At 38.3% G+C, this 1153433-nt stretch overlaps 4 protein-coding genes across 7 annotated transcripts; 3 read left to right on the top strand and 1 right to left on the bottom strand.

The window, feature by feature from the left end:
• The first annotated feature begins 313610 nt into the window (after positions 1-313610).
• On the top strand, positions 313611-393053 carry LOC134542703 (segmentation protein Runt-like). The gene is made up of 4 exons (XM_063387170.1): positions 313611-314007; positions 339540-339653; positions 385452-385619; positions 392596-393053. The coding sequence occupies exons 1-4, from the start codon at positions 313611-313613 to the stop codon at positions 393051-393053; spliced, it is 1137 nt and encodes a 378-aa protein (XP_063243240.1).
• A 241389-nt stretch (positions 393054-634442) lies between these two features.
• LOC134542541 (protein lozenge-like) lies at positions 634443-980585 on the top strand. Of its 2 annotated transcripts, none has more exons than XM_063386897.1 (6): positions 634443-635239; positions 732420-732533; positions 780058-780237; positions 959225-959365; positions 973708-973935; positions 976285-980585. In XM_063386897.1, exons 1-6 carry the CDS (start codon positions 634789-634791, stop codon positions 976644-976646), a joined length of 1476 nt encoding a protein of 491 aa, XP_063242967.1. In that variant the 5' UTR covers positions 634443-634788; the 3' UTR covers positions 976647-980585. The 2 variants fall into 2 exon arrangements, with proteins under 2 accessions (XP_063242967.1, XP_063242966.1); XM_063386896.1 differs by having other exon boundaries at positions 634444-635239; positions 780055-780237.
• Positions 980586-983096: 2511 nt separating this feature from the next.
• On the bottom strand, positions 983097-1089700 carry LOC134542686 (brefeldin A-inhibited guanine nucleotide-exchange protein 3). Its single transcript, XM_063387142.1, has 31 exons — positions 1089610-1089700; positions 1086208-1086358; positions 1083807-1083940; positions 1082822-1082956; positions 1080213-1080378; positions 1078971-1079106; positions 1077820-1078098; positions 1074609-1074741; positions 1073475-1073572; positions 1068760-1068944; positions 1066022-1066245; positions 1062246-1062353; positions 1059943-1060090; positions 1054731-1054912; positions 1045266-1045428; positions 1038759-1038866; positions 1036619-1036840; positions 1033260-1033500; positions 1026845-1027012; positions 1025562-1025723; positions 1024090-1024390; positions 1022366-1022545; positions 1020924-1021176; positions 1019280-1019451; positions 1018213-1018508; positions 1016882-1017052; positions 1014834-1014951; positions 998759-998987; positions 995973-996202; positions 993761-994949; positions 983097-991543 (listed from the first exon to the last, which is right to left on the bottom strand). The coding sequence occupies exons 2-31, from the start codon at positions 1086290-1086292 to the stop codon at positions 991328-991330; spliced, it is 6432 nt and encodes a 2143-aa protein (XP_063243212.1). The 5' UTR covers positions 1086293-1086358; positions 1089610-1089700; the 3' UTR covers positions 983097-991327.
• Positions 1089701-1091048: 1348 nt separating this feature from the next.
• LOC134542746 (eukaryotic translation initiation factor 4E type 2-like) lies at positions 1091049-1146444 on the top strand. Of its 3 annotated transcripts, XM_063387245.1 has the most exons (7): positions 1091049-1091393; positions 1093689-1093764; positions 1102554-1102796; positions 1104589-1104741; positions 1106144-1106280; positions 1120389-1120447; positions 1122445-1122797. In XM_063387245.1, coding segments are annotated over exons 1-7 (690 nt in total). In that variant the 5' UTR covers positions 1091049-1091373; the 3' UTR covers positions 1122447-1122797. The 3 variants fall into 3 exon arrangements, with proteins under 3 accessions (XP_063243315.1, XP_063243317.1, XP_063243316.1); XM_063387247.1 differs by lacking the exon at positions 1120389-1120447; XM_063387246.1 differs by lacking the exons at positions 1120389-1120447; positions 1122445-1122797 and adding an exon at positions 1143440-1146444 and having other exon boundaries at positions 1091129-1091393.
• The last annotated feature ends 6989 nt before the right edge of the window (positions 1146445-1153433 follow it).

The following is a 1153433-nucleotide window of genomic DNA, read 5'->3' as shown; positions in this document are numbered from 1 at the left end:
AGTCCCAAGTAGACGATCATCCTTTACATCTTTAGGCTTCATTTTCGTGGTAGAATGCACTGTGGAATTATATTCACTTATAAGTTTCGACAAAAGATCCAACCAAAAAACACCTCAAAGTCTTTTACAAACATAATATTTATTACTCAATTTCTATCCTACTACAGAATCACTTGCGAAAGCCAGCAATCTTATAAACATTTAGCCCTGCATAGACGTGCAACGACTACTTCTTAGCTCCAAATGGCTCCAAATGCTCCAAACAGCCTTCAAATGCTCCAACAGCTCCAAAAAAAGGCTCCAAATGCTTGACAGCTCCAAATGGCTCCAAATGCTCCAAACGGCTCCAAATGCTCCAAATGCCTCCAAATGGCTCCAAATGCTCCAAACGCTCCAAATGTCTCCAAAAGGCTCCAAATGCTTCAAAAGACTCCAAATGCTCCAAATGGCTCCAACAGCTCCAAAAGGCTCCAAATGCTTCAAAAGGCTCCAATTGTTCCAAGATCTCCATCTTCAATTGGTTCCAACTGATTCCAATTACTTTTCTTATCGAACTTGGCATGATTACTAACATGTCTTTATTAGTATACATTTTGACTGGCAGTGGTAACGTATTTTGCACCTTTAAGTTATAAGTTTTATTTAGAAATCAGATTTCGATAAATGGTAGATACCATTTGGAAAGAAAATATATTAATTTATCTTCAAGTTTATACACATACATTTAATTTAAGCCATTATTGTATGTAGCCAGCTTCCCTCAGTTCTTTGAGTATGAAGGATATTTCTTTAATGTTCGAATAGTTTCCTGCACAAAGCGATCCATGTAGTAGTCGTAGCCTGTCAACCAATATGTTAGGATCTTCCCATGAGGTATAATCAAACTCTTCTGCTGCGTTCATCATCCTTGCATGTTTATAATAAATATTATCTCTGGTGTCTATCGTTTTAACACCAACCTCAAGGTCACTTTTGTCATCGTGCCAGTGATTATCACAAGCTTGATCAGGATAATTTATTTTATTACGATGTTTCCATCGTTTTGGTCTCAAACCACCATCACAGTCTTCACTCTTGCATGCTTTTGGTGCTTCAGCACAATACTCAATCATGTCAGCCTTAGATGTGTCAGCACAGTCTTCGTTCACGCCAGCTTCTGATGTGTCACCACAGTCTTCAATCATGTCAGCACCACAAACTTGATCAGGATAATTTATTTTATTACGTCGTTTCCATCGTTTTGGTCTCAGACCGCCATCACAGTCTTCGATCTTACCTGCTTTAGGTGCTTCAGTACAGTACTCAATCATGTCAGCCTCAGATGTGTCACCACATTCTTCAATCATGCACGCTTCAGATGATTCATCAAAGTCTTCGACCTTGTAAGCTTCAGATGGTTCTCCATCTTTCTCATTTTCATGGAGACGACTAGATATTGGAGTAAATATATTTTCATTTCTAATGTGGTTACAACTACCTTCGTTTGTTTTAAATTTTAAATTATTATCTTCATCTAGATCAGTAATTTTAGCATTAGCTTTTTCGCCTTCGTTCCTCTTCCGCGATGTTGTAGCCCAGTCTTCGTTATCTTTATTCATCTTAATTGTACAGGTCTTGTAATGTCTATCCAAGTAATATCTTCTACCAAAGGATTTCTGACACTGACTGCAATGAAACGGTTTTTGACAAGGACCCAAATTACACTCGCTTCTCTCATGTCGTTTAGCATTCTTTCTCAAGGTAAACACCTTGCTACAGTATCTACAGTGATGACGTTTCGATACAGCGTCAGATCCTAAATCGGAATTCATATTAGTTACCGAGACTAATGCCAGATGCAAACTAAGAGTTTTAAATTAGATATATTACTTAAATAGAATTTTTTAATTATTTCATCAGCGAGAATTAATTTATCTCATTCAAAGGTACTTGTTGCAAGTAGTTCTGCTTTTCAACAACATATGACACCACGTATTGCTTGCAGGTAAATAATATTTCTTTCTTTCATGCGGGATGCAGGATTCTCACTAACGATCGCAATAAAGGGATGACATCTCTAGACTCCAAGGAGAAGGTAGTTTGTTCTTCCAGTTAGTGTTTCTCAGATTTCTCAGGGTATATATTATTATTTGACTGAATAATGATTTTTTTCTTTTAAATTCCACCTAATAAAAATAAAATAGAAGCACTCAGAGAAAACCATCAGGGATGATGTCGTTTATAAACATCATAAATTACCATTTTTTTTAAATATTCCAAATTTAATCCTGCTTAAGCAAAGAGTTCTAGCACAAGCGGGCTTGTGAACTCTTTGCTTAAGCAACATGAGCGTTCTAGCACAAGCGGGCTTGTGAACTCTTTGCTTAAGCAACATGAGAGTTCTAGCACAAGCGGGCTTGTGAACTCTTTGCTTAAGCAACATGAGAGTTCTAGCACAAGCGGGCTTGTGAACTCTTTGCTTAAGCAACATGAGAGTTCTAGCACAAGCGGGCTTGTGAACTCTTTGCTTAAGCAACATGAGAGTTCTAGCACAAGCGGGCTTGTGAACTCTTTGCTTAAGCAACATGAGAGTTCTAGCACAAGCGGGCTTGTGAACTCTTTGCTTAAGCAACATGAGAGTTCTAGCACAAGCGGGCTTGTGAACTCTTTGCTTAAGCAACATGAGAGTTCTAGCACAAGCGGGCTTGTGAACTCTTTGCTTAAGCAACATGGGAGTTCACAAGCCCGCTTGTGCTAGAACTCTTTGCTTAAGCAGGATTAAATTTGGAATATTTAAAAAAAATGGTAATTTATGATGTTTATAAACGACATCATCCCTGATGGTTTTCTCTGAGTGCTTCTATTTTATTTTTATTAGGTGGAATTTAAAAGAAAAAAATCATTATTCAGTCAAATAATAATATATACCCTGAGAAATCTGAGAAACACTAACTGGAAGAACAAACTACCTTCTCCTTGGAGTCTAGAGATGTCATCCCTTTATTGCGATCGTTAGTGAGAATCCTGCATCCCGCATGAAAGGAAGAAATATTATTTACCTGCAAGCAATACGTGGTGTCATATGTTGTTGAAAAGCAGAACTACTTGCAACAAGTACCTTTGAATGAGATAAATTAATTCTCGCTGATGAAATAATTAAAAAATTCTATTTAAGTAATATATCTAATTTAAAACTCTTAGTTTGCATCTGGCATTAGTCTCGGTAACTAATATGAATTCCGATTTAGGATCTGACGCTGTATCGAAACGTCATCACTGTAGATACTGTAGCAAGGTGTTTACCTTGAGAAAGAATGCTAAACGACATGAGAGAAGCGAGTGTAATTTGGGTCCTTGTCAAAAACCGTTTCATTGCAGTCAGTGTCAGAAATCCTTTGGTAGAAGATATTACTTGGATAGACATTACAAGACCTGTACAATTAAGATGAATAAAGATAACGAAGACTGGGCTACAACATCGCGGAAGAGGAACGAAGGCGAAAAAGCTAATGCTAAAATTACTGATCTAGATGAAGATAATAATTTAAAATTTAAAACAAACGAAGGTAGTTGTAACCACATTAGAAATGAAAATATATTTACTCCAATATCTAGTCGTCTCCATGAAAATGAGAAAGATGGAGAACCATCTGAAGCTTACAAGGTCGAAGACTTTGATGAATCATCTGAAGCGTGCATGATTGAAGAATGTGGTGACACATCTGAGGCTGACATGATTGAGTACTGTACTGAAGCACCTAAAGCAGGTAAGATCGAAGACTGTGATGGCGGTCTGAGACCAAAACGATGGAAACGACGTAATAAAATAAATTATCCTGATCAAGTTTGTGGTGCTGACATGATTGAAGACTGTGGTGACACATCAGAAGCTGGCGTGAACGAAGACTGTGCTGACACATCTAAGGCTGACATGATTGAGTATTGTGCTGAAGCACCAAAAGCATGCAAGAGTGAAGACTGTGATGGTGGTTTGAGACCAAAACGATGGAAACATCGTAATAAAATAAATTATCCTGATCAAGCTTGTGATAATCACTGGCACGATGACAAAAGTGACCTTGAGGTTGGTGTTAAAACGATAGACACCAGAGATAATATTTATTATAAACATGCAAGGATGATGAACGCAGCAGAAGAGTTTGATTATACCTCATGGGAAGATCCTAACATATTGGTTGACAGGCTACGACTACTACATGGATCGCTTTGTGCAGGAAACTATTCGAACATTAAAGAAATATCCTTCATACTCAAAGAACTGAGGGAAGCTGGCTACATACAATAATGGCTTAAATTAAATGTATGTGTATAAACTTGAAGATAAATTAATATATTTTCTTTCCAAATGGTATCTACCATTTATCGAAATCTGATTTCTAAATAAAACTTATAACTTAAAGGTGCAAAATACGTTACCACTGCCAGTCAAAATGTATACTAATAAAGACATGTTAGTAATCATGCCAAGTTCGATAAGAAAAGTAATTGGAATCAGTTGGAACCAATTGAAGATGGAGATCTTGGAACAATTGGAGCCTTTTGAAGCATTTGGAGCCTTTTGGAGCTGTTGGAGCCATTTGGAGCATTTGGAGTCTTTTGAAGCATTTGGAGCCTTTTGGAGACATTTGGAGCGTTTGGAGCATTTGGAGCCATTTGGAGGCATTTGGAGCATTTGGAGCCGTTTGGAGCATTTGGAGCCATTTGGAGCTGTCAAGCATTTGGAGCCTTTTTTTGGAGCTGTTGGAGCATTTGAAGGCTGTTTGGAGCATTTGGAGCCATTTGGAGCTAAGAAGTAGTCGTTGCACGTCTATGCAGGGCTAAATGTTTATAAGATTGCTGGCTTTCGCAAGTGATTCTGTAGTAGGATAGAAATTGAGTAATAAATATTATGTTTGTAAAAGACTTTGAGGTGTTTTTTGGTTGGATCTTTTGTCGAAACTTATAAGTGAATATAATTCCACAGTGCATTCTACCACGAAAATGAAGCCTAAAGATGTAAAGGATGATCGTCTACTTGGGACTGTATTCACCAACACGAAGAAGAAAGATACACGCAATAATAAAGCTAATGTTGGTGACATTGTGAGAATCTCCAAGCAGAAAGGTGTCTTTGAGAAAGGTTTCACGGCGAATTGGAGTTCTGAACTTTTCCGTGTGACACACGTTCGTGAATCGGAACCGAGGACCTACTACCTCGAAGACTTGGACCACAAGCCTATTCGTGGTGGCTTCTATGCTGAAGAGATCCAGCCTACGATGTATCCGGGCACATATTTGGTGGAGAAAGTTCTCAAACGAAGAAATGGCCGGTCTTTTGTGAAATGGTGGGGTTTCCCGTCTCAATTTAATTCGTGGGTAGCAGATACAGAAATCGAGAAGCGCTAAAGGTGAATAACACCTCACTTACATTTTTTTTTTCAAGTACTTCGGAATGATTAATGTTTATACATACATTACAACATTTAAAGTACGATTATCGCACAGGAATTATCTCATGTCATTTATGTAGTTGGGTAGTCTAAATATATTTGGTTATTCAATTGTTCTAGCTCCTGTAGCATACGCCTGTTTTGTCTGCTGCGGGAGTGACGTCTGTGCTTGGGAAGAGGCTTTCACAGCAGCGCGTGTTCGGGCAGGAGGAAACACACAGAGCCACTCAGGGTGTTTGTGCCGTCAACCATAGGCTACATAATGTTTTTGGAATGTGTTGTGCAGGATATTTCGAGCGAGTTCTGGAGTCACCGTAACTGCCACCCAGTGGTGTGTGGGGCTCTGACGACATCTCCATGCTAACGTGGTAGTCTGCTTCTAACCACGCTCCTATCATCATGGCTTCCACCAGTGTTTACGCGGAGAGTGTTTGCGATTGTAATTTAAACAGTGTTACGATGGACGATGTTCGGGAATTTGTAATGGAGGTAGTACGTCGCTACATAGGTATGGACTTTAATGAAATACATTACCACCTTACATCCTCCACCCTCAACATTCTCGCTGAGTTCCCTGAGGAAGAGGAATTTATTACCTATTTATATCATGCTGTTATGACCTGCATCGAGGACGCAAAGGAAGCGCAAGAGGCGAACGAAGATGTGGATGAAGGAACGGATAGTGGCTTGGGGGATAGTGATGAAGACGAATTATAAATTTGTGTGTACTACGACACCAAAGGTTGTTACAACCAGTCTGACATTCAGCATCCTAGAGACAACATCAGCACTGCAGCCTTGCAGTCATACCTGTAGAACTAGCATCAGCCTTGCAGAGCTAGCACAGCTTCACACATCAGTTATCGTGAGTACTGGCAAAAATGACATTATTTCTCTGCAACATTCAGTGCCTCACATCACAAAAGGGGTATAACCGCGCCGGTGCTACGCCGCAACTCACACTTCATTGACGCTTGTCCTGGACGCACACGTAACGTTTCGGTTGCTGATGCAGCCTTAAGTATGTCTAAGCTTGTGGGAAATTTACTGTCAGGTCGTATATGATATATAACACAGTTGACCTTACTACATGCTTGATTGCGTACATCTAGGTTGTCCTCGTCACAGTTCGACACCCAGTGATGACCAAAGTTGCAGACCTCCAGCTGGAACTGACCATCAGCTGTCACGAAGAACACACGACGGAATCCAGACGTTACCTCTGCATACTCAGCAGATGGATCAAAAGACATTTTGACCACAGTACACGGGTACTGGATGAGATCTATGATTCAACTAGCTTCTTCAGGATCGTTGTCCTCAAATTTATATCACAGTACAAAATTTCAATATGGCCGCTGGACATGTTATTAATTTGTCAACATTTAATTTTCAAAATATTATTTAACTGTAAAAATTAAATGCAATCATTAAATTAAAGATTTGTCTGTTATCAAAGAAACATGTACAGTATACTTAATGCTCTAAGATGTAGATGTTATATAGAATAAAATAATGTTTAGTTGGATGAAGAATATTTATAAATTGTATTTTATGATTTAATAAAATTTAAACAGTTGATATTAAGAGGTGTATCTTAATTTTTGTAACTTAGTTCTGTATCGGGTGCAGATGGAGAATGAGTGTTTAATTGAGTGTTGATTTTGAATATGAATGTCGAATTAAGTATTGATTTTTGAAAAATGAGTGGAGAGTATTTATTTCCATACATTACAACATTTAAAGTATGATTATCGCACAGGGATTGTCTCATGTCATTTATGTAGTTGGGTAGTCTAAATATATTTGGTTATTCAATTGTTCTAGCTCCTGTAGCATACGCCTGTTTTGTCTGCTGCGGGAGTGACGTCTGTGCTCGGGAAGAGGCTTTCACAGCAGCGCGTGTTCGGGCAGGAGGAAACACGCAGAGCCACTCAGGGTGTTTGTGCCGTCAACCATAGGCTACGTCATGTTTTTGGAATGTGTTGTGCAGGATATTTCGAGCGAGTTCTGGGGTCTCACAGCATCGCTCCACTAAAGTGGTAGTCCAAACTTTTAAAGACTTATGGAAACCGCCTGGATAAATGTATAAAACTGTATGGCAAATTCCATTGCGCTCATTGTAATGTTCAGCTACTTAAATTCTGGCTATTCGACCACCCATACTACTATGTATAATTGGGTCTCGAGTTAATGTTGCCTTTGTCACTATGATGTGTAGTGTGTGAATATTATGTGATTTTATTACTCGTTATTTACTTCTTTTAAATCATCGATTGTTCTTAACCCTTGCTGTTTGTAATAAGATTTAAATAAATATGTGTTTAACATTTACGTTGTTTGCTTTAATTTCAAAACATTTAATTGCCGCTATTATTGAATTGTAACTATAAGTTATTAGTCTCCTCAGCTAGAGTGATTGCTTTAATACATAAATTCTAACACTACCTTCGAGATGTCTTCCGCCACTACGAGAAGAAGAGAGAGAGACTCTACACAACACCAATATTTTATAAATACTCTATCATATTTAATAAACATACATTAATAAATAATAATAATAATATGGCTACAGGTTCCAAACTTATCTCGACTGGTTACACATTGCATAACACTTGTAGGTTTTTAAATTCAAACTTGGCACCATCCGGCGACAATACCTTGAATTAAAGATGGCCGACAGTGGTGCCATCCGGTAGCGACTTTATGAATTAAAGATGGCGATGGTGGCGCGCTCCGGCGGTAACTTTAAGAATTAAAGATGGCGACGGTGGCACACTCTGGTAGCAACACTAGGAACTAAAGATGGCGATGGTGGCGTCATCTGGTATCGATTATATTAACTAAAATATGGCGACGGTGGCGCCATCTACCAGCCAACTTGAGAACCAAGATGGCGGCGCCTCTGGCAACTAATTTTTGAATTTGGCGCGCGATACTAGCGACATCTACCAGCCAACTTGAGAACCAAGATGGCGGCGTCTCTGGCAACTAATTTTTGAATTTGGCGCGCGATACTAGCGACATCTACCAGCCAACTTGAGAACCAAGATGGCGGCATGCGACACCTGCCTGCCGACTCCCTAACTAATATTTGAATTTAGCGCCATCTGGTAGTCTGTGCTGGAATTAAAGATGGCGGCTGTATAATAATTTTAATTTAAAATGTGGGGCCTTAGGTATGCATTAAGGAAGGCAAAAACACCCTCCTCCCCCATTTATCATAAACTTGCCGTCAGTACGTAGCATATATAGATTATTTATTCCACCATATCCTAATTGGTCTCGTGGTCTAGTGGTCAAGGTGTCCGCCTCGTAACCACGACATCCTGGACGTTTTCACGTCCAATGGATCGAATCCCAGCCTCGGCACTGAAAATATTTTAGTTAAAATAAAATAATCCCTGCTGCTATCTGGTGGCGACCAACAGAACTATATGACGTCACAAGATGGCTGCCTCCAGCAGACGAAAACAAGATGGCGGCCACCAGCAGACGAAAACAAGATGGCGGCCACCAGCAGACGAAACAAGATGGCGGCTGATGATTACATCGAATTTCAAAAGTTCGAAAAAAAAATTCTAATCCAAGATGGCGGCCGTGACGAAAAGTGCAACGGTGACGTCACGATTCGAAGTTGGTGGAAATTTCTAGAAATATAAAATGGCGGATGGATTAGCATGGATTAGCATATGGATTAGCATGGATTAACATATGGATTAGCATAGATTGGCATACGAATTGGCATAGATTGGCATACGAATTGGCATAGATTGGCATACGAATTGGCATAGATTGGCATACTGATTGGCATAGATTGGCATGGATTAGCATAGATTGGCATGGATTAGCATAGATTGGCATGGATTAGCATAGATTAGCATACGGATTAGCATGGATTAGCATACGGATTAGATGACGTCATCCAAGATGGCCGCCGGATCCTCGATCCTCCGCCTGTTCTTGAACCCCCTATTTCCAACTACTCACTGTATGGAATAATACGCTAGTCAAATCAAGAACCATCTACAATAATACTAGAGTCAAAACAACATTAAAAATAGAAGGACCATCAACGAAAAGGCAGCGCATTTGGAAGCACCGTCAACGAAAAGGCAGCACATTTGGAAGCACCGACAACGAAAAGGCAGCACATATGGAAGCACCGACAACGAAAGGGCAGCACATTCGGAAGCACCGACAAAGAAAAGGCAGCACATTCGGAAGCACCGACAACGAAAAGGCAGCACATTTTGAAGCACCGACAACAAAAAGGCAGCACATTTGGAAGCACCGACAACGAAAAGGCAGCACATTTGGAAGCACCGACAACGAAAAGGCAGCACATTCGGAAGCACCGACAAAGAAAAGGCAGCACATTTGGAAGCACCGACAACGAAAAGGCAACACATTTGGAAGCACCGACAACGAAAAGGCAGCACATTTGGAAGCTCCAAAAACAAAAAAAAAGGCAAAAAGGAAGCACAAGTTACGAGATCTAAGTCTTAGTTAGAATTCAGAATACAAGAAATAAAAACATTAAATTCTTATAATTTAAATTATTTCTTTTATTTCTTTACATTATACAAATTCAAGTAAAAAAAAACATTATTGTATGTAGCCAGTTTTCCTCAGTTCCATGGATCTACGAAGCTTCTAGAACATAAGTTTACGAGACTGCGAGAATACAGGACTACAAGTCTACACGAGTACTTGACTACTTCTTAGCTCCAACAGCTCCAAATGGCTCCAACAGCTCCAAATTGCTCCAAATGATCAAAACGACCTCCAAATGGCTCCAACAGCTGCAACCGCCTCCAAATGCTTAACACAGCTCCAAATGGCTCCAAATGCTCCAAAATGCCTCCAAATGCTCCAAACTGCCTTCAAATGCTTGACAGCTCCAAATGTCTCCAGCAGCTTCAACAGCCTCCAAATGCTTAACACAGCTCCAAATGGTTCCAAATGCTCCAATTATCGCATCTGTCTTCTTCGGCATTTCTCGTTTGCTCCCACTGCTCCAACAGCATTATGTTATATGATTCCATGGATACTTTGTTACGTAGCTACAGGTCTACGAGGTTCCATTGCATCATGTTTACGAAGCTTCCAGAACATAAGGTTACGAGACTGCGAGGCTACAGGACTACGAAGCTTCCAGGACACGAGGCTACATGGCTACGAGACTACATGACTCTAACTGATTACAATAGCACCACTCAGTGGTGAGAGTTAGGTTATCTAATGCAAAGCAAATTGATGCAAGTAGTTCTGGCTTTCATCAACAGATGTAGCCACGTGTTGCTTGCAGGTAAATATTAATTAGTTATTTTATGTGGGATGCGGGATGCTCCCTAACGATCGCAAAAGAAGGAGGGCTTCGCTAGACACCAAGGAGAAGGAAGTTCGTCTTACATGTTAATGCTTCGCTGATGTCTCATGGCATATTATTTGACTGAGTAATGGTTGTTTATTTCTTTAATTCCACCTGGTAAAATTATTGCAAGTGTCAATTTATTAGCAGAAATTCACTAATTAAATGTAACTCTGAATAAAATGACATGACTCATTAAGTAAATATCCTTCATGCAGAGATCGATTCCACACAAATAATCAGCAGCACTCGGAGAAAATCATTAGATGTCTAGCCAGGAATAACCAGAAGCACTTGGAGAAAACCATCAAATTATTAACAAGAATAATCAGGAGCACACGGAGAAAACGTAATGACAAGAATAATTGGGAGCACACAGAGAAAACAATACACATATTGAAAAGAATATTCATGAGCAAACATAATAACAAGAATAATCGGGAGCACACGGAGAAAACCACCACACGTTTTCTTTTATATCATAAAATTACACGGAAAAAAATATTTAATAAATAATAAAAAATTTAAAATGTAAAAAATACAAAAATACATATACAGATTCTGCTAGCTTGTGAACTTCTCATTGTTGAGCAAAGTTAGAGTTCTAGTACAAGCCAGAATTTTATGTATTTTTGTATTTTTTACATTTTAAATTTTTTATTATTTATTAAATATTTTTTTCCGTCTAATTTTATGATATAAAAGAAAACGTGTGGTGGTTTACTCCGTGTGCTCCCGATTATTCTTGTTATTATGTTTGCTCATGAATATTCTTTTCAATATGTGTATGGTTTTCTCCGTGTGCTCCCAATTATTCTTGTCATTACGTTTTCTCCGTGTGCTCCTGATTATTCTTGTTAATAATTTGATGGTTTTCTCCAAGTGCTTCTGGTTATTCCTGGCTAGACATCTAATGATTTTCTCCGAGTGCTGCTGATTATTTGTGTGGAATCGATCTCTGCATGAAGGATATTTACTTAATGAGTCATGTCATTTTATTCAGAATTACATTTAATTAGTGAATTTCTGCTAATAAATTGACACTTGGAATAATTTTACCAGGTGGACTTAAAGAAATAAACAACCATTACTCAGTCAAATAATATGCCATGAGACATCAGCGAAGCATTAACATGTAAGACGAACTTCCTTCTCCTTGGTGTCTAGAAAACCCTCCTTCTTTTGCGATCGTTAGGGAGCATCCCGCATCCCACATAAAGTAACTAATTAATATTTACCTGCAAGCAACACGTGGCTACATCTGTTGATGAAAGCCAGAACTACTTGCATCAATTTGCTTTGCATTAGATAACCTAACTCTCACCACTGAGTGGTGCTATTGTAATCAGAGTCATGTAGTCTCGTAGCCATGTAGCCTCGTGTCCTGGAAGATTCGTAGTCCTGTAGCCTCGCAGTCTTGTAACCTTGTGTTCTGGAAGCTTCGTAAACATGATGCATTGGAACCTCGTAGACCTGTAGCTACGTAACAAAGTATCCATGGAATCATATTACATAATGCTGTTGGAGCAGTGGGAGCAAAAGAGAAATTGCCGACGAAGACAGATGCGATAATTGGAGCCTTTTGAAGCATTTGGAGCTGTGTTAAGCATTTGGAGGCTGTTGGAGCATTTGGAGCCTTTTTTTGGAGCTGTTGGAGCTGTTGGAGCCATTTGGAGCTGTTGGAACATTTGGAACCATTTGGAGCTGTGTTAAGCATTTGGAGGCTGTTGGAGCTGCTGGAGACATTTGGAGCTGTCAAGCATTTGGAGGCAGTTTGGAGCATTTGGAGCCATTTGGAGCTGTGTTAAGCATTTGGAGGCTGTTGGAGCTGTTGGAGCCATTTGGAGCTGTTGGAGCTAAGAAGTAGTCAAGTACTCGTGTAGACTTGTAGTCATGTATTCTCGCAGTCTCGTAAACTTATGTTCTAGAAGCTTCGTAGATCCATGGAACTGAGGAAAGCTGGCTACATACAATAATGGTTTGTTTTACTTGCATTTGTATAATGTAAAGAAATAAAATAAATAATTTAAATTATAAGAATTTAATGTTTTTATTTCTTGTATTCTGAATTCTAACTAAGACTTAGATCTTGTAACTTGTGCTTCCTTTTTGCCTTTTTTTTTTTGTTGATGGAGCTTCAAAATGTGCTGCCTTTTCGTTGTCGGTGCTTCCGAATGTGCTGCCTTTTCGTTGTCGGTGCTTCCAAATGTGCTGGCTTTTCTTTGTCGGTGCTTCCGAATGTGCTGCCTTTTCGTTGTCGGTGCTTCCAAATGTGCTGCCTTTTCGTTGTCGGTGCTTCCAAATGTGCTGCCTTTTCGTTGACGGTGCTTCCAAATGTTCTGCCTTTTCGTTGATGGTCCTTCTATTTTTAATGTTGTTTTGACTCTAGTATTATTGTAGATGGTTCTTGATTTGACTAGCGTATTATTCCATACAGTGCATGTATATAAGCGAGTCCTAGACAGCAGGATGCTCAGTTTGTTACTGACGTCGGCGGTGTAAGGATCGCCTAGTTTGTTTCTTCTGGTGCATGAGTCGTGTCAATTAGCTGTTCTTGAGACCTCGATGGCATCTTTACCGTCTTTAACGTCGAACTCGATGGAGGTTGTACCGTCTACTACGGGAACCTTGACGACAGCTACGATGGAGAAGGTGCAGATCCCGTTGGCAACGACGACGTCAACATTGGAGGAGATTTCAACAGACGTGATACCACCAAAAGAAGAGACTTTAATGCCGGTAGTGCTGGCTGTACAGGAACCCTCGACGAACGCTGTTTCGCCCTCGATGGAGACTTCAATGGATGGCAAATCGTCAACAACTAACGAACATCGATGTCGTTACTGTGACAAGATTTTCTCAAACGTCAGTAATGCTCGTCGACTCGAGAAGAGAGAATGTGCCAAGAACCCTTATCGTAAAATGTTTGGTTGTATTAAGTGTCGCAAGCAATTTACAAGAAATGTTAATTTGAAGCATCACTTGGAGACATGTAAAGGTCCTGCAGTGCAGCAGATAGTAAAGGTTTCTATACAACAACGATGCATTGATGTGCATAAGAGTATGCCTGGAAATGGTACAGTTGCAGTAACAGCGACATCTGGTTCGGGTTTGTCTTCAACTAGGCATCCTTGTGGCTACTGCGACATGACGTTTGCATTTGCACATGATGTACGGAGACATGAGAGGAGTAAATGTACGAAGAATCCTTCTCGCATGAAGTTTCGCTGTGACGAGTGTAATAAATGGTTTACTCGAATTGATAATTTGCGCCGACGTGCGATAAACTGTAAAGGTGGAGTCCGTGCGCCTACTGCAGAACTACCTGCAGCAATTACGACTCTTGAGTTTAGATTGGTGACTCGTGAGCGTACAAGTAAAAAAACCGATGTGCAGCAACCGATTACTGTGGCATCTGAACATGAAAATAAACCTAAGACTGTGATCGGAGCATTACAAGTGAACGATAATGGCTTCTACTTGGCGCAGTCTGTATTTCGTGGAACATTGAAAGACTACTATTATCCAAGTACGTTAAGTGAGTCGAAGGACATTTGTAATTTTCCTGATGATATCAGACAGGACATAATCAATCAGCTTACTGATGACGTAGCAACAAACGGACCTTTGTAATATAACTTGTGGTTGGACTGTATATATGGAAAGCCTTATCCATTCGATGACAAAGTGAAGAAGTGTGCATTCAAGACATCGGCTGCAGTAATTTACAGTTCTAATGATGTCAAGAAAACTGTTAAACAAGGTATCCAGAAACTCCGTCAAGAAGAGGAGGACTATGTCTGTAAAGGATCTGGTTGGACTCTGTCTTGTATTAACCGATTGGAGCTCCGAATTAGTCATTTCACGCCTATGCGGACCTAAATGTGTTTAAGATTGCTAACCTTCGCAGGTGATCCTGTAGTTAAATAGAAATTATGTAATAAATATTATGTCTGTAAAATAACTTGCGGTGTTTTTTTTTTTCTCAACCTGTTATTTTTTAGGTATTTTTACATAAAAATTAAGATTATTTGTATCGTCCAGGTATCGAACTAAGTCTCGAATCAATATGTAAATTAATGAGTGATTTATTTAATGAATTTTGCAACTTTTCCCGAATTTCTAGCTAAATTATTACGGATTTTTCAAGATGACAGCCGAATTTTAAGATGGCGGGTGTCACAGCAATAATTGATTATTGCACTCTAGCGGATAAGAACTAAACTAACATGTCATTAGCGTACTCTAGCCGACGATACAATGATGATGGCTTCCAGCATCGAAGACAAGATGGCGGACATGAAGTCATACTAGGTGACGATATATATGCTTTTAAATTAATGGTGGGAGTCAGTATGCCAGCACCCACCACAGGGGAAGGATCGGTCGTCATTTTTTTTTTGCACTCGTCAGGTTCGAACGGAGGACACCGAGCTCCGTGTCGTAAATGTATGTTTTTTAAATATTTTTCATTAAATTTTTATTAAGTGAATTTTTTTATAAATTTTAATTTTTTTTACATTAAAATCGGATAGTAAATAAAAAAATTAAAGATGGCGACCGTAACGAAAATTGCAACGGTGACGTCATTATCCAAGATGACATATTCCATGATGACGTCAGAGGCTTATCGGAGGCTGTCGACATGGATGCTTAAGCCTGCATATGGACATTTCTAGCCGCCGGGATTTTTAAGGACAAAAAACGGGAAATTTTCCCTCGAAACGGGAATTTTTCCCTCGAAAAGATAAATTTTTAATTTGTGGAATTTTTTAAATTTTTTGGCGGAATTTTTTTCAAAAAAATTGAAATTTTGGCGGTTTTTGAGGAATTTTGGGCAAATTTTGCCCAATTTTGGCAAATTTTGAGGGTGTAATGTCAAGGTCAAACTTGTCCCGTTACGCTGTGTCCCGTTACGCTCGTCCAAGATGGCCGCCGTGACGTCAGAGATGGCCGCCGTGACGTCAGAGATGTGGCTCGGCTCCGGCTCCACCCCCTGGACCCTGATCTCGGAGCCCCCAAACTATACTACTAACGGTTAACAACAAAAAAGCATAAACGCCCAGGTAAGAATCAGACCATGGTATTACTGCACACACTATTTTGTAAAAATAGAGATGTTTTCATGCAAATGTACAAATATTTGTAATGATACGTGAATATTCTCCATTCGTACGTAGACTATCATTCTGTCAACAGTGGTTGTAAACCAAATTCATCTGGTTGTAAAGTCTCGTAAGCGAACATCACGTGACATTGATGAGTGAGTGCTAGGAGCAGGCATTTTTCGCGAAAAGATCTGAACTCCTGTTAGACTGCAACAAGGTATACCCGTAACTGCGGTTTCTTCCTTGTGATTGGCGTCCGTCTGCGAGAGAAGTCGTTGCATTATTTGACCCGAGCCACTCAGGACGTGTTTTACTCCCGCACTGAATTACTGTGTTGGGTGTTGTTAGAATCGGTATGTACCTGGGAGAAACTCGCCCGATCACTAGAGACCTGCAAAATTCGCGGATTCATTTCGTGATATGCCGCAATTAAAATAATTATACCTTAGTGCTGCTTCTACCACTTTTTCACTGTTAATCTGGATTAATTAGGGCCAATTAGAGACCCTCGCTCAAAGAAGTGTCGAATCACAGACACTCGGTCGAGACGACTCACAAGTCAGCAGCCAATGAACAGGTGGCATTTGCCCGAGTTTGTAAAGTGTAGTAGAATCTATCCTGGAGGTCATTGAACCCACGAACGTTTCCGGTCTCTACCGATCACGAAACACAGACGATGCTACAGTGTTGTAACTTTCAGCTGGTCTCGGAATCTTTTCGTGAGATCTGCACGCCCCTAGTGAGTGCCTCACCGGAAGCAGTGTCTTATTGGAGACGAGCCACGTCATGGCGCGCAGCACGCACTCACTTCGGCGCGCCGAACACAGGCAGGGGCAGTCTGGTCGCCGGGGCGAACGCCCGACAGGGTAAACGGGGAGGGTGCAGTTACTTTAATTACACCCTCCGCAGGGTGTAGGAGGTGTTCGATAAGGTGCGGGGTCGGGTCGGCAAGGGTGAAAGTCCTGCTGCACGGGGGTTGGGGTTGTTGGAGGGCGAAGGGTAGGTCTGGGGAGGGCGAAGAAGAATGAAGGGCCAGGGAGCTCGGCGCTGATGCAGAAGGGTGAGGGGGTTCAACACTGGATTGCGGGCGACCGACTCGCAGTGTGATTATTTTATAATACTCCATACCATCATGTCGGCTTCCAGAACACGAGGTCTCTGAAAATACCATGGCTGTTGTAGACATAAAACACAACAAAAAATCCTGGTTAGGCTGCATTTTGGAATACAACCGCCGGGGGTTTGTTTCATGAATTTCCTTCAAGACGATTGTAACTTAAATAAATAAAATATATGTTTTTAACATTGCTTTTCTTTATGCGAATTCGATAGAGTCTTACTTGAGGTCAGGCGGCCACGCCGGAAACATTTGCGACAAACTTGGCCCATTGTTCACATCGTCAGCATCAGAATCATCTGAGAGCATATCAACGTCCATTACCGAACCATTTTTCTGCATTCTCCGTCGCTTCTCACTAGGCAGACGGCTGAGGCTCGCTCAAGCGCAAATTTCGCGCCTCGTTCGGGGACTCGTTTTTCCCCACTAGTTCATTTCTCTCGGCTACTTTTTGCCTCATTCGATACCTGCATTCTTAATTCCTTCTGCTCGAGCGATTTCACTTGTTTTCTTTCTTTTCTCCAACATAACCTGTTTTCGCTTAGACACTTTGCGATAAATTGCTCCAAAACCGAAGTCATTCCCTTCAACTAGCATCATTCAGTATCACTAACTAGAAACTTAAAAGATTAAACCACGCAAATCGGTCTATTACTTCCGTCATAGCTGTCACTGATTGCAATTCGACGCTTCGCACCAACGCTCATTACGTCATCGCTGAATATTTTAACCGGGGGAGTCACACGTAACGACCACGAGCGAAGTATGTTCTACTATCTCAGTAGGTAAGCGCTCCCTGATGATGGCAACTGCAATGTCGACCGAAACGTCGGGGAATTTATCACCAATGACACGGCTACAACCCAGAAGCCAAGCTACTTCAGACAATCGCCGTGAAAGCCTGCGAAAATTATTAAGATATATTTACTTGAACTCTGTATTTTTCATACTTAGTTTAAGAGTTTTGAACGGTGTCGTATCCTCAGCCTAAGTGACATCCAACCCGAGTTTTAAAGACATTAATTAGTATCAGTAGTATAGTTTGGCCGGAACTAGATCAGGCGCCAGGCGGTGGTGCGTGGTGCCGAGCCACATCTCTGACGTCACGTCCATCTCTGTCGTCACGGCGGCCATCTTGGACTCAAAAATTTCTCAAAATTCCTCAAAATTGACTCAAAATGACTCAAAATTTCCCGTTTTAAGAAAAAATTTCCCTTTTTCGAGGGAAAAATTCCCGTTTCGAGGGAAAATTTCCCGTTTTATTCCTTAAAAATCCCAGCGGCTGAAAATTCCTAAAACTAGCTTAAGCATCCTTAACTCAAGCCAACGTTAAGCCATTTATAGGATAATGACGTCACCGTTGCAATTTTCGTTACGTCCGCCATCTTGTAAATCCGCAATTTTTATGTTAGAAAATCGGGAAAAATTTTAAAAATCATTAAATAATTATTTAATCGAATAAATAATAAAAATCTTAAAAACCACTGTTGCAGTTATCGTTACGGTCGCCATATTATATTATATAAATGTTGCATATTTCGTTACACCCGCCATCTTGGTTGAGTACTATACCATCGTAACACTTTATGTTACGACCACCATATTGGATCCTATTAATGTTCCAATTATCGTTGTGGTCGCCATCTTAAAATTTAGACGCCATCTTGAAAATCCATAATTTCAATGCTAGAGATTCGGGAAAAAATTTAAAAATCATTAAAAAAATTAACTAATCGAATTAAATAATAAAAAATCCTTAAAACCACCTTTGCACTTTTTCGTGACGGCCGCCATCTTGAAATCACCCGCTGGAGGTCACCATCTTGTTATCGTCCACTAGAGTGTGCTGATACCATGTTGGTATAATTATCTGGTCACCATACCTTTGTCCTCAACTGTTGACCTTGAAATTTGACCTTGACCCTGAAATTTGACCTTGACCTTGAACTTTGACCTTGACCTTGAAATTTGACCTTTACCTTGAAATTTGACCTTGACCTTGAAATTTGACCTTGACCTTGAAATTTGACCTTGACCTTGAAATTTGACCTTGACCTTGAAATTTTAACCTGACCTTGAAATTTGACCTTGGCCTTGAACCTTGACCTTGAACTTTGACCTTGATCTTGAAATTTGACCTTGACTTTGAAATTTGACCTTGACCTTGAAATTTGACCTTGACCTTGAAATTTGACTTTGTCCTTGTCGACCATCATGGATCCATCATTTTATGTTTAGTACATGCTACCAGGAGCGACCACCTGCTGGAGTACACCATCTTGTGTGTACTTGTATTATGGAGTACATTTACATCTGGATAATTTTATTCTAACCAACTACAGTGCAGTAACCATTTATTACCGAGGTGCCCCCGCCATCTTGAAATTCGACCGCCATCTTGAAATCATGTAATAATGTAGCTAGAAAAGCGAGAAAAAATCCAAAATTCATTAAATAAATCACTCATTAACTTACATATTGATTCGACCCGCTCCAGTCCTTGGTTCGATCCCTGAATGATGCAAAACATTTAATTTTATATAAAAAATAATAATTTCAATAAACCATGTTCAAAATTCTTAAAGAGACTTTAAATCCTCTACTACCATCATCCTATCAGACATCAAGACCACCATATTGGAAATTCGTAATTGTAATGCTAGAGATTCGGGAAAAAGTTCAAAATTCATTAAATAAATTTGTAATCTATATACTGATGGATTAGATCGACTAAGGTCCTTGGTTCGATCCCTGGCTGATACAAATCAACTTTAATTTTAATAAAGTACCAGAAAAGTGTAAGGTTCGAGAAATAAAACACCTCAAAGTCTTTTACAAACATAATATTTATTACACAATTTCTATCCTACTACAGAATCACTTGCGAAAGCCAGCAATCTTATAAACATTTAGCCCTGCATAGACGTGCAACGACTACTTCTTAGCTCCAAATGGCTCCAAATGCTCCAAACGGCCTTCAAATGGCTCCAACAGCCCCAACAACCTCCAAATGCTTGACAGCTCCAAATGGCTCCAAATGCTTCTAAAGGCTCCAAATGCTCCAACAGCTCCAAAAAAAGGCTCCAAATGCTTAACACAGCTCCAAATGGCTCCAAATGCTCCAAACGAGCTCCAAATGGCTCCAACTGCCTCCAAATTCTTAACACAGCTCCAAATGGCTCCAAATGCTCCAAATGGCCTCCAAATTCTTGACAGCCTCCAAATGCTTGACAGCTCCAAATGGCTCCAAATGGCTCCAAATGCTCCAAACGGCTCCAAATGTGTCCAAAAGGCTCCAAATGCTTCAAAAGGCTCCAAATGCTCCAACAGCTCCAAAAAAGGCTCCAAATGCTTGACAGCTCCAAATGGCTCCAAATGCTCCAAACGGCTCCAAATGCTTCAAACGGCCTCCAAATGGCTCCAACAGCCTCCAAATGCTTAACACAGCCTCCAAATGCTTGACAGCTCCAAATGGCTCCAAATGCTGAAAGGACTCCAAATGTCTCCAAAAGGCTCCAAATGCTTCAAAAGGCTCCAAATGCTCCAACAGCTCCAAAAAACACTCAAAATGCTTCAAAAGGCTCCAAATGGCTCCAAATGCTCCAAACGGCCTCCAAATGCTTGACAGCTCCAAATGTCTCCAGCAGCTCCAAATGCTTGACAGCTACAAATGCTTCAAAAGGCTCCAAATGCTTCAAAAGGCTCCAAATGCTCCAAATGGCTCCAAATGCTCCAAATGGCTCCAACAGCTCCAAAAGGCTCCAAATGCTTCAAAAGGCTCCAATTGTTCCAAGAGCTCCATCTTCAATTGGTTCCAACTGATTCCAATTACTTTTCTTATCGAACTTGGCATGATTACTGACATGTATTTTTTAGTATACATTTTGACTGGCAGTGGTAACGTATTTTGCACCTTTAAGTTATAAGTTTTATTTAGAAATCAGATTTCGATAAATGGTAGATACCATTTGGAAATACAATATATTAATTTATATTCAAGTTTATACACATACATTTAATTTAAGCCATTATTGTATGTAGCCAGCTTCCCTCAGTTCTTTGAGTATGAAGGATATTTCTTTAATGTTCGAATAGTTTCCTGCACAAAGCGATCCATGTAGTAGTCGTAGCCTGTCAACCAATATGTTAGGATCTTCCCATGAGGTATAATCAATCTCTTCTGCTGCGTTCATCATCCTTGCATGTTTATAATAAATATTATTATCTCTGGTGTCTATCGTTTTAACACCAACCTCAAGGTCACCTTCTTCATCGTGCCAGTGATTATCACAAGCTTGATCAGGATAATTTATTACGACGTTCCCATCGTTTTGGTCTCAAACCACCATCACAGTCTTCGCTCTTGCATGCTTTTGGTGCTTCAGCACAGTACTCAATCATGTCAGCCTTATATGTGTCAGCACAGTCTTCGTTCATGCCAGCTTCTGATGTGTCACCACAGTCTTCAATCATGTCAGCACCACAAACTTGATCAGGATAATTTATTTTATTACATCGTTTCCATCGTTTTGGTCTCAGACCGCCATCACAGTCTTCGATCTTGCCTGCTTTAGGTGCTTCAGTAGATTACTCAATCATGTCAGCCTCAGATGTGTCACCACAATCTTCAATCATGCCCGCTTCAGATGATTCATCAAAGTCTTCGACCTTGTAAGCTTCAGATGGTTCTCCATCTTTCTCATTTTCATGGAGACGACTAGATATTGGAGTAAATATATTTTCATTTCTAGTGTGGTTACAACTTCCTTCGTTTGTTTTAAATTTTAAATTATTATCTTGATCTAGATCAATTAATTTATCATTAGCTTTTTCACCTTCGTTCCTCTTCCGCGATGTTGTAGCCCAGTCTTCGTTATCTTTATTCATCTTAATTGTACAGGTCTTTTAATGTCTATCCAAGTAATATCTTCTACCAAAGGATTTCTGACACTGGCTGCAATGAAATGGTTTTTGACAAGGACCCAAATTACACTCGCTTCTCTCATGTCGTTTAGCATTCTTTCTCAAGGTAAACACCTTGCTACAGTATCTACAGTGATGACGTTTCGATACAGCAACAAATCCCGTTTCAGGATTCATATTAGTTACTGAGACTAATGCCAGATGCAAACTAAGAGTTTTAAATTAGATATATTACTTAAATAGAATTTTTTAATTATTTCATCAGCGAGAATTAATTTATCTCATTCAAAGGTACTTGTTGCAAGTAGTTCTGCTTTTCAACAACAGATGTCGCCACATGTTACTTGAAGGTAAATAATATTTAGTTCTTTTATGCGGGATGCGGGATGCTCACTAACGATCGCAATAGAACGATGGCTTCGCTAGACTCCAAGGAGAAGGAAGTTCGTCCATCCTGTTAGTGCTTCTTAGATTTCTCAGAGATAATTTGACTGAGTAACGATATTTGTTAATTCCACCTGATAAAAATATTACAAGTGATGATTAAGTAGCAGAAGTTCACTAATTATATGCAACCTTGAATAAAAAATGACATGCTTCATTAAGTAAAAAAATCCTTCATGCAGAGATAAATTCCTCATCAGTTACCTGAAGCACTCGGAGAAAACCATCAGATGTCTAGTCAGGAATAATCAGAAGCACCCAGAGAAAACCATCAAAATATTGTCAAGAATAATCAGGAGCACACGGAGAAATCCACCATAATACTGTCTAGAATAAATGGGAGCACACGGAAAAAACCGCCATAATATTGACAAGAATTATCGGAAGCACACGGAGAAAACCGCCGCAAGTTTTCTTTGATATCATAAAATTTCAGGAAAAAAAAATAATAAAAAATAAAAATAAATTAATAAAAAATTTAAAAAAAAAATAAAATAAAAATATACATAAACAGATTCTGCTAGCTTGTGAACTTCTCATTGTTGAACAAAGATATAGTTCTAGTACAAGCTAGCAGAATCTGTTTTATATTTTTATTTTATTTTTTTTAAATTTTTTATTAATTTATTTTTATTTTTTATTATTATTTTTTTCCTGAAATTTTATGATATCAAAGAAAACTTGCGGCGGTTTTCTCCGTGTGCTTCCGATAATTCTTGTCAATATTATGGCGGTTTTTTCCGTGTGCTCCCATTTATTCTAGACAGTATTATGGTGGATTTCTCCGTGTGCTCCTGATTATTCTTGACAATATTTTGATGGTTTTCTCTGGGTGCTTCTGATTATTCCTGACTAGACATCTGATGGTTTTCTCCGAGTGCTTCAGGTAACTGATGAGGAATTTATCTCTGCATGAAGGATTTTTTTACTTAATGAAGCATGTCATTTTTTATTCAAGGTTGCATATAATTAGTGAACTTCTGCTACTTAATCATCACTTGTAATATTTTTATCAGGTGGAATTAACAAATATCGTTACTCAGTCAAATTATCTCTGAGAAATCTAAGAAGCACTAACAGGATGGACGAACTTCCTTCTCCTTGGAGTCTAGCGAAGCCATCGTTCTATTGCGATCGTTAGTGAGCATCCCGCATCCCGCATAAAAGAACTAAATATTATTTACCTTCAAGTAACATGTGGCGACATCTGTTGTTGAAAAGCAGAACTACTTGCAACAAGTACCTTTGAATGAGATAAATTAATTCTCGCTGATGAAATAATTAAAAAATTCTATTTAAGTAATATATCTAATTTAAAACTCTTAGTTTGCATCTGGCATTAGTCTCAGTAACTAATATGAATCCTGAAACGGGATTTGTTGCTGTATCGAAACGTCATCACTGTAGATACTGTAGCAAGGTGTTTACCTTGAGAAAGAATGCTAAACGACATGAGAGAAGCGAGTGTAATTTGGGTCCTTGTCAAAAACCATTTCATTGCAGCCAGTGTCAGAAATCCTTTGGTAGAAGATATTACTTGGATAGACATTACAAGACCTGTACAATTAAGATGAATAAAGATAACGAAGACTGGGCTACAACATCGCGGAAGAGGAACGAAGGTGAAAAAGCTAATGATAAATTAATTGATCTAGATCAAGATAATAATTTAAAATTTAAAACAAACGAAGGAAGTTGTAACCACACTAGAAATGAAAATATATTTACTCCAATATCTAGTCGTCTCCATGAAAATGAGAAAGATGGAGAACCATCTGAAGCTTACAAGGTCGAAGACTTTGATGAATCATCTGAAGCGGGCATGATTGAAGATTGTGGTGACACATCTGAGGCTGACATGATTGAGTACTCTACTGAAGCACCTAAAGCAGGCAAGATCGAAGACTGTGATGGCGGTCTGAGACCAAAACGATGGAAACGATGTAATAAAATAAATTATCCTGATCAAGTTTGTGGTGCTGACATGATTGAAGACTGTGGTGACACATCAGAAGCTGGCATGAACGAAGACTGTGCTGACACATCTAAGGCTGACATGATTGAGTACTGTGCTGAAGCACCAAAAGCATGCAAGAGCGAAGACTGTGATGGTGGTTTGAGACCAAAACGATGGGAACGTCGTAATAAATTATCCTGATCAAGCTTGTGATAATCACTGGCACGATGAAGAAGGTGACCTTGAGGTTGGTGTTAAAACGATAGACACCAGAGATAATAATATTTATTATAAACATGCAAGGATGATGAACGCAGCAGAAGAGATTGATTATACCTCATGGGAAGATCCTAACATATTGGTTGACAGGCTACGACTACTACATGGATCGCTTTGTGCAGGAAACTATTCGAACATTAAAGAAATATCCTTCATACTCAAAGAACTGAGGGAAGCTGGCTACATACAATAATGGCTTAAATTAAATGTATGTGTATAAACTTGAATATAAATTAATATATTGTATTTCCAAATGGTATCTACCATTTATCGAAATCTGATTTCTAAATAAAACTTATAACTTAAAGGTGCAAAATACGTTACCACTGCCAGTCAAAATGTATACTAAAAAATACATGTCAGTAATCATGCCAAGTTCGATAAGAAAAGTAATTGGAATCAGTTGGAACCAATTGAAGATGGAGCTCTTGGAACAATTGGAGCCTTTTGAAGCATTTGGAGCCTTTTGGAGCTGTTGGAGCCATTTGGAGCATTTGGAGCCATTTGGAGCATTTGGAGCCTTTTGAAGCATTTGGAGCCTTTTGAAGCATTTGTAGCTGTCAAGCATTTGGAGCTGCTGGAGACATTTGGAGCTGTCAAGCATTTGGAGGCCGTTTGGAGCATTTGGAGCCATTTGGAGCCTTTTGAAGCATTTTGAGTGTTTTTTGGAGCTGTTGGAGCATTTGGAGCCTTTTGAAGCATTTGGAGCCTTTTGGAGACATTTGGAGTCCTTTCAGCATTTGGAGCCATTTGGAGCTGTCAAGCATTTGGAGGCTGTGTTAAGCATTTGGAGGCTGTTGGAGCCATTTGGAGGCCGTTTGAAGCATTTGGAGCCGTTTGGAGCATTTGGAGCCATTTGGAGCTGTCAAGCATTTGGAGCCTTTTTTGGAGCTGTTGGAGCATTTGGAGCCTTTTGAAGCATTTGGAGCCTTTTGGACACATTTGGAGCCGTTTGGAGCATTTGGAGCCATTTGGAGCCATTTGGAGCTGTCAAGCATTTGGAGGCTGTCAAGAATTTGGAGGCCATTTGGAGCATTTGGAGCCATTTGGAGCTGTGTTAAGAATTTGGAGGCAGTTGGAGCCATTTGGAGCTCGTTTGGAGCATTTGGAGCCATTTGGAGCTGTGTTAAGCATTTGGAGCCTTTTTTTGGAGCTGTTGGAGCATTTGGAGCCTTTAGAAGCATTTGGAGCCATTTGGAGCTGTCAAGCATTTGGAGGTTGTTGGGGCTGTTGGAGCCATTTGAAGGCCGTTTGGAGCATTTGGAGCCATTTGGAGCTAAGAAGTAGTCGTTGCACGTCTATGCAGGGCTAAATGTTTATAAGATTGCTGGCTTTCGCAAGTGATTCTGTAGTAGGATAGAAATTGTGTAATAAATATTATGTTTGTAAAAGACTTTGAGGTGTTTTATTTCTCGAACCTTACACTTTTCTGTTACTTTATTAAAATTAAAGTTGATTTGTATCGGCCAGGGATCGAACCAAGGACCTTAGTCGATCTAATCCATCAGTATATAGATTACAAATTTATTTAATGAATTTTGAACTTTTTCCCGAATCTCTAGCATTACAATTACGAATTTCCAATATGGTGGTCTTGATGTCTGATAGGATGATGGTAGTAGAGGATTTAAAGTCTCTTTAAGAATTTTGAACATGGTTTATTGAAATTATTATTTTTTATATAAAATTAAATGTTTTGCATCATTCAGGGATCGAACCAAGGACTGGAGCGGGTCGAATCAATATGTAAGTTAATGAGTGATTTATTTAATGAATTTTGGATTTTTTCTCGCTTTTCTAGCTACATTATTACATGATTTCAAGATGGCGGTCGAATTTCAAGATGGCGGGGGCACCTCGGTAATAAATGGTTACTGCACTGTAGTTGGTTAGAATAAAATTATCCAGATGTAAATGTACTCCATAATACAAGTACACACAAGATGGTGTACTCCAGCAGGTGGTCGCTCCTGGTAGCATGTACTAAACATAAAATGATGGATCCATGATGGTCGACAAGGACAAAGTCAAATTTCAAGGTCAAGGTCAAATTTCAAGGTCAAGGTCAAATTTCAAAGTCAAGGTCAAATTTCAAGATCAAGGTCAAAGTTCAAGGTCAAGGTTCAAGGCCAAGGTCAAATTTCAAGGTCAGGTTCAAATTTCAAGGTCAAGGTCAAATTTCAAGGTCAAGGTCAAATTTCAAGGTCAAGGTCAAATTTCAAGGTCAAGGTCAAATTTCAAGGTCAAGGTCAAATTTCAAGGTCAAGGTCAAATTTCAAGGTAAAGGTCAAAGTTCAAGGTCAAGGTCAAATTTCAAGGTCAAGGTCAAATTTCAAGGTCAACAGTTGAGGACAAAGGTATGGTGACCAGATAATTATACCAACATGGTATCAGCACACTCTAGTGGACGAAAACAAGATGGTGACCTCCAGCGGGTGATTTCAAGATGGCGGCCGTCACGAAAAAGTGCAACGGTGGTTTTAAGGATTTTTTATTATTTAATTCGATTAGTTAATTTTTTTAATGATTTTTAAATTTTTTCCCGAATCTCTAGCATTGAAATTATGGATTTTCAAGATGGCGTCTAAATTTTAAGATGGCGACCATAACGATAATTGGAACATTAATAGGATCCAATATGGTGGTCGTAACATAAAGTGTAACGATGGTATAGTACTCAACCAAGATGGCGGGTGTAACGAAATATGCAACATTTATATAATCCAAGATGGCGACCGTAATGATAACTGAAACAGTGGTTTTTAAGATTTTTATTATTTATTCGATTAAATAATTGTTTTAATGATTTTTAAAATTTTTCCCGATTTTCTAACATAAAAATTGCGGATTTAGAGATGGCGGACGTAACGAAAATTGCAACGGTGACGTCATCATCCTATAAATGGCTTAACGTTGGCTTGAGTTAAGGATGCTTAAGCCAGTTTTAGGAATTTTCAGCCGCTGGGATTTTTAAGGAATAAAACGGGAAATTTTCCCTCGAAACGGGAAATTTTCCCTCGAAAACGGGAAATTTTTTCTTAAAACGGGAAATTTTGAGTCATTTTGAGTCAATTTTGAGGAATTTTGAGGAATTTTTGAGTCCAAGATGGCCGCCGTGACGACAGAGATGGACGTGACGTCAGAGATGTGGCTCGGCACCACGCACCACCGCCTGGCGCCTGTTCTAGTTCCGGCCAAACTATACTACTAGTATCCCTAGCATAAATTCGTGTCAACATTTTTTTTTTTACCTTAGAAAGAGGTCAAATGTTATTTCCCACTATTACACTATTACCTTCGGAGCTTTAATAATAGCATAATAATAATGGTATCCTAAAACATCGTACAAATTACGAGTCCATGAATTTGAGCCGTGCCGCTATCTTATGTTCGTACAACAACCACATAAGCACTATGTGTTTGGAATAAAGCATTACGAAGTTATAAAATAGATATTTCAGGTAAATTACAAAGTTGTAAATTTTTTGCCGTATTCCGAAATATTTTCTTTACTCAGCAAAAGAGATTTCGGAAAGTAACATATCAGGAGCAGAAATAATGTGTGCTTTTGTTTGGATATCTTTGTAGCGCATGACCTTTTAACCTGTTGCGCTGAAAAAAAACTTCACTGAAAACAGTTTACGAGCAATTTTGTTGAGTTTCGTGTACGTAAATTTAATATTGAAAGATCCAGAAAATAAGTGGGGAAAAAAAACGTTGAAAAAAACCCTCACTGAAAGAAGTTTACGAGCAATTTTGTTGAGTTTCGTGTACGTAAATTAAATATTGAAAGATCCAGAAAATAAGTGGGGAAAAAAAACGTTTACAGCGTACCCAAACAGGATAGTTGTTTTATTAATTGTCAGTGCAAATGAAGCTTTTAAGGTTAACTGGAGCAGTTTGAAACAAATTGGCAAGTCCGTGGTGATCACTGGACTCCTCGGGGTGTGCGCAAACTGGCCGGCTTCTGGCCGTCAGGATGTTTGCCAATACTCATTTATAGGGGCATGCTGATTTCGCGAAAAGATTTCAGGACAAGATGGAATTTAAAACACTGTAGCATAGTCTGTGTTTCGTTGTTGGGCGAGGTTCTCCCAGTTATATATCGATTGTGACAGCACCAATCACAGTGATTCAGTTTGGAAGTAAACACGTCCTGAGTGGCTCGGTCAGACAAGGCAACGACTTCTCTTTCAGACGGCCGCCGATCACAAGGAAGAAACCACAGGTGCGGGTATACCTTGTTGCAGTATAATATGTTTTTAGATCTTTTCCCAAAAAATGCCTGCCCCTAATCATTTATTATTAGCCTTGTGCCATTGCACTTAATAGGTGGGCTTAAATTTCTTAGGAACGTGATAGGCGTACCGATTTTTTTTATATTAGTTCGTGAGGTGGCAGGCAAGACGGATTCAGTGAATTTTGAAAATTCTTGTTGATAGTGGACTTCATCCTAGACATTGCAAACTGTGAAAACCGACTTGTAGTTTTTTATTTTGCCAGTAAATTGTTGTAGAATTAGATTGTTGACTTCATCGATAGTGTAATTTCTAAATGACACCATTGCCCTTGAACGCAGCCAATTGAAAGTCTTATCGAGTGGTTTTTCCAGTTCAGGATATACTGCATCTTTAAGATGCTGCAGGCTGTGAACTATTCGATCTAGTAACTCATTTAGTACGATTTCAGCACCGTTAGAGTTCAAGTTTTAAAAATAAAATGCTCCTTATCCATCGTTGAGTAGCTGTTGTGGGAAATCATTATCCATGATTCCGCTAAGACGGGCTCTCATGTATTCCCGCAGATTCAATCTTTGAATGAAACTCCATAAGTATGATGATTTTAAGCCAGCTTTAATGACGTCTACAGGGTTGTTCGCTGCATGATGTCGGCGTTATCTTGCTGCTCTCGTCTGAGATTTCATTTGTGAGAGTTGTGATTTTCTTTTAGGCATGTTGTCGTTACTATACAGTTACAGTAACTATAACTTTACACAAAACTTGACACAACACTTTAAAGAAAACTTTACATATAACTTTACACAAAATTTCAATAAGATAAAAGTTTAAACCTAACCTAAATGAATTTTAAAATTAAAACACTGGCATAGATGTACTCGCCCAACCATTACATAATGATTGAAAACCTCATCTTGTAAAATTATTTTGACTTTTAACATAAAAACAGTCTCTTTGGGTTCGAATATTAAAATTTCGTATTGCGGACTTTTTGTAAGGATAATAAAGTTTAATAATATTTCAATGAATTTTATTACTTTAATTTGCCATACAATTTTTTTTTTTTCATTATTTCAAAACCTTTAGGAAGCGCCTGCCGATAAATCAACCAGACGGCTAAGTTTTATCTGACTTCAGTTACAGTTACTGAAAACACATCTTTATCAAAATAAAAAATAGCTCATAGCACTAAGGGATAATGTAGCTTCACATTAGTTAAAGAATTGGCATAATAGGATATGTAGTTTTAGAGATTACCCCTTACATCCAAACTTACAAACTTTACCCCTTTTAATATTAGTATTGAAGGGCCCTTTTAAAAATCTCTATGGCTGTCGATTTTGATTTTAAATGGCCTATCAGTAGGGGCAGGCATTTTTCGCGAATAAATCTGAACGCCTATTAGACTGCAACACGGTACACCCGCACCAGCGGTTTCTTCCTTGTGATTGGCGGTCGTCTGTGAGAGAGGTTGTTGTCTTATTTGACCTGACCACTCAGAACGCATTTGCTTCCGCACTAAACTTCTGTTATTGGGGTTGTAACAATCGACGTGGAACTGAAAGAAACTCATCCAACGACGAAACTCAGATGATGCTACAGTGTTTTATCTTTCAGCTAGTCTCGGAATCTTTTCGCGAAATATGCATGCCCCTACCTATCAGATAATTTTGTAGCTATATATGATGATCAATTGTGTAACATTTGACTTTAGGAACTTCCTATAAACAATATAGCTAGGTACCATTATAGTTAAATATGTTGAATCTTCTTTTCTCTGCAATCCAGACGAGTATTTCTGTTTTAATTACTTAGAAATATTATTTACAATGAATAAACCCAAATATTGGAGTTATTTAGTTGCAATGTTGAAAAATGAAGACGCTCAGAGACGCAAAAGAAACTCTCGTGAATGTTTTGGCCCGCACAGAATGACTACAAAAAACGTGAGCGAGTCTTTCAGAACTCTCCATAGACGTGTAACATTTAAACTCGGTAAAGAACCAATTCATATGTTCTCTTCTTGCAAGTACACGTAAAATACGAAACGTGGACACGAAATTCAAAGAGTAATTCTATAACATAACGCCGACTGTGATATATATATACGCAAATTGTGTTTTCAACTACATTTCTGGACGCGAATCACACGTAGTATCCGCTCTTGCCGCTAGAATTTGCTGCCGGAGCAGCTACGTCGACTATGCAATCGTTTGATTTGCAGACCGAAATTTTAAACTTTATTATGAAAAGGCTTTGATAAAACGAAAACAAAAATTTGAAAAAAAAAAAAAAATACTGAACCCATGTATTGGCCCTGATTTTCGACAGGAATATTATTAAAATAATGCCCAGCTATTTTAAAAATTCATTTAGAGTTATTACTGTAGAGTTTCTCTTGGTTTTGTGAACTTTGGTTTGCGCCATCCGCCCCAGAGGGCAGCACCGTGGTTACACATTTCCGTTCCATCTACGAAGTTACTCGTGCCAAATGCCGTGTACCGAGAGCTCAGATGTTGCACGTGGTAAAAGCGCGTAACGGCAACACCGCTTTTGCCAGGATGCCGACGCGGCCTTGACGCGGCTCGGCAGCGGACAGACATTTAAACTGCAGGGTGCGCTCCGGCAACACTGCACATTCCAACCCTTCCGGGCCCTCGTGCAATCTCTCCCACCCTGACCCTCGCGATGCAGCCGTCCCTCGCGCCGCGCAACTTTGACGGGTTCCCTTCAGACCCGGCCGCATCACGTATCATCTCACACCACTGACTAGCCACAGATGCACCATTGTCATGTTCTGGTATCAGGGGTGGATCCAGAATTTTGGTTTCGGAGGGGCTTGACCCACCCAGCTGAGGGCATTCTTATAGGAATTCATAATTTGAAAACAATACTATACCTACTACTTAAAATGGATTTAAGTATGCATAAATGATGAAATTTTTCTGTAGGTGGTGTAGTACTAAGAAACTAGGATAATATCAAATTTAATTTCAGATTTGTCAGAGATGGGTCCAAATGCTTTTTTGCCCCTTCCCCTCTTTTTATTGAAAACCTGATCCACTGCCCTCCCCCCGGATACTCTAATGAAAATTAAAATGTTACATGTTACGAGTAGGTATAACGTGGGAAAACTGGGTTCGTAAGGGATAGACCAATTAAGTTCTATTACAGTTTTATTAATTACTAATATTTACATTACTAATAAATAATTGAACTTAAAAATGTCTGATCACCAATAACTTGCACTTAAAAATGTTTAATTCTCAAATCGGTCAATGTCTGTCAAGTTCCACAGTTCGCTCTCCTCACTGGAGCTAGCTTTGACAGTGGTTCGCCCCTCACCTCGCGCCTGTGGACACGCACACAATCTCGCGCCACTCGGTCGCACTCTCACAGTCCCGTCGCTCCGCGTCGGGCCACTCTCGAAGGGTTCTCTCACCCTCTTCGCCGATGTCGCAATTCCCTTCGCTCGCGGAATACTCCGAATTTGCGGAACTCTCCGAACTCTCGGGACTCGGTCGGAGGTCGGCATTTCTGCTTATATACCTGTCGTGCCCTTCTCGAACCGACGAGAGTGGCTGTGACGAGTCGCGTTATCCTGGGCCGACCCGAAACCCGAGAAGTCCAGAAAGGCGGCTTTTATTCACGCCACACCACGCGGTGGCCTCGGGACGCCCTTAGAATTCCCAGGCCACTTAAAGAGTCAGTGACAGTAGTCCGATGCTAGTCTGTGAGCGGGGAGCGGAGGGGTATGGATAACGAGACCCTTGTAATATTATTATATTTTAGTGTGTATTATGCCACAGATTATTAGGTTTTGGATATTTGAAAAATAAGTGATAATTTATATCTCATATTGATGTGATGTTTTGCGATTGAAAAATCTTTAAAATATATAATATGTACTTATTAGGTAATAATAAAACTGGTAAGAAAAAGTCTATATATTAGATCAAATTATGAAAATAAAATTGAAAACGACTATTAATATTTATTAGAACTCAAAACAAAATTTATGTATTATGTCTGGCTGTTTGTTGTCGCCTAATTATGATTTTTCCAGCAACAATTAAAAACTTATTGATAACCTTTGATGACACTTTTTTTACTAAGGTATTTGGCTGACTTAAATACTATACAATATATTATTACAGAATTCCACCCCTTAGAAGATACAATAAGAGTAAGTATGGTTTTTAAATAATTAATCATACCTCCAAATTTAATCAAGTGTAAAAATATATTTTGGTTATCAATACATGCAGAATTATACTAACCATTTTTTTCCCATATAGTGAAATATCACTCGTACAGGAGAAAAAGAATCCTAATGTTAGCGTGCCTCGTTGCTTTGCCTTTAGTTACCTCGTAACAATATTGAAGCATGCCTTATTTTATACAAATTGAGGATTTTATATGTAAATGAACTCTATTAATAACTTAACAGGTTATTAAGTCACTGGATTAACAAAAGCCAGAGGCCCATAATTTAAGGAATTATGTAAGTTTTTAAAGAAAAATTTATAGTTGAAATAGTTTACAAAAAATTTACATTTTATAACATAAGATTTAAAGAAGTTTTACTAGAAAATTTGATGTTAAACCATGTTGTGTTGCCTACGATACTCATTGTAATTAATACCTGCACATATCTCAGAGAGTCCGAATTAATCGAATAATGACACGTCTCCCACCATGGTCCGATGCCCGGCAGGAGTATATCGTTCATTGACTGGCAGCGATCATAAATGCTTGAGACCTGCAAAACTCACCTTATTATTGAACTGCATTCTTTTTGGGTCGTATACAGCATTGGCATGCCCTGAATGACAAGAAACACATGTCATCAGAGGCATATACTTTTCGCGAAAAGATTCGAGACCGGCTGAGAGCTAGAACACTGTCGCATCGTCTAGGTTTCGTGATTGGTTGAGTTTCTTTCAGGTACATTTGAACTGTTGGTACACGAAATAACTGCCATTCAGTGTGGAAGCAAACGCGCACTGAGTGGCCAGTCCGAATAAGGCAATGGCTTCTATTGCAGACGGTCTCCAACTACAAGGAAGAAACCGCTTGCGCGGACATACATTAACGCAGTCTAGTGAGCGTACAGAATTTTTCCCGAAAAAAAAAATGTCTCATCATATCATAATTCATCATTAAAATATTCGAATGATCCGATCGGATGCAATACGGCCGGAAGATGAAATGTTATAGCAGCCATTAGACAATAGACACAGAATAATATGTGTACCTACACATATGTGGAGTTCATTCTGATAGCAGGAAATAATACTACTATTGCAGTTATTGTTTCTTTATTACATACGTAAGGACACCCAGTGCATTAAGAATATTATTCTGTTTCTAAGATAGTTATTTTAATGGGATAATGATTTTTTTTCTTTTCCTAAAATAGTTTTTAATCTCGATAATTAACTAGAAATGTAAGTAGTTGAAGTACCAAACACCTTATTAATTTCTGAACTAATATTAGTGGCCACTTCTAACTAAAAAAAAGCAAAGACTAAGTGGTTAAAATATTTCTCCGAAATGCCAAGTGTAATGACACGCCGTGCGTTCTCCAACACCAGGGTGCCCTCAAAGTTCCGCGCGTGTAGCGGTAGATCGCACACGGTGGAAGGTCCCTCCGAACCCCATTCGACTCTCACTTGATTGCGTTAGCCCCCTCTCCCCCTTCCACGGTTTCCTGGGCCGAGCGTCGGGCCCGCCACCCCCTCCCTCGCATAATGCCAACTAATGTAGATGCTCCCTTGCAGCCCCAACGGGTCTCGTTACCTGCAGCCCGTGGTTCGGAGACTCATCAGTAGAGACCTGAAAAATTCGCGGGTTCAATGCCCTGCAGGATGAACTCCATAGTTATACGTACACTCGGTCAAATGTCACCCACTCATTGGCTGCTGTCTTGTGAGACGTCCCAACGTAGCAGCCTGTGATTCGATGAAGGTTTTGGTTTGGTGTTTCTAATTGGCCCAAAGTCATCCAGGTGAGTTGCGAGCCAATAGCAGAGGCAGCACTGAGGTATAACTATTTGTATTTTAGCCTATCGCAAAATGAATTCGCGAATTTTTCCCGTCTCTACTCATCACGTAGGGGCATGCAGATTTCGCGGATTCATTCGGTTATAGGCTAGAATTCAAACACATATACCTCAGATAATTTTGCTATTGGCTAACTGTTCATCTGGACGAATCTCAATCAGTTATAAACCCTCAACCAAAGAAGGATCGAATCACAGACAAACCAGCTGTGACGACATACAAGTCGGCAGCCAATGAACTTACGTTATTTGCCCGAGTGTACAGGGGTGTGTGCAGTCTATCCTGAAGGCCATCGAAACCGCGAATTTTTCCAGTTTCTACTCATCAGTAGGGTCACGCATATTTCGCTAAAAGATTCCGAAACTAGCTGAAAGTTAAAACACTCTAGCATCGTCTCTGTTTCGTGATTGGGTGAGTTTCTCTCAGGTACATGTCGAGTGTTACAACACCAATCACAGCAATTCAGCGGGGAAGCAAACCTGTCCTGAGTGGCTCGGTCAAATAAAACGACGACTTCTCTCGCAGACGGCCGCCAATCACAAAGAAAAAACCGCTGCTGTTTAGGGTATACTTTGTTGCAGTCTAATAGGTGTTCGGATTTATTCGCAAAAAATGCCTGCCCCTACTCATGAGGTCTGCCTCGTGCAACTTATCTCGAAAGTAGCACATAATCAATAATCAATATAAAAAATAATTTGTTAAAATAATGATTGATCCGATCGATATCCGTCCTTGGTTCGACGCTTGCTTAATGCGATAAAAGGTTATTTAATTAAAGTTACCGATATTTACAGTTTCGAGAAAAAACACCAAGATTATAAATACAATTTATGACAAATTCTAGAAGTACAAAAAAAAATTAGAAAATATAAGTGATTCTCGATGTCTATAGTCTTCTTTGAAGGTGAAGTGAGTCCTTTGCATGTCTTTATTTGTGTTTTTAGGGCACCTCCTCATTACAATCGATCAACCAACCATGTCTATTTAGTGGCCGGAAACGCACGTCCATTAGGTGGCAAGGCACATCCAGTTGGTGGTCAGGCAAGTCTAGAGGCCGGAAAAATTCGCGGATTCATTTCGCGATACGCTAAAATTCAAATACATATACCTTTAAGCTGCTTTTGTTATTGGTTCACTGTTCATCTGTAGGGTAAAGGCACTCAAGAGCACGCACTTAAGTTGTTTTTAATTGTAAACTTAAGATATTAAGTATTACACAAAAAGTGATTATAATAAATGAAACACTATTACTTAAAGTTTACGAAACACATATTAGATAAGCAGCTATGAAATCCTTTGCAACTGAAAAACATAAGTTTTGCATAAATTGAAATTGCGAACCCTTAGAGGACTGGTGTCTTAAGAGTGCGCACAGTGTCCTCCAAGAGTACCCATCAGCACCCATCACATTTAAAGTGTCCAGACCCTTCATAGCTTGAGCAATCTTCGTGCCACCACTGTTTACATTTGCCGCACTGTACCCAATCCTCTAAAATCGGTTCTTGATAGCGTTCATCGCAACCTGGACAAAAAAACATTGTCTTCAATTTTTTCTTCTACTGCATGTAGGCCTACCGCTGAAGTTGATGGTACAGCGGGATTGTCAACTGTACTGCCTTCTTTACTTGTTTTCTTGTTTGAATTTTCTTAGCCGTCTTGCTTACCAGAAGAGAGTTTTTAAATGGCGATGAATACATTATTTCAGACTTCTTACCTGCCACTTTTCGTTTCCTTGAAATGACACACTTTGGTAGTGGTGTCATCATTGAGGGTGGAACTCGCTGTAGTTCCGCAACAGAATCGTGTTCTGCTAGATCATCAGTTTGAGTGTGGGGTTCATCAGTTTCAAGACTTGTTGAATTTTCTGGTGCGTTTGGGTCTTCTTCATTGACGTCCAGTTGCCCTTGAGGACGGTCTGTCACTTCAGCAGGTGCAAAGTCTTCATCAGAAAAGATTTCGGGATTTAAAGGATGTAAGTATACCTGTTGATCTAAAAGCATTTATTGCCTTTTCCATCGTTGCTACCCTCGTGTAAGCACATGTGAAGATTTTTGCAATGTCATGCTGGGTGATTGCCCTCCCTGGATGACTCACCGACCACTTTTCTGCTTCTTGAGCAAAGGCTTTCTTTAAAGGCCCAAAGAAACCGACGTCTAGTGGCTGCAGTCTGTGGCTAGCATGTGGTGGTAGTGACAGCAGTGTTATGAAGTGTTCTCTGCAGAAATTTACGGCTTCAATACTGTAGTGTGATACGTGGTTATCCAATATCAGCACCCATCACCATTTGCAAACTATTGTAGAAAACTCTGTACCATGGCCATACTGAGACTCTAGTTGACACACACATAGGCATATCTCAAATGAATAGCCGGTCTCCGTAGCCTAGTCGGTTAGTTGCCGTTCTATGGTGCGAGAAGTCCTAGGTAGGTTCGAATCCTAGCTCGAGCATGAATGTTGTGATATCCCTTCACCTCACTTCACCCTCACCCGCTCCTAAGATCTCCCTGTAATAGGACAGTAAAACCCTATCTCACCGTCAAATGAATAAATCTTAGCAGTGCTGCTGTTCACAAGATGTTTATGCTTTTTTTTAAATGAAACGTTTATATATATAAAAAATGAAGGTAGGTAGCCATAAATAGTTGATAGTTTTCTCACTCTGGCATTAAAAATATTAAGTCGTAAAATAATGTAAAACTCGGTGAATTAGTTATTATTCATCTGTTTGCAACATTTATTACCCTTTTACACCAATGATCCTCCGACAAAACTGATTTTAACAAATAGGAAAAAAATAAAATGATGCATGAAATTATCATGTGTCTAAAAAATAAGTGTACATAATGCTTACTGCTTTAAGTATTTTCCTAAGTGTTGACTCATTCACGCCCAGAGAGGCAGCGACTTTCCTCTTGCTCTCGCCGGCTTCTATTCGTCTCTTAGCATCATCAATTAATTTTTCAGTAAAAATAAATTTCCTGTCTGATTTTCTAGTATACTTTTTGGAGGTCATTTTCGTCAGCGAAATGAATTCTGCAAAAAGAAACAGTTGAATTGTAAAAGTCATATTTTGCCATGCAGAAACGTCCTCCAAGAGTATGCAGTATACAATTCGGCCTCTAAGAGAATGCATTTCTGCGCACTCTTAGGGGCACCCACACAAGTGCAACGTTTGTACAACAGATAGCAGCAGCCTTCACTTTGACCGCCCGTTACCACGTTATCGTAAACAATAGACTCTTAGCTTCGGATTACCATAATATGATTTGCGGTACCTCGTTGATGTATTACTTACAAAGACTATTATACTCTTATTCATATTAACATCAGGAGAAAGCAAATATTATTCTTATCTCTTACATACGAAATAAACCAATTCTACAAATTTTCTTAGCGCAGTAAAGCACACACACACACAAGCTTCAGGGAGCAACCTATCGACTTCTCTCGCCAGTGCTACCAACTTCAATATATTTATACTGCGCGCTCTTAGAGACTGCGCACTCTTACCTGCCTTTACCCTACGACTCTGGGCCGATGGGAAATACTCAACCAAAGAAGTATCGTATCACAAGCAAACTAGTTGAGACGACTCACAAGTCAGCAGCCAATGAACAGGCGTTATTTTCCCGAGTATACTGAGGACTGTGAAGTCTATCCTGAAGATCATCGAGACCGCGAATTTTTCCAGTACCTAGGCATGTCTATTCGGTGGCCAGGCATGCAATCCACGACCAGATACATATTTATGGAAGCTATGCATGCCAGTCGGTTGGTCAGGCTAACTCGCCAAGTCTATGACCAGACACGTCTATGTAGCAGCCAGAACGCGTGTCCAGCTAAAGACCCGACCACTTTCAGTCGGTGACCAGGCGCATATAGTAGGTGGTCAAATACATCCAGTCAGGAGCCAAGGGGTATTTTACGAAGATACTCTCGGCCAAAATTTTAAACAGTTAATGTAAAAACTCATGTCCATAGGCCAAGCATCTCCAAAACAAGAGATGATTTTCCGTCGATACTCGACCAAAATTTTAAAAAGGTCATGTTCAATGTTAGCGTTTAGACCAGGCGTCTCCGAACTACGAGGGCAGTCATGGCCCGGCTACAGACTTATCGATGGACATTAAAAAAAAAGAAGCACATTTAAATCTGAAGAATAAACAACGTAGAGGAAGCACAAATGTAGGCACAATTGACAAAAGTAAAAGACACACAATACACACACAGGACAATCATGTGCTAGAACTCTGTCCTTGCTGAACAAAGGAGAGGTTTATACGAGCTATCAGAAACTGTTTTTTTAATTTTTTATTTTATATATGTTTATTTATATGTTCTTGTTTTTTTTTTTTTTTTGTGATTCACTGATCTTGATTTTCTAATATATGCGTTAGTTTTCTCCGTGTGCTCCTGGTTATTCCTGGTGAGACTTCTACTCGTGTTCTGTGAGTGCTTCTGGTTATTTCGGAGGAATCGATATCTGCATGAAATTTTATTTAATTAATGAGACATTCAATTTTATTTAGAGTTACATTTAATTATTGAAATTCGGTTACTAAATCAGTACTTCAAATAATTTTTTTAAGTGGAATTCAAACGAAAATTCATTACTCAGTCAAATAGTATGCCTTAAGTCGGCTGAGAATCAGTATCAAGCAAGACAAACTTCCTTCTCCTTGGTGTCTAGCGAAGCCCTCCTTCTTTTGCGATCGTGAGTGAGCATCCCACAGCCCATATAAAACAGTGACTGCCTGTATAACACTGCCTGAGGCGCCAACTGGTGCAAGAATCGGGACTACTTGAAACAAGTTATTTGCATGGTATAAATTATATCTCGCTACTGAATGGAGCCATTGTAGCCAGTTGCAGCCTTGTAGACTCGTATCCTCGCATTCTCGTAATATTGTAGTCTTGTAGTCCTGTAGCCTCGTAGTCTCGCAGCCTTGGGGCTTGTGGCCTCATAGACTTGTAGCTTCGTAGTCTTGAAGTACTGTAGTCTCGTAGCCGTTGTTGCTATGTATCCTTGCAGCCTTGTAGTATCATAGACTTGTAGCTTCGTAGTCAAGTAGTATGTACCCCTTATTCTCGTAGCCTGTTTCCATGTAGACTCGTAGTCTCGTAACTAGTTGGAGTCTCGTATACTAGTAGTATCATAGTGCTTTTTCTTCGTAGTCTTGTAGTCCTGTTGACTTGTAGTCTTGTAGTCCTATAGCTTCATAGCTTCATAGCTTGTAACCCTGTACCCTCGTAGTCTTGTAGTTTTGTAGCTTCGTAGCCATTTGGAACCTTGTACACTCGTACCTTGTAGCCTCGTAGTCTTCTAGTCTTGTAGTCAAATGTATCTGGAGTTGTTAGAGCAGTATCCTATCGTATCCTTGTGGCGATATCCTATCCTTGCAATGAGAAAGTATACCTGTGATGAGATCGTATTACTGTGGCGAGATCGTATCACACCAAGTTGAATTGTCTTCTAAATGTGCTTCCTTTATTTGTCACATGATGCGTGTCCAGTGTGTGTGTGTGTGTGTTGCGTGTTCATTGCGTGTCCAGTGGTACTGCGTATCCATTGCGTATTTTTGTGTGTATTGTGTGTCCTTTTTTTGTCGATTGTTCTTACATTTGTGCTTCCTTTTCGTAGATTGTTCTTCCGATTTAAATGTGTTTCAGCTTTTAAATGGGCGTCAATAAGTCGTTAGTTGGGCCATGATTTGCCTCGTGGTTCGGAGATGCCTGGTCTAAACGCCTGACATTGAACATGGCCTGTTTGAAATGTTGGTCGAGCATCGACGAAATTATCTTTTTTTTTCGGAGATGCTTGGCCTTTGCTCATGTTATTGTACTGAACTTTTTAAAATTCTCGCTGAGTATCGTCGAAAACTACCTCCTGGATGTTTCTGACCTCCTACTGGATGTGACCGGTTACCAATTGGAGGTGTTCTGGCCACCTACTAGACATGTGTCCCTGTCTACTGCATACTGCATAGAAGTGTCGGTTAAATTCAGACCCATTCTTTTTTATTTCAACATTTTGAAATGTTGAAAAGTCACAGCTGAATTGATTTTAAGGTAATTTGCATTAAAAGGAAGTGTTCCCATTGAACATTTTAAGAAGCTTTCATTTATCTTAAACATACCTATTCGTTTCATATCAGTTAAATTAATACAGAAAAAAAAGTTTTTTTTTAAGTTTGGTTTACTTGGAAAAAAACTGATTATTTTTTTAAAAAATACATTTTAAGTATTTTTAATATTTATGAAAATGGTGCTTTTTTTAACATATTCTGTTATATATATATGTTTTCAATCCTTTTTTTTTACCAAAATAATCACAGTGTTCTAGTGAAAGAATCTGGGTTATTTAAAAAAATAATTTTTTGTATCAGTGTTTTCAGCAAATTTTCTCATTAATAAAAATTAATTGATACGCAATATTTGTGTTTTTAATAATGCACCAGAATATGTTTAAAACACTTGACACGTTGATATTTTTTCTACAAATTATGTAATGAAATACCAACATACACTGATTTTTAATGCTAAAAAGCATAATTTGAGTGACTGAATTTTTTCAACACTTTCTACAGGAATTTATATTTGTTTTACATCGTGTATTTACTTGCTTTTCACCATAATATGGTAGTTGGCCTAAATTCAGTCTTATTTAGGATCAAGCTTCTCTTATTTTCGTTGTAAACGCTACAACCTGGTTGTCCAAAGGTGGCAATGATCACGCAAAAATCGTTGTAGTAACTTAAGGAGAAGTTGAAGGTGATAATAACGGTTTTAATTAGTTCAAGTCCTCTTTAACAGGTGATTTCAACTTTTTTTCCGAATGGAAGTGAAACAAGCTGCAAATGATACATTTTGGAATCATTTCGCGGTTTTACGTTCGTGTTTGTGTCTGTTGTCGTATGAGAATTCCTGCAACTTTACATCTCACCGACCCATTCAAAACATTACAGTTTTTAATTATTAACTTCTGCGTTATCCAACTTTAAGATGTATATATATATATATATATTGTTGTTGTGGATCTCATTCATTATAGGCATATCTTCCAAAACCGCTTAAAATGCAGCTTGGGACAAATCCTTTCAGAGGTTTTGTACTGTGGAGGTGTTTTGTTTCCCAGAGCTGTTTTCCACTCGCCGCGCGTGGCCATTATTTGGTGGCTTCACTCTCGAGGGAGCTGAAGTATGTCACGGGAAGGGGAGGGGGGAGATCACAAACAGTTTTCGACAGCGGCCAGCGGGGCATAACGCGCCGTGTCGAATGAGCCGCAGGGGGTCGAAGACGCCTTCACTCCAGCCATAAATACTGGCCTCGAGTCCACCCTCAACCGCCTCAAGTGCATCGAACTAGTGGCCTCCAAAACTACAAAGCGGGCAGGTACACCGTCAGAAATGAATATCATATACAGTTTTTCTCGCATGTCCATGTATAAAATACGTAATGAAATGAATTTCAGCCTATACGCAGTAAAGAGTTCAAGGTTCAAATAAACGTTAAACATTAAAAGATTCTTATTTTATAATCATGTTCTACTACAATGAACTAAGAATACTCAAAATTATCATCAATATATTTTTTTTTTTAAGTTCCACATCATTTTGAAACCAGTCTTTTCAGATAATCTATTAACGAGACTTTACTACATCTGTCACACTTGCACCTATACTGGAGCCTGTTTCTAGAGGAATACGGTTCAGGGTGCTTGCGATTGCCACATTGTACGACAGTCTTATCGCAGTAGATGCAACAGATCCCAAGTGTATGCGATGATAGCATATTACCAATAATAGATGACTTGATTACAACCGACATACAGGATTCATTTTAAATTCCAGTTTTGCACAAAAAAAATTTGTTAAATGGTTCTAAAGAAGCTGTCGCCTTTTTCTGTGGAAACTCAGAAAATTAACTTCTCGGTAGTGAAAATAATACAATTATTCAGGCAAAGTTTCAGCCAGATTTGTTATGACAAATATCAAGTGAAATGTATTATATACTAGCTGCTAGTACCGGCATGCGTTGCAATGCCTTTTTGTAATATTTTTTTAAAGTTTTTACACACATACAAAGCATCTCTATCCATATCCATCTATATTTTTACATCTCTCCAAATCACTACATATCTCTCAATCTCCCCATCTCTATCTATATATCTCTATATCTCTGACCATTATTATTATCTGTATATATGTATATTTCTCTAAATATATGTATCTATATCTAGCACTTTCTATATATCTCTCTAGCTCTTTACCTCTGTATATCTATATATCTATATATCTCTCCATCACGCTATATTTCTCTATCACTCTCACTATCTCTATCCCTCTCTATCTCACTCCGTCACTATCTGCCTCTCTTTCTTTCTCTCGCATTCTCTATATCATTCTCTCTTTAATTCTTTATCTCTCTTTCGACTAGCATGTCACCATTATTATTCGGACCTTAGAAAAGAGGAAGTGTCATATAGTTCTTACTGGTAATTAAAAATCCGATACTGCTCGAGTGACACTTTAATTTTGGTTTTATCGAAATCTCACCTGAACAGTGACCTTCCTCGTGTTTTATGCATGGAGGTAAGAAGTAAGAGAGTTGGTTATATAATTTTTTTTCCATTTTAATACTTGAAGTCAAAATGAGAACAACCTCTAACCTTTTTTTTCTTCTTTATCGCAAAACAATTTTTGGTTATGATGAAGACAACTGTATCACTACAAAATATTGTTTGCAGTAGCCTAATACTGCGTTCAGATTCTGATTCGGTCATTTATGCTTTGTGTTGTCCCAGTACCTCAAATAGATAAAGGTATTTTCAAACCGTACCCTGAGTAACTTTCCATTATTTACTGAGCACATTATTAACCACTAAAAAAACTAAATAAAGAAAAAGTTTTAAATTTCGGATTATTTTTTCCATTTTTTGAAGAAAAAAAAATTATTCTTGAACGAAACATCAACTAAAGTATAAAATGATGTGCCAATATTCGCAAGAAATACGCAGTATTATCTCGATAAACCCATTTCATAGTTCCAATAATAACCATAGCCATGTGTTTTTTAAAGTTACATACAATATGAATCTTTTGTAAAAGTGCAATTTTTTTTCTGACCGTTGCGAGAATCTTTCAAAGAACGTCACAGACTATATAGTCTAGTGGATCCCAATTTTATTTTTCGGCCAGGAAAACCATTTATTATTTGCTCATCCCAACTCCTTCAATAAAGGTTATTTGACAATAATTTTGAACATTAAAAAAAATTATTTTATATACATCTTAATGTTAAAGACCCCTGATTTCTAATTAATTGTTTGCAAGTTGTAATGTTTTAATAGTCTGTGGCATATTTTGCTTAGGAGATCATCTACTTTTACTTGTTTTGTATGTGTGTGTGTATGTGTATACCTATGTGAAGGAACTGGAAAAATTCGCGGGTTCAATGCCCTTTAGGATAGACTCCACGATTCTCTATGTATTTGTGCCGATTACACCTGCTGAATTGGCTACTAAACTGTGACACCTGTCAAATGGAATGCTTGCGATTCGCTGTTTTTTTTTTTTTTTGTTGAAGATTTTTCATTGGCTTAGAGTCATAAAGGTAATCTGTGGTCCAATCACTAGGGACCGGAAAAATTCGCGGTTTGGATGGTCTTCAGGATAGACTGCACATTCTCCTGTACACTGGGCAAATAACGCAAGTTCATTGGTTGTTGACTTGTAAGTCGTCTCAGCTGGTTTGTCTGTGATTGTTTGCTTGAGGGTTTATAATTGGTTGAGATTCGTCCAGATGAACAGTAAGCCAATAGCAAAATTATCTAGGAGGTATATGTGTTTGAATTCTAGCCTATCACCGAATGAATCCACGAATTTTGCAGATCTCTACCAATCACTGAAGCAGCAAGAAGTTGAACTAGTTGGGATTCTAGCCTATCGCGAAATGAATCCGCGAATTTTTCCGGTCTCTACCTATGTCCATAAAAAACAAGATCCCTACACCCCCCCCCCCCCAAATTGCTATGTTAAAGCGTGTTGCGGCCTGGTGCCGACTACCTGCACTTGTGGTGTCGACAAAAGCGCTTGCGTCGGCCACCTGATTCGTAGAGACCCGGAAAATTCGCGGGTTCATTTCGTGTTATGCTAAAATTCAAATAATTATACCTTAGTGCTGCTTCTGTCATTAGTTCACTGTTAATCTGGAGGACTGAGGGTTAATTAGAGACCCTCACTCATAGAAGTGTCGAATCACAGGCCACACAGTCGAGACGACTCACAAGTCAGCAGCCAATGAACAGTTGGCATTTGCCCGAGTGTGTAGAGGATATTGGAGTCTATCCTGGAGGTCACTGAATCCGCGAATTTTCCGGGTATCTACTGATTCGTACGACAAGCGTCCCTACTTTCAGACCCCCCCTGTTTTCCGCGGAACACCTATCCGCAGGGCACGCATATTTTGCGAAAAGATTCCGAGACTAGCTGAAAGTTAAAAACACTCTAGCGTCGTCTCTTTTTCGTGATTGGGTGAGTTGCAGGTCGATTGTTACTGCACCAATCAGTGAGATTCAGCGGGGGGAGCAAACGCGTCCTGTGTGGCTCGGTCACATCTCTCGCAGACGCGGCCGCCAATCACAAGGAAGAAACCGCTGGATAGGGTATACTTTGTTACAGTCTAGTGGGTGTTCGAATTTATTCGCGAAAAAATGCCTGCCCCTACTCATCAGTAGAGACCGGAAAAATTCGCGTATTCATTTCGCGATAGGCTAGAATCAAAATTAGTTCAACTTCTTGCTGCTTCAGTGATTGGACTCTAAGCCAATGAAAAATCCTCAACAAATAAAAAGAGAATCACAAACATTCCAGTTGACAGGCCAATTCAGCAGGTGTAATCAGCACAAGTGCATAGAGGATCGTGGATTCTATCCTAGAGGTCATTGAACACGCGAATTTTTTCCAGTCCTTACCTATCAGGAGCCGCTGCGGTGCCAGTTGAAATTTTCAGCAGTGTACTGGAGGCGCGCGCCAGGGAGTGGTTAAGGGGGGGGGGGGGGGTGAGTGGATGGCAGCGAGCATCCACGAGCCACAATGGGTGCGCGCTGACAGTCCAAGGACTGTGGGTCAGTGGCCACACGGCCGGGGGAACGACCGCCAGTCCCGGGAGAGTCATTGTTCCGAGTTCCAACCCTCCGAAAATATTTTGACAGCGCGCGCCTTTTGCAGGACAATTCCTCGGAGCTCCGGGGAGGAAGAAGCGCGAAAACTAAGAGCGAACTTGTTTGTGTGTTGGGTTCGCAAATTTCTAAAAGCTTTTACAGCTTCGCAGATGGGTAGCCTACTTTCTTCACTGAAGATGAGAAACCTCCTAATTAAAAATCAATATGTTTCAAGCATGTTTAAGGAAAAAAAAAAGGTATATTAAGAGAGGGAGTTAGAAATCGATGTATATACCATCTCAGTTTCAACAGATTTTAGACAACAATTTTTTTTTTCAATTTGATATCTAAAATTTGGATCGCGAAAGCAAAGCACACAATTTTATAGCGAAGTTGCATATTACAGTTATTGGCTGATGCAAATAATTTCCTCTATGGTGTCATAGGCGTTTATCATTTAATAATTTTTCGAAAAACTAATAAAAGTTTTTATTTCAATTGGCACTTTTGTTATGTGCCCGAGAATCATTTTAATGTGTGCTCCCTACCTTAATGAAGGCCAAAATTTTAATTTTAAACAATAAAAAATATCAGCCTAAAACCTTTTGTAACCAAATTGGCGGCTCTCTGTTCTTATTTCGTCTCCTTAAACCCACTCTTTGTTAGAAAAAATTATATTTCACTTTATGTACTAGTTTTACAACAACTATTTGTTTACAACAAATAATGATTATTGTCATATTCATTTACTATATCTCGTGCAGTTTAGGTTCAGTAATTTCTTTAAATGAGGATATTGTAAAATTACCGAAAATTGACATACAGGTTTTGAATTTGCAACAACGTTATATAGTACCCACTGTACTTGCACAACAATTGGTTTTTGTATAGGTTTACCTAATATTTAAATTTTTCCTCGTAAAGTAATTTTTATAAAAGTAAATAATTTCAAATAAGATTTAAATAATACTAACTATTATACTTGTCAAATAATATTTGAACAATTATTTGAATAGTTTCCCACCAACATAAAGATAATTTTGTTGAATCTAGAAACAAAAGTGGTACATTATTAAATTTTAAGTTGATAATATTTTTTATTAATAAACAAATATTCCTTCACAATAATGAAACTCTTTTGCACTTATTTACCAGAGTTTACAGTCAGTCACGGGAATTATTATCTAACTGATCCTGGGAAAACATCGCGAATTCATATCATGATAGGCTAGAATTCAAACAACTTTTTCTCTTACTTACATTACTAAGCAATATTTCATGATAAGACACCAATAAATATATTATTATATATTAATTAAGATGTTAATATATTATTAATAAATGTATCACATATTTCTTTCGCGTATGCATTTGGTATTAAAGGAGAATTAAAATACATATACACTACTTGATGGAAGCTTTTGGACATACGCCATTGCTAAGCACATGTGTGTCTGTAGAAAAAAACTACAAAAAAATAACCAAAAGAAAAAACACAAATTAAGCAAAAAATTGCTGTTGTCAACAAGATATAAACACCACATAATATTCCATAAGAGGAATATGGTCAAAAACAAAGAAAAACAAAGAAAAATGGACTAACAGAACGAAAAACCCCCACAAATGATGACAGCACAAAATTATTGAACCCAAACAACAGCAATATTTTGCTTAATTTGTATTTTTGTCTTTTTGGATTTTTGTAGTTTTCTTCTACAGACATACATGTGCTTAGCAATGGCGTATGTCCAAAAGCTTACATCAAGTCATGCACTCCCATTGCACAAATCTTTTAAAGATAATATATAACTTACATTTGTTTCACGTTGATGATTGGACCAAAGTGCTCTATATACGTAGTCTGTTGTAAATTTTTAGGAACAAGCATTTTTCGCGAAAAAAAAAATCTGATCGCATATTGGACAGCAAACGACATATTCTCGCGCCAGCTATTTCTTCATTACATGATTGGTGGCCGTCTACAGCAGAAGCTATTGTATTATTAGATCGGAACATTCACGAAGCGTTAGTTTCTGCACTGAATGGCTGTTATTCGTGTGTGGACAGTGGACACGTACCTCGAAGAAACATAACCAGTCATGACGATCTTACAAAGATTTAACACACAACTAGTCTCAAAATATTTTCGCCTAAAATACGTGCTTCTATCCATTGCCTGCTGCCCCATTTATCCTTCCAGCGAAGTTGCACGTGACTGGTGAACCATTTGAATATTGTAAAGTTTTTTTGGTTTATTTTTTTTTTTTATGGGTGTCAAATCCCTACCTGTGGTCCAATGAGAACGTGGTCCCAGTTTTTGATGGAATTTGATGCGAATTTGCATGTCTGTACTTAAGGTATGCCAAAACTAATTTGGATAAATTTATTTCAGAGGTTACTTTATGTTTAAGGATGATTTTTACACGCCGTTGATGTTTTAATTTTTTTTTTTGACATTGCTATTAGTTCAGGCGAACTTCTGTAACTTTAAATATTTTTACTTCTTTTGCATGTGTTGTTCTTTCACAAATATTTATACGAATATTTATTGTGTGTAAATACACATGCAAGCGTTTGTATATATCGATGGTGTTATGCAGTAAGGGCCTTATCAACCAAATTTTCGATTTTGACATTTTGGTATCGTTTTTCAGGATTTTCCAAGCTGAATAGATTGACAGTAAGGGCGTTATCGTAGCCTCAATAACGTAAGAGATATAGAAAATTTAAAGGGCACTATCAACACAGTTTTATTTTGTCTATCGTGCAGTAAAGGCCTTATCACCTTTGTTGAGGGCACTGTCAAAGTTTGTTTAGGAGGTATATTCCGTTTTATAAATAAAGATTCATTATTTATATTAGTTCTGTAGAAGTTGTTTAACACAGCCCATTTCTTTATCTTATTCTATGACTTTGAATGGCTTGTATACATAATATTGTTTGCTGTCATTTGCTGTAAATGAGATTGTGTTGTTGCAGAAATGTCCGACTTTAGTAGAGGTCGCTTATTAGTTAATCTTGTGTTAAATCAAGAAGATGAAAATAATTCGATAAGTAACACAGGTAATATTGTACAGTCAGTGTGTGATGATACCTCCAAGCCTGGTTTAGAGGTTAAGAAACGTCTTGCAAATGTGCCAATTAGCAATAGTGTTTTTGAAGGTGAGGGTTCTGTTTTAAATAGAGACAACCGAAATGTTGACGTTAATGTGGTACAATCTTCAGTGGTACTTACCAGCAACGATATAGATAATGCCGAGATAATATTTGATGGGTTTGTGACAGTAACGGACAGAAAAGATGAATATCATGATACTAATGTTTATAGTGTGTCCGAAAATACAAATGCCACAGCCGAAAATTATTTTGCAAGTAACATGCCAAGTGACAATATCACTGGAAAAGTATGTAATAGTGAATTGGTATTGAACGAACGTGTCGATGAAATGTGTACGTTTGGTAGTGAGCGTGGTGACACTGTGGTTGCAAATGAGAATGGAACATTAGATAACGAAGGCAACATCAGTGATTCTATAGGCGCACAAAATGGAGACAACGCATCAGATTCTGATGGAAATGCTAGTAATCACAATGACATGGAAAGTGAAATAGCTATTGGCAGAAAAAGGCAAAGTAAAGAAGAAAGGGGACGTGAGAGACGAAAAAGGCAACGAAACAGTGGTGAGCCCTATGCGAATGACAAAGGATTGTTTGTGAGTGGAAAAAATATGCAACCCAATCCCTGTTCTAAAGGAAAATGTCCCAATAAATGTTCAGAAAGCTTTACCGAAGATGAGAGACAACAGTTATTTCAACAGTATTGGAGTCTTCGCGACAGGAGTAAGCAAAGGGATTGGATACTGTCTTGTGCAGCTCAGGTACAAAATAAAAGGAGATGGACTTCTGACAAATCAAAGCAAAGGGAAACAAGGTGTTATTCTTTCCCATCTAAGGGAAAACGAATAAATGTTTGTTTGAAATTTTTCGTGAAAACATTGAACATCTCTGCAAAAACTTTGCGCTATACATGGGAAAACAAGACTGGCATAAACAGAGCTAAACCAGATGAACGGGGCAAGAAAGAACCTGCAAACAAAACACCTACTACTATTACAAAAGACATACACACATTCATTCAGAAATTGCCAGCAGTGCCATCACACTACTGTCGTAGTTCTTCCACAAAAACCTACATACCAATTGAGTACAAGAGCCTAGAAAATGTGTATAGGCTTTATAAGAAAGACTGTCAGGATAAAATGATCCCATTTGCTAAAGCTGGGGTGTTTAAGAATGTTTGGAAGGAATTCTACAACATTGGAATACACATTCCGAAAAAGGACAAATGTGTTGTATGTTTGGCAGAAGAACAAGGACGTTTGGAACACGGTGGTATTTCTACTGAAAAGTTTGAAGACCACATTAAAGAAAAAGAGGCAACAAAAGTGCATTTTACGAACGATCAGAAATTAAGTGGCACTGAAGGATTTTTATGTGCTAGTTTTGACTTGCAAAAGGTGTTAAACACACCACATGGTGACAACATGTTGCTATATTACAGTAGAAAGTATTCTGTATACAACTTTACTGTGTATGAAAACCATACCAGAAAGGTTTATTGCTATGTGTGGGGGGGAAAGCGATGGCAACCGAGGTTGCAAATGAAATAGCATCTATGCTCCACATGTACATAAACAAAGTCGACTTGGAAAAAAGTGTGAACACACTGTCACTCTACTGTGACAGTTGTCCGGGGCAAAACAAGAATCATGTTATATTGAGTATGATAGCTTATACTTTGCAAAATGCACCTACACTCACAAGCATAACAATAAATTACCTTCTCCCAGGACACACATATATGCCTGTAGATTCAGTTCACGGTGTAATAGAACGCAGCCTAAAACACAAAGTGGTATGGGCTCCATCCGAATGGCCTACATGGATAGAAAATGCTAGAACATCACATGGACCATACACTGTGTATGTCATGAAGTACTCAGACTTCAAAGATTGGAAACCAATTGAAAAGAAGTTTTTCCCTTACACAAAGGAAAGAACATACATCAGGAGACAAGATAAAGTTTCAGGAGATACGTCAAGTGAAATTTATGAAGACGTTTGAAACAGTTGACATCAAATATTCATTCCAAGAAGGCAGCGAATCTCAAACTGTGTTCATAATAATTGTATGTTTCTTGAGTGATTCAATATTGTAAAACAGATGATAGTTTAATTATGCAAATGTGAATGTTTTTAATCTATTTAATTAAAAGAACATTGTTTCATTGATAAAGGAATGTTGATGTAAATTTAAGTGCCTGTTCTTAAAATTTCCAATATTCGAAATGTTATTGTTCTTAATTTTTTAGAAAATACAGTGGGGTAATTCATAAACTTTTAACAAAGTTAAAAAAACCTTTCGTGCAGAAAGGGCCATGTAAAAAAATATTTTGGTCACTATCAACTATTCAAGGTAATCTTGCAAGCAGTAAGGGCTTTATCGACATTATATAGTTTGTTTCTATTATTTTTTTGACATTAGAAATTGTGTGTGGAATATGTCATGTCTTATAAAAATACAATAAAATTAAATTTCATAATGAAATATTTTGAGATTTTTATCATGAAATTGTGATTTTTGAGGAAGTTTTTCTGTTCTCCTGAATAAATTACATTTTGTTGATAGGGCCCTTACTGCATAACACCATCGAATTGTATATTTTAACATTAAATTTTAACATTAAATTACATTAAGTGAATATCCTTTGAAAATATTTGGGTCAAAATAACATACACAAGACAGATTTCTCGTAAAATTTACACTAATTGAACTTAACTAATAGAAATTACAAAAAAAAAAAATGTGAGCTAGTCTTTCAGTACTTGCCAGGGATGTAGGATAGCATGTAACATCGAACGAGCAAATTAAAGTTGGTTGTGGTATCACCTTGAACTTGAAACGCCCGTCGTCTAGTTTGGTGTAATTATATTTTTTTTTATTTGCCTTTTGTGCCTAGCGTTAAAAGCGCCCATTAACACAACACTAATTGTAAATTTTCCCTTGATGTAAGTGCAACATAGGCCATTTTAGGTATGTATATTCTAACTAAACACGATAACCTACTCTGTAGTGCCTATATTACTGAAATACATTAGTTTTGTTGACTTGTTGGTGTATTGTAGGTATATAACCTGAGCGTATTTCACCCGGGAATGAGGCTCGAATTGACCATTGCCTGGGATAAAATATCGCTTTATGTCCGGAAGGAGAATGCTGGGGTGTGATGTTGGCGAGGGAGAGTCGAGCTCGGAAACCCCATCGCTGCATTCGATCGGCACGCAACATCATAGTCTGTGGTATATTACATCATTTCGTTCCAGAACCATGGCCCTCTGTTCGCTGAGCTATAAACATAAACTTACGAAATTCGTGTTATTATATGCAGATAGGTAAAACGCACACCATTGTACTTTAGTAATTTTTTCATTATCGTTTTTTTTTAATACTTTTTATGTTCCTTTTTTCCTGTGATTTTCTGATATTAAGGAAAACGTACGTTAGTTTTCTCCGTTTGCTCCTGATTATTCCTGTCGAGACTCCTGCTGATGTCCTCCAAGTGCTTCCGGATATTAAATCAACTTCTCTAAGAAAAAAATTTAAATTAATAAGGCATGCAGTTTTATTTAGAGTTTCATATAAATTGCTGAATTCCTTTTACTAAATCAGCACTTACGATATTTAAATCAGGTGGTATTTACACAAAAATAACAAATTACTCAGTCAAATAATATGCTTTCAGACAGCTGAAAAACACTATAATGCAAGACAAACTTCCTTCTCCTTGGTGTCTAGCAAAGCCTTGCTTCTCGCATTTCTCATATATACATATATTATAAAGCTGAAGAGTTTGTTTGTTTGTTTGAATGCGCTAATCTCAGGAACCACTGGTCCGATTTGAAAAATTATTTCACTGTTGGATAGTACATTTATCGAGGAAGGATATAGGCTATATTATATTATCGATAACATTAGGGATCCTTACTAAAAGTCCAATTTAGAATCAAATGCGTTGGAGGGGGTTAGATACAACATGCAGTACACGTACGAAGTGTGTGTTGACAATGCCGCAGGCGCTAGAAGTTTATTTCTTATTGCCTATTAACATTGTTGCCACGCACTAGGTGCGTTATCATTCTTAATTTTCCCATACAAGTAAAAAACACCCGTGTGATATTAACAACGAAGCAATCAGTATCCTCATAAGAGTTCAATTAGTATTTAAATACTTTTTATCACTTTAAATCGCAAACCTAAACTATTGTTTTTTTTCCTCTCTCTGCATTTAATTTGTTTTTATTGCCTTTTTTTTCAAGTATATATATATATTTTACAAACTTGAAACTTCACAGTAATGTTCCTTATGTTACGCAGGATGAAATTTTCAGAAAATTATATCCCATGGGTGGTTAAAACCAGGCAACAGTGGGTACTTTGTCTGCATGAGAACAGGATTTTGCATTGTTCATGACTTCTGCGTCTCCATGACAACGGGCATCGCGCGGCAGTGGCGTACCCACAAGGAGGGGCATGTATAATGAGCGGCGCAAGAGTGATCTGCCTGTAGACTGCCGTAGCGATGTACGGGTACATCAGTTGTATGTTGCGTGCACGAGTCGGGAAACCATCGGTGCTATTCATTTTCTCTCCGGTACATTATACAGCATTGTAATAAATTTTCACTGATTTTTTTTATTTACCATTACTGTAAATAGGAGATGTGGCTTAATTTTTTTTTTTTCCATTAGTAAAGCCGTGCGAGGCCGGGTCGGGCAGCTAGTCTTCTTACATATAAAAATGAATCGCCGTGCGTTAGTCTGGCTAAAACTCGAAAACGGCTGGACCGATTTTAATAATTTTTGTTTTGTTTTGTTCGCCTTAATGCAGGGGTGGTTCAGAGGAAAAAATTAGGAAAAACTCAAAAAAACTTTTTTACGCTTTTGCGCCTTAACTACACAACCGATCATCATGAAATTTTGTATACACGTTGTCAGGTGTACATAAAAGGACGTAGGGTACATTTTATCAAGAAATAAGTAATTGTTTAAAAGTATATTAATAAACACTTTAATAGAAAACTAAACTAGCCACTGGTTGATTTTTGGTGTGTTTGTGTCATTTCTCCTTGGCCACCATAGATTTGTAAACTTTTTATTTTCTCATAAATCAACTAACATACATTTTTTTTTCTTTTTTGCACTTTATGTTAACAATAATATTTATATAATATTTATTAGCAAATACTTAAAGCAATTCTGTGTACAGAAATTCTTTACTTAAATACGCATAGCCAGATTTGGTTCGGGGGGAAAGATACCCCTACCCAATTAAGGGCCTTCCATTATCAACCATATATGGACCCGCCGTGTCCCAGACTGGCTAAAACCGGTAGCTGTCATGATATTGAATAACTTTAAACAAGTTAAAAATGTTTTAAATATTAAATTGTAGTTTAGATGACAGCATCACGGACCGCCCACCCGCCTCTAATATAAAAGTAATGTATCCTTAATGTTTAACAAATTGTCCTTAATCAATACATGTTGGCCTTCATATGCATCAATCATTGGAATTTACAAACTTTACTATGACACTAGTCGTCTGAAGGAAGTTAAATTTCTTCGTCGAAATTTGGAGAGTTAAGGCATGATAATCCATTACAGTTTCCACACATAGCAGAACAGCTTAGACAGGATTTTCTGCATTTGCAATTGTTACCGCATGAAGTATTACAGCTGCAGGAAACAAGATAAAGAAGGTCATCAGGGGCAAAGACTTTGGTACTGGGAACAGGTTTTAAAACTTTATTTTTCCTCCAATTTTCCTTTACATATTCATGCCTCCAACCCCAATCTGTAGGTGGAAGTTTATTGCCCACCCAATATTGCACCTGGAGGTAAACTCGTAATAGATGTTGGTGAGCTGCTTCTGATGTGGAGGGCAATTTTGATAAACCAAAGTTAGATTTTAAAGCAGATTTACTTTTCATGGATGTAAATTTGTAGTAGTCCCGATTAGAATACATCCTAAGCCTGTACATTTCAAGTATGAATGTCTCTTCCTTTTCGAGTAATTCATCGCGTGATACATCTTTTTCCAAAAATAACTCTGCTTGAAGTTTGGCTTGTGGTACAAATTTTATCACATCAACAGATTTTGTCTTTCCCAAACCAAAAAATTACGTTGTGGTGTCACAGCCTGTAATTTCATATGCAAATAAAAGAAGTTTTCTGATGCTCTTGTGCACATTTACTAGTGTTTGTATGTCATAATAAACAACGAAAGGATTTTTGCCACAGATTTCTTTTCGAAAGAATACAGAGTTATTTTCAGGCGCAAGTGCTACAAGCAGTACCAGAAGATCTGTGTCTGATCCCACAACTGACTACATTGAATTTATTGAGATGTTCAATTCCTGTTTTTACGATGTCTAAGTCAGCATCTCCCTCGGCTATGAATGAACTAATTCCCCTTCTATTTAATGCTACAGACAGTTTAATAATTATTATTTTTTGTTATTCGTATTAGATAGAAAAGCTTCCTTTTTCGTGATACATTTTTTATTTGTCTCAAATTCTATGTTACATGATGAGTTTTTACCAGATCTTCTTGACTGTTCTTCTCCCTTAGTTTTTGGCTCTGAAGGGTACCCATCAAAAACAACAGTTGAGTTCATTCGATATTTTGTGACGATATATGTGCATTAATTTTCAATGATTTCCCTAAAAGTCTCTTCAATTGGCCATGTTACACTATGGAGGAGAAAGCCTCCATCAATAACTATACCAGTACTTGTATCTTGTTGGGGTTTAATTTCATCAGTAATGCCCTCAGAAAATACCTTCAGGAATGATGATTTCGCTCCTTTACGTAAATAAACATCATCGAATAAGGATGGTGGTCGAGAAGCCAGTTCGTACAAAAGGTAAACTTTTAATCTAGTCGTACCATCACACAAACAGAGTATTCGATTGAATAACTGTTGAGGATTCACAGTCACTCGCTTTGATCGAACAGCTACAGATTTGTGACTAGATTGAGTCAGTACCATATCCTTCCTATGTAATTTCAGTTCTCCGAAAGACTGTCACTTCATTTTTTTCGTAGCTGCCCAGCAGCCCGCCCGCCTCGACCCTAACCACTAAACCACTCTTCACGCTATTGCCAAGATTAGACAAGAAGTGTAGCCCACTCCTGCTCCGTCATCGCGAAGACTTAATAAACGAGACACAATAAGAATATGCATACGTGGTGTGCCTGCCACTTAACCCAGATCTTGCTGCCAAGGCTCAAACATATTAACCCTAAAAGCCACTTGAACCTCATACGTTTTATGGCAAATTTACCATTATCTAAATAATTTCGAAACGGGGTTGCAGTGATCCAGTTCTTGCCTTTGTCAAAGGCAATAAGTGTTCGAAACCAAGCAGGAACTCCCAGATATTCGTCAACAGGAATCGAGTCGAGACTATGACGCAGGCCAAAGTGTTTCATCGGAGAGCTCTCGTTCCTTCCGCCCGTAATATGTAAAAATAAACACCACCGATCAATTATTTTTGATTCCATTTTGTATTGCGAATGAATACATCAATATATTAAAAATTAGCCTACTATTAGATTTAGATTCATATTTAAATTTTAAAGTTTTAAATCCTGCATGAAACAGAGGAATATTAAAAATAACAATCTCATGATAAGAGTAGATTGTAGGGAAGCCGTGTATATAAATGTAGCAGGTCGGAGCGTTTTAGCCATACGCATGCGCTCACTTCCCCCTGCCCAGCAGTAACTAATGAATTCCCCGATATAAACTATACATAATTTTAAAGCTGAAAGTGTGTGCCACAAAATTTACTTGAAGATTTTTTGTGTATTACCAATATTTAAAAACATCGAGAACGAGAACTCGCATATTGACATTAAAAACCCGTTTTATTTATGTTTGTGATTTTATAACGCCTTAACTATCAACATTAAAAAAAAATATTGTCAGAAACAAAATTAAAAACCAGATTTTTGAGAACAAAATTCGCTATATATTTACTACTTTACAAAATTATTTACGTATTCACAAGCGATTCTGTAAAGGTCAACATTATAGAACTTCCATAGGGGGGGAGGGGGGGAAGCACAAGGGGGAGAGCCTGGAACTATTGAGGAAATACATGTCTTATAAGGGTCTAACATCTGACAAAAATTCTGCTTTCCCGGAATTAGTTGCGACAACAGGCGATTTTAGGCTTTCATTTACTGGGCATTTTGGTATCGGTGTCAGCCATCTCTGATTGTGACGTCACGGCGGCAATCTTGGATGAGCGTAACGGGACACAGCGAAACGGGACAAGTATATCATGGCGGCCATCTTGAATTACATTGACACTTAACCTTGACCCCGGCGGCCATTTTGAATCAGCCATTTTGGCTTGAACGTCACGACGGCCATTTTGGATGAGCGTAACGGGACACAGCGTAACGGGACAAGTAGATCACGGCAATCATATTGGATCCGCCATCTTTAAATCGAGCGCCCCACTCATTATGATGAAATTTTCGTCTCTGTCGCCATATTGATTTTTTCTGTTCCGCAGGGGGCCGCCATCTTGGATACCGTCGACTTTGTTTCTGTTGTTTGCTCCTAGATAGCACCAGCGTCATTCTTGATTTTTTTCTGTTCCACTGGAGGCTGCCATCTTGGATACCGCCGACTTTGTTTCTGTTTTATGTTCCTAAATAGCGCCAGCGGCGCTTTTGATTTTTTTCTGTTCCACTGGAGACCGCCATCTTGGATACCGTCGACTTTGTTTCTGTGGTTTGTTCCTAGATAGCGCAAGCGGCGCTTTGTCTCATCACATAAGGTCGATGTTCCATTACCTACCATAGCTATTATGATCCTTATCGACATATTAAATTTAATTTTTTCATGCAAAATACATTGGAATCGCTGTGATTCGAACCAGCGCAGCTCTGATCGCTAGGTTGGAAAACATACGCCTTTAACCGCTCGGCTATTGAGACATTTACCAGACTGAGAATTAAATAAGGTATATAAAAAAATAACATGCATATTAGAACTTGAATTTTTTTTTTAATTTTAAGTAATAATAGCACTACCTATGGGAGACAGAACCGCCATATGGATTATGATGTTACCGTTGCAATTTCCGTTTGCCCGCAATTTTTAAAATCCGCAATTTTATGTTAGAAAATCGGGAAAAAATTTAAAAATCATAAAAAAAATAAATAATCGAATTGAATAATAAAAAATTAATCAAATATTACTTAAAAACCACTGTTGCACTGATCGTTACAGTCGCCATCTTGGATTATTAAATGATGCATGTTTCGTTTCGTCCAGCCATCTCGGTTGAGTACGATGCCATCCTTACACTTTACGTTACGACCGCCATATTGGATCCTATTAATTTTGCAATTATCTTTATGGACGCCATCTTGAAATTTAGACGCCATTTGGCAAAACTCGTAATTTTTATGTTAGAAAATCGGGAAAAATTCCAAAATTCATCAAAAAATTAACTTATTAAAATACTGATTGATTAGATCGATTTCCGTCCTTGGTTCGAATCCGCTAAGAGCAAACAAAATCAACAGATCCTTCCTGCACAGAAGCCACCTACAGACTGACCTATCACCAATACCAAGGTATACATCATCAGCTGGTATGACGTCATGTCTGCCATCTTGTTTTCGTCCGCTGGAGACCGTCATCTTGTTTTCGTCTGCTAGAGTGTGCTAGCGACATGTTAGTATATTTTCTGTTCACCATACCTTTAACCTCGTCTGTTAGCATTTAACTTTGACATTAACCTTGAACTTTGACCTTGACCTTAAACATTGACCTTGACCTTTAAATTTGACCTTGATCTTGTAATTTGATCTTGTCCTTAAAATTTGACCTACACTTTGAAATTTGACCTTGACCTTGAAATTTGACCTTGACCTGGAAAATTGACCTTGACCTTGACATTTGACCATGACCTTGATCTTTGACTTTGACCTTGACGTAAGTTTCCGAGAAAATCAATTATTAATATACAAATTGAATCGATGGATTCCGTCCACGGTTTGATTCTTGACCAGAAACAGCTGTAAGTTATTATTAAATAAATTTTAGGTTCTGTTTTCCATTACCTTTCGCGGAGTTTATTAATCATTCACTCTACGAAAAAAAAAAAATTCAAGTCAATATACCTGACCAACGAATTGAAAAATGTACCGATTAGCCTAACATGAAAGTCTAATTTTTAAATAATCAGAATAACATATAAGCTGTTCATGTACAAAGCCACACATACAGGCCAATTGTCTTCAGACCATGAGAACGAGTCATGACACTATCAGACGTATAGTGTAGTCATTTCAGGTCCGCATGACCTTCTTCGTCGTTAGCTAATTATATTCAATTAGTCCATCGTGATATTTTTTAGACATAAAAGACCAAGTGACCTTGAAAAATATTTTAGTAACACCGAGGGGTTATGAACTAGTAAATATTCAGACACTACATTTTGTACTACGCACAATCAAAAAAAAAGGAAGCACTGGCAACGAAAAGACAGCACATTTGGAAGCACCGACAACGAAAAGGCAGCACCGTCATCGAAAAGGCAGCACATTTGGAAGCACCGCCAACGAAAAGGCAGCTCATTTGGAAGCACCGACAACGAAAAGGCAACACCATCAATGAAAAGGCAGCACATTTGGAAGCACCGACAACGAAAAGGCAGCACCATCAACGAAAAGGCAGCACATTTGGAAGCACCGCCAAAAAAAAGGAGCTCATTTGGAAACACCGACAACGAAAAGGCAGCACCGCCAACGAAAAGGCGGCACATTTGGAAGCACCGACAACGAAAAGGCAGCACCACCTACATGTCTTTGAAGATACAAGAATACAAGTCTACTCGGCTCCAACTACTCCAGCATTATGTTATTAGATTACATGCCTACTTGTTTACGTAGCTACAAGTATACGAGGCTAATCTACGAAGCTTCTAGAACACGAGTTTAGGTGACTGCGAGGATAAGGACTACAAGTTTGACGACGAAGCTACTCGTCTACAAGGCTCCAATTGCCGCAACTGTCTTCGTCGGTATTTTCTCTTTTGCTTCAACTGCTCCAGCAGCATTATGTTATAATATTACATGACTACTATTTTTGGTAGCTACAAGTTAGGAGGCTACTTGGATACGTAGCTACAATTCTACGAGGTCCCAAGACATCATGACTACGCAACTACGAGCCTAGAGGTTACGAGACTACGTGACTACGAATCTTCAAGTTTACGAGACTGCGAGGCTACAGAGCTACGAAGCTTTTAGAACCGAAGTTTACGTGACTGCGTGGATACAGGACTACAAATCTGCATGAAATGTTGACTACGAAGCTACTCGTCTTAAAGGCTCCAATTGCCGCATCTGTCTTCGTCAGAATTTTCTCTTTTGCTCCAACTGCACCATCAGCATTATGTTATAAGATTACAAGAATACTTGCTTACGAAGCTTCAAGTCTACGACGCTCCAATGCATCATGACAACGAGACTACGAGCCATGAGGTTACGAGACTATGCGATTGCGAGTCTTCAAGGTTACGTGATCGCGAGGCTATAGGACTACGAAGTTTCCAGAACGCATGGTTACGAGACTGCATGACTTATTGGCCGCGTGGATACGAAACTTCATTTCTCTAACTGACTAGAATAGCACTATTCAGTCGTGAGAGTTAATTTATCTCATGCAAAGGTACATGTTGCAAGTAGTTCCACTTTTTAACATCAGATGACGATACATGTTGCTTGCAAGTAAATAATATTTATTTCTTTTATGCGGGATGCGGGATGATCACTATAGATCGCATAAGAAGGATGGCTTCGATAGTCTCCAAGGAGAAGATAGATCGTTCTTCCTGTTAGTGCTTCCAGATTTCTCACGGTCCGCCATCTTGGATTGTGACGTCACGGCTTCCGTCTTCGATGAGTGTGACCTTGACCTTTGACCGAAACCGCAGGAATGATCGCAAGCACACGGAGAAAACCAGCATAATATTGGGAAGAATAATCAGGAGCACATGGAGAAAACTATCATAATATTGACATGGATAATCGGAAGTACACTGAGGAAACCACCACACATTTTATTTCATAACATAAAATTAAATAATAATTTAAAAAAAAAATTTACAAAAAATACATAAAATTCTGGCTTGAGAACTTCTCATTGATGAGCAGAGATAGAGTTTTAATTCAAGCCAGAATTGTTAGTATTTTTTGTAATTATTTTTATTTTTTATTTTTTTATTTTTATTTAATTTTATGTTATGAAAGAAAATGTGTGGTGGTTTTCTCAGTGTGCTCCCGATTATCCATGTCAATATTATGATGGTTTTATCCGTGTACTCCTCGTGATTCTTGCCAATATTATGCTGGGTTTCTCCGTGTGCTCGTGATTATTCTTATCAACATTTTGATGGTTTTTTCCCTGTGCTTGCGATCATTCCTGCGGTTTCGGTCAAAGGTCAAGGTCACACTCATCGAAGACGGAAGCCGTGACGTCACAATCCAAGATGGCGGACCGTGAGAAATTTGGAAGCACTAACAGGAAGAACGATCTATCTTCTCCTTGGAGACTATCGAAGCCATCCTTCTTATGCGATCTATAGTGATCATCCCGCATCCCGCATAAAAGAAATAAATATTATTTACTTGCAAGCAACATGTATCGTCATCTGATGTTAAAAAGTGGAACTACTTGCAACATGTACCTTTGCATGAGATAAATTAACTCTCACGACTGAATAGTGCTATTCTAGTCAGTTAGAGAAATGAAGTTTCGTATCCACGTGGCCAATTAATCATTCAGTCTCGTAACCATGCGTTCTGGAAACTTCGTAGTCCTATAGCCTCGCGATAACGTAACCTTAAGACTCGCAAACGCATAGTCTCGTAACCTCGTGACTCGTAGTCTCGTATTCATGATGCATTGCAGCCTCGTAGACTTGAAGCTACGTAAGCAAGTAGCCTTGTAATCCTATAACATAATGCTGATGGTGCAGTTGGAGCAAAAGAGAAAATTCTGACGAAGACAGATGCGGCAATTGGAGCCTTGTAGTCGAGTAGCTTCATAGTCAAGTACTCATGCAGACTTGTAGTTCTCTATCCTCGCATTCGCGTAAACTCGTGTTCTAGAAGCTTCGTAGATTAGCCTCGTATACTTGTAGCTACGTAAACAAGTAGGCATGTAATCTAATAACATAATGCTGGAGTAGTTGGAGCCGAGTAGACTTGTATTATTGTATCTTCAAAGACATGTAGGTGGTGCTGCCTTTTCGTTGTCGGTGCTTCCAAATGTGCTGCCTTTTCGTTGGCGGTGCTGCCTTTTCGTTGTCGGTGCTTCCAAATGAGCTCCTTTTTTTTGGCGGTGCTTCCAAATGTGCTGCCTTTTCGTTGTCGGTGCTTCCAAATGTGCTGCCTTTTCGTTGATGGTGTTGCCTTTTCGTTATCAGTGCTTCCAAATGAGCTGCCTTTTCGATGACGGTGCTGCCTTTTCGTTGTCGGTGCTTCCAAATGTGCTGCCTTTTCGATAACGGTGCTGCCTTTTCGTTGTCGGTGCTTCCAAATGTGCAGTTTTTTTTTTGTCAGTGCTTCCTTTTTGTTGATTGTGCGTAGAACAAAAAATTGTGACTGAATATTTACTAGTTCAAAACCTCTCGGTGTTACTAAAATATTTTTCAAGGTCACTTGGTCTTTTAGTATGTCTAAAAAATATCACGATGGACTAATTGAATATAATTAGCTAACGACGAAGAAGGTCATCCGGTCCGGAAATGACTAGCCTATACGTCTGATAGTGTCATGACTCGGTCTCATGGTCTGAAGACAATTGGCCTGTATGTGTGGCTTTGTACATGAACGGCTTATATGTTATTCTGATTATTGAAAATTAGTCTTTCATGTTAGGCTAATCGGTACATTTTTTAATTCGTTGGTCAGGTATATTGACTTGAATTTTTTTTTTAGTTGAGTGAATGATTAATAAACTCCGCGAAAGGTAATGGAAAACAGAACCTAAAATTTATTTAATAATTACTTACAACTGTTTGTGGTCAAGAATCGAACCGTGGACGGAATCCATAGTTTCAATTTGTATATTAATAATTGATTTTTTCGGAAACTTTTGGAATTTTTTCCGCATTTCTAGCTAAATAATTTACATGATTTCAAGATGGCGCCCAAATTTCAAGATGGCGGGCACCTTAGTAATAATAAATGATAACTGCACTGTAGCAGGCTAGAATAAAACTTGCATGATGATAAGACGAGTACACACAAGATGGTGTCCTCCAGCAGACGAAAACATGATGGTGGCAATGACCACTAGCATGTGGTAGCTCCTGGTAGCATGTACTGAACATAAAATGACGGATCTATGATGTACGTCAAGGTCAAAGTCAAAGATCAAGGTCATGGTCAAATTTCAAGGTCAAGGTCAAATTTCAAGGTGTAGGTCAAATTTCAAGGACAAGGTCAAATTACAAGATCAAGGTCAAGATCAAAGTTCAAGGTCAATGTAAAATTTCAAGGTTAATGTCAAAGTTAAATGCCAACAGACGAGGTTAAAGGTATGGTGAACAGAAAATTATACTAACATGTCGCTAGCACACTCTAGCAGACGAAAACAAGATGACGGTCTCCAGCGGACGAAAACAAGATGGCGGACATGACGTCATACTAGCTGACGATGTATACCTTGGTATTGGTGATAGGTCAGTCTGTAGGTGGCTTCTGTGTAGGAAGGATCTGATGATTTTGTTTGCTCTTAGTGGATTCAAACCAAGGACGGAAATCAATATAATTAATCAGTATGCTAATAAGTTAATTTTCTGATGAATTTTGGAATTTTTCCCGATTATCTAACATAAAAATTACGAGTTTTGCCAAATGGCGTCTAAATTTCAAGATGGCGACCATAACGATAATTGCAACATTAATAGGATCCAATATGGCGGTCGTAACGTAAAGTGTAAGGATGGCATCGTACTCAACCTAGATGGCTGGACGAAACGAAACATGCATTATTTATATAATCCAAGATGGCGACTGTAACAATCAGTGCAACAGTGGTTTTTAAGTAATATTTGATTAAATTTTTATTATTCAATTCGATTATTTAATTTTTTTTATGATTTTTAAATTTTTTCCCGACTTTCTAACATGAAAATTGCGGATTTTAAAAATTGCGGGCGTAACGGAAATTGCAACGGTAACCTCATAATCCAAGATGGCGGTTATGTCTCCCACAGGTAGTGCTATTATTACTTAAAATTAAAAAAAAATTCAAGTTCGAATACTATGCATGTTATTTTTTTATATACCATATTTAATTCTCAGTCTGGTAAATGTCTCGATAGCCGAGCGGTTAAAGGCAGATGTTTTCCAACCTAGCGATCAGAGCTGCGCTGGTTCGAATCACAGCGCTTCCAATGTATCTTGCATAAAAATATTAAATTTAATATGTCGATAAGGATCATAATAGCTATGGTAGGTAATGGAACATCGACCTTATGTGATGAGACAGAGCGCCGCTTGCGCTATCTAGGAACAAACAACAGAAACAAAGTCGACGGTATCCAAGATGGCGGTCCCCAGTGGAACAGAAAAAAATCAAGAGCGCCGCTGGCGCCATCTAGGAACAAATAACAGAAACAAAGTCGGCGGTATCCAAGATGCCAGCCTCTAGTGGAACAGAAAAAAATCAAGAGCGACGCTGGTGCTATCTAGGAACAAACAACAGAAACAAAGTCGACGGTATCCAAGATGGCGGCCTCCTGCGGAACAGAAAAAATCAATATGGTGACAGAGACGAAAATTTTATCATAATGAGTGGGGCACTCAATTTAATGATGGCGGATCCAAAATGACTTCCGTGATCTAATTGTCCCGTTACGCTGTGTCCTGTTACGCTCATCCATAATGGCCGTCGTGATGTCACAATCCAATATGGCGGATCCAAAATAGCTGCCGGGGTCAAGGTCAAGGTCAAAGGTCAAGGTCAAAGGTAAAGGTCATTCATGATTTCTGCCGTGATATACTTGTCCGGTTACGCTGTGTCCCGTTACGCTCATCCAAGATGGCCACCGTGACATCACAATCAGAGATGGCTGACACCGATACCAAAACCACGCGCCAACGCCAGGGCCCGGGGCCCCATTCACATACTACAAAACACATCATCAAAATCATTTCATCATCGGAAACATGGAACACCAGTTGAAGGACATCCAAACCTCAGATGCTCTAGGTCGTATATATACTGTGCATCCAAATAATGGCGAATGTTACTATCTTCGATTGTTGTTGGTGAATGTTCGTGGTCCGACGTCGTTTCAACAACTAAGAACTGTTAATGGGCATCTGTGTGCATCTTATCATGCGGCGTGTCAACTCTTACAGTTGCTTGAGAACGATTCGCATTGGGATAATACGCTCAAAGAATCTGTCATATATTCATCACCTCATCAAATTCGCATATTGTTTACGATTATCATATCCACATGTTTCCCTTCAAATCCGAACGATTTGTGGGTCAAATATAAGTACGACATGCCTGAAGATGTTTTGCATCGTGTGCTTCACCAAACTTTAAATCCGACATTGCAAATGACTGCAGAAATTCACAATGAGACATTGATCATGATAGAAGACATCGTGTGTTTATTGATGGCGAGTAAAATGTTGTCGTTTTTGGGGATGATATCACCCAATCGTCCAATGCAAGATGTATTTAACCACGAGTTACAAAGAGAACAACAATACGACACCGAAGCATAAGCCGAAGCAGTTCGTACAATTGTTTCGCAATTGAATTGACAACAAAAGACTTTATACGACTCTTTTATAGAAGCTGTGAACAATTAAACTGGTGGAATTTACTTCCTGGATGCTCCCGGAGGGACTGGGTAAACGTTCTTAATTTCATTCCTTTTGGAAAGGATTCAATCGCAGAATGAAGTTGTCCTAGCATCGGCTTCATCTGGAATAGCAGCGACTTTGTTAGAAGGTGGACGAACTGCACATTCTGCCTTGAAATTGTCGCTGAACATGCAAATCACCGAGACACCAGTTTGCAACCTCACCAAAAACAGCGCAATGGCGAAGATTCTACAGATATGCTAATTGATCGCTTGGGACGAATGCACGATGGCTCACAAGAGGTCACTGGAAGCGCTGGACAGAACGTTGAAAGATCTTCGTGACAATCAAAACATTTTTGGTGGAGCCATTATTCTGTTGTCCGGTGATTTTCGTCAGACTCTTCCAGTTATTCCACGATCAACTGTAGCTGACGAACTAAACGCGTGCTTAAAAACATCAAATTTGTGGCGGCACGTGAAGACACTCCGATTGACGAATAACATGCGAGTGTTTTTGCAACAAGATCGAAATACAGATGTGTTTTCGAAGTAATCGTTGGACATTGGTAACGGGAAAATTGCAGTTGACATCTCGACTGGATTAGTCACATTTCCCACTGATTTCTGTCAGTTGACCGTATCGAAGGAGGAGCCCATTCGGCGTGTGTTTCCGAACGTAGTACAGAACTTTACAAACCATAATTGGCTGCGCGAACCAACCATATTGGCAGCGAAAAACAAAAATTGTTGATGATCTTAATGCATCCATTCGAAATTTCACTCCGGGACAGTTGTTTTCCTTCAAATCGGTTGACACAGTTATCAACCAGGATGAGATAGTCAACTATCCGACAGAATTTTTGAATTCCCTAGAATTGCCTGGATTACCACCTCACAATTTGCTATTTAAAGTAGGCTCAGTCATCATCATGTTACGTAACATCAATCAACCTCGACTCTGCAGTGGAATGAGACTGACTGTTAAAAAGCTTATGAACAACGTCATCGAGGCGACTATTATCACGGGAAAGTACAAAGGAGAGGATATTTTGATTCCGCGCATCCCGATGATTCCAACGGACATGCCATTCGATTTTAAACGACTTCAATTCCCCGTTCGTCTGCTCTTCGCGATGACCATAAACAAATCTCAAGGCCAGTCGTTGGAAGTTTGCGGAATTAACTTGAAGTTTCCGTGTTTCGCGCATGGACTATGTTCCGTGTTCTCGTGTCGGAAAGCCATCATCTTTGTTTATTTACGCGCCGGAAGACAAAACGAAAAACGTAGTTTACCAGAAAGCTTTGCATTGAATTTTAACTGCAATTATCTTTCATGTAAAATAAAAACATTGCATTCATATTAATTACAAACGAGTTTCATTTAATAACCAATCAAAAATCAAGCCGTACACGATGCGACTTATATGATCGATCTCAATGAATTGGAGTTGGAAGGGTGGTAAAAATTAATAATATCTTTTGAAAAGTTACAATCAAATAAATTTTAGGTGGTACGAATTTCACCGGGTCATCTAGTAAAAAATAATATTTACCTCAACACAACACGTGATGTTATCTGGTGGCGGGAGCAGGAAATACTTGCAACATGTTTTTTGTGTAAGAAAAATTAACTCTCACTGATTAAATATTAAAATAATTCTATTTAACTAATGGTTCCAATATAAAACTCTCATTAAACATCTGCTATTAGTCTCAGTAACTAATAAGGATCCTTGTTCGGTTTCTTCTGCTGTATCGAAAGGACACAGTTTTAAATTGTGTAACAAGAAATTTATATTTAAAAATAATGATAGACACCACGAGAAGAATGACTGTGTTAGAAATTCCCTACGCAATATGTTAAGATGTGTTCGTTGTAGCAAGTCGTTTACGCGAAGAGAGAGCTTAAAAAGACATTATAGAACATGTAACTCTAAGCCTGCTTACAAGCTAGAGGACAACGAGGGATGTACTAATTTAAAAAAGAGTGTTCAATATTACGTCAATAATATTCCTTGTCTTGAACGAAACTATGTTCATGACTCTTCAGATCTCGACAATTAACTTAAATTGAAGGACGATGATGGTTTATGTTGTGGCCGGCAGGGCCACATTTTTACTTGTAATTTATTTTTGTTGCTGGTCTCTAGTTTTATATGGTTTTTTATTTCACGTATTTTTACGCCTTTTTTAATTAATGTTAATTTATCTGTAAATTTTTTTTAATTATATTTGTTTCTGTTAATTAGTTATACGCCGTTTGGTAGCTATCGATTATGAGTTTAAGAATATCGATTGTGTTTCACGTAAATACCACTTGGTGAGCGCCCGGCGGTTGGCTGATGACGTCAGACATTCGGCTTGCCGGGAAGAAAAAATCAGCTGGGCCGGCGAGGGAGTGTGCCGAGCGACCGTCGAGGACAGAGCCATGTGACGGCGCGGACTGGTGTGCCGGACGGCAACGGGCGACGAAGAGTATTGGGCTGGAGGCTCCACGCTGGGTGACAGGGCAATGGATTGCCCTGTGATACTGAACTTATCAAGGTAAAGAGAGGCCGCGATTTTGATTTTTACCCTCGTGGTGCTGCACTGGTTTTTGGCAAACCTAGTGAACTGTGTATTTTCCCATACTAAATTTTATTTGGACGGAACTTTTATTAGCCTGTTTGGTGAAGAGGCCCATTTGTTTCACACGTTGTTCCAGTGTGGGATTTTTTAATAAGGTCGCCCGTTTGCCTGTAGTTGCCATAAAAGTATAAGTTTGGAAGAAACGAACATTTTGCAATTTGTTTTTGAGACTTTGTCTTCGGAATTTGCATACTTAAAGTTGGCTTTAGCTAATATATCAGCTTGTGCAGTATTATTAAAAGTATGCGATCGGTATTGGACTACATGCGCAGCCTGATGTTGGTTGGTGCGGCCATTCTACGTTTTTATAAAATCATTGGCAAGTTAATAAAGAAGTAAGACTTTGTTTGAAGCTGATGATAAATACTTCTGTGGTAACATGGTTATGTTACGTGAAGAGTTTTTGCTACATTTCCCTTAAAAATAAGATATTTTTTTTTTGATCATCGTTCACGCCTTTGTGAATTCGTACCTATGGCCCGGCGTGGCATTAGACTCTGGAGTTGGTGAGGAAGGTCAGGAAGCCAGCGCACGCCTAGGATATTAACTTTGTTTTTTTGGCAAGTCTTTAGCAACGAACATCTGAAGAAAGACTAAACCGTTGATTGAGAGTTTAAGAACTTTATTTAAATAAATTTTTTGTACTTCAGTTTTATTATTGTAATATTTTTTTATATATTTATATATTATATTGATTGTCTTGTTTGATTTTTGGTATTAGGGCAGTCAGTATATTTTGATATTTTATAGTGGCCACGCCTCACGCCCTTATATATTTTTATACTTGTTGTTATCAGTATTTATATTTTTACGATTTTTTAAAGGTTATTGTTAGTATCGCAAATGGGGATAAGATGCTGCCATTATTAACGTCAGCTTTTGTAACTAAGCTTGTATGGTTATGTATAGTAAAAATTATTTTTGCAAATTTCTATTTTTTAATAACATACGTCCAAAGTCTTGCCTCTTGTTTGTTTAATGGTTACTCTACTATTATATCCTTTGAATTTTTTTGGCCTGACCCCTGGGCAGTGGTGTGGGGAATTTATATTGTTTAGCTTTTTATGCCTGGTTTTAATATTTATTTTTTCCCTTCGCGCCCAGAGTGAGTCGGGGACGCAACCCCTCTTCCAATTAAGGAGGAAGAAGGGTTACAACCTGCGCCACTCTGCTTGGCAGAGACTTTGGACTTTTGCGATTTTGCTGACTTTTTTGATTTTTTTAATAATGGCAGTTTCTTGGATTTATAAACTTCCCAAAGAACAGGTTTACGCTAATTTGCAAGCAGCGGGAGTAGAGAGTGGTCTGGAGGATGACATTGATACCTTACGCAGGAAATTAAGTACCCACATTAAAGAAGGGAGGAAAAAACCTGTTGAGGAAAATGTGGAGAATTCGGAGATCAGCCAAGTAAATTCATTGAATACTGCTATGCAAAGTAAATTGCTTTTTAAGGAACTGGATAGGTTGCCATCTTTATGCTCCGGTGGGCCAAGAGATTTAATAAAGTTTTGCTTGGGGGTAGATAGTTTGAAAACTAATTGTTGTTTACAAAATGAGCAAGAATTGTTAAGGTGTATTTCGACTAAATGTAGCGGGATCGCTAGAGACGTGATTACGTCAGGTATAAATAAGTCTGTTGGATGGTCGGTAGTGAAAGAGAATTTGTGGGAATATTTGTGCCCTAAGAGGGTGAAGGACGATCTAATTAAGGAATTGATTTTCCGTTTTCAACGGGAAAATGAAAGCACCTTAGAATTTATACAGGATATTAGAAATCACGTTAATGTATTTGGTCTGCAGTTAGATGATCACCGTTTTGTAGCTATTATTTTGGAAAATCTAAATCCTGCCATCAGACACGAATGCGCATTTATTGGCAGACCTAATAGTGTGGAGGAACTCAACACTTGGGCTATCCAGGTTGATAATATTTTTTACGCTAAATGTGAATTCGATAAGTGTAAAGGCAAAATCAATTTTAAACCGGTTTGTTTTAAAACGCCGGGTAATGAAAAAATTGATAAGACTTGTTTTAAGTGTAATAAGGTAGGGCATTTTGCTAAGGATTGCTCGGTTTCGGAGGTTAATAAATTTGTTTGTGGTTTTTGTGGCAAATATGGTCATTTAGAAAAATTTTGCTTTAAAAAGAAACCGGAGCAGGAAAGACACAAGACATGTTTTAGGTGTGGCAGCATGGACCATTTGATAAAAAAATGTAATCGCAAGAAAAAATTAGTTTGTGGTTTTTGTAATAAAGATGGTCATAATAGCGGGAAATGTAATTTCCGTAAGGAAGTTAAGAAATATCGATTTAACAATAAGCATAGTTTGGCGGTCATTCAGGCAAAAAGAGGTTTATGTGTCAAAGTTTGGTTGTATGATCGTGAGATAGAAGCTTTACTTGATACGGGGGCTAGTTGTAGTTTCATCCAGCAGAAATTTTTGAGTAATTTGGTGCGCGATCATAAATTTTTGAAAACTAAGATCGTAAGTAGTCAAGGCATTAATGTGGCCATGGCGGACGGGCAAAAGGTTCAGGTAAAGGTAAAAGTATTTTTACATTTTAAATTGGAACATTTATCTTGGACACGTGAATTCTGGGTAATGCCCGATTTGATCCATGAAGTAGTTTTGGGAATGGATTTTTTAAATGATAGTAAGGCTATAATAGTGTGCGGCGAGAAAGTAATGAGGTTCGATTTTAATGATAAAATTAAGATAAAATTGTGGGAGAATAAAAAAAAAAGAAAGGTGGTTTGTGGTGGTATCGAAGGGTTAGAGCAAAGGTTGGGTGAGAAGGAAAAATTGCAGATACAGCAATTAAACGAGGAATATAAGGATGTTATCACTACTAAAATTGGCAAATGTACGCTAATGCCATACAAGATCGTGCTGGTAGATGAAACCCCTATTAAATGTGTGCCGTATCAATGTGCCCCGCCTAAAATGAAAGCCTTTCGAGAAATTATTAATGATTTACTTGATAATAAGGTAATAGTCCCTTCTAAATCCAATTTTGCCTCACCTGCCTTTTTAGTAGATAAGAAAAATAAGGGCAAATATCGTTTGGTCCTTGACTATCGCCTCCTTAATGACAGGGTAAAACTAGATCCGTTTCCCATGCCTAAAGTTGAAATTGTTTTGCAATATTTGGGAAAAGCCAAGTTTTTTACGGTGCTTGATTTGAACTCGGCGTTTCATCAATGTGAATTAGAAGCAAGTAGTCAGAAATTTACCGGGTTTGTCACTCCTTGGGGGCACTTTGAATGGACTAGAGTGCCTTTTGGGGTGAATTTTGGGGCCCAATGTTTGTCACGAATTTTAGGGCACATATTACAAGAATATCAGTATAAATTTGTAATAAGTTTCTTGGATGATATTTGTGTTTTTTCAAATAGTTTTGAAGAACATATAGAACATATAAGAAAAGTACTTGAGAAACTAAAGGGAGCCGGCTTTACCGTAAATCCGGAAAAAATAGTTTGGGCCCGTAGCGAGATAAAATTTTTAGGATACATAATCCGAGAAGGTGAATTGGTCATGGACCAAGATAAGATAAACCCCATAGTTAATTTCCCGGCCCCCCGTAATGTTAAGGGAGTGATGCGCTTTATAGGAATGCTTGGTTATTTTTCCCGTTTTATACCGAATTACGCTAACCTATGCGCGCCTTTAAATAATTTGAAAAGGAAAGATGTTAAGTTTGTATGGGGGGAAGAGGAAGAACAGGCCTTTAGGAATTTAAAGAAAGCCATAGCTCAACCCCCCATTTTAATACTTCCGGATTTTGAGCAAAAATTTATTGTGCAAGTGGACGCTTCGGGAGTAGGTCTGGGGGCGGTTTTGTTGCAAGAACGTGAGGGAGGTTTAAAACCGGTTATGTATGCTAGTAAATCCCTAAATAAGCACGAGTTAAAATACAGTGTATATGAGAAGGAAGCATTAGCGTGCATATTTGCGTTGGAGAGATTTGAGAGTTTTCTTGAACATGAGAAATTTGAATTATGGACTGACAACCAGGCTTTGACATGGCTTTTTTCCCACCCGCGGCAACTAGGGAAAATAGGGCGGTGGATCATGCGGTTGACGCGTTTTCGTTTTGACCTCAAACATATGAAAGGACAGGATAATGTAGTGGCCGATGCCTTATCGCGCATGTTTGATGAACATGAGTTTCAGTGTAAAGACGAAATGAGAACTGAAGACAAGGAAGAATGTAACATCCTGAGGGAATTCCCTCAAGGATTTATTGATTTGCGCGAAATACAAAAAGAGGATCCTGAGACTAAAGATTTAATAACGCGTTTGGGACAGGATACTACTATAGACTTAGGAATGAAAGACGGGCTTTTGTGTTGGATGAAAGATGGAGAACATAAAGTTTTTGTTCCTAAGGGGGTAAGGAAAATGATAATGCGGTATTACCATGATTCTAATATAGGCGCGCATGGCGGAATCGAAAAAACTATAGATAAAATCTCTAAAGAATTTTTTTGGCCAGGTTTGAAAAAAGACGTAAAAGATCATGTTTTAAGCTGTGAAGATTGCCAGCGCGCTAAGCAATCTAGACATAGTAAGATAGGTAAATACTCTGTTGAAGCTCTGACTAGACCTTGGGAAAGGGTTTATTTGGACATTTTTGGGCCCCTACCTAGATCATTAGGGGGGAATAATTGCTTACTTATAGCGGTAGATGGTTTTTCTAAATTTTGTTTTTTTTTGCCTTTGCGTAATATGAAAAGCGAGAATATTATTAAGGCTTTAGAAACTAAAGTGTGGGGTTTGTTTGGTAGCCCGGAGCAAGTAGTATCAGATAATGCTACATATTTTAAGAGTAAGTGTTTTGAAGTGATGTGTTTAGATTGGGGTATAAAACATATTACTACCAGCCCCTATTATCCCAACCCTAATTTGGTTGAAAGGGTGAATAAAAATGTCAAAGTGGCCCTCACGATTTTTCATCAACGTAACCAACGGAAGTGGGACAGTGTTATCCACGTATTAAATTTAGCTTTTAACATGACCATACACAGTGGTACTAAATTCACACCATCGGAAATTTTTTTGGGAAGAAATGTACCCCATCCTTTACTAAATTGTTGGGGTTTGCGTCCAGCCCTTTTGGAAACCCGAAGCCCCCGTTTGTTGGAAAAAATGTGGGAAGAAGCAGCCGAAAATCTGCAAAAGGTTAGAAAGAAAATGAGTAAGTTTTATAATAAGGGGCGAGTGGATAATGTATTTAAAATTGGTGATGAAGTGCTATGCAGACAATTTGTTTTGAGTGACAAAGTAGGGTATCAGAGCTCTAAGTTAGAGAATAAGTATGATGGACCGTATAAGATTGTAAAGATTTTAGGGCCGGTTACTGTCTTGTTGGAAGAAGTTGAAAGAAATAATAAGGTAAAAAAGGCCCATGTTAGTCATTTGAAAATGTTTGTAAGGCGGAGTTCCTAAAATGAATGTGGATGACCCTTTTAGGGTGAATATGGCTAAATATTTTTATTTTTATTTTATTTGGAACTTACTCTGGTATGTTTTTTTTTTTTATATAATTTGTAGTTGTGGTTATTTTTAAAATTTTCTTTGCTGTTTAAATTTTTTTTTTGTTCAAGGCGGAGGTTGTGGCCGGCAGGGCCACATTTTTACTTGTAATTTATTTTTGTTGCTGGTCTCTAGTTTTATATGGTTTTTTATTTCACGTATTTTTACGCCTTTTTTAATTAATGTTAATTTATCTGTAAATTTTTTTTAATTATATTTGTTTCTGTTAATTAGTTATACGCCGTTTGGTAGCTATCGATTATGAGTTTAAGAATATCGATTGTGTTTCACGTAAATACCACTTGGTGAGCGCCCGGCGGTTGGCTGATGACGTCAGACATTCGGCTTGCCGGGAAGAAAAAATCAGCTGGGCCGGCGAGGGAGTGTGCCGAGCGACCGTCGAGGACAGAGCCATGTGACGGCGCGGACTGGTGTGCCGGACGGCAACGGGCGACGAAGAGTATTGGGCTGGAGGCTCCACGCTGGGTGACAGGGCAATGGATTGCCCTGTGATACTGAACTTATCAAGGTAAAGAGAGGCCGCGATTTTGATTTTTACCCTCGTGGTGCTGCACTGGTTTTTGGCAAACCTAGTGAACTGTGTATTTTCCCATACTAAATTTTATTTGGACGGAACTTTTATTAGCCTGTTTGGTGAAGAGGCCCATTTGTTTCACACGTTGTTCCAGTGTGGGATTTTTTAATAAGGTCGCCCGTTTGCCTGTAGTTGCCATAAAAGTATAAGTTTGGAAGAAACGAACATTTTGCAATTTGTTTTTGAGACTTTGTCTTCGGAATTTGCATACTTAAAGTTGGCTTTAGCTAATATATCAGCTTGTGCAGTATTATTAAAAGTATGCGATCGGTATTGGACTACATGCGCAGCCTGATGTTGGTTGGTGCGGCCATTCTACGTTTTTATAAAATCATTGGCAAGTTAATAAAGAAGTAAGACTTTGTTTGAAGCTGATGATAAATACTTCTGTGGTAACATGGTTATGTTACGTGAAGAGTTTTTGCTACATTTCCCTTAAAAATAAGATATTTTTTTTTCGATCATCGTTCACGCCTTTGTGAATTCGTACCTATGGCCCGGCGTGGCATTAGACTCTGGAGTTGGTGAGGAAGGTCAGGAAGGCAGCGCACGCCTAGGATATTAACTTTGTTTTTTTGGCAAGTCTTTAGCAACGAACATCTGAAGAAAGACTAAACCGTTGATTGAGAGTTTAAGAACTTTATTTAAATAAATTTTTTGTACTTCAGTTTTATTATTGTAATATTTTTTTATATATTTATATATTATATTGATTGTCTTGTTTGATTTTTGGTATTAGGGCAGTCAGTATATTTTGATATTTTATAGTGGCCACGCCTCACGCCCTTATATATTTTTATACTTGTTGTTATCAGTATTTATATTTTTTACGATTTTTTAAAGGTTATTGTTAGTATCGCAAATGGGGATAAGATGCTGCCATTATTAACGTCAGCTTTTGTAACTAAGCTTGTATGGTTATGTATAGTAAAAATTATTTTTGCAAATTTCTATTTTTTAATAACATACGTCCAAAGTCTTGCCTCTTGTTTGTTTAATGGTTACTCTACTATTATATCCTTTGAATTTTTTTGGCCTGACCCCTGGGCAGTGGTGTGGGGAATTTATATTGTTTAGCTTTTTATGCCTGGTTTTAATATTTATTTTTTCCCTTCGCGCCCAGAGTGAGTCGGGGACGCAACCCCTCTTCCAATTAAGGAGGAAGAAGGGTTACAACGGAAGAATAAAGACATTGGAAGAATCCGTAAAATTAAAAGTGAGAATACATTCATGCCGAATTCAAGTATATCCTCTGTACTTTGAAAAAATATAGTACTCTTAAAAATGAAGCTTGAAGACGATGAAGAAGCTTCGACATCAACGATTTAGAATTCTTACAGTAATCTGGGTGAAGACGATGACTTCTACGATGAAGGTGACAGTGACTCTAAGGCTGGAGACATAAGCAAAGACTGTGATGAAACACCTAAAGCTGGCAAGATCGAAAGCTGCAATGAGGCTCTGAGACCGAAACGATGGAAACAACATATTAAAATAAATAATTCTAATCAAGCTTATGATAAACGCTGGGACGATAGTGATCTGAAAAATATTAGTTACATACAATCCAGGAAGATATAGATAACAGAAAAAATTTATATGTCATGGGAAGATCCTAACATATTAGTTGGTCGCCTGAGACTGTTGGTGGCATAGGTTCGTATAGGAAACTACTCGCACATCGACGAAGTAGCCTCCATACTTAAAGAACTGAGGGAAGATGGCTAGAAACAATAATCACTTGTTTAACATGCATGAGTATAATATTTAGATATAAATCAATAATTAAAAATTAAAATATTTGATGTTTTATTTCTTGTAATCTGATATCTACCAAAAAAATATTTCTCGTAATACAGCTTACTTTTTTATTGTGCTTCCAAATCTGTTTCCTTTTCGTTGATTGTACTTCCTTTTCGTTGATTGTGCTGCCAATTGTGCTTCCTTTTCGTTGATTATGCTTCCAAATGTGCGTCCTTTTCGTTAAATGTGTGTTCCTGTGTCTTCGTTGTGTGTTCAGTGTGTCTACTGTTGCGTGTCCTATGTGTACTGTGTGCCCAATGTGTGTCCTGTGTATACTGTGTGTCAATAGTTTACCCGGTGTGTCAACTGTGTATATTATTATTATTTTTTTATTTGTGTGTGTGTCGTTCATTAAAATGTGCGTAGTAAAATCTGTAGTGACCCTGAATATTAACTGGTTCAGAACATATTGGTATTGATAAAAAAATTTTCAGGGATTCTTGGTCCTTCAGTAAGCTTAAAACATGTTCGTTTGTCTAATTGATTAAAATTGATTTTATGATACTTTAGATCTGACAGTTCGAAGACTTTGTTTTGACTGCAAAAAATATGTTATATTAGCTATCGACGAAGAAGGTCTTGAGGTTTGGAAACATCTGGTCTATACGTCTGGCATTGTTCATGACCCGGTTTCGCTTGGTATACATAGCTACAGCATTGTACATGAACTGTTTTGAAGGTATTCTAAGTATCGCAAAATTATACTTCCATGTTAGGCAGCGAGACAACGTATTTATTTCATCGGACAGGTGTCTTGTCTAGATTTGTTTTTTTCTTAGAGTCAATTATTAATAAACTACACGGGAAACAGAATTTAAAAATATATATATTTTTTAAGCTTTAGTTACCCTTATCACGGGCCGAGAATCAAACCGAGGACCAAAATCTATTGCGTAAATCATTATTTTAATATTTTTTTTGTGAATTTTGGAATTTTTCCCGAAATTCTAGGTAGATAATTAAGGAGTTCCAAGATGTCCGAATTTCAAAATAGTGGATACCGTGAGAGATAAATGTCTGTTAATAAATAATACTCCACTCCAGTGGGTAAAAATTAAACTAATATGACGGCAACACACTCTAGCAAGCAACATGTGTACTTTGTTACAATAGCGCTCCTGGTAGCGAGTACTGAGAACAATATGGTGGATCCAAGATGGTCACCAGGGTCAAAAATCTAGGTCAAATGTCAAGGACAAAAGCCAAGGTAAAGGTCAAGGTCAATGTCAAGGTAAAGGTCCAGGGTCAAACGTCAAGGTTAAGGTAAAATGTCCAGGTCAATTTCCAAGGACAAAAAACAAGTTCAATGTCAAAGGTCAAGGCCAAAGGTCAAGGTCAAAGGTCAAGGCTAACAGTCAAGGTCAAAGATATAGATTGTAAAAATGAAAGTAACATGGTGGTAACACATCTAGCAGACGAAAACAAGATGGTGTACGTGACGTCATATTAGCTGTTGATAAATACCTTGGCATAAGGGGTGGGAGGTCAGTCTGCCGGCAGCTTCCGTGCAGGAAGGATCTACTGTCATTTGTTTTATTTTTGCTCTCACCGGGTTCTTACCAAGGACTCCATGACGTATGTGCGTTTTTTTTAGATATATTTAAAAAAATTACTTATATTTTTAATAAGTTTTAAATTTTTTCCCATTAAAATCTGATCATAATAACGAATTATCAAAATGGCGGTCGTAACTAAAATTGCAACAGTTAGATCATAATTAAATATGGCGGACATGGCATCCTATTTGCCGCTTAGAGTGGCCTGTCGCTAAGGAATTGAAGCCGTTTTAATTAAATAAATAATTAAATATGGCGGACATGGCATCCTATTTGCCGCTTAGAGTGGCCTGTCGCTAAGGAATTGAAGCCGTTTTTAAGAATTTTGAAGTCCTTGGCATTTTGAAGGATTAAAACGGGAAATTTTCCCTCAAAACGGGAATTTTTCCCTCGAAATGGTGACATTTTTAGGAATTTCTAGTCATTTTGAGTAATTTTGAGTCCAATATGGCCGCCGTGACGTCAAAATCCAAGATGGCGGTCGGCATCTCCGACACCTCCTGCGGAAGCCTGGCACCGCAGGAACCAAACTATACTACTTATATATATATATATATATTTATTTCAAATATTGGTTTATATGATAGATAGGTCACTAGGAAGACATTGTGGTTACTGGGAGGGATGTTGACTGCTTCCTTTAATCATATTCGTTCTTCTCGCAATAATTTAATTCCAAAAATTCAGCTGCCAGCTTTAGTGCAAGCTGTTAAAGCTAATGAAAAGTAAATGTCAGTCAGTCGGATGACTTCGGCCTGATTAACAACTTTTTTTTTCCTTACTACGATTTCAGTTACACTTGATGAATCCCGAGAGGGGAAATATGACGTTTGCAATGTTCTGGGACAGGAGACAGGAAGCGGCAAACAGGGTGGGGCAACCTTTTTTTTTTTTTTTTTTTAAATTTATCATTCAATTCAGTACATCACAGAGGTTGTCGTATAATTTTTTTTAATTCGAGTTCGCGGGCTAACCGCAGGCAGAACAATTCGCCGCAGACAGTACAGTCACAAACAAAAAAAAGGTAAATAATAATAAACAGGCGCGGGCGTGCGCAATATTGAGCAGCGGGAACAAAACTAATTCCAATATTTTCCACCCTCTGCCGCCAGGAGCGCTGGCGTGTGTGTGTGTGTTGGTGCCGCCCCCGGGCAGCGTAATTGCAACAAACAAACGACTGCCGGCCCATTTAGCGCCCCGCCCTTCCCTCTGAGTTATACTGCGCTAATTAATTATGTATGCGCAGCCGTTATTTCATAAATAGCCCCTCGCTCCGCTAATGTATTGAAAACACGAAGCCCTGGGTTCGGTTGGGATCAGAGAAGGGGGGGGGGAGAGGTTGGGAATTAAAAATATATATATATATACATATTCGTCCTCTCCTCTGTCGATGGCAATGCATTAGTAGCCAGCATCAGCGAGGTCCAAATAAATGAGAATGAATATTTAAAACGAATGTAAAATGGGTTTTGTTCGGGACGTGGTGACTGGGGGGGGGGGGGGGCACGGGAAGGGAGGTTTTCAGTTGAATTATTGGGCACAGAAACATTGTATGAGGTTTTCGGCGGAGTAGGAGGGTTGTTCGTGGGAGAGCTGGAAGGGGTGGTGCGGGGGTTTGGACGGTTGGAAAATGGGCTGGCGGTGGGCTTGTTTAATGAGGGCTTACATTGCACCGGCGATACTGCAGGGTAAAAAAAAAAAGACAATAGGAAGGGATGGAGAGGGTGCGAGCGGGGCTCAAAAACAACCCTGGGAAGAGGTGTGCGGTAGTCGCCTCAATGCGTATACGCCTCCAGCAGTTGCGCTCACGGGGTGCATTTCTCCCCTGAGCAGGTTTATGCGGTCAGTTTCAAGTGGGACACGAACTTGGTATAACCGCGACCACAAGGCTGGGGGAAAAAACGAGGTGGGTGAAAGAGTAAAAAAAAAAAATACCAGCAAGAGAAAATGGATAAGTTATAATGCTCTAATGCCTGAGCTTAATGTGTCTTGTAAACAAAACAACTAATAGCTTCCCAGCAGAAAAGATAAAAAAAAACTACTTCCCTAACCCTCTCCAGATACTAATCCGAAGAAAAAAAATCAGATTCAATTGTATTATAAAATAATCACATTCCAGAAGAATCTCATTATCGATAGAAAAAAATCTCTGCTGCAATTGGACTGCCAGCTAACAGATTTCCTTCTGGTGGTTGAATTAAATACCGTAAATCTGCAGTAACATAATAGAAACAGCTTGTGGGGATTGAAATAGACTTTCAAGAAGACAGTCAAAGCACTTCACGATGGAAATTAGGAGCTTTTGTATTATTTTGTAATTATAATTTTTGCAAAATGAAAATTCGCGGAAGTTTAATTTTTGTCTGCTTGATAGTTACACGAGGCAAGGAGTGGAATCGTTTAGGAAATTGAAATATTTATTTTAAATTAAATATCAAACAGCCAAAATGATGCGAGGTTTGATTAATTTGGGAGTTTCTTGTGTCGTAACCGCGATTACAGTAGAAAGGGCATTCTGCAAATTTTTTTTTGTAAATGAAACAAAGTATTAATGGAAAATAACCGATATTTCTAAATTTGTGCATTTACATGAAAACAAGTGTATCACGACGAAATAGTGTTAGCAGTAATACTGGCTTCGGGCATTTATGCTTTGTGTTGTTCCAATACCTCCAAACGTTAAAGTTATTTGCAAATCGTTCCTGAATAGCTTTCCAGTATTAACTACGCACATAATGAGCTTAATACAACAACATAAAGTCAAATTGTTGAATATTCTATTATCTTGTACATTATTTTTAAAAATTTCTTGAAAGGAACATCAATTAAAATTTAAAATTAATCGCCAATTTTTGTATTAAATACTCAGTATTACCTCGAAACTGGTAAAAATAACCATAGCCATATTTTGTACAAATTTACAATACCGTTATTATTGTATTATCAGAAACTATTTATTGGCAACTGGTTTCTCAAGGAATCTTTTTGTGATAGTACTTTTTTTTTCTGTGTAGTGAGTAAAGAAGTGTTTTCGGTTATAGGTCTTGGTCCCATATTATGAGTCCATATGAGCAGCAAAATTTTGGTCCATCACGGCTTAAACACCAGTCCTCCTTGTCAACAGAAATCACTAATTGACTGCTATAAAAAATATGCTACGTACATATATATTAAAAATGATGTAAATGAAAATCGTGATTGTGCTAATGCAATGCACATTTACTTATTGTGCTCTGTTATGAACTAAGATAGTTTATAATATTAAGAGTTATTATAAAAGTTATTTTAGTGTTTAATGCTAAAATGAAAGCTCGATAAACTAATTTGTCCACAAGTTTTTGTGTTTTTTTTTGTTTTTTTGTAACCGCACTCTTATCACAAGGATAGACTTCCGGGGTCGAGATAAACTAACGGTCATGTCAAGATAATGGCAAAACTTTTGTGTTACATTTCAGCACCATGCAATTCAGAATAAGCGATGGCCGTAGAGACCTGCAAAATTCGCGGTTTCGATGGCCTTAAGGATATACTGCACATACCCCTGTACACTTGGGCAAATAACGCAAGTTTATTGGCTGCCGACTTGTAAGTCGTCTCAGCTGGTTTGTCTGTGATTCGATCCTTCTTTGGTTGAGGGTTTATAACTGGTTGAGATTCGTCCAGATGAACAGTAAGCCAATAGAAAAATTCACAAAGAGGTATATGTGTTTGAATTCTAGCCTATAACCGAATGAATCCCCGAATTTTGCAGGTCTCTAGATGAGATATCGAATACAGTGGTATCTCGGTGGATTTAACCTCTTGAATACCGAACTCAGCGCACGTAAACTACATATGGCAGGCATGAGCTGGGGTCAAACCCCACGACCCTTGACATAAAAACTGACCGCCTTAGCCATCACGAACACCCAGGAGCCCGTGTGTTAAATAAAAAAATGCAATCGAAACTCATATACCTAACACGAAATAACTAGGCGATGCGTTATTCGCAGAGGCCTGAAAAAATGACTTAAAATGTTTGTTACCAAAATAAACTGCACAAACACATTTGCACACAAATAAGGGTGTCAGCCTACGGGAAGCCTTCTTTTCACAGATGAGAGAGCCAAAACCCGAAGTTCCCCGAAGTTCATGCTTTTTTCCCGTATCTTTTATGTAGCTATCCTAACCAAATCAACCGTCCACAATGTTTTAAAGTAGGTATTTATAATTTAGCTAACCTAACCTAATTGACCATTGGTATCCTTTTATCAACGCCACCATATTTATTTACAATGAACAAAAAAAACCGAAGATGCACGATCGGAAGTTTGGCTCTCTCGTCTGTGAAAAGAAGGATTCCCGCCCGCCTACTGGCGCGAAGCGGGGCGAGGGGAAGAGGCGTGATGTATTCCGCACGGTTTTGTTCCATGCGGTCACGCGCGTGTGCGCCCACGGGTGGCGAGGAGTGAAGAGGAGAAGAGAAGAGACGCATGCCTCGAGAATATTCTGGACAGCCCCCCCCCCCCCCCCCCCCCCCGCCGGACACCCCAAAATAAATTTTCCTTGCCTCAAAATACATCACGTAAGCCTAAGATTTTGTCAACAATCAAATATAAGCAGGCTTGTGTTTTTTTTTTTTTTTTTACCTTTTTACTTATTACAAATCACAAACAGGTCACCGTGGACTTTAAATAATTACTTATATCAATATTAACATTCCAAGCTTTTACAAAAATCCATTTTCATCTAGTCTCAATAATCGTTAAACATAATATATCAGTAGAGCCACGGAATTTTCGCGCATTCATTTAGTCGCAAGCTAGAATGCAAACCTCCACACTGTCGCACTGTGTTCATGATTGGACCGCAGTTAACTGGACACGCCCCTCTACGACCGTGAGCCAACGATGTCCAGCTAGGAGAGAAGTAAGCGAATCAGGTAGTACCAAATAACAAGGATCTCGCTAAAAAAAATCAACCAATGGGAAAGTAAACATGGGTCGAGCACACCTATAACCTTGAATTATATCCTGAGGCCAGAGGAATCCGCGAAATTTCCGGGACTCTATATATGAGCTGTTATGTGTCGTGCTGCGCCGCCCCCAGCTACTTGGCGCCCTAGGCGGTTGCCTAGTTCGCCTATATGGACGCGACGGCCCTGATTCTAGAAAGAAAGCGACTCGGCCTCCTAGGCAGCCTTCGGGCAGTTTCAGAGGCTGTTCGACTCTTTGATGCGACACAATGCACCCCACATGTTCTATGATTAGAGACCGAAAAATTCACGATTTCAATGACCTGTAGGATATACCTAATCCATGATCCTCTATGCACGCGGGAATATTGCATTTGCTCGTTGGCTACTGACTCGATGACACCTGTTAACTGGGACGCTAGTGCTTCGATACTTCTTTTGTTAAAGTTTTTCATTGGCCGAGCATCATTCAGATAAACTGTGGCCCAATCACCGATTCGGTAAAAAAAATAAAGGCAAACGTTTTTGGATTCTAGACTATCACGAAATGAATCCGCGAATTTTTCCCGTCTCTCTCTATAATCATATGGAATACTCTAGTAGGTGCCATTAAAAATTTACACATTGTGCATATAATCATTGTGTTCCGGAAACTATCGCAAGGTGAAAAATGAAAATGGTAAAACAAAGTGAGGACAGTAGTACATTGAGACCGAAACCAAGAATTCCGTGAATTAAATTAAAAAAAAAAAAATTATATTCAGTAGTGGAAATATATAAATTTTATCAGGGAATTATTTTGGTGCTTACGGAAAATTTTACACTGTTCTAATCTACTGCAGATTTTTGTAGAAGACAGTGACAGTTCAGTAGTACCAATGCTTCCGAGTCTATCAAGAAAAATGCATGGTCATGCATAGAGACCGGAAAAATTCGCGCTTTCGATGACCTCTAGGATAGACTCCACAACCCCTTACATACTCTGGCAAATACAACCTGCTCATTGGCTATTGACTCGTGACACCTGTCGACTGGGACGCTTGCGATTTGATATTTATTTGGTTGGTTTTTCATTGGCTCAAAGTCCTTCAGATAAACTGTAAGCCAATCACAGAAGCAATATAAAGGTACAGTTGTTTGGATTTTAGCATATCGTGAAATGAATCCGCGAATTTTTCCGGTCTCTAGTCATGCAGCTTTTTTTTCATGCGCAATTTTATAAAAATTTCCATAAAAAATAATTGTATATTTTACCAGCACTAAAATATGAAATTCTTACTTCAAACGATTCTAAAAGAAGAAAATGTCACTTTTAGACTCTTAAAGCAAACAATAAACAAAGCGAGGAAAAGAGAAAATAAGACGGTAAGGGCTCAGTCTAAGTCAGAAGCAACGTTGAACAAAAAACTAAATATTAGGTGTCGGGACTTCGTGACTGTCCATTGGCTGCTGCCACATTGTACCTCCCAGCCAGACTGCGCGCGCATGGGTCATTTGTACTTGGTAATTTTTATTTTGGTTTCTTGTCCTTCTGTTTGCGCCAGAAACTACCTGTCGTTCAATGAGAACGCAGTTCTTGTGTATAGTGGTATACAACTCAGCCTCTCTCCGAATAATAACACGAATTGTTAATTATGGTGCCTAATTTGGTGATAAGTACAGTTGTTTCTTACAAACACATTCATATTTACGGAAATAGTTCCGTTACTCAAATCGTGGCTAATTAATTTTGATATTACAATTTAGAATGTGTGCCGTTGCACTCCGAAACGTTGCATGTACTCTACCTATTTTCATGATTTTTTTTTTTGGCAAACTGGACATCATGCAGGCTCAATTTTTTGAATATAGAAAATTATTACTTTGTAATGTAATTTTTTTTATCTTAATCATATCTAAATGTAAATTGTGAGAAATGTGAAACTTATTTGTAATCTAAAGAGAAGTACTTCAAGATATATATATATATATATATATATATATATATATATATATATATACTATATATATATATAAAGGAAAAACATAGATTAAAATACTTTATTAAGGACAAACGTTTTTTAAAAACTAATATTTTATTATCTTAAACTTTTTCATTTACTTTAGTTGAGGTGTATCTATTATTGATCATTTTGGAACTAAACCTGTATTGTTTAATGTTTCTTCACCAAGCTAGACACCTTGTGTTAATATCTATGGTGTAGCTTCTTAAAGAGATGATTTACTTTGCCCTTTCTTCATTCTTGTCGGTCAGCCATTATGTGAACATCGCACTACTTGTAACTGTTTTAATCCGCTGGATTATGCGGTGATTTGATTACCACTTACCTCCTTATGGGTGAGTTTCTTTCTTGATCCCCCCGGAATCATGTTATTTATTTATTTTTGGCCGAATTCTTAATATTGGTGATTTATGTTAATTTCTTTTAGCGGTTCTTGTGCGTGGCGTGTGACATCCGGGCCATGATTGAGGAAGTCCACTAAGTACGGGACGGGAGTGAGCCTTTTCTCCTCCGCTATTGACATCAGGATGCAGCCTACTAATTAAGGAAAGTGTTTTTTTTATCATTTGCCTTCCAGCATGTTTCGGCATGAAGGTTAATCTGCTTTCGGCATCATCGGCTCTATCATCGCGTTGAAAAATTATAAATAATCAAGTGAAAGGAACTTTCCTTCGTTTAACTATCAAATTAAATGAATCAAATACATTTTAGTTATTATCTTCAAAAAATTTTAAATGTTACTGTTATTTTAATTGCCACTGGTGTAACCAGCCATGTGTTTATTTTATTTTAATATTTTAACCGACTGAGGTGGATATGGCAGAAATGCTCGCTCTTCAAAATACTTAACTAGGTATGTGTCTTATCGTGGCCCATCATTAACTCAGGAATCATATCAAAATAAATTTTCTCTTTTGTTTCAACTCGCCCAATTCTAGTTTGAATTAGATCATTCATTAACTCGCTTAATCAATACCCCCCCTTGTTTCCGCCAAACATGCACATGAATCGCTTATGCTTCGAGCCAGGAGCGGTCAATGCACGAGACCAGCAGGACGTGTAATAAAGTAGCACGTGCAACCATGACCTTGCTCGAGTTACCGAACTGCCATCACTGCGCACGGCGTGCACCAATCAAACAAAATGGCTCAGCCCAAGTGTAAGCCGTTCCCGAAAATATTGTAAGGCCGAAATTCAAGTGGTCAGGGAGATAACCATTCCTTAGTCGCTAACGTGTGGAACTGAGGTGATCATCGGAGAAGAGAGTGTAAAGTGTAATACGTGGAGAATGTAGGTGCTATTCATCTTGGAGGAGCCAGAAAATGTTTTAAAAAAAATATTGCCTCCAAGTAGCTGTGACGTACATGTCTCAAGAACTATGTAAAGTTATAAAAATAATGTAGTTGCGTTTGAAACCACAACTTTCATCAGGGCGAACGCTTTCCAAAATTATCTGCGTGTTGCGTACATGAGGCTTGTCTAGGAGCCTAGAATATAACAAAACAGGGACCATAAAATAATATATTCATACTTTAACAGCGTGGCGGTTTTTAATCGACATACAGTAACCGAAGAACTGAAAACATCAAGTGTCACAAAGAAGTCCCAAAAGACTAGAATTACAAAACAAGTGAGGGTACAAGGATATATAGCTATTTTATGTATGAAAGTGTTTAGAGAAAGTATTCAGCAGTACAACATGGTATAGCACCATGAGCATTGAAAAGTGTAAATTACTGGATGATTAAATAATTTCACAAAACAATTACAAATACTTAATATGAAAACACACGTGCATCCACAAAGATTTTAAACGTTTCTTTGTATATTTTAACACTTCTACATCATAATGGGGAGATAGAAAATATTGTGTACATTGGTCTAATAATTTTTTTAATTAATTTAAGATAAAGAAATAAATCAATAATTGTGCCCATTATAAAGGGTAGAAACTACTCCTTTATCGTAGTATCTATTTTGACACGAAAAGCAACATTTTGTTTCATACACACAGATGTGTGGATATCCATTTCACAACGTTTTCCCTATGTGTTACTTATCATTATTCCTACTAAGAACATTTTATCTATGGAATAAACAGTTTAGTAACTTATGGTACTAATGAAGTTAGTTGTTTTTTTTTACGTAAATTTATATTAAATGGCAGTATGTGGCAAGAAAAAATTTGTAAATCGCGACGAAGGCTCCAACAAGAAATGTCATTGGTCCGACCACTCTTAGTTACCGAATATTTGACATAATCTCGCTGATTTAAAAACGGACAACTGACGTGAGACTGATGACGATAGTAAAAACGTTCTGGAACATTAAGATGTATTCTTTTGGTCACAATAGCCGACGTATATTCATAAGAAGAGCTCCGGAAATTAATATTTATCGTCGAGCAAAAAACTAAGGAACTTCGTGGAAAAATAATCAATATTTATAAGTACAGTAGCTTTCTTCCTGAAAACTATAAAGGCCGGGACAATTTATAGAAGATTTGTTGTATATATGCCAGATCGTGATTTCTACCACGGCCACTCTTCTAACACATTGACGAACTTCAAGAGAGTTGATAGCTGATGGACATAAGTAATCCATTGATTCTAGAACTGTATCGTCGAGTTCCGGAGGATAATTAGTTCTGTAAGCAACGTGAAGGACCAGAACGCTATCCTGTAGTGAACTCCACGTCGACGAGACGGGGCTTGCCAGCCATGGACAGTGACCAGCAGAAGCAGACAGCCAATGATGGACGACCCCCGAGTGGTCCCCAGCTCGACACCTCGGGAGCGCTGCCAGGGCCCGGGTGTAGCTGCAGTTGCCGAGCACAGCAGAGTCCACACACCTCTGACGACCTTCGAGACCCGACTTGGAGTCCTGTTAATCTTTGTTAGTTCAAGACTAGAGTGGAATAACCAAATAACACTTTAAACTGACTGTTATTTCATTATAGAGCAAGGACCAAATCAAATTGTCTAAAGTAGAACTTTCGCAATGTTATTTTAAGTTGAATACCATCTCTGCTGTAACGAAAATTGTTGTATCATTATGTCTGAATTATGGATGCACCTAAGTTCCGACCAATCTTAGATGTATCGTAAGGTTAACTTCATTTGAACTATGGGAAATATTTGCTAACAGTTGATCTATTTTGTCCAGAGTTCTATCTTTAGCTGAGATCATGCCGCGGTATAAATTTTGTACTGTAGAGAAGTGTTTTTTTATTTCCCTTGGATACACAGTATTTGCCAATTAGAATCTTTAATTTGACTTGTTGTGAAACACCTCTGTATCTTGCTGTATCCTCTGTATATTGGGACCTGAATTTAGACAGTGGTCATTTGTCCGTCTGAACTCTTGTTACATTTGGACAAACACTATCTGACCAACATATATGTACAATTAGCATAATTCATAGTGTTTATGTTATCATTGAGGGACTTAAGTGGACATGTGATGTTTCAAGTTGTATCATTTTCAGTCCAGATAAATATACATGAGCGCCGTAATTTTGTGGTTCTTGCATTTGTTCCATGGCAAGTTAATGAATGTGGTGCCCTTAGGTATTTCACGTTATTGAGTTTTTTTAAATGCTCGGCTCTGAAGTTTTGAAGTAACTTATTTACTGGGTAGGATAGCCACTATTTTTGAGACAGTTCCACGCCCTTTTTTTTAAATAATTTCATTTGAGAACAAAATAATTTTATTTTAAATATGTTTAATAATTGGATTTACAAGTTATTTGTCCGGATAGTAGAGACAATAAACTGCGTCTATTTTTTGGATTTTGTACATAAACTAGTTACAAAATCTACCTTAAAATGTGTTTACGGTCGTTAAATTTTCTAAAAACTATAATTAAAACTACGATTGCTATTTCGCCTAGTGACATATTTCAAAAGCCAGAAAAATTCTAGCCTACACACAGAAGGAGCTGTAAGGAAATGAGGCGTTAAAAATAACTATACTAAATCACGTGCTTTAATATTATTGGTTTTACGACTCCTCTGGAATACTTCATATCAGGTGTTGCTGTGGGGTTTCTGGGTACTCGGAAACGGAGACATTTGTTTGCTGACGAGTTGGCGAGCCTTGCTGGTCGCTCGATCTGACGACCGCGATGATGGGGAGACGTTGTCGGGATACTAGGAGTGCCCCGCGCGCTGTCCCCTCGCGGCTGTTTGCAGTGCACTAGCAGATTGAAGCTCATTAGGCGATGCTCTTATCGCACCAGGTGGAGGGGGGGGGGAGCGAGGAGTGGAGGAGGTGCCCCCTGAGTTTACCTGCGCGAGCTGAGTAATTGATTTCCTGCAGCTTAACACACGACCGCCATTTACCTGTGTCAATATTGAAATATGCAGCTACAATCCCTACTCTCTCTCTCTCCCTCCCTTCCTCCTGGGGTGACGTTGCCCCTTGACCAGCTACAATACTCCCCTACGTTGCTCGGTGTCCACAAACCCTGCAAGCCTCACCCCTCAGGAGCGCATTCTCTCTGGGTACATGATCCTCCACGGTCACTCAATACAGCAGCGGACAACAAAGGCCAGTTTAACCGGGCAGTAGCATGCGCTACCCTCGGATTACTGATACCGTGCGCAAATTGATGAACTTCTTCGTGGATATGAAAAAAAAGCAAGTCAACAATGTCCTTGTGATTTCGACATGGCTTTATCCGTTGGTTTTTTTTTAATGATATCTCCAGTAGTGTGTAAATGTAGATCATGCTACAAGGTTCAGGGTGCGGAGATGGGGCCGATTGCCACCATCTTAAATTTTAACGTAACGGTGGCTATCTTTGATGACCTTGACCTTTCACATTAAACTTGAGCTCAGTCTCCAGTTTTAATTCCGCTATCTTGATTTCCAGAATTCCCATATCGTGGAATCAAGTTCGTAACATCGACTGGCCCATTCTTGTGTGTTGCACTTTATGTTACTTTTGAATATACTGCTATTTTTAATTATGATATAACGTCCCGATCTTGGAATATGACGTCTCTTCCACCATTCTGAATTATGACTTCACAGTCGTCATATTGAATATCTGTAATTATTAACGTAAATAATTGGAAAAAATTTAAAATTCATAAAGAATATTAGTAGTATATAAAAATGCAATCTGGCCCTGGTTGCTGGTTGTAAGCTTATAGAACTGACCACCATATTGTATTTTGATATCACGGCGGCCATCTTGGATGACTTTGAACTTTGACCTCGACCTTTGACATTGATCTTGACCATTGACCTTGACCTTAAACTTTTACCTTGACTTCAGTCGCCTTCTTGGATTCCGCCATCTTGGATTGCATTGTACTTTTCGTTATGGCTACCATCAAGGAAAACTGTATTTTATGCTAGAAAATTGCAATTTTTTAATTAATAATAAAGTTTAACTAGAAAGATTTTAATATTAAATTTGTCATCTTGAATAGTGAAAACATAATAACAATTTTCGTGTCGGCTGCCATATTGAAAATCAGTTATTTTTACCCAATTATAATAAGAATTTTTTTTAATTTATAAAAAATTTAATAAGTAAAGTTTTAATTAAAAACGCACTACGTCATGGAGTTAGGAGTACTCGGTCCGCGCCCGGCGAGGTCATTCGATTAAAAATGGTAACGGATCCTCCCTCCACATAAGCCACCGATATACTGACCCCCACCGCTAATGCCAAGGCAGATATTACACCAGCCAGTATAATGCCATGGCAGCCAACTTGTTTTCTTGTGCCGGAGGCCACTGCCGACATAGGTACTGTTTTCATCTGCTAGAGTGCACTGTCGCCATATTTGTTTGATTTTTACCCGCTAGAGTGTCGTATTTATTTATTACTGTCCAATTCGCCATATTGTCAGCCATCTTGGCAGTCATATTGTTATTCTTTAATTTTTCAGCTAGAAATTCGCGAAAATGCCAAAATTCATCAAAAAATTATTTGTTAATTTACTAATTTATGCGAACGATAACAGTGCTTGGTTTGATACTTGATAAATGCAATGATAGATAATTTAATTAAAAAATGCCAGAAAAATTACTGGTTTGAGAAATAAAACACCACAATTTTTACAAACAAAAATTTTATTACATAATTTTTACTTTACTACAACTGCAAAAATCAAGGAGACAAATTTTTCAACATTTATTTAAACATTTCATTTTGTGTTGTTCAATATACTGTATAGCTGTAAGGCCCGATTTTCGTGGTTGGTCAACGAAATACTTCAAGCACATCTTACACACATAAATTTTACGCTAATGTTTTCTATCCTGAGGTCTCACAAGTCAAGAAAAATTTTTGATGTAACAGTAGTGTGCAGCATTCCTTTCATTTATCACAAGCAACAAATCGAAATGAACTTTTCTTTCTTGTTTAGTTACACGAATCAAGCACGCCTTATTATTCTCATTTATGCAGACAGATTCACTGACACTTCAGTATTATTTTTCTTAAATAGTTTTATTTGATTGAATAGATGTGGATAGTCTAGACCACTAAGCTCATACTTATTCTCCAAAGCATAACACCGTTTATCAACACGATTTTGGTGACTTCCCTCGACAAATCTTGCCAAAATACTCGATTTAAAACAAAACTGATCGTTCAAGTTTAGACAATTGACTACTTCTCTTTTTTTGGCAATCGACTCAGGCAAATCAATATATGATGATGCCTGATGGTATTGATGCACAGTACCATCTGTTTTTATTCCTGTGCAAAACTTCTGGTGACTACCCAAACTGTTACAATGTGAAAATATCTTATCGCATTTGCCACACTTATACGTCTTCCGAAACAATGTCAGAGACCTACTGCAGGTTATAAGATGTATTTTCAAGTTAATTTGGTGTCAAAATTGTTTATTATACTTGTTGCACTGAAACAGTGTTCCTTGAGCATTGTTTGGACATATGCACCTTTCATGTCTGCGAGCGCTTGAAGTTGTGGTGAAAGACATACCATAGTATTTGCACTGGTGCAATAAACATCCGGCATTCGTTGAAGTCTCCGAGGTTGATGGTGAAACTTCAACCGTGGAAGTCTTCGATGCCTCCTCTGCAGTTTGTGACGCACACGTCATTTGCAGCGCTGAAACAGCAGGTGCTGCTGTTTTCGACAGGATCTTCGCTTTTGCCGGCGTCGCTGTTATTGAGATCTCTGTCGCTGCCATCAGGAACCTCGATGTCGATGGCACAACACATCGGGACCGCGGCAGATGTTAGCTCTGCTGTCAATGAGGTCTGCACCGTTATGACAGGTCTTCCATCCAGGTCAACGTTATGTTTGGTTATGAAGCCATCGAGTTCACAGGACTAGATAACTACGTGACTTATACACCAGTCTAGAAAAACTAGCTGATCCTTACTGTCCCGCGGCCAGAGGTGGACTGAGGGTCCTGTCGTCTGGCCCTCGCTTATATACCTACAGTTGCTAATATACTACGTGAGTGTAAAAAAAATTATGATTGCGTTTTTTTCAAATCCAAATGAATGTAGAAAAACTGTGGCGAGATCGCCCATGTTACCTAATACATGGGAATTTGAATTCCGCTGGGTTATTTTCAGATCACGTCGCTACATGTAAACATTTTTTTTTTATAAATTAAACTGAAATAATCAAGTAAATTTACAGATATGTGTCCATCTGTCCATTTAAATCAAACGCAACTATAAAGCTACAAAAAAAAAATTTCTTTCCGCACAGCCTACAGGCGTAGGTAGATTTCGAAGAACATATTTTTTGACGTGACAACGTCTAATAAATTGATGAAAGCCGGCTGCACGCACGAAAAAGTGTCCCGTAACGCACATTGTCCCGTTACGCTGTGTCCCGTTACACTCATTGTAAGCTTGCGCCTCATCCATCTCTCTTCCACTCGATTGAAACAACCATCGATTTGACTTTTTCGAGACACATTAAACTTGAAACACTCCCTTCGTTTCCTACTTTTCCTATCATTATCTTATCCTTAACAGAATAACATATATTGGAAGAAGTTGAATAGCAAACATGTATAAAAGTTAAAGTTAAAATAATCTCTTTGTTAAAGTAATAAACATATTTGAATTAATGAGTGCAAATAAAAGTAAATTTTTTAATTAAATTGTATATTTCATTTCACTCATTCTTTGTATCAATACAAAATATTGATAATTCAATAAAAATGATTCAATTTTATTCATAAAAGTATGCAATCATTTCATCAATGTTTTGTTATGACGTTGTCACGTTAAACTATCGTCCGTAAACCGACTTTACAGACAACCATTTTTTTCTGGAAATGTTTTCAAAACTTCTATGAACTCCTGGAAAGTTTTAATATCTGAATGCATAGAACATCCCGTATGACGGGATGGTGAAATGTTCCGGGATATCCGTCTCCGTTTACGTGATCCGTCTTCGTTTCTGTGCCATTGCAGAGCGGGCCTTAAAGGGGGCGCGTGTCGATACTGTTCACGTTCCAATGAAGAACGCAGTTCAAGTCCAGGCTCTCTCCAGATAATAGTGCGAAATTCGCAGGTACCTAGTTACAGCCAGGGGGGAGGGGTTTAGGGGTTCAAATCCCCCCCCCCCCCCTTCTTAGCACCAAATCTTTAGTTAATATTTTATTCATCACTCAAACAAATTTCATATTAAAATTAATAAAATTTTTACCATTACAATATTTAAATTTAAGTACCGAAAACTGCTAAAATAGCACTATTTTACACCTTAAAATCCAAATTTTCGCGGGAGAGGACCCCCGGACTCCCCACTTTAATACGGGGGGGGGGGGGGGGGCATGCTTCTTAACACCCCCCATACACAAATTCTGGCTACGCCACTGGTTACAGCTGTAGAGGTATGGAATCGAAGCCGTTTTATCGCTTCCCCGCCCGAACCACAAACTCAGAGCGCGGCTCGGCGGCTGTTCAAGTAGCGCGCGTCAACGAGGCACTCGCAAAAAGTGGCCCGGCTCATGACCCCCTCCTTATTGAGGGCGAGGAAGGGTTGGAGGGCCCGAAGCGGGAGGGGGGTCCCGTACATCCACTCCAGACTTGGAGAGCAGCGATCAGAGCGCGCCGTGCGGTTGTTTTCATAAAACTCATCCGCTTTTCACTGGCGCGACCGCTCTGATGTCGGCGCTAGAGCGGCACAAGTAACACTTTCATACAGCTGGATTGAGATTATGAATTTCACAAGTTGCAAAACAAATGAATTCTGTCTTTCTTATTTTTGCCCGGCAGTCTAACCAGCGCGTCGTCTTAGCGAATAGCTTGAGAAACAACCAACTACAGATGCTCACTCTTTACAGTAATTTCAACAAAGGTGCCCATCCCCCTCCAACACTATGACTCACCCCCCATAACCTAATGATGCGCCCCCGCCCCCCCCCCCTCCCGAATTTTTTTATGCCATTTTCTCAATGATTTACTCAATTATTTTATAATATTATACTTTTTTAGTATTATATTTTATCACATTTTGCATTAATTAAAACTGATTTTCTAATAATAATTTTGGTCATATCAGGTAATATTTCCATCCTGAACCGACAGATGCTATACTGCTTTTGTTGAGGAAAGTGCGGGGTTGCCAATTTGATTTACAAGATACTTTTCAATTATCAAAGCACCAGAAACGAATTTTCACATTAGAAGCTATAATAATGTAAATAATATATACATTTTTCTCGTCTTTTGACCACCCCCCCCCCCCCCCTGAAATTTTAATGACGCAGTCTGCGTCGTTACCCCCCCTTGTGGGCACCCCTGATTTCAAATAACATAATCTTTTTTTAGAAATCACACCGTATTCAACTTTCGTGTTGTATGTTTTGTTCTTAGCAAAACAAAACAAACTAATAATTTTTTACCTAAAATTAAGTTTTTTTTTTCATCGTCCAGTTATCGAACCGAGTACGGATATCGATCGAATTAGTCATCATTATTTTAATAAGTGCTTTTTTGTTGCATTTAAGAATTTTCCCCTAATTTATAACTTAATAACTATTGATTTTCAAGATGGCGGCCACGATGGCCAATAAAATGGCGGACTCAACGGAAGTAAATATTACTGCACTCTAGCGGATAAAAATTAAACTACTATGGCGGTAATGCACTATAGGAGATGATGTGTGTGCTACATGACACTAGCGCACCTTTTATCGATTACTGAAAACAATATGGCGGCCAAATAGTATAATCAACTTACTGGTGGCTGGTTGATTAGTAATGTTAGGCCTCTTTTAAGATTTTTTCACCATATTTTATTATATAATTTGTTTAACCTGAAATTGTAATTTTTTATAGAGCAAGGATCGAACTAAGGACGGAAATCATATTAATAAATCATTGAATAAGTATCTGATTTTCAAAAATATTCTTAGAATTATTTCCGAATTTCTAGCTAAATAGGTAATTAAGATTTTTAAAATTTTAGATTCCAAAATGGCCGATATTGTGTCGTCATAATTGATCGCCGAGGTCCTGATCATTAACAACGATAGACGAACACACCCGAACATGGCCGAATCCTTTACGATTGGCAAGCTAACAAGTCACCAAGGGGGACGCACCACAACGCCGAAATACCACAACGCCGAAATACCACATCGCCGAAATACCACAACGCCGAAATACCACATCGCCGAAATACCACAACGCCGAAATACCAAATTGACCACAACGCCGACTGCTAGAAAACTGCTGTGTACCACAACGCCGAATTACCACAACGCCGAAATACACTAACGCCGAAAAATGTCATTGCAGGACTGCCACAAAGGTTAGGTTAGGTTAGACTAGGTTAGGTTAGGTCAGGTTAGGCTAGGCTAGGATAGGCTAGGTTAAGTTAGGTTAGGTTATATTACGCTAGGTTAGGTTAGGTTAGGTAAGGTTAGGTTTTATTGTGGTATTTCGGTGTTAAGGTACATTTAAGAAACACACAAATTCATAGAGTTGTTATTTCGGCGTTATGGTACACAGCAGTTTTCTAGCTGTTCTGTTTCTGGTCAATTTTGACATTCGGATATATGGTATTTCGGAGTTGTGGTAATTCGGCATTGTGGTACAGTCGGCGTTGTGGCCAATTTTGACATTCGGCATTATGGTATTTCGGCGTTGTGTAACGACCCGTCATTAAGCCTTCAAGCCGTAGTCCCATAGAATAACATTAGGCGTGAACATATAATCGTGGCACTATTTACAATATGTAAAAATACCGTTTAGGTGTTTGATAAATCTTAAAACCCAGTGTCAACCTACCAGACACCAAAACAGCTTAGTTAACTGAAAACTATCAATTTGCAATTCATTTTTAAAATCGTGATCAACCAAGGATGATCGAAATTAGTTTTAGAATCATCTTTTAAAAAAAATATGGTCTCTATATGTGCCACTACATGATAGAAAAATTGGGTTATAAAAGAAAAGGTGTGTTTACGGGATCATTAGTTTGTTTGGTCATTAGGATCGGGTCTGTTAACAATATGCAATTTTTATAATAGTGTTTCTCTATATCAACGGAAAAAAATTTTGAAGCTCTTTTTAATTGTATCGCTTAATCGAAACGTTTCTATTATTTAATTTATATGATCTTAGCATTTGTAACTCCTAATAAATAAACTCAAAATTTACGCTTTTATCAGCATATATTTGTAATTTATTAATTTATAAACTTTAATTTGAATTGGTTTTTCAGTACCTACTTCGTAAATGGGTTTTGACATCATTTCGGTTTTTTTTAAACATTTTTGGGTGTAATGTAATATAGCTACATTAATAGAATCTTTTGAGGTTTTTTACAATAATAATACAACTAACTCCTTATAAACCCAAGTAAGAAGAAAAAGAGGTTGAAAACAATATTTTCAAATTGGTGTTTGGATTTATTAAGAAATATTTAGGAATATACAAATAGAATGAATAGACGTTGTGAGAAACATAAAATGGGGGAAAATATATATATTATTCTTTATTAATCGCTCATTATTTATTTATTTAGGAGGCCCATTTCATTCTTTTATTTATTTGTAATTATAAATGAATTTAAGACATCAGTAAATTATACATAAATGAAGTAGCTTGGCTTCTGGATTGTAGCCGTTTCCTTGGCGAATAATTCACCGATGTTTCGGTTGACATTGGAGTCGCCATCATCAGGGAGCAGTTACCTACGTCGGTAAATTATTCGCCAAGGACACGACCACAACCCAGAAGCCAAACTACTTCAGACAATGGCCGTGAAAGCCTGCGAACATTATTATACATAAATGTTTTGATTAAATGATTCGTGTTAAATATTCCGTATTTAAAACTGTTTCTGCGCTGAACGGAAGCCTTCTAAAGAGACAGCGACGGGAAGTAACGTTCTGCTGGTCTGCACTCGAGAGCCAGAGCTAACAGCAACAGCCAGGGTAACTGGCCCGTCGCTTTCGTCCCTCCTGGCCAATGGGGAAGGTCAATTCATGTATATTTGAATATTAAATTCAAAACTATTTTCCGCAATATTAAACCAATTTTAAATTGGGATTCAAGAACTTCGTGTACGGGTGTATGGATGTTACAGATATGCATCTCCGAAGATATCACAATGAAACTGGGCCCACGAAATTGAAATTTGCCAGTTGGGGGCGGAGCTTAAGATCTCCGATGAGCGCCGATTGGTGTAACAGCGAAGCTCCGAGTCACAGGACAGGGAGGTCGAAGCGTCTCAATACTGCCGCGCAGCAGGGCCGGATTTACTGCCTGTGGGCCTCTAGGCTGAGTCGGGGGTGCGGGCCCTCTCTAAGGGGAAGGGAAATCCTCTTCCAGTGCCTCGTGCCTGGGTCTGGGTGGCCAGTTTATTTTAATTGACCTACAAAACTCATATTTTTGATCAATTTTCTATTTTGAAAAAAATAGTTTATTATTAAACTAGACAATTTAACCAAACATTAAACCATTAAGTGACACCAAAACCAATGAAAATAATCGAAAATTTCTTAATGCATATATCAGCTTTCCACAGAAGAGTTTAGTTCGGCGCAATAATTCCACACAAAACAACTGGACACTATGTCGAAGCGTATTTTAAGAATATAAGAAGATCCACTTAGCAATATATTTTTTTTTTCGTGTCGTGTGGTGCGGGCCCCCATTTGTGGTGCGGGCCCATAGGCTACAGCCTAGATAGCCTGCGCGTAAATACGGCCCTGCCAAGCAGACGTGCTCAGGGGCTGTATTTCACCAGGCAGGGCCTGCGATGTACTCATTGTACACTAACAAATCGTCTGTACTAACATCAGAATGTCATTCACATTCAGAGCTATATTAGAAATATTTTAAATCATGTGTCTTGTGAACGAACTGTGATATTAAATTCTAAACATGATTAATTTGAGTCGTAGAACCTTTTAGTTTTAAAAAAACTGTTTTACAATTATTTGTTTATAATAAAATTGAGAATTAACAAATTTTACACCGTTATGATGTAGTACGCTCGTCAAAAATCACTGTGTTTTTCATATGTCTTTTATAATGTTTATGAAATAATATATAAGATGCATAAGTATTACCCATAGCGCATCTAATGAAGAAGAACCAGTAGACCTCGGTAAAAGTTTGTGTTTAAATATCAACAATTTCGATCATTTTTGTGCACCCATGTGTGTTTGACTGTGACAGTTAATTTTTTGAAGGTACTAATTGTTAATTTCTATTTGAGTATTTTCGGTATTTATAGATAGGCTACCCCTTTAAAATGTTGACCTGTGTGCATTAAATTATAAGGGCATTAGTGTACATTTGTAAAGAAAATTTAGAAGCCAAAAATGGTTATAAATTTTACAACAACGAGGTTAACCTAACATTATTTAAAACTGTCAAAAAACGCCACTTTTATTCTCTAACAAAATCTTATGAAAACCCTTTTTTTATCATGAATATCAAAACGCCAAAATACAAATTAATAAAACGTTATTATATTAAAACGTAAAAAAAGTACTAGTGAGAACTAGATCCTGAACCCTAAGAATTCAGAAATAAAAAAAAACTAGTTCCTGATATTGTTCGGAATAAAACATATTATTTTGGTTTTATTCTGTACTATCTTTTACCCGTGGCTTCGCTCGCATTGAAGCCGTTAAATAAGTATCAGAGATAATTACAATAGAAATGAATCAATAAAATATATTTCTCTGTAACAAAAATAAATAATTTGGAATTTGGAATTTTGACCGTCGATAATACAGTGCAACGGTATAACAGTACTCAGGGTTGGAACTTCATAAATGGAATGCTAGATGGCGTTAAAGTATCTAGATTTTGAGATTTTTGACAAACGTTTTTTTATCTTTAGTAAAAAAAAATAATATTTTTTTTTCAATTTAAAGTATCCTATGTTACTTCCAATACATCCAAGAAAATGTGTACAAATTTTCATGATGATCGGTTAAATAGTTTTCGCGTGAAAGCGTAACAAACAAACTTACATTTACATTTATAATATTAGTAGGGATGGTTGGTAGTCTTAGAATCGTTAGTGGCCGATTTCAGATAAGGAAAAAACAAAAACAATTCATGTCGTAACTGGGAGTGAAATTTATATTTACTTCTTACTCCTTGGGCGTACTGGCGTGACAGACCTTCGGAGGGTTTGCTCTGTTTTGTATTTAATCCGGATCTGAAACCAGAAGCGTTAACGCCGACACCAGGTAACTGTATTGGCATTTGCAGAGAATTTTATTTTAATTTATTTTAATTTACTAAATCATAAGTTCGTCCGTTATTCTTGACAGAATCCTTATAGTACATTAGTAACTAATATGTCAAATTATTTCGGTGTTGAACCTCCAGCAGCCAAGTTTAACGAGTGGCCGTTTTTAAATACACTTGTTTTATTTATGTCTGATCGCGCAACCACAGTCTTGGGATTATAGACTGATTCTAGGCGGAAAAGGACGTAACTAGCGTCATTCATCTGGAAGGGCGGGTTACCCTTATTTATGAAACAAATATAAATCTATATGATACTATCGATATTTCTAAGGTTAATAATCCCCACAGAAAAATGGCATAGGTAAAACTTTCATTGCGTAGGCCTACTTTGCAATCTTCAATATATTTAAACTTTTACCTTGCTTTAGTTCCACCCCCACCCACCCCCCATCCAAAGATCCTTTTTTACATTGAAATAAAAATCAAATTTAGTCACTTATAAAGTTTCTAAGTAAGAAACAAGACCTAATATCAGTTCCTACATTTCCTTTATACCTCGAATTTATTTTTATATTGTTAGTGTTATTCTACACTGTTCTCAAATAAAGCAATTTACAACTTAACACGACCTCTGCTTTAGCCAAATGCCATGGTTTTATTCCCTTAACAAAGAAATCAGACAGTTAAACAATAAGTCAATTGTTTAAATACAAACAAATACGTTACTATCAATGAAAGATAAATAAAATTTTATATTTGATACCAGTATTTTTAGTTAAAAGGTGATACATTTGAAAGATAATACGTGTTTAAAAATATGTTTGTTAAGTGATACAATATTCTTTACTATCGCACATCAACACTGGATTTTAAAAAAAACACTATAAAAGACTTAATTTAAAGTTCACCGAATGGTAAACCGATCAATAGCTAATCTATTTACGAGACACTAAAGAAAACACAAACAAGCAGAGATAAATGTCAAACTCTAAGAGCTTAGCGTAAGTCGGTAAACTTTAAACAGCATTAACAAGTCCTCTTCAGAGCCCTATCAGAGATAACAGGCTTAATGCTTGGACTTGGAAATTCTATTTCGAAAAGCCATTAGTTTAGTTTAGTTCAGTTACAAAGTCGACATGATCATAATTGGGAAATCTCATTCAGAATAGTTAAGGAATATGCAAGTTCATCCAGTATGATTGTATTTAAGCGAATTGGTTTTTATTAACATCAACAATAAAATTTTTTGTTTCCTTTAAAAGAGAAGTAATTTTTTTCTCTATTTTTAGTTGACACTGGTTTTTGGGACGATACTTTATGTAGACATGATACTCTTTCAGGCTGCACGCGTCGTAAGATGAGAAATTCATGGTAAATTACGACGGAATCATGTGTTTAAGTATAAAAACTCTTGTTTGACTTCTTAATTTGAGACTATTCGTTTAAACCTAGAGCACGTCTTCAATGTGAGCACTCCAAGTACGACTGAAGTCATTGAGCTTATTTGCCGCGTGGTCTTTAGAGCGAGCTAGCATCATAATGACTTAATTTATTCAATTCCCCTTTACCTGAGTTTGAAATAATTGCACACTGTAGTTTCGTTTCTGAAGAGTTGGTTACAGGTATACAAATAAGGTACTACACACGTGGATAAATAATAGAGAAAAGTTCCTTTTTGCGCCAACAAGAATAAGTGTTCCCTTTCCTTGATCGATATAAATGTTTCCTGACAATTCAAATTTCATTTAAGCATTTTTTTGTATATAAAAGAAGGCGACAAAAACATTGGTTCTTATATTAATGGCAAAGGTTGGTTTACATATTTAGAGTCTAAAAGTTATTTTATAATTAAAAAGAAATAAATATTCAAATTTATCAGTTACAGAAGCCAACATCAGTTGTTTTCGACAAGTAAACTAAATGAAACTTCTAATAAATGGTAGGGTACATTAATTGAAAACTGGTGTATACTTCATTACCAAGGAAATAATGGATGTACATGCAAAAATCTAAACAAGATGTGGCAAAGGCCAAGTCAGCTAAATAAAAGCTAAGCAAAAACTTTTTAGGTTTATCAAATGGAGAAATACTTAAATTTACATTACTGTTCAAGCCGACATAAGGTTTTACGGTAATAACTGTAAAAAAAATGTTTTTGTTATAAATCGATGTCGACGCAGGTAATTAAAATAGTAGACTGTATAATTAATTTATTTACGACAAATAAAAAATTCTAACAATTGTTTTTAATTATATAGCCTAATGTTAAATATACAATTTATTAAATTATTCCTCGTATTATTTCTTATGGTAGGTATTTGTGGGTTTTTAGACATTGGTACTTCTTTGAGTTTTCAATAGTTTGGCTTGAAACTTAATTTTGTAGCAATATTAGTGAACTTCGTCATAAAGAAAGTTGTTCCACAATTTTAATTACAATGCTAGCATGGTTTTACTTAAATAAACATGTGGAATAAAATTTTGTTTGCAGTACCATAATTTTCCGTGAATATTATTTAAAAAAACTATCGTTTTAGGGGAAAATGGTTGTAGAGAGCATCATGCTTTTCATAAAATAAAACTATATTTTAAAATACTAAAAAAACACGCTTGAATTGTATCAAATTAAGAGTAAAAATAATATTTAAATTTAATTATTTTGTTCAACAGTGACAGATTAACTACAACTCTGTATAGAGAAATATTTTATACGTAAGATTAAAGAATTAAGTAATAAAAACAATTAGTTTTAATTAAAAAAATGGTGTGTTTGATATCAGTTGTCTAAATTTTCTACTGCTAGTTTCTATTCATTAGGACAGGGTCATTATGAAAATGGAGAAGAGAGCACCCATTCAGCTACAACTGTTTTTGGCTCCAACTGCCTTTGGCTCCAACTTCTCTAACGATCTTTGGTTACATGACTACAAGGCTACGTGGCTACCAGTCTACAAGTCTACGAGTCTACATGGCTACGAGGCTACAAGCCTACTTGGCTACGAAGCTATAAATCTACGAGGCTAAAAACTACAAGTTTACAAGAATACAAAGCTACAAGACTACAAGGCTATAAGATTATAGGTCTACATGGCTAAGAAGCTACAAGTCTACGATACTACGAGGTTTCAAGGCTATGGGTCTACAAGACTCCAACTGGTTACGAGGCTACGTGGTTACAAGGCTACTTGGCTACAGGACTACGAAGCTACAAAACTATAAGGCTACAAGGCTACGAGACTACGAAGCTACAAGACTTTGAGACTACAAGCCTACAAGGCTACGAGGCTACAAGACAACTTGGCTACAGGACTACGTAGCTACAATACTAGGAGGGTACGAGGCTACGATGTTGCGAGGCTACAATAGGACCATTCAGCTGCGAGAGTTAATTTATCTCTTGCAAAAAAACATGTTGCAAGTAGTTTCAATATTGTCAACATTGTCGACATACGCTGTGTTGTACAGACTGTCGCTGTTTTATGTGGGATGCGGTATACTTACTAACAATCAAAAGAGGAGGGCTTCGCAAGGCCTCAAGGGAAAGGGAAATCCTCTTTCTAAGTTGTTTTAAGACAAAGTAATAGTCTGAGTAATGAATCTTTAATATTTTTTTTTGAATTCCAATCGATAAATATGTTATTTTTAATCCGGTAATAGTAATTCACCGATTAAGAAAACTCTTCATTTTGCATGTCTCATATCGAAAAAAAACATTGCTTGCAGCGATTATTTTCTCAGCATTAACCAGGAGCACACGGAGAATACCAACTGAAGTATTGCGAAAAATAATCAGGTGCACACGGACATAACCAGCCAAATATAGCCAAGAAGTTCAGAAGTTAAGGTTAATTTTTATTTATTTCCTAAAGTGTTTCTCAAAGTCAGTGCATTTTATGCGCTTCGGGTGGTTACGTACAATTATGATGCAATTCTCGCGCTGGCGTAGATAGTGTAGTTTTAAAAAAAATTAAGTGCCATTTATGCGCTACAGGTAGTTTTGGAACAGCTACCATGCTTTTGTATTAACCGAACCCAACTCAGGTTAGAGTAATTTTTATTCATTTCCTATAACTTTTTTCAAAGTCGGTGCATGTTATGCTCTTCAAATGGTTTTGGAACAGCTATTATGCAGTTATGCTGTTTTTATTTCATAAAATTTACCGTAAACATTTATTATATCCATTTTAGTCACACAATCTCGTTTTCCGTGATTTACTTCTGATTACACAATGACACGGAAGCTGAGAATGATCACGTAAACAGAGACGGAACGGAGTATCTACAATGAATACGGACACGTACGGGTTACTTCGGCAGTGCCCATCTCTTCCGTTCACGTTACTACGTGGGACAATAGAAATCGAGTATTTTAGAAATGTTTGTTTACATGTTATGTATGTTAAAAATTGTTTCAAGGCGCAGCGTTCTATCATTTTGTGGTTTATTTATATTATATATGTAAATCATGACCTTGGTATATTTTCAAAACTCAAATTTTTGACGTGATAACGTCTTATAAATCCACGAACGCCGGCTGCACGCACGAAAAATTGTCACGTTCCGCCTGAACCGAGCGTGCAAGAACCGGCCAACCACAGTGCGAGAAAATCTTCTATAATATCAAAAACAGGTTAAGGCGGGCTTTCTTAACTAATTGTTAGTGATTTTAATTTAAAAAATTATATAAATTAAATTTGCAAAAACTCTTAATATTATTTGAAAATTTAAAAAGTATGCAATTTTTCATCAATGTTTTCTAATGACGTTATCACGTGAAATTATCGTCCGTAAACCGACTTTACAGACAACACCACCTTTTTTTAAACTTGATTTATTGTTCAAAGAAGTGAAATTCTGTTTGAGTGGTTGCACATGGTGGAAGCAGCAGACGCGATAGTGAGATGTTCCTGGAGACAGAACAGTGCGAGAAGGAGCGGCCACCAGCTGCGGGCAGAGCTTCCCCCGCTCCCGCCAGGGCGCGCAGAGGTCGCCGAGGGACGCCAGTAGTTCCCGCGCAAGCCGGGAGGTGGCGCCAGCGGGCGGTCCCCCGCCGAGCACGTGGCGTCGCCCCTGCCGCGCGGGAGCGGTGGTGGGGAGAGACCGCAGTGATTAGCGGCGCGGTGGTGGGGAGGCGGCGGCGCGTGGAGGGGAGGAGTAGGGGAGGGGAGTGCCGCGTGGAGGGGAGGAGGAGGAGCAGGATATCGGCTACGTCTTCAGGAGCCGGGCAGTTGCATGCGAGTGTGAGAGCGCCAACATGCGAAAGGTACTTCACCTAACAGTGCAATACCATTCATGTTTCGCTGAGGAAACCGAACTTAACGTTTTACCCTTTTATAACTTTCGTATTTTAGAGATTATTCGTTACCGAAACATAAACCTAACCTTAAATAAACGTTTGTTATAAATAAATATATATATTAACTATTATACCAATAAATATTTGCTAACGTGGTAAGGAAACCATTATTGTGATATCTCAGACACCGTTATATATACCACAAACTGCAGGTTCGAATCACGATATGTCAATTACACTCTGAAATTAGTATTTTAACTAACTGTAGATCACAAAATAAAAGATTTGTTGTATGTATGAAGTGGGAAATAACTGTGACGTATTCATAAAATTATTTTTCACACAAAAAAAAATCATCACTCGAATAATTACAACCAATGTAGGTACCTATGTATACTCCAACATGCGAACTGACTTTTTTAAAAGGAGTTTCTTTACTTTCTAAAACTTCTTAGAACTCTTCATTTTCAGCCTCCGTGTGAGGTTTGTGTTCACAAAACTCGAAAAGTTTTCTATCATTTGACTTGAAACTTTGACAAATTGTTGCATTTCAATACGCGAATGTTTTTATGATAAAATTTTCAAAAAAAAAAAAAAAAATAACGGAAATTTTTCTGGAAGTCCGTCACTTTTAAAGTAAGTAGTGTGAATTTGAATATTTAGGTGACGGTTAGAATAAACATATAACTACGGGTCTAAATTTTTTTAGAAGAAAATAATTGTTTTAATATAATTTGTATACGTTTCATTTACATTCTGCTAAATGTAGTTTAGAACCTAGTTATCTCTGGAAGGTCTAGCGAGAAAGGAGATAAGACTCTTCACTGATTGAATATATTTTCTTTGGAATGCGAACTCAAAAAATAAATAAATAACTCAACGCTCTCTTTTGTTTTCGCTTGCCATAATAGTAGACCTACGCGTTTTACGAGTTGGCTCACAAGAAGTTATTGGAAGCATTAGATGATACATTGAAAATCTTGAGAAATACTCAGGTTAAATTTGGTGGAGCATTGGTGTTACTATCCTGTGACTTCGAGCAAGCTCTTCCAGTTATACCTCGCTCAATACCAGTTGATGTATTGAATGCCTGTTTCAAATATTTAACTTTTTGGAGCACAGACATAAAAATGCATTTAACAACAAATAAGAGAGTTCAGCTTCAAACCAATCCAACAGCTGATATATTTTCCAGGCAATTACACGAGTTCGGTGACGGCACGGTAGCCTACCTACAAATCCAGAAACAGGAAAAATCACCTTCCCATCTAATATTGGCAATATCATGAATTAAAAAGAAGAATTAGTAGATAAGGATTTCCAAAACATCGAAACAAATTTTCTAAATCACCCATGGTCAAGTGTCTGAACAGAATTGCAGGTGAAACAACGGCATACAAATCCATTGACTCCGTGATAAACCACAGTGAAGTAGTGAATTTACCAACGGAATTTGTTAATTCGCTCGGCGTTACCGAATTACCGTCACACATTCTGGATTTAAAAATTGGAGTGCCAATGATACTACTCCGAAACATCAGTCAGCCAAAGTTATTCAATGGCACACGATAAGTAGTTAAAACATATGCGAACAATCTAACAACTGCTTCCACTAATACCACTCATTCCAACCGAAATCAAGTTCAAACGTCTTCAATTTCCAATACGCCTTGAGTTCGCTATGACTATCAATAAAGCGCAAGGGCAATCTTTGCAAAAGTGCGGTTTAAATTTAGTAAACGAATGCTTCTCTCAGGGAAATTATACGTTGCCTACTCAAGAGTCGGTAAACAATGTTATCTTTATTTTTATGCAGAAAACGGACAAACCATAAATGTAGTACATCCACCAGCTTTAAAATAAAATAAATAATTTTGTAAAAATATTTATTCCTTCTACTTTCATTTCACAGCAGCGCCACAGAAACTCAAAGCAGGGTATTAAATTGAATTAAATTTAATTGAATTCCTTCAAATGAATTTAATTTCATTTCATTTTTATATTTTATATTGAGCCACAGTGAAGCGTGTCCGGGTATAGCTTGTGTGTTTGTGTGTGTGTGTGTGTGTGTGTGTGTGTGTGTGTGTAGCACCCTTTTTTCGTGATACTTAACAAAGTTACGTTTTATACTTACGTTTTTGTGAATTAACGATTAGGAGAATTAAATGATTTACATAACTGAAACGTGTTTTGGGTTTGCATGAAATCCTACTAGCTAAGTTATAATATTGTTTGAGAAATTTTCAGAAATTTTTATTTTATCTTAACTGTCTGTTAACCCACGTTGAGGATTAGGAAATTCTAGATAAAATAAAATAAATATTTCTGGATTTTAATGTAACCATCAGTAGAATTTCTTTTAAACCTAAATATTTCAGTTCTGTATTACTTTTTATTATTAAATTTGGTAATGCTCAAAAAATTTACAAAATATAATTCTTGTTATGACTACGCGAAAATTATATGCAATTAGAACTAACTATAGGTACCTGTAATATTTTCATTTAGTAAATGTTAAGTCACTCAAAACGTCTACAAGTTGAACCATGTTTGTTGTAAGTATTAATAAACTTGTAGTTAAAAAACTAAATAACTGCCTTTTTATCGTTGAATGAACTAATAATTTAAAAACAATTTAATTTAAGTTTTGGTCCAACAGCGAAATAATGCACCACAACTCTGTATAACTAAAAGCGTGAAGTGCTCTCTACTTCTCTTTTCGTAACGTCTATATCCTAAAACTTTAGTGATTTAAAATTTAAGACTAATGATATCCAACACCCCATTACTCATTTTAAGTTCATTATTGTTATTAAGTTCATATAGTCATTTTCGTATTGACTTAATCTTAAAATTTTCGAATAGACTATAGCCTATATTAAAATTTTCGTATTGACTAAATCATAACATTAGTGATAGAAAATATATTACAAATCATATAGTTGTTACTGATAGACAATTTAAGACAAATTATATCAAGCACCCCACGCTTTTAGTTATACAGAGTTGTGGTGCATTATTTGGCTGTTGAAAAAAAAATTTAAAAGAGGGTTTATTTATTTATTTTTTTAACTATAGGTTTATTTTACTCTAATTAGTCTCAAAATAAAATAAAAAATATTGAATATGAGAAATTTAAACAGATTAAAAACAAAATATGAGTGTTTGAAGTCTTTATTTGTTACAATTAACTTAAAACTGGTCATTAATGTTTACTACCACAGAACTGCAGACATTAATTCATTAATAGAAATTAAGACAAATAGAGTTTTAGCTTGCTAGTTAAAAATTATTATGAATTTAGATAACAAATTTTGTGGTTTTGAAAAACTAATTTAATGGAAGACTGTTCTGAATCTGTGAGTTCTATGACCGTCTTTAAAGTGTATGTATACCGCCTTTAAAATTGGTAGGGATGTTATTTACGTTACACACACATTAGTAACTGTTTTCCTAAAATCAGCCTCCAAGGCGGGTTACGGGAGCGTTAAATATTTTAGGGCTTTACCACCTCCACCCCCACATTTTCCATCACAACCCGACCTTTTGGATCGGAAACACTCCAAATCAAAAAAAGCATTAAAATTTACCTTTTTTGAAATGTTGGTTGTTTAACCCCCACCCTCTCCCCCCACTTCAATGGTGGATCATGCCCCGAACTCATGGATAGACAAAAATACTGGGTATTACCCATAGCTTGAAATAAGTGGTTTTTTCGACCCTCTGACCCCCCACTCCCCCTTAAATTTATGGACATCAAAATATTGTATTGTCAGAAGTTCTTCATATGTATGCAAAATTTCAACACATTCTGAATGCGAATAGTGGTTAAAAATTGAATGGAAATGTTTTATTTTATAGTCCTTTCAAACATACAGGTGAAGCTAATTATAAAATAAATAAAATAAAAAAGCGTGGTATTAATATTTTAAAACCTACCAAACCGTATTAAAAGAAAATAGATTTAAAGTTTATTTCCTCGTTACAATTAATCGAAACGGCTGATTTCAGTCCGATAATTTCAGGATTGTACTCTCGTTTAAGACATGGGGTTGTGAAGTGTTTTAAATTATAATGTTACATTATTTAAGCTTGTGATCTACCCCTTAAATAAAGTGACATCGATTTAATTTTAAAAAATAATAAGAAAAGTATGTGTTCTTAGTAGAGCCGTACAGATTTATTTGGTACAAAAATTAACTACATTATTCAGAGAAGAGATTGCCCACTTTAACATGTTTGAAAAATTATATTTTTATGTTTAAAAAATGTATATTAATATTTGTGAACATGGGAAACCATATTTACAAGTAGGTACCTATTCATACCTCAAATTTGGGCAATCAGTTACAAAACTATTAAATAGTAGCCTATATCTAAGTATAAAATATCAGAAGCTATGATATGGAGTAAATTTTTCTACCCTTAATGTAGTTCTTAAAGGCAATTAATTACAAATATGCTGGCATAGAGGGCACATAAATAGAAAAGCCTAAAGGTTTAGGTAGATTTTGAAGTACCTATTTGTTCTGTAAAGGGTTTTGGAAACTTCTATAAACTCCTGAAACATTTTGAAAACTTATTTAATTGTATATGTTCTCCAATATTCCAAACTCATCGATTAAACATTTTGTCATATTCCATGCAGCGAAAATATTGAGAACGTTTTTAATGAAATGAATCCACCACCAAATATCTTAGAATGAAATTCATATAATGCATACTAATTTAAATGTACAATTTTTTCCAACAGTATTTTTTATCTCTTGCACTTATACGTGATTGTAAAAAAAATATTTAGGCCAAGATTTAAATAACTTTAATATTGATTTAAATACATTCGAATAAATTCGGTACGAAGGAAGTTTTGAATTTTTTCTAAGTTTCAACCCCGGTTTATATGGTAATAGTTCGTTTTATCAAAAATTATTTCAGCCAAAGGCGTTAAATGAAGTTTAGGATTTTGACTTTAATATATTTGAACACTAGTTATTTCCACCGCTTACAGAATTAGTTGGTACATAAAAATTTACTTTAGACAAAAGGTTTGAACAATATTTTAGAAATTAAACATAGATAAGAATGGATTCGAAAGTGTACATATTATGGAAGATTTATTTATTTTCTTCATTCAACCCCAGGTTTATTCAACAACCTCTTGCAGTTATAGCGTGTAATATCAAATATTGTTTGAGCCAAAAGTTTTAGATAAAAATTATAATTTTTGAAAACAATTTCAAATGATTAGATGGTGTGATTACTAAGGAAGTTATAAATTTCATTTCTGAATTTTAGGCCCTATTTATCCACCCGTTTCAGTTATGGTTGGTCGTATGAGAAACATATTTCAGACGAAATATTTTTGTTTTTATAGTAAATCTGAACGTATTTAGTAGTGTACATGGTACGGTAATCATGAATTTTTCAATATTCTACCGCTGCATTTTAAACCCCCTTTAACAATGACTCGTCTCGTCAAAAAATTATATCAAACAAAATTTTAGATAAAATTTATAAGATTGATAAAGAATTTGAAATGATATGATTATGTACTTACTAAGGGCGTTCCAATTTTCTTTTAATTCTACCCGTTATTTTTTCAACCTCTTGCACGAATTTCTGTCTAATCAAAAACATTTTGTGTCAAAAGTTTTTGATAAAAATAATAATATTAATAGAAAATTGAACGAATTCCATGTTGTTCTTATGAGGAGTTACGATATTTTTATCCACCACCCTTGTTTATTCAACCCCTTGCAGTTATGGTAGTTCGTATCAAAACTTTATTCAGACAAAAGATTTTGGTATTACTCCTATGAGTTATAATACATTAAAACGGATGTGATATTTTATATATTATGGGAGTTACAGCGATTTTCCTGTTTTTCAAAAACTTTCCCGATTTCTACTCCTTGGATAGGATATTGTACATTAACAAACTCAACCGAGATTTTTCACTACTAGATTTTATCTATCAGATTGGAAGTGATTCGTGAAAAATTGCGACAAATATCGTGATATATATAATTATACATATATCAACTTTTTAGTTGACGAAGGTTTTGGGGTACCTATATTGACCATTAAGCGAAAAGCTATATAAAAAATTTCCGAAGTTCGCACCATGGAAACGGTAAATAATGGAAAATAATGGTAAATAAAATTTTTTTTATGATAAAGTAGTTTTTCTCCAAGGAGTTATAATACTCTACGTTCCAACGTATGTAATATTTTATATATTAAGTGAGCTATAGCGTTTGTTCTGTTTTTCAAAAAAACCGTCCAGATATTTAACTCTTTGGTCGGATATTACCCATTAACAAACTCGACCGTGATTTTCCACTTCTATAGATATTTTATGTATCAATTTGGAAGGATTAGTGAAAAATGATGGCAGTTATCGTGTCCATAAAAATGTGATATAGCATATATACCTATAGTTATATAACTATATATAAACTTTTAAATTAACGATGTTTTTTGGGCCTAGGGCCCATGAAAATAAATAAAAAAACCTTTTCCAGAAGTCGCACCTTTGTAACGTCTACAATATGTAGTATTTCTTTTAAATCTACCTAGAACTGGCCAAACGCCAATTATTGCTCAGTACAATAAATTGATGTAATTTAAGCCCAAATAAGTTTTAATTTAGTTTTCTATTTTCCCTCATAACCTTTAGCTATGTAACAGAGTTTTACTTTAATACAGAAATTTACAAAAAAAGTATAAATTAAAACTATTTTACAAAAAGAAATATATGTATATATTTTCAAATTGATTTTGTATGAACATAGAAAGCTTTATGGAAAATATCTTCGTAAGAGTTTTATGAAATACCCAGTACCTGTGCCCTTAAGTTTAGTCCCTGCTTGAATTCCCATCAACATCATAATCAACAACAAAAAAAGAACATTAACATTACTCATAAAACTGTTTTCAGACCATTCTTCACAATGAAATAACTATTAGTCAATCGTAGAGTTCACGTACAGAGACAATCACCACTTCTCTAATATTACAGCTTTTATAGAAGTGATTCAATCAATAAATATTTGATATAGCTGTACACTTAAAGCCTAAGTGTTTAGGTAATCAAAACGTGTATTTTGTCCCCTTTTTATATACGTTTAAATCATAAAACAACAAAATCCAAAGCCCAAAAGCGGATATAATATGTTTAATCTAATAGGCTGTAAGTATGCTCACTTCCTACGTGAACACCGGTTGCATTCGCTATGCGATTCGATTACTTTAAACAGGAGAGGGGTTTTATTAAATTACCAGCTGCTTCGTTGGTAAACATCGATAAGATAAATTTATTAATTTAATTAATTGCTGAAATCCTGTGGCATTAAGAACGCAAAAATAAATTATTTTTTAATAATTTATTTATAAATTTTATTTAATAACTTGTTCGGATCAGGTCACACGTATTTTAAAATATATAATTTTTACAGTTCTAAATTTACAAGTTAAATTAACATATATGTACTTATTTTTAGAATAAATTAATTTTTTTTTAAATTTGGGAATCATTAACATTCACAAACAATGATAATTTGACGTTTTGAATCCATGTAAAAGTATGTTTGTAATTTACTCACTGTTCCATTTTTAGTAGACATAATTATAGAAATGTGTGTAAGTAAACAATATATTTAAGTCAAAATTTAAGTTAATTATTTTACTCTTGATATAACGAAAATGAACTACTGTTATAACGCGATAGCTGTATACTTACAAGGTAGAGAAGAGTACCCAAACCGTAAATTATCAATTAACTTCAATCACGCTGGTTAATATTTATTTAATGACATACTCTTTGTTTTCTATTCAGGTGCATTCCGTAAAAATGATAATTTCTGTGTTTCAAACAGAGAATCTAAAAAAAATATGTAAATCATTCAGATAATTTAATGAAAAAGAAAATGTCATGTGCGAAAATGAAGTTAACTATTACGGTATTTAATATGGAGTCGATAGTGACAGGCCTTGAAATACAGTTATTTAAGCAAATAATTTTTTTTTAAATGCAAATAGTTTTAAGAAACAATTTTTGTTTTGTGATTTTGGTGTTTTAATTTTATTAAGTTTTTGATCCAAACAAATACGTCTCATGGAGAAGGTCGTTTAGTATCGGCTGAACCTTCTATGCTTCGCAAACCCTTGCGTGGATTCAGTCTTCAAGGGTTTGTTGTAGAGTTCGCGTTGTTAATAATCCTGAATAATCACTTGCAATTTCTTACTTAAATGTGATTAATTCGGGCTGTTAACGTGACGAATCGCTGCTCTCTCTCTCTCTTGTAAGGGTTTCACATGTTTCAAGCAGGCATGGCATGTGCGAAGCGTGGGGGGTTAAGGGGGTAAGGAGAGCAGATCATTAACAAGGCATGATCCAGGATGTGTACCCCCCCCCCCCCCCTTTTCAAAGGGTACACGTCTTCCCTCCAAGTCTAACTCCGCCAAGCTGTCCCCCTGCGAAGAGGAAGTTTGTGCCCAAGTTTCCTAGCAAGCATCTGTCGGCGGAGGAAGTCCCCCCCCCCCCTTCACCCTTCCCACTGGTAGGCAACTTCCGTCACTGCCCCTCCATGTCCGGCCGAACAGACGTGGAAGGATGAGACCATCTTCCCGTCGAACACAGTGTAACTCAATGCCAAATATTTCATCTCCTCGCCATCGCTATTGCTTAAAGGCATTTGCTGTTTTGACTTACATACATACCACCGAAGATGATATACGTACACTGTAATTTGTTTTTAAAATGGAACAGATATTTTTTGACGTGACAACGTCTAATAAATCGATGAACGCCGGCTACACGCACGAAAAAGGATGGCTCATTGTCCCATTACGCACATTGTCCCGTTACGCTTTGTCCCGTTACGCTCATTATACGCTTGCGCCGCATCTGTCTCTGTTCCACTCGATTGGAACAACCATCGATTTGACTTTTTCGAGGCACATTAAACTTGAAACACTCCCATTCGTTTCCTACTTTTCCTATCATCGTACTATCCTTAACAGAATAACACAGATTGGAAGAAGTTAAATAGCAAACATGTATAAAAGTTATAGTTAAAATAATCTCTTCGTAAAGTAATAAACATACCTATTTGAATTAATGAGTACAAATAAAAGTAAATTTATCAAATCAATTGTAGATTTTCTTTCACTCCTAGTATGTATCCATACAAAATAGTGATAATTCAATAAAACTGATTCAATTATATTCATAAAAGTATGCAACCATTTCATCATTTTTTTGTTATGACGTCACGTTAAACTATCGTCCGTAAACTGACTTTACAGACAACCAATTTTTTTTATGTTAATATACAGATATTTGTATTTTTTTTTACATTTACATTCAAACAACTGTATCACCACAAAAAAAATCGTTGGCAGTAATAGGTTCTGATTCCTTCCATAGCTTTCCGGTATAACCTGCGCTTATTATTGAGGATTATGAAATAAATTTAAGGCCAACTATTGAATATTCGATTGTCTTTTCTATGGTTGAAAAAATTATGCTTGAATGAAACCATCACTAAAATAAAATTATGCACCAAATATCGTAAGAAATAATCAATATTATTTCGAAAAACGTATTACATACATGCAAAAATAACCATTGCCATGTTTTGTACAAATTTACAATATATTTCTTGTTGTATTACAAACCATTTCTTGGCAACAGGTTTCCAAAGTATCATTTTGTAAAATTACAGAAATATTTTTTTTCTGTGTAATAGATATAAGTTAAGTATTTACACGCATGGAAACGCATGGACAAGAGCGTGACGTTTTAGAGCTCTAAACTTAACATTAGACAAACATCTGGTGATTAAATTGGTTACCCAGCTAACTTCCAGTGCTTGAAAGCTATCGGACGAGAAAATGAAATCACCAATTATTCTTATGAGCCCGATCCTTCTGGTGACCATTTCAGGAACTCCCGCATCTCTCATTGGCCCTTGTTTAATCATTTTTTTCTGTAAATTTTATAGAAGAATTCTTTGTTGAATAGTTTCTATAATATTTCTTGTATACAGCGAATTTGTAGAATACATTATAGTTAAATGTACGGAACTTATGTGTAAGGTTTATACGAAAAGCAAGTTAGTCTTCTGAGTTATGATAAGCATGAGTTACAGCATATTCAGTAGAAGCTCGATAAACAGGGTAAATTTGGGGGAGCGGGGTTTTATCAACACGTATAAGTGGAAATCATGGATAACTGTAAATCACAGATGTTTTAAATCAAATGTATTTAGGTTATACAATACAACAAAATTTCGTAAGTTATTTATACAAAACAAATGTGCAAGTATTTCTGGCACTAATAATTGATTCTTAAAAATTGTTATGAATGAAAGTAGGGAGAGCGTGCCGACTCTGGAACATAGACGAGGGGGGAGCGGGGTAATCCGGGGATTATCCCATTTTTTATGGTTTTTTACGCTTTTTTTATGGTTTTTTATGTGCAAATCCAGTTTTTTATGTGCTAATCCAGTGACTAATCCGCATATCCGCAAATCCGCAAATCCGCAAATCCGCAAATCGCAAATTCGCAAATTCGCAAATTCGCCATTTTGTACTTATTTCTAGAAATTTCCACCAACTTAGAATCGTGATGTCATGATTCTGTGTCGTCTGCTGGGGGCCGCCACCTTGATTTCTTCTGGCCGCCATCTTGTTTCGTCTGCTGGAGGCCGCCATCTTGATTTCTTCTGGCCGCCATCTTGTTTCGTCTGCTGGAGGCCGACATCTTGATTTTTCCTGGTCGCCATCTTGTTTCGGCTGCTGGAGGCCGCCATCTTGTGTGACGTCATATAGTTCTGTTGGTCGCCACCAGGTAGCAGCAGGTATTATTTTATTTTAACTAAAATATTTTCAGTGCCGAGGCTGGGATTCGATCCATGGGACGTGAAAACGTCCAGGATGTCGTGGTTACGAGGCGGACGCCTTGACCACTAGACCACGAGACCAATTGGAATATGGTGGAATAAATAATCTATATATGCTACGTACTGACGGCAAGTTTATGATAAATGGGGGAGGGTGTTTTTGCCTTCCTTAATGCATAACTAAGACGCCACATTTGAAATTAAAAATTATTATACAGCCGCCATCTTTAATTCCAGCACAGACTACCAGATGGCGCTAAATTCAAAAATTAGTTGCCAGAGGTGCCGCCATCTTGATTCTCAAGTTGGCTACCAGAGTGTGCCACCGTCGCCATCTTTATTTCATATTTCAGCTGCCAGGGCGCAGCACCATTCGATAGGTCGAATGCTAATCGATATATTTACTTTTATTTCATATTTCAGCTACCAGGGCGCAGCACCATTCGATAGGTCGAATGCTAATCGATATATTTACTTTTATTTCATATTTCAGCTGCCAGGGCGCAGCACCATTCGATAGGTCGAATGCTAATCGATATATTTACTTTTATTTCATATTTCAGCTGCCAGTGTGCAGCACCATTCGATAGGTCGAATGCTAATCGATATATTTACTTTTATTTCATATTTCAGCTGCCAGGGCGCAGCACCATTCGATAGGTCGAATGCTAATCGATATATTTATTTTATTTCATATTTCAGCTGCCAGGGTGCAGCACCATTCGATAGGTCGAATGCTAATCGATATATTTACTTTTATTTCATATTTCAGCTGCCAGGGCGCAGCACCATTCGATAGGTCGAATGCTAATCGATATGTTTAGTTACAAGTGTTGCTACCAGAGGGCGCAATATTTAAATTTAAAAAATATTACAACCTTTAAACAATTCTCCGCCATCTTGGATTCAACAGCCCCACCATCTTGGAAGCACATGATACACCCAAGGACTCGTTCCAATACATGCACAGAGTGCACCGAAAAGATTGTTCCCTTACATGCACAGAGTGCACCATATTGAATGATCATTATATGTGTTCCTTTATATGCATCAGAAGCAGGCATAAGAAATATTTTCTTATAGGCATACTTTGGTGTTAGCTTTCCTGTAATGCATTTAATAATAGTGTAAGCTCATTATTATTATTTAGTGATAGTGAATTTATAACTATGATGTGTAGTCTCATTCTCTTCATCTCGACATGGCGGAAGATTCTCTGGAGTGTAAGCTGAAAAAAAAAACTTGTGTTTGAATTTATAGTGGTATGCTGCTTTCCACATCACCTTAGAGACTATGTCTCAGGAGGTACAGCATTAGATGCGTTAACTCCTTTTTTTTATACATGGCGAGTTTCCCCGAGAGGCCTATTTTCCATGTTTAACAAGGGCGCAAGCATTATGCTTCACCGTCACTCTCTCCCAAGCCGCTGTCCACTCCATCATCTGGCTCCACTTGCTCTTGAGCCTCCATTACAGCTTCAAAGCATGCTATAATACCGTTGTAAAGGTATGTTAGAAACTCGTATTCCTCTGGAAATGCAGCGAACAAATTGATCGCGGAGACCTCTAGATGGTGTACTATCGCATCTATATTCATGCCGATGCAAGCATGAAGCGCATATTCAATGCAATCGCGCATTTCCTCAAAAGCAGCCATGTTCATTATGGAATTGTCAGAGACAGAATGAAGACTATAGTTGACCTGGTCTTGACGGAAAGATGACATGCAACCCCGATGTCGCGCTACACATTCCAATGAGGCGCCCAGCGCGGGCTGACGTCACAGCTTGTTGATCCCAAGCTGCAGAGTGCTGGGTCGTGTTCAGGAAGTAGTCCACACATTATAAATACATTGCAGGAATAGAATCTCAACAACAGCCCACACAAACGATTCCATAGAATATGCTTCGATTGAGAACAAGCAATAAGGAAAAATAAAATGTGTATATGTAATCTTAAACTCCCATATCCTTTCTCTTTACCCATGTCCTCACGGTATCGGGAAACCCCTTCCAAGACACCTGGAATCTTTCACCACGCTTTCGATGAATTTTATTTACCAAGTATGTATCGGGGTATTTTGTAATTTGAATTTCTGAAGCATAAAAAACACCTTGTATTTCATTTCCATCCATATCACTCAAGTTATACACACGCGGAAAGCTGGACCTCATAGCTGTTACTTTAAACACTTCGTGAGACCAATTCGGTGTAAACCCCTTTTCAAAAACTTTCTTGTTTCGTGACACGCGTACATGATCCCCCACACGAGCCTTAGGTTTTCTAGGGTCAATTGTCTTTACATATTTGTAAACACTTTGTAGCAAAGAGTCATCCTTCACTTGATTCGGAGCCATGCCAATGGTGCGGTGGAATCTGTTATTGTAGACACGTAGAACTTGTGGTAAAATTTTAAGCCACTTATAATTTCCTTGAGCTGAAAACTCGCGAAAAAGCAGCGATTTTAGAGATCTATTAAACCGCTCTACCACACTTGCTTTAATCTCACTGTGAGTGGAATAATGATTAATATTTTTTCTTTTCATAAGAGCTCTGAAAGTTGAGTTATAAAATTCTGTTCCCGCATCACTTTGAATACTTTTAAAACTTCCTGCTTCTTTCAAAATACTTCTCATGGCAGCAGTAACCATCACACCTGTCTTTTGTTTAACTGGAACTGCATAAGCACGTTTGCTGTACACATCTATGGCAGTCAGGATGTACTTGTAACCACTGTTCACTTTACTGTATGGTATCATTTCTACCAAATCAATCTGTAGTAAATCATGGAGTCCATATGTTAAAACCTTTCTGCGAGGAAATATAATACGTTTGCCTCGGTGAAGCTCGTATGCAATCCCACGCTGTGCGTCGCTCATTTTGCAATGTATCCTGATTCTTGTAACTCTTCAAGTATCGAAAGGATTTCGTTATTGTGTCTGGTGTGGCCAGAAGCCTGCGAGGCCATTAACAACCTGAGTCGATCTACTATCTCGTTCGGATCATTCCAATAAATGAACTCTCGTTTACGACCTAAATCCAATGTTTTATGTAACAATCCACTTCCTCGTTGCTGCGAACCAATATGTGGAAACAGTTGCTTAATGATATCAAATTTCGCATGTGACGTGCTTTTATAGAGATTTGTTGCAGGATCATTCTTTTTAAAATAAGCATTTGTAAGCTCTAGTAGATTACCATATTGTTTAAGGGCCGATTCCGAGTACGTATGCGGCTCTCTGCGAAATAAAAGTTCAAATAAACCAGGAGCAGGTTGTATTAGTTCATCTTTAACGCGAATCATATTGTTATCGTGAAAAAATACTTCCGTGTCTCCTAAAAACCAGCGGTTATGTCGTTTAGATACACCATAGGTTCCATCACCAGAGCGAAGGTTGTAGCTCTGCAAATAAGACTGCACTCCACCTAAAGAATCATCATATGGAACACCGTGATGTTTTAAAGGAATAGCGTTCGAGTCATCACTGTCGCTTGATTCTAAATATTGTTTCACAGTAGCTTCTTCCGCAGAATCCTGCTTCACAGTATCGATAGACTGTGCGAGCGATGTAGTAGGTCCAAGTTTATCCAAACGCGAATTAACAGACTTGAATATTTCTTCATTAATTGCATCCCTCTCCAAACGAGCTCGTTTGGCAAGTAGATACTTTGCACGAACATTTTCTATGACGCGCTCCAACTTACTAGCCTCAAGAGACATGACTGCAGAGTTAGCGATAGCATATCACCCTTTTATATACAACTAGCATCAATACGTGAGTGATCTAGGCATGTCTAGAGCTTGATGGTTTTGGAGGTACTGGTTTTGGAGGTGCTGGTTTTGGAGGTGTTGGTTTTGGAGGTGAAGGTTTCTTAGACAACACACCGCGAGAATATTCATCAGGAGTAATCGTCAAAACACCAACAGTGCGATTCATTTGTGAAAGCTGTTGTACAATTCCAGCATTAATTTTCAATACCATCTCAACCATGTTAGCATTTAGTGCATCATTTAGTTCCTCTATAAATGTTTGTGCGAATAAATCCAACCTGCTCTCCAACGAGGTGCACATATCACCCAACTTTGTCGACACAGCTGAAAGACTTTCATTTAATTGAGCAATTAAATGCTGTTCTTTAGCCTCCATATTGCGCAAGAACTCCATAATCCCCACTTGCACATCTCTTGTTACAGTAAGTGATCTGTTGATATCTGTAACTTGTCGTGTCATACCATCAGTCATCGAATGCAAAGCATGTGTAAAAGCCCCGCTTACTGCGTCAACATACTTCTTATTAGCAGCATCACCATCTTGTTTAGGATCACCAACTCTCTTCAAATGTTTCCAGCTTAAGTCGCAGTCCCCTTCACGAGTAAACGTCATGCATGAGTCGTGCGATCGTTTAAGTCCACCACCACCGAACTTTGACATCATGATTCATGAACCTATCACAATAAACTGATCAAAACCACATCTGTAACGCCCTTTATGTAGAGGAAAATCTTTAGCTATCACAATGAAACCATGCTCATTAGGACTGTTCCAACAGTGACTGCAAAGAGTTTTAAATCTCTCAAAGCTCATATCTGTACCGACATGGTCGGAAAACACATGTTTTAGATTAAGATCGTCCATTTTAAACAAAATTATTAGATTACAATTATCTCGCACTAATTGCTTTCGGGTTTGGGTATAAGTTTGTACCAAGTAGAAACAGTCGATCTTGTGGTGTCGCCCCATAGAATAATACTTTTGAACAATGCTTTGTTTATCACAAGCAACATCATCGAAGATTAGCACAGAGTTGGGGAGAGCTTGACTGGGGTCTAAAACATCAGCATTTTCTCGAAATTTAAAAAATTTCACTCCCCCGACATTTTCCAGCACATGGGCTAAACGTTGATATTTTGGTTGTTCTAGGGACTTGCTATATAAATACACATTCTCAAAACGTATCCCATTGGGGTGTTCTAGAAGTGAAAGAATAAGACAAGTTTTGCCAGAATTCGAAGGACCTGACACTATACACCGTATGGTATTTGGTAACAGAGATCCATGACGTTCTTCAGTTTTACTAAACACATCATCATCAATTAGTGAAATTGGTAAAGCGAGCTGTTGTTGAACAACCTCCATTCTTAATACTAAACCTAAACACTATAAAACAGTCATCCTTATAGTGAAACCACTCAGTGTCTTGATATGTCTTGTATGAGACGGAAGAGAGGTTCAGGCTTAGTTAATTCTGTTATAAATAAGCTACCATTCGAGGCACATCTTCCGGGCTACAATTTCTGTGGACCTGGCACGAGACTAGCCGAGAGACTAGCAAGAGGTGATCGTGGTGTGAATGCACTAGACGAGGCGTGTCGTCTTCACGATATTGCGTATGCGAATAGTAATAACTTGGCTGAAAGACATAAAGCGGATAAAATATTAGCTGACACGGCCGAGAAGATTAGAAAGTCTCCCGAAACTAAATTTGGACAGAGAGTATCCGCGTGGACCGTTAACAAGATTATGGGAGTGAAACGTAAGCTTGGTGCAGGTTTAAGATTTTCATCATCATCAAAGAAGAGAAACCGTAAATCTGTCAGGAAAGCCCTGGGGAAGAAGGGTGGTCTATTACCATTTATATTTCCAGCACTCGCTGCATTAGGCAGCTTAATTGGTGGAGCTGCGGGTGTTGCTAAAACTGTTTCCGATGTCCGGAGTCAGGCACGTATGCAAGCGATAGCACGTGCAGCAAAAAACGGTTCAGGACTTTATCTACGCCCCTACCCACAGTCGGGTGGTGGGGGAAAGCGAAGAGGAAGAAGAAGAAAGAAAAATCGCGGGAGCAGGAAGCGATAATCAAAAACTTACCAAAGCGAGCTCTTACAAACCTCGAGTTAATGAAGGCGATAAAAGAATTGAAAATACCATACTTTAGACAAATATACATGCGCGATTCGCTACCTAAGAAACCATTGCGTAATGAAAGTGCTATTTTGAATCTAGACTCATCCAAAGGACCGGGAACGCATTGGACTGCTTATGTCAAGACCGGTCCTAACGTTGAATATTACGATAGCTTCGGAGACTTGCCTCCACCAGTGGAACTGATACGATATTTAAACAAGTGCAACATAACCTATAATTATGACAGACAACAAAAGTTGCATTCATGGAATTGCGGTCACTTATGCTTAAGATTTTTAGTATCAATATATAAGAAGCATTAGTGTTATCATAAGCCACATATGCGACAGAGTGTTTATAGAGAGACCACACACAACGCGAGACGCAGTGTAAACTAGACAAAATGTCAATAACATTAATTTTAACTGGGAAGAGCTCGATTATGAGAACCTACTACTTCCCTCCCTTGCAATTGGATGGAGAGTGGACAATGGCATTGATCGATCTGACAACATATAACTCGATACCGAACATTGATGAAAATAATCAAGTTTTTCGATACATCGCAAACAATGAACATCATGAAATGAAATTACCAACAGGTGCATATGAAATAAGTGACATGGAAGCTTACATAAAACAGAACCTACCTGCAGATTCAACATTTCTATTACGAGGCAACCCCAACACCTTACAGTGCATAATGTTCAGCAAGAATATACATGTGGATTTTAGTGGAAAAAATACATTAGGTGAAATGCTTGGATTTTCTTCTCAAGTATACAAAGCAGGTGAGCTGCATGAATCGACAAATCCTGTAAATATATTCCCCGTGAATGTTATACGAATTACAAGCAATGCTGTGGGACACACATACTTGAATGGTAAATTAAACAATACTATTCATGAATTTTCCCCCATAGTACCTCCGGGATATAAGATAAATGAACGACCTACCACGCTCATTTATGTCCCAGTTACCGTTCAATCGATATCGGAGCTCGACATTCAAATAGTCGATCAGGAAGGACGCTTAGTTAACCTAAGAAAGGAAGAAATAACTCTAAGACTGCATTTGAAAAAACAATGGGAGTGAAATATTTTTCTAAGCATAAATGGAGCGGTTCAGGTGTGTCCTTATCCAGTAGACGACGAGACATCAAGCGGCTAACATCTGTTAACGTGAGATTCCTTAAAAAACTTGGATTTAGAGTTTATCCTCATGGAGAACACCGTTCTTGAAGTCGAGCAAGCACCACAATTTGAGGATTCTATTTCAAAAACTGAACTGCATATTTACAAACCATACTTAAATGGACCCTATGCCCCCAACTCTGAAATCCGTATAGTGATTCAAAATCATGATGCATACACAAACATCTCAAAATCCTTTTTGCGTATACGTGGAAAACTCGTAAAGGCAGACGGACGGAAACCGGACCATGCAAAGATTATAAACAATGGTGTATTACATATGATCAATCGGATAGGATTTGAACTGAACGGCGTTCTTATAGACCAGACCAGATCACTAGGAGTGGTATCTACAGTGAAGAATTATCTTTCACGAACTCGTGATGAATACGCCATCAGCAAAATGGAGGGATGGTGTCTCGAGGAAAACTATAGCTTGCCTCTAACAGCCGATGGTGTTTTCGAAATCTGTTTTCCGCTAAGCCATCTCCTCGGCTTTGCTGAGGATTATCACCGTATACTTCTAAACTCCAAACAAGAGTTAATTATAGTTTTAGAAAATACGTACATTAACTCGATCGTAGATGCGAGTGCGCAGCCTCAAGCAGTTAATTTAACCATAAACTCTATCGATTGGGCCGTACCACACATCCAAGTGTCTCCAGCGGAACGCACGCGACTGCTTAAGCTTGTGGAGAAAGGCAGAAATATAGATATAGCATTTAGATCTTGGTCTGTTGAAACATATCCCAGCATGCCACAAGCACAAAATGTCAGCTGGTCAGTAAAGACAAGCTTCTCGATGGAAAAACCACGATACATAATAGTCGGCTTTCAATCGGCTAAACATAATGTAATGGCTGCCGATAAATCGAGGTTTGACCACTGCAACATAAAGAATATAAAACTATTCTTGAATTCAGAAAGTTATCCGTACACGGATTTGGACATAAACTTCGACAATGGATTTTACTTAATCGCATATGATATGTATTCAAATTTTCAAGAGTCTTACTATGGAAAGCAGAATGCACCTTTGCTTGACCCTCATCAGTTTAAGGAACTGGCTATGTTATTCATGTTTGATGTAAGCCGTCAAGCTGAGAAAATACCTTTGAATATCATAGATTGCAAGTTGGAGATCACAAGCTCAGCCAACCTACCGATCTTAACACAAGCATTTGCAATAATATTGCACGACCGACTTGTCTCCTATAATCCACGAGACAAAGCTGTTAAAATACTGAGTTAAGCATAGTAGAGGCTCAGTCGTGTCTCAGCCACCATGAAGTATGTTAATCTGCAAGGATTTTTCTCTCAGTATGGCTTTATTACCAAGGAACTTAGCATCGCTGACTCTGAGGGGAACATAATTACGCGAACATTCAAACCGCCGTTTGAGTGGAGAGACATTAGTCGTAAATACCGGAGAAGTAATGCGTGGCTCACTAAAAATTTTCATAGTTTAAAATGGGAACACGGATTGTTTCCCTACAACAGTCTTTCCACCATCTTGACAACTCACTTGAGTGGAACTGTAATAGTTGCTGGAAGCGAACAGAAAAGATGGTTGGGTAAACACTGTTTCAAACACATGCACATAGTGGATGCACAAGAGGAATATGGCTGCCCGGCTTTCAAAAAATTAGACATAATGTATGCTCAAAATCGTGACAGCATAAGACCTGTATCGTCTCGCCGTAATGTCGCATTGCTTAGGGCTTGGATGCTAGAACACAGCGATCCTGGAATGTTGGATGACGCGCTCGAAATGGAATCAACAACAAGCGAAGCAACGGTAAACATGTCTGGACTGGAGGTGCTATAAATTGAGGTCATCGTCCCGGGGTACGACAGTCAGCGTACAGTTCGCGGTCGTGCGGGCGTAGACTCACTATATATTCAAGAAAAATGACGTTCGATCCATCGGCACGCTACGCAGACGTGTCACCCGGCTTTCGTCGTGTGGCATACCTTACCGGAGATGGAGAGTTCCACCTCATAGTCTGCAACTTCAATCATCACTGGAGCACCGATTGCGATCTGGAGGCTCCGGACTTTATTGAGACGCCCTGCAATCAGGTAGATTGTGTTGTGCACTACTTGAGACCCGACAGTAAATTTCCTACTACCTTAGAAGAACTTAAGGCAGCAGCCGCTACTGAAACTATAACCTCAGAACCAGATTATTCTGCAGTAAGGTGTGATTTGAGACGCAGCACGAACCCAGAGACAGTTGTGCATTGGGAGGAGAAGTGTGACGGTTATGTTCACTACACAACTTATGAAAACAGTGTTTGCTACGAGACATGTAGTTTCCTTCAGTGTAAACTTTATCGATTCACCCCATTCGCTTAAGTTTGAGAGCTAAGACAATACCTATGTCAGTCATGTTATCACCGCGATTCCATGATATAACTCAAAGCCAAGAAGATGCCGTAATAGATGAATTGTGGGCACCGAGCATCTTAACATGGGATGAAGCGACAAGATATTTTAATTATCCTCCTGATCCACGATCTAAAGAAATGAAGCCTTCGACTTTGTTTGACAATACCGAAAATAGATATCTTTACAAACGTGCAAGTCTGAACTGTGTTGAATTTCATGTAGAGTTCTATGAATTTGATATTGGATTGAGTAGTCTTCGATACGTTTATTTCGAACTTTGTCGCGAAAATACTCATTTCCGACTGAGGTGGCACGCTGATAGACCATACAAGTCCGTGACTCTCTTGACTGTTTTCGACTGTCAGCATAAAGACTGTGTAATAAATCTTAGTCATCCAATGGCAAAGTTTCCCTGTACTATTGATGAGCTCAAGACATCCCGTGACAGAGACTATGAAAGTACTTTCTCCGAATGGTGTACCGGAATTAAACACTATCGCCATAATCCCGCTACATGCATGTGGAACCCACCTCACGACACGCCTTGCAGTATTCATTTGTGTTCCTTGTCGAGAGGTCGTTTATTACGAGAAAACAAATTCTCGGTGTCGACGCATCTAAGCAAGCAACTATGGGGATATAGATAATGGACTGTTCTACGAGATGCTCTACTCTATGGAATTTCGTAATCAATTTATTCATTCGGATGGGCAATATATTTTTAAATAGGATCGCCGCTTCCTGGGTCGACAGTCGAGCTGAAACTGTGTCGGTGTGAGGATCTGTGCCAAGCAAGATGTCTAACTTTCATTCAAGAAAGAAATACGTGAGTGTAAATCCTGGTCTAGGCAGTGTTGATTACAGCGAGTGGAGTCAAGACAATTTAAAACACATATCGGAAAGCTGTGACGGCATGTTTCACTCGAAACAAATACTCGACCCAGGACCTCAAGACATACCATTTGAATTAATTAACTGCTCGGGTTATGGACAATGTATTGTTAACATGCTTCGACACGATACAGTGCTGCCTGCCACGAGTGAAGACGTCTACGCACACGCATTCAACCAGACAGCTACCCAATCGGTTCAGGTTATCCCTGAATGCATTCAAATCAGCCCTGATTCGCCAACATCCATCATACCTGTAGCTGAGCCAATCACCGAGGCGACACCGAAGTCCACCAGACGACAGCGAAAGCCTGCTGCCTCTCGCAAGAGTCGAACCAGAGATCTCAGTCATTTAGGACCGGTGAGTCAAGATGTCGGAGTTCAAACAGAGTCTAGTGCTTCCATACAAAGAACTGACGAGATGGCCCAGGTAGCAGTGCGCTCATTACTTCTAGAATTATTAAGCAAAGTATAATTGAATTTTTGTCACTTTGTGTATGTAAATGTTTCAGCTGAATACGTAAATATAATATTCTTTGTGTGTAAGGAAATGTTCAAGTTAGCATTCAAATCTTTTTTTTTATCGTCACTTTAATACTCTTTGTATGTAAATGTTCAGGTTTGTATGCAAACATTATGTGTGATTTTCTTGTAATATTTCAGTTTTGCATAAAGTTTTAAAATAAATTGTTAAAAGCATAATGCATATTTTATTACCGAAACTGTTTGCAACTTAAGTAAAGAACGTGTAAGTTACTGTATTTTTTATTAATACTCTTTTCAATTATATAATTTTCTGGTTTAGTATAATTTTAAAAAAAATGTATTCAAATTATCCATCAGTCTCTGCGCCCGCACGTTCACGAAATGTATGTTGACTACAATAAAACTAATGTGTAACCTCTGATTTATTGTTATGATTTAATTATTCCTCTGATATAAAATAAAAGCTAGCATTGAAACGTCCTGCCTTCCTGGGTCGACCAGCGGGTTGACGTGCGAGAGCCCGTGGATGAAGCTCTCTATTTTCAGAGAAAGGAATTTGTTTTTCCAGACAACTGTCGTCGCACCTAAGAGGTGTCTATATGCTGTCACAGACTTGGTTGACAGTTTCTGCAATCGTTGTAATGCATTACAACGATTGCAGAAAAATGTTTTCAGTAAGCTATAATAAAAAAAACATTAATTAAATTTTAATTCTGAAAAAAGTGAATGGTAGAAAATCTACTTTCTAAAACAAAAAAACATATAGTTTAACTAGTTTTCCATGATCACCATATTATTAAATGATTTTACCAAATATAATCTACTCAACTTTCTTAAATTAATAATTTTCAGTTTATAACTGTCATCTAAAGCCGACACACAGAGTAGGCGATTCCGCGAGAATTCAGGTCATCGCCCGACGCAGATTTATATATATATATACACCTGCCACAGAGGTCGGAAACCTCATTTGATCGCAGCCAGCCCTCGTCAGCCCTCGATACCTCCTCCGCAGAGAGACGTTCTTCTCCAGATAAGGTATGTGTTCTGTCAGTTCTGACTGACAACACGAGATGGAGTACATTCGTTTCGTTAAAACACGTTCGCGCACTGTGTTTACAGTTCTTATTTAACAATATGTCCACTATTTTAAATAAATAAACACGTTAAAACGGTCGAATTAAGCAATAACTAAATCCATGTATTTATATTACTTAAATTGTGTATTATCACGGAAAAATTACTAAACTCTATTTTTTTTGTTGCGATTATATTACTTTGAATATTATTCCTGTTTTCGCTTATTTATTAATGATTGAGAATCAACTTGTTTTCATAATTATTTTTACAATGGGATGCGTGTATTTAATATTTCTTTAATACATCTTTCATTCTGTTACTGAACGCTATGCGCGATTTATAAAAACAACAACCATTCGGAGCTCGTTCTTTGCTTGCAAACAGTTAAATAAATTTTGTCAAACTTTAAACAATATTAAGCGTGATATGAAGTTGATATACATTTGTTTTCAATACAGTATGTTCCATGTAAATAATAATTCTCTACATTCTCAGAATATACCGACATATAATTAATTTCTTGCACATTGTTTACATGTCTTAAGGGGAGCGAGTACCTTTTTTTATTGAAAAAATCAAAATTTCAAATTTATTTTATAAAAAAACTTAATTTCCTGCTGTTTTAAATGATGTATAACACTTAACATTTTGATATATATTTTTAGACCATAAATGTATTTGAAACATTGTGATGTTTCCATTTTTTGAGATACTGAAGGCCTGGAACCTTACAATGTTTGTTTTATGGTTTTATTTATTCACTGACAATTTTTATCACTATATTTATGTCTGCATTATTTCTAATTCCTATTACAAAGTTGGCAGCACATTCCTCAATATTATCCTAAGTTGGCAACACTTCAAAATTGGTTTTCTTTTGTTTGGGTAAACACTAACCCATTCATTGTTGTGTTTATTTGTGTTGGTGTAACAGTCATGAGTTTTATTTCATTTTATGATTATCTTGTGCTAACTGGTTAGTAGGACTACATTGTGTATTATTGTATCTGGTTACAATCATGGCAAGGATAAGGAAATTCAATCCAAAACGGACTTTCAGAGGTAATCAACATACAAAGGAACATAATTCTAAAAGTAGGTGTTCAGCATCAACATATACAGATTCTGTGCAAATAAGTCCAAAGAAGTCTTCTAGTTCGCAAAAACTGAAACATTCCAAACTTCAAAAAGATTTTGATGAAGAGACTGGTGTGAATGTCATTGTTGATTTAGAACTTATTTCTAGGTTAGTACAGTCTTCAGCAAAGTGTAAATATTGTGGTAGTGAAAATAGCCTTGTGGTGACTCTCGATGAACAGTTCAAATGTGGTTTGGCTCATAGAATTGTAATAAAATGTAGTATTTGCGACGAAAATGGACAAGGAATGAGTTCAAAGTGCATTAGAAATATGTATGAAATAAATCTGAGATATGCATATATGCACTTCGTTCCATTGGCAGAGGTAAAGCATCTGGGAAGATTTTTTCAGCTGTAATGAATTTGTCAGCACCAAACACAAAATTTGAAAAATACAACACAAAGCTTCTTGCAGCTGTTACTGAAGTTTGTGACGCATCTATGAGAAATGCAGCAAAAGAGGTTGTTATGGAAAATGAAGGAAAATCAGATGTGGCTGCTGCTTTTGATGGTACATGGCAAAAGCGGGGGCACACATCTATGAATGGAGTGGTGACTGTAACCTCTTTTGACACAGGCAAAGTGTTAGATTTTGAATGCTTCTCTAAATTTTGTACTGGCTGTGTTCACAAAACAAATGTACAAAATCCAGAGAAAATGGAGGAGCACAAAAAGGCATGTGCGGCAAATTACGAGGGCTCAAGTGGAGGTATGGAGGTTGCTGGAGCCACTACTCTATGTGCTCGATCTGAAAATAAACTTGGCCTGCGTTATGTTCAGTACTTAGGAGTTGGAGATTCTAAAGGATTTGCTGCTGTTCTAGGAAACAAGCCTTATGGAAATCATATTGAGATTACCAAGCTTGAATGTGTTGGGCATGTACAGAAACGTGTTGGCACCCGACTAAGACGGCTGAAACGTGATATGAAAGGACAAAAACTTAGTGATGGTAAAGGGGTTGGGGGAAAAGGAAGACTCACTGATGCTGAAATAGACCAGTTGCAGCGTTATTATGGCCAGGCCATAAGGAAAAATCTAACTGATACAGAAGATATGAGGAAAGCTATTTGGGCAACTTATTTTCATAAGAAATCAACAGATGCAAACCCTCAGCATTTCCTTTGTCCATCTGGTGCAAATTCTTGGTGCAAATTCAATAGTGCTAAAGCAAAAAATAAAGAAAATGAATACAGACACCAGAACTCACTGCCAGAAGCAGTTATGGATGCTATAAAACCAGTTTTCAAAGACTTATCCAAAATAGACCTCTTGAAGCGGTGTCTCCACGGGAAAACTCAAAATCCCAACGAGAGTTTCAACAGCACAATATGGCAAAGGCTTCCAAAAACAGTCTACATTGGGTTCCAGACCATGAAACTTGGGGTCGCTGATGCAGTGATTTGTTTCAATGAGGGTTCTGTTGCCAAAGCCAATGTTCTGGAGAGATTGAACATCAAAGCTGGGAAATTTATGATGAATGGTCTCAAGGAAATAGATGCAGAAAGAAGAAAAAAGGCTGACAAAGAAGTTGTAGAAGAAAATAAAAAGAAAAGAGTGAAAAGAAGGCTGGGAAAAAGGAAGAGGGAAGACAGCGAATGTTATTGTCCAGGAGGGTTTTGAAATGAAAAGGTGCACCTTCATCTTAAAACTTGATTTTCCGAAAGTGTTGTTTTTTCATGTTAAGGTACATGTTTCTCAAAAACTATTTGAGCTACAGACTTCAAACTTGGCACAAATATTTCTTTTTGCTATATAAGGCTATGTTACCAATCTGATAAAAATTAGTGTTATTTTACTATTTAAAAAAATTGATTTCTCATTTTAAAAAATAATAATAATTACTCTAAAATTTAAGATTTTTTTTTCTTGTGAACTAAAGGTGCTAATTTTACTATTCTGGTAGGGAAGTTGTAATGATGTTTGCTAAATAATTAGTAAAAATCGCAAGTTGGTAGGACCAGTGTAATTCAAAATAACTGTACCTAATTAAGGGTGGTTTTCCCATTTAAAATACATGTGAACCAAAAAAGGTACTCGCTCCCCTTAAACATTTTATATTTCTACATTATTTACAACTTGAAATACTTCACAAATAAATATTACAAGAAGTTTTCTCATGACATACAATTATTTCATATTTACACTTATTTTTTCAATACAAATTTTTACACATATTATGGAAAATAATAAGTGATGATACAGCTGTTGGTTTCAGTATATTAGAGCAAGCATCTTTTATTTATTTTTCAGGTTCTAACTTGTTGAGCGTATCCTTCTTTATTTTTTTTAAATTCCTTTTATAATAATGTCTTCTCCATACTCTAATAAGCGTGCTAGATTTGAGGAAAGCGAGCCTTCGATGTCTGAGCTCGATGAATCATCTATTGATTCATTGATTTCATCTTCATCATCATTTGAGTCAGTGATTTTATCGTCGGCTGATGATTCATCCAACCTAGAGATCGAAGACACGCCACCTCCCTCTTTGCCTAGCCTGAAGCCCGTAACTTTAGATTCCGCATTCCAGGGTCGACTTGTTGATTCCAGAATCGCGAATGATATTCCCCAGCCCGACCCCAACATTAATAGATTTCTCTCCAGGTGCAGGGAACCCTTTCTGGACGTAGTGGGTGGCGTTCTCCGCCCATTCAAAATTTATCTTACATTGGCCGCGGTATTTATTAAGGAGGATCCTGTGCAGGGGCCCATCAGTGATAGCTTCCACTTCGCCTCCAAAAGTATCCCTGTTTTGTTAAGTGAGGACCTAGCAGAAATTTTCAGTTTCACATTAGTTTCTGTGCTTATGGAGCATGTAAGTGAGTTTGCTTTGCGCGGGTCTGGATGGATGTTGAGTCATGTAAAACATCTCGACATGCATGTCTCTGCATACCGACCATTCACGGTGGGGGCCGCGCATACAAAGTTGCCTGCATTTTTGTCTAACCGCAAAGCTTGTGTAAACATCGAGACTGACCGTGAGATGTGCTTTCTGTATGCCGTTATGGCAGGTGTGACGCCGGCGGCTGGGATGGTTACTCGTACTGGATCGTATCCTAATCCTCTCGAGGTTTTTGATACGACCGGTATGACGTTCCCCATGACACTGCATCAGGTTAAGATCTTTGAGAGTCTCAATAATATTTCCGTGAACATTTATTCTTGCGTGAGTGATCAGGGAACGATTATTGACGAGGATTTTAACAAACCTACTGATGCAAGTATCCAGCCGATTTGCATTACCTCTATGCGATGTGATCGCCATGTGAATATTTTGGCTATTCGTGCGTCTGGTGCTCCCGCTCATTTCCATTTCGTGACTATTAAGAATTTGTCCCGCTTGCTTTCTTCTCAACTCTCGCGTGATCAACATACAAAGTGGGTTTGCGAGCGCTGTCTTCAGTATTTCCATACTGTGGACAAGTTGAACTCCCACACTGATTTGTGCAGCCAACACACGGCCGTTCGGTCAGTATTCCCGACTGAGGAGACTAAATGGCTCGAGTTCACAAATGTATCCAAGAAGGAACGTATGGGCTTTGTCGCTTATTGCGATACAGAGACCTACTTGAAACCGATGTCCACCTGTTTACCGGAGACCGATGCCTCCAGCACCACGACGGTGAACGAGCACGTGCCTTATGCATGTAGCATTTTATTAGTTTGTTCGTACGATGCTTCGCTTACCAGATATGCGCACTTTGAAGGGGAGAATTGTGTTGCCGACATGGTCTCTACCTTGATTGATATGACTAAGTGGGTGTGCGCGATTTATGCTAAGACCGTTCCCATGAAAGCCCAGACTCCTGCTGTTGCTGCGCGGTTGGCGAGTCAGACACATTGCCATATATGTAATAAGACACTAGGTGACAAGTCAGTGTTGGACCATGGCCACCTGACCGGTGAGATTCGTGGCTATGCGCATTCTAAGTGTAATATTGCATTTAGACTGCAGAAGAACCAACTGGTGGCTATTTTCCACAATCTTCAGAATTATGATGCCCACTTTTTGATGAGACCATTAGTCTCACGTCATATTGCACAACCTGACGGTTCCTCCATTTTGGAGAACCCCGGGGAGGTCAGGGTTATAGGCACGTCTCTTGAAAGTTACAAGAGCATAACAAAGTACATACCGATTACCGGTAATGATGCGAGAGGAGGTACTCGAACAGTGCGTTTAAGATTCATTGACTCCCTTAACTTCCTAACTTCATCTCTGGATACTCTGGCAGGTAATCTCTCGCCTGCTCAGCTGAGCCTCACTCGTGTCCAGTTTCCAGAAGACGCACAGTTTGATCTAGCTCGTAGGAAAGGGGTGTTCCCATACGATTTCGTCACTAGTATGGCAGAACTGCAGACGACCTCACTACCCCCTAGGGAAGCATTTCATAATGCTCTTAGTGGGACTGACGTGAGTGACGGGGACTATGCTCACGCTAGATCTGCGTGGAATGTTTTCCGCTGTAAGACTTTGAACGATTACGCGTTGCAGTATTTGAAGGTGGATACGTGTTTGTTGGCTGACGTGTTCGAGAATTTCCGTTCAGTTTGTTGCCAGTCCTATGGCTTAGATCCGGCGCACTATATTACGGCCCCATCACTTGCGTGGGACGGTTTGTTGAGCAAGTCTGAGGTGTGTCTGGAATTAGTCACCGATCCAGATATCTATCTTTTCTTGGAGAATGCTGTTCGGGGTGGGATCACCAACGTTAGTCGGCGCTATGCGAAGGCTAACAATGTTTACATGAGCGATTATGACTCCAGCCTGCCGTCTTCCTACATCTGTTATTTCGATGTAAATTCTCTCTATGGTCATACGATGCTTGGTAAGCTTCCGGTGGGCAACTTCCAGTGGGTGCAGGAACTCGAATATGCAAACTGGAACTTTAGCACCATGGACACCGATGGTGACTGCTCATGTTTTATAGAGGTGGATCTATCCTTTCCGCGTGAATGTCATGACCGGCTATCAGACCTGCCGCTTGCACCCGTGAATGGCGTACCGGTGAACGGCAATATGTCAAAGCTCTTATTGACACTTGAACCGTGAAAGAACTATGTTTTACATGCAAAAACACTGCAGCACTACCTTACGTACGGGGCTGTTCTTGACAATGTTCATCGTGTTTTGCGCTTTGAGCAAAAATCCTGGATGGCGTCGTACGTACGGTATAATCTGAATTGCCGTGCTCAGGCAGCGAACCCCTTTGAGAAATCCTTCTATAAATTAATGAATAATTCCGTTTTTGGCAAATCTTTGCAGTCGCCGCGTAGGGAGCGTGACATACGTGTGGTTTCGCGGTACGATACCATATATGGTGCGGCAGAGTTGATAGGTCGTCCGTCATTTAAGGCAAGGCGGATCGTCGATGAGAATCTGGTCCTCATTGAGTTAGCCAAAGGTTCGGTAACCTTCAACAAACCCCTTTACACTGGTGTGGCCATCTTAGATTTATCCAAATTGCATCTCTATGATTTCCACTATAACTATATGCAGGTTAAGTTTCCCTTTCCATCTCTGCACCTGCTTTACTCAGATACCGATTCTCTTCTGTACCACATCGAGTGTCGCGATGTGTATTCTTCGATTCTCCCCGATTTGGCTTCTCGATTCGACACTTCGAATTATGCTCCAGATAATGCTCAAAGGTTTCCATCAGTCAACCACGGCATGACTGGTGTCATGAAGGATGAAGCCGCTGGACGCATCATTACTGAGTATGTTGGTCTTCGCCCCAAACTTTATGCATACAAGATGGACGATGGTGCTTTTACGCTTAAAGCCAAGGGTGTGAAGGCCAGTGTACTCAGCTCGCTACTTTTTGAGCAATATCTTGATTGCTTGCAAACAAATTCACGGGTTTGGGGGACTCAATATCATTTTCGTTCACGAAATCACATTGTTTGTACTGAACGCGTGACTAAGGTGGCGTTGTCATCAGGTGACGACAAGCGGAGCATTTCCGATGATGGAATTAGCACGCTTCCATGGGGACATTACCGTCTAGATCCCTGAACCTGAGTTCCCCACATAATAAGAGATTCTAACTTTTTTTTATTTTATAATTTTCTAGTTTATTTTTTTTTTTTTGTACTATCCTCATACCTTGGTACGCTCAATAAGCATTGCTGCTCCGAGTCGAGTTGTAGGAAAACAGCAGCACTCCAAACTCCTCCTCCGCTCGGAGTGGCCAACTGGGTAGATGGCAACCAACTTCGATTCATTGCCTCCCCCTTCAGCCATAAAACATTAAGAATGTTGGACAGAACTCATGCACTACTGTACTGCGCATGTGGAGATAAAACCATCGGTATGTTTAACATGTAGAGATTGCACTCATCTTATTTACACGGTTCAGATAGTGAATCTGATAGTTTTCTTTAAATGCTAGTCTGTTTAAAAATTTAAAGTAAATTTGAGTCTATCCTGATTTTAAATGCTAATGTGGTTAAACTTTGTTGCATGTCATATTTCCGTCAAGACCAGGTCAACTATAGTCTTCATTCTGTCTCTGACAATTCCATAATGAACATGGCTGCTTTTGAGGAAATGCGCGATTGCATTGAATATGCGCTTCATGCTTGCATCGGCATGAATATAGATGCGATAGTACACCATCTAGAGGTCTCCGCGATCAATTTGTTCGCTGCATTTCCAGAGGAATACGAGTTTCTAACATACCTTTACAACGGTATTATAGCATGCTTTGAAGCTGTAATGGAGGCTCAAGAGAAAGTGGAGCCAGATGATGGAGTGGACAGCGGCTTCGGAGAGAGTGACGGTGAAGCATAATGCTTGTGCCCTTGTTAAACATGGAAAATAGGCCTCTCGGGGAAACTCGCCATGTATAAAAAAAAGGAGTTAACGCATCTAATGCTGTACCTCCTGAGACATAGTCTCTAAGGTGATGTGGAAAGCAGCATACCACTATAAATTCAAACACAAGTTTTTTTTTTTCAGCTTACACTCCAGAGAATCTTCCGCCACGTCGAGATGAAGAGAATGAGACTACACATCATAGTTATAAATTCACTATCACTAAATAATAATAATGAGCTTACACTATTATTAAATGCATTACAGGAAAGCTAACACTAAAGTATGCCTATAAGAAAATATTTCTTATGCCTGCTTCTGATGCATATAAAGGAACACATATCATGATCATTCAATATGGTGCACTCTGTGCATGTAAGGGAACAATCTTTTCGGTGCACTCTGTGCATGTATTGGAACGAGTCCTTGGGTGTATCATGTGCTTCCAAGATGGTGGGGCTGTTGAATCCAAGATGGCGGAGAATTGTTTAAAGGTTGTAATATTTTTTAAATTTAAATATTGCGCCCTCTGGTAGCAACACTTGTAACTAAATATATCGATTAGCATTCGACCTATCGAATGGTGCTGCGCCCTGGCAGCTGAAATATGAAATAAAAGTAAATATATCGATTAGCATTCGACCTATCGAATGGTGCTGCGCCCTGGCAGCTGAAATATGAAATAAAGATGGCGACTGTGGCACACTCTGGTAGCCAACTTGAGAATCAAGATGGCGGCACCTCTGGCAACTAATTTTTGAATTAAGCGCCATCTGGTAGTCTGTGCTGGAATTAAAGATGGCGGCTGTATAATAATTTTTAATTTCAAATGTGGCGCCTTAGGTATGCATTAAGGAAGGCAAAAACACCCTCCCCCATTTATCATAAACTTGCCGTCAGTACGTAGCATATATAGATTATTTATTCCACCATATTCCAATTGGTCTCGTGGTCTAGTGGTCAAGGCGTCCGCCTCGTAACCACGACATCCTGGACGTTTTCACGTCCCATGGATCGAATCCCAGCCTCGGCACTGAAAATATTTTAGTTAAAATAAAATAATACCTGCTGCTACCTGGTGGCGACCAACAGAACTATATGACGTCACACAATATGGCGGCCTCCAGCAGCCGAAACAAGATGGCGACCAGGAAAAATCAAGATGGCGGCCTCCAGCAGATGAAACAAGATGGCGGCCAGAAGAAATCAAGATGGCGGCCTCCAGCAGACGAAACAAGATGGCGGCCAGAAGAAATCAAGGTGGCGGCCTCCAGCAGACGACACAGAATCATGACGTCACGATTCGAAGTTGGTGGAAATTTCTAGAAATACAAAATGGCGGATTTGCGAATTTGCGAATTTGCGATTTGCGGATTTGCGGATTTGCAGATTTGCGGATTTGCGGATTTGCGGATCTGCGGATTTGCGGATTTGCGGATTTGCGGATTAGCCACTGGATTAGCACATAAAAAACTGGATTTGCACATAAAAAACCATAAAAAAAGCGTAAAAAACCATAAAAATGGGATAATCCCCGGATTACCCCGCTCCCCCCTCTTCTATGTTCCAGAGTCGGCACGCTCTCCCTACTAATGAAATTATTTGTTATGGCGTAAAAGACAACGTTTTATGAAAAAAAAATATTAATTGAATCAGGAATTTGCAAAAGGTACCAAGTCCAAGTAAGTAGATTGTGTGGGAAACAACATAAAACATATTATTGTCGACCTTTTGCAAGTTCCACATATATTTACTAGTCCGTATGTCGTATTTATTATACAGGACTTGGTTCCTTTTCTTGCTGACAGCAAAGAGAACACTTTGGAGATTAGGAATCTCGTATAACATGAATTTGCTCAAAAAGTGGACTTGGTACCTTTTGCAAATTCCTAATTCAATTAAATTTACACTTGTTCCGTACTTGTAATCCCGCTTAACCCGGACTATTGTTTCTTCTCGCGGGCAATTCTAGTCCGTTTCTTGGTCGTTCGTTTCTACTTTTAATACATAGTGTTCAGTTTTAATCATTTCTTGTTCCTTCCCTAATGAATAGAGACCTGTAAAATTCGCGATTTCAAATCCCTAAATGATAGACTCCATGATCCTCTATGCACTCGTGCAAATTACATCTGCTGATTGGTTACCGACTCGTAACACCTGTTGACTGGAATTATCGTGATTCGCTAATTCTTCAGTTAAAGACTTTGATTGGCCCAGAGTCCTTCAGATAAACTGTGGCCCAATCACTGAAGCAAAATAATGTCAAAATTATTTGGACTATATCCTATCGCGAATTGAATCCGCGAGTTTTACAGGTCTCTACTAATGAAATACACTCCCCCCCCCCCCCCCCCCCCAAATGTTTAATTTTTAATTGAGAACCCGGTTAACCGAATGCCTGGTCATATCAGTTAACGGATAATCGAGGTTCTACTGTATGTACCTACATTGTATACATCACAACAGTGAATGCGAAAATTTCCAATTTTGTACTTGCAGTGTATTAATAAAATATTAAGGCAGCTACATTTATCAAAAAATTTACCTTCGATACGTACAAAAAAACTATAATGTATATCGGTAAAATGTTTAGACAGCAAAACATTTTAGCTTTTGAAACCAAAGCAAAATATTAAATACTAACATGTTTGTGACTTCTAAAGTAATTAAGACTAATATGGTGTCATTTAAATTTTTAAATACAATCTTTTGTCAAATATTTCGAACAGTTGTTTTTAAAATGTTTTAGTAAGTACTTAGGTATAATTAGATTTAACTTTTCTTTGAAAACGTTTTTTTATCGGAATGTAGGTATTACTGAGATAAAAAAATATTTTTATTTAAATTCTGCTTAACTTGGGAAATAAAAAATTCCTAAAAAAATTTTTTCATAAAATATCAAAATATTTTTCAGCACATCCTTGTGTGTATTTATGCATTTTAGGCCAAATAAATTGCTGTAAGAAACGAATATTTTTTTAATACCCTGCTGAATACGCATACAGTTAAATAAATAGACTAATGAACTACGCATTTTTAGTGATATTCGTTAAGTAAATTATACAATTTTTAAGTTATTGCTTTATTGTGTGACTAAATTTATACTTTATTTTTAAATGCTAGTTCGTAAAGAGAACGCAAAAATACTAAGGAGCTGTCTCGCAAGCAATGTAGAATTCTTTCATTTTGTCTTTACTTTTATTTAGGGTTATTTCAGTAATTGTAACAATAACTTATTTTGTATTTGTTATTATGTCGAAACATATGTATATTATTAAGTATTCTAAAATTGGTTAAAGAAGGCGCGCAAGTTTTTTACTGGAAATAATTGTGACAGTTCAACAAATGCAGCAGAAGTTTTGTATAAAATTTACATAAATTCTCCTAAACTATATGTAATGAAGACAGAAAGAAAAAAACCAAGCGCGTCAAAGCTCATAAAAATATAATGAGATGTGTTCCTGTTTAGCTGCACCATTGAAATGTTAATTATTTTTAACTATATACTTAAAAAATACATTATTTTTCTTGCACTATTATGATTAAATTTACGTAGTTACTTAAGTTTATATATCAAATCATATTTTATTTTCTTTTTCCGCATGGGCCACGTTTTAACCCTTTACTTCAAAATGGGCAATTATTTTAGAAAATTTAAGTATTTATCTATAAAAATGTTTCATAAAACTTGTCACGCTTTTATTTAGTTTTTTTGTGTTTAAGGAAATAGTATTGTTTAGTACTCATTCACAACATTTTGCCCAATGTGTTATTTTACTATAACGAACGTTTTCCAATGCGATGCTGTAATGACTACAAATGTGTGTTTCTCAAAACAAATATGAAAATAGAATGGAAATTTATGTATGTATATACATCAAGCTCACTATGTATTTGAAATAAAGAGAAAATTAATAAAAACATGCTACTCTCTATTACAGGCAAAATTTTGTTTGTATTTCGATGCACGAAACGAACGACAGTGAATTCTTGTGTGGAGGTTTACTCAGGTGTCGTAAATTGTGACCCTCCCCGTTAACCCGCGTTCCCTGGCTTTACATGGTTGCCAGACTTTGAGAAACACGAGAACACCGAGTCCTGTTCCTCGGTTGAGCCAGCATTTGGCTTTGAGGGTTATGAAACTGCACAGACCGTGTAGTGAAACCCCACATGCACATGCTGGAAGTTCGGAATGCTGCCGACATTACGTTCCTGTTACATTTTAGTTTGCGTTGCACTACGAAATGTGTATATAAAGAATGTAACCATCATAAACGCACTTGAAATTAATCATATGTATGAATGTAGGTGTATTTTTTTCATTGACCAAAACAAAGTTTATTTAAAATATATCTTTTTAAAAACTTATACCAAGAGAGCAACAAAATTTCAGTTTTATTTATGGAGAGAGACTGGAATGCTCATTATTATACACTTGACCTGCGTAATTATTGGGCCAAAGGTCGTTTTTACACGCCCCGAAGGGCACAAAAACCAAATTTACATTAAAAATTTCAACTGACCCACTCAAAATGCAATCCGGTCGGAAGGTAGTATGTAGCAGCAACCAATGGGCAATATACATAGGCTCATATGTGTGAAAGTTTGTGTGCAGTTCATCCTGGTAGCAGGAAATAACGCGATGTTGGCAGATTTCCAGAGACACCACATACGGGCAAACCATCATGAGACTGATACCAGGGATGCAAGATGGTAACGTGGCGGACGTTTCTACCTGCCAATGGGTTTCCTTGGATTCCACCTCCTTCGCATTCTGTGACTCATCCGTCGTAGGGCCTCGTTCAGTTATACGCTTATCACTTCGGTGGTTTTCTGGAGTATACCAAAAGTTATTTGATTAACTCCGTTACAAATAAAAGTAATTTTTTCTGTGGTGAAATTTCACTGTACCTACAGTTTATTGATAACTCGATATTTTTTTAAAACCGGGTAGATACTAAACGAGATCAGTAAATGTTTCCGCTCGAAAATATAATAAATGGATCTAATGTTTTACAATGATCATTTAGGTGCATAGTATTTGTAAACCTATAGGGAAATAATTTTTTACCAAACAATATTTCCAGATGATACAATTAATTATAAAAAAATTCCTATCGGCACAGCATACAGGCGTAGGTAGATTTCAAAGTACAAATTTATTCTGTAAATATTTTGGAAATTTTTATAAAATTCTGAAACATTTTAAGAATTTAATGTACATAACATATTTATGTTCTCCAATATTACAAAACTATCGATTACACATTTTCTCATTTTCCATATTATTAGAATGTTTTACCTCAATGCATCCAGCATTGAATAGTTTAGAACGAATTTCATGTTATGCCAACTGAGGTAATTATTCAATTTTTTTTACCTTCAAAAGCTATATTTTCACTAAATAACGTTGTCGTATAAAAATTTTCTTTGCAGCAAGGTTTAAGATAATATTAAGATGTTTTAAAATAAATTCGAACGAATTGGATACTCATAAATTATTGAATATTTCTAATTTCAACCCCTGTTTTTTACGATAGTAATTTGTTAGGTCATAAATTGTTTCAGCACAGTTCTAGATATAGTATAGAATTTATAAAATAAATTATAAAGAATTTGATAGTATATCTATTTAAAAACATTTATACATATTTATTTATTTATTTACTTTCAGACCTTGTTATTTCCACCCCTTGCAGTAATGGTTGGTTAGATAAAAATTTATTTTAACAAATGTTTTATACAGTCTTTAGAAAGTCTAACAAAAATAAGAATATATTCGATAGTATACATGGTTTGGAAGTTTTATTTATTTTATTATTCCCACCCTAGTTTTTTTTTAACTCCTTGCAATAATTGTTTGTACCTATTATCAAAAATTGTTTCGGACAAATGTTTTAGAAAAATAATTATAAGATTAAAAAAATTTGAACGGATTTGATGGTGTCTCTTCTAAGAGAGTTATAAAATTATTTTTCTATTTTAACCCCTTTTTATCCACCCTTTGCAATGGTTGGTTGTATCAAAAAGTGTTTCAGACAAAAGTTTAAGTAATATTTATAGGGTTTACATACAATCTGAACGGATTTTTAATTTTGCTTACGAAGAGAGTCATTAATTTTCTTTTTGTTCTTCAGCCACAGTTATTTTCCATCCCTTGCATTAATAGTGGCTGATATAAAAAAATATTTTAGAAGAAAGCTGTATCACGATGGTTATACCTATGACTGAGTTAGAAACTTAATTTTAATGTTCAGTTTTCTTACATTCGTTTTTGATGTTTTTTACTCTGGGTCAATGGGACAGCTACAATAATCCAATTTTGCACGTTTATGCGTAGTAAGTGTATAAGCCCAAGTGATTTCAAAATGTGATCATTCTTGCTGTCCATAAAGTGTGTAAAAATTAACATCTATGCATGTACATATGTACACTAATATTTTTTTATTACACGCCATTAGAAAAGAGGGAGGGGGATTTTGGAAGAAAATCCTCAAACCGGAATAAAGTATTATTTAGGGGAAGATTAGAGTGAATTTGGGGCATTAAGAAAACCCATATTCTTTGAAACCCATTCTTCCTTCAAATGGTTTTATTGCACGAATTTTTTTCCTATTTGAAGAAAATTTTGTATTTCGTATTTCAAAAATTTCATTAAAAAAATTTTTATAATGCCACTTTCTTTTAGGTAAAAAGATATGTTTTCCTTCTCCAGCTTTGATGTTTGGTATTAAAAGATTATTTCCACATAAATAAGCAATTTAACTAATTATTCATTAGAATATAATATTATAAAACTCAGCAAAGAGAAAGTGGCAACTAACATTCAGCAACAAATATTTAATTAATAAATTATTTTAAATTAAAATAATTTATATTATTAAATTCATTAAATTATTTGGTTTTCAAAAGTACGTACATAAATAAATGTAAATGTTTTGTTTTTAAAAATTGTTTTAAGGCTACACATATTTATGTGGCGATATTGTTAAAAAAAAAAAAACACTATTATGTAATATTCATTTATAACTTGAGTATATTGTACATTAAGTGACTAAATCAAATTAAAATTGGTTAGCTATAAAGACTTATAATTTAAATTAATGGCTTATAGTTCAATATCATTACAAGTTATATAAGTTTTAAAATGAGCTATAAACATAAACTTTGGATTGGTACAATGTATATTTTCGTCAGAATTTATTCTAGTGACGTAAGTTACTAAGTTTATTTTAAGCCACTGTCTTAAACTAAAATGTGTTTTATGTAAGAAAAAATTAAAAAAATTGTAAATACAAAACTGTAATAAAAATTGAATTAATGCCATGATAATATCCACAAGCATGGTCGAAGCCAAGATTTGCGGCAGAATATATATTTGATAGACCTGTTTCTGGAGGTCTGGGGGGAGGGGTTTTATACGGGATAACTTATAGATAATAGGTTCCCAAGGTCCTTTCCCATTTTTTTAATATGATGCTTTAAAAGACATTTTAGTCTCTCGTGAAATTTTTCGCAACCTTAAATTCCTTAATAAAAAGTTCCGCTTACGAAAAGTGATCCTAACACAATTTTTTTTTAATGTAACAGAAATATATTAATAATTTTTACATTTACATGAAAGCAACTGTATCGCTACAAAATAGTGTTCGCAATAATACTGGGTTTGTTTTCTTACCCTGGCAGTTATGATTTGTGTGGTCCTAGTACCTCCAATAATTAAAGTTATTTTTAAACTGTTCGCTGAATAGCTTTCCAGTATTAACTGCGCACATGATAAAAGTGATACAACTACATAAAGTCAATTTTTTAAGAATAGTTTATCTTTTCCATAATTTAAAAACCTAATGCTTGAATGAACTACTATTTAAAATATAAAATTATGCGACATTTTTCGTATGAAATATTGTTGTCTCAAAAAACGTATTCCATACAACCATATATTGTACAAAATTACGATATATTTCTTGTAAGTAGTATATAATAGGGACTCCGAGATCAGGGTTCAGGGTGTGGATTGAAGATTGTCGGTCCGCCATCTTGGATTGTGACGTCACTGCGGCCATCTTGGATTGTGACGTCACGGCGGCCATCTTGGATAAGCGTAACGTGACAATGTGCGTAACGTGACACTTTTTCGTGCGTGCAGCCGGCGTTACGGGACACAGCGTAATGGGACATAGCGTTACGGGACACAGCGTAATGGGACATAGCATAACGGGACAAGTAGATCACGGCGGCCATCTTGGATCCGCCATTTTGGATGACGTCATTGTGTTTTCTAGAAAATTCCGGTGATGTGTTTTCCGCCATATTGGATGATGACGTCACCGTTGCAATTTTCGTTACGGCCGCCATCTTTAACTTTTTTATTTATTATCCGATTTTAATGAATTTTTTTTTAAATTTATAAAAAAATTCACTTAATAAAATTTTAATAAAATATTAATAAAAAATATACTATTTCGACACGGAGCTCGGAGTCCTCGATTCGAACCCCGACAGAGGCAAAAAAAAATTAAAAATGACGACCGATCCTTCCCCCGCGGTAGCTGGAGGCAGAATGACCCCCACCACTTTTACCAACACATATACGAACTTAAACCCCCCCCCTTTTTTAATTTATTATTTTTCATCGTAATAACCTCCCCCCCACCACTACTCTTGTATTTTTCCACTCCCTCCCCCACCACTACTCTTGTATTTTTCCACTCCCTCCCCCACCACTACTCTTGTATTTTTCCATTCCCACCCCTACCCTCCTCCCCACCCCTACCCTCCTCCTCACCCCTATTCTACCTTTTAGAGTATAAATACCGGCCGCAGGACCCGGGAAGCCTTCAGTTTTTGCCGTAGCTCCCAGCCTGAAGGAAAGACGATGTTTGCTTGTTGTGGGAGCGGAGCAAAGATCTTGACGGCCATCTTAGCATATGGTAAAGTGCGCACGCTTGCGGCACTGGATAAGGAGACGGAGTTACCTTATCTACCAAAGGATTTTCTCCTGGTCTACGCCCCGTACGAGATAAAATACGTCTACAAGTTCCTGCCGGTGTACCTGCAGCTAGACCCAGACATCCAAGACTGTCTACCATGCACCGAGTGCGACAAGGATATGTCGTCCGTGTCCGACACGCCGCACATGAAATCGCGGTGCAAGAAGCGACGAGATGCGTGGCAGCGGCAGCAGCAGCCTAGCCCCTGAGTGCCAGGGGTCACAGCTGCAAGCATCCAGACGTCCCGGTCTCCGTCAAGGCCAGCCTCACAGCCTTGTAGTGTCAGCTCTCCGGCCTCGCAGCGCCATCCTCGCAGAGCCAGCATCTTAGTCACGTCACTCCAGCCTCGCCGTATGTGTAACTGTGAGTAAAGACAATATGACACTCTTTCTTGTCAACGTCCAGTGCCTTACGTCCCAAAAGGGACCTATAGTGAAACAACTGTCCGTGACGTCCGTCATTGGCGGTGACGAAGTCAAGACTAGCGAATACATCTTTAAACCACCGTGTGACTGGACTAAGCTAGACAGATTCTCTCAACGCGAGAACCGTCGTCTAACCTATGAAGTGAACGGACTCTCGTGGTATGAAGGTGATGTGGACTATGAACAACTTACATCTGTGCTACGTGATCTCGTCGAGCCGGAAGACGACGCTGTTTACGTCCGTGGTAATGAACAGAAACGTATTGTGAGTGATTTGTGTAGTGTCAATGTAATTGACCTACGTAAACAAGGCAACTGTCCTGACTTCAACAAACTGTTAAAGATGTACAGAAACCAAATTGAAAAGTGTGATAAATTTTATAATGGTTTCCACTGTGCACATTGTAATAGTCAGTTACTGAAGCTGTGGCTCTATGAACATCCTTATTACTACAGTGATGTTTAATTTTTTTATTCCTTATTGCAATTGTAAATAATGTTTCCAATGTCATCGACTGATGTGAGGGGTGACGGAATTATGTAAATAAAATATATATAAACCAATGTATTTATCTGTTTTCTTTTCACCTTAATTTCATTGTATTTTTTTTGTAAAATCTATTACTTATTCTCTTTCGGAAAAAATTAAAATATAATAATCACTATTACTGTTTCCAACAATTTTCATTCCAAACATACATTATAAAAAAAAATTTCTCAAGAAAAAATAAATCAGCAAATAAAAAAACAAGGGTATTAGTATTATAGAAATAAAACTCAAAAAAAATTTTTACATATATATTTTCGTTAACATATACATTTAATTATATCCATATTTTATTTGACATGTATGCATGTGTGTAGATTCGCAGGTCTCTTCCTCTCTCTCCCAGCAGCCCACGCTCGCCCCGTCGTCGTCTCTCTCTCCATCTCACCAGCTCCCCGCCCCACACCGAATCTCTCCATCTCAGCAACTGCTCACCTGCAAAATACTTAAACAGAATATTAGTAACCAAACAAAAAGCTTGCATCGCAGCTCTCTGTGTTCGGAACGGGCTTGAGACCGACACCGCTAAACAGGCTGGTCGCGCACAAGCCCCTTGCCTCCATATGCAATATACGTCACATATGTAGTCAAGTACTTATGAACAACGTCTCTATTTAGCCGTGGCCCATTACAACGATGCAAGCCTACCAGAAAGAACTACCACATGATACAATGACACAAAGCACGTGCTTAAACTAGCATAGGAACACATAGCAACGCTGAAATTGCCCAGTAACAACGATGTATCAACGCCGAAATCTTGCATGTCATCGACTGCGGAACCCAGCGGCGTAACAGTCCAGCGTTGACACACAACGCCGAAATCTTGCATGCCAACGACTGTGGAACCCAGCGGCGTAAGTCCAGCGGTGACACACAACGCCGAAATCTTGCATGCCAACGACTGTGGAACCCAGCGGCGTAACAGTCCAGCGGTGACACACAACGCCGAAATCTTGCATGCCAACGACTGTGGAACCCAGCGGCGTAACAGTCCAGCGGTGACACACAACGCCGAAATCTTGCATGCCAACGACTGTGGAACCCAGCGACGTAACAGTCCAGCGTTGACACACAACGCCGAAATCTTGCATGACAACGACTGCGGAACCCAGCGGCGTAACAGTCCAGCGGTGACACACAACGCCGAAATCTTGCATGCCAACGACTGTGGAACCCAGCGACGTAACAGTCCAGCGTTGACACACAACGCCGAAATCTTGCATGACAACGACTGCGGAACCCAGCGGCGTAACAGTCCAGCGGTGACACACAACGCCGTAATCTTGCATGCCAACGACTGTGGAACCCAGCGACGTAACAGTCCAGCGTTGACACACAACGCCGAAATCTTGCATGACAACGACTGCGGAACCCAGCGGCGTAACAGTCCAGCGATGACACCATCGACAAGACACCATCGATGTAAGGAGCCCAACGTCATGACCCCATCGATGATAGGAGCCCATCGTAGTGACCCCATCAACATGACACCATCGATGTTAGGAGCCCATCGGCTTGACACCAACGGCGTAAGGAGCCCATCGATGCATAAAAAAAACACATACGTGTAAAAAAAAGCATTGGTGTAAAACGCATGAGTGTAAAACGCATCGGTGTAAAGCGCATCAGTGTAAAACGCAAGAGTGTAAAACGCATCGGTGTAAAGCGCATCAGTGTAAAATGCAAGAGTGTAAAACGCATCGGTGTAAAACGCATCAGTGTAAAACGCATGAGTGTAAAAAAACGTATCGGTGTAAAAAAACGCATCAGTGTAAAAAAAAAATCTTGCAAAACAAACCAACGTAGGTGCATAAAACCACCACTTCCATCCCAACCAACCAACCAAGAAAATGCAGTATCGCAAACAACGAGGATGCTTAAAACCAACCAACTACCATCCCAACCAACCAACCAAAAGACATAGCACTACAAACAACGAGGATGCATAAAACCACCACGGCCAACCCAACCAACCAACCAAAAGACATAGCATCGCAAACAACGAGGATGCATAAAACCACCACTGCCATCCCAACCAACCAACCAAGAGGGCGCAGCACCACAAATTAACGTAGGTGCATAAAACCACCACTTCCATCCCAACCAACCAACCAAGAAAATGCAGCACCACAAAAACATCGTAGGTGCATAAAACCACCACTTCCATCCCAACCGACCAACCAAGAAAATGCAGCACCACAAATCAACATAGGTGCATAAAACCACCACTTCCATCCCAACCAACCAACCAAGAAAATGCAGCACCACAAATTAACGTAGGTGCATAAAACCACCACTTCCATCCCAACCAACCAACCAAGAAAATGTAGCACCACAAAAACATCGTAGGTGCATAAAACCACCACTTCCATCCCAACCAACCAACCAAAAAACGCAGCACCACAAAACATCATAGGTGCATAAAACCACCACTTCCAACCCAACCAACCAACCAAATAAGCACCATGAAACAGTGTGTAGGTGCATGAACAAAACGAATCGCACCACGAAACAGTGTGGAGTGCAAGAAATCAAGGAAAAATAGCACCAGAAGGCCAAAAATCTAGGTGTAAAAAAACAAACAAAAAAAGCACCACGAAAGAGTGTGGGTGCAACATAATTACAACGAGCGGACTCAGGAAACCAACGATGAAAAATCCATCGACGAAGGTTATGTACACCAAATCAACAGAGACATGGGTGGCTACCAAGTGGCAAACACTAGTCCCATACTCGTACATCACGGTACAGATTCCCGTCAGGGTCTTCTTCTCGGCTACCACAGCAAAAGCCTGGGACCCCGACAGAGAATCCTGCGCGAAACGTACGAGCACAGACACCAGTTTCAACATTTCATGTTATTTGTTCAGTTGCTTTTTTCGTGGAAGGAAAAAAATTCATTTTTCCATAAATACTGCGGTATGGTTAAAATAACATTAACCATTGTATCCATATGGTAATGTGTGTATACCATCATCGCATATTATGCGTTTATCATCGTGCCATGAGAGTGATATTTTATTCGAGCATTCTGTGTATAATGTCATTTGGTGCGACCGTATGGACCGGACTTGCGCGCGCTTTGTTGCGTGTTCCTCCAGGACCTCGAGGAAATCTTCAAATGTAATTTTATTTTTTACCACGCACTTTTGTATTCCTTTTGCTCTCTTTGTAATCGTTTCCCCATATCTGTATGTATATAGCTTTGCTCGGAGGCCGACAAACTCCTCCATCGTCACCCCATTGCACTCGTCCTTGAATTTGCCCACCACTTTTTTATTGGTGGGCGAGTAGCAGGGGTGACCAATGGGATACGCGCTCGTGTCAAACACGCTCATGAGCGCAGAGTCGTCGGCCAGGTCCTGGTAGAAATTGCGCGTCTTGATTTCGTAGATGAAACTGTCCGTATCCATGTACGCCAGCGAAATGTTGTCCTTATATCTTGTCTTCATCACATCATAGTGGAAATTATACATGAGCGTTTTGGACAAGTCCAGGACCGAGAACCCCGCATATATAGGGCGGTCAAGATATATTTTCTCATGTTGGAGTTTTATTAACGATAGGTCTTCGTCCAAAATGGTTCGGTCCTGGAACGCTGGCTTGGCAATCACTTTTCGGAGCCTTGCCTCGCTGCATACGAGCTCCATACGCTGCCGCTTGAATTTATTTTCCATGAGCTTGCCAAAGCAGGAGTTATTTGCCAGCTTGAAGAATTCCTTCTCGAAATCATTTGTAGCATGTTGTCTCATAATCGTATTTTTTTCAATATAGGACTTCATCCACGCACGCTGCTCAAATTGAAGTACTCTATGAATTTTCTTTATTTGCAGTCCGTGCTGGAGAGCTTGCTTCAGGTTTCTATAATGAATGATGTAATTTTCCTTATGCTCGAGAGTTGTCATTAATTTAGTTTGTCTCGAGCCAGGCGGGCACTGGCTGACGGGCAGGAACGGCAGGTCCTTATGTTCCTCGTGGAGGGCAGACGGATACTCTACATCAACTTCTAGGATGTACCCCATCCGCCCCTCGTCAGGTATCGTCATCACGTCGATATCGGCGCCCACCCACCTGAAGCTTCTGACTGGCAGCGGCAGCGACATGACCCATCCGTAGAGGTTGTTGGCGTCCAGATAGAGTATGTGCTTCGATGACTGGCTGGGATCGTAGGTGCGGGGAAGGCAGACGTTGTTGGCCTTACAGTGACGCTTCACCACTTGTGCCACCCCACCCCTGATCCCAGCTTCGATGAACATATACATATCATAATCGGTCATCAGTTCCAGCCGTACCTGCGTCTGTTTCAACATGGCGTCGAACGTGAACCCTGGGGAGCTGACGTAGTGACTGCAGTCAAGCCCGTACGTGTCGAGACAGAGCTGACGAAAGTTCTCGAAAACGTCTGCAAGAAGCAGCACGTCCGTCTTTAAATATACGTCGCTGTACTCGCCCAGGGTCACACAGCCGAACTTGTTCCACACTGCCTGCGCATGACTGTATTCTGCATCACTGATATGGCTGTCATTTAACATATTGTAAAAATCTTCCTTTGCAGGCAGTTGTGGCTCGTCCAGTTTCTCCCAGCTGGAAACATAATCATAGGGGAATATACCCTTTCTCGTGACGAGGGACATTTCTTCTGGTGTGAAATATTTCGAAGTCTCTTTGAATTTGTCGGCTGGCAGGTACGACGCGAGGGACGCCAAACTTCGTGCCATGAACCTGAATGTGTCGATAAACTGTACGGAGAATTTGTTGCCCAGACTTTTCGAAAATGTTATCATTTTTTCCTGCGTGTGGGGGATTATGAATATTTCCTTGTTGTCGTAGCCCAGTTTCTTGATGATAAACTTCTCGTCGTAGCTGAGGTTGTGGAAGTACACAACAAGCTTCTTGGGCCGCCTGCGCAGAAGATTGCAGCTGTTGCATGCGGCACCAAGGTACTTTCCACTGAAGTGGTCGTGGTCCTTGACTTTATAGTTATCAGTCGTAAATACTGTATTACAGTAGCAACACTGATGGGCTGCGGCGAATCTGGCATTCTCTTGAGCCGTCAGCGGCGTCATGGGCAGGCTGGTCTGGTATATTTCCTTCACCTGATTCCCAATATCGACTATATCCTCCACGAATTTTGCTTCAGCATCGGACCCCCTGTATAGCATCGGCTCTTGTGGCAGCGAGGCGGTGAGCGTGGCTGGGATCACGCTATTGTCGACCTTTACATATATGCAATAACTGTATGCTTCATGTTTTTGATATGCATAGGTGCCTGATTGCTGGGGGTCCGGCTGGCATGATGAGATGGGTACTAGCAGGGCTTCAAAATCTGCATAAACGACGATGGGCATCTTGGTCATGTGGTGGTAATTTTTGAATTCCATGACAGTTGGCTTGCCATTCTTGTCAGCTTTAGGCATCTCGACGTGTACGGGAGCATGGGTGTTGCAGAACTTTCTGTGCGCGTCGAGACACTGCTGCCCTGACAGTCCTGAAACTCGGTGCTGGTCATCGTAGTACGTGAAGCATCTCTTGCAGACATTGATTTTCTCTTTGTGGGCTGTGATCTGAGGCCTGACGAGTCTTGAGAAGTTCTTAATATAGCAGAAATGAGAGTTACTATCTTCGTTCGACAGAAGCAGGAGGTCGAAATGATGTTGCTTTTCCTCCTTCCCCACATGCACTGGCGCGATCTTGTCGTTCTCGTCAATGTTGTAGACGTTGACAGACACTCCTTTGTTGTTTCGCTCAAACACTTTTATTTGGTGGAGGGGGGTAGGGAACTCGAGTCCTGAAAAATCAAATTTTCCCCCAGGTCGTGGTAGCGCTTGTCGACACGTTGAGGACTCACCCCCTCCACGTATCGCGCCAGTATGGCCCACTTGAAGCACTCGTTGTCTTCCAGGTTCATGGGATTTATGCATGCTTCACGGTTCTTGATGACAGCAGGCAGATCAATGTAGGAGGAGACTCGAAGAGGTACTAACTTGTTGAAGCAGAGCTGAATTTTCTTTACTGCAGACAGAGTCCACCCGGATCCCTTGCTGACGTAGTCCTCCTCCTCCCTACATATTTTCGCAATGCATTCTGTTACTGCCTCTTCAATGTCGCTCTCTTCGTAGATGGGTACATTCTTCGTCTTGAACGCCCTCTTGTCTACACCTTCATCGAAGGGAGCGGGCTTGGCATAATCGCATTCAAGCCATACATTGAACTTCACTGGGCCATTTTCACGTACTTCCTGGGAAATGCGATTTATCATGTTATTTTTCATTTCGCCCAGGTACGTGCAAATGTCTTTGGTCGCACCATTGTTGACTGCCACTAAGGTCTTTAGGTTGCGACGGAATGCACTCTCCGCCTCAACGAACCCGGAACCACCTGCCTCCAAGTCAACCTGAGCCTGGTCAGGCGCTTGCGCCTCCAAGTCTCGCTGTGCCTGGTCGGGCACACTCGCCACGTATTGCGGACGAGTGCTGGGGCCGGGCTGTTGCAGGCCGGAGGTCACGTCTACGCACCGTCTCTTGGGAGCCAGACCCTTGCACGTCTTGATGTGCGTCAATAGATTGTCTTTGCGGGTAAACTCGCCCTGGCATGTAGTGCATGTAAATGCAATGCGCTCAGGGTTGAATAGGCACTGGCTCTTCTCGTGGCGTCTGGCATGGTGGCGATGTTCAAATTGCTGCCCGCAGTGAATGCACCTCGAGCCTGTGCTGTGCTCGACGGTGCCCTCACACGTTCTCATATGGCGGGCCAAACTGTCCTTGCGGCTTATTGTCATACCGCAGATATGACATTGGCTTGCTGTATTACAGCCAGGATTAGCTGCGCAGATGCGCTCATGCCGTCTGGCATTTTGGGTATTGGTAAAACCTTTGCCACAGTATGCACACCCATTCCCTGGTGACGGTGCACATAACTGAGATGACACAAGCTGGCAGGCTCCCGATGTCGAGGGCTGGACGGCTCCCGATGTCGAAGGCTGGAGGGCTCCCGATGTCGAAGGCTGGAGGGCTGCCACGGGAACACCAGCAATCAGGCACCTATGCATATCAAAAACATGAAGCATACAGTTATTGCATATATGTAAAGGTCGACAATAGCGTGATCCCAGCCACGCTCACCGCCTCGCTGCCACAAGAGCCGATGCTATACAGGGGGCCCGATGCTGAAGCAAAATTCGTGGAGGATATAGTCGATATTGGGAATCAGGTGAAGGAAATATACCAGACCAGCCTGCCCATGACGCCGCTGACGGCTCAAGAGAATGCCAGATTCGCCGCAGCCCATCAGTGTTGCTACTGTAATACAGTATTTACGACTGATAACTATAAAGTCAAGGACCACGGCCACTTCAGTGGAAAGTACCTTGGTGCCGCATGCAACAGCTGCAATCTTCTGCGCAGGCGGCCCAAGAAGCTTGTTGTGTACTTCCACAACCTCAGCTACGACGAGAAGTTTATCATCAAGAAACTGGGCTACGACAACAAGGAAATATTCATAATCCCCCACACGCAGGAAAAAATGATAACATTTTCGAAAAGTCTGGGCAACAAATTCTCCGTACAGTTTATCGACACATTCAGGTTCATGGCACGAAGTTTGGCGTCCCTCGCGTCGTACCTGCCAGCCGACAAATTCAAAGAGACTTCGAAATATTTCACACCAGAAGAAATGTCCCTCGTCACGAGAAAGGGTATATTCCCCTATGATTATGTTTCCAGCTGGGAGAAACTGGACGAGCCACAACTGCCTGCAAAGGAAGATTTTTACAATATGTTAAATGACAGCCATATCAGTGATGCAGAATACAGTCATGCGCAGGCAGTGTGGAACAAGTTCGGCTGTGTGACCCTGGGCGAGTACAGCGACGTATATTTAAAGACGGACGTGCTGCTTCTTGCAGACGTTTTCGAGAACTTTCGTCAGCTCTGTCTCGACACGTACGGGCTTGACTGCAGTCACTACGTCAGCTCCCCAGGGTTCACGTTCGACGCCATGTTGAAACAGACGCAGGTACGGCTGGAACTGATGACCGATTATGATATGTATATGTTCATCGAAGCTGGGATCAGGGGTGGGGTGGCACAAGTAGTGAAGCATCACTGTAAGGCCAACAACGTCTGCCTTCCCCGCACCTACGATCCCAGCCAGTCATCGAAGCACATACTCTATCTGAACGCCAACAACCTCTACGGATGGGCCATGTCGCTGCCGCTGCCAGTCAGAAGCTTCAGGTGGGTGGGCGCCGATATCGACGTGATGACGATACCTGACGAGGGGCGGATGGGGTACATCCTAGAAGTTGATGTAGAGTATCCGTCTGCCCTCCACGAGGAACATAAGGACCTGCCGTTCCTGCCCGTCAGCCAGTGCCCGCCTGGCTCGAGACAAACTAAATTAATGACAACTCTCGAGCATAAGGAAAATTACATCATTCATTATAGAAACCTGAAGCAAGCTCTCCAGCACGGACTGCAAATAAAGAAAATTCATAGAGTACTTCAATTTGAGCAGCGTGCGTGGATGAAGTCCTATATTGAAAAAAATACGATTATGAGACAACATGCTACAAATGATTTCGAGAAGGAATTCTTCAAGCTGGCAAATAACTCCTGCTTTGGCAAGCTCATGGAAAATAAATTCAAGCGGCAGCGTATGGAGCTCGTATGCAGCGAGGCAAGGCTCCGAAAAGTGATTGCCAAGCCAGCGTTCCAGGACCGAACCATTTTGGACGAAGACCTATCGTTAATAAAACTCCAACATGAGAAAATATATCTTGACCGCCCTATATATGCGGGGTTCTCGGTCCTGGACTTGTCCAAAACGCTCATGTATAATTTCCACTATGATGTGATGAAGACAAGTTATAAGGACAACATTTCGCTGGCGTACATGGATACGGACAGTTTCATCTACGAAATCAAGACGCGCAATTTCTACCAGGACCTGGCCGACGACTCTGCGCTCATGAGCGTGTTTGACACGAGCGCGTATCCCATTGGTCACCCCTGCTACTCGCCCACCAATAAAAAAGTGGTGGGCAAATTCAAGGACGAGTGCAATGGGGTGACGATGGAGGAGTTTGTCGGCCTCCGAGCAAAGCTATATACATACAGATATGGGGAAACGATTACAAAGAGAGCAAAAGGAATACAAAAGTGCGTGGTAAAAAATAAAATTACATTTGAAGATTTCCTCGAGGTCCTGGAGGAACACGCAACAAAGCGCGCGCAAGTCCGGTCCATACGGTCGCACCAAATGACATTATACACAGAATGCTCGAATAAAATATCACTCTCATGGCACGATGATAAACGCATAATATGCGATGATGGTATACACACATTACCATATGGATACAATGGTTAATGTTATTTTAACCATACCGCAGTATTTATGGAAAAATGAATTTTTTTCCTTCCACGAAAAAAGCAACTGAACAAATAACATGAAATGTTGAAACTGGTGTCTGTGCTCGTACGTTTCGCGCAGGATTCTCTGTCGGGGTCCCAGGCTTTTGCTGTGGTAGCCGAGAAGAAGACCCTGACGGGAATCTGTACCGTGATGTACGAGTATGGGACTAGTGTTTGCCACTTGGTAGCCACCCATGTCTCTGTTGATTTGGTGTACATAGCCTTCGTCGATGGATTTTTCATCGTTGGTTTCCTGAGTCCGCTCGTTGTAATTATGTTGCACCCACACTCTTTCGTGGTGCTTTTTTTGTTTGTTTTTTTACACCTAGATTTTTGGCCTTCTGGTGCTATTTTTCCTTGATTTCTTGCACTCCACACTGTTTCGTGGTGCGATTCGTTTTGTTCATGCACCTACACACTGTTTCATGGTGCTTATTTGGTTGGTTGGTTGGGTTGGAAGTGGTGGTTTTATGCACCTATGATGTTTTGTGGTGCTGCGTTTTTTGGTTGGTTGGTTGGGATGGAAGTGGTGGTTTTATGCACCTACGATGTTTTTGTGGTGCTACATTTTCTTGGTTGGTTGGTTGGGATGGAAGTGGTGGTTTTATGCACCTACGTTAATTTGTGGTGCTGCATTTTCTTGGTTGGTTGGTTGGGATGGAAGTTGTGGTTTTATGCACCTATGTTGATTTGTGGTGCTGCATTTTCTTGGTTGGTCGGTTGGGATGGAAGTGGTGGTTTTATGCACCTACGATGTTTTTGTGGTGCTGCATTTTCTTGGTTGGTTGGTTGGGATGGAAGTGGTGGTTTTATGCACCTACGTTAATTTGTGGTGCTGCGCCCTCTTGGTTGGTTGGTTGGGATGGCAGTGGTGGTTTTATGCATCCTCGTTGTTTGCGATGCTATGTCTTTTGGTTGGTTGGTTGGGTTGGCCGTGGTGGTTTTATGCATCCTCGTTGTTTGTGGTGCTATGTCTTTTGGTTGGTTGGTTGGGATGGTGGTTGGTTGGTTTTAAGCATCCTCGTTGTTTGCGATGCTGCATTTTCTTGGTTGGTTGGTTGGGATGGAAGTGGTGGTTTTATGCACCTACGTTGGTTTGTGATGCAAGATTTTTTTTTTACACTGATGCGTTTTTTTACACCGATACGTTTTTTTACACTCATGCGTTTTACACTGATGCGTTTTACACCGATGCGTTTTACACTCTTGCATTTTACACTGATGCGCTTTACACCGATGCGTTTTACACTGATGCGCTTTACACCGATGCGTTTTACACTCATGCGTTTTACACCAATGCTTTTTTTTACACCAATGTGTTTTTTTTATGCATCGATGGGCTCCTTACGCCGTTGGTGTCAAGCCGATGGGCTCCTAACATCGATGGTGTCATGTTGATGGGGTCACTACGATGGGCTCCTATCATCGATGGGGTCATGACGTTGGGCTCCTTACATCGATGGTGTCTTGTCGATGGTGTCATCGCTGGACTGTTACGCCGCTGGGTTCCGCAGTCGTTGTCATGCAAGATTTCGGCGTTGTGTGTCAACGCTGGACTGTTACGTCGCTGGGTTCCACAGTCGTTGGCATGCAAGATTACGGCGTTGTGTGTCACCGCTGGACTGTTACGCCGCTGGGTTCCGCAGTCGTTGTCATGCAAGATTTCGGCGTTGTGTGTCAACGCTGGACTGTTACGTCGCTGGGTTCCACAGTCGTTGGCATGCAAGATTTCGGCGTTGTGTGTCACCGCTGGACTGTTACGCCGCTGGGTTCCACAGTCGTTGGCATGCAAGATTTCGGCGTTGTGTGTCACCGCTGGACTGTTACGCCGCTGGGTTCCACAGTCGTTGGCATGCAAGATTTCGGCGTTGTGTGTCACCGCTGGACTTACGCCGCTGGGTTCCACAGTCGTTGGCATGCAAGATTTCGGCGTTGTGTGTCAACGCTGGACTGTTACGCCGCTGGGTTCCGCAGTCGATGACATGCAAGATTTCGGCGTTGATACATCGTTGTTACTGGGCAATTTCAGCGTTGCTATGTGTTCCTATGCTAGTTTAAGCACGTGCTTTGTGTCATTGTATCATGTGGTAGTTCTTTCTGGTAGGCTTGCATCGTTGTAATGGGCCACGGCTAAATAGAGACGTTGTTCATAAGTACTTGACTACATATGTGACGTATATTGCATATGGAGGCAAGGGGCTTGTGCGCGACCAGCCTGTTTAGCGGTGTCGGTCTCAAGCCCGTTCCGAACACAGAGAGCTGCGATGCAAGCTTTTTGTTTGGTTACTAATATTCTGTTTAAGTATTTAGCAGGTGAGCAGTTGCTGAGATGGAGAGATTCGGTGTGGGGCGGGGAGCTGGTGAGATGGAGAGAGAGACGACGACGGGGCGAGCGTGGGCTGCTGGGAGAGAGAGGAAGAGACCTGCGAATCTACACACATGCATACATGTCAAATAAAATATGGATATAATTAAATGTATATGTTAACGAAAATATATATGTAAAAAATTTTTTTGAGTTTTATTTCTATAATACTAATACCCTTGTTTTTTTATTTGCTGATTTATTTTTTCTTGAGAAATTTTTTTTTATAATGTATGTTTGGAATGAAAATTGTTGGAAACAGTAATAGTGATTATTATATTTTAATTTTTTCCGAAAGAGAATAAGTAATAGACTTTACAAAAAAAATACAATGAAATTAAGGTGAAAAGAAAACAGATAAATACATTGGTTTATATATATTTTATTTATATAATTCCGTCACCCCTCACATCAGTCGATGACATTGGAAACATTATTTACAATTGCAATAAGGAATAAAAAAATTAAACATCACTGTAGTAATAAGGATGTTCATAGAGCCACAGCTTCAGTAACTGACTATTACAATGTGCACAGTGGAAACCATTATAAAATTTATCACACTTTTCAATTTGGTTTCTGTACATCTTTAACAGTTTGTTGAAGTCAGGACAGTTGCCTTGTTTACGTAGGTCAATTACATTGGCACTACACAAATCACTCACAATACGTTTCTGTTCATTACCACGGACGTAAACAGCGTCGTCTTCCGGCTCGACGAGATCACGTAGCACAGATGTAAGTTGTTCATAGTCCACATCACCTTCATTCCACGAGAGTCCGTTCACTTCATAGGTTAGACGACGGTTCTCGCGTTGAGAGAATCTGTCTAGCTTAGTCCAGTCACACGGTGGTTTAAAGATGTATTCGCTAGTCTTGACTTCGTCACCGCCAATGACGGACGTCACGGACAGTTGTTTCACTATAGGTCCCTTTTGGGACGTAAGGCACTGGACGTTGACAAGAAAGAGTGTCATATTGTCTTTACTCACAGTTACACATACGGCGAGGCTAGAGTGACGTGACTAAGATGCTGGCTCTGCGAGGATGGCGCTGCGAGGCCGGAGAGCTGACACTACAAGGCTGTGAGGCTGGCCTTGACGGAGACCGGGACGTCTGGATGCTTGCAGCTGTGACCCCTGGCACTCAGGAGCTAGGCTGCTGCTGCCGCTGCCACGCATCTCGTCGCTTCTTGCACCGCGATTTCATGTGCGGCGTGTCGGACACGGACGACATATCCTTGTCGCACTCGGTGCATGGTAGACAGTCTTGGATGTCTGGGTCTAGCTGCAGGTACACCAGCAGGAACTTGTAGACGTATTTTATCTCGTACGGGGCGTAGACCAGGAGAAAATCCTTTGGTAGATAAGGTAACTCCGTCTCCTTATCCAGTGCCGCAAGCGTGCGCACTTTACCATATGCTAAGATGGCCGTCAAGATCTTTGCTCCGCTCCCACAACAAGCAAACATCGTCTTTCCTTCAGGCTGGGAGCTACGGCAAAAACTGAAGGCTTCCCGGGTCCTGCGGCCGGTATTTATACTCTAAAAGGTAGAATAGGGGTGAGGAGGAGGGTAGGGGTGGGGAGGAGGGTAGGGGTGGGAATGGAAAAATACAAGAGTAGTGGTGGGGGAGGGAGTGGAAAAATACAAGAGTAGTGGTGGGGGAGGGAGTGGAAAAATACAAGAGTAGTGGTGGGGGGGAGGTTATTACGATGAAAAATAATAAATTAAAAAAGGGGGGGTTTAAGTTCGTATATGTGTTGGTAAAAGTTGTGGGGGTCATTCTGCCTCCAGCCACCGCGGGGGAAGGATCGGTCGTCATTTTTAATTTTTTTTTGACTCTGTCGGGGTTCGAATCGAGGACTCCGAGCTCCGTGTCGAAAAAGTATATTTTTTATTAATATTTTATTAAAATTTTATTAAGTGAATTTTTTTATAAATTTAAAAAAAAAATTCATTAAAATCGGATAATAAATAAAAAAGTTAAAGATGGCGGCCGTAACGAAAATTGCAACGGTGACGTCATCATCCAATATGGCGGAAAACACATCACCGGAATTTTCTAGAAAACACAATGACGTCATCCAAAATGGCGGATCCAAGATGGCCGCCGTGATCTACTTGTCCCGTTATGCTATGTCCCGTTACGCTGTGTCCCGTATCGCTATGTCCCATTACGCTGTGTCCCGTAACGCCGGCTGCACGCACGAAAAAGTGTCACGTTACGCACATTGTCACGTTACGCTTATCCAAGATGGCCGCCGTGACGTCACAATCCAAGATGGCCGCAGTGACGTCACAATCCAAGATGGCGGACCGACAATCTTCAATCCACACCCTGAACCCTGATCTCGGAGCCCCTAATATATACTACTCTTGTAGTATTATAAATTATTTCTTGGCAACTGGTTTCCATAGAAATATTTTGTAAAATTACAGAACAATTTTTTTTCTGTCTAGTAAATTCAAGCTGGTTAATGTGTTTCTTTAGAGGAAGGCCAACCCTGCCCATCCCTTCTGACTCCACCCTTGTCTACAAATTATTCTAACTCCAAGTGCGAATCTAGATACTTTCCAGCATTTCATAAAATTGACAAAATCGCTGACCTGTCGGAGTAACATTTGCAAGCGCACGCGTGTTGTTCACACCAGCTGGTTTCAAAGCTAAATGCGCCGACGTTGAAAATCGGTGTTCGTCATTAGTCGATTGTAGTTTCTCATCTCTCACGACGCGGCGGCAATATCCGGTGGAGACGAATCACGCTTACTGGGCCTCTGATAATGCCTGCGAGCTGCCTCGTTTTTCCTCTTCTTTTGTGGGCCGCCGGTCTCCGGCGAGAATGGCCAGGAGAGAGAAAGTAAAAAAAGAAGAAGATGCTCGGCTGCTTCTCATTTGTTTAATGACGGGAGCCGCGCGAGCTGCATTGTGGGCGCCAAGCGGCGCGGAAGTAAGGCGCATTGTCGCACGAGCCATGCGCGGCTGCGGATGTGGCAACTGCGCGGGCGGGAAGGTGCAGGATCCGTCTTTTGTCTCCGCGCCTTGCATTTCATCTTCTTTCACGGCGTCCTTCCTTCCTTCCCCTGTCGCTCTTTCCTTCCGTTCCCCGGCGTCATCAGCGGGACCCATTTCAGGCTCGCTGCATTTTTTTTTTTACGGAACTGGCATCACCACGTAAAATTTCAGACATGTGAAAATTCGTACAGTTACGTGAAAGCAACTGCATTGCTATAAAAATATTACTATATTTGCATTACAACTCGGTTTATGCTTTGTGATGCCCCAGTTCCATAATTATTTAAAGTTATTTATAAACTGTTCACTGATTAGCTTTCCACAATTAACTGCGAAATTATTAGGCATGATGAAAAAAAAAATAAAGGTCAGTTGTTGAATAATCGATTATCTTTCCCATAGTTAAAAAAAATATGATTGTTTAAAGCACAAATAATATTTTACCACTTTCATAAGCACAACTGTATGTATTCAATATTGATTCCACAAGCTTGAAGGCCTATCATAAATGCAAAAATTACTATTATAGCAATGTGTTATAAAAATTTACATTAGTTTGCTTGTAGTATTAAAAAGTTATTTCTTTTCAACTGGTATCCAAGGGAATCTTTTGTAAAAGTACAAAAAATCGTTTTCTCTGCATTATCATAATGGCTGCCTCGATCTCTGGCGTTGAGAATGGACTCCCATATAATGCCCAAGCCATTTACATTGGCGGGTCCAGCCCGCAATATAGTTTCGTACGAACCTTTTAAAAAATCTTGTAATACACTGCCCTACTCTCTACCGTTGCACTTTTCGTTACTCCCACCAACTGAAAATAATGACAAACCGATGCAATTTTTTACGGTCGCCATCTTGAAAATCCGTACTTATTATCCAATTTAAATGGGAAAATTTTAAATTAGTATTGAAACTTTATTAATATAATTTTACTGAAAAGATCTTCCACCATTTTTAAATTTGACAGCCATATTAAAAATCTACAATATTTAACCTAGTATCCGGAAATTTTTTAAATTTATTTAAAAATTACTTAATAAATTTTGTGTAACGTCAAATATTAGAGTCACATAAAAAAATATAGTCGTAACTCATTGCGTTTGAGGGCGTAAAATGGGCACCAAAAGTTCATGATTCACCAGTCAGGCGGAAGAATATTCAGCTTCACCCCAACAAATGACCCTACCCGTTGCAAGATCTTTAGCTACATGAATAATTCTCTTGGAGCAGCGCGTTCAATCCTCGGAGATTTTTCCCCGAGGTCATTACGTTGGCGAAAAAACCATTTTTCTTCTTATTTTTTTCACTAGAATTCTGGGAGAGACTTCAACCGACATTTTCTTTTTTTCTCCCTTGTTCCTGTTCGACCGAGAAAACAGTCGGAACAACTTCAGCATCCCCGCAGCCTCCCACGCTGACTCCATCTCGCACCCCCTTACCCCCTCCACCACCCCACGCTAATTAACACGGCGATTAAAGAAAGTCAGCGGCGAAGAGTTGAAGGGCCGCTTTACGGCGCCCAGGAGAGACCTAAGGGCGTGATGCATGCGCCGAGATACTCGTGCTTCTGCCGGCTGCTTTGCATTCTGACGAGAAAGGGTGTGAAGCAGAGGGCTTGCCCTAAGAGGGGCTGCTGAGGATAAGGAGTGGAGGGGTGTCTCGGAGTCTCGAGAAGAGAAATTACCTTCTTCGCCACGCTGCTTAGCACGGCTCTGGTTATCACGTCCCGAGAGATAACAGCGATCAGACACGAGGCAGTTCTTTAACCTGGAATGTCTTCACGGCCAAGGAATCGAAGACCACAACTTATTAACCTGTAATTTATTAACCTGTAACACTTTTTAAACCCAAAAAATGCAATAGGCTTTTTTCTGTGTACAAACATGTATAGAAAAATTTTGCAATGAGACGTTTATTTATTTTTTTTTTTTTTGTATTTTCACACACAAAAAAAAATGCGTTTCGTTTCCACGTATATTTTATAAAGGTCGCAATATTGGATGTTTTGCAAGTCCGCTACATAAGTAATTTGTAAAATAAGCTGTCAGAATAAAGAAAAAATTACCAAGTACCAGGTTTTTAAAAATAATTTTTATCAATATGCGGAAGTTAAGACTGGCACAGAGCAAGATCTAATTTCTTTATAAATGAATTAAACACAAATTCACCAGTTGCACTTGGTTTTGTAAAATACACTGTATTGACAGAGAAACCTACAAAATATCACAAAACGAATTATTATGTTTGTTAGGGTTCTATACGTCCAACTAGCTAGTTCAGCCAGAGAACACAATCTCCGTTACTTAAGACCTCCGAGGTCACGAGTGTTCTGAATTTCTGTATACTATAATTTTTAATGAAATATTTTAATTTTGAATTAATATTGCTGCACAATACATTCTTAAGCAGTCTTGCTTCAAAACAATGCTTAAATGCCAATTCTGTTACGTTTATCCATGTTTCTAAAGTATTGGTGTCAGTTCTGTTCACAAATATTGGCACATAAAATGATCGCAGATACAGAATTACTGCTAAATCTTTTTTCTCCACAGCCACTTCCTACTTATAATTCCGTAAGGAAGTGCCTTAATCAATTGACATAGCCATTTTAGGTAAAAGTTTTTATCCGGCATTGTGCGAAGGATGCTACACAATTGCTAAACTAAAAAACAGATTAGTTTCCGGCACAAAACGTTTACGTACGTTTACGATGTCTTCACTTAATACTCCAAAGGTTCTTCATTTAATATAATTCAACTTAACATTGTTTAGAAATGCTGTACTACCATTGGCTGGCTGATAAGCTGATAAACATTACAAGGCGTAGCAGGACAGAACTCAAACATTAAAAGTAAACTGTAAATATCCCAAAAAGTATCAATTTTTTAATACAAACGTTTGACATTGTAATAATCTGAATTAAAAAGTGCATTGTTGCGATAATAACATATAGACTACCATTCCCTCCCAGAGGGGTCTAGACAATCGCAATGTTGCAGAACTATGTCTACGCTTATAGTATGTAGTTTCATAGACTTGCACATAATATAGAACATAGTAATGGTATAAGAAAAATTATATAAATAACAGTCAGCTTTCAATAATGATATAAATTAACAACTCGGTCGATTCGGCACAGTAGTGTTAGAATTACTCATTACTTGAATACATAAAACCTCCAAATCATTTAACTATAGGAATAACAAAGAATATTAAATATTCAGAATATATCAAAATGATTTGGTTTGGTATTTATTGCTAAAATACTTTATAAATGGCCAAAATAAAATCTTATTATTAACCTTTATTATTTCATTAATAAAACAGTAACATTAGTACTTTTATTTTGTATAAATGAAGCAGTGTCTGCAAACGGTTTAAAGTAATCTGAGGAAATACATTACGTCTGTTTATTTTATTAGTTTCGTTTTATGGCAATTAGTGTCATTTAAGTTAGAGTACAACATACAGCATTATTAAAAAAATTTAATAATTCTTTTTAGAAAAAACATAAGTTTTGAGTTTGCAAGATGTTTGTGAGAATACCAAAACATTAATATCGTGAAACTTAACAAAAACTATGGTTAACATCCACAATGCGATCAACTAATCTTGTAGGAACTAAAATCGTGAACTTTTCCTGACTTATACATATATAATTGCCAAGGAGAATTATTAATGATAGGCCTAACAGTTTTGAAATTTTGTATTTTAAGGCCCTAGAAAGTTGATACTGATTGTAACTGATTATTTTACTTAAATCAAGCATATTCAAAAAGTTATATTATCCCTGTAAATGTGCGTGACAAGCTATTTTTATTTTTATTTTTTTATTTCTTAAAAAATTAACATTTTACTATCGTTCATGGGAATAACAACAAACATTTGTTTCAAACAACTTTACTCAAGAGAGAACTCAATTATAAACCACCGAGGAAAAAATATTTTCTTATTAAATCACTGAGAATCAATTTCTTTTTCTTTTTTAAGGAATTGCTACTGATATGATAGTACAGAAATATATTATTTAATATTACAGACAGTCAATGTGTTTCTTTTATTTAAAAAAAAATTATCTTGATGTCTTAAATTTGTTATAATACTTGTATAATGAAATATAGGCCTATATAGTAAGTAAAGTATGATTACCAAGTTGGTTCGGGAAAAAGAAACTCTTTTCACGCACGTGCGAGAAATGGGCTGGGATAGCAACATCATTCTTGCATCGCTGTCAGCAGGCGTTCAGTATGTGTTGGGAAGGGAAATAAGAAGATGGTGTTCCAGTTCAGAAGGCCGCTGCATCATTTCAAAACTAACTCCTTCGCGGAAAAATCCCTCCAAATGAGAAGTGCTACGATACATCGCGAGCTGTGTAATGTTCACGAGCCAAACGCGAGCGACGAGTGAAGTTGTCGCACGTCACTGATGTCACATGTTTCAAGATGGACGAACTGACGTAACCGATGAGGCAAGACGTCGGCACCCATATGGAGTCAGCAATGAGCTCGTGCAGGAAATCGATAGAAATATCTGTTAAAACGTTTCGTACCGCGTATACAAGCCTACTTGATCCTAATCGAACGATCATGGATACAATAAAAGTTGTGATATAACAATGAATTATTATGGTATTATCATATCAAATAACAATTCTAAAATTATTATTTTTTTGCTTCCTTACATTGTATTGCAATATTTTTGTTATTTCCAGGACCTTATCTTTCGACGTACTAAATTAAAACAGCAAGCATTTTGTACCACAGGATCAATCATACAGGATCATGCCATTAGGATCAAGGTATAAACTTGGATACGTGATACGGAACAATTACCAAACCGCGTCGGTTCGCGATATCGTAATTTTTTTACACTTTCTCCAAATCTATGGGACTGAAATTTTTTTTAAGGAGGCATTTCAAAACTTCGTACACGTCATGACAAGCGCCTAAATGTGTATAGCGATTAAGTCTAAACGTAATGTAGACTACAGTTTTAGTTTTCATTTGTATGAGGTGAAGTCTATGTAACCACGAATGTCCATTGATCACGAAACTGAAGTTTTGTTTTCCTAATTACATTTGTGATTAATTTTGAAGCTTTTTGCACTATTATGATATGTGTACCTCTACATTAGTGAACAAGCTACAAAGAATATTTACAGGGAGGCATCAGAGGTTATTTCCAATCAGTGGCTTCAATTTATGAAATAGCTACCTTTACCTGGCCACCAATGTTCACTTTCAAAAGGGTCAAAGTAAAGGTATATTCCAAGAATTATGTAGCGAAACCATAATATACCGGAATCCAGCTGACTGAACCAGTATTACAAAAAGGAACTCCCGAGTTGAGTCCTTTCTATAGGTACTATTGCACTTCATCGTTCGGTTCTAAACAAAAATAAATCAATTCGTTGACTACCTCGGGAATTTCGTAAATATTTATGAAGCGAAAGGGTGTTCCTTAACGTAACAATAATGATAAAAAAAAAGCTATGTCGCTAATTTTAGTTCGTGACCACGCTCGTCAATTAAAAAAAAAATAATAATTTTTATACTTTCATATTAAGTTTTAATGAATTACATTTCAATTCGTTGACGCAAAAAAAAAATATTTTGGACAGTTCAATGGACTACAATTTATTCAAATCCCTAATCGTCAATGCCGCTTGTCGAATTTCGAGGGGCTGTTCTGTTTTACCGCTTCCTTTATAGAGTATTTCTGGCGCGCCGTGCGTCTCGGATAATGGGGGAATCCGACGGTGCAGGCATAAACCCCGCCCGGGGCGGTAAAACACACGCGCCGCTGCCTGGCGGGTTACTGTCGCGCGCGGAGTATAAAAGACAAATCTCTGCGGACCCCGCCGCTTCCTTTCCTCCCCAGGACACGCCCACCAAACCCCCCCCCCCCCCCCCACCCACCACCCAACCCTAAACCATCGGATTGGCGAGCGGTGTCTCGGGGAAGGCGGTGTCTCCCGCGACCGAACTTGAGGACTTCTTCTGCCGGCGCAACGCCAGCATCTCGGCCGCTGGCCTTGTCCCCGGCGTTATGGTATTCGGCTTTATTGGACGTTCGGCGGTGTGGTATTTCCCCGCTCGGGGTCGCACTACAACGCCGAAATACCACAACGACGAACGTACAATAACGCCGAAAACCATAACGCCGAATGCCAAATTGACTACAACGCCGACCGCAAGAAAACTGCTGTGTACTACAACGCCGAATTACCGCAACGCCGAAATACATTAACGCCGAAAAATGTCATTGCAGGACTGCCACAAAGGTTAAGTTAGATAATGTTAGCACACAAATTCATTCAGTTGTTTTTTTCATTTTGCTCCTGGTGCGCCACCCCCCCCCCCCCCCCCCCCCCCCCCCGCCCCCAGCAACATTATTCGGCGTTACTGTATTTCGGCGTTGTGGTACACAGCAGTTTTCTAGCTGTCGGCATTGCGGTCAATTTGGCATTCGGAGTTATGGTATTCGGCGTTATTGTACGTTCGGCGTTGTGGTAACGACCCGTCTCGCTCTACGCTGCTGAAAACTTCCATCTCAATCTACGTCTTCTCGACGCACTTTGTTCGAGGCCGAACCCCCGAGTATCACCTTGTGTACCGACAAACCTTCAAGTCCACAGCGGAAACTTGTATTTATAGTTTAATTTCTTTATTTTTATTTATTTAATTATTTGTAAATGAAAATCTTCAACACTAGGCCATTTTAAAATTATTATTTATTACTCAGCACAAAAAAAAATAATGTTTATTTTAAATTTAACATTTTAAACCATTCTATATAACACCATTAGAGAAACAAAATGAATAAACAAATAAAAGTAAGCCGTTCGAAAAGTTAAAAAAAAATTCATCTGTTCATTATATCGCACCTTATGAATTATCTTTGATAATTTTGACTGGCTAGGGTCTTACTTCCAGTGCGATGCCTCCGATAATGTGGCACGGTTACAGTTTCTTGTGAAGCTGTGGTGGGTAACGTGTTTTGAAAACTTCCCGTCAAAAAACATATGGTACTTATGTCATTCCAGAGAAAGCAAAATTATATTATATAGAAGGCGCTATGGTGCTTTGGTATCGACATTTTCAAATAGCTTAAAAATTACGAAGAAAAAAAATTGGGAATATTCTATACGTTTATCTGTGCGCGGCTTCTATTTTATCTGAGTATAAAAGGGGTTAGGGGATATTTTTATTTCAGAGTCTGTCCTTCAATAAATGCTGTTCCCACCAAAGCTTGCTGTAAAATTCCATTGGATACTTTCGTATTTAAAAATTTAAAAATTTACTTGTTTTTGCAGCAAGATGTGGAACTATTTTACTGTCTTCTTTCGTAATATTTCAAAGGTTATCTGTAATCTACACGGTTCTGCTGGGAGTCTGATGTTTACCATGTTTGAAAGGGAATAACAATTTCGAAGGTCAGAGATCTGGTGTGGTCTGCAACGACGAACTGTTATTTTATTTAATGTACGTTGTAAAACCTGTAAATTGACTCAACTCCTGACGGTGTAGATCAGCGGCAGGTAGGGTATATTGATGAGGAGAGTATTTCGGGGGGGGGGGGGAGGGGGGGGTCGGTTTTGCGAAAGTGTTCAAATATCGCAGGATTGCGGCCAGTTCAAAGAGAGACAACGGTCTCCGAAGAGACGCGTGTGGTCCAGTGATGAGGAGAGAGTCATATCTCCGTACGGGCTTCTTCATCTCTCAAATCTACACTTTAAAAAATATATATAAATTTACACTAAATATGTATGGCAGCAGTCTCCACCGATGTTAGTGTAATTTACATCAACATGTGTTGGTGTATTGTTTCTTAAACACAATATTGAAACTAAACCATTTAAGTATATTTTAAAGATTCATAATTTACTTCCAAATTTAATTGAATGTAATAAACGGTATAAGGTACCAACACTTAACACACGAAAATACAGACCTCCATTATTACATCATTCAAAATTGAACACTTAAGGTGTGAAAAGGTGCAAGTATGATTTTAAGATTATTATTTATATCTGATAACTTAATTAAGCGCAATTAATGATTTTAGGTACAATAATAAACATACGAAAACTACTAATCACAATTTTTATATTTTGCGAAATTCAACTCTTAAAGTGTGAAAAAGGAGTATGTTTTAAAGATTAATAATTATATCTCCAAATTTAATAAAGCGTATTAACTTATATATTTTGCGAAAATCAACCCATAATAAATGAAAAATTGGTAAGTATATTTTGTTTAATATTAAATTCTCTGAATAAATTATTAAGCATGGTAAAATATTTTGCCTACCAATAATAAACATACGATAACTACCAACTACGACTTAATTATTTTGCAAAATTCCAGCAATGAGGAGTGAAAAAGGGGGTGAATAAAGTTTAAAGATAAATTATTTATTCTTCGAATTTAAACTTCGAATTATTTAAAAAATTGGTTATAATAATAGGCTACACATACGAAATCTACCAACTTCTAACATTTTTGCTTTATTCAAAATATAAGGTTGGTGAAAGTGGTAGGGGTGTTTTTGACACACAAAAAAAAATGGAAGATTTCCAAATTCAAATAGAACTAGGAGTAAGATACTAAAAAAACCTGCATCTAAAGGAACAAATTGTTAATTTTTTGCGTTTATAAAAATTTTAATTTTTATGGGTTGAAAACGGGGTAAGTTTTCATTAATTTAAACGAATCGTATCTCCACAACTAATAAAGTTTTAAATAAATTAAATTGTAAAAATCATAATTAAAAATTATTATTTTTTAATTGAAAGATTTATCCACTAAGGGGTGTAAAGAGTTAACGTTAGAAGTAAAGAAAAAAATGCACATTTCTGAATTAAATTGATCGAAGGTTCGATAATAAAGAATGAACTACAGGCGCATAGAGTTACGAATTTTTTTTTTATAGTTTTACCGGATTTAGTCTTTTAAGGTTGGGGACAGGCAGTAAGTTATGTTTTATCATAAAAATGTCATAGCTCCATAACAAGTAAAACTGGATGTAAGAAACTTAGAATAAATAACGTAAATAATTAATTATGTCGAGTTATTTTTTTATCTCGATATTCGACCCTAAAGGAAGGGGAACAGGGGCACTTTTGTTTTTATAGTAGTTAATAATAAGCAAATTAAGATGAAGGTAAAATCTGAACAAAAATAAGGTAAAAATTATGATTTAATACTAGTTTTAACCTTTACCATTTTTCTATACTTATTAGACGTAAAAGAAGTGTAAATGTAGTTGATTTTTTAAGTGGAAAAGTCGTATTTCTGAAGCTAATCAAGTGGGGTGTAAGTTATGTGGTATTATTTACAGACATGCAACATCTAACAACTCTTTCTTACAACATGCTGAAGTTCTACATTTTTAAAAGGTGTAATTTTGAAAATGGTGTTTTAACATTAAACATAATATATTCTGATCAAATCAAACATAATTTAAGAACAGTAAATATTTAATAAACATACTTTACACTATCTTCTATTATTCAACATTTTCCGAAATGTTGCTTCTTAAGTTGTAACAGGGGTTAATGTTATTTAAAAAATTAACAATTTATGTAATCCATCATATAAGTATCGGCAAGATTAAATTTAACTCAATATAAATAAAAGTGTAGCCTACATATTTATTTTTTTTTTTTTTGGATTTCATATCTGCTATTAAAAGAAATAAATGGGTTGAGTCTGATTTTTGTTTGGTTAGTAGATATTTCCATATTTACTTAGTTCTTAATTGTTACATTGGCATCCCTGTGAGAAAAGAAGTGAGGGGTAAAATATTTTGAGATTTTGTTTATGAGCCAACTAGTAGGAGTAGTAAGGCGGTTCTGGACCAATGTAAACATAGAAATGTAAACACAGTGCCAGAACCACCCTGGGCGCCGCCATCTTGTTTCATGGGCGCCGCCATCTTGTCACGTGGGGACCACCATTGTTGTTGAAATCGGCTACCAGGGCGCGCCGGTAGGACGCCACAGCCTTTAGTTACCGGAGCGCGCCACCGTCGCTCCGAAGGCGGGAATTGTATACAAAAAACCTGGGCGCTAGGTGGATTCGATCCCGGGGACGCACCAACGTCGTGGTCACGAGGCGTGCGCCTTGACCACTAGACCACGGAACCATATGAAGTATGGGGAATAAAATAACGAACATATGCCTTAAAGAAGCTATGCTTAAAAGAAGCTATGTCTTTAAATTCCGAAAAAAACAATGTTTAAATCACGAAAAAAATATATATATGTCTATAAAACTGCCCCCCCACCCCCACCACTCCACAACCACCATATTGTTTAAAAAAATATGCTTAACCCGCCATGTTGTATTCGAAAATAAATAAAATACCGCTAAGTCTAAATTACGAAAAATAAATATGTATATAAACCCACACCCACCTCCACCCAAGTATGCCTAAAAGAAACCCCCGCCATATTAGCTATGCCTAAACCGCTATGCTTAAAATACCTGCCATAATGTATGCTTAAACCGCCATGTTTAAAAGCCCCGCCACTCCACAACCGCCGCCATGTTGTATGCTTAAACCGCTAGGATGTATGCTTAAAGCAAACCCCCCACCATTATGCTTAACCGCCATGTCTTAAAAAAATATGTCTATAAACCCCCACCACTCCACAACCGTCATATCTAAATATGCTTAACCCGCCATGATGCATTCGAAAATAAACGTCTACAACCCCCCACTCCGAGTATGCTTAATCACCATATTGAAATTTCGAAAATAAATAAAATATCGCTATTCTTAAATTAAAAAAAATACAGTCATACTAGCTATGCCTAAACGGGTAACTTTCGAAAATAACCACCATGTTTAAAAGCCCCGCAATACCAGCTATGACTAAAACAAACACAACCTCAAAATCCCGCGCAGAGAGAGCGAGATGTAGCCTGCTGGAGCGTCACTCGTAAACTGCGCAATTATAATACCCACATCACATTATAAGCATAATAATGTCTTTAAAAACAACAGTGTGTGTGCAACATGCCAAGTAATAAGCATAGTTACTAATACGTCGAGTAAAATAAGCATAGTTAAAATATATAATATTGTGTAAACAAATTTAAATTTAATAATATTTTTACAGGAATGTGTTTACCACAGAGAAACAAGGTCAGGCCATCGCTGCGTACTGGAAAGGAGCAAGCACAAGGAATATACAGAGGTGAAAAAAGAAATAATGTAGACAACACACGGGTAAAAAAGAATGCTGGTTTTATTTCACTTTTGGTCTAAAACATGTGTGGCGGACAACTCCAACCCCGAAGGCGCGCGGTCGAGCAATCGCTGCGGCCTTCACGTTCCCGCGGTGGCTGTGGCCCACCCTCCTCCGTAAAGAACAGCTCAGATAGCTCTCTCGGTATAATGGCTGACAATCATCACATGTCGATACAGCCATCTCGTGTTGGGGAGATCTGCAGAACAATACATACGCAGTAGCTACAGCATACCCCAAGCGTGTAAACAGAAAATACGTTAACGTTTGTATAAAATATGTTAACAGTTCTTTTTTTAAATAACTTACGTCAAGAATTGTATAAATTACTTGTGTAAATTAAATTATATAAACATGTAGATAATAAATTACTTGTGTAAAAGAGATTACGTTAAGATATCTTAAAGAGAAAAGAAAGATGTGTAAAAAAATTAGCCATCATAAAAGAGGAAAATTAAATTATATAAACATGTGTACAATACGTTAAAGATATTCTACTTAAAAAAATACGTTAACATTTCTTTTTTTTGTAAAATAAATTACGTTAAGACTCGTAAAGAAAAAAATTAGCCATCGTAAAAGAGGAAAATTAAAATACATGTGTAAATTATGTTAAAATCATTCTAACTTTAAAAAAACACGTAAATTACATTAAAATCACGTGTGTATAAAATACGTTAAAATCATTCTAGCTTTAAAAAATTATGTTAACATCTGTAAAATAAATTACTTGTGTAAAAGAGATAACTTTTTTGTAAAATAAATTACTTGTGTACTGTGACATACCAATAGGTTATTCTCCACGTGCAATGGTGGGAGGATCGGAGCGATAGGCCACCCCATCACTCGGAGACGACAGCATAGCTGAACGTAACACTAGGAAAGGGCTAATCATGGTCCGGGGAAAGGCGTAGGTCCTTATGTCCCCAAGGCAGAGTGCTGACACCGTCTTCAGAAAGCCAACGCTTATCATCTCCTGAAGACAATGCTACCTTGGTCACACGCTCCGTAAACACAGTGTGGCCTCGCGATCGGAAATGGTGTTGGGTCGCGAGAACCCGTGAATTTTGAAGCAAGCATTCCAGGTATTGAGGAAACAGGAGTGAACGCAGTGCGCTGGCCTTGACTCCCTTCGCCTTACGCGTAGAAGAACCGTCCTCCATCTTAAACGCGTAAAGCTTCGGGCGAAGACCAACAAACTCCGTGATGACATTGCCAGCGGCCTCATCCTTCATCACCCCCGTTACACCCTTATTGACCAAGGGGAAGCGTTGCTCATTACCTGGAGCATAATTAGATGTATCGAAACGGGAAGCAAAATCGGGGCGAATCGAATCGTAAATGTCGTCACACACAACGTGGTAAATTAAAGAATCTGTGTCCGTGTACAGGAGATGCAGAGACTGTGGAGGGAATTTCATTTGCATGTAATTATAATGAAAATCGTAGAGAACTAATTTTGATAAATCTAAAATGGCGACACCTGTGTACAAGGGTTTATCAAAGGTAATCGTCCCTTTAAGCATCTCTATGAGGACTAAACTCTCATCGATGATTCGCCGAGCCTTGAATGTCGGATGACCAATCAGCTCAGCCGCCCCATAAATGGAATCATATCGTGAAACAATCCGTATATCCTTATGCTTTCGCGTATTTTCCAAACTTTTTCCGTACACAGAGTTCGACAGTAATATAAAAAACGATTTCTCAAAGGGGTTTGCAGCCTGAGCACGACGCTCAGCATTAAAGGCTATATAGTCCCTCATCCAGGCCGCCTGCGCAAACCGCAGCACGCGGTGAACCTGGCCGATGACCGCCCCATACTGAACGTAGTGCCGCAGTGTTTTGGCATGAACAATATATTTAGTACGCGGCGCGAGAGTTAACAGTAATTTACTCATACGCCCGTTTGGCGGTACGCCATTCACAGGGGCCAGAGGCAGATCTGATAGGCGATCGTGACAATCATCGGGAAAGGTCAAATCTACTTCCGCGAAAAATGATGTATCACCATCGATGTCAATGGTGTTGAAATCCCAACTCGTATACTCATCCCTGGGAACCCATTGGAAATTACCCACAGGAAGCTTATCCAACATTGTGTGAGCATACAGTGCATTAACATCGAAATAACAAATGTATGAAGACGGAAGGCTTGGGTCGTGACTGGACATGTACACATTGTTAGCTTTCGCGTGACGTCGACTTACGTTTGTAATACCTCCACGAACGGCAGACTCTAGGAAGAGGTATATGTCCGGGTCGGTCACAAGTTCAAGACGCACACCGGTTTTAATTAAAAGTGCATCCCATGCGAGCGAGGGAGCGGTAATGTAATGAGCGGGATCAAGCGAATAATGCTGTAGGCAAACGAAACGAAAAGACTCGAATATGTCGGCCAGCAAACAAGTATCCACCTTAAGGTAACTAAGTGCGTACTCTTTCAGTGTGGCACAATGGAAGACGTCCCAAGCCTTTTGAGCGTGAGTATAGTCCAGATCACTCACGTCCGTGCCACTCATTACATTATGGAACGCATCCTTTGGTGGTAGCGAGGCAGTCTGCAAATGCCCACTAGACTTAACAAAGTCATAGGGAAACACACCTTTACGCGTAGCTAACTGAAACTGTGCGTCATCTGGAAACATTTAACGGCGTGAGATTGCCAGCGAGAGTTTCCAGAGATGAATTTAAAAAGTTAAGTGAATCAATAAATCGAAGACGCACAGCGCGCACGCCTCCTTGCGCATTTTCTGAGACATGTATGTATTTAGTAATACATTTGTAACTCTCTAGAGTTACGCCTAATACTTTGACCTCGCCGGGATTCTCCACAACAAAGGAGCCGTCCGGCTGTGCAATCCGCCGCGAAACTAAATGCTTCATTAAAAAGTGGGCATCATAATTTTGCAAATTATGGAATACCGCGACAAGCTGTTTCTTTTGCATCCTGAAAGCCAGGTTGCATTTCGAATGGGCATAACCACGTATTTCACCAGTCAAATGGCAGTGATCGAGCACCTTCTGCCCAGCCAATACCTTCTTACAGATATGGCAATGTGTTTGACTCGCAAGCATTGCAGAGACGGCTGGAGTCGGCGTCTTAATAGGAATGGTCTTTGAATAAATATCACATACCCACTTTGTCATTGAAACTAATTCGGCGACCATTTCAGCAATACAATTATCACCCTCGAATTGCACATACCTGGTCAAAGAGCTATCGTATCCACACACTAACAAAATGCTGCATGCGTATGGTACATGTTCGTTTACCCGTGTGGTATTAGATGTCTCATCACCGGGTAAACAGGTGGATATCGGCTTAAGGTGTGACTCGGTGTCACAGTACGCAATAAAGCCGAGGCGATCCTGTTTTGCAATATTTGTAAACTGTAAATATTTGTTCTCCTCTGTAGGGAAACAGGAACGCACTGCTTGATGCTGGCTGCAGAGAATAGTGTGTGAAGTTAACCTGTCTTCACTTGTAAAGTATTGAAGACAGCGCTCGCAAATCCATTTCTTATGAGTAGCCTTTGACAGTTGGGAATGCAATAATCTGGACAGACTCTTAATTGTTACAAAGTGTAGGTGCTCTGCCGCGCCACTAGAACGAATCGCTAAAATATTTACATGCCTCGCTCTTCGCTCAGAGGATACGCGAAGAGGCTGGATAGAGGATACAGATTTGCCACTAAAACATTCATCAACAATACCCCCCTTACTGTCTACGCAAGCATAAACGTTAACGGAAATATTATTGTTCCTCTCGAATGTCTTAATCTGATGGAGAGTAGACGGGAAACTCAAACCAGACGTATTGAAAGCCACAAGTGGATCCGGATACGAACTGGCTCGGTTAACATGGGCTTCCGCCGGCATCACACCTGCCATAACGGCATACAGAAAGCAATGCTGCTCGGGACATTCAATATTGACACAAGCTTTCCTATTGGATAAAAACGTCGGTAATTTCGTGTGCGGCGCGCCAACAGTGAAAGCCCTATAGCTTGAAACATGTACATCCATGTTAATCAATCGCTGTAGAGCCCACCCACTGCCACGAGCAGCGAATTCGCTAACGTTCCTATTGACTTCCGGAATGAATACTGAATCGTAGATTTCCCCTACCTCATCAGAGAGCATTACCGCGGCTGAGTGGGTTGTAAAATGAAATGTCTCACTCTCGCCTCCCTCCACAGATTCCTTAACAAATGAAGCCGAGAGTGAAATGTAGACTTTAAAAGGGCGTACCAAGACGGAAGTTAAGGCCAGAAAGGGAACCCTACATCTCTGTAGAAACCGGTCCAAATCGGGATCAATAGACTCAACATCATTTCCGATCCGAAAGTCCACTATCCGGTTAGCAAAAGCAGAGTCCAAGATAACACTTTCCAGGGGAGGCAAGTCGCCAGCTTCCCGCGGCTCCACCCCGGACGCCCGCGCGCTGTCGCGAGTGCCCGACGTGGAAGCCTCACTGGGACGGGGTCGCTTCGCCTCGGGGGGAGTAGACATGGCGAGGAGGGGATAGACGGGAAGTTACGTTCAGGGGTACAAATAATGTTCTGGAAACATAAAATAAACATTTGTTAATATTAAAGGAAAGGGACTTGAGCGAAGCCCAAGCTATGTGAGCGCAAACTATGTGTCGCCGTAAACATGACTGAGCGACTGTGAACATGTTACTCTGCGCGCGCCGTAAACGCGACTGAGCGCACACCCCTCCGCTCCGTGTTGTCATGACAACGAGCCTTTCCCCGCCCCGCGGTCGGGGAGGGGAGCTCGCCCCGCAGTCGGGTGGGAGCCCGCCCAGCCGGCAGTCGGGGAGGGGAGCCTGCCCAGCCCAGCCAGCGGGAGGGACTGTGTAGAGACGTAGAATTAACACTAGCGGAGGAGACTTACCTCACGTAGCATGCGTCGACATCAAATGCAAGCAATCGCCTCCCGACGGCGGTATTTATACATGCCCAGCTAGGTCAGTCCAGGTCGAACACACTTTCACAACACGTACGTCACACGAACGTTTTCCGTCTTAAGACAAAATTTAGTGTGAACACATTAGTTGTTTGCAAGGTCATTGCAAGGTCACGAGTAAACACATTAGTGTGGTTTGCAAGGTCATTGCAAGGTCACGAGTAAACACATTAGTGTGGTTTGCAAGGTCAAGTGTGAAGACATTTTTTAAATAATATTTATGTGGTTTGCATGGTTACGAGTGAACACATTAGTGAGGATGTCAGGGTCAAGTAGAAAGAAAAATACATCGAGACATTTTTTAATGTTTTTAATAGCCCACACCCGTTGGAATAGAGTTACAAACTTGTTACATTGAAAACAATTTACGTATAAAAGTTACATTTAAATTAAAAGTTACAATATATTGAAATCAATAATACGTTTAAACAATTATTATGTATAAAGTTATTACACTGAAGACAATGTTGACATATAAATAATACAAAAGAATGATACGTATAAAATAATACAAAACGTGAAAACAATTTACGTATAAACAATTTTACATATATAAAGATATTACACTGAAATAACGATTATATGATATTACGCATAAATGATATTACGTATAAAATAAAAGTTATGTATAAAATAAATTATATTTTCTTTAAAAGGTCTGTAAGTACTTTGCGCAGTGCGGTTCTGGCGATGTCTAACACTCTTTCGTCACTGCTCACTGCTGGACCCAGGTCGCCCTCATCGAGGCCCCGCGCTCTGCGGGCGGAAGGGCGGCGTCGGCGTCTCGGCTCTACCGGCGGGGTGAAGTCTGGCTGCAGGCGGGCAATGGCGGCTGCATCTCTAAGGCGTGTGCGTAGACCTCTGCACTTGTTGCGGGTAGAGTTGTATCGGTGCGTAGCATACTAACACAGCACTCGCCGAAGCCGGGACAGGGAATCACTTCTAGAGGCAGGTCTTCCGGTCTTGGGTTGTGTATATGTTTCGAGTGCACGGTAGAGTCACATTCTTCCGTAACATGTCTCAATGCGCCCTGACTCCACTCGCTATACTCTACACTGCCTACGCTTGGAGTTACATCTGGATATGTGTTCCGGGGATTAAAGCTAGCCATCTTTACACCATCACTGTTTCTGCACGACTGTTCACGCACGGACCTGCGTGTCTATTTAAAACAATATTTACCAGATGAATAATTAAATGTATTATGCAATCACGGCATTCGGAACAGTTCATTGCATGATCTGTTACTTGGGTATTTAGATACGAAAACATTGGGATGTTGTTTACTCTGGACCACCGAGCTATATTTATACCGACATCTCGCCGTTTGCGGTGACCTTGCAGTCTACCCCTCCTCCTCTGACATTTCCGCCTTATCATTGCTCTCGGCAATGTTTTCAATCATCCATGCTCTGAGCAGCGCTGCGTTGTGGCGCGACGATACCGGTCTTGTGCCTCTGTGGTTGTTGCTGTACGTTTTATCTAATAACTTTAATGATGGGCAGCCATATTCACTTTGAACGTCCACTATGCGCACATGTTTGCGACAATGTTTAGCTAGCCAATGTTTCTGTTCAGCTCCGGCGACCATTATAGTTCCACTCAGGTGTGCCGTCAATATGTTTGGCAGGCTTGTGTAGGGAAATATTCCATCTTCCCATTTCAGATTGTGGAAGGTGTTGGTGAGCCACGTGTTTGTTTGTTGATGTTTGCTAATTAAATGTTCCCACGCAAATGGTTGTTTAAACGAGCGCGTAATCACGTTCCCTTCAGAGTCTGCGATGCTAACTTCCTTAACGATAAACCCGTGCTGTGAGAAGAAGTCTTGGAGGTTAACACACTTCGCTATGGCGGTTGAGACACGACTGAACATACATCGCGTTTAGCTCATTATTTTAATACTTTGATCCCTCGGGTTGTACGATACTAATCTATCGTGTAGAATAATTGCGTATGCCTGTGTTAGCGGCGGTATATTGTTTGCTGCGGTAATGTCTATTTTACAATCTATGACGGTTGAGGTCAGTTTTTCGTTTTGACGTGACACGTCGAATACAAAGAGAGGGGCCTTATCTTTAAATCCCTCCGGGTCAAGTAGAGGCGTATTTAGTCTACCGTAGTAGCTCGCTTGAAAGTCCGAGTACATGTTATATGCAAGTAGGTAGTATCCATTCGTAAAGTTTATTGCTAGGTCCGAATATGGATACGCCTCGGAATTAAGATAGACCTTGATATTTTGTAAATTACAATGGTCGAATTTAGATTTGTTTGCGGCTAGAACATTATGCCTGCCGGTTTGAAATGCCACTATTATATAACGAGGGCGTTCGCGGGAGAAACTAGATTTTACAGCCCAACTGACGCTCTGTGATGGTGGTAAACTCGGGTAAACTTCTACTCCCCACGATCTGAAAGCCATATCTATGTCGCGGCCTTCTTCAATCATTTTCAACAGCCGTGTGCGCTGGGCGGGGCTTACCGTTACATGCGTAACAAGCCAGTCGATAGATTGCAAACTTAATGTCACTTGCTGTGGCTGATCGCTTGTGTCCATTATAGCGTTAATATAACTGTTTGCTGTGATTATAACGAGCGTTTGTTTACAATTTATTAATATTTGTTTATAGTCTTCTGCAAAGCCTAGCAACTGGTTCAACGGAACGCATATTTCAAACTCGCCTTGCGCTGTAAGAGGTAAATTGTAGTCACCGTCCGGACACCATCCCGCCATCTTACTTACAGCTTTTTCATCACGCGTGCGCGATAAATAGTTTTTCACAGTTGTCACAATTCCAACTTCACGTACCTCGTCGATTGTCATGCCGTTAAGTTCGAATGATATTCGATTTATCATATGCAGTATACCATTGTTTACGATTTTTGCATTGTCTGGTTTCTGCCCGTTTGGTTTCGTGAATGCACCGCGAATTCGCAGAAACGATTTAGCAATGTGCGTATACACGTCAGAGTTTTGTATTGCTATAACTATCTCGGATCTTGGCTCGTACGGTCCCGCAATGTATGGTTTGTACGTGTGCATTTCACATTTTGAGACTGCATCGTCAAACCGCGGTGATTGTTGCACATCGAGTATACTATATTCCATTTGGAAATACTTTGAAACCTAATTTTTCTAGGAACCTCACGTTGGCAGGTGTTAACCGCTTGATGTTTGCTTTCGTACTGGCTCTATGCTTGCTCACCCCCGCCCCTTTATGCAAACCAAAGTATCTTACGCCCATACTTTTTTCAAATGTAAGCGTAGTGTAATCACCTCGTTTCTAAAGTTGATTAATTTACCGTTCTGGTCTACCACTCTAATAACCAACTCTCGTATTTGTTGCACGGTAACCGGACTGTAAATGAGTGTTTGGGGCGTATCACTGAGCTTATATCCTGGAGGAACGTTCAGGAAAATTCGTGTATCGTACTGTTTGGTTTTCCATTAAGGAAGCTGTGGCCAATGATATTCGCCGTGATTCTAATCACGTTTACCGGCATCACGTTTACGGGCTGGGTCGACTCGTGAATTTTATTCGCCTCGTAGACTTCCGGTTCGAATCCAAGCATCGGGGCTAGGGAACAGTCGCCGGTGCAGTCGAGTTGTGCATTGCTGTGCAATACGCATTGTAGAGTGTTTGGATTACCTTTCAACGAAAACATTACGTCTGTGGGTAGGTGTTGTTTAATATACGTTTCAATGTCTAAGACTTCGTAGGAACCTATAGGTAATTTAATTTCTCGCGTCATCTCTTCGTTCTTCAGCTTGTACCTAAACATTCGGTTGTTTTCGTCCACGTTCGGGATGGAATTGTATACGGTAAAATCCACGAGAGCGAGCTGCCATAACCCGTCACTTACATCGATCGGTGGGAAGTGTGTTGAACACAATTCCGATGTGTTTCCACTTAGTATTAGCGTGATGGACATGTTCTTTCGAAGCCGGTTCTCTTATATACCGAGATGAGAAACTTTATGCACAAGTGTCCGCAGTTGAATGAGTTTAACTTTTGCTGTCTATCGTAATTATATGTTATTTTGCAGCCTCTCAGGTATCGCTGCATTTCTAAAGGGGGCGTCAGGTCTCCAAAACTATCGTAATACCGAGCCGTACGACCGGTCTTGGCATACGCTACCCAATGCGTTCCGGGCCCCTTACTCGTATCTAAATTTATAATACCGCTCTCGTTGTGATATGGTTTTGTGGGTAATTTATCCTTCATAAACACATTTCTAAAATGTGGAATTTTTAATTTTCTAATTGCTGTCTTTATGTCTGTGGTGGTAAGGGCTCGCTTTGGCAGGTTACTCAGTATCCTCATTTCCTTTTCCCGCCCCTCTTCCTTCTTCTCTGCTTGACCCCTCCCCCTGACTTTGGGTAGGGACGCAGGTATAGGCCCGAACCGTTTTTTGCAAGCGCCCGCATTTTACTATTGTGCTGTGCGTTGTTCAGGTTCTTGGCTATACCCGCCGCTCCGCCAATCAGGCTGCCTAGCGCTGCCAGCACTGGGAAAATGAAAGGTAGTAGCCCGCCTTTTTTCGCGCGGTTTTTCTTTGTTGAAACACCGCCGCCAATCTTACGTTTTACTCTCATTATCTTATTGACTCCCCACGCTGCGATCTTTTCACCGAATTTCGTTGCGGGATTCTTTGCTATTTGTGCGGCTTTGTTCGCTAATATACCGTCGGCTATATGTCTGTCACTTTGGTTATTACTTTTTGAATAGCTAATATCGTGGAGACGACACGCCTCGTCAAGGGAGTTGACTCCTGTATCGCCGCGTGCTAGCCTCTTGGCGAGTTTAGTTCCCGGACCGCAGAAATTATATCCTGGCAGATGTACTTCTACTGGCAGCTTGTTAATGACAGAGTTTATTATTCCTCCACCTCTTTGTACCTTCTTTCGTGTACAACGCATAACACTATACTGATTCCAGTTGGTATAAGTACGCTGTTTTTATAGTTTTTTGTTTAGTTGCGTAATGGAAGTAGTGCCACAGCGCGAGTCGCTGCCTGTGCGGCTTACACAGGCTGATGAAGCCAGTGCTCGCGAGTCGTGGCATGGTTCTTTATTACCGTCGACAATAAGATGTTTGATTGTCGTTCCGTCCGAATGCGGAAAAACGTGTGTCCTACTTAGTTTACTCGAGGAACCGAACGGTCTTCGGTTCGAGAATGTGTATCTATATTCAAAATCGCTGCACCAACCAAAGTATAAACGGCTGGCTACGGTTCTTAAAGCGGTGGAAGGTTTGGGATTTTTCCCGTATACTGAAAATGCTGATGTGGTACCTCCTAGCGAGGCCAGGGCCAATTCAGTGTTTGTGTTTGACGATATAATGTGTGAGAAACAAGGAATCATACAACAGTATTTTTCTATGGGTCGACACGCATATGTTGATTGTTTTTACCTAGGTCAAACTTATGGCAGAATACCTAAACATTTGCTTCGTGATAATGCGAATGTTATCGTGCTTTTCCGCATGGATATGCTTAATTTGCGACATGCCTACGATGATCATGTAAACAGTGATATGGAGTTTCGCGCGTTTAAGGATATGTGCTTCTTGTGTTGGAAAAATGAACATGGTTTTCTTGTTATCGTAAAGGATTATCCTTTACTTAATGGCAGGTATCGTTGTGGTTTTGATCATTTTATTGTTGCGAGTCATTGAAGGATGTCCTACAGCGTATCAAAGTTTGGAGGTGGTCCTCTGAAACGTCAGCTTGACTCGTGTATATCTCGCGATCTTGATGGGAATTGCGATTTGGGCGGAAAACGTTTAAAGCGTGTGGGTATGCCAAAGGATTCTGGGGATGGCGCGAGTAAACATTATATCGACTCGGTCGCGAGTGTAATCACTCGCACGGTGACGGAGGAGCTGTTGCGTCGGTTTACGGAGCTCAATTTGTCGTTAGTCAATGTACGGGATGTGCAGGTTGGTATTATAGAGTTTTTACGTAATATGGAGGTGAAGGAGCAGCGGTCTGTGGACCAAATCAATTCTCGTCTGTCGGTACTGCCAACAAAGTTGGGTGATATGTATGTTACTTTGTTGGAGAATAAACTCGATCTATTTGAGAATGCGATTATAGAAAAGGTAAACGGTATCTTGGCAGAACTGATATTGAAACTTACCGCTAGTGGCGCTGACATTTCGCAACGTGTTTCTCAATTGGCTCGTACTATTGGTGTTGTTAAGAATGGTGTTGATGGATTGGTTTCTGCATCGACTGCGAGGACTGTTGCTAAGCGGCCCACACCTCAGAGACCGCCTCCTAAAACTTAGACATTTTGTATATAAAAAGGCTTTATGCTGTATGGTTATCTTCAGTCATGTCTGCCGAGGCAAACACTTTAGATCATGTCATACGGAACATACGTGCCAAATATATTTTGGCTAAGCGAGCGCGAATGGAGAGGGATGCGATTAATCAGGAAATGTTCAAGTCTGTTAATTCGCATTTGGATAGTCTTGGACAGTCGTTTGTGATCGCGCAACGTGATATTGTTCCGAAACAAGAGTCTTCAGATGTGAAGCCGGAACCGGTAATGAGTGATGGTTATGATTCTGACACTAGTATACGTCGCAATGTTATGAATGATTCATTGGGTGAATTACAGTCTTACTTACGGAGCTACAACCTTCGCTCGGGTGATGGGACCTATGGTCTCTATAAACGCAACAACCATTGGTTCTTAGGGGATACGGAAGTATTTTTTCACGATAATAATTTACTTCGCGTCAACGAAGAATTGATACAGCCTGCTCCCGGCTTATTCGAATTATTGTTCCGCCGAGTGCCGCACACCTACTCCGATTCTGCCTTAAAACAATACGGACATTTACTAGATATTACAAATGCCTATTATAAAAGGAATAATCCTGCGACAAAACGATATAAAAGCGAAACACATGCAAAGTTTGATATCATTAAAGGTTTGTTTCCGAATATTGACTCATCTCAGCGAGGAAGTGGCTTGTTACAAAAAACATTGGATTTGCAACGCACAAAGCAATTTATCTATTGGGACAACCCGAACCAACTTATTGCTCGCCTCAGATTACTAATGGCCTCGCAAGCTGCTGGCCATACCGGACATAGCAACGAGGTGATATCTATTCTTGAAGAGTTGAAGGAAGCTGGATATATCATAAAATGAGTGTCGCACAACGTGGGATTTCTAATGAATTGCATCGCGGAGTTCGCAGAATTGTTCCTTGTAGACGTGTGTTGACATATGGGCTTCGCGATTTATTACAGATTGATTTGGTGGAGATGATTCCGTACAGCAGGATAAATAGCGGTTTCAAGTACATCCTTACTGCTATAGATGTCTATAGCAAACGTGCATATGCGGTTCCAGTTAAACGAAAGACGGGAATATTAGTCACCGCGGCCATGAAGTGTATTTTAAATGAGGCGGGAAGTTTTAAGAATATTCAAAGCGACGCTGGAGCGGAATTTTACAATAAACATTTTCATGCCTTAATGCAAAAGTACGCAATTAATCACTACTCTAGTTATAGCGAAGTCAAGGCGTCTGTTGTAGAACGTTTTAATAGGACTTTAAAGGATATGCTTTACCGTGAGTTCTCGGCACAAGGAAATTATAAGTGGCTTACACTTTTACCGAAATTGTTTTCTGTCTACAATAATAGGTTCCACCGCACTATAGGCATGGCTCCGAATGCTGTGAGGGATAACTCTTTGCTACAAACAGTTTACAGGTATGTTAAGAAAATAGATTCTAGACGGTTAAAGGCTCGCGTGGGTTCGTACGTACGTATATCAAAACACAAGACAGTGTTTGAGAAGGGATTCAAACCCAGGTGGTCGCACGAAGTTTTCAGAGTGGTCAGAGTTATGAATAATTTTCCACGTGTGTTTCATTTGAGTGATTTGGACGGTAATGAAATTAAAGGCGGATTTTATGGTCCTGAGATTCAGGTAACTGCGTACCCCGATACTTATTTAGTGAATAAAATTCATAAAAAGTGTGGCGAACGTTTCCTAGTGTCGTGGAAAGGTTTTCCCATTTCCGTAAAGACTTGGGTTAATTACCGTGATATTAGCCGGTAGGTTTGTGGGTCGCACGTCTTTTGTTTTCGGCCTCGCCGTCGGTGTCCGACATAACAACTTGCCCCCTGGAGCGTTCGCGGGCGAGATCGGTAGTGGAGATTTCGTTTTCCCCCCTCCGGCCACGCGCATCATCGGTCAACACTTTTTTTGTCAACAAGTCATCTGCAGTCACCTTCCCCCCTCCGGCCACGCGCCGCATCGGTAAACACGTTCCTGGTCGCACGAGCGAGGTTTCCAGCACAGCGTTTGTAAAGCTTAACACATTGGCCGAGAGCCATTTACTACAAAGTGTTTGTAAATATGTTATTACATTTAAATATGTTTACGCAATATTATATATTTTAACTATGCTTATTTTACTCGACGTATTAGTAACTATGCTTATTACTTGGCGTGTTGCACACACACTGTTGTTTTTAAAGACATTATTATGCTTATAATGTGATGTGGGGATTATAATTGCGCAGTTTACGAGTGACGCTCCAGCAGGCTACATCTCGCTCTCTCTGCGCGGGATTTTGAGGTTATGTTTGTTTTAGTCATAGCTGGTATTGCGGGGCTTTTAAACATGGTGGTTATTTTCGAAAGTTACCCGTTTAGGCATAGCTAGTATGACTGTATTTTTTTTAATTTAAGAATAGCGATATTTTATTTATTTTCGAAATTTCAATATGGTGATTAAGCATACTCGGAGTGGGGGGTTGTAGACGTTTATTTTCGAATGCATCATGGCGGGTTAAGCATATTTAGATATGACGGTTGTGGAGTGGTGGGGGTTTATAGACATATTTTTTTAAGACATGGCGGTTAAGCATAATGGTGGGGGGTTTGCTTTAAGCATACATCCTAGCGGTTTAAGCATACAACATGGCGGCGGTTGTGGAGTGGCGGGGCTTTTAAACATGGCGGTTTAAGCATACATTATGGCAGGTATTTTAAGCATAGCGGTTTAGGCATAGCTAGTATGGCGGGGGTTTCTTTTAGGCATACTTGGGTGGAGGTGGGTGTGGGTTTATATACATATTTATTTTTCGTAATTTAGACTTAGCGGTATTTTATTTATTTTCGAATACAACATGGCGGGTTAAGCATATTTTTTTAAACAATATGGTGGTTGTGGAGTGGTGGGGGTGGGGGGGCGGTTTTATAGACATATATATTTTTTTCGTGATTTAAGCATTGTTTTTTTCGGAATTTAAAGACATAGCTTCTTTTAAGCATAGCTTCTTTAAGGCATATGTTCGTTTTTTTATTCCCCATACTTCATATGGTTCCGTGGTCTAGTGGTCAAGGCGCACGCCTCGTGACCACGACGTTGGTGCGTCCCCGGGATCGAATCCACCTAGCGCCCAGGTTTATTTGTATACAATTCCCGCCTTCGGAGCGACGGTGGCGCGCTCCGGTAACTAAAGGCTGTGGCGGCCTACCGGCGCGCCCTGGTAGCCGATTTCAACAACAATGGTGGTCCCCACGTGACAAGATGGCGGCGCCCATGAAACAAGATGGCGGCGCCCAGGGTGGTTCTGGCACTGTGTTTACATTTCTATGTTTACATTGGTCCAGAACCGCCTTACTACTCCTACTCCAACTAATATGTTGTATAGTAAAATTGATATGTGTATTTTATTTTTTTCAAATAAATTTGTGATTGTATCAAATAACCTTAAATAATGGGAGGTATTTGTAATGAGGTGAACATAGTAAACTAAACATAGTAAATGAAGGTTTCAGTTTAACGATGGCATTAACTTTGTTAAAATAATTTAGGTGCGAGTTTAAGCTTTTTTTTTAATTGTCTAAGTGTAATTTTATAAAGGTAAAACATATCTTCAAACAGTCTCAAAAAGAAAATTTTAAATCACATAGTTAATCTACACAAAAAAAGACCCTACTCATAATACTTCAAAAATATCATTCTTAAACAGATTATGAAATAAATATTTTATGCATCAGACGATTTATTCTGTATATTTATTAAAGTAAAATTTTTTGGAATAGATTACATAACTATTTTTTAATGGTAAGATTGTTAGCATACTCAGAAACTGTGCGAACGAAGCATCGTGTTATTAGCTAGTTTATATATAATAACACACTAACCTTAATGTTTTATCGTTCCTGCCAAAAATACACCTTGTGACGTCAGTGCCAATGCCGTAAGTGCTTTAGGTTATGGGCACAGAAATAAATTGCCTGCACCACAATATCTTTTCAATACAAATCTCATCAAATATGTTTTGGTAAAGACAATTTTATTTTTCAATTTACACAAAGTAACAAGTTGGCAAAATATTATTTCCATTGCTAACAATAAGTTTCAATTTTGAATTATAATATCGCTCACAAGTTAATAAATAATCTTTAAAAAAAATAATGCAGAAAACTTGTTTATTTACTCAATATTCCCGATTTGTATTGACGAGACTTAAAGATCTGATATCAAAATTTAAACAATACCTACTAATAACCTAAAAAAAAAGTCTTAGTTTTTTAACTACAGAGCTATGGCAAAGAAATTAACAGGAAAGTCATGTCTTCCGACGTGGATTAATACACGAAAGTTTAATATTATTGAAATAATAGCACGTTGGTGGTTTATTGTGCTCAATGTAAATAAGAAAGTAAGAGGGATAAATGATTCAATCGTGATACTAGCTTGTACGTGTAGTGAACGTTAAGCTTGGGTATGTTGACTGTGACCTTCAACAAAGTACACTTAATCAGGGATCTTTGTAAATTTGGACGCTAAGTTGAATTAATTTGAACATGAACTCACAAGAAACCTCTTGGAGTATTTCTAAACGTTACAAATTACCTTGTTACGTCTGAAGTAAAAAAAAATATATATATTTCGTTCACATACGTGTTTACAATGTTTATAAAAAAACGCGAGCACATAACTTAGAAGTTTGAACTATACTTATCACTTCGTTTATTTGTGGTCCTTATTTTTTCCCTGTAAATGAAGGATTTGTTTTTTTATTTCTCTCCGTGTTTGGATAGAAATTGAAGAATTTTTTTTTTTAAACACGGTGTACCTTCTTTAATCCCCGGATAGCTGGTGCTAAGTACCGGCACCCAGGCACGTGAAAACTTTGGGACGGAAGTTCCTCGGAATGTCGATACCGCGGCATCGACGTCGTAGAGCGAGTAGTAGAGGGAGGGAGAGCCACGCTTTACACCCCCCCCCCCCATACTTCACTCCTGCAACCCCCCCCCCCCCCCCATCATCCGTACCCATCACATCGGCGTAGGTGAAGCAAGAGCGCCCATATAGGCGTCTTCTCTTCCCTTCCACGGACAATTGCGCCGCCTGATAGGATCGGCGGTCTCTCCCCACTCCAACCCCCGCGGGTAGTCGAGATGTATGACTCCGGTTTCTAGGGTGGCTTCCCGAGTTTCCGGGGGGGGGGGGAGGGGGGGGGGTTTATACGAGGGCCCGGCTTCTTGCGGGCCCACGGTGAACCCCGAAATGACTGCGCGGCAGAATCCATCCTGCTCTTCGTGAGCCCGGCGTAGATTTGATGGCCGCCCTCCCATTGTTACACCAGATAGCGCCGCTGCCTTATCACGCGCATTTATCTCCATCGCGCGCTCTCTCTCACTCCTCCCCTACATCCCCTTTTTATTCACCCCTCTTCCTCCGCAAACCCAAGTAGTTTCCTCGTCTGTTTGCCTCCGGCGAAGCTAAAAATCACACCAGTCCTTCTGCGTCGGTGTTAAAAAGCCGGATGACCATCGCTTCGAGCGGAAAGATAAAATAAGGACATAGCGGCTATCCTCCACTTCAACATCGATAAAAAAAAATGTCTGTTAAATAAGATGCTCTATATGCACTGCGATACCAATGGTTTCTAAGTGATGATGTAATAATGACTAAGGAAAAACCTTTAAACACCTCGCTTGTTTAGTTGGTAATGCATAAAATACCGTAGAAGAGAACACGTAAAATAAAGACTAAATATTTTGTAATATTTCAAAAATACAGTTTTTTACCTAATCACAACAAACAGTATGTTTAACTCATTAAAAAATGTAAATACGTTTCGAAACTTTTATATAAATCCGTACATTTACATTTTTTTTTATAAAATCACAAATTCAGTTAGATTTTTTTGTGTAATTCGAAACAACACAACATTTTTAAATTTATACACATTTATTGTTTAAGATTCCTACTACATTGTGGAATTATACACCAAATGTAGGTTTATGTTCTGAAAATTTAACATTGATGTAAAATTTACTGTTGCCGTGTAAATTACAGATTAGTTTTATACCCACAATGTCCTAGTAAAATTATTTTATTAAAGTAAATAAAAAAACTCCTTTGTTGTGATAAAAATACACCTATGGGGCGAGTGTAATTTGCATTTTGAAACACTATTGTCTCTGTTTACCTATCAGGCAATTTTCTTGTGCATAATGACCACAACATTGTATAATTTTACATGAAATGAAAATTTATATTATAAAAACTAAATATTTGTGTAAAAATCCACAGTTTCCGAGAAAATTAAAAATTCTTTTTAAAATTTTACACCCACATTGAATATATATTACATATAATTACATATACAAACTTTTATAATCATACGTTTGAGTAGTTTAAATTTTAAAAACAATAACACATTTGGATGAATATGGTAAAATACACTTTAAACTAGTTTAAAATTATTCAAAGTCGTATTTTATTTATCAGTACCCTGAAGTTGTATATACACATATCAATGTACAATTACATAAATTTTGTCACATAAAGTTACAATGACACTTTTTTTTCTACTAGTTAATGCCAGGCATGCATTACAATGTCTCATTCAATATTTTTGTAATTTTTTAATAGTAGGTACACATATACAAAGTATCTCTCTACCTCTAACTCTCTATCTAAATCTATATTTACCTCTATATCTCTCTTCATCTATATATTTTTTCCTCTATATCTCCCACTCTCTCTCCTCTGTTATATACCTATATCTCTTTATCTCTATCTCTCTATATGTATATATAAATATATATCTTTATATTTATCTCTATCTCAATATCTATAGCTACTTACTCTATCTCTCTCTATATTCCTCTATCTTTCTATACCTCTCCATTTCTCGCAAGCTACCTATAGTCATTATATCTCTCTATCTCTCTCTTTTATATTTGATTCAATTCAATTCTGTAATGCTTGCGCACTCACACATAGAGAACACAACTGCCGTTAAACATTTATTGAAACGAATCACGCACCCTTTACTGTAAAATGGTTGTACTTATTCAGAAACCTTTGCGGACATGCGCTTAGCAATTCACCCAAGATTCATGGCAATCGCGTGAATGGTTTAAGAACGCATGCAGAACAAAAACATTGAGCTTTATATATAAATGTGTTCATACTTACGAATTCACAATTAATTTACATTAGGTTAAGAACGTACTATTCGCATTTCTTAATGATTGTAACTATGAACGATGGTCGTGAGGTTAATATGCCTGACAAATAATTAGATGGTTCTGTGCTCGATCCTCAGCTAGGTCACTGCGAATAGAGGAAGTAAAAACTTGATCATTAAAAGGTGATAAAATTGAAATTAAACTAAATTGCACGTAGTTTAATAACAACTATAATCTACAAAAAAGTAAAATATTTGGGAAAGAAAAGTAAATTAAAATGTTCTGTGTCGTAATTTTAGCAAAAATATTAAATAAAATTAACTGACAGTCGTGGTAAATCAACAAATTCATGTATTTGTAAATTTATATAACACATTTTAAAAATACATCAATATCTATGGTATAGTTACCAAACCATAGCAATTGTAATTTTACACTAAATTTATGTGGCAGCTGAGTCTCCACGCATGTTATTGTTTTATTACACCAACACGTAGACTACCTCTTTTTCACGCCTTAGGAGTTAAATGTCAAAAATTAAAAAAACTGTGAGTGGAAGTTTTTGTTTGGTCATTATTAGTACTCAAAATCATACATTACACTTAATTAAAAACCTAGTTATAATTGTCAATCTTTAAAACATACTTTCCACTTATTCATCCCTTTCTTAAAGTTTTGATGGAGATAGAACATTTTTTCACTCAACATACGACTTTAGGGCAATCGAAGTTTCTACATCGTATAACTTACATATAAAAACACTTGCTCAATTAACATGTAAATACAAGCTAATAATAAAGTAATAATAAATTTTCTAGTCTTTTAATGAAAGTATTTGTCAAAAATAACCTAAAAACCGCACTTTTAAAATAGCAAATTTGCATTCATTATGAAAGTAGGCGATAATCATACAGATTCGTAAACCCTACACAGAAAAAAAGTTTCTGTATTTTTACAAAAGATGCCTTTGGAAGTCAGTTACGAAGAAAAAAATTGTAATAATACAAGAAAGATATCGTGAATTTGTACAGCACACGAAAAACATTTTCGATGTAATTCTGGGTATGTCTTACGAAAATAGTCATTTTATTTTATATATTTTAATCGATGTTTCATTCAAGCATAATTTTTATCAAGCCATGGAAAAGATAATCGATTATTCAATGATATTACTTTATTTTGTTTTATTTAATGGAAAGCTATTCAGGGAATGGTTTACAAATAACTTTAACTATTGAAGTTACGTGGACTACACAAAGCTGAACCCAGTATTATTGCGAACACTATTTTGTAGTAATGCAGTTGTTTCCATTTAATTTTACAAATTTTACATAAAAAATTGGTTGTCTGTAAAGTCTGTTTACGGACGATAGTTTAACGTGATAACGTCATAACAAAACATTGATGAAATGATTGCATACTTTATGAATAAAATTGAATCATTTTTATTTTATTAATAACTATACGAGTAATCAGATTTTTAAAATGCAAGAATAATTAACCTTTATTGCCGAAATTGTTGTTGTAATAAGCAATGAAAACCACATTAACTTTTCACTTCACTTTATAAACAGTCAACGAAACAGTTCACGTGTAGAAGCCTTGTAATTCATTTTAAAAACTGGCGTTTAGCTATAAAGTTTAAATATAATTATGAACAAGTTTTCATATAAGTAAACTGTAATCAAATATCTAACATAACCTATTATCGATGCACTCGCCAACAGATGATACTTTTTAAAATAATAAATACTTTAAATTCTATTAGTATTCAAATTCATTTTCTTACGTAAATTTGACGTAGAAATTATTTCATTTTACACATTTATAAACAAAGTTTTAAGTTTTCACTTCTGTCGGTGCGGTGCAAGCGTACAATGAGCGTAACGGGACACAGCGTTACGGAACAATGAGCGTAACGGGACACAGCGTAACGGAACAATGTGCGTAACGAGACACTTTTTCGTGTGTGCAGTCGTCGTTCATCGATTTATTAGACGTTGTCACGTCAAAAATTTTGTTCCATTCACAAAATAATTTAATTTTGCCCACATGCTTCGCTTCCAGTGCTGACAGTCCTGGCGATGTTTGTTCAATGGACTTGTGGGTGGACAGAAATGAGGTCACTCAGTGGGTGATAACGCTGTTTCCCCGTCACTCGCTTCCCCTGCCATCAGTCTCTCTTAAGCTCTCGTTCACGAGCCGACGAGTGCGGGCTGAGCAGCGAGCCTTCTGACTGACAGCTGGCGCTCAGGCCGCCGTGTTGCAGGGACGCTGTGTGGGCGGTGGCATCTCAGCGCTCCGGCCTCCGCGGGTGATGGATGCCTGCCTGTTCGTCCGGCGCCGACCGCGCGTCACGCAGTTTTTAACTCTTCCCTGGACGCCTCTTTATTTACGGCTGGAAAAATACCAACCCCCCCCCCCCCACCCCTTTCCTAACCCCCACACCACTGACCGGTCCCCGTGTTTGCTCAGCGTTTCTCTGCCCCGGGAATTATTTACAGCGACGACGGGTAATATATTTTCGTTCTGATCCGGATGCAATTTATGAGAAACACTTTTTATTCATCCGCCGAGGATTGATAGTGTTCCCTGTCAATCATAAACACCGACTAGTATAACAGGTGTCACCTGTTGTGACCGGGTCGTAAAGCAAACGGACCTTCCCAGCATATAGATATGTATTTTTTTTCTTTAAATTATAATAATTTAAACTTCGTGTTTACTAACCAAGTTATACCCATTCAATATAACCCTCGTAAATAGGTATACGTGGCCAAATTGTGAAAAATGCTTCTAGAAAGAAAACAATAAAGAAAGAAATGTTTGACTACTCAATACAGCAAAAATAGTAATAATAATATAATACACCTGCCTTATTAGTTTTAATTTATTTCATGTATTTTTTTATCTGTCAATGTATTTAAATTGGATGTTTTCATATTTCCCTGGAAAATATACTCCACATTTAATGTATAATAAGCACTAATGTAACTTTATTTTACGTCACGTTAAGATTATTTAGCCATTAAAAACGCTCATCTGCGGGCCTAGGTAAAAGTAGGACTGCACACAATATGAATTGCTTTAAGAGAAGACAAGACTAAGAGCGAATGGAAAATAATAATAATCATGTTTTTTGTGTACAATAAACTTCACAATAATTTACAAGTTTTAGATGATATCGTATGTGCCATTTTCTGTCAACTTTGTGACAAGTAGTGTTAAATGAATTGCATGTTTCTTCATTAACCATAAGACCACGAGGCCGTAACAGAATTACAAGCTGTGGCTCATCTGTACTGATTATGTAATCTACACAAAATTCACATACTTATCGCCAAACTATGCCCTTCAAATACACCCAGTGCTCTTTGTAGTTTTCGGATCGATAAATCCTCACATAAACTAGTCTGGATCCCAATCTCCGACTTTTGTGCTCCGGAGTGGTCCAAGTAAAACTACGTGAAAGGAATAATGAATGAATGATAAAATATTTAGTGGAAGATTTTAATAAGTCAATAAGTTAAGTGCGCATGTAAGAAAGTAAAAATTTTCCCCGTAAATTTACAAAAAGTTTACTGTAAAATAAATATTCCCTGGCAGATGACGAAATATTTCTGAACACTCGTCGGACGATTTTATCACACACTAGTTAGTTGTAAGGAGCCTGAAGGCACCCGTAAAAAATTGATGAATACAATAAAAACTTAAATTTAATACACACGATATATTTACTAAAAATTAAATTTCTTAAATTTTGTGGAAATGAAAATTATTTCTGATAGTGATAACAAAATATTTGACGTAAAATTTGTTATTAATGAAGAACCTCGTGAAAAACTACATTGTGTGTGAATTGTCTCTGGCCATTAAATAATATTTAATCAATTATACCGAAGTATTCACGTAAACAAAATAGATTTCCTGCGATAAATTTAATATTTACTTACATTGCAAAGTTAGTCATTCAAATTCAAGAATAAAAAGAATTATTAAAATCTCACATATTAAAAAAAAAATTTCTTGAACTTTTAGCACCATTTTTGGGTGAAAAGTTCTAATACGTATATACAATACACATATAAAAAATAATAAAGTGTCGCTGTGTGTAAAACAGCAAGTGCGGCTACCTGCAGAGTGCCGGCCTCAGACTTCTGTTGGGTGACTTACCGTCACACGCTGGCATTCTGCAGGCAGGCTCTATCTCACAGCGTTTCACTATCATTAAGTCAGTGATGAGTGTAACTATGTATAGGATGATAGATATTTTTCTGTGTATGTCAAGTAGAAAAGCCTTAGGATTGTTTAATGGATTTTATTTTGCAGTTTAAATCATTTACATGGTAATAGCTGTTTGGTATTCAGCTTGTTACCAGATGTACTCCTGTATAAAGAAAAAATATCCTTTACTTCTAGACCAGATTCCTTTAAAAACCAGTTGCCAAGAAATAGTTGTTTACACTATAAGAAAGATATTGTAAATTTTACAACACATGCCTATGGTTATTTTTGCTCGTATGAAAAATTCTTTTCGAGATAATACTAAGTATTTCTTACGAAAATTTACAAAAAAAAATTATATTTTTATTGATGTTTTTTTCAATGGTAGTTTTTGTTAAACCATCGAAAGATAATCGATTAATGAATAATTGGTCCTTTATTTTGTTTTATTGTGCTTATTAATGGGTGCAGTTAATACTGGAAAGCTACTTAAAAGTAAATTTAACTATTGTAGGTACTTGGACAACACAAAGCATAACATCTGTATATTTTAACTTGAACATTTCTGTTTCGTTCACAATCAGGCGCGGAGCCGCAGGGACGGCGAAGGCGCCGCCGGGAGCAGTGTGTGTGCGAGTGCTGTTAGTAGATGGATCAAGCAGCTCCGGGTCGGGTACGCACACGTCCGCCCGAGACCGCGCGCCCGCTGGGGTCCAGGGGCCTTAATGACTGTTTGCGCCCGCGATACCTGATCATTAACTGCTAGGGCCGGCGCGGGGGCCCGCCGGTCAATATTGACGCGCCTGTGATTGCTGTGTCCCCCTCTCTTCCCCTCCCCCTTCACACAGCGAGGACATCGCGCCACTACAACCCCAGCAACACCTGACGACCGGCCAATTAGCCGCGCCAAGACACGCCTTAACGTCTCCACCATGACGGTCCGTGGTCGGCTGCGATACCTGCTGGTGTTCGCTGTAGCCTGCACTGCGCTTGAGGGCCACTCCTTCCTGGACACACACACACACACGGTGTGCAGAGCTTCAGGAAAAACCACGCGAATTTATAACTACCCAGGATATCCGAGTGGGCTCTGATTACGATACGCATTTAAGAATTCGCCGATGAACGATAAGTAGCTTTGTTTCCGTATTAAGTTTTTAAAATGTATTTTTATAAGAGTTGAAATGGCTAAAAGTCGTTATTTCAAGCTAATTTTTAGGCATAAAACAACTGTTACAGATTCTTTAAAGCACTTAAGGGCCATGCATTACAACTTTATCTTAACTTCTCCGCCATATGATATTACGGTCACCGCTCAAATTTCATAGTTGTCCTGTCCATGACGAGAAGACTGCGCAACAGTTCAGAGCCTTGCGCTTAGAGGCGATACCGCGCTTGAAGCACCAGCGAGCGTCGTGGTTATCACAGATACGCCCCTGACCAGCCGGGCCACTTCTTTAATCGCATTATCATCGCCACGAGGTCGTAGAAAATGGTATATATTTGCGCGAAACGGTGTGCGATAAACTGAGACTAAACCGCGGAAATTCGAAAGAGAAATGTTTGTGAGTGATGAGCGCAAAGTATCTCGTTCGGAGCACGCACGCACTGCTAAGGGTCTCTCAGTCAGAAGCCTGGGGTCACGCAGGGAGCCACACATAACTTAGAAACACTCAACTTAGAACAGTCATAACTTAGACTCCTCGAAAAAATCCACGTAACTTAGAACTGTCATAAGTTAGAACGATCGTAACTTAGAAACACGTAACTTCTAAATACGCAACGCAGAACCACACAACTTAGAAACGTCGGAACGTAGAAACTCATAACATAGAACTATCACAACTTGGAAACACACAATTAAGAACTTTCATAACTTAGAAACACGTAACGTAGAAACACGCAACGCCGAACCACATAATTTAGAACTATCATAACTTAGAAAGACACAGCTTAGAACAGGCATGACTGAGAAGATTCTATCTTGTGTGTTTCTAAGTTATGAGTTTCTAAGTTGTGTGTTTCTAAGTTATGTGTTTCTAAGTTATGTGTTTCTATGTTGTGTGTTTCTAAGTTATGAGTTTCACAGTTGTGTGTTTCTAAGTTATGAGTTTCTAAGTTCTGTGTTTCTAAGTGGTGTCAGCACCCTGGTCGGGCACGAGCCTGTTCGTCAGGGGAACGGACTACACTCCACACAGTTGTGCCACGGCGGCGACGGAGGAGGTCGTGTTGAGACACGTTCACCTCACCGGGACCTGCCTGCTACCGCTAGGGCGTTCTGCCGAACCCAAGTGCATTCCCCCCTCCCACCCCCCCACGCAACACCCCACAACATCTCCGGCACAAACCCGGGCTAATAGCTATCAGCACGGCGCGCTCCCCAAGCACCCATTTGTCACAGTCGCTTTTTGCTGCTTCGTCTCGCCTTTTTTTCCTGCCATCCTCAGCTCCCTGTGTTATCCGCGTGGAAGTATCTACACATGGCTCGTACGCTATTCTCATTCGGGATAGAATTTTATCCCTCTTAGGGAACTTCAGAGATCTCAAAAAATTTGAAAATTTAATAACGGAAAACAAATGGATTTTTATAGTTTCCAGTAAAGCTTTACTACTTGTCATATGAATTTTTTTCCCGTTATTTATACTAAATATTGTTTTATTATTTTTAAAGAAAAAGATTGTCCGAGCTTTTTTACACTTGTGACAAATAATACTGTATTTATAATTCACAGTTATAATGCACAGGGATCTGAAATATAAATTTAAAAATATTTATATTTGTTTGAACAAAATATTTGTAGCTTATATTTTTGTATGTGGTCTATAGCACCAACTGAAATAATTTCTTAAAGTTATAAGAATACAAGTTTATATAGGTACTTAAATATTTAACATTTGTATAGCTAAGTAGCTAACATAAAATAAAGAAACCCCAAACGTGTAATGACTTGTGTTTATAACGATCTTTAAATGTTATGTTAAATAGTATATATTTATATATGTCAAATTTTAGATGTATCCACCAACGTAAGCTCTTTGTATGCGTGTTGGGGGGTTTCACCAATCGTACTGACAAGCATTTTCAAATAACACCCCTGGCTTGTAAGTATATATTAAAAAAAAAAAAAAAAACAATGCGTTTGAAAGTGTGAAGAGGCTTATGAATTTCAACTAAAGACAGTGAAAGCTTTTTTTTTCATTTTGCGGCTAAAGCGATTAGCAGTGACTTAAGCGTCTCTTTATTAATAATATGAAGTATTTACATTTTGCAGCTTTTCCGTGCATTAGTAAAATAAAATAAAAATTTTACATGTATAAACAACAAACTTTTAAGGGTATCTAATGAGAAATGCCATGATTTGATGATTTGAACGCCAGCACACAAAAATCACGTGCACATCAATAAGCTCAATTACGTCTTGAATTTTACTACAATATTTGTTACAAACTATGTCACATTATATGGTTGATCAAGAGTGAATTTTTTTTTGAGTTTCATCTGAAATCTTAAAAGTAAATAAATGTGTAAACGTGTTGATTAAATAAGCGGTTCTGTTCAAATGAGACTTTAATAAGTGGATTATTATGCTATACGGTATTTCGTCTGCGGGCTGTTTGCCAAGAAGTTCTAAAAAGAACTATCACCGACATAATATTAATAGATAGTTATACCCATGAATCGCTTAAAGCTACCTATTTGCCATTTGCGTCACACATTTGACTTAAAGCATCATTCACTGATTTTACATAAGAGCTCCGAGCTTTTAACTGTTTCTGCTGATAATACTGCATTTAATAAGGACGGAATGACGGCTTTCCGTGTAGTCGACATAGCCTAGAGGGAAGTAGAGACAGCCGATGTGTAAGTCAGCGAGAATCGGAGCAGCAACGGAAGTTACACTGTAAATTATGTTTTGTAATGTAACATAAATATTCATGTAAAATAACATATATTTGTCAATTTGTACAATAAAAAAGAAAATAACTGCATCACTCTAAATTAATTTCGAAATCATACTGGGTGTTTTTTTCCCCAGTACCTCCAATTGTTAAAGTTATTTGTAAACCGTTCCCTGAATATCTTTCCAGTATTAACTGAGAACATTAATAAGCATGATACAACAAAATCAAGTCCCATTATAAATATTACATTATCTTTTCCAAAAATAAAATATATATATGCTTAAATAAAACATATGTTTGAGTATAAAATTATACGCCAATTTTCGTAAGAAATACTCAGTATTATCTTGGAAAAGTATTTCATATATGCACAAGTAACCAAAGCCATGTGTACAAAGTTACAATATATTTCTTGTAGTATTACAAACTATTACTTTGGCAACTTGTTTCCAAAGGAATGTTTGTAAAAGTAGAGAACATTTTTCTTTCTGTGTAGAGAAAACAGAAACACTCCAGGAAAACACACTCGTTCGTGGCTCAGTAACCCCCCCCCCTCCCCCCCCTAACCCCACATCACCTTCGCAGTGGCAAAAAAAAATCACGTACAGGAATCAACGCTGGGGATAAAACCCGTATAACCTTGCTGTGATTTTTCGGCACTACATATAATTATATGACTTATTTTAAAAGATCATAATACATTTTTATTTGACAATTATTTTACTATATGATAGGGTTGTTACAAATTAAGACAATTACAAATTTACTACCCATGTCCTACCAGGGACTTCAACCCTGAAACCCTTGTACCGAAAGCTGGCGTGAACACAACTACTCTACTGATGTCGGCTAGGATAGGGTCAGGTCGCGTCTGCTATATAGTCCAGGAAACCAAGACTTAAAAAGCCACAAACCTGTGAAAAATTTGTCCAAAGCTGAATTTTTGCACAGTTGTAGATTTGACTATGCTTAATAACATACCGAAAGTTTACCGCTGTAGACCTTGTGCGTATCACCGAAAATTTGCATTTAAGTCCTAGATGACAGTGACTTACATCAGTCCATTAAAATGCTACCCATTTGTACATTTTTTAATTTAGACTGTCCATAAAACTACCAAAATAATCTTGAGACTCTAATACAGCTATTAATGTTGTAAAAAGCATAAATTGTTAATATTAAAGATGTGATATTAAGCGATTAATTCATGACATATTATTTTTTATCTTTGCCACTCAGATAAAAATACTATTTACACCAATTTGAAGAGTCCAATGCGAAAGTCCAAATAAATGTTTTTGGTTATATCTTTAGCTTTAAGACAGTATATTTATAAAGAGTCTAACGTAATTAGTTGGCTCATTAAAGCGGCCCGAGCGTTGCAGTGTACTGCGGCCGTACTGATCTCTCACGGCCACCGCCGCGCCGTTCCAGCGCGGCATTGCGACACACTGCGTACTGCGACACTCATTCAACTGGGTCTTATTTAGGGAATACTTAAAACATAGCTAATTCATATGAGAGGGTGTATGTTACATGTAATGAGATATGCATTTTTTTTTCTTATATGAATGTTTTTAGATACAATAAAATTAACAATAAACGATTTCTGCTTGGAACTTGTAAATGAAAAACTCTAGAGGACCTCTGGTTATATATCTGCATGGATTTATTCTGTTTCAAAAATTTTATTATTAAAAATTATTTTTTTAGCAACAAATTTTTTTTTATTTCTGATACATCGTTTTATTTTCGATCAGAACAATGCAAAATTTTAATGTAGCCTGTATTCGACAAAATGAAAAATTATATATTTACTTCTTTAAAATCTGTTTACTACATAAAAATTGAATAAAACGATACATCGTAAATGTACTCTAAGTTTTTTTTTTTTCACTTTTACAACATAATTCCTATAATAATAGGTTTTTTTTTCCAGAAAATATATAAAACACGAGTTGTGTTGTAAAACGTATAGGTAGCATTACATATTCAGTTTTTTTTAATAAGTTAATGTATTTGAGTGCTGCGCCTAGCTGACGTTGGATTGCTAGTGGCAAAGATCGGTGGTGGATGTTTTTGCAAGAGTTTGACCATATTTTATGACCCTACCTGTGAGAGAGTGTTCGTACCAGAAATTCTAACGGTTAAGGAAACTATCCATTCTCTGTAGTCACGTACGGGTGTGCTACTCGCGCAATATCGTCAAATATCACAACTTTCCGGGACGTTCGGTAATTTCTCGGTTAGCTCTGGTTTCGCCATAGTAAACGGAACAAAATCTTGTCTGTAGTGATTTCATATTCCTATTACCGTAGTAGTATGGCGTTTGAGGACAAACCAAGTTTTCTGTATACTGGGAGCCTACTTAAAAAAAGTATTTATAGAGTTATTAAATTATTTACGAAACACAATTTTGTGGATCGTTTGGGAAATTATCATTTAGGACTTAACTGCTCGTTATTGGTGTGATCACAAGGGATCATCGGTAAACTTTTTGTATATTACTAAGAAACGTTTATTCTACAACTGTACAAAGTTTCTGCTTTGGGATAATTTTCCATGTTTCTTAACAGCGAAATTCGTCCCGACCACAAGCCGACTTCGGCAACCTCACAGTAGTACACACTATACGGCTCGAATAGCTTCAGGGGTCAAACAAATTGTATGAATCCCTTAACAAATATACCCATTTAAAGAAGAATAAATATGCAGCAACGTTTATTAAAAGCGATTTTCACGTAGGGCTCTTTATATTTATGTAAGATGTATTAACTTTTCCGTAAAATTGAATGTAAGTGAATTCGTTAACTTTAATGATTTAAATTGTCTATTTTATAGAAAGATGTTTAAACTTTGTACTTTTTATCACTATCCTCAGATAGGGAAATGTTTCTAGATTATTTTGGGTTCCATACTGTCAGTCTACTCCATAAACTGCATTTGCAATATCCATTATTGTGGATCATTACAAAACATTGTCATTTTGGGCTTAAATGCTCGTTTTTTGCGTGACGCACAAGGTTTGCAACGGTAAACTTTTGATATGTTACTGAGAAACGTTCATTCTACAACTGTACAAAGTTTCTTCTTTAAGATAATTTTCCATGTATTGAAAACCTTTGTTTCTTTACAGCGAAATTCGTCCCGACCCGAGCCTACTTCGACAACATCGCAATAGTATACACTACGCGGAACGGATCGCTTCAGCGGTCAGACTAATTGTATGAGACACTTAAAAAATATACCAATTTAAAGATGAATAAATATGCAACAACGTTTACTCTAAGCGATTTCCATTTTGGGCTCTTTAAGTTTATGTAAAATGTATTTATATTTCCTAAAAATTGAATGAAAGTGAATTCGTTAACTTTAATGATTTAAATTGTCTATTTTATAGAAAGATGTTTAAACTTTGTACTTTTTATCACTATCCTCAGATATGGAAATGTTTCTAGATTATTTTGGGTTCCATACTGTCAGTCTACTCCATAAACTGCATTTGCAATATCCATTATTGTGGATCATTGCAAAAAATTGACATTTTGGGCTTAACTGCTCGTTTTTGGCGTGACGCACAAGGTTTGCATCGGTAAACTTTTGATATGTTACTAAGAAACGTTCATTCTACAACTGTACAAAGTTTGTTCTTTGGGATAATTTTCCATGTATTAAAAACCTTTGTTTCTTTACAGCGAAATTCGTCCCGACCCGAGCCTACTTCGACAACATCGCAGTAGTATACACTACGCGGCTCGGATCGCTTTAGCGGTCAGACTAATTATATGAGACACTTAAAAGATATACCAATTTAAATATGAATAAATATGCAACAACGTTTACTCTAAGCGATTTCCATTTTGGGCTCTTTAAGTTTATGTAAAATGTATTTATATTTCCTAAAAATTAAATGTAAGTGAATTCGTTAACTTTAATGATTTAAATTGTCTATTTTATAGAAAGATGTTTAAACTTTGTACTTTTTATCACTATCCTCAGATAGGGAAATGTTTCTAGATTATTTTGGGTTCCATACTGTCAGTCTACTCCATAAACTGCATTTGCAATATCCATTATTGTGGATCATTGCAAAAAATTGACATTTTGGGCTTAACTGCTCGTTTTTGGCGTGACGCACAAGGTTTGCATCGGTAAACTTTTGATATGTTACTAAGAAACGTTCATTCTACAACTGTACAAAGTTTGTTCTTTGGGATAATTTTCCATGTATTAAAAACCTTTGTTTCTTTACAGCGAAATTCGTCCCGACCCGAGCCTACTTCGACAACATCGCAGTAGTATACACTACGCGGAACGGATCGCTTCAGCGGTCAGACTAATTGTATGAGACACTTAAAAAATATACCAATTTAAAGATGAATAAATATGCAACAACGTTTACTCTAAGCGATTTCCATTTTGGGCTCTTTAAGTTTATGTAAAATGTATTTATATTTCCTAAAAATTGAATGAAAGTGAATTCGTTAACTTTAATGATTTAAATTGTCTATTTTATAGAAAGATGTTTAAACTTTGTACTTTTTATCACTATCCTCAGATAGGGAAATGTTTCTAGATTATTTTGGGTTCCATACTGTCAGTCTTCTCCATAAACTGCATTTGCAATATCCATTATTGTGGATCATTGCAAAAAATTGACATTTTGGGCTTAACTGCTCGTTTTTGGCGTGACGCACAAGGTTTGCATCGGTAAACTTTTGATATGTTACTAAGAAACGTTCATTCTACAACTGTACAAAGTTTGTTCTTTGGGATAATTTTCCATGTATTAAAAACCTTTGTTTCTTTACAGCGAAATTCGTCCCGACCCGAGCCTACTTCGACAACATCGCAGTAGTATACACTACGCGGCTCGGATCGCTTTAGCGGTCAGACTAATTATATGAGACACTTAAAAGATATACCAATTTAAATATGAATAAATATGCAACAACGTTTACTCTAAGCGATTTCCATTTTGGGCTCTTTAAGTTTATGTAAAATGTATTTATATTTCCTAAAAATTAAATGTAAGTGAATTCGTTAACTTTAATGATTTAAATTGTCTATTTTATAGAAAGATGTTTAAACTTTGTACTTTTTATCACTATCCTCAGATAGGGAAATGTTTCTAGATTATTTTGGGTTCCATACTGTCAGTCTACTCCATAAACTGCATTTGCAATATCCATTATTGTGGATCGTTGCAAAAAATTGTCATTTTGGGCTTAACTGCTCGTTTTTTGCGTGACGCACAAGGTTTGCAACGGTAAACTTTTGATATGTTACTGAGAAACGTTCATTCTACAACTGTACAAAGTTTCTTCTTTAAGATAATTTTCCATGTATTAAAAACCTTTGTTTCTTTACAGCGAAATTCGTCCCGACCCGAGCCTACTTCGACAACCTCGCAGTAGTATACACTACGTGGCTCGGATCGCTTTAACGGTCAGACACATTGTACCAAGCTCTCAACAAATAAACTAATTTAAAGTTTAAGAACTTTGCAACTACTTTTATTTAATGTTTTCACATCGGGCTCTACGTGTTTTTGTTATACGTATTTTCATTTGTGCCCTTTTTTTCAGAACACCTCTCTTCTAATATTAGTGAATAAATATCATATTTAGTCAAACGTAGTGAAAGATTTTTAAATTTAATCATTGAGAATAATGTTTTGAGTAAGTTTTGGTTTGCTATTCTGAAAGTATACTATCGTAATTACGTTATAGTGCCATATTGTTGAGTGGTCAATAAAGTATTTTTTAGGACTTAACTTCTCGTTTTCGGTGTTCCGCGCAAGGTTTGCGGAGGTAAACATTTCAAATGTTGCTAGAAAACTTGAATGTTACCACTGTTTTAAATTTCAGTTAGGAGCAAATTTTACAAAGATTAAAAATCTTCGATTTCGTGGGAGTGAGAGTGGCCACAGCGCTTGCGGCTGTGACTCTGTCGCAGTGCGTAGACGACATTGATAAGCTCGGGAGTCTCTAGTGATCCTATAAATTAAGCTAGACTTTTGATAGATATGTCTCTGTAAAGCTTAAGAACTATACCACAACTTTTGTTAAAGAAATATTTGCGTAAGACCCTTTATTTTTAAGTGAATTGTCTTTTTATTGCCTTGACTGATGTAAAAAAACTTATTTCATTAATTTAACATTTTTTTCTTACCTTTAATATTAACTTTTAGAACTTTATTCATTATAAATGTGAGTAGTATTGCTTTAAGATTATTTTCATATAGCTATCGAGAGTCTACGGTTAAAAGTGCAAAAATGGGAAGCATTTTAATGAACTGCTGCAAGTCGCTGTCATCTAGGACTTAACTGCAAATTTTCAGTGATACGCACAAGGTCTACAGCGGTAAACTTTCGGTATGTTATTAAGCATAGTCGACTCTACCACTGTGCAAAAATTCAGCTTTGGACAAATTTTTCACAGGTTGAAACCTTTGTTTCCTGGGCTAATAGTCCGTCGCGAGCTTGGATTGCTGTATAGAGTACACTTAATTTTACCCAGCGAGTTAACACCAAAATATTTATTTTGTTTATTATATTAGGTTATAGTAAGTTTGAATACATGTATATTTAATTTTGCTGTTTTTTTAATTTTGTAAGATTAATAATTAGTGTCTACTGATAGTATTATTACAGTCGTAGCTATACTGTTAAAAAATAACAATTCTATGCAAAACACCAGCTATTATTTCACAGGAAAACTACTTGTAGTAATTATTCCATTACTAATCATAACAACGCAATTCATAAAAATATATGCTATACTCAAAATATAAAAAATTATAATAATTTTAAATGATATGCCAAATTTTTGAGGCAAAAATATTTCAAAAAAACGATGGCATTTTTTAACTACCAATTCTTGGAAATACTTGAATTATAAATATTATTAAATGATGAAATACAACAGGAAAATGTATTTTTAAATTTCTTATGCCCACAAATGTTAATTAACAAAATAAGTAAAATGTTTCACATATATTTTAAAACAATTTTCATTACAACACAAATTGTTGCATTTAAAACGTTTGTGTTCAGTGGCGTGGTTCTGGCGACAGAGCAAGCCGAAACTAGGATAGTGCCAATGGCAGAAAAACACTCAGTGGAGAGTGAGAGTAAATGCAGATCTCAACTTCAAGGAATACATGCTTTTGCTGAGCGGCTATGATGCTCGGCTGGAGATTGACAGCATCTCTGCAGCATCCCTGTAACACCCAGCCCGAGGGGACCGCTCCTTGTATCTGCAGCTGGTGCTTCAAGGACTCCCGAAGTAGAGTTCTGGTGTGTTTACACCCATTAGCATCGCGGCCGCAGCTGGCCCTCCCGTCTCCTTCAATGGGGTCGCTGGAGCGTCCGCGAGTCCTTGCTCCAGGACCTTTGTGCCAGGACCCGGAGGTCCGAGGACCTCCTCCTCGGCCCTTGAGAGAGAGAGAGAGAGAGAGAGAGAGGACAGTGTTTGTCCCACCCCCGAGGGAAACCTTGTACTTCTTCCCGGTCTCTCCTCCTCCGAGCCGAAGACTGTCCGCCGCGGCGCGCGACCCTCCACGAGTAGTTTCACATGCATCTCCCCCGCCGTTGTTATCCTGACCACCCGCCATCTGCCGCGGCAGCCCGCTTCATCACGTGGAAGAACTGAACTCGTGATCAATAAGTCACAGGATCAACATCTGTTTTGCACTGGCAACGCCACGTCAATTGATGTCTAGAGTTTCGACTGTTTAGGGCATTCGTTCCGTAGCAAAGTAGGCTACACTTGAAGCACATTAAAAATGTCCACGTTGACGACCGGAACGCAGTGGTCTTGACGACCCTTGGCCAATTACAAACAAGGATGACATTTGTTTAGCCAGTCACGTTTGACCCGCCAAATGAGCTGACCTTGATATAATCCTAACAGAATTCTGAAGAAAAAAATATTATTATTTAAAGGGAATTTGAGTATAGACCAGAGTGGAATTATTATACGAATAGTGCTGCTCTAGATATGTCATACGCATTTCATTATAATTTTCATTCCCTGATTTCAAGAGCATGAACAACCTGTTCAAGTGATAGTTTGCCTCTTGAGACGCGTTATCTTAAATATAACCGTGGGTCGCGTTTGTGTGGAATACATGCAGTCCGGTCCCGCCATCCTGATTTATTTCTTGAATGGTTTCGCAAATACACTCTAGGAAAATTCTTGGATGATTGGTTACTTTCGATAAGCCATGGGCGATTTCTTTACCAAACTTTCTGACCATTGTCGTTGTGAGTTTCCGCTTCGTTGTTGAAGATATATTACGCTTAAAATTGAATATTCAAAACATTAATAAGTTTACGTGTATCCTTCCTTTACTTGATTTTAAAATTAAATTAAACAAAAAATATAAATCACTCCATAGTCTTAAAATATCTTGTTTCATATTCCAGGTTATTTTTTAATTTCAAAACCCAAACGAATAAAAATTTAATTACCCGGTCTATATCGAGTTCTGGTGAACTTCCAAATTTCTGTATTTGGTTGGATTGAGTCAGACTCATTGATATTTATAGTTTTAAGGTGACATCTTAAGATTTAATACGTTGTAAACCTCGTTTTGATAGTGAAACGGGTTTCTTAGTTTATTGGATGTTTATCACTAGTTTTATCATACTTGACTATTTATATACACATAACATTTCAAACTTTCCATAAGATATATGAATAAAGTCGTATGATTTTTTTTAAAAGCCGAGGTACCTCACGATTCCTCAACTTTGCCCATTAATTTATTTAATATACTTTTGTCACTAATATACAGATGAATTTTGGCCCCGTGTATCTGTAATTTCCTTTTACTGTCCATGAGCCAGTCACAGCCGTCCGAGCAGACACCATGATTTTAAGGGCATTGAAAGATTAAGGATAGGGGCAGACTGCAACAAGTTATACCCGCACAAGCCGTTTCTTCCTTGAGATTGTAAACCGTCTGCACGAGAAGTCGTCGCCTTTATTTGACCGAGCCACTCAGGACGCGTTTGCTTCCGCACTGAATCACTGTTATTGGTATTTTTACAATCGAAATGTAACTGGGACAAACTCGCCCAATCACAAAACGCAGACGATGCTACAGTGTTTTAACTTTCATCTAGTCTCGAAATCTTTTTTCGCGAAATCTGAATGCCCCTAGTAATATGGCGTCAAACCAATCGGGCAAGGGAGGCAGATACGCACGACCCTATTCACGACGCCATTAGGGCTACAAAAGGCAACGGAAGAACGAGACGTGTTTCTTCCTCGACTGAGACCTCAGCTGGCCCTCTTGCTGCCAGCGGCGACGGGACTCATAACCGATGCCACGTCGAGAGGCATAACGCTTATTTCAAGCCACGGTTGTCACGGCACACTCCACGGGCTCCATTGTGCCGGCAAACCTTTTCAACGTGCCCACGTATCTGTAAAACCATTATTCCGTCGCGAGGCACACCCCATCTTCTCCCGCCGCCAAAAAAAATGTACCTATATATATCCTATATGTATAGCTTTTCCCGACCTTTCATCCCATGTTTCTGCCCGGGTATCCTCAGCCATTCACCGCCAATCGGTCCTGGTTGCAGTAGCGGCCTGCCGCGGCTCGGAGCTCCTTTGTCGAGGTCCTCGCAAATACGTTACGAACATCCCCTCCCCTCCCGCGGACATATCTTGCGAGCGCCGGTAGCCGCCTGCGAGGTGCCGTGCCGAAACAGCTCGCCTCAAATGTACAAACAAGGCTTTTCACCAACCATCCAGGGATCTTCGTCACTTTAAGGCTATCTTCGTCTATTTACGGGTACCAGCTTCGCTTACAATAAACTAGCTGCAGTACCCAGCGTTGCCCGGGCTGAACACAGGGTGAAGGGGAACTGTTTAGAGATCAGATGTAGTTAGTAATTGTCTTCTTAATTTGAATGTCAAGTGTGCAAAATAATTTATATCACTTTCAGATCCCAACAGACGTTGTTGCTTATAGTTATTTAACTGGTCTGTATGTAGTCTAGACTCTATAAAGCAATATTTTAAAAAAACTGAAAAATAAGGGATTACTAATATTGAAAAGATTCCATTATCTAGCTAATGCTCGGCATGCATTGCAATCCCTCATTCAGTTTTGTTTTGTAATATGTTTGAAGTAGTTACACATATACAAATAATCTATCCATGTCTCTAAATATATATTTATCTCTATCTACATATATAGTCCTATATATCTATGTATCTCTCCATCTGTATTTATCTCTTTATATCTTCATATATACCTCACACTACCTCTATGTATTCTATATGAGGGTACTGATTGCTTCGTTGTTAATATCACACGGGTGTTTTTTACTTGTATGGGAAAATTAAGAATGATAAGGCATCTAGTGGCAACAATGTTAATAGGCAATAGGAAATTAACTTCTAGCGCCTGCGGCACTGTCAACACACACACTTCGTACGTGTACTGCATGTTGTATCTAACCCCCTCCAACGCATTTGATTCCTAATTGGACTTTTAGTAAGGATCCCTAATGTTATTGATAATATAATATAGCCTATAGCCTTTCTCGATAAATGTACTATCCAACACTGAAAGAATTTTTCAAATCGGACCAGTGGTTCCTGAGATTAGCGCGTTCAAACAAACAACCAAACAAACTCTTCAGCTTTATAATATTAGTATGGATGTGAATCCACCAAAACGACCTTATTACCCCGGAAAAAAAAAGTCATATAACTTTCTACAACCTAGCACTTGGTATACGGACTTCATTGGAAGCGAAAGCGAAGGAAGTCAAGGAACGGAAATGTGTAACAAAGATGCTGCCATATGTGGGGGATGTCGCGGAAACAAAGTTCACAAAGACAAAGGGAAGCGTTATAAGTATAAACCGTTTTATTAATTTTAACAGATGGGCAGCATTTTTAATGAAATTTTATGTCTAAAGTCAGATCGTAAGCCTGGTTTTTTGTAAGTATTTTCTTCATTTTTTTTTTTTTGCTTTTATCAAAGCCGTTTCATTATATAATTTACATCTTAGATATGCTAATAAAATTATTCAATAGTCGAGGTGCTGCTCCAGCGGCAAATTCTGGTGAAGGGTGTGAAAACAACGTGAGATTCTAGTTCGGAAATATAGTTGAAAAAATAACCAATTACTTATATTGATCACGCTCAGCATAACTATAAAGAATTCTACAGGTACTAGTTATTTATTATAAGTGTACTTTCTACATGAGAACACAGATTAGTAGTTACACATCTATGACAAGAACTGAAAGACTCGCTCACATTGTTCTATTAGACATAAGTATACTTATGCTGGTTTCAATGTATGTCATAAGAAACCTCAATAACAATATTGGATAAAATATATGAAAATGCAAATACACAGAAAATTAGAAAAAAATCAGCCGATGTCAAAAGTTGAAAACATAAACAGCACATAAAATTGCGTCGAAGGAATAAGTCAGAATATATATCAGCACAAACGGACACAGACAGTTGCTGACAATGACGAGACAATTGCAACAAGAGCATTAAATATAGACACAAAATACTACCTATTAGCGACAGACAACCCCAACGATGATACTAAACAATAATGTGGACAACACAACAACACAAAGGCGCACAGGCAAACCCAGCGATATGACTTTCTGGACGCCACCGAAAGCACATACGAACACAGTAAACATCCTAAGACAAAACAGTTTCGAGAAATGAGGTCCGTTTTCCTTCTCAGTTATCTGAAGGAAAAAAAAAAAACGAAGAACTCTTCTTCTGTTTCTGTAAATTCTTGGCTGAAAACATTTACTGCTATTTCTAACAGATGTGGGTTCGCTTAACGAGCCCCGTGTCTGTGCCTCAATTTGCGTCGAAAATGTTGGTATCATTGCACGCAGAGCCATAGTAGCTTCCCAGAGTGTGGCCTGAGTTCGTCTGTCAGACAGTGCTTAGCGTTCACTGTTTTTTTTTTTTTTACGTGACAACGTCTAATAAATCGTTGAACGCCGGCTGCACGCACGAAAAAGTGTCACGTTACGCCCATTTTCCCGTTACGTTCATTGTACGCTTGCGCCGCATTTATCTTTCTTACACTCGATTGGGACAACCATCGATTTTACTTTTTCGAAGCATATTAAACTTGAAACACTCCCATTTGTTTCCTACTTTTCCTATAATCGTCATATCCTTAACAGAATAACACAGATTGGAAGAAGTTAAATAGCAAACCTGTATAAAAGTTAAAGTTAAAATAATCTCTTCGTTAAAGTAATAAACATATTTGAATTAATGAGTGCAAATAAAAGTAAATTTATCAATTAAATTGTAGATTTCATTTCACTCCTTCTTTGTATCATTACAAAATAGTGAAAATTGAATAAAAATGATCAAATTTTATTCATAAAAGTATGCAATCATTTCATCAATGTTTTGTTATGACGTTGTCACGTTAAACTATCGTCCGTAAACCGACTTTACAGACAACCATTTTTTTTTAATGAACTAGACGTACTCATGTAAAATTAGGTTTTTTTTTTTTTACATTTACATGAGCACAACTGCATCACCACGACATTGTGTTCGCAGTAATACTGGGTTCGGATTCTTACCCGGATATTCATTCTTTGTGTTTCCCCACTACCTATTGTTCAAGTTACTTTAAAAATCATTCCCTGAATAGCTTTCCGATATTAACTGCACGCGTTAATGTGCAAAATAAAACATTATAATGTCTGATTATTGAACATTCAGTTATCTCTTCAATGGTTTAAAAAAAATATTTTTAAATGAAACATAATTTAAAATATATAATTGTGCGCTAATTTTCATAACAAATGCTCAGTACTATCTCGAAAAAACGTATTTCATGTATGCAAAAATAACAATAGCCATGTTTTGTACAAATTTACAATATCTTTATTGTAGTATGACAAACTATTAGTTGACAAATGGTTTCCAAAGGAATACTTTGTAAAAGTACCTACATAGAAAATATTTTTTTTTTGTGTAAGAGTTGAGCTTGTATAATGCGTCGATATTCGCAGTAAAGTTTGGTAGTTTTTACATATATTCCCATCAAGGATGACTCTTCTAAGAAAAATATCTGTTCTGTGCTACATTTAGTAGTCATGTAGGTATCTATTTTTTTGATAAATAAGTTTTACAGCAGCTTTAGATTTATATATTTAAAAAAAAAAAACTCTGAAGACTTTGGTACGAAAATAGTTTAAAGCAAATAAAATTTAAATTTGTGTATGCTATGTCAACTATTTTTAATTTTTTTTTTGTTTTTCAATAGGAATTAAAACTTGTAAACCAATGTATTTTTATACACTATAAAATTACACAATATATCGTAAGAAAAAAAATTAAACTAACCTTTACTGTTAATGTAGTATTTAGTCAACGCATTTATGAGCTTAAAAATAAACTTTACGTTAAAAGAAAAAAACTTCTTCACCATAAAGAACTGTGACAAAAATATTTGATTTTAGTATGATACACTGATAAGTTTATGTTACTGAAACCAAGCTTACATTTTATTTAAAAAATTCCAAAATTCAACTTTCGTAGTTTTGAAGTTTGCTTCTTAACTACATAGTATAAAACAAAGTCGCTTCCCGCTGTCTGTCCCTTTGTATGCTTAGATCTTTAAAACTACGCAACGGATTTTGATGCGGTTTTTTTACTAGATTCCGTGATTCAAGAGGAAGGTTTATATGTATAATACATGCATAATATAGTAGAGAAACACTGATAATTTTAGAGGTCTCTAATATGATGTCGTAAATAAACACATTTTTTTGCGCTTACATGGCAAACACTGGCTGAACACTACGAGATAGATCATGTTGTTGATAACTGTTGATAATCTTTTGTTTTTAGTCGAACAGATAGTAAGTAAAATATTTTTTATTTAATTATCTAAAATCATAGTTTAAGGTAAGGTATTTAAGTTCAAAAAAGAACTGAATATAATAGGTACCTATCTTTTGTTGTTGATATTGGTTGATTATCTTTTTTTTAGTCTATAATTATAGTTATAATAATTAGTATATTTAGTATCAGGATTGCACCCGTGCGAAGCCGGGGCAGGTTGCTAGTTTACTATAAACGAAAGTTCGTGTTACAAGCCCAATTATTGTACCCTCGTGAAGAAATAAAATAAACAAAAAATATTACAGAAAAATCTCACAACATAACACCACAAAATTCTTTAATATATTTGTTTGTACATTTAATGTATTTCATTTGAACAAAATACTTGTTAGCTAAATATATACTTGCCATAAAAAAATATTTTCGCAGGTATGTATACCGATAGAACCTGCATCTAATGCAGTTATTAATAAGTAAGTTTAAAAGAAAATTTAGTGTACAGTAAAAAAAGGTTTGATGTCAAAACATAACTTTAAGTCACTATATACACCCCCAAGTGGATTATTATTAACAAAATGTTATTGCCACTAATACATATATTTGAGAAAAAAAATTTATTCTTTTTTTTCTATTAGGTACTAAATGTTTCATGGGTTCAGTACATTACTAAAATATTTTGTGCTATCACAAAACTTTTTATATTCAGTTGGATATTCTCTTACAAAAGTATTATGTACATTAAAAAAGTTTTAAAAATGCTATCTCACTCGTTACAAAAAAAAAGCTATACTTGAAACATTAACGTAATTGTGTTAGAAATGGAACCAAGGTAAGTTTATTTAGTAAGTGCCTACTATTTAGCAGTTAGTGACTTGCAAGAATGATTTGATATTTGAAACAAAAATCAAACTATTCTTTTATTATAAACAATTATGACACAGTAAACTTTTATTTCATTCAGGAGATTTGTGTTGTAAAATCTTATTAATGATTTTTAACTTTGGTTTCATCAGCAAATTTAAAAACAAAACAAAAAAAAACAGTGCGGTTTGATCCGCCCCCATCAACTCGACCGCGGATACCGGGAATGTAAAAAATAAACCGCAAAAAGGAAAAAAAAAATTTGTCAAAAAAATTACTGCTACAAACCATACATTTCCTATCTTTAACCGTACGTCATCAGAAATAGCACAAATCCAGCCTGTCATAAGCATAAAAAAAACCATCGAAATAAATTACGTCACTGACACTTTCATGACCACTTTTTTTTTCTCCTCCTGTTTGGCAAAACTCTTTAATCTAAATTAATGAATCACGCGCTGACACTCCCCAAAATAAAAATGTTTTATTTTTCTTCTTTTTTACAGTGTACGCATGTGCGCGCAGGGAACGCCAAAAGTTAATGCTGTGTTGTTTACTGTTGCGATCAGCGTGCTGGAGTATAGCCTTTATTTGTGGCTTTGTTTCGAGAATGTTCCTGACAAAAAAATTTTTTTTGTTATAAACTGCAAGCTTTGTTTGTGTGCGAGAATGTGTACTTTTTTTTATTTTAAGTTTTGTTTTTCTCTGCCACCAGCGCCCATGTGTCATCATTGGTCGTTAAGTCCCTTCCACTGCCCTGAGCTGTCGTGGACTGTTGGGAAGGGGGTTTTTCTGGGGGAGGGGAACGTATTTCGAATGGGGAAACCTAGTGGCTGGGCTAGTGATGGCTCGGGCAGGTAGGAAGTGTTACGGTGGTGTTGTATCACTGGCACCTACGGAGACCTAAGTTTCTTTCTAAGGAAGGGGGTTTAATACCGTGGGGCTGAAGGTGATGATGCATTACTGCCTTCCCAACACGAACCGTGCGCCGATCACATTTACGGGACTCTGCCTTCCAACTTGTACAATGCGCAGGCAACTGTCGGCGGGTCTGTGAATTTAATGTACAGTCTCAGGCTAGCAAAAGGTAGACACCGGAAAAAAATTCGTGGATTCATTAGGCGATAGGCTAGAATTCAAATACATATACTTCTTAGATAATTTTGCTATTGGCTTACTGTTCATCTGGACGCATCTCAACCAATTATATACCCTCGACCAAAGAAGGATTCAATCACAGACAAACCAACTGAGACAACTTACAAGTCAGCAGCCAATGAACTTGCGTTATTTGCCCGAGTGTACAGGGGAATGTGCAGTCTATCCTGAAGGCCATCGAAACGGCGAATTTTTCCGGTCTCTAGCAAAAGGTGAGTTCATGGAAATTCCTGTGTGAAATCATTTGTTAATTTCGGTACTAGCCAGACGAAAATTTGATTTAAACGTCATATGATAACGTAGACACCTGCAAATCTTGCAGTATTATTTGTAGAGATGCTTGAATGAATACCTATAACATTTATGCACTTTAACTGCGTTACCATTGGCCAAAAATATTAATTGCTCTTACAAAAGACTACTTTGAAAACCATTTGCCAAAAAAATAGATTGAAATACTACAAGAAAGATATTGTTACTTTGTACAACACATGGCTATGGTTATTTATACATGTATGAAATACGTTTACAATAAAAAATACTATGCACAGATAGTTTTGACACGTTCTGGACTAGTAGTAACATTATAAAATTCAAATGAGCCATCACATGCTATCCGGCTGCAAGGCAGGACGTGACAGCAGCCAATGGGCAGTGAGACCCCGACTGCTCGGCACGGGTGGGGTTGGCAACAATGCTGCCACACACGCCAGTGCTGTAGGGACAGGTCGTGTTCAGCATTACCATATGCTTTGTCCGGGCACGCTGTCATACTGTGTGTACTAAATACCGCCAATATCACAAACATGACAAAAACAGAAAACCAAAACTCCAACTATATTGTAGCCTTACGCTCGCTGCCTGGGGCTGTCCGATGTTGTCTGCTATAAATATTCCCCTTTACATATGATAATTCTACTCCCCTTTCGCGTACAGCCAATTACACTTTGTTGTATTTGTCATTAATTACACATTCTCTCTCTCTCCTCTCGATATTGGACCGTCATGTTAACTTTTGGTATTATTCGAATAGATTTAAGTGGCCTAAGTCCTTTTCTATATTATAATCTTAAAAAAAGTTCTAAAAGTTATTAATGTTTAGGAGGGGTCTGGGGTAGGGAGGGTCCTAAGAGCATGTCAGGCCTAAGCCTATATTTCTAATCGTGCTCGGTATCAACAATGCAAGAAGGGTCGAATGCAATCGTGTACTTTCCTCAAGGAATCGTCAGGGGCAGGCATTTTTCGATAAAAGATCTTAAAGCATATTAGTCTCCAAACAAGGTATTCCCGCACCTCTGGTTTCTTCCGTGTGATTGGCGGACGTCTGCGAGAGAAGTCGTTGCCTTGTTTGACCAAGCCACCCAGGACGCGTTTGCTTCCACACTAGATTACGGTGATTGGTTTTGTTACAATCGATATGTACCTGGGAGGAACTCACCCAATCACGAAACACAGACGATGGTAGAGTGTTTTAACTTTCATCTAGTCTCGAAATATTTTCGCGAAATCTGCATGCCCCTAGGAATCGGCCAGCCATGACAGCAGTGGGCCCATAAGTAGAGACCCGGAAAATTCGCGGGTTCAATTACCTCCAGGAAAGACTCCAATATCCTCTTCATACTCGGGCTAATGCCAACTGTTCATTAGCTGCTGACTTGTGAGTCGTCTCGACTGGGTGGCCTGTGATTCGACACTTCTATGAGTGAGGTTCTCTAATTGGCCCTCAGTCCTCCAGATTAACAGTGAACCAATGACAGAAGCAGCACTAAGGTATAATTATTTGAATTTTAGCTTAACATGAAATGAACCCGCGAATTTTCCGGGTCTCTACCCATAAGTCACAAGGAAAACCCTGGGCTCCGTCATGCGGGGTGCGCGCGCTAAAGCAGGCGAGATAAACTGGATGGTCCAGTAGAAGAGTTTGAACGGACAGAGAGGGTCTTCCGTGCACGGGGTGACGAGGTGTGGCCACGTGGCCCGCCTTATATCACTGGGGGCATGCAGATTTCGCGAAAAGATTTCGAGACTAGATGAAAGTTAAAACACTGTACCATCGTCTGTGTTTCGTGATTGGGCGAGTTTCTCCCAGGTACATATCGATTGTAACAACATCAATCACAGTATTAATTGTGGAAGTAAACACGTCCTGAGTGGCTCGGTCAAACAAGGCAACGACTTCTCTCGCAGACGGCCGCCAATCACAAGAAAGAAACCACAGGTGCGGGTATAACTTGTAGCAGTCTAATAAGTTTTCAGATCGTTTCACGAAAAATGCCTGCTCCTATATATCACTATTCGAGCTGCGCTGAGTAACCGGGGGGGGGGGGGTGTTCGCTTCTGTGGCAACTCATATCGTTGCCTACCTGATTGTCGTTCATTTCCTGCAGTTATGTTATTAATTTTCAACGCAATACGTTTGTAATTAATTACAAACGTATTGCGTTGAAAATTAATAACAAGACCCAACAGAGGCTAACATCTCTGCCATGGGCCACTCGATGATTGGTTTGCCATTGCTACGAGTGTGCCATGCTTCGGATGCAGCTACAATTAACCAACATTGAGCTTGAAATATAAAGATACAACTACATAGAAATTATGCTGAGTATCTACCAGCGTACTGGAATTAAAATGTGTTTTAGAAACACGAAGCTTACGACTGGAAATATGTACTTTTCTGGTCAGATTCGGAAACTTAGGCTTGCACCGAAAGGGCTGTTGCGCTGTTGGTTGGCTGGTGCAGGGAAGGACATCCAATCATAGATCACTAAGGCGACCGATGGGCAAGTTTTGATTGTTTATATCGTTACCTTCCGTTAGGTTCATAATTTACAATTAATGAAATATAGGGATTTATTTATACTAGCGGCACATTTATCATAAAATGATTTAGCCGTTTTAAAATATTATTATTTACGTGTTTCAATATTCAGTTCTCGATGCATTGCTTTATAGAGCAATTAACTGGAGCAACTGTTATTACTAGGGACCAGAAAAATTCGCGGGTTCAATGACCTGCAGGATGAACTCCATAGTTCTACGTAGCCTACACTCGGTCAAATGTCACCCACTCATTGGCTGTTGAGTTTTGAGATGTCCCAACGTAGCAGCCTGTGATTCGATACAGCTTTTTCCGGGTGTTTCTAATTGGCCCAGAGTCATCCAGGTGAGTTGTGAGCCAATAGCAGAGGCAGCACTGAGGTATAACTATTTGTATTTTAGCCTACCGCGAAATGATTTCGCGAATTTTTCCGGTCTCTAGTTATTACTCGTTAAATTATATTAAAAATTCTTTTCAGTTTAATTAAGCAACGAGTTTGCTTCTATACCCCATTTGGAAGCTGCATACGTTATTATCGGCTGACACAGTAAAATGCCGTTTTTAAACAGAGCTACCTATACTATTCGGGTCATAACAAGGTACAGAGATTTAACTCGCTTGTAAGCAGTTTTTTTTTTCTTTATGGTCCCGCCACAATAACTCTCCGCCCATACAAAGTCTAACTACGTATCGGGAATTTAGTCGAACAGTCTCAGGTTAAAAAAATAAGTGTATGAGATTCTTGTATGACATTGTCTACCTACGCTATAAGCTAAACAAACATTTGATTAAAACGACATAGGTATTATAACTATATACATGCATATTTCGCGGAGTTATTTTGAGATAGAGGCTGGAGTGCATGCATAACATTATACACTTAAAAAAATAATATCATTACAAAATACAAATTACCCAATCTCATGCATTACGGCCGGGGGATAAACTGTAGCGGCACCCAATGGACGATACACACCGACTTATTCGTGTTCAGTGTATGAACTACATATTATTCCACACGAAAACAGTGAAATAATACCTTTGTAATTATTAAATATATATACAAATAAATTCACATTTACATTTTAAATATTGTTCATTAAGTTGCTTTGTTTCTTGGACTTTCTTTTATTGACACTCCCTAAACCTTAATAGGAAATATAAAATGTCTCTCTTGAGATTTAACATTTTAATTTTATTAATTTTAAACAAATATATTGGTAGGTTCCAAATAAGTGGATTTTTGCTTTCAACAAGCTTAAGCGAAGCAAAAAAAAATAACCAATAAATACGAAAAAATATATATTGAATTTCTAACTGTTTTGCAAACATTATACGAGGCGTCATCAGTAGATGGAAATAGCCGGTTCTGGGACAGGCGCAGGATCCAGGATCCATCTAATCCGTATGCTAATCCATGCTAATCCGTATGCTAATCTATGCTAATATATGCTAATCCATGCCAATCTATGCTAATCCGTATGCCAATCTATGCTAATCCGTATGCCAATCTATGCTAATCTGTATGCCAATCTATGCTAATTCGTATGCCAATCTATGCTAATCCATGCCAATCTATGCTAATCCGTATGCCAATCTATGCTAATCCATGCCAATCTATGCTAATCCGTATGCCTATCTATGCTAATCTGTATGCCAATCTATGCTAATTCGTATGCCAATCTATGGTAATTTGTATGCCAATCTATGCTAATCCATATGCCAATCTATGCTAATCCATATGTTAATCCATGCTAATCCATCCGCCATTTTGTATTTCTAGAAATTTCCACCAACTTCGAATCGTGACGTCACCGTTGCACTTTTCGTCACGGCCGCCATCTTGGATTCGAATTTTTTTTTTTTCGAACTTCAACTTTTCGAAATTCGATGTAATCAGCCGCCATCTTGTTTCGTCTGCTGGTGGCCGCCATCTTGTTTTCGTCTGCTGGAGGCAGCCATCTTTTGACGTCATATAGTTCTGTTGGTCGCCACCAGATAGCAGCAGGTATTATTTTATTTTTTTCTTTAACTAAAATATTTTCAGTGCCGAGGCTGGGATTCGATCCATGGGACGTGAAAACGTCCAGGATGTCGTGGTTACGAGGCGGACGCCTTGACCACTAGACCACGAGACCAGTTGGGATATAGTGGAATAAATAATCTATATATGCTACGTATTGATGGCAAGTTTATGATAAATGGGGGGGAGGGTGTTTTTGCCTTCCTTAATGCATACCTAAGGCGCCACATTTGAAATTATAATTATTATACAGCCGCCATCTTTATTTCCAGCACAGACTACCAGATGGCGCTAAATTCAAAAATTAGTTGCCAGAGGCGCCGCCATCTTGGTTCTCAAGTTGGCTGGTAGATGTCGCTAGTATCGCGCGCCAAATTCAAAAATTAGTTGTCAGAGGTGCCGCCATCTTGGTTCTCAAGTTGGCTGGTAGATGTCGCTAGTATCGCGCGCCAAATTCAAAATTAGTTGCCAGAGGTGCCGCCATCTTGGTTCTCAAGTTGGCTGGTAGATGCCGCTAGTATCGCGCGCCAAATTCAAAATTAGTTGCCAGAGGCGCCGCCATCTTGGTTCTCAAGTTGGCTGGTAGATGGCGCCACCGTCGCCATATTTTAGTTCATATAATCGATACCAGATGACGCCACCGTCGCCATCTTTAGTTCCTAGTGTTGCTAAAAGAGTGTGCCACCGTCGCCATATTTTAGTTCATATAATCGATACCAGATGACGCCACCGTCGCCATCTTTAGTTCCTAGTGTTGCTACCAGACTGTGCCACCGTCGCCATCTTTATTATTAAAGTTACCGCCGGAGCGCGCCACTGTCGCCATCTTTAATTCTTAAATTTACTGCCGGATGGCGCCAAGTGTTATGTAGTCAGTCGAGACAGGTCGGGAACGAGTCGAGACAAGTCTAGACAGTCGAGACAAGTCGGGGGACAAGACGAGACAAGTCGGTAGCCTGTATTCACCAAGTTCTCCGTTGCCGTCACAGCCACCCGGGTATCTGACGAGTCCTAATTAATATACTCGTACACATCCTACCTCTATGACTTCTACAAACAGACTGACCATACCTACTCCAAAAAGACATATATATTACACATAGGCGTGCGCAGGACTTCAGTAGTGGTGGTGCCAGATTACACAACAGCCCTATCATTCACGGACCCGAGCCTAAAGCGGGGGGTCCGGGGGTTCTCCCCCGGAAAAATTTGGATTTGAAAGCGCAAAATGGTGCTATTTAAGGTGTTTCCGAACAAAAACATTAAATATACAGATGTAAAAATTTTAACATTTTTTATGAGAAATTATGGCTTTGAACGTTTTAATCGCCAGGAAAACTACTAAACTATTTACAGTTTTAAGCTTTGTTGAGCCATAAAGTAAATTGCACAAATTGTTTGCACGGAATTCATGCTGGTGGCTTTGAAAAACTGTACTTACATGTTTTCTGAAGACGCCAAATAAATGCTTGAAAAAACATTCTCAAATGTTAAGTTTTAAAATCAACAAATCAAGGGAGTTTTTGTAACATACCTCAAATATGTAAAATATTAAAATAATAAAAATACACAAATAAGAGTGGGCAAAAGTTTTAACTTTTGGAATACAACAAAAATGTTTTGTCGGCGACCCGGCTTTTTAATTTTAATCACCCATTTATACATCATACAGACAGATATATACAGCAGTTAACGAACCATAACAACTGTCAACTAGTGAAAATAAATAAATTAATTAATGAGTTATCCACGTAACAAACACAGGCTGTACTCGTGTACTCATTATAACAGTAAACTGATGAGTAAACAGTAAGAGTAAACACTACACAGTACTGCTACCTGGCGGACGGCGGCTATTATTCCGTGCGCCTGCCGAGTGGAGTGAACAGTCGACACCGAGTGCGCATTCTATGTAATTCGAGGAGAACTAGAAAAAGTATTTACATTTCAGAAGTTTCGTAGCCGCGGCCCGCGTGTACAACACAAGTAATTGCACCTGGCTTGTTTCCGTGTGTATAGTTGGTTCGATTGATAATTGATATACTGATAGTGTTATGAGCACATATCTGTAACTCGACACGATTGGAAAACTTTTTTTTTTGTAAATAATACGGTTTTTTGTAAGTATGTATTATTTCTACTTGTAAAAAATAAAATAACGTTAACCCTAATGGTGGTGCCAAGGCACCTGTGGCACCTACCGTGCGCACGCCTATGATATTACACCCACATGCAAACATTTGATAACCATCAAGAATGCCAACATACAAAAATAAATTAACCATCGCTGTAAGATACTGTATTTCGTCTATAATTTTATAAATTATGATAGAGTATTTAAAAAATATTGGTGTTGTGTAGAGTCTCTCTCTTTTCTTCTCGTAGTGGCGGAAGACATCTCGAAGGTAGTGTTAGAATTTATGTATTAAAGCAATCACTCTAGCTGAGGAGGTTAATAACTTATAGTTACAACTTTTTAAAAATACTCTGAATTTAAAACAATTTTTAATAAGAGGGACCATTAAACGGTTTGAAATTAAAGCAAACAACTTAAATGTTAAACACATATTTATTTAAATCTTATTACAAACAGCAAGTGATAAGAAAAAAAATCACTGATTTAAAAGAATTAAATAATGAGTAATAAAAGTACATAATACTCACACACTGCACATCATAGTGACAAAGTCAACATAACCTATTTACATAAACCAGAGACCCAATACATAAATTTTATCATAAATACAAGTTACATAGAGTAAAAATATACTCTGAAATACATAATGAAGAGAAAATTGATATAAATAACATTATACTTTGCTCAATAGTTCCAGAAGTAATGAATGCACTGCTACACGAGCAATTTCAACAGTTCTTTCATCAGTAGTGTTTTCTGTGGAACATACTTGAGTGGTGTCTTCACTGATCGGACCTAGATGACTGAGATCTCGGGTTCGACTCTTGCGAGATGTAGGAAGGCGAAGCTGATGCCGGCGTTTAGGCTGGACTGCTACTGATGTAGTAGGTGCTGGCGATGTGGGACTCATCTGGGTACAGCTAGATGATGTCTGGACTGACGAAGTCTGACCACATGCAGATGCTGGCGGTGACTGAATAGTTAGTAGGTTGAATGCATGTGCGAAAACCTCTTCAGGCATTGCAGGGAGAACTGTATCGTCTCTCATCATATTCACACAACAATGTCCATAGCCCAGACAGTTGATAACTTCTAGAGGTGTATCTTGAGGTCCTGGGTTTAAAACCTGTTTCACGCGAAACACAGCGTCACAACTCTCCGAAAAATCTTTTAAAACCCCGTCGATAGACTCACTATAATCAACAGTGCCTAGCCCAGGTGTTACACTGGAGTATATCCTGTTCGGTTGAAAGTTAGACATCTTGGTTAACTACTTCTGCTGTAGGTCCTTACACCACCACAGTTTCAGCTCGACTGCCATCGCACGAGTCGAGGGTCGTATTTAAAAATATATGTATCACTTGGATAAATATGTCTGTTATACAATTCCATAGAGTAGAGCATTTATTAGAACAGTCCATTGTTAAAATTATTTTCAGTTGTATGTTATACTCTATGAGATGTTAATTCACCCTCGTTCATACAGTTAGATGTTAGATTCGCTCCTAGCATGAGATGCGATGTCCGTGCTGGTCTCCCCACAATTGATGGAGGTGACGGTCTCTCTGTGATTGATGTAGGAGGTGATTGACGAGATGCAATTGGCAGTGGTTCGACAGCATCGTTACTAACGATGGTTGGTGGTAACATTGGTTCACGAGCAGGATGATTTGAGGTTACGTCTCCAAAAACTTGACGTGATGACTCTATTGGTGAACGATCGATCTCAGGGGATCGTCCCCACGGCTCTTCACGTGACCACCGTCGCCCACGTTGTCTGCAGTACTCGATTTCAAACCAATTGTGTAGAAATGTTTCCTCATCCTCTGCTTCACTTGGTATGTCCTCTAAGGGTATGGTCCTAATACATTCACACGTATTCCACCACAAGCTGTTGAAATCAATGTCATGGCGCGAAGACATAATAACAACCGCACAAAGCTTCAAATTTCTTCTTAGCTTACAAATTTAACTGTGTGGAAAGAAGCGGTAGCGTCTACACAGTAGAAAGCTGCAGGATGTGTACCAATGATGGTTAACGTAGGTGGTGTTGTGAATAAACCCGTCACACTGTTCCTTCCAACTAATAACTGCCTCCGGATCGGTGTTGCGCCGCAACTCGCACCTTACTGAGGAATAGTCTGGTTCCGAGCTTATAGTTTCAGTCGCTGATGCAGCCTTAAGCGCTTCTAATGTTGTAGGGAATGTACTGTCAGGTCTTAGATAATGGACGACACAATCTACCTTGTTGCAGGATGTCTCGATGATGTCCGGAGCCTCCTCGTCACAATCACTGGTCCAGTGATGACCGAAGTTGCAGACCTCTAGTTGAAAGTATCCATCCTCGGTGATGTAGTTCACACGGCGGAATCCCGGCGTTACTTCCGCGTACTTTGCAGACGGATCGAACAACATTTGCTTGAATTTGTAGCAGCAGCACTATACCCACTCGACTATGAGTTGACTGCTGTGTCTAGGGTGTTGACGTCAATTAATACCGTTAGGACCCCCCTACAGTCCAGTCACATGTACCGTTGCTTCCGTTGTTGTCCCCACCGCCTTGCTGACGGCCTCCAACATTCCAACACGGTGATCAACCATCCAAGCCCTAAGCATGCTCGCATTGTGTCTTGAGATCGAACCTGGACATGTATTATTGCACGTGTATAATTTATTTAATTCTTTCAATGATGGACAGTCATATTCTGCTTGTACATCTAATATTAGCACATGATGCTTACAATAGTTAGTTAGCCACCGTTTCTGCTCTATTCCTACAACCAATACAGGTCCGGTCAGATGACTTGCCAATATGTTGGGTATTGAAGCATAAGGAAAGAGTCCGTGTTCCCAATGTAAACCATGAAAATTTCTAGTGAGCCAAGCATTTGTTTTTTGATGCTTCCTGGTGAGATATCGCCATTCAAATGGAGGTTGAAAGTTACGTGTTATTACATTTCCTTCTTCATCTGCAATGCTAAGTTCCTTGATAATAAACCCATGCTGACTAGAGAAGCCTTGGAGGTTTACACATTTCGTCATGGTGGTCGAGACGAGACTAAGCCAATATCCTTTCTAGGATAGTATTTTTACAGTTTTGTCTCTTGTGTTATACGATACAAGTCTATCATGTAGTATAATCGCAAAGGCTTGAGTTAAAGAAGGGATGTTCCTTGAAGTTGTAACTTCAATTTTGCAATCTATTACATTTGAAGCAATCCTTTCATCCTGGCGGGATACATCAAACATAAACAGAGTTGCTCTGTCTTTGAAACTTTGAGGAATCAAAAGCGGTGCACATTGCCGTCCATAGAAACTCGACTGGAAGTTTGCATACATGTTATATGCAAGTAAGTAATATCCATTAGTGAAATTGTTTTCTAAATCAATGTAGGGGTAACTTTCTGAGTTGAGGTATACTTTGATATTCTTAACATCGCAGTGGTCAAATCTCGATTTATCAGCATTAATGGTGTTATGTCTAGCGGTTTGAAATGCTACGATTATATACCGTGGCTTCTCTGTGGAAAAACTCGATTTCACATTCCAAGAAATTGTTTGAGCATGTGGTAAACTAGGATATGATTCTATGCTCCACGATCTAAAAGCTAGGTCGATATTTTTTCCCTTCTCCACCAGTCGAAGAAGCCGTGTTCTTTGGGATGGTGAAACAGTGATCTGTGGAACAAGCCATTCGAAGTTATTTAGAGTTAGTGACACTTGTTGTGGTTGGACACTTACATCTACAATGCCATTAGTAAATGTATTTGCCAATACTATCACTAGCTCTTGCTTTGCATTTATGATAATATGCTTATAGTCTTCTGCGAATCCGAGCAGATGGTTTAGTGGCACACAAATCTCAAACTGTCCAGCTGCAGTAACAGGAAGGCTGTAGTTGTCTTCGAGACTCCACCCTGACATTTCACTAAGTCCATTTTCATCACTTGTGCGTGACAAGTAGTTTTTCACGGTAGATACAGTCCCCACATCTCGACACTCATCAATCTGAACACCATTCAGCTCATATGCTATCCGACTCATCATGTGCACTATTCCATTGTTTATAATTTTTGCATTATCCGGTGCTGTACCATCTGCCTTGGTGAAAGTGCCACGTATGCGTAGAATTCTCTTGGAGATTAGAGTGTAGATATCAGCATTTTGTATTGAAATTCTTACCTCAGAGCTTGCTTCATAGGGACCATGTAGGAATGGCCTATAAGAATGGTATTCACTTTTGGTAATGTCGTCATCGTATTGTATCGGCTGTTCAGTTTCTAAAATACTATCGACCATTTTGATTAACTTTATACCCCAAATTCTTAAGTAAGCGTACGTTTACACGTGTTAGTCGCTTGAGGTCTCTTCATCTACTGACTCTAGGTTTCGTCACTCCCCTACCTTTATACAGATTAAAGTATTTCACGCCCATATTTCCTCAGATGTAGACGTAAAGTGATTTGTTCGTTTCGAAAGTTAATTAGGTAACTGTCCTGGTCAACAACCCGCACAATCAGTTCCTGTATTCTCTTGACGGTGACTGGAGTATAAATGAGACTTTTTGGTAGTTCCGTTATTTTATATCCGGGTGGTACAAGTGGAGCAAACTCATGTAGCGTGCTGTTTATCTTTCCGTTGAGAAAACTGTTGCCGACGATATTGGTTGTAATACGTATGACGTTCACTGGAAGGATATTCACAGCCAGTGTTGATTCATGTATTATTCCTTCCTTGTAGATTCCAGCTTCAAAGCCAAGCATGCTTCGTAGAGTATCGTTAGCACGGAAATCTATTGCTACATCACTATACATTGCACACTGTAGTGTGTTGGGGTTGCCTCTTAATGTGAAGGAGATATCAGTAGGTAGCATTTGTTTCACATACATCTCAATGTCTGCAATTTCATAACTGCCTGTTGGTAGAACCAGTTCACGTGGCTGCTCGTCACCCTTTAGGATATATCGAAATATATTGTTTGTTTCATGAACATTAGGAATGCTATTATAGCTGTGGAAGTCAACAAGAGCCATTTCCCACTCCCCTCCACTAAGTTCTAGGGGAGGAAAGTGTGTGGAACATAGTTCCGAACTGTTTCCTGTTAGTATTAACGTGATCGACATTTCAGGTTATACGATTACGTCTCTCTACATGGTGCAACTTCCCTCGTTTTTGAACTGTGAGCCTAAACTCTTACTTGTGTTTCTTATATACAGAGAGCAGAAACTTTATGCATAAATGACCACAGTTCCATGAGTTTATCCTTTGCTGTCTAGTATAGTTGTAGGTTATTTTAGATTGTTTCAAATATCGTAGCAGTTCTAATGGTGGAGGCAAATCTCCGAAACTATCGTAATATGTAACATTCAGTCCCCTCTTGCTAAAGGAAACCCAATGACTTCCAGGCCCTTCCGAGGAATCTAAATTAATTATAGCACATTCATTATGCCATGGATTTCTTGGCAAGTTGTTCCTCATAAACACTTTTCTAAAGTATGGAATTTTTAATTTTTTTATTGCTACCTTTAAGTCTACATTGGTAAGAGGACGTTTCGGTAAGTTATTTATTATTGTTTCTTGTATCCCTTCTTCTTGCTTCTGGGTTCCTGCCTTCCCCCTCCTCCCATAACTGGGTAAGGCTGCAAGAAGAGTCCGGACCCGTTTTTTGAATTGCGTGCTAGTGCCTGCATTGTAGCATTATGCTGAGCATTTTGACTTAGCAATTTCACCTGGTTCTTAGCGGTGTTAACAGACTTGGCTATACCTGCAGCTCCACCAATCAAACTACCTAGCGCAGCCAGCGCTGGGAAAATAAAGGGCAACAGTCCACCCTTCTTTGTGTGGGCTTTCCTATTCTGTTTTTTCTTCATGGGTTTGTGCCTTATACCCGATCCGAGTTTACGTTTAACACGCATGATTTTATTTACACCCCAAACCGCAACTTTCTCCCCAAATTTTGTCCCTGAATTCTTTGCAATTTGCGCAGCTGTGTCTGCTAATATACCATCGGCTAGGTGCCTATCACTTGGATTATTGCTTTGTGAATAGCTAATATCATGCTGCTTGCAAGCTTTGTCGAGAGAATTTATGCCTGGGTCACCACGTGCTAGTCGTTTCGATAATTTCGTCCCTGGTCCACAGTATTGTTATCCTGGCAGGTGTAGTTCAATTGGTAGCTTGTTAATAACATAATTTATTAACCCTCTGCCTTTCTGTACCTTCCTTCTTGCTCGAGCCATAACAATGAACTGATAGTATTCCTTATAAGTATGTCTGTTTTATAGGTTTCCACTTAGTGTCATGGAGCTCATAGCACAGAGCGAGTCGTTACCAGTGCGCATCACTAATGATGATGAAGTCGATGCTTGTGACTCGCGACATGGGTCTTTATTACCCTCAACTGTTCGATGCATAATCGCAGGCCCATCCAACTGTGGAAAAACGTGTGTACTACTGGGTTTACTAGAGGAACCAAACGGTCTTCGGTTCGAAAACGTGTACCTATACTCGAAATCACTACAACAACCAAAGTACCAGCGACTGGCTACGATTCTACAATCTGTGGATGGACTGGAGTATTTTCCATTTAGCGTTAATACAGATGTCGTGTCTCCTGACAATGCAAGGGCCAATTCGGTGATTATTTTCGACGATGTTGCATGCGAGAAGCAAGGCATAATTAAAGCGTACTTTTCCATGGGCAGACATACCAAGGTAGACTGCATATACCTGTGTCAGATATATAGCCGTATACCCAAACATTTGCTCCGCGATAACGCGAAATTTATAGTACTTTTCCGCATGGACGAACTTAATTTACGTCACGCTTATGATGATCATGTAAACTTATACATGCCATTTCAGAAATTTAAATATATGTGCTCCTTATGCTGGAGCATTAAGCACGGATTTCTCGTCATTGTAAAGGATTTTCCTTTACAAAAAGGCAGGTATCGCCGCGGTTTCGACCATTTCATAGTTGTGCATCATTGAAGAATGAACTATAGCGTCTCCAAGTTTGGTGGTGGGAGTCTTAAACATCAGTATGAGTCGTGTTTGATTCCTACATATGATGGACACTGTAGTGCGGGTGGTAAACGTTTTAAACGCGTGGCCACACCTAGAGATCCTGATGATGCTGTTAATAAAAACTATGTTGACGGTATTTCCGGATTGATTACTCATGCCTTAAGAACCATTTCGGATGAGTTGAAGCAACGGTTTACTAGACTCACTAGCTCACTCACTGACATGAGAAGTGTACAATTAGAGCTTACCAACTACTTGCATACTATGGAAACGAATAAGCAGCACTCGGTGGATCAACTGAATAAAAATCTTTCTGAAATGTTAATAAAATTAAGTGACATGTTTACTTCGTTGTTGGAAAATAAGCTCTTTTCATTTGAAGGAAATTTGCGTGAATCGATTTTGACTGGGGTTAAAGATATTCTAACATCAAACTTAACAGATTCTTTGCAGTCAATAAGTGTAAGTAGCACAGGCAACACTCAGAGGTTTACACAAATGGTTCGCACTATCGATAGTATGAAGAATGATATCCATAAATTACTTTCTCTCATCAATACAGGTTCGAAGCCTGCTGCTCCTAAACCAATAGCTCTACCAAAACCTGCGACTCCTAAACCAATAGTTCCCCATACTAGGCCTTAGACATCGTAGGATGTAAATCTGGGTACACAAGTGCGATCGATCTAACATTTATCGGTTCAGGTTTAGAGCTATATAAGACTTCAGTTATCTTGTTTGTCTTCAGTTATGTCGCTCGAGGCAGATAAGCTAGACCATGTCATTAAGAATGTACGTGCTAAATATTTATTAGCAAAACGGGCTCGCTTAGAGCGTAATGAAATCAATGAAGCTATTTTTCAACCAATTACTTCCCGACTTGAAAAGGTAGCACCTGCGCCCATTGTGAAACAAGAACCCTTACAATCTACTTTTAAAAACCCTCAACCTAAGGCTACATCTAGTAGCAGCGATGATGATTTACCACTGAATCTATGGTATAGGAAACATCAGAATTCAGAACCTACTACATCAGATGAATCCAATACCGACGAAGCACAAACATATCTAAGTAATTTTAACCCTAGAGTAAATGATGTCATATATGGAGTATATCGCCGCAAAAACAGATGGTTTATAGGAAATTCAGAAATATTCTTTCTCCCCAAAAGTGAGGTGCGTGTGAATGATGAAGTTGTTCGAGCTGCACCTGGCTTATACGAACTACTATTCACACGAGATCCATCTGTATACCCCGAAATGGCCTTAAAACAGTATAGACATTTACTTGAAATCACGAATGGATATTTTAAAAATAATAATGCTTTTACTGGACAGTATAAGACATTGGAACATCCAAAATTCGGCATTATATATCACATGTTTGGAGGTATCGGACCGCAGCAGAAAGGTAGTGGACTAGTGCAAAAAACATTTGATTTGAAGCGCAAAAAGGATTATATTTACTGGGATGATCCAAATGAATTAGTTTCTCGACTTCGCTTGTTACTGGCTTCGCAATCAGCCGGACATACTGGCCACAGTAACGAAATACTGACTATTCTGGAAGAACTGCGTGAAGCAGGTTACATATCATGAGTAAAGCCGGGATTGCCCGAGAGCTTCATGCTCCTGCAAGACGGAACTACAAACGTCGTAAGGTTATAGTGTATGGTCTTAATGATTTATTTCAGGCAGACCTTGTTGAGATGATTCCATATTCACGAATAAACAAGGGCTTCAAGTACATGCTAACAGTCATCGATGTGTATAGCAAGTTTGCCTGGGCTAGACCTGTACAATCGAAGAATGCAGTTGATGTAACCAAGGCTATGGCAGACATTCTACGTGATGGGTGCATACCGTCACACCTACAGACAGATCTTGGCAAGGAATTTTACAATGCAGCCTTCAAGGCTTTGATGAAAAAGAATGCTATCAATCACTACTCCACATTTAGTAATCTTAAAGCTTCTGTAGTAGAAAGGTTTAACAGAACATTGCGCACTTGGATGTGGCGTCAGTTCACAGTTAATGGTAATTACAAATGGTTGGATCTTTTGCCGAAACTTATAAGTGAATATAATTCCACAGTGCATTCTACCACGAAAATAAAGCCTAAAGATGTAAAGGATGATCGTCTACTTGGGACTGTATTCACCAACATGAAGAAGAAAGATACACGCAAGAATAAAGCTAATGTTGGTGACATTGTGAGAATCTCCAAGCAGAAAGGTGTCTTTGAGAAAGGTTTCACGGCGAATTGGAGTTCTGAACTTTTCCGTGTGACACACGTTCGTGAATCGGAACCCAGGACCTACTACCTCGAAGACTTGGACCACAAGCCTATTAGTGGTGGCTTCTATGCTGAAGAGATCCAGCCTACGATGTATCCGGACACATATTTGGTGGAGAAAGTTCTCAAACGAAGAAATGGCCGGTCTTTTGTGAAATGGTGGGGTTTCCCGTCTCAATTTAATTCGTGGGTAGCAGATACAGAAATCGAGAAGCGCTAAAGGTGAATAACACCTCACTTACATTTTTTTTCAAGTACTTCGGAATGATTAATGTTTATACATACATTGCATTATTTAAAGTATGATTATCGCACAGGAATTATCTCATGTCATTTATGAAGAAGGGCAGTCTAAATATATATTTGGCTATTCAGTTGTTCTAGCTCCTGTGGCGTACGTCTGTTTTGTCTGCTTCGAGAGAGAGGGGGGGGGGGAAGGTTTGGAATGTGTAACGGTTCGTTGAGGCTGTTGTTAACTTTCGGGAATGCATTGAAGGTTGAGTTCTAGGGCCTCACAGCATCGCTCCGCTAACGTGGTAGTCTGCTTCTAACCGCGCTCATATCATCATGGCTTCCACCAGTGTTTGCGTGGAGAGTGTTTGCGATTGTAATTTAAACAGTGTAACGATGGACGATGTTCGGGAATTTGTAATGGAGGTAGTACGTCGCTACATAGGTATGGACTTTAATGATATACATTACCACCTTACAACCTCCACCCTCAACATTCTTGCTGAGTTCCCTGAGGAAGAGGAATTTATTACCTATATATATCAGGCTGTTATGACCTGCATCGAGGCCGCAAAGGAGGCGCAAGAGGCGAACGAAGATGTGGATGAAGGAACGGACAGTGGCTTGGGGGATAGTGATGATGATGACGAATAATAAATTTGTGTGTACTACGACACCAAGGGTTGTTACAACCAGTCTGACATTCAGCATCCTAGAGACAAAATCAGCACTACAGCCTTGCAGTCATACCTGTGGAACTAGTATCAGCCTTGCAGAGCTAGCACTCGGCAGCTCTCCATATCAACTACGCACAGCTTCACACATCAGTTATCGTGGTTACTGGCAAAAAAATGTCATTATTTCTCTGCAACATTCAGTGCCTCACATCACAAAAGGGGTATGTGGTTAAGCAACTTGCAGCAATGTTCATCGAGGACGGTGATGTATTGAGGACCTACGAATACATATTCAAACCGCCATGTGACTGGTCCGAACTAGACAGACAGTCGCAAAGCGAGAATCGTAAACTGACTTATGAAGTGCATGGACTCTCGTGGAACGAAGGTGAAGTGAGCTTTGACCAAATCTCATCAGTGTTATGTGACATCGTCAACCCTGAAGAAGGAGATGTAGTGTACGTCCTAGGAGACAAACAAAAAAGTATCTTTAGTGAACTGTGCAGTGCCAACATTGTTGATTTACATAATGAAAGAAACTGTCCTAGCTTCAACAAACTTTTAAAGACTTATGGAAACCGACTGAATAAATGTATAAAAATGTATGGCAAATTCCATTGCGCCCATTGTAATGTTCAGCTACTTAAATTCTGGCTATTCGACCACCCATACTACTATGTATAATTGGGTCTCTGGTTTATGTAAATAGGTTATGTTGACTTTGTCACTATGATGTGCAGTGTGTGAATATTATGTACTTTTATTACTCATTATTTAATTATTTTAAATCAAGGGTTTTTTTTTCTTATCCCTTGCTGTTTATAATAAGATTTAAATAAATATGTGTTTAACATTTAAGTTGTTTACTTTAATTTCAAACCATTTAATGGTCCCTCTTATTAAAAATTGTTTTAAATTCAGAGTATTTTTAAAAAGTTGTAACAATAAGTTATTAACCTCCTCAGCTAGAGTGATTGCTTTAATACATAAATTCTAACACTACCTTCGAGATGTCTTCCGCCACTACGAGAAGAAGAGAGAGAGACTCTACACAACACCAATATTTTTTAAATAATCTATCATAATTTATAAAATTATAGACGAAATACAGTATCTTACAGCGATGGTTAATTTATTTTTGTATGTTGGCATTCTTGATGGTTATCAAATGTTTGCATGTGGGTGTAATATATATGTCCTTTTGGAGTAGGTATGGTCAGTCTGTTTGTAGAAGTCATAGAGGTAGAATGTGTACGAGTATATTAATTAGGACTCGTCAGATACCCGGGTGGCTGTGACGGCAACGGAGAACTTGGTGAATACAGGCTACCGACTTGTCTCGTATTGTCCCCCGACTTGTCTCGACTGTCTAGACTTGTCTCGACTAGTTCCCGACCTGTCTCGACTGACTACATAACACTTGGCGCCATCCGGCAGTAAATTTAAGAATTAAAGATGGCGACGGTGGCGCACTCCAGCGGTAACTTTAATAATTAAAGATGGCGACGGTGGCACAGTCTGGTAGCAACACTAGGAACTAAAAATGGCGACGGTGGCGTCATCTGGTATCGATTATATGAACAAAAATATGGCGACGGTGGCACACTCTGGTAGCAACACTAGGAACTAAAGATGGCGACGGTGGCGTCATCTACCAGCCAACTTGATAACCAAGATGGCGGCACCTCTGACAACTAATTTTTGAATTTGGCGCGCGATACTAGCGAAATCTACCAGCCAACTTGAGAACCAAGATGGCGGCGCCTCTGGCAACTAATTTTTGAATTTAGCGCCATCTGGTAGTCTGTGCTGGAAATAAAGATGGCGGCTGTATAATAATTATAATTTCAAATGTGGCGCCTTAGGTATGCATTAAGGAAGGCAAAAACACCCTCCCCCCTATTTATCATAAACTTGCCATCAATACGTAGCATATATAGATTATTTATTCCACTATATCCCAACTGGTCTCGTGATCTAGTGGTCAAGGCGTCGGCCTCGTAACCACGACATCCTGGACGTTTTCACGTCCCATGGATCGAATCCCAGCCTCGGCACTGAAAATATTTTAGTTAAAGAAAAAAATAAAATAATACCTGCTGCTATCTGGTGGCGACCAACAGAACTATATGACGTCAAAAGATGGCTGCCTCCAGCAGACGAAAACAAGATGGCGGCCACCAGAAGACGAAAACAAGATGGCGGCCACCAGCAGACGAAACAAGATGGCGGCTGATTACATCGAATTTCGAAAAGTTGAAGTTCGAAAAAAATAAAAATTCGAATCCAAGATGGCGGCCGTGACGAAAAGTGCAACGGTGACGTCACGATTCGAAGTTGGTGGAAATTTCTAGAAATACAAATGGCGGATGGATTAGAATGGATTAACATATGGATTAGCATAGATTGGCATATGGATTAGCATAGATTGGCATACAAATTAGCATAGATTGGCATACGAATTAGCATAGATTGGCATACAGATTAGCATAGATTGGCATACGGATTAGCATAGATTGGCATGGATTAGCATAGATTGGCATACGGATTAGCATAGATTGGCATGGATTAGCATAGATTAGCATAGATTAGCATACGGATTAGCATGGATTAGCATACGGATTAGATGGATCCTGGATCCTGCGCCTGTCCCAGAACCGGCTATTTCCATCTACTGTCATCAAAAAATACGATGAAAAATTTCTTAACAAACGAATTAATAAGGTTGGTTACATTAAGCATGATCTCCATCAAAATATTATCCTTGGCCAATCAATGCTGATACTTAGAGACCGGAAAAATTCGCGAGATCATTTCGCGATAGGCTAAAATGCAAATAGTTCTTCCTCAGTGCTGCCTCTGCTATTGGCTCACAACTCACCTGGATGACTCTGGGCCAGTGAAAAACGCCGTTAACCCTTTGTCCGAAACCCACGATTAGAGATAAGTAGGGGCATGCAGATTTCGCGAAAAGATTTTGAGACTAGCTGTAAGTTAAAACACTTTAGCATCGTCTGTTTTTCGCTATAGGGTGAGTTTCTTTCAGGTACATATCGATTGTAACAACACCAATCACAGTGATTCAGTGCGGAACCAAACGCGTCCTAAATGGCTCGGTCAAACAGGGCAACGACTTCTCTCGCAGACGGCCGCCAATCACAAAGAAGAAACCACAGGTGCGGGTATACCTTGTTGCAGTCTAATAAGTGTTCAGATCTTTTCGCGAAAAATGCCTGCCCCTAGATACAAGTAAATTTTGCGCATTCAGAGGGCCTTGTACTTTTCCAGAATAAATCTGAACACCTATTAGACTGCAACAAGGTACACCCGCACCAGCGGTTTCTGCCTTCTGATTGGCGGCCGTCTGCGAGAGACGTCGTTGCCTTATTTGACCGAGCCACTTAGTACGTGTTTGCTTCCGCACTGGATGGCTGTGACTGGTGTTGTAACGAAATACGTGTACCTGAAGGAAACTCACCCAATCACGAAACACAGACAATGCTACAGTGTTTTTACTTTTAGCTAGTCTCGGAATCTTTTCGCGAAACCTGCACGAGCCTACGCATTCTTTAAGTTACAAGCTAGAATGCAAACCTTCACACTCTCGCACTGTGTTCACGATTAGACCGCAGTTATTTGGACACGCCCCTCTGCGACCGTTAACCAACGAAGGTCAGATAGGAGGGATATAAGCGAATTAGGTGTGCCAATTAACAAGGATAAAAATGATCTCGCTAAGCAATCAACAAATGGGTAAGAAAACATAGTTTGAGAACACCTATGACTTTGGATTCTACCCTGAGGCCGGATGAATCAGCAAAATTTCCTGGTCTCTGTCCATGATGCGCGACGTAACACAGTAAACACGACCTCACTCTTCCGGCTCTGACGTCACAACTTGTTGAACTTAACAATGACCTCAACGGATAAGGCTATCGGGCTTTACTTCAGATAGATGTAGCGTCAGTAGTTGCGGCCATAAGAATTCATTCACCGTATTTTTTTACCACACCGTATTTTATGAAGTATATAATATGAGTAGAGTCCCGGAAATTTCGCGGATTCCTCTGGCCTCAGGATAGAATTCAAAGTTATAGGTGTGCTCGACCCATGTTTACTTTCCCATTGGTTGATTTCTTAGCGAGAACATTTTTATCCTTGTTATTTGGCACTACCTGATTCGCTTACTCCTCTCCTAGCTGGGCATCATTAGCTCACGGTCATAGAGGGGCGTGTCCAGATAACTGCGGTCCAATCATGAACACAGTGCGACAGTGTGGAGGTTTGCATTATAGCTTGCGACTAAATGAATTCGCGAAATTTCCGTGGCTCTAAATATGAGAACAATAATATCTACGTAAATATTGTACCTTTAAACAGGACTATTTAAAAAAAACGCTTTATACTTTAAAAAAATAAAACTAAGCACAAATATGTTATGATTTTTCTTTAAAGGTTCTTTTTTTAATGTACATTTTAACAGATTATCAATGTTTTCAACTGACAGTGTTATATACTTAGTCAAGTAATTCTTCAAAACCAATATCTGACATTGACACCAGTTTAAAATAAGCGTAGATAATAAACTCATTATACAATTTTTTTTCCGGAATTGGTTAAATTTTCTTTTAATTTTGTTGGTAGAAAACATTAAACCAAATTTAAAATATTCATCCATCAATGTTGAATTATTTATCTAAATAAGCAAAGTAAACAAGGGATATTGAATAAAATAGTCTGTACTTTATTATTAGAACATTTAATTTAGTTTTAGTGAAAGTAATTAATTATAAAATGAAAAATTATATTTGTAGTCCAACTAATGTGTATTATAAAAAAATTAATCAATATTTCACGAGTGTTTGGTAACACCAATATTAACAGTCACATGCCTTAGTACATTGTTAACCAAGTTATAAGTGTGATAATAATGTAAGTGAATTTAGATTCAAACATAAAATAATGTTATACTTGGTAGTTTCTCCCTTATTTTATTGAAATAATATTATTAGTGATTATTATATTAATCGAAAATTGTACACACCATACATTTTATTTTATTGCCGTTTTATCAAAGCCAATGAAACTTCTAAGAGCAAAATGTAAATATAAGAGTTGGGAATATGTGAAACTTTTGCCTTCGTTTTGTTTGCGATTTTTGCTGTTCCGAAAATTAGCTAGCATAAATTATATAAATTATAAGAAAAATATGCATTTCTCACTTTTAATAAATAGATATTGTATTTATTTTAATATAATTTCACAAGGTACTTGTTTAGCGAGGCGTTTCTTAACATGCTAGTTAATTATTTTATCTAGAAATTACATTTTAAATGACACTTAATGTTTTATTTATAATGGAAAAAGCCCCGTAAAAATTGGACTAAATATCATAGTTTAAAATTTATTTAGACCATTTCTCAAACAGTGCTAAGAGCGGTTTCCACTATTTTCGCAGCTTGTGTGTACGCCTTGCGTCCTCAAAAAGCTTCCATTATAATTGTTTGTATTTTTTTCCCCTTCTCTCTATTGGCAGTGTTGCTACAACTGAGCTTCGTATCTCTCGCCAGTCATTAAGGGTTTTTGACATTTCCACATCGTTTCCAATATCTCTAACCTATGCTCTCTCTTTCTCTCTCTTTCTCACTCACTCTGCGTGTGTTTGTCTGTTTTATATTAAAAAAAAAATTACGTTCCCAAGAGTACGAGGGAATTTTTTTTAACGCTATTTTTTTTTTTCGCCCCACCGGCGAGAACTTAATGCGGACTCCCTGATCTCCCGCGGATTAACCAGCAATTACCCCGCAAAGGTTGGCGGACCTGCGAACGTATTTTCCCTGGCCGATCGCCGTCCTGACCTCCCCACCCCCCTAACCACTCGTCACTCGCCTGGCCGCAATCCCCTAGCCTCGGCGGCTGCAGACACCGCCCGGTACACCTGCCTATAAACCGCCTGGCCAGCGTTACTTTTTTTTTTCAAAGTCCGGGGAGAATTATTCATACTCGCTAGTCGAAGCGTATGGATTACGTATACCGAGCGATAGAAGCTGGCCAGAGCAACATATCGCGAGGGAGTGTTTTTTTTTTTTTTTTTTTTTTCGCGCAAGAACGGAATACTTTTCTGTACTGGAACCACCAATAAAAAAAAATTCTAAAACTCTACAAGAATATCCAATTGTCTATAACTCGCAAGAAAAGTTGCTTGAATCTCTTGTAACAATCTTTTAATGCTATTTATTTCAATTAAATTTGTAAATTTTGAGGTTTTTTTACTATCCCCTTTCACTTAAAATTTAAAATTACCAGTAATATTTATTTAAAATAATTTTATTTTAACAACCGTTATTATGAATATTTATTTATAGAATACGATGGTTTACTGTCATTAAATATTATCACTTTAAAGCAAAAGTTCTCTTACATTAAAAAAAAAGTTGTAAGATATTTCTTGGTACAGACTTTCACAAAATAAATTTCTTCATCTTGGTTTTAGTTATTTTAAGTAAAAGTTTAAGACTTCTCAACAATCTACAGAATCACTTTAAATCAAATTCTCTCGCCGTTGGCATTCTACATTTTTGGCAATAGAATTTTGAAGGTACATTAAATGAATAAATATTTTTCTTAAAAACGTGCTACCAAGAAAATGTAAGTAATATCTTACCACTATTAAAGTATAACTAATTTTTTTTCATTTTAATCGTTTGTTAATAAATATTTAAGTAAGCCTAAAATTCTACCAATTTGTATACATTTACATCATATGTATATCACTCATAATTGCACATGTCCAAAAGCAAAGTTAGGTTGTAGTATTTCCAGCGAAAAACTGGAAATACTTTGTGATCACAATTAATTTATAATGTAGCTACACACAAATTTTATTTTATTTTTTTACTTGTGATACTTAAGAGTTTTTTTTTTACTATCCGGCAGAACCTTCCAAAAGCTGCAAAAAATCTTAGATTAAAAATTAAATACAATAGGATTTGTTGTATCGTGGAACTTGTAACATAAATTGAATATGAGCCTTGTTTTGACGTGAGTTTTAATGTATGTATATTTTATGAATTATAAAGTAAGGAATTGTTTTCTGTACAAAGATTATTCCTTCGTTTTGAACCCCCCCCCCCCCCCAAAAAAAAACTCATTTCTGTGATTTATTTCAAGCACGGTAACATTTGTTAAAATCTGTGTTACGCCTTCTCTTAATAAATGTGAAACAGAAATACGTGTGAAGGTACAATTAACATTTGGATTTAGGTATAAATTTTCTTGTTCAGGCCAACAAAAAAAAAACCATGGTCAATTACTGAAATGAGATAACCAAAAGGAATCACCCAAGTAGTGTTTCATGTTTTGAAGTTTTGAAGTAACCTATTCTTAGATATTAAAAATTAAAATCACTTCATCATTTTTTTCATCATTATTTTCAGCTAAGTGTCACTGGACAGCTAGAAGATTTACTCAGCATCAAATGACATGAAACGAATAAGAAACATTAAAAAAATTCAAATAAGCCAATCACGCAATCCGGCCGGAAGGTAAAATGTGACAGCGACCAAAAACACAGGCTTATCTGTGTACAGTTGTGTGGAGTAGATCCTGGTAGCGGAAAATAACGCTACTTCTGAAGGTCTCTACTCATGGAAGTTCTGGACTAGAGAGGGTTTTGGACCATCACGATAATTTTTTTCTGCTAAGGACGTTATAGAACATTCTAAATAATTAACTATGAAAACTATGCACAATAAACGTATTTTCACTAGAAAACTATTAAACTGCTCTAAGATATAAACAGTACTCCGAACCAATTTTCAGATTGAACGCTTCACTTTCAATCCTTTGCTGCTGTGTTATACTGAAAATTTGCAATGAGAAAGTTTATTTTTAATTTAAAAGCACATATCCTATGCCAATCATGCAGAAGGAAATTGTTGGGTAAGAAACAGAAAACATGCATTTTTAGAAATTTAAAAACTTAGGGTTTTAATAAGTTACTAATAATTTGCTATTATGGAGAAAATTTATACATCCGTATCAACTAAGTGAGATGAAAGATTATTAATATAAATAACACGACTAAAAATATTTGGTGTGTGATTAGAAATATTTTTAATTTTTTGTAAAGCGTGTCAGAAAAGTAGAATTAAGATTTTTAATTATTTTCTCAGGTGCTAAAGCTTAAGTTAAACCCTCAATTATGAATAATTAACATTTAAAATTGTCACACACATTTTTTTAAACCATTTTCTGATATTAAGTCATTAAAAATAAATACATTTTTACAGGGTGTAGGTACTTTTTTAATATTTTTAACATATTTGCATAAGTGATGAAAAAAGTAAGTAATTTCATACGTAAAAATTACAAGTCTGATTTAACTCAAGTGAAAAGAAAGAAATTAACATGAAAAGCATCCATAAATGTTTATGGAGCATTTATTATTCCCACTTCGTTAAAAATGACAATTTTATTTTACTATGAAAAACTTATATCTCAGTATCTACTTAAATTTATGTCTTAATAGCATACATATAATTAACCTATTCTATTTTTTACCATTTTCGAATGTCCATTTTGTTTAGTTTTTCAAAAACATACGGTTTTTTTAATTTTTTTTTATTTCTGAACAATGATAGGATATACTGGGAAATGTAAGTATTGGAGTTGCTCGGCTTCTGAGTTTGTAGCCTCGTCGAAGGTGATGATATCACTGACGTTTCGGTTGACGTGGCAGTTGCCATCATCGGTGATATCTTCTCCTTCGATGCACTACAACCCAGAAGGCAAGCAACTCCAGACATTGGCCGCGAAACCTGCGAACTTTACTAATGTAAGTATTATTTTTATATACATAATGGTAAGTTTACTTTTTCAACACGCTTGAAAATATGAAGAAAAAAAAGTTCAGTTGGGTTTTATTAAGTTAACTGATATCGCTGTTTTCACAAAATCAGGAGTTGTGAATTTTTACATATGCCTTGCCTATTTTACATTGAAAATTATATATGGACAGTTGTTTGTTTACATTCTTGTTAAAAAAAGAGAGGAAAAGTGAAAATGTTTAGAATTATTTTTCATTAAAGCTTATCTACTAATATGTAAGATATAAAATTGTAAGATATAAAAATGGTTTTGTTTTCAGTAAATTTTTTAACACACATGGCATTCTTTTGTTTATACCTATAGCTTTAGCTTAGGACGTTTAGAATTTAATACAAAGACTACTTTTCTTAAATGTTGGTATCTGCTAATATATAAAAATTTACGGGAATGTACCATAAAAATCGGTAGGTATATAAGACTAATTCGATTAGGAAGGAGTAATATATCCAGGAAAAGTGCAAGTAGAGTAAATTTCCTTTAGAATTGTTACATATTTAGGATGTTACCAAATATTACAGTCAATAACTACGGAAAATCATCGGGCCAAACGTTTAAAGGAAGAAACAAAATGTTAAAACACCGTGATTCACATTCTGGAAGGCGCGTGTTCGGAACTTTGATCAGATAGCTTTATTTCAGTTTCTCATGGTTTCCCGAAATAACTCCAAGTAAAATTATGGTTGCACACCATAATCACTGCTTTGTGTTGGTTGATTATTTTCACCTTTTGTGACATCGCAAACAAGCCGTAAAGCTTCAATAAAATAAAATAAGAATACAATTGTTAATCATTATCATGCGAATCAAGCAGACGCGCAAATTTGTTTATCTTTTGAAATTTTTTTTTAATACCAAGCCGTTGAAGTATAGGCATACTTAGTTTATTAAAAATAATATATTGATTGATTTAACTATTATATAACCATTAACTTCTTAACTTCAATAAAAAAAAATTAGCGAAAACGTGAAATTATAAACGCAACACATCTAAGAAACCGGCCTATTGAAGAACAAAGAAGAACGTTCAATATTTATATTTTATTTCCCTATCGTAAAACTCGTGGTCCCGTTCGTCCACGCGAACCGACTTCGTCCACGTTCGGCGATTTCCGTACTTTCGTTCTTTGTTCCGTTATATTTTTTTCCCCCCGTCCAACCTGGAACACCGGAGCCACCGACGCTAATGCCCGCCCCGCAGGTAATACCAGTAATGGCAGTCCGGGCCACCGTGTGGAGAGCGGGGAGAAGGGGGTGGGGAGAGTGTTTGCTCCACCCTCCGCCCCCTCCTCCACGAAAGGGTCAGGATGTCCTCGGCGCCATCAAACAACACCGCCCCGGGCCTGATCCTCTCGACGCCAGGCGTCCTTCCGAGTCAATCATCCTTACGGCAGACATCAGCTCTCGGGACGCCCGCCGATGGGTGACGCTCGGTTCCAGCGGATGTTACGTCGAAGGTGGAAGGGTGGGGGGTGTTGGATTTGGAATGATCCAGCGGGAGAGGTGCACCAGCAGAAAGGTTCACTGGTAGAGGAGTGAAAAATGTGGGGTGGAGGGGTGGAGGGGGTAGATTTCCCGCCGTCTCTTTGTTTACCAGCGGCGCGACGAGGCTTTGGTCGCGGGTGCGTGATGGGGGAATTAAGGCGAGAGGGGATGATGAGGGGGGTGGACGTGGGGGAAATGGCAGGACTTTCCTCTCGCGGTGTATAGCCTACGGCAGCTAAATCATCAAAACGTTCCTCTCCCCTCCCTTAACACTTTAATCTTCTCTCTCTCTCTCTCTTTTCCACCGCTGCCGATTGTCAGCTTACTTCACTTGGAATAGGGATGCCGATCGTGACACGAGAAGGTAAAAAAAGGGAGGGAGTGGGGGAGTGCGGGGGGAAATCGACTATGCGATTTATCGCTGCGTTGGAAAAAAAAGCGAGGAAGCGCGGGATGGAAAATTGAAATATAAACAGGCCTCTTGTGTGAGAGCGGTGAATGTCACACCTGGGGAGAAAATACGCCTACCTTTCATCGGGCGTAAACACCGCATCGCTAACTGCCAAGTGATGTCAGTTGTCAGTTTTGGAATCCTTTTTTTACACCTTTTACGACGCGAATAGTAAAAAAAATTCTAAGTGTTATTCATCAATTACTTCTTAAACAAAAAAAACCCTTGCACAACGAAAGTCTAATTTTTAAGTCAGTAGCCTATAGGCTATGGCAAACTTAATTAAACTACGGTACATACTTAATACGAGAGTATACTTAAATTTGAATTCATAAGTTATGTTAAACAGAAATAGTTCAGCCAAGACTTAGAACAAATTATGAATATTACGTGAAGGGATAAAAAAAGGTTATGTAAAAATGACTCTAAACAAGCGCGCAAAGAGTAAGCAAAATAAAGTGTGTGACGCAATGCACATTCATAAATTTGGGTGTACCTATTAGCATCTGAAATATTATTAATGACTGACACTTCTATATTTTCCGTAACAATAAAAAAAAATATTGTTTTATAACGAATTAGGTAAACGAAGATAATTATTTTTGTAAAATATTTAATTAAAATCGTAAGCACCTGTGGTATAAGAATTGAAAATTTCTTGTCTTTTAAGTCGAAGACACATCCGTGGACACTTTGGAGTGCCCGAAGTTGCTGCGTGTCTTCTTCCAGCCATCTTCAAGACCGGGCGTTCTGGCACAGTAGTCGATGAGGCCCACTTACAGCTGCCCCGTGATTGGTCTGGGCGGGCGGCCGTGATTGGAGGAGGGCGTGTCCAGTCTGGATGAGTCAAGTGCTGTGCCGGAACACCAGGTCCTCCAGACACGCCGTCATTCCCGAGGGCGGGGCCTGAAACCAACGTCCGAGTTGTACCCGTCGTTCAAGTTAGATTCATTGCGGCAAAGCTGTGCTGATGTTTTTGCAACTACACATACTTTTTTTTCTCTACTTAGCACAAATAAATAAGCAGAATGAAATAACAGTATAGGTTAAACTAATAAAAGCATGGAACAAAAAGTGACGAAGTGATATAAAGCTAATTAGTAATTACTCACTGTTTCTACAAAATGGGACAAACCGTTGGTTGAAGTTATTGTAGATCCAAAACCAGATAAAACTACCAAAATACCCATCATTTTATTTTGGGAGGAAGGTAATTTTGGCAAAAATAATAATTAATGTTGATATTAAAGTATCGTTAAAACGGTACATTAAATTTCTTTACATCTCAGTGTTATAAACTTATTTAGTTGTGAAAAAATTACTGAAGTAAAAATAATGACAAAATACCTAATTTTAAAATATTTTCATATTAGCTTTTCTCTATATTTAAGAGGACTAAAATTAGATAAGTATCAAATGTGAATTTGAGAAATTTGTGTGGTAGTAAATTAACATCTAAAGCACTTAAATTTTTTTAAAGTAATTCAAGTTGAAAATTATTTGCATCTACATGCAATATAAACTCATTTTGGTTTTAAGAGTACCTACTCGGTAACTTTTAACACTTAAATAATGATTTAAAATACTAAGTAATGGATTTACAATCATAAAAAAATAACACGAGAATGTGTTTATAATAAAAGTAAAACACATAAAATTTGTTTGCGTAGCTAGTAGCTAATCAATTCTATGAGTCATAATAACAAAATAATTTCCGTCAATAGCTTATTAGAGCATGTTCTTCAATTTTTCCATGTACGGTCAATATAAAGATTTTTTTTTGTTTTGAATAAAAAAGTGCATCATTTGGCCTAATTGCTGGTTACAAAAATATAATAGGGCTGTAAAATTCTGGTAAAAATTTCTAACCACTGCCACAAAAATCCCTTAAGTACCTAATATATTATTGTTTTTTAGATATTCAAAAATATATATTTCAAACTGAATATTTCTTTATTATCGTTCATCTCAAAATTTAGAGGTGGTTATGCATCTCCTAATTTATGAATTTTTTGGATTATATGTAAACTGTTCTGTGTCTTTTTTAATTCAAGGTAAACTTTCTAACAGTGATCCTTAAACTCAAGCTATTTCTCTAACGCCCAAAAATTTTGAAGCATAATACCACACAGATTAATAAATATATATTTGTATTCAAATTTAAGAACTGTGCTTAGCATGTGTGTGAAATTGACGACCCAAAATTTCAAGTGTTTAGTTTTAGCCTTGGTAAGAAAATATAACTTTGGTCACTTATATATTTCGTTAATGGTTCACTTTTTTTATTTGGTAGCGTGTTATTTGGAATACAGTCTCGTAATTGAATTACCACTTGGTAATGTTACTGCATTAAAATATAACTTATACGAGGAAAAATTAAACATCTTCTGTTTAACGATCCAAATTTGATTTTGATAAAACAGGACGTCAGAGCTTGTAATGACACGTGTATCCAAACCATCCTAATCATTGTAAATAGTAACACTCTGGAAAAAAAACCTAAACTACCGCGAATCTGTGACTTGGCTTAGAGTAACTATTAATTTGCCCTACAAGTGAATCATTTTGAAGCAGTTTTAATAGTTTTGCAATTTTTAAATATATTTAATATTTAAAAATTTTGGAGTCAGTATTATGTTCCTCTATTGACTTATAATCAGTAGTAAGAAAATAAAGATTTTTTGTCATTATTAGGCTACATATAATTTTATTTAAAATAAACGATACAACTTGATAAAAATTAATACATTTTTACGCTTAATTTTATTACCGCCTTAGCCTTAGTATCCGTAGGTACTTGATAGGTTGATTTTCAATTTCGTAACATGGTGTTTTTAAACGCTCAGTTACATAATGGTTTATATTTTTAATAATTAATTATGAAACAAATTAAAATAATACGAACAATTTCAATTTTTTTCGAAATATAGCCCGCAATTCACAATTAATAGTTTAAAATATATATCCGCTATTTAAAAATTTTGATATGTAATTAGAGCTATAAGGATTATACTTATTTATATAATAAAGAAATTGCTAATTCAAAATTTCAACAATTTTTTCTCCAAATTACATCTTGTAGTTCCGGGTGTAACCTCTATAGTTTTGTTTGAATACTGTTTAGTTGGCTAATTTATCTTTGACTAGCTGCAGTATCCGGCGTTGCTCGGGCTGAAAACAGGGTGAAGGGCACCTTTTTCGAAATCAGATGTAGTTAGTAATTGTATTTTTAATTTGAATGTCAAGTGTGCAAAATAATTTATATCACTTTCAGATCCCGACAGACGTTGTTCTGCCAGTGTATAGTTACTTACCTGTATAAATCGAAAAATTGGTGGTCTGTATGTAATCTAGACATTATAAAGCACTATAGAAAAAAGCTGAAAAATAAGAGATTACTAATATTGAAATGATTCCGTTATCTAGCTAATGCTCAGCATGCATTGCAATGCCTCATTCAGTTTTGTTTTGTAATATGTTTAAAGTAGTTACACACATACAAATAATCCATCCATATCTCTAAATATAGGGTATATTTATCTCTATTTACATCTATATATATGTATCTCTCTATCTCTATTTATCTCGTTATATCTACATATATACCTCCCAATATCTCTATCTCTTCTATATATAAATCTCTATATAGCGCTTTACATCTATATATCTCTTTATCTAACCCATTTCATTCTCTATACCTCGCTCTATCTTTACTTATCTCTCTGTCTCTCTCAATCTCACTCTGTTTGTATATCACTCTATCTCTGTCTCTCTTTTATATTTAAAAAAATTGTCTCATGCGTGTGCACTTAGACAACAAAAACAGACGAAGTGCCGCTATATACTTAATATGAAATAAGCCCTTTTTTGAAACAATTCGTGCTCCAACTATTGCTAAATAGTTATACCGTCACAGAAACCTTCACGGGCATCTGCATAACAACTCACCAAAATTTAATAGCATACGGATACATGGTATAGGAACGCATACGGCACAAACAAACGAAAATTAAAGACATGACAAACGCATCGAACGAAGGTGCGTTTAAAATTCAAGGCAACTCTATCTATTGACGAAGTTAAGAACCAAACTGTTATTAGCACCTTTATTTTGCTAGCCGCTGCGAGCTCCACTAAGTAGGCTGGTCTCACCAAGGAGAAAAATATTAATTTGCAAGACCTTACTATGTGAATGATCGTGTGGCAGACATAAATAAATGACACTCACTCACTATTTGTATGTCAATGACCTATGATTTTTTCTGTTATAAAATGAAATTTTCACTTTTTCACTCCCTTAAGGATGGAATTTCATATTAATATGTAGCCTATGTGTTATTCTGATGTATAAGCTATATTTTTGTAAAGTTTCATTAAAATCCATTCAGTAGTTTTTACGTGAAAGAGTAACAAAACATCCATACTTACAAACTTTCGCGTTTATAATATTAGTAGGATTTTCAAGTTTTGTTTATAGCCAATTTAAGTCTCCTTTGTATTTTGATATTTAAAATTTGTAAATCTTTAATTTAGTGGCTTAACAATCTCAACAGAATACTCCTTATAGAAGACTATATTCGATTCGGGTATAATTTTGATACTGTGTGTAAGTGAATATTGATATGTAATTTTGGAATGAAATAACTTGTGGTTATATATGGTAAATTTGTAACAGCTGTGTTGATTGGCCAGTACATACCAGGGGAAGAAGTTAAAATATCCGAGAGCGTTAGTTTGGAAACTTTTAGCCTTGTTTGAACCTCCACGAAGCACTGTCGTGCATCGGTGAACTCCAGAGTTTGCAAACATTATTTCCAACCAACAGGATTGAGTTCCATATTGAAAGACAATTTTACTTATGAGTGGTTGAAATTGGTAAGATTCAACAAGAAGAAGTTAATTGTTACAAGGACATTAATTTTGTCGTACCAAGATAGAAGTAGGCTAAGTAATAAGAAGAGGCCTAAGCTTCGGTATATTCGTAGCGAAAATTGTTTTCATCGAGAACGTTTGGAATTAAGAAATGGCACAAGGCATCAATGTGAATAGTCAACGAGCATAATAAATCAAAATAAAGTCTAATAGATGAATATTAGGTTTACCGTTTCCACGGTCAAAAAATATTGCTTGAAAATAACCATTAAAAAAAAGTAAATAATTATGCGCCAGTTTTTGTTTGTAAGAAATACTCAATATTATCTCAAAAAACGTATTTCTTATATGGAAAAATTAACAATAGCTGTGTGTTGTACAAAGTTACCATATCTTTCTTGTAGCATTACAAACTTGTTTCTTGGCAACTGTTTTACAAAGGAAATCGTTTGTGAAAGTACAGAAATTGTTTTTTTTTTTTCAGTGTACCGAAACCGAGTTTCAAAACACCGGGTGGAATAAATGTAAAAGTACAGAATTTTTTTTTTTTGTACCGAAACCGAGTTTCGAAACACCGGGTGAAATAAAAAGTTTATTTCTTCTTTGTTCTCGCGAGTATGGACGGGAAGGTGCTCGAACAACAGTTGTCCCCCCCCCCCCCCCCCCTTTTTTTCAACGTCATCGTGAATCATTCGTTTCCGCTCACACATGAAACAATCAGTCTGTCTGTTTTTATTGTTTTTTTTTTTTGTTGTGTAGGTGGAGGAGTGGGTGTCCATCCGTCTGTGTTCTCCTCGTGTCTGCGGACGGATGGCGGATCAGCGCTGGTCCTGAAGGGAGGGGGAAGGGGGTAGTGGTCTGTCTGCCGCGGGGTTGAAAAAATAAAGTGGGGGGGAGGTAAAGTTCTGGCACTGCGGTCCATATAATTGCCTGGGAACAACGGAGCAGCGGTAACAATGGTCGCGGCCCGCGTGAATAAATTATCGCCCGGACGGACGGGCGTCTGGGTGGAGCGCCTTCCTGCCCCGGGGCGACGTACAGGCATTCGGCATGCGCTGCCGGCGACATAGCACCAGCCTGCCATTATTACCGCATGTCGTACCGTGCCTTTGTACCCATTTTCTCGTATGGTTTATCAAGCTTGCATGGACACATATATATTTTTTTTTAATTTTATTTCAAACGAGCTCTTATATGAATATCAACCATTTATCGGATACATGTACATACTACAGGAACAATAGACAAAATATTTTTGAATTTTTTATTTTAAAAAATGAATTACAAAGATGCCTTAGCTATATCTATTTTACTGTTATTTATAATTACTTTAAAAATATTAATATTTATTATTAAATTTTGGGGAATTTTTTGCAGTGTTTGCAAATTGACTACTCTTTGCTTGTTGTCAAGTTACTTTAAAATATATATAAATTGCACAACAGTGACTCTCAACCGCAATGTTGATAGTTGTAAGATGTGATATGCCACAGTTTTAATAAACTTCTAATACATTAAATATTCGTTATTTCAAAGTGAGTTTTGAAAAAAAAACTTTTATTATTTTTGATACTTCAAGCAAAGAATAATCGCTCAGGCCTACCAATAATGAATAATATCATGCTCAGCACAACACACAAAAAAATCTCCATGTACTGCATATCCTACATCTTCATTACGTCGCCTCTAATTTGCCATTCAGTGACAAGAGTTAATTTGTTCGACCACAATTAAATCAGCAATTAATGGAAATTTAAGAAATAAAAATGTAAATAAAATTACAAATATCAATCTTTTAACTCTTATTCACGCAAAAGATTGGCGAACTTTCCACTTCTGTACATAAGTCAAACAATACATTATAATTTTCCAAAATTGGACCATCAGAATCAATTGTTGTGTAAACATTGACTAAACATTGATGCATGTGATCGTTAACGTTTGAATTTCAAACGTTTTCGTAATTTTAATTACATTATTCAAACATATATGAAAAGTGTTAATTTGACAAAGAATATTTGTAGCTGTAGCAGATCCATAACACTAAAAGATATCTGCATGTAAAGTCAGATAAACAAAGTGCTGTAGAAGTTTATAACGTCCTTACACAACGTGATACCTGCGTCTACCATGGCATATTTTTGATGTGTAAACATCTTAGGTCTCGGTATATGGCTTTTGGTATGCGTAATTTCGTAAATGGAACGGGAGTTGAATGAACAGAAATGTCTAAAAACTTTGCCAAATTCGTCTAGATGACGGTCGTATATGTAGCAACATAAACCCGTATATAGTAACGTTCGTAAACATTAAGGTATATACCAAACCTATTAGTGTGCCAAATGAAACTTTATGATACTAAAAGTACCGTGAAATATAATTATTTAAAATATATAACAAGTATCGACGAAGCTTGGTTTGATTCGCTTGACCCATACGCCTGACATTGTACATGGACTGGCCTCGTGGTTTGGTTTCGCTTGGCCTATACGTCTTACAAATGGTATTCAAAAACTATTTTAACGCTCTGTGTTGAGAAAATATATAGCTTGCATTAATTAATTAGTTAATGCAATTTAGAAAATTATTAAGGCTTCGATAACTTAGCAATATTTTTTTCGTGTAGTCATGATGTGAAGTAGTGTAGGTTATTATTTGTATGACTGTAAAAATATTACTGAGATAAGAGAGTAGTTTCGATAAAAGGAAGACCGTGTCTTTTCGTTGGCGATAGTTGTTGGTTACTTAATAACTTTAAAAAAATACGTTTGCAATACCTACTGGAACTCATGCACCGACGATCGTACGTTTGGCAACGCCGCGCCCGGAACGGGAGGACCGATTACACGTGTCAGCGAGCTTCGGCCAGCTTCGCACGCAACATGGGCGTGATGGTTACACTCAAATTACTGCCCCCTTCACAACGGGAGGGTCGAGAAAGGGAGGGGGAGGTATTTCAACGTCAGGTGGGGTCGTGTTTCAGGGTGTCTCGGGCAGGAAAACGCCAATTCTCACTCTTCGTGCGCACCGACCGTGCCAGACACGCTATGCGTTGTGTTGGGTTTTGCACCCTTCACCCTTCTCCCCCCCCCCTCCACAGTTTTACAGACCTCAAGAGACTGTAAGTCCGCGGGGAAACGCATGTCGCGCCAGTGACAGTTGCCTGCGGGGTTAATCACCGGAGGAACAATTGCAACGGCCCGCTTCCCGGACGAAGGCGAGTGGCAGTTACAGTTGGTCAGGCGCCGTCACCTTCTTCTTCAAGTGAAACTCCTTTAACGACCGGTGGTGTAGTTCAAAGGTAATGGCCCCATCAGAGAGAAGCAAAACGTGAATCTCTCAGGAGTGGGGAACTCAATGGTTGAGAGGGGTAGGAAAGATACATATTAAACACCACACTACTCACTCTCGGGCTAGAGCACTATAGTATTTTTTTTTTATTTGGCAAATGGAACAAAAATAATAATAATGTAAAATTACATTCAAACGAGAAAAAATTATATCACTACAAAACAGTATTCGCAGTTATACGGGGTTCGGATTCTTACCTGAGCATTTGTGCTCTCTGTTATTTCAGTACCTGGAATAGTTAAAGGTATTTGTTAACCTTATTTGCTTTCCAGTATTAACTGCGCACATTAACAAGCATAATAAATAAAATTAAATTAAAATTATTGAATATTCGATTCTCTTTTCCCAGGTTTAAAAAAAATCATATTCATAATTCAGGGATGCTTGGTCCTTTATAATGTACAACTTAGCTAGTTTTGATGTTGATGGTACTTGCTGTTCAAATATGGTGGTTTAATCTTAAATTTATTGACAGTTGTGATATTTTAATCAAATAAATTAATGAAAAATTGTGGTTGTTTTGACTCATGTGATAACGTAAAATGTTATTGTTTTGACTCGCATATTATTTCAGAGACCGTGAGTATATACTTCAGAACTGGACGACGCGACACTCGGTGTGTTACTGGCTTCGGAGGTGTAAGAGTTGTCTAGTTGTATCGTCTGCGAGATAAGTCTAGTTCCTTAGTGCTCTTGAGAGCTCAGTGGCGTCTTCAACATCTTTAACGCAGAATTAAATGGAAGTTGTATCATCAATGACCTTAAGCTAAGTGTAGTATGTTTAAAGTGTAGTATGTTGAAAAATTATTGAAAATAAAACTAAAGAACTTAGTTTGACGTTACGTGGTCATGATCAAGCATGCATATTTTCTCACATGCAACAACAATACAGAATCAATACGAATAAAGTATTAAAGTAACCACTTGACTAAGATCAGTTCCACAACTTCCTTTCGATAACAAATACATTTTCATATTAAACATGAGTGGCATGACCTTCTTAAGTTGGTTAGAAAGTGCATTTTTAGCATAGTAAAGGAAGGTAATTTTTAAATATTTGTTTTACTATAAATTAATAAAGCCAAATTTAATCATTTTTATTGTGGAACCAGAAATGTTATAGATCACGTAAATAGTATTTGTGTTCTTTTTTACTCGAAGACGTTATAATATCACACATTGATTTATTGGAACTAGACGTGAATTTTCATATATAATTTTTTGTATTATTAATGCCCACACACCAGTTTGCCTATTTATTTTCTTTAAAATAGGTGTAAAGTGCATATTAACTAGCAATTCTTGCTGGTGAATCAACTAACGGATGCCTCGGTTATGATGTAAATGAAATAATGAACCGATGTCATTAATTAAATTGGATAACATAGTTTTGAAATACAGTTTAGAATGTTAATTTCATTGATAAAGAGTAAAAAAAGTAAAATTATGTTTTTTAACTACGTGGCTGTGATGTAAATGTCTGATTTTATTCCCAAAGTGTTGTGGTGAAATTGGCTGTAAACAAAGAAAAATGGTATATGTAGTTTGTTCCTGATTTTGTAATCACATATTATTTTTGAACTTTGCACAATGATGTAATGCATGAAGAATGTGATAAATGGCTGGGCTGCCGGTTTGAGTTGACAACTGGGACATTGCGCTAGTGGCTGTGGGCAGCACAAGAATTCCGGTACGCCGCGAGAGTACTAGGCCTTGCGCGCGCTTCATAATCGCGTTATCGCTTGTCCGTGCTAATGAAGACGGCGCGGCGGGGCGACTGTCAGAGCTCTCTCTCTCTCTCTCTCTCTCTCTCTCTCTCTCTCTCTCCCCAGTCAGAGCCGGCCCGAGCTCTGACAAACCCCGACAAGCCAGCGGCTCTCCGGCCGCCTCCCCCGTCGCGCGCTTATGCAACCTGTCAGGCGCACATTCCCCTGGAGCGCGCGCAACCCGCGTCGCATGGCCTACACTCGGTCCGCCACACGAGCTCTACCGCGACTATACTTCGTGCGCCGTCGAAACTACAATCTTGTTTCCTGCTGAGAACTGGTATTCGCACGCAGCCTACATTGACTATCAGAAATATTTCTTGTATACATTTCACTCCAAGCTAGACACAAAGGTCCTATATATATAAGAAAACTTTATTTGGCTTATTAGCCAAGGATTTTCAAACTTGATACTGGATTTCACATGAAAATTGTCACGCTGATTATTTCTTTTTATTACTATATGTGGACTGAATAGGGGTGTCAAAATGCATGTCGGCGATTCATTAAAGTAAAAAAAAAATTAATAAGTTAAAGTCCACGCTGTAAAAAAATAAAAATATTTTCTCTACGTACATAAAGCAATACTGACGAATATGGTATAGGAAAACGGTTTTACGTCAAATAACTATTGTGAGACTGCGTTCAAAGCCTAGACCATGTTCACGATGTTATGCAAACACCGTGGAAGTACCACAGACGCACACACACACTACAGAAGTAAAAACTACTTTCGCACAAAACAAAGCCGTCTGAAACATTCCAACTGTTTTTTTTTTTCCTTTACTTACTTCTGTCAAAATTATCAGTTTTAAAAGGTTGAAATATATCTGTTATTACTATTTTAAGAAATAAATTATATATTTTCAAGGATTTAATTTCGTCCATTTGTTTTCGACTACTGGAAATTATTAACTGTAAAGCATTGCATCGCAAATGAATACCGCATTGTAACTTTTATTTTTCCAACTCGTTACTTTTTTTTTTGCCGCTTACGTAGCGCATGCCGATTGGTCGCTTACAGAGATCAGCGCACGGCTCGGTCAACTTTCTGTGCGCCGAGTGCCAGCGCGTGCTTTGCTTCTGTGCGGCATGAACTGACTGTTCCTGCGCGCGCCGCTGCTAGTGTAGCCCAGCCTGTTTCAAGCGCGCGAGGGGATGTCTGCTGGAATAGGCGCAGAGCCACTCTGCGAGACCCTAAAGGGTAGCCGTGTTGGAACTAATTGTCGTCTCGTAATGTGTAGAGACCTAAAAAAATTCGCGGGTTCATCACGTGCTATGCTAAAATACAAATAATTATACCTTAGTGCTGCTTCTGCCATTGGTCCACTGTTAATCTGGAGGACTGAGGGCCAATTAGAGACCCTCACTCGCAGAAGTGTCGAATCACAGGCCATTCAGTCGAGACGACTCACAAGTCAGCAGCCAATGAACAGTTGGCATTTGCCCGAGTGTGTAGAGGATATTGGAGTCTATCCTAAAGTTCATTGAACCCGCGAATTTTTCCGGTCTCTAGTAATGGGTTAGAGCACCGATAATATATCACGCCAGTTAAACCTTCAAAGCGTTACGTTCTTTAAATGATTCGTGCAACGGGGAATTTTGATTTAATGCAGTTTTTTTTTTGTTTTGGACATTCGCCATTGCAGTTTTGCACTGTTAGTTATGGTTTTTATTTTCCCGTGCTGTCGTCTTTGTGTTGTCCATAGTACTTGTTTAGTTTCATCGTTGGTTCCTTTTGTCCGACATCAGCTGATTCATTCTTGTTATATGTGATTTTTTTGATCTTCATATTATGATTTTTTTCGGAATTTTTTTATGACTAACAGTGCAAAACTGAAATGGGGTATGTCCAAAACAAATGCATTAAATTTAAAACGTTAATTATAAATTGTAATATAAGTACTTAACTCCAAATAGTGTAATAAAATAAAATGGCAAGGTGAGAATAAATGTTTAAATCCAGCCCAATTGAATAGGTGGCGTATCGATTATGAATTTATGATGAACTCAGTAGTGCCGTTGGATGCACGCCAGCTTTCAGTTCCGAGGGGTTCCAAGCTCCTTACCTAATTTTATGGTTTAGTTTTCCCTTGCGTGTAAGGGTGATTTGCTTCCATATAAAGAATGTGCAATTTAACCTTTAAGTTTCACGTTGCCCTTTTCAACCACCTGAGACCACGGAAAAACACGTGGCTGTGCTGGTGATGTCTGGCTGCATAGCTGAACAGAATCCTGCAGGGGATCAGTGTGAAATCCTCGACAGCTGTGATTGCTCAAGCAGCAAATATCAGTGGGTTATATTAATACTCAGCCTGTGACACAATTGTGCCATGTTTTACCTTGAGTTTTCCCAGTAAAACTGTGAGCATTATCGTCACATATGTATGTGCTGGTGAAATAAAATTATGATATTTTTCATGAAAGGAAAATATTTGTTGGATTGACGCAGTGTTAGCTTGATTTAGATTTTACTACAGATTAATGCGCTTTTTTGGGAACTGTGAAAAAAATTATCTCAAAATAATAAATAAACAATTTTGCAAACATAGTTGCTTAAAATAATGGCCACAAATTAAATGGAAGTTTCGTATTTTTGAAGCAATTAGTGTCTCTTTCAATCAACGTTACTTACGTGCTACTACTTAAAAGATTTAAAAAATAACAGTTTTAGCCTTTTCAAATTAATAACTCGTGGTTCAGTGGCTCAAAAATAAGTTAAACTGTGCTTTGGCAGTTTTGAAAACAATCATTTATAATTTGGAGGTTCAAAATAAAATAACGTTAAAGATGGTATTTGAAAACATTTTTTTTATAATATATGTAGCCACGATACAAAGTTTTAAAACAAATGGTTTTTATATTCACTTAAAAGTACCCGTAAAGATTTCTGTGTTATCGATATAATCTTAGGTCAGGTTTTTTACGATAAAGGGTAAAATTAAGCGCCTATTTACTATATTCTAATAACAGGTTACACAGCATTAATCATATGGTATTGTGTCTCTCTTAGTGCCCAAATCCTTTCGTGGCTGTAAAGAGAAACATTTTTTCTGGGAATAAATGGTTGGTAGCGACTCGTAAATTTGAGGCTGGCATTGTTTGATGAAGATAAGGCACTTTTTAAGGCTCCTTGGATATATATGTGTGTATGTGTGTGTGTTTGTTGTGTGTGTGTTTAAATTAAACTCACATAGATAGACAAGATCACTTTTAAAAAATATCGTGTGAAATACAGTATGAGAGGCATATAAATAAAAATAAACAGATCATTTATATTTGGGTTGATTATCAATAATATATTTTTTTGCGAAATAAAGATGCATAGGTAATAGTTTTAAAAAATTAATAAACTAATGCTCCTCTGGTAAGTTTGTCCGTTCTTACTAGTATGAGAAAGATTTTCAGGGTGGTGAAAAGCAATGGAATGTTTCCAAAAGTCCTTGTTATAGGCTAATTTTCTTAAATGTTTGTTATAGTAAGTAAATGAACATGAGAATTAGTGGGAACTTAAGAAGTCGTACAGCAGGCAGTACATAAAACCATTATTTCAAGTAAATAATTGCTTCAAAATGATAAGCAATGACTGTTGAACAATCAAGATTTCTTCATTCTAACCCCTATGACAACGCCAAACTTATAAACAAAAATATACCAATTATTTTCATTGAAAACACTTCCACCGATGAATCACTTTTTTTGTATCAGTGAAGATAGTCATATCAATAGCAGCATTAAAGCAAAAATATTCGTCATAATGTAATTTTGATTCTAGTAAAACATTCTAGAAATAATTGACAGAATGGGAAAAAAAATTTAAATTTTTGAATGAATTTTGTTGCTACTCAATCTCTACACAATGGAATACAGTTTGGTAATTGTTCGCAGTTCACTGTTCACTCTTCACTGTGAAGATTAGAAAATTCTTCAAATAAACTCTGTCATAAAGCATTATTCCACTAATTCTACGAATGTCTTATGTCGCAACATATAAAATAATGTTTTTGAGATGTTTATTAATTTTTAAAAAACATAAAATCAAAATTGAAAAAGTATATTTGGGGGGATCTTTGATATGAATTTGGATCAATACCCTTAAGGAAAAAAAAAATAGTTTCTAGTACATGAATCACTTCGATTTTTATATAACATTTACAACAGCATTAACGACCAGCTGTTAAGTTTAATTGAATGTTGAAATATGTATAGGCCCTAAAAAGCTTTTACTATTTTATTACTACGATTTTAAAAACCTATTCGTAGTAAATGATATTGTCGCGGGTTTTACTAAGGACAAAGGAAAACCCTAACAAGGAGGAAAAAGGGACGTTTGCGGGTGGTTATGAAATTAGATGCTAAGTTAAATTCGATCAAATAACAATTTATTTACAAACTTAATAGCACCAAAAGGAATTGCATTGATTCTCAAACTGACATAAAACTTAAACAAGTCGGGTTCTCGTGAAGACGAACTGCTGATGCAAGTTCGCTCTAGAACACAAAACGTACGAATTAAAGCTAAGTGATCGCTTCCAGAACAATTAATACAAAACAAAACAATACCCTTTATTGTGGCGAGCCGTGCGCTCGTCACAGCTAACGATCAAAACGCCGTCAATTTCAACTACTAAGGCTATACCATTTACAAAGTTACAAGGAACATACCTAATCTCAATATTACTCAATGTTACACGTAATGTAAATACAGATAGTTAATACCAGAGGTTACAAATATATACACGCCACTAGTCGTGTAACGCTGTCAATGTTTATGGGTAGGTTTTCGTTACTCTTCCCCCGGTACCATGTGAAGCTCTCTCCGCATTCCCGTAGTAACGCGTAAGTTCTTTATCTTGTTCACCGTCTCTTGTGGCTACGATTCTTCGTTACCGGCAGTAGAGTTAGAGTCCAAACTGTGTAGCGATATGGTCGCGATAGTGTCCTGATAGTGTCGTGATTGTGTCAATACTTCCGCTCGCTCGGCCCTCACTGAAGTTAGCTAATCCACGCCCTCTTGGCCTTGTGGCCGGACCTTCGTTTTTATTTAATGTTCTTACAAAAGATTTTATGCCTAATCCAGCGACACTTCCACAAGAACTGTCCATATCCTGGGTTACCACACGGAGAGGTCACACCCAGTCGATGTCTTGTCGGTCCTCGGGCGGCAGCAACTCTGCGGCGATTGACGGTGCAGGCCGGCGAGCGGTGTCGGAGCAGAGAAGCAGCCTGCTCAGCTGGATGTCCCAGTTCTGCTTATCGATAGTCTGGGCGCATGCCCTTTTATACTCGCTGGCTTCCCAGACGAGCTGGAAGAAGAATAGTCTCGTCTATTCGGGGGAAGCCTGCCCAGCTCACTGTGTTGCAGGTGGTATGCCGAGAAAAGTCAGGGGTACAATACTTTGCAAGTGTATGCAGGTACACACGTTACAATATAATTAATATGGATTTTATAAATTAATATATATGCAAATTTCCTTGTGCTATAGACTTATTTTTTTAAAATAATTGTTAAAAAATACATTTATGAAATAATTTAAATGAAACACCTATTATATAACATTTCAGATGTTTGTCATTCAAATTAAGCATTTAATGTGTGTGTAATAATATCTAAGACAAGTAATCCTAGAAAGTAATTTTTCTCATTAGCAGCTATGTAGATTAAGTATTTTTTCCCAGGTGGAATGCCTGGAATTCCATACTTTCATACTCATATTACGGGCCCGACGAGTTAAAAATTTGTCACACTACCTACACCATTTGCCGGCCCAGTACACTCCCTCGCCAATACAATACACTTATCGCACCAGACATGCTACCTCTGTCCAACCCCTCCCTCTGTAAAACAAACATTTTTTTTCTCCCTCCAACCCCCTTCCACTTGTAGGTTTCCCGTCTCGGTCCGTTTCAACGCGCTCGAGTCAATTTAATTACACTTCGTCAGTTCGTTCTGACAGCTGCAATTTAAAAATGCCTCTGAGTGGCGTGCGGACTGAGGGGTAACACAACCGTGCACTTCCAGCTAGTTACTGGCGAGCAGGAGAGGGGAGGGGAAAGAAACTCCCCTCCCCTCTACCACCCCTTCCCCGCTACTGGTTCCGTCTCGCATCCCCACCCGCGTCCGGAGGTACCAACGTCCTTGTCGCGCGACACGAAAATTTCCCTCCCGCGGGAGCGAATCGATAAGCTTTTTTTTTTTGTTTTTGTTTGGCTGATCGCACGCAAATAGCTTCGGGAAATGCGAGGACACGTCCGGTGTTGGTCGTTTGATCTTTTGTTTCATTTCTTCTATGTATTTAGAGTGTTTTTGATACGCGTTGTTGTGTTGCTTTTGCCTGCGAGCGCGTTCGCGCATCGGCAGGGGACTTTTATTACTTCTTTTTTTTATGTTTTCCCGATATGTACTTCCTTTTGGCAAACAAAGTTGCAATATTTAAAAAAAAAAAAAGGCGGTTTGACGTTTCTTTCGGGAAATTTTGAATGACAGCCACAGGCTTCAATTTTCACTCGCATGTAAGCTTCAGAATACGACGCGAATCATTTTTGTGAACTGTGTGCTCCGGATAGAACACAATTGTAACGTTATCCTCCAAGAAGAATCTATTTGCTTGATGACAACGGGTGTCAATGTTACTTTAGGAAGTAACAAATACAGATTAGGCCTTCAAAGATAAATTTATAAGATCGCTGTTTAGTAGCTGCTGAAATTGCCACGGTTCAATGAAAAGCGGTACAGCTATCTTATTAGACATCTAGACGCCTCGCTCTTAATCAGCAAGAAAAAGAGCAGTGCTTAGCCAGTGACGTCACAATAAAGGAGAGTTTCTCTGCCTATTAATAGGGTAGTAACCTAAATTTTTGAGTCTGAAATTTAATTTTTTTAAATAATTTTATATAATATAAGTTTTGGCAACTAACTATATAATCTGGTATATAAGCGGTAATGTGTATTAATGGTTTTTATAAACTTTAATACCAATTTACATAAATGTATTCTAGCATATAATTGTGTAATCATACGTTTTACAGTAATGAATTAAGGTTCGTATGAAGCGTTTGTCGAAAGTTCTTAAAATTGATATCCACATAATACCTTAAGCAAAATGTTTTTCCTAAGATCTGAAGCTCCTAGTTTTCCTTAAAAGTAATGTCGGTGTTTACGTGATCGTCGTAATCGTGTCGTAAATTAATTTCATCGATGCTTAAAATTACTATGACGTACGCATTGTCTCGTAGCAAATGTTTCGGAATCCTGCTGTACTTTTGACACAGTTAAATGAAGTCTATGTTTGCGTGTCTGCCCATGGAAAAGTGCTCTTGAAATTTATGCCTTTGCTTCTCACGAACGACATTGTCAAAAACAAATAAGGAATTGGCTGTTTCATCGCTAGGAGGCAGCACATCAGTATTATAGGTAAACGGAAAATACCCCAGTCCTTTCACCGATGGTAGAATCGTAGCTGGGCGCTGGTACTTTGGCTGTTGCAACGTCTTGGAATGGAAGTGCACGTTTTCGAACCGAAGGGTGTTTGGTTCTTCCAGCAGACTCAGTATAACGCAAGTGTTGCCGCAGTTGAACGGACACGCCATAATGCATCTTATGGTATAAGTATAGACCGGAAAAATTCGCGGATACATTTTGCGTTATGCTAGAATCCAAACGCATGCACCTTCATATTGCTTCTGTAATTATCTCACAGTTTATGTGAAGGACTTTGAGCCAATGAAAAACATTCAACCGAAGAAGTATAGAATCGGAAGCATCCCAGTTGACAGGTCTCACAAGTCAATAGCCAATGAGCAGGTGGCATTTTCCCGAATATATAGTGGATCGTGGAGTATATCCTAGAGGTCATTGAAACCTCGAATTTTTCCAGGCTCTAGGTATAAGGCAATAACAAGCCATGCCACGATTCGCGCGCACTGGCTTCATCATCTTGCGTAATGCGCATGGGCAAAAAAAAACTTCTTGGTTGATGACTTGCATTGTACTGACGAAATTTTATAAAAGCAAAAGCATTTAAACTTTCGACTCAGCTGTGCGTAACGACTCGAAGCGATAAGAACAAAAAACACTTCGGAACAGGACTCGTAAACTCGCTGATGAATAATCTAATTTTCGAGATACACATTTCCGGCTAGCTCGAGGCGACGTGGGCATTAATTCTCTTGACGAGCAGTGTTAACAGCATGGCATGGCCTATTCCCTCTGCAAGGATCTGAAATCAAAACACATAGCTGATGAGATATTGGCACTGGACACCGAGGATATAAGTAAATGGCCAGACGCAGGACTTGGAGAGAAAATCGTGGCATGGAGTGTATACAAAATCAAAACGGCAAAATACAAAATAGGAATGGGTGCTCGTCGAACCAGGACCCGCAAGACGAAGCGTAAGACCGGAGCAAGCGTGCAAAAAGCCAAGCAAAAAAATACAGACTCTAGACAAGAAGATTATTGGAGAATTCTACCGCTACTTTTACCTGCATTGGATGCTTTCGGCGGCCTCATCGGTGCTACGAGTGGTATATTGCGGGCAGTCAATACTGGCAAGAACGAACGCAAGCAGTTGGAGGAAGCACAAAGACACAACGCTAACATGGAAGCAATTGCTATGGTTAAAAAAAACCTGCGCAGGACTTTATTTGTGACTCCACATATTAGGTTGAGGCATGAGAAATAAAGAGTGAAAAAATCCTTAGCTCTCTACTGAAATGTCCACTCACCAATAGGTATAGATTTAATCAAGTACGCTCGAAAACTAAAATACGTCGTTTCCGAAGCGTGTTTACGTGAGACAATTTACCTAGCAAGCCAAAGACTCGTGGGTGTGCCATTATTAATTTATATTCGTCTACAGGTCATGGCACACACTGGGTTAAATATGTAAAGTCTCGAAAAAAAAAGGCCAAATACTTCGACAGTTCTGGTAATTTAAGACCTCCACCAGAACTTAGACGATACCACAATTACGAAACCAAACGTGTTCCTAACCAAACAAACTGTGTATAGCTACTTATGCTTTCGCTTCCTAATTTTAAAAAATGTAGCTAATTTTATTTGTATATAAAATAACTTTTCAGTCATGAAAATAAGTCAGTCATATCGATAAAACTTACGTTAAGAGGTCATAGTTAGGACTTTCGAGTGGTCCATTTCCCGCCTCTGTAGTTAGAAAGTAAATGGTGTATCGGACTCGCGGCTTTTCCATCGTATACTGCCATGCCTAATATCGACGAATATAACTGCAAGATCCGCTTCCTGAAAAAAAAACGGGACCACTCAATAAATACAGTTGCCTGTTGGCTCTTACGAAATTGACGACATTGCAAATTACATCAAGAAAAAGTTACCACAGGCTGTAGAATTTCAACTGCATAGAAACACAAACACCCAAAAAAGCATTCTAACATGCAGTGAAAATATCGACTTTACGAAACCTGGGATGCTCGGATTCGAATAAAAGATTTACGAAGGAGGAAACACTTACGAATCTACGCGAGCAGTAAAAATATTTCCCGTGAATGTCATAAGGAATAAACTGCAATTTTGCAAGTGGAACATATCTAAACAAAAGACTAAACAACATGCTTCACGAGTTTTCACCAATGGTCCTGCCAGTATATGAACTAGTTGAAGCGCCGCAAAGTATAATTTACGTTCCAGTCATCGTTAGGAGCGTACACACAAAGTCGTCGTCAGAATCGTTGACCAGCGAGGACGCTTGATGAATTTTCAAGACGAAGAAATTATATTACGTCTGCACTTGAAGCAATGGGCATAGAGTTTGTGACACCTATAAAGAAAACGCATAAACACAAGTACTTGAATTAAAGACCAAACTACAAAATTTACCATTACTTTATAAATCCACTTAAGTGTTTTGTGAAGGAACAGTAAAACCATCAGACGAGTAACGTCAGTGTGGAGACGTATAAGCTACGTCTACAAGGGACATGTGCAGTGCGACTGAATGTTGGAAACTTGGTAACATATAAGCCGAGGTAACTGAGTCGGAGTTTCGTAAGCGACTAACGAGTAGTGAAGTTTTTTGCTACAGAAATGTGTGACGTTTAATACAATTGTAACGTACATGTACGCCGTTAACGAAATATATAACATTAAAAATTTTAAGTCCCGTCATTTAAATAAGGGTCGGAAGACGTAAGTTGTGGGCATCTTAAATATTTGATTATTTTCTCACAAATGTATTCCCTTATAAACAATATTTCAAAATTAAACTCTCAATTATATTCCTTGCAATCTGCAATCTGCAATTTGAGAAAATTATTATAACAAGATTCCAGTCTCAAAATTATTCGGACCCTTAAGGGCATTTATTCTATGAGGGAGAGACTTATAAATTATTGATAACTTTATCAGAGTCCAGATAATTTTGAGACTGGAATCTTGTAATAATTAAATTTTTCTCAAATTGCAGAGTGTAGATTGCAAGTAAATTAATTGAAGGACTAATTTTTCAATATTGTTTATAAGGGTTCACATTTGTGAGAAAATAATAACTTTGCTCGTCCTATCGAAAAAATATGTGTAACTGTTCATGAATTAATAGCAGCTGTAGTATTTAATTAAGATAAATTTTTTTCTAAGTTCAGTTATTCTGGATTATAATATGGTACGGCCTATTATTGAATATTGTTTTGTAAGATTTTAAGTAAAGGCCTTTTCAAGTAAGTACTGTAGAATCTTGGTATCGCAAGTGTGTAACTGCGTGTCATTTTGTGTTCGCAGAAAGTTAATCGTTCAGAGGTACAACTGTATTTAGACCAAGTGTATGAACTAGAGAATATGTTCAATTATTAAGGTAGTTTAAAAATTAGTTTTATAAAAAAATTATAATTACTCACAGCACTTCTCTCGCTCGTTATTAAAAATTACCGTCTAGTGTTGCACACACCTGGGTACAGCACTGGGCAAGAAAGTGTATTTTTTTTAGAAGAGTTTAAATGGCTAAAATGCGTGTTTTCGGAATAGTTTTTTTTTCAAGTATGAAACATCCGGTACATGACCTGCATTGCACTTTTGTGTTCAATTCTCCGTCACACAATGTTGAAGTTGCCCTATGCACAACCATTCCACGGCCTAGACATCACGCTAGAAGCAGCGGCGAGGGTCGCATTCGTCATTCCATCTCACTATTTTAAAATAAGTTAAACTGTGCTCAGGCTATTTTAAAAAGATGCACCTTAAGACACGTCCCCATATTTTTCCTCAGTGAAGAGCTTCACACCTCGCCTCCCACACAAACGCAGGCGACGAGGTCTTCCACCAACGAGTTGAGTGTGCGCTGGCGTCAGAGAGAGCGAGTTTTCCCCCCCCCCCCCCCCCTCATACTAGCGGCCGTGCGTACGGCTTCCTGCTGTGGGTGCGTACAAACCCCCCCCCCCCCCCCTGCTACTAGATGTATTAATGAGCGAGTTCCCTAGCAGCTTCCTGCCCTCACACTGGACGCAACGAACACACAACCGCCTTCCAATACCCCCCCCCCCCCCTTCCACGGAACAGCCGGTCGGCGGGTACCTTTAACGACGACGCTAACTGTCCGCTTCCACAAACAAAAATAAATTCTGTAATTTTAAAAAAGATTCAATTGGAAACCAGTTGCCAAGAAAATAGTTTGTAATACTAAAAGAAAGATATTGTAATCTAGTACAACACATGGCTATGTTATTATTTTTTCGTATATAGGCCCTATTACATTGGCGTAAAATTCTATATTTCAATCTATGTTTTATTCAAACTATTTTTTAAAGCCCCGGAATACATAAACGCATTTTAAATGGTTGGACTTTATTTTGATTTATTATGCTTATTGATGTACGCAGTTAATTATTGGAATGCTATTCAGGGAAAGGTTTACAAATAACTTTAACTATTGGAGGTACTGGGACAACACAAAGCATAAATGACCGGGGAAGGATCTGAACCCAGTACTACTGGAAACACATTTTTTTTGTAGTGATACAGTTTTTTTCATTCAAATTTAGAAATTGATCTGTAATTGTACATGGATATTTCTGTTCCATTTACAAAAATAAAACCGTGTAGCCGTCGCATTAACCGTCACACAAAAACGGAAAATGTATTTGCTAATTAGATTTATGTTATTCAAATTAAAATTCGAGCAAATAAAAATTCTAGAAAATGTTCTTTTTAAATAAGTTTACAGAGGTAGTGCTTTAACATTAAAAGCTTCCTTATTTCCAACAGAATAATCTGTATTTTAGAGGACGTTATAAAATAACCTTTGCTATTGTAATCAATACCAACAATAAAACCGTTCGTGGCAAAAATTTGGATAAAATGATAAAGAAATTATTGTAAATGGCTATTTACATTACATATTTAGAATTAATAAATATAGTTTTTAACATTTTTGTCTGTTTGTCTGTTTGTAGGAAAAACATTCGAAAACTACTTGACAGATTTCGATGAACTTTTTTTATAAACGGGTAAAAAAGTTTTATATGCTTTTAATAATAATAATATCTTCGGATTAAATAAATGTAATAAATTATACTGGGTAGCAATAATAAACATACGAAAATACCAACCACAATATTTTTATATTGCCAACTGCAGCCTCTAAGAAGGGAACAAAAAAAATGGTTTTAATATTATCTCCAAAAAAAATTAAGCGTTATCAATTATTTTTGGTACCAATAATAAATATAAGAAAACTACAACACACTTTTACTATTACGTAAAATTCAACATCTAAGGCGTGAAAAAGAGGTAAATATGTATTGAAGGTAATTATTTATATCTCCTAAGCTAACTTAGCATAACAAAAATACAAGGTACCAATAAAAAAATACGAATTCTACGAACCATAATTTTACCATTTTGCGAAATGCAAACATCAAAGGGTGAAATCGGGTAAGTATGATTTTAAGATTTATAATTATATTTCTGAAATAAATTAAGCATAATAGTATTTTGAATTCCAATAATAAACATACGAAAATTATCAAACAATTTTACCAATTTTAAAAATTTATACCCTAAGATTGGTAAAAGTGTTTGATGTGTTTTTAAAACACAAAACCAATACTTCAAATTCAATTAGAATAATAAGTATGAAACAAAAAATATTGCATATAGAGTTACGTTTTGCTTTTTTTTTTTTTTTTGAGTTTATTGATATTCGGTTTTTAATGGGGGAAAACGGAGTTTATTAATTTATTTTAAAAAATGCCTCAATAACTAGTTAGATAAGAAGTAAATTAATGTTAAAATAATAAACTATTAAATTATTATTAACTTATTTGCCAGATTCCCCCCCTAAGTGGTGTAAAGTGGTTAAGTTTTGTTTAAAGAAGAAAATGCATATTTCCGAATCTATAAGATTAAAAGGTTAAAATAAGAATGAACATGAACCATAAAGAGTAACAAATTATAAATTTTAAGTTTTCCAGATTTCTTCTTTTAAGGGTGTGAAAAAGGAGTAAGTTTATGTTTTATCATAAAAAATTCATACCTTCGTACAAAACAAAGATGGATGTAAGAATCTTAGCATAAATAAAGGAAATAATACATAGAGTACTTTAACAATTTTTCGATATTCGACCCCAAAATCAGTTTTTATACTAAGATATCATATACCTTAGCAAATTCAGATAATGGTAAGAAACTAAGAAAGATAATGTACAAAAAAAGATTTAATATCATGTTGTAACCTTTACAGTTTTTACAAATTCGACCGCAAAAGATGTTAAAAGGCAGTCAATTATTTTTACTATAAAAGTCGTAACTCTGAAGCTAATCAAGCAAGCTGAATGATGTATGTATAAACATGCAATATCTAGACACTTTTTTTTTACAATTTCCGGAAGTTCTACCTTTTTTAACGTGTAATATTGTAAATATAGTTATTAACGTTAAAAAACATATTTTCTCATTAAATAAAAGTTAAGTTTTGAGTATAGATATATATTGGAAATGTTAAATAATTTCTATAAATAATATCGTATTCAGCGTTCTCCGAAATATCACCACTTATTTTTAACAGGTGTTAGTATTATTTAGAAAAATAAAAGTGTTATGAAAATCAATAAATCCGTGTTGACAAGACGAATTGAAACTTAATATAAATCTAAGTTTATTAAAATTATTTGGGAATTCAATTTGCGGTTAAAAAATTGGGGAGAGTGTTTTTTTTTTTTTTTTTTTTTTTTTTTTTTTTTTTTTTTTTAACGAAAATTGCCATATTTATTTCGATCTGAATTTTTACATTGTATTCCTGTGAGAAAAGAGGAAATGGGTAAAAGAAATTGGATTTTGGTTTAGGTAATACTATGCAAACTAAGAATAAACTAATACGTTGGATAATGCATTATAACTTACTCATTATTTCAAATAAAGATGCGATTGTATCGAATATCCTTGCATAATGGAAGGTATTTTTAATTCGGTGAAATTATTCAATTATTCTAAGCATAGCTTTAAGCATATAAAATGAACGGGATATTGTAAACTATGGTAGAGTTAAAATGAAATAGGTGGGTGTTCAACAATCTTTTTTATTATCTACCTCATGAAATGAAAAGGTGGTAAGTATGAATTCATCAAGGTAAAATATATATTCGAACAATCTAAAACCAAAGTTTTAAAATGGGATTCTTGATATATACTAAAAAATTAAAAAGGCCTACGTATACCCACTTAAAATATAGCCTTCTTAAACGGTTTTATTATGAAATAAATATTTTTATGCACCTGACAAATATATTGTGTCGGTTTATTTAGTAAAAAGGTTTGGAATTAGTCACACACGTTTTTTTTTTATGTTATAGGAATACTCTGAAATTGCGCGAGCGAATCCGAGGGTTTGAAGCTAGTCAGTGATACAGTACAGTTGTCACGTAACTTGTCTCACACTTGACCGTTCTCAAAAGTGGTGCCTATTTCCCAACTGTCACTCACAAACCGACACGAGATGTTCGTTCAGAACACTGATAGCCACGTGAAGTTATTTGCAAATACCGTTGACTGACCACCAGTGGAAGAAGGTTCCGTAAACTATTGATACAACTTTGATTACTGTCGAAGTTAATTAAAAACACATTTCTTTGACGTCAATTTTTTTTCCATTGGGAGTAAGTGAGTAGATATTATCATTTTTGGTACGATTATGATAAAGAGTAAATTTTAATGACCTTCAAACACTAATTTTTATCGCTTGAACTAATACATGGACATATAAAAATTGGCTTTGGATAATATTAGCATGGTTTACAATAAATCTGAACAAATTTGATAGTATGAACGTTTGAATTTTTTTTCTTACAACTATTTTACTGTGATAATTTTACTGTAATTGTTTGTCTCATCAAAAATGGTTTCAGCTTAAGGTTTAAGATTACCTATGTTTAGGATTTTAAAAAAAATTTTTACAGTATTTGATAGTAGCTATACATAATAAAATAGTTATGATATTTTTTATTATAACCCAGATTATTACAACCCCTTGCAGTAATGGTTGGTTACATAAAAAATTTCTTTAGACAAAAGTTTTAGACTAAATTTATGAAATTAAAAATTAGAACGTATTCAGTCGTGTATACAGTATGGAAGTATACACCTATATTTTTATTAAACCCCAGTATTTTTCACCCCTTGGATTAATATTATCAGAAAATATTTCAGAATAAAGTTTTTAATAATTTTAGTTGATTTAGACTTAAATGTTATATATTTTATTATTTACCTAATAAAGGAGTCATGACATTTTTTTTTCTTTAACCACTGTTTTTTCCACAAAAAAACTATTTTTGGTTGTATAGAAAGTTGTTCCAGACAAAAGTTTTAGATAATATTTATAAGGTTTACAAACAGTTTGAACGGATTTGGTGGTTTGCTTATTAAGGGATTTATTATTTGTTTTACCTTCAACCCTTGTTTTTCTACACCCCTTTCTAAAATTGTTGGTCGTATAAATATTATTTCGTACGAAAGTTGTAGATAATATTTTAACGTTTACAAAAAAAAAATAACGGATTTAACAGTGTACGTGGTACGGAGATTATTATTTTTATTCAATCCCTGTTTTGTTCATCCCTTTTTTAAATGACTGGTTTTATAAAAAAATTGTCACCTACAAATTGTTAGTTAAAAGTATATAATTTACACACATTCTGGACGGATTCGATACTGAGCATACTATATAGGTAATTAATTATTTTGTCCTCCAACCCTTGTTTTTACCGCCCCTTGCAACTACGGTAGGTCATATCAAAAATATATTTAGACAAATTTTATTGATATTTCTCCTACGAGTTATAATACATTCAAACGGATGCGAAATTTGTCATATTATGGCGATTTTTCTGTTTTTTAAAAACCTTCCCCATTTATACTCTTTGGTGAAATTTTGGCCAGTAACGCACTTGACATAGATTTTCCATTAGTAAATTTTATGTACCAGTTTGGAAATGATTTTTGCAAAATTACGGCAGTTATTTTGTCCATAAAAATAATATATATATATATATATATATATATATATATATATGTGTGTGTGTGTGTGGTTAGGTGTGTGTGTGTGTGTGTGTAACTTTTGAGTTGACGATGGTTTTGGAGTCTATGGACCATGAAACGAAAAACTATATTTAAATTTTTCGGATGTTGCATAATGGTAGCGGCTACAATAGATAGTCTTTCTTCGAAATCTACCTAATAGATCAAAACATTACTGATTCTTGTATCGCTACCAATTTTTTATATACCTCTACTTCTGTCACACTTTTTTTTTGTTGAAATAAATTGCCTAGCATCTATTGTTCAGTCCCTCGAATGTTAATGACCTAATTTATTTGTGGTCATCTAAAATGTATGAAACGAGCTTCTATTCATAATAATGGTCTTTGAGGTAGTAGAGGATGTGCTCAAGACTACAATCGTTGTCGTAGTAACTCAAATCCAGCATCTGAGCGAGGGCATTATAAAAATTATGTGATTAGTTTGAAATTCGTTGCCTATTTTAGACTCTGGCTCAAGCATAATACGAAACAGTTATATATTTTAAAAAGTAATCTAAAAAATACTTTATCATAACTTTATGGCTGCCAAGAGGCCTATGTATTATGTCATTATTATTTCGTGGATTAATTTCACACCTGAATAAATTGAAACTGCTTATAAAACTCAGCCTTTTTTTTAATTTTCACTGTCGATACAAGGTCCTACCGTTTTATTTACTTATTTAATGTTATATTTCTGTAAAATGAAATTAATTATAATGTAAAATAAAGTAATATATTAATATAAATTTCGAAACATTTTAAGTATGTTAAAAAAATTATCTACATAAGCCACAAAAAAATTTCTAATTATTTGTTGGATTATCAACCCATAAAATGACATATTAATTAATTAAATTTATGTTAATATTTTTTCAGGATTAATCAATACAAGTTTTGGAAGCAAATATTTTATAATTCGGTTTTAAATGCGTAATTCACTAATTTAGGGATAAATAAATCTGTGTTAGTTTGGTTTATTATGTTACAATATTCCACTCCAAAGTCTGAAAGTCCTCTGAAGCACCTGCCAGAAATATTGACACATTATCTTGAATAGATTGTACACGTTGTTTGCGTCTCCTTTACCTCTTCGCAGCTATCTCTCTCTCCTTTTTCTCTCTTTATCGCAATATACCGATTATCACGCAATGCAGGACAGTTTTCAGCCCGCGGACTGCCGTTTCCATAAAAGCTTTCGGGGGTTACCACTTTTATTTATTTTTTCATTCTTTTTGGTTCGCAGCACTGTTTCCCCCCCCCCCTCACACCGTCAATGCTCAGTGGTCCTGTTCCGGTGTCCAGTACCGCTTCGCCGGATGCGCAATCTACCCAGAATGCCGTGCGCGGCGCGCGGATCCATCGGGCGGTCGAGAGAGGTCGTTGGCGCGGACCGCTCGCCCGGTGAATGAAAAAAAAGGGGGAGGGGGGCCGGTACAACGATGGAAAATGTAGAGTTCCTCCCCTCTCCATCCCTAAACACTGCATCGGTGCACAAACCTCCCCCCCCCCCCTTTTCCCCCTCACCCACTCTACCGCGGCGTGCTCTCAAAAACATCGCGCGTGTCGCCGCTGTATGGCATTTATTCACCGTCGCGTCGCCTCGCTGAGCCCGGCTCGGGTTTAACAGCTTCCACAGATTGAAAATGCGGCGGTACAGTCGCGACCATAAATAACGTTTCCCCCCCCCCCCCCCCCGCTTCACTCTCTAACAAACAAACAAACAAACAAACCTTTCCCGGTCGTGGGGGAGGGGAGTTATTGTGTGTTTTTGGGGTTCCCCACCCCCGCCGCAACAATAGGCGTGTCCTCGTCGGCCCCCCCTTCCCCTTCCCGGACCGGAATTTCGAACGCTTCGCGACCGCATTCCAGCGAGCGACGGAAATACGGTCCCCCCCCCCCCCCCCCCCCCGGCTCCATCAACACCACTCTACAACGCTACTCTCTTTTTTTCGCAGCTATCGTGACAACGAACTGTGCTGAGCGCTGATGCGAGATTCGGCCCGGGAGACCGCGCCGCGGACGAAAGTGCTTCCAGTTCGCCGCTGGGGGCTTCTGTCCGAACACCCGTCTACTGCGAGGGACCGGCGCCAAAACAGTGAAATATCACCGAAAAAAAAAACAACTCAGCGCATTTAACTGTTTGTTACTCGGTGATAGATGCTTGGAAGGTAAAAAGATCAAAGTAGTGCTCCTAGACTACTGTTACGAACGTTAGCAGGGCTGCGGCGCGCAGGTGCAGCGCTAGCTGGCTGACAGGTGGCCGCTGCAACATGAGACATGCTGCGCGCACCTGGGTCGCTGCTTCCCCCCTCCTTCCCAACACTCCCCGCACGGCGCTGATAGACACCTGACACCTGACAGCTGCGGAAGCTACGCGAGCCGCCGACACGTGTTTCGAGAGATTTCTGCCGTCGGGTCGGCGCGGAATGACGCGACTGGCCCCAGCCGCACCCGTGATTTCTGGAAAACGCCTCGGCTGATATATAAGACGAGGACGCCGGCCTCAGAGTGAGTGAGAGTTCAGTCGGGAGTTCTCCCGCGGCGGAGTTTCCGGGGCGATAGTGCCGCGAGTGCGGCAGAGCGGTGAAGTCCTTGGACGAAGGATCCAGGGCGGAGAGTTCAGTTCCGGGCGATAGTGTCGCGGGCGCGGCGGAGTGGCGAGCGAGGCGTCGAGTGGGATCTCGCCGAAAGGAAGTACGACGGCGGCGGCGGCGGAGTGCTGCGAAGGAGTCCCGCGACGGAGACCCACGAGGGGTGCTGCGGCGAGAGTTGCGCCAGAGGTGCGGCCCAGCGAGGTGTGCGGTGTGTAAAAACGAGTGACTGGGGAAGCAACATTTTTAAGTACAATTGATTGATTGGCATTTTTATATTATTTGCTTGTAATGTAAATAGTGGCAATTAATAAAAATGTTAACAACACCAATCGCAGGGATTCAGTGCGGAAGCAAACGCCTCCTGAGTGGCTCATTCAAATAAGGCAACGACTTCTCTCGCAGACGGCCGCCAATCACAAGGCAGAAACCGCTGGTGCGGGTATAAAATGTTGCAGTCTAATAGGCGTTCAAATATTTTCGCGAAAAAAACCTGCTCCTACGTCATTGCCAGTATTATCAACAGTACCGTTTTTCACGTTTTGCAGCGAACACTGATTTCGGTATGTTTGCAAAAACTATCAACGTCTCCAGCCTTTACGATTGTGAATCCGGTCGGAAACGATTTATGTTTTGTTCAGCTACGACATATTTTCCTACTTCAAACGCCACCAAATTGATTTTAATGACATCAAAATATGTTAACTTAATATTTTGCGGATACAAGAAAAAAAAATTCAGTGAGGAATTTGAAAAAAAAATTGAAAACAAGAAAAAAAAAATTGAATATTCAAAAAACTTAGATAAACAACAATGGGGCTGGAATGTTTTATTATCATTCTCAACATGTTTCACGTCCTGAGTGGATTGTTATTCGAGGTGTTATGCGATTCACTCTTGATTAACAAAAACAACATATTGCCTTCAACGCCATAACGTCTTCAAGAAAATATTGAAAACATTTTCATAAATTCGGGGGAGGTGGTATCAATTTCCCCACCCCCAGCAACGGTAACTGTACTAAGTGACTCTTTAAATGCAACAAGATTATTCTGTAGTAAATAATTTTTTTTAGGCAACAAAATTATTCTATTTTACCCAAAAAAGGTTACTATATTGACAAACATATTTTGTGGTAGCCAGAAGTTTTTTAAACTGCAATTTTTTTAAGTTTATTTAAAAATACAGAAAGAAATCAGACGCATGACATCTTTGTTGCCGAGGTGACCAACAATTTTCTTACCATGCCTAAGTAAATAAATTAATATCTACTTACCTGAAATCTAAGACTTACTTAATTGGTCATTTCTTTAAAGAAATAACTGCTCAACATGAAAAATAATTAAGGCTAAAATATCCAAGGTTCCCCTTCAAACCTTTTACTATCCGTTCCTAAAGGTTTGTGTAGTTTACTTACTCTCTCTATCTCTCTCTCTCTCTCTCTCTCTCTCTCTCTTTCTCACTCCACTTACTTGGCACACAAAATAAGTTAATATTTTAAATATTGAGTTCTTAATATTCTAGTTTTAACCAAGATTTTTTATTGTTTTTGCTGTCACCTCTGCAGCATAATTTTAGTTGGAAAAAATTTTATTTCTTTATTAGCTTCAACTCCAATGAGTGCTCGAAACTTTGGCACGAAATTGCGTTCTCTATCCCTTGATTCATCAGCATCACAGACCACTTTAACGTAATAATGGTCCATGCAATGTTGTGACATTTACTAGATAAGTTGAGCCTGTACTAAAAACTGAATACACTCAAATTTTTTGTGTACTATATTTATATCAAGTAATTAAATGCCAATGAGTGAAAACTTTATTGATTTCATTGCATCATTCCAACTTTTAAAAAAGGTGTATAGTTATTACTTACTTAGTTTGCTAGTATTTGTTTAGCTAAAAGTTATTCAAATTTATTATTTATAATTTTATAAATAGATAAATTGATAAACAATATGATTATCACACATATATTTTCAAGCAACTACGGATAAAGCCCTAAGCAACATAGACTATCAACTGTACATCAATGATAGTAATATAGTTTTATGTGAACCCCAAAGGTTCTACTTAATACACATTATTAACGTTACAGTAAAGTGGAAAAAAAGATTTTAAATTAATTTTAATTAATTGAAAATATATATTCTAAGTAAAATTTTGATTTTAATTAATAATTTATGATCCTTACGGCTAGCCAATAGCTAGGGACACCTGTATTTCGCGCATACATTTCGTGTCTAAGTACATCGCAAAACACCGTAGTTTTTTTCTTATAGTTATTGGATGTGGTCGGCGAGAGGTGTTTTCCCGCACTTGACGGGGCCAATGGGAATGTGGATACCGTACTGCTGCACGCACACGATTCGCCATTACTCTAAGAAAAAGCTACAGTGTTTTGTGACATACCTTGACACGAAATGTATTCGCGAAATACAGGTGTCCCTATCAATAGCGGTCTCTAAGCTTAAGTAAGTAGTATATATTGGTCGGCCCTGCACCAAGTTCCTGGTTTGGAGCGTGGAGTGGGTCAATGACCGACCGCCCTGACGTCAAGGCGGCCTTCTTGGATGACTTTGACCTTGAAATTTCTCCTTGACCTTCAAAATTTTTCCAAAAGTTTCCAAAAATGACACAAAATTCCTCAAAATCATAACTCCCTTAATAGGTGCACCATCAAATCCGTTTCAATTGTTTGTAAATCTTATAGTTTTTACCTAAAACGTTAATCGGAAACAATTTTTTATAATACAAACCATCACTGCAAGGGGTTGAAAAACCTAGGGCTGAAATAAGAAAATAAACAAAACTTCCTTACCATGTGCTCTATCAAAATTAATGTTTTTTTTTAACTTATCATTATTTTTTTGAAAACTTTTGGTTCAAGTAAATTGTATATCATAAATCATTACTGCAATGGGTGCAAATAACAATGGCAGAAAGACAACATGTGATTCCTTTTTTAAATAGTTATATTATAGAAAACATTATAATTTATTGTAAAATTCCTAAAATTAATCTAAAACCTTTGGCTGAAACATTTTTAGATGAATCGAAGTATTGTCGTAAAACAGGAGTTGAAATTAAAATATTATTGAAACTTTCTTATTATCAAATTCGTCGGTATTTATTAATAACCATCTTAACATTACCATAAAATTTGTCTAAAAGAAATTTTTTACTATTACGTATTAGTGCAAGGGATGAAAAATAGATTTGGAGGTAAAAAATAATTGAATATATCCCTTAGTAGGCATAATATGAACTTTGTTAAGAAATTCAGTGCTGGGTTAAGACATTTAATGCTGGTTGCATTAAGTTTAAAATTTTTTTAAATATTTTCACTGCATGGAATATGAAAAAATGTTTAATCGATCATTTTTTAATATTGGCAAACTTATAGGATGTTAAGTAAGCTTCATTAAGTTCTTAAAAATTTTCAGGAATTTATAGAAGTTTCCCAAATATTTGTTTTAATATTACAAAAAAAAAATTATACCGCCCTTAGTAAGCACACTATCGAATCAGTTCTTATAATTTTTAAGTGGTTAAATTTTAATTTAAAAAATTTTTAAAAACAAATTTTGATAACCCGAACCATTGTAGAAAAAGGAATTTAAAAAAAAATTCCGTACCATGCACACTATTAAATCCATTATAATTTATTGTAAAACTATAAATTATTAACTACAACTTTTGTCTGAAATAATATTTTATACGACCTACAATGGCTGGAATGGGTGGAACAAACAGGGGTTTAATGACAAAAAATTCATAACTCTCTTATTAGGTACACTATAAAATCCGTTCAAATTGTTTGTAAATCTTATAATTTTTATTTAAAACCTCTTTTGTAACAATTTTTGGTAAAACAACTATTATTCCAAGGGGTTGAAAAACCTGAGTTTGGAATAAGAAAATAAATAAAACTTCCATACCATGTGAACTATCGAATCCATTCTTATTGTGGTTTAACTTTCTAAATGTTGTTGAAAATTTTTGTTAAAATGAATTTTTACCTAACAAAACATTACTAACTGCACGGGGTGGAAATAACATTGTTTGAAAGTATACCATCAAATCTGTTATAATATATTGTATAAATCTTAAACTCTATCTAAAACTTGGCTGAAAGATTTTTTATGAAATGACATATTACCATTAAAACAGGGGTTGAATTTAAAAAATATATTAAAAAATTTCTTAGTATCAAATCCTTTCAAATGTATTTTAAAACATATTATATTATCTTAAATTTAAGTGCAAAATTAATTTTAAAAGGACCACGTTTTTAGTGCAAGGGATGCAAAATAGTTTTTGAAGGTCAAAAAAATTGAATAATTACATTAGTTGGCATAATATGTAATTCGTTTTAATTGTTCAATGCAGAATGCATTGAGTTAAAAACATTCATAATATTTTCGCTGCATGGATAATGAGAAAATGTTCAATCGATCAGTTTGTAATATTGGAGAACATAAATATTTACATAAGTTCCTGAATTTTACAGAATTTTTTAAAATATTTCCAGAAGAAAAAATACTTGGAAATCTACCTACGCCTGTAGGCTGTGCCAAAAGGGATTTTTTTTACCTTCTGGCCGGAAAATATCTGATTGGGTCAATTGAATTTCGTAATGCTGCTATTGGTTTTTTGTCTTTCTGGGCGGGTCTATACTGCCTATGGAGGGAGACAGGAAAAAATTCGCGGTATCAGTGACCAATAGGATGGACTCCATAATGCTCTATGCACTCGGGGAAATTACATCTGCTTATTGGCTATTGAGTCGTGACACCTGTTAACTGGGATGCTCGTGATTAGATATTTCTTTTGTTCAAGGTTTTTCATTGTCCCAGAGTTCTTCAGATAAACTGTGGTCCAATCATTGAAGCAGCTAAAAAGTCAATCTTATTTGTATTCTAGCCTAGCGTGAAATGAATATGGAATTTTTTCAGTTCTCTACCTAGGGTCCAACAAGAACACAGGTCGAATTTATAATAGTGCGCATTCCAGCCTATAAGGGTTCCCTAGCCTGATGATGAGTCGACGTGGTGAGCGACTAGCCTGGACAGCTAGGAGAGGTTGGGTAGGCCTCCACCAAACCAAAGGGATCACTGGGTGATTGAGAGGTCACAGTGTGATATGTTATTCCGGGGTACGCGCCAGAAGTTCAGTAAAAGTCTACAGGCCACAGTACACAGCCAACTGCCTGGTTAGCCGAGTGAGGCAGGGGGCCGAGGTGGTGACTAAGCTGGGATGGGTAGCCTCAGCCTCTGGATATGACCGAAGCTCTAACACCGTTCCCGATTCGCGTATACCGTGTATCCATGGCGGCACCGGGGCGGAGGGCCTAACGAATAGGAACGCCGGGTTAACAAAGAAAAGGAGAAGCAATCCTTTAGACAGTCTATGTCTCCAAATAGTAACGTGAATTTTTGAGGTCTCTACCCTAAGATGATGGAAAATCAAGACTTAAATATAAATGAAAACTAGCCAATAAAATCCATAAAACAACGTCGAAATACGGGCAACCCGGTTAAGACTTTACACAAGTGTCCAGCCGTACACATTTAGCATTTGCCCGTGTACATACAAGCTGCTCGGAAATGGCAGGGCACAAATTTTAATAAATGGTAGGGGAACCTTACACAACCGATTTTCGTTAAGGTCCATACGTCCGGAAATACGACCCTGCAAAGCTACAGACGGAAAACGTAGCATTCAAATTTGAACTTGCGTGAGCCACGGTGGCTGTAAGGGCGTGCTATGGCAGCGCAGCGGCGTTTAGACGCTTCACGGGATGCATAAAACGAGTGGGAAGCAGACTTTTAGAGAAATCCGGCAGTCTGGCGAGCAGCACCTTCGCGGTTTGAAACTCCCAGTCTCAAGCAATCGCCGATTAATCTGTGCGAATGAATTCCTATTTGGCACACTTCAGCTGTGAAAGTGCCCTTGGTAAATGCTCACTGCTCATGCTACAAATTATTTCACCTATTTTTCACACCACTAACATACAGGCCAGTCCTACGAATGTAAAGCCTGCCGTACTATTCCTGTTAGTCGAATCTGTAGTCGTGCCACCGTACTGACTAACAGTCAACACTGCGATATTCACTCGATCCCAAACGTGTAAACGTGTCAAAACCAACCATCCTCTGAGCTGTACGCCGTACTGCCGGTTGCTAGTGCGTGTGATCTACTATAGACGTACGCGCCTAGCTCGTCTGCTGCGTCAGCCACTGGTAGCGCGCGAAATTCAAATTTGTACGCTATTGTTCGCATCTGTTTGGATCTTAACAAAAATTGTTCTTCGCCCAGAAATTTCTGAAGAACCCATAAAAATGACTGTGGAATAAGTACCTGCAAACATTCGCGCTAGTATTACGAGAGAGGCCGTATTGCTTACCATTAACCACTCGAACTGTGTTACCGTTGTTCCATATAGGCCTATATTTTTTTTTCAACTCTACCTACTTATAACGGCCATGTACCAACACTCACCAAATCAAGAAAATGCTCTCAATCTGTCTGGGCCTGGTGAGGTTCCTCGTGCTCAGCCAAACTTAGTCTCAGGCTACACTCCTGGTGGTGCCCTTCCGTCGATTTCCTTCGAGTTTCAGCTTTGCAGCCACACTCCCCCCGGGACCCAGAAGCTTCGGTTTCCCAGAAGCTTCCCAACGAGTCATCGGAGGAACTCCGGTGGATCACTAGCTATAATATAATTCACCTGGAAGGTAAAATGTCGCAGCAGCCAGTGGGCACCATACCTGCATGTGTACACGGGTTTTTGAGTTCGTCCAGATACCAGAAAATAACACAAATTTAGAAGGTCTCAATGCTGACGAGTCTGCCGTAGAGCTGAATAAAGCCAAATAATTATGGACCGGAAAAATTCGCGGTTTCGATGGCCTTCAGGATAGACTATAGTCGCCGCACGGTAAGTTCATACTTTTAGGAAGCCCTGCTTCAAGCTGGGATCTATTTTCAAGGTGACTATGTATCCTTCCGCCAAATATCAACAATAACATTGCCATGTGGAAAACCATGTTACTACCACATGGCAATGTTTTGGTTGGGTAACTGTCAAATAGGGATGTAATTAATGGATGATAAAATTACACAGCAATTTTTATAATTGGTTAAATGTCAGTAGAAAATGTCATAACACCATGTTTAATAATTCAAATATTAAATATAAAAAAATCTAAGCAAATTTTTATAGTTTAGAGTTTAAACCCAGCGTGGTGCTGTGTCTTCACATAATATCTATAAAAATTGATGTTAAGTTTTACAAAAGAAATTTTGCTGCTTCGAGATTACTATATCACAAAGTGCTATGGTTGAAAGCATGAAAATTATGTCAGTATCATTTATGAAGAATTTAACTTTAAGAAATTATTCAGTATGAGGTAGCTATGTAAACTGTTAGTTTCCTAAAGCCGTGAGTGCCAGGCACATCACTGCCATTACATCGAGAGGTCATTTGTGAATAGAAAATAACAAGTTAGGGTAAATATGTAGTTGGGCGGTATTTGCGAAAAAAAATGTTAAAAATCCGAAAATACCTTTATTGTATGCTCTTCAACTTCCTCTTTTCATTAAAAACGGCGGAGGTAAGAAATTCCAAATACTTTAGAAGATATCGAATTTTTAAATTTCATCACAATACCAGTGCATTAATGTGGCGATTATCATTGTTTCTTGTTTACGTACGAGTATCTACTTTTTTTATTGGATAATGATGTCACGTGATTGTTCGTGATAGGCCAGAATTCAAACGAACCAATACGTGATTATTTAGTTCATTTATTGTTTAAAACGGTGTTTAATTACCGCCTCCAACTTAGGTGAGTTTTTAACGTTTCTAATTTTAAAGTCTTATTTGTTATTTTGATATTGTTGCGCAAGTAATAAGTAACAAAAAAAATACGTGAGTTATTACTGTGCATCCTTTGTTACGGGTTTGTTAGGTAAGGTCAGTTACATTATAAATAATTTAAAACTAAAGAATAATTAAAATTAATTCACATTATTTTTAATGTCGGCTTAGTTTGAAAGTATTAATAATGTAACTGACCTGACCTAATCAACCATTTTATTAATTACGCATTGACGATTCGCGTATTCACGAACACACAGCAAAATAACAAAAATGGCGTCGCTCGAATGGTTCCACAGGTCTTGTATTGCAAAATTAAAAAATTCTATATCTCCTAAAGTATTTGGAATTTCTTATCTCCGCCGCTTTTAATGAAAAGAGGACGTTGAAGAGCACAAAATAAATGTATTTTCGGATTTTTAACATTTTTTTTTTCGCAAATACCGCCCAACTACATAATTACCCAAGTTAGTAACACTTTTCTGGCACTACGAACCTAGTCAAGTATCGGTTAAAGGTTATGGCTAACCAACATGTGTTTTGTAATTAGAGGCATTATTTTCTATCAAGCAGAATAAATTTTAAATTCAAATTCTAAGTTATACATTAAACATTTCTGTAAGTGTGTATTTTTATGTGTATGTGGTTTGTCTCATATAAAAACTATATCACTTAAGTATGTACAATGCAGAAAAAAAATTGTTGCCATAAAAAACTTAACTTAAGAATCTGTAATAAAATAAATATATTAAATAAATCGAAACTCAGCAATAAATTATCACTACCATCAATATTATGTTATATCCTGTAATGAAACTAATGTTTAAGAATCACATATAAACACAGCAGAGAAATTACATATCACTAAGCACGTTATCCAGAACACCTGTAATTAAAAAGCATACATTAGCACATTTACCCTGAGCATATATTCAAATGCTGTATTTTTTTATGGTTACAGGTGTTAACAAAAAGTCATGACAACAACCTACGTAGAGTTGAATTTCTACTCAAGTTTTTTAAAATGCATTCTAATTATTGACAATTATGTTTCCTAACCTAACCAAAATTTACCAAACCTAATTTCATGTAAATAAACCTCATTTGGGTTGGGTTAGGTTACATTATGTTGGTTGAGGATAGGTTATGTTAGGTTAGTATCTGTGTACATGCCCTTACATTTAATATGTTTTGCTTGTGGGACATTACCTAATATATAAACGAAAATATAAGAACGTGTCTGTTTGTAATTTGCCCGAAATTCAAAACAAGAAAGCTGCGAGGAAGGTACTTTTACACTATTTTACAAACACGGCCCAACCTAACGGAACGTTTTCACGCACATACTTTCATAACGTGTTAATTAGTCACTCACTTTTTCACGATCGTGACGCACAGATCTAGAAGAAATGCTGTCATTTCTGCGACATCACCCTGTTCCAGTTGACCTGTATTTATTAACATCGTAACTCTTCGTGCCACGTCGATAATATCGTGCTGTCTCCTTCTTTACATTCATTTTAATAACCTAACAAACCGTAATAACTAACACAAAGTTACACTGTAAAAGCAATAGTTCACTACAAGTAACAATTAAGACAACCCTTTAAAATTAGAAAATTAATTAGTACACAAATACACTGGATGTTTACGGAAAATCAGAAGTCGTTTTGAGCAAACAAAAACAAGCGTTCAACATGGCTCGGGCCGACACACAGTTACGTAGGTGATTCATCCGCAACAGCTTGCAACGTCATCTGTAAACAAAATAACTTAACTTTCGTATATATTAAACAATATTACTCCAGGATCTGGAAGTAAATATTTGTGAAACATTTTCAGCAATATTTATCGTTATTTCAGCTGTTCAAAATTACATACTAAGGAACTATTTCTTCAAGTGTGTAGCCAACATACCGATAAATATCGTTGCCACGCGTGTTTAAAAACTTACATATAAAATTAACAAATACAAATTATTTCAGTATTCATACACACGTACGGAAACGTAATAGCTTGATAAATTATGTCGTCCTATTTTGATTATTTATTTGTCAAACAAATTGCACAATAGTAAACCAAATATTCTTAGTTCCATTTTTCAACAGTTCTTCCCAAAAGTACGAACTTACCGTGCGGCGACTATACACATTTTCCTGTATACTTGGGAAAAAACGGAAGTTCATTGACTGCCGTCTTGTAAGTCGTCTCAGCAGGTTTGTCTGTGATTCGATACTTCTTTGGTTGAGGGTTTATAATTGGTTGAGATTATTCAAGATGAACAGTAAGCCAATAGCAAAATCATCTAAAAGGCATATATGTTTGAATTCTAGTCTATCGCCTAATAAAACTGCGAATTTTTCCGGTCTCTACGAATAATTGTTCAAGTGTCCGTAAATCATTCGTGAAAAACGAGATCGCAACCAGAGCCCTGCTGCTCGGTTGCAAAACATTATAAACTTGTGGATGATGCCGACTCGGCCGTAGCTGGAGATGGGGAAAAAAATATTTCGTGTGTTCATTGACCTATAGGATGGACTCCGCCGCCATCTGCACACTTTGGCTGAATGTCACGTGTTCATTGGTCTGCTGACTTGTGGGCCGTCCCAATTGGGTGGTCCGTAATTTGCCACTCTCTTGGTTTTGGTGTTTCTCATCGGCTCGCGTTTCTCCAGATAAAAAAGCGGGTCAACCACAGAAGCGGAACATAGTTATACTTTATTTTTTGTATTTCAGCCTATCGTCAGTGTTTATCCGCGGATCTCCCGTCCCGCTCGAGGCTCCTACCGGCAGCCGGGCGCCGCGCCGCGCTTATTCTCTCTTTAAACCCCGGCGCTGATCACACAGACTGAACCAGACTGCATGCGGGGGTCAGGGGGCGAACATCCACGGCTGAAAAGAAGCGGTGCATCCAAAACAGGGGTAACTAGGTTCGCTGGACGTCCATGGACGTGGGCGAGAGGGGGGTCTGTGGGGGGTTAAAATTAGCAGGTAGGGATTTAGAGCTCTGGGAAGAGGGGGGGAGGAGGTGTGGGGACAGGGCTTCGTGTCAAAGTACTGCGCCCCAGGGAAGGGGGAGGGGGTTCGGAGGGGAATGATTGAAGGTCCGGGTGAATGAGAGGGGGGTGTAGGGGTTATCACTTTTTAACGAGTTGGCGCTGCAAAAACATCAAAAAGCTCCCGAGAGAAGTGTGTGTGTGTGTTTTTCGAATCGGCAGCGGGCCGGGGTAGGGTTTGATGGGAAAAAGGGGCTGATGGAGGGGGGGTGGGGATGGTCCATTCGATTCCCGCGATAGGTCACCCACTAACTTGACTGATGCGCTGCTTTATAAACAACTGCCGCAAGCTTCGTCTGCTTTTCTCTCTATCTCTCTTTCTCTTCCTCTTTATCTGTGACTATCACCGTCTCTCCCCCTTGCCGCTTGCGTGAGTGCTCACTAGCGTATACGAGCTGCAGCGGAAATACTTTTTTTTAAAGGAAAAAAAGGGGGGTGGAAATCGACAACCCATCTGTCCGGGGAACACCGCGTATCTTTTTATTTTCGCACCGGAGGGTCTGTGCTGGTAACCAAAACCACCCCCCTTTTCCTATATTCCCTCGCTCCAAAATTTTCGTTCCCTCTCTCCCTCTCTTTTACTCGCTCTCGCACGAGATATCCTATCCGCGGCTTGCCTCGCGAAGATTCACCATTCATGAGACGGCAAATTAAAAACTCGGTGCTCTAGGCCCGATTTATAGCCGCCACGGGCGCCGCCGGCAATTAATGAAACCGGTCAGTGTCCAAATTAATTGGGCGCGTCAGCCGCGGTGCCAATTAATCACCCGTATGCTGGACTTTATTTAGGTCGTTAATCATTCCCGTCCATGAAAGATTCAAAAGTGTCGTAAAATCCATTGTACTCTAAAATGGCGATCAAGGCCTGAGAGATTGATCTGATTCTAACCCTTCATCATGTAGAGGAACTATAGTCTAGCTTGCATTCTGGCGTGTTAACAAACAATATAAACTACCATACTTATTTAATACAATTTTTTTACATACCACGTGACTGTTTTGTACTGTTTAACATGGAAAAAATACAAAAATACAAAATAAGACCTAACAATGAAACATAAACCCACAGACAGCAAGCCTTAATTAGCATATGTCGCACCGAAGGAACCATCAATGAAACTAAACAGGTGTTGTGGTCAAACACAACGATGACAGCAAAGACGAACACATTCAAACTTTAAATATCAGACATCACAAGAATTCTGCGGAAGGAATTTAGTCATGAAAAAATTACAGCACAGACGATAAAGTGGGCTTACAATGACGATACAGTTTCAACAAGAACAGTGAATTCAGGCAGATAACAAAACTGTACAACACAGCAAACATACGAGAAGAACGATGGAAATAAACAGGTATTATGTACAACATAATGCCAACAGCCCCGACGATCATAGTAGTATTCCTGTGACAAACTAAAGAATGAACCGCACGTATTGTTTTAGGTATATTTTAAAGAAATACTACCTATTGTAGCCGTTACTATGGCGCAACTGTCCAAAAATATTTACATAGTTTTTTTCGTTTCATGGTCCATAAACCCCAAAACCATCGTCAACTTATAAGTTTATATTTTCATTTATATATATTTATATATCATAATTTTGTGGACACGATAATTGCTTCAATAGTCAAAGATCTTTTCCAAACTAATACTAAAAATCTAGAAGTGGAAAGTCTAGGTACAGTTCGCAAATGGGAATAGGCCTATCCGGCTAAAGGGGTAGAATTAGGGAAGGTATTTTTTATATAAATAATCACTGTAACTATCATAATATATAAAATAGCACATCCTTTTGAACGTATTATAACTTGTAGGATAAATGCAAAAATCTTTTGTCTGAATAAATTTTTGATGTGACCAATCATAACTGCAAGACGTTAAAAAAAAAAATTCGAAGACAAAAAAAAAATTACATCTCCCTTCGTAGGCTTAATGTCGAATTCATACAGATTTTTTGTAAATCTTATAATTTTTATTAAAACTTTTGTAGGGAACAATTTTTTATAAGAGGATAAATTTCGCACATGGTTGTAAAAATAAAGGTAAGAATTAAAAAAATCATAATTTTCGTAACAAGTTCACTATTAAATTCGTTCTGTTATATTGTTAACCCATGAGTTATAATCTACAACTTTTGTATCAAATAATTTTTATACGACCAAATATTACTGCAAGGGATTGAATAAACAAGGGTTGGAGGACAAAAAAAAAATCGCAACTCCCTTCGTAGGAACACCATCAAATTCATTTGAATTGTTTTAAAATCTTATAACTTTTATCTGAAACATCTTTCTGAAACAATTTTTGATAATACAAACCATTACTGCAAGAGGTTGAAAAAAGAAAATAAATAAAACTTCCCAACCATGTACTCTAACAAAGTTAAAGTTTATTTTTAACTAAAAATATTGTTGAAAACTTTTGTCTAAAGTAAATTTTATGTAACAAACCATTGCTGCAAGGGGTAGAAATAGAAAGGATAGAAATACAAATCAGTCATTACTTTTTTAATAGATATAATATCAAATTAGTTATAATTTATTGTAGATTTCCTACACTTTATCTAAAACCTTTGACTAAAATAATTTTTGATGAAATTCACTATCACCATAAAAACAGTGTTTTAAATTTAAAAGATATTAAACCTTCCTCAGTATCAAATTACTGGGAATTTATTTTGAACAATCTTCGTATTACCTTAAACCTCTGTACAAAAAAATTATATGACCTCGTATTAGTGCAAGGGATGAAAAATAGCGTTTAAAGGCATAATATGAAAATCGTTAAGTCATTCAGTGCTCGATGCATTGATTTTAACACATCCAAAGTATTTTCGCTGCATGTAATAGGAATGTTTAATCGATATTTTTGAATAATGGTGAATCAAGGATGTTATGAACATTAATTCTTAAAATGTTCCAGAAGTTCTATAGAAGTTTTCAAAACATTTCCAGAAGAAAAACGTACTTTGAAATTTGCCTACGCCTGTAAGCTCTGACGAAAGGGATTTATTTTGTATACTTCTTAAGGTTGTGCCAAATTTTTTTCACCTTCATAAAAGCCTCAATCAACCAAACGCCTAATTCACGCTACACTTTGTATTCGATGATAAACTTGGACTGCGTTCTCATTCGATCGCAAGAAGTTTGGACACGTCAACCAAAATTGAAATATACAAACAAACCAACCACTTGCATACCTGCCGGAAGGTTAATTGAAGAAGCAGCCAAATGGCAATACACCGAATTATTCGTGTACAATAATGTGTAGTTCATCCTGGTACATGGAAATAACGCGAATTTTGCGAGTCTTTATAGCAAAGAGTCTTAAACTATTTGAGGAAAAAAAAAATACTATTTAGCTTGCGACTTAACTAGAAACTAATTGAAGCGCTTGTATGATGGAAATACCTCGGGTTAAGTTGTTTTTTTCCAGCTGGTGTTTCGAATTTTAAAAGGGGTGGTGGGTGGTACAAAAAACGCAGTTGACAAGTGTAATCAAAACACATTCTCAATGCCAACCGACCTCGCAAACCCTGGCACTAGCGGATTTTTTTTTTTTTTTTTTTTTTTTGCGACAACTCGTTTATTTGGACTTTTCTCCCCTTTCGTAAAAATGGCGGAGCGCCCGCAGAAATGCGCTATGCCTGATGCGGCAATAGGCCATGCAGCAGGGAGGCAGAGGGGTGAAATGGGGTGCCGTTCGGACAGTTGCGCGTGTGGCAACTGGGAAGGGTCTAACAAGGAACGGGGTGGGCAGGTTCAAATGATTTTCAAAAATCTCTGTCTCCGGCAGCAATTTGTTTTTTTTTTTTCGAAAAACTGTAAAAAAACGGCAGGAGATAACGGTCAACCATCGTGCACTTCATTATTGAGTAATGAGAGGCATCAGTTTTTTTTCCCCGGGTGGCTAGAGATTGGGCTTGTGTCTGGCGAACAGCGCTGGTGTCGACGTATGTGATTGGGCCGTGACGCCTTGCAGGGCGTGTTTTGTCCGCTTGGGAGGCACTTGGGAATGCCAAAAACACACTTTTATAAAAACGTCAACATTGCTCGTGCGATACACAGAGGTCATCTATCGAGAAAAGAAAAAAAAAGAAGAAAAAAAAAGAACTCTGGCCTTTTGGTGGCTAAATAAAATCTGCAGAATAATTTTGTACAACATTTAATATTTTCTTTTTCAATTTAAAGATTTGTCAACAGTGAAATTAAAGTTTTGGGACAGTTGTTGACATTTGACAGTTGTTGACAGTTGAATGTGCAGTCACGATCAATAGAGTATGTATATCCAAGCCTACAAAACCGTAATATTTTCCGTGGTAAATCACCTATGTGTCTAATTTGAATATAAACAATATTAAAAGTAATCATTATTGTGTTATTAAAAGTGTATGCCATTAATGTACTTATACGTAACCAAATATTAGGATATTTCAGTGAATAAACATTGAATTCGGGGTTATGTAGCATATTCAGTCGCCAAACATATATACTAATTTTATGCTTTTCGTTTAAGTTAAAAATAAATGTTATTTAAATGTTGACCTTCTTTATCGCATTGTGGTTAACCGGTAGAAGTTCTATTTTTGGGTTTACACAGTTATATAGCACAAACAAAATTAATTACATGATCTCTCTATCGAAGTAAGTATTTACAATATATATATCATTATCATTATCATTATCATCATTAGAGACCGCAAAATTTCGCGATTTAAAATCCCTAAAGGATAGACTCCATGATCCTCTATGCACTCGTGCAATTACATCTGCTGATTGGTTATCGACTCGTAACACCTGTTGACTGGAATGATCGTGATTCGCTAATTCTTCTGTTAAAGATTTTTCATTGGCCCAGAGTCATTCAGATAAACTGTGGCCCAATCACTGAAGCAAAATAATGTCAAAAGTATTAGGACTCTATCCTATCGCGAAATGAATCCGCGAATTTTACAGGTCTCTAGTCATAAGTAAAGAATTAAGAACAGTCATTGAGGGTGAGAACGAGCCTTGAAGCAATGTGTTTACATTGTACAGTCATTCTCTGAACGGCTAATGTCGAAAACTGCAGTGGAATGAGAACCACTTGGCCCGGTTGAAGGGGGGGGGGGGGGGGGTGTTCCAACCCGGTGCGCATGAGCTGGTACGAGTCAGTCTGAAGAGCAGGACAGTAACCCCTCGTGATCGTGGGTGTCCGGAAACTGTTCCGTGTATTCACATGTGTTCTCGAAAAAACTATCTTGGCTTTCGAGGTTGAGCCGCGTCACAGTGGTTGATTTCACCGGCGTTTCGCCCTGCATTGCAAACAGGCATCTTCAAATGCCGTGAAAGTCTGACGTCTACTGTCACACGTTTGTTCGCGAGGTTAATAAAAGAAGAAGAAATAGGCTTAATGTATGTATAGGGGCAGGCATTTATCGCGAAAAGATCTGAAAACTGATTAAACTGCAACAAGTTATAGAACCCGCACCTGTGTTTTCTTCCTTGTGATTGGCGGCCTTCTACGAGAGAAGTCGTTGCCTTGTTCGACCCAGCCACTGAGGACGTGTTTACTTCCTCACTGAATCACTGTGATTATGTCTTGTTACAATCGATATGTACCTGGGAGAAACTCGCCCAATCACGAAACACAGACGATTCTACAGTGTTTTAACTTTCATCTAGTATCGAAATCTTTTTCGCGCAATATGCATGTCCCGTTCGTATGTACCCTAATTTATTTTTTTAAAATTTACTTTTACTGTGCAGTCATCGAAAGCTGAAATGTTCCGACGGTTATAAAAACAACTTGGTTATGTAATTCCATATTTCAAATATAAAAAAAAGGGGGTTGAGTGAGAACGAAAAGGGATTACGGTGCGGCGCTTTGTTCGCTGCGAGAGCCGGTCTCGTCTGCCGGCGCAGGGTGCTGAGGACACTGCGCGCCGGCCTATGTGCGGTCGCCACGAGCCGCTTCTGTTTCGCGCGCGAGTGGCACTGGCTGGGGAGGGGTGGGGGGAGGGGGAGAGAAGGGGGCAGTAGATGGCCGCAGCGACGCACAGCCGGGCAGCGAGTGCAGCGCCGCGGTGTCGGTTCACGGAAAGACGGCTCGCGGCGTTGTGATGGGTTCGCGTCATCGCTGCCATTTTGGAGTTTCAAAAAAAAAAAATTTGTCGAACGAAACATTTTTGCGCTGACAAATTTTTTTAAAGGCAAACGTAACTGTAAAAATGTTTTTTTTTATAATCTTCATATACATTCAATAGTAATTATTTAAATATAGTAGAGAAATTTCCATACAAATAAAATATGTTTAATTATTATGCATTCGACTATTACCAAAAAAATGTGTTGGGGAGACTATGTTTGTATGGTAATTTTTTATAAAAGTTTAAAAATTGAAATTTTATATTACATGTTTATTAATATTATTTAGAAACTTTTTCAGATGATACGATTTTAAAAAGTATGCTTTGACCGTAACTCAATTAGTAGGGACTGGAAAAATTCGCGTTTTCAATTACCTCTAGGAGAGATTCTACAGTCCTTTACATACAGTCGGGCAAATGTCACATGTTCATTGGTTGTCGCAATTGGTTAAGTCAGTACTGTGTAGTCTGTGATTCGACATTTCTCCTGTTAAGAGTTTCTCATTGGCACAGAATACTCGGTACAAACTTTCAGCCAAAAGCAGAAGCAGCACAAGGTATATGTATTAGAATTTTAACCTATCACGAGATTATTGCATGATTTTTTTTCCGGTTCCTAGCAATTAGTCAAACTAAAATAGTTAATACATAACACTTGTCGGACTTACTACAACTACAAAATAACCTGCAAATATCTCACTTTTTTTGTTGGATTACCTAAATTTTCACTAGATATTTACGTAACGGGATTTCCGAGCTTTAATGAGTGATGCAAGAGATCATACCTATTTATAAGGGGCGGGGAAAATTCGTGTTTTCGATTACCTTCAGGATAGACTTCTCAGTCCTCTGTATACTCGGGAAAATAACTCCCGTTCACTGGCTGCTGACTTGTGAGTCGTCTCGACTGGTTTGCCTGTGATTCGATGCTTCTTTGGTTAAAGGTTCCTCGTTGGCTTCGAGTCGTCCAGATGAAAATGGGACCAATAGGTAAAACGGCTTAAAGGTATATGTATTTGAATTTGAGCGTATCGCGAAATGAATCACCGATAATATTTATGAACACGTAGGTGACTTTTTTATTCTTATTAGATAAAATTATCCTATTGATAGTCACGCTCACCACTGACTTAATGATCGCGTAACTCTGTAGGCTATATAAATAGGTAATATTGTTCTTTGCTAAACTGTTCCTCCTACATTGCTACCGAGTCCGTGGCGCAAAGATAATATTTTTACTACATATTTGTAGAGACCTGCAAATTTCGCGGATTCATTCGGTGATAGGCTAGAATTCAAACACATATACCTATTAGATAAATTTGCTATTGGCTTACTGTTCATCGGGACGAATCTCAACCAGTTATAAACCCTCAACCAAAGAAGGATCGAATCACAGACAAACCAGCTGAGACGACAGCCAATGAACTTGCGCTATTTGTCCGAGTGTACAGGGGTATGTGCAATCTATCCTGAAGGCCATCGAACCCACGAATTTTTCAGGTCTCTACATATTGGTTTTGGGTAAGCCATTTTCCTGCACATCATTTATGAGTTAAGTATCTTAAATGTATGATTTTATGTGTAAGATGATATGTATAGTTCTTTGTGTCCATGATTATGTGTTTGACCATTATCTTCCCAAATACATGACTAGAGACCTGTAAAATTCGCGGATTCATTTCGCGATAGGATAGAGTCCAAATACTTTTGACATTATTTTGCTTCAGTGATTGGGCCACAGTTTATCTGAAGGACTCTGGGCCAATGAAAAATCTTTAACAGAACAATTAGCAAATCACGATCATTCCAGTCAACAGGTGTTACGAGTCGGTATCCAATCAGCAGATGTAATTTGCACGAGTGCGTAGAGGATCGTGGAGCCTTTAGGGATTTGAAATCGCGAATTTTACAGGTCTCTATACATGACCATTATCTTTCCATATGTATCCCCATTATTATCTTCCCTTATGTCGTTCTGTTTGTGAATGATTAATGTCATAAGGTAGATGAATGGTCTTTCATTTTTGTTGGTACCACCTTTATATGCAATGAAATATGAAATAACATATTTTATTGTTCAATAAATCTTCACACGACCAACTGCACGTGGCTTTGTCACGATCAAGAGTGGCAAGTCACGTTAAACTGTATATTGAATCAATCAACCGCGATAAAGATAACTGAATCATCCGAGACAATTAATGCGCTTGCAATATATTAATCATTCATTAAAATAAATTGAATTTTTAATCAATATTTCTTCTATATTAAATTAAAGTAATTGTTGCATTCATCATTTTCAAACGGGAGCATTAGGCACCTTACAGTGAACTAAAATTGCGTAAGGAATTAAATATTAAATTTAAATGTAAAGAATTTTTTTAGGTTAAATTTTTTTGGGCGCGTTATGAAAAAATGATGTGAGTGTATTTTTATGATGAGCGCGCAACACGCAAACAAAATTACAGGATGAAAACAGGCTACATACCAATTATATAAGTGATGTTATGTTATACTACTTTAGGCACGTTATGAAAAAATAATGACAGCGAATTTATACGATGCGATTAATAAGATGAAATAAGCTACATATCTACAAATAAAAAATATATGTGCTTTGAAATTATACCTATACATATTTTAGGGAATCATATTGAATACTGGATCATATAATTAAAAAAGTGAGATTATGTTCCCGTAAGTATTATTTATTTGCATTAGAAATTAGAAATTATTAAATTATTATTTAAATTCGGTGTGTTTATTGATTTTCATTAATATTTAAAATTTATATAAATTAAATAATAAATTTACGCATGGAGTTATATAAATTATTTATTACTTTGTATATAATTAATTTTTATTAGGTTAAATTTAAACTTTACCAAATGTATTTATAAAATTACTTCAGTACTTTTTAATATTTTATTAATTATTTGCATGCAGGATTAAAAATAGATTTTTTCGTAGCGTAAAAGCCATGAAGTATGGAATGTCGTACCCACGAGGAAGGACAGTGGCGTACCCACGAGGAAGGACAGTGGCGTACCCACGAGGAAGGACAGTGGCGTACCCACGAGGAAGGACAGTGGCGTACCCACGAGGAAGGACAGTGGCGTACCCACGAGGAAGGACAGTGGCGTACCCACGAGGAAGGACAGTGGCGTACCCACGAGGAAGGACAGTGGCGTACCCACGAGGAAGGACAGTGGCGTGCCTATGAGGAGGAGCAGAGGTGATCTTAAGTAGCGAAGTAGTCACTTACTGTCTTATCATACACAGTAAATTAGAATAAACATTCAGGATATCGATTTATTTTCATTATTAATTAAAATTTATCTCAATTATTTTACTAAATTAAATTATTATTTTCATACACGTGTTTATATTAATCCTACATATACCTATATTTATGCTCATCACTGACTCGCTGACTCAGTATACCTTGGAGACAAGCGTATCATGAAGCACAAATATTAGCTAAATCTATATAAATTTGTTTAAAATAGAAAATGGAAGAGTAACAATAGAGTAACATTCGAATTACAGCTACATAAGTGGAACACTCCTTAGTTCTTAGATTAAAGTGACCTATTTTAAATAAATATGCTTATACTTAATTTTAAAAAAGTCTTACATCTCTGAAAGTTAAGCTTTGAACGAAAAACGGTGAAAAATTTCCCTTCTTGGAAATCTAAGTTGGCGACACTGGGAATCTTTTGATAATATTTTGATATTTGTAATTATGCCTTTTCGAAAATATTTGTTGTTATTGTTTTAAAATGCTTATATAAATTTCAAGTTTATAATTTTACTAAACATACGTCGGTATGTGTGTTATATAAGTATACTTAATTGTTTGTCTAATATATATATTAATTTTATGTATATTTATAATAAATAGTTTTCATTTGAACAGTATAAAAAGAAATTGAATTTTTATAAACATTTCATGTGTATTAATTTTCAGTGTTTGTTATATTCATCATATTTCAACGTGAACCTTAGGCGCCTTACAAATTCCTAGTAGAGACCGGAACAATTCGCGATATCAATGACCTGTAGGATAGATCCTCTATGCATGCGGGAAAATGAAATCTGCTCATTGGCTACTGACTCGTGATACCTGTTAACTGGGACGCTAGTGATTCAATACTTCTTTTGTTAAAGGTTTTTCATTGGCCGAGTGTCATTCAAATAAACTGTTGCCCAATCGCTGATGCGATAAAAAGGCAAACGTTTTTGGATTCTAGCCTATCGCGAAAGGAATCTGCGAATTTTTCTGGTCTCTACTTCCTAGTGTAAGTATATGTTGGGAAAGTTAGGAAGAAATATAAAATGCACCAGATATTTTGTGATAATGAGTAAGAGCCCTTAAATAATAGTAGTGGCAAGAAAATTAATTAAGAAACATGATGTGTAAACTTTGTTTATTTAAGTTTGCACCAATAAAAATTTTTGTAATGGAAGTTCAGTAGAAACAGATTTTTTTAAAGAGAAATACTGTTATGTATAAATTAAGTATTATCAAAAATATTCACATAAATTACAATAAAAAAATTTAGTATGACATGAAAGAATACCTCCCAATATTTATATTTCCTTGTGGTGTTTCGGGTATGGGATAGAAAATAATCCGTGTGTATTGGAAATATGATAACTGAGCGCGTATTTATGTGAAGAGGTTTACACAGCTTGAGTTTAAAATGAATCTGGAATTTTCACGTCAACAAATGTTAAAGAGGATTTAAATGGAAATGACCCTCAAAATTGAAACGTGGGTGAAAATTCTAGTCGCTCTTTTGGTTTGCTGCAAACATTCAACTTTTTTGAGGGAAACCACCCAAATAATATTGTTTTCATGATATAATCTCCGAGGAATTTTTAAACAGTGATTCCATTTTCTTGATAGTATAATTTAACTATGACAGAATTATTTTAATTTTCCAGGATATTGTAATAATATGTTGTATGATAAATTTTCAGTATATTTCTTGCGAGTACAAGTTTATATCACTTTATTACCTTAGGATCTATCAAATGCTTCTAAACGTGTTTTCAAACTTACTCGAATACAAACAAAATAATTACTTTTAAGGGTAACAATATGTTTCAAGAGTTGCAAGATTTTAATGTTGATTTATTTTTCGCAAACAGGAAGATTTAGTGTTAGAAAAAAAATACAAATATATTTATTTAGTAATAAATATTTGTCAAATTAGTAGAACAAACATACTTTTATTTGTAAATGCTGAATCTAAATATGTGGAAATAGGTTTATAGACATGACAATACATATAAACTGATTCCTTATGTCTAAGTAGTTACGAATACATTTTGATAATTTGTAATAGCCTCAAAATAAAGATATTTTCTTTTAGAATATATAATTAAATCGTTCATACGTTCGTTCAAAGTATTTAAAAAATAATAGCTAACGAGGATGAAATTTAAATTTGCATGCATTAAAGATGTATTTTCAAAATTTATATTTGGTAAAAAAAAATCCGTTATGTATAAACCTAATACTTTTATAGATCTTATGTTTTTTGTTTTATTTCAAGCGTTAAATTGTCACAAATCGAAGTTACTTATTAAATTTTTATGAACAACCCACACATGAGATTGTAGCTGGAAAAATAGTTCGTTATTCAAACTTCAAAAATTTATTAGTTTTATAATATAGTTATGAAAAGTCTTAATACTAAAATATTGGCTAAATCTGTTCTATCCTATATTCTAAAAAGTTTGAATGTGTTTAGTACATAGTGAGGGCTCCGGGCACATGGTGCCGGTACGAGGATTAGGATTGGGTTTGGGTTTCCAAGGATATAAGTCAAAATACTAATGTCTTACAATTTACTCCATCAAATTTAGTGGAACATGTCACCTCAAACATGTTTAAATCCTGTTGCACAATCAACATTTATTATAAATCTGATTTCAAAATAATTGTTATTAATCTTATCATAAAAATTAAAATAACTCATCACAATACTGGATGAAAAGTTTTAACTATTAAAGATTGTTTATGCTTTTCTTAAATTAAAATACAGTAATTTTTAACAATTTAAATATTCATTGCAAAGTATCATTAACGTTTTGTTTTTAAAATAATTACAGATCTGTCAATTTACCTTTTAAGCATCTGTAACCCACCATGTGTCCTTTGCCGTTTAAAATATTCGTTGCGAAAGAAACGTTTGCCATGTCCGTTTTAACTAGGCACGATTCTGATTGGCTGATTCCGTCAAACGTCCAACATATATTAAAATGCCTCTTTTACCTATGGAAAATATTTTAATGGAATCCCAAGGTAGCTAATTTTTCGAACAAACGGGGATTTACTGATGAGATTTTAGGGGTTTTCAAAAACATCCAACATTGTTTTATCTTATTTATTGGTAGATGATGGATAGCAGTGTAACAGAATCTTAAGCTATGTTGGATTATTTTTTTTTGGTTGTAACTTTACCGTCAATTATGTTTTTTTATTATTTTAATGCTTTTTCTAAAATTTCAACACGATGTATCCCTTGTAGGTATTTGTTATTCTGTAAAAAAAATTGTTGTCTGTAAAGTCGGTTTACGGACGATAGTTTAACGTGACAACGTCATAACATAACAGTGATGAAATGATTGCATACTTTTATGAATAAAATTGAATAATTTTTATTGAATTATCACTATTTTGTATGGATACAAAGAAGGAGTGAAATGAAATCTACAATTTAATTGATCAATTTACATTTATTTTTACTCATTAATTCAAATATGTTTATTACTTTAACGAAGAGATTATTAAAACTATAAATTTTATACAGGTTTGCTATTTAACTTCTTCCAATCTGTGTTATTCTGTTAAGGATAGGACGATGATAGGAAAAGTAGGAAACGAATGGGAGTGTTTCAAGTTTAATGTGCCTCGAAAAAGTAAAATCGATGGTTGTTCCAATCGAGTGGAAGAGAGATAGATGCGGCGCAAGCGTACACTGAGCGTAACGGGACACAGCGTAACGGGACAATGTGCGTGCCGCCGGCGTTCATCGATTTATTAGACGTTGTCACGTCAAAAAAATTTAAACGGATATTCACTAAGTTTTATTTGCATAATTTGCAAAAAAAAAATTTGCTCCAAGTGATAAAAATTACGAAAATTTTCAAAATATTTACACAAATTTATTACACTAAGATTTGTAAATATTTAAGAGTAATCCAAGGGATGTATCGTGTCCTTAAAATAATACTAATGAAGAGGCAGTTGAAAATGAAGCCAGGATCCCTCGTCTTAGGCCCGTCCACCCGCAGGACTACCTAGCGGTGTCTGTGCCGAATCGATTCCGGGACGCAGCCTCTCAGCACGCCCCCCCCCCCCCCCCCCCCAATGGTTTGATCCCCGCCTGAGTTAACACCCTGTCCCGAGGCCCGGATCAAGCCGGAGTAATCAGTTCCGCGGGCCAGTGCTCAGTCACGTGATCGCCCGCAGGGCTGCTTCGAGGGGGCGCTAGCCCCTGCGATGCCACGTCAGGGAGAGACGTTCACGCTGCTTTTACAAACTTTTTGACTTGACAACGTCTAATAAATAGATGAACGCCGGCTGCACGCACGAAAAAGGATGACTCTTTGTCCCGTTACGCACATGGTCCCGTTACGCTCATTGTACGCTTGCGCCGCATCTATCTGTCTTCCACTCGATTGGAACAACCATCGATTTGACTTTTTCGAGGCACATTAAACTTGAAACACTCCCATTCGTTTCCTACTTTTCCTATCATCGTCCTATCCTTAACAGGATAACACAGATTGGAAGAAGTTAAATAGCAAACATGTATAAAAGTTATAGTTAAAATAATATCTTTGTTAAAGTAATAAACATATTTGAATTAATGAGTGCAAATAAAAGTAAATTTATCAATTAAATTGTAGATTTCATTTCACTCCTTCTTTGTATCCATACAAAATAGTAATAATTCAATAAAAATGGTTCAATTTTATTCATAAAAGTATGCAATCATTTCATCAATGTTTTGTTATGACGTTGTTGCGTTCAACTATCGTCCGTAAACAGTCTTTACAGACAACCAATTTTTTTTTACTCTTGGGTTTTGATGAGAACTTCCGAAGCTTCCATCTGAGGGCTTCACACCATTGTTACGTTTGGGTAAACGCGTTCAAAAATTAATTAACTTATTCAATAAATTACAACACATAAAATGTATGTCCACAAAAATACATCACACTTTAGTTCACGGTTAACTCTTGGAGCTCGACTCCCTACTCTGTCCCAACACACTGCCTCGCACTACGCACTCGTCCGCCGCACACACAACACAGTCCGGATGCTCCAGTCTCCGCACACGAAGCCCGTCGCTCGTCGCCCGCTTTCACTTGCCAAGAGAGGTATTGGTTATCTTCCCTTCACTGTCTATGAGGATGGCGTCGCCGTTTTTATTGCCCTCAGCACCGTTCTGGAACAGTCGCGCCCGAAGCTTCCAAAACGATTTAGTCCTAGTTACGTCACTTCATGCAAGTGGAGCTCTGGGAACGTGCCGAACCCTCCAGAGACGCACATAGTTAAATGATAAACTGCCGAGTAAGGTGGAAGTTGGAGAGGCGGTGGTTACGCACCGTTACTGATCCGATCAGGGATGTAACGCTAATGGACCGCACGTCACCAAGCCATAGTCCTATAAGAAATAAATTGCACCATAACATACTTTTATATACTACTTTGCGCCCAAGGAATATGAAGCCTATAAAATTCAATATTATTCATTCATTAGCAAAACTGTGCCTTTGTCATTTAAAAAGTGGTTGGAAGTGTCAAACTTATTTTAGTTTGTAACGTATCCAACGTATTTTTATTCAAAAGTTTTTTGGCAAGGTACTGATTAATTATTGATGAATTAAAAAAATATATAGGTGTATCCTAAGATTAAAAACTCAGTTGTAAAAATTTTACATTGCTATGCACATAACTGTATATTATAAGACTGGTTCGTTTTACTATCACATTATATTCATCTTTATTTGAAATATGCTCTACAGGAATTAATATTTCATTGGCTACAATCCACATTTTTCTTGGAATAAATATTTCAAATAACTGTCTATAGGAACTTTTGGCGTTGACTGATTCTATGAATAAAACTTAGTCATATATAACGTATATTATTTTGGCCAATTTAAACCATCTTTGTGCCTGGTTTAGTTCACGCTTGCACGGTTTGAGGGATAAACAGTGTTACTAAGATAAGACGAACGAAAATCTACCAACATTAACATTCACAAATAGGCCAAATTTCGTAAGTTAAGCTATCGTAGTTGTCTCGGTTTGCTTGATGTGAGTGACGGTATGAACTTAGACCAGGAACAAAACAACAAGCCAAAAAAAAATTAGGTTAACTCTTATGGTTTAAAAGAAAATACCGCCAAAGAACAACCTTTATTGTGACCAAATTTTTCTTACTTTTACTGGGATAGTCCTTCTAAAATAGCAAGGCAGAGCTTTGCAATATTTGAAATTTCACAAAATTCTGCCTTACAGTTTTACAAGTGATATCGTTGTTGACAATGATTTTTCAAGAATTTCCCTTGTAAAAATTACAAAATGGTTTTACAGTGAATGGTTTTGTGAGCAAATGTGTTCGGTAAAGTCTGGGCTACACTCGTGAAACGTAAGGAAGTTGAATGCACACAAACAGATAGCAGTTACGTAAATAAATAGCACACGCACAAGAAATAGCACGCACACGGCGCACAGAAAGTTTTCGAACTACTAACTTGCCTCTGTGCTGTACGCCGCATTCTGTTTGCATCCAATCAGCAGACACTGTGCGTCAGTGCGAAGCTAACGGCTGCTTGATTATGTGAATTTCAAAGTAAAATTGTAAAATATAAGCAGATAGGCTATGGTAATTATTTGCTTTGAAGTTAATTATTCACAGTCGTTAGAATTAAATGAGCGGAATTAAATATTGGGTTAAGGATTAATAAAGGCTTCATTATATAATAGTTAGGGGCAGGTATTTTTTGCGGAAAAATCTAAACGCCTTTTAGACTGCAGTAATGTATACTCGCTCCAGCGGTTTATTCCTTGTGTTTGGCGGCCGTCTGCGAGGCCTTATCTGACTGAGCCACTCAGGACGCGTTCGCTTCAGCACTGAATTGCTGTGATTGGTCACATTCGACATGTACCTAAAAGAAACTCACCCAATCACGAAACACACGTGATTCTACAGTGTTTTAACTTTCATCTTGTCTCGGAATCTTTTCGCGAAATTGGCATGCCTCTAATAACAGCTTACAACCTCCATAAGTATCAGACAATAAACGTTGACAGAAGTAAGTGAAGGAGATAAACAGTGGGGATTTTCGAAGTCACTGTGTTGTGAGCGAATGTCTAGCTCAGACCTCTGTGTTGTTTGCGAGCTGCCGCGTATGTAGCCCAGTGAACCCTAATGGGACAAAAGTTTCGCTCATTTCCAGAGCTCTCGGTGACCCTTATGCACTCGTCTCTCTCGACCTGCGAGGGTCGCAGCCTTCATGCAACGAATCCGTAGCCAAGTGGTTCGGAGCTCATTTCAATCTCGCATAGAACAAAACTTACACACTAAAGTGATATCAAAATTTTTTAGTCCAAAAACATTTTTCACCGTACAATATTGAACTTTTGCCTCCGTTAATGCAGAGATTACACGTGGAAAGATTTTCTACGACTGTTACCTAGCGTCCGTTGAAAATACGAACAATGTTGTAGTCGTTCCAGTAAATTAATTAAATACCAAACGCCAATAACTTTACAGGAAAAAAACGTTTGTAGCAGACGGTAGTTATTGACTTGAGACATCCAATTAAATTATGTGTATGCTGTGCTTTAACGAATCAGAACACATAAACTTGTTAGAGCCTGAAAACTGTTCAAACGCAAGATGTACGTATCTTTGATGTATTCCCTTACCAATTAAGCCCCTGTGCACAATCGCTAAGCAAAAAAAAAACAGGAAATTAACTTTAATGTTCTGAAGCTGAGTTAATCACCTCTTGACACATGCCATTACGGTTCTGTTTTAAAACAGAGTGGAATGCGCAACGCATTTTCTATTTGTAGTTTTTCTTTGACGGAGAGACGTGTACAGGGTATGTCTTTAAGGGTCACGCTCGCTCCGTCAGCGAAGGACTACCGGCTTGCCGCTGCCTGACTCGTCGCGGTGGTCTCTCGAAAGTCTCGACGTGTTGCCTCCGACCTCCCCGAAGGCCGATAACTATCATTAACCATCAAACGACCGGGCATTTTCTCTTCCCGCTTCCCAACCATTCGTTCCCTGCCGGATAAAACAACCCTCCGTTTTCAGCCGACCCCGCCGGGCACGTTATAGGCCACCTCTTCAGCCTTCAACAGGCTGCCGTGCGTCGGGCGAGGTAATAGCCAATTTGGCTGGAACCCTCCCCTCTTCGACATTCTTTCACCGACACTTCGGCATCATCCGAAATTACAAGGGGCCCGTAAGGCGCGCCGGGTGTTTTGCGAGCTATTGTTTGTGTTTACGCGCGGGTAGGCGGTGACCCCCGGGGGGCGGGGGTTGGAGGGTTGTTCCTCAGGAGAGCCGCGCCTCGGGTTCCGCGCCTAGCTCCCGCGCCTAGGTCCCGCGCCTAGCTCCCGCGCCTAGCTCCCGCGCCTTGCTTCTCCAGGCTCGCGTCCGTCATATCTGACCTGCGTCGCAGTCAACCCCGCAATCACACCCAACACTGTCGCTCTCCGGGACGTTTTAGGAATTTCAGGACTCGCCCGAATTATTTACTTCTTGAATGCGGCAACGTCAAAGGCGTTCGGCTTTGCCTTCATAGATGTTAACCAAGTACAAATAAATTGAAAATAAAAAAACCTTATACTACCTAGTATAACCTTGATAAAATATATAGACATATCTTAAATAATATAAAAAATACTTATTTACAGCTGATAGAGCAAGTACTACGTGTGATTATTCATTAGAGCATAACGAAAAGTGAAACGCTCATGTGTAGTAAATTTTATTAATGGTGAAATGTTGAGGAGGCGGGGAAGGGTAGCCCATATCAAAGACCCGGCGAATTACTTTAATGCAATCTTTAGTGAGGTGACACTATAGTGATGTAATTTTGTTGCGCTGTAAACGATAAACACATTAATTTTTTTTTAATTCAATTAAATTCATTTAGAGCTGTGAAAATTTGTTAAAACATTTCCAATAGCGCTAGAGTGATTTTAAGTACTTGAAATGTCTTTATTATATAAAAAATAGACGTTTCATCAAATAAATTTCACAGAAATTTAAAAAACCACTGTTCAAGTTCAGACAGTTTCTATAAAAATACCAAACTTTGAGGGGAAATGTTTGTTAACCTCCTCTGTGTCATTCGTCCTGCTGACCACGGCTCCACAATGCCGCTCGACCTGCTGACATCAATGGAAAATAAACACATCAGTGGAAAATAAACAAATCGTTGCACCCGCCCCGTATTTCTGCCAGCTTACGTGGTCTGCATCATTCCTCAGTGGAGGAGAGTAGGTCTAATGGTCTGACATCGCGACTTACGTGGTCAGTGTAATACCCCAAGAGTCTTAAAGAATAATTAAATAAGTAGGTAAAAATATTTGGAAACTCTGAAAACTGGGGCCCACAATTAATAGCTATCAAAAGTCAACATCAGAGGCGACACTAGGAGTAAACAAAGAAAATTTAGTGACTCCCTACGAACACTTGGGAGAAAAAGGATCGTAATTATATATTAATTGAATGAAAACTACAGTTACGTCTATAGACTCCCTTATTTTATTAACCATTGTTCTTTCTTTTTTATAGATTAAATTTTCCTTTGTAGCATTTGTTTTTCATTGATAAGTGATCTTACATAAATTCCTCACAATTACACTTATTATATTATATCCTTTAACTTTATTTACGATAGGGCCGGCCCTGAATGTTTAACAAAAATTACAATATTTAAAAACATGAATGAAATTAACATCGCTAACTTTATAGGTTGTAGGGCCTACACATAGTCCTTGCAAAACATTATATAAATTTATTCTCCTCGAACTACTTTAACTGTCCGCTGTCTTAACTGGGTTGTACACTATTTTTGAGTTCGTAAAGAAAATGATAGAATGATGCGGGTATCACCCGGGGCTGTAGGTAGACGATGATCGAGGTAGGCCTAAAGATGGTGGATTCTGCTCAGGATCTGACTCCAGAGGTTGTGGCAGAGGATTTTGGTCGCCCCAAACTTGGAACCCTGTCAGAAACAGAAGTTCAAATTCTAAAAAAAATCAGACCTGTTTCCATACAGTATACTTAAATGGCGCAAAAGGCCAATAAAGGGCAATTAAAGGGGGGATGACGTCAAGACTTACCAAAACAGGGTGTTGGTCCTGGCGTTCAGGAGACGGCGTCTCGTCTCCGAAAACCCGAACCACGATGCGCGGTAGACACGGAAGTCATCATGAGTTTAAAAAATATATATATAATTAAAAAAACTAAGGTTCTCTACTTTCAACTAAACTACTGACTGGTTAATATTAATTAGAGATAGGGACATCATCCCTATAGTTCGAGATGCGATGCCGATGATTCGCCGAAGATCACAGTTACAGAAGGTACCAGTCAGTCAGGAGGTGCGCACCGAAGTCCTTTCAGCGCGGGATATCGTCAGTATATCATAAGCGCGGGATCTCTAGAGAATATGAGGGGGGTTAGGCTCTGAGCCGAAAATTACCGAGCCCACCCGAAGGTGTCCGGCATAAAAATAAAATAGATCTTACTGGAGTGACTGCGCGACTTAGGCGCTATCTTTTGGTGGCGAGAAGAAGCACAAAGAAATCGACTTGTGGCCGACGAGTGTGTCACTGCTAGCAGTATATGGAGTAACCAGTGTCGCCACCTAGCGGCCCGAGACATAAGGATGAGAAAGGTTGTCGTTACCTCCGCACGAACGCACTAGTGTCGGCGCTGCCGACGCCCACAAGTGGAGTTAGTGACCACAGCCGTCACTAGATGTCGTTAAAGTCCAGAATCGTATCTGCGGCTGTCAAGCCTGAGATGGCCATGAATTCGGTTACCGTCCCCAGGAGTTCACAAGCAGTCATCGCTCCTGGCTTCACTTCTGAGAAGAAAGGGTGGGGAAGCAGGGGGGATGGCTTTAAAAAACGCATGGTCTGTGGGACGCAAGGCCCGCGGGATCATCCCGCCGTGTCTTGCTGCTAGTGAACCTTATACCGATTCGTGACAGAGTTAGCAGGGCTCAACACTGCTTCACAAGCTGCTGTATGCAATTCTAGTCATGCGGAGAAATTAAGTTACCGGCCTCCGACGTGCCTCTAGGCGGGAGAAATACTAGCCAGACTGCTAACCTAGCATTAGGATGGGAAAATAAATCAGCTCGCCTCTGAGAACAGAGGCTGAGGGCCTGGTAGTAAAGATATAAGATGAGTAAAAAATAAATAAATTTCCAAAAATATTTATGATAACAAAATTTCAAATAAAACGTGCCTAAATCCCTAATTTCCGGCACATCAGCATCATCCCTCAGTGGAGGAGAGAAGGTCCGATGATCTGACATCGTGACTTACTTGGTCGGCATCATCCTTCAGTGGAGGAGAGATGGTCCAAATATCTGACATCGCGACTTACGTGGTCAGCATCATCACGCATTGTAGGAGAGGAGGTGCAATGGTCTGACATCGCGACTTACGTGGTAAGCATAATCCCTCAGTGGAGGAGAGAAGGTCCAATGGTCTGACATAGTGTCTTACGTGGTAGGCATCATCCCACAGTGGAGGAGAGAAGGTCCAAATATCTGACATCGCGATTTACGTGGTCAGCATCATCACGCATTGTAGGAGAGGAGGTGCAATGGTCTGACATCGTGACTTACATGGTCAGCATCATCATGCATTGTAAGAGAGTAGGTCCAATGGTCTGACATAGCGACTTACATGGTAGGCATCATCCCACAGTGGAGGAGAGAAGGTCCAATGATCTGACATCGCGACTTACTTGGTCGGCATCATCCCTCAGTGGAGGAGAGAAGGTCCAATGGTCTGGCATCGCGACTTACGTAGTAGGCATCATCCCACAGTGGAGGAGAGAAGGTCCAATGATCTGACATCGCGACTTACGTGGTCAGAATCATCACGCATTGTAGAATAGGAGGTGCAATGGTCTGACATCGCGACTTATGTGGTAAGCATCATCTCTCAGTGGAGGAAAGATGGTCCAATGGTCTGACATAGCGACTTAAATGGTAGACATCATCACACATTATAGGAGAGGAGGTGCAATGGTCTGACATCGCGACTTACTTGGTCGGCATCATCCCTTAGTGGAGGAGAGAAGGTCCAATGATCTGACATCGCGACTTACGTGGTCAGCATCATCCCTCAGTGGAGGAGAGAAGGTCCAAATATCTGACATCGCGACTTACGTGGTCAGCATCATCCCTCAGTGGAGGATAGTAGGTCCAAATATCTGACATCGCGACTTTCGTGGTCAGCATCATCACGCATTGTAGGAGAGGAGGTGCAAAGGTCTGACATCGCGACTTACTTGGTCGGCATCATCCCACAGTGGAGGAGAGAGGGTCAAAATATCTGACATCGTGACTTACGTGGTCAGCCTCATCACACATTGTAGGAGAAGAGGTGCAATGATCTGACATCGCGACTTATGTGGTAAGCATCATCTCTCAGTGGAGGAAAGATGGTCCAATGGTCTGACATAGCGACTTACGTGGTAGACATCATCACACATTATAGGAGAGGAGGTGCAATGGTCTGACATCGCGACTTACTTGGTCGGCATCATCCCTTAGTGGAGGAGAGAAGGTCCAATGATCTGACATCGCGACTTACGTGGTCAGCATCATCCCTCAGTGGAGGAGAGAAGGTCCAAATATCTGACATCGCGACTTACGTGGTCAGCATCATCCCTCAGTGGAGGATAGTAGGTCCAAATATCTGACATCGCGACTTTCGTGGTCAGCATCATCACGCATTGTAGAATAGGAGGTGCAATGGTCTGACATCGCGACTTATGTGGTAAGCATCATCTCTCAGTGGAGGAAAGATGGTCCAATGGTCTGACATAGCGACTTACGTGGTAGACATCATCACACATTATAGGAGAGGAGGTGCAATGGTCTGACATCGCGACTTATGTGGTAAGCATCATCTCTCAGTGGAGGAAAGATGGTCCAATGGTCTGACATAGCGACTTACGTGGTAGACATCATCACACATTATAGGAGAGGAGGTGCAATGGTCTGACATCGCGACTTACTTGGTCGGCATCATCCCTCAGTGGAGGAGAGAAGGTCTAATGATCTGACATCGCGACTTACGTGGTCAGCATCATCCCTCAGTGGAGGATAGTAGGTCCAAATATCTGACATCGCGACTTTCGTGGTCAGCATCATCACGCATTGTAGGAGAGGAGGTGTAAAGGTCTGACATCGCGACTTACTTGGTCGGCATCATCCCACAGTGGAGGAGAGAGGGTCAAAATATCTGACATCGTGACTTACGTGGTCAGCATCATCACACATTGTAGGAGAAGAGGTGCAATGGTCTGACATCGCGACTTACGTGGTAGGCATCATCCCACAGTGGAGGAGAGAAGGTCCAAATATCTGACATCGCGACTTACGTGGTCAGCATCATCACACAGTGGTAGAGAGAAGGTCCAGAGGTCTTACATGGCGACTTACGTGGTCAGCATTATTCCGCATTGTAGGAGAGGAGGTTCAAAGGTTTGAAACCGCGACTGACGTGCGGTGCTAGCAAGGGTTTGGCCCATTTGATGCCACGCAACCTCAATACTAAATGTTCATATTCAAGCTCCGGACCCCACAACAAGGAAGCCCCTGGGTGGTGTTAGGCGAATAAAGACGGTAACATAACACTGTCAAAAGTTTTGTGGTTTGTTAAGGAAACCTTAAAAAATGTTGTCAAATGGCATTCAAGCATGGATCGAAAAACTATTACTTCTCTTGCTTTCCCACATACCTAGTGTTTTTTCGTCGCAAGAAGATTTATTACGGCAAAGAGAACAGCTAGTGATTGCTTTGATATAATTGTGTAGACAGACATCATTGGCGATTGTGAAAACATTCAGTAACAGACTTTCAGTGTACTGAAAGCAAAAATTTTCATGGAAATGTAGTAGGTAGTAAGGAATTATGAACGCAATAAATTCATGATTTGGTTTAAGGATTGATTAATTAATTTTTTTCTTGCCTGGTTTAAGCATGTAACATTGAATTATAACAAGCTGTAATTGAATTTAAATGTATCTTTGAAATAAAGTAATATATATTCTTTTTGAGAAAATATTAATGTTTGAAACACTAGGTTGAAAATTAGTAATAGTTGTCGTTTATCCAGTAATATTGACTCAATGAAATATTAGTAGATATGCTAATTTTGTTATTAATATGTTAATTTTATAATTATTTTATTCACTGAAGTCATAAATTTAATATTTTCCTGCGTTTTTAAAGAAAATCGTTAAAAGAAAAATTACTGCGGGGTTTGTAAATCGAAGCCAACTACTCGAGAACTTGTGTAATGAAACAAGCAGTGTCAATGAAAGTGAAACGAATTAATCAAGCTGTGTTCGCGAACAGCTGAGATGGAAGATTGGTCTAATTGTGTGTGACTTTACCCTCGCGAGCATGGTGGCTCGAAAGGAAAGCTGGCAACTCTTTCGAGAGTTTGCGAGGGGGGTCATAGGTCTGCTGTAGGCGGCAGACCAACTGCTACCACTAGCTTGATAATGGACTTCCTCCTGATTGACTCCGGGGATCCCAGGTGCTTATGCTGGTGTTGGAGTTGTGCCCGGTGACGGGCCTTTACTAGTACAGATGTTGCCTGGAACTCCAGTGTCAAGCATCCTGTTTGAAAGATCTTCCTGGTCCTCCGCTTTAAATGATATAGGTACCAGGAAAGGGTGTGTAGTGCCTGGGTCTTGGTAGCTACTGCTCTGTTCAGTTGTGCTCCATGTTGAATGTCGTTGGGAATCATTCCTTGCTTCTGGAGTGTGTGTACCGATCACCCTGCTTGAAGAACCATTCTTGTCGTCCGCTTTAAATGGTTTACTTGGAGCGGGTGTGTAGTGCCATTCATCTCTGGGGCTCGGTTATGGTTTCCTAGCTGGATTTGCTCAGTTCGGTGACTAAGTTAGTTGGCTGAAGCCTGTCTGGTGGTAGACCTTGGTGGTCACCAGTTTCTGAAGTCAGTACGTACTGGTTGGGTCTGTGCCTGACGGGTGGCATAAACCTGAGGCTAACTTCCTGTGAAACTCTGTCCATTGACAAGCGTAGGCAGTTGGCTGTCCGCAAGTCGGACAGAGTGGAGGGGACCTGTTTTCCAAGTCTAATTCAGATGTTGGGCTCTGGATTAAATAACATCTGTAAGACGACTCCTATTCTACCCTAAAAGGGCGCAGACATAAGAGGGGAGGTTGTGGTTGAGCCGGCCTTCGGGCCGGAAAACAGTGTGTTCCTGGCTCCTTCGGGAGTGGAAGCTGACCCGGGAAGTGTCGGAGCTGTTGCCAGCTCTAGTATCTGAATGATGCTCCCTCCAGTAACTGAAATGGGCGTGTGAAGCGAATACATGTCCTCTCCCGCTTAACGGAAACTTACAGCCTTCTCGTGGAGCCAGTGTTTAAACGAATGGGGCTCGCTGGAGGTTCCCACTCCTCTGACTTCGTTGGTATAGTCGGAATGGGTATCTGATGGGCTAGTTGGTTGCTACCTGGGGCTACACTAGGAGCGCCGAAGACCCATCGGGAGGTTTTAACCCCCAACCCACTCTGGGGTTGTCTCAAAACATTGGGCTCCCTGTGAAGAACCCAGTGTGTATGTGGTAAAACTAAGGCGACCGGTCATCTTCGGGCGGCCTTGTGTTTGGTCAGCCCAGGCCTTAAGTGGCTGTAACACGGTTTGGGGGGGGGGGCAGAATATTAGGTGAGTAACCCAGGATATCTTTGGCCCTGGGCAGGGCGGTCACGTGGGCGGCTGACGTCTGTCCTGGAAAGCACTAATCCTGCAATATGAAGAGTGCCTCGGGTCTGAGCCATGATGTGACGGATCCCCGCTGAGACTTCCTTTTGTGGCCCTGGATCATAACTGATGTAGGTCTCGAGGTTGGCAGTGGTGGCTCTCATGCTTGGAGCACGCTCATCAGAAGTCCCCGCTCCTCTGTCGAGTGGATGCAGTGAGCGACGTAACTCTCGGGTACTAGCCTGCAAAGCTAGTAGAGGGCGGATATCCCTAGGCAGGATCACGGGTCTCTGGGTGACCGAGGGGTCCCAGGTGGATGTGAGAGGCAAGGTCCTGGAACACTCAGAACTCCAATGGAGGCTGGTACTGGATGTCACTGGATGGTATTCAGTAGATGGTCTTCTGTCTCGTGGCATTGAAGTTGGGATGGGTTCCTCAATCTTTGGGCGTAGCCTGCAGTCGGTCCTGTGCCGCGGTGAAACAGTATATCTGTTTCCAGGCTCATTGGGGGCCCACGGCATCTCAGACTTGTCTAGTTTCGGCATGTATAAGAACCATCACCTCCTGCACGCTAGTTATGCCCTTGTGGATCAGGTACTGCGGTAGGACTAGTGAAACTGCCATTCGGATAAATGTAAAACTTGTGCTGACCCCAAGGCTAGCCAATAAAGTGGTGTAAAGATTGAAAAGCCACTGGATATCGTGAGCAATTAACTTTGAATATGTTTGTTGCACTGTACGTCCATATAATAAGGTATTTTAATGAACTGAATCAGTTAAGCTATGATATACTTATCAAAAGCATTTAATTATTTTACCTACAGTTCCAATTATAGTTTTTTTTAATTATTTTTATTTGAACTGCACTGAACCAACGGTAGCCTAACATAAACAAGCTAAGGAAAAACTGATTACCTATAAGTTATTGGTTTCCTTATATAAGGCCTTTATTTATATATAAACATCTAGCTCTCGGTATACGGAATTTGGTAGGAGTAATTTCGTGGTAATGGAATGGATGTCGATGAACGTTAATGTGACACAAAGATGGCGGACCCCATGTGTAACAATATAAACCTGTATACAGTCACTTCCGTAACAATTAGGGTACATACCAAACGTATTGGTGTGTCAAATGAAAATTTATGATCGTGAAACTACCCCGGAATATATTTGGTAATCTAATACAGTCATAGTAAAAAGGAATCAAAAGTATTAAAATACTTTCCTAAAGACACTGGTATTACAATGATTATAATAAATATTATCTTTGCAATACGTATTTCAACGGACTCGGTTCAAAGGATCTCGTCACTAGATTATTTTCTTAACTTTTAAAATAACATTAATGTTTTGTTTGTAGTAATTATTTACAGACTGATTTCAGTCGTTTAAGCAAAAACTGATATAAAACATATAGGCCTACTTAGTACTGTCATATGTGGTTTAAAATGTTTCAGTTTAATAGTTCAGTAATGGTATAGAAGTATAACTTCTAACATGTGCGGAAACTTTATAGTGATAACTGTTTAGTAAATTTTAACATAATGGACAGTATTTTAACAAAATTCTTTCTTTAAAACCAGGTCCCAAGCCAGGGTTTAGGACATTTTCAAGTCTATTTCGCTTTTGTCGGAGCCTTTTCGAACAATTTAAATATTTCTGTTTTTTCGTGCTGCCATCTATGAGTGATGGTCGTAAGCAACGTTTACGATTCAGACACCGAATTATCGTGGTGGGCACAGAAGTTAAGTCTATGATTCGCGTCTAGAAATTTATTGTTTAATGTACTTGAAAAGCGAATATTTTATTTATCAGTATACCTACTTCTCACCCTCAACATTATTTTAAAGAATTTTTGTTTTAATTTCATGATCATTTTGGTATTATAAGTTTATTTGCAACATAAATTACATGATATCATATTAATTATCTTGTTACTAAGGTTAGATTTTAACACATCACTGGCACACAAAGACTCGCTCATTTTATTCTACTCAACATCTACCAAATTTTCTACACTATCACTACTCTGTCATTTTTCTGTACCTACAACTCATTTCTCTGCACTTTAGTTCAATGAATTATATGTTTCTACCTATATTGAACAGCCCATTGAGTCGGCCATTTTTAACCAAGTAAACTTGTGTTTGGAGGTGAAAGGTTTTTTTTAAATTTTTTTTTACCCTTTACGTCTAACAATTACAGACCTTAGCAGTTTCATATCACGTTGATGTTTTTCAAATGTATTAGTAGGCTATATTAATTTTAATATGCGTGTAATTATTATTTGTTTTAAGAAATTGGCCTAGGCTTAAGTAACGATCTTGATTGGCTCTCCAAACTACACAAAACAAGTAACTACATTATAAGTACATATATCCTATTTTAAAAGCATTCATACCAGCTCTGTTTTAGACATGACGGTTCAGATTTCCAGGCGTTTACTTTACACTTCCTTACATGTTTACTAAATTTATGTAAAATTCTAAAGAAATAATACACGTATGACAATTATTTTATTTTATTTAAGGTACATATAAGCAGAGCTGGGCAGTATCGAAAATACAAGTATTTGAAATGCGTATTTTCGATACTTTTGGGTATTTTGTATTTTGCATCAGTAGAAAGTTATATCTCAGTATTTTATATTTTGTATCAAAAATACTTTTGAAGTGTATTTACTGTATTTTGTATTTTATAAAATACAAAATACATTGTGTTCTTGCATAAAATATCTCATTTATTTGCTGGATATTTTAATTTTGGAAATTAGGATTATCTATGTACGTATTTCCAATCTGGCACTAGTGAGTGATATCATTGTAAAGGTACATATTTGTTGAACAGAAACGGTATCACAGATTTTACAAATTGCTGTCTTATCACGTATGTCCATACATATCTATGGAATATGATTGAAAATGGAAATAAACATGGCAAGCGATTGTGAATCAGAAAATGTTACACACCAGCATTCGATGTCAATACAAATAATGAATCAAGTGTTGCACAAACAAACAAAATTGAACTTGAGTTATTACAATACTCAAGATAAGGCTACCCACACGCGTATGCTAGATGGTTATCCAGGGATGCGAAAGCTTTTCTTACGATATAATACAAGTTTAACCTCAAGTGGTCCTGTTGAAAGGTCTTTTCATTTGCAGGCATAATACACAACCATAAACACCACAGCTTGAGTGACACAATGTTTGAGAGACTAGTTTGTCTTAAAGGGAATTCGCCCTTCATTGCTCACAAAAATGTTGCATGTATTTTGTAATTTCATTTGTATTTTAAAATACTATTTTGTATTTTGTATCTAAACTACATTTTATTTTGAGTATTTTGTAACTGTATTTTTAATAAATGTACACAGGTATTTTGTAATTTGTATTTCAAATACATTTTCAAAGTATTTTGCCCAGCTCTGCATATAAGGCTATTTGTGGTTATTCATTTATTCCTTCAAATAAAAATAGTAAAATAATAAATACCCTTTAGGTATGAGTAAAAGCATAACTGTTAAGCTATTTGTAGCTCTTTCATGATAATATTTTTTTAACCCACAAAAAACTGTTTTAACAACAGGAAAAATTGTCGAAATATTTAGTCCTATTTCGTTCTTTTTTTAAAAGAGGAAAACTAATTATAGACAGTTCTTTCAGCCTTATATTTTGCAAAGATTAAAACATGGATTTAAATAAAATAAACATTTTAAACATTTTATAAAAAAAAAACTATTTAGACAAAAATCTGTGACAAAACTAGACTTTTGATTAATTTACCTATGCCCTAAAATATCTTTTAAAATCCTTGAAAAACTGTAAATAGGCCGATAGTTGTATAAGTACTATCCTGATTAAATATAACCATTGGAATCTAATTTTATCTTCATTGGTTTTAAAATAACGTAGATTTAGCTAAAATAAATGACATATTGTATTGTATTCTAAAAATAAAAAAATAATATATAATGAAAAATTATTTCCCTTTATTATTTTGCAAAGTTTTTTATTATTAATACTATTTTTAATCATCAGGCACTCTATGAATTGGACGTCATAAAAAAAATATAACATATGTACCATATAATATTTATTTTTAAAGTAGAAATCTGGAAAACTTACATTTCCGAAAGTTATAAGCCAATTCTAAATTCAATTGCTAGTTTTTTAAGTGAACATAAATATAGAGATATTCTTTTAGGGTAGTAGTTATGTACAGCTCAAACGTTAGGTGAAAATCGGTGGTGAAATTTATATTCTATTCTTTCAGTTGCGTTGCGGAAATAAATTTAATGCGCTTGTTAATCAGAACGAGAAGACTTGGCTATGTGAAACATTAAAAACTCCGCGAGTGAGGTTGTATGGAGGACATTTGACGGGGAGTTGCGGAGGCACAGTGTGTGTCTGGAGGCAGCGCTAGAGAAAGGGGTGGGGCCGACCTGGCCATGACTGTTTAACCAGGCGATGCACGGCCCCGTGTAATGAACAGAACAGCCAGGCCCGGGGTCGTTTAGCCGCGCGAGGAGGCCCCGGTAACGACCAATTGACGGCCTAATCGTCGGTGATTTCCCCGACGTCGAGACAAGGAAACACACGGCACCCCCTTTCACCCTACTCAAAGCCTAGAGGTCTCAGACAGGGAAACGAGGGGAGGGCTCCGAGCGTCTATCCCTTCTCCCTGACAAGTTCCCCCTCCCTCAACGTCTGACTCCCCCCTCCACGCAGACTTTTCCCTCCTCCCCTTCCAAGACTATTCTTTCTCCTGCGCCAACCGGATACGAAGGTTTTAGTTCCAGGGTTGGCCGCAGAACTTCGGGTCGTGGCCACACGGCTAACCGCGCCGCACGGATTGGAGGAGGGAGGCGCGTCACGTGTTGGAGAGGGGGAGGGGTGTCCCCGGCGGAGGGGCGGTACGAAAGGCCTCAGGGCGCGAAAAAAAAGAGGGGGTTCAGGAAGGGAGGGGAAAAAAAGCCCCGGTTTCCGCGCGAAAGAGGGAGGGGGAAGGGAAAACCGGTTTATCGAGGGGTCGCGCGCTTGTCCGTCTCCGTCGTCAACTCGGCGGTCGCACCCGCGCTGGCACTTCGCTCGCTGTCACTCTCCCACTCGCGCCGACCCCGGCATTATTAACCCAGGGGTGCAGGAGGGAGGGAGTCTTTTTTTTTCAGTCACATTCACGGACGTTTCGAGGGTGCGCGGGTTCGCGTGAACGGGCCCTGGTGTGGTTTGAGAGGAGGGGAAGAGGCCAGAGGGTGAGTGGGGGGAAATTTGGTGGCGGCGCCGGGTACAAAAAAAAGAGGGGTGGAAAAAAAGCGAGGAAAGAGTCCGCGGGGTGGGGGTGGGATATTGACGAAGGAAAAAGTCGTCCCTCACCTCCACCAGTGCTGAACCGTTGAGCGACAGGGTAGCACCGCGCCGGAAAAACTTTTCGGAACAGTTCGCGCGTTTGTATTCCCCCTCCTCCCTAACTCTGGCAAGAGGTTCCTTTCCATCCCGTGAAAGAAAACTCCTGTTAAGAAGTATTTTCGCGAGTGCGTGTGCTTCGCGTGCTCCGGCGGGCTAGATGAACCGCCGCCGAGCGGCGGGTTATTAAACACGTCGGGGACATCGGGAGGTTTCGGCAAAGCTCGGGTCCTTCCCTCGCCCTTGCTGGCACAGGAGTTCCTTCGCGGGACGTAAGCTTTCCCTCTCCCACTTCCCCTTCTTGCGACGACGTGACGACGCTCGATTGTTTCTTTCTTCTTTCGGCCTTGTTTTGTTTGTTCCTCTCCGCGGCCGCGTGAGATGGCGCGGTCGCAGTAGCCGCACCCGCGGGCGAACAGCCGGAGGAGGAGTGAGCGGCGAAGGGCCCCGGGTTCGAGTCCCGCCCCCGATGCACCTCCCGTCCCCGCACGAGGTGGAGTCGCCGGCGCGCGGGGACGTCGGCCGGGGAGGCGGCTCGCCGCCCATGGAGGCGGCGGCTCGCGAGACAGCGCCCGACTTCTTCGCCGGCCTGCACGAGGCGCTGCAGGAGTACCACGGCGAGCTGGTGCAGACGGGCAGCCCCGCCGTGCTGTGCTCGGCGCTGCCCACGCACTGGCGCTCCAACAAGTCGCTGCCCGTGGCCTTCAAGGTCGTGGCGCTGGACGACATCCTGGACGGCACGCTGGTCACCGTCAAGGCCGGCAACGACGAGAACTACTGCGGCGAGCTGCGCAACTGCACGGCCGTCATGAAGAACCAGGTGGCCAAGTTCAACGACCTGCGCTTCGTCGGCCGCTCCGGCAGGGGTGAGTTCACACCTCCTCTGCAAACACTCTGAGAAAACTGAGTATTATATCTCTTTAACAGATATACAAGGTAGCCTACCTATACACTGTTAGAAATTACAATTGATTTACAGAATTTTTAACGAAGAAGTAACCCGAAATAAACGTTACTTAAAATAATTAGATCTTCGTAGAAACTACGCCGAGTTATGTATTACGTTGTAAACAAGGTAAACACACTTGCGGGAGAGAAAAAAAATGCTTTTGCTTGAAGGTTTTACAATGTGTTTTTTACTATTATAAGATTATTTTCTTTGGATCATGTTCAAAGTAAGTGAATTCAAAAGCCCGTAAACGTACGAAGATTAGCGTAAATTGACGAAGATGCCTGGTTAATTTGTAACTAGCGTTTTTCGTAAATTTATGGTAAACATTTCTAACAGTGTAGTAGAAAGAAAACTTCAGCAAACACCATAAATATATATATATATATATATATATATTACCTGTACTCAAAACAGTTGTATGGATCAAATAACCCTCCATACAATTTACCCTAAATTAACGGTCTACATGGATTGGTAGTGACGAAATTTGTTTCATACTAATTCCTACTCGATACAGAGACTGTGTTCTGACACTTTTATAAATTGAAAAAAGTCCCGTTACCTGAATATTTTTGACAGAATATTTATATTTAAAAAAAAATACCGTTTGGCAATTTGTCAGCTTCAAATGTTTGATATTTAAAAAATTAACAAATAACCACCATGTTGTTTTATCTTTGTACAGTTACTGCATAGCTTACATTTCAAATTCATTGAAGTCATTGATCTTATAAATAGATTTTATTGTTGTCAGCACATGTTATTTCATAACGAAGGAACGATTTGAAATTTTGATTTCATCTAGGCCTAAGTTTATTATATTATTTTAAAAAAACTAAATAGTTTTATTATCTTAGAGAATTAGGTGTTTTAAATAAATTAAAAGAATTATAAGAAAAAATAATGAGTCATTAATGATTAGTTATTTAATTATTATTTTACATTTATGAATTTTAAACGCGAGTTGAAGGTTCTATCCTAATTTCTTATCACAAGATACAAACAAGTGATCATCAGAGATCTCAAGTTAAAATTTTATGAATGAAAATTGCAAATAAGGTACTAAATGCTAAACCAATTGGAACAAGGCTGCCAGTATATCCAACCTCAAGAATTAAAAACACGTCCTTCAAAGTAACTTCTATTGAAAATTGTGTTCTCACCTGGTAGTACTGTTAAATTAATATTAATTAATGCAATGTTGATACGAGTTAAAGTTAGTCCTAATTTTTTTCCTTAAAGAATTGTGGATGTGAATAATTTCGTAGATAAACTTTTTTTGCTTGCAAGTTTATCAAGAAATGTGTTTTAGCCTTAATTAAAAAAAATAAATAAGTTTCAAAATAAAAAAAAAATATTTTCTGATGACAGGAACCGGATGATGTTAAATAGACTAAAATTTTGTTTATTTACTTTAACTTTACTGATAACAATTGGTATCAATAAATTTAAATATTTTATATACGTATATTTTTGTAAATAAACAGATATTCTAGTAAGAGCGTTAGTATATTTTTATGAGTTTACATCTAAGAATAGGCCCTATAATAATAGTTATTTTAAAATAATCATTCACCTAAGCTTTTAATTCCAACAAATGTTAGTTACTGCAGACGTATTAAAATATTTTAATGGTGTTAAAAGTAACTACACTTTTAGCAATAAAACTCATTTTATTCTTAGGCAATTTCAATGATTGTATTATCTACACGTTCTGAATTAGTTCTGAATTAACTCATAGAAAATCTGATAATTTTAAAATGGTATTCTCTTTACTATTTGTAATTATATTTTTTTTTGTTAAAAAAACTATAATTTAATTTCCAACACAGTTTAAGTTAGCCGGGGATATTAATTTTTGTTGCTCTTTTTTTTTTAAAAAAAAAAGCCCTTTGCACGATGAACTTTAAACTTTTTTTTTTCATGCTTGTACTTTCATGCAAAACAATATAAATTGGCGTGATATTATTGATTAAACTAATTTATGTAAGTTTATCGGGACTTATATGTTGAAAATTCGGGATTATTACCATCTTAAGTTATTTTTTATAATTTCGTGCTATTTAGTGAAAAATATATATATATAAATGCTACTTACCAATGGTTTAACTATACGTAATAAAGCATAATGCTAATTTGTACCAATTTCACTAGCTATGGCTTGAAAGATTCGAGATAGGCCTAACTAACTACGTTGTAATATATATAAGAAGTCTACTAATACGTCAAGCAGAAAACTTGTATTTGTGAAAAACATCTAAATCATAGCTTTTCAAAACAATTTACAAACAGTTCGAACTAATTTCAAAGTATATTTAAAAATAACGCGTGAAAAAACTAGAAAATTTTATTAATTCCTCTTTTGATACATATACATGCGGTTTTTATGCTATCGTTTACTGAGAGGACATTTGGAATATTAATGCCAGTGACATGGAATAAGTCATTTTTACCATATTTTAAAAACGAATTTCGGTATAGGATTAAATATTTAATTATTTCACAAAAAAGATTAGTAAATCAGTTATAATATTAGCGACGGATAGTTGAATAAATAAGGCCAACTTTGTCATACTATAGCTATAGCCTTGGTGCATGAGCCCATATGAGTCATGTACGAGTGTCAAAGAGACCCAGTTACATAAAATTAAAATCGGTGAAGTGACAGAAAATTTCTATCAAAATCTGTTTTTAAATCCTCACGGTAATCAAATAAAACTAAAAAAAGTTATTTTTTTACTTAACAAAACTTAGTATGTTTAAATGTTTGAATACTTTACGGAAATGGTTGTTCTATATAGTCTGTTGTTAATGTTTTTTTAAATTTTAAAAAAATTGGTAACACAAAATTATAAAGAAGGTATTTTTAAGGTATTGAAAACTGCTTAGCTGAAACTAATATCAATATAGCTATTATTTACTGAGATTTTTAGCAATATCATAAAATTACCTCTTATTTTTAGTTCCATATTAGCTTCTCGTATAAAGTTTTATTGAGTCCTATTAGAGAGAAAAAAATATTATTTTTAATATGTTACAGTTAAATGCTGCTATATGTGACAGTATTTTAATGCCATCTTATTATACTAACGGAGTAGATATCATTTTCTAATGTGCATGTCTCAATTTGTCTTCGAAATCAATAGGTTCTTGTTATGGCGGTGATTAACTCCTAGTATAGCCTCGGCAATGGTCGTTTATGACTTACGAAACTACATAGGAAAAAGTTTACTTTTTAAGTTATAAAAGACAGAAACATACTTTCAGAATTTTTTATTTTGCCGTTTATGAAATTTACGTTATTTTACGGAAAGTTTTTTCAACAGTGTTGTTAAAGCCATAGACAGGAAGCATTTATTTCCGTATCTCCAGAATCCTTAATTATTTTCACACCTCTCTGAATGTAGAAAAATATTAGCCTTATTTTTTCAAAAGAGTTTCCTATTCCTGCCAGGGAATAAACTGGTTGGTGGGAAGGCATGCACACTTCAGAATACATTTTAAATCCTAACTGTGGCTTACCCAAAACCTACTCTAACTCAGAGCTTAGAGTCTGAGAATCCCTAAATTGCCTTTACAATGCGCTACACGCCTCGGCTTCCTCAGTTACCACAAAGCTAGCATGGACACATTTGGTCACTAATGACGTTACAAGTATGAGGGCCTCCGACACAAAGTGTAGTCATTTTCCTTGAATGATGTCATTGGTTGACGATGGTGTCAGTCTTTAAATGTTCAGCTTTGGGCTGGCCACATACTTCACCTATAAAAAGTTCAAATAACATTTTGATTGGGAAATTCTAATCTTCAAATTCTTAAGTCGCGTCGCCAGTTTCTGAACAGTAAGGACGTGTGCTTAACCGATGCAGCATTTATTTAAAACATATATTTTATCTGAAAGCTTCGTTTAGTGGTAAATAAGCCGTGAAATGATATCCGAATTCTTTCGACGATAACACAACCTTATATCTCAAAATAAATATCCTTTTTTTAACAGTCATTTATTATAGTTTATAATTTCCGCACTGTATTTTCAGGCATTTTTCGAGTTTAACACATTAAACGTAATCACTTGAAGGCAGTACAAGCTTATAATCGAAGGGCGTAGACAGCTTTGGCTGGCTAAACAACAGACTGTCGTTACATACGGAAGGACGAGAGCAACTTAGGAGAAGCTGCATCGACGATTCTGTAAGGATATTTGCAACTTTTTGGATGGTCAACAAAAATGGGTTGACATCCATTGAGATGCATTTTTTAAAATTATTCCTCAAAGTGTCCTTCAATGAGGTATTTTTAAATACCAATATTATATGTAAAGAGAGAGAGAGAGAGAGCTAAGAGAAAAGAAAGAGAGAAGAGAGAGCGAAAAGATCGAGAGATCTGAGAGAAAAGAGAGACGAGAGAGAAAAGAGAGACGAGAGAGAAAAGAGAGAGAGGGATAATTAATTATTTAAGCTTCAAGCGAAGATGCTTGTTGTTTAAAAATTATTTGTAGACATACTTTCAGTGAAATGTGTAAGAAAGGGCTGTTCTTCATTAATTTGAAACGCTTCTATGGGATAGGATCCTAAAGAGTACACTATTGGCATGAACTTTAACGTGATAAGCATGTCAAATGGAATTAAAAGCCGCTTCACTTTCCTTATCAAAGTTAAAAGTACAATTAGTATTTTTTTAGGAAATGGCCTAAGAAAACATGCATGCGTTTCCCAAGGAGGCAATACAGTCTGTTTTTTAAAGAGTTTAAAATGTTTTTTAATCATCTTACTGTTACAGTGTTACCAAATCATTTTTTTTCTAATTGACAAAAATATCTTAATATAAATATGGCTGTGAGAACAAAATTTCAGTACGCAGAGCTAAAGATAGATTGTTAATATAAGAGCAATTGTCTGAATAGGTTGTCGGTAGCTTCTGTGAAATAATGAGCTGTCATCAAGGTTTGTTTATGACGGTTTGTATGCAGATAATGCTGTTGCTAATATTAAAATTGGGTACACTTCTACTTTTTTTAAATTATAGGAGAATTTTGTGCTGTACCCTCTTCGTTAGTTTTTCTCAGTGAAGGTTTTTCTTGGTACTTTTTGTTTGCCATCTTTATAGACGCGAAAAACGAAAAAACCGTTATTCAAATTTCAAGCGAAGTGCAAACTTTAGGTAAGCACTACTTAGTCTAAGTTTGTCAAATTCATGGATTAAATTAAGTCTGCATTAAAAAAAATTTTATTTGGAAATTCACGGTAGTTAAAACTTTGGACTATTTTTTATAGTTTTAAGGCAAATCTCGTGACCAATAATGTGATGACAGTGATGATAATTTGTAAATAACCATTAGTGATGCTGTAAAAAATCGGGGCTAAGAGAAATTTAAAATAATACAAAATAGTTTAAACGTAAAATGCAAATTCTCTTTACTAGAACTTTTGTTTATCTACACTATGTCTAGCAACAATTCTAAGGATTAGCTTTATTAATACAAGTGACTTAGTGTGTTTGAAAAGCATAGGTAAACAAAATGAGAGCTTGGGCAACCCTAATAGACACTGAAAATAAAACACATAATTTACCCTCACTGAGATAAAATGTTATTTTAATTTTTGACAGCATTGTATCCAAAAAATTTAATATTAAATATTGAAAATAAATATCGAAATTATAAGAATGCGAAAAAAATCTGCATTTATTATTAAGAAATTGAATGTTTGTAAAAAATCAATCCCTCTAGACATTTTACCCTATAAGAATGTTATTCCTCCCACTTCCCTGTCTAATACTAAAACTGGAAATATTTTATTTTGTAGGTTTTATTTCAGAGTATTTGACTTCCTTGTCTTAACAACGCCGAATTTTATGACGGAGGTCAAATTACTTTACAACATGTAAAATCACATGTTCAATATGGGGCTAGAAAACTTGAACCTGTATCTAAAGTTGGGGTACAAAAAACAGATGTATGTCTATCACCGAGACAACTGTCAATGACAGGTAAATATTTAAAAAAACTCGTCTTATTATTTTCTTTTCTGCAATTTTAAACATTTTTATGTAGCTACCTAGAAAAATTATGAAATTAAGTCTCACCGTCTAATGAAGACAATTTGGCATAGTTTAAGTAATATTAATTTCCTTACATCTTAAAACCTATGTAAAATATATATTATATGTAAATTGCTGGAGTTTAATATTATATATATGTGTAAATGGGTATGTATGGTGCATTAGTCAAGCTGTTGTATGTATATCAGCAAAATACTATTAATATTATTAACATAATATTTTGTCCATTTTTCACAATTCTTGTTTTTGCAATTATATTTATATCATACACAGCAAACTGTGGTACCAATATTAATAGTCTATGTAGGCTGGGAGTACACAAGTTTAATTTTTTCTGTGTTAAATTAATTTTGTAATTTTTATACATCTACCACATATTAGATAATTAGTTGTTTTTTTTCTACTAGAGTACCTAGTCGTATAGTCATAAAATTATTTTGAACAGTTGAATAAAATCTATATGGGAAAATAACATTTTGGTTGTATGCCAATGAAAATTATATCAATTTTAACTCCATAAATTCATTAATATAATTTGTGTGATACAAAAGCACAAGAAAAAATAATAATCATATTATTGTGATAACTGTACATTTTGCCAACAGTTTCGTTTCCTATTAGATTTTGACTAAATTATATGCCTGAGAATCGGAACAATTTTGAAACTCTCACGAAAAAATTAAGTTAGTTAAGCTAGTGATCATAAGTGTAGAACCAAGGAATACACGTTTTTTATTAAACGTCAAATGTTAACCTTGCTGATCTTTTTGGATGCAACAACTAACATTATTTTGTCGTAGATTTAGCATTTCCCTTTCGTGAAGGCGGCGACAAGTAGGCTGTGTGTTATAAGGTCATACGCCCGTGTTCCATAGAAATATATTTTGTACATTTCACACTGTTGTGTTTTAAGATTTACAACAGGATATTTTTTAAACTAGTTTCTCAAGCATTTAATTGTTAATTTATAAAAAGTGATGACGGCGTAGTCTTTTTTAGTAGTTCTTGACTTCGTTAAAGCTGGTACACGTGATATGTCAATAAATACCAAATAGCCTATTAGCTCACATTTAAGGCCATGTATAGGTCTCCATTAGATGTTATCTTTTCACTGTCAGATGTATGCGTGATAAGCTACGAACAATCCGGGAGTTTTAAATATCCCCCCCCCCTGAGAGTTCTGTACTATACGTAAGGATTTCATGCTAGCTTAGCTTTACCCAAAAATTCAGAAATGAACCCTGAAATTTCCTTTTTCCACGGGTAAGTAAATCAAATTTCTTTAGCGTGCCTCGTATGTTATTAATAGCTTTACTTAAAAGCGAGGACACACAGAGTGTCACAGTGAATACAAATAAAAATGTCTAACAAAGGACGTTAACTACGAAAAATTATTTTGATATTTGTAGCCAGCCTCAACGCATATATTTTTTTCTAAATAGTACTTTAAGACAGTAAAAAAAAGTCACGTGTAAATGAATAATCCAGTGCTTTTTTAAAATAACACAAAATTTCGCAACTTTACAAAAGTAAGTTCTGCAACGCTGTCTCGCTAGCTCACTTCCAAGGCAAAATTTGAAATACCTCACAACTAAAAAAAAATTCCCTTTCCGCACAACCTACAGGCGTAGGTAGATTTCGAAGTACCTATTTCTTCCTGAAAATTTTGGAAACTACTACAAATTTCTGGAACTTTTTAAGGACTTGATGTACCTACATTACATTTTTATGTTCTCCCATATTAAAAATGATGTATTAAATATTTTCTCATTTTCCCTTCAGCGAAAATATTATGATGCATCTAAAATAGACTAGCTTAGAATGAATTACATATTATGCCAACTAAGGTAATTATTCTATTTTTTTGACTTTCAAAAACTATTCTTCATCCCTTGCACTAATAACGTGGACGAATAAAAATTTGTTTTGCATCAAGGTTTAAGATAATAATACGATGGATTCAAATAAATTGGAATGGATTTGATACTAAGTAAGTTTTAATAATTTTTTTATTTCAACCCCTGTTTTAAAGGTTAAAGGTATTTAGTTCCATCAAAAATTGTTTCAGCCAAAGTTTTAGATAAAGTTTAGGATTTATACAATAAATTATAACAGATTTTATAGCATACTTTAGAACCTTGTTATTTCAACCCCTTGCAGTAGTGGTTGGTTAGAAAAAATTTATTTAAACCAATTTTTAGACAATATTTATAAAGTTAAACAAAAAATAAGATAAAATTGATAGCGTTCATAGCTCAGAAGTTTTATTTATTTTCTTATTCCTATCCCATGTTTATCTTACCCCTTACAATAACTGTCTCCATTATCAAAAAATGTTAACAAAATATTTAGATAAAAACGATAAGATTAATAAAAAAAAATATGAATAGATTTGATAGTTGATTACTGAAATAATTATGCATTACTTGGTATTTTAACCTATCTTTATCCACCCTTTACGGTAGTGGTTAGTTGTATCAAAAAATTTTTTAGACAAAAATTTTAGATTATATTTATACGGTTTACAAACAATTTGAACTTATTGAATATTGTAATTGCAAAGGGAGTTTTTTACCCCTTCAACTCCTGTTACATATTTTCCACCCCTTGCAGTAATAGTTAGTCGTATAAAAAAATATTTCAGGCGAAAGTTGTAGATAATAATTTATGGTTCCAAAATAAATAATAATGAATGTAATACTAGTGTATATGGAACGTAATTTATGATTTTTTAATTCTATCCTTGTTTTTTATATCGCGTTTCTGAAATGGTTTGTTTTATCAAAAATTGTTTTAGACAAATGTTTTATATAAGAATTATACAATTTACTAATATTTTGAACGAATTAGATACAGTGCTTACTAAGGGATTTGCGAATTTTTTTGTCCTCCAACCCTGGTTTTTTCCACCCCTTGCAGTTATGATTGGTACTATCAAAAATGTATTTTAACAAAAGTTTTTTGTATACACCTAGGAGTTATAATACATTCAAGCGGAAGTGATATTAACCATATTATGGAAGTAACACTATTTTTCTATTTTTCTAAAAACTTCCTCATGTATCCCCCTTTGGTCGAATATTTCCCATTAACAAACTCGACCAAGATTTCCATGATTATATTTTAAGTATCATTTTGGACTTGATTTTTGAAAATTTATGGGAGTTATAGTGTTCCTATCACACACACACACACACACACACACTTTTGAGTTGACGATGGTTTTGGGGTCTGTGGACCCTGAAACGAATAAATATATAAATATTTTCCGGAAGTCGCAACATGGTAACGGCTACAATAAGTAGAATTTTTTCGAAATCTACCTAAAATACGTAACCAATTTACTTAAACAAAGTTGCTGCTAAAATATTATTTTATGTTTAGGCAATATATGCATTTCCAGAAGGCTAACCATCCTTAATGAGTATTACTGTTATCTTGAGTTAAAATTTATAAATTAATTCGACTTCACAGGAAATTCCTTTCATATAACATTTTTAAAAGAAAAATGTTTAAATTAATTGTAGATTCCCAAAGATGATAAGTATAAGATTTTCAAAAGAAATGTTTTTAATGAAGAAGCAAATGGCCAAAAATAATAAGTTACTGTAACTAATATAATTAGCATGTTCTTGAGTTTTCTACCGTTATAATCAAGGTCATATGTGAGAATTTAAACCAAACTAAACTGTAAAACAAAAAGATTTTGTAATATAAAAATGTTGTCCACTTTTAAGAGAAATGCATCTTCCGAAGGATACCAAAATTGTTTTAGTAGGTACTTTGTTATTTAAAGTCGTCAACGGGAGTGAACAACGATGAGAAGCAATCAGAAACTTCGTAGGATAGTAAAAGTGCCCAGAGCTCAAATTAATTTTATTTCAACATTAATTCGTGAAGTTTCTTCTTCTTGTACATGCAATGCTAAACGGAAGAAAAACCTTTAGCGGCTTTTCAGTACTCGCTAGTGATGTGTAAAATCTAACATCGGTAATAAGTAGGGCCATGCAGATTTCGCGAAAAGATTCCGAGATTAGTTATAAGTTAAAACACTGTAGCATCGCCTGTGTTTCGTGATTGGGTGAATTTATTTCAGGTGCCTGTCGATTGTTACAACACCAATCACAGTAATTCAGTGCGGAAGCTAACGCATCCTGAGTGACTCGGTCAAAAAAAGAAACGACTTCTCTCGCAGACGGCCGCCAATCACAAGAAAGAAACCTCTAGTGCGGGCATACCTTGTTGCAATCTAATAGCCGTTCAGATTTATTCGCGAAAATTGCCTGCCTCTAGTAATGAGCAAATTCATGTGTTCTCATTATGCAAATACACAGATAATACGAAACTCGACACGAAATTTCACGTGGAATTATTTAAAACAAATCACACGTAGTTTTCGCAGTCGCCGCTAGAATTCGCTGCCAGAGCAGTTACGTAGACTATCTAATCATTCGATTGGCAGAGCGAAAGCTAAAACAATAATAATAAAAAGATTCCGATAAAAGCTACATAAACTTTAAACAATGCTTAACGCCAGCTTGGACCTAATTTTTGACCAGTTATTGCATTAAAACACTGTCCATGTTGTTAAAAATTCATTAAACTGTTAATACTTTAATGTTTCCTAGGGCTTTGCGAATTTTGGTTCGCGCCATCCGCCACAGGTGGCAGCACCGTGATCACACATTTCCGTTCCATGTGACTCCCGTTCCATTCACGAAATTATTTTCAACGTGTTCTTATGACACGATATCAAATGTTTAACTCACACCATCGACAAAGCAAAGTGGCTTCTGAGTTGAGACCATGTTAGTGGAAATTATAGATTGCTTGACGATTCGACCTGCCTTGCTGCATCCTTCTGTAAGGGACGTAATCTTGCAATAAATTTCATTTTTGTAAATACGAAAAAACAGTTTTTCATAAAATCTCCCTTCTTACCTATTTTTGAAAGATTTTTAATACTTATAAAGCCCATTTGAGCTGATACAATGTTTTTGAACCATGGTAATATCAAATATTTTATTCGAAATATGGCTCTTGTAATGCCTGTGTTATGTGAGGTGCCACCCTAACAAAACTAAATAAATCCACAAATGAGTCACGTAATGGATTATATATTTCAAATTATGATATAGTATCTATATTTCATAATAGTGCTACCTAAATGCCGACAGGTAACTTTATCATCGATTTCAGTTTGATAGCTGATTATTACTTTATAATTTATGAGAAAAAATTAATAGCCTAAATGTTTCGTTAGCCCAGTTCTATTGAAAATATAGTTGGTACTTGGTTTTAATTTCATGGTTTACTTGATGTGGAATGACAGCTTGATATCTCAACATGTAGCCTATAATATCGAAAAACTGCTCTATTACATAAGCCTAGTGTTAGTTATTAAAACTGAATCTGTAATGTTAATTTTATTATTTTTGTGACCTAGATTAAGATAAACTTTCACGAAATTAAGTTGGATAACATATTTTAGGTCTGTCAAAAAGAAAACTCCGTGCTGTGGCGTGTCGTTTGAAAACACGTTGCGTTACATTGACTAATCAGTAATCAATCATTATTAGAGACCCGTGAATTTCGCGGATTCAATGCCATCCAGGATAGACTCCAATATCCTCTACACACTCGGGCAAATGCCAACTGTTCATTGGCTGCTGACTTGCGAGTCGTCTCGACTGGGTGGCCTGTGATTCGACACTCCTATGAGTGAGGGTCTCTAATTGGCCCTCAGTCCTCCAGATTAACAGAGAACCAATGACAGAAGCAGCACTAAGGTATAATTATTTGAATTTTAGCATAACACGAAATGAATCCGCGAAATTCACGGGTCTCTAATCTTTATTGCGCAACCAAGCCCAGTGGTGCGATGCGAGAAGTTACACTCGCATTCCAGAAGGTCTGGGTTCGAAAACCAGCCCGACCAACCTCATATCGTGTTTTCGCAATGTTTCATCCGGCGCCGAAATTAATCCGCGACAATTCCGAACTGGTCCCCTACAATGTGAGCGCCATAGCTAGGCGTGGTGGATGATTGCCAACATGTTTTAAGCCAAGATAGTCTGCAAGTATTTGTCGCTTTTTCTCACTCGCTACAAGTTCTTTTTTGTTGGTAGATGGAACGTATATATTTATGTAAATTTATAGATATTTGTAAATTTGTACATTTACATGAAAACAGCTGTATCACTACAAGATAGTGTTCGCAGTTATACTTGGTTCGGATTCTTTCCCGGACAATTATGCTTTGTGTTGTCCCAGTACCTACAATAGTTAAAGTTATTTGTAAACCGTTCCCTGAATAGCTATCCAGTATTAACTGCGAATATAATTAAGAATAATAAAACAAAATATAGTCCCATTATAAATATTGGAACTCCATCTTTTTAAAACATATGCTTAAAAACATCAATTAAAGTATAAAATTATGCGCCAATTTTCGTAAGAAATACTCAGTATTACCTCGGAAAACGTATTTCATATATGCAAAAGTAAACATAGCCATACGTTGTACAAAGTTACAATATATTTATTTTAGTTTTCAAAATAATTTCTTGGGAGCTGGTTTCCAAAGGAATCATTTGTAAACTTACACAAAAATGTTTTTTTCTGTATACCAGAAAAATGTTTCAGAGTGCATGTTTTATCAGTTGTAGATACGTATGTGCTAAATTAATGCGTTGTTATGCGCCACAAAATAATACTCTGTGAACCTATTCGCCAATGCGGCACTTAATTATCTGATTATCTCATGGTTATTACATACTTTGTTTCTGGGCTGTTCATGTACTGGCCATATATTTATCTATGATATTTAACGTTTTTCAGAGTGATTAAATAGCGCATACTGTAATAATAAATGGCATTCAATTGTAGCCACAAATAGTTGCAGTCTATACTGTCATTAGAAATTAACAAACATTTCCCAAGTCCTTCTTATAATTTTACACATTTCTTGCGGGAGGATTAGAGAAGTTCTTTTATGATTGAAATTTTCTTGGAATCACAGTTTTAAATGACCCTCCTAATATGTGTGGTTTCCCATCGTATGAAATGATTTGTTATTATAAAGGCTAAACAATAATAGATCTCGAATATTGAAACTTTTAAATTACCATATGCAACATTTATGAAGTAGCGATTTAATATGCTATACTGTTTTATAAAAGTTAAAAGCTAAATAGTAATACAAAATCTATTTTCGGGAATTGCATATTTTCATACCTATAATTCAAGTCGCTATACCTACCCAATACTCTCCACTTCTTTTTTTCTTAAAAACAGACTAACATATTTGTGGTTCAATTCTGACTGGCGCTCTCCAGGACTTCGCGTTTGTTAAAGACTTAAGCGATCTTTTATTTTGCAAACTTACTATGGTTCAATATGCACGAATAAAAGGACCATTATTATAGAGAACCAAATTGTGCTACAGGCTTCGTTTAAAACACGTGACTGTACATATTTTATTAAAATTTATATTGTGTTAAATTACACATTTGTATGTTTATGTGAAATTGCACATAAACATTTTTAATTTTTCTCAACGTACTATTTTATTTTATCCCTAAACTGTAGTAGTGTCGGCTACACACAATTACTTCACTGTAAACGGGGCATAATATTTGTCAGAGTAAATTTACAAAGAACAATTATCTGCATAAAACTGATACATGACAATATAATTTCTTTTTTTTGTCGTATATAAACTTATGTTTTCCAGTGGACGCAAATAGTCTGTCCGTGACGGATGACGGGAGAAGATGTCAGTTTCTGAAACGTCTTAAGTTCTGTCATAGAAAGCATACTGCGCTTATCCGTGCTGTCCGTCATTGTGTTTCCCAGATTGTGTGTACAGTTTTAGTCGCTTGGTTCGTCTGTGCGTCGCTGCGTTTTCAAAAGGTTTTTTATTCCTTCAGTTTTTACAGTTCTTGTTGAAACTGTCTCGTATTTTTTAGTCCACTGTGTTCGTCAGGGCTGTAATTTATTTTTCTGTCTTAATTCCTTCCGGTAGATTACCTGGTACTCTTTAGGCATGTAACATCAGCTTATATCGACTTGTTGTCCGTGTGTTTATATATTCATCTTTGTTGCTAAACACGTTCTTGTATTAATAAAATAAAAATTAATTGTATGGGCAATGGTCGAGATATCAAGATGTTAAAATACTTTTCAAGTGGTCTTGGGTTTAATACTCTGCTGGTTTACTCAAATAAAAATAAGCGTTTGTGAGATTAATAAACCGAGATGAAATTAAAATTATCTTAAAAGCACACAACGAATAAACGTAATCGTTTTTATTTTTTAAAAAAAAACATAAACGTTTTTGGAAGAAGTATAATATATAACACATTCATTGTTTGGTGCATATTTGCTAAATCTTTGAAGTACATACACTGACATAAATTAACATTTAAACATGCATCACGTATGTAAATTTATATAGATCTACAATGGAGTAAAATCACCAAAGCTGTGGCAAATTCACCAAATCTTTGCAATCTCGCTTTAAAACTATTCGTAATATATTTGCTTGGACAAAAGTTAAGAAGCCTGAACATTGTAGGTGTAAAAATACATTTCGCGGTGAAATACTGGTATGTTAGATGAAATATTTAACTTTTTTTACTGTGATGATTAATTTTTTCGTTTGTATAGAGAGAACATATTTAATGTATCAAGCTGGTTAGGAATCAAAAACATTTTTTTCAAGAGTTTTATTTGTTTGAATTTTTTTACAGCGTTCCAAGTATATGCGAAAAATTTAATAAGCCCTATCTGTTGCACAAACACAACATATCGGCAAACAATAAATACAAACTCAATCAAATTTAAACTTCGAACATGTAGGCCAAATTTATTTTTGCGAGCACAAATGTTTGTTTTCATAATATATCTGCGCGCAGTTTTGATATATTAATATTGAACCATTTATTCCAAAATAGATCACAACTGATCTTAACTGGAGCCTACTGTTAAAATACTTTTCCATGCAATTTTCGTAATCTAAACGATATAATTGTTGTAACCCTTAAACTGAGGCAGCTGTAATCGTACCTAATAATGGTCTACTCTACACTCCTAAAGTAAATATTGGACCAGCTTTAGTTTTTAAACATTTAAAAAAAAAAAACACATAAGCCAGGAAAAATTCAGTAATAATTTATACACAAATAACTAAGAACCGCAATTTTAACACTTTTGTTTTGTAGGGACACGTTGGTTTTGCTATCTTACATTTGAAGCATGAGGTAAAGATTAACAAACAACTCGTTCATAACTATTACCTTTAAATAAATATCAGGGGTAATATTACGTTATATGCTGTTCTACACTGTACTTTTTTAATGGAACAAAAAATTAATGTAAAATTACAAATATTTGTAAATGTGTACACTAGAAAAATAGTGGGGTTCGCAGTTTTACCTACTGGGTTCGGATTTTTACCCGGGCATTTATGATTTGTGTTCTCACAGTACGTCCATTAGTTAAAGTTATTTGTAAACCGTTCCCTGAATATATTTTCGGTATTAACTTCGCTCATTAATAGTCATAATAAAACAAAATAATGTCCATTTATTAATATCCGAATTAATATTTTTCCATATTTTAAAAAAATAATGCTTGGATGCGCCAATTTTCGTAATAAATACTCAGTATTATCTCAAAAAATTTATTTAATATATGAAAAAATATCTTTAGCCATGTATTGTACAAAGTTATAATATGTCTTGTAGTATTACAAAATATATGTTGGTAACTGGTTTCCAAAGAGAACTTTTAAGTACAGAAATTTTTTTTTCTGTTTACAAAAACAACTGCACTTGTATTTGACACCACCCGTGCTTTATCCGGTCTTCTAACCGCTCATAAAACGCCAGAAGACTAATTAATCAGTATAAATAGTTCTGAAGCTTAACGATTGATAATAATATGTTATTATTATTTTCACTGAAAGTTATGAAATTCCCGCAAAATTCACTAAAATGTATTCCGGACTCCGTACGTGTGACTATCGTGTAGGCCTATAACACGAGTATTTTTTTTTTCGATTTGTGTATGCCTATTATTTATTTTCAACAAAAAGAAAGATATAATTTTTTTTTGCAAGAATTTCTGTGGCGTATACAAAAGTTACGTTTGGTGCTATAATGGTAATACGAGTGTATTGTTTTGGATCTTACCGCCAGGTGTTTTACTTTCGAACTCTTCATTCCATGGTTCCTGATGTGGTTTTGCAACGAGTAGGGACAAGTTTGTGGAACAACCTGTAACATTTTTTGTGCTTTTAGAAGGAAAGCCCTTGGAAACTCAGTTGCCAACGTTATCACTACTTGTAAAACTACAAGGCAGAGCTTTCTACCATTTGTAATTTTACAAAGCCCTATCCTGCAGTTTTACAACTGACACCGTTGGCATCTGAGCTTTCACAGTGGTATTCCCCTAAATGGTATTTATCCGGGAGGGGGGGGGGGACGGAATTCTAGGAGCTGTCTTAAATGGGGAAACAAGCGATTTGCACTTGCTTTAATATGCTGCATTGGAAGGAAATATGATATAAGGAAAAATATCATTAGCCACGTGAAGGATACAAAATACTATTTCGCGCCGCAGACACACAGGAAAGCAAGTACCATGCTTAACCCAACGCAATGGGAAACCAATTTTTCTTTACTGCGAAGAAAAACATACGTAAACAAATTTAGCCGAATAAACGTAGCTTCGTTAATTAAAAGATAGCAATATCAATACCGTTAAAAAAATTTGAAGCGGTCCGTTAAATTGGCGTAAATTAGGCCTATTATTTAGTATTAAAATGAAAAAAAGATTATTTGTACTATATAGTAGCTAACGTCGTCATGAATGAAATTGTTTGTATTATTTTGACAGTGAAATATATTTTGCTGTAAATAAACGTATGTGCTTATAAACATTTTCAGTTGTTCATGTTTAAAAAAAAAAACATTTGTTGTAGTAAACAAAGGAATTTTATTACTTTATTTTAACATAAGATATAATTGACTTTCATCCAACATTTCCTAAGATTCATGCTAACGCATTTTCAATGTTAGTTTAAGCTCGTTTTGTATTTTACGTGCTGTGTTCTAGTTACATATATTTTTGAAAAACTTTATAAGTAATAAACACATTTATATATATATATATATAGGTTATGTTTTAAATAGGACCTACACATTAACTCCGTGTAAGTATTAGAATTTTTTAAACAATGAATTATACAAATCGATTTTAATTGCTTGAGCTAAAAAAAAACATGTTTGATTTTAACTTAATTAATATTCGTATGGAATACTTTATTATCTGTAAACACTTAAGAAATAAAAAAAAATGCATTTACGAGAGGTAAAATGTAAGTTCAAGCAAGACATTTCCCAAGTTTAAGTTACTCGGAGATTCAATAGTTTTTGAATAGTCGCAAAGATTTCATAAACACATTAGCAAATCAAATCAATCACTTCTTATTGAAAATGTAACAACTGGCTGCATTCAGTTGATAGATTTAAATAACTATAACCAAGTATGCTTACTTAATAGTTTATTATCAAATATTAAAGAATAACAAAACTGAGCTGTATTAATTATATGTAGAGACCAAAAAAATTCGCGATTTCAATCACCTGTAGGATATACTACGTGATCCTCTATGCATGCTGGAAAATGACATCTGCTCATTGGCTACTGACTCGTGACACCTGTTAACTGGGACGCTAGTGATTCGATAATTCTTTTGTTATAGGTTTTCCATTGGCCGAGTGTCATTTAAATAAACTGTTGCCCAATCACTGATGCGGTAAAAAGGCGAATATTTTTGGATTCTAGCCTATCGCGAAAGGAATCCGCGAATTTTTCCGGTCTCTAATTATATGAACGCAAGCCAAACTTGAAATTTAAGTTGTTTTTTTATGGAATTTATTTGCTACTACTTCCTTTTGATGTATGTAGAAACATCTTAGCTCTCGGTATACAGCATTTGGTAGGAGTAATTTCGTGAGTGTAACAGAAGTCGATTGGGACGGAAATCGCAAACACGGTGCTTCACCTGTGGAAGTCACAGAAATCTCGAAAACAAATGGCTGATCCACGTGATTCATGCCTTATGTATAGAGAAAACGGAAAAATTCGCAGATTCATTTCACGACAGCCTAAAATTCAAATAGTTATACCTCAGTGCTGCCTCTGCTATTTGCTCACAACTCACTTGTATGACTCTGGGCTAGTGAGAAACACTCAACCGAAGCTGTGTCGAATCACAGGCCGCTACATTGGGACACCTTCACAAGACAGCAGCCAATGAGAGGGTGACATTTGACCGACTGTACGTAGAACTATAAAGTTCATCCTAGAGGTCATTGAACCCGCGAATTTTTCCGGTCCCTACTTATGTATTAACTTTCGCGAACATCGGAGGATGAACTAAGCATACTGGTGTGCAAACGAAACTTTATAACAGTGTTGCGGGGTGTACGACCAGGACGTCCGAGCCTCGTGCGGCCTCGCCTCGTATAAGTGGTACCGCAGTACGTCAGTCGACTGCCGCGGTAATAGAAACTCGATAGTATCTTGTAGGAGTCAGTCATTAATATGTTAAGTGTTTGTGCCTGCTCCCGTTTCCATAGTAAATGTAGCGTTTTGGGAAATGACTTAGTATCACCTGCGTCTCTGTTACCACCGGTTAGCTCAGGCTAAACCCCCCCCCCTCCCCACACACAACAGTATAACTATCCTTTAAGACTTTGAGTTATAATTAGGGCCATGCATATTTCGCGAAAAGATTCCGAGACTAGTTATAAGTTAAAAAACACTGTAGCACCGTCTGTGTTTCGTGATTGGGTGAATTTCTTTCAGGTACATGTCTATTAATACAACACCAATCAGAGTAATTTAGTGCGAAAGCAAACGCGTCCTGAGTGGCTCAGTCAAAAAAAGGCAACGACTTCTCTCGCAGACGGCCGCCAATCCCAAGGAAGAAACCACAGGTGCGGGTATACCTTGTTGCAGTCTATAGGCGTTCAGATTTATTCGCTAAAAATGCCTGCCCCTAGTTATAATTCATAAAAAGAATTAATGACAACTTAAAAAAATACTCATTAAAATTCTGAACAATCCATAGTTAGCATTAGAAATTTTGAGATAGCGCAGCGTTCGTCATACTATAGACATAAGAAATAGTTAACCTATGTACGCCATGTTGAATAAAAGCATTTCGTGATTACAATTATTCTGTTAAATATTAAGTATTGAATCAACACAATAATGTTAATTTTTATTTGTAGGAAGCATTTGCAGACGAATTTCTGTCATTTTAGCATATATATTTATATACTTAATGTTTTAATATGTGTTGAAATATCTTTCAGTATTTTTGTTTTAATTTATCTGTTGGACTAAAACTTTTAGTTTGAAAAATACTTTAAAGATAGTGTGCCACTTTTTTAATGCCACAGAGAACCAACCAAAAGTTAAATATTTTTGACGCCATGTTTGTTCCAACACAATTTTCATGGCTAATAAATTATATGTGTATTTAAATTTGGCGATTATATCGTGTTATGACTATTCAAGTTTACAAAATGTATTCCAGAGTGGTTTCACTACCATAAAGTTTAATATGGTACACCAATGCGCTTAGTACGTCTCCAGATATTATCGAACGTTAATATATACGGCTGCATGTTGTGGTTCCGCCATCTTGAAGACTTCAGTTCTTGGTTAAAGCTAGAGACCAGGATATACTCCAACATCCTCTACACACTCGGGCAAATGACAACTGTTCATTGGCTGCTGAATTGTGAGTCGTCTCGACTGAGGGCCTGTGATTCGACACTTCTATGAGTGAGGGTCTCTAATTGGCCCTCAGTCCTCCAGATTAACAGTGAACCAATGACAAAAGCAGCACTAAGGTATAATTATTTGAATTTTAGTTTAACACGAAATGAACCCACGAATTTTCCGGGTTTCTAGTTAAAGCTATTTTTACATGCATGTGCATCGGACTTTCAACCTGTTAAATTTTCATTGTGTAATGCGGGCGTTCTGGTGCAATTTTAGTGCACACTAAAGTTTAACCCTCAACGCGAAAAATGCCTGCCTCTACTTGTAGTCGGGAACCATCCCAGAATTTGCATGGCGTGGTTCCAGGAAACCGCAGGAAACAATAATTAGGCTGCCCAGACTGGGATTCTAACTCGTTTCCTCTGCATTGAGAGTCCTGCAATCTACCGTTTCGCCATCTTGCTTCATTAAACGACTTAATGTGTTACTCCGCGCACAGATATAATTCCATTTTGGAGTTCTTGCTACTGGTAATAGCTAGGTAAAGCCTGCAAAAATCGCGGATTCATTCGGTGATAGGCTAGAATCATACACATATACCTCTTAGATAATTTACTATTGGCTTACTGTTCATCTGGAGGAATCTCAACCAGTTATAATCCCTTAACCAAAGAAGGATCGAATCACAGACAAACCAGCTGAGACGACTTACAAGTCAGCAGCCAATGAACTTGCGTTATTTTCCCGAGTGTACAGGGTATGTGCAGTCTATCCTGAAGGCCATCGAAACCGCGAATTTTGCAGGTCTCTAGTAATATGGTAAGGTAAATTGTTTTACAAACATTTCTGAATGCCTATTAGACTGCAATATGGTATGCCTGAGCCAGCGGTTTCTTCCTTGCGATTGGCGGCCGTCTGCCAGACAAGCAATTGATTGTCTTCGTCTATCCTTTCAAGACGCATTTGCTACCGCACTGCAATACTGTGACTTGTGTTCTGACAGTAGATATGCACCTGAAAGGAAACTCAACCAATCACGAAACATAGACAATGCTACAGTGTTATAACTCTCAGCTTTAGTCACGAAATCTTGTTTCTACTAATGAGTCATAAGGCCTGTTATATTTTTCTAACGAGATATTCCTTTCGGAGTAAAATAACAGTTTTATTTGTTTATATTTTAGCGTCAAAATCTGTCGATATTTACACATTTCTAAACTAACGATTTTTTTTCTTTAAAAAGTTAAATTACCCTCATCATGGTCAGTAAAAGATTTAGTCTTTTTTTTTAGTACATTAACTCACATTTATATCATTAGTTTAGACAAATGTAAAGAGTTTTTGCTAGTTGAATATTTAAATTTGGCTGAATTTCAGTTGTAACTGTGGGGGGCGAAAATTTCGTAGTCCATTAGTGGTGTTCATTTCGATGAATTTCGAACCCGAATTAAAATTAACGTCTTTCACCCCACATTCCGCGGAAAACACGGGACATTCAATTTTTTGGGTGGTTTTTAAAATAAAAATCTCTCCCTGGGGAGGGTCGCGTTATTGTAATTTCCTCACCCCTGGCACAGTGGGGCTTTTTATTGATCTCTTCTTTTTTTCTATGAGAGGAGGTTGGTAGCAATGGTGGTCGAGGCGCGGAGAAGGGGGGGAGATGTTTTTGGGGGTGTATAAGGCCTGCGAAGGGGAATGGGGGAATTGGGGGGGGGGGGGGGTTGTTGTATTGTTGGGAAATGAGTCATGCTGGGGGAGGGGGCGATTTCGAAGGGAGAAGGGGTATTAGCGATGACGGGGAGAGGGGAGGCGGCGGGTGGATTTGACGGGTCCGAAGCGGGGGGAAGGGTCGGATCCGCAGCGGCAGGGAAACACGAGCCTGTCCGCACTGACAGTTGGTAACACTGATTGGCGAACATGGAGTCGTCCGTCACCTGGGGCGACGCGCGCGCACGTGACAGATGCGCGCTTGTCTCCAAGGTGTCACGTCACGCGCTGGGATGGCATTCGTTCGAAATAGGCCACGCGCCTTTTGTGGCGTGAGAGATTCCTTTTTCTCTCACCATTATGTATGCGGTTGTAAGGCTATCGTATTTATTTGTTGTTAACACCCTTTTTTTATTTCACAAGAACGGAAGCGTGTTGTTTCAAATTAAACTATCAATATAAAATAACAGGAAAAGTTATTTCTCCTGAAATTTGAATTTTTTTATTGCACTGCGAGGAATTTTCAATAACATAACTTAAAATCGAACGGGAATTGTTAACGTATTCAACCCCATGGAATACTTACCAAACAAATACATTTGCAGTTTATTAAACACATATAGGAGATATATTATTTTAAGTATATACATATTTTAAGTTAAATATTCCATACAATTGTATAAGTTGAAAAACTGTCATTGCATGTTTATAAAAAGCAAAAAAAAAAAAAAAAAAAACATTTTTTAACTGTAATAAATAACAAAATCGGTAACTTCTCATTCCAAAGTAAAATTGATAACAAAATATTAAGTATGGACTGATTATATTTCTTATGCCAAAACTAAAGCTATATAAATGTGGTTGTAAGAAGCATACATTGCCTCAAGAATAAAAAAAGTTCAAATTTTGTTTTCAAATCTAGAACAAAATAGAAACAGAATTTATTTTACTCCCTTTAATGTGTACCTTATACGTCACTGTATAAAAGCATACAACGTAAAGAAAAGCAAAGAGTATAGTTTGTTTTATATTTGCTTTACGTCCAGTCAACAGCGATGGACACACGATACCAAATTCAGGGCAAATGCTTATAAAATCTATACTTGCCACATGCCTGGGACAGTAGCCATATAATAGAATACTCTGGGACAATGCTGCACCATTCATACAGGAAGAACACCCAATAAAAAGGAAACTTAAGAAATCAGCATTTATTGTCAGCAATAGCAGTATTAGCAGTCAACAAAGCATTCAATTTAAAAATATATATGGGTAATTTTTTATTAAAGAAGAAAGCAATTTACTACACAATTTGGTTGCAAACCAACAACCCTTACAGTAATACATCAGCTAACAATGTCACCCCTTTTGTGCGCGAACAATCAGGATAATCCTCGCCTGCCATTGGCTGTTCTCATTGCATTGGAAATCTTCTGTGTTCGTCAGTGGTATCGTAGTTGTGTTGTCCATAGTACTTGTTTATCTTCATCCGTGTGTTTATATTTTTGCTGCGTTATCCAGGTTTGTTGTCTGCCTGCATTAAATATATCTCGTCGTTGCTATTCCACTGTGTTCATCTGTGTTGTTATATTATTTTTTCCATGGCTAAGTTCCTTCAACTGAATTTTTGTGCTGTATGATATTTTTATTGAACTTTTTTGTCCGTGGTGTAGCCATTGTGTTGTCCATAATAATTGTTTAGTTTCATCGTTGGTTTCTGGGGACGTACCACAACGCCGAAATACCACAACGCCGAACGTACAATAACGCCGAAAACCATAACGCTGAAATGCCAAATTGACCACAACGCCGACAGCTAGAAAACTGCCGTGTACTACAACGCCGAATCACCACAACGCCGAATCACATTAACCCCGAAAAATGTCATTGCAGGACTACCACAAAGGTTAGGTTATGTAAGGTTAGCACACAAATTCATTCAGTTGTTTTTAATTTTGCTCCTGTGCCCCCCCCCCCCCCCCCCCCCCCCCCCCCCCCCCGCAGCAACTTTTTTCGGCGTTATTGTATTTCGGCGTTGTGGTACACAGCAGTTTTCTAGCTGTCGGCGTTGCGGTCAATCTGGCATTCGGCGTTATTGTACGTTCGGCGTTGTGGTATTTCGGCGTTGTGGTAACGACCCTAATTCAGTCTTGTTTTCTGTGAATTTTTTTATCTTCATATTTTTATTTATTCATTATTTTCTGAATTTTTTTCCTTGAAAGCAGTTATAACTGAAATGGCGTATGTCCAAAAAACTGCATTAAATCAAAATTCCCCATTGCATGAATCATTTAAACAACTTGCATGAGATGTATAACTCGGTAACGAGAAAATTCATGTGTTCTCATGTTGCAAATGCACTTATAGTACAAAACTCAGACACAAAATCTAACATAGAATTCTTTAAAATTATGCGGAACGTCATACATATAAGAAAATTTTGTTTTAAACTATGTACATTACTTGACGCGTAGTTTCCGCACTCGCTGCTAACATTCGCTATACGCAGAGTAGTTATTCCATTATTGAATCATTTTAATAGCAGATCGAAATTTTAATCCATATACTGAATAGACTCGCAAAAATACTAAACCTCGGCGTTGGACCTGATTCTTGACAAGGAATTATATTAAAATACCGCCCCTCTGGTTAAAATCCACTAAACAGTTAATACTGTTACATGCGTGTAGGAGGCAATGCGTGCCTGGTACCTTAACGGGCCTTACAACGTGACTGGCTGTGGCCCCGCACGGCCACTGACGTCACGCACGCATATCGTAGGGGATCACGCAGCGACACCCCCTTCCCCCGCTTCCCCCTTCCTCGGCGTTGTCATACATCCCTTAACGGCCTGAAAATTCTACGGGCTTCCCGAGGCCGCCGCGTGAAGTGGCGTGAATAAACGCCGCAATTCTGGATGCTTCGAGCGTCGGGTCGGCCCGGGATGACGCGACACGTCACGAACACTCCAGTCGGTTCGAGAAAGACGGCCAGCGGGTATAACAGCGACGACGCCAGCATCCGCGGGAGTGCCATCAGGTGTGGAGTGGCTACTGACGAAGAGTCTCTTCGGTAGCGACACCAGCGAGGGCGAGCCTCTTCGGCAGGAGTCGGGGCGACAGTAGCGCCAGTAGCGACAGTCAGGGACGGTGCTGCGGCGCGGAGCGGGTGAGTGGCGAGGCAGTTGTCGAGGCCTGTCGCGAGCGGACAGAGACTGGCAGAGTGAGCCACTGTGCAGGCTAGTGTGTGGCTGATCGGCGTGAGACCGACTTTACGGACGGAGAGTTTTCTGGATTAAATGCAATATATAGTTATTAGTAGGGACACCTGTATTTCGCGAATACAATTCGTGTCAAGGTATTTCACAAAATACTGTAGCTTTTCTCCTGTGGCTATTGGCTGAGGTCGGTTAGAGGTGTCGTCCCGCTCTTGACGGGGCCAATGAGAATGTGGTCACCGTACTGCTGCACCCTCACAATTTGCCATGACTCTTAAAAAAAAAGCTACAGTGTTTTGTGAAATACCTTGACATGAAATGAAATCGCGAAATACAGATTTCCCTAGTTGTTAGTAATTAATAAAAAAAACTGTAAAAAATCATTTGGGATATCCTTACGAACCCGTTTTCCCCCACTCGTGAAATTAATATAAAGTTTTCCTTTGGCTTTGCGAACTTTTGGTTCGCGCCATCCGCCACAGATGGCAGCACCGTGGTTGCACATTTCCGTTCCATTGCGACTTCCGCGCCATTCACGGAATCACTAAACCGAGAGCTAAGATGATGGAAGCAGCTGGACTGGTATCGGACGGCGTGTGGTCGACACGTCGGCGCGAGCGGGAGCTGACGGCGGCGCTGGTGTCTGTGTGTTGCAGGCAAGAGCTTCTCGCTGACCATCGTGATCAGCTCGAGCCCGCACCAGGTGGCCACCTACAACAAGGCCATCAAGGTCACCGTCGACGGTCCCCGGGAGCCGCGCACCAAGTCCAGTGAGTCTCCCCCCGCCGGCGCACGGAACACGTGGTTCCTATACGGAGATATACAAGTCGTCTGGACCACCGTAGAATTATTCATTTATTCAAAGCAGGTTCTTTTTTGGAAATTACATAAATTTAATTAAATTCATAACAGTTCAAAGGGCACGCAATGCTCCAGGCGTTAACCTCCAATTTGCTGAACGGTACTGGCTTAAAATTACAATATTAGAGGCATTACACTTGTTGACGCAAGTTTCGCATAGTAGGTTTATTTTATTACTGTTAGATTTATCTAAATTTTTTTATACATTAGTTTATGTTAGTAATCTAATAAATAGTAGTTTTATCTTAAATATTTTATTTCAAAACTATCACTGTAAAGTCACAAATGAAAGTTTCATAAAGGCGCGATGCTGCCACGAAGACCGCACACTAGTTCGGTGCATGGTGCATAGAGGCGATGAGGCATGTGAAGCGCGAGCCATTGGCGCCCTTAGCGCCCTCGCGCATTTAAAGCTCGGGGTTATTTTTTTATAGGGTCTGTAGATTTAGGATCAACTAAAGTGAAATATTTTGTCAACAAATATTTATCAAGCATGTATTAATTCATAGGATTTTAATGTTACATTTAAACATGTTAACACGAATGATTTCAGTACATCATAAATACTCAACATTGTGTAAAACTATTGCACATTAGTGTGTTATTTATTTACAAACAATATTTATTTACTTTTAGTACTGTGTATTATACCTTATACATGCTCCAGTATTGACCCTGATAATATAAACAGACACTCTTAAGTTCTCATTGTATGCTTTTTTCTTTTTTTTTTTTTTTCGATCCACAGTTACCGCATATTGCAGAATTGGTCATTTAGTACTTTAGTAAAGAGTTATTGTTCGGAAAATAACATTGACGAAATAAAAAAGGAGTAAAATTTAGAAGGTTTTAGGCGCCTAAATGTCAAATTTAATCAAAGTATGTGTACTGAAAGAAATAAGATACCATATGTGATTAAAAAGTGTTTTGTTGCTCAAAAATTGCGAAATAGTCATTGATTTTTCTTATTAATAATCAAAAGAGTCAACATTATAAATTTCTTTACATTTTGTGAATTATTTTTAAATTGGTCATTTTGAGACTTAGTAAAGCTCTAGTGCCACCAAAAAATTTTATCCAAATAAAGAGAAGTCAAATCTAGATGATTGAAAGTGTTAACAAAATAATGTCGTAATGTTAACGAAATTATTTGTTTGCTTTTCACACATTGAAGTTACTAATGATAGATTTCGTGGTCACAATTACACTATTTTGTCGCAAAAACAAAATAATCGGCATAACGGAACTTATGATTATATAATAGCATTCACAAAATTTGCAGCCAATGCAACACAATAGAAAAATTCATAAAAACTTTTTAGTAATAATTATGCTCTCATTGTAACTAAATACTTTCTGAACAAGTGAAGTTGTATTAATGCAACTAACTGATACATTACCTCATTTTATACAGCCAGTGCTTCATCATAAACGGTCAAAATTTTGACAAATCGTTGATTAAAAATCACCAGCGGTAGTGAATTGTGCTAGTGTGATAATTCTGTAAATCACAAACAGTAGTATACGAATGTATGTTCTGGCACTGGCTTCTGGCTGTGGATGGTGCGGATTGTGATTGTCGGTCCGCCATCTTGGATTGTGACGTCACGGCGGCCATCTTGGACGAGCGTAACGGGACACAGCGTAACGGGACATAACGTAACGGGACAAGTAGATCACGGCAGCCATCTTGGATCCGCCATCGTGGATCCGCCATTTTGGATGACGTCATTTTGTTTTCTAGAAAATTCCGGCATTGTGTTGTCCGCCATATTGGATGATGACGTCACCGTTGCAATTTCCGTTACGGCCGCCATCTTTAACTTTTTTATTTATTATCCGATTTTAATGAAATTTTTTTTAAAAATTATAAAAAAATTTAAATAATATAAATTTAATAAAATATTTATAAAAAACAAACATTATCGATACGGAGCTCGGAGTCCTCGGTTCGAACCCGACGAGGTCAAAAAATTAAAAATGGCGACCGATCCTTCCCCCTGTGGTGGCTGCTGGCAGACTGCCCCCCACCACTTTTTTCAAAGCATATATATCGACAGTGAGCATGACGTCATGTCCGCCATCTTGAAATCTGGACGCCATCTTGAAAATCTTTATTTATTATCCGATTTTAATGAAAAAAATTCCAAAATTCATCAAAAAATTAATGTATTTAAATTCTGTTTGATTATATCGATGTACGTCCTTGGCTCGATTCCCGACGAGAGTAAACGGTCGATCCTTCCTCCATGAAAGCTACCTAGACTGATCTACCACCACCAGTACCAAGGTTTATATCATCAACTGGTATGACATCATGTCCGCCATCTTGTCTTCATCCGCTGGAGTCCACCATCTTGTTTTCGTCTGCTAGAGTGTGCCGTTACCATGTAGTATAATTATCTGGTCACCATACTTTTGTCCTCAACTGTTGACATTGATCATTGACCTTGGCCTTTGACCTTGACCTTGAACTTTGACCTTGACCTTGAAATTTGACCTTGACCTTCAACTTAAACCTTGACCTTGAAATTTGACCTTGACCTTGAAATTTGACCTTGACCTTGAAATTTGACCTTGACATTGAAATTTGACCTTGACCTTGAAATTTGACCTTGACATTGAAATTTGACTTTGTCCTCGAAATTTGACTTTGTCCTTGTCAACCATCATGGATCCAACATTTTATGTTCAGTAGATGCTACCAGGAGCTACCACCTGCTGGAGTATGCCATCTTGTGTGTGTGTACTCGTATTATAGAGTACATTTCCATCTGGATAAATTTATTCTAACCCGCTACAGTGCAGTAATCATTTATTACTGTGACACACGCCATCTTGAAATTTGGACGCCATCTTGAAAATCCATAATTTTAATGCTAGATATTCGGGAAAAAGTTAAAAATTCATTAAATAAATTTGTAATCTATATACTGATTGATTGGATCGACTAAGGTCCTTGGTTCGATCACTGACCGATAAAAAAAAACTCTAATATTTTAAAAAGAACCACTAAAGTGACAGGTTTGAGAAAATAAAAAACACCACAAGTTCTATTAAAAAAAATTTATTACATAAATTCAATACACTACTACAAGTACATAAAAAAAACACTGACAAATTACTAAAGCCTTTTTGGATTCCTCGATTCAAACAGTCTTCTTATTGTACGGACTAAGCCTTTTACATGTCTTTAAATGTCTATCCGATCAGGTCATCACCGCAGCCAGAGACGGACTGAAGTTCATATCACTTATATTATCTCATTAGACGGTACAACACATGAGTCAAATCAATAACCATGTTCATTATATGTCTCGGAGCATTTTTTATAATGACGATGTAAGCTATCGAGACGTGAAATTAGTTTATTGCACTTATTGCACTGAAATTGTATTCTTTGATCATTATTAGAACAACCGCTTCTTTCATGTCTGCGAGCATTTGAGGTGATAGTAAATGATGCTCCACAGTATTTGCACTGATGCGAAGTACGCTCTTCAATAATTGAAGAATCCATTGCTGATGATGAAACTTCAGCTGATGGTGGAACAGCACATATCGGTTCGCAAGAACAGGTAATTACGCGACTTATGCACCAGAAGAAACAAACTAGGCGATCCTTACACCACCGACGTCAGTAACAAACCGAGCGTCCTGCTGTCTAGGACTCGCTTATATACATGCACCGTATGGAATAATACGATAGGCAAATCAATATCAATTTACTAAAATACTAGAGTCAAAACAACATTAAAAAATAGAAGCACCATCAACAAAAAAGGAAGCAAATTTGGACGCACCTACAAAAAAGGAAAAACAAAAGGAAGCACCGACAACGAAAAGGAAGCACCGCCAACGAAAAGGAAGCACATTTGGAAGCACCGACAACGAAAAGACAGCACCGACATCGAAATGGAAGCACATTTGGAAGCACCGACAACGAAAAGGCAGCACCGACAACGAAAAGGAAGCACATTTGGAAGCACCGACAACGAAAAGACAGCACCGACATCGAAAAGGCAGCACATTTGGAAGCACCGACAACGAAAAGGCAGCACCGACAACGAAAAGGCAGCACCGGCATCGAAAAGGAAGCACATTTGGAAGCACCGACAACGAAAAGGCAGCACCGGCATCGAAAAAGGAAGCACATTTGGAAGCACCGACAAAGAAAAGGCAGCACCGACAACGAAAAAGAAGCACATTTGGAAGCACTGACAACGAAAAGACAGCACCGCCATCGAAAAGGAAGCACATTTGGAAGCACTGACAACGAAAAGGTAGCACCGACAACGAAAAGGAAGCACATTTGGAAGTACTGACAACGAAAAGGCAGCACATTTGGAAGCACTGACAACGAAAAGGTAGCACCGTCAACAAAAAGGAAGCACATTTGGAAGCACTGACAACGAAAAGGCAGCACCGACAACGAAAAGGAAGCACATTTGGAAGCACTGACAACGAAAAGGCAGCACCGTCAACGAAAAGGAAGCACATTTGGAAGCACTGACAACGAAAAGACAGCACCGACAACGAAAAGGAAGCACATTTGGAAGCACTGACAACGAAAAGGCAGCACCGCCAACGAAAATGCAGCTCATTTGGAAGCACCGACATCGAAAAGGAAGCACCATCAATGAAAAGGCCGCACCATCAACGAAAAGGAAGCACATTTGGAAGCACAAGTTACGAGAACTTAGTCTTAGTTAGAAATCTGAATACAAGAAAAAAAAAACATTAAATTTTTATAATTGCAATTATTTATTTCTTTACATTATACAAATACAAGTAAAACAAGCCATTATTATATGTAGCCAGCTTTCCTCAGTTCTTTGAGTATGATTGATATTTCTTTGATGCACGAATAGTTTCCTGCACAAAGCGAGTCATGTAGAAGTCTTAGCCGGTCAACCAATATGTTTGGATCGTTCCATGAAGTGTAATCAGTCTCTTCTACCACCATCTTCATTGCTTGATTATTATAAATATTATTTTCTCTGGTGTCTTCCGTTTTAACACCATCCTCAGGGTTACTTTCATCATCTAGCCAGCGATCATCACAAGCTTGATCCGATTTATTTAATATATCACGTTGTTTCCATCGTTTCGGTCTCAGGACACCACCACAGTCTTCCATCTTGCCTGCTTTAGTTGCTTCATCACAGTCTATACCTTTGTCAACAGCCGCAGAGTCGCTGTAGCAATCACCGTAGAAGGCATCATCTTCACCTAGATTTCCGTAAGAATTCGATGTCGATGATGTCGAAGCGTCTTCATCGTCTTCATGCTTCCTTTTTAGGAGTCCATCATTTTTACAAAGTAGGAAAGATCTACTTGAATTCGGCTGGAATGTATTCTCACTTTTTACGTTAAAGATTCTTCCATTGTCTTCATTCTTCCATAAATCATAATTGTCCTTCAATTTAAGTTCTTTGTCGAGATCGGAAGAACCGCGATCATAATCTCTCCCAAGACAAGGAAAATTATTGTCGTAATGCAGATCACTCTTCCTTAGTCTAGTAGAGCCATCGTTGTCCTCTAGCTTGTACACAGGCTTGACGTTACAAGTTCTGTCATGTCTTTTTAAGCTCTCTCTCCGCGTAAACGACTTGCTACATCGAACACAACTTATCATATTACGTAGTGGATTTTTATCACAGTCATTCTTCTCGTGTTGTCTTCCATTCTTTCTCAAGATAAATTCTTTGCTGCAAAACTTACACCTGTGTCCTTTCGTTACAGCAACAGTCACCGAATCAGGATTCATATTAGTTACTGAGACTATGGTCAGATGCAAACTGAATTAATTAAATTAGATACATTACTTAAATATAATTTTTAATATTTCATCTGCAAGAATTAAGTTACATCATACAAAATAAATTGTTACATGTGGTCTCGATTATTAGCATGTGATGTCGCCACGTGTTGTGTTGAGTCATAATTTATTTAGTTGTTTTATGTGGTATGCGGGAAGCTCACTAACGATCGCAAAACAAGGATGGCTTCGCTAGACATCAAGGAGAAGGAAGTTCGTCTTACATGTTAGTGCTCCACGGATGTCTCATGACATATTATTTGACTGAGTAATGGTTGCTTAATTTTTATTTCCACCTGGTAAAAAAATTACAAGTGCTGATTTAGTAACAGATATTCTCGAATTAAATGTAACTCTAAATAACACGTCATGACTCATTAGGTAAAAAATCCGTCATGTAGAGAGCGGTTTCTCATAATAGACAGAAACACTTGAAGAAACCACAGGAATAATCAGGAGTTCATGGAGAAATCCATCATAATATTGAAAAAATAATAGGGAGCACACGGAGAAAACCATCTCACGTTTCTTTGTTATCATATAAATACAGAAAAAATATTTAATAATAAAATAAATTAATAAAAAAATTTAAATTGAAAACAAATTAAATTGAAAGCAGGAAATAATCAGGAGCACACGGAGAAAACCATCATATTATTGACATGGATAATCATATGCACTCGGAGAAAACCACCACACGTTTTCTTTGAAATCATAAAATTACAGGGAAAAATTTTTTTAAAAATAAATAAAAAAAATTCAAAAAAGGAAAAAATTACCAAAATACATAAATAGATTCTGCTAGCTTGTGAACTTCTCATTGTGTAACAAAGATAGAGTTCTAGTACAAGCCAGAATTTTATGTATTTTGGTAATTTTTTCCTTTTTTGAATTTTTTTTATTTATTTTTAAAAAAGTTTTTCCCTGTAATTTTATGATTTCAAAGAAAACGTGTGGTGGTTTTCTCCGAGTGCATATGATTATCCATGTCAATAATATGATGGTTTTCTCCGTGTGCTCCTGATTATTTCCTGCTTTCAATTTAATTTGTTTTCAATTTAAATTTTTTTATTAATTTATTTTATTATTAAATATTTTTTCTGTATTTATATGATAACAAAGAAACGTGAGATGGTTTTCTCCGTGTGCTCCCTATTATTTTTTCAATATTATGATGGATTTCTCCATGAACTCCTGATTATTCCTGTGGTTTCTTCAAGTGTTTCTGTCTATTATGAGAAACCGCTCTCTACATGACGGATTTTTTACCTAATGAGTCATGACGTGTTATTTAGAGTTACATTTAATTCGAGAATATCTGTTACTAAATCAGCACTTGTAATTTTTTTACCAGGTGGAAATAAAAATTAAGCAACCATTACTCAGTCAAATAATATGTCATGAGACATCCGTGGAGCACTAACATGTAAGACGAACTTCCTTCTCCTTGATGTCTAGCGAAGCCATCCTTGTTTTGCGATCGTTAGTGAGCTTCCCGCATACCACATAAAACAACTAAATAAATTATGACTCAACACAACACGTGGCGACATCACATGCTAATAATCGAGACCACATGTAACAATTTATTTTGTATGATGTAACTTAATTCTTGCAGATGAAATATTAAAAATTATATTTAAGTAATGTATCTAATTTAATTAATTCAGTTTGCATCTGACCATAGTCTCAGTAACTAATATGAATCCTGATTCGGTGACTGTTGCTGTAACGAAAGGACACAGGTGTAAGTTTTGCAGCAAAGAATTTATCTTGAGAAAGAATGGAAGACAACACGAGAAGAATGACTGTGATAAAAATCCACTACGTAATATGATAAGTTGTGTTCGATGTAGCAAGTCGTTTACGCGGAGAGAGAGCTTAAAAAGACATGACAGAACTTGTAACGTCAAGCCTGTGTACAAGCTAGAGGACAACGATGGCTCTACTAGACTAAGGAAGAGTGATCTGCATTACGACAATAATTTTCCTTGTCTTGGGAGAGATTATGATCGCGGTTCTTCCGATCTCGACAAAGAACTTAAATTGAAGGACAATTATGATTTATGGAAGAATGAAGACAATGGAAGAATCTTTAACGTAAAAAGTGAGAATACATTCCAGCCGAATTCAAGTAGATCTTTCCTACTTTGTAAAAATGATGGACTCCTAAAAAGGAAGCATGAAGACGATGAAGACGCTTCGACATCATCGACATCGAATTCTTACGGAAATCTAGGTGAAGATGATGCCTTCTACGGTGATTGCTACAGCGACTCTGCGGCTGTTGACAAAGGTATAGACTGTGATGAAGCAACTAAAGCAGGCAAGATGGAAGACTGTGGTGGTGTCCTGAGACCGAAACGATGGAAACAACGTGATATATTAAATAAATCGGATCAAGCTTGTGATGATCGCTGGCTAGATGATGAAAGTAACCCTGAGGATGGTGTTAAAACGGAAGACACCAGAGAAAATAATATTTATAATAATCAAGCAATGAAGATGGTGGTAGAAGAGACTGATTACACTTCATGGAACGATCCAAACATATTGGTTGACCGGCTAAGACTTCTACATGACTCGCTTTGTGCAGGAAACTATTCGTGCATCAAAGAAATATCAATCATACTCAAAGAACTGAGGAAAGCTGGCTACATATAATAATGGCTTGTTTTACTTGTATTTGTATAATGTAAAGAAATAAATAATTGCAATTATAAAAATTTAATGTTTTTTTTTTCTTGTATTCAGATTTCTAACTAAGACTAAGTTCTCGTAACTTGTGCTTCCAAATGTGCTTCCTTTTCGTTGATGGTGCGGCCTTTTCATTGATGGTGCTTCCTTTTCGATGTCGGTGCTTCCAAATGAGCTGCATTTTCGTTGGCGGTGCTGCCTTTTCGTTGTCAGTGCTTCCAAATGTGCTTCCTTTTCGTTGTCGGTGCTGTCTTTTCGTTGTCAGTGCTTCCAAATGTGCTTCCTTTTCGTTGACGGTGCTGCCTTTTCGTTGTCAGTGCTTCCAAATGTGCTTCCTTTTCGTTGTCGGTGCTGCCTTTTCGTTGTCAGTGCTTCCAAATGTGCTTCCTTTTTGTTGACGGTGCTACCTTTTCGTTGTCAGTGCTTCCAAATGTGCTGCCTTTTCGTTGTCAGTACTTCCAAATGTGCTTCCTTTTCGTTGTCGGTGCTACCTTTTCGTTGTCAGTGCTTCCAAATGTGCTTCCTTTTCGATGGCGGTGCTGTCTTTTCGTTGTCAGTGCTTCCAAATGTGCTTCTTTTTCGTTGTCGGTGCTGCCTTTTCTTTGTCGGTGCTTCCAAATGTGCTTCCTTTTTCGATGCCGGTGCTGCCTTTTCGTTGTCGGTGCTTCCAAATGTGCTTCCTTTTCGATGCCGGTGCTGCCTTTTCGTTGTCGGTGCTGCCTTTTCGTTGTCGGTGCTTCCAAATGTGCTGCCTTTTCGATGTCGGTGCTGTCTTTTCGTTGTCGGTGCTTCCAAATGTGCTTCCTTTTCGTTGTCGGTGCTGCCTTTTCGTTGTCGGTGCTTCCAAATGTGCTTCCATTTCGATGTCGGTGCTGTCTTTTCGTTGTCGGTGCTTCCAAATGTGCTTCCTTTTCGTTGGCGGTGCTTCCTTTTCGTTGTCGGTGCTTCCTTTTGTTTTTCCTTTTTTGTAGGTGCGTCCAAATTTGCTTCCTTTTTTGTTGATGGTGCTTCTATTTTTTAATGTTGTTTTGACTCTAGTATTTTAGTAAATTGATATTGATTTGCCTATCGTATTATTCCATACGGTGCATGTATATAAGCGAGTCCTAGACAGCAGGACGCTCGGTTTGTTACTGACGTCGGTGGTGTAAGGATCGCCTAGTTTGTTTCTTCTGGTGCATAAGTCGCGTAATTACCTGTTCTTGCGAACCGATATGTGCTGTTCCACCATCAGCTGAAGTTTCATCATCAGCAATGGATTCTTCAATTAATGAAGAGCGTACTTGGCATCAGTGCAAATACTGTGGAGCATCATTTACTATCACCTCAAATGCTCGCAGACATGAAAGAAGCGGTTGTTCTAATAATGATCAAAGAATACAATTTCAGTGCAATAAGTGCAATAAACTAATTTCACGTCTCGATAGCTTACATCGTCATTATAAAAAATGCTCCGAGACATATAATGAACATGGTTATTGATTTGACTCATGTGTTGTACCGTCTAATGAGATAATATAAGTGATATGAACTTCAGTCCGTCTCTGGCTGCGGTGATGACCTGATCGGATAGACATTTAAAGACATGTAAAAGGCTTAGTCCGTACAATAAGAAGACTGTTTGAATCGAGGAATCCAAAAAGGCTTTAGTAATTTGTCAGTGTTTTTTTTATGTACTTGTAGTAGTGTATTGAATTTATGTAATAAATTTTTTTTAATAGAACTTGTGGTGTTTTTTATTTTCTCAAACCTGTCACTTTAGTGGTTCTTTTTAAAATATTAGAGTTTTTTTTATCGGTCAGTGATCGAACCAAGGACCTTAGTCGATCCAATCAATCAGTATATAGATTACAAATTTATTTAATGAATTTTTAACTTTTTCCCGAATATCTAGCATTAAAATTACTGATTTTCAAGATGGCGTCCAAATTTCAAGATGGCGTGTGTCACAGTAATAAATGATTACTGCACTGTAGCGGGTTAGAATAAATTTATCCAGATGGAAATGTACTCTATAATACGAGTACACACACACAAGATGGCATACTCCAGCAGGTGGTAGCTCCTGGTAGCATCTACTGAACATAAAATGTTGGATCCATGATGGTCGACAAGGACAAAGTCAAATTTCGAGGACAAAGTCAAATTTCAATGTCAAGGTCAAATTTCAAGGTCAAGGTCAAATTTCAATGTCAAGGTCAAATTTCAAGGTCAAGGTCAAATTTCAAGGTCAAGGTCAAATTTCAAGGTCAAAGTTGAAGGTCAAGGTCAAATGTCAAGGTCAAAGTTCAAGGTCAAGGTCAAAGGCCAAGGTCAATGATCAATGTCAACAGTTGAGGACAAAAGTATGGTGACCAGATAATTATACTACATGGTAACGGCACACTCTAGCAGACGAAAACAAGATGGTGGACTCCAGCGGATGAAGACAAGATGGCGGACATGATGTCATACCAGTTGATGATATAAACCTTGGTACTGGTGGTGGTAGATCAGTCTAGGTAGCTTTCATGGAGGAAGGATCGACCGTTTACTCTCGTCGGGAATCGAGCCAAGGACGTACATCGATATAATCAAACAGAATTCAAATACATTAATTTTTTGATGAATTTTGGAATTTTTTTCATTAAAATTGGATAATAAATAAAGATTTTCAAGATGGCGTCCAGATTTCAAGATGGCGGACATGACGTCATGCTCACTGTCGATATATATGCTTTGAAAAAAGTGGTGGGGGGCAGTCTGCCAGCAGCCACACAGGGGGAAGGATCGGTCGCCATTTTTAATTTTTTGACCTCGTCGGGTTCGAACCGAGGACTCCGAGCTCCGTATCGATAATGTTTGTTTTTTATAAATATTTTATTAAATTTATATTATTTAAATTTTTTTATAATTTTTAAAAAAAATTTCATTAAAATCGGATAATAAATAAAAAAGTTAAAGATGGCGGCCGTAACGGAAATTGCAACGGTGACGTCATCATCCAATATGGCGGACAACACAATGCCGGAATTTTCTAGAAAACAAAATGACGTCATCCAAATTGGCGTATCCAAGATGGCGGATCCAAGATGGCTGCCGTGATCTACTTGTCCCGTTACGTTATGTCCCGTTACGCTGTGTCCCGTTACGCTCGTCCAAGATGGCCGCCGTGACGTCACAATCCAAGATGGCGGACCGACAATCACAATCCGCACCATCCACAGCCAGAAGCCAGTGCCAGAACATACATTCGTATACTACTACAAACAATTTTTTTTTTTTTTAAATTTACGGTCAAATATTTGCTAGGCAAAACATAATTGAAGGATTTAACTCGGGGGAAACCGTATCCAATGACAGAATTTCTCTGAAAGTTTCTATCGAAGTTTGAGATTATACGATAACCCTGCAAACAGCGTTCGACGATATTTTTTTTATTTTCTTGAAACCATAAAGCTTATGTAATTATGTGTTCAAAAGTAAGCTGGAAATAGGCCATTGAGCTTTTTAACCAAAACTGAGGTTTATGAAATCGATCGAAAACCCGATGTAGGTAAATCGCGAGAATATGTTTGTCTTGATCGTAGGTTTTGGTAGCCAAGATATCATCTAGTCTTTGGCTTATGAGGAAATTGATGATGCAAGCCACCGTGTGGCCAGAACAACAGGCCTTCAAGTTGGCTGCAACATGTCGTGCCGTAACTTCGGTCGCGTCGTTATCGCCACGGACGAGGGCCAAGAAGTAGCAGAAACTTTTTTGTCATATCATTTCGCTTCGCCTCCGTGCATTGCAAAGCCCATCTCTCTCTCGGGCAGCCTCTCTTTAAACCGCGGCGGAACGGAAAGAGAAGCGGGGCCAGTGTCGGGAGACGGGAAGGATAAAGAAGGTCCCCGGTAGCATCTTCCTTCCCTGGGAAGAGGTAACCGAGAGATGGCAATCCTGACTCAGTAACTCTATTAGAGCGAGATCTCCGCGGGATACATTCAACCTTAAACAGCACGCACACTTTTCCTCCTTCCATCCCCCCCCCACCCTTCTCCTCTTTCAGACGCCGCTTCATCCCTTATTCGCCCGCTCCCTACCTTCCGAAAGCTTTTCTTCTCTCACTTGGCTGGTAAACCAAGACCTTAAACAACCAGGCGGGAGTTCAGAGGAAGGGGATAACCAGGGAGGTGGCGGTTTTCAAAGGCCTGAAACGAAACCAGCTGGAGATCGGAAGAGAAGAAGGCTTTTTTTTGTATGTATCTTTTAAAGATGGAGATCTCTTGATTCATGTAGCAATTGTGGAGGCTTTCGCTTTCTTTCACCCCTGCCCCTCGAAGTTTCACTATTCTCTGTAGCCCGAGTGACAGAATTGCGTCGATAAAGTGCCCCTGTATAGACCGGGTGGTTGTCGTTCTTTTTAAGGTGACCACTTAGGTCAGTAACAGTTACGACGGTGATAATTGAGCGCTCCTGTACGAGTAGACTACGTGTAAGATAAGAAATTGTCACAGACCATAATAGCAGCTGCTTTCGTTAGCTAATGTAGTCGTATAATTCACGGAACTGAATTGCTGTAATTATTGCGTGAATGTAACAATTTAAGTGGGTCCTTGTATGTAAGAACGGTTTGTAAGACACATTTAAAGGGTTTTTTCTTAACTACACTACTTATGTTAGAAACAGTACTGAAAAGCTTATTATAAAATAGAATACAATTTTTTTTTTCGATGAGTTACTATGCCTTTAATTGTACTAAATTTCGTATTATACATACGTGCATAAAGAAGTTGCATTTTTATTGTATATATATGTTGGCTACTTTAAAAAATATTTTGAAAAATTAATGTTATTTAATTTTATCAAATATATAATCATCAGGAATAATGGAGAACAAGAAAAACACGCATTTCTGCTACATTCTTTTGAGTTTTATATTACATTTGCTTTCACTAATAATTAATTAGTTACTATAATGCCGTTTGCGAATTTCAATAATATTTTTTTAAATTATTTGTTATCTTACTAGTTTTTATATGACTAATAAATGCCTTTATTCAGAGTATGAATTCATAGATTTTGTAAAATTTTTAGCCATTGAGAATGCTGAAATTTTAAATTTTGCATTATCAATGTTCGAAAGTTATTCCTGCAAGTTTGCTTATTTAGAGAACTCTTCCTAACTGAAAAGCAGATTAAGTGCAATATTTAAACATAGCCGAAATATAGTTATTTATTCACTTTAATCAAGTCTAGGTGCATATATCTATTATAAACAGTTTCTCAAAGCATCAAGCCACTATTGTAAGCAATCAATAACTCATGATATGTTACTACATGATTTATAAGTTTTTGGATTTTTTGTCTGTGTAATTTGTACCAGACACCATTATCGATGAGTGACAGGTTTATAAAAATTTAAATTACATCGAAACGATATTATGAACTTAGAAACAAGTGTTGAAACTAAATAAGTTTTATCATAAAACTAGATAATGTTACTAACGTCAGCAGAGCTGCGGCGCGCTAGCTGACTGACAGGTGGCCACTGCAACATGAGACATGCTGCGCGCACCTGGGTCGCCGTTTCACCCCTCCTTCCCACCGCTCCCCGCGCGGCAATGATAGTTTGACATCCGAAACCTGACAGCTGCGGAGTTACGCGAGCCGCCGACACGTAGGTCGAGAGATTTCTGACGTCGGGTCGGCGCGGAATGACGCGACTGGCCCCAGCCGCGCTCGTGGATTCTAGAAATGGCGTCTGTGATATATAAAACGAGGACGCCAGCCTCAGGGTTCAGTTCAGTGAAGTCGGGAGTTTTCCCGCGGCGGAGTAACGGGCGGTAGAGCGGCGAAGTCCCTGGACGAAGGTTCCAGGGCGAAGAGTTCAGTTCCGGGCGATAGTGTCGCGGGCGCGGCGGAGTCCCGAGCGAAGTTCCGAGCGAGGCGTCGAGTGGGATCTCGGCGAAGGGGAAGTGCGACGGCGGCGGCGGAGTGCGGTGACGCAGGTCTACGAGGGGTGCTGCGGCGAGAGTTGCGCCAGAGGTGCGGCCCAGCGAGGTGTGCGGTGTGTAAAAACGAGTGACTGAGGAAGCGAAAATTTTAAGTACAATTGATTAATTGGCATTTTTAGATTATTTGCTAGTAATGTAAATAGTGGCAATAAATAAAACTGTGTGTGTAATAAAGATTTAGTTGGGCTATCCTTTACGAGCCCGCGATTCGTAGCAATATTAATTTAAACGGCCTGAAAAACAAGTTTTGTAAAACTTATAATAATTACAATTTTTAATGATTTTAAAATCTAACAGAATCTGACAGTTTTAACCAGAGGAGGTGGGAGAAGGGATCTCTTAGTATTATATATTGCTTGAGGTAGCTTACCTGGACAGAACTACAAATTGAGATTCTGTTAATGAACTTTTAATTACACTTTCTTGTGATGGTAAAGTATCAACTTTTGTCCTCATTTAATATTGTCCAACGTACAAAATGAATTTAATCCAGAATCATCCTGCATGGTCATAGTATGCTGAATATTATATAATGGAAGAGGAAAATTGCAAAATATTGATAACAGACAAAAGTGTAATCGGTTGAAGTGAATATGATGTTGCAAAGTTTAGCACATTGTATGTCGTTTTCTTGTGTTTATTTTGAGTGATGATGTCAATAGGTATCTAGCGTGTGTATGCATATAATCATTGCAGATTTTACACACAATCTATACTAATATTATAAAGCTGATGAGTTTGTTTGTTTGTTTGTTTGTTTGTTTGAACGCGCTAATCTCAGGAACCACTGGTCCGATTTTAAAAATTATTTCAGTGTTGGATAGTACATTTATCGAGGAAGGCTATAGGCTAAATTATATTATCAATAACATTAGGGATCCTTACTAAAAGTCCAATTTAGAATCAAATGCGTTAGAGGGGGTTAGATTGTACAACATTCAGTACACGTACGAAGTGTGTGTTGACAATGCCGCAGGCGCTAGAAGTGTATTTCCTATTGCCTATTAACATTGTTGCCACGCACTAGATGCCTTATCATTCTTAATTTTCCCATACAAGTAAGAAACACCCGTGTGATATTAGCAACGAAGCAATCAGTACCCTCATAAGAGTTCAATTAGTATTTAAATACTTTTTATCACTTTAAATCGCAAACCTAAACTTTTGTTTTTTTTTTCTCTTTCTGTTTTTAATTTGTTTTTTTTTTCTTTTCCTAGAATTATTTTTAATTAATTTTCATTTTTTGGACCATCAATAATTTTCCCCTCCCGTTACAGTTCTGACAAGGACTTGTATGTATGTGTGTGTATTTAACAATATATATATATATATAAAGGGTATTTCCTCTGACTGACTCACTCATCACGATATCTCTAAAACTATACACCCGATTGACTTGAAATTTAGTATAGTTACTCATTTTGTTATGTAGACAGACGCTCACTAAGAACGGATTCTGCGGAAATCCGATCCCAAGGGGAGTTTCGGGGCCGTAATATATCAAAATTTCCAGTTTTGGTAGGAAATCAGCATGGCAACGGCTGTTGCTTTGTTGATGCTTCATTCGTCTCTATGGCAACGACTATTTCATTGTTAGTGCAGTCCTCATCACCGTTGAAATTTTTCGGGTACTTTAAATATCAAAAATTGCCCTTTTTTTCAAGTATATATATTTTACAGACTTTAAACTTCACAGTAATGTTCCTTATGTTACGCAGGATGACATTTTCCGAAAATTAGATCTCATAGGTGGTTAAAACCAGGCAACAGTGGGTACTTTGTCTGCATGAGAACAGGATTTTGCATTGTTCATGTCTTCTGCGTCTCCATAACAACGGGCATCGCGCGGCAGTGGCGTACCCACAAGGAGGGGCATGTATAATGAGCGGCGCAAGAGTGATCTGCCTGTAGACTGCCGTAGCGAAGTACGGGTACATCAGTTGTACGTTGCGTGCACGAGTCGGGAAACCATCGGTGCTATTCATTTTCTCTCCGGTACATTATACAGCATTGTAATAAATTTTCACTGAATTTTTTTTCATTTACCATTACTGTAAATGGGAGATGTGGCTTAATTTTTTTCCATTATTATAGCCGTGCGAAGCCGGGTCTGGCAGCTAGTATAACAATAATATTCCGAAATTTTATAATCCAGCATAGGTTGTGCATCTATTTACAGCAATTTAAGAAATACATGGTCTTCACCCAAAATATACTCTATTTATTAATATATTTACCTTTTTTTAAGAATTTTGTGTTACAAACATGTAACATTTCTATGCAATTTTCATACAACGTAATGAAATTGTTTATTTAATAATTTTGCCTAGTAAGCAATTCATGTTTAACACATTCTTGACACATTGATTTGTGATCCTCCATATAAAGTTTAACCCACAGTGGCGTATGTATAAACAGTCAATCAATTAAAAATTAATTAATAATTATTCCTGTGAGTATACTGAGGCCTGAACACTACGGACAACTTTATTCTATATGCAAACCAGACGGTTATACACGACAGGGCGTACAACTGATAATGATAATTTTTGGAAGATTCTCTGGGTTGGCTGATGTTGCATGGGCATTTCAAGTAACGTTTATGAAAAATTGTGAAAAACTCTTGGGTTACACGAAAATCTCAATCTTTAGTGTAAATTAAAAGCGAGAATCGTATTAAGGGGGCATGTATGTCTCATTCCAAGTCATTATTGTCAATTTACATCCCACACAGTTAAACTGCTTGCCTTTTGAGTGGCTGGACTTTCACAAAATGTGCATATATATATATATATATATATATATATATATATATATATATATATATATATATATATATAGCAAACTGTTCGCATAATTATCTGGCAAAGCTGCGTTTTCAAGCAGTATGGATAAGAAGAATGAAATGTAATTATAAACTGGAATTACTTAATTTTAAATTCAATTTCCTAACTACTATGTGATATGGTTTAATATCTTTCAGAAAATAAGAAAAAATTAATGTTTTCTAGCTTTCTAAAATCCTCAGAATGTTTATGATTTTCAAAGGCTAGGAAAAATTTAATATGTTTTTTCTAAAAGAATCTAAAGATATCACGAACTTCATTTAAACTCACAAATGTCCAATCATTTATACTATCTTTTCTGCTCAAAAAATAATAAAAATTCTTATTTTCCAGCTAATTATGCAAAACCGTACGCAAAACATACCTATGTAAATTTTTAAATGTTGTGTTGGTTCGGCCATTCAAAAAAGTCTTCAAGTTTATCCGTGTTAAAGGTAAATGTAAAAAAAAAATATTGTTTTATAAAATCAACTGTTTTTTTTAATATAATCTGTGTAGGTAATGATTTCTAGATATTTTTTCCGAAATGAAAAACTTTCCACTCACATCTCTAGTTACTAATGGGAATGGAACGGACGGGACGCCTTGGCCGTAGGCATCATGGACTTGGAATACGAAAAGCGTGTAGCCCGAGTACATCGTTTGGTTAACATCTCCGGAAAACTTTCAAGCGATCTCCGTACCCGAGTGGAAGAATGGTGAAGCTAGGTGTTGCTGGTGGATCGGAAGCTCCCTCACCGGCCGGCATGTGCGAGCTCTGATCCGGCCCGCGCGCGGATGCGCCGCCTGATCCGGAGCAAACAGAGGTGCGCCCCACGTGTCGGCGTCGCGGCCCCTGCACACAGGCGCTTGTTTGTTTACGGCAGGTCAAGTGGGCCCCCGCCGACACGTGACGTCGCGCGCCCGCCGCGCGAACACACATCCGCTCCTCGAAGGTTAGCCGATCGCAGCAGCGACCTCCGCCTCTTTGTCGGCGAGAAGCCTAAAGATGTACATCAAGTTCTGTCCCGGCCCGAACTCGCCCGAATATCCACCTTCGGCCAACCTCGGGATTTGTTTTATTTTTGCGCAGGAAATAATGAATTCAAATATTAAAAGTGGTCGGTTAGGTTAGCTACATTAAAACACTTTAAAACACTATGGACGGTTAGTTAGGTTAGTATAGCTACATTAAAATAAACAGAGAAATATAAATATATATATATAATCCCGAGGTCGGCCGAAGGTGAATATTCTGGCGTGTTCGGGCAGGGACAGAACTTGATGTAAATCTTAGGCTTCCCTTTGTCGGTCGAGAGATGCCGAAGCTACGAGCTGCAGGTACCCACCCGGGTAGCGCGCACGGTGTCCACAGCTTCGCAAGAAACAAACCGCGCGTTTCGGAAACTGCTCCCACTACCAAAGTGGCGTCTGTTTACGGAAAACCATTAAAGAATACACTTCTCGTATTCCTTTTTAAAACTCATGGACTTGGAACGCGGGGTAAAATTCTTGAAAGCACCCGAAGAACTTGCATTCCTTTATCTTCACTTCACCGCCGTCTTATATCGTGGTTGCCTTTCCCTATGCACGACGAGAAGACTGCGCGCTAGAGGAGACACCGTGCTAGAAGCACCATCATCCCGCATCAACAGACACTGGTATACTTCCCTGACCAGGCGGGTGCCTTGAACATCTTGGCCTTATGTTGACGACGAACAATGCTTTGAAGATGAAGTCACTTGAATCATCTTGGAATTCCAACAAAAAAAAACCCACATATAACTTGTTAAGTTTCCGACCAAGAACACAGTTTTTCACTTTCACGTGTGTGTTCATCCGGTTTATTACGTATCACGGAACTAAGAAATGGAAATATGGAACGCTGTTTCTACAAAGATCCCGTTTCCGGGGACTGCGAACAATTCTTCGTATTTTAGGAAAATTCTTCGTTCAAGAGTCCATGGATTTACTGTGATCGTCTATAACAGAGTAAGTGCTTGCTGCAGGCAGGCCTTTAAAAAGTTCAGAAACCACAAAATATTATAAAATATTTAAAATTTTACTTATAATAACTTAAAAATACGAGAGATATTCGTAACGTAAGCTCTGTTTTATCATTAAAAAATAAGCTCTCGTGAAAAAGTTTTATTGGTAGTTTTAGTTTACTACATAACTACTTCACTTTTTCACATAATCGCCATTCAGTTCCAAGCACTTTTCGAAATGCTGAACCAGTTTCCTTTGACCCCTCTGCATAGAAGTTCGCCACCTGAAAATTAAACCAGTTGATAATCTTAATTTTGTAATTTTTGTTGGAATTGTTGACCCGATTTTAATTAAATCAAACGAAATGAGCCATTTTTGTCATAAAAAACGGTAGCCACCATTTTTCGACTAGAGTACGGAGATTGCTTGAAAGTTTTTCCGGAGATGTTTACTAAACGATGTACTTGGGCTACACGCTTTTCGTATTCTAAGTCCATGATGCCTATGGCCAAGGCGTCCATTCCATTCCCAGGCGGCGAACTTACTGCAGGGGGGGGGGGGGGGGGGGTTAAATAATTTTGTGCCACGTTGCAAAAACTGTTTGGAACCGAATGGCGATTATATAAAAATGTGAAGTAGATACATAGTAAACTAAAACTGTTAATTAAAATATTTTCCCGCGAGTTTAGTTATTTTTTTATGACAAAACGGATCTTACATTACGAATATCACTCGTAATTGACCACAACATTGTTAAAACGTATGTATTTTTTCAGACAGCAAAAGAATTCGGTATTAATATTTCAAAAAAAAAAATTCCGAAATGCATTTCTACAACAGGCTAAGGTGGTAGAACAAATATTAAAATAAAATTTTTTGTTACAGCTGCAGCTATTTTTTTTCCGATATTAAAATTAAGTTTATTGTGATATCAAGAAGGTTTATTTTGAGAAAAAAATAAAGGGGGGGGGGGGATTTGCCACTATGTTTGTAAACCGGATCACCTTATTGTACAGCGAGTAGTCTGATCACTCGCTTACGTTTACTCCAACATGTTCAACTAACCCGAACACATGGATTCTACTTCTATTATTCATACCCGTGAACTACCCAGTATTTAGCACATCGTCTTTTTGGCATGCATCCCAACTGGAACATTTTCAGGTGAAATGTTTAATATTATTATGCCTTACAGACTTAAAAAAAACACAATAATTTTAATGTATATGGGCTGCTGTTAAAATAATTATAAAATTTTAGCTGCCTGTTAGAATTGAATCATCAAAAAATAATCTGAGACGTTATAAAAGATACTGTGGCAGCTCATAAATAAAATAAAGTTTTTAAAACCCTTGCCTGAATATATTTTTAATTAAATGGTAAACTGCTTATTGGTTTTCTCGATTAATACTGAAGTTTGCTACTTACGAATACTTAAGTATTTTTAGGAATTATGTTTATAGGTAAACTTTATAAAAATTGTAAAACGGGTTCTAGATTTTTTTAAACTTTGAATCGAACAGATATCTCAACAATTAAACTAGCCTAAACATTTTGCATGTAGCTGATAAAGTAGAGAACAGCTTTCTTTCGACCATGGTTATTTCGACCCTTACAGTAATGGTTGATTACATAAAAATTTAAGACAGACATTTTAGACTATATTTAGAAATTTTAAAATAATAAGAACGGATTCGATTGTATACATAGTAAGGAAGATTAATTTTTTTATCCAAACTCTGGTTTTTTTCTCCCCCTTGCAGTAATGGTTTTTCTCGTCAAAAATAGTTTCAGACCCAAATTTTTTATCATATTTAGAATATTTACAATTATTTTTATAGATTGTATAGTTAACCTTATAAGGTAATTATGAATATTTTTGTCATTTAACGATTTAACACATGTTTGGTTGTATCATAAATTATTGCTGACAAAAGTTTTACATAATATTTAGGTATAAGGCTTGCAAACTATTTGAACGGATTTAATAGTCCGCATACTAAGAGAGTTAATAATTTTTTTATTCAACACCCTTGTTTTTGCAACCCTTGCAATTATGGTTGGTCGTATCAAAAATTTATTTGAGCAAAGGTTTTTGGAATTACTCATAAAAGTTATATAATAACGGATGCAAATTTTTTTATATCATGGGAGTAATAGCGATTTGACTGTTTTCCCATTTCTACCCCTTTTGTTAGATTTTATCAATTAACGAACCCGACCAAGATTTTTCATTACTATAGTTTATGTATCGGTTTGGAAATGATTTGTAAAAAATTACTCCAGTTATCTTGTCCATAAAAATAATATATATATAGATACATCAACTTTTAAGCTGTCCATGTTTTTGTATTCTATGAACCATGAAACTGAAAACTTTATCAAGATTTTCCGGAAGTCACGCCGTGTTAACGGCTACAATAAGTAGTATTTCTTTTAAATCTACCTAACACTTGTACACCGACGATGATAAGTTAGTCTGAAGCTTTGTTGATAGTAATTTCATTCTGCCTTTAGTTTGACATTTATAAGGGGATTTTGTATTGCATTGCTTTTATTTTATGTAGAAATTTAAATGCGCTCGTAAAAATTTCAGCACATTTCTTAACACTTTCGAGAAACACTAGTCTATATATGTAGACTCAATTTTAAAATTTAACATTCGTGGAAAAAAAAAAAAAGGAAGTCATCAGTCAGTGGAAGAAATTATTATTACCTTAGAAAACATCCATTAACTTTGAAAATTAATCTGAGAAAGTTATGTAAAATGTGCAAATAATGCATTATATTGGTAACTAGAGATGTGAGTGAAAAGTATTTTTTTTTTCTTTCGTAAAAATATCTGGATAACATTACCGACACAGATTATATTTAAAAATGGTTGATACATTGTTAAACAGTTATTTATTTTATACAGATTGTTACGTTCTGTTCAAACAAACATTTTTTTTTGTTCTTATCAGTTGGCAGAGCGTACCATGAATACTAATTTACTTTCAAATAGTAACTAAGCCGTTATGGGATAAAGAAAGCAAAAAAAGTATAATTTATTTTGTTCTGGATGCATAAATAGTGTATAAATTATATTTCTGTATTTCCGTGACATTATAACTGCAAACATTTTCCGGTTTTGCAGAATTTTTTTTTAAATAAAAATTTTGAAAACTAACATCTAGAGGCATAAATACTTAATACATTAATCGTATGAGCATTACGTTGAAAATATGTTGAAAACTTTTTCGGCTTGTTACACCAATAAATTAAAGCATTCAAATGCCAACTTAAGACTGTTTTTGTTTTCACACAAATATAAAGTCTGGCCACAGAAGATAGTTTTCGTAAAGCATGATTGAAATAAATAAACAACGTAGCCTTAAACGTAAAGTGAAACAAAGCTATGTAACAGATTTGTAAACAGCTCCAAGTTGAAAGAGTTAAGCAAGAAGAGAAACGAAGCCAAGGAAGAGAAAAAAAAAAGTTCAACAAAAGCCTTCCGTTCGCTTTTCGACGCGTGGTTCCCGTCACCAATCGGCGTTTACGGTGAAGTGGCGCTATCCCCACCCCTCTTCGCCCCTAGACAAAGGCATGTCGCTTCGCGTTTCCAGGCAAGGCTATGATCACCGCCGGCCGCAACTATTTTGCTAGACGTCTCCTCTGACCCGACCTTATTTTTTATTCTCATTTACCCCCCCCCCCCCCCCCCCCCCGCGGTTCAGGAGGGGGACTGCGTGTGGGTGGGAAGAGGGGAGGGCAGCCCCCTCCACAAACCCCCCCCCCCCCCCCCCCACAATGCACAGGGCGGAACATGTGAGGCTTGTCTCTTGCCGCGCCGCGAATAAAACTCAGGCTGCCGCTGGGCCGGGCCAGTAAACAAACACACGGCGCGGCGGGCCTTGAAGGGGCGCACCACGTGGCGCGCGGGCCGCTGCTCGCCGGGGCTTCCTTCTCTCGCCGCGGGATTGTTCCCCGCACTCCTCGGCTGAGCGGTGCTCCGCTCCTAGCTGTGCGCCGCTCCGACCAGGCGCCGTGCCTGGCAGGTCCCGCTCCTAACAGGACCCCGCATCTAGCAGGGCCCCGCATCTAGCAGGGCCCGCCCCTAGCTATACCCTGCACCGACAAGACGCCGTGCCTAGCAGGGTTGCGCCTAGCAGGTCCCGCTCCTAACAGGGCCCCGCATCTAGCAGGGCCCCGCATCTAGCAGGGCCCGCCCCTAGCTATACCCTGCACCGACAAGACGCCGTGCCTAGCAGGGTTGCGCCTAGCAGGTCCCGCTCCTAACAGGGCCCCGCATCTAGCAGGGCCCCACATCTAGCAGGGCCCGCCCCTAGCTATACCCTGCACCGACAAGACGCCGTGCCTAGCAGGGTTGCGCCTAGCAGGTCCCGCTCCTAACAGGGCCCCGCATCTAGCAGGGCCCCACATCTAGCAGGGCCCGCCCCTAGCTATACCCTGCACCGACAAGACGCCGTGCCTAGCAGGGTTGCGCCTAGCAGGTCCCGCTCCTAACAGGGCCCCGCATCTAGCAGGGCCCCGCATCTAGCAGGGCCCGCCCCTAGCTATACCCTGCACCGACAAGACGCCGTGCCTAGCAGGGTTGCGCCTAGCAGGTCCCGCTCCTAACAGGGCCCCGCATCTAGCAGGGCCCCACATCTAGCAGGGCCCGCCCCTAGCTATACCCTGCACCGACAAGACGCCGTGCCTAGCAGGGTTGCGCCTAGCAGGTCCCGCTCCTAACAGGGCCCCGCATCTAGCAGGGCCCCGCATCTAGCAGGGCCTGCCCCTAGCTATACCCTGCACCGACAAGACGCCGTGCCTAGCAGGGTTGCGCCTAGCAGGTCCCGCTCCTAACAGGGCCCCGCATCTAGCAGGGCCCCACATCTAGCAGGGCCCGCCCCTAGCTATACCCTGCACCGACAAGACGCCGTGCCTAGCAGGGTTGCGCCTAGCAGGTCCCGCTCCTAACAGGGCCCCGCATCTAGCAGGGCCCCGCATCTAGCAGGGCCCGCCCCTAGCTATACCCTGCACCGACAAGACGCCGTGCCTAGCAGGGTTGCGCCTAGCAGGTCCCGCTCCTAACAGGGCCCCGCATCTAGCAGGGCCCCACATCTAGCAGGGCCCGCCCCTAGCTATAACCTGCACCGACAAGACGCCGTGCCTAGCAGGGTTGTGCCTAGCAGGTCCCGCTCCTAACAGGGCCCCGCATCTAGCAGAGCCCCGCATCTAGCAGGGCCCGCCCCTAGCTATACCCTGCACCGACAAGACGCCGAGCCTAGCAGGGTTGCGCCTAGCAGGTCCCGCTCCTAACAGGGCCCCGCATCTAGCAGGGCCCCGCATCTAGCAGGGCCCGCCCCTAGCTATACCCTGCACCGACAAGACGCCGTGCCTAGCAGGGTTGCGCCTAGCAGGTCCCGCTCCTAACAGGGCCCTGCATCTAGCAGGGCCCCGCATCTAGCAGGGCCCGCCCCTAGCTATACCCTGCACCGACAAGACGCCGAGCCTAGCAGGGTTGCGCCTAGCAGGTCCCGCTCCTAACAGGGCCCCGCATCTAGCAGGGCCCCGCATCTAGCAGGGCCCGCCCCTAGCTATACCCTGCACCGACAAGACGCCGTGCCTAGCAGGGTTGCGCCTAGCAGGTCCCGCTCCTAACAGGGCCCCGCATCTAGCAGGGCCCCACATCTAGCAGGGCCCGCCCCTAGCTATACCCTGCACCGACAAGACGCCGTGCCTAGCAGGGTTGCGCCTAGCAGGTCCCGCTCCTAACAGGGCCCCGCATCTAGCAGGGCCCCGCATCTAGCAGGGCCCGCCCCTAGCTATACCCTGCACCGACAAGACGCCGTGCCTAGCAGGGTTGCGCCTAGCAGGTCCCGCTCCTAACAGGGCCCCGCATCTAGCAGGGCCCCGCATCTAGCAGGGCCCGCCCCTAGCTATACCCTGCACCGACAAGACGCCGTGCCTAGCAGGGTTGCACCTAGCAGGTCCCGCTCCTAACAGGTACCCTTTTCTAGCAATTCCCCGCTTCTAGCAGGGCCCTCGCCTAGCATGTCTCTGTCGGTTAATTTCTACCGGCGGTTCCAAACGGCGTCTTCAGACGGCGTCTTGTTATTAAAAACCGGACATTAATAACTATAAAAAATTATTTAGGTCAGAACAGTTATCTGAACAAATACTACTAATTTTATGTAAAAAGCCACTTTATTGGGGCTTAGTCCTTATAATACACCATTTTGGCAATGTTTTAAACGTAAACATAAGTTTTTTTTTTCACTTAGTAAATATATTTACTATCTCACGTCACTTTGCATGATAATATCGATCCAAAGTTTTTAAAATAGTTACAATAATTTGGAAATTCTGGACATTTTTTGATTAAGGATTTATATCCGCCTTCTTGGGAATTTCAAATATGTAGCTAGTTACAACTTTCAATCAAAATTACCGTTATTAGTGAACCATGGCATAAATTTCTTCCCAAGGTATTTAGTGAATTTACAATACAAAACTTTGAACGGTTCATTTCCTAGAATTAACGACTGCAATTCAAACAGAATTATCTTCGATATTTAATCTCGCAAATTACTTCGTAATGGAGTTGATAAAATTTAACTATTATATTTCTGCGTCGATGAAACCATTCAAGTATATAATTTTCCTTAATCGTCGAGTTCTCACCAAAAGATATCAAACAGCAATGCAATGTTGGGAAACATAGCAGACCAATTGTTTATTTTTTTGTCGTGACGTCTAATAAATCGATGAACGCCGGCTGCACGCGCGAAAAAGTGTCCCGTTACGCACATTGTCCCGTTACGCTGTGTCCCGATACGATCATTGTACGCTTGCGCCGCATCTATCTCTCTTCCACTCGATTGGAACAACCATCGATTTTACTTTTTCGAGGCACATTAAACTTCAAACACTCCCATTCGTTTCCTACTTTTCCGATCATCGTCCTATCCTTAACAGTATAACACAGATTGGAAGAAGTTAAATAGCAAACATGTATAAAAGTTATAGTTAAAATAATCTCTTCGTTAAAGTAACAAACATACTTGAATTAATGAGTTCAAAAAATGTAAATTTATCAATTAAATTGGTGATTTCATTTTACTCCTTCTTTGTATCCATACAAAATAGTGATAATTCAATAAGAATGATTCAATTTTATTAATAAAATTATGCAATCATTTCATCAATGTTTTGTTATGACGTTGTCACGTTAAACGATCGTCCGTAAACCGACTTTACAGACAACCATTTTTTTTAAATTTAAATTGGAACTTTCATTTTCCTCCAACGGCAATCAAGCACCCAACTTGCCGTAAAGCAGCCACCTCCTTGTTCACCGTGTATTAGGGCCACGTGCGAGTGGTGTAGTTAGCACGCCCTTGTTTTCGTTCTCGTTCGCAAGCACATGTAGGTAGTTTCACCCCTAGTCCCCTTCTGACTAAGTCTTGCGACATTGGCTAAACGTAAACAATGCGTCCGACAGACAGACCTGCTGTGAAGATACATATTCTTTATTTTTTTATAACATTTCTAGCAAGAAAAAAAATTGCACTTTGTCTTCTGGACTGAGCCCACGTCTGTGAAAATGATGATCCGACGTTCCGTTGTTAATCACCTTTAAAATTGGTCGCAACAAGGCATGCAGAATCGTCGGGTAAATCATTATTTCCACAGAAGTGGCCAATAATCATCCACAAAAGCAGATGATGTATGTGTTCATATATTTAACTTTTCTTATATATATATATGGGATACAGAAATACGTCTTTGGCTGAAGCCGAAACACACGGCTGTGCACAAACGATATTGGGTCACAACGGGATTTGGAAACGAACCAAATGACCTCCTCTACATGAGTGTGACGTCTTAGTAATTTCAGCCGTCGAGGCTAATCCATCTCTCTCTCTCTAATTTATTTTGAGTTCTCGAGATTTTCATTTGCGAGATAACACTGGCTCACGCATGAGATGCCATATCGCCTCAACCATCAAGTCGCAGACTAGCTGAAGTAATTGGTTTTTCTATTCGGCGGGTCGCCTCTGAATGCAGCATTCAGTTATTAATTCGTGTGCTTCTCGAGTTTAATTTAATTGTTCCACTTAAATCAAGTGATTTTTTTATAGCCCTTCTTCATTTTTAGGGCTCAGAATTTTGCTGGGTGACACGGGTCCACCGCTACGGAGTGTGCAGATGGCGGAAGCTGGCTGTAGCAATATTCAAGTGTTACACACGTGTTCCATACACTCAGTCTTTCATACCATGGTGATTATTTTTTAATGTGTGACATCTTAGCTCTCAGTATAAGGCATTTGGTAGGAGTAAGTTCGTGAAAATTGGAGCAGAAGTCGATGGACGGAAATGTGTCACAATGATAGTGGACTCACGCGCAGCAACATAAACCTGTATATGGTCACTTTCGTAAACATTAGGGGAAATACCAAAAGTATTGGTGTGCCAAATGAAACATTATGATAGTTAAACTTCCCTGGAATATATTTTGTAAGTTAAAATAGTCACAGTAAAAAAAATAATCACACGTTTTGAAATACTTAATAAATTTGGCATTTCATTTATTATAATGCTATTTTCCTTTCAAGTTGGCAACCGGCTTGGTAATACGCGCGGTTGGTATCCTAAAGGGGGTGGGATTCAAATCCCCTCTCTGATAAAAAAAATTAAATTTTGTTTCATACCACCCTTGCATTTTTTGTTCTATCACAAATATATTCAACAGATATTTACTTATGTTAGGGTAATATTATGGTTATAGAATGTCGCGCAAGTGATAATAATTATCAAGACTTGCCTAAACTTTTGCGCCCATCATATAACACAGTGCGAATATATGTTAAAAATATTTCTGACAGTAGAACAAATGCAAAGGAGGTATCGAATTTTACTTTTAGAATTACCTTAGTTCTTAAATAAAATCAACAACAAAAAATATAAATCAATCACCATGACGTGTGAAACTGAGCCTTGAGTATTTTATATGTGTTCAGAGGAATATTTTGTTTCACTAATAAAACCAAAGACCTTGTGGTCCTGAAATATTATTTTCTGAAATGTAATAATTTTTTCCCATATCAAACATGTTTACCTTTTTTTAGAATTATTAAAACTATTAAAAATATAACTATTAAAAGAAAGCGAATAATAAAAGGAAAGTAGAACAATACCTTCAACATGTGGTACTTGATTACATTTGCACATAGCATGACCGAGGCAAGAATATTACAAAAGTTCTTGTGAAAATTAACACGCCGACAGTGAGGTGGAGAATTTTTATAACGCCTGATTCAAACTTTGGTAGGCATTTCCTAGTACAAATTTTATTGAAAATTATAACTAATCTTTGATTGTGCAAATCCCCGAGTTTGCGCCTCTGGGGCGATTCGCCGGTCGTTTCGAACAGGATAGGGTCGGGTACTGGAGAAGTGTTGTGGGGTAGAGGGGGTGGAAATAAACCCGCAGCAGCAGATGTGACGAAGCTGGCGAGCGAGACCAGCGCTGATTGAGGAAGTCTCCGAACCACCGGTCCAGCGAACTCTCTCTCTCTCTCTCTCTCTCTGTCTCTTCCTCTCTCCTCCCTTCCCGGGACCCGGACGAAATTCCTCCTCACTCCCGCTCCACCGACTCTTTATCAACCCTCCCTCCCGCGCGCCTCGCCACCTCGCGTGCTAATTACAAGACCCACCCCTCCTGCCGGCGCTGCGTGCTCGTATACGGCTGTAGCCATGGCAACGGACAAGGCAATTAGACAAACGTGGTGGAGACGTCGGGAGGGGGTTGCCTGAACAGGAGGGGAGAGGGGTGACCAGCGGAGGACCGGGCGATTCGCGGAAAGGAAAAGGGTTTGATGGTTAGGGGATTGGCTGAGAGAGAGAGAAAAGTGGTAAGGGAGAGGGGGGACCAACGACTTGCCCCCTGTAAAATTGCCCGCCTTCGCTCCAATCAGTATGTCCGAACAGGACGGCGCGTTAGGTTGGCAGGACTGCGGAGAGGATACGGAAGCCAGTCGGCCAGCCCTGCCAGGCACTTGGGTCCAAAACGCCGTCAAAGGTTGAATGAAAAAAAAAAAAAAAAAAAAAAAGGTTTCGGCGAGGGGGAAGGAGGAAGGTGGGGGTTGACGGCATGAACAGGGGTTGCGAATGGAAACGAGGGGATTGGAGGAAGGCGGGGTTGATGACGTCACGCTTTGCCGGCCTCTGACAAATGGTGGGCAGAAGCAGAAATACAGTAATTTGCTCTCCCCCCCTCCCCCCCCCCCCTCCGCGACCGACGAAGCCAGGCGGCTGGAGGGAGAGGAACCTGCAGTTTCCTTGTCACGGCCTGTTCTTAGCTTCTCCCGTCAAGTATTTACAGCGAGAGAAAGGATTTTTTTCCCTTCTCTTTTGTTTGACATAAACTGTGAACACTTCACGGGTTTCTACTTCCTTAGACGGAAAAACGTTATGGCACTTTTTTTTTCTAGGCACGTTACTTTTTCTCTCTATTTATTTTTTTTGTCCTGAAAATACTTTCTATTTTCAGTAGGATACAAATTACTGTTTTTTAAAGAAGCATTTACCTTAATGTATTCTCAGGCCCTAGAGGACGAAACGATGTTTGGTCGCTATTGTTTGGTTCTTTAAATTTTGTGTTACAATCTTTATTTTGTTAAGATTTATTCTTCGGGTGACATGGTGTCGTAAGCAGTTCGTTATACCAACTTTCTAATGGAAAATATATATACCTTTCTTCCCCTGAAATCACCACAAATATGTATTAAGTACATTATAATGGCGTTGGAGGTCTAACGAAGTACGTCGTACCCAAGCAAATGATAAAAATACCTACAACTCGAAACAACGTATCTCGGAAATATGATCACTAAACCAAGTCCAGTCAGTACATTGGAGAAGCCCAGGCAAGATTAATAACTCTTATTTCTCAAACTATATGCTCAATGGCACCATAGAACCTACAGCTTTTACAAGTAGTGACATATGCAGAGTTTGTGAGTAACCTACAAGCGTGGTTGAGAAGCTGTTTTGTTGGACGTGATACGACATTGTGTGTTTTGGAGATTTTTACTCAAAATCCATCTTCTGTTACAGATCATAGAGACTTAATATGTGCATGAGATATTCGGGTCTGTCATTCAGAAACTGTTAGTCCCCCATCTGCTTTTCCTTTTCACCTGGACTGTGATGCCACTTCTGATGTTTACAGTGGTCAGTCAGACACTACTAGTCTTCCAGTCCCTTTGGACACTAATCCAGATTCTGACTCAACCAATTACATTCACTAATTCGATACACATACAATTGGCTGGATCGCCTACTAGTTTCATCTCCCTTCAAGCTGAAACAACACCGATTGACACTTGTTTCAACGAAACATCACAGTTTAAGAAGAAAAGGGCAACAACTAGTTTCAGTTCGCAAGAAATCCGTCCACTTCCAGTGGTTAATAAAGGCCGACGCAAATCTAAATGCCAGTCATCAGACGTTCTTACAAGCACTCCTGCAAGAAAGCAGTGTAAATTGTTTTGCAAGTGACACATAAATATTCATGAAAACTACTATCACTACATAATAATGTTCACAGTAACACTGTCTTCGGATTCTTGCCCGAGCATTAATGCTTTGAGTTATCCCAGTACCTCCAATAGTTAAAGTTTTATAAACAGTTCCCTGAATAGCTTTCCAGTATTAAATGTGCTCCTTAACAAGCATGATAAAATTGTAATTATTGAATATAGGATTATATTTTCAATGCTTTAAAAATATGCTTGAATGAAACATCAATTGAAATATAAAATTATGCTTCGTAAGAAACACTTAGTAGGCCCTACCATCTGAAAAAAAAAAACGTATTTCATAGCCTATATGCAAAAATAACCAAAAGCCATGTGTTCTAAAAAGGTGCGATATCTTTCTTGTATTATAACGAACATTTTTTTTGGCAACTAGTTTCAAAATTAATCTTGATTGTAAGCAAGTGATCTCGCCAAACTATCATTGTTCATTTGAGCTTTTCCGTTATTTCTTCGTAAGTCTTTTTACACCTAACATTTCAAGAATATTTTAAAGAACTAATTTATATTTTCTTCGCGTCCATGTTGACCTCGGTTGTATGGTAGTGTTAATACCAGGAGCCAGAGGTTTAGGTTATGTGTGCTTTTTATTGAAAACTATAGTGTAGGACGTGTTATAGTCCTTCTTAAACTCCCTCAGCAGAAGAACCCGAACGATAACAGCCTTTAAAAGGATAAAACTGAAAAAAAAATCGCGATAGACTAAAATCCGTAACGTATACCTTTGTACCGCTCCTGTAGTCGGCCCGTGTTTTATCTGTAGGTCTGTGAGCCAATGGGAAACCCTCAATCACGAAAGTGCCGATTCACGGACAACCCAGTTAGGACATCTCGCAAGTCAGCAGCCAACACGTGACATTTGCAGATGACGGTTGAGTCTGTCCTGGAGGTCAGTGAACCCACGACTTTTCCCGGACTCTGTAGGTACATGGAGCAAGGTGGCACTTTGTCTTGGTTTTTCCGTGGTTCCTGGAAATAACTCGAGCTGATGGCTGAATACTATCTCAGTGTCCCCGTTACGTGTAGCCAGGTGTTGCCTGCTATTGGCTCGCTGTTAAAGAGAAAAATTAAGATGAGTTGAAATGATTGGCATACTGTAAAGAGGATTTACAAATAATTAAGAAATTCAGAATTCAGCACAAATTCTTAGAAATTGTAATCAAATTCTCGAAAAAAATTCATTTAAATCCGTCATAAGTTAGAAGTGTCATAACTTAGAAACAAACAACGTTAAATACACACAAAAATTTAAAAAAAAAAAAAACCTGTAACTAATACAAAAACAACTTAGAAAATCATTACTTTTAACTTTACACTGTTAAAAATTTTCGCCTTCAATTTACGAAGAGGGAGATTCGTAAATTTGCTAACACTGAGTTCACTTATTTTGAGCATAAATCCAGAGGAATATTCTTGGTATTTTACCAAAACATTCAACAACGCGTCATGTCTACAGCAAGAACACTCGTATTTGTCCTCCTGTGTGTTTGACTTTGTTTAGAACAAAACATCTAACCCGGAAGTCGAAATTCGGAAAAGTTTCTACCAGAGATTTAGGTTTTTGAAATAAGAAGAACCCTTCGTTTGTTTGAGTTAAAATTTCGTTGAGTAGTCGGCAAGTTTACTGTCATTTCTGGCAGTGTAATAACTTAGAAACGCCATAGCTTAGAGCAGTGATGCCCAACATCGTCCCATGCCGTCCGCTTTAAAATCTATCAGCAAACAAATATTACCCGGTAAAATGTCGTGAATGGTAGTCTTTGTTAACATGTGTTAATAATAAATTTGTCAGAACACAATACCCTCTAAGATTACAAACATACCTACTTGAAATACTTAAAGATATTAATTTATATACTTTTAACTTGTAATACCTTTCTGAAAATATATTTTTTTCGTTACTTCATCACATGCCACATATTAACAAAACACGGAAGACATAAAACTGTTTCATAAAGATGCAATATTATTATTTAATAATTTTGTATAAATTATATATAAATGCATGTTATATATCTATCAGTTATTAATTACGAATACTGTGTGTCTTACGGTTGGATTAGTTTCACACAACTTAGAACCTTGACCAGTTAGAACCATATAACTTAGAACTGGAGTAATTTATTTAGCACAATTTTGTTTTCTTCCTATAAGTATCAACAGCAGCCCATTATAACGGATACCTAATTCCCGCGTATAGTACATTCATATATACAATGTTAAAATTTTCACCTTAAATTTATGAAGAACGCTGGTTATATTATCCAGGGATATTCGCAAATTTACGGACGCTGAATTCATTTATTTCAAACATAGATCCAAAAAAAAAAATTATTGTTATACTAGCAAAACATCCAAAAAATTGTAAGTTTATACTAAGAGCATACTTTTTTTCCCCACGCGTTAGTTTACCTTTGTTTAGAACGAAATGTACAACTCGGAAGTCGAAATACGGCGCAGTTTGAATAGATGAAGTCTTCGTTTATTTGAGGTAGGTTCTTCGTTAAAAAAAGTGCATTAGTTGTCTGTATCTAATTTGTAACAGTGTGAAGACCGAGACGCAGAATCTCTTCCTTTTATGTTAGTGCGTAAATTAGTTAGTGTGGTGTGTAAATTGAATACAGTAACCAATTGTGCAATTGGCCAAAGAGCGATTATTTCTGGAGTGTCAATGCAACGACGTATATCGTGTTCAATAAAAACCCTTTGAATTTGATTTGTCCCACGGGGGACTCGCGCTCAGGAATCCAGGGAGGGGTTCCAGCGGGCGAAGGCGCGACGCACAGTCGCAGCGGCGCGGCGGGGCGACGTCAGCTCCTCGTGTTTGTGTTTCGCCAGTCGCGCCTCAAAGCTCGTCGCGGCGGTGGGTGGTACCGCGGCGGTGTGGGTGGAACACCGTGGGTAGCAGGCCCCGGCCGGGGTGGTGGGGGGTAGGGAGGGAGCACACAATTAAACCCGTTTAACGGCCGGGGCGGTTTGTCAGAGGCAAAGGAGACGAGCCGCAGCGAGCGAAGACGCTACCAGACGCCCCGCAGGCGCCACTAGCTCCCCCTCCCCCGTCCACCCCCTCCCCACGGTGGTGCACCCCTGCTTCCAAACACGAGCCCGAGACAAGGCGTCTTCACGGCGCGACGCCCGATCTCCTGCTATCCTGGGCCTCCTTCACCCCCTTTGTTGATCTTTCCTTTTGTCCGCCTCGCACGCCGTCTCAGTTCTTTTATTTAATGACTATTTTTAAAAATCTCCCGAGCATTTGTTGTTCCGCCACAGATATTAACTTTTTTTATAATATCATGGGTGTAAAAATGCGCGTGATTCTTCATAATTGACATCACTTGCACGCCTTTACACAGTAGATGATTATATTGCACTAAGTGAATATCTAGTTAAAACATTTTTGTGATAAAACAACAAAAGAAAGGGACGTATACAGTTGAAATATTAAAAACCTAAAAAAAAAGTAATGAAGAAAAAATTTAAAAAAAAAAATTAATTCTGAACGAGCCTTAATCTTTCAATTTTTTTTTTTTTTCGTTAATTTCAAACGATACATGAGTAAAGGTGAAAACAGAAACACATTTATAATTGTATTTCTACATACAATCACTATAACTCCTAAAATAATAAAGGAATATTTCTCACACCGCCTGCATATTGATGTTTGAAGGTTAATTTTTATATCTTGTAGTAATTGCTGTATTATAAAGCATGAAGATTTTTGCCTTTACTCAAATTTACTAAACAAATAAAAGTTAAAGAACGCTTTATAATTTTCGGGGGTATTATAAGGCATAAATTATATATAACATGGTATATTTAATTTAATGAGATCTCATTTTAATATGCATAAACGAGTTATTCATCATCCAATCATCTGCCTACAGTAAGTTTAAGTTAGTTAAGTTTATAAACACAGAGCTGTCGATTACCTGGAATAAATTTTTCCTTTAGTAATTACTGCCTGGAAAATTATTTTCGGAGTGCGGGAAAAACTATTTTAGTAAGATGGTAGGTAGTTGCTGTTTTTCTCTTCTAGGTGAGCGTCGTATTATGCCTATTTATTATTTCTTTTTGTAATGTTTAAATGGTAAACGCATATGATGTCAATAAATTATGCATTGATAAAAACTTTTTTTTTGTAATTTTCATGAAGTTAGAGCAACTGTTGTCAATCTGGTACTGTGGCTACAGCCAGAAAAGCAAATGTTTTGTATCGAAGCGAAGGCAGGAATCTCATTAATCGAAAAGACTCGGTTTCTGACGCGATATGAGTTGTTAATATTTCTGTTATTACTGTTTTTGGGGCTTTGCCTGTCAAATGATCACGAAAGACCTTTTGAATTTTATTTCTATCTAAAGCGATAGCTAAAACAGCAATTTTTCATAATTGTGATCACTTGATTTAGCCTACCTTTCACAGCTCGAAAACAACGTTTAGTGACTAATCTAGTGACCCAACAACAAATGCAAGAGATTCATCAGAAAAAAATTACTGGGAGAATTCCTTAATTATTATTCAGGCCTATAAAATGGAACAACCTACTTTGCGTGTGAGACCTAGCACTGAAGAACTACAACCGAACCACTAGCGACACCACCGCTTAACTCTCTTTCCAAGCAAACTTATCATATTTTGTTCAAATGTTAAGCATTTATTACTACCATTATACTATTTTATCAAATGTAATTGTTGGTAAACTGCATGTTGCTACAATTTGATACAAAAAAAGTTAATAGTTATTGGTTTGAAACTTTAAATTAGTATTTTTTTAATATGCAGTGTTTAAAATTCACGAAGTTTATTTAGAAAATATATATTAAATTTTATGTATTTACATCGTTATAAAATAAGCTGATACTATACAAAAAAACTCAAATGAGAGAGGTACACTGATAAAACAATTTTGTGGCCCGAAATGTTTTTGTGTTAATTATGGCTATTTTTATTTTCTATTCGGATAAAATGAATTCTTTAAATTGCGCCGTCTGCCAGGACACACATACGGTGCACGATGTTCAGGAAAAAACCACGTGATTTCTAAACTACTCAAGATATACGAGTGGGGTCTGCTTGCGAATAGTATTTAAGAATTCGATAAGGATCAAAATAATTTTTATTTCGGATTAAGGTTTTTAAACTGTGTTTTCAGAAGAGTTAAAAAAACCTGAAAGGCGTGTTTTCCGAGTAATTTTAGGCGTAAGATAACCGGTAGGCCTACAGATTCTTGAAAGCACTTAAGGGACTTGCATTACACCTTGACCTCAATTTCTATGCCCTATAAAGTTACGGTCACCACTGAAATTTCACAGATTTCCTATGGACGTGGAGAAAACTGCGTGACAGTTCAAAACCTCGCGCTTAGAGGCGATACCGCGCTAAAGCACCAGCGAGCGTCGTAATAACCATCCCGCCTCACCAACACATGTACACCTGTGACTAGATGGCCCCTCAAGTGTAAATGTATATTACATTAAATTTAAATTCTACTAGCTGATTTGCCCATACTTAGCAACGATAGAGTGGAGGCAAAACACACTGCTCAATAGGTATATGTTCGTGAATAGTTCGAAATACTCTTTCTTAGTGATGTTTTATGACCTACGGACCTATATACATATATAAGCTATTAACTTTTTTTATATTAAGTGTATAATTGATAGTCTGTGAGTGATCGGTTTGGGATTTTATATGTAGTTAGCCTACATAAATAGGCCTGACGCCACATTATTCTTATTAATATAACGTTGTTGTAAACATGATCTAAAACCGTATTGCTATGCCAGATTACATTTTGAGTTTACCCAAAAAAATTGACGGATTTCACATTTTTATTTTATATTTTGAACTGAAAAACCATTTAGAGATAAATTTAAAAAATGAACTTCTGGGGCACAATATAAGACCAAAGTACAGAAATTTCAGCTGTTTAGTTCTTTTGGACCTGAAGACTTCGTGATCAGTCAGTGAGTGATATTTGTTTTTATATATACATATTGATTAGCTACTGTACCCATGCTTCGCTACGGAAGTCTAAGCATAACATTCTTGCTCTGCTCAATTCATTGACTCAAGTTTAGTGTTCAGAAATAAACACTCCCAAGGACTTTAAAGCAAAAATTTATAAGAAAATCAAGAGTACGATTAAAAACAATTATATTACACTTTGATTAAATAACCATCAAAATCAAAAATAAATTTTTGAATACATGCAGGTATTTGCGGTTCTGAGAACTCGGTATGCAATCAAACAAACCCACGTGTAGAGATAAACAGGTACGTAATTTGTAGGAATGAAGCTTCGATAGGACGACAAACGTCATACAAGCCTCCGGTTCAGAATATTGCCTCTTAGGCCTTGTTAATAAACTACGCAAGAAACGAAAGAACGCAAGAGAAACAAGATGCAAAAAATAAAACCATGAAGTTTTCACATAAATGTTTATAAACTACGAACGGCTAAAAACGCAACGCTAGCATCGGCCAACTTTAAATTATTTCACAGAAAAAAAAAATTCTGTACTTTTAAGAAAGATTTCTTCGGAAACCTGCTGCAAAGAAATAGTTTGTAATACTACAAGAAATATATTGTAATTTTGAACAACATTTTTTATGGTTATTTTACATAGGTGAAATACTTTTTTCGAGATAATACTGACTTATTCCTTCGAAAATTGGCATAAAATTGTGTACTTTAGTTGAATTTTTCATTCAAACATAATTGTCTTAAACCAAGAAAAAATAATTGAATATTCAACAATTACACTTTATTTTTTTTTATTATGCTTATTAATGCGCGCAGTCAGTCTCGGAACGCTATTCAGGGAACAGTTTAGAAATAAATATTGGGGATACTGGGACAACACAAAGCCTAGGAATCTTTACCCAGTATTATTTAAAACACTTTTTATAGTGATACATTTGTTTTCATGTAAATGCGCGAATATTTCGGTTCCATTTAAATATATAAGTACTGTTTGCGTTTCTACTTGCATTATCGATTGCCATATTTAAAGTGAAATGTCCGAAAACGTTTACAGACGCAGGCATTATGTACATAATAGGCTCCGATGTTATAATTATAAATATCATGTTTCTACTTGTTAAACTTTTGCACAATGAAAAATAATATCAAATTATGGAAATATATTTTTCATTTTAAATATGAATTATCAAAAGAAACCTGAGGAATAAAGTTGTTCTGTATGGTTTTTCTTTATAAAATACCTTGATTGTCTTGCGTTGCTTGTGTGTTAGGTTGTTGCGAAGGTGCAATCTTGCACGATATACAATCTTTGTTTCTTGCTCATTAACTTATGTTCCACTTAAACATTTTTTTGTTAGTTTGCAAATTATTAGGTTATTAGCTACTTGTGAATATGCTATTGGCAACTTGTCTTCCAAGAGTTTTGAATTAAAACTTTATTAAATGTTGAAGCTCAGACGAAACATACAAAGGTTTTGCTGCTAGGCTGTCCCTGAACAATAACGAGAATTTAGGATGTGATGACATTTTTTTAGGAATTATTTCACAAATGTGTATTGTAAAATTTATATTGATGTAGTTACGTCGTATTGTAAATTTGCTGAAATATGTTTGAAAAATTTATTTCAGATAATTTGTTGGTAATTGTAGGTCAAAACCTTTCATTTAATCCTTCAAGTAAATTATATTAAAATGAAATAAGTATATTTAAGAACAAATATTACAATATTTAATTTTACGATATAATAAAAATCCATAATTAAAACTAAGATACAATTTAAAAATTTGAGGGAAAAAATTATTACAAACAAATAACACGTAGATAATTCGAGTGAAAAAATGTGAAATCATTCTAAATTGAAACTACAATGAAAGGCACCATAGAAACAGTGAGTAAACATGAAGTCAAGACTTTTTTTTTTGAAAGTTGGAAGGAGAAAAAAATGAAACAAATACCATGAAAGTTGAGTGATAGTTTGGGAATCATTCTTCATTGAATATGCAGTGAAAGGCATCTTAGAAACAGCGAGGAATCATTATCTGGCTCAAAAGAATATTAAAACTTGTATAACACTGTGTGACCTCAGAATGTAATTCCAAGCTTGATTCCTCCGACGGTGAAACCGCCTTCGCCTCTGAATCGCCTCGCTACGAAGTCCTGTAGGACACGACTCTGCCCTTCGCTCGCCGCTGGGAGACTTCTTTTTATCCTCTCGCCGCTTTTAAAGTTTCCTTTTGAAATGCGCCGCATTGGGGGGGAGGGGGGCGAATTTATGTTTTCACGCATTTCTTTGAGGTTTTTAATGTCGTCAGGGGCTTGTGGCACGCAGTAACGTCTTGCACCCGCCGGATCAAAAAGAAAAACAAGTGCAAGGAGCCAAAAAAATAAAACAGGACCCGAACAGAGGGTTGTGTAAATTGTTAGCTCTGGTTCCAGAAATAATCCTCTGCGCCATGAAACTTTACTTGCCGACAGCACGAAGTCATTCGTTGGCTTCGCTCGGCTGCGGTGGCTGAAAATGGCGAGCCAATCACCAACGTTCATTGCCGCGCCTATGAAATTCGAAATCTTGTGTCCACAGTCCAACTACTGGTATTGACGGAATGGAAAGGTCCACTGGAAAAAGGGCCCGGTGATGCTTCTGCAGCGATCATGTCAGATGCTGATGGAGCAATGACAGAATGAATGGCTCACGGCAGCATCCGCCACGTTTTTCCCACCTGTGAAGAATCCAGTTGCGACCTCGCCGGTGATTGAACTCGGCTCACTTTGGCGAGCAACTGATACCATTCAACCACAACGGTCTCCAATGTACCTCTGATGACTACAGAGACTGCAACTTCACGGGGGTTCATTTCGCGATAGGCAAAACTGCAAATACGTTTACCATAATGAAAATTCTACGATTTGCCCAGAGTATTTTTTTTGGCACTGAGTCAGTTAGGAAACCTTATATTAATCATTTATCTAATTACTGCAGTCACCATTAATTCGCAAATTCTTTGTCTAGAAAATAAGACTTTATATAATATATAAGCTTTACGGTATGTGATTAAAATACAGCGATTTTACACGCCCCTGACGAACCTGGGCCAGTTATGTACAAGGAAATGAAGTGTGGACTCTAACACGTGTACTCCGCCAAAGAATGTGATCTTAGAATTGACCAAAGAGCATTATAAAAAGGCTTGATTTTATAAAGGCTGGGTGAGTCTAGCCTGGAGTGAATTAATCCACTGGTTCTAACAATTAGGTGTTACCCAGTTGTAGCCTACAAAATTGGCGTGATTATTTGGAAAAAGGCTAGACTTCTTACTGTTATACATTTTAGAGGCCTTTGTTATTAAATTATGGATTATTTCACAAGACCTAAAGGAATGAGATCCAGAATAAATATTTCAAGAAACACGTGACTCAGTAGGTAATATGCAACCAGGACAGATGTTACAATGTGGAATTAGTTAACAAAAAAACGATACTGTCAGAATTATGCCAGAAAATAACCTGAACTATTTAGGTTTATGTACAGAATGAGTCTGAATTCGAGCGAAAACTTCGGCTGCAGGTTTATTATGAAAAAAATTAATTGAAAACATATCTAAGACTTATGTTCTAACATGCTTTCCAATGCTTTCTACATATGTCTTTGAACCTTGGGTTAAACACATTTTTATTGAAAATAATATAGAAATTATTTAAGGTGTCTCTTGTGCACTCGCTGCTGCAACATTTTTACTTCCTCAGGTTGCATGTAGTTGGGTTATTTTCAATGTTGTAATGTCATTGAGTAGTTTTCTTGCCCTTCCAAGCGTGTCAAACTTAACCATGATCCAATGATAACAAGTGGTGGCTCCAGGAGGGACTATCGTACGAAGAATGGTTGCAGTTGCAAAATAAGTAAAACAAAAATTTGACATTGGCCTTGAAATATTTACAAATTATCTGTCTCAGGTACTGAAATTTTAATAGCTTCATAAAACTTTTGATGAAAGAGTTACATTAATTTAAACAAATAAATAAATAAACTTACTGTCTTTCAGAAAAAAATAAAATAAAATTGTGCTAGTCTTTCAGTACTTGTCAGTCGTTTGTAACATCTAACCGTGGTAACGAGAAAAAAACTTTTGGGTACAGTGATTAGAGTAAAAAGCATTTCTTATTTTTTTTGGGGCCCTACTTCTCCAGTTTGCAATTTTTCCTCACACTTACGCAGCCTGTATTCTCGCACGTACTCTGTTCTTGATTTACCCTTCCCTATGAATTAAAAAAATTAAGAAAATCGTATCGATTCAGGAAATTATTAACACAAAGAAAATTAATTGTTTTATAATCAGTTCGTTGATTGTTTATGTACTAATTTTAATTAACACGGCCTGAAAAGTAATGAACCTTAAAACTTATAAACCATTATAATGTTAACACTCAATTTATACAAATAACCTCCAGGAATGAATTCGTATCACAAACTATGTATGAACACAACACGTTTTTGAAGTCATACTTCTTTAGGCGCGTTATGAAAAAATTTAGAGTGAAATTTTATGATGCGCGCGCATCACTGTAACACCGGACATTAAGTCTCGAAAAAAAAACTACCAACAAAATAGAAATAGAACCTCTATTAATCTCGCATGTTGGCACGCTCGTAGCCTCTGATCACTGTTTTTAGATTTATAATATTTATCCACATGTTTCTAGTTTCTACATTCACAACACGTGTTTTAGTTCCATACAAGTACGAATTATATCCGTGCTAATAAATTATATTCAGTAGTGATTTAAATCGAATATTTTGATTAATATTATTTACTATTCGTAAATATTAGTAAAAAAAAGTTGTGCTTATATACTTTTTCAAGTGCTCCAATATAATTGAGATTAACTATCCGTGTGTATTATTTATTGATATAAATTAAAATATTATTTTATATCATTAATACTACATATTATTAAATTATTAATGTTAAATATTTATTTTTGGTTATTTAATATTTACAAATTAAAGAAACAAATTTAATAAAACATTTAATAAAAAATTGACATAAAAATTAAAATATTAATTTTTATTATTTTTATTAAATTGAATAAATATTTATAAAAATAAATGAACAAATTTAATGACAACATTTTCATAAAAATTAAAAGTGAATATTAAATTAAGAAAATAATAAATATTTAAAAATGAATAAACCTAAATTAAATTTTTGAATTTATTATTAAATATATTTATTTTCTTTTAAAATATTTAATAATTAATAATAAATATTTAAAATTAGGAATCTTATAATATTTAGTACAAATTATCTCATATATATTTATTATTCTCTAAATTTTATTTATTTAATTTTTCAAATTTAAACTGAACTTCATTGACTGTGTTGACTATCTTTTTCCAGCCCTTTTATTATTTTATTGTAATTAATTATTTGCATGCAAGTAAAAACTATTTTTTAATGATGCCAAATAAGTATAACTTCTCACGCGCGTACATAAGTACACGCACCCATTTTTTTGATACAACACAAAGAAGTATTGAATTTATTTTATAATTTCGTGCATTATTATTTCACAACTTATTTATAAAGTTTTATAATAGCCACGTTGCAATGCGTTGCGCTGTTCAAGACGACTGTTAGCGGAACGAACCGTAAACAGCTGTGTCTTCTTTCTTTTCGCCCTTCCACTCTCTTTCTCTCTCTCTCTCTCTCTCTCTTTGCGCTAGCCGACACGGCGCGGCACAAGCGCCGACTGCAGCTTGCGCCGCGCGCTCCTCCCTGCTTCCTGTTACACACTTCCGTCTCATTCACGAAACTACTCCCACAAAATGCCGCAGCCTATCCCGAAAAATTATTAAAATTCTGTTTCGGGAGGAACTCGCGCCCCTTACCCCCCCCCCCCCCTCCTTCGCCCCTTCATGAGAACGCCATTATAGTGGATAAACGCATGCATTTTAGCCTCTATCCGGTCTTTAAGGCGGTGACGGCCAAATTTTTCCAGGGCAGGATATTATTTTGGTAAATAATCCGAGGGGCAGTCACCAACAATTAATATTAAATTTCTTATAATGATTTATTAATGTCACGTCAACCTGTAGAATAACCAGTAAATATTATGAAAGTACGAATAGCAACTCTCCTAAAAAAAAACACTATTAACAAAATATATAAAACATGTGGGCGAGTCTTTCAGTGCTCGCAGTGATGTGTAAACATATGTTATCGGTACCGAGCTATTTTAATGTGTTCTCATGTTGCAAACACACTTATAATATGAAACTCAGGCACGAAATTTTAACGCATATTTCTTCAAAACAATGCCGAGCGTGATAAATATACGAGAACTGTGTTTACAACTATATTTCTTGACACGAATCAAACGTACTATCCGTACCCACCCCTATAATTAGTTGCTGGAGCAGCTATGTCGACTATCGAATCATTCGATTTGCAAAGAAATTTCAAAATATATAATAAAATGGCACCTATAAAAAGATAAAGACATGAAAATGACTAAACACGGGCAAAGGACTGGATTTTCGACAATAAATTTCATTAAACCACTGCCATCTTGTTAAAATTTCTCAAACATTTAATATTATAATATTTTCCTTTGGCTTTGTGAACATTCTGGTTCTCACCTTCCGCCCCAGATGACAGCACCGTGCTTAAACATTTTCGTTTCATGCTACTTCCGTTGTATTCACGAAATTACTCCTACCAAATCACATATACTAAGAGCTAAGATGTTACACATCAAAAGGAGTAAGCAAAGTTAACATACATGTCAGCCAAATTACTGAAATGACAGTCGTGCCCTCAGTCAAGTAAAACAAAGCAAACTTAACAAGGCACGGCAAAGCCAAGTTATAAGCAAAACCAAAACCCAAATTTTCATAAGAGTGAGGCCGAAATAAAATTTAAGTGAAGAACAGCTCAAATAAAAATGCACTTTCATTTCGCACGCCTATCTTTAAGTAAATTCATGTACAGTGCTGGAAGCTACCAGGTAGAGATCTACTCGAAGAAGATACCAGTTCATCATTTGAAACACGTAACACCACCTTAAAATTAACAATAGTGCGAATGCGCGAGTGGAAAATGGTTACCCCGTAAAATAAAGGGAGGGAATTAGAGAAGGGCAAGGTGGGAAATTCTCCCGCCACCTAAAAGTGATGAGGTAAAGATAATACGTGGGAACCAGAGCTCTGACTACACCATACTCATGGTGGGAGGTACATACCTCCCAAGAGTTAATATTCTTTCTGTAAGTTGAGAAATTTTATGCTCTGTCAGGATTACACAATTCTTTCTTGGGATGGCTCCTTCTTATTACACTAATGGACTACCAAGGTTTGGTTAACCTTTTCAGTCACACTTTGTCAATACCTAAGACATTATTATAATTTTTTTATTGTAACCAAACTTTTTTTGTGTAGTAATAATAATCTTACACTTTAATTGTAATGTTAATGTATGATTATAATTTTAAAATAATTAAAGCGAAATAAAATTTAATTCATAGCCATAAATTAAGATATCTACTAGAATGATTAACCCACACATTAAAGGTACTCCACGTATCAATGCGATTTAAATAGTCCACTTCAGTGGACGAATAGACTGAAAGGGTTAAATTACGTCAGGTTACTTTACATAATATTATGTTTGGTTGGATTGGACTAAATTTTATTTACTGCCTTCAATTTTTCTTTATTTTCTCAATTTTTATCTATTTCCTACCATTTTTCTCAACTTAGGTTCCCTAGGTGCGCTTCGGGAACGATGTAGCTCGTGCGCACTGTGTGGGCAGTTGCGTCAGCAATGTTGGGTTCATTCTGGTATTCCATTCCATGCGACATTCTACTAAACATGCCACCATGGTCGGGAAAAATAAGATCGTCATAAATAGCGAAAATATTGAATGCACAGTATTTTCCATGTAATCAATTGACAAGTAAGTAAGAAATAAGTAATAAATGCATGCAAATCATTGTCAAAGTCGAAAATATTGAATGAAATTGACTTGTGACACAATAACAGAATAATGTAAAATATATTTAAACCTCATTACTAACACAATAGAGAATATTTCTTAACAACACGCGAGTTAAAACACTTTGACGCGCGATAATAATAAATAACAAATAGATCGCGACACAAGAAAAAAATAACTAACATGCTTCTTCCCAATAACTGGGGGGGAAATATCCATACGGATGAATCACGCGAGACCGCCATCTTTTCGAGATTTCTGACACTTCCACAGATGGCAGCAGCGTGTTTAGCGACACATTTCCGTCCCAATCGACTTCCGTTCCATTCACGAAATTACTCCTATCAAACGCCGTATACTGAAATCGAAGATGTTTACACATTATTAATGTATGTATAGATTACGAAATATTAAATTATATTTTTTATAATTCTTTGAGAATATCATGGCTATCTAACAGCATCTACAGACAAAATATTCTACATACAGGAAAGCAAAATACTGACTAATACACAACGTATGACTAGCAAAATTTCTTTGTTGAAAGATTGCTGAGGTAGACCGTAAGAAATGATGTAGGTACGGTTGCCATCATAACATAAGACAGAATTGACTAAATGATGATGTTTCTAAGTTACGTGTTTATAAGTTATGACAGTTCTAAGTTAATATTAATGGCAGTTCGAAGTTAAGTGGTTTTATTCAAGAATTCTAAGTTACGACAGTTCCAAGTTGAGGCTTGGAAACTTCTGCGGGGATAGCAGCTGGAGCTGCCCCCTGGCGCGCGGTGAGGCGGCGATCCCGCCTGACGCCGGAGTGTTGCGTGTTGCAGACTTCCACTACCTGCCGGGGCAGCACCCGGGGTTCGGCCCGTTCGCCGTGTTCCCGGCCGCGCAGTGGCTGGACTCTGCCTACATGGCGGCCTACCAGTGGCCCGAGTACTTCCGCCGCCCGGAGCTGTGCAAGCTGTCGCCGCCCGCCTGCTCGTCCGTCGTCAAGGGTAGGCAGCCACTAGCTCACTTCGATGGCCTTCAGGATAGACTACACATTCTCCTGTACACTTGGGGAAATAACGGAAGTTCATTGGCTGCCGACTTGTAAGTCGTCTCAGCAGGTTTTTCTGTCATTCGATACTTCTTTGGTTGAGGGTTTATAATTGGTTGAGATTACTCAAGATGAACAGTAAGCCAATAGCAAAATCATGTAAAAGGCATATGTGTTTGAATTATAGTCTATCGCCGAATGAATCTGCGAATTTTTCCGGTCTCTACACATTAGCTTATTTCGTTTGCACTTTCACAATTCACTTTTCAAAATTTTATTCTGTACCTAACGTAAAATAATAATGTATTTTAAAAAATTGTGTGCCTGTACTTACGTACGAGTTTTAGAAGTCATACTTACTTTGCGTAATAAAAAAATTACTTTTCATTTTTCATGAAAATAATTAATAGACGTAAAATAATAAAAGTACTGGAGTGATATTAAAAATACCTTTGGTGAAGTATAAATCTACACAAAATAAAAAATTAAACAGATACACAAAATTTAATATTTATATCAACACGTGTATAAAATTAATTATTTAATATACTGTAATAAAATAATAGAGATGAATTTATAAGCTAGTAAAAATCAATAAATGTGCTGAATGTGTATTCTATTTTTTTTAAATTAATATAAAAGTGATGTAATAATTTTATGTTTATATTGCAAATAAATTATACATACTGGAACATGTATTCAATTACATAAATACACTTATATTGCTAAGATTCACAATAAATAAATATTTAAATTATATTCATCAGTATTCACTATCAATCATTGAAGTATATGATTTTAATGCATTCATATAATTATAATTGAATGTAGACATTAACCTCCGGTCTTTTTTGTTGCATGCTGCGCGCGCATCGTAAAATCTCATTCTAATCATTTCTTTATTACGCGCCTAAAGACGTTATATATAACTTAACTTATATGAATATACTTGAAAGTACACTGGAGAAAAAAGTTTACAAGCACAATTTCAATCACTAATATTCACCATATATATATATATATATAGAGAGAGAGAGAGAGAGAGAATGATATTGACCAGTATTAAGCATTAATCACTAAATTATAAGTTTTCCAAGCACATATATAATTTTTATCTGTATGTAAACCTTTTTTGTATGTAGCCTTTATATTCATCCTGTGAAAATTTCATTGCATGGTGGGCGCGCATCGTAAAAACTCATTCTAATCATTTCTTTATTACGCGCCTAAAGACGTTATATATAACTTAACTTATATGAATATACTTGAAAGTACACTGGAGAAAAAAGTTTACAAGCACAATTTCAATCACTAATATTCACCATATATATATATATATATATATATATATATATATAGAATGATATTGACCAGTATTAAGCATTAATCACTAAATTATAAGTTTTCCAAGCACATATATAATTTTTATCTGTATGTAAACCTTTTTTGCATGTAGCCTTTATATTCATCCTGTGAAAATTTCGTTGCATGGTGGGCGCGCATCGTTAAATTTCACGATCATAATTTTTTATTCGTAACGTTGCTAAAGAAGTATAATTTCAAAAATTCTTAATATACCATCGCCAGAGGTACGGGAGTTTCACGGATTCATTTGGTCACAAGCTAGAATTCAAACCTTCATATTCTTACATGGTTTTCACGATTGGACACCAGTTATTTGCACATGCTCCTCTACGACCATTAACCAGCGATGCCCAGTAGAGAAGCAAGCAAATCAGGTAGTGTCTTTTAATGAGAACAAAACTTTTCATACTCAGAAATCAGCTAATGTTCAAGAAAAAGTAGGAAGAGCAAACATAAGACTTTGAATTTTAGTCTAATGTGAACCAAATTCACATAATTTTCGAGTCTCTGTCGCTTTTAATGCAGTTGGAAAGGGTACAACAAATTTACACAATTTTTAATTTTATCAGACGTCTTGGCATAGCAATTAACTAAACGCAGAACTTAATAATATGTTATAGCGAATTATAAATTTTAAAATCGTAACTTTTTTAATTCTAGGCCGAGTGTTTTCATAAAAATCATTCCAGTAAAAATAAGCTGTAAGAAGTAAGCATAATCCGCTAAAAGTTGACAAATAACGGTTTCATTTGTAGCGTTCCTGCATTTTGCATTGTTTACAATGAGCATGGCTTAAGAATGTGACTTAATCAATGACAGGAAAAATTCTTTAATATTTAAATAAGCGTCAAAGATCTTGCTGGTTTCATGCAGCGTTTTTTATTTTGGTTTAATTTTTGCCTCATTTTTTAATAGGGTAGAATGTATGAAAATAAAATGTGAACAAAATCTTTCTTGCAATTTTTGTTATGCCACTCTGTTTGTGATTATTATATTTACAATTAACTCAACCGTTTCTGCTCATCAAAACGAGAATAGTTTAGCCAGACTATTTATATTTCTCTTGACAATATTAGTTAATATTTTAAATTACAATATTTCATATATTCATTAAAAAAATTAAAGAAAGACATTTTCTCTGGATAATAATAAATTTTCTCAACAAATTTGACGTTAAATTTTTCTCATTATTTATTTATATCTTGTGTTTATCATTCCATAGATTTTTTAATTACTGTCTTTTTGGTGATTGCTGAGATGAAAACTTTGTATTTTTTTCATTAGAGTACAGTTCGAGAGGTCAAGCTGTAATGCCAAACTGTCAGTAAAGACACTCTTCCTCAAATGAGTTCGTCGAGAAACTATTTATAGATCATTTTGCTTTAAACATATCTAAAAAAAATCGTGAAAACTATTTCACTGGTCCTTTAAGCTTTACGGTGACATGTTACATATTCTAAAAGACACCTAAAGGATCTTAATGATTTGTTTTAAAATTCGATTTTCTAACGCAAATTCTTTCAAAGTAACTACATGTTTGACAAATAAAATAAATATCTTTACAAAAAAACTTTAGCTACTTTATTGTTATAGGCTATTGGCAAAAAAATAATGGTATAGCATGATTTGAAAAAGAGTTCATATTTTTTTTATATTCGTCATTGTTTTATTAACTGTATGTCGTAAGAAACTCAACAACGAAAAAAAATATTAATATGGAAACACAAAGAAAATAAGCCGAGATAAGCCGATGCAAAAAACAATAAAAACCGTGCCAGCAATGAGTATTCCGTAGAAGGAATTAATAATAAGAAAAATGTTACAGTACAGACGGACACAGTGGCTACCAACGACGAGGCAGTTGTAACAAGAACAGAAAATACAGAAAAAGACCAACAGATGAATCTAACGATGATACTAAACAGACAATGTGTAAAACACAACGAAAACATAAAATACTTACAGGCAACTCCAACGATACAACAAAACAGATATTCTGAACACTACAACGACGACAGCACAGTGACATCGGCTGATTTTCGCTTGTTTTCTTTGTATTTGCATATTTAACTTTTTTTGTTTGTTATTGATGTTTCTTTAAATACAGTGTAACCAGCAGTGGCGTATGTAAAAAAAAACTTCTTAAATCAATTTTTCCCACTGAAAGAACCATTCAAATACTAACAAATATAACATTGTCCTAGATGAATTTAATTTGAAGAGCTTGTCTATGAGCTAATATGGTATTAAAATGTTACAATTTCTTATCTGAGATAGACTACGGCACCTCAGGAACCCGTGCGAAAGACGAAGAATGTCGCGGAACAAACATTTTTCTTCAGTCTGTTTGACTACTTAAGGTGTTTTATTCCGCCGTTTCGCCCCCAGGCAACGCCAATACCCGGTCAAAAAACTCGATCCCCTCGGAAGGGAAGCCGCCGCTATATATCAGGCTGCACACGGAAGCTACCGAAAGGGAATGAAGGCCTTATCCCTTGAGTACATATTTCGCCATAATAAATAATACACGTTCATTCCAGTGTAAGTAATTTAAATACGGCCACGAGCCTAACCCTCGCAACCCCCAAAGATTCATCTCCGAAACCACCCTCTGAATTTTTTTTTCCCTGTGCACGCCACCTTAAAGCTATAAAGGAAAAGGAGGGGTGTTGGCGCAAGGGTGGCCTCCTCTAGCTAACCACACCGGCCGCCATCTTGGTTTTCCGGTAGCCATTGTGGCAGCGGGGAAATGTACACATTACCTCTGACTCATTCCGCTGATTTCCACTCCATATACAACACGCACACACATGCGCGCTTCCCCTCCCTCTCCCCCTTAAACCCTCTTCAAGCCCTCCCACTGGCGAAAGATAAAGAGATAGAACGGCGGCACGGATAAATAAAGATGGAGAGCGGATTTTCGAGTGCGGAGGGAGGGAGGAAGAGAGAGAAGAAAGGGGTGTGTGTTTCAAATCAAAAGCCACCCCTCTTCCACCCCCCTACAACCAACACCTCTCTTTGCTACACTGTTATCCCTCGCTGCTTATCCGAGAACGCCAACTTTGGGGTAAGAACAATTTATAGGTATGCAGATAGCAAGCGTTTTGTAGATTTCTGGGATCCGTTGCGAGAGACTATAAAGAAATTATTTAGTTGTGAGAATGACCGGTTAGCGAGAGCTTTATTTCGTGCAGGATAAATATTAAATTTGATGTTCGCATATGATATTTAATTCATGCTTTGGTACCTAGATGTTTCAAATTTAAATAACTAGAATACTTGTGCAGGGATAATAATATAATTATTTAATTTTAAACTTATTTAAGGTGTAAACAGTTGAAGTTTATGTGTTTCGCATTAACCGATGGTCACTTAAAAAACATTTATCTTTTGTCTTTAAAATTAATGAAAGTAGTAAATTTAAAAAAATAATTCCAATATTTTATATTATTTATTTATCTTAAAATTATATATTATTTTTAATACGTTAATGTATTTTAATACAATATATTATAAAATAATTAATGAATATTTAGTTAATTACGTTGAGAAGGATCTGCGAATAAATAACGTATTTGAAATAGGACGTCAAATAGAATAAACGATAGCTTATTTGAAGTAAGACAATTTTTAAGACTCACTAATATCAATCATTATGAAATACAATGAGCTGAGTTTGCATATACTGAGTGTCCCATAACTCTCCAACAAGCTGAGAACAGTTGATAGGGCAGTAAATTACGGTTATGAAATTAAAAAACCCTAATTCAAAAAGTGTCGTCGTTTTCCAGTTATAGACATTTTTTTTTTTTAAATTTTCTGTACGTACAAAAAAATCATGTAAAATTACAGATATTTGTAAATTTTAACATTTACATAAAAACAACTGTATCACTGCAAAAAAAAGAGTGTCTGCAATAATACTGACTGTTACAAATAGTATCTCATGTGAAATAATAATACATGTTTAGTGTTCAGTTATTAAAGTGAAAACTTCTTTAGCCGCGTTGAGCGATTCTTGGTAGGGGCAAAACGTATGGGTTCGCGTCACCGACATGCTAGTGACGTGTTGCGCCAGACTGGCGACGCGCAACGGCCTGTGTACATGTGTACGCATATATACACTAAAACATTGTATATACTCGACTGTATCATGTGCGTGTTGAACTCTTTTTTTTGGATGGGTAAAATCTTGTGAGTTCGCATCACCGACATGCTGTAGTAGCAGTAAGTGAAGTTTATTTGACCACGTGAATACATGACCTAGGTCTGACATTACTGGTAAGTTATAGCTAGGTAATGAATTTTTACGTAATTTTTACATACCACTGACATCTGTTGTGACAAAAAAATGATGTAAAGATAAATTATATCATGCTGACATCGTACTGACATAAAAACAAAATCATTTTCTTACGTACATTTGACGTAGAAATGATGTCATATTACACATTTAAAAACAAAGTTTTATTTTTCACTTCTGTTGACAGTCACCATGACTGTTTATTTTAAAGTCAGAATGACTACAATTTTAATATATACTGTCAGTAGACACTATTTTATGGTCTGGAAAAAATCAGGAAATAGAATGATTAACAATGGTACACAATAAAAATTAATTATAACAACTCGGACGGTATAAATCTGACCAGTGTTCGCCATTAGCTATGTACTGCAATCCAAGCTTGAGACGGACTATGGCCACTGTGCCACCTCATCTCCGTCAACGATGGTCCAAGTACGTGAAGAGCTTCAGGGGAAAATTTTGGTCACTGCCGACACTACTTTTTTTTTCTCGGTACGGAACGGATGGTCACGCAAGAGTTTGCATGCTCTCGCGAGCTGAGCGTGTCGCAAATCGGATTACATTCGCTACGAGCGTGCGATAGAAGAGGGGGAGGGGGGCGGGGTGTACACAGTGGCCAGGAGACTCCCGCAGTGCCCGTGCTCAGGGTGGATTTGGGGGGGGGGGGGAATTTCCGCCCCCCCCCCCCAAACCCCCTTCAGGAAGGAAGAGGGGGAGTGGTCAAAGGGCAGAGAATTAATCTGTGCGGGAGCACACGTGTGGCCAGAAAAAAAAAATAAACATGCCAGAGCGGCGCTGCAGTAATATCCTGTAGCGTCGGCGTTGGTTTACGGTCAGCACTGGTTGGGCCTTGCCTACAGCCCGACCCACGCAGCCTTGTTGCCGTTTTGTCAAGCGAAGAACGTCTGTGGCGGAGTATTCCATATCTTGGAGCTAACAAAACTTATACATTAGAAGGCGGTTTGCCGCAACGACCGAGTAAAAAGTCTCCGGCCACAGCATTTTAAGAAATTCAGACGCAAAATGAAGTGGCGGTTTTTAAACCGTCTCGCGTCTGATTGGCCCGTGTTAGGAAATGTGTCCCAACATTCTTAGATTTTCCAGGGATTTTCTTTCGTTTTAAAGTCACTCTAGGAAACCGTTACCATTATTCCTTAATATTACGGTTCTGTTTGGTGCGATTTGTGTCGTGGTCTCTGATGACATTTCTACCCACAATACGTCAGTCCCACGTGAAATAAAGGTTACCGTTTGTCCTCAGGCGTGTCGCCTCTGCTGGCCTCGCCCATGGACTTCTACATGCACCACCACGCCAGCGCCGCCGCCCTGGGTCCGGCCGGCGCCTTCCCGCCCTCGGCGCTGCCGCCCCCGGCCTACCTGCCCACCCTGCTCGGCTACCCGCCGCCCCCGCCGCCCCCCGCCGCCGGCGACAAGCCGCCGCCGCCCTGCCCGCCGCTCGCCGCCGCCCCCTCCAGCGACGACGGCGGCGGCAGCGAGTCGGAGGACGCCGCCTCCGGGGGCGACGCCGTGGTGCGCTCCGCCTTCCAGCAGGTGCGGCCGTCGGCCAAGCCGGAGGCGGCGGCGGGGGTCGTTGCGACGTCGACGCCGCCCCCGGAGGCGGGCGCCGGGAGGACGTCGTCGCCGGGGGCCGTCACGATACTGGCGTCGGCCCGCCCCGGAGCGCTGCCCGCCAGCAAGAGCGTCTGGAGGCCGTACTAGGCGGCGAGGCGGCCAGACGCACACTCCGTCCACCGTCACTTGAACCATTCTTGCGCGAGGACGTCGCTCACATCCTTACATTTCAAAACAACAATACTTATTGACCATACTCCAATTACAATTGGTGTCCAGACAAACTTTTTTATTTACCGTGCAAAGACTATGCCTTTTCCGCTGCGATATTCAGTTCAAAACCGCTTCTGCCATACGTGGTAAAAGCCGTACCAATACTTACTGTTAACACTTCGTGGTGCAGTGCATCGTAGAAAAAATATTTATGGCTATCATATTAATGAAGTCTTATGTGCAATAACGTATGTTAGAAAAAGTACTGTGAAAGATATTGAAGAATGGGTTTTCTGTGAGCGTATAAACGTTATTTTCTGTTCTTGTGTGAACTTGAACTACCAAAGTTAATTAAAGCTTTGAGCTGGTCAATCACTGACTAAGATAAGATTTTACCTTTTGAGCACACGAATGTTACTATTTATACTTGAAAGCAATCATGTTTTTTTTATTTAGATATTTACTAACAGAATTTTTCTAGTAATGGTTTCTCAATATGTTGGTTCTTCAGGTAAAAATCTCGTTCAAGAAATCCGTGTGTACCAATTAATACTACTGAATTACTTAGTTCAATAAAGTTCTGAGATATGTTTTCATAAAAACCAACATAACCTATCAATTTTATTTTCTTTGTTGTCTGGATATTTGTGAATCCAAATTTTTTTTTGAATTTCTTAATAATTTGACATGCCTTTTGGGAAAATAATCTTATATGCGCACAAATGTTTTGACATATATTTCTGTTATTTTTGCAAAAAAAATGTTGCCGTGAAACTTTTAACTGTACATTGTGTATAGAACTGCATCCAGCAAAAGGCACAAGACAATCACTAAATGATTTCAGCTATGTAAAAATGTACATATTTAAGATAGACTTTACATCTATTAATTTGTAAATTTTTGTACATTTCTCTCGAATTATTTACACTTGTAAATTCTTCATTTGTGTAAATAAGATGTGAAAATACCATACCTATGCCAAAAAAATCGGAATGTGTGTTATGATTTTAAATAGCTGTATAGTATAAAAAATGTTTTACGTATCCTGTACGCATCATTAAGGCCAGTTTTAATTAGCAGAGTTTTGACTTACTAAAGAATCTCAAGAGCTTTTAGTCTGTACCTACGTCTAGAAACTACGATTTTATATTTTTTTTTTTTTTTTTTCAAATTTCATAAAAGTTGAAGCATTTGAGTAAATAAAATTTCATTTCAAATTCTGTTCATTACGTCAAATTCAGAACATTAGACTATTGATGTTATCATGTAGCTATTGTGATTTCGTCATTACATTATAGATTTTTCCCTTTGGCCTTAACGGTGGAGTGGAATTACTGATCATGTGATATTCCTTCTCCCTCCAAACCTAGGGCCTATTTTTGTACTTGTGGCACGCAGTAAGACGTTTCTTGTGTACGTGTCATAAAGTGTGTGCACCGGAGTTTCACTTCCAATAAAAACTCTCTTGAGATATTAATTGTTTGTTTTGATTTGAGCCTAAAACCAAATAAATTTAAATAAAACAAAACTACAACTACGATTCATGGGAACATTACGGCACTTATCCGAAAATTATAATGTCTATACAAAGGGATGTATTTCGTTTGAAAAATTATTTGACGAAACGTTTACCGCAATTTATTCAGTACTAGCTTTTGTATGCCTGCCATAGAACTCTACATCTGCTGTCGGAATACCATTGCAACTTCATTTTTTATCTCGTCATGGACGTGAAAGTATTTTCCTATAGCACAATTTTGTGGGCGCAATTGTCTTTCGTTGAGTAATCATACGATAGCTACAGCTCCCTTCACATTTTGCAGTGTTATAAATTGGCGAAACCGTTGTAAACACAGTCGTCTCTATCAACGAAATAACGTGAAAAAGAAACCAAAAAAAGGGATCTTTAGTTTAAAGCCGGTGTTTGCCATGCATCTTAGTAATGAAGCCTTTTTATTTTTATTTGTGTTATTTGCCAAAATACTTCTAATTTAAGGTAGAATGGTATTTTTTTAATAATATCTTATTATTACGTTTTTTTAATTGAATGTAAGATAAAGGACAACACAAAATACAAAGAACTGTATCTTATTCCTTCTTGGAACAGTATTAGGATTTAAAAAGAATAAATATAATGTATACAAATTTAACTGACATTAAAATTTTTCTTCAAAATGTCTTGAGTATTTTCAAATTACTTGCTGGGATTTCAATATTTAGGTAGCATAACTTTGTTAGATTTATGTCATATCGCATCTCCTTAAAAACCTTTATGCCATTGAACTCCCAGTATATCATATTCGATAAACATGCTGTTCTCATCATTGTAGTGTTTTTAAATGTTTTACTTCCTCCCATATTTTCATCCATTTAATTCAGTCAGAAAACTCTACTAAATATACACTATTATTAGTTTATACTTGCTATTTAAAAGGTTTTAAAGTAATATCAAGAAAAATAAATAAAACTGAAGTGTCGGTTTTATATTATATCATATAATTCTTTTCTGTTAGAAAATTAAATATCTAAAACAAATCCAAAAAAATTTTCTTTCTGTTTGTTCGAAATTGTTAAACTCAAAAACTACCGGTTCTGTTGCCTTTAAATTCAAGCTATGCATTATTGAAAAATATTTTCTTTCTTATTCAACCTGTCACATAAACCATTTTAATAGTAAATTAGGCTTATTGTATAACAACAATTGTTGTGAACGATTCTGTCCACGCGAACGAACGAATTCGCGGGCACAGCTAGTTAAAAATGAAAAGACTTACATATGCTTTACCACTTGCGAAATTCTGATCCCTAAATGGTTTCAATGCAAATGGATACTTTTATGCAGCTGAAATTTTATTTTTTGTGTTGCTTTTGTTAAGGCGTTCGTATTTTATGATGCCGTGTTTTTACGGGCGAGGTACAGTAATTAAAACTTGAGAAGCGGCGGAAGTATTTATAGTTTTAAAAATAGTTCTCTCGCACAGTTAAGGAGGGAGTCACAGTCGTGGAAAAGTACTGGTTAGATAACTGTCCTGTTACCGGACAGTTATTTGCTGGAGCAAAAGCTTTTCCCGAGTCAGTTTGTTTCCGCGAAAAGGTTTCATGTTCTTGGCCAGACGCATTTCCTCACTGCTCCTACTCTTCGTGTCTCTTCAGGGTATGGCAGTCATGACACGCATGTCCTGACGTAAGGCATGTGGCCCTTACTGCTTTACCCACGACTGAGGGCCAGTGAAACATGGCGTTATTCCCTGGTGCCAGGATTAAGCTCATGCCCACACACACTTGTACACATTGCCTGCTGCCACATTTTAACCTTCCTGCCAAACTGGATGTGATTGGGTCATTTGGAATTCTTATGGTTCACTGTATTTCTTTTCTGTAAATGGAACAGAAATATCCATGTAAAATCACAGATAATTGTAATTTTTTTCATTTATATGAAAATTACTGTATCACTACAAAATAGTGTTCGTAGTAATACAGGGTCTTCTTGAGGTTTCTGCATGACTTTTTCTTATTTTGGGTTTTTAATAACCATTTACTACAAGAGCAGTTAAGTTGTTTCATCTCTTCTCCATTGTGATCTTCTTCATAAACGGAAATAACTGCTCTCTTCTGGTAAAGACGATAAAATGGCATCTTAAAAATATAATAGTGAAAACAGCTATCAAACTAACTCGACATAACTTTTATATTGAGAAATGTCCCGTTTATCTGTCCACGAGTAACTTATGAACTCAAACTTGTGATTGCTTGTATTTTTACAGTACAACTATGGAGTTTCTTAAAATGTACTTTTCGTATAAATCACATGGTGTCATATGGCATTATTATTTTTTGAACTCATTTGGATAGCATTACATTTGACTAGTTTATATTTGCAAGTTAGTTAATGTAACTCAGGAATAAAGTTATGGAGTAGGCTCCAGAGTTGGTACGTTTGGATTATTGTGTATTAAGTACCTTTTGGAATAAAAATATATTTCTGCACTAAAAAGTAAGTTACTTCATGGATAATTAAGTCAAATATTTTACGTAGAGTAAAACGCTTCGCCACGAGATGGACTTGTGACTGTAAATTTTGAATATTCTTGTGACTGAAATTAAAGTGATCTCAATTTTTATATGAAACAAAAAAAGCTTAACAAAACATCACAATCTCACACGTATGGTTTATGAACTTAAATTTCGTGTTTGATAAAGAAGGGAAAAATTTGGAGAAAAAAAAATAGGAGTCTTTTTTTTACGCTAGGGTTGGCAGATGTACGGAATAAAGGGGGCACGAAAGTCCTTACTTACGAATATATAGTATATAAAAAAATTAACGCGTTCTGAAAAAAAAATTTCTCGTCCTTTTCGTCAGTTTCCGCGCTGCGGAGCGCGACGACGAGACGCCCGCCCGCCGAGATGAGCTCGCGACGAATCCTTTTAGTCCGGCGAATTTTTCAAGTATACTTCTCTGTTTCCGCCCGCCGCACCCCCTTTATTTAATTTTTTTTTTTTACCGGCGAGGCAGCGAGGGGGTGGCCGGGCATGCAGACAAGGGCTGCCGGCGGCGAAATGAGATAAATTATGTGCTGGTAGCCAATTATGAGCTTAACTTCTGGGCCCAGTGAGCACACGTACGGCCGTAGTGTGCGTGTGTGTGTGTGTGTGTATCTGAGTGTGTGCTCAGTCTAACAAGGAAGGGGTGGGGTGGGAGGGGTGGGGCACTGGGGTTCCCCCTTCCTTCCCCCCTCCCTTTTTCTCCCGCTGCCTCCCTAATTTTTTTTATTCCATGCACCCGAGTCGTGGAACAAACTAGCCAACCCCCTCCCCCCTTTCACCCCCTACCCCCTTCAACGACAGTCCTGATTCATTCACTCAGGGGTAATACCCGGAGCCTTCCTCTTGCTTGGCCGAGTCCATACAGCCTCATCCCCCCCCCCCACCCTACGCCCTTCTCGCACCGGCGCCCTTTTCATTTCAAGGGCCCTCCAGCCAGCCGCCCTTCCACCAGTGGCCCGGGGGGGGGGGGGGGATAAATGTTTCAAACCCGCCCCTGGTCCGGGCGCAGGCGGGGGCGGATCACAAAGCGACCACTGCCCCGCGTGATGCGATGAAACGCGCGACGCGACTGTAAGTGGCGTCCTCAGGGCCTGGCGTCCGCATGGCATCGCACCTGTCCCGGCGTCGACGGGCGAGCGACTCCCGCGCGGCCCGATACTGGGTTCAGATTCTTGCTTTGTGTTGTCCCGGTGCCAACATTCATTAGTTAAGGCTTTTTCTTAACAATTACCCAAATTGCTTTCCATTATTAACTATGCGCATTTATAAGCATAATACAACAAAATACTTTAAATTTATGTATTTAATATTTGATAATATTTTCCATGGTTCAAAAAAACATGCTTGTATAAAACATTTTCGAGTTTAAATTTTTGCGCAACAATAAGTATTCTTAATTGTTTCTGAAAACGTATCTTATATACTCAAAAATATCCATGACAATGTATTGTACAAATTGACAAAAAATGTATTTGTTGGCAACTGAAGTACACTTTAGCAGGTAAAAATTAAACTAACCCGTGCAGTAATTATTTATTTCTACTGCGGCGCCCACCATCTGGAAATTTGGACATCATTTTGGAAATCTGTGTTTATTTAGCTATAAATTCGGAAGAAAGTTCAAAATTCATCACAAAAATCACACATTATTATATTGATTGAATCTATTAATTCTTGTCCTTGCTTCGATACTTGGCCAATGGGAAAAAAATTGAAATTGATGTAAAAAAAATTCTTATTTTATAAAATATGGTGGAAAGTCCTCAAAGAGGCTTACGTTCTTCATGTACCAGCCTCCAATAAGCCCATATGGCTGCCTTCTTGGAAATTTGTATTTATTGACCTAGAAATTCGGAAAAATTCCAAAATTCATCACAAAATACACTTATTGAAATAATGATAGGCGCGATATATTTCCATTCTTTGTTTGATTCTCAGCCACTAATAAGGGTAAATAAGGCTTAAAATAAATTTTTAATACGGTTTCCCATTATCTTTCGCGGAGTTTAGTAATCGTTCACTCTAAAAGAAAACAACTCTAGACAAGATACATGTACAACTAATTAATTATGCTGTCGCTGTTCCTACCATGGAAGTCTATTTTTTTATCGATGAATATCTTCCAACTAGTTCATGTACAATGCTATACGTATAGGCCAAGTGTCTTTGGACCACGAGACTAGGTTATGATCAATGTCAGACGTATAGGCTAGATATTTCTGAACCACAAGACCTTCTTCGTCGATAGCTTATATAACATATTTTAACCAGTCAAGACAAAGTCTTCGAACTGTCAGACCTAAAGTATCGATAAAATAAGTTACAAGCAATTAGACAAACAGAACATTTTTTACGCTTACTTAAAGGAACAGGAATCCCTGATAATTTTGTTATCAAGATCGGGACGATTTGAACCAGTAAATATTCAGATCTACTACAAATTTGACTACGCACATTTAATGAAACGAAAAACATTTAACAAAAGAAAAGAACACACAGTACACACACTGGACACACAGTACACACTGAACACACAGGACACACTGGAGACAGTACACATACTGGACACAAAGTACACACTGGACTCACTGGACACACAGGACACGTAATGTCAACACAGGACACACATTGGACACACAGTGTACACATACAGGACACGCAATGAACGAACAATACACACACTGACACACAGGTCACGCAATGTACACAGGAACACGCATTTAACGAAAACGACGCACATTGGACGAAAATTCGACAAAATGAAGCACATTTAACGAAAAGGATGTACATGTGCACGAACATTCAAATAGTTATAAAGCGGTCGTCAATTTGCGTTAGGATATAATGCCTCCTAAAGTCTATGGCTCCAACAGTCTTTTGGCTCCGAAGTCCATGGGTCAAAAAGTATTTTACTCCAAAAAGTTAATGGCGTCAAAAGTATTTGGCTCCAAAAAGTCTTAGGCCTAGCTGCTATTTTGCTACGAGACTAGGTGGCTATACAAAGCTACGAGACTACAGAACTACAAGACTACAAGGCTTCCACTGGCTACGAGGCTACAAGTCTACGAAGCTACAGGATTACATAGCTACAAGTCTAAGAGGCAACATGGCTCATAACTGCCATTGACTCCATTCAGCTGCGAGAGTTAATTAATCTCATGCAAAAGATCTTGTAGCAAGTAGTCCCGATTCTTGCCAACAGATGTCGTCATGTGTTGTGTTGAGGTAAAATTTATTATTATTTTTTTTGTGGGATGCGGGATGCTCACTAACGGTCGCAAGAGAAGGAAGGCTTCGCTAGACACCAAGGAGAAGAAAGTTTATCTTGTTTGATAGTGCTTCTCAGACGTCTCAAGGCATATATTATTTGACTGAGTAATGAATGTTTTTTGTTTTATTTCCATCTGAAAAAAATTGTGATAATTTGGTTGAATAAATTCACAACATAGTTTTAACTCTGAATGAAATTGCACACGGAGAAAACTAACGCACGTTTTCCTTAAGAACAGAAAACCACAGGAAAAATTAAATAATAAAAATAATGATAATAATAAATGAATAAAAAATTACAAAAACAGCTTCTGACGGTTTGTGAACTTCTCCTTTGTTGATCAAGAATAGAGTTCTAGTACAAGCCAGAATTTCACACTTATTTGTTTTGTATTTTATCCGATGACAAGTGTGTGTGATAAACTTTCACCGTGACAATTTTCTAAGCTCACTGTTTTCATTGACGAAATTAATAAATCGTATCTAAACCTTCTGAGTAGGGCAACGATGTGATTTTGTTCATTTCGATAAAAATTGGAAATTTATAGTCAACGCCAGAAATCTCGCCAGGCGCAAATGACACACTAGAGAAGGTTGGTTGGTAGGTAGGGTTCTAGTGAAAGCATTGTTAAATATTAAATCACTCGGCATGAATCAACGATATAACTGACATACTCGAAAATGGTTGACACAGAAGCATTTGTAAAAGTTGGAAAGCCATGCAAGAATATTTGCAAAGAAAGTAGTTCACAAGTTCCAACACTTCTTTAAGACATGTAAATGACTTACATACAGAGGTATCAGCATTAGTGAGAGAACTGCTTACCATTAACACCCCGTGTTCTTTTTAAAATGGAGACAGCTGCAGCATTGTGTCTTTTTATTCAAGTTATTTATAAAACACCTTTTAAACAATGTAATTACAAATTATAAGCATTTATAAGCGATTCGTGACAAGATAAGTTTCCACTTTCTGTTGGCTTTGCTCAATGAAGCTCCTCATATAAGGCACAAGACAAATAAGCTTCATACATGATGATGCACATTGTAACAAGGGAGTTGCAACTGAATTATCTTGGATAGTTACCGGAAAAAAGTGTAAGGGATTAAGGTTCAAGAGTGTTCTGGAAAGAATTATCACCATCACATTTTTACAGAGAAAACGTTTAGCCAGCCAGGTTCCTGCCACCTTAAGGCATGTGAATACATCCGGCGGATAAGAACACTACTGGAAACACAATCACCAGGGTTGTACTTGGATGCTTCATGCTTCCATACATGAGGAGGAACCCCTTCTTGAATTTCGACAATGCAATTAGCAACAATAGCCTTCAGAAAATAACAGGGTATCTTTATCCAGACAATAATGACGCTTAAAATCAACCATGCTTGAGTTTGTGCAATGTTGATGTACTCTTCAAGAATGACATAACAATAGTGAAACAACATTGCAAACAAATAAGCACCTTTAATTTCAAATTTTGGATGAGAGACATATTTATGGAGTTCTTGAATAGGATCTTCAAGTAAGGCATTTGCTTAAAAGTAAAACCATATCAACGTCCAATATATTTCCAGAAGTTTATAAAGTTCCATGTTCTTGTAACAAAACCTATGTAAGACAAACTGGCAGAAGGATCATCAGTCACCTAAAAGAAAATTTAGAAGATATATACGTAAATTGCTCAGCCATAGCGTTGCATCAATATTAAAAGGACATGTAAACTTATTTTACCAAGCCTAAGACAGCGTAAATGTTTCAAACTATGTACATCCACGGATTACTCCAAAAATCCATAGAAATAAAAAAATTATGAACAGATATGATGGCTAAAAATTAAGTTATACAAGATTATGAAATTCTTTGTTTGGTTATAAAAGTATAAGGTCACTATCCAAAAATAAAAATTAAAAATTCAAGGTTGCTGCACATACTCAGTAGAATCATCCTTAATGGCCAGATTTATATGCAACATGGACCGATTAAAGCTCGACTCTGTTTGACCCTACATAAATAAAGTGCCATAACGCCAGGCATTCAATTGTTAACTGAAGTTGAAGATGACTGTACAAATGCACGCCAAAATGTGAACGTCACTTCCACAGACGTGGCCGCAACACAGAAGCCAAGAAGTAGTAACTGACTCTAGCCACGAAAGCTTAAAGTCTAGTCAATTATTTTCTATTCCAGTAGATAAATAATTTTGACGGGTATAAGTATTTATGGAGTTCCTTATTAGAATCTTCAAGTGAGGCATTTCATTGAAATTTAAAAAAACAAAGTCAAATTGTTTGTCAATTAGTATTTGAAAAAATATTTCTTTGGTAATGTTCTAACAGAGGACTAGATAAACTTTTACTAATAAATCATTTGGTTTAATTAAGAAACTAAATTATTTCAATACTTAAATTATTATTTTCATTCGGTAATTAGAGTATCGAAAATAAAAATTAGTTGGTCATAAAATCTAAAGCTCTGATATTCTTGAAGTTATTAGAGATTTGTTAGTTTATTGTCTAAGCAAAAATTCTATTTAATTTGTTAATTCAAAAATAATGCAATCAAATTTTTTACTTAAAATAATTAAAATAATTATTCAATGCAATTTTTATAACTATATAATAAAGAAATATTTGAAACAATGTTTATTTAAAATAAATATGTTTCAATGCAAAAATGAAGTTGCGAACATAGACACCTAAATATATTGAAGTAATAATATATTTTATGTTCCGCATATTTATAATCTTTATGGTTGCTGAATATATCATTTAGAGCATAACAAATTACTATGTTTCGTCAACCAATCGTTTACCAAATACATAAAAGTAAAAATAAGAAATTGATATATAATAAATGTTAAGTTTTATTAAAATTGGACCAAAAAGAAATTAAACTACTTGGAGGAGTCAGCAGACAAAAACGTGGTATCATTGACATTTTCTTATTGTAAAAAACTATATATGAAAAACCCACTTAAAGTAAACTTTAGAAACCAGCCTGTTTTTTTCTTTATATAAGTAAACATATTGTTTTATGTGGTTTAAGAATTGCAATGTAACGATAGAATTAAAAATTCACTTCATTTCACTAGTGTGACTTAAATAAGATACTGATACAAGTCGGAATACAGGTCCATAAGAATAGGCCACATTAATTAATCAGTGGTTATTATATAGCTAATAATTACACTATTTCCCAAATCACAGCAATCTGAATTACTGTCCACAAACTTAACACACTTTAATTAGTCACTATTTACTTCACCCACTAGAGGTCGGCTTCGCAAGGGCTCTCTCTTCTGTAGTGTTAAGGGGCCCGCCTCATCAGGGGTGTATGTGTGTTAGTGAGGCGGGATGATAAGCGCGACGCTCGCTGGTTCTTCCAGCGCGGTATAGCCTCTAAGCGCAAGTCTCTGAACTGGCGCGCATTCGTCTCGTCGTCACAGGATAACTGTGAAATTTGAGCGGTGACCGTAACATTATATGGCGGAGAAATGAAGATAAAGGTTTTATACAAGCCCCTTAAGTGCTTTCAAGAATCTGTACTGATTGTTTTATGTCTAAAAATGACTCTGAAAACATGCGTTTTAGGCATTTTTGTTGTTAGTATTTCACAAAAAAAAACGACACGCCATGATGCTGATAACCATATCCTTTTATTCACATAATAACAGTCATTTCTTCCACACTCCTTTTCCTCCATTTACTAACTCTCCAAACTAAAGCAGTGCTACCAACTCGGTAGCTACAACTATACCTACGACACAAAATATCTTTATTGCCGATAACACCTCCCCTCAATAAAATATTTTTATGAAACAAACAATCTTTTCCTAAATTTGTCAAACAGTACACCACCAAGAGGCTTAGTAAAAATATCACCTAGTTGGTCACTGGTATTAACATAGTCCAACCTAATGATGTTTTCAAACAGTTTCTCTTTTACAAAACACTTCTTAATCTTTAGATGTTTGACTCTAGAGTTGTCAGTGGCCATATGTGCCAGCTTTATAGTAGACTGATTATCCTCTAACAGAGTGATGGGACCAACTTCTATTTTAAAATCATGCAACAAGTCTTTTAACCAACAAGCCTCACTGGCAGCTTGACTAAGAGCAACAAATTCTGCTTCAGTGGATGACAGAGCCACTGATTGTTGTTTTTTTGAAAACCAGATAACAGTACAGCCAAAAACCTTAAAGCAACAACCAGTTGTAGACTTACAGTCATCACTGCCTCCCCAGTCACTGTCCACATAGCCTACTACATCATCATTCCTGTTTCCATAGTAATTTAAACACATATTTAAAGTACCCTTGATATATCTAAGAACATTTTGCAGAAGTTTGTAAAGTAAAGTGCTTGCACAGTTCTGATATCTACTTAAGATTGTAACAACAGCACACAAATCAGGTCTTGATCCCATTGCAGCATACATTAAGGATCCAACTAATTTTCTACACTTTGACTCTATTTCCTCATTTTCTGAGCATTCCTTTTTCAATAACTCAAACTTGAAGTTTCTGTCGATGGGCAAGGACAAAGGTTTGCATTCTGACATACCATACAACTCAAGTAAGTTCTGCAGATACTGTTTCTGACTTATGGTTGTACGATTACTAGCTAAATCCTGCTCAACATCAATACCTAGAAACCTTTTTACACAACCCAGCTCTTTCATTTTGAAGGTGTTACATAGTGCATCTCTAAGATGACTGAGCTCAATTTTACAATTTCCAAAATATAGAATATCATCAACATACACCAACAAAAACGTTTTGGTGTTGCCTTTACATTTAGAATAAACACATGCATCTTTGTCAGAACGTACAAAACCCAGTGATGACATTACTTTATCAAATTTTGAGTTCCACAATTTGGGAGCATTTTTAAGGCCATAAATAGACTTATTTAGTTTACCAACAGGATACTCTGAATTTACACCCTCTGGTAATTTCAAATAGAGTTCCTCATCAATTTCACTGTTCAGGAATGCACTGCATACATCCATTTGCTGTACTGGTAAGTTCAGTTTCGTGGCCACACTCATAAACACTCTGAAAGTTTTAAGTTTTGCCACAGGAGCGTACAAGTTATACACATCACATTCTTGCTCGAAACCTCTTGCCACTAGTCTTGCCTTGTATTTAGTTTCCCCAGTTTCAGTCCCCTTTTTTGTGAACACCCATTTTGAACTAACTACTTCTTTTCCTTCTGGCACCTGTGGTAAGGTCGTCCAAGTGTTGTTTTCATGTAACTGCTGAAGCTCGGCCTTAATTGCCTCCTTCCAACATTGTGAGTCTTCCCTATTCATTGCCTCTTTGTAACTCTTCGGTACCGCATCAGTTGCTACGAGTCCTAGATCGTACTCTGAGCACCACGCTGGCTTTCTTACACTCCGTCCACTTGCTGTTTTAGGTGGCTTATCTTTGGAGGTTTCTCTGCTTGACACTTCAACTGGTCTCCCCTTTCTTTGGTCTCCTTCAGTCACTGCATCCTCAAAACCTTTAAAGGGAGAAGACATTCCTTCACTTTGTACGTCTTCCTCATCAGTACTGGAATTTGATTTTATTTGTTCATCTTCTTGAGTCAGGTCTAAGCCAATCATTTCAATGTCTTCTACTTCAGTTTCAGTCCTTGTTTCACGTCCCTTTAGTCTCACAAACACCACATCCCTTTTTATTTCAACTTTCTTCTTGTCTTTGAAGTAAATTCGATACCCTTTGGAATCTTCGTAACCAACAAAAACACCTTTCTCTCCTTTTGGGTCCCACTTCAGTCTCTTTTCTTTCGGTATATGGACAAATACCTCTGTTCCAAACACATGAATTAGTTTTGTCAAATCAACATTTTTCCTTTCCCAGACTTGATATGGTGTCTTATTATTTTCTCGAGCCTTTGAGGTCCTATTTAACACATACACAGCTGTATTTACTGCCTCTGCCCATAGCTGTTTGTTAAGCCCTTTCCCACTGAGCATTGACCTAGCAGCTTCCACTAAGGTGCGAATGTCCCGTTCTGCTCTTCCGTTTTGCTCTGGTGTATAAGGTATTGTTGTCTGGTGTTGTATCCCATGGTCCTCAAGCAGCGCTTTCACTTCCTGATTCACAAATTCTCCCCCATTATCACTTCTAAGCACTTTCACAGGCAGACCTGTAGCTTTTTCCGAAAACTGTATGTAGTATTTCAGCTTCTGGGACACCTCAGATTTACTCTTGAGAAAGTACACTTGCCGGTAATTTGAGTAGTCATCTTTCAGTAGCAGAAAGTATCGAGACCCTCCCACAGACTCTACCTCCATTGGTCCACACACATCAGCATGTACCAATTGCAATGGAGCATCAGTGTGTTGTTTGCTTTCACCAAATGGTAATTTCTTCATTTTTCCCTCCAGACATGCTTCACATGACTCACTGTTGTCTGAGTACTTAATATTGTTTTGATTCAAGACACTTTTCACATAGTCCAGGTTTTGATGACATAAACTTTCATGCCACTCTCTCAACGAGCGTACCACCACTAAGCAGTCTTGTTCCATGATTACGTCCAGAATATACAAATTTCCCTCCTTATTTGCCACCGCACGAATCTGGCTGTCTTTATATACATAGCAATGATCGCCAGCCATTTTAACAGTATGACCCTTTTCAATTGCACTTGATACTGAGAATAGGTTCATTTTCAGCTCAGGGACCCACAATACATGGTTCAAGGTACTTTGCACATAATTCTGTCCATTGTAGACTTTCACATTAACTTGTCCGATACCTTGCACCTGAAGACTACGTCCATCACCAACGAGAACACATTTATTCGATACTGGTGTAAAGTTCATGAGGAGGCCACGTTCGAATGTCATATGTTCACTTGCTCCACTGTCCATGATCCAAGAGGTGGATCTTTTATGGTCCTCCAAATCACTTACACTACGCAATACACTTTCTGACATTACAAAGGCATTTTCATGTTTAGGCCTATACCTTTTCTTGCACTGAAACTTCAGATGTCCTTTCTTGCCACATTCAAAACACTTTCGTAAGTCTTTATCCTCTCTGCATTGGTTTGCCACATGTCCCAAGAATCCACACTTGAAACACTTTAATCCCCCTGTCTTCTTGACAGTGTTCCCTTTATATGATCCTGCCACCATAGCCACATCCTCATCCTTGATTTTAGACTTTAACCTCTCTTCTTCCACTAGTAGTCGTGCCACCAGGTCATCAAGTTTTTGTTTACTAGTTTCTACAGATTCCCATGCTGTCACAAAGTGACCAAATCTCTCTGGCAATGACATTAATATTTTTGTAATCGTGAACTGTTCCGACACTTCTTCTCCTGCCTGTTTAAGCAAGTGACACAATTCTTGTATTTTTGACAAATATGTAGACATGTCAGAACCCTGCTCATACTTAAACTGAAAAAAACGTTGTTGCAGTAAGTGTACACTTATACTCGACTGCTGCTCATACACACTAAGAAGCTTCCTCCACATCTCGTTTGCAGTGGTGCAAGTAAGTATGTGCATCATTGCATCCTCACTCAAACGCATTACAATAATACTCTGAGCCTTTGCATCTTTTTTTTGCCACTCACCTTGATCTTTTTCCGGTTTAATGTCTGTTCCATCCACAACTGAAAAAAGATTCATTCCCCGCAACAACACCGACACCTGGAACTTCCACACGTTCCAATTCTTCTGCCCCTCCAACTTTATCGCTCCCACGGTATTCATCCCTAGCTGCTCCATTTTTCCGGAGTCAACAAGCACCGACGATAAATTGTTGACGACGAAAGCGACTGAATGTGTACCACACCCCGGTACCGCTACTCCACAGAAGCTTCCCACGCCGCCATTACCACTCTGCAGAGAAACACGTTGCCGGCCTACACAATTTAAACATCTCTGGTGCGAAGATCACTCATGACTGTTATAAGCATCCTGGGCCCATAACCTGTTGTTAGTATTTCACAAAAAAAAACGACACGCCATGATGCTGATAACCATATCCTTTTATTCACATAATAACAGTCATTTCTTCCACACTCCTTTTCCTCCATTTACTAACTCTCCAAACTAAAGCAGTGCTACCAACTCGGTAGCTACAACTATACCTACGACACAAAATATCTTTATTGCCGATAACAATTTTAACGCTTCTAAAAATACAGTTTAAAAACTTAATCCGAAATTAAAAGTACTTTTCGGCCCTCAGCGAACTCTTAAATGCTATTCGTAAATAGGCCCCACTCGGATATCTTGAGTAGTTTTGAAATCGCGTTGTTTTTCCTGAAGCTCTGCACACCGTATGTGTGCCCAGGTAGGCGGGACCCTTAACATAGGAAAGTTTCACGTCATGTACCGCTAAATTTGTAATGACACTAACTAACGTTTTAAAGTAATCTTATATATAATAATAGTGAGCAAAACTATATTGTATTCTCCTAAGAGAGTAATTAAATTAATTCTAACTAACTAGTTCTTGAAATTAACACGCAAAATATAAGTAAGCTAGAAACAGTCGCCATGAAATAACAAAAATAAAAAATATACATATATCGAATAAACCAAAACTGAATTTAATAATTAAAGCTTTCTTGATCAATATTAAATAAACAACGTACCTTACATCAATGATCACGCATAATTCAGCAATAGAAAATATGAAAAAATAAAATTTGGTTCAAATGAAGCTAAATTACTAATTATTCTAACCGTTGCTCAATTCTACCATTTGAAGAAACAAACTAAAACAGACTATCCTTTAAAATGACTTCTCAAAATAATGACTTAGTATGAAATTAAATTCACTACCAAATATATGCAAGTAATTGTATATGAACTCAGTGCTTTAAGAGCTAGACCTCTGGGATTGAAGTAACCCAAGCTCGTGATTAAATCAAGCTTACAAATAAGTAAGTCCAATGTGTAAGAAACTCTAAAATTATAAAGTTAAATCTCTGAATGTCTTTAGGGGCAACGGTTTTAATCAAAGTATTAGTGTTTACATAATATTTTAACAAAATTAAAATTGCTAAAATATAGTATTGTATAAACAAAATGTTTGAATTTCGTAAAGTGATAAAAAATATTCTATTTTTAATGAACAGTAATTTTCAGAAAAATTACAGTATCCCATTCAGTAACAGTTCTACTAGGTATTTCCTTGTCTGCATCAACGTGTTAAACAGCTCGCCACATGACGATAATCCACATTACGAGTTGGGGTAATCTGCTTGACCCTGGAATCCAATGTTAACAGTGGATTTGTTTGTTTTTTTTTTCGGTCGTAATTGGTAAATTACAAAATTGACGAATATTCTAATGATATTGTAAAACTTTTATTTTGATGCTTTATTTTCTTCTGAAAATAACTAAGAATTATTTATATATAATTACTAGCTGCAGTACACGGCTTTGCCCGGGCTGAACACTGGGTGATATATTGTCCGCGAGTTACAGCAAAATGGATAGCGATATGTCCAGTGTGTTGGACATTAAGAAATGACACATAATTACTGTTTGTGTAACTGTGACCTATGATTTTCTGTTTACCCATGGCAATCGGTTGAAAGGTTTAGAAGTTGATGCGCTACAGCGCCATCTAGCGGCGAGTCACAAAAAAATGGATAGCATAAAAACCTTCTTCATGATAAAAACACTTCAATGTGCCAACTTCATGGCGATCGGTCAAACGGTGTAAGAGTTTATCGACGTCATACATGCCAACATCCAATTATATATATTCTTATATTTCGAAATTTTAGGGCTTTCACTTTTGCGGAAAGTGGATGTTCAGGACCTCGAATGGTTTGTAACACTCCATCTCGAAAGAAATAATATTTGAAATTCCTGAAATTTTCGAAATTTTGGGGCTTTGTCCCCAGAGGGAGAAGGGTTATTTTGAGGACCCTGAATGGCAGGGAAACACTAAAAATCGAAAGAGAATGATTTTTGAAATTTTCTAAATTTTGGGGCTTTGACCCCTGTGAAGGGGGGGGGGGGTGATGTTGAGGACACCGAATGGCTCGGAAACACTCCAAATAGTAAAAAAGTATACTTAAATTTAAGAATTTTTCGAAATTTTGGGATTTTGCATTCCCCCCTCCCTCAAAATTGGGTGGGATGTCGACTTTGGGTAAAAGTTCCACCATGCCCCGGACACTTTAGTTCGTAATGACTTAATTTTAATACAATTTCCTCCAATTTTTCGAACTGTTGTGGCTTTCACTTTTTGTGGAGGGGGGGGGGGGGGTGGATGTTCAAGACCTCGAATGTTTCGAAGCACTCCATCTCGAAAGAATAGATATTTGAAATTCCTAAAATTATCGAAATTTTGGGGCTTTTTCCTAGAGGTGTGGCGGGGGGTTCGAGGACCCCGAATGACTCGAAAACACTTAAAATCGAAAGAGAAAGATTTTTAAAAAAATTTAATTTTTCGAAATTTTGGGGTTTAACCACCTGGGGGGGAGAGGGGGGGTGATATGTTGAGGACCCCGAATGGCTCGGAAACACTCCAAATCGAAAGAGATATAAAGGAATATAAGAATGTAGGCATTTACTGTACTCCTATCTACCATAATAACAATACTGACAAATAGAAAAAACTTATTACCTACCTATGAATAATTTTCTAAATAAATTAATAAATAACTCTATGTTTAAGAATTTACGTACATACATAATATTAAACTTCAAACTATACAAATATAAAAAAATAGTAGGCCCTACCAACCTATGAATAAATTTCGAAGAAATTTATAAGTTTAAGAATTTATATACCTACATAATATTAAACATCAAACTATCCACACAATAAAAACCTAAGAATGTTGGTGTAAGTAATATTTTTATTTGTCATAATACCTTTAATACGTATGTTTACAAAATGAAACAAAGTATAAATAATGACCAATTTGACAAAAAAAATTGTACAACTCGAATGACATTGAACATACACGTGAAATTTAAAAGAATTATGAGTGCCCTAGGTAGGGAGAAAAAATATATATAGAAGAAATTAAATAAAAAAATCAGTGCGTGTACTTAGGTACGCGCATGAGAAGTTATACTTCTTTGGCATCATTAAGAAATAGTTTTTAATTGCATGCAAAAATATTGCCTGGAGTCCCTCCGCGCGGAAGAAGTGAAACTTCGTAATGTGGAAATGAAAATAGGAAAGGGTAGAAATTGATTTTTAGTGAGATCATATTGTATCAAATCAAACTAAAAAAATAAAGGAAATAAATTTGTAACGATTCATAGATTGAGCTTCAGAGAGAGAGAGAGAGAGAGAGAGAGAGAGAGAGAGAGAGAGAGAGAGAGAGAGACCTATTGAATGTCTATAAAACTTACTTTTTTATGAGAGCAGATTTTCATGAAATAAATCATGAAATCATTCAACGATAAAAGCTGTTTATTTAATTAAGCGGACGGGTTCGCCCCAAGGAGAAAATTGACACGGCGAGACCTCGTGGACATAGAGAAATGACACACACTCACTATTTATGTGTTTATGAAACATGATTTTTTTCTGCAAATTAAATTGTAATATACAAAAACGGTATTGAAATTTGAAACAAATATGGCGACACTACAAACTGTCAAGATCTTTATTTTTTTCTTACTCTCTACTTTGTTCCTTACAATAGAAAAACGTAACGTAATGGCTTGAAAGCTATTGCACGGCAGGCATAGAGGAATGACACTAACAGTTTGTATATCTATGACACACATTACATAAAATTAAGATATATATTTTTAACCCGTTTAAAGATAATTTTTTTAGACAAAAGATAGCCTATGTCCATCCCCAGGATAAAATCTATCTCCTTGCCAAATTTCATTACGATCCGTTCAGCCGTTCAGCCGGGAAAAGGTAACAAACAAACAGACAGACAGACAGACAGACAGAGTTACTTTCGCATTTATAATATCAGTAAGTATTAATAATCTTCATTACCATCAACCGTAGACACTTTGATCTTGTCCAGAAAATTTTGCACGAAACAATCATACATATTTTAATACCTTTGTGTTAAATTATTCACAATAGTAGAAAAACTTGCTTCTAGGATTGTTTAATTCAGAATGTTCTTTCTCTAGAACGTTTCCTTGTTTAGTCACCTTTATGACCAAACTTCAGATCTCGCGTCAAGCATAAGATAATCCAAATTTATGCTTTGCTTCAAACTCGAAATCCTTGAGAATAAAAAAATATATATCACGCACAAAATTTCATAATCATTAGAGGAAAAGCGTTACTATATACACTTTCATATTTTTTTGTAATTCCTGTAAATTAATATTAAAAAATACTTTTCGTTCGTGAATACGCACCTCGGTCCCAGCACACTGCTCCGCACAACTCACTGACCGCCGCACCGCACATGTCCCCGATGCTCCAGTCTTCGAAAATGAAACCTGTCGCTCATCACATGTCATCGCTCGCTAAGGGCCTCACAAGCCCTCTTCACTTAACACTGCAGCTCGCAGGTGGGCTTCTGTTTTATACCTCTCAAGTCCCGCCATGGAATGATTTCGTAACATAGTCAAGTTCCCCCGACTTAACACTCGAAACTGCGAGAACAATAGAGTCCAAGATACACCTCTTCACGCGATGTGACTCTGGAACCTGAAGAACCCTTCAGAAAGACAGAGAGGGACCCGGAATACATGTATGTAAAGGCAATTAGGAATAGGGAGTGTTGTGGTTGTCAGAAATCCACCTCTAATGGAATGTCCTTTTAGTTGTAAAGGTAGGGATGGATACTCTTTTTTTCATAATGTCAAAGAGAAGGAGGTTTTCCTCAGAAATCCTCCATCCTCGCGCGCATTCTTGCTGGCCGGATCTAATATCGAGCAGCCTCGTAAACCTGTTCGCCGCTAACAGGTAACACATATCCTCTGGCGTATTCCCTCAATCTGTTAAAATGTACCAATTAAAATCTTCCTCTCTTTCCACTCTGAATACAGCAGACCAAATCACTTAGCCGTTTCAACTTTTCATATGGATCGCGGGTTATATAGCCTTCCTGAAATCTGGCTGAGTTAGCCTTAAAGTCGTACCTTGTCTTCTTCCGGTTCGTAGCTAATAGAAAGTTTTTTTCGGATTCATCGTGTATGAAAGCCAAACGGTCCTTAAAATAGGTGCTGGTTGGCTCTTGGCAAAAAAGCCGAACTTCATGTCATTAGGGTACCCTTATTTCCTTTTCGAAAACAATACTCGTTGGAGTCTGTCCAGTCGAGTCATGAATGGCAGCCCTATATGACAGCAAGAACAATAATTGTTCTTGTTCATTATGGATGTAATGGTGCCAATCATGTTAATGGTCAGCCACGATCTTGGCAAGGTGTTCCTCTAGCGTCTAGTTGAATCTCTCCCCAATGCCACTAGACTGAGGATGTACAGCTGTGGTTCTATTTTTCTGTATCCCCAGTAACCGACACACCTCCTGGAATATAGTCTATTCAAAATTGCAGCCCAGGATCTTCGGATGAGACTGTTTACTAGTGCGTCTGCAACGGTGGTGGCTTCCTAGTTAGAAAGAACATAAGCCTCTGACCACTTACTTAAGTAATTAATTTCTACCAGGATGTACTGTTTACCGTCTTTAGTCTTGGGAAATGGCCCAGCAATATCAATGGCTACTCTCTCAAATGGGTCTCCAACAATGTAGGACCTCATTTTTTCATGCCTTCGGTAACCTGGCCATTTTCTGGCTGCACATATGTCACATTGTTTACACCAAACCCCTACTTCCTGGCAGCACTTAAGCCAGTAGAAGCTATAACGAATTTTGACTAGCATTTTACTAATTCTAAGATGGCCAGCCAAGGTCTCAACGTACATTTTTTCAATACTTCTGGCACTGAGATTCTTTGGGAAGAGTAGCTGCAGTTTTATGGTTCATTAATCAATTGCCACTGTAATTAAAGTTTTGAAGCTTTTGAGAGATTCGCTGTTGAATTTTTTTGCACTCGGCTGTTTGGGGGACGCACCACAACGCCGAAATACCACAACGCCGAACGTACAATAACGCCGAATACCATAACGCCGAATTCCAAATTGACCACAACGCCGACGACCCGAAAACTGCCGTGTACCACAACGCCGAATGACCACAACGCCGTAATACATTAACGCCGAAAAATTTCATTGCAGTATTGCCACAAAAACAAACTCAGAAGAAAGTCACTAAATATACTGAAAGAGAATTCAAATGTACAACAACGCCGAAATACCATAACGCCGAATGCCACAACAACGAATCTACAATATGACCATAACGCCGAAACCATTATATGACCATAAGGCCGAAACCATTATATGACCATAACGCCGAAATTCTAATATGACCATAACGCCGAAACCATAACTTGTTGCCTACCTGCCAGGCATTGAAATGCTGTATTCGTAAGATAAGCGCACTCTCTTGCAACTGTGAAGCTAAACATACAGCCAACATGTTTATCGTTTTGCACATTCAATATGAGTACTGATTTTTCCCCTAGTTAAACATAACACTTTATTATTTTTTATAGGGCAAATGGAACATTGATTGAAATGAAATATATTTTTGAAAGAATAATAATTTTTTTTTTTACAATTCAAGGTCAAGTTGAAGGTTTTTTATTTCGAAAATGCAACGTTTTTACAAGGGTTTCGAGAAGAGGAGGCGGCCTTTTGAAATGTCAGCCTTAGAGTTGATTTGAGGAAATAAATTAGATATGAAGTAGCGCCGGGAATGATGGGCAGGAGAAACACGAGATCCCAAAAAATTTGCCAACTTTCGTTGAAAATTGGACCCGGATCGCCTAGGTTGGAGGCTAATGCTGTAGCTAACCTCCACTCTTGCAGTTACTAATATATTATTCGATTCAGACTTACGTAGTTATAACAAAAATGATAGGGTTACCACTTAAAGTCCCGTAGGTACACGCTGCATGCTCGTTCAATTGCTTGTGCGTGAAGGGCGACTCAGAGTTGGAGGCACCGTGGATAAGGGCGGTATATCGATTTTGTGTCTCATTCACACAAGTAACCTGTGAGTGGACGAGCGTCTTAAACATTTGTCTCAATAAGTGTTGTAGTTTGTAGTTCGTAATTTATACATAAAGTATTTTTTTTAAATGTACGCTTTTTTCAAATAGTGCAATACTTGTCTGCAAAAAAAAGTATTATACCATTTTAGGCTATTTTCATAACAATATTTACAATACTTTAGGTGCATAAATTTAAAAACTATTTGATTCATTGCTATAAAATAATGTAAATAGGCTATACATAATTGTATAATACTGTCGAAATAATGAAGAGATTCTTTAATACCAATAAGCCTACTATATTTATATTTAAAAAAATTATAACCACTGTAAAACTATCTGGCATTTCCCTAAGGAGCTCGCCTACATGTGCCTAAACTGCATTGTAGCATGTCAGAATAATTTTTTACAGATTAAGTAAAGTGTCTTTATGCTGTTTATCTACGAAAAAAAAACACACACCTTTTCAAGAAAACATGCGCAATATAAACACCTTTTAGGTCGCGTCTAAATAGCCAAAACTGGGGTGTTTAGGGTGCTATTTCAGAAAATGTACTAGCTGGATACAAATGAACTTAAGGGCGTTGCAATAGGCGGGCCCCTTAAAGGCGTTTAAGTGTGAAAAATTCACTGTTTGATGTTTATTATAAATATCGTTAATTCTGTATACATTAGTTGTAAGCATAGTTTGCATATTTTTCTCAAAACAGCTTGTTAAAGACAAAATATGCATGTTACACGAGCATACAATAAGTAAAAACCAATATTAAATTATTCAGAATGAAATTACATGCGATAGGCAATATGCTGAAATATACCCATAACGAAATTATTTCTTCTTTTTTTTATAATTGCTGAGTTTTCAATTTTTTTTGTAAAATACGAGGTTAGTAGTATATAATAGGGCATCCGAGATCTGGCTTCTGGCTGTGGTGTCTGTGGTGTTTTCCGCCATCTTGGATTGTGACGTCACGGCGGCCATCTTGGATGGATGTGACCTTGACCTTTAACCTTGACCTTGACCCAGGCGGCCATTTTGGATCCGCCATCTTGGATCCGCCATTTTGGATGACGTCATTGTGTTCTAGAAAATTCCGGCGTTGTGTGTTCCGCCATATTGGATTATGACGTCACCGTTGCAATTTCCGTTACGGCCGCCATCTTTAACTTTTTTATTTATTATCCGATTTTAATGAAATTTTTTTTAAAAATTATAAAAAAAATTAAATAATAAAATTTTAATAAAATAATTACAAAAAACAAACATGTACGACACGGAGTTCGGAGTCCTCGGTTCGAACCCGACGAGTGCAAAAAAAATTAAAAATGGCGACAGGCTCCTTCCTTAATGGTGTCTGCAGGCAGACTGACTCCCACCACTTTTCTTAAAGCATATATATCGTCACCTAGTATGACGTCATGTCCGCCATCTTGTCTTCGTTGCTGGAGACCACCATCTTGTTTTCGGCCGCTAGAGTGCGCTGACACCATGTTAGTTTAGTTCTTATCCGCTAGAGTTCAGTAATCATTTATTACTGTGACACCCGCCATCTTGAAATTTGGATGCCATCTTGAAAATCCGTAATTATTTAGCTAGAAATTCGGGAAAAATTCTAAAATTCATTAAATAAATCACTCATTAACTTACATATTGATTCGATGGATTCCCGTCTTTGGTTCGATACCCGATCGATGCAATAATGTTTAATTTTATGTAAAAAAATAATTGCCATAAACCATGTTCAAAATTCATTAAATAAATTTGTAATCTATATACTGATTGAAAAGATCGACTAAGGTCCATGGTTCGATCCCTGACCTATACCAAACAACAACTTTAATTTTAAAAAATACCACTAAAGTGTAAGGTTTGAGTAAATAAAAACACCGCAAGTTCTTTTAAAAAAACTTTTATTACATACATACTACACTACTACAAGTACAAAAAAAATACACAGACAAATTACTAAAGTCTTGGTTAAGATTTATTTCCGCATTTAATCTTGTGCTGTTCAAGACACTGTATAGCTGTGAGTCCTGATTTTCGAGGTCGATTAGCAAAATACTTAAAGCACATCTTACACATATAAATCTTATGTTGATGTTTTGTAACCTGGGGTCTCACAAGTCGGGAGAAGTTTTTGATGTAGCAGTAGTGTGCAGAACCGCCTTCACTTGTCACAAGCAACAAATCGAAATGATTTTTTCTTTCTTCTTTGGTTACCCGAATCGGACACACCTTATTATCCTCATTTAGCGCATACACATTAACTGAGACTTCAGGGTTATTTTTCTCAAAAACTTTTATCTGATTTAACGGTGGCGGATAGCACAGTCCATCGAAGTTGTACTTATTCTCCAAAGCATAATACCTCTTATCAACACGGTTTTGATGACTTCCCTCGACAAATCTTGCCAAAATACTCCATTTAAAACAAAACTGGTCCTTGAAGTTTTGGCAATTGACTACTGCTCTTTTGTTGACTATCGCCTCAGGTAAGGCAATAAATGATGATGTCTGATGGTATGGAAGCATACTATCACTTGATTCGTTTCCTATGCACATAATCTTGTGCCTGTCCAGACTGTTACAATGCGAAAAAACCTTATCGCATTTGTCGCACTTATATGTCTCTCGAGAGATTGTCAGAGACCTACTGCAGGTTATTGATGCACCACAATATTTGCATTGATGCGATGTACGCTCTTCATTAGTTGAAGAATCCATTGCTGATGATGAAACTTCAGCTGATGGTGGAACAGCACGTATCGTTGTCTTCTCTGCAGCAGGTATCGGGATCTCCACAGCTGTCGACACCTCAGCCATTGAGCTCTCCGCTGCCGTGGTCTCCTCTGCAAATGGTATCGGGATCTCCGACTCAATCATCGTTGCTGCCATCGAGGTCCCAGCTGCTGTCGGTAAACATTCTATTCCGGTCGACATAACTAAATCTCACGAAACTTAATGGAGAGAGCACGTCCGTACTGCACCGCGACCAGAGGTGAACTGCGGGTCCAGTCGTCTGAACCTCGCTTATATACCCATGGTCTACTGGTATACCTCATGAGTCAAAATATTGTCTGTATTTAAACATTTTTTATTAGGTATCTAAAAATTGTAGAAATAAAAAGCATATGAGTTCAAGTTTTACACATTTATTTATAAAAATTACACAAATACATATTAGGTTAAGGAATCAAGCATTTTCACAAGCACAGTCTTTAATGCCGCACGAACTGACACGTCGACTCCGGTTCCAACTGGTTCGTTGACTCCGGTTCCAACTGGTTCGCAGGCCACAGGATCAGGAACACAGGTTTCCAGCTGGTCATCTTCTGTGACGTTGACAACTCCGACAAGACATGGTCGATGACGTCTGTGACCACGTCTACGCCTGGGCTTTGGCTCAGTGCTAATTGGGACAGATTCACTGCCTGAACTGCGACGACGAGACACACACCGTTTGGACGTCTGCATAGAAGCATCACAGGTCGCAACAGGTTGCAACACGCTCATGTTTGGTGTTGCACATGCAGACGAGGCGACTACCTCAGCGATGCTAGCAGGAAGGATTGTGTGTGGTCTCATGTGATAGACGGCACAGTTTCCAGGTTCGCAACAATCTACCAGCTGCTGGGTCGGTTCGTAGGACACAGGAAAGTGCGCAAACCGCCAATGCTGAGCGCCTCCATCACAGGTTTCTGTATATGTACGTAGATACCCGGAATCCCAGTAGCTGTACTCTACACTGCTGAAGCTAGGTCTTGCGCTCACGTACACGTTAGCAGGATGAAACGTAAACATCTTCTTGCAGGTCGAACGTCAACTGAAGGCATGTACGTAGGTACGCCATTTATATATGCAGGCTCCTACTAACACTGTGTGTGCCATTTCTGCATTAACTGCGAGTTTGTACAGGCACAGACACGTTCAAACTTGTCACGTGGCTGCATGTCATATATTGCACTAAGCTTGCGCAGGGAAGGACAGCCGTAGTCGGTCTGTATATCTACGATTTCAGCTGCTCTGTCGTCACACAACTTGCTCAGCCATTTCTTCTGTTCAGGTCCGGCAACGTAGATTGTTCCGTTTTGAACTAGTAAATCTTGAAGTGTGTTTTTCACTTGGTGGTACGGAATTTTTCCTTCGTCCCACTCCAGGCCATGGTAGTATTTACATAGCCATTCGTTCGAGCGTTTACTTTTTTCGTCTAGTAGTTTCCAAGGATACGGAGGTCGGAAGCTGCGGGTTCGAGTCTTGTCTCCAGAGGTGACGGCAATTTCTTTGAGAACAAAGCCGTTTTGGCTCTGAAAACCTTGCAGGTTGCAGTACATCTTGTCGCTAGCAATGCTCGATCGTAACTGAATTATTATCGCAAACGAAACAGTATTTAAGTCAGCATTTTCACAAGTTTGTCTCGACAATTGTACGAAGCAAGCCGATCGTGAAGTATCAGACAAAAAGCGTAGGTGTTTGGGGTAATATTTCCGCTAGTCGTTATCTCGATCCTACAGTCGATGATGTTTGAATTTATTCGATCATCCTGTTTGGAAACGTCAAACACCATTAACGGAGCCTTGTTCTTGAAACTGTCTGGACTCAGTATCGGTGACTGTATCCGCCCATAGTAAGCTTGCTGAAACTTGGCGTACATTTGATATGCTAGAAGAAATCTTCCACTTTCAAAATCCATGTTCATGTCAACGTACGGATAACTTTCGCTGTTTAAAAATATTTTTACATTGCGTATTTGACAGTTATCGAATACGGAGCGACTTACTCCTGCATTGAGCTGCCTTCCGGTCTGAAGGCCAACGATGATGTATCTTGGTTTTTCCGTAGCGAAGCTGGACTTTACTATCCAATTGATACGCTGACTATGAGGCAAGCCGGGATAAGTTTCCAGGCTCCAGGATCGGAATGGCACATCGAAGTTTTTGCCATTTTCTATGTTCTTCAACATCTTGACTCGTTCAACGGTGCTCACTTGGATGTGGGGCAGCATCCACTCGATAGACTGTAGTGTTAGCGAGACATCTTGAGGGTTTTCTGCAGCGGTGACAATTGCATTAATGTACGTGTTGGCTAGAAGCAGTACGAGCTCTTGTTTCGAATTAATGATTATATGCTTGTAGTCCTCAGCGAATCCAAGAAGCATGGACAGAGGAACACAAACTTCGAACTTCCCTTCGGCATAAACCGGAAGCTTATATTCATCCTCGAGAGCCCAACTGGCCATCTTTGCAGCAGACAGTTCATTTGGAGTGAGCGAAAGGTAATTTTTCATAGCAGATGTTATGCCTACATCTCTCGTCTGGTCTACCTCGACACCATTGAGTACATATGTAATGCGCTCGATTAGGTGTAGAATACCATTGCAGGATATTGATGTCGTTGTCGGGTGCGTACCATCCGCTTTTGTAAGCGTGCCTCTTATACGTAGAAATGACTGCGAAGGTAAAGTACAAATATCTTGGTGTTGTACTGCAATGCGTACTTCCGATGGTAGTGCGTACGGTCCGAGCAGGAAAGGCTGGTACTCGTGCAATTCCATTTTCGTAATGCTGTCTTCAAAAATGACCGGATCTTCCACGTTGAGGATTTCGTCTTCCATATTTATTCGGCACTTGTCCAATACTGAGAAGATACTTTATGTTGTCAGGTGTTAATGCACCGATGTCTGGTAGAGAACTGTTCTTATTCAAGGCAATACGATTTCTTTTATAACTGTTCGGTGTTACGAACTTTATGCCCATCGCTTCAAGTGCAGACGTAATGTAATTTCTTCGTCTTGAAAATTCACCAATCGACCTCGCTGGTCAACGATTCGGACGACGACTTCGTGTGCGCACTTCACGACGACTGGAACGTAAATGATACTTTGCGGTACTTCTACCAGTTTATATCCTGGCGGGACCATCGGTGAAAACTCGTGCAGCATGTTGCTTAGTCTTCCGTTGAGATACGTTCCACTTGCCAAATTACAGTTTATTCTTATGACATTCACAGGCAAAATGTTTACTGCGCGCGTAGATTCGTATGTTCTTCCTGTATAATACACCTTTGATTCGAATCCGAGCATGGTACCTATGGTGCCAGGTTTCGTAAAGTCGACATTTTCACTGCATGTTAGAATACTTTTTTGAGTGTTTGGATTTCCACGCAGTTGAAAGTCTACATCCTGTGGTAACATATCCCTGATGTAATTTGCAATGTCGTCAATTTCGTAAGAGCCAACAGGTAACTGTATTTCATGAGCGGTCCCATCGCTTTTCAGGAAGCAGATCTTGCAGTTTTCCTCGTCGATATTAGGTATGGCATTATACGTTTGAAAATCTACGAGTCCGATACACCATTCTCCGACTAAATCCAGAGGCGGGAAATGAACCCCCCGCAGCTCAGATGCGTGACCTGTCAGGGTAAGTGTTATCGACATGACTAATAAATTATCATCACTGCACAACCTTTAAGTAGCAAATTTTTTTTTGTCAGCTAATTTTTGTTTGTTAAAAAGCGAAGACACAAGTGTCCGCAGTTTGTTTGATTAGGCTTCTGTTCCGTTTCGTAATTGTAAAACAACGTAGTGGACCGGCCCAGGTACTGTCGCAGTTCTGGCGGAGGCCTCAAATTACCGAAACTGTCGTAGTACTCGGCCATGTTTCCAGTCTTTACATAGGCCACCCAGTGCGTGCCTCGACCCGCTGACGTGTCTAAATTAATTATGGCGCACTCACGTGTCTTTGGCTTACTGGGCAAAGTGTCTCGCATAAACACGCCGCGGAAATTTGGTATTTTCAGTTTGCGTGCGTACTTTATTAAATCTACGTTGGTGAGCGGACGTTTCGGCAAAGAACTTAGGATTTTTTCATTCGTTTCTTCCTCATGCCTCGTCCTGTCTTGTGAGGTTGCAAGTAGAGTCCTGCGCCGTTTTTTTTACCGATGGCAATGGCTTCCATGTTGGCATTGTGTCGCTGTGCTTCTTTTAACTGCTTGCGCTCATTCTTCGAAGTGTTGACTGCCCGCACTATACCGCTCGTTGCACCGATGAGGCCGCCGAGAGCACCCAATGCAGGCAAAAGCAAAGGAAGAAATCCTCCTATAATCTTCTTGTCGAGAGTCTGTAATTTTTGCTTGGCTTTTTGCACGCCTGCGCCAGTCTTGCGCTTCTTGGTCTTGCGTGAGTTAGTCTTTGACTTGATGGAGCTGGTTCGTCGAGCACCCAGTCCTAATTTCGTCTTTGCCTTCATGATTTTAGATACGCCCCACGCTGCGATTTTCTCTCCTAGTCCCGCGTCCGGCGATTTGCTTATATCTTCGGCTTCCTGTGCCAATATCTGATCTGCTCTGTGCCTAGATTCCAGATCCTTGCTTAATGAATATGCGATATCGTGCTGCTTGCACTTTTCGTCGAGAGAATTAATGCCCACATCACCTCGAGCTAACCTTTTCGCTAGTTTAGTCCCGGGGCCGCAAAATCTGTAGCCGGGAATGTGTAGCTCGAATGGCAGATTGTTTATCAGCGAGTTCACAAGTCCTGCACCGATGTGTTTTTTGTTCTTACCTCTTCGAGTCATTACGCACAACTGACCAGAAAGTATAAATACGCTTCTTTTATACAATTACTTTAGTACAATGCAGGTCGTCAAGCAAGACGTGTGTTTGCCCGTGCGCATTACGCAAGATGATGTATTTAGTGCACGTGAATCACGACATGGCTTACTGTTGCCTTCTGCCGTACGATGCATAATGGCGGGTCCGTCAAACTGTGGCAAGACGTGTGTTTTACTGAGTTTACTGGAGGAACCAAATGGTCTTCGGTTCGAGAACGTCTACTTGTATTCCAAGTCATTGCAACAGCCAAAGTACCAGCGCCTAGCAACTGTTCTACGATCTGTGCATGGTCTGGAGTATTTTCCGTTTAGCGATAATACCGATGTTGTACCTCCAAGCGCAGCAAAAGCCAATTCCGTGTTTGTTTTCGACGATGTAATGTGCGAGAAACAAGGCATAATACAAGAGTACTTTTCCATGGGCAGACACGCCAAGGTAGACTGCGTTTACCTGTGTCAGACGTACAGTCGTATTCCAAAACATCTCCTACGAGACAACGCAAATGTCATAGTTTTGTTTCGCATGGACGAACTTAATTTACGCCACGCTTATGATGATCACGTAAACACCGACATGACATTCCAGGAATTCAAAGACATGTGCTCCTTGTGTTGGAAAGAAGAACACGGATTCCTAGTTATAGTCAAAGACTGGCCTCTATATAAGGGCAGGTACAGACGAGGTTTCGATCAGTTTATCACCAAACATGAGTCATAGCATTTCGAAATTCGGTCGTAGCAGTCGAGACTTACGTACTGCTCTCAAGTCTCATGACGACGTTATCCGCAAATACATTTCGCTACTGGCTCAAAAAATAAACGGGGTGAAAAAGGAATTACTTGAGTACCTCGTAGCCATAGACCAGCGCGTGGAAGCTTCGGATTCTCGCATTCGCGACATGATCGAAGTTTCGAATGCACAAAGACGGGACGATCTGAGGACTTTTCAAAGTAGTCTGAAAGCATCACTATCTCAATCGTCAACAAATTCAGATTTGGCCAAACACAAGAAAGAAGTTTCTGCGAACGAATAGAAAAGTATAAAAGGAGGTCTTGCAATAAGTTTTCAGCCAGTACAATGTCGGACCTGGCCAGTGACCTTCATCGAGCTATACAGTCTGTTCGCGAAAAATATTTACTTGCTAGACGAACCAGACTTGCACGTGAGATGGAAAATGAGGAGATATTTAAACCAATCACTAGTCGCCTCGACGAACTTAAAAACAAGGAAGAACCAGCCTTCATTGTGAAGACAGAAGTTGAAGATGAAATGCCGACTGTAAAGAAGAGAAAGTATGAACCAGATCGAGAAGAAGAGGACTTAACAAGTACAGAGTCCATGCACAAGAAAAAAATACCGAAAAAGGGACAACAAGTTAATGCAATGGTCCGACCATACCTGATATCGTTTACGAGCCGGAATAATGACACGACCTACGGAGTGTACAGAAAACATAATAAATGGTTCCTCGGTGCTAAAGAAATAGACTTTCTACCAGGAAATATCGTGCGCGTAGCAGAGTTCAAAACGCGCGGGACTCCAGGTCTGTACGAATTGCTGTTTCGCAGGGAGCCTAAAGGATATTCTCACAACGACTTACAAGAGTACAAAAAACTGCTAGAGCTAACCAATGCACATTTTCGCGATAACGATCCAGATAGTGGTGTATATAAAGACGTAGATCATGAAAAAATCGACATTCTCGCTAATCTCTTCAGTGAACTAACAATACATGGCGAAGGTTTAAAAAAGCTAGAAAGTGGTCAGACATTTGACTATGTATATTGGGACGACCCTAATGAATTAGTTGATCGCCTTAGAATTCTACATGCATCGCTTAGTGTAGGAAACTATTCGCACATCAACGAAATAGTCTCCATACTTGAAGAACTGAAGGAAGCCGGCTACATACAATGAGTCGAACCGGAATCGCTCGCGAACTTCATGCTCCTGCTAGACGGAAATACCTTCGTCGCAAAGTCATAGTTCGTGGAATTGATGATTTATTCCAGGCGGACCTTGTTGAGATGATACCGTATTCCCGATTGAATAAAGGTTTCAAGTACATGTTGACAGTCATCGATGTTTATAGCAAGTTCGCTTGGGCTAGACCTGTCAAATCAAAGACTGCAACTGACGTAGCCAAGGCCATGAACAATATTTTGCGTGATGGACGTGTACCGTCGCACCTGCAAACGGACCTCGGGGAAAGAATTCTACAATGCGACCTTCAAGGCTTTGATGAAGAAGTATGGCATCAAACACTACTCTACATTTAGTAACGTCAAAGCCTCCGTTGTCGAAAGGTTTAACAGAACTTTGCGTTCCAAGATGTGGCGGCAATTCACGGCTAACGGAAATTACAAGTGGCTTGACACCTTGCCGAAACTAATAAGCGAGTATAATTCCACTGTGCATTCTACCACGAAAATGAAGCCAAAGGACGTAAAGGATAATCGCCTGCTTCAAACAGTTTTTCCCAACACGAAGAAGAAAGATCCACGAAAGCGTAAAGCTAACGTCGGCGACATTGTGCGAATCTCCAAGCAGAAAGGTATCTTCGAGAAAGGTTTCACTGCGAACTGGAGTCCCGAACTTTTCCGTGTGACACATGTTCGTGAATCAGAGCCTAGGACCTACTACCTCGAAGATTTGGACCACAAACCTATCCATGGCGGCTTCTATGCCGAAGAGATTCAGCCTACGTTGTATCCCGATACGTACTTGGTGGAGAAGATTATAAAACGAAGAAATGGACTGTCCTACGTCAAGTGGTGGGGCTTTCCACCTCGCTTCAATTCGTGGGTGGCAGATGCAGACGTCGAGAAATCCACAAGGCTTTAGTAATTTGTCTGTGTATTTTTTTTGTACTTGTAGTAGTGTAGTATGTATGTAATAAAAGTTTTTTTAAAAGAACTTGCGGTGTTTTTATTTACTCAAACCTTACACTTTAGTGGTATTTTTTAAAATTAAAGTTGTTGTTTGGTATAGGTCAGGGATCGAACCATGGACCTTAGTCGATCTATTCAATCAGTATATAGATTACAAATTTATTTAATGAATTTTGAACATGGTTTATGGCAATTATTTTTTTACATAAAATTAAACATTATTGCATCGATCGGGTATCGAACCAAAGACGGGAATCCATCGAATCAATATGTAAGTTAATGAGTGATTTATTTAATGAATTTTAGAATTTTTCCCGAATTTCTAGCTAAATAATTACGGATTTTCAAGATGGCGTCCAAATTTCAAGATGGCGGGTGTCACAGTAATAAATGATTACTGAACTCTAGCGGATAAGAACTAAACTAACATGGTGTCAGCGCACTCTAGCGGCCGAAAACAAGATGGTGGTCTCCAGCAACGAAGACAAGATGGCGGACATGACGTCATACTAGGTGACGATATATATGCTTTAAGAAAAGTGGTGGGAGTCAGTCTGCCTGCAGACACCATTAAGGAAGGAGCCTGTCGCCATTTTTAATTTTTTTTGCACTCGTCGGGTTCGAACCGAGGACTCCGAACTCCGTGTCGTACATGTTTGTTTTTTGTAATTATTTTATTAAAATTTTATTATTTAATTTTTTTTATAATTTTTAAAAAAAAATTCATTAAAATCGGATAATAAATAAAAAAGTTAAAGATGGCGGCCGTAACGGAAATTACAACGGTGACGTCATAATCCAATATGGCGGAACACACAACGCCGGAATTTTCTAGAACACAATGACGTCATCCAAAATGGCGGATCCAAGATGGCGGATCCAAAATGGCCGCCTGGGTCAAGGTCAAGGTCAAAGGTCAAGGTCACATCCATCCAAGATGGCCGCCGTGACGTCACAATCCAAGATGGCGGAAAACACCACAGACACCACAGCCAGAAGCCAGATCTCGGATGCCCTATTATATACTACTGAGGTTCTTCTGGTATTCAGGTGATATCTTTGGGTTATTATATCCAGTTACGTGAAATTATTTAAGGAGGTTGTTTAGACCGGCCACTATAAATACTGTGCAGAGCTTCAGCAGTTCACGTATCACACAAGTGTACCGCGTGTGTGCTCGGCACTTGCTACCAATACCACTTAACATATGTTACACGTGTTCCTAGACCATTGATGCCAGCTGATACAATCCTCTATATAAATAACCTCTTTAGGAAGCTGAAAATGGCTAAAATGGTTATTTTCACCGTCAATTTTAGGTTTGAAAATAAATTTTCACTGACTTGAAAATGGTATAGGAACGTGCAAAAAAACTTCATATTTAATATTTCGTCATAAAATGATAGGATCCCCACTGAAATTGCCTTAGAGGGGAGTCTTCGACAATGTTGCTGCATGTCAGAAGACCGCCTGGCAGATATAGGCGTTAGGACCTTGATGCGCGTGTCTGTATCGCTCTTAGCTCTCCCGCCCTTCCCACGCCTCGAACATTAAATCATACCCGCTATCAGGCGGCCACCTTAAATCGTTGCGCAATATTTAGGATTCCTGCGTAGAACTGTTTCACAGCGGAAAGTTTGAACATATTTATGTTGAAATCATCTAATAAGATTATATCTTCATATTTTTCTAACATGTTACATAATTCATTTTTAAGGTAGGCCGTTCACGGTAAAGTGGACACTTTGAAAATCACTACTATTTGAATAACAACAACAACCAATATTATATTTCGTGGAGGTTTCGGACATATAATTTTTGTTGGGTTGAAAAAAACAGACTATCCTGAATAGAAAAATATAAATATTTAGCATAAACAAGTAGTGAAATTGATCGAGAGAAAAAAGTAACCAGGTGCTCAGAAGTGTTAAATTTATCATGAACAGTCTTCAGTTTAATTAGTATATGGAATATACCTATATATTTTGTTTTTTTTTTGCTTGTACAGGACCCTAACGGCAATATCCCTGTGCTTATGACGTACTTCTGCTGATAAGTATTCATGCCTACCTGGCATGAGAAAGTCTAAGGCAGTCACTTTTATGCTTTTGTGTATATATATCGCTATTCCTACACCTGATATTCCAGTGATTCATTCTCATTTATGAACGTCTTTAAAAGCGCAGAGGGCATGCTAACGTTCCTTACACTGGATACATTTAAAATACACTTTATTTTTATTGATATGTTATTTAAAAATCAATGCTCAAACGATACAATTACATAAATGTTACAAATACACAAAAACACTCCTAAGTGGCAGACTAAGTACTAATATAAAAAATTACAATTCTATTACGTTCATGTACACTCACACCCAAAATTATAGGCTACAGATCTGAATAAACATTTTGCGTGATGTCAGTGTCATCCCCTCAGCCATGGGATGACTAATCTGATGTCGGTAAACTGTTCCAAGCTTATGACAAGGGATTGGTGGATGACTTTGAATATAAATTAGTCTTGCATAGTGGTGTTAACCATCTATTGTCACTTTAAGAGCGGTGTTTACAATGTGAAAACAATTCAAATATGAAAATATTTTTTTTAAGTTATCAAGCGTGGAAGAATTTAGTATTTTAGCGCCAGTGGTATGGCAGATCACAACCAGCATTCAGTAATTGCGTGAATCTGTGTGTATTATCATCATCTATAGTCTATTATATCCCTCACATCGTTGACACACTACTAAATGAACGTTTATAATAGTAGTTATAGTACTTAGTAGTTGATGGTAGACGTTGTTTGTTTACAATGTGGGATATGTACCACCCCCCCCCCCCCCCCACTTAAGTCCCTAAACAGGTTTATGGTAGTGTGAGGATGGTTCAACCAAATATTTAAGGACAATATAGGAAATTCATCAAAAAAACGGGCGACACATTCAGCAGCGCATTCTGGCGGCCTAGCCTGGACATACGTTGTAAGCGCATTTGAGACAATGTTATTTTGATAATTTTGAATGGACGTTTTTTCTTTGTTTTCTCCTGTTTAAGTTATTTATAATGACTGGAAAAGTTTGTGCAATGTTTGGTTGCAATAATTACGATGTATCTAGCTGTTAGAAGTCGTTTTTTAGTTTTCCGAAGGCTGAAACTATAGCCAAATATCTTAATAAGAACTACAATATTTGCTATAGCCATGTTTACTCGTGTATAGTTTAAATCAAATATTCCTTTTCCACTGTTTAAAAATGATAGTGCATTATTGGAAACAATGATACATATTTCAACATTCAATGTTTTAAAATATTTTTTAATCTATTTTAATATAATTTTGTTTTTAAATTTTTATTGTATATTTTTAAACCAGAGCATTACCTAAAAAATAATTTAAATATCCTCAAATTTGTATATTTGCGCTCCACTCATGCTGAATGACTTAGTTGTCACTGTAGTATTTCAAGCAGTTTACCTAAATTATTGATTTCAAAGGTTTTATGTTTGGTTTTCAACATAAAAATAATGTAAATTAGTTTTAAGTGTTTGGTTATGTTAAATAAATTAAATTAATCTCAATTTTATAAGTGTTTGGTTGACTTCAATTAGCAACATTAAAAATACTTAATTTTGGTTCGGGACAATTCATATTCAATTTTTAAGTTGTTTTTTTCACTTTAAGCAGTTCCTCGAGGAAAATTTTTTTCAACTTTCACGGAATATTTATAAAATATGTGATTTACAAAATTTCAGGTTTAGAGTTAAGTATGTTTCATTATTAAAAACTGTCTGATTTGCGTCATTTGGTTGTCTTTTATGTTTACAGTAACACTATATTTAATGGTCTTAAAAATCAATATAGCTCTGTAAATTGGGTAACTGTTTTGAAATATGAATACTCTGTTTCAGTAAAAATATATTCACCGTAAATTTATTTCACGATAACAACAATATTTTAAGAGACGAGAGTAAATCTGTGCTGGTATCTCCCATTGTAATACATGGGAATTTTAATTTCGCGGGCGTTCCTTTATGCAATGCCACCAGGGTCGCTGCTGTCGGGTGTCGCCAGCTTTCACCATGTTAAAAGGCTCGAGTTTCCTATATTGTCATTCTAAAATATTTGGTTTAACCCTCCACCACCACCCCCGTACTCCTACTACAAAACACTCATTCCGCACAGTGACCTTGACTATCCAGGGTGGACAGCATAACCTCCCGCAATTTGTTTTGATTTATTTTTGTTAAATTTTTATTTTTTTATTTTTACTTTACAGAAACAAAATGGAAACAAGTGTTGTGATTTAATTGTTTGCGTGTTTTTCGTCGTGATGAATTTTAACGAACTGCTGATTTTCATGGTAAAATATTTACTATATATATGACAAGAAGGAGAAAAACTTTAAAATGAAATGTTTAAACGTAAGACGAGGGGATTTATGCCTTCCATTATTTCGGAATTCCTTTCCAAATGTCTATTTAATATATTTCCAGATATACTACCGTACATATACAAAGATTTAAAAAGTAATTAATTTGATACTCTTAGTTTTATGTGACGTCACGCTTGCTATTTACCGGCTGTTTTTATTACGGGTCTGTGTAGTTGTAGAAAGAGAAAAATACGGACGGAACGGAACAACGATCCGTTTTCGTTTTCGGTCCCGTCTGTTCCGTTACCGTTGCATTTTAGAACAGGCCTTACTAGAAAAACGTAACGATTTTTCACTATACGCACTGTACCTACTGCATCACAGCAACGTAAATTTATGGCAAACCCAATAGAATATCTGACCTACGCTTTCTAACTGAACATACATACATTTAGTTTACATTAATATTCACACTGTCGACTACGAAGTTGTCACGTTTTGTGTTTTGGACTTTCCGGCGCTCTTCGTTCACTTGGAAAAGAACAGACGAGTAAGTGACAAAAGCGCGCCTTCCTTAGCACACTACTCCACGCATTCTAGCGGGCTCTTCGGAAGCAACGTTTACCCTCGCGGTATAGAGAATAGTTTGTTCTTGGGCTCCTGCACGAACCAATTACCTTTCTTGAACGCAGTAAACTTACGAACGGGACCTAACTCTAGCTCTATCAGTTTACATACATGCTATTTTACTAATTCGTCGCTACGCTTAAATAAGATAAATTTATAATTAGGTGCATACAATTTACAGTAGCCAAGTAAATAATATTTAATTTATTGTTTATTGCATCACACAATTCACACTAATTTCTTTCTATGCTAGGCTCAAGATAAAGCCCCTAGGAATGAAAAAAAAACAGCAAAATATGTTCGCTAGTTATACTTTCATAAAATCTGTAACATAAATACGAACTGTTCAAGAAAAAATTATTAGGTGTACTATGCTTATTTTTTTTATTAAACACATTTATATCGCATTTAAGAACGCATTTGCGGCTAGAACAAGATTTATTCTTAACATGAAAAAATTCACAAACCCCTGCGATATGTAAGGAATTTATGAAATGTAATTTTCAAGACCCTAAAAACGCCCGAATATCTCAACCGCGCCATTTTAGCATTATCCTTTCGGGAAACCATTGAAAACCGCAATCAATGTTAAAAGTTGGACATTGTTTGGTACAAATATAAAACTACAACTGTTATTGCGTCCAAACCACCTTAATACAATGCATAATTATGTTATGTAGTCATCTTGAAAGTCTTAAATGTTTTCCAAGCATTTGAATACCTACTTCAATTATATGTACCTACACAGTGCACAATGAAACTTAGGCATTGCGGTTAATAATGATACATGGAAGTGAGTTTAAATGCTATCATGAAATGATAACGAAGTATTAACTCAGGAGACAGCTCGAGAGGAATGATTTTATAAATAACTATTCCGTTCACCAAGTATCCGGGGCTACTAATCATCGCTAACAATTCATATAATAACTGACAATTATAACTTACTTTAATTAACTGTGCAACTTTACAACTACAGATAAGATTCTAAACTTTGCTGCTTTCGTTATAAAGAAAATAAGTTTCCAAATACTGCGTTTAGGTTCCTGGCTGGTAGGCAACACGCTAGGGTTTCGGCGCTGTGGTCAAATACGGATTCGGCGTTGTGGTCAAGTATAGATTCGGCGTTATGGTCAATTTGGATTTCGGCGTTATCGTCAACATTGAATTCTGCGTTGTTGTCAATTACCGATTCGGCGTTATGGCATTCGGCGTTGTGGTATTTCGGCGTTAAGGTACTTTTGAGAAACACACATAAATTCATTTAGTTGTTTTCAGTTTGCTCATTTGGCACTCCCGCAGCAACATTTTTCGGCGTTATGGTCATTCGGCGTTGTGGTCATTCGGCGTTGTGGTACACAGCAGTTTTCGGGTCGTCGGCGTTGTGGTCAATTTGTAATTCGGCGTTATGGTATTCGGCGTTATTGTACGTTCGGCGTTGTGGTATTTCGGCGTTGTGGTAACGACCCGGCTGTTTGCCTTGCATCCGCCTAATTATCTTCACTGCTTTACTGTTTGTGTTAGTGACACACTAGGTGATCAGACATTGCTAATGAAAGTTAACATTTGCACCGGTTGCATAGAACAGAATACTTCAAGATGCGTCTTCGGTGGCATTTCTTCATCCTATTTGTGATTGCTCTCTTCTCCCTTCAGCTTTTGTAACTCAGCTTACCACTCTGTTTTTCCCCTCCCATCCCTTGTTTTGCATCTGCACAGTCAGTGTACTATGAAATGCTTATTAGGAGTTGTAACGCATTACTTTTTAATGTCGTTTATTTGTTACGAGAGTAATTAATTTGGTGCCGCTGAACTAGCTTAAGACACACGTTGAAGTAGCTGAATAATTATTACATTGCGTAACTGTTTGCCGCACTCGCAAATGTCCATGTGGAATGAACAGTAATTTTATTTTGGCGGATACACTCTGGAGTTGCTCGTTATATCATACGAAGTTAAAGCTTGGGAAAATATCTCGATAGCGACCTGCAAAATTTGCGTTATTTTATGTAGACTTCTCAATATCGTACAAAATCAGGAAGGTGTAATTTGTTGATTGACTGCAGCCGCACTGAAACCTCTGTTATGGAAACATACTGTTACGAACATGCTTGTGACGTGGCCGGCCAGTGTTTCGAGGCTGCTGGAGTCGAGGCAGGCCAGCGGTAGGACACAGGTAGGACCCGTCCCGGCAATCTAATTAGCAGCTGCGCCTCTCCATCCCACTCGAGGGTCCCGCACGTCCCCACAGCCCCATTGCAAGAAGTGGCGTGATCAGGACGCCATTGTTCTCGCAGTTTCGAGTGATAAATCAGAAGGACCTTTTATAAACGACCCACTATGGAGGGCTACAAAACCTTTCCACGGAACTTGGCAGGAATATAAAAGATGGACGCCAACCTTTGGTATTGAGTGTGAGAGGCTGGTGGCGACACCGACGACGCATGAGTGAAGTGAAGAGGGTGAGTGACACCTTGGCGAGCGATAGCGGGCGACGAGAAACGGAATCACGGCCGCGGTGCGGCAGACGAGAGAGTAGTGGGAAGCAGTGTGTTGGGACCGAGTAATGGTAGATGAAGCCACTGTCGAGCCGAGCTTCAGTGGAGATATTAACTAGTGGACATATTGAGTTTTTTAGTTCGTGAACAGACATTTGAATTGTAGTAAATGAATAGTTTATATATTGGCCAGGAAATAAAAATGTAATCAATTAATTAGGCTGTCCTTTTCGACATGTGTTTTTCCCACCCGTTAACAGCACGAATTAGCAAATTTCCACGTGCAAGTTGGTGAGTGGCTCTTAGTTCCCTATGACGTGTCAAGCATCACACGAACAAATGATAAGAGGTCATCGAACCGAACAGAAATCTTCCTCTATTCCATTGCTGGATAATAACGCGGATTTTTTCTGGTCAGCGACGACATGATTATTCGTGGAGTCAATAAAATAAAGGAAATGTAGTTTATGAACTGATACCAAAGGAAAATGAGATTGGGAAATGCAAGATGGTTGTACTTCTGGAGGCGCCCGGAGCTGCTCCAGGGCAGCGAAGTGAACGCCTGGCAGTCGCGCGATGTGTCGGCGGCCCTACGGGTGACGGTGACCGGGGCTGCGAGCTCGCCCCATTTTCAGCCCCGTCAACCCCCTCCCCCCTCCCCCCCCCCCCTGGCGGGGCCGGGACGCACGCGGATCGTAATGCGACAGGAAATGCGTCCTTCGGAACCGGTGATTGCCGCGTGTTTTCCATTTCTGGCAGCGGGACGCCCTGATCCCCGCTCCCCAGCACCCCCCTCTCCAGTCCTCGTCCACCAGCTTGTCGGCGGGCCGACAGCACTCCCGTGGACCCTGGTTCACTCGGCGCGGCGCCTGCGCCTGGTCCACCGCAGGCACAGACACAGGCGCGTGTCGTGTCAGAACCGTGCATTTTCCGCGATAAGAATTCCAGACCCATCAGCTCTGTGTTAAAACCATGGGCGTCGCAACCGGGGGGGACGGGGGGGCACACGTCCCCCCCCCCCCCCAATAATAAAAGTCTTCAATTTTTTCCCCTCCAATAATATATTTAGTTTCGTAGTTATATTAAAAATATGATTTCTGTGATATAACCCATATGTTGCGCATGGTGCATTTAGTCCAATCGAAGTAATGTGAGGACGGTGTTTTTACAAATTTGTTCTCTGAAAATATTTTTTTATAAAAAATAAATTATATATTGCAACCCGCTATAATTAAAATATTAAGGAAAGAAAAAAAGCCTAAAAACAACTTTTTTGCACCTTCAAACCCCAAATTTTTCCTGGGGGAGGACCCCCGGACCCCCCGCTTTTTTTCCCAGGGGATGGATATTCCTCAACAACTAAATCAATTGCAGTCCCCCCCCCCCCCCCCAAAAAAATATATCCTTGCGACTCCCATGGTTAAAACTGTGTTAAAACTGAATAGATAGGGGCAGGTATTTTTCGCGGAATAATCTAAACGCCTATTAGACTGCAACAAGGTATGCCCTCACCAGCGGTTTCTTCCTTGTGATTGGCGGCCGTCTGCGTTGCCTTATCTGACCGAGCCACTACTCAGGACGCGTTTGCTTCCGCAATGAATCGCTGTGATTGGCGTTGTCACATCCGACATGTAACTAAAAGAAACTCACCCAATCACGAAAAACACACGCGATTCTACAGTGTTTTAACTTTCATCTCGTCTCGGAATCATTTCGCGACATTGGCATGCCCCTATGAATAGCCAATGGGCGGATCTAGTGATGAGTCTTGGTGGGGAAGTGGGGACATGAGTGCCTTTCAGCTAATCACCAAAAAAAAAAATTACCAGACATGGAAGTCTGGGACTTATTTGCTAAAACATAGACCAATATTGACAAAACCCTGCTCATGGAAACCCGGGCATATAATATTCCATATAGAATAGACATAGTGATGGTACCAACCCGATAAACAAAATTCAAAATTATTAACCTTAAAAAAACATTATTAGGAAGCTAAATTCATTATTTTTAAAACAATTCATATCAAGTAGACTGCAATTTCAACTTTTTCACAAAAAATAATTATTCTTCTGGATTGATTTGAGACCAGATACTTACAAAATCTAGGTATCCTAGAAATACTACAATACTGAAAGTATGTCTTAAATGTTTGGATACAGCCCTCTTTCTCAATTAAATTCAATTAAGAAATCTAAACCATGATTTGTGGCTGTAAAAAGGTTTCGAGACTTCTGTAAAGTGCATGAAGATGGAATAATGAAATAATCAAGCCAACGGACTGAGCTGACTGAGTTATGTATTTAATAATATTATAGCAAGTAGATAGGCCTAAACAAATAAAATGTTTTAAGACGTATTTGTTTGAATTCAAATTTTATAATTGAGTAATCTATTATTTCAAAAAGGGTGAAAATTTTTCCAATGTCAACCCTCTAAATCTCATAACCGCGCGCTCTGCTGAAAATATTGGAACGTAGGAAGGAAACTATGTACTATTAGTAGTGTAATGTCAGTTTTCTTACGTATTTAAAGCCATGCTGCAGAAATACTTGCATCAAACAGCTCATAAAATTCATGGTTTACCGAAACAACAATCACTACCTCGATCCTGCTGCTAGTTTATTTTTTCAGCGCGCGAAACTATCTCGGACACTACAGTTACCAGGAAGTATTGCCAAATAAATATTAAGAAATTCTTTGAAAAAAAGCATGAACTTCCCGTTAAAGATAAACTCCGCTATATACAGAGAAGTTAGCAAGCAGTGTTGCCAACTACACAATGACAAATTTCTATAAAAAAATTCTTAAAAAAATCTCATTAATGATACTAAAGATTCCCCGTTATATTTTTTGATACATTAATTAGTGTTGGTATTAATAAACAGTATTCCATTTTTTTGCAAGGTTTGGCTCTTAGGGGTGCTTACACCCTCCCCATCCCCCTTGAAAACTACCTGTGGTTTTGTGCCTGAGCACGGTAACAGATTTCGGTTCCCGAAAAATTACAACAAATTTGTGTCTTAAGGTGACTACTTTGTTCGTCTGGTTTTCTTCGTTACTTTGTCAAAATATTTATTTTTTTATATCGGTGAGGTCGCATGTGCGTCGCTTTTTCCCAAAGTATCGTGCGTAGAATTTTATTTATAATTGAAGGGGGGGGGGGAGAAGAACTGCTATGCCTTCTGCTTGCTTTAAATTTTGTTTTCCTCGATATTTTGGAGTTTTATGGCCCCTAGAAAGTATGGTTGATTGCTGAATGATATGGCTGTCAATCAGTGTACAACAGTCATTTCTTTACTGGCTAGTATCAGCGGACCAAAATCATTTGTCACTCATGAGAGATATTGGAACATTGGACCTTCTCTTTAGCCCAAATTACAAACTTAACATGAACAAAATTGGAGATTTTTTTGCGTTCACTTTACATACTTAAAATGCATAAAAATTATTGGTTACTGTAAATTGAAAAAAAAATCCCATGGAAATAATTTTCAACGGGTAAAGCTCTGAAGCACCACTGATAAATAAAATTATATTTTGAAAACTAAGAAACAAGCTTAAATTATTGTATAAAATAAAAAGTTAAAAATATTTTTTTTTAATTGAAGTCATTTTTTTAACAGCGACAAAATTAACTAAAACTCTGTATAAAGAAATGTATTTACCAGTTAAAAATAAGAATCAAGTTTTAAAAAAAATTAATTTTAATGAAAAAACAGCATGAAGTACTCTTCTTTCATTTTCATAATAACCCTTAATGTTCGAAAATTAAAGACAACTTAAATCAAGCACCCCACGCTTTTATTTAATTAAAATGAATTGTTTTGTTTATTATTTAATTCTTATTTTTAGACTATTAAAAAATTCGCTTTACAGAGTTGTAGTTAATTGTCATTGTTGAACAAATAACTTAAATTCATAGATTATGTTTTACTTTTTAGTTCATTTAGCATTTAAAGCGTGTTTTATAGTTTTTTAAATATAATTTTATTTTTTTACTTTTTAGTTCGTATTCAATTACATTTTTTTTAATTCTTCGAAAGGCTCTACAAAATCAATTTTCAAATTCCCGAAAATTTCGGGTGCAAATGACCCCCCCCCCCCCCCCCCCCCCAAGGACGTCCGGTAGTGACCAAAGACCCTGGAAGTACGTCAAAATTAACGTAATTTAATTTTCCCGACTTTAAAAAAATCGGGGGCAAATAATTATTCCCCTTGAGGAGGGAAGGCGGGAGAACACCGAATGGTTCGGAAACACTTCAAATCGAAAAGATTCAATTTTTTGAAATTTGTGAAATTTTGTGATTATGCCCCCCCCCCCCCCCCCCCTGAAGGGGGTAGTTGACTTCGGGAAAAATTATCACCATGCCCTGGACTCATGGATATATAAAAAGCATGGTTATTTGCCATACACTAATGTAGTGTTTTTTTGCCCATATAGCCCCCACCCCCCTATTCACTCTTCGGGTCATAGTCATTTAAATATTGTATTTTCATCGGAAATACATATATTTGCAAAGTTTCAAATAGATACGACAAATAGAAGTAGGTTAAAATCTACTTGCAAGATATGATTTATTACATAGTTACAAGTGAGGCTAATAAAATCGTGTTAGAAAGAGATTAAATAATACCAAAAACATATTTTTAAAGAAAAATTAGGATAATTTACGCTTCTTGCAATTTTAAATATTATTTGTGACTGTGATTGCCTAGACTTCAAGTTTATGGGATGAGAAAACTATTTATGAATCGATCTCGAGTATAGAATAATTTTCTGTTCGTTACTGAATAACCTAAAATCCTAGGTATAGATACATTTTCTTGGCATTTTTTTCTAATGAAAAATTAAATATGTTTTAATTGACTTTTTTTAATTAAAAAATATATATGGTTTTTGGTATTTAGTTTAATAATTTTTTATCTGAGCTGGAAAAAAAATTGTGGAAGATTTAAAAAGATTTTTGTCAACATACGTACAATCTACAAACAATGTTTTGTTGAAATGAATGTATGTTGTAGTCTCTGCAAAATCATTTATTAATGGTAGTAAAAGTTTGCAGTTTACTAACTAACCCTTTTTACGGACACCAAAAATCAATTGGTGTCGCCGCTAAATATTTGGTGTGTCGTAGCTACGCTGGCGGAAATGCGAAGTGAACCCACGGTAATTGGGCGCTAGTCGTGAAGCGAGGAGGCGCTGCAACACTGCTCTCGGTGTTAAGGAACCTGAAGGGAATGTTGACCTGACATTGGAGAGATGGCCGTCGATGCGTTGGGAAGAGGGTGCTGCTGAGGTCAAAGACAGTCGGGCAGAGAATGGAAAAAAGGGGGGTGGTTGATGAAGTGGTGGGGGGTTGCGAGGGTCACCCTGAGGGATGGGAAGGGGCGGGATGGGTTGGTCAAACATTCGCGCCGACCAGGGTGCCCCCGGGTCCGAATGTAGCCGAGAGTGTAAACACCGCCGGACCGGCGCATTGCACGCATCAATAGGCACACCAGCTTGACAGCAAACAATTGAAGATCGCCCCCATTGCCCCACCTCTCCCTCCTGCCACTACCACCACCCCCCTCTCGATTCCCGGATCAACCCATCCCTATTTCCATACCTCCTCCTCCCACCCCCCAGTCCACGAGTTCTAATTACTACCCCCGGGGCCAGCGCTGGATGTTTGTCGACTCGCATATTGTCCGATCGTTCCCCGGTAAATTCGATAAATAAACCCCGCTTTCCCGCGAGAGAGGAAGTAAACGAGGACGCGAGTGGAGGGGGAAAAAAAAGTAACCAACCTTTTACCTGCGGGTTCCACCCACAGAGAAAGGAATAAATGTTGGGATATGATTCCGACCGAAACGCGGGGAATTTTTGCGGGAAATGTTTTTATTTCGCTCGTAAAAAAAAAAGTCTCTGGGCACTCTCCAGGTAACTGGAAACAAACAAATGAAAAGCGCCTGAGTGATATATGTTGTTTGCGGTCCAGTGCCCTCTTACTGAATAAACCTGAATTGTATCGCCGTATAAAAATATCCATTCCATTGTGGCTCAAAGGCATCATATTTTCTAAACGTGGGCTCTGAAAAAAATCAGTACATAGTAACCTATGTAACTTTTCTGTGTCAGAGTTCTAGCATTCGCGTTTAAATAATTTCATCAGAACAGATAAATTTAGTTAATTGGCTTTAAGTTTTGCATAATTAGAGACCGGAAAAATTATCGAATTAAGTTAGTGATAGGCTAAAATTCCAATAATGATACGTTAGTGTTGCTTCTGCTATTGGCTTACTTAAGTCTGGAATATTTTGGGCCAATTAGAGACCTTCAGTCAAATAATTATCCAATCACAAGTTACCCAGTGGAGACGCCTTACAAGTCAACAGTAACTAATCTCCCCCAAGTAGGCAGAGGATCATGGAGTCTGTCCTGGAGGTCGCTGAACCCACGGGTTTTTCCAGTCCCTGCGCATAAGCAATAACTTTGTGCAGAGTATATCAAACCATACGTAATTGCAAATACATCACATTCCCTAGTAAATTCTCAGATATTTTGAAACCTTGCGAGCGTGTGCTTCCGTACGTTGTCATACAGTTATTTACGAAAATTAGATTTGCTTTCCTTCCAGGCTGAAATCAATTCAAAAAGTTCTTGGGAACACTTCGATCCTCTTTTTTTCTGCTTAACATATCTTAGGAGTTAGTAAACTCGATGCAAAATTTTTTTTGCACGTGATGTACCGTTTGTTTAAGGATGAGATTATGCTTTCGAAAAAAAAAAAAAAAAAACACGTTCTCAGAATGTAGGCTTTCGTGACCGGAGTATTGAAACTTTATCTATGTTTCTTGGTTGAGACTGCACATATTGGCAATGGTTTTCCGACTTTTGGCATGCTTTATCACGGTCATATTCAAGGGTGAACTGCGAATCTGGTTTTCTGACGACTGTTTTTATACTCAGCCAAGTAAAGATTGGCTCGTTTGAATTGGTACTTTTTCATAAAAAGCTAAATTTGAAAAAAAAAAAAAAAGTTATGCTATCAAATATTTTAATCAATCCATACAGAAAGGGCCTCAGTCAATTGTCTCAGAAGACATAAGTTTTGTCTGAATATGTATTCTGAATGTTTTTTTTTTAAACTGATGTATCAATTGCTTATTATTCCGAGTATTTAAATAAAAATATCTTACTTATTTTCACCATGTTTGGTAAAATAAATACGAACACATTTTACTATCCAAATTACCTTTTCGTGACTGACGAATTTTTTGCATGGACAAATTTATTTTGGATAAAATTTGTCGAACAAAAAATTTATAGTGCCCTACAAAAATTTTTATCAGTGGTAACAATATAAGATACTAATAGGTAGATTTTTTGGGTTATTATTGAGTTATTGTTTGTTGGTGGCCTGAGAGAACTGGTTTTTCAATGCAAGCTATGTAGAATGCACCAATCAGTATTATATTTTGTAGCTTGGTATGGTTCCCATAGTACTTATTAAGCAATGGATGATTTTATAGACAACTGATTAAACTAGTTCCCCTGACAATAATTTTCTTTTGTATACCGGTCATTTAACACTAATCTAGTATACTGTCCTGATTAAACCTTCAATGAGATGTGCAAGCGGCATTAAACTATAAACGCAATTTTTCTAAGCCAAAGATGCTATTGACTATAGTAAATTCCTACAGGGATAAATCAATTTTAATTTCAATTAAGTAATACTGACCTACAGTTATTTCTACAGTAATATTTCACCATTGATTTTAAAGTTATAAATAACGCATAGCAGTGAATTATGGTTAATTGTTCCAAAATGTTTCAAATATATTTCACTAATTCTATAGTTTGTGAGAAATTATTTTAAAATATTGCTGCAAATATTTTGATTATTCAATCTTATTGACTAAAGACTTTTTGCATGGACAAATTTATGTTGAACAAAATTTGTGACCTACAAAAGTGTTTGTCACTGGTAACAATAAATTAGGTACTAAAAGATAATTTTGTAAGTTACTATTATTATTTTATATCGCTGAGAAAAATTTAGCGACTCTTAGAAAGATCTTAGGGAGCTTCGAAAACGGAATATATATTATAAAAGAGTAAACTGTTGCCAACTACACACTCTGACTAACTCAAACACAACAAACTAAACAGTAAATATTGTTTTGTGTTATTTTATTGAAAAATATAAACAGTCACCTAAGGAGTAAAAATTTCACGTATGCATTTGTGTTGTATGTATTCAGTGCTGAGTTATATATATATATATATATATATATATATATATATAGAATGTAGAAAGAAATAATGGGAGGTCTTTAAAAATAAGTCTAAAGCTTTCAATATTTGAGAATTCTATCCAAATATTTGACATTAAGAGTGTTACGATTTGGTTTTATTAGTAAATTAAGCGTTAGAGTACTAATAAGACCCTCGGATCTATGTTTTAAAATAATCATGCTTCTGACAAACAGAGACGATGTCTGAAATGAAATTTAAATTTCCTTTTCCATTTGAAATAGGTTATGACACACTTTTGTCAAAGATTTAATAACAGAGTTTCCAGGGACGTATATTTCGAACGAAATACCTGCACTTAAACTTATTCAGATTTTACCCCCCGACACTCAAAATTCTCCTCCGCTCCGACGCGGCAAACTAAGTTGATATACTTACAGAACAGGAGCTAGCGGAGTTGCGGCTTTCGAGAGGAGAAGCGAAGAAGAAGAAGCTTCACAGGGAAAAAAAACACTTAGCATTCTGCGGTTGGCAAACCTGTGAGCAGGGAAAGGAAACAAATTGGATTAGATTAAGTGAAAGGAAAGAAGTTCGCCCCCACTCCAGGGGTACTTCAAGGAGGGAAGCCTGGCAGATACGCGAGGTAAACTCCACCGCAGTGTTTATTATGGGTTTTATAACTGCTGGTTTTGGGAAGGGGGAGGCCGTGGAGGAGAGAGTTCGTATTGACAAGTTGTCGCGCGGGGTGAAAGAGAGTTCGGGTGAAAGGGGCGTGGGGGTTGAAGAAAGTAGGCGGGCGTGTCTGATCGAGGAGTGGTATGGGGGATGGGAAGCTGCAGAGAGGTGAGCATCTGCTACAATAATGTATAGAATAACACAGGAGTTATAGCTGAAAGGGATGAAGCGAAAACTTCAAGTGCTTCAGGCCGAAGATTTTAGTCTAGGAATGTACCGCATGAATGCAAGCAAAAATATTTTGTTGAATGCCATAAATATTGTAACGATTTACTGCGGATTCGTAAAGGATAGCCCAATTAAAGATTTTTATTACACACAGTTTTATTTATTGCTACTATTTACATTACAAGCTAATAATCTTAAAATTCCAATTAATCAATTGTACTTAAAAAAATGTTGCTTCATCCAGTCACTCGTTTCTCACAATCCACACGCCTCTCTGGGCCGCATCTCTGGCGCAACTATCGCCGCATCACCTCTCGTGGTCCTCCGTCGCAGGACTCCGTCGCCACACACCGCCGCCGCCGACGCACTTGCCTTCGCCGAGGATCCGCTCGACGCCTCGCTCGAAACTTCGCTCGGGACTCCGCCGCGGGAAAACTCCCGACTCCACTCACTCACTCCCTACCCAGAATCTTCGTCCAAGGACTTCGCCACTCTGCCGCACCCGCGGCAATATCGCCCCGGAAACTCCGCCGCAGGAGAGCTCCCGAATGAACTCTCTCTCTGAACTCTCCTCACTCTCCTACTCAGGCCGACGTCCTCTTTTTATATATCAGCCGTCATTTCTGGAACTCACCAGTGCGGCCGGGGCCAGTCGCGTCATTCCGCGCCGACAGGACGGCAGAAATCTGTCGAAACACGTGTCGGCGGCTCGCGTAACTCCGCAGCTGTCTGGTTTCGGTTACGTGACAAAGGCAGGGCGCCGCGCGGGGAGTGGTGGGAAGGAGGGGGGAAAGCGACAATCCTTCTTATCTTCAAGGCGCGCGCGGCGCGTATCATGTTGCGGCAGCCGCCAGCCAGCTCTGCACCTGCACATGTCGTGGCCTTGCTCACGTTCGTAACAATGTTTAGGAAATAAAGAGGATCAGGAAATTATAAGGAAACTATCAGTAATAGGTTATGTTTCTGAGTAACTTGTCTACAGAATTTCCTAAAGACCCTATCTACTGACAACTAGTTTACACCAACTAGCCGATTGCATTTATCAACGCCTTGGCCAATGTAAACCGTTTCACTAAGTCTCACGTTGCATCAAAAAAAAACAATGCATTATGGGCTGTTATAAGCATTTAAGTTATATCTAACGCATTCTCACATAAAACATGTTTATGTTAAATATGTTTCACCACTTAAATGCATGCATAATCATTTACACGAAATATCTTATCCTCGCTTCAACCCAAATAAAATGCATGAAATATTTTTTTTTGCAGCTAGCACACCATATTTTGCACCCAACCCATAGCACGGCTAATTATGTTATTTCACTAGCATCACTTGGATCAATAGTAGTGTTACCGGTTCCGGTAACTTTCTTCATCGTTTAGTTAGCTGTTGCCTACGTAAGTTTATTTTCTTTGAAGAAGTATTTATTTTTGTGTTTAATTACAAAATATTCTATGCCATTTTGTTAAAGCAATGTCAATAGGATGCTAAAATAAAACTGAAATTTTTGCTAAACGGACGCCAAGTGTTGAGTGGGTACTGGGTGTTCCGAGCAATCCCGAGGACGGTCGAAGGTGCACGACGATGACGTGGCGGAGTGACGCGCAGAGCTGTGGCGCGCGAGCCTGTGAGGCGGGACTTGCGAGCCAGCGACGACAGCAACATGGGCCGGCGAGAGCTGGCGCCGACCAGCGTGGACGACCAGCTGGGCCCAGTCAGGAGTCGACGCACACACACCTTGTTGCCAGAATAGGCCCGTGTCTTACTAGCTTTGGAAGTGGACGTACTTTCTTTTGGATACTTTTTACGAGAGGTGCAACATTAACCCACTTAGGCCGTGATTGCTCGAGACAGACAGCAGGCAAACGAGTTCATGCATAATACCGTAAAAGTGTGCGCACAGAAAAAATAGAGACTCAAGAACCTTTCATTTAATATGATCTTTAATATTTTGTATTGCCAATAAAGTGAATTAAATGTAAATGTAATTATAGACTTATAGTTTAATGTTCTTAGGAGTTATTTTGAATCAGGCTACTCAGTAACAGCCATGATAAAATTAAATAATTGGAATCCTGCTGTTACATTGTTTGGTTTTAAAGCCTCTCACACTTGCGGAATGAAAAGGGGAACTATATTTTGTACAGTCGCGTGCGGTGGGATCGTGCCACCCTCCTTGGGGCAAGAGTGTGAGGACAGATTTTTGACCGCAGTGTTGCTGGAGTAAAGCAACAGGGTGGTTATAGTAGTCAGGAGATCACTATAATCCTAAGTTAAATGGTCTGTGAAATGGATTTGCATTTGGGAGGATAAGAATTGTTATTCTGGACAGCCATTTTTTTATCGGCTTTTCATGATTTCCCGAAAACATACAAAAATATCTCGTTAATATGTCTTACCACTAGCAGTTCTGATTCATTCACGAATTTCTTCTAAATGTGTTTCGTTATCGTTGTCGTTAGGAAGTCGAAACATATGAAAAAATATATTGACTTCTGATTTTAACTAAGTAATTTTGTTTAAATTAGTGGCTACTATCTTTACAACATATTTTTCATTTGCAATAGTTTAATTGATTAAGATCACTGGTACACTGGCTATATTTGAAGTGAAGGGTCACTAATTAAGTAGTATTAAATACAAACATCTTATATTTTTGAAAAATAGCCACAGCTTGCAATACATTTTGTTTTTATTTTAAATTCTTAGTTCAACAAACGACAATGCCTACTAAAGACCCCTTTTGAAGTCAACATGTTTCATCTTACTTTACAATTACGTCAACTGAAGCTACTTCCGTGTAATAATGTTAAGAGACCAGCGGAATAGGGGTTATTGTTTGGAGAGTGTCTTTCTTGCACGCATTACAATTTTACATTGGGTCATATGTGGCTTGACACGTCCACAAGAACAAAATGCCAACAAAAAAAATTAAAACTTATATGACCCAACTACTTGCCATCCGGACTCAAAGTAAAACTTAGCAGCAGCCAATGAACGTTGTCACCAGCTTTTTTTTTTATGCACAAGTGCGTGCAGTCTACCCCGGTACCAGAAAATAACGCGAATTTTTCATGTATGTAAATAATATTTTCATTCCTTCCGATGTTTACATGCTGAACAGACTTTAACATCGTAAAAAATATGCCTCGTAAGATATTACTTATGCCTAGCGAAACCAGTAATTAAGATAGACGCTTCAATATAGAAGTTACAGCTCACTAGGACAGGGAGAAATCGTGCATTCAGAGCCTTCTACGATGCACTCCACAGACATCTGCCTGCTCGGGCTTACACAAGGTGTGCAGAGGTTCAGATGGGGAAAAAAACACGTGATTTGAAAACTGCTAATGACATCCGAGTGAACTCTGTTTCCGAAAAAGCATTTAAAAATACGCTGAGGCCGGATGACGAAAGTCTATTTTCGTATTTCGTTTTTTTAAACTGTGTTTTTAGAGGAGTGTAAATGACTAAAACGTCTGATTTTGGGGGGGGGGGGGGGAAAATGTTTAAGACATGTAACACCAAGTGCCGGTTTTTTTAAAAGCACTCAGGAGACTTGCATTTCAAATTATCTTAATTTCTCCGCCCTATAACGTTATGGTCACCACTCCAATCTCATAGTTGTCCATGCACGACGAAAAGACCGCGCGCCAGTTCAGAGCCACAGCCTAGAAGCACCGGTGAGCTTCGCAATCATCATACCTCACAAACACAGATAAACCCCTGACTGAGCTTAATTAGACAACACCGCAGCAGTAGCTGCCGCAAACTGAAGTATCGTCGTAACTGTAGTGGGCCTCGGTTCGGCTGCTTTGTCGGGCATTGTGGCTGCATGTTCCGTTCCAAGTCGTTGTTTTATGTTTACGTTAAACACTGTCAAACCTTACAAAATTTTCAGTGGCATAATTTTCACGAAATGAAAAAATATATATAAATAATTTGCTGGAAAAGTTGCATGTTTAATGTTTTTGTGCAGGGTGTATAAGGAGAATGAAATGTAATATAAAACTGGAACTTTTTAGTTTCTTAAGTGAATTTTACTTGCTACTATGTTATATGGTAAAATTTCTTTCAGAAAAAAATATCGAATTATTCCTAGGCTTTTAAATCCCTCAGAATTTTTATGATTTTAAAAGAATAAATAATATAACTTATATAATTTTTGAAATAAATTTAAACCATCCCGCTCAGTAGCCACCATAATTGCCTTAAAACCCAAACATTTCTAGTTACGTACTCATTCTATTTGGTTATCCTAATCCATACTGCAAAATAAATGTTAAAAATTATAATTTTCCAGCTAATTACGCAAAAATTATGCTCTATAAAAATGTTTTTTCCCCATTATTTTTAAGTTCAGCCACCCAAAAACTCTTAAAGTTTAAGCTCGTTAAACGTAAATATAAACTAACGACCTGAGACGGGACATACGCCCTTATAAGCCGCGGGCCCACAGAGGGTCTCAGACAACGGAACGCCCCCCACTATCTCGATGATGCATATAACCAAAGTTTACACTGAGCTCAAAATAAAGTATTTTATGTGACAACATTGACGTGTTGATTTTAATTTGGTGGAGTACCACTCGAAGTTTAAACTTGCACTTCGTTGGTTGTGAACACATTTGTATTCTTATATGGATTTCGTTAACTGACTTCACTCGGATATCTCTAGCAGTTTTCAATAATCGAGTGTGGTTTTATTTTCTGAAGTTTTGCAGGCCGTATGCGTGACTAGGTAGGCGGGGGCCTTAACCAAGTTGCGTGAGAAACATCCCGCGCTTGAATTTCAGGAGCAATGTGGCAACAAGGGCGACACGAACATGGCCATAAAGTGACCCGTGATCTCTATATCCAGCGGTCAGTGTTAACGTCTTTACGCGTTTAACTGTAGGACTTTAAAAAGGGACCCACTTCACAGTCTTGGAATCGGAAATTTTTCTTTAAAACTAGAGATCAGAAAAATTCGTTATTCTGGGAAGGGATGAGCCGGAGTTGGGGGTGGGGGTGAGAGCGAAGAATAAAACGCGAAAATCAGCTCAGGTTTGAGCGGATCCTTCAACGGCCTTCAGGCACGGGCCAATCATCTAGGTGCAACATCAGGACCGCTGAGTTTTTTTTCTTCCTCTCCCGTGAGGTGCGGTTGCGTCAGCGACACCACAAAACATCGAGGCGCGGTAGGGTTTGAAACGAAATTGTTAAAAAGCACGAGGGTAGGTGGTCGGGAACAGAGTGGAGGAACTAGGGGTGGTTCTGGATGAAGGAAGGGTCATCAGGTGTGCATATTGCTCCCTTCACACCCCTCTATAGCTATAGTTTCGCACAAACCCCCTTCTTGCCTGGCGCGGGCGAGCTGGTATTTTATCTGCTCCGTGTAGCTCCAAGTCAGGCCGCGGTCATTAATCACACCCCTTCCCCCTCCCCACCCTTCCTCCTGCCGGGAAAAAAACCCCACCCGTTTGGAACTTCCCTACCGCCGGCCCCTCACCCATCACCCCAGGGTGACAGCTCGCTCGCTAATAGCGCCGCTCGAGATACAAGTTCGCTGATAATGAGGATGCGTATCGTGTTATCGATTAGCCGAGGAAAATGTGTGCGTGTGTGTGTGTTTGGTTGGTAGGAGAAAGTAGGGGCCTACACACACGTACATATTGCTCTCTCTCTCTCTCTCTCTCTCTATCTATCTCTCTCTCTCTTTTGCTGCTGTGATTAGGTAACCCCGCCACGCACAGGTGACTGCGGCTTTTGTACCCCCTCTTTAACCCTCGCGGAAACCCCCCCCCCCCCCCTTTACAATGGCCACGGGCCCCACCCATCCTAATGATCGTTCATTAACAGTATTTCTAGCTGCTGTAGGTAACACTGGCTCGGCTCTGAGCTAAAGGAAATGTATACAATTATTTTATTGACAAAGGTTGAATTCAATTACATTAATAAGTAGTATTATGATAAACATATTCTCTATTATGTTTTATAAATTATTTTCTTTTTTTAATTTTATTAGTATTTAATTAGTTATAACATACTTAAAACTTCACAATAAAAATAATTCAAAATAGTAATATGTTATTATGTTATATAATAATAACATAAAATATTGAGTCTTACTTATAAAAGCGAGATTACATTTTCAAAAAAAGTTGACTTTTTTCTAAACTGAAATCGCATTATTTTCATTTTTGTTTAGTGCTTAGCATTATTTATACTTACAGTTACATACATAGATATTTTTTATGGCTTTATATCTTGAATTTAAGATCAGCGTGGCAAATAGCTCACATTTCCTGGAATCCCAATCCAGGATCATGCGTGATGACTAGAGACATGTAAAATTCGTGATTTCAAATCCCTAAAGGATAGACTCTATTATCCTCTATGCACTCGTGCAAATTACATCTGCTGATTGGTTACCGACTCGTAACACTTGTTGACTGGAATGATCGTGATTCGCTAATTATTCTGTTAAAGATTTTTCATTGACCCAGAGTCCTTCAGATAAACTGTGGCCCAATCACTGAAGCAAAATAATGTCAAAAGTATTTGGACTCTATCCTATCGCGAAATGAATCCGCGAATTTTACAGGTCTCTAGTGATGAAAAGAATGACGTAAAAGTACGCCGAAAGAGACGGCACGTATTCCGTGGAGGGCCATAGGCTACAGAAAATAGCTATCCCAGCATTTTCCTGGAGCGATTCCTGGCAATCACGGGGGACAGAGGCCATGATGGGATGGCAGGACTGGGGCTCGAACCCGGGTCTTCTGGAATGCCTCACCACTGCGCCACACTCGCTCCAATTCAAGCGTGAAGCCACGGCGACTTTAACTCTGAGAGGTTTGCAAACGACAAGACTTTCGCAATACTGCGGTGAGGCCGCGCGCCATAATCTCAGACGGCAAAAATAAACAAATGAGACTTCAAAAAAAATTTTTTTTAAATAAATACGTTGGTAGAATTTTACTGTATGTTTATATTGTAATTATACGTCGCCTACTCAAGAGTTGGTAATTAATCTGAATTGTATGTTTATGCAGAAAACGTACAGATAAAAAATATAGTCCATCCACTAGCGTTAAAATGAAAATTATTTTTTGTGAAATATTATAAAATTATTCCTTCTCTTTCATTGCACAGCATTGCCACAGCAATGCAAACCGGATATCAATTTGAATGATGTGTTTGCTTGGTGAATCTATGATCCCTAGAATACTTCGATTTAATTTCCCTATTAATTTAAGACTAAGCCACAGAGAAGCGTGGCCGGGTATAGCTAGTGCGGATATAAACAATTGCCCAAACATGGGTCTAATGGCATGTATAGACAAAATATATTGCGGGAACTACCCTGAGCGCTGTGACTTAATATTTTAAAAACCAAGGGTCTTAAGGTCTTAAACCTTCTCCGTGGTGACAGTGGAAAAATTTTGGTAAGTCTAGTTTCGAAAATATGTTGTTTTATATATGTATAATCAAGGCTAAAATAATGGTTTCTGTGTTCAGAATAAGTCAGGAAGAGTATGTTTCAGACGTTGAAAAATATCTGCCAATTACATAATTTTTGTCTGAATATATATGTAGTAAATGTTGGTTACCGCCTTTTTCTCCCCCTTGTAACCCTAAGAATTATTTTATTTCTCATCTGAAACGTAAGATTTTCGGGGTAGTGGAAGAAGTAATTTATTAATGTATTCGGCGAAGGAGACAAAGACCCCGGCACTCGTGTATGACGCAGGGTTGGAGGGGGGGAGGGGGCTCGCGGCTCGAGGTCGGACGTGGAGGGTCGAAGATAACGACTAATTGGCGAGTTAAGAGGGAAGCCCCTCCCTCCCTCCTACTCCAAGAAGTGTTTTACCGGGGCGGTCGCAGCTACGCCGCCAACCTCCTTCAAGCGAGGCTTATTTACTCGCACCCCCTTCTCCTCCTCATCTTCTGGATTCTTCTCCTTCTTCGTCTTCTTTCACGGGAAGGGGTCGGCGAGAAAGTAAAACACCCGGGAGTGAAGCCAGAGGTATTCTCTGCGGCGAAAGGTTTGGGAAAAAGGGGGAAGGAAGGAGAGTTTGGCAGGAGAAGGGGAACGAAAAAAAAAATAAAAAAATAAAAAAAAATCCTAGGGTAGCTCCCGCAGAAAGTAAGAACACAACGAGCTAATGAGCTCCACTTGTTGAATGTCTTCTCCAGCAACCCTCGCCTCCCGCGAAGCCAAAAAGCTCTTTCTTTCAGCCGATTCTTAAATCAATCCCTGGGAGCAATTTCTTTTTTTTTTTTTCATTGCAGCTCTATTTCCGCCGATCACAGATAAAATAAAGGCAATGATACTGTGGATTGAAAAGCAGCATGTACGAATATATTTGGAAAATTTTGAGTTTTCAATTACCTCTAGGATCGACTCCGTGATCCCCCTAATACTCAGGCAAATAACACCTGTGAGACCTGTCTACTGATTCGATACTTCCTTGGTTGAAGGATTTTCATTGGCCCAGAGACCTTCACATAAACTGTGAGCCAATCACAAAAGGTACACGAGTTTGGATACTAGCACAACGCGAAATGAATCTGCGAATATTTTCCGATTTCTATGTATGAGTAGAGCCACGATCATTTCTAGGATTTATTGGGTACAAAGTAGACTAGAAGCACATATAAATCTGTTTCACGTTGATGATTGCACTAAAGCGCTCTTGGCAAGCCTTTGACTTTGAGCCAACTAATGATAATTCTAAAATATAGCTTGTTTGTACACATACCGGCCATGTGAGTCTAGCGTGGAGTGAAATGATTCAGCGAAGTTATCGTAGTTCTATTTATTAAGTTTCGTAGTTTTTTAGAAAAAAAAGCTCTACTTTGAGTTCTTCATGAGAATCGCAATAGCTTTCAACTGAACTGAGGGCTACTGCAAAGGTTAAAGCAAATTCCATGATTAATACCAGCTTCAATTTAAGATAACATTTTCACGCTTGTATAAAATTTTAGTATATGCCATGCGGTACATAGCATTAAAAAAAATTATTGATTCAGATGCTGCTTGTAAGTTTAAATATAAGATTTGAGTTTATTTTACCGTAATAAATCCAAAACATGTTCTCAACATAAAAGTACCGACAGCTTGTGTCAATTTTATCGATGTTATACCTACCTATTTGGTGATCCAAACTTGTCTCATGCGCCGCTTATTTAATCTTAGGGGAACGAAAAATATGCACAATGGAAATTTATGGGCGTTCATGACGTCATATACATCAAATAAAACTAGATATAGAACAATAAAAGTTTATTTGTTTAAACTTATTACAAAGTTAACGCTTTCCTTCAGTAATGAAATGGAGGCTTTAAAAAGGTAATATGTGCAAGGCCCATATCTAATAAACAACGAATAATGTCAAATAACCTTTAAAGTTTTGCCGTTTTGTTATAATTGTTTCGACGGAACTTCTTATTTCATGTAATTCAGTAATATTAGCAGTAAATACCACAATATGCACTTATATGCATAATAGTTAATGCATGCATAGAATAACAATTTTTTCTGATATTAATTATCACTTTAAAAAATAAAGTTATCATAAACTATGATTAGCTTGCATGACTTAAATTAAAATGTGATAAAACAATATAAGAATAATTACTTTCAAATTTACCTCCTCTTTAAGCAGTGTTTCGTTCAATCTGAGTAACTACAAGAACAAAGATACTACATGTTTTCTCAGAGAAACAAGTCCCATAAACAATTGGGTATTCTGCTAAAGAATAGTGGCACTACTATTTCAAGTGTAAATAGTACCTTAAAACTTGCAAAAAAAAGAATTACAGAACAACCCCAAAGGAAAAATTAAACGGGAATCTCTAAAAAAAAATGAATTAAAAAATTCTATGTAAGTTACTAAATAATTTCGTGTTCGTATAATATATAACAATTAATTATAAGCTTCACATATGTAGTAAAAAAGTTTCAGTTTGATATTAAATTTATTTTTAACAATGGGAAAAAAATATGTTTACTTAGAGCTACGAATTAATATTGCAATTAAAATGTCCACGTATTCTTAAGAAAAAAAGTAACATAACACAATTGAGGCCTTACTTAAGGCGCTCGAGTTTAAAGTCGGGAGCCGCAGAAGGGTGTACCAACTAAATGCAGTGAGAAGTACGGTCCCTAGGCAAAAAAGAATGACCTGGATAATAACTGAAAACATCACTGCCTGTTTACTATTTAATAATCCTGCTTGGCATCGGCTTGGTACATTAAAATACAGAACCATGTACACAAATCTACAGAAGATCTAGATCTCGCATTAAAGAAAAGGACATCTAATGTAATCACATATTATAAACACTATATTACGGGTAATTTTACAAACATTTAGAAAGGATAAGTTTTTCCCTAACAGGTCCGTTGATTACACTCCTGGATGACGTAATTGTCTATAAAGGTTGTTTAGGCACAATTCCGAATATTCTGGTCTAACCGGACTCTCGTTTCGACGTAATTATGCGAGTCTCACATCCCGCACCACAGCAACGTGATAAGTCTGGCTTGCAGTTTACGTAAATTCTCACGTAGCGTAAAAAGGAGAAGTAGAGTTTATTTCGCCACATTACGATTCAAGAAACTAGCAAGATAATGAATTTGAGTTTATGATCAGTCAAGTCTCTCTGCTCATTGTTTTTCCTTGAAAAAACCAACCCGGTGTCCGGCTGTTAATAGCGGTTGCGTCGAGGCTTACTTGTAGTTGCGCAGCATGGTGGACGATAACCCGGGCTGGGCACTCGTCGATGCGTAGGTGAATGGAACAGCCTTTCCATTTTAGCAGCGGCGCAACACGCCTGCACCCGACGAGCCGAAGTCAACTCCACCAGCCGCCAGCACCGTCTCCCCCGCTCGCCAGCCGCAGACCGTCGCAGGTTAACGCGTCACCATGACGTCATAAGGCTTCGCGCGCCGCGCGATGTTGGCTCGCGGAAACACACACAAGCGCAGCGCCGTGAATGTCCGTAATGCTTATGTTTTAATCAATCTTCAGGACGAAAATGAACCAAGTGCCAAACAATCTATCATAACATATGATATAATTAATTACCAAATTAAAAGGAGGCGTGGCAAACGCCTCAATATCCCCCCCTTAAAAAAAACTAAATTAACACCAAAAACCAAAGAAATTTAGGTAGCTTCGAGCCACTATAAGGCGAGAAAACGGGGAAGCACTCAAAACACGCCATTCAAACAAACGACCTCAAAGAAAAGCAAGAAGAAAAAAGCACACAGTGAGAAAAAACACGCGAAGAAAAACACAAGAGAGAGACAAAAAAAAACAATGATTAAGACCAAACAATGCTTTGTGCCACTTTCCCGTTTACTCGTTAACATACAACAACATACTTCAAAACAAAATCTCTATTCACATGACTATAAAGGGCAAAAACAATCATTTACTTTGATCGGGTGTGAACCTCTTAAGATGACTAATATGCGCCTTACGTGTCTCAAAACTTTTGTCCACACGCTGCAAAAGAACGGTTACTCCCCCTAAATGCCTAATCACCTTGTAAGGCCCCTGGTAAGAAAACTCTAATTTAGCGGTTTTGTGCAGAGCTTTGTTACTGATGGGAAAACTTTTGCAGAGCACCCAGTCTCCCACCTTAAAAGGATTTTCCAAGCGCCCCTTATTATATTGTTTCGCAACCTTATTCTGAGCGTTCTGGAGATTTTTTATAGCTTCTACCCATTTACCTTCTAATAAACGTGGACTACTGATCGCCCATAATTCCTCTCCTATACCCCAAACATTTAAAAGAGGGTGTGGTATTTTCCGCCCCAGAAATAATTCGGCGGGAGTGAAATGAGTGGCGTCATGTTTAGCCATGTTAAATCTTAAACTCAGCATATCCAAATTTTCATCCCACTGGCGATGGTCTTGATGATGATAAATAGTAAGAGCAATCTTGATATTTTTATTCACTCTTTCTACCAGGTTTGGGCAAGGGTAATGCGGGCTGGTGTTAATGTGGCAAATTCCCCAACGAAAACACATGTTCCCAAATATTTGACTATTGAAATAGGCCGCATTGTCAGAAACCACATTCTCAGATGCTCCAAAAATTTGCCATATTCTTTGCGTAAGAGCCTTGACAATTCTCGCCGCTTTCATGTCAGATAAAGGTAAAAAAAAATTAAATTTAGTGAAACCATCCACAATAATCAAAAGACAATTATTTCCCTCTCGAGATCGAGGCAAAGGACCAAAAATATCTATGAAAACCTTCTCCCAGGGACGCGTGGGCAGAGAAACGGAGTATTTACCCAATTTCGAATTTACGGTTTGTTTACTTAACAGGCAACTTTCACACGTGTTAACATGATTTTGCACATCTCTTTTCATATCCGCCCAATAGACTTCATCTCTCAATTTATGATATGTCTTGTCCACTCCTCCATGACCCCCAAACGCACTATCGTCATAATATTTTAGCACCATAGGCCGTAAGAGCTTAGGAATATAAAGTCTTTTCTCTTTCCCACTTTGTTGATAATATAATCTATGCTTCACTAACACGAAATTCTTATTTTTGCCCTGCAGTAAATCCCGCATTATATTTTGCCCTTCCAAATCTTGTTCTAACACCTCCTCTACTTTGTTGAATAGTTCTGGCTCCACAGTAAAACGCCCACACCTGATTACTTCACTCTCGTCTTCCAAATCCTGTTCACCGCCTTCCTCCTCAAACATCCGCGAAAGGGCATCCGCAACCACATTGTCCTTTCCCTTTACATGAATTATTTTGAACCTAAACCTAGTGAGCCTCATTACCCACCGCCCTATTTTCCCTAGTTGTCTCGGATGCGAAAACAACCAGGTCAAAGCCTGATTATCCGTGTAAAGGTCAAATTCGTCATGCTCTAGATAAGTGTCAAAACGTTCCAAAGCATACACGCAAGCAAGGGCTTCCTTTTCATATGTGCTATAACCTTTTTCATGTCTATTAAGTGTTCTTCCAGCAAACATAATGGGTTGTAGACCCTTGCCAAAATCTTGCAAGAGAACCGCGCCTAACGCGACACTCGAAGCGTCAACCTGCACTACAAATCGCCTCTGGAAATCTGGTAACGCTAACACCGGTGGGTGGGAAATGGCTTTTTTCAAACCGAGAAAAGCGGCCTCCTCTACCTCACCCCAATTAAAAATAACCCCTTTTTTTCTTAAATTATTTAAAGGGTAGCACAAATCCGCATAGTTCTCAATAAAGCGGCTAAAATAGCCCATCATGCCCAAAAATCTCATGATGCCTTTTACATTACGAGGTCTCGAGAAATTTACAATGGCCTCAATTTTGTCAGGGTCCATTACAATTTTTCCTTCCCCAACAATGAAACCCAGGAACCGAATTTTCTTTCTGGCCCAACAAACTTTTTCAGGATTGACTGTTAACCCTGCACCTCGTAATTTTTGCAAAACCCCTTCCACATGTTCCAAGTGTTCCTCGAAAGAATTAGAAAATATACAAATGTCATCCAGAAAACTAATGACATTTTTAAATTGATATTCTTTCAGAATGTAAGATAAGATACGCGATAAGCATTGTGAGCCAAAATTTACCCCGAAAGGCACTCTTTTCCATTGGTACTGTCCCCACGGGGTAACAAAAGCCGTGAACTTCTTGCTACTCTCCTCCAACATGCATTGGTGAAAAGCAGCATTAAGGTCTAACACCGTAAAATATTTCGCTTGCCCCAAATATTGCAGCACAGTTTCCACCTTGGGCAGCGGGAAACCATCTAGTTTTATGCGATCATTCAAGATTCGGTAGTCCAAGACTAAGCGATACTTCCCCGGTGTTTTTTTTTTTTACTAAAAAGGCGGGTGAAGCGTACTCTGAACTCGCTTCTTCTATAACATTTTGCTTAAGTAAATCATCTATGATTTCCCGAAAAACTAGCATTTTGGGAGGAGCACATTGATAGGGCACACACCTCACCGGACGTTGATCAATTAATTCAATCCGGTACGGCATCAATTCACATTTTCCCACCTTTTCCGTAATTACATCGGGATAACGAAAACAAATATCCCTGATTTCGTCCTTCTGTTTTTCTGTTAAGTGTTCCTCCACCCCCTTTAAACCTCCGCAACAAACTTCAAATTTATTCTTGGGTGCCTCAAGACTAATTTTGACTTTTTTATCAAACGCGAAGCATAACCTCTTATTCTTACAATCCACTATAGCTCCCGTGCCCTTTAAGAAATCCCATCCTAAAATCAATTCTTCGAGTAGTCCAGGCATTACCCAAAAATCACGTGTCCAGGCAAAATTTCCTATTTTAAAGTGCAAACGTACTTTCAAGGAGATTTTCCGGCTTTTCCCGTCAGCCAAATGTACCTCAAACCCTGGCTCCGTTTTTAATTTTTTTTTTTAGTTCGGGATGTCTCGTTATTAACCTACTCAAAAACGCCTGCTGTACAAATGAATTGCTAGCCCCGGTATCAATTAAACCCGAGACTATCTCCTCATAAAAACTTACCCTGACACACATATTACTTCTAGCTTTCAATACCGCCAGACGATGCTTATTTTCAAAACGAAACCAGCTAACCCTTTTTTTTTGTAAACAATTGCGAGACAAATGCCCCCACTTGCCACAAAACCCACACACTCGTCTAACGTTATTCCCCTGACCTTTACTCTGCTTCTTCTCTGCGCATTTAGCGATGAGATGGCTCTCACTGCCACATGCATAGCACTTCTTTCTAATTTTATATTTATTACTTTGATCATATGCTGAAATTTCGGACTTTACACCCACCTTATCAACTTCACTGCACCTATCCACTCTCGTGACATTCAAGTCCGCTTCCCCATTTATCCCCACGCTACTTTCACCCTCTTTTAAAATGTTTGATTTTTCCTCCTCTTCGCATAAATCGGAAACCCAACACACATTATCCACCTCCACCGCCCAATTACTAATATCGAACAAGTTGGTGGGCCTCTCCACAAAGCTACACTCCCTCCTAATGTGGGGATGCAAGTTTTCTAAGACTAACCGTATCCACTCCATTTCCCTCATTTGGACATTAAGGGCCGAACCATGGTCCAAACTGTCATGTACATAACTCAAAGTTTTTTCCCCTTTTCTTTGAAAACGACGGGTTTTCTCTATTATAAGTTCCTCTCTAACTCTACAAGGACATAAATTTTCCCATAACGCCTCCTTGCAATCAACCCAGGACATATGACTCTTATAACGCGCAATGAGTATATCGTAAGCTAAGCCTGTGCAACGCGAAGCAACAGCTAAAATTAAATCGCTCTCATTGGAAAAATAATTTGCGTTAGCTAGCTTGTCCACGGCCATGCAAAACTCTAATATATCCTCTACATTTGCTGACTGCAGTTTCGGAACGTTTTCTAGTGATCGCAAAGCAAACTTATTTTTTAGAAAATTTGTACTAAGCGAGCCAGACCCCCTCGCTTCTGCCTGTTCCGTTTGCCACGAAACTCTTTCTCCTTTCAAATGCGCCACAAACTTTTGTCTTAAAACATCTATGCTTTCGTCCGCACTGTGCTCGACTGACGCAGCTTTTAAATTAGTCATTATCTCCTCTTTATGTAATTTATATATCCAAGCCAATGCCATACTGGTGATATAAAAAATCAATAAGTATCTTAAACACCGAAAACTACCGCGTCTGCGACTCTGACCAGCAGAGTAGCGCAGTTTTGAGGCCTTACTTAAGGCGCTCGAGTTTAAAGTCGGGAGCCGCAGAAGGGTGTACCAACTAAATGCAGTGAGAAGTACGGTCCCTAGGCAAAAAAGAATGACCTGGATAATAACTGAAAACATCACTGCCTGTTTACTATTTAATAATCCTGCTTGGCATCGGCTTGGTACATTAAAATACAGAACCATGTACACAAATCTACAGAAGATCTAGATCTCGCATTAAAGAAAAGGACATCTAATGTAATCACATATTATAAACACTATATTACGGGTAATTTTACAAACATTTAGAAAGGATAAGTTTTTCCTTAACAGGTCCGTTGATTACACTCCTGGATGACGTAATTGTCTATAAAGGTTGTTTAGGCACAATTCCGAATATTCTGGTCTAACCGGACTCTCGTTTCGACGTAATTATGCGAGTCTCACATCCCGCACCACAGCAACGTGATAAGTCTGGCTTGCAGTTTACGTAAATTCTCACGTAGCGTAAAAAGGAGAAGTAGAGTTTATTTCGCCACATTACGATTCAAGAAACTAGCAAGATAATGAATTTGAGTTTATGATCAGTCAAGTCTCTCTGCTCATTGTTTTTCCTTGAAAAAACCAACCCGGTGTCCGGCTGTTAATAGCGGTTGCGTCGAGGCTTACTTGTAGTTGCGCAGCATGGTGGACGATAACCCGGGCTGGGCACTCGTCGATGCGTAGGTGAATGGAACAGCCTTTCCATTTTAGCAGCGGCGCAACACGCCTGCACCCGACGAGCCGAAGTCAACTCCACCAGCCGCCAGCACCGTCTCCCCCGCTCGCCAGCCGCAGACCGTCGCAGGTTAACGCGTCACCATGACGTCATAAGGCTTCGCGCGCCGCGCGGTGTTGGCTCGCGGAAACACACACAAGCGCAGCGCCGTGAATGTCCGTAATGCTTATGTTTTAATCAATCTTCAGGACGAAAATGAACCAAGTGCCAAACAATCTATCATAACATATGATATAATTAATTACCAAATTAAAAGGAGGCGTGGCAAACGCCTCACAATTACATGAAAACACATTGATAATTGTTTTTATAACTGCCCAGACAAAACTAATTTATTAAAAACCAATTAATTCCATTGCCTAATTAAATTAAAAATTCTTACCGATAAAGATTTGACATAAATGCCAAAATGCTTTCTTGAGGGTGACGCTTTAAAAAAATTAAAATATCTTCTTTAGAACTTGAAGTCTCATTTACAAGTATAAGTGACATTACTAGTGCAAGTAAAAGCTGAATCAATCAATTGACATACACTGAATGTGCATTTAAGAAATTATTTTAGTTGCAAATGGGAATGAATTGAGCTTAACGTCTAGTGAACATTGATGCCATTAACGACGAAGAGAAGTGGCGAGGTATTGAAGGTAAATTGATGGAATGCGCAGTTGAGGGAGGAAAACTGGACTCTCCTGAGAAAACCCGAGTCGACGCCAGGCGACGTCCGCCACGTTTTCCCAGTTGGGAAAATTCCCCGCCAGTAATCGAAACCGGTACGCCTTGGTGAAAGCGTGTAATCTGAACACTCAACCACCGTGATTGGGGTTTAGCTTGGAATACCCAGGCGCCTGTATCATTGGAGTTCTCTTCAAATCAAAACTTAGCTTGTGAGGTCAAGTTTTGCTTAGATTATTTAAGAGATTCTTTAATTTACTATGTTTCCCATTTTTTAAAATTTGATTTAATTTTATGTGTTTTCCTGGATTTTTAAAATGATTAATAAGTTGTTGATTACCAAATTAGTATAAAAAATAAATTTGCACAGTTTTCTCCAAAAACATTTAAAATGTTATGTTTATAATGGAATAGGGACTTAATTATGCTATTTGACTTACATATTTCAACAAAAATTTCACTTACCTCGCAAACAACCACTCAAGCGTCGAAAAAAGTTCAGAATCCGTCTCTATGCTTTAAACTCCAACATTCCCTTCCGATCACATCAATAAGGCGATTAAACTTTGGGGCCAAGTCTTTGACGATAAAGGGATGGAAATAAGTAGTAATTAACCTACCGGCAGGTGGGTATATTAAAAGAAGACTTTATATTCTTTGTGATCGTGAAAGTCAAAAGAGGAAGGAAAAAAAAGGGTGCAATATTACCTGTAATCAATATTCAAAATGATTTGCATGCAAAGTGTTGCATATTGCATGTAGTAGAAAATTTCATGAGCATGGTAACAATCTGCGATGAAGGTGTGTCCTTGAAACTTCATAGTGCACCATAGTTGCTATTACTTTGAGCTTCTAGTTATTAAAAACATTGAAATGCAACTCATTTTAGTTGAAAATAGAAAAGTAAAGTCAGGAACTCTTTAACTCACTGAAAATTACTGAATTCGCCGATGAATATGTTTCATTTAAATTGATGTAAAAATATTAAGTTATTTTGGTTTAAAGCATATTATGCCACTGTGTCGGTAAATATATATAAAACGATTTTATTTGTTGGGGTAATTACAATGCAGTGTATGACAATCTGGTAAAATATCACCGTAATAGCCCTCAATCTAACTGCCTCTCCCAGAGTGTGGCCTGGATGGCCGTTAGTACAAATGCATCGCTTTCACTTGGCTACTATACATAGTTATTTCCCAGCTCTCAGCATGAAGAATTGTGTGCTGACCGATTAGGTCCAAATGCTCTTAATCTGGCAAAAATATTTGTGCCAACAATAAAATTCGAACCGACAATAATACTGGAGGAGACCACAATACTGAGGGGGGGGGGGGGGGAACAATAATGCATGTTCTTATGTAAGCGCAATAAAATAAATAAATAGTTCTAAAAAATTTATCAACCTGTTGTTACATAAATTTTGAAAGCACAGCACAATTTAAATTTGAGTTGATTGTATTTGAATAAACATAAAGCTGAAGTACCTGGTATTGCACGGGCTTTACGCAGTGTAAAGAAACTTATTTGTTCAGAGAAAGCAATTTGAACACATCTGCGAATTTTTTTCTGGAGTTTAAACAACTGTTTATGGAGGTTAGGAGTAGTTTTTTAGAGATCAAACGTAGACAGTGAAATTCGTTTTATTTTGAATATCTTAATTTGAATATTTAAATATTGAATTTCATCAAGTATCAATATTCTTTTTAAGGGGACTTGGTGAATATAGTTTGGGGTGTTTTTTTTTAAATGTTATAATTTTTTTCAAATTAAGATTTTGATGGTAATTTTGATTAAGTGTGCACAGTTTCATTAAGAATCAAAATTCTGTTTAAAGAGGTTGAAAGGGTTTATGGGGTGGGTTTTCTAAATTTCATTTGAACAGTGATTTTCCTCGTTCTTCGAAACAGATGTAGGCAGTAATTTCAATTTCTATTTAATCGTCATTTGGGTAAAATTTCATTCAAAAGTACCTAAATTCTAATTAATGGTTGCAAAGGGGAGATGAGATGGTTTTTGATAAATCTCATACAGTTTAATACGGTAATATGCCTGTTATTTGAAATAACGTTTTGCAAATTTTCACCAAGAAGGACCAAAATTTCGTTTTAAGTTGTGGAAAATGGGAATGGGGATGGTTTTTTAGAAATATTATACAGATAGTCCTCTTGTTTTGAAGGTCAAGTGTGCATAGTTTAATCAAGTTTGTAATTAAACTGTAAATTTGTATAAAATACCATGCAAACAAACACAAAATCTTCTTCAAATTATGTATTGTTACGAGGCTGCTAGAGATGAGGCCGATCAGCCGACCCGGCGCGCAGCCGTTGGGATTCCAAGGTGAAATCCAACCTCATCCCGGACACAGGTGGCGCCCATCCCTCTCCCCTCCTCTTGCAGCTACAAGGACCTCCCATTAGCGGGCCGCTTCCCGACAGCCACTTTCGTTCCGTTGAGTCTAGGGTGCATTACTGTCTGGGACATTCTGTGGGTACTGAGAGGACCTGTGGCGTGAAGGGGCGTAACTGGGATGCCATTGTTCTCGCGGCTCAAAGTGTAAAGTCGGGGGGTTGGTGACGGGACACTTCTAAGAGTAGGGTGGGGCGCACCTGCCAGCAGGAGGAAGTGAAGAGGGCGAGTGACCCCTTTTGGCTATCAAATAAAAATATTGAAACAAATTCTTATTGACTTGACTTAAGTTGACTATGTTATTGGATCCCAATATAAAATTAGTTCAGGCAATAATATTGGAGTGTCAGTAATATGGATGTCTGTATTTAGGTATTACACTTGTACATAAATTGTCGTAATACACAAGCAAAAGGGGAACGTTACTATTTCCATAAGTACTGCAAGTTAGTAATGAGCTCCTCAACACACATTGTCCAACAGTTGTTTAATGAGTGACCAAGATGTCATTTTTATTTAAAATAAATATAATTATTTTATCGGTAAGTTTTATCACTTTCCTTTACCTGTTATTTTATTATCATAATTTTTGATATATGAATAGTTTTAAACATAGTTAATAGAAACCTATCCAATTTTTGTAAAGATACATTTTGCAATAAGATTTTTTTTTTACTTTTATAAAAGAGTAGCTATTTCATAACTAACAAAACAATTACATGAACACAATAAAGTATAGCAACATGTTTAACGCTATAGTAAGGAAATGTAAGGTACAATTTGGTAATGTACGAATTATATCAGCGTTTACATCAGTTGCAATTGGGTTATGTCAGAACTAAATAAAGTTAAGCTATGCGTTGCTATTACAACAGCCAATAGAACAATTTTTTTTTTACTTTGAGATTCAGAGGCAAAGTACTCTTGATGTATAGCATCAGAATGGTTCGTCCAAAGATAAGGAAAAACTGACTTTTTGAGCTTTTTATAGCTATCCCAGGTCTCTTCTCTGAACAAACGAAGCTTTGTAGAGAAATTTTATTTGTGATTTCTGGTATGTGTTTTAACAGCAGGTTATAGGTATTATGAGAGCACCCGGCGAGTTCTAACTCATATATTCGCGAGGGAAACGTGTTGGACTTTGCCATGAGTCAGTGCGTTTACTCCCCCTCAATTCACTCCGTCAATGGTTCATGCTCATGTTATAACCCCCACTGGCTCTTTATGACCCCAGTGTGTGCGATACGTTTGATTCATATTCATTCATTCATTCATTCATTCAAGGCACATAAGAAAATGTTTGTTTGATATAAACCAATATATGTTTGTAAATGGCGAAACATTTAATTTATGAAACAAATATTTTCTTGGCCATACTACATTTTTTCTAGCAAATTTGATTTTTTTTTACCTTTAAATAAATACGTACAGTATATAGGCCTAGTTTAGCTCACAAAAACTTTTTTTTTTCGGGTCAACCGAATACATCGTATAGCAAAATATTTGTTTGAATCAACCGTATGCATTTATTGGACCATTGAACAAACAGACTGTTGAAGCGAACAAAAAATTCTTTCAGTGCTCATATTAACTATCGTGATAGCAAATATCGTTTTCGAAAACCAATTTGACACTTTTTTTCATTCTAGGAAATAATCAATATTTATAAAAGTAACCTCATGAAGAAATTTGCTTTATGTATATATATTTTTACAGTTTTGAGATCTAGGGGTTGGTGACGTCGTTCGAGCTAGGTGTTTTATGAACCGTCTTATTTTTTCTTGTGTTTGTTGCGTGCTGCGTCTTTGCGATGCGGTGTCGCCGAGCTGGAAAGTAAGAGAGGTTGAAGGGCGCGATAGCAGCTCGGAGCTGCTGACGGACGGCGCTGAAAGGTCCATTGAGGGAGAACAGCGAAATTTCGGCGGGACGGACGAGCAAAACGCGCCCACGCACGGACGTCGCGCGCCTGTGTAGGTCCGTAGGTGGGCGGCCTTCATTTACGTAATTGGACCACCGCCGGGCGACCTACGGTCCCTCCTGCTCCCACCTGCCCCCTCGCCCTAGCCACCCCGTGGGACTTCATTGCAAGGGAAATTATGACCCTTCTCACTTCCGGCCCTTAATGAACACATTCGCGCGGCAGCGGGGGCGGGGTGGGCGGGGGGTGTTCCGGTCGAAAAGGTGCTTGCGCAGAGATGGCGATAAAACAGCGCGACAAAACAAGAAGAGATTGGAGCCCGCGGTGGAGGTCGGGCGAGAGAAAGTTCGGGAGACGGGGGGAAAAAAAATATATATATTTATTTATAAATGTCGGGGAAATGCGAGGAAAAATTTCCAGAGAAATTCTCGCCAAAAAAAAATGTTAGGGAAAATCCCCCTCGGTGGGGCGATGAGATATTTTTTTTTGAAAGGAAGGCCAAAGTTCTTCGCAGATGTCATAACCCAACGAATGTTCCTGCGAATGAGACTGCAAGGCTATATTAACCTTTGAAAATGATTTTATGATAAATTTAACGCCACAAGCAAAAGAAAATAGGAAAAAATTCAGTTCTCTTAAATTTATTGGACGGACAGGACAAAACCAATATTAGCTATCTTGTGAGTCTAGACATCACCGTGAATGTTAAAACATTAAGAGAAGTGTTGATATAATGCGTCACTACTTAAAGAATTTGCAAACGCTTAAACGGTGGTAATGCTACAAATATAATAGTCTGTTTATATATAAGTATCGCATGGAACCCTGCAACACTCTACTTCGATACATTTAATAGCTTAACATCTGAGATTTCGCAAGCATAAATATCATGCGTTGCTAGGCAACATTTGGTGATTTCTAAACAGTTTTAAGTAAAGCAATATACGCATTTGAATGCCAAAAATACTTACATTTTATTCGTAAATGACCATAATGGGTTTGAATTCCAATAAGTGGTATTTTTATTTTGAATTTAGACTACGTGTGCCAAATTTTTAGTTCCAATTTTAGTGTATGCAAAGATATATTACACCTTGATAATATATCACTATTCTTATTCTTACAATATGATAATCGCACACAAAATTTTACGTATAACTCTTTAGAATAATGCCGAGATTAATAAATATAGGAAAAATTGGGTTTTCATCTACATTTCTAGACGTGAATTACAATTTTTCTGCAACCACCGCTAGAATTCGTTGCCAGAGCAGCTACGTCAACCATCGAACAATTTTATTAGCAGAGCGGAAATTTAAACTGTATAATGGAACATCTCCAATAAAAGCGGGAATAAAAGTCTTCAATAAAACTAAACCCTGGTTTTGTACCTGTTTTTAGAGCAAGAATTTTATTAAAATACTGCCCATCTTGCTAAAATCCATTACACAGTGGATAAAAAAAATTGGGTGTCTGTAAAGTCGGTTTACGAACGATAGTTTAACGTGACGTCATAAAAATATATTGATGAAATGATTGCATACTTCTATGAATAAAATTAAATAATTTTTATTGAATTATCACTATTTTTTATGAATACAAAGAAGGAGTAAAATTAAATCTACAATTTAATTGATAAATTTACTTTTATTTGCACTCATTAATTCAAATATGTTTATTACTTCAACGAAGAGATTATTTTAACTATAACTTTTATACATGTTTGCTATTTAACTTCTCCCAATCTGTGTTATTCTTTTAAGGATAGGACGATGATAGGAAAAGTAGGAAACGAATGAGAGTGTTACAAGTTTAATATGTCTCGAAAAAGTCAAATCGAAGGTTGTTCCAATCGAGTGGAAGAGAGATGCGGCGCAAGCGTACAATGAGTGTAACGGGACAATGTGTGTAACGGGACACTTTTTCGTGCGTTCATCGGTTTATTAGACGTTGTCACGTCAGTAAAGTTTTCCTTTGTTTTTGTGAACAGATGACCTCACCGTGCGGCTGTTACACATTTCCGCTCCTTGACTTCTGTCACATCCACGTAATTAACTCCCTCAAAACGCCGTATTCCGAGAGCTGATATGTCACATGTGAAAAAATGTTCTTATCGGATAGTTTGTCACGTCCTGCGACGTCACAGATGTGTCGAGGGTGAGATTGGTCAGGAAATAGTTTTCTTTCTTTGTGTCTCCGTCCGCAGCGGCTGTGAGATTCCAGCTTTCTTTTCCGCGCTCCACGAACCGGCCAATAGTAATCAGAAATTCAGAACAGTGACGGAAACATTTCAGTTCCTGAAGTCCCTGCAGTCGTTCGTCACGAAACCGGTCTGTTGACGTCTTCCGAACACGTGCCCGATCTTCGTCGCCCCGGGCGCAGATTGACAGGACCCACGAGGGCTCAACAAAGGACCGCCCACAACCTTCTTTCATTTTTTTTGGTCACATTTGAGTGGGATCCCAGTCGGCGATCTCTTTGTGCACACCACCTCGGGCCCGCGGTTAGTAGGAGAAGGCCCGAAGGCATAACCCACTTTCTATTGCAGCCCCCCCCCCCCCCCCCCCCCCCCCCACCAGAGAAACACGTCTCCCTCGAGGCCGCAAGATGCTCATAGAATTCGGGGGACGGCTCAATCGGGGGAATGGAAGGCCGTGTCAGGAGTCCCGCAGGCGGGCAGATGCAAGGAGATTTACGGCCTTGCGCTGGTAGAAGTTCCCCTGCGGCTACGGGATAAACAAGGGTGGAACCGCGCGACCCCCGACCGCGGATTCGCGGGCTCTTGCAGATGCGAACAGGCTCAGACTTGTTGCTTAGTCAGGCAACACCGCCGCAGGGTGAGCTGCAACTGTACTGTCATCATAGCCATTGCGGGCCTCGAGGTCCGAGTGCAAGATCCGGGCATCGAACCGCGGGCCCGCGTAGAGTTCCAGGCCGCGGATTGCCGCCCACTATGGTACCTCTAGTTGTGGAAATAGATATCAGGCTTTAACGGTGATGTAGATAACGGATGTTTAAAATTACCAGCATTAAAGATCCTTTTTTTCGTGATATTGTCTTCGTGCAGTATCGGAAAATACATGAGTTCGCCGTGGAAACATTGCCCTAAAACAATGACAGCTTTTCCGGGGGGGAAAAAATTGTTCATTATTTCTTTTTTTCTTCAGAAAATTTAATTTACTTTAAATTATTAACAACTAAAAATACTTAACGTAATACTTAATAAGAGTTTGTGAGATAAAGCCTGTGGAGAATAGGCTTCGAATAACAATTTAAAATAACGTGAAATTTACATTTCAGTTAAAATAATAATTGATTTGTTATGTATAACCATAAAGATATCCCACTGTTATTCCCGTATATATACAACACGTGTTTAAATAAAATAAAAAGTTCAAAAAAGCGTTTGAACACTTTTTAAAATTCATTCATTAACGTATGATAAGCCCTTTTTTTGTTGCAATTTTTAGAAGATTTTTCTATTGGCTGATACCATACTGTGGAACCTCCCCTTGTTTGTAGTGGGCAGACGTAATTCGCCCACTCTGCTGTTAGCTGGTAGTCGACTGGACCACAGTGGAATGGACAGCGTCCAACCACTGTGATCCAATCGGTACGTCTACGTATTTATCGCGAAACGATTTCGAGACCAACTGTATGTTAAAACTTGTGTAGCTTTGTCCATGTTTCGTGGTTGGCTGGGTTTATTTCAGCACTCAGCTTCTTCTGTAGACGCCCGTCAATTAGAAGGGAACAATCGCTAGCGCGGTCGCACGTTTTTGCAATGTAATGAGTAGAGACCTACAAAATTCACGGATTCATTCGGTGATAGGCTAGAACTCAAACACACATACCTCTTAGATAATTTTTATATTGGCTTACTGTTCATCTGGACGAATCTCAACCAGTTATAAACTCTCAACCAAAGAAGGATCGAATCACAGACAAACCAGCTGAGACGACTTACAAGTCGGCAGCCAATGAACTTGCGTTATTTGCCCGAGTGTACAGTCTATCCTGAAGGCCATCGAAACCACGAATTTTCCAGGTCTCTAGATGAGAGAGAGAGAAAAATTTTCCGTGATTAATACATGTCCCCAGTTATTAGTACAGCCCCGAATATTTCGCTAAATCGTTGGCTAGTTAGACTTGACAAATGGACTGAAGTGCTCTTGACATGGCCTCCCTGAGCCAGTTGTAAACAAGGAGAAGACAATTGCGTGTAACGCGCCAAAGGATGTGCCTTTGTCATCGACCAATCAGCATTTTGAAATGGCTCCAAATTCCAAATAAAAACAAGCTGAGTCTAGCCTGGACTTAAATTAATTAGTCAAAAATATTCGTTGCTCTAGTTATTTGTAGAGACTGTCAAACTTGCGGTATGTTCTCTTTTGGCACCAAGGAACACTTGAACTCAAATAACTATATGTTATTTAAGTTTACTTTACTGCAGAATTAATCTGGGAAATACTCGGAGCTATAAATATTTGGTAGTGACAGCAAAAGTAATTTTTAGCGTTTACGAAGTGAATAAGTATAAGAAAGTTAATTATGACAGCAAAAATTCACTGTCACAAAAAGTTTAAAAAATAAAAATATATATACATATTTTTTTTTTTGTTCTTCATAAATATTTAGTAAATTTTCTATTGACAATGTGTAAGGCACACAACTTTATTTTTACCCTTCTTTTTTTCTCTAGTGCAATATATACCCGGATAAATTTGCAAGTCGTTGTTGCCCAGGAAGTAGAAGTTGCAGAGTGTTACATTGACGAGAGATCCTTCCGCCAACCCTCCGAGCTTCCGCCGCCACTTATATGTCACCACCTGCCACCACCCATCCCTCGTTTCCCCTCTTCCACGAGACCTCTCCTCCCCGGTGCGACTAGCGCCTCGCAGGGCACAGTAGAAAAACGTCAAACACACGCGCGCACTTTCTTCGCCTCCACTCGGGCGATGATTGATGTTCAGTGTTCCGATTCAAGGAAACATTCTCTGCCCAGCCTCCCCCACCCCCCTGCTCCAAACTCGGCCTCAAAATCTTACCGCGTGTGCGGCTGACGCATTGCTCCCATAAACCCCCCACTTTAGCCGTCACGGGGAACAACCGATCAAGTCGCACTTGCAGCCTTGCAACTGCTCCTCTACTGACAGCCATAGAGCATTAAAAACTCATCAAGTGTTTGATGCGTAACATCTTAGCTCTTGGTATACGGCGTTTGGTAGGAGTGATTTCGTGAATGGAACGGAAGTCGCATGAAACGGACATGTGTAACCACGGTGCTGCCGTCTGTGGCGAATGGCGCTAACCAAATTTCACAAATACTAATGAAAACTATAAATTATCAACTGCGCAATGAATTTTAACAAGATAAGCAGTATTTTGATATTATTCTTGGTCTAAAATCAAGTACAAAGCCGGGGTTTAGTATTTCTTCAGGTATTTTTTCGCTGTTATCGGAGGAGTTCCATTATATCGTTTAAAATTTGGCTCTGCAATTCTAACGATTAGATAGTCAACATAGCCACTCCGAAAGCAAATTCTAGCTGTGTATTCGGAAATGTAATTAAAAACAAAATTGGCGTACATTTATCACGCTCGGCATTATTTTTAATTATTCATGTCCGAGGCCTGAGTTTCATATTATAAATGTATTGCAAAATGGGAACATGTGAATTTTCTCGTTACCGACGTTAGTTTTTAAACATCTCTGGCGAGTACTGAAGGACTCGTTCACATTTTAATGACGATAAAGAAGAAGACCACTATATTTTAATGACTCTTTTTTTTTAAAGTCTGCGAGATTATAGTGTAGCTGCACGTGTATTAACGATGTAATTTTGCAGCAATTTGGTTTTATAGGCAACAAAAAAAAATATAGCAATGAGAATGGTGAATTATCTTCACTTGGCTTTAAATAGAGATCTATCGATACTCAAGACGTTTTTCTTCGAAAATAACCTATCAGTGATAAGTGAGCTGTGATCAAATTTTTTTATCATTCCCTTATAACCACGACATTTTCATACTAGCTACATTGGAGTTTATTCATCATACATAATCTTGTTTGACAACGATTTAGATTCGTAATTTAAGATTTATAGCATTTCACTATCGGAGTTCAATTAACGTGGTATTAAAAAAAATTACTAACGCAAATGTTATGTCTGAAATTAAAAAAAAATGTTCCTCTGTATTGTTGCCTTAAATACCGGAAGTGTCAAAAAATCTCACTATTTATTTATGAGATGAACAATATCATATTTCGGATTTTAGGTAAGTGTATCATTGTTTTTAAACTAATTAAATTACAGTTAATGAGGAACCAAATCTTTTCCAAGTCAGGCTCATACTGGTATAGTGATTAGTCTGCTTGCAGTGGTTGAAAGATTGCTTGCGTGGCATGTGATGAATAATGTGTTCTACGCCCCTAATACTTGGCGTAAGTCGATTTCTAGCAGCATGTTTAAGCAACAATACAAGTCTTTCAACAGGTAATCGATAGAATTTGCTGCCTAATTTATCTGGAAGCTTTATGTAGCTTCTGAAAAACAAAAGGAACAACAATGGAACAAAGTTTGTATCTGAATGTTGCTTAAAAATTTAATACGCATTCCAGGAGGTTAAAATTTTTAATTAAATTGATTTTTAATATTTTAATAAAATGTTTTGTAACTAAGAGTTACTTTTTTGAAAATAAACATATTTTAAGCAAGAAATATTAAATATATTTTTGCACAGGTAAAATATTATTTATAGAAATATTATTTATAGATATATTTTGTCGAACACAAAATTGTTTCCACGTTATCTGTTTAGTATTGTTACGAGGATCATACTGGCTAGGTAACGAGACAGGCCAATTGGTAGTTTTGTTTTATATGGGGTCAGAAACTGGAGGCTTGGGATCCAGGGATCCACGGCGACCATCTTGGATTACGTCATTTACGGCAGCCATCTTGGATGATGTCATTACCGGCTGTTATCATGGATTACCTTGACCTTGACCTTTGGTCTTAGCGAACATCCTGAATAACATTAATTCCGGTGGTCATCTCGGACTTCTTCATTTTTGATTGCAATCTTGGAATCGAGCACCCCAATACCAAACGCTGCACTCTACGTTACGGTGGCATTGTCATCGAGCGCCCCGCCCCTGATGTTGCTCTTTTCATTATGTGATGTTACCATATAAATTTCGTCATTTGGAAGCAGCTATCTGGGATTTGTGTCATCATGGTGCAGATAGATCTTGTTTTTATCTTATATATGTCGCCATCTTTGTTTATGGTGTTGGTTCCTAAAGTACGTTAGTGTCGCTCTTCGTCATGTATGTTAGGTCAATGTTCTATTTCCTACCAGTGTTGTTATGGACCTTAATGTCCACAATAATCCACAATTTTTTTTCCCACATCCTCAAATTGTCAAATATCCAAAAATGTGTCACAAATCTTCAAATCCTTCACAAAAAATCCTCGAATTTTTTTCAAATTCCTTACATGTCAATGAGACTACAAGCCTGCATGGCTACGAGGCTACGTAGCAACAAAGGCTACGAAGCTACAAGACTACGAGGATACAATGCTCGAAGGCTACGAGACTACGAGGCTACAGGACTACCAGACTACAAGACTACGAGGCTACTACGAGGATATGAGTCTACAAAGCTTCAACTGGCTACAATAGCTTCATTTAGCAACGAGAGTTAATTTATTTCATGCAAATAACTTGTTGCAACCAGTCCCAATTCTTTCAACAGTTGGCGCCGCATGCTGTGTTGTACAGGCAGTCGCCGTTTTATGTGGGATGCGGGATGCTCACTCTCGATCGCAAGAGAAGGATACTACCCCGAGCTCGAGCCTTTATGTTACATTTGCACTTTCTTACTACGTATTTTTATTAATTTAAAAAATCTTTCCTTCTAAATCATGACTGTTTTTAAGTCTAGCATTGGATCTATGGGATGCAGTAGTTAGTGCAGGAGGATCTCTAATCGTACAAAATCACATATCAATTTTTATCAATGAGAATTTTATTTATGGTGTTTATCCAGTGATGTGCAGGATAAATAAGGAAGGCTTTGATAGGCCCCAAGGGGAAGGAAAATCAACTTTTATTATCCTTATAATATATAGCCATTAATTAGGTATATGTAAAAGAACGTGAATTTCAATCAAGTGTCTTAATAAATATCATCTGACTGACCAAAACGAAATTCTCAGTGCATAGCAAGTTACATGGAGAAATAAAATTTCACTATAATGGATTATTGCCTCAGAATTCACTGAAAACCCTCTCGGCTTTATTTGTTTGTTTGTTTGTTTTTTTTTTTGTTTTTTTTTTTTCAAATAATGTTGCACACTTAACTGTCCTAAGAGCGAAAATTTGCAAGCAGGACATGAAACTATGTCCTGAAGCTAAACGAGATAGGTAGAAAAAAATCACTTTTAATATAAGGCTCAATAACTTTAAAAATAACATAACGATTAAAAAATAAACAATATTAAAATATCAGGCTACAAAAAAATTATTATCACGACAACAATTATTAAAGCTATGGAACTTCTTCTTGCAGAAGCAAGAATAGATTTCCAGCACAAGCAGCCATTAACGCTTTTGAATTATTATTTTTTATGAAAAAATCCAAAATTTAAATTAAAATTTACGAAAAAAATATAGATACCTTGTGAACTTTTTCACATTTCCAGGACCCAGGCTGCTCAAAGTGGCGTAACTAGGGTGTCATTTTTCTCGATGCTTCGGATATAAAGTTGATCTCGATGACACGACATTTCGAAGGGATGTGAGACCATTGCACAATTAAGCTGGGGTGTATTTAAACAGTGAGGAAGACCGGCGAGGTCAGCGAAGTGAAGGAGAGTGACACCTTGGTGAGCGATAGCGGGCGACGAGCGATGGGCTTCCCGAAGCATCCGGGACTGTGTTGTGTGCGGCGGACGAGTGATTAGTATGAGGCAGTGTGTTGGAACTGGAATGCGGGGTAACAGAAGAGCAATGGAGAGAGCAACTATTAGTTGAAGTTCCAGCGGATAGAGTAAATTGTGGACCTGGTGAAAGAGTGATAAATTTGTGGACAGATAGTTAAGTTATTATAACTTATAGTGTAAATATTATGTTATAAAAACTGTCGTCAGTTAATTTGTCTATCCTTTTCGAACAAGATTTCCCATTCGTAATAGTAACATCGTAATTTCAGTCTTTTTGACACCGTTTTGACCATCGTCGTATTTTGTTTTTATTTACTGTTATTGTTGCATCTGTCACACGTCATTGTCAGGCCACTGTGTTCGTCTGTGCTGTGATATTTTCGTAATTCCTTCAACTAAAATCTCTGTGCTCTCAATGAGTTTAACTGTTGACATGGGCTGATTTTTTTTTATTTAAGGTGTTTGCGTATTCGTGTTTATGACCATTATTTAGGATCTCTATGGCAGAAATAGCATGTGTCCAAAAAAAAATTCAAACCATGCAAAAAATTATTTTTCTAAACCTTATTTTTAACTAATTATTGCATGCGCTTGTGTCTTTCACTCATCAGCCGAAGAAGATCGACTGGTAATGGTCTGTATGTATCTTTCAATGTGATTTATAATACATGTAGTGGGATATTAAATTACAAACAAAGTTTTTCGAATGCAATAAATATATGCTGTCTCGGTGTCTTCAGAATGTATTTTTATGTGGAGCGAGATACCGCTGTGTTTATACAGTGCACTCGCAATCCAGAGTACCCGAGATCAAATCCTGGTCTGGTCATCCAGACTTCGTTGTTCCATTGTTTCCCAAAAATAACTTCAGGGTAATGCGGGGGTCGATCCCAGGCCCAATAACTCTGTTCTGTGTAGTTGACCTCTCAACATACACTAAAACTAAAATTCTAGCGCTAACTGCAAAGGTTAATTGTGTATGCTATCATTAAAGTCTCTTGGTCATAACGAACAATTTGTGAATTATTTTGATTACTATGCGTCGAAGATTTAGAACGCCTGTTCTTTTTCCAAGAAAATGATACTTTTACTCCGATATTTACGTTTATATTTTGTATATCTTTATTTCCTTTAGACGTTTTCTCTTTATTTCAATTGTATGATCCTTTACCATTTGGCGTACATCATTGCTGGTCACTCGTGATTCTCGATTATTTTTATAGACTCCACAGCAGATAAATATTACTAAGTGGTGGGTTTGGATTTGTATACTTATGATTAAAATAAAAATATAATAAATTATTAGAAATTAATAGAATTATCATTATTTGTACTTTTGTTGATCTTTACTTAACATTTACGCTCATTATATTATCATTATTCGAAATTTTATAATCAGTTGCCTTCTCGTTTGAATTCGTTTGTCATCGATCTTTCTCTCCGAATTATTATAAGCGTTGTAATTGATAATCGTTTTTTTTTAATGGGTAAGAATCTCAAACCAAATTATATTTGTGATTTTTTGGTGTTTCAAAACTTTCAACAAGTTTTTAATCTATCATTTTCAGAGGATCATAAGTGTTATATATATATATGTGTGTGTGTGTGTGTGTGTGTGTGTGTGTGTGTGTGAGAGAGAGAGAGAGTTGTATGTATACATTTAAAACAATTTTAATTTAACAGAAATATTCATGTAAAATAATAGATATTGGTGAATTCGTACATTTACATGAAAACAACTGTATCACTAAAAAAATATTGTTCTTATTGAAACCTGGGTTCGGATTCTTACCCAGTAATTTAATATTTGTATTGTTCAAATACCTCGAAGAGTTTTCTTGTAAACCATTCCCCGAATAGCTTTCCTGTAACTGAGCACATTAATGAAAACAATACAACCAAAAAGGCCAATTATTTAATATTATGTTGTTTTTTTTTCATGTCGTTTCAACGATTATGCTTGAATGAAATATCATTTAAAATATAAAGTGGTGTGTCAATATTCGTAATAAATACTCAGTATTAGCTCAAAAAACGTATTGCACATATGCAAAAATAACCATAGCCATGTGTTGTACAATATCTTTCTAGTAGTATTACAAACTATTTCTTGACAACTGATTTCCAAAGGAATCTCATAAAAGCAAAAAAAAATTATCAGTTTTTCTTTGCTCGTAAAAAAATCATCTTTCCCACATAAACCCAAAGGCGTATTTATGGTCGGCAAAATCTCACTAGGTTAGAATTTAATGCATTTTTTTTCCATTGTTCTGTTCATGTGACAAGTAACGGAATCAAGTTAGTGCCGCAAGCTATTTAAAGGCCGCCGGATTAAAACGCTGAAACATTTGTAAACTGCTGTATACATAATGTGTTGCCAAGAACTAAAACTATATTTATGCAAAATTTGGTTTTTGCATGAAATATTAACCAAAAGGCATACATCACTAGAATTTTATACACACACACACACACACACACGATGTTACGGAATTATGAGTTCACACATGGAATGATAATAAATTTAAGTTAGCGAACAAGCTAAAAGATTTTAGAATTTTTTTTTGACGTGACAACGTCTAATAAATCGATGAACGCCGGCTGCAAAAACGAAAAAGTGTCCCGTTACGCTGTGTCCCGTTACGCTCATTGTACGCTTGCGCCGCATCTATCTCTCTTCCACTCGATTGGAACAACCATCGATTTGACTTTTTCGAGGCACATTAAACTTGAAACTCTCCCATTCGTTTCCTACTTTTCCTATCATCGTCCTATCCTTAACAGAATAACACAGATTGCAAGAAGTTAGATAGCAAACATGTATAAAAGTTATAGTTAAATTTTCTCTTCGTTAAAGTAATAAAATATTTGAATTAATGAGTGCAAATAAAAGGAAATTTATCAATTTAATTGTAGATTTCATTTCACTCCTTCTTTGTATCCATACAAAATAGTGATAATTCAATAAAAATGATTCAATTTTATTCATAAAAGTATGCAATCATTTCATCAATGTTTTGTTATGACGTTGTCGTGTTAAACTATCGTCCTCAACCCGATTTTACAGACAACCAATTTTTTTTTACTTCTAGATGTGTTTACTTTAATTTCACGGCTTTTAGCAGACCCTTTTGTGTGTGTGTGTGTGTGTGTGTGTGTGTGTGGTACTTGATGTTGGGACTGGATATATTGTCTCAGGCGGTGTTTAGACGGCTCTGCCCCGACGAGCGGCCGGCTGCTGTGAGTCACGTCGCACGCCGTATGTCGACTCGCTCCCCGCTGCTACGGGCGCGGGTGCAAATACTGCGCTCTTCAGCATCCCCCCCTCCCGCCGCGCGCGCCGCGCTCCACCAAGTGGCGTGCACTCTGGCAGCGCGGCGCGGCCAGCGAGAAAACCTCTCCGCCCTCCACGAGACAAGGGGAGCCTTCGTTTCACAGACGAGAGAGCCACACCCGAAGTTCCCCGAAGTTCATGCTCGCTCCCCCCCCCCCCCCCCCCCCCCCCGGGTCATAACTCATTGTATAAATGGTGTGGCATTAAATGTTGCGGTCGATTAGGATAGGTTAGCTACATTATAAATACTTTAAAACATTGCGGATGGTTGGTTATATTAGCTACATTTTATGGTTGCTTAGCAAATAACTTTTTAATATGTAGCTATCCAGGGCTAGGAAACCGTTTACATGATTTCACAGTATCTTTAATGTAGCTATCCTTACCAAATCAACCGTCCACGATGTTTTAAAGTATTTATAATGTAGCCAACCTAACCTAATTGACCATTAGTTATCATGAGTTACAATGAACAAACAAAAAACTGAAGATGCACGATCGGGTGTTTGGCTCTCTCGTCTTTGAAAAGAAGGCTTCGCACGAGACAACCAATAGCGGGAACGGAATTGCGATGGCCAATTTTTTTTATCTCAAGAAATATTTTCTACACATTATTTTTTTTTAATCTTAAAAATTTTGTTGTTTTCTTCGGATATGTCACATTCCGTTTAATTAGAAACATACTGCAGCATGACTTGCGAGACATGCCAAAACCCGCGAGGCTGGTGCATACCGCTAAACCCCTTTAACTGCGTTCTCATTGGACCATATGTACTTTCGACACGCCCCGACGGGACAAGGAATCAATTTTCAACGCTATAGACCGTCCCACGCTTAGATTGCAGTGCACGGCTTATGAAGCGCGATTTTTCCAATCGCCAATACTTCACGAATAGGTTTAGGGGGATGTACTCCTTTGGAATTTTGAGTGCATTAGAAGCATTTTAAAAATCCTTTCTAGTAATTTTATGTAGTTGTAGGCCTGTACCTACTATCAAGCTCATGAATCTAAATAAATCGCCTTTTTTTAACTTAAATCAAGAAACAATTTCACACACATTCATTTATACGAATTCATTAGAAAAATGTATTTTCATTTGATAAATAATTAGCAAGCAATATCCAATACCTTAAATTTAAAATAATTCTTACATTTGGCAACAGCGCGCGCAGAAACAAACTCAGCGTTAAAAGGCAGTCGGCAGGTGTTAGAAAAGGAGAAACAGCGTCCATTTACTTCCATACTGCAATATATTAGTGGGACGGTCTAGAGAAAATTCGACGCAACCAATAACACGCAATCCGGTCGGATGGTAACACGTGGCAGCCGATAGAAAATGGACATCGATCTGTTTGTGAAGAAGTGTTTGGAGTTCATCCTGACACCAGAAAATAACGTGAATTTTGTAGGATCCTAAGCATGAAATATATATTTTTTTTTTCACACTGCATGTGGAATTTTTTTATTCGGACTTTCGAGATTTAACAAGTTAAAAAACAAATTTGATTATGACTGAACATTAAAAAAAACTGTGTCCAGTATAAAGTGCACCCAACATTCTTTGTTCTTAAACACATTTTTTACTTGACTTGTTTTCATAAATCAAGTGTTGGATTGATATAGCGCGGGGGGCGCGGCTGAGTGAAGTGTCTGGTGTAGTTTAAAGTGGAGGCAGTTTAATTATTTCCTACCCTACATCTACTGTTCAACAGTCCTTGAAAAGTAATGTCATTAATCGGTTTTGAAATTTAAAAAAGTGCATTATATCTACGTGTTTTCTGATGTGCTGTGGTCGGTGCTAAACAGTCAGATGAAACGTGAAGGCCAGAAAAAAAGGTCAGCTCGACCATTATGACTAGGGACCGGAAAAATATTCGCGGGTTCAATGACCTGTAGGTTTAACTCCATAGTTCTACGTACACTAGGTCAAATGTCACCCACTCATTGGCTGCTGTCTTGTGAGACGTTCCAGCGTAGCAGCGTGTGATTCGATAAATCTTTGGTCGGATGTTTCTCATTGGCCCAGAGTCATCCAGGTGAAATGTGAACCAATAGCAGAGGCAGCACTGAGGTATAACGATTTGTATTTTAGCCTATCGCGAAATGAATTCGCGAATTTTTCCGGTCTCTAATTATGACCAATCCAACGGTCAGGGACTTTGACGTTCAACCACTCCTGTACAAAGAGATTCCAATGGGAAAGGCTGAAATTACGGATTCACTCTAAGAAAATTGCAGACCACAGAACTCTTAACGCTCATTGGTCGCCTTTTTGCGTAGGTGGCGCTGCTAGCGAGAAAACAACAAAGCAGCATTCGCGCGTGCACTTATCTAAAACTGTTTGAGTTACTCTTTAATTGTGACCTTGAATAAAAAAACCTACAATGCTTACTGTTGAAACTATTGAAATTTATAAGTACCTGGCACATTCTTTTATGGACATACTGTACTAGCCGGGTTACGCGCCCTTCGCTACGGCAGTCCGCGGGCAGAACAACACACTCGCACTGTGCATTGCAATACAAGCCCCTCCTCGTGAGTGCGCCACTGTCGCTGCAGAAGCTGTTGCCTTGGAAACGAAGAAATCACCATCAATGAAATGCCAAAATTTCCTAAAATAATGTTAATCTTTTATGATATATTACAGCTCCCAGCTCCGCCCGAGTGGCATCTAGTGCAAGGGCCACTGAAAACTGCCTCTCACCCCCCCCCCCCACCCACACACACACGCAATTTAATATGCATAAATTTGGAATGGGACCTCACCTTATATTTATTTATTACATTTGGTTGTGATTAAATGTGGTTTTATTGTTATATCTCCGCCTACCGTCATCGAGATAAAATATATATAGCCTACTAGTTTTTAGGTCGGATCATGAAATTTAAACACATAAGGTTTCATCAAAATCGGGTGAGTGGTTTTTACGTCAACCTCATACAAACGGACAAGCTACAGTTTTATAATAATAGTATATAGTAATAGATAGATATGGGAAATTGAGAAGATAAACTCTTGTAAATCATCCATGTACAAAAGAGCACTGAACTCGGGATTCAGGGTTGTTTCATTGAAGATGAAGATGTCTGAAATAAGGCCCCATGAACAGCACTTCGTTCATTTGATGTGAATAATCTGTTAGAAAGCCTGTAATTTATTCGGAATGTCTAACACGGTGGCGTTTATGGAATAAAATTGTCTCCTCAAGGTGTACTGATTGGCTGAATGAATGAGGCAACAGTTTTTTTTTCTCTTGCAAGCAGGCTTCAAAACTGCTGGAGTGGGCAAAACATATTTGAATCTAGTTAAAGTTTTGATTTTTATAATTGCTCTGTCACTACTAACATGCGCTCATACCCACGTGACAAACAAATGTTAAAAACTATTGTAGAATTTTTCTTGCCATAAAATTCGCACGAATCATACAACAGCAATTAATGTTTAAAGATTTTGTTAATTAACAATTTTCATAACAAATATAAAAAAGTTATATTTAACGTTTATTTGGGAAAATCGCCATGCATAAAAACCTTGCAAAGATTTCACAAAAGTTAAAAATAAATTCACGAATAACATTAATATTAGCACTGCATCAGTCTAAAATTTTTCCCCAAAACCAAATTCTAACGGCCATTCCACTTACGCGGAGCCTGCGACTCGATAAAAATTATAGAACATCTTTATTGAAAATTCTGTCGCATCTACGAATTTTGTTTTCTGCCATCACATATGTGTTCGAGCGTGATTGGTTGGAAAATTATATTATTTGTGTCGCGTCCGCCAATTCGTAGCTGTCGCGATATTTTAATTCTAGCACGACGCGTTACGCCCATGTCAGTATTTCAAAACTTGGTGCATAATTTTATATATTAATTGATGTTTCATTCCAGAATAATTTTTTAAAGCATAGAAAATATACTCTAGTATACAATAATTAAAATTATTTGGTTTTATTATGCTTATTAATGTGCGCAATTAATACTGGAAAGCTATTCAGGGAACGGTTTACAAATAAGTATTAGAGGTACTGGGACAACCCAAAGCATAAATTAATGTCCGAGTAATAATCCGAACTCAGTATTACTGCAAACAAAATTTTGTGTTGAAATAGTTATTGTCATGTAAATGTTAAAACTTACAAACATTCGTAATTTTACATGAATATTTCTGGTCCATGAAAAATAAAATACAGTGCGGTTCAACATCCAGCTTTCTTGCGTTTTTGCTTGCGATTTCGATTTTGAAGAAAAGTGTTCCGAAAACATTTAAAGACAAAGACGTTATGTGCGTGGAAGTCCACCGTGTTATTTTTTTATTTTTTATTATGTGAGCTCCATCAGGTTTACATTTGCTGATTTTTACACGGTGATGTAAAATATCTTTTTTTTAAATCAAATTAATTAAAAAATCTATTTTGTTGTTGTGATAAAACATAAATTATCAAAAGAAGCCCCGTGGTACAGATATGTTTTTTTCTGATGTTCTACGTTTGTGCTGTGTTGCGACTTGCGTGCTTCGTGAACGACTTTGACTTTCTTGCGTTCGTTGGCTGCGTCGTTGCGCTCCTTGCGTGGTTTATAAACCCTGCCTTGCACCCCCTCTAGCCTCGCCAGGGGTCGAGTCTCCTATTCACCCGCAGCATCCTAATCCCCCCCCTCCACCACCCCCCTGCCACAGTATGCCTGCAGCCGCCCCCTTGCTAACTCTTGCGGGGTCGCGGTTCCACCTAGTACTGGCCGCACCACCGCATGCGCAGTCGCGCACGCGCACAAAGACGCTCTCCTGGGTGCGACGCCCAGAGCCACCCCCCCACCCCCCATCCCCCTCCCCCCAACCATCGCTCTTTTCAACCCTCGTCACCCTTCCGCGCACGCTTTTATATCAAACAGCTCGCCGCTCCGCCGTGTGACATCCCTTCTGGCCGCGTACAACCGGAGCGAAAAATTAGTAGACAATATCGTGAGAATTATAGAAAGAGACAGAGAGAGAGAAGACTTAAGTCTTAATCAGGATTAGGCTTCACCATCTTGCGATGTCACGTATTCTGATCCCGCTTGCATAAAGCTTCACGTGCTTTGGCCACTTGTTGATGTCCACACTCGTGAACTGGTGCGATTAACAAGAAATAATAAGTTGTTAATTCTCGGTGCTTACAGACTATAGAGCCTTTTAGTAGTAAATATATGGCTGCAACAAAGTGGAGAAGGTCTGAGAGAAAAGATTTATGCCTTGAAATGCCAAAAGTAATAATCCAAAATTAGATATATAGGAAAATCATGATCACTGGGCCTAATTTCATTTAATACTCGGTCACTTTCTTGCCATTGGTAATGATTAAAGAATGTTTATGATAAATAAATTCCGGTTGATCTCTTCGTTTGGTTGTTGTGTCATACATATTTCCCACCAGAATTAAACCAAAAATTATTTTGGTATATATATATATATATATATATATATATATATATATATATATATATATTGGTACCTACGGGGACAGGGTCCAGAGTCATGATTGAAGGTGAATTCAATAACCGACTGCTATAACAGCTCCCTGATGATGGCTACTGCAATGTCGACCGAAAAGTCGGTGACTTATTCTCCAAGGACACTGCTACAACCCAGAAGCCAAGCAAGACAAGCTACTTCAGACAATGGCTCTGAAAGCCTGCGAACGTTATATATATATATATATATATATATATATATATATATATATATATATGTGTGTGTGTGTGTGTGTGTGTGTGTGTGTGTGTGTGTGTGTGTGTGTGTGTGTGTGTGTATTGTTAAGGGGCCCGCCTCGTCAAGGTTGTATGTGTGTTAGTAAGGCGGGATGATAAGCGCGACGCTCGCTGGTATTTCTAGCGCGGTATAGCCTCTAAGCACAAGGCTCTGAACTGGCGCGCAGTCTTCTCGTCGTCACAGGATATCTGTGAAATTTGAGCGGTGACCGTAATATTATATTGCGGATAAATTAATATAAAGGTGAAATGTAAGTCCCTTAAGTGCTTTCAAAAATCCGCACTAATTGTTTTACGCCTTAAAATTACTCTGAAAACATGCGTTTTAGCCATTTTAACTCTTCTAAAAGTACATTTTAAAAACTTAATCCGAAATAAAAAATCCTTTTCGACCCTCAGCGAACTCTTAAATGCTTTTCGTGAACAGACTTCACTCGGATATCTTGAGTAGTTGTGAAATCGCGTTGTTTTTCCTGAAGCTCTGCACACCGTATGTGTGCCCGGGTAGGCGGAGCCCTTGAGAACGTGTGATACAAAACCGCGATGCGCGCCAGGTTCGGAGCGAACAGGGGGAAACGCACGGCCACTGACGTCACGTGCCGTCCACTGACGTGAGGCATGAAATGCGTGTCTTGGCGGATTACTAGGGTCCTCGCTACCCCCTCCCCCCCTCCTTTTGAACTCCTTGCACCGCCACGCCTCAGGCCATTGTCAATGACCCTTCTAGCGGCCTTTAAATTCTCCGGGCTTACAGAGGCCGCCGCGTGGAGTGACCTGAATTAGCGTCGCCATTCACGATGTTTCGGGCGTCGGGTCGGCCCGGGATGACGCGACTCGTTACGGCCGCTCTCGTCGGTTCGAGAAGGGTGACACGGGTATTTCAGCAGAGACGCCGGCCTCCGCGGGTATTCCGAGAGTTCGGAGAGTTCCGCGAGTGAAGGGAAGTTTGACATTGGCGAAGAGGGTGAGAGACCCCGCTGGAGAATGGCGCGATGCAGAGCGACGGGACTGCGAGAGTGCGACTGAGTGGCGCGAGGCTGTGTGTGTGTGGACAGGTGCGAGGGGCGAACAGGGGCGAACCACTGTTGAGTCTAGCTCCAGTGAGGAGTACGAACAGTGGAACTTGAGACAGACAATGAGTTACTTGCGAATAAAGATATTTAAGTGCCAGTGATTGTTAATCGGACATATTTAACTTCAATTGATTATGAGTAACATAAATATTTGTAATTGTTATAACTGTAATAAAACATAATTGGGCTATCCCTTACGAACCCAGTTCTTCCCACTTAGGTCGAAACAATATACATACATAAATAACCATAGCCATGCGTTGTACAAAGTTACAATATCTTTCTTGTAGTACTGTAAACTATTTTTTGGTAACTGGTTTACAAAGCATTCTTTTTTAAAAACACAGTTTTTTTTTAAATTATGTGTGGCAGTTATTATATTTAACCTTGAATTTAAAAAAAAAAATAATTCCTATAACAGGGGTGTTGAAGCCTTAATTTTTGCAATTTTTTGGGTGTTGTAATATGACGATGATGCGGTAGAATCATACCACAACAATAATTTTCAGGAGATTGCATGCTAACTTCGCGCGTTGCTGTGTTCGGGAAAAAAATCTGCTTTTTTTTGTACGTTTCGGTAATTTTTTCCCCGGCAGACGTACCGAACATTTTACAGGAAGTCGCAAAAAAAAAAAAAAAGAAGTGTCGGCCATGCCATCTGCCAGCGAGCCCTGAATCACCGCTGGCTGAATAATGCAGTCCGGTGACGATGCGGTGGAGAGTACAAGACGCGGTGAGCGGGCGCTGGGGTTTTAATACGATGCCAACCAAACAGATGTGTGCGCGCGCGAGGGAGATATCGGGGTCGGGTGGTAGGGGGGGGGGGGCTTTCGGCGGAAGGGTGGTTAGCCCCTGGAGGGTGACGATCGCGCAGTCCCTACAATCTGCATACCCCCCTTCTACCCCCTACTCCCACCCCCCGGGCCAACCAATACACGGGCATACAAACCCACCCTCGCTGCCGCTGCACAGCCGATATGATTGAGAACCAATTTTGAATGTGCCCTACCCTAAATCTCTTAGGGGTTGTTTCGAGGGGATTTTATGCGCAGACAAAAGAGCGAGGGTGCAGCGGTGGCCGGGCATTGTGTCGGGGACCCGGCTGGGAAGCTGCGCCGGGGGGTGGGGGGGGGGGGAATAGAGGGTGCGCCACAGCTCCCTAACCCTCGGCGGGGGTAGTCGACGACTGAATATGATGGCTTGCGTAATAAACACTCGTGGGACCAGAAAACTGGGGCACGCGTGTCTGGCGACGCCGGCAGACAAGTAGTCTGGAAACTAAGTCTGGTAACCCACAACCGCGCGGTAGATATTTCACGTTATTTAAAACTTCGGTTGGGTCAATCAATCCTCAAATCCTCAAATTCCACCAAATAATATTCTATGAATTCGATATTCAAATAAAAATATTCAAAGAAAATACTGAAGGAATAAATTTTTTTTAAAAAATTAACACTTTAACCTATGAAGGTTACTAGGTAAATATTTTTCTTCATACCTACTCTGTTGCATTTCCCAAAATATTGTAATTTTACATGTAATTATATCAACAAAATTACAATATGCATTGATTTAAAGAAATTTCCTTCAAGAGTCAAACGCCTTATTTCATATTTTTCATTTTTTTTTGTAAATTATTTTCATTTGGATTCTTGAGACCTATATTAGGATTCTAATAGTATATTTGAATTACTCTTTGTGATTCTTGTTCGATATTCAGATTCCAGAATATCGAGATTCGACCAATTACTATTTAAAACATTTGCTTCCTTGGATTTTCCTTTTTCCAGAATTTTATAAATAACTGTTTTGATGTAAGGTTCTATGGGAATTAAGTTTTCATATGCCTGCGTGGCCAGCATGTGGCACAAGTCTGGTGAAAATAATGGTTTAAAAAATCAAATGTGTGTTATGGATAGCTCATATCGTAAAATATCAAATCCAAAAAAAATTTATTACAAAACAATGTAATGACATGAAAAGGCATTATTTTAATATAACGATAAATTATTATTATTTATATCCCTGAACTGTATTTGTTGTAAAGAAAAAAATCAATTAATTTTTTATAGTTTTAAGTTTATCATTTTATTTTTTCTTTCCGCAGACATACTAAAAATATTAAAAGATTAAAACGCAGAGTCGTTATGCTTTATATAAAGAATCATATTTGTGCCATACTGCTTGGATGGGTTGTATTTTAAAGTATTTCGTCTCTAACATACCTCTGAAACGTTAAATTGTGCAGATCGAAAGATCTTCCTCGTTTTGTATGAAGTTTCTGTATAAGCGCGTGGTATCTCGTTTGATAAATACAGGCATACTAAGGCAATTTATTTGTCTCAGAAGTCTGGCAAATTTACCGTTTTTGTATGAGACGGAATTTTAATTTATTTGATGGAGATTTGTATATTTCATTCAACCAATTTATGTTGTAGGACTATCGAACATACTAAACAAGATAACAGTTAAGTAAATGTAAAAAAAAAAGTTAATGCTTTTATTTTTCCAGACAACATTACCAATTTCTTTCCTTGTAACCTTTTTTTCTATCTTTTGCGTGTTCTTTGATCCACTTACGTACCTACCTACTTGTTCTCTGACCAGACTATACCAGCAAGCAGTCACATGCATGCCAAGAGTAACAATATGATAATGTTGGCAAATGTTGTGCAAATGTTTTACGTCACGCTAAAAGTAAGCGTGATGCAGCTTATATTGGATCGAACCCCTAGCTGTCAACAACATCAGTTACGTCTTGATATGAGCTTCACGTGTCGTTGTGATATTAGGAAGGTCAGCTGCCTCACACACATAATATGTAAATTTTATGAATAATTAAAGGTATTTTATATCATGTTCCTTTTTTTAAAAAAATAGTATAGTAAAGTTTTAATAAAGGGAAGAACAATAGCATTTTCCGCACAAAGTTCTATGGAATATTCTCAGTGAGCACGCAAGTTTTCTTGGCAATTTTAATCTGTTTTAACCATCAGCGAATTCTAGCTGATGTTACAGTAGCATAGTATCTAATTGAATGTTTATCGTTCAATACTGAAGGCATATGTTATTTTATTTTCATTTGAAATTCAATTAAAGAATTTTTTTTAACTTCAAATCTTAAATTTAAAAAATAAATTTAATGACTCTTCTAACTGCACTTTTGCCTAATTTTGCCTATTATACTCTCTAATTGGATTGGAGCCTAGCTTTTGTTGCATGTGATTTCAAAAGTATTTTTGTTACCTCTTTTCTGTTTAATTATTTATTTCGAATTGTAGAGGTAAGATTAACTATCAATAATACTGTCAAGAATTGTTTTCTGAGTAATCAAATTGAACGTAGATATATATTGTACGCTTAGAAATCTCGGTAGCTAAATAGCAGGTTATTTTGCGTGAATCTAACATATATAACGTACGACTTTTAGGTAGGTTAAAAAAAAAATTTATCATCAAGTATACAAAGGTTCACTTACTTTACATTTTGATCGTGTTATTTAAAAAAAAGTAAAAATTTTAACTGCACTCAAATAACTTTAGAAAACTAATTACCTATACTGTATCCGTCGATACAGTTTTAACAATTAACAAATTAAATTACAAAATATTTATTTTTTATTGCACAGATGTATATATACAATAAATATGTGTCAAATTAAATAATACGCCTTTTTAATTCTACGTTGTAGTTTTATAAACACACTTACGTCATTTTAATATCGCATAATATTTGTCAAAAAAAAATTACAACAACCAATATCTTCTAAATTATTTGTGCTATCTTAAATAAACAAATCTGTTTCAGTATGCTTACTGTTGAAATATCAACAGTTAAACAGACCGTTATGCTAGTGAGATTTCCATTAGTTTACAATTTATCAGTGTGCACTATGGGCGAGAAAAGTCAACATCCGTAGCTCAGTTACATGAACGCCGGCTTTCTATGCAGTATCGGGTAAGGCACTGTTGCAAAATTTTACCGATTAAATTCGACACAAAATATTTCAAAGTCAACAAAATCTGTCAGATTCGATACTCCACAACTTCACTAAGTTAAAAATGAGTGCTGGTTTGATCATAATGCGTACCAAATTAAATACAGCTTTACAGTCCGCGTCATGAATCAGTGGAAATAACTACAGAAACTATGGTCATAACAAGCTAAAGTTTACCTACTAGCTCCACTCGCAATTTTACGAGTACACTAAATTTCTTTCGCGCGGACTTGGCGAACAATATTAACTTTTTTGCCATCTATACCCTCGCGTGAGTGGAAACTTTCAGAACTTTTGCATGTTTTAATGGAGCGTCCTGACCGACTAAGGAGGTGCGAACTATAGATTATGATGAGTTCGCTACTGCTTTGAGCAATAGTGGCCTATGTGTGTGTAGGATTGGGGGTGGGGGAAACTTTCACGAACTCCATCTGTAAGCAAATTCACGACTGAGTTCAGCACAGTATATGGAGTTTACAGCAGTATCTGCGATTACTTGCGACATGCAGTCATATAACCTTTTGGGACTCATGTTGAACACCTTACGGAACACTTAAATTGAAACTGTCCTCTAGTTATTTCCGTCAGTTTACTGGACTGCATGTTAGTCGAGGTGATCTAAACCATTCTGGAGCAGCATTTAGGCCTATTGTTAGCAGCGACACATCATGTTACTACGACAGTTTTTGCAGTCTTATAAAAATACACTAATTTAAAAAAAAAATGTGGATGTGAAATTTATCCGCGAATTTTTCGGATCTCTAGTGGTTTCTGATTTCTTCTTAATCAATTGTTAACATGTTCGATTTTTTAAATGCATTTTTGAGAGACCTTCGCTGTGCACTCCAAGAAAAGCGGTCGGGAGATTATTAAGGCAAAAAAAAAATTGGTTGTCTGTAAAGTCGGTTTACGGACGATAGTTTAACGTGACAACGTCATAACAAAACATTGATGAAACGATTGCATACTTTTATGAATAAAATTAAATAATTTTTATTGAATTATCACTATTTTGTATGGATACAAAGAAGGAGTGAAATGAAATCTACAAATTAATTGATAAATTTACTTTTATTTGCACTCGTTAATTCAAATATGTTTATTACTTTAACAAAGAGATTATTTAAACAATAACTTTTATACATGGTTGCTATTTAACGTCTTCCAATCTGTGTTATTCTTTGATAGGACGATGATAGGAAAAGTAGGAAACGAATGGGAGTGTTTCAAGTTTAATGTGCCTCGAAAAAGTAAAATCGATGGTTGTTACAATCGAGTGGAAGAGAGATAGATGCGGCGCAAGCGTACACTGAGCGTAACGGGACACAGCGTAACGGGACAATGTGCGTAACGGAACTCTTTTTCGTGCGTGCAGCCGACGTTCATCGATTTATTAGAAGTTGTCACGTCAAAAAACTGTGCGGGAGTTTTAGCCTGAGCGGTATAAGCGCACATGGCGAGACAAGCCTGAACCAGCCTGCGTGTGGCAGGTATACCTGTATACCTGGCTGAACTCGGGGCGGCGTGGAAGCGGTATGTCATCCCGGGTGTCGTGAAGATCTTCCACACGTTTCCCATCAAGCGTGAAGCACACGTCAGGTCCGAGGGGCATTTCACCGGCGACCGGCGGGAGGAGGTCGGGGTACCGTAGAGGCGTCGCAGCGCGCAATTACCTGCGCGACTGCGCCCGTATGCCCCAGCCCCCCGAGGAGAAAGGGAGGGTAAATTTCATTCGACACGCAGGAGTCGCGGTCCCTGCACGGGTCCCGCCGCAAGTTTCACGGTCGTCGCCGAACGGGCCCGGAGAAGTTGCTGTGAATGCGCGTCACCTTCGGGGTCACAGAGTTATCCAACCCGCGTGAAGCTGGGCACTGTCAGGTTGACAAGTCACTTCCTACCTCGCCGTCACCGCGATGCGACGCCACAAAACATTGCGGAAACAACGCCTCATGAATAGAGACCTGCAAAATTCGCGGTTTCGATGGCCTTCGGGATAGACTGCACACACCCCTGTACACTCGGGAAAATAACGCAAATTCATTCGCTGCCGACTTGTAAGTCGTCTGAGCTGGTTTGTCTGTGATTCGATCCTTCTTTGGTTGAGAGTTTATAACTGGTTGAGATTCGTCCAGATGAACAGTAAGCCAATAGCAAAATTATCTAAGAGGTATATGTGTTTGAATTCTAGCCTATCACCGAATGAATTCGCGAATTTTGCAGGTCTCTACTCATGAAGTAAACAGCCCTTTAAATTTTATTTTCAAAATGCAAAATCCACACACTTTACCCCTTTTTTGGTGTCCTTTAAACATGCCGCTGACCACCGGCTGAACAAAAAGTGGCTTCACTCTGTATCGATGTCTGAATTCCGTTACCACATCCGTGCAACCTGTGCGCGGAGGCTGGAGTTCCGTGACGTCACATGTTTCCCTGCCTGTCTATAGTATGTGGTATGTAGCTTAAGCGACACGTGGATTAGTGCGTAAGCGAATAGACAAATGTATATTGAACGAGAGCAAAATTGTAGTAGTCTGCAAGGATGAATAAGCAATCATTCAGGTGACTGTCGAGATGGGAAAGGAAAAATCATCGTATAGACCTAGAGGGAATTTTGCAAACATAATATGTAGGCTAAATATTTTAAAACGTTGCACGGCTTCAATTTTGAGAACAAATTTGTCAAATAAGTGGTCATTGTCCATTTCCTTACCCTTTCCGAACTAAACGCACGAAGTTGCGGAACGACAATTTGCACGTAAGTAAGGGAACGCGGCCTTAGAGCCGCGTTAGTCGCTCCTGCTCGCCTCACATCAAATTAGCAACGTTCATCTGCTTCAATCCTAACCTGACCGTTAAGACTTTTAAGTTTGCGAAAAATACTCCACTCTGTCGTAGCCCGTCACCGTTTACTTCTGTAATATTCTTTTTGATTAGTAATAACTAGAGACCTGCAAAATTCGCGGATTCATTGACCTCTAGGACAGACTCCACAGTCCTTTAAATACTCGCGGAAATGACACCTGTTCATTGGCTACTGACGCGTGAGACGTGTCAACTAGGCTGTCCGTAATTCGGCACTTTCTTGGTTTAGTGTTTCCCATTGGCTCACAGTTCCCCGGATAAAATGTGGGCCAATCGCAGAAGTGGTACGAAGGTATAGTTGTTTTTATGCTAGCCTATCGCGAAATGAATCCGCGAATTTTGCATGTCTCTAGTAATAATCATTGACAGGTCACATTTGGCCAGGCAACATCTATTCTTCGTACGTAGGGGCATGTATTTTTCGCAACAAAAAAAAATGCCAACACAAGGTGAGGGTTAAAACCCTATATAATTGTCTGTGCTTCGTGATTGGCGGAGTTCTTTCAAGTACATGTCTACTCTCAGCATGCCTATCACAACCATTTAGCGCGCAAGCAAATACGTCTAGGGTGGCCCTGTCAAATGAGGCAATGGCTTAGTTTTCAGACGAGAGAAACAGCTTGAGTACCTTATTGAAATACATATATTGGATGGTCAGTTTTTTTCTTAAAAAATGCCTGCTTCTTACTGTACGTCATAGAGTTTTCACCACGGAGCGAATATTGAAGTAGTGTGTGCCTGTACTATAAACAGTAAAAATTATTCATTCGTCCACTGAACATTAAATTTGTCACATTTTCAACAACAAAAAAAGTAAAACATACGTATCCCTTTTTTTCGGTGTTTGAAAATGGTTAAAGTTAATTTTGAATACCAAATACAAGAAAACGCAATTTCCAATTTGATTTTTTACGTCGACTTATTTTAACAGTTCAAGTATTCAAATATATGTCAATATTGGATCCACGAGGTTAAATACTTGTTCACTTGTACAAGTATTTTAAATATTTGTGTACCGATTTCGCTGTCCCTCTGGCTGCAATGTCTTCACTTCTGCCTCCTATGGTGAGCCACGCATTCGTTTCTAAAACGTTATTTCATTTAGGCCTAATAACACACTGAGCTAACGGGAAGTGGGGAGGAATGCGATTTTTTTATTTATTTATTTATTTTATACACGAACAAAATTCAGCACAAGGCCGATTTGCAATTTACTCGTGTTATTACACTACATTATAAAAATAAAACACTTTTCCACTGAACATTAGGACCACACAATTGAATACAATAAATTAAGGAAGCTTAATGAATAATATAAATTTAAAAAAAACACTAAAAACTATTCCAAAAAATCACTTGGAAAAATAAAACATAAATGTAAGGGTTCGTAGCTATAGGTACAATACAATATGCCACATCTGTAAAAAATAAGCTGTTGTGATATTTACTGGGTAGGTCACATTTCCAGTGTGCAGTAACTATTATTTTGTCAGAGTTGCAGCTGACTGTTGCTTGTGAAGAAGCGCGCGGTACCGCGTTTTGAAACCAGCGTCGGACGTACTCTGCCGCAGCGAGGCTGGTAAATCATTCCACAGATGGCTTGCCAGGAAGCTAAATGATATTTTAAAGAAGGTTCTATGGTGCTTTGGTATTTGAATATTTTTCTTATGTCTGGTGTAGTATCCGTGTTTAAAAATCTGCCCAGAAAGTTTAGAAAACAAGAAACTTGGTGATGCTCTAAGATGTAGCTATATTTTTAGTTGGGTGAGACGTCACCAGCCGCGACTTCGAGGCGGGGTTGTCCGCCTCTGTCCTCTGCTACATCGACGCCAGCGGGAACCACACATAACTTAGAAACACACAACTTAGAATAGTCATAACCGAGAAACCTCGAAAAAATCCACGTAACTTAGAACTGTCATATACGTTACAACGATCATACCTTAGAAACACGTAACTTAGAAACACGCAGCGCAGAACCACACAACTTAGAAACGTCATAACTTAGAACTATCACAACTTATAAAAACACAATTTAGAACTGCCATAACTTATAAACACGCAACGCAGAACCACACAACTTAGAAACGTCATAACGTAGAAAGTCATAACTTAAAAACACACAAAATAGAATCTTCTAAGTTATGCCTGTTCTAATATGTGTGTTTCTAAGGTATGGTAGTTCTTTGTTATGTGGTTCGGCGTTGTGTGTTTCTAAGTTACGTGTTTCTAAGTTATGACATTTCTAAGTCGTGAGTTTCTAAGTTGTGTGTTACTAAGTTGTGACAGCACCCCTACGCCAGCGAGCAGTTTTCCTTCGACGGGGGAGGGGGGAACTTGGATGGCTCTGCTCTTCTCTGCGGAGTATGAGTTCCTCCTCGCGACAAAGGGGCGAGCGGCAGAAGCGGCGCGAGGGTTTCCCGGCGGAGTGTACGTCGACAATGCGTTCTGTGGTCGGGGCCCCGGCCCCAGAGGCTGCGCCCAAGGTGGTTGTCGTCGGCGGCGGCGGGGAAAGGCGTGCGGCAGCCGGGATATTTATGGAACAGCGCAGGAACGACATACCCTTTGCGCGAGAAGAAACGTTCGGAGGAAGCGAAGGAGACTACCGTTTTTGAAAAGACCTAGAGGGCTTCGTACCGTCGGGAGGATGGTGGGGGGAGTGGGAATATACTGCAGCAGCAACTTCGCGAGATCGGGAGAGTTCTTTGAGAGTGTGAAGAGGGAGGGGAGGGAGGGAGAAACGGCGGACGACACTCATTGTCGCCGGTGAAGGGCGGTCTTGAAGAGGCTCTCGCTAACACCTCGACACAAACCGCATTGTGAATACGGCGTCCATTATTGTGATAGGCGCGGTGTGTGTGACTACACACCAGCGCCCGAGCACACAACACAACCTCGCGTCCTCGCTTCTTCGCTTCTTTCTCTGTTCGCAACAGAGGCCCTGCTTTTCGCACCGTCCATCTTTCACACATGCTTGCGGAATAACGGCATATTCAGTAGCTCAGCAAAAATTCCTTTTTTTTTTTTTTTTTTTTGAGGAGAAAGAAATCCAGAAATCCATGAAGGAGAGGGTAAATAAAATATTTTTTTTCCTTAAGATAAATTTTCCGCAACAGTTAAACTAAAATCGTCGTAGGAAATGTTAAATATATATTTTTATTATTATTAATGACATAAATAGGCTGTCCAGCAAAGCCCACAAACCAAATCTTTAGCTGTACCTAGAATAATCTTATTTTCTGACAAAAACGTGAATGTTTTCTATAGAAAACAACTGACTAATTTATTGCATTAGGCACGTTATGAAAAAATAATGAAAGTTAATTTTTACTATGCGCGCGCATAATGCATCGAAATGAAAAAAAATCTACAAAAAAAAAGAGTACATACAAAAAAGAGTAAATACATATAAAAACCATATATGTGCATCCAGGTATTATATGTTAGTGATTTATATCGTATTATGGTCAATTATTTAACAAAATTTATTTAATGTTAATGTTAGTGAAAGATAATGTGTTAACAAACTTTTTCAAGTGTATTTATTTAAGAGAGGTTAAGTTATACTTTTTTAAGCACGTTATGAAAATATTATGAGAATAAATTTTTACGATGCGCGTGCAACAACAACATGCAACAAAAATTTATAGGATGAAAATAGTTTGCATACAAATAAAATTTTGATGTGTGCTTTTAAATCATACGCTTCAGTAATTAATATTGAATACTCGTCCATATAATTAAAAACGATTATTCATTTAGATTATTAGAGAAAAAAATGTTGTTTATAAACTTTATCAAGTGTATTTATATAAGTGTTATACACGCATTTATATTAATATTGAATACTGAGAATTTATTTGGAAATTTTATTCAATTTATACTTTAACAATTGTATTTATAATATCACCCCTGTTATTTTACTATTTTATTTCTATTAATTATGTGCATGCCAAAGTAGTTTTTTATCACGCCAAATAAGTAAAACGTCTAATGCGCGTACATAAGTAGCCTACAAGCACGCATTTTTATTATTTTTTTTTTTCAAAAAACTCATAGTCAAATTTATACTATCGAATAATACATTATTATTAGTTCTGTACTATCGAAAAATTATTCGATAGTTTTAGTCAAATAACTTTTCATTCGCTGCAAGAAGCAACGGTATTATTAGTGACGACTGAATACATCAGAATTACTTAAAAGAGTGCTAATTACTATTCGATCTCTAAAATATGATTGTATTTTTTAAATATAAATTTTAAAAACACTATTACCGGTTCAGTATTGACATAACAACAATTAGAGAGTAGACCTACTGTAGATATAATTATAAGGGTGTAGACCAAAATTAAAGTAATATTATTTGAAATAAGTCTTATGATAAAATTAATCTTTTCAATAAATTCTAAATATAAAATATTGAGATCTAAAAGTAATAGAAAAATATTGTTTAAATAAACTCTAACCACCTTAATTGCTGTGCTTAAAACAATTTTACGAACATAACCTGGATAAATAAAATAATCCGAGTACATTTTTAATAGTAAATAAATAAATAGTTCACTTTGAGCTACATTTTCATGATTATACTTTTTGATAATGCTATCTCACAAATACATATAAAAATGTAGGTAAATTTTGAAAATAAAATTGTTGGTTGAATAATGTTAGAAAAACATATAGCTTTAACAAATACTAAACCAGCAAGTTCAACCTAACAAGCATTTTCATGATATATGCCTTATTTTTTAATTAACCTATTTGTTAAAATGATCAAAAATTGGTAAACTACATGAAGTATAAATATTCTCTTTTAGACAATGATTAAAAATATGCCAGAAATAAGACAAAGTAATTGTTGAATCTTTATTTAATATTTTTAGAAAATAATTCTTTGAGTTTTCATAACCGCCTAAGTTACAGAAGAAAAAACTGTGAACTTCTTATAGCAAATCACAATTAGAAGAACAATCAACGAAAATGAAGCATATTTGTAGAAAAATAGAAAAAGGAAGCTGTAATATGAGAAATAAGTCTTAGTCAGAAATCAGATTACAAGAAATAACCAATACATTTTTGAAATCTAAATAACACAAGCAAGTTAAACAAGTAATTGAAACAGGATCAGAACATTATTTTAAGCTTTATTTACTCTTATCACTGACAGAGAATCGAATCAAGAACAGGATTCAATCGAGTAGGTCATTACTTTAAGGAGTACACTCATCTAGCAGTAGGCGCCTACCGAGCTTTCCACTAATTTTCTAAAATATAATTTACGCTTTTACAGTTGCGGTCCACATTGTCATCTTTCTGTTTGCAATATTTAAAGGCACGGAAAATGAAATATTGTCAATATAAAATAGAAGCGGTTACAAGATATTTTTAGTTCGTTAATTCTTATTAGTTTTACCTTAGAAAAACTTTTTTTTTTTTGCAGTCCTAGTCAAACATGATTATCCCAATATTTGTGGTAAGCCATTTTTTCGAAATAATCTGTTCATTGTTAACGTAGTAAAGAACTACAGCAACGTGTTTAGAGGCGTTTACAAGTCCTGTCTGGCAAGGGCATTTTATATTCTGCCGTAAATCTAAGAAAACAAATAATGTAAAAAAAAAAAAAAAATTCTACAAAAACTAATGAAGTATATTCGCAGGCCAAAAATTAAATCAAAAGGATATTGGTAGTTGGTACGGTACGAATCACTTCTGCTTTAATACCGAAAAGTCGCCTCTCTTTACTTACTTGACATTTTTGAATGACAAATAATACTCATATTTTACCCTTTCAGTGATCCAGTTTTACTGATAACACCATTTTAATAAGTAAAAAAACGCATGTGATTACTATGTCACACGTAATTAGAGAAAGGATTTGTTAGCGTGCACCGGAAGTAGGTCGCATCGGTCCTGCAAGTAGTTCGGAAGTGGAACACTACGCAGCGCCACCAGTACTACTTTCAGACCCGTGCGTGCTGCCTGTAGGAGCTGTAGTTCCGCTCTGCCGCCGGCCGCTGCCATCAGGGTCACCGGAGCAGAAATACTGTCCCGTCTGCCCAGAGACTGATATCCATGCGCATATATATCCCTCCCCCCTTCTTCGCCCTCCCTTCATCAACCAGGAGGTTTCTTTTAATTACGAGTTTTTTTTCGTCAACCCTCTGACCGGTATACGCGCGAGTGTCGTTGTGTGCGGCGCGCGGAGGGATTCTTTCAACCGGCCAATCAAAGCAGATCCTCTCTCTCTTCTGGAGGGACGACCAGGAGGGGCGGGGGGGAGAGAGTTGGCAAGGTCCCCGTGGCAGACGCTGGCGAGCTTTCATCTTCCGCCACTCTCCCTCGCGCAGCGCCACCGTCAGCGATTCTAATGAATAGAGGCGGCCGGAGTCGTCCCCCCCCCACCAACCGGCCTCTTTGCCCGAGGGACGGGGCGCGCTTTGTCCTCAGGGTGGAGGATTGGTGGGGGGAAAACCTCGCAGCTCTTTTGTCCGCGATTGTTGCGGGCACCCCTAGAGGTCTGTGACGCGCCGGGGTGGTTGGGTGACCGTCGCATTTCAGGCAGGAGGACGGTCTCCGGGCATCGGGAGGGGAGGAAAAGTCACCAAACATCGCCCTTTGCCGTCCCCGAGCGAAATATTTTAATCTCCTGTCATCGGAGAGCACAGTTGTTGGTTTTTTTAAACCACCAGTAGTAGAAGTCTGCGGTTTCTGGGGCACCGGTCGTCCGAGGCCGCCCGAATAAACAGGAACTGATTCACTTGGATTCTAGGTGATCCACACGTAAGCTCACTAAGAATAGTCATGACTAGAGACCTGAAAAATTCGCGGATTCATTCGGTGATAGGCTAGAATTCAAACACATATAGGTACCTCTTAAATAATTTTGCTATTGGCTTACTGTACATCTGGACGAATCTCAACCAGTTATAAACCCTCAACCAAAGAAGGATCGAATCACAGACAAACCAGCTGAGACGTCTTACAAGTCGGCAGCAAATGAACTTGCGTTATTTGCCCGAGTGTACAGGGGTATGTGCAGTCTATCCTGAAGGCCATCGAATCCGCGAATTTTGCAGGTCTCTAGTAATGACTAAGGTTTCTCAGGGGAAAAAAGTCAACATTACATACATTACAGCAACATACATTACATACATCAACATTACATTAACTGTCAAAAGTTAGAACGAGCATAACTTAGTAACACACAATACGTAACCAGTTAACTTAGAATCTTCACAATTAAGATGATCGCAACGTACAACTATCACAACATAGAAATTTAGTTAGGGGCCTACTTTAAAACACACAACTGGCAACTATCACAAGTTAGGACCACATATCTTAGCAAAACCTGTGTTGTGTGTTTGTAAGTTATATTTCTAAGTTGGGTGTTTCTTAGTTATGATGTTTCTTAGTTGTGCACGCAGAAACATACCAACGACCGTCTTCTGATACATTATTTTCAGTTAAGTGACAGTTTGAATCAAATATATTTTCTTGTTCCTGAAACATACGGGGGCGCCTGGCTGGACCTGCAAACAACGTGACGTGCAGATATTCTGGGTGTCGACGCATCGTTTTCAAGCTGTTCAACTTTTCAAGGGCAAAATTTAATGTCTTACGTGTCTACTGTACCCAATTGTACAGTTCGTTATCAATATCTCTGGAATTTAAGTTACTTTAATTTATCGGTAGTTTTTTTCACGTAAGGGAAACTGTTGTACCTTGAGCTAAGTGTACTTTGGATCATTGGTGGATTTGAGGAAGTGCTACCAACTAGCGGGCTCAATCCATAACTTGGTTGTGAAGAATGACGCTAGGTGTCTCTGACGGCAGTTCTGTCTCGTTTTACTGGGAATTGTGCGATGTTGTAATAAAACAATTTTTGAAGTTTCGAAAGTAAATATTTCATGCGTAGTTCTTCTAATTTTTTTACGGAAACAAATATGTGTTTGAAAACATCATCACTTAGAATATTGTGTTGAACTTGTGGTGAGTGGATTCATACGTTGTAATCAAAGTTTTCATCTAACCACTGGTTTAAGGCGCCATGTTTGTTAATTTTCGCTGCCTCTTGTACCTCGGCACACGCATCATCTTGTACCTTTGAATATGTTCCAAGGTACATTATGCTATCCTTTATTTGTTACAGATCGCTATGCCAAGAAGTAAGTGTGGCATTAAGAGGGCCCCAGTTGATCCAGCTGCTATGAAAAAGGCTGTAGAAGCTGTTTTGGCACCTCCTGAAACGAAAATATCAGTTAGGGAAAGAAGCCTGCAAAGTATTCAATGTTAAATTGGCTACTTTGTTAAGACAAATTTCGCAATTTCGTAATTCTGAGAGTGAAAATTTTCATTACAAAACTAACCTTGACATAAGAAAAATATTTTCTGATGCTGAGAAAATGCTTTGCTAAATTACATTTAAAAAGTAGAAAAAATGAACTATGGTTTATCTAAAAAAAGGTGTGCGAGAGTTAGCATACAAGTTTGCCTGTGCGAATGAGATAAAATATCCTCAGAATTGGGATGAGCAACAACTAGCTGGAGAAGAATGATGAGGGGATTCATGAAGCGTCACAGTGACCTATCTATTAGGAGCCCGAGACCCACAAGTCTTAGCAGAGCTACAAGCTTCAACAAACATAATGTTGATGCTTTTTTCGATAATGTTGAAAGCGTTCACATCGCTTTGGGCACATTTCACCCAACCGCATTTGGAATTGTGACGAGACAGGAATGTCTACAGTCCAAACTCCAGGGAAAATCGTAGCTCCAAAAGGAATAAGGCAGGTCGGAAGTGCAAATTCTGCAGAACGTGGTAACGATGTCACACTCATCACAGCAATCAGTGCTAGTGGTAACTTCATACCGGCAATGTTCGTTTTTCCCCGAGTGAATTTCATGGACAGAATGTTGTATGGTGCTCCACCCGGGTCAGTTGGTGCTGCTGTAATCTCTGGATGGTCCAACGAAGATACATTTTTACAATTTTTAGTGCATTTTATTAAATTTGTGAAGCCCTCCAAAGAAGAACGTGTTCTGTTATTCATGGAAAATCATGAAACTCATTTGAGCATTAAAGCTCTTGACATGGCATCTAACAATGGGGTGATAATCGTAACATTCCCCCCGCATACCTCACACAAATTACAGCCCCTTGACTTATCAGTGTATGGGTCTCTTAAGTCTTGTTACAATCACTTAGTAAGTGCGTGGCTTGTCAACCATCCAGGTCAAACTTTCAATATCTATGCGGTAGGAGAAGTTATGGGTAAAGCATTTCCACTTTCTTTTACCCCTACGAATATTATGATTGGATTTTGAATAGCTGGATTTTTTCCTTTTGATAGGGAAATTTTTCGTGACGAAGACTTCTTACCCTCATATGTCACAGATAGGCCTGACATAACTGCAGTTATACCTTCTTGTGAAGTAACTATAAGCTAAGCCAATGATGGGCCAAACAACGCTACATCAGATGTTTCAGTAGGCTTACAGGAAAGCATACCAACTGACGAAAGTGAACTGACTGCTCCAGGTTTATCTGTTCTGGTAGTTGAGCCTACAGAGTCTTTACCCATCACTAGTAAAGGGGTAAGCCAAAGCATGGCCCTATTGCCAGAAGACGTCATACCATATCCCAAGGCCAAGGCAAGGAAATCTTTAAAGAAAGGAAGAAAACACGGAAGGACATTGATTGAGACTGATTCCCCGGTGAAGTTTGAAATAAAAATGAATAAAGAAAAAAGAGACAAGTAAAAAGAAAACATAATCTTAATGCAAATTCAACAAATGTGAATACTAAAAAAGATAAACCTAAAAAATTAGACCAACTAAAGAAAAAAAAATTGGTTCCAAAAGAGCTTCTGCAGGCTTCATTATCTGAAGAAGAAGACGAAACTGTCACCTTCATTGAAACTGATAGCAGTGAAGAGGCTTGCATTTTTTGTAATGGAACTTTTAAAGAGGATGCATCAGGTGAACAATGGATTCGATGCACATCTTGCAAACGATGGACACATGAACTATGCGCTGATACCGGTACCTTTGGGTGGAAAACCTACCTTTGTGACTTTTGCAAAGGATAAAAAAAAAACTATTTTACGCGAAAGAAATAAGTGACGATGGCATAACTTTACAAATTGAACCATGTAGTTTGTGTATTATATGCATGTACCTTAATATTATTGTAAATAATACATAATATATATAAAAATCACAACTGTATTTGTAGAACTTAAAACTGTATTTTTTACTTATATTTTGAAACTATTTCCCCTGTGTTTCAAGGTACAAGAGGGTGTGTTCCGTGGTACATGACCATGTTGTACCATGGAACACTTTGCATGACATTATATAGAATTTTTTTTGTTCTTAAACAGAGTCGTGAAACATACAAACTCAAATAGAAAGTTGTTAAAGGATCTTCAATAGTTATAATAAATATTTTTTTCTGTTCAAAGAAGTGTAATAAAAAATTTAAAAAAATAGAATCAAAAAAGTGTTTCATGGTACAACAGTCTCCCATACTATTTTGTAATCAGTTATTTTTTGTTTTACCTTAACTGAGTTAGATATTTAGCTTATTAAAATAAACTTAAGGTGAGCCTTATTTTTACTTTTTACCCATGTTTGTAGGTATGGGAAGTTTATCAGTAATCTGTAGAATCATTAAAAAAATTTGATTTGTAACATTTCAAATACATCTTAATAGCTCCATAATTGTAAGATTCATTTGACACACAATTGTAGAGGTTTATAACTTATAAAATATGTTAATATAATGACCACAAGGTGTGTGAGAGTTTTTATATGGAAGAGGGAGGTGGCATTAAAATGAAAACAAGAGATGTACAATATTTACTTTGTGTGCGTAGTCACTTATGGAGCAGAAACTTAAACTGTCGATAAGAGAGATGCTGTGAAGATCAGAGCAATATAAATGAAGTAAATGAGGAGTATGTGGGCAGTTATGAGGCGAGACAGGAGCAGGAAGCACAGGACTCGAATCAGATCATCGGGGAAGCAGGAATGAGATGGCATGGCCGAGTCCAGATAATGGGAAAAGATAGGCTGCCTGGGAAAATGACCGAGTTGAAGAGATCACAAGAAAATGACCCCAAGGAAGACCAAGGAAGAGGTGGAAAGAACAGGAGAGAGGAGAAGACTGGAACCGAGTGAAGGACAGAGTAAGATGGAGGCATTTCACTTTGTTGACACGACCGCAGGCTGGAAGTAGCTGTTGATGAAATATGATCTCCACGAATATCTTGCAATGAAGGTATACCCAGGGCCAGCCGTGATGGAGGGGCAATGGTGGCGGTTATGTTTCGAGACCTTTTTTTATGCTTAGGTTCACTTTAATAGGGAAAAAATTACAAGTTTATATATAATAAAAAAATCCATAGGAAACCTTACAAATAATGCGGTATGCACAGATCACGCTCACAGTTACAGCCATTGTAAAGTTTACAGTGTTTAAATTTTTGAAGTTATACTTCTTGATACTCTATGATGAGAGTGAATTTTTACGATGCGCGCACACCATTCAACAAAATTTTCTCAGGATGAAAAAAAAGACGTCATACAAATAAAAATTATACGCATGCTTTTAAATCTTATACTTACTTAAGTGATTGATATTAGGTACTGGTTAATATAATTAAAAACATTTGTTAATTGTGAATACTAGTGTTAGAAATTGTGTGTATAAACTTTCTCTACTGTATTCTTATAAGTGAGGTTATGTTCCCGTATACAACGATGTCGGGTTGCTTGTAAGCTTACATTGTCGCTGGCAGGGAGTGTCTGCGGAAGGCTGAGTAGTCACCTGGTCGTTTATGTGTTTGTGAGATTAGCTATGTTCCCGTACATTTATTTGCCTTATAAATTATTTAATTATTGTTTAGTAACGATTTAAAATTAATAAAGTTAATAAAGTTTTTGATTTTCATTACAATTCAAACTTCATCTCGATTATTTTACTAAATTAAATAATTAATTTTATACGATTGATTATATTAATATTGAATACAGCGTATTTGTTAAATTTTTAATTTCATTGAATTTATACTTTTCCAACCGTATTTATAAAATCCCTCCTGGACTTATGATTCTTTTATTTATATTAATTATTTGCGTGCGAAATTAAAAATAGTTTTTTATTAGACTAAGTATAAATTCTAACGCGCGTACATAAGTTCACGCACCAATTCATTTTAAATTATTGAGTTTGAAAATTTTAACATTAGTTTATTTTCCCAAGGGCCCTAATTTTTTTCGAGGGCCCTGGGAATATATCACTTCTATAGGATCACTGATACGGCTACAGACACCTGTTTCAATGTGCAATTCCGCATAGCTAGGTTAAAATATGTGCGACATGAGAAGTGTAGATAATTTTTGCAGTATTCTTGCTCAGCGTAGAAAAATTTTGGGAAATTTTACATACAAATTTAAGGTAAAATTCCAGACGTTTTATAAGAAAGATACGTTGAAAAGAGGCATTCCCTAATTATGATTAATAACAGCATAAAATAGAAATTAATTATGTTTACTAATAACCCTTTTTCTACTAATTTTAACTAGAAATTTTAGTTCATAATATTTTACAGAAATTAAATTAAATTATTTACATCAGAGTTAATGATGAATAAAAGCCCTTTTAGGCTACAGTATTAGTCAAAATGGTTTAGTGGCAAAGTGGTAGCTTAAACTTCAAAAGGTCAAAATAAAATTTAAAGTGCAATTACTTTCAAAAATTTCCAGAGTACATTTAAAAAAATTGACTTTTGTTTCTTTTTTCAAATCCAAACATAGTATTTGTCTAATGTAACCTTTACCTACATAAACGATCATTACTTATGTCTATAGAAATGTCACTAAGCGTGTTAATAAAATATTTAACTTAGGACGTTATTATATTTCCACATTAAAACCATGTTTATAAATTTAATTTGTTTGACATTCTGAATATTTAAAAATAACATTAATAAATAGTAATTTTCCAATAGTTTTTAAACTAATCCATTAGAGTTTGTATAATATCTAATGTAGAAACAAATTTTAATGTTCTGATGTACATTTTACGAAAGTAATATCAAAAATAACTCAAGTTTTATATTTATTTAATTTTAAGTTAATTATTTTATTTGTCAATGTTATTAATCTACCGTATTGGAATAATTAGCAAGCTAACATACCAAACAAAGCGAATATTGATACGATGCGCGTATGGCACTGGTACATTTAATAACCTGAATTCCTGCGAGATATTTATGTAAACAACCCATGAGCATATATGGGTATAAGTACATGTAATAATTAAGGAGTTCGTCTCTCTGTATGTCTGCAGCTCGCGTAGCGGGAGGATTGCATGGGCTGGAGCCGTGATATTTGGCGTCAATTTTCACTTCAAAGAGATTCTATTGAAATTCATCATAATTATTTATGTTTTTTTCTGATTTAGGATCACGTTTTTCCTATAATTGATGATGCTTCCTTCGTCTCCTCTGTCAACACATGACCATGGCATCCCCAATGTTGATGCCTCATTCGCTTTCCGATCGTAATCTAGTATTTCCGTAATCATTATAATTGCCTTCATATCGACACGGTAGGGGTTAAATAATTGCTAATCTAAAGTACTTTGAAAAAATATGGAGTCTTTGAATTTTTTATATTAATTTTAGTTTTAAATTTTTTTCGTGAGTGGATTTACAAATTTTTAAACGAGTTGGGACATGTGCAGGGCCTAATGATCATTGCGAGTGTTCTGCCTCTAGACTCCCGAAGCGAAGCACGGGTACAATAGGAATTCCGTCCTTTTTTTTTAACAGTGTGTGGCTCTTACATACTATGTCAACGTGTTAACGCAGCTTTAGTGACCGGTTACACTCGCAGGTCCTTCGCGACCAAGTTTCCACAGTCTGCCCACGGATGTTTTGAGGACAGAGCCGGTGGCACACCTTCAGTAGCCCATGGTTGATAGTCTGCGACCCGGGGCCTCTCCCCACGGTGTCTGGCGGCTAACAAATGTCCTCCCCCGCAGTCGTGTGGGAAAGCCCGCCTCGCCCCCATTCCTCGAGCCACCAGTACAACCTCCTCGGACACCCGGTGGGGAAGGACGTCATTCTTCCTACACGTCGGTTGACGTTCCGTCAAGACGGATGGTCCTCGTCACCGCTGGAGCTACCAGAAAACTGGGTTGCCCGGAGACAGAAGGGGGGGGGGGGGGGGGGGGGTTGTCAGCTTCGCCCGCCGGCAGCGTCCTCGTTTCCTCCAAATTCACCCCAGGAACAAGCGTGGGTCTTAAATGGGCCCCCGGTAGCGTGGCGAAGTCGAGGCTTTGTGGGGAGGGCTTCAGGGCAGTCGTAATGGTTCCCCTCACAGGACTGCGACGGTATTTAGCTCGATGGCCATTCTCAACCCGCCTCGTGGAAGCGAGGTGTGTGTGCTTATCTCAGACGGACGCTGTTACCTGTCCGGAACACTTTGTCTCACCGGATCGGCAACAACCCCCCCCCCCCCCCTTCCTTCTTCGTCTTCCCCTCTCGCACGCAGCCGCTGCCGTCCGTCACGTCGCATTCCGCGCGAAGGCTTCCCCCGCGACCCGAAAACATTTCCAAAACAAGGGACACCCGCGCGCCCCGAGCAAAAACACAGAACGCCCGCAGCGCTACTGCGTTCATTATGTGAGCGAGACTTTCATTACTCGCCAGAGATGTGTAACTTCTAACCTCGGTAACCAGCTAAGTCGTGGGTTCTCGTGTTTACAATTACACTTATAATACGAAACTCGGACACAACATTTAACGTAGAATTATTTTAAAAAATGGCGAGCGTGATGAATATACGAAAATTTTGTTTTCAACTACATTTCTGGACGCGAATCACACGTAGTATCCGCTCTCGCCGCTAGAATTCGCTGCCGGAGCAGCTACGTCGACTATCAAATCATTATATTTGCCGAGCGAAATTTTAAACTTTATAATGAAACGGCTCCTATAAAAGCAAAAACAAAAAATTGAGAAAAACATAAATCCCTGCCTTTGGACTTGATTTTAGACAAATTAATTTATTAAAATACACATCAATAAAACAAATCGCTGTTTTTTTTTGTTTACTTTCTGTAAGTAGCCTCGTGAAAAGTTGTAATGCTGCGTTGCACGGTAACGAATTGACATATTTGAGAGAACGTCACTTTCTGTTTAAAGAATGGTACACCACGTAGAGATAAACTTTGGGACCAGAAATAAGTGAAAATGGTGCTGGTGGTGTGAATGAATCAACGACCTTTGATACGAGGTATTTCTTGGTGCCTAAATGTTTAGAGACACCAATAATCTGTTGTATTATTGCAACTTTCTAGACATATCCCGTGGCATCACAATTATTAGGCCTTGATATGTTTTGAGAGACTGAGGATAAAACCTCTAAAGTCAGAATTTATACAGCAGTGTAGAGCACAGCCGATCTAATTGCAAGGCCATATAAAGACTGTATTCATTAATGGGTAACGTAGAAAAAATTTAGGACCACTGTTAACTGAAGGAGTTAAAAAAGAACAAAGTAAAAATGCTTTAAATGAACAAAAAATATTATTTCTAAGGTTAAGTATTTATTTTAATTTTTATAACCTTTCTTCACCAGAAAATCTTTAATTGTTTGTCATTGCTATTAGTATTTTGCGTGAATCAACATTAAAAAGCTTGTGTCCTAGCGTAATAAATTATTAAGTTAATTTTGTACGTAATATGATTGAAGATATAAATAGATCGAAATAGAGATGTCTGGCGCAATTTTATTGTTATGGGACTACGATATTTTTGTGGATTCTGGTGGTGTCTTGTCTATCGTCAGGATTCGGCCATGTTCGGACGTTTCCGTCACTGGATGCCTAAGATCGGAACTTAATAATTAATCCCCTCCTAGCACATGATGCATGCGACCCTCTCCTTGCATGGCTAATCCCAGCATGACTAGGCGCACCCAAAAAAAAAATTTGTACTTTTACAAGAGAATTTCTTGGAAACCCTGTTGCCAAGGATATTTCTTGCAAAACTACAAGGCAGAGCCTTGCAAAATCGCACATCGTACAAAGCTCTGCCTTGTAGTTTTACAAGAAATATCCTTGGCAGCAGGGTTTCCAAGGATTTTTCTTGTAAAATATACAAAAATTTCTTTCAGTGCGTATAGGCTTCGGCCTGAGACGCACCTAGGTCCCTCCCTAACCCGGACCCCTCCAAAATACACTTAGTTTTAGTTAGGTTAGGAAAAAAAATCGGAACTTAATCAACAATCTTTGGGCACTTTCGTATTTATTTTTCCATCCGCAATCAAGCACAGTGGTTCACAGTTGTAGTGTAGCCTGCCAGGCGCACAACCTTCGTGGATAGACATATTTTTATATTTTTCTCGTAATTGGTTACTTGTACTGTAAAAACAGCTTTATGTTATTTCTTATGGTGGTTCCTTAAAATATTTTTTAATTAGTTAAAAATACTTCGTAGGAGGGAAGATTCAAACCCACTGCCTTCAGATTATCAAGTCAGTGCTTTGACAATTTTTTTATCGGCTACTTTAAAAAAAAAATTATAAAATAAAATTGAACACTGGTAAGTTTTGAGAGTCGCCAATGTGCCAATCATCTCACAACCCCCCCCCTTAATATTGTATTTTTTGTGTCACCCCGAATCATTGTGAATTGTTAGTTGAGGTTGCTGGTGTATTAAGACAACACACATTACATCCATGTCTTGCCCGGGATTCGAACCCATAACTCTCACACCGTAACTCGGTACGTTGCCGACTACGCTACGGAAGCCGACATTTACTGGGCCGATCATGTCTAAACGGTAGTTTATAAGTATGCACTATATTTAATTTCAAACTTTGAATACTTTGATCTGTGGATTAGAAAACATTCGCCTTTGAACGCACGTCTATTTAAACTTTTACCAGACTGAAAATGAATTAAGGTATATATTAAAAATTACACACTTATTCGGACCTGTAAATTTGTTAGTTTGAAGTAATAATAGCATCACCCGCTAGAAAGCGTGGCCGCCATCTTGTTTGGAGAACTAGCGTACACACGCCATCTGATAGAGGGCGCTGTCACCATATTAGTTTAATTTTTGCCGGTAGAGTGCAGTAGTATTTATTACCGTGGCGTCCGCCATCTTGCCAGCCGTATTGGCCGCCATCTTGGAATTATGTAAGTTTTAAGCTAGAAATTCGGTAAAAATTCCCAAAACCATTTGAAATATTAATTGTTAAAACAATGATTTGTACTATCGATATCCGTCCTAGGTTCGATCCTTGCTTCGTGCAATAAAAGTAATTTAATTAAAATTACCAATAAATATAACAGGTTCAAGAAAATACATTATAAATAAAAAATATTACAGAAATTCTACAATTACCAAAAAAACAAGTAAATTATAAGAGATACTCACAAACAATTGGCCGATTCAAATAGACTGCAACTTATGCCACATGCTGGTACAGATATAAAAAATTCCAGAGTTTTACTTCAATTTGGTTCAAACTGAATTTAGCTAACTGAATAAGTTCTCTCACGATACATTTTCAAAACCTCTAGTGGTCTTGAGAGACACACTGTATGTCGTGCACAAAACAAGAAAACTCATGGACAACGTAGTATTAAGTAAATAAGTTTATTGAGCATGAAGGAGCATTGATGTATGTGAAATCAGTTTTAACAGTTAAACATAGTGTTGTTAAAAGGTTGATGGATGTGAATGCTATCTGCATCGGAATTAAAACATAGTTAACACAACAAAATTAGCAAATTAAGATTAGTGAAGGTTGGATCATTCTCAGAAATATGATACATTTCGAATCAAGAGTTGAAATCTCCAAATATGTCGTCCCTGGTTCGCTGAGCGTTCGCCAGTATTTGATTGAAAGTGCGTCGACGGAGTCTTGTCAGGTACAGGCACCGGGCATTGTGGGAGGTTTGAAAGTTTTTCTACTCAGCGGGAGGGGGTTGTACGCCCTCCCCTCCACCACATTTTCTTACCCCCTCCCGGGATGATTGTCCCGCCCCCGCAGCAACGCGGCATGCCGTCCAGCACTCTTCATCACAATGGTCTCCAGGCACCTCGAGGCCATTAGTTCCAGGAAGGACATCCGACGACCCCTCTATTATGGGACTTGTCCCTGCCACAAAGGTCTGGCTAGGGGCACTGGCCTGGCCTTACAACGGACATCGTGCCAGCTTTTGGGAACAACCCCCAAGGACGTATCGCACTCACAAACACACAATCAACCGAAACATAACACCCAAGGTTAATTCCGTGTCATACCACGTGTCCCAAAATTTGGCTGCTATCAAAACTAGTACCTTTGGCTGTGCCCAATTCTAAAATATCACTTGCAAAGCAAATATGATATTTCTTTTACGAACATTGGCAATCACGTGCAGTTGTTTACAAACACTGTATAGGGGATACCACAGAAGCACAGTTTGAGACGATTGTAATGACACATAGTAAATGACCGATTTCTTACATTATCTTAAAAACCTCCTCTTCTGACCGTTATGCAAAATAATTTTATTCAAAGCAATAAGATTAATTAATTCAATAAATTTAATAACAGTTGACTAGGCGGGCTTCTTAAGGGTATGTGTGTGTTTTGGTGAGGCGGGGTGATAAGCGCGACGCTCACTGTTATTTCTAGCGCGGTATCGCCTCGAAGCGCAAGGCTCTTAACTGTCGCGCAGTCTTCTCGTCGTGCATAGGGCAACTGTGAAATTTTAGCGGTGACCGTAACATTATATGTCGGAGAAATTAAGATAAATGTGTAATGCAAGGCCCTTAAGTGCTTTCAAGAATCTGCACCGGCTATTTTACATTTAAAAATTACTATGAACACATGCATTTTACCCTTTTAACTCTTATAAAAATATTGTTCAAAAACGTTATCTGAAATCAAATTACTTTTCGGCCCTTAGCGAATTTTTAAATCCTTTTCGTAAACAGACCCCACTTCGGATATCTTGAGTAGTTTTGAAATCACGTTATTTTTCATACAGCTCTGCGCATCGAGTGTGTGCCCGGGCAGACGACACCCTTAAGAGTGAGGGGACTCTTGCCTCCAATTTTCCTACTTCTCGATTTTGGTTTTTAGTCATACAAATGGTTTCATCTATAAGACATGAAATTATTTAATTATTTAAAATTAGGCATCTAGTTAATTTAACCAACTTAAACTGATTAATCTGATTTAGTGTACAAATACTTATTGGCAAACCATGAGTGGCATCGCAATGTAAAACAATTTAGAACAGTTGGCGTCTGTTTACAAAAATAATTTTAACTGGTAGCAAAGTCTAGGTTTTTATATTACCTGACTAGATGACTGAAACAAAACAAAAAATCTAATATTTTTTATCATTATTATCAACGTCATCACAAGTTTTAACAGACCCTACGGACACAGTCTAGATTTTCAGTACATATGAACTATGAAAAGGGAATGTAAAACTTTGGTGGGTTATTTTACCTATAAACAAGAAATTGCATTAATTTGCACAATTTTGCAGGTAACATTAATTTGTTTGTTTCTGACATTTTTAAAAAGTATTGACTTAGTTTTGTGTGATTCGTTACTTCTTTGTGTCCTGATTAGTGTATTTCTCATTCTCCTGAGGGATGTGACAATTACAATGCTGTAGGTAAAGTAGAGAATTTGCAGGACGAAAAGTATCAGTCTTATAAGTGCTTCTTTCCAAAACCATGCACGAAATTGCCCAAACCCAAAATAATTCCAATGAAACCTAAACCTATTCTTGGATACATATCTACACAACACTAAGAAAACCTTTAAGTCATTTTATTTTAGAATGATTGGTGTTTTATAAATAATTTGAGTGCTTAGATTCCCACGTAGGCTCACAACTTGTTTTTACTGTACCTAGGTAAAAATGTTATGTTCTCCTTTTCGGCAATTTTTTTATAAATCTCCTCTAAAATACATGATTTCAACTTAAAATTCTTTTACAGCATTTGTCAAATAAAATCCGGGATTATCGTCAAATGCCTTATTCAAATAACGCTATTCTATTGGTCCAACAATGATATTTGCCTCACTTTCGATGTGCTTCGAATCCACCCTGTTCGGAGTAGGGCGATGATTACACCCCGTATCCCCGCACATGTGAGCACACACTGGGCACAGTAGACATCATGTTCGGGACTAACAGTCATCGGGTGGACCGCTTGAACATCACATTCGAGTACGTAATTCACCGCGAGTGTCCATCGGTCTACAAGGAGTTGCACTTCATCCACTGGCTTGTAGACGGAGATGGGCCGAGACCTAGTACCAGCTTGGACCCTGGGTGCCATAAACACGACCATTTAACACACTTTGAGGCAGGGGGGCTTGCAACTGTGGTAGGGTCAGGCTGACCGGGATACGGCGGCTTTGTCTCCGTTGATGGACGGTAATTTACAGCAGGCCCCTCGCGGCCCGACAGCCCGACAGTGGATCGCACGCGGCGACCCCCTCGATGCAGACGGCGCGGGAGGGCAGCGACAAGCCACGAGAAACTAACGCTGCCTGCAATCTGGTGGAGTCGAGGTGGCGCAACGGGGGAGAGAGACCGGACTAGCGATCCAGTCCGGACAGCCCAGTCCTTAGATCTTTCCTTACAGTAAGACCACGAGAGATCACCTTCCTAACATCCCAAATCTGCTTGTCGTTTCACCGTTTCAGTCGTTTAATCGTCAAATACTACCACGCTGTCGACGAGACTTTTTAATTTTTTTTTTTTTTTCAGCTTGAGTTGGTCACCGATCTTGTTGGGAGTACCGTTGGTTCGATCCTGACTTCGGGCGTGACAGCAATTCACAACCAGCGGGTCGTCCGAGTGGTTGGGAGCGCTCTAGATCCTTGAGTTCCCGTAGCGTTGTCTTGGCGTTGCTGCGTACCTCTGATTGCCTAGTGTGCCCAGGGCGGGGCAGGCCGGGCAACAGCCCAGAGCCCCAGGACTCTAGGGGCCCCGCGCCGGGTTCTTAAGGCCCCTGCCTACCCGAGTACACATACGGTGTGCAGAGCTTCAGGAACAACAACGCGATTTAAACACTGCTCAAGATATTCGAGTGGGGTCTGCTCACGAAAAGCATTTTAGAGTTCGCTGAGGGCCGAAAAGTAATTTTGATTTTGGATTAAGTTTTTAATCTGTTTTTTTAGAAGAGTTAAAATGGCTAAAACGCGTGTTTTCAGAGTAATTTTTAGGCATAAAACCACAGGTACAGATTCTTGAAATCACTTAAGTGACTTTCATTACACCTTTATCTTCATTTCTCCGCAATATAATGTTACGGTCACAGCTCAAATTTTACAGTTATCACGTAACGACGAGAAGACTGCGCACCAGTTCAGAGCCTTGCGCTTAGAGGCTATACCGCGCTAGAAGCACCAGCGAGCGTCGCGCTTATCATCCCGCCTCACTAACACAGATAGGTACACCTCTGACGAGGCGGGCCCCTTAATTACCGACGCACCAGTAAAATAACATTTTTTTTTTTTAAATTTGAAACATTTTAGCTCAGTATACGGCATTTAGTAGGAATATTTTCGTGAAAGGAACGGAAGTTGCATTGAACGGAAATGTGTAACCACAGTGCTGCCAACTGCGAGGGATAGCGCAAACCAAAGTCACAAATCCAAATGTAAACTTTAAAGAATTATCTGTTTAATGAAATATATCTGGATGGACAGTATTTTTAATAAAATTCATCGTAAAAAATCAGGTCCAAATCCGTTTTATTTTTAATTTTTCAAGTCTTTTTTCGCTTTAATCTGAGCCGTTTTATTAAATAATTTAAAATTTCTGTCTGCAAATGGAATTATTTCATAGTCTGCGTAGCTGCTCCAGCAGACGAATTCGAACAGCGGGTGCGGAAACTGCGTGTCATTCGCGTCCAATAATATAGTTGAAAACACAATTCCCGATTAGGTATCACGCTTGGCATTATTTTTAATTAATTCTACGTTACATTTCATGCCAAGAGGTATTTTTCATCGATACGCGGTGACTATTTTAAATAGACCATCTAAGATGTCACACGTATAGACCATTCGTCTCCGAACCACGAGACCAATCATGTTCTGACAACTGACTTGACGAAGCACAATCAACGAAAAGGACGTAAATTTGGAAGCACATTCGTCAAAAAATGGAAGTACATTCAAGAGAAGGAAGCACATTAGCCAAAAAGGGAAGCACATTCAAGAAAAAAATAAGCACTTTAGGAATTATATTTAATTGGCACAACAAAAAATAAGCACAATCGGAAGCACAATCGACGATAAGGAAACAAATCGGAAGAACAATAAAAAAGGAGCACATGTGGAAGAAAAATAAGAAAAGAAAGCACAATTGGAAGCTCATTCGACAAACAGCAGCACATTTGGAAGCACACTCGAAAAAAGGAAGCAATTTTGGAAACACTTTCGACGAAAAAGGAGGCAAATTCATCAAAAAGAAAGGAAACATATTTGTCAAAAAAGGAAGCACAGTCCACAAAAAGAAATCACATTTGGAAGCACATTAAAAAAAAAAGTAAGCACATTCGTCATAAAGGAAGCACATATTGTACCTCATTAAAAAAGGAAGCACATTTAAAAAAGGAAAAAGGAAGTTCATTTGACCTAAAGGGCACACATTTTAAAGAAAATTCAATTTGGTTTAATTCTGTTTCATAATAGGTATACGATCTAATCACAGAGGTACATTCTCGTCACAGGGATACATTATTATCACAGGGATATGTTCTCGTCACAGGGTTGCGATCTTTTTTTACAGGGATGCGATCCCACCAGTAGCATACGATACTACATACTTGACTGCGCGCATTCAAAGAAAATGACGTACATTCAGACGAAGATTCGACTCGGCAAGATGTGATCCCGTCGGGTGGACTTGGCGGACTCTTGCCCCCAGCACCCTCTAGAGGCCAGCGCGGCTGGACCTTACAGCGACTGCCGCTATAAAGATAAGAGCTGAGAGGCGGGCGCAGGGCTACCGTGTCGAGTGCAGATGGCTTCCTGCCAGCTCCGGGCCTCTAGCGGGCCCGCCGAGTATTTGGTCGTGTCCTTTTCCGATGCAGTTCCAAGCAATGGAGTCTTTAACTCAAATGTTGCTGATTTCATTGATAAACCAGCTAGGGCGTCGCTAGGGGGGTAGGGGGGGCAGTTGCCCCCCCCCCCCTAGAGCCTTAGAGATATAAAATAATGTAGACAAATACAAAAAAAATACATACTTTTCCCACTACTTGCCCCCCCCCCTCCCCCTTGGCCTTCGGCTGGTGACGCTCTTGTAAACCAGCTAACCTTGAACGATATCATTATTTCGACGCTTACACGACCTATGGTGTAAACATCTTACCGCTCGATACACAGCGTTTGGAAGGAGTAATTCCAGGGGAAATGGAACGGTATTCGATGAACGGAAATGTGACACAAATATGGCGGACTCGCGTTTAGCAAAATAAACCCGTATATAGTCACTTTGGTAAACAATAGCATATCAAACGTATTGGAGTGCCAAATGAAACTTTATGGTACTGAAACTAACCTGTAATATATTTGACTTTGGTCCTCAGATTTAAGGCGAGAGTAAACATGTAATTTATAAATAAAAAACTAAAAAATTATTATTATAAAAAATTAAAGTTAATAAAAATGTCTTGTCACACCCGATATTTTGAATTTTGACCTAACCGCTGCAATTATCTTTACGACCGCCCTCTTGAAAATCCGTAATTGTTATGCTAGAAAACTGGGTCTTCGTATAAACTACGCCGTATTTAGAATTCCAAATTATCATTTTTGGCATAAACAGGGTATACACACACGTGGAAGTAATAACTGTGTTTTGGCAATAGTCTAAACTAATTTAGGAATGTTTTTTCTTACACACCAAGATTATTCTTGTGGGTTCACATTCAAAGTTAGTGAAAGTTGTGCCTGTAAAATTACGAAGACATCTATCAACTAACGAAGATTCCTTGATACTTTCTTACCAGCGTTTTTCGTAAATTTAAGGTGATTTTTCTGTTGTCATGATATGTCATATCATGTTAAATATTTTTAAGTGTCTGTGTACCTGGTTTACTTTTTTTATTTGTGAATGTGTGTGTATCTGTTGTAGTCACCACCTGTGTGTGATTTCAGGCTGCTTACGGAGGTTGCCTAGTTAAGAAGTAATCTAGTTTCGCACTCGCGCTATGTTTAATTATGTTTTTAATATAGGGAGTAAATAAATAAATAAATAAATAAAGGTGATTGGGGCACTGTATTGGAATCCCTGTTCACAGGGCCGTCAAGAGAAATTATTATTGATTTATCATCGTCTTTATTGGTGGCAAATTAAGGCGATGCTATCACATCATACTTTGAAATTTTACAATAATAAAATAATAGATGACAAAATAGGTAATAAGATAGAAATAATATGTTAAAAGATAAGAGGTACCCTTAACAAAATGTAGGCCTAACTAAAGATCAAGCATTGGCACACACGTGCGGGAAAGTAATTGCCACTTAAAAAATCAGGTGTTGTCAAAACGAGATGATAATAAGTAGTATCACATAAAAAAACCTCGGCCTCGGGGTAAATAATGTAGTTATTTAATATTCCATTTTTAAAATCTCATTTGAAAAAAAAAAGTTAACACTTTAAACATAATCGTGATCATAACACTGTAAATGAGACCTGTGGTTTCCAGTGAATTCTAATAGTAGCTTGCTTACTTGTTGGTGAATTCCCTTGCAGGCAAAGACTGCCCGCTAGGTGCCTACCGGTAGGCAGAGCCCACGCACTGGCAGTGCCTACATTTGGTCCGTGGTTTTCATTTGTCATACCATAAAAAAATTGGTTGCCTGTAAAGTCGGTTTACGGACGATAGTTTAACGTGACAACGTCATAACAAAACATTGATGAAATGATTGCATACTTTTATGAATAAAATTGAATAATTTTTATTGAATTATCACTATTTTGTATGGATACAAAGAAGGAGTGAAATGAAATCTACAATTTAATTGATAAATTTACTTTTATTTGCATTCATTAATTCAAATATGGTTATTCCTTTAACGAACAGATTATTGTAACTACAGAATGTCCATAAATTGTCTTGACAACTTCACAATTTAATTACTTGGGAACTAGACCAGATATTTCTGAACGGTTTGCAGCATACGACATGTACACGAATACAGTTTTTTTTTTTTACCCATATTAATACACGTCAATGTGTGCACCCCTAGTGGCTCGAAAAAGTCCAGTCGGTATTCTAATTCATGTCATGTACGCTCCAGGATATCCACGGTAACATGTTGAAATGCATTGCGGATGCGTGTCTTTAAGTCCTGTACGTCTGTTGCCTTTGTTCGGTACACCATGTCCTTTAAGTCTAGTGGTGTTATGTCAGGTGATCGTGGAGGCCACCGAATCGGACCATCGCGTCCAATCCATCTATCCGGAAACCTCTCGTTCAGAAACTGACGAACAATCAGGGACCAGTGAGGTGGTGCACCATCCTGTTGCCAGATAACGTCAGGTTGCAGGTGTTCCAACTGTGGCACTGCAAACTCTTGTAACATGTCCAAGTACACACCGCTGTTGATGGTCGACTCAATGAAAATGAACGGACCAATGATGCAATTGTGCATAAGCCCGCACCACACATTCACTTTGGGACTGTCTCGTTCCATTTGACGTGTCACATGAGGGCGCTCAGATCCCCAGATACGAACGTTATGTCGATTCAGTTTGCCTGATACGTGGAATGTTGCCTCATCGGAGAAACAAATCGTCTAGAAAGTCATTGTTGTCATCAATCTTAGCTAGCATTTCCACTGCAAACTGTTCCCGCTGGGGGTTGTCTGTCGGCTTTAGTGCGTGCAGCAACTCAACCTTGTAGGCATACAGTCGTAACCTTGAATGCAACACTTTGTGCACTGTTGATCGTGGCATTTGCAACTGTGTGGCCGCCGTACGCACTGACTTTGACGGACTCCTTGCAAATGCTTGCCGTACCGTGTCCACGGTAGCTTCTGAAACAGATGGCCGACCTGCTCCCCGTTTATGTAGCATAGTACCGGTTACCATAAATGACTTATGCTAATCCCTAATGCTTTGACGAGACGGTGGTCACCTTGCATACCGGGTCCGAAAGTTCCTTTGGACTTGGGTATCGGACTTCGTCTCGATGAACCAGGCTACACTCTGGGCCTTCTCCTGTGGCGTCCACATGTCTTAGCCAATCAGTGTCCCTGAAACATTATAAAAAAAACCTTATAAGTGTACATGTCATAGGCTGCAAACCGTTCGTTTTTATCTAGTCTAGTGCCCAAGTTATTAATTGTTAAAGTTGTCAAGTAATTTATGGACATCCTGTATAACTTTTATACATGTTTGCTATTTAACTTCTTCCAATCTGTGTTATTCTGTTAAGGATAGGACGAAGATAGGAAAATAAGGAAACGAATGGGAGTGTTTCAAGTTTAATGTGCCTCGAAAAAGTCAAATCGATGGTTGTTCCGGGACAATGTGCGTAACGGGACACTTTTTCGTGCGTGCAGCTGGCGTTCATCGATTTATTAGACGTTGTCACGTCTAATAATATATATCGAACAGTGAACTGGGCCGAGGCAAGTAATGCTCGACTGTCACGACAGCGGTGAGACGGCTGGGTGTCTGCGGCGTCCCGCGGAGGAATGTTATCACGACGGGTCGTGGGGCCCGCCCGGACCGCCATTACTGCTATCTGCAGCCGCTACTGCAGCCGCATACCGCGACACGTTACCCGCTGCGGCCCAGGGTGGAAGAGTGACACAACCACCGGCCTAACTGTAGTCGAGGCTGTTTCCGAAGTCGGGGGTCCCTTTGAACTAGGTTCATTAACCACGACGTAACACGCAACCAACGCGAGATAATCTCCGTCGTTTACGAGCTCGAAAGTCGCAAGACGTCAACGACGCCACAGCTTGAAATTGTAAAACGGTTTAAATCAAATATTTATTTTCTAATGTTCCTTTTGATAATTCGCATTTATCATGAAACCGTATGAAATTGTTAATTATTTTATTTTAAAGTGTGAAAGTATATATCATTTATAAAAATATCAAAATCGTGGTCTTTTACACACATGAAGTCTGCCTCTTTAAAACTTTTCGGAACACTTCACTTCAAATATGGATGGTGTGAAAACATGCAAAGAAATCGAAAGATGGCAGTGGTAGTGTTGTGTTTTTGCTTCTTGCGTAGTTTAAAAAAAAAAACAGTATTAAAAAAATATTATTTGAATTTTTCTTCATCTTGTTTTATTGCGTTTCTCACGTAGTTTGTAAACCTTGCCATAACAAACGGATCCTTTAATTACAAACTTGCACTAGTGAGAAACTAATCTTGAAAATATGCACGAATTTTTTCGACGCTGACACAACCTGGTGTATCAACAAAGAAATACAATTTCAGCAGTCATTTGCTTACATTTAAAAAAAATTTCACGCTCTATTCATGGAGTTAGGAACTATCAGGATACCGTATGCTGAGACGTAGATGAAGTCACTTTTTAACCTCGCCATGGCCATATTTTTTCCCCCAAACCATTGCAGAAATAGTGCTAGATAACGTCGATGAAGGTCAGTAAGTATGAATTAGGACCTCCATCGTCAAAAACAGTTACTTTCATTTTAAAAATAGTAATTTAAAACTGTTACCACAAAGCAAAACACTACACTTCCGCCAATGTTTTGGGCGTATAACCAATATGGCGGAACAATTAGCTGGAAAAAAACTGGCTTCACACACTTACCATGTAACAATGTAGATGTGGCAACCTCCTGTTCTACTCTCAGGAAACTCTCGGTTGTATGCTGTCGGGTTAGCCATTTGACAGTTATGAGTAAACTTAAAAGAGTGTGAACAGCAGTTGGATGGCTAGCAAAAGACTATCTTTACATTTTTTACCAAAAAGATAGCACCAAAATCCTCTCAAAGGCCACAAGGCAGTATAAAAGGACACCTACTACTTGTCATTTCACGAGAAGCTGTAAGTTTTTCGTGCAATTTTTCTGAAGGTCAACAATAATGGCGGACACAATTTAAGACGCACTTTTCAGTGATATTTTAAGGTAAATGGTACTTTGAAGAGGTATTCGGAAATAACTGCGGATTGAGGAAGTAACTTGGAGCGCAAGAGTGACAGATAAATTGTTTATAATGGCTATCTGAGGGAATCAAAGTCGTATGCCCTATTGTTTATCACTGAATGAAACATGATTATATTTCAAGTGATTTTGCCTTAATATGTATTGAGTTCATAAATATTTATTACCTATGCCAGCCTTAGAAATAATTTGATATTAAAAGTTGTATTACGTTTGCTTCTTCATGTACTTACGAGTGCATGATTAGAGTAGGAAATGCATATGGCGCTCATTCTCTTATACGTAGAAAGATTTATTAAGACTTACAGGTCAGGACACCATTTGATTGTATAGTGTTTCCAATTCGTGTCTTCCGTCACGTAAATTATTTCTGAGCTTAAAGGCCATCCGCCCTTGCGTGTGTATTTATTTATATTTACGTAATACTTTTATGTTAAAATATATAGGTGTGATCTATGAAGTATTCAATCGTTACGATTGTTCAGTCTTAAAACCGTGTTTTACCTGAAACACTTAGTATTATTCTTAATTTTTTTATATTTGTTATTTTGTGATTCCTAGAATTCAGTTTAAAATAAAATACCTATGATTGATTATGATTCTGAATCAAGTGTTAATAGTTATTTCTTATGTAACATAGTGAAGCGTGAGTCATAGTCAGGTGAACACGCTCCCTGCTTCTGCTTCCTGTTATAGCACAAGACTTTGTTAAATACGTTGAGCGCAACTTGGAGGTGGTTGGGTTATCGTCCGCCCTTGGAATCGAACCCGGCACCCTTCAAAATAAGTTTTTCATTTGAATTCGGGCTCACACTGTACATATATTAAATAAATCTATTTTCAATGTTCCGTAAATCTACTGTAAATTTGACAGTTCATGGAACGCCATCTTCCAAACTGTCGGTGGGTGGTGGAGGAAAAACAGCAAAGGCAGATAACTGTTCTCTCTTTTTCTAGCTGGAGACTGTTTCTTTCGCTCACGATTTTTTCCTCGTCTGACGTGACCGTTAAGTTGGAAGGGCTCGTCGCACCGTTACGGTGAATCTTTTTTTTTCTTTTCTTGGGTAAGCCCTCGTAACCGAATACCCTGCCAGCACCGTTATGCCATCTGGTGACAATGATCGGAAACTACTCGTATTCGGGGCTGCTTCAAAGTGGAGATTCCCCTCCACATTGGATGGGACAACTTTCCTATACTTTCATAAATTAATTAAGAATATATTATCCGTAATCAAAGTTAGTCGTTGCAAAAAGTATCAATCATGTTAACACGTTCTCTGATAATTTCACAAGTTATATAAAAATATTTTTTTTATCGTTTGAAATGAAAAAGAAAAATTACATCTATTTTAATATTGCTGCTATATATTATGCATGTCCTAAATGGTTACAAGTATTGAGTATTATGTAGGTATGTTTTTTTTTTGTTCTTGGTACTTATTTAATTTCTGTTGCTCAATTTCTAAGTGTCAGGATATATATGTTAAAAAAGTTTTTTGGCAAGACAATTGAAACCGAACGTATTTTGAGAAGCTTAAGCTTAGTAATTGTATTTGGATGGTAATAACATTAATTTCCAATTTTAATTACTAAGGATCTTGGAACCCATTGAGCGGTCTTGCATAAGTAAGTCCGAACACGTGCTATTGGCAGAGCTGGAATTATTTAGTGTGTTCATTCCTTCCACATCACAATGAACAATCCTTTTTAGAATGCTCTTTGGCTGACAACAAGCTCTCATCCTTCGGCAGTTACACGTTATTTGGTCACCACTTCTCAAAACCAGTGTGTCAGGATCATTGTAGTTCAATCATCACCGTGAAGCAGATATGTATTTATAATTCAAGTATACTTTTCTTCCCAATGAACCTGAGAATTAATATTAGTTCTAAGTCTTGGACAAGGGGAGTTACAGTTATGCCTACTTTATCTTGTATTCTCCTTCCTCTCCAATGGAATGGAGTAAGGTGACGCCCTTTGATTGAAGAAATTTTTTCAGAGGAAGGCATGATGTGACGTAGTTGAAGTCCCTATTTTACCTCTCAGCCGCCATATACCTATAGGGCACAAAGTCTTCAGGCTCCGGCGCCTGGTTCATGGTTGAGGTGTCTAGGTGTATTCCGCTGTCTTGGACTTTGACTTCGTGGCGGAGATCTCGGATTACCTTGACCTTGAACTGTAACCTTAACCTTTAAAATCCGTCTCCATCTTGAAGTATGCCATCTTGAAATCGAACGTCCAACTCCCCCGATCGTTGCAATTTTCGTTACAACCGCCATCTTGAAATCTAACATCCCACTCCCCGAAGTTGCAATTTTCGATACTGCTATCATCTTGGATGTGTATGACGTCATCGTTGCACTTTTTGTTACCGATGAAATATTGAATTCTGACACCACTTCGGCCACATTAGATCTGACTTCAAAGCCACTTTTTTTTCGATTCAACAAAATGGAAACTGTGTCAGAATTAAAAAAAAAAAAAAAAGGCACTTTGATGTCAGATCCAAGATAGCCGTCGTAGTGTCAGAATTAAAGATGCTGATCGTAACGAAAATTGCAACGATGATGTCATATACATCTAATATGGTGGCCGTAATGAAAATTGCATCTTTCGGGGAGTGGAATGTTCGATTTAAAGAGGGCTGCTGGTACGAAAATTGCAACGATCGGGTTGTTGAACGTTCGATTTCAAGATGGTGTTACCGGTTCCGATAACTTTCTGCATTGTTTAGTTAGCTGTTGCCTACGTGAGTTTATTTTCTTTGAAGAAGTATTTATTTTTGTGTTTAATTACAAAATATTCTTTGCCATTTTGTTAAAGCAATGTCGTTAGGATGCTAAAACGAAAGTGAAATCGTTTGCTAAACGGACGCCAAGTGTTGAGTGGGTACTGGGTGTTCCGAGCAATCCCGAGGACGGCCGAAGGTGCACGACGATGACGTGGCGGAGTGACGCGCAGAGCTGTGGCGCGCGAGCCTGGGAGACGGGACTTGCGAGCCAGCGACGACAGCAACATGGGCCGGCGAGAGCTGGCGGCGACCAGCGTGGACGACCAGCTGGGCCCAATCAGGAGTCGACGCACATACACCTTGTTGACAGAATAGGCGAAGGGCGGGCCCGTGTCTTACTAGCTTTTGAAGTGGACGTACTTTTTTTTTGGATGCAACATTACCCACATAGGCCATGATTGCTCGAGACAGACAGCAAACGAGTTCATGCATAATACCGTAAAAGTGTGCGCACAGGAACTATAGAGACTCAAGGACCTTTCATTTAATATTTTGTTTTGCCAAACAAGTGAATTAAATGTAAATTTAAATATAGAGTTATAGTTTAATGTTCTTAGGAATTAGTTTGAATCATGCTACTCAGTAACAGCCATGAGAGAATTAGGGAATTTGAATCCTGCTCTTACATTGTTTGGTTTTAAAGCCTCTCACACTTGCGGAATGAAAAGGGGAACTATATTTTGTACTGTCGCGTGCGGTGGGATCGTGCCACCCACGCGAAGTTTGACCCTCCTTGGGGCAAGAGTGTGAGGACAGATTTTGGACCGCGGTGTTGCTGGAGTAAAGCAACACGGCGGTTAAAATGGTGGAATTCAAGATGGAGAATGATTTAAAAGGTCAAAGTTAAGTTAATCCAAGATGACCGCCGTCACTTCACAGTCCAAATTAGAGAAAACACCTCGAAACCTCAACATAGAACCAGGCCCCGGAGTCCCCAAAATATACTACTAATACAGCCACTTCCATGAAACACAGTGTTTAAAACTGTTTTCAGAATGCAAGCACTACACTTCAGCTAATGTGGCGCAGACCATGAGCTCCCGGCTACCATGCAATCACGCAGACGTGGCCACGCCCTGGCAGCGACCCTAGCGGCCAGCCGGGGAACCACGGCGTCCCGCTAGGTCGCGATCAGGATGCGGCGGCAAGCGCCCGGTGCCACGTCCCGTCCATTCAATCAGCTCTAATCCTTTCTTCGGGGTCGCATTAAGGCGGCACAACCCTCCCCCCTCCCCCCATTCGAGCACACGACCCCTGAAGTAAGGCGCTGGTCGCCCACCCCTGTCCTCGGCGGTCGCGCCACCCTGCGCATCAAAATTTGATCGCGAAGGGATCTCGCTGCGATCTCCGCGTTTATTTTGCTGCACGTACCTTGTGGATTACTTGGTACAGTCTGTTGTCATGCAACTCGACTCAAATATTTGACAGTTTTCAAAAGTAGTATCATTTGTTCACGAATACTTCTGACAGTGTTGTTCTGTCAAAAAAGTGTTGTTAAACAACTTCGTGTTCGTAAACAAACTCACGGTTCGTAAACAAATCAAAGATCCGTGCCTACCTGGGCACACATATGGGCTTCAGAGAAAAAAAACACGCGAATTCAAAATCTTCCAAGATATCAGGTTTAAGTCGTTTTACGAAATCATTTAAGAATACGGTGAGGGCAGGTTAGTATTTCTGTTTCCATATTTACTTTTAAACTTTTAGAAGAGTGATAATGGCTAAAAGCGGGTTTTTAGAGTAATTTTTGGGAATGAAACACATGGTATATATTATTTAAATTACTCAAAGAACTTGCATTACGCCTTTATCTTCATTTATCCGCCATAAAATGTTTTTATTACGGCTGAAATCTCATAGTTTTCCTAGGCACGACTAGAAGACTGCGCACCAGATTCGAGCCTTGCGCTTAGAGGCGATAATACGTTAGATGCACCAGCTAGAGTCTCAGGTATCATCCCGCCTCACTAAAACCAATAAACATTTGACTAGGTGGCCCCCTTAATATGTGGCTTTTGGATTTACATTTTAACTTGTGCTTGTCTTTAAAACTATCAAATGTGAGACAAGTTACGTGTCACTGGTTTAACTAGCAGGTTGTTGGAAAACAGGGTGTAAATCTAGAATACAAGTTTATTTGTTTGTATATATGCAGGAAATGCAGACAGCAGAGATGGCAAAGAAAAGCTTTCCAGTAAACAAAAAGACACGTTAGATCCATATTATGTGGAATGACACATCAGCGATCATTTACACAGCACACAACACAGTGTACGCATTGTAAGTTGTGCGGAAAACCGATATGGCATTCCACATAAAATGTATCCTGTGTTAATCATTGTACACTGTCAACACACTAGCGATAAACATTAACGTCATTAACGTTTCTGGACTTATGTTCATAGACATTTTGCATCCTATTTGCGTCGTGTACCTCAGTTTTTACGGGTTTTTAAATGCATTATGTATAAAAATGTTCATATTATCTATAATTAATAATTAATTTGACATGGACACAATTCTTTGGTAGCAGTGGTTCTTACGCAACATACTCATGTGGAGAGGGTCGTGGGTTCAGTCCTAAAATTTCAGCGTGGCTCTAAATGTATGAGCAACAAATCAGGTACCAAGCGGTTCAAAGTCCAATTTAGTCTTGGATGTCCCTTCACTAAAACCTTTGTGCATAACCGTGCGACGCAAAATATTACAGATTTTTACTTGGTACAAGAGTTTGTTTAAAGTACTATTCCTTTATATTTTATCCAGAGGTTCCCACCCCCCCCCTTCCCAAACACTATGACTCACCCCCCCCCCCCAATCTAATGATGCCCCCCCCCAACCTAATGATGCCCCCCCCCCCCCGAAATTTTTATGCCATTTTCTCAATGATTTACTCAATTATTTTATAATATTATACTTTTTTTAGTATTATATTTTATCACATTTTGCATTAATTAAAACTGATTTTCTAATCATAATAATAATTTTGGTCATATCAGGTAATATTTCCATCCTGAACCGACAGATGCCAAACTGCTTTTGTTGAGGAAAGTATGGGGTTGCCAATTTGATTTACAAGATCCCTTTCAATTATCAAAGCACCATAAACGTATTTTCACATTAGAAGCTATAATTATGTAAATAATATATACATTTTTCTCGTCTTTTAACCCCCCCCCCCCCCCCTGAAATTTTAATGACGCAGTCTGCGTCGTAACCTTCCCCCCTTGTGGACACCCCTGTTTTATCGTCTCTATAAAAAAAACTTCGGTTGCGATCATTTTCATTCATATGGTTTTTAAATATCATAATCATAAGCTAATTTTTCACTTGGGTTTATTCAATAAAAGTATTAGAGGTTTGGGATTTCACAGGAACAATATTTTATTTTATATGAAATATAAGAAACTGTTTTGCAAATGGTAATATATAATGGCTTATATATATATTTATTTAAATACTTGTAAGAAGTGTGGAACAAAATATTTATGAGTCCGTCTAATTAATTAATTAATTAATTTTATTGATTTACATTTTTTTAACTTAGTTCAACTGCAAATTGTTTTTCTGTTTTATTTTAAACTGATTTATGCTACTTTTTAATTCATCATTTCTATCGAAATAAACGTAAATCTTTATTTTTTGTGATGATATTTCATTAATTTTCATTTCTTATACCTACAATAGTTCCGGAGTGACTAGATTACTCACACTGCAAAATAAGTAGGTCATTTAAAAAACTTAATAATTCAATCTGGTGTTTAATTTAAGCCAACCTGTAAAGTTATTTTTGAAAAAATTATTTTTCAATTGTTGTCACACATTTAACTTTTTATGTACATATATGTTCAGCTTTGTTGAGGCACACTCCATGGCATCTTTATTCAATGTGAGAGAATTAGAATTTGTATCCAGGAGAAGTCATTAATAGGCGGGATAGTTTGTCTATATATATTTTTAAGTTTGGATTTAGCTTAGTTTATATGCTTCCCCTCGACTATACTACCACTTTAAAATAAAGCGTTAATAATTCAAATAAATTAATTTACTCCATAACGAAATTTTCTTTAAATAACAATATAAACGCTCCTGAGGATAGTTATATAACACTTACTATAAAAGATAATCAGTCTCTGTGTGTAAAAAGGTCTAAGAACGTCACCATTAGGTATAGAAAGGTAATGACTAAAACAGTCCCTAAACCATTTTTTTCTTTACGTGGTAATTAAGTTTAAAAACTAGTTGTCTTAAATAAATACACTGAAAAAGTACCAGAAAATTGTCATGTTGGCAAAGTATTAACCTTCTTTAGTTTATTTTGTAAAATTATGTTAAAAATTGTAAAAAAATCTATGTAGTGCCCAATGGAAATATTTTCAACCAACAGTTTTCCTTGATTTTTTTCCTGATTACAGTTCATGTTTGTTGAACAGGCTAAACAATGTTAAATCAGAAGACCATAATGCAATTATAAATATTAGGTGATCGTTTTGATTACAGTTCAGGCTTCCTACTACCGATTGTTTGAAAACGATTTGCCTGGCCAGCTACGAACAGAGATAGCGTTGCTTTCCCCATTGAAGCAGTTAATTTTATAGAAAACTTTTAAGTAGATAGTCAGCTTCTACTAACAATTAACCTATTGGCTTAAAGGTCACGCGCGTTTAAAAAAAATGTAAATAAAAATACCAGTAGAAATAACTTCTGTATAAACATTTAAAACGCCGTGGAATATTATCGTGTCAGCTGCAAATATATACCAATCTCGTATGATTTCGTTTTTTCCTCTGAAAATCTTCAATGCATTTTGGTAGTGATGTTAATGATCATATTTTAGTATAAATATTTTTTTATGTGTATTCATTAAATGGTATTTTGTGTTAAATAATTTTTTTAATGATAAATTCTCGGAACCAATTTTTTTATGAACAACTAATAGACCTACAATAACTACAAGAACCTACTAGATTGCAATAGGTTTTATGTAATATATATTTTAGTATTATAATATCAACTTAGTGAATGAATAAAAATATTATAAAACAAACAAAGAAACTGCTATGAGACTATTGGCCAGAACACGTATGCATTTGTATAAATTAATGTAAAGTTACGGAGTTTCAACGAAGAATGCGCAACATAAAAAAACGACATGCTCTTCATAGTTCCGAATAACTGGATATTCGAGAATACTCACGTAATATTTCGACTTCTGAGACAAACGTTCTGTTGCAAACTGGATAAACACGCCCGTGCAAGGAAGAAGGGTGTCTTTGCTGTAGACTTAAGTTTTTTAAAGTATTTTTAATTCTACAAGATGATTCATGTTTATTAATAACTTCATGATGGACATACACCATTGTTAGTTTACACCGTGTGTCGTAAAATCCCTGAAGAGCGGACAAACAAAAAACGTATACTGAAACACTCACACGCACAGAAAACGAAGTCAAAATCGACCTTTGTTAAATATTAAATTTATAAGAGCACATAGCATTCCGTGGAAGGAATTATAACAATATCACAGCACAGACGCACAGTGTGAGCTGAAAATGACGAGACATTATCGACAAGAACAGTAAACACAGACCAACAACAACCTTTGACAACACAGAAAAAAACTGTTGAACCCAGCGTTGATTCAAAACAGTAACCTGGACATCACGACACAACACAGCAACGCACAGGTGAAGCAAAGGATGAAATTAAACAAATATTCTGACAAAACAACGACGGAAAAAAGTACGAACAAGAGTAGTAGGTAAATGTTTCTCCTGAGCCTGGGTTCCGGGCGTGGAGTGGGATGGGTTCCGTGGCGACCTCTCTGACGTCACGGCGGCTATCTTGGATGACCTTGACCTCTGACCCCGGCAGCCATTTTGGATCCGCTATTTTGTTTTATAGAACTCCAAAATGGCCGCCCGGGTCAAAGGTCAAGGTCATCCAAGATGGCCGCCGTGACGTCAGAGAGGTCGGTCATTGAACCTATCCCACTCCACACCTTGAACCCAGGCGCATTAGGTTCATTTACCTACTACCATCAAGGTAAGATTCTTAAGACACAACAATTGCGACGTTTCGGGAACTGAGGTCTGTTCCCATAAACAGGCACAAGCAGACTGATAGCGGACACTGGAAAAACTTGGCTATAAATGTGTTGACCCCATATCTTGGCGCGGTCGATGGCGGACGAGCACTCACCCGATTGTACGAGCACCCAGGAGCTCATGTTAATGACGGATGTCTGGCTGCCAGGGTTGTAACCTTTGAAAAAAAATGTTTCGTGTTAAATTAGTTATTTGGTTTTAATTGAAGGCAACCATTCAAAGTATGATTCTTGATATCATTTTCAAAATAAGTATATTTAAGAAGATCACTGTATTATGTTTAAACCCGTGTTCGTTGCATAATTTGAGCTAGAAATTTTTTTAACAGTGTTTTCCAAGAACGGACATCCAATCCACTGAATGGATGGCATTATGAACTCCGATCAGTAGAGAACGCGTGTTTTCTTTTTATTTATTTTTTATTTTTGTTTCGTCGAGAGACGATCTGATAAAAAACTCTTGCGCGCAGTGGGCGTGTTCCCACGCAACCGGTCTCCTTCCATGTTTCCCCCTCCCCCTTGGCACCTTTCCCCACCCCCACCCCCACCCTCCACTTTTATTTCTGCACAAAACCCTCCCTCGGCCGGGGCAATCAAAATCGCGCCCGAAAGATCCCGCGTCGCGATAAGAAATGCACCACATGTATTATACATGGCCAGTGGTCAGACGCGCGGCCATTCGCTCTGGCGGGGGGGGGGGGGGGGCGGTTGTAAAGGGGTTGGTGGGGTGAGAGATTTCAAGGGAGGAGGGGGTGGGTTATGCAACCCCATTCTTCTGGACTTGCGCGCGCCTCGCTCCACCCTCGCAGGCGACAGTCCGTTTCCTGGGAGCGGAGGAGGGAAAATTGTTTTCTGATATGGGTCAGAATAAAGCATTTCATCTGTTCTTGCCCCCCACTCTTTTTTTTCCCCTTCTCAAAACCCCACGTTGGCGTGTGTTTTATGGCGTTTCGGACGGAGTTGGACCACAATGAAGATCCAAGATAAGCTTTCCGTAATCGTAAGTGAAATCTTTATGTTTTGCACTTACTCGTCGTGCGTTAGTAATGCTAACCTACATACTGTTCGAGGTTCAGAATCTCACCCCCCGATAGTGCATGGGTAAAGTCTACTCTTACCCATGATGCGAGCAATAGAAATTTATGTGAGATTAAAATCAATTTTAAGCCGTACCGAGCGGCGAGTCGCCTCTGATCATATTACACACGTGTAAAGTAACTGAAAATGCCAGATAGCTATCCGGAGTATAATGTTCGTGCTAATAAGTCATATTTGCAAATAAAAACGCTCAATCGCATGTTATCGAACCATTTTGATCTTATAAACGTTTGCTCCTAAAGCACTGCCTTATAGACGTCGACCAACGTTGTAATATTTATAACAAAACACTGTAGTCCAGTCAGTAGATATATTGCACCTTGCGGGAAATATTGGTTTTATATATTGATGCCCACCATAAATAAACCACGTATCCAACATGGCTGCCCAAGGGCAAACTTTTGGATGATGAAGAACCACACTATCTTACGACTTATTTTCCTTTATTTAAAGTTTCTCAAACATTATTGTGCTAAGCGATGATTTTTTCAATGATACTATTTTTAAAAGAGAACTAAATTTCTTACAATTTTAATTCTTACAACTTCTGTTGTATTAAGTACACTTCAGCTTCATAAACATTTTTTCCTCAACTTTGTAAAAAAAAATAAACATTAACTTCTTCCTCTTATATACACATTAATCTTTAAATTTTTAATGTAACCTTTATTTTTGAAGGTTACTCAACTTTCCATATTCTCTCTACCAACTTCCCTTCACCCCTCTTTCTAGACCCTGAACTCTCAAGTCCAGCTTTACGATCGCAGCTAGACGACTCTATCAGACCCCTCTAACCACTCATGCTTTATGAGATACTACTGGGAGATATATGATGCTTCACAATACATTATATTCTCATTATTTTACCCAAAAAAAAAGTGAATTTTAAAGAAAAATGTGAATCAATTTTGGATTGATAGTTTGCAAATAATCTTAATGTTTCATATACTTAGATGAGTTGTCCATTTCCAAACAGGGGTAGTTTCACTTGGTAGACTTCTGAGAAAAATGAGAAAAACCTGTAATTTAGAATCTTCAGGAATTCTCTTTGGTGTTTTAGCTTCACTTAGTCTCTAAGTGAATAATATGACTCCGAACGTCGGTGCTACCTCCGGTCGCACAGGCCGTTATGCCTCATCGGCGCCTCGCCGGGGTGTGCGTCGAATGCGCCCGTGCGTGCAGTGCTACGCAAGTGTGGTGTGTCGAACGGGCCGCGCCGACCAAGTGTCCGATAGCCGCCCGCGTAGGGTTACCAGACGTCCGGCAAAAGGAGGACTTGTCCTCCTTTTTATGTATTTTTTTGCGTCCGGCCGGATTTTCCTTAATGTTCCAAAATGTCCGGCTTTTTTATAAAGTGAGATAATTCCTGCAGTTACACTCTGAGTAAAGCGCGCGCTGTCCGCAGTCACCCCACTAGTAAGTAGTTCTATGACAGCTTGACAGGTAGCAGCACATGCAGAAGCACGTGTTTTTAATATGCTGTATACGCGCAGTTTGTTTGATTCTTTATACTGAAACTGTATTAAATGCCAAAACATTGTAAAATATCGTACTCCATTGTAATTAATTCACGGCTTTTAAAAAAAACAATATATATATTGTCCTCCTTTTTTAGTGAAATGTCCTCCTTTTGCGAGGTGAATGTCCTCCTTTTTTGTTATCAGTGTCTGGTAACCCTACGCCCGCGCGGCTATCGACCACGAAACGTGTATCGCTCCGCCGGGTTTCGCGGTATTCATCCGCCGAGCGCGACTGATTCTAAAACTGAGCCTGATTAGCTTCCCGCGTTTCATGCACTTGGCGCGCGAAAGTGACCACTATAAGCACGCGCCTCCCGTCGCCGTGGCTAGTCGCGCCTGCGCATCACAGAGTCGTCATCTTCCTCGCCATCATCCGTCAACGGCATATTGTAAGTCTTTTACAATCCTGTTCATCAGCCCTGTGTCCGGCCCCTTCTTCTGCACAGCCAGACACCAGCAGTCGCGAATTTATTCATAGTTTATACCTACCTGTGTTAGTTTTGTAGTCCACGTAACCTTTAGCTGTTTGAAACGGGCCACGTGTTTTCTTTCGACGGTGCTGTCCGCTTCAAGGAATCGGCGCGGAGCGATAGTCGTTTGTATTCTTATATGTTACTAGCTGCCAGATCCGGCTTCGCATGGTTGTGTTAATGGGGGGGAAATGAGACCAAATCTCTTATTTACAGTTATATATAAAATTAAAATTAATTAATTTTGACAAAAACTTAATACAAACATACACGCAACGTTGTCATGGAGACGAAGTACCCACTGTTTCCCGGGCTTAAACACCAATCAACATTGATAATCAGTTTATTATTAATTATTAATTATTAAGACCATTAATAGAAATAAAAACTATCCTATCTCTAAGTTGGAAAAAATTACACATAAATGCCAATTTTCATCGAAATCGGTTGACTTGGTGAAGAGTTCACCGGAAACAAACATCAGGACACTGGATTTATATATAAGTATTAAGATTAATTAGTATTAGTAGCCCATCAGGCGTTTTAACGTGCGTTTCAGTGCTCCGCGACTAATCATCAGTCTTTTAATGTAATTCCGTACGCATCACTCCCGCCTCATGAGCTAGCGGACCCCAATGTCCGGAAACGTCCGCCACATTTCGGTGTCCCCCTTTTGATGCGTATCAGTGAAATTGTCGTGTTGATTGTATCGCACCGACGTGTGACCCTGTGAGCCTTACTTCTTCTGCTTGCCAGCGGACCACAGTGAATAAGGTCGAGTTTCTACCTTGAAGTTTGCAAGGCAAGATCCCAATTTTCCACCTACTTGACTACTTGGGTGTAGCTGATAAAGATTTTGTGTGCGTCTTTGTACAAACACTTTTGTACATATGTTACACCCTACATCATAACAGGAGTATGTAATAGGGCATCTTCCTACTGTGTTCTGGATGAGGTGCCTGTAGCTGGAGTCCGCAATCTTGGATTATAACGTCACGACCTCCATCTTGGATGAAATTGAGCTTTACCTCTGACTTTACACTCTGACCATGACTAATGACCTTAACCTCTGACCTTACACAATGGCCTTGACCACTGACCTTGACCAATGACCTTGTCCTTCAAAATTTGCCAAAATGACAAAATATCTCGTTATGAGAAATATTTTCCACTAATAAATAAAAAAAAAAATCTAAATTTCTTTATTTTGAGAAATATTTTCCATCAAAATTTCAAATATTTTAAATTTTGAATTCTAACAATGTTTTTTTTTTTTTTTTTTTAAGTTCTAACTACACATCCTTAAAGATTTTATAGTTTTTTTAAATGTTCAAATTCAAGCCTCTTAGCCTTGACCCCAGATGCCATATTGGATAACTTTGAACCTGGCCGCCATATTGGGTGACTCATGGTTAGCATCTTAGTTTATAGAACTTTCGACCAATCGGAATTCTGCCATCTTGGATGACTAGTTGCCCGTCAACTTGATAAACTTTTAATTTTGACCAAAAAAGGTCGGAAAAATTTACATTCATAATACATAAACACTTACATAATTAAATCGGAAATCCTTGGTTCGAACCTGATGCGGATAAAAATGAATAATCCTTCTCCCATGGTGTCCACAAGCAGACTGTCCCCCATATACATACCTATAATGAATGCAGCAAGTGTAAAACTACTTCTATATTAATCATAGAAGTGGTTCCCCTACATATGTATTTTAAAAACAATATTAGTCAGTGTTAACAATTGTAGGTCATTGACAAATAGAAAATATATTGTTTCCCAACAGATAATAGTTTATTTCAGATAATTTGTTTCCGGTAAATCTGTATCAGAGCCCAGTAGTGTATATTGGGGGTTTCAAGGACTGGGTCCTAGATCGTGGTATGTGGTGACCTTGACCTATGACCTTTTTCTTGGACATTGACCTTTGACCTCAGTCGCCATCTTGAATTCCACCATCTTGAATTCCGCCATCTTGGCATCGCGTTCCCCACTCCCCAAACGTTGCCGTTTTCGTTACGGTAGAACTTTCCGCCATAATTAATTCTGATGTCACGTCCGCCAACTTGGTTCTGACATCACATGGCAAGGTCAAGGTCATCCAATGTGATCACCATGACGTCAGATGGTGGTCGGTCATTGACTCCACCACACAACATGAACCAGGACTCAGTCCCCGTACCTACTGAGTCCCTTTTCTATAAAATTAATTTAAAAATTCTCTAATGCATTGTTTTACTTGTAATATGTTTATGGATCATTTTGAGCCATTTTAAAATGCAGCTCATCAATTTTTACAATGATTAGGTTAGGTTGGTTACATTAAAATTACTGTATAGTTTGGTTTACGGTCGGTTATGTTAAGTTAGTTATATTTTTAAAAAAATACGAATCAGTTAAATTGTCGTTTGGTTGGATCAGCTAATTCAATAATACGGTAAAATTTATTGGAACTTTTTTTTAGAAAAATGTAAACAATGTACTGACATCTGAATATTCGATGTCTATGAATGTACTCACAATTTCTTTATCATCATCATCTACCTCAAACATAATTTTTCCGATCATTCCACATTAGCAAATTACTGATCTTTTTTTTATTTAAATGTAGTGTACAAAGTCTTGGTTACACTCAAACTGGAACTGGATCTTCTGTTTACAATAACCACGAGTGGGATAGTAGTTTAACACTGTTTAAATGTCCACCACGGGTTGAGAAACTTCAAATTTCCCTAACCAAAACGTATATTTTAATCGGAAGCTAATCGGAACAAAACCAGACATTGTGAAACCGGCCCCCAAATGCGTTGAAACTTCCATGGTTATCCTGGGCTCCGAACCACAAGGACTGGATAAGTGGGAAACCAATCACACCCTGCAAACACGCCCCAGAGGTGTGACGCGTTAGCAAACACGGCTGCCGAGAACCTGTTAGGAAGAGAGTCACGACCAATGTCAAAATTCCGTCCTGATTTTCACCGTTTAGGCTCATGGTGGTATTTTTTTTTTCATCATTACTTTCTTTTAAGGGCTATTTTAAAAATGTTAATACTATGTTTAATACTAATTTGACACTTCCTTTGCATTTTTTTGTTCTACCATTTATATTTTCAACTGATAGGCTATTTACTTAGTGTTATATCATGTATGCAAAATAGGCGCGCAAATTTTCGTAATTAATTCTGATGTCACTTCCGCCATATTGGATTTGTTTGACATCACATGGTGGAATTCGAGATGGTGACTGAGGTCAAATGACTAATGCCCAGGTCCAAGTCAGAGGTCAATATTAAAGTCAAGGTCACCCAAGATGGCCGCCGTGACGTAGTATGGTCGGTCTTTGACCCCACCACACACCACGTCCCCGGAGCCCCCATATAAACCACTAAGCCCCTTTTCCATAAATTTAATATTAAAATTCCCAAATTCAGAAATAGCCCTTAAATTAAAGACATGATGAAAAATCGAATGATACCGAGACTTAAACATTGCTTGAAATTGAATGAATTTATTAATGAGCCGTGGCTCGATGTGTCGTTGACATCGGGTGGATGGGGCATTGAAGGAATGCATTGGTTGGGCAAACGGGAGTACCTCGAGAAAAAGACACGGGCCCACGGCAACGTCCGCCGCGTTTCCCCCTCGCCTCGGTGGGAAGTGATTGAGCTGACCACGCTACCTATGTAGCCCCATCCCATGGGTTTGTTCAACGAATTTTACATCATCTTTTGAAAACTCCCGCATGGGTGGACACAGCTTAGAAATTTGAGAGTGGTTCTTTATGAGAGACGGGGTGAGTATTCAATTTCAACGCATTTTCGACGTCTTATAAGGTTTTTTTGTGTGTATCCAGTTATTTTTAGTTTTGGTGGTTTAAAATGGGGGGTGGAGGGCTTTTGCCCCATCACTACTCCAATAGGACCGCCACTGGATCCCTGTTCTGTTTAAAATGTTTCAAATTACATATTTTTTGGAGAAAATTTCCATCGCTAGTTTTTGCTCTCGAAGGTACATAAGTTCGGAGTTTTTATGAACGTCCACGTAAGCCACGAGAGATTTGGTTTGCAGGAGGCAAAAATCTGCCGACAAAAAGGCTCTTAACCCCCATTATTAGCAGCGGGGTTCATCTGTTGAATAGGAAACTTGCTTTGAAAAGAACCTCTGAGGAAATTTTCTACCCTAGAGGTTGGTGGGAAATCCGACCCTGTGCTGCAGTAATCAATTTCCATGGGGGTTGCTAATCCCTAGATTGTGCGTCTTTCGGGCAGGTACGGTAATGAATTCCGCGTGTGTCTGCACACAAAAGGTTTCTTCCAGGCTCTTCCCAAAGACGCATTCACCTACGCTTCCAGGGAGTTGCGTTGTGTCAGCGAGCAGTGCGTGGAATGAGATTATCTGTTACCGAAGTTAATTCCGATTTCAGGCGATCTTTCCACCGTGGAACACGGGTTGAAATGTGGTCGTGCGCAGACAGTTCATCTATCCAAGAATGTCAAACATATAAACCATTTAACCAAATTTTATCCAACATTTATATTATAAACAGCTCCCAATTCAGAGCAAAAGTAGGTTTGACATAATATGTTTTAATGCTCATTTTTTGTTCAACTTATATTCCGTTGTGTATTTATGCTTGATTGTAAAACAGATTACTAGAGGCTAGTAAATGTAAATGCCATTTATAATAACCGATTATATATTTATTACTGTTGATTGTACATTCTTCAAACGTTTCTTTATTTTGTGAAAGCACTACCCAATTCTCCTTTCTTTCAGATTTTTTTACAAGCATTGTATCGAGTATATAATTTAAGAAGTATTTATTTTCTAATCTTGAATATATTTATATTAAATCATTCTGAATATTCTATGATAAATTAAATTTTATTTTTATAATGTGACTTGGTAATGGTGTTTTAAGGTTGAGTTGGTGTTAAGTTGAAATAGGCCCTACTGCTATGGTGTTTGTAACTCCATTATAACTATTTTTTTCCAGGTGGTGTTAAGATTGGATGTATCAGGGATGATAAAATTTTACAAAGTAATAAAACATATACAATTCTTTTTTTTTTCGTTAGAAGTATATTTTGGAACGTTAAAGATCACCTTTCAAATACTTAAAAAATTTCCATTTCCATCATAAGTGTTTTAGTGATGAATTTGTAAACTGTTTTACCTGGCAACATAATTTGTTGCACGTGACTCTCTTTGTGTCCTACTTTCGAAAAATTCCTTACTGGTCCAAATTATATTTAATTACTATTTTTGCCAAAAATTGAGTTGTCGATACACACTTATTCGTGCAAATACTGGACACTATGACATTTATATTAAGCATAATGCTATGATTAAAATAACTTTTTACGATTACCGTACATGAATGTACTAACCGAAAATTAAAATAATATATATTTTTTACTTTTATATTCCCATAATGTGATAAAATAAAATTTTGTTTGGTCTACATTGACTTCGTTACTTCAAATACATCAATACGAAAATTTATTGCAGGAATTTCATAAACACTTACGTAGAGAGTGTAATGTCAGTCAATAGTATTTTTGATAACTTAAATAGAGTATATTTTTGAGTAAAATTGTGAATAGTAATAATAAAATGTTAACTTTATATTTATTAAATACACATTTATACATTGGAGCTAAATGAGTCTAAGTTCAAATTTAGTGTTTTTTTTTATTGTATTCGTTTTCTTTAGACCTTACCATTGCAACTCATTTAGAAATTTTTCCAATGCATTTAGCGAGAGTTGTAATAGCTTACGTCCAAAGCTTTAGTTCAGCCATTTGGATGAAATTAGTATTAATCTCTTCTTTCGGTCCACATGCATGTGTGGGTTGACGGAAAAACAGTACTTATCTATGAAAGAGCAGTTTTTTTTATCTCTCTTTGTGAAGTTGCCTAATTGTTATTTGGGATCGTTTTGTTCTGAGGTTCAGAAGTAATGATTTTCTCCCCTCTTTTTAATTAAGAACTCCATTGTTTTAAAAGTGCGAAGGTAACTTATTGTGAATGAATGAAGAGGGGACCACTCCGCGACTGCCGCCTTGCATCCGACTACGGCGGGCCAGTGCTGCCAACTTGTCCTCGCCGAACCACCAACCACTCATCCCCTCCGCCACGGTGTCGGGTGGTAAACTATCGGCAGGCAGTGCCGGCAACCTCGCGGGGCTACATAATTGATCTGTCCGCCGATCCATAACGTGTGAAGGGAAGTCCGGCTTGGATGAGGTGGAGGTTGGAGGTGGGGTGTGTGGGGGGAAGGTTGTTTCACGTGTGTGCGAGGTGTGGAGGTATTAGGGGTTGGGGGTCCGTGAAGCATCGGCAAGGGCCGACGCGTGGAAGGGGAGGAGTCGTCGAGAAGGGAGGGTGGGGGGCAAATACGTGCCACACTTTGCACGTGCCAATCTGGAGGTGTCGCTGCCGACATCATTAAATTCCTAAACCCGACGTACCACAAATACCCCAACACATTACTCCCTCCCCCCTCCCTATTCGCGCCCTGCGGGGTCCGGGCTCGCTCAATGGCCTCCGCCGCGGCAATCACGAGATCAACCCCCGGCGTCAAACAAAGGGAGGCGTAATGACGTCATCGCGGGGCGCGTGACTCCAGCATGCAGGGCGCGGGCGGGGCGCATCACGCCAGGTGGTCGGGAAGAACCAAGAGTCCCCTCCCCTCGCCGCACTGCGTCCGTTGCTGGAAAAAAAGGTTCCTCAAAATATTTTTAATGTCCAAATCATTCTTCGTGCAATTTTTTTTTAATGATAGGCTTGTTTGGTTTCAGTATTTTTGAATGTTTTAAGTTGTATAAAAATAATTTTATTCCTGGTGTTTTCAATATTCGTAAATTGTTTCATTGCTTTACAGGCTGTGCAATTAGCGGGAAACTATTTGCGTTTCTGCAATGCGCATGAAATATCCTTTCGACCCATACCACGGGTCGGCCACGCGCAGGACACCTTTCGTCCAAATTAAACTCCAGCTATAAAGGGCCACAATACTTAGTACTTGTAGCCTACTAAACATTTTTTAAATTTCTTTTTTTCGTATTTTACCTGTAACATTTTATTCAGCGTAAGCTTGCAGGAAGCAGTCAATGAGGTTGTTTTCATAAGGAAATATTACTAACTAAACCCAAAGAAAACGACCTCATATATGATATAAATGTACTTGCAATTATTGAGGTAGGACCTTGTGGTACACACTTCACACTGAAGTTTTCAGGCCAAGGGTACTGCTTCATCTTAAAGGGTACCTATTTTCCACGGAAACTATACTTTCCGAATACTATCGGCTGAGTTGTCGTCGTTATAACATCAATATTACAGAAATTACAACTTTTTAAAAATTTCTGTAAAATAACTTCAAGCTTTTTTTTTCAAATTGGAACTTTTTTAAAGCCAGTAGGGTGAATCGATACGACGACTCATCAGAACGGAACGAAAAATTAAACGTGCAACGCTCAGAAATGGGGAAATCTATGGGAGAGAGTAGTTGTCGTAAAGTGACCCACTAATGGAATGTCCTTGTAGTCGTAAGGGGGGAGGGTCGGGTGCTGTACCCGTGTCACGCCTGCTCCGGCCTGCTCCGGCAGCCATCTCTGGCAGCCTCGTAACAATACTCTTAGGGAAGGAACCGAGCCGCCGGGAGCGACATGGCCGGGTGTCCCGGCCAAGAGCGCGACTCCTGTGGTGTTGTTGCGCGCGGCGGTTCTTAACGCCGCGGCTGACAGCAGCGCCGCCCGGCGTGACAGTTGCGGGGCAGCGCCATTGCCCGCGGAGGATGACTCTCTCTCTCTCTCTCTCTCTCTCTCTCCCCCCCCCCCACAACCCGGCTGACCCACGCAGCCGTGCCACTCTGGGCCGACGGGACTCCTCAGCGACGGACCCGGCATGTGAACACAGACCCCGTCTCAGATACGCTGGAATTGTTTTTTTTTTTTTTTTTTTTTTTTTTTTTAACGGAACAGAAATATTGATGTAAAAATACAGTTATTTGTACATCTATATGAACACTCCTGCAACACTACAAAAAATATGTTTGCAGGAATACTGCTTTCTGTTTCTTACCCGGACATTTTATGCTTTGTGTTGTCCCGGTACCTCCAATTGTTAAAGGTAGGTATTTGTAAACCGTTCCCTGAATAGCTTTCCGGTATTAACTCAGCACATTAATGAACACAATTAAACAAGATGAAGTCCGATTATTAAATATTTGATCATTATTCCATGGTTAAAAATATATATATTCTTGAATGAAACATCAATTAAAATATAAAATTATGCGCCAATTTTTGTAAGAAATACTCAGTATTATCTCGAAAAAAACGTACTTCATATGTGCATAAATAACATAACCATGTGTTGTACAAATAAACATCTTTCTTGTAGTATTACCAACTATTTCTTGGCAACTGATTTCCAAAGGAATCTTTTGTAAGAAAATGTTTTCTTTTTTGTATGTATGAAAGTTACTAAGTATCCTTCCGCCACTGCTATAGTGACAACAGGGTAAACGCCAGCAGTGCTGTTGACGCAGTGAACTGTCGGGTTAGCTGAGTGAGCTAGGTGGGTTCTTAGTGGTGACGATGCTGTGGTGGGTTGCCTTAGCTTCTCGTCACAGCTGGGGCTCTGACGGCTTACCCGAGTGCGATCACTCACATCCTCTGCATGAAGCTGGGCCCAGAAGACCTGGGGAGGTGCAGGCAGTCTGTGACGGGTATAAGGGCTAGTGCAATGGGTCTGTGCCGTCTGGAGGTTCGGTCAGCTGAAGGTTCAGCACAGCCCCAAGGGAGAACTCCCCGGAGGAAGCACTCTTGACGTCAAGCACCTCACTGGTTATACCAGTTCCCAGTCTCTTAAAAATAAGGAACTGGAAAAGTCAGGATGACTGTTGTTTCCCAGTTCTGCCCAAGTGATGCACGTACCGGGGTCCAGTTATGGTGATTATGGCGGGCAGAGATGCACCGATAACATGCGTCAACAAGTGTTTGTAGACATCTTCAGTGTTCGCGAACAAACATCCTGTGATGCTTTGGGGGGGGGGGGGGGGGGGTGACGAATGGGTACCACTGGTACTACAGTCTGTGTCACTCTTATTTTGCAGCACAGAGTAAACGACGCCTACTGTTGCCCCAGATTATTAATACCCAGCAAGTTCAAAATTTAAAAAAAAATATTATTTTGTAATTCATCGTTAATTCTGCTAAGTTTTACTATATAATTATAATTTTATTATTTGTTGATTTTTCAGAAACCTTAAAATTGTGTATGATGGCTATGTTGTTACAGTTGTCATTCTGAAAGAAAGAAAAAAATAACAGCTGTAAGAAAATAAAATTATTTCACAGGAGAATCAATTTGTGGCATTCGGTCACTATTAAAATGTGCGCTATGCTCAAAAAGACAGAAAAAGTTTAATAATAAATTATACAAATATTATTATTTGCAAAAATTGTTGAAACCAAGATGGCATCTTTCAGTTACATCTCTTTAGAAGTGAAAAATGGATAATAATCAGATGATGGTCTTAATGAAATATAACAAGATAATATATATTACAAATTTTCTTTACAAATAAATACACCAATCCCTCACTTAGCACAACTTCAGACTGCGCGAATTCATTTACAGCTATGTGAATTTTACTGCCCGAGTCTTGCATAGCACGTCCGTCAATTTTTGTTTGTATGAAATCGCCACATGCAAAAAAAAAAGTCGGGCATGACGCCACGAAGTCTGCTTCAACTCGGTAAACAACAGATGTACCGTGGCATACAGTTAGCTATACTAAGGGGGAAGAGATGCGCGCGCAGTTCTGACTACGCTATTAGCTGTTGTACAAACATCAACTGTGAAAAGTTAAGTTGCGGCTATGGATTGTTAAAGGCACTTTGCGTGCGTAAGCACCTGCTGTTGGAATCATAGTGGAATCATGGCTTCCAAGTGAGCGCATAATGCACCGTGTTCAAGTACTTGAGACTAAACTATAAGCATTACGGCGTGCAGAATGCCACGAAGGCCACACTTATGTTGGTCGCACTTCAGTTTTAAGCAAGTCAACTGTGCGCACAATCGTACGTAATAAGGACTCTATCAAACGTTTATATAAGTCTGATGCTGTTGGTTGCACTAGCGGGAATATATTTGACATTATATAACGGAACAGAAATGAAAAGATGATTCACATGGAAAAGGTTTTTAATGAATGGTGCACCGAAAAAAAAATCACGGGCCTGACAGGATTGATGTGAACCAAGCGGTGATACACGAATATGCACTTTTATTTTTGAAAAATTAGAATGTAAATATCCGGACAGTACTTGATGTTAGGCTTATATATATAAATAGTGTGACATATAGTTGAGTGATTTTTTACACATTTATATTAGGTAAAGAATATTTCCCTACATATTTTGGAACACAAATAGTAAATTAAACTTGTTATTTATGGAGACCAATGCTTCAGAATACGCTATTTCTGATAAAAAAGATTTTTTTTTTTGCTAAGTGAGGGACTGGGTAAACATTGTTTCAGAGACATTAAAAAATTTATCCATGTCTTATAAAATCGTGTCTAAATTTTTGTGCTCTGTGGCATATATCTGGCAACACAGCTAACCGAAACGAGGACAGTAGTAATAGCAGAAACTGTGCTTTGGAAATTTAAAAACCTACTGCAAACTGAGGATGACGCTATGAGAACTGTCCAATTTGAGACCATTTACACGACACAGACTTCACGAAGTAATTTAGGCGAACGTGCCACAATACATAAATTCACAATTTAGGATACGTGTTGCGTATATGAACTGACGGGAATACAGTTGATTGTAGATTGCAAGCTTTCGCGACCGTTGCCTATTAAACTTTCTTGATTTAAGTCGTTGAACCGCGTCGAAGCGATCGACCGTACCGACGTTTCGCTCTGCACTGAAACAGACAACCCCTGATTGGCTGATATCTGAGCCGATAGGAAAGAACCTCTCATGATTGACCGCCTGAAGAAGACCCCTGGTATAGAGCATCCCACTCTTAGATTGCAGTGTGGAAGTAAATGGGCGCATTCTCTCTCTCTTTAACACACGCCGATTGCAGTTAGGGCTGTCCTTGTTTCTTCGTGCGTTGTTGCCAAATATCAAACGAAATTAAAATTTTAATTTTAGGACCAACTTTTTTTTTTCATATTGTATAGCATCGAAATACGCATTAGGCAATGCTTATTTTGAATACTTAACAATATTTTAAGTGTCCGAAAAAATTAAAAAACATAACTTATTCACTGCGAACAATTTTGAAGTATTCCGAGATGTTTCACATCAAAACAAAATAACCTACATGTATATTTCATTCAGATTTTTTTTATTAATAAACTAATGCCTTAGGACGCCACCGAACAATTTTTAGACAAAAACTCTACAGGTTTCACTTAAATAATTTTTTTAATATAATGAAATGCATTTTCTCACAAACTGGCACATCAAAAAGTTGACCAGCGGAAAACGTTTTTTCTATTAAAGATAGATGGGGGACGAAAGCGTGAAAAATGTTGACAATGAATTGAATTAGTTTTTAAAAGCAGTTCCATCTCAATTGCTTCTACAATTTCCGTGGAAATAGCTGCCAGTTAGTATCGCGTCTCGCGACGAAGCAACGCGTTGTGTCCGGTGACTCGTTATAGTTATAATTTTGACAAATTATATATCAACATACGTGATTTTATTTTCTACATTTATTTTTATTACGTACATATGAAATATGAAAGTTAGAACACCGAAAAAAAATATATATATCGGTAGGCTACGCGGGAGGGAGCGCAAGATTGTGTTGAATGTATTTGAGTATTTTTCAAAATAATGAGTGTGTGCAATGCAATTAAGGAAGCTTACCATTCTTCTGGTCAGCTCTGTGCTACTCTTATGGAAGGGGTATCAACATTTGTCAGCGGTAGCGATAGTGATTAAAAGGTATGTGATGTTATTAATTTCTTAATCAAGTAAACGTTAGATTTATCGTATAAATTCCTATGAATGAAATGTGTGTGAACAGATTCTTGTTGCAAGTTAAAGTTAAAAAAAATTCCTTATCGGCACAGCCTAAAGGCGCAGGAAGATTTTGATGATTATATTTCTTTACATTAGAACAAAACGGGATTTTTATATCCTTAAACTCATATTTTTTCTTCCCCTTGCAGTAATGGTTGTTACAAAATATATTTTAATCGAATCTTGAACATAATATGTAAAATGTATCAAATAAATACGAAGGAATTAAATAGCGATGGTGGTACAATATTTTGAATTATTTTTTTATCCTTCTCAACACCAAGCATCTTATCAAACATTGTTTTTGACAAAGTTTTGGAAAATAATTATGATATTTACAAACAATTTAAACAGATTTGATAAGGTGTCTACTAAGGCAGTTACGTTTTTTTTTGTACGGTGAAAATATTTTTCGAACCCATGCAGTCGTATCAAAAATTTATTTAGAAAACATTTTTTGGCAATAGGTACTCCGAGTTATCATACGTTAAAACGGATGCGATATTATTCATATTATGGGAGTTGTTGCGATTTTTCTGTTTTTCAAAAAAAAATCTTCCCTATTTCGACCCAATTGTTCGGATTTTTCCCATAACTTACTCGACCGAGAATTTCCATTACCGTATTTTATTTATCATTTTGTACATGACTTGTCCAAAAATACGGCATTTATCGGGCCCATGAAAATGTGATATATATGGGATTTTTAGAACATAAAAGAAAACTATAAGAAATTTTCGTCTACAATAGGTAGTTTTTATTTGAAATTTACATAAAAGTGGCATTATTACAAATTTATATGTGTAATAGTATAAAATATTATAAATTACGATATGATTTCTTAGTATTCTTCTTGTTCGATCCGAATTACAAAGACACACATCTCCTGAAATTCGTAATGTGTTAGAGATTTGGCAACAGCGCGCGCCATAAGCCGTGTACTGCAATCTAAGAGTGGGACGGGCTTTAGTACGTACAAAACAGTTCGGTTGGTCTATTGAACTCTTCTTCACCACAAAGCAGATTTCTAAAAATTAATGACGTCACAACTCGTTTAGAAGGATACATCCGTCAACAGGTAGTATTTACTTGCCATGATTTAGCCTAGGACGAACTTATTTGTTAATATAATACATGATAATAACTACATTAGAAGTGAGAAATGGGAATCGTTGCCCAATGGCAATGCCCAGTGGCGAGTAAATGCAGACTAAGACATGAGGTGACGACATTGCCAAATGCCCCGCGCAGTTAATAGCGATGTACAGAACCACAATCAGTACAATAGAAGTTGGTATTTTCAGATGGAAACCGAAAGAGAATTAAAAAAAAAAAATACCGAATGAGCAGTTCTTGCTCGTGTCACACCCTAGGTATCCGATCAACACCGACAAACAACGGAAGACAGAGATTTTTCATGAATTTGTGAATTCATCTTTTGTTTGTCCGTTCTTCAAGTTTTCTCTGTGGCAGACAAATAGCTCAGCTACAACTGAGTAATTTGTTTAACGTGCTGTGTTTGATGGCAACAATTCCCTCGTATAGGCTGTGTCACAAACAGACACGGGCTCCCTAGAGTCGTAGGGATCGGGATACGCCATTTCAACGCGACCTGGAGGTGTTTGCAACGGAGGTACAGAAAGATGCTGAGGCAACCCATCGCACCATCACTGCCCCCCTCTCAACTGCTGTGGTGAACTCAGAGGAATCTCCAGACTAAGAGTATCACCAGGCGCAAAAAAAGAAATCTGTCACATCTCTAGGGCTACTCAGAAAACTCCAGAAAGCCTGTGATCTGGCCGAAGCGGCACACAGTGGGGAAACTAGCAATGACGTGTGTCCGACAGGGAACCCACACATAACTTAGAAAGTCACAACTTAGAACAGCCATGGCTTAGAATTCTTTAATTTAAAAAAATACATACTTAACTTTGAATTTTCATTAAGTCCGAACGATCATAACTAATGCCCGCCGCACACGGTACAATATTCCTTACAATATTGTAAGCTAGGAGCCGTACTGGCTCTACAACTAGTTTCTTCACGTGAATTCAAACTATATACTAGTAGCTGTACGAGCTGGACTACGGGTTTTGCGTAATAGACTGCGTCCTATTTTCGTTGCTTGATGTGCTCCAATATTTAAGGAGTGGCCAATCATAACTCACGAAAACAGCATGAGGGGTTGTTTACACTTTTAAGCGCGCATGTCGTGATAAACATGGACTGAAAGAAGTGGAATAGTGACCAACTCCTCGTTTTAATAAATGCATACAAAGAAGAGCCTTGTTTGTATGCAGTAAAAAAATGTGAATTATCATAATAAAAATTTGTTGTGGAGAATATTCTCTTAACAAAACTAGTAAGGCAGCTAGAATCGTGTGCAGCAGAAACTTGTAGCGCACCTAGAGTTTCAGCTTGTAGCCTACACAGTACAGAAACCAGTAAGCATTCTAGTAAGCAAACTAGTAGAAAATATTGTACCGTGTGCGGTGGGCTTTAGAAACACGTAACATAGAAACACGTAACTTAGAAATCTGTCATGTGTTGTGTGTTTGTAAGTCATTACAACAAGCTCGCGGGCAACTGGAACAGGCGCAGGGCGGGGTTGTGCTCTGTTTGCAGCACAAGGAGTCGTCATCCAGCTGGTTACGAGCGGTCAGGCCATTGAAAGACTGGAGTTGTATGCGTCTTGCTCGAGGATGGGGAAAGGGGGGGGAGAAGCTCTTACCTGGACCTGCGGGAGGCGGCCTTCCACCCCCCCCCCCCCCCAAAGAGCTCAGCGTGGGGGCACAAACCGGTGTCGGGATAATAGGGCAGCCCCTTGGGTGACGGTTCTATTAGGCGAGTCTCGGTGACAGCTCACTCGCAACCTGGCCGGTGTTGCCAGACGTACCGGACTTCTGGCACGCGTGCCGTAATCAGACCCTCGGCGCCTGCTACCACAACTGCCTTACATACACAGTGGCCAAGATACTACAAGCAAGATATTGCAAACCTGTTCAACACGTGTCTCTGGTTATTTTTGATATATGAAATACGTTTTTTTTTGCCAAGGTGATACAGAGTATTTCTCGCATAATGTTAAGTATACCTGAATTGATGTTTTATTCAACCATAATTTTTTTTAGTCATTTAAAAGATAATTCAAAATTCAAAATTTTAGCTTTAAGCTATATCTTGTATCATGCTTATTATGTGCGCTGTTAATAATGTGAAACTATCTGGGGAAATGTTTACAAATAACTTTTAACTATTGGCGGTACTGGGACAACACAAGGCATAAATTACTTGGTAATATTTTTTTTTATAAATGAACAAATTTACAAATATCTGTAATTTTACATGAATATTTCTGTTTCCGTTACAAAAACAAGTTTACCGTGTGTACTGGCATGTTGAGATAATGATCTGTGTCATTTAACGTGTCTCAAATGTTAACAGTACTGCCACTTTTATTCTGTGAACAGTGGTTGTAAACGTCATGTGATATCAGTATTTTTGACAAATATCATGCAAAGTTTGGCAAGTGACAGTTGTGAGCCGGGTACTACTGGTACAACAGTGAATAGTCGTCAGATTTGAGTCAAGGTTCATGATGCCGACTACCCATACCTTAATTTAGTCTCCCGCGTCCCGCAAGACTTTTATTACTTTACAGAAGAAGTGAAACTAATCATTACAGTAGGTGCATATAGTTTCGGATGAGTTGTCATTGTAACTGTCTACGTACATAAAGTGCATTTTAAGCTAAATTTCCATTAAGTCGATACCTACATTAAAATTTTTTTGTTAATGTTTACCTTAATTTCTCATTTGTTCTGATTTCACGAGGCAATAGCCACGTATGCGCTAACAGAAGAACAGCAACTTTACAAATGCGTAAAAGTATGACACTGTAAACACTAAGTAATTGTTGTGAAATATTATATTGTATTGTAAGTCAGAAATTTTATTAACATATTTCATATGAATGTAAGTCGATCTTCAAAAACTAATTATAAAATGAACAGTGTTACACAACATTTTTATATTTTTTGACACAAATAACCGAAATGTTACGCAAACACCCAAAATTATGTTTATGCATTTGATAAATCAAGTTTTTATCTGCTGTGTGGCCGTTTTATGACTTATTTTAAATCTTAAATCTTCCCCTGCTTTTATTTTTAGTGGGTTGGTACGCTGTTGCATAAGGTGATTCATAACTGTGTAAATCTTCGAATCCAAAACCATGTCAATGCAAGTAAAAAATCAACGTATCTACTTGGTTTTCTGTAGTTTGCCAAGGTTTTATGGGAAAGACCAAGGTTTATGGGCCCTATGTGTACCACAATTTTGTATCCACTGTGTGGCAGCATTGGTCCCGACCCCACGTCTTCCAGACGACAGACATGCCAGCCCGCTCTAGCAGCGACAAGAAAGATATTGAAACTTTGCACAACACACAGCTTCGGTTATTTTCGCATATATGAAATACGTTTTTCCGAGATAATACTTTGTATATCTTACGACAATTGAACCATAATATAATAATATAATTGATGTTTTATTCAAGCATAAATTTTTTTAAACCGCGGAATAGAAAAGCGAATATTTTAATAATGGTGTTTTATATTATTTTATTATGCTTATAAATGTGCGTAGTTAATACTGGAAAGCTATTCAAAAAGGATTAACAAATAAATTTTAACTCTTGTAGACTTGAGGCAGGGTCGCCAACTATCGGAGAAAAACTTCAACAGCTCTCGGACGATGTTCCGCTGACTGACTGGAGCTGGAACCAAACGAAGCGAGGAACTTGCGAGAACCACTTAAAAATGCCCAACTCGCACGCTAACACGCTGACCTTTACGCAGTAGCTAGTGTTTTAAACTTTTCGCACGTAACCTGTCTCCGTTCCATACAGTTCTCAACCAGAACAAGTGTCACCAGTTTTCCCACATGTCACCTGCAAAGCATCACATGTGGTTTGTTCACGAACTCTGACAACCACATATGCTACACTGTAATTTTTTTTTTAACTGGAACAGAAATATTCTTGTAAAATTACATATATTTGTGAATTTTTACATTTACATATGTATATGAAAATTGCTATATCGCTACGAAATAGTGTTCACAGTAATATACTTGGTTCGGTTTCTTACCCGAGAATTTATGATTTGGTTTGTCTCAGATCCTACATTAGTTAAAGTTATTTGTAAATCATTCCTTGAATAGCTTTCCATTATTAACTGCGCTCATTTATAAGCATAATAAAATAATTTAAACCCCAATTATTGAATATTCGATTATCTATTCCGTGGTTTAAAAAAATTATGCTCGAATAAAACATGAATTCATTTATTATATTATGCTCCAATTGTCGTAAGAAATAAAAAGTATTATTTCGAAAAACGTATTACATATATGCAAAAATAACCATAGTCATGTGTTGTGCAAAGTTTTAATATTTTTCTTGTAGTCTTACAAATCATTCCTGACAACTGGTTTTTAAAGGAATCTTTTGTGAAAGTACAGAATATACTTTTCTATGTACAATTGTTTACAAATGCTTTCGACAGAAAAAAAGTGGCATTTGAATACGTACATATGTTTTGCTGCTGCTTTTGAGAGCTGTCAATTATAAGGCAAGTTACGTGACACAGACAACATGCAACGAACAACAAAATATATTTTCTTTTATGTCATGGTGCAGGCTACTCGGTGAGAACCCATGTAATGGTTTATTGTACTTATTCGTGGGGAAAGAATAGAGTGTGTGTTTTTTTTTTTTTTAAGATCGCATTGGCAAACACATAGACCCTTTTGTTCTGGCGTTTGTACTTCTATGTTCAGTGAGCTGCAACTGAGTATTTATTAGACCACTTGGGTGGTGTTATGGGACCGGCCAGTCAGCTTTAATGTGCAGAAACGTTGACCTGGGATAGTTCTTTAATTGTGGCAATTAATAGCTGAGATACTTGTAATCTTAGGTGGTCTTTATAAAATAAACTAATAATGTAGTGGGCAGTCACCACTCATATTTTTATTTTTATTTTTTTTTCTGGGCTAGGAACTTAACCTTATACTCCACTTCACCTTTACTCAGCTTACAGAAGTAATACTTAAGTACGGTGGGTGATGCCGCAGAGGTGAAGAAAATGTTTAATCTGTGGTTTTGATGACTCGTTGAAACATTTAAAACTAATCTATACAAAAACTCTTGAACACTAGATACATTAAAATAAATGAGCCAACAACAAATAACTCCTGTTGCAGATAGACTGTAGGGGATGTGTTCAGTATGCTATGGAACCCTAGACTATGGTATACTTGTAGGAATTTAGTTAGAAAAAGAAATAACAACAAGAGAATTATGATGAGAGAAACAAAAATATTTAATGGTGGAAGATTTATTATTTAAAATTAAGAGCAGTCTGAATGAAAATATAGTTGTGAAGGTGGAAATGGTATATAAAATGACTATAAACAGGAGGCAAAACACAGCAAACACTTTCACTAACGACAAAACACTGACACATAAAACCAAACACTGATTACTGAAAACCTTGAAAATCTTATTTAAACAGTATTAAGATTAATAAACATGAAAATCTTACAATGAGTTTACAATTCTCTTTGGTGTATGACGTAGTTGAGGATTAGTAGAAAATTTATTATATTTTACAGGCTTTATTTCTGAGCAAAAAAAAAATATATATTATAATTATTTTGAATATTTAAAATTTACATGTGATCAATCCCTTCTGGAGTCTAATTGTAGCTAAACTCATTCGGAGATACGGAGGCACAGATAAATTACAAATGTTTGTAGATACTTTAATCCAGTTTAACTTCAAAGAGATAGTTTTAACGAAAACAGAAAATAATAGTTACTTAAGGCACACGGCATTACTCAGTAAAAGCAATTTTAACTCGATCACATGGACCACTGAGTCTTCGTAAAACGTACTTCTCTGTATTTAAAAATAGCCAAAAATATTTAATCTTCGTTCCAAATAATGTTTAAGGTTACCATGTTTACGTGGCGGTAACGTTCAACAATTAACGCGGGCGTAAAATCACTTTTAATATAAGCCCCTTGCTTAATACAATGGCGACGCTATTTGCTTATGGCGTACCTGAAACTCAAGTAAATTTGCATTTTAAATAATTTTCTTAATACCAGAACAACTTTACTCACTGTCGATGTCTGGGTCGAGATGCACAATTTTACACTACACTATATAAGCAACAATACAAGAAAACCATATTTTATAGATTTTAATCACCAAGGCGTTAGGCCTCAGCCTATACGCGGTAACGCCAGAAAAACTTATTTTTATTTTAATCTACTTCCTGTTCCGGTGCTGCCGAATCCCGTGAAGACCCTGTCTGGGAGATCCAGAGCAGCATCTCATGGCCTTCGGTCACAACAATAGTGTTAAATCACAGGTAAGTAATAGCTCGAAAAACAATAAGATTTCAAATAAAAATGTGAACAGGATGAAACATACATGAAAAATCAGTAGGACTTCCAACAATGCATAGGAAAATAAGTTCATAATACTAATGTTCAAAATATTATAATTTATTGTTTTCAGGTTAAACCTATAGTGTTTTTCAAGTTGAGGTAATACAACAATAGCGTGCTCGTAAAAATACATTGACACGAGAGGAGGTTAATTCAAACAATAGGAAAGTATATAAATAATACCATAAATACATTTAAATAAGAATTACATGTCTGTACGTACACTTTGTGATAGTACAGTAGGTTCGTTCATACATTTTCTGTTAGAAAATTTGGCAATTTTTGTCAACCGCATGGCTTTACTGGTAACCTGTGATAGTCCTTTGTTATGGTTGTTATTGGATTTATCTGGTCGAACGCACAATGTGTCAAGTTGCACAGATAAAGATACTTCTCCCAGTTTGTCTATCGTACACAATTTTTTTTTTTTTTTTTTGCAGTAACATAGATTTCATAAACATCTGGAACGTTCTTAGCTGATTATTGTCATTTAAATGATTTTTTTAAATTTTTCTTTTGGCAGTTATGTTTTTATACAGCTGTTAGCTCCGACTCATCATCATCATCATCATCATCATCAACTGCTTCCAGCCTGCGGCCGGGTCAGCATAGTAAAATGCTTCCTATCCTTCGATGTCACTCCTCCATTCCTCCTCCTTCACTCCGTTCCAGTCTACTCCTGTCACCCGCACTCCTTTAACTATCTGCTATTCCCACCTTCTCCTTTTATCTTCCTTGGAGACCTTCTCCTTGTGATCTCTTCAACTCCATCATTTTCCCAGGCAGCCTCTCTTCTCCATACCATACCACCTCATACCAAGTCCTCTTGGAAGGACAGAAGGACGCAGGACGCGCGGCAAGGAGACCCCCGCCGACCCTGTGTCAGCGGCGACGGAGGACTCGTGTCTGGCGGCGCGGAAAACTCGCAGGACGCGTCCTGGCGGGAGCGAGGAGGCGTGGCGCAGGAAGCAAGAGGAAGCGGTGGAGCCGGAAGGACATGGCCTGCCCCCGCGAGTTCCGGGGGACAGTTATTTAGTGCGCGCGCCCCTGGTCCTCGCGTTTATCTCGGAGGAGGAATCGAGAGCCACCGACCTCCTCGTCCCCGAGAGCAGGATTAAGGACACCCGTAAACCACGTGAGGGTGCGGACCCGTGCACGACCGCCAGGATTGGTCGCGGCATGTCTCCAAGTGTCGACATCTCTGAGATCCGGTCTCACAAGCCATGTTTTGTTACCATCATCTAAAGGATCTTCCTGAAATCCAAACACGATACCTCCCTTGAATATGATTGTTCTCTCACCAATATTTAAAACAGATTTTCACTAAGCGTAATATAATTTCCTATGTGTAATTGTTGGTTATCATAATCACTTGCGCGACATTTTACAACCATTGTATCACAGATAGTGAATATCTGTTAAAACAAGTGATAATAATTATGAACCCACGTGTAACTTTTTTTACACACATTATTTGCACTCGGTGAATATATAGATATTGAAAATGATTGTGATGACAGAACCAACAAATCTATTTGAAATTGACACAAATATTCCTTAGAGCAAAAGAATGCCATAAAAATTAAATAATTAAAACATGACGATTGAGACAGAGTCTTGGTGGTCGGTCGCCTGGTTGAACTGTCGAAAGGCGTACAAAACGCCAAGTGTTAACGTGACCTTTACAAACAAAGTCGTGTTATTACGAGAAACGTTCAAAAACATCTATCTACGGTAACTGCAGGTAGCCTACACAGTGAGATAGGTACGTGCATAGTCCTTCCTAAAGTTAAAGGGTCGCCAACTATAGTCTGATGAGAAAACCGCTTGCCAGTTCGGTGCCTGGCACTTAGAGGCTAAGTGGCGTGTTATGCGCAAGCCATTGTCGCCGTTAGCTCCACCGAGCTTTAAGAACATTGAAAGCATGCAGCCCGCGGGGAGAACCAGGCCACGGAATGTCGCCCACAACACCCAGTAATTATATGCATCTGTTAGGTGTTCGAGAATTTGATTAAAGTAAGACTATACAGCTAAGAAACTTGGTTGAAAGTTAACGAGAATTTCAGCTGTGGCTTGAGTCCGTGTGACTGTGGGAAAATTTAACTTCATGAAACTTCAGAGGTATCTCTGTCACGTGTAGAAACACGGCATGTCCAAGTAAACCGGAAAGTACGAGTTTCTGGGTGTAATTGTATTTGTATGAACAACACAGACAGGTTTACACAGATTAGCAAATATTCACGTGCTAATATTATCGAAACACTGAAACGCCAACATGCAATGTTTGTGGACCAAGTCATCCACACAGCTTGGCTGTACAACATATCCCACATTGCTGTGCGTAAAAGACCATCTCAATTCTTTGAGTAATATTTCGACATGAAGTTATGTCTCCTAACGTGAAAAGATTCTGCCGCTGATGTACATGCAAATGTTTTAGAAATCCATATGGCTGTGATCCTTCCGTATTGTTGAACCGAAAAGGGAAATGTTATGATCAGAGACTTGCATAATTCAGGTATTTATCTAGAGGAGTGCTGTCATAATTTAGAAAAACACAACTTAGAACAACACAAGATAGAATTTTATACGTCATGGATGTTCTACGTTGTGTCCTTATAATTTATTATGTTTCTATGTTAAATGGTTCCGCGTTGTGTGTTTATAATTTACGTATTTCTAAGTTATGACCATTCTCAGTTGTTTATTTCTTAGTTATGATGGTTCTGAGATGCGTGTTTCTAAGTTATGATGTTAATGAGTTAAGTGGTTCGAGTTAAGTGTGTTTCTAAGTTTTTTTTTCATAGTTACGACAGTTCTAAGTTGTGATATTTCTAAGTTTTGATGGTTCTAAGTTGTGTTTTATATTAAGACGTTTCTAAGCTGTATGTGGTTCGGCGTTGTGGGTTCATAAGTTGCGTGTTTCAAAGTTATGACACTGTTAAATTGTGTGTTTATAAGTTGCCACAGTACTAAATTATGATTTTCCTAAATTACTAGGTTTCTAAGTTGTGGTATTCGACGTTTTGTGTTTCTAAGACGTGTTTCAAATTTATTTTATGCGACGGTACTTATTCATGTGGATTTTTTGATGACCCTAAGTTATGAGTGTTCTAAGTTGTGTATTTCTAAGTTATGTGTCGATCTCATTTGGGCAGAGGTTGAAATGCTTACCTTTATATCCTTTAACTGCGTTTTCATTTGACTATAAGTATTTTTGACATGCTTCGAAGGAGAAGAAACCAATATCAACATTACATAATTTAAATGACCGATTCACATACAATCCGGTCGGAATGTAGCAGCCAATGGAAACAGACACAGAATTATTTGAGCACGAGTTTGTGGAGTTTATCCTGGTACAAAAAAAAATATCCGGAATGGAATCAGTGCTTGGCGTACATTCTGCGTCAAGGTCGTTATAGAAGGACGAAAGCTAACATGGAGCAGCGAGTGAATGCTTAGGGAGTGACTCGCGTGTTTACCGATCGCCAAAACGGGATCCTGTTCGCCTAGAGGGGTGTGTTGAATCTCGCCACTCAGACACCACGATTGTTGTTAATGTGGGAAATGAGTGGCTTGAGTAATTTGGCAGTTGATACTTTGTTCGCGGGTTACCCGAGTACCGTGCTGTAAACGGTGGTCGCACCCGACCGTGATGGCTGGCCGTCAGTTACCGGGTGTGTGACGCCGACGGCACCCTTGTGACAGATTCGCCAGGACGAGGCCGCCTCCTCCGAGAGGCGGTGAAAGAAGTCCTTTTGTTATCTGCTGCCATTATCAGGACACTCGGGTTTCTCTCGGGGGGTGTTTTATGGCCGCTCGTCGCCGGAGGGTCGCAGGGAGAGGGGATTATTAACCTGCGGGGTCGGGGAGAGAGCTGGATCCTGTGCCGGGCGCAGATGCTCCGAGACGGCGCAGAATGCCCGCCAGAAGGTCGCGCCAGCGCCGACGGGGCACAGAGCTGTCTGCGGCCTCGCCCTGGGCGCAACAAGGACGCAAGTCACACTTGCACCTCTCGCCCTCACGTCTAGCAGTAGCACAGGGGAAAGTACCTTTACAAAAGACACCTTTGACAACTATTTGCCACGAAATATAGTTCGTAATACTACAAGAAAGATGTTCAACACATGGCTATGATTAGTTTTACGAGATTTCTTACGAAAATTGGCGCATAATTTTGTATTTGAATTGATTTTTGTTCAAGCATATATTTTTAACCATGGGAAAGACAATCGAATATTCATTGATTAGACATTATTTTTGGTTTATCGTGCTTATTATGTGCTCAGTTCATCCTGGAAAGCTATTCAGGGAAAGGTTTAACTATTTGAGAACCTGGAACAACACAAAACGTAAATGCCCGGGGAGAATCCGGATTCAGTATTACTGCGAACACTTTTTTTGCAGTGATACAGTTACTAATTTACAAATATATGTAAGTTTACATGGATACCTATTTCTGTTACATTTGCAAAACAATTGCAGTTCACCTTGATAGTTGAGCATTTTGAACTTTATCTAATTATTTGTTTCTACGTGAATGTCTATAAATAAAAATTGTGTTTGTATAAATGGAATTCAGCTGCAATTTCGCTCAGTTCCTGAACACGGACGTATCTTATATATATATTTTTTTCTTATTGCCGTGTCTGAGAAAAATATGTTTAGTACAAATTTAACGTTTACTCGGGATAATCAATTGTGTGAGAACACATTTCACGTATTCCACAAAAAAAATGAGCTGAACAAATACTTTTAAAAATACACTAAATATAATATTGTTACCGGTGCACCATTTTAACCGGCATACGAGAACTAAATTCTGAGCTAATTTCAGTTACGTCGCTCCCGCAAATGCGCATGTGTTACAGATGTGTCGAACGTAATTGGCTAGGAATTATTTTCTTCGCACTGCGTTCATCACAATATTGTGATTTTGAGCATGACAATTCTAAGAATGTACACAGAAATAATGCAGTGGTAATTCGCTAGACTTGCATTCCAGCATATCGCGTTCTATGAACGGTTTTCTCAGAGATCACTTGAGTCAAATAGGATGAATAAATTATATAATGTAAATGATAAATGTGCGATATGAGATAAAACTAAGAAAGTTTATGCTTTTCTGCTTAATCTTTATCGTTTGTAAAGTTTTTTTTTTGCATAGTTTGAATCGGGACATGTAAATAAAATTGTGGTTTTCAAATTATTAAATACGAAATATTTTCTTCTGTAGCTCGCGATTCATAAACCATTTCTAATATTAAACCATCTTTTTGTCTCTACGCAGTGTTTTAGCTTCGATAACCACTGATAGAATTGACTTGATTTTTAAATAAGTTTTTGGTATTTACCCATGTATTAAATTATTAATTAAGTTTATTTTACTGTGAGACCTTGAACGTTTCAGAAGACATGAAAATATTTACATAAAAATTAATTTTATAATGCTTTACAATGTAAAGTTATATCTTTACTACACACACACCTACACCTACACACACACACACACACACACACACACACATATATATATATATATATATATATATATATATATATATATAAAGTGTTTGTGTGTGTTTGCTACCAAAGGCATGCATTAAAAATAATTTAAATTTAAAAATATTAAAAATAAAAAAAAACTGTTATTAATGTCAGCCTCATTCTAGATTCCACGCGAAGTTGCGAGTACAGCTAGCTAGAAAGAAGTCTGTGAAGCCTTTGAATATATATACTGTATAGAAGTCGCGAGTGCATAGGATTTACTCTACGTTTTTCAGAAGCGTATGATGAGCAGCTTGGGAACTTCACCGCTGCAGTGCGCTGCCATAACGCCATGTATCATCTTAGTTGTTATTTACACGTTAGAGCGCAGAACTGTCGCCCGCTGTCATTCCCCGCACCCCCCATCAATCATTCACTGAAGCTCAAGGTCGTTCAACGGGAGAGGGAAGGGGTGTTTGAAGAGTTCGACACTTGTACGCTAGGGACCACCACAAGTCGATGCCCTAGAGATGGTGGCGATTGTGGCGGTGAATTAACCAACTAACTCAAAACCGTATTAGAAATTTTAACCTGGGCTGGCGACTTCTATACAGTATATATATTCAAAGGTGAAGCCAACGAAAAGAAGACGGCTATCTCTAGACTGTACTTGTACCACTCTTGCAGCAGCCACGAGCTACACCCAGAGTTCCCCCTCCCTTCAGACGAAGCGATGTCCGCACACGATAGCGCGGCGGTGATGACAAAACTCCGTCAATGGCCGCGAGGGACATAAAGATTGCCACACTCTTTGTCAAGTTGGCCACATTGTTGTAGATCACAGGCCCCCGTGCCGCTGTTCGGGTTGGCTCGGCCAGGGTGGGCAACCTAATCCTCAGTCTGCTCTTAAGTATCCCTTATCGACAACCTCGACTCCTGATCGGATACCAGCAGCCAGGTTGGGATGTTTTTGGTACTAATATATTTCTATAAAGAAATATTTGAAGGAAGTGAACGTAACTATAGAAGTCAACTAAGGTGTGAAAACAGAGAACTTGTGAAAGGCCGTGGCGCAATATGATGGGCAAAATGCTTTAGTTTGAGAAGATTCGCAGATATTTAACATACTTATACCCATTTCTGGCGATAAAGCTTGCAGCAAAACATAATATGCAGTGCTTACATATCGAAACATCTGCAATAATTGCTTGCCCTAAAACGAAAATGACTTGAAAATGCAATAAATATAAATGCAGTAGTTTCTTATTAATCATACCTTTTAGTACTCTCCTTTTCACATAAGCTTAAATATAACCCAATCAGCACTCTCTAAACACATTATTTAGGTGCATGCTATTTTATTTTACCGATTTATGCGGCAACGCCTGTGAGCTGCGTTAAATAGCACTTTTGAAGAATCTAATTTTTTCCATAATTGTTCAAATATCAGTTCGTTCACTAAAACGTCCGTGATTGGTGCTGCTGTCCCGGTTACATGACTTCAGAGTCAACCAACACACAAAAACACATTATACGAAATGAAAACAATATTTGTTTATTGGCAGTTTTCAAAACACAAAGAATAGGGTATTTGATGTTTATTAAATGATTACACTTTAAAATTTCTTATGGGATTACTAATTGCTCCTAGAGGCAAACTCCGTGATGTCATAGAGTATGGTTGATATAGAGCGATAGTTTTGTTTTATTGAGCCATATACTGTTGATGCTCCAATTATAAAAGTATTGTTTAAAATAGTTTGTAAATAGACGTAGGCCGTGTTAGCTGTGCTGTTGTTTCAACATACTACTGTTTATTGCGTAAGATTTTGGATCTTTGTTCTTTCATGTTTTTTTAATTAATTTTCCAAGCAAACTAGAGACAAATGGATTGAAAAACGCACACACGTACATGCACATATGTGTGTGTGTGCGCGCGTGCGCGTGTGTGTGTACATATAACACGATTATGCTTCACCAACTGTATGCGTGCGTTGCGCCCACTGTAACTCGCTAAGAAGCTTAAATAAACCTGAGTTACTGGCTGCAGCAGAAGCTGTCCCGCTCATTATCTTGAAATAAACTCTCCCTCACACATCATTCACTTGTCGTGGCTAGCAGATCTTTCATTTATTGCCTTATCAGGCTTTAAAAATTCTGCAGCCATGCGATAGCAAAACCTCCTACTCATCTAAGATGAAATAAAATATCTTATATATAAATATATATATATATGAAGACTTAGACGCTGTAAAAAATCACTTATGTACGCGGCGTCGTGTGAGAGAGGAAGGTACAAGCGCTGGCCCTATATCTCTATTCACTGGCGACTAACAACTTTGAAGAAGGCATCGAGAATTTGTGTTACGATATGAAAAATGCCTCAATCGTTTCGGCGATTATGTACAAAAAAATAAGTAAGACCCTGCTGATCTTTTGCTGGTAAAATTATGTTATGTAAATGTGTATATATATATATATATATATATATATATATACGATAGCTGTTTATTTGTATATATTTATACACACGACAGCTATTTATTTGCATATATTATATATATTTATATATATGTATATATATATATATATTTATTTATATAATATATATGCAATTGCATTATTTGTATTATATAATTATATATGAATTAATATAATTTATATAGGTATGTCATACATAAATGTAGTCTGTTATAAGTTCTCCCAGGCAGATTTTCTTGTATGAAGTTATCCTGGCAAGACTGTAAACGTGATTTTAGTATATCGCATAACTTAAGGTTTCCACACATGTAATTTTTGTCCTGCTATCAGGGTAAATTTAAGCTTCAAAAAGTTTTAAAATGTAAAAGGCCCCCCCCCCCCCCCCCCCAATTACTTTATACACAACTCTTCAAAGCACTTGCTATTTAAAAAAAATCAAAGGACGGCAGACCTTTAAGATTTTATTCTGCCCCGCTATCTTATAAGCATCCTTTGGCCCAGTAGCGGCATCAGATGGTAGGCCGGGTAGCCTGGGCCTACCCAACATTATCAAAAATGAAAATTGAAAATAACCCTTTTTCCAAAAAAAAAAAAAACTATTCATATTAAACGTTATGTTTTTTTTAATTAGGAAACTATAAGAAAAGAAAATATTATTTTAATTACAAATTGTAATCGTCTGCCCTTCTGCAAAGAGCAGTTTACAATGCATTGAAACTATACATTCGCCTGCAGATTTGTAATATTTTACATTAATGTGCGAGTTGTGTTGTACTATTCATCTTATATTATCACAAGTTTAATCCCAACAAATAATTCTGTGACCTTTATTTGTATTAAAGTGAATTTTTTGGCGTACAATTATAGATACCTATATTTACACATTGGACATATTGGAGAGAAACAAATTACCCCTGAAAGCCAAAAAAACTTTTAAAAACTTACCATTTTGCACCTAAATTTGGACAATTCCCCGGACCACCCTCTGATATAGTGGTCAGACCCCTCGGTAGGGCCCGGTCTCCCAAAACTGCATACGCTCCTGAGGTACAGTCCGGGCCTACCCAAAAATTAAACTATGGCCACTATTGAAGCATTATAATACTTGTAAACCTTAGAAACATGCACCTATACCGAAACAGCTGAATTTTAATGGATCTCGTTTTAAAGAGCTACGCAGTTGTTATATATATAATTTTTAAAGTTTTATATATATAAATTTTAAAATTTAGTTCGAGAGGCAGCACGTTCGCAGCAAAAATTACACACACAAATCTTAACAAAGGGCGTAATAATTTAAAAAAAACCTCAAGTATTGTAAATTGCTCCAATATAAAACGTTTTTCCTAGCAAAAAAATCATAGAAAGTAGTAGAGACTTAATTTTGTTAAAAATGCATCTAGGTCTACTGCTAAAAATTCATAAATTTAATATAATAAGATATGTTGTGGGTATCGTTACAATAATTTTCTTCTGGGTATTGTAAATGTGTTGCTGTAGTTACTACTTGCTAGTTAAAAATTATATATCTCCCTTCTCCCAATAAAATTCCATGAACAGAAATATAATACTAACATTTAAATTGGTTAGTTTATTCTCTGTTCGCGCTGAAAATAACGGTAATTGTTGATTTAAGCCCGGGCTACATTCGCAATAGCACGCAAACAGCACAGACGCACAGAAGTTCAACATACACTATTAGGTATGAGCTGCCACATTGGCAAATAGAACGCGCACAGAAAAATAGCACAGGATCGGCGCACAGAAAGTTCATTAACTTTTAACTTTTAGGTTATTTTCTGTGCGCGACCCTGGTGGTAGCCAATCAGCAAACAGTACTACTCTGGTGGGCTTATAAAAGAACAATTATCACGAAAGTATTGGTGCTGTTGACTTGAGTGGTTTGTTATTGTTTAAAACACACGATAACATAAAAATGGAAGGCATATTTGATAGCTGTAAAGGAAAGTAAAAATATTTTGTATGACAGGGGATCCGCTGGATACAAAAATGAAGAAGATAAATTAAATGCTTGGAAGTCCATGTATGAATGTGTTAAAGAAGCCGGATTTGATAATTGATGATTGAAAATTGATAATATTTATTGTCATTAGACACAGGGTGCAATAGACATTGTCATTGAAGATACATAATAATAATATATAAATACACATTTTTAAGTTTAAAGAAATGCATCTTAATAATAATATAACTTTACACAAACTTAAGATCATTAAAATTTAAATTGTTCCATTCGTCTAGTGAGTATAAAGGATTGGATATGAACCATTGTTCTAACATTTGTTTATACTTATCAAAAGATACTGTCCTTGCACACAAGGGTAATCAATTAAAAAATCTTGCACAACATTTTCAAAACTCATACATGATTTACATAGTCGTTTATAACTGACATCAATTAAATATCTATTTCTGGTTTTATAGCTATGTAAATTATTTCCTAAAATTAAGTTTTTTTGAATGCTTCCGGTATTCTTTTGTGTTGTGTTGTGCGTGAATGTAGCATCAAGCTCTGTGCTATCTCTGTGCGTGTGTGCTATCTGTGTGCTGTTTGCGTGCTATTGCGAATGTAGCCCAGCCTACGTAGAACGTAGAACCAAAGAAAAGTTTTTTTATGAGTTTTCTAGCTCTAGCATTGCTCTTCTATCTATTGGTCACACTTGTAACTACGACTTCTGATACAAACTATTTTGACTAATTTTCTACTCAGTAAAAATATTATTATTAATGTGTGTGTTTTGTATGATTAAAACTATAATATTTTATTTTCCGACTCTTGTAATTATTTAAGTTAAATATTTTTTTTAGCTTTATTAAATAAATATTTTATTTAAATAATATTTAAATTACATTTTTTGCTGGGTTAAAATTATTCCTTAAAAAGTGAAAAAAAAATAATATTCTAATTGAAGAATTAGATTTTTAATTTTTTCTTTGAAGAATATAGACTCTTAGCATTATTTAAGCTTTAGCTTAATTTTTCCCTACAGGTTGCGCGCCGACCAGCTCTAGCAAGCAGTTAATCCCTTAGCTGGTAGAGAGCAGCACGGTCTCGACTAGATGCTTTTCAATGCCGTCCACAGGTAGCGTGGCCTTCCATATCCACACGAGACGGCATTTACTCAATTTTGGACATGGATTATCTATACGAACCGACTATGTAAATGAGTAAACAACCTTTGTAATTTAACTACAAATTCTATTTGCCTGGAGTGTACATAAAACTTAATCCAAATATAACTATATAACCTAAATTTAAAAGTAATTCTTTCAAATATGAATCCAGACGATGCTTTGAAAATGCTAAATTGTGAATACATATTAGAAAAATACTTATGTTTCTTTATTTATTAATAAATATCTTCATATTTATTCTTTCGTGTACACTTATGTTGTCAAGTAGGTCCCAAGTAGGCACCACTCCTTGTAGCCACGAAAATTTGTTCTCACAAACTTATATAAGTAGTAGGTGTACATAAAATGTTATTACTAAAGTTTTATCATTATAACCCTTCAAACCTCCCTAGTTAGATTAGGCAGTCTGACTCTGAATCATAGAGTAAATAAGGGTATGCTACAGTGGTAATAGCACCAAATCTTTAATTAATTTCTTGTTCATCACTCAAACAAATTTTATATTAAAATTAATAAAAATTTTACCATCACACTATTGGTTTAAATTTAAGTACCGAAAACTGCTGAAATAGCACTATTTTACACCTTAAAATCCAAATTTTCCCGGGGGAGGACCCCCGGACCCACCGCTTTAATACGGGGGGCGGGGCCATGCTACTAACACCCCTCATACACAAATCCTGGCTACGCCATTGATAGCAATGTGGTCGGTTATGTTTTGGGCTCTCTCCACACAAACTATCATAGGTAAAACAAAATCTCCCAAAATTTAAATTTTACTGTTGGGCATCACTGTCATAAAGGATTGTACCGCTTCAAATGGCGTTTAGAGCTAATACAGCTGCGTGAACAACGGGATATTGAATTTAAATTTTAACGTTTCTATTATTATAAAATAATGTAATGAACTTAGAATAAACAAATATTAATTACAAAACTATTCATTTTAGTGAATTCACTAGATTAGTAAGATTTTTTTAATTTGGAAAAGAGAAGCATTTTATTTAATTGTGAACAATACTTTATTATTAATTTATATTATGAGTTCAATTACTAGCAGAAACTTACGAATAGTGTGTTTTTTTTTTTTTTTTTTTTTTTTTTTTAGGTTCAGTACTAGGGTTTTGCTGTTCTTTTTATCCATGTATGCCCTCCGATCATACAAACATACCTTTTTTTAAATTGAGGTGAACAAATTTTTCGATGAATTTTGGGTGGGGACATCAGATTTAAGGTGCTGCGCAAAAATTTGCAATGAATTATATTTTGTTGTTGAAGGTAGATCTCGGAGTTTTAAATTTCCAAAAGCTAAGGCGATAAATATAAAATTATTCTGATTACAAACACTACCATATTACTATTAGTTCAATTTTAATAAATACTCCCATCGCGTCCAAAGACGTTTCTCTTCAATGAGCGACACTATCCAGTGAACACTGCCTGGTATGAATTTAATCGTTGAACAGTAACAAGTTGTTGAAAGGGAAATTTTGCAAATAAATATATACACAGTGATTTTAATTAAAAATCGAAATGGTTGGAAATTTTACTTGTTTAAATTAAGAACAAAAAATACCTACTCATGTAATCAAAACAAATACCTTCACTTGCAATCAAATTTACTAGCAATCATTCAGCATCACATAAAATATTGATCACATCCAAACTTTTAAACAATAACACGTGATTATAAAGTTAGTAAGTTGGGTGCAACACACAAATGCTCAGAATATTTGTTATTTTTCTATATTTATAATTAGTTAATCATCATTTTTTTTATTTCGGTATCAGTATCTTGTAATACTGACGCTAACTGCAGCCTACGTACACATCAGCTCTTCCGGCAGAGAACAATGTGTCAAAATAGCACTGATGGGATGACATAACTATTCCTTACATTAAAACGGAAAATTTGAAAAAATAAATAAAAAAATATGAAGATAAAAAATTCACATATAACAAAACTGATTCAGCTGATGTCGGACAAACAGAACCAACGATGAAACTAAACAAGTACTATGGACAACACAAGGACGACAGAACTGACAAACACAGAAGGTTTCAAATGACAGCAGTTGCGACGTTTGTCCGATATCAGCTGATTCAATCTTGTTTTCTGTAAATTTTTTATCTCCATATTTTTTAATTAATTTTTGACGTGACAACGTCTTGCGCCGCATCTATCTCTCTTCCACTCGATTGGAACAACCATCGATTTGTGTTTTTCGAGGCACATTTAACTTGAAACACTCCCATTCGTTTCCTACTTTTCCTATCATCGTCCTATCCTTAACAGAATAACACAGATTGGAAGAAGTTAAATAGCAAACATGTATAAAATTTATAGTTATAATAATCTCTTCGTTAAAGTAATAAACATATTTGAATTAATGAGTGCAAATAAAAGTAAATTTATCAATTAAATTGTAGATTTCATTTCACTCCTTCTTTGTATTAAAATATTTGTATACAAAATAGTGATAATTCAATAAAAATGATTCAATTTAATTCGTAAAAGTATGCAATCATTTCATCAATGTTTTGTTATGACGTTGTCACGTTAAACTATCGTCCGTAAACCGACTTTACAGACAACCAATTTTTTTTATTTTTGAAATTTTTCCATGACAAATAGTGAAAAACTGCAATGGCGTATGTCCAAAAAACTGCATTAAATCAAAATTCCCCATTGCATGAATCATTTAAATAACGTCCCTATGTATAATTCATAACTAATTTCCTACCTTCTATTAGGATTTCTTAATTGAAAACTGAATTTACAACATTTACGCTCCTTAAGGGGTCGAACTTCGTAACGATATATGTTAATACAGTTTTTAGCTACCTCTGTTTTATTAAAAACCTTTTCAGGAGTCAAGTTGTGATTAAGTAACAAAAATTAAATCACTAAAATTTTCGCATTTATATATTAGTAAGGAGTGGGACCGGAGTAATTATGCTCCGTTTTCAAATATGTAAGGGATTAATGTGGTTAAAAGTTTTGGCAATCTTCTAAAATTTATTTTTGGTGAGATATCAGGTGAGTCAACTACAGTTTTTCTGTCAAAGACAAATCCATGTAGAATATAGATAAAGATAAATACAAAGAATAGTTTCCGTTTTTTATTGTCTCTCATAAAAATCTACAGTTTCATTCCTAGTTTAAAGATTTTTCGCACAACTGACCTTGAAGACGTGAGATTTTGAAAAACCACCCTAGACCATTCCCACCCCTCAAAGCATAATTTTATTAATTCTTGTTGAAATTTTGGACTCTCAACATTAAAAATATGAGGAAAATCTCTGTTGGCCCTAGATTTTAAGAAAGACTATCTCTTCCCTCCCCCCCCCCCCTCCTTTTTCTTTTCTTAACTGCGTAAAATCTTAATCACGCCGAGTAATTCAGCTAGTATTTTATATAAGTGGCAAGAATCATGCTATTTTGTACTTTGGTTTATCTATTTTTCCTTTAAAATAACTGAAATGACTTTATAATGTAATAATTATCGTAGTAGCGAAGAAGCAAATCCCAACGTATTGTGTTTATAACGATCAGGAGTCTGGCCTTCGGATCAACAAAAGAACTTCAAAGGCTTAACGGGTTTTTCTTAGCAGACACAGAAATACACCTTTTATTTCATGGTTTCAAGAAGTAGGGGTGTTGGTGAGTGGAATGTTTGTCAACATCAAAACATTGTTTTTTGTGATAAAATGTAACATCAATTCAGTTCTGGTATGTTATCATCTTTATTTACAGTATTCACCTAATGATGGAATTTTTGCGATTTCAAATTATTCGTAGCATTAGCCTTTATACAGCTACGATTTGTTTTGTTAACCAATTGCTAACTGGAGTGTCTGAAACTTTATAGCCGACACCCATTCCATACACAATGATTGTCTGTTTGTTTACAAATTATAATATTCTATTGTAAAACTAAATATAACATTTCACACTTATCTAAGTGCAGATATTCATAATTAAATTTATTCTATATGTTATAGTACGTGTGATGTAACTTGTCTCATAATTGACAGATCTCGAAAATAGTACCAATGATCTACATATTCTTGTGCTAATGTTGTTCCGTCAACAGTGTTGTAAATGACTTCATGCCATTGTCAGTGTTCTTCAACAAAAATAATTAGTTGCTTTGCAATTGATATTTGAGAAATGGATGCCACTGGAACTACTTTTTAATCAATGTCAAACCTGACAAATGTTCGATACCACAGGCTTTAATCCTGTAAATGGGGTACCGCTGTCTCAAATTTTATCCCAATCCGTTCAAAATTTAATATGTGATTGAGTAAATCGCATCCAAATATTTAGAATTTTACACAAATTAAATTAATAATATTACATTAATTAATTAAATAATTAAATATACACAGCAATGTTGGGACGACCGAGTATTGGATTTTGGATTTGTGACCAGTTTGTTATTAAATTCTTCTTTAATGTGTAGAAAAAGTGACAAATATTTCAATATTTCAATATTGTCATGTGACATTCTTGCTTCACGTGCGAGGAATGTCCCTCTCTCTGCATCCCTTGTGGTTCACAGTTCTAAATAATTTCTGACGGGTGCGTCCGGTTTACGGGCGGGGGTGGGGCGAAGGGGGTGTGGTTTCATGAACAATACAAAAGTGTCAAATAAAAACTGATACCGTTTTCCGATGTCATTGATTTCGTGTCAAATCCTTTAACTAAATCAGGAAAATATTTGCTGCAGTATTCAACAAATGTAATTAATTGGACTGGGGCTACCAATATTGTCGAGAGAGGAAATTTTGGAAGCCATCCAATCTGTAACGTAGTGACGTTACGACCTTGTCCAACCTGATAAATTTAACATTAACTACGCCATTTTACTGGTCTATAGTACTAAACGAAATAATAATAGTCCTAAATAGGAGTTTTATGCTTTAAAATTTTTTAACTTTGTTGAAATCTTATATATGAGTTGGTAGTGCATGCAACATAACAAAACCCGCATTGCCGTAATGTTGGTGACTTATGTTACCTATGTAGGAGTAGGTAACTGCTACCTGATAATGGCGACTGCAATGTCGACCGAAACGTCGGTGAATTATTCGCCAAGGACACGGCTACAACCCAGAAGCCAAGCTACTTCAAACAATGGCCGTGAAAGCCTGTGAACATTATTATATCAATAAGTGTTTGGTATTATACATTTAAAAGTTTTTTACATCACAGAAATAAAAGGAGTACACGTCGTTTTGCCTAAAATGTTGTTTAGGCAAAATTACATTAGGCCAGTGGTTCTTAACCGATGGTCCACGGACCACTGGTGGTCCCTGGAGGCATTCCAAGTGGTCCGCGATGCCATCCTAATAATATGTGACGTAATGAGTAGAGTCGAAACAACGCGAGCCGCGCGTGGCACGAGTCCGAAGGCGAAATGCTATGCAAGAGGGGGGGGGGGGGGGGTGGCGGTTTCGTTCCATTCGTTCTTTGTTTTATCGGCGCGGGTTGCCGATCGTCACTTGTAGCGTCGACGATGTAATGAGCGGTAGGGATTTGTAACGTGGCCTTGAGAGAGTGACGAGTACCTACCTACTACAGTACTTGGTTTAATTTTTAAAGTTCGTCAGCAAAAAGCAAATTTCCTTAGTGCACGAAGGTAGTTATAGTAAATAACTACTCCAGATATAAATACTACGTAGGTAAGTAAAATAAATATTATCTATTTGTTTGGTTTAGGTATGCTACACAACTAACTAATTGCGGATTACTAATTTTACTTTATTTTCGTCAGATTGTAAATCTGCTAGGTTTCTTATTAGGTACCTACTGTTGTTTTTAATCATTTTTATAAAACGGAAAATAATGCACATTTCAGTACTTTTGTAGGTTAGGTTAACCGTTTTAGTGAGCAATTAAAAACGAGCCTTATTTGACTTGTATTGTTTGTTTTTTCGGGTTAAACCTTAAGGTACGATTCCACCGGTGTGCTGCACTGTGCTGCACAGTATTTTGGTGGAATCGTACCATTACAACTTAATATTTCAAAGCAGTTATTCTCAACCAATTGAGAGGCAAAGTCGGGAATACATAATAATGTCATTTCGGTGACAATGCAATTGTTTGGTATAATTGAGCAGATTATGATGTATATGTAAGTATAGGTACCTACTTAATAATACCGACGTATTTGGGCTCATTTGATACATCTTGAGTAGTAGATACTTTTACCGTCATTCCCACAGCTGGCCATAGACCTCACAAATAAAAGCTTGTCAAAACAACACATTTTTATTATCCATAAGATAAGGTATACATAAGATTATACCTGTCTGTATTATCACTAAAACTTTGTTTTCAGGAAAATGCCACCAAAAAGAAAATATGACGACGACTATATTAAGTTGGGATTTACTTCAAAAGAAATTAATGGAGAAACTAGACCGCAATGCGTTTTATGTACAACTGTTCTTTCTAACGACGCTTTAAAACCGGCAAAGTTGGAACGTCATTTGAAGACCGTGCATCCGAAGTTCTGTAACCATTCGCGAGAATTCTTTGAAGGCAAACTAACAAATCTTAAAAAAATGAAACTTGGACCCAGTGGAACAAGTTATTCAACATCTGAAAAAACCTTATCTGCATCATTTGAAGTTTCAATATTGATTGCGTAATCGAAAAAAGCACACACAATCGGCGAATCTTTAATAAAGCCCTGTATGCTCAAAGTTGCAGAGGAGCTTTTAGGCGCGGAAGCTGAAAAGAAAATTCGTGAAATACCGCTTTCTAATGACACAGTTAAGTCACGCATTCAAAAAATGTCAACTGATATTGAAGACCAAGTTATTGACAAGATTAAAAACAGCCCTAATTTTGCATTACAATGTGATGAGTCTACCGATGTTTCGCAATGCTGTCAATTACTTGTATTTATTCGATTTTTGGAGGACAATAAAATGTTTAAAGAAGAGTTATTATTTTCTCATGAACTTAAAACGACGTCGCAAGGTGCAGATGTTATGAATGCTATAAGTCAATATATGGAGGAACATGGACTTATGTGGGAAAGGCTTGCCGGGTTTTGTACTGACGGTGCTCCTGCTATGCTTGGTTCTCGCTCTGGTCTTGCAGCATTGATAAAAACCAAAAATTCCTCCTCAATTACGACGCACTGCGTTATTCACCGTCAAGCATTGGCTGCCAAAACGCTCCCGGAATGTTTCACTATGGCTCTGAAAACTGCTATAAAAGTAGTTAACTTCATTAAAAAGAGCGCACTCAATACTCGTCTATTCAAACAGTTGTGTTCTGACATGAACTCTGAACACGAAACACTGCTTTTCCACACAGAAGTTCGTTGGCTTTCCAAAGGAAACATGCTGTGGAGGCTGTACGAACTAAGAGAGGAAGTACAAATATTCTTAATTAACAAGGAAAACAAAGAGTTGCTAGATCAGTTCTGCGAGCCCGAATATAAGGTACGTTTTTCTTATTTGGTCGACATTTTTGCGCAAATAAATAAATTGAACCTTCAACTGCAAGGGTCAGGAAATTTGAAGTTGCAAGGCATGAGCAACATATTTGCATATGAAGATAAAATCAGGGCATTTATTACTAAAATCGAGCTATGGATCAATAAGGTCGAAAGAAAAATTTTTTCTGCATTTGATACGCTCAACCAAATTATTGACGGACTAGGTGCAGATATTAAAGAAGAAATTCAGAAGAACATGATGATCCATTTGACTAATTTAAAAAGTGAATTCAATCGCTATTTTCCTGACTGTGAGGACAAAAGTATTCAGAAACTGATCCGGAATCCTTTCATTGTCAACGTTTCCGAAGTCTCTGATGAAATTCAAGAAGTGATTGAAATGCAACACGACACGAACGTAAAAGATACATTCGAATCAGGAATAAATCTTGAAGATTATTGGAGCCAAAAAGCAATTTCTTTTCCAAAGCTTCGAGACATTGCTATACGTTACCTAACTTTATTTTCATCGACGTATCTATGCGAGCAGGGATTTTCGACGCTTCTGATTATTAAAAACAAGCATCTAAATCGGTTGGATGCCACTGCCGACATGCGTTTAGCTTTGAGTAGCACTGAACCAAGAATTCAGAAGTTAGTAAAGAGTATGCAGCCACAAAAATCACATTAAATTAAACTCTGTAACTTTTAGATTTTTGCCAAATAATTAAGAAATGAGTGCTAATTATAAAATTGTGCTTGTTTTCTTTATCAAACAACCCTTAATTTAGGTTTTTAGGTAAACCAACTGGGTGGTCCCCGGCAAGACATACATTTGGTAAAATGGTCCCTCATAACTAAAAGGTTAAGAACCACTGCATTAGGCAAAACGACTTTAGGCGAAATGACTTTAGGCAAAATGACTTTAGGCAAACGAATTTTAGGCAGTACGATTCTAGGCAAAACGACTTTAGGGGAACTTAAGCATGCGATTATAATTTTAGACAAAACGACTTAAGGCATAACGATTTTAGGCAAAATGACATTAGGCAATATGACTTTTAGGCAAACCGACTTCAGGCAAAACGATTTTAGGCAAAATGGTTTTAGGCAATACGACTTTAGGCAAACTAACTTTAGGCAAAATGAAGGTGAGGAAACACGATTAGGCGAAACGATTTTAGGCAAAACGACGCGCCCCCAATAAAAGCAAGCCAGAAAATAGGAATATAATATTGTTACGAGTGGGAAGAGCGGTTAGAAAAGTATAGTCCGATTAATTAAATACAGTTTAATTTATTAACAACTATATACACTATTACTTGAATAACAACACTTATCAAAGCCTGTCCATAAATTAATCACACTTTAATTTAGTCCACAGTTGACTCTCCCCACCGGAGCTCGGCTCGACAGTGACTCTACTGCTCGTCTCTCACCGCGCACCTCTGTCCCAGCACACTGCCTCGCACTACTCACCTGTCCGCCGCACACACAACACAGTCCCGATGCTCCAGTCTCCTCACACTAGGCCCGTTGCTTGTCGTCCGGCACGCTCGCCAAGGGGTCAGTCGTTCTCCTCACCCCACTATGCCTCGAAGACCGGCGTCGCCGCTTTCATACCCTTTAGCCTCCTTCTGGAATTGTCTCGCAGTTCAACCTGACACCTGAAGCTCCCAGAACAATGGCGTCCTAGTTACACCACTGTGCGCGGTGGGCTCTGGGAGCTCGAAGAATCCTCCAGAGGGACGGCGAATTCGATGACAAAGCGTCACGGGAGGGGGGGGGGGGGGAGCGTGAGATCGAGGCTAGCGAGGCGCTGCCGCTAATATGACAAGGACGTTCGCGCTACTGGAACGCACCCCACCCGTGTGGGTGTCGGTATACTTTTACACATTTCTTCTGTAAACTTACCACTATTTCATGTAATTTTACACCAAAATTTAGGTTAATATCCTTAAAATTCAACATTAGTGTAAAAATTCATATTTTCCGAATAAATAAACGATTCTTCCGATAGTTTTACAACCACAATGACCTTGTTAAAGTACATTAACTTGAAGTAAAATATCACATTGTATTTGATAATAATACACCAATAAGTTTTTTGTACTTTTACACAAACAGTGAGTATTTAAACGCAATAACAAAGTGTAAATTCACTCAACTATATTTTGCTGTGCTTGTCAGACAACATAATGTGTATATTTTTCCCACCACATCGTTTAATTCTACACATAATATAAGTATTTTTTTTTTAAATTTAATATTGATAAAAAAACTTAGTTGCAGTGTAAATCAACAAATCATCTGATGGTTTTACGTCCAAAATGTGTGATAGTAAAATTACTGTAACATGAAGTAAAATAACACTTCGTGTTGTGATGATAATACACCAACCTGATGTGTGTTATTTTACACAACCAGTATGCATTTTAAAATACTCTCGAAAATTGTTAATTTACACACTTGTATCAGTGTGTGCATACACTTAAAAGAGTGATTTTTCACTTTCGGAGTACATACATTTTAAACGTAATTATGGGTAATTCTGAAAACTCATATGTGTAATTTAATATCCAGTGTAGCCAAGACTAAAATATACAAATGGATAACAAAAAAACATTGTGCTAATGTATGTGTGAAATCAAAACTTAGTCTGTGTATATACTGTAACGATCGCGCTTGGCTGCAGTGCTTGGCATCGCCGCACTCGTTCGGCCTGTCTGCGCCCCCTTCCACCCGCATCCTCTCCCTGGTATCTCGTGTCATACTGTCTCGCAACATCCTGACCGTCGCAGCGCGCACCTGCCTCAGATCGGGTTACTTAAAAGAGGCCGCACTGCGGAATAAAATGACTCAGACATGTTTATCGGCGCATTTTGTGGGAACCAATTGCTTGTTGCGTTTATCGGCGTTCTTTGAGCAGCCGCCGCGTCCTTCGACAGAACTCACGACGCGTTTCTGGACATTTCGACGGCGAAGGTCGCGCGATATCTTGGAGACATGCCCGATTGTTCTGGACGGAAACCCAAGGGCTATATAAGGAGGTTGGGCTGACCTTCGAGAGAGTCTGAGTGAGTGGAGTCGGGAGTTCTCCCGCGGCGGAGTTTCCGGGCGATAGTGCCGCGGGTGCGGCAGAGTGGCGAAGTCCTTGGACGAAGGTTCCAGGGCAGGGAGTGAGTGAGTTCAGTGGAGTCGGGAGTTTCCGGGCGATAAGTCGCAGGCGCGGCGGAGTCCCGAATGAAGTTGCGAGCGAGTCGTCGTGTGGGATCTCGGCGAAGGGTGTGACAGCGGCGGCGGAGTGCGGCGACGGAGTCCCGCGGCGGGGACCCACGAGGGGTGCTGCGGCGAGAGTTGCGCGGGTAGTGCGGCTCAGCGAGGTGTGTTAAACGAGTGACTGGGGAATAGACATTTCTTTAAGTGTAGTTAATTATTCGCCATCTTAGAATATTAATTGTAAGTGACATAAGTAGTGGAAATAAATAAAACTGTGTGTGATAAAAACCTTTAATTGGGCTATCCTTTACGAACCCCCGCAGGTAAATCGTAACAATACACTAAGTTTAATTTCACACAGTTAATCAAATCTTTTTACAGAGACCTTCGGTAAAAATAAAGATTTGCGATGTAGTTGTTACTTTACATGTTTGATTGTGTAAAATTAACATTCTCATTAGCCAGTGCTATATTTCTCAAACATTATTGGAGTGAAATGACACTGAACCTAGTGAACAATTACTCTGACATAAGCTGTAATATCTGGAACTAAAGCCAGTGACAATCGCACCCCTTGGCAGCTGATTTTGTAAATCAAAATATTGCGAGTGGAGCAAAAGTGATTATAAGAAGCAGTTGACGGACACCTTCACCCCCCCCTCCCTTCCCAAGTAATCACAATGGCTTCTTAGGGACATATCCATATATTTAACAAATATTCTTAGTTTATATGCCTAATTTAAGTCCATATTTTCCAACTTATTATTTAGTCTAATGGATAAGGTCGTTTCTGTCAGAGCACGAGATGAGCATTTGCGAACATGGTTGGAGCCCGCACCACCGCACTCGAGTGTTTATAAAGGTAACTTACATGAAGCCACACTAGCGACACCTAGTAGCTAGCTGCGGAACCTTCTATGATGTCATCGAAAGTGCAAATTTGATTTATAATTTCATTGTTATCTTACACAGACAAAAAGGGTGTTATTTAACACCCTGTTGTCACTCATGCATGCACTGCATAGTTAAATAGACAATATTTATGTAAATTTACATTTAAATAATAAAAATTATTCATTCACACTGTGTAAAATCACGCATACAGAGTATATGTAATTTTTATTGCCAAATATTTAAAATTACATGTCAGTAAAGTGTAAAATTACACCGTCTTTGTTGGTAATGTTTTACAACAAAACTGTATTTTGGCACGTAAATGTGTACATATATGTGGAAATAACTACATCAGTGGAGCTACAGCTGCCACCTAATCTATGTGAAATTACGCTTTTTTTTAGTGTTGTAGCGCGCTGCTCGTAGAGTTCGTGATGTAGTCCACAAAAAAAAAATTACCTTGTTCGATATAAATGGTTTAAATCTCTGAGCATCGTGTACTTCAAATACTGCATTTCGATTGCTTATAATGGTTTGTAGAATTGTCAGGAATATTGTAGCTCCAAAATTTTGGTTCTTAAAAAAGTCACTCCCCCTACCCCCTACCCCCCACCGGCAACGGCCACCCCTGATGGTCTCGACCCATCCTTAAGACAAGTGCTTAAATACGGCACTGCCTTAAGGGAATTAACACCCACCATCTTTGATTAAAAAAAAGCGTGCATCGTACTGTACGAGTGTATTAGTTGTTCTAGGGCTCAACATTCCATATAAAATAGCTTTACACCTTTTTTCAAACGATCATTCGAACCCTTGAGTAAAGAATACGTGAATTGCAACAATTCACAAAAAAAAAAAAATATAATTTCCTAGCAGCCTATTATTTAATTCCAGGTGATAACAGTGTAAGGAATTTGAGAACGTTATTATTTATGCCAGTAGTATATAAATAGCGAGTCTGGGGCAAGCCTCAGGCTCAAGAAGGGAAATTTTCTTTAGACAATGGGGAATTTTCAGTAATTTTTTTAGTCATTTTTTGGAAACGTTTGAGGAATTTTGAAGGTCAAAAACATTAATAATGCTACCTCGAGCTTCATTCATTAATACAATCCCCATCCACAGGTTCAAGCCTGCTACAGCCACGCCATTTACACAATACTTACGCCCAGTCGGGCCAACATGTAGGATATATATTTCCAAATAGGAATCATAGAAGGAAAAGTTAACAAATCCAATAGGGCGGGCTGCATTCACTCTTCATGCACACAGACCTCTAAGGTGCTGGCAACCGTTTAGGCCCTTGTTGCGCTGAAGAGTGACGGTATAAAGACATGGAGAGTGTTTAAGGGGCAATGGCGGTGGCGGGGGGGGGGGGGGGGGGTCGTGGGAAGTTTCAGGAAGTCCTCGCGGTAATCGGATGGACCCTGTAATCCCATCAAAGAGAGGGCCTTCGGCCAACACACTCCGCCCTCATAACTTCTCCCTGCATGACCTTCTCCTGTCTGTTTCAGGGAGAACAACGTCTAACTTTACGGAAGCATAACAGTACCAACCATTGTAAACTGGAGTGGTGCTTTTATTTTAACAATTTCTTAAATAGAAATTTAACGAGTGTTCATGCCTGGATTTATTTAAACGTAAGAATTTCTTGGCGTGTATTCAGGAATGTTGGATACGTGAAGGTAGAGGAGAAGGTATTATGTTGACGTAACATTGTTACGCACAAAGGTATTAGACAATGAGACCTCCTTGAACATATTGACTTCAGTATCACTAACCGACTTGGTTATTATAAATGTTAAGTGATTCTGGGAACTAGTTGAACCCCTGACCCTTGACCACATATTCGTTCTTTTCGTTACGGTGTTGAAAATATTATGTAATGACGGATTTTTTTACCCAAAATTATGAGTGCAAACGTTTTAAAAGTAGTAAAAAAATTCATGGAAATAATTTTCTATTATCTTACCAAACATAGGCCTATTTTAAAATCATATTAAAGGTTCTAAATTATAAAATCCCGTTTTAGTGTTTTCATGGATGTATTAAAATTTGGTTAAATCATACCTTCTTTCCACTCTATAAGAACGATTATTTAAAAAATATAAATATATAATATGAATATTTCTATTTAATTGTAGACTATCCCGACTTCCACATTACGAGTTTCATTAACTTGAGCTATAAACGTGGACGTATAAGATCAAACCTCCCTTTCTTTCAACTTTTTAGGAATATATATTTTAATTTTTTTAATTACACGTATCTTTCTTTTGGATATCAGTATGAATATTACACTTCTTATCTTCTATACTTGTGGATCCATGCGTGTGTTTATTTTTTTTTCAGTGCAAAATATGCATCTGAAAACTCACACCTCCCGCTTGTACTCATTAGGTGATACCAGTTGCTTTTATAATTACTAATTCGATATCGTTTCTACTATCTCAGGTGAAAATTTCAACAACAACAAAAAATGGTAAAATGTAATTATTTCCGAATTTTAGATATGATGTCTTCTAAGCACCTCATATTACATTGGATACCGATGTATATTTTAAATAAATTCAAACACACGCAGTAAAAAAAGTTTTAAAATGTTAAAACATAGATTAAGTAATTTTGTACGTGTGTTAGTCATACACATATTTGCTTTGGTACCGTCAAATATTTAAAATTTTCTTTATAAAATCACATTAACCCACTTGAGCTGTTTTAAGGTAAATATTGTTACGAACCCGAAAGACCATAACGCGATGCCAGGTTATAAGAGCTGGCTGGTGGTCCAGCACGGTCACTGACGTCACGCGCCGTGTCACGTGCGGCTCATTGACGTAAGGTATGCCTCGCGCGACTGGCCGGATCACAAGGGTCGTCGCTATCACCATCCCCCTCCTCCCCCATGCATCGTCTCCCTCGACGCTGTTATGTATCGCTGAGCGGCCCCGGGAATTCCGCGGGCCACCGCGCGGAGCAGCGTGAATTGACGCCGCCCTTCTGGACGTTTCGGGCGTCGGGTCGGCCCAAGATAACGCGACTCGTCTCAGTCACTCTCGTCGGTTCGAGAAGGGCGCCTCAAGTAATTAAGCAGCGACGCTGGCCTCCACCGGAGTGCCGAGTTCCGAGAGTTCGGAGAGTTCCGCGAGCGAAGGGAAGTGCGACATCGGCGGAAAGGGGGAGAGACCCTCCCACCCCCTGAGTGTTGCGCGGCGAGGATTTCGACTGGATCGCGAGAGTGCGGCGACTGAGTGGCGCGAGACTGTGTGTGAACAGGCGCGAGGTAAGGGGCAAACCACTGTCGAGCCTAGCTCCAGTGAGGAGTGCGAACTGTGGACTGGGAAGATATTGAGTGACTTGAGAACAAACATTTTTAAGTGCTAGTGATTTGTGATCGGACTTTTTGAAGTACAGTTGTTTATTATTAATGTAAATATTAATAATTAATAAAACTGTGAATAAACCTAATTGATTTTTTTACGAACCCAGTTCTCCCCACATTATAAATCATAACATTACAAAATAATAGTAAGGAGAAGTTTTTATTTTTCATACATCATCTTGATTGTCTTAGATGTATGATTTTTTTCCCCCAATATAAAACAATTCTTAACAGTTTTTCATTTCAATACAATATAATAAAGGGCAATTTTTTTAACTATCAGGATGATGCACTTAATTTATGTTACTTTGTTCTGTTTATTACCTCTCACCATATATTCATCCCCATGCGGTCGAATTAAATATTAATCATTACTTTGTTTGTATATGTTATTAGTTTCGGAAATTGGTAACAATGATTTTATACCCAATATTCTTCCATTCTCTATATTAACGTCAAAGATAAAAATTTTACTATTTTAGGCACAAAAATTTAAAATTAAATTGATGAAGTTAAAAGTGGTAAAATTAGCCAAATGTGTTTTCTGGATTTTTTCAAAAGCTTTCAAATAAGACTAATTAAAAATTTATTCCACATAAATATAAGTATATGAGAGAGTGTCAGTTCCATCTCAAAAGTTAGCAAAAACAAACGTACCTACATATTTTCCGAAAAAATTCAAAACCACTTTAAACAAATCGATTTTTTTTATTAAATACCTTCTAAACATCATAAAGTCATTTCAGATTTTTAATATGTAAAATCTTAGCTCTCTGTGTACATTTTGTAAGAGTAGTTTCGTAAATGGTATGGAAGTCGAATGAACAGAAATGTGTCATCACGGTACGTTAATGTATGGATTTCTCAGAAATATCGATAATATGGCGGGCCCACGTGATTCATTCGTACATATTGCTTTCGTGAACATGTCAGAAATTTACACTACGCAAAGGTACTTTTTAAAAAAACTTTATATTAGTATAAATATTCTTTAAAATTTTGTGTTATAATTTATCATCATAAAAATATAATGATAACTTAAAAAATACTTTATTATCACGGTATTATAAGTCTATGTTAACAATTAAATGTAGAGATAGCGCAGGGTTTATCATACTGTAGACACACAAGATATTGTAAACCTACATACATTCGACACCATGAAAAATAAAAGAATTTCGTGATTAAATATTTACTGCAAAATTATAAATGTTCAACAAGCTCAATAAGATTAATATTTATTTTTAGGAAGTATATCCAGACTGAATTCAGTCGTTTGAGCAAAAAAAAAAGACAAAAATATACTTATTGTGATAATATGTGTTTTCAATTTTACAGGCTAATGTTTTATTTTTAAGGATTTTACATTAAATTTTTAATTTGAGTTTTGTATTTGCAACACGAGAGGACATATTTTTTTCAAGTATTTTTCTGATTTATCTTAGCCGTTTCATTATGTAGTTAAACATTTCTGTCTACAAATATAATTATTCAATATTCGACGTAGCTTCCCAAGCAGAGAATTCTAGAGTAATTGCGCTTATTTATCACGCTCAGCATTATTTTAAAAGTCTCTTCGTTAAATTTTATGTCCGAGGTTCGTATTATGTGTATTTGCGACATGAGAACACTTGAATTTGCTTGTTACCGAGGTTAGATATTACACATATCTGGTTAGTACTGAAAGACTAGCTCACATTATTAAAAATTGTTTTCAAATCAATTAAAATTAATACATAAATTACGTATTGTAAACATGAACCATTAAATTTCATTACATTTATCGTAGTATACCTTAAACTGACAGACCAAGAACCAAGAAATTTTACAAATGTAATTCCTTTGAAATGTTGTTTACCCAATAAGAAGATTTTTCCAAACTTCTCTATCGATAATAATGATATTGAATATTCTTCACTCTGCCATTAATATCAGTTATCCTGATTATTTCCATTAAAATATGACATATAATAATGCCTTAGAAAGTAAATTAAAAATATATATAGTTTGAAGCTATAATCTAAGAAGCGAAAATTTTTAACTTTGGAAAACTAGGTTTTAGGGAAACACTTTAATACATTTTACCAAAAATAGCTATTGCAGTTATTTTTATATTAAAAAGGAACTTTTTTTTAAAGCAGAAATTTATTTGGAGGATTATGTGCAATTCCAAAAATATAAAAAGAAACCTAATAAGTGAAGAATTTTGTTTCCCTTTGGGATGCAAAGGATTCTATTGAAACTTAAGATAGAGTACTATCGCATCCCAACAAGATGATCTGGGTTCAATCCCCAGCCCAGTAACACGGGGGGTATACACGAGTGGGAAACGAGGCGGACGTGTCCGTGCGCACGTGGGTTTCCTCGGGGTGCTCCCGTTTCCTTCATGCACCCGCTCCGTAAATGCTCCATCGTCATCTCAAAGGGCCACAACAGCAGCATCCACGTCGCTGCCGTAGGCTCTGGTTCTTTAATTCGCTGGTTCTGCTACCCCCGATCCTGGAACTGATCACGCAATTACATTCAATTAGACTTGCTCGATACACAAGTACCCTCGCACAGAGTACATTCAAAGTACTATTTAATTTTACATTTATCACTGGTTGTTACATTTAACTTTTTTTTAAAATTTGTTAGAGATTTATTTACGTTAGTGCCTGCACTGCATTAAATTCGTTTTTGTTTTACGTCCTTATAATATTTATTTATTGTCTTATTTAAGTGGCGAAGTTAAGGCGTACCGCTTTATTTTACACTTAACCACATACATCTTTACTAACTAGGTACATGCAAAGTAAACCTGATAAATGTTATAGCCTACACATTCCAAAAATGGTCACAAATACATTTAAATAAAAACTGAATTAACATATCAATACAAATTTGAAAACAACAAAAAATTAGCATATTAGATACACATGAGCTACCTGAAGTATAATATATAATAGACTTATTATATTAACTTTAGTACATAATGCCTAATTACTTAAGTTCCATGTTTTAGGTGTTACTTTAAACCTACCGCGCGCTCATCTGACCTACGCGTTTTAATTGACTGCCGTCATTATAGCGAGCAGATGTTAGCTTTCTGGGACTGGCCTCGATTGTTTGGATACTTGAACCCCCTTAAGAAACAGGCATTCTGGTTAATGGAACTAAAGTTTGACCAAGGAGTTACTTTGGGTGGAAGAAAGATGCTGCAATAAAGTATAATGCTTGGTTTATAAAAAAAAACAATTGTAGTCAGATATTACACAAAGCCATATTAACATTAATCTTGCAGGAACAGCATTGTTAGAATATTTATGGCATGCATTATTAAAGTTATATAAATTTTCTTCGATAGATAAAGAAAATTCAACAATTTCGTATTCAACATTGACACCTTGACTTTTCACAGCACAAAAATAAATGTTAGTTTTACGTTTAATATTATCGTCTGATGACCAAATGGTTATATGCGTTCTACCACCGCACTAGGTTCCTGTGTCAAGATAGACGAGAAATTGGCGTTATCTGTTTTCGCTATGGATAGCTTAAGTTAAATAAGTTACCACAGAAGCTGTCGCCCATTTATTCTGCCGACCAGTAAGCAACCTAAAATATATGTCTAAAAGTTTGTTATCACGAATTACTTGTCTTGAAAATCGGTCAAGGTAGATGAATAAGAAAAGGAGGGGGAGGCCTGGAAGGAAAAAGAACTGAAGAAAGTTTTTAAAAGTATAATGTAGAAAAATCCAAGCTTTTCTTGCCGTATTTTTGATGCAAATGAAATGAGGAATATCGCACGCAGATCATCGTGAACATTATCATTCGGTTTAGTTCAGTTTAAGGGTAAGTGTTACACCGGGTTCCGTGCAGGTTTTTATTTTCATATGTGTCCGAGTGACGATGCAGCTCTGTAAACTGGTAAATCTCTCACGGGCACCGTATTTTAATATTGTTAATGTTATTTTTAAAACCAGCGCTGGCCACGTCACACGACGCGTGCAGAACAAACGAAAACAGCGGTGTTTTACCATGGCACGGTGTTTGTTTTGAAGTTCGGAGTCAGGGGCGGAGAAGGCAGACTGTCTCTCTTTCTCTCTCACTCTCTCACGAACCGCCCGCGATGGAAGACTTAAAACTGCTGTCTGCCCTGCCGACCCGTAGGAGGGTGCGGGGAAGAGATTACGGAAAGTTCTCGCCGTTGCCTTTGTCCCCTCAAGGACCGACGACAACGAAACACAGGGAGAGAGAGGCGCTCACGTGCTGGGTTCTCGTCTGGGGATTCGCGAAAACCCTTCTTTTTTCTCCCTCCCTCCTCTCCTTCCTATGCTGCATCGTAATCCCCTTGTGTACCTGCAACCCGCCACGCTATCACCACGCGGTGGTAGTCTACCTCCCCCTTACAACCCTCTCTCGAGGCCAGATACGACGAAATAAATACCTGTTCATTAGGGGAGATTTGAAGCTACGGAGCGCTACCAACCCCCTCTCCTCATCAACCCTTTGCCAGTTAATAAACTGCAGCTCAGTTTCGCCTGAGCGTCGCCAGGTTCCCTTCTCTCTCTTTCTCTCTCTCTCTCTCTCTCTCCCAAGTCTTCATTTCGTTCTCTCCGCTGCTGGCCTGGGGTTGGAGACTTAAAGTTAGCCTTCACCGGCTGATCGGATGTACGTTCCGTGCATGTGCTTAGAGAAAAATACTTTTATTTATCGGGATATGACTGCAGATAAAAAAATTAACGCTGTACAAATCTGCAAAATTTATTCAGGTTATAATTTTTTGAGATATGCTAGAATGCATACCGTTATACACTTGAACTTTGTTCGCATTGGGCCATAGGTAGTTTATAAATGTACTTTTCCCCTTCCTGAAGCACTAGTCTTTTTGTAATATGCGCATTTTAAGATAATTAAGGTTTAAGTGGTTTGGAATCGGATATGTGCGGGTAAAGTTCGTAAACAAACTTTTCTTTTAATCATGACAAACCATTTAATTCCCTGGTAAAGAAAAACATTTCTCTCCTTCAAATACTATGAACAAAATACTAAAGCATGTTTGTACTTATTATAACTTTATCAAAAATCTTGTTTTTAATTTAGGTTTGTGGCACAGTGTAGACTGTAAATTTTTTTATACGAAAAAGTTATGCAGATTTGTATTTTATTGGTTTGCTAAGTATTTTTACTTAGATTTTTGTATTCAAGTTTTTTCCAATCATTATATTTTATGCTGTTACTCATGAAATTTCGCTGATAACTTTGCTATTTAAAGTATTTTAAAACACAACTAAATAGAATTGATTTTTTAAATAAACAGCACAAACACAAACATCTCTCTCTCAAACCCAAATAAATTTTCATTTCACTCACTATTAGGTTTTTATTTTACTGAGTGACTGGTTTCATTAAGCTTGTTAGATTTGCTTACCCTAAATAGCACACATGTTTCAAAAAATGTCAAGTTAAATCAATTACTACTACGTTTATAGTGTAGACACCTTATAACTTGTTAATTACTGCAAATAATTTTAAAACACATAAATCTCCAACGTAAATGTGAAAAGAAAAAAAAACTTTAAATAAAAAAACCTCTTATAGGTTTAGCTAAAAAAAAGACATTTTATACTTTTCAAAAAATTATTATTACCATTTCAAATCTTTCCTAGTAATTTTCAACTATTACAGAGACTCATACTCAAAAGAAAGTTTAAACCATGTGTTATAATCCTGAAATAATTTTTTTAAACGTTTTTGAAAGTATACTTTATTTTTAACCACCAAACACACGATTGTTGTTAACTATAGCTCGTATATAAGATTGGGCATGGATGCAGTAAACCTTTATGTAATAATTCTAAAAATGGCACAGTTCAAGGCTCCCTGGCTGAGCCACAGGTTAGCGTGTAGAACTCCCGGTGTTAATGAAAAATTTTTAAACCAACATTTATTAAAGATGTCTGATAACAAATAGCTTTTAAAGCCATTGATGAAGAAATGCAAAATTGGTGTAATTTAAGGTCTCAGTATGGACTTCACGCACTATTGTCCAGTGGCTGCTGCTTGGTTTTACCTTCTGGTCTGATTGCATGTGATTTGGTCGTTTGGATTTTTTAATGTTGATACTGGTTTCTTGTCCTTCGGGGCATGTTAAATCAACCTTTGGTCCTATGAGAACCCATTTAAAGAGTTAAATGTCATGTAGTTAACGAAGCCTTTCTTAAATTTATATCTAAAATCTTGCAGCACCCTAGCCACTGCGCTTTCCCATCGTGGTTCCGTTATTAAGGCCCTTGCCTACACAGAAAAAAAATATGTACTTTTACAAAAGATTCCTTTGGAAACCAGTTGCCAATATGTAAATTGTTTGTAATACAACAAAACAGATGTTGAGTATTTGTTTATTACATGGCTATGGTTATTTTTGGATTTTCTGTTACTTTTGAATAGACAAACCATTCATGCAAGGTGTTGAAAAAATGAGGGGTAGAATTTTATAAAAATTAATAACTCCCTCAGTAGGTAAACTATTAAATTATTTCATCTTGTTTGTAAATGTTATAATTTTTATCTAAAACTTTTGTCTGATACAATTTTTGATTGGACAAAACCTTGTTGCAAGGGGTTGAGAAAATGAGGTGTAGAATTTTTAAAAATCATAACTTTCTTAGTAATTAAACTATCTAATCAGTTTGAAATTTTTGTAAATTATATTATTTTTATCAAAAACTTTTGTTTGAAATAATTTTTGATAGTATAAAACATTACTGCAGGGGTCAAAAACCTAGGGTGGAAATAAGAAAATAAATAAAACATTCCCTACCACGTACTCTATCGAATTAATGTTTATTTTTGTTTTAATTTTTAAATATTGCTGAAAACTTTTGTCTCAAGTAAATTTTAATAAACAAACCATTACTGCGAGGGGTGGAAATAACAAGGGTAGAAAGACAAAAAAGTCATTACTCTTTTGATAGATATACTATTAAATCCATTATAATTGATTGTAAAACTCATCAACTTTATCTAAAACCTTTTGCTTGGACAAAAGAGGATGAAAATTAAAAAAATAATCTTAGTTAGTATTAATTTCTTCAGAATTAATTTTAACTATCTTAATATTACCTTAATCCTTTGTTCAAAAATAATTTTATATCACCACGTATTAGTGTAAGGAATAAAAAAAAAGTAACATTTTTAAGGCCAAAATAAGAGCATAACTACCTTAGTAAGCATAATATGAAATTCGTCACGACATTCAACGCTGGATGTTTGAGTTAAAATATTTTCAAACTATTTCCGCTGCATGGAACATGAGAAAATGTTCAGTCCATCTTTTATGAAAATTGCGAAACACAGTGCATTCAGTTCTTAAAATTTTCCAGGAGTTTATAGAAGTTTCCCAAATTTTTCCAGAAGAAATAGATACTTCGTTATCTACCTACACCTATAGGCTGTGCAAAAAAAATAATTTTTTTTATTTAGTAAAAAAAAAACATTGTATCAAACATGAAAGTCATAACTGTGAGGCCAAGTAGTAATAATATTTCCTTCAAACTGTAGTTGTTTGGACACACAAAGATAGACGAACCGGAGTGCAACTGGAGTGGCAGTGAAGTAACGTGTGTGTGTTGACTCGGAGAGACGCGGAGAGGGAGACACGCGAAGAATAGACGCGCGGACAACCAGTGGGATCAAACCGCGCCGCAGTCCCGCCGACCGCACGATAAACTGCACGGCTCACTTCGGCGCCGGGGAAATAATTCAGAGCGTCGCAACCGACCGCACCCCGTCGGGCCCCGCTAATGGCGACCGGGAATATGGAATGCGCGTGGCAGCAAAAGCCCCTTCGATCGGCCTGGGTTTTTGAACGCGGCGACGGCCTCGGGGGCCCCTTTTTCAATTATTTGTCCGCTCCCGCCGACCGCCGCCTGGCCGTCACGATGGCAGCTAGTGTCCGCCCTGCGCTGTCGACGGCTCTCGCTTGCAACGGCGCGCTGTCAACAGCTCTAGCTTGCAACGGCGTGCTGTCGATGGCCCCAGCTTGCAACGGACCGCTGTCAACAGACACCGGCGACCCGCTTCCCGCAGACCAAACAAACAAAAATTACCTCGGGCTTGCTAATCGTAAATGCTATCAATAGACAGTTGCAAAATTCGCGGTTTCAATGGCCTTCAGGATAGTCTGCACATACCCCTGTACACTCGGGCAAATAACGTTAAGTTCATTGGCTGCCGACTTGTATAAGTCGTCTCAGCTGGTTTGTCTGTGATTCGATCCTTCTTTGGTTGAGGGTTTATATCTGGTATTGAGATTCGTCCAGATGAACAGTAAGCCAATAGCAAAATTATCTAAGAGGTATATGTGTTTGAATTCTAGCCTATCACCGAATGAATCCGCGAAGTTTGCAGGTCTCTATCTATCAACAAAAAAGGAGTTTCAAAATGAAAACTTATTTGGACGCTATGGGAGTAAAATTTCAAGGCCGAATTTTTTAAGATATTATTTCACAGATTTTTTATTTTTATTTTTCTGTGTAAAATAGTTGAGCATGGGCACTTTAAAATTGTTGTTGTTTGTTGTTTAAGAAGTATTATTTCCTTAATATTTCATTTCAAAGTTAATAATTAAGGGCTTTCAGGTACCAATGTTTCTGACCAACTATCCATTTTCTGCCAAATAAATTTTATTTGAAGTGTTTTGTACCATCTGTACAGAAAAATAATTTATTGTGAAAGCGATTGTGGTCCTAAGTGTAGCTAAAATTATTCATTAATTCTTTGGTAATAACAACCCTAGTGGTATGTAAATGTTATGTCCGAGCTCTGGCTTCTGGCAGAGGAGTTTGAGACGACTAGTCTGAGCGCAGAGATTATAGTGAGGTGTAGGGGGGTCAATAACCGACTGCCCTGACGTCACGGTGGCATCTTGCATAACCTTGAACTTTGACTTTGATCTGACCTTGAACTTCAAAAGTGGCTAAAATAAGCCTAAAATTACTCAACCTTTGCCAAAATTTGCAAAAAAAATTCGTCAAAAAATCGCAATAAATTTCCATTTTTAGGGGGGGGAAATCAGCCAAAAAATTTCCAAATATATACAAAAACATTTCTCTGTTTAGAGTGAAAAATTCACGTTTCAAAGAAAAATGTTAGTTTTCCCCCTCAAAAATTAAAAAAATTCGGTGTTCGTAAAACCTCAACAGACTGCCTTAGAAAGAACCGAAATTTCTAAAAAGCAGCTAAAGACTCCCAAAAGCAAGCTACCCAAAGCCGCGGAGGTCACGACCTTGACCATGACCGTAAACACGAAATCTTTAATTTTTAATCGAAAAATTCCGAAAAATTCCAAAACAAATATATGTACTTATATAAAATGCTAACTTCAAATCCATCCCAGTCCTTTGTTCGATTCCCGGTGAGAGTAAACATGTAATTTATATATAAAAAATACATTATTAAAATTTAAATAAAATTTTTATTAAAAAGTAATTTATGTCACAACCATATCTTAGAATATGGAACGTCGCACTTTACGTTACAGCCACCATTTTGAAAATCCGTATATTTTATGCTTTAAGATTTTTGGACAAAATTTTAAATTCATTAAAAATTACTTAATTAAATTTTTATTAAATTATCATCATAAAGTCCACCATTAGAAATAGGCGAGGTCACTCGATTAAAAATTTGTGACGGATCCTTCCACGAAAGCCACCGGAAGACTGACTTCCCACCACTTATGCCAAGGCAGATATTACGTCAGTCAGTATGACGTTACGACGGCCATCTTGTTTTCGTATGCTGGAAGCTGCTGCCGATATATTGTTTACGTCTGCTAGAGGGCGCTGCCGCCATATTAGTTTAATTTTTATCCGCTAGATTGCAGCATTCATGTATTGCCAGGGCGCCCACCATCTTGACAACTAAGCGACAAATTAACTTATTATAAATTTATTATAATTCGTAGTAGTAATAACAAAATCATCGGTCTGAAAGGTTTTTGATACGACCAAACATAACTGTAAAGGCTTGAAAACCAAAGGGTTAGAGGACAAAAAAATCATAACTCCCTTCATAGCAACAACATCAAATTCATGAAAATTTTGTATTATTCTTATAATTTTTATCCAAAACTTTCATCTTAAACAATTTTTAATAAGTCAAACCATTGTTGCAGGGAGTTTCAAAAATAGGGGTGATAATCAAAATAAATTCATAAAATCCGTACTTTTTACACTATTATATCCATTATTTTTTATTGTTAAACCTAAAAATATTATCTACAAATTTCGTCTTAAATTATTTTTTAAATGACCAATCATTACTGCAAAGAGTGGAAAATAACGGTGGTTGAAAGACAAAAAAAATCGTAACTCCCTTAATATGCGCCCTATTAAATCCGTTCGAACTGTTTGTAGAGCGTATAAATATTATCTAAAACTTTCTGCTGAAATAATTTTCTATGCGACAAACCGTAACTGAAAAGGGTGAAAAAACAAGGGTTGGAAGTCAAAAAAAATTCAACTCCCTTAATAAGACATATTTGAATTCGTTCAAATTGTTTGTAAATCTTATCATTTTTATCGAAAAAATTTGTTGGAGACAATTTTTGATTTGGTGAGACATTGCTGCAAGGGGTTGAAAAAATGGGTAGAATTTTAACAATAATCATAATTTTCATACCATTTACAGTATGAAATTCGTTCTAATTTATTGTAAACCTTGAATTACTATCTACAGTTGTTGTCTGGAATAAATTTTTGAATAACCTACCTGCAAGATGTGGAATAAACAAGGGTTGAATTTTTAAAAAAATTCATAACTACCTTATAGGCACACTATAAAATTCGTTAAATATGTTTGTAAATTTAATAATTTTTTTCGAAAACTTTTTTTCTGTAACAATTTGTTGCAAGGGTTTAGAAAACCCTGGTCTGGAATGAGAAAATAAATAAAACTTCCCTACCCGGTACACTATAGAAACGATTTTTCTTTTTGTTTAACTTTCTAAATATCTAACTAACCATTACTGCGAGGTGTGTAAATAGCAAGGTTTAAAAGTTAAAAAAAAAATCATTACTATTTTAATATATACACTATCATATCCGTTAAAATTATTGTAACAATCCCAAACTTCATCTAAAAATTTTGCCTGTAACAATTTTGAATGAAACGAATTAGTACCGTAAAAACAAGGGTTAAATTTTAAAAACAATCAAAGATTTCTTAGTATCAAAACCGTTTTAATTTATTTTAAACCATTTTAGTATTATCTTAAACCTTGGTGCAAAGCAAATTTTTTATACGAGTGCGTTATCAGTGTAAGAGATGAAAAATTCAAAAATGTTTAAAAATTACCTTAGTTGGCATAACATATGGAATTCGTTCTAAGCTATTCAATGCTGCGTTGTAAACTATTCAATGCTGGCTACATTGAGTTAAAAATATTTGTAATATTTTCGCTGCATGGAAAATGTAATCGATCATTTTGTAATATTGGAGAACATAAATATACGATCTACATTCAGTTCTTAAAAAGTTCCAGAATTTTATCAAAGTATCCATAATATTTCCAAAGAAATAGGTACTTCGAAATCTACCTACGCCTGTAGGCTGTGCCGATAGGAATTTATATTAATTGTGTTAGGAAATTTTAAAAATAAGAAGTTTAAGTTTTAAAATAAATTTTATAACATTAGAAATAGGGTTTAGTAGAGAAAATAATGCATGGCTATTTTTTAAATGTCTTAATATTAGCTTGGTTAATTTTAAATTATTACAATGTTAAAATTGCACATTGACGTAAGAAGTTAGATTATGTGTTTGTGCAATATTCCGTCATGTAAATAATTGAAGTCAAATGAGAATCACTTCATAATGCATTTTACGATCTGCTATAAAACATGTTTATGATAATACTGAAGATTAATTTATTCCTTGCTGCTGTGTTGTTACAATCTATGTTTAACAATATTCACTTTATGATTATTTTTTTACAGTTCTTCCTAGCTGGTTACATGCAAACTATTGAACAAACTTTTAGCATTAACCTTTATACAGATCCAGTTTGTTTAGTAACCAGTTTCTTAACAGATTGACGTCGACTTAAAAACAGCCACCCACTCCTTGGACTAATGCATCAATGAGTACAATAGTGTAGTTTAGTATCTGGCGACACAGGTTTTTCACTTGTCAGGAAATTTGAAGCTGTGGAGGTTTTTTTTTCAGCAATGAAAATAATGTTAGTTTCGTAATAAGGTATGAAATAAGTAGGGACACCTGTATTTCGCGAATACATTTCGTGTCAAGGTATTTAACAAAACACTGTAGATTTTTCTTGTAATTATTGGCTGTGGTCGGTGAAGGCTGTTTTCCCGCACTTGACGGGGCCAATGAGGACGTAGTTACCGTACTGCTGCACGCCCGCAATTCGCCAAACCTCTAAGAAAAAAATACAGTTATGTGTAAAATAGCCTGACACGAGATGTATTCGCGAAATACAGGTGTACTTAGAAATAAGGTATGCCTGCGCTAGCGAGTGTTCCCTTGCGATTGGCAGCCGTGTGCTAGAGAAGTTAATAACCCCTTTTCCCGGGCCACTCAGGACGCGTTTGATTCCGCACTGGATGGCTGTGATTGGTGAGCTGACAGTAGACATGTGCCTGACATAAATCCAGCCAACCAAGAAACACAGACAATGCTACAAAATTTTAACACGCAGCTTCCCTGTAATTTTGTTTTGTAAACGGAACAGAAATTTTCATTTAAAACAACATATATTTGAAAATATTTACTTTTATATGAAAGCAACTTTATCACAAAAAAAACAGCGTTCGCAGTAATACTAGGTTTGGATTCTTACCCGGGCATTTATGCTTTGTTGTGCCAGTACCTCCAGTAAACTGTTCCCTGAATAGCTTTCCAGTATTAACTTACGCACATAATAAGAATGATGCAACAATGTAAAGACAAATTGTAGAACATTTTATTATATTTTCCATGGTTTTAAAAAATATCATTCTTATAAGAAATACAGAATAATGACACCAATTTTGGTGAGAAATACTCAGTAAAATGTTGAAAAACCTATTTCATATATGCGACCATGTGACGTACAAATTTGCGTTACCTAATATGTAGGGGCATGCAGATTTCGCGAAAAGATTTCAAGACTAGATGAAAGTTAAAGCACTGTAGCATCGTCTGTTTTTTTTCGTGATAGGGTGACTTTCTTCCAGGTACATATCGATTGTGACAACAACCAATCACAGTGATTCAGTGGGGAAGTAAACGCGTCCTGAGTGGCTCGGGTCAGACAAGGCAACGACTTCTCTCGCAGACGGCCGCCGATCACAAGGAAGAAACCACGGGTAGCTGGTAAACTTTGTTGCAGTCTAATAAGCGTTCAGATCTTTTCGCGAAAAATGCCTGCCCCTACTGATGGTTTGAGAAGAGCGTGAGAATGAGTTCCGCGCGTGCTGCCATCTGTCGGCGCGGCTGACGACGGCTGACGCTAGGGCCGGCCGGGGCGGTCCCTGCCAGCCGCGTGTCGGGCGGGATGCCTACCCCGCGCCTGGGAGTACCGCGCACCGACGCGACGCGAGGCCCGCTCCCACGAGCCTCCTCGGGAAACACGTCCAGTGAAAACTGTTATCTCGCCTTCTTCCCCCCCTCCCCTTCCCACGGGACGGGCCCGCGACGTCGGTGTTAATCTGGGCCGAGTGTTTTCCGCCCGGCGCGGGTGGGAACACCCCGATGGCACCCTTCCCTCGGCGGCGGTGACGTCCGAGCGGGGGGAGGGACGGGGAGATTGTGCCCCGGAAGCGTGCCGGAGTGTGGAAAAGTGGTGATACGGGATTTCACACGACGGGGAGGCGCTCGCTTGTTTCCCGGGACGGACCACGTCGCCGCCGCAGACCACGAGACTCGGCCTTCGAGGACCACGGCCGAATATCGACCCAGCCTCCCAGTCACACTGTCCGGGGCCGTGATTGGAAATGGCGAATCTATTTCCCGGTTCTCGGAACCCATGTTGGGCACTGGTAACAGTGTCAGGCGTCTAAAAGACCCATCTTTCTCCTAACCAGGGCCACACCCCAACGGGATCATATGACTGGGGGAGTATTGGTGAATTTAACGAGGTGTGAACCTAAATTACATGTCCGGGCACGTGATCTAACGGGAATTTCTGTTTGTAATTGCGAGAGGGGCTTTGGTGTCCGTGACCACTTGTAGCGTGCATCCATCCCGATAAAATTCTAGTTGAGACATTAACCCTGGTTGAGTTTCGTTAAGGTACTTGTCTACTGCGGGCACACCAATCACGACCACCCGGTGCGGAAGCAAACGCGTCCTGAATGGCCCGGCCAAATGGGGCATCATCTTCTCTTGCAGACGTCCTCCACCTGCAATGAAGAAACAGATGTTGCAGGTGTACAATATTACGGTCTAATGACATTTTGAGATCTTTTCCCGAAAAAATTCATTTTTGTAGTGATCACGAACTCGTCACACTCACGCAATTCAAAATAACGAGCACCGAGTCTGTAGCTAAGTGGTTCGAGGGCCACTGTGCTCTTGTAGGGACCGTCGCCTTAAGCGTATTCGCATAACCGCGCGCCTTAAAATCGTCGGTGTGTCGGAACGCTGTTGTTTTCCTATTCTGACAAATTTTTTGGACTGCCATCGATAAATTACCATCCAAGACTTTAGTGATGAACGCTGCATGGAGTTCTCCGTCTCGGCATGCTGCTGCCTCTTTCAAGAACTCTTTGGCAGAACCTTCTTTGTGAGCGTGAACTCGTTCGAACGAATTACGTGATATTTACGTTAAACCTTAACGAGCAGGTTGTACAGAACTATACACTCACACAATTTAAATTTGATCAGTTGCGTTTAAAAAAGCATAAATGTTTTTAACCATTCTACACATGAAGATGGAATCTCACAAAATCTTGAATTTAAATCAAGGCAATTAAATATAAATTGTTTTGATTTAAATATAGCTGTAATTTTTCATTTGAGTTAATGTGCACTGAATATGTTACCCACAAAAATTATAGTTGTTTTAAATGGTTTTTCATCCCTGAATACAGTTTATAATTTCATAATTTGAATTAAATTTTTAGGCAACTCTAAACATTACTTACCAAAATATAATGAATTGTTGTTAAAAAATGCCCTTTGATCACTTTGATGGTGAGATGTAAACACCGAAAAGTTTATTAGTATGCTTAATATTATATACTATGTTCCAAGGTAATTTTATTCCTAAAAAAGTCATATTACTTGTTTCAAAGGTTAATGCAGCGCACTGAGAAAGTCAATATTTAATTTCCCTAAAGTTTAAATGATTCGAAATAAAATTCTTCCGTTTTTCACGCCCCTATAAAAATTTAAAAGTATTGACTTTTTTTAACTCAATTGTATGATTAACTTTTTTCTAGTAAAAGAAATAAGGCCCCATTTATTCAAAAGGCAAACTCAAGATTTCTTTTTACATCATGCTGGTGAAGAAATTAATATAAATATTGAAAATTTATTTTAAAAATAAGACTTGCCATTTATGTGGTTAAAATTAAATCAAGGTTATTTATCGTGATTCGGATCGGGTTTTAATTCTCATATTTATAAATAAGTAAAAATTGTAACAAAATTATGTTTCAGTCGTGATGTGGTGTTATTAGATATACTTCAAATGAATGGTGCTGTAAGCTTTCCAAACTCTAATTGATAGTGTTCTTATATTATTTTGCTTAGGAAAATAATATGTTTCACTGCAGATACATACAAGATAATGCAATAGGGAACATAAGTGTACGGTTATAAGCGCGAGTTTTGTAACAATATTTGAAACAAGTACTATTAGCTTGCCGGAAATATTATAAACAATCTACAATTAATACTTGAGCAATACATGTTTTTTTTCACAATAACATTAAAAAAATAATAGCTTACATTAATTTATTTTCATACGCTCCACAAACTTTAATGCATACAAACTTGAGATTCTAACAAATTAATGTGATGTAATTTAATTAAAAACCAAATATTTTAAATTGATAATTGGATAGGTTTTTTTTAAAAACTTAGGTACTCTCCAATAGTTTGACACCAATCACTGCGGGTAATGGCAGGGGATGAGTAATCCGGTGAAATGCGCCAGATTTCTTCTGAAGTGGGAAAAAGTGATCCAGTTTGTAAGTAATAACCCCCATGCAGACAGCTGGTATCGAACCCATTATCTCCTGATTACGAGTCGAATGAGCCACAGGATTAACAAACACGTTCAGTAGCGTAATCAAAGATTTTTTTAGGTATATTACCAAACACTCTTGACATGATGACTTTAAAATATCCAGACAAACTAGTTACAAACATTTAACTAAAAACATATTAAAAACAAAAATACATAAAAATGTGAATGATAAGTCTGTAAAGTGAAGATCCACATGAATTTTTTACAACACTTGCAGGCCCAAAAAAGTATCAAAATAAAATTATTCTAATGGAATCACTTAAAACAATAGAAGACTTTTTTTCCATCTTCTTTATCTTCTACTTTTATTTCTTTAGCTGTCAAAATTTTGATGACAACCGAGCATTATGTTTCAACGTAAAATAAACTTCAAAATAGCAGACAACATAATTTTTTAAAACACTTATGCCTATTTTATAAATTTAATCTATGCAAATTATAATACTGGGAGAGCTCAACAGTTTGCTGTTAAATGAAATTATGAAAATATTATTTTAAATTTATTTAGAACTCAAAATCGAAGTTATAAAGTTTTTGTTTGTTTGCTTGTTTATTTGTTTGTTGGTTTGTTCCAGCATCAATCAAAAACCATTTAATAAATTTTGAATTTTTTTAGTAGTAAGGTAACCAAACACATGGCTATATATTATTTCTAAATTCCATACCTAAGGATTGAAATAAACAAACATTTTAACAAAAAAAAACCGACTTCAAAATAAACAATTCCAACACAAAATAATATGCACTAAAAAGTAAAAAAATAATTGTGTATTCTTCTACAACTTAATAATCAAATTACTTTTTCTACTCATCAATATGTATGTACGATCTATGTGTTTACCACGCAAGAAGGTAGGTAGGTACCAACCCACTTCAAATATAACTCAACACATACCTATGAATAACAAACAATGATCAAAATGTTTTATAGAGTTCTCCTAAGTAAAATGAAATGAAAAATATTAGACTACTTAAAAGTCAATCAAATTATTACGATAATATAATGTAGTTACAATTATTGTTATTTTTGGAGTCGGTGTCAGCCAAGGAAACAAATAAACTAGCATACTTGGCTGACACCGACTCCAAAAATAACAATAATTGTAACTACATTATATTATCGTAATAATTTGATTGACTTTTAAGTAGTCTAATATTTTTCATTTCATTTTACTTAGGAGAACTCTATAAAACATTTTGATCATTGTTTGTTATTCATAGGTATGTGTTGAGTTATATTTGAAGTGGGTTGGTACCTACCTACCTTCTTGCGTGGTAAACACATAGATCGTACATACATATTGATGAGTAGAAAAAGTAATTTGATTATTAAGTTGTAGAAGAATACACAATTATTTTTTTACTTTTTAGTGCATATTATTTTGTGTTGGAATTGTTTATTTTGATGTCGGTTTTTTTTTTGTTAAAATGTTTGTTTATTTTTTTCATTTTTAGGGACTCTGAAGTATTATTTATTTTATACTTTTTAATTTAAGTTCGTAAATATAAATACAGGTATGAAATGTTTTTTTAAACTACCTCTTGAAGTCACGTTTAACCAAATTAAATGAAATTAAAATAACAAACTTAAAAAAAATGTTGCTATTGCTAATTAGCGCCATGGCAGGCTCCTAAGAATTGAAGAGTACCGTTACTTTGTCATGGATCCCATGATCAGAACCTAACCAAACTCTCATTAAAATACCCTTGAAGTACGTCTTTTCCAATAAAAAAAAAATTATCGAAATCGGTTGGCGTGATATTGAGTTATTCGTCCTTTTGTCGCGCACACATTTAATGAAAATTTAAGACTTATATGGTTTTCTCATGGATGCCATTGTCAGAACTGGACCAAATTTAAATGGGACCACACGGGAAGCACCAGCTTTCAAATGAAAACAGAATCATCAAAATCGGTTTACCCAGTCGAACGTACTGAGGTAACAAACATAAAAAAAAAACATACAGTCGAATTGATAACCTCCTCTTTTTTTTGAAGTCGGTTAAAAATAGACTAAGTTGAAGTTTTAACAATAGATTATCCCTAAGTTATTCCAGTAGGCGATAAGAAACTTAGCAATATTAACCCAAATAATGAGTTTCATTACGTTTATTTAACATTTTTCGATATTATACCGCAAAGTGGAGATAATGGCGATCACTTTTTAATTATAAAAATAATATAAAGAAACTAATAAAGCGGAATGTAAAGTATTCAGTATTTATTTTAAATATTTAAGTATTCCAACTCTATTTTTACCACTTTTGAATTTCTACCCTTAAGGGGATAAAAATATTTTTAATACCGTTTTATTGGAAAAAAAAGTCTAATCTATTACAAGTGAATTTAAGAAATCGTTTTATGCAATTTCACCTCTAAAGTTTTAACGGGGTTACGATTGTTTTAGAAAGAAAAAAAGTGGAATACTCAGAAATCAGTATACATATGGTACATTTTGGCAGAAAGATTAAAATATTATATAATTGTTAGTTTATTATAAGTATTTTGGATTTCACAAATGAAGTGATAAAAACTGGACGAGCTTGGTTTTTTTTCTTTTATAGAATAACGCCGTATTTACTTAATCTATAGTTCTGAATTTTTAAATTGGCATCACTGTTGGAAAAGAAAACAGGTGTGAAAATTGTGTGAATTTTGTTTCATTTATACTAACCATAACTATTTATACTAAAACACAAAAAATATATTTTTATACCTGTATTATATATAAAATAAAAGAGTGATTTGTTAAAAAAATCTAAAATTAATTAGGTATGTATTTTGTAATTAAAATGAAAATAACCAAATAAAATAGAAATGGTTAAATATAAAATAAAATTAAATAGGCGCATGTTCCACAATTTTTAAATCGGTAAATTCATGAAATATATAAAAGAGGTTTGTAAAATTATATCCGGGTGAAATATATCTTCAAATACACTTACAAGACAGTTAAAAAATCGGCATACAAAATTCATATTGAAATTTAAAAAGGCTTAAGCATTACCTGTTTCGAAATTTTAACATTAATTTTTTTTTGTTATGAATGAAATATTTATACACCTTGGATTTTATTTTATCTTTTTCATTTAGTAAAACTGTTTGGAATTTTTTTTATACTTTTCTTTCAATGGACAATATCAGTACAATGCAGTAGAAAAGTTGTACCTATGCGTTACGTAGCTGTAACGACACAAAAGGTATTTAGTAGGTAGTGGATGATCAAGACAATAATTACTCAGGCAAAAATTATAACTGTAAAAGTTTTTCTGATAGTAGTTAACACATAGATATGTGTGTGCGATTACATTTTTTACAGAAACTTCTGTAAAACATGCAGTGAAACAAAAAGAATGATGTAGAAATGCAATAACATGTAGGGTGAAGTAGAGTCTTTAGATTTTCCAGGTGGAGTACTCAATAGTTTACGCAGATAGCGGCAGCAACAACGAGCCAGAGGCAGTACATTAAAAATTAAAACTACAATTTTTCAACTTTCTCTATCTTGGAATAAAAACTTTTAGGGTAAAAAGTATTTACTTTGCATAGATTAATGATAAAACTATATGAAATGAGCATTTACATAATTAGGATATTATATAGATATATAAGAGTTTCCTTGGTTGGTTTATGATTTTTTTAAATTTTTCAGATCATACAGAAACTACTGAAAGAATATGTATGAAACCTTTTGGTTGGTTTAGATCTTTGGCTAACTTTAACACTACGTTGTATATAATTACGAAATTTTACAATTAATGTTGTGAAAAAGGGTAGTAATTGTTTAGCGATAAAAAAGCATTCCTCCAAAGTTAATCAATTGGAATTTAGGTATGAATAATAAATACAAAAACTGCAAAATTAATTCAACCCTTTTCTTGAATGCCACTTAAAGGAAGTGCGAAGAGGTTATTTGGTTATATAAAGAAAAATTCATCATACAAAAATACCAAACCAAGAATTTGGAACCTGGTTCAACGAACAAACATAATAAAATTACCTAATCTATAATTTAACGTTTTCCATTTCTATTCCTCATGAGATGAAATAGGTTTAAGATTGTTTTTACAAGCTTATGGGGGTAGATTCATAAATAAGTTTGCTTTTAATATTTCGTGATATTTCACATGTTTTTAACAAAAATCTTAATATGACAATATTTTATTGTTTATAATTTTTTTCTTTTAAACAAGTCCTTATTTAATTTTTTCATGAATTATGAAATTAAATGAAAATTGTTGAGTTAGTCCTTACATTTAGGGTACTGCAAGCAAAAAAAATCATATGGTATACAATTTTGAATTAATATTTCGTATGTAGGCCTATTCTTCGTCTTAAAACTGTTTTAGTATTACATTCATTAAATAAAAACAAAAGATTTTGCCAGAACCCTGAAAAACTCAGGGTTTAATGGTTTTCGGAATACCTTATTATTATTCATTTATGAGTGACTAGCTAATAACCCATGGCTTAGCTTGCGCGATTTCAGGGTGTTACTAATATTTTACAATTGTAAGACAAATATGTTATTAATACCAAATGTTTTTACCAAATAAATGGACAATAAAATTTCAGGTGTATTTAAGGATTAAATTATAACAAAACCCGTTTGAGAATGATATATTTTTAAGGTGGCTGAATAGATTACTATGCTATTTTGTAAGCACCATGCAAGGGTATATGTTTCCTTAATGAAATCGCAATTACCCCCTTTTCATTTTATGAGATATCCAATTTCATTTTTTTTTAAATTATGACATCGTATACAATTGCACTTTGATTTGGTTATATCTATGCTCAGAATAATTAAATGATTTCACATATTATAGATATGTACTTTTAATATTTTTAACATTTTTATACAATTGCATTTTTAATCTACGTATTAGTTGATTGGTATTAATGCTTAGTATTACTGTAGCAAAATTATCAAAATTTTCACCCCTATACTTTTTCCCCCGCAGAAATTCCTACGAAAATTCAGAACAGCAGATTTTGTAAATACGGTAATATTTTTGTTAACTGAATAAAACAAAACCCATGCATTTTTTTTTTACCTCAAGTGTGAAGAACCAAATAATACCAATCAAAAGCCATTTATAATTAATTTTAATTTATCTGGCCAATACTAATTTATTAATTCCATTAATTTTATTTATACCTATTACAACTTAAAGATGTCGGAATACGTCGAATTTACGAAGTTATCCACAGATAGTCTACCCATAATAATTATGGTCAATATGTAAATTACTTTTAATTTGATAGTAGATAACAATTTTTAATATTAAAACCATATTTACAGCAATGTTTCCTTTTTCAAGGCCAAATTTCAGCATGTATTTAAAAAGAGTTGGTATATTTTATATGTTTACAAATATTACTGAATAACAATCGACCAATCATATAGGCAAGTAAGTCAAGCTTGAAGTGAACTGAATCTCACCTTAGGCTTATTTTTCTTAGAAGATGTAATTTATTCTTACATCATAACTTATTACAGGTTTACCTCCTCAATAGTTGAGTTTCTAAAATAATTAATAAAAAGTAAATATTTTGTATCTTTTTTTTTTTTTTTTTTTTGAAATATTTTTTTCTGGAAATCAGTTTTGATGCATTAAATCACATTGAAAAATAAGTAAAATGAATTTCCAAATATTTGGCAAGTTCCATGTAGTGAAAAAGCAAAAGTATTTTGTAACTTTTAATGCTTCGTTGTCGGCAAACGTTCCAGGAGTGGAGGGTCGAGTCTCTCGAACTGCATCAATGTTTTTATAATCAGGTATATTTCGGAAAAAGTTACCTACAAAACATTTCGGGATAATACAACGAATTTAATATCCTGTAGAAATAAAAACCTAATTAATTTTCTTTCGTATTGATGTAATATTTTTGATTGGCACGCATTTAAAATTCGTTGACCCAAAACTTTTACTTCTAATTTGTAAGCTCAAGATAAGTTTTGTACTTACTGCCACAATACGATTTAAAAAATAAACTTTAATAAATTTATTAAAACAGAATTAGGTATATTTATGTAAATTTAATCAGTTTATTTATGTTAATAAAAAAGTATTCTATTGGAACACGATAAAGCCTTTTTCTGGCTACTAATTCACTGTCGTATTATCAAATAATTTTCATTATATTACATAATTGTATAGTTGTTTCATTTTTCTAGAACACAAAAAAGTCAAGATTCGAAGCCTTAACCATTTCCGCCCTTTCTGCATGCATAACGATTTCTGTACAGTCAAATAAAATTTTATTCTGAAAGAGCCCTATTACGTAACAAATGAAGAATATTTCCATTTTATCTTGAACGTGTTCTTGGATATGTTTACACAAAATATATTTAATGAGAAAGTAAACCCAATTTGGAACTTCTTACTGGTTTTTGATTAAGCAACGACAATCGCAGTGAATGATTCAGCTCCACCTGAAAAAAATAATTGGTCATTTTAAAAAGTTGTTCACTCATTGAAAAATAAACGTAAAATGTTTTTGGAATATTGAAAATATATATGAAAATATTTCAGACTTAAATTTAATTCTTGCCAATTAAAAAATTTAAAGGAAATTTGAGTAAGCTTTCAAAATTACTTTAGTATATAAAATATAAACCACGAACGTGGTACATAACCAAATAAAAAAAAACATCCATAATCTGAATTTACCTTTTAATTTTATTTGCTTATATTTGTCAACCTCTTTGTCGTACGAGTGTTTGGAATTGTGATGCACATAGGATGAGTTTGAAGGAATTCGAATCGTTTTTAGTTAAGGCTGTTGGATGGTGGGCGCTGGCATCTTTTCAAATAGTCTTTAAATGACTCGTTCATTTTTCAATACTCTATTGTAAACAGGCTGCCCGTTTTATATAGAAAATGAATATTTAGGCAAATTTTGCAAATTATTTAGATCAAAAAAGTTTCAGACCACATGCCTCTATCTTTAATAGGAAAGCTATAATGTTATATTTGTTGTATTGAAATAATTAGTGCAGGGGCAAATATCTCAGATGAGCGATGGCTAGCTGGGTGAGGGGGGCAGGAAGGGAGGAAAGCTCGGCGAGTGAGCATAAAGACAAATAAAAAAAAATGCTTACAAACCGTTGATACATTGGGCCTGCGTGTTATCTGACAACATATACATAACTGTTATTGTAGGGTTAGTGAAAAAAACTATTTTGCAATGTTTGAATGATTTCACCTTAATTGCGCAAAGCAAGGATTGTTGGTAAATCAGCCAGAAAACTACGTAATTATTTATTACGCTCAGTTGCGTTCATATTTTAAAAAAGGAGGAAAAAAGTATACCCATGCTGAATTAAACGTTAAACGTATATGTTTCATTGCTCCAGTTGTCTGTATATTATAAATCTATATAACTCTAATTACGATAACTTATATTGCTGTAAATATTTTGCAACTTTGCGAAGAGTGTAGAATTATAGTGTACAGTAAAATGTAGGACCGGGACCATATGTGCGTCGCATCGCTCTTTATTTCGGCAATATAAGTTTACGCTACTGAATACACACACGCCTACATTATATACATGCATTAGCATAATATGATATCTGAGGACGTAGAACAAGTTATAGTTATATAATTTATGCGCGATTTGTTATATTTGAATTAATGTTGCATTTACTTCACGAAACTCATCACAAACATTATTACTTACGACTATTGTATTACATCGGCGTGAATTCCACGGATATAAAACACAATGCTTGAGTTGACTTGTCTGATCAGGAGTATCAGTGCTGCAAGGAAAAAAAAAGTAAAAAAACTAAGGACAGATGGAATTTTTACAATGGTTATTATTATTATTGCATTTTTCTAGCTGTTTACTACAACTGGACGGTTAATTTTTCTGTAACGGGAGTCTGCAAACACACAAACAAAATGTGACTCATGGTATACATAGAGACCGGAAAAATTCGTGGGTTCAATGACCTCCAGTATAGACACCAATATCCTCTTCACACTCGGGCAAATGCCAACTGTTCATTGGCTGCTGACTTGTGAGTCGTCTTGACTGGGTGAGGGTCTTTAATTGGCTCTCAGTCCTACAGATTAACAGTGGACCAATGGCAGAAGCAGCAATAAGGTATAATTATTTGAATTTTAGCATAACATGAACTTAACCCGCGAATTTTTCAGGTCTCTATGTATACAGAATTGTTTGCTTGAAGTTGTGGCTTACTGCCAGTTCTCAAGTATTGATGGTTAAGCAAACGGTGTGCGTTCAGTAGTTCCTGAAACCATGGCGAAAATGCCATGCCAAGAGAAACCTAGTGGAAGAAAATTCACTTTATCTGCTCCACGCAAGTCGAAAAAGAAGAAAGGCAAAGCCATTTGGAGAGAGAGGATGTCAAAAAACAGTAAGTACGAGCACTCGTTTGCGACTTGATTTTAAGTTATATTAAACATGCTTTATTTTAATCGATTAATTTTTGATAATTACAGTGGGTGTAATGTAATGTCGTTTGAAATATAACGTTTCGATAAAACTGGTGTCCGTTAGTATTTATATAATTATTAAATGCATACTTCTATATTATTTAAGCTGAGTTGCAGTAAAATATTTCTGGAGTCAGTTTCAGCTGTAGCGCTAACACAGACCACGGTCACAGAATAAACAAATTTAAAAAACAGAAGCAACGTTGCACGATTATCCGTAAACTCCGTTGCATTTATTTGTGATAATTGTCATTTCCATACAGTGGTTTTTCATGTAATTTATTTAATGTACCTATAGGATTAAACAGTTATCTTAGTATAACTTGCTTTATAAATAAAATTTAAACATTTTCATGCTACTTATTATTTAATCTTATTTTAAATAAAAGCTACATGCAGAGGTGCGTTAATGTATTTATTCTCAGCTTCTTTTGTGTTTTTTACTGTATCTTACAAGCAAGTAAATCATAAAATTACGTTTCAATCATTATGCCTCAACAATTTTGCATGTAAAAAATACCACATGAGAAACAAGGTTATTCAGATATACGTAGGCTATGTGTGCGTTTTTGACGGTTTCTTTCAGACAAGCTGTGTACCAAAACAGTATAAAATCTTGATTAATTTTTATGCAGAAGGGAAAAAACATGAAAAATACTAAATGTAAATTTCTTGCACATAAAATACATTATAAAACACCACCTACCTTTTACGACTATATGCTGGATGGCTAGGCAGAAATGCACAAATACTGCAGTGATTGTAGCCCTTAAAAAAATGTTGCAATAAGTAAGCTTTTGCAAAGTGTAAATTAAAAAAATAACTCTTGAAGCATCGAAAACGATGAGGCCTTTGTTGTTGCAATAAATGTTTAGCCATAAAGTAGCCATTATCTTATGAAGATTTTAAGTGTACAGTTTCAGTAATAACTAGAGAACCAGAAATATGCCAATTAAATTTGACAACTAAGCTAAATTATACCCATTCATAAACACGCACAGAAGCTTTATTTAGATGATTGTCTTGTGCCTTCGGTATGCTCACTTTGTTCTGTATAGTAAGCTTAGCTACACAGTGAGTCATTAGCTCGGTATAATTTTACATGTTTACTACCGTTTCAATTTGCGAAACTGTCGGATTTATTAGGGAAGATGTTTGTTATTAAAACACTTTTATTAGCTAATTATGTAATCAAATCTTGTAATTCGATTTTAACCTACTTACAATTGTCGCATTGATTTGAAACTTTGCAAGTATATGTACCCCCGATGACAATACAATAATTTTATGACTATGACCCTAAAAGTGAAAATGGGGGTAGAGGGGCATAGGAGCAAAAAAAACACTTTTTTTCTTTGGACTATAACCATGCTTTTTGTATATCCATGAGTTCGGGGCATGGTGGGAAATTCGCCCGAAGTTGACTGCCTCCCTGAATTGGGGGAGTGGGTTCAAAATGCCAAAATTTTGAAGAAAAAATTTATTATAACCTACTTCTAATTTTCGTATTGATTTGAAACTGAGTAAGTATATATGTAACCCCAATGACAATATGTACAATGATTTTATGACTATGACCCGAAAATTGAAAAAGGAGGGATGAGGGCAAAAAAAACCCTACTTTTTCCTATGGGCAATAGCCATGCTTTTTGTACATCAATGAGTCCGGGGCAAGGTGGGAAATTTGCCCAAAGTCGACTGGCCCTTCAATTGTGTGGGGGGAGGGGGTGTTGGAAACCCTTAATTATGAAAATTTCAAAAATTTATTCTCTTTCAATTTGGAGTGTTTCCGAGCCATTCAGGATACTCAACCTCAACTACCCCCCCCCCCCCTCCCCTCCTTTCCGGCTAGGGGCTGGTCATTTCCCCCCGATTTTTTTAATTCGGGAAAATCGAAGTACGTTAATTTTGACGTGCATCCAAGGCCTTCGGGCACCATTATATCTGATTTTGGAGGGGGGGGGGGGCAATTGCCCCTGAATATTTTAAATTGTGAAAATTTATTTTTAGGTGCATTTAGAGGAATTCATAAAAATCCAATTTAATGTAAACAAAAAAATATTTTTTTTAGGATATATAAATAAAAAAAATCAATTAAAAAATTTAAAAAATTTAAAAAACGGAGCAGCGATTCCCTTCTGACCCTAGTGCAGATTCTTCTAAGTTGGCAGCCTCGTGTTGTCGTGACGTTCCGGGTGTCGTGGGCGATGGCGGCAGCGTGACGATCTGTGGTCTTCTTCGGAGCGGTGTGGTAAGCCGAAGCCTCTGGCTGGCAGCCAGGCACCTTCTGCTTGCTGCTATTTTTATTTTTTATTTTTTTCCTAACCTAAATTAAAACTAAGTGTGTTCATTGCTGGGCAGTTGGCAGCTCTAATCATGCAGGGGTAGCCATGCGGGAGAGGGTGCATGCATCGTGTGCTAGGAGGGGATTGGCCAGCCATGGCAGCGATTGGCGCCATGACTAACTCCCCTCACTGACTATTCTAGACTAAACTAGATAAGTTGGGCCCAGGTAAAACCTGCGTAGACACAGGGAAAACCCTGGGCACTTACATGCGGGATGCAAAAATTCATGCATTAATTACATGCGGGTTGGCTACGGGAGTAGAAGGATGGCTCAGGAAGAAGAGTTGGAAGAGTAGAAAAATATCTACTAAGCAAGGGCGGGCGCTTGGACATTTCTGACCGCATTTTGGTTTGGGCATGACTGGTTTTTAGGGGGCGACTTTCGTCGTTTCCCGCCAGGCTGCCAGCCAGCCAGGTTAGCTGAAAGAGAGAAATGCAAATTACAACTATAATTATAATTATATGGCCGCAGCACCCAGGTTGCCCCAGCTACCACGGCCATGTATGCCCGACACATTGTACTGCCAGCCTGGGCATGTCAATCATTGGCTAGTCCAATGTTGCTTATTTGCACCGCAGGACGTGGTCAGGCACATGGTCAGAATCCTATTAATTAATTCTTAATATTATACTTAAAAATAATATTTTTAATTTTAAATCTGGAGCTGCCAGAATACGAGTGTCGATCTGCGCGGAATTTTCTCGCCAGTCCGCAACCGCGGTGTTGGGGTCTGGCCTCGGCTGCGCGCAGGTGCGCTGTGATTGGCCGGAGCTACCAGCCAATCACAGGCCGCTATGGGGGTCGGTGCGCCAGGATGGATTTCGGGCGTTTGTATTTTTGCGCAACGTCTGGATCGTAGTTTCCAAGTGAGGAAACATGTGGGTTTAAATTGTTTGCACATTTATCATACAAAGTTTGTGTCGTGCGAATGTAAAAGTCTTGCAGAGGTTCCGACTCGGTTTCCCTATGCAATGCTTCTACTGGGCAGTACCTCGGGGCATCGGTAGCAATTCGAATACACCTGTTCTGAATTCGCTGTAATTTAATTAAGTGTGTAGGGGCAGCTGTTGCCCAGACAGGGGCTGCATATGTGATTATTGGGCGAATTAGAGCTTTGTACAGCAGTAGGCCGGTTTTGACCTTGCTGCCACATCGCCTGCTCATGACTGGATATAGTGCACTAATCCTAGCCTGCGCTTGCGCTCGCTTAGTTTCAATGTGGTGGCGCCAGAGTAGTTTCCTATCCATGTATACGCCTAGATATTTCACTACGTCCTTGTGTGGTGTTAGTTCGTCAAACAAACGTATTTGCGGCCTATGTTGTGCTGGCAGGAGATTTTTGCGGGTAAACACAATAGTCTCTGACTTGGTTGTGTTTACTTTGATGCGCCAAGTCGTGCACCATCGTTCAAACTCAGTGAGCGCGACTTGTAGTCTGTTTGTAGCTAGCTGGAGGTTGTGGGACCTGCTATACAGCACTGTGTCATCTGCATAGCAGCCCAGCTTTACTAGTCGGTGTGCGGGGCGTGGCATGACACTGACATATACATTAAATAACACAGGGCCTAAGATGCTTCCCTGTGGAACACCTGCTATTATTTGTTTTAGGTCAGATAGAGCTCCTTCGGTAAATACTCTAAAGGTTCTGTCTGCTAAATAGGACGCGACTAGTTTAATATAACAGTCCGGGAATCCTGTTTGGTAGAGTTTGTAGATTAGCCCCGCATGAAATACTCTGTCGAAGGCTTTCTCTACGTCTATAAACGTAGCGACTACGTAGTCTTGTACGTTAAATGCGCTTGTGATTTCCTCAGTAAGGCGCACTAGCTGATGTACTGTCGAATGCGTACTACGAAAGCCGAACTGTTCATTCGGTAGTATGTTATTTTCGTGAATGTGCACATTAAGTCTGTGTAGTATGATACTCTCCACGACTTTAGACACAGTGCTTAGCAGACTGATAGGTCTGTAATTCTGTGGCAGTGTTTTATTTTTGCCTGGCTTGTGGAAGACTATAACTCGAGCCTCTTTCCACTGCGAGGGGAAAATATTTAACCTAAACATTGCATTGATGCATTCGGCTAGATATTCTAGTGTTTCGGTCGGGAGTTGTTTGAGAACAACAGCCTGTATGCCGTCATTTCCGGGAGCTTTTCGCGGCTTCATTTTTTTGATAGCACGCTTTATTTCTTGTGCCTGTGTTAACAGAGGCGCAGAGAGTGTAGGTAGTCGCAGTTTAACGCGGAGTTCGTGGTAAATTTGCGCTGTGAATAGCCTATCGCAGGGCTGCATGTTGGGTTGGAATGCTGTTTCCAGTGTGTCAGCGAAAGCTTGTGCCTTGTCACGGGGCCGGAAAACTATGCCATTATTTGTTTCAAGGGGCGGGATTTTGTCTGATTTGTTTAGAATACGCTTCGTCATTGTCCAGGCGCTTCCGTCCTGGACATCGAGTCTCGCGATTTTAGTTTCCCACTGGCTGCTTCGCCAGAGGGAGATTTCGTCAGAAATGACAGTTTGTATTTCATTTATTCGGCGTTTCGTCTGCTGTGTGCGACGCCGTGTGTATTCGCGCCGCAGTCGATTTTTTTGTGAAATCAAGCTGCGGATGTATTCTGGCAGCTCGTCGTGCGCTAACCTAACCTCCTTTTCCGGGATGCACTGGCTAATACCATCCTGGATTTTCTCTGTTAATTCTAATATCGCGGAATTTAAGTTGTCGCCATTCACAATGCTTATGTCTGCCGCATCTGGGAGATTTATTGATAAATAATTTTTAAATCGTTGCCAGTCCGCATTTTTGTAGTCCCTGATTTTTCGTGGCTGGTTGGAGTCTACATTGGCATCATCGAAAATCAAGTGGACTGGGAAGTGGTCCGATGACATGTCATGTACAACCTCGAGTTCGAGTCCCGTGTGTACACGTTTATTCAGGGCGATATCTAAAATATCTGGCATGCTATTCAGTCTACCAGTGTCATGTGTAGGCTCTGAGGGAGCATGAACATGGTAGTTTCTGCTAAGTTGGTGGGTGTAGAGTAGTCTGCCGTTCGCTGTAGCGTGTCTGCAGTTCCACTCTATGTGTTTAGCGTTTATGTCGCCTACAGCGAGGAAGCTCGGGGCCGCCAAATACAAGGCGTCCAAGTCCGCCTCACTGAGGGACCTACCTTGTGGCGCATACATGGAGATTAATTTAATCTGTTGTCTATTAATAGTTAGATTGATACCTATAGCCTCAAGGTGTTGGAAATCTGGGAGCTGGCAAGTAGAATGCTTTACACTACTGAGGACAGCAAGGGCTACTCCACCGCCTCGTGCGTCTCGATCGCGCCTATAAATGACATAATTTAATATTGTCAGCCTGTCTGTCGGAGTCAGATGCGTTTCGTTTATCGCAGCTATTTTTATTTTATATGTATCCAGGTGGTTGATAAATTCCGGTAGTTTGTTTTTAATGCCGCGTGCATTCCAGAAGAGGAGGGAATGTAACTTAAGACTAGTGGCTGCGTGTGTGCTGCGATTCGGTGCCGAATTATTGCTGGTCATTGACGACCCCAGCAAGTGCACACACGCAATCCATGGTGGCACGTATTTTGTCGGCCATGGATTTGGAGGTGTCTAGCCAGATGACTAGAAGCTGGCACAGAGGACCGATGGCACTCTGCAGTCGGGCGTTGCCTCTGATGGCCTCGTGGGTGTGGATGACCGCCTGGATGTCCGCGAGCTGCGGTGCCTGGGCGCTGGTGGACGGTGTCAGCTGGGCAGTTGGCAGCTCTGGTGCTGCATCGACTGCCATTGCTGCCACGGGTGCGGCCTGCGGCTGGGTGGGGGCTGGCGTTCTCTTCGCCGGTGTGGGAGCTGGCTTGGTGGCTGCCAGCTTGTCCTGGGCAGGCTGTCGGGGCCTGTCCTGGGTGGGGCGCGGGGGCTTTCCTTGGCCGTTCTTGTGGCCCGTGGGGTTCTTCTTGAACCCCTTCTTCCTCTGCCACGGGTTGTTGGCAAGCACTGGGTAGTCCAACTCATTGTGGCTGGGCTCCCAGTGCTGCTGCAGGGGCGCAAACCGGCTCCCGCTGGCCTGCGCCAGATAGTCGCCGAAGCACGGCGGCGGTGGGCCCCAGGGGTTGCGTCTTGGGGGGGGGGGGGGGGCGTGGCGCCCCTGTGGTGCCCGCTGTTGGGGCTGGGGCTGGCCCGTGGCGCGCATGTTGTCGCGCATGTCGCGGCGGGACTGCTGCTCCCGCTTATTACGCTCTTGGGGGGAAGGTGCCTCCGTGTCTCCTTCTTGTATGCACTGCACCCCTTGAAATTGGCGCAGTGCGGTTCCTCGCAGTGGGCACACTTTTTGTGCTCCTGCTGGCCCCCGTGCGGGCATTCAGTGGCGCAGTGCGGGCCACTGCACCATCTGCAAACTGGTGCCGCGCTGCAGCCTTTGCCCACGTGGTTAAATCGTTGGCAGTTGCTGCACTGCGCAGGGCCCTTCGGTCGCCTGTAGTCGTCCACGCGAATCCGCATTCCAGCGAATTCGCGCAGAGCCTGTATGATGGCGGAGTCGCACGACTGCGGCACCTCAATGACGAGGGCGTCGCACTTCTCCCGCCTCCGCCTGTTCTCCAGGAACCAGTGGTTCTGGACGGGCAGGTTTAGTGCGGCGAACTCCTCTTGAAGGAAGTCCGTCGGTGTGTGTCGGTGTACGCCGCGCAGCACGAATTTCTTTGGCACTTCGTGCTGTTGCAGAAGCACCGAATGCTGCGCCCCAATGGCCTGAAGGGCCTTGATCGCGCGCGTGTAGTCCGCGATGGTGGCGGTGTGGACCATGAGTTCATCCTTCCCGCTGTCCGTGCAGGTGAAGCGCTCGGTGAGGGCGTTCTTGAGTGCATGGTACACTCGCGGGTATTGGTGCCCCTGGGCAAGGAACACGTAGAGTGGCTTGACGCGAGGGGCCTTGGGCGCTGCCGCAGGTGGCTGTTGGTTGGGGGGGCGGGGCCCGCCTGCTCGGTCGAGGAAGAGGCCGCCATCTTATGGTGCGACCTCTTCGCCTTTTTCGTGGCGACTGTCTGCCAGTCGCCATCGGTTGCATCCTCCTGAGGGGAGGGCATTGTGTCGTCCATCTCAGTCATAGTCAAGTCCGTGCCTCACACTCTAGCGCACCCACTGACCGTCCCTCGGGGCTCTAAGTTAGCCGGGTTCAGGCTAGGCTGTAGGGGATCTAACTCCCCGGGTGTCACAGAGCTCGTTGGTCGTCAATACCTTTGTACCTTTACCTTTACAGCCAGTAGCGGATCCAGAGGGGGGGCTAAGGGGCTCAAGCCCCCCCCAAAAGCATCTGGGTTCACTATTGTTTTAGTGTTTGCCATGATAAAGCCTAGCCTCAGCTGGGTCAAGCCCCTCCCAAACCAAAATCCTGGATCCGCCACTGTTTACAGCACAACTGTTAACGCCTGTGCGCACTAGGCACACAGGCACCTTTCAAGGATCGTCTGCTCCCAGCCGTGATATCACTGAGAAGTGCTATCAACAACTGAACAAGCTAGACCGCTGGAGCTGCTCCGGGACACGTCCCTCCCTTCGAAAATCCGAAAAAACTTCTTCCTGCTTGCTGCTTGCTAACACACCCGTATTTATACCAGGCGAACCCAGCATGACATCATCAAGTGCCAATCAGCACAGACTTGATGTGACATCATCTATAGCCAATCAGCGCTCCGTTCGCCGTTGCTAAGGGCCTCGTCGCCTGAGAATCTCGGGTTTCCTGGGGTCTAGGATTTATGCAACCCCTTAGACTCCCGTGTATTGCAGTTGTCCTGCCTTTTGGGGAATTCTCGTTAGGTAGGATTTTCCTACCATAACACTTTTTTGATTTGGAATGTTTCCGACCCAAAAGGTAGGCTTATGGTGTAAAATGTACCGGGGATGGGGTTAAGCACAAAAATTTTGAAAATTACATACGCTTGACCTGTATGTATTGTTTATGAATTGACTCTGTAATTTTGATAACATTAATTAATAATTTTAGGTTCATTGTAACAAATAAGTACTTCAGTCATTCATATTGAGTACTTTAATTTAAGTTACTCATATTCAATATTTTAATTTTATTTTGAGACTAAAAAGAAGAAAATAAACTTAGCTATATTTAAAAGAAAACTTTTATCACTGAATTAACTAAAAACTAAACAATTAAATTTTAATTTACGTTTTGTCCAACAGTCATATAATGCCCAACAACTCTTTATAACTAAAAGTTTGGTGTGCTTGATAAAATTTACCTTAAATTTTCTATCAGAAATAACAATATTATTTGTAAAAGATTTTCTATCAATAATTTTAGGCTACAGTCATAAAAAAATGACTATATGAAATTAATAACATTTTTAAGTTAAAATTAGTAATTGAGTTAAAAAATTCATCTGTATTAAGTTTTCTATCGCTATTTGTAGGATATAGATATTTCGAAAATTTTAGGATGTAGTCAATACGTAAATTAAAGAACAGAGCACTCCACACTTTTAGTTTTACAGAATTGTTGTGCATTATATGACTGTTGGACAAAAAACGTAAGTTGACATTTTTTAATTTTTAGTTCATTCAATGATAAAAGCTGGGTTTTTTAAACTATAGCTAAGTTTATTTTATTACTGATATATAATGTGCATTATGATTGCTGATCTTATTTAATATTTTCTCCTTGTGCATTAAGCATGGCTTTCGGTTAATAATGCAATGGACATAACACATAATCTTTATTCATTTTAAACTTAACTGCGCAATTTTCTGATATTGTTTGAGAAACAGAAAGGCGTTATTTTTGTGTGTGTGTGTGTGTGTGCGCGCGCGCGCGCGTGTGTGTGATACTCAGAATAAGCAGGTTAAGATAATTAAAGTTTTAAGCCAACTGATGCTATGTAACCGATATTTGCATTCTAGTGTGCTGTATTTTAAGTGTTAGAACTGCAATCTTGAAGAACAAATCAAAACGGAAAATCCCGCAGAAAATCAGCATTACATGAACGTAAACACGGTAGCAGTAAGTGGGGCCATGGCTACTGGAGTGGGATTTTCTCAGTTCAGAGAAATATTTTCGTCTCTGGATATGCCTTTTATGGCAAAATCAACATGGAATAATAGGCAAGAACAGGTTTTTAACTTTGAAACTTGAATTTAAAAACATTATATTAAAGTACACATTAGCGAATTTTATTAAAACCAACATTTCTGTTTTAGACAACACTAATAAAAAATGGGTGCGTGATAGCCTCATGCGTTGGAAGTGAAACTTCTTAGGTACGATATAAAGTTGATTTTATCCACTGCTTCTTTTGCATTTATTGATGATTTTGTATTTTTTGCGCATGGAGTGTCTCTGCTCATATATTCTCTCTCTCTTCCTTTACAGCTGCTAGTTGGGGTCTGAGAAACAGGACTCATGCCACGTATACATACACTGTACACTGCGCTTGCGCGTAGCGTACGTATGATGCAGTGGAAGTACTCTGTCGAGAGAGAGTACTCCCACTCTTCCTTCTCAGCTGTCTGTTAGAGTGGAAGGGCTTCTCACGGCGTCACGCATTTTCGCTGCACGGTTCGAACGAAATAACTGCCCTACCTCGCCTAAAGAAGTTTCACTTCCAAAAGATCATTATAATACAATCTTCATTGCAATAAAATTATTGTCATGAAATGTATTGATGTATCTCTTCACCATACCCGTGTGAGATACAACGCAGGAGGTAAATACGTGTCGAAAATATTTGTTACTGTATTTTAACCATGTTTCCTCCAACAAAATGCAATGTTTTGTTTTGCATGGATTAATACTTATGTTTTAGTTATTTTTATAGTTTTATAAGCATATTTTTACATATTTCAGGTAACAAATGTTTTTCAAGAAGCCGCAAACAATGAAATGAAGAAGGCGGCCCAAGAGGAGGCTGAACTGGCTCGTAAATCTGGTGATGTTGATAAAGATGGTTTCCCTTTAATAACAGTTGTTACAGATTGCATTTGGGGAAAGAGATCTTGCAAAAACAAGTACAACTCATTTTCTATAACAGTAAGTTATTTCAGCTATAACAATGCTATGAAAGTGTACTTCAGCGCTTCATAGAAAATGTTGTACTTTGAGTAATGTTACAATGTTACTTCTTTGCAGATTGGTGTTGTAGGCTTTAGGACGAAGAAAGTTTTGCAATTAGAAGTTAGAAACAAGTATTGTTCAGTGTGCGATCGACAGCAATCAGGAAATAAAATTCCAGTCCACAAATGTTACAAAAATTGGAAAGGACCTTCCACAGCTATGGAGGCAGATGGAGTAGTTGCGAGTTTCAGAAAGAGTGTGGAACTGCATGGAATTAAGTAAGCATATTAAGATACATTGTATCGCCCTATCAATGTTTAGTAATAGTTTTAGGGGTTAGTTTCAATATCACATATAGCCTTGTCTCAATACATTTTGCATCTTCAGCAAAAACAATATGTCATGCATTGTCTAAATTATCTTTTTGAATATAACTCACTGTTATTATTAAAAAAAATGTTATGATCAATCCACGATTTCTTTTAGATGGCAAGACTTAAATGATATCCCTGTCGTATATTGTAAGCACTATAAATGAAAATTGGAATTCACACACCAGGAATAACATATTTTCTAGTGAGTATTTGGTAGTTTTATTAAACGCACAACCTTATCATAGTGAGATAAAACATGTTTTCTCATACTCATATAATGGGTACAATCTGTTCTTTACATTTACTGTTTCTTTACAGGTATGCACGGTTGATTGCTGATGGTGACAGCAGTGTACATAGAAGACTGCTTGAAGCTCTGCCTTATGGTGCAGAGTTTCTTGTAGAAAATATAGAATGTAGGAATCACATTATTAGGAACTACACAGGTAGACTTCGTGAGATATCCCTAAATAAAAACATGGGGACTGTTTCACAAAGAAGTTTGGTTCGACTAAACATCCTGAGACTGCGTTTGGGGATCACAATGGCAATAAAATTTCGGAAGTCCCAAGACCTAACGAGAAACTTAAAACGTGATGAGTTGAAGAGAGATATTCTAAACGAACCGAAAATGGCAGAACAAGTAACAGTCAGTCCTTTGAAAACAGTTACATTACCACGAGCATTTAAAACTAGGTAGGCTGCTTTCACATGAATTCAGGAAAAGCCTTCCTGAACGCAGTTGGCAACAGTCAGACGTCGTATCTGTCTCGTTATCTGACATTTTGTCCACCGGAATTGTGGTCATATTTCCTGTCTGGCGAGCCCGTTGTGAAACTTTCCTGGAAACGTAGTGCCTGATTACGTTCGCCCCAGAGCACATGTCATTCAGCAGAGCTTTGCTACAGTGCAGAAGTCTGGTCGAAGCGAAATGTTAAATATATATATATATATATAAACATATATATACATATATATCCCTTTGGGCACTGCCTGCAGGCGTGGATAAATTTCTGATTACCTTTTCCTTCTGAAATTTTTCTGGAAACTTCTATAAACATCTGGATCATTTTAAGAACTTCGTGAACATGCTGACCTACATGTTCTCCAATATTCCAAAATTGATAGATAATTTTTTTTATATTCCATGCAGCGAAAATGTTTAAAATATTTTTAACTAAATGAATCCAGCATTAAATAGCTTAAAACGAATTTCATATTATGCCTACTTAAGTATTTATGCATTTTTTTTACCTTCAAACACTATTTTATATCTCTTGCACTAATACGTGGTTGTAGAAAAATTTTGCTTTGGACCAAGGTTTAGAATAAAATTAAGATGTTTTAAAATAAAATTTGAACGAATTTGATAGTAAGTTTTTCATCTTTTTTTTTTATTTAAACCCCTGTTTTGACGGTAATAGTTCTTTCTTTCATCCAAACCTTATATAAATAGTTTAGAATTTTTGCAATAAATTACAATGGATTTCATATTATAGCTCCTAAAAAAGTTTTGATTTATTTTTCGTCTTTCTGTATATAGTACGAAATGTTTTTAATGTTTTTACCAACCCCTGGTTTTTTCAACTCCTTGAAGCAAATGTTAGTCGTATTAAGATTTTTTCTGACAAAAGTGTTAGATAATATTTATAAGGTTTACAAACATTTAAATAGTGTGCATATCATGAATTGTTTTGTCCTTTAAACTTTTTTTTATCCTATGCAGTAATGGTTGGTAGTACTTAAGTTTTAGATAATATTGTTGTGTTTTACAATAAATAAGATCATACTTAATAGTATACATAATACGAAAATTATGATTTTTTAAAATTCTACCTTTTTTATTTTTAAACCCAAGCAATAATAGTTCGTCTTACAAAAAAATAAATTCAGACAACAGTTTTAAATAAAAATTACAAGATTTGTAACTGAACGGAATCAATAGTGTGGCTAATACTAATGGAGTAATAAGTTTTTTATCATCCAACCCTTTTTTTCCACCCCTTGCATTTATGGTAGGTCATGCAAAAATGTATTTAGATAAAGATTTTGGGAATTACTTCTTAGATTTATAATACGTTCAAACGGATGCGATTTTATTTTTTTTGCAATATATGGGACTTATACCTTTTTTAAAACACCTAGTTCATTTTTTACCTCTTTGGTCGGATTTGGCCCATTAACTAACTCGACCGAGATTTTCCTTTACTATATTTTATGTATTAGCTTTGAAGTGGTTTGTGCAACATTACGGCAGTTATGCAGCTTTGTAGCCTAGCTACAAATATAGCCTGTTTAAAAAAAAATTCCGCGCTATAAATGTAGCCTGGTTACAAATGTAGCCAATTGCTATATCGGGATACAATGTAGACTTGAAGCCTGGCTACAGTATAGCCTTGTAGTCTACCTTTAAAAAAGTATTCTGGCTACACATGTAAACATTTTCTCTACCTGGCTAAAAATTTAGCCAATAGCTTCAATTGGCTCCAAATGTAGCTTTGTAGCCAAGTTAAAAAAAAAGTAGACTGTCTACAATGTAGCACTGTAGCCAGATGGAACAATTGGCTATTTGCAAAATGCTGAAAATTATATATGACTAGCTTATGTACCCGGCGTTGCCCGGGCTGAACCCAGGCTGAAGGGAATTGTGTTTCCTTCGAAATCGGCTGTAAACAGTTTTTGTCTTCTTAAGCTAATCGTCAGGTGTGCAAAATTTTAACAAGAGTTGCCCAGATTCTTATTCAAGAGGTATGAAGGGGCGATGTGAAAAAAGGTAAGGGGGCGGTGGGAAAGTAGTGTTTCAAAATGTCATGTTTTCTAATAACCTTTAGTTAAAATCAGATTTAGATAGTAGTGTTCTTATTTTTAACGTCAAGTGTGCAAAATTTAATCTAGTAGGGCCAAAAGGGAAATGTGGGTGGTTTTTCGTAATCTCATGTTTTCAATGAACTTCTATTTCTTAAATTGGATATTGACAATTAAGTTCCCTTTATTGTACGCAAACTATTCAAAATTATACCACGGTGAGCCAAAAATCTGTTTTAAGGAGTATTAAAGTGTAATGGTAGTTACCTCTAAACTTCACGTAGCCAGAAAAAAAGAGTAGGTTTAACAGTAATTTCAGTTTCATTTTTAACATCAACAGTGGAAAATTTCATCAAGAAGTGAAAAATTCTCCTTGTAGAGGTATGAAGGGGGATGGGATAATTTTTGAAATATCATGAATTCAATAATAATTTTTTTTATGAAATACAGATGTAGACAGTAATTTTCCTCCTCTTTTTAACGTCGAGTGTGCAAGATGTTATCAGCTTGTACCGGTAGGCCTACTATAATATACGATTAATACTGCCATTTACAATTCTGAAACTGCAGAGCAGTTGTTAAACAAAGGATAGAGAAACAATGTCGATAAAAAAAGACTACTTAGAAAAAGGATAGGGCTGAACTCTGACTTCGGGAATAGATTAGAGCTGAGAATTAGTCATCATCTTAACCCATTACAGAATTATATGTATAAAAGCCTGCTTAATTTGGCATACAGACATGATATACGTTATAATTTACATAATAAATAATGTTTCTTGTAATCTCATGTAGAATTAAACCTGGTCCTCGGAATCGATGATTCAAGACCAATTTTGATTTTAATATTTATAAAATGTTTTAAATATTTCAATAAAATAATTTTGTTAGGTTTACGGTAAGAAATAGAATTGTGCTTTCGTATTTCACTTGAGGTAGCATATTTTAGCTATGGTCAAGGCTCAGTCCCAGCGGATTCATTTAGTGATTTTTGGGGACTGCTAAGACGCTTTGGGAAAATTTCAGCCATCAGCCTTGTGTATTAAAATGGGACATTTACCGTGAAAACGGGACTTTTTCTTTTGAAATAGAGACATTTAGTGACTTTTTATTTTATTTTAAGTTTTGTTTTTAGAAATTGTGTAGAATTTTCCTGAAAAACCAAGATGGCTGTCGGTCATTGACCCCATCCATAATCAACACCACGGAAATGGCGCTCGACATCCTCAATCCATAGACTACTACTTTTGATGATCGATTAGGTATCCGAGTCTCTGTTTAACTTCAGATATGTTTTGGAAACTTCAAAGTATTTATTTATTATTAATTTTTAGTATCTGAATTCTACTTAGACATTTCTATTACGGATTTGATTATAGTTGAGTGAGTGACTTTTTTATCGCCTAGAATTATGACTGGCGAGATTGAAACAAACCTTTCGCGAAGGCGCAAACAATGCTCGAGCCATGAAGGCAGCTAAGCGAGCAGTTGCAAAAGGAGAAACACCACACAGCCGCATATTCAGTCTCTGTGTGCTGTTCAAACACCAGCGTTATCGGGAACCCGACATCAACGTAGAAAAATGTAGTGACGTACGCATAGTTCTTTACTATATAATTATAGTGTATTAATATTTTTTATATATTTCCATATGTGTTGTTTTAAAAAAAAGTTATTTTGAATTACCTTTCGTTCCCGGCTTTTTTCACTTGTAGATACATTTTTTAAGGAGTATTTTTATAAATTATTATTTTTAATACGTATATTTAATTTTTTTATCATATTCATACTAATTTATTTTCGCATTAGGCCTTAAAATTCAAATTAATTTAACCGTTAATGTACATATAAATCTATGTCTACCCGTGGGAAGCTGGGTAGTATATAAACTGAGGTTTAGAATTTTCTGTAACAGAACTTTTTTATACTGGTTTCTTTCTCTGCCCGATTCTCGGAGTATAAGTATGTATAGCTGGAATGCACTAATTTTTACGTGAATATTTACGCCAAGAGAACGCTTAAAAAAACAACTAACCCGATAGCCGACCGCGCTGGCTGCGAACAGCTCTAGTGCAAGTGAAAAATGTACCGTTCTTTCTTTGTTATTGTTATACTTTTTTCTTTTCTTTTCTTCCGATGCCAACAGCCTGTGCTGTACCTTGCGGTTCTAAAGGCCGCGTCGCCTACCCACCGGTTTTTGTGGCAAACCAAACTAAATGACTCAACCTCACCGCTACCTACGCCGAAACCGCTTAACCAACATTGTAGAAAGAAAAAAAAAGGAAACATTTATACCGCATCTTCCCCTTCGTCGCCAGCCGCGCCGACTGGAAATATTTTCATTGAGGAAGCCACAGCGGTTGGGTTTCGGGTTTGTTCCTCCGACCTCGTTCATCGGCGCGAGGGTGCCAGCCCTTCCCCCTCGCCACCCCTCCCACGTCGCGGTTCAATTCCTGAGGTCGACCTCCGACCCACTGACACCCTTATGAACCCTTCCACACCCCTCGTCCTTCCCCCTCCTTTCCACCCCCTTGATGACCGAGTCGCCGCAAGATGTCCCCCGCCTGCTGCGGCCACTTAGCGTGGCGACCTTCTCGCGTTCACGCAAATAAAAAAAAATAAATTAAGAACATTTCCTCCCGGATCTCAGGTAGCGAACAAGCCCTGCCTCGTTGGGACACGACCCTAACCTGACTCGCGGACCGTATTCCAGAGCGTGTCCAGACCGCATCACCAGCGAGGAAACAGATCGTCAACCTTTTAAATAGGGAACCAGACATAACTTAGAAACACGCAACTTATAAACACACAACGCAGATTCACACAACTTAGAAACGTCGTAACGTAGAACTATCACAACTTAGAAACTCACAACTTAGGACTGTCATAACTTAGAAACGCGTAACTTAGAACTATCATAACTTAGAAACACATAACTTAGAACAGGCATAACTTAGAAGATTATAATCTCGTGTGTTTCTAAGTTATGTGTTTCAAAGTTGTGTGTTTCTAAGTTGTGACAGCACCCCTTTTAAATACACGGTGCCCTGCGCGAGGCTAGAAAATGATTCCAACGCATTCTAGCGGACGTTGCGCAACCATCTAGCAGCTGTTACGGCAAAGATACCATCGCACGAAAATAGAACCGCCTTTCTAATTTTTTTTTCCAAGTACTGTTGAATTTGCATGTATTTATTGTCATGACCATTAAAGTGTACATATTGTATTCCAAGATAGTTTTGCTGCAATAAAGTTTCATTGGCACACCAACACGCTTGTTACGTACCCCCGATGATGATAAGAGTTATTGGCGCCAAACGCGGGTCCACTATCTGGACAAACTCAAGTAAAATGTGTGCTCTGCGCATGCGCGCAATTCGGGCAACAGATCGGCAACGGATAGGAAATCAAAATTCGTACCCTAAAAGTAGGAGACTAGCCGTGGCTTAACGTTCACTGGGAATACGGTTAGGGTACATGTGTAACAAATTCAACACCTAGACCCTTATTTTTTGTGTCTTGGAATACGTGACTAGGTTTCCGAATAGTAAGAATACGTCATTTACTCATGAAAATTTAACCAGAGGATCCTTCAATATAAATCCAGCACTTTGTGAGAAACTAGTCGTTAAAAAATACCCTAATTCTTTCTACGCTAACGCCACCTGGTGTATCAAAATACAAACATGCAATCTGCGTTTTTTTTTTTTTTTGGTGTGTAAGTACTTGCGATAAGCCATTTTTAATTTGTACAGTACTCGTAGAAATTTTAGAACCATGAGGCATAAATTTCTACAAAATGTTACTGTCTTAAACCCTTAAACATATGGTGAAATATTTTGTAATACATTTTTTTTCGTTGTTCTTTGTTCAAACGTGTGGTAAATATTATTTGAAAAGTTTAATTTCTCCAGCCTTTTTATTAGTTGTTTAATGAAAAAAATCTACAAATTAACACAAGAATTGCAGACTTTTTATGAACTGCGGGGGTTAAAACTTATTTCTAAGGAAATTAATTCTAAACTTTACTTAGGCTATATGTACTTATTAATAATACTTTTTCGCAACATGGAAATATAACCTACTTCTACAACAAAATATTTTCAACGCACCACTTATTAATTGTTTGTTCTTCAATTTTTAAGTTTAATTTTTTATTCACAACAAAGTCGAGTTTTCGAAAATAAAAAATAAGAAGGAACACAATTAAATTTATAAATGAGAACAAAAATTGGAAAATAGTCTTTTGTCTGTGAAGTATAAAGTAAACTTTATATTCTACATCAATACATGTAATTTAGGTTTTTACTATGGCTAATCTTTATACCATTATCATTTAGGCTATTAGTTTTGAAAATCATGAGAGGCAGATGCGAACACTGTCCTGCTTTTCGGAAATTCTTAAATAAAACACTTTTAATTTGACTTATATAATTGTATGCCACATTTATAATCACTTCAAAGGCGACTGCTGAAGTACCTACTTAATTAATTATAAAATATTTTTCCATGTGGAATGGACATACGTGTTTGAAATTCAAACACGGCATTAAAAATAATAAATGAGAATAAAATATAGAACCAACTGTGTGAGGGTTATTTTAAAAATTCAAAGTCTTGATAATCCAGTCAATAATTTTTTTATTCACTGTTAATGTTAACTGTTAATGAATTTTTCTGTGAATAACTATGTTTAAAACTCTAACATTATTTTTATTTGTTATGTTGGGGTACGAAAAATTTTAATACCTAATGTTACATAAAACATTTCTAGGTTGAATATTGATCAGAAAGAAAATTTTAATTCAGTTTCACATACTCATATCCAATATTAAAATAATCAAATGAAATTTCAAATTTAATTTAATTTCTTAAAATAATTGGTATTTTTTTAAATTTTAAATATGCTAAGAAATGTAGCTATAGGTACCTAGGTAACTATAATGCTGGACAGCCAAGCCTTTTGGCTGTACGTAAATTTAGCTGTTGCTTCTTAAATGTGTAGGTTATATATGATGTGTTTATGATTTAACTTTTTATTATATTTTTAAGACATTGTAGTGAATTAATTTCATTTAAATTTTTTAACTGACCTGTGTCTTTATACCAGTTTCTGTCACATCAAAAGGCTTCAATGAATGTAGGCCTACTTGGTATGCCATGTGAAGGTAATCACAGGTTAATTTAAAGAACAGTCACTAGTTTGAAAAAAAAAAATATTGTGTTAAGTCCTCAGGAACAGGCGTAGGTCAAAATTACATGACAATATTATTAGTCTGCATGTTCTTCAAAATATTCGTAAGTAGTGATGAACTTTGACTTTGGTATTTTGGAATTTAATTACGGTGTTTAAATACCTAATTTGTTTACTATGTCACTGAATAAACTACTTCGAATTACACCATTCAGTAGCACTGAATCAATAATATGCGTTTACATTTTTGGTTTTAACGGTGATTGCCATTTCCGTTACGAGACTACTATTTCTTGGCTGTCAATCTGATGATAAAAATGTATTTTTTCCCCATAAGTTTTTTGACAGAGGGTAAATTATCATCAAGACTTGGACTCCCACCCCATTTTGAATATTTCATTTTCGTCTCACTACTATTATTTAAAGGCAATACGTGTAAACTTATGGCTCCAAATTGTTTTGCCACTTTTTTTCTAAACGTTATTTGTGAGTTGTGAAATGTCTCACAAGTGGCTAATATTTACGATGATAAACAAACCCGCAAAATTGTATGTAACATTGGGTATTGATAGTATTTATCGTAGCCTAACACAACAGTTAAAATTATAAGAGTTTTAAATGAAGTTATGATAGTTCACAGAAAACTACATTAACAATCAATAAAAATGTATTGACTGGATTCTCAAGACTTTGAAGTTAAATAATCCTCGACACGTCTGGTTGTAACTTTTTTTTCTCATTTATCATTTTTAATGCTTGTGTTTGAATTTCGTATATTTAAAAGCTCCCAAATATAAATTATTACATATCTGACGAAATTTTCAACCAAACAACTAGTTATAAAGGGCTGTGGTGATAAAAGTACAGAAATATATTTAAAATTATAGAAATGACAAAGAAAATGAAATATATTGGAGTGAGACAATCTTAGGTAATCTGAAAGAAACATAATTCGATGGAGTAGGCATTGAACATAAATCGCAAAGAACAATTTTTTTATCACATGGATCCGTCTGAATCTTAGAATTTTTTTTTTTTCATGTGCCGCATTTAACTTCAACTGTGAAACTGCTTATGCAACCGGTCAAGAAGAAGGCTGTAAATGACATTCGATTTCTTGCGGGGAGCTGAAAAAATTCGATTCTCGTCTCCAAAGTAGGTATAAAATATTATGTAGTGTATCGATATTTTGAAATCTATTTCGTCCTGCCTACGTAATGAGAAAACAAGGAAAGTAGACCTCTTTTTTGGCCGGGAAATGTATGCAAACCGCGGAGTTCAAAGCCGAGCGGGAGAAACGGACTGTATTAAGACGCCGTCTGAGGCGACTTCCAAGGAACTACGCACATCCTCTGTCCGCTGCGCTGGGCGTTCGGCCAAACCACGTCGTCAATAATGCGGGCTGCATTTTGTGTGGGGAATGAGGGAAGAAACAAATAGAGGGGGAGAATGGAATAGAAAACGACACCAAGATGGCAGTCCTCAGCACGCGACGAGTCCATCGGGAAAACTTTCGCCGACATGTTGGCTGACGTTTCGCGCGTTCTCTCCGCGACTTTTGAATGTTTATTTTTTTTTTCTTCCCGGTGTGTTTGTTCGCGCGATAGCACGACGTGGAGGGGGCGTGTCCTAGGCCGCACCTCTTCGCTCGCCCCTCCCACGAACAGCTGACAGGCCCCGCCTCCCCGCGGGTGGAGAGGGGGTTTTGACGAAGAAGGGGGGAGGAGGGGAAGGAAAAAAAAAACATTTTCCCGCGCGCACCAGCTTCCCCCTTCCACTTCCACTTACCCCCCGACGCGTGACGTCACGTTTCCGCGAGGCGCGAAAAATAAAATGTGCTGCCGGTCACGTAACTCGCTTCCACGGGACAACCAGTCCTTATCTCACGGGCTCAGACTGTTTGTTGGGCGGGCCTATTTCATAAACGTTACGAATCTTCACAATAAGTCACAATTCGACCGACAAACATCTGCTTTAAGTTCATACCTTAAAAAAAATTAAGTTCGAGACATACAAACTAAGAGTTATGGTCTAAAGTTCTTCGAAAGGCTCAACGTTGAAGTTGGCGGTAACTCCATTATTTCCAATTTTTTTTTCGTAACGTGTTGTTGCCCTCAATTAATTCAATAAAATAATTTTACGACAACAATTTTTTTTATGTGGTTGTAGACATTTTTAAATTAAACATTATCCAAATGCTCAGTGTTTTGTTGTGTTCAATAAGCAAGTTGTTCAGCATTAACTTCAGATTCCTTGGAAAGCACTTAATGCCATAAGTTTATAAAATAGCCATGTTTTTTAATTATTTTTTTGCGGCCGAAGATTAGACCTATCTGTCAAATTCTTACTCATTGTTTACCTACGTGACAGGCGACAGGAAATCGTCTGACAGTTTTACATTATCACAAATTTTCTGTAGGTACCATAAAATCTTTCAGCTTATAAAATTTACTGCCATAGCAATTACGTATTTTTTATGACAATTATAAATATGCATGTTTCATAAAACATTTGAACCGACTGACAAAATATGTCAAATCCTACCATAACTCGTTTTATGACACAAATTTATACCACTGTTTACAAATTTGTAGAACTGTTTTAAACAGAAGTGACAGGTAACCCTTCATAATGTAACCAATTTATTGTTAAACATGAACGAAACTTACTTAGGTGGTTGTGTAAACTTGTGTTTTTACGAGAGTGATAAAAGAAGTAGAAATGGGAGTTGATTAGATTATGACATAAAATTGTTGCGTTTATGAAACGGTTATTTACCTTAATGCCGACAATTTTCAGTAGGTATTTGACATGTTGTGTTTGGAGAACTTGTGTGGTAAACGGAACATGAACCTGCTATGGCAAATTGACAAATTTGTCTGTTTTGCCATAAATGTATATCTACGTCGCACCTGTCATGTTATTTTTAATAGACACCAGGTTTACACAGCGAAGCCAGATTTCCTTATCTACACATGCAAATGCACTTCATTATTTTTTACCCTTTATTTTTCCAAATGTAAAAAAAATAGATTGTCAAACTTTTTTAAAATGTTTTTATTTTTTGTGATATTACACATATCACAATACTGGGTTGATGATTCAAAATGTATTTTTTATAATGGCAAGTTTTTTGGGGTTGATAAATGTCTCATGGTCACCACTGTTAAAAATATATTCCTGATACGAATTTAAAATAAATCGAAAAGTAGGTAATTATTTGAAGTAAGCTTGTGATCTTACATGTTTGGGAGGTCAAGGAATTTTTATAAAATTTTGCGTGTACATAACTTATGACCCAGGCTGACGAAGCAAAACTTTATTTCAAACGTTTAGGCATTTTGACGACAGACGCTTACGAAACACTATTGGTCAGCAGGTTCTTGAAAGAGGCTCCTTATCGCTACTGCAAATAAGTGTACACCTGTGTTTGTCAAGTAAATTTTAGGCAGCTCTTTCAGTATGGTGTATCTATGCTTGATGTGGCTCAACTAAAATTTCAAATTTAAACTACCTCATCAGGTCCCAAACATTTGTGTTTGACGTGTGGCTTACGTGGACACACAAAGCTATTCTGTAGAGGTTCCATGCTAATAATGCGAGTGTTTTTAACTATAGGCTATTTATAACTGGGCTATAAGGCAAAGGTGAGTACCTACTTTAATAGGCAGTCTAAATATGAAGTAACCACAATAGACTTAGACCTATTTATATTTCCTCTTTCTCCTTTTTTAATTTGTTTGAATAACTGTATTAGTTATTATTAAATGTACATATATTTATATTTATTTATTGGATTCACGATATTCCGAACTAATAAGGCCGAGTCAGGTTTACATTAACATATTTTCCATTAGCGGAATAATTGCCGTAATGAATAGGTATTAATAAATACCACTCTGTAAGTATTAAGTTATAACTTAACACTTTATAAGCACGAAATCAGTAAACATGTTGATAAATGGGTCAAGATACATTAATAATAATTTTTAAAATACAAAAAAAAATCCTAGTATTTAAAATACTTTTCATCTTAAACTTGTTTGGATTAGGGAGGTTCGGATTATATGTATACCCGCTATATTTGTGTGTGTGTATATAAACATAATTATATATACACACAGATGTATAGCCTACATATGTGTGTATATATGTATGCATATGTTCTCAACTGTATGATATGGTTAGTTTTTTAACTTTTTGTATTTATGTTTTCCTTTTTCTTATAATGCATTTCACGATAGTTACTTAGTTCCCAAATAATTATTGGCAAGTTTAATCTTTCCTTGTATGAATTACACACCATGTCATCATTTTTTACTCTATTCTATAGATAATTTTGTAGTTTATTTCTTTTTCATGTTTAGTTCACCTGGTAGGCAATCCAGTCTTGTCACTCAACAGCTTCTTTTCATTACATTCTTATCCTATCTTTACCTTACATTTACCTTATTGCAGTAGTTTACATTTTATATGGCGTGCGTGGGTAGTAAATAATACATAATTTGAAGAACTCACGCAATAACTGATATCAAGTAGAAAACCTTGCAAATTTTATTTTAAAATTGGTTACTTGTTTTCTTTGTCTTCTTGTTAACTAGAGTTTGTCGGTTTTCAGAATATTTTTTTTATAAGTGCAATTTTTTTTCTGCCACTTTGTTCATAAAAGTTTGTATTTTAAGGCTTCCATTCCTGTAAATTCCATTTATGAGTAATTATAGCAATTTTAAATTTTACTTGGATAGATTTTAAAACTTCAAAATTCAGTGAATTTTTCCTAGCGTTCGTTTACAAATGAAAGCCTTATCTATCACACAGGAAATGTGCCTCAGATTAACCACAGAAAAATGGTAAAAGATCTGCGGTTTTAGCATTTTCCGTAAAAAAAAAAACAACTGATGCAGGAGTGATACCAAGTATTCGTGAGAAATATGTTTCTAATTGTAATTTTATTAAAACTAAACATTAATATGGTAAGTTTCTAAACTACTGAAAGTAGAATATATATATATATATATATATATATATATATATATATATATATATTCCAAACCTATATTTTCAAGTATAAATAAAACGAGATAAATGCTTTCAAACGAACTGATGGGATTAGAAGTGTTTAAAACCATCATTATGTGAGTAAACCGAGAGAGATAAGTGTTAAAATGTCACATTTAGCATGTGGCGTAGGCCTACTGAAGACTTATGTTCCAAAGTAATCCAAACATTTATGAGCAGACAAACAAATGTGAATGTTCAAGGGTGACTTGTGTGGATAGTATGGTTAATGGCTTTAATCGCTGAACAACTTTTATGTGTGTGCTACCTTAAAAAATTTCTTTGTAGGTTGAGTGAATAGGATTCAACCTAGTTAAAACATGGAATTTGCATACCACAGTTTTTTATCGGAAGCCCTAGGGCAACTACTCCTAGACTGCCAGCATTGAAGTTGAGACATAAAATTCACGCTGTCTTCCAGTATCTGAATGAACTCCACAGACTTGTACACAAATAAGTCGGTGTCTATTTTCCATTGGCTGCTGTCGACCGGCCGGATTGAATATGGTTGGCTCATTTGAATTTTGTAATTAGTTTATTGGTTCCTTGTCCGTCGGCACTTGTCAAAACTTCATATGGTCCAATGAGAACGTAGTTCAAGTGTGTATAGGTATGCATTCCAGCCTCTCTTCATTTAATAACGGGGCATTTTAATCTTTTTATCAATACCACTAATAGAGAATATTTTTATTCTACACAAACTATAAAAAATACATTCACCCCACAGCATTTCAGGGAACGCCGGTTCCTTTAAAAACCTATTTTACGCATCAGTCTACATTTCTTAAAACCATACATTGGTGGGTGGTCACTGATTTACAGTTAATTAACTTTTTATTTTCAAGTGGGCGATTGTTAGTAGGTTTTTCAAAGTTAGTAAGAACGCATACATTTTATGAGTGAAACGCGCCTAATTTTTCATTATGAGGTTGTTAACAGCAATACTAACCAGTTATAGTTACGTTCATGTGTCGTCTGCGTTTAGCTTCAGAATATGTAGTAGTAAAATAATTTAATTATTAATTACTTCGTACGTGTCACATCTATCTAAAATAAAATCTCTTAGAATGTTTGTAGGGTAGGTTTGGACTCTTCCGCTCAATTTCAAAATAAACACCTGAGAAACTAAATGACTATTATGTTTAATATTTTTTTGCTATATAACACATGCAGAAATGTCGTTTAAAAATAAACTACAGCTTGACAACAAATTAATGCATCCAACTCGTAGAAACTAACGACCATTCATTCTAATTTGCGGGGTGATTCCACTCATTGACATATTTACTCTGATTTCAAAACTTAACTCAGTTAATTAATTTTAAATACCTGTAGCTCCTACGCACATTCCATGATACCACGCTTGACACTTTGGACAAGCAGTACAATCAGATAATATTTTTTTTTGTAAATTTTTGTAAAAAGTACGGACGTCCCATTTCCCGAAACCATATGCTGTATTTTCATACTCATTCATTCTACATTGTAACTTGGCTGCTTCGGGGAATATTTTATGCTTGTCAATAGATTAATTTTCACATTTTAATTGTAGCCTAATGGATCTTGAGATTTCGTCCAACCTTAGGTTGGCTTTTTCTTGTTGCGGGGGCTAAGTTTTCTTATTATTCAGAGTCCAGACAAAATAATATGTAAGAAATAAATTTTCCCACCTTGGCTTGCCAATTTCATCATCACATTAACACTAACCTCCAAAGTGGAAATTGGAATGGTTTAGTAAGTTGCTGCTCTCCGAAGATACATTTATTTACTTAAAACCTTCCGATTTGCCATTTCCATATTTTCCAAAGAATACTTTTTTTTTTTAATTTCTCACACACTTATAACTACGTACCATTTGAAAACAAAGGTTATGTTATTTTGCATGAGTGTAATAGCCACATTTACACTGAGCGAAATAGATCCGATTGTAAACAAATCAATAGGTTTACCTTAAAAATTCTAGTACAATTGAATTTTTCAAGAAATATTTTTTTCCATATTAATCACAGAACAATTTATGCCTTTGAAAGAGCTATATTATTTACTTGGCGTAGTAGTAGTACTACTTTATTTCCTAGCATTATCATCTGAAGGAAGAAATGTTTGTCCGTTATCGCAGAGAAACTCTGCTGTCTATAAGAGTGCATATATAATTTCCACTCTCAACTGCTGTTCCCAGAGCCTGTTAATCTGCCCTCTAAGGGCGAAGCCATTATTCCAAAGAGTCCAGACTAAAACAATAAGGCTCCAAATGTTTCCCGTATCCATCACAGTTGAGTTTCACATGGAATTTCTTAGACTGGGGGCAATAGCTACACGAGAGAAATTACCTCGCTCTACCATACGCATTTGCGAGCCAGCAAAACCCATACACACTGTAGGATTTATTTCTAAAAATTTGCTCCCTAATGAATGGCCATGGTTATAAATCATGAACAGTATAGGCCTATATATTTCCCATGAATCTATGTCATTTTCTGTAATAATGTTTTATGAAAAATTTTAATGTCATAAAAAAATAATATTTGTACAATGAACTTCCTGTATAATAAGCTTACTTATTAGAATGTATCTACTAATGACACTGTTACGAACAAGAGACCAGACCGCGATGCCAGGTTCGGAGCTGGCTGGCGGTCCTGCACGGCCACGTGGTCTCTACTGACGTAAGGCATACCACGCGCCCCTGGCCGGATTACAAGGGTCGTAGCTACACCCCTCCCCCCTCCGCACGCCGCACACCGCCCTGCCTCGGCGCCGTTATCTGTCGCTGAGCGGCCTTGGGAATTCCGCGGGTCGCCGCGTGAACGAGCGACGCTATTCTCGACGGTTCGGGAGTCGGGTCGGCGCGGGATGACGCGACTCGTCACAGCCGCGCTCGTGACTTCTAGAAGGGCGCCACAGACTACTTAAGCAGGGACGCCGGCCTTCGCGGGAGTTTTTGGGGCGACAGAGTCTCGCGACGGTGAGGACCGGCGAGTGCCGCGAGTGCGGCCAGAGTTCGGCGACGGAGGTTTGGCGATAGAGTTCAGCGAGGAGTGCGGCGAGAGTTTCGCGGTATGTTCCGCCACAGTTCCGCCACAGCTCCGAGCGAAGGGAAGTGCAACATCGGCGAAGAGGGTAAGAGATCCCCGCCCTGAGAATGGCGTGACGCGGAGTTCTACTGGATCGAGAGAGTGCGACTGAGTGGCGCGAGACTGTGTGTGTGGACAGGCGTGAGGTAAGGGGCGAACCACTGTTGAGCCTGGCTCCAGTGAGGAGTACGAACTGCGGAACTTGACAGACATTGAGTGACTTGCGAATAAACATTTTTAAGTGCCAGTGATCTGAAATCTGACATTTTTAAGTACAATTATTTGTTATTAATGTAAATATTAGTAATCATCAAAACTGTCTAATTGGGCTATCCCTTACAATCCCAGTTCTCCCCACATTATATGTCGTAACAATACATTATTTGTATAGGGGTCAATCCATATCAAGTATCCCAACCAAGTTGCTTGACCATTTTAGAAAAAAATAATTTTTTGTGTGTGGCCTCACTAGCATATAATAAGTTCAAAACCACATTAATATAATTTTATCATGCTTGGTTTATTAATGGTTGCTAGATTTACATGATCGGGTGCGGCAGTTTTGACGTTTGCAAGACTCTGGGGGAACTCCAATCATTTTTTATTGGCTGCTTCCGAAATTATGAATTAAATAGCACTGTACTGAGCATGCTCTGAAGTAACTTTATATGTAGTAAAATATATTTCTTTTATTTTTTATATACGAAAATGGGGTACAAATATAGTCAAAATTTGGGCCAAAAATACGAGATTCAGTGGTGTGTAGTAAAAGGAATACTTCAAGTCTCAGAGTTGAAATTCAATTCACACAGGGAATTTCTTTCTACCAGTAGTCTTTGTATACCAAAAATGAAACCTGAGAAATATTTCCTTTTGTTTCTATGAGCTCGTCAACTTCCCACTTTTTGCATTTTTTACAAATTTTACACCTAAATATCTCTGGTGGGCAAACTGATAAAAATTTGGGATTATGCCAGAATGAAGCTCTATATGACAGTAAACTCCTGTAAAAATTTGGACTTTGAGACTGCAATGTGAATGCAGAAAAAATAATTCTTAATGTGTGGAATTTTGCCTTTATACTCTAGGGGTATGTTACTTACCCACCCATTAAAAAAAAATCAATTGTATCAACCAATTTCATATAAATAATTAAAATTCATATTATCATCACATTTAGAATATTACAATACGTACGTATTATAATGCACTATTAATCTGTACTACAAGGAGCACTGCACATTAATTAGTATTTTTGTTATCTTTGGATATTTTGTCTTATTTATGTTTACTTATCGGTATGGAGGGTATCTGTTCAATAGGAAGTTTTACTTCAGAAGAATGTCACAAGAATGTTTATGGTAATGTCCCTATGAAAATGAAATTGATAAGTGAGTTCAGTGAGGAAGATAAAAATCTGTTGCAGTTGAGAGTGAATAAGGCTATTTTGACAGTTTGTAAATATCATGAGATCAAGTTTCTATGCAAGTATTATCATATTTTCGGTCGTGTTTGTTGTGACCCGATGCAAGTTCACAAGAAAAAAATATAAAAAGGACTCAGGGAAATTAAGTTGAAGCATACTTTTTAAGATGTAAGTTTGAGGTTATGTCTTGTGCCTGGAAAATCTCTGTGCCCAACATGCTACAGTAAGATATTTGTTACCAAAGAAAATGCAAATGATGAGGAAGAGGTTGATGAATTTGTTAACATCACAGAAGTTGCAGAGAAACTAGACTCTGCTTTTAATATTTTGGAACTTTCACCAAGCACTTATAAGATCAGAAAACTCAGTTCTAACAAAAGAAATCTAACAATCAGTTCAAAAGCACAGAGAGTATCAGAAGAAGTAAAGAAGAAGTTGAGATTGTGTTTTGTAGAAAATGATTCAGTTATTCAAAATAAAGACAGTTGTCGAGTATCTTCATCAGAATATAATGAGTTAATCAATAAATTGAGAGCTAAAACTCTTACAGCTAACAAAGAAGACACAGTAAGAATCATCAGTCTTCTCCCTACCTCTTGGTCTTGCGAGAAAATAATGAACGAATTTCAAGTTACAGAGAGTGTTGTGAAAACAACAAGGAAGCTAGCTAAAGAACAAGGAATTTTACCTCACCTAGGAAAAAATAAAGGTGCAGGAATTATTGATGACATTGCAAAAGAAGTGGAAAGGTTTTATGAAGATGATGAGAATAGTCGTTTATTTTCTGGAAAAAAAGACTTTGTAGCTGTGAAAATTAATGGAGAAAAAGTTCACAAACAAAAAAGACTCATTTTGAACAACCTAAATGAACTGTATCTACAGTTTAAGAATGAATATCCAGCATTCAAGATAGGTAGGTCTAAATTTTGTGAGCTGAAACCAAAGTGGTGCATTTTAGTAGGTTCGTCAGGTACACACACAGTAAATTATGTGTGTGTCTTTATCATCAGAATGCTAAACTAATGATTGATGGAGCCCGGCTGAATGTAGACTACAAATAATTGCTCAATATGATAGTGTGTGATTCCAACAACTACTCGTGTATGATGGGTGAATTCCAGCAATGCCCAGGAAAAGAAGTTTTCTTAGAGTTGTTTGCTGAGCTTGAAGAAAGTGATTCTTTGCCTGACAATATTGTCTACAAACAGTGGGTTACTGTTGATAGAGCAGAAATGGTCACAACTGTGAAGCCAAGACATGAATTCATGGAAGATCTGGCAGGAAAGTTAGTTTCTTTGAAACAACATCATTATATTAGCAAAACTCAATCTCAGTTCTTGAAAGAAAGGAAGATGAATTTTACTGAATACGAGTGCCTGGTCCTAGCTGATTTTGCTGAAAATTACACATTTGTAATTCAAGATGAAATTCAATCTGCTCATTGGGCAAAAAACAGGCCACTCTACATCCATTTGTCTATTACTACATGAACGGAGAAAATATTCAACACAAAAGTGTTTGCATTATCAGTGACAGTTTGGAACATAACACATTGGCAGTTCACACATTTCAAGTTCATATTTTGAAACATATTACTGAAACTAATCCTGCAATCAAAAAAAATCTGTATTTTTCTGATGGGGCTTCCAGCCAATACAAGAACAGAAAGAATTTAATTAATGTCTGCAATCATAAAAAAGATTTTGACCTGCAATGTGAATGGAACTTTTTTGGTTCTTCACACGGTAAGAATGCCTGTGATGGAGTTGGTGGCACTACAAAAGGACAAGTTTCACGAGCAAGTCTTCAAAGAACAGCAAATAACCAGATACTTACTCCTCAAGAAATTTTTCAGTGCTGCAGCACTCAAATAACTGGCATTTCTTACATATATGTGCCAAGCACAGAGATCTACAATCATGCCACAATGCTGGAACAAATATTTGAAAACTGCAAGCGAGTTACTGGAATAAGAAGCTACCATAGGTTTGTGCCTGTAAATGAGAGTACTGTAAGGTGTTATGTTACTTCAAATGCAGAAAATTTTGAAGACTTTCAAGTCAGCAAAACAATTCCCTTGAATGTGGACATAAGTGATATAGTTGCATGTATCTACGATGGACAATAGTGGTTGGCTGAAGTTGATGACATCAGCAATGAAAATATGGATATCCATGTAAATTTTTACCATCCATCAGGACCCAGTACATCATTCAAGAAACATGTTAATGATTCTACCTGGGTGCCATTTAACAGAATTCTGAGGAAACTTACACCATAGGAACTTACAACATCCACGGGACGTACACACAACATTTCTAATATTCTTTGTGATGAAATTTCTGTATTGCTTAACAGTCATGCTTGCTGATTTTTGGTTAAGTTTTAAACACTTAAGATTTTAAAGTACATGTATTGTAAATATGTGATATGATACATTGTGTATCTATCTGTACGCATGCATGTTAAAATAGTTTAATGTGCATAATTGCCACATTTCAAACTTGTTTTTTATGCACTCACAGATAAATCTCAAAGTCCAAATTTTTACAGGAGTTTACCCTTATATAGAGATTCATTCTGGCATAATCCCAAATTTTTATCAGTTTGCCCACCAGAGATATTTAGGTGTAAAATTTGTAAAAAAAAATGCAAAAAGTGGGAAGTTGACGAGCTCATAGAAACGAAAGGAAATATTTCTCAGGTTTCATTTTTGGTATAGGCCTACAAAGACTACTGGTAGAAAGAAATTCCCTGTGTGAATTTCAACTCTGAGACTTGAAGTATTCCTTTCACTACACACCACTGAATCTCGTATTTTTGACCCAAATTTTGACTATATTTGTACCCCATTTTCGTATATAAAAAAATAAAAGAAATATATTTTACTACATATAAAGTTACTTCAGAGCATGCTCAGTACAGTGCTATTTAATTCATAATTCCGGAAACAGCCAACAAAACTTTATTGGAGTTCCCCCAAAGTCTTGCAAACGTCAAAACTGCCGCACCCGATCATGTAAATCTAGCAACCATTAATAAACCAAGCATGGTAAAATTATATTATTGTGTTTTTAAACTTATTATATGCTAGTGAGGCCACACACACAAAATTATTTTTTTCTAAAAAGGTCAAGCAACCTGAAAAATTTAAATTGGGACATTTGATATGGATTGACCCATAGCGTATTTTATCGCAACGAGTCAAGAAATAACGAATAACATACCTAAACTACTGTTCAGTGGAAAACGTATTCTGCTGGGTCAAATTACTAAATAATTTAAAAAAAAATTGTATCAACCATTTAACATTGTTTTATTCAGTACATATTTTAAATTATTTTTAATTATTTACATGTGTAATTAGAATATTAATATATTTGTAAGGGTGTAAGTATATTACATGACTAATGATATGTGATACAGATGAAGCTACGAATAATACTTATTTACATAAATATTTGTATGTACGTATATAAACTTTAATTTGTGGAACCGAAAATGCCCTTTTTGTTTTACTATAATGAAAAGTGTTGTACATTTTGAATTAGTTTTTTAAGTGAGACTTCTTTGCTGAGGGGGCTACAATCTTAGAGCATTACGAAAATTCCGATCGCATGAGGAGAATAGTTAGGTAGGTACGTGGTGGGGCAACCGTGTGATAAGGGGAATAGTTAGGTACCTACGTGGTGGGAAAACCGGTAGAGGATACGGCAAGGGGAAGTTAGAAATGACGCAGCGTATTTGCACACTTGCATTCTTGCACACTTATATACTTACGTACTTGTACACTTATATACTTGCTTACTTGCACACTTTTATATAGGGACTGGAAAAATTCGCGGGTTCAATGACCTCTAGGATAGACTCTACGATCCTCTATGTATAATTGTGCAGATTACACCTGCTGAATTGGCTACTAATCCGAGACACCTGCCAACTGGAATTCTTGTGATTCGCTGTTTCTTTTGTTGAGGATTTTTCATTGGCTTAGAGTCATAACGGCAATCTGTGGTCCAATCACTGAAGCAGCAAGAAGTTGAACTACATAGTTTGGATTCTAGCCTATAGCGAAATGAATCCGCGAATTTTTCCGGTCTCTACTTATATACAAGCTTACTTGCAAACTTAAATATACTTGCGTACTTACAAACTTATATACTTACGTACTTGCACACTTGCATACTTTCACATAAACAAGATGGCCAGTGTTCCGTCTTAAATACTTTCTCTATAATTTACATTTAAAAATGTTGTTCAGCCCCAACATTAAAGGCTTCTTGGGTAGCACTTTAGAACATAAGTAGTTTAGAAGTTTTAAACTTATTTTGTCGTGATGTCATTCAGCTGAAGTTTTTCTATCAAATTCAGACTCACACGGTGTGAATAGGTATATGTTATAATATGATGTATACATACTTAACTAAAAAAAAATTGTTACAATGCGTTTTCTGATTTTACCTATGAATTAAAAAACACTATAATTATTATTTGATAATTTTTATCTGTACCATCATTTACAAAGGTAATTCCTGCCTCAAGATTTTGGAATATAGAAGCTCTGAAATAAAAACCTCTCAGTTGTGCCTGTTCGGCAATAACAATTTTAATAATTAAAAAATTAATTAGAAAGAATTTAAAAAGAAAATATCACACAGTGTAAAGGCATTTAAATCATTTAAAAATTCACAGGGACTTAATTATGCATATATATATGTGTATATATATATATATATATATATATATATATATATATATATATATATAGTTAAGTAGGCATAGGACGACGTACACAAATTATTCTTAACTGAACTGTTTTGAGTATTTAGTTTTTTTATGAATGTACGGATTCCCTACATACCAAAATACATTTCCGAAAATCATAATTTAGTTACTTTATTTGAGATTTTTTTTGTTACGGAAAACGGTTCAGAGAAAGGTTAGATTTCTAAAGAAACTCTGGAATAAAACAAGTTGAAAACGCAATATTCTTAGAGATAAATTTCGGGCCTTCAAAACTTGCTCCATTTTTCGACAACCTGACAGTTTCACAAAATGAACATCAAGATTCGCAGAAAGAATTATGCCGCACACACACAACGCGAAGTTATTTATCTGAATTCATCGAACCGCTACCTACGATGGACATCAAGTGGGCGTTCAATGCCTTTTTAAAAATGGCGTTAATGGTCGTCACCTTTGTTCGTGGGCGGTGAGTAGGAGAGGGGAGGGAGGAGGTGTCTTCCGCGAACAGCGCGCTGAAACAGTCGGAGAGGCCCGCGAGACGTCTACAGGAGCGAAGGTGGGGATGACTGTTATACGGAGGGGAGGGGAAGGTGTGGTAATTGTTTTTTCTCCCCTCTCTCCATAGTGTGAGGTGCTGACCGGCCGCGCATGCGCGCGCGGGCCCGCCGCGTTGAGTCAATGACGGGAAAACCGCGCGCTCGTCTGCCCGCGCGAGGGGCGGGAGGGGCGGAGGGAGGAGAGGGAGAAGGAACCTCCTCCCGCGGCTCAGATCGTTCCCAGCCGCCGAGCAGGCAGCATCGCAGGTCCGCGCCGCCGCGTCCCTCGCGACCACGTGGAGGCGAGACGCCGTCCTCGGAGCGCCGACGGTGCTGAAGCCACTTCAGTTGGCTTAACCCGGCGTGTGTCGGCGCGGGGGGATTTTCCCCTCCGGTCCTCAGGCTGGCGAGCTTGTTCAGATCCCAGAAGACCGCTCGACCCGGCGCGGCTGAGCAGCAGTAGGGCCCAGTGTTCGGCAGCCCCGCGCCGCCCAGATGCATCTGCCCGGACTGTTGGCCCCCGTGTCTGCAGCCCGCGCCGACGACGCGCCGCACTTGGCCTGCAAGAAGAGGAGGACGACGATGGCGGAGGCGGGCGAGCCGGGCGGCGACTGCGCCGCCGCACCCGCCGCCGCCGCCTCCGAGGAGCTGTGGTGGCTGGAGCGCGTGGTGTGCGAGGCGCAGGCCGAGCACCCGGGCGAGCTGGTGCGCACCGGCAGCCCCTACTTCATGTGCTCGGCGCTGCCCGGCCACTGGCGCTCCAACAAGACGCTGCCCGTGGCCTTCAAGGTCGTGGCGCTGGGAGACGTCCTGGACGGCACCCTGGTCACCGTGCGCGCCGGCAACGACGAGAACTGCTGCGCCGAGCTGCGCAACTGCAGCGCCGTCATGAAGAACCAGGTGGCCAAGTTCAACGACCTGCGCTTCGTGGGTCGCTCCGGCAGGGGTGAGTACTGAGGAGGCCTGCACCTGCATCTGGCTCACTTGCCCTCCGCCACGCCGCGAGCCTAGTCACTTGTACACAGAATACAAACCACAACAAAGACATTGCAACTTTGTACAACACATGGCTATGGGTTACTTCAATATGTGAAATACCTTTTTCGAGATAATGCTGAGTATTTCTCACGAAAGTTGGTGTATAGTTCATTCTGTAAAGCTATTCAGGCAACGGTTTACAAATATGTAAATACTAGAGGTACTGAGTCAACACAAAGTTTGATTCCCGGGGAAGAATACGAACCCAGTATTACTGCGAACGCTGTATTGTGTAGTGATAAGTGGTTTGTATGTAAATATACAAATTTACAAAAAAAAAACTATAATCTTGCATGAATATTTCTGTCCCATTAAAAAAAAAATCAGTGTAGGCATCGTGCGTGGAGCCAGGCGGAAGTGTTAAATTCTTGGAAATGTAACAAATCATTTTGTTCCTCCAATCTTAGAAGCCACTTATAGAACTTTTTATAACACTTTAATTCAAGGAATTTATCTTGTTTACATGGTGCCAGCCTTACTATGTTTTTTTTTTTTCAGTTAGAGCTGTCATAATTTTAATCGCTTGCATTCTCGAGTGTTCAGTTAAGCCTGACTGCTAACTGGCCAATCCATATGCATAGTTCCGGAAAACATCCGATTTTTAGAGAGACCTGAACACTTTTTAGTGCATTTGACTACCAGGCTAACCTCCGCTCTCTTGCACATAGTCGAGGAATGGTGAAAATGAATTGTCCACCCCTTGCATTAGCCGCCATCTACGTATTTTACTGACCCACGTGGTATTCGCACGTCCGGTGGCTGGATCTAGGTTTCCTAGAGAGCGTTTAGGTAATATCAAATACGTTGTGGGTACGACTTCACTGTCAAAACAACAGAAGAAAAACCAGCAAACATTAAATAATACCATTATAGAATTTTTTTTAAAACAAATATGTCATTTCATTACGAAAAACCCAGAAAAATACATGATCACTGGATGACTACAAACGTAGGTTACGTATAAAAATGTAAGAAAGAAATATGGCAAATAAAATTTATCTTAATAAACTATTTAACAGGATTTCATTTCCCATCTAGGAGCTTCGTAGCGAGGTAATAAATACTATTCGCAAAGCAAAGATGGAGTTTTTAAAAGATTTATCTCATATCCATAACCGTGACCAAAAGGAAATGTAGAATGAGTTGGAAGCTTTTCTCGTTACGGAATCAATAGACATAACTATTACAGAGCTTCTTAAACAATCCAACTAATAGAAAATAATAGTTTATAAGCTTCAGTAAAATTTTAAATTATACAAATACTCTTTAGGAATCACGCAAATAACAATCCAAAAGTGGTGAACTAAAAATTTACCTTAGAAAAAAAGAAACTGAAATAGAAAAGCCATTTACTCTACTAAGTCATCAGCTATGGGTTTGGAGAACATCTATATGCACATGATTAAACTATGTAGGCCTTCTCAGTACTGTATTCCCATTAAAATACACAGTGTTAAAAAAAAAATCTTTTTGACTTCAACATTACCTACTTTGCACACACTCACAAATAATTCCTATCTGTAAAGTCAGTCACTCCAAAGAACTTAGGGATTTACGCCAAACCTGTTTTTTGATCTCTGCATAGTATTCATCCTGCACTTTTAGATTACAGATGAATTTTATAAAGCTATAGAAATAAATTTGAATTTTTTTTAAACGTGAAACTAAAGTTTTGTCATAATCAATAATTAAGGTTCTTTAAATAAATTGGCTGCTACTGGTTTATCGTAAAGTCCTTCCTATATTTGGTTTAAAAGCTAAATTGAAATCATTTCCAAAGTAGCAGTAAACTCTAGCAATGGTAAGGTCAGCTCTGACAATGAGATCCTTCTTAAAATAAGTAATATGTTTTCAGTATGCAATGTCCTTTCGCAAAGAAGAAATATACGAGTGCTTGAAAATAAATAGTGGCCTCTGAAATCTACTAGAATAGTATGGAAAGAATTACCTGAAATTCAAGCCAAACAATTGTTCCCAACATTATAAATTGCAAAAAAATAATAACAATAATTAAAATTTTTGGATTAATACCACAAGAAATTTCTGTAACACACCTAGGAATAATATTCGATACAAACGCATATCTTGGGACAAGCAAGAATCATCATCTATTTAGTCCGTCTGTTGCTCGAAACTCCTTTCCAAAAAAGAAAAAAATATATGTATTTAAACATCTGAAATCAAGCTGAACCTTTGCAGTGTTTAACAACTGAGCAAGGTTGTTTACTAACATTGGAACAACTCGGCAAAATCGCATGTGAAAATCCAGAGCGCGTGTGTAAGTTAAGTATCCCTTTAATTTTGGGAAGCAGAGGCTCTAAATTGTTTTCCATAATATGCGACAGACAAGATTGTTGGCATTAGTTATGTTCGTCATCACAACACGAGAAATAAGAACTTGTTCCAGGTAATCAGATTTCATACATCAATCAACAGCACATCTTTCACCTGCATGGCGTATAAGATATTAAATTGCCTACCGGAAGAGCTAAAAATGTTTAATTTATCTCGTTCAGAGAAACAATGTAAGTCCTTCCTACTGCGAAACTATTAAAAACATTTTAAAGTTTAATTTTGTAGCATTTTCCTACATAATAATTTAATTGATGTTTTAAATATATATAATTTGTGTGGAATTAACCTACATTTTTAAATTCTAGTATTTGTTTTGATAGGTATAGTTCAGTACTGATATTAGAGATACATTTTGTACCAATTGTTTAACACCTTATGGCTGCTTTGACCGCAAATAAATAAATAAATAAATAAATAAACGATGGTCCGAACGTACAAGACCGAGTAGCACACATATATTTATATGACAACTTGATGATAAAATATAGGCCTACCTGAGATCTTCAATGATCTGTAGGCAAGATTCTTAAAATCAATCCTTTCATTTAAATTGTCCTTTTTTAAATGTTTATTACTGGCTTGGAAACTTACAGTGGGTGTAATAAAATTCTTGACTCAAACTCCTACATACAAACAAATATTCTGTGTTTTTACAAAAGATGCCTTTGGAAACCAATTTCCAAGAAATAGTTTATAATACTACAAGAAAATATTGTAACTTTGTATAACACATGGCTATGGTTATTTTTGCATATTTGTAAAACGTTTTTCGAGATAATACTGAGTATTTTTTTTTTACAAAAATTGACGTATAATTTTATTTTTTAACTAATGTTTCATTAAAGCATATTTTATTTAACCATGGAAAAGATAATCTAATATTAAATAATTGGAATTTATTTTGTTTTATTATGAATTTTAATGTGCGCAGTTACTACCGGAAAACTATTCAAGGAACGGTTTTCAAATAACTTTAACTATTTTAGTTACTGGGACAACATAAAGCATAAATGCCCAGGTAAGAATCCGAACCCAGTATTATAGCGAACACTATTTTGTAGTGATAGTTGTTTTCACGTAAATTTTCATATTTACAAATAACTGTAATTTTACATGAATATTTCTGTTACATTTACAAAAAAAAGTCAGTACTCGCCAATGATCTATAAACATTTAACCTCAGAAACGAGCAAATTCATTCATGTGTCTCATGTTCATGTCGAAAATAAACTTTTCGAAAAGGAATTAAATTAGATTAATGTCCACCTTGTTTAAATGTATTAAACCTATAGTACTTTGAATTTTCCACGTTAGAAGTTATACTCCTATTAAGCTACTGAAATATTAACCTGAAAATTTTTAAAACACATAACATTAAATATATGTTTGTAATTTTTTGCTTAAATGACTGAAATACGTCTGTAAATAATTACTACAAATAAACCTTAACATTATTGAGCTGATTCCATATTATTATAAAATAATATATTAAAAAATTACAAAAAAGTTTAAAAACACTTGAGTGACAAGATTCGAACCACGTCTCTTGTGGTTTACAGACGCGCACTTTGTCGCTTTGCTACCGAGCCCATTTACTTATTAGAAGTATAATAAGTACATATTGTAATCATTGTAATGCCATCCTCCTTAGGTATTATAAAACTAAAGATTACTTTTTACTGTGACTATTTTAGTTTACCAAATGTATTTCGGGGTAGTTACACTATTTTAAGCCTCATTTGGCACACCAATACGTTCGGTATGTAGGCTACCCTAATGTTTATGAAAGTGACAATGTACGGGTTTGTGTTGCTACACGTGGGTCCAACATCTTTGTGTCACATTTCCGTTCATCGACTTCCGTTACATTTTCACGAAATTACTCCTTCCAAATGCCGTATTTACGAAAAAATATTTACAGTGTAGAGAAAGTCACAAATTTTAATTGAGGGGTTAATTTCAAATGGTTCTTATCCACTGGTTAAACTATTCACAATATTTGCTATCGTAAACGCATTATTTCTTGGACGATGCCTTGCAATATCTTCAATCAATACAAACAAATGACTATTTTGACAAACTTTTTGATACAATAGTACGATATTAATGAATGACAGCGAATACGAATGTGCATGCACTAATCGCGAAATTATTTTTAACGTGTAGCTGTTGTTTGACGTCTGGCTTTTCGCGTGACGGCTCTGACGAATTTTCCCTCCGTCTGCCAGTTATGGTACGCGCTTCGGAGGACGTGGCTTGGTCAAGGGTGACAGACGTGAATTCTGCATCTGCTGAAATGAAACCGGCAAGTGGAGATACCTCTGTAACTTTCATTCAAATGTTTCCTTGGAAAAAAACTTACTGTAGAGACCGGGAAAATTCTCTGACTCAATTCGCTATTGGTAAAATTAAAATAATTATCATACCTTAGTTTCGCTTCTGCTGTTGGTTTTGCTATCAATGTGGAGGATTCTCGGACAGTGAAGAGACCTTCAGTCAAAGAATTATCAAATCGCAAGCTACCCAGTTGAGACGCCTCGTGAGTCAGCGGTCAATCAGCAGGCCACGTGTTACCGAAGTGTGCTGAGGATCGTGGAGTCTATCCTGGAGGTCACTGAACCCGCAAGTAAGTCCAGTTCGTGCCTGTTGCAAGACCGCCAATCACACGGCTCCGAGGGTTCACTACCCTTTCCCGATTAATCTTGATGACAACACGCTACCAGACTTCATCTTGATGACAACACGCTACCAGACTTCATCTTGATGACAACACGCTACCAGACTTCATCTTGATGACAACACGCTACCAGACTTCATCTTGATGACAACACGCTACCAGACTTCATCTTGATGACAACACGCTACCAGACTTCATCTTGATGACAACACGCTACCAGACTTCATCTTGATGACAACACGCTACCAGACTTCATCTTGATGACAACACGCTACCAGACTTCATCTTGATGACAACACGCTACCAGACTTCATCTTGATGACAACACGCTACCAGACTTCATCTTGATGACAACACGCTACCAGACTTCATCTTGATGACAACACGCTATCAGACTTCATCTTGATGACAACACGCTACCAGACTTCATCTTGATGACAACACGCTACCAGACTTCATCTTGATGACAACACGCTACCAGACTTCATCTTGATGACAACACGCTACCAGACTTCATCTTGATGACAACACGCTACCAGACTTCATCTTGATGACAACACGCTACCAGACTTCATCTTGATGAAAACACGCTACCAGACCGGTGATCTGTGCGCAGGTGACCTGGCGTTTGAAATGGAACAAAGTTTCTACCTTACAGAAATATTAAAATGCCTCAAATGGCACGGTCAGTTTCTTAGCGTCAAGTCTTGTCCTTAACAAACCACATGTCGATGTCGTTAACGTTTCAGTGAAAATGTTAGCAAATCAAAATTATAATTTTAAGGAATTTTATAAAGCATTATAAATTCTAGCGCCTTAAAGTTTTAGAATGAAAAAAAAAAACACTATTTTGTTAATAAGACAAACAGAAAAGTTCAAAAAACCCATAAAAGCCTAAATCTAAATTTACATGAGTTTAGAATATTTGATTAGACACACACACACATTAAGAATTTCATCGTAACTTGTTGCATGTTGTAGGCAACATGTTGTATGAACTTAGTGTATTTTTTTTGTTCTGACTTTATTTCACAAAGGAAAGACTTTTTTGCAAGTATGTACTAACTAGACGAAGAGTTATAACCGCTGACGTAAAGTGTATGCTACGAAACCAATAAATATATATGCTGGAAAATATTCAGTTTCCATATGTGTGCAATCCAGAATATAAAACATGCAGTCACTATTTAGAAGTGCATAAAACAGCAATTGCTTAAAATGTACTGAAAATATTTTATATTTAAATAAAGGGTATACATATTGAATTATTTTCAATTTTAGTTGGATATTAATTATTTTAACTAAATAACTTATATTAATAGAACATAATTTTGCTTAGCATATTTTTAGTAAAGGTAATGAATATCCCAGTATTTTGAGGCCCTGGGATATTTGGTACATATTCTCAAGTTATATTTATATGCATTTTAACTTCACTACATATTAGAAAGCAAACACAAATTTAAATTATTTTAATAGAGGTATTATACAATATAATAAAATTATGATAGCAACTGGTTACATAAACAACGAATTTATGTACGACAAAACATTTAACTTCTAATTTCTTAGAGCGAATCAAATATTCTGATTGCTAATCTTAATTATTTTTTTGTAAAACAACATAATTTCACTTAAAAATAAATATTTATTTTTACTGTAATTTATTAAATATTTTAGGTGTAAATAAATTATATCATCACCGTATTTCATTTTGTTATGAATAATGCACCTTTTACTCTAATTTACAACATAAATATATTTATAATCTCAAAAAGTGTTTCTAGTAGTGTTTTATCGGTTCTGCATTTTTTTTTTGTATTTTTCGTACTGTATTGGAAGGAAAGACATAAATTTTTGTACCTTCAATTTTTTTTTGTTGTTTTCAACAATTATTTATGTCTTTTTATGACATTTCTAAAAAAATGGTTAGAAATGTTTTTGTACAAAATGTAAAAGTTTTTTAAAATGTTAAAATTAGAAGTAAAAGGTATGTTTTAAAGAGGCTTGACTACCGAAATTACGTTTAAAGTGATATGAAGTGTTAAAATACAAATTATAACATTGAAAATACTGTATACCCTATTTATATATTTAGCGTAGTAAAATACGAAGTAGGTAGAAAAAATACGTGTTTACACATAAGGTTATAGACAAATTTGATCTTTCATAAATATTATCTTTTCTTCGAGACTAGCGTCAAGCTTAGTTAGAAAATGATGATTCCAGCAGAATTTTCCGTGTCACAAAATGCACATCATAACATTGCCTATATTTATTGGATATAAATTAATTTATCAGTATTTATCTTATATTATTACAGTTTTATGCTTAAAAGTTTTTTCTAATTAATATCCTGATTACAAAATAACTGTTTAGTATAGACCAAAACACTTACAATTGCGTTAATTATATGGTGGGCTAAATTTCAATGTTGAATACACTCGCACCTATGTTAATGTTCGCCTTCAATAGAACAGCAGATTTTTTTTTTTTTACGCAAACTCAACCCTAGAGCAGAATTTTCGTTCGTTTAGTTTTTATTGAATAACATAAAGAGAGCATGCCGATAGCATTTCAGATGTTGGCACGTCAAGAAAATTAAAATAATTTATTACAAAGCATTATTTTAAATATTCAATACTTGCCTACATTAAACGAACAATAAGTAAATTTCTCTTGGGAAATCCAATATCACTTGAGTTTGGCAAGAGCTTACCTATTCCCAAAGACCTGCGAATTTCGCGTTATTATTTTCACACAATTTTGCGCATGAACTGCGTTCTCATTGGACCATAGGTATGTTTGGCATGTCCCGAAGGACAATAAACGATTATCATTACAAAATTAAAATGAGCCAATCACATGCATTTCGGCCGGAAGGTAGAACGTGGCAGCGGCCAGTGGATGATACACACAGGCTTAATTGTATACATTGTATTCATTATGGTATGAGCAAATAACGCCAAGTTTTCAGGTGTCCAATAATCGGTCAAGAATGCTTAAATTGTTATATATAGACAAATAACTTTTTTGTTTCTTGGACACGTATCGCCAAAAGAAAACTGTCCACCTGGAGAAGTATGATGAATTAACAGTGCGGTGAACGCAGTAGAATACTTGTGTAAAATCATGCACGTTAAATATTTTAGTTTCAAAAATACTTTACATAACAGAACGCTACAATTAAATTTCTTTAAACATTCAATTGTAGACTAATAGGTATTAAAAAAATAAAATTTAATACTTTCAAGACATTGTTTGGAAATTTTAAACAATTTTTTTGTACATCAATGAATACCATTTCATGCAAAATCGTAGAAACCGAACGTTTCTGGTACAACAAAGCAACTTCATAAACTACTCTAGAATTATTATTTTATAAATTTATTATTGCGAAACTTTGATAGACAAAAGCGCTATTATTATTAACAAAAGTCACGCTAAGAAATAGTATTTGTTACTGTGTTAAAAATTACTTGAGTAAAAAGTGCAATAGTGTATAGATAAAAAAATAATTTAATAAAATGTAAATTGGTAAAAAAAATTTATGAGTAAAAATACTAATATATAAAGCATATAACTAGCTTTCACATTGATACGGACATAACAGGAATATCATGGGGTTTATTTAACATAAAACATTATTTTTAAAATACATTAGCTACGAAAAAGTAAAACAAAGGTTGTGAAGTAAACAGTAGATGACCTAAATAATATAAATAAAAAAGGGAACATTAACGAAAAAATATAGGTACTATGCATGAGATTTTTTTAAATCCATGAATTTTTTTAAGCTTTAACAATTCACCCAGAAAGGCAGTAAATCGCAGTTTGTTTTGTTCTATTGATTGCTACTAAGTATAGGCTAGGTTGGGGTGGTTTTAGCTATACTGTTAGAAATAACAGTAACTTAACGGACTTTTCAATAGAGAATACACCTGAAGTAAACAAAGATTTCTTCGTAATTTCAGATTACTCTGTCTTCATAGAAACAACGCAGTATACTGCATTACGGGATAGACATACAACTGGAAGAAAAAAAAATACCTTTGAAGTAGTCTTAATCAGTATAATGTTTTGCTTGTGTACAAATATTATTCTTGTTGATTCATTTTAGAAGTAAGTGCATCAAGATAAGATACTTTTACGACGAACCCTAGATAATTTTTAACCAGCGTTCTTCGTAAATTCAAGGTGAAAATTTTACAGGCCGACGATGAAAAAACTTTTCAAATAATTTTAGCTAATTCATTGTGTTATTTGGTATGCTGATACTGAAAATAATAATTAAAAAAGTCGTATTACTCAGCAATGACTAACATCTTAATATTTCAAGTAAATATAAATTATTTTTAAATACAAATATAAAAAAAATTGTAATCATAGAAATATCAAGTTGACAATATTTTTCAGTGTCATAATGCTACAATACAATCAAATGTTATAAGGTTGGTAGTTCTGATAAACTACACGGCAGTTCGTTTTCGTCTAGTTAATGCAACCTGGAATTGCAGTGCTTAACCTATGTCCTTTTTATTCACTTTTTAACATGGCTAATCGTGGTTGTGAAAGCTCTCAAAACGCTTTTTGTTGTAAATGTGTTGACTTTGTAATTAAAAAACATCAAACGGACATTACATACTTTGTAACAAAAATATATACTTAGCATATTTTGGTGTAGAAATCGGTAATCAAGACAAATACTGGTTTCCTCACAAAGTATGTTTTATTTGTGTCGAGGATCTTAGAAAGTGGTATAAGAAAGAAAAGAAAGCTTCTAAATTTGCAATATCCATGGTCTGGAGAGAATAAAAAAAATCATTCGAACGATTGTTATTTGTGTAGCTGAGATATTTCTGGATACAACTCTAAAAATAAGAAAGTAATTGTCTATCCTAACCCTACTTCAGTTGATCGGCCGATAGAACTTGGACCGGGACTTCCTGTTCCTGTGCCACCTGATTCTAGTGATGGGGTTTTTCAGTTCAGTCCTCAATTCAATGAAATACAACCGAGTGATGATGATTACAAATGTTCTCAAGAAAATATAAAACCACAATTCTTTACACAAACTGAGTTAAATGATTTAGTGAGAGATTTGGGTTTGACTAAGGAAAAAGCAGAACTAGGTAGGGGAGGACGGGGCAAGTTGACGAGCGGGGCAAGATGACGAATGACTTATTTCCACGTCATGGCACTAGATAGCACCACCTAACAGACACTACTAGCGCTCCACACTGGTGGGCACTAAAGAATCGCACAGTGAAGCCGCTGCCACCATTTAGTTGTTTGTTAGATGATGTTCGTACATTTGGTCTGACGTATTGTAATTTTCAAGAACTTCGAAGTAATATCTCATGGACAAACCGGTAAGATATTTGGATATTCAATGCCACACATTATTACCTTAGACTATATACTTTTCTTAACCACTATATATTGTTAACCTTTTATTTTTTTTCCTAGCGAAAAAATCCAATACTAATAACATTGCTGATCGGGGCAAGTTGACTGGGGCAAGATGACGACTCGTCATCTTGCCCCAAGTGCTTTATACGGTTTTTGTGGTATCCACATACAACTCTTTTATAACTTTTGTTTGATTTTCTGAGCTCTATAATCTCATAAGCAAAATGCAAGTGTCATCACAATCTCACCCATGAAAGCGATTCTGGTTCAGAGGAGAGCTCAGAGGATAGAACAAGAACGTTTGAAGCAACAAAGACAAGAGTCTAGAGAAGCCAAAAAAGGAACTGTTACTAAGAAACTGAAGCTCGATTCTCGAGAAAAATCCAAGAAGCTCCAACTTTCGACAGGCATGACTTCAGCTCAAATATCCGAAGTGCAGTGTCCAGTGTGTGATGAGATTTATGTCAATCCTCCATCAGAAGACTGAATCGAGTGTTGCAAATGCCACACATGGTGGCACGAGGACTGCTCGAACTTTGGAGGAAAATTTGTGTGCGATTATTGTTTATAAAACACCAACTCTGAATTAGTTATGTAAGTTAACTATTAATTGTAATTTTCAACAAACCAAGCCTTTAATAACATGCCTTATATGTAAAAACGCATGTAACAATGTTAAATTAGTTAGTTTACAGTAGTTTGCATTCTAAGAATAAATATGTTTAAACTTGTGTCAAAAATGTCATCTTACCCCGTAGTCAAAGTCATCTTGCCCCGTTACCGGGGCATTTGCATTATATTTTTAAAAGGGCAGAATTTTTGAGATAATATAGAAATATAGATTTTTTTCATGTAGTTACACCACGACAAAATACTATTCTAATAGTGTCTGGAAAGAAGGAAATCGTATTTCCAAAATTAAAATTATAAAAAATGGTGAACTCTTAACATCGCCAACTTGCCCCGTCCTCCCCTACTTGGTTCTAGACTAAAACAAAATTATTTATTGGAATCTGGAACATATATTTACCATCATATAACCAGACATGAACAGTTTTTAAAACGTTTTTACGCAGGAAGAAAATTTGGTTTACTGCCATGATATTGACAGTCTAATGAATGAATTTGGTATCGAGTATAAGAAGGAATATTGGAGACTTTTCATAGACTCATCAAAAACAAGTTTAAAAATTGTATTATTACATAATGGAAATATTTACGCTTCATTCCCTGTTGCCATTCAGTTCACATGAAGGAAACTTACGAAAATCTTGATATAATTTTACAGAAAATTAAATATACAGTTCATGATTGGATGCCGTGGCGAGATTTAAAAGTGTCAACAAAAATGATTTACAAAGTTTCCGTGTTTTATTTGTGGGTGGGACAGCAGAGCAAGGGATCAACATTGGTCCAAAAAACAATGGCCCGTAAGAAAAAATTTGACACCTGGCATGAAAAAAATATTTTGTATAAAACTTTAGTAGACGCCAAAAAGAGTATTTAGCCAAAACTCCACATAAAACTGGGCTTAAATAACAATTTGTTAAAGCTTTGCCTAAATATGGTGACTTTCAAATATTTATGTAGTAAATTTCCTCATTTATCAGAAGCTAATCTGAAAGAATGGATTTTTGTTGGGCCTGATATTCGTAAACTGATGTTCGATTCCAACTTCGAAGCAACGATGAATAAAAAGGAAAAAGAGGCGTGGATATTATTTGAAGAAGTCGTGACTACGTTTTTGAGCAATGTGAAAGCCCCTAACTATAAATTTACTGTAGCTAATATTATAAACAGGTTCAAAACTCTTGGTTGTTGATGAGCCTTAAAGTCCACTTCTTGCATAATCATCTTGATATTTTTAATGAAAAATTAGGTGATGTGAGTGAAGAGCAAGGGAAACGGTTTCATCAGGACATAAAAGAGATGGAGAAACGATATCAGGGACTCTGGAATACCAAGATAACGGGTGATTACTGTTGGTCACTTCACAGAGAACAACAAAATAAATCGCATCGAAGAAAAAGTTATGCAAGAAATTTTACCGAGAAGAGGGAGAGAAAATACAAAAAAAAAAAAAAATAATAAGCTCCTAATATTCGCATTCAGTTCTTTAATATGATTGTAATTGGTAATTGTAACTTAATAAAAAAACTGGTTTTTCAATTTTTCATTTTAATTTTTCCCTATTTTTTGAAATATATAGGTAATTGATGTCTTATTGGGAGTGAACCATTGGTAATAAAAAAACGGATACCAAATATGGATTCAGCACCCAAAAATACATGAAATTGAAGTAAATTGGTTCAAAATGTTTTTACAAACATTTTTTCCGTTGGCATGTGGTTTTAACAGTGTAGTGATTTGATCTCGCTCAAGAGAGTGGCAACTTGTGTATGATCGCTAGGACTGTCCATTGACATGGCAGTATTGACTCATGAAAGTTGCTGCCAATCTCGGGACGGTGCTCTTATGACAGCAGTACGAGTTGTCTCGTGAGTTTTCAACATATTTTTAATTTGTGTGACGTAAATCAGCATTTTTCAAACGAAAACTACAAATAATTAAATAATAATTATAAATATATGCAATGATATGTGTGCTACACGAGTTTAAAAATTTTTAAAGAAAATAATATAGCCCTTAGGCTCTATTTGCTAACTTATTTAACTGTGTTTTTGAATGAACAGTAGGTATAGCCTAATCCAATTATAACTTAAAATACCCTCAGAATTTTATTATATGGAATGTTTCCATCACAGTGATAGTGACAGTATATTATGACAATTCGTACATAGGACTCAAAATCACTTTTTTTTTTGGTTCGTGTAAATTTTTGACGTGAAATGTCTTTAAAATCACACACGAGTACCGTAACGTAAAGGTCTGTACGGTCTTGGCTTGATAATTCCCTAACTATTAAGCTCACAGACATTATGTCATTATGTAACGCAAACAATCAGCTCGCTGATACGATCTTGAACTTACGTCACGGGCGGCCGGGTTGGCGCAGGTCGGTCAAAACGGGCGCTCTCGCTCATTTCTACTCAGCGCAGCTCACGACTCAGAACGTGTTGGCGCGTTCATTCGTGCGTTTTTTTGTGCATAGTTCATCTAGATCGATCGGATTTAAGCCAAAATATAGTGTATTTTGGACGGTATTTATATGTAAAAGTGTAAGGTAAGCCTTAAAAAGAGTATTAATATACAATATATCAGCCACAGCCCATGTAAGAGACAACCGATAATATAAATCACTAGGGTCAGGCATTTTTCGCGAAAAAAACTGAATACCTATTAGATTGCAACAATGTATATCCACATCAGGTGTTTCTTCCTTGTGATTGGCGGTCGTCTGCGAGAGAAGTCGTTGCCTTATTTGACCGAGCCACTCAGGACGCGTTTACTTCCGAACTGAATTACTGTGATTGGTGTTCTAACAGCAGACATGCGCCTGAAAGAAACTCAAGCAATCACTAAACACAGACAATGCTACAGTTTTTTTAACTTTCAGCTAGTCTCGGAATCTTTTCGCGAAATATGCATGCCCCTATAAACCATGCGTATCGTCGGCAAGAGGAGGCTGTGGTACACGCACAAGCGCCCCAGGGAGCAGACTGCTTCAGGAGCGTGGCAAAGCTGCCGTGACGGCTCGCTCAGTGACCAGTGTCACCTCCGTGAGCTCATATACCGCTGCTGAACCTGCACCAGTGAAGACAGCACCCGCACATATGTCGAACACGTCTCCTACATGATGGATATGGACATCAGTCGAAGTGAAGTGACGCAGAACCAGTGGCGTGCAGGGGAAGCCTAATGTGCACATCAAGTTCTGTCCCTGCCCGAACACGCCCGAATATTCACATTCGGCTAACCTCGGGTTTATTTATATATATTTATATTATTCTGTTTATTTTAATGTAGCTATACTAACCTAACTAATCGTCCATAGTGTTTTTAAGTGTTTTAATGTAGCTAACCTAACCGACCACTTTTAATATTTGAATTCATTATTTCCTGCGCAAAAATAAAACAAATCTAGAGGTTGGCCGAAGGTGAATATTCGGGCGTGTTCGGGCCGGGTCAGAACTTGATGTACATCTTAGGCTTCTCGGCGTGCAGCGGGCGAACCCTCGAAAACGGTATAAGAACGATATAAATCGATAAGTAAATAATCACGTGTCATTCAGTGTCCGTTTCGTATTAAAATGTTTAGTACGCAGTCAATATCTCGTTCTCATTTCAACCCGTAACGCAAAGAGCGACTCGCTGACAGAGACGTTTTCACGTTAAACCAACGGCCGTGTGTTCTGACACAGCCCCACACAATTTTTTTTTTTTTTTTTTTTTTTGCTGGAACAGTAACAATCGTTCATTACAGCTACAGTTGCTATCGTTACATATGTCTCGTCGCGCAGAAAAATCTGTAGCTACAGCTCACTTCTAGCCAGACCAAGATCAGGGCCAGGTGATTGGCGTGAGATGAAACAGCAGTGGCGATGTTCAGTAACGAGGTCGAAAAGTGACGTGATTTCGAGGTTTTTTTCATCAAAATAATTACTGTCCGCCAGTCACAAAGTTAAAAAAATTTCACCTTTAATTTATGAAGAATTCTGGTTACAAATTATCCAGGGATATTCGTAAATTGTGCGTTATCTCCTTAAATTTGCGGGTTCTAAGTTAACTTACTCTGATCTTAAATCCTCAAGAATTATTTTGGTGTACAAGCAAATCATTCAAATATTTTTAAATACTACTGTTTAAACACACTATTTTTACTTCCACGTTTGTCTTTATATCGAAAAATATAACTCGGAAGTCAAAACATGGCGTAGTTACTACGAAGTTTTAGTAATCTTAAATTACGAATAATTATTCGTTTATTTAATATAAAATTTTCATTGATAGAACCATATATACTGTAATTTCTGATAGTGTACACGCTATGCTACGTAGTGACAATTATCAGGAAAAACAGTTGGTAAAATCATTAACATTGATTAAAATTATTCATGATTAGACCCGACTAAGGCTATTTCAAATTATCGTTATTTGAAAACGAAGTGTTGTAGGCAGAGACCTGCAGAATTAGCTCTATTATTTGGAGACAAATTGGACCGGATTTTCACTGGACAACACCTAGGTAGTTTCAACACGGACCGTTGGACCACACCTAGGTAGTTTCAACACGGAACATTGGACCACACCTGGGTAGTTTCGACACGGACCATTGGACCACACCTAGGTAGTTTTGACACGGACCATTGGACCACACCTAGGTAGTTTCAACACGGAACATTGGACCACTCCTAGGTAGTTTCAACACGGAACATTGGACCACACCTAGGTAGTTATATCGCGGAACATTGGACCACACCTAGGTAGTTTCAACACGGAACATTGGGCCACACCTAGGTAGTTTCAACACGGAACATTGGACAACACATAGATAGTTTCAACACGGAATTTGGACCACTCCTAGGTAGTTTCAACACGGACCATTGGACAACACCTAGGTAGTTTCGACACGGACCATTGGACCACACCTAGGTAGTTTTGACACGGACCATTGGACCACACCTAGGTAGTTTCAACACGGACCATTGGACCACTCCTTGGTAGTTTTATTGCGGAACATTGGATCACGCCTAGGTACTTTCAACACGGGCCATTGGACAACACCTAGGTAGTTTCAACACGCCCGGGAGAACAAGAAACTAATAACAACCAGTCAATTGCAATCCGGCCGGGAGGTAAAACGTAGCAGCACCCGATGTATAGAGGGATGTATTTTTTCGCGAAAATATTTTGAAACTAGCTGAGAGCTAAAACACTAGAGCAATATCTGTGTTTCATGATTGTTAAAGTTTCTTTCAGGTACATTTTAACTGTTGGTACACGAATCACAGCCATTTAGTGTGGAAGTAAACACGTTCTGAGCCGCCTGTCCCAACAAGGCGATGGCTTCTATTGCATACGATCACCGATTACAATGAAGAAACAGCTGGTGCGGCCATACCTTATTGCAGTCTAATGAGCTTTCCGATCATTTTGCGTAAAAAAACTTAGTTTTCCAATGGACAATAAACACCGACTTACTTGTGTATAATTGTGTGGAGTTCATCTTGGATATAGAAAATAATGATAATTTGTCAGATATTAAGTAATCGGACGAAGTTAAAAGCTTGTATACTTGTCGAATGAAACCAGATATAGCATAAGGTCAATTATTTATTTTTCTGAGTTAACAGTTATTCACAATTAGTAGTTTACACCGACAGTAGGATTACTGTTAATGTCTCGGCCCATGTATTTCTTGCGAAAAAAAAATCTCAGCGCCTATTAGAATTCAATAATGTATGACAGCACCGGCGGTTTCTTCCTTGTAATTGGTCATCGTCTGCAATAGAAGGCATTGCCTTATTTGTATAGACCACTCGGGACGTGTTTGATTCCACATAAATGGCTGTGATTCGTGTATCAACAGTTATAATGTACCTGAAAGAAATTCAAACATTCACGAAACATATACTAGCTACAGGGTTGCAGCTCTAAGCTATAATCTCGCAATCTTTCCGCGAAAAAACAAAACATGCCCCTAAATTTTTGAGCACGTCTCTCGATTGGACATCAGTGTTGGTTGTAACAAGGCTGTGAACCGTTACGTTACGATAAGGAGTACATTGTCTTGCAATTTACTTACATTGCAACATTGTACGTGCTCGTCTAGTTACAAAGCAATTGCCTCTAAACGACTTACAAATTACCCTCTGCAGGCAGTTGCTGCTAGAGATGCTTTGCTCAGATATTGAAATACTCCACTCATTTAGGTACTGCTTTCACAATCCTGAAATAATATTTCACACAAGTATATAACTGTTTTCGCTTTAAGTCAGGAAATGAGATAATATTGTAGAGAAATTTTTGTAGCAATGTAGTTCATGAATATTTGAATGTTTCATTAGATTAAATAATTTACGGGGATATATCTAATCACAATATTTACCAAAACGAATACAGAATCATGTATTAATACATTATATTTTCAATATTAGACGTCAAAAGGTTTCTAATATAAAAAAGTACCGCTATCTCTTCATATTACATTTCGTCACATATTGCTGCCTGAAAACTGAAACGTTAATTTTTTTTTAATTATTCCATACATTCCGTTTAATTTGCAGTTTCTTTTGGACTTTAATGTGGAAATAGGTATAATTAGGGGTGCATTTTTTTTTGCGAGAAGATTTCGATACTAGCTGAAATTAAAATACTGTGGCATCGTCGGTGGTTCATGTTTGGTCGAGTTTCTTTTAGGAGCACGTCTCTTGTCAACACACCAAACACAATAATTTAATTTGGAAGCAACCGCGTCCTGAATGACCCATCCAAATTTGGCAATGGCTTTTCTTTCAGACGGCCGCCAATCACAAGGAAGAAATCGCTGGCTAGCGTATAAACTTTATTGCATTCGTATGGGTGTTCAGATGTTTTCGGAAAAATACCTGTATCTAAGCATGTAAATTATAGGACTGCCAAAAAATATTTTGGAGAATTAAAAAATTTGTATTATATACTGGAATTGCCATATTTTCTCAAATATAGGATAAATATTGCACCAGCATATAAATATTTCAATTTCTACTTTTAATTGTTTTTGATACATTAAATTAAAATATTTTACTTTTATTTTATAGCAAAATAGCCTAATTATTATTTTGAAAATTTATAAACGCCTATAGTTGTGGAAATTATTTTGTACACAAACAAATAATGGCATACATGTAAGTTTAAAAGTACTAATAATATATATGAAACAAGATTAATTTTATAATACATTTTTAATAATAAAACTTATAATATAATAACAAAATTTTAAATAATAATAGCTTTAAGTGTTAAGTTATTTATGCACGGCCATAATTCTGTGTGAATTTATTCATCCAACTTTTACTTTTAAAATATCTCTTTTATGAAGAAAGTATTAAGTTAAATATTCATTATTATCATAGTGGTACAGACCTGCCAACTCTCACGATTTTGGTGTGAGGCTCACGATTTTAAGGTCCATCTCACGCCCTCACGCCAAAATAGTGTTTCCTCACGATTTTTTGAGGCCCCAAGATTTTGTTTGTAAAAGTTACAAAACAAGTTTTACGAAAGCTTACAGTAACGAGTTTCCATCAATACTCGAGTCACGTAAAGGAAGCAATTTTGCGTTTTGTAGCATGTGCCGTGCTGATTTTTCTATCTCGCATAGTGGAAGAGGAGACATTGTGAAACATGTCGCTACAAAAAAAACACAACTAACACGTGAAGTGTATTGCTTCCAATAAAAAGATTAATTTTGCTGTGAACAGTGATAATAGTGTTACACGAGCAGAATGTTATTTTACATCTTTTTTAGTTGCGGCCCTGCATGATCACTACACGACAGCGCTAAATTATGTTCATCTAAATTAAATCTGCAATCTATAATTTGTTGAAATAAATTTTGAAGCAGAGACCATGTAACATATGTACAGGTATGTCACTTAAATTTAAAGATTCTCATTTGTTGTTTTTTATTTCTAATTTGTATTTATGGGCCTGAAAATTTTTATCGAGGACCTCATGATTTTTTAAATTTGAATGTTGGCAGGTCTGGTGGTATGCTACTTAATAATTATGTGTAATAAATAACAAATAAATACGTGCAATAAATAAATGTGTGTACATTTTTCAACTCACGTATTAAATACTTAAGTAGAATAATTGTAAAATATGTGTCGGTGATTTGAAATGTGTACGTCTTTATCTTGAGTAGTCTACAAATAGATCGGATTTTGTGAAAAGTCTGCATTTGAGGAAATTGCAACACATGATAGAATGCGGCACTTTGTTTAGGGTCAGATTATAGATTAATTGTAAATAATTATGCCAGGGAACGACAGAATTTAAAAACGTGTAGGGCTTAGATACTAAATAAATTCAAAATATCAAATCAAAAATCGTAACATCCAAATTTTGAAAGAAAAAAAAAACTACATTGGATAAAGGGTTGATGTTAGCTCAAGCTGGCACAATTCTGTGATTTATTGGTGAGAAATCCTTAAACTACGAGTGCACCATTCATTTCTTCATTTTAAATGAATCTGAAATTTTCTACACTCTCTGGAAAATCCACAAAATTCACACGATTGGACCGCATGCAATCCGGACATAAGGTAAGACGTGGCAGCATTCAATGAAAAAAAAAAAATTGCTTCTACTTGTTTGTGTACAATAGTGCCAAGTTTGCCTGGTACTAGAAAACTAATGGTAGATTTTCACGTCTCCGGCCATAGTCCGCTTCTGTCCACGCGCCGGGTTCGAACCTCGTTGCAATCAGCGTAATGGAGGCAGGAATATGGTAGTGTGGGCAGTGAACTAGCTCTTCTGATTCACTCTTGCTTTCCCCTCTCCCTCCCCCAAACAAGCCACCTCTCTGTCCGTCCCTCTTCTCTTTTCCGCCCCTTCTGTCGCGCTCCCTCTTATTGACAAACAGTCCATCGCGACTAATGAATGCCATTAGGCATATGAGGACAGGGATCGGCCTCATGGCCGCTGTGCATGGTTGAAAAGGAGGGGGGAGGGATTGCAGACGTGAAGGACCGGGATTGAGCAGAACGCCGGGAAATATCAATCGTGAGCGCGCACTTACAGTTACGATCGTGTAACGGGTCAAATGACCGAGTCCTTGCACATAGGTACGTTTCAGATTTGACATTTATATATATATATATATGGGTTTAAAAAAAGTCAGAATTTCAAGAGATGATTAGAGACCTACATTATGAGCGTGATTTATTTTCTGGTACTAGGCGAGACTACACACACATAACATAAACGAGCCAGTGTCTTTTGTTCATTGGCTGCTGCACGTTTTGGCTGCCGTCAGGATTGCATTTGGTCGGATCGTATTAATTTTTTTATTATAAGGATGTTATCTTCCACCAGGGCGTGTCAAACCAAGCAAAACACAATGAGAAATGCAATTTAAATATTTAACCAGGATACGCTGTTTCCAAATTATAAGTGCGAATATTTCATATTTTTTAAATGATGATGTGTGGCTAATGCTTTCAATTTTTCAAGATGGTCCTAAAAACAATGGAAATTCTGCTTACTGTTCTGGTTTGGAAGAAATATTTTCTACGCACTTATTTACTTTCAGGCTCATCACGGACGTTAATAAATGCAACAACAGTATTCTCATTAGCTCCAACACCGACTAACAGAGTAGATGGTTGGACCCTCAAAGGTATCATTTTACTGTTGGGGACTTAGAACCACCGTCACCGATCAAATATCGAACTGTTCGCTGCGTCTTCAGTTGGAACGATGTTTGTTCAGAAAACTCTTCACAAATAATGAACCTGCCATTAAAGTAGTTCTAGTACATGACGGCTGCCTGCTTTGAAGACATTTAGCGTTTATGTAACTATTTATTCAAAGCAATTCAAAATATGAAAAATTAGCATTTTAACACTTTTATATCCCAAAAAACCTTGTGAATGTATGCCTACGTGAGCACTAGACTGTTTTATACAACAAAAAATTATAGGGTCCCCGCTTAAAGTCTTATAAGTAGGAACAAGAATTATAGTATTGTGAATTGCTATAAAGCCGAAATAACACCGAAAAGGATGCCATACACCATGTAACACTGAAATTCAAATTAATTCAGTATAAAACACTAAAATGCAACTTAATAAAACATAAAGCACTGAAGTGCAACTTAAGTCAAGAAAATAATTAGAATTATAACAAAACTCAACTCAAATTATGCTATATCTAAGAAATATATAGTCATATATAAACAATATATTATTATATTTAATCCAATGAATGGAATTTATATAGCACGATGTATTTAACAAAATTTATTGACTAAAGGCATCAGAAAAAATAAATTTTACTTTTGTTTATCTTTCGTCGGTTATTAGTTAATTCCGTTTATTTGAATGACGTTAGTACATTTATTTTAACAAAATCACATCAATAATTAGTAACTAAAGACAATAATACAGAAGTTGTATAGTTAATGTTCTTTTTTCTAACTGTCTCGTCACTCTTAAGTTCACTTGTGTTCGTCTCTTCTGTAATTTATTTTTCTTGCTAGGTCCGTTCACGGAACTATCTGTACTGTCCAGGCATCTGCCATTTGACATCAGGTAATTTTGATTTGTTCTCCGTGTGTTTGTACATTAATCTTAGTTGTCTATTCTTGACGTTTTCTATTACATCCAGTGTAAACCATAAATAGCATGTGTCCATGAAATTATTTTAAATCAAGGTTTAATGTTTTAATACCTACTTCAACATATGGTACAGCCTCTCTTTAAAACGCCTTTTCTAATGAATATCATTTAATGTATTTGAAAATACAACGTTGTTGAAAATATATACAAAAAAAGGTTAAAGCCACGACGCATAGTAATACAGTGCTGAAGATCATCAAAATATGTCTCTATAGTTCCTGCGTTATTCTGTAACAAATTAACAGACGGATTATTTTATTTAAAAGTAGTGGTTTTAGCCTTCTTGTTAACAAATTACTACTACTTTAAAATTATATATTTCATGTACAGACTCTGCTCCGTTATATTTTATTAGAATAAAAATGCTTGTATTGATTTTTTAAAGTTTAAATGTATTTTTAAGCGCAACCAACTATTCCATTGCGACCGTACCTCTATTTTAGTCCCAGTGTTTGAATATGGTGGAATTCAGAATATACCTGGTTTTTAAGCATCTCTTCTGCTGCCCTACAGGAATGAAAGCAAAGTAAATTTAAATTTAATTGACTGACTTACCTGTTGACGAGTCTGGTTCTCTTAGGACCATTAAACGTTTTCACTCGACGGCCGGTTTGACGCACCGCAGTGTTAAGACACTGACTTCGTATTCTAGGAACCAGGGGTCGAGCATCCGCCCGTCCACCCCGATTTCGGTTTTCCATTGATTTCTCGAGGATCAATCCAGGCTACGGCTGGAATGGTCCCATACCATATAGGTAGAGACCTGCAAAATTCGCGGATTCATTTCGTGATATGGTACAATTCAAATAATTATACCTTAGAGCTGCTTCTACCACTGGTTCACTGTTAATCTGTAGTAATGAGGTCAGTTAGAGACCCTCGCTCAAAGAAGTGTCGAATCACAGACACTCAGTCGAGACGACTCACAAGTCAGCAGCCAATGAACAGGTGGCATTTGCCTGAGTGTGTAGAGTGTAGTAGAGTCTATCCTGGAGGTCACTGAACCCGCGAATTTTTCCGGTCTCTACATACAGGTCATGCACCGAAAAAATGTTGTACTTTAACAAAAAATTCTTATGAAAACCAGTTGCAAAGAAATAGTTTGTAATACTAAGTACAAGAAAGATATTGTAATTTTGTACAATACATGGCTATGGTTATGTTTGCCTATTAGAAATACGTTTTTTTTTTGAGATCATACTTTTTCCTACAAAAATTGGAATATTTTTTTTATATTTTAACAGATGTTTCATTAAAGCATAATTTTTTTAGATCATGGAAAAGAAAATGATATTGTTACGAGTGGGGAAATGTGTTCGTAAGGATAGCCCAATTGATTTTATACAGTTTATTTTATTACTAATATTTACATCACTAATTAATTCACCACAAATCAATAAGTATCTATCTGTCCAGTCCACAGTTTGCACTCCTCACTGGAGCTAGGAGGAACACAGCACAGCACAGAGTGTTATATTAGGACGCTACTGTATGCAATGTTGTATGTCCTTCCGTTTGGCGCTAATACGTGTAAAATTAGAAAATCAGACACGCGTGAACATGCTACATATAGTAGCTTGGCTTCTGGGTTGTAGCCGCGTCCAAGGCGAATATATAACCCACGTTTCGGTAGACATTGCTGTCGAGGTTATTACAAGTTCTTATGCCTTTAAAGGGGTGCCTCCCATTTCAGGTCATGATTTTATATTCACAGTAATTACAGATAAAATTTTATGCTCTTTCAATTGTTTAACTTTCACGAAATGAAAAATATATACAGCGCATGCTTTTTTGCATAATTAGCTGCCGAAGTTACATTTTTTTTAAACGTTTTTGGGTTGTATTAAAAAGAGGAATTTAATTTATTGCAGAACTGAAACTTTTTATGTTTAACTGCAATGCCACTGGCTACTTCAAGAAATGATTTTGAATTTTTTTTTTCAGATAATATTAATTAATTTTACCTGGCATTTCAAAATTCTCAAATTTGTTACGATTTTGACAGGAGTGTTTCCCTATTGGCTGCAGCTGTGGGTCAATGTCGAAAGAAACTTCGGTGATATATATTCGCCTTGGACGCGGCTACAACCCAGAAGCCAAGCTACTTCAGACAATGGCTGAGAAAGCCTGCGATATTTGCTATGCTTCATAGAGCTGGCCATGGGAATAGCAGCTTGAGGTTAGGCTTGATCTTGTCTTCTCAACTCATCATCTTCCATAGACTCTAGCGATCGAGCAAGTCTTTTTGCTTGTGCTTAGGATGACACCCTCGAAACTTACGTTTGCGAGGCATTTAAAAACTTAACAAATACAGTAACAAAACAAAAAAAAGACAAAATTGAGTAGAAATAATAATTAATCGACAAATCCAACCCGAACTGCAAGCGACCGCTGCAGTGGTCGTTGACATGGAGACTCAGAAGGTATCAACAATGCAAAAGCGCGTTATCATGGTTCAAATAAATCTTCACGCTCCAGTTCTATCCCCCAGAAACCGTTCATTTTTCCAGGATAAAAAGTATCCTATGTCGCTCTCTCTAGTAGGGATACATTGAAATATGTCCAATGATTTATAGTATATAAGAGCAGTGTTAATAGGCCTACATTAAACAAATATATATTTTTAATACAAATAAACGAACATTTTTAGTTTAGCTTACTTACTTTGAGCATTTCTCTTAATTTTGCGTTATTCTTCAAAAACAGTTCTTTAGGTACTTATATATGTTATTATGTACTGATTAGTGGTCAGTGTTTTTTAGTAGAAAATAAGAACACTGTTTATGGACCTACATAAAATATTATACTTTTTTAGCTAAGCTTACTTAATTTGAGTTTTCCCCTTAATTTTGCGTTATTTTTCCTTGATATTAAATATAATTTTTGCGTTTGATTATTAGGTAAAATTAATAGTTGGTATTTTTTAGTAGTTAAATGTAAATCAAGGGGTGGTTAGCGTCTTAACATCACCTTATATTTGTAAAGATAAGACAAGAAATTAATAAAATTATTAAATGACGACCTAGTCTTCAACAAGACGTACAGCTGAAAATTAAAATTACAATCAACGCCAGCTCACGCGACAGTTTACGTGCGTGTGAGCGCGCGTTCTGCCCATGGGGGAAAAGGGGAGGGGAACTGATAGGGCTGGAGCAGAGAGAGAGTGAGAGAGTGAGGGAAAGAGTGAGAGAGAGAGAGAGAGTGAGAGAGTGAGGAGGGAGAAACAGTTGCAGCATAGCTGATGTTTGCGGCTGTGTACACCCCATCCGCTCCCCGCTGGATCGAGAATCCCTCGCCAATCACCGCTGTTCCGTTTTGCCATCCGCCGGTCCCGCTGCAAATCGTCATGTGTACAAAATCCTAGCAAAACGTGAAATATGTTTTGTTCATTTTTTTTAAATACAGTTCTGCAAACCCCATCTTATATCCCATATTGCTCACTTTTGTTCTATCCCCACGTCAACACAAACAAGACAATAAATAATGAGTTTTATGTTATTTCTGTTCTTTCAATATGATATTTTTAGTATGTTTACATATATATAATACCTTAAACAGTCGCGTAATTTTCTGGTATCGGGATAAACTCCACACACTCGTACACAATTATGTATATGTTTATTGTCCAGTGGCTGCTGTCACATTTTATTTTCCGGCAGGATTGCATGTGATGGGGTCATTTGAATTTTGTAATGTTTGGTATTGGTTTCTTGTCCTACAGGGCTTGCAACACCACCTACAGTTTAATTTTATTACGGTATACATTCCAGTCTACCTCCAAAAATTAACACGAATTTTCCAGGTCGCTACTTATAATTCGTTGCCCTTTTTTTACGGATTAAGTATGCCTTGCTGCCGTTCTTAAAATTTCAATTCAGCTGAGCATCTCATTACATACTCATTAAATACTTTAAAATTGTTTGGAGTTTTAAAGGTTGTTCACTGCAGTATCTTGCATTGCAGATTGTTAACTTCACAATGTTTTTTTTAAGTGAAACTTCTAATGCGACTTCCAACAAGGTTGCGTTAAACGTTTAACGCTACCATGGAGGGGGTATGAAAGCACTGCTGCGTTAAACGTTCAACGCTCCTGGGGAGGGGGAATAGAAAGAGACAGAGCGAGAGTGAATGCGTGGCACTGGAACGCATGCGCGTAGTATACCTGTTACAGGCCAGCGCGAGCGCTAGCAACGAGTAGCGTCCAATATTCCAAGCACATGCGCGTGGTATTCTTGCTATGCAGCGAAATAAACAGTGTGAGCTTCGTGAAATTAGCTGAAATACGCACTTGTTGTTCTATTTTATTGTTCTATTTTAATTTATAATATGTATTCATTATTTCATTTACTTGTTTTTTTAGTTTGATTTGATACAATATGATTTCACTAAAAATCAATTTCTACCCCTTCCTATTTTCAGTTCCACATTACGAAGTGTTACTTCTTCCATTCGGAGGGACTCCACGTACTATTTTTTTTTTTTTTTTTATGAAATATACCACGATACTCTGCACACTTGGGTAAACTCATTCTCGACTGGATAACTTCTGATTTGATAATACTTTGAGTGAGGGTCTCTAATTGGCCCTGAATCCTCCAGATCAACAGTTCACCAATAGCTGAAGCAACACTAAGGCACAATTATTTCAAATTTAGCATTTCACGAAATGAATCCGCGAATATTTATCTATCTCTACTTTTTATTCATACCTTCTGTAGGTCTGCTTATCTCGAAACACCTAAAACAAACTTGGGTTGGTAGGATATTTCTTACGTGGAAAAAAATTGTTGTGTACATTTACAACATATTCCTTGGGAAACCAGTTGCCAATAAATAGTAAAGTAAATATACTGGAACAAGGCTACGGTTATTTTTTGCACATGCGAAATACTTGTAACCGGATAATAGTGAGTATTTCTCACGAAAATTGGCGCATAATGATAAACCTTAATTGATGTTTCATTCGAGCATAAATTTTCACACCATGGCAAAGTTAATCGAATCTTCAATAATCGAACTTTATTTTGTTGTATCATGCTTATTAATTGTGCCCAGTTAGTACTGGAAAGCTATTCAGGGAACGGTTCACAAATAATTTTGACTACCGGAAGTACTGGGACAACACAAAGCCTAAATGCTCGGGTTACAATACGAACATAAGTATTACTGCGAACACTTTTTTTTTTGAGGTGATAACGTCTTATAAATCGATGAACGCCGGCTGCACGCACGAAAAATTGTCACGTTCCGTCTGAGCCGAGCGTGCAAGACCGGCCAACCATCGTGCGAGAAAATCTTCTATAATATCAAATAGGTTAAGGCGGGCTTATTAATTTATTGTTCGTTATTATATTTAAGCAAATTATTTTAATTAAATTTGAAAAAAAAACTGTAAATAATATTTGAAAATTAAAAAGCATGCAATTTTTCATCAGTTTTTTCTTATGACGTTATCACTTAAAATTATCGTCCGTAAAACGACTTTACAGACAACCCCCCCCCCCCCTTTTTTTTTTTTTGGCAGAGATACTGTTGTTTTCGCGTATGTACAAATCAAAAATATATATATTTGAAACTGTTCCTGTCTATTTAAAAAGAAAGAATGTAGAGTGTGTGTGGTTGACTGGAGCAGCTCTCGCTGTCCCGGCACAGAGTGAGCTCCGCGGCGGGTTTGCTAAGTGTCCGAATTTCTTTATTACAATTGTATGATTTTTATATTTAAGATTAATATTGGAGTCTTTCCAAAATATTCAAGCAATAGGTTAGAAAAGACTTCAAAAGTACATTCTTATGCCACACGTAATTGCAATAAATTCCAACAGTCAATCTATGCTGAAGGTCTCCAGGAATACAAAAATTTGCCAAGTTTACATTAGAGAATGTCCACATTTGAAAAATGTTCAGGAAACACTTACGAAACTATTTGTTATGCAAAAGACAGCAATGACTTGAATACCAACTTATAAGTCGGATTGTGTATAGCCTACATGTATACCAAGGTGATTTCGTATGTATACGGTGTTATAATGTTGTCAGTATTTGATGTATGAAACACCTATGTTTTATTTTTATGTGATTATGTTATCCTCTGTGCTATTAACAACAACAATAAACAAAACAGTAAACTCAGCCTCGTGTTCGCCGTCAGCTGGGACCGCGCTGGGGGGGGGGGGGGGGGGGGGGCCCGCGAACAGCCGGACGTTCATTAATATGCATTCGCGCGTCGCGTTGAAACTTTCATTCAATCAGGCCGGCCGTGCGGTGGAGCACCCCGGTTGGTTTTGGTTTGAGGGGGGGGGGGGGGGAGTTCTGGCAAATCACGCGTGTTTTCATTTTCGTGCGCGCGCGCGAACGGTGCGGAGGGCAAACGGCGGTAAAGAGAGGACCTGGCGAATCGGGAGAGGATTTAGAAGGGGGTGAGGAAGGGAGTTTGGGGTTATAATTCTCCCGCCACTGGGAAGGGGGGGGGGGAGGATGATAAAAAACTACGGTGGAAAAAGGGGGGGGGGGTTGGGGCACGCGCGTGATTCTGTCCGTCACTGTCTTCATTAATTAATGTCGACCCCGGGTGCAAGGACAGCTTGCGATATATATGTTTTTTTTTTTTTTCGAAAAATTCAATTGCCCGACAGAAACAAAGGTTACTAAACCACCGTAAAACCGTTAAAATATTGAACAGGTGGTGCGATATCGAGAGAAGCGGACACACGCACACATACACACACGTGGGGGATGAACATTTCGGGCGTGGAAGCGAGGGGTTGGGTTAGGATGGGTTGGGGTGGTTTGTGTCATGATGGAAGTAATCAGCAATTCCATGCACTTGCTACCTAAACCCCTTTCACCCTTACCCGCGAGTATTGCCATGCATCCACGCACCCCATCCACCCCAAGCGCATTTCTCACCCTGCAATAACGGCACGTCGTGATGACGCGTGTAAAACACGAGGCACGCAATCAGGGGCGTACCCCACTCTCCTCCTCTCCCCTCCTTTGTGCTCGCCCAACGACCCCTTGTTACCACCACGCGCGTCTTCCAGTCACGAGCAAAGCCTGGAAAAATTCGCGTTTTCAGTGACTCCAGGATAGACTCCACAGTCCTTTACACCTGTCCATTGGTTGCCGCATTGTGTTGCGTCTCACCTGGGTAGCCTGTGATTAGTAGGGGCAGGCATTTTTCACGAAAAGACCTGAACACATATTAGACTGCAACAAGGTATACCCGCACCTGTGGTTTCTTCCTTGTGATTGGCGGCCGTCTGCGGGAGAAGTCGTCGCCTTGTCTGACCGAGCCACTCAGGACCTGTTTACTTCCGCACTGAATCACTGTGATTATGTCTTGTTACAATTGATATGTACCTGGGAGAATCTGACCCAATCACGAAACACAGACGATTCTACGGTGTTTTAACTTTTATCTGGTCTCGAAATCTTTTCGCGAAATCTTCCTACACGGGCACACATACGGTGCGCAGAGCTTCAGGAAAAACAACGCGATTTCAAAACAACTCAAGACATCCGAGTGGGGTCTGCTCACGAAAAGCATTTAAGAGTACGTTGACGGCCGAAAAGTTCTTTTGATTTGGGATTAAGTTTTAAAACTGTATTTCTAGAAGAGTTAAAGTGGCTAAAACGCATGTTTTAAGAGTAATTTTTAGGCGTAAAACAACCAGTTCAGATTCTTGAAAGCACTTAAGGGACTTGCATTGCACCTTTATCTTCATTTCTCGGCCATTTAATGTTACTGTCTCCGCTCGAATTTTACAGTTTTCCTTTGACGACGGGAAGACTGCGCGCCAGTTCAGAGCCTTGCGCTCAGAGGCTACACCGCGCTAGAAATACCAGTGAGCGTCGCACCTATCATCCCGCCTCGCTAACACACGCACACCCCTGACGAGGCGGACCCCTTGAGCGTCCGCGACTGCACGCAGGGTGCGCGCCGGACACCAGGGTGTCTCCTCCAGCCTCTGACGGGAAGCCCCCCGGGGGCTGCCGTGATCGTGATCCTGTCCGCGACGTCCCTCCCCTCCCCCCCCTCCATCAATGTTGCACGAGGTCCTGGCATCGATCCCGTGACCGGGGGCTAGGGGCGCCGGCGTCCGGCACTGCGGTGACACAGTCCTGGCTCGGGCGGCTCTGTCCAGCGACCTCCCTGACTGCCCATCGGCCAGAGCGACGACTGTTGCGCCTTGCCTGCACACTGTCCGAGATTGTCCAAGTTACCTACACGTGATCGGATAACCACCACTTACTTCTCCACGTTTTACAACTGACTCGGGCTCGTCATTCGCGTATCTACAGCACTGTCTTCAACGCGAAGATTGCTAGCCAATAGGAAATAGTGGCTTTACCAAGTGCACACTTGTCGTCCTGTCAAAGATTAATCGTGTATAACTTCACATGGCTGTCAGTTATCACAAACAAACATCATGCGCGGCTTTGCAAAGGAGAGTTGGGAAATGAGTACATCTGGTACCTACTTTCGAGAATTGTCAACATTTGAGGCACTTTGCATGACAAAGAGAAAACAAAATTCTGTATTTTTACAAACGATTACTTTGGAAACCAGTTACCAAGAAATAGTTTTGAATACTACAAGAAAATTATTGTAACTTCGTACAAACATGGCTGTAGTTATTTTTTGCTTGTATGAAATACGTTTTTTCTTTATAATAATGAGTGAATATTTCCTACGAAAATTAACACATAATTTTATATTTTAATTTATGTTTCATTCAAGCGTAATTTTTCTTAACCAATGTAAAATTAATTGAATATTCAATAACTGGACGTTATTTTGTTTTATAATGCTTATTAATGTGAGCAGTTACACAGGAAATCTTTTCAGGGAACGGTTTACAAATAACTTTAACTGTTGGACGTACTAGGACCAAACAAAGCAAAAATTTCCGGCTAATAATCCGAACCCAGTATTACTGCGAACACATTTTTTTTTTTTTTTTTTTTAGTGACACGGTTGTTTTTCTATTTCCAGTTGTTTACAAATAACTGTGAATCTAAAATCACACTAATTTTCTTTTTGAGATTTAGCTGAATAGGTTATCGAAGCCATTGCAAAATAATGGTAAATCACTTTAAATTCTCTCAATATTCCTTATAAGTCATTGCGTTTCTTAACTACTTACAATAATTAGTATTGCTCTGACTACCTTGGATCAGTTAAAACTTTGTGGCAGTCATAATTTCTCTGAGTTTTAGCAGTACATCTCAAATCTAGAGCAATGAATGTCATCAATGCTTGAGCTATTGTTAGACGTATTCGCATCTCTTCATAGTCGTGGAGTCGCAGTGATAGCCACAGCGCGTTGAACAATACTGCGTAAGTTACATTGTTAACAAATATTTTTTTAAAACAATCACAATCTAGCAAACACAGGTATTTGTTAAATTATGTGATTACTACATAAATCTAACCAACTACGCTTTTGTATGTTGTTTTGATCCTCGCTGTCTCTACCCATGCTGATACTCTGTCTTTTTGATAAGAGCCGGGTATTCATATATCATTTTACTTTACTATTCAACGAGCTGACGCTACCACTCTCGTAACGTCCTACATCGTCTACCGCTGACATTGTAGTTGGCCAAAAAAACATACTTTGTTATTTCTGCTTGGTAAGCAGAAAACAAAATTAAATTAACTAATGAAAAGTTGTGTTATAGTATCGTAAATGATTTTTGACATTTCAAAGAAGTAATCGTGCTAACCTGTTACAGCCGAATCAAATATTAAATAGCGAATAGATTATCACAGAGTATTTTATTTAATGTTCCTTTTTTTACCGCACCCATTCATGGAATTGTCACATTTCCTCAAACATTTGTTCGTGTATGAAATACTACATGTAGGCGTCATTTCAACGATATATGTATAGAATATTAAAAGTAAATCATTTATTGATGTGTAAACACATTAGCATTCAGGATACGGCATTTGGTAGGATTAATTTCGTTGAAATGGAACGGAAGTCGATGAACGGAAATGTAACAAAAATATTGCGGATCCACATGTAGCAAACATAACCCAGTATATAGTCACTTTCGTAAACATTAGGATTGTGCCAAAAGTATTGGTTTGCCAAATAAAAAAACTTAATGATGTTGATACTACCCTGGAATATACATGGTGAACTAAAATAGTAATAGTAAAAAAGTAATCTCCAATTAAAAATAATTGGTTGTCTGTAAAGTCGGTTTACGGACGATAGTTTAACGTGACAACGTCATAACAAAGCATTGATGAAATTATTGCATACTTTTATGAATAAAATTGAATCATTTTTATTGAATAATCATGGATACAAAGAAGGAGTGAAATGAAATCTACAATTTAATTGATAAATTTACTTTTATTTGCACTCATTAATTCAAATATGTTTATTACTTTAACGAAAAGATTATTTTAACTATAACTTTTATACATGTTTCCTATTTAACTTATACCAATCTGTGTTATTCTGTTAAGGATAGGACGATGATAGGAAAAGTAGGAAACGAATGGGAGTGTTTCAAGTTTAATGTGCCTCGAAAAAGTCAAATCGATGGTTGTTCCAATCGAGTGGAAGAGAGATAGATGCGGCGCAAGCGTACAATGAGCGTAACGGGACACAGCGTAGCGGGACAATGTGCGTTACGAGACACTTTTTCTTGCGTGCAGCCTGCGTTCATCAATTTATTCGACGTCACGTCAAAAAATTTTTTTTAAAGTCCAGCAGTGTAATGTCCTTCTAGTTGTTCAACAGACTTAGTAGCACAGCGGTAAAGTGCGTGGTTTTCAACCTCGAAGTTATGGTGCAAATATCGTCGCTGGGAAATATTTTTTTTACTCTTTTTAATAGCACCATGTCGTGCTCACCTTAGTCGTACCCAAATAAAATGTTTCTTAACTGTTGTGGGTGTGTTAAAAATTATTTAAATAAAATAAGCATACAATATAATAATGTTGGATTAGCTCAATAAGGTTAAGGTTGGTTTTTAGGAAATATTCACAGACTGATTTTAGTCGTTTAGGCAAAAAAAAAATTAAAACATATACTAGTGTTATAATATGTCGTTAATAATGTTTCAGGTTAATATTTTAGTAATGCCATAGAAGTATAACTTCTAACATTTGAAGGAACTTTATAGTATTAACTGATTAGTAAATTTTAATAAGATGGGCAGTATTTTAATAAAATTCCTTGTAGAAAATCTGGCCTAATGCCGGGGTTTTATCGCAACGGTCTCTAATAGTTTAAAATTTCCTGTTGTTTTCGGCGGGAGATAACACGTAGGTTCACGGCAACGTCCGCCACGTTTCCCGATTGCGAAAAGAATTCCGGGCGAGCATAGAACACAAATCGCCTTTGTAGGAGGCGAGTGATCTAAACATTTCATCTCCATGGCTTATCGTTTAGGGTATTCTAGAGTGAAATGTAGCCAGTCGGGGAACTTCACGACTTGCATAACACTCATTTCGTCTGTACATACTCTGATCAAACTGAAACCTCGTTATCAAATGGCAGAAATAAACGAAAAGAATACTTGGACGCTTTTATTTTCTGCAAATTTGTCTTATACGGAACTAAAATAATTAGAGGAAAATTAGAAGGCTGTGGTAACGAAGTGAGATGTCAGCCGTCTGTGCGTGTGTGTACTGCAAGTTGCATATCACTCTCTACCAGCAAGCCCGTGAGTGCATTGAGATCCAGTCGCTCTGTCAAACTATCGCTTCCAACATTTCCCAACACAGTTGTAACAATATTTTGGAGGGTTATCACGATACCGAAAACACTACTGGTGCAGCCATGTTTATTAGACTTGAGTTTCCATCAAATACATGTTTCTATATCTACTACTGGTTGTACAATATGATGGAAGTCAATCAGAATCGTGCCCAGAGAAAAGAAAAATGTCTAACGTTTTTCGTTTAAATGAATCTTTAAAACACATGAGAGATGAGAGAAGTTATAATTGCGAAATAAATTAAAATAGGTTATACTAAAGTGATGTAAGTAAATTAATTTATTTGTTAAAAAGCGAATGTTGTGTTCTTAACTTTCAAAGATCACACATCATTCACTTTACTAGGGAAAAAAATAATTTGTATGATATAAAAAAAATTAATAATCACAAATTCAAATTTTCCATCCACCAAAGTAAAACATTTTTATTTCAAAACAAGATTAAATTTAAAAAGTTTGACATACCCCTCTCCAATAATAAGCTCTTCTTAGTGTTATAGTATTTATAAAATTATATTTGTTATCTTTCCAAGTTTATTCGATTGAGGATTTAAAAATAATATATCGTCTAGCGTTATCCCTTAAATTTTAACTTAAAGTATATTTAAAGACGGGAATTTGACACCTCGTAAAAGGCTTTGAGCCCAGCAGGTTGATTTGCTTCTGTATGCAGTGTTGAGTATCAGCTGTTCAAGGATCGAAGATAACGGGTGCATGTTAACACAACCTAATATCCAGTTCCAAATAAATAATTCACAGCTTTATTAACACGTGTAGTTATTTCAGCTTCCAGATGTAAAGAAATCAACTGAAATCAAATAGGTGTGGTTTTTGAATTCCAGTTTTGTTAAATATTGATCCTCTTCACCGCCATGATTCCTGTGACACATATCGAACTAGGAATCGTTATAAAATTCTGGAATCACAGTCGCATGACGAACGCGACGCAAAGAAACAGCAATATGTCGCGTTATTGCGAATGTACGGTTTATTTTTACTCACGCGACTCAAAAAATTAACAATATTTTATGTAATGTTTTTGGACAAAACAAATGCACCTCACATACGACAGCGGTCCCATGCCATGTTTACACTGGCATGACAATATTTCAAAGAATCCACAGATAAATATGATGAACAAAACCTTTAAAAATAGTGTGAATTATAATAAATGTCATCAATGCACCGAGCCAACCATCGTTCGGATACAAAATTCTGTCGCTCATTTCAGCAATGTAGTGTGACCGCGATGCGATGTATTTGACAAATCCTTCTTGTGAAAGTCTGCAGCGTCCGCTCATGTTGTCGCACGGACCTCACGGCTATATCGAACGCGATTGGCCAGGGAATTATTTTATTCGCGTCACGTTCATCGCGTCATGCCCTTAACGCTATTGTGATTCCAGACTTTAATTTTTTTTGTAACTGGAACAAAAAAATCATGTAAATTGACAAATATTTATATATTTTTTAATTTGTACACTTACATGGATGCAACTGTATCACTACAAAATAATGTTCGCAGTAATAATGGAATCGGATTCTTACCCGGCCATTTATGCTTTGTGTTGTCCCAGTACCTCCAATAGTTAGTAATTTTTGTAAACCGTTCCCTGAATAGCTTTCCAGTATTAAGTGCTCACATACCTACAACATAAAATGGGTGCGTGTACTTAGGAACGCGCGTGAGAAGTTATACTTCTTTGGCATCATTAAAAATAGTTTTTAATTGAATGCAAATAATTATCCATGGTAGCGTTATTCTCCATGGTAGCGTTAAACGTTTAACGCAACCTTGTTGGAAATCGCATTAGAAGTTTAACTTCAATAAAATCAAATAGTTGGATATTCGATTGTCTTTCCATGGTTTAAAAAAAATTATGCTTGAATGAATCATCAATTAAAATTCAAAATTATGCGCTAGTTTTTGAAAGAAATACTCAGTATTATACCAAATAACGTATTTCGTGTATACAAACATTCCCATAGCCATCTGTTGTACAAAGTTAAAATATATTTTTATTGTAGTATTACACACTATTTCTGGACAGCTGGTTTCTAAAAGAATCTTTGGTAAAAGTACAAACATTTTGATGCTCACAAACCGCGTAGTTGCTCTGATGACGCTAATATGTATCTAGGTTTTTACCTCTACGTAGTGTCAAACTTAGTGTACGAGTTTAGATTTCTTCGCTGAGTGGCGGGCATTACATCAGGCGCTGTATATTCGCATGTCACGAGCACTATAGCATCAACGGGAGGCAGATGTATGTATATGTTCTTCAAGTCTATTTTCATACACACGGAATCAGCGAAATAATCTTGTCTCTAGCTTTAGGGCACGAATAAACCTGATTTTCTCTGGTTTATTTTACTCAAATGGCCGCTATTTGTCGTTATTTATTTGTTTGGACATTATATGAATTTACTACCTGTAGTAAGTCAAAAATATAGCTATAATATTATTTTTATTAAGGAGTAATTTACATTTTAACTCTCAACTACGAGGGTTTTTATTCTATGACTAATTTTTGGGATAAAATATAACTATATACCACAGTTTTTAGTATATTTTTTTCGGGAATTATGTTATTAACTACTTTGTATGTACATTTATTATTGTTTTAAATGAAGGTACAAATTCTTTGTCTGCCATAGAAGGTTTTTTTTATTACATACCCGTTAAAATGTATCACGATTGTTGTCTGCAGTTACGAGGAGTTCCAACAGACTTCCATTTTGTTTGTAATACACACACTCATGCTGAGTAAAATGAGCATGGCAAACACAACGCAACACTTCTTTAATAGGTTTGCAAGTAATAATCAAACTTCAACGTCAATGATCTGTTGGCAGCACATTCTGTACCACAGTGTTTAACAATTAATTACACGAGTTGTATGGTAATGTGGTTGCTTTGCAGTTTGAGTCTAAGTGCTTCGACTGCGGGTTTATTATGACAAAATAATTTGAAAATTATACGACTTATGGTTGAAAGTGCTTCTCAAGACTGGTACACGTCTTTGAAGTTGGATTTTTACTACATTTTAAAGGTAAATAATAGAGAAGGCATTAAAATATAACACTGATCATCAGAACAATGTTAAACCACAGCGAAATTTGTTGCTATAGCAAAACTATTTCAATTGATTAATTTCGGATAACTGCTTTATTTTCCACCTTTGTTTTGAGATGAGTTATTACTCCCAATTATTTCAATGAATAATTTTTCTACAGTGAAATAATTCGCTTTGGTTGTAGAATTAAACACAATCCAGACGCTTAGTGCTCTATCTTAAACACGTTTTCTATTACGAACAATAAAAATATTGATCATCTCCAACTTGAAAGACGTATAACAGCTTCGGGATGAACATTAGATCGTAAGTCTAATAGATGCATTCAACTTATTGCCGGAATTTGTCGGTCGAATTCAGACTCAACCTGTATTAACATTCTGGGAGGAGTCTGTACAGAGTTTTGACTTTTTCAGAATTACGTACACGTTTTTCAGTGTACGTTCATTTTGTTGATGTTTTAAAATGCCTCTAGATTTATAATTTCCAAAGGTTCTATTTTTTTCATTGATCCAGCTACTTTCGGACAACTTTACAAACTTACAGATTTCAATGCGTTACGTTATTCCAGTCCTTATTACCAGTCGTTATTAAATTGAAATAGTTTGGCTATCATAGAAGATATGCAAAATTATCATTATGAAATTAGATAGAGGCTCTGAAATGAGTGACAGTTTCGACACGCTTCGAAGGACAAAAAAACCATTGACCACTTTACAAAACTCAAACTACCCATTCATTTGTAACCCAAATGGAAAGAAAATATGTGAAAACAGACAATGGAACATAGGCACAGACTTATTCGTGTACAAGTGTGTAAAGTTCATCCTGGTACCAGGAAATAACGTGAATTTTATTTAGGTCTCTGGTCATAAAGTTATAGGGTGGAAGTTGTTTTTCTAACAAACATTCCTGCATTTGTTTTGGGCAGACAATTTAGTTTTAAAGGTTAATATAACATTTAAGGCTAGTCCACATACCTCGTCCTCGGACAGTGGTCCGCGGACGCCCAACGTCCGCGGACGAATGCACACATTTGTGCTGTCTACATGCTGCTGGTCCGAAGCAGGTCCGAAGTGAAGCTTAGCAGTCGTAACACCAGAGTGCAGTAAATGTGCGAGGCATTTTCTTTTGTCTACATCGAGTTGTTTTCATTTAAAGCCGTCTGCTTGATTTACATATGCATAGTTTATTTTGTTTCAATTGTTTTCAAATTTAAGTTTGCAGGTTATATTTTGTACATTAATTTTGACAATATGTTAAATAAATAAATATTACAACATAATATAATTGATCTTTTATCATACGTGGCACAATATTAGGTGAATTATTGCCTAAGCAGTTTTAACGTCAGACGAATCTTCATATAGTTTTCAAGACATCTGAATGTAAAACCACAATGTAAAACAAAGAAAATGTTAACAAACATTAACCTCAAGACGTTCTCTTCGCGACCAACTCTTTTTTTATTTCAGGTCAAATTGCTCCCAACTCTTTCAACTCCCGCGAGTCAAACAAATCTCTGACTCGTCCGCGGACTAAAAGTTAAAAATTGCGAATGATCTTGGGACATGGGGCATTGGGACATTGGGACACGGGAACGTGACGTCAGAAGGTCACGTGCACCAATCAGCAGTTACCTGTCCGCGGACTACGGTCCGATGACGAGGTATGTGGACTAGGCTTAAGATGAACGTTAGTACACTATATACATACGCAAATCTATGTATAGTAGCTAAGCTTAAAATCTCTGAAAGCTTGGAGAACCCTGAAGCCTACCTCGAATAAGGGTAAGATGTTAGTAACCTTTTAACTCAGAAATAATTATTTTCTAAATGTTTGAAATTTTATAATTTTTAAGCAGAAAATACTAGGCTGGACTAGAATTTTTTGCCCTTGTTAAATAATTACTTCTTCTTTCACCAGGATTTCAGGTAGGCTATACTGCGCCTATTATACTTGAGGAGTGTAAAGTAGGCCTGCATTATTTGTAGGCGCTCTTTAGTAGGCTAACTAACGTTGCTAAATTGACAACACGTTAGTAAAGTTCACTCATTCGTGGGGTTCACTACAGTGCTTCCGAGTGTTTGGAGCTATTTTATCGCGCTTATTACAGAAAGTAAACAAATGTTATATGACTGTTAAAAGGGCAAGTGGAGTAGAAATTGGAAAATAAATGTTGCTATCGTACATCAGATTATTAAAAAAACTGTTTGATGTTTCATTTAATGTGTTGGGAACAATCACTCTGCCGATTAATTTGTGGTCCTGATAAAGTGACTTTGCATTGTGTGTGTGTGTGGATATATATAAACATAGCAAATATATCGTTTGTTTTGTATTAAATTGTAGTTTTGTGAGTTATTACAAAATTAATTTTTGTCACCGCAAACGTTTCGGAGGGTAAATATTCTCATATATTATATGTAAACCATAAAACAATTTTTCCTTTTGATAGTACTCTTGTGCATTTTATATCATCGCATAAAACTTTGTGTATCAGTTAGATTACACGTATAGGTGTTCAGAATCTCACAAACGGTGTTTCCACCCATTAGGTCTTGGAATTAAAATTTGTGCCTTAAAATATAAGTATCATTAAATGATAGTTACGAGTAATCTGATTAAATTTTCAAGACTTACACATGCATATTCTAAAAGAAGACATAGTTAGAAAGAAACCCAAGTAAATCCATGATTGCCATAATGAGGGCTAAATGGTCTGGTCAAGACAAACTGTGACCCACCTTAGCTTTAACTGAAAAAATGAAACAGTAAATTGCTTAAGACTATTAAACAGTTAAACTGTCCTATAGAACGCGGTGTTCATTAATTATTGGCTTTCACCTTAGGTAACCAACTTTTTTGGGGTTTATCACCTACGTCAATTAGTTTACTCTCTAAATACAACCACAGAGGCAATTAGAATTTAGTTAGATTAATCCATTCCTAAAACTATACTTTGTAAAAAAATCTATACTAATTATTTGAGGAAACACGTATTCACTATTAGTTCACTTGTTAAAAATCACGATTATAAAAATCTATTATTATCATTTATTAATTTGGGATTCGTTGTCTATAAACGTGCACACCCTTTGCTAGTATTCAGAAAGCCACCCATTCCATTTGCAACCTTTCTTGCATAAGGTTAACTGTCTGAGAAAAATAAAACTTAGGTTTTGATTATTAAGTACTATCTAAAAAATTTTCTAGCCGTAAAAGTTATCTAAATTTTTTGCTCAGTGACATTTGATTCTTTTGGTCGGTGACTGAACGTTACAACTTATTTACCTGAGATTTTAAAACTTGTAAATAGGCCACATAGTGCAAACCCAGGATTGACCCTGAACCTTCGAATGCTGGAGGATAATGTTCTACATAGACGCAAATAGATATGTCTTCTTGTTGAGGCACTTACATGCGACGCCACAAATGTGGTAAAGCAATGTACATTTTTCAAGCTTATATACAAAGTAATTTTTTCAAGCGTATTTAAAAAAATATATATTCTTCAAGCTTATGTAAGTTACCTACTGATAATTGTTTTTTGGTCGATGTGTTTCAGAAGAAATATCTGTACTAATTTAAAATGTGTATATGCATGAAATTTTCGCGAATAGATTTTGAAACTCGTATGATAAATTGCAATAGCATTTTTTTTTTTTTTTAACAAAGTTTCTTTACGTCACATGTAAACTGTCGGATCAAGAATCACAGTAAATTAATACGGAAGCAAACGCGTCTTGAATGGCCCGGCTGAAAAGACAAAGTTTTTTTTTTGTTGCAGAAAGCCGCCAATTGAAATGAAGAAACCGCACTGGCATAGTTTTATTTTCAGCAATAAAAAATTGCTCTTATTCATAAGTCGGTGTAGCGTAAGTCTGAATTCACCATGCAACAATAGTTTCACGCCTGAAGCCAAGACTGTTGTGTGGAGCCTTAGTCCGACGTGTGTGGCTAGAGAGGTGTGGCTGCTCATCTGGCCGGCATTTCTTTTCCTCGGTGGTCTGGTGCCGCGAGGTAAACAACAGACGCGTAGCTTTGCGGTTTCTGGGCGTAATTAACGAAAACTACAAGAAAACTGGTAGCGACAGGGCTGCCCAAAAATAGTCCTGCGTTATTTTCTTCTTCTTTTTTTTTCTTCTTCTTCTTCTTCTTCTTCTTCTTCTTCTTCTTCTTCTTCTTCTTACTACCTAACAATCACGAGCGGCGGGAAGCACCATTTTGTCAAGTGTGTTCTACACATGGCCACAAGTTCTCGGCAGCGGTGAAAATTTGATCATGCGACCCTGTCTCAACCATTTTTGATCTAAATTTATTGCCATCTCCAGAAAGTCGTTGCAGGTTTCTTGTCCTTCAGGGGGTATGAGATGAACGCAGTATGAATATGCAATTGTATTAATTATAGTCTCTCTCCAAACAGTAACGAGGATTATGCCGGTATTTTCGTTTCAGCAACTGTTCCAACGATGCGCGAACTCAAATGTTGCTAGTAGCTCTATATATATATATATATATATATATATATATATATATATATATATATATATATATATATATATGTGTGTGTGTGTGTGTGTATGCCTTGTTTGCCCGGACATGAACTGTTGTTTTACGTGTCCTCGAAGGCTGAACCGTGCGTTTGTGAATCTTGTTCGAGAAGTCGTTTTAGTGCTGATTCAGCTCACTCTCACTTGGAAAGCCACGGGCTAGATTCCTGATGTTAAACCTTTTTCTTATCCTTTGGGATTTACCCTGTCTCACTGTAGGCAAATGCTGTTGCACGCCGCTGATATATATGTACCTTTCCAATTTCCTGCCCCTTCGCAGGCAACTAAAAAAATCGAAAACACTGTAAAAACCTCGATTTCTAATTAGTTTGTAACATTTTTTTTTTTTTTTTAATTTTGTGCTTGAAATATTCTGCAAAGCAGCTCATGCATTAAATAATGGGCGGGAGAAATGACAGAGGGAAAAGTGGGCTCGCTGACACTTAAAATGGGGTTCTTTTTGTTTTGTTTTGCTTCACTTGCTACACGGAGATAACAAATTACGCAAACGTCCTTCGAGTCCCCCGTGCGCCCGCCCGCTCGCGCGGCACACGCAGGGCATTATGGGAGCCGGCAAGGAGGTTGCGGTGGACTGGGGGAGGGGCGGGGTCGGGCAATAATTGTTGCGCGTGATTTACGAGGCGGTCCTCGGGCCTGTTTGCCCTTCTCAAACACGAGCCTCCTCGTAGCCGGGGTGCGAACCAGCGACCCCCTCCGCGCGGTGAGTTTCAACCCTCCCCCCTCCTCTCCTACCCCTTGCCCCCCATGACTCCGGACCTGCTCGTCCCGTGACATAATTGTCGACGTTTATGCTTCATTAACGCCACGCGTCTGGGTCGAGGCGTCCCCCCTACCTCACCCCGTCACCCCCCATGTCTTTCAGACGAGTTTACGGCCGCTACAATATGGGAATCAATTAGCAGTATAAACTGGGCCGTGGGAGGCGAGCAGCCTGCTAAATCAATCACCTGGTGACGTATTTAGTGGCCGAAGAGGCGCGAAGCCTTTACTTCTTTTGTCTCGGCTTACCGCCCGCCCTCCGCTAGCCCCTTTCCCCAACACACAACATATGTACACCTAGACACCTTTTACTGCATCGGCTCCCTGTCGCAGTTTATCGTATCGCACGAATGCTATATGAATGCTGTATGATTCCTAGGTACGCTAACAGCGTGGACGACGAATGCGAGCCACTGATCGACTAATGCTAACAGAGAGACAGTGTACATTACTGGTTTTATGTTTTTTTTTTTAGAACCCAGTTAATACATTAGAAAGTTGTTTCTTGTGTTTTTGAACTGTCGTCATGTAAGCAATGCAAATTCATAACTAAAGACCGAACACAAATTATACAAAAGGGTAACTGTGCATGCTGGAAGCTGTATACTATTTTCATTAATACTCCTTTTAATTAATGAACTTTAAACATTTTAATGATGACATATTCGTTAATCAAATCGTGGGGTTAATCAAATTAATACATCAAATAATAAGTAAACTTAGTTATAATTCATAATAAAGATATAATTGATTCAACATTGTTAATATGATGTAACACATTTTACAAGAACGAAAGTTTTCCAAACTGGTGCATGAGAAAGGTGGGATCTAATTTTTTCTGTGAGGTTCGAAATAAAACGAACTCGTGTTTTGCTAGGTTATTTAAAAAAAATGTATTAAGAGGATTATTTTCACTCCAGTATAGACTCGAATTATCTATAAATAACTAAGGAAGTTTGGCTTTTTAATTGGTCGATAGAAAGGACACATTATTTGGTGGTTACAAGTGATTGAGTAATCACTTTCTCTCCGTTGTAATACTACGGTATTTACAGGTTCACTGCAACTGTTTTTGATGCTCATTTGTTTTGTTTTTGTTTCGTTCCCGGACTTTCGACAGTGTTTTGTTTGGTGTGGTCACGAGCGTGAGCGGCCTCGGACGCTGCCATAACGACGCATGAAATCAACAACATTCGGCCGTGGTTCGAAACAATAACATTGTAATTGGTCGCTTGTAATAATGACGCCTAGCGTCGATGTTTGGATTGGCCGATGAATACCGACAATGTGCAATTTAAAATATTAAGAAAAAAAGTGGTTCTGACGCCGGGAATATGGCGTGATTTCAGCGATAATTCCCTTGCGAAATTTGGACGTTTGAAGCAGATCAGCGTCGTGTTTAAGTACAAAGGACAAAGGTGTAGTTAAACGCGAGAAAGAATCACTACGGACGTCAGCAAATGAAGGCAGCGCGCGGCGACGACTTTGCTGCGAATTATAAGGTTGAGAAATTCCCTTGTACCAGGACTCAGGTACGACTGGCTGCGCCATCATTTAGAGACGTTTGCGCCGTGAGTCGATAACTCCGTCCCAGTGAACAATATTAAAATTACGCACGTATTTAACATTGATGTGTTTTCAATAATTGTATTAGAAACAATGAACTAGGCGTATTTCATCAACCTGTCGCACACAGGTCCAGTAGTCCTAGGAGTCCGAGTTTCGTGTCTGACTAGCTGGAGGCAAATAATAAATAGACTTTTGAAAATTAATAAACATGTTCCCAACGTAATTGAACATAGATTTGGACATAATTTGTTTCTTTTTGGACATATTCGAGAAATCAGTGTTTTTGTATATTATTCTTGTCGAGTATTCTTTAAAAATAAATGTTATTTTTATCTTATTGTGATACTAATTATCACTAGGTTATGTAAATCATAACACAAGGTGCCCAATTCCATTAAATATTGTATGCTCATGATGGTACAGAACAATTTAGCTACCATAACTTGGGGCATGTTATAGTGAGCCGTATGCTTACACCGTGTCCAGACTGTCAAGGACCTGTCAGAAGCACTGTTGACCATCAGTAACGTGAAGCATATTTATGTGTATGTGCTTCAAATCTATTTTGCAATCCAATGGACCGCGGTTCTACACATTGGTGTTACTTATTTCCGTTACATTTACATTGTAGATTTTTTTTGTGAATCGAGCAGAAATGTTTATGTAAAATTACAGATAATTTTTTTTGTGGATTCACATGAAAACAGCCGTATCACACTGGGTTCGGATTCTTACCCTGGCAGTACTGGTAGTCCCAGTAGATGTAATTTTTAAACCGTTCCCTGAATAGCTTTCCAGTATTAACTGCGCACATTAATAAGCCTAATAAAAAAAAATTCCAATTAATCAAACGTTAGACTAACTTTACCACGGTTTAAAATCATTTTTGCGTCATTGAAACACCAATTAAAAAAATAATATATTACTCAACCAAATTTTAGTAACTAAATATTCAATACTATCTCGAAAAAAGGAATTTCATACATGCCAAAAAAAAAATAACCATAGCAGTGTGTTGCATGATTTGTAAAAGTCATTTTATGTTAAGTATTCATTAATATTTCGTTGGTTGCTCTAAATTACATTTCATAATTATCCTGTTTTTTTTTTCGGAATATTTTTTTTAACCATTACATTTACTGTAAACATATCGTTTCCCACTAGTTTCCCCTCGTTGAAAGGCTTCGAGTAACCACGGAGGGGGGGAGGGAAAGAAGTGATAGTAAATCTCGCGGGCGTGTGTTACCGCAGTCTGCCCGGAGGGACACTCTTAAATCAGGCGAGACAAAAGACAGCTGTCGTCGCGCCGGGGTGGCGGCGTGCAGATGGGCGGGAAGAGTTAGGGCCGCCGTGTGCGAGCGGGCCTCCACGTCTTCGGGGGCATAACTCACGAGGGGGCTTTCGGCGCGGCGGTCACCAGGAGTCCTGGGGTCTCGACGAACCCCCGTCGCCGGGGGAGGCTCTGGCTGGCTGAGTCTTGTTGCTTAATCAGGCAATACCGCCGCAGGGTGAGCTGCAACTGTACTGTCATCACAGCCATTGCGGGCCTCGAGGTCCGAGTGTCAGATCCGGGCATCGAACCGCGGGCCCGCGTAGAGTTCCAGGCCGCGGATTGCCGCCCTACTACCTCTAGTTGTGGAAATAGATGTTAGGTTTTAATGGTGATGTAGATAACGGATGTTTGGTGGCCCTGAGGTGTTGTGAGTTGGGTGGTTTGGCGGGGATGCAGTCAGGACTCGAACCCGTGACTGTGCTAAGGGCGATTTCAGGAGCACGGTGGGAGAATGTGTGTTAGTGTGATTTGGGTTCGTGGGTTCGAATCCCAGTGGAGAAAGTTCCAGCGGGTTGCATGCCCTACGCTCTCTATTTCGGGTGTGTAGGTTGTTAGCTGGCTGTGGTTTCTATTCGTATTGGGTGAATGAACAGTTGGATAAGTTATAGGATGGTGTAGGTTGACGGTGACTGTGATTTTTGTGGAACTTGTTCGCAACGAATGGTAGACCTGGGTGAGATGTTGTATGAGTACACTCCTCGGGGCGACAGTCCAGCCCCAGACGTGCCCAGAGAGCTCTCTCTGCTGTTGGAGCTGATGGAGCAATTGCAGCATTTGGAGCTGTTGGAGCATTTGGAGCTGTTGGAGCTGTTGGAGCTGTTGGAGCTGTTGGAGCTTTTGGAGCTGTTGGAGCTGTTGGAGCTGTTGGAGCTGTTGGAGCTGTTGGAGCTTTTGGAGCTGTTGGAGCTGTTGGAGCTGTTGGAGCTTTTGGAGCTTTTGGAGCTGTTGGAGCTGTTGGAGCTGTTGGAGCTGTTGGAGCTTTTGGAGCTGTTGGAGCTGTTGGAGCTGTTGGAGCTGTTGGAGCTGTTGGAGCTGTTGGAGCTTTTGGAGCTGTTGGAGCTGTTGGAGCTGTTGGAGCTTTTGGAGCTGTTGGAGCATTTGGAGCTGTTGGAGCTGTTGGAGCTGTTGGAGCTGTTGGAGCTGTTGGAGCTGTTGGAGCTGTTGGAGCTGTTGGAGCTTTTGGAGCTGTTGGAGCTGTTGGAGCTGTTGGAGCTGTTGGAGCTGTTGGAGCTTTTGGAGCTGTTGGAGCTGTTGGAGCTGTTGGAGCTGTTGGAGCTGTTGGAGCTGTTGGAGCTTTTGGAGCTGTTGGAGCTGTTGGAGCTGTTGGAGCTGTTGGAGCTGTTGGAGCTGTTCCGCCACTGGATCCCCTGGCTCGCCCCGAGAGGCTTATCAGCCATGTGTTGTCTATGCACAGCGACTACTCGCGCGACCTCGCCCGCTGGTCAAGGGCCTCGCGATGCCTCACGAGGTTTGTCCTCTCGCGGGCCGCGGATCCTGACGGGACGTCTGCGCGACGGTCCGCAGGCCATCGGCGCACACCGGCAGAGTCACCGACGGCCTTTCCTACGGGCAGCCACGCACTCCGTTGTAAAATTACGCACATGTTCGTAAATCTGTACGTTCTTAAACTAACTCAAATCATAATATTTGTAAGATGTTATCAGGAAACTAAAATTTAAAAAAAAAAATTGAAATGATGGACTTAAAATTTCCAACTCCTTCGTATTTAAGACTGATAGGTAGCGCAAATCTGCGAAATAACATGCCCGCGATCACTTAAAAAAGAATTTCGAATTTTTTTTAATAGACGGCTTTTAGCCAGTCGTAGTCCTACTTGAAGAGCTGGAAGTTACCGCAAATCTTTTGCCGAGAGAAAACTGAGGGGAGGGGGAGGGGGTGGAAAGAACTTTAAAAAAAGGTGAAGGAAGCGAGCATGAAGTGTGAAATCTTCTGTTTTATATATTTCCCCCTCTCCCGTTGGGAAACCACACGTGGCGGTAAATCACGGTCGCCCGCAAGAGCGCAGCGCTCCGGAAGGCGGTAAAGAAAAAAGGCGCGACGAGGTGTAAAACACCGGCGCGGACACAATACTATTACCTGGCGCGGCCATCATGTCGCTCCGTGACGACAGACAGCGCTGATGGTCGCTGTCCCGCCGCCGCGGGGCTACGGCCGGCAGTCGCGCTCCGCGCATAGCAAGGACACGGCGCCGGTGCCACAACAACCGGTAGCTCACAACTGCAACAATTTTTTATTAATTTTTGACGTGACAACGTCCAATAAATCGATGAACGCCGGCTGCACGCACGAAAATGTGTCCCGTTACGCTGTGTCCCGTTACGATTATTGTACGCTTGCGCCGCATCTATCTCTCTTCCACTCGATTGGCATATGCGTCCGAGGAGAAGATAGACAGTGGCAGCACACAACGTGAACTGTTTCGTCGTCTGTTTATAAAGTGAAGTGAAAAAATAATTTGGTTTTCATTGCTTATTACAACAACAATTTTGGCAATAAAGGTTAATTATTCTTGCATTTTAAAAGTATAGTTTCAAGTATTTATTCTTTTATTATTAAAATAAAAATGATTCAAATTTATTCATAAAAGTATGCAATCATTTCATCAATGTTTTGTTATGACGTTGTCACGTTAAACTATCGTCCGTAAACCGACTTTACAGACAACCAATTTTTTTTTTTTTACGTGTAAACATCTCAACTCTCCGTACACGGTTTTTGGTGGGAGTAATTCCGTGAGAATGGAACAGAAGTCGATGGACGGAAATGTGACTCAAAGATGGCGGAACCCTCGTGCAGCAAAATAAACCCGTCTATAGTCACTCTAGTAATCATTAAGGTATCTACCAAAACGTATTGGTGTGGTAAATGAAACTTTATAACAGTAAAACTACCCTGGAAAGTATATGTTAAATTAAAATACTCTTAGTGAAAAGTAATACCGCGGAATGAATTTGTTGAATACTCTTAGTAAGTAATCCCAAGTTAGAAAATATCTAACAAAACTAGCATTGCGCTGATGATAATACAAAGTCTCCTTCCGCAACCCTAATTTTTCCTGATAGCGCAGTGGCAGAACGCATGGATGATAAGCTTAAGACGTAATCGTCACTGGAGAAACTTTTATTTACTTTTTTAAAACACATCTCTGGATTATACTAATAGTGCTTTAAGCAAATATATACATAAGAATACATTTTATTTGTTTATCTTACAGCTATAATATTTTTAAATACATTTCTCAGTACTTTGGATTGATTATTTCATACTAGGCAGGTCTATATCGTTTATTTGATATAAAATAAACTATATCAGGTTTATTAGTAAATTAATATATACAATTTAGTATAGGCATTAAAAATAATAGGGTACTTTATATTTTACAACTATCCTTTAATACTTTATTATAATTAATAGTCATCTAATGTGTGCGAAAACTTTATAATATCAACTGTTTAGTTAATTTTAACAACAAAGGTAGTATTTAATAAAATTCCTTGTTTGGAATCAGGTGCAAAGCCCGGGTTTAGTTATTTTTTAAAGTCTTTTTCGCTTGTAATAGTTTCAAATTTCCTTCTGTTTCGTGCTGTTTCGTGCTGCCATCTGCGCGTTATGGTGGCAATCAACGTTTACGATTCAGGCAGGAATTTATAGCGGCTACTAGTGGAGAAAGTAAGTACTTGCAAAGCGAATATTGATCAAGCTCGGTATTAACAGCGCGACGCATTGCTGTGTGGATTTTTTTTTAAGGCCGGGTTTTTAAACTACACGTAAGAAACGCAGTAACGCAAATAACGCATATTATAAGTTCATTTGCAACATGATAACACAATAAATGTCTCGTTACCTAAGTTAAATATTTATACACTTCACTGGCGAGTGCTGAAAGACTCGTTCACTTTTTTTTGAAGTTAATGAAGTTATTGAAGTTATACTTACCTATTTTGAGGTTTGCGTTACTTTCAGCCACTGTCATGGGGGAAGAAAATAAAGACAGTGGTCGTACTGGCGCGCGTCGCGGCTTTTATCTCCCGCATTCATAACAATATGTATAAACATTCCTAATAGGGTTATTTATCATATATCTAGTTATCATTAAACCCATTTATACATTCCTAGCTTCCAACGAAGACATGGACAGATAATATTAAAAGTCTTCTTTCAACACATGATTACGAGTTTTTCAAATATTAGAGTACCTACCTAACAATTTATTATCACTCGGTGTGTGACGTTGCAATTCCGACGCGTGTAGCGGCCACGTACCAATGTGTGTGTGTGTTTTTTTTAAGACGAAGAAGGCAATCTTCATAAATTATCATATTTTTAATGATCATATTTGCTCGGTGCTCACACATAAGTGAATTGTAAATAGCCATCAGGGGAAGAGTACATCACTTGGTGAACACATGTAGGTACTAAGTCCAGATAGGTAACACGCTGGGTTAGACTGGCGACGAGCACAGCAAATTGCAATACGATTGTCTAAATCGCATTTAACATTAACTGCCATCTATCGGCATTAGGTGCAATTTACCATACCCATTGACTATATAGTATGCCCACTTACGGAATATTTAATTTAATTTATATTTTACCAAACATTTTTATAATATCACTCCAGTTTATGTATATAACATTTTATGGACATGGTAGCTGCCGTAATTTTGCACAAATGACTTCCAAACTGATACATAAAATATGGCAATGGAAATTCTCGATAGGTTCGTTAATGGACCAACTCCGACTAAAGAGGTAGAAATGGGAAGGTATTTTGAAAAATAAAAAAATCACTATAACCTCCATAATATAAAAACACACACATCCGTTTGAACGTATTATAACTCGTAGGAGTAATACCAAAAACTTTTGTCTAAGTTGATTTTAGATATGACCAACCATTGCTGCAAGAGGTGGGAAAAAAACAAGGTTTAGAGAACAAAAATATTTATAAATCTCTTAGAGGGTACACTATCGAATCTCCAAAAGAATTTTCAACAGGAATTTCAACATAAAGATATAAACTATATGCAATTAATTTTTTTTATTTATGTATATTTTTTTGAACTCGAGCATAATTGATTATTAAATAATTAAAAAAAAAACACAGACAAAACTGTCGAAATCGCTTTGAAATGACGGAAGTGTTGATCTAACAATTATTTTATTGAGATTTTCTGGGAAAATATATGTTCATATATTTATTTACCTACTATGTATTTCATAAATACTATTTGAACTATATAATTTATATATAGTGTATATATACTATATACACTATATATTTCATATATTTATTTACTGTACTACTACAACAGTCTACAAGCATAAAACTCTCGCCCTTCTCGTTATACATGCCCCCCCCCCCACCCCCCTCGTGGATGCGCTACTGCCACGCTTCCAACGGAATGAATAAACTAATTAGAAATCTAAAAACAAGTATTAAAAAAATAAATAATTTTTTAGAACTAAAGTAAACGAGAATAAATTAAAAAAACAAAGACTTCAATTTTGGATGCAGCAGTTTTTTAAATCCTTCAAATTCACACTTATTTAAGCAATACTGCGTCATTACGGTTCCAAAGATGATCACAGAAAGACTGGATTATAATCTGAAGGTGGATGAGGCGTAAAAAATGCACAAGACGTTGCCGTTAGACGGAAAAAAAGAATCATAGGGTTATGAGGAGACCCAATCTACGGATACCTCAGGATTAAAAACTTCTGAGAAAATAGCTATGTGTACTGTGGTGGTACGACTGACAAAGTAGTGTATTTTCAATGAGAAGCCTAAGATGTCCATCAAGTTCTGTCCCGGCTCGAACACGCCCGAATATTCACCTTCGGCCAACCTCGGGATTTGTTTTATTTTTGCGCAGGAAAAATGAATTCAAATATTAAAAGTGGTCGGTTAAGTTAGCTACATTAAAACACTTTAACACACTATAGACGGCTGGTTAGGTTATTATAGCTACATTAAAATAAACAGAGAAATATAAATATATATAAATAAACCCGAGGTTGGTCGGGCGTGTTCGGGCAGGGACAGAACTTGATGTACATCTTAGGCTTCCCATTTGCAATACGATAACCTAAAAAAAATTATACTCTTGGTTCGAGGTGTTTAAATTCTCTCCTAGAAATAAACAGGAAGTCGATACGTGTCTGCTGTCGAGTCTGCGGCCCTGTGGTTTCCGCTGCGACGACTTTTCACTGCCTCGCACGAGCGCCAGAGCTACACTCAAGTTGAACAACAATTACATACGTACAAGTATATGGTTCCCTTTCCTACAGATTGTTTCCTCAACAGAAATAAAGAAAAGAACCATAAACTAACGGACCCGGCAAGCATGCATGATACACACTAAATTCAAAATAGATTAAACTACTCCAAATCAGTGAATTGGTCCGAACATTTGTTAAAACTGTTTCACTTAAAACCATCTATACCAACAGTTTATTTCAGCGACCAAAGCTTCCTGGTGAATCGGTAGATTTTACTAATTTACCAGAGTGTAGCGAGGAAGCAAGAGAAACAAAACAGCATCGACATCATCAAGTTTTGTTAAAAAAAAAAAAAAAAAAAAAAAAATTCGTTAAAACCAACGACCAATAACTTCAGATAGGCGCTTTCAAAACCAAGGAAGTAAAACATTAATTTCACTAAGGAATTTTTAGGTCATTTGCGTTAACGGTATGTGGTGTGTTAGAAAACGTTGGGCCTAATACGATGTGAGTAGCCTGAGTAGTCGAGATCGTTTAGGCCTCACTCTCGGACACTTGCCGACGAAAGCACGGCGCACCAGTTTAGTTCCTAGCGCGAGTGGCTAAGTAACCACCCTAGGAGTGGCCATGTGTTTGTCAACCCTTCATTTGTAATTTGTGAAATATTACTACTCTAAGTCAAATAATTTTTAATGCGAAACGAAGCTGCTAGCTGTTTTTTAAATCTCTGTAATATATCTTATTAAATTTTTAAATTAAATTTAGCATATTCATTAGCGGCAAAATTAAAGCTTAACTCATTTTATTACACTTAACCACATTTATAAAATCACTACATCTGTGTAACTATGCGAAAGATTAACATGAAATCAATATCTTAATTTAATTAATATCTAAACTTTTTAGTGTAAAAATAAATTAATTGCTCATTGTCATTATTTATCATAAACTATAATTACACGTTTTAAATACAAATTAGTTTACTTAAAACTTAGGCATACTAAAGTATAGCTGCTTCAAATCCATTGGAACCAAAATTTCATACACAGCCATAATAAGAAATACAAATATATACTATGTAATCATATAATAATAAAGTTGGACATAACTTAAAACATCTTTCTTTTAAAGCCTTAAACACCTTAACATTTATAATTTAGCTGAGATGGTTCAATATTTTAATCTTAAACTTATATTAAAATTATGATAAATTATCATAGTGCTGGTTATAAAATTTGGACATTGTATAATTCTTGCCATACTTCACACTAAAAGCAAATAATGTACTTAATTTTAGATTTTAAAAATTGCGATATCAAATATTGTAGAATACAATTTAGGAAATTTAGGCCTGTAAGCACAGACGTAGCACGATACACGTTACTACAGTGCCCCCAGCGGCGTGAGATGTAAGCATACTCGACTCGTGAAATTCAAATTTGAGTACTTTTTAATGGGTAACTCAAACCATGGAGGTAATAATACCTCCGTGACTTCGGCACGGGTTTTCTCTAAATTCTGAAAAGAAAAAAAAATTGTTCTTGAACTGAAAATAATGCTATTATGTGTTTTTCGTATTACTCCAAAAATCTGGAAATGTATACACCCTTCAAAAATTTATTAACATATAAAATAAATAGCAATTTAGGTGAAATAAAAATAAAAATTATTGTACAAACAACATTGCTTACAACGCTAGGTATACATGCCGCCATGTTTTCTGAGCCTCACTTTGTCTCGCGGATTTTTCACGACTTTCCTATAATAATATATTACAATATTTGATTATTATTAAACTGTATAGAAACATTACTCGTGTTTCTAGCCTAATTTCTTTACGAATGTTATTGTACCTTCATTCCCTCTTTGAACACTTTATGTTCCCTTCTTCGTTTTAAAGATTATTTCAGACGTCTTTTCGGTTTTCACGGTTTCATCAAAAATTCCACAAATTTAATTGCCGGTCCTCGGCACAACATATTTGATGGAAACTAAATGCAACCAACTTGTTGTAAAAAACACTTCGAGGTAAACATCGAGCGTTGTTTGACCAAGTTCATTTCGGAGGTGTCGGAGGCGATATTTTGACAGCGTGGTAGGATCTTTACTGACAGGAAGGTCTGTATGTATGTTAGAACTTCGAAGATGCCATCAACAAACATCTCAACGTGCGATGACCCATCATGACCCTGTCCACCCCCCCCCCCCCCCCCCCCTTCCAACGGTCATGACTCCTTCACACTCATTTTGCAACTCCAGCGGCCGTGATTCAAACGACAGGAATTCGAGTTGTTCCGGGAAGCGATCGCCCGGCCAGATTCCGTAATTTGAATGTCATTACACTCCAAGGTCGAATCCGTTACCATTTGGCTTCTCCGGTATTTGGCGCTCTCCTCGGCTCATTCCACGCTCCTACAGCCCGTGCCACGCAGCTTGTCTCAGATCTGACCTTCTTCAAATATAAGTGTACCAGGCGTGCCAGTTCCCACAAAGCATCACGGCCGCCGGCAATCCTCGTGCAGTTGTTTACAACAAAACTGTCGACAGAACAGCAGTGGCAGAGGGGTACGTATACCATGGAAAGCACCTTATTTAGAGAACTACTGAACTTGAGAAAAGGTAAATTACACGGACAATACATATTCGAACAGACAGTTTGTGTTGCCACGATGGTTACGTGGCTCGTGATGAAGTACGTCTGTATTTCGTTTTCCCACCCAATTTGTGGTTAAAGAAACTCAAAAAAATTTGCAAAATAAAAAATAACAAATGCACTTTATTGGTGTAAACTCTCATAACAAGAAAGTGTGTGTGTTGTGGACTCTCTTTAAACTTGTGAGATAAGTGTGGCGATAAAAATTGTTAATTAAAAGAAATACACTATGAATGTATAAAAAAAAAACATGGTTGCGAGGCTGTCAATCTTGTGAGAGGTGTAACTTCACAGATAAGAGGCTTAGGAAATTTTTACGGTACTCTATCATTTGAAACACGCGTAAACATGCGCAGAAAATAGACATGTATTTACTAGTGTCTGTCCATGTTTTTAATGGAATTTAAAACTGAATTAATGGGTTTATGATGGCTAAAATATTATATGTAACCCTATTGTAAAAGACTTTACAAATTGTCACAATTATAATGCTTGCACCAGATTCAACCTAAAGAGTTGAGAGTTTAGAGTTGCGAAAGTATGCAAAAGTAAGCAAAAATTACGCAAAAGTATGAAAACTATTACAGAATATTGTAAAATATACAAAACTATGCGCTAATGCTGCCATTTGTAAACTGGCTGTAAATATGTATCAATTCATAACATTTATTTATAAAAACAGCTGCGCCATCGAGCAATATTCTTTACATGCGTTAAACATGTTAACTCCGTTACCTACTCTCTCTACTGGCTATGAACAATTTTCACTTCAAATGTTTCCTTGAGTATAGGTTGGATTTTTTTAAAAAGATTGTCATGTAATTATCGTTCTCGCTAGATCAGTTATGAAATAATTGTATTATTTTTCTTTGCTTCTTCGCTTTGTTTTAAATGAAATATTTTATTTTTAAGAAAGAAATATTCCATATTTTAACGTCTCACGCTTGAATTAAATGGAGGAAATTGCCTTCAGAGTCAGTAAAATGGAACGTAAAATTATACTGACACCTATTTATAGGAAAGGAAATTGAGTTTCTTTTTAGCATGGTAACGAAAACACGCACTCCAATTTTTAGTTCAGTTTTCTCTCCTTTTTTATTTTTGCTGGCATTTCGTCATATGCATATACTTAAGGAGAAGCGTGTAAAAAGTCAAACAAATCAATTATGTACCTAAGAATTGCTTGAGGACTCAAACATGGAACTTTTCACGATAACTATGCCACATAGTTCATCATGAACAGCGCTGACCCAAAGTATGTGACTTACAATATCGTTATCAACAAAAAATAAATAAATAAATACAAAGCAAAATTAAAAATTTTGAAAAAAACCACGACGTATGTAAACGTTGTAATCGAAAAAGGACTAAATTTCTTTAAAAAAAACCTACTAAAAATAAGTAAGAAACGAAAGATTAAAAAAAATGTAGAAAATGGTTGATTTGTCGAGAAGTATGTCTTGTAAACAACGAATTATGACTTTTTTTTAGTGTTTCCTACCTTTATGTTCTCATTCGTTTCTCGTAGAAATAGACACAGCAATAATATCAAATATATGTTACACATATTCACCTACCTATTAATGACAAATCCAAGAAAATCCGCCGGGGCTGCTATAACCATCTCTGTTCCCAATTTCAATTAAAATATAGCAGTAATAAAAAGCTATTATGTGTCTCGTAGAGATGCAGCAATTTATATCAATTAAATATTTCATTTATTTACGAACCTAACGCAATTTAAATTAGACACAAACTCATAAAACTTCAAAGTTTAGTTCATTTCGGGGCAGGGAATGGCAGTTCCAATGGATTTTCTCGTATTTGTCATTATATCAATAGTTATGTAAATATGTGTAGTGTCTATATTTTATATTATTGCTGTGTCTATCTCTACGAGAAAAAATATATACCTAAAGGTAGGAAGCACTAAGAAAAGTAATAATTTGTTTTATACGTGACATACTTCGCGACAAATCAAATATTTTATTATTTTTATTTTTGCCTTTGTTATTTTCTGTATTTTGGTCGGTTTTTTTATTTCATCCTTTTTGTATTACAAAGTTTATAACCGTCTTGGGTTTTTCGAAGTTTTTAATTTTTTTATTTTTTACTTTTTAAAGTTTTCCTACGTTACATTTTATTTGTCTATCCTTCTGTATGTTCGATGTCTTACAAAATATTATACCACTACATTTTACCCCCGTATTGCTCTATTTTATGTTTTTTTTTGTACCTTCGTGCGGCCGACACCGTTTTGTTGAGTGTGATGTTTTGAATTGCGATATCTTTTAAGATATACACCTTTTCTGTTCCATCGTAGGCAGGACCGGATTTAGGGGAGGGCAACCGGGGCGAAAGCCCCGGGGCCTCCACAAACGGAGGGCCCCCACAAATCCTTTGATATTCTGTTTGCGCTGCTTTACCTTTACCTACAGCACTTTGTACATACATGATTATATGATTGTTAAATATTAACAGAAATATTCCTTAACACTAAAAAATTTAATTTCATACAATTCTTGTCTCCGATTATATTTATGTATGTTTTTTAAATACTAAGAGAATCTACTTGATTTAACAATAAATTATTTATTGGAAAACTCGACTGAAAAAAATTGTTAATTTTATTTGCAAAATAATTTGGGGCCAGGGGGCCTCCGCTCCTCTGTTGCCCCGAGGCCTCCAGCCCCCTAAATCCGGCCCTAGTCGTAGGTGAAAATAATTGAACCCTAATGCTGTACGCCATTGTGTGGCATTAAACGTCGATATTTGTTGTGCTAAAGTACCGAAAGCAAGCCGAGCTATTGATTAATCGACTCATCAACGTCGCACGGTTGTCGACGTAGGTACAACTCACAACCAACTCTCCTCGTCAATGAAGGAGTCTTGAGGCCAGACCGCAGATCCGCACGTGCCCGGGCATTGATTCGATTCGCTTTAACCCCACTCCCCCTCCTTCCTTCTCAGTCTCCTTCGTGTACTCTCCGAGGACACTGCTTGTCTCATTGGCCGTTGAAACTGGGAACTTGAATGAAGGTGTAGTACAGTAGAACCTCGATTATCCGTGACCCGATTAACAGGACATTCGGTTAATCGTGTTCTCAATTAAAAAAAAATTGGGGGGGGGGGGGGGGGGAAGCACCAAGCCCGCAAAGTGTTATTCACTGGGAAAGGGACAAGAAAGGAGTAAAACAGTGTCTTTCAGGTCATTACAAATAATTTCATCCATACATATTTTTAAAAATTAATAGTGTCAGTAATACTTGTATATTTGTTTGGTATAAATTACTTAAGAAATTTTGCTGTACGTATTGTATAACCTAAGTACATTTTTAATTAGATTATCCGTGATTTTCGCTTATCCGTGCTGACATCCCCCCCCCCCCCCCACCACCCTCAAGCAACTCTTTTAGCCAGGTTAATCAAGGTTCTACTGTATTTCCTAAACGTGTTTTATTTTTATTTTTTTCGAAATGGGATTTTATTTAATAGTAAGTAACTTTACTACATAGCAATATGTCTCAAAAGTAATGTTTTTTTAATGTTTTTGTTCTTACAGCTGTTTCTAATATCAGCGGGAGTAGGTTTCAGAGTTTCACCTCGCCATCTTGAATTATATTTTTAATGTCATTTGCTGTTTGCAGTAGAGTTTATTTTCCATTTTTTCGGCTAAAGGAAAACCTTGTTTAAGTCAGTATTCGTATCCTATATTGTAACTATTACGCGAGACTATAATTCATTTTCTATACAAATAACAGACTATAGCAACGTAAATAAGATTCGAAATATATTCTTTATGCTTTGTCGTGCCAAAAGTTTTAATAAATAATTCAAAATAGAAATTATGTCATGAATTTAATAAATCCATGTTAGAACTAGATGGAGTTACGGAATATTAGTTCTGAAATTATTATTTTTTTTAATTAAAATTTATGTTTGGCTGCAGATCCTAATTACACATAATGATTCGAATAGGTTTTTACTGTTAGTTTGGATCTCCGTTGCTGGGGCACTTGTGACAAGTGTTATGGCCGGGCTTACAAACTACACGAGAAACGAAAGACGCAAAATATTAAACAACGACGTTTTCACATATCCGTTTATAAATTACGCTGGACACAAAAACGCAATGAAAGAATCAGCCAACTTTCAACTTCTTGATATTCGGCTTGCGTATCCGCCTTCTATATTTGAAGATAAGTGTTTCGAAAAGTTTTAAAGATGCAGACATTATGTGTATAAAAGCTAGAATTATTTATTATCACACGCATCACATTACTAAACTATCGCACAGCTAAAAAAAATTGTGGTTTTGAATCAAATTATTAAGAATGCCACTCTTTTTCGTGTAGAAACATAGTTTATAAAAATAAACAAAATTTAATTAATTTTTTCTACAACAAAGTTTAAGTATTGGTGACGTCTTGAAAATTGCGTGTGTTATAAACTTGCTATATTAGTTTTCTTGTGTTTGTTGCGTGTTGCGCCCTTGTGCTCTTGCGTTTCTTGTGACTTTAACAAACAGGCCTTAATGTTACAAAACTTCATATAGTTACTCAATTAAAAAAAAGAAATATATTTGCCGATATAGAATCAAGCCTGCTAATAAATATCCGACTATAACAAAGTACACAGAGAAGTTTTGTTTAACGTTTGCCAAAAAAATCCTTTTGTAACTAGTTGCCGAAATAATTCACTGTAATCCCACAAGCAAACAAAAGTGTAATTTCTCATACATTGTCGTGGACATAATGAAGAAAATTGAAACTAATCGTTTTTTTTTCTTTAAAATTTGGGAAAGTACAATAAACCATAAGTAAACCATTAGTTTTGTGAATTCCTCAGGAGATCACTATGTAATTCTGACTTATTCATTGTTAATAAAATATTTTAGGAACTAAATTACAAGGATTTTCTTTGTAAAGTTACAACATTTTAAGCGTGTATAGAATTTTGGAAGGGTATGTATTTCTTTTCACTTAAGATATATTTTTAGGTAAAGAATTCATAGTTTAAAACTAAGAAAAAAAGAGGTCATATTTTAACTCTTCTTAAACAAGTCTTCCATTAAGAATTATAAAAAAATTTGGTCTGAATTTTTCTTGGTCAGCTATTTCCTCGGTTTTTGGTTCTAAATTCTTAAAAATTGGTTCTTTCTTATGTTTGTCTTTGTAGCTAATTTCATGCAAAATTCGCTATATTTTATAGTGCTAGGTTGAACTCCATAGACGCTACGAAGTGAAGGTCACTGCTTCGATTCCAGCTTCTGACATAAGTCAAATTCATTTGTAAAAATCCTTAACGTACGATTTTCCAAATTATGTAGTCCGACGAGAACAGTAAGGAGAAAACTAAGGGGTTTTGTTTGAGGGGGGGGGGGTTAGTATTTATGGTACGCTGAGGTACTACGACATTGACATGCTTCACACTACTCTGCGCTTTTTTTTTCCATAAACTTTCCTGCCCAGTAAAAGGAAAGGCAAAATAATATATGTATGTATATGAATAGCCAGCTAACAGCTCTGACTGGCCTGACTCGTTGTAAATTCGTTACGGAGAGAGTAAATGTAAGAACTCTATTGCGAAAAAAAGAATCTTATACTTTTGTCTTACAGTGGTCAGAGTACTTTTTGACGTGACAACGTCTAATAAATCGATGAACGCTGGCTGCACGCACGACAAAGTGTCCCGTAACGCACATTGTCCCGTTACGCTGTTTCCCGTTACGCTCATTGTACGCTTGCGCCGCATCTATCTCTCTTCCACTCGATTGGAACAACCATCGATTTGACTTTTTCGAGGCACATTAAACTTGAAACACTCCCATTCGTTTCCTACTTTTCCTATCATCGTCCTATCCTTACCAGAATAACACAGATTAAAAGAAGTTAAATAGCAAACATATATAAAAGTTATAGTTAAAATAATCTCTTAGTTAAAAAAATAAACATATTTGAATTAATGAATGCAAATAAAAAAAATTATCAATTAAATTGTAGATTTAATTTCATTCTTTCTTTGTATCCATACAAAATAGTGATAATTCAATAAAAATGATTCAATTTTATTCATAAAACTATGCAATCATTTCATCAATGTTTTTTATGACGTCACGTTAAACTGTCGTCCGTAAACCGACTTTACAGACAACCAATATTTTTTTCTAATGCTAGGAGTCAATCTAGCATCTTTGTTTAGGCTTATTATTTTTTTATTTAGTTTATTTGTGGATTCCATTTTACTGCTGGGAGCCTAAACACGGCGATATTCCTCAAAATGTTACTTTCTTAAAATTTAATTTAGCACTTACGCCCACGCCCTCCCGGTGTCCGAACCCAGCTCCGTCGCGGAGGGCGCCACTCAACTATCTCTCTCTCTCTCTCTCTGAAGTAGTTTTTGGCTTCTGTGTTGTCAGCCACGTCCTTGGCGAATAATTTACCGACGTTTCGGTCGAAATTGCAGTCGCCATCATCAGGGAGCAGTCAGTAGGTAAGCTGCTCGCTGATGATGTGCGACTGCAATGTCGACCGAAACGTCGGTGAATAATTCGCCTTGGACGGGGCTGACAACCCAGAAGCCAAGCGACCTCAGACAATGGCCGTGAAAGCCTGCGGACATTATCATCTCTCTCTCTGCGAGCTGTTGTCACACGATGGCCTCTGGTGTCCGCCCACCCGTCGATCCTGAAGGATCTAAATATAGCAGCGGGAGGAGGAGGACAGGCCCTGTTTCCTCAGCTGCTGTGACGCGCGTCGCTCTTAGCGGAGTCATCGCGCGCTTCCCGGTAGCCGCACTTACTCACGGCGAGGCGCCGCGATGCTCCAGATACCAGCCCTCCGCGCCTCAGCAGCGTCTTTGAATATATATACTGTATAGAAGTCGCGAGTGGATAGGATTTACTCTACGTCTTTCAGAAGCGTATGATGAGCAGCTTGGGAACTTCACCGCTGCAGTGCGCTGCCATAATGCCCTGTGTCGTCTTAGTTGTTATTTACACGTTAGAGCGCAGCGCTGTCGCCCGCTGTCATTCCCCGCATCCCTCATCCATCATTCACTGCAGCTCAACGTCGTTCAACAGGAGTGGGAAGGGGTGTTTGAAGAGTTCGACACTTGTCCGCTAGGGACCACCACAAGTCGATGCCCTAGAGATGGTGGCGATTGCGGCGGTGAATTAACCAACTACCTCAAAACCGTATTAGAAATTTTAACCTGGGCTGGCGACTTCTATACAGTATATATATTCAAAGGCAGCGTGCAAGCACAGTTACTAGTCAGCCTACACCACTTATAAGTAGAGACCTGCAAAATTCGCGGTTCCGATGGCCTTCAGGATAGACTGCACATTCTCCTGTACACCGGGCAAATAACGCAAGTTCATTGGTTGTTGACTTGTAAGTCGTCTTCAGCTGGTTTATCTGTGATTCAATCCTTCTTCGCTTGAGGGTTTATAATTGCTTGAGATTCGTCCAGATGAACAGTTAGCCAATAGCAAAATTATCTAAGAGGTATATGTGTTTGAATTCTAGCCTATCACCGAATGAATCAGCGAATTTTGCAGGTGTCTACTTATAAGTTACATAAGTTTTGTTGGTGCTAATTTTTGTCATTTCTAAGTTATACCAGTTGTAAGTAATTACAGTTTAAGTTAGTTCAGTTATACGTTAGGGTAGTTCTGATTTGTGTCATTTCTAAATTATGCAAGTTATATTTTGTCAGTTTTTTTTACTTAGGTCAAATTTAATTTTTGCTAGTTCTCATAGTGATAGTCATAAGTTTTTTTTATTAGAGGTTGTGGCAAAAATCATCGTCTCAAATTCATGTAAGTCATGTCAATAATCGTGTGGAATTTAAAAAAACCTGTAATCAGGGGCGCAATAACAGGGGGGGGGGCAATGGTATTCCCCCCCCCCCCCTCTGAAACCTTGAAGTGGGGGCAAATGGGGGCAAATAAAGTGTTGTGTAATCAATTTTTTGATAATAAAACTGCTTAAATAGCACGATTTTCCACCTTGATATACAAATTTTCCCGGACCCCCCACTTCAATAGGAGGGATAGATGATTCTTTATAAAAAGGTATATCCCCCCCCCTTTTGGTAATTTAGCAGTTGCGCCCCTGCCTGTAATGGTTATTAGTTGAGGATTTCTGGCTTAAGGCAGCTTTGAGGCGTTAAAAGAAGGTCAGATATGTCTGGAGCCGCGCGCCGGCCGGCTTATCCCTGGGGAGACACGGCTGAGACCAGGTAATGCCCGTCTCCTCTCTCCCGTAGCTATTGCAGCAGCACAGGTACGACCGTCCATTAGTGTGGCCGCTACCCTCCTTCCCCTCACAACACTTTCCCACTGAGTTCCGGTTTCTTCTCCGTGTCTCTCGAGGGTTCGACACGTGACCAGCGCGCCATTGTTCTCGCAGTTTCGCGCGCCGGGTCGGGGGTTCTGATGACGCGACACCTCTGAGAGCTACGAGACCTTCCCGGGGTATATAAGACGTCCCAGGTGTATACGACGACTCATGCGTCCGGCGAGAGAGTGCGAGACTAGTGAAGTGAAGAGGGCGAGTGAACCCTTGGTGAGCGATAGCGGGCGACGAGCGACGGGCTTCGTGTGCGGAGACTGGAGCATCGGGGACCGAAGCATCCAGGGCGGTATTAATCACCAATAGACTGAAGTGCCTCAGGGGCAGAACGTTCCGGTCCATGTCCTACCGGCTGAATAGCTGAAGGAAGGTAAGGGTAGAAAATTACTTCTTATTTTTTTGGAATTATATTCAAAAACATCATCTCTGCAAAAATAACGATCATTTGTATTATCGTTTTGCTCCCTCTTTACCATGAGAATCCATACCATAGGCAAATATAAAAGCTTTATTTTCTTGTTTTCGACCATTTCCTAGGATCCTCGACAAAATCATAACGTACCTTGTATGGAGCTCCAAATTTATCTTGAGAACTGATTTTTAATCCAAAATGTGCAAAGTTTTTTTTATTATTTTACAAATCCAGTAATGTTTATTGGATGTTCTTGCATTTCAAACTCTCAAAATATTTTACAAAAAGTGTTAGGACAATTTTTACACCACGGTTAGTCATATTTAGAGTACATGAGCCAAACACTGGAACCAGCTGTTCCATTGTACAGAACTGCGAACCTAATAATATTTAATTTTAATGTATTTTTCAATGATATAAAATGCACAAATATTATACAAAAAATAACTTTTCATATTTTGAATATTAAAATGTGACAAATTGGTTGGAGATATGACTTATTATTATTTTCGGACTCAGCACACTCAAAGCCACAATAATTAGGTAAAATTGTTGAGATGTTTATATTGTTAGCCTGTGTATTTAGTTTTGGATGTGTCCAGTATTTCTTTAGGATATTCGTGTTTACGGGTTTTCTTATTTGATAAGTAAAGCAAGATCTTGAAATAATATCAAACTGTGAATTTGATTGGTGACTGTACAGCAAGTCTGAAAGAAAATAATCTTGTAATCTTTGGCTGCAAATATTATTACTTACAACTTTAAAATTCAAATTGAATTTTGCTGAGCTTTAAATTAATGATCAAATTGGTATTCGACGTTTTTCTTTCTCTTTCATATTGATTCTGTTTGGTGTGCACTTAAGAACGTCAAAAATACACGAGTGAAAAGTCGCTAAAAGAAATTGTGGTTAATGCGAATGATCCCGTTTAGTGGTCAACCAACTACGCACAACTAAGTCCTGATAATCAACATTAAAATTTGTAACACTGATATTAACGTTTGCGGTTTAGTGTGACTATTGGTACATTTGTGGTATTTTGCGCGGAATAAACAGTATATTGCTATTTGCGGTTACAGGTTACGATCTGTAAACCGATATGAGACTAAGAAAATTGTATAAGAAAATTGTAGGTCCTTTCAATTTTGATAATCCTGCCAGGTTTTTAATATTTCAGCTGTCTGTTGCGTGTAAAATAATGAAACAATAAGCAAATGAGGTCTAACCGATGGGTATACGACTCGTCACGGGGACGAAATTGTAGACCTAACAAAATCCAATACGATAGTATAATCATTATTTCTATAGTTATTACCGGTTAGCCACAGTAAGCCGCTCAAAACAGGTTTTAACCAATTTTTAATACGCATTGCCAATTAAAATTTTTATCGTGGATTAATCATTAAAAAAATTAACTTTTGTGAATTTTCTCTCCAGATAAGGGCCGAGAGCCATGAGTTGGACAACATTTCAAGTTTATAGCTTCTCTGGAAGTGGGTTAGAATTTGTATAGGTAAGTGAGAGAGTGAATGAATGAGTCAGTGAGTCACACTTGAGGCTGTACCCTTCATGATACATTTTCTATGCTCTCTTCTTTCCAAGTAATAAGCATACGAGTGAACATTGATTTTTTGGGAAATATGTTCAGCTAATGCTTAGGTTCATAACTTTCATTGCGTGTTAGTGTAGGTTTCACTGAAAAGGCTTATTTTTTTCCGAAACCTGTTTACAAAAGAACAGCAAAGCACACAACTACAGCGGCACGAGAAGGAACACAACACAACCACGTGCGCACCAGGAGGCTCGGGATGCTTACGAGTGTTTCTTTTTCTTGGAGTCGTCAATATTAAGTGCATTGACCGAGGTTAATATTTAAAAAAAAAAAAAAATGGTTGTCTGTAAAGTCGGTTTACGGACGATAGTTTAACGTGACAACGTCATAACAAAACATTGATGAAATGATTGCATACTTTTATGTATAAAAGAATCATTTTTATTTTAATAATATAATAATAAATACTTGAAATTATACTAGTAATCAGATTTTTAAAATGCAAGAATATTAACCTTTATTGCCGAAATTGTTGTTGTAATAAGCAATGAAAACCACATTAACTTTTCACTTCACTTTATAAACAATCGAAGAAACAGTTCACGTGTAGATTACTTGTAATTAATTTTAAAAACTGGCGTTTAGCTATAAAGTTTAAATATAATTATGAACAAGTTTTCATATAAATAAACTGTAATCAAATATCTATCATCAAGTATATGAATCACCATAATTTTTTAGTCAATTGTAACATAACCTATTATTACTGCACTCGCCGACAGCGTAACGGAACACAGCGTAACGCAACAATGAGTGTAACGGGACACCACATAACGGGTCAATGAGCGTAACGGGACACAGCGTAACGGAACGATATGCGTAACGGGACACTTTTTCGTGCGTGCAGCGAGCGTTCATCGATTTATTAGACGTTGTCACGTCAAAAAGACTTTATAGGAAAATAAATTGTAATAAGTTTTTCTGGTACCTGAGCAATATCAACTCAATTTGAGATTATTTTCAGGGTGTTTAATTTAAACAAACAAATGTAATGTCTTAAAAAGAATAATTGATGGAGCTCCACCATCTAATCTGCGAGTGTTACGTGTTGCGCGCGCTATGGATGCCTCGGCGCCGGATTGAGAACTCAATTATCTTCGTGAAAGGACTTGTGCTTCCTCGGCCTCCCGCTTCTTTACGCCACTGGCGCGTGCGACTCATGTATAGTACATGTCTAGTACAATTAGTGCATTCCCCCAGCTGCCACTTGCTAAGCTTCACATGACTTTTGCTTACTAACACTCAAGGGCACCCATGACTGGGAGCAGGTGGACCCCCCCCCCCCCCCCCCTTTTTTTTTTCTAACACTCAGTGAAAGGAAATATATAGTGTAGTCAGGTGTTTATTTCTTTTTCAAGAAAATTTTTTAAAAGTCGGTATTACGTGTAAGTGGTTCGACACTAAAATTTTTTTGAATAGCTTTTTTTTTTACACATATACTAACAAGTCATCATTTGTCTTCTAAAATATTAAAAATACTCCACACCCCCAGTTCTAGCAACCCTCCCCACACCACAGACTATCTTATGAGCGCCCTTGCTAACACTTCACAACAACATGCGTGTGGTGTGCAAACACTGTGTTGACAGAGCAAACAGTGGCGGAAGAAGGACACACGTAACGTAGACCGCTGGTGAGAACTGCGATGTCTCAGCAGCAAGTCACGTGGCACAGACTGTACTGCACTCGCGCGACTTGTCTCGGCGCGCGACGAGAGCGCGTGTGGTTTTTGTTTCCTCGAGTGACGCATGTTTTGGGGTCCAGTTCCTGGGATGCGCGTCCCGGTCCCTCTCTTTCTCTCTCTCTCTCTCTCCCCTCCCAATTCTTCACATCCCTCCCATTATCCCTGAGTCACGGCGACCTAGCGGGATGCGCGGGACTCCTCTACACACAGAGTTTCATTCATCCCACGCTCAGAGTATTTCTTGTACCAACAAATAGTTCGTAACACTTCAAGGAAAAATAATGTAAATTGTACAACGCATTGCTATGGTTATTCTGCATGTATTAAACACGTCGTGCTTACGAAAGTTGGCGCATAACTTTAAATTTTGATTGATATTATATGCAAGCAAGAATTTTATAAAGTATAAAAAAAAATCATCGGAGATTCAACAAACGGACTTTATTGTTTATTATGATTTTTTTTAATGTACACAGTTAAAACTAGAACGCTATGCAGGACACGGATTAAAAATAAACTTTTAACTGTTGGAGGTACTGGGATAGCACAAGTATAAATACTCGGGTAAAAATACAAACCCATTGTTAATGCAAACTTTTTGTTTAACGTTACAGTAACCTTGATGTAAGAGTACAGATGTACTAATATCTATTATTTTACAAAACCATTAGAGTTCAGGAAGGTGTAGGGTAAGTAGGCTTCCTGCTGATAGCGAAGATGTTGGAAGACGCATTGTATTTGCTATTTCTCTGTCTTTTTAGGACGTGTTATTTACAATATTTTTCTTAACACTCGGGCTGGGTTCACGCGCGTATTTTTGCTATCATGTTGGAGTTTGTTCTAAATTCTGTTTCAATAAAACCAGTCGGGTGTTGAGTTTGTGTTATCTACCAGGTGCAGAAGGTAGGTACCACAACTTGCCGATGTCCACACTTGCTAACTGGTGTGATTATCTTGATTTTATTTTAAATTTTGTTTATATATGTGACTAAACAGTTTTAGACGTGACAACGTCTAATAAATCGATGAACGCCGGCTGCACGCACGAAAAAGTGTCCCGTTACGCACCTTTTTCCTTTACGCAATGTCCTGTTACGCTCATTGTTCCGTTACGCTGTATCCCGTTACGCTCATTGTTCCGTTACGCTGTGTTCCGTTACGCTGTCGGCGAGTGCAGTAATAATAGGTTATGTTACAATTGACTAAAAAATTATGGTGATTCATATAATTGATGATAGATATTTGATTACAGTTTATTTATATGAAAACTTGTTCATAATTATATTTAAACTTTATAGCTAAACGCCAGTTTTTTTAAATTAATTATAAGTCATCTACACGTGAACTGTTTCGTCAACTGTTTATAAATTGAAGTGAAAAGTTTATGTGGTTTTCATTGCTTATCACAACAACAATTTCGGCAATAAAGGTTAATTATTCTTGCATTTTAAAAATAAGATTACTAGTATAATTTAAAGCATTTATTATTTTATTATTAAAATAAAGATGATTTGATTTTATTCATAAAAGTATGCAATCATTTCATCAATGTTTTGTTATGACGTTGTCACGTTAAACTATCGTCCGTAAACCGACTTTACAGACAACCAATTTTTTTTTCATAATTTAACTGCCATGGTAGTAACACAATACCATAAAGTTTAATTTTTGTTGTGTGGCTGCACAATCACTCAAATACGTGCAAGTACATTCATGTGGTGTTAGAAACTGTTTCTTGGCAGCTGGTTTCCTGAGGATTCTTTCGTAAAAAGTGTGTTTCTCGAGTGAGTCCGCCACGGGGTGTGAAGTGTCGGCCTCAGAGATGAGGCGTTCCGGCTCTCTCTCCCCCTCCCCCTCCTCCACAACACCTCTAGACGAGGCTGCCCGCGCCCCAGGCTGATGAAGAAACAGATTGCGCGCGGTCCAATTTGGTTCAGGCCCCAACACCGTCGTCTTATTTGCCGGTTCAACTGCCGAAACAACGTGACTTTAAGGACGTAGTTGTTGAAGTGGTAGTCTGTTACAAAGATGAAACCTCAATCTGGTTATTATTCAGTTGGCAAAAAAAATAATAATCGTAGTTGTACCAATACTAATACTACAAGGTTTTTCAATAACACAACAGCAACTCATTAGGAATAACAGCAAAAAATGTCATCAGGGAGTATTTTTTTTAATTGTATAACACATCAGCGAAGTGCCTTTAACGTATAACTTCATTGTAACCAAAAAAACATTATTTTGTATGTTTCGTCATTTTTACTTCTATGATTATCGTGGCACTTTTGCACACACACACCCTGGTTGACATCTTGTGGACGTTGGAAAAAAAAAAAAACGTTTCGTGTGAGCAAGTTTCGTTGCAACAAATGTTTGATATTTCACGAGTATGGTTAATTTAAATATCTACTGCATGAAATATTTTTTTTAAATTTAATAATTTAAATTATAGGGCCCGTAATTGGCAGTGTTTTTCGTAAAGAAACAATTTTGTCGTGTTATATAGCTAATTTTGAGAGTTTCTTAGCTAACCGATTGCTAGTGTCGATCCCATGCGCAAAAGATAAACCCTTATATAGTCACTTTCGTACACAATATGGGACATACAAAACGTAATGCTAAGCCAAATGAAAATTTTTATTGTGAAACTACTCTGGGTTATATTTGAGTAGTATAGGAATGTATGTTCTGGCACACGGGTTCTGGGTGTGGATTGTGATTGTCGGTCCGCCATCTTGGATTGTGACGTCACGGCGGCCATCTTGTATGAGTGTAACGGGACACAGCGTAACGGGACAAGTTTGACCTTGACCTTTGACCCTCAAAATCCTCCAAAATTGGGCAAAATTTGCCCAAAATTCCTCAAAATTCGCCAAAATTTCCATTTCTGTGAAAACAAATTCCGTCAAAAAATCTCAAAAAATTCCACAATTCAAAAATTCCCGTTTTCGAGAGAAAAATTCCCATTTCGAGGGAAAATTTCCCGTTTTTAGTCCTTAAAAATCCCAGCGGCTAGAAATGTCCATATGTAGGCTTAATCATCCATGTCTACAGCCTACGATAAGCCTCTGACGTCATCATGGATTATGTCATGGCATATGATATCACTGATGCAATTTCCGATACGACCACCATCTTTAACTTTTTTATTATCCGATTTTAATGAAATTTTTTTTAAAAATTATAAAAAAATTAAATAATAATACTTTAATAAAATATTTAAAAAAAAACATACATTTACGACACGGAGTTCGGAGTCCTCGGTTCGAACCCAGTGAGGGCAAAAAAATAATAATTAAAAATGGCGACAGGCTCCTTCCTTAATGGTGGCTGCAGGCAGACTGACTCCCACCACTTTTCTTAAAGCATATATATCGTCACCTAGTATGACGTCATGTCCGCCATCTTGTCTTCGTTGCTGGAGACCACCATCTTGTTTTCGACGGCGAGAGTGTGCTGACGCCATGTTAGTTTAGTTCTTATCCACTAGAGTGCAGTAATCATTTATTACTGTGACACCCGCCATCTTGAAATTTGGACGCCATCTTGAAAATCCGTAATTATTTAGCTAGAAATTCGGGAAAAGTTCCAAAATTCATTAAATAAATAGCTCATTAATTTAAATATTGATTCGATCCGCTCCTGTCCTCGGTTCGATACCCGATCTATGCATTAATGTTTAATTTTATGAAAAAAAAATAATTTCAATAAACCATGTTCTTAAAGAGTCCTAAAGAGACTTTAAATCCTCTACTACCATCATCCTATCAGACATCAAGACCGCCATCTTGAAAATCCGTAATTATTTAGCTAGAAATTCAGTAAAAAGTTCTAAAATTAATTAAATAAATCACTCATTAATTTACATATTGATTCGATCCGCACCTGTCCTCGGTACGATACCCGATCGATGCATTAATGTTTAATTTTATGAAAAAAAAATAATAATTCCAATAAACCATGTTCAACATTCTTAAAGAGACTTTAAATCATCTACTACCATCATCCTATCAGACATCAAGACCACCATATTGGAAATTCGTAATTGTAATGCTAGAGATTCGGGAAAAAGTTCAAAACTCATTAAATAAATTTGTAATCTATATACTGATTGATTAGATCGACTAAGGTCCTTGACACTATCCTGGACGAAGCTATAATAAATTTAATTAAAATACCAGAAAAGTGTAAGGTTCGAGGAATAAAACACCTAAAAGTCTTTTACAAACATAATATTTATTACACAATTTCTATCCTACTACAGAATCACTTGCGAAAGCCAGCAATCTTATAAAAATTTAGCCCTGCTTAGACGTACAACGACTACTTCTTAGCTCCAAATGGCTCCAAAAGCTCCAACAGCCTCCAAATGCTTAACACAGTTCTAAATGGCTCCAAATGCTCCAAACGGCCTCCAAATGCTTGACAGCTCCAAATGTTTCCAGCAGCTCCAAATGCTCCAAATGCTTGACAGCTCCAAATGCTTCAAAAGGCTCCAAATGCTACAAACGGCCTCCAAATGGCTCCAACAGCTCCAACAGCCTCCAAATGCTTGACAGCTCCAAATGTTTCCAGCAGTTCCAAATGCTCCAAATTCTTGACAGCTACAAATGCTTCAAAAGGCTCCAAATGCTCCAAATGCCTCCAAAAGGCTCCAAATGCTCCAACAGCTCCAAAAAAAGGCTCCAAATGCTCCAACAGCCTCCAATGCATAACACAGCTCCAAATGGCTCCAAATGTTCCAAACGGCCTCCAAATGGCTCCAAAAGCTCCAACAGCTCCAACAGCCTCCAAATGCTTAACACAGCTCTAATGGCTCCAAATGCTCCAAACGGCCTCCAAATGCTTGATAGCTCCAAATGTCTCCAGCAGCTCCAAATGCTCCAACAGCTCCAAAAAAAAGGCTCCAAATGCTCCAACAGCCTCCAAATGCTTAACACAGCTCCAAATGGCTCCAAATGCTCCAAACGGCCTCCAAATGCTTGATAGCTCCAAATGTCTCCAGCAGCTCCAAATGCTCCAACAGCTCCAAAAAAAGGCTCCAAATGCTCCAACAGCCTCCAAATGCTTAACACAGCTCCAAATGGCTCCAAAATGCTTGGCAGCTCCAAATGCTTTAAAAGGCTCCAAATGCTCCAAATGGCTCCAACAGCTCCAAAAGACTCCAAATGCTTGAAAAGGCTCCAATTGCTCCAAGAGCTCCATCTTCAATTGGTTCCAACTGATTCCTATTACTTTTATCGAACTTGACATGATTACTAACATGTCTTTATCAGTATACATTTTGACTGGCAGTGGTAACGTTTTTTACACCTTTAAGTTATAAGTTTTATTTAGAAATCAGATTTCGATAAATGATAGCTTCCATCTGGAAAGAAAATATATTAATTTATCTTCAAGTTTATACACATACATTTAATTTAATCCATTATTGTATGTAGCCAGCTTCCCTCAGTTCTTTGAGTATGAAGGATATTTCTTTAATGTTCGAATAGTTTCCTGCACAAAGCGATCCATGTAGTTGTCGTAGCCTGTTAACCAATATGTTAGGATCTTCCCATGAGGTATAATCAATCTCTTCTGCTGCCTTCATCATCCTTGCATGTTTATAATAAATATTATCTCTGGTGTCTATCGTTTTAACACCAACCACAAGGTCACTTTCGTCATCTTGCCAGTGATTATCACAAGCTTGATCAGGATAATTTATTTTATTACGTCGTTTCCATCGTTTTGGTCTCAAACCACCATCACAGTCTTCGCTCTTGCATGCTTTTGGTGCTTCAGTACAGTACTCAATCATGTCAGCCTCAGATGTGTCACCACAATCTTCAATCATGCCAGCTTCTGATGTGTCACCACAGTCTTCAATCATGTCAGCACCACAAACTTGATCAGGATAATTTATTTTATTACGTCGTTTCCATCGTTTTGGTCTCAGACTGCCATCACAGTCTTCGATCTTGCCTGCTTTAGGTGTTTCAGTACAGTACTCAATCATGTCAGCCTCAGATGTGTCACCACAATCTTCCATCATGCCAGCCTCAGATGATTCATCAAAGTCTTCGACCTTGTAAGCTTCAGGTGGTTCTCCATCTTTCACATTTTCATGGAGACGACTAGATATTGGAGTAAATATATTTTCATTTCTAATGTGGTGACAACTTCCTTCGTTTGTTTTAAATTTTAAATTATTATCTTGATCTAGATCAGTAATTTTAGCATTAGCTTTTTCGCCTTCGTTCCTCTTCCGCGATGTTGTAGCCCAGTCTTCGTTATCTTTATTCATCTTAATTGTACAGGTCTTGTAATGTCTATCCAAGTAATATCTTCTACCAAAGGATTTCTGACACTGACTGCAATGAAATGGTTTTTGACAAGGACCCAAATTACACTCGCTTCTCTCATGTCGTTTAGCATTCTTTCTCAAGGTAAACACCTTGCTACAGTATCTACAGTGATGACGTTTTGATACAGCAACAAATCCCGTTTCAGGATTCATATTAGTTATTGAGACTAATGCCAGATGCAAACTAAGAGTTTTAAATTAGATATATTACTTAAATAGAATTATTTAATTATTTCATCAGCGAGAATTAATTTATCTCATTCAAAGGTACTTGTTGCAAGTAGTTCTGCTTTTCAACAACAGATGTCGCCACATGTTACTTGCAGGTAAATAATATTTAGTTCTTTTATGCGGGATGCGGGATGCTCACTAACGATCGCAAAAGAAGGATGGCTTCGCTAGACTCCAAGGAGAAGGAAGTTCGTCCTTCCTGTTAGTTCCTCTTAGATTTCTCAGAGATTATTATTATTCGACTGAGTAATGATTTTTTTTTAAATTTCCACCTGATAAAAATATTACAAGTGCTGATTTATTGGCAGAATTTCAATAATTAAATGCAACATTGAATAAAAAATGACATGACACATTAAGTAAAAAATTCTTCATGCAGAGATCAATTCCTCATCAGTAACCAGAAGCACTCGGAGAAAACCATCAGATGTCTAGTCAGGAATAATCAGAAGCACCCAGAGAAAACCATCAAAATATTGTCAAGAATAATCAGGAGCACACGGAGAAAACTACCATAATATTGTCAAGAATAAACGGGAGCACACGGAGAAATCCACCATAATATTGACAAGAATAATCAGGAGCACACTTAGAAAACCACCGCAAGTTTTCTTTGATATCATAAAATTTCAGGAAAAAAATAATAAAAAATAAAAATAAATTAATAAAAAATTAAAAAAAAATAAAATAAAAAAATACATAAAATTCTGGCTTGTACTAGAACTCTATCTTTGTTCAACAATGAGAAGTTCACAAGCTAGCAGAATATATTTATGTATTTTTTTATTTTATTTTTTTTAATTTTTTATTAATTTATTTTTATTTTTTATTATTTTTTTCCTGAAATTTTATGATATCAAAGAAAACTTGCGGTGGTTTTCTCCGTGTGCTCCTGATTATTCTTGTCAATATTATGGTGGATTTCTCCGTGTGCTCCCGTTTATTCTTGACAATATTATGGTAGTTTTCTCCGTGTGCTCCTGATTATTCTTGACAATATTTTGATGGTTTTCTCTGGGTGCTTCTGATTATTCCTGACTAGACATCTGATGGTTTTCTCCGAGTGCTTCTGGTTACTGATGAGGAATTGATCTCTGCATGAAGAATTTTTTACTTAATGTGTCATGTCATTTTTTATTCAATGTTGCATTTAATTATTGAAATTCTGCCAATAAATCAGCACTTGTAATATTTTTATCAGGTGGAAATTTAAAAAAAAATCATTACTCAGTCGAATAATAATAATCTCTGAGAAATCTAAGAGGAACTAACAGGAAGGACGAACTTCCTTCTCCTTGGAGTCTAGCGAAGCCATCCTTCTTTTGCGATCGTTAGTGAGCATCCCGCATCCCGCATAAAAGAACTAAATATTATTTACCTGCAAGTAACATGTGGCGACATCTGTTGTTGAAAAGCAGAACTACTTGCAACAAGTACCTTTGAATGAGATAAATTAATTCTCGCTGATGAAATAATTAAATAATTCTATTTAAGTAATATATCTAATTTAAAACTCTTAGTTTGCATCTGGCATTAGTCTCAATAACTAATATGAATCCTGAAACGGGATTTGTTGCTGTATCAAAACGTCATCACTGTAGATACTGTAGCAAGGTGTTTACCTTGAGAAAGAATGCTAAACGACATGAGAGAAGCGAGTGTAATTTGGGTCCTTGTCAAAAACCATTTCATTGCAGTCAGTGTCAGAAATCCTTTGGTAGAAGATATTACTTGGATAGACATTACAAGACCTGTACAATTAAGATGAATAAAGATAACGAAGACTGGGCTACAACATCGCGGAAGAGGAACGAAGGCGAAAAAGCTAATGCTAAAATTACTGATCTAGATCAAGATAATAATTTAAAATTTAAAACAAACGAAGGAAGTTGTCACCACATTAGAAATGAAAATATATTTACTCCAATATCTAGTCGTCTCCATGAAAATGTGAAAGATGGAGAACCACCTGAAGCTTACAAGGTCGAAGACTTTGATGAATCATCTGAGGCTGGCATGATGGAAGATTGTGGTGACACATCTGAGGCTGACATGATTGAGTACTGTACTGAAACACCTAAAGCAGGCAAGATCGAAGACTGTGATGGCAGTCTGAGACCAAAACGATGGAAACGACGTAATAAAATAAATTATCCTGATCAAGTTTGTGGTGCTGACATGATTGAAGACTGTGGTGACACATCAGAAGCTGGCATGATTGAAGATTGTGGTGACACATCTGAGGCTGACATGATTGAGTACTGTACTGAAGCACCAAAAGCATGCAAGAGCGAAGACTGTGATGGTGGTTTGAGACCAAAACGATGGAAACGACGTAATAAAATAAATTATCCTGATCAAGCTTGTGATAATCACTGGCAAGATGACGAAAGTGACCTTGTGGTTGGTGTTAAAACGATAGACACCAGAGATAATATTTATTATAAACATGCAAGGATGATGAAGGCAGCAGAAGAGATTGATTATACCTCATGGGAAGATCCTAACATATTGGTTAACAGGCTACGACTACTACATGGATCGCTTTGTGCAGGAAACTATTCGAACATTAAAGAAATATCCTTCATACTCAAAGAACTGAGGGAAGCTGGCTACATACAATAATGGATTAAATTAAATGTATGTGTATAAACTTGAAGATAAATTAATATATTTTCTTTCCAGATGGAAGCTATCATTTATCGAAATCTGATTTCTAAATAAAACTTATAACTTAAAGGTGTAAAAAACGTTACCACTGCCAGTCAAAATGTATACTGATAAAGACATGTTAGTAATCATGTCAAGTTCGATAAAAGTAATAGGAATCAGTTGGAACCAATTGAAGATGGAGCTCTTGGAGCAATTGGAGCCTTTTCAAGCATTTGGAGTCTTTTGGAGCTGTTGGAGCCATTTGGAGCATTTGGAGCCTTTTGAAGCATTTGGAGCTGCCAAGCATTTTGGAGCCATTTGGAGCTGTGTTAAGCATTTGGAGGCTGTTGGAGCATTTGGAGCCTTTTTTTGGAGCTGTTGGAGCATTTGGAGCTGCTGGAGACATTTGGAGCTATCAAGCATTTGGAGGCCGTTTGGAGCATTTGGAGCCATTTGGAGCTGTGTTATGCATTTGGAGCGGTCAAGCATTTGGAGCCATTTGGAGCTGTGTTAAGCATTTGGAGGCTGTTGGAGCATTTGGAGCCTTTTTTTTTGGAGCTGTTGGAGCATTTGGAGCTGCTGGAGACATTTGGAGCTATCAAGCATTTGGAGGCCGTTTGGAGCATTTGGAGCCATTAGAGCTGTGTTAAGCATTTGGAGGCTGTTGGAGCTGTTGGAGCTTTTGGAGCCATTTGGAGGCCGTTTGGAACATTTGGAGCCATTTGGAGCTGTGTTATGCATTGGAGGCTGTTGGAGCATTTGGAGCCTTTTTTTGGAGCTGTTGGAGCATTTGGAGCCTTTTGGAGGCATTTGGAGCATTTGGAGCCTTTTGAAGCATTTGGAGCTGTCAAGAATTTGGAGCATTTGGAACTGCTGGAAACATTTGGAGCTGTCAAGCATTTGGACGCTGTTGGAGCTGTTGGAGCCATTTGGAGGCCGTTTGGAGCATTTGGAGCCTTTTGAAGCATTTGGAGCTGTCAAGCATTTGGAGTCCGTTTGGAGCATTTGGAGCCATTTAGAACTGTGTTAAGCATTTGGAGGCTGTTGGAGCTTTTGGAGCCATTTGGAGCTAAGAAGTAGTCGTTGTACGTCTAAGCAGGGCTAAATTTTTATAAGATTGCTGGCTTTCGCAAGTGATTCTGTAGTAGGATAGAAATTGTGTAATAAATATTATGTTTGTAAAAGACTTTTAGGTGTTTTATTCCTCGAACCTTACACTTTTCTGGTATTTTAATTAAATTTATTATAGCTTCGTCCAGGATCGTGTCAAGGACCTTAGTCGATCTAATCAATCAGTATATAGATTACAAATTTATTTAATGAGTTTTGAACTTTTTCCCGAATCTCTAGCATTACAATTACGAATTTCCAATATGGTGGTCTTGATGTCTGATAGGATGATGGTAGTAGATGATTTAAAGTCTCTTTAAGAATGTTGAACATGGTTTATTGGAATTATTATTTTTTTTTCATAAAATTAAACATTAATGCATCGATCGGGTATCGTACCGAGGACAGGTGCGGATCGAATCAATATGTAAATTAATGAGTGATTTATTTAATTAATTTTAGAAATTTTTACTGAATTTCTAGCTAAATAATTACGGATTTTCAAGATGGCGGTCTTGATGTCTGATAGGATGATGGTAGTAGAGGATTTAAAGTCTCTTTAGGACTCTTTAAGAACATGGTTTATTGAAATTATTTTTTTTTTCATAAAATTAAACATTAATGCATAGATCGGGTATCGAACCGAGGACAGGAGCGGATCGAATCAATATTTAAATTAATGAGCTATTTATTTAATGAATTTTGGAACTTTTCCCGAATTTCTAGCTAAATAATTACGGATTTTCAAGATGGCGTCCAAATTTCAAGATGGCGGGTGTCACAGTAATAAATGATTACTGCACTCTAGTGGATAAGAACTAAACTAACATGGCGTCAGCACACTCTCGCCGTCGAAAACAAGATGGTGGTCTCCAGCAACGAAGACAAGATGGCGGACATGACGTCATACTAGGTGACGATATATATGCTTTAAGAAAAGTGGTGGGAGTCAGTCTGCCTGCAGCCACCATTAAGGAAGGAGCCTGTCGCCATTTTTAATTTTTATTTTTTTGCCCTCACTGGGTTCGAACCGAGGACTCCGAACTCCGTGTCGTAAATGTATGTTTTTTTTAAATATTTTATTAAAGTATTATTATTTAATTTTTTTATAATTTTTAAAAAAAATTTCATTAAAATCGGATAATAAAAAAGTTAAAGATGGTGGTCGTATCGGAAATTGCATCAGTGATATCATATGCCATGACATAATCCATGATGACGTCAGAGGCTTATCGTAGGCTGTAGACATGGATGCTTAAGCCTACATATGGACATTTCTAGCCGCTGGGATTTTTAAGGACTAAAAACGGGAAATTTTCCCTCGAAATGGGAATTTTTCTCTCGAAAACGGGAATTTTTGAATTGTGGAATTTTTTGAGATTTTTTGACGGAATTTGTTTTCACAGAAATGGAAATTTTGGCGAATTTTGAGGAATTTTGGGCAAATTTTGCCCAATTTTGGAGGATTTTGAGGGTCAAAGGTCAAGGTCAAACTTGTCCCGTTACGCTGTGTCCCGTTACACTCATACAAGATGGCCGCCGTGACGTCACAATCCAAGATGGCGGACCGACAATCACAATCCACACCCAGAACCCGTGTGCCAGAACATACATTCCTATACTACTTATTTGTAATTTTAAAATCATAGTAAAACATGATTAAGAACTTAAAAATACATAAGAAAAATGACATTACAAAGATAACAATTCATATTCTCGTTCTAATTTCGCAAGAGGCTTAGTAGCACAGCCTTAGAGCGCGCGCTTGATTCAGATCTTGTCAGCCAATTTTATAAATTATTGAATTAATTAAATAAATGAATTAAATGCATTGGTTTAACTCAAAGCATAAATACTCCCAGCATTACTGCGAAAACTATTTTTTTTTTTTAGTGACGCAGTTATTTTCAGGTAAATGTACAAATCTGTAATTTCCCGTGAATTGAGTAAAAACAGTGTAGCAATCTTCCTTGGCGGAGACTACGCGACGGTGTGCGCGCGAGAGTTCTGGCTTTGATGTTAATGCAGTTTGAGAAGTTCTGCCTCGGCATGCCTACCCTCCGTGCGTGTCGGCGGGGTGGGGGTGGTCTTGCGGTGACGCAGGCGCGCGCCAGGTCGGCCAACTCAAACCCGCGGCTGGCGACGAAACTTCAACGAAGATCCCTGCGTCCAGGCATCCAGGGGGCCGGGTTCGTGTTCGCTGCAGTGACTTCCCGACTGCCACGTGCCGGCGACAAGCCACCGAGTCCCAGGCGTGGCCTGTTCGAGGCGTGGGCTCGCGAGGGTGTGTGTTCCGCGCGACATCCCCACCCCCCACTCCCCTTTTTTGTTTTCTTTTTGTTTCAGCCCCGAGAAACCTGTGCTACTCGCACGTTTGACTTAGGGGGGGGGGGGGGGTAGGAATTAAAAACAACTAAGTTCTTAAATAGTTTGGCTTCTGGGTTGTAGCCGCGTCCTTGGCGAATAATTCACCGGAAGTTTCGGTCGAAATTGCAGTCGCCATCATCAGGGAGCATTTACCATCATCAGGGATGGTATCGCCATCAGTAAGCAGTCAGTAGGTAACTGCTCCCTGATGATGGCGACTGCAATGTCGACCGAAACGTCGGTGAATTATTCGCCAAGGACGCGGCTACAACGCAGAAGCCAAGCTATTTCAGACAATGGCTGTGAAAGCCTGCGAACATTATTAATTTAATTCTTACCCAAGTTATAAAAAAAAGCCCTGGCAACAATGGGAAAGAAGTAATGAGACTACATACACTGTAATTTTTTTGTAAATGTAATAGAAATTTCATGTGCAATTGCAGATATTTTTGTAAATGTGTATATTTACACGAACGTTTTTGTAAAATTTCAGAAAATTGATTTTCTGTGTGACTGCCAGCCCGGAAATCGTTCAATTTAGATGCGGTGTCAGGTAGGCGCGCCAACTTCAACCACCGTCAACCGCAAAACTCAAGCCCTATCGAACCCTCAGCCCGTCGCTATGCACCACGGTGGCTGATACAGAGTCAGTCATCTCCACTGCGAGAACATGCATTAGCGAACAAAAAAAAGGCGCGTTTCACTCTTCTTGGCGAATGGCGACTGACGAATATTTATAGCTGGAATCTTTCCTGTCGGATAAAACTTGATGTTTCTTTAAAGAGAAACTAGACACAGAATGTCCATCATCACTGGAAAAGTCAGGAAATTTTCAATTTTGTTGTATAGTCATGAACTATTCAGGGAAGTGTTTGCTATTTCAAGGAATTAAAATGAAATGTTTAGACGAAGGCTCACCCTCTAGCGCCCAACTTATAAATATATATTTGGGCACATTCTTTTTTTTATATAAATGGTGGTGTACCCAAGTAATTTTGAGCAAATGATTTTTTTGCGCGTGTAGCCGAATTCTATATCTGACGGCGTGTCTGAGGGTGTTAAAAAATATATATATCACTTTATCTTATTTTCCAATATTTCGGTTACTGTGTCAATAGCTCTTTCACAACAATAATGAATCTGTAATTACGTTGCTGCATTTGCAGTGTTAAGAAGTCACCCAGAAATTTAAATTTCTGATTTTCTACATACTTATTTCATGTTTTGGCTACTGAAAAACTTATAACCACTCAGAGGAGTCTGGGAACACGGTTGGTGACATTTTTTGGACACCGTGCATATATTTTTGAACCCTCGGTGAGGACTCACTGTAAATCTGGAACAATTAGTACTTTATAGAAAAATGTTTTTTTTGTTTAAACTTGGTTTCTCTTTACAATTAATCTTTGGAAAAAGAATTATATGGTGCAGTTCAAAAATGTACCGGTAAGGTATAATTCGAACAGAGCTCTTAAGTCGTAAGATCCAGGTCACAAACAAATATGCAGTGTGTTACCCTTACAGTGAATAAAGAGGCTGTAGTTAGTGCGAGACTGCGCAGTACCAAATATTCTTTGGTCAAAATATACCGTGCCTACAAACAAGTGACACGTTCATTTCACCAATCAGCATCAAGGAGGTGTGCCGCAAAAGAAAATGGCAGGAAACGGACTTTTGTTTCATGTGAACACATCCCTAGCAACACAACTCAATTTGTGCATTAAAACTGCCTTAAAATTAACTAATTAATTAAAATTTTACTTACGAATAAACAAAACCACTTGCTGAAATAAAATATTACAAATAAATCCTTAACAAAATATAACTAAGACAAAATATCACAATAAAAATATTTTTTAAATATATATATTTTCATAGGTAAAATAAGAAACAGTAAAATAAAACTTAAATGCGACAAAAATTAATGAATGAACTTATCAAAGTTAGGGAAGGGCAAATAAAATCCTCAAATCCTCAACAACCTACAAATCCTTAGTGTTCGAATGATTCTATATTCGAGGCAAAAATTTCGAAGAAAAATAATACACTAAATAAAGTAAATTAAAAAATTGAACACTCATAACCAGTGAAGTTTACTAAGTCGTCAGAATTTTTCTTCATACATATAATGTTACTGTTCCCCAATATATTGTACTTTTAACATGAAATTATGAAAATAAAATTACAATAGGTTGGTTCGGGAAACTTAGTTAACGAATTAAAAAAAAAAAACATTAAATGTTTCAACACCATTGTTCATATTTTTTATTCTTGTACATTATTTTATTTTGGACCCTTGAGACATATATTCGGTTTTGAGGGGTATATTCGAAGTATTGTTTGGGATTTGACTTCGAGATTCGGATTCTAGAAAATTGGGTTTTGACTCGTCATAGTAACTGTACATAAATATGATTTTTTTTCGTATTTCATCGCCAGAATATTTATCCGGAAACACCCAACAATTGAACTAGTTGAAACCTGGGAAAAAGTTATTTCCCTCTTACTTGTGCTCGGAATACAACACCAATTTTATAAATTTAAAAAAAAAAAAAATGTTTTGCCTTATCAGTGTGACATATCTTGGCATAATACGCAGTAGCCCAAGCGCTCTACATCTGCACTACATTTATATTCACTTTACTGTGTTACTGTGTCTAGCTAGTTAGCACTTGAGTTTGTTTGTCATTTTGTAAAAATTGCAAATATTGAAACCATACACAAAATTAAAAAATATATATATTTACTAAAGAAGCTGTGGATTTCTTATAAATTAATTTATTCATTTTTTTCCTGATAGAACTAGGGACATGTGTGTGGATTGATAGTGTTATCTTTCAACATGAAAATGAATGGTCCGAATATTCTGGAAAACAACAGGTTCTGATTATGGATATTAGAACTCTAAATCGCCTTTTTTTGTTTGTTTCAGAAAATGGATTGTTGTTACAAACATTTAAACATTAGCTCCTGCTTATTTATTTTGCTTTAAACAAAAAAAAAGTATATTTAAAGTAAACTTAAGCTTGCATTATCATTAAAATATTGCAATACCTTTCTTGATTGAGCTACTTTCCCTATAAAGAGAAAGAAGTATGTGTTACAGGTCAAGTTATTATAACCCCAAATAAATAATACATGAATATATCGTATTATTAAGAATGATATATTATTTAATGTTGTAGTTTATTTAATGATAAATTTATTTAATTTTTGCAAAAATATTTTTAATGTTTTGGCCATAAAGAAAGAGGTATTTTATTGCATGTAATGTGTCCCGTAACAAAACTAAACTCTCTTGCCAAATGAGTAGGCTACGTAGAATGAAATGCTTCCCTAACCGGCCTAAGAAGCAATCTGAACTACTACTTGTAAATATGGTATGTGTATTCTCTTGAAGTAAAACAGCTCAACCTAGTTTTTAATGTGCGATTGATTTTTTTTGTCTAGTTGAGTTTCAGTTAATTGAACTGAAAAGGAAACGATGTGAAAAAGTTTTAACTATAAAGAAGATATATCTTAATAACTGGAAGAGTAGCGTAGGCTCTGGAAGAGGCCTGGCGGTTAGCGAAATCTGCAGTCGGTGTAAATGAAAGTGGATTGCACGTCAGAGACCGGTCTGGTACTTAGTTCGAAGCGTCTTATGCAAGTCGGTAATTAGCGGCCGAGAACACGTAGATTGGGAACACGTCCGATATGATGCCATTAATCCACGGCGTCTTTTCATCTGTAATTACATTAACTACGAGCGGGTTCGCAGTTTCTTGAGATGAAGACCGTACAGCACGCATCGTAGTTAATTAGCTGTCATTCCCCTCGTCGTAACTACAGTTCGTGTTGTTGTTCGCTAGCCATGTACAACTGTGCTCTCGAATATGGTTGATCCACCTTAACACGCCTTTTTCTACACAAACCACGAGAAATCACTGTCGCTGAAACGTAACAAGTCAAACGGTGATAAAGACTGCATCAGAGCTTTGATACACTTTTGACGTGACAACGTCTAATAAATCGATGAACGCCGGCTGCACGCACGAAAAAGTGTCACGTTACGCTGTGTCCCGTTAGGCTCATTGTACGCTTGCGCCGAATCTATCTCTCTTCCACTCGATTGGAACAACCATCGATTTGACTTTTTCGAGGCACATTAAACTTGAAACACTCCCATTCGTTTCCTACTTTTCCTATTATCTTCCTATCCTTAACAGAATAACACAGATTTGAAGAAGTTAAATAGCAAACACGTATAAAAGTTATATTTAAAATAATCTATTCGTTAAAGTAATAAACATATTTGAATTAATGAGTGCAAATAAAAATAAATTTATCAATTAAATTGTAGATTTCATTTCACTCCTTCTTTGTATCCATACAAAATAGTGACAATTCAATAAAAATGATTCAATTTAATTCATAAAAGTATGCAATCATTTCATCAATGTTTTGTTATGACGTTGTCACGTTAAAATATCGTACGTAAACCGACTTTACTAACAACCAATTTTTTTGGTTTAGCCCATGTTTCACAATGTTCTCAGTACGCTCGCTAAAGGCTTTCTGAGTAACCCGTAAAATGTGATATCAGTATGTGTTAGGATCAGAAAGGAGCACATCATAAACGCTAAATACATATAATACGATACACAACAATACCACCTCTCGGAATTTTACTATCTCTTTAATATCACATTAGCCTAAACATCATTATTAAGACCGAAAAACCTGCTTATTCCTACATTCTCAGGTTTCACTGGCCGGTAATAACACTACCAAGCGTTTCGGAACGACTGATAAAAGCATACAGTAGTTTACTTTTTCTTGTTCCGTTTACGGTTCAGCAGGTTCAGTGCTTATTAAACAATATCGGAATATAATCGTTGTGCATTTTGAGAGAGCTGTATGATATGACAGTTTCAGGCTAATAAGAGCAGAGAGTAGGTGTACATCACTAACATATTGTTAAGAACGTGACATTGGCCGGGACACGTGCAGGTGCAGAGATGGCTGGCGACTGCCGCGATATGATATGCGCCGCGCGCGCCTGGAAGATAACAAGGATTGTCGCTTTCCCCCCTCCTTCCCTCCACTCCCCGCGCGGCGCCCTGCCTTTGATACGTAACTGACACCGGACAGCTGGGAGTTGCGCGAGCCGCCGACACGTGTTTTCGAGAGATTTCTGCCGTCGGGACGGCTCGGAGTGACGCGACAGGCCCCGGCCGCTCTTGTGAGTTCTGGAATTGCGCCGGGGCCTATATATATGCCCGAGGACGTCAGGGCAGGAGTCAGTTCGGTGTGTTCAGTCGGGAGTTCTCCCGCGGCGGAGTTTCCAGGCGATAGTGCCGCGGGTGCGGCAGAGTGGCGAAGTCCTTGGACGAAGGTTCCAGGGCAGGGAGTGAGTGAGTGAGTAGAGTCGGGAGTTTTCCCGCGGCGAAGTTTCCGGGCGATAGAGTCGCGGGCGCGGCGGAGTCCCGAGCGAAGTTGCGAGCGAGGAGTCGAGCGGATCCTCGGCGAAGGGGAAGTGCGTCGGCGGCGGCGGAGTGTGGCGACGGAGATCCACGAGGGGTGCTGCGGCGAGAGTTGCGCCAGAGGTGCGGCCCAGCGAGGTGTGTGGAACGAGTGACTGGGGAATAGACCTTTTTTTAAGTGTAATTAATTATTTGCCATTTTAGAAGATTTTTGTAAGTGACATAAGTGGCAATAAATAAAACTGTGTGTGTGATAAAAATCTTTAATTGGGCTATCCTTTACGAACCCGCAGTAAAGCGTAACAATATTTATGCACCAAAATACCACCACCCTGTAACTTATAATCTCCTGATATCAAATGAAACTATAACTTGAATTTACAGGCTATTTTTAAAATTTTGTGTTTGCAATAGTTAATGACTAGGAGGGAGGAACGAATATATATTATATAGATACGATATAGGTATAGTTACGCTCATCACTGACTCACCAACTCTTTAACGCCAAAGAGTTATGTAGACCTTGGAGACAAGTATATCATACACGAAGAACAAATATTACCTTACTACATAGAGATATGTATAAAATATAAAATTGAAGTGTAACAATAAAGTAACATTTGAAATACATCTACGTAAGTGAAAAATGTCTTAATTATTAAATTAACAGGTGCCTTAGGTGCCTTTCGAATAATTATGCTTATAATTACTAAACAGGCTAATATCTCAGAAAGTTTAGCTCTGAACGAAAATTTTCCCGGTTTGGAAATCAAATTTTGCGTTGCTGGGAATCTCTTGATGATATTTTGAATTTTGTACTTATGCCCTTTCGAAAATCTCTTTTCATTTTTTTATATGCTTATATCTTTGAAATTTGTAACTTTATTTAAAAAAAGTTAGTTAGTTTGTCTTTTATGTACCTATATATGTGTGTTCTTATTATTTTTATAAGTTTTTTTGGCAGATTTTTTGTATTTAACGATCTTTTGAATTTTTGTATTATATTCTTCTTTTGTGGTCACTTAATTTCTTGCTGCCAAAATTTTCTGTAAATAGCACTGATGTACATTACATATATTATTTTTTGTTAAATATCTTTTTGTTTCATATATATAAGAAATAATTTCCAGTTACAAAATATTAAAATTAATAGAATTTTTAATAAAAAATTCTTGTAGGTATATTAAAGTGTTTGTTGTATTTATCAATTTTTTTAACTGGCGCCTTAGGCGCCTTACAACCTACTAGTTACCACATAAGTGTCCATAAAAAAATGCCACCGCTCCTTATCTGTCAGTCTGTTGGTCTGATTACTCCTGCTTGACGCGAGAAATACTGAGCGAGTTAAAATGAATTTTTTTGTCAGTAAGAATTAAGGCTAACTTACACTTGGCTTCTAAGTGAGTGAAAATGGAGCAAATATTGTATTCGTATGATAAATCACACGTGTAAAAATTATTAATTGGAATTTAAGATATTGAATATCAAGAGTAAACTAACTTAAACCACCAATTTATGTTACAATGTTTCTAAATTTAATCCCTAAGTATAAGGAGAAAATTTGGTTTTATAAAAAAAAAGTGGATGTTTTTGAATCTACCTGAATGGAAGATTAAAAACTGAGAACGAATAATGTACGAGAAAAGTCCCGTAGGTTTTGTAATTTAACTACTTTGGGGGTGAAAATAGGGAAAGATTAATTTAATAATAAAATTGAATGTCTCTAATGAAAACTAAGTGGCAGGAAAGAAACCTAAAGAAAAATCAGTTACATAAAGTGTAATGCTGTGACATACTTTATGTTTATTAAAATTATGTTGCTAAGGGGTTTAATATGTATTGAGCTTTAATTAATAATAAAAATAATGTATACATCTGAAAATATGGAAGCTGATTCAAAAAAAATATATTTATATAATGAACGTAGGTACTAGAACTGCAAAATTATTAATTTATAATTAGACAAACGGAGACCCAATTTCATAAAATATCCCCCAAATGGGGTGAAAATTGGATAGTTCTATTTTTATAACAAGAATTCATATATATATATATATATATATATATATATATATATAGCTAATAAATATACGGGATAGAAACTTGGGAAAAAAAAATACAAAACAACTTAATGTAAATTTAACAATTTTTCGAAATTGAATAGCTAAGATGAAAAATGGGGTTAGTATGAGTTCAAAACAAAAAAAAAATTGTGAGTGTTTCAGTATCCGTCACGTCGATAATGAGCAAATTATGAGTTCTCAGGTTGCAAATACACTTATAATACGAAACTCCGACACGAAATTTAACGCAGAATTCTTTAAAATAATGTCAAGCGTGATAAATATAGGCAAATAATGATTCAAACTATATTTCTGGACGCAAATCATACAAAGTTTCCACGCACGCCGCTAGAATTCACTGCCGGAGCAGCTACGTCGACTATTGAATCACTTGATTAGCAGACCAGAATTCTTGACTATATAATGAAATGGCTCCGACAAAATTGAAAATAAACTTTAAACAAATGGCAAACCTCGGTTTGGACTTGATTCTCAACAAGGAATATTATTAAAATATTTCCCATATTGTTAAACCCCATTAAACAGTTAACACCATAACGTTTCCCTTGGTCTTTGTGAACTTCGGTGCGCGGACCCGAATCACAAGTAGTTTCTGCACCCGCCACTAGAATTCGCTGCCAGAGCAACTACGTCGAACTATCAAATCGTTCGATTTGTAGAGCAAAATTTTAAACTTTATAATGAAACTGTTCCGATAAAAACGAAATAAACTTGAAATAACTTCGGCTTTGGACCTGATTTTCAACAAGGAAGCTTATTAAAATACTATTTAACTTGTTAAAATTCATTAAACTGTTAATAATATAAAGTTTCCAATTGTCTATATTAACTTTGTTTCGCGCTATCCACCACAGATGGTAGCACCGTGGTTACAGTTTCCGTTTCACGCGACTTCCACCCCATTCACGAAATTACTCGATCTATCAACAGCCGTTTACCGAGAGCTAAAATTATGTATACATCTAAAGAGAATCATACGTAAATTCAAATATTGGGGGTGAAGAACATAAATACCATATATATATATATATATATATATATATATATATATTCTGGAGTTCCACACCTAAGAGAGGTAAGATACTATGGACATAAAATATTATCTAATATCTGTGGTACCCGTTGTTGGATGGCTCGATTGCAGTTAAGTCAAAGCGTTCTTAAGCACTCACCTCTGAATATATCTATGTAGCTATGAAAATAAAGCATGCCCACGGTATCATCACCGCATAATGACATGGAAAAATGAAATAAACGTACATGATCAGGGGGGGGGGAGCCTAATTGTTTCCCCTTGGATGGGCAGCCCTTCAGGATTTTTCTGGCAATGGTTTGTTTGTACAGCGACTGAAGGGCAGCCCATCCAATTTCTGAAAACATGTTTCTTTAAGTGTTTAAATAATCCTGAAAACTTGCCCCTTGGAAGGGCAGCCCATCAGGATTTTTCTTACAGTAGTGTTTTTGAAAGGTTGTCTGAATTGTTGCCCCTTGGATGGGCAGCCCATCAGGATTTTTCTGACAGTGGTGCTTTTGAAAGTTTGTCTGAATTGTTGCCCCTTGGATGGGCAGCCCTTCAGGATTTTTCTGACAGTGGTTAGTTTAGGTTAGGTTAGGTTAGGTTAGGTTAGGTTAGATTAGGTAAGGTTAAGTTAGGTTAGGTCAGGTCACTTTACAAACTAACCACTGTCAGAAAAATCCTGAAGGGCTGCCCATCAAAGGGGCAACAATTCAGACAAGCTTTCAAAAACACCACTGTCAGAAAAATCCTGATGGTCTGCCCTTCCAATGGGCAGCAATTCGGTCGCCCCGATCACGGTGCGCGAGGAGCAAATTCCGCCTCTGTGCTGGTCGCTGCTCTGTGTCCGGGCCTCGGGGAGAAAGTGTGCCAGGGAAACCCTGCAAACGGCTCGTCTGATTGAAGGGGGGGGGGGGGGCGTGGCTAGCGAAGGAGCATTACCTACAATGTCGCTGTTCACCAAACCTTCCAACCCCGCGTTGAAAATTTTCCAATTTCTCTTACCTCGCTCAGCAATTGGCTTTCTGTGACGAGTGAGGATAAAAAAAATGAATATAAAAAAAGTATCTGTATGTTGTTTCCAATTATTAACAGTTACACATTTTTCTGTTAACAATCAGATATTTTTTTTTAAAAAAATCGAACGTTAAAAACATTGTTTTTGTATGAAATTGTTTAATATTGATGAAACGAATTATTACCGTAAGAACGAGGGTTGAAATTTAAAAAACGATCAAAACCTTTTTAGTATCAAATCCTTTAGAAAATAATTTAAACCGTCTTATTATTATCTTAAACCTTGGTGCGAAGCACATTTTTATACAACTTTATTAGTGAACTGGATGAGAAATAGTTTTTAATGGTCAAAAAAAATTGAATAACCACCTTAGTTGGCATAATATGTAATTCGTTCTAAGCTATTCAATTCTGGATGAATTGAATTAAAAAAATTCATAATATTTTCACTACATGGAAATTGAGAAAATGTTTAATCGATTATTTTGTAATATTAGAGAACATATATAAGTTTTAAAATGTTCCAGAATTTTATAAACGTTTCCAAAATATTTCCAGAAGAAATAGGTGTATCGAAATCTCCCTACTCCTGTATGTTGCGCCGAAAGTTTTTTTTTTTTTTTTTTTTTACTCTTTGACAGCAAAACATTTCTTGGCCAGAATAAATTTCCCTAATCCTAGTTTTTTAACTTAACATACTATGTATGTTTCGGTACTCTCATAGTTATCGTCATTTTATTACGACATTGTACACAGCACACTAGACGTATTTAAAGTTGTGTTTCTTGCTGATAAGTAATTGTACATAAAATGGATGATATTTAATTTATACGGTAACTACTATAGCGAGAACCAAAAGATTTTGCGTATCTATACTCATTGACATTTTTTGTCTTCGGCATGCCATGCGTATGAACCCAAAGTTAAAACGTGTATTTGAGTTACATCTGATATAAAGTATGCATAAAAATACTTTTGTTAAACCAAATGAAAATTTTAGCTTAGGAAGTGACACGGTGTGACTGAAAGTTTAAATAATATATATTTTTAAATTTATTCTTCTATAGGCAGGTTTTGTAAAAATGACAGAGTGAATTTTTACAATGCGCGCGCACCATGCAATGAAATTTTCACAGGATGAAAAAAGGCTACATACAAAAAAAGCTACATACAAGTAAAATTATATATGTGCTTTTAAATGTTATAATTTAGTGACTGATATTGAATACTGGTCCATTTAATCAAAAACATTTATTTATTGTGAATATTGGTGATATAAATTGTGTTGATAAAATTTTCAAAAGTATTTTCTATTTTATTTATATAAGTAAGAATGTGTTGTGTGTATTATTTATTTTCATTATAAATGATAAATTAATAAATTATTTAAAAAAATTAAAATTAATAATTTATAATAAACATTCAGCATACTTATTGATTTTAATTATTAATTAAATTTTATAACGATTAGGCATAATTAACTAAATTAAATAATAAATTTTATACAGGTGTTTGTATGTAAATATTGAATACAAAGTATTTTTTTTATTTGATTCAATTTATACTTTACCAACAGTATTTATATCACTCCCGTTTTTTTAATTATTTGATTTCTATTAATTATTTGCATGCAAAATTAGAGTGTTTTATTATGCAAGTAAGTACTTCAACTATTACGCACATACGTTCACGCACCCATTTAATTTATTTGAAAAAGAAATGAATAATTATAATTCTTTTAAAACTAAATATTAGTATTTTTACAAATATATAATTTAATTCCTTCCTCTTAAGATATTAATTAAGATTCGTGGCAAACTTTCAAGAATCGACTAAGGGATGGGGTTTGATAAAACGTTAGTTCGACCTATCAGTAAATTATCTCACGGAACAACTTATTTTGTTCAGCTGTAACAAGATAGTTGTTTTTCTGACCTAACTACTTAGCAGGCAAGAATATTGAAACATTTGGCAGGCTATGCCGCAGTAAATTATGCAATTCGTAGCACCGCCCAGATCCTCTCAAGGTCGCGAGGTTTCACCAATCGACCTTGCCGAAAAAAAAGTTGGAGTTGCGGCGTAGCATTGGTGGGCGCACCTCTGCTTCCTGCCACGACATTCCTTTCAGCTGAGTGTGGCTGCAGCCAAGGGGCCCTTCACTGCCGAGCGTGGAAACGTTACGACGAAGAGTCGGTCTGAGTCCGCAAGTCTACACGTTGCCACGGGCGAAGGGTAGGCAGGCAATGCTTTACAAACGTTACGACGAAGAGTCTGCGAGAGTCCGTGCGTCTACACGTTGCCACGGGCGAAGGGTAGGCAGGCAATGCTTTACAAACGTTACGACGAAGAGTCTGCCAGAGTCCGTGAGTCTACACGCTGCCAGGGGTGAAGGGTAGGCAGGCAATGCTTTACAAACGTTACGACGAAGAGTCTGCCAGAGTCCGTGAGTCTACACGCTGCCAGGGGTGAAGGGTAGGCAGGCAATGCTTTACAAACGTCACGACGAAGAGTCGGTCTGAGCCCGCAAGTCTACACGCTGCCAGGGGCGAAGGGTAGGCAGGCAATGCTTTACAAACGTTACGACGAAGAGTCTGCCAGAGTCCGTGAGTCTACACGCTGCCAGGGGTGAAGGGTAGGCAGGCAATGCTTTACAAACGTTACGACGAAGAGTCTGCCAGAGTCCGTGAGTCTACACGCTGCCAGGGGTGAAGGGTAGGCAGGCAATGCTTTACAAACGTCACGACGAAGAGTCGGTCTGAGTCCGTGAGTCTACACGCTGCCAGGGGTGAAGGATAGGCAGGCAATGCTTTACAAACGTTACGACGAAGAGTCTGCCAAAGTCCGTGAGTCTACACGCTGCCAGGGATGAAGGATAGGCAGGCAATGCTTTACAAACGTTACGACGAAGAGCCGGTCTGAGTCCGTGAGTCTACACGTTGCCAGGGGTGAAGGGTAGGCAGGCAATGCTTTACTAACGTTACGACGAAGAGTCTGCCAGAGTCCGTGAGTCTACACGCTGCCAGGGGCGAAGGGTAGGCAGGTAATGCTTTACAAACGGGCCAATCGGGCACATGTCTAGCGTGGCAGTTTTTGAGGGGCGGGAGATTCAGTCGCGAAAAAGATAGGACAATTTTTGCTAAACGGAAAAAAATATATTTTTAACGTACGGTAATGATTTGATTTTCAAAAATACATGTCAAATAAAATTTTAGTTTATATTAAGTAATATTTTTTTTTGCATTTAACTTCAAATTAAAAGGCTTTTAACCAAATTTTTTTTACCAATTCATCAAAACTTCGTTTAGCAAACACACTATATAACTCATGGGTTATTACTGTTTTTTTTATAAATACTTATAATACTACAACAACTATTTATTAAATTTAAATAAGAAAAAAGACAAACAGTTTATGTCTTTGAAAAATCTCACTTTTTAGGTACATAATGTGCTGTTTTAAATCTAATAGTAAATAAGCTTGAATTTGTTAACTTTTTTTGTGTGAACTGTTAAAGGATGGGGGACGGCTAAAAATGATCGATTATTATCCGTCCAGAGCGCTAGCTACCTGAAATCGTATAATGACGGGGAGGGGAGGGGATATTCTTAAATATCTATCACTCCCCCCAACGAAATGATATTTTTTGATAGGCGGTTCTGACCCACCACCCCTATCCTCTTCCCCAAAGTGAAATTCTACGTAAGCTCCTACTTGCTGCACTCTCGTTTGCCAAACCAAAATGAAGTGTGCTCAGAAATTCCTTAAGGCTTTCCATAAAGGGGGGGGGGGGGGGGGTAGTATACGCTTGGCCCTTTGGTATTTTTCTTAAAATTAATATTTTACTGTAAAGAAAACTTGGCCTAATGTATAATTTAAATCGTTTTTAAGCTAGAATTATAGAACGGATTAAAATAAATTCTGAGAAATAAATTTGTAGATCAAGAAAATATTTTACTGCAGCCAATTTGGTAAATAGTTTTATTTTCGCCAGTAATTTGTTAGCTCAGAAAGGCTTAGAAAACTGTTAAGCAAGTCATCTATACCTACAAGTATATTAAAAAAATATATATTTTTTGTGATAAAGTTGTAGTGAAGAGTTGAATTATTTTTTATTTTTTTTTAAATTTTTGTGTTTGTTAATTGGTTAAATATCACGCAGAAACTGATGAACATTTTTGCCGATTAAATCTGGAACCAAGGTAGCCCATATGCATTCCTGCCCTAAGGTGGTATAAAATGAAAGGCCTAGATTTGTTTTTATTGTGATAAATAACTCAGAAGCTAATGAAGCGGGAAGTAAGATATTGGCTAGGAATAAATAAAATAAAATAAAATAAATGCTTACTCATTTTTATTATTTTCTGAAATTCTGCAGCCAAGACGATAAATAAAATGGTAAACATAGTTTTTTTTTATCTTTTCAACAAAGCCTATAGGCGTAGGTATATTTCGAAGTAACTACCTATTTTTTCTGGAACGCGCTGGAAACTTCAAGAAACGTCTGCAATATTTTTAGAACTTAATGTAGGCCTACATAACACCTTACATGTTCTCCAATATTCCAAATTATCAATTAAACATTTCATATTTCATGCAGTGAAAATGTTAGTATGTTTATAATTGAATGCATCCAGCATTGAATAACTTATAACAAATTTCATACTATGCCTATTAAGTATGAGTATTTTTACCTTCAAACACCAAATTTCATCCTTTGCGATAATGATAGGTGGTATAAAATTTTGTTTTGGACCAAGGTTTAGATAATGTTTATTTTACAATAATCTAAAAGAATTTGATAGTATACGTAATTTTTTTTTTTTAGCTAAACCCTTGTTTTTTCAACCCCTTTTGTAGTAATAACTTGTCTCATCAAAAATTATTTCTGACATAATTTTGAATATGTTTTGGATTTTTACGATAGTTATAATGGATTTGATACAAAATTTATGATATTCTGTCTTTAAACACTTGCGTCTTTCCATTACTATGAAGTAATGGTTGGTCGTAGATTAGATTATATAATATTTAAATAGTTTAAAATAAATAAGAATATATTAAATTATTTACATAGTACGGAGGTTATGATGTTTTTACGCCCCTGTTTTTTCAACCTGTTGCAGTAAGGTACATCTTATCAAAAATTGTTTCAGACAAAAGGTTTAGATAATATTTAGGATATATATATATATATATATATATATATATATATATTACAAAACCAGTTTTTACCATCCCTCGTAGTTAGTTATGGTTGGTCGTATCAAAGAGGTATTTTGACAAAATATTTTGTTATTACTCTAACGCGCAATATAATAACTTGATACGGATGTGGTGGTAATCATGTTAAGGGTGTTATAGCGATTTTTCTGCTTTTAACAAAATCCTTCCCCATTTATACCACATTCGTTGGATTTTGCCCCCATTACTTTATTTTATCAGTATTGAAGTGATTTCTGCAACATTAGGCAACTATCGTGTCCCTAAAACTGTTATGTATATGTATGTATATGAAGCTGGTTTTGGAATCTTTGGATCTAAAATAAAAATAAAAAAAAACATATTAATTTTTTCCGGAAGTCACACAAGGAAACGGCTATATTAGGTAGTATTTGTTTTCCAAAATATACCTAAAAATATATAATAAACATCCGAATTTGATGAAGCGGAATGTTAGATATTAGGTATATGAGTAATCAATTTACAAAGATTACCAAACTATTCCTTTAAATGTTTCTAAATTTAACTCCTAAAAAGCTAAAAATTAGGTAGTTTTTTTATTCATAAAGAGAAATTCTTATCACCGAGTATATTAAGAAGGAGAGCAACTAAACATGGATTCTTCGTATAAAGAGTTATGTAGTGTGTCTTTTCAATTTTTTGAAGTGTGATCGTTGAAGGCATAAAAAGGAGTAAGTGATGTTTGTAACATTTCTCCTAAGATAAATAAGCGGGTTTAACTTACTTCTACATTGTTTAATTTTTTGTTCAACAAATTGGTGTTTTATATAAATACATTATTCAATGCATTAATAAACTTTAATAAGCCTTTTTAGTCCCTGAATATGCCATGAATGGAAGAATAATTCAAAAAGAAAAAATAACTTCGGCATAAATGTGTATTGAGAAACTAATCATAAAGGTTGTTTATTCCCTTGAAATTTTTTTTATAAAATAAACTTTAGTAAAATATTTACGGACTAATGTATTTTAATATATTCTTAAAGTACACAGATTTGTTTTTGTATAATTTAATTATGGTAATAATACAAATTGCAAAAACTTTTAATGGTTTCTTTTTATTTATTTGTTACAACTTACCACATGAAAAGCTCAAAGAATGTAGGCCTTCTTATAGTTAAACGATGATAGCATATGTCATATAATACTATACGTAACACTTTTCATCTCGAAAATTTACATAATTCCCGCAGTAAGCCATTTATTTGCATGCGTTGCTCTAAAATTATTGGACGGAATTAATCAATACATGTAACATTTAACATAGATTACAATTTTTGTAAAAAATTAAACTCCTGATAATTTTTTTCAAGTTTTGAACTGAATATCAGCTATAACCTGCTGTATGAATGTTAAGACGCGCAAGCAGTACAATGCATATAAAGCTTCAAATGGCAAGTGGTAATTTCTACATGTAACCAACGTCTTTTTTATGTCGTTTAAAACCTTTCATTATTAAATTGACTGGGCTTCTTTGCGGAATCATTGATAATTAGTTTGCAATTTGCAATGATTTAAGATAATTCAATTTCTTTGTAGTGACTTTGAAATGACTCTTCTTGCAACATTTACGACTTATTCGCTTTGTGATTTAGCTGTTAGTGCTACAGGAATATGCTTCATTAACTCAAAAATCTATAAATAAATAACAACTAGAAACATTATTTATTTAGTTTTAAAAGCATTGATTTATATAGTATTTTTTCTTTGCTTAGCGTGCAAGGAAAAAAAAATCTTTAAATAGGCTCCTGATGTGACTTTTTAGCCCTGTCATTTTACAATTCCACCCTAGCTTGCCAAGTATACTTGACGCTTTGATATTAACCAACGGCTTATTATAAAGTCACGGTCACATTTAGTTAAGACACTTACATCAGTGTCAGAAGCAAGGCTTTATACTTGTACATAAGTGAAACTTTCCAAACAAAAACAATTTTCTAAAATCTAAAACATAGGTCACTGTCTGGTGTTGTGAAAGTTCGGTGTAAAGAAAGAAATTGTTGGACGTCATGTTGTTGGATTTCATACTTTTAATTTATTTCTAAAATAATATGAAGATATTATCTTGTAACGTGTTACTTTGTATGTTTTCTAGTCTTAGTAGTTTAGTTTGACGGCGTATCGGTCGTAGGCGGTGACGAGCTCACGGCTCGCCGGAATTAAGGGTATTGTTTTTTTTTTTAATTGTTCAAGAATCCATCACAGAGAGTAAATTCATATGTCTTGTGCTATAGTGGGATCTTGTATCAGCCGTTCGACTCCACAAGAACCCGACTTATTTACGTTTTATGTCAGTTTGAGAATCAATGAAATACTTGTTTGTGTTATTGAGTTTGTCAATAAATTGTTATTGGAATGAACTTAACTTAGCAACTAATTTCAGAACCACCCGCAAACGTTCTTTTTCCTCCTTGTTAGGGCTTTCCTATGTATTTAGTAAAACCCGTGACAATCTCATTTCCCATACATTTATACCCAACACTCCAAACTGTTGAAACTACTGTAGCTTATTTGTGTATTAGGCGGGCAGCCAAGAAGCAGATACCGAACCTTAGTACCAGGGACATAGTGCGCAACATTCTAAACTACAGTTAGCATTTACCTTACTTATTTACTGCATGGTTCTTTCTCAATAGGGCGAATCAATGCAGATTACATACATTTTTAATCACAACAGTAAGAAAATTTTGCCTCCCATGATAACATTAAAAATGAAGAGCTAAACGTTAACTAATTCAATTTTTTATGCATAAACTATATTTTTAATTTTAAATTCTATACTCTGAAGTTTGATATGCTAATTGTATGGTTTAATAAAGTTAAATTAACTAAAACATCGTCAATATTTCAAAACTCTTCTGGTCACTCACATTGCTCAAGTGTCAGAAAAATGTGTACAAATAATGTTCGATTCGTCGATCTTTATAAATACATACTTACTTTGCGAGCAGGTAGATATCATTCTATTTTTTCCCCGTCCATATATTTTTGTAGGGGGCAACTTTTCTATCATATACCTAGCTATTCGGGGGAAAAACAAAATTTAATATTGTTTCGGTCCACCATAATTCTCATGTTTTTAGTAACAAATACGATTTACGATTTGTTGTAACACGGTTCATACCTTAAAAAGTCTTTAATCAGTCTTAAATTGATTAAGGGCTTTTAAAATTAAATATATTTCACTTAGAATCCTTAAAAAAAAATCCTTTATAAAAACCGATAGCTTGCAAATAATCAATAAATGCAGGTATCTGATTGTTCATTTTTTTACCGACTCAGCAGCAAACGACGCTTTTTTCATGCCCGGTACAATTGGTGAATTTTGGGCCACGTGATTAATTTTATGTGTGTAAATACTTTTTTTATTTTTTTATAATTATAATTATAATTTATGTCTCACTTTTAAACAAAACAAATTTTTATTTTGTTATCTTATTTTTAATTTAAATAGTGATCATAATAAATGGCAGGAGTATATATAATTCCGATAGACACTGCTTGGGTTAGATGTGTTCCAACGGTAATTCTGGACAATTTAACTAACCAACTAAATTGTTTTTTTTTTTTTGCGCATTAACTATTTAACGCTGTTACTTTCTTGAAGTACCTTTTTGTGACAATACAAAGGGTTTTCCAGCTCTTGACAGTGATGAAGGTGATGAAGTAAAGAAGTAACGTTTGTTTGCTCGAGAGGGTACGGATAGGGGTGGGTGGGGGGAGGGGAGGAGTTACGGGCAGGACAAACACGCTGATGACTGTAATGAAGTCGCGCGCCGCCTGACGGACGACCGGATATCCTTGTTGCAGGGAAGAGCTTCACGCTGACCATCACGGTCAACACCTCGCCACCGCAGGTCACCACCTACAACAAGGCCATCAAGGTCACCGTCGACGGCCCTCGGGAGCCGCGCTCCAAGACCCGTGAGTGACGCACTGGACACCTGCCCGTGTCGTTTTTTGTTCACTAGCAGACGCCTGCCTGGCTCCTTGTTCCTTGAACGAACTCCGCGCACTTTTGCACTAGCAGGTCCGTTGGTTGCTGCTACATTTCACCGTCATGCCTTTGCTGTGGAATTCATATTTTAACATTTCCTTATCCATAGCGTTGCAGTGAAAAAATTTCCAGTGATTTATTAATTATATCCTACTGGATGTTACCCGCCTGCCTGCTAAATCAGACTTAAATGATATTTTTTTATATTTTGTTTTCTATAAATTTAATTATTATGAAATTACGAGGGATAAAAAAAATTTTAAAAATTAAATAAATACAAAAAAATCAGTTAAATTTGTTTAAAAAATTTTGCATTTATTTAAATAAATCTCGGTGTCTAATATTATATGTAAATTTTTACGACTTGATACTGTAGAACAACCTGAGTTCAGCTGAGCACGTGAGAAGCATGGCGTGCCCAAATGTAGGACAGCCACTTTCAGTGTTTGTCCCTGTGATTTATTTATTGCAATTGAAAACGCTAACGTTAAAGGAAACTGCAACCTTTTGAACTGAAATAGTAGATTGCTTTGAATTATTAGTATGCGAGGAATTCAGAATTCATTTCCTTTCGCTGTACCAGTGAGAATTTTGGCATTGATTACATTTCTTCCTAGTTCTGTAATTCGTCATCTTGTACCATTCCATAACATTGTTATTTCAGTACATCTCATCTCATAAGCGAAATATGCCATTTAACGTATTAATTGCAACCAAGTGTACATTGGAAGCGGTACCACACAACACAGAACAGGGATATTGGAGGAAGAACAGGCCATAGCCTGTTTTGAGTGAATAACCCACCATTTACCTAGAATAATTTTGGAAAGCCATGGCAAAAAGATATCGCAATGCCCGGACCAGATTTGAACTCGGCTCTTCTCGAATTCAAGTACAGTGCCTTACCACTGCGACAACTTGCTCCGACACTTTACGTATTTGCTCATATTTTGAGTTTTGTGGGTAAATGAAGTGGGTCTTGACGTCTCATGCACAGAAAACATTTTTCTGTACTTTTACAAAAGATTCTTTGGAAATTAGTTGCTAAGAAGTAGTGCGTCATACCACAAGAAAGATATTGTAATTTTGTAATCAGTAATAAAACTTTATTTTGTTTTATTGTGCTTATTAATGTTAACCGTTAACACTGGAAAGCTTTTCAAAAACGGTTTACAAATAACTTCAACTATTGGACGTACTGGGACAACACAAAGTGTAAATGCCCAAATGCCCGGGTAAGAATCCGAACCCAATTACCGAGAACACGTGTTTTGTAGTGATGCAGTTGTTTTCATGTAAAAGTACTCATTTACAAACATCTGTCAGTTTACGTGAACATTTCTGTTCCATTTACCAAAGAAGAAGAAGAAAAATTGGTTGTCTGTAAAGTCGGTTTACGGACGATAGTTTAACGTGACAACGTCATATCAAAACATTGATGAAATGATTACCTACATACTTTTATGAATAAAATTGAATCATTTTTATTAAATTATCACTATTTTGTATGGATACAAAGGAGTGAAATGAAATCTACAATTTAATTGATAAATTTACTTTTATTTGCACTCATTAATTCAAATATGTTTATTACTTTAACGAACAGATTATTTTAACTATAACATTTATACATGTTTGCTATTTAACTTCTTCCAATCTGTGTTATTTTGTTAAGGATAGGGCGATGATAGGAAAAGTATGAAACGAATGGGAGTGTTTCAAGTTTAATGTGCCTCGAAAAAGTCAAATGGATGGTTGTTCCAATCGAGTGGAAGAGAGATAGATGCGGCGCAAGCATGCAATGAACGTAACGGGACAATGAATCATCCTTTTTCGTGTGTGCAGCCGGCGTTCATCGATTTATTAGACGTTGTCACGTCAAAAAATCTAGAGTGCAGGAATATTTCGTCGCGTCGCTCAAAGGCGCTGAATATCAGCGACGAATTAGCCACGCGGAGACGTGGGCTCTTGTTTCCCTCGAGCAAAGTCACGCGCGCCGTTTGACTAGGCGCGTGCGGGGGAGGAGGAGGAGGAAGGTGGAGGGAAGGGTTGCCGTTGTTGTTATTAGCGTCGGAACGCGGCCCGCCTGATTGACACAAAGACTACGCGGCATTCCTCGACCGGGGGCGCCGCGTCACGCCTTATTAGCGGGAGTCGCTGCTGGCGGCGGATTGCCCGTCTCTGCGCGACTCCAACTGCTGCTTCATAACCGAGCACACGACGAGGACCGGTAGCAGCGGAGCTGGGGGGGACAGCGCGCCAGGGGGAGACAAGTTGTAACTTGCACGCAGTCGCGCCGGTGGAGACGTCTGCAGTTCCGGCGGTGCCGTTACCGCGCTCTGCCTTCAACTCGCACATCACACGTTGTTGCGGCCCTGGTCTTTGCGTCATGTCAGAACACGATCGCGCATTGGAAATTTTCTGAGGTTTTTTCTTGCGACAGAAGTAACGTGACGGCTGAACGACAAGGTAATAAACAACTTCAAACTTCATCTCTCAAACCAGGGAATCAAGTTTTTAGGAAGTAGCTTGGGCTTCTGGGTTGAAGCCCGCATCCTTGGCGAATAATTCACCGACGTTTCGGTCGACAATCGCAGTCGCCATCATCAGTGAGCAGTTAACCTACTGATGATGGCGACTGCATTGTCGTTCGAAACGTCGGTGAATTATTCTCCAAGGACACGGCTACAACCCAGAAGCCAAGCTACTTCAGATAATGGCCGTGAAAGCCTACGAATATTAATAAGTTTTAGGAAACATTTTGTGTTTCTTTAAAAAAAAAAGGTTTGACACGGTATGCATTATTACAATAACTCTGAAAACTGTTTTTTTTTTACGCGAAAACCATTCGTCAGATATCTAATACATTTGTGTACATAATAGTCTCCACAACTAAAAACCCCGACGGACGTACGTAAAGCGACACAAATGTGTCCAATATGTCAAGTTTTTTTGTGAACGATTTAGTGTTCTTAGCTCTGGAAATAGTACCCGTAGCGTTGGAAAAACTAGGAAACCCCAATATTGGAATTCCAAACTATTAACAGTTTCTTGTAGTTAATGTCATGTTTGATTCCGTGTCTCGGTGAAAAGCTCTCGAACTAGTTTTTTGAACACTTACTGAAGTTAACTATCCTTGCCTGATGTAAGTATTTCATAACCTTCAGTAGTCTACCCAGCGAATATAGTCAAGTCAGTTTATTTAGGTACATCAGACTGTAAACAACTTCATGTAGTTAACCAGTGTTCGCATACAAATACAATGAACACGTTCTTTGAGTGGTTCTTGCAGAGGTTAAGGCTACACTGTATGTCGTAAGAAACCTCAATAACGGCCAATAAAGAATATGCATAAACACACATGAAACAAAGCTATAATCAGCCGATGTCAAAAGTTAACAAATGAAAAAAAATTCCTTCCGTTGAAGGAATTCCGTTGACGATGACGAGACAGCTGGAACAATAACTGCAAAACGGCCCTGGACAGTTCAGTGACAAGGGATAAAACTTAACAGCTGATGTGGACAACACACAGACGCATATGCGAACCCAACGAACACAGTGTAGCTTCCCCAAGACAACTTTTGACATCGGCTTGACTTTGTTTCGTTTTCTGTGCGGTTAACACATATTCTATTTCTTTTTAATATTAGATATTGAGGTTTATTCTGATATATGGCGTAAATAGCAATGTCTGATGTCCGGAAACCAAAAAATCCCAACTCGAACACCGTGTGTTTTGGTTTGCAACAGACCTTTGCGTCAGGGTAGGACCTGCTATATCGGAGAAAATTCGCAAAAAGGGTTAGAAAAAAAAGTTTTGTGACAGAGACAATGAAAATCACACATTCGAGGCTGTAAGAGCCCCTGGTTAAACCTGTACGATGGTTCGCACTCTAAATTTAATTTTTATCAATAGTACTCGACTCGAACACGGTGTGTTTTGGTTTGCAACACACGTCGGGGTCGCCACTGACGGGAAGCCTAAATGTCCATCAAGTTATGTCCCTGCCCGATTACACCCGAACAATTCACCTTCGGCCAACTTCGGGATTTGTTTTATTTTTGGGCAGGAAAAATTAATTCAAATATTAAAAGTGGTCGGTTAGGTTAGCTACATTAAAACACTTAAAAATACTATGGACGGTTAGTTAGGTTAGTATAACTACATTAAAATAAACAGAGAAGTATAAATATATGTAAACTAGCTGCAGTACCCGGCTTTGCCCAGGCTGAACACTGGGTGATATATTGTCCGCGAGTTACAGCAAAATGGATAGCGATATGTCCAGTGAGGTGGACATTAAGAAATGACACACAATTACTGTTTGTGTATCTGTGACCTATGATTTTCTGTTTACCCATGGCGATCGGTTGAAAGGTTTAGAAGTTGATGCGCTACAGCGCCATGTAGCGGCGACATAAAAACCTTCTCCATGATAAAAACACTTCGATGTGCCAACTTTCATGGCGATCGGTCAAACGGTATAAGAGTTTATCGACGTCATAAATGCCAACATCCAATTATATATATTCTTATATTTCGAAATATTGGGGCATTCACTTTTGTGGAAGGGGGGGGGGGGGGGGTTGGATGTTCAGGACCTCGAATGGTTTGGAACACTCCATTTCGAAAGAAATGATATTTGAAATTCCTGAAATTTTCGATATTTTGGTTTTTGTCTCCAGAAGGGGAAGGGTGATTTTGAGGACCCTGAATGGCAGGGAAACACTAAAAATCGAAAGAGCATGATTTTTGAAATTTTTCTAAATTTTGGGGGTTCAACCCCTGAGGGGGGGAGGTGATGTTGAGGACCCCGAATTGCTCGTAAACACTCCAAATCGAAAGAGAATAGGTTTTAGAAATTTCGGGAAATTTTTAAATTAGGTCTTTGACTCCTTGTGGGGGGAGGGTAGTTTGAGGACCCCGAATGGCTCGGAAACACTCCAAATAGTAAAAAGGTATACTTAAATTTAAGAAATTTTTGAAATTTTTCGTATTTTGGCGTTTTGCATTTCCCCCTTCCCTCAAAATTGGGTATGAAGTCGAACCTTTGGGTAAAAGTTCCACCATGCCCCGGACACTTTAGTTTGTAATGACTTAATTTTAATACAATTTCCTCCAAATTTTCGAAATTTAGGGGCTTTAACATTTGGGGGGGGGGGGGGGGGGGAGGAATGGAGGTTCAGGACCTCGAATGGTTCGGAACACTCCATCTCGAAAGAAATGATATTTGAAATTCCTGAAATTTTCAAGATTTTGGGGCTTTGTCCCCAGAGGGGGAGGGATGATTTTGAGGACCCGGAATGGCAGGGAAACACTAAAAATCGAAAGAGAATGATTTTTGAAATTTTATAAATTTTGGGTTTTTGACCACTGTGAGGGGGGGGTGGGAGGTTATTTTGAGGACCCCGAATGGCTCGTAAACACTCCTAATCGAAAGAGAATAGATTTTCGAAATTTTGGGAAATTATTTAATTATTGGGTCTTTGAATTCTTGTGGGGGAGGGTAGTTTGATGACCCCGAATGGCTCGTAAACACTCCCAATCGAAAGAGATATAAAGGAATATAAGAATGTAGGCATTTACTGTACTCCTATCTACCATAATAACAATATTGACAAATAGAAAAACTTATTACCTACCTAAGAATAATTTTCTAAATAAATTAATAAATAACTATATGTTTAAGAATTAACGTACATACATAATATTAAACTTCACACTATTTTTTATTTGTCATAATCTTTAAAAATTTGTAGGATTTGTTTATATGTAAAACTGTGGTGGCCATATTCCGCTTATCCAAAGGAGTATAGAAATTAATAGAGATGTCACTCCCTGTACACACCACATATCTTTGAATTAAGTAAAAAAAAAAAAACATAGTCCAAAATGAAACAAAAAGGAAAAATAACAACTAAATTGACAAAAAAATTTATACAACTGTAATGACAATGTTAACATCCACCTGAAATTTAATAGAAGTAGGTAGGTAAGAATAAATATATAAGAAATTAAATGAAGTTAAAACATACATTAATAAAATTATCTCACACTCAACCAAACATAATGTTTAATATGAAATAAAGGAAGAAGTCAATTACACGTAAATATTCTAATTAATAAAAAAATCAACTTATCTGAAATAGTTAAATTCAAATTTTTCAACAATATATTACATAATTGACAAATATTTCTGGTCTTCGGTCTCGGCAGCCCGAAGACTCTTGACGCTCAGCAGATAAATTATAAACCCTTAACCAAACTCCTTGCAAATAAGTAGGTACTGTAAAAAAGTAACAATATTGACAAATAGAAAAATTTTGTAGGCCCTACCAAACTATGAATAAATTTCGAAGAAATTTATAAGTTTAAGAATTTATGTACCTACATAATATTAAACTTGAAACTATCCACACAATAAAACCCTAAGAATGTTAGTGAAACCAATTTTTTTTATTTGTCATAATACCTAAAAAAACGTATGTTTCCAAAATGAAACAAAGTATAAATAATGACCAATTTGACAAAAAATTGTACAACTCGAATGACATTGAAAACATACATGTGAAATTTAAAAGAATTATGAGTGCCCAAGGTAGGGAGAAAATATATATAGCAGAAATTAAATAAAAATAACATATATAAATACATTTACCTTACGATCAACCAAACAAAATGTAACAATATAAAATACGTATTTTTAGAGGAATTTACAATCCCACTGGAACCGTTCATAAAAATGAGCCTGTCACTCTCTAGCCCATAAATTATCTCTATGCAAAATTTATTGGCGTAGCAAACAAACACTAGCTTTTATAATATTAGTTAGTATGTGCAAACTATAAAACGATTAAAAAAAACCTCTACTGGTGTATTGAGGTACTACGATGCAGAGCTATAATTTTTCTTACTCTCTACTAAATTCCTTATAATAGCAAAACGTAACGTAATGGCTTGAAAGCTATTTCTCGGCAGACATAGAGGAATGACACTAAGAGTTTGTATATATATGACACACACTACATAAAATTAAGATATATTTTTTTAAACCGTTTAAAATTTATTTTTTTAGACAAAATATAGCCTATGTCCATCCCCAGGACATAATCTATCTCCTTGCCAAATTTCATTACGATCCGTTAAGCCGTTAAGCCGGGAAAATGTAACAAACAGACAGACAGAAAGAGTTACTTTCGCATTTATAATATTAGTAAGGAAGTAAGGATAAGCCCGAGGTTGGCCGAAGGTGAATTGTTCGGAAGTAATCGGGCAGGGACAGAACTTGGACATCTTAGGCTTCCCGCAGCTGACAGCCGTGTGCGGAGGGAGGTTTGAGCTGGCGGGAGGGGATGCTGCGCTGGACCGGACGAGAGAGAGAGAGAGAGAGAGAGCGCGTCGCGTAACTCCGGAGGACTCGCGCCCTGGCCGGTTCCCACGCTGTCGGTCGTCACGGGCTATCGGCTCCAGCGCGCATGCGCCGAGCCCCGGCGCGGCGAGGCGGAGGAGTGACTGCACTCCGTCCTCCGAGTTACCCTCCTCTGACGACCGACATTACATCAGTACTACGTTAGCATCAATCATTGTCGGTCGTGTTTAGTTATTAGTAGCTGACTATATTAGTACATGAACGTATTTATTGAAGTTGTTTTTCTTTAGGCACTTTACGAAAATATATTTATAGTTTTTGACGTGACAACGTCTAATAAATCGATGAACGCCGGCTGCACGCAAGAAAAAGTGTCCCGTTACGCACATTGTCCCGTTACGCTGCAAGTAAAAGTAAATTTATTAATTAAATTGTACATTTTATTTCACTCCTTTGTATCCATACAAAATAGTGATAATTCAATAAAATTGATTCAATTTTATTCATAAAAGTATGCAGAGATAGATTTTATCATACAAAAGATAGAAACATTTTAAAAAAAATTTCTTCCTCAAAGAATATAATATTTTTAATGCCTAAATGGTTTGGTTGCAAAAACCTATTACGGCTCAGTCTCAGGCCGAATATGATATTTCCTTTTCTTCTGGATCAAGCATTTTATCAATGTTTTGTCATGACGTTGTCACGTTAAACTATCGTCTGTAAACCGACTTTACAGACAACCAATTTGTTTTGTTAATGATGTGCTCGCACCTTGTAGCTAAATTTTCACAGGATGAAGAAAGGTTGTGTACAAAAAAAAGATACATTGCGGACCCACGTATTGTAACATAAACATATACGTATCCCAATTCGTAAACATGGGGGGGACGCATCAAACGTATTGGTGGACCCGAAATAAAAACTATTCTCGAATACAAATTTTAAACTTAAATAGGCATAGAAAATAGTAATATTAACTGAAAAAATATTTTAGAAATTTAGAATATTTTATTTATCACACACATTTTCAATTATTGATTCGGTAGCGTGTGTATACAAAAAAAATTGAATTTTTTTTATTTGTTTCAAATTCCGTCACCGAAAAAAAAACATTTTTTATATAAATTGTCTGTAGATGTCTGGTTGCTTGTAAATTTCCATTGTCGCTGGCAGGGGTATCTGTGGAAGGTTTAGTAGTCTCCTGGCCATTTTTCATGGGAGTGTTTGTGATGTTATATACTAAATGTCTATAATCTAATTGCATTATAAATTATTACTTTTAATTTAATAAATTACTAAAATTATAATATCAGTATAAACTTTAGCCTATTTATTGATTTTCATTATTAATTTAATTTATCTCGATTATATTACGAAATTAAACAATAAACTTTTAAACACGTGTCTATTGAATACCGAGTACCTACTTGTTAAAAAAAAATTTTAAACTTGATTAAATTTATACTTTACCAACCGTAAAAATATGACTCCAGTCCTTCAATTATTTTATTTCTATTAATTATTTGCATGCACCATTAGAGTTAGTTTTTTTATCATGCGAAGTCAGAGTACAACGTCTAACGCGCGTACATAAATGCATGCACCCATTATTTGTAGATAGTATTGTATTATATGTCCTGACAGTGAGTTTATTGTACCATTTAAGGTATTGTAGTTGCAGTAGTCATTAGATGTTTTATTAAAAAGACACGGCAGGGTGGTAGTGTATGCTTGTTGGCCTGGCTGGCTGTTCGCGGTGGGGATGCTGGCGCCCCAAGCCGTCCACTTGGTCGTATGGCGAGTGACGTCAGGGGAGGCGGCCAGCCGCGGGGGTCTGCGCGCGGACATCGCGGTGTGCCGGGTTCGCGTCTCCCCCGGGAAGCCTTCATTTCACAGACGAGACAGCCACACCAGAAGTTACCCGAAGTTCATGCTCGCTTTTTTTTTTCTCCGTTCTATCTTATATCTTTAATGTAGCTATCCGAACCAAATCAACCGTCCACAATGTTTTAAAGTATTTATAATGCAGCTAATCTAACCTAATTGACCAGTAGCTATCATGAGTTACAATGAACAAAAAAAAAAACCGAAGATGCACGATCGGGCGTTACATAAGAATTGTTTTTACAATATCAAAGAATTTTTTTAACTCATGTAGTTCTTTTAAAAATCATTTATAATTTATATTGGTAGTTGTTATTCAATGTGGTGCGGTATGTTGTCTTTTTTGTATCATGTTTGTATCGTGATTATGATTTGTTAATATGTCGTACTTGTTTTTATCCATTTGTAATCTCTGTTATAATTTATATGTGCAATTACTGACGTTCTCTATACCCCACTTGTATGACATACATGTATAGGGGTCAACAGAGAGATGTAATTAAATAAGTAAATAAATTCGCCAGTCTGGCGCAACACGTCACTAGCATGTCGGTGACGCGAACCCATAAGTTTTGCCCCTACCAAAAATCGATGTACGTTTTGTCTCTCTCGTCTGTGAAAAGAAGGCTTCCCGTCTCCCCCTGTACGAGGCTCCGGTCAAACAGCGGCGCACGAGGCGCTGGTCGCTAGACGGATGAACGTCGTCGGTTGTCGAAGCAGCGCGGGGGAGCGCAGTGCCAGCCCCCCGCAACTTCCGTGAACGTTGACTGTAAGCGTTTAGTTCAGGCGTGATGCCCCTCTCCCACACCCGGCCACACGTACGGCGTACAGAGCTTCAGAAACACCCCGTCTCCCCCCCCCCCCCCACCACCCCGCACGGGATTAAAAAATCTGCTCAAGATATCAAAGTGGGGTCTGTTTACGAAAATACGCTGACAGATGAGTGGTTTTGTTTCCGTTTTCAAAATAGTTTTGGGAGACTGAACAAAGGTCTCTACCGCGTGTTTTTAAAATAATTTTCAGGCGTGACACCCGGTACAGACCCTTGAAAGAGCCTTTATACTCATACCTCCGCCATGAGTTGCCATGGTTACCGCTCCGCGCACGAGGAGAAGACTAGCGCGCTAGTCCGCGGCTTGGACACCGCGCTAGAAGCAGCGGCGAGCAGCGCCTTGGATAGTGACGTCGGCTAGTGCGAGGAACCGGGTGGTAGTCGCGATGAGGAGCAGCCGTCGACACGGCAGTGGAGTAACAGCTGCGGACACGATAGTTCACGAACAGTTTGGTAGCAGGTGTAGGTATGTAACAACATAAAGTGCATCGGTCGGTGGTCTTCAGGCTGTGTGTCCCCGTTCCAAGTCGTTATTTTATATTTACGTTCCACACTGTTAAACTTGCAAAACTTTTGGAGTGGCAGAACTTACAACGAAATGGGGGGAAAAAATATCTATGTATATCTCATACATTTTGCATAATTAGCTGCAAAGTTGTATTTGTAACGTCCTTGTGCAGGAGTGTTAAGGAAAATGAAATGGAATATAAAACTGGAACTTTTTAGTTGTAAAGTCAGTTTTACTGGCCACTATGTGATATGGTTTGATTCATTTCAGAAGAAGATATTAAATTTTACCTATCATTTTAAAATCTTCATAATTTTCATAATTTTGAAAGGTTAAATCATATCAAAAAAAATTTCAGTTATTTATTACATTTATCCATACTGCACAAAAATGTTAAGAATTCAACTTTGCCAGCTGATTATGTGAGAATTATTCACTATAATTTTTTTCACATAAATAACGCGCAGCCTTTTTTTTTTTAACAGTAGCATATTAAATTTAACATTAAATTCTGAGGGAAAAAAGGTTGTACATTTACGGGTCTTGTTATTTGTTTACAGACATTTTAGATTACGGATAATGCATTGACAAAATATTAATTTTCTGGATAAATTAAATATCGTTACCAAATAGAAAATGATATTTGAGAAAATTAATTAACAACAAACATGGTTGCTTCGGTCCAACGTCATTTTTTTCGTTCGCGCCGAGCAACATGGCCCAGCAGAAAGTCATCGCATTCGCATCATGGAGATCCGAGTTCGAGACCCGAGCCAAACATCCTTATTTACGCATCCCGACGTAACTTCCATTGATGGCAGGGTTGTTTCCTTCCACGACCTCGACTTTCTCCATCTGACGACCCCGCTGTCGACCGCAAGGAAAGCCGAGACACAAATGACATGTTTTTGTCAACTGAAACAAACTCCAGAAACAGACTCTAGAAAAACTACCAGACAGAAAATAAATATTCTGTGCTTTTACGAAAGATTACTTTGCCCAAGAAATGGTATGTAACACAACAAGAAAGATATTGTAACTTTTTACAGTACATGGCTGTGGTTATTTTTGTAAATATAAAATACCTGTCTTTTTTTAATAATGTGCTACTGAGTATTTCTTACTAAAATTTGCGCATAATTTTGTATTTTGATTCATGTTTCATTCAAGTCTAATTTTTGACGTGAGAACGTCTAATAAATCGATGAACTCCGGCTGCACGCACGAAAAAGTGTCCCGTTACGCACATTGTCCCGTTACGCTGTGTCCCGTTACGCTCATTGTACGCTTGCGCCGTATCTATCTCTCTTCCACACGATTGGAACAACCATCGATTTGACTTTTTCGAGGCACATTAAACTTGAAACACTCCCATTCGTTTCCTACTTTTCCTATCATCGTCCTATCATTAACAGAATAACACAGATTGTAAGAAGTTAAATAGGAAACATGTATAAAAGTTATAGTTAAAATAATCTGTTCATTATAGTAATAAACATATTTGAATTAATGAGTGGAAATAAAAGTAAATTTATCAATTAAATTGTAGATTTCAATACACTCATTCTTTGTATCCATACAAATTAGTGATAATTCAATAAAAATGATTAAATTTTATTCATAAAAGTATGCAATCATTTCATCAATGTTTTGTTATGACACTGTCACGTTAAACTATCGTCCGTAAACCGACTTTAAAGACAACCAATTTATTCAAATCAATGGTAAAGAAAATAAATTATTTAATAATTTCACTTATTTTTTGTGTTAAATATGCTTATTAATGTGTGCAGTTAATAGTCGAAAGCTATTCAGGGAACGGTTTCCATATAATTTCAATTATTGGAGGTACTGGGACAACGCAGACCATAAATTTCCGGGTAAGAATCGGAATCTGGCATTACTGTAAACACTATTTTGAAGTGATACTGTTGTTTTCACATAAATGTACGTACGAATTTACAAATACGTGTAATTTGACATGAATATATGTGTTACAATTACAAAAATAAATACAATGTAGTATTATCTTTAAAATTTTGTAAGCAGCTGACTTCTTTTCCTTGGACGCACACAACAAAGTTAATCTTTCTTTCAATAAGAGGTAGTTCGTACTTTCCTGTGTGTATGAAGAACATTGGTACATGTACAGTGGCATGCAATAATCTTGCATGAGATCGGGCAACTTAAGGAGAGATATTGAAAACATTCTGAGTATAACAGTTTTACAGCTATCAAAAATATAAACGTGGGTTATTATTTGAATTTTTGTAATTTTGACACCAACAAAGGAAAGCATATCTTTATTAGACGTCTTGAAGATACTGTGAATGGGATAATAGTTGATAGTGGTTGGCTCGTTTCATTTTTATTTTCCCGCTTTAATGTTGGGGATAGTTATTTGATTATTTTTTAACTTAATATTAAGAGCAGCTATAGTCACAGTTTGATAAAAAAAATATTTTTTTTCTCTTCTGAGCACTAACAAAGTGATATTAAAAAAACAAATTCAGTAATTTCAGTCTTTTTTTCATGATTAAATTTTTTTATTGTGTTAATGAAGTCTGTGACGCTCTGAATGCTTATTTCCAAAATTCCCGCAGATATAAAATGCATCCAATTAAAAAAAATTCTAGATCCTAAATGACAACCGAGACTTTAAATTTCTCTTCGCTTTATGGCTTTTATTTCTAGATTTTCCAAATGCTGTCAGACAGGCGATGAATAGTTTACCACGAAAACACATGAAAGTCTAAATTACTTCTATTTTGTGAAAAATATTTTTTTTAAACCTAAACCTTATATTCCGTGGACGGGTATTTTAGAGGCATTGATTTACAATGTTGGCGGTTACAAGCTTCAGCAGTCTTTTTTTTTCCTGCAGCACGTAGTTAAGACTATTTTAAAGGTATGTTTAGAGTTTGGCGTGAACCGTGGTACGGGCCTATTTAATTACGGTTTAAGAAAATAATGTTTGTGTTCGCGTTTAGCGGATATTGAAAAGACCCAAGATGATGCTGGAGGGGGAAGTGGGGAAAAATTACTAGCCTCGGACGTCTGTCCGCGCGCCGGCTGCCGTGACGAAGAAAGAAGTTGGGACGTTGACCGCCCGTCCTAATTGCTCTGCAAAAAGAAAAAAAAGGGGGGGATGCAGGTTTCTTCGCTCCAAAATATAACATATTCTTTTGTTGTGTAAGGTTACGTGGGCGTAGGAAGAAAAGCTAAAGTGTCCGAAACAAAAAAAAAGTAAATATAAAAGTGGGGTGTGGCTGTGTCATGGACACGGCCGTGTGTTGTACGTGAATACGTGTACGTAACAGGTAATATTTCCTATGCAAAATATAAAGTACGCTATTTTTTATTTTAACACCATATATATTCACTGTATTACTATTTTACACTAATGTTTTATTGGTGCAATCGGTAGATTTTGACGAGAGCCGACGATTGAAACTCAAACGAACGTCTTAGCTTGTCCGAATCAAATGTTACACTAAATGGAAATCTCGAAACGCAGCAAAATGACCTCAAAATGGCGGCTCTTCTCCATCCACCGCGCGCGATGCGTCACAGTCCTCACTTGGCGTAACGAATTATTTGAACCTTTAGCTATCCAGTGGTGTAATTAAATTTTGTATGGGGATGATAGATATGTAGCTGCAACACCAAACTGTATCCCCCGATGTTGTTATCATTCGTTTTTTGAATTGCCTCCCGCTGTGGAAGCAATTTTAAAGACGTGTTCACGTCAAAAGCTTGCCTCGAAGAAGAGAGTTTGGGGCGAGAGCGCTTTCTTTTCACATTTCACGTGTCTTCGCGCGATAGACCATCGACTGCTCTGCCTCAAGTCGGACTTTGGTGGAGGACGATCCCCTCTCCTTCCCCTTATCCAACCTTTATTCTCCCTCCATCTTCCTTACCTCTTCCTCCGCCTGACAGCAGCCTTCATTGTCGCCGCGCCAGGTGTGTCGTGACGGGGTGCACTCCAGCTAGAAGGTCAGCCATCTGTCTGTCTGAGCAGTTTCGCGTGTTTCAAGCGGCATTTTCCTCAGTCATTCTGAGTCTATAATTTTGTAAATTTTTTCCCCCATGATTTCAATTGAATAAATAATAGAACTTTAGGTCATGGTTTAAAAAACGGTTTTATCAATTCAAAAAGTGTTTATGTAGTGTTTTTTTTCCTAACCTAAGTTAAAACTAAGTGCGTAAGGGAGGGGTCTAGGTAGGGAAGACTCTAAGTGGTTTTGAGGACTTTAAAGGCGGATTTGGATTCCGTGGTTAGATTATACTGAGAGCGTGTACCCATGTTATATTCAGTCTTGAATTAGCCATTTTCGTAATATTTGTCGTAAAACATATTTAATTTTTATCTTTTGTTCATATATTTCTAAAAAGAAAAATATTCTCATGAAATCCTGAATAAAAACATGTTTCGAGACGTTCGGAAAATTTAGACCATGAGATTTGTGAAATTATTACTGAAAATAAAGCGTAGGTATATTTTAAAAAAAGAGGGCTATATTAAAAACTGTGTATCATGTGATGATGTAGATGTTCTCTGTTTCCCGATGGTGTTAAAATATAAGAAAGGCATTTGAAGTTTTAAAATCCTTTAAATAAACTCATATTGACTTAGAGAACATTTACAAACATATATCTATAGTTATTTAATGAAACAAATTCAAAAAATTTGCAAAAACAAAAAAAAAAAACAAGAAATTACAGAAGCATAATAATTTGGGATACTACCCCTTAAGAGTATTTGCGGGATTCCACACTGCAGACCTCCTGAATGCTGGAAACCAAAACAAAGTTTCCTGACGTATCGTGTTCTAGTTTAGTCAGGAAACGAGGGTACTAATGTTACTATCCACGACATCACTTGCTGACAGTGCTCTCGGTAAAACAACTGAAACCAAGGTCAAGCTGCTAAGAGGACGTGCATTCGTACCTGGGTCCCAAGTGCGAGCCCAGTGTTTTAAAAACCACACCACCTCGCTCAGCAATCAACATATAAGATGGTTCTAGTGGTAGCGGTTATTTTTCATAACGGAAACCACCCAATTAAAATTGTGCAGTTACACGTGTTTTCTTTTGGACAAAACATATCAGATGTATAGTTAGGTTTGTAGTAGCACAATTTAATTTTTTTTTTGACGTAACAACGTCTAATAAATCGATGAACGCCGGCTGCACGCACAAAAAAGTGTCCCATTGCGCACATTGTTCCGTTACGCTGTGTCCCGTTAAGCTCATTGTTCCGTTACGCTGTGTCCCGTTACGCTCATTGTACGCTTGCGCCGCATCTATCTCTCTTCCACTCGACTGTTTATAAAGTGAAGTGAAAAGTTAATGTGGTTTTCATTGCTTATTACAACAACAATTTCGGCAATAAAGGTTAATTATTCTTGCATTTTAAAAATCTAATTACTATTATAATTTCAAGTATTTATTCTTTTATTATTAAAATAAAAATTATTAAATTTTATTCATAAAAGTACGCAATCATTTCATCAATGTTTTGCTATGACGTTGTCACGTTAAACTATCGTCCGTAAATCGACTTTACAGACAACCATTTTTTTTTAATGGATCAGAATGTTGAAGTAAAGTTACATATGTTTGAGAATTTTTACATTTATAGGAAAACAGTGGTCGTAGTTATACTGGGTTCGGATTCTTACCCGGGAATTTATGCTTTTTGTCGTCCCACTAACTCCAGCAGTTAAAGTTATTTGTAAGATAATCCATTATTAACTGCACACATCACAAAGCATGATAAAAGAAAATGAAGTCTAATTATTGAGTATTTGATCATCTTTTCCATGATTAAAAAAATATATTCTTGAATGAAACATCAATTGTAATATAAAATTTCGCGTCAATTTTAGTAAGAAATACTCAATATTATCTTGAAAAATGTATTTCATATATGCAAGAATAACCATAGCCATGTGTTGTACAAAGTTACAATATCTTTCTGTAGTATTACAAACCAATTCTTGTAAAAGTACAAAAACAATTTTGGTGCACGGGAACAAATAATTCTTATTTAATTTTATAATGTTACCTTATAGACCAGCTTTGTATTCTCATATTTTCAGAGGAATTTTTTTTTAGTTATTTACCATAATTATAATTTAATTTTTTATGGTGTTGGTTCGGTCAATTACGTTTTGTTTCGTGTCTATATAAATTAAGCTGTGTGAAGCTTGTGGATCTGCTAGAAATGTTTAGGCTATACTGCTCACCCAACGTTCTTTGACTGAATATGTTAGTTTGTTAATATTTTAACTACTTTGCGAAGAGATCAGGTTAACTTTTATTACGGTACAATTTTAAATATATTTTTTTCTTGAAGTACTGTAGCATAAAAAACATTATCAACAATTCGTTGAATGAATATGTTTAGTTTGTTAATGTTTTAAATAAATTTGTTGTGCAAACCACTTTAAGTTTTAGTACGTTACGAAATGAAACTATGTTATTTTCTTACGTACTTTCTTCTTTGTAAGAAACGTTTGCTATTCTCCTACACATGCACTGGAATTCACTTACATACATAATTGTGTAATGAAATCAACCATTCAAATATAGTACATTTGCCATGTGTCTGACGTTCAAACAAAAATCTCAACATTTTCTCATGCTTGTTAACGTATAGAAAGGGAAAAAAAATATTTACAATCGTGGTAACATGATTGTAATATTATTAAGGAATTTTTCGTATTAAAACATTTTTAACCACACTGGGACCCTAAATATCAGTTCGATCTCTTACAGCTCCAAATCCATTACTTAAGTGTTGCATGTCAACATTGACATAAAGTTTAGGTAAACGTTGTATTTATTGTGATTTGCATTTTGGGTCAAACGTACTGCGCAACAGTTGGTTTCTCTCTCGTTAATCGGCGATATTTCTTTTTGTGGTGAAATATGTATACTTATATATTTTTAACCGGCATGTGTGGAGTGCAGATTAACACATGACACAAATACTTCTTAAATGTTATTTTCATTTTAAATAGGCAATAACATATTCACAGAAATCTCAGCTTGCATTCACACATACATCATCGATAACAACACCAGTTATGACTATGCCTGTCTGTAACTTAACATAATCTTTATACATGATATGGATTCAAAATGTTAAAGCAGTTTTATTTGTTATTTATTCTATTCAATTTGAAATAAAACTGTCTAAAATAGTTCTACAATCGTCTGAAATATTGTCCGAAAGACAAGAGTATTCCAATTTCGCAGAAGGTGCAAGGAATGGGCTTGAAAATGAGATTATATTTGCGCTCCATGACTGTACTAAGGAAACAAATATTTTAACGTTAAAAATAATTATTTTATTATATTTAATGGCAGCAACTGGGAGCTCTGAGCTCGGGAGCGACGCACAGAAACTCCGCGCTGGTCGACTGACTCGGAGTCCCAGACACGCCGCAACTTGTAACTGCGGCTTCGCAGCGTCGCGTGACTTGGAGCTGCTTCTAAGACGCCAGTTAAATTTGTCGTCAGTAGATTATTTGAAAGAAACATCCGGTGATAACAGGGCAAACAACATGGAAAAAACGACGGCCAGAAGCGACGACGGAGTCTTGTGTTCACGAGCGAGAGAACGGCCGGCCCATCTGGGATCGCATCCTCCGGAGAAAACTGCGCCAGTGCCACGAACAAGGTCAGGCAGCGCTTCTTTTTCCTCCTGAACAGCTAACATTTACCTCAAACTCTCTCGCAAAACATTGGCAAAGACTTTGCTTTAGCACCTGTAACACCTCATGCAACTTTGCAAAACCCATTTTAAATTGTTTCTCATATCAAGTATTTCTAAAAGAAAACTTCATGTGAAAGCTACCAACATCAAAATTAAAACTCATTAATACTAAATGAATACCTTCATAAAATAAAATTTATTTATAAACATAATATATGCAATTCAGAATAGTTAATTAACGATCAGAGACATCGCCTACATATGAGGCAATTGGCGAACTTAGGTCAATTTTAGAGATAATATTCTTCCACTTTGCCTACCCTTGCTTGAAAACGTTTTTTTGCGATAATCAATTCCTTTTAAAAAATAATACAATAGCCTTCCTCCTTGAGAGACTTGTTATGTTCATGTACAAGTATTTCTCGTTGGCGTACGTTTGTTATCAAGGTTGAGTGTTCGCGGTCTGAAAACAAGAACGTAACAAGTGCCCATTATAACGTTTTGTTTATTTCCAGATGTAGCGTTACAAGGTCTCAAATCAATTGTACTTATATAAATATACAAACCAAACACTAATATATTATATAATATATATTAAGAGTAAGAAGGATGTGTGTAGTTATAATCAGCGTGCAAAATTAATAAAAGTGCAGAGAAAAAGCAAAAATCATAGCATGTTTATAATGTTTTTATTTTGTCAAACATCGAATATTCAAGGCAGTAGCTGAGCAGTGTTTCCAACTAAAATTTATTCTTAAGCTAACCCAAAATTTTGAATTAACGACTTAAAGTAAATGAATTTAGTTACATTGTCCTGCAGCAGGGAAATATTTTTTCTTCTGTAATGTAGTGAATTCGCGGTCAAAAAAACTGCGCATTCTACTGCATTCTTACATTGCACGCAAATTTGGCGAAGACCGTGCCTCATTACATACTAAGGGAAACAAAGTAATTTATCTGAGATTTTTTTTTTCCTTCAAAAAACCTTCCCCATGTATACCTCCGTGGTCCGATTTTGTATACTAACAAAATCGCCCGAGATTTTCCATCTCTATATTTTATGTATCAGTCTGGAAAATATTCGAGCAAAATTACGGCAGTTTTTTTTGTCCGTGTAATACCTATGTATAATCTTTTGAGTAAACGATGGTTTTCGGATAAAGGAACAATGAAACAAACAACAATTGTGAGCGAATATTTCAGTACTCGCCAGTGATGTGTATACATCTAACCTCGGTAACGAGCAAATTCATTTGCTCTGATATTACAAATACACTTATAACACGAAACTCCGACACGAAATTTAAAGCAGAATTCTTTAAAATAATTTCAAGGGTGATAAATATACGCAAATTGTATTTTCAAATACATTACTTGATGCGAATCATACGTAGTTTCCGCACACGTGGCTATATTTGGTGCCGGATCAGCTACGTCAAATACCAATCATGAGATTTGCAGAGCGAATGGTTAAACTATATAATGAAATGGCTACGATAAAAAAACCGGGTGGGGGGGGGGGGGGACTTGAAGAAATAGCAAACACCGGCTGTGGACCTGATTTTCGACAGTGAATTTTATCAAACACTGTCCATCTTCTTAAAATACATTAAACAATCAATACTACAAAGTTTCCCATTGGTTTTGTGAACACTGGTTCGCGTCATCTGTCACAGATGGCAGCACCGTGGTTACACATTTCCGTTACATTTACGAAATTACTCCTGCCAAATGTCGTACACCGAGAGCTAAGATATTTACACATAAAAAAACTAGGTAGAAATTTGCCATAATCCTTCGAAAACTAACTATAAGTGTGAAACAAAAAAAAATACTAAAAAAAACCACAGTTTGTGAACATAGTGTGACTTGTTTAAAGTTAGATGCGAGACATGAGTTACGTTCACTTCCAACGGCTATTTTTTTTTGTTCAGAAAAATTTTGAATATTGTTTTGGCGCGTACTGAGGAAAATGTATTTGTTTGACTGTTTGTAAACCAGGATCCGTTAATGGAAACACTTGATTTAGGTATTGAATAGAAAATAATTCTTTTGTACAGAAGATATGTAGTCAACTACACAGGAAATTTTTCTTTGTACAACAGCATTTACTTCGGGAAAACTTTTGTGTGTTATAATTTATTTAAATACTGCATAAATATCGCAGCCAGCACAACGTTTGAATTTCCAAATATCTCCCTCAATGATCACCGAGTATTCGTAATCATATTCGTGCATGGCGATGTTTGATGTTTGATGATGTTTGAAAGCACGGGCTTGGAAGCATACAGCGCGTTGGATACTTTACAGAAAGTTATTTTATACCTGCGCGAAATTTAGCCATTTTACATGCGTTGCAAGTCTTTGTATCATGAGAAAGCTTTTCCATGTTTTAAACCAATAATACTTTTGTGAATGCTCCAGACGAGAAAAATAAACCACTGACAAAAATAAAACATTGTAGCCCAAAATATAATGCTGATTGCTATCGTTAGACAGTGTTTGATTTTTTTTTCAACACACCTTTTCACATGAACACGTTCAGGAACTATAAGCCAGGCAGAGTACCAACAACCATAGTTTATCATTGTACATTACAGAAACATAATAATTTTATTTTAATTACAATGGAGCTATATTTGTGCCACAACCATAGTTCAAGCAATACGTTGTTAAAATATACCGGTTTTTTTTTAAAAATGAGCAAAATCATAGGTAATCATGTATATGTTTTTCATGCAAGATTATATACTAAAAAAAGGGGGTATTCAAGGAGTATAGGTGCTCATCAAAAGTCTGTATGCTCACAAGTTATTATTATTTTTTTGTTTGTAAATTGCAAAATCCTGGACGCCCTTTCAGGTAAATGACAGTTCCGGTATTAGCATTAAAAAAAAATATTGAAAAAAAAGGGGGATGGCAGGGGTTGAACGTATTTCATCCGATGACATGACAGGGGTATCGGGCACATTTCTGATGTTAATTACGGGTCGCGCGGACAGGCCAGGGGGTGGGGAGGGGAGGGCAGGGAGGTTCATTAGCGCAATCCTGCCCCGGCGCGGGTGCATCGGAGATGTTTTCAAGCCCCCCCCCCCCCCCCTCACACTGTTGCGGTGCCTGGGTCGTCCGGGCACCGAACATAACAGGCAGCACTCACCAGCGGACTGGGGGGAAAGTATTGATAATCTCGCTCGCATTGCCGTTTGATCCCTCCAGGTCGCTGATTGGCTCCAAGGGCGGGAGGTGGGTTCTAAGAGGCTTGCCGGCCCGGCCGTGTTTGGCCGGGAGGTTAATTAAACGTTTTAAATAGACAAGGGGGTTCGCGAATGCCCGTGTGGGGGTGGGGAGGGGGTGTTCGGTCCCGCCGATATCCGCGTGTGGGGGGGGGGGGGGGGGCGGGTTCGTCGGGAGCCGAGTATCGGCGATCGACCCCGATCGGGCGCGTGCCCTTTGAAGGTACCGTCACGGGTAAGGGGGGGGGGGGGGGGTTGCATTCGACCCACCCCTTTGAAGTGATTTAAGATGATTTAGGTGCGGTTCGCGGCCACACCAGGGGGGAGAGGGGAGGGGGTTGTCGAAGACGTGTCGTGGAGTCGCAGCCTGCTCTCCAAGGATGACGTCACTTGGGGGCTGTCCTTGCGTCTTTGCGGGAAGGAGGGCGCGTGGCATACAACTATAGTAGGAACAGCCTCGAGATGTAATTTTCAATTTTTCTTTTTATCTTCTTAACGAAAATGCTAAACAAATATAACAGAACTTAAAAAAAAAGTTTTGCATCAATAGTTTAATATGAATAAAAAATATCCTACAAGTCTTTACATAGAAACAATGAAAACTTTGTATTTTTAAAAAACTAATTGACATTTTAAAATGTTTACAACTTCTCATTCTGTATTCGTTCCAAAATCCGATGACGTTAGGTACATTTAAATACAAAGCTCGACAACGTAGCACGCTCATCCACTTCGTAAACTTTCACTGTATTTTTTGCCTAATTGTGTTGTCGTGGTAAATTCGCATACAGCAGGTAGGAGTAGAGTCCGTTTTCTATATCGTTATTTAACGATATCCTTAACCTGGTTTGAAAGCACGGGCTTGGAAGCATGCAGAGGGTGGGATATTTAACGGAAAGTTAATTTATTTCTGCGTGAAATTTAAGTCATTTTACGTGCAAGCCGTTATTATTACGAGACAGCATTTTCGCACGTTGTCAGAGTAACAATGTTTTGTGTATGAAAATATAAAAAAAAAAGAGACAAATAAACCACTGGCAGAACTGAAGCATTGCCGTCTAGAATAAAATGCCGATTGCTATAGTCTCGTGCAGCCGATAAGTAGGGACTGGAAAAATTCGCGTTTTCAATGACCACTAGGATAGACTCCACGATTCTCTATGTACTCGGGCCACTATCACCTGGTCATTGGCTACCGACTCGGGACACCTGTTTATTGCGATTCTTATGATTCGATACTTCTTTTGTTGAGTGTTTGCCATTGGCTCAGAGTCCTTCAGGTAAATTGCGGTCCAATCACTGACACAGCATTAAGCTAAACGAGTTTGGATTCCAGCTTGTCTCGAAAGGAATCCGCGAATTTTTCCGGTCTCTACCGATAAGTAACCAAGTTCATCCGAATCTTAGGACATGTGAGACCACTCCCTTTTGAGTGGGACTTTCTGGGTTGTGAGACTAACGATATATCAGATCTGATGGCCCAGGTTTCCGGTTTGATTCCCGGTTAGGTATGGATATTTCGCTTGTAGGATTTTTCCTCTCCTGGTTCTGGACTTGTTGTTGCTTTGTCCATGCTGCAGAATTATATGTAAAAAAAAAGTATGTTCATGGAACCAAATGTCGTTACCTAAAACTCACACAGTATTTTAATGTGAGTACAGTAATCTGATGGATTTTTTTTTGTTTTCACACAGCTATGCTAGCAGCCCATGAGGACTGATGTAAATTATGGTTTATAATTTAACATGTACAGATCATTCTGACTCGAGCACTACATAGTAAGTAAACTGATTATCTACACAACTTTTCGGGTGGTTTTTTTTTCCTACCTGTTTTTCTCGCGTACTTGAACCACACTTCTTGAAAAAAAATTGTGTGGCCAACACCTTACAAAACATTTTGTGCTAACAACAAAATAATTATGTCTCGTCCAAAAGTGAGTTACTAGTGACTTAACAATTTTGTATTCACTAATAAATGTTTTTTTTGTGAGTACAATTTTTTTATTGTGACCAGGTAATTGGGGTGAAAATATGGTAAGTTCAGTTTATGAAATCTAGAGTTTGGTAAGAACCAAGGATGAAGTGTCCAGTACAATTCAGGAAGTACAGAGCTTATTTATAACGGATGTTCCAGACATGAAATTTTTTTGGCAAGTACAGTTTTGTCTCATTGTTTATGTTGGTTATCAATATATTTTTAAAATCAGAAACCCTCTATGTGGTATGGTAAATATTTAATTTTAAATATATATATTTTAGTGGTGGTCACAAAATAGTTCTTTAGAACGTTCATAGTATGATTACTATATTGCAATGAAGATGATAATTTTTTTTTTTTAGGTTTTTCATTGTTAGTTATAACGTATTTCACAGAAAAACCTCAAAAACGTTTGCCTAGAGCTCACAGATAATTCTGTGTAGAAATTATTCAGAAAGAAATAGCAAAGCACACACAAACACAGTGGGCGAACAGCGACAGAAACATTGCGAAAAGAACAGTAAACACAGACGAAAAAAAAAAACTAGGCTACCTTGGAGAAAAGAGTGATAAATGTACGAGCCCAAAGAGGTGAGCCAAATAAATATTAAGTAAAAGATACTCCAATCCTTTTGAGAGCCGCAACACGTATTTCCTCTGTAGCTACATTAAAAATTTCAAGCCGATATAAAAAAAAACTAAATAAAATAAAAATATTTTATTCTTAAATTTAACACGAAGTCTCAAAAATGAAGGCTAATTAGGAGAAGAAAAACACACGTAAATATTGCGTGCGTGCAGCCGGCGTTCATCGATTTACTAGACGTCACGTCAAAAACATATTGAGCACGTCTTTCAGTACCTACTCGCATACAACCTCGGTAACGAGCAATCTCACGTGTTCTCGTGTTGTTGGAGGTCATGTGTATAGTTCTATCGATAAAACAAGAAAACGTAAATAATTTTTTTATTAATTAATTATTAACATTAGGAAAGCTCCCGGGAGGGTGCGAAAGAGCAGACTGAGGACATGCCTCGTGGTTGGTGCCGTGCCGTGGCAGCGCAGTGCGGTGCGAGCCGCTGTCTGCCGACCCCTGACGCGGCGGCCGGGGTCACACCCTCCTCGCCGCGGTGGACTCGGGGCTTGTCGGGACTCGCACGGGTTCGAGTCCTGACTGCAACCCCGCCAAAAACACCCAACTCACAACACCTCAGGGGTCACCAAACATCCGTTATCTACATCACCATTAAAACCTAACATCTATTTCCACAACTAGAGGTAGTGGGAGGATATCCGCGGCCTGGAACTCTACGCGGGCCCGCGGTTCGATGCCCGGATCTGACACTCGGACCTCGAGGCCCGCAATGGCTGCGATGACAGTAACAGTTGCAGCTTACCCCTGCGGCGGTGTTGCCTGATTGAGCCGGGGCTCGCCGGAAGTCGATGGCCCGGCTGTTTGTTTGCTCCCGCGGGGAGTCCCACCATCTGTCCGTCCTCGAGCTAGTTCGTCTGTCGGGGGTTGGACGAGGGCGGGAAAGGGTGGGAATCCACCCCGGGTCCTCCCGGCACGGCTCGTCCCTAGGGGGTCAGCGGTGTGCGGCTCAGCCTGCACGGGAAATTTTATGTCAGTGAGAACACGAGGTAAAATGACAAATATTTGTACATTTAAAACAAGTGTATCACCACAAAATAATGTTCCCAGTTATCCTAGGTTCGGATTATTACAAACAGTTTTATGTTGTTTGTAAACCGTTCCCTGAATAGCTTTCCAGTAGGCCTATTAACTGTACATATAGGTACATCAACGAGCATTATAAATCAAAATAATATCCAATTATTGAATATTAGATTATTATTTAATCCATGGATTAAAAAAATTATGCTGTCATGAAACAATTAAAATGTAAAAATTTGCATTAAATTGCGTAAGAAATTTGAAGTGTCATCTCGATAAACGTATTTCATGTATGCAAAAAATAACCATACCCATGTATTGTACAGAGTTACGATATTGTTGCGAGTGGGAAAACCGGTTCGAAAAGGATAGTCCAGGTCAGGGGCGCAACAACAGGGGGGGAAAGGGTATTTTGCCCCCCCCCCCCCCCTTTTGAAACCTTGAAGTGGGGGCAAAGAAAGTGCTGTGTAATATATTTTTAGATAATAAAACTGTCCAGGTAATAATAACGGTTTTATTATTACTAATATTTACACTATTAATTAAATCATAACATCTAAAATGTCTGGCTCGGCTCGAGAGTAGCTCTATCTCTCTCTACTATCTCACACACTGTCTCACGCTATTCATTGGTCCGTCCCCAATACGCCAATCTCCGCTCACGAAGCCCGTTGCTTGTCTTCCGGTTATCGCCTCACCAATGGGGACACTCGCCCTCTTCACTTTACTCTCCGCGACGCCCGAAGCTTCCAGAACAGTGGCGTCCTATTTACGCCACGCCACGCAGTGGCCTCCGAAATCCCGCAGAACTATCCTGATTGACGGCTAAGGGTCGATGTCAAAGCGTCGCGGAAGGATGTATAGTGGACCAGGCCGTTAATCCGCCGAGGTATGAGCTGCGTCAATAGACCACGCCCCACCCGGGGGCCTACGTGCCAGATGACCGCTGGAAGGTCCACTGACATGTCTCACAGCCGTGCTCCCAGTACGTTCGTAACAATTTCTTTCTTCTACTATTGAAAACTTTTAAAGATGGCAGCCAATATGCCCAACATGACAGCGGACGTTACAACTGCCTGTCAATAAATATTACTGCACTCTAGGCGGTAGACAATACACCAGGACGGCGGCAGTGATCTCTAGCAGACGAAAACAATATCATGGACCCAAGATGGCCGCCATGACGTCAGACTGGTTGACGTAATATCTGTCTTGATATTAGTGGTGGGAGGTCAGTTTATGGGTGGCCTCCGTGGAGGAAGGGTCAATCGCCATTTTATTCCCTCATCGGGTTAGAACAGACATGCCGTAAGTGAGTTTTTTTGGTAAAACTTTATAAATTTGTAATTTAATTTTTTTTTTTAATTTTGAATTTTGCGTTATTTTCTACGATGATAATTACCGATTTTCAAGATAGTGGATGTGATGTCATGTCATAATTCAAAATGGCAAAATGATGTCACAATTTCAAAATAGTGGAAGTTATAGAATCTAAAAAGGGGAAACCAAGATGGTGGAAAGTTCTGGAACCCAAGATGGGGGAAAATTCTAAAATTCAAGATTGCCGAATTTAAAATTACTGCAGAGGTCAAGGTCCAAGATCAATGGTCCCCTCCAGAAGCTTACTGGGTCTTGTATTAAGCGACTGCGCAAGACTGTACGACGAGAAACTCTATCATTGACCTATCATATTACTTCAAAATTAGCTGTTATTGTAACTTCGTTCAGGCAGGCTGAGTAAAAATTTTAAATCAATCGTCTCTTATTTGTTTCACAATCAAAACAGAAGTAGTGGTACTTGCTTTCAGATGTTGGGATGAAATTATAATTATGTCTTCGGAACCGGTTGATATAACAACAATAAGATAAATTTTTATTCCCCCTTAACTTGCTTGGATGTGTCCCTTACTGTGTCGCTAGTTGCTGCTTTAGCGATGCCGAGGCCTGTGGTGTAGGCAACGAACGGCTCTCCGGAAGCCTGTGATATAGGCAACCCACCGCGCACCCAAGAAAAAAGTGTTACGGTGATGAAAAAAAGGTTCCAATATCAACAGCTGATATTACGTCATCGGAACAACCAGAAGTTCGTAGTAGAATTTTCTAGGCTGTCTCGACTGCTGCTCCAGACGAGTATATAAGGGCCGTTTAAACTCGCATACCTTTCGCATAATTAACTGGTAAAGTTGCATTTTGGACGTTTTTGTGCATTACGGATAATGATAATGAAGTGGAATATAAAATTTTTGAACTTTTTTGGTTTAGAATCTATTTTACTGGCTGCTATGTGATATGTTTTAATTTCTCTCAGAAATTATTATTTAATTTTACCGGCCTTTGAAAACCATTAGAAATTTTATGATTTTAAAATTCCTAATTAAGTTTTCTAACATAATTTTAAATCATACCATGCACTAGCCACCAGCATTGCCTTTAAACACATAGTTATTTATTCCATTTGTTTTTCTCTTCATCCAATACTGCACAAAAATCTTAAAAATTCAAATTTGTCAGCTAATGATGCAACAAGTACCTATGCAATATAGGTACATATTTTTCGTTGTGTTGAAGTTCAACCACTCAAAGTCTACAAGTATAACCGTGTTCAACGCAAATATAAGGTTATGGCCTGGAACGAAACATACGCTCTTAAAGTGAAAATTTTTTTAAAGTGAAGGTATCCAGTGTAATCTGATTTGTTTTCCTCTTTCGTGTAGAAACAGATTTTGAATACGTTCAGTAGTTTTCTGAATGCAAATAAGTGTATTTGAAACATCCACGTCCTATTCTTCACTCCTCCTGCAGACAATTCCAAATTACTCAATATACAATCAGCTAGTCTACGTGGTCATATCTATTTTTGGCTAAATAAAAGTAATTTTCCACGGGTGGAATAGAATATACACACCATATGTTAATTTCTTTTTTTTTAAGTCCAATAGGTAAGTATAATTTAAGGCAAAGAATATTTGTGCACAACTATTATTATTTGTATCTACTGAAATATTTTATTTACAAAGTCAAATTTTCGGAACCTTAAATAACCCTTCACATCATTAGATTTTTATTCAGAAATAAGAAATGTGGAATTGCATTGGGTTGAAGACCTGCGGAATGCCTGTATTTACTATTATTATTATTATTATTATTATTATTATTATTATTATTATTATTATTAGAGAGCCTTGAATGCGTTTTCATCCAACCATATTTAGTGTCGACACGCCTCGAATGACAATAAACGAATAAAATTATCACACAGTAGAAACGACCCAATCACTTGCAATCCTCCAGGAAATAACGCGTATGTTTCGTCGGAGATGGACAAACAGCTGCGAGGCTTTTCCGGTTTTACTTTCATTGAATATTGTGGTTTAGGATGGGACAAGCAATTTAAAATGTAAGCTGTTGCTCCCTTTTAATTTGAGCAAAGGACCAAAGTTTCCCATTCTTTTAAAAAAAAAAGATATCTAAAAATTACTAATAACAAAAATATGTTACTACATTTATCAGTCATCTGGTAATACCAGACGTTAAACAAGATTTTGTTTCACACAATAACGAAAATTTCATTTAAAAAAATATATTTAATGGGCTTATACTACGGTGAACACGCTCGTCACATTAGCGCCAGGATAGCGAATCCAGTGCGGAATAACCGGATGCGTTAACACACGACGCAATAAAAATAGCATTTCACAAGTGATCGGCGGGACAAACTCTCTTTATTATTATCATTCCCCTGCGCGGCGGCTGTGCGCTGCTGCCTCGCCGACCCCGGGGTCCCAGGCGCGGCCGCATTTTCGAAAACGTTATTTCCGGTCGTTCGTTTGATGGCGGGACGTCTACCGCACGCGACAACTCCCTCCCCCCTCCAGTTCCTCCGGCCTTCCCCCCCCCCCCCCTGTTTCCCGCGCTGACCCGTCCCCTCGGCACACGGCGCCGACTAACCAATCCCCTGGTGGAAACATCAATACGCTCGGTATTATTTTTAACGCTCTCTCTCTATATCTCTCTGTCGCGTGCGCATCTGTATGTGTGTGCGCTTCTGTGCCCAGCCGATCGTCAACCGCTTTCCATCCCAGCCTCTCCCTTCCTCACCCCTCTTTTTTCCCGCGACCCCTATGAAATTAATACCGGATTATTTGAAGTTTATCGAGTAGCAGTATATTTGTGAACACACACACACACACAAACCTCTCCCTTTCCCCGTGAACACTTCCCCCCCCCTCACCCACAACTTGCTATGTTCCCTCCCCATCCCCCGGATTGCTACGTCCCCAAAGCTCCCGTCTGCAGCGGCTGCCAGTGATTACTGCCCAGCAGTGACATCTGTTAATGACTGGTCCTAATTAATCGGGGCCAGTACCCCCCCTCCCGACTGGTTACCGATCGGGACCCCCCCCCCCCCCCAACTCCCCAACGTCTCTACACACACACACTTCCTACCCACGCGCGACACACGGTATCGACAAGGGGGGGGGGGGGGTCCGTTGTTTTCGGTCAAATAACCGGACCGGAGCCATGCAGTTCTGGGGAGGGTTTTCGAAAGAGTTATTAGGGAGGGATGTAATTATAAAAATAATAATAATAAACATGCACGCTGAGACGGTCAAACGGGAGGATGTCTGCTAGTCTGCACGTCGACTCGTTATTTTTTTTTGCTGGGGGACAAAATGAGATTGACAAACGGACAACAGAGAATCCCGGGAACGACGTCGTCAAAAAACGCAAAGAAAGAGTCTAAAATCTCGTTACGACCCTCCTATTCACCCCCCCCCCCCCTCCCCCCCACAGTACTAAAGCTGTCAGGTATACTCCGGGGTGCATCGACACTGCGGTATCGATCGGATGTAAAGTCCTGCAGAATTTACCTAAGTCATTTCCCAGTACCAGGATGAACTCCAGCGCTTGTTGCACAAACAAGTCGGTGTCTCTGCTGGTACGTTCATTAAATTATTCATGCAATGGGAAATTATGTTTTAATACTACAGGGTTAGCCTAAATGATTCATCATTCAAAGCACTGTTTATCGAAAATTATAGAACGTAAGGACATTAACAGAGGAAGCACATTTGGAAGCACATTCAGAAAAAAGGAAATACATTTTGAAGCACATCTAGCTTTAAATATTTGGAATTTCAATATGGTTGACGAATTTCCAAATGGTTGATTTTTTTTTAAATATTTTATTCAGAATTTTTATTAATTTTAAAAATATCTCATTAAAATCGGACAAAAATTGCGTTAATACAAGATGGCGACTGTAACGAAAATGGCAACGATGGCAGTCAAGTCCAAGATCAGGGCCAAAGCTCCCCACCAGAGGATTATTGGGGGCTTGCAAATTGGGAATTTAAGCCTCACTGGGAACATTTCAACCCTCTTGCATGTTTAGGGAATAATATAGGAAAATTTCCCTTAAAACGAGAATTTTCTCCTCAAAATAAGGAATTTGTTTTAGAAATTTTGAGGAAATTTGACACCAAATATGGTCACCGTGTTTTCACAATCTAAGTTGGCGGTCTTCAATCCTCAATCGTCAACCTGGAACCTGTGACAGGACTTACTGTGTTATACTACTAAAATTAATTTATTTACTTTAAATACATTACAATGATATTGAGTGTTAAAGCAGTATTTTTTCATACTTACAAAAATGTAACTGCATTTTCTTGCTCGACCTATGCCTACTAGTCACTAGGATCGTGACAATGCTAGTATGTGTGTTGTGGAAGGATACAAAAGACATATCTCAATGCATCAGGGCCAAGAAAATGTTCATTCAAGTGTCAACCAGCTATACATACGCCACTGTTGCTATAAAACAATAACCCTGCCAACACTTAATGCGCACTTGTGCCTCGAACCACAAACTCCTTGCTGCACTGTTATTTTTTTTTTGTAAATGGAACAGAAACATTCCTGTAAAATTACAGATATTTGTAAATTTATACATTTGCATGAAAAAAAACTGTGTCACTTCAAAACAGTGTTTGCTTTATTTCTGGGTTCGGATTCTTACCCGGTTATTTATGCATTGTGTTGTCCCAGTACCTCCAATGGTTAAACAGTTTCCTGAATAGCTTTCCAGTATTAACTTAGCAAATTAATAATAACAAGACTAATTTTTCAAGTGGTTTAAAACAATTATGCTTGAATAAAACATCAAATAAAATATAAAATTATTCTTGAATTTTCGTAAGAAATACTCATTAGCTATTATCTCGAAAAAAAAAAGAATGTAATATATGCAATAATAACCATAGCCATGTTTTATATAAGGTTACAATATATTTTTGCAGTATTAAAACATACGTTTTGGCAACTGGTTTACAAAGGAATATTTTGTAAAAGTAAAGTTTTTTTTTTCTCTCTTTGCGTTTGCGTCGCAACGACTCGAGATCTCTGCCGACGTTAACTGTACTCGCTGCACTACCATCTGAGCCGAGTTCGAAACACGCTTGTTTACAGTAATTGTAATTACGTAACTACCGAGAAAACATTTCAGCGGTACGAACTGTAGCAACAATTACACAATGCTATAAATCATTTTATAACTGCAGTGAAAAGTTAAGTGTCAGCATCACCCGCTATCTTGTACTACTTATTTTTCTTACCATTATTTATTTATACCTAAATCCATTTATAGGGACCTTAATTTTGTGCTTTGTAGCAAATATTTTCATCATGTGTATGACATGTGTATGTATTTTGTCTTACATTCGTAAAACTTTCAGGTAAATCTACATACTCATCATATTTTGCCTGCCTAACTACGTGTTGTCACTTACTAGAAGTTAAATTTATATTGCCACGTGTTTGTAATATTTTTTCCCCTCCAAATTCTAAAATAACTAAAAAATAATTAATGGCTGGTGATGCTTAGTCTTAACAAGATAAAGGTTATTTTGACTTAGTGCAAATATCTCTAATGGAGCTTTTGAAATATTATTTTCACAAACCCTTTTTTTTAGATTACAAACTAAAATGGTATTTATAAGTGTAATCTTTAATTAAATCCCGCGGAATTCATACCCAACTGTTGCCGAAAGAGATCTTCTGCTATTCACCACTGCGGCATACATCACTCGTCACAAAATACCTCCCTTCGTATACGTCCATGATATTGTCATAAGGTGCAGCAGTCTAAAGTAGTCTACAATAGTCTGCAGTAAGTGTACAGTAGTCGCCAGCAGTCTACAGTAGTCTACAGTAGTCTGCAGTAGTATACATTATTCTACGGTAGGCTCCAGCATTCTACAGTAGTCTTCAATAGTATACATTATTATAACAATATTATAGTATACCTACATTAGTATCCAGTAGTCTGCAGTAGTCTACGGCTCGATGGACCACGCGGAGACTTTGGCACTTACGTTCATTAGTTAACAGTTAGAGTGTCAACATATATATATATATATATATATATATATATATATAGCTATGAGATTTCGAAATATTTGATGTCGAAGCTTCTATCGTCTTCAAGCATCGAGTTTATCATTTTTTTTACAAAGTTCGGAGGATTTACTTAAAATTGGTCTTGAATTTATTCTCACTTTTAACGGTAATAATACTTTCATTCTCTTCAGTCATCCTTAAGACTTTAACATCCTTAAATTCAATTTATTTGTCGAAATCATAAGAGTTATTATCACAATTACGTTCAAGACAAGGAAAATTATTTTCGTCATGCAGATACTCTTCTCTAGGATAGTAACTCCAGAGCTGTCCTTAATTTTGTCTATATTGTAAGTGAGCGTGGCTTTACAAGTCCTGCCATTTCGTTTTAAGCTATCACCGCATGTAAACAACCTGCCATACCGATCACTACGTAACATTTTGCGTAGTGGACTTTTAAAGCAATCATTCTTCTCATGTCGTCTGGCATTCTTTCTCGGGGCCAATTCCTTGCTACAGTAACTACACCTGTTGACTTTCGGTAACTCTGCTGGCATCGATCCGGAATCCATATTAGCTTCTGTGGTCAGATGCATACTGAAATTTTACGTTAAAATCATATACTTAAATAGGAATTTAAATAATCTATCAGCGCGAGTTAACTTTTTCATTTAGACAATTTCATGATCAAGTAGTTCTGCTTTTAAATAACAGATGTCGCACCATGTAAGAACTCAGAGAGTATGTTCGTGCTTTAAAAAAAATTATTATCTGAAACCACCCAGCATATGTTAACTTGTATGATACAGGTATCAAACATACATAATTGGTTGTGTTGTAAAATCACTCACTGTTCTATGTGGGTTGCGGGATGATCCCTTGTGGTTGCAAGAGAAGGAATGCTTTGCTGGATCTCAAGGGGAAGGGGAATCCTCTTGCATGACTGTGTTTTTCAGATGTACGTACCATAGTTATTTGACTGAGTAATGGATATTTTTGTTTGAGTATCACTTGATTAAAATGTATTTTTTTTGTAACAGACGTTCACAAACCAAACTGATATCTCTCAATACATCTCAAGTCCGACATAATAATAAAAACTACATGGAGAATTGGTGACTCAAGAATAAATAGAAGCAAGCTGAGAAGAACCAACGCATGTAATCGTCAATATTTACGTTTACAGAGTTTGAGTTTGCAAGACTTCAGGTCAGCCACCACAGCTCGGCAAATACATACTCTTTGTCTCGCAACAACCGACTCGTGACGTCAGTCCACACACTAGCGCTGCGCCTCGGGACTCAGGCGAACCAGTTAGACATTTCAAACAAAGGAACCTATGCTCCCCTACCTAAAAATTCTGTAGCAATTTACTAAATTTGAATTTAATAAAACTTTATAACAGCTAAAAAATTGTTTAAATTTTTTTTTCCAATTAACAGCTCAGTTAAATTACTAATTTTTAAAAAAAAATCTATAACCTAAACATAAAAGTAAAACTAAATTCAAAACAAATTATTTTAACAAAATTCTTACTTCAATTTATAACAAATCTTTTTAAAGATAATTAATTGAAATTTAAAAAATTATTTTTTTAATAGTAAAGTACAATTTATAACCTATGTGCTCTGATGACCAGGGACACAATTTCCTAACGTTAGTTTCGAATCAATTAATCCAAATTCTTTTAACTATGTAAGATTTTTTAAATTTTTAAAATCTTGTATTTAATCTTTATAAATGTTTTACTTAATTTTCACAATCCAAAACGTGTAAAGTGGTTTCGTATAAAACAAAATGGCGGAATTTAATATCGTGGTTAGGGTCAATGACATCCAGGATGGTGGGTCCACATACTGACGTCTCATTCTTAAACTTGCGCTCGGACCTACTAAGTTACACTACTTCACGACGGAATTGGATCACTGCTGTCTGGCGTCGAAACGCATTGCTGTGCTATACTTAAAACAGTGAACATAAGCCGTGGCTGATTCCATCACCGATATTCCTGTCCGTGTCATAGTGTGGTACCGTCTTTACGACTTATCTGCCGAAGAGATGCTTAGCCCAATTAAAATATTTAAAAAAAAAAAAAAGAACTGACAAATGAGTTTATATTGTTTAACCTAAATTACTAAATCGTGCTTGAAATATCATAATTTTGTTTTTGCAATGCTATAGATCTGTAGCCCGGAGGTAAATGACACAGTCTGTTCCAAAATTATAATTTTACAGGAGAGCAAATTTTTGATTTGTTTCATCAACTTTATTTTCAGGTTTCTTTGCTAGAAAGGTGGTAGAAATTTACTTATGAAACTTAAAAAAAAAATAATAGTTTTTATGTTTTTATTGTGCCAATTATATTTTATGAAAATCCATGTTCATGGTGTCCTTAATTTCCTGTGTACAGATATTGGTACCTGAAACCAATATGTGGTTGGGAATTTGTACGGACCTTTTTTAAATCGGATAAAATTCCTTAAACTCTAATTGGTAAAATAGTTATTAATGTTGAAAGGAGCAATCCCAATTATCATAATTCCGTGTTGAACCGTTAAAAGAAACTGTATTGGGTATTATTAAACTGTGCTGGATCTCGGTGATGAGTGAGCAGTGGGGAGGGGGTCACGAGAGTGGAGGGGGGAGGGACGGAAACGTAAATATTGTACCAAGCGCGCTGGCCGTCGGAACCTTCCCCGTCAGGACTGCCCCTCCCCCCCCCCCCCTTGTTGTCCTTCACGTGTACAAAACCAACCACTCCCTCCCGCCGCGGCCTGCGGTGGTAGCGGTTTGGCGCGGCCGAGTCCTGGTTTATTTCCAGAGAAACCAGATAATTACCGCCGCTGGAACACGAGTTAATCACGCGCGCGACGTCTGTTTCCCCGGTCTTCGGAACAACAGACCGCCCGGCGGGGTCGGCGTGGATGCGGCGGCAGCCAACCAGGCCGCGCGCGCGGAGATCTGCGAATAAATGCTGAAGTTGTCAGAGATCAGTACCTACCTGCGTTCATCACTCCCGCCGACAAAGGACAAATGAGATTAGTGACCTCTTTAAAGCCCGGTTGGTGGACGTCGAGGCGATGACTCGTGGGATCGTAACGAGAAGTGCAACGCTCAGTTGTGTGGACCCACGATGTAGCTCTGGGGCGGGGGTCGGCAGACTTTCGAGTCAGATGAGCCAAATATTCAAGTAAACAGACTCTCCAATTTTTCTACATGGAAATTTACGACGGTAAAAAAACTAGATAAAAAATTCAAATATTTTATTCACAAATTCAACGTAAAGGCCAATTAGGAAAATAAAAACACGTAAATGGAAAATAAAAAAAAAATTGTTGTCGTTAGCCTAGTAGAGGTTTACTGATGAAAAAAGAAAAGCTGATTTTATTTAATTAATTAATTATTAAAATTTAAAAAAAAAAGCCCCTGGACGAGTGCATAGGCGGGCGGTGAGATGGTAGGTGCCTTGTGATTGGGCCGTTTCGTTTGGTTCGTATGCTATGGCTAGGGACCGGAAAAATTCGCGTGTTCAATGACCTGCAGGATGAACTCCATAGTTCTACGTACTCTCGGTCAAATGTCACCCACTCATTGGCTGATGTCTTGTGAGACGTCCCAACGTAGCAGCCTGTGATTCGATACAGCTTTGGTTGGGTGTTTCTCATTGGCCCAGAGTCATCTAGGTGAGTTGTGAGCCAATAACAGAGGCTGCATTGAGGTATAACTATTTGTATTTTAGCCTATCGCGAAATGAGCTTGCGAATTTTTCCGATCTCTAGCTATGGTAGTACAGTGAGTTGCAGCTTGCAGAGCCGTCAAATGCCGTGATAGGAGCCGCAGTCTGCCGACCCCTGGGTTAGGACAAGCGTTGCTGAAGCGACGCCACAGTCGCCCTGGCTGACCGCCGCCGCTAGCAGACACAGCCAACTTGGAACCCGGCTACAAACACATCCAAGCCGTCTCCCAGCAGCGCATTTTCTAGCCACGCATGTTATTGTGTACTTTATAGTTTTGTTTCATCGATCAAATGGATTATTAAGTTGTGAAGGTTTCACTTACTACGCGCCTGTCGCCCACGCGCCCATTTTTCTTTATTTCTTTGATTTTCATTTCCCAAAATACAAATTCAGCCTCGAGCCAGTGACCCCGCAGACAGCAGTAATTTGCTACACAGGGAAAACTCAGGAAGTTGAAAAGGTTTCTTCTATGACCTGTGAAACACATAGGAAGTAATCTGCTAAACAGGGAAAACTGAAGAAGTTGAAAAGGTTTCTTCTATAACAACCTGTAAAACGCAGAGGAAGGAATATGCTGAACTGGTAAAACTGAAGAAGTTGAAAAGGTTTATTCTATAACAACCTGTAAAACACAGAGGAAGGAATCTTCTAAACAGGGAAAACTGAAGAAGTTGAAAAGGTTTCTTCTATAACAACCTGTAAAACACAGAGGAAGGAATCTGCTAAACAGGGAAAACTGAAGAAGTTGAAAAGGTTTCTTCTATAACAACCTGTAAAACACAGAGGAAGGAATCTGGTAAACAGGAAAAACTGAAGAAGTTGAAAAAGTTTCTTCTATAACAACCTGTAAAACACAGAGGAAGGAATCTGCTAAACAGGGAAAACTGAAGAAGTTGAAAAGTTTTCTTCTATAATAACCTGTAAAACACAGAGGAAGGAATCTTCTAAACAGGAAAAACTGAAGAAGTTGAAAAGTTTTCTTCTATAACAACCTGTAAAACACAGAGGAAGGAATCTGCTAAACGGGAAAAGCTGAAGAAGTTGAAAAGGTTTCTTTTATAACAACCTGTAAAACACAGAGGAAGGAGTCTGCTAAACAGGAAAAAACTGAAGAAGTTGAAAAGTTTTCTTCCATAATAACCTGTAAAACACAGAGGAAGGAATCTGCTAAACAGGGAAGTTATAAAACCGTTTGCAAACAACCAATTGTATACATATATAGGAACATAGAAAGGCGCCAACTTGGTTCAGAAACTTTTCCGGCCAAAACAATAACGTATGGTTTGCTTTGGGGAAAGCCGGCTCCTGTAAGGCATAGCGCACAGTTGAGGGCACTGGCCGAAGCGAGCAGCGACTGGCTGCTACAGGCCGAGACGTCCAGCGCTTGCCTTCAGGCGCGGCGGGCGCCCCTGGCGGCGGGCCGCGGCACCAGCCAGCCAGCCGCGTCTCTGCCCGGCCAGGTAGAACGGCGAGCCTCGGTCCACTGGCCCCCGGTCAGTCCCGAACATAGGTACTGCTCGCCGTTGCAACTCGTGCGGTATCAATTATATTTAAAAATAGTAGGTAATAATAACTTTCTCGCTGTAGTGTTAAAATACAATAATAAATAGGTAGGCTATACGCGAAAGTAAAAAAAAAAAAAAAAACATTGGTTGTCTGTAAAGTCGGTTTACGGACGATAGTTTAACGTGACAACGTCATAAACAAAACATTGATGAAATTATTGCATACTTTTATGAATAAAATTGAATTATTTATATTGAATTATCAATATTTTGAATGGATACAAAGAAGGAGTAAAATTAAATCTACAATTTAATTGATAAATTTACTTTTATTTGCACTCATTAATTCAAATATGTTTATTACTTTAACGAAGAGATTAATTAACTATAACTTTTATACATGTTTGCTATTTAACTTCTTCCAATCTGTGTTATTCTGTTAAGGATAGGACGATGATAGGAAAAGTAGGAAACGAATGGGAGTGTTTCAAGTTTAATGTGCCTCGAAAAAGTCAAATCGATGGTTGTTCCAATCGAGTAGAAGAAAGATAAATGCGGCGCAAGCGTACAATGAGCGTAACGGGACACAGCGTAATGGGTAAATGTGCGTAACGGGACAATGTGCGTAACGGGACAATGTGCGAAACGGGACAATGTACGTAACGGGACAATGTGCGTAACGGGACACTTTTTAGTGCGTTAAGCCGGCGTTCATCGATTTATTAGACGTTGTCACGTCAAAAATATCACCAGTAACATTATTAGAACATGGTAAATTAAAGAAACCACGCACTCAAACATTGATCTAAATACACATAATACCACTGAATGATAAAATGCTGGGATATCGATGTTATAATCCCAGGATTATTAACGTATTTCAAAACTGGCTGTTAATTAATTTTTTGTGAGTACTACAGTTTATAAAAATTTCTTCATAATAATTATACTGACACAAGGTTTTTATTTAGCTAACTGATAGGCTGGTTCCGCCCCCTGAAGTTCACGTGGGTAGAGCGCATGCGCATTAGACTTTATCACGTTAAAACTTCAGTCCATGGTCCGCGCGCAGTGATAAATCATACGTTTTAAAGATTTGAGATTATTATTATTATTAAATGTTGAAATAATTCTATAACCTTTTTATTTTAGTGACGATTGCATAAGACGTGTGCTACCGGAAGAAATAAAGAAGGAATTCTGCGCTTATTTGAGTTTTGCGTGGCAGACCTAACCTAAAATACTTGGGGACATTTTTCAAGCGGCAGGTGAGAAGAGACTCGGGAAGATGGGTGGGAAGCCTTCTTTTCACAGACGAGAGAGCTAAACGCCCGATCGTACATCTTCAGTTTTTTTTTGTTCATTGTAAAAGGTTAGGTTAGCTACACTATAAATACTTTAAAACATTGTGGACTGTTGATTTGGTTAGGATAGCTACATTAAAGATACTGTGAAATCATGTAAACGGTTTCCTAGCCCTGGATAGCTACATATTAAAAAGTTATTTGCTAAGCAACCATTAAATTATTTTACAGTATTTTTAATGTAGCTATACTTACCTAATATAACCAACCATCCACAATGTTTTAAGTATTTATAATGTAGCTAACCTATCCTAATCTACCGCAAAATTTAATGCCACACCGGTTTATACATTGAGATAGGACGGGGAAAAAAAGCAAGCATTAACTTCGGGGAACTTCGGGTGTGGCTCTCTCGTCTGTGAAAAGAAGGCTTCCCAAGATGGATCGCTGGAGCGCCCGACCGGGGGCCTGTGAACGCCAGGTTCGTCAGGTAGAACCGGAGCACGCGCGCCCAGTCAGGCGTCCGAAGCCGCCGCCGCGGGTCCATTGTCCGCGCCGACAGCCGCCGCCGTCCTGCCCCCGGGGGCGTCATCCACGCACTGCCCCCGGCGACATCACCAACACGTCCCCCCACACACTCCCACTCGTGCAGAACACACAGTAGTTATTCAAAACACAGTAGGTATAAAACAAAGTCGCTTCCCGCTCTCTGTCTGTCCCTATGTATGCTTAGATCTTTAAAACGACGCAACGGATGTTGATGCGTTTTTTTGACGTGACAACGTCTAATAAATCGATGAACGCCGGCTGCACGCACGAAAAAGTGTCCCGTTACGCACATTGTCCCGTTACGCACATTGTCCCGTTACACTCATTGTACGCTTGCGCCGCATCTATCTCTCTTCCGCTCGATTGGAACAACCATCGATTTGACTTTTCCGAGGCACATTAAACTTGAAACACTCTCATTCGTTTCCTACTTTTCCTATCATCGTCCTATCCTTAACAGAATAAAACAGATTGGAAGAAGTTAAATAGCAAACCTGTATAAAAGTTATAGTTAAAATAATCTCTTCGTTAAAGTAATAAACATATTTGAATTAATGAGTGCAAATAAAAATAAATTTATCAATTTAATTGTAGATTTCATTTCACTCCTTCTTTGTATCCATACAAAATAGTGATAATTCAATAAAAATTATTCAATTTTATTCATAAAAGTATGCAATCATTTCATTTATGTTTTGTTATGACGTTGTCACGTTAAACTATCGTCCGTAAACCGACTTTACAGACACCCAATTTTTTTTTATGCCTTTAACATCTCAGCTCTCGGTATACGGCATCTGGTAGAAGTAATTTCGTGCAGTGAACGAAGTTTGTAACCACGGTGTCTTGGCGGACCCGAGTGTAGCATCATAAAACCCGTATATAGTCACTTTCGTTAACATTACGGGACATAGCAAACGCATCAAACTTTGTGATAGCGAAACTAAACCGGAATATACAAACTTGTAAACCGAAATAGTCGCAGTAAAAAGTAATCTCAAGTTTTAGAATACGTAAGAATAAAGGCATCGCAAAGATGATAACGTATATTCTCCTTCTGCAGTCACAATTCGCTTGGTATCACAGCGGTAGAGCTGGCGCTTGTAATACTCATGAGCGAATTTTTGACGTGGTTCAATCCTCGCCACCGGAATTATTATATATATTTTTTACTTTTTATAGTATTATAATATTATAATAATGTAAAATAAGCTCTATTAGTTGAAGGTTTGTTATTTACAGACTGATTTCACTTGTTTAAAACAAAATTACAAACATTAACTTAGTATTATAATATGGGTTTTAAAAACATTTCAGTTTAGTATTTTAGTATTTCCATATAAGTATAACTTTTTTACGTTTGCAGAAACTTTAAAGTATTAATTTTTTGTTGAATTTTAATAAGATTTACTGTATTACAGTAAAATTTGTTATATTAAAATAGGTTTCGAGCCAGGGTTTCGGATTTTTTTCAAGTTTTTTTTATATTTTTTATTGTACCCGTTTCCAATAGTTTAAAATTTCTAGCTGTTTTGTGCTGCTATCTGTGAATGATGGTGACAAGCAACGTTTACTATTCAGCCAGCGAATTATAGCGGTTGGTGTAGAAAATATGTGATTTGCGTCTAGATATTTTGGTATTTTAAAATTAAATATTTTATTGATCAGTGTTTTTATAATGTTCGGCATTATTTTTAAATAGTTATACATTAAATTTCGTGTCCGAGTTTCGTATTATAAGTTTATTTGCAACATGAAAAACATGAGAATACACTTTGATCGTTACCGAGGTTACATGTTTACACATCACTGGCGGGTACTAAAAGACCCGCTGTCTTTTTTTTTTAAGTATAGATTTTGAAACATCTACCTTCTGCATTTGTTACCATGGTGCTACTTCCGGGGTAACCAAATATTAAAAGTAGACTCTATTACGATCTCCTTAAAAATTATTGTGTGCCTTCTAAATATTACCAACTGCAACCCTTAGCATAAAGGCGGAATAAATTTGTCTAGTGTTTAACTTGTGGGAGTTAACGGGTATATTATTTTCATGGAAGTCTTCACTAACCTTACTTGCACCGTACTAAGTGTTAAGCCAATATGCAAAAATATCCGATAGAATAATGCGCTAACATATAAGATGCTTTGAAGCTTAAGGTTTCCAGAATGTTCCAGTGGTTTCCAGAATGTTCCATAAGAAAAGCAAACTTTTAAATTAACCTGCACCTAAAGGCCGAGTTGAAAGGGATTATTTTATTTACTATTTTATAGATATGTTTTAAAACATGGAATTTTAAAAATTCAAATGGCGAATTCATATTAAAACTGTAAAAAAATTAATAAATGCTGGTGACTTATTACTAGAGACCGTAAAAATTCGAGGATTCATTTCGCGTTATGCTATAATCCAAACAACTGTACCTTCATATTGCTTCTGTGATTGGCTTACAGTTTGTCTGAAGGACTTTGAGCCAATGGAAAATCTCCAACCAAAAAAAGTATCGAATCGCAAGCGTCACAGTTGACAGATGACACGAGTCGATAGCCAATGAGCAGGCGGCATTTGCCTGAGTATGTAGAGGGTTGTGGAGGCTATCCTAAAGGTCATTGAAAGCGCGAATTTTTCCGGTCCCTACTTATTAGTGTTGTTGTTGGAAATGCATTAAGTTGTTCTAAGTTGTTCCTAATACTATATAGCTCAACACCAGACACACTACCTGTTTAGCACGAAGAAACATGGAAACCATGGACACAAGTACTTACTGCCTCGTGAGAGTAGTTTTGGAAATCGGCGGTAAATTTAAATTTAATATTGCCTCTTACGGTGCGTTTTATGACCATGCCTCCATCAGGCTCGTACAGTTATGATAATTATAGTAAGACGCAAAGAGTCATTTATTCCACAAGAACTATAAAATTTATCACTCTTAAGTATTTGGTTCTACGGTTAAGTATATGACACTGGAAAAATCACTTAAACCCATTACCTCGGCGTAAGGCTAACACGTGACTTATGACGTATCTTCGTAAATAACTCCAGTGGCGTTTAGAGGGTGGTTTCCTAAGTTATTTGTTACTATAAAATGTCGTGATTTCATAATTTAAATAGTATTAATTCATAATTCCACTATAATTTGTTGATTAGAATGGTTTTAGAATTTTAATTAACGCTTATTAAACAATTCAAATTACAAATTTAAATTTATTTATATTTCTTTTCTAGCCACAGGCGTATACAGAGTATGGCAAGGAGTTAAGCTGCTTCATATTCCAAAATGAAAAGGAAAAAAAAAAACATGGAGCTAGAAGTTGTAGTTAGAGAAAAGTTTATACTAATCGGAAATAAATAAATAAAACTATTGTTCAGAAAATTATTTTTAATTACATTCTTTTGTTATTATTCATTATTGTTTGGCACCGTTAACCCTCCTTTCCCATGAAAGAGGTTAAATTAACCCCGTATTTTTTAAACTAGATACGCCCTTGTCTCTAACGTTAACTGGGCTCGCATTTTTATGTGACAGATCAGTGTAAAGACTTTTAGAGCCATTGTTGTATAACTGTTTATTTTTAGTAATCAAGTAACATCTCTGAGGGATTGGGTTTGCACTGATTCCTGTAAACCACAAAAGGATACGATAATAATATCCCAGATGGAGTGGGGTGGTGCAGTCGCAGTGGTAAGGCATTGGACTCGTGTTCCAAAGTACCTGAGTTGGAATCTTGGTGCGAATATGCTAATTTAGGTTTCCTATGCAAAGTTTTTTTTTTTATTCAGTCAGTTTGGTGACAACATTTGAAAGCATCATTGATGTATAACAACTTAGCTCCCGGTATATGTCATTTGTAGGGGCAGGCATTTTTCGCGAAAAGATCTAAAAACTTATTAGACTGCAACAAGGTATACCCGCACCTGTGGTTTCATCCTTGTGATTGGCGGCCGTCTGCGAGAGACGGCATTGACTTATTTGACCGAGACATTCAGGACGTGTTTACTTCCGCACTGAATCACTGTGATTGGTGTTGTCACAATCGATATGTAACTGGGAGAAACTAACCCAATCGGGAAACACAGACGATGCTAGAGTGTTTTAACTTTCATCTAGTCCTGAAATCTTTTCGCGAAATCTGCATGCCCCTAGGCATTTGGTAGAAGTAAATTTTTGAATGAAACGGAAGTCGCATGGAACGGAAATGTACAACTGTGCTGCTATCTGTGGCGGATGGCGCGAACCAAAGTTCACAAAGACAAAGGTAACTTTGTAATATGAACTATTCAGTTAATTTTAAAATGCTGGGCTGCGCGCGCACCATGCAACGAAATTCTCAGGATGAAATTAAGGCTGCATACAACAACAATAAAGCGTTATAAAAAATTATATGTATACTTTTAAATATTATACTTTTGGGATTGATTGGCATACTAGTCCATATTACTGAAAACATTTATTTGTTGTGAATATTAGTTATATAAATAGTGTTTTTTAACTATTTCAAGTGTATTTTAAGTGTATTTATATAAGTGAGTTTAATTCATACTTCTTTAGACACGTTAAGAAAAAATGATGCGAATGAATTTGTACGATGCGCGCGCAGCATGCAACAAAATTTTACAGGTTGGAAAAGGATGCATTAAAAAAAATTCATATGCTTTTAAATTATATACTTAAGTTATTTAAAATAAACATAAACATATGTTTATTTTGAATATTATTGATAGAAATGTCGTTTATAATTTTTTCAAGTGTATTTTAAAATTTATTTTTATAATTGAGGGTATGTTCCGGTATGTATCATTCATTTCTTTGTATTATAAATTATTACATTATTATTTAATAATGAATTTAAATTTATAAATAAGAATAAACATTCAGCATACTTACTGATTTTCGTTATTAATTAAAATTATTTATTTTACTATATTAAATAATAAATTTTATACAGGTGTTGAAATTAATATTGAATGCTGAATATTATTTAATATATTTTTTTTTAATTTTAGTCAATTTTTACTTTACCATTCGTATTTATAAATATAACTCCAGTCCTTTTATTATATTTTATTAATTATTTGCTTGCAAAATCTAAAGTTAGTTTTTTCATTACGCCAAGTAGGTATAACTTATAATGCGCGTACATTTTTCCGTGCGGGATGAAATAACCACACTTACACACAAATAAGTCTGTGTCTATTTGTCCATTGGCTGCTGCCTCAATTTTGCCCTTACGGTCGGATTGCACGTGATTGTGTCATTTGTACTTATGATATAATGTTGATTTTGGTTTCTCGTTCATCTGAGCGTGTCAAAAATAATTATGTTTTGATTTATGATTATTTCTCTGATATTGCGGGCATCAAAGTAGACTTGAAACACATATACGTCTGCTTCACGTTGATGTTGGGACCACAGCGCCTTCGACACGCCCTTGGCGACCCTGAGCCAGTTATAAACATGGACAAGTTGGGACGTAATCACTTGTAACGTGTCAAATGACGCAACCTTGCTATCGACCAATCGTCATTCTAAAAAAGGCTTTATTATACGCATGTAAGTTGATTCGAAACTTTAAAAGAAATTAATCTTGGCTCCATTAATGCTAACCAAAGATAGATGTCTTCCGTTATTTGAATTATTCTTGCAATGTGCCTGATGACGGGAACAGATCTCAGTTCCCGAAACGTCGCAATTGTTTTGTCTTAGGAAGCCTACTGTGTTCGTGTGTTCTCTCTCTCTCTCTCTCTCTCTCTCTCTCTCTCTCTCTCTCGCTGTGTTGTCAAATGTTGTTGTTTGTCTATTTTTGCTGTTTTTGTTGCAACTCTCTTGTCGTTGCTAGCCCACTGTTTTCGTGCTGTGATATAGTTCGGACTAATTTCTTCCACGGAAATTTCTATGCTGTCTATACGTCACGGGTAATGCTAGAATAAGAAGTAAACCTACGTTTATCCGGGATAACTTAACACTATCCAAAGTTGTAGGGTAAAGTTCGAATAATCACTAAAATGAATTTGAATCTGGCTATTACCCGTGTACACCAGGTCTACCCAATGTTGAACACGTTAGCTACCTTAACGTTCGTTAAGGTATCAATGATATGAAGTTATTAATTATTTGGTTTTTCTATCATTACCCACAGAGCGTTGGGTAGACCTAGGTGGGCACGGGTGAATGCCGAATTCAAATTTATTTCCGTTACTATTCGGACTTTACCCAACAAACTCGGATAATGCTAAGTCAACCGGGAAAACCCGAGATTTCTTCTTCTAGCATTATCCGTAACATTTTCAATCACGTGATTTTTACTTGTTTTCTGCGTGTTTGTGTATTTATCATTGTTTGTCCGTTCGGGTTTTCCATGTGACATGTACATTACAAATCAGCAATGGTGTATGTCCAGAATAATGATTTGAATCAAAGTGTCCGCATATATGTATAAATGACAACCATTTCATAAAAAAAAAATACTTAGAGCAACAAGTATTCACTCCAGGCTAGACTCAAACTGCCTACTTATATTAAAACTTTTATTAAAATGCTATTGGTCTATAACAAAGTCACGCCGTGGTGAGTTACTCATGTTTGGGTAACCTCTTCTTCTCCTTGTTTACAACTGGCTCAGGATCGTCAAGGGCACTTTGAAAATCTTTTTTTTTTTTCGTAAATGGAAAATTACATATATTTGAAAACAAACAGTATCACTACAAAAAAAGTTTTCGCAGTAATACTGGGTTCGAATTCTTACACGAGGATTCATGTTTTGTGTGTTGTCCAAGTACCTCTAAAGTCAAAGGTTTTTTTTTAAACCTTTCCGTGAATAGCTTTACCAGTATCAACTGCGCACCTAATAAGTATGATAAAATTTAAGTCCAAACTGTTGAATCATTGATCACCTTTTCCATGGTTTCAAAAATTATGCGCAAATTTTCGTAAGAAACGTGTTTAATGTATGATTACTAGAGACCGGAAAAATTCGCGAATTCATTTCGCGATAGGCTAAAATACAAATCGTTATACCTCAGTGCCGCCTCTGTTATTGGTTCACAACTCACCTGGATGACTCTGGGCCGATGAGAAACACCCAACCAACGCTTTATCGAATCACAGGCTGCTACGCTGGAACGTCTCACAAGACAGCAGCCAGTGAGTGGGTGGCATTTGACCGAGTGTACGTAAAACTATGGAGTTCATCCCACAGGTCAAAAATTCGTATGCTTTAAAATATTATACTTTAGTGATTTAATATAAACACAAACATTTATTTATTTTGAATATTATTGATAGAAATATCTTTTATAAACTTTTCAAGTGTATTTAGAATTTATTTTTATATGTTCCGATATGTATCATTCATTTATTTGCATTATAAATTATTACATTATTATTTAATAACTAATTTAAATTTATAAATTAGATTAAACTTTAAGCATAAGTACTTATTGATTTTCATTATTAATTAAAATTATTTATTTAAATATAAGTATTAAATAATAAATTTTATACAGGTGTTCAAATTAATATTGAATGCTGAATATTATTTAATGATTAATCTAATGATTACAGGAATATTTCTTGGCACGTGGTGATCAGCGTGAAGCAGCTGTGCCCAGCTAGTCGGCGGGAGAAGTAGTGGTTCTGTTCCCGGCCGGGTTGCAGTGTTGCAGTGTTGCAGTGTTGTTGTTCCACTCCTGCGCGCGGTGTAACCGGGGCCCCGCCCCGTGTGTTTCCTCCCTCGAAGCAGGCCAGCAGCAGCAGTTCCGCGCCGTCAGCGTGGGCCAGCGGCCCTTCCTCGACTCGGGCTTCGCGAGCCACCTGCGCGAGCTGGACTACCGCCGCACCGCCGGCGTCGAGACGTCCTCGGCGTCTTCCCCGGCGTCCTCGCGGGGCTTCAAGCTGGCGGGCGGCGCGGCGCCCGTCCAGGGTGAGTGCCCCTCCCCCCCCCCCCCCATCACCTTCAGTGCAGGCTCCGAGGGTTCCCCAGCCCGCGGCGAGCGACGACACAGCTCCGGCCTCCACCGGACCACGGGTTCACCGGGTCCCAGCGTGATGTGGGCGCCGGCAGTGCTGATAGGACACAGCCAACTGTCTGGTCAGCTGAGCGCGGTAGAGGGGCTGATGCGGTGACCATGCTGGGTTGGTGGCCCCAGCCGCTGGTCATTGCCGAAGCTCTAATACCCTCCCGATCTAACAAAGGGGAGCGATCCCTAACAGTTCTGCTTTTTTTTTTTCTTAAAAAGCTCTGGAATGTTCATCAAAAGCGAACTGGAATGCCACTCCCACCCGACCCTATTAGGGCGCATATGCGGGAGGGGAACGTGAGAATGCTGGCCGTAAGGTCGGAATGATCTGCGGACACCTCCGAGTCGCGGTGGAAATGGCGTGTCCGTTTCCCCACGTTGTACATCTGCATAGACACGTCGAGCTGCAGCTATCGTGCTGAAGAACTGCCGCGGTTTTTTCAACCCCCTTAAGGTTCTCAAACCGAAAGGTTTATTTTATAAGTGCTGGACGGAATTGCCATATGAAATTTGAATCCAAAGATATATTCACACAAAGAGTTAATTTTTTTTGACGTGATAACGTCTTATAAATCGATGAACGCCGGCTGCACGCACGAAAAAGCATGACTCATTGTCACGTTCCGCCTGAGCCGAGCGTGCAAGAACCGGCCAACCACCGTGCGAGAAAATCTTCTATAATATCAAACAGGTTAAGACGGGCTTTTTAAAAGCAGCAATTTAATAAATTTTATTTATTTATCCAATTTCGTCATTTCAAATTAACAATTTATTGACATTGATTTGATTTCAGTTTATTTATATAACTAATTGTTCGTGATTATATTTAAACAAATTATTTAAATTAAATTGGAAAAACTGTAAATAATATTTGAAAATTAAAAAAGTATGCAATTTTTCATCAATGTTTTCTTATGACGTTATCACGTAAAATTATCGTCCGTAAACCGACTTTACAGACAACCCCCCTTTTTAAATATTACTGTAAAGCGTATAAAAGATAACTGTTTTAGACTGTCAGCATTATTTCTACAACACGGAAAATGCGCTTGCTTCCTCCAAACTGCAGGTCTCTCAAGAATGCAATACGTAAATCCATCGAAACCGATCATGTTAACATTTGGTAGCCTATGGAAGAAATCGCAGGTACGGAACTGGCATTCGCTCCGATTCAACAGTAAAGTGTGACAATGGCCTAACATTTACGAACCACATTGGTTGAACATTTCTAGGCTGCCTAAGAAAAAGTGTATAAATAAGTCAAGTTTGGACTTTTATTGGCACTCTCATGAAAAATGCCACAAGACTATTAAACAGACATTCCCTTCCAGCGACAATGGAAGTTTACAAGCAACTTTAAATAGTTATAATTACGAGAAAATAACCTCACTTACATTAATGCATTTTAAATGCACTTAAAAAAGTTTGTAAAGACAATTTCTATTACTCATATTCCGAATAAATATATATATTTTTAAACTATATGATCCAGTATACAATATAATTCACTAATATAGACCTATGCTTTAAAACACATATATGATTAAAAAAATTCCCAGAAAACAAGACCGAATCTGCTGATTCAGAAAAAAAAAGTTTCATCGTTGGTTCCATTTGCCCGACATCAGTTGATTCAGTATTGTTTTCTGTCAATATTTTTATTTTCATATTTTTTATTTATATACCTTTATGTATTTTCGGAATTTTTCCATGACAAACATTGCAAAACTGCAATGGCGTATGTCCACAAATAACTGCATTAAAACATTTTTGTAGCGTGTTTATATCCTGGAAGTGGAGTGAGCTTCTGGTCGTGAAGCCATAGTTTCTGTGTTCGATTCCTGGCCGGGTTCAAGACTGTGTTTTGTGTTGTTCCTTTACCTCCATGCTGTAGAAGGCGAGCCGGGGCCATATTTGAATGGTGATGCCTTCCGACAGGTCAACCAACCATCATCACCGGCTACTACTTATTTTAATTTACTTTCTCCAGACGAAACTTGTAATCATCACGATAAAGATATTTTACTTGAAGTTCCTTAACTACCTTGGCCGACAGGATTCTCCCACTTCGTGTGGAAACAACCACTCGCTGTTTTGGAAAATATAAAAAAAAAAATGTTTCATCCTCATTTACGTAGTCACGAAATGCTAACCGCTCGCGAATATTTCACTTCAAACTTCGTTTAGTTTCGCTCAGTGTTTTACGCAATGCCAACAGGTTAAGTCACGGTATGAACTCAATGATGGGAAATTGGCGTGGGCAACAAGTAGGACGATGCAAGAGCACTCAGGAGCATTTCGTTGGAAAACTGTTAAACACGCTCCAAAAAAAAGAGCAGTCTTTACGGGTTCACAGTCAGGTTTCGCTGATTTTCAGTGCTTTTCACAGTTTCGTGTCTGGAATGTAGGTCCGAAGGGCAGCAAAAGCTTCACAATGATACGATCGTGCTTCAGGTCTTTCATGAGGCATGAATAGTTCGTGCATCCACCTCCCTCCTCCCTTCGCCCCCCCCCCCCCCTTCTCACGAGGCTTTACGAACAAGGTCTGAAACAATGCATATGTTGAATTGAATTTCACTGTCTTGTCAATATCGTGGAACGTTTAGACCTATTTGTTAGCTTATGTGTCGGCTGCGGGATGATAATTGTTTGCTGCGGAATAGTTTCCATACGATTCTGTCTTTCCACTACTGTGTGGCCTAAACAGGCCTTAGAGGCCTATTCCATAAAACTATACAGGCGCGATATAAAGAATTTCCCATAACTCAACGTCAAGTCAAAAATAGTTTATAGGCCAATTAATCTCGGGTCTATTTTTAAAAAAAATAAAAAATAGCGCGTGTAACTCAGTAGAATGTAACTTATTTGTGAATTCAAACTTCGACTCGTGATTCCATCGTAAAGGTTAAAACGGCAGAGAGAGAAAAAAAGATAGAAGGAAGACAATTTTCTAAATAAATATGAATTAACGAAATTATTACTCAATTCAAAATAACAGATCAGGATATAAATAATTATTGATCAATCAGTGTTGATTAATTAACAATAAATATTATTCACTGTTGAAATATACCATAGCTAAAATTTGTTTATGTATTTTATCGAAGCTAGGATTGATTATAATAAATTAGTATTTAATTTTATATTATTTATATGTTATATGTGATCGAGCATTCTAAGTCACTAATTTTGTAATTCTGTAAATATAACCTTGTCAGTGAGTTATAGTGCAACAGATTTTGCCAATAGGTTATATAGACATACTGCAATGCATTCATAGGCATTGATAATGTTCTGCCGTCGAATGACAACAATGAGTAACATGTTCGCCGCTCCGCAATGCGAAAACTAAACGGCACTAACCTTCCTCACTGTAATTCTTTACATTATAACCATATTGCTACAAAGTGAAAATTAAAACGATTAATATTCTATCCACGGGATTTGTTTGAACCTTTTTAACTAGCATATTCTTAAATGGACTTATGTTTACTCGTGGGCTTATAGTTGCAATACGGTGTGTAATTTTGTTAATTAATTAATAATTCGTTACAAATAATTATCCCTTCAGACTAAATCGTGAAAAGAATTATAACAGCAAAAAATATTTAGTTACACAGGTAAAACAATACTCACACAACACTGTTTAACAATAATGATTCACACAAGTATTTAAAATAACACGTACTTGAAATAACACCATTTTCTTGCGAAAAACATGCTTATAACTCAAAAACTATGTCACTATTTTATTTTTTAATTTAGAACAGTCATTAATTTGCCTTTCAACGGTTCTCGGCTTGACTTTGAATTATGGGAAAACTGTGTCAAAATGGACAAATTTGTCGATATTTCAATAACTTACGTTCATATTTTATAAAAAAAAAGTTTAACTACACGATAGGTAAAATATTATAAATCGTCAGACTTTAAAAAAGTTTCAAAAATGTAATACTATGTCATATATAATCAGCTATCATTATGACTATGCAGATGGCTCTGGAGAGCGCATGATATAATGGAGCTGAATATGGAGGTTACGTTTTAAGCTGTTGCCTGAATTATCTTAGTCCAATCTCTATTTATTTTATTACTTGTAACTACTTTTATTATCAACGCGAAATAAAATTTAATTTGCAAAATTAAATTTTAAGTTACAAACAAAAATTTGAAGGAAAAAAATTGTTTCATTAAATAATGTGTAGAGATAGATTTGACGAATTTGTATAATTTTTACTTGTAAGCTCAAACGTTTAATGAATTTAATATGAGTAAATATTAATGTTTAAAGCTACCTGACGTTCATGGCAATCTTTTTATATAGTAAGCGTTATGAAAACCAGATTTGTCAACATGTAATACTGTCGGACAATTTTCTTGTCATTTTTCACCTTTAAAATCGTGACGTTTATGAAATAGGCCACTGACAGTAGGCCAATTGCGCGCCCTTCAATTATGTTTGTTTAGAGTTAACTAAGAAGGGGTATCTTCCCTTTAAAATAGAATATGATAAGGTGATTGGTGAGCTTGTCAGTAAATGTGGAGACGCTCTAAGAAAAATACATATTTGTTGGAACAAAAAATACTAGTATTTATAGGGACAATATTAAGCTAGATTGGAAATACCCTACCATAACCGGCTCTGAAACACATGTAACCATTTAAAACTATGGTTTAGAATTTTCAGTATACGAAAATTTCTGCTTCTGGTACCGGAGTTTAGTTACTACTATAGCATATCTTACAAACAAGTGCGCTTCTATAAAAACCTCTTCAAACTTTTTCTGAGATTTTCAAACCTATTTCTTTATTAATTTTATGGGATGATTTGTCATGAATGACACCGTAATGCTTTACAATCTATAAAAAAAATTCTGAAGTTCATAAAATTTATTATTTTAAAGTCAAGGCCACTTTGTCACACATTTGACAATACCAAAAGTAGTACCCGTGGTAACCGTTTCCCTTGATGTTTGTTTACGAACACTGACAATCACATGAAGTAGTTCACAAACGCTGGTGACATTACAAAAGTTGCAGAAGTATATTTAGACCATTTGTAACTACTTTTGAAAATTCTCACATTTGAGTAAAGTTACTCATGATGAGTCTGAATTCTACCTACCAACTTCAAGTGCATGTTCAAAGTTATAAAATAAGATTAATACATAAAATACGACTTATGTCTAAAGTGCCTCCGAAGGCTGGTAATACGTCTCCGAAGTTGGAGTTGAACAACATTTTTTATTGCAAATAACAAAGAAATTATTTAAGATTGAACACTGAGAATCTGGATTATATTTAATTTGAATTAAGTTTTAAAACCACTGAAAATTTGTTCGCTCTAGCAAAATCATTTCATTGAAATAATTAGGGGCAATAATACACCACAAAAATATGCGGGAAAATAAAGGCGTTACACCGATTTAATTGAATTAAATAATTATGCTACATTGAAGAAATTTTGGCGGTGGTTGTAAAACTTAGTTTAATTAAACATAATCCAGACGTTTAATGCTCAATCTTAAATACTTTCGGTATTATTTTGAATAGACAAGTTGTACATTTCCAACTTCATAGATGTAAGCCAGCCTTGGAAATCACTTAATATCGTAAGTCGTAAACACGTTTTCGTATTATGTTGTTGAGTTGAAACCTGCAGTAGAGGTCTGTTGGTTGAACCCCGTCAGGGTTAACCGCTCGGCTGTCATTACTGAAGTTGTTTCCATGGGCGGAGCTCGGCGCGTCGCAGCGCGCAGCGCCCGTGCAACGTTTCTCGGGAATAGGAAACCACAAGTTGGAAGTAGGCTTCCGTTGGTCAGCCATAATCACGAGCTCCCGACGGCGTCGCGACGCCCGAGGGCCTGGAGCCCCGTCTGCAACCGCCGCGTCCTGCGTTGTGTCCGACGGACGCTGATCGCCGATCGCCCTACGCGACCTTCTGACGTCATGATGGTGTTCCGAACCTCGCTGGTCCGAATACGTCGGCACACTTGAACCTCTGTTCCCGATCCGCGTCCTTTGGTAGCGAGGAAGAAGAACGCTCGCGATGAACGCTGTTATACGGTTCCCGTTTCAAAGAACAGAAAAATAACGGACGATGTGGTACGAACGGGAAGCCAAGAAGACCAAAGAGTAGTTGAGTACTGCTGTCCGTTTACGACCGCTGCTTTTCAGAGGCCGAACACGTGTATATTTTTTTGACGTGACGTCTAATAAATCGATGAAGGTCGGCTGCACGCACGAAAAAGTGTCCCACTACGGATGTCCCACTACGGATGTAGCCTGTTTGCTCATTGTACGCATGCGTGGCATCTCTCTTCCACTCGATTGGAACAACCATCAATTTGACTTTTCAATCATATTTTCGTCGTTTGAATTATTAATATTATGTAATTTAACGATCGTCCACCGATTTTCAGCACAATCGGTACGGTTATTTAAAAGTAATGTTGAATATTCAAATACATTTTGAACCAACAATGGTGTTGTACAGTTACACATAATAATTCAAATTAAACCCGGCATCTTTTGCACAATGTTTTAAAAAATATTGTAACACATTATAAATAAGTTTGGTGTATTTGGGATGCGTATTTGTTATAAAATCGTGTTATAAAAACGAAATAATATTATTCCTCTGCCGTGAGCAAAATTTTTATAAATATGTATATATCATCTGAAACAACTAAATTTCAAGCATGGCTTCGTGGCCTGGCGGTCAGCACCGCTAATTAGGGTTGTCGGTTGGAATCCCGGCAGATGCGGAAATTTTTTTTGTACTTGTAAAGATAAATATGGCACACGCAACATTTCAAAAGTAATAAATATATTTGATTTAATGAATGAAAATAAAATTAAATTTATTAATTAAACTGTACATTTCATTTCACTCCTTTGTATTTTTACAGTTTCCGGTAACTTTCTTTGCGATTTAGTTGGCTGTTGCTTGTTTTCATTTAAGAAACGTTTCTTTGGTTTTGCATTTAATAATTTAAATATTGTTTTTTGAACTATTCTTGCGTTTCGTGCTTGCTTAGCGGGCGTATTCCCCTGCTCTACCTTCGGTTTATCTTTCTTTTGACTTCGGCAGCGTGCCTGCACCTCAACCCCGTTTTCCTTAACAGTCCGTTCATTTTCCTGCCGCGTACCCGCCACCAACAACGTCTTACGAACGCACCGTTTCTTTAGATGTCCACACTCCCCACACGCGTAACATTCTTTGGCTCTACGTGAAACTACTACATTTTGGCACACCTTTCGCTCACACTTTTCATACTCCTCCCGAACACACCAGATATTATCCACTTATGCGGCCCATTTTATTATAGCACTCAACGACCTAGGTTTTTCAATAAACGTGCTCTCACGTCTTAACTCCGGCCGCATGTTTTCCACGCACAAAGAAATGAAATCATCGGCTCCCATTGCTATTCCCATCGTTTTAGAATGATAACCAATATCTGTCACGTAAGTTACCATGCTCTCGTCTGCCCGCTGAAAACGGTAAAGTTTCTCCCGTTGTAATTACTCTTTTACTCGTCGCGGACATAAGTTCTCCCACAGTTTCTCCTTACATTTTTCCCAACTTAACTTTTCCTCGACACAACCCCGTACTATATTACGTGTGACCCCTTGACATTTACTTATTACGCATCGTAATAATTCTCCATCAGTCGCAAAAAGTTTTAATTCCCTAATGCGATCTAATTCCATACAAAATCTTATTAATTCATCGGGTTGCCCTCCATGCATACTGGGAATATTTCTGAAACTGTCATATACGGGTGGGGAGTTGTAATGAGAGTAAATAATGACTGCACTTAATTGCTTTATTTTTTTTATGGAACTCACACATTGCCCGGGTAATAAGTGGATAGGTAGCCATTTACTTTTGGTTAAGTTTAGTTGGCCTTGGGGCATGAGTGTGGGGAAAAGTTGCTAATCGCACTGTTGCGGGAGTTAAGCAGCAGGGCGGTTTCAGTATCCATACAAAATAGTGATAATTCAATAAAAATGATTCAATGTTATTCATAAAAGTATGCAGAGGTAGATTTTATCATACAAAAGATAGAAAAATTAAAAAAAATTCTTCCTCAAAGAATATAAGTAATATTTTTAATGCCTAACTGGTTTGGTTGCAAAAACCTATTACGGCTCAGTCTCAGGCCGAATATGATATTTCCTTTTCATCTGGATCAATCATTTCATCAATGTTTTGTTATGACGTCACGTTAAACTATCGTCCGTAAACCGACTTTACAGACAACCAATTTTTTTGACACCGTAATTACAATTTATTTATATAGCATTTACTTTTGCCTTACCGAACAAGTAAATATTATTGAACTCTTACAACTTGCACAAGTTAGATTAATATTTAAAACAAGGCCGCTCACTCATTTGCAATGCGTGAAAACAATAAACGAAAACAATTGAAGGAAAAAAAAACACAGTCGACGAAACAGTTCACGTGTAGGTAGATGTAAGTTGTGTGCTGCCGCTGTCTTTCTTCTCCTCGGACGCATAGGCCAATCGAGTGGAAGAGAGATAGATGCGGCGCAAACGTACAATGAGCGTAACGGGACAATGTGCGTAACGGGACAATGTGCGTAACGGGACACTTTTTCGTGCGTGCAGCCAGCGTTCATCGATTTATTTGACGTCGCGTCAAAAACGCGTATTTTCCCGCTCTAAATTTACATCAGTGTTCTGGTGACTGCTTTGAAAATGAGTGTATTCGGACACCGGACATCGCAGTTGTGGACAGTTCAGTTCCCCGCGCGACCGTGCGAAGTCAGGCACGTTCGGACAAGGACACGGACTGCTGCAGACGGGTCTTCGCCCGCCCGAGGGAGACCTAAGATGCACATAAAGTTCTGCCATTCCCGATTACACCCGAAAAACTCACCTTCGGCCAACTTCGGGATTTGTTTCATTTTTGCGCAGGAAAAATGAATTCAAACATTAAAAGTGGTCGGTTAGGTTAGCCACATTAAAACACTTTAAAACACCGTGGACGGTTAGTTAGGTTAGTACAGCTACCTTAAAATAAACAGAGAAATATAAATATATATATAAATAAACCCGAGGTTGGCCGAAGGTGGATTGTTCGGGTGTAGTCGGGAATGGCAGAACTTGATGTGCATGTTAGGCTTCCCGCCGCCCGAGGTGCCACCAAGGTGCCGCATTCTGCACAGTCCAGGCCCCGGCGCACGGTGCGCAGGGCTTCTGAAACAACCTCGCCATCTGAAAACTACTCAGCACATCCGAATGGGGTCCGTTTAGTTTTGAAACTTTATTTTTATAACAATGATAATGGGTAAAAACGCGTGTTCTCAGAATATTTTTTTTTTTTAGGCATGAAACACCCGGTGCAGAGTCTCGAAAGTATTCAAGGGGCTTGCATTACACCTTTTATCTTCATTCCTCCGCCATCGCTTGCGCTTAGAGAAGACACCGAGTAGGAAGCACCGGCGAGCATCGCACTTATCGGAACCCGCCTCGCGAACGCAGGTACACCCGCGACTGAGCGGGCCTCTTGAAACGTTTCCCATTGAATCAACGAAGAGCACTGCTTACAAATTATCCCAGCGATTTTCGCAAATATGTCGGATGTCTCCGTGAACTCGCGAGTGCAAAGTTCACTTACTCTGAGCATGAAATCGTAAAAATCACCAAGAAGGGTTGACGATCGTTTGAAACCCTTGATATACAGATAAATAAGTATGAAGGGAAAACATTTTCAAAAAAAAAATTTTCTTTTTTTGTTTGTTTGATATTTCGATGTGATGTAATTGGGCGAAAAAGGAAATAATAATAAAAAACAACAACGCAGAATCACCCACAACACACTAATCACGTTTCTTGTTAGTGAAGACACACATGACAATAAACACACACGTTTATATGTCATCGCGAGGAAAACTCTCTAGTCCTTTCCTTGTTCACGATGGAACACAGATCCGTAGTTCTAAACAGAAATATTTATGTAAAATTACAGATATTTATAAATGTGTACACTTACGTGAAAACAAGTGTATCACTTTTAAGAGGTGTTCGCAGTAATACTGGATTCGGATTTTTTTCCCCCCAGGCATTTATGCTTCGAGTTGTCCCAGAATCTTCAACAGCTAAAGTTATTTGTAAGCAGTTCCCTGAACAGCTTTCCAGTGTTAACTGCACGCATTAATAAGCATAATAAAACAAAATAAAGTCAAATGATTAAATTCTGGATTGTCTTTTACATGGTAAAAAAATTATGCTTGAATGAAACATCAATTAAAATATAAAATTAGGGGCCAATTTTCGTAAAAAGAATACTCATTATCTCGAAAAATGTATTTCATATATGCGAAAATAACAATAGCCATGTGATGTACAAAGTTACAATATCTTTCTTGTCGTATTGAAGACTATTTCTTGGCAACTGGTTTCCAAAGGAATCTTTTGTGAAAGTGCAATAAACTTTTTTTCTGTGCAGTACGATAAACGACAGGTCTGTTCCTTGGGTAGATTGCTGAAAGCTGTAAGCGTCAGACCTTTTCCATCCATTTGGACCCTGCCTCAGGCAGAAACTATATGTCGATCTTCATTTCCACCGACGCCGTAGTGAAGGTTGACGGGACCCCAGCCATACGGCTGAGGTAAGTTTTAAAAGTATTAGGCGTGAATCTGCGTGTGTTTGGTGGAACATATCGTTCCAAGCCTTTACATCGTGTTAAAATTTTATATTTATAAACAGTCTCCTACCACCAGCAGGAACAAACTAATTATTTCACGCGGGCTACAACTGCCATGATGGTTAAACGAGTCCAGTTATGTCGATCCAAACAAGGGCCCCAAGATAGGTCCTTTGCCGTGACGAAACCAAACATTTCAACACGGAACCTGTATTTTGCAAGCTTTGGCAAAATGTTTGAAAACCCAAGGTGACGGGGCTTTATCCATCATAAGGAAGTAAAATTTGTTTACATAATTTTGTCTTTTTTTGAATCAAAGTTATAAATATTCGCGTCGTAATGTGACAAACTTGAATCAATTTTTCCTTGCACCTTTCACCTACATTTATATGAGGTTGTCACTAATTTATTACCTGTTGAAACCCATCAAGTTGAGTTTCTGTAAATAATCCACCATTTCGTCACTTATTTTTATTTTGGGGCAAAACAGGAAGCTCTGAATACGTTTATTTCTCCGGAATAAGGGGGGAGGGGAATATTACTTAAAGAAACAAATCTAGACATCTACATAAACTGCACTTGTTTTTCATTTCATGCTGTTTGTTTTGAATGATCCATGCTTTCCCAACTAAATAACATCTTGCTCAGAGACGTCGAATTGCGCAGTTGAGCCTCGAACCTTCCACTTTGGCTGTCAAAAGACCCGTCATTGTTTCCACGTCGCGTCGTCTGGAACATGTGGCAAGCGGCAGTGAAAAGACTTCCCTCTTAAGAGAGCAAAGATATGCTTCCCTTTCCTTTAAAAGAAACTTATTAAATATACAGGAAGGGAGTATCAATTACACGCGAACCAACCCAAGGCCTTTTTTTTTTTTGAGTAATTTTCGGGCTGGACAGTTGGCAGCATTTTGTGCCGTGCGCGCGTGCAGGTATTGTAGTAGTTCGTGCCGGCGGCGCTAGGGTCCTCTGCTGTCTATTGTGCGTGTCTCGGCACGCGATGTTTTCAAGAAGCATGTTTCGGATACTCGCCCCTATTAACAATTCTTTGTAAACGTCACTTTTGTTACAGACATTAGCGTTTCGGATCTCTTAAACGTCTCAGTTTTTCTTCTTTCTGCATCTGCCTTCTGCCCTCGTCTTTACCCTAATTCATCGCTAGGGGCTGTTTTGCGTGAGGAACACGTGTTTGTTACCTTTCGGCTATCATCTCCGACTGAAAATCTATGCACCATTTTTTTCTGGTGCCTGCCATCTGACTAAACTTTAAAATCCTTTAAAAAAACATTTTATGAATTTACTAATACCATTTTCTTGTGAAAATAAAATATGCCCTAAATGCAGTTTGTATATACAAAGGATTACAACATTATTAAAAAATTAAACATTAAAATATTAAACTAGTATCTTGAAAATATTATTAATGTCTAAAAAATAACACCAAGAAAAATGTTTAAAGTTTCATGAAGCAATGCATTTTACTAGCTAGCGAAGAAACCTCAAAATAAATATGGTTGAAACAAATCAAGAACTTTATCTCCTGAAAAGTATCAATTTTGTGACATAATCTTTCAAACCTCCTTGTAACAGATAGATGCATGTTTGTGTGTGGGTGTGTGTGTGCGGGTTTGTGTGTCCATATATATATATATACACACACACACACACACACACACTTGGGGAGAGGGGAAGGAGAATTGTCTTCATCTTTGCGGGTTTTTTTAAGGAAAACTCAAACCGATATTTCTAACAGTTTTCAGGAGAGTTAGATAAACAGTTGCTAATCTACTTATCTATGGCAATCACATAACATATTTACTGTTAACTTACGAAACAGTATATACATGACAATAATTGTTGATTACTGCTAAAACGCGATTCGGTTGCTATTTAACGTAAGCGTAGAAATGCATTGAAATGAGAGTAGTGAGAATTGGTAGATAACACTGTATTCGCTGGAGAAATCGACATGCACTGGGTTAAATGTTTTAATAATTGCTGTTTTTTTTTCTTTCGTTAATTTATCTTTTTTTATGTCATTATTTTAGTTTTATTCCCATTCCTACAGATCTTTCACTAATCAAGCATCGATTATATGTAATACTCTTTGTTACAAAATTTGTGGCCAAATAGGGCTATATGGTAAGTACATGTTATCTAAAATTTTATAATAAGTAAGGCATGTATGTATGTATGTATAACATTATATTTGTCTAGCTTAAGGCCCGTTTACAACAATCCTTACCTGTGGGTGGTAGTTGTCTTTATCCTAGTTATTGTGAATGACGTCACATTGTCGCAGGGAAAATTGCCCTGTCTACAATTGCGATGTCCGGACTTCTAAAGTGGTCACCACAGTTCAGTAAATATAGAGCACGGAAATAAAGGTATTTCTATTGTTTTAGTTTATTGTCCTCATGCATTCTAACTGAGTACTCAGCTAAGTTTTGAATATAGCCATTCCTCTCTGTTTAAGAGCATACTTTTGAAACGGAAATTACAAATATCGTGAGTTTTATTCTTCTTCTTATTATTATTCTTATATGGTACCAAAGGACACGGATTGGTACAGTAAGTTCAAGTTGACTAGTATTCGGACCAGGGAGATTCGGACCACTATCCACACACCATCCATGACGTCAGTGGGTCACTTTGACCAATAACCGATTAGTGCCTGTCGGACACGATTTTGGTCATTGTTATTGTGGACGGGGCCTTATTGTGACCTTGCACTCTCTAGAATTACAGTGTCTGTGATAACTCTTCTGGGTAATTCACGTAGTGTTACTTACTAGTCTTTTATTTTTATACTAGCTGACCCGACAGACGTCGTCCTGTCATTCAATTCAAAATGGAATACTATGCTAATAATAATAATATATATTGTTGTTTATTTTGATATTGTATATGTTTGTAATTTTTTATTATCTCTATAACATATTGTTCATTGTAATGCTTGTTGATACACAACATTGTTAGTTTCCAAAATATATGTGGCGGTTAACTGGGAGCATAAAATATTTAACAACATTAATGCTACGGGTATAAACTTATTTAAAGTATTAAATTTATGATTAAAATATTCTAAATAAATAAAGTTATTAAATAATTTATATAAATATTAAATAACCATTACTTTATGTTGCGCAACGGCCTTAATTAATAATGACGCCTTCTTACAGTCTTTACAGTTGGTACCATCATGCTGGGGCGAACAAAACAGCTAGCGATAAATGTATACGAGCATCAGAAATTTTGTTGGTCAGTTTTGCAACACCAAGGTTAATATTGCAAGTTCACAAGTTGGGTTCGTTGTACTTCGCGTATGAATATCGTCGAAACGGGCGTGTTTATAAATAATAACGCGAACTTTGCAGGTCCTTATACGGATTATTCGAGCGCGAGAATTCCGTGAAATCAAAAGAAAGAGACGAATGTTATCCACTTGAAACGGCACTCTCTGACTTAGTTTGTCCGAGTGTATAAGTTCGTTTGTTGGTTGGCTGGTATATGTTCTCGCTTTTTTGCGGAAAGGATAAAACTTTAATCCCAAAGCTCAGCTTGCTAAGTGATTCCGTCTGGATTTCCCTGTTTGACGTCATCCGTTGTTTTTTTTTTCTCCTTCTTGTGTTTCTCCTTCAAAACCACACCTTTCACACAGAGGCCGAGGTGTGCTCGGGTTCAGGTAAGGTTGTGGCGCGGTGGACAGTAATTCGTTCTTGCATGAACCTGAAGCTGGCAGGCGCTGTTTGAGTCTTACATTATTAGAGATCGGAAAAATTGGCGGTTTCAATGGCCTTCAGGATAGTCTACGCATTCCCCTGTACACTCGGGCAAATAACGCAAGTTCGTTGGCTGCCGACTTGTAAGTCGTCTCGGCTGGTTTGTCTGTGATTCGATCCTTCTTTGGTTGAGGTTTTATAACTGGTTGAGTTTCGTCCAGTTGAACAGTAAGCCAATAGCAAAATTATCTAAGAGGTATATGTTTTTGAATTCTAGCCTATCACCGAATGAATCCGCGAATTTTGCAGGTCTCTAATAATAGAGTATTAAACTTGGATCACTGAGCGTCCGGACTGTGTTTGGTGAATGCAGTTCTACAAAACACCGCGAATTTTGGTTCACTGTAGACAAAAGAAATGGCGTGTATTTTAAAACACGCACTGTGTGTTATGATACTTGACAGCTGTCTGACACTGTACATTTCGCTCTGGCTCAAAACTTCTGTTCATTCGCTTATTCTCGATACGAACACTTTATTTTACTTGATTACTGCTAGCCGCTTGTGCGCGTGTTTATGAGCACGTCACATTGGCTGCCTTTTTGCGTATGTACCTATCTGTGACAGATCAAAAATTTCAAGAGAGATATAGTCTTGAATTTACAGAAATATCTCTTAACTGATATTTATGACAAGAAAATGAAGGGGAAAAAAAAGAAACATGGCGTGTGAGACCCCACATTAAAGGCGTGTCAAGAACACTTTAGACCAATCGTCAACATGAAGAATATGTGCATGTGCTTTAAAGTCTATGTTGCTACCCAATAATTCCTCAAAGTAATCTTTACTCTATGAGTAGATTAAGAAGTTATTTTAAGTACATGCTTAGGAGAAATACAAAAAAAAAAATCAGTGTGATTTTACTTTAGACCAATCGTCAACATGAAGAATATGTGCATGTGCTTTAAAGTCTATGTTGCTACCCAATAATTCCTCAAAGTAATCTTTACTCTATGAGTAGATTAAGAAGTTATTTTAAGTACATGCTTAGGAGAAATACAAAAAAAAAATCAGTGTGATTTTACTTTAGACCAATCGTCAACATGAAGAATATGTGCATGTGCTTTAAAGTCTATGTTGCTACCCAATAATTCCTCAAAGTAATCTTTACTCTATGAGTAGATTAAGAAGTTATTTTAAGTACATGCTTAGGAGAAATACAAAAAAAAAAATCAGTGTGATTTTACTTTAGACCAATCGTCAACATGAAGAATATGTGCATGTGCTTTAAAGTCTATGTTGCTACCCAATAATTCCTCAAAGTAATCTTTACTCTATGAGTAGATTAAGAAGTTATTTTAAGTACATGCTTAGGAGAAATACAAAAAAAATCAGTGTGATTTTACTTTAGACCAATCGTCAACATGAAGAATATGTGCATGTGCTTTAAAGTCTATGTTGCTACCCAATAATTCCTCAAAGTAATCTTTACTCTATGAGTAGATTAAGAAGTTATTTTAAGTACATGCTTAGGAGAAATACAAAAAAAATCAGTGTGATTTTACAATTGCATTTTAGACGGTTTTTATAAAAAATAACTTTCAACTTCGGCACGAGCACTCTCCCTGGACGTCCAGTGAGCTATGGATTCCGTCCAGCGGGAAAGCATGTTTGCGAGCGGAAACTTCAGATTTCTATTTTCCACGCTCGGGCGGGTTTTTTTCTCACGGAAATCTGAAGCCGCACAACGACACTTCTCCATCTTTTCTTGGCATCGAGGTGTTTCTTTCTCTCTCTCTCTCTCTCTCTCTCTCTCTGTATTTTGTTTCGGCGCCGCCCATCCACGCTCATTGCGGGGGCGGCGACCGCGGAAGTGACGCTTCTTGCCCCAGAGACGTGTTCGGCGCGAGGCTGCGGGCTGTGAGGCTGTGAGGCTGTGAGGCTGCGAGACTGTGAGGCTGCGAGGCTGTGATGCCGCGGGTCTGTGAGGCTGTGAGGCTGCGAGGCTGTGATGCCGCGGGTCTGCGGGGCTGTGAGGCGGCGAGGCTGTGAGGCTGCGGGGCTGTGAGGCTGCCAGGCTGCGAGGCTGCGGGGTTGAGAGACAGTGAGACTGCGGGGCTGTCAGGCTGTGAGGCCGAGGGTCTGTGAGGCTGTGAGGCTGTGAGGATGTGAGGCTGCGAGGCTGCGAGGCTGTGAGGCTGTGAGGCCGCGGGTCTGTGAGGCTGTGAGGCTGCGGGGCTGTGAGACTGTAAAGCTTTAAAGCTTGATGCTGCGGGGCTGTGAGGTTGTGCTGCTAAGAGGCTGTAAAGCTGTGAGGCCTGCGAGGCTACGGGGCTGTGAGGCTGTGCAGCTGAGAGTCTGTAAAGCTGTGAGGCTGCGGGGCTGTGAGGCTGCCAGGCTGCGAGGCTGCGGGGTTGAGAGACAGTGAGACTGCGGGGCTGTCAGGCTGCGCGGCTGAGAGGCTGTAAAACGGTGAGGCTGCGGGGCTGTGAGGCGGCGAGGCTGTGAGGCTGCGGGGCTACAAGGCTTTGTGTTTGTGAGTGGTGGGTGGAAGAAGGGGGGAGGGTGTGCTTGCTGACTGGAAAGCGAGGCAAAATCCGATCTGGAGCGTGAATGTGTTCTGACCGCGCGAAGGAAGTCGGAGAAGAAGAAAAAAGGCGGATGGAGCCCGGATGCTGCGTGGACACACGCGCCACAGTTACGTCTGCTTCGCACGGCCGACTGCAGCTCTCCTCTCGGCGTGGACGATGAACCGTGGCGAGAGAGAGAGAGAGAGAGAGAGAGAGAGAGAGAGAGAGAGAGAAAGATAAAAAGAGAAAGAGAATTGTTGGGAAGGTGGAAAGATCTGATAGCCAAGTAATAACTCGGTCACCGCTATACCTTACCGTTTTTAACCTTCCTCGAAACTTCCTGTTTTACACTTCCTACAACAGTACACAGGAAAAAAGATTGCTTTGGAAACCAGTTGCAGAGAAATAGTTTGTAATACTACAAGAAATATATTGTAACTTTGTACAACACATGGCTATCGTTAATTTTGCATGTATGAAATACATTTTTTTTATATAGATAATACTGAGTATTTATTACGTAACTTGGATCATAAATTCATGTTTGTATAGATGTTTCATTCAAACATAATTTTTTTAAACAATGGAATACGTAAAAATTTTGTTTTATTGTATTTTATCATGCTTATTATGTATGCAGTTATTACTATAAATTATTTCTGGTAACAGTTAACAAATAACTTTAACTATTGGCGGTACTGAGGAAACACAAAGCATAAATGATCGGTTAAGAATGCGAACCTGTTATTACTGCGAACACTATTTGAAGTGATACAGTGGCTTTCATATAAGTGTACAAATTTTACATGAATATTTCTGTTCCATTAAAAAAAAAATATACAATGCTTAGCTCTCTACCATTTAATGCTTGGTCGCAAAATTTTCCAATATATATTTACTTAAGGTTATTTCAGAGCTGTGTAAAGTCAAGCAAGTTATCATAAATATGAACACTTGGGTGGATTGATACCGTTATTATATAATATTTAGTAAACATATGTAGATAATTTTAAGACTGAATAAAAAATTTAGATAAACTTTCGAGGTAAACTTACAGGACAGGCCCTCAAAAAGAAGTAACTGTAAGAAAATGTGGGACTGAGCCTTAATAAAGATGGCGTTGTTGATCCATGTGGCTCGAGGGAAGCGCAATTGAAGCGGAACAGGCGTAAAGATTTCCACGGATTGGTTCCGGACAATTACTGGCCGACTTTCTTCCTGTCCGTGCCTGGAATCGGAGGGAAAGAAGACCGTCGATTCACGGAAAAAGACAGCATCCTACCATCCTTGTCCACAAAGATGCCTTGGGATTTTATTTATTCTAACAGGTTTACTCCTTTTACGCGCGGAAAATGAAGACGAATCGTCTAGGTTCCCGTGTAACCTCACTGTAAAAAAAAAACTCTTTTTTTAGGAAAAGAAAAACATTAGGGTAGCAGGCACTAGGCCGAAAGTCATTTAACCAAAATTTCGGTCTAGTGCCTTTCGGCCTAGTTTTTTTTCGGCCTACTGCTGCGTCCCCGTATCTATCTCTATCCCCCCCCCCCCCCTCCAACGTGGTCATACTTCACTGTTATACGGAGGTCGTTAGCTTATTGGAGACATAATAATTATTGCTTTTCCAAATTAAATACGTCACATATCAATGTAAACAGGAAGCCATACAAATTAGAATATTCTGTGATTTCTGTAACGTTTATCGTTCATTTATTTATCATGCCGAATACATTAATCATAACTTTTAGCTGTTTTCAGGTAGATGAACAAATAACAGATTACCGGTTGGACAGTGCTATAAGTAGGCCAATCAGTTCATTACAATAAAACCTTTAATTGACAATATGGCTATATTGAACTTCAAGATATGATAGCATACGAAAAGCTCATTAATTTACATCTGCTGTCAGCAGATAACTTATGGGTTATGGAATATTGGTAATGTAAAGTCTGACCCACGAAAGTGTGTGTTTAAACCCTAAAAAATGAGTAGCTGCGTAATTAAACAATGTATCCTATTAAGATATAGTGATACCAGCTAAACACGCAGAAAAATGTTAATCTCGTCAGTGATTGGAGATAGTAGTAACGTTGTTGGAATTTGGGCACCATTGCAAACCCTTGAAAATATGTAATATTAAAAAAATTACTTTACTCAGAAGAAAAATGAAGTTAACATAATTAGTTCAGAAAAAAACTGCTTTATGATTTGATATCTCAATCTACACAGAGCTTGTCATTATTGTACGCAAAACCAAATTTAATTATAAATTACTTTTTTAAAATATGGGATTATGTACTATTTAAATATAGCTAACATTCAAATGCTATTAAATTGTAGTATTACAGTTTATGAGACAGTTACCAATACAAGTGTGTTGAAATATTTACATTAAATATCAGCTAGAGTCTACAAACTTTCAAACACTTGAATATCAACATTTCGAAAATTACTCGGCTTAGCAAAGTCGATAAAAAACGTTATTCAATAATAACGTTACAATAATAATTATCTGAGCTACTCAGGACGCGTTTGCTTCCGCACTGACACGCTGTGATTGGTGTTATAACAATCGATATGTACCTGGGACAAACTCACCCAGTCACGAAACACAGACGATGCTAGAGTGTTTTAACTTTCAGCTAGTCTCGAAATCTTTTCACGAAATCTGCATGCCCCTAACAATACAACATGGACAGGGGTTAAAAAATTCAGAGTTGGGGGGGGGGGGGGGGGTCGGGGGGGCGGTAGTCAATAAACTCCAGGATAGACTACACGATCCTCTGCAGTCTTGGGCTAACATCACCTGTTAATTGGCTGCTGACTTGTGAGGGTTCTCAACTGAGTAGCTAGTAAGTCGATACTTCTTTGATTGGCGGCCGTCTGCGAGAGAGGCATGCAGATTTCGCGAACAGTTCGAGACTAGCTGAAAGTTAAAACACTGTAGCATCGTCTGTGTTTCGCGATTGGGTGGGTTTCTCCCATATATACATATCGATTGTAACAACACCAATCACAGTGATTCAGTGCGGAATCACTCGCGTCCTGATTGGCTCGGTGAAATAAGGCAACGACTTCTCTCTCAGACGGCCGCCAATCGCAAGGAAGAACCACAGTTACGGGTATACATTTTTGCAGTATAATAGGCGTTCAGATCTTTTCGCGAAAAATGCCTGCCTCTAACGATCTCTAATTGGCCCAGATTCTTCCACATTAACAGTGAACCATTAACAGAAGCAGCATAAATATATAATTATTTGAATTTCAGCATATCACGAAATGAATCCGCCACTTTTATCTGGCCTCTACAAATATGCGGTGTTTTTTTTTTCCCCTCCATCTGACAGCTCTGTGGACAAATCGTAAGCCAATGGCGGCCACCGTGTGTATGATATAGTTGGTCATCGCCGAATTTCCACTCTGCTGGTCGGATAACATAACAGATAACTGTGACTCGGCACTATTTTCTCTCGCGGCCCCCCCCCCCCCCCCCCCCCCCCGCGGCGGGAGAACTCCTCCCACGCCATCAAACCCCCCCCCCCCCACCCTTCCTGCCCGCGGCCCCATAATGCACCTGTGGTCGGTGCGGTCTGGTATTCGCCGGCGAACGACACGCGAAACTAGCCTTTTCCTCTAATTACACGGTCGGTAATAGCCGCGACGAGAGGGGAGGTTGGCAGCGACGGGGAACTGCAGCAGTCACAGTTGGAACACCTGCGTCCGCGCCACGGGGCACTCTGCGTGTGGCTGCGCGACCGCGGGCAGATGTCGGCACCGAAGCGAACACATTGTGGGGCGGGAGTGGGCGATACACCATGCGTGTCGACTCTTTTCGCCGGACAGGCTTTAAACACCTATACGTGCACCTGGCTGCCACAGACGGTACACAGCTTTAGTGGCACACGTTTCATTTACAATACATTGTAAATTGAACTGAAATTATCATTTGAAGTTATAAATATTTGTACATTTTTACACTTAGGTACGTAAAAGCAACTGTATCAATACAATAAATGTTGGGTTAAAATTGTTGCCCGGGCATCAATGCTTTGTGTTGTCCCATTACCTACCTGCATTACTTAAAAGTAAAATATTTGTAACCGATTCCTGAATAGATTTCTAGTATTGATCACACCAATTAATAAGCACAATAAAATTAAATAATGTTCAATTTTTTATTATATTGATGTGTAAACGTCTTAACTCTCGGTGTACGCATTTGGTAGGAGTAATTTCATGAGTGTAACGAAATGTGTCACCACGTTTCTGCCAGAAATCTGCTAAGAAATCTCGAAAATGTGACGGACCCACGTCATTCATCCGTATATATTGATTTCGTGAAAATCGCAGAATTTACACCACTGAGCGACAGCGCAGCGTTCTTCATACTATAAATAAACAACAAAATGTGACAAAAATAAAAAAATTCGTGATTAAATTTTTACTGTTAAATCTAAGTGTCTAATCAGCTCAATAAGGTTAAGTTTCTTTGTAGGAAGTATTTACAGGCTGATTTCTGTCGTCTGAGCAAACACAAGTGTACAAACATATACTTACTGTGATGATATGTGTATTAAAATGTTTCAGGTTAATTTTAATCCAATTCATCTATTGAACTAGAACTTTTAGTTGAAAAAAATACTTTAAAAATAGGGGCGCGTTTGTAATTATTTATAGAACCAAATAAATGTATATTATCTTTGATGCCATGCTCGTCGCAACACATTTTGTATGGCTAATAAATTATAGGTTTTTTTAAAATTGCGATTATATCTTCTTATTACTATACAAGTTTACAAAATGTATTCCAGACTAGTTTCACTGACATAAAGTTTCATTATACATACCAGTATGCTCAGTACATCCCCCGATGTCCGCGATACATGCACGGGTGCATGTTGCCGGTACACCTTCTTGTCGACATCGGTTCCTCGCTATAGCAGTTTCTGCATGATGCAAATTGGACTTTAAACCTGTTAGAATATCCGTTGTGTAATGCGTGCTTATTTCGTTGCGCACTAAAATTATTTCACCCTCAACACGTCTAAGTAAGTATAACCGCAGAAACGCATGCGATGATAAATCAGGTCTGAGAGGAAATGTCATAGGTTCAGCGTTGGGTCATTTACATTTGACGACTTTGGTACCTACCATTGTACTGTCTCGCAGTAATACTGCTCTGACCACTCACCACCCCTTCATTTACTTACTACTTACACGCCTCTGCAAGCACGCAGTGGCTTACGGTCAGCACTCTAATCATTTATCTGTTACGTCTGGTAGACAACGGTAGAGCGGGGTAACAACTGGTAAGAGTCGTGGCTCGCATTCCAGAGACGTATTTTCTAATTCCAAATCAGACTACCTACCAGATTTCTTTTTTTTTTTTTTTTTTTTTTTTGTCATTTTCGGTAATTAATCCTTGTAAATGTTGGGTTGGTTTCTTGATAATATATACCATGACCGATATATTCCTCCAAAATCCCCGATTTGTGATGTGTAACATCTTAGCTCTCTGTATACGGCATTTGGTAGGAGTAACTTCGTGAATGGAACGGAAGTCGCATGGAACGGAAATGAGTAACCACGGTGCTACCATCTGTGGCGGATGGCGTAAATAAAAATTCAAAAACCAAAAGGAAACTTTATAGTATTAACTGTTTACTGCATTTTAACACAATAGGAAGTATTTAAAAAAAATTCCTTGTCAAATATCAGGTCCAAAGCCGGGATTTTTTCAGTCAGTTTTTTTCAAGTCTTTGTCGCTTTTGTCAGAGCCGTTACATTATATAGTTTAGAATTTTGGTCGGCTAATCATATGATACAATATTTGATGTAACTGCTCTAACAGCGAATATTAGCGGTTGGTGCGGAAACTACGTGTAATTCGCGTCCATAAATGTTGTTGAAAATAAAATTTTCATACATTTATCACACTCAACATTATTTTAAATAATTCTACATTAAATTTAGTGTCCGAGTTTCGTTGCCGAAGTTAGTTGTTACACATTACTGGCGAGCACTGAAAGACTCGCTCGATTTTTTTACTCGGTTTTAAATTTTATTTTTCTATAAACATCAATTAAACTTCACATTTATGCGCCAATTTCACATAAACGAAACAATAATTGTTTCCAAATAACGTATTTCATATGTGCAAAAATTACCATAGTAATGTGTTGTACACATTTACAATATTTTTCTTGTACTATTACAAACTATTTCTTAGTAACTCATTATTTTTCTTGTAGTATTACAAACTATTATTTGGCATTTGGGTTCCAAATAAATCTTTTGTAAAAGTACAAAACCTTTTTTTCTGTGTATTGCTCTCTTATGTATAATTTAAACCGGCACCCCAAGAATATTTAACAAACGCGTGATGAACATATACTCTCACACTGTTGTAATCTTTTGTTCTATTTAAGTGCCATTATTATAGACCGTCCCCCAAATATTGAAACAAAATTATAACCTGGCAGCTTATTTTACTTTCACGCGAGATTGTACAATTATTAATTTTCATTCGATGAAAATTACATCACTTAAACATCCTGCACACTAAAAGGAAGGTTTGGGGTTCACAAAAATTTGTTAATATGCGGAAAAACATATATTTCTTTGAAGCAAACTATTTTGTTGTCCTAAGACAAATTTTATATGTAACATATTTATTTCATACGCCAAACGAATATTACAGTTGAGTTTACAAAATTATTTGCCGGGTCAAAAAAAATATTTTCTGTCTTAAAATATTTGTTTGAATAAAGTATATTTTTGCTTCGTCAAATCAAAACAAGTATTTTATTAAGACAAAAATAAATTCTTTTTGTGTAAATTGAAAAGTGCTTTGCACACACCATTAAGGGGTCTATTCTAGAGTTGAAGTCATTTTGGTTAGCAATTTGTAAGCAAGACAAACCTTAGATGTATAAAGACTAACACTGGAAGTTTGTTTAATATAGTGAAAAGATCTTCGTAGGAAGAATCGTAATAATGCCATGATGAAGTAAAGTACTGTTAAAATATATTTAGGATAACAATGTTTTGTTTCTCTGTGATATGATGAACGTTGCACCATCGCTACATTTCAGTGTCAACTAAGGATTGTAAAAATTGTATTGCGGATCTTTTAAATAGTCAAAATTTATATTCATGACTATAAACTATAACATTAAGTATTAACGGATAGTTGTACTGTTATATAAATATTTTTGGTGTGTCCTCTAATGTTTACGAAAGTGACTACATACAGATTTACGTTGCTACACATGGGGTCCGCCATATTTTTAACACATTTACTTTCATCGACTACCGTTCCATGTTGACGAAATTACTCCTACAAAATGCCGTTTACCGAGAGCTAAGATGGTTACACATCAAAGTGATTTTCAAGAAGACATCGGCAAGGAATAAGCGTTAAACTTCATCACACCATTTTTGACAAAGATTGCTCACACACTCCCTTACGTACAACCTATACGTAGGGGCATGCAGATTTCGCGAAAAAATTTCGAGAATAATTGAAAGTTAAAACACCGTACCATCGTCTGTGTTTCGTGATTGGGTGAGTTTCTTTCAGGTACACGTATTTCGTAACAACACCAATCACAGTAATCCAGTGCGGAAGCAAACGCGTCCTTAGTGGCTCGGGTCAAATAAGGCAATAACTTCTCTCGCAGACGGCCGTCAATCGCAAGGAAGAAACCACAGGTGCGGGTTTACCTTGTTGCAGTCTAATAAGTGTTCAGATCTTTTCGCGAAAAATACATGCCCCTAGCTATACGCTTGACGTGTTCACACGAGTGTTTAATAAGAGCTGCGAGGCTTCTGTCGGGGGGAGGGTAAGCAAAGCGGCCGTGTTGGGCTGGTTGCGGTCGGAGCGGCCCCCATCCGCCCCCTCCCTGCTCCGGCGGGGTGCATCAGGGGTGGGAGGGGGCGCAGGGGAAGCGGCGACGCCGTCTAGCCTGCGCACTGACGCTCGCCAGGGACGCCTCGCCAAGACAGCCCGCGGCTAACCGCAGCGCCACAAATCTCCCATTGGGCGGCGTCGCGGCGCCTGCGTTGTAGGGCCCGGGCCCTGCCCCCCACCCCCCACCCCTTTCCCCATCACCATCCCCCGCCCCTCCCTCTCGACGTCTCGCTTTTCCACGCTCTAAACTTCCAATTAACACTAGTTACAAACTATTCAGGAATACACGTAAACTTAACGGATATCATCGTATATCCACGAGCGCTGCCTTACTTTAAACATGAACCAATGAAATATATATAGACACATGCAAAATTCGCGGATTCATTTCGCGGTAGGCTAGCATCAAAACAACTAAACCTTCGTACTGCTTCTGCGATTGGCCCACATTTTATCCGGGGAACTGTGAGCCAATGGGAAATAATAAACCAAGAAAGTGTCGAATTACGGACAGCCTAATTGAGACGTCTCACGCGTCAGTAGCCAATGAACAGGTGTCATTTCCGCGTGTATTTAAAGGACTGTGGAGTCTATCCTAGAGGTCAATGAATCCGCGAATTTTGCAGGTCTCTACTTATAGGTAGAGACCGGAAAAATTCGCGATTTTCATTTCGCGATAGGCTAAAATACAAATAGTTATACCTCAGTGCTGCCTCTGCTATTGGGTCGCAACTCACCTGGATGACTCTGGGCCAATTAGACACACCAAACCGAAGCTTTATCGGATCACAGGCTGCTACGTTTGGACGTCTCACAAGACAGCAGCCAATGAGTGGGTGACATTTGACCGAGTGTACGTATAACTATGGAGTTCATCCTACAGGGCATTGAACCAGCGAATTTTTCCGGTCCCTACTTATAGGGTGTACTGTCCCACGGTTAAGTACGTGGGCCCGTCTGCCCGGGGACACACGGTGCGCAGAGCTTCAGGAGAAACAACGAGATCTAGAAACTGCTCAACATATCCGAGCGGGGTCTTTGCTGAAAACATTTAAGAGTAAGCTGAGGGCGAATGGGTAGTTCAGTTTCCGTATTTCGTTTTCAAACTGTATTTCTAGGAGAGTGAAAAGGGACAAAACGCGTGTTTTCAGATTTTTTTTTTTTTTAGACGCGAAACGCCCGGCAAAGATTCTTGAAAGCACATGAATAGAGACCGGAAAAATTCGCAGATTCATTCGGCGATAGACTAGAATTCAAATACATATGCCTTTTAGATGATTTTGCTATTGGCTTACTGTTCATTTTGAATAATCTCAACCAATTATAAACCTTCAACCAAAGAAGTATCGAATCACAAACAAACCTGCTGAGATGACTTACAAGTCGGTAGCCAATGAACTTGAGTTATTTTCCTAAGTGTACAGGAGAATGTGTATGTAGTCTATCCTGAAGACCATCGAAACCGCGAATTTTTCCGGTCCCTACACATGAAAGACTTGCATCACACCTTTATCTTCATTTCTTCGCTATACAAAGTTATGGTTACCGCTTATATCTCATAGTTGTCCCGTGCACGACGAGAAGAATGCGCGCCAGTCCAGAGCCAGACACCGCGCTAGAAGCATCAGCGAGCGTCGCGCTTATCATCCCCGACTCACTAACTCGGACACACCCCTGACCAGGTGGGCCCCTTAATAATATGATGCCTCCAAAATTATAGTGGTGTCCGAACCACTTTGTTCCAAATTAGCTCTCATAAATTTTAGTCATGTCGGGGAATTGGAATCGAACGCACGACCCTCACCAAATATTCATGACAACGTGAACCCGCAGAAGAAATATCCTGAAGTGTTAACAAAACCATTAAAAAAACTTTGGTTAGTCGACAGCAACGTAACACGCAGCTTGTAAAGAGTATAAGAGCAATGAGACGTAGTATCTACGAATATGCAACAGTTATTCAAAACTACGGAGAAACCTTCAATTATTCTAAGTGCTTTCTTGGTTGGAAAGTCCGTTGCCTCAGCTTCGGTCTCTCACAGAAGGAAGAGATGGAGTCGTAAGGGCGACCCCAGCGAGTTCACCGACTGCCCTGCGGCCTCTATGTACCAAACACTTAAAAGTTAAAAGGACCTGCAGTATTTTAGTCGCGCTATTGTAGGACATTAAGCACTGGCGAGTAATTTTACTGCGTATGACACACGGCAAAGGTTTTCTCTACGTACTTGCCCTAATTTAATATCTAACACTTACTATAACTGCTTTTATAGGCAATACGGTAACTGAAAAATATACAGGATGTATATAAAATACGCTTCGAAGCTATGCGTGTATACACAAGACACGTAGAGAAAGTGGAAAATTGAACGGCCACAGATCCGTAAATTCTTCTGTCCACCTCGAGTGTCCGCAAGATACACAACTAACCATACGTATGGTGTGTTGTGTACCTCGCACTCGACATTTCACTTACCAGGGATCCAGTGTACTTCCTTGTACATGACAAAGCCTCTATCAGTAAACAGAAGAATTTCAAGACCCTATGTTACCTGCCATGTTCTGAATACGTACCCCCCCAGTGACGACCTGTATATGTTGGATACATAGTATATAGGTGCATGTGAAGTGTTTTAGTCGATATTGCGCCCACTATTGAGGCAAATTCTCACACGGCTTGTTTTCTTATTTAGCTCTCGGTGTACAGATTGGGAGGAGTAATTTCGTAAAAATGGGACGGAAGTCGATGAACGGAAATGTGACTCAAAGATGACGGACCCACGTGTAACAACATAAACCCGTAAATAGTCACTTTTGTAAAAAAAAAAAAAAAAAAAAAAAAAGATACATACCAAAAAAGTATTGGTGTGTTTCATGGACCTTTATGATAGTAAAACTATCCTGGACTATATTTGGAAAACTATAATAGTCATAGTACAAATAAACCTCAAGTTTTAATATACCTAAGAAATCTGGAATTGCAATGAGTATAATACATATTTACTTTCTATATTTCTAATAGGCTTAACGTCACAGCGGTATAGTGCGTGCATGTTAACCACAAGGGAAGTGATTCAACTATCGCCACTGGAAAATTTTATTATTTTTGTAATAAAGTTAGGATATAATATTATATAATAATGTTGAATCAGCTCAAAAAGGTAAATTTTTTTATGTAGGAAGTATTTACGACTCATTTCAGTCGTTCAAGCAAAAACAAATACCTACACAAACATATACTTAGTGTTATAATATGTGTTTTAAAAAGTTTTCGTTTTAATATTTAATAATGCCATATAAGTATAACATAAAACATGTGCCAAGATTTTAAAGTATTTACTTTTTGATTAATTTTAACAAGATGGGTAGTATTTAAATAAAATTCCTTGTAGGAAATCAAGTCTAAAGTTGGGATATATTGGACAGCAACTTTAATTTCGGAAAAAACTTAAAAGATAGCGTTACGTTCGTGTTGCTTTAGAGACCCACACACTGTTAAGTATATGTCACGCAATGTTCGTCCCAACACAATTTTTCCTGGCTAATAAAATATAGGTATTTTTTAAGTTGCTATTATAGGTATATAGTTTTAACTGTTCAATAATACAAAATGTATTCCAGGATAGTTTCCCTGTCATAAAGTTTACTCGCGAAACATGCACGGGCGCATGTTGCCACAAGTGGGTCCGCCATCTTGACGACTTCGGCTCGTGGCTACAGCAGTTTCTGCATGCATATGCATTGGACTTACCACCTGTCAAATTTCCGTTGTGTAATACATTCTTATTTCATTGCATTTCTGGTGCATACTAAAATTTTACCCTGAAATCCTCTAAAGAAGAGTAGCATCGATATCTCAGGAAATAATAATTCTGGTCTGGAGGGAAATGTCACATGTTTCAACGTTGCGGCGTTTACATGCGACAGGTTCGGTACCCTGGTGTTCGGCTAGCCCAGAGAAATCAATAGTATCAGCCTGAGAAACAAGTTAGGTTTTAAAAAGGTTTTTTTATTATAAGTTAATTTGCAACATAAGAACACATCAATTCGCTCGTTACAAAGGTTACAGGTTTTTACATCACAAGCGAGTAGGCCTACTGACTCGCTCACTTTTTTTTTTTTTTTTTTTTTTTTTTTTTTTTTTTTTTTTCGTATTTAGCATTATTTAAAGGCTAAAACGGAAATTTTTACAAGACTCCTTCCTTGAATTTGAGTATCTCTCACAAATATTTTCAACAGTTATTCACGAAGTGTAATATAGTATGTAAAAAGTCGCGCAAGTCACAATGGTTGTAATGAACACTTCGTAATTGTATAATTTTCGCAGGCTATCACGGCCATTGTCTGAAGTAGCTTGGCTTATGGGTTGTAGCCGTGTCCTTGTCGAATAATTCACCGGCGTTTCGGTTGACATTGCAGTCGCCTTCATCTACAGTTACAGTAGGTAACTGCTTCCTGATGATGGCGACTACAATTTCGACCGAAACGCCGGTGAATTATTCGCCAAGGACTCGGCTACAACCCAGAAGCCAAGCTACTTCACTTCGTAAGTGTATTCACGAAGTGTAATATCTGTTGGAAATATTTGTGACTGAACAACATACGAGAGGAACGTATCATGTTAAAATTTACAAAATAGCCCTTAAATAATAGCAATGATGAGAAAATTAAAAAAAATCTACATGTCGTGTGAGACCGAGCTTTTAGAGAAGAACCTTAAGTAGTTATATGATCATTGGTGAACATGTGGGTTTCTGAAGTTTTGCACGCGCCTTAGTGCCGTGTGTAGGCGGGCCCTGTGGATCGATCTGGGCCAATGACAACTTTGCTACCCAGAAAGGAGCAGGTGGCTTTGCAGTCAGTGGTTCACTGTCAGGTAAGCAATGTGTCATTATGTTTAAGTGTGCCCTGAAGCACAATGCGGCGTGTTCACCAAGGATATCGTGACATTTGACTATAGTGTAAGTACATTTTATTTTGTAAATGGAACAGAAATATTCATTTGGAATTATAGATATTTGTAAATATGTATATTTACATTAATAAAATAACATCACTACAAAATACTAAGTTCAGATTCTTACCTGGGAATTTGTGCATTGTGTGGTTCCAGTACCTCCACTACCGCACTAACAAGTACAATAAGACAAAATAAAGTCAAATTATTTATTACTCGATTATTCATTTCCATGGTTTAAAATATTATGCATGAATGAAACATCAAATATATGCCAATTTTCGTAAAAAAAAAAAAAAAAAAAAAAACACCGTATTATCTCGAAAAATGTATTTCACATATGCAAAAATAACCATACTCTTGTGTTGTAAAAAGCTACAAAATTATTTCTTGTAGTATTACAAACTATTTCTTGGCAACTGGTTTCCAAAAAAATCTTTTGTAAAAGCCTAGAAACTTTTTTTTTCTATTAATCAATCTTGTACTCATTAAAAAAAACTGGATGGAGAGGGACGCTCGTATCAAACGCACGACCATCGCCACATAAGAATGGCGCCTTACGGATAGTGGTACCTCGCAAGGGATCGCTTCGATTACTAAGTAAATCGCTACTAGGTGGTTGTCTCTATTGCCAAAATTCAAATGTCTTCTGGGCTTTAGTCGTTGCTCTAATGTAAGGCCTAAATACATTTATTTTCGAGAATTTCTTGCCAAACAACTTACGTAAAATTTTGGGCGTTTTCTTTTTTTGTGTTTCATTTAAGTGGCGCGGTATTCCTTTTGAAAACAGGTTTATAATTATCCCATTTGATGCACGAGGTGTTGACTTTAACGTACGGTTTAGTTCCCCAACGAAAACCTTTACAATTTTTTTTTTGTTTCCACCTGTTCCTTTACCTGCTCCCATCACCCGACCGAGTTCCCAAAAGCTCAAAAGGTCCAATTAAATCCCATTCTTCCCTCGTTTCCTCCCCTATGCTGGTCGTTTGCTGCTCGCCGACGCACATGTATGTCTGTGTGTGTGTGTTATATCCTCGGTTCCTGAGGTGGTTTTATGGTCGCGAAGATAATTCACTGCGAGGTTTACTCCCCTCCCCCTCGGCACACCCCCCTGTGGAGAGTCTGTGTTCTCTCAGCGCCGCCGCCCGCCTACGACTGTGGTCCGCTAGCGGCACGCGATGCTTCCCACACACGACCGGGCGCCGCCTCGCTACTGGCCGCGCTGAAAGCATCCGTCCCTCCGCGCGGCGCGGCGCACTGAAAACATCGACCCCTCCGCGTCGGTGCTGGCAGTTTTTTTTTAAATTAAACTTCTTTGCTGAGGCGGTAACACTTTGCCAGCGTTACGAAAATTACGATCGCATGAGGGGAAATAGCTAGGTATGTGGTGGGGTAACCGGGAGAGGAGGGGAATAATCCGATACGTGTTGTGGGATCTGAAAGAGAAGACGGCAGGGAAAGGTAGAAATGACGCAGCATACTTGTGCTCACGGGGGAGAAACTGTAACTGCCGAAACTGGGACCTAGTTTTTTTGAAGCTAGATGGTGGCTTTCATAATGTATTGCTGACATAGCTACATTGGTTGTGAGAAGTAATGCATATGCTATTATCAGGCAAACAAACCAGTGAAAATTAATTCAATCCATTTTGGTAGCTACATAGTCTGTGTTGTAGCAAATGTTTGCATCTCATATTCATTTCTACGTAACATGACCTTTTTTTATTACAAAACAGCCTTACGTGTTCTTCGCACAGTTAAAATCACAGCCTTAAGTGTTCCTCGCACAGTTAAAATCACTGTTACTAAGTAATTAGCCTTCAAGTAGATAAATGAACATTACTAACATAAAACTTTGTACTAGAACCTCTATCCCGAGTTTTTTTGCTAGTAGTTATGGACCCACCCAACAGATAGCGTCACATGTCGCGCGAAACATGGTTTCAGTTTCCAGTGTAAGAGTCGCACTCTCCCTCCTTGTTCTGTGCTTACGCTCCTGCGAGTGTAGCTGGGGGTGACTGTGGCGCAACAAAGCAGCATTGAGCCAGGTCCTATTCGTATGCCATGTTGTCACTTTCGCATGCCGGATACCTACCTCAGACTACACACGTCCATTTGGACAATTAGTTAAGCTGCATAAGCTAACTAATTATCGGCAAGCTTCAAGTTTAAGAATTTATTTATCTAAAATAAAAGTTTGTTTTAAATGTACGAGAAAAAAAATTGTAAATTTTCTTAATTCAAAAATCTACAGTTTATTTATTCGTGTGGAAAACAGTTATTTCATTTGAGGACATACCCGCGTCCTTACTATTTTCACTTATTATCTCTTGTTTTATTTTTCTAAAGTAATTTATCTCTATCCATAAATAATAGCAAGAAGTTTCACTTCTGTCGGGTGGACTCCATGCACACTTTTTTTTAATGGAACTGAAATAATCAAGTAAAATTATAGATATTTGTAAATTGTACATTTTCGTGAAAGCATGAAAGCAAATCTATAGTAAAGTAATACTGGGTTCTTATTCTTACCCGGACTTTGTGTTGTCCCGACACATACATTAGTTTATATATATATATATATATATATACCGTTCCCTGAATAGCTTCCCAGTATTAACTAGCACGTTCATAAGCACGTTAAACATAATTAAGTCAAAGTGTATATACTATTCGATTATTTTTTCCTTAGTTATAAAACATATATTCTTTTATAAAATATTTGTCAAAATGTAAATATATTCGCCTATTTTCGTAAGCGCGACAATAACTATTCAGTATTGGTCCCAAAAAATTATTTTAACATCCAAAAGTAACAATAGTAATGTGTTGTACAAATTCACAATATTTTTTTCTTTTAGCATTACAAACTATTCATTGGCAACTGGTTTCCAAAGAAAACTTTTGTGAACGCACAAACAAATTTTTCCGTGTACACTTTTAAAGTCACTGTGGTTATCAAAACAAAACCGTATCTTCATAAACGATAACGCTAGAACTTTGAAAGGAAATGGCAAGGAAAAATGGTAAAAAAAAAAAAAAAATGCCATCACGAAGTCAGTATTGTTAAACAAAGATGTTACCAACATAGCAGCAAGGAATTTCTATGTAAATGAGAACGACTGTAGTGTTCTTTCTCATTTTGACTTTGATTATTGACATGATAAAGATAGCACACACCAACTCATATAACTTCTTACCTCCTTGATTTTTTTCTTTAAGTAGGGCTTAAATAAATCAAGTTACTCACGTTATACATTGAAATTCGTAATTCGGACACGAAAGTAAACATAAAATTCTTTAATATAATAATGCATAACATCATAAATATACGCAAATTGTGTTGTTAACTACATTTCTGGAAGCGAAACACACGCAATTTCCGCACTTGTCATTAGAATTAGCTGCTGGAGCAGCTAAGTCGACTATTAAATCATTTTATAAGTAGACAGAATTTTTAAACTATATAACGTAACGGCTCCGACAAAAGCGAAAACGACTTAGAGAAAATACTAAACCTCGGCATTGAACTAGAATTTACGACGAGGAATTTTTTTAAAATATTCCCCATCTTGTTAAAATTCATTAAACAGCTAATACTATACTCTGGAAGCCGACTGGCAAGTCGTAACTTGTTCAAACTTGACACTGACTATCGCAAGGATCAGGCTATCGGACCTATTAGGGGCCTACTTCAAATGGATGTAGAGTCAGAAGTTGCTCCTATAACAATTCATTCGCTGTATTTTTATCACATCTTGAATGCTGTAAAATAAAACAGGACGCAATTGAAAATCCGTTCTTTCGCGTGGTACAGGTTTAGGTGTAGTTGTGAGCTGCTGCCTTGCAGGAACCCGTCACTCGTGAACACGACCTGAAAAAGATTGTTGTGTTGGCGAATGCTCGAGTCAAACCATGGACATGCAGCAGTACAGCGACCCATAGTCATTTACCTGGTCAAGGGTGTAAAAGCCCTCCTCAACTACCATAACTACACTGTTATAATTTACAGTAAGTTTAAGAACTTTTCACCTAAGAATTTAACTCAAATAACGAAGAGTGCTTCGTAATTTCAAATAACTGAATCTTCGTATAGAAACTACGTCGTATTTACACTTCGTAATCTTATGTTTCGGTCTAAACAAATGTTAACACACAATTGAATAAAAATAAGAGTGTTTTTACTGCGGACTTCGCCAGTTCTTTTTTAAGTTGTGTTAATAACTTATACCAAGGATATTCTTATGGATTCGTGTTCAAAGTAATTGACCCCAGTGTCCGTAAATTTACGAATATTTCTAGATAATTTGTAACCAGCATTCTTGGTAAATTAAAGGGAAATTTTTTAGCAGTGTAGATACCAGTGAGGTCCGTATTAGTTTCCAGCACCATGATAAACTTCACACACTTGTACGCAAACAAGTCGGTGTGTATGGTCCACTGGCTGCTGCCACATTGTACCTTCCTGCCGGATTTCATGTAATTGGGAGGTATGCATTTTGTAATGTTGATATTGGATTTACGGTCCTCCGGCGAGTGTCATAACTACCTGGGGTCCAATGATAACGCATTTCAATTGTATGATGGCATGAATACCAGCCTCTCCAAAAAAAAAATCGAATTCCGCACGTCTGTACCAATAGATACACACCAGAAAAATTTGTGATTTAAAGGACCTCTAGGATAGACTACATTATGATCTATGCACTCAGGAAAATTACATCTGCTCATTGACCACTGAATCGTGACACCTGTTAAATGGGATGCTCGTGATTCGATACATCTTTTATTGAAGGTTTTTAATTGGCCCAGAGTCCTTCAGGTGGCTAAAGCAGCCAAAATGCAAACGTATTTGGATTCTAGCCTATCGCTAAAAGAATCCGAGAGTTTTTCACGTCTCTACAAATAACTAGAGACCTGAAAATTTCGCGGATTCATTACGTGCTATGATAAAATTCCAATGATTATACTTTTGTGCTCTTTCTGTTTTGGGTTTTCTGTCAATTTGGAGGACTCGTGACTAGAGACCTGAAAATTCGCGGGTTAATTTCGTGTCATGCTGAAATTCAAATAATTATACCTTAGTGCTGCTTTTGTCATTGGTTCACTGTTAATCTGGAGGACTGAGGGCCAATTAGAGACCCTCACTCATAGAAGTGTCGAATCACAAGCCACCCAGTCATGACGACTCACAAGTCAGCAGCCAATGAACATTTGGCATTTGCCCGAGTGTGTAGAGGATATTGGAGTCTATCCTGGAGGTCATTGAACCCGCGAATTTTTCCGGTCTCTACTAGTGACCAATAAGAGACCACCAATGATTGAAGTATGGAATCACAAGTTACTTTGTTGAGAGTTGTCACAAGTCAGCAGCCAGTGAACAGGCGACGCTTGCCCAAGTATGTATGCAGACGATCTGGGAGTCTGTCCTGGAGGTCAAATTTTTTTTCCCTGTCCCTGCCAATTACCGAACAATGTTTTGAGGTGGTGCCAGTTGGTGGGAGCCTGACGCGAAATGCAGTCGCGTGATTGACCGACCGCTGCCAAGCCGGAGAAACCGCTCGGCTCGCTCCGGCTGTCGGTCACAGCACCAACCACCCGCCTTGCCCCCCTCCCCCAGCGGGGTTTCCCCGGATAGAGATCCTCTCCCGCGGGGCCGCTTCTTAGTCGCGAGCTGTACGAGGGCCAGGTAGTCTCTCTCGCGGTCCAGCGCAGCCTGAGGATCAGGGCAATCATCTCTCACTCGGCGGCAGTAAAACTGCGGAGTTTCAGGGGGGGGGGGGGGGGGCAGGGTCCCCGGAAGTGGCCGCGTGGACCTGCCTTCACAAGGACGCCTCGTTTTCCAGCTAGCCCTTCCCAACCCCCCTCCGTCATCCTTTTTTTTTTATCAAAAAAACAACCCATCGTCCTTTCGAGCCTGCAAGGCACGCAAACGCGCAGCGAAACTTATAGTCCAGGAAACCAAGACTTAAAAAGGCACAAACCTGTGAAAAATTTGTCCAAAGCTGAATTTTTGCACATTTGTAGATTTGACTATGCTTAATAACATACCGAAAGTTTACCGCTGTAGACCTTGTGCGTATCACCGAAAATTTGCATTTAAGTCCTAGATGACAGCGACTTACATCAGTCCATTAAAATGCTACCCATTTGTACAGTTTTTAATTTAGACTGTCCATATAACTACCAAAATAATCTCGAGACTCTAATACAGCTATTAATGTTGTAAAAAGCATAAATTGTTAATATTAAAGGTGTGATATTAAGCGATTAATTCATGACATATTATTTTTTATCTTTGCCACTCAGATAAAAATACTATTTACACCAATTTGAAGAGTCCAATGCGAAAAATGTCCAAATAAATGTTTTTGGTTATACCTATAGCTTTAAGACAGTATATTTATAAAGAGTCTAACGTAATTAGTTGGCTCATTAAAGCGGCCCGAGCGTTGCAGTGTACTGCGGCCGTACTGATCTCTCACGGCCACCGCCGTTCCAGCGCGGCATTGCGACACACTGCGTACTGCGACACTCATTCAACTGGGTCTTATTTAGGGATTACTTAAAACATAGCTAATTCATATGAGAGGGTGTATGTTACATGTAATGAGATATGCATTTTTTTTCTTATATGAATGTTTTTTGATACAATAAAATTAACAATAAACGATTTCTGCTTGGAACTTGTAAATGAAAAACTCTAGAGGACCTCTGGTTTTATATCTGCATGGATTTATTATGTTTCAAAAATTTTATTATTAAAAATTATTTTTTTAGCAACAAATTTTTTATTTATTTCTGATACATCGTTTTATTTTAGATCAGAACAATGCAAAATTATAATGTAGCCTGTATTCGACAAAATGAAAAATTATATATTAACTTCTTTAAAATCAGTTTACTACATAAAAATTGAATAAAACGATACATCGTAAATGTACTCTGAGTTTGTTTTTTTTTTCACTTTTACAACATAATTCCTATAATAATAGGTTTTTTTTTTTCAGAAAATAAATAAAACACGAGTTGTGTTGTAAAACGTATAGGTAGCATTACATATTCATTTTTTTTATAAGTTAATGTATTTGAGTGCTGCGCCTAGCTGACGTCGTTGGATTGCTAGTGGCAAAGAGCGGTGGTGGATGTTTTTGCAAGAGTTTGACCGTATTTTATGACCCCAGCTGTGAGAGGGTGTTCGTCCCAGAAATCCTAACGGTTAAGGAAACTATCCATTCTCTGTAGTCACGTACGGGTGTGCTACTCGCGCAATATCGTCAAATATCACAACTTTCCGGGACGTTCGGTCATTTCTCGGTTAGCTCTGGTTTCACCATAGTAAACGGAACAAAATCTTGTCTGTAGTGATTTCATATTCCTATTTCCGTAGTAATATGGCGTTTGAGGAAAAACCAAGTTTGCTGTATACTGGGAGCCTACTTTAAAAAAGTATTTACAGAGTTATTAAATTATTTACGAAACTTAATTTTGTGGATCGTTTGGGAAATTATCATTTAGGACTTAACTGCTCGTTATTGGTGTGATCACTAGATATCATCGGTAAACTTTTGACATGTTACTAAGAAACTTTTATTCTACAACTGTACAAAGTTTCTGCTTTGGGATAATTTTCCATGTTTCTTAACAGCGAAATTCGTCCCGACCCCAAGCCGACTTCGGCAACCTCACCGTAATACACACTACACGGCTCGGATAGCTTCAGGGGTCAAACAAATTGTATGAGACCCTTTAAAAATATACCCATTTAAAGAAGAATAAATATGCAACAACGTTTATTGAAAGCAATTTTCACGTAGGGCTCTTTATATTTTTGTAAGATATATTAACTTTTCCGTAAAATTGAATGAAAATGAATTTCTCAACTTTAATGATTTAAATTGTCTATTTTATACAAAGATGTTAAAACTGTGTACTTTTTATTAATATCCTCAGAAAGGGCAATGTTTCTAGATTATTTTGGGTTCCATACTGTCAGTCTAGTCCATAACTGCATTTGCAATATCCATTATTGTGGATCGTTGCAAAAAATTGACATTTTGGGCTTAGCTGCTCGTTTTTGGCGTGACGCACAAGGTTTGCATCGGTAAACTTTTGACATGTTACTAAGAAACGTTCATTCTACAACTGTACAAAGTTTCCTCTTTGGAATAATTTTCCATGTATTAACAACCTTTGTTTCTTTACAGCGAAATTCGTCCCGACCCGAGCCTACTTCGACAACATCGCAGTAGTATACACTACGCGGCTCGGATCGCTTCAGTGGTCAGACTAATTGTATGAGACACTTAAAAAATATACCAATTTAAAGAAGAATAAATATGCAACAACGTTTACTCTAAGCGATTTCCATTTTGGGCTCTTTAAGTTTATGTAAAATGTATTTATATTTCCTAAAAATTGAATGAAAGTGAATTCGTTAACTTTAATGATTTAAATTGTCTATTTTATAGAAAGATGTTTATACTTTGTACTTTTTATCACTATCCTCAGATAGGGAAATGTTTCTAGATTATTTTGGGTTCCATACTGTTAGTCTACTCCATAAACTGCATTTGCAATATCCATTATTGTGGATCGTTGCAAAAAATTGACATTTTGGGCTTAACTGCTCGTTTTTGGCGTGACGCACAAGGTTTGCATCGGTAAACTTTTGATATGTTACTAAGAAATGTTCATTCTACAACTGTACAAAGTTTCATCTTTGGGATAATTTTCCATGTATTAAAAACCTTTGTTTATTTACAGCGAAATTCGTCCCGACCCGAGCCTACTTCGACAACATCGCAGTAGTATACACTACGCGGCTCGGATCACTTCAGCGGTCAGACTAATTGTATGAGACACTTAAAAAATATACCAATTTAAAGAAGAATAAATATGCAACAACGTTTATTGAAAGCGATTTCCATTTTGGGCTCTTTAAGATTATGTAAAATGTATTTATATTTCCTAAAATTGAATGAAAGTGAATTCGTTAACTTTAATGATTTAAATCGTCTATTTTATGGAAAGATGTTTAAACTTTGTACTTTCTATCACCATCCTCAGATAGGGAAATGTTTCTAGATTATTTAGGGTTCTATACTGTTAGTCTACTCCATAAACTGCATTTGCAATATCCATTATTGTGGATCGTTGCAAAAAATTGACATTTTGGGCTTAACTGCTCGTTTTTGGCGTGACGCACAAGGTTTGCATCGGTAAACTTTTGATATGTTACTAAGAAACGTTCATTCTGCAATTGTACAAAGTTTTTTCTTTGGGATAATTTTCCCTGTATTAAAAACCTTTGTTTCTTTACGGCGAAATTCGTCCCGACCCGAGCCTACTTCGACAACCTCGCAGTTGTATACACTACGCGGCTCGGACACATTGTACCAAGCTCTCAACAAATAAACTAATTTAAAGTTTAAGAACTTTGCAACTACTTTTATTTAATGTTTTCACATCGGGCTCTACGTGTTTTTGTAATGCGTATTTTCATTTGTGCCCTTTTTTTCAGAACACCACTCTTCTAATATTGTTGAATAAATATCATATTTAGTAAACCGTAGTGAAGGATTTTTAAATTTAATCATTGAGAATAATGTTTTGAGTAAGTTTTGGTTTGCTATTCTGAATGTATACTATAGTAATTACGTTATAGTGCCATATTGTTGAGTGGTCAATAAAGTATTATTTAGGACTTAACTTCTCGTTTTCGGTGTTCCGCGCAAGGTTTGCGGAGGTAAACATTTCAAATGTTGCTAGAAAACTTGAATGTTACCACTGTTTTAAATTTCAGTTAGGAGCAAATTTTAGAAAGATTAAAAATCTTCGATTTCGTGGCTTCGATTTCGTGGGAGTGAGAGTGGCCACAGCGCTTGCGGCTGTGGCTCTGTCGCAGTGCGTAGACGACATTGATAAGCTCGGGAGACTCTAGTGATCCTATAAATTAAGCTAGACTTTTGAGAGATATGTCCCTGTAAAGCTTAAGAACTATACAACAACTTTTGTTAAAGAAATATTTGCGTAAGACCCTTTATTGTTAAGTGAATTGTCTTTTTATTGCCTTGACTGATGTAAAAAAACTTATTTCATTAATTTAACATTTTTTTTCTTACCTTAAATATTAACTTTTAGAACTTTATTCATTATACATGTGAGTAGTAGTGCTTTAAGATTATTTTCATATAGCTATCGAGAGTCTACGGTAAAAAGTGCGAAAATGGGAAGCATTTTAATGAACTGCTGCAAGTCGCTGTCATCTAGGACTTAACTGCAAATTTTTAGTGATACGCACAAGGTCTACAGCGGTAAACTTTCGGTATGTTATTAAGCATAGTCGACTCTACCACTGTGCAAAAATTCAGCTTTGGACAAATTTTTCACAAGTTGAAACCTTTGTTTCCTGGGCTATTAGCCAAGATAGTTATGTAGAGCCTTTAATGTTACCCGGATTCACTTACCTCTCGGTCACAATCGACTTACCAGTATGTAATAAAGCCGTCGTCTTTTTTTGACGTGACAACGTCTAATAAATCGATGAACGCCGGCTGCACGCACGAAAAAGTAACCCCGTAACGCACATTGTCCCACAACGGATGTGTCCTGTTATGTTCATTGTACGCATGCGTGGCATCTCTCCATCGATTTGACTTTTCAATCATATTTTCGTCGTTTGAATTATTAATATTATGTAATTTAACGATCGTCCACCGATTTGCAGCCGCCTATATATTTTTAATTTCCCGCCTACCACTATAAGAAATAAACATGGCGGACTACATACGTTTTTAAAACTCCCACAACACAAAATTTTTATAAATATACCTATATATATCATCTGAAACAAATTTTTTCAATATGGTCTCGTGGCCGCGGTTAGCATTGCTGACTACCAAGCATGGTGACTGGCACAATCTGTAGCCAACGAGCAGTTGACTATTTGTCGAGAACGTTTAAACTTTAAACGTATTGTCTTCTAAACAAATGTAACAGCAATTAAACATAAAAATTGACATCTAATAACCATTAAATTATTTCAACTTAAAATTGTCTTTTGTATATTTGAACACTAATAGGCCTACTTAGGGGCAGGCATTTTTTGCGAAAATATCTGATTGCATATTAAACTGCAACAAGGTATACTCGTAACTGTGGTTCTTCCTTCTGATTGATAGCCCGTCTGCGAGAGAAGTCGTTGCCTTATTGGACCGAGCCAATTTACTTCCGCACTGAATCACTGTGATTGGGGTTATTACAATCGATATGTACCTGGAATAAACTCACCCAATCACGAAACACAGACGATGCTAGAGTGTTTTAACTTTCAGCTAGTCTTGGAATCTTTTCGCGAAATATGCATGGCCCTAGGTATCGTATAATAAATTAGGAAGTAAAATACTATAACCTGGGCTACACGTGGTGAAATCTCTGTGCTAGACCACCCAGACTGGAACTTTTTTTTTCCTTCAGTTTTTTTTTTTTTTTTCATAGTAGAACGAGCATAGGACGCCAGATCTATGCAAAACTATGTTCTGATGTCCATTTCCAGTCGTGTCATTACTGCCGCGGCTCCGGGGAGACACTCAGTAATCATCGCCAGGAGCAGTATCACGACTGCCGTGATATCACCGGCCAAACACTCCAACCTATCTCGCGCTCGTCATTCGTTTACCCCCCCTCCCCCTCCTTACCACTCTCCGGAGAGGCGTGTTATTAAGCTCCCCGTTCGCGTCCCAAGAGACGGCTCCAGCAGTTTTCTCAGCAACTTGGCTATCATTCGCGACAAACCAGCGCCTGGAGATATGCATTTCGCGGCCCAATCATCAACTAAAACGGAACCTAGTGATAGAGGTGTTCGTTTGCTTGCTAGCGTGCGCCGATAGAACTTCCGCAAAATTTCAAATAATGCATTTGAAAAAGAACTGTGTTATGCACAGGGTTGAGCCAGAATGATATCGTAAATAGAGAGATATGCAAAACACCTGTACACGATTAAGTAGGCGCCGTGCAGATTTCGCGAAAAGATTCCGAGACTAGCTAAAAGTTAAAACACTGTAGCATCGTCTGTGTTTCGTGATTGGGTGAGTTTCCTTCAGGTACACGTATTTCGTTACAACACCAATCACAGTAATTCAGTGCGGAAGCAAACGCATCCTGAGTGGCTCGGTCAGATAAGGCAACGACTTCTCTCGCAGACGGCCGCCAATCACAAGGAAGAAACCGCTGTTGTGGGTATACCTTGTTGCAGTCTATTTGGCGTTCAGATTTATTCGCGAAAAGTACAAGTCCCTACCAATAAGACCGTGCCTGTTGTCCATTAACTGCTGCCATCCATCAAATTTCACCTCCCGGCAGGACTGCGCGTGATTGGGACGTTTGAAAATGTTGTGATATTTGTCGTTCGTTCCTTGTCTCTCGAGGCTTGTTCACACTACCTACGGTACAATGAGAACGCATTTGAAGTGTATAATAACGCAGGGCTTGCGTAGGGGAAGGGGAAAGCTGGAAAGGTAGGGCCATGCATAGAGACCGGAAAAATTCGCGCTTTCGATAACCTCTAGGATAGACTCCACAACCCCCTACATACTTAGGTAAATGCCGCCTGCTCATTGGCTATTGACTCGTGACACCTGTCAACTGGGACGCTTGCGATTCGATACTTTTTTGGTTGAAGGTTTTCCATTGGCTCAAAGTCCTTCATATAAACTGTAAACCAATCACAGAAGCAATATAAAGGTACAGTTGTTTGAATTCTAGCATATCGTGAAATTAATCCGCGAATTTTTCCGGTCTCTAGCCATGCATATTTCGCGAAAAGAGTTCGAGACAAACTGAAAGTTAAAACACTGTAGCATCGTCAGTGTTTCATGATTGGGTGAGATTCTCCCAGGTACATATCGATAGTAACAAAACCAATCACAGTAATCCAGTGCGGAAGCAAACGCGTCCTGATTGGCTCGGTCAAATAAGGCAACGACTTCTCTCGCAGACGGCCAACAATCACAAGGAAGAAACCACAGTTACGAGTATACGATTTTGCAGTCTAATATGCAATCAGATATTTTCGCGAAAAATGCCTGCCCCTAAGTAGGCCTATTAGTAAAGACCGGAAAAATTCGCGATTTCAATTACCTGTAGGATATACTCCATGATCCTCTATGCACGCGGGAAAATTACATTTGCTCATTGGCTACTGACTCGTGACACCTGTTAAATGGGACGCTAGTGATTCGATACTTCTTTTGTTTAATATTTTTCATTGGCCGAGTATCATTCAGATAAACTGTGGCCCAATCACTGATGCAGTAAAAAGGTAAACGTTTTTGGATTCTAACCTATCACGAAATGAATCCGCGAATTTTTCAGGTCTCTACCTATTAGTGTTCAAATATACGAAAGAAAAATTTTAAGTAGAAATAATTTAATGATTATTTGATGTCGATTTTTATGTTTCATTGTTGTTACATTTGTTTAGAAGACACTACTTTTAAAGTTTAAACGTTCTCGACAAATAGTCAACTGTTCGTTGGCTACAGATTGTGCCAGTCTTCCGTGCTGTTTTTTTCTTCTAAATCATGTTAATGCACCTGCATTTTTATCGGCCGGCGATCTGCATTTTCACAGCCCAGAACATGTTACCATTGAAGGAAGCTAATTGCCGGAACAGCAAGATCTAAGAAAAAAGCAATTGGTCTAACTCGAAGGCGGCCTTATTCTACTCGAACAGTTGCATTCAGGGTCGACCGGACGTGTCTCAACTTAAAAACATGCCACCTACAAATACAATTAAAAACCGGCCAAGTCCGTTAAGTATAATAAAATATTTCGAGAATTCTCCATATTAAAAATGTGGGCGTGAAACTAAATTAGATAGGGACAACTGTATTTCGCGATTTCATTTCATGTCAAGGTATTTCACAAAACACTGTAGCTTTTTCTAAGAGTAATGGCAAATTGTGAGCGTGCAACAGTACGGTGACCACATTCTCATTGGCCCCGTCAAGAGCGGGACGACACCTCTCACTGACCTCAGCCAATAATCACAGGAGAAAAGCTACAGTGTTTTGTGAAATACCTTGACATGAAATGAAATCGCGAAATACAGGTGTCCCTAGAAAATTACTAATGGTAGATATATTTACCATCGCCCTCCTATACTATTTCCCGAAATATTATCAAACTTATAGGAATGGTATGGAATGTGTATGGTAAATTTCCCATACAATGTTTAGGTTAATAACTCAGAAGAAAAAATTCCAGTGTGGGTCGCATGATATGTAGCCTATGCTATAATTCAGATTACTACGCACTCGTTGCACTTCTTTGCCACGACGAAGAAGCATTTATACTTCTCAAAAGGTATCATTTAAAATTATACACAATGATGCTGAATTCAACCGAAAAAAAAACTTCAGTTGCAGTTTCATCACGAAAAAATAAGTTAAACCTTTGTACGACTAATGTGCTAAAGTATTTCCCAAGGCTCGTTGGTGTACGTCTTCGAAGTTGGGGCTGAACAACATTTTTTTTATTGTGAATAAAAAAGAATGTATTTAAGATAGACCATTAGTAGGGGCAGGTATTTTTCGCGAAAAAGATCTGAATGCATATTAGACTGCAATAAGGTATACCCGCACCTGTGGTTTCTTCCTTGTGATTGTTGGCCGTTTGCGAGAGAAGTCGTTGCCTTATTGGACCGAGCCACTCAGGACGCGTTTGCTTCCGCACTGGATCACTGTGATTGGTGTTATTACAATCGTTATGTACCTGGAATAAACTCACCCAATCATGAAACTCAGACGATGCTAGATTGTTTTAACTTTAAGCTAATCTCGGAATCTTTTCGCGAAATATGCATGGCCCTAACCATTAGGCGTCTGAAGTATTTTAAATTAAATAAAGTTCTACAACCATCGCAAATTTGGTTACTGTCGCAAATTGAATTCTCCGAAAAAATTGGTAGGTACGACGTCACAAAATATGTAGAAAATATATATGTTACCACCAATTATTGCAATGAAATAATTATTCTGCAGTGACAAAATTTTATGTGGTTGCAGAAATTAATTCAATTAAACATAATCCAGACGCTTAGTGTTTCATCTAAAATAATTTCTGTATGATTAAGAATAAAAAGGTTGTTTAGCTCCAACTTCAAAGACATGTAGCCTCAAGCCTCGGGAAACTCTTTATACCATAACTCGTATAGAGGTTTTAAACTTATCTTGTCGTGGCGAACCTGCAGCCGAGGTTTGTCAGACTCACTCTGTATTGATTAAGCACAAGTTACTTACTGTCTCCTTTTTTTTTACCTGTATGGAAGTCTGCAGACACTCTGCTCATATAACCTCGAGGTTATACTACTGCTGAATAAAAATAACTAGATCGAAATATGAAAATCTACTCATGTAACAAAATTGTTAGAACTAAGGTTAAATGGGAAGAATAATAAACCAAAGACGCCGTCATGGGATTCAACAGTTTTCAAGGGGGACTGTGAGGAGCAAAATTTACTAAAATAGTAAAATTTTAAAAAAAAATCGATTAATTAAAATAGCTTCGAGGTGCCACGGACCCCTTTGGATGATTTATGTACCAAATTTCACTTGTTTTGACCTTTCCGTTTTCGCGCTACTCAAACGACCGAGTGATTTTCATTTTATTTTTATTATATTAATTTTGATAAATAGATTGTTATGCATAAAAACTAAAATGGCGGATAAAACCCATTCTTACGAGTTTCGGTGGTGGTTGTAAGCGTGGGCGAGTCGCTCACCGCAGGGCTTAATCCAGTTGTCAAGCAGTGACAATTCCCCTGCGGACGGTATTGTGTTTTGTTTACCGCCGCCACTCTACCCCCTAACCCCCCCCCCCCCCTCACACCCCACAGGAAACCATTCTCCCCTTCACCGCGCCGACAAACCTAAAATGACGGGGCTGTTGTGTCGTTTCCAGACAATATATCTCCGCTCGCGCTAATTACAGTCATTGGCATTACTCATTGTCCGTCCCTCCCTCCTTCTCCTCCGGCGTAATATCAGATTTCCAGAAAACACGGGGATGAGTAACATTCGGGCGCGACCTTGGGTTAACACACAATTTAGCAACGCGCGGCGCCGGCCTAATGGCGGTGTGCCCCAGGGGGGAGGGGGGTTGTGCGGTGTTTCCGGGCGCCGCTCCAGCCGACACAAAGACAGCACCACGGCTCCAGGCTGGAGCCGGCGGCCCAGCACCAACTATACCCGTGAACACCATCTTTATGACGTCAATTCCATTTTTTTACATTACCTTTATTTTAGCGGGTTTTTATTTTAATTTTCAACTCGATAATTCCCTTTAACTTTTTGTTCTGCCGTAAACATATTAACATTTATTCAGTTAGTGCAGGTTTTCGTGATTACTATCACTTGCGCGCATTTTTTTCACACCAAACATTTATTACAATTACACTAAGCAAATAGCTATTATTTAAAAGTTATGACGAAACAGATTAAGAAAAAAATTCATCTCGATTCCAGGCGACGTGGTGCGTATTTCATTTTCTCGACATTGCCATCTTGATTTCGTGTATTTTTTTCTACTATTACGTATTTTGGGGTTAGGTATACAGAGTGAGTCAGAATTCGAACGACTAACTTTGCTGCAGGTTCATCACGACGAAATAAGTTGGAAATATCTATACGAATTATGGTCTCAAGTGCATTCCAAGGTTTGTATATATTTCTTTGAAGTTGGAGCCAAACAATATTTTTAATTTAAATAAAAGGGAAAGTATTTAAGATAGAACATTGCGTGACTGTATTATATTTAATTGAATTTACGTTCTAGAACTATCGTGAATGTTGTAGCTGTAACAAAGTTATTTCATTAAAATAATTGTGGATAGCACTTTTACTCTTCACATATGATCTATCCAATAAGTTACAAATATATTAGGAATGATTTCACTGATTCATATGAATTATACAGTGAAGTTAAAATTTAATATGTGTGGCAGAAGAATGTTTAATTAAACCCACCTGGCAACTTAAGTTACTTTCTTTTCAAGTAAAGCATTTCTTTTAGGATAATTCCCAGGGATGTTCCATTATATTATTATTGCTTATAACATATGTTACTTATTTTTCTCTTTTTAATTATTGCGGGCAGGTTAATGCTATATTTTACTTCATATTTTTTTAAGAGGCTTAATTAGGTTTTAATAATTTTTTTATTTCACTTGGAGAGAAAAAAGAGAAGATTAATTTGTGCACCTCTACATCTAAGTACCCTGATGCATCATTATATATTTTATGTAGTTTAAATCGTAGGAACATTAGCTAGATAAAAATGGCTCTACATAAGTTCTTTTAACGCTTTTTTTCTGCAACATAGAACTCCGCAAGTACAAATTATGTGTTTATCTATATTACCTAGATTTTTTTTTCTATTAAGTATTTTTCAAAAGCATGTTTCCAAACAGATTCCAAAGTAAATATGGTACATATGCAAGTTTAATGTTTTTTTTAAATCTAATTTGCAGAAATGTTCCATTGAAGATACTGTTAAAAGCAAATTAATTTTACTGTAGTGGTAGAAGATTTATAAACGTATATGGGTAGGTATTCAAAAGTTTGTTTCCTCACTTTTTGCATACTGAAAGCAAAAAGGATATGATTTAAGGAAAAATCTTCCCGGGGAATGACATGTTGCCATGGCTTTCACGCAGGAAAAATGTCACTGATAACGTCTTCCAAGATACACTCTCTTGGTCTTCCACAGCGCATGGCTACACTGTCAAGGTGCGCGCTCACTGACGCGAAGCGAAGAGCAGAGAAGAGAAGAAAATAGTTACGAAGCGCTGCACCCGGGTTATCCCCCCACTGCCGCGAAGTGAAGTGAAGAGAAACTAAGAGAAGGGTAACTAAGCGCCGCACCTGGGTTGTCCTCTCATCGCCGCGAAGCGAAGCGAAGATAAAAGAGTAGAGAATAAAACTGAAGGGCTGCACCCGGGCTGTCCTCCCAATGCCGCGAAGCGAAGAGAAGAGTAGCGAAGCGCCGCACCCGGGTTGTCCTCCCATTGCCACGAAGCGAAGAGAAGAGAAACGAAGAGAAGGGCAACCAGCGCCGAACCCGTGTTGTCCTCCCATTGCCACGACGGGAAGAGAAGAGAAACTAAGAGAAGTGTAACTAAGAGCCGCACCTGGGTTGTCCTCTCATCGCCGCGAAGCGAAGCGAAGATAAGAGAAGTGTAGAGAATAAAACTGAAGGGTCGCACTCGGGTTGTCCGCCCACTGCCTTGATATGGAGCAAAGAAGCGCGAGGCGGCCAGCAATACAACAGCGATCTCGTTTCGCGGTTTTTTGAAGGGAGGGGGAAATGAGTAAATATTACGAAGAGGAAATATTGTGCACCTTCAAATAAAAGCCTACAATTTTGTTAGTAACTGCATACTGAATTGTATTTGCAGTTGTGCACACTCCACTTTATTAGTATTACATATATATAAAACTTGTGCGCATTTTACCAATAGTACTGCAGTGGATGTACAATAACTAGACTTGCCACAATCCGTCATTTCACCTGCAATTTCAAGTAAAATTATGCATTTATTTGGATAGTATGATGCATTACAAAATATAGGGCGAAAGCCTTTAAATTAAGGAAACATTATACTAAACATGATCAAATAATATGTAGCCAAACTAAATTTATAATATGTGACAATAAATTAAAAATGAGTAAAGTTATGTTATTTAATATTCTAAAAAGTACATAATTAAAAAATTTCAATAAAAATTAAATATTATTTAAGAAGTAAACTTAATATCAAGTGCCATATTACATAATCATGGCATAATTTACAAGCAACAGCCAATTATTGATAGCCGTTACATTAAAAAATATATAAACATTAAATTTTACTAGAACTATTCTAGGGCATAACATTCTAAACAGATTAAAAAATTAAAATACCGGCATTTAAATAATAGCTCATTAGTTAGAATTTTTTTTATCTTAAACCAGCTTCCATTGCAAAATATCCCCTTTACCCTTGCATATTATTTTTCTTTTTGCATTGCTTATTTTGGCTTTGGATTTAAAATAGGGTTTCAATAAATGGCAAGTATTCTATTGGGTTTAGGTATATAACAAATATGGGCCTTGAAATGGTGTATTGATTTTTTTTTTACAATTTTCCTACACTTAATATTTTTTTTTGTTTTTTGTTGAACGTTCTTTCTGACTTAGACTGAGGTCTTAAATGTTTTATTCTTCGTTTTTCTAGCTTCGTTTAGCGTTGCTGCTAGAAACTCAGATTTATATTTTCTTCTTTTAAAATCGTTTGTAGTAAGTATTTCATATTTGATTAATTTTTATGAAAACTTTATAAAGTTGTGATTGAAAAAAAGCTGCGTGACCTTGCATTTTTCTTGAGACATTCCGAAGCATTGGTGGCACTGTCTCCGACAGAAAGCTGCACTTGATATTAACAGCTCAAAAAATATCTTGAGCATCAAAATATGTCCCTGTTAAAAATTAAATATTTTCACTGCGATAAATAAAAAAAATACCGTGCTTCACAGCCTGCAGGCGTATGTATGGATTTCGAAGTAACTATTTATTCTGGAAATATTTTGGAAACTTCTATAAATTTCTGGAACATTTTGAGAACTTAATGTACGTAACATATTTATGTTGGCCAATATTACAAAATGATCGTTTAAATATTTGCCCATTTTCCATGCAGCGAAAATATTACGAATATTTTCATCTCAATGTACCCAGCATTCAATAGTTTACAACGCAGCATTGAAAAGCTTAGAACGGATTTCTTATTATATGCCAACTAAGATAATTGTTGAAATTATTTTGAGCTTTAAACGCTATTTTTCATCCCTTGCACTAATAACATTGGACGCTAATTATGTAAGAGTACGGTATATAGAAATTTCGAAAGCTATTTCCTTCAGCAGAGTACCATGAACAAAAACTATGATTATAGCTAACCTTTAAAATAAATATGGGCATAAAAGAGAAGAATGCATCAACATAATAAAAACACCGTAACAAATATACTTTAATAAGGAAAATCCTTGAGAACCCAGATGCCAACGAAATCACTTGAGAAACTGCAAAGCAGAGCTTTGTAAAATTACAAATGGTACAAAGCTCTGATTTGGCAGTTTTACAAGTGATATTGACGGCAACTTAGTTTTCAAGGACATACCTTGTAAAAATTATATTAATTGTAAGGTATAGCAGACATTAAATAAATCACTAATTATAACATACAAGAGTACATCATAATTATGATTAAAACTTGGTTACCATTATTCCTTTTTCATATTCATATTAAAAGTTAGCATAATAAAGACACCAAGAAAAGGAAATTTGAATTATTTTAAGAAGTCATAAAACATATATTTTTTGTATACCTCTCTTTTGTGGAGAAAAATGTACTTGAGTATTTTGTTTCTAGACACTTCCAATCTTGAATAATGTTGCTTCTCATTAGTTGAGGTCTGCCGAATTCGCGTTATTTGCTGGTACCAGGATGATCTCAACACATATGTACACAAACAAGTCTGTGTCTGTCATACACTGGCTGCTGTCACATTTCACCTTCCGGTCGAATTTGCATGTGATTGGGTCATTAGGATTTTTGTTTTAATGTAGAGGTCATTTGAATTTCGTTATCCTGTTTTTTGTTTTTGTTTTTTTGTTTTTTTGTCATTCGGTGTGTATCGAAACATGGCGTGCATAACGGTCCACTGTTAGAAATGACAGAAAATTTACGTACTTTTCAACGTAGAATTTAACTCGGATAAACTAAGATTTCTTCGTAATTTCGAATAACTGAATCTGCATGGAAACCACGCAGTATTTCGACATTCGAGTTGTATGTTTCGTTCTAAACTAAGGCAAACTCACAAATGGACAAGGAAGAGTGTTCTTACGTAGACTTGACCAGTTTTTGAATGTTCTGTTAATATACCAACATTTTTTTTTTATTCATGTCCAAAGCAAGTGGACTCAATAACTGAGATTATACGAATATCCCTGGATAATTTGTAAACAGTATTCTTCGTAAATTGAAAGGTGAAAACTTTTTTAATAGCGTAGGCAGTCCAGCATCTTTCCAAATAACGTGTGTTTTGCATTGTCGTGGTCGTCGGACATGGTTTTGTCGGGGTGCTGCTAGGAGGCGTCGCTCGGACGGTCGATAATGGAGGCGCGCTAAGTGGCGGCACCGTCCCGCAGAAAAAGGGCGGCCGGTTATTAGTAGAGACCGGAAAAATTCGCAGATTCATTCGGCGATAGACTAGAATTCAAACACACATGCCTTTTAGATTATTTTGCTATTGACTTACTGTTCATCTTGAATAATCTCAACCAATTATAAATCCTCAACCAAAGAAGTGTCGAATCACAGAGACAACCCTGCTGAGACGACTTACACAAGTCGGCAGCCAATGAACTTCCGTTATTTTCCCAAGTGTACAGGAGAATGTGTAGTCTATCCTGAAGGCCATCGAAACCGCGAATTTTTCCGGTCCCTAGTTATTACTTATTAGTAGAGTCCCGGAAATTTCGCGGATTCCTTTGGCCTCAGGATAGAATTCCAAGTTATAGGTGTGCTCGACCCATGTTTACTTTCCCATTGGTTGATTTCTTAGCGAGAACATTTTTATCCTTGTTATTTGGCACTACCTGATTCGCTTACTTCTCTCCTAGCTGGGCATCATTGGCTCACGGTCGTAGAGGGGCGTGTCCAAACAACTGCGTGCCAATCACGATCACAGTGCGAGAGTGTGAAGGTTTGCATTCTAGCTTGCGACTAAATGAATCCGCGAAATTTCCGGGTCTCTACTTATTAGCTCTTCCCAGCAGGCCGGTGCCGCAAACCAGCACGGGCCTTCCTCTTGACCGTGGCGCTGCAGTGGCCGCGGAGGGTACCACAGCCGCGGGTCGCAGTGCGGGGCTGCCCTCAGACACTCGTGGATCTGCGACACAGGGTCCCTCGGAGACAGGCCAGAGCTGCGTTCCGTTTGAGGGACCCCCTCCCCTGCCTGCCTGCCCGGCGCGCAGTGCTCCAGAAGAAACAACGCCATTTGGAACCTGCTTGAACATGTCGCTGTGGCGTCTGTTCGGGAAAAGCATCTAACAATACGCCGAGGGCTGCATCAGTTAGATTTGTTTCCTTAGTCCGTTTTCAAACTTTATTTTTGACGTGACAACGTCTAATATATCGATAAACGCCGGCTGCACGCACGAAAAAGTGTCCCGTTACGCACATTGTTCCGTTACGCTGTGTTCCATTACGCTGTCGGCGAGTGCAGTAATAATAGGTTTTGTTACAATTGACTAAAAAATTATGGTGATTCATATAATTGATGATAGATATTTGATTACAGTTTATTTATATGAAAACTTGTTCATAATTATATTTAAACTTTATAGCTAAACGCCAGTTTTTAAAATTAATCACAAAATATCTACACGTGAACTGTTTCGTGGACTGTTTATAAAGTGAAGTGAAAAGTTAATGTGGTTTTCATTGCTTATTACAACAACAATTTCTGCAATAAAGGTTAATGATTCTTGCATTTTAAAAATCTGATTACTAGTATAATTTAAAGTATTTATTCTTTTATTATTAAAATTAAAATGATTCAATTTTATTCATAAAAGTATGCAATCATTTCATCAGTGTTTTGTTATGACGTTGTCACGTTAAACTATCGTCCGTAAACCGACTTTACAGACAACCAATTTTTTTAGAAGAGTGTGAAACCGGCTGATTCGCGTAGTTTTCATAATGATTTTTTAGAATTCAGACACCCGGTGCAGATTCCTGAAAGCACTCAAGGGCCTTGCATTGCACCTTTATCTTCATTTCTCCGCCAATGCACGACGAGAAGACAGCGCTAGAAGCACCAGCGAGCGTGGCAGCATCATCCCGCCTCGCCGACACAGGCACGCCCCTGACTAGGCGGGGCCCTTTACACCTCAGCTGCGTTCCCATTGGACTGGAAACATTTGTGGGTTCATTTATCTCCAGGATAGACTTTACAGTTCCTTACGTACTCGGGCATATGCCACCTGTTAAATTGGCTGCAGACTTGTGAAGCGTCTCAACTGGGTAACTTTTTAATCAATAATTATTTCATTAAGGGTCTCTGATAGGCCCAGAGTCCTCCAGATGAACGGTGTGCAAATAGAAAAGCAGCACAAAGATTAAAATTGTTTGAATTTCAGCCAATCACGAAATTAATCCACGAATATGTCCTATTTCTAGCCAATGATAGGGAGGACAAATTCGCGAATTCATTTCCTGATAGGCTTAAATTCAAAAACATACATATTTAAGCTTTTGCTATTGGCTCACTGTTCATATGCACGACTGTGGGCCAATGAGAAACCCCCATCCAAAGAAGTTTCGAATCACACGAAAACCAACTGAGACGACTCACAGGTCAGCAGCCAATGAACTGGCGTTATTTTCCTGAGTGAGTACAGAGTACATAGAATATCCTGAAGATCATCGAAAGAACGAATTTTTCCCGTCCTTAGTTATGGTACAAACGAGTCCTGACGGCCTGAAACAATTTAAATGACGCTGGATGATAATTAAGTAAATAACATCGCACGATTTACTGTTTTTATTTTGTTATGTCAAGGAACGTAGAAATCAGTAGTGGCACGAGAAAATTTTCCTTTTTCTACTTTCCCCTGGCCACACTTTAAATGATTAGAGACCTCTTAAATTCCCGTTGTTCTTTGGTACCATAATGAACTCCGCACTCTTTTACCGACATCAGTCTAAGTCGGATTGCTAGTGATTGGGTGATTTTGAATGTTGTAATAATTTTGTTGGTTTCTCGGCAACTCTACCAATGTTCAAATGAGAACGCAGACATATTATGTATTTTTGCCTCCTTCCAAAATAAATAACGCCATTTTTGGCGGTCTGTATGCACGATGCGTGTCGTTCGTCATTCGTAATTGGCGGAGTTCCTTCCAGGTACATTTTAACAGTTGGTACCCCAATCGCAGCTATCAGCGTGGAAGCAAACGCATCCTGAATGACCTGGTCAAATAAGGCAATTGATTCTCAAGCAGACAGTCACCAATTACGTACTATTAGAGACCAGAAATTCACGGATTCATTTCGTAATGTGCTAAAATTAAAAAATAGTATGCCCTACAGTAGTGCTACTTCTGCTATTGGTTTACTGTTTATGTGGAGGATTCTGGGCCCATTAGGGTACCTTAATCAAAGGATTATGAAATAACGAGTTACTCAGTTGAGACGCCTCACAAGTCAGCGATCAATGAACAGGCGACGCTTGCCCAAGTATGCAGAGGATCGTGGAGTCTATCCTGGAGGTAAATTAACCCGAGAGTTTTCCCAGCCTCTAGTTATTTAGTAAGCCAAAGTACGACACCTTGACATGTAGAAGGTGGAGGTTATCAGCCGGGGCCGGCGGTGGGGGGAAGACAGAGGCCAGCGAGCGAGTGCCCTTCGACACCCACGCCTCCGCGGGCCACGTGCGACACGAGCTTGGGAGCGTCGTCGGGGGAGTCCAGGAAGACGCCCTGACGACTCCCTGCTTGACCGCCGCCAGTCCAGACAACTGCCGCCCGGGCGGTCGGCGTGCGTCATACCTGGAACCCAAGCTCCTGTACCCTCAGCCTCGATGTGATGTCGCGTAACATTCCAGTGCAAACTCGTTTAACAGAGTTGTGGGGCATTGTTTGGCTGTTAGACAAAAAAACTTTAATTTAAAATTTATTTCTTTAATTTTTAGTGTATTCAACGTTAAAAGCGTGGTTTTTAGTTGGTTTATACTATAAGTTTATTTTACCTATACTTTACACGAAAAAGGAATGTAAAATTTTACAAGCTGTACAAAAAGTTCGTAATAGAGAATAAGTGCTAAAAACTATACACATGTACAGACTAAAGAAAATGAAATTGGTACATTTATCGTAGTATTCACCTTTTTTTTTAACTTATGTAAATCAATGCTGGTATTGGCAAAATGGAAAACATTCCAACAAAAAGAAATTGTGGTTATAATTGCGCAGAAAAAAAAATTTCCAGTCACATCTCTAGCCACGAGCCAGCCGAAGTAATGTTATATGGCACGGATATTATCCTGCAGCACGATAGTTACCGTAAGGTGTGACAAGGCTGGGAGTCGTGACGCCAGAGCATGACCTCCGCCGAACCAGGCGTCGCGCTGACGAACCTCGGTCTCCGGGAACCGTCGGCGGCGGGGAATTCTGTCGCCCGCTCCGGCCAAGCCGCTCTTCTCTGCCGGAGGTCGGCCTCTCCCATGCTGGGGTGTCGGAGCTGTTGCCGGCTCCAGTTGTCCGACACGTGTGCACCAGTGCCAATCCTCTGCCTCCTCGCGGCACAAGAGAGGACTCTGCCGGGCATAACCCTGCCTCAGGCATCCTCATTTGTCCGAGCGGGCACCAGAAACTGTGAGTGGGCTGACTCTCCGGGCCTCAAACCCTCCTCTCTGGTGGGTTTTACTACTGAGTCCTGGTGACCCGTGGGGTCCCAAAGGCCGGTCTCACCGCGAAGAGCCAAAAGGCTGGGAACGCCGTTGGTGGTTGAGGCACACCCGGGCTGTATCGGCTGTTAAACCCCTTGAGCCGGAGGAAGGGGTCGTGGTGCTACGAGGTGCTCCGGCGGCTGTGACCATCGGACAGTTCTGGCAGTCGGTTACGAACGGTCTACAACCCACTTAGTGTCACTAACATTGGTAGTTGTGCGGGAAGATTATTAAAGCGGATGGATCCCTGCTGAGGTTTTCTTTGCTGGCTGAGGATCTCGTTGGAATAGGTTTTGCACTTGGTGGTGGTGCTCATATCGCTTGGAGCAAGCTTGAAGAGTCCCCTAGCCCTATGAAGAGCTGACGTAGTGAGCGATGATACAGCTCCGGTACTAGCCTGGACAGCCAGGAGAGGTTGAACAGGCCTCAACCAGACCACGGGTTATCTGGGTGATTGTGGGGTAGAGAAGAGTATGCGCCAACAGCACTGTGACGCTAGGGTTAGTGGCACAGTCAACAGCCTGGTTAGCTGAGTGAGCTAGGGGGTTCCTGGTGATGACGATGCTGGGATGGGTTGCATCAGCCTCTCGTCATATCCGGGTCTTTAACAGCTTATACCATTGTGATTGGAAGGTGCATATCTCCTTCTGAATGCGGATAACACCTGCGTAAATTTTTCCTTAGCTCTGGGGAGGTGCAGTTTGTCTGTGATGGTTGTAAGGGCAAGTGCAATGGGTTGGTGCTGACTGGAGGTTCGGCCAGCTGACGGTTCAGCACTGCCCGACATAGTAACGCACCGACAGGGCACTCTTGACTTGACGTCAAGCGCCTGACTGGTGATACCAGTTCTCTGTCCTCGCGTACACGATCTGGGCTGTTTGTTATGACTGTTGCTACCTGGACCATACCTAACGGCGCTTCAGATACAGTCTTGTTTCTTATGCAGGTGAATATAGCCTTAAAAAATTTTCCGGTAGGGTCGGTCTTGGTGAAGATGTCGTCAAGGCGCAACGGAAGTGTAAAGCTCAGAGGGCAACGAAAAGTGCAGCCATCAGGAGTGAGGCGCTCGATGGTGTAGAGGGGGAGGAAGGCACAAGAGTAGGGCGCTAAATTTCATGTTTTCATTACAGTGCACTCGCATACTTGCTCATTCGCATACCTGCACACATTCTTATATATAGAGACCTGTAAAATTCGCGATTTCAAATCCCTATAGGATTGACTTCATAATCCTCTATGCACTCGTGCAAATTACATCTGCTGATTGATTACCGACTCGTAACACCTGTTGACTGGAATGACCGTGATTCGCTAATTGTTAAAGATTTTTCATTGGCCCAGAGTCCTTCAGATAAACTGTGGCCCAATCACCGAAGCCAAATAATGTCAAAAGTATTTGGACTCTATCCTATCGCGAAATGAATCAGCGAATTTTACAGGTCTCTATTTATAGATTATATAAGGTAACTATGAAGTTTCGTTTCTAATGCGAATAGCGGCCTCGGGGTGCTCGTCGTTTCTTAATATTTTAATGAGAGGATATCCCAGTTATCTTAGATACTTTTATTTGTTTTTTATTTTTTAAATATCATTGATCAAAAATCAATACAATATCCATATTTCATTACAAAATCAAATAAAACATGTCTGATATTGTTACAGAAAGATCGATGACGATGACCCACATTTTCCTCGTCTGACATGAAAAAAAAAAAATATTAAACCGTTATTTCTTTCAAAATGCAAGTACTTTAAAATGTAACTTACATTTGGAAACTTATCGACATTTCTGGTTCCATGTAATGACGCGCTAACTTGTCCCCGCAAAATACCTGAACCACATCTCCGCGGAATAAACGTGAAATCGTGCGAATTCATTATAATCGTTGGCTGCTGGAAAAATAAATCCGTAAAACACCTGATTATATCAGCTGCGCAATAGAAAATTTCGTTCCCCGCGGTCAACTCGCAGATAAGGCCCGTTTGTTACCGCGTGTTCCTTACCTGCGCCACGATGATTACATACTTGACGACTCGCTCCTTTCACGGCCCCTTGTTCCGTAAACTACACATCAAGCGCTAATTACACTCCTGTCGGGACGTTGCTACCGACCGAATCGGCCCCCGCACAGCCCGTGTGATGCATCACGACTTAGTTTCCAGAAGGAGAAACAAGTTCCGCTGGACCCATTAAAGATCCCGGTTCGAACAGGAGGAGACGTCCGGGGCTGCGACTCAACAAAGAGGAAATCGTTGCCCGAGTTTTATTTCCCCAGAAGCTCAAGTGAGAGTGTTTGGTGTAATTCAGGTAGCGGCGTGATGTCCGCAAACCACACGTCTGATTTCTCGGAATCCATTGATACTGGTTTTTACGCCTTAGTTTCACGCAGAGAGGTTTTATAAGAAGAATAAAATTTATCAGCCCAATGGAATATTACAAGTCTAATTCATGATACTATCTACCGAGGATTCAGAATTTTCATATTTTTACAGTTTTTGTACGCCCTTCTCATTGTCACAAACTTTCCAAGTGTCTTTCCACGTGAGGCACTTGACTCTGGATATGGATATTTCTCCCAGCGCCGTGACGCAAGTCCCACTAACCCGTGCTTACTGACGTCACTTGGAAATATCCAACTTTCATTTTTATTAGACTGTGTTTCCTATACCGAATAGCAGTTCGAAGAATATCTTTAGTATGTGCACCCATTCACTATGATTTTTTTTCCCCCTTCGTAATAACTCAAATAAATGCACTTTGCAAATTTGTTTTCGTGCTGACACAAACATCACTACGGAATAAAAATTAAAATTGCGAACTAAATCAAAGCGCGTTCCTGCGAATGAATGCCTATGTTAGGTGATCGTTGTTTCGTAATAGCTTGCTTCAAATGAAAATATAAAAAAATTGCGACGCAAAGTCTACTTAATAAAAATTTTAACACTGATTGACAACGTACAGTTTCAACCGGTGGGTCCATAAACATGAAATTTCTCACAGGAGTTCTTTATATAATGTAAGTGAGAAATAAGAAAGGACATCAGAAAATTCATCCCCTAAAGGGTTTTAATATTGGATGAAAGATTGAAGCTAATTAATTATATCTCCGAATATAATCAAGTATATTAAAATGTATAAAGCACCAGTAATAAAATACAAAAACTAACAACTTCTTTTTTTTCCCATTTTGCGATATCAACCTTTAAGACGTTAAAAGGGATAGATATGTTTATAAAATAATCTTATTTACCTATAAAATAGTACCGTGACAGTCTAAACCGGTGGATCTAAATATTTGAAATTTAGAGGAAATGATTCATTGTTGGTGTCTACTGCGTCTCCTGGCTACCTCCTTTAAATTTTAATTCTCTACTCTCATTCCGATAGTATGTGGGGGCGTTAAAAATAAAAAATTTCCCCGTCTTTCAAGTATATTTCCTACGAACTTGAAACTATGCAGTGATGTTCCTTGTATGTTATTGCCATAAACTAAGAACGAGGTTTTCCGAAAATCCTCTCCCAGGGGTGATTTGACCCTGGCAATGCCTGGTAATTAATTAATCTACTACTATAATAAAAATTTAAATTAAATATGTTAAGTGCATTACGTTACTGCTGGGAAATTTCAGAACTGGCGTTTATTTTCCCTAGTACCAGTATGAGATCCACATACACTTATACAAATAAGTCGGTGTCTACTGTCCACGGTCGCCGCCACATTCTACCTTACGGCCAAGGTGGCGCGTGATTGGTTCATTTGAATTCTCTTAATGTAGTTAGTATGTTTATTGTTCTCCGAGGCGTGACAAAACTGCCAGCGGTACAACGAGCACGCAGTTCAACCTTTGGGGGACCTAAGATGCACATAAAGTTCTGCCATTCCCGATTACACCCGAACAATTCACCATCAGCCAACTCCGGGATTGGTTTTATTTTTGCGCAGGAAAAATGAATTCAAATATTAAAAGTGGTCGGTTAGGTTAGCTACATTAAAACACTTTAAAACACTATGGACGGTTAGTTAGGTTAGTATAGCTACATTAAAATAAACAGAGAAATATAAATATATATAAATAAACCCGAGGTTGGCCGATGGTGAATTGTTCGGGTGTAATCGGGAATGGCAGAACTTTATGTGCATCTTAGGCTTCCCTCAACCTTTATCCAAACACCGTAACATTTACAGGTTTCTATTTATGTATTGCAGGTTAACTATTAGCGTAACAACAATAATAACAAGGAAGTCAGCTACATGACAGAAGAAAAGGAACAATAACAACACACACACACACACACATCTTTATATATATATTTCTTGTGTGCGTGTGTATGTCACTGAACTCCTCCTAGACGGCTGGACCGATTTTGATGAAATTTTGTGTGTGAGTTCACGGAGATTCGAGGATGGTTTAGATTCACAATTGGATATTTTATCTCGATTCTGAGTTAAGAAAAACTAAAAAAAAAACACGCTTTAAAAGCAAAAATTGCAACGCATTATTAGAAGCCATTAAATTTTGCTATTGTAAGGAACTAAGTAGAGTAAGAAAAAAATAAAGATCCTGACAGTTTATAGTGTCGCCATATTTGTTTCAATTTTCAATACCCTTTTTGTATATTACAATTTAAATTGCAGAAATAAAATCATGTTTCATAGCCACACAAATAGTGAGGATGGTTTAGATTCACAATTGGATATTTTATCTCGATTTTGAGTTAATAAAAACTAAAAAAACACGCTTTAAAAGCAAAAATTGCAACGCATTATTAGAAGCCATTAAGTTTTGCTATTGTAAGGAACTAAGGAGAGAGTAAAAAAAAAAAAATAAAGATCCTGACAGTTTATAGTGACGCCATATTTGTTTCAATTTTCAATACCCTTTTTGTATATTACAATTTAAATTGCAGAAAAAAATCATGTTTCATAGCCACACAAATAGTGAGTGTGTGTCATTTCTCTATGACCACGAGGTCTCGCCGCGTCAATTTTCTCCTTGGAGCGAACCCTTCCGCTTAATTAAATAAACAGCTTTTATCGTTGAATGATTTCATGATTTATTTAATGAAAATATGCTCTCATAAAAAAATTAGTTAGATAGACATTCAATAGGTGTCTTTCTCTCACTCTCTCTCTCTCTCTCTGAAATGTATGTAGCTTGCTCGCGGGTCAGTAATGCAGACAATCTTTACATTCTAGCTCAAGACGGAAAAAACAGTAAATGTGGTTTACAAAGACATTTTATGAAGTGTCTTCCCGTCATTAAATTTGAAAGTAGAAACATATTTACTCAAAATTTAGGTAGTAACATATTTTTATTGCAAAGACTGAAATAGAGGTGAGAAAAATTATCATTTGTGAACATAAGAAAACTACTACAACTGTATCAACTGTTATGTTATAATGTTTAAATTTCTAAATGGTGCAAGATAATACAAAATTCCATGCGGAAAAAGTCGTGGGCAAAAGATACGTATAGTTATAGGTGTGGGGCTATGCATGCTGATTTTTCAGCATCTATCTTACTATAATAAAACAGTACTTTTTCTGTCTGTCTGTACGCGATTTTGATGAAATTTTGTGTGTGAGTTCACGGGGATTCGAGGATGGTTTAGATTCACAATTGGATATTTTATCTCGATTCTGAGTTAAGAAAAACTAAAAATACACGCTTTAAAAGCAAAAAAACTAAGCATTGTTGATAATTAGCCTCCATGGCAACGGGCTTTTGCATTGTTGTTGCCTTCTGCGTAACCATGGGAAAGGTTTTTGGTAACGGCAGTGGCGTGCCCAAGAGGAGGGGTATGTATAATGAGAAGATACAAAATGTCCAGCGTAGAAATACTTACCGCCATATCCATATCTCACAAAAAGTACATTTGGGCAGGACAATGTCTGTCGGGTCCGCTAGAAAGATATATAGAGAGATAGTGATATAAATAGAAAGATAGAGAGAGTTATAGAGATATACATAGAGAGATAGAGAATTAGAGAGATAAAGAGAGATGCTTAGTAAACGTTTAAAAAATTACAAAAAAAATTGATTGAGGCAATGCAACGCATGCCGGGCATTATCTAGTACATATATATATAACCTCGAGAATGGTTGTCAAACCGAGCTGATGCCGATGCCAGCAGTGGCGGATGTATAGAGGGGTGGCGCGTGCACTGGATAATACGACTTGTGAAGTATCAAACAGGTATCACTAGGGGCATGCAGATTTCGCGAAAAGATTTCGAGACTACATGAAAGTTAAAACACTGTAGCACATCTTCTGTGTTCCGTGACTGGGTGAGTTTCTCCCAGGTGCGTATCGATTGTGACAACAACCAATCACAGTGATTCAGTGCGGATGCAAACGCGTCCCGAGTGGCTCGGTCAGAACGAGGCAACGACTTCTCTCGCAGACGGCCGCCAATCACAAGGAAGAAACCACAGGGGCGGGTGTACCTTGTTGCAGTCTGATAAGTGTTCAGATGTTTTCGTGAAAAATGCCTGCCCCTAGGTATCACACTAGGTCGGGTCGTTACCACAACGCCGAAATACCATAACGCCGAATGTCAAAATTGACCAAAAACGCCGACAGCTAGAAAACTGCTGTGTACCACAACGCCGAAATAACAATTAAATGAATTTGTGTGTGTTCCTTAAATGTACGTTAACGCCGAAATACCACAATCAAACCTAACCTAACCTAGCGTAATATAACCTAACCTAACTTAACCTAGCATATCCTAGCAGTAGTATACGAATGGCGGAGCTGGGACAGGCGCCAGGCGCTGGTGCTTGGTGCCGATCCACATCTCTGACGTCACGTCCATCTCTGACGTCACGACGGCCATCTTGGATGGTTGTGACCTTGACCTTGACCTTGAATTTGATCCTCAAAAATCGCCAAAATCCGCCAAAATTGGGCAAAATTTGCCCAAAATTCCTCAAAAATCGCCAAAATTTCCATTTCTGTGGAAAAAAGTTCCGCCAAAAAATCTCAAAAAATTCCACAAATTAAAAATTTCTCATTTCGAGGGAAAAATTTTCCGTTTCGAGGGAAAAATTCCCGTTTTTAGTCCTTAAAAATCCCAGCGGCTGAAAATTCCTAAAACTGGCTTAAGCATCCTTAACTCAAGCCTCAGTTAAGCCATTTCTAGGAATAAGGATACCATGACCGCCATCTTGAATTATGACGTCATCGTTGCAATTTCCGTTACGGCCGCCATCTTTAAATTTATTATCCGATTTTAATGAAAAAAAATTTAAAATTCATAAAACAAATTAAATAATAAAATTTTTAATAAAATATTTAAAAAACAAACATTTACGACACGGAGCTCGGAGTCCTCGGTTCGAACCCGACGAGTGCAAAAAAAATAAAAAAAGCGACCGATCCTTCCCCCGAGGTGGCTGCAGGCATACTGACTCCCACCACTTTTTATCATCATCTAGTATGACGTCATGGCCGCCATCTTGTCTTCGATGCTGGAAGCCATCATCATTGTATCGTCGGCTAGAGTGCGCCGATGACATGTTAGTTTAATTCGTATCCGCAAGAGTGCAGTAATCATTTATTACTGTGACATCCGCCATCTTGTCATTTGGCCGCCATCTTGAAAATCCGTAATTATTTAGCTAGAAATTCGGGAAAAGTTCCAAAATTCATTAAATAAATCACTCATTAATTTACATATTGATTCGATCGATTCCCGTCCTCGGTTCGATACCCGATCGTTGCAATAATGTTTAATCTTATGTAAAAAAAATAATTTTAATAAACCATGTTCAACATTCTTAAAGAGACTTTAAATCCTCTACTACCACCATCCTATCAGACATCAAGACCACCATATTGGAAATGTGTAATTTTAATGCTAGAGATCCGGGAAAAAGTTCAGAAATCATTAAATAAATTTCCGATCAATATACTGATTAATTAGATCGACTAAGATCCTTGGTACGATCTAGGATGATGCAAAAAAAATTAAATATATCATCAATTTAACATAATAGTAACAGGTTCGAGGAATTAAACACCGCAAGTTCTTTTAAAAACATAATATTTATTACATAATTTCTATTCTACTACAGGATCACTTACGAAAGCCAACAATCTTATAATCATTTAGTTCCGCAGCGGTGTGAAATGACTAATTCTTAGCTCCAATCGGTTTATACTAGACAGAGTCCAGCCAGAACCTTTACAGACAAGTCCACCTCTTCTTGACAGAGTTTCTGGATACCGTTTTTAACAGTTTGCTTCACATCGTTAGAACTGTAAATTACTGCAGCAGATGTCTTGAATGCACACTTCTTCACTTCGTCATCGAACGGATATGGCTTTCCATATATACAGTCCAACCACAAGTTATATTTCAAAGGTCCGTTTGTTGCTACATCATCAGTAAGCTGATTGATTATCTTCTGTCTGATATCGTCAAGAAAATTACAAATGTCCTTCGACTCACCGAACGTATTTAGATAATAGTAGTCTTTCAACGTTCCACGAAATGCAGACTGCGCCAAGTAGAAGCCATTATCGTTCACTTGTAATGCTACGAACACAGTCTTAGGTTTAGTTCCATTTTCAGACGTCATAACAATCGGTTGCTGGGCATCTGTTTTTTTGGTTGTACGCTTTCGTGTCTCCAATCTAAAGCGAGGAGTCGAAATGTCGGCAGGTAGTTCAGCAGTAGGAGCACAGACTCCACCTTTACATTTTTTCGCATGATGTCGCAAACTGTCAATTCGAGTAAACCATTTAAGGCACTCATCACATCGAAACTTCATGCGAGAAGGATTCTTCGCGCATTTGCTCCGCTCATGTCTTCGTGCATCATGGTAAAATGCGAACGACGTATCACAGTAGCTGCAAGGATACCGTGGTGATGAAGACGATCCTTTCAGACCCGATCCAGATACAGGCGTTGCAACAGTAGTACCATTTCCAGGCATTCTCTTATGCACATCGATGCATCGTTGTTGCGCCGAAACCTTTACTTTCTGCCGCACAGCAGGACCTTTGCATGCCTTCATGTGCGTTTTCATATTATCTTTTCTGGCAAACTGCTTATGACATTTCTCACAAACAAACATTTTTCGATATAGGTTCTTGGCACATTCGCTCCTCTCGTGTCGCCGAGCATTGCTGTTGTTTGAGAAAATCTTGTCACAGTAACAGCACCGATGTTCGCTAGTTGTCAAATCAGCATCCATTGAAGTCTCCATCGAGGTCGTATCGTCGATCGTCGTGGTTTCCTGCACATCCAGCTCAGTAGTCATTAAGTTATCTTCTGCTGGTGGTATCACATCTGTTGAAATCTCCTCCAATGTTGACATCGTCGTCGTTGCCAACGGGATCTGCTCCACCATTGTCGTCGCTGTCGTCAAGGTTCCCGTAGACGATGATACAACGTCCATCGAGTACGACGTTAAAGTCGGTAAATATGCCATCGAGTTCTCAAGAACAGGTAATTACGCGACTTATTCACCAGATGAAATAATCTAGGTGATCCTTACACCGTCGACGACAGTAACAAACTGAGCGACCTGCTGTCTAGGACTCGCTTATATACATGCACCGGATGGAATAATACGCAAGTCAAATCAAGAACCACTTACTATAATACCAGAGTCAAAACAACATTAAAAATAGAAGGACCATCAACGAAAAGGCAGCACATTTGGAAGCACCGACAACGAAAAGGCAGCACCGACAACGAAAAGGCAGCACATTTGGAAGCACCGACAAAGAAAAGGCAGCACCGCCAACGAAAAGGAAGCACATTTGGAAGCACCGACAAAGAAAAGGCAGCACCGCCAACGAAAAGGAAGCACATTTTGAAGCACCGACAACGAAAAGGCAGCACCGCCAAAGAAAAGACAGCACATTTGGAAGCACCGACAACGAAAAGGAAGCACCATCAACGAAAAGGCCGCACCGCCAACGAAAAGGAAGCACATTTGGAAGCACCGGCAAAGAAAAGGCAGCACCGCCCACGAAAAGGAAGCACATTTGGAAGCACCGACAAAGAAAAGGCAGCACCGACAACGAAAAGGCAGCACATTTGGAAGCACCGACAACGAAAAGGCAGCACATTTGGAAGCACCGACAACGAAAAGGCAGCACCGACAACGAAAAGGCAGCACATTTGGAAGCACCGACAAAGAAAAGGCAGCACCGCCAACGAAAAGGAAGCACATTTGGAAGCACCGACAAAGAAAAGGCAGCACCGCCAACGAAAAGGAAGCACATTTGGAAGCACCGACAACGAAAAGGCAGCACCGCCAAAGAAAAGACAGCACATTTGGAAGCACCGACAACGAAAAGGAAGCACCATCAACGAAAAGGCCGCACCGCCAACGAAAAGGAAGCACATTTGGAAGCACCGGCAAAGAAAAGGCAGCACCGCCCACGAAAAGGAAGCACATTTGGAAGCACCGACAAAGAAAAGGCAGCACCGCCAACGAAAAGGAAGCACATTTGGAAGCACCGACAACGAAAAGGCAGCACCATCGACGAAAAGGAAGCACATTAATTTGTCATTGACTGCAATATTCATTGGTTCCAATATTCATTGGCTCCAATATTCATTGGCTCCAATATTCAATGGCTCCAATATTCATTGACTACAAAATTCATTGGCTCCATCAGTCATTGACACCTACAGTCTTTTGGTCCCAAAAGTCTTTTGGCTCCAAATATATTAGGCTAGAATTCTTCGAGTCTAAGAGACTATGAGACCACATGGTTACAGAACTACGTGACTACGAATCTTCAAGTTTACGAGACTGCGAGGCTACAGAGCTACGAAGCCTCTAGTACACAGGTTTACGTGACTGCGAGGATACAGGACTACCAGTCTGCATGAGTACTTGACTACGAAGCTACTCGTCTACAAGGCTACAATTACAGCATCTGTTTTCGTCAGAATTTTCTCTTTTGCTCCAACTGCACCACCAGCATTATGTTATAAGATTACAAGGCCGCCTGCTTACGTAGCTTCAAGTCTACGAGGATACTTGGATACGTAGCTTCAATTCTACGAGGTCCTAAGACTTCATGACTACGCGACTTCTAGCCATGAGGTTACGAGATTACGTGACTACGAATCTTCATGTTTACGAGACTGCGAGGCTACAGAGCTACGAAGCCTCTAGAAAACGAGTTTACGTGACTGCGTGGATACAGGAATACAAGTCTGCATGAGTTCTTGACTACGAAGCTACTCGTCTGCAAGGCTCCAATTGACACATCTGTCTTCGATGGAATTTTCTCTTTTGCTACATCTACGCCATCAGCATTATGTTATAAGATTACAAAGCTACTTGCTTACGTAGCTTCAAGTCTACGAGGCTCCAATACATCATGACTACGAGACTACGAACCATGAGGTTACGAGACTATGCGATTGCAAGTCTTCAAGGTTACGTCATCGCGAGGCTATAGGACTACGAAGCTTCCAGAACGCATGGTTACGAGAATGCATGACTAATTGGCCGCATGGCTACGAAACTTTATGTCTCTGACTGACTACAATAGCACTATTCAGTGGTGAGAGTTAATTTATTTCATGCAAAGGTACTTGCTGCAAGCAGTTCCGCTTTTCAACATCAGATGACGTCACGTTTTGCTTGCAGGTAAAATAATATTTATTTATTTTATGCGGGATGCGGGTTGTTCACTATCGGTCGCATAAGAAGAATGGCATCGATAGTCTTCAAGGAGAAGGAAGTTCGTCCTTCCTGCTAGTGCTTCTCAGATTTCTCACAGTCCGCCATCTTGGATTGCGACGTCACGGCTGCTATCTTGGATGGGTGTGACTTTGACCTTTGACCGAAACCGCAGGAATGATCGCAAGCACACGGATTAACCATCATAATATTGATAAGAATAATCAGGAGCACACGGAGAAAACCATCATAATATTGGCAAGAATAATCAGGAGCACACGGAGAAAAACGACACATGTTTTCTTTGATATCATAAAATTACAGGAAAAAAAAATATTTAAAAATAAAAATAAATTAATAAAAAAATTTAAAATAAAAACAAAAAATACATAAACTGATTCTGCTAGCTTGTAAACTTATCATTGTTGAGCAAAGATAGAGTTCTAGTACAAGCCAGAATTTTATGTATTTTTTTGTTTTTAAATACATAAAATTCTGGCTTGTACTAGAACTCTATCTTTGCTCAACAATGATAAGTTTACAAGCTAGCAGAATCAGTTTATGTATTTTTTGTTTTTATTTTAAATTTTTTTATTAATTTATTTTTATTTTTAAATATTTTTTTTCCTGTAATTTTATGATATCAAAGAAAACATGTGTCGTTTTTCTCCGTGTGCTCCTGATTATTCTTGCCAATATTATGATGGTTTTCTCCGTGTGCTCCTGATTATTCTTATCAATATTATGATGGTTAATCCGTGTGCTTGCGATCATTCCTGCGGTTTCGGTCAAAGGTCAAAGTCACACCCATCCAAGATAGCAGCCGTGACGTCGCAATCCAAGATGGCGGACTGTGAGAAATCTGAGAAGCACTAGCAGGAAGGACGAACTTCCTTCTCCTTGAAGACTATCGATGCCATTCTTCTTATGCGACCGATAGTGAACAACCCGCATCCCGCATAAAATAAATAAATATTATTTTACCTGCAAGCAAAACGTGACGTCATCTGATGTTGAAAAGCGGAACTGCTTGCAGCAAGTACCTTTGCATGAAATAAATTAACTCTCACCACTGAATAGTGCTATTGTAGTCAGTCAGAGACATAAAGTTTCGTAGCCATGCGGCCAATTAGTCATGCATTCTCGTAACCATGCGTTCTGGAAGCTTCGTAGTCCTATAGCCTCGCGATGACGTAACCTTGAAGACTTGCAATCGCATAGTCTCGTAACCTCATGGTTCGTAGTCTCGTAGTCATGATGTATTGGAGCCTCGTAGACTTGAAGCTACGTAAGCAAGTAGCTTTGTAATCTTATAACATAATGCTGATGGCGTAGATGTAGCAAAAGAGAAAATTCCATCGAAGACAGATGTGTCAATTGGAGCCTTGCAGACGAGTAGCTTCGTAGTCAAGAACTCATGCAGACTTGTATTCCTGTATCCACGCAGTCACGTAAACTCGTTTTCTAGAGGCTTCGTAGCTCTGTAGCCTCGCAGTCTCGTAAACATGAAGATTCGTAGTCACGTAATCTCGTAACCTCATGGCTAGAAGTCGCGTAGTCATGAAGTCTTAGGACCTCGTAGAATTGAAGCTACGTATCCAAGTATCCTCGTAGACTTGAAGCTACGTAAGCAGGCGGCCTTGTAATCTTATAACATAATGCTGGTGGTGCAGTTGGAGCAAAAGAGAAAATTCTGACGAAAACAGATGCTGTAATTGTAGCCTTGTAGACGAGTAGCTTCGTAGTCAAGTACTCATGCAGACTGGTAGTCCTGTATCCTCGCAGTCACGTAAACCTGTGTACTAGAGGCTTCGTAGCTCTGTAGCCTCGCAGTCTCGTAAACTTGAAGATTCGTAGTCACGTAGTTCTGTAACCATGTGGTCTCATAGTCTCTTAGACTCGAAGAATTCTAGCCTAATATATTTGGAGCCAAAAGACTTTTGGGACCAAAAGACTGTAGGTGTCAATGACTGATGGAGCCAATGAATTTTGTAGTCAATGAATATTGGAGCCATTGAATATTGGAGCCAATGAATATTGGAGCCAATGAATATTGGAACCAATGAATATTGCAGTCAATGACAAATTAATGTGCTTCCTTTTCGTCGATGGTGCTGCCTTTTCGTTGTCGGTGCTTCCAAATGTGCTTCCTTTTCGTTGGCGGTGCTGCCTTTTCTTTGTCGGTGCTTCCAAATGTGCTTCCTTTTCGTGGGCGGTGCTGCCTTTTCTTTGCCGGTGCTTCCAAATGTGCTTCCTTTTCGTTGGCGGTGCGGCCTTTTCGTTGATGGTGCTTCCTTTTCGTTGTCGGTGCTTCCAAATGTGCTGTCTTTTCTTTGGCGGTGCTGCCTTTTCGTTGTCGGTGCTTCCAAATGTGCTTCCTTTTCGTTGGCGGTGCTGCCTTTTCTTTGTCGGTGCTTCCAAATGTGCTTCCTTTTCGTTGGCGGTGCTGCCTTTTCTTTGTCGGTGCTTCCAAATGTGCTGCCTTTTCGTTGTCGGTGCTGCCTTTTCGTTGTCGGTGCTTCCAAATGTGCTGCCTTTTCGTTGTCGGTGCTGCCTTTTCGTTGTCGGTGCTGCCTTTTCGTTGTCGGTGCTTCCAAATGTGCTGCCTTTTCGTTGTCGGTGCTGCCTTTTCTTTGTCGGTGCTTCCAAATGTGCTTCCTTTTCGTGGGCGGTGCTGCCTTTTCTTTGCCGGTGCTTCCAAATGTGCTTCCTTTTCGTTGGCGGTGCGGCCTTTTCGTTGATGGTGCTTCCTTTTCGTTGTCGGTGCTTCCAAATGTGCTGTCTTTTCTTTGGCGGTGCTGCCTTTTCGTTGTCGGTGCTTCAAAATGTGCTTCCTTTTCGTTGGCGGTGCTGCCTTTTCTTTGTCGGTGCTTCCAAATGTGCTTCCTTTTCGTTGGCGGTGCTGCCTTTTCTTTGTCGGTGCTTCCAAATGTGCTGCCTTTTCGTTGTCGGTGCTGCCTTTTCGTTGTCGGTGCTTCCAAATGTGCTGCCTTTTCGTTGATGGTCCTTCTATTTTTAATGTTGTTTTGACTCTGGTATTATAGTAAGTGGTTCTTGATTTGACTTGCGTATTATTCCATCCGGTGCATGTATATAAGCGAGTCCTAGACAGCAGGTCGCTCAGTTTGTTACTGTCGTCGACGGTGTAAGGATCACCTAGATTATTTCATCTGGTGAATAAGTCGCGTAATTACCTGTTCTTGAGAACTCGATGGCATATTTACCGACTTTAACGTCGTACTCGATGGACGTTGTATCATCGTCTACGGGAACCTTGACGACAGCGACGACAATGGTGGAGCAGATCCCGTTGGCAACGACGACGATGTCAACATTATAGGAGATTTCAACAGATATGATACCACCAGCAGAAGATAGCTTAATGACTACTGAGCTGGATGTGCAGGAAACCACGACGATCGACGATACGACCTCGATGGAGACTTCAATGGATGCTGATTTGACAACTAGCGAACATCGGTGCTGTTACTGTGACAAGATTTTCTCAAACAACAGCAATGCTCGGCGACACGAGAGGAGCGAATGTGCCAAGAACCTATATCGAAAAATGTTTGTTTGTGAGAAATGTCATAAGCAGTTTGCCAGAAAAGATAATATGAAAACGCACATGAAGGCATGCAAAGGTCCTGCTGTGCGGCAGAAAGTAAAGGTTTCGGCGCAACAACGATGCATCGATGTGCATAAGAGAATGCCTGGAAATGGTACTACTGTTGCAACGCCTGTATCTGGATCGGGTCTGAAAGGATCGTCTTCATCACCACGGTATCCTTGCAGCTACTGTGATACGTCGTTCGCATTTTACCATGATGCACGAAGACATGAGCGGAGCAAATGCGCGAAGAATCCTTCTCGCATGAAGTTTCGATGTGATGAGTGCCTTAAATGGTTTACTCGAATTGACAGTTTGCGACATCATGCGAAAAAATGTAAAGGTGGAGTCTGTGCTCCTACTGCTGAACTACCTGCCGACATTTCGACTCCTCGCTTTAGATTGGAGACACGAAAGCGTACAACCAAAAAAACAGATGCCCAGCAACCGATTGTTATGACGTCTGAACATGGAACTAAACCTAAGACTGTGTTCGTAGCATTACAAGTGAACGATAATGGCTTCTACTTGGCGCAGTCTGCATTTCGTGGAACGTTGAAAGACTACTATTATCTAAATACGTTCGGTGAGTCGAAGGACATTTGTAATTTTCTTGACGATATCAGACAGAAGATAATCAATCAGCTTACTGATGATGTAGCAACAAACGGACCTTTGAAATATAACTTGTGGTTGGACTGTATATATGGAAAGCCATATCCGTTCGATGACGAAGTGAAGAAGTGTGCATTCAAGACATCTGCTGCAGTAATTTACAGTTCTAACGATGTGAAGCAAACTGTTAAAAACGGTATCCAGAAACTCTGTCAAGAAGAGGTGGACTATGTCTGTAAAGGTTCTGGCTGGACTCTGTCTAGTATAAACCGATTGGAGCTAAGAATTAGTCATTTCACACCGCTGCGGAACTAAATGATTATAAGATTGTTGGCTTTCGTAAGTGATCCTGTAGTAGAATAGAAATTATGTAATAAATATTATGTTTGTAAAAGAACTTGCGGTGTTTAATTCCTCGAACCTGTTACTATTATGTTAAATTGATGATATATTTAATTTTTTTTGCATCATCCTAGATCGTACCAAGGATCTTAGTCGATCTAATTAATCAGTATATTGATCGGAAATTTATTTAATGATTTCTGAACTTTTTCCCGGATCTCTAGCATTAAAATTACACATTTCCAATATGGTGGTCTTGATGTCTGATAGGATGGTGGTAGTAGAGGATTTAAAGTCTCTTTAAGAATGTTGAACATGGTTTATTTAAATTATTTTTTTACATAAGATTAAACATTATTGCAACGATCGGGTATCGAACCGAGGACGGGAATCGATCGAATCAATATGTAAATTAATGAGTGATTTATTTAATGAATTTTGGAACTTTTCCCGAATTTCTAGCTAAATAATTACGGATTTTCAAGATGGCGGCCAAATGACAAGATGGCGGATGTCACAGTAATAAATGATTACTGCACTCTTGCGGATACGAATTAAACTAACATGTCATCGGCGCACTCTAGCCGACGATACAATGATGATGGCTTCCAGCATCGAAGACAAGATGGCGGCCATGACATACTAGATGATGATAAAAAGTGGTGGGAGTCAGTATGCCTGCAGCCACCTCGGGGGAAGGATCGGTCGCCATTTTTATTTTTTTTGCACTCGTCGGGTTCGAACCGAGGACTCCGAGCTCCGTGTCGTAAATGTTTGTTTTTTAAATATTTTATTAAAAATTTTATTATTTAATTTGTTTTATGAATTTTAAATTTTTTTTCATTAAAATCGGATAATAAATTTAAAGATGGCGGCCGTAACGGAAATTGCAACGATGACGTCATAATTCAAGATGGCGGTCATGGTATCCTTATTCCTAGAAATGGCTTAACTGAGGCTTGAGTTAAGGATGCTTAAGCCAGTTTTAGGAATTTTCAGCCGCTGGGATTTTTAAGGACTAAAAACGGGAATTTTTCCCTCGAAACGGAAAATTTTTCCCTCGAAATGAGAAATTTTTAATTTGTGGAATTTTTTGAGATTTTTTGGCGGAACTTTTTTCCACAGAAATGGAAATTTTGGCGATTTTTGAGGAATTTTGGGCAAATTTTGCCCAATTTTGGCGGATTTTGGCGATTTTTGAGGATCAAATTCAAGGTCAAGGTCAAAGGTCAAGGTCACAACCATCCAAGATGGCCGTCGTGACGTCAGAGATGGACGTGACGTCAGAGATGTGGATCGGCACCAAGCACCAGCGCCTGGCGCCTGTCCCAGCTCCGCCATTCGTATACTACTCCTAGCCTAGCCTAACCTAGTCTAACCTAACCTAGTCAAACCTAACCTAGCCTAACCTAACCTAGTCTAACCTAACCTAGTCAAACCTAACCTAGTCTAACCTTACCTAGTCTAACCTAACTTAACCTTTGTGGCAGTCCTGAAATGACATTTTTCGGTGTTAGTGTATTTCGGCGTTGTAGTAATTCGGCAGTTGTGGTACACAGCAGTTTTCTAGCTGTCGGCGTTGTGGTCAATTTGGCATTTCAGCGTTGTGGTATTTCGGCGTTGTGGTGCGTCCCCCATTAGGTCCAGACTACCGGTGCCCTCCTGTATTCCAAGACAGTTCCCAAGCCCGAGTGTGTCCCCGGGAGATCTGCGTCCCTCACATTCCCAGAAGAGCGGTCCAGCTCCGCAGCTCCGGCATGACTCGGCACTTTCCGACACTCGCCGGCTCCCAGGTGACGTCAGCGTGTTGATGGATGAAGGCAGCGACATCAGCTTTCGTGTCTCGTCGGCAGAGATGCCGTCGGCCACGGTTGTGGTGGGTTCACGATTGAAAACCAACAATCAAGACCTAGGAATCAGTCGTGTACCTAACATAAGTGTCTGTGTGTGCCAGCGGAATGGTTTATGATTGTCGTGTAGGAATTTCGATGGGTCGTGTGCGAATCCTATGTTGACGTGAGACTTTAACAGATATGAGCTATATTTTGTATTTTTTTAAATTAAGAATTATGAGTAGCACCATCGAAGCACTGTAGAATGTGTTGTTGGCGCGAAAGGAGCAGGAAATACGGAATTACTACCATCATGTTAAGAAATGATAATATACTTAGAACAACATTGCACGAAACGTTATATAAAAGGACTGAAATATTTATTCGGTTTTAAGATCTCGGAATCTGATAATTCTGACGTGTTTCTGGTTAATATTTGCTTTTGTACGATTATATGAATATGTATTGACCAATCATGAATATATTTTCTAACTGTAAAGCCATTTTATGCTGGCTGCGAATACATAAATTAAAGTTAAATAAAATGGATGCTTTCCCTCCCGTTTTTATTGGCTGGATTCAACGACCCCTAAACATATACCAGATATTAGCTAGGGGCATGAATTTTTCGCGAAAAGTTCTGAACACTTATTAGACTGCAACCAGGTATACCCGCACCTGTGGTTTCTTCCTTGTGATTGGCGGCCGTCTGCCAGAGAAGTCGTTGCCTTATTTGACCGAGCCACTCAGGACGCGTTTGCTTCCGCACTGGATTATCGTGATTGGTTGTTGTAACAATCGACATAGACCTGAAAGAAACTCACCCAAACCCGAAACACAGACGATGCTACAGTGTTTTAACTTTCAGCTAGTCTCAAAATCTTTTCGCGTAATCTGCATGCCCCTAGATATTACTTAACCATGTGCTCTACGGCGTACAGGTTAAGTTTATAGATGTTAAGTTTTTTAATCGTGAATAGGTACACCTTTAAAGGGGTTATACAGATCAATGACCGCATGTATTGCTGGTGGTAACAAGTGTACCCCGTAAAGTTACACAGGGTTACGGCAAAGTTCACAACGTTTATCACTTGAGGAAATGTTCTTTAACTTTATAAAGTTTTTTTATCGGGATTCCCGCTTCCCTACCCCTTCCACCAAAACACACCGGAACTTATGACAGTAAGCTAATTGAGTGGTGCACAAGCTACACTATAGATATGTATGGTAAAGTAAAAAAAATGTGATCCAGTCTTTCAGTTCTCGCCAGAGATGTGTAACATCTTACTGTACCTCGGTAACGAGCAAATTCATGTGTTCTCATGTTGCAAACACATTTATAATACGAAACTGGGAAACGAAATTTAACGTATAATTATTTAAAATAATGCCGAAAGTGATAAATATAAGTATATAGTGTTTTTAACTACTTTTCGTAACGCCTATCACATGTAGTTTCCACACCCGGTGCAAGAACTCGCTGTCGTATCAGCTACTTCAACTATCAAATCATTCGATTTGCAGACGAAATAATCATTTATGTAATGAAACTGCTCATATAAAAACTAAAAAAAAAAAAAGACTTGAAAACATACTAAACCTCGGCTTGGGATATGATTTTCGACAAGGAATTTTTCATTAAAATACTGCCTATATTTTTTTTTAAATTCACTTACCTGTTAATACTATAGAGTTCACCTTTGGCTTTGTGAACTTTGGTTCACGCTGTCCGCCACATATGGCAGAAAATTTGGTTACAAATTCCCGTTCCGTGCGACTTCCGCTCCATTCACGAAATTGTTCCCGCCGAACGCCGAGTGCCGAGAGTTAAGATGTTGCGCATCGAACACCGCCAGGCCTTGCCCAAGGTCGACCCGCTGGTCTGACCACCCGGGCACCGCTTGAGGAGGGGGGAGGGGGGAGGGGGGCCTCTGAGGAGTCCAGGGCCGGGAACTTGCTGGGACAACACCGCGTGTGCCACAGCCGGGCCTCGAACCGCGGCCGTCGGGGCGTAACTGCCCACTTCCTCCGCCAGTGATAGGGGGTCGCATCGGTAGAGACCTGAATAATTTCGCGCATTTATTTCACGGTAGGCTAGAATCCAAAAAGTTTGCATTTTTGCTGCTTCGGTGATTGGACCACAGTATATCTGAAGGACTTTGGGGCCAATGGAAAATGAAATTGTAAACAAAAGAAGTAGCGAATCACGAGCATCCCAGTTAACAGGTGCCACGAGTCAGTAGCCAATGAGCAGATGCAATTCGGCCGAGTGCATAGTGGATCATTGAGGTCATCCTATAGGTCATTGAAATCGCGAATTTTTCCGGTCTCTACGCATCGGGCATGAACTACGACGATATACAAACAATAATAGAACCCGAACGACTTGGACCGAATTCGATGGGGTTTTGTTTTGTCGCCTATATATTTCCTTTGCGGAGATCTGAATGTACAATAAATATCAATACACTGTAAAGTTAAATAAAAAATGCTGACTTTTGTTTATAAAATAATGGTTTTAAACAAAAAAAATACAAAAATGAAATAAATTTGGCTGCAAAATTATTTTAATCATGTAAGAAAGCCCTTTATGATAAACAAATCGAATAATGCAAAAAAAATAAGTTAATTTACTTATTTAAACATAATATTATTTAGTTGTAAAGGGAAACTCAGTCATATATACCTCTATCTAATAGTTGTTTTTTGTTTTTTTTACATAGGTTTTTCTTATGTGATTTTAATCATTTTGCAGATAATTTTTTTTGTTTATTTTTGTTTCTAAACCATTTTTTTATGAAGTCATTTGCAATCATTTTTTTTTAGATATACACAGTAGTGATTATTTCTATATATTAAGGTCTCTATAATGAAAATAGCTGGGCGACAAAACAAACCCCATCAAATTCGGTCAAGTCGTTCGGGTTCTAGTATTGTTTTTATATCCTCGTCGTTATGCCCGATGCGATGTCTGCTATCCTCTTCATTGACTAGCGGAGGAAGTGAGCTGAGGCCCGGCTGTGGCACAGTAAAAGTTTAATAAAAACCCTAACATAATAGTAATAACAACAAAATCCAATAAAAGATATGACAAGTGAGACCGAGCCTAAAGAATTTTCTTCAAAAATTTCGCTGCATTATTTTGCAAATGCTTTCCAATATTACAATATAACCATATTTAATTGGTGTATAAACTGTTTTTTTCTACCAAACAAGTCAGTAATTATTATTTTTTAATGAAATTAAAGGCATTTTTGATAAACGTTTTAGCTGTAACTTTCGTCTTAAAACTCTTTATTGATAGGGTTTTTGGGAAAACCTAATTTGTATTAATTTATAAAATTTTACTAGCAATAAAGCGTTTTAAAACGAAGACTATGGTTAAGCCAAAACCTTTTACTATTACTCTGTTCCGGTAAATATTAGAACTGGCGTAAAAATTAACTTTTAAGTCCGTATAAGCCATTAAATAAGGATATTTTTGTTATAAAAAATACATTTTTTTTACTACCAAATGTGGTTGTATTGTGGAATTTATTTAAAATCTCTTGCAAAAACCGTGAAATACTACGAGGAAGGTAATTAAGGCACCTGTGGCCGCCCACGTGGCGCGGGCTAGCAGCCTTGACCCACAAACACTCCCCCCCCCCCCCACTCGCGCGGCTCGGCCCCCTCCCCTCCTTGTGAGTCGGCGCTGCAGCTTCCCAGAAGGCCGGGCCCCGGGGCTGCCCCACCACGTGGCTCGGCCAGTCGCGAGTGCTGCAAGCGCCTTACCCGGGCACGGGTCGTTACCACAACGCCGAACGTACGATAACGCCGAATGCCAAATTGACCGCAACGCCGACAGCTAGAAAACTGCTGTGTACCACAACGCCGAAAAAGGTTGCTGTGGGGAGGGGGGGGGACACAGGAGCAAAATGAAAAACAACTGAAAGAATTTGTGTGCTAACCTTACCTAACATAACCTTTGTGGCAGTCCTGCAATGACATTTTTTGGCGATAATGTATTTCGGCGTTGTGGTACACATCAGTTTTCTAGCTGTCGGCGTTGTAGTCAATTTGGCATTCGGCGTTATGGTTTTCGGCGTTATTGTACGTTCGGCGTTGTGGTATTTCGGCGTTGTGGTGCGTCCCCCTCGGGCACACACACGGTACGCAGAGCTTCAGGAACAACAACGCCATTTCGAAACTACTCGAGACATCCGAGTAGCGTCTGCTCACGGAAAGCATTTAACAGCTCGCTGACGGCCGAAAAGTACTTTTGATTCCGGTTTAAGATTATAAACTGTAGTTTTTAGAAGAGTTAAAATGGCTAAAAACGCGTGTTTTCAGTGCAATTTTTAGGCGTAAAAACCACCAGTACAGATTTTTGAAAGCACTTAAGGGGACATGCATCACCAGTTTATCATAATTTCTCGGCCATATAAATTTCACAGTTATCCTGTGACGACGAGAAGACCGCGCGCCAGTCCACAGGAGACACCGCGCTAGAAGCACCAGCGAGTGTCGCGCTTATCATCCCGCCTCACTAACACACATACACCCCTGACGAGGCGGGCCCCTTAACACCAGTGTTTCGCAAGGGGGTAGTATCTGTTGCAGTCAGACACCGTTCATCTAGAGGCATTCATTTAATCACGTGCTATGTTTCAATGAAAGATAATTTTCAATGATAAGCAGTATGAAATTGTTAAAAACTTAAAAACAGTTCAGTGCAAGATGTATTCTTTCAGTTTGTATAATAAGGGGTAGTTTTCTCAATTATTTTGCATTAATGATTTTTGTGATTTTACCCATGATTTAAATAGAACTCGTAATATAACAACTTGTATTATTATTAATTTCAAGCAAGAGACTACATACGACTGGAGACGTGAAAATTGCGGGTTATTGTCTGTTAACTCGATAAACTCCATTAGCTGATGTCATGTTTTACCTTTCAGTCAGAATGCGTGTGTTCGGGTAATTTGAATTTTGTAATGTTGATACTGGTTTCTTGACCTTCGGGGCTTGTCAAAACTACCTGTGGTCCAATCAAAAGTTTTCATCTATGGTACCCATGTCTTTACTAATTTTAAAACATGATTACAAATTATGTGGATCAAACTGTGACAATAATGCTTGAAAAATCCATAGTTATAGGGATTGGAATGATGCCAGTGAGTAGCATTTTTCACTAATTGTAATAACTGTTCATATTTAGAGTCCTGAAGACAAAATCATACATTTCAAGATAGATTAAGTAACATTTATGTATGTAGATCTTTTTTCCGAAACACCCCCAATTTCCTGGAACACAATTGTTCTTAATTAATATAAAACCTTGAAAAATATATAACTGCAATGATCACCAGTGAACCGAGTGAGCAAGCTGGAAGGGCAGTAGTCACAGTATAAGGTCACTTCCGTAAAAACTGAAACATAAAATTATTATGAAATAGCTGATCGATTTTTCCACGCTCCATTAACATTTGCGGAACGCGAGGTAAACAAAAAAATTACTGCCAATTTCGCAAGCTTGACAATTATCTCCACTAGCAGATCTATTTACTTTCCCTTCCCTAAACGCGTGACTAAGGTTAGTTATAGCCCAATTAAAGAAAAGTGAACTTATTTCTTTAATACATTTCCAAATTATTTCAGTGTTGATAATAATGGAGTATTATTTTTTTAACTCCATAAATAAAATGCATATTTATATATGCAGGTAGTTAGTTATAAAAGCAATTTCTGGAAAGTCAGCACGCGACGATCAATTTAAAAGAAATACAGTTCATATTTCTGTTTTGTTTCGGAAAGCGTTCTCATGCTCTCAGGGGCTATGACAGCCGCACGAAAAGCTATTGAAGTGAAACTTCTTCATAGATGAAAGGGTAAGTCGAGCGATGATGGCATCAGAGTGTAACTTAAAGTTAGTAAATACTGGGAAAAAAGACCAGTTGTATCCCTTGGCTTTTCAACCTCTGAAACGTTAAATGCAAAGACAGTACGACATAATTCCGTGGAAGGAGTTAGAAAAGAATGTACGAACAACAACTTTGACAACACAGAGAGAGAGAGACATAGGACCCAAACTATGATAACAAAAAGACAATCTGGACAAACCACCGATAATATCGGTGCTGTGGTGTTGTTCCGACTAATTACACCCACGGAATTATGCACTACGGTTAGGCCTAGATTTTTTTTTACGTTTTGACATCGGCTATTTTGGATTTTTTTTTCCCCTTTTGTTCATGTTTGCTTGCCCGATCCCGGGGTTTCCTCATGACTAGAGACCGGGAAAATTCGCGCTTTCGATGACCTCTAGGATAGCCTCCACAACCCCCTACATACTCAGGCAAATGCTCATTGGCTATTGACTCGTGACACCTGTCGACTGGGACGCTTGCGATTCGATATTTTTTTTTTGGATGAAGATTTTCCATTGGCTCAAAGTCCTTCAGATAAACTGTAAGCCAATCACAGAAGCAATATAAAGGTACAGTTGTTTGGATTCTAGCATATCGTGAAATGAATCCGAGAATTTTTCGTGATAGGCTGAAATTCAAACATGTGTACAATTCTTCTGATTCCGCTATTGGCTCGCAGTTTAACTGGAGCTCTCTGGGCCAATGAGAGACTATCGACCAAAGAAGCGTCGAATCACAAGCAACCCAGGGGAGACGCCTCACAATTTCGTACCCAGTGAACACGCGTGTTTACTTGAGATGTGCAGAGGATAATGGAGGCTATCCTAGAGGTCACTGAATCCGCGAATTTTTCCGGTCTCTACCCATGACACGCAGTGCCAACAAGAGGCGGAGTGTGTCCGAAACAACCAGCCAGTGCCGGCGCGTCTCCCCCACAGGGAACCACCGAGCGACCGAGCGGCGCCGGGCCGTAGTGGGGTCTGCCCCCGACCCCCCATCACCCCTAGGGGGCAGGAACCCGCGGCCAGGCTCGCCGGGCAGATAAACTGCGCGCTTGTTACGATGGCCCGTGCCCGCTAACTCTCTACGTGGAAAAGGTGCCCGGGGCAGCCGATCTCAAACAACGGGTCTTTGGGTCTCTTCCTCGAGTCCAAAGTTCCCGCCAGGCCCCAGGGAAAAAAAATATACAAAAAATATTTAAAAAATTGCCCGAAGGAAAGTCGGCAGAAAAGAAATAGCAACCGAATGGTAGGGACCACCAAAATTCATGCATAGTTTGAAAAAAAACCCATCAAGGATAGGAAGCAAATAACCCCATTACGCAATATTCTGAGTATTTTCTGCTACCACACAATTTTGTACAAATAATCATATGTCCATTGTCCATTGACTGCTTGTACAGTAAAAAAGTACAGAATTTTTTTTTTGAATACGCGAGTTTTACCGGTCTCTAAAGGCAGTAAATGAAAAAAAAAATACCTCTAATATTCGTGTTATTGTTTGGCAACATAAATTTCTCACCATCTGGAATATTACCATCTAACCTTGTGTAATTTATTTTTCCAAATCATTGCTTAAACAACCTCTTATGTTATAAAGATCTTAGGGTATTTGTTATAAAATTAATTAATGTACTATTCGGCATGTAAACATCTGTAAAATAATTGTCATGTACTGTCAAAATGTTCCTGTAGTATATACTGATACGTACTTCTGAATTCGAAGTGAAGTATGCGAGTGTGGAAGTAAACGAGTATTTGTACTTCACCCATTATTCCATGGAACCAAATTTTACAATTTTGAAAATAGTTTTACATTTTATTCTTGTTGGAAAATTAAGAATTTAAAGAATTGCTAAATAATTTCTCTTAAAATTTAACGGGGATTAATAAATAAAATCTTACAGTAAGTGACTGCAAATTAATGTGTTCAGTAATGAAGTGTACAAAGTTACTAATAATTAATTAATTGGAAAAATGTCAACGTCTTTTGTGGCTAGCTTAAGCAGTTTGTAAAGGCCAAAAAAAAGTACAGTCCGAACTGTTAAAATAACATCACAAGAGCAAGAAAATTATACAAGATCTCCACATTTTAAACATGGAACTGAATTCGGATGTAAACTAGACTATCGCAAGGAAACTTAAGTGATGAAGTGGCGATAAACATTTTTTTCTGTGAAATTTGAAAGAGTCATGAGAATCGCGCTTATTCATGTTAGACGTAACGAGCGAGAAAATGTCTTGCTAAAATTATGTCATGTTTCTTAGTAATTAAATTATCCCAAATAAAAAAAAAACAGTTCCCTTGAAAACGAGACATGTGTAGAACATGGAGCAAGATCGCGTTTTTTTCTGTTAACATTTCCAAGAAACATTTCTTATTCGCTCTTGTAATGTCTGCTTGTGTTGGGGAGCGGATTCGGCGTACAGTTACATGGAAAAACTCCTCGGTGTTACATAGTTAAAACACTGTAGCATCGTCTGTGTTTCGTGATTGGGTGAGTTTCTTTCAGGTAAACGTATTTCGTAACAACACCAATCACAGTAATCCAGTGCGGAAACAAACGCGTCCTGAGTGCCTCGGTAAAATAAGGCAACGACTTCTCTCGCAGACGCCACCAATCACAAGGAAGAAACCGCAGGTGCGGGTAAACGTTGTTGCAGTCTAATAAATGTTCAGATCTTTTCGCGAAAAATGCATGCCCCTATAGATAACACATTTTACAAATAAACTGGAACACTTTTGAACTAATGATGAAAAGTAACGAACCAATCACAAGCCTTTCACACGTGCTATGGAATTTGTAAGAGAGTATTCTAGAAGTATTCATTTCATAAAATACTTATTTTATGGCGATGAAACCAAAAAAAAAATCATACACCACTTTCTTCACAGGATTGTCAATACACTGTGATTTTTTCTTGAATATAAACAGAAAAATTGATGTAAAATTGTAGATATTTGTACATTTCGTCAGCTTACTTCTAAAACCTCGTAAGTCCAGATTTTCCCAGTTTTATATTCCGGATGTGTTTGGTGTATTTTTTTTCATTTTTTCATAGTGCATATGCTGATAAAACCTCGTAAGTCAACTCTACATAGTCTCTTTTCTATTCACAAATTATAAAACCTCGTATCTTTGTCAGTCAAAACCGTGCTCCAAAAGCTCATAAGTTCTCCTGTAAAATTGACTGAAATGGAGTTACGAGGTTTTAGAAGTAAGCCGACGATTTGGAACATTTACGTTAAAACAACTTTATCACTACAAAATATTGTTCGCAGTTATACTGGGTTCGGATTATTACCCGGGAATTTATGCTTGGCATTGTTCCAGTACCTCCATAATAAAACAAAATAAAGTCCAATTACTAAATATTCTAATATATTTTACAGATTTTAAAAAAAAAATTATGCTTGAATGAAACACCAATTAAAATATAACATTATGTGCCAATTTTCGTAAGAAATACTCTGTATTATCTCGAAAATCGTACTTCATATTTATGCAAAAATAACCATAGACATGTGTTGTACAAAGTTACAATATATTTCTTTTAGTATTATAAATTATTTATTGGCTAATGGTTTCCAAAGAAGCCATTTGTATAAGTACATTTTTTTTCTGTGGGAAGATACCTACAAAATTTGATTTTTTTCTGTTACCTGAACTTGTACACAGATAATTCTGTGTCGGTTGTCTACTGGCTGATGCGGCATCAGTGAAGCCACATTTTGCCTTTCTACCGGCTAGCATGTAGCGGATTCTAGATATTTTTTTTCTTATTTGTTATTTTTTTTTATTTTAACAAATTTTAATTTTTACTAGATTTTAAAAATAAAACTCTAAAAATGAACAATTTTACGACAATGACTACGTACAAATAGTTAGTTTAAAATTGTGTAAGCTTACCACATAAAAAAAAAGATTTTCAGTTCATATATGTATATGAATAAGTGTTTTAAGTTTCTTAAAACCACCAAGTCAACACTGATGAAATTATTATTAAACATCTTGTCACTGTAATTTTTTTTTAAATTTAATTGAGATAATTTGTATGAACACAAAATAATAAAATGTAAATAAGTAAGGACACTACTCCTTAAATGTCTCCAATCTATTCTATCACGGACGGCTTGAATGGGTGTCATTGAACCGTGTGGTTAGGAGCATGCATATTTCGCGAAAAGATTCCGAGACTAGATGAAAGTTTAATCGTCTGTGTTTCGTGATTGGATGAGCTTCTTTCAGGTACACGTATTTCGTTACAACACCAATCACAGTAATCCAGTGCGGAAGCAAACGCGTCCCGAGTGGCTCGGTCAAATAAGGCAACGACGTCTCTCGCAGACGGCCGCTGGTGCGGGCGTACCTTGTTGCAGTCTAATAGGCATTCAGATTTTTTCCGCGAGAAATGCCTGCCCCTACTGATGGTTATAGGATGGAGTTGCGACCCACCGGTCGGGCACTGCTGCTCCGGGTTGTCGTACCTGCGGCCGAGCAGCACCGGGACGGCCAGCAGCCAGCCGACGGCCGGGGAAACGCCGCGACTAACAGGCGCTGCCACGGTCCGCCGGGTCTGGTTGCGTCGCCGGCGGCTGTCGGAGCGAGGCGCGCCCGGGGCAGCAGCCGGCGGGAGACGCGGCGGGCTCGCGTCTGGGTTCAAGACCGCCGCGTCCGCCGCTCCGGGTCGGATCACCAGGGACAGGCATTTCTCGCGAAAACATCTGATTGCTAGAGACCAAATCAATTCGCGAATTCATTTCGCGATAGGCAAAAAATACAAATCGTTATACCTCAGTGCTGCCTCTGCTATTGGCTCACAACTCACCATGATGACTCTGGGCCAGTGAGATACACCCGACCAAAGCTTTATCGAATCACAGGCTGCTACGCTGGAACGTCTCACAAGACAGCAGCCAATGAGTCGGTGGCATTTGACCGAGTGTACGTAAAACTGTGGAGTTCATCCTACAGGTCACTGAACCCGCGATTTTTTCCGGTCCCTACTGATTGCATATTAGACTGCAAAAAGGTATTCTCGTAATTGTGGTTTCTTCCTTGTGATTGATAGCCCGTTTGCGAGAGAAGTCGTTGCCTTATTGGACCGAGCCACTCAGGACGCGTTTGCTTCCGCACTGAATCACGGTGATTGTTGTTATTACAATCGATATGTACCTACCTGGGAGAATCTCACCCAATCACGAAACACAGACGATGCTACAGTGTTTTAACTTCCAGTTTGGCTCGAACTCTTTTCGCGAAATCTGCATGCCCTTAACTATTGCTAGCCAAAGCATGCAACAAATTTGTTTATCTGGAAGGCCTTTTAGGATGGTAGTTTCCTGTTTTACTCAATTATTTTGCTTCTCCTATATGTTCTTGTTTTTACTCACAAATTCTTTTGTTTTCCTATTACAACCATGCGTAAATTTATAGATTTTTATCAAGTCAAGAAGAGATAATTTAATGGTTTTGGAAGAAAAAATTATTAAAAAAGTTAATATTTCAAATTCATCATGAACTGAGAACTTGTACGCAAATATTTTTTTTAATTAACCGTTTGTGTATCTTTGTCGTATAATTACATATTATTATAGGGATAGACTCCACGATCCTCTGCGCACTCGGGCAAGCGTCGCTTGTTCATTGGCTGATGACTTGTGAGGCGTCTCGACTAAGGAACTTGTGATACTATGCTACAATTATTTATGATCTCTAATTGGCCAGCAGTCTTCCAGTTTAACAGTGAACCAATAGCAGAAAGAGCACAAAGGTATATTTATTTGCATTTTAGCATAGCACAAAATTATGCCACGATTTTCTTCTGGTCTCTTATAATCAACCTTTATGCGTAACTCATTGGTCGATAGCGTGATCGCATCTTTTGGTAGGTCACGCGTGATTGGGCAGCCACTTCTTCTCCTTGTTTATAACTGGCTCAGAGTCGTCAGAATAACTCTATCACAATCATCAACGTGAAGAAGATGTAGATATGAGCTTCAAGTCTACTTAGAAACACAATGAATCCGCGAAGAAATTGGTGCTTGATATGTATGAAATCTCTCTCCCTCTTACGCCGTCGGTGATGTACATCGGAGACATTTAAGGAGTAGTATTTTTTTTCAAAAACCATCAAATTAACTCTTGTTGATTTGATAAAAATATGTATATATTTCACGCATGGTTATAATTAGAATCCAATAGAATTTATGATTAAAAATATATAGAAGCAAAATAATTGAGGAAATAGGAAACTAGCCATCCTTCTAGATAAACAAATATATTTAGTTTAGGCTTTGGCTAGCAGCATGTAGGTCTAGAACACTTTCGCATTTGTGTTTATGTACATATTTTGATAATTCTTACACATAATCACACTTCTCCGCACATTATTTTCCAATACTTATTGCAACAAATTCTGATAAACGAAATATCATTAATCACGTTGAGCATGGCTTTTTACTTAAAGAGATCAGCATAAGTTTAAAAAGATCAACATTTTAAAATGTGCTAAAGAGGATAGACGATTGAAAATTCAAAAGCGAAATAGATAATTCATTACAACCATAAATCATACGTAGGGGCAGGCATTTTCCGCGAATAAATCCAAACACCCATTCGACTGCAACTAAGTATACCCTAACCAGCGGTTTTTTTTTCTTTGTGATTGGCGGCCGTCTGCGAGAGAAGTCGACGCTTTATTTGACCGAGCCACTCAGGACGCGATTGCTTCCCCGCTGAATTACTGTGATTGGTGTTGTAACACTCGACATGTACCTGAGAGAAACTCACCCAATCACGAAACAGAGACGATGCTAGAGTGTTTTAACTTTCAGCTAGTCTCGGAATCTTTTAGCGAAATATGCGTGGCCCTAATCATACGCTATTAAACAAAAATGAAAGAACAAATTACAAAAATTAATTTTCAGATTAAAATGGACATGTGCATTTCCCTTCTGAACCATATCTACGAGGGTAAATAAATTATAAGAAAAAAAATTCATATAAAATTCAGAAAGATTTGAAAACAAAATTCTGGTCTAATTTAATAAGTATTATTTAAAAAATATCTGCGCTAATTTTTTTTTTTATCTTTTGGGTCTTAAGTGTGACTCCAATACGTAAGTGCTCTTAATAAATATGATTTGCAAATATTTATATCAAATCCAAAATGAAAATCTTTGAGGGCAGCACACCGTCCAATTCCTTCAACATTAACATGGCAGATATCATGACGTCGTATGCATGGAGCCACGTTAATTTCGCGGATTCATTTCATGATATGCTACAATTCAAATAATTATACCTTAGCGCTGCTTCTACCACTGGTTCACTGTTAATCTGGAGTAATGAGGGCCAATTAGAGACCCTCACTCAAAGAAGTGTCGAATCACAGACACTCGGTCGAGACGACTCACAAGTCAGCAGCCAATGAACAGGTGGCATTTGCCCGAGTGTGTAGAGTGTAGTGGAGTCTATCCTAGAGGTCATTGAATCCGCGAATTTTGCAGGTCTCTATTAATTTCATTCCGGGATGGACTCAACTTGCCTGCAAATAATCAAGCCTTTTTTAGATGCTGTTTGGTCAATAACAAGGTTCACATCCTTTGGCGAGTTTACACGTGATTGGATAACCACTTTTACTCGTTCGTAACTGGCTCAGGATCGTTAAGGGACGTGTCAGGAGCAGTGTCGTTCAATCAGCAAGATGAATAAGATGTATATGTGCTTCAAGTCTACTTCGTTACCCAAATAATCGGCGATATGATCTTGGCTCTACAGACACGTTAAAATATCGGAACTTAATGGAACGAACGTTGAGCGTGATTTGAAACTAAATTCAGCATTAAAAGACTGCGCCTGTTAATCTAACACACGATAAACAAAGAGTAACTCAGATAAACAAACCCGGAGGGAAAGCAACCATGGGCCTGGCAGACGGTAGTTGCGAGATGTCTGACGGAGAGGGCAGACGCCGGGCTTGGAAACTTCCGTCAAGGACTTCATATTCAGAAGCGCCCCTCGTCGGAAAATATTTAAGTACGCTGTACGAACGAATTCGAAAAGCTGGCAAGAATATGTCTTATCGCTATAGATTTCCTGTCTTTTCAAACTGTGTACAACGGACTTGTTTTTATTTAGGGCACGGAAATTTCAAGGAATCATCTGTCGCAAGATAGAATGCAATTCTTTATTATACTCTAGCACTGTGTTCGTGATTGGACCGCAGTTACAAGGCCACGCCTCTCTGAGCCAACGATGCGATGCCCAGCTAGAATAGAAAAGTACGCAAATAAGATAGTTCCAAGTCAGAGAGCAATAAGATTATCACTAAGAAATTGACCTTTGGCTAGAGACAGGCATTTATCGTGAAAAGTTCTGAAAGCTTATTACACTGCAACAAGGTATACCCTCACCTGTGGTTTCTTCCATGTGATTGGCGGCCGTCTGCGAGAGAAATCGATTTAACCGAGCCACTCAGAACGCGTTTGCTTCCGCACTGAATTGCTGTGATTGGTGTAGTTACAATCGATATGTACCTGGAAGAAACTCACCCAATCACGAAACACGGACGATGCTACAATGTTTTAGCTTTCATCTAGTCTCGAAATCTTTTCGCGAAATCTGCATGCCGCTACCTATGGCCATTTGGTAGAACAAACATAAAATTCTTAATTTTAGCCTGACCCCAAACGAATCCAAAAAGAATTTCCGGGTCCCTATGTATATGGTGTATATATAGGAACTGGAAAGTTCGCGCTTTCAATTAGGTACCTCTAGGATAGACTCAGGAAAATTCCCCACTTCTTCATTGGTCATTGACTGATGATACGTGGTCTGTGATTCGATACTTCCCTGATAGAGGGTTTCTCATTGGTCGAGAGCAAAACTTAGGCATGAGTATTTCAATTTTAGCATATCGCGAAAAGAATCCCCGAATATTCCCGGTCTCTGTTATATGATTATTAGAGACACGGAAACTGTGTGGATTCTTTTGAACGCAAGGTAAACAGCAAATGTGTACACGTCTAAATGGCTTTGATGATCAAATCACAATTGTTTGCAAACCCCCCCCCCCCCCCCAATGACTGTGGATTGTGGACCACCAGCCAGCAGTAGAGAGACCGAATAACATCGACCCATTCAAAAGAAGGTCAGGTTCGACAGTACGGAATCAGTCAACAGGAAAGCATATGTGGGTAAAGTATTCACAGTACTGTGATCTTCCGGGTCTCTGAAGACCTGCAAAAGCGTTATTTCCAGCTACCAGGTTAAACTCCACACTTTGTACACTAATAAGTCGGTGGCTATTGCCCATTGGCTGCTGTAACGTTTTATCTTACTAACGGATTGCATGTTATCGAGTCATTTTCATTTTAATTTCGTAATATGTTATTGGTTTCTTGTCCTTTGGGTCGCATAAAAAAGACTTATGTTCCAATTGGTACTCACTGTTCTGCAGTATAATTATTTGCAGCATCTTTAATTATTAATAATGCGAATTTCGGAGATCTCTATTCATTATGAGCCACGATTATTTCGCGCATTCGTTTCACTCCACGCTAGACTCAACTTACCCTAGCATAAAATCAAGTCTTGGAATGGTCATTCATTGACACCACGGTCGCATCCTTTAGTTAATTACGCGTGATAGGTAGGGGCAGGCATTTTTCACGAGCAGATCTGAACGCTTATTAGACTGCAACAGGGTATACCCGCACCTGTGGTTTCTTCCTTGTGATTGGCGGCCGTCTGCGAGAGAAGTCGTTGCCTTGTTTGACCGAGCCACTCAGGACGTGTTTACTTCCGCACTGAATCACTGTGATTGGTGTTGTTACAATCGGTATGTACCTGGAAGAATCTCACCCAATCACGAAACACAGACGATGGTACAGTGTCTCAACTTTCATCTAGTTTTGAAATCTTTTCGCGAAATCTGCATGCCCCTATTAATAAGTGACGCGACGCGACCTCAGATGTCATCCCACTCAATCGGATAAACCCGCAGATATTCCCGTTTCCATGCAGTGAGTGCTTTCCGCATGGGAAGGAAAGAAAGAAGAGCGGCGAGGAGGCAGGTAGAACTTGATGCACGCACCTTTTCTTGCAAAAGAATGGTGAGTCAATGAGAAAACTAGGCCAGATAATTTAACCCCCGGCCCTGCCCAATTCATTCCCTTTCCTTTCCTACCAAATAATAATTTCTCCTTCTTTTCGGCGTGGCCGGAGCTCAGCTTCTAGACCGTTTCGGGAAAACGGGCTTCCCCAACTTTCTTCCCCGCCGGGCGGGTTGCACAAGTCCAGCTGACTCACTGACGGAGTCCAGGTGGCATCATCTGGTACGTGCAGGTAGGTGCACAGCCGCGTCTGCTTGACCTGTCTGACCGTGCCGTCCGACTGTGCTGTGCTGATGGGGTTTTCCTGTGGCAGACATTCACATGGCTGATGCATCTAGTTCCACGTGATCATTAGAGACCGGAGAAAATTCGCGGATTCATTTCACGATATGCTAGAATCCAAACAACTGTACCTTTATATTGCTTCTGTGATTGGCTTACAGTTTATCTGAAGGACTTTGAGCCAATGGAAAACCTTCAACCAAAAAAGTATCGAATCGCAAGCGTCCCAGTCACAGGTGTCACGAGTCAATAGCCAATGAGCAGGTGGCATTTGCCTGAGTATGTAGGGGGCTGTGGAGTCTATCCTAGAGGTCATCAAAAGCGCGAATTTTTCCGGTCTCTAGTGATCATACAGGTGTCTGTTTTATTTTTCCAGATGGGAAATGATGTTTTGTGTCGTTCTCAGTTTGACTTCAATCATTAAGATGGCATGAATCGCACACACCCACTCCCTTAATTTCTACCTCCATGGTCCAGTTTCCCCCGCAGTGCGTGTTCATTTCGCAACTGGTTATTGCCTGACGTGTTCGGGCCACCGCTCCGCGCGCGAATGTCGAAAGGGTTTCCACGGCGCGGCGTCCGAGTCGGTATTTCCCCTCCGTTTCTTGGTAAACGCTTTTCCGCAGTTGCCGGCAGGAAAATTTTGTGAATTCATTAAACAAGGTATAAATTTTTTTGACGTGACAACGTCTAATAAATCGATGAACGCCGGCTGCACGCACGAAAAAGTGTCCCGTTACGCACATTGTCCCGTTACGTTGTGTCCCGTTACGCTCATTGTACGCTTGCGCCGCATCTATCTCTCTTCAACTCGATTGGAACAACCATCGATATGACTTTTTCGAGGCACGTTACACTTGAAACACTCAACGGAACATTTTCCTGAACAGAACTTATATTATTTAAAATTAAATATGAAAGGTAAATAGCAGTTGAATAGATATCTGACTATAATAATCACGTATTTCCAATTTAGGTTCGGTAATGTCTTCAAGATAATTAACTCTCTCTCTCTCTCTCCATTAACTCTTTCTATATGTATTCATATATATAGTTATATATATATAGTTAGGATCTTTACCTTTGCAATTTAACTCCATGAGTGGTATAGCTATGATTATTTCGCGGATTGATTTCATTTCAGACTAAACTAAACTTACCTATATGCGATCAAGCTCTCAAAGATTGCTTATGTAGTAGATAACAAGGTCATTACTTTTGGCTGGGTTTCACGTGATCGGGTAATTACTTGTTCTCCTTGTTTACAACTGGCTCAGTGTCGTAATGGTGCTTGTCGGGAGCACTGCAAGGCAATTATGTAACGTGAAGCAGATGTTCAGTTGCCTCAAGTCTCGCTGTTGTGAGCCACTGGCAGAAACATTATAACTATTCGATTCAGCTTATTGCGAAATGCGTTCGCGAAATTTTCCTGTCTGAATTCAAACGACCCAACCACGTAAGTCTAACCTAAAGGCCAATGTACAACAGACACACGGGGGCGTTCTTTCTGGTACCGGAAAATAACACTATTTCGGCAGTTTTCTACTAATGACGAACTGATTCGACACGAATGACGGAACGAATCCGCGGGAATTCCGCGCCTCCACCTGCGACGAGCGCGCGCTAGCCTCTGGACTGTGACGCGGCCGTCCTGTCAGCCGAGGTGGAGCCCCGAAGCGCTGTAACTCGTTTGTGACGCGTCGTCTAGTGACGTCACGGTCTGGCCTGGGGGCTCCCCCTCCCGGTGTGAGTAAGGCACTACAAGGACTGGGTACAATGGTCTACTGTCCCCAGTCTCACGTGGAAGGGAGGCCAGCTCCTTACCAACGAAGCGGCATTCAACTCGTTCGTCAACAAACGTAATTCAAGTAGCTTGGCTTCTGGGTTGTAACCGTAACCGCGTCCTTGCCGAATAATTCACCGACATTTCGGTCAACATTGCAGTCGCCATCACCAGGGAGATGTTACCTGAACAGTTACCACGGTAGGGCTGAATGGAAGTGGGCCGAGAACAAATCTAATATAGCGAGGTGTGACATAAAATTAAATTAATGATTTTGTATTAGAAAAACTTTCAAAGATTTTATTTCCTGATATGAAGAAGCGCACAGGAATTCGAACGTAAGAATTTATAACACTTTCGCGAGGATAGCTTATCAGGAAATAATATCAGAATGCATTAAGATGAAGTAGCAAAACCATCGTCGAAATTTAATTTCTAGATTGCCTTTGAAAAACGCTGCTTGAAAAAAGAGATTATTCATCATATTTTCTGACCAAGAGACTTGGGGTTATTCCGTACGCCCCATTCCTTCCGGCAATACTGTGCGACTGTACAAGTGCATGGGCCACGGTCACGCCAAGTCCAGCGCCGCCTCTGGCGGAAACCCTGCCCTTGTGAGCGTCTTCTGGTTTCCCATCCGGCCGGCCGTAGAATGTGATATGTCGTCACGTGACGCTCGCTCCCGGGCCGCCTGGCTGACCCGTGTCCTAGATCCCGCGACGAGTGACGCGTCACTTCAAACTGGGGCGCCACAAAGGCTAGGTGCAGTCGCCCGCTGTTATTAGTCTCGGCCTTTGTTTTGTAACTGGTTTGCCATTGGCTCTGAGTTGTAGAAAACAGTTGTTATTTTACTTACGCAAAGCTCATTTAGCCGTATGTTGTGACGGGAACACGCTTGAGAAACCTGTTCGTTGACTTCGTAATTTTTTCTGGGGTTTTGCGTATTGTGGTGTGTATAGGGTGTGTTCTGTAACTTATAATTAGGGGCAGGCATTTTTCGCGAATAAATCCGAACACCCATTAGGCTGTAACAAAGTATAACCTAACCAGCGGTTTTTTTATTTGTGATTGGCGGCCGTCTGCGAGAGAAGTCGTCGCTTTATTTGACAGAGCCACTCAGGACGCGATTGCTTCCCCGCTGAATTACTGTGATTGGTGTTGTAACAGTCGACATGTACCTGAGAGAAACTCACCCAATCACGAAACAGAGACGATGGTAGAGTGTTTTAATTTTCAGCTAGTCTCGGAATCTTTTCGCGAAATATGCGTGGCCCTACTTACAATATATTTACGTGTGTTTATTGATGTGCAGGGGCATGCAGGTTTCGAGACTAGATGAAAGTTAAAACACTGTAGCATCGTCTGTGTTTCGTGATTGGGTGAGTTTGTCCTAGGTACATATCGATTGTAACAACACCAATCACAGAGCTTCAGTGCGGAAGCAAACGCGTCCTGAGTGGCTCGGTCAGACAAGGCAACGACTTCTCTCGCAGACGGCCGCCAATCACAAGGAAGAAACCACAGGTGCGGGTATACCTTGTTGCAGTCTAATAGGCGTACAGATCTTTTCACGAAAAATGCCTGCCCCTATTGATGTGGCTTGGGCTACGAACTTTGCGCGCATGTCAGTGACCTATGTCCGCTGATTGTGTAACTCGGCGAAGACTAGCTAAACGAACTGCCGCAGTTGCCAGTGCGGGGGGTGCGGTAGGCAGTGGGAACAGCCGGGTCAGCTAGTGAACGGCGAGTGATTGGTGTGATCACGAGGGTGGCGACGGGATCTTTGTGTCGAGGCTCTGAAGTAACGATGGCCTCCGATACGGCGTGCCACTTTGATGGACGTGTGCAAGCTGGCGTACGGTAACGCGTAGAGACCGGAAAAATTCGCGGGTTCAGTGACCTCCAGGATAGACACCAATATCCTCTTCACACTCGGGCAAATGCCAACTGTTCATTGGCTGCTGACTTGTGAGTCGTCTCGACTGGGTGGCCTGTGATTCGACACTCCTATGAGTGAGGGTCTCTAATTGGCACTCAGTCCTCCAGATTAACAGTGAACCAATGACAGAAGCAGCACTAAGGTATAATCATTTGAATTTTAGCATAACACGAAATTAACCCGCAAATTTTGCGGGTCTCTAGTCATTTATTTTTAAGAAAGTTACTGAGGGAAATTTGAAATTTTGGTCGTGGAAAGTCAAGGAAAAATCAGGGAAATTTTGTTAAAGATATGAGAGGACATCCTTAAAGAGTTCAAATAAACTCTAATTAACTGAAACACGTTTCTTCCTATTGAAAACCTGCAAATACATGAGTAGTATAGGATAGGTCTCTAATTGGCCCTCAGTCCTACAGATTAACAGTGGACCAATGGCAGAAGCAGCAATAAGGTATAATTATTTGAATTTTAGCATAACATGAAATGAACCCGCGAATTTTTCAGGTCTCTACTAATGCGGGCTTGCGCTCCCTGGAGCGCACAAGACTTCAAGGAAGAATGATGAGAGTACAGCGTTGTACTTAGGTCTGTGGACACGGGGCTTAGAAGCCGCCTGCATGGACCTTCGCTAAATTACTCGTGACTGTAACGTGTCCCATATTCTGCGAGAAATAAGTTTTCAAGTTTACTGACCAACGAACAAGCGTAATAATTCCGAATTTGAATGGGACTAGAACAGTTTGCAGACAGTTACGTCGGACCAAGGTTTGAAGGTCGTTTAACTTCAAAGAAGACTTTACTTTGATGTTTTATTTATGACTGAGAATATATTCAAAAATGAATTTATTAGATGGCCACCATTTAATGTTTCTGTTTCTTAGTCATTTGAAATGTTTCTTTTCCCTATAAAGTTCGTTGAAGAAATACTCAAGTCTAAATCCCAGATCGACTTCAATCTCCCCTCTCCCTCCGCAAGATTTAAGTAATAAGTAGGCTACGTCTTTTTCCCGAGAGGTAGATTATGCATAGAAAAAAAAAACTTCTGGTACTTTTGTAGAATTTCATTTGGAAACCAGTTGCCAACAAATAATTTGTGACACTACAGTAAATATATTGTAACTTTGTACAACTTGCTGCTATTTTTTTGCTTATATGAAATACGTTATTCGGGATAATACTGAGTATTTCTTACAAAAATTGCGCATAATTTTATTTTATAATTAATGTTTCATTTAAGCATATTTTTTAAAACCATGTAAAAGATAATAGAATATTTAATCATTGGACTTTATTTGGTTTTAGTATGGTTATTCATGTGCGCAGTTAATACTGGGAAGGTATTCAGGTAACTATTGGAGGTACTGGGACAACACAAATCATAAACGACCGGAGAAGAATCCGAAACCAGTATTATTACGAACGCTATTTTGTAGTGACACAGTTGTTTTCAAATAAATGTACAAATATACAAATATTTCTGTCCCATTATCAAAAAATATAATTACAAATTTACAGAGTGGTCGTTGACGCGTAGCTGTCACCGTCGGGGTTCTGGGTTCGATGTCATTTTAACAGCGCGACTTCATTTTGCGAGCATCGAGTCTATACCCAGTACGTTCAGAGCCCACTTGCAAACCGGAGGTGCTGCTTCTGGGCACTATCGCACGACGTGGTCTGAAACACAACCAAACAAACCAAACACTGGATTGCGTTCGGAATATCTTATTACCGCTGCTACTAATTCAGATTCTAAACCCTGGTTGCATATATGTCAAATCTATACTAAAATTATAAAGAAAGATGGTGAGTTTGTTTGCTTTTTTGTGAGAAATCAACTCCAAAACTGGGGGGGGGGGGGGGAGATATTAAAAAAAAACTATTTCACTGTTATAATGTTACAATTTTCCAAATGGGCAATGGTTATGTTTAATCTTTAAAAAATTCTTTTTCCTAAAGTTATAGATATATCTGTAACTAAAATTGAAGAAAAACTAGCAAATTGTATGAAATCTTACGTACCGTATGTATATATACATAGCAAGTGAATATAATTTTTTTAAGAAATTTGTATTTGAAAACCAAATCGATAAATTTTTAACTTGACAATAATTATATAACTTGTTTATATTGATTGTTAAAATAAAAACTTGCTTTTTAAAACTAAATATGCTTATGCGAAGCCAAGCATCACAGCTAGCAAAAATAAAGAAAATAAATGCTTTGTAAATTTAAGTGGTGAAAATCACCTGAATTGTAAACTTTTTTTTTTTTTTCGTGTAGTACATTCGGAAAATTTCTTTAATTTAAATGACATTGCTAATCAAGGAACGTTTCCATTGCTTAGTAACCACTCTTAAGGGCCCCACCCATCTGGGTACACATACTACGGTGCGCATAGCTTCAGAAGAAACCAGACGATCTGAAAACTGTTCAGGATATCCGAGTGGCGTCTGTTTACAAATAAAATTTATGAATGCGTTGAGGGCGGATGAATAGTTCCTGTTTCCGTATTTCGTTTTTAAACTGCAATTTTGGTAGAGTGTAAAGGGCTCAAACGCGTGTTTCCCATTATAGTGTTGGGACGTGAAACGCCCGGTACATATTCTTGAAAGAACCCAAGGGACTTGCATTGCACATTGATCTTAATTTCTCCACCTGGTTACAGCTCAAATTCCATAGCTGCCCCGTGCACGACGAGAAGACTGCGCGCCAGTTCAGAGCCTTGCGCTTAGAGGCGATACCGCGCTAGAAGCACCAACGAGCGTCGCTCTTACACAGATACACCCATGACTATGCGGTGTCGTGAACATCGTAGCTATTTATGGGATTCGAACAGTTGCTTCTACTCGACTTCCGTGGCCTTCGGCAAGCAGGAATACAACCGGAGACAGAAATATACTTGAAATAAAAAAAAAACATGAGAGTCAAGACTCCTGCCGACGAAGTAATTGTCGTCCCAGACTTATAATAACTGTTATTATGGCGGCTGCCTTTATTTCACGCAGTTGTCCAGCCAAATAACTAATGCATGTTAATTGGCAGAGGCTTGGCAAATAAATCAAAATAAAGCCGGTGGCGTTAGATTTTAAACATCACTACGATCGAAATCTCTGGCCATGGATAGGACAACTTTGCTAGCGCGTTTTAAGTATACACCTGATAGTTGCTTGTTTTGAATTCATCAGTGTCTTACCCTTATTATTATTTCTACATCTGATCGTGCATCCAATTATCCAACATGCCAGCAAATAAATAGTTTCTTTTTACGTTTTGTCTTTGACCACCTTAAACAGTACAGGATTTGTAATATCCATCAAAAATTGCGTTATTTTCGCAGGGTGCCTTCGGCGGCAGTGATTACTTTTGACGTGACGGTCATGTGTTGCTGCACGGCTTGTTTATTTCATGGGGCGTGGTTCGGTGCCCGGGTTGTTAAAGAATTCTTCTTTGCGCGAGCGTGCAAAGTGAGAAATACATTCCTCCACCTCCTGTCTGTAAATTCAGCTACTCGGGTGGCAAAAGTAATGGAAATATAACCTTTTTTTACCCGTTGCTATAAAACCACTTTCTTCTAAAATAGCGCAGCAAATTTGTTTAGTGACGAAGTTAGCCACCTTCTGCTATATAAAGAAAAGGTGTTAAAACCGCATTCCTTGTATTTTCAAAGAGATATTGCTGTTGAAATAAAGCGATCAAACTACCAAAGAAAACTTTTCTTAGCGGTTATAATTTTATATTTGATTTCACGTAAGATTTATTTAAAATGAGCCAAAATAATGTTTTCTTTGCCATGAATAAAGTCGAGTGACAAAGCGGCATCCCCGAGCCTAGCTTAATCGCAGAAAACCCGACATCTGACGTGAGGTGGGGTTGTCGACTACGAGGTGACCAGAAACGGGCGAAGTGTCGAGCCGTTGAGGCGGAGAAGCGCCGGAATGCATTTGGCTGATTTTTACTGGTTTTCCGTGTATTCGTGCATTCATGTCTCTTATCCATTCTTCGGGTTTCCTCTATGACACGAAACGCAAACTAGCAATGAGAATCATTCAAAGAACCTTTTTTTATTTTGTCATGCATAAGTAAAGTTTAAAAAAAATCCCTCTTCGAAATAAAATCCCTGGCTGCGTCTTTGAGTCCAATAAAAGTAAAAACAAAAAATACCTACTTGTAATTCATCCTCCATCAGTGATGCGAACATGCTGTCAAGCCCTGTTCGACGGAGATGCCGGCAGTAAACGACACTCTTTCGTAATATGTGCTACAGCCGCCTCGCCTTCCAGCTACCAGCCAGCACTACCTTGCAGCGTTTCCATTATCCTCGCTCCAGTAGTGCCACCAGGGAAAAAAAATAACAAAATAAGGACGACAGCCAAAAACAAAAACAAAAATATGTAGAAGTTGTCTCGCAGGGATCTGGTAGTGTATAATTTCATACCGTGAAATATAATATCTATTGCCCATTGGTTCGATCGATCTCGTTTCTAGCCTTCGTTCATTTTTTTTTCTGCCTCGCTTCCTCCCCTTTCGTTTCTCTTCATCTTCGCCCCCCCCCCCTCCCCCATCACCCAACAAGGCTGGTATTTGCTCCTTTTTTCATCCCTGCGCAGTCGTGCTCTGCTCCCGTTAAGACAAGTTCACGATATTTTGCGCGTGCTTAAGGGTGTAGTATCGTAAATTATTTTGCTTATAATATTTCGTGCTTTGGCACATGACTTCAAGTTTAATCATAAGATAACATTTTACTGTTTAAAAGAGAATTTTCACACCAAAAGTCCTTATTTAATGGTTTCTATGATCTTAAAACCAATTTTTTTATGTCAATCTTAGAATGTACTGAAAACATGTTTATATAAATGTATCCTGCGTCTACAAACTCTTCATTTTTAGTATAACATTCATTAAATTTATGAAAAAAAAAATATATATTTTCTCAAAACCATAGAAACCTGAGCTTTCAATGATTTTCGAAAAAAAACTCAATTTTATTCAATTATTAGTGATGGTATAACTTCATAAAAAGAATTAAATAAGGATTTGTTTGATAAAAAAAAGACTATAAACAAATATGGAAATATGAAATATATTTAAAATTAAGTGCAAAAAATACGAAATATTAGAAGCAAAATAATTTAGGACACTACACCCGCCTCCCAGGGCACACACACGGTGTGCAGAGCTTCAGGAAAAAATAATACGCGATTTCAAAACTGCTCAAGATATCCGAGTGGCGTCTATTTACCAAAAACATTTAAGAATATGCTTAGGGCCAATAAGTAGTTTCTTTCCGTACTTCGTTTTTAAACTGTATTTTTAGAAGACTGAAAAATTACTAAAAACAAGTGTTTTCTGAATACTTTTTTAGGCATGAAACATCCGGTACAGATTCTTGAAAGCACCCAACGGCCTTGCATTACAACTTTGGCTTTATTTCTCCGCCATATAATATTATAATTACCGCTGAAATCTTATAGTTACCCTATGCTGGTCGAGAAGACTGCGCTTAGAGGCGATACCGTGCTAGGACCACCAGCGAGCGTCGTACTTATACACAAATACACCACCGAATAGGCGGATCCCTTAAGGTTCAGCTTCCTGCGCCACATTGGTATGATTATATAACTCAAAGATGGGAATATAGAAGCCAAGTGGTCAGAAAAAAAGTTTAAATATGAATAATAATATGTATTAGTAGTTTTGACACACCCGAAGGACCAGAAACCAATACCAACATTACAAACATTACAAAATTAACTCATTTTATCATTCCTTAACAATATTAAAAATCTCAAATTGCAATCAAAGTGTTAATTTGCTTTTTTTTCGTTTCACCTAACTAAAAAATGTACCTTACAAATATCAGCGAATCAACTACTTTTTTTTTCTTACGTTATGCGCATTTTTCCATTATGTAACTATACCAGGCACCATTCATGAAAAAAAAAATCGCATTTGACCACATGTCTACATGTAAAAGTGCTACGTCAAAACACGTCGACTAGTAACACGGACATTTTGAGTATCACCGCCCCAATGAGAACTTCCAGATTAGTCGAACTTCGCGTCTTTCATTGTGAACCCGTCTTTATTCTCACTCGTCCGTGGTGTTTTCTTCAGGGTTCGATGTTTTCGTAACGTTCCATTCAGTGGCGGTTGCCGAGACGAAGGCACTGGGTAGGCGTCACGTACTCTTCATAAATATTTGTTTGGAAAAAAAAAGGGGGGGGGGGAGAGACACAAGTCCATATTGCTCAGCAACCCTTCTTTGCCGTGGTTATTCCTGGATAGTCTTTTTTTTTTTTTTTTTTCGTGAGCCTGGTTGGTTAAGGATTGCCGCAGTTTAAGAAGTGGGTTTGTAGTAATTCGTCCTTTTTTTTTACCAGTCCCTGGTAGTGTGAGAATGAGGTAATTGCGTTACTCGCTACCTCATTACTGCACAAATTGCTGGGTGCTACACACTTTAACTGACATGGGCTCTATTTTTTTCCCCTCGAGTCTTAATATCTCTCCTTCCAACAGATCACTTAACTGGTTCCGCTGAAAGAAACCCTTATGGGAGCGTGCATGATTTTGCTAGCAATGAAAAAAAAAAAAAACCAACGATACAAAAATATTTTCACGGGAGGTGTTCAATAAAGTATTATGTGGTTGGAGGTGTGAACTAGCCCTTGGGAGCTTTAAAAACTACTTAACTATGACTAGGGACCGGAAAAATTCGCGGTTTCGATGGCCTTCAGGATAGACTACACATTCTCCTGTACACTTAGGAAAATAACGGAAGTTCATTGGCTGCCGACTTGTAAGTCGTGTCAGTAGATTTGTCTGAGATTCGATACTTCTTTGGTTGAGGGTTTATAATTGGTTGAGATTATTCAAGATTAACAGTAAGCCAATAGCAAAATCATCTAAAAGGCATATGTGTTTGAATTCTAGTCTATCGCCGAATGACTCTGCGAATTTTTTCGGTCTCTAACCATGACAAATATATAATTTAAACTAAAATATTTAGTTATTGATAACCGAAAACCGAAGCCAGAATAACAAGAAGATGAATAGCAAACCTACAAAATTGACTCATTTTTTAGAGTGTTTGCAAATGCATGCCATTCAATGGTGGACTCAGAAAGGGTTGTTAATGGGGAAGGGATGTATCTTAAACCCCTCTCCCCCGGTCCTCCCATCAACGAAGTTGGAAAAAAAAAGTGCAAAATATCAGTGAAGGCCGTTGTATGTTATTTTGGTCGATGCAAGGTGAGTTGTTACAACACCTGGAATTTAAAATGTAAGATGCCGCGTCGCCTACAGCTTCTTCTGTAGGTCCACACGTCAGTGTGTTAGTGCCAATAGTAATGTACGTTCTTAATACACGAGTTAAAATTTTATTTTTCTTTCCTATTTTTAACCCCCCTCAATCCCTTTTCTTCCCGTCCGAAAAAGAAAATATTCTGTATCCGCCTTTTACACTAATATATAGGGACACTGGTATTTCGGGAATACATTTCTGTCAAGGTATGTCACAAAACACTGTAGCTTAATCTTTGAGTAATGGCGAATCGTGTGCGTGCAGCAGTACGGTATCCACATTCCCATTGGCCCCGTCAAGTGCGGGAAAACACCTCTCGCCGACCACAGCCAATAACTACAAGAAAAAACTACGGTGTTTAGCGATGTACTTAGACACGAAATGCATTCGCGAAATACAGGTGTCCATACTAATATACACTTGATGTGCGTTATCATTGGACCACAGATAGTTTTGACACGACCAATAGCATGACAACATTAAAATGATCCAATTACATGCACTCCAGCCGAATGATAAACTGTGTTAGCAGTCAATGGACAATGTACACCAACTCATTTGTGTACGATTGTATGGAGTACATCCTGGTATCCGAAACAACGTGAATTTGGCAGAACTCTACCAATGAACAGATATTAACTGGCAAAAAAATCAGGTAGATGACTGCGAAATGCAACCTTAAGTTAAATATAAGCTCGTAAACTTTCGACTCTCCACATGTTAAAAAAATTCATAAAATTAGCAGATTTTTCAACGAAGAATTAACCTGTAATAAAATAAACGTTCTTCGTAATGTCAGAAAACTGTATCTTCATAGAAACTACAACTTATTCCGACTTCTAATTGAGTGTTTCCTTGCAAACAGAGTAAACACAAGCGTGAGAGGAAAAAAATTAAGGTTCTATGCTGTATATTCCACAATATTCTGAATATTTTGTTAGTATGATAAAATTATTATTATTGATTCTTGTCAAAAATACGCTAACTCGGTACATTGAATTTTCTAAGATAAACAGTAAATCTACGAATATCCCTGGATAATTTGTAACTAACAAACTAACTCAGCGAATCTAAGGTGAAAATTTTTAACAGTGTAAATATGATGGTTTTAATTCGTGCTGCTGTGCACTTTTCTGGCACCAGGGAGTTTGCCTTGAAGTGGTTAGGCAAGAGTTTCTGATGGGTATGAGAAATTGCTGGCATGAAATTGCTTTTAGCGCAGCCGACAAGTTCCGTAACGCATGGTCCAAAGTGCTTGAAGTTGAAAAGAGATAACGAGGATCCACAACTCGAATGCAAAGAATTTCCTTTGTGCACGGACACACGTGACCTCTTGACATTTCTGTTGGTGAAGGAATCTTCCTAATGGTTCTCCGGGATTTCGCTTCATTCACACTATTAACCTAGTGATTGAAACCTCAGTTAACGTTGAGAACGTCTCAGAAATAAAAACTGCCATTCATCAAAAAGCAAATTGGCAAGAATATTTGTGAGGTAAAAAAACTTGAGTTTTCTCGAGCTAATCAACTTGGTTTTGTTCAAATGAAGATGGCCTACTATCGATAACATAATTTACATTTTTTTTTTTGGGGGGGGGGGAGGTTCTACGAAGAGTTCTTTAAAATTCTTCTCCGATCACATAGGCCAATGACAGCTGCTACATATTTGATTTGTTCATATTGACTAGTTTAGGATTTACAAGCTGGGTTAGTGTAACTCATCTAAACGCCTGGAATAAATATTTGGAAGTACAGTTAAACCTCGTCAATCCGGACTTAATGGGATCAAAGGCTATCCGGACAATCGAAAATCCTGATAAACCAGGTAACATGGGTAATACGCAAAACAAAATCCTTAAATAAGCAGACTTACCATTTACTACTATAAAAAAACTGTGTTTTGTAACAAAACAACATAGTATACATGCCCTAATTTGTTTACAGGGTCATTAAAAATAAATAAACGTAGTTTTTCACATCATTTGTCAACTCTCTTCTGTTTCAAACATGTATGGCGTTTGTATGAAGCACGGTCAGGCACTTTCTCGTGTACTTACCGTCTTTGTTTGCACATATGTAGAATACAGTTGTAATTTTTATGTGAACATTAAATAAAATGACTACAAATCTGATCCGAATTACCCTTGAGATGAGGATCAATGCGAGCCGGATAAACGAGGTTTATTTAACAACTGCGAAACAATTTACCCAAACCCTGCATGGGATGAATTAATTACCGTTTAGAACATTTTACTACCACCAACAGTATATTTAAACATTTTATGAAACAATATAAAATCTCAGTAAGGATTTTAAAATGATTATGTATTATCCGGACGTTTTATAGGTCCCTGGGTGGTGAGATTCTAAATATTTATGTAGCGTTTTAATTACTTGATTCGTGTGGCAAAAAAAAAAACTTGATAATTTTAAACCAATCACTATACTTATACTAGTTTTTACGTACTGATAACTTTTGACAAAAAAACTAGAAAGATTATAAATATATCCAATTTGCGCAAAGAATTTTAAATGCACTTCAAATACGTTTAACAAGCGTTTAAATTGTAATATAGGCATATCAACATTAACAGAAAAACAGTTACAAATGAGGTACCTCCTATCGTCGTTCTGTATGTAAAGACTTCGGTACACTTTCGAAAGTAGAGGCAAGTATAGGATGCATCTAAAATGCACGTACAAACTGTGTGTAGGTGTACATAAGCAGGAACGGTAGTTGAGTTAGAAATGTCAGAAGAAAAAAACACATAGTTATGGAAATTAGATAAAGGTGATTTCTGTTACACAGTAATTTTTTTTTGTCAGCGGAACAATTCTATTCATGTAAAATAACATATATTTGATCAATAGTTGCATTTATATGAAAAATGTTCGCACTAATAATGGGTTCGGATTCTTGTCCAGCAATTTACGCTTTATATTGTCCCAGTACCTCAAATAGTTAAAGTTATTTACAAACCGTTCCCTTACTGTACATATAATGAGCAGTCAACAAAATAAAGTCATATTTTTGAATATTCAATTATCTTTTCCATGGTTTCAAAAAATTATGCTTAAATGAAAATTCAATCAAAATATACAATTGTGGGCGAATTTTCATCAGAAATGCTTAGTTTTCGTAGGAAATGGTTTACTAATCTAAAAGCGAATTTCATAAGTATATGTATGCGAAAATAACCATAGCCATGTGTTGTTCGAAGTTACACGTATGGCAAACTATTTCTTGGCAACTGGTTTCCAAAGGAATCTTTTGTAAAAGCACCGACTGCGTGAAGTGGCGTAACTAGAACGTCATTGTTCTGGAAGCTTCGGGCGTCAAGTTTATCCTGATGACGCGGCACTTCAAAGGGGTGCGAGACCATTCCAAAAGGGGCTTTAGGGCAATAAAAAAGGCGACGCCTGCCTCCGAGGCAGTGAAATAAAGAGGGCGAGTGACTCCCTTGGTGAGTGATAGCGGGCGACGAGCGACGGGCTTCGTGTGCGGAGACTGGAGCATCGGGACTGTGTTGTGTGGGACGGACGAGTGAGTAGTGCGAGGCAGTGTGTTGGGTCAGAGGTGTGTGGTAAGAGACGAGCAGTAGGGAGAGCCACTTTCGAGCAGAGCTCCAGTGGGGAGAGTCAACTGTGGACTAAACGAAAAAACAATAAATTTGTGGTTAGACATTTTAATGGTTTTAACGTAATAGTGTTAATTTTAGGTAATAAATACAACTCTTATTAATTAATTGGGCTATCCTTTCCAAAAAAACGTTTCCCCACTCGTAACAATACAATACCTGCACGTTACTCTGTATTTAGATCATGCTTCACATCACCTTATAAGGAAATGTAATTACATAAAAAAATCAAAAAATATTTAGAGATTTCAAAACCACTCTATATTTTAACTACATGTTTCAGAACTTGATCATGCTAAAAACACAATTCTCAAATTTTCGTGGGAGATACATAATATTTTTGTCAATACCGAACATATCAAATATTTTGTGTTGGTAACAAAAAAAAAAGTTTTAATGCCCACTAAGTGGTGTACTTGTGACAGAATATTTTACTGTCACTAAAATATAGTTTCTTTGAGGATACAAAAAAATATCTTTTATTTTTCAGTGAAATACAGTATTGTTTGGCACCACTCGAACGAGCGTTTTGTGTAGTCGGCCAGTGCGCTCTTGGCCGGTGCTGTACCCGCTGCAATCCGAGACCCGGCCGCCACGGAGGCTCGGTGGTACAGCCTGCGTCACGTAACTTGCCTCGGACATGACCTCGCGGGGCCATGGCCCATTGGCTGTCACGGGCGCATCACATTCTGGAGATGGGCCTTATCGGGGGGTCTTAGAGGTGTACCGTAATACCCCCTCCCCCCTAGATACCACAACCCCGGAAATTTCGAAAATAAACCCTTTGAGACAGAGATTTTAAAGACAATATGAAACTTAATTTTTAACAATGCTTTAGCACATTTATCTCGAGAAAGTTTTTATTTTCTTACTGATAAATTATTCTCGGTTTTGGTTTTATAAATTCTTACTATCGAATTCCGGTAAAATCACGTTATTGTGCGAGACAGTAAAATCTAAGAAAGATTTTCTTACACGTAGTCGTGAATTGAAAGATGATTCGATTGCGCGCAAGAAAATAAAAAAGAGCGCGCGTAGCTCACTACACGTGATATAGAAGTGAAACTTTTGGCAATTCTAACCTCGACTCATAAGTATGTCGTATGAGGTAAAACGAAAGAGCGAGAGAGATAAATAAGAAATTTTTCTAAATAAACATGAACTAACAAAATTATTACTCACATGTAAATAACCTCAAACCCCGCTGTGTTGCCCTCTGTTCAAGTCGGGGTGGCGTCAGACGCAGGCGGGTCACTATCCCTGCAGCATGGCGGGGTTCAACCTGAGCCGCACGCCACCACGTGGAGCCAGCGACCCGTCGAGTTCTCTGCACCGTCCGCAACCTACTAGCGTCAAAAATAGTTTCACAATGTTTCACGAAAACGTTGCATTAACATTCGGCTTTGAAATTTTACTCCCATCGCGCCCAAAGTTATTTCACTTCAAAATAAATTTTCCTTTTCCCAATAACGTACATGTTTTTAAGAACCAAGTTAAAAATGAAAAGGTCCGCCCCTGATTAAAAGTACCACCAATGATCTGATTCTGTCATTCTGTCAGCAGTGTTTGTGAACACCTTCTGTGTCGATGTCAGAGTTCGTAAGCAGACATCAACGTTGTCGCTTCGTCTGGGAAGTGAGTGTCATCTTCACTACTTTTGAGAACCGTCAATTTTGAGACGGGTTACACCAACGGAGCGGGGCTGGAGAAGCAGTTATTTAGGCGGTGTGTTTGGGAGGGGGTCGGAAAGGGAGGGGGGAAGCAACTACCGGCGCAACTCCGCGACGCTTATTGGGGATACTGCAGTTGGCCTCCACGCGGAGAACTTACCTGGCGCTGCATTGCGGCGATGGTCTCGTGGTAAGAGCCTGCGAGAGCTTTAGTGGGGCATGTTGTTCTCGGGTTTTATTTTATTTTTTAATGACACTATGATTATGAAAGAATTTTATTCTAGTCACAATATATATTTTTTGGATCATGAGAAGTTGATTTTAAAACATTTTTAAAGCGTCGTGTGCAAGTAAATACGCCTTACCAACCACTAAAGTCAGAATTTATAGAATTAAGTGTATGTGCAATGCTAGGAGAATCAGGTTAGCAAAGAGCAATAAAAATTATACACTGTAAGCTCACGAAAACAGAATTCATACAGCGTTGCAGAGTCAGTCAGTGAGTCAGTGATGAGCATATTTATATTATACTAGTTGCAGTATCCGGCGTTTCCCGGGCTGAACACAGGGTGATATATTGTCCACGAGTTCAATCAAAGTGGATAGCGCTACATGACAGTTTGGTGGACATAGAGAGATGACACACAATATTACTGTTTGTATGTCTATGACCGATGATTTTTTGTTTACCCATGCCGATCGGTTGAATGGTTTAGAAGTTGATGATCTGCAGCGCCATCTAGCGGCGAGTTACAAAAATAAATGACGTACAATTCACTACAGGATAGTGTTCTGGTCCTTCAAATTACTTCCAGAACTAATTATCCTCCGGAACTCGACGATACAGTTCTGGAATCAATGTATTACTTATGTCCATCAGCTATCAACTCTCTTGAAGTTCGTCAGTATGTTAGAAGAGTTTACTCAGTCTTAGTGGCCATGGTATAAATCACGAACTGGCATATATACCTAAAATAAATCTTCTATAAATTGTTCCGGCCTTTATAGTTTTCAGGTAGCTTCTTATAAATAATGATTGTCCCACGACGTTTCTTAGTTTTTTGCTCGACGATAAATATTAACTTCCACGGCTCTTCTTATAAACACACGTCAGCTATTGTGACCAAAAGAATACAACTTAATATTCCAGAATTTTTTTACTATCGTCATGGGTCTCAAGTCAGTTGTCTGTTCATTAAACCGCGAGATTATGTCAAATATTCGGTAACTAAGAGTGGTCGGACCAATCACATTTCTCGTTTAAGTCATCGTCGCGATTTACCAATTTTCTCTAGCCACATTGTCATTAAATATAATTTTTATATAAAAAGAACTAATTTCATTAGTACCAAAGGCTTCTAAACTGTTTATTTCGTGGATAAAATGTTTATAGTAGTAATGATAAGTAACACATAGGGAAAAAGTTGTGAAATTGATATCCACACCTATGCTTGTATAAAACCAAATGGTGGATTTCGTGACAAAATAAATACTACTATAAATGAGTAATTTCTACCTTTAGTAAGCTTGTTGGGGATTTAATAGGAGAATGTGTATTAAAATCACTGTAATGTCAGTTTTCTCAGGTATTTTAAAACTTGTTATAACGTCTTATTAGGTCTATTTTATTTTACCAAATATATTCCATGGTAATTTCACTATCATACAGTTTAATTTGCCAAACCAATAGGTTTGGTATGTCTCCTAATGTTTACAAAAGTGACTATTTACGGTTTTATTTTGCTACGTGGGGGGGAGGGTGTCTCTTTGGGTCACATTTTCAATCATAGACTTCCGTTCCATTTTCACCTAATTTCTCCTACCAAGTACTATATACCGAGAGCTAAGATGTTTACACAAGGGAGGGGGGGGGTGAAACCTATTTAATTAACTCGTATTTCCTTGCATCTTATAAACTGAGACGCAAAACAGGAGCTAGCATTAAGAGCGCGCAGTGTTTACCTTCCTGCGGTTGAGCGTGATGAGTCTCTGAATTTATTGTATTCGGAAACGGTATCTTTGCCGTTGCGCCACTCTTGCGCGGATGCGCTGGTGTCTCGCCAAGCAAACAAGAACGCCAGCGCGAGGCGTGACCGTGGGACGTAAGCAGACTAAGCGACAAGTTGTATCCAGGGCATTTTCCCAAACGGTGCGGAGACAGGATAAGAGAGAGAGAGAGAGAGAGAGAGTACTTTGTCGCGGCACGAGAATCATTTCGCATCAAACTCATCTGTAAAGTGAAACTAGCGGAAAATGAAACGAACAGCAGCCAGGAATCTTCGGGAGAAATTTGTTTTTTCATGCCAGTTTTACAGGTGAAGTTAAGAGTTTCAAGTCACAACGGTAAGAGGTGGTGGGATCCAGAGAGTTTTCACAATCAAGGGCGTTTTCTATATAGCAGCTCACTATTCCATATTTAGAGGGAAACAATGCTCTACTGGAAAATTTTTTGTTAATGTAATTTTCACGAAATTAAAAAATATATACATCCGTCGTATATGTTCTGCATAATAGACATTCTGCCTATCTATCCAAAACGGGACAAAAAGTGTTTATCGGATTCAAACTGTCATGGTGCTTCATAACATAGCTTAGGTCTTTCTAATATAAAGTTAATATCGTACTTTATTTTGGTACCAAACATTTCAGAGGTTTTACACATCATTAACGTTAAATAAATATATGTAATCCTGTCATAAAGTGACCAGTAACACTGACTTTTACACTGGAAATTTTTAAGTCAGTAACACGTTTTAATCAACTTTTGGGTAGGCAGTCAAAAGTTTAAAATAAAACCATATTACAATATTTAATTATGCAAAAATATTTTAATATTTTTTTTTTGTTTCTATAAATTTAGATAGTCTTCAAAGAAAAACAGTGTTTTATATAAATGATATATAGTGAATGGCTGTGTCAAACATTATTGAACAAAGTTTCTTAAAATATACCATTCTTGCTAACTTAGGAAAAAAGTCTCGCTAGGAATGTATGGATGTATGTAAACGTTTAAAAAAGTGCCGTTTGGAACAACGCAAGCAAGCGTAAACCAGCAAATCAGAAACGACAGTACTTTCCTTTAATCTTCTTCAATGAAAACACGCTGTTAAAACTCTGTTTACATATTCAAAAGTCACCATTGCAGACATGCGTATCTGTCGTCATTATCTAGCGAGAGAGTGTAACGATTAGCATTTTGTTTGACGTGACAACGTCTAATAAATCGATGAACGCCGGCTGCACGCACGAAAATGTGTCCCGTTTCGCACATTGTTCCGTTACGCTGTGTCCCGTTACGCTCATTGCACGCTTGCGCCGCATCTATCTCTCTTCCACTCGATTGGCCTATGCGTCCGAGGAGAAGAAAGACAGCGGCAGCACACAACTTACATCTACACGTGAACTGTTTCGTCGACTGTTTATAAAGTGAAGTGAAAAGTTAATGTGGTTTTCATTGCTTATTACAACAACAATTTCGGCAATAAAGGTTAATTATTCTTGCATTTTAAAAATCTGATTACTAGTATAATTTCAAGTATTTATTCTTTTATTATTAAAATAAAAATGATTCAATTTTATTCATAAAAGCATGCAATCATTTCATCAATGTTTTGTTATGACGTTGTCACGTTAAACTATCGTCCGTAAACTGACTTTACAGACAACTAATTTTTTTACAATTGAATTGGGACTATAGGAAGTTTCGACACAACCCGAAGAACAAGATACCGAAACCATCATTAAAATGACATAATCACGTGGCTGTCCGGTTGGAAAATAAAATGTGGCAACAGCAACACCGACACATCTGTGTACAGGTATTTGTAGGTGTCCTGGTGTAAGGAAGTACCGTCGCCTCCCGCTAGGTCGCTGTACGAGTCATCGCGAGCGGCCCATCAGCACTCGACAGCTGTGAGGACACACCCACCCAGAGGCGAGTTGCGGACGTCGTTTATTTGCCCCGCGGGCGGGACGGAGTGATTAATACCTACTGATTCAAGAAGCTATATTACTTCGGAATGTCATTTAAATAAGGCGTATACGCCTTGTATTTCATTTCTAATTCAATTTATATTCGTGTCTTGCATTAATCCAGATATCTATTCTGGTATTGTTATAATATTTTTAATAATTTCTTGAATTTTACTATTATAATGTGTGGGGGCTGTTGAAGAGCCTTTAAAGATTTAATTTGTAGTTGTACTCTGGCCTAACGATATCGAGTCTTTAAACTTTAACGATTTAAAATCATTTAATACAGTTTTTTTACATAGGCATTTTGGTACTGTTTGTCATGGAAAAATTCCTGGAAAAAAAATTAATAAAAATATAAATATAAAAATTTACAGAAAACAAGACTGAATCAGCTGATGTCGGACAAACGGAACCGACGATGTATCTTAACAAGTATTATGTCCATTGGTAGAGCTGCATTCATTTCCCGCATTCATTTCTTTTCGGGCTGGACTCAACTTGCCTTCACAAAGTCAAGCATTTCATAGTTCTCGTTGTTCGATTGTGAGGTCACGTCTTTTGGGTTAAACGTGATTGGGTAACCACTTCTCATCATTTATAACTGGCTCAGGGTATTCAAGGGCGTGGCAAGAGCACATCCCAACCAATTATGATGGCGCATCCCCCCCCCCCCCTCTTGAATAGGCATTCATACCTCCCTCCCCTCTCCAAACAAATACTACCTAGGAATTTGAATCTTATTGTTTCAACTAGGTGGTCTGGAGGTCCTAACCCAAGAAATGTTAGGAAATTTGTTTATCAATATCGATTTTTAATGCAAATATAATCTAAAATACCGAGCTTGACATTGCACTTTAGAGGAAATGAATTTAAACTGATAAATATTTTTAGATTTTGTGTATATTAATTTTTTTTTTTCTTATTTCCACCCCAAGTATATAAATTTACCATAAAATTTGGCTCAGTGGCGCAATTCGCGACATACATCCTCCTTGTGGGCAGCCTCTAGTCCAGTCATCGACGTGAGGCAGCTGTGTGTGTGCTTCAATGCTACTTTTATACTCAATTAATTCTCTAAATAATCGAGACTCTAACTATTGGCTGCTACCACAGTGTAACTTCCCGTCCGAAATACATGTTATTGGGTCATTTTAATTGTGATACGTTGATACTGGTTGATCGTCCTTCGAAGTGTACCAAAACTTCCTATGGTAAATTGAGAACGTGACTCTCTCACCAAATTCCGGACTCCAGACTCTCACACAGCACCAGTAGCGAGTCCAAATCACGTTAACCCATTTAAAATGAGAGTTTTCACGAAGAGAAATCAATAGGGGCATGCATATTTCGCGAAAAGATTTGGAGACTAGATGAAAGTTGAAACACTGTACCATCGTCTGTGTTTCGTGATTGGGTGAGTTTCTCCCAGGTACATATCGATTGTAATAACACCAATCACAGTGATTCAGTGCGGAAGCAAACGCGTCCTGAGTGGCTCGGTCAACAAGGCAACGACTTCTCTCGCAGACGGCCGCCAATCACGAGGAAGAAACAGCTAGTGCGTGTATAACTTGTTGCAGTCTAATAGGCATTCAGATTTTTTCGCGAAAAATGCCTGCCCCTAGAAATCAACCTTTGAAAAAAGTCAATGTGTGCTTACCATACATAGAGTCTGACCCCAGATGGGAATGAAAATTCGCGGTTTCGTTTACCTTCAGACTGGATAGTCGGGCACTTCTTTGGTTCAGGGTTTCTCATTGTCCCAGAGTCGTTGAGATGAACAGAGAGCCAATAGCAAAATCATATTTGAGGTATATTTATTTGAATTTTAGCCTATCGTGAAAATTCCCGGTCTCTAACTATAGCTATGAGTAGGGACCGGAAAAATTGGCGGGTTCAATGACCTGTAGGATGATCTCCATAGTTCTACGTACACTCGGTCAAATGCCACCCACTCATTGGCTGCTGTCTTTTGAGACGTCCCAGCGTAGCAGCCTGTTATTCGATAAAGCTTTGGTTGGGTGTTTCTCATTGGCCCAGAGTCATCCAGGTGAGTTGTGAACCAATAGCAGAGGCAGCACAGGTATAACGATTTGTATTTTATCCTATCGCGAAATGAATTCGCGAAATTTTCTGGTCTCTAGCTATGCGTAGAGACACGGAAATTTCGTGGATTCGTCTGACCTCAGGGTAGAATTCAAGGTACATAATAGGCGTGATAAAGCCGTGTTTGCTTCCTCATTGGTTGATTTATTAGTGAGAACATTTTTATCCTTGTTAACTGGCACTACCTGATACGTAAGGGCAGGCATTTTTCGCGAAAAAAATCTGAACGCCTATTAGACTGCAACAAGTTATACCCGCACCAGCGGTTTCTGCCTTGTGATTGGCGGCCGTCTGCGAGAAAAGTCGTTGCCTTGTTTGACCGAGCCACTCAGGACGCTTTTGCTTCCGCAGTAGATTACTTGGGCTGGTGTTGTAACGAAATAAAGTTTACCTGAAAGAAACTCGCCCAATAACGAAACACAGGCGATGCTACGGTGTTTTAACTTTCAGTAGGTCTCGTAGTCTTTCCGCGAAATATGCATGCTCCTACTTATTCGTAAAGACTGGAAAAGTTCGCGCTTTGGATGACCTCTAGAATAGACTCCACCATCCCCTACACACTCGGGCAAACGCCACCTGCTAATTGGCTACTGACCCGTGACACCTGTCAACTGGGACGCTTGCGATTATATACTTTTTTGGTTGAAGGTTTTTCATTGGCCCGAAGTCCTTCAGGTAAACTGTGAGCCAATCAGAGAAGCAATATAAAGGTACAGTTGTTTGGATTCTAGCATATCGTGAAATGAATCCGCAAATTTTTCCTGTCTCTACTTAATCGCTTACTTCTCTCCTAGCTGGGCATCGCTGGCTCACGGTCGTAGAAGTTTTAATTTTAACTTGCGACTACATGAATGCGCGAAATTTCCGAATCTCCGAGTGTGGATGTCCCGCAGCAGAGTGTCAGGACGTTCAGGCGACCAGTTTGCGAAGAATTGTCCCTGCGGGGCGCGCAAGACATTGGTTCCTGACGGCGCGCCGCTGCGGGTTATCCCGCGCGCGGAAGGACTCGCAGTTACGCCTATCAGGGGCGGGGATAGCGCTTGTCGGGCCGGCGCGGCGGAGATGCAGCGAGATAGGGTATCCTGCCCCGTGTCCTGTTTACCGCAGCGCCGCTGATAGCGCGGGTCCTTCTTCCCCGCGCGCCAAGGACATCCTCCTGCAGGATAGCGCCGCCCCAGATACCCGCCCCTTCGCGCGAGCCAACACCGTTGAGGGCCTCGGGCTCCCGACCAACTCTTCTTCCGGACCATCCCTCTATCTCCTGAACTGAACCTGCCTGCTTATTGCTTGCTATGTTAAACCCCGTACGATTGAGCTCAGCTGTGTCTATGCTGTTTTTACCCGGGCCCAACTTACCTATAGTTGTAGTTAGGGACACCTGTATTTCGCGAATACATTTCGTGTCTAGGTATATCGCAAAACACCGTAGTTTTTTTCTTGTAGTTATCGGCTGTGGTCGTCGAGAGGTGTTTTTCCGCACTTGACGGGGCCAATGGGAAATGTGGATACCGTACTGCTGCACGCACACGATTCGTAGGGCCACGGAATTTTCGCGCATTCATTTAGTCGCAAGCTAGAATGCAAACCTTCACACTGTCGCACTGTTTTCATGATTGGACCGCAGTTATCTGGACACGCCCCTCTACAACCGTGAGCCAACGATGTCCAGCTAGGAGAGAAGTAAGCGAATCAGGTAGTACCAAATAGCAAGGTTAAAAATGTTCTCGCTAAGAAATCAACCAATGGGAAAGTAAACATGGGTCGCGCACACCTATAACCTTGAATTCTATCCTGAGGCCAGAGGAATCCGCGAAATTTCCGGGACTCTAACGATTCGCCATTACTCAAAGATTAAGCTACAGTGTTTTGTGACATACCGTGACACGAAATGTATTCGCGAAATACAAGTGTCCCTAGTTATAGTCTAGATCTAAGATAGGGGAGCTAGCCATGGCTGGCCAATCACCAAAACAAAGCACATGATACATGCTTCCCTTTCTGCATGGCTGAAACCCAGCATGATTAGTAGGGCCATGCAGATTTCACGAAAAGATTTCGAGACTAGATGGAAGTTAAAACACTGTAGCATCGTCTGTGTTTCGTGATCGGGTGAGTTTCTCCCAGGTACATGTCGATTGTAACAACAACCAATCACAGTGATTCAGTGCGGAAGTAAACGCGTCCTTCAGGACGCCTTTTTTACTTTCACGAAGAATTATTGTTATTGGTGTTCTGACAGTAGACATGTACCTGAAAGAAACTCGACCAATCACGAAATATAGACGATGCTCAGTGTTTTAATCCTTACATAGCCTTGAAATCTTTTTGCTAATAATACATCATACATCATAGAGCTAAACCTATCACAAGATAATAATGCGAAGTTTGCTGTACAACCTGGAAAATTACACAGGTTTCACAACTTCCCGTGACTGAGATCGATGGGCTCATGAGAAGGGTCTGGAGAAAGTCGCATTTTAATGACTTTAGGATAGACTTCACAGTACTTTACATGTTCGGGCAAATGTTACCTGTTCATTGGTTGCAGCAGTGTGTTAAGTTTTTACTGGGCAGCCTGTAATTTGGCACCTCTTATGTTGAGAGTTTCTCATTGGCCCAGAGTATTACGTACAAACTATGAACACAAAAGTATACGTATTTGAATTTTAGCCAATCACGAAATGAACTCGCGAATTTTTTCCAGAACCTACTCATGAGACACTTAATAAACTATAAGTAGAGACCTGAAAAATTTGCGCGTTCATTTCGTGTTATGCTAAAATTAAAATAATTATACCTTAGTGCTGCTTCTGCCATTGGTTCACTGTTAAGCAAAGGACTGAGGGCCAATAAGAGACCCTCACTCATAGAAGTGTCGAATCACAGGCCACCCAGTCGAGATGACTCACAAGTCAACAGCCAATGAACAGTTGGCATTTGCCCGAGTGTGTAGAGGATATTGGAGTCTATCCTGGAGGTCATAGAACCCACGAATTTTTCCGGTCTCTAACTATAAGGTTCCAAAACCTTGTGTGGTGTAAAATGTCGGTATTTTTTTGTATTTTCTTTAATATTCTACTGATGGAATGGTTAATTTCAAAATAACCATGTAAATTAATGATTTAATGAAAGAACGTAAAAAGACCAGCAAGCTAGGGTTCTCGGCGCCGTGGCCGCTCTGCTGGTGCCGAGGGAGGAGAAGGTAGCGGAGCGCCGTGATTGGCTGGTGGACGGGGGAGGGGGTGAGCCCAGCCCGGCGGCGGGGAGGAGGAAGTATCTGCAGTGTTGGTGGGTGAAGGAGGCGCGAAGACAGGTCCGGGACGCGACCTCGTGACGCTTCTGGGTTGTAATCTCTCAGCACGACTCGCCGTCGAAGTGGTGGCGGCCTGTGCGCTGACTGTCCCGTGACCGTGCGACCAGCAGCTATTGTCGATAAGTAGGGCCACGGAATTTTCGCGCATTCATTTAGTCGCAAGCTAGAATGCAAACCTTCACACTGTCGCACTGTGTTCATGATTGGACCGCAGTTATCTGGACACGCCCCTCTACAACCGTGAGCCAACGATGTCCAGCTAGGAGAGAAGTAAGCGAATCAGGTAGTACCAAATAGCAAGGTTAAAAATGTTCTCGCTAAGAAATCAACCAATGGGAAAGTAAACATGGGTCGCGCACACCTATAACCTTGAATTCTATCCTGAGGCCAGAGGAATCCGCGAAATTTCCGGGACTCTATCGATAAGTAGGGGCGTGCAGATTTCGCGAAAATATTTCGAGACTAGCTGAAAGTTAAAACACTGTAGCATCGTCTGTGTTTCGTGATTGGGTGAGTTTATCTCAGATACATATCAATTGTAACAATACCAAACAGAGTAATCCTGTGCGAAAGCAAACGCGTCCTGAGTGGCTCGGTCAAACAAAGCAACGACTTCTCTCGCAGACGGCCGCCAATTACAAGGCAGAAACCGCTGGTGCGGGTATACCTTGTTGCAGTCTAATAGGCGTTCAAATATTTTCGCGAAAAATGCCTGCCCCTAAACATCCGTCATCCCCACCAAAATTAGAAAGAATTTGAAAGCAAACAGCCTCCACAAAATCCAAATTGAGATCTGCGTGCGCTCCTGCTGACGGATAGTCGCGTGCACGTGACGGACTATAGAAGCAGAGCTCTCGCCCGCTGGGAAAGGCTATCGCGGGAGCACAGTGGCTCGGGCTTATTGCGCGCTGTAGTGCCACGGCGGTAACCATAGGGAGCAACAGCTCTTTTCCAAATGACGACGAGACGTGAGCGTGAGATGATGGCTTGCAGGTAGCGAGGATAATTCACCCGGGAAAAAAAACAACCCAAAAAAACCAAGAAGCATTAAGATTGAACATAAAACAATATACGCTGCTGAGGTGCATTACAGCGGCTCCCACAAATAATGGTACAGCTTTTTCCCCCTTAAAAATAGTCCTGTCTCTGTTCACCTTAAGTCTGACTCGGTGACTCAAATCAATGGAATTATAGTAACTGGAAGTTCTGCTAACGATCAGATGATCACTGGAGAATCAAAAGGAGTCGTAACCCAATGTTTCGAATTTGCAAATTCATGTAATTAGTTCCGCGTAAGGTCGAAAACTAGGAACTGAAAACGCCATCTTGGTTTCAACATTTTTAAACCCATAACAGTGTTCCGTACTTTTATTTTTATGCTTAGACTTCGTTTAATCATATTATATAATTTGATGGGATTCCTGAAATAATAGTGCTCGACTGCTATAAATAATTTTTTATCTCTTCCTCCAGAGGAAAATTTTATGAATGTCTCGTCGAACAAGAATTGTCTCTTATGTTTTGTTAAAATGTGGACGGCAGGCAGGTCTATTCTAAAGGTGGGGGCTCAAACACCATGTTATTATTATTTTTTCTCGTTGCTACTATTAGTTAAGGGGCCTCCCTAGTAAAAATGTTTAGCGCGGTGGGCCACTGGCCACTTGCTAATGCCAGTGGTTGGGCGTGGCGATATACCTGAGCCTGTCGCCTGCGCCGCGGTGGAGGGGGGAGAGGGCGTTTCAGCGAGGGGGGCGGAATAATGGGAGGGTTGTCATTGTGTGGACTTATACCTGCGTTATCTGCGAACAAGATCGTGGCAAGAAAGGTGACTGTTTTTCCCTTTCGCTACATTCAACCAAAAGATAATGTTCTCATATTGCCTTGCTTGCTTCCTGACAGTGTTTATTAACTTGAAACATTAAATTAGTGTTGCGATCCAGTCCATATCCATTAAATGCAAACAATCGTCAATTCTGTTAAAAACATTTATTTTTATTTTTTAATTATGTTCTACATAATTAATAGATTTACATACATTACAAAAAATTGTCACCAAAAATTGATGCGTTAGCTTGTGTTTTCAGAAAAAAAATTGTAAAAATTGTTATAATTAAAAAAAAATTTACAACGTTATACTTTAGAACTGACATTTGTGTGATGAATGGTTTTGCACGAACATTATGCTTTCATTCATAAAAGTCTTCCGCACCGCGACGAGAAATCACGTCCTACTAATAGATTGAGTAATAAAACTGGGAATAAAATGATGAAAATAATATTAAATATTTTTACTCTTAGACACAAATCAACTTTTGAAATCGCAATAACGACAAACAAATTTTTAACTTACTTCCTGAAGAAAAAGTGCATGTCAAACTCACTTTAAAATTCTGTAGAGAAAAAAATGTCAGGAACAAACAAGTGATCCCACCAACGACACATCGTCAACTTTGTATTCTAGGGTTCACGTCGTATTTAGTTACACTAAATATTACAGCATATTATTATTTTCTGGCACTTATTACATGTTTAGCATTTTATTTTTTTAATATTTTTTAATGACTTTAACGTTGCATAATATGATGAATAAATATACACGAATGAACTGGAATCCCGTTCCGAGTTACATACAGACTGTTTACGAGCAGTGTAAATTTCTTAGCTGTTGCAACAGCGGCCTACAGGTGGATTCAGACTGCAGGCTTAGTCAGTCATGCTGAATCCACCTAAGTTCAGATTTTATCGAAGACAAGTGCGGGTGGTATGTAAGAACTCAGTGTGCACTGACTGTTGTGCTCAAGGTGTCAGTGAAATGTATAGCTGGAATCACGGGCGAAAATCTGTAGGATTCCCTTGAGGCCCGCGCGATAACGTGAAGATTTTGCAAATCCAAGCGGGCCCCCTCCGATGGGCTTTTTTTTTATTTCAGGGAGGTTCGGGCCACCCTGAGATTCTCCCCTCCTCTCGGAATGTACACATGCAGCTGGAATTAATTTTTAGCCAAGTACGTCATTTGGTGCTGTATTTAGGCTGTCAAAGAAGATACGAAACATGGCTGCTTTGATAATTGACGATAACTCCTTTTTATTGTGAAATAGTACCCATCTACAACGAAATCCCAACATATACCACCACTACTGTTGGGGATTTTCTATACAAACTATCAAAATAATTTTGGTTTCGTCACTGTCACTAGCTGTTATTGTATCATACGAAAACATGTTTGTTTTGTGTATTAATTTACGGTATTCATCTCTGTCAAAAAAAAATCCTTTTCGATAATAAAGTGTAAGCAAGGTAGAATATAAGGCTAATTTTAAAATAAAAATTGAATAAAGTATTTTTTGCTTGCAGTAGTTCAAATTTTTGAATTAATTTTGTTGTTTGTTAAAAAAGCCCTTCTAAAATCAAAGAAACTACCTACTTCCTAAATAGATAAATAGCGCTTTAAGAGTTCACACGCTTTTATAAATATTTAAACGCCAACATTTCAAATGTAGGTTTCACATAATGATAAAATCTTATCTATTTTCATGGTTACGCCTAATGGAAATAATACACAACAATTCGTCATAAATGTTTTTTATGCTTTTAATAACTACTCTACACATGAGCAAATTTCGATATACATAAAACTAAGGAACTCTGCATTACATTTTAAATCTGTGTACGACACTAACAGAAATTGAAGCATAAAATAACATTTTTATTTTTTAATTAATAAGTATTTCATCAACGTGAGCTATGCTTTCATCTCAATGAAGCCACGCTACATAGAGGAAGTGCACATGTATTCAGTCATAACAACAGACCCTGCGGATCACCGAGTAAACTAATGAATAGAATTCATAGCATTACCAGGGTTTTAAGACATATTTTCGCTTCTACTCAATCGCAACATCTCACTTAGCATGTATAATGATATTGTTTCAGTAAACATAACATAAGACATATTCGCCCCATTTACAGTAGAGGAAACTAAAATGTTTGGAACACTGTAAACTAATTGTATTGTCATTTCTGTAGTCGCTCGAAGCGGCAAACTATGTATTATTGTTCAATAAAACGAAATATTAAAACAAACAAACAATAACATTACGTTCAGACAATTCGTTTCGTGAAGTGAATGTAATAAAATACACAAGACAGTTTCTTATAAATACACACACCATTACCAAAACACAATCCCATAAAAATCATATAATATTCCATGTCGACTTAAAATTATTATCTATTATTCACCATGATAATTTCTTGCGGGTAGCCAGCAGCAAAGGGACACAATTTTTATTCATTTAATTAACTTTGACCAATCTTGTAAAACCTGGCATGAGCAAAGTAAGCTAATTCACAATTTTATTTTGCGTCACAATATTAAACATCAACTAGTAATGAATTAAGAGTTTGCTTCGCTTGGTAGAACATCGAATATAGTCATCTCCAGGTATTAAACTGAATTTTGAAAGAGGGACTCAAGTTTCTGAACAAGTTATTGACTTTCCTGATGATCCATCGACAGTTCGTAAACGGTCTCATCGTCGGGATGTCGATCTTGGGACCTTTTTCCTCACCATAGACCCGTGGTCTGTTCTACCATTCGCACAGCTATCCCAACCTATACAAATAGCCGAGTGCTACTACTCCCGTTGCTTCTATCATGGAGCTCGCCCGCAGTCGTACTTCCCTATCCAGCCTGCGTAATACACGCGTCCTACCTGCTAGCCGCCAAGAACGCGTCCATTTGTGAAAAAGCCTCACCCGCTAACAAATACTAACTCATTAATTATAATATGCAAAACATAAAAACATTACATATGCGATAAAACAAAATTTGCTGCTGTCATAAGCCGAAGAAAAAGAATCAAGTTGAAATACCTATAACATAGACAGATAAATCTAAAATAGAGTTATCGATAGTAATGTATGTCATATTACACTAAATACGTGTTCTTACTAACAACCGAATTTAAAAATAATATAAATTACTTTTTATCTTTTTCAACCATAACCGCATAGACGAAACAATAATTTTGATAAAACATTTTGTATAACTATACGACAGGACTAAAAGTACATTGTACGTAATAAGTATTTGCTTATAGGAATTAATGCTGCAGAATATACTAATAGATTCAAATGCATAGAATTTAATATATTTTGGAATTTATTTGGCAATATGCATGTACAAAAGATTGAATTTGAAATGAATTATCTGTTTTTAACTACAAATATAATTTTATCATTTCTCACTTTCATTCAAACTTCAGAGTGTCATTTTCAACAACAAAATAGCCACAACTTCACTTAAAAATATTTTAACTTGATACTTATATTGTATAACTTTTGATGAAATTAAATGTTAAGAGTTTCATTTAAGTTCGAAAGGAAACATAAATATTACGTTCAAAATAAATAACAAACGTTTTGTCTAGTTAGGAGTTCCGCGTCATGCAAATAAAGGAAAGTTAAACTTTTCAGTATACGGCTGCAATAATTATAGAGGAAAATGCTATTTATTCATTACATTTAATTCCCGTTTGAATAAGAATAAATCGAAAAGTGCTATACCGAAAGTATAAAGTTGAAGTTCAATATTGCTTGTCAAGTAAGTTCAAGATCAAAATAAAAAAGAAGAAAATTTGTTTTCTTGAATATATTTTTTTCAGAAAAGTATACATACATACAATATTTCTTAAAACTAAAATAAACGTTTTTAGTCCTTGAGTATAAATTTACTGAAATATTTTTTTAGTTAATTAATTTTTTCATGCGAAGAAATATTTAATTGTTAAAATCACGAGAACATAATTTATTACGTTTATGTATTCTAAAGCTTATGTTAAAGATCGACTATATGCTATTCAATTTGCCCAAGAATTTTACTGCAATAGGAGAGCATTGCAAAAACACAATTTAACTAATAGGTAGGCCTATTATCACAATAAGTTATGTTCATAAACTATATTAAAGGGAAACAAATATTTATCATTTAATGATATGCAACTTTTTCCTTTGAGGTAAAAATTGAGGTATATTTAATGTAATAAGTAAATCCTCTCATAAAATTTACTGAAACTAATATTCTTCATTGTCCGTCATATTATGATTCCAAACAGTTCAAATCAACTGAAACATGAAATAAAATAGTAAGGTTAACTATGAGGTGTGGAAGAAATTAGAGAGTGCTTTGTAAAAAGTGTTAAAAATTTCTTATGAAATATTGTAATTATTATGTTCGTACATAATGTAATAAAAAATTCAATACATGAAATTCAACACATGGGTACTTTGTATTGCAAGTTATTAAACATACCTATATTTTAAAAACACATGTGCGTATCTAAGTCGAATTGTTATGTAATACATGATGAACAATAACATTACCAACACAACTTCCCTTCCAAATAACTTTCAACAAAGATAAGGCCGCGGACAAATTATACACACTGGTCGCACGAGGAGCTGAAATAAGTCTTATAAGAAAGCCGGCCGGAGTAATTCTTTTCAAGCCAAAGCTGAAAGTAATGGATGTTGTTTGTCTAAAGCAGGCAGTGAAATTACATACAAGTTTACAGAATAGCCATATAAGATCTTTGACGCTTCTTATCCCGTCAGTGGACTGTACGCGAAGAACCAACTGCATCATGGCCCGCCGCCAGTTATATACTTACGTATGAATACACTTGTAAACGATGGTTTGTATACTTATGTAGGTTGCCGACATCGATAGGTATTCTTTGGCAGCTCGATGTGGATTCATTCGAACACGTTTGCGCTAAACACGACATATTTTTACATAAGAGTGACATCGCGCACTGAAAAAAGTTGCAGGTCTGTAACGCAACAGTGATGCAAATATTACATAGTTCGAACATTTTCTGGAGCACGACATTCACTTTGGGTAATGCTAAGCTACTTGATAGGTATACTTTACCCGCTTTAAAAGTGATAGCTTAAAAAAAAGTGTACATGGAAGCAGACTCAGCCATATGTTTATTGCTGTTGTGTTTGTCATAAACCTAATAAGTTCAATACGGCCTGTAAGTAGAACCCATGTTTTTTTACGACTTGTGTACAAGCTGTGGTTGTAAAGCGAATTTATATTATTAGTTAACAAACGTCTATCATAACAAATTTGGAATAAGGCTACCTTAATTTTTTTTCTAGAACGAAAATATCTGGAAATAAAAATCAAGGAAAAAAGCATGAAAGATTACGGATTTTTTTTCCAACAACAAATAATTTATGGTTTAACTGCTTTGTGTACTATATAAAAACATAACAAGATTTCAAAATTTTACATTTTTTTTTTACTATCCGTTATAGTTATGTTTTGTTTTAACTCATAAATATTTAAGTTGATTGCCAACGTCACGAGTGTACAATAATTTATGTCACACTGCTCCGGGTTGCAGGTAAAGTAACAGGCGTGAAATTTGATTAGAAACGCGTTCTATTAATTCAGGCCCTTTAATTGGGCGTGACGGACCATGTGCCAAATATGTAACAATTATAAGTAGGTGAAGTATTAAACAAAAAGAACTTGAATGCAAAATAATGCATCTAAAAAAAATAATTTGCAAGGTTCTTTCATGGATGTTGTAATGTATGGGCAATATTTACTTAATTTTTGTTTTTGGATAAATTAATTGTGGTTTGTAAAATTTTAATAATTTTGAATAATTGCTGTAAAAAATTTATTTCCTGGCATTATTAATTAATCGAGCTGTAGAAATAAGTTTATCTGAAAATTTACGTCATCTTCATTAAACATTGCCACTATTTATACTTTTTAACTTCCAAATGGTTTTTGAATTTTGTAATTAATAACGTACCATCCATTATTACATATGTGAGCGATCGGTCACTGACCTCATCTTCAATACTCCTCGTGACTCCTGCGCCAGGAGGAACATATATATACTCCTGACTAGCTTATTTAATATAGATCTTCCCTTGTTTTTATTTTTTATTTATCATTCCATGAACATTTTTAAAACAGAGAAGACCATCAGATATCTATCTAGCCAAAAAGCATAGAAAAATAACATTTAGTTTTCAAAATATGATTTTTCTTTTAGTTTAAGATACATTTTATATGAACCTACATTTTTAAGTATGAAAACTTTTGTAAATAGTTAACCATTTGGTTAATACCAGTATAAATTTTTCTTCAGCGTTGTAAGATGTGTAAGATCATTTTGGAAAACTAAAATAATTAAAAAAAATATTGGGTAGTATAATAATTGTTTTTTGAATATTTATTAAAAATAGAAGGAAAACACTGAAGTGTATGTTCATGTTAAAAGTTAAATAAAATTTTTGTCGAATTAGCTAGCGAGACTGTAAAGCCACCAATAAATAGTTTGTAGGACAACTTTCAATGTGTTGATTGATTAGTTTCAATACTTTATTTCGTAATACATGATCTAGTATGGTAAGCTTTAGGATATTTGTAGTTTAAACAAAAGCAATGTTTTAGAGATACACGAATATAGTCACAGAGTAAGTCTAGCACATGGTACTGTGGCGAGGCACACTAAAAGCAATTCTGAGAATTTCTTTCGGTCATGGGATTATCTTTTACCGGTGCCGGTTGTGGGTTGTCTCCCTCTCACGCACGCACGCACACACAGGTAGCCTGCCTCCCCCCCGGGCCAGGGTCCACCACCACGCTACCTGTGCTGTGGCTGCGAGCTGGCTTCGCCGAGCGGCAGCACGAGACGGTGGAAAACTTTCAAGATTTGCAGAAATTGCGGAAAAGATATCTCGGAATTCAAAGCGATGACTATATGTTTTAAATACATGAATTTCTTCAGAAAAAAATTACATTTTTTTCTAGACTTGTACTTTTTTTCTGTCATTCTCCTAAGCAGTATAAAATGGCCCCAAAGTTGGACAAGTTGGTGATTTTTTATTTCATATTTTGATAGAAAAAAACATAAATGTAAAAGTATACAGACAGTTCGTGTAGTATCTTCTCGTGGGTGAAAAATTTTCAGATTCGTAGTGTCGATCAATAAAGTCCCATCATTATTTAAAAAACATAGTGTTCCGCTAACTTCTGAAGCTACTAGGGAGGCCCCTTAAGGGCTATTCCTGTAAATTTAACTCTATACCTATCTTGCATTTGTCGTCATCACGAATATTTTCAACAGATATTTGCTGTTATACAAATGGTGTAAAATTTCCCACGAGTATTTGTGATTTGTTATCTTTTGCGCGAATTTTTACATCAGTTACATCACACTTAGTAAATATCCGTTAAAATTATTTGACATGGCAAATACAAAAAAAAATACACGTAACTAATAGCCATGACGAACAAATGAAGAATAAAAACCGAGCAGCGATTAAAAACAGCAAGTTCACAATTATGCGATGTTTTACTGTCACGTCGCGTTCTTCTAGTCGCTTTAATCGCGCTGTTGTGATTACAGCTTTACGTTCCGAGATCAGAGACGGAACTAAGGAGAGGCTTGAAGGACTGAAGCGACTCCTTTCATCTTTACTATCTTTGGATATCCATGCGAGTGAAAATTAAAGTTGACATGAGGCAGGGTCTGCATGGATGGAATGGGGCTGACACTCCTAGGAGCCGGCTGCCCTAACCGACGGACAGATCTGTCGAAGTTCCGGTCACCGCTCAGATGTCATAGTTAGGGGCATGCAGATTTCGCGTAAATATTTCGAGACTAGATGAAAGTTAAAACACTGTAGCATCGTCTGTGTTTCATGATTGGGTGAGTTTCTTTCAGGTAAATATCGATTGTAACAACACCAATCACAGTGATTCAGTGCGGAAGCAAACGCGTCCCGAGTGGCTCGGTCAAACACGGCAACGACTTATCTCGCCAGACGGCCGCCAATCACAAGGAAGAAACCACAGGTGCGGGTATACCTTGTTGCAGTCTTATAGGCGTTCAGATCTTTTCGCGAAAAATGCCTGCCCCTGGCTCATAGTTAGAGACCGGAATAATTCGCGGATTCATTTCGTGATAGGCTGAAATTCAAACTTGTGTAAATTTCTGCTGGTTCTGCTATTGGCTCGCAGTTTAACTGGAACTCTCTGGGCCAATGAGAGACTATCGACCAAAGAATTGTCGAATCACAAGCTACACAGTGGAGACGCCTCACAATTTAGTACCCAATGGTCACGCGTGTTTACTTGAGAAATGCAGAGGATAATGGAGGCTATCCTAGAGGTCATTAAATCCGCGAATTTTTCCGGTCCCTACTTTTAGTTGTCCATCGCGCACGACGAGAAGACCTTGCGACACAGTCCAGAAGCACCGGCGAGCGTCGCACCTGATCGTCCCGCCTCGCTATCACAAACACGCCCCATGCCATTACGCCACCTCGCTCCGGAACAGTCAAATTATCCGTAGCGCGCAGTCGTCCCTTTCGTCGCCGTAGTTACAGTGTTCCGCAGCTGCGTAATGATACCACCGGGCGCAACCGTACAATCCCAGATGCCCAGCTGGATTCCCTCTCCCAGAGACGAGTCGTTGATCGGAAATGTATAACACGTTCTCTTTTCTTTTTTATCGCAGGCACGAGGGGGCGACCGCATTATCGTGTGATATTGCTTCGGCTCTGGCTCGGCCGAAGGGGTTGGGGAGGAGGGGGGCGGGGGTGAGAAACGTGCCGGAGGAGGAAGGGGGGTGTAATCACGAAGAACAAAACCCCCGGAGACTGCCGAAGAGAGTTCGGAAGAGCAGCGGGTGATGAGAGATGGAACTGTTGTAGCGCGCGGCCTTCGCTCGCTGCGTCATGTCCGTGCGTGCGGAGATTGCCTGTTGGGCGTCCACGGAGTCCACGGAGATTAGGCAGAGTGTGGAGTTCACCGGCGAGGACGTGAAGCGATCCACGGGCCCAAGGGTGTCCGGGCGAGAGCGAGCCAAGTCCACCTCTGGGGCGTCTCCTTGCGGTTTGCCGCGACTGATTGTTATTATTGTTTCACACACATCCACAATCAACACCGGGCAGATCAGTCCTAATAGAACCTTTCATATAATTGGGACGTTGTCCTTTTTTTTTTTAGACATTTTCGATGATTTAAAATGCTCTGTAAATCACTATTTAGTAACCGTAAATAAATTGCTTAGGGAATAAAAGTAAAAAAAAAAAAACAAGTTATTCGTGTAATGAACTGTTTGACAATAGTGATGCCTGATGCATAAGGGCATGCATATTTCGCGAAAAGATTTCGAGACTAGCTGCAAGTTAAAACACTGTAGCATCGTCTGTGTTTCGTGATTGGGCGAGTTTCTCCCAGATACATACCGATTGTAACAACACCAATCACAGTAATTCAGTGCGGAAGCAAACGCGTCCTGAGCGGCTCGGTCCAATAAGGCAACGACTTCTCTCGCAGACGGCCGCCAATCACAAGGAAGAAACCACAGGTGCGGGTATACCTTTTGTTGCAGTCTAATATGCGTTCAGATCTTTTCGCGAAAAATGCCTGCCCCTACTGATGCATGATAAATTTATACGTGAACAGTTATTTAGACACCATATTCTACATAGTAGCACAGACATTCACTTACCTTTATTTTGTAACCAATCACACTACGGGTTTGTGTGAATATGTGAAAATACGAAAACTATTTACTATAATATAATGGCAGTGATCTTTAAAGTCGCACCGTACTTCATTTTATTGTGTTATTTGATTTTTTTTAAAATTCAGGAACATTTTTGTTTATTCATGGTAACACTTTATATTCTAATACTAATTACTAGATATTTTATGAAATGATAAGCCTCATAAAAGTGAATACTCAACAATCAACTAAACTTCAAAATTAAAATTAAAATGAGTACGTGAACTTTTGTACGCGCGTTAAAAGTTATATTTACTTGGCGCGATTAAAAAACTAACTTTAGTTTTGTATGCAAATATTTAATAGATAGAGACCGGAAAAATTCGCGAGTTCAATGACCTCTAGGATAGACTGTACGATCCTCTGCATACTTGAGCAAACATCGCCTGTTCATTGGCTACTGACACGTGGGACGTCTCAAATTGGTTACATGTGATTCCATCGTTCTTTGATTGAGGGTCTTCAATTGGCCAAGAATCCTCCAAATTACAGCGAACCAATAGCAAAAGAGAACAAAGGTATAATTATTTAAATGTTAGCATATCACGAAACAAAACCGCGATTTTTTCCGGTCTCTATTAATAGATATAAAGTAATAAAATGATTGAAGTGATATTATAAATACGGTTTGTAAAGTATAAATTCTATCAAATTAATACATTAAAAATAATTAGTATTCAAATTTATAGATGTATAAAAACGTGTACAAATTAATTATTTAATTTAGTTAAGTAATCAAGATAAATTTTAATTCATAATTAAAATCAATTAATATGCAGAATATTACATAAATACACTTGAAAAAGTTTATAAACACAATTTCTATTACCAATATTCACAATAAATATTTTTTTAATCGTATGGACCAGTATTCAATACCAATTACTAAAGTATAGTATAATTTAAAAGCTCAAATATAGTTTTTATTTGTATGTAGCCTTTTATCATCCTGTCAATTTTTGTTGCATGCTACGTGCGCATCGTAAAAATTCACTCTCGTCAATTTTTTCATAACGCGCCTAAAGGAGGTTTGTGCAGCAGCGTAGCGCTGGACAGAGCGATCGCGGACGCGCCGTAGACGGGCGGACGTCCAGCCGAGACTCCTGCGCCACGGCGCTTGGCCCGTTGTTGCAGGCGCGGGTCGCAGGGCGCGTGTTCCCAGCCGCGGCTCCTTCAATTGGACAGGTGTCAAACCCGAGTTACACTTGGCTGGCCGCGTGTGATTGCTCTCAACCCTCCTCCTCCTCCTTCCCCCCTCCCCACACCCCTCCCCGGGGCACCGCCGAGTGTGAACTGGTAGCCGGGGACCCACCCAGTAATGACACGCACGCCCGTGATAACGCGTCAGCCACACAAGACCGAGAACCCCTCCCCCTCCATTACCCCTCCTCCGCTTTCACGAAACTCGCCCAAGTGACTCGGTCGTCGAACTGACGCTTCGCGTCCGGAGTGCCGTATCGCCGGGTGGGCGAACACGCTGAGTGACGCGTGTGGTTCTATGACGTCACATTCGACGTCTGTGACGTCACTGCGACAAGTTTTGAGTGTGCGAAAAACTTTTCGCTTAGCGAGAGAACATTGCCAAAATGAGCATCAGGAATTTTTTTTTTTTTTGTGAAAGATGATTCTGAGTGGTTTATTGGTAATACTATATTTATTTGTGTATATTTAAAGTTTTTACTTACTAAATTCATATTTGAAATCTTTTAAATTTGTTCACGTACAGTGTATTATCCGAGCGAACGTTAAATTGGAATAAACCATAGTTAGTTCTATCAAACATATATATTTACAAATAAAACCTGTAAACTTTGATGGCTGGCGGGTATTTAGTTGTCATGTGATGGCAAGATATCTTTTGAATATAATTGTTTATCTTTTGCTTGTCGCGCGGATGAAAACAGCAAGTTCACAACTACGCGATGTTTTACTGTCACGGTCGCGTATTTCGTTTCCCTTTAATGGCGCTGTTGTGATTACAGCTTTACGTCCCGAGGTCACAGACGGAACTAAGGAGAGGCTTGGAGGACTGAAGCGACATCTTTCATCCTCTCCCCCTCCCCTTTTCCCACAAATAAAATAGTTTGTGATCGCAACGTAGACTAAACAGAATCATTTTTTCTGTGGAAAACTAGGAAATACATTAGTGTTTTGACACAAGTCACACTCTCTCCCCTTCTAGCCTTTTCGCAAGATTCTGGATCCCACAACGGTTCAGGATCATTCAAAATTTTGAACATTTTATTGTTAGTTGGGACTCTCGGTGGGCTAATACATCAGGTCCCAGTGGTGCGAGGTCGTGGCTTCGATTCCAATACCTCTTGCATTTCTCAGTTCCGATGAGCACCGATTCGGTGCTTACGGTTTGTCGGAGCTCAAGGCTAGATTGATGTGCGTATCCATTAAGACTTTATCGCCTACCACTGCGTGGGACTTGACGCGGAGATGCTTTAGTTAAAGACATGCGAAATCCACGTTGTTTCCTGGTGCGAGGAAGAACTCCACACACTTTTACCCGATCAAGTCGTCTCCTATCCATCAGCTGCTGCGACATTTCACCTTCCTGTCAGATTAATTTGAATTTTTTAATGTTAATATTGGTTTACTGTATTGTTGTGGTAAGACAAAATTAACTACACAGTAAATTTTTTTAAATTTTTAAATGGAACAGAAATATTCATGTAAACTTACAGATGTTTGTAAATTTGTACAATAACACGAAAACAACTTCATCACTACAAAATAGTGTTTGCAGTAATACTTGGTTCGGATTCTTACCTGGGAATTTGTGCTTTGTGTTGTCCCATCATCTCAGCAAAAAACGTAAAGTAAAATTGTTGGACATTCGATTATATTTTCCATGGTTTAAAAAAAATAAAGGTAGTTGACTGAAAAATAAATTAAAATATTAAATATGCGTTGTTTTTCTTAATAACTACTAAGTATTATCTCGAGAAACGTATTTAAGATATGCAAAAAATAACCATTGCCATTTAATTTGTTCAAAGTTTCCGTACTATACCTTGGCAACTGGTTCCCAAAGGAATCTCGTAAAAGTACTTAAAATGTTATGTTTTTGTTTCTGCGAGGAAAGATGGCCTTAGCGGACGCCGAGTGCTCAGGCCGGCTGCGTGGAGCACCCGGAAATGCAGTCGCGCCTGTGCCTGGGACGTGGTCGCGCCGTCTCCGGCGGACCGTGAACGGTCGTAAAAAACCGCGCGGACGATGTCGTTTGCGATCTTCGCTTGTCTCCTGCCGGCCACGTCCAGGGCGCGTCCAGGGTGCGTCCAGGGCGCGTCCAGGTCGCGTCCAGGGTGTGCCCATGCCACGTCTAGGGGGCGTCTAGGGGGCGTCCAGGGTGCGTCCAGGGCGCGTCCAGGTCGCGTCCAGGGTGTGCCCATGCCACGTCTGGGGGGCGTCTAGGGGGCGTCCAGGGTGCGTCCAGGTCGCGTCCTAGTCGCGTCCAGGGTGTGCCCATGCCACGTCTGGGGGGCGTCTAGGGGGCGTCCAGGGTGCGTCCAGGGCGCGTCCAGGTCGCGTCCAGGGTGTGCCCATGCCACGTCTAGGGGGCGTCTAGGGGGCGTCCAGGGTGCGTCCAGGGCGCGTCCAGGTCGCGTCCAGGGTGTGCCCATGCCACGTCTAGGGGGCGTCTAGGGGGCGTCCAGGGTGCGTCCAGGGCGCGTCCAGGTCGCGTCCAGGGTGTGCCCATGCCACGTCTAGGGGGCGTCTAGGGGGCGTCCAGGGTGCGTCCAGGGCGCGTCCAGGTCGCGTCCAGGGTGTGCCCATGCCACGTCTAGGGGGCGTCTAGGGGGCGTCCAGGGTGCGTCCAGGGCGCGTCCAGGTCGCGTCCAGGGTGTGCCCATGCCACGTCTGGGGGGCGTCTAGGGGGCGTCCAGGGTGCGTCCAGGTCGCGTCCAGGTCGCGTCCAGGGTGTGCCCATGCCACGTCTGGGGGGCGTCCAGGGTGCGTCCAGGGTGCGTCCAGGGCGCGTCCAGGTCGCGTCCAGGGTGTGCCCATACCACGTCTAGGGGGCGTCTAGGGGGCGTCCAGGGTGCGTCCAGGGCGCGTCCAGGTCGCGTCCAGGGTGTGCCCATGCCACGTCTAGGGGGCGTCTAGGGGGCGTCCAGGGTGCGTCCAGGGCGCGTCCAGGTCGCGTCCAGGGTGTGCCCATGCCACGTCTAGGGGGCGTCTAGGGGGCGTCCAGGGTGCGTCCAGGGCGCGTCCAGGTCGCGTCCAGGGTGTGCCCATGCCACGTCTAGGGGGCGTCTAGGGGGCGTCCAGGGTGCGTCCAGGGCGCGTCCAGGTCGCGTCCAGGGTGTGCCCATGCCACGTCTAGGGGGCGTCTAGGGGGCGTCCAGGGTGCGTCCAGGGCGCGTCCAGGTCGCGTCCAGGGTGTGCCCATGCCACGTCTGGGGGGCGTCTAGGGGGCGTCCAGGGTGCGTCCAGGTCGCGTCCAGGTCGCGTCCAGGGTGTGCCCATGCCACGTCTGGGGGGCGTCCAGGGTGCGTCCAGGGTGCGTCCAGGGCGCGTCCAGGTCGCGTCCAGGGTGTGCCCATACCACGTCTAGGGGGCGTCTAGGGGGCGTCCAGGGTGCGTCCAGGGCGCGTCCAGGTCGCGTCCAGGGTGTGCCCATGCCACGTCTAGGGGGCGTCTAGGGGGCGTCCAGGGTGCGTCCAGGGCGCGTCCAGGCCACGTCTAGGGGGCGTCCAGGGTGCGTCCAGGTCGCGTCCAGGGTGTGCCCATGCCACGTCTGGGGGGCGTCTAGGGGGCGTCCAGGGTGCGTCCAGGGCGCAATCCAGGTCGCGTCCAGGGTGTGCCCATGCCACGTCTGGGGGGCGTCTAGGGGGCGTCCAGGGTGCGTCCAGGGCGCGTCCAGGTCGCGTCCAGGGTGTGCCCATGCCACGTCTAGGGGGCGTCTAGGGGGCGTCCAGGGTGCGTCCAGGGCGCGTCCAGGTCGCGTCCAGGGTGTGCCCATGCCACGTCTGGGGGGCGTCTAGGGGGCGTCCAGGGTGCGTCCAGGGCGCGTCCAGGTCGCGTCCAGGGTGTGCCCATGCCACGTCTAGGGGGCGTCTAGGGGGCGTCCAGGCCACGTCTAGGGGGCGTCTAGGGGGCGTCCAGGGTGTGCCCATGCCACGTCTAGGGGGCGTCCAGGACTAGAGCGCCGCGCGGACCCACGTCCCGTCTGCTCGCCGCTTGGACAGTGATCGCCAGGGCAGGTATTTTTAGTTTCAAAAAATCTTAACGTACACTAGACTGCAATATGGCATACCTGCGCCAGCGAAATCATCCTTGTAACTGCGGGTCGAATGCAATAGAGCCACAATTGCCTTATTTGCGTGAACTCTTGAATTTCTGTGATTGGTGTTCCGGCCGTCTTCCTGTGTCTGGAAGAAATTAAACTAATCAGATAACACAGACGATGCTATATTGTTTTTAATTTATTTATTTATACTTTTTTTAAGCACCGGTCGATAGAGATAATCCAAAATAGGCTGACACTTCACAATTATAACGCAAATGAAGTACAAGCAACATAAATATAGAAAATAAATAAGGTGATCCATTTAACTCAGAACTGGCCTCGAAAACTTTACGTGGAAAATGCATGGCCCCAGTAATAGTTAAAGACAGGGAAAGTTCGCTGATTAATTTCACGATATGTGAAAATTCCAATACTTATGCATTAAAGCTATTTACACACTATTTGCTGTGAATACTCTTGGCCCGTTCATCACTTTTCCATTTTCTTGCAGTTCTTTCTAACATCTCGAGAAAAAAAAACAATGTTAATTGTTATAGTGAAAAACTACGTCATCAATTTAAGCTATTTTGTAAAAAAACATATTCACTGGGCTACATATTTTGAAAGTATGCATTCATAGCATTGACGAGATTTTATAACGTTATTTTGACAGAAAAATTGTCTCAAAATAAAAAATAGGCCTATATATACCGATCTAACATTCCACCCTGTTTTTTTGTAAATGAAACTGAAATATTAATGTAAAATACATGTGTGTAAACGTTCACATGAACAAAAAGAAACCATATCATTAAAAAAAAATTGGTGTTTCTTCTGGATTCGGTTCGGATTCTTGCTCGAGTATTTATTTATTTTTTGTGTTTCCCAGTATTTCAATTAGTTAAGTTATTTGCAAACCGTTCCCTGAATAGCTTTTCAGTATTAACTGCAATCATTAATAATCACAATAAAACAAAATTAAATTAAATAGTTGAATATTCGAATATATTTCCATGGTTTCCAAGATCGTGCTTGAATGAAACTTCAATCAAATTTTAAAATTATGTGCCAATTTTTGTCAGCACAACACTAAATGTTTAGTATTGTTTCCAAAAACTATTTCATACGTGCAAAAATAACCAATATTTTTCTTGTTACATTACAAAGTATTTCTTGGTAACTGGTTTCCAAGGAATCTTTAATAAAAGTACAATAATTGTATTCTGTGTAGCGATATTAACACAGCCCGTAGAAGCTATTAGTATTTTTATTACTGAAATTACGCTGAAATATTCGTCGCAAATATATCATTTTTATGAAATGCTTCCACTGTACAATTCTTAGCTCTCATCTTCAATCGATTTGTGGCAGACGAAATGTGGAATGTGGAAATATTTTTAATTGGGGTATTTTCAAATCATCACTATATCACGCTTATAGCTATATTTAACAGGAAATTTAATCAATTTTCTGAACTGTTCTTTCATAAGTGGGTTTCAGTATACTCAGAATCGAAACAATTTAAATGTTTAGAAAAATAAATGTTTAAAACACTTCTTTTCTGGTTACTAAAGTTGTTTTGTTTGTATAATACCTATCTATCTTAGCCTATATACTCCCATTGCGTAAAATATTTTGAATTTGTAGTACTTACCGATAAATAAATATGTTGTGTTGTCCGGCTAAACACTTTGGGATAGTTACTAAGAAGTTGCGAAACTGATGTTTGTAAAATAAATTCACCAACCAAATGAGAAAATGTAAAATTTGCGTTGAAATTAATTTTCCCGAAAGCCCATTTGGTCACGAGAAAAAAAAATATCTAAACGAAGCCATTTTTGTAGAAGTTATAATAGGGACCATTTAACAACGTACACTTTACACTGAAGGTTTACTAATTTGAGACATGTTTGCAAAATTGTGGTGTTAGAGGTTGGTTTGATTAATATGTTTTCTGCAGTCATGTTCGCGTGATTAAAAGAAAGTTTGTGGCATGTAAAACATTTTGTTAAATGCTATTTGTAGAGGCACAAATATTTCGCGGATTTATTTCACTCAAGGGACAGACTAAACTTGCCTATATAAACTCCAAGCCGTATAAAATCAAGCTCACTGGTCAGTGGATTGCACTCGATTAGGTAACCTCTTGTTATCCTCGTTCAGAGTCTTCAAGGACATGTCGAGTTAACTACAGTCCAATCATCTGTGACCTCCAGGATAGACTCCACGATCCTTTGCATACTTGGTCTAACTTCACCGGTTTATTGGCTGCTGGCTTGTGAATTTGTCTCAACTGGGTAACTTGTGATTTGATAATCCTTTGGCTCAGGATCTCTAATTGGCCCACAGTCCTCTAGATCAACAGTGAACCAATAGCAGAAGCTTCAAAAAGAGGTATTATTACTTGAACTTTAGCATATGACGATATGAATTCGCGAATTTTTCTGGTCTGTACCAACTATCTACATGACAGCAGATGTATATGTGCTCCAACTTTTCTACCCAATATATCCGGATAGTAATCGTGGCTTAGCTATATTTAGGGTCATGCATATTTCGCGAAAAGATTCCAAGACAAGCTGAAGGTTAAAAACACTCTAGCATCGTCTGTGTTTCGTGATTGGGCGAGTTTCTTCCAGGTTCATGCCGATTGTTACTACACCAATCACAGAAATTCATGCGGGAAAGCAAACGCGTCCTGAGTGGCTCAGTCAAAAATAAGGCAACGATTTCTCTCGCAGACGGCCTCCGATCAAAAGGAAGGAACCGCTGGTGCGGGTATACCTTGTTGCAGTCTAATAGGCGTTCGGATTTGTTCGCGAAAAAAAATGCCTGCCCCTAGCTATATTTAGTTTCCACTTGTAATGTAAATCATCCCAACTAAACGCTTGTATCTTCAATGCCGAGGCGAAAGATTCAAAGTTCCTTCCTTCAGCCCGAATGCCGTCGCCGCCATAGTAGATGGCGTGAAGTATCTCTCCCAGGGGGATGTGAAGGGGGGAGGGGGGTAATTACTAAAGCGTCACTTCCTTTCCGTCCCAGAGACCCCCTCCAAGTGTTCCGTAATAACCTGTCTCGTGCGCCGTGCTGACGGCGGCGCGCGCCCTCAGGTTGCTAAGTGCCAGCAAGGCAGGTCCTGTCTGCAGCTGCTTCCAGGCCGTGAACAGCAACGACAAGACCATTGCTATACGCAGAGACCCGGAGATTCCGCGGATTCGTCTGGCCTCAGGGTAGAATTCAAAGTCATCGGTGTGCTCAATCCATGTCTGCTTTCCCATTGGTAGGGACTGGAAAAATTCGCGGGTTCAGTGACCTCTAGGATAGACTCCACGATCCTCTATGTACTTGTACAGATTACACCTGCTGAATTGGCTACTAATCCGTGACACCTGTCAACTGGAATGCTTGTGATTCGCTGTTTCTTTTGTTGAGGATTTTTCATTGGCTTAGAGTCATTAAAGTAATCTGTGGTCTAATCACTGAAGCGGCAAGAAGTTGAACTAGTTTGGATTCTAGCCTATCGCGAAATGTATCCGCGAATTTTTCCGGTCTCTACCCATTGGTGGATTCCTTAGCGGGAACACTTTTATCCTTGTTAATTGGCAAAGCCTAGGGGCATGCAAATTTCGCAAGGGAGTATGGAGTTAAAATTGCAGGTATTTCACTTAATTGAAGTAATTACAGGGGAAAAAAACTAAAATTCAACATGGCGTGTGAGACCGAGCCTTGGACCTACTTTCAAGATCATTCCGCCTCATGTCTGAACAGCATTGTCTCAAGCCTAGCGACCTGTAGGCGTGCGTCGGGCGGGCGAAACCGTTACGATTATAGATTTTAAAAATTTTGCTATCACGCCATAACCTATTTTATCATCATCCAATTTCTAAAACGGACTTTCTTAGGCGTTACATCGAAAATCTTCTTTTCCTAATATTATGCTAATAATAAGGTGTTCATAGTCTGAAAAATCAGGGGAAATCATGAAAAAATCCGAGAAATTTATATTGATCAGAGAAAGCCAGGGAATTCACTTTAAATCCTGCAAAAGTCATGGAAGTACCCCAATGATAGTAATTTGAGGAGGAAATGTAATGATCCAGTATGCATTTTCTACCCAGACTGTGAAAGCATTTTTTTTTCAGATGGTGTATTCGTGCACAGTCATATAAACTATAAAATTGCTTATGTAAGATCCTTTTGCAACCAGGCCAGACATGGTATAATGGTGGAGGCTGAATTTTCATCATTTCTTTCAGAAAATTGCAAAAATTTGTCATTTATAGAGACCCGGAAAATTCGCGGGTTCAATGACCTCCAGGATAGACTCCAATATCCTCTACACACTCGGGCAAATGCCAACTGTTCATTGGCTGCTGACTTGTGAGTCGTCTCGACTGGGTGGCCTGTGATTCGACACTTCTATGAGTGAGGGTCTCTAACTGGCACTCAGTCCTCCAGATTAACAGTGAACCAATGACAGAAGCAGCACTAAGGTATAATCATTTGAATTTTAGCAGAACACGAAATTAACCCGCAAATTTTGCGGGTCTCTAGTCATTTATTTTTAAGAAAGTTACTGAGGGAAATTTGAAATTTTGGTCGTGGAAAGTCAAGGAAAAATCAGGGAAATTTTGTTAAAGATATGAGAGGACATCCTTAAAGAGTTCAAATAAACTCTAATGAACTGAAACACGTTTCTTCCTATTGAAAACCTGCAAATACATGTTTCATTATTTCAGCTCTATTTATTTCCAGCTTAATTCACTAGTAATAGGAATCGCTTTATGGAATCTAAACACCTTACTCTTAAACTTATTTGCTAGACAAAGATAATATTCTCAAGATAATATTTAATTTTTTTCAGTTTAAATTTTTTTTTAGGTGAATAGTATTTTAGTTCTATGTGATTTATGTAGCGTACATACAAATTATTCTTTGGGCATAATGGTACAAGGCTCTATACCCATACATAAAGAAAAAAATGTACAGTAATTTTTTTTAAATGTGCATGGTGTTTTTTATCTTCGAGGTGTCTATATATGTTTATAAAACATTCTTATAAGAAGGTACATGTATTTTTAGCCAAAAAATCTGAACGCATATTAGACTGCAATAAGGTGTGCATGCGCCAGTGGTTTCTTCATTGTAATTGGTGATCTTCTGCAGTAGACAGGCCACTAAGGGCGCGATTTATTCCGCACCGAATGGTCGTGATTCATGTTAAACGTACCTGAAAGAAACTCAACCTGTCACGCAACATAGTCGACGCTACAGTTTTTTTTTGAAGTTATACTTCTAATGCGATTTCCAACAAGATTGCGTTAAACGTTTAACGCTACCATGGATAATAACGCTACCATGGAGAATTATTTGCATGCAATTAAAAACTATTTTTAATGATGCCAAAGAAGTATAACTTCTCACGCGCGTACCTAAGTACACGCACCCATTTTATTTTAGCTCTCAGCTAGTCTCTATATTTATCTCGCCAAAAATATACATGGCCCCAATTGTAAGAATATTCCTTTAACACGACTACTTCCCTCCTCCTCCCCCCCCCCCCCCCCAACAGAGACACTGCCGTGTGTCTAATAGCTGCTTGTAGCTGCGAGGTCGTGGCCCAATTAATTACAACCGCGCGCTCAGGGAATAGGATGATGAGGGGGGGGGGAGTACCCAAGCTGGAGCGCCGAGCTCTGGCAAATGGGATCTGTCAGCGCCATAAGTTGCAACTTTTGATTGTTCCGGAAATCCGCAAGACAAACTCGCCAACTCTAAAAGTCGATTACAACGTCGCACTCGCAAGGCACCCTTTAAGGGCAGTGAGGGAGGAGGGGGGGGGGGGGGTTGCTAGCTGGAATGGAGAGAGCGTGGAAAGTTAGTGAAAGGAGCAAACCTGCGCAAGAGCGCAAAAAAAAAAATAACGATACAATTTCGAGAATGTCCTGGTGCAAAGCTGCATAATTATTTCCAGCAAGATGAACATAAATATATTATCTGTCGAATTTTTTGCACCCGTAGTGCTTGAACATCTCGCAATAACTCCAGCTATATAAAGAAAAAAAAATGGCACAGTCAGTAAATTTACGGACTTTTCAACGAATATTGCATCTGAAATTATCTAAGGTTTCTTCGTGTTACGTGCTGCAAACAATTTAAACGAACACATGAAAATAAATTAGTGTAGGTATCAGTCAATTCACTACAATATATATTCAAAGATATCTTTAAATTTAACAAAGTCTCTCTATAATATTTTAATTTGTGTTCTCCGTAAAACTAGTTGAAACTTCTAACAGTGTATCTCTCGGTATTCTGGGAAGATTTCTCTAAAGACATGTTCCCATCGTTCCTAGGTATATAATGGGAGCTATTAAACTATAGAAAACTAGCTGACCCGTGCGAATGTTTCGCACAGCATCGTGATGAAACACCGAATAGTAATATAATAATGTAGAGATAAGTAGATGCAAGTATTTATTAAATAAATATATTTTATTTTTAAGAGAAGTAGGCTATTAATATAGATCTCAAAATTCGCGGGTTCATTTCGTGTTATGCTAAAATTCAAATAATTATAGGCCTACCTTAGTGCTGCTTCTGTCATTGGTTCACTGTTAATCTGGAGGACTGAGGGCCAATTAGTAGAGACCTGTAAAATTCGCGATTTCAAATCCCTAAAGGATAGACTCCATGATCCTCTATGCACTCGTGCAAATTACATCTGCTGATTGGTTACCGACTCGTAACACCTGTTCACTGGAATGATCGTGATTCGCTAATTCTTCTGTTGAAGATTTTTCATTGGCCCAAGGTCCTTCAGATAAACTGTGGCCCAATCACTGAAGCAAAATAATGTCAAAAGTATTTGGACTCTATCCTATCGCGAAATGAATCTGCGAATTTTACAGGTCTCTACCAATTAGAGACCCTCACTCATAGAAGTGTCGAATCACAGGCCACCCAGTCGAGACGACTCACAAGTCAACAGCCAATGAACAGTTGGCATTTGCCAGAATGTGTGGAGGATATTGGAGTCTATCCTGGAGGTCATTGAACCCGCGAATTTTTCCGGTCTCTTGCTATTAAATATCAGTCTTATTATAAAAAAAAGTCGCTATCTATGTATACAATATGTTCAGCATTAATGTACAGCATCAATCTTATTTATTTATTTTGGTTTGTAAATAAAGTTTATAATGATTTATAACGCTTTACGTTTATTTAATTTAATTGATTTGCGTAATAGATTACACTTGCATATAGAAATTAAACAATCAAACAGCTGTCATTTTAGGTAAACAGACTCTAAATAGATAGCGCCTCCTACGTGTTCGTTTAATATATTTTTATAAAAAGTTTTTTTTTATCAATTTTTTAACGAAAACGATATTTTTTAATTATTTTCGGAAGATAAAAGAATTAAAATTATTTTTTAATCATTAATTTTGATAAAGAAGTAATGGAGATACGATGTTGCCACAAAAAAAAACACCTTTGAGAAATAATGTGTATGACTTTATGGAAAATAACCATGAATTTTTTGTAACATTCCTATTTTTTTTTTAAAGAAAGGGTCAAATCAATAGGACATGTACCGTATTTGTATGGAAAATTTACCTCACAATTGTTTGGATTACTTTATCCGTTATTATGAACATACAAAATACGTGATTTTTTTTTTGCGAGCACTGGAATAATATTGTACACAAATAAGTCGGTGTCAATTGTCCACTGGCTGCACCCCATTTTACTTGGGGGCAGGCATTTTTCGCGAAAAGATTTCGAGACCAGATGGAAGTTAAAACACTGTAGCACGATCTGAGTTTTTTGATTGGGTGAGTTTCTCCCAGATAACCTACATGTCGATTGTAACAACTACCAATCACAGTGATTCAATGCGGAAGCAAACTGCGTTCTGATTGGCTAGGTCAGATAAGACGTAGGCTTTTCTCGCAGACGGCCGCCAATCACAAGGAAGAAACAGCTGGTGCGGGTAAACCTTGTTGCGGTCTAATAAGTAGAGACCTGCAAAATTCGCGGATTCATTTCGTGATATGCTACAATTCGAATAATTATACCTTAGCGCTGCTTCTACCACTGGTTCACTGTTAATCTGGAGTAATGAGTGCCAATTAGAGACCCTCACTCATAGAAGTGTCGAATCACAGGCCACCCAGTCGAGACGACTCACAAGTCAGCAGCCAATGAACAGGTGGCATTTGCCCGAGTGTGTAGAGTCTAGTAGAGTCTATCCTGGAGGTCATTGAATCCGCGAATTTTGCAGGTCTCTATTAATAAGTAGAGACCGGAAAAATTCGCGAATTCATTTCGAGATAGACTAAAATACAAATAGTTATACCTCAGTGCTGCCTCTGCTATTGGCTCACAACTCACCTGGATGACTCTGGGCCAATGAGAAACACCCAACCAAAGCTTTATCGAATCACAGGCTGCTACGTTGGGACGTCTCACAAGACAGCAGCCAATGGGTGGGTGACATTTGACCGAGTGTACGTAGGACTATGGAGTTCATCCTAGAGATCATTGAACCCGCGAATTTTTCCGGTCCCTACTAATAAGCGTTCAAATCTTTTTCGCGAAAAATGCCTGCCCCTAGTAACAACTGGAACTTCGCAGGTCTGTAAGAGTTGCAAATGACCCGGTGGCGTCGCACTTGGCTGCTGGTGTACACGACGGTGATTGGACTCCCAGGCGGGCTCCGGAAACGGCGAGGTGGCGGAAGAGACGCCGGCCGTCAGGTGTGGGAAAGAGAAAGACGCGGAACTCCGCGGCGACGGGACAAGGCGGCGCACCGATTATTACGATGGGAAAAGGAAGGGTTCAGGGTGAGTGGGGGGGAAAAGGAAAAAAAAAATATCCGAAGAGCGGGGGAGTCGGAAACGCCGCATCGTAAAATGGGAGAATGCAAACACCCGAATGGAATGTGGGTAATTGAATTTGCGGTACTTTTACTGTCTCGCCGCTCGGTGGGAAAAGTTCCGCGCAGATGTGCTCTGCAGCTAGTCGCCATAACGTGTCCGGAACTTAAAATTTACCCTTTTTTCTGAACCATATGCTCTCGTCGAACTGCAACATTTTCGAGCGATTCGAGCTATTATTTTACCACTTAATACTATATATATCGTAGCTACCACGAAATATTTGTTGAAATTACACTTGATGAAATGTTTCCTTGTGATAAGAAATAAATTTGCAGTTACCCTAAAATCAATTGACAGTAAAGAAATAAAAAAAAGGTTTGTCCCTGAAAAGCTATTTGTGGGCCATTACAAAATTTTTTTAACGTGAATGCACAATATTTAGCAAGAATGAATTTCTGCAGAAATTATTATGTTTTGGGTATGTTCAAAACAGTTATTTTTATTTATAGATTCGTTATTTCAATGACATATCTTTATTCAATTTACCAGGAAAATGATACTTGATACACTACAACTAAGGATATGTATTTTTCGCTAAAAGATTTCGAGCCTAGCAGGGGGTTAGAACATCGCCTGTGTTTCCTGATTGGTTGAGATTCATTCAGGTACATTTTAACTGTTGATACACGAAGCAAAGTCATTCAGTGTGGAAGCCTGAGTGGCCCTCTCCAAATAAGGCATGTCTTATATTGCAGACGATGACCAATTACAAGGAAGAAATCACTTATGCGGGCAAACAATACGGCAATCTAATGAGCGTTGAGATTTTTCTAGCGAAAAAATATATGGCTATAACTATAACTGTCAGTTAGTGAGTGCAATTAACTTTATAATTATTAACTTTCTGTTCGGGCAGATAAAAAAAAGTTTCGCAAATTAGCAACCTACATATTGCACAACAGCCGACTTGAAAAAAACCAAACACGACCTGCTAATTGCATAACTCGAGTAAACACACCACAATTTAGTGTTATGTTTCAAACTTTAAATAAAGCATTTCAAATATGTGACAGATATTGATGGATAAACCACTATGTTTTCTAACACGTTAAGAATAACTATACACCTGAAAAATTCTGGATATCATACCGCGATAGGCTAGAATCAAAATACGTTTGCCTTTTTTCTGCTTCAGTGATTGGGCCAAAATTTATCTAAAGTACTCTGGGCCAATGAAAAACCTTCAACAAAAGAAGTATCGAGTCACGAGCACCACAGTTAACAGGTGTCACGAGTCAGTAACCAATGAGCAGGTGTAATTTGCCCGAGTACATAGAGAATCGTGGAGTCTACCCTATTGGTAACTGATACAGCGAATTTTTTCGGTCCATACGGATATAACTTAAGAACAGTGAACGGAGCATTGTATAACTAGGTATAGACATTTTTCGCTAAAAGATCTGAACACTAATTAGACTGCAACAAGGTATACCCGCACCTGGGGGTTTCTTCCTTGTGATTGGCGGCCGTCTGCGAGAGAAGTCGCCTTGTTTGACAGAGCCACTCAGGACGCGTTTGCTTCCGCACTGAATCACTTTGATTGGTGTTGTTGCAATCGATATGTACCTGGGATAAACTCACCCAATCAAGAAACATATATGATGCTACAGTGTTTTAATTTTCACTTAGTCTCGAAATATTTTCGCGAAATCTGCATGCCCCTATGTATAACGTATAAGTTAGATCACATTTATCGCCAGGCGAGACTCAAATTGCCTATATAAAATCAAGTTGTGTATTTTCTTTTCATTTTTTGGGTTACATACTTAAGGGGGTTGGATGTGATTGGCTCAGGGGGGTGTCAAAAGCACTCTAGCCCAATCATCAAGGTGAAGCAAATGTATATGTGCTTCAAGTATATATTTTTTCTACCCAATGAATCAGTAAAATAATCGTGGCGCTATCCACAGTAATTAAAAATTGAAAAATTTTACAAGACTGTGCTGTCTGGCTGGTTTTAATTGGATTCATTTATCAGTCGAGTGGTTTATTTTCTGTTATTTTATAGGGACACTGCCCAATCTTTTGCGGGATAAGTATTCGGTCACCACTGTCATTAGACCACTCGTAAACAAATGAGATATCGATTTAGGGGCATGCAGATTTAGCGAAAATATTTCGAGACTAGATGAAAGTTAAAAAACTATAGCATCTTCTGTGTTTCGTGATTGGGCGAGTTTCTCCCAGGTACATATCGATTATAACAACACCAATCACAGTGATCCAGCGCGGAAGCAAACGCGTCCTGCATGGCTTGGGTCAAATAAGGCACCGACTTTTCTCACAGACGGCCGCCAATCGCAAGGAAGAAACCACACGTGCGGGTATACCTTGTTGCAGTCTAATATGCGTTCAGATCTTTTAGCAAAACATGCCTGCCCCTAGATATTGTGAGCGCCTGTTGGCGGGTAATGCATCTGCTGGAAGTGCGTTCCTGTGGCGACAGCTCCGAGCGACATGCCGGCCGCACGTAACTCTTGCATCAGCGAGTGTTCGGGGAAAGACGCGGCGACTGCCCGGTGCTGCTATCTGTGCGGTCTCTCTCTCTCTCTCTCTCTCTCGCCTCCTGGAGGATATGTCTGCAGGAAGCCCCGATAACGCGCACGTAATTGTTATTGCTTCTAGCTGCCTTCGCGGGCGCATCTCCGACGGGCAGGTTGTGGTGTGAACTCGCTCTCTCTCTCTCTCTTTGTCTCTCTCTACCCTCCGTATCTCTCCTGCTAACTTCTCTTCCCTTCTCAACTCGTACGAACTTCCTCTTGGGGGAAAAAACGCTTCGTTGCGACTGCTTCCCAAATTTTAGCACGACCACTTCCATGGGAAGTCACTGAAAACGACAGTGCTTTATTTAGGTGCAAGATAATTTCCTCCTAGCCGACGTTAGTCATTTTTTCTCGCTTCCGTTGTCAAGACATTCTCGTGGAAAGTAAACATATTCTAAATTATTCACGAAATTTTTTCAATGTGCGTCACTATGCAATAAAAATTAATAAAACTATCCCTTGCTTTACGTCACTGGGTTCGTTTACCGCCTGTAGTTAATGTTTAGATTTTTTTACTTTGTTTCTTGATTTTTTCGTCTTTATCTTAGTTTCCCTCTCCCACATTATCATCTAAATCTGCCCGGACGTATTATGCATCCAGTTCTTTATGATTAAATGTTTATTTTGGCCGTTTTCCCTATATCTATCTGAGTGCCAGGATTTGAGATAGTTACTAGGCCTGTGCCATTTTGTTTGTCTTGTTTCGCAATCATTTGTGCTCTGTCGTTGATTTTGTTGACAGTGTTTGGCAGTGGAAAATATTCATTAAAATTCTACTCGCAATGAGTAGGGACTGGAAAATTTCGCAGTTTCAATAACCCCTATGATATACTCAGCTATCCTCTATGTAGTCGGGCAAATGCACCAGCTCATTGGCTACTGACTCGTGACACCTGTTGATTTTGATTCGAAACTTTTTTTGATGGTTTTTACTCAGTCTTTCAAATAAGCTGTGGCCCTAATCACTGAATCAGTTAAAAGGTAAACATGTTTGGATTATAGTTTGCTGCCAAATGAAACAGCGAATTTTTCTGGTCTCTAGTAATTAGGAGTTACACGTATGTGTAACTGTAATACAGGTAAATATTAAAATGTGTTTGTTTACAGTTCAAAATTTTTCTTTGTGATACGTACATCATCATTTCTGTTACAACTGTTAGGTATTTTTTAAACAGACTAAATCTATTTTTATATTATTTTTTACAAACTCAGTTTCTAACCAATTTTTAATGCCTTTTTTTTTTGATAGACGTATATATTTAATATCTACTGAAAAACCGTTTAGATGCCGCCAAAAATCATACCACACTAGCACGTATTAATTTTATTTGTAAGAAACAGTTTTTTACTGTCAAAAATTATTTATGAAATACCAAAAAGAATTTTTTGGTATGTTAAGTATTTATTTTTTTTTTTCCACATTACTGTTTTCGTTAGGTTTGCTTGGCTGGTAGATTCTAGCAGTGTCGCCATCTTCAGGATAGCAAATACAAAACATAAATTCAAAAGATTTTTTTTTTTCCTTCCACAGGATGTCTTTGTTAGTTAGCTATAGCTCGTATTTATGTTGGGTATATTTTGCTAGATGAACTACAGATATACCTAATGTCTCCTGACCTATATTATTTGTACAACCACATAATAGTTTCCCTGCAAGTGTTTGTCATATTAAAAAAAAATATAATAAAATTATTTTACTTTTAAAATATTATTCTAAGTTTCGGACTATTGCTTGAATACACGCACTTCAGGCTACATTTAATGTTATCCGCGTTTATTTCCGGCGGTTTCAACCCCGTTTTTTTTTTTTTTCGGAAGCGGGACACACGTTACACAAACCTCAGGAAAACGTGATCTGTTCATTGGATGTCGCTTGAGTAAGGCGCCATCTTTTTCTCGTGTTGGACCAAGGATGAACACGCGCGGTCACCGTTGCCTCGGGGTCTGCTGGGATGTGTCACGTTAACGATGGTCCGATCACCCGAGTCTTCGAAGATCAGTCTGCTGGTAGAACATTCCGCGAACTACATACATTGTACTTGTTTTTTTTTTTTTTTTTCATTGGTAGGGACCGGAAAAATTCGCGGTTTCGATGGCCTTCAGGATAGACTACACATTCTCCTGTACACTTAGGAAAATAACGGAAGTTCATTGGCTGCAGACTTGTAAGTCGTCTCAGCAGGTTTGTCTGTGATTCGATACTTCTTTGGTTGAGGGTTTATAATTGGTTGAGATTATTCAAGATGAACAGTAAGCCAACAGCAAAATCATCTAAAAGGCACATGTATTTGAATTCTAGTCTATCACCGAATGAATCTGCGAATTTTTCCGGTCTCTATTCATTGAAACAGAAATATTAAAGTCAAATTCCAGATATTTGTAAATTTGTACATTTACATGAAAACCACCGTATCACTACCAAATATTGTTCGCAGTAACACTGGGTTCAAATTCTTGCCCGGGAATTTATGCTGTGTGTTGTCCCAGTATCTCCAATAGTTAAAGTCATTTGTAAACCGCTCACTGAACAGCTTTCCAGTATTAACTGCGCACATTTATAAGCATAATAAAACAAAATGCAGTCAATTAATTGAATATTCTATCTTTTTTCCATGTTTATAAAAAATATGCTTGATTGAAACCTAAATTAAAATATAAAATTGTGCACCAAGATTCGTAATAAATTCTCAGTATTATTTCGAAACATGTATTTCATACATACAAAAATAACTATAGACATGTGTTGTACAATGCTACACTATCTTTGTTGTAGTATTAAAAAATATATATTTATTGACAACTGGTCTGCAAAGGAATCTTCTGTAAGAGCACAGAAAATATTTATCCGTGTGGCAGAATCACTGGCTGCGGGCAGTGAGGTACTCTCGCTCACTTGGCCGAGCCAATGAGATAGCGGTTACGGTACTGCTTCAATGTCCATGGTAAACCTGGAAAAAATGCTAACCCATTTTACTAACCATAAAAAAAAGAAAAATCTATTTTGTTTCGAGAAATTTCTTGCCTATGTTTTATCACTGCATTTCTGTCTCTAGCGAATCATGCTGTAAACGTTTACTGTTCACGACGAATTTTATTTTAAATTATTTTCCACTTAACTAATGGTTCATCAGAACAACAAGTATTGTAGTATCTCGTGCATCTGAAGCATATAATTCGTCCCTGCCTCAAAAGAACCGAGGTAATAAATTTTTGGTAACATTCCTGGACATGCACACTGTTAGAATTTGTCACCTTAAATTTACGAAGAACGCTGGTTAAAAATTATCCAGGTATCTTCGTTTATTTGCGGTTATCTTCGTAATTTTGCGCGTCTTGAGTTCTCTCGCTTTGAACTTGAATGAACAATAAAATTCTTATATTAATAGGGACCGGAAAAATTCGCGGTTTCGATGGCCTTCAGGATAGACTACACATTCTCCTGTACACTTGGGAAAATAACGGAAGTTCATTGGCTGCCGACTTGTAAGTCGTCTCAGCAGGTTTGGCTGTGATTCGATACTTCTTTGGTTGAGGGTTTATAACTGGTTGAGATTATTCAAGATGAACAATAAACCAATAGCAAAATCATCTAAAAGGCATATGTGTTTGAATTCTAGTCTATCGCCGAATGAATCTGCGAATATTTCCGGTGTCTATGTATTATTAATAAAACATTCAAAAACTTTTCGAGTCAAACAAATCCCCCCCTTTTTTTTCCTCTCTGGTATTACAACGTAACACATTGCCTAGTTCGGAAGTGGAAAGCCGGTGTAGTTTCTACAAAGATTCTGTTGTTTGATATCACGAATAACTCTTCGTTTATTTTTTAATTCTTCGTTTAAAAAAATTCTGTAAAGTTACTGTAATTTATAACAGTGTAATGGAAATCTGTAATTCATTCAATTTTTAAGTTTATTTACCATACAACTATAATGGGGTTAGAAAACTCAATTTTCAGACGGATGCAAATTTGCGTCATTTCCCGGCACCAGTTCGAACTCACAACTCTCGTAGCCAAACAAGTCGGCGTGCATCGTCAATTGGCCTCTGCCACATTACGCCTTCCGGCCAGGGCGACGTGTGATAGGGTCATTCGAATTTTGCGGTGACGTTATTGGTTTCGTTTTCATCCGGGTTGTTTAAAAAAAATAAATCTAACCTATGGTCCGGCGAGAAGGCAGTTGGGGTGTGTTATTTTTTGACAGCTGTTTTCCAAAGAATCTGGTTGTTGTCGTGACCTCGCGCGAGCACGCTCTGTGGGCCTCCCTCGGACAATGGCGGCTTCAGGATCACTTTTCGGGAGGGGCTATCGCACAAAGAAAGGTCGTAGTCGCAAAAAAAAAATGAAAGTGGTCAGATATTGGCCTTGGAATATTATTTACAAATTACAGGTTTCAAATACAGAACCTTAAGTAGCTCCATGCAACTTTTGATGAGATGAAAGTTTAACATATGAAATTAAATATTTAAGCAAACATAAATATACACTAATCAATAAAATTGGTCTCCGGAGGGGCTGTCGCCCCCACCGCCCCCTTCTGGAGCCGCGCTTGCCCTCGGAGGCTTCTCCGAACAGGAAGCCCCGCCCACGGCTCTCCTGCCCTTGTGGTTGGTCGGCTCGAGCCAGGCACCTCCCTCGCCGTCAGCGGGCGTCGTGGTCTCACACCTGTGCGTGTCTGCTCCCCGCTGGGCGCTCAGACCACGCCGTGGGGGGTCCGCCTCCGTCGAGATCAACCAGGACTTACAGTTCAGTTCTCAGCCACTAGAGTGCAGTATCATTAACTAACAGACAGTTATCTCTCACGGTGTGAGCCATCGTGAAATTTCCATCTGGTCTCGCAATCTTTTCCGCGAAATATGCATCCACCTGTTAATAACTAGGGACTGGAAATATTCGCCATTTCAATGACCTCTAGGATAGACTCCACGTTTCCCTACATATTCGGGCAAATGCCACATGCTCATAGGCTAATTACTTCTGAGACCTGTCAACGAGAATACTTCCGATTCGATACTTCTTTGGTTGAAGGTTTTTCTCTGGCTCAAAGTCCTTTTAACATAATATGTGAGCCAATCACAGAAGTAATATGAAGGTAAAGGTGTTTGGATCGTAGCATAACGCAAAACGAATCCGCGAATTTTTCCGGTCTCTAGTAATAACTAGGGGCATGCAGATTTCGCGAAAAGATTTCGAGACTACATGAAATTTAAAACACTGTAGCACACCTTCTGTGTTCCGTGACTGGGTGAGTTTCTCCCAGCTACATATCGATTGTAACAACACCAATCACAGTGAGTCAGTGCGGAAGCAAACGCGTCCTGAGTGGCTCGGTCCAATAAGACAACGACTTATCTCGCAGACGGCCGCCGATCACAAGGAAGAAACCACAAGGGCGGGTGTACCTTGTTGCAGTCTGATAAGTGTTCAGATGTTTTCGCGAGAAATGCCTGCCCCTACGCGTGGCTGATGCAGGTGCGTGGTCGAGGGACACTGCGAGGTGTGAACCCGGAAGCGAAGGGCGCGCTGCCGCGGGCAGGCAGCCACTGTGGCGGCGCGGCACGGCGCGGCGGCACGAATCGGGGACGTGTGTGCGCGGCGCGGCGCGGCCGGGTAATGAGATTCCCGTCGCCGTCGCGCGGCAGCAGGCAAGTCACGTCCCGCGCAGTTGGCACCTACTGCGCGCGGGCCGCCCATCTCGCGGGCTCATCTGCGGCAGCGCATTACAGCCGCGCGCGATGAGCCGCTCCGCGCAAACACAGCGCCGAGGAAGGGGGGAGGAGAGAGAAAAAAGAATTAAAACGAACAGGGCGAAGAAATTTAATTTCCCCCCTTCTCCTGCCGCGGCGCCGTCTCTTTGACGAGATGGATTTCTTAGCAGTAGCCGCGTTGGTGTGTCCCTCCCATGATACAATTATCTCGTGTATGAGATAATTCCATCCTCACTGTACACTACCTTCACGGTAAATTACTCCCTACTATTTTCTCTCTCTCTCTCTCTCTCTCTATCTATCTATCTATCTATCTCTCTCCCTATCCAGCTGTTCTTCCATTCCGTCGACCGACGCTCATTTTAATTGGCCACAGTACATCCACTTATTTTGGCTAACCAGGCAAAGGCTTATATATAAGACCCATCTTAAATATTGTAGTAAAAAATGAAGGTCACTCGAATACGTGGTTTGATTCCGAGACCGTACCGCACAATTCGCAGTATCGTATTTTAAAAAAAAAAATGCTTTATACGAATGAAAAGCCATCTTTAAACAATTTCCATTTGAAACATTTCGACAGATATTTTTAATATGTAAGTAAAATTTCCCAAACTCTAATGCAAGCTAATAATAAATTGAACAGTAGATTGCTGGCACAATATAAATGTATTCGTGTGTCATGTCACACGAACTTTCAACTTTTAAATAAAGAAAACAAACACAAATTAGTGGTCATGCAGTAAAAATGAAAAAGAAATAAAATACAAATACGTTTCTAAAAAGCGCTTCGCAAATTGAATATGGCCGGTGAACGTTTAAGATGAAGGAGCGCCCTCAACTGGAGATTTAACCTTCTCGTTTTCAAGGTTTTCCCCATCTACAATGTAACGGAAAAAGAGATTTGAATTCCATCATAAGGAAAGAAAAATAAGCGTCTTGGCTCGTGCTCGCCAACGCGAGAGATTTGCGAGTTTTCCTTGAAGACTTTAGGTTGGCAGACCTGGAAGGCTCTTGATGGGTTCGAGCCCACAACGTCTACTACCGATGTCTAACAGACATCCGACGAGATCAAGAAAATATTTAAATTAAAATAATTCCATGGACACAAGATATTGATGATTTACACTGCACTCTGTTTTTTTTTATTCGTGAATGGAACAGAAATATTCATATAAAATTAAAGATGTTAGTACATTTTTGCATTTACATGAAAACAACTAACACTACAAAATAGTGTTCGCAGTAATACTGGGTTCAGATTCTTACCCGGGCATTAATGCTTTGTGTTGTCCCAGTACCTCCAATAATTAAAGTTATTTGTAAACCGTCCAGTTTTAACTGCGCACATAATAAAACAAAATAAAGCCCAGTTACTGAATACTATATTATCTTTTCCGTGTTAAAAAAATAATATGATTTAATGGATCATCAATAAAATATAAAATTATAAGGACAATTTCCGTAAGAAATAGGTAGGGGAGGTCCGTGTAATTTGGACCACTTAAATTTAGATGCTTGTAAAAATTATAATATAATTTAAAAACTCTTCAAAATTTAGGGGCCGATGAACCATAACAAGATTTAACAAATCCTTTAAGTAAAATCCCATTTGCTTTGATATAAGAAAGAAAATTAAAGATCTAATATTTAGGTTACCGTGTAGTTTGGGCCAAAGGCGTGTAATTTGAGCTTCATAGGTGTGTAATTTGGTCCAACCGAAAAAAGAAGAAAAATGAAATAGAAAACATTCTGCACTTCAAATGTATTATTAGTTACTCTTTCATGTATTTTAAAATGTAAAAAAAAAATCTTCAAAATGAGAAATAAGCCTTTTGGCCTAAGGAATGAAATGAAATTCTTAGCATTTCACACAATCATCACAAAAGTAAAAAAGTGCATCTCTTAAATCTGCACACTCCTCGTGTGACCAAAGTTTACAAGATTTGCACTGGATCCAATCTGTGTCATAAGTGTCACCACAGTTGATGCACATTCTATCCGAACTTTTTGAAATAAACACTTTCTTCTTCTTCTTTTGGAATTTTGGCTTTCCGTTAGTAAATAATTGTTTCATCTTCATTGAAGCAGTAGTCTTAGTTGAGGAACATGGACTCCTGTTAGGTGTAAGCGATTCCTTATGAGGCGTTGATGTCAGCACTATGCCTGAAACCTCCCGTCTTCTTCTTTTCTTTTGCTGTGGTGAAAATGAGCATGAAGGGAGAGGGCTTATTTCCTCTGCAGACACGTAACTCGTTACAGGTGAACCAAGAACATCACTTGAACCATAACTAATGTCTCTGGAAGTTGTAGGCACATTTATTTCTGGTGGATGACAAACTTTAGACAGTCGTACTTCTTCAGCATGCTCCATTTGCTCAGGAATCATCACATCTAGGGTAACAGGAGTAGGCTCAATTGGCTGTTCTTGCTCCTTGCTAGCTGGCTTTTGAAATGGACGATCAGTGACCGATGAAGCAGCAAAGTCAGCATCTGTAAACACGTGGCGATCAACTGGCCACAGCCCAGATTTCCAAAGCCATTTATTGCAGTGTCCATGGAAGCAGCTCTAGGAAACGCAGCTCCAACTAAAGAGGCGATATGCTCAACAGTAAGTCGTTTTCCTGGAGACGTTCTGAGCTTTGTTGCAATTGCGGAGTCATAGTAGGTGTTCAGTGGCTTAAAAAAAGCCAAATCGAGTGGTTGCAAACGGTGTGTGCAATGCGATGGCAATGAAAGCATAATAACACCATTTTTTTCGAGCCAGATCAATCGCATGTAAGCTCTGGGTGTGACTGCTGTGTCCATCTAAAATGAGAAGAACCTTTTCTGTAACGCTAGGTTTTACGTTCCGAATGAAGTGCGACATCCATTCCGTAAACACATCTGCAGTCATCCAACCTTTGTCCTGACAACTGAAAATTGTCCCAGAGGGAGCACCAAACGCTAGAGAATCCTTCATTCTTTTTCTCGCATAGATTAGCATTGGAGGGATAAATAACCCAACAGCATTCATGGCATATACTCCTGTCACATTTTGTCCTCTTTCGCAAGCTGTTATGCCGCCAACTTGGTGCTTTCCTCTTTGTGCAATAACTTTTTCCGGGCGTTGAACTACAGTATGCGAAGTTTCGTCCATATTAAAAATCCTGGCTGCTGTAATCTTTTCCTGGTCTACTATTTTTTCCAACTCATCGAAGAATTTGTTGACAACCGGTTTATTGAATCCAGCAGCTCTTGCTAAAGAAGTAGCTTCTGGCCGTCTCAAACTTAACTGTGGATGTCGTCTCATGAATCCTTCGAACCATTCTTTTCCAGCCTCTTCTTTTTCTTTATTAAAGCGAGTGCTGAGGTTATTTTTCTTTGCTATTTCGAAAGCTAGTTTCATAACTCCTTTCCTGGTTAATCTGTAACAAAATAACCAAATATGTGTTGCCACTCAATAAAAAAATAATTGAAGTCAATGTTTAAAAGACTTACAGTAAAGGGACACTCATGACAAAAAATGCCAATTCGGAAAGCAACATAATAGGTACTATCTGTAGGCCTACTAGCACGGTGATTGTGCCTTATAGCTGGATAGTAGGCAAATTTAAAACTTTTCATAAATAATTAAAGGATAAACAAAGAGAATTTTGAGTTAGATATGTAGAAAGCAGCCATTCTCCATTTTATTACAATTGAGAGTCCTACAGGACCAACAGCTGACACTCTAAATTGTGGCTCCAAACTTACTGTAAGAACTTTACAAAAATATACACACCCATAACACATGTTTTCCAAATGCAAGAGATGTTCAACGAGATCTTCTTCGACCTCTTTTGGCAGATCAAGGGGTCGGCCTATACAATTTGAAACTGTAGAATGTTGTTTTATTCTTCTTTTCAGTGTACTCTTTGGGATCTTGAAAATATCCGCAGCTTTATTAATCCCCACTCCTTCTTCCACGGCATGTACGGCAGCAATTAAGTCTTCTTCCTTCCATTTGTTATAAATCCCCCTAGATTTACGTGCTTCTCTTGTAGTCATCTAAAACAATAATAATAAACCCGTTTTTAATTTATTCGTGCTCATTTTTAATGTATTCGTGTAATTTGGACCACATTCGTGTAATTTGGACCACATTCGTGTAATTTGGACCAGTGGTCCAAATTACACGATGACTGTTGGACCAAATTACACAACGACACAACTTGAACGCCATATTTGAAATCCCGGTAAATGTATTTTCATATACGTTTGTCAATACACATAAATAAAGTTTACTTTACGAACTTTAATTCTAAATCAAGCATAACTTAAATTGATGAAACTACTTCACTATCCCACGCTTGTAAAATAATTAAATTATTACATGAAAACTCTAAAAATCGTACTTACCTTCGTATTTTCCTTGTCGCTTCATCCACAAGCAAATAACTTTGAACCAGCGCTGTACTGGAACGTACGCAACTGCCAAACGTTCACGGTGCTGCTATCTGTTGGTGGCTCTGAGAAACACAGCTGGCCCGAATTACACGCTGGTCCAAATTACACGGACTTCCCCTACTCAGTTTTATCTCGAGACAAAAAAAAAACTTATTTCATATGTGCAAAAATAACCATAGCCATTTGTTGTACAAAGTTACAATATATTTCTTGTATTATTACAAGCTTTTTCTCGGCAACTGGTTTTCAAAGAAATATTTTGTAAAAGTACAGAAAAAAAAATTTTCTGTGTAGACAAAGACCTCAAGGATGGAACCTCTGATGAACAATAAAAAGCACACGACCACACGACTGCCAACCTTCAAGGGTTGGTGGTACTGAGAGAGGAGTGCCGGCAAGGTGGCGCTACTGTACTCGCGCCCGCCAGGGGCTGGGGTTCGAGTCCCGCTCCATCCATCACGATCATGGTTCTCCGCGGTGTCCCGAGATAACTAACTCCATGCCAGCCCTGGTTCTTGGCTCCAGTCGTTATAGCGGAGTGGTGGTGTAATACGGTACCCACTGCTAGAAGATACAAAACATTTACTGACTCTCGTTCGTAATATGAGATAACTGCATCTTCGTAGAAACCGCGCCTGATTACGACTTCGAGTTGAGTGCTCCGTTACAAACCAAGCAAACACAAATGTGGACGGAAAAAAATAAAACAAGGTTTTGACGTGACGTTTAATAAATTGATGAACGCCGGCTGCACGCACGAAAAATGTCCCGTTGCGCACATTGTCCCGTTACGCACAAAGTCCCGTTACGCTATGTCCCGTAACGCTCATTGTACGCTTGCGCCGCATCTATCTCTCTTCCACTCGATTGGAACAACCATCGATTTGCTTTTTTCGAGGCACATTAAACTTGAAACACTCCCATTCGTTTCCTACTTTTCCCATCATCGTCCTATCCTTAACAGAATAACACAGATTGGAAGAAGTTAAATAGCAAACATGTATAAAAGTTATAGTTAAAATAATCTCTTCGTTAAACCAATAAACATATTTGAATTAATGAGTGCAAATAAAAGTAAATATATCAATTAAATTGTAGATTTCATTACACTCCTTCTTTGTATCCATACAAAATAGTGATAATTCAATAAAATTGATTCAATTTTATTTATAAAAGTGTGCAATAATTTCATCAATGTTTTGTTACGACTTTGTCACGTTAAACTATCGTCCGTAAACCGACTTTACAGACAACCAATGTTTTTTTGCTGTATGCTCAAAAAGATTTTGAATTTTTTGTTGGTGTACAAAGATTATTAGTGTTGGTTCATGTTTAAAATGAGCTAACTCAGTACCGTGAATTGTTTTTCTTCAGAAAAACCGTAAATTAACGAAGATCCCTGGATAATTTGTAACCAGCGCTCTTCGTAAATTTAAGGTGAAAGTTTTTAACAGTGTAAGGGTCTCGTTGTCGTAGAGACATTGAAGGGGGCCCTCCTAATCAGGGGTGTATCTGGGTCAGTGAGGCAGGACATAAGTGCGACGCTCGCTGGTGCTTTTTCATATGTACATATATGAGCAGTGACCGTAACATTAGTATGGCAGATAAAGTATGAAAATACGAAAACACGAGTTTTTAAGCCATCTTACCTCTTTTAAAATGACAGCTTGGATACAGAACTCATCCGCCTACCTCAGCGTATTGTCGTATGTTTTCAGTGAACAGACACCACTCTTGAGCAGTTTCTAAAACACGTGGTTTGAAGGAAGGTAAAGCGGAACGGCGCGGCGGTCATCTTGTTCCGAGAGAGGGAGAGAGTTGGAGAGAGAGGGAGAGAGAGGGAGAGAGAGGGAGAGAGGGCTGAGCGAGCACGTGGCCGGGTCAGGGGGGAGAAGGCCACAGGGGGCGCCGTCGAGAGAGACTGTTAGACAGGAAGAAGGTGTGCTTGGATGAGGAGGTTCTAATTGCTGTGCCGAGAAGCGACTCTGCCGGCTCCACAACACACACACACACACACACACACACTGGAGGAGGGGCGGGGGCCTGTAATCTGCGAGGCCCCGCCGCTTCCCTCCACCCCCCTGCCCCATGCCTCCCCGGGCCACCCCGCGGCGCCGGGCGATACTAATCACGCTACCTGCGGTCCCCCCCTCCCGCATCCTTGCACGGGGGATCATTCATGCCGCCCCTGCTCCATTGATCACCAACTAGTCGACTCACTTCCTGCGCCCCTACTCTTGGAAAAAAAACAACACTATAACAAAGATATTGTAACTTTGTACAACACATGGTTATGGCTATATTTTCCGTATAAGAAATACGATTTTCGAGATAGTACTTTGTATTTCTTACTAAAATTAGCGAATAATTTTAAATCTTAATAGATTTTCATTCAGCGTAGTTTTTTTATTGGAAAAATAATTGGACTTTATTTGTTTTATTATGCTTATTATCATCAATGTGCGCAGTTTAAACTGGAAAACTATTCAGGGAACGATTTACAAATAACTTTAACTATTGGAGGCACTGTAACAACACAAAGCATAAATACCCAAGGAGTGTGAGTGTCTGTGGAAGGTGTAGTCGTCTCATGGCCGTTTTCATGAGAGTGTAATGTTCCCGCATGTATAATTTATTTGCATTATAAATTATTTCATTTTAAATTAATAAGTAATTTAATTTAATATTTTAAAAATATTATTAGCCATGTTTTTATTTTTCATTATTAATTAAAATTTATTTCGTTTATTTTCTAAAATTTGCACATGTTTATATTAATATTTATTACTGATAAGTTATTTTTTTTTCTTTTGATTGAATTAATACTTTACCAACCGTAATTATACTATTACTCCAGTCCTTTTATTATTTTATTTCTAAAATTTATTTGCGTGCAAAATTAAAGTTAGTTTTTTTTTATTACGCCAAGTAAGTGTACGTTTTTAACGCATTCACATAAGTAGACGCAGCAAAAAAAAAAATTTCACTAAATATTTGAAGCCCGGATACATATAAAACAGAACAAAAACATGGACTTCTACACACAACGTCTGCCTCTTGAAAAGTTTTCGAAACACCTTACTTCAGACCTGGACGGTAGAAAAGCAAGCCGAAATGCAAGAAGTTGGAAGTTTGCCTAAGCTTGCGCTGCAGTCTTTCGTCTTGCGTACTTTATAGACGGTTATTTGAAAACGTCGTGAATGAACTTTTTTTTTTTTTGCGTCTTGACTTTATCACGTAGTTCATGAACCCGGACTGAACAATGATGCCGTTTAATAAGATGCACGCAGCAGAAGAAAGATATTTTGAGTGGGAGCTGGCAACGGTCTTCGGTAAGATACCGTCGTAGCGACCGAAATGGCCGGACAGATGATTCTAACCACAGGGTCCTCCCAAAAGCACACAGAAAAAAGTGTTCTGTACTTTTACAAAAGATTCTTTGGAAACCAGTTGCCAAGTAATAGTTTGTAATACTACAGGAAAAAATATTGTAACTTTGTACAACGTATGGGTATGGCTATGGTTATAAGTTTTTCAAGAAAATACCTATTGAGTATTTCTTACGAAAAATGGTCCATTATTTTATATTTTAATCGAAGTTTCATTCAAGCATGATTTTTTTTCAAACTATGAAAAATATAATCGAAGATTTAACAATTTTGACTTGATTTTCTTCTGTTATGATTATTATGTGCGCAGTCAATCCTGGACGGTTTACAAATAACTTTTAACTATTGGAGGTACTGGGACAAACAAAGCATTGAATGCCCAGGTAATAATTCGAACCCAGTATTACTGCGACATTATTTTGTTGTGGTAGACATGTTTTCATTTTAACGTACAAATTAAAAAATATATTTGTTAATTTTAATTAATAATTCCGTTTAATTTACAAAAAAAAATACATCTTGCTCGGTTTTGCCGGCGCCAACCAACCTCCTGAGAGGAATAAAAGAACTTAGTAAGCGAAAATATCATCCCTAAAAAATCAGTTGAGGCGATGCTACCGCGTGGGATAGTGGCATTATGCACTTACGTCGTCCTCGGCCAACTGAAAATTACCGCGGCTCGAGTCTTTTCTGGGGGTTTTGTGGAGTTTTCAGAGTTAGTAGTCATAAAACACCCCCTTCCTCCCAGAACCAGAAGAAAGTTTAATTTTATGAAACATATTTCGGTATGTACAACCCCTATAGACTGATAATACTTTGTACAGCTGCATTACGGGTGGTGGTACTAGACAACCGTTTTTGATACTTGGAACTGTTACATGCATAAGCTTTATTTTCCATACATTCCTCTGACAGGGTGTTACCCGCCATTACTTCAATAAAATCATGCTATGACTGCGAAAAATTTCCCGGTAGCTGTAGATGTTTTTTTTTTCTTTCAGTTTAAAACTCCCCATACGCTCAGTGTACAATCTTAAATACTTTCTCTTTTTTTCTCAATAGCAAGATAGTTCAGCTCTAAATTCAGAGACGTATATCTCCATAATTCACATGTATGATTTTAACTCATATTTTTATGACAAACTTGCAGCTGTAGTATGCCGTTTGAATTCTGACATCCTGCATACAGTATGTATACTTACGTATGTTCTGTAGGTAACCGATATTTGGTTTCTACAACTAAGCATTTTTATAGATGGAGTCCGAACGCCAGGAATACGTTTTGTCTCGAAAATAAACTAAAAGCATAATACAAAACGTACAACTTTATAAAAAAAAACTTTTTTAGCAACATGTTTTAACATTGTCCTTTAGGGTTACAGCTTTCTCCAGGGATTGTTTTTAGTGAGAACAAATTTCGCAAGAAAAACTCAAATTCACATGTAATTTATGTGTGCACATACGTCACCTAAAGCGTTAATTTTTTTTAAAAACTTAGGTAGGATATATTATTTACACGTACGAGATTATTTAAGTCTTGTCACGCCAATATTTTGGCTAAATAAACGTATCAAAAAGTGGTGTTCACATAAACGGCAGTGCCGCTGCGCCCGTGTGCTGTCGGGGGCTCGGCGCGGTGCATTCTGGGAAGTGGGGGGCTGTGAGTCACAGAACACGCGCGTGCCGCGAATGAATGAGAAGGCGGTGGGGTCAGCGCGCCTGGTTTCGAACGAGCTCCGAGGGGAACTTCTCAACCAAGCTCGAAACACGAGCGGGTCTTTCGTTTCTTGGGGAGTGGGGGTAGGGGGATGTTTTCCTTGAACCCCGCGTATGCACTCATGTTGAGTACAATCTATAGATAGGGGCATGCATTTTTCGCGAAAATATCTGAACACTTATTAGACTGCAACAAGGTATTCCCGCACATGTGGTTTCTTCCTTGTTATTGGCGGCCGTCTGCGAGAGAAATCGTTGCCTTATTTGACCGAGCCACTCAGGACGCGTTTGCTTCCGCACTGGATTATCGTGATTGGTGTTGTGACGAAATACGTGTACCTACGTGTACGTGTAGCTAGTCTCGAAATCTTTTCGCGAAATCTGCATGCCCCTATTAGACCCTTTGCAGTTTTCTGTCGAGTACCTGATACACTGGACCTTTACCTCACGCCTAGGGGACTGACCTCACCGATGTTAAAACAGAGACTGCTAACAACCTGCTTTTCGGTACTTAACCTAAACTGGTAACTCGGCCGACTGACCACCCTGATTGAGATGGCCATTCAGCAGAGCCACCGGAACATTAGACTGCAATAAGGTATGCCCGCGCTAGCGAGTGTTCCCATGTGATTGGCGGCCGTCTGTTCAGGCGGGCCACTCAGGACGCGTTTGCCTCCGCACCGGTTGGCTGTGATTGGTGAGCTGACAGTAGACATGTGCCTGAAATAAACCCAGCCAACCACGAAACATGGACAATGCTACAAAGTTTTAACACACAGCTGGTCTGGAAATCTTTTCGCGAACAGTACATGGCCCTACTTATGAGTAGGGACCGGAAAAATTCGCGGATTCAATGACCTCTAGGATAGCCTCCATTATCCTCTGCATTTCTCAAGTAAAGGGTACTAAATTGTGAGGCGTCTCCACTGGGTAGCTTGTGATTCGACGCTTCTTTGGTCGATAGTCTCTCATTGGCCCAGAGAGCTCCAGTTAAACTGCGAGCCAATAGCAGAACCAGCAGAATTGTACACATGTTAGAATTTCAGCCTATCACGAAATTATTCCGCGAATTTTTCCGGTCTCTACTTATGAGTAAAGACCCGGAAATTTCGCTGATTCATCTGGTATCAAGCTGAATTTCACAGTCCTGTGCAGTCTCTATCCAGATACCTACTGGCTGATTACTTAATGTGGAACCTCCCTGTCTGTGCAGTGGGTAAATGTGTTCCGGCGACTCTACGGCTGACGCTCTGTCGTGGAGGGGAGTGCCCCACAACTGTCAGCCAATACTCAAAGAAATGCAAAGGTATGAATGATTTCAGTCTACCTTGAGGCCTAAAGAGTGCGGGATACATCCAGGCCTCCACTTATGCGTAGAGCCACGATTATTTGGCTGATTTATTTATCAACTGTCCTAAGCGTAGGCTCAAAGCTAACACAGTGTGCGCATCAGACATATTTTTCCATATTTTAACTGGTTTGGACTTGATTGTGTCTCACTGCTTCGCTCTGTTTATCACTGGCTGAGTGTCGTGCAGGGCTTGTCAAGTAGAACTGTGGCCTAATCTTCAAAGTAAAGCTGACGTGTATTTTTTATTTGCCGAATGAAAACCGAAAACCCCGTGACTCGAGTAATTCGTTTTTTTTTTCCCCGCCTGACAGTCATCGAGGCGTACAGCAACGTCTGGTTTCTGCCTCCCTTCCCCGTACAGTAATCCACCCCCTAGCAATAACGTGAACACCTGTTCGTGGTCATGTATTGCTACACGCAGTCCCTCGTGGGAAACCTACTCCGACTCACTGATTCCGACTCATACGCCTGAATAATCTGCGTTCGTGCAACTTCACATTTTTTTTTAAAACATTTGTATGCTATCAATATTTTTTTTTTGCTGCTATAAAAGTTAAATACGAATTAGGTTAGGTATTTACTAAAATACGTTTATCGCAAAAATGCGTTCCATATTTTTTGTAGATTATAGGTTTTTGTATGACTGGAAAAGCGTACTAAAATGAAATGTTGGTTATGTAAGGTCAGTAACATATACATATAATACGTAAAACCGTTGATAAAGCAAAAAAAAAAATCTCGTAGAAAAAAAATTTCTGAGAGGGTAGTTTTTGGTTTGTCTGGGAGATGAAACGTTGGTTAGGGTGGGTTAGCTACATTTAAAATACTTTAAAACCGTCAACAAGTATGAAATTTCGCAAAATGGTGTTTTTATTCTGTCCACGTAGCCGCTCGAGCGAGTGGCGAACTTCTGTGAATCTCAGGCTTTCAACGCCTCGTGGCGTGGACGCAGGTGTGCCAACTGTGACTGCTGCAGTTCCCCGTCGCTGCCAACCTCCCCTCTCGGCGCGGCTATTACCGACCGTGTAATTAGAGGAAAAGGCTAGTTTCGCGTGTCGTTCGCCGGCGAATACCAGACCGCACCGACCACAGGTGCATTATGGGGCCGCGGCGGGATGGGGAGGGGGGTGTTAAACCGTTGTTTGACGGGAGAGGGTGAGTTAAGTATGGCTGACACGACACTCGCTATCACGAAAGTGAGCATTCGTTGCTGTCGTGATATAATCTGTTCACATTTACAGAGTGATTGCTAACTCTATTAGCTTTACTATATTGAAGTACCAGTAAAGAGCATAACAGATTGGGGAAAAAACTGACTAGAAATGTTTTTGAGATAAGAGGAAATTTCTAGTAGGCTACATTGCTTAAAGAGCTAGCAAATGAAGATCATAGGTACAAGCTGTGTAATTCCTTTTAGAATTTTTAAATTTTAATAGTGATCAAAAGTCTTATCAACCAAATATTATGTAGTAAATACAATTCTCTGAAGATAAAAATTTTAGACAGAGCAAATAGATAAAAATATGTTATGAACTATCGCCAGTAAGGCTTAATCTTGCACAAGTACTGTCACTAGAGCGAGAAAGTAGCTACCACTCATGGTAGTACTGTGGTGGTAGCTTGGTAACTATCGATACATCAACTATCGATTGTACCGGTTGCCGTGCCAAAGCGTTGTCGTATTCATTTACTTTCATACTCACAATAACTAGACTATTTTTCGAGCGTTCATTTAAATCCCAACTCTACTTTTGGTAAGTTGCTGTCAAAGAAAGCTTTTAATCTAAAAAAAAATGTGGGCGAGTCTTCCAGTACTCGTCAGTGATGTGTAAACATCTAACCTCGCTAACGAGCCAATTCATGTGTTCTCATGTTGCAAATAAACTTTTAATGCGAAACTCGGGCACGAAATTTAACGTAGAATTCTTTTAAAAAAATGCCGAGCGTGATATATATACCAAAAGTATTTTTTTTTTTGGGGAAAAACGGTCAATTGTTTCCTTTTTTTTTTAAACCTTACTATAGAACTATTGATTTCTCAGGGCTAGCCGAACAATAGGAGTAAATTCCCCAACGCTGAACCGGTGACATTTCCCTCTAGACCGAAATTATCATCGCCTGCGTTTTTGAGGTTATACTTCTTTAGGCCCGTTGAAGGTGAAATTTGAGAATGCACCAGAAATGAAATTAAATAAGTCCCTGTTACACAACGGAAATTTAACAGGTTGCAAGTCCAATGCGCATGCATGCAGAAACTGCTGTAGCCACGAGCCTAAGTCCTCCTGATGGCGGACCCACGTGTGACAACATGCACCCGTATATATTCATTTTCGCGAACATCGAGGGCCGTACCAAACGTATTGGTGTGCCAAAGTAAATTTTATGGCAGTGAAACTATCCAGGAATACATTTTGTAAACCTGAATAGTCATAACAAAATATAATCGAAACTTTAAAAATGCCTATTGTTTAATAGCAAGGAGAATTGTTTTGGGTCAAATATGGCATCAAATATTTTTAACATTTTATTGGTTTTCTATTGTATTACCTATGCGAAGCTATATTGTAAGTAGCCTATTTTTTAAACTAATAATTACAGTCCAGTAGATATGTCAATACAAAACTAATCTGAAACATTTTTTAAACGCATATTATACAAACAAATACGTTTGTTTTGGCTTAAACTTCAGAAATCTGTCTGTAAATACTTCCTGCAAACAAACCTTAACAGTAAAAATTTCATCATGAAATAGATTTTTTTTCATGGCGTCGAATACATTATTAGTAGAGACCTGTAAAATTCACGGATTCATTACGCGATAGGATAGAAGTCCAAATACTTTTGACATTATTTTGCTTCAGTGATTGGGCCACAGTTTATCTGAAGGACTCTGGGCCAATGAAAAATCTTTAACAGAAGAATTGGCGAATCACGATCATTCCAGTCAACGGGTGTTAAGAGTCGGTAACCAATCAGCAGATGTAATTTGCACGAGTGCATAGAGGATCATGGAGTCTATCCTTTAGGGATTTGAAATCGCGAATTTTACAGGTCTCTAATAATTAGGCTACCAATTTGTTTGTGTCTTCGCAGTATTACGAACGCTGCGTTATCGCTACATTTCAATGTTAGTTAAGGATTGTCAAACTTGTAATGAGTATTTTTTAAGTTCTCAATATTTCTTTCCGTGTCTATAAATTAAGGCATAATATTATAATTTTTTTGTTTGCTACACCAATACGCTTAGTGCAGCCCCCGATGTTCGCGAAAGTTAATGTAAATGGATGCATCACGCAGGCCCACCAACTTTTCGAGATTTCTTAGATTTACACAGATGGCAGCACCGCGTTCAGGGACACGTTTCCGTTCCGATCCACTTCCGTCCCATTCATGAAATAACTTCTACCGGATTCCGCACACCGAGATGTCTGCACATCAAGTGTGTTTCCAGTGTGGCGTCCGCCACGGAGGCTGCTCGCAAGACGGCGGGCGATCTCGGCGGTAGTCGACGCTGGCGTGGACTGGCGGCAGCATGAAGCGATCCGAACCAGCTGGCCTCGACCGGGCATTTCTGCCGAGAAATCGGCGGAGTTCACATCCGTTGCGTGTGTTTTTCGTGATTTTTTTTTTAACGTAAACATGTAGAATGCACAAACACAGTCAAACCTGCAGACGGATTACGAAACAGTAGAGCACTGCGGAATACGCAGCTGTTCCTCGTTACCAGACTAGCAGCACGGACATTCCACGCAAGTCTCATGCCGGATTGAATCCCGTGTCGCGGGGATACTGAATGAAACAAATCGCGTCAGTAATATATAAAATTAAAAATTAATAAATTAACTTAAAGTTTTTTTTTTAATCATTTATGGTCTGGGAAACAAAAATAAACCGCTATACGCAGAGATGTTTAGCAACTCTTTAAACTATTAACTAAACGCCCAAAAGATTTCCTATTTAATAACTTTTTTTTTTCTTCAAATGATCGTTTACAGGCTCTTTTTTTCCGCAGAATGTCAGTTTACAAACAAGAAGAACATCGTGAGATTACTTGTCGGAATTTCTCTTGCTCAGGGAGCTGTGCGTTAAGGAGACGACAAACGGGGGGAAGAGGGAAGATGAACCCCAGCTGCACATTTGGCCAGGCGCGCGGCGGGTTTCCCCGCGCGGCGAGACACTCCCCTGACCCGGGCACAACCGGCCACCGGGTCCGCGCGACACGCCTGTTCCCGGAACAGCGCCGTCGCTGTCGCAACTGCAGACTACCCCGCCTGTCAGGTGGCAGCGCCACTCGGTCACACGGGCAGAAACGCGACCTTGGGACATCCCGCGGAGGTAGCAAGCCACGGAGTGGGTGTGTGCTATATTTTACATGCTACTTATTAATAGAGATCGGAAAAATTCGAAGATTCAATCGGCGATAGACTAGAATTCAAACACATAGATATGCCTTTTAGATGATTTTCATATTGGCTTACTGTTCATCTTGAATAATCTCAACCAATTATAAACCCTCAACCAAAGAAGTATCGAATCACAGACAAACCAGCTGAGACGACTTATACAAGTCGGCAGCCAATGAACTTGCGTTATTTTCCCGAGTGTACAGGGGTATATGCAGTCTATCCTGAAGGCCAATGAAAACGCGAATTTTGCAGGTCTCTAGTGAGGTCATCACCTCCCTTTCCCCCTGGATAACAAAACATTTGTTGTTGTTAAAAGGAAGCTTATTCCTAATACCTTGCTGATGTGTTGTTAAAATCTTTTTTTGAAGTGAAACTTCTTTGCTTAAGGGACTAGAATTTTCGAGCGTTACGAAAATTCAGATCGCACGAGGGGAATAGTTAGGTAGCTACGTGGTGGGGAACCGGTAGAGGAGGAGACGGCAGGGAAGGGGTAGAAATGACGCAGCATACTTGCATGCTTGCTCACTTTCATACTTACATAATTGTATACTTGTACACTTGCATATTTGCACACTCGAATAAACTTTCACACTCCATACTTGCGCAATAACATAACTTAGCGTTCGCATTCTTGCATTTATGTTTTTGTTCTGCGACCTCAGCCAAAGAGAATTGTGTTTCCTAATAATTAGGGACCGGAAAAATTGGCGGGTTCAATGACCTGTAGGATGAACTCCATAGTTCTACGTTCACTCGGTCAAATGCCACCCACTCATTGGCTGCTGTCTTGTGAGACGTTCCAGCGTAGCAGCCTGTGATTCGATAAAGCTTTGGTTGGGTGTTTCTCATCGGCCCAGAGTCATCCAGGTGAGTTGTGAACCAATAACAGAGGCGGCACTGAGGTATAACGATTTGTATTTTAGCCTATCGCGAAATTAATTCGCGAATTTTTCTGGTCTCTACTAATAATATAATAAGCAATAATTTAACATCTGTCAAGTGAACACGCATACATTTATTTTTAATAATACTCACTTTATAACGGATTTTTAATGACTTTTTCTAGCGTGGTCTTTTCAAGCTATTAAACAAACTTCTTCTATCTTTTGTACAGCAACTGTTTATTTAGCTAACCAATTGCTAATTCTTGTGACTTCAACCAAATATCGTAATAGGTATCGTAATATAAGATACGATATTTGCTTCAACACAAGAACAGACACTTACTCCATAGACTAATTTCTCCATAGAACATTCTCTATATGAGATTGCGAATATTCAAATATAATATACGAATATACTTACCAAACAAAATGTTAGTACTGGGCTAAGCATGGAGGTAAGAAGTAAGAGAGTTGGTGAGTTCAATCTCTGCCAATTTAATGCTTGAAGTCAAACTGCAAACGACCCCTCACTCCTTCCCTATCTGCATAGAAAAATAATTTTTCGTTATTTTGAAGTATAACGCAAGTTTTTGTAGTTATGTTGGTATTATGTTTGTTTAGCAATATTCACTATTTGATGGCATATTTACGATTATTCCTAGCGAGTTAAATTCCAGAAAATAAATTAAAAGCAAAATTAAAATTTCTGAAAAAAAAAACCACGACTCATCCAGGTGAGTTGTGAACCAAACTGATGTACACGTTGTAATAAAAAAAATTGGTTGTCTGTAAAGTAGGTTTACGGACGATAGTTTAACGTGACGTCATAACAAAACATTGATGAAATGATTGCATACTTTTATGAATAAAATTGAATCATTTTTATTGAATTATCACTATTTTGTATGTATACAAAGGAGTGAAATGAAATCTACAATTTAATTGATAAATTTACTTTTATTTGCACTCATTAATTCAAATATGTTTATTACTTTAACGAAGAGATTATTTTAACTATAACTTTTATACATGTTTGCTATTTAACTTCTTCCAATCTGTGTTATTTTGTTAAGGATAGGGCGATGATAGGAAAAGTATGAAACGATAGGGAGTGTTTCAAGTTTAATGTTCCTCGAAAAAGTCAAATCGATGGTTGTTCCAATCGAGTAGAAGAGAGAGATGTGGCGCAAGCGTACAATGTGCGTAACGGAACACAGCGTAACGGGAAAATATGTGTAACGGGACACTTTTTTGTGCGTGCAGTCAGCGTTTATCGATTTATTAGACGTCACGTCAAAAAGATTAAATAAAAATTTTGAAAAATAACCGACTAAAAGGAAGTAAGTAACGGTAGATAAAATAAAAAAAAGCCTTTTAAAAACGGGTTCATTTGTCGCGAAATCTGTCATATTAACAACTAATTATAATATTTCTTAGTGAGTCCCACCTTTATGTACTTTATGTACCTATTTGTTTCTTGCAGACATAGACACAGCAATAATATCAAATATAGGTACTACAGATTGTCACCTACCTATTAATATAATAACAGATCCGAGAAAATTCGTCGGGGCTGCCATTCCCTGCCCCGAAATGAGCTAAAATATTTGCAGTTTTATGAGTTTGTGACTAATTGAAATTGCGTTGGGTACATAAATAAACGTAGTCTTTAATTAATATGAATTTTTCTGCATCTCTACGAGACACATGATAGCTTTTCTATACTGCTATATTTTATTTGAAATTGGGAACGGAGATGACAATGGCACCCCGACGCGACGCGACGGTGTGAACAAACAGCCGCCGCCGATTCATCATATTGCCATCCGGGGCAGTAATCGTGGACGAGGCCAGAAACCGAAGTTTCTATAACTCGCTAAGTGCATAGTAATTCAGGTGCACCCCAACTGGTGAAAAATCATTTGAATCGACGGCGGCGGTGCGTGTCTTGTGGGATAGGTTTGGCGCACGGGCCTGTGGGTACGCTGGTAGGTTGTGTAATGAATAGGGACCGGAAAAATTCGCGGTTTCGATGGCCTTCAGGATAGACTACACATTCCCCTGTACACTTGGGAAAGTAACGGAAGTTCATTGGTTGCCGACTTGTGTAAGTCGTCTCAGCAGGTTTGTCTGTGATTCGATACTTCTTTGGTTGAGGGTTTATAATTGGTTGAGATTATTCAAGATGAACAGTAAGCCAAAATTGGAAAATCATCTAAAAGGCATATGTGTTTGAATTCTAGTCTATCGCCGAATGAATCTGCGAATTTTTCCGGTCTCTAGTAATGAACAAACAGCCGCCATGCTGGTACGTGTGGTGCGGCTGAAATGTCCCACCCCCCTCGGAAGGGGGTTGGGGGGTGGGGGGCTAAGTCACTTCCAGAGCCGTTAGTCCGCGAGCTTGACCGGGCCACATCGGGACGTGCGCCCGGCTTCACTCCCCCCTCGCTGCTCGGCGACAGCCGCGCGGCTCCTATTACCCGCGGCTCATCTCCGCGGAGATGACTTCGTGCCGGCCCCCTCCCGCCCCCTCGCGCCCCTTCGCGCGCCGCGGACGGGTCAGCCGCGAGGGGCTGCAGGGTCAAGTGCGCCCGCCTGCTTCCTCCTCGTTCCAAATGTGTCGGCTCCCCGCGGCCGGGGGTCATCGAACCCCCCGCTCCCTCCCCCCCCCCCACCCCCACCCCTCCCTCTCCCCATCTCCCCGGCCCCGGGTCCACGCAACACGGAACAAGCAGCAAGAGTCGCAATACTCCGCCAACCCTACTCAGCCATCTGGCCACGTTTCACGATTTATGTTGTTTTATTTTACGAGAACGTACAAACTTCTTGATGATTTAACTCGAACTCAGCGATAGTTTTAATAAGTGAAAAAACGTGGTTCGTAGGGACCGGAAAAATTCTCGGGTTCAATGACCTGTAGGATGAACTCCATAGTTATACGTACTCTCGGTCAAATGTCACCCACCCATTGGCTGCTGTCTTGTGAGACGCCCCAACGTAGCAGCCTGTGATTCGATAAAGCGTTGGTTGGGTGTTTCTCATTGGACCAGAGTCATCCAGGTGAGTTGTGAGCCAACAGCAGAGGCAGCACTGAGGTATAACTATTTGTATTTTAGCCTATCGCGAAACGAATTCGCGAATTTTTCCGGTCTCTAGTGATTCGTGTGATAAAAAAAAACCGAAGTCTTCTACACACACACACACACACACACACACACACACACACACACACACACACACACACACACTATGTCTGCATTTTTTAAAGTTTTCCAGAACACATTTACTTCTAACGTAGAAGGCTGAAACGCAACCCGAACGTTAGCCGATGCTTGCGTTGCGTTTTTTTTTTTTTTTTTTTTTTTAGCCTCGAGTAATTAATAAACAAGTATGTGAAAACGTTGTTGTTTAACATTATGCTTCGTGCGTTTCTTGCGTAGTTTACAAACCCGGCATAACGGTCGGGCGAAAAAATTACCGGTTGACTGCGGAATACAAGACAACAGTGATTTACTAACAACCATGATACGAGGCATGGGTAAGAACACAGTTGTATCCAAAATTATAAGAATTGTATTTGCATGTAGACAATATAAATCCAAGGGAAATGAGAGAAACAAAATGTTACGCGAATACTAGAGTGGATGGAGAGATAATATTTCAAGAATTTATTGTAGAATCAAATAAATGAAATATTACCGGCTGGTGTATGTAGCCTAAATCGTCAAGTGTGCCGTTAGCTAACTATTTTTGTGGCCACTAACCAATCAGTGTCTTTTTTTAATGCACAAATAGGTGAAGAAGAAAGTTAAGAAATTGAAGAGGGATAAGATAGTAAATTGTATCACTCAATAAAACATTGTAGAGAATTATAGTGGGAAAGAAGAGTTAAAGAAAATCAGTTGAAGGCAGACAATACAGAGATAGGGGCGTGCAGATTTCGCGAAAAGATTCCGAGACTAGATGAAAGTTAAAACACTGTAACACCGCCTGTGTTTCGTGATTGGGTGAGTTAATCCCAGGTACATATCGATTATAACACCACCAATCACAGTGATTCATTGCGGAAGTAAACGCGTCCTGGGTGGCTCTGTCAAACAAGGCAACGACTTCTCTCGCAGACGGCCGCCAATCACAAGGAAGAAACCACAGGTGCGGGTATACCTTGTTGCAGTCTAATAAGTGCTCAGATCTTTTCGCGGAAAATGCCTGCCCCTATACAGAGACCATAAAGAAAACATGTAATTTACTGTATTATCAATATTTTATGTGCAGATTAAAGAATATAACTAGACAGTGTGGATGAAAATAGCGCGTCCGGGTGGGTAAGGGAGGAGGGGGTTGGATGAGCAGGGTGATGCTAACGGATTGCCTAGGAGTCATCAAGGAAGATCTCCAGGTAGAGCCACCCAGGCTGGCTAGCACGCCAGTGAACCCGCATTGACAATCCGTGGAAAAGGTTTTCTGCTTCCATGTAATAATACAATAGTTGTTTGTTTTTTTCCACACAAGCATTATCATGAAGTGGATGGAATACTTCTTAGTTGTATTATGATGGTATTTTAAAACTGACACAAAGTATACTAAAAAGATCGAGAAGCTTCCATGATTTCATTAGCAAAGCAGTCAACAAGTGTGTCACTGGTTGGACAGTAAATAAGGAGAACACTCAGTTAAGGTGGTCGCCTGGTCGGGCGCACGAGCTCTGAAAGCGCGGGGCCGCTAAAGGCGACTTTGGCCCGCGCATCACACTCCTTACCGCCTCTACGCGCCAAGTACGACCCGGCACGCAGTCGGTAACGCACCCCTATGGGACTTTAAGCGGTTACCCCACAATTTTTATGCTGTAATATTAAAGATAAAGATAAGGATTTTAGGCCTATAATGTCCTTGAAAACACCCGTTTTAGCCTCTTCGACTGTCCAAAACAAATGCATGTTAAAGACGGAACCATGAAACTCAATTTTTATATAACAACTGCAATGGTTCTTAAATGCTGTTCGTAATGAGATACTTTCAAGAAATCTTGAACGGACTGTAAACAGCTCTGTGACACCCGGAGCTCTGCAAACAGGTGGCCCGTGCCTGGGGTGAGGACTAGCTGTTTACAGTGAGGCGGGGCGATAAGTGCGACGCTCGCTGGTGCTTCAAGCGCGGTGTCGCCTCTAAGCGCAAGGCTGTGGACTGGTGCATGGGAGCTGTGAGATCTGAGTGGCAACCATAGCATTAACGGCGGGGAAGTGAAGGAAAAGTGCATTGCAAGTCTCTTGAGTGCTTTCAAGAATCTTTACAGGGTGTTAAATACCTAAAAATTAACCTCATAACAGACGTTTTAACCATTTTCACTCTTCAAGAAAATACGGTTTGAAAACTTAAAACTGAAACAGAACAGATTTTTTTTTTGTAAACAGACCCCACTTGGATCTTAATAATTTTTTTTCCTATCGCGTGGGTTTTTTTTTTTTTTTTTCAGAAGCTCTGCACATTCTATCTTTCTCATGAAAACCGATAGCAAACTTTTCATTTTTGTAAGGTTTTCGCTTGATTGAGGACCGAAGATGCGTAAGTAGAGTCGAAATGCTTCATCAGCTACAAATTAATAAAGTATACGTAAGCTATTTCCATTTCTCAAACGCTACTTTGTGAACATATACTTTGAATAAATAAATCGCTACGGTACATTTCCAAAACAAGTTTATGAGTTAAAAACCTCCAGTTCACGTTTAGGAATGTTGCCAAACATTTCATGGGCGATCAGTTTTACACAAATATGATGTATAACTTAGTTAGTCATTGCGATTTCATTATTTTTTTAATTTTAAATAAGCTTGTTATTCCCACGCAGTGGCGTACAAATGAATTTTTTCCGGAAGGGGGGGGGGAGGTGGAAAGATGAAAAATGGTGTGTATATATATATATATATATATATATATTAGATTTGAGTACGTGTATTCAAAAAAACTTAACATTACTATTGACAGTAACGAACTGGCATACGGGCCTACAGTAGTGCACTGTGTGCACTGATATTTTGCAAACTTTTCCATAACTTCGTAACACTGTTCCCACGCTGTGTGCGAATGTTCCGACTGCGAGGAGACAGTTGCGAAACCTCTTCCTGGAGAAGTCGCGCTTGAATTAGCATCGACGTGGTGACTGCACACGCAACGGCTTGCGCGTGACCTTGAAACGTTCCACGAACAAAAACTGCCCGTAAAGTCGATATTGTCCGGTGGGATATATGATCGCCGAGTGAAGGTGCCGCGAGGACGCGAGGACAGCCAGTGTCTTCAGGCTGAGAAGGAAATAAAATGTTAGTCGCGGACATAAAATTCGAAAGAGTCAGCTCGGACTCTTAAAAGTAGGATGGTGTCAGCAAACTGACTAAATAGGCTTTACGTCAGTCAGCAGAACAACGTCATACGAGCTTCAGGAATCACGTGGCGGGTTGTGCCTCATCATAAAGTTTACACATATCATTTGTTTCCAAGTGTTTTTTTGACGCGACAACGTCTAATAAATCGATGAACGCCGGCTGCACGCACGAAAAAGTGTCCCGTTACGCACTTTGTCCCGTTACGCTCATTGTTCGCTTGCGCCGCACTCGATTGGAACAACCATCGACTTGACTTTTTCGAGGCACATTAAACTTGAAACACTCCCATTCGTTTCCTACTTTTCCTAACATCGTCACATCCATAACAGAATAACACAGATTGGAAGATGTTAAATAGCAAACATGTATAAAAGTTATAGTTATAATAATCTCTTCGTTAAAGTAATAAATATATTTGAATTAAAGAGTGCAAATAAAAGTAAATTTAACAATTAAATTGTAGATTTCATTTCACTCCTTTGTATCCATACAAAATAGTGATAATTCAATAAAAATGATTCAATTTTATCCATAAAAGTATGCAATCATTTCATCAATGTTTTGTTATGACATTGTCACGTTAAACTATCGTCCGTAAACCGATTTTACAGACAACCAATTTTTTTTTATCTACTGACGACTTACAGGAAATTCTTGTGGAAAATAAGTGCGGAACCGCTCATACCTTCGTCAGAGGCTGCAAGGTTCAGCGAGAGTAGTGCTGAATGCTCGTATGGCGAGGGTCGTGGGTTCGACTCGTATTCATGAGCACTGGGTCGGGAAAACAAGTGGGTCGGAACCCAGAACAATGTTGGAGGTACCGTGACGTACAACCACGTCAAACTGTCAGTTTGTCCAAGTCCGCGGCATCCACGGTGGAGGGGATCGGGTTTATGCTTATCAAGGAAGTCACGATGCAGCTGGCGCGTCGTATAAGTAGCGTATGCAGAAAAAAAAAACATTTTCTGTATTTTTATAAAAGATTCCTTTGTATACCAGATGCCAAAGAAATAGTTTGTAATACTGCAACAAAGATATTGTAATTTTGCACGACACATGGATATGGTTATTTTTTCATCTATGAAAAACGTTACTCGAGATATTACTGAGCATTTCTTACGAAATTTTGAGGATAATTTTAATGTTTGAATCGATGTTTCATTCAAGCATATTTTTTATATATATGGAAAAAAATAGAATTTATATTATTTGACTTAATTTTGTTTTATTATGTATTTTAATTTGTGCATTTAATACCGAAAAGCTATTCAGGTCATGGTTTACAAATACCTTTGTCTATTGGAGGTACCTGGACAGCAAAAAGCATAAATGCCCGGGTAAGAATCCGAACCCAGAATTACTACGAAGACTATCCGTTGTTTTCATGTGCATGTGCAAATGTACAAATATCTCTGATTGTACATGCATATTTCTGTTCCAATTACCAAAAAAAAAAATTGTACAGAGTAGGCCTCTTGTACCAGGCAGACACTTTTCCATTTTGTCTTTGGGCTGACCGTTTCTGTGGCAGCGAGGTCATTAGAGGCGGCAAACACACAACAGCACAGACCAGCAATACTGGGGAAGGAATAATAGATGATGGTCCTGAGAAAGTAACCATGCCAGCATTTCCTTGAAGTTATTTTGGAAAGCCATCGGCATGACCAGATCGGCAGTCGAACCCGGTTTCTCTTGAATGCGAGCCCAGTGGCTTACCATGACGTCACCCTCGCTCCATAACAGACATGTATTGCGGTCTGCATGGCGGGCATGAGAAGGCAAGAGTCTAAAATTTAGTTTTTATCGTATGACTATTTTGTATTTTTTTATGGCATAAATCAAGTACAAATAATATTCTTACCAAAGGGAGAAAATATTTCAAACATTATTTTTGCATAACTAATAAAACTGATTAAAATACTGCCTTATAAACATTTCAAGACATCCCTGTATCACGAATTATAACTCAAGCTAAAGTAATGAATTCTGAACCCTTTGGGATTCTGAGAATATATGTTATTAGGAACTTGATTCCTTTCTCGCACATAGGCTAATTATAGCTGAAGTTTGAATTAAAATTATTTTTGCTTTTAATTCCAGGAAGAAGGAAAAAAGTTCGAAACAAGTACAAAACATTGGTCAAATAGTTTATTCATCTTTAATACATTTTAAGCACTAAAATACAATCTTATTACATTATAAGGAACGTAACTATCCTCTTTTTCTGTGCACGTCACGTATAAAATAGATAATAAAGTTCATTTTCGTACAATTCAGTCCGTTACCTTGCTCGTGCAGAACGCGAAGTGTAGGTAAACAGTGTGTAGGCTATACGGCGATAGGTATTTATAGCTGGAGAAAATCACAGCCGGGTAACGATATCTTCATGTCGCTGTTCCATAAATGGCAGGTGTCAACAGGTGTTTACGAGATGACAGGAAAGTTGTTGTTCGGGGGGGAAAAAACAAACCATAAACAGCTCATGACCACAGAGGCGAAGAAAGTCGGTAGTTGCACAGATCGTGAGGCAATAAAGGTGTATTCTGCCTGCGTGTTGTCGTCCTTATTGACACACGACCGTTCGTCAGCCACGCTCATCTGCTGCTCCCTCCTCGTTCGCGTCGGCGTGACCTCAATCAGTAGCTTATAAAACACGTACACAAGTCATACTTTTACTGTTACTTTATCATTGTGAATCCTGTGTTACACGGTATTCGTTTTTTTTTGTTTTTTTACAAATACAATGTAAGTATGTATATATTATAAACACGGAACCCTAATAACGGATTCTTAATCACTTTTAAATATTTGCTCATTAGTTAGTATTCAACTGATCATTCTAATTTAAGATCTTAAAGAGATATTAACTTATGGCCCCAATGTATAACATTATATATATATATATGGGTCGAGCCCACTGAAAATGCAATTTATTAACAATTTCATAACAATTCAGAAATATGTACACAATAGGGACATACACGTTGGCGCTTTGTCTCCCATAATCACCACAGAAATATTTTGTACGATCACTGCATTAAGGGGCCCGCCTATTCTGGATTGTACTTGTGTTGGTGAGATGGGATGATAAGTGAGACGCTCGCTGGCGCTTCTAGTGCGGTTTCGCCTCTAAGCGCAAGGCTCTGTACTGGCGCGCAGTCTTCTCTCCGTGCATTGAAAAATCTATGAAATTTTAGCGGCAGACATAACATTAGATTCCGGAGCAATGAAAAAAAAAGTGTAATGCAAGGTCCTTGAGTGGTTTCAAGAATCTTTGCAGAGAATTTAATGACTAAAAATTATATTATTTTCACTCTCATAAAAATGCAGTTTAAAAATAAATACGGAACCAGAACTACCCATCCGTCCTCAGCGCATCATTAAATGATTTTTCATAAACAGACTCCACAGCAGTTTTCAAATCGCGTGGTTTCTCCTGGAGCTCTGCACACAGTGTGTGTGCCCGGGTAGGCGGGGCCCTTACTCCCTTCACACGCTTCTGAAACATTGCAGGAGCGCGTTGAATTGCCGTGCGCAAGATAAGAAGTGATTTACATTTAAGAGTTGTCGTCGAAAGAGCATGTAATCCTAATGAATCTTAGATTCCTTTAGCCTGTGCCTGTAATGCTGTTGGCTTAACGAGATTTTCTGTAAGAAGCGAGACCAGGACTTAGTTAAGTCTGCTGCCATCGTGAATGCGGTCCCAACAAACCTCCTTTTTTCAAAAGATAGCTTTTTTACTTAGAAATTTCATTTAAATATTATAAGAGAACCAGTGCCTAATGTGGCCCACTTTTAGTTTGAAATTCGTTTTAACTCGGCAACTAAACGTCTAGGAAGCCTTGATCTTACGCAGTTGCGAATGAGAGTGTATTAAAAACATGGTGAATGGTGGGCAAGATAAGGTGAAATAGGTAAAAGTTTGGTAGAATGCTGAAAACAATAAACTATAAAGTCATTTAAAGCATGTTTGCCACAAAGGATGGTTGTGAAGGTAAAGAAAAATGCAAGCAGAAGACACGCACAAGAGACACCGTTTGCTGTCTTCGCTTCTTCGCCCATTTCACGTCGTGCGCAGCAACCCTCGAAGTGGAGCCCCCACACCCGACACTGGGCGCAACAACGGCAGCATCGCTCCAGCCCCGATGCCCTGAGATCGTGACGTCGGAGGCCACCCGGGGAGTATCCGGCGAGGGGCGGCAGGACATCGCCGAGAATCTCACCCTCGAGTCACTTGCCGGGGCGCCCCGGAAGAGCGCTATCGCCTTACCCGGGGGGGTCCGGTGTCCGCGACACGCAATCAGGGTGTATTAGTGACCTCAGAGGCGAAGACGCGGCCATACCCTGGGAGGCTTCCGGTGGCCAGTGCTGATCCTCGTCGCCTCGAACGTGAAGCCGTTGTGATCTACTACCCGCTCGGAGACTTTAACGAACGTGTAGAACGTGTGCCTGCAGCGTCGCTGTTGGGAATTTCAAAGGTACAGACTGGGTGTTAACGCCGCAGATTCTTCCAAGTGACATCGGTACCAACTTCATGCTCATAAACTTATGAGTAAAATACCCGTCGATTCCATCACCCCACAAGTACCGCGTTTGTGTGCAAAGCACCCGAAAAAAACCCTGCTGTCGGGAAAGGTTTGTAATGGAGTCACCTCCTTGCACGACAAAGACTATGTAGTAAGTACATGTGGAGCTTTGCGGTCGTGTAAGCAGCGTAATTGTGTCCGTTTAGGTAACCCCTCCCCCTCATATTTACAGTGACATTATGTTTGTTTGTTTTTTTTAATTTACAAGTATAAACATTTTTGGGTTTCATTGTTGAAGCATTTTTGATTTGTTTAAGAGCCAGATCGCTAATGTTATATTTTTATGTTTCCGTAATCTTAGCGTATGGAATAGATCGACAGATCGCAATTCTACGAAATCTAGTCAACATATATATCACAGTTCCGGAAATAAGAGGGGGGGGGGGGGGTGTTGGATTGTCACCTCCTCCCTGGAGTTACAGCCTCGTTTACACTGATCGAGTAAAGAGGTCGAGTGTGCAGGGCCAAGTAGGCTCGCCTAGCATGTGCTCACACTTTAAATCGCCACACCTTTTATACGAAAGAGTAAAAAGTAACACAGTAGTCATCCTCCTGAATTTCAAACAAGATGTGAGAGAGTCTATCAGTACTCGCGGCAAAAAGCACATTCATGTGTTCTCAAGTTGCAAATACACTACTTGTAATACGAAACTCTGGCACGAAATTCAACGTAGATTTATTTAAAATGACGCCGAGCGTTTTAAAAAAAAACGCAAATCGTGTTTCAAATTAAATTTCTGGGCGCGAATCACACGTGGTTTCCGCACCAGCCGCTAGAACTCGTTGCCGGAGCAGCTTCGTCGACTATCGAGTCATTCGATTTGCAGAGCGAAATTTTAAACTATACAATGAAAAGGCTCCAATAAAGGCAAAAAAAAAAGGCTTGAAAAAATAGTAAAACCCAGCTTTGGACCTGATTCTTGACAAGGAATTTTTATTAAAAAAAAACTGCCCATCTTGTTAGAATTCATTGAACAGTTAATACTATTAAATTCTGATCTTGTCTTTGCGAACTTTTGTTCACGCCATCTGTCACAGATGGTATCGCCGTGGTTACACATTTCCGGGCCCGTTCATGAAATGACTCCCGCCGAATGCCGCATGTCACACACCAAGAAACTGCGAAACGCGCGCGCGCGCACGGCGACCAGGGACGGCGAGCGTGTGACGACACGCACAGCACGGTCTTGTCTCGCCGGGTCCTCGACTCGCCCTCCACCCGGGTCTGGTCATGGTATGAGGGGGGGGGGGGGGGGGGCTCGACCCTACCCGGTGCCCGCCACAATCCTGTCCACACCGACACAGGCGGTGCCGGGTTCCCAGTTAACGTCAGCTGTGGTTCCCAGAGCGCTGAAGAGCGCCTGTGCTATCTGGCAGTGAGCGCTCTGTGCCAGGCTGGAAGCGTCACCGAGAACACTGGAGGTTGTGGGTGCGAAGCGTCAGCTGTATCAGATTTTGACGCGCCACTTAGTTATTGCTGTATGCAAACAACTATTTTCTTTGTAGGTACTAAAGTAGGATTGTGTTAAATATAAATATTCTCACATTGTATTTCAACGTAATGCAACATACAAATAAACTATAAAAAAAAAGCTATTTTTTTTACGAAATATATGTATATTTTTTAATAAGAATAAATTAAATATTCACATATTTTATAAAGTATTCCAAATAAATGAAAAGCTGAAAACTTAGAAATAAATTTCATATTTGAAATATTTTGATTCATACGGACAGAAATCAATTCTAAGAGTTCTAAACGACTAGTGTTAAATAACACAGTGTTTTTTTTTTTTACTTCTCATTGTTCTACTATTGCAGATTATAACAATTTGAATATATTCGATGCTATCACTTGTGACAATGGCAGCTTCAATCCCTCTCGAGTATTCATTTAGTTTTATTTGATTCAGGAGGGTTTACCTGTGTCTACTTACATACCTTAAATTCTAGTTCAAAACATTTCTTTCATCAAAATTTGTATATCACTATTGAAAATCTGTTTCTAACACCATGATATTTGTAAATATTCAAAACCAATCAATCTGAAAAATTTAAAGTTATGTTTTGCAACTGCATTATTTCTTTACTGTACGATAGCACCTAGGAGTCTGTGTAGACAGTTGAGTGCCCGATGAGATGGCTGAAGCCAAAGATGCGCAGATAAGCCAGGTTGGACAGCTCATGGACCGAGTGATGTCTTGTGGTCCACAGATCCGGCGAGCGGATTGGGTGTCGCGTGCACTGAGCCGTCGTGGGGCCCCTACGGCTCCGCCTACTCTTACTCGCCGCTGCAGCCGTCGGCACTGGCTTACGGCGGCGAGCTGCTGGACCCTGCCGCCCACCTGCCCCCCGGTGAGTGTGCCCTCCAGCTCCAGTCCACCTTCCTCTTGGTCACCTGCCCCCTGGTGAGTGTGCCCTCCAGCTCCAGTACCACCTTCCTCTTGGTCACCTGCCCCCTGGTGAGTGTGCCCTCCAGCTCCAGTACCACCTTCATCTTGGTCACCTGCCCCATCTCTTCAGCTACCTTCCTCTTGGTCACCTGCCCCCCGGTGAGTGTGCCCTCCAGCTCCAACACCACCTTCCTCTTGGTCACCTGCCCCCCGGTGAGTGTGCCCTCCAGCTCCAACACCACCTTCCTCTTGGTCACCTGCCCCCCGGTAAGTGTGCCCTCCAGCTACAATACCACCTTCCTCTTGGTCACCTGCCCCCTGGTGAGTGTGCCCCCCAGGTCCAACACCACCTTCCTCTTGGTCACCTGCCCCCTGGTGAGTGTGCCCTCCAGCTACAATACCACCTTCCTCTTGGTCACCTGCCCCCTGGTGAGTATGCCCTCCAGCTACAATACCACCTTCATCTTGGTCACCTGCCCCCTGGTGAGTGTGCCCTCCAGCTACAATACCACCTTCCTCTTGGTCACCTGCCCCCTGGTGAGTGTGCCCCCCAGCTCCAACACCACCTTCCTCTTGGTCACCTGCCCCCTGGTGAGTGTGCCCTCCAGCTACAATACCACCTTCCTCTTGGTCACCTGCCCCTAGGTGAGTGTGCCCCCCCAGCTCCAACACCACCTTCCTCTTGGTCACCTGCCCCCTGGTGAGTGTGCCCTCCAGCTACAATACCACCTTCCTCTTGGTCACCTGCCCCCTGGTGAGTGTGCCCCCCAGCTCCAACACCACCTTCCTCTTGGTCACCTGCCCCCTGGTGAGTGTGCCCTCCAGCTACAATACCACCTTCCTCTTGGTCACCTGCCTCCTGTTGAGTGTGCCCTCCAGCTACAATACCACCTTCATCTTGGTCACCTGCCCCCTGGTGAGTGTGCCCTCCAGCTACAATACCACCTTCCTCTTGGTCACCTGCCCCCTGGTGAGTGTGCCCCCAGCTCCAACACCACCTTCCTCTTGGTCACCTGCCCCCTGGTGAGTGTGCCCTCCAGCTACAATTACACCTTCCTCTTGGTCACCTGCCCCCTGGTGAGTGTGCCCTCCAGCTAAAATACCACCTTCATCTTGGTCACCTGCCCCCTGGTGAGTGTGCCCTCCAGCTACAATACCACCTTCCTCTTGGTCACCTGCCCCCTGGTGAGTGTGCCCTCCAGCTACAATACCACCTTCATCTTGGTCACCTGCCCCCTGGTGAGTGTGCCCTCCAGCTACAATACCACCTTCCTCTTGGTCACCTGCCCCCTGGTGAGTGTGCCCTCCAGCTCCAGTACCACCTTCATCTTGGTCACCTGCCCCCTGGTGAGTGTGCCCTCCAGCTACAATACCACCTTCCTCTTGGTCACCTGCCCCCTGGTGAGTGTGCCCTCCAGCTACAATACCACCTTCATCTTGGTCACCTGCCCCCTGGTGAGTGTGCCCTCCAGCTACAATACCACCTTCATCTTGGTCACCTGCCCCCTGGTGAGTGTGCCCTCCAGCTCCAGTACCACCTTCATCTTGGTCACCTGCCCCCTGGTGAGTGTGCCCTCCAGCTACAATACCACCTTCCTCTTGGTCACCTGCACCCTGGTGAGTGTGCCCTCCAGCTCCAACACCACCTTCCTCTTGGTCACCTGCCCCCCGGTAAGTGTGCCCTCCAGCTACAATACCACCTTCCTCTTGGTCACCTGCCCCCTGGTGATTGTGCCCCCCAGCTCCAACACCACCTTCCTCTTGGTCACCTGCCCCCTGGTGAGTGTGCCCTCCAGCTACAATACCACCTTCATCTTGGTCACCTGCCCCCTGGTGAGTGTGCCCTCCAGCTACAATACCACCTTCATCTTGGTCACCTGCCCCCTGGTGAGTGTGCCCTGCAGCTCCAGTACCACCTTCATCTTGGTCACCTGCCCCCTGGTGAGTGTGCCCTCCAGCTACAATACCACCTTCCTCTTGGTCACCTGCCCCCTGGTGAGTGTGCCCTCCAGCTCCAGTACCACCTTCCTCTTGGTCACCTGCCCCATCTCTTCATCTACCTTCCTCTTGGTCACCTGCCCTCCGGTGAGTGTGCCCTCCAGCTACAATACCACCTTCCTCTTGGTCACCTGCCCCCTGGTGAGTGTGCCCTCCAGCTACAATACCACCTTCCTCTTGGTCACCTGCCCCCTGGTGAGTGTGCCCTCCAGCTACAATACCACCTTCCTCTTGGTCATCTGCCCCCTGGTGAGTGTGCCCTCCAGCTACAATACCACCTTCCTCTTGGTCACCTGCCCCCTGGTGAGTGTGCCCTCCAGCTACAATACCACCTTCCTCTTGGTCACCTGCCCCCTGGTGAGTGTGCCCTCCAGCTACAATACCACCTTCCTCTTGGTCACCTGCCCCCTGGTGAGTGTGCCCTCCAGCTACAATACCACCTTCCTCTTGGTCACCTGCCCCCTGGTGAGTGTGCCCTCCAGCTACAATACCACCTTCATCTTGGTCACCTGCCCCCTGGTGAGTGTACCCTCCAGCTACAATACCACCTTCATCTTGGTCACCTGCCCCCTGGTGAGTGTGCCCTCCAGCTACAATACCACCTTCCTCTTGGTCACCTGCCCCCTGGTGAGTGTGCCCTCCAGCTCCAATACCACCTTCATCTTGGTCACCTGCCCCCTGGTGAGTGTGCCCTCCAGCTCCAATACCACCTTCATCTTGGTCACCTGCCCCCTGGTGAGTGTGCCCTCCAGCTACAATACCACCTTCATCTTGGTCACCTGCCCCCTGGTGAGTGTGCCCTCCAGCTCCAATACCACCTTTATCTTGGTCACCTGCCTCCTGGTGAGTGTGCCCTCCAGCTACAATACCACCTTCATCTTGGTCACCTGCCCCCTGGTGAGTGTGCCCTCCAGCTCCAATACCACCTTCATCTTGGTCACCTGCCCCCTGGTGAGTGTGCCCTCCAGCTACAATACCACCTTCATCTTGGTCAACTGCCCCCTGGTGAGTGTGCCCTCCAGCTCCAGTACCACCTTCATCTTTGTCACCTGCCCCCTGGTGAGTGTGCCCTCCAGCTACAATACCACCTTCATCTTGGTCACCTGCCCCCTGGTGAGTGTGCCCTCCAGCTCCAATACCACCTTCATCTTGGTCACCTGCCCCCTGGTAAGTGTGCCCTCCAGCTACAATACCACCTTCATCTTGGTCACCTGCCCCTGGTGAGTGTGCCCTCCAGCTACAATACCACCTTCATCTTGGTCACCTGCCCCCTGGTGAGTGTGCCCTCCAGCTCCAGTACCACCATCATCTTGGTCACCTGCCCCCTGGTGAGTGTGCCCTCCAGCTCCAACACCACCTTCCTCTAGGTCACCTGCCCCCTGGTGAGTGTGCCCTCCAGCTCCAGTACCACCTTCATCTTGGTCACCTGCCCCCTGGTGAGTGTGCCCTCCATCTACAATACCACCTTCATCTTGGTCACCTGCCCCCTGGTGAGTGTGCCCTCCAGCTACAATACCACCTTCATCTTGGTCACCTGCCCCCTGGTGAGTGTGCCCTCCAGCTACAATACCACCTTCATCTTGGTCACCTGCCCCCTGGTGAGTGTGCCCTCCAGCTCCAGTACCACCTTCATCTTGGTCACCTGCCCCCTGGTGAGTGTGCCCTCCAGCTACAATACCACCTTCATCTTGGTCACCTGCCCCCTGGTGAGTGTGCCCTCCAGCTCCAATACCACCTTCATCTTGGTCACCTGCCCCCTGGTGAGTGTGCCCTCCAGCTACAATACCACCTTCATCTTGGTCACCTGCCCCCTGGTGAGTGTGCCCTCCAGCTCCAATACCACCTTCATCTTGGTCACCTGCCCCCTGGTGAGTGTGCCCTCCAGCTACAATACCACCTTCATCTTGGTCACCTGCCCCCTGGTGAGTGTGCCCTCCAGCTACAATACCACCTTCATCTTGGTCACCTGCCCCCTTGTGAGTGTGCCCTCCAGCTCCAATACCACCTTCATCTTGGTCACCTGCCCCCTGGTGAGTGTGCCCTACAGCTCCAATACCACCTTCATCTTGGTCACCTGCCCCCTGGTGAGTGTGCCCTCCAGCTACAATACCACCTTCATATTGGTCTCCTGCCCCCTGGTGAGTGTGCCCTCCATCTACAATACCACCTTCATCTTGGTCACCTGCCCCCTGGTGAGTGTGCCCTCCAGCTACAATACCACCTTCATCTTGGTCACCTGCCCCCTGGTGAGTGTGCCCTCCAGCTACAATACCACCTTCATCTTGGTCACCTGCCCCCTGGTGAGTGTGCCCTCCAGCTCCAGTACCACCTTCATCTTGGTCACCTGCCCCCTGGTGAGTGTGCCCTCCAGCTACAATACCACCTTCCTCTTGGTCACCTGCCCCCTGGTGAGTGTGCCCTCCAGCTCCAGTACCACCTTCATCTTGGTCACCTGCCCCCCGGTAAGTATGCCCTACAGCTCCAGTACCACCTTCCTCTTGGTCACCTGCCCCATCTCTTCAGCTACCTTCCTCTTGGTCACCTGCCCTCCGGTGAGTGTGCCCTCCAGCTACAATACCACCTTCCTCTTGGTCACCTGCCCCCTGGTGAGTGTGCCCCCCAGCTCCAGTACCACCTTCCTCTTGGTCACCTGCCCCCTGGTGAGTGTGCCCTCCAGCTACAATACCACCTTCCTCTTGGTCACCTGCCCCATGGTGAGTGTGCCCTCCAGCTACAATACCACCTTCCTCTTGGTCACCTGCCCCCTGGTGAGTGTGCCCTCCAGCTCCAGTACCACCTTCCTCTTGGTCACCTGCCCCCTGGTGAGTGTGCCCTCCAGCTCCAGTACCACCTTCCTCTTGGTCACCTGCCCCCTTGTGAGTGTGCCCTCCAGCTCCAGTACCACCTTCCTCTTGGTCACCTGCCCCCTGGTGAGTATGCCCTCCAGCTCCAGTACCACCTTCCTCTTGGTCACCTGCCCCCTGGTGAGTGTGCCCTCCAGCTCCAGTAGCACCTTCCTCTTGGTCACCTGCCCCCTGGTGAGTGTGCCCTCCAGCTCCAGTACCACCTTCCTCTTGGTCACCTGCCCCCTGGTGAGTGTGCCCTCCAGCTCCAACACCACCTTCCTCTTGGTCACCTGCCCTCTGGTGAGTGTGCCCTCCAGCTCCAGTACCACCTTCCTCTTGGTCACCTGCCCCCTGGTGAGTGTGCCCTCCAGCTCCAGTACCACCTTCCTCTTGGTCACCTGCCCCCTGGTGAGTGTGCCCTCCAGATCCAGTACCACCTTCCTCTTGGTCACCTGCCCCCTGGTGAGTGTGCCCTCCAGCTCCAGTACCACCTTCCTCTTGGTCACCTGCCCCCTGGTGAGTGTGCCCTCCATCTCCAGTACCACCTTCCTCTTGGTCACCTGCCCCCTGGTGAGTGTGCCCTCCAGCTCCAGTACCACCTTCATCTTGGTCACCTGCCCCATCTCTTCAGCTACCTTCCTCTTGGTCACCTGCCCCCTGAAGAGTGTGCCCTCCAGCTCCAGTACCACCTTCCTCTTGGTCAAATGCCCCCTGGTGAGGGTGCCCTCCAGCTCCAGTACCACCTTCATCTTGGTCACCTGCCCCATCTCTTCAGCTACCTTCCTCTTGGTCACCTGCCCCCTGGTGAGTGTGCCCTCCAGCTCCAGTACCACATTCCTCTTGGTCACCTGCCCCCTGGTGAGTGTGCCCTCCAGCTCCAGTACCACCTTCCTCTTGGTCACCTGCCCCCTGGTGAGTGTGCCCTCCAGCTCCAGTACCACCTTCCTCTAGGTCACCTGCCCCCTGGTGAGTGTGCCCTTCAGCTCCAGTACCAACTTCCTCTTGGTCACCTGCCCCCTGGTGAGTGTGCCCTCCAGCTCCAGTACCACCTTCCTCTTGGTCACCTGCCCCCTGGTGAGTGTGCCCTCCAGCTCCAGTACCACCTTCCTCTTGGTCACCTGCCCCCTGGTGAGTCTGCCCTCCAGCTCCAGTACCACCTTCCTCTTGGTCACCTGCCCCCTGGTGAGTGTGCCCTCCAGCTCCAGTACCACCTTCCTCTTGGTCACCTGCCCCCTGGTGAGTGTGCCCTCCAGCTCCAGTACCACCTTCCTCTTGGTCACCTGCCCCTTGGTGAGTGTGCCCCCCAGCTCCAGTACCACCTTCCTCTTGGTCACCTGCCCCCTGGTGAGTGTGCCCCCCAGCTACAATACCACCTTCCTCTTGGTCACCTGCCCCCTGGTGAGTGTGCCCTCCAGCTACAATACCACCTTCCTCTTGGTCAACTGCCCCCTGGTGAGTGTGCCCCCCAGCTCCAGTAACACCTTCATCTTGGTCACCTGCCCCCTGGTGAGTGTGCCCCCCAGCTCCAGTACCACTTTCATCTTGGTCACCTGCTCCCTGGTGAGTGTGCCCTCCAGCTACAATACCACCGTCCTCTTGGTCACCTGCCCCCTGGTGAGTGTGCCCCCCAGCTCCAGTACCACCTTCACCTTGGTCACCTGCCCCCTGGTGAGTGTGCCTCCCATCTCCAGTACCACCTTCATCTTGGTCACCTGCCCCCTGGTGAGTGTGCCCTCCAGCTACAATACCACCTTCCTCTTGGTCACCTGCCCCCTGATGAGTGTGCCCCCCATCTCCAGTACCACATTCCTCTTGGTCACCTGCCCCCTGGTGAGTGTGCCCCCCAGCTACAATACCACCTTCCTCTTGGTCACCTGCCCCCTGGTGAGTGTGCCCTCCAGCTACAATACCACCTTCCTCTTGGTCACCTGCCCCCTGGTGAGTGTGCCCCCCAGCTCCAGTACCACCTTCATCTTGGTCACCTGCCCCCTGGTGAGTGTGCCCTCCAGCTACAATACCACCTTCCTCTTGGTCACCTGCCCCCTGGTGAGTGTGCCCTCCAGCTACAATACCACCTTCTTCTTGGTCACCTGCCCTCTGGTGAGTGTGCCCTCCAGCTACAATACCACCTTCCTCTTGGTCACCTGCCCCCTGGTGCGTGTGCCCTCCAGCTACAATACCACCTTCCTCTTGGTCACCTGCCCCCTGGTGAGTATGCCCTCCAGCTACAATACCACCTTCCTCTTGGTCACCTGCCCCCTGGTGAGTGTGCCCCCCAGCTCCAGTACGACCTTCATCTTGGTCACCTGCCCCCTGGTGAGTGTGCCCCCCATCTCCAGTACCACCTTCATCTTGGTCACCTGCCCCCTGGTGAGTGTGCCCTCCAGCTACAATACCACCTTCCTCTTGGTCACCTGCCCCCTGGTGAGTGTGCCCCCCAGCTACAATACCACCTTCCTCTTGGTCACCTGCCCCCTGGTGAGTGTGCCCTCCAGCTACAATACCACCTTCCTCTTGGTCACCTGCCCCCTGGTGAGTGTGCCCCCCAGCTCCAGTACCACCTTCATCTTGGTCACCTGCCCCCTGGTGAGTGTGCCCTCCAGCTCCAGTACCACCTTCCTCTTGGTCACCTGCCCCCCGGTAAGTGTGCCCTCCAGCTACAATACCACCTTCCTCTTGGTCACCTGCCCCCTGGTGAGTGTGCCCCCCAGCTCCAGTACCACCTTCATCTTGGTCACCTGTCCCCTGGTGAGTGTGCCCCCCAGCTCCAGTACCACCTTCATCTTGGTCACCTGCTCCCTGGTGAGTGTGCCCTATAGCTACAATACCACCTTCCTCTTGGTCACCTGCCCCCTGGTGAGTGTGCCCTACAGCTACAATACCACCTTCCTCTTGGTCACCTGCCCCCTGGTGAGTGTGCCCCCCAGCTCAAGTACCACCTTCATCTTGGTCACCTGCCCCCTGGTGAGTGTGCCCTCCAGCTACAATACCACCTTCCTCTTGGTCACCTGCCCCCTGGTGAGTGTGCCCTCCAGCTACAATACCACCTTCCTCTTGGTCACCTGCCCCCTGGTGAGTGTGCCCCCCAGCTCCAGTACCACCTTCATCTTGGTCACCTGCCCCCTGGTGAGTGTGCCCCCCAGCTACAATACCACCTTCTTCTTGGTCACCTGCCCCCTGGTGAGTGTGCCCTCCAGCTACAATACCACCTTCCTCTTGGTCACCTGCCCCCTGGTGAGTGTGCCCTCCAGCTACAATACCACCTTCCTCTTGGTCACCTTCCCCCTGGTGAGTGTGCCCCCCAGCTCCAGTACCACCTTCATCTTAGTCACCTGCCCCCTGGTGAGTGTGCCCTCCAGCTACAATACCACCTTCCTCTTGGTCACCTGCCCCCTGGTGAGTGTGCCCTCCAGCTACAATACCACCTTCTTCTTGGTCACCTGCCCCCTAGTGAGTGTGCCCTCCAGCTACAATACCACCTTCCTCTTGGTCACCTGCCCCCTGGTGAGTGTGCCCTCCAGCTACAATACCACCTTCCTCTTGGTCACCTGCCCCCTGGTGAGTGTGCCCTCCAGCTACAATACCACCTTCCTCTTGGTCACCTGCCCCCTGGTGAGTGTGCCCCCCAGCTCCAGTACCACCTTCATCTTGGTCACCTGCCCCCTGGTGAGTGTGCCCTCCAGCTACAATACCACCTTCCTCTTGGTCACCTGCCCCCTGGTGAGTGTGCCCTCCAGCTACAATACCACCTTTCTCTTGGTCACCTGTACCCTGGTGAGTGTGCCCTCCAGCTCCAGTACCACCTTCCTCTTGGTCACCTGCCCCCTGGTGAGTGTGCCCTCCAGCTCCAGTACCACCTTCCTCTTGGTCACCTGCCCCCTGGTGAGTGTGCCCTCCAGCTACAATACCACCTTCCTCTTGGTCACCTGCCCCCTGGTGAGTGTGCCCCCCAGCTCCAGTACCACCTTCCTCTTGGTCACCTGCCCCCTGGTGAGTGTGCCCCCCAGCTCCAGTACCACCTTTCTCTTGGTCACCTGCCCCCTGGTGAGTGTGCCCTCCAACTCCAGTACCACCTTCCTCTTGGTCACCTGCCCCCTGGTGAGTGTGCCCCCCAGCTCCAGTACCACCTTCCTCTTGGTCACCTGCCCCCTGGTGAGTGTGCCCTCCAGCTCCAGTACCACCTTCCTCTTGGTCACCTGCCCCCTGGTGAGTGTGCCCCCCAGCTCCAGTACCACCTTCCTCTTGGTCACCTGCCCCCTGGTGTGTGTGCCCCCCAGCTCCAGTACCACCTTCCTCTTGGTCACCTGCCCCCTGGTGAGTGTGCCCTCCAGCTACAATACCACCTTCCTCTTGGTCACCTGCCCCCTGGTGAGTGTGACCTCCAGCTACAATACCACCTTCCTCTTGGTCACCTGCCCCCTGGTGAGTGTGCCCTCCAGCTACAATACCACCTTCCTCTTGGTCACCTGCCCCCTGGTGAGTGTGCCCTCCAGCTCCAGTACAGCCTTCATCTTGGTCACCTGCCCCCTGGTGAGTGTGCCCTCCAGCTCCAGTACCACCTTCATCTTGGTCACCTGCCCCCTGGTGAGTGTGCCCCCCAGCTCCAGTACCACCTTCCTCTTGGTCACCTGCCCCCTGGTGAGTGTGCCCCCCAGCTCCACTACCACCTTCCTCTTGGTCACCTGCCCCCTGGTGAGTGTGCCCCCCAGCTACAATACCACCTTCCTCTTGGTCACCTGCCCCCTGGTGAGTGTGCCCTCCAGCTCCAATACCACCTTCCTCTTGGTCACCTGCCCCCTGGTGAGTGTGCCCCCCAGCTCCAGTACCACCTTCCTCTTGGTCACCTGCCCCCTGGTGAGTGTGCCCTCCAGCTCCAGTACCACCTTCCTCTTGGTCACCTGCCCCCTGGTGAGTGTGCCCCCCAGCTCCAGTACCACCTTCCTCTTGGTCACCTGCCTCCTGGTGAGTGTGCTCCCCAGCTCCAGTACCACCTTCCTCTTGGTCACCTGCCCCCTGGTGAGTGTGCCCCCCAGCTCCAGTACCACCTTCCTCTTGGTCACCTGCCCCCTGGTGAGTGTGCCCTCCAGCTACAATACCACCTTCCTCTTGGTCACCTTCCCCCCTGGTGAGTGTGCCCTCCAGCTACAATACCACCTTCCTCTTGGTCACCTGCCCCCTGGTGAGTGTGTCCTCCAGCTACAATACCACCTTCATCTTGGTCACCTGCCCCCTGGTGAGTGTGCCCTCCAGCTCCAGTACCACCTTCATCTTGGTCACCTGCCCCCTGGTGAGTGTGCCCTCCAGCTCCAACACCACCTTCCTCTTGGTCACCTGCCCCCTGGTGAGTGTGCCCTCCAGCTCCAGTACCACCTTCATCTTGGTCACCTGCCCCATCTCTTCAGCTACCTTCCTCTTGGTCACCTGCTCCCCGGTGAGTGTGCCCTCCAGCTCCAACACCACCTTCCTCTTAGTCACCTGCCCCCCGGTGAGTGTGCCCTCCAGCTACAATACCACCTTCCTCTTGGTCACCTGCCCTCTGGTGAGTGTGCCCTCCAGCTCCAGTACCACCTTTCTCTTGGTCACCTGCCCCATCTCTTCAGCTACCTTCCTCTTGGTCACCTGCCCCCCGGTGAGTGTGCCCTCCAGCTCCAACACCACCTTCCTCTTGGTCACCTGCCCCCCGGTGAGTGTGCCCTCCAGCTCCAACACCACCTTCCTCTTGGTCACCTGCCCCCCGGTGAGTGTGCCCTCCAGCTACAATACCACCTTCCTCTTGGTAACCTGCCCCCTGGTGAGTGTGCCCTCCAGCTCCAGTACCACCTTCATCTTGGTCACCTGCCCCATCTCTTCAGCTACCTTCCTCTTGGTCACCTGCCCCCCGGTGAGTGTGCCCTCCAGCTTCAACACCACCTTCCTCTTGGTCACCTGCCCCCCGGTGAGTGTGCCTTCCAGCTCCAACACCACCTTCGTCTTGGTCACCTGCCCCCTGGTGAGTGTGCCCTCCAGCTCCAGTACCACCTTCATCTTGGTCTCCTGCCCCATCTCTTCAGCTACCTTCCTCTTGGTCACCTGCTCCCCGGTAAGTGTGCCATCCAGCTCCAACACCACCTTCCTCTTGGTCACCTGCCCCCTGGTGAGTGTGCCCTCCAGCTCCAACACCACCTTCCTCTTTGTCACCTGCCCCCTGGTGAGTGTGCCCTCCAGCTCCAACACCACCTTCCTCTTGGTCACCTGCCCACTGGTGAGTGTGCCCTCCAGCTCCAGTACCACCTTCCTCTTGGTCACCTGCCCCCTGGTGAGTGTGTCCTCCAGCTCCAGTACCACCTTCCTCTTGGTCACATGCCCCCTGGTGAGTGTGCCCTCCAGCTCCAGTACCACCTTCCTCTTGGTCACCTGCCCCCTGGTGAGTGTGCCCTCCAGCTCCAGTACCACCTTCATCTTGGTCACCTGCCCCCTGGTGAGTGTGCCCCCCAGCTCCAACACCACCTTCCTCTTGGTCACCTGCCCCCCGGTGAGTGTGCCCTCCAGCTCCAACACCACCTTCCTCTTGGTCACCTGCCCCCTGCTGAGTGTGCCCTCCAGCTCCAGTACCACCTTCCTCTTGGTCACCTGCCCCCTGTTGAGTGTGCCCTCCAGCTCCAGTACCACCTTCCTCTTGGTCACCTGCCCCCTGGTGAGTGTGCCCTCCAGCTCCAGTACCACCTTCCTCTTGGCACCTGCCCCCTGGTGAGTGTGCCCTCCAGCTCCAGTACCACCTTCCTCTTGGTCACCTGCCCCCTGGTGAGTGTGCCCCCCAGCTCCAGTACCACCTTCCTCTTGGTCACCTGCCCCCTGGTGAGTGTGCCCCCCAGCTCCAGTACCACCTTCCTCTTGGTCACCTGCCCCCTGGTGAGTGTGCCCTCCAGCTCCAGTACCACCTTCCTCTTGGTCACCTGCCCCCTGGTGAGTGTGCCCTCCAGCTCCAGTACCACCTTCATCTTGGTCACCTGCCCCCTGGTGAGTGTGCCCTCCAGCTACAATACCACCTTCCTCTTGGTCACCTGCCCCCTGGTGAGTTAGCCCTCCAGCTCCAGTACCACCTTCCTCTTGGTCACCTGCCCCCTGGTGAGTGTGCCCTCCAGCTCCAGTACCACCTTCATCTTGGTCACCTGCTCCATCTCTTCAGCTACCTTCCTCTTGGTCACCTGCCCCCCGGTGAGTGTGCCCTCCAGCTCCAACACCATCTTCCTCTTGGTCACCTGCCCCCTGGTGAGTGTGCCCCCCAGCTCCAGTACCACCTTCATCTTGGTCACCTGCCCCCTGGTGAGTGTGCCCTCCAGCTCCAGTACCACCTTCATCTTGGTCACCTGCCCCATCTCTTCAGCTACCTTCCTCTTGGTCACCTGCCCCCCGGTGAGTGTGCCCCCCAGCTCCAGTACCACCTTCCTCTTGGTCACCTGCCCCCTGGTGAGTGTGCCCCCCAGCTCCAGTACCACCTTCATCTTGGTCACCTGCCCCCTGGTGAGTGTGCCCTCCAGCTCCAGTACCACCTTCATCTTGGTCACCTGCCCCATCTCTTCAGCTACCTTCCTCTTGGTCACCTGCCCCCTGGTGAGTGTGCCCCCCAGCTCCAGTACCACCTTCCTCTTGGTCACCTGCCCCCTGGTGATTGTGCCCCCCAGCTCCAGTACCACCTTCATCTTGGTCACCTGCCCCCTGGTGAGTGTGCCCCCCAGCTCCAGTACCACCTTCATCTTGGTCACCTGCCCCCTGGTGAGTGTGCCCCCCAGCTCCAGTACCACCTTCCTCTTGGTCACCTGCCCCCTGGTGAGTGTGCCTTCCAGCTCCAGTACCACCTTCATCTTGGTCACCTGCCCCCTGGTGAGTGTGCCCTCCAGCTACAATACCACCTTCCTCTTGGTCACCTGCCGCTTGGTGAGTGTGCCCTCCAGCTCCAGTACCACCTTCCTCTTGGTCACCTGCCCCCTGGTGAGTGTGCCCTCCAGCTCCAGTACCACCTTCATCTTGGTCACCTGCTCCATCTCTTCAGCTACCTTCATCTTGGTCACCTGCCCCCCGGTGAGTGTGCCCTCCAGCTCCAACACCACCTTCCTCTTGGTCACCTGCCCCCTGGTGAGTGTGCCCCCCAGCTCCAGTACCACCTTCATCTTGGTCACCTGCCCCCTGGTGAGTGTGCCCTCCAGCTCCAACACCACCTTCTTCTTGGTCACCTGCCCCCTGGTGAGTGTGCCCTCCAGCTCCAGTACCACCTTCATCTTGGTCACCTGCCCCATCTCTTCAGCTACCTTCCTAATGGTCATCTGACCCCCGGTGAGTGTGCCCTCCAGCTACAATTCCACCTTCCTCTTGGTCACCTGCCCCATCTCTTCAGCTACCTTCCTCTTGGTCACCTGCCCCCCGGTGAGTGTCGCATCCATCTCTTCAGCTACCTTCATCTTGGTCACCTGCCCTATTCCCCTACTTTATGTGAGATTTGTCTGTTAGTCTTAGTGATCTAGGTTTCAGCGAGGTGTTTTGATCTGTTCCAGTTTCTTTCCTTTCACTCATTCCCAGTTACCTGCCTTTGCCATTTGCTGCTGTTGGCAGCAATGCATTTAGCTCTGAGAGGTTATTTCACAATGATAATGCTATTCCCAGCTTGGCTAATTGTAACATCCCAAATGTAACTTTCGTATAGGGTTTCTTAAAGTGAAATGTGTTTGCAGGTGATTTCGTTAGGAAATTGAGGTGTTTTAATAATCCAATTACAGTTTTTTCATGTATAATGGTGATATTTACCATTAAAAATAAGAGAGATTAATTTTGCGTGTGCAAAATATCGCTCGTGGATAGTAGTTTATTCAACAGAATTCTTCATAGTATGAACGCACTTTTAGTCAGATTAAAATGTAACACCTTTTTATTGAGACTCAAAAACATTAATAATCAAACATGTTGCACCTGCCTATGACGCAACGTATAGGCGTAAAAAAAGCAAAATTTTCTACAACATTGGCACCCCATATTATTTTCAAGAAGGTGTACGGGAAGGAGATGTTTGCAAAATGTTGTTAGATGTTGCTGAAGAACTACGATAATAAAATCACTATTATTGGAATTTTAATTTAATCCAAAATAACTTTCGAGTTTTATACAGAAAAAAAGATTTGTAAAAAAGATTTTAGATTACGAAGGAAACTCTAACACAATTTCCATAAGGAATCTCTCCCCAGGATATTTTGGGAGAGTTTTCAAACAAGTTCCAAACGTGAGCCATTATGTAGTACCTAAACTTCTACGTTGTCTATGCAATACAATTTTTTTTAAGTATCATCGTAATGTTTCGGGGTATTTATGGACCCCACAACGCCCTCCCCGAGGTCACAGTAACCAATATAAGCTTGTTTGGTCCGTGTCACGTAACTAGTCTCAAACTTGAGAGTTCTGGAAAGCAATACAAACTGTGATCTGGGTGCTGCAGCGCTGGGCGAGCAGGCGGGCAGCGGGGGGCAGCACTCGGTGGCCGCGACGGGCCACGAGTACGGCGCCATGTTCTCCAGCTCCAGCAAGTCGCCGCCGTCCGCCGCCGAGCTGGACGGCCTGCTGTCCGCCGCCGTCGCCCCGCCGCCCCCGGCGCCGCCGCCCCACCACCAGCACCACCAGCCCCACCAGCACCACCGATACCCCGCCGAGTACTCCACCACCACGGGTACGGCTGTCATCTTGGCACACATTGGAGCTTATCTTGCCAGTCATCTCTTGTACTCATTTTCGCACTCATTTCTGCTCTCTTCTTTGGACTCGTCTTGGCACTTACATTCTCGCTTATCTTGGAACTCATCTCTTCGCTCATCTTCGTAACCATGTTGGCACTCACATTGGTATTCATTTTCGTACTCATATTGGCACCATCTTGGTACTCATCTTCATACTGATCTTGGTTGGTGTTCATAATGGGACCCATCTTGTCTCTAAAATTCGCACTCATTTTCGCACTCACATTTGCACTTATTTTGGCACTCATCTTGGCACTCACATTCGCCATCATCTTGTATGCTAATGCGGTACTGAATAATATCTCCGCCAGATGGCAGAATCAACATTGGCATGCGTGGAACGTGCGAAACTTTCAAATGGTCACAAATATTGTACGTAAGCGTACGTTACTTTTATACCGAAACGAACACCTAACGTTCGTGAACGAAAATGGACACATATCAGTGGGTAGCCATTGCTATGTATAGGGGCAGGCATTTTTCGCGAAAAAATATAAAAAATTATTAGACTGCAACAAGGTATACCCGCACCTGTGGTTTCTTCCTTGTGATTGGTGGCCGTTTGCGAGAGAAGTCGTTGGCTTGTTTGCCCGAGCCACTCAGGACGTGTTTACTTCCAAACTGAATCACTGTGATTGGTGTTGTTACAATCGATATGTAACTGGGAGAAACTCACCCAATCACGGAACACAGACGATGCTAGAGTGTTTTAACTTTCATCTAGTCCTGAAATCTTTTCGCGAAATCTGCATGCCCTTATTAATGTAGCACTACAAGTAAGACGAATGTACATGTGCATGTAGATCATAGGCTTCCGTGGTCATAGTCACTAAATACCTCTCTGGCCTCTGAGTCGAGTACACGTCCTCATTAACGACGGTGCGTTCGGCGTTTCGGCGTCCCTTGTTGCAGCCATCTTCGAGGGCGAGTAACAACTGAAGGCCCGGTGTTCTGGCTTGCAGTGAGCCGCAGACGCGCTCGCTGCTTCCTGATTGGACAGAGCACCCCCCGACTCGAGGGGGGGGGGGCGTATGAACACCGCTCCAGAACACCAGGTCTCAGTCGTGGATCGCTCCTGATAGTGGCTGCAACACACTTTGCTTGGCCCTGGGCCACGCACTTCTGCGGTACCTTCATATTTTGGAGAGGAGTCTTAATGGGGTGCCTGGGATAATGGAATAGTTCCCTCCCTCCAGAGAATAGTGGTGTTAGGAGGGGCCTCACCAGGAATAGTGGGGGAATAATAAACTCTCTAAAGCGATGTTTTTAAACCAACCTGGAACTTAACATTTCGACAACGATTTTCCTTAACAAATTTTGATAGATATTTAATGGATAAATTTTATAAATACTAACGGTTAAAATCCATTAAATCCAGTTATTATTTGAGGCAACCAAATCTTTGAATTTTTTTTCCGTAATACGAGATCATGGACGATGAAAGTAAATCGAAATGCATCGGACAACGCTTAGAAATAAATAGTAATAACAATTTAATACTTCATATTCCCCACTAATGTCAGTGAATCTGGACGACAAAGCGAGACGAACGAGGGAAACAAAGCGCAGCCCTGGAGCCGCAGCAAGGCCGCCGAGAAGTCGGCCGCAGTGTCGGTTAGAAGGACGCGACCTCGCACAGAAGCCAGGAATCAGTAACCTTAGATGTCCTGGCCCGTCCTGCAATGGCACGCAAACCGAGACACAGACGGATCTTCCGGAACAGTTCACTATCGCGTCTGCTGCTTCCACTGTGCACGGGAACGTAACAAATGCCAACCAACGAGATTTGCATTTCAAGGTTACCAATTTTTTTTTAAATTACTTATGCTTCAAAATCATAGCACGGGCAAAGTAATAAAAGAAAACTATATATTCTTGTACTTGAAAAAAATGTTAATGTATTTAGCACGGGAAACCTTCATTTCACAGACGAGAGAGCCACACCCGAAGTTCCCCGAAGTTCATGCTAGGAAACAGTTTACATGATTTCGCAGTATCTTTAATGTAGCTATCCTAACCAAATCAACAGTCCACAATGTTTTAAAAGTATTTATAATGTAGCTAACCTAACCTAATTGACCATTAGTTATCATGAGTTACAATGAACAAAAAAGAACAGAAGACGCACGATCGGGAGTTTGGCTCTGTCGTGTGTGAAAATAAGGCTTCCCATTCAGTGCATAAAGAAACACGGCTACACGGAAGAGCTCCGCGAGCCATTGCGGAGCGGGCCTCGGTGCTGGTCGGTGCTGGACTGAGAGGGTGTGTTGTGGTTGCACCAGCCCCCGGCCTCAACTGCGGGGGCACCACCTACCACCCGGGCTCGACGTGGGGCGCGCAGCCGGCGCCGGCCGTCGCCAGCTTCCCGCACCCCGCCAACGCCTACCCCTACTACGGCAGCGCCGGCACCCCGTCTTCCAGCGGCGCCTCGCCGCAGGGCTCCTACCCTCCGCCCATGGTGCTGTACCCGCACCTCTACTCCACCGTCAACCAGAACTCCATCCACCTGCACCTGCACAGCGACAAGGCGGAGCTGGTGGACAGCTACCAGCAGCCCCAGGCGCCCGGCGACGTGCTGGCGAGGTACCCGGGTGCCGGCGACCGCCAGGGGCAGGCCGACCCGTCCGTGTGGCGGCCCTACTGACGGCCGGCCGCGCGCGCCGGAGTCCCCCTGGCGGTCGCCGGCGACTGGTGAGAGCCTGTCGCTCCCCCGACTGCTCCCAGGACCTGGCCGTTCACAACCACCCCTGGAGGTGATACATCTAGCCTCGGTCATGTGTGATCACGCTGCAAACACACTCTCATAATACAAAACTCGCACACACGATTTAACGTAGAATTCTTTATAAAAAAAATTATAATGCCGAGCGTGAAAATTATTGTTTTTTTCAACTACATTTCTGGACGCGAAACACACGCAGTTTCCTCGACCGCCGCTAGAATTCGTTGCCGGAGCAGCTACGCCGACTATCGAATCATGAAATTTTATTAAACTGTATTAATTGAACGGCTCCGATAAAAGCGGGAAAGTACTTCAAATATAGTGAAACACTGATTTTGGATATTATTTTCGACAAAGAAACTTTACTATATTGCTGCCCTTCTTGTTAAAATTTGAGATATTTGGTTTTGTTACAGATGGCACCGCCGTGGTTACACATTTCCGTTTCATGCGACTTCCGTTCCATTCACGAAATTACTCCTTGCGTATGCCATCTACCGAGAGCTTAAAGGTTACACATCAAAAGTATAACAATATTCAGTATTTCTGTGAGAATAGCGTGGCTTCGGAACGGTGTATGTTGAAAACTTACCATAATACATGCACGCAAACCAAAATGACTTATTTGTATACGTAATAGTATGTGTTAGAATATCATCCTTGATGCAGGCCGTAGTGAAGATGTCGCGAGCCATCAGTTGGCCATCACTGGTCTAGATCGACAAAACCCGCACACATCGGCCAGGTCAGGCAACTTCCACGCCACTAAACCACATACTTCACACAACGACATCATCACATATATGAACTAGCAAAATTACCATGTAATTCAGCACCTACTTAAAAAATTCCATCGTACAAATTTACAAATGTTTTAGCAGGATAATATTTTCAAGTATTTAAGCAAGAAGTTATTATAGATACATTTTTGTTAATGATTTTCTGTTATCTGTACATATTTGTTTATTGTTAGCATGTAAATATTTGTAACAGTTGTGAATAATTTTACGAAATTGAAACAAAATTCTCAGGCATCTTGAGATGATAATTGTTGGAAGCATCAAATTTGAATTCGTTGGAAAATACTGACACTTACTGTTATTCTCTGCCAGAGTTCCAGAACAATGTGAAACAATGCAAATACTTACTGTTTATGAGAATGCATAAAAAGAAGAAAATTTTAAAGGAACTGTTTTTCTGCATACATGTCATGACCAATGTTGTTTATTTTGAACCTATAAAATAGAAGTAGGTGAATTCAAACAAAATAAATTATAGTTCCAAGTTAATCTAAATGTTGTGATTTATTTCTAAGAATAGATTAATTTGAAAAGTTCTTTTTTCAGGTCTTTATCATGCTATGAAACAAAAACCTACACCATCAGCTATAGAAATACTTGTAATGTTTCTTCATGATTTGTATTTTCACCTGCAACATTTTACAATGGATTAATTTCTTGAAGCTCTTAATAAAATTCAAAAATTTCTTATGTAGAACCCTTATGCGAGTCCTTTAAAGTACTGAAATTTAATCTCTCACGACACAGTGGAAATTTATATAAAAGTGGAACAGCGTTCATTATAGTATTAGATCAGAGGAACCCTGTTGTAAGCCGACTTACAATCTACAATAGCCAGAACCTTTGAAATGATTTGGGGAGATCACCTGATGAAATGGAAAGTTAATAAATATTTAACTAGTGTATATTAAAGAAAAGGAGGGAAAAGAGTTGGCTGAGCTATGGTTAACCAGGACATGTCACTTAAGCCTGATTATCCGTCTAGTGCTACAATTTTATCTTTAATAGGAAGCCTAAAAACTAAATTTTATTATTTCCCCATACCAGTTACCTGAAAGATGGCAAACCAGGCAACAGCATGTGTTAAGTTAAACAGAATATTATGAACTTGGAAACATGATTTTCTCAGGGGTTTGGATATTTGATAAGTTTATTCAAGAATTTTACTGAACTCATCGATTCTCAAAATTTATTGAATTTTTATTTAATCTTCAGGTGTAACACCACTCCTTAAACAATATTGATCTACAGATGTGCCATGTGTGCATTTAAAATATTTCTCAGAGGAAACAAAATGCAGTGCAGCAAAAAAAAGGTAACATGGCCAATTTTTGTCCAGTAAAAAAAAATGTACCAGTAAGAATACTATATTTAAAAAAATATATATTTAACAGGTTTACAGTCCTTTATCCTCAGATCAGTGGAAAATTTTTAATTCAAATTTTATTGGTGTTTAATATATGAGGTTTTTTTTTTTTACCCAGTAATAATTAATTCTTTGGCATTTTAGTAATAGTAAATGACTACTAGGGTTTGGGAAAACTCAATGATTGCCCTAAAATTTAATTATTTGTGTGTAAACAGGTAAACATTTTTGGGAAGTTTTTTTCTGATTTCAGAATTCAGGATAATGGATTGTGAAAGTATGTACCTTAAAGAACACAGCTTTGCTACAAAAATAACTGAAATTGCAATTAGAAAAGCAGTTTCAATAACTAAGTAGTACAGTAAATCTGGCAAACATGTGAAAACATTTAAAATCAAAAATGTTACATGCATACTTGGTTAAAATGGTTAATTTCAAACTGATCATAAATGTCACAAGTAAGGACTCGTGCTTGGATATTCTGTAGGTGTTACCTTCCCATTTACAATAAAAATTCAATGATAGTTTATTAAGTGCAACTTTTTTTTTTCACAAGAAAAAATATCTTAAGGAGTGTAAGTTATAACAATTTCTAGTGATCTCATTTGGTTATTAACTCTATTTCATAATTCCTTATTTAACTCACTTAAGACTTTGCCATTGAGGATAAAATGCAAATTGCAGATGTAGGTATGTTGCCTGAACTACTTGGACCATATCTGTAATGTGTTGTAATCCAAAACAATTATTTATGCAAACCAAATTTATTAAAATTATTTTGCTAATGGGGGAAAGATAGAACTCAAGACACCATCTTGGTTTCAAATGTGTTTAGGCCATAATTTTCCAAATTTTCATTTCGAAAATGAGGCTTTTTAAAACATAACATATAATTAAGTGGAATGCTTGAAATTATTAGTGACTGGCTCCTACAAATAATAACTTCTGTGAAGTCATTAGCATTTAGAATTTAATTAGTTTTTTTTTTAATTACAACTGTAATAATACTGTCAACAAACACTATGCCAAACTCTTTGACGATCTCTTAATGTGATTTTTCTGTCTTAACAAAAGGAAACGTTCAATGTCAAAAGTAAAAAAAAAAAGGAAAAAAACTGTTGAAACAAAAATGGCATTTTTAGATTTCCTTCTCTCCCCCTTAAATTTGGATAAAACTGTGAGCTGTCACCAGATACTGGCTTATATATGAAGTAGAATGTTTAGGGTGCTAAAATGTGATACCTTCCAATGCAATGTACTGCAGTCACCTGTTTTGTGAAAATTTGCACAAACATATGGTTAACATGTATTAAATGAAATTTTTCATAATCATATTATATTATGGTTATTACACACCGTGATCTGTACATTATTTTGTATAAAAACCACAATTGTGAATTTTCCTCATTCCCTATGAGACATGATCAGCTGAACAAAGTTCTGAGGGTACCATGTGCAGTCATGTTTTACATATGTACAATGATGTATAAACAGCTTATGTAAATACTTCAGAGAACTTGTGATGGACTACCAAGTCAAAGCATTTAAATATTAAAGGCTACAGTAGAATCTTATTAAAGAGTACACATTATTCATCTTCAACTATTGTACTTAATCATAAATGGTTTAAAGAGACAAAAATATACTTGAAACAATTACGTTATTCAATGTGAGAACATAATCTAAATAAAAGTACTTTATAGTAAAGTTTTACTGTACCTACTTCAGATTACAAAATCTAAATTCAAAAAAAATACTATTTAATAGTATTTCTATGTTATTTTTTAAGAAATAAATTATGTTGAATTAAACTGCCTTTTTTTTATTATGTACTGTCAGCTATGCTTACAAACCAAAGCATTTAGGTATGTAGTACGAACAGCTATAAATCCACTTAAGTTATTTTAACACCACAAAATTTGTTTTGAGAAAATATTTAAATATTTGTGCTGTATCTGTCTGGTTTCTTGAATGGATCACTTTTATTTAACTGGTTCGTTCAGAAGAACCGTTCCTCCTCTTACCTCTGAGACCTAGATGGGGTACATATACCAAACACACATTAGGAATTTGGCAACAAATCCAAACTCCGAAATTAAGAGAGAGAAAACAGCTTTTGTCTTCTCAATCTTATTTCTATGTTCCTCTGACGGTGTGTCAAATACCATTATCACATCTATGCTGCTTTCTGTTGTCCATTGTGAAAAACTGTGTGTACACACCGTCCCTCGCAACTAGATGCCACCACCGGTAGCTTGGACATTGGATGGCACGACTGCTGTGACCTATGTGTAGAGACAAGATTTGAAGGTTTTATGTTTTTTTTGAAATGAGTTTATTAAAGAATATTGCATATTACTGAAAAAATATGGCACTTAAATGTTCCATGATACTAATTTCTTCAAACCAGTGTAATTTACAGTATAATTAGTAATAAGAATGTCTAACTATTCAAATAAAATTAATGTTAATAATTTTTTCTTTGAAAAATATATGAAAGCCGTAATGTAAAAATTAATAACTAATAACAGTTGCAGGATTAAAAATATTTTACAATTTTTTTTTCCACATAAAATGTGATACTAACTTCATGCCAAATAAATTACTTTCATCGAATTTAATATTTTAAAGATTACGTGTTTGTCATAAGTTAAGTTTTGATTGAAAATGCTGATTAGTTTCATGATTTTTAGTGCCTTTCCAGGTTTTTTTTTTGTGGTATATTAACTTGAATTTCTTTGACAATTTGATTTTATCGCAATTTACCTTATAATCTTGTCCCTATTCATGTGTCGAATAAATAAATAAAAAAGTTACCATGCCACACAATACCGCCATGACCATAGTTCCAAAGAACCAACGAGGTCTGATGGCAGATGTAAGGCCACCCATTAGGTGCCTGTGTTGAGGATGCTTACTACGAGATTTATAACTAGAAAAAAAAAATGCTGAGGCAATGGGACCCACAGAGGGGGTGGGGGAGGTTTCTGTCACATCTCCCTCCCTTTTACCATACATCTTTACATTTATATATTGACATTATGAGTTGTCAGGGCTTGGACAATGAGAAAAGAAAAAGTGGTTATCCAGTGGACAGGTAGTTGCGGGGTTAAAACTGGACTACAATAGCCTTGGACCAATGGTGAATAAAAGAGCAGTTAGTAATAGTTTTTTTTTTTTTGCATCTTACTGTGGAAGAGGTGGTTGCTAGCAAGTTCCTACCAGCACACCTGCATGTTTCTACATTCAATACATCTGTCCACCTCCCCCCCCCCCTCACTCTTTTTTTTAATTTACTGCCTTCCTGCTCTCAGTATTATGTATGACTCAAAATACACACAAAGTAGTTTTGATTTGGTCTTGAGCTTGATTCATTACCTCATAGTGCATTTTAAGTCCACAATAACAATCGCTAACCCCAATCCCTCTACAGCCAAAATATACAACAGTAAAATTCCATCCAAATATTTTGAAGAGAACTGAAAATTATAGGTTAAAGTAAAAACAGGAAAAAAGAAAGTTAACTTTAAACTAAATGATATGATACAAATTCAATTCAGGATATATTATGAATATACTTTCATTTTTGGTTCCTCTAAGTGCATTACTTTCTGAGTGTAGAACAGTAACCATAGTAATAAATTTACTGATAAAAATGTTAGAATTTTGAATTCAATAAACAATTCAGGAGTGACAGAATGTTCACTCCTCTGAAAGAAACTAAGAAACTACGGTAATTGTACAAACGAACTTTATAAAGAAAAATGTGTCAAATATTTAGGTTAAAATGAACTAAGATAACATGATTTTTAATTTTTAACTACCAGGAACATCACTGCCACAAATTGCCCCAAAAAGGTGAGATCTTTAGATTTGTGAATGTACACTTGTTGAACCATGACATCCACTCCTAAAATTCATCGACACCACTGTCTTGGGATAAACATGAAAAATATTATGCAAACGAGCAAGCCAGAGAAAATGAATTAATGGATGAATGGATAAATGGATGGATGAATGAATGAATAATGAATGAATGATTAAACTTGAGAGGTTTGTTGAGAGTAAAGTGGATGGAAATTTTGCAGTAATAATGAATAATTGCTACACTTTATACGGTATTGAAAGTCATGACAGGCGAAAGAAGGTAAAAATTATTTCAACCCAAATAACCGTGTTGAAAATAATAAATTCACACAGAGCCAATAAACGTGAGCTAATGCAGTTTTATTACCTTTTCTCTTCAAAAATGACAAAACTCAACAAGCAATTTTTTTTTCAAACTGTAGTGCTTCAGGAAATCCACTAACTTGACATAAAATGTGATTTCAATGCATATTACCATGTAAGATACATTAAGCTTGTTATTTCTTCTTCACAAACCTTATTTAACACATCCTTCAGAACCCATAAAAATTTAACAATAGTTCAATCTATTTGAAATCTGAGAACAAACAAAATCATAAATAAAATAATATAATTTACTTGAAAACTTAACAAACAGATAACAGTTTTTATAAGCCAGGCAAAAAAAAATTACAGTAAAATTTTTCCAGAAAACAGTGTAAAATATAATGATGTAAATAAAGCAACACTTTATTTCAAACTTATCTGTACATTTGGTTATTGATTTTTATGCCACTGTAAACACTAAATGAGAACATTTAAGCATCATATAATTTGTTAAATATTATTTCTCTTTATATGGCAGATTCATCACACACATTGGATTATACAGCACAGCTAAATAAACATGTTAATATTAATTATTCATTTAACTTGCATAATACAAAGTAACATACATGACATAACACTGATAAATAAAGTCATAAATTCACACACATACACACACACACACTTTTTTTACTGCCATTCCAAATGCAGATCAGATCTTTGAATAAAATATTTATTAACAAAAGAAGATACTTTTTACATATTCAATAAAATAACTTATAAAAACGTATAATTTAAATAAACATATACATATATCATATCTGCAATCTTTGCTGTACACTTAGGCTATACTCAAATAATTAACAAATATAAATATTTCATCCTGCTGTCTTGCCTAGTTAGCTATCATTGCATGTTAAGAGCCACTGGTGACCCTTTTATTTTATGGCATAGCAAAAAAACCAGAAAATATCAAGATAACATGTACAAATAAAAGTTTATAAAATGTATATTTAGCAAGATACCATTAAAAAATACAAAGTAGTTTAAGAACAAATCAATTTCTATTCAATCCTTACAAATAATAATAATAATTTGATATTCAGGAATACACACACAATATAACATATAAGTATTAAGTAAAGTAGGTTTAATTTTCCATGGAGCAACAGTTTCTAAACTTCGTTTACAAAACTGGTTGGTTTGTAAACTATTGACCCAAAATTTCACAAAATGCAGGTAAAAATGTTAGTTTCCTTTGAATCAAGGAAATAAATGACAAAACAAAGCTATCTTGGCTTCATCATTGTACATTTACTTATGCAAGGCCAGTACATCAGTTCACACTGTGTTCATGACAATTCTACACCCTCCTACAATATGCCAAAAAAGTGTAGTGAGCTAATAGATACTCAAATTATAACTCGAAATTTTCTACAGTGACAATTGGGAGGCAAATCAACAAGTGGCAAAGCAAACTAAGTCCCTATCGAGACAGACTGAGACTATCCAAGCCAAACTAGTCTGCCTGGTTGCCTGCTAAATGGCTATCAAACCAACACCAACCGCCTGATGTTCTGGCCAGCTTTGCTATGGCCAAAAGACTTGAGAGACGTTAACGGCAGCTCCCCAAGGAAATGTGTTTTGATTGGTTAATTTTGTTAATTATGTGTACTGCTTGTTCTAAATTTTAAGTATATTTTATTTTAGTAAATTAATTTTAGTTAATTTGTAGTTAATTTGTTTGGCACGTAAGCACCAATAGAAACAACTGTCTAGTTATTTTTAGGTAAAGTTGGCAGCCTGGTTTTTAATACATTTTTAGTTTAAATTGTTTTAAGATATTTTGTTAATTTTGATGTAACATATATTTTACGTGAGGCCTAAAATACGTGGACAAATATGAACTGTTTGCACGTCGCTGCCACCAGGCGTGGTAGGAGAGGGGTGAAGAGTGACGTAATGACAAGAAAAACGAGGCATTCTCGAGCACCCAGCTGACTGGTGCGGACGTGTGTGTGTTCGCTGGCCGTAAGGGCAGTAGCCGCGATCGGGCCGAGCTGAGGAGTGATGGGTGCACTTAAATAACTTCACGTAAAAGTTACGTATTTGAAATGCCCGAGCCGACCAACCAGTCTACGAGTCTACGAGCCGAGCAAGCCTTCAAGTAGCTGCTTGGAGGATCACCATAATTCCTGTTTTTGGCACTGGGTCAGGAGACCTGGTTTCCGCAGCGACGTCTTCAATGAACATGTAAGTCATCAGCTCCGTCCCCTAAGCCATTGCATTCTCGTGGGTGGAGTCAGCTGCTACGTTACAAGTTACAAGGCATCCCAGTTTGACTGTACGGGTGTTGCGACTTCATATCAATTGGTCGCGCGAGGGGACCGCCTGACAACTTGAATTAAAGGATATCGAAAGTGAAGTTTATGGCCAGTAGAATTACTTTAAGTAAAAGAAGAAAACATGCCCCCGAAAGGCGCGCGGAATATTAGTAGACCCGGGTCGAATCATTTAAATATTATTATATAGGACAATTTAATAAATATTTGTGTAAATAGTTTGAGTATTTTCCATGTGTAGCTATTTAAATTGTTTAAGTATGATAACCAAGCTGAATTATATTAAGATATTTGCGGTAATTGTAAGTGCGGTACATATATAAAAAAATGTATTAGCAAATATGTTGTAGCTCTTATTGAATGCGGACTGATCCATTGCATGCTACAGGAACCATGGTCAAACTAGGAGTTAATTTTGAATGAAGTGTTGAACATATTTTTCAGTTGCGTAATTTCTTCTAATAATGTGCTTGCATTTGGTTCTTACCTAAAATTTTGTGTATTTGATTGTTTTTCTCTGCTTTTCAGGGCACCTGCTTTAAGCAACAGCGAGAAAAATCACACTCAAAAATAGATAAAACTAAACAATTAAATTGTAATATTTTTTTATTATTTTGGAGGCCGTTCCCAGGCATTTTCTGACTTGTGTTAGCTTATACTGGATTGGGTAATCTACCACAACGTCTGTAATGGCATGGATGTTTACATACTGTTATAGAAATATTGAAAAGTTTCTTGCAGTGATGCATCAAATCACATCACATTTTACCAGCCAAAATGTTTGATACAGCTATGATGTCAGCATATTGTTTGTAAAAGAGTAAATTATTAACAAATATTTTGACTATGCGAGACAAGGAAGCATTTAATAATAATTATTTATATATAAGAAAAATTCCTATACTTTTAAGTATTTAATACTAATTAGTTATTATGATTACATAACATAAAAACAAATTGTTCTCATATAAAATAAAATGTTCAATCAGATCTCTCAAAAACATTATTTTAAAAGCTTGATTCTCATTACAATAAAATATATATTGCAAAGCCATTATTATAACAACAAAAGCAATATAATTATTTTATAACTACATTATAAAATGCAATTACTACACCTGCCCCTCGAAGATACGCTCTAATTTGTTCCAGGAAAACAGAGCGCTAATCAATGCATTTTTTCCATAAGAGTGAATGTATGTTAATTAAGATAATTTGTTTTCCAATCAGGTAAGTGTGCCTGCTGAATACCATTTTAATCACGTCACTGCTCCAGTTAACATTAATTTACAGTTCACATATATGTCTAAATACATTTGAAGTATATTTAAATAAATGTTGAATAACACTTTGAGATTAAACGACCTCAAAATTAAATTTTAAAAAACCCATGTACCTCGTTGTTTACATAATAGGACAAGGGCATAACATTCCTCAGTAGGTGCTAACAAAATTTCTGAGTTGCAAAATAATAATGTTATTAATATAAGAGATATATTTCAGTTGTAATAAGATTTGAAAAAGCACAAATAAACATTTTCTATTAGAAATATTATTTAAACTGCTCAAGTAATTCCTATCTCTGTTGTTTACTAATGCATGTCTGCCATGATTTGCCAACAGCGCATCCTAGTAGGTGCAAGGTAAACTAGCCCTGTAAGCTTCTATGTAGTTTTACTCTCCAGAACTACTGCTCACATGCGAGATGGCGTAAAATAAACGTTGGTTGTTCACACGGGCATTGTCAGAAATAAATACGCAATAAAGGAAGTGAATAGCTTTAAGGAAAGAGCAAAATATTGTTTGCCGACTCGTCACACTATTAATTCATTGCATTATATTTAACACTACACAAGTAATATTTATTGCCAATGTGCGCGCACGGAAATAAAAATTCACGTATAAGAAAACAGTGCTACTTCGAATCTACACAGCACAACTTCAAATCATGCCGTAATATATTGGCACTGTTACTTCAAAACTACGCAAATCAAACAGCGTTAGTACGGGAGGCAGGTGCATATAAAAATTCACAACATAAAAATTACTATTTACAATAATATTTAAGTATCACATTTTAATGAATATAAAAAACTGCGCTACTTCAATACAATAAAAAAAATTAACCAGAAAACTGCATAAAAATAACATTTTTGATTCAAAGTAGCATATGCCATAACCATAAAGTACTTCAATGCCCATTTTACTCACAATATTGCCATAACTGAGCACAAAAACACAAGAAAAGACATATGGAAGTGACTCAATATCTTACTAACTCTTTGGAATTATGAAAAGCTCATTGATACCCGTACCACCTGTACCACATCAACGGAATAACTGATTAGTAAAAGGGCTTGGAAATCAGAAAGTAAATGGGAAGAATCTGAGATGGCCAGATAGCTGGACTGTTTCACCACAACTATTGAATATTACAACTTTCTCCCATTACAAAAAAATATATATACGATAGAGCTTTCATATTATTAAATATTTCATGACACAGGCACATTTAAAATACTTTTCATCAATGATACATTCACAAAATTTCATAAGGTACATTAATTCAAACTAGTTTACTATTTTGTTGCAGTTACATGTACATATCAGGTACAATATATGATTAAGTGTAAAAATACATTAAATCATAATAATAACTTGACTTTATTTCAAATATGTAGGCTACAGTTTAAATAAAAGTAAAATAATGAACTCATTTTAAATATTACTTACTAGAAATAATATACTGTAGATACTTTGAATACTCAGAAATCTATAGTGACTATACATTTACACCAAATACTAACTATTACATAGAGATTCATTTTTTCTGAATAGTTTCATACTAAAAAATAAAACTTTGTATGTACTTACTTAATGCAAAATTATTATTTAATTAAAAAAAAAAAAACATTCCAAAAGACCAGAATGTGCCCACTAAAATTAACTTAAGGGTTTTAAACCCAAGAAAATACTTGAGAAACTAAGTTTGAAAATAATTACTTAAAACCAATTGTAAAAACCTGTGTGTCGACATTAAAACATTTTGAAGCAAATTTCTGGTAACATATACAACCACTATAAATAAATGCTCATCCTGACTAGAATAAAAGGTTATATTAAATAAATTTTAAAAAATAAATAAATAATGAAATTGTTCAAAAAAAGTATGCATACAGATCCTTTAACTGAAAAGTTATTATATCAAAGAGAATAAATACAAAGAAGGAAAAGAGAATGATCCACAAATTCCAGAGTGGTTCAAACACAGACTAGTCTCGATGTTACTTCATTGTGATAAACAGAAAGTCAGGCTGTAAACCTTATTGCAGTTTTAATATAATAGAAGGATATTTTATAGTTAAAAATCACATCTGTTAACTCACTAAGAATTAAGTACAGATAAGATGAAAGGAGAAAAATGGATTAAGTGAAACAGAATAAGTTACTGACAGTACATATAAAAATACAGTAACAGCTCTTAGCACAGCATATGTTCGGGAGCATGGCCATGGGGAAATTAGCGATCTTCCCGAACTGTCAAACATATACTATCTAGTTTTAATTGGAATACCAAAGAAATATGAGTACTGTACATGGCAAGGAAAAAAAAACACATGAGTTAAACTGTTTAAAAAAATCTCTGATACGTATCACGCAGAGACGTATCCAGGAGAGGTCCATGGTGTCTAGAGCCCTTCCTTCAGAACAAAAAAAAACCAAGACATTAAGAAAAATATAGTAACTTAGCTACATAAGGTTACAGAGAGATTTTTTGGAAGGATTATTGGGCTACAATAATTTTCTTTTTCTTTTATTATAGCCCATCATGCCTCATAAATAAAAGCAGTAGGAAATGAGTTTCCCAGTAATAGTCTATATTTAATGCTGTTTTGCACAAGTTTTACTCTAAGAATGTCTCTCAAATAAACTTGAAAGGTGTTTCATGTAATTAATAACATTAATGTATATGTATTTATGACTGGTCTTAACAAAATCATGAAACACATGAATTTAGAACAAAGCATTAAAATAAATTTAGTAAAAACCTAAAAATCAAAATATAATATGTTCTGTATTTTTTTTACTCAAAAATCATTACTAAAATTTTTATGTGTTAGCATTGGAGTTATAAAAGTGTACTTTTAGTGTGACAATCAATTTTCTTATAGAATTCAATTATAAAGTAAACTTACTCATAAAAAACAATATACCAGATCCCTCCACAAAATTCTGGCTACAACCCTGCGTCATGTTATGATAATGAATCAGAGCGCTTCTTCAATAAATCATAACAATGACACTGTACGAAATTAAAATGCAAGCAGAGTAAAGCACGAAGTGGGGGTCATGGTCAAAGAAAAACCCAAAACTACCTGAAAAAATGTGAACGTCAGCAGCTCAATTCGTGTTGGATTGCCAAATGAGCCTAACTAAAGAATGACTGTACTGGCAAGAATCAAAGGCTCTTGTGGATGAGCAAAATATGACAATAAGGAACTTTAAAACTTTAAATAACACATGATGGTCATAAATATTAAAATATGATGATGTAACCATGATCATTTAAAATTCTTGAAAACTACACGAGGTACATAGTTGTTTTATAAATATAACTGTATCCTTTTTTTTTTGCTTGCATGTCTAAAGCACAAAACCAAACCCACATATTTTCAGCCAATACAGTAAAACCCTGTTAAGAAAATTCAGACTTTGCCAAAATATTCACTCTTACTGTCCAGTAGATATTCATTACATGCAATGTTAAGGATAATACTGAGCATGGTTCATGTTAATAAAAGCAGGAATACTTCTTAACTGGGAACTTCTTAAGGTGGAACAATCCCTTTCATCTTAGAATTTTTTTTGTACTTAACTTCACTTATCAAATATTAAAGATCTAAGCTCATCACATCATCAGTCATTATGACATCATGACTCTGACAGGTTTCTGGAACTGGTGCATATTAAGAAACATCTGTTGTTCATTGTGCGACAAAAAATAGAAAATAATATATTAGTTTTGATTATGGTCACAAATGTACCAAAATCATCTGCAGCCAAACTCAGTGAAATTTAAAAAAAAAAAAAAAACAGCCTCAATGTTAACCTGTATCAATTAAAAATATAAATATCTAAAATGGAGAAGAGACAAAGGTGGTCACTTGCCTTCGACCAAAGCAACCCAGGGGGGTGGTCAAACACGGATCATTTTACAAACAGGAAAGGTCGACGACATAGTGAGTAGTTTCCTCACGCTTTCCCCCACCCGCTACACTTCGCCTTTGCTCCATTCAGATCACTTCACACAACATGCGTCTCTAATGACCTCATGGTGGAAGATACATCGAGTCCTGATTAATAGGGACCGGAAAAATTCGCAGGTTTCGATGGACTTCAGGATAGACTACACATTCTCCTGTACACTTGGGAAAACAACGGAAGTTCATCGGCTGCCGACTTGTGTAAGTCGTCTCGGTAGGTTTGTCCGTGATTTGATACTTCTTCGGTCGAGGGTTTATAATTGGTTGAGATTATTCAAGATGAACAGTAAGCCAATAGCAAAATCATCTAAAAGGCATGTGTGTTTGAGTTCTAGTCTACCGCCAAACGAATCTGCGAATTTTTCCGGTCTCTACCGATGGGGGGCGAGGAGCTACTCGGGGCTGAAGCCGTAGAGCAGGGCGACGCGGTGGAAGAGCTCCGCGACGGCCTGCTTGAGCGCCGGGTCGGTGGCGTGGGCCGTGAGGCGCCGCACGCCGTGGAACAGCACGGGCAGCAGCGTGGAGCTACTCGGGGCTGAAGCCGTAGAGCAGGGCGACGCGGTGGAAGAGCTCCGCGACGGCCTGCTTGAGCGCCGGGTCGGTGGCGTGGGCCGTGAGGCGCCGCACGCCGTGGAACAGCACGGGCAGCAGCGTGGAGCTACTCGGGGCTGAAGCCGTAGAGCAGGGCGACGCGGTGGAAGAGCTCCGCGACGGCCTGCTTGAGCGCCGGGTCGGTGGCGTGGGCCGTGAGGCGCCGCACGCCGTGGAACAGCACGGGCAGCAGCGTGGAGAAGTGGGCGTCGTCCAGCTGGGCCAGCAGGTCGAACACCGAGCCCAGCATCTCCGCCCACACCCTGCGGTGCGCCTCGCTGTCCTGCGACCCACCACCGCCCTCACGCACCCTGGCAGTTGTTTATATTCATGTGATTAGCATTTGTAACCCATCAATTATACATTTATCATTTTAATATGATAGGGAAAAAAATGTGCACAGGATAATTTGTAGTCAAAAATCACAACTCAGATTGAGTAAAAAAAAAATAAGTTTCTGATAAGTAATAGCATAAAAATACAGAAATTGCTCTTAAACTATTATCATTTATATTTGCGAAATTTGATTTTTTTTTAATTTATTTAAAATATTATTTACATTTAAAATTTTTGTACAAAAAAAATTCATACCTTTGTAGATAAAAACACAAAAAAAATTTAATATATATATTTTTTTAAATGATAGTGCCATATGCCACAAAACATTAGGTCACAGGTTTAATTCATATAACAATGAACAAATGAACTGAATTAATTGGGTAGGGTATATATTTTAACGTTATTTCGGATACATGTGACTTGGCTGCATCACAGACACATGGCCATATCATGAATCATGCTGGTCATGGAAATTAGTGTTGAGAACAGTTACCAGCAAGTCCCCACATGGTTCAAATGTAACATTTGGAAGAATGTCAAGTACCTGTGGTACTGCTGTGGTGGACGTGTTGTGTTTGTGTATTAACTAAAGTGCTGATAAGTTAAGTGACATAAATAACAAAAATTTAGTCATAATGCAATGTGTCCTAGACAAACTGCAAAATACAAACATAGGTGAGTCAGGTCACTGAAAGTCTACGGGGGTAATTTTTTTTGTGAGTGTGAAAAAATACATTTTGTTCAACATTTTTGAAAACTATCAAAAAATACATAGCAGTTATGTGGCATTTTATAAGTTATACATTTATAAATGAATTATATTTTTAACTAATTTAGCTGAAAAAGTCAGTTATCTAGAAAATGAGCATTCATGTTGGAAACTAGCAAAAAATGTAAAATAATAAAAAAAAGTAATCTATAGCAAGCTGCTAATTTTTTTCAGTCCCTATTTATCTGGCATGTTCAGGAATGGGCTGTACATGAAAGAGCAACTTTTCCAGATTATCAAACATCAATAATGTTTTAACAAGATTATAGTTATAATTGCGTATAAAATAACAGGTTCCAGTATGTAACCACGAGGAGGCGACAGCAAATGACATAATATTTAGAGAAGGTCACAAATGTTAACTTTGTAAAGTGTCCTAGAAAAAAATTAGGTTGTATTTTTTATGAAATAAAAAGTGCAAAATCAATTTGTTTTGCTAGTATTTTAAAAATACAACACACCTTATGTTGAGAGACTTTGTGTAGGACTGCTTACAAACCAACTTATTCTAAGAATACTTTTCACGAGGTGAGACTTGAACCCACAACCCTAGAGTTAGAAGTCAGGTCGCTGACCACTTAATCACAAAAGTCGGCCCCTGGATGTCATCTTGTTGCTTCCCTTTATTGCAGCTATGACATTTCCATTTCTCTATTTTTCATAAGTGATGTGATCACAGGAACTGTACCTACGTAGCACATAGGATTACAAAGAATGCAGAAAAACAATGTGCTCATCAACTCGTGACCCATACTGAAGGCAGAGTTCGAAACCAAAAATGTTGTAGCTTCCCTACCATGTAAGGATAATGCCCTAGTGAGTGTTGCCTTCAATCACCTGAGTGGTATGGTGGACACTCGTGAACCAGTGAGGTTTTTCTTTAATCAGGGCTCTTCCATCCCTCTCCCATAGGTATTTAGTATGTCACTGCTACACCTCTACTTCATACCGTTCACAGCATTCCTCAAGCAAACTGTAGGCAACCTGTTTGTATTTTGAGTACCATTATGGCATCACACCACACCAGCCTTGGATAACCTCATCCCTGATGTTATTTATCAGTTTTTATTTGGCTTTTTGTTTTGTCAATTGTGAGGTAATTGGAAACAAAAAAAAACACAATAAAATTAGGGATGCTAGGGAAGGAATGGGCTACTGCCCATAGCAAGAAACGATTCCAGCATTTTCCTGAGTGGTTTTGGGTCAACAGAAAACTAAAAACTGTACAGTTCCACTGGGACTCAAACCCAAGGACTCTAGAGTGCAAGCTAAATTATTTATAACTGCGGCACCTCGTTTGATCTCATCGTTGTTAATGAAACCAAAGACAGAAATGATGTTCATTAATTGCGTGAGGTAAGTTTTATTTTGAAAAGCTCCATGAGCACTCACTCGAAACAGGCTGTTCCTCCGCTGCTGCTCTATCTCGACAGGCACCGTCTCGCTCTGCTCGTAGTGTGCGTCTGGCCTGCTCAGGAAGGGGTTGAGCCTCTTCTCGCGCTGCCCCGGGGGGAGGGGCATGGACTGCAGCTGCTTGCGTCGCTTGTACTCCCCCACCACGCTCTCCACGTCCCGCCTGGTGGCCACGTCGTACACCGAGTCGCCGTCCACCTTGCTGAGGGAGACGTCCGTCTCGTAGCCCTTCCCCTCGTTCTCAGACTCGCTCGAGTCGGAGTACTCCCGAGCAAAGTCCGCCAGGGAAAACGGCCGAGGACCTTTCGAGACTTCTTCTTTAGGAACGGGATTTTCAAAAACTTCATCAAAGTCATCACCTTCTCCTCCATGTTCGTTGTCGTCCATGGTTGACTCTTCATTTTTTTCCAATTTCTGTTGTACACAATCCGAAGGATTTTTGTGTTTATCTTCAATTACTTGAACCACTTCAACTTTCTTCTCAGAAGTTAAAGAATCACTGTTGACAGAACAGTTAAGATCATTTGTCTCCCGGTCATCGGACAACCTATGTGGGGATTCCTTCCGCTTGATTTCCGGAAAATCATCCGGCTGAGCTATGAGGAAGAAGATGGGCTGATCGGATATCTGATCAACTGCAGAATGCTGGCCATCTTTGTCAAGAATCACATCAATGTATGTCTCGCACAACTTGTCATAACTCTGTCTCAGCCTCTTGAGGAAGACAGCCATGTCACCATACTCACAACTTGACGTACTCCCAGGTTTTTGCATGATTCCCTCACAAATCTTCGGTGAAGATAGTGCATCTGGCTCATCCTCCAAGATCTTCTTCACCTTTTTTAGGGTGGCTCCACTCTTGCCAACTTCGTGGAGGCACAGATCGAACAGCGTGACGACTTTTATGGTCCAAGCGGCACCTGCCTGTCGATATAAGTTAGCTGCCCTTTCCAGGCTTGCAACCTTCTGCACCAGAAATTTCAGACCAGGCCTGGAGTCAAACTCAATTGCCTGTTCGTAAGAAACATCAAGGCAGGAAAGAAGGGTCTGAATGTGCTCTGGAGACATATGGCCCATCAAACCAGACAGCTTCTGATTTCCATTCTCTGAATCTTCAATTTTATCATTGCTGGTTACTGTGCGATTCTGAAGCAACACATTTGCTAGGCTAGAAAGAAACAAGTCAACAAAACCCATAAGAATGAAACTACGATATATAAAAATAGCACTACATAACCCAAATAAACTTATACTGGATGAGCAGTTCCACTTTAAATGTTAAGCTTAAACACAACAACTGTTTGAGTTAAAGTTTATCCTTTAAATATTATTTTGTTAGTCCCTTGAAAATGTTACTAACAGATTTTTACTAACAAAGAAAATCACCAATTGCATTTTAATTTATTATAATAACTGAATTTTTCATTATTTTTTTTCATCAAGCAAAATAGTTTAAAGAAAGCCTGGTGGACAATCATAGGCCTGCAGGTCATTCTATAAGCTTTGCACTCAAACTCACAAAACACACAAAAACAGTAATAGCAAATTATTACAGTAGAGTCACGATTAACCAAGTTTGTGGACTGCGCCAACCTTGGATAAGTAAAATCTCGGGTAACACGTATATAATAAAAAAACCATATTGGTTTTCTTTTAGCCCAGTGGTATCATTTTCTGGAGTGATGTTTTACCAGCTTTTCTACACTGCAGATTCTTTCATGTCACTTCATCATTTGCCCGACCAGTAAATTACATCTTTGAGATTAATTACCTTTAAGCTGTTAGAATGGTTAGATCATTTTCTAGGTCCTTGAGCTAATGTTTTAACAATCTTTGCCGGTAATGGTGCTTCAAGTCAGCTTGAATAACATGGAACTTCGGCTGATCGAATGTTGGTTAATCGAGACTCCATTAAATATATGTCTTAAAAAAATATAGCATAAATACAAAAAAAGATTAAAGCACATCACAACCCTCAATAATTCAAAATACCTCATGTAAAACATGTAGCTCCACAACAGAGACACCTTAAGGACAACTTTAGAGGATGAAGCCCCCCTCACAGACATAGAATTTAATTTTTTTTTTCAGATTAAATTCATTACCATTTTCAATTAAACACTTATGTCAAATGTAAGATATTAAATTGTATTTAGAGTAGTTTCACTGGTACTTGGTAATATTGGCGCACCTGGGAATGACGTGCGCCGTGCCCTCCAGCAGCACGCCCCCGACTGTCTGCAGCAGCATCTGGTGGGCCAGCAGCCCCACCACCAGGCTGCGGAAGGGCACGCGCACGATGTACAGGTCCGGGTTGAGCGTGTGGCCCACGCCCGGCGGGTACAGCAGGAATATGTAGCTGCGCTCCTCCCCGGCGCCCGGGGTCGCCGACAGGTCCCGCTGCCCTTCCAGCAGGAACACCTGCGCGCCAACGCCATCTTCCCCGTTTCCTGCCCTCGCGGTGCCGGTCAGCACACAACTCCAACACCGCTACGTCCGGGACCGCTGCCATGCCCGATTCGTGATTTTGTTGGAGTATCGTGCGTCAACAGTTTTAATGGGAACACCAAATATCAAAATGTGAAATGTAACCCACTAGAAATTAGGAAATACTGTATTTGAACAAAAACCAACGGTAACGATAAACTCTTAGCGAATTAAAAACACAGGTGACGCGGTGATGCAACCTGGCGGTCAAGGTCAACAGCCGGAATACACCCAAAATAATCTAAACGCCAGCGGCTAGACTGATGCCTGATTTCAGACCTTTCCCTGTAATATAATTTAAAATATTTAAAAAAATTGTTGGTCAAGTTTAAGTAAAATCATCCACACCTTTCCCTCCCTTCACCATCCCTTAGCAAAATTTTTGTTTACTTCTGAGAAGTGTAAAAGGCAAGACTATTAAAGGCGGGAACACGCCACAGTGCAATTGAAGGATACTTGGAAACCAAGGCTCGAGGGTGGTTCCAGGGCAGGTTAATGCCCCCCGCACAGACCCTTTATTACTGATGAACCTGTCAAGTCAAATGTCTGTCATTTAACTGTAGACCACTATTCATTATACAATGTAAGTGTAATTTATTAGAATTTTAACATACAAATAAATTAGCATAAACATGGTCAAAATTTTATTTTCAGTTAGTTTTTCTCTGGGAGCTATTAGATACCCCCAAATCCCTCGGTGTCATGAATAAATTAAGTGAAAGTTACCCATCACAACTTCGTAAATATTAAACAATATATTAAAAATCTGTTAAAAATAGCAAATATAAAAATTTTTGTAGTTTGCACTTTTGAAAGTAATATGTTTGAGTAGTTAGGGGAATTATTTATATTCAAGACAGTGCTAAACTACTTTTTACTGCAGCCATAAATATTATTTTCAGCAATATTTAACTAAATTCTCCAAATGGGATGTGAGCTTTTATTTTTATAACGGTAAGGCCCCTTTCAGACTCCACGAAAGTAAATGGCCCAGAGCCATGCAAAGTCTAGGCCACCCCTGCCATGGCCTATGGTAAGGACTAATTTCAGTATTTTCCTGGCTTGATTTCTGGAAAATGTGGAAAAACTGAACTCGAGATGACCTGACCAGGATTTGAAAGATTCCTCTGGATTGCCAAAGAGCCATTTTGCCCCCTCTAAACCATAAGATTTATTTATTTAATTTTATTTTGCATGGGCAACTGAATCATATAATGATTTACTTTTATCTAAACATTTTTCTTAGCAATGGTTTAATTTGTAACATTTAAATTCAATCAATTGTGCATTTTACTGTCATATTTCAAAACAAGCATTTATTGCCATGGGTCTAGAGACTTACCATACTTACTCGAATCTAAGAAGCCTTAGATTCTAAGATGTTGCTTATGCCTACTTGCACAGTACAACTGTGTAAGCAAACCTCAGTTTCTTAACAAGACAAATTTTTTTAACAAATATAATATTATTTCATTTTAAGTAACATGTTAATTTATTTACTCTGAAAAAGTATAGTTCAAAGCAGAAGTATAAAACCCCAGTATTATTTATGTTTTGCTGAATGGTTTCCTAGATGCAAAATATATTTATAAAATAAACATTAATATCACTTTATTTTTATGCCTGACCATTTAAAAGCTTACAAATCAATTTTCTTGGTTATAAAAAAAATTGTGATTAGGAATAATAAATTACGACCCAAACATCGTAAAATCTGAAGTTGATTCAATACCTACACATCTTAGAACAATGAACATTGCCAACTAATATGCAATGTTCTTCTTTCAAAAAATAATCTAACAATAACACACTACTATTGTCATTCAATTTTTTTTCAGTAAAAATTTACTGAATTTTTATTAAATTATTTAGTTTATTTTTATGATACCAGGTTTTAGATGTTAATTAGCAAACACATAAAACCGCCGAAATTACTTGGCTTATATTTTGTGCCATTGTTAAAAATAAACTTTAAAACATTAATTTAGACCAACCATTAAATTTTTCAAATTAATGTATACCTATGTGTCATTACTAAGTACACAATTTTAACAAAATAACTTAACCAAAAATGAAATAAATGTTTAAAATAAAATTTTGTAAGTAAATTGGTTGCATTGCTGCACTACCAGCATGCTTAGTTCACTCAGAGTTTATAGCTGCTTTCTGTTTTGATTTTATTACAGTTTTTCCTGTTTTCTAGCAGGTTACATTTTACATTTTCACATTTGGTATTTTTTTGTTAAAACTGTACTGACGTTTATTAATTGGGCATGGCCGTGGTTACGAATGAGCTGGATTAAAGCACGGCATGGCCGTGGATTCAAACGTGCCGGATTTAAGACCTATCACTGTCGAATTGTTTTACACAATTAGGCTTTGCATCCTGTCGACAGCCAGGGCATAAACAGTGCAGTGTCAGGGAATGACAGGACGGATGAATGGCCTGGGATCGGAACCAGGGCCCTTGCTGTGCGCGCGCCCACGCACCTGCTGCGCCAGCTGCTTGAGGCGGTCGCTCTCGCGCGCGGTGCAGTCGCGACGGGCGGCCACCTTCACCTGCCCCACGTCGCCGTAGAAGCTGTGCGAGCCGGGCCGGAACACCACCACCAGCTGGCGCAGCGAGTGCAAGGACACGGAGCAGGCTCGGTGCAGGGCGACGCACGCCACCTGCCACTGGTCCGGCGAGAGGAGCGCGCCCGTGCTCAGGATCACGTGCCTGCAACACATGCCCACATTGCCTGCCACGGGCACATCTTCTGTAAACTATCTTTGCAGCCGGCAGGGTAAATCAACGAATCATCAGAACGTAACGAAAACAAAAATCGCAACATTCATGAGCGGAGTGCTACATGATGAAGGTGAAGGAGGGAGACGGGAAATAAAAATGTAAAGCACAGCGTCAGACAAAACTGTAAGACACTTTGCAAGCTTTTTGTTACTAAGCTTGTTACAATTTCCAGTGTGAACCTCCATTGTGTATGTTGTTTAGTTTTATTGTTCAGGTGATTTATTCAGTTTTTTTTATATTATTATTATTATAACATCTTATCTCTAGGTATAAGGCATTTGGAAGGAGTAATTTCTGAATGGACTGAAAATTGATTGGAATGGAAATGTGTCAATACGATGCTGCCATCTGCAGAAGTCTCAGAAATCTCTAAAAGATGGCGTACCCACGTGATTCATCCGTATATATTGTTGCAAAATTTGCACCGCATATAGGTATTAAAAAAAATACTTTATAATAGTTACAACTATCCTTAAATACTTCACGTTATTATTTATAGTCTGAAAAAGCAATAATGACAACTAAAAAATATGCATTACAATTTTATTAATTCTTAGTTAACACTGAACTGTAGAGATAGTGCAGCATTCATCATATTGAAGACACACAAGAAATTGTTAGCCTACATATATTCAACACCATAAATAAACCTTTGATGATTAAATTTTTACTATTAAATTTTATATGTTGAATCAGATCAATAAGTTTAAGGTTTGTTTGCAGGAAGTATTTAAAGACTGATTTCCGTTACTGTAGTCGCCAGAACTCGTGAGGGCTACCAGCGCGGGGATGAGGAAACCCTTTTGCGAGGGGAGGTCGGGGTGGAAGAGAAAGTTGGCCCCGCCTACAAGCTGCGCTAGGAGCCATTTAAAACACATTGACCTTCGTCTGTGCTGAAGTAGTGACGGGACTGTGAACCATGGCAAGTAACGCGCGGCCGAAGAGATTTAAGAAAGTTATTCATAGCAAGGAAAGAGAAATAATAAGGAGTGTTGTTGAAGCTTGTGATGAATAATCATGAAATAAATGTTTGTAATCATAGTAAAATGAAACATGTATAAATGGTCATGACATGTCAAATTTTAAACGATGTTAAAGCAAGAGACTATAAATAAGTGTGCTCTCAATAATTTAAATTGATAAATTTATATATGTATATTTAATTCTGTCTTCAAAATTATGATCCGGATTTAAATTAAATAGATCAGTTATTTTTGAAATATAATAAAGAAAACATCGTCAAAGTATTAGAAACTCTTACCCTACTTACCAGTCATAACCATTGAAGAAAAGCAGTATTTTTTTTTGCTTTTGTCTCATAAATACATATTTTAACGCGTGTGTAAAAAAGATCTTTAGTTTGCATTAATTTCTATATAAAACTAACGACATGTCAATGTTTTTGTACATAGTATATTATTTTATATTACCAAACCTGTACGAGATGAGCCTTGGCGAAAACAAACAAACACACACGCACACGCACACGCACACACACACACACACACATATATATATATACATACACACATATACATACACACACATATACATACATACATATATATATATACATACACACACATATATATATATATATATGTTTCCAGTTTGTGATGGATGTTATAGTCTAGTTTTAAGATGATTTATGACTGCTGTATGTACATATCTGTTATATATTCTACATTTACTCAGCTTAACGGAGTGGAGAGGTTTTGATCAAAGCTAAAAAGCGTGGCTTGAGAGCTTAAGAAGATGATATGAGGTATGAAACAGTGGATTTTATCCAGATCGCCAAACTGGAAAACAAATGGTCAGACCATTACATTACCACTTTAACTTATTAAACTAAATGTAGCACTACAGTTTCTCATGCAGAGCTTCGTTGTGTTAATGAATTTATTCGAAAAATAAAATATTGGAATGACAAATAAGTTATAGCTTGACTTCGTGTCGACAAAAGGATTATTTGCAAGAGAACACATATTTTATCGGGTTTTACAAACCAAGAACACACGAAGTGCACTTTGAACCGATGGTCTAATGCTTTCAGGACGCATAGTAAGCTGTACAGCTGTTGAACTTCTGGAGGGAGGGGAGAAGCGGAAAACTGACCTGGGGGTTAGAGCGTGGACTTGGGGAAGGGGAGGGGGAGAATGAGGACTAGGAAGGCCTGCCCTCACATCTCGTAACAACAGTATTCAAGCAAAAACAAATATACAAACATACACTTAGTGTTATGTGATTTAAAATGATTCAAGTTTTAGTTTATTTAAAAGAATTCTATGTTAAATTTCGTGTCCGAGCTTATTATTATAAGTGTATATGCAACATGAGAAAACATTAATTTTTCAATTATTTTTTTGCTTCTATTGGAGCCATTTCATTACATAGTTTAAAATTTTGGTCTGTAAAAGGAATGATTTGATAGTCCACGAAGCCACCTGACAGCGAATTATAGAAATGGGTGCTGGAAATAAATGTGATTCGTGTCAAGAAAAGTAGTTGAAATTACAATTTGCACATACTTATCACACTCAGCATTATTTTAAAGAACTTTTTGTTAAATTTAGTGTCAGAGTTTTCTATTATAAGTATTATAAGAATTTGCTCATTACCGAGGTTAGATATTATATATCTCTGGCCAGTACGGAAAGACTTGTTCACATTTTTTTTATAGTTCAAGAGGATTATTGAAGTGTAAAATTTTTACTTCTAATGTTTGTGGCAGTCACGCACCCATTTTTAATTTTTTAAACATGACCTTCAATGTTAATAAATTTTTTATCATCGTACTATGGAAACACATGAAATGAGCTTCAACACAGTGACCATAACACAATTGAATACTTTCCAGTCCTTTTACAAAGAGCATATGATGCTAAAGATATACCTGGTGGCAAAATTTGAAACAAAAGTAATACTATGCAATGCTAATACAGTAAAATCACTGTATAAATTGTCACAATACAACATTTATGAAATGAAAATGCATCTTCTAAAATGGGAATGAGGCTATGTTTCTTTTATATTCTTTTGTAAAATAATTGATAAAATATAAAAAAAATTAAAGATGATAAGGAATGCAATCAACAAACAGATATTCTGGAACATACAATATGTTATTTCTCCTGCAAAATATAAAAAGAGAAAATATTTAGTTATTTTCAAGTATGGTAAAATAAATGGAGCTAACTATGATGAATTTTTACAAGAACATTTATTATCTGCATCCCCCTGAGACCAGGTGTAGAACACTAAACTCTACAACCAAGAAATGATGATATACAGTAGAACCCTGTTATAATGTTCCTGCATATAATGTTTTCCTGCTTATAATGTCATATTTTTAAAGTCCCAATATTTCCCCCATAAGGACAATGTATTTATTTCCTGCATATAACGTTCATAAATAGTGTAATTTCCTGCTTATAATGTTTGCTTTCTAACATTCAATAAATGGGGAAAAAATGTTTTAAAACCAAATTATTCCAACACTTACGATAAAAAGTTTCCTTTATGTATGTTTATGTTTACAATCACTGTCATACAATACATGAAGTTTGTTAAAATACAATTTTATGCAATATACTGAAGGTACACAATGTTCATAGTTATGTGTCAGTTGGTACCCTTAGTCAACTCTTCTCTTCCTTGCCATTCCATTGGGTATTCAGATGCACGTACATATTCCTACGATATTTAAGTTGCCAACCATTGAGCGAGGGCATAACTAAAAGTGTTTTCTATTGCTTACAAATAATTTTTTTTTTCATTTATACGTAGGAATCCCAAAATTAAACATTTTCAGGTGGCGAAGGAGTAGACGTTCTCACTCTTAATGTTGTCATCATGAATCGTGAGACAATTTTACAAAAAATGTGGCAGTGTATCTTTAAAGACAAACAAAATTTAACCAGGGAACAAGACGAAGTTGAAAAATTGTTGGCTTGTTCCAGAAAATTCATGTATCAAGTACCTATACTATCTTTGGTTTTAACATTAAAGTTGTTTACATAGCTTGGTGAGTCCATTGGTACAAAGCTCGAACATTGTTAAGTGCTAAATTGAGATTTCCTGCTTATAACGTTTTCCTGCTTATAATGTTTTTTTCTTGTGCTCCCTTGAAAAACATTATAACAGGGTTCTACTGTATATAAATATCCCAATATAGACTTATCACATGATTGCTGCATTTATAGTAGAAGGCAAATAGATGACATACCTAACTGGTGGGCAGACATTTCTGACCTATACCATAAGGAGACATCCTATTAATCTATTATGTTTAAAATCAATAGTAAAGTGCTTGGTTTCATGATCATTGGTAATAACTTCGTAATGTGCAGCAAAAATATACTGGTAAGTAATAAAATAATGGTCTCAATCAATACTTCAAGCTGACCACTCTCTAGCCAAAATTTTATCGGAACTGAACATTTTGTAACCGTTAGCAATAATAATTTGCCTCTTTAATAAAAAAAACATTAAAAAAATATGTTTCTTAGTATTTTTTTATAAACTAAAAATGTGAACGTAAATCGAGAGACCCTGAATGATGAAACCAACAAGTAGCAGAATGCACACAATATGAAACACGTAACCCGAGTCTCACGTGGCTCACGACGGCTCGGCTTACAACATGTTACGCAGCACGGCAGGGGTTGTCAAGGTAAATTAGCCAACTGAGGCTCTAACAAGAAGTCCTGCCGACACCCAAGAACCTGTACGAGATCCGATACTTGATCAGTTGCAGAGGCGAAGGAGGGGTCTTTTACAAACTGCCCACACCATCGCGTAGCAGATTGATTTCTGTACCGAAATGTGGAATTACATCACACCTTGATTTAAATTTTTTTACAGTTTTGAAACAGTGCCTCAGTTTTCAATTTAAAAAAATTATTTTAATAGTTTAAAAAAAAATTTTTGTCGACAGTTCACGCACCTACAGTTTGAAATACCATCACACATGTTTCAATTACCTACTACTGATTTTTTATAAACAATTCAAAGAAAATAAGTAAAATATTACCCTATTAAATATCTTGTGTAGGGACACTATCAAAATTATTTCATGTGTGAGTTAAGTCACACAAATATTTCAGCTACAACTATATATTAGTCTTGTCATCTTAAGCCAGATGAAAAAGTTCAAAGAATTCTTAATCAAAAGATTTAATCTAGTGGTTCTAATATTTTGATTAGAAAAATCCTTAAACTTAAGAAGCAAACACTATCGACCAAGGGCAGACATATTTTTATTTATTTATTTATTTATTGATTTATTTGTTTAGAATTGTGATGATACTGTTAGCAACAAAGATTGCCATATTCATCTATAATATGATACTACTAATAAGTGTGAAATCAATTATATAAGATCCTTAGAACTTAAATAATAATAAAATATGGATATTTTTAATATAGTTTCCCAAATTCAATACAATCACTTGTTGTCCATAAACAATTTTATGGTCTAAGCTTATTATGTATTTGTGCTTTTTCAATGATAATCATGTAATCGTTTGTTCATCATATTTTTTGTCTGTATTTGTCCAGGATGTTTTTTTGTACTGTAGTGTCTGACCCGTCCTTTGTGTATGTTGTGCCCATCTCGAAAGTTTCCCAAATGTTGGTGAGCATGTTACAAAAGTAAAAAAATATATTAAAAAAAAATGAATAAGGAGACTATGCTTTACATCATTTCTGTTCCCACTACCTGATACACAACAGCACATTACGTACAGAAAGACTTCTTTAATGAGGAATGGCTGTATGGAAGGGTAATAATGTGATACAATTACTCACAAGACCTTTTTGTCCGGCGGCAGCTGAGATTGATGCTGACGGCCAGACACAACAGCGCAGTTGGCATGAACACGGCCGGTAATATGTAACGTGTTAAATGGCTGCTGCCAAATGGCCTGCACGGTATTAGCCACGCCTAATTTGACAGACACATTTCTGAACTCTGACATGCAGCTACACATCATGCCCAACACAACCATCTTTGGGCTACAGGCAGTGAGGGAATAAACAGCCACCTACGTTTCACTTGTAGATGCTGAATAACTAGCCAACTAAAATTAAGTCTATGGTATTTTGCTGGCTTACCCATAAATTAATACTTTCATCAAGATTTTAAATGCATTTTAATAAATATTTTAGCGATATTATCTCAATTGTAACACAACATTTAATGAACTAATGTTATAGAGTTGCTGTCAAACCAACTTTCTAAAATTATTTGCTGATAATTTTTTCTAGATAATTACAAGGAGATAGTTTTAATGATAGCATACACCAGTAACTCTAAATTAGACAAAACCTAGACAGACCTGGAGGATGAGTTAAAAGTTCCTGTTATTACAAAGGACAACCCAGTATATTACTAACACATTCCTCTCAATAAACAGGCACTTACAGTCTGGATAAGAGTCAAATGATATGATACAAATTGGTTCACAATGACTATGATTTTTAAAATTCTAATCTTAACCTCAGCTTCGTAACAAAAACAAAAAAATGTGTTAGGAATTGAGACTCATAATAACAGTGCCAGCAGCATTTTAGACAATGAACCAAATAATAATATAAATAATAAACAAATAAACTTGATTTTGATATTATGTTATAATTTATTATATAAATGAGATAAATTAATCGTGTTTTTTTCTGGAAAATAAATACATAAATAAAGAAAAATTTGTACGTTTCATATTTTACATTTTAGCTTAATCTGTTGAGTGATTAAAGTTTCCTATGCAGTGATTTTTATCAATGTTAGACTGCATACAATCAGTTAAGGTAAGAAAGATTAAAAATCTAAGAACTATCTTAACCCATTTTCTTTTTAATTTCAAGCTGGAAAATTTTGCAAGTTACAGTTGGCATTGCTTGACTAAGACACAACTAAGGTTGTGTGCTGGAAATTATGGCTTGCAGTTAAAAAGGAATTTGGCTTCCAGGACAATGCATTTGAATGGTTGTGTTACAGTTTAGAAATTAAAACAAAATTAATAAATAAAAATAAATACCTATGCTGCTTCGAAAAACATTTCCCCACTAATAATCCCTTAACTGGGTCAAGAGGCCAGCTAACCCATGGTTCCTGTCACCTCTGGCATGATTTCTAACACGCTCATTGAATAGTGTGTGTACCTGTTAAGTGTATTTAAGCTCCCTAAAATCATGTTTTTTTCATAACTTAACACATTAACTTCAACTTAGCAAAATATATAAACAGAGTGTGAAATATATGTGGACACACTGAAAAGAATTTTAAGAAGTAAATATACATAACTTTATAACAATACACTAATTTTGCTTTGCTAAAAATTAAAAAAAAAAAATTTCAATTAAAAAAATAACTCTAAATCATCTTTAAAATGTTTTATCATTGTGTGCACAAACACATCATCAATTTACAATTTTAGTAGCTTAACACTTTATTTACTTATGCATGTTATAACAGAGCATGCATGTTATGCAGAGGCCTACAAATTTCCCTCGAATCTGAAACTGAACACTACTGAACCAACCACCTCCTCAGATAACTACTGAGACTGGTGAAAGGCTGCAAGCATTCTGTTGCAAGTTGTTTCAGAACACACAAGAGTTTTCTGCTTGGGACGGAGGCTCACTCTGCTGTGATTGAGTTACCGGCGGAGCGGCAATCACGTGCCGAATGAGCCATCAATAACGTGCCCTTTCCCTCCATCCACGCTTCTTCATCTCGCTGGGCATTTATAAGGCACACAATGGGAAGGTCTCCGCAGGGGGTCCCGCTGGACCCCAGGGCTCCGCATGGCTCCGAGGCAGGAGGGAGAGTCGTGAAGACGAATGGGGAACATTCCGCCGGTGCACTGAACCTGAGTTTTCCTTCAGGACGGGGATAAGTAGGGGCTGGCAAAATTAGCATTTTTAAGTCTAACTTATGTAATACTTAATATTTATTATTTATTTGTAATATGCCTACCAACAGTCTTAAAACTTAAGGGGTAGGCAAAACATAAAGACAAAAAAAAAACACCATAAATATAAGGACATTAAACAAAGGAACAAGCACAAATAACCAAACATACACAAATATAAATTAATCTAAATGATTCTAACAGCAACCCACTACAAAAACAAAAGTTAAAATAACAAAAATTTGACAAATACTAATGTGTAAATAAATATTAACAGATCAAAGTTATTGGAAAATAAAAAATACATTAATGTTAAAGACTAAGTGTACAATAAGTTGACTTATACAGACTGATGTAGATTTACATTCTAAATGTTTGTAAACTTACTATTCGTATACACAAATACCACCCTTTCAGTTCAGTAAAAAAAAACTTTTTTTATGCCTTTCTAAATCAAAACTAAAAAATATATATTTATATGATAATTTTACTTAAGAAATTGATAGTGCAATATGCTAGCAAAAATTAGGTCGCAGGTTTAATTCACAGAACTAGATTAATTGGGAGGGGTTTATATTTTGAAGTTATTTCAAATACATGTGACTTGGCTGCATCACAGACACATGGCCATATCATGAATCATGCTGGTCATGAAATAGTTCTGCTGTGGTTTAATTCGCACACGACTAAAGCAAAATGCAGCTTATTTTGTTTTCATCTTATAAGCCAAACATGCACCTTATGTCTGTGAGATGAGTAAATTTACGTTAAAGGTGGTGGACGTGTGGTGTTTGTGTATTAACTGAAGTGCTGACAGGTAGTGAAAGACATAAATTAAAATTATTTTATTATACATACAATATATCTTAGACAAACTGCAAAGTACGAATATAGGATGAGTCAGTTCACTGAAAGCTCACAAGACTGTTTTGTTTCTGGGTAAAAAGACACATTTCATACAACAATTTTGAAAAATGTCAAAAAATATCTAGTAGTTAAGTAGCATTTTATAAGTGATATTTTTACAAATGAATGATAATTTAATTTTTTATCTGTTAAAAAATGCAATTTGTTTTTAGAAAATAAGCTAAAATATCATTATGTTGGAAATTAGCAAAAAAAAATTGCATTTAAAGAGTCAATAATTAGCAAAAATTAAAAAGCATCTATAGCAAGATGATAATTTTTCTGGGCCCTAGAGAAAAGGAGGCCTGGTATTATTTGGCCTCCATACCAGTCACATGGGTAAAGGCACTGATATTCCTGTCTTCAAGCCCTGAGATCATGTGTTCATGTACAGGTGTCTACAAATACCTGCTGAACCACTGTGTGGACTTATCAAAAACCTTTAAATAAAATTTTCTTGCAAATGTTTTACATCAGAGGGTCATTACAATATATAAGAAAACTAAACATAATACAAAATAGATCTACACTTCCCATGAGCAGGCCAATTTTATGTCAGAAAAATAAAAAAAAGAGGGAGACAGAAAATTTCCACTATTTTATTTAAGTGTCCTGTCTCCAGATATTATTAGTTATTGTATGACTATCAATTTAAGTGAGACATCAAAAAAAATATGCATGTTAGCAAAAATTAAAGTTTCATAACTCCCAGAAGGTTTCATGACTTTGTTTCGTATTTATTTTGGGACTATTTCAGGACTTTTGTATCTTGTAGACACCCTGGTGTTCCATCTTAGGCATGGGTGTTTTTATAGATAGTATGTAAACAATCCTCCACTAAGCCTGCCTGCACAAGGACAGGACATTAATATGTTCCAATATGTGGTGTGTTCACATTATGGAAAATGCACACTTCTAAGACACTTGCCATGCATTGGTGCAAATAATGATGATTGATTGCAGAACATATGCAGTGGGGACATCTAAAAATAGCCTGTCTTGCTAAAAGTTTTACACAAACACCTACAAATAAACTGCACATTAATTTAATGTGCTATAAAAATTTACCAAAACTTTAAATAACAAAAAAAATAATATAAAATAATGACCAAATTAACATAAAAGAATTAAAAATATTGATAGTTGTGTATTCACAAATACTAAACTAACAAACACCAGATATATACAATAATTCAATAATTGGTTTGACATGTAAAATTTTATTTCTAAACAGAAAGAGAAAATTGCCTTCAATTACAATACAAATGAAAAAGTTGGCATTAAGTGAGTAAATGCTCATGTATGGTTGCACACCTAATACATTTTTAAAAAATTATGATCTGTTTATGTATTTTATTGATTTTTATATAGAGAATGTTCCAGAACTCTACATCAAACCATAAACAGTTGAATGGCCAATTAACTATGGTTCTGAATTTAAAAAAAAATTAAAAGTGTCTTAGTTTTTGAGATATAGGGATTTTTTCCAAAGGTTTAAAATCCCTACCCTGAACCAAATTTTTAGATGACATATACTAAAAATTTTGTTGTGCTATCCTGAATAACCCTAATATTGAAAAAAAATTAAAATAATATCAAACATGATATACTTTGCTTGTATATGTGGCAACAAATTGTACTTGGGTAATGTCGATAATTCAAAGGTACCATAAAAACTTTTACTACGCTTACTTTCAAGTTATTTGAAAAGAGTGCCCATTTAAGCAAATAACTCGCTAAGTTAGCATAGTAAATTTTTTAAAGTATGACTAGTTAAAAGTGCCCAATTAGTCATGCAAAGTATAGCCTGTTTGATTTCATTTTGAATGGTTATTATAGAAGAGTTATTCAGGACTGCATAACAAAAATTTGTAGTCACAGTGTAGTATGGAGTTATTAAAACTTTTGAAAAAATGCCTGCAACTCATAAATGGTACTTTTTTTTATTAATTTTATTCATAACCATAATGGACGACTTGAAATGGGGCGGAGCTAAGTAGTTCAAGTAACCGCCAGCGGAAGCGCCACTGTCAACTGTGGGAAACAGTTGGTAAACAAACAGCAGTTAATCATGGAAGAAGCTACGTTGAGAGAGTTGTCGTGGACAAAATCTTTATATAATTTGAATTCCTTTGATATTAGCTCTGGTTTTAGGTTTGTCGGGAATTTAGGTAGCAAGAGGCTTTCTAAGGAAGGGTATAGTTTATTTGTTTCTTCATACTACAAAGATGTGTGGACTGCGACATGTGGGAAAGATGTGTTTGTGAAAGCATACTGCTATCCACGTCAAAGAAAAAATGAAAACGCCCGGTTTCTCTATTTTCGTGGAGAGGAGAAACCTAATGGTTTTGAAGTTACTAACGCATACTGTGCGTGTAAAGCAGGTTACGTAATTATTATTTACAGTTTGTATAGAAAAGTTGCAGTTTTTACGTGTTGATTGCCAGGTCGTGATTCGAAACTAAAAAGTATTTATCACAAGATTAATCTTCAGTGCATAACCCAGAAAATCTGTTTGCATATAGCCTATTCTAATGTGGATCTAAATATATTTTGTGTTTCTAAAGTATATAGTATGACGCCCAAAATCGGTTTAATAGTGGCCTGACAACTCCCGGCCCCATATTAAAATGTGATATGAACTTGAATCTCTTCATATGTTCCGTCTTCTTTACTCTTGTAACGGCAACTTCTGCTATTTATAAAAAATACTGCCTATTAGTATTATGTTTACTGAGAAACACACATCACTGCAAAAAATAAATAATATTTTTGCCCCCTCCCTCTTCCCAAATCCTGTATCATTCCTTTTGCTTTTGTAGGCACACGCCTATTTAGAGAATAATTTAGGGCCTGTGTTGTATGACATATATATTTATATAAAATGTGTGTTTTATTTGCAATATAGTGTTTTTTTACTGTGAAATATTTCTAACATTTCGTAAAGTATTATTATTTTATTTTTTAATGTAGCTAACCTAACCCATCAGTTAACACATTTTAGAGTATTTTGATGTACCTCACCTAACCAAACATTCTCATAGTTGTATGCAGATTTTATAATACCTAACCTAATGAACCAATAAAACAGCATACTACTTGTAATATTACAACATCCTCTTAGCATGCCAGAAAGTAAGAAATTTCATTTCTAAATATTTGATTTTTTTTACAGGAAATTATCAATATACAGACATACTGTAAATTTCGTAGAACACATTTATATTGAACAGGCGAATGTTTATGCTGAAAATATAACACTGTGTAACCCTTTCAAGGCATTCTTTATAAAATAGGCTATATTTAAACTAAATAAAACATTGCATAGAATACATAAATAGTATATATATTTAACAAATATAACTTCAAATTAAAATAAACCATTCACTTTTCAGTGCTAATTTCTAATGTATTACATAATATGGAATAGTTCGGAAATAAGGTGAATATTAAATCAAGTGAGATGTTTTATTGTAAAGGTGTAGCCATTTCTTTGACAGGCTATTGCAGTTTATTTAATATATATGAGCAGGCAAATTATTTTCTAATATCTACTCATATTTGCAAGCATTTAGTTTAAAAGATTTGTTTTATTAAAGTCCATTTGACCATATAGATGTTTTTACATAATGGTATAGAACATGTAAAAAAAATGGGTTGAATAAAAAGTAGACAGGCATGTAAAGATAAAAAGATAAAACAAAACAAAAATACAGGTACAAAAAGTATCGTTAAAATTAAAATCACAAATAAGTATACACAGATGTTTTATAAGCAGTAGTACAATTACATAATAATGCATAAAGATAGGTCCAAAGGTAAGGAATAGGCCACAGACTGCAAACCTACTATAAATTGTTTTAAATGCATAGGAAATTCTTAGGTAGAAAATTCATTTTTGTTAAAAATGTCTGTCAGTCCTAATAAATTTAAAAAATACTAACTTTGTATTAATTTGTAAACTTGTTAACAAATTAAATGAGAGTAGGTACATTTAGTAGCAGGTATTAATGATCTATTAAATCAGCATGTGGTAAAATAAACACAGAGATTAAAAAATAAAATATTTCTTCTTGTGTATTTCAGTAACAGCAAATATAAATTTAAGCAAGCTTAAATTATGAAAACTACAACAGTGTTTTCTTTAATAGGTACCTTCCTAAGTTTGAAATAATATGTATTAGGCCCATCTGTAAGATATTACTGCCTAGTGATGTAGTTAGGGGAAACATGTTTTAATTGAGAAAAAATAAAGTTTATTGCATAGTTTAAATTTTAACTTACGGAATATTACAACCACTGTGCTACAGAGATGAAGAGTAAGAGATGATTTGGGGAGAAGAAGGGGGGAGGGGAAGCAGGACCTATTTTTTTGCCTCTATCAGCTGATGTGTTTAACATTTTTCCAACAAGAATTTGAATGGTTTGAACCGGGTGCAAAAATGATTAATATTTTGCCTATTCAGAAATCAAGGATAATTTCTGGTGTTATTCAATACTTAGAAAAGGTATCTGCAAAAATTAATAATCTAATCAATAATTGTTTAAGCCCTTGAAAATAGGCTGTAATTTGGTTTATTGCCTCCAGTAAGTTTTTTTGTTCAAGTCATGTTAACGCTATGGTATAATAAAGAATTTTTTAATGAGTTCACAAAAACTCATATTTAAAAAATTACATAACCTTTAATTATTGTGTTAAAACCTAGGCCATGTAGATGTGATATGTAAATCATATAGGTGTGATATGTAAATCGTAATAATTTAGGGTGTTTTTGTGCTGATTATGGATATGTAGTATGTTTGAAAAAAATAATCAACATGTAAATAATTTGTAAACTTCTTAATACTTTTTATGTCTTAGTACATAACTGTTTAAATTAACGAATAAACAGTATGTATCGGCCGTTAGGTTTATGCTACCCATACAAATTCGTGATTTATAGTGCTTAACTTTCCTTAATCTCCCGTACAAAAATATTTAAATAGGTAATATCGTTCATTAAAGGGTTATTGAATAGTTATCGCATCGGGCATGCGAGCGCAATCATGTTTACGGCCTACTTACATTATATATGTAATGAAGCTTTCTGCGTGGGGATTTCAATTTCCTTGGAGACGTGAAAGTAAAAACACTAGGCACTGCAGTCTTTATTAAAAATTTATCGCTGCATTCTACTTTTCTATAATCTGCAGCGACGAAATGTCTTGAGCATACACGCACGTGCGCTGAGAATGGACATTTTCGATCGTCCCTGCGAACTTTTATTTTCCATAATTTTAAACGTTCTGGATTTTTTGGAAAGGCGTGGAATGCTATTCCAGGGGTTAAACTTGAGCTCCTACAATGAAGAACAGAACAATACTGCACCATTATTAAACAATTTAACGAATATCCATCACTTAATGCACCGTTGTAGGTTGCCGCCATATACAACAATAGATAGCAACTGTTTTGTTTCCCACAGTTCATCCCCTCTCCAAGTGTATCACGTGACGCCGTGACGTCAGAGGGCAGGTACCTCTAGTCGTCCATTAATTGTCCTATCAATTGTTCTCGGCTTGACATTCAGTTCTGGGAAATCCAGTCTAAGTGCTGCATTTTGGGTTATCAGTCAGGTTGTGTGTTTCAAAATGTTATTTTACAATACCATTCAACTATTAAAATAATTGCACATAATATGCTAAATAAAACAAAAAAAAAATCTTTACTTTATAAATGCAGTCATTTTTAAGTTTTGCCTGATTTTCCATAACGTAATTACAAATACCACAAACCATGCTGTTAGTGACAATATGTACGTACTGTAAAACCAACATATAGTGAAAGGTCTGTCGCCTGGTATTACATTCTGTAATCCGACACCAGTCTAGCCGCTGGCACTCAGATTTTTCAGGTGGATGCTGGTTATTGACCTTGGCTGCTAGGTCACTTTACTGCGCTGCTGCTGTTTTTATTGTAAACTTTCTTTATTTTTTCCTTAAGTGTACAATTCAGGATCCCACAAACATTCTACATGTTTATTTTATTCAAGTTATAACTCTACAGCAACAGACCCGAAACTTGTCAAAGGCCGTCTTAGTATTTAATCATCTTAATAAGTAAATACACTACAGGTTTTTGAGGCTGGAATAACTTTGCCAAAATTTTAGGAGTGCGATTCTGTTTTAATCTTATTACTTTAACGGCACCTAATAGTCATTTTAACTTGGCATCAGATGCACTGTACAATGTCCTCTGCGGCCATCGCGTGCCGTAGCCATTCTGCACTGCCACCAGACGTAAGACACCTTCAGCACTCTAGGGACTTCATATTTGTATCACCACTGATCTTCATCATCCCGGCTTCTTTAATTTATCATAACTGTCTTCTTCTATCCTCGAAGCATACCTCGTGGTAGGGGGATGGGGGGGGGGGGTTGTTGCAGGAGAGCAGGTCAGAACGGCAGTCTTTTCTCTCTTGGGGAAGGCGACAGATAAAAAAAAATAATAGACGGGTGGTAAGGAAGACACTTTACCTATGTATTTTTTATTAGATAGTGCTTAGACAAGGAGGAGGGGGGAAGGGCCACAAAGGATGAAGAGGGGAAGGGCGCAGTTTTTCTTATACTCAATAAGCTAAGTCACGGGCCATAAAGACTTCACTTGTATTCTTCTGGAGACAGATTTATGGTGCGACTCATATTCGAAGGCGACTCTTTTAACATGAAAAAGTTAGATTTTATGGTCCAAAACTGAGGGTGAGATTCATATGAAGGGGCTACTCATTTGCAAGTAAATATGGTACTATTGTTAAATTTAGTGCAAGCCTTCTCCCAGAAGAGGCATTATTTTGAACATTTTGTGCTGAACCATTTTGACCAAACCCTAAGGTCCACTTGTAAAAATTCCCAGAAAGGTTTTTTCCCATGGCATAAACACTGTTTATGTGAAATTAAACATAAGCTATGTCCTTACCTGATGCAGGCGCAGCCCAGGCGAGCGATGCTCTCCGTGGGCTGAACCACACACTCCACCATCACCAGTAACAGCTGCTTCAGCATCAGAGTGGCGCTGCTTTCGTACACGTTCATGCCTGCAAGAACAAACGCCATTATGTATAACTGACTCCTCACTGCTTCAGCCTCAGTGTGGCACCTGAAATAAGCTGTGTCAAGTTTTGCCTTTGAGGAAGCTTAGGAGAAATTACATGAATTTTTGAAAGCCACAGAAAATTATCTTTGTCTAGCAAGATTGAAACAACTAGTTGAAAAAATACACTCTGGACCCACAAACTGAATCAGTTTCCAGAATGCATAACCTTAACAGACTGAGACTGTTGTTTATTTTGTTGTGGTTGGAGGAGGGGATAGCTGCTACACTGTGATTGAGAGGATGGGTAGGCAGACACGCAAATGCTGCCTAATCCCAGGGAAGCTGACAAGGGTAGAGTAACTCGTGTCATGCAATATGGTGCTTGCTCGGGCATTCAGCGCAAACACACACCGATCAGTTTGGCAATACCGATACGAGTGGCATGCTGCTTGCTACCAGGGGATGCCATTGAGTAGCACCATCGTAATAATTTACTATGATAATGTAAATACAAATGCCTCTGCAATTTTAATATGCTGCCAGTTTCTCTATAAGGTGATCTAGCATTAAGAATTAAGCATAATATAGAATAATTTACTAGCCCTAAGGACCAAAAAAAAATATTAAATACAAAACCAAAAAGAAAAACATAAAATATATAAAAATAAAAATAATAATAACTTAAAATTTAACTTAATATCTTTAGAATATTTTTAAGTCATGTACGCCCGGCCCCTGCAGAGCGTACATATAGTTAACCATGAATTGCTTATGAATGTTTAGTTTGTAAGTTGTAATAATCTTTTCCTCTTTAGTTTTAGGTGCTGTCTGGCAGCTGAGTGGGTGGCCCGGTGTAGCCACTCACACCAGGTAAGTTCGCATCCCTGGCTTCAAAATCCAGATCTGGATAAAAAGCAAATCGGACCACGAGTCCAAGTGCCCAAACCCTCGCATGGTAGACTGTTTCTACTCTGTCCAACTCTTCATCTGTCCTACACTTAATGCATGCAAACTTACTGCCCACATGTCTGTGCCCAGGGTTTTCCCTGTGTCTATGCAGGTTTTAACTGGGCCCAACTTAACTAGTAGTTTAGCCTAGATTTAAGAGTGAGGGGAGTAGTCATGGCATTATTCGCTGCCATGGCTGGGCAATCTCTTCATAGCAAACGATGCATGCCACCCTCTCCTTGCATGGCTAATTCCAGCATGACTAGGTGTATAAGCTTCCGCCTGAGACACACCTAGGTACCTCCCCTAACCTGGACACCGCCCAAACACATTTAGATTTAGTTAGGTTAGGAAGAGAATAAAAAAAGGTGTAGAGATCCCACTCTATAATTAAAATGCTCAAGTAATAATGCTAAGAATCTCCCTAAATTCACTTTCCCAAAAACTTTAATGCATTTTAAAAATCAGGTTTTTTTTTTACATTTGGAGACGTAAAGTCAAGTAAACACAACATAGAGTGAAAAAAGAGTAAAGGCATTACTACTGCTGTGGAATGGGGTTGGGTGATTCTTTGTCCTGCAGCAGCCAGACGTGATATCACTGCTGTGTCTCCACATCGCTGCCCTTGGCCTGTTGCAAGCTAGCATACCTGAGCTGGGCAACGTTTCTTTGGTGACATTGCACATCATTTTGTTGCACAATAGCTTTATGAATATGGCCACATTTACAAATTATCTGAACTTTTAGAAATATTATTTGCTTAGATAAGTGTTTTAATACTACACAACAGTTTTGTAGGTATTTTACAAATACCTTCAATACTTGTGCCAAAATCTTGTGGTTCAGCAGAGAGCTTATTATTGGCCGATATTCCGTACCAGTAACTGATATCAGAACAGTCCTATTTCCATTCCTCACTGCCATGGTAAATATTCCTAACCCTAAATTCCAATGCAGTCACCACAAACGCCTCCAGTAGTCACCTTGCAGATAAGTCAAGTACTCCACGACGAGGTCCGTGGCTAGACCGCAGCACTGCTTGAAATTGGGCGCAAAGTTGTCCCACCCACGGTATATGCGCCCGGTTTTCCTCAGCCAGTTCTGCACCATTGGCAGGAGCAAGTGGTTAACACAGTGCAGTCCAAACTCCGGACCTGGATGGGAACACAACAAACGACAAACTGTAACTTATCTGGGAGAGCACGTCAGTTTGTGACAATACATAAACTACTAACACAGGGAGGCTGGAGGACAACATTATTTTGAAGGTTGGGAAAATTAACATTAATGGACTGAATTAGTGTTAACCATCTGGTAAACTTCAAGTTCTTTAATAGCAACACTTTATGGTGAATTAAAATAAAACCAAAAGAACACCAAAATGTGTGTCAATACATCATATTACGCTGAAATGAAAGTTAACACCTCATTTAACAAAAAAAAACAGACGTAAATTTGCGAAATAAAGCTCATTTTAACCAAAAATTTCTCAAATCACTAAAATTTATTCTTTACCATCCAAAATTTAATGAAAGTTATGGTTTAGTATGTACTTTAAAACAAAATATTTTGATCCAGTGGACTGTTATTACAGTACATATTGTGTCCAAGAAAGAATGCACCCTTCAACTCTCATTTTACCTTACAGTTTCTGATATGTTCTTGAAACACACAATTTATTGAAAAATGTGTCAAGTATAATTTAGACATCTAGTATATTAAATTTTCAATTAAATAAACAATTTACAAATAAAAAAACATTAAACACCAAAAATCTCCACTGGAAATTAAAAACTAAAAAATCTTGTATCTAGTTACCAGATAACAAGCGTTAAACAGCGAATTGTAGCAGCAACAGAATGTATTTATGGGGCAAGCGGGAAAGCCTGGCAAGTTTCTCACTTGCAAAAGAACCCAGTTTTGACCCTGCAGAGGAATGAACCAAGAACACCTTGGCGGGAGAAGTATGAGCTGGTCACTCGAATGAGGGTTATAGGGATAGAAAGAAACTGGGCCGTCGAGAGAATAAACAGGGGGGAACAAAATCCCCGTGACTCTGGTACCAATGGGAGGCCCACCTGAGTTATTAGATTTTTTTTAACGAGTTGAGTTTACCCTGGTAAAAGGACGAAAATTACAAGTCTACCGCTTATAGAATTAATTGGAAACCTTACAAGTTATGCCATACGCACTGATAACGTTTACAATTATGGTCGGTAACGTTTACAGTCCTTAGATTTTTTTTTTAAATTTTTTTACATTTGTTCCCGGGCCCGTAGTTTCTCTTGACGGTCCTGGAGAGCAGCACACTAACCTGGCACCTGAAGCAGCTCGCGGAGCAGCTGGAAGAGCGTGTTGAGCGTGTGCGGCTGGTAGCGACGGGGGGAGGTCATGGTGGCGCTGGCCAGCCCCTCCAGCAGCAGGAACCACACCCGCAGCACGCCGCTGGGGCGGTCCATCGCGTCCAGGGACGCCACCTGGCCGCCGGCCGTCGAGAGCACGCGGTACGAGAAGCTCTGGCCGGCCGCGCCGTTCTCCTCCCCGAAGTGCGCCAGCTCTAGGTTCGGAATCACCGGGTCCACAAACTGCGGCGTGTTGTTCAGCTGAATCCTGCACACCGCCACATCGGCGTCATGGGATAACTGAAATAGTGTTCATTTGTTTTTAGTGAAACTGTAATGTTTAAAATTAAGGCCCTTCAAGTATGCTTTATTTTATCATCTCGTGCATTTTAGGAGAAAACTATTTACTGATGCGTGAAATGTCCGTAAGCCTCTTACGATGCAAAGACACATTAATACTGAATGACTTTGGCCTGGTTTATGAACTATGCAAGGTGCAATAATGCAATGCAAGTATTGTTCAACTTCTAACTTTCTTGCATTTTGCCTTGAGTTTTCAACAGCTTCATTTGAATGAAAGTTATCCAAAAGCTTTTAAAGATGCAGACAGTTTTTTTACTAAATACATCATATTTACAATTATTAAACTTTGACACAGTGAAAGGAAATAACAAATTTACATCAAATTATTGACAATTACGGGGTAGAAATTTGTTTAATACTGTTTTACAATTTTAAGTTATAGGGTTGGTGACATCTTGTGACTATTAATGACTTGCCTTATTAATGACTGTGATTATCTTGTGTTGGTTATGTGTCACATTGTTTCATCGTTGCATTCCTTGCTTAGTTTAGCCATAATGTGCATTAGGAAATGTCAGGGGTGACAATATGTGTTAATGGTGAAAATGGGAGTACAGGAAGAAAACAAAAAAAAAAAAAACCCATGGCAACATCTGCCACATTTCCCACCAGCGAAAAAGGCGGGAGACTAGGTGATCTTGCCCCACACGTCGTGAACGGCATGCAGAGTACGCACCTGTGCGCGGTGTGGAACATGGGGCAGGCCGGCATGTCATACATCGTGGCCAGGATCTCGGAACACTTGCGCAGGAACTTCAGGGCGGCCACGCACAGCTCCAGAGACGGGTCGGGTTCTGCGTCACAGACTTCCTGTGCTTGTTCGTTGCCGGAGAACTCCTCCAACTCACCTTTAACACCATTACGCATCACTTCTCAGTGGCCTGCAAGAATTTAGCTTGAACAGACTTTGAATACAAATGACATATTCATTATCGATTATAAATATGAAACTTAAAATAGAATGAGAAAAAGTTTTTCTATACAGTATTTAAATAGTTAGATGTCACCACCATATTTTAACAATAACTCATATACATGTTTAAATGGAAAAAAAAACATTTGGCAGATTAAGTTAATGGTTAAAAACACAGGAAAGTAAACCACACAGTGAGTATGCTGTTCACTGGGCAGTGTGCTCCTGTTTGGATGAACTACGGATAAATATATCAGGCCTGATATACAGTAACCGGCTTCGTACAAATTCATACTCTAATAAATTAACTCTACTCCAATGTCAATACTCATAAAAGTTGAGATACAACAGTTTCATTATACTTATAAAACAATGGAATATTCATTATTCTGAAGTACAGGTGTTTAAAATTGAAATTGAATATAAGTAACATACTGTTTTTTTTCTTCCACTGAAATTGGAAGTTTAGAATAGTAACACAGGCTTATTTCTAGAGGATTCCTAATTGTTGTGATACACAAAGGTGGAAGGTGGACATGACCTCGCAATCTACTTTGTAACCCAAAAAACAGAAAATCCTCCATGCATAAACATGCAACATTAATTCCTTAAATTTATGTTATTTTTATTCTGTTGAGTATAGCCTCTGGAGGGCAAAGTATAATAAGTCTCATGTTAAAAATAACAGAATGTACGGATCTAAATGACCTTGCTATCATCTCTACAAATAAACTCAAATAACTAACATACTAAGTGCAAAAAATATTTTGACATAAAATCTGAAACACATTTGAAGTCTTAAACAAAACTACAGAGTAATGGCATTAGTTTATTCCATACTTTTACAATAATACTTCTTTATTTACTGGATCCCTCAGGAATATTTCAAAGATTTTGTAAATAATAAATCCATTAAATGAGAGCTGAGTTGACAACCCTAAAAACATTCAAATTAAATTCAACTCCCTGGATGAAACAAAATATGCAAAGGCACCGCAGCAACAGCCTATGCAACTGCCTATTAGCATTATGTGTCACACTGAGACAGTGCAGTGACCATTTTATTGGTTCTCCCCTGCCTATCATTAATCCATGTATGTTCCTGCAGAGCAGTGTGAACAATATTCCTTTATCAAGTCGTTTTAAATACCTATAATTTCAAAATTTAAAGCAAAGCATGAAGCAGTGATTTTTTTTTTTTACAATGTTGAAATAATTACAAATTTACCAAAAAAAAAATCCCCCCCCCCCCCCCCTCACCGCCCCCCATTTTCTGGACTGCAGCTTAAATGCACTCAACATTTTCTAACTTTTCTTGGCTTTTAAAATACTGCTGTCCCCGTTACAAACTTATGAATGTACAACTTTTGCTTTATTTTCCAAACTCAGTTCCAAGTAAATACTCACTGGGGCCTCGTACGTGCTTCAGCAGGCACAAGATGCAGTCGACCGCTGCGTTGGAAAACACCAGCGGGTTGTTGGTGTTCAAGAACACTTCGAACACATCCAGCAGCGGCCGGAGGTGGCCCAGGCCGTCCTCGCCCGGGGGCTGCTGATTGGCAGACAGCTTCACCACTCGCAGAGAGCCAAACAGCGGCCGCCACCCGGAGCGGATTTCCGTCCGGTTCGCCTCCACAAACTCGCAAATACAGCTCACGATCTGCAAGCACAGGTAAACAAAGGCTTCAAAGCCACAAATGACGAAACAATACTTATATCTGCTAAAATAATCATCACAGTTACTGTGTAATTGTTTCAATAGCAGGAATCTCTACGTAAAAGTATCCTTCTACACTGCTTCAGAAATTAACTTACTGTTTAATTCCTATAAATGAATCTATCTTTACATAAAATTTCCCAATGGGTAGAGTTTAAGAGTGTTTTATAAAGAGCATCATGGGTTTAGAGAAGGGAGGTCTACTATAGACCTGATTTTTGCCATATGACAACTGACAGAGAGAAGATTTGAATTTGAGAAAGATCTAGTAATGGTATTCTTGGATGTGAAGAAGGAATACGACAGTGTTTAGCTAATTATGGAAGAAGTTGGGATTAAAGAAGCAATAATAAGTAGAGTGAGGAGTATGTATAAGGGCAACAGAAGCAGCGTAAGAACTAGAAAAGGGATGACAAGAGGCCCAAACAAACCAATGAAGTGAAGCAGGATAATGCATTGTCCCCATTGCTATTTATTATAGTGTTAGAGAGAATTATGAAGAGTGTGCAAGAATATATTGGAGAAGGAGAGATGAAGGCCATGCAATTTGCTGATGTTTTTGTTGGTGTGGAGAGAAAAGGAAGGTGAGGTGCAAGAGCAGCTAACAGCATGGAGTGAAAAAGAGTTAAGTTATGGTCAAGACAAGGAACAAAAATGGAGTTAGGAGGTGCATTGAATTAGATGGTGTTGAGTTAAAACAGGTATAAACCTTCAAGTATCCAGGAAGTGTATTGGAGGGAAGGGAAAAAAAAAAAAAAAAAACTAGGAGAAAATTGTAAGGAGAGGACAACAGGGGGATGTATTCTACAGATGTGCGAGAGATTTTCTATGGAAGAGGGACGTGGCATTAAAATGCAAACAAGTACTGTACGACACCTGCTATGAGCTATAGTTTTAAAAGAATTATTTTCTAGTTGAAAATCATGGTCAAAGTAGGATGTTAAAGTCTTTTTTTTTTTTTAAATATAATTAGTAACACTGAAATAAAATTAATTACTTGAAAGTTAAATAGTAGTTTATATCTGTGTGGAAAAAAAAATGTCACCATACCTACCCCATACCTACAAAAGTATTCAAGGGATTAAAAGGAAAACCAAGAGTGTTTTGCTCACTCAATACTCTTTCCACCAACCTGGTCCTGGACGTCTGTGTCGCACAACTCAAGACAAAGCAGGTTCTCGAAGGGTTTGAAGAGCGCTTCATTAAAGTGGAAATGTGGCATCTCTGTCTGGTCGTTCAACAACGCGTTCACAGTGTCGTGAATACAAGCAACTGCCTTCTTCGAGATCGCCTGCTCCTTGTGGCAAGCTGCCTGCAAAAGAGTTCCATACATTTTTGCACTGGTAGGCAACAACTTATCCATCTCAATACTACGTACCAACATTGAACACTGTTGATCTACTTTTTTAATGACAAAGGTGATGGATTGCAACTCTTTCTGAATGCAACTAAGTTTTCTTGTAGGAACTGTATTCCAGTAACCCATGTCCCCGCCCCTTCATGAGCTTCTAGAACCGCCTCAAGCAACGACGGCCATATAAAAAACCAACTGAAGAGATCAGAATTAGGCCAATTTCACAGAGTGTACAGTGGAAGTAAAAAAAATTAATTATAGATTTCATTGAAGATTCTACATTTTTCAAAGACCAAAATAACAGTGTTCAATATTTCTGGCAGTTTTAAAAGCCAAATAAATTCAGTAGACATTCTATCAAGAGCGTATCCAGGAGAGGCAACTCCGTTTTCCTCCTTTTGTTATTTTTAGAAACAATATTTTATGGTGTTTTAAAAAAAAATATCATGAAAAATAAAGTATTTTGTCTTTATCATCACTAAAAATTAAAACACATGTATAATAAGTAGATATAAAGCACAATTACATTTATTAACTGCTTTAAAAATTCATGGTAAGACAATTAAAATGTGTACATAAAACAATACTTTATACCATCTTTTGATGAGAATAATTTAAATTAAAAAATGCAACTATAATATTTTAACGTCTTATACATTAATATATAAAATTACTCAAATATAAAAAAAAATTGTATTGGAACTACTAAACCTACATATCTTTTAATGCAATGGTAAAAAAATTATATGATTTATTTGATTGCACTGTTTAATTTTATTTCTGGTGAAAATATATTTTCAAATTTTAATTTGTTATATTTTGTCACTGTCTTATTAATTTAACATTATTAATATTCATCAAAAAATTAATATTCACATTAAGAAAATTTACAAAATTAATTCTATATTTTAATAGATAAAATGAGGTGACTGAGGCAAATTTCGCTACATTGTTTTTTTTGCTATGCAATTCGGTGTTTGTGGTGTATTGACTTCAATTTCACTGTTATATTGGTTTCATTGCTATTCACCATAACCACTAGTTACTGTGTATCAAAACACTGCTAAGTAGCAATATTAGTGAAAAAAAAATTTTTTTTTAATAAATGATGTTCTTCCTTTAGTTTTTTTTATTATTGTATAGCACCATAGACCCTGCTCTCCCATGGAAGGGTCTGAATTCTGAGACTGAAAGTTTACACGACAGGACTGTTTCTAAGAGTAAGATGATACATATTTACAATTTTGAAAACTATTTATATGTAGAATTTATATGGCATTTTATGTAGCATTTTGTGGCATTTATGTGGCATTTTGCAAATGAATGACATTTCAAACTAATTTAGCTGAAAAAGAGCATTTATTTATAAAACTAGCTAAAATTGCATTTATGATGTAAATAAGCAAAAAAAAAAATAGCTTGTATAGGAAGATGCAGATTATTCCGGCCCGTGACTAATAATAATGGGCTGTGCAGTGCAATGCGGAAGAGGTCGGATGCACCTCCATGAGATGGGGGCCGACGATGGACCACACCCTCACGACGTGCACGAGGGGCCGGTTGCCGCGGACGCACTTGAGCGTGACGTCGCCCACGCGGTCCAGCAGCAGCATGCCGCGGGCGGCGAGGGGGGCCGGGGGCCGGGGGCGTCGCCACCAGGACCTGGTCCCGGCCGCCCGCTCCTCGGGGCCGGCCCCGCCCGCCTGCCGCGAGAACAGCTGGGCCTGCGACGCCTCGCACAGCGCCGCCAGGAAGCTCGTCAGCGCCCGCAGGTTCAGCTTCACCGCCGCGTCCTCGAACAGCCTGGGCAACCAACCCTCAGGGACATGAAAGGCCACGCAACACAGCCAGAAAACTGGTTCTCTTTTAGTACAATGCCTTTACTAATGTGACAGGGTACCGGTTAATTAATCTTTCCCCCCCCCCCGTTTTGTGAAAAAGTGAATGGGGTAACGTGTTCTGCTGTTGGATGAATGTTAAGCTGCAAGTTTTGCCAATTTTACTTAATTAATACTGATTTAGTCATACCACTAAGAAATTACAGAATGTTATTTATTTATTGCGCACAGACAATGTAATGTCTGAAATATTGTGTACATCAGCATTTCGTATAGTAAATCTAGCTTATATACCTAGCTCATGTAACTAGAAGGTACTTAACATTGATATAAATCCTTAAAACTTATTTTAGCTTGTTAAATATTAGTGATTTGCAAATCTGTATAATTTTTTTTTATCGTTTAATGGATGGGTTGGCTAGTACAGGAGTAAGTGCTTATTATTTAATTATTTTCTATGGTCTAGTATATGGTGTAAGCTTAATCGCGTTTGTTTCACGTGTTTTTACATGAATGTGATTACTGATGGCCGTGTCTGGCAGCTGGCAGCAATGCATGAGGGGGTCAAGGCGGTTGAGTGGTCAGATGACTCAACAAGTGCGGTTCCAGATAGCTCTTCCCAAGCCACATTTTTTAAAATTATTTATTTTGGATAGTATATTTATGTTCACTTAAATACTTAAATTCATGTTTAAAAATTTTGTTTCAACAAAAGTTATATAAAATTATTAATGTTTGGTATTTAACAATATGAATTTGTAAATATTCCAAGGCCAATCGCCAACATTATTTAATGCTATGTTTTGCAACTGCATCCTCTCTTTGTACGATAGGATAGCGCCTGCCAATTCTTTACAGCACACTGGCGTGCAGTGGCATAGTGGTAGGGAGATGCTGATCTAAAACTTTTCATGGGAGCAGTTTTATAGGATGCCACGTGTATTGCCGATTCAGTGCATTTCACACTGCCTGAAGTTAACTATGAAAATCTACAATGATTGTAGTCACTGAAATTGTAGTCTATAGATAACTTATAAGAAAGTCATGCACCTGTTACACTAGCCTGCTAGTGATAACCTGGCCTAAAGTCAAAACTCACAACCACAGCCTAACATTTCCTGCCGCCTCGCACTCACCGGTCCACCAACTGCGACAGGAAGCAGATGACCCGGGCGGCGTACTGCTGACTGAGAACGCCGTGAGAGACTATGTCGGCGTTACTCTCCTGGATCACCTCCATGATGCTCTCTGTCGCGACCACCGGGGCGGCCGGGGCCGAGAGGAAGCTGTACACGTCACTGCACGGGGATAACCAAAGCAATGAACACTACACGACTGTCTCTGTTTGTGATGTGTTTTAGTGTCATGCACAGCACATTTTGCATGATGACAAAACATTTGCTTTCAAAATGTTAATAGTGTAAGTCAGTGATGGCCGTTAAAAGATAATATATTTTTATAAGCTTCACAAAAAACCATGAAATCCATTGCAATCTACTTTACAAAATATGTGATTTTTTTTAAAAAATGCTGTATTCCCATATTTACATTTAAACCCTAGTTATTCACGGCAGCCAGGTAAATTGTATTTTATTCCACCAATATTATAAAAACAATTTTTGCTAATTTAATCCGGATTCTTAAACAATTATTTGAGTCTTTTTTATATATTTTTGAGATGCAACATATTTTTTTAAATATATTTATGCAGTAAGTATGCTGCTACTGTATCACATGGTGTTAGATCGATTGTGACTATTGATTTATACACAGTTGAAACTATGAAAATTACTTATATTAATGTCCATTATTTTTTTTACCAATTCTGGTACATGTGACGAAAATAATACAAATGATTTTGTTTTCAAGTTTGAAATGAGAAATATGCTGTGATTTGGATTGTTGATACAATTTTTTCAATTGTTTAGCAAACATTACTTAATGTTCATGTTTTTGATTGTGAAGTTCTATTAAAAATAAAATAAAAGGTTTTTAGAAAGCACAGATGTCTTAATCTCACCTATGAACATTGGTATATGACAAAATCACAAGTTATGCTATGTCATGTATTTGTAAGCAAACAAATATTCTTTATTTCAAAGTGTTAGTATTCGAGGTCAAATCGAATATGAATAGTTTATTAATTGTATTTGTATTCGAATATTCAAATAATTGCACAGGCGTATATGTCAATGTTTTTGTTAATGTATATGTGTTGTTTTTTTAATTGTGCATTTGTTCTTTATATAATTGTTGTTTCTGTGTATTTATGTCGTGCCCTACAAACCAGTTCTCTAGCTGTCTGTGGGGATGTTACAAATATAAATAAATATTTAATTAAATTAACAAATTTGTTACAATGTTTTTCCAAAGAGTTTTCTTCCACATGCAGCAAGAAGATCAGCGTGGCACAACTCACCAAGGCTCTTCGTCATCATCCTGCATGTTGAAGCTAAGGTTCAGCCTGTCCCCAACTGCCTTGTCTGCAGGAGAAGCCGATCGCTTCATGACCAGCTTGGAGGACAGGCTCCTGTTCTCCGACTGGCTGAAGAAGCTATGCTCGAGCTTACTAACATACATGCAGCACCTATGAGAACAAAACCAGGCATCAACAAACTCCTCTACACTCTTACTCTTCATTGGTTGACATGCTGACAGTAACATTTAAACAGCAAAGTCAGTTTCAGTTCTATTAATTGCTTGAATTCACTGACATTATACCACAAATACATGCGTTAGTTTTGCATCTGTTATGTCAATGGCCCCACCTATCTGGGCACACGTGCAGTATGCAAATCTTTAGAAAAAAGGATGCAATCTGTTTCCAGATTTGATTTTTCAACTGTATTTTTGCAATCTGTTTCCAGATTTGATTTTTCAACTGTATTTTTAACCCTGCGTCACACGCAATCGATCTGACAGATACATGCCTTTGTTTTCTTGAGTTTATTTTTAAATGGCTCGTGTTACAACACTGATATTTTGGGTACCTTATCAGAATACGATACTGCTTTTGGTGTCAGGGGGGTTCCCAAGTTACTCCTTTTCTCAGCACGTAGATAGCAGTATTGTATCTGAGAGATACATTGCGTGTAGTTGTGCGAGCTCAGTGAAGAAATTGAAATGGGGCGAACTGGTCGTATTTTCGACCTGTCTAAAGAAAGAGACGTCGAAGAAGTGCACCGTTTGTTGTTCGCAGATGATAGCGATAGCGAAGATGACAAATTTAGCGATAGCTCTGGTTCAGATAGTGATTTTGTTGAAGAAAGAGTGGAAAATTCTGACACTGACCATGAATGTGAAGTTGATGAGTGTGTCGCTGATGAACCACGGCACTGTAGTTCAATTTATACAGGTAACTTTTTTTTCTGTAGTAACATAAAATTTGAAAAATGAATATTGATTTTTTTATTTCTTATGTCACTGAATAAATGTGCTGCAATGTATAATTTTTTGTGTACATTATTTCACCATTTTACATTGCTTTACTATCCAGTATAGAGAAATGTTGCACTCTTAGTTGTTTTTTCATTCATGTGTTATAATAATTATTTCCATTTCATGCACTTTCTTTTCAGGGAAAGATAATTCCAAATGGAGTCCTCGTGAGCCAGCTAGGAACACCAGAACCAGATCACACAACTTGCTTGTTTATCTACCAGGAGTTTGTGGTAAAGCTGTAGGCTGCAAAACACCAGAGGATTCTTGGTACCTATTGTATCATTGATGATTCTATGCTAAACATTATTGTTTAACATACAGACCAGTACATAGATTCTATCAAGGGGAAATATTCTCGGGAAAGAGACTGCAAGAATACCAATAAAATAGAGATAAAAGCATTCACTGGCTTACTATACCTGGCGGGTTTGCTGCGAAACAACCAGCTACATGTAAGAGATTTGTGGAGTTCAGATGGAATGGGTGTCGAGGTGTTTCGTACTGTGATGTCCGTCAATAGATTCTGTTTTTTGATTCGCTGCATGCGCTTTGACGACAAGGACACAAGAGAACCAAGAAAGAAAACTGATAAATTGGCTACAGTGTGTGATATTTTTACACAATTTGTTGATAAATGTAAGGCATGCTATTCTCTTGAAGAAAATGTAGCAATTGATGAGAAACTGGAAGCTTTAAGAGGGCGATGTGGATTTCGACAATATATCCCATCAAAACCAGCTAAGTATGGGATAAAAATTTTTGCTCTGGTGGATGCAAAAATGTATTATGCAAGCAATCTTGAAGTGTATGTTGGACAGCAGCCTGATGGACCATTCAAAAATGGCAACAGTGGTAGCGAAATTGTCATGAGGCTTTCAGAACATATTTATGGTAGTGGTAGAAATATAACTGGTGATAATTGGTTTACTAGTGTGGAACTCGTTGAAAAGTTGAAAAAACATAAGCTTAGTTACGTTGGCACCAATAGGAAAAATAAGCGAGAGCTGCCTGTTGAATTTGTTTCTGCTAGAGATAGAGAGCCACGAAGTAGCATCTTTGGCTTTTGAAATGAAATGACTTTAGTGTCATATGTGCCAAAAAAGGGAAAAACAGTTGTTCTTCTGTCAAGCCTTCATTATAATGCAGCAATTGATGAAGAGAGTGGTGACCTTAGGAAACCAGAAATCATAACGTTTTATAATGCTACCAAATCAGGTGTCAATGTCTTGGACTGCAACTTACAACGTTGCTAGAAATACAAGGCGCTGGCCGATGGTAGTGTTTTACAGCATGTTGAATATTGCAGCTGTAAATGTTCAAGTTATTTATTTGGGCAACAAAAATGAAAGCAAATATAGGAGACAGGTTCTGAAACAGTTAGTGCGAGATTTGAAAGCCGAGCATATAGAGCATCGAGCAAAAAGTACCAGAGGGATTCCATCATCATTGCAACTGAGGTTACAAGGGCGAAATGAACAGAAGAAGATCAAATCAGGCAGAGAAGAATATGGGAAGAGGAAAAGATGTGAACCTTGTTTTACCACAAAAAAAACTCGCCTTACCAAATATCATTGCATAAAATGCAATAAGTGGTTGTGTCTGCAACATGCAAAAATTGTGTGCTCAGACTGTGCAACGAACAGAACACCTGATAGTGATGACTGAACTGTATTTTCCCAGTTTTTAGCCGATTGTTCTTTTAGGCTAAATCGTTTATACCAATAATTCAGTATTCCTTTACTTTTCAATAATGTATATATGCTATTGTGGTAAATGAAATTGTTCCAAAAATACTTGTATTTGCGAGATAAACTGTGTGTGATCAAAAAGAATTGAAATGGGTAGTAAAACATAAGAGGGAGGTTTCATTATTTCACAGGAACAAGAATAAAACAAAATATAATATACTCAAAAAGAAACATATATGGGACAAGAAGAATAAGTGAATATAGCTTTTGAACGAACATCTGAGTAAATACCGCAACAAAAAAGTGAAACGGTATAAGTGTTTGTAAAACTTATATACATAACTAAAGTGTGTAATGATTACCATGTAAACAAATGAGTAAATTAATTTTCTTAACTCGCAAGTCAACTCAAACATTTGTTTACTATTATGTACAAGTTACTCATAAAATAATGATACTTTTTAAAGATATAAGTGATGTTTATTAATATATGTACTATCTGGTAGATACATTGCGTGTAACCATGGTAAAATTTGAATGCGTGTAACGCAGTGTTAAGAGAAAGAAAATGGCATACACAAGTTTTTTTCAGAATAATGTTTAGGCATGAAACATAAAGTACAGATTAGTACTTTGTCTTCATTTCTACACCATATATTGTGATGGCTACTGCAAAAATATAATAATTGCCTTATGCACGACGAGAAGTCAGTTCAGAGCATTTCGCTTAGAGGCGATACCACGTTAGGAGTACCAGTGAGCATCTAACTTATCTCGCCTCACTAACACAAATACACCCCTGACTATGCAGAATTGCTGGTCTCCCACTTGGGCCACCCAGGGTTGAACCCTGATTGTTCTCAAAACAAAAACATGGCAGACCTTGTCATGCACTGGTGGGTTTCTTCGCTCTCATTTCTTCACCCATTCATTCCATCAGTGCATTAAAATTTCATCCCCTTCTATGGTCTTCAATGTCCTTGACGTTAATGCAACGTTAAGCTCAATTCCCTCCATTCTAATACTCTTCTCCAGCTGTGCTGCATAAAGAACAGCTGTGGTGCACCTTCCTTCAGTCTTCGCTGATTTGTGGCGCGGTTGCATCTTCCCCTTTCCACCCATCTCAACCTGCTTAGTTCACTTGTTCACCACCACTGATAATGAGTGTGGTCATTTGGTCATCGGCTAGTCACTGTGGAGGACAGTTGGCCTCATGTGATGAAATTATTGTATGGTGCTTTTTATTGGTGTGCGTAGAATACTTGTATTCTCTCGCAAACCTGCTAAGGATGAGTGTTGTTTGGCTATTGAGTGCCATTTACTTTCAGCCTGCTCAACATTTTGGACATTTACCTCTTATTTCGCTCCATAATGTTAAAAAGTATTGTTAGTTTGACTGATCTCTGCGATGGTCCATTATGCGACAGCTTTTGAACTGTTAATTTTTTATGTCCTCTTGTTTTCACTGAAACCTGGCCCTTTTTGTGAGTTGTTGAAATGGCCTTGATGGTTGGAGGCTGTATGTTTATGCTTTAATAACTTGTTTAGGCTTTCTTTGGCTGTGTTAATAGCCACTGACTGGCCTGGTAAGTGTAGCTTACAAAATATTTCATTACAGTATTCACCCGCATGTGGGTCGCATATTTTATGCTGATTTTTAGTTTACAGACAACCAATTTTTTTAAAGTCGGTTTACGGACGATAGTTTAACGTGACGTCATAAAAAAACATTGATGAAATGATTTATGCAGAAGAAAAGGAAAAATCATATTCGGCCTCAGACTGAGCCGTAATAGGTTTTTGCAACCAAACCATTTAGTCATTAAAAATGTTATATTGTTTGAAGAAATTTTTTTTTTTTTTTAAATTTTTCTCTCTTTTGTATGATAAAATCTACCTCTGCATATATGTATGAATAAAATCGAATCATTTTTATTGAATTATCACTTTTTTGTATGGATAGAAAGGAGTCAAATGAAATCTACAATTTAATTAATAAATTTACTTTTATTTGCATTCATTAATTCAAATATATTTATTACTTTTGAAATGTTGCATACGTCGTATTTATTTTTACAAGAACAAAAAAAAAATTTCTCAGCTGCCGGGATTCGAACCAACAACCTTCGGATTGGAAATTAGCCACACTAACCGCAAGACAATGAGGCCAATCTTGAATATTAATAGTTTCAGATGGTATATAATCTTAATAAAAAATTTGTTCACGGTAGGGGAATAATATTATTTCGTTTTTATAACACGATTTTATAACAAATACGCATCCTAAATACACCAAACTTATTTATAATGTGTTACAATATTTTTTAAAACATTGTGCAAAAGATCCCGGGTGTAATATGAATTATTATGTGTAACTGTAAAACACAATTGTTGGTTCAAAACGTACCTATTTGAATTTTCAACATTACTTTTGAATAACCGAACCGATTGTGCTGAAAATCGGTGGACAATCTTTAAATTACGTAATATTAATAATTCAAACGACGAAAATATGATTGAAAAGTCAAATCGATGGTTGTTCCAATCGAGTGGAAGAGAGATGCCACGCATGCGTACAATGAGCAAACTGGACACATCCGTAGTGGGACATCCGTAGTAGTGGGACACTTTTTCGTGCGTGCAGCCGGCGTTCATCGTTTTATTAGACGTTGTCACGTCAAAAAATTTAGTGCAATCCTTATGCAAGTTTTTAACTTTGGATAAAAATAGAATTTTATAATTGCAGTGTGTCGTTCAGTAAGAGCGTAAATAACCTTCCTGTGTTGGTTTTTAATATATGTAACATTCTGAGTAATTAAAAATTGGCAACATTCCGAATCATAAGAATGAATACATATTTGGTAAATAATAAGGGCATAGTGAAAGAGTCAATCTCAGTGGTGTAGAAGGGTTAGTGTCCTAGAATTCCAATAAAGGGATCCTGAGCATGAGTGGCCATGCCATATACTAAATAGCAATGAGAGCTTTTCATTTAAATTTGGTAAATTTTGGTAACTTACATAATTACAAAATTTTAAACTTAAAAAACTTGCATTACAATAAGTTTTGGTTGGAAATTAATGTTTATTTTAAAGCTGTGATTATTGTGTTATAAAATTTAAATTAGTTTTTTTTTTTTTTTTTTTTTTTTAACATCTCGGAAGATAAAGAACCGTTCTAGACACTAAAAACTATTCTATTTTAGAGCTGAACCTAATTAAAGAATTTTCATTTTCATTTTATTTTCACATAAATTCTCTGTCATTTTGTTTGGCTTCATTAAGGGGTAGAGATAAAAAGTTTAAAACCAAAACAGGCCATCCTGGTTTTGCTGTAGAAATTATCTAATGTTTCATATTCAAAATTTAGCTTCATTTAATCATAGTATATAATTAAATGGAATATCTTAAGTTAATACAGAGTGGTTGTTACAAATAATTTCTCATATCAAGTCATTGATGTTTACAATTTCATTCATTTCTGGGAATGACCACAACTGTAACAATGCTGTCAACAGGAACTATGTAATGAGTTATTTATAAATTTTTTTAATGTGTGATTACTGCCGTAATGAAAGGCAAAAAACCTAATAATAAATTTTAAAAATTGTTATGGCCTAAAATTGTGGAAACCTATATGTTGTGCTTCTGTTTGCAGCTAATCTCTAGTTCTCTACCCCTTGAAGACGAAGCCCGAGCAAGCGACCTGAAGACGTGCTCCCAGCAGTCGGCGCTGTGGCTGCCGATCTCGAGGCCTCGGCCCAGCAGGGCGTCCATGCTGAGCACGTGCGAGGTGTGTAGCCTCCTCTCGTGCCGGTGCAGCAGCCCGAGGGAGGGGCGGCGCAGGCGGCGGCCAATGGGCGGCCGCTCGTCGGAGCCGTCCACGTCCCGGGGGCAGGACGCGCCCGCCAGCAGCGAGAAGATGGTGCCGCAGCGGCTCTGCAGGCCTGCCACACCACCGAGGGCGCTCGTTGTTTGGTCCGGGAGAGAGTGAACCTTTGAGGGGCTTACGAGAGGAAAGGAAGGATTGGGGGAGGGGGGTGGAGGCATAAGCAAATAAGCAAAAGGGGGTCTTCCCCCTCATTCAAAGACTCGCAGGATAGAATAGGGTCGAGTGCTGGGCGGAAGATTTCACCCTTACTGTCCGTTAGGATAACTTTTGAAAGCTGACACCAAGTGATGATAATACTTTCAAGATATGTTCTGCCAGAGTATCGATATGCAGCTAGCGTACAACTACACCAGCGAGAAGATGGTGCTGTAGTGACTGTAGGCCTGCCCCACCAACAAGGACACACCCAACAAGGCGCAGCCAAAAAGGTACTCTACAGGATCCGTGTCATTTTAATTTTTTAATGTTTTATTGGTAGCAATGTCATCAGAGATGGTAACCCATAACAAAACTGACCAGGGGTACTGGGAAAGTTATCAGACATGAGCTACAGTAAGAATCATTACAGCATTCGCATGGAGTGAAACACAAAATCAGGTTGATAGGATTGGAATTTGACTCTCCATGTCACACATTAGTTAAGTTAATCTTTCCACTAAAATAAAGCCAGGTTAAAAATTTATTTTCATGCTATGTAATTATATTTTAATATTGTTTATTGTTATATTATAATAAAATATGATTATAATTTTCTTAAAATTTCTCAAACATTATAAAATATTTTACTATTTTTGCAAAAGCTTAAGTAGTTTAAGCAGGAGGATGAGTATTCAGAAGGATTTCCACAACCTTGATAACAACCCTAGTCAAAAACAAGTTCACACTTTAATTAATTTTTAATATAAGACTGTAGGCTTTCACTGCTATTGCTCGTTTGGAACGTGTCTACACACAGAAAAAACTAAGTGATATATCAATATCATCTACCCCAAAATGATGTTCACTCTGAATAGCATTCACTACACAGGAAAATGCCAGTCCAAAACTGACAAATTGTGATCACAGGACAACATTCAATAAACGCACTTTCTAAAGCCCAAGGGTGGGAAGCTCAACACAAGATAACCCCATCCAATACTGCCAGGACACTTTGTCTCAAGCTTCATCAGGAAAAGAATTAGGATTGGATTACCATCACCACCACCATCATTGTAGCTGACAATTTCTAGCTCAATGCCAATTCTTCCCTGATGCAAGCCTAACTAGCACCTTCTGGTTTGCCACCGATTTCCCTCTACATCATTTCTCAGTCCATTCCTCCTCTTTCCATACATCTCCACATTTAAATGTGTCTTGGTGTCTCTACAGGTCTTTCACCTAATATTTTACAATCCATAATTTTCTTCAGTATCTCCTCTCTTTATAAATAGCTAAACTTTATAGCATAGAACATAGCACAGAACCTATGGGCTATGCTGCAAGTGGTTGATGCACAAAAATAAAACAAACTGGCGCTGTTTCCTCATTATGTACATAAAAGGATTTATGAGTCATGTTAAATGTTAGGAGCGATTTCTCGAGTTCTGCCTTGTAACACGAGTGAGATAGCTTAATGATCAATTCTCACACCTCTCCTCATAGACCCTACTACGAAGTACTCCAACTAAAGTGAATATTTTAACTTCAACTTCTAACCATTAACCATGTAACTACCGCACAGAATTAACATAAACTTAGCCTATTTTAATACCTCTATCAAAAGATAACATCTTAGGGCAGATGATTTAATTTTTTAACATCTTCTTGACCAACAAGGAAACAATCTACAAAGATTAAAAAATGATCAGATTATGTAGATGGAATACACCTTAAATCAATGTGAAAGGGAAGAATGAACTAATTTATTGTGCTTAATGTCTCATAGACATCTATGTCACTGAAGATAATAAGGGGTAATGAATGAGAATGGAGAATTTATGAGAAGGGAGGGGGGAATGGATGAGGGGTGGGGGAAACAGGAGAAATCTAAGATACCACAAGATACCATACTGGCTCACTGCAACCTCCAACACATTTTTCGACTGCGGAACAAACTTGGTAGGGGCGTATAAGTATTCAAAAATTTACAACTAGAATCAAATAATTTGAAATTCTGGCTCAAGTTTTCAATAATAAAAATTATTATTATTATTATTATTATTATTATTATTATTGTATACTGATACTATAGTAACCTATTGAGGTACGTATAGCTTTTGAAGCTGTCCATAACATAACACCATAAAACTTTACTGCAACAAATTTTATTTTTGTTTTCTGCCATATAGTACATACATGCAGTTAAGAGATACTATTTGACCATGATTTTTAAGTATTAAATCAATAGATCAACAAAATAATTTCCAAATTAAAATTATACTAATTTAAGAAAATGTGCTGCCAGGTTTTTCATTTTCTTACATTTTACACCACTATATTATGGTTTATCTAGTATATGGTTTATCCATTATAATTTTCTTTCTTTTTAATTTTACATACATCAATTTTAAATATAGACTCTTGTGAAGCCTAAAACCTTGTTCAACACCAGCGAGACAAACCAGCATAGCCTTGGTGGCAGGCAAGCAAACCGACCACTAGACCTGTGTGAACATTAGTTTTTTGATGCAAAGGGAATATCAAATTGAATGTTTAAAACATCCGCGAACTCTAATTGAATAGTGAATATACTTATTTAATAAATACTGAATTTAATTAAAAATAATAATTATATTTTAACATTTGGAATGGTTGAACTGATTAAATGATTAACCAATTGGGACCTATATACAATACCAACCAATAAATATCATTAAAAAAAAACATGAATAATATTAATATTGTACATTCATAAGAAAAAACCTGAGTGCCTCATTTGAATGTTTTAAGTAAAACATGCAACACAAAAAAAAAGCTATTTTATATTTTTAAGTAACCACCTTTATTCGTGCAAAGCATATACTACACAAAAAGCTACGTATTTTGATAAGCGAATTGTACGATTTCATGTTTTAAAGCTTCACAGCAAATGCCTAGTTTTACATCAGACGCGAAGCTTTGCATCACATAAAACGAATGGCAAATTTCCTGGCCAAGTCAAGTCAAGTCGAAGGCGTATCCGCGGGCACAGTTACCCAGCACGTTGCTGAGGGTGGAGGCCCTCTGCAGGCCCTCGAGGCTGGCGACGATGCCGTCGCGCGCGCGGCGGTGCTCCTCGCGGGCGCTGCCCGAGCCCAGCAGCACGGCGAGGCTGGAGGCGACGCCCGGCCGGCCGCCCGGGTCCCGCAGCCGGGCCGACAGCACGGCCAGCATCGAGCCCCAGCAGCAGCTCAGCACGCGGCGGGACAGCTTCACGCCTGCCACCACCGCGCTTATACCAACTCATCCACGAACAGCGTCGTGAGGATCCAATGTGTCATTACAAACAATATCTTTGATCTCTTATTTTCTTAACCTTTATATATTGTTGTGGAGTTTATTTTTTAATTTTAAATATTCTTTCTTTCACTCTGATAAGTTTCTATGAGGCATAGGTTGGGTCATTTTTGCACGAGAATGCTGGAAAGAATGCTGTGTTGCGCTGAATTTACCAGTGCTTGTGGCGTGATAAGAGTAGACTCTAGATTATCCAGGTGTGGGTTATCCGGTTTGCAAATTAACCGTGCCATATTTCACTTTCAAAAACCATAAAAACAAAAACAAAATTTTTGACTTTTCATTTCCATGCACGTACAATGGCACTTGTGTAGCATTAAATACAATGCAATCAAGTAGTAATGAAATGAATTAATAATGTGATGAACGTTTGTCGTGAGGGGGGTTTCGACCCGGGCTCCTGGTGTAATGGCCGCAGGAAGTGCTGAACTTACCGTTAGTACATTAATATTAAAGACAGTTAAACATAACTATTAAAACCTTTTAAAAATTAAGGTGGGCGCCGAAAGGGTTCGTGCAGTGCGACCGGACACACGCACACACGCACTTGTTGGCGGGAGGTTTGAAACAGAGGGTGTCGGTGGGAGGAGAGGGGGTCGGCGTGGCGTGAGGCACATCGGACTTAGGGAGAACATAGCCCTGATAGACGTCATGTTTATATTCTGCCATCATGCATGTTGACAGCAGCTCTAGAAAGAAAAGCCAGAAGCTTTCCGGGCTAGTTTACCTTGCGCCACTAGGTTGCGATAGTGACAAATGCGTTAGTGGCAAATCATGGCAGTCACACATTTAGTAAACAACAGTCTGGAATTACGTTAACAGGTTAAATAATCTTTCTAATAATACAAAATATAAAGTTTATGATTTATAAATTCTTATTAGAACAGAAATATATCTCCTTTATCAATAACATTATTATTTTGTAACTGAAAAATGTTGGTAGCGCCTACATTGGAATGCGATGTCCACTCATTAGGTAAACAATGAAGTACGTGAATTATTAAATTTATTTTTACATTTTTAGGTGGTTTAATCTGAAAATGTTATTTAATATTTATTTAAATGTATTTAGACATATGTATATTAGTACTACATAGTAATTTTAATGAGAGAAGTGTCTTGATTGAAATGGAAGTAAGCAAGCACACTTACCTGGTTGGAAAACAAATTATTTTGATTAAAATAATCTCTTATTAAAAAAAAACATTTGACTAGCACTGTTTTGATTTGTGGTCTGTTTTACTGGAATGAATTAGGGAGTTACTTTGAGAGATGGGTGTTACAGTGTTTGTCTCGATAGTCGAAATAAAAAAATATCGATCAGTTTTTTTTGACATTGTTTTAACTGTATTTTACAGTTATCTGTGGACTCCTTGACAGTCATTACCCCGGATAATCGGGATTCCATTGTATTCATAATTGGGGAGTTATGCTTCTAATACATGTTATACCCCTTTAAATTTTGTTGTGGTTCGGATTATGTATCTTTGACTTTTGTTAAAGTTGGAGGTTAGTAGGGTGTATACATGCTTTTCTAAGTGTTGAGCATGACAGCACTAGTAAGTGTTGTGAGTACTGTTAGCTTCGACGTGTTAGCAAGCAGTGCTCATAATGAGCTTGCAACTTGGTTCATAGCAAATTTTAAAAAAACACTGCCCCTTTAAAGAAGTTTTAAATACATTACTGATAAATATCTCTTCAATATGTTATTTTTGGGGACCATAATCTACCGTTTATCATCTCCTGTTTTGTTCAAATCAAAATGATATGCCTGGGAGAGATATTCCAATATACTGTAACACAAAACTGACTGGCATGTGACGCAAGCAGTTACATTACCTGCATCAACTTCTGGACTGGTGTCGCAGCGAGCAGCTGCTTTCTCCAGTCTCTGGCAATCAGTGAGGAGCTGCCCGCCCTGCTGACTGCTGCCAAGTCCATCCAAATCTGCGGAACAACGACGATCTCATCGCTTTTCCACTGTAGCAACACACCTCAACAGCTACACCAAAAAATTATTATAAAAGAAAAAAAAACAACCACAACAAAACTTTACAATGTACAGTGGCGTCTCGTCAGGGCAAGCAAGGCAAGCAGTGCTTGCCCAGGCAGTTTCCAGACATTGTATTTTTTAAATAAATATTTTATTCAGAATAGTATTTTACTTTGGCTCGTGTCGTTAGGTGTATGTATTTTTTACACTATCTTCTTGGGACCCAGTACTGTGCGCTGTGCGCTATAAGAAAAGAACTCGTTGACACACAAAACATGCTGTTTTAGAAGCGTTGCTAGGTTTAGAAGCGCTGGTAGGACCGCTTTCAGCAGGTAGGCTGCCGCAGTAGTTTCCTTTCGGAAGGCATGGGGGGGGGGGGGGGGGGGGCATAACACAAAGGTTCAGGGAGGGGATTGGCTGTAAAAACACGTGGTAGAAGCTACGAAGGTAGCGCTTTCTAGCCGAACTAAAGCGAACATGGCCGAAGCAGACGGTGGAATACTTCCGCCGACTGCTTCGGCTATGTCCGCTACAGTTCGGCAGGGCAGGTGGCGAGGTCGCGTTTCAGTCGGTGGTCGTCTCTCGGGGCGCGCGCATCTCTCTCGCGGGCTGTCGGCTGGCAGTGCGTGGGGGATTTGTGGGCATACGGGAGGCGGCCTAGCAGTGCCAACTGCTACCGACCGCGTCCCGCGGGTGGCGGATACAGGATCCCAGCTCGAGAGTTGCAATTTCGCTGGGGTGACTGTGAATAACCAATAGCAGTCCGCGGACCAATGGCCGGCCTGTGGAGTCGTTATTACGGCTACCTGGGTGAAAGGTAGCCTGAATGCAGCTCGGCGCGTAGCAGAAAGCAGTTCCGTCGGCGAAGGCACCGCAGGGGAACTTGATGTGCCCTAGATGCGAAGTGTAGACGAACTGCGGGCTGGAAATTGCAGAGCTGTGAACTGCCGCGCGCGCAACGGAACTGAACAGCATCGTAACTCTGAAGGAAGAGATGGCGGCGCCTTTAAGTTGGGGCCCTGTTGGAGCCAGTGGTAGCCTGGGCGGCGCAACCTTCAACCGTCCCGGGATTTTGGAGACAAGAGGGTCCGACTCGCAAGATACTTAATTCGCCTGAACGACTTACCCCCACCCTGGCTTGAAAGGTTGTTGGCTGTTGACTGGAAGAAGGAAGATGAAGATGGCGCAATGTCAGGCTGCCTTTCGCCCCGTGCGCCCGCAGTTCGAGCCGGTTTACTGGCTCGTCTGCCCACATCTGGTTTAACTGTGGCTGCCTGGGCAGCTGGGCTGGGCTGATGAGTGAAGTCGCCCGCCCCTGGGGGCGCATGCGCCCCTGGTTAATAATAACCCAGGAGTACCCAACATTTAAATGCGGGCAGCAAGGCCCAAGCACCCAACTCCAGCATGGTTGATTTATCAACCCCTCTAACTCTTCTTACCTGGACCCTTCTTCCCTCTTGTCCAGTAGTTACCTGCTTGCTTAATGCATGTTAATTGATCCCCGTATGACACGACCCAGGGTTTTCCCTGTGTCTATGCAGGTTTTACCTGGGTCACATTAGCTAGCTTTTAAGCTAGGCGACCAATGGGGCGTCAGTCATGGCGCCAATTGCAGCCATGGCTGGCCAGTAAACCCCAATAGCACACGATGCATGCGCCCTTGTCCCGCATGGTTAAAAACCCGCATGGTAGAGTGTATAGGCTTCGGCCTGAGACACACTTAGGTCCTCCCCTAACCTGGACCCTCCCCTTACACACTTAGAATAATTTAGGCTAGGAAAAAAAATCGTGGCGTTTCAGGAATAATTGACGTGCCAGTTTCTTGGTACACATACCAGTTAACAGAGTTTCTGATCACGTATGAAGATAATTTCTTTAGTTGGTACGAAAAATACCAAGATTTAATTTTTACTATTCTAGTACATTTTTATGAGGTTCTTCTCTTTATTTTAAGTACTTACTTTTCCATGTGTTGTCTGTTTATATATTTTGTACCAGATATTGATGATACTACACTCCCACTTAGTATATAAGTAATGTAGAGTAGGTATTTTACTATCAGAATAATGTAAGTCAAACATTATTTTTTAAAAATAATTTGTTTAAAAAAAAATGTCAATTTTTCTACCTGTGGAATAGTCAATGTTCAGTTAAGAAAACTACTTAAATAGCACCATTTTGTACCTTGAAATCCATATTTTCCCTGGGGAGGGCCCCCGGTCCTCCCCCCCCCCCCCCCCCCCCCCCCCATGTTTTGATGTGAACGGAGTTGTTGCTTCCCCTCATGTAAACCTCACGCCTCGCCACTGACAATGTAAATATTCATAACATTATACCTATGTAAGACATATCTTGAATTAATTCAAGAAAGAACTATAGATTTTACCTGTGTAGTTAAGTAAACACTAAACCACAATTTACAGGAATTAAAGCAACTGGTACAGCATAATATATAATTACCATTGAAACAAAATTATGACTGAGATTACATTGTGTACCTGGTGTGTATATTCTTATTGGGTACTAAAAATTAAGATACTGTGAGGAATGCTCTCAGACTTAAAGGTCCTGCCTACCAAGAAGCCCGGCTGTATGCTAGGAGAGAATTTTGATTTTACATTTAAGTATTATTAGGTTCAATTCAGCCATGTTCACAAAATCGATTTTAAAAAAAATCAAACTGCAATACTTTAAAGGAAATACAAAAATAATTTTGTACATCATGTTTCAGTGTTTTTTTACATTGTTTAAAAGTCTGAAAACTTAGAAATGTATGAACATACAATAACTTTTTTGTTCCTTAATTTTTTTATATTTATGCCCTTCTCATTGCTGTGCAAAGTGTGTTTATGTTTACAAGAAATATTGTGAAAAAGGGCTGAAAAGGGCCAACATCTGAAACCCTATCCCAGCAGGTGGTTGGGTCTCCAGGAAAGCAACCCACATTTAGTTTAGAACAGTGGTGGATATATTTGTGGTAGGAGGGGGGGGAGGGGGGGGGGTGCAGCACCAAGCGCGGTTCACGGCAAGGGCCGGGTGCACCCCTGCCACTCATGTTATACAATGCACATTCGAACGCGTTCATACACTTACCCAGAATGACTTCATTATTATAGATAAAAACTAAATATTTTCTTCAAAATGACTTGATTTGTTATTAGACCTATAGTTCAAGATGTCTTTTAAGCGCTCCACCCCCCTGAGTTTTTTCTGTATCCGCCACTGGTTTAAAATAAACTACTGGTTCACATTATACATATGAGCAATGTTCAAGCCAGGATGATAGTTACGCTTTGCTTGTAATCAACTGAACACTAATGATGAGACCTTCTATCTTTGTTCTGTCCTTCCCTTAAAATACTCATGAACATTAATTACTCAGATGTAATTGTGAAACTGTTAGAAATGTAGTAATAAAATAATGCATTCCTATAAAATTAAAATTTTCTATGATGTACAAAAAGAAGTCATTTTTACTGACCCTCAAACAATACAATGGTTTTGTACAAAATTTAAGTACAAAATCAAGATGATAACACACACATAAAACCTCACAAAATGAATTAAAAAAAAAAATATATCATATTTTCAACCACATGGTAGCATTCTGTAGAAGTACAATAATACCAGTATCAAAATTATCAAATACTCATAAAACATCCCAAAACTAATTAAAACAGCACTTAAGTTTTCAACCACTTGGTAGAATTCCGTAGAACTATGCTCAGGTTTCATGTTAGGAAAGGGCTATGTTAAATTTGTTTAGTTTAGGTTAGTTTGGTTAGTCCATAGAACCACTTTTTCTGATTAACTGCCAACTTGGTTAGAAAGCAAGGCAATCTTATAACTACTACCAGTATATTCTTAAATTGTAACATTAGTGTGAAACAATGTTCTTGCCTCAACTGTGCTGACACATGTATCTGATGTCAGATACATTATTTTGTAGCAGCAAGTAGCACTGATTTGTTGATATATCTGATTCACATTATAATATTGGCCTATGTACATTAAGATATTTGGGCAGCACTAGCCCCCAAGGCCCAATGTTGCCCAGAAGTCTGATTCAACCAGCCCTACAAAAATTGATGACTAAACTAGTATCTTTCCTGTTTTTAGATACAGTATTACTGAACATAGCAGCAAGAATTTTGGTAACACTATAGTGTAGGTTTTAAGTAGAGCAGGGTCAATACCAATTTCTGATCAATTAATTGGCCAATATTGTCATCTTACCGATCATGATCGAAATTACGCTAGCCCATATTTAATGCAGACCAGCTACCTCATTTATTCATATAGAGGTCGCTCCTGCGTTTGGGTCCCCTCTATAATTTTGGATATAAAAACATATAACATTATCACAGTACGGGTCACACTCAAATATTCGTCACACCTTATAGTATTTGTCTTCAGTTGAGTTCCATCGTTCCATGTATACAGTGAAGTCTTTATGTCCCGCATCTCAACTTATTGGCACGCTGACTGCAACGTGCCGCGCACATCTATAATCACTAAGCCGTCAGCCCCTCCCTTCCTAAACACATGTGCGGGCAGCCACAGAGGCCGAGACCGCCAGCACTGCCTGCCGGCCGCAGCCACATCGCCCATTGCCAGGGCGACCACGCCCGCGTCTCTGGTTGCCTAGGGCAACCACTCCGAGCACCAGCGACCGCTATCCCCCACCTACCCCCTCTCCCACCCAGCCAGCCTAGCGTGCACGGCACGTGGGCCGGCTGAATTCCTGGAATCCCCTCCCTTCACGTCACACCCTTAGCCCAGAAAGTCAGTTGGTGCCCGAGAGGCATCACTGGCAGCCGAGCCTAGCTCATCGCACTGATTTCTCTCTCTCCAGCCTAAGGAGTTGTTGTGCTGGTCGCGCCGGACGACAAGAGTGCCGCCCACCCGAGTTGTGACCTGATTGTCTGACCCACGCCCATGCACGTAAAATTAGTGAGAGAGAGTCGCCAGTAGACATCGTCGTGGAACGACAGTCAAGTCCAGGACCTGCCTATCTATAGGCCGTAGAGTAAGGAGAGTCAACCATATCTAGGCCAAGTGTAGGGGAGGATGTCGACCCTGCTCATGTGTATAATAAACCTGTACACCGAAACCTCTTGTGCATAATTTCCGGGAACAGGGACCTCCACCGCCATCTTCAGCATCATCTGCACAGCCTCCAGGAAAGACCAGCCAGCCAGCCATCTCCACAGCATCCAGACGCCCATGAGTAAAGACATCAGCAGATACACCTTTCTCATACAGAGGCAGGGGAAGGGAAGACTCTCCCTCCCCCCCCCCCCCCCTTAGTCGAGCCAACCCATCAAACCCAGTAGGCAGACATTTTTATAAATTGTTAAGCGTCATAAATATACATTATTATTCCGGGAGGGGGTGAGGCAGCAGTCCTGTGCCTACTTCTCATCCCCTTCACACTTTATGGCCCATTCTTTCCCCATACTCTTTAACAACATGACAAAGGAAAAGAATACATATAACCTAGCACACATGTTACTCAGTGAGAAACTTGTGCGGGGGCTGAAGGAATATAAAAGCAATATTTCAAACCATATTTGAAACGACATAAAACTCTGTTTTTAACAAAGAAACTGAAAGACGCCATCTTACTTTCAAATATTTAAGCCATAAATTTCTGTTTCCTTCAGAAACATCGGAGTGGTTTTAAATTTTTGTAGTAAATTATGGGAAATGAGTAGTTAATAAGAGTGAGGAAATAAGATGTTTGTTTTTATTTCCATTATGTTTTACTTATTATTTGTCCTTATGTATCAATATTTTTTTTTTGTGAACTTGAAAGCATTTGGACTACTATTGGTTTATGGGATGGATGAGATATTTTTAGAGACATATTAATGGTTAATAATTTTTTCTTTATACCAAATTAAGTGATATAGTTTCAATGCTGTTGCTCCCGATCCCAAAAATCCAATATCTTTTCCGACCGAATCCCAACCCAAAGTAAAAATGCCATTCATGTCCACCTTTATTTAAAACACCTATGCGCGCAGATTAGCTTTTATTTGCGAGGTATTTTGTTCTTAAAATGCTCATAAACACCTATTTAAATCTAAAAATGCATCAGTATCACAATGTTTAGGTGAAAACATTAAGTGCCCTATTTATTAAATAATATTATAATTTTTAGGAATAGACGGAACCTATAAAAATAAAATAATAAACGAAGCAATGAAATCCCACCTTCCAAAAACAAAAGAAAATGTTCTGAAATTGAAAGCATAAAATCTCATGTCTAACCCCGCACCCATCAGCATCAGACGCCAAACGCCACACCCACGTCAAGGATAGTTCAGAGAAGGAGCAGGTTAGTGTACCTGTTAGTAGGTTAGTGAGAGCACAGTTACTGGACGAGTGGGGGTCGAAGCCACACCTCTCCAGCAGGCTGGAAGCTAGTATCTGCTGGTAGAGCTCGGACAACCATGTGTCAGAGAGGTAGACCAGAACTCCACTTCCGTGCACGTCATCCACAAACTGGTCCTGTAACACCACGACTAATGGTCAGCCCGAGTACATTGAGAACAACAAGTCAGCTCCCTTTCATTCAGACATTCATATAATCCACAGAGATTTGACTGTTTTGAGGAAGAAGGAAGAAGAAAGAAAGAAGAAAAAAAAGCCTTCCACCATAATTCGAGAGAGTTAAAACGTACAACTAACCTTTCAGAACACCAAATGGCATTTTGTGCAAGCATTACAGGGAAGAAGTATTGCCTTATTTGGTGCACAAACTCAGAACTTTAACACACAACGAGAGTGTGTTTCCTGGGAAATGATGTGTCACGTTGTGCAGCCATAGGTCACCGCCAAATTTCTACTCTATTTTCCCGACTTGTACTGTAGTGTGCTCTTTCCAATGACCTCATTGTCATTGAGACATAAAACCAAACACAGGATGTCTTACCAATACCTAGTGAACCAATTTCAGGACTTTTGCAGAACCTTCTAACAAAATATTTTATTAAAAGGTGATTTTTAAATCTACATATATAACCAAAATTAAACATGAGCAAATGCACAATAACATTTTCATTACCTGTAATTTAAAAGAAGAAAAATTTACTAGACAAACATATTCTGACACCAAATAAGTCTAAAAACCAAATGAAAGTTAAAACAGGCTGCTGGAAATTAAAATGTCATGTCTTCCAGCACCATTTCTGTTTATTTAGGGACATTTTTATGACTTTACTGACCACTCATTCAGTTTCCTTACTTTTCTTTAACTTTCGGGACTTTAATTACCTGTATTTCTACCTACCACTACTCAGAATCTTTGGAGGTGACACAGTAAAATGTTTATACAAATACTAACACAACTGAAAGGAAACACAGTTCTATACAATACAATCCATTTTATTTTACCCATCTTTCTTTGGTTCAGCATATTCTGTAATCTCGCACCAATCAAGCATCTTGCATTCCGACTTTATAAGTGGATTCAGGCGTCTGGTGACCTCCACTGCCAGGTCGTGCCCTTTTAATAAGGCTCATGTGTATTTTTTTCTGGCCTTAAAGCACGTTATCACAAATTGTTTTAAATATTATTGTACAGTATGCTAATTTTTCTTTGGTATTGCCCTTAATATTATTTTGACATTCAAAAATCCAGCAAAATCGCTAATCTGACAAAGCTGTTGTAAACAAGCTGGATTAAAGGGTAGATACAGTATTCTGACTAACTCGGGCTCGGATGCTTGTATTACATATTCAATTTGATTTATACTGTTCTGTACTATACTACATACTATACAAATAAGTTGTACATTTTTGTTTGCTAATAAAATGGCAACACATCAAGCAATATTACCTATTAGAGACACGATCTTATGGGTTTTCTTCCTTGCCGATTTCATTTTTAAAACAGGAAATTTTGGTGTTACTGTTTTCATTTCTAATGAATTATTTTTTGTCATATGATCGCATATTAAATTATTCAAGAAATGTGACAAATGTTTTGTGCCGTTAATTTGTAAATTCGACACAATATATTTTAAATTTTTATTATGATTTTAAATTTTTGTGTAGAAATTTTATTTGCCCTACTATAGTGTAATTTTAATTTGTTAATCCGGTGTACTCCTCTGAGTTAAACTTTGTCTCAGTGCTCTGGAGCCCCTTTCCCATCGGCGTATCGGATATTCTGCTGGTCTAATCACTGACTGGCAGCCCGCTTACCATTTCCCCCGCCTTCAGTCACGCCTCAAGCCAGTTATATTATTTCCCTTCGTGACTCTAACTGCATAGGCAAGGCTGTAGCTTGCAGGCGACCAGTTCGCAGAGACGAGCTGAGATCCGCCTTTTTCATCACGTCGTAGTGTTATATTCGCCCCTCGGTAGCCACGACGGGGCGTAGTTTCCCACCAACGTTGCATTTCACCCCCCCCCCCCCCCCTTCTCTGTTCCAAGTAAGACCAATGACCGGTCGTAACCCCCTGGACACCGGTGACCGTTTCCAAGGTCTCTTCGTCGCAAAACGAGTGCGCCAAAACTGATCACAAGCGCTTCCTAGCGGCCAATTCGCGAACTTCTCCGCTTGCCTGCCCGCTAGGGCGCCAGGGAGCAGCACCTGCTTTGCCTTGAGTTATATGGACGCCGTGGGCGAGTCGATTCTTTTTTATTTCAGACAGCCCCCAACAGGTAGCGCTAAGGTCGACGCAATGCTACCAGCTTCGAGACTTCAATCAGAGTTTTTTTTATGGCCCTCACTCGGGGAACTTCGGGACCTTTCGGTCCGGACTCCCAGTCCTCCCCTCCACTTTTGATTCAAGTTTTACCTTTTAATTACGAGACGCGTTTCTCCGCGGGACACTTCGCGCCGCGACTGCAGACGGATCGTTTGATTATCGGCGAGTCGACGAGACTTTGCAAAACTTCCATCCGGCCGCAACCGACTATGTAGTCGCCTAATTGAGGGATGTTATCCCTAAAATCTTTTCAAGTAGTTTAGTCCGTCTGCAATGTAATAGTTATTTTTTTTAGCTTTTAATTTTTTTTGAAATTTATTATTATGAAGAATTCATCCGCGTCCTGCCGCGCAATTCGCGAGCTCCCGAGCCTGGCTGACTCCACGACTGCAGCGTGCTGGGCAACTCCCCTGTTTTGGTGAGTGATAATTCGCGAACCCTCCTTTTTCCCTTTAAATTTTTTTGTTCGGGCATTTTCTGCCCCATAGACTGCCTGTATACCAGTTCTAATCAGTTTTGATTTGGACTGTTGCAGACAGGGTTCGATGACCGGGAGAGATTGATACTCTCATCTCGTGGCCTCCCCCCCCTTCCCTGTTCCGTGGGAAGAAACATTAGAAGAAACTTTTCTACCACCCGACGTGATTGTTTGAAGACCCCGGGTGGTAATGTAATTTCAACATTTCCCCTTTACCTAGCGACGTACTATCTCAGCCGGATGACCAACTCACCAGCGACCAGTGTTTTTCTCAAGAAATTGTAAAACTAATAGAACTAATTATCAATGTAATAATCGAATCCATCCAACTTTGGGTGTGAAAGTCATAATGCAAATGTTTATATGTCAAACTACGAATGTAAACTGTTCTCAATAAGCATAGGCCGGCCTATTTTCGTTTTCCTTTTGTTAATCTTTGAAAATTGTTAAAACCTTTTGTGTGTATGGTAAAATAATGGAAACATGATAATGAATCAGGGCAAATAAAACAGGGAAACTATAGATCAAGTTAATCGTATAGTTTTTATTTTATTGATTATAACGATCCTACAACTTCCCCTTTGCTTGTTACTGGAAGTTCCTAAATTGTGTTTGTTCCCACCTCGTGTCGCCTCTGGTAAATCATTTCATTTAACGTATTTTTTTTTTTCCAGCTTGTTTCCAAGGCTCTTTTAATTAATTCCAAATAATTATATTTAAGGCACGAGGGGTGTAACAACTTGGTAGCAGAGCGTGGTTACCTTGGTCTATAGGCATACCTGAAAAATATAAGCATACCTAAACTAAAATTAAAAGTACAAAAAATGTTTTAATTAATTTTTGATAATAATAATTTTGTAATAATATTGTAAACTGATCGCTGGTACACCCCCTAGTTATAATGAGTTAAATTTTTAAAATTTATATTGAGTTTTAAATTCCCGTGCGGACTTAGGTAGCACGTAGCGCGCGAGACGTCCGGCAGCCAGCCAGCTGTCCCCCCCACCGCGCGCCCCCGAACGTGCTGTTGACAAGGTCGTAGCCACCCCTCCCCCGTCACTGCGCGCTGCTTATCTCTCACGGCGCGCGTTGTCGCGTCGAGTTCAGTTCACCGCCCTGTACGACCTTCGTAGGGGTGTCCAACTGTAATCTCACCTGGACCCTTACTTTCCTAGTAGCGCGAGACGAATGCTCGCGACGTATATTTTTTTTGTTTTTGTCCAATTAATCCTGGACCATAGCAAATTTTAACGTGAGCAACTTTTCCGCTCACATCCTTTTCCCGACAGCCACATGGGAGCTGTCATGTTTGTTTTCCTCCTCCCCCCCCCCCCTTTTTCTTCTTCGAGCGGCCTCTGCCGCCCGCTTATCTTCAAGGGGTGACCACAGCTGACGTCTTTGTCGTGACGCCGGGCTCTGTCTATCTCCGCCCGCCGTAGTTACTTTATGACTGAGAGTCAAATAAGTTTATAGTTTTCCACTGTTGTCCCGCAGTAGTCAGCTTAATGTGCTTAAATTTAATTATTAAGTTTACATATGAACAAATAACTATAAGTTAAGAGTACTTTTTTAGGCTACTAACGCCATTACTAATATACACGCACATGATATTTAAATATAGATTTTAATTTACATATCAAGGGCTCCCCCCCATTATAATAATGATTTCAAACTATACTGAAAGACATTTGTCTTATAAGAATTTCACGTCTTACAGTATTAAAGTAATAATACTTGAAAACATAATATAGTGATAAAATAATAATAATAATATAATCAAGCATATTAAAATACGTATTTCCCGAAATTAAGTACCTACGAAGTGACTAGCCTCATTGTAATGTTTATAGTAATCACTGAGAGTGGTGAAATCCTTTCAACCTCCAACGAGGGGTCCACTAAATTAATTTGGGTACGTTTAAGCATCCTGTCTCTAGGCTAGCCCACTCTATGTAATTTAAGATACTTTAAAGTTTTAATTTTTCCATATGTAAGTTCAGTCTTGAACAAGCTGCTTGACGTAAATTGTTTTATTTTTTTTTAACTTAGTAATACTTCTCTGACAGTTCTTTTTTTAATCTTCATGAATTTTGTTCGACGATATTATCTATTTAATTTTTGATTACGTTCAATTTTTTTTAATAATCATAATTCGTAAATTAAGCAAGAATAATGTTTGTAGTTTGTTTTAAATTGATTTAGCGTTAAAACCTTTATGTGATTATTTCTTTATTTTCCTTGTACGTACATGTGATGTACAGCGACGTACATAGATTCTGAGCACAGAAGCTGTCACATCTAGCCATTTTTTTTGTTTCCTTTGTATTCTACCCCCAAAGCTGTATTTCTTTTACATCGCTATCGATGATATGGTTTATTTAAGTAAGAGCTACGTGACTTCCAGACGGCAAACTGGTTTCTTTTATGTGTTTTTCTAAAATAGGAGCTAGGTCAAGCTAGCCAACGAGCAGCGCAAAAGAAGGGTCCTACGAGCCAACGAGCCGAGACTCGGTCCTCTAGGAGAAAAATCCTATGACCATAGAGTGTTACTGGGTTAGATCCCCAGCACTCACCTTTGGATGGCCTATGTTCAAACCCCCTCTCAGGCAGTGTGAAACCTATCAGCAGTCATGGAAGATCTAACCGCTCCATGATAATTTATAACCCTTTCGATTGATAATTGTTGGTTTATTGCATTTTACCTTTCTTTAAATAATTTAAATTTGAGTGCGAAGAGTCGTTAATTTATTGTTTTGTTTGCAGAAAAATTTTAAATAATAAATATTAGTTAGTTATATTGAACATCAGAGTTGTATGCGCTAAAATTTCTAAATTTGTCGAATATTTAATTTTTTTTAAATTCATTCATTCATACGGATTGTTGATCTTTTAGGGTTCCAACCCCAATAATTTAAAAACCCGCCAAGGGAATCTTACCCTTAGGCCCTGTGTCACTCTGGGACTGAGGATCTGTTTTACCTTCGGGGAAGCAGCAAATTTGACCGTCTTCTCCATGGCCTGATTGTGCAGGGCAAAGTCCCAATGCCTTCGGCTTTTTATGGAAAGACAATTGTACAGGGGTTCTATTCCCAAATATATTTTGTAAGTTACGGGTTACCATACCCATATACAGGGGTTCCAATCCCCATATATCACTGAGTGCTCAAGGACGCATTCCCCTTGTTTTGGCCTCAGTGCTTTTCGGCCCGCCTCACAGTGCCCATATTTAGAGTTTTGTCACGTGACACCATTCCCAACATCTGAGATCAACTTTCCTCATTACTTCATTCATCGTTAAGTGTTAATTAATTTATTATAATATACCTTCGATTTGATAAAGATATTTTTTTTATATGTAAGTAGTTTACTACGGTAGATCCTGGTACAGGGTAAGTTTCTGGAACCCAGGTTTTTGGTGGCTCAAGTGGGCCACCCTGACTCCGTCTTTCAGGGGGGAAGTATGTGCCGTTAATTTGTAAATTCGACACAATATATTTTAAATTTTTATTATGATTTTAAATTTTTGTGTAGAAATTTTATTTGCCCTACTATAGTGTAATTTTAATTTGTTAGTCCGGTGTACTCCTCTGAGTTAAACTTTGTCTCAGTGCTCTGGAGCCCCTTTCCCATCGGCGTATCGGATATTCTGCTGGTCTAATCACTGACTGGCAGCCCGCTTACCATTTCCCCCGCCTTCAGTCGCGCCTCAAGCCAGTTATATTATTTCCCTTCGTGACTCTAACTGCATAGGCAAGGCTGTAGCTTGCAGGCGACCAGTTCGCAGAGACGAGCTGAGATCCGCCTTTTTCATCACGTCGTAGTGTTATATTCGCCCCTCGGTAGCCACGACGGGGCGTAGTTTCCCACCAACGTTGCATTTCACCCCCCCCCCCCCTTTCTCTGTTCCAAGTAAGACCAATGACCGGTCGTAACCCCCTGGACACCGGTGACCGTTTCCAAGGTCTCTTCGTCGCAAAACGAGTGCGCCAAAACTGATCACAAGCGCTTCCTAGCGGCCAATTCGCGAACTTCTCCGCTTGCCTGCCCGCTAGGGTGCCAGGGAGCAGCACCTGCTTTGCCTTGAGTTATATGGACGCCGTGGGCGAGTCGATTCTTTTTTATTTCAGACAGCCCCCAACAGGTAGCGCTAAGGTCGACGCAATGCTACCAGCTTCGAGACTTCAATCAGAGTTTTTTTTATGGCCCTCACTCGAGGAACTTCGGGACCTTTCGGTCCGGACTCCCAGTCCTCCCCTCCACTTTTGATTCAAGTTTTACCTTTTAATTACGAGACGCGTTTCTCCGCGGGACACTTCGCGCCGCGACTGCAGACGGATCGTTTGATTATCGGCGAGTCGACGAGACTTTGCAAAACTTCCATCCGGCCGCAACCGACTATGTAGTCGCCTAATTGAGGGATGTTATCCCTAAAATCTTTTCAAGTAGTTTAGTCCGTCTGCAATGTAATAGTTATTTTTTTTAGCTTTTAATTTTTTTTGAAATTTATTATTATGAAGAATTCATCCGCGTCCTGCCGCGCAATTCGCGAGCTCCCGAGCCTGGCTGACTCCACGACTGCAGCGTGCTGGGCAACTCCCCTGTTTTGGTGAGTGATAATTCGCGAACCCTCCTTTTTCCCTTTAAATTTTTTTGTTCGGGCATTTTCTGCCCCATAGACTGCCTGTATACCAGTTCTAATCAGTTTTGATTTGGACTGTTGCAGACAGGGTTCGATGACCGGGAGAGATTGATACTCTCATCTCGTGGCCTCCCCCCCCCTTCCCTGTTCCGTGGGAAGAAACATTAGAAGAAACTTTTCTACCACCCGACGTGATTGTTTGAAGACCCCGGGTGGTAATGTAATTTCAACATTTCCCCTTTACCTAGCGACGTACTATCTCAGCCGGATGACCAACTCACCAGCGACCAGTGTTTTTCTCAAGAAATTGTAAAACTAATAGAACTAATTATCAATGTAATAATCGAATCCATCCAACTTTGGGTGTGAAAGTCATAATGCAAATGTTTATATGTCAAACTACGAATGTAAACTGTTCTCAATAAGCATAGGCCGGCCTATTTTCGTTTTCCTTTTGTTAATCTTTGAAAATTGTTAAAACCTTTTGTGTGTATGGTAAAATAATGGAAACATGATAATGAATCAGGGCAAATAAAACAGGGAAACTATAGATCAAGTTAATCGTATAGTTTTTATTTTATTGATTATAACGATCCTACAACTTCCCCTTTGCTTGTTACTGGAAGTTCCTAAATTGTGTTTGTTCCCACCTCGTGTCGCCTCTGGTAAATCATTTCATTTAACGTATTTTTTTTTTTCCAGCTTGTTTCCAAGGCTCTTTTAATTAATTCCAAATAATTCTATTTTGAGGCACGAGGGGTGTAACAGTTTCAATATACTTATTTTCACTAAAACAGTTGTCATTTTGATTGATACATGATGCACTTTTGCAATATAATAATTTGTAAGGAGCACGTCTAGGACAACTACTTGGAATAAAAAATAATACGACAAGTATAAGGTTTTTTTTTTTTTTTATATGGTTACAAATAACCATTGCAAGATCAAAGACAGTAAAATATTTATTGACGTGACGTCTAATAAATTGATGAACGCCAGCTGCACGCACGAAAAAGTATCCCGTTACGCACCTTGACCCGTTTCGCTGTGTCTCGTTACGCTCATTTTATATTGCTCTTTGCTAACCTGAACCTCCCAGCATTGCGACCGAGTCCATGGCGTAATTCTGTTTTCATGCATTTCAATGTAACATTTTCATTGCTCTTTGCTAACCCGTTCCTCCTAGCATTGCTGCAGAGTCCGTGGCGCAAATATATTATTTTTGACTGCATCTTGGTGTTGGGTAAGCCATTTTCCTTCACATGATCCTTGAAACACTCCCACTCGTTTCCTACTTTTTCTATCATCGTCCTATCCTTAACAGAATAACACAGATTGGAAGAAGTTAAATAGCAAACATGTATAAAAGTTATAGTTAAAATAATCTGTTCGTTAAAGAAGTAAACATATTTGAATTAATGAGAGCAAATAAAAGTAAATTTATCAATCAAATGGTAGACTTCATTACACTCCTTCTTTGTATCCATACAAAATAGTGATAAATCAATAAAAATGATTCAATTTTATTCATAAAAGTATGCAATCATGTCATCAATGTTTTGTTATGACGTTGTCACGTTAAACTATCTTCCGTAAAACAACTTTACAGACAACTTTTTTTTTCCAATCTATTTAATAAATACATTTTGGAACAAACTTAAGGAAAAATAAATTACATTCAGTACCTACATTAAAAATATTAAAAAATTACATTCTTGTGATTACAGTTAAGTTTCGATTAAAATGATTTTAGTTGCTTTTTGGTGCTTTATGGTGTATTAACTTGTTTTTTTTATATGGTGTATTGACATGTTTGCCTGCGTGATTGCAAATCACCACACAATCTCGAACAAAATGAAACTTGAGACAACATAAATATGTTTGCACAATAATACTTTTAACAAAACATTATGTGCAAACAACATGAACGGTTGTTCCACGCCGAGGTACACACTCTCCGTAAACTGCAGTATCTAACCTCGGTCATCGGCAGTGGCTTCGTGTCCTGCTGGTAGTACCCTTGCCTGATGAGCTTCAGGTTCAGGAGAAGGGCAGAGTACGTGGCCAGGTATATGCCGTCCGCATTTATGATGGTGATGAGGGTCAGGTTCTGAGTGTTGCTGCTGTCGTCTGGCTTCAACTGCTGCTGCGCAAACAAGCCTGTGCAACACGCACACATCCATCACATTCTGGACTCAAAAAAACAAGTGTTACTACACTAATTGCAGAACAACTATGTTATCTCATCTGCAAGCAATGAAAATAATTACCAGTAATTTACTTCAATAATAAAGCACTAACACAGACTGATTGAGTATTGTTAGTGTTAGTTCTGTTCACACAGCTAATTAGCATCTGATATCACCCTACGATAAATAATATTTTTTTGCTGGTTTTTACGTTTTAACAGGGATATTATCGCTAACGTGAAAAAAGAAAAAAAGAAAAAAGAACTACACAAAACTGGGATATGTGTAACGAATCGACTATGGCATATCGTTGTCACCTCCAAGCTGTTCTAAGGTATTGAAATGGGGGGGATGAAGCACTGAAAATAATGAGACTGATGGCCACAGTGGAAGAGGCGTTCTCCTGTGGATAGGGAATTAATGGTACCAGGTGCCAGTTCATGTTAATGAGAGAGGCCATACATGAACTCAAGCAGAACATGAGTCCAGAGAGGTTGTGACGTGGCCACGTGGCATGAGGACACAGGAGAGACTGAATCTCATAAAAAAATCTCCCTGACTGTCTGTCTGCCTTCGGTACGCAATGATACACAGTAAGAATACAAATTATAAAATGACAAAGTTTTACTTCATGGTAGGCGATGCACAGTACATAGCTAAATAAAGGAGTAATTATCATATGGGCTGTGATGTAAAATTGCACAATTACCAGGTGACACAGTGGTGACACTAGAAGTTACTCTACAAATTCATTAACACTAAAACACTTCTGGTTTTGAGGATTGTCTGCAGGCCACTAAAAAATATATTACCAACATGGAAAATATAAGACTAACACTAACGACAAAGTGTAGTTAACCAATGGCTATATGCATTACCTGAAAATGGAATAAATGCTAAGGGCTGTGAGGTGCCAAACAACTTCTTACTTCTGCAAGCTCTTGGCCGAGACTGCAGTGGGAAGGTGCCCTACAGGGCCATGTGCAAAATACTGTGTTCCGATGCGATCATGTCCTGAGTTCTCAGCAACAAAGGAAAATAATGATTTGAGATTGCCTTTCCCGAAGCTTGCCCCTCTATTCTGGATCTCCCCTCTTCGGAAAGAAGAGTGACGTGGAGTTAGTTCGCTCGTCAGGTCTCAGTGGTCACCTTGCCACAATGCAGCCAAGTTGCAGGAGTCACGACAAGTCGCGGGGGAACGACAGTGTCACGGAGAGAACAAGATGTGAAACCAAATCTCGTTCAGGGGTGCTTACAAGGCTGGAGTCCCTCGCCACAGCATGCACAAGGTCGATAGACGGTAAAAGAATAGGTAATCTCAGAGGCGCTCACATTTTTATCTCAATTTTGTATTTTAATTTTATTTTGTTAATTTTTTAATCCTTTACATCATTACATTTGATTTTTTTTACAGTTGGCTATTTATTCTTTGAGTCACAATTATTCCACCGCCATTTTTGTATATTCTCATTTATATGATTTATTTTTTCGGGAATATTTATTTATATCTTTAAGTTTAAAGTTTTAGTTATTAGTAACTTCCTTTTTACTATGATTTAATTATTTAATATTTTTCTGTCTTGTTTCATTTTTATTAACTGCTTAATAGCTTTGTGTGATGTTAGGTTTAGGCCACTTTTGCTCTCTGACTGGGGTTTTTATACACAATCGCTGCAAGATCATGCTGCTTAGATGCGGGGTTGCGAGCAAGTAGGAAGCGAGCGGAGATATTCTGAACTGGGTCTTCAGCGCGTGATCTCGTCAGGCGTGCGTCGCTTCGAGGATATGGTATGCTCATCGTACAAGGCCAACTGCTGTGAACTACAGAAGCATGGACTTCCGAGTGGACACAGGACTCATCGTTACAACTTGTGAGTCGTATCTGGTCTAACTTTTAGATATGTTTGGCAACCCACCCTCTTTGGCAAGACTGAAGTTTGTGCATTTTTTGTTGTGTTTCCTTAGACGTCACTGCAGTGAAACATGTAACCTTGGCAGAGTTAACGTAACGCAAGTGAATTATTGATAAAGCTTACGTTACATTTTCTGCAGGATAGAACCTGCTATTTGGTCAGTAAATTTGTAGGGAGGAGCTGTGCGCAATTTGACTGCCACACAGCACGCTACAATGTGGCTACTCTGCACTCACTCACCTGCAAACTCGTACATGACTTTGAACTTTACCAGTGACGCAACGGACGAGTTTGAAACTTTGACTGACACTAGAGAATTTTGCATTGCGAAGTTTTTGCTTCAGGCTAATCTGCAGTCAGTGAACAATAATGAACCAGTTGGTTTAGCGATGCCATTCTATTGAACTTTTACATATAACTTTTTGAAGAGCCTTCAAACTTTATTTAGAAACATGTCAGCCCTCAACATAGTTAGACGTTGCCAGCTTATTTGACCGACGTCTGTGATGAGAGACTTAGCGTTTGAACTTTATGCTTTACCAGTTGCATTTAAGTTTTTACGTCCTGTGCTTATGTCAGACAGGCCACGTGCCGTAAGCATGAAATAAACATTAGCATGTTTGTTCGTTCCGCAACGTGTAACAAACTTTAACACTCCCAGGCAGCCAAGTGCCAAAGATTAAATTTTGTATAAACTTTGATACTTGTGTTTTCACCCGATTCTAAAATGTTTTTGACATACTTGTATTACGTGTCTTTTTTAATCACAGTCAATTTAGGCTAAAGGTCATGTGGTCATTAATGCTATATTGTGTGCCATTATAGTTTTGTCCACGATAAAGCAGTGTATTTATTTTGCCATCTGCATATGTGTGCTCTTTTAATAATCTTTTGTGCACAACTCATTTGTATTAATTTTTGTTTTGTTTTTAATAATCAATCTTTTTCTGAGCTCGACTTACGACAAAGATTTTGGGAAAATCTTGGTAATGAAAAGATTTTCCATCCGGCCACCATCATTTGAATTTGATGATTATTTTGGCACTTTCAGTCTGTAGTTGTTTTAATTTAAAATCCCCCAAGGGCCACATTTGTTTATTGTACCCAATAAACACAAATAACACAATCTGGCCCCTATACAGTCAACTGAGTTAAGTACATGAAACAGGACGGATATGAAACTGCTAGCGATGATCTTGCAGTCTTCCAGTCTTGCCAGCTGCACAATGCCACAGAGACATACTTAAACAGACAAATGGGATATTTCCGTAACGGATGATCGAGCAGGAGTTACCTTTCAAGACAGTGCTGAGACACGTTCATGAACGGAAAACCAAAATCTGTCAACCCTTTCAAGTCCACAAACGGACGTTCCAATGTGTGGCAAGCAGGCTCTCACAGCTGAAGGTAGCAGTTCCGTAAGTGCAGGCAGTTCCAGCAGGTGGAGGATGAAAACAAGTCAAGGCATCGAGAGTTCTGAGGTGGGTCGGTGACTGGGTGACGGCTGACTATCACAGCTGCAGAGCCCTCTTTTATTGCACATCTGGTCGGAAGGAGCATAAACAATGGAGAGCGATAGCAGCTCCTATTGGTGGCACATGTTGAGTATTAGGTAGTGTAGGAAGGGGAAGAGGTACTGCCTCCCCCCTTCCCCCTCATACAGCAGAAGAGACTCATGATCCAAGGTAAAGCAGCAGCCCTGGGCCGGGCGTGCATTGGGATGGTGACCAAAGACCAAGGAGTTGCAGCACCAGGGCTAACAAAGATGGGCGGCCCATGCCGTGGTCTTGAAGATGGAGAGAGAGATGTGGGACAAGGAAATTGATGCATGTTGACAGTTGCATGCGCAACACGCGTCAGATAACAAAACCACACACACACTAATTAACAATGGATATGATTTAAACATCAGCCGTGGAAAATAATTAATAAGGTAGCTAAGTTACTTCACATTTCATGGTGCCTGAACGCTGTTGAACATACACTTGTTATACACACACTATTCGCCCAGTTCACTTAATTACGTAACACAGTGTGGAAGGAAGGAGGTGAGTGGGAGGGAGGATGAGCGGTGTTTTATAACGGCCACGCTTAGATCCGACTGCACAAAGGGCCCCTCAACGTTATAGTAAGGGACCATCTTTGCCTGGAGTGATTTCATGAAACCATGGAAACCAAAATCATGATGGGAACTCAAACCTAGGTCTTAATATGTGAGTCCAGTGTCTTACCACAGCACACTTCGCTCCATTTTGGAGAATCACCCAGCCCAAAAGTGCACGCTTATGGAAATTGGTAATCACTCATGTGAAGATTGATATCACTCACATGCTGATCACATGACATTCTCCTTATCTGCAGCATGGTTGGTACCTTTGTAAGCTAACAGATATTCTTGTTTCTAGAATACACCGCAGTCAATCCCACTAGGATATAAGCATATGGTGTAAAATACCACAAACAATATAATTGGGGGATGTTCAAATTATTCATACAGCAAATTTAAAGAAAATTACCTCATCTTACTTGATTATATACAGGGCTAAGTTGAAATTTTTCTACTTTTTTCATAAATGCAAAAATATGATAATATTAAAAAGAACGTATACTTAAGTTTTTTATATAATTTGAACTGGTTTCATACAGTTTAGCATTAGAATAATAAACTATAAACAGCAAGACGAAACTAAATATTCTGCATCGTAGTTTCTGACGAATCTAAATAGTTTAGTGAAGTTATAGCCAACATATAACTGCATATAGATTATTAAAACATGTAAATAAATAAGTAAACGTCACAGGATCAGGGCCATTGAGACAGGCCCGGGCTCCAAGGTGACAAGGGTGAGTTTCAAGATTGTTAATACAATTCATAGGAAACCTTACAAGTTGTGAGATACGTGGAGACTACATTTACAGTTATGGCCATGGTAAAATTTACAAGTTTTTAACTATGTTTTTTTTTTTAAATGTTCAGTAAAAAAAAAGTTGTGCATTAAGTAATGGGGAGAGACCCAACCAAATTATATGCCCCGGCCTTAGCTCCTCTGGACGGCCCTGCCCAGGATGCAATAAACGCAGCCATTACCTTGGCAATACTTGGAGGAAAAGTGCTGGATAGCTTCATCCACTTCAATGGAACTCCTCAGCATGAGCAGGTTTGGAACTACAGAGTACAGCGTCTGCACGAAGTGGCGGGCATTGTGCCGTTCCACATCAATGTATTCTTCTCCAACCTTCACAACAGATTAGTTCAAGGAGGAAATTATATATAAATGTATATAAATATATATATATATATGTGTGTGTGTGTGTGTGTGTGTGTGTGTGTGTAAACACGCACACATACACACACATATACACACATACACACACATACACACACACAAAATAGAACTTCATTAACACGGATCAACTGGGGCCAGGGCCAATACAAGTTAACGAAAATCCAGGTTATCCAGAGAATGAGAGAAAAATTATAAAAACGACCATTTATGTAATTACCTAAAAATTTTTAATGGAGTTTACACAATAAAAGTAAAAACTAGTCAATAGTAAAAAAGGCAGTGAGCTTTTTCTGCCCCAGTTTTGTGTATCATTTCAAGCAGAACGATCTCGGATCCACATTACCATTAGAAGCTCGTTGGGCGATGTTTTGGCTTGACTCTCGGAATAATCCATTAATTTATCTATGTTCCTACTCCACTCAACAGCAATGTTCTTAAACAGTTCCCCTTATCAATTCTTGTCAATGATTCCAACCGTTTTTCCATAGTCACGACAATATTTGTTAGTTTCATCGCCATCGCGAACAAAGCCCTAATGAAACAGCACAATGATACTAGGGCAACATGGCAACACTACCAAGATCGCAGCGCAGCTGAGGAATGTTGCCTCTAGGTCAATGCCAAGAGCGAGGCAGGAGAGGGTTGAGTCACCAGTTTGCTGTGTAGCAACAGCAGCTGCGGTGAGTGCAATGAACTTGCCCGCTGGCGAGTAATGCACCTACTGAGAATCACAATTTATCGTCTGTAAAACAAGTCTTTATTTACTAACTTCTTTTTTTCCAAAACTGGTCCAAGTTATCTGGACGTCAGGGTTAACTAGTTTCTACTGTACTTTTAATGAAATAATTATGCTCCTAAATATTACATAGAAATTCTTAAGCAACACTTAATTTATTGTTTGTATTTCTCATGCATTGATGGGTGTCGGCTATTGAATGAAATTGTTTAAAGGATCCCACAAATAAAAATTAATCATAATAAATAATGAACAGTAAACATTCTGTTGTAAACTCTTTGTGATTTGTGTGCCCAATTTATATGCAAGAAAAAAAAATTAAATTAAATCTGAGGTCTTGGTAATTTAGTTTTTGCTTGTAAGTTATAAAATATTTTTCACTCTTCCACTTGAAAATTGTTATAACACAGTATTAATGTACATACTCAATTTCATACAATTTAAAAGTTTTGTTAGTTAAAAGAGCTTAATTTTTTTTTAATACAAGAATTTTTTTAACAAGATTTCAGTGTTTAGTGTAACTCACTATATAGTCCCTCACTTTAGAGTACACTTCTTTTTAATCCGGCACGTTCGATGCGGCCATGTCAGATTAGAGATATCACCAAATTATTGATTGTCAATAAGGTTTGATTGGAATTCAAAACATGAACTGTAAAATGAAACCTGCTATAAAACCTAAAACACAATAATTAAATTAAAACTTACAGTAAGCGATATGTAACAATTGCAGACATTTCCCCGTATACATTTTCAGATCCCAGACCTTTAGTATCAGTTCAGTTCAGTGTAAAGTACTTTCATTATAAAGGGCCAGCCTACCCGGGCACACATACTGTGTGCAGAACTTCAGAAGAAACCACGCGATTTGAAAACTGCTCAAGATATCCGAGCCGAGTCTGCCTAAGACAAGCATTTAAGAATGCGCTTAAGGCAGGTGAAATGTTTCCGTATTTTGTTTTGAAACTGAGAAATTTCAGGAGCGTGAAAAAGAACTTTCTTTAGAACAATTTTAGACATCAAACGCCCAGTACAGATCTTGAAAGCACTCAAGGGATTTGCATTAGAACTTTATCTCAAATTCTCAGCCATCTTATTTTATGGTTACCGCACAAATCTCATTGTTGTCCAATGCAAGACGAGACTGAGCTCCATTTCAGAACCTTGCGTTTGGAGGCAATTTAGCGCCAGAAGTACCAGCGAATGTCACACTTATCATCCCGCCTCACTAACAGGTACACCCCTGACTATGCAAGCCCCTTCAATACCAAAAATTAGGATTTGTTTTTAAGGCACGTTACAATGAGATATCAGGGCAGTTTAGTGAAGTCACTTAAATAAGGGAGTAGTACCGAGACCTGCACTTACTTGGTGGAGGGCAGTCTCGTTCTCATGCAGCGTCCGAGGCAGCTTCTCCAGTCTCAGCGCTTCCTGTTGCTCCCGCTGTCGCTCCGCTTCTTCCACCATCGCATCCAACTGCGATCGACCGGCGCCATTAGACTCACCCAGCACTGCATTCCATTTAGCATTCACTAACAGTTACCTTTCTGTTTCTAATGAAAACCGCAATGTTCAGAAAAAAAATTACTCATATGGACACAATGTACATTTCAACACCACTCGGTCATGTTCATGAAAAATAAAAATATAAAAACCTTTGAATTACATTCTTAACTAATAAAAATGTTAAATTTAATATCAGGTTTCTGTGTGTTATTACAAATGCATTATTATAAATGAATAAATAAACTAAAATTTAAGTATATTATTCAGTGTGTCCAGCAAAACCTACAAACAGAGACATTTCTGTGAATTCCTTAGGTCCTTTAAAATTATTCACTGACCAAAACTTGTAATTTCTCTAACCAAAGGGCCAGTAATAAGTTTTCACTACTTTCTAACACTTCTGTAGTTACAATGTACTTACGGATACTTGAATGTTGTAAGAGAAATGTTTGCACTGTAATAAAAATCTTGACAACTATGAACACAGTAATTATTCTTACATCACATGGCGAGGCAAAATCATAGATTTCAGCCTCATATACTAAAAAATACAACTCTGCTTAAAAATGCCTGGCACATCAGCATTGCAACATAACAAAGATTGAACCCTAATACAATATTCAATGTACAGTTAATGGCTTAGAAATACAGTACAGATCATTTGCTTAACCATTTCATTGAAATTTTCTGACATAACATTATTTCCATGGCTATTGCCCGATTTTTTACACAAATTCAAAATTCACTAATAACTCCAGGTTTTAAGGTTTTACCTAATGCTGAACACCTTGATTATTTATAGCATTCATTACTAAAAAATTTTTTTACAGGAAATTTTCAAATAATATGAATGACTACTAAAACATTATTAGTCACGTATAGTGGCACACCTCTAAGCTGTGCCTGCTAGTAATCTCTAACAGGTGGACAGAGACAGATTGACATATCTTTCGAAAAAGTTTACACAACCTTTTTTTTTTTTTTTTTTTTTTTTTTTTTTTTTGCAATTTCTGCAAAATATCACAAATGGAAAAATGGTAAAACTTGGGACTCTTAATCAACTAGATGTGGTCCTGCCAGTGTTTATTTATTTACCTCTAAATCTCAAATGGATGGTTTGTATATAGTGATAGGTCAAATCCCAATTTTCTCTATCCGAATCTCGAATCTGAATCTCAAAGAGTGCCTCGAATCCAAATCTAGGTTCAAGAGTCAAAAATGAAATAATGAACTAGAAATGAAAATTTTAACAAATATAAAATGCTTCTTCATAGTACTTGTTTGATTCCAAGATTGTTAGATACTTTTTAAATTGGTAATTCCTAATTAATTTACAGTATATTTAAATGACTACACCTACACCAACCAACCCATTTAAAAATATCACATTATATTTATATACTTGACCATTTGATAAAATAAAAAACTACTCTTAGTATCACAATGCCAACTTGCAGAATGATTTAAAAACATGCCACGAAATTGAGGAAAAATCATTTTCAAGGTTTCCCTTCCCCTGCTTCACAACTGAAACAAGGCTCTTCTTCAGATTTATTGATATTTTTATAAAATAAATACAGTTTTGGTTTTCAGAAACCATTTCAAAAAATATACATAATATTATCTCCATAATTTTCTTAAATTCAACCAAAAAATTAAAATAACTTATTGTTAAATCATTCAAACACGGTAGGTACTAAATGAAGCATTACAACAAATCTATATTTTGGCATAAATAGGGCAGAACCTATACAATGTGTACATTTATAGATGTTGTAATAACTAAAGAAAACAAAAACTTGGAAATAGGACTAAACGTACGTTAAACACATTGTAAAAAGTCTTCACGTACCATTAACAATTATTTCTTGGCCAAACCTATAGGGTCTCTAAAACATTAAGTGTAAACAAATGAGAAGAAAAGTTGATACCATAATATTTTAAAAATTTTTTTCGGACGTTTAACAGGAAACCAAAATTTCTACATTTTTGAGTCACGTTAAGTAATAAAAGAAATATACGTAAAACTAGGTATGAATATAAAATGTGTTGTAGCTTTTCCTGTAAATAAAAAAAAAGTCCGTTCTTTTTTTTACTCACTAAATAACCAAAGATATGATGATACAAGATGTATAACACAGTACAAAAAGCAACTTAACAGTTTGTGACGTTCATAAAAAAAATTGATTGGCTTTGTAAAAAAAATGTTCCCAGATATATCAAAAAACTCAAGTATTAAAATTTGTTTCCTGTGTTAAAGATTTATGATCTTCGATGTAAAGTTTTCAGAAATGGCATTGATCAATTTGCATAAACAGCTGCATTCCGCAACAAAAAAGAGAAATTCCAAAAAAATTATGAGAAGTTTAAGGAAAAACCTTAATAACAGCAGAACTTTCTCGTTTTCTGCATATTTCACATTTTACTATATTTTTGGGTCCGTAAATATGGCAACCTAAACATTTATATTATTTTCGTGAACTAATTTTTCCAGATGAGTACTTATTAATGTATTTAATTTACTTAAGCATATACCTATATTAAAATAATAATATTTTGGGGGATGGTATTAGAATAAGTACAAAAATAAACAAAAATAAGCCATGTAAACTTTTGCCAGTGCTGCATTTTTTAATTTTATATTTTTACTCCAATATTTTTCTTAGAAGATTTTTCCTTGAATCCTGAATCTTTTCCCCCAAATCTGGAATCTTTCGAATACTGGAGATTCAGTGGGATTCCAGGATTCGAGAATTTGACTGGCCCATCCCTATTTGTATGTACATAATCTACTAGAATCTACAAAGCGTTTGAAATGATATTCCATTATAAACTCACTCACCATTAACTAATCAGTCGCAATCACTACTATTTGTTATTGAGGATTAAGGACAGTAAAAAATCACAATACATATACCAATTTCCATGGCGATCAGTTGAACAGTTTAGATGCACTGCAGCGCCATCTAGTGGCAAGTTATAGCAAAATGGATATCGCGAAAATATTCTCAGTGTTCAAATATCTATGTATACCAATTTTCATGATGATCGGTTGTAACGGTATAGAAGTTGATGCGCTGCAGTGCCATCTAGTGGAGAGTTACAAAAAAAAATGGACAGCTAAAAATATTCACCATGAAAAAAACACTTTGATGTGCCAACTTTCGTGGCGATCAGTCAAACGCTGTCTGAGTTTATCGACGTCATACATACATACTTACCAACATCAAATTTTATATATATTTATATAGATTCAATTGAATTTTAAAGTGTTTTAAATAATATTAAAAAAAGTATTTTAAAGTGTTTAAATACTAAGTATATAGTTAAGCTTTATTTCAACAGCCTTAGAAGTTAATTTTTACTTGGAGGTCAGTGGGAAAGGATCTGATTCAAAAGTAATCTTTATTTAGTTTGAACAAAAAAAAATATTGACACTATAATGTTAATGTATAGTTTGTAAGGAAAAAAATGTTATTCAGTAGTCCGGAGCCCCAAACCACCACATGTTTCGCATGTGCCTTGATCCACCACCTCAGACTGGTTCAGGCAGAACACGGTACCTAGTTGATGTAGTTGTCGACAGTAATAAATGAATGTTCGGGCTGGCCAGAATGGGGTGAAGGGGGGGCACCCACCTCGGCCTGGTCCGGGCAGAACCCCTCCTCGGGACCCTCGGTCTCGCCCGAGCTGGAGCTCCCGCACCGCGAGGCCGGCCGCGGACCGTGGTCGTCCCCTTGCTCGATGCCACTGCTGTCACTATCGCCCGCGTCCCCCTGCCGCGCCAGCAGCTGCCGCTCCCGCTCGATGCGCTCCCGGTACGGCTTCGGCAGCCGCGACATCGACTGGTACGTCAGCGGTCCTGTCGTCGCAGCACGACAGCACGTTACCGTACTACACTGTTCTGTAGATATTAAAGGCTCTATACACCAATATCCTGTTTTACAGTTTAATTATTCCTTAGCTATTAATTTATATACTTATAAGTGTTTTCTCAGACTGTAACTCAAAGAATAAGTTACTGGCAATATTAAAAAGAGGATTATCTCTCGCCACTGTGACTGAGACCGCAAGCCACCAGCTTGCGTGACCCCCGTAAAAGATAAAACTGTGCGCAATCGTCTACCTGAACTTCCTCTTTTATTGCGAGCTTCAGTTTTTCTTCAAACTTTGCCATCTACACTTCGCCACCATTTATTTCATTCAACCAGTAACTTTCTGTAGACAAGATTACAATTTATTATTTATTTTACAAAATTTAATAAGTTGGTGACATTTCGATTGAAACATTCGTAGTTTGCTTGTATAAGATCAATTCATAATGGAAAGAATTTTTGAAAAATATATAGTAGTTGTCCTAAATATGAGATGTAAGCAAAATGCTAGTAATTCCACTGTTTGGTTTACTATGTAGTAACTTAGTTCATATATAGTATTACTATATATCATAATTGTATATTTAAAGTTGAGTAAAGTAATAAACACACATTCACATAAAAAAGCATTTCAAAATAATAAGGTAAACTTCTTACTTTTTAAGCTCACATGAGTCCATAAGTTTTCAAATATAAAACCTAATAACACTACAAAAAAATTTTTTTTTTGTTTTAAAATTGAATAATTTTATTTAATGTTCCTGATGAGAAATATAATAGTAGGAATTAGGAAATAGTATATAATTACACCATGTAAAATGATACCAATAAAAATTTTATTTTTATTTTGCAACAGTGAAAATGCAACCCGGCAAAGCCAAATTTTAAGTATGTGAGTGTTAAAACTCGCAGTTTCATTTTGAAAAAAGAAAATTCTGGAGGGCTGTATTTTGGACTAAAGACGCTAGGGGTGTGTTTCATAAATTACCATTATGCTGAACAAGAATTTTGTGTATGAAAAAAAAAAATAATTTAACAAAATAATGTTGCTTTATTTTTTAATGAGAATTCCGATGAATGTCTTACTTGGTGTCGGACGACCACACCAGAAAAATTGTGACACAAACCACGACAAACTTGACTCATCGTTCACAACCACTGGCTCAACTGACTCCATATCAATATCAGAATCATCAGAGAGCATATAATCATCCCTTACCAAACAATTTTCTGCATTCCCCAACACTTCTCACGACGTAGACGGCTGAGGCTCATTTGGGAGCAAATTTCACGCTTTGTTCGGGGGGGTCGTTTTGCCTCACTGGCTCATTTCTCTCTACTACTTTTTACCTCATTTGATATCTATGACACTTCTCTGCATTTTTAATTGCTTCTGCTTAGGCGATTTTGTTTGTTTTCTTTCTTTTCTCCAACAAAACCGGATTTGCTTAAGTATTTTACAATTAATGGCTCTAAAACCAAAGTTTGTAACTTTATAGTTATTCTACTCAATTAGCAGCACTCAGTGCTTACTCACGAGCAACAAAGCTTAAATCAAGCAAATCTGTCTATTACATTCTGAGTTACAACTCTCACTGATTTCAATTTGACGCTCCCCACCAACGCTCATTACATCATCACTGCAAATGTTAACCGGGTAAGACATAATAAACGACCACGAGCAAAATCTGCTCTTCTAAGATATATTTACTTCAAATCTGCAGCTTTCATAGTGGACTAGTTTAAAGAGGTGTCGTATGCTCAGCCAAAGTGACACCCAACCCGAGATAAAAGACATTCATATTCCTGTTGATAATTCATGTAAAAAACTGTTACTTGTGAAATAAAATAATTCCCTTTCCTCTGTTACTCTTAAGTGGAGGTGTTGAAAACATAACATGACATATGGTCTATATTGCTTCCCCAGACCGGTACCTATGCATCTATGAAGTTGCAGCTGAACTGGTAGTTTTTTTTTTTTTTAATAATAAACAAACAACATATCTATATTGAAATGCCAAGCACCTGCATGTCTGATTGAACAATTTCTACAAACACTGCAAATCTAGTCAGTGAAGTAAAATCATTTAATGGAAATAATTTAGGGTAACACTTATTTCCCATAAATTTGGGTGATGCAAAGGAATAACATAGTTTTTAAAGGCTGATTTTTAGTCTAAATGTTAAAAGTAACGAAAAAAGTTGGCTTGTTGTACTACCCTATACCCCATCGTTTTCATAAGAAACTACAAATAAAATTAAGAACGTAATACTTCCAATGCCTGGCAGGTTTACAACCCTCACAACTTCATTACACCTTTACCTTCATTTCTATGCCATACAATGTTATGGTAACCGTTCTAATTGCACAGTAGTTCACAAGCCTTGCGCTTGGACGCGACACCACGCTAGAAGCACCGGCGAGCGTCGCGCTCATCATTCTGCCCCACCGACACAGGTACACCCCGACCAGACGGACCCCTCGAAGGCGCTGTGCGAACCTCGGTAGTCGCACTGGCTCAGCTCGGAGTACATGGCGTTGATGCGCTCCATGTAGACGGGGTTGATGCCCTTCCCCGTGCACAGCTCCTCCAAGGAGCCCAGCATGGCGACGATGCACGACACGCTGGCGCTGCACACGGGCGTGTCCGAGCACTGGCTGCACTCCTCGATGGAGTCCATCACCCTGCACACGGAACCAGCACGGTCCATTCGCACCATCAGGGGCAGGAAGGTGTCAGGTACAAATTTGAGTGGGAAAATTCAACCCTGTATTTTTTTTCTGGAAAATTGCACTATTTTCCATTACCAACATAAATTTACACGAGATAGATTGAAATACAGAGAGAAAAAAATTCGCAGATTCCTTTTGCAAAAGTCTAAAATTCAAATACATAATATGTATACAGTAAGTCCTCGGTTTACGTCGGGGCTACGTTCCTGAAAACCGCGACGTAAATAGAAACGATGCAAAATGAGCCATGTTTCATGCCACCGGCCGGCCATGGCCCAAGGTCGGCCGGAAGCGCTGGCATACAGACGTGACAACGGGCAATTTTATCAGCAAATGACAACCGACAGCATGGGAAACAAGTCCAACTAGTACTTCTCAGCTTTATAGAATGGTTATTTAATCAGCTGCTTTATTACCTTTATTGATTGAAATATAAAAACAGATATATAGTACATACTGTACGTAATATAAACGCATAATGCATTCAAAGTGTAAGGATACAAAGTGGTTTAGCGCTACACAGATTTTACTTTGAGTCATTCGCGGGAGAAAACAACTGTTTTCTTTTGGAGGCTGGTAAGAACAAAGTCAAAAGTAATGCATACATACAATAAAAGTACTATAAGTATGACAAACATTGAGAGCCCTTGATTTAAAATAATCACATGAAGTAATAAACACCTAAAAGAGGTTATACAATAGCGCGGCGCAATTCTTACAATTTACGTACGGGAATAATTCTAATAAAAATCAATGTAAAATATTTTTCATGAGAAACACTACTTTAAATTTACGTCGCAAACAATATAAATTATATCATTTTACGTAACATTTTAAATGAAAAAGCTCTGAATACACTACACATTGTGAATAGAATTCCAAAAAGGATGACGTGACAAGTTTGTCAATTTATTCCGAGTCACTTTGAACATTTTCCAATTCCTTTCCTACACACATGGAAGCTGTCGCCGCCTTTGATGTTCTGCCGAAGAAAGCATTAAGTGTTGTCTGCTTGGTTGTCTGCTTCTTTTTCTCCTTGAGGAGCTCTTCGTAGCACCTAACACTCTCCATTACGTTTCGCCGCACTTTAGAGCTCCGTTCCTCATTTATGTCTTTTTCAGAAAAAATTTGCAATGCCATTTTGACATGGCCTAAGGCGGAGGTTAGTTCTTTCACTGTGATGTCTGTTTTCACTTCCGGGTCATCATCTTCACTATCAGTGTTGTCTGCTGCAGGATTAATTACCAGCTGGTGTAGCTCTTCGTTTGTAAGCTCTTCTACATTAGCATCCAAGACTTTGTCAATGTCGTCAGTTTCGAGATCGTTGAATCCAGTTCTTTTAGCGATGTCAACGATGTCCGTGCGTACGTCTACAGCAGGAGAGGCATCTTCAAATCCCTTAAAATTATGTAGGCAATCTGGCCACAGTTTACCCCACGTTGAGTTCAAGCACTTTTCAGTGACCTCAGTCCATGCTTCTCCAATATTCTTGATAGCATGCAAAATGTTGTAGCCACGCCAGTACTCCTTGATTGTAGGCTTATCCTCACCATCTGTACCTTCAAGCAGCTGTTGGAATGTACGCCGCAAATAATAGGCCTTGAACGATGCGATGACGCCTTGGTCTAGTGGTTGCAAGATAGCTGTGGTGTTTGGAGGAAGAAAAACCACTTTCAAATTTTCATGCATTTCTACTACCTCGGGTGGGTGACTAGGTGAGTTTTCGATCAGAAGAAGAATTTTAAAGTCAAGGTTCTCCTTGGAACAGTACTCTTTCCATGCAGGGATGGCATACAAGTTAAGCCATTCCCTGAACAGGGGGCCAGTTATCCAGGCCTTATTATTTGCTCTTAAAATCACTGGCAGGTGCTCCTTTGAGTAACCTTTCAAGGCTCGTGGGTTGGCTGACTTGGTTATCAGCAGCGGTTTCATTTTACAGTCGCCAGCTGCATTTGCCGCCAACAATACTGTCACACGATCCTTTGCAGCCTTGAAACCAGGCGCAGTCCTCTCTTGTTTAGCGATGCAGGTTCTCGCCGGCATTCTTTTCCAGAAAAGTCCCGTTTCATCTGCATTGAAAACTTGTTTCGGCATGTAGCCACCTTCTTCAATGATCTTCTCAAGTTTCGGGATGAATTCCTTTGCGGCGTCAGTGTCGGAACTTGCTGCCTCGCCTGTCAGTTTTATATTATGGAAACTGTACCTGGCTTTAAATCTCTGAAACCACCCGCGGCTGGCATTAAACACTTCCTCTTTAACGGTTGAAGTACCTTCAACATTTTTCATTTCCTCATTGTACAATGATAGAGCTTTGCTTTGAATAAGCCTTAAATTTACGGAGCAATTGTGCTGGTTCTGTGTTTCAATCCATACGGCAAGCATCTTCTCCATTTTCTCCATAGCGCTATTACGTGTATAACTCGTCTTTGTAGCACTGACAGATGACATGTTCAGTAAACTACTCTTAATTTTGTCCGCGTTTGATCGAATTGTACGAACTGTGGTAGGTGGCAGACCTAACACTTTACTAATCTCAACAGCCCTCTCGCCCGAATGGAAACGTCTCAAAACTTCCATTTTCGTGGCTAATTAAACATGTGTTCTGTTCTTATTTTTTGAAATTACGTTTGAAGATAAATTTAGTCGTTTGGAAGACATCTTATGAAGAAAAAATCATAAATTGCAGTGAGCTGATACTGTAGGCCTACTACAAACGCATTTAATCACGATAAAGTTAACAACGGCACGTTTAAAACTCCGGCCAACTCAATGATATCATAGCGACTAAAGTGCCAAGGAGTTGGACGAAAAGGGGTAGGAGAAAATGCTGTGTCGTTGCGGGAAGTAGATAACACTTCTCGTGCGAGATACGTGGGTGGCAGAGCGGGCGGGCTGGTAGTATTGCATCACCGCGCGGAGAGCAGCGGAGAGCAGGAAGCGTCCCTCATGATGTATGATAAGATAAGGCGGTGAACGTGTAGCTTACGCTACATAGCATAAATTAACTACCGAAGGAAACAAAGAATTATAAACGAATTATATACGGTGTTTTGGTTAAAATAAAGATTTACGGTCATTGTAAACGACGTTATTGTGAATCGGCGACAACTTAAATTGAAACATGAGTACTCAAACATTAGCGACGTTAATCCGAAACGACATAAATCGGTACGACGTAAATAGAGGACTTACTGTACCTATAAACTGTGTCACAAATTCCTGTCGAGATATAAACATGAGGACTGTATAGGTGCAAAATCACAGACATTTACAACAGAGACAGAGGGAGAACCATAAACACTGCTGCATAGCAATATATATATAGAGACACACACATACATACGCACACACGCACACACACACACACACACACACACACAAGTGCGCTTACGAGCGGGCGGCCGTATGTGTGTGCGTGCATGTACCAGCAGGCTGGTTTATGTTTAGATTTTTCCCTCTTGCCGAGAGCTAGCCCGGAGTCAGACAGCCACATCACTTATCGGCGGCGGCCGGATAGCCGCATCACAGGTTGCAGAATCAGCATACTTGCACAGTTTATGATTCATTACACGCTTTGCTTATTTTAATTAAATAATTTATACTTACTTGTGACATATTTATTAAAAACCAATAAAGGTTAGTTATTTAAGCACGTAGTCAACCACTACAGTGCAATGTTAAGTTTTTTTTTTACCCAAAATTTAAAAAAACTCGCATGTGGATCGCTGTACATGTTATTAAACAAAAAATTGGCATAAAATGTGTGATCCTAATGAGGTAAATACAGTATATTTCTAACAACTAAACTCAACTACAGGCATTAGTTGTCTGCAAATATTAGAAAAATATTTTTTATTCATAAATACTTTGTTATTCAGTTAACGTTGGAAATCAAAGAATTTTTTGATCATTCATTACCAATAAAAACATCAAGTGGAACTCATCTAAAAAAATTTTAATGTAAAAAAATGTAAAGTGTGAACATAGAAAGATTGAGAAATTTGGATTTGTTTTCTGCAACTAGCACAAACATTATTTTAAATACAACACGTAATCTGTTATTATGATTAGAAATGATTAAAAATACTAAATTGTTATGTACATTTTCAGTTGGATCAGCAAAACAATTTCCAAACTTAAAAATTTATTCTTTAAGGATATGTATTGCAAAGTTTTTTTTTTTTTGCAATAAACACCAGTTTACTACTGTTTCCTATATATTTCTCTCTTAATCATTTTACTGTATTTTGGATAAAATTTTCTTGGAAACCTATATAGTGCAAAAAAAATTTTCATTGTATGCTTAAATTTAATTAGATAAATATTATATATTTGTGAATAATTTGATATTTGCTTCAAAATTCTATTTGAATAAAGCAAAACCAGATTTGCAGAAGCCCAACAGACAGCAATATCTTCTTCATAATAATGAACAACATATTATCAAGTAAATAATGTATATAGTATGTGCAGGATACTTACAGCCTCATTAATGCCATATCACTCTGTTGTGATCCCTTATCATCTTCAACTAGAATTGGCCCTGCTAAATCCACTATGCGACTTGGACTGCGTAGCAACTAGAGAGAAAAAACAGAAACAACATCTAGTTACATATTAACAATAGTTAAACAGATTACAATAAAAAATAAAAATTATTCTGAAAACATATATACCCTATGTCATTTTCACACATCTAAAAATACAGTTAAAAAACAAAATATGGGAACAGACCTAGTCATCCACCCTCTGCATATTCTTAAATGCTTATTGCGTGGTTTATTATGAAGTTCTGCACACCGTATCTTGTGTCCAGGCAGGGTCCTTTAAGTTTTGAATTCATTTTGCTTAATGACTACAACTGTAACAACATTATAACATTATTAATAATCAGTCTCTTGATGAATATAGTCCTGAATACTCATGCCGCAGTTGTGTAAGCTGCGACACAACTGTGGATTTCACAGCGGGGTAATTCTACGATGGTTTACTGTTGCCTTTTGCAGAGAGGAGGGGAGGAGACAACTCAACACCCAGTCCTGGACCGGGCAAGGAAATTTCCCACAAATGGAAACCTCTGCTCTGGCTGGGAATCGAAACCAGAGTCTTGAGCTCACCAGCCAGAAGCTTATGCAAGCCAGGTGCTGAGTGCAAATTAGTGGGGAAGTGCCGCACATTCACAGGTCCAGCCGCTGCTGGCCACAGGGGAGTGAGCCCGGGACTTATCGACACTGCAGCGGACCCAAGGTTACAAATATGGGAGCCACACCCACATACGGGACTTTCTGGGCGGCGGTCCACAAGACAAGAGCCTGAACTGAGCTGTGGTGCCTCTTGCCGCTGTGATCCAACCTGTCAAGAGGCCTGTTGCTACCGTGACTCGGAATAACAGCGAAGGTGAGAGACTAACTAAAAAAAGGTTTGATAGGGAGACGGTTAGAACAATCACTTACGAACTTAAATGGGGTGACGACTAACGGTAGTTAGCCAGAAGGACGTAGACATTTGCTAAACCTGACGAGTAACGGTAATGTGCAACTAGAACCATTACTGGCCATTGAGGGCGGCCAAGGCAACTGGCACAGCCGAGTGAAGCTGTCGGGAGACGGGGCTCACCTCACGCAGAGACTTGAGGGCCTCCAGGCGGTGCTGGGGCGGAGGGTACAGCAGCATGCGGTGGAACACGGACTCCAGCACGGGCCGCAGCGAGCCCACACATCCCACCAGGCGCACCAGCTGGGTGCCGATGCTGCACGCAACAACACGCGTTACCCACTCCACCCACGGCTAGCCATGCTACACACCATGCAAGCAGTTTCCTTACCTCATTCTCAATGTTGAATTTTATTCTAAAAAAATTCTTTGTACAGTGAAAAGTTTTTTTTATTTTGGTATGTTTAGGACCACAATTATGCTGGATTAGCAATTATGCTGGCTAATCAAAAATCAGTTTGGTTTTACTCTTTTATACAGTACAATGGTGTACAGTGCTTTTTCAAACATACGCCTAGTTGCTAGTTTACATTATTTGTCATAGAGAAACCTCAAGAACGGACAAAGAGATAAATACACAAACACACAGAATATCTGTTTAAGTCTCATCGCTGGGTTCGTCTGTCTGTTTTTTTTTTTTTTTTTTTTTTTACTGTTTGTTCTATTCTTGTTACAACTGTCAGCCCACTGTGTTTGTCTGTAATATATTTTTCAGACTAATTTCTGCCACTGAATTCTCTGTGCTGTCTATGCATTAAGCTTTTGACTTCGACTGATTTTGGCTATGAATATGAATCTCTCTGAATCCGAATAAAAAGTGTTAAATAAAATCATACGTAATAAAAACATACTAATTTTAAATTTAAAAAATCATTATTTTAGGTTTTTTTTTAATAAAACAAGTGTATTTGGTCATTTAGGATTTTAAAAAGTCAATTTTTGTCACAATGTTCCCTGAAGTGCTAAACAAATATTCAGAAAGCACTGAAGTCATGGCAAACACACAAAACTCTTTGTTGAGTTCACACAGAGTAAAGAAATTTAATCCTAGTCAGAAATGTTAGTATTTGAACTACTGCTTCCTCACATTTTACTTTGGATCTATTTCCTTGAATATCAAATCTTTTGAATAATAATATTTGATAATATCTGAGGTTTTGAGGATTTGACCAGTTCATACCTAGTTGTAAGTCACACTGCTATGAATAAAAGCTAAATGTGAAGATCTCTAAACTACTTAGTTACCAAATTCTCTGATCATGATTTTAAATTATGCCAACGTGTTGGGATCAAAACCATGGTCCTCACCAAACAAGTGCAACGCATTAGCGACCACAGTCACCGTCAACCCTTGGTGCTGGACATTGACAAGAAGAAGCTATCTTTAAGTGACTTACTGAGCCAAACATTGCAAATTCCATATAACATTAAGTTGTGAAACTATATTTCCAGATTTTTTGCCACATTGAATATGTGAATACAGTAGAGAACCCCTCAACCGGAATCATTGGGGGGAGGTCTATTCCAGTTATGGGAAAATTCCGGTTAAGGGGAGTTGCGGTATAGTTGAATGACCTTCATTCTAGCAAGCTGGCAAGCACGTGTTTCTTATCTCTGTGGGTGGGTGCGTGCTTGAGCGAAGAGGACGATGAAGAGGGTTCGGGGGAGGTAGTAGGCCTACAGCTGCAGTTTTGTGTTACTTCTGTGTCGACGTGATAGTGATTCACACTTCCTGGAGAGTGTATAGTCACTGCCACGCACAGTTTACATTTCACATACACAAGAATAACACTTCAAGCATCTCGTTTAAAAACACATAGATAGAGAGATACAGGTAAATGTAGACTGTTTAACCATATATTAACGTATAAATATGTACATAATACGTATTTGTACACTAAATTATTGTCTACAAACTGAAAGCATCACACGTTGGAAGTAAATGTTACTGCTATCACGTGTGTCAGCATGTGTAGTGGGAGTCGGTGTACATACTCTCGGGCCGGCTGGAATTTTCCGTTTACTTGACATAGTGAAACAATAAAACTACTTATAGCATAAACATCTTGATAGTAATTCACGTCCGACGCGAAAACCAGCGGTGTATTTACGCAATGCGCGGGAAAGACTGGTAATAATTAGCTCTCTGACAGACGTGCGCGCGCGCCTATAAGACATGTACAGTCAGGCAAAAGCAAAAACGCCTCCTTCCAGTGCGGAAATGTTTTGGAGATGTTTTGTAATGTTTTAATTTTTTTTTTTTCGAAAATTAGTTCCGGATATTGGGAGTTCCGTTTGTGGGAATTACGGTTGAGAGGTGCTCTACTGTACCATAAAATCTTTTTGTGGAATAAAAATTAAATCAAGGCATCTCATGACAAAGTAAGTCACTCAAAAGTCAAAAGTAATCATCATTTACTTTCTTAACAGCATGTTTCACATTAAATAACAGTACTGCATAAAGCACTTTAAATATTAAAAATTTTTCTCTACTTAATGTTCTTTTTTTCCAAAAAAAAATTATTTTTTTTTAACTGGAGACTGTTAAAATTAGTTATTTAAAGGATGAGCCAATCAAATGTAATATACCATCAAATATTTAGTTTTCTTAAGATTTAATATTTGAGGAAAAATATTTGAAGAATAATATTGGAAGAAATGTTGAAAATTTCAATAATTTAGCATTGGTAATGCTTTAAAGTCTTATTACCTTTTAAAAATAAATTTTGCACATTTAGTATGTAATTATTTAATCCTACATTCAGATTCAAAGGGTGAATTTGAGATACTCTTTGTGATTTTAATTCAAGATCTGGATTCCAGAACGTTGGGATTGGACCAACTAGTTTAGTTTATTTTTGCTCAAGTACATTACAGAGGGATTAATGGTAATAGATTTTTTTTTTTGCCCAATGCAAGTCCACAGGTCACTAGGCTCATTAAAATGCTGTTTATTTGGGAGGAGGGAAGGGGAGAGAAAGGGAGAAAAATACGTATTATACTCGAATATAGTAAATCTGATCTGTGTTTGAATTTACCTTTTTTTTTTTAACTAACCAAGGTTATTAAAATTGTTTTGTTGTGCACTAAAATTTACTTAATATTACTAGACTTATTTATACCTTTTAAACCATTTACAATTTTACACTGATTCATGTAATCGATATTTGTAACATACTAGTAACATATTTTTCATAAACTGGTATTTTAAAGATATATATATGGTCATGTATTTGTCTATACAAGTATATAAACATCCCAGAACACTGGACTCCACGTGAGATCCAAAGAAAGAAAGTAAAGTACAGCTCGAGTAAAGCGTGAACCAGCTCACCTGTAGACCGTCTTGGCCTCGGAGCTGTTGAAGCTGGGAGCGGTGGCGAGGCAGCCGGAGCCGCGCCCCACCTCCCCCTCGGCGGGGGCCGTCCTGCCGCGCGACACGATGTGCTTGTCGACGCGCGGGGAGCCCAGGAAGGCGATGAGCGCAGGGCAGAACTTCTGCCACAGGAAGGCGGTGAAGTGCTTGTTGGCATGGATCTGCTGTGGCAGGCTGAGCACCAGCGTGTGCAGGCACTCCAGCAGGAACACCACGCTGTTGCCGCAGCGGCCGGCGCTGCGACAAGACGCACGCTTCCCTTTCGTCTCGGCCGCGAGCGAGGTCACAGGGCTCACACTCGGATGTTCGGAGGACGTTACACGCAGTAATCTGATACTATCAAACAAAGCAATCCTTGTATACACACACACATACACACAGGGTGTCCACAAGGAAAAAATAGTTCGTACCAACTTAGGCGAGAAAAAAGTACTAGATTTGAAAAAAAAGTAGTAAATTATAATTTGTTATGGTTTTAACAATTTAGGAAGTTATTATGACATTGCAATGCTCGAACTTAAATATCACACCACACACACATACATTTCATAGTTATTTAAAAATAGTTACGCTTAATAATAAAACATATTGGAGTTACTATAATATTATTATATTAAAGGACAAAAGTACTAGATCTGAGCGTAAATGTACTAGACCACTAAAAAAAATATAAAAGTAGGTACTAGATCTAGTACGAAATGCATACACATTGGCATCCCGGAAATAGCTCTTAACGATTTGGATGATAATTTCTAGTTTGTGAACGTTTTCTTTTTAAGTTTATAAATGTATATAGGTGTCTTACCTGGAAAAATGCAATTTTAAACAAAAAAATATATATTTTTCTAAATGTTTCTTTATAGCTCATTAGCACCAACTGTTGTTAGCTTTTAAATAAGCTACTCAACTCAAGTTGTAGTTTTTAAATTATATATGTACTCAACAACAGATGGCACTCGCTTCCAATAGCTGATTTAAAATATAGTGTTGAATTATGAGCATTAGTAATTTTTTTTTATTTAACCAACTGCAGTTCTTATGTAGGTAGATGTGAAGTACAGTGAGAATTGAAAAATGGCATGCTTATTCACTACAGTTATATAACTTACGCCTGAGCTTCGTCCATCTTGCTGCAGATGAACTGCAAGATGGGGATGACCTCGTTGAAACAAGACACACCTGTCGCGACATCAGCCTGGTTCCCGGCTCTCTGGAGGCTCTTGTCCAGCTCCTGGCATTCCTCCTCTTCACACGCGAACAAAACAAACACCACAAAGTGACGTTAAGGCTGTGTTCCACAATGCCATGTTGGTTACTTATTTCATATTTAATTTCTTTGTCCTCAACAGTTATCTCAGAGACATTCCTGTATATTTATCACAATGGCACTTTTGCATTTGTTAATTGGACCCAAATTTGGTAGCAAGATACTTACTAAACTTTATTTGAAGGCATGGTAGCAATGGATTACTTCAGTAAATTTTTGCCGCTGCACGCATTAAGATAGTATTGGAATTCCTGTTCTTGAAATGTAAACATGTACAAAGACTTGCAATTTTGCACATTTTAAATTCATTGTTTTTAATGTTGTATTTGGAGTTAAAAACTTTTGAGTTAAATAAATGGTTATGTTCCGTTTATAAAACTAAAATTAATGTGCATTTGCATTACATGCTTTTCTTAGAATGACTTATTTTGGATAATTTAGTAAATTTATAAAAAATATTTTAACCAATATATATTTTCTCCTGTATCGGTTCAGAATCGATGAATCTGCAACAGTTGTATTAGCATATTGGCGTATCTGTAAAATTTTGTGAATCGATACAGCGCTACATATTATAAATGCGTGTGTGTTGCTGCTCCAGAACTTTTAACGTAATCTTTAATGCCAAACTTTATGAGTTTTTATTGACTACCAATTAACTGCCATATAATAATTTACGTTATTGTACAATATGTTATACGTTGTACAATTTTATGGTATATAAACAAATTATTCATACAAGCTTTTTTTTTGGTTCAACTAGTACAAGCCTGCCTGGGTAAAGACCTTTGTTTGCTGCTCTGCTATTTTTGTCTTTTATATGTTTTGCTTGACACCATGGAAGTGGGTGGAGTATGTGTTAAATGGTGGTGGTAGAGTTTTGACAATTTTTTTGGGTTTTTCCTTTAATCGTAACCTTCGCCCAGCGAGTGTCGGAGATTTGGGTAATGAAACGGGACCCCACAAAATTGACACACGAACACAGCAGCCATCTCTAGATCACAAATCCTCCTAACCACAGCCAACAGGACTTGGGTGGCATGTGACGACGCTGTGCTGTGAAGGCAGGAGGCTATGGCAGTACCCAAGAAGTTGCAGAACGACCGCAAGGTCTGGCTGCTGGCGGCCTGGGCGGCAGTCCTGACCGCTTGGTTGCCATTCTCGTGCGCCTCGCTGCACAGCGTCAGTATCTGAATGATGATGCGGCCGTTCATCGTCCAGTAGTTGCTGCATGCCACGTTCAGTAGGACCTGGAACAATAGTGGTGAGGAGTGAAACGTTTCTTCACGTGAAGACATCTCGCTGTGACCTGCAATGCACAGGTTCAGGATGTAGCAAAATACGGAATGTTATATAGTGGAACCTCACTACTAGGGACAAGAATTATGGTTTTATTCTTAGTCCAATCTTGTTTTCAAAACCAATTTTTTTAGTGTTATTGTTTATATTTTTAAATAATTCTATTTTGTGACTTATTTTACCAAAATAACATGTTTACACGCAGAATTCTTACGTTAAAATAATTTGTAATAAGTATGACTAAAACAGATTCTTCAGAACATAAAAAATAAATTAGTAAAGATTTGCCTTTTAAAAGTGATTTTCTATAAGAGATATAGAATCAAACAAATTTAATTATTTTTTTTATCTATGCATTTTGGTACAAACTTTGTATGGAAATGATATTCCTTGAATTCAAACATGAATAGATTTTATTTTTTTTATTTTTTTGTGAATTGAATTTAGTTTTGGTGAAATACAGGGTAATTTCATGATTTAACTTGCATTTTGATGCTATATGGTGTATTTGTATTAACTTGTATTTCAGTGATATACAGTGAAATGACATGCTTATCGGTGCTCTTCCATTTTATCGCAATTCACCATATAATTTTGTCCCTGCACATTACAAAGTACCTCCCTTTAAACCAGTTCGAACTTGTAAATAGGTATGTTTTCATATTCCGAGATGTTTTAACATTTACAAAAAGTTCTGTATAAGGTACTTTTGTTATTAGGTACCAATAAGGAGGGTATTTTACGGTCACAGTGATGAGCTTTCAATGTTTTTTTTTTTTTAATTATTCCATTAATTTTCAGAACTGTTTTAAATTCATTTCAAGTGTTAAATTTCATTAGAGACGTTGACACTCAACGATACAGTGAAAAATATATGGGAAGGGAATGGCCAAGGCATACTGTACGAAACCAACAACTCTGCAATTGCCTGGAGAGATTTTGAAAAAACATGGAAAAACATAATCAAGAAAGCTGGACCTAGGTCTCGAACCTGGGTCATGAATACAAGTCTCCAGTGTCTTACCACTTAGTCAAATCACTCCATATGGACATTATCATCTAGTCCTATGCCGTAAGTATAAGATAGAAAATTCAAATTGAAATTATCATTTTGGTTCAAAAATTACTGCGACAAGTCACATACAAGTTCAGCACAAATCAACTGAAGGATGTGATTCATAATGGGTAATGACTGCTGGGTTATGTATAAACACTAGGAAAATGTACGATGTACTGCAGTTAAAAAAAATAATTTCAAAAATTGAAAAATTTGTAACATACAAGTGCAACCTTACAATACAATAGAACATGTGTTTTTTAAACAAAAAGGAAGCAAACGTAATCTGTAGACAAATGAAAAATTTTCTATTGCAATAAACTTTAAAAATAACATGATTTATGATGCTTTGAAGTTAGAACACAATTTTCTAATCCATTACATATTTTATTTTTCTATGAATTCCTATGCAAAAGACTCTCATTTTAGAAACATTACATTTTCACAACTTTCTTATAAAAATTATCTTAAAAATGGTGCATTTTAGAGAAAAATTGCAAGGAATAAACATTTTGTAAATTTAATTATGAACCAAAAAAGGTCTTTGCTAATTTTTTTCACATCTCTAATGTTTTTTTTTTTTAATTTTATTGGAAAATCTCCGTATACCCTGTTGTGCAGCTGTTTTTAGCTTTTCTGAATATTCACGTAATGCGCTGACAGCTTCAGGAAAAGCTTATATAAAAACCTAGATGCTCTGCCTGTAAACTTCTTCACTTATGCCACTTGACTGCTTCCTGAACCAGCATTGGTGTGACACGACATAACAGGATACCTAACACTGATGGAGTTTGTAACAGGGTTCCTCCAAAATTCTATTTTTCTCTTATTCACTGTGGCTGCCAACAAAGTCCCAGGCGATCACATCTATCGCCACGTACTTTACCTTTAATACGCTTGATTTCTGAACAATAGCTTTTAAACTGCAAAATCTTTTTTTTTTACTAACATCGGCCTCCTGCTGTGTCAAAAAGCAAAACGGCTGTGTAAATCACTCATACTGAAGTAAGTGGCACCGAAAAAGCTCTTTTAAATACCATGAAACCAGGAAGTTTTCACTATGCTGTCCTTTGATGACTACATTTATTACGCCAGTTAAAATTTTTCTGCACCTTTAGTAATAAATGCAGTAAGACAAGACATTTATGGAAGAGTATGCATTAAGCCAATAGGTAATGGTTTGATTTTTTTTAAATTTAAGACATCAAATAAAAGCACAAATTCAATATAATAACCTCGCTTTTTGTTGCGAATATTGTAAAAATTAACCTCACCCTTTTCAGGTCTCTGATTATGAACTGTAACTCACTGTTTCACATTGCTGTATAGTCACCTACCTTAAGCATATCCACCTGTGTATCATCCGACTGTGTGAGAATGGAACTCACTGCATGAAGCAGTTGAGAAGGCAGCCACATAGAGTCATCTTCTGGCTCAAAGTTGGACTGAAATCTGTCATCTCTGAGGAGTTTCTGCAAAAATGCAAAAATTAATAACAAATTTTTAACTCTGGTAAGTAGGAAAAATAAGTACATATTTAGCATTATAATTGTTCATACTATTTTAATAGTTAATGTATGCCAAAATTTTATGAAATTACACTAAATATTAACCCTTGGCATTAATATATGTTCGAAACATTTATTTCCATAAAAACAAGCTTGATGTTGGAATTTTGTTGGCTGCACTGAAAAGAATACACATGATAGTAATTGAGTGAATAACAATACATTTCACATGCTGGAGCTGGAGATATTTACATGTAGCACATTTACAATTCTTATATTTTTTAAGATGTGCAAAAACATCACCAGTCCATAAAAATTATTTTTAGTAGTAGTTTTTCTGAAACTCTAACACCAAAATATCTCAAAGTTTAGGGAAATACTTTCAAAATATTTAAGACAACATTTTAATCAATAAAAATGTATGTATGTTTTTATTAATGGGGCCAGTTACTCCTGCTTCTCTCTTCTTGCATGTAAGTAGAGGGGGAAGGCGAAATCCTCTGCCAGTAGTAATTGACTTCCTCGCAGTGTCTTTTTAACCAGCCACAAAATTTGGTCACTTTTTAAAACTGTTTATTTGATTGTACACCAAAAAACTCACGATTTGTCACTTTCTCTTTCTCTTTCTCTCTCTCTCTCTCTCTCTCTCCCCCCACCCCCCACCCTTTCCCAAAGGTTTAACTTGAAAAACATCACCAAAATGTTACCCCCCCCCCCCCGTTTCACATGCTCGTCAGCAGAACACAATAATTTTTTAACACAGAAAGCCAGCTTCATTCTTTTTTTCAACTACTCTACACGGCGTGCAGCTTACGTGCAGTCCTGACAACCCGTAAGCAACGAACTTGCTCCTCTTCGTCTCGAGCGCTAGCCGCAGAGCGTGGAGACATTTGGCTCGCAGCTCGTGGGCAGGGTCCCTCATCAAGCCCTGCTGCCCCTCCAGGAAATCTGTAGCAAAGACACGCACAGATAAGTGTTACTTTTTTTTTTAGTTTTCATGTATTCAACAACACCTAGCTCAACATCCCTCACGGTGATGAACACAGTCTTTTCCATTAGGCTGTGTAAACACACACACACTGATGAAACAACCACAGCTAAATATATTTAAAGCTTTCAGAAGAATCCCTTTAAAAAAACCCAAGATTGAGTTGGATTGTCAAGACGTCCACGATGATGAGTAGAGACCTGCAAAATTCGCGGATTCATTCGGTGATAGGCTAGAATTCAAACACATATACCTCTTAGATAATTTTTCTATAGGCTTACTGTTCATCTGGACGAATCTCAACCAGTTATAAACCCTCAACCAAAGAAGGATCGAATCACAGACAAACCAGCTGAGACGACTTACAAGTCGGCAGCCAATGAACTTGCGTTATTTGCCCAAGTGTACAGGGGTATGTGCAGTCTATCCTGAAGGCCATCGAAACTGCGAATTTTGCAGGTCTCTAATGATGAGTCTAAACTAGCGGCCCTTGATAGAGCAATGGTGTGAAAGCCACGACGCTCCTGAGGCCGTCACGGCAGGGTGATTTTGCTGTGGTTTAACAATGCCTTCTGCAGTTGCAGAGCCATCAAAAGGGAGTCATGGGAAAGGAGGGGGGCATGGAAGGGCGGGCCCGTTCTAGTTTTGAAATTTATTTTAATGCCTGGGTTTAAGCTGACAGGCCAAATATTACAAATATATTGTTAATATAATTCATAGGAAACCTTACAAGTAATGCAATATACACATATCATGTTTAAAGTTATGGTCACAGGTTTTTTTTGTTTTTTTTTTTTTTTTTAAATGAGGGTTTGAAAAGTAAGTTGTAAATTAAATAATGGGGAGGGGCCCAACAAAATTATTTGCCCCGGGCCTTTAGTTTTTCTTGATGGCCCTGGCAGTATGATGGTGAAGAGTAAAGCAGTCCCACAAGTGAAGAATCCTTGGTAATCAAATTGGGAACATTTAGCTGACCAGCCAGAAGATATATGACCACTGAGGTATATGTAAAAAAAAAAAACATGCCAAAAACAAAAGGCGGAAAAAGCATGCAAGCTATACTAGACACGCTCTCTTTGCACCCGGGATGCGGACAAAACATAACTTTTAAAACTAAACTTGACCAGAGCATATAAAGTTATTGAAGTAGTGGTTAGGGTAGCAGTGAAACGCTCCAATAAAGATGCTTTTAAAATATATATATGTCTTTGAGTAAACAATATAAACAGGTCCAGAATGTTCCTCAAACTATCAAGAGTCTTTCAGTGTTTGCAACTTAAAAACCAATTGAGCTTACCAACAAGAGAATTTCCTAGCCTTAAATAAACTAGCAGTAAAATATAAATAACATCTTTAAAAATTAAATTTAAATATTTGTCCAATCAAATACAAAAATACACTTGTGTGTAACCAGGGGTTACCACCTTAGCACCTTTGATTGACCTTAATTGAAAACTAAAATCTAAACTTTTCAAATTTTTTTTTGCTTTTTAAGTCCACCATGCTCCTTACGCCTTTTTTTTCTAACTATTATCAATGTTCCAATGTTCCAATGGCTAATGGAATTTAAGGTATTTCAACCTAATTCTTGGAAACAAAAATATAAAAAACATGTTATTTTTATGTAAATATTGATTACTTTAATGACTTGTTCCATAACAACTATATACCAAGCTCATTTACATCTTGCCCACAATGTCTGGCTGTGTTAATGGAAAAACATTTTGCTATTAGAAAAACTTGAATCCCACTGTTCGAGTTCCTAGACAGATGAAAATACCAGTATATAAGAATAGTATACAAGAATAGTTTTTATTAGTTTGGTACATTAATGAGCTATCCCACTAAAAATGTTTTATGACAGAAAAAATTTTAACAGTTTGAGTATGATTAAAAAAACTAAGTTATCCCATCATTTACCGCATCTTATACTTTCAAATTTATTTCATTTAGACTAAAAATTATGTTAATCCTTAGCTTTTTTAATTTTTATTTTATTTTATGTCACTTGTCTTAACAGTTTGAATGGTACCCTGTTAGGTTGATAAGTGACATAATGTGTCCAAGTTCTTGTATGTTTTTTGTGTGTGTTGTATTGTGTAAATTTAGAGCACATGAATTGTACACATAAATAAACATTCTAAATACATTAATTACAATAGTCAAAGGTTAAATTAATAGGTCAGTTAAATGTATTTCAGTTTGAACTATGACGCTCGCACTTTACCATGAGCATCCTGAGCCGCTTTCCGCAACACTGCCTGCTTCGGACTCGATGCCTCTCTGACTATCTGCAGCAACAGTTCTTCCATGTTTTCTTATGGGCGAGAAAACCGACACTAATTTTTCATTTGTAAGACAGCACTGCCAAAATCAACCTGGAAAGAAAAAAGGAACAACATACTGGAGTATCCTGCAGCCATATACATTCATTCATTCATTCATATATTGTTCATAAGAGCATACAAAAATGTTGTAGGATTTTATCCAAGTAAAACATACAAACAAAGTCTATACATACACCATAAAGCCTGTAAATATTGTTACAAACGTGGCAGGCAAGGCCAAAACGTACGCCAGGTACCTATGCGGGCTGTCACTGACAGCATGTGTGCATACCTACGGGGATTACAGCAGCCCGGCCTTGCCTTCAACCTGCTCCCGCACCCACCTTCCTCGGCGCTGTTATCTATCCTTCAGCAGCCTGGGAATTCTGCGGGCTTACTGAGGCCGCCGCGTGGAGTAGCGTGAATAACATGCCGCTGTTCTGAATGCTTCGAGTGTCAGGTCGGCCCGGGATGACGCGTCACGTCACAACCACTCCAGTCAGTTCCAGAAGGATGGCTAAGGGTATAAAAGCGGTGATGCCAGCCTCCACTAGAGTTCCGTACAGACAAGTTGAGTGAAATGCGAGTCCAGTAAAGTGCGACTTCGGCAAGAAGAACGAGAAATTATTGGACAGGTGCGAGGTAAGGGGCGAACTACTGTTGAGCCTTGCTCCAGTGAGGAGTGAAAACTGTGGACTGGACAGACATTAAGTGTGGTGATTTAAATAGTAATGTAAACATTAGTAGCAAATAAAACTTGATAAAATTAATTGGGCTATCCTTACAAAACTGATTGCCCCCACTCGTAACAATATTCACACATTAGCCAACTTATAAGCCTATAGTAAAATAAAACAAATTATTAATGGGAAAAGTATAGAAAGTGTGAGGAGAATAAGTTAGAAAAGTGTTATGATAGTGAAGCAAGTTATACAAAATGCAAGAGCACAAAAATATATATAGTGGGTTGAGTTACGATTCCAAGCAGCCAGTCTGTATCCAAGATATTCACGTCTTAGACATCCAATCAAATTAAGCATCAGTGCATAACCCTACAATATACTTATAGTTTTGAAGGGAAGGATAGCAGAGCTCTTGGTTTAGTTCTACGAGTGTGGGAGAAGTGATAAAAAAAAATTGGTTGTCTGTAAAGTCGGTTTACGGACGATAGTTTAACGTGACGTCATAACATAACATTGATGAAATGATTGCATACTTTTATGAATAAAATTGAATCATTTTTATTGAATTATCACTATTTTGTATGGATACAAAGAAGGAGTGACATGAAATCTACAATTTAATTGATAAATTTACTTTTATTGGCACTCATTAATTCAAATATTTTTATTACTTTAACGAAGAGATTATATTAACTATAACTTTTATACATGTTTGCTATTTAACTTCTTCCAATCTGTGTTATTCTGTTAAGGATAGGACAATGATAGGAAAAGTAGGAAACAAATGGGAGTGTTTCAAGTTTAATGTGCCTCGAAAAAGTCTAATCGATGGTTGTTCCAATCGAGTGGAAGAGAGATAGATGTGGTGCAAGCATACAATGAGCGTAATGGGACACAGCGTAATGGGACGTGCGTAACGGGACACTTTTTTGTGCGTGCAGCCGGCGTTCATCGATTTATTAGACGTTGTCACGTCAAAAATTACAAATGATTTAAAAAGTACATATGCCTAAATTTACAAGGTTTGTCATTTATTATATTTATTTTCATGCAGTTTTTTTAAGCGAGAGAGCACAGGCTAAAAATGGTAGACCTATGGTATAGAACAGTGTTGGCCAACTGTTGGCTAGCAAGCCTAATACGGCTTGTCTATATGTATTATAAATTGTAAACAGATACTGTTATGAAGTCATGGTATTCTCACAGAAATATTGAAAATTATTATATATACAGAACTCAATTTCTAGAAAAAGAGGTGCCGGAACTGTAACCTTCCGGAGTGTGTAGGGGATATTCCAAATTGTTGGCATGAAAAAAAAAATCTTTGTTTATACAAAAACTTGAAAATTAAGGATGAGTCCGACTACCACTGCGTCAGCCGGTCAAGGTCAAGACACACTATTAAAATGAAGTATTTGCAGTTCATAGTACTCTATACTGACACACAACTACCTACCCTAGCCTCACATCATTATCAATAGATCTTTTACTTGAAGTGTAACAAGTAGGCCAGGCCCACTCACTAACAGAGTAACGATTACAAAATGTTTTTAACTATCAAATTTTTTTTTTCTTAAAGAGGTACCGGCATGATGTTCCATATGTTCCCCCTCAAATCGAGCTATGTGCATGTGTGTATGTGTATACAGTGCTCGACATATATTTTAATCTGTATTCTATATATTGTTCTATTGTAATTCTTCTTCCATGAAAAGATATTTCCTTATTATTTTTGAAAATACTATATTTAAAGTACAATTTATTCTTTTCTTTATGATATGTCACAGTATTTGTTACTAACTAAAATAATACGAGAAAAAGAATTAAGCTAGCCATCAATGGAACAGAATATTGACAACAACCAGCCTACACACTTTTGTAGCCCTATTAATAATTCAAAAGTTGTCTGTAATTGCATTATCTTTGTTACATCACACAGCGACAGGTTCTGATTTTAAGGACCCCATCATTATTGAAGAAAGCTGTTTGTAAGCACAGTAGAGACTCACACATGGGGGTGCCCACGTTATTGCACAGGCAAACGTTAAAATTGTTAATTAAATAATTTGAAGTTCTCGACATTTCGGAATACACCTCCCCAGAATAATTAATAAAATAAAAAAACTAAATATCTCCATTTTCGGGGGTTAGCCTTATTTTTTTTTTTTTTTGTAGCACCCTTATTGAAACAATTACCCTAGAAGGAATTAACTATGGAATAGTTTGAATTACTGATGGAACATGTTCAATAGTATTTGTTTCATTAATAATTATTTGTACCTGCGTAATAAACATTGCTTAGTTAAAACATAAATTGCACTTTACCAAGAATAAGTTAAGATTTTGCAAGTTAGTACCCACAAAAAAAAAAAGGATCGGAAAATAAAAACGCCCCAGCGGTAAACAAACCCTTATAAACAATGTTTCTAGGCAGGAGATCATAAAAAATTTTAACACCGGAAAGTGTTGAGCTCAATCTATGTTACCCGTATTGCACACTTATCCAGCATGAAGCCTTCCGATAAGTAAAAGACTTGTTTCAAAAGGCATTACATAAAATACTACTCTTTGTGTCACAAAACATATTTCTGAAACACAGCGCTTGTTTAATGTTCTTACATTTTTTTAAAAACAGGAACTACAACAATCTTCTTTATACCATAACGTTGCAGACAATGTCAAAAACACATGTACAAAATGTCAATAGTATGGCAACTTTTTCCAGGGGAGCAAACATGATAAAATATTTTTAAAAAATTAGGGAAATTTTCCAATTCATATCAAAAATGGGGCCAATTTCAACACCAACTTATAAGATTTTTAAGAGTGCTTACCGTAACTTAAGCATGATTTAATAACAAATTGCATTTTACCAAATATTTACCCGGTTAAACCATCGGTTAAATATGATGGTAATAAGGACGATTTAAGAGCATATTTTTAACTAAATAAAGAATGTGCTAAAGGAACACGAACTTCTACTACTGTTTTCACCAAACAAATGTCACAAATAATATTTTTATGTAGAAATCATTTCAAATATATGTATATGTGATTGTTTAAAATAAATAATTTCATAACTAATGTTTAATTATATATATATATATATATATATATATATATATATATATATATATATATATATATATATATATATATATATATTCTGTAGGATACTGCTTTCTTTGGGAGGCGGCCAGGTTGGTTTCAGAGAGGAGCATGTCGTACTCTCACAAGGGGCCGAGGCCAAATGCAGGACACGACAATTCATACTATTTATACCTGTTAATGTGGCTATCTTTATTTCTTTTCAATTGAATTACATCACAACAAGCCATCTCCTGGCAATTCCTAATGCCATTCCAGAACCATTATAGACCATCATCATGGGGAAATTGGCCCTTGTGCATTAACTAATCTAATTTAGTTAACAAATGATATATTAATATAATTCTATCAATTTACTAGCCTTCGGAATTTCTTCTTTATGTTAATTTGTAAAATCGTACTGACACTCCTTCGTCTGCCTCCCTGTAGAGATTGTAAATCCATAATGAAAATAAGTGAGTCCCAGGGTTCGGTTTGGCCATGTGACCGGAGGCAGAGGCGTGCTGACTGAAGGACTCCCTGGGTTTTACAGGCTACCCAGGACACTGTATTAAATGAAAAGAATAATACTGACACGAGGTACACGGTACTATCATACTCCTGACCGTTTCTGTTATTGGATAGACGTCTCTACACTAAGGCGGCTCCTTCCAGTGGCGGCGCTGATTATGTTGCTAGCGAAGGTCTCTCCCCGACGAGTGACGCGGCGGACGTTTCCGTGTGGAACTAAGTCCCCGCAGCTAATACTAAAGAACATAAATGAAACCCTAACACTTTACATAAGATGTAGACAATTTCGTGCTGACTGTGCATGTGATGTGCTGCACTATACTACCATGGTGGACGTTCCCGCGTTGAACAAAGCCTCTGAGCTAATACTAAAGTACATACATAAAAATCCTACACTTTACTGTCGTCGTGTTGACTGTGCGCGTGATGTGCAGTACTATACCGACATGGCGGACATCTCCACTACGATGCTAGGTGGTTTTTGAGGTTACCCGCCTGAAGCACCCCCCCCCCCCCCCCTAATTCTTAGTAAATATAACTCATGCACGTACTTTTTTTAGAGTGTGTATAGGCTAACACGTTTACGTTAAGTATCTGAGATTTTGTGACGCGGCTAAATTAAAATAATTTTATTTTAGATCAGTGTAATGGTTATTTTAGTGATTTAATGTTAGAGACGCCAGTTTGAATAAGGATTAACCATCCTGTGTTCCGTTTTGGAGGTTATATTGTGCATAAGTCCTTGGCCTTGCTCTTGGTTCCAAAATGTCAAATAAATTTGACGCGTAAGTTTCTGCTTGTATTTTATTTGATGAATGTTGAATGTAGCTACGGATTGTATTTAGTGATACAAATACACGAGAGTAAAAAAGTTTTTTTTTTTTTTCAGCGAGGGAGATTGATTTTTTTGAGTTAATGTTCCTTGATTGTCTCGTATAATGCATTTGGTATTTTTAATGTCGCGACCCCAATGTAACCAATCATTAATTATTTTTTTTCAGTGTAGTTAATATAACTCAAACAGCTGCCCTCATTATTTAATAGTACTTTAAGTGTAGTTAACATAACCTGACCAATTATTCCAACGATAAACTACTGGTAAAGTACTTCAGATATCGTAATGTCGTGTTATTAATCATGAGGAACACACAAATAACCTTTTCTGAAAGATTTAATTTTCATTTTTGCAGAATTCACTATCTTGATACTACCTAAACGAACCACAGTTTAAAATTTTCTACCAATTTTGCACCTTACATCACTTTAACTTTTCCAAAAAAAATTATATGTATTTAGTTATTTTTTAACAGAACTGTAACTGCTTGTTTCAGGGATACGAAACTTGCTTGTGATATGGCTTGAATTTGCTCTTATGTTTTCTTTCTTTGTGGGGACAATTTTCAGTTATCACGTACTAAATAAATTTTCATTTTAAGTCACCTTGCTGAACACAAACCAAATACAAAATGAGAAGATGGGAATATATTATTATTATTATTGGCATAGACTAGCCTTAATATCTCCGAAATTCCTCAGCAACACGTTTATACTTAGTGGTTTAGAGCCCACTATAATCTTGGAGGCCCCAATCTCCTGAAGCCTCTGTGCTTAATACTGTTATAATACCCCTTTTTGTTTTATCCTTTTATTTATCCTTTACTTTTTATTGATGTATTTATTTTATTTGTATTCCATTGAGCCTCTGGAAATGCATCCTTATACCTGAAACTGCGCAACAAAGTAACAGGGGTAGGTAGGCAACTAGGCGACGACAAGCCAGTGAAAACATGTTGTGTTGTCTTACCTACTACCCGATTTGACGATCAGTGACCGCACGAGTCACCGTGCATGTGTTAGACAAGGAACAACTTCTGCGCCCGTATCATGTACAGAAGGTACAGACCTTAAAAAGAAGCTGATTTTCCTGCACGACATGCGTTTTGCCGATGGTTGCTTCAGTGCTGCGAAAACGTGCCACAGTTCCTACAGCATGTGCTGTTTACAGACGAGAGCTGCTTCACCAGGGATGGTTTGTTCAATACCCGTAACACTCTCGTTTGGGCCGAGCAACACAGCTACACAACGTATCCAACCCGCCACCAACAGATTTTCAGTGAACATCTGGGCTGGGATACTAAATGACAGTGTACTAGGGCCACACATTTTGCCACCACGCCTCAAAGCTGCAGAGTATCTGCGGTTTCTGCGCGATGTTTTACCTGACATGATGGATGACGTCAGTCTTGATATTCGCGCGTCATTGTGGTTCCAGTGTGATGGAGCACCAGCTCAATACGCCCTCTGTGTTCTTGACCACCTGAACAGAGCATTTGGACAGCGGTGGATAGGACGGGGTGGTCCCATTGCCTGGCCACCGCGTTCCCCCGACCTCTCGCCTTTGGACTTCTACCTTTGGGGCCATGTGAAGTTCCTTGTGTACGCCACTCCTGTACATACCAGGGATGAACTGGTAGGCAGGATACATGCTGCGTTTCAGACCATAGGAAACACACCAGCTGTCTTTGCTGATGTGCGACGCAACCTGTTACGGCACTGCACTGCATGTATCGGGTGTGGCGGAGGATATTTTGAGCAGCAAATGTAAAGCGTACAAATAAAACTGCATAAATACAGATACACATGTGTCGTTATTGACATCCGACGTCACCGTCCCTGCCAGGTTGCCTACCTACCCCTGTTACTTTGTTGCGCAGTTTTCAGGTATAAGGATGCATTTCCGGACATGGGTTTCTTAATAAAATGTTTTCTACACATCTACATCTACCATCCCTATCAATTTGTAACGAATATTCATGGCTTTCCTGTACATACCCATAGACATGACATGTCAAGCAATTCTTATATTTTTTCTTATATTTATTAAGTAAAAAATAATGAGACTTTGAAAATTCACACTTCTCTGCCATTCGCATGGTCTGTTCCTCAAATATGCTTCCTTACTTTTACGTACAGAACGTGCAGGTTTAACAGATGAAGATGTGCACATGCAGTGTATGATGATCTTGTTTTATTAAGGTTGATACTTTTTAATTAGGATGTTTGTGATCTCTAATCACCAGCCTGAAGACGAACGATGACAGTGGGGAGGATGAACAGACTAGTAGAGATGTTCAGAAGGTTGATAAAGAGCCATTGGTGAGTAGTATTCTCTTATCTAGTAGTTTGATTATTTCTCTTTGATTTTATTTTTACCATGCTTTGTGTACAAGTGTTAACGTGATCATATTCCCATTGTCAAAGGTCTGGTCAAATATAGTTATTTATTGCACTTCCCCCTTCCCTCTTTCTCAATATCCCACTCCACCAGAATATTACCAAAATTTCAACTTTTTTTATGGCTTAGATGCCATCCATGAGTTGCCTACATGTTTTCTTTAAATATCTTTACTATTTGTAAATAATTCTGATTCTTCTTGCTGTTAATGCAACTCAAATTCCATATTTAAAAATGTAAGAAATAGAATGGTAAATTAATGATGAAAAATACTATCTGCAAAAATAAAAGCAATTCTTCATACTGGTTCCTTAATGCCCGGATTCATTTCACTTTGCTAAGTATTTAATTTTTTTTCTTTGATATAATATTATTCAGAATTTTTTCAAAGAAATATCAAAAATAAGTTTTTGACTACAAAAATTAAATTGTATGCATTGCTCTGCTGTCGAAGAACAAAAAATAAAGTTTAAGAATGAGACCCTGATCATTTAGTGAGATAAAAAGTATTATTCATGAATACTGCCATGACGATTTACAAAAAGTTCCCAGATTGCAGCGAATAAATCTAATGGGTGTCAGGGAATGCCAGAACAAGCAAATTTTTGTTAAGGACCACATATAGGGAAACAAAGCTTGGCAATGCTGTAGGCGCAAACAGTAGTGGGCAAATTTGAATGTGGCTGGCGTCAGAGGGCTACTTGTCTAGCTGAGAGGACGCGTGATCGCAGCACAGTGGTGTTCAAACGCCCCGCAGGAAGTAGGCGACAAGTCTGGCACAGACGTTTAGAGTCAGTCAAGTGCACTAGTGGCAGCACACTGGATGGTTGTTTGTGGTATTATGTTTATACGTTTGGCTTTGGGTCAGCACAGGATTGACTGTGAGTACGGCGCCGCAATAAATTAGACAAACAGCAATAGCGTGACATTTGCATGGACAGTCGATAAGTCAATGCTGTACGGGCAGGCGAAAAAAAATTGAACCACAGCGGTGCACATTAACCAAGTGCGCTTCCACAACATACAAGTACCGAATAGGAAGACCTTTTGCTCTGCTTAACCGGTGTTTCTCGGAAACGGGGAGTTTCATACCACGAAGGGTGATGTACACAAGATTGTGTTTGGCTAACTCTAATTGTGTTCTCCTGGCTCGTCGCCTGCTTCCCACAGAGCATTTGAATGCCACTGCTCTGCGGTCACGTGTCCTCTCAGCCAGTGGAATGATGCTCTGATTTGCATGAAATTGCACATTTGTGTGCTGGGCCATTCCATGCACACGGGTGTGACATTTGAATGATATTTTTCAAGCAAAAACAATATTTGTATGTATTATATATAACTAAATGTGTTCCAGGCATATATGCACAAACACTGCAGTTAATAGGCTAATTGACTGCATTTTCATTTGTTAAAAAAAAATTATACAATTTTTTTTACAAGCATCTGTATTTATGTTACGGGTGTGACATATTTTGGACACCACAGTACAAAATTACATGTTTATGTTGAATTCTCTGTGAAATCTGAAAGGACTTTTGCCAAATCTAACCATATGTGGCCAATAAAAGGAACATAGATAATTATTCCTGTGCCAATTTGTATGAAAATGTTCCTTTCTTTTTACAATAAATTATATTGTGTCGTTACGGGTGTGACATCATATGTTACGGGTGTGACATCATCTGTTACAGGTGTGAGACTGTACATCAACATGGCTGTCACTTTTGTAGACAGATTTTAATTACACTAAATCACTTATGTCATACAGTACCAACTTATATTAAAAATTGTACATAATACTATTTAACAAATTTACAACAATTTTTAATGCAAAACACTTGTAGCCTATTTTAGTATGGTGTAAAATGTGTACAAGAAAAATTCAAACTCTAACTTTATACAGGATTTTAAGAAACTACATTATCTCACACTAGTATAGGCTAAGTCTTAAACAATTTTTTTTAAATTTTACTCCAGATTTGCATCTTAACAAACATGTTACAGTTGAATGACGTCAATATCCTTTTGAAATTCATAGTACAGTACACTCTGTTACTGACTACCTTCATTACTGGTTCTGGAAGATACTTCAAAATTTGTTTGATAAAAACAAAACAGTTGTCTTTTTCATTAATTTTGAATATTCTTTTATTGTCTTTATCATGAAGTTTTAAAAACAGTACCTCAACTTCCTCACCATCAGGCTCACTTTGGCACATCCCTACAAATTTGTATGTTCTCTTCTTTCCCTCATATTCTACTAAAACACATTGTCCTGGTTGGAGATGATTTGTTGAAACTGAAAGGATGGGTTTATCGTCACTGAAATCACTTGATTCCGTTTCTGCATAAATGTCATTGTATGATACTTTTTCCTTCGTCATGCTGCATTTCTCTAACGTGGAGAAAGATGTGCGGCTCACTAAGAGACAGAACTTGTTGTTCAATGGTTTAAAACAATGTTTTGACTGAAGTCCAGGTACAGCATGTGCATTGTTCCATCGGTCCATTAGCATCCCTTTGAATTTGTGAATTTCTTCCATGTTTACAAAAATGCATTTTATTCCTGAAATGATTTCCGAAGCACAATCGAAAAACTCTTTCGCATTAATAAACCATCCTACGGCGGGACTTCACCTCATTCCACACTTTATATTTGACCATTCCTCCTACACCATCCACTGCCCCTTTGCCATGAGTAGAGACCCGGAAAATTCGCGGGTTCATTTCGTGTTATGCTAAAATTCAAATAATTATACCTTAGTGCTGCTTCCGTCATTGGTTCACTGTTAATCTGGAGGACTGAGGGCCAATTAGAGACCCTCACTCTTAGAAGTGTCGAATCACAGGCCACCCAGTCGAGACGACTCACAAGTCAGCAGCCAATGAACAGTTGGCATTTGCCCGAGTGTGTAGAGGATATTGGAGTCTATCCTGGAGGCCGTTGAACCCGCGAATTTTCCGGGTCTCTAGCCATGAGAAGTGGCAAAAAATGCCACTCCCCAATGAGCGCAAAATCAATCATCTAAGAAGAAACATAAATTAAATAAATTGTATCTTTTTTCTCTTTCAACTCCTTCCTGTGCTTCCTCTGGCGTTCTGAGTCCTTCAAACGTTTTAATTTCAATTGTCTTCTGTTATTAGGCCTACACAAGATATCCATAATTTTCTTTCGTCTTGTCTTATCTCGCTCTTGTTCTTTACTTGAGTGCTCCTTCCATTTATCTGGATTAGCTTTTAATCTCTCTGTCCACTTACGTACATGTTCTTTGCTGTCCTGTACCTTCATCTGTAAAAAGTAATAATAAATATAAATGCAAACTTAAAATTCCCAGCTACTATACATGGCTAATAAAACAAAACTAATTGTTATCTGTAGTCCTGACACATTCCAAAATGATTTACTCTTAAAAGCATGCTTTAATACCTTATGAAAATAAAATTTTATATTTGCGTTACGGGTGTGACACTTTTTAATATTAATCTTTACTTAGTTAATCAATATATAGCCAGTTAAGGGATGGTCACATTAATCATTGTCATATATAACCTTTCATTCACATAATGAAAACATGTTCAGTTCTTTATTTAACCAAGCATGTCAACTTTTATCAATTTTTTGTTACGGGTGTGACAGATATGTATACAGTTACTAAATAACCAAATTAATGACAGATTAACTTACCTACAGAATGGATATGTTGATGTTTCTTTACTGCAAGGTTAGCACTGTACACACTACCTAGTGAATGTTACAAACAACCTTTTTGGAGGGAAGATTTAAGCATGCCAACTTAACATATCTCTACAAAAATTTTCTTTCTGTGTGCATGGTTTCCTGTAACGTTTTAATATAATAACCTAAAAACAAACAATTGTTACTTCTGTACCAAAAATGTTAAATACAATACTTAAGTATTATAAACAAACCACAAAAAGTGCTATACAATAATTTTTAATTTTTTGAAGATTTGTCCAGTTTCGCATGGAATGACCCTGCTACTGTTCGTGCCTGTAACTTAACATGGTTTCGTTTCCACATGTATGTTTCTTAAAAAAAGTTACTTGTTTTGTTACTTCTCGCCACCCATTAAATACATGTCCCATGGTTTGTAAACAACCTGTATCTAATGTGAAAAAAAAAATCCATCCCTTATACAAAACTGATGACATGAGAATCCAGCTATCCAATTCTGAGGGGGATGTAAGTATATGAGATGAAGTCAGTGCTGAGTGTAAATGACTGTTTTGCTGGGGATGCATGTAGTACACACCAGGAGCTTTGGGGTAGCTAAGATTCTGAGAGGTAAGCGGGTGGAAGGGGAAGTAGGGAAATATGCACTATATATGTATGTATGTTACTTCGGGCCAGCTCAAGAATTGGAGTGGTGGGCGACTGAATACGATGGGAGTAAAACCAAACGTACCCTAGAAGTAAAACCAAAAGTAACCTGAGAAAATGTTTACATTGTGATAGGCCTAGTTTCCATTGTAACTGTTTTTTGAACCCTTATTTTAACAATTTATCTGCAGACATTACCACATCACAGTTATGGTATTGGTATTGTAACACCCCTCGTGCCTCAAAATAGAATTATTTGGCATTAATTAAAAAGAGCCTTGGAAACAAGCTGGATAAAAAAAAAATAAGTTAAATAAATTGATTTACCAGAGGCGACACGAGGTGGGGAACAAACACAATTTAGGAACTTCCTGTAACAAGCAAGGAGGAAGTTGGGGGATCGTTAAAATCAATAAATAAAAACTACACGATTAACTTGATCTATAGTTTCCCTGTTTTATTTGCCCTGATGAATTATCTTGTTTCCATTATTTTAACATACATACAAAAGGTTTTAACAATTTTCAAAGATTAACAAAAGGAAAACGAAAATGGGCCGGCCCGCGCTTACTTAAACCAATTTACATTCTTAGTTTGAAATATAAACATTTGCATTATGAGTTTCACACCCAAAGTGGGATGGATCCGATGATTACATTGATAATTAGTTCTATTCGTTTTACATTTTCTTGAGAAAAACACTGGTCGCTGGTGGGTTGGTCATCCGCTTAAGATAGTTCGTAGCTAGTTAAGGGGGAAATGTTGAATTTACATTACCACCCGGGGTCTTCAAAACGATCACGTCGGGTAGTAGAAATGTTTCTTCTAATGTGACCCACGGAACAGGAAAGGGTAGGTGCCACGAGATGGGAGCATCAGTCTCTCCCTGTCATCGACCCTGTCTGCAACAGTCCAAATCAAAACTGATTAGAACTTGTATACAGGCAGTCTATGGGGCAGAAAATGCCCAAAAATTTAAGGGAACAAAAAGGGGGGGGTCGCGAATTATCACTCACCAAAACAGGGGAGTTGCCCAGCACGCTGCAGTCGTGGAGTCAGCCAGGATCTGGAGCTCGCGAATTGCGCGGCAGGACGCGGATGATTTCTTCATAATAACGATTAAAAGAAAAAAAATTTTGAAGGCAAATAACTAAACTATGCAGACAGACTAATCTACTAGGAATGACTTGAGGGAATGCATCCCTTATACAAGGCGACTACATAGTCGTTAGCGGTCGGATGAAGTCTTGCCGATTCGCCGATACTCGATGGAGATCTGTCTGCAGACGCAGCGCGAGTAGATCTGTGTTGCGGCAAACCGCGTCTCGTAATTAAAAGTGCCCGCCGGCTCTTACAGGGGGGAGGTCTGGGCCGCCGAACGATTCCGAACTTGCCCGAATGCGGGCGAGAAAAAAACTCTAGCAGGAGTCTTGAAGTTGGCATCACTGGGCGACAGTAGAGAACTCTGTCGGAGGGGTCTGAGTTGAAAACAATCGACTCGCCCACGGCGTCCATATAACTCAAGGGAAAGCAGGTGCTGCTCTCTGGCGCCCTAGAGGGTAAGCTAGCGGAGAAGTTCGCGACTTGGTCGCTAGGAAGCGCTTGTGATCAGTTTTGGCGCACTCGCTTTTGCGAGAAGACCTTGAGAACGGTCACTGTTGCCCAGGGGGTTACGACCGGTCATTGGTCTTACTTGGAACTGAGAGGGGGGGGGGGGGGGGGGGTAAAATGCAACGCTGATGGGAATCTACGTCCCGTCGTGGCTGCAGAGGAGCGAACATAACACTAACACGTGATGAAAAAAGCCAATCTCAGCTCGTCTCTGCGAACTGGTCGCCTGCAAGCTACAGGCTTGTCTATGCAGTAAGGGTCACGAAGAGAAATGATATTACAGGCTTGAGGCGTGACTGAAGGCGGGGGAAATGGTAAGCTGTCTGCCAGTCAGGGATTAGGCCAGCAAAATATCTGATACGCCGATGGGAAAGGGGCTTCAGAGTACTGAGACAAAGTTTAACTCAGAGGAGTACACCAGACTAACAAAGTAAAATCACACTATAGTAGAGCAAATAAAATTTCCACACAAAAAAATTTAAAATCATAATAAAAATTTAAAATATATCGTGTCGAAATTACTAATTAACGGCACAGTATTGAGTATATGATCTGAATCATTTATAAGCAGTAAATAAAATATGTACTATCAAAAAATGTTATGATTTAATTTAATTCAGCTTTCTTTTTATATAATCAGAACTGTTTCCTAACAGAAAAGCTATGATCAATACTTCTTTGGGGCATATGTTTACAAATAGCATTTTAGATATTCACATAAATCTAGGGTTTGTATATGTTCCATGATGTAGCTATCCATGAAGTAATGTTCTCCTTGTAATTCAAAGAGGCTACCACTATGTTTAATGAAGGAGGATAAGTTTATAAGATTTACCCTCCTGAAATGAACTGTGTGTTTTTTCCATTATAGATTTTTTATAATTTTTAGAATTTGTGGGAGGTGATGTTTCCCTCCCCTCCCAACTCCCCTCTATGTCCATTCTTAATATCAGTCGTTACCGGCTACTCTATATAGTCGCTACCTGCTCATGTGCTGTAAAATCAAGTTAATTTATTGATGGGCAAAAGAATGGTTTCTAGAGATATTTGGTATCTAGTCTCATTGACAAGGTGGTCATTAACAGACAGACTTAGGACCACGGTGGTTGAGTGGTCAGATCACTTGTGTCATACCAAGATGTTGATTTTAGGTGGGGTCTAACCTTGAATATTCACAAGTCGGATATGTGGCAGATTTTGCCATCCTCTGTGAGGTTTCTCAGGGTGCTCTGGCTTCCACACCCATTCATTCTGTTTATGCTCCATTAGCAGCTCATCATCGTTCACCTTCTGTATTGATTTTGATGTCGATGAAACATTAAGTTCAATACATTTACACAAATTTCAATGCAAAATTGGGGAAACAAATCAGCCGTGGTCCATAATAAGATACCGTCTGAGCATTTGCCTAAAGTGATTTCAGACACATGTGGCAACGAAAACAAGGTTGAATGGAGCAGAATACATGGAACAGTTTTGTTTCTTACCATGTAAATTTTGTGATAGTTTTATATGTACCTACACTGTGTACGATGCAAGAGGATGAAATAAAGGCTACTTAGGGGAAAAAGACACATAAATGTAAAAAATAAGTTAGTCATTAGTAGACCTCTACTGATAAAATAAGAAAACCTATATTATTTAAGTTTATTAATTATTAAAATTAAAAAAAGCACATGGGCGAGTGTGCTGGCGGTGCGGTGGCAGGCGCGAGCGAGCAGATGGAGGACATGCCTTGTGATTGGGCCGTTTGATTTTGTTCAGCATTTTTTATTTTGTGTTGTGGCAGCACAGTGAGTTATAGAGCCATAAAATCCAATGAAAAGAGCCGCATGCGGTTCACGATCTGCGATCTGCCGACCCCTGTTCTAGCAGGTTACATATCACATTTTCACATTTGGTATTTCCTTTGAAACTATACTGACATTCGATAATGTGGAAAATCACTATTCAGCATGGCTTTGGTCCCGAAGGTGCCAGATTAAAGACCTTTCACTGTACTAATCTGCAAAGTGATGGACTACTGTTTAAAGTCCCGTAGTAGAAAGCCAATGGTAAAAAGACTGCACCTCAGACGTGCTTTTTGTGCATAGTGGTGATGAGGCATTAGAGACACCAGCCAGTGTTGCCCTTTGCACATGGAGACCTTGAATGCACAGATTTCTCTGTTTGGCATGTTTAGCTTTGGAAATTTTCTCTGGAAAACTAACCTGATTTCAAAATTGTTGCCAGATGGAGGCTTTAAGGTTCTGATTTTTTTTTTCTTCATTACTTTTATTTAAGGGCTTTGGTGAAATTTTTAACTTTATACAGTCCCTTGCATTTGTTGTTCTGCAACAAATATTTACAACAGATATTCACTGATATCGTGATATCGTGGATGCAAAAAAGGCGCAGAAGTGTTCTTAATTATCAGCGTTAGCACGCCTTTTTTACACTCTGATGTTACACTAAGTGAATATCTGTTGAAAATATTTTTGGCAGAACAGCAATGCAAGAGAGGTATTGAGTTAAGATTGTATAAATAGCCCTTAAAAAAAGGGAAGATAAAAAATAAAAAATCCACATGGTGAGATAGACCTAGCTTTAAATACCACACTATCTCTCACATGCCATGAAGGAGTGGCATTTTTTTCGGTAAAAATGGGGAATTGGGGAAATGATCTGGTTCAAGTGGACGTAGAGATATGTGTTTCAGTTGCACTGCACATGCACTTCAGGTAGATGTTGCATGTTGTGGACCAAATGTTGTTTCAGCCCACCATAGTGGTGCCTCCAGAAGAGCACAAGCTGCAGTACTCCTATTGGCTGTGGTTCAGCCGACGCTCTCCCGGCAAGCAGGCGAGCGTACAGAATTTTAACCAGAACCTGAAGCTCATTGGCTCGTTCGGCAGCGTCGAACAGTTCTGGTCCGTGTACAGCCACTTGGTGAGGCCGTCGGAACTGCAGAGCCATAGCGACTTCCATCTTTTCAAAGTCGGCATCAAGCCCATGTGGGAGGTGTGTGTTTCGTACATTAATAGTTATTTTCATTTAAGTTATATCTGTGTAAATGTATGGTTTTCAAATTATGAAGAAGAAGAAAAAAAAATTTAAATTATAGATACATTTTATTTGTAGGTATTTGTAATTTTTTAAAGTTAATAAAATTAACATTTTAATATAACAACTTCAAGCAAAAAAATATAATACATGTTTTGAAATCAAGTTAAAAGGTTTCTATTTTTTGGTTTCTGTATATCATTTTTTTCTCCCACAATATACACTTATGTTTCTAATGTAAGTTTGAACGTCAAACTTCAGGTTTGCAGGTACAATCATGATGACTTTGGCAGTATTTGTTACAAATCTGAGCTGCCCGATGAAGTCAAGTCAAGATACTGGTTCTGTTTTCTGTTGCTCATTCGTTAGAAACTCCATTGAACCAAAAACAATTAACAGCGATGGTAGTGCTGTTTCAAAATCTCTGAAAACAGATAGTAAATGTTCAGACCAACAAATGACTTACTTGAAACAACAGAAAGTAATTGACAAATATTCTTTCTTTCATAGAAAGTGAAAATTAGCATTGCTGCATGTTTGTTAATTTAGAGACCACCCCTAGGATTTCCATGTCTTTTAGGCCCAGACTATGAGGAATGCAAATTGTCATACCTAAAATTTGACTACTCTTAAGGAAAGTTCTACGGAAGAGTTGTATTTATCAATCGGATACTGGAATGTTACATTTAAGTAAGAACCCAGTGGCAAGCTCTACTTTCCTTTTACCTTCCTCCTAAATTGTACTACATTTCTTGCCAACACACTTTTCCAGAGTGTCCTTATGACCAGCAAGTTTTTCTTCCTTTCCATTCTCCTTTCTTTAAAAACTTTTCTGGAGTTCTCCCTCCTAGAATTCTCTCTCTTTGAAGCTCTGTGCACCCGTATGTATTTGGCCAGGTAAGCGAGGCTCATAAAGTGGCATGAGCTATAAGGAAAAATTAAATTTCTAGAAATCATAATCAACCCTATTATGGTAGTGCTCAGTAATGAGAACCACTTTAATATTCTGATTTTTTTTGAGGAAGGATCAGATGCTAACTTGCTTACATTTCAAGTAACAATACGGGAAGTGTGACATACCAGGTGTAGGCTGATGCAGGCTCTGCACTTTTGCTCCTGGTGTAGGGAGCACAACCGACTTCACGTGCTCAATGTGCTGTTGGGCAGATGATGGTATATGCTGCCTGATTTACATACATTAACAAAGCATTATGCTACAGTATTTATAAAATTAATTAGCAAATAAAGGTTACATCCATTTACTGTAGTTTAAGTTACATATTACATAACAGTTAGTACAGGTAGATATATATCTGTATGTGTGTGTGTGTGTTAAATACAATATTCCTCTTTGGTTCGCATTAAATAAACTACTTGTAAAGTATATTTGAAAATTTAAAAAGAAAAACCAACAATATTATTCTTACGTATTGAATACAGTGTTTTAATAAATTAACTAATACAGTCATAAACATTTTTAAATTGGTCAAATCAGTCATTTGATGCAAAAAATCCCACAATAATCCATGACATTTTTCAGCAACTATAAACCATTATGTTAATGTTCAGTATCAATCACAGAAGTAAATTGAGTGCTTAGTCACAACTCTAGAACACATTATATAGCACCATGACAGACCAAACTCTATAGGAAAATTGATGTAATTTTTTAACTGTACATTTACTTTCAACAGTGATAGTTTTTACAGACAGTTTGTTGGTTTAATGCTTGTGGCTGGCGTTTGTGCAGGACGAAGCGAACGTGAAAGGAGGCAAGTGGATCGTGAGGTTACGGAAGGGCCTAGCCTCTCGCTGCTGGGAGAACCTCGTGTTGGCGATGCTGGGAGAGCAGTTCATGGTGGGGGAGGAGATATGCGGGGCCGTGGTGTCCATGCGCTTTCAGGTAGAGTTGGACTGCTGTGGGGCAAACGTGCAAGTTGTCATATCAGGGCATCATAAAAGTGTGTCACGAGTCCTCTGTAGGTTGTAAATGTGACATGCTGCAAGATTTTGGTACATTAACAAATTTTATATTTGTAAATTGAAATAAATTTAAAAATTAATAAACAATTATTTTTTGGCTGTAAATATTTTTTTTTTATTACAACAAAAGGTGCTAAAAATTTAAAACAGAGGAGAAAAAATCAAAATGACTATTTGTAAAAATATTTGTATTGTGCAGCCATTTCAGTGATTTATTGATAAGGGTGCCTTTATCCAAAAAAAAAGAGGGTTGTTAAATGCTGTGTTATATGGTTAGCACATTCTTTGGCAAACAATATAATATTTCCTCCGCGTGGGCGGTCTCTGTCAACTGGAACCTTCGTGAAGCGTGTGTGTTCCTACAAGCAGCTGGTTTCATCGGGTCACTGCGATTCCCGAAGGCTCCAAGTGCCGGCCAGTCGCACGAAACGACCATCCGGCATCGTGCAAACCCACGGTGCGGCGCCTATCAAATTTTTGTTTGAGGGTGCATTCCAAAATTGTAGAATGTTCACTAGGAAGTTCTGTCAGAGAGTGCTGGTACACATGATCGCATGTGAGTGTGGGTGCAAGCAGGATTCATGCTCTCTGATTAGTCTGGTTAATGTCTGTGTGTTGTCTGCAATCAAATTTATATGGTTTAAAATAATTAAAACAATGTAAAAAAAAAGTTCAAAATAATTTAATATTTAGAGCATTTTTCTTGTGAGAGGTTTTTGTTTGTATTTTGTATTTTTGCATACACTTGTTGCACACAAAGTGGTCAAAACATTCTGAAAATCAAAGTAATGGTTAATGCATAAGTTCAAGGTGGACTATTTAATTATTTATTTATTTATTTGAAGGGCATTAAATATTTTAGTGTGAGCATAATAGTGGGCAAGGAATTGTGGGAGAGGGTACTAACACAAGTGCAGGTGCTGTTTATTTAGAACAGTCTTGTATTTTGCTCATGTATCATGTCTTGTATCATGCCTAATAAATAATACTAACACTGCTTTAATTGTGTATTGTGGTTACTCCACTAATGCTCTTAGGTTGTTCTAAACATTTCAGATCATTGCACTTATAATTAACACATCCATCAATACACGTACCAAATCACATCCAACTATCGTTATTTCTGTCAGTCATGATAGTAAATTACCTATTTATAGCATTGCCTAATCACTAATAATTGAGTATAAATGATTGATCAATGATCATTAATGGTAGTCATTGTCAGTTTTATCCTTTTAAAAGAAAATTTTATTAATTTTTATTATATAAAACAAATATTTATTGTAAATAGGTAAGTGATAATGCAATATGTTTTTTAACAGGAGGATATTATTTCTGTGTGGAACAAGACAGCATCAGATGCAGCAACCACAACTCGGATACGAGACACGTTGCGGAGAGTTCTCAACCTGCCCCCAAACACAGTGCTCGAGTACAAGAGGCATGACGATAGTCTCAAGTGAGTAGCTTTGTTACAGCTTGCATGCTGCTTAGTTGAGTGTCTTATCAAACTGCTTATTGTGGCTTGCTTGGCTCTTGGAGTATTGTGCTGTTCAATTCTTTTTATAAGCTATTACAGAAGTACACTTATTTGTCTAGTGATCCTTAGGCTTCAGAAAATCTTTTTTCTTTTTTAATTCAAAGCAAATTTTTATTTTTATTTCAAATAATTTAAAAATATCAAACATTTTTCAAATTAAATGTGAACATAAAGTGAAAATTTACAGTCCAAGAAAAATTCATGCAAAATACAGTGAAATGAAAATGGATAAGTGTGTTTGTGTTGTGTTTGTTGTGTGTGTTTAGTGGTTGTTTGTGTATGTGTGTGTGGTGGTTGTGTGTGTATAATGATTGTTGTATGTTTGTGTGGTGGTTCTTTGTGTGTTTGTGTGATGGTTACTTGTGTGTTTGTGCGAGGTGTTTTTTTTTGTGCGGGGTTGTGTTTGTGTGTGTGCGAGAGAGAGAGAGAGAGAGAGAGAGAGAGAGAGAGAGAGAGAGAGAGAGAGAGAGAGAGAGAGAGAGAGAGAGAGGTGGAACCAAAATAGAGGGTTTAACATGCAATAAATAAAAAAAACTCTCAAAGAATTTTTTTTAACCATAAAAATTTTAAAGTAGAATTTTTTTTGTGGATCAAACTGATCAAAATTTATGAAAAACTCTATTTTATGCATACAGTACTAATGAAAGAGTATTTATTATAGTATGTCAAAAGCATGTATGTATGTGGAATGTTGCAGAAAAAATTCAATTTTCTAAATAAATCTTTTTTTCTTTATAGGTGTTAAGAATCTTTTCATTTAATTTTTTTTTTTATTAATTAGTCCCACATGCCACATACATTAGTAAAAATAATTTTAAAAATTTATTTTATTTGAATATCAAATTATTCACGAATATCAAATTAACATCTCAGACCCCTATAGATTCTCATGTTTACCATGCATTATGTTTCAATATCGTTGTCATTGGAATCATTGTAATTTGTGGTTGAATTCTTTATTAGCACACTGTTACTTAGGCCGAAATTTGTGCTGAATCAGTGCAGAACCTTTATGAATTATTGCATTCTTTGATACAAGGAGCTCAAAGATTGTTGGGATCTCGAGAGTATTGTGTGCCCGGCCGAGCTATATTTTCTGTTTTCTGGCTGTTGCATTTTTTTTTTAATCCAACATTAAAGGAACTGTTCTATATCCCTCTAAGTATGCTTACCCTTCAAGTTCCATCCTAATTGGTCCCAAAAAATAGAGCACCAAGTACTATACTACTATAGGTTTAATATATATTTTTTTTTTTTTGCTTTAAAAATGTGTGTTTACTATGACAATGATTTACTTTATAACAGTGAAAACCCGAAAACATGTACATTTTATAACAGTTCGTTAAATACAAAAAATAAAAAGATGTTGCGCCAATTTTAGTTTTTGTTTTTATTTTTTCACAGTAGAATGCTGCACTGACAAATCCAAACACTTTTCAAATCTTTCTCACTCGTTCTACTCGTACATCCGCCTGTCGAAAACTGCTCGCAGCTTGTGCGATGAGAATTAACGAAAAATAACGTCCTTCAGTAACATTTTACTGTAAGTACACGAAGTCAGTGCGTCCTCAAACGTGGCCACACCCAGCGAAAATGAACTTCGCCACGAGCCAAATGCCGATGTCGGTAGCCGCAATTTCTAATTGAAAATATCCAAAAAGTTTCAAAACAAATGATTATTAAACGGCATGGCTCTAACTACCGACGTTAAATTTTCTCTTCAACAATTTCTACATACTTTGCGAGAAGCCACCAAACGCAACCTACTTGTGCAGCGTGTGGGTGTAAAATTACCCCGTGCGGGGGCGAACAGCCCACGTCCATCTCTACCTGCACCGCCAGTTACAATCATTGTTTTTCAACCCAGCTAACCTTGACTTCGCCAAGGCTAGTTGCGTAAACACGGTAGAGACGCAAAACTAAATTAAAAGTTTGATTATGTATGCAGTAGGTTATTGCAGCGTTCATACCAATTACTTTATAAGCAAACATTTAAATTTATTCCGGATAAATTATAATACATGAACTAAAAAAAGTGGAATAAAACACATAAAAACAACATAAAATTTACAAATCCTATACGTGACGCCCGGCCGTAGCGATCACGTTACCTGCGGCACAAAAGCCTTGCCTTCGCATAAGTCTAAGTCCGTGCTTCAACACGCGTGAGGAGGGGGGGGGAGGGGGGGTCCACACCAAATGAAAAGTTTAAAATCGTTGATGGGAAATACGTTGCCGTTCATTCCAAATTATAAAAAATATAATGCAGCTGATGCGGGCCGCGGCAACGATAACTCCGCGTAGCAGTCTCCAGGGTTAACATTTCAAAACGATGTGTGGGTCGTGTCCCAACTCCCTTGCACGGAGTTACCCTGGGAACCCATATTCACAACTGACCCGCAGTCGGTCAACGCCCGCAAGCTTCTCTCTGCCTAGAGTCCAAACAGTCCGCTCCCCGCATACGTCACACTCCCGTGACGTCATCCACCTCCCTCCGCTAATTCCCCCTCTTTCATACGCGGACAAGTCCATTCAGCAGAGGTAAATGGCCGCACGGAAAACCACAGTCTTTGATTAATTTTAACTAAAACTAGTAGACGTATATATAAATAAATATGAAAACATTACCTAAAAAAAATTACGTTAAAATTAAAATTAAACATAATAAAACATTAAACATAATAACCTGAGAGACCAGAAGTGTCTCAACCTCACCGACAAAAAAAAAAAATAAAAAAATATATTACCCCTTTGAGTTATCTAACTATTAGGTCCGCGTAAAGTAAGTAACACTTAAAGCAACACGTAGAAGACGAAGTAAGAAAGACTCAAAAGAGCCGGGAAAGAGAAAAACACAAAACTAAGACACAGATAGCAAACTCGAAATAGCACTAAACACTAACTGTAAAGCGCGACCCATAGCTAAACTCTCCAAAGGTTTTACAAAGAAAATTAAAGTAAACTAAAATAATTTAATCCTGGATGTAAATTTAACCATTTAAAAAAAAAATACAGCGGCCATGAAACTTTCTTTCCAAAACAAATTTTCCACAAACGGCTATAGGTAACTTAGATAAATGTCTAATACATACTAAATTTATTAGAGTCCAAAAATCCAGCTACCTGCAAAAATTACGGCAAACATTACAATATGTAAATAAAATATAAAAGACTCGCTAAAACACTTTCAAAAATTACGAAATATATTCTTACAATCATAATTTAAATATAAATATAGATATGAAAGTATATGAATTTTCTCACTTATTTACATCACAACTCCTTTATATCAATTAGAAACCAATTTACATTCGGACTACCCCTGACAATAGGGCTTCAACTGCGAAAGGTGAGCCTTTTTCACCCGAAAATGGTTCCCACATTCTTCTAACAAAACGGTAACGGGCCCCAAAAATTTCTTAATAACATAAGGACCCCCAAAGGCATACATCAATTTCGCCGTCTTACGCTTTCCTTTATCGCTAAGATGGTGCTCCCTACACAAAACTTCCTGGTTTACTGTAAACGGATTTGGCAACCGCCCTTTATTGTATTGACCCCTAACTACCTCCTTACTCTTTTCCAAATTCATCGCGACATCTACCCACACTTCTTCCAACTTACGCGGGCTATGAATTAACAAATTCTCCGGCGAAATGCCCCACACATTTAATAGGGGATGGCAGATGTCTCGCCCCAAGAATATTAACGCCGGCGTAAATCCAGTAGCCCCATGCTTGGTCATATTAAAAGCCATATTTAAAAAAATTAAAGGCTCATCCCATTTTTGATGGTCTTTCTCACTAAAGATGGTCATTGCTATTTTCACATTTTTATTTACTCTTTCAACAAGATTTGGGTTCGGATAATAAGGACTCGTTTTAATGTGTTTAATACCCCAATTAAGACACATGCTTTGAAACAGCTGACTACAAAAATAACTGGCGTTATCCGTTACAACCTGTTCGGGCCCACCAAACAAACTCCACACCTTCTCCACAAGGGCTTTTATAATCTGGCTACTTTTCATATCCCTCAACGGCAAAAATACGCAATATTTACTTAAACCATCAACCAAAATTAACAAACAACTATTCCCTTTCGTCGACCTGGGTAAAGGACCGAAAACATCTAAAAATACCCTCTGCCAGGGGCGCGTAATACTTTCCACACTATGGTACCCAACTTTACAATTTGAGGTTGTTTCGCCAACTGGCAGGAGACACATCCTTTAACATATTTTCTTACGTCCTCTTTAATGGTAGGCCAATAAAAATTATCAGAAATTTTGTCTAAGGTTTTTTCGACACCGTTGTGAGCTCCAACTTGCGAGTCATGGAAATAACGCATCAACATATTGACCAACGCACGTGGCACATACAACCTTCTCTTCCCCCCTTTACTGTAGTGCAGTTTTTCATTATGAATCTCAAAATTTTTGTATTGGGGGATTTGAATATTTTCCCGGATTTTTCCTACCTCCTCATCTTTATCTTGCCATTCCTTTAAATCGACAAAACCCTCTGGGAAATTTCCTAATACATTACAACCATCAAAATTCTCCTCACTCTCTTCGTCTAACCTTTCACCTACTTCTTCAATCTCCTCGGCATTATACATACGCGATAGCGCATCCGCTACCACATTCTCAGATCCTTTGACATGCTTGATTTTAAAATTAAATCTACTTAAGCGCATTACCCACCTCCCAATCTTACCCAACTGACGGGGGTGGGTAAACAGCCACGTCAATGCCTGATGGTCGGTGCACAAATCAAACTCTGCGTGCTCTAAAAACGTCTCTAATCTCTCCAAGGCATAAATACAGGCCAGCGCCTCCTTTTCATACACGCTGTACTTCTGTTCATGTTGGTTTAGGGTACGACTGATGTACATTATAGGTTGCATTCCCAGGGGGCCTTCCTGCAATAATACTCCTCCCAAAGCCAAACTTGAGGCATCAACCTGCACCACAAACGTCTTTTCAAAATCGGGCAAGGATAAAACAGGCGGGCTTGAAATTGCTATTTTGAGTGTTTTAAACGCCTTTTCTTGTTCCTCCCCCCACTCAAAGGATATCCCTTTCTTTTTTAAGTTATTTAAGGGGGCACAAAGTTCCGAATAATTCGGGATGAACCGGCTAAAAAACCCAATCATCCCCAAAAATCTCATAACCCCTTTAACATTTTTTGGAGGAGGATAACTGACAATAGGCGAGATTTTCAAAGGATCCATCACTAATTTACCCTCACCAATAATGAAACCTAAAAAGTGTATTTGCTGCTTTGCCCAACAAATTTTTTCAGGATTTAGGGTAAACCCAGCCTCTCTCAATTTACCTAACACTATGCGTAAATGCTCAATGTGCTCCTCCAAACTATTTGAATACACGCAAATATCATCCAAAAAATTCAGAGCAAACTTGTATTGCACGTCCTGCAAAATTTTTCCTAAGATTCTTGACAGGCATTGTGCCCCAAAATTCACCCCAAACGGCACGCGGGTCCACTCATAATGTCCCCAAGGGGTGACGAAACCAGTATATATTTGGCTTGATTCATCTAAAATACATTGGTGGAATGCAGCATTTAGGTCCAAGATGGTAAAAAACTTAGCCTTTCCTAGGTATTGAAAAATAGTATCTATTTTTGGTTATGGGAACGGATCAAGCCTAATCTTCTGATTCAAAAGACAGTAGTCCAAAACAATACGAAATTCGCCAGCTTTCTTCTTCTTTACTAAAAATGTGGGTGATGCATAATTTGACTTTGAGGCAGTTATTATACCTTCTTTTTGCATGCAAATCCTGAATAATTTCCCTAAAGGCTTTCATTTTTGGGGGCGAACACTGGTATGGTACGCATTTAATGGGGATATCGTCTGTCAACTGAATTTTATAGGGGTCCAAAACACATTTACCTACTCTTTTGGTAATGACATCCTGAAATTCATCAATCACTCCCTGAATTTTCTCAACTTCGCTTATACTCAACCTTTCTCAGCACCCCTCTATCCCTCCACAAATTACCTGTTCGCTACCCTGGGGTTTTTCCAATCCAATACGATACTTTGGTGCAAAACCGAAACTTAACATTCGAGTCCGGCAATCAATAACCGCTCGAGTATCACTCAAAAAATCAATTCCCAATATCATATTATACACCAAATTAGAAATCACATAAAATTCCCGATACCACGAGAATTTATCCACTTTTATATGCATAATTACTTTCACAACACTCTTATGAATTTTCCCGTCAGCTGTTTGCACCTGTATACCTTCCCCTCTCTCTAAAATATGCCCAACTCGTTTCCCTTGTTTCAGGCATTGCTCAAAAAATTCTTCGCTCACGAAACTCTTACTCGCTCCGGTATCTACAAGGGCTTTGACAGTATTCTTACCCACTTCTACCTCCACACATAAATTATTTCCACTTCGCATCACTAACATATGGTGCTTATCTTTAAATCGAAAATGATTAAGTTTCATCTTCTGCCAAAATCTACTCGTTAAATGACCACCTTTACCACAGAACCCGCAACGCTTCTTACCACTCCTCCATTGCTTACACCATTTTTGTACATGTCCCGTGTTACCACAACAAAAACAAATTTTATTAGAATTACCCACATAACCATTCCTACGAAAACACGTATCTCTTATATGACCTTTTTTCTTACAAAAATCGCATATTAAGGGTGTCGCCTTAAACTGGGAATTTTCCTCAATGGACCTTCCACTAGAAAGTTCTATACCCCTATTTTCGCCTCCCACCTCCATTAAGGCATTCCCGGTTTCTATTTCCTGAGCGGCCGCACTAACTTCCCCTTCGCTGGACTGCTTGCTAGCATAATTTACATTATCCACTTCCACCGCCCAGTCCATTAATCCCGAAATACTTTCCGGCCTCTTAACAAACGAACATTCCACTCGTATTTCAGGGGCCATATTTTCAATAATCATAGAAATAACTTCGTGATCCAAAAATCTCACTCCAAATATTTTTATGTGCCTAATGACATTGACCACGAAGTGCGCAGTACTTTCTCCATGCTTCTGAAAACGACTCACATACTCGTGTATCAAACCAAATTTAACTCTCCTCGGGCACAAATTCTCCCACAACATCTCACGAACTTGCTCCCAACTACGCTTTTCTACCAATCCACGCGCAATAATTTCCCTCATTATGCCGGTACTTTTCCCCAAAAGACACCTCAACATACTATAATCATCACAAAAAATTTTTGTATCATTCAACATTTCGACTTCAAGCAATATTTTCCTCAACTCATCACCATTATTTGCCTCTAATCACGGAAAATTTTTCAAAATGTTGACACCAATAGTTGCCAGTACATCGGCTGCCAAATCCTGTTTACGAGCATTCTCAGGGCTTTCCACAAATGACCACTCGTCTCTCCCGTTGATGTATTCGACTAATTTAAGACGTAGTAAGTGCACGTCATCATTGTTCTCTACCATCCGCCCTGCGGCATGCAAATTGGCAATTAACTGCTCCCTTTCTAAGTTGAATACCCAGCTGTTTGCCATGTCTAGGGTGGACCGAATCAATGACAAATGTAAAACTACTGCAGCTGCAATAACCACTGCAACTCTAAAAGCAGAGTGGCGCACTTGTGGGTGTAAAATTACCCCGTGCGGGGGCGAACAGCCCACGTCCATCTCTACCTGCACCACCAGTTACAATCATTGTTTTTCAACCCAGCTAACCTTGACTTCGCCAAGGCTAGTTGCGTAAACACGGTAGAGACGCAAAACTAAATTAAAAGTTTGATTATGTATGCAGTAGGTTATTGCAGCGTTCATACCAATTACTTTATAAGCAAACATTTAAATTTATTCCGGATAAATTATAATACATGAACTAAAAAAAGTGGAATAAAACACATAAAAACAACATAAAATTTACAAATCCTATACGTGACGCCCGGCCGTAGCGATCACGTTACCTGCGGCACAAAAGCCTTGCCTTCGCATAAGTCTAAGTCCGTGCTTCAACACGCGTGAGGAGGGGGGGGGGAGGGGGGGTCCACACCAAATGAAAAGTTTAAAATCGTTGATGGGAAATACGTTGCAGTTCATTCCAAATTATAAAAAATATAATGCAGCTGATGCGGGCCGCGGCAACGATAACTCCGCGTAGCAGTCTCCAGGGTTAACATTTCAAAACGATGTGTGGGTCGTGTCCCAACTCCCTTGCACGGAGTTACCCTGGGAACCCATATTCACAACTGACCCGCCGTCGGTCAACGCCCGCAAGCTTCTCTCTGCCTAGAGTCCAAACAGTCCGCTCCCCGCATACGTCACACTCCCGTGACGTCATCCACCTCCCTCCGCTAATTCCCCCTCTTTCTTACGCGGACAAGTCCATTCAGCAGAGGTAAATGGCCGCACGGAAAACCACAGTCTTTGATTAATTTTAACTAAAACTAGTAAAGACGTATATATAAATAAATATGAAAACATTACCTAAAAAAAATTACGTTAAAATTAAAATTAAACATAATAACCTGAGACACCAGAAGTGTCTCAAGCGTTCGACGGACGACTGGTTAATTCATGCCACCGTTTCCTCCACGCAGGGAGGAGAAGTCACATGACCTCACCGACCAATCACACGCACGCTTCATTCACACTACAGATCACAAGCCAATAGGAAAATAGAACACACATTGAAAACAGTTTTCTATCCATAGAGCCAGGGACTTTACATTCTCCTTCTCTCTGCCACACAGTGAGACAGCAGTTATCACACAGTTCCCACGACCAGTGGTGAGTCCCAGCTTTTATCTTTGTTGGCGGGGAATCACTGTTTCTTTCTCACTTTCACTTACAGGCCTCTTATGCCTCTCTCTAATACATACCACACCAAATCCGTTGTTCAAGAACCTTATGTACCAGCAATAATAATACAAATTACTTTACAAAATTAAACTTATTTAGAAAAAACCTGAAAAAATAGGCCAAAATAGGCAAAAATCTAGTACAGTGACTTATTTGTGAATAATTACATAAAAAATACTGATGATTTAAAATGTCTGTTAAAATACCAGGGACATTCTTAACACACATAGCACGTGCAAATAACATATATTAATAGCCATAACATCTGATTATACTGTTTCATAACATATACACCACTCAAAAAACATTGACTTATTCATTGGCGTAGCTGTGTTCATAAAGTTGGGGGGGACAAATAATGATTTTGATGTCATGTATACCCATTCCCCTCTTACTAAGACAGGGGGTCCGGGGGTCCTCCAACGGAAAATTTTGATTTTAAAAGTGCAAAAAAAAAACTTTTTAAGCAGTTTTTGTATCTAACCATTGGATACATCGATGTTAAAATTATTATTGTTTCCTTAAGATAAAATTTGATGAGTGAAGAAATTACAAATAAAGTTGGGCAGAATAATATTATAAAATAAAAATATCACGGTCTAGAAAGTTGGGGGGGACAGTCCCCTCCACCCAAAAAGTTCAGGGGGACACGTCCCCCCTGTCCCCCCCCCCCCCCCCCGTTTCCTACGCCCCTGGACTTATTAATACTTACATATACAAAAAAGAAGTTTAAAAGAAAAATATTTAGCTAGGAGGGCAGGTTTCTTGCAACGTTACAATTTAATGTACCTCTTGTGAAAAGTTGACTATAATAAAAACAACAGAGAACATTAAATTAATATATAAATATACATGTAGCAATGTCAGGTTTACATTTAGATAATAAACACAACTTAAATCATAACCGGGCTTTGCAGGCTTAACATCAACATTTCTGATTGATTTGTTTGTTTTCTATACACATTATTTTAACCCTCATCATTTATTTTCTGAGCAGGTTGCTAAAACATTTATTGAGATGTAAATAATATTTTTATGATAGCACTCTTAGACTATTATATGTAAAATTATAGAAGCATAAATTTTTATTTTCTGTGGAGGGAAAAAAGTTTATTTTAACCTTTAACTATCCTTGCATCATATTTTTTGTAGCACATGATTTTTGCATAATACCTGCAGAGAGAGAGAGAAAAAAAATTAGTTTGTCTCTCTGGTTAGAAGGAACATCTGGCTGTTTACAGGAATCAACGTAAGCAGTTTACTGTATTCATTTCCAACTGTTTTTATTGCCAGGTCCCAAAAAATTAAAACTTATTCTATAGGTAGGGACAAGATTATTTGGTGAATTGCGATAATATGTTGATACACCGCATAACATTGAAATGCATGTTAATACATCATAAAGCACCAGAATGCAATTTATGTTATGGAATTACAATTAAGAAGTATTTAACAAAATCATAATACAAATCATAAAAAGTAAACTTTTAAGGAATGTCATTATTTCTGGACAAAAAGTTGTATCAAAGTGTATGGATCAGAAAAATTAATTTTATGTATTTCTATTGTTGTGGATCTCTTATTGAATTATTTTTAGACCACAATGCTCGCTAATTTATTTTTATTGGTCTGAATGTATCTATTTTAGACCATATTATTACAAATTATTTTATCGTAAAAATGCAGCATGTAAATTTTACCACTATTCTGGTGTAGTAAGTATTTAAAAATGAAATTGGACTAAAAATAAAACCATAAAATCTTATAGGTGATAAAAAAAAATGAATGAAAGATAAAAGCAAGTACAGTAAATAGATACCATTTAGGAAAATAATAATTCAAAAAATTAACCTTTGGATCTATAAATAGATACAGTCTTGTACTTTTAATAAAATTTCCCTGTTAATAAATCTAAATTTCTAAGTACCTTGAGAAACTTTTTAAAAGGTATTTACTGGATACCAGCTGATGTACCCTCGCTTCGCTTCGGAAGTCTATCACACTCCTTATTAGGTCTTAAACATGCCCCACCTTGTGGGTACGCCACTGCCATGCCTCGAATGAAAAATAAAACAAATTTAAGTTTCATTACCAAATCATGAAACAAAAATATAAAAAGACTATAAAGAGAACTAAGATGAATTTCGGAAACATTCGCTTCAGAGTACAAATGGCCCCTCCTTGAGAATCCGCATGTCAGGCCTCACTGTCTCAGTGCTATGCGAACTACAGGCAGACAAACTCTTTCCTTTATTAACATAGATTACATAGCATGAATTTTTTTTTATTATCTAATTGATGTGCAGGAAAAAAAAATAGTATAAGCTTAGAACATCTCCTCTCCAATGTATGGTGCTTAAGAAAAAGGTGCCAACGTGCCGTTAAGGTGACCTTTTTCTTTGTCAGTTGGGCAGGAAAAGATACGTAATTACCTTAGCTATCAAAAGATAAACATTGTTGGGGGGAGATACTATGCTAGGGAGATGTGGGTGTACCCACATCCAGTCAAGCCACTGTGTGTTATCTACCATTAAAACCATGTCACGGTATGCCATGGTTGCTGAGTACTAATGCTGTACCTTCATGGCCTAATGTTTTCCATCCCCATCCATACAAGTTTTTTTCTTCTTCTCTTTGCCGTGTTTTAATGAAACGAACCTGATCACCGGGTGAAGCTGCTTACAAATAATTCTGCATGCTGTTTTTCTACTATCTCAGATGTTGATTAAATATAAGAGGAAATTAAATATATTTACTAAAATATATTGAAATTAATCTCATACCTTTTATTTACCAACAATCTGGATTGAGGAGGCCTGAAATTGGTCAACTCCACACCTATATTTTGTGCTTTTTTTTACAGTCGTGCATTTTATCCTTATCAGTATGCAGACAGTTCCAATCTGGTTTTTAACATCGTTATTTATTTCTCTGTCTTTAAAAAAGCTGTTAGCGGTTAATGCATTCCATACACATGTAGTTATGTTCCTGAACAACCACTTTAGATTGGACTTTTTTCTAACTCAAAGCCAATAAGTCTTTGATTTGACTTTGATCTTCTGAAGCTTCGCAGACCCCCATAAAACATTATTTACAAGGGATAGAGTTATAGTAAAGTCATATTATTTAATCAGTCAATGACACAGACTCATTTTGACTATAATCATTGCCAGCATAACCTAGCCACCAACCCAGGCACCTCACTTCTGCAGGGACTACAGGACATGTTTAATTCACTAACATTTGGAAAAAATGTTATTTCCTGGATTGTGTCACATAATTCAAGAGCTTTGAAACAAAGGATAAATTTACTTGACAGCAACATTTTTGTAATGCATAGGTATTTAAATTTAATATACAGTCAAACCTCTATCTATCGAACTCGCATGTATCGATTGTCCGTGTTTATCGTATACTCTCTACGGTCCCGGCAAAATTGCCATACAACTAAGGTTAAAAAAGTCCGCTTGTACCGATGTTCGAATTATCGTTTTGTCCGCATTGATCGTTCAAAATATGTGGTCCCGTCACTATAAATTATAATAGATGATCGTTTAACCATAAAGATTTTGCAGAAATATACATTTCTTAGTAAGAAACCGTCATAAAAACAGTAACGATAGTATATGGTGGTAAAAATCACCTTAAATCTGCAGCCAAGTAATGGAGCACGTAAATATGAAGAAAAGACAAATGAACAACAACTTACGAATAAATTGGATGATGTACCATAACTACAGTACAAACCCAATTGTTATCCTAAGATAATTACCATAAAAAGAACTAAAGATTCTTTGTCGATACCATAATTACCACAGAAGCACGATAGCTACCACATTTGCACTACAGTTACCGTAACAACCGAGATGTATATTTACCGTGACGGTAATGTATTTATTTATGACATATTAAAATTAAAGAATTTATTGAAAAATAGGATGTTAAATTTTTATATGTACGTTTGGCACATGTTGCGAAGAAATAATGCGATCTGAAAGAATGCAGTACTACTACGAAAAGTGAAAAGGGTAATTGTGGATTTTTAGGTTATGGCAGTCTCTCTCGTTTTTCAGTAATATCGGCCGAAAATTAACAAGCGTATCTGAAGTCGGCAGAAATGCCGATTCAACTTAATATTGGCAAAATCGGCTTCTTCAGTACAGCTCTACATTTTATGACATGAGTAAACATACCTATTTCAGACTTCAGGATATTGAAAAAGACTTTAATTTCCATGTAGATTTATAGTGCGTATGTTTTTTTTTTTTGCAAGTGTAAATTAAATTAAGTAAAATACTTCCATTTTTATTTATTTTTCAACTGATTTAACTTTAATGACATGTAACTGATATATTTCTGACACTAATTTTGAGGTTGAAATATTTTTTTTAAATTCTTAGAGTGAAGTCCACATCTATTGAATGTCCGCATCTACTGAATTTTTTTGTTGGTCCCCTGAAAAACGATAGATAGAGGTTTGACTGTATTGTCAAATGAGCATGAAGTTAAATGAGCCATTTTAGTATCTCAATATTTATTTGTCTTTATTTTATAAATACATCACATTATATTTGTTTACAATCAAATTAGTCTTCAAAATAACCCACTCATGCATAATTAAGGCTTTCAATTATGTGATATTTTAAAGTCCTTTTTTATGTATGTATACACATAACATTTGTCTCTAATGCAGAACTCTCATAGGATTAATTAATTTTTTTAGCTATCGGGAGATTAATCTAGTGAACCATTTGTTCTCATAATAATTTTTTTTTACGGTCTGTAATATAGGACTGTTTATTGGAGAAATTAGTTCATTGCATGCTAAATAAAAAAAATAGTACTTTTATTTGTGCCTTTATGTAAAATTTTGGTTTGAAAATGGAAGGAAAATGACTGAATTATATTTCTCATACTTCTTTCCTTTATCATTTAACACACAGTATGTGGGCACCAGATTAAGTGAAATCTGAAAAGCCTGTACTTTGTTGTATGTTGGCTTTTGCCTTAATCATCAGCATGGCGAGTTTTAGTTATTTACAATTAATTACATGTCACCATACTAACAAATTGTCATTAAGTGGTTGAAATTGATTATTTATGTATTAAGGACTTTTTTTATGTGTGTGTACTAAATGTATATGATATATATTTCTAGGGCTGTACGAATATCATCTTTGTTGCAATCAAATGTGAATAGAATGTTTGCAAATATTTGTGAGTATTAAGTAATTTAGAATTTATATTTTACATATATTTATCTGATGAAAGGTTGTTTAAAAAACACTAAAAATGTATTTCCCCCCCAAAAAAAATTTATTACTTTTAGTTCCCTGCATCAGAATTAAAACATTTTTGTAATCTCTTAGAGAACTTAGTGAACAAAATAAATCACAAAAAAAAAAAAAATAAGGAAAATATTTAATATCTGGAAAAATAGTTAAATCCTTAATGAAGCTTGAATGACTAACACACACACACACAACACTCCAGAAAATTAATAACTATATTTTAGAGCTTTTGTTGGTACCACAATTTAAAACATTTTTTTGGCTTCTGGACTGGGAACATTTCTGTTTTGAGTTATTATCAATGTTGTGCAAGTCCTCGTGTCTATTGTCGAGGGCAGAGATATCTTGCCAATTGTTTCTGAGCCTTAATTGGTCCTTTTGGGTGTCCACAACAAGTTTAGGGTCTGACCAAACAGGAGGTCTGTTTGCAGAGGTCAGGTGCTACAGCATTGAGTTCAAAATTCACCGCTGCAGTTGAATTAAATTAATCAATTATCATCCATCTTTTATCAGTGTTCACTAAATGTTGAATTCACTACAGCTCAGTTAATCTTTGAATACATGATCATGATAAAATTTTGGCTGTTTTAAAAAATCATATTGACTGGTAGCGGTAGTTATTTGTGAGTTCTTATTGTTACCAAGTTTGTTTGAAATAGGCTGCTTAAGAGAAATTTAGATGTTACTACACTTAAGGTGTGCAATAAGCTTTAGTACATTTCATTTGTGGTTGGTTTCTACATGTTGTATTCAGCTACTATATTGCTTTATTAATTTGTTTGCACATAATATAATGAGTGCACTTATTTTCAATTAAAAACCTTACTTCACTTCCACACTTGTTACATGGGAGAGACCTTTATCACAAAGTAATTTTTGTGCAGCTTAAAATATAATTTTGGCCTATATTATTAGTTTTTTTTTTTTACTTTTTTTTTACATATGTTACAAAAACTGTTGGAAATAATGGAAAAGATTTGCCACTATGTTGTTTTAATGTAAATGCTGTTTTATTGTCTTTAGTATAAATAATAACTTATTTGTAAACTGTAAGTTATTAAGATATTATCTTTCTTATACAAACAAAATTTAATTTGTGTTCCAAATATTTACAACTAAGATGAACATGCAGACTGAGAAAGGAAGCAATTGCGTGGGATGTGAGAGGCTCCAATTGTTTGTAAGGACCAACATTGAGGCAGTAATTAATTTTATTTTTATTGGGAATAAAGTGACAGCAGTGAGGTCATTGGAGATGGAACACAGAACAAACATTACAAATTGCAGATATTGGGGAGGTATTGGCCATGGCCTGTGTTGAGGAAACCTCCCAGAAATTGCTTGGAGTCAATTAGGGAAACAAGATGGCCAGGCCGGGTTTCAAACCCGGGTACTTCGGAATTGGTAGTCCAGTGTCTTACCTCTGTGCTGCTTTGCTACGTCTGGGGCTGTAGAGGTAAAAAAAGTGAGGAGTTCTCTGAACATCAGAAGTGTGCAAACTGATACTAAAACACTAGGTCTCTGCGAGAAACGTATCACAGAGAGTGACAAATGCAAGAGTTATTACATGGCAAACCTACAGTACGTTTGTATGGCGGTGTTCATGCTATTTTGCTCCAGTTGCAATTCATATTTACTTTACATTATGTTTTGAATTGTTGGAAAATCCTGAGCCGTTCTAACAGGGTTGTGTTTGGATCGTATGTAACTATTTACTTGAACTGTGGTAGCTGAGAGTACTATGTAATAAGTTTTAACCATATGATTATTTATGAGCCAACCTGATCTATTAAATGGTGACTTAACATAGGTAATACTTGAATAGAGGCAGTTAGTTGGAAAAAAAAAACATTTTTGGTAACATTAGATTAAAAATTTCTTAACAGTTACAGGGAGAACAGTAACACAACTTTCTTTTTCTAGAGCATTGAAAGGTCCGCCAGTGAAATCCTGAGATATAAGAGGGATGACTGCCTATAGTCTCACAACCGCATGGTCCACCTTCACCTTTGCTAAAGGAGTGATTTCTCAAGCAATCTTGAATCTTCAGTGCTTGAAGTGGGGTCGGTGGAGGACGGTACTTTGCCTTCAGTGTGTGCCTATTTGCAGCAACAAACGTGAAAGCATTTTGTCAACGGTTTTTAGAACTTTCTGAAGCTGGGAACAGGTAGCACAACAAAGAAAAAAATAATGATTGTATTAACAAAAAGCATGTATGTATTGTTTTTCACAAACGTAATAAAGGCTGAATTCAAACTGTCTAAAAAAAATATAAATCTTTTCATGTGTGTTGAATGCAGACTTATTCATTAATATTACTTCCCCTTAGTGCAAAGCGATGTACTGCAGGGTTTCATCAGCAACATTGTTTAAGCAAAATCCTATTTAATATGCTATATAATGAGTTTAATGGAAGAACTGATTAGAACCAGTCATGTTCGCACTGTTGCTGACCACCAAACCTGAATTTTAAAAAAAAATCTTTTAACACATCTATTTATGGTTTTTACAGTTTTTTCTTAAGGGGCCCGCCTACATGTTACATCAAATGTGTTGTAGACGTTCAGCAGTTTCCTTTTTATGAAGAAACTGTTTGACCTGTGCAAATTTGTTATATAAATAAAAGAGATTAAAGTACATTCTATGTCCCTGCGGTGTCTACATCGATATAGAAAACATATGTCATAATAATATTGCATGCTGAAAACGTCAAAATAACGTATTTTAAGATGCAGACAGAACTCGTGGTTTTAAATATTTTTAAAGAAAACCACCGTAGGAACATGTATCATTCTTTTGTCATCCATCGCATATATAGTTTGAACCATGTCACAGCATTAAATTTCGAGAAATTTGTGATTTCCTATCGCATGTTTTGTGTGAATATGCTGACCATCTTGTGGCGCCCTCCAAACCCCGCCATACGCGCAGACAAAGCGCGTGAGAGAACTACCTCTCACTCTACTAGGTGAGGGGTGGGGGGCTGTTTCTGCTTCCGCCCCTTCTTGGCGTCCTCTTTAGTTCCCTTCGCGATCTGGGTTGTTTGTGTGTATGAGCTCCGGTGGGGTTCGTCTGAAGGAGGAAGGGTCTGCCCTGTCAGTTAGGCTCAGTACTACAGGGCCAGCGTTTTAAAGAAATGTCACGATATGTTACTGAATCTTAGAAAATATCCTAATTTCTTGTGATTATCATAAAAACTCTGTGAAAATTAAAGTAAAATATGTTCTCTTAAAAAGTTTTTTCATTTATTTATAAACTTAGCTTTTTAACTGGTGTGCAGACTTAGCAAATGTACCTACTAATTAAGAATCTAAAGGAATAATAAAGCCCAGGAAACGACACTTGCATCAATTGGTGACGAAAATCATGCGGTGGAAGATTTCTCATGTAATTATTCGGGATATTACGTACTCATATTTTCCTGAATGTATAAAAAATAATGCATTGATTTGTTGTAACCATGGCTAAGCCCCAGCATAAGCTAGGATGATTTTGCTTGAGAGCTAAAGTTTAATCCATATTTGGATATATTTAGGGCTAAATGTTTTACTACCAATATTGTGTTTGAGCGTGTTAATTTAAGGGAACTATTAGCCTTTTAGTGTTATGAAGCATCTGTACAAGGTTTGATTTGTCAGTAATAAATGTGAATAGCGATGGCAGAAAACGGGGTATAATTCACGAGTTTAACAAGGCACAGCCCACGGAAAATTTGCAAACAAAACATCCTACGTAAACAAAATTCAGTTTCAAAGCGGCGTAAATGACGCGATCCGAAACCTAGAATACGAAGAAGAAAACGTTTGGTAATGAGTGGCCCAGACTGTCATTACGGCATTTTTTGTGTTTCTTTTTTTTCGTACAGACCATACAATGAGCTCAGCTTACACAAAAGTTATTGATAATTTTATTTATGGATAATGGTTTTTTGCTCATTTATTAGTTTTAATTTATTTCCATATTTTATTAGCTTAAGCAAGCATATTTCAAATAAAAAAATTTTTTGTTGCTTCCAAACACTTTTAGTATATATATTATTCTAATGATTATCGTAATTTAGTGAGTATGGATTATTGTTATGTCTTTCCTGGTATGTTAGGTCTTTTGAGATCCAGGCGACGTTTTTAAACCTTGAGTAATTGAGCTTGTGTTTCTGGTAGTGCATGTTTAACAGTTTTCAATGAACAGCTATAATTCAAAATGTAAACAATGCTGACAATGGAAATCGTTAAACATAATTTCCATAGAATCATTATGCTTTGGTGTTGTTCATATTGTATTTTACAGAAGGCAGTTAAAATGAATATGGATTATGTGTATTAAAAATTTGTTTACTAATGTAATGTCTAGTTATGCTGCTATGTCATAATTAGTAACTGAGACAATTTTCTATGACATCAATAGACATCAATAGAAAACAAATATTCATCTAGATTTGTAGAACAGCAAGTTACTATTGTGAGATCATTAATAGAATTTTTATTATTATAAACTCTGTACACATGAAGTGAATTTTTTATAATCGATAATATATAGAAGTGACAAAAATTAGCTCCTCCGCATTTATATACTTGAATGCAGCAGTAGTTACTTATTTTGTAGCCACGAAGATTTGTAGCTGGGATTTCTATGTTTTCCAGCCAATGATCTGTCAGACAGGTTTATCATACATAATATATCTAGATACATAGTTAGGCCGTTTAACTAATTTTTAGGCACTAGATTTTTTAACGAATTAAAGAAAATAGTTTGTAATGTTTAGAACAACCAGTAATATCCTGTTGCTTGTATTTCTTGCAATCGGTTGTTTTCAATAGCATATTTATAGATACTGATTTTCGGAAAACTTATCTAAATTTATAATCCAAGCATGAGTATATTAACTATTGCAAATATTCACATATTATACAAAATTATATTATACAAATAAACAAAGAAGCCATAAACATAAAACAGAAATTGTTTGGCGTAAACATGTTAATTTTTCCCCAACATATCTTATTTATAATATTGGCAAAGTTGTATTTCTCACACAGTAAAGCTGTGACATGAATAGTCAAAAAAATGTTCGTTGGGAAAAAACTTATATTTTCTGTCAAATCTAATTACACGAACGCTCACTAAGTGTCCATCATAGTGCGTAAATCAGTTCAGGAAACAAAGGTTACAACCTCGAAAAAAATTTTCCAAAGCTGAATTTTTGCACAGTGGTAGAGTCAACTATGCTTAATAACATACCAAAAGTTTACCGCTGTAGTTATTGTGCATATCACGGAAAAAGTGCAGTTAAGTCCTCGATGACAGCGACTTGCAGCAGTCCATTAAAATACATTCCATTCATATAGTTTTAAACGTAGACTCTCCGTAAAATCATCAAAATAATCTGGAAATGCTATTACACACATTCACGTTGAAACAAATTCAGAAAGGTAATATTAAAGGTGTGATATAAATCAATTAATTTAATGAGTTTTTTTATCTCAATCAAGAATATAATAAACTGATTATAATATGAACGAATGGTCTGACGTAAAAACCTCTTAAATGAACATTTTTGCGTATTACTTAAGCTTTAAAATAACATACTTTGGAAAACGCTAGCGTAAATTATTACAATGCTAGAGCGTTCCGAGCGAAATAATGTTGCGTGGTTACGGTGTTACAGTCGCAAGAGCAGGAACGAATTTCGCTCTTACGAATTCGAGATTTCTGGAATTTTTTTACCCACACAGAAATTAAGTCAAGTGTCTTTTTTTAATAACATGTAAAAGTTCACCCCGTAATCCTTGTGCGTCACACCGAAAACGTGCAATAAAGTCCTAAATAATATTTTTTGAGCGTTCCACAATATTGCACTCCGTAGACTTCATTATTATATAAAACATCCAGTAAATAAAACCATATTAAAATAACAAAATTCCACATTATAAACCTAATTGAAAAACATATCTTTATGTTTTTCTAAACATGCAATATTATAATAATATTAGGAAAAAGGATTTTTCATTAAAATTTAGGTATAAGGAATGAAACTATATATTACATAAACCTGCAGACTTTGACGTAAAAATTATTTCAAAGACGTGGTTGTAAATTGCGTAAACTTTGAATTGGCATATTATGTAAGATACTGGTACAACTGGCATGACCGCAGAAGCGTTCCGAGCGTGGTGTGCGTACCACACTGTGGCGGTGCTAAAATCGCACGGACTGGGACGATTTTCACTGTTAGAAAACAAAGGTTTTTAATGTATGGAAGATTATCTCAAATCTGAAATTTGGTACAGAAGCAGTAAAACGTATTCTTAGTAATATATAAAACGTTCACCGCCGTTAACCATTTGCTTCACACCAACAACGTGCAGTTAAGTCCTAAATGATATTTTCTGCAACGATCAAAAATATTATGCATTTCAATAATGTAATATAGATAGTTAACTCTCAGTATGGACACCAAAATAATCGAAAAACATTGCCATATATAATTACAGTGATAAAAATCACAAAGTTGTAACATCTTATCATTAATAGACAGTTAAAATCATTGAAGTTAAGAAAACATATTTTACTCAATTTCATGGAAATATAAGTACAAATTACATAAATATGAAGAGCCCGACGTAAAAATTGATTAAATAAACGTTGTGTGTTTCATAAGCGTAAAATTGGTATATATTTTATGAGTCTGGTATGATTTTTTCTGACTGCTGGAGCATCCTGAGCTGCGTAGTGTGCCCAGCGCGAGCGACTCATAGCATAGCTGCAGTGCGGTACACTATGCAGCTCAGAACGCTTCAGTGGTCAGATAAATTGTACCAGACTCTAAACAAATACACTAATTTAAAGGCAAACAAATATGCAACAACTTTTATAAAAGCGTTTTTTCCCATTGAACTCTTCATATTTATAATTTGTGTTTATTTTTCAATTAAATAGTATAATTCTGGTTTTATTAACTTTAACGATTTTAATTGTCTATAAAAAGATCTAAGAATTATGTAATTTTTATCACATTAACCATGTAGGGCAATGTCTTTACATTATTTTGTTGTTCATGTTGAGAGTACACTACATAAATTGCATTTATGAAATGCTTTTTTGTAGATCATTGTAAAATATTACCATTTTGGGCTTAAATGCACTTTTTGGTGTGACGTTCAAGGTTGGCGGCGGTAAACTTTTAATATGTTACTAAGATGTGTTTATCCTTCCACTGTACGAAATTTCAGCTTTGTAATCATTTTTCAATGCATTAAAAAGCTTCAATTCATAGGAACGAAAATCGTCCAGGCCCGAGCGACTTCAACATCGCCGCAGTACAATGCACAGTGCCACACTCAGAACACTTCTGCAGTCAATCAATTATACAACTATCTTAACAAATATACCAATTTAAAGCTTAAAAAATACATAACATTTATTCATATTAATTTTCATGTCAGTCAATTTATATAACTGTAATAAATAATTCCATTCTTCATATATTTGGATAAAAATATTTTTCCAATATTATTAAAGAATTTCATGTGTAGTAAAACATATACAAACTTTTAACTTTTAATTTTATTACGTAAAAAGATACTTTTAATTATGTTTTTTTTTACTGAATGTCTATAATAGTAATAACGTTTATGGGTTGAAAATATTGTGCATCGTTCAAGAAGCTATTATTTAGGACTTACCTGCAAGTTTTTGAAGATACGCACAGGGTCTACAGCGGTAAACTTTTGGTATGTTATTAAGCATAGTATAATCTACCACTGTATAAAAATTCGGCTTTTGAAAAAGTATTGAGAATGAATACTTTAATTCCTGGTCTAATTATAGAGATTTAACGAAATCTGCTAGCCAGCACACAATTCAACTTAAAATAGCTTAATCATTTATGCTAAATATTTTACAATAGACCCCTTGATTTATTTATTTTAGATAAAATAATTAAATTATAGTAATGATATAATAAAATAGAAAAAAACTGACTTTGTAGGTACTTGACGATTTATATTTTCGTACTTTTTATGAAGCATCAAACTAATTTTTTAAGATTTCAAAAACTTAACACATTTTCGGATAAAGGCTTGGTTAAAAATCTTGCATTGTCTGGTTGAAAATGAAATGATGAATTAGGATTATAACCAATAATTAATTGTTATTTATATAATTTTAAATTTAAAAAATATTTTTTTTTTAAATATAATATATACCAACAGATAGAAATCATGTCTCTTAGTGTTTTCGACTGAAACATTTATAACCGAAATCATTTAAGAGTTGATTTTTATATTGTATAAAGACTCGTTCATAAAGGAAGACCAATAGAAGTATATATCTATATAGATGTAAATTAAATACACTCTATCGTATAAAATAGATAAATAAGACCAAGTGTAATTAGTGACGCTATGTCGCGCCCGCTGAGAGAGTTACAACCGCCGCGCCACAGAACGATACACGCTGCGACACTCGGGCCTCTCTAGAACGCAAACTTATTAACCTAGACTCTTTATAAAAACACGGCCTTAAAGCTAATAGGATACACAAAGACATTTATAAGGAAATGTTTCGCATTAGGCTTTTCAGCTTTGTGTAAATCATATTTTTATTAGGGTGACAGATATAAAAAAAGTATTTTATGATATAATCAATGTATATATTATTTTTAATATTATACTTTGGAATATTTATAACCCGAATGTGTAAACAGCGTTTCTGATTATTTTGATAAGTTTACGGAGAGTCTACGTTATAAACTGTATGAAAAAGAAGTATTTTAATGGACTGCTGCAAGTCGCTGTCATCTAGAACTTAAATGCACTTTTTCGGTGACACGCACAAGGTCTAATGCTGTAAAATTTCGGTATGTTGTTAAGCATAGTCAACTCTACCACTGTGCAAAAATTCAGTTTTGGACAAATTTTTTCAATGTTTGTGCCTTGTTTCCTGGACTAAAAGCCGTGGGGTAGCAGACAGGCGAACTCCAGCCGTGGACCGCTACACTGGCCACCAGTTTTTGTTATTCCCTTGCCCCTTTTCGTTCGCAGTATGGAACGAAGGTCGTGTACGGCCGGAGAAGAGGGATAAGCCGAGTCACCCCTACCCCACCTGTAAAATACGGAATAACACAGCAGGGCAGGGGGGGGGGGGGGGGGGGAAGCTTGAATGTTTCTTCGAACTACCACGGCACTTGGTGGAAGAAACACAATTTTTGAGCGCGGCAGGGCATTTCAAGGCTATGTAGGCAGGCCCCTTAATGATGAAGTATGCAACTCAATATTTAGCGTTCATTAAATAAATAAATTGCTTAGAACATAGAACATACATTAGAATTTGTTTTTGTGCTTTATGGAAGTAGATATATTATGTTTTAAGAACTTTTTTTTATCAAATTATACATTCTTTTATTTGAATTAGAAGGGACATCAAAGCATTGCATTTTTAAAATTTATTTTTATGATGATTGTGGCTACATTTGAACGGAATGACCTGAAAGTGAAATTAATGATTTTATTTTTATTAAACTGGTACATAATATATTAAAAAGTATCAAAAATATTGTAGTACCATATTCTATTGTGTATCATTCAATGCAGATGCATAGACTGAACTGATAGTAAACTGAATATAATTTTTGTGTCTAGAGTTTATTTTAATACAAGTGGTGCTAATGTTTGATGTATATTTTGAAATGAAAAATATATTGGCTTCGATAAATTAATTTTATGATGTAGGCACTGAATTTAGGGAGGGAATTATTGATCTTAAGTGTGAAATATCTAAAGGAGGAGAAATCTCAGTCAGAAGATAGAATATTAAATACCTGAGAGGTAACACTTAGCACATATATAAAGGCTAACTAATAAACAAAATTGGATTACAGTGTCAACATTGCAGTATGAATACCTATTCCAATCTGTAAAAGGCATGACGAACTTTTGAGTAGTGAGGAACAATTACGAATATTTACTGTTACGAGACAATTTGTATCTTGAATGGTCTTTTAGTGTCTCAACAACTACCTCTTTCTCCTCAATGCTCATTCTCTTTGCACTTAATTTTATGCCATTTTGGTTTGTGATGGAACTTGGGTACAAGCAAGTGGACATTATATAACTTAAAATCACAGTTCTCATTTATACACCAAAGTGTGATGTGCAAATTGAAATTTTGTTAGAATATGTTAGCTTGGCAGATTTCAATTTATTAAGCAGTCAAGTACAACTCTTGAGAAATCAAGAGGTAGTGACTTCCTGTTAAGTGTGGCGGGTCGCTGCCCAGACTTGGTGGACTACAAATGGCCTGATTCTCTTAAGTGTAATATGTTCTGTGACAACTGTAGAACTCTGCTGTATTGTATATTTTATGACAAACTTTGCCTATAGATTGCAAGAAAAAAACATGGTTATGATGGAATCATATCTCATTTTGCATTGTATGATCCCATTTTGTATATAGCAATGTAAAGTCAGTGACACATACAGCTGAATAAATAGGGAGAAATGTTTTTTATGACCATGTCAGTACAACATGAACCAATTGTAGTACACACTGATGTTTAAACAAGGTCCAAGACAAACATCCCGCACATTTAAGTCGAGAAACGTGGCGTTATCGTTTCAGGATCTAGCTATTAAAGTTCATGACTGATTCATCATTGCTACAAATGAGGTCATAAGATTTGTCCTGTGTGGCGTGAAAATGTTGCTTATCATGAAGTATTTTTTAGCCAACTCCAGTATTTACGTTCTTTCTGGCATGCTGCTTAAGGTTTTTTCTTCGCGTGTAACCTTTGTCTACTTGGATTTCCAGAAGCTTCACCTTTTATTCTGAGTCCAGCTTGTCTGGTTTTGTAACATTTTGTGTCATGCTCTATTGACATCTTTTAAAAATAATTTTATTCACAAAATGTTTTTGTGCTATCGCAAGTATGTACTACTGTATTACTTTTAATGCAACAATTAACACACTCTAATAGCACTTCAATATCTCTACACACTAAAGTAATTACGTTTGCCACAACACACACATTTAAATATGATATGCAGCGACATGACAATCAAACCTTGCTCATATTCTACTGACGATAATAGCTGATACATTTCCAGAAGGTGGTTCTTGATTGAATATGATAGGCAATATTTTTCTATCTCTTTTTATTTGCAAGTTGTAAAGGGAGAAAAAACAAGATGGCTTTTTTGTGGCATGAATTTCTCAAATGTATCTTCCTACCAGATGTATACTTAACTTGAGAAAAGATTTAATTCTTTGTCGAAAACAGCCGAGCTGCTAGATAGTTATTTAGCAGGTGGTCACAAAATAAAGCTACTGATTTGGTACATGGATTGGGTTGGGTTTTTGCTTAACTGGCAGTTGCAATGTTCTCAAATGCACAAAGTCACTGTAATTACATTTCTAATCATGGCAAGAAAATAATTGCTTCAAGTTAGCAACGCCTGGCAATCTACCACCATGCCTGAGCATTAATGGCTAACCTAGCAAGCAGCATTACTCTTAATTATATTGTAGGGATGTCAACCATGCTCAAGATCAAGAGTTGTGTTTCACAAACAGTTAAGCATTCTTCTGAGGCACTGATGCTTTGAATCAACACAATAATTTACAAATGTGCTTGTCAGCATAGTTACACCAGATTGATTATGAAAGAATTTTAAAACTTTACATTTTTATACATGCATAAATTAGATTTGAAAAAATTAGCCTTTGTATTGAAACCATTCTAATTTTATTTACGTGTTTAAATAATATATCTGGCAGAGTTCGTTTAAATTCTCATCCCACTTCAAGCACATGGTAGTATCAGTTTCCTAAGTGTACATATATTATGTGAAGTATTCTTGACTTGGAAATTGTATAAAATTTATATTTCAGGCTCTCTTATTTTTGGCCTTTATCAATTATTGCCTAGATGTCACCACAACTGTTGAAAAATTAATTATATTAAATTCAGTGTTAATGAATAAAAGAATAAACCTAAGTACAAGATACGTAAATTTGTGCAAATTCTAGATGTTTTTGGTAAAGAGAAATATATAACTTTATCTTTTGTTACATGAATATCAAACTGTGTGACTTATAATGACAGTTTAGATAAGTACGAAGGCCTTGCTGCATAACGTAAGTCAAACATGTGTTACTGAACCGACCTATTTTGTTTTATCCTTCAATATTTTTGCTACCAACTTGCATAATATTAAGTCACATTGTTTAAGAAAAGTATGACACTATAAATAACTGTATGCTACATTGCAGTTAGACATCAGTAGTAGTGTCTCATTGAAACTTCAACTAGAATGTATCTCGTGTATGTTGTGCTTAAGAGTGAATGCTGGCTTTACTAGAGCATTGCTCATGACAGAGTAACTTGTTTTCTACTGTGGTGCAGTTTTTCGGCTGTTGGCTGATGCAGCTCAAGTTTTATCTGGGTTTGCATATCCAATAATGTCCCAAAGCAAGCCACTGCCTCAGGGAGAGTTGGGAGATACTCATGGGAGCGCCCTACCCTGAGCCCCAGTTTGTACAAGACTCCGATAAGAGCATTTTTAGAATTTTTCAACATGTGTTTGCAACACTCCCAAACAATACATACATCAAATGTTACAGATTTATCCTTACCAAGCTGAGTGATCACTGATAATCTGAAAAAATGCAAATTTCTCAAAGCCCTCCTGTTTTGCTTGGGATTTTTCAGTTTTAGTGGCACTACCCACATGCCACATTAAAGTTCTCAGAATCCCGAGGTTATTGTACCTGTAGTGTATGTGTGCAATAGTTCTAGGTTGGCAGCCATGCCAAGAAGTGTGGAGGCCGGAAGTGTAGATAGATTAGGTTGTTGTTGTTGTTGGTGCAGGACCGAATGGCCGATGTGTGTTAGGTCGGGCAACCAGAATCGCAGCCCATTGGGCGAAGTACAATGAACAGACATAACAGTGGCGACGAGGATATTTTGTAGGTGTGCGGGTGAGAATAATAATACTGGAGCTATAGCAAGTATGGCTACCATCGGAGCGATTGGGGAATTCGTGGCGGGTCGGGACACGTGGAAGTCATATCGAGAACGAATTCAGTTTTATTTCATTGCAAATAAAATTGAAACTGACGACGCAAAGCGTGCGGTGTTTTTTACAGTATGTGGTTCAGAGCTTTATGACTTGGTCACGTGTTTAATCGCGCCTAACGGAACTGATGCGGTGCAATTGAGTGAAGTGTTTACGAAGCTCACGGCGCACTTTGAGTCGAAGCCCAGCGAGATCGTGGAGACCTACAAGTTTCTCAAACGAGATCAAAATGAGGGAGAAAGTATAGCAGTGTATGTAGCAGAGTTGAGACGTTTCAGTGCACATTGTAACTTCCCGAATTTGGAAAGAATGTTACGGGACCGGCTGGTGTGTGGGGTGCGTGACAGGGCGGTACAGCATACTTTGTTGGCTAAGGATTAGCTCAGTTTCAAGGAGGCGGTCGACATTGCCATGGCGGCAGAGGCAGCAGGGAGGAATGTCTCGCAAGTAAGAAGTGATGCAAGCACAGAGGTAAGTCCACTTGATGGTAACCACAATGCGGTGCATGTCGTGGCAGGGGAAAGAGGTACAGACCGGAGCAAGCGTATGGAGCATGTAGTTACAAAGACACAATTTCCAGAATTTCCCCTTAAGCAGCCATGTTGGCGATGTTCAGGGCCCCATTCAGCAGAATCGTGTAGGCATGTAACAACAGTATGCCGTTACTGTTCACGACGGGGTCACTTAGAAAGAGCATGCATAAAGAAAAAGAAGATAAACACAGACAGGAACATACAAAAAAAGACGGGAGGAACAGTTCATGTGCTTTCTGATACGGCAATGGGCCTACAGGAGCAAGAGCAAGAGGGCATGTTGGCAATGTATAGTTTGTACAACCTCCAGGAGTTGTAGACTAGAGCACCAATGGTTGTAAACCTGTGGCTTGATGGCCATAATCACAGCATGGAAGTTGATACGGGGGCCAGTTTTTCAGTCATTAGCTGGGAAACCTACAAGTTGGTGTGGCCGGAGCTGCCAGTCTTGGACAGATGTAACATTGCTTTGCGCACGTGGTCACAAGAACAGTTGACGGTAAAAGGGACTAAGAAGGTTGAGGTGAGATTGAGCAGTGGCAGAAATGTGACGCTTCCATTGTTGGTAGCTGCGGGTAATGGGCCCAGTTTATTGGGGAGAAATTGGTTTCAGCCCTTGGGTATTTCAGTTGAAGGTATATTTACAGTGGCAGAGGGCAGAGGGAACATGAATGAGGTCAATGTAAATGGGTCAAAGTCAGTGCAAGGTGAAAACAGGTGGGTCCGGGAACTACTATTACGATATCCTAGTGTGTTCGACAATGGTCCACCAGTAACTATCACCCTTCAAGACGAAGCCAAGCCTATTTTTAGGAAAAGTCGATCAGTGCCATTTGCGATCAGAGAAAAGGTAGGAGTGGCAATTGACAAACTCGTGGCAAGAGGAGTTTATGAGCCTGTCCCTTACTCTGCATGGGCAACCCCAATTGTGCCAATAATGAAGGCAGATGGGTCCATACGAATTTGTGCAGACTACAAGGGTACAGTAAACACTGTATGCAGGACAGAGAGTTATCCCATGCCGACTATCAACGAAGCACTGGCATCATTGGCAGGAGGAAAATACTTCACAAAATTAGATTTGGAGGATGCCTATCTTCAGGTACGAGTTGACGACTCAACAGCGGATTTGCAAACGGTCAACACGATTAAGGGCCTGTTTAGGGTTCATAGGTTGCAGTTTGGAGTGAGTAGTGGCCCAGCAGTATTTCAAAGATTGATGGAAACCCTATTAGCCGGGGTAAGTGGTGTTGTGGTACTGCTGGATGATGTGTAGATAGCGGGTCCAAATGAAGAGGAACATTGGGCTAGAGTAACAGAGGTGGTCTCTCGAATTGAAAAAGCTGGATTGCGATTAAAGAAAGCTAAATGTGTGTTTGCATCAACAGTAGTAAACTTTTTGGGATACAAGATAGATGCTGAGGGTATTCACCCTACGCAAGACAAAGTGAAAGCTATTTCCAATGTGCCAGAGCCCTGTAATGTAAAAGAACTACAGGCATTTTAGGGTTACTGAATTTTTATGAGAGATTTTTGGGAAACAAAGCAAATGTACTGGAGCCACTACACCGGCTCCTCGAAAAGAATGCTGCGTGGGAGTGGGGAGAACAACATGTTAGTGCATTTACCAAGGCCAAGGAGCTCTTACAGGCAGACAGTGTATTGGTGCATTACGATCCTTCACGGCCTTTGGTGCTAACCTGCGATGCATCACAATATGGAGTTGGTGCAGTTTTGGCACACGTCATGGACAATGGAGAGGAACGGCCAGTAGCATTTGGGTCTCGCACATTACAGAAATGTGAACGTAACTATGCTCAAATCGATAAAGAAGCTTTGGCCGTGATATTTGGGGTGACAAAATTTCGGCAGTATTTGGCAGGCAGGTCCTTTACAGTTATAACAGACCACAAACCATTACTGCGATTGTTAGATCCACGGCGCCCGACTCCAAATATTTTGTCACCGCGTATGCTACGCTGGAGCTTGCTGTTAGGCATGTACGACTATACAATCACATACCGGCCGGGGGTGCAGATTGGACATGCAGATGCCTTAAGTAGGGTGACGCAATCTCGACAAGACCAGCCCATTCCAAGAGTGGCAGAAGTACTTATGTTGGAGGAAATGCCAGAAGCACCCTTAGACGCTCATGCAGTCGCACAGGCCACAATGGAAGATCCAGTCCTCAAACAGGTCAAACAGTTTGTGTTACAGGGCTGGCCTCACGAGTTACCACAGGAGCAGTTTCGACCGTATTGGAATAGAAGGGTGGAAATCACAGTTTATCGAGACTGTTTGCTGTGGAGAACACGGGTGGTGATTCCACACAAATTACAAGCAGATCTGCTACAAAGGTTACATGCATCACATGATGGTGTATTGCGATCTAAGGCTGTAGCACGGAGTTACTTCTGGTGGCCGAAAATTGACAGTGAAATAGAGCATGTTGTCAGTATCTGCGAGACCTGTCAGTCAGAACAGAGAGCCCCGGCAAAGACACATGCAGCTTGGAGTGTGCCTCAGAAACCATGGTCTCGTCTGCACGTGGATTTTGCTGGCCCGTTTCAAGGGAAAACATTCCTTATTGTGATGGACGCGTTTTCGAAATGGCCTGAGGTGAAGCTGGTGCCAACAGTATCATCAGCAGCCGTGGTACGGGAGCTGCGAGGCATCTTTAGCACCCATGGAATCCCGGACATGGTGGTGTCAGATAATGGAACGGCCTTTACATCGGGTGAAATGAAGGCATTCTTGCAAAGGAACGGCATCACCTTCCGTTACTCACCTCCATATCATCCAGCAAGTAATGGGCTAGCAGAACGGACGGTCCAGACGGTCAAGGATAAGCTGAGGAAGTTAAAATCAGGGGATTGGACTACTAGACTACAGAGAATGTTATTTGCAGTGCGCACAACTCCCAGTACGGTGACAGGGAAAACACCAGCAGAGCTCTTAATGGGCCGTACACTGCGTACATGTTTCGACAAGTTGTCTCCCCATTCATTAGGTCAAGAGATGGATGGGGGAGCCAGGGAGAAGTGGGTTAACGTTGGACGTTACTTCCGAGAAGGTGACTCGGTACTAATTCGCAGCTATGTTACCGGCCCTAAGTGGGTCCCAGGGGTTGTGTTGCGGAGGGAAGGCCCAGTGATTTACTAGGTTCAAGAGGACAGAGGGCTGATCACCAGACGACATATTGACCAGTTACTGCGGCGCACTTCAGTCAGGGGTGCATCCAGAAGCAGCAGAGGTTGTAGCAGGCCTGGACAAGAAGGAACCCTAGGGTTGGCGATAACGCCGCCCTTACAACAAGAAGCCCAGCTGGTCTCGCAAGGAGACAGTGCAGAGCCTTTTTTGGGTTTCGCATTGGATGATCAAAAGCATCCAAGAGAGGGAGTTTTTCCCAGCAGACCGGGGGAGAGGGAGCGGCAGAGCCATTCCCAAGCCGTCATACAGGGGGCTTCTACACCCCGTGAACAGGACCAGGGGTGGTGGGGGCCTCCAGCAGACGAACTGCACAGGAGTCTGCAGTTCACCCTACAGGATGTTCCTGTCTCAAGGGAACAGGACCCGGAGCTGGGAACGGCACCAGTGGCAGCGAAGCAGATGTCATCACGTGTCAGAGAGAAGCCAAAGAAATTCAATGACTATGTTCTGTGTCTACAGAAAGAACCGAATTGTTAATGTAGTAGGGTGAATGATTCTTGGAGGGAAGGAGTGTAGTGTATGTGTGCAATAGTTCTAGGTTGGCAGCCATGCCAAGAAGTGTGGAGGCCGGAAGTGTAGATAGATTAGGTTGTTGGTGCAGGACCGAATGGCCGATGTGTGTTAGGTCGGGCAACCAGAATCACAGCCCATCGGGCGAAGTACAATGAACAGACATAACAGTACCATTACCTACTAGCGTGGGATGTTCTTACAAATAGTTGTGTGTGTAACTGACCAGGAAAGGTATTAATAACACACAGAAATGCGTGTATAATGTTTGTGTCTTGCTATGTACGGTTTACATATTTTGTTTACAAAATGATGGGGTAGGATCAAATGCTGTAAGCCCTATCCCGTAAAGAATTTCAACTCTCATCAAAAGACAAGGGGAGTCCTGTTTGAGCTGTTTTTTTCTAGACTCTAAGAAACCTCTGGGTGGGTCAGAGTGTTGCTTTTGTAGTTTAACAATTACATTATTATAAAATAAATTATCTAACATAGCCTATAATTTAACGTTTTCAACATAAATGATTGTTTTCTCTGAAAAATAAACATTTTCCGTGTTGTTAAAACTTGTGGAAACCTACCTATCTTAAACTTATAGCATGTGCTTAAGTTATGATATTTTACGTGAGAGGCTTTGGATGTTAATATTAATTCATGACATTCAGATTGTAACATTCTTTCCATGTACAGTTCTCAACTTTTGACTCACAAAATTTCTTGAAGCATAATGGTGCCACATTGAAAGGTATAGGATCGACAGTTAATTGCACCACTTAAATGGGCCTCTAAAACAAGTCTTGAAAGTCCATTCTGGCGAACAAGTCCTGTATCACTCATAGTAATTGAATTGGTAAAACTGTTATCAACATAAATAACTGTATGGACTTTTAAATATTCACATGAAAATGGCTTGCAATGAAGCAAAGGAAAAATGTCTTTTATATTCATTTAATAACTCAATGATAACTTGGTGTATATGGTATTTAGTTGGAAAAAAAGGATTTTTCTCAAATAAATCTCAGTTCTCTTTTGAAGTACTCTTTAGGATTTAAATAATTTTATTGTGACAAGTAGTTAAATGTTTCATATTCCAAATTAAAAATAAGTACAAGACAGTACAGCAGTGGCCCTGGGCTGTTTACTTCTGTGGGGTGAAGGTTAAATATTGATACATTTTTCTAAATAAAGCGTATTAGCAAAAAATAAGAGCCAATAAATTAATTTTAAAAGCATATTTCGGTTTTATCGCAGTTCACCATATTTGGTTTCTGTGAATGGAAGACTAAAGAATTAAATTGTTATTATCATTTAATTTAAAGTGCTGGTTTTGATTTCAATTTTTTTTTTGTCGAAAGCAGCCAAGCTGCTAGATATTCACATAACAGGTGGTCACAAAAAAAAGCTACTCATTTGGTACATAGATTAGGTTGGGTTTTTGCTTAACTGGCAGTTGCAATGTTCTCATGTGCTAACGATCAAATTTCGATGAAATCGCGTCATATGAGCCAATAAAAATTTAAAAAAGGTTTCGTGGGTCAATGTCTTAAATTCTAGACAGCATCGAGCCTTATTCATTTGATGATTAGCCACTTTCCTCGACAGAAACAATTATCTTGTTGCCCCCTGAGAGGGGTAATAAGGGGTTTAAAACGAGCGAACACAAAAACTGTGTTGTGTGAACCGCATGTATTCGGTATGAATGGTAACATACAAAATTTACAAGAAATGAACAATCAACAGCATGTTATCTTGCTTACGTGCAAAGTCCTTCCCACGGTACAACAGCACATTTGCATAACACAACTATAACAGAAAATACCAAATTGTTCATAAATATTGATTTAGAAAAAGGAAATAACTTTGATACTCCCAATTCAAGTATGATAGCTGATAGGTTATTGGAGCCACCAAAAATCAATATGCCAAAAATCAAGAGTGGGTAGCGATTTTAAATACTATAGTGAAAATTGCACCACTACAAGAGACTTATATCTTTAAGAATATTAATACTGTTACGATTTACCGCAGGTTCGTAAAGGATAGCCCAATTAAAGATTTTTTATACTACACAGTTTTATTTATTGCCACTACTTATGTCACTTACAAAAATCATCTAAAATGGCAAATAATTAATTAATAAAGGTCTATTCCCCAGTCACTCGTTCCACACACCTCGCTGGGCCGCACCTCTCGCGCAACTCTCGCCCCAGCACCCCTCGTGGGTCTCCGCCGCGGGACTCCGTCGCCACATTCTGCCGCCGCAGACGCACTTCCTCCTTCGCCGAGGATCCGCTCGACTCCTCGCTCGCAACTTCGCTCGGGACTCTGCCGCGCCCGCAACTCTATCGCCCGGAAACTCCGCCGCGGGAAAACTCCCGACTCCACTGAACTCACTCACTCCCTGCCCTGGAACCTTCGTCCAAGGACTTCGCCACTCTGCCGCACCCGCGGCACTATCGCCCGGAAACTCCGCCGCGGGAGAACTCCCAACTGAACACTCCGAACTCACTCACCCCGCCCTGACGTCCTCGGGCCTATATATAGGCCCCGGCGCAATTCCAGAACTCATTAGAGCAGCCGGGGCCAGTAGCTTTACTCCGAGCCGTGCTGATGGCAGAAATCTCTCGAAAACACATGTCGGCGGCTCGCGCAACTCCCAGCTGTCCGGTGTCAGTTACGTGTCAAAGGCAGGGCGCCGCGCTGGGAGTGAAGGGAAGGAGGGGGGAAAGCGACAATCCTTGTTATCTTCCAGGCGCATATCATGTTGCGGCAGTCGCCAGCCAGCTCTGCACCTGCACGTGTCCCGGCCAATGTCACGTTCGTAACAATACTTACAGACTTGAACACGAAAAAAAACCTTACATTATTCGTGCACTAACTTGACAATTAAAACAACTTCACATTAAGTGTGTTCAAGAACTCAACATTACATAACAATTATGTAACTAACAACATTAAACACGAGAGAAGAAAAACAGCCTTACGTTTCTCTTACGTTTTACATTTCGTAATACAAACTACAGTATATAAATAACATATTAATACTTAAATGACAATCACAAAGACCAGCTATTCTTCTATATTAAAGACAATTAAAATCCTCTTGTAAAACAGGGCATTATCAAGGAACACACTCACCTATTAGTGCGGCAGATTTCGTTCCATCTAGAGCCCCACTGCGAGTCGACCCTCATCCTCCTTGCGCCTGCTGAGTAGCGCTCTCCCAACTGCTGCAGCCCTCAACTCGGACTTGATGGCACTGACAGGAAGCAGGAAACACTGGAGTAAGTCCCAGTGACGACTGGCGCTTCGGCGAAATACTGGCCCCACACCATTTCTCTCAACTCATCGAACTTGCGTCCAAAACTGCAACTGTTACGTCCAAGCATCTAACTTTATCTTGGTTCTGTATTTAAACAATCAGCTGTTCCAATCCGGTAACATTCACAAGAGGTCGTCAATAGTTTGTAGTCGTGATCGGGTGATTCAGCCTCAGACTGCATGCCTTTGTCCGCTCCGCCACAAACGTCATGTATGTCCCCTTGTTTACATATGCCCTCCATGCACAAAACACATCACCTTACTCGCTCGCTGGTCTGTTGCTCTGCGACGTTCTGCCTCGGTCTTTGCCAATGCTCTGCCTGCCCCACTCCGCCTTTCCAGAACAGTTCAGGGTGGGCTAAAGGATACACCAATGAACTACTTTCAAGGAACGTGACCTGTCACGTGGTCACTCGCACTACCGTCCTGGTCCCGCGACTGCTTCTGATCACGTGACAAGATCTGCCCGACCTTGCCGACAGGTTAGGCAAGCTTCGATGCTTGGATGCCTGACAGTTCATCTGCCTTCAGGGGAACAAAATCGGGAGGGAAAGAAGAACGTTGCGGTGAACCAAATTACAGCCGCAACACTCTTTTCAAATAACTAGAATGTGATTGGTCCATTCAGTTGCTGCTGGCTTGCCTAGTATTTGGCTCCGCTGGTTCGTCAGGTGTGTTGCCTGCACTATGCATGTGTTGTAAAACCTAGTGTTAAGGATGACAAGGATGTCCCCATGGATGAATCATAGCTATTCCATGCACAATTTATATTAATTAGTACAACCAAAATTGAATTATATGGTTATAATTCAAATTTTGTAATAATTTCAATGAATGTAGTTACTTTCAAGACATTTCAATTTTGAAGTTTTTTATTTTATTATTTGCTCGTACCTATATGGCCAAATGAACCAGTGCTGAGTCTTTGACCATTCAGTAGCTATACACAGGAAAAAGAATTTATAGTTTTATTTTTAGGCCAATTTTGTTTTTAAAATAGTAGATTTTGGTGTTAAATTATTCAACACACATAATTTTTATGGACAAACTAAAATATTTCTTAATTCTTAATTTACCAAAATAATCTCATTTTGACTGACACAAGACACATTTGTATAATAATATTTTTATTAATATCGTGTCTAGAATAGAACTACTCAGAAAAATGAAAAATATATTAGCAAATTTTTGCGTGTTTGAAAAAGTGCCGTCTTTATTTATGTGAAAACGTGTTAATGATAAAAGATGCAAGAGAAAAAACAAAGTAATGTTAATTTATTCTAATCCATTTAGTAAATACATTTTGGTACAAAATTCATGATAACTCAAATTACAATTGTTTTATCTTTTACTATTTTAAATTCATTGGATGTAATTAATTTAATTTTTGTCTAATTGCTAAATGATTTTATGTTTTTAGTTACATTTCAGTGCTAAATGGTGTAGTAACGTGTATTTCAGTGTTAGGTATATGTTGCATTGATATTCTTTACAGTTTTATTTTAGTTTTATCACAATTCACCATATAATCCTGTCTCTAGCTATACAGAATGAGTCAGAATTCAACAAACCAACTCATAGTGCATGACATAAAAAACAGTTGAAAACATACTATAAGTATAAGACTTACAGTCTAAAGTGCCTCGCAAGACTGGTATACTCTTTGCAATCAAAATGTTTTTAAGCCCAATTATCAAAGAATAGCGGTACATAGTATTTAAGATCATATGCTCAGTGACTGGATAATGTTTAGTTTAACAAAGTTCTACAACACAGCAAAATTTGTCGCTGTCATAAAAGAATTGTGGGTAACACATTTATTTTTTATACATTTTCCTGATGTGTTTTTACCCCCAGTTATTTCAAAGAAATAATTTTACGACCGCAACAAGTTTTGCAGATTGTAGAAATTTGTTCAGTTAAACTTTATCCAGACTTTCTGTGTTCCATCTTAAGAAAGTTGTTCAACTTTAATTTTTAAGACGTTTATCGGCCTTGGGTAGCACTTTAGACCATAAGTCGTATAGATGTTTCAAGTTTATTTTTTCATCATGAAAATGCACTCAAAGTTTGTCAGTAAAATTCTGACTCAAGCTTTATAGTAAATATTTACACAGTTACAATATTTGGTCAATAGTGAAGGTTTAGGTTAAGACTTGTGTAATAGTTACTTTTGCATGCCCAAAATTATTGCCTGATCTTTTGTCATGATCCAATTACACAATTATTTTACACAATTATGAAATGGTTTGTAACAAGTGTTGTTATTTTCAGGGACAACTCTAGTTTCAGAAACACAGATGTATTCACAAGGTAGCACGTTGCAGAAAAGTGTCTTTACTGAACGAACTATCTGTTGAGAGCTTCGAAAGCAAGAAGTACAATTGAGGCCAACAGCGATTGCACAGCAATTGGATTTGCTGCACATGCAAAGATGGGAAATTAAGATCATGATGAAGATTCATTCCATGAACACCAGATATAACATATTAACCTGAAACATAGTCCACCAGAAATTGTCTTTGAAACATTTTTGAGTGTATTTTAAAGTTTACAGAAACAGACTTGGTAGGAAGGTATATGGACACATTTTTTTCCTGCATGGGTGGTGTGGTTGGTATGGATCTCTTGCAGAAACACAGTATTATTAGCTACTAGCTGAAGTACCTGGCTGAACACAGGGTGAAGGGGACTTTGTTTTCGTAATCAGATGTAGACAGTATTTGTCTTCTTAATTTGGACATTGTGTGTGCAAAATTTCAAGAATTTCCCCGAATTCAGATTCAAGGGGTAGAAAAAAAGGATGATACGGAAATGTGGGGGAGAGGGAGAGGAAAGAAGTGTTTCAAAATCTCATATTTTCAATTAACTTTTTGTTAAAGTCAGATGTAGATGTAGATGTAGTAGTAGTAGTAGTAGTAGTAGTAGTAGTAGTGATAGTAGTAGTAGTGATCTTATTTTTAACGTCAAGTAGGCAAAATTTAATCTAGAAGGGACAAAATACTACTTTAAGGGGTAGGAAAGGGAAATGGGGGTTGTTTTTGACATCTCATGTTTTCAGTGAAATTTTTTTTCTTAAATTAGATGTTGATGATTATTCTCCTTTTTTTTTGTACATGAACTGTTCAAAATTTCACCAATGAGAGCCAAAAAACTGCTTTAAGGGGTAGTAAAGTGGAATGGGGGTAGTTATTTATAAACTCCATGTAGCCAGGAAAAAGGGCAGGTTTAACAGAAATTCTATTTTTATTTTTTACATCAAGTGTGAAAGATTTCATCAAGGAGTGTACAATTTTCCTTAAAAGGGCAGGAAAGGAGAATGGGATATTTTCTTGAAATATTATTTAATAAACTTTTTTTTTTATAAAAAAATCTTATGTAGACAGTAATATTCCTCCTCTTTTGAACATCATGTGTGCAAGATGGTATCAAGTTGTACCAATACTATACTTTAAGCAGTGAAAAGGTAGACGGGGTGGTTTTTTGAAATCTCATAGATAATTTGATGGGGAAAAATTTTTGATCAAATGTAGACAGCTAATTTTCTCTTAACTTGAATGTCATGTTTGCAAAATTTCATCAAGAAGTACCATAACACTGCTTTAGGGGTAATAAGGGGTATTATGGGTGGTTTTTCGAAATCTCATGTAGACAGAGGGATGGGAGGTTTTTTCAAAAATCGGACATACAGTTATCTTCCTCTTAATTTTAACACCAAGTGGTGCAAAATTTCATAAAGAAATACCAGATGATGATTTAAGGGATGGGAAAGAGGACAGGTGGTTTCTGAAACCTCATGTGGACAGGAATATGGGGATGGCTAATTTGAAATCACATAAAGCAGTAAATTTCCTCTAGTTTTTAACATTAATTGTGCTTAATTTCATTTATTTGTACCAACATTTAGCTTTAATAGATGGAAAAAAAGGGGGCGAGGGGTGGTTTTTCGACATTCCTCTTTTTCTGAATCATTTGATAAAAAGTAATTTTCCCTATAATTTAAATGCAAAGTGTGCCAGATTTCATCAAAAAGTACAAATATTCTGTTTTAGGGGCTGGGAGGGGGATGGTTTTTTTTTAATTTAATGTAGACAGTGACCTACCTCCTTTTTAAAAATCAATTATATACAGTAATTTTTCCCTTATTTTGGATGTAAAGTGAACAAATCAATTACTGTAAAAAGGGGTGAATTGGATCAAAAGTTTGAAAAGGGAAAATACATAGAACTATTAGAACAATGCAAAAAAAAGTTTTTTTTTTTTTTTTGCTTCATTATGTTTCAAAATGTGTTACAAAATTTTGATCCTATTCTGCTTGTTTTATGGTAGTGTCAAAGATTTAAGGGGTAGGAAATTGGATTGGTTTTTCAAAATCTCATGTAGACAGTGACCTTCCTTGTGTTTTGAAGGTCAAGTGTGCAAAATTTCATCAAGATCGGATGAATTATGCGTGAACACATAGAAGATGAATAAAATAGAAGATAAACAACATTCATTTTTATATATAAGATTAACCAAGCTTTTTCTGTGAATATACAAACATACATAATAACAGTTACATGTGATATAGAGTCGGTCATATGAGGGCAGTGGTATTAGTGGTGTTCACAGAAAGCAGTTAGGGTACAGTGTAATAATTGGTAGCTGCCGTATCATATGTACTGCACAGACTGTCTTTTATGGGTCAAGACAACTTAAAAACTATTTGCACAAAGTTCATAAACAAAATAAAATTTTAAATATTTGTTTCAGTTGCCTCATTTTCTAATTATTCTTTAAAACAAAAAGAGATAATTTAAGTAACTTGGTGACAGGGTATACATATTTATCTTCATACTGTTTTCTGTATGTTAGTGCATATACAGCTTTTTTTTGTTTCAGAACAATACCACACAGGTAATGGAAAAATAAAATTATGATGTACAGATTCAATGTCCAACATTTAAAAACAAAACAGTTTTTGTCTTTTTCCACTTATTCCCTAAGAGTTATTTGTTTCCCCCATAACTCTTTTAATAACTGCTTCAGGAAATAGTTGTATGAAAGTTTCATCCAATTTTATAGAAATGGAAACCTGTCAGACATTGTCAGTGAGTGTTATTTTTAATGGACACCCAATTGGTTTTTGTAGCCATTTTACTACAACTGCAACTTGTTTATATTAAAACAAATAATATTGTTCAGAACAGTGGCGAGGGCGTGGATCGAGTGCAAGTAATGACTCAACCATGCTTACTTAAAGTTACTAAAAATTACAAACCTTCTACTAGCATTTACAATGTTAGCAAATGAGTATACATACAAAAATTATGCTGCACATGCCGTTCCTAAAACCACATTAAAATAAAAGTTTTTTTAAAAAAAAAAAACCTTGTTCGCAATATATTTATTAGATCTTGCACTAAAACAACTTTGCGAATGATATTGCTGTACATGTACAGGCCAACGATGCACTAAGTTCGGTGTTCTACGCCCGAGAGAGGCTCACCTGCCTTGGTGGTCGGCCGATACCGGCTGCAAGCAAGAAGCAGTCTGCAGGCAGGTGGTGGCTACAAGCCAGCTGATTGGACCTCCACTCGGTCCTGGCATGCGCTCTCGAGCGTGGGGGTGACGGTCTGGCCAATCAGATTTCACAGCTGCCTGTATTCAAGAGAAGTGCTTGCAGAGGGGTGTCCACGATGGGGAAACTAGCTACTTCTCCGTGCTTCCACGCAGGGGAAGAGGGTAAGTAGGCTGCCCGGGCAGCTACAGCCAGCCTGCAGTGATGTGCGGTGAGAGAGAGGTGTCCGGCAATTCCGATCTAAGATCGCGAAGAGTCGGAATGGAAGGGACAAGTGGTACGGGAGTGACAATGTGATCGCCGTTCAAGCGTGTATCATTGAACGAGCCACTCCAGAATGTAGTAGGTTCAGCAAACATGTAGAATATTTTCAAACTGTAAGCACAGCTTACAATGCTTACACAGAATATTCACCCCTGGTCCAGCAACTGTTCTAAAATATGCAAACTAGAATTTGACATGGCCGGGGGATATGGTAGGAATTAAATCATACGTTTAGTGGGCGCCACCGTGTCTAGGGGGCACGGACCTGGCGGGAAGACTCTGTCTCAGGCGTGACGTAGCCCGTGTGGCGGCGTTACTCGTTTCCCCCTTCAGCAATTACCTTAACCACTGACCTGGCCCACTCTCAACGTCGGGCACGCTGTTTATAAAAACCACGCAGTGGGATCTCAGGGCACCCCACACGCCGAAAGACAACACTCGAAGGACGCAAACACCATCACTCTATGAAAACGCCTCACGGCACGACAGGCACAGCTGTGGTCCAACCACCTCGATAGGCGCACAAAGGCGAAGTCCTCGGAGAGCCGGAGCGGAGCGTCTGGAAGCGACTGCGCGAGCAATGGCCGCAGAGGGGGGGGGGGGGGGGGGGGTGTTTGGCGCCAAGCGCCCTGAACAGTTACCCTGTTTCCCATCGTGCCGCGGACGTGGTTAGTAAACAAAATACATAAAAATTACAATAAATTTGGATATAAAAATACATGGCACTTGGGGAACAAAACAAAAGATTTGCACAGTATTGTTATTTCTTGGGGAGCGAAGCACTGATTCTACAGCGCCCTCTTGCGGCGGCGCGCTATTTAAAAACACGTCAGCCGGGAGGATTAACAGGAGGGGAGGGAGGTGGTGGCACATCGGGCTCAGATGGGCGCAGCCGTGGACGACGTAAAATTGTTTACTAAAAATTTACATATTTTACTTATTCAGTTGTGATTGTGAAATTAATATGTAATCACACCTAAAACCACGGAATTAGGAAAAGTCAGGAGACTGCATGCTGTGATGTAGTTATAGTCACATTTTGACTTTGCCATCGGCAATTTGTTCTGCCCAAAACATTGTGGAAATGGTGCTTGATAACGTCTGATGATGGTTAGTTAAGTATGAATTAAAATCTCCGATAATTACAGCCACGTTAACAAAAAAAAAGTCATTTAAAACTGTTTCCACAATGCAAAAACTAAGCTTCAGCAAATGTTTTGGAGATGCAACCAACATAGTTTAAGGAGAGAATGGTTTCGCACACCATGTAATCATACAAACATGGCAACCCTTTACCTAAACAAGTGTTAAATGAGGTATCATGGCAAAACTAACAACCTAATATGAGCAATTTTTTTTTTTTGGTCTCTTTTCAACCGCAGTAAAGGTAAAACAATTGAAAGTATAGACAGGATGGAAAGTGGAAGCACACATTTATATATCATAAGGCATTACAAATACAGCACTTGTTTGTGTATTGGTAACATGAGTGTACAATAAAAAATACTAATTATTTACAAGTGTGTAAAATAAAGTATAAAAAAGTTTGAGTATTATACAACAATGCATGTCAGCTAAAACACCTTTGCAAACAATGATCAAGCTACCTAAACTAGCACCACATGACAAACAGTATTTACAGTTAAAATTTAACATAAACAACACTCCAAAGTATCAAACAGGCACAATAATATTACTTTTTTTTTACTATAAACTAAAACAACATTAATGCCAATCTTTATCAGCTTTAAATGTTAGGTGAGGTTGAAAGTAGTTCAGAAGTTTTGACTAGATTGACAATTTCAGTAATCACATAATTGCATGGTGCTATTTGAAATAGTTGAGTTTTTATAAAGTGTGCCCAAAAGTTTAAGTGAACTATGTTTACACATTGCAAAGGCTAAATGTTTGCATATATTCATAGTTAATCCCAGTCAATGAAAAACCACTGAGAGAACACAGTACTGCATACTTATATTGTTAACACAGTTTACAACTACAACTATAGTATGAATTGTCCCAATTAGTATTTACATATGGTTTGCAATGTATACTTATGTTATCACATGAATACAAAATTTTTACAAGCTGTATTTGCAACAGAATGCATGGACATGAAGCATATTGTGGGGCTTGTGAAGTTTTCAAAGGCTTCTCATACTAAAAGTGACTTAAGCACTGCTTTTTTTTCTTTCCAAGTAAACATTTGGGGGCGTCCATTAATTACGTGAGGCAATTTTGGAAATTTTTCGATCCCCCCTCCCCCATTAATGATATATCAAGAGATTTGGATCGACCCCTCCTAATCACACGCAAATTTTTCAAAATGTGTATTTTTAGTGTAAATACGTTAATCTGTGCTCGGTAGAGTTGGATTTATTTAAAAAAATAAAAATAAAAACATATTTGCTTAATTATTTTTATTTAAGACAGAAATTAATCTAGAATCACAAGTGAGAAAATCGAAAAATAAAATACTTGAATAGGAACTAGTACTAAAATTCGTAAAAGATTATTAATTCCAATTCAGTCCACAGGAACTCATGTGTGGTCTCAAGAGTGTCTTCGTGGCGTTCGCATGACAGCGATAAATATTATTGTGTAGGATTTAGCCATATTTCAGTGAAAAAACATGTTTAACTTAATTTAACCCAGTTTTCTCGCAATTTTAAACTGTTTTTTGCAGAGAAAAAAATTACGTGATATTTGCCAAGGTCCTCCTTCTCCCCCATGTGAGATTGTGTGAGATTCGGCTTGATCCCCTCCCCCCCCAAATGCCTCATGTAATTTATGGATGCCCCCCCCCCCCCCCCCCCTTTTCAACATACAACTGGAAAAATAAATATTAATTAAATATGCTAAGTTAGTGTGACATATTTTAATTTTTTGTAATTACACTATCGACTATCCATTTGTTTAAATCTGAGGTGGGACTGTTATACTCCAATACCTTAAAAGGTACCTGTTGATACTATGGTCCTTTAATATTATCAATTTAAACTTTTAATATTAAGTTACACTGGAAGATCATCACCATGTATTTCCTTGCATGTACCAGCTTGCACCAGCTACTATAGCTGCATTTGAATCCTTTTCAGTGAAGCTGTACTAATCAGCAAGAAACAAAGACCTAATCTAAAGGATTCTTTTGGAATGTTTTTCTCAATAAAAATTTGCAAACTTCAGAAATTACACAATTTTGAACAAAATATATTATAAGTGTGTTAAGTATTTTATATATATATATATATATATATAATATATATATATAATATAATATATATATAATATATATATATAATATTATATATATATATATATATATATATATATAATTGAAATTTGAAAGCATAATTACATAACAATTATGTTTACTGATAGTATCAAGGATATCAAGCTAAAAACAATACCATTACTTTGATACTTAATGTTGTCCCAACTCAAGTTTAAACAATCACAAATTTCTTCTCTTTTTTTTTTACCATCAATGAAACACGATTTCACAAGCTAAAAATCTATTATTCACCAGTAACTATTTTCTCTTTGGCTAAAATTAATTGTATTCTGAAAGGTTGTGGAAGAGTGAAAATTTTCAAGATATGATTTAAATATGAATGAAGCACCTACAAAATTTTAAGACGAGAATTTCATGCAAGTTTAAAGAGATTAAACCTGCTACATGCTACGACTTATCTGCTGACTGAGCAATCTTGTATAACAGCATATTATTGTTGCATGGAGTTTGTAATCCTGCTAAACCCAGTGGTATTTACAGTGTTGTTGCACAAAGAAGGATAGGAAAGAACTATTTTTAGAATAAGAATAAGAACCCATTTTAAACTATTGTATCCACACATGCAACCTCCAAACAATGTTTTGTACGTCATGCTACACTAAATGATACAGTATCTTTTTCTATGCTCAAGGTTTAGACAAAGTAGTTAAAACTGATCTCCCACATTTGTTTATGAATTTGCTGGTCGACAAGTTAGTGGCCCCCACACCTTATACGAAGGTGCCAATTCATTTTCCAGTTTTCACTACTGAAAATCTGACCTCTCCTGTATGCTGTTAGCTACGGTATTTCAATAACTGCCATGCAGCAATACAAGAGTTAATTGTACAGCAAAAGAGGAACTGATCATTTAAAACAAGCTTAGACTTGAACATGTATTATCCATTTACCAAAAACGTATAAATAAACTTAACACCCCAAATAATAAAAACTAATATCACAATCCTTTATAACAGTGATGGCCAATCTCACTCTTTTCCAGGCCAGATATTATTTCTGAAACTAACCCTAAGGCCTGACACACAAGAAATATCTTACCATGATTGTTTTATTCTTTACAAAAACCAATACACTGTGCGACATGTAGTAAAGAAATGAAAAATAATAAACCTTCAAATGTAAAAAGAATAACCATGAAACAATATAGACTATAGAATATAAATAATATTTTTCTGTACTTCTGTGAGAATATTATGGCTTTCTATTGTGCATTGTGCAATCAAAAATGGCTAACATGCTACAGTATTCCTGAATTGAAAGATTCTGTAAGCAAGCCACCATTTGGCTATCACTGCTTTATAGCAACAATTACCATTATTTTTACAACTACTGCATACAGTGAGCAAGTTACAATAATCATATTTAACCTCATTTTGGTCAAACTGGTGTTTAAGTTTACCAAACTCCAACTCTCTTTAAGTTGTAAATGTGTTGAATAGTGACATTCATGTTAGTGAAAAAAAAATGTGTACATATTTTTTCAATTAATATCTAAATTAAAATACATGGGAATACCTTACTAAAGTAAGAAATGTTAATTGAAAGCATTTGTGAACTATAATCATCATCATGTTTTTTTTTTCAAACTTATTATTTTTGTAAAATTTTGTTGTCTTGAAACTATTATTTGTGTTCATACAAAACTACATATGGTACATACATAGTACATATAAATTAATCCAGAATTTAACTTCTTGTTGCTACACAGTACATATAGGCATAGCACAATATTTACATTAACTATCATACCACCATTAATCAACTTCACTGCATCGCTCGTGAAAGTGGTCCTGACAAAATACTATTATTTGCACATAGTCATGTTTTACCTTTTTGTTTCAAGTATTTCATCAAATTATTGTTTGCAGGAAACTTAATTAGAGAATTGAAAACAAACTATTAATGAAAGAGGGACTTATTGCCATTTGTTCCTGGTTTATAACGTCTTCAGTTTCCTAATAAATCTCAAGGTGAGTGAGTGTTTTAAAAGGAGCAGCATATAAAACATTTAAAATTTATTTATTTATTTATTTAATATCTCTGGCAATAGCTGTGAATCACAATTCGAGATTCTTACTATTTTCACTCTTTCATTGTGTGGGGGTCATTTGTCTCATCTCAGGTTTTATGAGCAAGCATATGTTAGGGATGATTAGAATCAAGGGTGCAAAGCAAATCTGTAGGATTCTACACGGCCTGAGAGTTTGCACGCAGGGTTAACCGACACACGTCATCTCTGGATATGACGCTTGCATGTCACATACTGCCCATATTTTGGCCTACATGCAATAAGCAGAAAACTTTAAAAAATATACAGAAAGTTTTCCTTAAAACATAGTTTTGACGTGAAACATGTTTCAAGTCACGCTTTTGCCCCTGCACAAAGGGGCTTTTCATATCTGGGTGGCGAGGGGGGGGGGGGGGGGAAGGTGTTGGGCCCCCCTGGATCTACACCCATGCGTAGAATATTTGCACCAATTAGGTATGAGGCTACAATATTATTCTTGATTATACCCGTGCACGATGCGCAAGGTTTCAGATAAATCTTTATGGGGTCTTTTCAAAGGAAACATTTATTTATATACCACTAACATCAAAAGGTATTAATTATTTTAATGTTTTAAATTCATTTTTAACATTTCTCTGGATTAAAACAATTATTCACCATTATATTTGAGGTAGCAACTAGTAGCATGCATATTTAAAATTTACTACAAAGGATTTATAACATTATTCTGACCAATAAAGAGGCAGAGTTAAATTAGTTGGAGAAAGTTCTTGAAAGAAAATTTAAGTGGAGCTATTACCCAAAAAGATACAATTATGTTGCGACAATTCGTAATGTAATAATATGGACCACCATTTACTTATTATCTTTGCATCCAAACCAGTTGTCTGGATCTGTGATTATGGGTATTGTAAATACAGGGAAAATGAATTTTAAATCCATCCAAAACGCAATGAGGAAAGTATTTTGCACTATTTTTCCTGTTTGTTGTCATGTTCTGAGTAAAGGCACGATATTAACCACCCCAATGAACTCCAGATTGTTTGCAATGGTCCACAGATTAAAGAGATAATATGTTTGCTAAAGGAAAAGGTTTTAAGTCACATGGTTATGTATAGAGGATTACGGCAACAGGACTTCA

The sequence above is a fragment of the Bacillus rossius genome, assembly GCF_032445375.1.
Source record: "Bacillus rossius redtenbacheri isolate Brsri chromosome 9 unlocalized genomic scaffold, Brsri_v3 Brsri_v3_scf9_1, whole genome shotgun sequence".
NCBI classification, from domain to species: Eukaryota; Metazoa; Arthropoda; class Insecta; order Phasmatodea; family Bacillidae; genus Bacillus; species Bacillus rossius.
The sequence above is the reverse complement of the archived record's forward strand: the minus strand, read 5'-3'. Positions and strand labels throughout refer to the sequence as shown.

Excerpts from the sequence above, each read along its gene's own strand:
- LOC134542703 (XM_063387170.1), top strand. The coding sequence starts at position 313,611 with ATGCACCTCCCGTCCCCGCACGAGGTGGAGTCGCCGGCGCGCGGGGAC. Across the intron at positions 339,654-385,451 it reads GGAGCCGCGCACCAAGTCCA|ACTTCCACTACCTGCCGGGG; the intron begins GTGAGTCTCCCC and ends TGCGTGTTGCAG. Across the intron at positions 385,620-392,595 it reads CTGCTCGTCCGTCGTCAAGG|GCGTGTCGCCTCTGCTGGCC; the intron begins GTAGGCAGCCAC and ends GTTTGTCCTCAG.
- LOC134542541 (XM_063386896.1), top strand. The coding sequence starts at position 634,789 with ATGCATCTGCCCGGACTGTTGGCCCCCGTGTCTGCAGCCCGCGCCGAC. Across the intron at positions 780,238-959,224 it reads CGGCGCGGCGCCCGTCCAGG|ATCCGGCGAGCGGATTGGGT; the intron begins GTGAGTGCCCCT and ends TGTGGTCCACAG. Across the intron at positions 973,936-976,284 it reads CGAGTACTCCACCACCACGG|CCCCCGGCCTCAACTGCGGG; the intron begins GTACGGCTGTCA and ends TGGTTGCACCAG.
- LOC134542686 (XM_063387142.1), bottom strand. The coding sequence starts at position 1,086,292 with ATGGAAGAACTGTTGCTGCAGATAGTCAGAGAGGCATCGAGTCCGAAG. Across the intron at positions 1,073,573-1,074,608 it reads CCCTCAAGTCTCTGCGTGAG|TTGCTACGCAGTCCAAGTCG; the intron begins GTGAGCCCCGTC and ends TTTTCTCTCTAG. Across the intron at positions 1,022,546-1,024,089 it reads TCGGCCCCCATCTCATGGAG|GCAGCTTGCCACAAGGAGCA; the intron begins GTGCATCCGACC and ends ACTCTTTTGCAG.
- LOC134542746 (XM_063387245.1), top strand. The coding sequence starts at position 1,091,374 with ATGTCAAATAAATTTGACGC. Across the intron at positions 1,104,742-1,106,143 it reads TGGTGTCCATGCGCTTTCAG|GAGGATATTATTTCTGTGTG; the intron begins GTAGAGTTGGAC and ends GTTTTTTAACAG. Across the intron at positions 1,106,281-1,120,388 it reads AGGCATGACGATAGTCTCAA|GGCTGTACGAATATCATCTT; the intron begins GTGAGTAGCTTT and ends ATATATTTCTAG.